Source organism: Mobula birostris, chromosome 6 (assembly GCF_030028105.1).
Source record: "Mobula birostris isolate sMobBir1 chromosome 6, sMobBir1.hap1, whole genome shotgun sequence".
In the NCBI taxonomy this organism is placed as follows: Eukaryota; Metazoa; Chordata; class Chondrichthyes; order Myliobatiformes; family Myliobatidae; genus Mobula; species Mobula birostris.
Genome location: NC_092375.1, coordinates 51654620 through 52808052, shown reverse-complemented (window position 1 = coordinate 52808052; position 1153433 = coordinate 51654620). Strand labels below are relative to the sequence as shown.

The window sequence follows — 1153433 nt, the reverse complement described above, 5'->3', positions numbered from 1 at the left end:
ATCTGTTAATTCCAGCTAATATCAAGTATGGCCTTTGATCCTGAGTACACTGCCACGATTGTTATCGTTGCATTCCAGCAGGTGACACAACACTGATGATAGATTTTTAGCATCTCTGTCTCTTTGTATCATTGCTCTGGGGAGAAGAATATCATCAACATTTAACACAATCATTTCCTTCTAATTGCTTATTTGACCATTCCAAAAAGGTAAAAAAGAGTCCATCAAGATCAGTAAAAACAAAAGCCAAGTTCATAATTTAGGTGTAAAATTTTGACCCAAAATATACTATGTTTTATTATATCAGTAACTTTATTCATTCATTATCATGTGCTGTGTCATATGACTTCAGCAATCCGCAGCAAATTTTTCTGCAGAAGTGGTTTGCCACTGCCTTCTTTTGGGCAGTGTCTTTACAAGAGGGGTGATGCTAGCAATCATCAATACTCCTCAGAGAGAGTCTGCCTGGCAACAGTGTTCGGATAACCAGGACTTGTAGTGTACACCAGCTACTCATACAACCATCCATCACCTGTTCCCATGGCTTCGTGTGACTATGATTGGGGGGCTAAGCAGGTGCTACACCTTGCCCAAGGGTGACCCGCAGGCTAGCAGAGGGAAGGAATGCCTTTCACCTCCTCTGGTAGAAACATATCTCCCCCCACCCCCCGCCACCCACTTACTCATTAAGTAGCTTAAATCAAGAGTGGACATCTCCCCTGCAGAATATCTCACTTGCTCCACACCTCCCTAAAACTTATCCTTCCATCCTACTAAGTTTATGCCCACTTCAATGAACAGTGGATGCCAGGTTTCTGAATGTGGATCTGTTGGTACACATGTCCACAGCTAAAGTCACAATTTCAGACTACACAACATCCTAGCCTTTGTGTGCGAAGTGCTCCCCTGAGCACCGAAAACCCCATCTATCTCCTAACGGTAAATTGCTATCGGACTTTCATCACTATAGCAGAAACTACAAACAGATTTATTCGTCTCAGCTCCATAAAACACTTGCTTCTATTTGAACTGCTGAATCTATGCAGCAACAGCCAACAGTTCATCAGTCTTTGTGGTCCATTGTGTTTTTCACTTTGATGCATTTTTCATCCATTTGTATGACTGCGTGCCAACACAGAATGTGAGGGGGTGGGGAGAGGTGAGAGAGAGAGAGAGAGAGGCAAAGAAATGACATTTTAGCATGCAAGTGGGAAGCTGAAAATGTGAAAAGATTACACTTATTGATCTGTGTCATGCAGTATCTATTTCGTGTCCTGTGTTGTGTTGTACCTGCTAGCTATTCTTACATGGATTTTATTATAAACAATTGTTTAACCTGAATAGCCTTATCTCTCTATAATATATGCATAATCTCCTTTTGCTCAGCAGAGCACTTTTTTTTGTTCTTTTTTTGCTCATGCACTAGGGCTTCTATTTTAAGTGAACAGATGAGAGATTTATTTATGCCTTAGTCACTTTGTCTCATAACAAAGTTTACAATAATTGATACATGCAATCTTTCATTGAATCTGGCACTAATACAATATGTTGACAATTTGTTAACAGACAAAATCAACAAGATATTTTTGAACAGCCTTTTGTCAATTAAGAATATCAGGTACAAGATTTACATTCAGTGGCCACTTTATTAGGTACCTCTGTACACCTGCTTATTGGTGCGAATATCTAATGAGCCAATCATGTGGCAGCAACTCAATATATAAAAGCATATAGACATGGTCAAGAGGTTCAGTTGTTGCTCAGAACAAACATCAGAATGGGGAAGATATGTGAACTAAGTGACTTTGACTGTGGAATAATTATTGGTGCCTGATGGGTGGTTTGAGTATCTCAGAAACTGCTGATCTCCTAGGATTTTCACCCACCACAACCTCTAGAGTTTACAGAGAATGGTGCGATAAAGCAAAACCACCCAGTGAGTGGCAGTTCTGTGAGCAAAAACACCTTGATAATGAGAGCGGTTAGAGGAAAATAGCCAGACTGATTCATGCTGACAAGAATATGACAGTAACTCAAATATCCACGTGTTGCAACAGCGATGTGAAGGAGAGCATCACTGAATGCACAACACATGAGACCTTGAAGTGGATTGGCTACAGCAGCAGAAAACCACAAGCATACACACAGTGGCCAATTTAATATGTACAGCAGGTACCTAATGAAATGATGCTGTGCGATTGGTGCTAGGGTAGGGAATGAGATTGGACTGGACAAGAGAAAGAGTCAAAGGAGATGCTGCTAATTGTTATATGGCTAAATAATTGTTATTGTTATGTTATTATATCTCAGAATCAGAAGTAGGTTTAATATTACTGGCATGCTGAGAGGGAGGAGACGATGACGGCGCGACGCAGCGTGCGCGGCCATTCCGAATGACATCGTATGTGTTAACTAGGGGGCTATGCACAATCCTGATTTGATGGAGACAGCTGTGAGAAGCACAGAGGAACACGTGGAGAAACTTCTGAAATGCCCGCTTTGCTGCCGCTGCTACTGTGCGATCGAGAATCTCCGGAGGGGAAGGCCCCAGATCCTCGGCTTTGCTTATTGCCTGTTGCCGGGGCCAGGGTCAAAGCACTCGGCAGAGATGGTGCTCGGTGTCGGAGAGCTGGTCGGAGACTCGGAGTTTTCGGACGGACTCGGAGTTGGACTGTGGTTGGATGCTTCCAGGATGCTGCATTGGCAAGTTTGTGGTGCTGGAGGTTCACCGGCTGTGTGAGATGATGGGATTTTCGAGAGACTTTGAGACTTTTTACTGTGCCCATGGTCTGTTCTTTATCAAATCACGGTATTGCTTTGCACTGTTGTAACTATTTGTTATAACTATGTGTTTTTTGTCAGTTTTTTAGTTGGTTTGTCATGTGTTCTGTGATATCATTCTGGAGAAACATTGTATCATTTCTTAATGCATGCATTACTAAATGACAATAAAAGAGGACTGCGTGTCCTCATAATCTGATCTAATCTAATCTGTAAATCATGAAATTCATTGTTTTGCAGCAGCAGTATAGTGCAATACATTATAATAAAAAAAGCTAAATTACAATAAGAAATACAGGTATATATACATAAATTAAATTAAATAAGTAGTGCAAAAAGAGAACAAAAGAAAATAGTGAGGTAGTGTACATGGGTTCATTGTCCATTCAGAAATCTGATGGTGGAGGGGAAGAAGCTTTTCGTAAAAAGTTGAGTGTGTCTTTAAGTTCCTTTACCTCCTCCTTGATGGTACTGTAACCCTCAGGTTCGACTGGCAGCGTTAGTCTAGGGAAGACATGTGAAATCTGGTTTGTGTAGATGCTGCGTGATGGGTTACCCTATTACAAATCATTACCACAAAATATCAGACAGAACACCATATGTGATTAAGTGACTGAGCTTTATAATTTTTAATTTGACTATATGCTTAGTAAAGGAAACAAAAAAGAAAAAGGGCCCATTTTAATGAAACAGTCTAATGTGCACGTCGGAGCTCACAGTTTTCCGCCCATTAGTCCTCCGTCGATTTCCTCTGAGTTTCATCAACTCCCGGACCCTCACTTCAAGTCCACTCCGTCCTGCGGTCTAGGAGCTTTCCTTTTTGAGGCATCGCCTTTTGAAGATATCCTCGCTACTGAGAAATCCAGTGCCCATGATGAAGCTGACTGAGTTTACAACTTTCTGTAGCTTTTTCAGATCCTTCCTCCATATTAGTCAGTGATGTATGTTCTACACCAGTGGTCCCCAACCTCCGGGCCGCGAACCGATACTGGGCCACGAAGCATGTTGGGGTGCAGTGGTAGCCAGGACGCACCCAGCACATCTTTAAGAAAAAAGCCAAAATAAACAAGCTAATTAATTAGGTGCCACCCGGCACGTAAATGTCGGCCCAGATCAGAGGCGACTGCCGATTGTGTAGAGCAGGTGTACCCCCTCATCTGCCTCTTCATGTTCTGACACTACTGGGGATACTTTTGGTCTACGTGGCAAGGCCTCCCCGGTCTATCACTCATGCCCACCTGCAACTCGGACCCCTCTGTCCCTTTTGCTATGCCCTGCTTCATCCCTTGCAGGGACCCGCTGAAACCCAGGGTGTCCACAAATAACCCCCGCTGCCATCTCACCTGATTCAGCATGAGAAGGGTTGGAAGTCTCTTCCTCAGTCAGTGGGGAGTTAGCAAAAGGCAACATATACCACAGCCCAATTTCCTCATCCTCCGAATCAGTATCCCACTCAGGGGCGGGGGCCAACCTAATCTCTCCTGCTGTTGGTCCTGCAGTCACTCCGCGTCACTGCAGAGTCCTCTTACTAGACGTAGGCTCCAGGTCGGGCTCTGGGTCCATCAGCACCTCTTGCCCCAGAGGCAGAAGGTGGTTCCGATGGAGAATCTTGACAAGCCCATTCCCATCCTCTGGTTTCACCTGGAAAACTGGTAGGTTTGACATCTGCCTCTCTGCCACATAGCGCGTAGCCGCCCAGCGGTCAGCCAACTTGTGCTTTCCAGCTGGCCCTAAATTCCTTATGAGGACTTGGTCTCCCAGCAGAAGTTAGGAGAACCTCACCTTTTTTCATACCTGTTCTTAGTTCCTTGATTCTGCTTGGCAGCAGTGACTCCAGCTAATTCATAAACCTTTTTCAGCTCCCTTCTCATGTCAGACACATACTTCAGATACGTCTCCGGTGGTAAATCACCCTCGTCAGTCCCAAAACAAAGGTCATTGGGCAACTTGGCATTGTGCCCAAACATCAGATAATATGATGAGTACCCGATAGCTCAATTTTGTGTACAGTGGTAGCAGTGGGCTAGATGTCCAATATGTTGACTCCACTTGCTCTTCTTGCCGATCTCCAAGGTCCCGGGCATGTCTAGCAAGGTCCGATTAAACCTCTCAGGCCGGGGATCACCCTGTGGATTATAGGGAGTCGTCCTCGACTTCTTGACTCCAGGCATGCTCAATAACTCATGGATGAGCCTACTCTTGAAATCCCATTCCTGATCACTATGTATGCTCCTGGGGAGGCTATAATAGAGCAAATACTTCTCCCAGAACACTTTGGCCACCATGGACGCCCTCTGGTCCTTGGTAGGAAAAGCTTGCGCATACCTGGTGTAGGGATCTGTGATGATTACGACATTCGCCATGTTTCTGGCATCTGGTTTTATTGACAGGAAATCCATACACACCAGGTCCAGGGGCACTGCAGTCTGCAAGTGGGACAAGGGAATTGCCCATGTAGGCAGTGTCTTCCTCCGTATGCATTGAGTGCACAACTTACAGCATTCCTCAACCTCCAGCTTCATTTGGGGCCAGTAGAACCGGTCTCTGATCAATCCATAGGTCTTTTCAACCCTAAAATGTCCAGAATCATCATGAAGTGACTTCAACACAATCCTCTGATGCTTCTCAGGCAGAATCAGCTGGAAATACCGAGGTCTGTCTGGAAGTGATGTGACCCGGTATAGGATCTGGTTCCGTAACTCTAACCTGGGTCATTCCCTCAGTAATGGAGGCATCGCCACGCGTTTCGTCTTCTCCCCTTAAGCTATGTCTCCCTTTTCGATCACTGACCAACTGGTACCGATGCCCGGGTCATATTACTGAGCAGCTGCCACTTCCACAGAACTCAATTCCGGCAACTGATTTGTCTTCAGAGCAGTCAGGTTACAGTAAACTTGTAGAATGACGTCATCAGAAGCTCCCAATTGATCTACTGCTCGATCCTGCCCCTGCTTTCTCTCTACCTTCACATGGCATTCACTCCCGGGGAGGAACGCTCTCCCACTCTTCGTCCACTGTCCAGTCCTTCAGGCGCACGTCAGGACAAAGCATCAGCATCAATGTTCCTGCTTCCTGATCAGTACTTCAGGCTGCATTCATAGGCAGACAATGCCGCCAACCTGGTACCGATGGCCTGTGGCATCCAATTTTGCTGAGTTCAGGAACTAAGTTAGGGGATTGTTGTCTGTCCTCACCTCAAACTTGGCATCATAGAGGTAGTCACTCAACTTATCCACCACAGTTCATTTCAACGCCAGAAACTCCAACTTGTGCAGGGGATAGTTTTACTCAGAGGAAGACAGACTCTGGCTGACAAATGCAGTGGTCTCAACCCGATGCCCTGATCCTGATACAGGACACCCCCTAAGCCCTCTCTGCTGGCATCCATGTGCAATACATATGGCAATCAAGGGTTCGCAAAAGCCAGCACTGGTGCCTAGGTCAGCAACTCCTTCAGTGACTGAAAGGCCTCCTCACATTTCGCCTCCCACTTCAGTCCAAAAGGCTCCAAAGGGCTAAGATGCTCTTTATCCTCCTCTCCTTTTGTCCCCCTCCCTTTCTTCCCCAAGGGAGGGTAACCACACAGAAGCTGATTCACAGGTGACTCACTTTCGTGTAGCCCTTCACAAACTTCTGATGATAATCACAGAACCTGAGGAACGAGCGCAAAGCGCTCACAGTCTGGGGCCTTGACCAGGTGGTCACCACCTGTATCTTAGACAGATCAGTAGCTACTCCATGCTGTGAGATTATGTGCCCAACATAGCTAACAGACGTCTTGTAGAACTGGCACTTGTCCAGGGAAAGTTTTAACCCTTCAGCTTTCAGGCGGCTCAGCACTTTCAGTAGCTTCGCGTCATGTTCTTCTAATGTGGACCCAAACACTATAAGGTCATCCAGATACACCAATACCTCAAGCAAGTTCATATCTCCCACTGCTTTTCCATGACCTGCTGGAAGGTTGCAGGGGCTCCCAATATGTCCTGGGCATCCTTTCGAACTGGAAGAATCCCAGTGGACGTATAAAGCCCGCGATCTGGAAATATCCACTCCTTAAGTCCAGCACACTGAACCACGTCACACCACTCAGACAGGTCAGCACGTCTTCGACTCTTTGGACCGTATGCTGCTCAGGGACGATGCGCTTGTCAGAGTCCTATAGTCCACACACATCCGTATCTTCCCATTCTTCTTCCTTGCCACTACTATTGGGGACGCATAGGGGCTTGGGGACTCGGTGATGATCCCAGCTTCCTTCAACGTACACAATGCTGCCGAATGGCTTCCACCTCTGCAGGGGCCAGTTGCTGCGACCTTTCTCTGAACGGGTTATCCTCAGTCACCCGGATAGTGTGACGAATGCTCTTGGAACAACCCACATCAAACTTGTCAGTGGAAAAGACACCTTCCAGCATCAACATCTTCTCTACCAACCTTCTCTTCCAACTCGCAGGTACCAGGGAATCTCCAAAGTTGAACGACTCAATGGTCAAATGTTCCCCTTTACAGAGGGTTTCTCCCTGGTTTGTCTCACAGGGACACTGGACATTATCGTCACCGGGAACAGATTTGCCAGGAGCATCTCCCGCTTGAAGGTGACAGCCTCTTTGCAGTGTTCCTGACAATTACTGCCATCCTGCTCGCCTGTACAACCGAGGGCTTCTGCAGCTCGGGCCTCAGCAGTACCCCAGCAGGAAATCCAGACTCCTTGAGGTCTTCCGGAGCGTCCACTAAGAGGGCCTCGCCCTCAGGCAATCTGAGAAATCTGGGGGTCTCATCACTCTGGCTACTTCTCTGGGCTGTAACACAATTGGCTTTGACTGGGTGAACCACACAGTCCCTTGTCTGAAATTGGTATCTGATCCAATGCAGCCACACACTTCCTCAAAAGCAGCTTGAAACACCGGGTGAACGGACAATGTTCCCAGAAAGCTCTGGCCAGCCTTTTCCTTGCAGGCCCCCACGAGTTTCCTCACAAGAGGGGTGTTGGTTCCCACCAGAATTGAAATGCCTCCCTTCTCAACGGGGCCTGGACAAACCGGCACCAATGTATCAAGGACCTCAGACACTCCCACATCAGCTGCCGTAAACTCCAGCTTCACTGACAAATAACCATCATATGGATATTCACCGGCGCTAAGCCCCCAGATCTCCAGTGCACCGAGTGGCATCAATGGTAAATGCTTCAGATACCGTTTGAAAAATGAACGGTACAGCAACATGACCTGCGACCCTGTGTCGAGTATGGCTTTAGCATAAATACCCTCAATCCATAGCGATACGCTGGAGCATAGCCCCACTAAGCCTTCAGGAATAGGGTCTTTGGCTTTCTAGGGTTCCTTGGTATATTTCTGGGAACGTGTTCCCCCCAAGACACCAGGCCGTTCCCTCACTGGATCTCCTCTAAGTTTCCCAATGTCTCTCTCCGCTTAGGTACCTGGGAGCTCACTCTCTGAGGGGCTTCCCATCTCTCACACTCCTGCCTGAAGTGCCCCTCTTCACCACAGTTATAATAGACAATACTGGCCGCCCCCCGCTTCTCGCGGAACCCCATCCACCGGCAGCCCTCCCCTCTGCATAGTCTGTCCCCTTCGGGGGTCTGCCTCTCTATCAGTCCCATCATACGGCGGGGCCACACCCACTGATAATAACAGGGACATCTCTATTCTCAACCCTGCCACAGTCTCCTTTACCACTCCCCGAATTGGGCTAGTCATGGTCACTTCACCACAAGGGCCCACTACCGAGGACCGTACCCTGCTGACGGAGGCCTCCCGCACCTCTGACGCCTTCTCCTCCTCCCGCACTTCTCTGATCAGCTCAACAAACGAGGGAGGGGGCCATGTCTTACGAGACAGTCGGAGACCCCAAGCGATCAGGTCCTGGGACTGGGCACCCCTGGCTATTTGGTCCATTCTTAACTGATCCACCTCAGCCGCCTGAATGACTGCTCCGTGCCGCAAGCAATTTATCTGCCTCACCAGCTGGAAGATGTAGGCAGAAAGCTTCGCCCTCTTCTCCTGACGCATGTTCTGAAACCCCATCATGAGCTCCATTGGGCATCCTGTCGTGTCAAATGCATTTTCCAGTGCTCCCATGGAATTGGCCTCATTTGCTAGGGGATACCGGGACTTCACGGCTCTCACAACTTCAGCAGCCCACCTCCTCAAACTCTCAACCAATCTCTGCCGCTTACGTCATCAGAGCACTGCCACTCATCTAACAACTGAGAGATTTTCTCCACCCAAGTCTCATACTCCTTTCCCCCCTCGGGGGTGGGCGTTATTCCAGACAACATTCTTAGCTTCTGGTGGGGAACTTCTGCCTGTGCACTGGGCCATTTATTCGCCAGAGAGGTAAGGGCTGATGCCAACTCAGAACTCTCACTCTTCACTGTGATCGAGGACTAATTAGGAATTCCAAATCGAACCACTCCTTCCCCTCGCTCCTCAGAATCGATAGAACCCTGTGTTAGAAGTCTCCGGCCCCAGCTACAGGAAACTTGACTTGTGATTAGGCCCGCTCCACTATACTCTCCTCCTCCCTGAAAGTATGGACAGCCCACGGCCCCCCATCACCTGTGACGCTGACAGCAGCAGGCAGTTCCACTGTCGTTACGCTAGCGCTCGTCTGCGGTAAAACGATGTCTGTGCCCATCATTTTCTCAAACCTCTTCCCCGTAATCGTAATTTTGCTGACAACTTTAACAGTACTTAACAGGCGCATTAACAATTCATCCGGAGTACGAATATCTATCCCACTCAACACGCACGCGTTAGTTACCGGTAACCCCGTGTATGCACACCCCCACTCCACCCTGGCAGCTTCCACACTAGCACAGACTTAGACACACAACCCACTGGTCAATGCTCAGGGCAATCACACAGCATCCAACTAAATCAATCCCAGAATGATACCCACACAATTGTAACCCTCAGGTTCGGCTGACAGCATTAGTCTAGGGAAGACAGTCTCTGGCCCCGCCAAACGTGCGAAATTTTGTTTGTGTGGAGGTCGCGTGATGCGTTACCCTGTTACAAATCATTACCACGACATATCAGACAGTACACCATATACAATTAAATGATTGAGCTTTATAATTCTTAATTTGACAATAGGGTTAGCAAAGAAAACCAAAAGAAAAAGGGCCCATTTCAATGAAAGAGTCTGATGTGCACATTGGAGCTCACGGTTTTTCATCCATTAGTCCTCCATCGATTTCCTCCGAGCGTCAATGACTCCCGGACCCTCATTTCAAGTCCACTTCTTCCTGCGGTCTATAAGCTCTCTCTTCCCGCATCTTTTCTCTTCCTCTCTCGCCGACAAAAGACTGCTAGTACCTCCTCTTAGGCACACAAGAAAGCAAAAAACTCTCCTCATTGGACGGTGCATACTCCAAAGCCCCCGTTATCTCTAGTCATAACCCAAACACTGTTGCTGCAGGAAAACCATTACATTAGCAGTGAAACCTTTCCCAGGGCATTACAGTAGCAATGAGAAGAGGTTGTGTACTGGGTGATGTGGGTCCTTCTTCCCTGGATGCCGCCCTTTTGAGGCAATGCCCTTTGAAGGTATCCTCGCTGTTGGGGAAGCCAGTGCCCATGATGAAGCTGGCTGGGTATACAACTTTCTGTAGCTTTTTCAGATCTTTCCTCCATATTAGACAGTATTATGCTCTACACAGTATACCTGTAGAAATTTCTGAGAGTCTTTGGTGACATACCGAGTCTCCGCAAACACATAATGATATATAAACACGGTCATGTCTTCTTTGTAATTGGATCAATATGTTTGACCCAGGATAGATCTTTGAGACACTGACACCCAGGAACTTGAAACTGCTCACAGTTTCCACTGCTGATTCCTCAATGAGGATTGGTGTGTTGTCCCTCAAATTCCCCTCCCTGAAGTCCACAATCAGTTCCTTGACCTCACTGAGACTGAGTGCAAGACGGGTGTTGCGATACCATTCACTTTTGTACGCCTTCCCATCATCATTTGAAATTCTGCCAACAATAGTTGTGTTATCAGCAGATTTATAGATGGTGCTTGACCTGTGCCTAGACACACAGTGATGAGTGTAGAGAGAGTAGATCTGTGGGCTAGGCATGCATCCCTGAGGTGAGCAGTGTTGATGGTCAGTGAGGAGATCCTATTTTCGATCTGCACTGACTGTAGTCTCCCAATGAGGAAATCCAAGGTCCAGTTGCAGAGGGAGGTACAGAGGCACAGGTTTTGGAATTTGTTGATTAAAACTAATGGTATGATAGTGTTGAACACCGAGTTACAATCAATAAGTAGCAGGCTGACATAGGTATCGTTGTTGTCCAGCTGATCTAAGATCAAGTGGACAGCCAGTTCAATTTCACCCATTGTAGACCTATTGTGGCAATAGGCAAATTGCAGCAGACCAGGTCTTTCCTTAAGTAGGAGTTGATTCTCGTCTTGACTAACCTCTAAAAGCACTTATCACAGTAGATGTGAGTACCACTGGGTGATAGTCATTGAGGCAGCTCATCCTGCTCTTCATGTGCTCTGGTATGATTGTCACCCTTTTAAAGCAGGTAGGAACTTCCAACTGCAGCAGTGAGATATTGAAGATGGCCTTGAACACACCCACCAGTTGCTTGGCACATGTTTCCAGTGCCCTAGGTACACCATCAGGACCTGACACCTTGCGAGGGTTCACATTTAGCACCTCTAGCAAAACGTGCACTTCCATGTCAAAGTTGTGGTATAAACAAATCTTTATTACATAAAACTAGCATTATATGAAAATAGTGGGTGTGCAGAGGGAACAGACAGAAGGTGCTTTGCAGCAAAGACTAACCTGAAATTACCTTCCTTTCCACTGAGATCCTGCAACAACATGATGATTTGGCAGGAGAGGAGGATGAATTTTTTTAATTGAAGGAATGAGAGGAAAACCATTGCCTGCAAGACTGGGGTGTGGAAAGTTATGGTTCTATAAATGACTATGGAAATAAACATTGATTTATCATTGCCAGCAGATGCTATTGTGTGAAATCTAGCCCAATATTGAACAGGCCAAAGAGGAAAAGGAACAAGTGAAAAGTTCTTACACAGGCTGGGAATGGCAATGCAGAACAATGACCTAGACCTCCTATTCCTACCACTTCCTCACTATAATGATCTCAACATCCATCCAATGATATATTTTCACAGAGCCCAATATCATGAAATATAATTTGAAACAACTCATTCTTCTTAAAGGGAAAGTGCAGGACGGCTGCAGCTGGTAATCAAAATTATTGAGGCGATGATTAGTATTTGTCAAGTAACTCAGGGCCCAGCATGCGTGAGAAATTTTCCAGTGGGGTACAATAGGCTTTGGTGGAGGAGGTGGAAAGAAAGAGAGATTCTCTAAATCTGGAACAAGCCAGGAACATCTCTAGACACAAAGAATGCATGAAAATAGGAGCAGGATCAGGTCACCTGGCCTCTCAAGCCTGCCCCACTCTTCGGTATGATCATGTTTGATACTCACTGGCTTCAATACATAATGAGAAGGAAAAGAGAGGATACAGTAATGGGGGTCAATGCTCAGCATCAAGATCCAAGGACCTCAGTGTCCTGTTGCAAATAATTAAATGGACATCTCACTGCCAAAGTTAATAAGTGAATTTTCAAATGCTATATCCCACCAGCTCCACTATTAGTTTAAGAATCATAGAGTCATAATGTAATACAGCATAGAAACAGGCCCTTCGGCCCATCAGGCAGGTCCCATTTGCCCATGTTTGGACAGTATCCCTCTAAACCTCTTCTGTCCATGTATTAATCCAAACATCTTTTAAATGTTGTATTGAAGACACACATTATCTCAGACACTGCTCAATGAACAAACACTTCCCCACTGCTCACCTGTCATCAATATTTATTAACCAGGACTTGTACCTAAAAGTCATATGCTTTGCACACCATCACATTGCTGGAGCAAGCTGAGACTAACGAGGAGGCAGGCATGGCTCCACTTTAACTCAAGGGAAGAAATGGTGATTACCATGACTAGAGAATCCCTTCAGAGCTTATGGCATCAGCAAGACTGGGTACTTAATGGATTCTCTAGTTATGGTAATCACCATCAGTGGGCCATAAAGTAAGATGACTGCCAGCTCAGTGGGCAGCTTGGTTGACAAGCAGCAGTAACAACTCAGAGAGCATGGCAATGAATGTATCACAAAAGCTGTCTCCTCAGTGTCACGTGTCCAGCAACAATAGATATGAAATTGAGTCAGGTTTTATAAACAAACAACGATATTTATTAACCTCTACTCAAAAACATAGAAAAGTAAACAAACTAGCTTAACCGGAAGTTAACCGTTATGCGGCTATATCGAACAAATAGTTGAACTTCGAAATAGGTCTTAAAGTAGTAAATTCGAACACAGTCTTAATGTGGTAAATTCAAAAGTCCAAGAGATTGTTACAGTCTTTAAGGAGAGACTTTACTGCAGCAACGATTCCTCCAAAGAAAATGACGAATTTATCGATCACAGTCGAGAGATGATTTGTTGAAACAATCACGAAGAAATAAAGGAACTGACCTTTTGGCTGGATGGTGGACTTGCAGGGGTTTAACTCAAATGTGCATGTCACAATTTCCCGGATGATTCCAATTCCAAACAGTCGATCACTACCAAAACACCGAATGTCGTTAACTTTACCCAATCCTTTGGGTTCCCATACATTGGTAAGGTCTTCACTCTCCAATACTAGACTGTAAAAGTAAAACAAATGTGCAACAAACAAAAACTGGAAACGATTGGCAAAACTGCTGGCAACAACGTGTTTGCACCTTAAAATAGAAAGTAAAAACTGCGTCACACTTTGGCGGGCTTCCTTAATTACCGTAGGGAACATGCTATCACGTGACGTAACATCACCTCACAGTCATGAGACAATTACATCATCCCATTGTCCCATGATCAAACTGTGGGCATGTAACATATGCAAGAGCCCAGTAATCAGTGACTAGACCTCATCAGCAGCTTTTTTTTCCCCCACAGCTCAGCAGACTGCTGGACAACAAAGACATCATTCATATGGACATGATGACCTGCCTTGACCTGGAAAATGGGGAAGTGGAGTGACTTCTAGTTGTGGAAGACCCTGAAGTCAACAGGAGATGTTCAGCATACAGTGAGAATGCAGCTCATGACTCCACACCCTGCAAATGCGGCAGATCTCATTCACCTGATGCTCTCCTTCTCCATCTTCCTGTAGTTTGTCCTGCTCCTCTTGCCCTTGCAGTAAATCTAAAAATGATGTGAACATAATTGTCTTTTTAAGTCCTCCACTTCTTTAAGAACTTCAAGTCTTTAAAGATGATGACATGTGACTAACAGCTCCCTGGGTGGCAACTTGTGTTGTAAATTCCAGAGGCACAGTACAAACCTTAAAATTCTCTTTGAGGTCCTCATGTTTCAAACGTATAAAACTGTACACATTGCAATAAACTTCAGTGCACTCTATTTTATATGGGCAATAAGGATCGTCAAGAATATCAATTATCTAAAGCAACAAAGTTATTGAGGATATTGAAACATTATTGCTTCGAAAGACAATAAAAAAGGCAGTCCATTCTGGTTACATTAGACAACTCAATACTTAAAGCAATCCATCACAACCTTTCCATCCAAATATGGAACAGGCAGAAGTCTGAAAAACATCATTAAAGTAGATAGAGTGAGCACAAAATTGCTTAGAATGTTGCTATACATCAAAACAAGAAGTCAATCCTGTTGGTAGGTAGTACCGTACAAAGCCAGATAATTTTGGCAAACTTATATATTGATGTCCCATTTAACAAATTAATTAAAAAAATTAGCTACAAAACCAATGCACCCCAGCACTGCCAGTAATTGTAAAGAATCTATAATCGGAGATCTGAAAAGATAATTACTCATTACATATTTTCTCTAAAAGAATCTGTCATGCGAATGAAAGTTCTGCACATTCCTGGATCTTGCGCCATGGAGTGGTTTGTGTTTGAATAAACAGCCTGAAACATCGTTTGTTTATTCCTTTCCACAGATGCTGCCTGACCTGTTGAGGTCCTCCACCACTGTGTATGTGTTACTATGGATTTCCAGCATCTGCAGAATCTCTTGTGTTTATGATGAAAGATAAGAAGTTTCGGACTGATGCCAGGTAGGGGGTAGACAGAATTATGAGAGGGCTAGACATCAAAGGCCTTAGCAGGGTCTGTTGGTCGGCTGTGGTGCCAGCCTGTGGGAGATTTGCACCTTGTTGCAGGGGATGGGAAGTGGAAATCAGGATATTGCTCTGATGACAGGAAGGTCAGAAGGTTGTAGGACTGGAGAAAGTGGGAAATCGGTGAATTAGGAGAAATAGAAAGTCGGAGTCAAGAATTCAGTGAGGCTGCAGTTTGGAGTGAATGATTAGTTAAAGCAATCTGGGAGTCAAGGAGTCAGAATAATTGATGTGAGGCATTTTCCAAGCAAATTTGATTGCATGCTACAATTTAATTGTCACTCACCTCTCTTCCACTAGCAGAGTTAAAATCAAGGGCAGAGGTCCCTGGGAATATTTCATTTGATCCATTATAAATAGATTTGATGAAAACACAAATGAGACTTGTAGTAGGGATTTTGCCAATGGCATTTACAAAGTTCCAGGTAGGATTTATTTCTGGTAATAAATATATAAATCTGACCATGAATTTAAACTAAACATACCACAAATACACTGAGTCATTAAAAAAAATGATTACTTGACTTTTACTGTTAGTTTTCCAGCACCAACAGACATATATACTACAATAACAATTAAAGATTGCTTTTAACAAATTAGATTAATAGTTGAGGGAAGGCAATTCTCAATGCCAAGCTTGAATCCAATGGTGTCACGTTCAATTAACTCCTTTGAAAATTAAGTGGAGAGGCATCTAATCGCAAAAGAAAGGGACGTTTATTAGAACTGATATAGGGATAGATATTTAAAGTTCCTTCAAAGTGCTGAGGCCTCGAATAATGGGTGGGATGTTAATATAAAAGGCTGATTGCATTTGTCTGAAAGTCATTTCTCAACAATCGGAGCAGAGGCATTAACACAATTATCTTAAAAATGTCAGCACCTTCATGAATATAGCAGAAAGAAGCATTTCAGAGCGAAGAGTTAGACTGATGGGATTGCAGGCCAATGATATGTGAATATAACTTAATGAGAATCTGTGACCAAAGGAGATCATGATTCATATGTTAAATAAAAATATCCACTGTAGTTACATTTGGATATTAGAATGAACATTTTCCTTGGAGTCTATATTTGTCCTTACTTGCTCTTAACTACTGTCCCCAGGACAATATAAAAAATATGAAAAAAAACTGCAGATGCGGGAAATCTGAAATAAAACTGTAGTGTTGGAATTAGTAAACTGATCAGACTGCAGCTGTAGAATGAGAAGGACACAGATAACCACTTAAATCTGAGATCTTTCATCAAAACCAAGCTGCTGAGTATTTCCAGCATTTTCTGTTTCTTTTTATTTTCTGACAATGTCTTCATTCACAGCTCATTTGAATAAACAGAAAGAATAGATAAGATGTCTTCCCAGAAGAAAGCTACATCTAAAAAAAAATCTTTCATCTATTCTTAAAATATTAACCCCTGGTTTGACTATAATGTCACTTATGCTGCAAGATGTCTTTATCCATGTACGACCTTAGATTGTTCTTGGAACTTAGTGTTGTAAAAATTTCTCATGTCTTTAACAAATGTCCACAGGAGAGTGAACTGAATAACAAAATAATAATGAAGATTAGAAGCACCATTGTCATATTATCATCTATAGCTTTATAAACTGAATTCTCTACAGCCTGATGAGATTATCCCTTTCAGCCTTGGATCTTTCTAAACTGGTGTCTGTTGCTTATATATATAGACCTATTTTCCATTCTAATGAGTTTCAACACTGTTGGTTGTCTGCAGTTACCTTTAACAGTAAGCAGGACTTCAGCAAGGCCTCACAATGATTCACAAAGAGGTAGTAAGGCTGCCTGTCTCAAGCAGCATAAGCCCTGTTCTAAATTGAATCATCCAATTACAAAGGAGATCTGATGGTAACAACCCAGACATGCACAGTGCAATCCAACAGGTTTTTGGTTTAGAGGTTCTCACATCACTGAGTAATGTGCAAATAAAGGTCACTCCAGGTTATGAATTTTTTTTTTATTAAGTGCAATCATAAACAATAGTCAGATCAGAAATGCTGATCAAGTCAACTGGCTCCCAAAGAGAACTCTAATAGGCCAATCTGATGGTTCACTGCTGCTCAGTACATAGAACAGGCACAAGGGTCGCTCGCCCCTGTGCCCCAGAAACACACCTGAGAAGTGCGGCAGAGGTATGTGCTATGCATGACCTGAACTGAAAGCATCATGTTGACTCATAACAGATCGTGTTTACGGTGGAACAGTTTAGTCAAGGATGGGGTGATCAGCACAGATGGACAAATTATACTTCCACACATATACCTTCACACACATTCATAAATCATAGGTGTTACCATATCAGAAGATTTGTCCTGTGACCAGCCCGTAAGTGCCATCACAAGGAAGGCATGACAGTATCTCTACTTTCTTAGAACTTTGTGCAGACTCGACATGCCATCTAAAACTTCGACAAGCTCCAAGAGATACACAGTGGAGAGTATCCTGACTGGTTACTTCACAGCCTGGCATGGAAACACCAATGCCCAAGAACAGAATGGCCTACAAAAAGTGGTGGATAGAGTCTGGTCGATCACAGGCAAAGCCTTTCCTATCTTTGAGCACATCTACATGGAGCGCTGCCGCTAGAAAGCAGTACCTGTCATCAAGGACTTCCACCATAAGGCGATTCTTCTCACTGCTGCCATGGGCAAGGTGCTACTGGAGACTTGGGTCCCACGCATCCAGGTTTAGGAACAGTTATTACCCTTCAACCATCAAGCTCCTGAACCTCTGTAACTAACCTCAACTCTGAACTGATTCTACAATCTATGCACTCACTTTCAAGGATGCCATAATTCATGTTCTTAATATTATTTATTTACTAATTTATTATGATTTTTATTATTATTAGACTTTTTTGCATTTGCACAGTTTGTTCTCTTGGGCATATTTGTTGTTTGTCAGCCTTTGTGTGGAATTTTGCATTGATTACATTGTATATTTTTGTTCTACTGTGAATACCTGCAAGAAAATGAACTTCATTGTGGTACATGATGACATATACATACTTTGATAATAAATTTACCTTGAAAATTGAACTTTGAACTTTGAACTAAGTCTGAAAATATGCCCATACATACAGAAAATTACCTGTTATGGTAATCTTATCTCCTTTGCACAGTACTGAGGGAAAACCAAATGGTTCTAGGGACACTGCTGAGATGGAGGCAATTGGTTCTGATTTACTCTCAAACTTTTTTAAAGATATAACAAGGGAAGATTGAATGTTGTTTTTCCCTTTTCTTCTGAAAGGTCTTTGTGGCATTGAAAAACCTCATTGTCATTGTAATGTATGGACCTATTTCTTTTAGAGCAATGCCCCCCCGCCTTAGCACTACATATTGATCTGTTGTCTACACATGTGCATTTTTCTTTCTCTCTCTCATTGCAATGTGCATACACCAGTTAAAGCCATCTCCTGCGAGCGTGCTTTTATTTAGTCGATATGTAGTTGTGCACAAACACAATAAATTGGTGGCAAGTATGAAACTGAATGTCAGAGAATATCACCAACTGCACCGTCAGTTACGGGACAAAACAGCGAGAGTTAAACAGCATGAAAAGGCCATCACAGACGCTAACAAAGGAATGCGTGAGTAACAGTGAAAGACGCGCTGAATTTAAAGTGAAAATAACGTGGTGATGGCTTCGGTCAGGAAAGCTGACAAATTTGATAGTGCTAATGAATGTTGGGAGTCATATATCAAAAGGGTTGACATTTATTGTAACACAAGCAATGTGGAGGAGCAAAAGAAAGCCCCTACACTTAGCTTAATGGGCCCAAGAATGTACAGTCTCTTATGCAACTTAGTAAACCCTGCAAAGCCAGCAAGCAAGACATTTGATGAAATTGTTATAATTTTACGAAATCACATGAACCCTAAACCACTAGCAATAGCTGAGAGATTTAGATTTTACGAAAGGAACCAGTCAAAAGGTGAAAGCATTTCTGAATACTTTAGGGATGGTCTTTCTGAAGCATTAATCAACAGGCATGCATTAAGTGGCATGCATAGTCAAAGCACTCAAAGAAGGCTACTATCCGAAAGAGACCTAACCTTAGAATGAGCATGGACCATTGCAATATTGTTAGAGACCACAGCAAAGGATACAGCAGAACTACAAAAAAGGTTAGAACGTGAAATACACAATATGTCCCTGAATGATGCAAAAAGCCAAAGATGTTATTGATGTGGCAAATCCTCCCGTGAAGCAAATGACCATGGGTTCAATGAAGACGTCTGCAGAAAGTGTCACAGACAAGATCACATAGAGAGAATGTGCAAGACAAACAAAAATAGCAACTGTAAAAAATATCAAACACAACGCTAAGCAAATGCATAAAGTTACCAAATAAAACAGAATCAAACAACATAGAGTCTGACAAAGCTGAACTGCCATGCATAAACTACATAGTATAACTGGATCACAACAGACGTGTCTGGTGTAAAGCTGAAAATGGAGCTGGATACAGGGTCAGCTTTGGCTATAATTCCCGAGGCTGGCTACAACAGACTGTTTTCTAAGATACCATAAGGAAAAGACCTCAGTGATGCTCAGTGAAAGGTGAAAAAGCATCTCCCAAAGGCAAACTGGAAGTAAATGTGATGTATGGAGCCCAAACACAGCAGTTAGAGCTTTACGTATTGAAAAGTGGAGGGCCAGCACTATTGGAACATAAATGGCTGAGAAAAATCAACTAGACTAGCACTCAATCAAAGTTCTCAGTGTGACATCAACAGGCAACAACAGCCCAAATGGCAGCACTAACCAGAGACTGGCACAGCTGCTTAATGCTAAGCAATGCTAATGGGAAGGTGCTTGAGAAAGGTACTGGTAAGCTCAAAGTCATGAAGGCCAGAATTGAATTGAATGAAGCAACAACACCAAGATACCGTGAAGTGCATCCAGTGCCTTACGCATTATGTCCTAAAGTGGATGCTGAACTTCAGAACTGGAGGCGTCTGGAATTTTCTCCATGATTGAGTGGAATTATTTGGCCACACTCATTGATCCGGTGATCAAGAAAGTAAAGGCCTGAGCAGTTTGCATATGTGGGCATTTCAAAGTGAGCATCAACCCAGTACTGTGTACAGTGCAGTATGCCCTGCCATGAATAGACAATATTTTTGCATCTTTGACAAGCAGGGAGAGGTTTTCAAAGATTGACTTGTCATAAGCCTATCTACAAATGAAGATTGATGAATCAAGCAAGAAGCTCCTCACAATCCACACTCACAAGGGTCTGTTCCTGTATAATTGTCTTGTCTTTGGCATTCCATCAGCTCCAGCAATTTGGCAAAGAACAGTGGACCAAGTGCTCCAAGGTATCCCAGGAACACAATGTTACCCTGATGACATCATTGTGACTGGCAAGAATGATGAAGAGCACCTCCAGATCCTTGGTAAAGTGCTCCTCAAGCTGAGTGAGCATGGTCTGCACACAAAGAGAGAGTAATGTGAGTTTTTCAAGAATGAAATCTCATATTGTGGACATGTGAAGATCATGGCTTACACAAGTCACAAGAGAAGACTGAAGCAGTGCTATAGGCACCTAAACTGGAAAATGTGTCATAACTCAGGTGATACTTGAGCCTTGTAAACTACTACCACCGGCTTCTCCCAAACATTGTTGCAGCGCTGCATTCATTGAACGCACTGTTGCAGACAGGAGCAAAGTGGGAATGGTCGGAAAGATTTGAAAAAGCATTCAAGGAAACAGAGTAATAACATCCAATGAACTGCTCACCTATTATGACCCGACCCTTCCCTGCCCATCGGACTGGGGTGCAATGCATCCCCTTATGGCATTGGAGACATTTTGTTACACAGTATGAAAGATAGATCTGAATGCTTGATTGTGTTTGCTTCATGATCACTGACAAGCACAGAACACAACTACTAGTATGGGGAATAATGAAGTTTCACCACTTCCTCTGCAGTCAAAATTTTATGCAAGTAACAGTTCACCAGCCCCTGGTGTTCATTTCCAACCCCAGGAAGGGAACTCCAGTGATGATAGCTACCTGATTACAATGTTGGGCTCTATTACTTGGAGCCCACTTTTATGACATAGAGTTCGAAGATACCAAACAACACTGCAATTCCGATGGCTTGTCACATCTTCCACTATTGGCAACTGAAGAAAAAAAGTCTTCATACTGTGACCCAACAGAAGTGTTCCACACCACATTGGTGGACCAGTTGCTGGTAACAAATTCCAAAGTACAAAAGGAAACAAGGAAGAACCTGACTGTCAAAAGTCTATGAAATCACAATGCAAGGATGGCTGGCTCAAGGTAACCCTTTGTTTCAGAGTTCTCAGTGAGATGAGACCAACTGCTGGTATGTCAAAAACACTGATCTGTGGATCTTTTTAAATTGCAACACCAGAGTGTTAGAAAATCTGCATGAAGGACACCTTGTACAGCAAAGGTGAAGAGTCTTGCCTGGAGCTATGCGTGGTGGCCAGGAGTAGATAAACAGGTTGAAAACTTGACTAAGATCTGTTTGGGATGCCAAAAAATTCAAAATACATCCCCACAGGAACCATTACACATATGGGAGTGGCTGTCTTCACCATGGCAAAGAGTACATATTGATTTTATAGGGCCACCCATGGACTCCATGTTTCTGAATGCTGTGGATGCTCATTCGAAGTAGCCAGAGTTTATACCAATGAAGTCAACCACGTCAGCAAAGACTGTCGCTATTCTGTGGACTATCTTCATTAGAAACGGCTTACCAGAACAAATTGTGAGTGACAATGGACCACAATACATGTCAGAAGAATTCCAACTGTTCATGAATAAAAATGGCATCAGACATTTCAAGTCAGCTCCTTACCATCCAGCAATGAATAGGTTAGCTGAAAGGTTTATCCAAACCTTCAAGAAGGCCACTGAAGTGATGGACAAGGAGGATATTTCTCGACAGACTGGTGGGGAACTTCCTTTTTGCATATCAGAAATTTGTTCATGCCATAGCAAATCAAATACTTGCAATGCTCTTCATGAACAGGAACCTAAGATCTCACATAGACCTCCTGAAACCAGATATATGGAGGGAAGTGTAGAATAACCAGTTCAGCCAGTTGCCAAGTGAAGCAGCAAGGAGCTTTGAGATTGGACAGGAAATCCTAGCACATGATTACCGAGAAGACACCTGGTAAGATAGCTACAAATACTGATGTAGCTGATGGACACAGTGGATGTTGGAGATCAGGCATGGAGACATCATGGACCAGATTCTGGATGCTCAACCAAAGAACACACCTGAGTCAACTATATCCAACAAAATGGACACATTACAGCCACCGGACTTACTTCTCAGTGATGATCATGTCACTGACAGCAACGTAACACCAGCAACTAAGAATGTTGGCTTTGACAAGACACCTGCCAAACCTGATGCCACTCTGCTGGTCAAGAGTCATTATCCTGAAAGAAACACAGCACCACTCGAAAGACTGAATCTTTAGAACTGTAATGTTTGTTATGGACTGTTATTGTGAAAGCATGTTTATTTGGAATATGGGTTTATGAAAGGGAAATTGAATGTTTCATACATATACAGTTTTATGTTGCATTAATCTAAAGGGGGGAGGAAGTGTAATGTACAGATCTATTTCTTTTAGAGCAATGACACCCCCCCACCACCACCACTACGTATTGATCTGTTGTCTGCGCATGCATTGTTGTCTATGCATGCGCAATTATCTTCCTCTCTGTCTCATTGCAATGTGAATACACCGGTTAAAGCCATCTCCTGCATACGTGCTTTTTTCATTAATACGGAGTTGTGAACACCAACACAATATTCATCAACACAGGCTTGGTGTATCTTGTTAATCTGCCAAATCACCAGCAGTTTATAACATCTCAGTTATCAAACCACTGCTTTGTAATGTTGGCGGCCTGCATTGGGACCCTTTGTGTGTTCAAGGCTGGTCGCTGCATTCTTTTCGCTGGTAATGACTATTAAAAACTGAAACTTAACATTTTGCCAATTTTTAATGTTGCTTCTCCCTTGTCTGATCAATTAATTATATCCATTTCAACGTCCATTGTGATGATTTTCAATTCCATAGATGTACTACCATCAAATGCATTTAGGGGGGCATGGTAATGATAAAGATACTTTAAGGAATTATACAGCGCAGCATTTGTATGGAATCACAAACACTGCTCTCCAGTCTAAAGATGACTGGTGTTCCTGTGAGGCTTGAATTGTATTCTCATTGCCTGATGATTAAAGGAAGCTAGTTCTGCTGCTCATAGGAGCAAATCATGTACACATACCAGTCTAAAAAAGTTCTACAAGCTCATTTGAATGTACAAGGTTCCTTAAATCAGACATTAATAACTTGAGGATGACCAGCAGCTAAAAAAACTGCAAGGAAGGAAAAGACAAAAGCTCGTGTGTGCATCTTTCTTTTTTATTTTACATGCTTCAGTTATTGTTATCGTTGGATGCATAACAGAATATTATTAATTGCACTATTTTGATGTAATTACATTAAACTACTGTCCCACATAATGAATAAGTAGCACTTCATGGCATAGACCGCATTTTATCAGCCAGGGCACTGCTCAAATTAAATTGCTTAGTCATTAACCAGGAAAAGGCATACAATTTAATACCTCTGTCTGTCGTCTGAAGGACAGAAGTTTCAAGGCACACAACTCTATTTCATCTGTTTGTTGGAAGCTCCATTCGCAAGCTCAGCATTTATTGTCCATCCCTAATTGCCCTTGAGAAGATAACAGTAACCTGCTTTGTTGAACTGCTGCAGGCTTAATGTTGAAGTTACTCCATAGAAGTGAACTGCCAAATTTAAATCAGCAAATTGGACCAAAGGTGATTCAATTTCAGTTTTGAAAGGAACTTAACATATACCAGTTAACTTTCTTCATCTAATTAGGGGAGCCAGTGAGTTTGGAAGTTTCTATCAAAGAAGACTTTGTGACTTGCACTGGTGCATCTTGTGCATGATATACCTTGCAGTTGTGTTGTCCTAGTGGAGGGTGAAATGAGTCTTTCACTGCAGTTTTGGCTAATGGCAATAGCAGATGTGATAATCCATCTTCTTCTGGGTTCTGCCTGCCTTGAGAATGGAAGCATTATCTGAGTCTCCTGCATCCACTGGCTGTTTAATATATATCTCACTATTCACTCCTGGTTGCGGGAGACTGCAGTGTATAGGTCTAATCCATTGATTAAAATTCCCAGCCTATAGTGTTAGTTTCTTTCGTGTTTTTTTCAAGAATTTTTTAACATGGAGAAGAATGAATTGACAGTGAGGGAGGGTGAAGGATGATAATCAGAAGGAGGCGATCTTGCCTGTACATGAAATTTAATTCAACATGCAGTCGTGTTAAAAAGACCCAGGACAGATTTCTTCTGATTACACGTCATGGTGTATGACTGCTGCGAGGTTTCTTCTACCACGAGGATTCTCCAATGTATCTGTAGGCCACTCTTCCCAATTTAAGTTCAATTGCCCAAATGTTCAGAGAGAATAATTTTGTACCATCTGGATCTAGTGCCCTATTCCATAATGGGTATTCCATCTACTTAGGTAAAAAGGTTTGGATGTAGTATTTTGGTGCAGCAATTTCATACAACTAGCATATCAACTATATCATATTGAGTCTGGAGTTACATATAGGACAAACCAAGTAAGAACAGTGGATGAGATTTTTTACAAAATATATTTTCTCAGTTACTACAATAAAATGAATGTGTTATTGCAGTTATTTAAAATTTTTGAAGTCCCAACAAGTATGATTGGATCTGATGATGTTACTCTGGATACTTTTCACATGGAGCACATTGGAGCCATGTAATCTTTAGTCTAATAATTTAACTAGCACATCACCATGCCCTTAAAAAAGTATTATCTCAGAATGTATTTTCTGATTGCCACACTACGTTTAACTTGCTTCTAAGGAGAACTCGCTGAAGAGACTGGGGAAGAGGAGGTTGGCTCACAAATAGAGAAAGCTTGTAGACAGTGCGAGAGGGAGAATAGGCAGGTGATAGAGAAGGGACACGCTCAGACTGAAGGTTTGAGATGTGTCTATTTTAACGCAAGGAGCGTTGTGAACAAAATGGATGAGTTTAGAGCATGGATCAGTACTTGGAGATATGATGTGGTGGCCATTACAGAGACTTGGATGGCTCAGGGACAGGAATGGTTACTTCAAGTGCCGGGTTTTAGATGTTTCAGAAAGGATAGGGAGGGAGGCAAAAGAGGTGGGGCCTGGTATTCCTCATCAAACAGTGTCACGGCTGCAGAAAAGGTAGCTGCCATGGAGGGATTGTCTACAGAGCCTCTGTGGGTGGAAGTTAGGAACAGGAAGGGGTCAATAACTTAACTGGGTTTTTTTATAGGCCGCCCAATAGTAATAGGGATATCGAGGAGCAGATAGGGAAACAGATCCTGGAAAGGTGTAATAATAACAGAGTTGTCATGATGGGAGTTTTTAATTTCCTAAATATCAATTGGCATCTCCCTAGAGCAAGGGGTTTAGATGGGGTAGGTTTTGTTAGGTGTGTTCGGGAAGGTTTCTTTACACAATATGTACGTTTGTAGATAAGCTACAAGAGGAGAGGCTGTACTTGATTTGGTGTTGGGAAATGAACCTGATCAGGTGTCAGATCTCTCAGTGGGAGAGCATTTTGGAGATAGTGATCATAATTCTATCTCCTTTACAACAGCATTGGAGAGAGGTAGGAACAGACAAGTTAAAAAAAGCATTTAATTGGAGTAAGGGGAATTATGAGGCTATCAGGCAGCAAATTGGAGGCTTAAATTGGAAACAGATGTTCTCAGGGAAAAGTATGGAAGAAGTGTGGCAAATATTCAGGGGATATTTGTGTGGAGTTCTGCATAGGTATGTTCCAATGAGACAGGGAAGTTATGGTAGGGTACAGGAACCGTGGTGTACAAAGGCTGTAATAAATCTAGTCAAGAAGAAAAAAAAAGCTTACAAAAGGTTCAGAGAGCTAAGTAACGTTAGAGATCTAGAAGATTATAAGGCTAATAGAAAGGAGCTTAAGAAGGAAATTAGGAGAGGCAGAAGGGTCCATGAGAAGGCCTTGACGGGCAGGATTAAGGAAAGCCCCAAGGCATTCTACAAGTATTTGAAGAGCAAGAGGATAAGATGTGAAAGAATAGAACCTATCAAGTGTGACAGTGGGAAAGTGTGTATGGAACTGGAGGAAATAGCAAAGGTACTTAATGAATACTTCAGTATTTGCTATGGAAAAGGATCTTGGTGATTGTAGTGATAACTTACAGCAGACTGAAAAGCTTGAGCATGTAGATATTAAGAAAGAGGATGTGCTGGAGCTTTTGGAAAGCATCAAGTTGGATAAGTCGCCGGGACCGGATGAGATGTACCCCAGGCTACTGCAGGAGGCGAGGGAGGAGATTGCTGAGTCTCTGGCATCATCAATGGTGACGGGAGAAGTTCCGGAGGATTGGAAGGTTGTGAATGTTGTTCCTTTATTCAAAAAAGGGAGAGAGATAGCCCAGGAAATTATAGACCAGTGAGTCTTACCTCAGTGGTTGGTAAGTTGATGGAGAAGATCCTGAGAGGCAGGATTTATAAACATTTGGAGAGGTATAATATGATTAGGAGTAGTCAGCATGGCTTTGTCAAGGGCAGGTCATGCCTTAAGAGCCTGATTGAAATTTTTGAGGATGTGACTAAACAAATCGATGAAGGAAGAGCAGTAGATGTAGTGTATATGGATTTCAGCAAGGCATTTGATAAGGTACCCCATGCAAGGCTTATTGAGAAAGTAAGGAGGCATGGGATCCAAGGGGATATTGCTTTGTGGATCCAAAACTGGCTTGTCCACAGAAGGCAAAGAGTGGTTGTAGATGGGTCATAATCTGCATGGAGGTCGGTGACCAGTGGTGTGCCTCAAGGATCTGTTCTGAACCCTTGCTCTTCATGATTTTTATAAATGACCTGGATGAGGAAGTGAAGGGATGGGTTAGTAAGCTTGCTGATGACACAAAGGTTGGAGGTGTTGTGGATAGTGTGGAGTGCTGTCAGAGGTTACAGCGAGACATTGATAGGATACAAACCTGGGCTGAGAAGTGGCAGATGGAGTCAGATAAGTGTGAAGTGGTTCATTTTGGTAGGTCAAATATGATGGCAGAATATAGTATTAATGGTAAGACTCTTGGCAGTGTGGAGGATAAGAGGGATCTTGGGGTCTGAGTCCATAGGACACTCAAAGCAGCTGCTCAAGTTGACTCTGTGGTTAAGAAGGCATACGGTGTATTGGCCTTCATCAATCGTGGAATTGAATTTAGGAGCCGAGAGGTAATGTTGCAGCTATATAGGACCCTGGTCAGACCCCACTTGGAGAACTGTGCTCAGTTCTGGTCGCCACACTACAAGAAGGATGTGGAAACCATAGAAAGGGTGCAGAGGAGATTTACAAAGATGTTGCCTGGATTGGGGAGCATGCCTTATGATAATAGGTTGAGTGAACTCAACCTTTTCTCCTTGGAGCAACAGATGATGAGAGGTGACCTGATAGAGCTCAATAAGATGATGAAAGGCATTGATCATGTGGATAGTCAGAGGCTTTTTCCAAAGGCTGAAATGGTTGCCACAAGAGGACACAGGTTTAAGGTGCTGGGGAGTAGATACAGAGGAGATGTCAGGGGTAAGTTTTTTACTCAGAGAGTGGTGAGTGCGTGGAATAGGCTGTCGTCAACAGTGGTGGAGGTGGATACGATAGGGTCTTTTAAGAGACTTTCAGATATATTCACGGAGCTTAGTAAAATAGAGGGCTATAGGTAAGCCTAGTAATTTCTAAGGTAAGGACATGTTCAGCACAACTTTGTGGGCCGAAGGGCCTGTATTGTGCTGTAGGTTTTCAATGTTTCTATGTTTCTATGAGAACCTGCACATTGTTCCTTTTATCCAGTTTTTAAAGCACCCGATCCCAACTTAAGACCCGTTGAGGCTTTCAGGACATTAAAAAGAAACGGAGTTTGACATTGAACTTCCATCAATATAAGAATGCCAGAAACACTCTGCAGGCCAGGGAGCATCATTCCACAGATGTCACGTCACCTATGTGTCAAGTGTTTGCAGCATTGTCTATTTTTATTTCAGATTTCCAGTGTCTGCAGGTCTTATTAAGGTTAACATATGAGGAACGTTTGTCTGCTCTTGGACTGTATTCCTTGGAGTTTAGAAGAATGAGGGGAGACCTCATAGAAACATTTCAAATGTTGAAAGGCATGGACAGAGTGGATGTGGCAAAGTTGTTTCCCATGATGGCAGAGTCTAGTACGAGAGGGAATGACTTAAGGATTGAAGGGTGCCCATTCAGAACAGAAATGTGAAGAAATTTTTTTAGTCAGAGGGTGGTGAATCCATGGAATTTGTTGCCACGGGCAGCAGTGGAGGCCAAGTCATTGGGTGTATTTAAGGCAGAGATTGATAGGTATCTGAGTAGCCAGGGCATCAAAGGTTATGGTGAGAAGGCGGGGGAGTGGGACTAAATGGGAGAATGGATCAGCTCATGATAAAATGGCAGAGCAGACTCGATGGGCTGAATGGCCGACTTCTGCTCCTTTGTCTTATGGTCTTATGGTCTTATTTTTATTTATCTTCTGAATGTTTTTAAACTGTTTGAAGATTTACAATAATGAATAACTGACATTCAGATTACATGGCAGAATTTCTCTTGTTACTTCAGGCAATGCATCATGTAAGTTTTAAACCTGCTGCTTAAAGAACCTGTTAACTGGAAATTTACACAGGAAGTTAATTTTAACATCATCTGAGTAATTTATCTTTCCCTGCATCACTAGAATTTCTATTCACATATAAGAAGCATTTTTAAAACATAACATTCTCATTCAGGCAGGGTCTTGACCTAAAACATCACTTACTGTCAGGCATACATGTGCAGATTCCTCCCAGTCTCTATCCAGCTAATAGGGGCCAACGTTCTAACTCATTACCTGCAGCCCATTTAAACCCATTTCTCATTCAAAGTCCTTGTTCACCCATCGAACCAGATACTCTTTGCCTTCAGTTATCTTGTTGCTTGATGTGTTAAGTTTCTGTTCTTTCTTGTCTTGTGGCCCCAATGGCTTATTATTAATGCAGTCTATTATTAAAGTTATTGTTCATCACTGAATCATCTCTGCTGCTTCGTTTTTGGGTCAAGCCTCGTCTACATTTCCTGACACTTACTCCTCTCCAAGGACGCTGCCTGTCCCAATAAGACAGTAATGCTGTCTTCCAGCATTTTGTTTTTTTGGTCTCGTATCCCCATTTTCTGCCCCCTTTTCCCTGCCAAAATTATTAAATACTACATTACCTGTAGGTGTTCATCTTAAGTTCTCAGGAATAAAGTCCTAACATATCAAACATTTTCCTATAACCAATGTCCTCATGCCCCAGAAATATCTTTGTAAATTTTCTGTTCACTCTTTCTATTTGTTTACATCATTCCTGTGGATAGGTGACCAAAACTGTACACAATACTCCAAATTAGGCATCACCAGTATCTTATACAATTTCAACATAACATCCCATCTCTTGTACTCAAAACATTGATTTATGAAGGTCAATGTGCCAAAAGCTTTCTTGATGACCATATGTACCTACGACATCACCTTCAAGGAATTATGGATCAGTATTCCCAGATGCCTCTGTTCTACCACACTCCTCAGTGCCTTATCACTCACAGTGTAAGACCTACACTGGTTGGTCCACCCAAATTGGAACACCTCACATTTGTCTGCATTAAATTCCATCTGACACTTTTCAGCCTATTTTTCTGGCTGGTCCAGATCTCGCTGAGCTTTGATAGTCTTCCTCACTATCTACTACATCCCAATTTTGGTGTCACCTGCAAATTTGCTGATGTGGTTTACCACATTATCATTCAGGTTGTTGATATAGATGACAAACAACAATAGACCCTGCACCGACTCAGTGCGACACACTATTAATCACAGGCCTCCAATCAGAAAGGCAATCATTTACAACCATTGTCTAGCTCTTTCCACAAAACCAATACTTAATTCAATTTACTAACTCATCTTGAATGCCAAGTGGCTGAACATTCTTAACCAACCTTCCATGTGGGAGCTTGTCAAATGCCCTGCTAAAGTCCATGCAGACAATATCCACTGCCTTGCCTTCATCAACTTCCTCAGAAACTTCCTTGAAAAACTCTGTAAGATTGATTAGACACAAATGACCATACACAAAGTCAAGTTGACTATCCCTAATCAGTCCCTGTCTATCCAAATACTTAAACAGTCAGACCCCGCTTAATGCTGATGATGGAGCTCTATGTAAAACAGCACTATGTGGGGTCATTATAACATTGCGTAAATGCACATGTGTGGCTGATGAAAAAGAATCAAACCTAAGATATATGATATGTTATTTCATGTACACACAATAATTTGTGGAGTAACTAACACACAAATAGGGCTAACCTGTACATCAGTGGATCAGTAACACATCGCAGCAGCAATGGAGGGAAGCGGGTGGTGGTTACATTTTAGAGGAGGAACTAGGCTGAGTCCTCCTCTAACTTTGGCTGCTTCTTCAAGTAGGCATCGAGATTAGATTGCCTTTTCTTAAGTTTCCTCTCATGAAGCATTTCTCAGTAGCAGGAAATCATGTCAAGAACACCTCTCTTTGCCATATTGCTTTGCTCCCTGTCAGGGTCATTATCGATGAAATGTTTCATGATTTGTGTGATTGTGGTGATGTTAATACTGAGGAATTTTGTGGTGAGGTTTCTTGTTGGTGTTTCCTCTTCTCCATCCATGTCTTCAGATTCACCCAGGATGTGTTGCCCTGCCAATTCTCAAGGTTCTTCATTATTAAGGCTCTCACCATGAGAATACAGTAACGCTTCAACATTGTCATCATTAACATCATCTAATCCTGCTTCATTAGCCAGTTCAATGATGCTTTGGGTGACTGGTTCTGCCTGAAATACTAGGATGTCATTCCATGCTTCTGGCCATAGCTTCTTCCACACTGTTTATGAAGCTTGAGGTTATTTAATCCCAGGCTGCTTTGATATTGTCTACAGCTTTCATGACGTTGCAGGTTTTCCAAAATTGCTTGATGGTTTGTTTGTCTTGACCTTTTGCTTCCTCTACAAGTTGCTTGAATGTATGACAAAGGTAGTGGACTTTAAGATTCGATATTACTCCTTGGTCCATTGGTTGGAGTAATGAAGTGGTGTTGGGTGGAAGGTAAACCAGTTCTACATGAATGCAGGTCCAAAGCATGTCAGGATTATCAGGGTGACCTGGGGCATTATCAAGTACCAACAATACTTTAGGTTCCAGGTCATGCTCCTCACAATACAGCTTCACTGCTGGACAAAAATGTGGGAAACAAACAATTTTGGAAAACATCGTCACCCAGGGTTTTTTGATTGATTTCCAAATCACTGGTAGACTTGACTTTGAAATGCCTTTCATTGCTCGTGGTGTTTCAGAATGATAAATAATCATAGGCTTTAATTGGTCCTTTGTAGCCTTGAACCTAGATGCATGTTTCTCTTCCTAGGAGATGAAAATTCTTTTCCAAAATAGGCCTGTTTCATCCACATTGAAGACAAGTTTGGGAAGATAATCGTCCTTCAGTGTTGCAAAAACATCCTGGGCTGCCTTGCTGCTGCTCTAGCCACTTCACCAGAGATGCTATAGAGGCTACTGTGCTGTTTAAATCTATCAAACCAACCTCCGCTGGCTGTGAATGTCACCAACATATCTTCTTCTTCTTCTTGAAAATGATTGACGATGCTTCTTGCCTTTTCCATTATTATCAACTGGCTGAGGGGCATGTTTCACTCTGTTTGGTCATTCCCCCATATATTTAGTCTATTTTCCATTGTTTCAAGAAAATGGCTCCTTGAACGAGTCACCTTCATTGATGAGAACTTTGAGGTCATTACTGGAAAAGCTTCTATCTTGTCTGTAATATTCATACTTGCTCTGATTGTCAAAGTAGCCAATTTCAAAGAGGAGCCAACATCTACCTGACGCTTCCAAATGCCATATCACTTGCAGTCTCACACCTATGCTAATGCTTTTCCTAGACATCTTAAATACGAGGGGTGATTGATAGGTTCGTGGCCTAAGGTAGAAGCAAATGAGTTATTAACTTCAAACTTTCTGCATTATCACTCAAAGGGTTGAACCTGCATGTGCACTTAACAAGAGCTGTATAACTCATCTACTTCTACTTTAGGCCATGAACTTATCCATCACCCATCTGCGGACACTTTCTGGAGGTCCAAGATCTGTATGCTAAGCAACAGCTGGATTAAGTGTGTAAATGTAGGAGGGTACTATGTTGAAAAATAAATGTGCTAGGTTTTCTAAAATTGACTCCTTCTACCTTAGGCCACGAACATATCAATCACCCCTTGTATACTACTCTCACTGGAAATCTCAGGATGTTTTCCAGACATTATGGCTGAAAAAAATGGCATAAATTGGCCAAAGAGCAAGAGCATTTACACATGCGGGGGAGGTAGAGCATGAACTAATATGTGATTGTCTGCGAGTGGCTCAGAGCGTCCTTGGTTGATTGAATGGCCGTTCTTGAGAAGTTTTATGTAATGGTTATAATGAATTTTTGTAATTTGTAAACATTTCCGTAAAGAATTGAATAACCATGTTGGAATGAATCAACGCTATGCAGGGTCTGAGTGTATATCTGGTCCCTTAGAATACCTTCCAATAACTTTCCCACTACTGATGTCAGGCTCACCCGCCTATAATTTCCTGGTTTATTCTTAGAGTCTTTCTTAAACAACTGAACAACATCAGCTATCTTTCAACCCTCCACATCCTTCTATCTTTCCACCTTACCCATGGTTAAGGCTGTTTTAAACATCTCTGCCAAGCCCCCTGCAATTTCTGTACTAACCTCCCAAGGGGTCCGAGGGAACATATTGTCAGGCCCTGAGCATTTATCCACTCTAATTTGCCTCAAGGTAGCAAAATTCTCCTACTCTGTAATCTTTTAAGGTCCATGACCTCACTGCTGCATTTCCTCTTATCTACAGAGTTTGTGTTTTTTCCCAAGAAAATAGATATGCAAAAAAAATCAATTTTAAATCTCCCCTGTCTCTTTCAGCTCTATTCATAGATTACCAACTTGATCTTCCAGAGGACCAATTTTGTCCCTTGCTATCTTTTTGCTCTTAATATATCTGTGGATCTCCTTCAACTTCTCAGAGCCATCTCATTTCTTCTTTTAGCCCTCCTGATTTCCTTTTTAAGTGTTCTGTTTTATTTCTTATACTCCTCAGGTACCTCATTTGTTCCTGTCCGCATATACCTCCTAAGAACCTCCTTCAATATCTCTCAAAAACTAAGATACCATAAACTTGTTAACCTTGCCTTTTATTCTGACAGGATCTCTATACTCTCAAAATTTCACTTTTGAAGTCTTCCACTTACTAAGTATACCTTTGCCAGAAAACAACCTATCCCAGTCCACACTTGCCATATCCTTTCTGATAACATCAAAATTGGCCTTTCTCCGATTTAGAATCTCAACCCAAGGACCAGAACTATCGTTTTCTATGAATATTTGGAAACTAATGGCATTATGATCACTAGATGCAGTGTTCCCCTATGCAAATTTCTGCCACCTGCCCTGTCTCATTCCCTAATAGGAGATCTAGTATCACACTCTCTTTATTTGTGACTTCTATGTACTGATTAAGGAAACTTCCCTGAACACAGTTGACAAAGTCTTTCCCATACAGCCCTTTTAAAGTATGGGAGTCCTAGTGAATATGTGGAAAGTTAAAATCACTTACTTTAACAACCTTATGTTTCTTGCAACAGTGTGCAATTTCTCTACAGATTTGTTCCTCTAAATCCCATTGACTGTTGAGTGGTCAATAATACAATCCCATTAATGTGCTCAAACCTTTATTATTCCTCAGTGCAGTTCCACCCACAAATAATCACTAAACGAACTCCAGTCTGTCCTGACTGAGCACTGCCATTACATCTTCCCTGGCTAATAATGCCACCCCTCCCCCTTTAATCTCTCCCATTCTATCACAGAACGCTGAAGCATTGAGCTGCCAGTCCTGTCCCTCCTGCAACCAAGTCTCGCTAATGGCTACAATGTCATAATTCCACCTGCTGTTCCATGCCCTAAGCGCAGCCAGCTTTCCCACAATACTCCTTGCATTGATACATACGCAACTCAGAAGATTAGTCCCACCACACTCGACCTTTTGATTCCTGGGTTTATATGAAGGATCTTGTTCCTATCCCCCTGCCCTGCAACTCTAACTTAAACCTCACTTGTGCAGCACAAGCAAACCTTCCCACTAGGACACTAGCCCTCCTTCAGTTCAGATGCAAACCGTCACTTCTATACTGATCAAAACTTCTCTGGAAGAGAGCCCAGTGATCCTAAAATCTGAAGCCCTTCCTCTTGCATCAACTCCTTAGCAACGTGTTAAACTGAATGATCTTCCCATTTCTGGGTTCACTAGCCCGTGGCATGGGTATCAATCCTGAAATCACAACCCTGGGGGTCCTGTCCTTTACTTGCAGGACATTGTTACCCATCCTACCCACGTCATTGGTGCCGATGTGGACCACAACCTCTGGCTGCTCACTCTCCCACTTAAGAATGCTGTGGACTTGATCCGAGATGTCCCTCACCCTGGCACCTGGAAGGCAAAAAAGTATCCAGGAACCTTGTTGCTGTCCACAAAATCTCCTTAGTAAATAACTAATCCTCTATCACTAGAGCTCGCCTCTTCTTCCCCCTTCCCTTCTGAGCCACAGAGCCAGACTCAGTGCCAGAGACCTGATCACTGTGGTTTCCTCTGCTAGGTCATTCCCCCCAGCACTATCCAAAGCAGTATCCCTTTTGTTGAGGGGAACAGCCACAAGGGTGCTCTACACTAGCTGCCCATCCCCTTTCTCCCTCCTGAAGGTCACCCAGTTACTTGTGTCCTGCACCTTGGGTGTAACTGTGACCCTGTATGTCCTGTCTATCAACTCCTCAGCCCCTGGAAAGTTTTGGAGCTCATCCATTTCCAGCTCCAACTCCTTAACACGGTCTGTTAGAAGTTGCAGCAGGAGGAACTTCTTGCAGGTTTAATCACCAGGGACACTGGAGGTCTAAGTGCTAAGTGCCTAATTATGTGCAATCCAGTGTCTCCTTGAGAAATGTGACACAAAAAATAATATCAACTGCCCCAGTTCGCTTCTTTTAAACTCTCCTACGCAATTCAGTATCTCCTCGGGACTGTAGTGCACAAAATGTCAAAACATCAGTTTATTTTCAGCACAATTCATCCAAAACCAGTCAAACCAGCACAAAAGATCAGAGAATGTTGAGCTTAAGTTGCAAAAAAGCAAAAAAAAACATTTCCACAATCTTTTGTGATCACTTAGCAAGTATTGTGCAAAACTCTATCTCTTCTCATCATTTGGCCACTCTCTGAAACTGCCAATGTGCCCACTGGCACTTTGACTAGGGCCAAAAATTTATGCAATGGTACATTTAATAAAAAGGTTTCAAGTATCAAAAAATATTATCTACAAGAAATAAATGATAACACTTCACCCTTTAAGTAGATGTAAGTAGATTTTCTTCAAATTACTTTCACTTTTTGACATAAAAATGTTTAACTTCTAAAAATGATTACTTTCTCTGATTAACTCAGTTTGAGTTTATTAAATTGCACCATCAGTCAATTAATGCAAATGAAAGAAAATGCCATCTAAAACTCTGCCCATTTATGTTGGTTCATGCATGATTTTACATTTGCAATTATTCAAAAAGGTTTGAGCATTATCTTGAATTTTGAATACAATTTGTGTCTGAATTGCTAATTATGTCCAAGGCAGCAACACCATCCCTAACATTCTTTCTTAGAGAATCATAGTACTGCTTCTGCAAATATAGCACAGCTGGTAGGTGCATAAAATCGCAGTCACAAAAGGAAATAAAGTAGCTTTGGAATATATTGTTTACTAAAGTTCAATTTCATAAGAAATTGACATAACACAAATGGCAGATTTAATTGGTATGTGGGCAACAAGAATATGGTACTCAAAATCCTTTATGGCTATGAGGTCAACAAGGCACATTAACATTTAGGGTAAAGATTATTTAAAAGGATAAATACAAGGGGAAAGTTCATCCTTGTCTGTCAAGTAAATCTAACATCAGCAGACATACAACATGGTCTTGCAAATATTGACCACTAGAAACAGAAGACAGATTTTCAATAGTGAGCAGTGCCACTGACTGACAGTCTCAGGAATATCAAGGATACTGGCTGTGTGGAATTTGCATGCTCTTTCTGTGACGGAATATTTGCCCCAGTTTTCACCTGCATCCTGAAGACATGTGGCTGAGTAGACTCATTGGCCTCTGTAAATTACACCAGTCTGTGGCTGAGTGGTTGAGTCTGGCTGGAATTTAATAGGATGTGGGGAGAATAAACAAATAGGATTAGTGTTAGATTGATAAAGTTAGTATTTCTGTGTTCTATGACTATGAAAATGAAAGGTTTTCCAAGAATCAAAAAAGATCTGTTATTAACCCTCAATCATTGTAAATCTTGTAATCAATATTAGGACCAAAGTTCACATCAACTGGTCAACAAGGTTATAGTGGACAATATATTTTGATTATTTTGTGCCATCTGTTGTAAGGACACCAGCAGCAAGTCCATGTCTAAAATGGCATCTAATGCTTGACAAGTTCTATTCTCATTCTATTCTTTTACTCTTCACTTGTTTTCAGAAGTTTGCTTACATCAGCAGAATGAATCTGTTTTTTTCAAAAAAGTTATTCATCAATAAGATGCTGATAGTGCTGGCAGGACACTTACCGTCATGCCTAATTGCCCTTGAGAAGGTAGCGGTGATGCATCTCCTTGAAATGCTGCAGTCGTCCACATGAGAGCGCTTCCACATTTGATACTGGAGAGTTCCAAGATTCAGTGCAATGATGGATTTCTCACATACTTGGAATGATGTGTGATTTGAAGGGAAACTTTCAAGTGGTGCTACCTGCTGTGCATGTCTTTCTTAGTTTAAGTGTTATAGGTTTGGATGGTGCTGAAACAGTAACAGAGGCAGAGTGCTGCAATTAATGTTACTGATTGTATACTTTACAGCCATGATGCATAGTAGATTAAAATATTCTTCGCAATAGGTCAGGTGCCAGAGGTTTGGAGGATAGCTAATGTTGTTTAAGAAAGGCTCTAATAATAAGTCAGGAATTGATAGGCTGTTGAACTTGACATCTGTAGTGGGTAAGTTATTCGAAGCTCTTCTAAAGAACCAGGTATATCAGTATTTGGATAGACAGAGACTGATTAGGGATAGTCAACATGGTAGGTTGTGTCTAACCAATCTTATAGAGATTTTTTGAGGATGTTAGCAGGAAAGTTGTTGAAAGCAAGGCAATGGATGCTGACAAGGACGTTTGACAAGGTCCCGCATTGGAAGTTGGTCAAAAAAGTTTTGTTGGCTGGCATTCAGGATGAGGTAGTAAATTGGCTTTGTGAAGAAGTGAAAGAATGGTAGTAGATGGTTTCCTCTCTGACTGGAGACCTGTGACTAGTGGTGGGTCACAGAGATCAGTACTCAGTCTGTTGTTGTTTATCACCTAAAACAGTTTGTGTGATAATGTAGTAAACTGGAACAGCAACTTTGCAGATGACGCCAAGATCATGGGTGTAGTGAACAGCAAGGAAGGGTATTAAATCTTGCAGCGGGATATGGACCAGCTGGAAAAATGGTCTGAAAAATGGCGTATGGAATTTAATGCAGGTGAGTGTGAGATGTTGCAATTTGGGAGGGCCAACCAGGGTAGGTCTTACACAGTGATAGTAGGGCACTGACGAGTGTTGTAGAACAAAGGGGTCTGGGAATACAGATCCAATATTCCTTTAAAGTGGCAGCACAGAGAGATAGGGTCGTAAAGAAAGCTTTCGGCATGTTAGCCTTCATAAAACAAAGCATTGAGTACAGGGGATGGGTTGTTACATTGCAGTTGTAGAAGACATTGGTAAGGCCTAGTTTGGAGTATTGTGTGCGGTTTTGGTCACCTACCCACAGGAAAGATGTAGGGTGCCCCGGTAACATAGTGGTTAGCACAACACTATTACGGCTCAGGGCGTCGGAGTTCAGGGTGCAGTTCTGGTGCTGTCTGTAAGGAGTTTCTGTATGTCGCACCTGTGAAATGTGTTGGTTTTCCCCAGATACTCTGATTTCCTCACACAGTCCAAAATCGCACTGTGTTGATTAATCAGTCATAGTAAATTGTTCAGTGAATAGGTTAAGGTTAATTGGGCTGTCGGGGGTTGCTGGGGAGGTGTGGCTCAATGAGCCGGAGGGGTCTATTCTATGCTGGATTGATAAGTAGATAAATTAAATTGAAAGCGCAGAGAAAATTTACAAGGATGTTCTGAGGATTTGAGGACCTGAGTTATCGGGAAAGGTTGAATAAATTCAGACTTTATTCCCTCGAGTGTTGGAGAACATGGAGAGGTTTGATACAACAGTATAAGGGGTATACATAGGACATAGGGCAAATGTGAGAGGGCTTTTTCCACTGCTGTTGGGTGAGACTAAAACTAGAGGTCATGGGTTTGAGTGATAGCTTGAAAGTTTAAGAAAAACATGAGGGGAAACTTCCTTCACTCAAAGGGTGGTGAGAGTATGAAATAAACTGCTGGCTTAAGAGTGGATGTGGGATTTATTTCAATTTTTAAGAGAAATTTGGATAGTACATGGATGGAAAGGCTTTAGAGGGCTATGGTCCAGGTGCAAGTTGATAGGATTAGGCAGATTAATAGTTCGATGGGGACCAGATAGGCTGAAGGGTCTGTCTCTGAGCTCTAGTGTTCTGTGATTCTATGACTGTAAGATGAAGTGAGTCAATGTTTAGTGCAATAGCTGGGTTCCAATCAGACCTGTTACTTTGCCTTGATTGATGTCGTGCTGCACTCATCCAAGCGCATAGTTAATAGCACATAGTTTATAGTCCTTTGAAAAGAGAAAAACTGCCAGGAATCTGAAATAAAAACAGAAAGTGCTGGAAACACCCAGAAGGTCAGGCCATCGCTATTGTGAGAGACATAGAGATAATGTTTTTGGATAACAACCTTCCCTGGGGCTAGGAGAAGTTAGAAATCAAACATGTTTTAAGCTGCAGAAAAGAGGAAATATCAGTGCTTGGCCCTAATGGGCTGCTATCTATGTAGATGATTTGATAAAGAGATATTAATGTTACATTTCCAAGTTTGCTGATGACCTGCAGGATCGTGGGCAATGAAGAGGTTGTGAACAGGCATTCAAGCATATGCTCTGAGTGAGAATATGGCAAATGAAAAATAATGTTATGTAACTTGGGTGCACAAAATAGAAGAGCAGGGTGATCTTTAATGGTGACATATTTGGCAAAGTTGATGTTCAACAATTTCTCATTGTCCTTCTACATAAGGAACCGAAAGTGTGCAGGTAGAGGGCAAGAAATATTTTGTCATCTCTTGTGAGAGGATTTGACATGAGGAATGAAAATATTTTCCTGCAACATGCAGGGGCTGGCTAAAATTATTCAAGAATATTGTGTAATTTTTTAAAAGTTTATTGCAGATTAATCTCAAAGTGTCAGCACTGAAGGGCCATTCAGCCCATTGAATCCATGCAGGCTCTCAGAACAATTCCATCAATCTCATTCCCCCACATTTAAGAAAGAAATTGATATTTGAGAGGAGAGGGCATTTTTGAATGCCCAGGATGTGGACAAGTTGAGTTCACCTCACAATGTAACATTGTTATTTGTTCTGGAGTTTGGTTTGCTACCTTATAAATTGTAGACCTTTTTCTATTTTGTTTTGAAATGAGGAAAAATTATTTTTCTGGAATACAGACAATCCCTGGGTTACTTAAATGTTCAATTCCCAGGAACTGTCCATAATTCGATTCCTAAGTCAGAAGTATCTATTTCTATAACTACCCATATCATATCACTATAATTCTACATGCACTTGCTATAATTCTTTTATTGCATTAAATAATGACACATAATTCATTTAATGGAATATACTGTATGCAGTCATTAATGAATAGGATAAAATGTTGAAAAATGTTTAAACATATGTGGGTGAATTTGTGTAAAGTTGGACTTACATGTCAGGTCATTTGTAACCTGGGGGGGGGGGGCTGTAATTAGAAATACCTACAGTAGGGAAATCAGTAACAATAGATCTGAACATTTTTTCCTTCTTTTTCTATCTTTCATGATAAGATTCTCAAATATCTGTAATTTTCAATTTACTTTTGGAAGCTATCATTGATATTTCTCTGGTAATTAACATATATCCCATAGGGAACAATTTGTTAGTGTATTGTAGATCTAAGTGGGAATTATTTCCCATTCTTAGTATGGAAATCTTAATATATCAGAGCATATTTTGCGATTTGCAGTATGTTTTGAAAAGTTTTCCACTCTTCATAAGTGGCAAATATACAGTTCTATACATTCCGAAAAGGAACTTCTTGTGGGGAGAATGCACAAATACGCTTTCAAATTTTTAAATTAGGGAATTGTTGGCTGTCTTTTTCAGTTCGAATAACAAGTTAATTTTCTCCTTTAGCAAATGCATTGGAAACCTCAAGAACTTTTATATTCAGCAGAGAGCCACAAATGACAAAGGATCCCAGCTTTATAGCTACCTACAGCTCAAATTATTTGCCACAATGAATTTTAATAACCACATTAGGTACTAATTCATGAATTTGATTTTGGAACTACTAGGTTTCCAGCAATAAAAAACACAATCAAAATTCAGCAGGGAAAAAGAGATAATTTACATAAAATGTAACATAATGTACATAAAATATGGATGATGTGTTTTACATTTGTTGAGCAGATCTTTCTTTGCCCATCGTCCTCAGACTACATTGTTCCTTTTTGTGTGGTGTAGGTTTTCATAAGTAAAATGGCAGAGGTGAATTTCGTTCAACAGAAACCGTAACGACTCACTTTACTGTCAACCAAACACAGAACAAAGCTCGGTAACAGCTTCACAACATTAAATCATCACGTCAGACCAGCCTCTTAAAGTGAACCCCAGCTCAATGTTGGTGGTTGTGAATTATGCCTATGTTTCCACCCCTTACATTACCCCACAGAATTCAACAAAATCGGCAGTGGGAGCCTGCCTGGAGCTCTGATAAGCTTCCTGGCTCAGGTTTTGTGTTCCAAGGGTGGAGGAACAGCAGGTGCCTCTGGCCTGTCCAGAGGTGTGTTGTCACACTCATGGTCACGTCGCAGTGCCAGGGGCATGTTAGCGTAACTCTTCAACTTTTGGTGGCCGGTTTAAGGCAATCTACCGAAAAATATTCAGGTCTACCCCTCCGATCTATGATAAAAGTCTTTTCTCTCTGTTCCAAAATGCAGAACGTGCTATCGTAAGGGGACCTAAGGGGATGTTGATGTGCATCATGGTGGACAAAAATGAACAAGGCAGAATGTAGGCCAACAGGAACCCAAGTGTTGTATGCCATGATGAGAAGTAGAATAGGCAAAGGAATTGAATTTACTGAGGAGGGTGGAATGCTGGTGAGTACCAGGAATAAAATCACCTGACACTTATAACAGCTGCCCATATACCAATTCAGCTGCAGACAAATACAGGTTCTCCTTTGGAACTATTCTGAGCCCCAGCAGGACCCATCGGAGATGATCATAGGTCAGGGAAGACCTCAGAGCAGCCTTTAAGAAGCAGGGAAACCACTTGCACAGGCCAACGGACTGTGGGTGATATGCTGTGATGTGACGTAGCCTAACACTGAAGTTCTGGACCATCACAACCCAGAGATCTGATTTGAATTGGGGACCGCGGTCAGAGGAAATATTAGACGAGGTGACAAACCGAGCAACCCAGGTGCTGATGAATGCCTAAGCCATGTCAACAGCCATTGCCGATGCTAGAGGGACGACCTCTGGCCACCTGGTGGTACAGTCCACCATGGTAAGGAGGTGCATGAAACTGCGGGAAGGGGAAGAGGAACAACTCGGTCCACAGTGACATGGTGGGATCTCAAAAAGTGCCAGTGGCACTTGAACATGATGGTTAATTTTTGCCCGCTGGCACTCAGCACAGACCGCACTCCAATCACGCATGTCCTTTCTAAGGCCACATCACACAAATTTTATTGCAACCTGACAGCCTTCCAATCCGGATGCAAGAAGCCTTGAATGGAGTTAAAAACAGTACGTCTCCAGTTTGAGAGCACGATGGGGCGAGAGTGACCAGTTGAGACATCACACAAGAGAGAAAACGCAGCTTCCCCGAACTTAATGTCCACCAACCACAGGCACATGACTGCTGTTCCATAAGCCTGGACCTCTGGGTCAGTAGCTTGATTGGCTGTCATACCGGTATAGTCAACCACTATGTGTATGGCCTCAACGGCTGGCAACGAGAGGCAATCAGCCACGGCATTATATTTCCCCTTGAAATGTTGCGCACTAGTTGTGAACTCGGATATGTAGGCCAAGAGGCACTACTGCCATACAGACCAAGGGTCTGATATTTTGGCCATCACATGCAAAGGGGTTTGTGGTCAATGAATGCTGTGAAATGGCAACTCTCTGGGGGAAAATGAAAATGGCAGACAGTCAGATAGAGACCGAGAAGCTCATGGTCAAATGTGCTGTATTTCCTTTCGAGGGAATGAAGCTGATGTCTGAGGAAGGTGAGCAGCTTCCGCACTCCTCTGGCTAACTGTTTGTGCACAGCACCCACAGCACAGTCTAAAGTGTCAGTAGTAATGGCTATAGGTCTGCCAGGGAGCTGGTGCACCAGTGGGGTGGCGTTGGAAAGAGCTCATTTATTGTCATCAAATTCTCTGATCATATTTGCTGACCAGTCAAACATGCGATTAGGGGCATTGCTTTTAAGGGCACTACACAAGGGGAGCATAAGCTCAGTGGAGATAGAAATTCACCAAACCTAAAAACTCTTGTCATTTTTCAATAGTGCGAGACGATGGGAAATCCATCATAGTGGTGACTTCTAATATGGAGGTGGGGTTTGCACCTTCTGTGGAGATGCAGTGTCTGAGAAAGTCAAAGGTTGACAACCCAAGCTGGCATTTAGCAAGATTAATAGTCAACCCATGTTGGCTTAAGAGCTCGAAAAGTATGCAGAGACATGATACACATTCAGATTTAGGTGCACTGGTGATAAGTATGTCATCCAGGTAAACAAAAAGAAACTCTAAGTCTTTTAATCCAGAATCCATCAGCCATTAGAAAGTCTGTTCCGCATCTTTCAGCCCACACTGCATGCGCAGAATCTCAGAAGTTAAATGGGGTTATCACAGTAATTTTGGGAATGTCCTCCAAGCACACAGGCACCTGATGGTAGCCCCTAACCAAGTCAGCCGGAGAAAAAATTGTTACTGGTTAAATGTGCTAAAATGTCTTGGATGTGTGGGACTGGGTAATGATTGGGACTGGTGACCTTGTTAAGACATGGGTAACTGCCACTTGGACGGTAAGCACCATTGTGCTTAACGACCATGTGGAAGTGTAAAGTCCAGGGACTATTCGACCTGCATGCAATGCCAAGTCTTTCCATGTTAGCAAACTCAGCCTTTGTGGTGCCAGCTTTTCTGGATCCAATCTACATGAGTGGGCATGGACCAGCAGGCCAGTTGGGGAAATGTGGTGCTCCAGTCCATGTTTTGTGGCTGTAGTGGAGAACGTGAGCTTGGTGATATTTGAAGATTCACCAAGCAGTCCAGTGAACTCACATGTGGCGGTGTATGCGCTTCACAGAGTCGTTGTGGGGAACTTACTGGATGAGCAAGGTAATGACCACGATCCGTGACATCTACAAGCCGACAGTATTTAACATCAATCAACAGTCCTTGGACACAACAGGAAATCTGCGCCGAGCAAAGTTCTAGCACGTTAGCCAGGACAAAGCCACATGTGTAATGTCGCCCACTGAAGCAGAGCGTCCTCTGTTATGTCCCATAAGTCTGGATCCAGCTGCTGTAGGTGGCCTCCAGTGAAGTTTTGTCACTCTTTGCCTTCTGATCAATAGGCGGTCAGCACTTCCTAGCATTCATACCAAAGTGAGATGTGGGAAGAGCACAGACCTGGCATTATCTGTTTCGGAGTGGCGGGCATGCATGTGTTGGAGACCCTGCTAACTGGGCTCATTGAGGCACGGAAAAAAGGAGGAGGTGTTATGCACCTCTACCTGGCTGAGTGTAGACTATAAGCCATTTTAGTAAGATCCCTATAGTCCTACACAGGTGACTTAGCAAGGGCTATGCATACTTGTTCAGGCATTTGCTACATAAAGAATTCTTTAAAAATAAAACAAGGATGATGATCTCTCAGGAGAGACAGCATGTAGTCCATTAGCTCTGAAGGCCTGGCATCCCCCAGGCCAGGCAAAGAGATGCATACAAGTCAACAAACCCATCTAGAACATCAGTAAAATACAATGCGGAAATCCAGACCTCTCCAGCCCACCAATATTATCTGTCGACTGGCCCCCAACTCTCACCAGGTGATTCCGTGGCTTTAAGGCCCAATCCTCCTCACCTGGAAGCCTGACTCCCGCAAAGTGAACCTGTTGTTTTGTGGCTCAGTCCTCGCATTTACAAGCACATACAGAATATTAGTAAAAGCACAAACAGACAAATATATATGAATATAGTCCAGCCCCTCAGTCCATTTGCAATCTTCCGTTGCCACAACTGCCCTACACCGCCCGTGGTAGAGCATAATGGCTCAGACGTCTCTCCCGGCGGTCGAAAAGCAAGCAACCCCACAGCTTGAGGCCTGAGTCCACTGAGTGCAGCTAGCCACAAAAGAGTTTGTCTTCTGTCGAGCGAAACCCTGGGAGGGCAGCTCTGACCCTGTTCTGGATGCCATGGCACATCGCCCCGGTGAAGCTCAGCTCCAGGTGGCTGCACACGGGCAACACCATGGCATCAGGCCTAGTCCTAAACTATGACTGAGGACTAGGCCCCTTCCATCCACCCCTGCTTGCATCCAATAAATCAGCAAATCGAACCTAAGGCATACCAGATTAACAATGTCCAAAGGTGTCTTGCGATCATAAGAAAAGTGACCATGATGACCGCTCGCTATTTGACTTCAGGCCTCCATTGACTCAAGCAGCAGCATATTGCACAGCTCCTTCATTATCTCCGGCAGCAAGCAACTCACTGACGGCGTGGTCCTGCAGTCCTTTGAGTTCTTAATGTAAAACAGGATCTTGCAATCATTAGACGTACCTTTAAGTAGAACGGTAGCACCTTTTGTTGACCCCGTAAAAGCCGCTGTGACCAGTTACACTGTCGTTTTGCTGGATTATCCCAGTGGTTGTGAATTATACATATGTTTCCACCCCTTACATTACTGGGGTATGGTCATGGACTATGAAGTCAACTCTCAACTAGTCACGGAAGTTCTGTGTGCTGCGGTGCAGGGCTTCTCTCGAAAGCCTTTGAGTGTCAGCCAGTATGTCCCTGTCTCCAGACCAACCAGCCAAACGAATGTCAAAAACATCAGTGAACCTTAGAGCATAAAAATAAAATTTAGAAATTAATTTTTGGATGATACAACATAGCATATACATTTAAAACAATTAAACATATTAAACTAATTACTTTAAATCAAATAAGTGTGTCTGCTACCTATTCTTCCAGCAGATATTTCTCTCTTTCACATCAATGGAACTGTTGCTTCTGCACCTAGTTTCACGTGGTACAGGCTAAGCAAGCAGATTTTCTACTGTGTTGACAGGGAAGTCTGTGGACATTTGTACAGTCCTTCAGGACTCTATGAGATGTCCACCAGCATAGCACGGCACAGCCAGGCAAAAGATACCAACACTGGTGTAAATCCACACCAGCTCAAGGCCTCACGACTCCCATAGGGAATCATGGCCAAATCCCAACAGAAGGGCAAGCAAAGAATGAAAAAAATTTCCCCCATATGTCCTTCGGCACCTGTATCTCAGTCATACCCAATAATATATAAATACTGGAGTCAACAGGACCAGTCTTATTGCAACATAAACAAACTATGGTTTGGTGCTTGTTGAGGATAGTATACCCTGCTCTAGTTCATTAGTTGTGTGCTGTAAACGTGAATAAAATACTATGACAGAATCACAATAGTTGTATCAGACTTTGGCTTTACTGATTATTGTGATTTTGCATAGTGCCTCAGTCACTGATTAATGATATGAAACATAATGTTGCATATGGGCAATACATAGCAGTGTTTAAGGAGCTCTTGAAACACAAAAGCTAGTTGTTTATTTAAAATGCAACACTGACGGATGGTGTCAACAAGTGCTCTTGAATATGATGGATATTGTTACCATGGCAACAGTCTGTTACCCGTGTAGCATTTAGGTACTTCAACACATCAATAGCCCTGCAGTTATTTATTAGTATGGATCACTGGCCGCAGCTAAACATCCCAGAGAAATTATTGCTGTGGGAATTTGTTCTGAGTTGTTGGCCAGCATTATTTCCATGTTTTATTATAACAATTGTTATAATTACAAGAATTGTGAAGTGAAATTACACTGGCAGCATACGTAAAAAGCAGTTTATATTCTGAGCCCTGAATTTAGGGTGGTTGATAAAGTCAGCAGTTTCATTGTGCACACTTCATCAGACTAAAGATTTTCACATGCATTTATTAAATGGCCATTAAACTTAAACCACTCTGTGACAATGGATTATCTGAGAAGGGAAGCAGACAGCCATTTGGGATTATAAACGAACTATGCCACACTAATGGAGAGATTAGTGCAAAGATCGAGGATGAGCTACAGGGATTAGTAGCGGATATTGTAATAATTACCAGATAGTTAAACTAAATGATCTGAAGTTTTGATGACATCTAATGATTGACATCCTGATGAGGGCTTGTTGTCTAGGCAGAAGCTTTGTCATAATCATACGCAAGCTTAACAGGACTTCACCCTCCACTTTTTGCCATAAATACTATCATGCTCAGTGAGTGCCAAGCTTAATCTAGTCGAATTTAACCAATGAAACTACAGCAGTTGTGAAAAGGAGGTCACAAAGAAATTTGGGTAGAAATTATTATAATAATTTAGGAATTGGGCAGATCGGGAAAGGAATGGCTTGAAGATCGGGAATATTAGACGCGTGCTGAGTAAGTAACAGTGGAATGGCTGAGCCATTCCATTTGCTTCTGAGCTGTAACCTCTATATACTTTGACTTATGCTTTACTTTTCTATTTTTGTGGCACATTTCCCGATTGCTGAATCGAAAGGTGACAACAGCTATGATTGAATAGCGGAACACACTTGCTGAGCCGATCAGCCCAATTCTGTTTTAATGGGCTTATGGTCAATAGGGTTGCAGTAAACTGTCTAATAGAGTAGAATATGGTCTAATACAATCAAGGATTCCTCTGGACTTAATCAATGTATGATTCAGAGATGCTTCAGTTAGCTATCCTATACAATTAATTGGAATAATTTCTGAGAATCGTTTTATAGAGGGCTAGTAATCAATAGGCACCATGAAAGTATAGTCCAGATATTTTATAAGTAGGTAATATCCCTTCAAACACTCAGACCGAGTTTTCGTGAGGATGTGGGAAGCTTTTGATGTAAAGGACTCATTTTAGATTATTTGGTAATGTTGGCTTATTTTTATATAAACAATAAAAGATCAATGGAATTTTACTGATGGATTGCAAAATCAATTCCTTATATCAATACCTTGCAGTGGAGCTAGGCTCAATTTTGAGATGTCTACACCTACATGCACCCTGTGCTTATAGATGCAAGCTAATGCAATTATGTTTATTTTACCCACTTATTGCTTGGTGCTTATACACTTTATTGGGTACTGCCTGTAGTAATAAAATGGCTACTGAGTGCATGTTTGTGGTCTCCTACTGCTACCGTGGCCCATCCAGTTCAAGATTTGATGTGCTGTGCATTCAGAGATGCTCTTCTGCACACCGCTGTTGTAACACATGATTGTTTGAGTTACTGTCACCTTCCTGTCAGCATGAACCGGTCTGGCTACTCTCCTCGGACCCCTTTCTGCCACTCACTGAATTTTTTTTTCTCTTGCACCATTCTTTGTAAACCCTAGAGACTGATGTGCATGAAAAACCCAGGAGATCAGCAGTTTCTGTGATACTCTAAACACTAACAATAATTCCTTGGTCAAAGTCACAGTGGATACCATTTCACTGGCTCTTCGTTCAATGCTGGAACAACTGGACAGCAAAGATGCATACATCAGGATGCCCCTTATCAGCTACAGCTTGGCATTCAATACTATCATCCCCTCAAAACTAATTAAAAAGCTTCAACATCTTGGCCCCAATACCTCCTTGTGCAATTATATCCTTGATTTCCTCATTTACAGACACCAGTCAGTTCAAATTGGCAACAACATCTCCTCCACAATAGACATCAGCACAGGTGCACTACAAAGCTGTGTGCTTAGAACCCTGCTATACTTACTTATAATTATGACTGTGACGCAAAGCACAAGCCCAATGTTTTACTTAAGTTTGCTGACGACACCACTGTCATTGGCTGAATTAAAGGCAGTTGCAAATCAGCATACAGGAGGGAGAGTGAAAATGTGGTTGACCAGTGCCACAATAACAACCTCTCACTCAATGTTAGCAAACCTAAAGGATCTGATTATTAATTTCGGGTTGAGGAAACGAGAGGTTAATGAGCCATTCCTCATTAGAGGATTAGAGTTGGAGAGGGTCAGCAACTTTAAATTCCTCGGTGTTATCATTTCAGAAGATCTGTCCTGGGCCCAGTACGCACTGTAAGTGCCAGCATGGGGAAAGCACAGCAGCAGTTCTATTTTCTTAAAAGTTTGAGAAGAAAACTTCTATAGATATGTGGTGGAGATAATATTGATTGGTTGCATCTCGGCCAGGAATGGAAACACCAATACCCTTGAACAGAAAAGCCCGAAAAAGTAGTGGATATGGCTCTGTCCATCCCAGGTAAAGCCCTCCCAACCACTAAGCCCATCCATACGAGGCTATATCACAGGAAAGTGTCATCCATCATCAAGGATTTCACCCCCCCCCCCCCCACCCTACCATCACTCAGGACATGCTCTTTTCCCATTGCTGTCATCAGGAAGAAGGTACGAGCATCAGCAGCCATTCCACCGGGTTCAGCAACAGTTAATACCCTTCAACCGTCAGGCTCTAGCACTAGAGGGAATAACTTCACTCACTCCCATCACTGATCAGTTCCTCAACCTATGGACTCACTTTATTTCAGGTTCTCAATATTTATTGTTTATTTATTTATTAATTTTCCCCATTATAGTTGCACAGTTTATTGCCTTTCACATTGGTTGTTTGTCTGTCCTGTTGAGTACGGTGTTTCATTGATTCTATTGTGTTTCTTGGATTTACAGTGTAGGCTCATGAGAAAAAGAATCTTAGGATTGTATATAGTGAATATATGTACTTTGATAATAAATATACTTCTGAACTTTTTTTAAGTCTCTTAGATCACAGTTTTCCCCAATCTGATGTTTGGTCTGAACAACAACTGAACCTCTTGACCATGTATGCATGATAATTAGATATTTGCATTAATGAGCAGGTCTACAGTTGTACCTACACTGAGTGTAAATGAGAATCAAATTTCCATTTTTGACTTGAAAGTTTTTAAATATTAAAACCTGGCTGTGCAGTCTCCATTGGTCAAGACCAAGAAACTTGCCCGTTTTGAATGAGCAATCATCATGAGCAAAATATAAATTTAGCTCAAGCTTAAGATGGATCAGGCTTCACACGGGAGCTTCTGGGTCAGCCATCTGTCTGTTCTCAATCAGGAGTTAAAATTTGTTCTCAAAAATTTTATAGATGTAACTTACTTCCCTAAAATTAATGTGGCTGAGTTATAACTACTATTTGAAATGAATGACTCCAGAATCTGTTTGCCTGAACTTTTGAAACACAAGTCTAGAAAGGTCAGGTGAAAGTGCATATTCACACATCTTTGCACCACAATGTACGTAATCATGCTTTCACCGGTTAAATCTAAAATTGCAGAAACTACTTAAAAGGCACTTCAGACAACAGTAATCATCCGTTTCAAGACATCCGCTCTCTGAGTGCTTGTTGATTGCAGGTTTATTATTGAAAAATGCATAATGAGGAAATACAGTGTGCTTGATTTTGGAATTATACTTGCTTGTTCATGTTCAGGTATAGCGTTATTTTCTAACAGGATACAGCATGTATTTATGTGCAGTGTAACTTCACTAACCTTGTTAAATGAGTCACAGTTTTTTTTAAAAAAATGTGTAAGTTAAAGCTACAAACAATATCAAACTGAGATGCTGAAAGCCCAGGATAATGAGGAGAGAGAGGACCAGATATCCTCCCCTCAGTCTTTTGGCTGAGCACGTGAAATGATGTCCTTGGAACAACTTGGCCTCCAGTGAGACTTGAACTCCATTTGGATTTGGCATTTCGTTCAAGCTGGGAGCAAGAGGTTAGACACTGCTTTCACAGTTTAAAGCTTCTTGCTCTCCAAAAATATTGGAAATCTAATCTAATGTCGGTTAACACTCAGTACACCTTTTCCTAACAGACCTCTGTATCAGGAAGCTGGAAAGGTAAAAACCTCTTTCCACGCGTAGGAATCCTGCTGCTCCTTTGAAGACCTTTGATCTGATGGTGCAGCTTCACATCACTTGTGGTTGTATTAGCGGCTGTGATCTGCTAGATAGATTTCCTTTAAAAAATCGTGTGTGAGTTCATACTGTGCCTCTTCTATGCTGCTCTGTGGGATTGAGAGTTCTCATGCCCATTTCTCCAGCTCAGGAAATGCGTGTAAATGAAGTGCTATGCTCCAGAAATTAGTGCATCTGGGACATTTGGCAGAATGAGATCAGTTCGGCTTACAGCCTTTGTCTCAGAACTAGTGGGGGAGAAAAATGATAAATATAAATCACAAGATCAGTTATCATTGAACTCAGATGGAAAGTCTTTGATGTTAAATATCAATTCTGTTTCTCTCTGTACAGGTGCTGTCCGTCCTGCTGAGGATTTCTGCTGCTTTCGGCTTCCTGCAGTATTTTGAGTGACTGCAGATGCCGGAATCTGCTGGAGGAACTCAACAGGTTGAGCAGCATCCATGAGGAGAAAGGGGCTGTTGACAATTCAATCAAAACCCTGTATCATGACTGAGAATGGAGAGCGAAGGTATAAAGTGGAGAGGGGAAATTGTCAGACAGAGTCCAGAAGTGATTGGTGGGCGGAAGGGGTGTGCCTGCTGAAGGATTTCCAGCAGATCAAGCCATGTGTGAGGGGAAGGTGAGGCGGGGTGGAGATGAGAGATATGATAGCTTGAGGCAGACAATTTAAAAGAATGAAGGTGGAGCCAGGAGCAGGAGGGTGAAGGCTGAGCTATCTGCTGGAGATGATAGGTGGGAACACGAAGACTAACAATGTACTAAGGCACCAGGGTTGCCAAAGGCTACAAGTGAACTTCAGGTACCCTGTGCAGATCTTGGATTCCTTCACCAGAAGTAGGTTGGAAAAGTAATCACGAAGAAATCTGCAGATGCTGGAATTTCAAACAACATACACAAAAACTGCTGGTGAACGCAGCAGGCCAGGCAGCATCTATAGGAAGAGGTACAGTCGACGTTTCGGGCCGAGACCCTTCGTCAGGACTAACTGAAAGAAGAGCTAGTAAGAGATTTGAAAGTGGGAGGGGGAGGGGGAGATCCAAAATGATAGGAGAAGATGGGATGGGGAGGATGGAGCCAAGAGCTAAACAGTTGATTGGAAAAGGGGATATAAGATCATGGGATGGGAGGCCCAGGGAGAAAGAAAGGGGGAGGGGAGAAGCCCAGAGGATGGGCAAGGGATATAGTGAGAGGGACAGAGGGAGAAAAAGGAGAGAGAGAGAGAGAGAGAAAAAAATTAATAATAAATAAATAAATAAATAAATAACAGATGGGGTATGAAGGGGAGGTGGGGCATTAACGGAAGTTAGAGAAGTCGGTGGAGGCTACCCTGACAGAATATAAGGTGTTGTTCCTCCAACCTGAGTGTGGCTTCATCTTGACAGTAGAGGAGGCCATGGATAGACATATCAGAATGGGAATGGGACGTGGAATTAAAATGTGTGGCCACTGGGAGATCCTGCTTTCTCTGGCAGACAGAGCATAGGTGTTCAGTGAAACGGTCTCCCACCCCGCGTCGGGTCTCACCAATATATAGAAGGCCGCATCGGGAGCATCAGACGCAGTACATCACCCCAGCCGACTCACAGGTTAAGTGTCGCCTCACCTGGAAGGACTGTCTGGGGCCTTGAATTGTGGTGAGGGAGGAAGTGTAAGGGCATGTGTAGCGCTTGTTCCGCTTACAAGGATAAGTGTCGGGAGGGAGATCGGTGGGAAGGGATGGGGGGGACGAATGGACAAGGGAATCACGTAGGGAGCAATCCCTGTGGAAAGCAGAGAAGCGGGGAAGGGAAAGATGTGCTTGGTGGTAGGATCCTGTTGGAGGTGGCGGAAGTTACGGAGAATTATATGTTGGAGGCTGGTGGGGTGGTAGGTGAGGACAAGGGGAACCCTATTCCTAGTGGGGTGGCAGGAGGATGGGGTGAGAGCAGATGTGTGTGAAATGGGAGAGATGCATTTGAGAGTAGAGTTGATGGTGGAGGAAGGGAAGCCCCCTTCTTTAAAAAAGGACAACATCTCCTTCGTCCTGGAATGAAAAGCCTCATCCTGAGAGCAGGTTCTGCGGAGACGGAGGAATTGCGAGAAGGGGATGGCATATTTGCAAGAGACAGAGTGGGAAGAGGAATAGTCCAGGTAGCTGTGAGAGTCAGTAGGCTTATAGTAGACATCAGTAGATAAGCTGTCTCCAGAGATAGAGACAGAAAGATCAAGAAAGGGGAGGGAGATGTCAGAGATGGACCAGGTAAACTTGAGGGCAGGGTGAAAGTTGGAGGCAAAGTTAATGAAGTCAACAAGCTCACCTTTAGTTTGGAGGAAGTGGGAGGAGCCAAGGGAAAATTATTAAGAGTAAGGCTTAATTCCACTAGACGGAGCAGAGTGGTGGTAGAGGGGAACTGGTTAGGTCTGGAATCCAAAAAGAAGTGGAGAGCTTTGAGACCTTCCTGGTGGGGAATAGAGGTATATAAGGACTGGACATCCATGGTGAAAATAAAGCAGTGGGGGCCAGGGAACTTAAAATCATTGAAAAAATTCAGAGCATGAGAAGTGTCACGAACATAGGTAGGAAGGGATTGAACAAGGGGGGATGAAACAGTGTCGAGGTATGCAGAAATGAGTTCGGTGAGGCAGGAGCAAGCTGAGACAATGAGTCTACCTGGACAGGCAGGTTTGTGGATCTTGGATAGGAGGTAGAAATGGGAAGTGCGGGGTGTGGGAACTATAAGGTTGGTAGCAGTGGATGGGAGATCCCCTGAGCTGATAAAGTTGGTGATGGTGTGGGAGACAATGGCCTGGTGCTCCTTAGTGGGGTCATGATCGAGGGGTAAATAAGAGGAGGTATCCTCGAGTTGTTGCTGTGGCTCGGCAAGGTAGAGGTCAGTACACCAGACTATAGCAGCACCCCCCCCCCCCCTATCGGCGGGTTTTATAGTAAGGTTAGGATTAGTGCGGAGGGAGTGGAGAGCAGAGCATTTGGAAGGAGTGAGGTTGGAATGGGAACAAGGTTTAGTGAAGTCGAGACTGTTGATGTCCCGTCGGCAGTTAGCAATAAAGAGATCCAGAGCAGGCAGAAGACAAGAGCGGGGTGTCCATGAAGAAGAGGAGGGTTGAAGATGGGAGAAGGGGTCATCGGTGGGGAAGGAAGAATCCTTGCCTACTTCTTCCTATAGATGCTGCCTGGCCTGCTGCGTTCACCAGCATTTTTTGTGCGTGTGGTTGGAAAAGTAGTCTTGGCTTCCAGCCTGACATGCAGCAATGGCACTGTTGTCCTAGAAGCACATCTCATCCAACTGTTAGAAACCCTGGTCTGATTAGTATGTGGTAGATTAAGATTACCAGAAGAATCCACATTCACTCAATAGCCACTTTATTAGGTGCCCCTGTACATCTACTCTTTAATGTAAGTATCTAATTAGCCAATCATATGACAGCAGCTCAATGCACAGAAGCATGCAGAAGTCAAGAGGATCAGTTGTTATTCAGACCAAACATCAGAATACAGAGGAAAGGTGACCTAAGTGACTTTGTCTGAGGAATGATTGTTGGTGCCAGACAGGACAGTTGTAGTATCTCACTAACTACTGATCTCCTGGGATTTTCTGCACAGCAGTCTCTAGAGTTTACAGAGAATTGTGCAAATAACAAAATACATCTAATAAGTGGCAGGTCTGTGGGAGAAAACGCTTTGTTAATGAGGGAGGTCAGAGGAGAATGGCAAGACCGGTTGAAGCTGACAGGAAAGCACAGTATCTCACATAACCACGCATTACAGTAGTAGTGTGCAGAAGAGTATCTCTGAATGACACATCAAACCTTGAAATGAATGGGCTACAAAAACAAAAAGCCACAAACATACATTTAGTGACTACTTTATTACGTACAGGAAGTACCTGATAAAGTGGCCACTGAGTATATGTAGTAATGAGTCACAGTACAAAAATGCTTGGAAACACATGGTGTAATGTAATTGCTTCAGGAGAATCACTATAAATCACAATAAATCACTATAAAACCAATGGCTATATCTTTTGCTGTAAAGGTCAAGACTATTATATTTCCTCCCTCAAGCGCCTAGGTATGTGTGCTTTATTTTAAGTTCTAAATAATTACAACTGGTTGAATGTTTCAGACATGCAAGTATGGATTCCTTGACAAAAAACAATACAGTATGTAGCACAATTTCTCGAGATTTAAGAGTCATTTAGTAGTCTAGTAGCAGGCACTGTAGTCGTATTTGTGGTCTCTGTGATTCTTGATTGATAACAATGGATTCTGTAAGAGAAGTAACTATTTCTTTTCATTCCTTAAAAGTTCTAAAACCTAAACAAGGCAAGAATAAGAAACAAACTTCAATTTCCTCCTGAAACTATAATTTGTGAATATTTTACATAATTGAAAAATAGAGAGAAATGTTTGCTTTCCATGTGATGATTGGATCAGAGAGTATAAATAATGAAGAAAGGCAAAAATCTTTTTTTTACTCAAAGCAAATCATTTCAATGATCATATAATGAATAAAATATTCTAAACCTAGGGTGATAATAAGCTATTGAAATTCTGGCACCAGACAGATGTAAAGTGAAACACCTATAAACTATGTCACTCTTGCCTGTCCTGCTAATACCAATAACTCTATTTCCAGATTGAGGATTCCTCTCATCTTTCCACTTCCAATGTCTCATCTAAAGGTCTACCATTGTTTTCACCTCTGCTGCAAAAAAGCCAACCTCCCGCTGTCCTGGTAGATATGTTGGAACCAATATAAACACTGAGTTGTGAAATCAATATTTTCGCTGTGGTCTGAAACAGCCACCCCAGGCAATGTCATTTCTAATGTGCTACAGTTCAGTTATTCAGGGAATAGGAAGCAGACATCCATGTAAAGCATCTATCAGCAATGAATACATCCACAGTGGATCATAGACCAGACAGTATTTCTGTAACTTACAAATATGACCAACATAGTATCTGGCAACAATCCAGAGGATCGATTTGGATGTATGGGCATTCCTAATTCTCACCCAAAGCAAATATTCAGAAGAAAAGGATAAAACAGGTGATGGTAGAGGGTGCATGGTGTAGCAACAAAGATTATGGGAGGGGCAGCTGTTAGCAGGAAGACTCCTGACGCTCCAAGCTCCAGATTCAAGTAGGTTTTGACTTTTCACTTCATTCACAAAGGTACCTAGATTTATGTATTCTGGCATTATTGTCACAGTCTGCCAGGCTAACCCAAATGGCCGAGAGAGTATTAAAAATGTTGGAACTCTTACTTCGTGTATGCCAAAGACCTAACACCTATTTCAGGTATAAAATCTACACATTGATATTTTGACTTTCATTAATATGGTGGCTGAATGCACTCCAGATGTGAAACCATGAGCACCCGAACCAACTGCCAAATGGGGTGGGGGGGAGGTGGTGACAGGAAGTTTAACGTCTACATAAAGTGTTCTAAAGGGCTTAATTTCTGTGCCACTATATTTTTCATTCTATGGCTCTTGAATAACACATTAAGGACCAACCAAATTAACAATTTAAATTAATGAGATAGAACCACATTAAATCTGCTAAAGAAGTCTCAGTTAATTAACTTACAGGCATCAATAACATTTAAATATGCATTGAAATAATTGTGAAGAATTCCAGAATTAGAACTTTGTCAATGGTGTAGCTAAATTTCATAGCAGATTAAAATTGTTCAGCATAAAATGTATAAAGTAGCCTGTCTGTAAAAATTTCAATTTCCATACACAATAGCTGGATTTATATGGAAAACAGAGAAATGCAGGAAATCCCTCAGGATGCCAGGGAGTATCTGTGGAACGGATGGAGGAATTAGGATTTCCATTTTGCTCATTTCTCACAAGAATTCCTTACTCTTGGTGCTTAACCATGCAGGTTATGGTATTTCAGGCATTGAGCCCCAAACTTCTAGGAGGGACATTGTTTCTACAGATTCCATATAATTGTTTTACTGAATAACTTATATTAATGCCTCCTGAAATCTCTATCGGAAGGGAAAAAGATCTTTCCTTTTCATCGTCTTTCAACTTCTCAAAATTTTTATACATCTCAAGGTATGAGTGATAGGAAATCTACAATTTTGGAAACATTATTAATAATTTGCACACTTTTTAAAATTTATTCATTTTTGGGGAAAGGACATTGATAGCAAGGCCAGAATTTATTACCCATCCTTGGGTTTGGTTGAGGTAAAGATGGTGAATCACTTCATTGAACAACCATCGCCCTTCTGGTGAAAGCACTCCAGCTGTGCCACAGGAAAGAGAATCCCAGTGTTCAGAGCTAGCAGCAATGAAGGATTCCTAAGCCAAGATGGCTTGTGACTTGGAGTGAAACATCAAATTGTAATGGATTAAAATCACCTTCCTTTTCAGTCCTGATGAAGGGGTCTCAACTCAAAGCAACTGTTTAGTCCCCTCCACAGATGCTGCCTGTCTTGCTGGGTTGCAAGTGCTACTCAGGATTTCTAGCATATGCAGCATCTCTTGTGTTTATGCTCATGGAAAGAAAAAGTATTTAAAAATGTAGGTCATATGTAGCATTAGCCAGGCACAGTGAACAATAAAATATATGGCATGAGGCAAGTTATGTAGAAAGCTATTTCTTGTAAAAATTGCTATTTTGAAGATAAGGATGATTTGTAATTGGAAAAGTGGTTTTTTACAGAAGATTTCAAATGACATAATATAAACTGCAAACACTCAAGGCAACTGGAGTCAGCATTAGTAGATTAAATTGATGATGTTCTTGTCTCGGTATGTAAGAGGATCCATGAGAGGTTGTCCACATCATGACCTGGTATTCATAAAAGAGCAAATAATAAACAAGAAAGGGAAGCTGCAGCAGCTCAGGAAAATAGAACATGTTGAAATTATTTGATCCAGATCCCAATTACACCAAATACTAGGAACCATATTCACTATTTTAATAAGTCTGAGTAAATAAAAGATGAGAGCAAACGTGAGACAAAGGGATTAGAAAATGATGTTTATCTATTTTTCAGTCATACATTTAAAATTAATGCTTGCCCATGTGATCAACTACACATCCAAGCTCAACAAGCGAACGTTTGCCTTGAATTCTGGATGAATGTATTGTTTATAATGTCCTGACAGACTCATAAGTTATAATGCTATTTTTTAATTTAGAGATAGAGCATGTAACAGGCCCTTCCAGCCCAACTAGCCCACACTAGCCATTGACACCCATGTGACCAACTAACCTATTAACCTGTACATCTTCGGAATGTGGGAGGAAACCAGAGCACCTGGAGGAAACCCAAGGAGTCATGGGGTGAAGGTATTACAATCTCCTTCCAGACAGTGGTAAAATTTTACCTAAGTCACAGGCACTGTAATAGCATTACACTAACCACTATGCCACCACATTGCTCATGTTTGGAAAAGTTAAGGCCTGAGTTGATACCAGTCATAAGAACAAATGTAATTCTAAATTTCTACAATAGATAGTCTACACAGTGCACTTTCCACGTAAAGGACAGTCAAGTTTTGTGCTTCATCAGATACCAATGAACATCTGCAGGATCTACTTAATTACAGTAATTTGCTAAGCCTTGTGAATTCAAAATTATGAATCCTATAAAGTAGTGGTTTTTGAAAGTATTTTTAAATGAAACATTTTATTATGCAATTATCAATTGATAGCAGTATTAAATGTTTCTTACACTATGAATCAAATATATAATGCTTTGCATCTCTGTAAAGGAAATTGTTCCTTCTGCTACAAACTTTGCTTTATATTAACCACTGAGAGAATGAAATCTTAAATGAGAGACCTGTAAAGTGATTATACCTTCCCACGGTGAACATTTTTGTCCATTCATTAAAGGTACAAGTCAATCCTATCTCAATGAATAATAGGCACATTCTAACTAGAATCTAAATTCTCATTTACAATTTGACCTTCTATAACTACAGGCCCTATATGTTGATTAAAATTATATAGTTTAGTACTATCTCAATAATCCAGCTAGCAATTTTAAACATCCAATTACCTAGATATCAATCGTAAGTAGATCAAGAACAGAAAATGCTATCTGAATTGAGAATCTTATTAAAATAAACCTAAGATTAAAAAAAATCCAAGTAGAAGATAAATCTCAAAATATATTATTAAGGGAAAAGGGGATTATGGAGGAGCAAGGCAGGCAGACAAGTGAATTCCATTGTTAGAAACAGAAAGATTTTTAGCAGAAAGCAATAGAAATGCCAGATAGACAAAGATTATGATGCATCAGCAATAATCAACTGTTACAGACACGTGGCAAGATAAAGCAGCTGCAGGTGCTTTGGTGGAGAAAATTAAGTACAAGGATAATGAGTGGGAAAGTAGAAAACACTGGTATGTTTGGCCTCCAGCTGCAATAAAGCTTCCCTGAGCTTTGGATTCTTTCTTCTCTGCTGCTGCAGTTCATATCATGCAAGTACAGAGAGTGGCTTGGATTTTGGTCTGTGGAAAAGTCATGACTGTGAATGAGGTTTCCAAAAGATGATCAAGATGGTACTGGTCAAGCAGGTACGGCAACTATAAGCAGATGAAGGTTCATTGCTGTGGCCAGAAGTGAGGCAGGAGGGGAGGGCTTCAAGCCAGGCTGAAACTCCGAGCGATGAGGCCTCTTCTACCCAGCATCTTGATAGCAAATACGAGGAATTCTGCAGAGGCTGGAAATTCAAGCAACACACATCAAAGTTGCTGGTGAACGCAGCAGGCCAGGCAGCATCTCTAGGAAGAGGTACAGTCGACGTTTCGGGCGGAGACCCTTTGTCAGGACTAACTGAAAGAAGAGCTAGTAAGAGATTTGAAAGTTGGAGGGGGAGGGGAGATCCAAAATGATAGGAGAAGACAGGAGGGAGAGGGATGGAGCCAAGAGCTGGACAGTTGATTGGCAAAAGGGATACGAGAGGATCATGGGACTGGAAGCCTAGGGAGAAAGAAAGGGGGAGGGGAGAAGCCCAGAGGATGGGCAAGGAGTATAGTGAGAGGGACAGAGGGAGAAAAAGGAGAGAGAGAAAAAGAATATATATACAAACCCTATTTCCAGAAAAGTCGGGATATTTTCCAAAATGCAATAAAAACAAAAATCTGTGATGTTAATTCACGTGGCCACATAACTTAATTTCACATCCCATTCCCATTCTGATATGTCTATCCACGGCCTCCTCTACTGTAAAGATGAAGCCACACTCAGGTTGGAGGAACAACACCTTATATTCCGTTTGGGTAGCCTCCAACCTGATGGCATGAACATTGACTTCTCTAACTTCCGCTAATGCCCCACCTCCCCCCTCGTACCCCATCCGTTATTTATATGCACACATTCTTTCTCTTACTCTCCTTTTTCTCCCTCTGTCCCTCTGACTATACTCCTTGCCTATCCTCTGGGTTCCCCCCCCTCCTTTTCCTTCTCCCTGGGCCTCCTGTCCTATGATCCTCTCATACCCCTTTTGCCAATCACCTGTCCAGCTCTTGGCTCCATCCCTCCGCCTCCTGTCTCCTCCTATCATTTTGGATCTCCCCCTCCCCCTCCCACTTTCAAATCTCTTACTAGCTCGTCTTTCAGTGAGTCCTGACGAAGGGTCTCGGCCCGAAAAGTCAACTGTACCTCTTCCTAGAGATGATGCCTGGCCTGTTGCGTTCACCAGCAACTTTGATTTTGTCGGCAAATGTGCAGTTGCTGGAGAACAAAACTGAGGACCTAGGGGAAAGATTACTGAATCGCAAGGAAATGAGGAATTGTTGCGTTCTATGTGTTATGTACCCCTAGGGGTCATATTTTTTCTGGATGTACCTTTAAAAAGAGAGAGAGAGGTGTACAACATAAACATCTTGTTATTAAGAGAGAGAGGCGAAGACTGCTTTGAGATGGTGTTATGGTTTCTCTGCAGCATGTTTACACTTTTGCAAGGACACTGCCAGCTTCCGTGTTCTGACAGAGAGAGAAGGGAGGAGCTACTTGATGGACAGCTGGTGTTCAGCATGGTGAGGTAAATAGAAGGTCAACTGATAGACTCAGGGACACATGGTTCTGGACACTGGATGAGCTTTGTTGTGCCCACAGAACGGTGGGTTTTGGAGGATCAATCAGGAGAATTGATCAGTGGCTCTCGCAGTGGGGAAAAGGTGTGACCAGTTGGGAGTTACTCGTGTGTCCAATCTTCATCTGGGTTGATTATTCCACCACAGAAGAATGGTCCCCTTTGTTGTGGTCACATTCTGTGACTTCTAAAGGGTTTTGCAGGACAATGGGAAGATCGACGGCATCAGTTCACCTGAAGAACTAAACACCTCCCTCTCTCGCCACCACTACTCAACTCAAAACCACAAACTGAACTGAACTTTAGCATCACCGTAAGACTGTATCTATTTACCCCTAGGCTTGAAGAAGCTTGGTTTCTATATTACCACGCTTATATACATATAGTATCTGCTAACCTGTTTAATTTATCTGATTTTATATTACTGTATTGCATAGTTAGTAATAAATAGTACTAGTGAATAGCAATACCAGACTCCAAAGTGTTTTCTATTTCTGCTAGTTCTTTAACCTGTCACAGGGTACGTGACATGTGTTTTACCGAGAAGTGGCTTATTCCGAGTATGCCAGTCATAGCAATCAAACCTCAATACACAGGATAGACCAAACTGCTGATTCAGAAAAGGCAAAAGGTGGGGGTGTGTGTTTCATGATAAACTCTCTGTGATGCTCCGTTGTGGCAATTTTGTCATAGTTATGTTCTCCTGACCTTGAGCGCCTAACAATTTAATACCAAGCATTCCATTTACCAAGAGAATTCTCCTCCGTGATCCTGACCACAGTTTACATACCACCAGTGGTCGATTGTAATCAAGCATTTGAGATACCACATGATGACATTACCAAACAAGAAACAAAGCTATTTCAATTAGACTGTTTGAAGAAATCCCTGCCCAATTACCATCAGCATATAACCTGTAGCACCAGAGGTCCCAATACGAGACCACTACTATACTAAGATAAGGAATGCCTACTATTCCATGGCCAGACCGCATTTTGGGAAATCTGATCACTTGGTTGTCCTTCTCCTACCTGAATATAGGCAGAGACTAAACAGCAAGGTTCTAAAGATTAGGACAACAGAGAGATGGTCACGTGAGGCAGAGGAGCATTTGCAGGATTGCTTTGAGTTGGTGGACTGGGCCATATTTAAGGACTCCTCTGGGAATCTGAATTAATACACCAGAGTTTCCATGGACTTCATAATCATAGATGAGTGTGTCCTCACAAAATCATTCAGAGTATTCCTCCAACCAGACACTTTGGATGAAACATGAGATCCGCAACCTGCTGAGGGCCAGATCGAAGGCATCCAAGTCTTGATGATCAAAAAAAATTATAATATGTTCAGGTATGATCTTCGGAAAGCCCTCTCATAGACAAAACTTGAATCAATGAAAGATGCTCGACTGCTGTGACAGAGCTTGAACGTTATCACCTCTGAAAAGTGAAATCAAGCAATAACAGGGCTTCACTTCCAGATGAAGTCAATACCTTCTATGCTCACTTTGACCGGCAAAAGATGGAAGAACCATCACATACTCCCATAGCCCCCAGAGACACTGTGATTTCAGTTTGAGGCTGATGTGAGAGCATCTTTCAGGAGAGTGAAGCCATGGTGAGTATCCAGCCTAGATGGGTACCTGGCCAAGTACTAAAGACCTGTGCTGATCAACTGGATGAGTGTTCACTGAGATCTTTAACCTCTCATTTCGGCAGTCAGAGGTATCCCTGTGCTTCAAGCAGACTTCAATTTTACCAGTGCCTGGCAAGAAAGCGGCAACCTGCTTCAATGATTGTCATCCATTAGCACTTGCATCCATAATGATGAAGTGCTTTGAGAGTTTAGTGGTGAAACATATCAATTCCTGTCTGAAAAGTGAGTTGGATCACCTGAAATTTGCCTACTGGCACAATAGGTCAACAGCAGATGCTATTTCATTGGTTTTCACTCAACCCTGTAACATCTGGACAGCAAAAATGCATACATAAGGATGTTCTTTATCAACTACAGCTCAGCATTCAATACTTTCATCCCTTCAGATCTAATCGATAAGCTTGAAGACTCTGGCCTCAATACCTTCTTGTGCAATTGGATCCCTGAGTTCCTCACTTGCACTCCCCAGTCAGTTTAGATTGGGAACAACATTTACTCCACAATCTCCATCAGCACAGCTGCAATGCCATATTTGCTGACACCAGTGTCGTTAGCCTAGTCAAAGGTGATGATGAATCAGCAAAAAGGAGGAAGATTGAAAATGTGCCACAACAACAACACTTTTCTCAGTGGCAGCAAGACCAAGGAGCTGATTATCGACTTCAGGAAGAGGAAACCAGAGGTCCATGAGCCAATCCTTATCGCATGATCCGAGGTGGAGAGGGTCAGCAACTCCTCATTCCAGAGGACCTGTCCAGCATTCAGCACACAAGTGAAATTACAGAGAAAGCAAGGCAGTGCCTCTGACACCTAGAACTTTGGCAAACCTCTACAGATGTGTGGTGGAGAGTATAGTGATTGGTTGCATCACAGCTTGGTATAGAAATACCTATAACCTTGAATGGAAAATGCTATGAAAAGTAGTGGATACAGCCTTGTCCATCATGGGTAAAGCCCTCCCTATTTTGAGCAACTTACAGAGGAAAGCAGCATCCATCATCAGGGACCCCCACCAGACAGGTTATGCTCCCTTCTTGCTGTTGCCATAGGAAGAAGGTACACGAGCCTTAGGGCTCATACCTCCAGGTTCAGGAACACTTATTACCCATCAATCATGAGGGTCTTGAAGCAGAGGGGATAACTTCACTCAACCGCACTTGCCCCACCACCGAACTGTTCCCACAACCTATGGATTCACTTTCAAGGACTCTTTATCTCATATTCTCAAAATTTATTATTCCAAACACTGGCACCTCCTGGACTACATCTTGGTGCGCCAAAAGGATGTGTCAGATCTTCTACACACCAGGGTCATTCCAAGTGTAGACTGTAATACGGATCACAGACTAGTCAGACTGGCTATCAAGCCAGCAATAAGACTCCAGGTGGATAAGCTCTTTGGCCTCCAAGATGTGTTCCAGATCAAGCTAAGGGAGATACTAGACTACAAAGGTACCCCAAGGGCAGACTCTGACACAGGAAAGAAATGAGAGCACCTGAAGGCTGCCAACCAAGATGTGGCTGTCGAGGTAGTCAGGAACTCCTCAAGAAGAAATGAGGACTGGATTGATGAAAATGACATTGACATCCAGAAGGAATACTACTCCATTCAAGTGGTGCTGTCTAGACCCGACGACCAAGCAGCTGCCTCCAAGACAAACTGAGACAGATGCAAAATGATTGGTGGACCACCCAGCAGAATGAACGCTGCACCATGCAGACAATGGCAACACTTGAGCCTTCTACGAATTGCTGCTGTTTGAAGTGCAGGTTCAAGCCGTTCTACACTCATCCAACGGCTCCAGCCTGCTGACAGACAAGGAAGCCATCATGAGGTGATGGACAGAGCACTAAGAAAGCCTTTTCGGGGATAAGTACAAGAAGCATCCATTGAAATGATCCCCCAGCATGAGGTCAGACTTAAGCTTGATGGCTCGTCAACTCTGGACAAGGTCAAAGTCGCAATTTCCAAACTGAAATGCCAGAAAGCCCCTAGCATTGATAGGATCCCAGTGGAAGTGTACAAGATGGGCAGCAACATTCTCCTGAGCAAACTCACAAACCCGTTCACACTCTGTTGGAAGGAAGGTTCAATCCCAAATGACCCATGCGAATCTGTAATCATCTCCGTGTAAGAGAAGATAGGGGAGGGATCGGATTGCTCAAACTATGAGGAGTTACCCTGCTGTCCACTACTGGGAAGATCCTCACCAGTATTCTCATGAACAGAACCATCCCTACCATTGCCAAAGGTAACCTTGTAGAGAGTCATTGTGGATTCGGAGTGAACAGAGGCACATCATAAATGGTACATGATCTTTGTCATACACCAGATACAGGAGAAGTGTCATGAACAGAACATGGGACTGTACATGGCATTCATTGCCCTGAACAAGGCCTTTGACACAGTCAGCTGCCAAGGTCTCTGGAAGATTCTGTTGAAGCTCTGCTGTCCCCCAAAATTCCACACCATCCTGCAGCAGCTCCACGAAGGCCAAAGCTATCAGTTTAAACACAATGGTGACCTGTCTGATGCAGTTCCCATCAGTACCGGCGTGAAACAAGGCTGTGTTTTGACATCAATGCTTTTTGCCATCTTTTTCAGCATGATGTTATGGGAAGCAAAAGAGACCACCCTTGGCAAAAGAGACTACATTTGCTTCCATACTGATGGAAATATCTTCAACCTCCACCATATACTCACCTGAACAAGAACCATGCAAGAGCCCATTCTCGAGATACTATATGTGGATGACTGTGGTCTTCTCAGGTAAATAGAGGATGCACTACTGGCTGCAGTCACTCAGTTCGCCAAGGCTGCAATCAGTCTGAAGAAAACAATGACCTTCCATCAGAAGCCCCCTCATGGCATTTACAACTCACCTCGGATCACCATTTATGACCACCCTCTCACCACGGTTAAGCAGTTCACCTACCTGGGCAGCATCATCTCCAACGATACTACGGTAGTAAGGGACTTTGACAATCAACTTACCAGAGCTAGCAGTACCTTCAGGTGCCTCCAGAAACGTGTGTGGATGAACCACCAGCAGTATCTCTCCACAAAAATCCAAGTGTACAGGACTGCTGTTGTCACAACACTGCTATATGGCTCCAAAGCCTGGGTCTTGTACCACAAGCAAATCCAGTTGCTCAAGCGCTTCCATCAGCGCTGCCTCTGCTCCATCATGGGTATCAGCTGACAGGATCGTGTCTCCAATGATGAAGTCCTGGAGAAGGCTCAACTTCCAAGCACTGAAGCCACTTTGCTGCTCAAGCAGCTCCACTGGCCAGGCCACATGTCTCACATGGTCAACTCCAGGTTACCTGAAGCAGTACTCTACAGAGAACTCTCTCAGGGCAAGAGAGATCATGGTGCCCACACAAGAGGTACAAAGACCAACATACGCAGCAGCTCTCTCAGACAAATATCGAGGTCAATGGGTGGCAGCAGCTGGGGAACACTGATCCACAGAGTAGCCAAGAAGTTTGATGTATCCAGAAGACAGACTGGTGAAAAGAAGAAGAGATGCAGGAAGGATCCAACTACCCAAGGACCCACATCCCAGCTGTTCCCATGTCCCTACTGCTCCAGAGTCTGCAGATCCAGAAATGGCATCAACAGTCACCAACGATCGTGGCATCGCTCCTAAGAACTCTTCTTCCCTCCTGATTTTCACAAGCAAAGAACCAGCTATATCATCATCACCTATTATTATTATTATTATTATTTATGTTCTTTCTTTCTGTATTTGCAGCTTGTTGTCTTCTGCATGGTGGCTGTCTGCCCTGTTGGGTGTGATGATTCTATTATGGTTACTGGATTTACTGACTGTGCCCATAAGAAAACGAACCTCATGTTTGCAGATTTACTTTGAACTTTGCACACTGGGCATCAGTGCTGCTCACAATAGGAAGCAGTGACAACAAACTCTTTCCTGAGTTCTTTGGAGGAAGAGGGTGGAGTGGGTGTAAAATAGATAATATCAGGCAAAAGGGTGTGGATAGATAATAGCCAGCAAAATTGTAGATTTTATTGCCTCACTTACAACAGGAGGTGAAATCCTCAGGCAGGAGTAAACAGAATTTCCTGACTACCTAAATGAAAAATTCTGAGAACCTGGTAATTTTTTAAAAATCCTTCCAGCAGGTGGATGCTTCAGCACTCGTTTCCTATCCTTTGCTGAGCTGAGGAAATAATGAAAGGCATCAATCATCAACCACATGGGCAGTGAATAGCCCATCAGGCCACTTCAGAGGAAAGAGTCGACTGTGGTGGTGTCACACGTGTTTATCAGAGGGAACAGCAATGTGACGGACGAGTTGCTGCATGGAAGGAGGTAATTTGACCTATCAAGTTCTATGTAAGTGCCATCCATTCAGCTGGTCCCACCTCCTACCTGCAGCTCATAGCCCTACAAATCCTTATCTCGTTCCATTTTAGACACCACTACTGAAGCTGCTTCACTGCTACTTCTGCCACTTCTGCCACTTCTGCCGATACATTCCACACTCTAGCTGCTCTTACCCCACTGACCCTACCTCCTCAAACCTTGATTTTATCCCATCTTCCCTTGTCCATCTATATCTGCGATACCTCACATACAGATGAAGACAGACATGAGAAGCAGAGGAACATCTGGAGAAATTTCTGAAATGCCTGGTGGTTTTGCTGCCGTTGTTACTGTGCGATCGAGAATCTCCGGAGGGAAGGCCCCAAAATCCCCGGCTTTGCCTGCTGCTGACGACCGAGGCTGAGGTCGAAGCATTCAGATAGAGATGGTCCTCGGTACTCGGTGTCGGAGAGCTGATCAGATCTTGAAGTTTTCGGACAACTCAGAGCCGGACTGTGGTCGGGCATGGCAGGGAGAGTTTTCTTCCTTCTCCCGTCTGAGTGAGATGTGGGACTTTCGAGAGACTTTGAACTTTTTTACTGTGCCATGGACTGTTCTTCATCAAGTTATGGTATTGTTGCACTGTTGTAACTATATGTTATAATTATGTGGTTTTGTTAGTTTTTTCGGTCTTGGTCTGTCCTGTGTTTCTGTGATATCACACTGGAGGGATATTGTATCATTTCTTAATGCATGCATTACTAAATGACAATGAAAGGGGACTGCGTGTCCTCATAATCTAACCTAATCTAATCTAATACCCTTCTCCAGTTTCACTACTTCCGACTCCCTGATCCTCAGTGCCCTGTCTTCCCTATGGATGTTCAGTTTTTATATGCCTCCACCCCTCATCAAGAAAGTCTTAAAGTGCTCTTGCTTCTTTCTGCAAGAAAGATCCAACCAGTCCCACACACCAATACTCTCAACTGCCTTGCTGGACTTGCTGAACATAGCAGTGGATCTGTCCTGGATCCAGCATGTAAGTTTCATCAAAAGTATGTCACTACACCACTTTATTTTCTTCGAGAAAGCAGCGTCCATCGTCAAAGACCCCCACCACACAGGCCATGGGCAGGTAGTACAGCAGCCTTATGTCTCACAGCACCAGGTTCAGGAACAGTTATTAACCAACAACCATTAGACTCCTGAACTGGCGTGGATTACTTCAATCATCACTGTTCTGAACTGATTCTAGAACCGACAGACTTGTTTTTCAACAACTCCCTACAACTCATGTTTCCAGTATTTTTTTTATTTTCACAGTTTGTCTTCTTTTGTCATTGGTGTTTGTCATTCTTTCTATGTTTATATATAAACAGTTTTTCATAAATCCTGTTATATTTCTTTTTTCCTTGTAAATGTCTGCAAGAAAATGAATCTCAATGTCAATATGTATTCTCGTAATAAATTTACTTAGAACTTTGAACTTTCTAACCATAAAATCTTCTACTTTGACTCCTCTCACTTCCGACAACTCAAATGTGTAGCCATGGATACCTACATAGGCCTCAGCTACAACTGTCTTTCTGAAGGCTGCATGGAAAAATCCTTGTTCCAACCCTTCTCTGGTACCACTCCTTAACTCATTCTCTGTTACATCAGTGAATGCATTGGTGCTACTTGTCATCTTTTATTCCTACTAAATTCCATTCTGCTCTCAAATAGACATGGACTATTTCTGATGCCTCTCTCCTCTTTCTATATCTCTGTCTTCTCCATCTCAGGAGAAAAACCTATCTACCAACATTTACTATAAATCAATTAACTGCCATAGCTTCCTAGACTACACTTCCTCTCACCCTGTCTCTTGCAGAAGTGCCATCCTTTTCTTCCAGTCTCTCCATTTCCCCTGCAGCTGCTCTCATGATGAGGCCTTCCACTTCAGAACTGAAATGCCTTCCCTTCTACCGTGGTTGATGGAGCTGTCTCTCACATTTCCCCTATTTCTAAACTTGAGTCCATTTCACTACAAAGAGAAAAGAGCAAAAGTAACCCTTTGTCATTACTATTCACCCTACAAGCCTTCACATCCAGGATATCATCCTTCATCATTTCTGCCAGCTGCAATGAGATCCCAGCACCAGCCGCATCTTCTCCTTCCCACCCCTTTCTGATTTCCGCAAGGACCACTTTCTCTGTGGTTCACTGGTCCACTCATCCGTCCAAACCATCCTTCCCTGACCCTTGTCACTTCCCTCTGCCCTCGCAATAGATGTAGTATGTTCTTACACCTCCTCTCTCTCTACTCTCGAGAGATCCAGGCAGCCTTTACAGGTGAGGCAAAGAGTACATGCACCTCCTCTAACCGTATCTAATGCAATCAGTAATCCTAATGTGGTTTTATCTTTAAATGACACCAAGCACAGGCAAGCCGACCTTGTTTTGCGAGTGTCCCAAGTTCCCACTTGCATGCCATTTTAACTCCCCTTTCCACTCCACCCTGGGCCTTCTGCTCAACACATTCCGCTGGGGTATGCAACCCAATGGTTCTTCTTATCGTGTCCACCAACTTTCTATACATGGTCCAGCCAGAACTGGACATATTTTTGTGCCTTGTTGTTGAATTCAGCAAGATCTGCAACAGTACAGGGTTCCTCTAGTGATGGGCATTGCAGGAGATGTTGCATAGTTTGTGGCTCAGTTCCACATTCACAAATTGTCCCGCTGGTTGTATATCCCCATTTGCTTCTTGACGCCTTTGAACGACCTACACCAGTCCTAAGTCTGTTAAGGCACTTCCAGGTTGCCCAGTTGCAATTAGCTCCAGGGGGAAGACTTTTATCCGGTGGAATTTCCATCGCTGGGGGTTGTTTGAGGCTGGCGAGCCGGTCTTTCCACAAGGCGATGCAGGCTTCAGATGGGGTTGATTGTAATGGAACAACACTGTTCATGATGCTTTTCCTTGACTTTAGGCGGCTGGGTGTAGGTGTATGACCATGTAGAAGGTGCCTCTCATCTGATGTTTGACGGAGTCACTCTTTCTTGCTGGCTACCATTCTTCTTATATCAGGGGGAGCGATACCCGCCTGGATATATAGGCTGTTGGTGTTGGTTGATTTTAAACAACCTGTGATAAGTCGGCAGCTTGCATTCAGAAAGGCATTCATCTTCCTAGCAGGAGTAGATCTTTCCCATGCAGGGCAGGCGTATTCAGCAGTGGAATAGCAAAGAGCAAGTGCACTGGTTTGCAATGTTTTCGAGCTTGTTCCCCATTTTGTGCTAGTGAGCTTATTCAGGATGTTGTTTCGTGCACTCACTTTTGCCTTTGTCTTATTGATGTGGTTCTTGAAAGTGAGGCATCTGTCAAGGGTGACTCCTAAGTAGATAGGGTGCTCACAATGCCTCAGTATTGCTCCACACCAAGTTACTTTAAGCTGTCGTTTGGCTTCACGGTTCCTGAGGTGGAATGCACAAACTTGCATCTTTGATAGGTTTGCACGGAGGTGGTTTTCTTCATAGTAGGATGTTAGTCACTCCAAAGCCTCAGAAAATGTTTTCTCCATAGTGTTAGAATCAGTGCTTTGGGCAGTGATGCATAAGTCATCAGCATATATAAAACGGCGTGTGACATCATCTATAGGTTGGTCATTCGTGTAGACATTGTACAGCAGTGGTGCGAGCACACTGCCCTGAGGAAGGCCATTCTTCTGAATGCGTCACCTGCTGCAACCTAGTTCCCACCTAGTTCAACATAGAACCGGCGATTTTGAAGCATGCTTTCTCGCAGCTCTGTTAAGTGAATATCTTTTGTCATCTCGAGGATCTTGCAGAGGAGACGTCTATGGTTCACTGTGTCGTAAGCTGCTGACAAGTCTACAAAAACAGCACCTGTTACCATCCCCAATGGTATGAACATTGAATATTTCACTTTGCCACCATCCATTTCCCACCCACAACCCACCTCTAGTCATCTCATTTGAGTCCCATTTCCTATGCTCCATCACCCATTTTCATTGCCCTCCCCCATCTGGTTTCATCTTATTCTCTCCCTTAATGGCTTCTATTATCAACGTCCTTACTTACCCATTTCCATTTCTGATAGCCTTTATGTTCCTACTTACTCTCCTCCTTGTTGTCTCCATCTTCTCCTCTCCTCTCCTCCCTCCACCTTTCTACTCCTGAAGCTTTTTTGACCGCTACATACCATCCATAGTCTCCCAATTCCACCCCTCTTTCCTCCCCCCCTCCCCACCATTCACTTGGCTCCAGCTGGGTCTATCAATCACCTACTGGCCACTGTTTCACCACTCCTCTCTTCCTCTTCCCTCTCTGCTCACAATCCTGGTACACAGTTTCGACCCAAAATGTTGACATTTCCTTTCACCCTTGACACTGCTTGACCCCTGAGTTCTTCTGTCAGATTGCCTACTACTCCACACCCTAACCAGCTCCTGGGTAAAAAGATTCTGCTTCATTTGACAACTGTCTTCATTCTGTATACTTTGATTCTTCATCATTTTGCCAAAAGAGGGATAATTTCGTTCTTTCATAATTTTAAATACATTTAAACACCTGTTCCAGTCATTTATGATCTCAGTAATTGTCAATGTAAGTTTGGGAGACTGAATGTCCCTGTTCTAGTCCAAATTTGTATGTCTATAAGTAACTCCAACTTCCCTGATCCTTGGAAGCACCAAACCAGACACACTAGCTCAGTTACAGGTGGACAACTGACTAGTTTAAACCAAATTTGGTACAGCTGGAAACTTTCCTTTCTTGGCCACTGGTGACCAGTTGGGTTTCCAACAAAAGTGGAACAGCTTCATTACCTGATTTACTGGATTATTGGTTAAATTAAAGTTAACTGTTGAAAGTGCCTTGGCAGTACTGGAAGTTATGTTCTTTGGACTCTTATTATAGGCAACCGAGTGAGTTCCACTTCAGTAAAATAACCCACTGGAAACAAGCCAGCAATCCACGTCAAGTCAAGTCAAGTCACTTTTTATTGTCATTTCGACCATAACTGCTGGTACAGTACACAGTAAAAATGAGACAACGTTTTCCAGGACCATGGTGCTACATGAAACAATACAAAAACTACACTGAACTACGTAAAACAACACACAAACTACACTAGACTACAGACCTACTCAGGACTACATAAAGTGCACAAAACAGTGCAGGCATTACAATAAATAATAAACAAGACAATATGCACAGTAGAAGGCAGTAGGTTGGTGTCAGTTCAGTCTCTGGGTATTGAGGAGTCCGATGGCTTGGAGGAAGAAACTGTTACATAGTCTGGTCGTGAGAGCCCGAATACTTCGGTGCCTTTTGTCAGATGGCAGGAGGGAGAAAAGTTTGTATGAGGGGTGCGTGGGGTCCTTCATAATGCTGTTTGCTTTACGAATGCAGCGTGTGGTGTAAATGTCTGTAATGGCGGGAAGAGAGACCCCAGTGATCTTCCCAGCTGACCTCACTATCCGCTGCAGGGTCTTGCGATCCAAGATGGTGCAATTTCCGAACCAGGCAGTGATGCAACTGCTCAGGATGCTCTTGATACAACCTCTGTAGAATGTGGTGAGGATGGGGGGTGGGAGATGGACTTTTCTCAGCCTTCACAGAAAGTAGAGACGCTGACCAGGTGAAACTCTCTGCCAGGCGAACACCAAGAAATTTGGTGCCCTTAACGATCCCTACGGAGGAGTCATTGATGTTCAGCAGAGAGTGGTCGCTCCGTGTCCTCCTGAAGTCAACAACCATCTCTTTTGTTTTATTCACACAGAGACAATCCCCAGGCAATATATGTATATATATATTCTTTTTCCCTCTCTCCTTTATCTCCCTCTGTCCCCCTCACTATACCCCTTGCCCATCCTCTAGGTTTCCCCCCTCCCCCTTTTTTTCTCCCTAGGCCTCCTGTCCCATGATCCTCTCGTATCCCTTTTGCCAATCAACTGTCCAGCTCTTGGCTCCATCCCTCCCCCTCCTGTCTTCTCCTATCATTTTGGATCTCCCCCTCCCCCTCCCACTTTCAAATCTCTTACTAGCTCTTCTTTCAGTTAGTCCTGACGAAGGGTCTCGGCCCGAAACGTCGACTGTACCACTTCCTAGAGATGCTGCCTGGCCTGCTGCGTTCACCAGCAATTTTTATGTGTGTTCCTCAAAATCTTTTCCTTCTGCTGGTATTTTGTAAAAAAAAACCACCAGAGGGCACCCTGATGGGAGCAAACATTATGTGATTTTCATAATTCCAAAATATATCATTCTGTAATGGGTTGAGTTATCCAAAAAAAACCCTATTGAATAAACTGCCATCCATTATGCTGCCTGGGCAATGGAATATTTAATTGGTAAAGAATGCGTGAATTTGAAGAATACAGTGGGGGATCCACTTCACCTGTCAGATCCAGTGTCAAATACATTGACTAATTCCACAATATACTTCATTGATTTCATACCGAAAATGCATATGCAAAACAAATCAAAATCATCAAAGGATTGTCAGTTCACGGAGTGTAGGAGGCATATTGAGTGGCATTTCTTTGTGTCAGCAGCAGTAAGTTTAGAATGTTGTTTGTACAGAGGCAAAGACAGCAAAAACAGATCTGTATAAACTGGCCTGATTACTATGTAAATATATGCAGACCCTAGTTCTAAAATATACCACAGAGGTGCTTATGTCTGTCAGTTATTGATCAGCAACTTCTTTTATGTCGTATTTCTGAGGCTTAAAATTTAAATTTTTTTCTGAAATAAATATGAGGGATGCATGGGAGCAGGACACTGCTTAGATATTGCTTAAACGTGTATGAAGAAAGAGCATTTTAAAAGATTATTGAGGGAAAGCCTACTGGGATTTTCATGGATTCACTTGTTTACTTTCATACCAGAGTAGAAGCCTCTTTTCAGAAGTATCCAAGCAAGGAAAATATTCCTTAACTCTAAGATCTTTGTTCAGACAAAGAAGGAAATGACAACTAGAATTCAAAATGTTTGAGCAGGATTCTTTCTTCCAAGGTAATCAATTAGGTTTCCTTCACTATCATACAAATGAAAGGTAATGATCAACAGTGCAGCAATCACAATTGACAATCTCACAAATCATGTCCAAAAAATCCAGCTTTACAATGGACTTACCCAGCAGCAACAAAAGGTGTAATCATTATACCACCACATTTTCTTCTACCAGCAATGACGAACAATAACTTGTAGCAACATCTCGGGAAAGTAAATTTGGCCTTACTGAATCCACCAAAAGAAAGAAATGCAGGCTAATGAGGAAGAAAGCATAAATGATTGGTAATTGGATCGAAGTACGAGAGAAAGAAGAACTAAGATAAGAAAGGGAAAGCTTAGTGGCCACATTGTTAGGTACACCTGCTCGTTAATCCAAATATCAAATCAGCCAATCATATGGCAGCAACTCAATGCATGAAAGCAAGCAGACATGATCAAGAGGTTCAGTTTGTCCCAACATACTTATTGAGATTCTCTTAGTGTTGTTTAGAGTAGGGAAGATGGGTTGTGCAGTTAGATTTTCATGGATACCTGAGCATGCTGGGGTGGAGGGAAATGAAATTATGGATGGCATTGCAAAGTCTTCCTTACAGAGCAGGCAAGTAGAAATTAGAGTTCCCCTAGGCAGAGCGGAATTGAGAAGTAGGATTAAAAAAGGTATAGAGAAGAAGTGGCAGGAGGATTGGAAAAATGAATTAAGGGGCAGGCATTATTTTTCTAGTCACCCTCTAGTTAAAAAGGTTTCAGACTGTTACCTTTTAAGTCGTAGAGATTTACAGGACTTAGGTTGGGGCATTGTGGGCTAAACTACTATTTAAAGATAATGGGAAAACATCCTACTGGATTATGTGACTGTGGTAGTCCAGAGACAGTCCGGCATGTTTTGCTGAGCTGTAATCTATACAAAATTGAAAGAAGCATGTTGTTCAAGAGACTATCTGGCTTAAATTTATTTTGGTTTTCTATTAAATCTCTGTTTGGCCATCAAGAGAATCAACATCTGATTGAAGAGTCCATTATTCAGTTTATAGGTGAGACTAGGTTGTATTTGATAATTTGAGTTCCTTGAAGTTCTATAATTAATTATACATCCTGCAGAGGGCTGTAATACGCCTAGATGCGTCTAAACAGCTGGAAATAGAAGAAGAAGAAGAGGTTCAGTTGTTGTTCAGAATGGAGAAGAAATGTGATCTAAGTAACTGACTGGGAAACTATTGCTGGTTTGAGTATCTCAGAATCTGTTGATCTCCTGGGATTTTCACGCACAGCTGTTTCTAAAGTTTATGGAGAATGGTGTGAAAAACACAAGAAAAACATCTAGTGAGTAACAGTTCAATGAGTGAAAATGCCTTGTTAATGAGAGAAGTCAGAGGAGAATGGCCAGACTGGTTTATGTTAAGAGGAAGGTGACAGTAACTTAAATAACAATGTGGTACAACAATGGTGTGCAGAAGAATATCTCTGAACACACAACACCGAACTTTGTAGTGGATAGACTATCGCACCACAAACATACACTTAGTGGCCACTTTATTAGGTGCAGGAGGTACCTAATTAAGTAGCCAGTAAGTGTATATGGGGTGTACCATGTTTTATGCAAAACATTTTGAAGTGCTTTATACTCAGTATTTAAGTTACAATAAAGAAATACCATCTAACTTGACAACGCTAATTGTATTTACTATTTTTTAACTAATTTGAGATTCTGTATTCAAAATATAGTGACCTTACCAAAGTTATTTATGTCAGTTGTTTTAATTTCATTTATATTCCACTTTTGAAAGTAATAAACCCAAATGCAGTTTATTGATTGTCTATGTTCAGGAAGGTGCTTCTGAACCTTACATACACTGTAATGAAATAGAGAGACAGTACTATGTGACATATGTGACCTTGATGACTGTTAGAAACTCGGGGAGAAATTGTGAAGACCAAGTTCTTCTCAAGCTGTTTTACGTTTGCCAGTGGTCCAAAGCAAATAGGCTATCAGGCATCATTTGGACAAATAATATCGTGGCTGTCAAATGGGCATCATAGCAACAAATTGGCCCACGCTAAGTTCTGGATCATTTCAGGGCCAAACTGACTGCTGGTTGGGCGAGGTAAAGCCAAAAGAATAAAGCCCACATCGGAATAAATTATATCACTGAAGTGTAATGAAAAGTGCCCGGCATCTTTTGTAAGGCAGCCTCCAGGACACCTAGTCTGCTCTGGATTCAGTCGGATAAAGCTTTGGACAGACATACCTGAACTAGACAACTGCTTGATGTGGGCAGTAGTTCCCAACTCCCAGCTGGAATTTTTCACAGTTTATTCCATGACCTCAACATTCCTTTGAGTTCTTGGGACTTATAGGCTTTGATAGATTGGTTACGAGTTTTTCAAATGATTCAGGTTTGACTGGCAACTCTGGATTTTGTGAGGAGGAGAATATAATTCAGTGGGAAATGAAAAGAAATATAAGAACTCATCCAGGTCTGAACAAAGCAAAAACAAAATATGAGACAGACTTCGATCATTGAGAATACAATGGTACTTTGCAGGAGCAAGCCCTTCAGTCAACAATGTCTGTGCCAACCGCACATCTGTTTGAACTGCATATCTGCCCGCACGTTGTCTATATCCCTCAATTCTCTGCCTGCTTGCGTGCCATCTAAATACCTTTTAAATATTGTATCTGCTTTTACCACCTCCCCTGGCAGTGAGGTCCTGGCATTTACCAATCGCTATATATAAAAAATGTGCCTTGCTACCAGTAAATTGGCAACAGCCAAACGTTGAGACAATGGGTTGTGTTAAATGGCTTGCATCAAGCCAGGCAACATGGCTAAGTCATTTGCACCATGGTGTAAATAACTTCGCCATTTAGCCTGGCATGTGCAAAGCAATTAACACAGCCAATTGTCTTAATGTTAGGCTGTTGCATATGCAATGTCTTAGTCTGTGGGCCAATTTAACTTCAATTTGCTGCTTGCAATTTACAATAAGAATCAAAGGCTAATTGCAAACTGCCTGAATGTATTTACATTTACAATAAGAACTGAAGCAGCTTCTTATTTGAATTAATATCTTCTATCTTCACATAATTCCAGAATCCTTCCTAACACAGGTCTGATGCTCCAGACAAGAAGATCCAAGTTTGACGAGCCTTTCCTTGCAGCTCATAATCTCAACCTAGGCAACATCATGGTGAACCTCTCCTGCACCCTCCCCAAAGTCTCCACATTTTTCCTGTAACGTAGTTACCAGAACTGCACACATTATATGTTTGAACATACAAGCAGAAGTAGTTAATGAATAATCCTTTTGTGTTTGGAAAAGGGAACTGAGTATTGGAGAGGTAAGGATTAGTAGTCTTTGGAAGCTCTTGTGTTTTTGTAGGACTGTTTTCAGAATAAGTGAAATACGCACTCCTGATTGGACCCCCAAAGTCATAAGGAAATTAATACTGAGATAAATTAACCAAATCCTTCAGTACCACCTCTCCAAAAAACACATCCCCAATATTGAACCTATTTTCCACAAATCCCCTCTAGTTCTTAAAAAGTTGCAGTAATTAGGCACTAATTTTGGTGGGAAACAAACTGGAAATATTGGGTATAACTTCTCCCTTTCCTTCCCAGTCCTGAAGAAGACTCTCAGCTCAAAATGTTCACTGTTTACTCTTTTCCATAGATGTTGCCAGGCCCGCTGCATTCCTCCAGCATCTTGCGTTTGCTGCTCTGGATTTCCAACATCTGCAGATTTTCTCATGTTTGTATAGCCTCTCGCTCTAGTTTGCATTGGACTTTAATGTATATTGCCAATTTTATTTGCAAGAGAAATACAAAGGCATACTGTTATGGAAGGAGCTGCTGCTTGGATTGCTAATTGCTCCAAATCTAAGCAAATCTGGTATGATTCAGAGGAAGATCTGGACTGTTATTCACACAGTGCCAGTACCACATGTAAATATAAATATTCCCAAGTTTTCAACACTACTTATCCTCATTAATCTTCCAATTCTGTCTTAACTGGATGCTCATCCACATCAGTTAATCAATATTAGGTATTAACTTCTTTTGATGTTATTCTGTTGCACACATATTGTTCTTCAGAGAGAAAAAGAAACATCTTATCTCCACTCTTGCTTAAGGCATGTTAATTTTGGAGAATTTATACATATGTCCTCTAGGTCTGAGATCAAGGTAAGCTGAATAACTTCCTTTCATCTACACTATCCATGTCTGTCAAAATGTTTAAAAACCTAGCATGTCCTACTTTCAATGTCATTTTCATCAGAGGGAATAAATTTAGTGTTTCAGTATTTTATGCAGAGAGTGCATAAGTGCAGGATTACACTAGTCCGCCCATCGAGTCTGCTCTCCCATTCATCATGGTTGATTTATTATCCCTCTGAGCCCCATTCTCCTGCCTTTTTCCGGTAACCTTTGCTGCCCTGACTAATTAAGAATCTATCATCCTCCACTTTAAATCCGCCCAATGACTTTCCCTCTACTTCCACCTGTGGCAATGAACTCCACATATTTACTACCCTCTGGCTAAAGAAATTCCTCTTCATCTCTGTTCTAAATGAACATACCATTACTCTAAGGATGTGCTTTAGCCATAAACTCCACCATTATAGGAAACAGCCACTCTACATTCACTCTATCTAGGCCCTTCAATGGTCAATAAGTTTCAATGAGGTCTCCACTCCTTACCCCCACCCCATTCTTTTAAACTCCAGTGAATTTAGGCCCAGAGGATTCAAACACTCCTCAAAAGTTAACCCTTTCATTCCTGGGATCATTCTCATGAATCTCCTCTAGACCCACTCCGATGCCAGCACATATTTTCTTAGATAAGATGCCCAAAACTGCTCTCAATACTCCAAGTGCAGTCTGATCAATGCCTGATAAAGCCTGAGTATTACCCATCCTTGCTTTTGTATTCAAGTCCTCTCGAAATGAATGCGAATATTACATTTCCCTTCCTTACTTCTGACTCAACCTGCAAGTTAATCTTTAGGAAATCCAACACGAAGACTCTTATATTCCCTTTTACTCTCTTTTTTGAATTTGGAAAATAGTGTACACCATTATTTCTCCTACCAAAGTGCATGATCATACACTTCCCTACACTCCCATCTTCCACTTCTTTGCTAATTCTCCCAATTTGACATAGTCAGGCTGCAGATTCCCTATTTCCTCAACCCTACCTGTCCCTCCACCTATCTTTGTATCATATACAACTTGACCATAAAGCAATCAAATCCATCATCCAAATCATTGACATATAACATAACAAGAAGCAGTCCCAACACCGACCCCTGTGAACATCACTAGTTACCAGCAGCCAATCAGAAAAAAACACCCTTTATTCCCTCCCTTTGCTGTGTGCCAATCAGTGAATCTTCTATTTGTCTTAGTATCTTTCCTTTTCAATGAGCTTTTATCTTGTTAAGCAGCCTCATGTGCAGTACCTTGTCAAAGGCCTTCTGAAAATCCAAGTAGACAACATCCACTGACTCTCTTTTGTCTATCCCATTTGTTATTTCCTCAAAGAATTCCAACAGATTTGTCAGCCAAGATCTCCCCTTATGGAAACCATGCTGACTTTGGTCTATTTTATCATGTGACTCCAAGACCCTGAAACCTCATTCTTAATAATGGTTTTGAACATGTTCCCAGCAACTCAGGTTGACTAGCCAATAAATTCCTTTCTTCTGCAACTCTCCTTTCTTAAATAGTGGAGTGAAATTTGTAATTTTCCATTCCTTCGGTTACATGCCAGAATCGAATGATCCTTGAAAGATCAATACTGATGCCTCCATAATCTCTTCAGCCACCTCTTTCAGAACCCTGGGGTGTACACCATCTGGTCCAGGTGACTTATCTACCTTCAGTTCCTTCAACTTCCCAAGCACCTTCTCCTTTGTAATAGCAACTACACTCACTTCTGTCCCCTGATAGTCCCGAACTTCTAGCATGCTACTAGTGTCTTCCACAGTGAAGACTGATGCAAAATACACAAAGTTCATCCTCCATTTCTTTGTTTCCCCCATTACTACCTGTTCACCATCATTTTTCAGTGGTCCGCTATCCACCCTCGGCTCTCTTTTATTCTTCATATATCTGTAAAAGAACACCTGGTACCCTTTTTATATTATTGTCTAGCTGGCCTTCATATTTCATCTTTTCTCTCTTTATAGCTTCTGTTAGTTTTTAAATGCTTCCCAATCCTCTAACTTCTCATGAATTTTTGCTTTATTTTATGCCCTCCCTTTTGCTTTTATGCTGTTTTTGAATTCACTTGCCAGCCTCAGTTGCCTCCCGTTAGAATACTGCTTCATCTTTGGATGTATCTTGGCTGCGTCTTCCAAATTGCTCCTGGGAAACCCAGCACTGCTGTTCTGCTGTAACCCCTGCTAGTGCCCCCTTCCAATCAACTTTGGCCAGCTCCTCTCTTTTTCCTCTGTAATTCCCTTTACTGTAATACTGATACATCTGACTTTATCTTCTCCCTTTCAATTGCAGAGTGAATTCTAGCAGATTGTAAGCGCTGTCTCCAAAAGGTTCCTTTACCTTAAGCTCCATAATCAAATCAGGTTCACTACACAGCACCCAATACAGAATTACCTTCTCCCTAGTGGATTCTATCACAAACTGCTCTAAAAAATCCATCTCATAGGTATTCTACAAATTCCCTCTCTTGGTATCCAGCACCAACTGGATTTTCTTAATCTACCTGCATATTGAAACACCCCATGACTATCATAATATTGCTTTTTTTAATATGCCTTTTCTATCTACCCTACATCCTGGCCACTGTTCAGATGCCTGTATATAATTCCCATCAGGGTCTTTTTTTATCTTTGCAATTATTACACTTCAGTAAACACTTCCTGAAAGGATGACAAAGGCACTTTCAATGACAACATTTGAAAGAGAATTGGATAAGTACATGTATTTCTTCAGGGTAACATAGAAAGCCCAGAAGAGTGGGATGAATTAGATAGCTCTTTCAAGCCCAGATGTTCACAAGATGGATAGAATATTTTTCCTCTTTGAGAACCTTATCTCCAGCTCATGAATTCCTGATTTTTTATATGTTGATCTATATTCATTTTCTGAAGTTCCCTCAGTTTCTGGTGCCCTTCTAAGATAGCTAACCTAAAAGTGTACCCAAAGTGGCACGTTTTCGTCTATTTATAAATTCCAATGTGAGAGCTTTAAAGAAAGAGCCAAAGGAGGAGTGAATTGAGATTGAGCAAACAGTGTTATTATTTCACCAACCCTTACCCATAAATCTGCTGGTAAAATTGAACACAGGGCTGACCAATGCAAACCTGTGCTGATCAACTGACTGGAGTGTTTACTGAGATCTTTAATCTCTCGCTTTGGCAGTCTGAAGTACCCACCTGCTTCAAGCAGGTTCAATTATACAGGTGCTTAAGAAGAATGTCATAACCTGCCAAATGACTATTGGCCAGTAGCACTTACATCACAGTGGTTAAGTGTTTTGAAACATTTCAACTCCTGCCTGAGAAGAGATTTGGATCCACTCCGATTTGCCTACTGGAGCAACAGGTCCACAGCAAATGTCATCTCACTGGCTCTTCACTCAACCCTGAACATCTGGACAGCGAATATGGATACATCAGGGTGCTCTTTATCAGCTACAGCTCAGCATTCAATACCATTAACCTCTCAAAGCTAATCAATAAGCTCCAAGGTCTTGGCTTCAATACCTCCTTGTGCAATTGGATCCCTAATTTCCGCACTTGTGGACCCCAGTCAATTCGTATTAGTAACAGCATCTCCTCCATGACTTCCATCAGCACAGGTGCACCACAAGGCTGTGTGCTTAGTCCCCCGTTCTACTCACTTTATACTCAAGAATGTGCGGCTATGCACAGCTCCAATGCTATAATCAGGTTTGCCGATGACACCACTGTTGTAGACAGTGATGATCAGCATCTAGGAGGGAGATTGAAAATCTAGCTGAATGGTACCATTATAATATCATCTTACTCAATGTCAACAAGGCCAAGAAGCTGATTATTAATTTCAGGAGAAGGAAACCAGAGGTCCATGAGCCAGTCCTCATCGGAGGATCGGAGGAGGAGAGGGTCAGCAACTTTAAATTCCGCAGTGTTATTATTTTAGAGAACCTGTCCTGGGCCTAGCACATAAGTGTAATTACAAAGAAAGCACGATAACGCCTCTACTTCCTTAGGAATTTGGGAAGATTTGTCATAACGTCTAAAACTTTGACAAACTTCTATAGATGTGTAGTGGAGAAGATCACAGCCTGGTATGGAAGCATCAACATCCTCGAACGGAAAATCCTGCAAAATGTAGTGGATATATCAGGAGTTTAATCCTCTCTATCATTGAGCATATGAACATGAATAGCTGTTGTCAGAAAGCCACATCCATCATCAGGGACCCCCCACTGCCCAGGACATGCTCTCTTCTCACTGCTGTCTTCAGGAAGTAGGTACTGGAGCCCAAGGACTCAGACCACCAGATTCAGGAACAGATATTACCCCTCAGCCACCTCAGGCTCTTGAATCAAAGGGGATAACTTCACTGAACTTCACTCATCCCATCACTAAACTGCTTCCACAACCAATGAGCTCACTTTCAAGGACTTCTTATCTCATGTTCTCAATATTTAATGCTTATTTAATTCATTTATTTTTGTATATGCACAGTTTGTTGTCTTTTGCACATTGGTTGAATACCTAAGTTGCTGCGGTCTTTCATTGATTCTATTATGGTTATAATTCTATTATAGATTTACTGAGTATGCCTGCAAGAAAATAAATCTCGGGGTTGTATATGGTGACATATATGTACTTTGATAATAAATATACTTTGAACTTTTGAACTTTGAACACAGAAGAGATCGAGGGGTGGTTTGTAGGGAATATGCACATTATTATTTATATAGTTGTCTGATCTCACCTGGACAGACAAAGTTATAGACGGGGTGCTTCACCTCTTTATCCTTCAATGGCCTGAAAATGAGTTCACAGGTTCATTTTGTAATAACAGCTGCACAAGTAGCTCTTCACACTGCTCCAGTTAAGAAAACATTCACTGAGAACCTTCTTTACTGCTATCTCTCTCCTTAAGATCAGTTAAATACATGTGCAACTCCATAAACTGTCTTCTAATTTATTACTAGAATAACCTTTATGCCAGCTTTCCATGACACTTGCCACATATTAAAACAGAAGTGGAAAATGCTGAAAATACTCAGCAGGTCAGGCCACATCTGTAGGAAGAGAAACAAAATCAATATTTCAGGTTGGAGTCCCTATGGTAGAACTGAAAAAGAAACAACAGAAGCTTGTTTTTTTTTGTTTTACTTTTTTTCTTCCTTCCTTTATTCACTCTCTCTAGGATTGGAGGACATGCCCAGGTTGAGCTCTTGGGCTTGTCCCCTGCCCTGCATTTTGCAAGTCCCACATTCTCACTTGCTAGCAGCTCGCACTTACTCATTCACCAGAAAATCTTGTTTATAGTTTCTCCCTGTGACCACCCTGTTTCTACTCAATCAGAGCCATCTCCTCCCCTCCACCACAGTACCCACCAGCACTTCTGCAGCTTCACAAACGTCTGTCTCCCTTTCAATTCAGATGAATGGTGTCTGACTTGAAACTGTGACTCCTTTTTCTCCCCTCAAAAGCTGCCTGACCTGCTGAATCTCTCCAACATATTCTGATTTTGCTTTAGATTTCTCACAATATGCAGTTTTTGATTTTCATATTTGGTGCATAGCGTTTTAACTATTAAGATAATAACAAGGATTTTCCTGTTCTCCATCAAAGGTACTATATTTACAGCCCTCTAAAAAGTGTAACATGTTTCCTTAGTGAGATCCATAAGAATTTTGTGGTGTACTTCAACTGCAAGTGCTTTTTGGACATGTCAGAGTAGTTCAGATTTCTAGAAACATCAAACTGAATGTTTTTACACCTATTCCATTGGCTCAGGTGCTGTAAAAATGTATCATGACACTAATAAACACCTGCCATGTAGACGTCCTTGTGTCCTTCCACTATCTGCCCCTTCCATCAACACTGTCAGTTCAGATGACTAAATATTTAACTCACAATTAATTACAGAACTTGCTCTGCAGCCCTCAATAATACATGTCACTATAAGCATGGCTATTGCAACTTATTATGTGTGAGGAGCTTTGAAGCATTTTGAGAGCAATTATAAAATGTTACGCAAATAGAACTCATTACCTGTTCACACCTTCAACCTGATTCCCACACTGGTTTAAATTCACTATAATACTCCTGTGGTAATTAAATTAATTCATAGTAAGAAAAATACAAGGTGAACTGATGGCTTCCTGCCAGATAAAAAACATATTAATACGGTACAGACAGAATTGAGTCAGCTATGAAAGCTAACTAGGTTTGTAGTTTGTCTAGTTAGCTGTGATGTTCTGGAAGGTGCTAAATGTAGTCACTAACAAATATAGAAACAGAGAATCGCTAGAGAGATAAAGGAGGCTAATCAGCCCACGGAGACTGGCTGCTCACTGTACTCCTATCAGTCGTATACCCCCTGCTCGTTCTCCAGAGCCTTGCAAATGATTCTCTCTTGAGTCCCTAACCAATTCTTCTTTGAAGACAATGGCGAATTTTGTTCTCACCATCTCTGCAGGGTACCGACATGCTGATTAGAATTGCCCTGAGTGAAAAAAAAGATGTTTACCTCCACTTGCTCCTTTTTTCCCAATATGTGTCTCTGGTAACTGAAGATTCTCTGAATGAGAATATTTATCTCAATTGAACCAGTCATAAGATCTCAAACACCCTCCAGAGATAACCTGGAGCCCATGTTGGCCAGCAGAAACACAATGGGCTGAATGGCCTCCTTCTAAGCTATACCAAATCTAAATAATAATTGCACCATAATTATGGAGTAAGAACCAGATAAGTGCTTTCGTATGGAACGAGCAGAAACCTCTCAAAGAAATCAATGCATCAAAGAAATCAAGACAAAGTGGTTAACTCCAATAATCTGGACCAGACGATATTTTATGCTTTGCAAAATTAATACCGCCAATGGGCCTTCCACATTATTGAGAAGAGCCATTACTAACATTTAGAGCTTTTATAACAAATGGATGAGCCACATTGGTCAGAATTGTCTGTTCAAATTCCAACTTTCGTTTTGGGTTAGAATGAAATTATGTAACCTGCTTCACTTAAATTTCTAAGAAGCCATTCCAAACATTCTCATTTGTCACTGAAACTTAAACCAAAGGAGGGTCAGGATGGCAAGGATTAGCAATTAGCTGCAGGAAAGGAACCAATGCCTGCTAAATAGACAAATGATGTTGGGTGGGTTACTGCTGACAAGGGACTCCAGAGACCAAACTGGTCTCTAATCTGCAGTAATAGTTTAGATTCAGAATCCCAATGCACTGTCAAATTTACAGATAGGGTTAAAATGGGAGAAGGAAGGAAATCAGACAGGATAATTGGAACAGAATTAAAGTCTGCAAACGGATTTGGATTTAATACATTGCAAATTGTCTTTTTAGTGCAGTTAAATGATATTATATGTAGATTAAAATAAAAATGGATGTGATAAGCATAAATGATTGTGTAGAACAATTAAAGTGAAGGCAAAAAGAAATCAGAGAGTGACAATTGATTTGGCACTCAGCAGCACATACTGTAAATAGAAAGCTGAGATATCAGATGAATTTAATACAGGTTAGTATGAAACCATTCAATTCCTTTGGTGAAAGGTAGCAGATTCTGCTTTGTTTAGCAAAAAATGTTTGAACCACTCAGGACTGTGTAAAGTGAGTGTAAGAAATTTATCATGAAAACATGCACCAAAATTAGCTACTTTTTCCAGTTTGCACCAGTGCTGCGCGTGCAGGGTCTCATTGTGCGCACCTCACCCAAAGGGTCTTGCAATAATCAGAATGATTTTCCCATCTGAATCAATAAAAGTGAGTAATTTCAGAAGTCCTCTGCAGGAGCTGAAACCATGCCACATTGACTGATGCCCTGATGGGGAGATGAGAACTGATTCCAACTACTGCAAGTTCACTGTACAGCTTAGGTAATACTGTACAGGAAGATGGAGCCACAGATAGGCAGCAGGCAGAATCACTATTCGAATCAGGTTTATTACCACTGACATATGTCACTAAATGTGTTGTTTTGCAGCAGCAATACAATACTATACATAAAATGTACCACAGTTTACAATAAATAAATATATATAAAAAATCTGGGATTACCTGGAAGGACAGAAGCAAGAGAGACTGCCAAAATCTGCAGAGGAACCGTGGCAAGTTTTCCAAGTTATTTGGAACAGCCAACCAGCCATTTTTCTTATAAAACTGCAAGAAAGAGAATTGATTCAGTTTTAAAGGCAAGAGGGAAGTTACAACAAATATTGATTTGATTTAGTTTTTTTTACTGTTTACTGCTCTTTATAGTAATTCTATTGATATTTAGAGACCTTTTCATCACTTTTGATAGCATCTTTGCTTTACGGAGTATTTTTACACGTGCATGACTTTTGCACAGTACTGTATCGACACATGTATATACATACATAACTGATGCATTACCTGATAGATGATGATGAACATCATCATACTCTGTTTCTCTATTTACAGCTACTTCCACTGAGGTAGCTACACAGCAGTATACTTTTGTAGCTGCTGGCCCCTCGTTATAGTCCCACACTCTGCAAAGAAAATAATGTAATAACGGAGCCTATCATTTCCAAGATGATGTTCTGAAATTTTCAGCTGGTTAAATTCACTATCATAAGATGTTTGTTCATTTATGATTAATATTCACAAATCCAGTTTTGAAGCAAAGGAATTCCTACAGCAGTGTGAAAACAATTCATTTCAACAAATGTCATTTCAGGGCAAATCTGTCTACAGAGACCAGTTTGGATTTAAGAGTGACTTAATTCGAAATTGCCAGATACAATTTCTGAACCAGGAAGTGATTATTTCTCAAAGTAAAAAGAACGTTTAATCAAATAACAATGTCCCCATTGAACTTTCAGGCAGTTACTACACAAAGAAACCCTCTTTGCTAAAGATAGGGCAAAGATAGAGCAAAAATTAGTGGGAAGTTAGAGGATTTGGAAGCTTTTAATAAGCAATGGAAGGCAACTAAAAAAATCATTAAGCAGGAAAAGATGGAATGTAAAAGTAACACTTCTCACGCTCTTAAACTTTTCGATGATTTTAAGTTCCCTGGCCCCCACCGCTTTATTTTCACCATGGATGTCCAGTCCTTATATACTTCCATCCCCCATCAGGAAGGTCTTAAAGCTCTACGCTTCTTTTTGGATTCCAGACCTAATCAGTTCCCCTCTACCACCACTCTGCTCCGTCTAGCGGAATTAGTCCTTACTCTTAATAATTTCTCCTTTGGCTCCTCCCACTTCCTCCAAACTAAAGGTATAGCTATGGGCACCCGTATGGGTCCTAGCTATGCCTGCCTTTTTGTTGGGTTTGTGGAACAATCTATGTTCCGTGCCTATTCTGGTATCTGTCCCCCACTTTTCCTTCGCTACATCGATGACTGCATTGGCGCTGCTTCCTGCACGCATGCAGAACTCGTTGACTTTATTAACTTTGCCTCCAACTTTCACCCTGCCCTCAAGTTTACCTGGTCCATTTCTGACACCTCCCTCCCCTTTCTAGATCTTTCTGTCTCTGTCTCTGGAGACGGCTTATCCACTGATGTCTACTATAAGCCTACTGACTCTCACAGCTATCTGGACTATTCCTCTTCTCACCCTGTCTCTTGCAAAAATGCCATCCCCTTCTCGCAATTCCTCCGTCTCCACCGCATCTGCTCTCAGGATGAGGCTTTTCATTCCAGGACGAGGGAGATGTCTTCCTTTTTTAAAGAAAGGGGCTTCCCTTCCTCCACTATCAACTCTGCTCTTAAACGCATCTCCCCCATTTCACGTACATCTGCTCTCACACCATCCTCTCGCCACCCCACTAGGAATAGGGTTCCCCTGGTCCTCACCTACCACCCCACCAGCCTCCGGGTCCAACATATTATTCTCTGTAACTTCCGCCACCTCCAACAGGATCCCACCACTAAGCACATCTTTCCCTCCCCCCCCCTCTGCATTCCGCAGGGATCGCTCCCTACACAACTCCCTTGTCCATTCGTCCACCCCATCCCTCTCCACTGATCTCCCTCCTGGCACTTATCCGTGTAAGCGGAACAAGTGCTACACATGCCCTTACACTTCTTCCCTTACCACCATTCAGGGCCCCAAACAGTCCTTCCAGGTGAGGCAACACTTCATCTGTGAGTCGACTGGGGTGACATACTGCGTCCGGTGATCCCGATGTGGCCTTTTATATATTGGCGAGACCCGACGCAGACTGGGAGACCGCTTTGCTGAACATCTACGCTCTGTCCGCCAGAGAAAGCAGGATCTCCCAGTGGCCAGACATTTTAATTCCACATCCCATTCCCATTCTGACATGTCCATCCACGGCCTCCTCTACTGTAAAGAAGAAGCCACACTCAGGTTGGAGGAACAACACCTTATATTCTGTCTGGGTAGCTTCCAACCTGATGGCATGAACATCGACTTCTCTAACTTCCGCTAAGGTCCCACCTCCCCCTCGTATCCCATCTGTTACTCATTTTTATGCACACATTCTTTCTCTCACTCTCCTTTTTCTCCCTCTGTCCCTCTGAATATACCTCTTGCCCATCCTCTGGGTCCCCCCCCCCCGTCTTTCTTCCCGGACCTCCTGTCCCATGATCCTCTCGTATCTCCTTTTGCCAATCACCTGTCCAGCTCTTGGCTCCATCCCTCCCCCTCCTGTCTTCTCCTATCATTTTGGATCTCCCCCTCCCCCTCCAACTTTCAAATCCCTTACTCACTCTTCCTTCAGTTAGTCCTGACGAAGGGTCTCGGCCTGAAACGTCGACTGCACCTCTTCCTAGAGATGCTGCCTGGCCTGCTGCGTTCACCAGCAACTTTGATGTGTGTTGCTTGAATTTCCAGCATCTGCAGAATTCCTGTTGTTTGAATGTAAAAGTAAGCTAGCTTATAATATTTAAAAGGATACTAAAGTTTCATCGGGTATATAAAGTGTTAAAGAGAGGCTACAGTGGATATCGGACCACAAGAAAATAATGCTGGAGAGGTAGTAATGGAGGACAATGAAATGGTGGATGTACTGAATAAGTATTTTGCATCAGTCTTCACTGTGGAAGACACTAGCAGTATACCAAAAGTTCAAGAGTGTCGAACAGGCAGAAGTGTGTGAAGTTGCCATTACTAGAGAAAGGTTTTTGGGAAACTGAAAGGTCTGAAGGTAGATAAGTCACCTGGACCAGATGGTGTCAACCCAGGGTTCTGAAAGAGATGGCTGAAGAGATTTGGAGGCATTAGTAATGATCCTTCAAGAATCTATTGATTCTAGCATGGTTCCGAAGGAATGGAAAATTGCAAATGTCACTCTGCCCTTCAAGAAGGAAGAGAGGTAGAAGAAAGGAAATTATAGGCCAGTTAGTCTGCCCTCAGAGAGTGGTAAGATGTTGGGGTCGATTTAAGGATGTAGTTTCAGGGTACTTGGAGGCACATGATAAAATAGGCCATAGTCAGCATGGTTTCCTCAAAGGGAGATCTTGCCCGACGAATCTGTTGGAATTCTTAGAAGAAATAACAAGCAGGATATACAGGGGGGAAATCGGTGGACGTTGTGTACTTGGATTTGCGGAAGGCTTTTGACAATGTGCCACACATGAGGCTGCTTAACAAGTTAATAGTCCATGGTATTACAGGACAGATACTAGCATGGATGGAACACTGGGAGATTGGCAGGAAGCAGAGTGGGAATAAAGGAAGCCTTTTCAGGTTGGCAGCCGGTTTCACAGAGGTCTGTGTTGGGACCACTTCTTTTTATGTTTTACTTCATTGACTTGGATAACGGTATTGATGGCCTTGTTGTAAAATTTGCAGACGATACGAAAATAGGTGAAGGGGCAGGTAGCTTTTGAGGAAGTAGAGAGGCTACAGAAGGATTTAGACAGATTAGTAGAATGGGCAAAGAAGTGGCAGATGGAATACAGTGATTGAAAAATATGGTCATGCACTTTGATAGAAGAAATAAAAGTATGGCCTAGTTTCTAAATGGAGAGATAATTCAACAATCTGAGGTGCAAAGGGACTTGGGAGTCCTTGTGCAGGTTAATTAATCTAAAGGTTAATTTGCAGGTTGAACCAGTGGTAAGGAAGGCATTCATTTCAAGAGGAATAGAATATAAAAGCAAGGATGTAATGTTGAGGCTTTGTAAAGCACTGGTGAGGCTTCACTTGGAGCATTGTGAGTAGTTTTGGGCCCCTAATATAAAAGATGTGCTGACATTGGAGAACACTCAAAGGAGGTTCACAAAAATAATTCTATAATTGAACAGTTTGTCATATAGAAACATAGAAACATAGAAAATAGGTGCAGGAGTAGGCCATTCAGCCCTTCGAGCCTGCACTGCCATTTATTATGATCATGGCTGATCATCCAACTCAGAACCCCGCCCCAGCCTTTCCTCCATACCCCCTGATCCCCGTAGCCACAAGGGCCATATCTAACTCCCTCTTAAATATAGCCAATGTACTGGTCTCAACTGCTTCCTGTGGCAGAGAATTCCACAGATTCACCACTCTCTGAGTGAAGAAGTTTTTCCTAATTTCAGTCCTAAAAGGCTTCCCCTTTATCCTCAAACTGTGACCCCTTGTTCTGGACTTCCCCAACATCGGGAACAATCTTCCTCCATCTAGCCTGTCCAATCTCTTTAGGATTTTATACGTTTCAATCAGATCCCCCCTCAATCTTCTAAATTCCAATGAGTACAAGCCTAGTTCATCCAGTCTTTCTTCATATGAAAGTCCTGCCATCCCAGGAATCAATCTGGTGAACCTTCTCTGTACTCCCTCTATGGCAAGGATGTCTTTCCTCAGATTAGGGGACCAAAACTGCACACAATACTCCAGGTGTGGTCTCACCAAGGCCTTGTACAACTGCAGTAGTACCTCCCTGCTCCTGTACTCAAATCCTCTCACTATAAATGCCAGCATACCATTCGCCTTTTTCACCGCCTGCTGTACCTGCATGCCCACTTTCAATGACTGGTGCATAATGACACCCAGGTCTTGATGCACCTCCTCTTTTCCTAATCGGCCACCATTCAGATAATAATCTGTTTTCCTATTTTTGCTACCAAAGTGGATAACTTCACATTTATCCACATTAAATTGCATCTGCCACAAATTTGCCCACTCACCCAACCTATCCAAGTCACTCTGCATCCTCTTACCATCCTCCTCACAGCTAACACTGCCACCCAGCTTCGTGTCATCTGCAAACTTGGAGATGCTGCATTTAATTCCCTCATCCAAGTCATTAATATATATTGTAAACAACTGGGGTCCCAGCACTGAGCCTTGCGGTACCCCACTAGTCACCGCCTGCCATTCTGAAAAGGTCCCGTTTATTCCCACTCTTTGCTTCCTGTCTGCTAACCAATTCTCCATCCACATCAATACCTTACCCCCAATACCATGTGCTTTAAGTTTACACACTAATCTCCTGTGTGGGACCTTGTCAAAAGCCTTTTGAAGATCCAAATATACCACATCCACTGGTTCTCCCCTATCCACTCTACTAGTTACATCCTCAAAAAATTCAATGAGATTCGTCAGACATGATTTTCCCTTCACAAATCCATGCTGACTTTGTCCGATGATTTCACCGCTTTCCAAATGTGCTGTTATCACATCTTTGATAACCGACTCTAGCAGTTTCCCCACCACCGACATTAGGCTAACCAGTCTATAGTTCCCTGGTTTCTCTCTCCCTTCTTTTTTAAAAAGTGGGGTTACATTAGCCACCCTCCAATCCTCAGGAACTAGTCCAGAATCTAACGAGTTTTGAAAAATTATCACTAATGCATCCACTATTTCTTGGGCTACTTCCTTAAGCACTCTAGGATGCAGACCATCTGGCCCTGGGGATTTATCTGCCTTCAATCCCTTCAATTTACCTAACACCACTTCCCTACTAACAAGTATTTCGCTCAGTTCCTCCATCTCACTGGACCCTCTGTCCCCTACTATTTCTGGAAGATTATTTATGTCCTCCTTAGTGAAGACAGAACCAAAGTAATTATGCAATTGGTCTGCCATGTCTTTGCTCCCCATAATCAATTCACCTGTTTCTGTCTGTAGGGGACCTACATTTGTCTTTACCAGTCTTTTCCTTTTTACATACCTATAAAAGCTTTTACAGTCAGTTTTTATGTTCCCTGCCAGTTTTCTCTCATAATCTTTTTTCCCCTTCCTAATTAAGCCCTTTGTCCTCCTCTGCTGAACTCTGAATTTCTCCCAGTCCTCAGGTGAGCCACTTTCTCTGGCTAATTTGCATGCTGCTTCTTTGGAATTGATACTATCCCTAATTTCTCTTGTCAGCCACGGGTGCACTACCTTCCTTGATTTATTCTTTTGCCAGAGAAGAGCATTTGATGGCTCTGGGCCTCTACTCAATGGAATTCAGAAGAATGAGGGGTGACCTCATTGAAACCTATGTAAATGTTGAAGTGCCTCAATAGAGTGGAGGTTCCCTATGGTGGGACAGCCTAGGACAAGAGGGCACAGCCTCAGGATAGAGGGGTGTCCATTCAAAACAGAGATGTAGAGAAATTTCTTTAGGCAGAGGGTGGTGAATTTGTGGAATTTGTTGCCATGTACAGCTATGGAAGCCAGGTCGTTGTGTGTATTTAAGGCAGAGATTGATAGGTTCTTGGTTGGACATGGCATCAAAGATTACGGGGAGAAGGTGGGAAATGGAGTTGAGGAGGAGAAAAAAAAGGACCAGCCATGATTGAATGGCGGAGCAGACTCGATGGGCTAAATGGCCTGATTCTTCTACTCCATCTTATGGTCTCTACACAAGGAAGTTTCCCAGGGAATACTCACCCAGAAAGTCATGAGGCATGGGATCCATGGAAACTTGGCAGCATGAGGCAGAAGGTGGTAGTAGATAGTGTGTATTAGGCCTGCAGGTTGGTGACCAGTGTTGTTCTGCCAAAACCTGTTCTGGAACACATGCTGTTTGTGATTTTTATAAATGACTGGGCTTGAAGAAGGAGAAGTGTGTGTTCGTAAGTCTGCAGATGACACAAAGGTTAGTGATATTCCAAATAACATAGAAAGTTGTTGTACATTACAATGGGACAGAAGGCCGAGCTAGGCTGAGAAATAGCAGACAGAGTTCAATCCAGTAAAATGTGAAGTGATAGATACACCTGAGAAAATTGAGATTCAAGACAGAACATCAAGTTAATAGCAGCAGTCTTGGCAGTATGGAGGAACAGAGGGATCTTAGAGTCCAAGTCCATAGATCCTTCAAATTTGCTGCGCAGATTGATAGGATGGTTAAGAAAGTACATAGTGTGTTGGCTTCATTAGTCTGGGAATTGAGTTCTATAAAACTCTGGTTAGGCCAGACTGACAGTATTGTGTTCAGTTCTTGTCAAAGGATGTGGAGGTTTCAGAGACCATGCAGTGAAGATTTACCAGGATGCTGCCTGGATTAACAAACTTGGCTTAAGGGGAAAAGCTGACTGAGTTAGGACTTCTCACTATGGAGCAAAGGAGGATGAGAGTTACAGTAACTTGACAGAGGTGTACAAGATGAAATGAGGTATAGAATTTGTAGAGAGCTAAAAGAGACTTTTTCCCAACATGGCAATGAACATCCTTTTAAGGTATGTGGAGGAATGTGGAGGATGTCAGCGATAGATTTTTTTTAACACAGAGAGTGGTAACTGCCTGGAATTCACCACAGAGGATAATAGTTAAGGCCAATACATTAGGAATAACTAAGAGATTCTTAGAGAGGTATATGGATGAATAAAAAATGGAGAGGTTAGCAGTTATGTAGGAGGGATGGGTTATATTGATCATAGAATAGGTTTAGAAAAGCTGGCACAATGTCTTGTACTGAAGTGTCCGTACTGTGATCTACAGTTCCACATTCTATGTTTAAAGGGAAATAAACTCTATTGCTCCAATCTGGCATTATTCAACACTGAACCCCCTATACTCACTTATACTCACAAATGCAAAATTATACCTGGGTTAATGATACAGGATCAGACCTAACATAGTTCACCTCCCGTCAGGGGCTAATGTTATGGACAGTGTGCTAGCCAAATTAAGGTTTCTTAGAAAATTGCACACACATATAAGTTAAAAGGTAAATTATTTTATAACCCGAGGTATCTTGGTATTCTCTCAAATATTAAATTAGTATATGGAAAAGTTAGTAATTAAAAATTAAAAATTAGTAATTGGAGGCCATAATATAAATAACATAAGATATGCTGATGACATCGTACTAATAGCTGACTCAGAAACAAAACTTCAAGAATTACTCACTATAGTGGCAGCAGAAAGTAATCGCAGAGGCCTCTCAATCAACACCAAGAAGACAGAAAGCATGGTCACCTCCAGAAGGACAAACATCCCACAATGTGTGATCAAGATCAGAAATACAAACATCAAACAAGTCAACAAATTCAAATATCTTGGCAGCCTAATAAGGTGTGACACGGATATCAAATACAGAATAGCAATGGCGAAAGAAGCTTTCCAAAAATTGAAGACCATATTAACAGACAGAAAGATGAGCACATACACTAAAAACAGAATACTGCAGTGTTACATTTATTCTATCCTGACTTATGGAAGTGAATGCTGGACCATTTCTCCAACAATGGAAAAGACACTAGGAGCAGCTGAATTATGGTTGTACAGGAGTATGTTAAAAATATCATGGACCACACACACATCAGATGAAGAAGTTCTCAGAAGAGCCCAAGCAGTTCGATCACTCATACCAACAATAAGAGAAAGACAACTCAGACTCCTAGGTCACATCATGCGGAAAGATGAACTAGAAAAATTCTTACTCTGTGGAAAGATTGTAAACCTAGAGGAAGACCTCGGCTTATGTACATCAAAAGCATAACCAGGTGGCTACACACCGAGGAAATGGAAGTCATCCATAAAACGAAGGATAGATCTATATGGAAAACCATGGTCACCAAAGACCGCATTGGATATGGTACCCAGACAGACAGACATATGGAAAAGAAGTTTCACTCCACCTCAAAGATTGATGTATAGAATGCAGAACTCCTCAGACTATATTCTCATTATGTACCCTGAGTTTGGCATATTCACAGGAATATAAATACTTCTTGAAACTTGTGCTATGCCTTTGACACTTTGATTTTTAAAACCGATAGTCCAGCAATAATTCTTTAATGTGATTTGGTGGGGTTAGAAAATCAAGTTCATGGCCCTGATAAAAGGTGACAGCAAGCATGGTCAAAATATGTGCATAATAAAGGCCTGCATTTTAAAGCTTTTTTTTGCTATTTAAGTCAGTAACAATTTATTTCTGGTTATTTTCTTCTTGAGTGAATTTGCACCAGTTGCAGAGTATATACTCTTCTTTTCCTTAATCTAATTTCCTGTTGCCTGTAACTGCAATAAATTTATTCACAATGAAATTTTCCATCAGTAAACAATATGCCCGACTCTAGCAGGTCCATATTAATACAGCTCAAGGCAATAGCTGCAATAGGAACTAGATGTTCTTATTTTTGCTCTTTATTTGAATGACGGAGGGACATTGATAATGGGCACCATGGCCGCATAGCAGTCAGTGTGAGTGTGATGCTACTACAGCTGGGTCTTCCTGGAGTTCAGAGTTCAATTCCGGCACCATCTGTAAGGAGTCTCTGTATGTCCTCCCTGTGGAATGTGTGTGTTTTTCCTGAGTGCTCCAGTTTCCTCCTACAGTCCAACGATGTACAGGGTAGATTAATTGGTCATTGTAAATCGTCCTGTCATTAGGTTAGGGTGAATCCGGTCTGTCAAGGGTTGCTGGGACGACATGAGCCAAAGGGCCAGAAGGACCTAATCCGCAACGCATTGTGAAATAAATAAATAAGTAAACAATCATTTAGAGGGTTTTATGTCACTTACGGAAATAAAGAACCAACATAATTATGGAGTTCCGGAGGTAGAGACTGTAAGTAGAGTCTATGTATCCAGTCAATTGTAAAAGGAGTACTGGAAGTTCCTGAGAATCTAATAGCTTGCAGCTGTTCCTATTTCTTATTTAAAACTCCCTAGCGTTTTTTTGAAAATCTCAACAATTCTTATATGTAGGGGAAGAAACAAATTTGTAAGTTGTTCTTCATTATGTTTGCATCATTTCCAAATGCTGGTAATGAAAAGCACGTTTGTAGGGTAATGTAATTGGTGGAAATGTACTGTACCTAATTCACAACCACTAACTCTGATTTGGGGTTTCACTTTAAGAGGCTGGTCTGATGTGAAGACGTAATCACGTGAAGGATTTTAAGGACGCTTTTATGTTCAGATATCGGAGTTCAATAAAATGTGTTATGGTTCTCCTTAAACGTAAAATGCCTGACTTCATATTATGAAAACCTACACTGGTGACCCCGATGCTCTAGGATGCCCCAGAGTTATTGAACATGTCGACCAGTGCAGTTACCTTGAAACAGCTGGAGTTTTGGGAACAAAATGCCTTTGTTTAGTTTGTACGAGCCAAGACCCAATTTGCGCTGAGAAATTTCCACCAACAACACCAAATATTTTTAAATGGTAGCCTTGCTCGGAAACTCCACAACCATGACGGTGGTGAGTCTACTAGAACACCTGTCTGAGTGTGATCAATACCAAACATTGAAGACTCACCTTTTACAGTCTTTTGGACTGTCAGAGCCTGAGCGTGCCAGACAGCTGCTCTCCTTTCCTAGCCTCGGTGATACTAGGTCATCGGAGCTAATTGACAACATGCTGTCTCTCCTGGGAAATCACCATCCTTGCTTTATTTTTAAAGAACTCTTCATGCAGTAAATGCGTGATCAAGTTCAGATAGCCCTCGCGAAAGTACACTTGAAGGACTATAGTGAGCTTGCTAAAATGGCTGATAGTCTACACTCTGCTAGGCAACAATGCGGAATTCCGCCTCCTTTCTCTACCTCAATAAGCCTGGTCAGTAAGGCCCCCAACACAAGGATGCCTGCAGCTGTGAAACTGATAAGGCTGGGCCTGTGTTTTTGCCACGCTTGCTTTGGTATGAACACAAGGAAGTGTCGACCGCCTTGCTTCAATGGTGCCAGCGCATCAGGACATCAGAGGTCTGTGAACACCATAGGTTCCAGATGCCAGGGTCATCTACTGTTCATTACCAACACCCTTTCAGGGAGACACTTCTTGTGTGACGCAGGAGCTCAACTGATAGGCTGCCAACATTGCCTATTCATGAGAAGGCAAACAGCAATGAAATCTCGCTGGAGACTGCCAAAGGCAGTAGGATCTAGATGTATAGGACATGACAGGTGATGCTCTTGCGCAGGTTTCCTGTGTGCCCAAGGACTGTTAGTCGATCTTTTGAACTGCCAGCTTGTGGATATCAAGGACTTGTGGTCATTACCCTGTTCCCCCAGTAAGTTCCCTACAACAATTCTGTCAAGCACATGCAGCATCGTGAATTTCCAAACCTCACCAAGCTTACATTCTCCGTGACAGTCACAAAACATGGAATCAAGCACCATATTTCTACAACTGGCCTGCCAGTTCATCCCAAAGATAGACTGGACCCAGAAAAGTTGGCAACTGCAAAGGCTGAGTTTGCCAACAAGGAAAGACTTGGCATTGCACACTGGTTGAATAGCCTCGGTCTTCACCCCTCCATATGGTCCCTATTTCCAACGATGGTTGCTGCCCATGTGGCACTACCAATGCCTTAATGAGGCCAACACCAGCGAGTGTTACCCAGTCCCACACATCCAGGACTTTTCGACACGTTCGGCCAAAAAGTTCATTTTTTCCAAAGTTGATCTTGTTAGGGTCTACCATCAGAGGCCTGAGTGCTCAGAGACATTCCCAAAACGGCTGTGTTAACCCCATTTGGCCTCTTTGAGTTTCTGTACATGTCATTTGGGCTGAAAATGCAGCACCAACTTTCCAATAGTTGATGGACTCTGTATTAAAAGAGTTAGATTGGATTACCTGGATGACATACTTGTCACCAGTACATCCAAATCCAAACACATATCTCATCTCTGCACACTTTCGAGTGCTTAGGCAAACATGGGTTGATTAGTAATCTTGCTAAGTGCTACCTTGGGTTGTCAACCATTGACATTCTTGGCCATTTCATCTCCGCAGAAGGTGCAAAACCCCTCCCATCACAAGTAGCCGCCATTATGAATTTCCATCGCTCCGCACTACTAAAAAACGACAGGAGTTTTTAGGCATTGTGAATTTCTAACACTACGTCATTTTGTGAGCTGCTGAATCTGTGCTTCTCCTGTTACTGACTTTAAAGTCAATACCCCTTATCATGTGCTTGACCGGTCAGCAACATAATCAGGCCATGTGATGACACCAAACAAGCTCTTTTCAATGTGATCCTACTGGCACACCAGCTCCCCAGCGTACCCATAGCCATTACTACTGACGCTTCAGACGATGTCGTGGGTGTCGTGCATGAACAGCTGGTCAGAGTGCATGGCAGCCACCTGCTGCCTTCAGCCGGAAGCTCCATCCACCTGAAAGGAAATACAGCACGTTTGACTGAGTTTCTCAGTCTCCATCTGGCCGTCTGCCATTTTACTTTTCTTTGAGAGGGTTACCACTTCACAGTGTTTGTTGACCACAAACCCCTTGTGCACACAATGGCCAAAATATTAGACCCTTGGTCTGCACAGCATCAATGCCAACTGGCCTACATATCAGAGCTCACTACTGATATACAACAAACAAAAGGGGAAAATAGTGCCGTGTCTGACTGCCTCTCATGGCCAGCCATTGAGGTCATCCACATAGTGGTTGACTATGCCGGCATGGCAGCTGACCAAGCTACAGACACAGTGGTCCAGGCTTACCATACAGTAATCATGGGCTTGCGGTTGGCTGACATTAAGTTCAAGAAAACTGGGGGTTCTCTCCTGTGCGATGTCTCAACCGGTTGCCCTTGCCTCATAGTGTCCGCAAATTGGAGGTGTACTGTTTTTAACTCCATCCATAGCTTCTTACATCCAGGCTAGAAGGCCTCACAGAAAATGGATACACTAAAGTATGTGCGGCACATCCTTAGTAAAGATATGCATGATCAGCCTGCAGTTTGTGTAAAGTGCCAGCAGGCAAAAATTAACCATCATGCCCAGGCACCATTGGCACCTTTTCAGGTCCCTGAGTGACAATTTAACCATATTAATGTTCCCCCCTCCCCTTGTTTCATGACCTCCTTACCACAGTGGATCGTACCACCAGGTGGCCAGAGGTTGTCCCTTTAGCTTCGATGATGGCCGCAGACGTGGCTCAGGCATTCATCAGCACCTGGGTTGCCCGGTTTATCACCCCATCTGATATTTCCTATCTGACCGTGGTCCCCAATTCATTTCAGACCACTAGGCTGCGATGGCCCAGAATCCCGGCATTAGGCTACATCGCACCACAGTGTATCACCTGCACTCTAATGGCCTGTGCGAATGGTTTCACCGCTCTTTAAAGGCTGCTCTGAGGGTTCCTCTGAAATATGAGTGTTGGGTATGAATGTCTCCTGTGGGTCCTGCTGGGGCTCAGGACAGCTCCAAAGGAGGACTTGCAGTTGTCCGTGGCTGAGTTGGTATACGGTCAGCCATTACAAGTGCCAGGTGATTTCACTCCTGATGCCATGATGCCAGGTTGGCCTCTCAACAGTACTCCACCCTCCTCAGTAAACCCAATTCCTTTCACCTATTTCTACCTTCCATCATCGTGTACAGCATGCTTGGGCTCCTGTTGACCTAGATACCGCCTCATTTGTTTCATCTGCCAGGATGCACACCAACATCCCCTTAGGGCCAACACACCTCTGGATGACCCAGAGGCAGCTATGTTTCCTCCACCCATGGAACATAGAACCCAACCCAGATGGCCCATCCAATCTCCAGGCAGGCTCACAAAACCGGTTTTAGTGAATTCTGGGGGTGAGGGGCCTGTGCAGGCTAACGTAATTGATGGAAATGTACCTAGTTCATAACCAATAATGATGAGTTGGGCTTTCACTTTATGAGACTGGTCTGACGTGATGATGTAATTATGTAAATGGCTTTTAACACACTTTTATGTTCAGGTTTTGGAGTTCAATAAATTGTGTTACGGTTTTCCTTGAATGTAAAATGCCTCACTTCATTTTATTTACGGAAACTTACACTTTAATTATTTAGGGCTTTGCAGTATTAGTTTCTGTTTTCTTGGAGAGTAAGACTAATTCATGAAGCATTAGGGCAAAATAAACCACCTAGTTTGTAAGAATTTGCTGAGAATATTTTCTATAAATTTTTATCAACTTTCTGATGTAGCCAAGTCATTTTGTCAACATCGCAATGAGAGATATCCTTCTGACACAAACTGACCAGATATCTGTCCTGAACTCAGGACAGATAAGAAAACATTGATTCTGCCTGAAGAATTAATAAATTCTCTCTGTCACAGCCTTTTCTATGATTAGTAAGATATCTTTAGAAGCCATCAGGAAAGCTCACGAATGCCTCTGCTTTCTGAGGAGGCTGAAGACGACTAGAGTATGCACATGTACAACCTTGTCATTCCACAGATGCACAGTAGAGAGCATCCAAACAAGCTGCATCACTGCATGGTACAGAAACCACACTACGGAGGATAGGAACACCCTACAACAGGTAATCAGAACTGCCCAATGCATCACCGGCAACAGCAAGGACATATCTACCAAAACGTGTTGGAACAGGGCCAGTAATGTTACGTACTTCCACCCACTAACCCAAACCACCACCACTACTTTATCATTTGCTGTTAGTCACATTATCTACAGTGCCTATAAAAGGTATTCACCCCCACTTGAGAGTTTTCATGTTTTATTGTTTTACAACATTGAATCACAATGGATTTAATTTGACTTTTTTGACGTTGAGCAACAGAAAAAGACTTTACCATCTAAAAGTAAAATCAGATCTCTACAAAGTGATCTAAATTAATTACAAGAATAAAACACAAAATAATTGATCGCATAAGTATTCACCCTCCTTTAAGATGACACATCAAATCATCACCGGTGCAGCCAGTTGGTTTTAGAAGTCACATAATCAGTTAAATGGAAATCTATTTTTGGAGACCTGTGTTCAGTCAAAGTGTTTCAACTGACAGGAGTGAAAATGTATCTGGAAGGTTTAATGGCTGGTGAGTCAGTATCCTGGCAAAAACTACACCATGAAGATAAAAATACACTCCAAGCAACTATGCAAAAGAAGTTATTGAAAAGCACAAGTCAGGGGATTGATACAAGAAAATTTCCAAGTCACTGAATATCCCTTGGAGTACAGTTAAGTCGATCTTCAAGAAATGGAAGGAATATGGCACAGCTGTAAATCTACCTAGAGCAGGCCGTCCTCAAAAACTCAGTGACTGTACAAGAAGGGGACTAGTGAGGGTGGTCACCAAGAAACCTATGACAACTCTGGAGGAGTTACAAGCTTCAGTGGCTGAGATGGGAGAGACTGCGCATACAACAACTGTAGCCCAGGTGCTTCACCAGTCGTAACATTATGGGAGAGTGGCAAAGAGAAAGCCACTGTTGAAAAAAGCTCACATGATATCTTGGCAAGAGTTTGCCAGAAGGCATGTGGGAGACTCTGAAATCAGCTGGAAGAAGGTTCTGTGGTCTGATGAAACCAAAATTGAGCTTTTTGGCCATTAAACTAAATGCTACGTTTAGTGTAAGCCAAACCTTGCACATCATCAAAAACATACTATCTTTACCGTCATGGTGGCAGCTGCATGGGAATGTTTCACTGCAGTAGGCCCTGGAAGGCTCGTGAAGGTAGAGGGTAAAATGAATGCAGCAAAATACAGGGAAACCCTGATGCAGTCTGCAAGAGAACTACGACTTAGGAGAAGATTTGTTTTCCAGCAAGACGACGACCCCAAGCATAAAGCCAAGGCTACACAGGAATGGCTTAAAGACAACAAAGTTAATGTCCTGGGGTGGCCAGGTCAGAGTCCAGACCTCAATCCATTTGAGAATTTGTGGCTGGATGTGAAAAGGGTTGTTCATTCACGATCCCCTTGCAGTCTGACAGAGCTTGAGCAGATTTGTAAAGAAGAATGGGGAAAAATGGCCATGCCCAGATGTGCAAAGCTGATACCTATCTACACAGACTCAAGGCTGTAATTGCTGTCAAAGGTGCATCTACTAAATACTGACTTGAAGAGGATGAATACTTCTGCAATCCATTATTTTGTGTTTTATATTTGTAATTAATTTAGTTCACTTTGTAAAGATCTGTTTTCACTTTGACTCAAGAGTCTTTTTCTATTGATCAGTCTTAAAGAAAGCCAAATTAAATCCATTTTGATTCAATGTTGTAAAACAATAAGACATGCAAACTTCCAAGGAGGGGAATACTTTTTATAAGAACTGTACGGACACTTCTGTGCCTTTGTCACTCTATGGACATACAATCCATCTATGTATACAAGCTGAATTATGTCATAGAGTCATAGAAGAGTACAGCACAGAAACAGGCCATTCTTCCCATCTAGTCCATGCTGAACCATTTGAACTGCCTACTCTCATCGACACGAACTGCGACCATAGCACTGCACACCACTACCATCCGTGTACCTGTCCTAACTTCTCTTAAATGTTGAAATCAAGCTTGCATGCACCACTTGTGCTACCAGCTTGTTCCACTTTCTCATGACCTTCTGAAAAAAGAAGTTTCCCATAATGTTCCTATTAAACTTTACACCTTTCACCCTTAACCATGACCTCTGGTTGTAGTCCCATCCAGCCTCAGTGGAAAAAGCCTGCTTGCATTTACCTTATCTATACCCCTCATAATTTTGTATACTTCTATCAAATCTCCTCTCAAACTTCTATGTTCCAAACAATAAAGTCCATTCTATTCAAGCTTTCTTTATTACCCAAGTCCTCCAGACCTGGCCACATCCTTGTACATTTTCTTAGTACTCTTTCAACCTTATTTCCATCTTTCCTATAGGTAGGTGACCAAAACTGCACACAATACTCCAAGTTAGTCTTCTCCAATGTCTTACACGGCTTCAGCATAACAATACCATCTTCTATACGCAATAATTTGATTTATCAAGGCCAATGTGCTAAAAGCATTCTTAATGACCCTATCTAACTGTGATGCCACTTTCAATAAATTATGGACTTGCATTCCCAGAACCACCTGTTCTCCTACACTACTCAGTGGCCTACCATTCACTGTGTAAGACCTATCGTTGTTGGTTCTAACAAAGTGCAACACCTCATACTTGTCTGCAATAGTTTCTATCTGCCATTTTTCAGACAAGTTTTTCAGCTGGTTCAGATCCCAGTGCAAGCCGTGATAGCCTTCCTCGCTGTCCACTACACCCCCAATCTCGGCGTCATCCGCAAATTTGTTGATCCAGTTAACTACATTATCATCTAGATCATTGATATAGATGACAAATAACAAAGGACACAGCACTAGTTACAGGCCTCCAGTCAGAGAAATTACCATCTACTACCACTTTCTAGCTTCTCCGGCAAAACCAATGTCTCATCCAATTTAATACCTCAACTTGAATGGTGAGTGATTGAGCCTTCTTGACCAACCTCCACTGCGGAACCTTGTCAAATGCCTTGCAAAACCCATGTAGAGATTATCCACTGCCTTGCCTCCATCACCTTTCTGGAAAAACTGTATAAGATTTGTTAGACATGACGTACTATGTACAAAGCCAAGCTGACTACAATGTCATAATTGCAGGTGTTGATCCAGGCCCTGAGCTCATCTGCCTTTTCTGCAATACTTCTTGCATTGAAATATACGCAGCTCAGAATATTCATCACACCATGCTCAATCTTTTGAATCCTGACTTTGTCTGAAGTTTTATTAACATCTGTCTCAACAAACTTTTCTGTCACTCTGGTTCCCACCCCACTGTACCTCTAGTTTATATTTATATTAAGGTGTTTTAAAATTTTTCTTATTGTGCCTTTTTTTGGCTGCATCAGAACCGGAGTAACAATAATTTTGTTCTCCTTTACACTTATACTGGAAATGATATTAAACAATCTTGAATGTTGAATCTGAATTCTTGAATTACTGTGCACAAATATATTTGTAACTGCTGCACAGTCGAGAATCTGCTAATGGCTATGACTCACACCAAAATATTGTTTGAAATTCACCACATCATCACAGCCTTCTTCATGATTTGAGAGACCAGACAACATATACAAGTAAAAGCTGGCTATGGGAGTTCAGTCACGTCCTCCTCTTTTACTTCAGTTTGACATTCTGTAGCATGGGTTACTGGTTAACAAAGAAAAACAGGATCTGTCTGGCTTCGCAACTTTTACCAGAGCAGACTCAATGGGCTGAATAGCCTAATTCTGCTCCAATGTCTGATGTTCTAATTACTGCCCAAAATACAGTGCAGAAGTTATGCATTATTGCTTATGGTACCCGTTTAATGAGAGTACGAGAGATTATCACCATTTTGTTCTGAGCAAATGAGCACAGATGCTGCAAAAGAAATTCAAAAAGGTTTTGCAACAGAACAGGTCAGGCAGCATCTAGAGGGAGAGAAAGAGTAAATGTTATAACCACTGAACTCTCATCAGAACTGAGGAAAGTAGTTAAAATTTTATTTCTAACTTTTTCTGGCCCGTTGAAGGATCATTAAAACATTATCTCAGACTTTATCTCCACAGATATTGCCTGACCAGTCAAGTATTACTAAAAACTTCTAGTCTTTTTCATTTATTGTGTGTTCTCTTTCTGTGTAAATTTCTACTTCTTACTTACCATGTTTTGCAAAACTATTTATGGATGGTATGCAAGATGATATCAGTACTTTGTGTGTGTTAATATGACTGACCGCATACAACCATGGAAAGGCAAGTTTTCAAGGGTAAAGGATTGTATTTATGTCAAGTAGAGGATTGGAAAAGGTAAGAGAGCCTCTGTATTTGTATACAGCATAAGAACAACTGTATTATAAGTGGTTTTCAGTTCACTCAAGATGTACAGCATTGACCAGAAAGATTAATTAATGTTTCCTGATGACATAGTGGCACCTTAGTGATTACTTTTTCATCAGATGCAAAGCCCTGTGAAGAGAAAGATTTGCCATTATGTGCTTATTACTCTAAGTCCTGTATCATTTGAAGTGAAACTATTACTAGACTTATTAATAAGTAACTTCCCCTTTAAGCGAGGCCTGTAAAGCTTTAAACTATAACTTACCTGTCCTCGTGTAAATATCTACTTGTAAATGTGACCAATAACACAAAATAATCTGCAGATGCTGGGGTCAAAGCAACACTCACAACACGCTGGAGGAACTCAGCAGGTTGGGCAGCATCCGTGGAAATGATCAGTCAACTTTTCGGGCCGGAACCCTTCGTCGGGACTGAAGAGGGAAGGGGCAGAGGCCCTACAAAGAAGGTGGGGGGAGGGTGGGAAGGAGAAGGCTGGTAGGTTCCAGGTGAAAAACCAGTAAGGGGAAAGATAAAGGGGTGGGGGAGGGGAAGCAGGGATGTGATAGGCAGAAAAGGTGAAGAAGGAATAGGGGAAAACACAATGGGTAGTAGAAGGAGGCAGAACCATGAGGGAGGTGATAGGCAGCTGGGGGAGGGGGCAGAGTGAAATAGGGATAGGGAAAGGGAGGGGGAAGGAATTACCTGAAGTTGGAGAATTCTATGTTCATACCAAGGGGCTGGAGACTACCTAGACGGTATATGAGGTATTGCTCCTCCATCCTGAGTTTAGCCTCATCATCGCAGTAGAGGAGGCCATGTACGGACATATCCGAATGGGAATGGGAAGCAGAGTTGAAGTGGGTGGCTACTGAGAGATCCTGTCTGTTGTGGTGGACGGAGCGGAGGTGCTCGACGAAGCGGTCCCCCAATCTGCATCGGGTTTCACCGATGTAGAGGGGGCCGCACCGTGAGCACTGGATGCAATAGATGACCCCAACAGACTCCCAAGTAAAGTGTTGCCTCATCTGGAAGGACTGTTTGGGGCCCTGAATGGTGGCAAGAGAGGAGGTGTAGGGACAGGTGTAGCACTTACGCTTACAGGGATAAGTGCCAGGTGGGAAATCCGTGGGGAGGGACGTGTGGATCAAGGAGTCGCGGAGGGACCTATCCCTGCGGAAAGTGGAGAGGGGTGGAGAGGGAAAGATGTGCTTAGTGGTGGGGTCCTGCTGAAGGTGGCGGAAGTTGCGGAGGATAATGTGTTGGATCCGGAGGCTGGTGGGGAGCTAGGTAAGGACAAGGGGAATTCTGTCCTTGTTGTGGTTGCGGGAGGATGGGGCGAGGGCCGAAGTGCGGGAAATGGAGGAGATGCAGGTGAAACCATTATGGATGATGGCAGAAGGGAAACCAAGATCCTTAAAGAAAGAGGACATTTGAGATGTCCTGGAACGGAAAGCCTCATCCTGGGAGCAGATGTGGCGGAGACAGAGGAACTGGGATTAGGGAATGGCATTTTTGCATGTGGCAGGGTGGGAAGAGGTAAAGTCAAGGTAGTTATGAGAGTCAGTGGGCTTGTAGAAGATGTCAGTGGACAGTCTGTCTCCAGAGATGGAGACCGAGACATCGAGAAAGGGGAGAGAAGTGTTCGAGATAGACCAAGTGAATTTGAGAGCTGGGTGGAAGTTTGAAGTAAAGTCGATGAAATTGACGAGCTCAGCATGGGTGCAGGAAGCAGCACCAATGTACCGAAGTCAATGTACCGAAGGAAAAGTTGGGGAGCAGTACCAGAATAGGTTTGGAGCACAGACTGTTCCACATAACCAACGAAGAGGTAGGCATAGCTGGGGCCCATGCGAGTTCCCATAGCTACACCCTTAGTCTGAAGAAAGTGGGAAGAGCCAAAAGAGAAGTTATTAAGTGTGACTACCAGTTCAGCCAACCGGAGGAGGGTAGTGTTGGTGGGGAACTGGTGAGGTCTATTGTCCAGAAAGTAGCGGAGGGCTTTGAGGCCTTCTTGATGGGGAATGGAGGTATATAAGAATTGGACATCCATAGTGAAAATGAAGCGGTTGGGACCAGGGAACTGAAAGTTATTGAAGAGGTGGAGGGCATGGGATGTATCCCGGATGTAGGTGGGGAGGGACTGAACTGTGGGTGACAAAATGGAGTCCAGGTAGGCAGATGCAAGTTCGGTGGGACAGGAGGAGGCAGAAACTATGGGTCTACTGGGACAGTCAGGATTATGGATCTTAGGGAGGAGGTAAAACCGAGCGGTATGGGGTGTGGGAATTATGAGTTTAGCGGCTGAGGATGGAAGGCCTCCGGAGATGATAAGGGCGGTGATGGTACAGGAGACAATGGTTTGATGTTTTCTGGTGGGGTTCTGTTCCAGGGTAAAGTAAGAGGAGGTGTCAGAGAGCTGCCGTTTGGCCTCAGAGGTAGAGGTCCGTCCGCCAGACTACTATGGCACCACCTTTGTCAGCGGGTTTGATGGTGAGGTTGGGATTAGTGTGGAGAGAGTGGGGGGCAGTGTGTTCAGAGGGAGTGAGGTTGGAACAGGAGAGAGGAGTGGTGAAGTTGAGACGGTTGATGTCTCGGCGACAGTTGGAGATGAAAAGATGAAGAGATCAAGTGCAGGTAGAAGGCCTGGGTGGGGTGTCCAGGAAGAGGAGGAGGAGGAGGGTTGAAGACAGGAGAAGAAAAATGTGACCAATAACAAGCAGGACATTTCATTTGGATGAATGAAAGGCAATGAACTGATAAATTAGAAAAAAAAAATAGAAGCTGATTTTTTTTTAACAAGTCAGACAAATGTATCTATTTCTAACGCATTTCAGCTTGTCGTAAAGATTCTGCATAAAATCCACCAGGTAATTGTGAACATTACGTTTTCTAGGGTCAACCTTGTTAGGGACATTAACACTGTAAGTAAATATTATTATTACATTTCAGAGTATAACAGTGATTTTACTAAAATATTAACCCAATAAATACTGAGTTGTGACAAAGGTGTTCAAAAAAAGGTCCATCTGTTTTTGAGCGGGTATCCTGGTGACAGTCATTAATAAGGGACACCATGGCTTTTCTCTGAATGCTCCAGCTTCCTCTCACACCAACATGTTTTTTTTTGTGTGATAGGTCATGTCTAACCAATCTTATAGAGTTTTTCAAGGAAGTTACCAGGAAAGTTGCTGAGGGCAAGGCAGTGGATGTTGCTTACATGGACTTTACCAAAGCCTTTCACAAGGTCCTGCATGGGACTTGGCCACAAAGGCTTAATCAGTTGGCATTCAAGATGAGGTGGTAAATTGGATTAGATCTTGGCTTCATGAAAGAAACCAGAGAGCATTAGTACAACATTGGCTCTCTGACCGGAAGCATGTGGCTAGTGGTGTGCTACAAGGATTGGTGTTGGGCCCGTTTTCATTTATCATCTACTCCATATCAATGATTTGGATGATAACGTGGTGAAATAGATCACTAAATTTGTGGATGACACCAAGACTGGGGATGTAGTAGATAGCGAAGAAGACAATCAAAGCTTGCAGCGATATCTGGACCAGCTGGAATAATGGGCTGAAAAATAGCAGAGGCAATTTAATGCAGACAAGTGTGCGGTGTCGGATTTTGGGAGGACAAACCAGCGCAGGACTTACACAGTGAGCAGTAGAGCACTGAGGAGTGCAGTAGAACAGAGGGATCTGGGAATACCAATCCTTAGATCCTTGAAAGTTGTGTCACAGGTAGATAGGATCGTAAAGAAAGCTTTTGGCACATCAGCCTTCTTAAATCAAAGCATTGAGTACACCTGTTGGGATGTTATGTTGAAGTTACAGATGATATTGCTGGGGCCTAATTTGGAGTATTGTGTGCAGTTTTGGTCACCTACCTAGAGGAAAGATTTCAATAAGATTGAAGGTGTGCAGAGAAAACTTACAAGAATGTTGCCAGAACTTGAGGAATGAATTATAGGAAAAGGTTAAATAGGCTGGGATTTTATTCCCTAGATCATAGGAGAAAGAGTAGAGATTTGATAAAAGTATAAAAAATTATGAGGGGTAGAGATAGGGTAACTGCAAGCAGGCTTTTTCCACTAAGATTGGATGAACTTATCAATAACCTGAGAGGGCACAGTTTTAAAGGGCTTGGAAGTAGGTACAGAGAAGATGACAGGGGTAAGTTTTTTACACAGAGAATGGCGAGTGCATGGAATGGGCTGCCGGTGACAGTGGTGGAGGCGGATACGATAGGATCTTTTAAGAGACTCCTGGAGAGGTACATGGAGCTTAGAAAAATAGAGGGGTATGAGTAATCCTAGGTAATTTCTAAGGTAAGGACATGTTCGGCACAGCATTGTGGGCTGAAGGGCCTGTATAGTGCTGTAGGTTTTCTATATTCTATGTTCTATGAACTAGAATTAGAGGTTATGGGTTAAGGGTGATGGGTGAAGGGTGAAATGTTTAAGGGGAACATGAGAGAGAACTTCTTCACTCTGAGGGTGGTGGATGGGAGGGATATGGAGGGCTATGATCTGAGTGCAGCTCAATGGCACTAGGAAGATTAATAGTTCAGCATGTACATGAGCCAAAAGGCCTATTTCTGTGCTGTGGTGTTCTATGACTCTATCCCAAAATATGAGTGGGTTGGAATTTGAATGGCCACTGAAGATTGCCCCTCATGTTGGTGGCTGGCAGAATCTGGGAAGAGGATGGGTTTCTGTGTTTATTGGTTGGTAGGGGGGGCATGGAGTTAATAGAAACAGATTACAAGGAAAATTAGCTGGCTGTATAGCCTTCTTCTCAAAAAATGGAAATATTATAACTGAGACATTCATGTGTCCTGTTCAAACTGTGGATTTCCAAAATGATCAGAACTATAGGCAATTATGAAAGAAATGCATACATTATTTATTGCCTGTGAACCTGTCATGGGCAAAGAACCAAATACAGATTTATCTTAGTTAAAGTATGATTTAATACGACGGCAAAAATAGGCTTAAGAATGGATTGATTGCATTTATGTAACATTAGGCAATAGGGTCAGTTGTTACACTCAGTAAAATTGAAGCTTACAGAAGGAACACTCAAACTTTTGCAAATGAATGAAGTCCAATATTAGAATGCACACACAACAACAGTTAAGAGAGAAGTGAGTATGAGAGAGATTTGCTTTTGTCAGCTTTAATTGATTTTAATGCTCTATAAATGTTTATATCCAGTTAACTGGCTAATTTCGATGCATATGATTTCAGGGTCTTTTAAATTTTGTACTAAATGTGTCTTTTAACTTTTCTATGAAGTGTAATTATCTCACATGATTTATATACCTTTTCCCCAAATCTTTTACCAAGTTCATTAAAAGTTATAGTTTTTATTTAAAAATGTTGATTTTGACTAATCCCATTGGTAAGGAATTTATTTCAAATTTAACATATTCATCAGGTATTTACTTATAATTAAGAAATAGAACTAGTCTCTTTAGAAGTTACATTTTGTGATGCTTATGGATCTTCAGATGTTTATTCAAAATTTGTTTCTTTGAGCATTCATAACCTTGTGTGCCTAGTTCCAGCTCAGTGATCAGCTCTGCCTCAGTAAATTATGCTAGATTTTTTGAAGTAACTGCCCTTTATAAACATGCTTTGTTCTAGTCGATTCTGATGAAGGAGTCTTCTATCTGAAACATTGCATCTGTTTTCTCTTCTCACAGATACAGTCAGTTCTGCTCAGAATTTCTAGCGTGTTTTGTTTTTTTTTAATTATTGTTATTTTATTATAATCTGTAACTTTGTTTCTGTGGAAAATATTTATGGCTATGAAACAAAGTAGGTGGACAAGGATGCCCAGAAGAACTGCAGCATACATACAAGAATGGAACTCCAAAGATCAATAAGCTGCCCCAGATACAACCTCTGGACAGGTGGCTGGTATCAGCAGCGCCTGCACAGAGCAGGGTCTCGTCTGTCTGTCCATGGAACTCCACAATGGCTTCATCTGACCTGGAGAAGATGGTGGTGTGGTGGATAGGGGGTGGGGGAGGGTTTGGGGAGGCTGAATGTTAGGAGGATTGGGAGATGCTTGAAATTCAAGATCAAGGAGCCATGAGTACAGGAGTGCTTGGGGAAGGTAGAGATCAGGAGGTTTGAGGGAGGAAGGAGTTTAGTTGGGCTTGGGAGGGGGGCAGTGGTTAGAGATTGGGAATAGCGGGAGTGAGTGGAGTTCAGAAAGGGGAAGTAGACATTGATTTGCAAGGGTAGGGGAGCTGGAGTTCCCATAAACCTTGACTCGCTTATTACTCAAGAGCACCTCTCTGAATACTGTATGTCCACTGCTGCTCCACATTGGACAGGAAGGCAACACTGCAGCACGATATAAACGTGTGCCAATTTTAGAAATGTAACATACTGTGGCACTCCGGAAGTGATGCCAACAGTTCGCCTCAGCATTCCGAGCATCCAACATGACTTATTGTTCTTGTTTTTTAAAATGCGTTCAAGGTGCATATGTTCAGTAGAATTATGGTGAGATGTTCAAGTTCATCTCTTGTTAATTTTTATCCTGGGTTATACATTTACTCAGATATGTGTTTGTGTGCCACCTTGAATGTAACTGAGGTGTGTAATAATCACCTCCTCCGTCTGTATGTGACTCAGTTAGTTCTCACCAAACCATTGCGCTCTGTCTGTTATTGTGCTTGTCACAATAAAAATGGCCATTGAGATAAACAAGTTTTTCTATCTATCATCATGGACCAAATGCTTGCTACAATATTTAAGACTCTACAAAAATGAATTCAACAAAAATGTCCATTTGAAAGTTACTTGTCTTAAATACTTCTCAAGCCATTAAATATTTGCATTGAAAAGAAATTATTTTTCCTCAGCTATTACATCAATAGAGTACAAATTATGACTATGGCTTTTAATTGAAAGTCTAAGTGTTTTTCATGCACACCAGAAATTCATTGCAATGAATATATACATAGGAACATTTGAGTAGTCTGACCTTCTGCAGCAAGAGCTACCACCCAACAAACTCCACTATTACCATGTCGCAGAGAAAAATCCATTACCACTACCCTTATCAGGATTTTCCTGTTAGAATTTGCATGTGTTTTCAAATGCTAAAGTAAATCTTTGGATAAAATCATACCAGATATATTTCTACTTTAACCAATACACAATATATTGTTCCATAGGTTGTTCCATATTTAGGTTACAGAATATGTTTATAGTATACTCAAAAAATGATTATAGTTCCAGCTCTGTTCATGTCCAGTGACATAATGGAAGGTTCTCTGGTCCGTTGATGATAATTACATCCTATTTGCATTAATCTTCTTCTGATCTTATTTCAAGTGTTGGCAATGATTAATTTTAATAAGCGATATATATTGTAGTCTTGATTAAATATACCGGTAGCATCTCTAGAATTCACAGGAGAGCAAGTTCATTAATGTAGCTAAGCTTAATTTGAAATATGCAGAATTTGTTGGTCGCTAGTATATAGTGCTAGGAATTAAGTGGTCTCATCTTCCGACCCGTGGATATTGTCACTAATATTGTTCCATTTTACCTTCAATGAAAAAGAGTTGCTGATTTATTTTGCACTTTCAAACTATCTATGGATAAAGTAATGTTGATATGGAAGGACATTTAGGAAATGGATTTCACCTTTAATGAAGGTGCAAAACAAGCAGTGGCACTTAGCCCACCAGTTATATACAGTACTTGGCCTTATTTTTCTACTGTTTTGCCACTCTCAGTTTTGTTTCATCCCATGCACAGACAGAATTACAATCCTTCAAGAGCCATATAAATAAAATTAAATTATTTACAATTCCATAATCCCTGTTACTAAATTTGCAACTGGTTTCACGTAAAATTCTAGAAAAATGCCCCTGGAACTTTACTCATAATACAGAAAGGCCCGAATCCCAGAGGAAGAGTATAATAAGCAAATGCTGATTTTCACCATACTTTAATTCCCGGGCAGAATGACAGTCAGGTAAATGTTAATTGCTACTATTGCTTTTTGAACAGTGTCTAAGGCAGATCAGTAACATCTGTTGGCTGATAAATGTCCCTCTATATGGCGCTATCCACAAACATGATGGGTAAAATGCAGATTGCTTTTCCCTCCAACTAAAACATTGTTTCCTTTGTTGCACTAGCAAGCTAGTAAACTTTGCCCTGACCAGCAGTAATATCAACACCATCCAATAATGAACTCGTCTGCATTGACAGGTTTTCCTTTTGAAATATTGTTTACCCATGCTGATGCTTTGCACTGGAAGCTTGCCTGAGAGAAGGGGATAAGAAACCATGTGTCAGCAGCTCACTTGGAAAATTCAACAAATGCAGGAACATAAAAATGAATGGATAGACAATTATTTTATGCTTAGGAAGAGGTACTAAAAGGGAACTGCGCAGGGCTCACTTCCAGGTCCACAGAAGGATGTTTTTCATATGAGCACAATATCTTAATGTAGAGCCTTTCAGCACATTTTCATGCAATGTCCAGTAAAGCAGCAGTTCTCAATCTGCTACAGCCTGATACATGGAAATAGTGATATTGCCACAGGAATAGGCATCATACTTCTCTAATGTACAATCCAACGTTGTGATGGAGATGTATAACCAGAAGCCATGATTAGTACAATTGGCCCTCGTCATCAAAAGGACTGCCCACATGCAAAGTAAGTAGATATATGACAGGCTGTGACTCATGGGTACTGCAGGGATCAGTGCTTAGGTCCCAGCTTTTGACAATATATATCAGTCATTTGGATGAAGGAACTAAATACCTTTTAATCATGCTCAGTACTGAGGGCAAGATATTTAATAGTTAATTTACTGGACTATTGTATGGAAGCCTGGACCACGATCCAGAATCAACCATTTAGATACCATCATAGCAGCAAGGAAAGTTAAATTCAGGTTATTAAATAAATTCTTTTTTTTAACAAAAAGAAGAAACATAATAGTGGTGAAAGAAATAGCAGACTGTGTTTTTGTTTTTATGATGTCCTTCAGGAATGGGCATCTGATTTGCCTTTCTGATCTGGCTCACAGATGAATCTGGACCCATCAATGAAGTTGAATGTTAACTTCCCACTGAAGTGGCTTAGAGAGGCAATTAGGGACAAGCAATCAATGATATTCATAGCAGGAAGCACTTATATCCCAACAAACAGCTCTGCATGATTTCATTTCTAGACTCTGAAGCCAAGTACCAGATTCTTCAAAGTGGTAACTACTTCCAATTAATATTTTGGCCTTGGCAGTTACAAAATGGGAAGAAATGGTTGGTAAAATATAATGGAGAATGTGGAGGATGCAGACACTGGGTGTGAACAAATGATAGAGTGCCAAGCAAAGCCCCATTTGGTAGCTGATGGTGCCTGAAGTGGGTGCAAGGAAAGCTCACTTATATTTCTAGAAGGCAGAAGTGCTGCATGCCAGATGGAAGAAAAATATAGGAGCTGGCAAACATAATCAGCATTGGCATGTGCTGCTTCCATGTTTCAGCTTGGTTGCAAGGATCCATACAGCAGATGGTGAAGATCCATAAATAGTCGTGTGCTTCAGTATTACTCTGCTAGCAATCTGGGTAGCTTACACTCAGTTCTCATCCCTATTATCAATGTCATCCTTCAAGTCAATGTAGTTTCCAAATGATTGTTTACCTCATCACAGAAAGCAAAAAGTGTGAATAAACAGATCCTTCTCATATTGGTAGCCTGTGACTAGCGGGACATACAGGGAACCCAGTAATCACAGCTTCACAACCTAAGAATGACCAGGGATGTGCCTTCACACAAGCCGACATGTAGGCACAACAGATAATTAGAAAGGTTAATGGTAGTTTGAATACAGGAGTAAGGAAGCCTTCTGGCAATTATATCGGGCATTGGTGAGGTTACCCCTGGACTACTGTGCACAGTTTTGGCGTCTTTATATAAGGATGTAATTGACATAGATGAGTTGCAGCAAGTGTTCACTAGATTGGTTTCTAGGATGGTAGGTTTTCAATATGCAGAAAGATTGAAAAAACTGGGACTGTATTCTTGAGACAAGATCTGCAGATTATTTGTCATTGCATACTTGAGGTTTTAGAAGAATGAGACATCTCATCAAAACTAACAAAATTCTGAACGGCCTTGACATGCTTCATACAGGAGTGATCTTTCTCCTGGCTGAGCAGTCTAGAACTGGGGGCATAGTTTCAGAATTACATTGGTAGAATGGGTGCTGTTTAGTTCTGAGACGAGGAGGAATTTCTTCGCTCAGCGTAGAGGGAACCTTTGGAATCTCTACACCAAAAGGCAGGAAAAGTTAATTAGTAGAGATTGGTAGATTCTGGAATCAAAGGCTATAGGGATAGTTCTGAAAGACAGCACTGAGGTTGATCAACCATGGTCTTAGAGAATGGCGGAACAGGTTTGAGGGGTTGGATGACCCGTTCTTGTTCCTATTTCTTCTGCGCTTATGAAAGTAAGAGTGCATACAAATCCAGGGTACTATTTGCACTTGGCTTCTGTTCAGTGTAAAGCAGGGAAAACTAGAAATTGAAAGTTTACCTCGGATAGCTAACAAAATGAGCAGTACTGTACTGGCAGTACTTTTTATGCTCAGTCTGACTTGCCTCCTGAGGTCAAAACAAATTTTACAAGGAAAATCGCTCCAACTTACATTAAGTCAGCATTTTGGATCACTCTAATATTGCTTGCAAAAGTCAGATAAAAGTCAGATAAAAATCAATACCTCCAACAACGAGGCTCACAGAATGGTGTTATCTAGATTCTTAGTGTAGTATCACACTATGGCCATTTCAAAGTGGTGTTTTCTATTGATTTGTTACAGATTCTGTCCAGTACTAGCCTTTCGCCTTCAGGATTGAACTTGGCAGCCAGCTTTCACATAGATTTCCTTTAGCAGAAGCAGCACACATCCAGCTGCTGTTTTTTTTTTTGCAATGAATGACTGGACGTTACAATGAACCAAGGTGCTTGGAGTTCTTCAAAGTGAGCCAGAGGCTTCTGGATATTCTGGTAAAAAGCAGTTTGTGTTCCTTGTGCAAAGGAGATATGAAGACCATTCAGGACTGTAACCAAGTGCTCCCAGTAGAAAATTGCTAGGGAGATCCCTCTAAGAACATGTGTGGTTAATCAATGCCTAAACATTATGGATGTCCGCAGGCTAAGTGCTGTGTCTGTGGGAGTTGAAAAACTAAATGTAGTCTCCCATCACTGAGTATGGAGTATTTGTGATTTCTCTATTTTCACAGCAAGAAGCAAAGTGGGATGTAGGAGGGATCAGCAGCAACAGCCTGGAATGATAATGAGATGAGAATGAATGTGACCCGGACCTTTAGAAGCAATGCAATCATGGCACAAATGTGGGGTTGTATTTCAGAACTAACATTTCTTGGGACTTTTAAATGGCATGGTCTTAGGAAAAAACAGGGTTAGAAATATCTGGCTATTCTGTGAGTAATTTAAAACTGATCTGTTCTCTATACTGTAATTGAGATTGCTCTACCGTTCAGTGTGATTTCAATTGGACAAATTGTGCCAGCAAAAGTACCTCACGGCCAATGTCAGGCATTACATGAAGGTGTCCAACACCCCCAGAAATGTGTGCAACATTTTTCAGCTCAATCTTCAGCCACAGTCCACCATTGTTTTGGACTTGTGAGGAAGAACTTCTGGAACCATAAATGATAAATCTGTGTCATTTCTGTGACTGCTCCAGATCACTGACACAAATGAGCTTAAACACTCTGAGGTTTCTGAACACATTAATATTGTTTTCACTGGAATATCTACAAACATTAATCTATCTTTGGAAATATTTGGGTTACTTTGGATTTCCAGAGCAAGTTGATTCAAGCCGTTTTATAAGGATTCATATGCATATTATCCAGTAGTTGAAAACATTACCTTTCTATCCCACATGTAAGTGACCGTTTGCCCCACCAGAAAACACAATATGGACAGTAACATATATGGGTTGAGAAATGCATTGGGAAACAAATCTTGAAAATCAGAAAAAGCCACCAAAAAAAGAAATATGAAATAAAAACAGAAAAGGCTGGAAACACTCAGTAGGTTAGGCAGCATCTGAGGAAAGAGAAAAGAATTTATTGATTTAGGTTGAGGACTTTTTGTAAATACTGGAGACCAAATCTTTTTGAATTGAGCAGGGTCATTAACAGAGACAGTAAGAGGCAAAAGAGACCGTTAAGATAATATCTAGCCAATCTATCAAGAGCTTAAGTTCACAAAACTTCAAGTATGAAGTATTGGATGAAATTCTCTGTAGGAATTATAAGTGATGGTAGGGCTCAGAAAGGGAGGTTTTAAGCAGCTGCCATTGAGCAAGTTTGGTCTATTGGCAGAATCTGCCTAATAGCAATTACATTTTCTGGAAAAAAATTAATTAAAAATGGCACTTTCAATTTATTTCTGCCCTGACATTTTGCAAGAGGAATTGTATTTAATCCTTGAGTATGCTTCCTGAAATTTAGTACAGATATTCTGAACATAACCCTGAAACAAAAGCTATTCAAACACGAAGAAATAAAGGTGTTATGAGCAAACAATACCTTTTGCTAAGCATGGATACGGCTTGTCTAATGCATTTGATGTTAAATGTAAATTTTATTGTAACCAGAAGAGGCAGAAGTAAAATATAAATAGGAAAAACACCTCACTTGAGAAACAAGGTTTATTGACCATGTTCCTTCCTCAGGTTCAGTTTACAATATACAATAATGATTTAATTTGGTAAAAATAATCTTTTAAAATGCATCCTAATTTTCAGAATTATTCGGTGAACATTTCAAAATACCCATTATTGTAAATAATATGAAAGTATGGAAATTTATGGCCGAAATGAGGACCATTCAGCCCAATATGTCCTAGACTGCCAAAAAAAAGTTCAGCGTAGGTCCATTTTACTTCCCAGCTCGTAGTCCATTTACATACCTTCAACTGTTCATCCTGTTACACTTTAAATAGCAAACTATCAATGTTAATGAGAAGTAGCAATTCCTCCTTTCTTCTGGCATGGGTCCGACCCAACAGTTCCTCCCAGTTTAAAAAGTATTACACAAGTGTCCTGAGAGCACAAGTGTCCTGTGGCATGGCCATGCTCATTTTTAGTGTGAATAGCAAGAAGGAATTGAAATAATGCACTATACCGAGTTTAGTTTTGAGCTGATTCTTTCTATAGCTGTTGTTACAATTCTATAAACATTTAATTCTTTCTATAGTTTATAATACAAGAGTCCACAGGGAGTGTTGTGTCAGATGCTGAATGTATCTTAGCTGACTTCAAATTTTCTGCACAAACCAGCTCCTTCAGGGATGATTACACTAAAAGGGGTGCCCTAGCAATAAAGCACCAATGGGAGCATGAGTAAAGAACTGGCAGAGGAGGAAAATCTATGGGAATTTCATGGAGGATTGGAGAAAAATATCGTGAGGGGGAATGCCAAGTCTACCAGGGGGCATCAGAGAACAGATTTCAGTAGGGTCAAAATGTGACATGTTTGTCTTTCCTCACTGAACTCGGCTAACTGTGGCAGCAGCACCAACCCTGTTAGAGCAGGACTAAGGCCGCATTGGTAGTGGTTTGCTAGATCAGACCAGTAACTAACTTCTGTGCATCGTCTCACTTCAGACTGGAGTTGCAGAAGTTTTGCTACCTCACAATTTGATGTTCATCACAATGTAAGGGAGGTTACTGAATCAGAAACACAAGGATGTCTGCAGATGCTGGAAATCCAAGCAACACACATGAAGTGCTGGAGGAACTCAGCAGGCAAGGCAGCATCAATGGAAAAAAGTGAACAGTTGATGTTTTGGGCCCAGCCCCTTCATCAGGACGGAAAAAAAAGATGAGAAGTCAGAGCAAGAAGGTGGGGGAGAGGCGAGGAAGAAGTTCAAGGTGGGAGGTAATAGGTGAAACTGGGAGACAGGGAAGGGTGAAGTAAAGTTAATTGGTGAAAGAGATAAAAGGCTGAAGAAGGGGGAATCTGATAGGAGAGGGTAGAAGATCATGGAAGAAAAGGAAGGTGGAGGAGTACCAGAGAGAGGTGATGAGCGGTTAAGAAGATAAAGTAAGAGGGAAGTGGGAATGGGGAATGGTGAAGGAGAGGGGTGTGTTCAGTAACCATAAGTTCGAGAAGTCAATATTCATGCTATCAGGTTGGAGGCTACCCAGGTGGAATATAAGGTGCTGTTCCTCCATCTTGAGTGGGTTCTCATCGTAGCAGTAGAGGAGGTTACTGAATGATTGTTTTAAATGGAGCTAATCATTTTTCATTCTTCTTTCCCAGAAATCAGCAACGAAGGGTACATATAAGGACTGGGGCTCTCAAAGATGCAGGCTGAGACTAACAATATACAGAGGGCATTGTGGACAGTACTTGTTAACTTTGCCGTCAACTTTCAACTTAAAGGAACTCCATACTTTAACCTCCAGTTAATCTGTGATCTTGGGCAGCACATCATGCAGGCCAATGTCTTCATGCTGCTGCAGGTGTCTGGGCCAGTTGGTAAAAGCAATGCTTAGGTTTATGACTCAGCGTGCAATATGTGCATATCACATTCCAATTTATTTCATAGCTCATACCACAGTAGGTAAAAGGAAATGAACATGAAAATAGGTTTTATGTCAGCATAGTTTTAATGGGCCAAGTGGCCACTCTGTGTATCATCAGGAAATATAAGAAACTCATCCTGCCTTCTGAGGGTATTTATCTGTCTTCATGCTCCTCCACAGCATTATCCATTATCCTAGTGGATGCTGGAGGAAGGATTCAGGGTTTTAGTGGAGCAGAAGCAGTTGATGATGAAGGATAATCAGGCAGTTCTGAGCATGATAGTCTGTTTGCGGATTGTACAATCTGACAGGCAACACAAGGTTTTGGCAAAGTGGATGGACAGGAGATCAGACGTACTTTCCCTAAGGGGTCAGTACTTGTGATCCACAAAGCCACTGTCACTCTCTGCCAGAGTGCATTTGTAATACTCAAAATCTATTGCAGGACAGGTTGCTAGACATCTGTGGCAACTGACAAGTCCCATTTGCACAAAGTAATCAACAGCTATGATGCCAACAAGCTGACAGCAGAGTAGGCTTCCATGATGGCACTCAGGCTATTTACTACTCATCTTGTATTGGAAACTGCACTGTTTGACATCAGCGGCACGAGGAAAATGTGTGAACTGAGTTGTCCACCACTTTCAGACTGAAAGGAAATTCAAGCATAAATCAAAGCAATTCTCCCTGAATCTTCATGAGCTTTCTCTGGCAGGCTAGCTAATCCACCAAGCATTCCTTTGTTCTCATCTGAGTTCTCAGGGGCCCTCTATTAGTGTAATGTCAATGCATCCTCTCCCTTCTGGGAATAGGCACACTTGCTCCTTGCGCTACCTTTTGCCACTTATGTCCAGTGACACATCGAGTTCAAGTGTTTTCTCTAAGTTGCAATCCAAGTTATACACATTTCTAGCATCTGAACTGATGGTTGTGAGTGTCAGATTGAGTGAGAGAATGCCTTCTGCTTCCTTGTTGTTCATCAGCTGAAGCCAAGCCAAGTGGAGAATTGTGCATCGTAGTCCCAGTGCACATTTTCCAATTATGCCACACAGAACACTGCTGGCAATGACTGAAACAATAGCAAAACGGGGATGAAAATTCCACAGAATTTACATAAAAATTACAGTCAATATAAAATTAAAAAGCTGCAAAGTATCTACTACTAAGATGAGTAATAATTTACTGTAGAACAATCCCTTGCATGTTTAGCATGGAGGTTTCAAGCATCTTCCAACAATTACGAAAAATATGAGCCAGCACCATTAATACAGTAATTGTTTTCAGCATGGACAGCATCCCCTAAAACTAAACCAACAACTTTCAGTACTTCAACTTATATCTTCCAGAAATGAACCACAGTAAGAGTGTATGATAATCACTTGTTTAACTATATAAGTATTGTTTGCTGAATTCAGGTAGCAGTCACGGAAATAATTAAATCTGCCCAGGGAGAGTTAAGAAGGCAGTCAATTTCCCAAAGCAGCATCAATTCAGAATTATTCTACCTTCTATCTTAAATCTTTGAACATCTAGTAAATCCTCTTAGTATATTGCTTGGCCAAACAAGCCAGTTCCCGCACTGCTTAAGTGGAAAAATAACCTTCCACTCAATCACATTCTTCATCACTTAACAGATCAGATGAAAAAAAAACTTGTCATATAATCAATTATAACTATATGAAATGTCCATCTACCAATTTGACCAATGACATCATGACATGGCATTGTAGAATTCAGATAAATAATAAAACTCGGCATCTCTAATTTTAAAAGTATACCTAAATAGAGTCCCTGGTGCGCATTGAGTGGATTATATAGGGTATGAAAATATTATAAGTAACTATGTATGGCTCTAACTACAGACACCTGAGATATTTCCCAGAATTACTGTAAGCAATACCCATATTGTAATTTATCTGATTACACAATGAATAATGATCAATATATCATGGAAAGCAATTGTGCATTTTGTTAAACCAGTAGTGAGGACAAGTTATTGCTGATCAGTTAACATGATCATTTATAGCATTATCAGATAAAGCCATTTTAATATATGTGGGGTCTGTCTGGAAAACTTATGTATTAAACACAATGAAGAAATTCAGCAAATGAAGAATAGAAAGGCAGGGAAAGGGTTATGGAGCCAGCAGAGTTAATTTTTGCAAAGAAATGCAATTGAAATGGTATTGTTACTCGAATGAATCTTTGTCGATGTGAACTTAACCTTAGCTGTCTTCAATTTTAATTCAGTTATCATTAAAATTTTACTGCAATGATTCATCGGCAGGCTCAGTCAAAATAAAATTTTATAAAGAAACTCCCAATTGATCGAGTAACAGACCCACTCCACAGAGGTCAAAGTCAGTTGATGAGGTTTCCTTGAAAGTATCCCCCAGGTGTCATTAGAGCAGTTGCCCAGATATTCAGGGTCTACAGTATTATAATTGTACTGTCATGATAGAAACTTCAAGAACATACCTAATTATCTCTTCAGTTGGAGCTGCTATATATGCCAACTGCTGGGAGTCTGCACACTGGGAGCAGGATTGCCTGCATTGTCAGTTTGCAGCATTCACTTCAAGTGTAATGAAAAAACTTAGAAGTGAAGAACTTAAAGTGAAGCTTCAGAACATTTGCCACATATAAAATTGATCTGAAAAGCAGCTTAGTTAATTGGCAGCACTTCCTGTTTCTGCCAGCAGCCTCTCAGTCAAGGACAATGCAGTGTTGCAGCTAATAGAGCTGCTTCCATACAATGAACTACAACTGGTTCAATCCCATCGTCAGGCCCTGTCTGTATGAAGTTGGCACATTCTCCCTGTGATTGTCGGTGGGTCCTCCAGGTGCTGTTTCCTCTCAAAAGTCAAAGACATGGAGGTTGGTACATTAATCAGTCACTGTAAATTGCCCCTGGTGTGTAATGCAGGTGTGTGGTAGGATCCAGCAGAAGTTAGAGAAGATGTGGATAATTTAAAACTGGCATGAACGTTGTGTAAATGGGTGGCTAATGGTCAGTGTAGATTTAATGGACTGTTTCCATGTTGGATGTCTCTTTGGCTCTATGACTATGGCCCTCCGTTCCAGAGAGCTGTGTGGCAGGCCTAGTAAGAAATGGAAATAAAAGTAACTAGCATTTATAGAACAGAGAACATAAAAAGGTGCAGTGCAAAAACAGGCTGTTTGGCTCTCAAAGTTGTGCAAAACCAATTAAATTATTCATCAAATGGCTAACTAGACTAATCTCTTCAACTTACACAATGTCCATATCCTTCTATTTTCCTCACTTTTATGTGCCTATCTAAATGTTTATTTAAAGTCTCTAATGCTTCTGCCTCTACCATCACCCAGGCAGTACATTCCTGTCTGCAAACAACTTCCACTCTGTGTAAAAAGCTTGCCCCTCACATCTCCTTTGAAATTACTCCCTCTCAACTGAAATGAACATTCTCTGGTATTATAAAAAGTTATTGTCCATCTACTCTATCTGTGCCTCTCAAAATCTTATAAACCTGGATTAGATCTCCCCTCAGCCTCCATCGCTCCAGAGAAAACAACCCAAGTTTAACCAACCTCTCATTATCGCACATGCCCTCGTATCAATGGAACATCCTGGTAAACTTCTTCTGTACCCTATCTAAAGCCTTGACATCCTTCCGATAATGGGGTGACCAGGAATGGATGCAATACTCCAGACGTGGCCTAACCAGAGTTTTATAAAGCTGCAGTGTAATTTCCTGACTTCTGAACTCAATGCCTTGACTAATGAAGGCAAGCATACCATATGCCTTTTTAACCACCCTAGCAACCTGAGTAGCCACTTACAGGGAGCAATGAACTAGGACACCAAGATCCCTCTGCTCATCAACATTGCTAAGGATCTTACCCTTAACAATGTACTGTCTACTTGCACTTGATCTATCAAGGTGCAACACTTCACACTTGGCCAGGTTAAACTCCATCTGTCATTTCTCAGCCCATGTCCCCAATTGATCTATATCCTGTTGTATTATTTTCCAGTTCCTCTGACACTCATTCATCTGTATTATGATCATATTCCTGACCTGACTATCATGTGGCAATGAAAGTAATCCAGAGATTACTATTTGGAGGTTCTGCTCTTCAGCCTCTTTCCTAACTCCCTAGATTCACTGTCCAGGACCTCTTCCCCCTTTCTATCATGTCATTAGTGTCAATGTGCACCACGACCTCTAGCTGCTCACCCCCTCCTTCAGAACATCCTGCAGCCTCTCTGAGACATCCTTGAACTGTGCACCTGGGTGGTAACACACCATTCTGGCATTTCTTTTGTGGCCACAGTATCTCCTGTCCATCTCCCTAACTAATAAGTCTCCTATCACTGTCCCTCTATCTGAATTTACCATTCCCTGCTGAAGTTCCACTATCTTGGCTGCTACTGCTGTGCCCTGATAGGTTGTTACCCTACCACCCCTCCCCCCACCACTAGCAGTATCCAAAGGGGTACACTTGTTGCTGAGGGGAAAGGCCACAGTGGAACCCTGCAATGACTGCTTACTTCCCTTACTTCTTCTGGTGGTCACCCGTATACTATCTGAAACCCACACTCTGAGTGTGACACCACAATAAAAGTCTCATCTATGAGGTTTTCAGCCTCCTGGATGGTCCTGAATCACATGTTGAGGTGCAAGATAGATACTTGGGTATCATTCAAAATAATTCCAAAATTTCAACACTACTTCTTTACCTGCAGGACAAATTAGCACAAACAAAAGAAGGAAAATCTCTAGGAATAAGATTCAAGTATTCATAGTTCTGATTCTATACAAAAGGATGACACTAAATTACAGCAACACACATCAAAGTTGCTGGTGAACACAGCAGGCCAGGCAGCATCTCTAGGAAGAGGTACAGTCGACGTTTCAGGCTGAGACCCTTCGTCAGGACTTGGCCTGAAACGTCGACTGTACCTCTTCCTAGAGATGCTGCCTGGCCTGTTGCATTCACCAGCAACTTTGATGTGTGTTGCTTGAATTTCCAGCATTTGCAGAATTCCTGTTGTAAATTATAGATTCAGAGAGCAGATCGATGCATTAGAGGCCCAAATAAAATCCTTCTCCTTTGATCCACAGCAGGACACCTGACAGCATCTTCAATTGTTTTCTTTCAACCATGGATGGACTGCCGGACAAGTAATCAGATCACACTGTGAGGAGGACCAGAGGCTACCTGGGAAATCAGTGACTGATTCGGCCAACAGTCTACCTCATTAACCAATAAGATTTAACGAATAAAAATGACACAAGAAGTTATGAACTGAACACAAATCAGAGTCAATTCAGAGGAGAAATAATAAAAGGGGAAGGAAAGTTGATTTAAGAAACCGAAAGGAATGAGTTTAATTTTTTCCCATTCTGCGTTGGATAGATTTACTAGAAATGTATGAATCTAAAGCAAGCCAGTTAAAACAGACTTCACTTGTTAAGTAGTAACCCGAACTTTTAATGGAAAACTTAATTCCTATTAATGTGTGTGTGGTTCGTCCATCGTCGTTGATGACGACCTCGACACCATTAGTCACTTTGAGACTGGATGCGATGTGTCCGAAGATGACTGGTCAGGCCAATTTGGGCACGGAATGTCCTGGCACATGTTGGGCAGACATGTGTAGGCACTGCAGTTGTTGTGCTGGTGGGTCTGGACTTGCGCAGCTCGCGCTTATGTTGTGCTTCAGCAATGTGCCTTGCTTTGTAAGCTTGACAGCCCTTGTGGATGAGGCCACGCCAGGTAGGGCGGTTTCGTGCCAGCATTTCCCAGGAGATCGTGTCTGTGTCGAATGACTTCAGGGAGACCTTTAATGTGTCTTTGTAATGTTTCTTCTGCCCTCCATGTGAGTGTCTTCCAGCAGAGAATTCCCCAGAAAGGAGCTGCTTTGGGATGCGCTCGTCCGGCAGGCGAATGACATGACCTGCCCACCGGATCTGTGCTCTCATCAGCAGTGTGTGGACTGATGGTAGACTTGCTCTACAGAGAACTTCAGTGTCTGGTACTTTATCTTGCCATCTGATGCCTAATATTCTGCGAAGACAGTCATGTGGAAATGGTTGAGCTATCTTGCATGCCTTCAATACACTGTCCATGTTTCACAGGCACACAGGAGGGTAGTGAGTACCACGGCTCTGCAGACCTTCAGATTTGTTGCTGGGCTGATTCTTCGACGTTCCCATACAGTGGAGTGCAGTCTATCGAAAGCAAAACTTGCCTTCGCTATTCTGCAGTTAACTTCTGTATCAATAGTCACTGCTCAGGAGAGGGTGTTGCCAAGGTAAGTAAACTGGTCCACTGCCTGTAGTTCCTGTCCTTTGACTGTGATTTTGGGTTCTGTGTACGGTGCATGAGGAGCAGGCTGGTGCATGACTTCGGTCTTTTTGATGTTGGTGGTGAGTCCAAAGTTGTCACAAGCTGTGGAGAATTTGTCCATATTGACTTGCATCTCTGGCTTCGAGCCAGCATACAGGGCGCAGTCATCGGCAAAGAGGAAGTCTCTCAGAACAGTCTCCTTCACTTTGGTAATAGCTTGAAGTCTCCTCAGGTTGAAGAGCTTCCCATCCACTCTGTACTTGAGGCTGATTCCAGCATCACTCTCCTGGAAGGCATCATTCAGCATGGCAGAAAACATCATGCTGAACAGTGTGGGTGTGAGCACACAGCCCTGTTTGACACCATTGGTGACTGGGAACGCCTCAGAGGATTCTCCGCTGTCCAGCATTCTGGCCATCATGCCATCATGGAACTGGCGAACCATCTGAATGAATTTGGTGGGGCAGCCGAACTTTGACATGATCCTCCACAGGCCAGTGTAGAAGGCTTTCGTGAGGTCAACAAAAGTTGTATAGAGTTCGCGATTCTGCTCCTGACACTTCTCCTGAAGTTAGCGTGCAGCAAAAATCATGTCAACACACCATCATCATCTATTAATGTACATTTAACATGAAAACAACAATGAAGCTAATGGCAATTAAGGCTAGAGAGTGCCAAATGACAATAAACACAGATTTCACTGCCTTGCTCCACCTCTGGGACAACTCACAAATCATGAACTGCATTTAACATTAAACTCTCTGTACTAATAAATTCATCTCTGTCAGCTGATCTAATCTATCTCCAAAATGGATCTCAGTGAATCCAAAGCAATAAAGTTTGGGAGCGGTGCACAATGTACTTACCTTACTAAATGGCGTATTTAGAGGCATCAACCAAGGATATATTTGTGGCTAGAGTTATGCAACAAACTATGGGCCTGCATCTCTCCCATAAACAATATCTTAATCTTTCTTAATATTATTATAATTAAACACATCAGCATGATATAACACATTGCACTGGCATTCAAGCTGCTGATGTGTACAGACACAGTTACCAGCTTAAAATGAACTAGTAATCTAATTATAAAATGTCATAGCAGACTTGAGACTAGAAATCAGCTGTAAAGAAGGCAGCATCTAATAACATCTTCCATTTTTCACCCAACATGCTGCAGTGTCAACAGAGAAACATCTACCTCAGGAGATTTAGGTAGTGAGTTTGAAGAGGGCACAGGCATCCAATGAATCACAGCATTAGAAAGAATAAGGAAGTGGTGGTGATACTGGAACAGCAGGAATCTGCTGACTGGAAGGCATTGATACAGGCCTCAAAGGACCAAATCAAATGCTTAAAAAAGACTTTGGCCTAGAAATTCTATCATGTAGCCTAATGATTTTTTTTTTCAGATTTAGCATAGAATTTTACCTAAAATCCAGTAAGATAAATGTAATCAAATACTGGTGTACTTTCAGATTTTTCTTCTTTACCCTGTGGGCCTTTGACATATGAACAAGCACCTTTGGGTGTGAGCAGTGGCATAAAGCAATGCACAGGTGTGTTTTGATGTCACCTGCATAAAGTTTTGCATACCAGTCACACAGATGGGAGTGGACTTTAATAGGAGCTCCATTTAGCAATGGTTAGTGAAGATTGACCTTACCCTGGTCCCTGTCTGAAGAGCCAGATGTTCCCATTATCTTCCATGTGGACTTGTAATGCATTTAATACTTCAATAATCTTTGAGTAATGATTGTAAATATATTGTTTGATAAAGCATGTTTTGTTTGTTCACATAATTCATTATGGGTTATAGGTATGAAGTATGTAAATGGCATGCATCATTACACCACTTCGTCAAATGTAAATGTCTCACTAAAAAAAGGAGAAAAAAATAAGTAGACAAGTATCCTGGCCATTGTGTTTTTATTTTGATTAGCTTCTGGAGTTACAAAAAATAATAGTGGTGACGAGGAAGTTTTAAAAGAAACCCAAGATGACTACCTACCTGTTGAAGCACAGCATATTTTTCTTCAGATAGGGAGAGGGACATTTGAGTTTTTTTTTAAAAAAGGCAGAAAATGCATGAAATTAACAAGCAATGAATATGGCCACAGGTTCATATGCAGTGAGTAGCAAGTGATAATAATAATTTTAAAAAAGCAGAAATGGTTCACTACATCAGAAAAGTAGAAGTGTTCGATTGCACAACAGCTAACTAGATGATGTATACCGAATGAATTGAGCAGTATTTTGAAACAAATGAAAGAGCCGGTCAAAAACAAGTGCCAAATTTGCTGAGTGCAATGGATGGAAAAGCACACAATTTGCTTAGAAATTTATCTGCTCCAACCAAACCAGCCAAAATGAGCTTTGCTGATATAATGAATATAATGCAGGAACTTTTAGAACCAAATCCATGATAGCAAAATGTTTTAGGTTTCATAGACAGAATCAAAAGGAAGGGGAATCCATTTCAGTTAACATGGCTAAATAGAAGAAATTGTCCGAGCATTGCCAGTTCAGTGATGGGTTTAATGAAGCACTGAGAGATCATTTAGTTTGTGGAATATTACAAGAGAACATTAAAAAATGACTCCAAACTGAAGCACAACTCACATTTAAAAGAGCAGTTGAAATCACGGTGTCAATGGAAACAGCAGCCAGATACGCAATTGAGCTGCAGTTAGGAATGAAAGTAAGCATGAACAAAATTGCAATGTCTAAACAGAAACCTGCCTAGCCAAATAAATTGTATTACTGTTGTGGCAGGGTCTCAGCAACCAATGCAGGTTTAAAGCTGAAGCTTGCAGAAAATACAACAAAGTAGGGCACATACAAAGAGCATATCTGGCAGAAAAAATAAGTGGATTGCAAAAGGAAGAGAAAAAGTTAAAACTTCAAGTTGTAGTTTCAAAAGGAACACTAATCTGCATGCTGTTGATGAAAATTCTGATAATAATGAGAGTGACAGAGAATGGAATAGCCTTGGATTTACGGTATAAAAACTAACAAGAGACAAACAATTCGGCTTACAGCAGAAGTGAATGGCAACATATTTAAAATGGAATTGGACTCTGGCTCAGCTGTTCCAGTCATTCCACAAAATTAGTTTGAACGTATTTTCAAAGATACTGAACTGAAGCCTGCAGATATCCAACTAAGAACTTATACTGGAGAAAAGATAACTTCTGTGGTAATGACATTCTTAACAACGATGTACGACAACCAACAAGCCTTAGTGGGCGTGTGTATGGTAAAAATAGGAGGGCCAACATTGTGGGTCCATAATTAGCTGAGACAATGACAACTTGACTGGAAATCCATCCATCATCTACATTCCAAATCCCCTGCAATAGAGTCAACTGAAAGCGTAGTAAGAAGGATACCGAGTGATACCGCAGCAGTGTTCAAGGATGGCATTGGAAAACTCAAACATATCAATGGTAAACTAGCATTAAATGAAAATACCACACCCAAGTTTTTTAAAGTCCATCTGGTTCCTTATACCATCCGCGATAAAATAGCTAGTGAATGGAGGCTGAACCAATACCAGTGGTTCCAGTAACCAAGAAGGATGGGTCTGTCAGGATCTGTGGCACCAATACAGAAATGGTCTCTGTTTCTTGGAGGATACAATTACAGGACTAAATTCAAGAGGACAACTAATTATGGAAATGCTGATGGATTGTCGTGTTTACCATTGGAAAAGGGAAAAAACTGAAAACTTTACAAAAGAGGACACTGCTATTTACATATTATGTTCTTCTTAATGCAAAATTGAATGTGTCCCAATTATGGCAGGTATAATCCAAAGGAAAACCCAAAAATGACCTCACATTGTCTCCTTTCTCAGGTATAGATGGCAACCCAAGACTACAGGAATGTAGAGCTGAAATTTCATTTCCCCCATTTTTAATAGTGTCGGGATGAACTTGCCCTTGACAGAGGTTGCTTTATGTGGGGTTTGAAATATTATGTACAATCCAAGCTGAGAGTTACATATCTAGGTGTGGTCAAAATGAAAGCATTGGCTCGAAGCTCTGTCTGGTGGACTGGGATAGATCAGCAGATCAAGCAGCTTGCGATGAACTGTTTGGGATGCTAACACATCCAGAAGGCGGCAAGGGCAGCACCTCTCCAACCCTGGAAATAGCTGACATTACATAGCAGAGGATGCATATGGATTTTGCTGGACCATTCATGGGCATAAATTTCTTGGTAGCTGTGGATACAGTAACAAAGTGGCCAGAAGTGTTCCCAATGGCTTCCACTACAACCTTGCATGCTGTTGATGTGCTGAGAAGGACTGGTATTCCAGAACACTTAGTCAGTGACAATGGACAACAATCTGTTGTGGAACAGTTTCAGTCATTCCTGAAAATGAATGGAATAAAACATATTGCATCTGCACTATACCACCTATCTACAAATGGCTTGATGGAAGGGTTTGTCCAGAGTCTAGAAGCTCACCAATTTTCTACTTGCAATTTGTAATGCAGCACACTCCACAACCAACAGCTCACCAGGTATGCTATTCCTGGGTAATCCCTTGCACTCACCCTTAGATCTCCTCAAACCCAAAATCAGAAGGAGTATGCAGTACAAACAGCTGAGACAAATTGGGGGTTTCTCAAACAAGGAGGTTCGATGTTTCACTCCTGGACCAACAGCTCCGGCAAGGAACTACAGAGATGATCAAAAGTAGGTACCTGGAAAGATTAAGGACAGAACTGAACCACTCTCCCAAACACTGGAGATTGTGTCTGATGTCATCTGAAGATGACACATCGATCAACTGAGGGGAGTAAAGTCAATTGTTAGATAAGAAAGGTGTCCAGACTATCTGAACCACTTCCTGCAGTACCAGAGTCAATTCCCACAACTACAGTGAAGGAAGCCACAGAACCTGAGATTGTTTTGTAGCCACAAGTCTCACCTGTCAAGCAGATGACCCCCCTCCCCCAGTTCCATTAGGAAAGATGTAATCCCACAAGAGTAAGAATCCTCCACAATGATTAAATCTTTCAGTCTGAATGGGACAATTTAAAATTTACCATGCTGTGGAAGACTATATAGTAGTGATTTATATATAAATATATATAAAATGACTAGAGAGCAACATGTTATATATTTGAGTTGAGACGCATTCTATATTGAATTGTATATACCTAAGCAAGGACGAGTGTAGTGTATTTAATATTTCTGTAAAATTTGAGTAATATTGTAAATATATTGTTGATTAAGCATTCTTTGTTTGTTTACAGAATTCATTATGGGTTATGTGTGGGAAGTACATGAAAAGTATACATCATTATGTCACATGCAACCACCTCACTAAACCAAAGGAGAAAAAAAAATCTAAGTAGACAAGTATCCTGGCTCCCATGTTTTTCTTTCGATTAGTTTCTAGAGTTACAAGGCATAATAGGCCATCTTTTAAATTATTTCGGTTATGATTGCTTCCATACTTTGAGGGTATATTTCCCAGATTACCACACCCATCCTAGCCCAAGACAAACATCGGTCTTCTCTCCCAGACACCCAAACTCTCCCAATTGATTTCCAGTGGCATCCACAGCTTGGATCAGCCACCATGCCCTGATTATATCTCTACTCTCCAACAATCTTCTTTAATCAACCTATGCCACAATGATCAAAAGGTTACTTTATTTTTTTTGAACTAAAGATCTGATGTTGATTTGGAGCCTGTTAAACAACGATATGAATACTGAAGTTAAAATACAGACTAGTCACGATTTCACTAGATCCTATAGAAAAGAACAAGGTCAAGGTTAAGCAAGGCATAAGGGTAGGAGGAGAAGGAAAGGACAAGGCTGATAGGAACAGATGAAAATGTCTAAAATGCTATTACAACATGAAGGGTGTGTACTGGTGGGTACTGGTTGCATCCACTTTCAAAATTCATTTCCCTTGATTTCAAGGACTAAAATTAAGGTGACATAGTCTCATTTCTCTTAATACTACAGTTATGAAGTTGTTCACAATTTTGCAGAATCTTTTCAAAATTAATTATTTAAATACTTTTAAACTGTTTAAAAACATCTCTGATTATCAGGGGCATTATATACAGTAAGCCATTGAGAATGAAGGGCAGTTTGGGGAGGACATGCAGATTTGTCACCCGAAACATTGATAGCATTTGCAGGTCACTAGACTTCACCCAATAGCTGTCTTAGCATGCCTTTGACGACCTCTGGACCCACAAAATATAGGTACAGCTTCAAGAATAGTGCACAAGGCCAATGCAAGCAACAGTCTGGATTGAACATAATTGGACTCATAACTATCTTGAAGAACATGTCAGTCTGAATAGTCTGCAATACATACTCAAATTTCAAATTTCAAAAACATTTATGCTTTCATCAAGGCATGTCAAGGGCATGATGGAATATTCTCCCCTTGTGTGGATGAGTGCAGCAGTAATAACACCAAGAATATCCTCTCAGTTGCCTGGATAAGTGCGCATCAATAACATTGAAACATTTAGCATCATTCAAAATAAAACAACCCACATAATTAACTCCCTTATCAGCCGCAGTGAACATTTACCCTATGCACCTAGGCACACTATGGCTGCAGCGTGAAGCAGTTGAGATCCAAGAGTCATGCAAATCAATCACATATGAGCCAAAAAAAAAATCTGCTGAAGGCAGCATCTTTGGGGGCAAAGGAATTGTCAATGTTTCGGGTCAAAACCCTGCAACATAAACCTGCATGATATATCTAATTTAGATGAAAACCAAGTAAACCAAAGTCAGCCCGTGTGCATACCTTTAGTTCTCACCTTCCAGCTGCGTTTTTTTGCCTAATATTTTCAGGCAAGTACTTCTCAAGTGCCTGCACCCAGTCTGGTAGAAGTTTGTACTCTTGCACATGATGAGGTTGCTCACGAGTGACTTTGCTAGCTCCTAGATAAATAAAAAGGATCACCTACAGAGTTAATTGCCTTGTGTTACAATGATAAACATGGCAAGCTTAAATAAACGCAATCATGAAGCTACACAGGAGGTTTAAAAGATTCAGCTTTCAGTCAAATTTTTTGATGCATTGATTATCTTCATACATTCTGTTGGCTTGTATTATATTGGTAATGGGACACATAAATATCAACAACTTTTAAATGTTTTGCTGACACAAGAATATTGGTATATTATGAATATAATAAAGGTTTTATTTTTTTTTAATGTCAAACAGGATCAGAACCTGTAAGCACTTCAGAATAAAATGATTGAGTGAGTAAAGATAAAAATATTTGCTCAAGAAACAATATCAAAGTACATCCCTCTGTAAGAATTATATCAATGTGAATTTAGATCACTAATCAGTGTTAAGATGATAGCAATTGATCAAGCCTGTTTCTGAAATACAGCAATATGAGCCCCGGGCTGTTAAACCATTAGCAACAAAATGAAAATTTAAATAGTACCCTATCATTGAGAAAAGTTTTGTTCACACATTTAAAGACTGCTTAGCTTTCTTATTTCCTTTTCCAAGCATAATAATAATAATGAATGCTCAGCAGGGAAACTCTCAATAAATCATTAAGATGCCAATGGAAAGAATATAGAAAAACAAATAAAAGTAAAATAAAGAGTAGGAAGAGAGATTAAAAGGTTATTAACAGCCATGATGGGGAACATCTCAAGGTTCATTCAAGTAAAATGTCCACTAGGGGAAGAAACCATTTTTTTCTGCATGCAATGAGACATACTGTTGTAGCCAAAAGTGTATCTAAAAATTACACAGAAAAATCTGAAAATACCAGAGCATCAGAAGGACTCCCACGTTAACGATGATTTACCACCTCACTCTATCTTAAGAAGATTCAAAAGGAAGTACGGTTAGCTAATACAGTTAGCACTAGTCACCTTTTGTAAACCTGCCTTAATTTTCATTCTCTTTACCGTTGAATAAAGAACTCTTATAAAAAAACTGTAATAAATATAGTTTGCTGCTGAAATTTTGTAAGCTAAATAAAATAAAATATATGGACAAGTTCTTTTTAACAAATTTAGAAATAACGAATTGCTTGCTTTCTCTTCAATAAGCTAGGACCAGCTATAAAATGCAACCACAGGTATAGTTACAGACAGATCTTCCAAGGGGATTCCTAACATTTCATTCAAAATTTATCCAACCATCTTTCCTGTTTGATTGTCTCAGCATAATCAAAATGATACCACCAAAATGTACAAATGGTGCTTTGTAATATAAATGATTGTAATGTAATGCCTTCATAAAATCACAAAGAGCATGTTAGACGTGATAACATGTCAGTTGTTCTTGCAATTATTATTTGGCATATTCTGTGTAATAATGATATAATAATCTAATTTATACTGAAGGAAATGTTGATACAACAACATAAATTTCACACCTTAAAATACCACTGAGGGGCATCATCAGACCTTTTTTCTGTCCCGTAATGACTCTATTCCATAAGTACATAGGAAAAAGTGAATGTGTGCTTCCGCCAATGACATTAGAACAGGGATTTAGAATAGCTTCTTAGGGTCAAAGATTAAGGATTGGTGATGATATTATGAATATACAGGGACATCTTATTTTTTTCATAATGCACTCAATATTCCTTTATCATTGACCCACTGAGATTTTTCCACTTCCTATTACAAAATTAATTGGCTGTACCAGGCTCATTAAGTCGTGAAGAAAATAGGCAAGAGCCCAAGTTAACAGTTCCATTTGTCACAATTAACTTACAAGAACTCAGAGTAGGAGAACACTGAAAAAAAAAACATAATTTTCTACCTTGAGTAAGAGTCTTTGGGATTCAATTCATGGTTGAAAAAATATATTGTGGAAGCAAGTGTTTCAATTTATCTAATCTCCATCTGGGAAATAAAGACATTCCATTTTATTTCATTTATTTACCACATGTACATCGAAACATACAGTGAAATGCGTCCTTTGCGCTTATAACCTACACACCCTAAGGATGTGCTAGGGGCAGCCTGCAAGTGTTGCCATCGTAGCATGCCCACCATGCTTACAGAACAACACAAGCAACAACAACAGAATAACTGGAACAAAACAACAACAGCAAAACCAGCCCTTTCCTTCCCTCCCACACACTCGCACACACAGTCCTCTAACCCCAGCACAGGCTGCCTCCTGGCCTCCAGTGGATTTGTAGACTCGCAGACAGGATGTTGGAATGAATAAACTGCTGCAAAATGAACTCAATGCTGAGGAAAGTGGCGTGCTACATTTTGTAAGGAAGGATAGATTGGACATCTCACAAAGAGGCCAAAGTTCTAAAATGGGTATGTGAACATGAAATCTTTGATTTGATGTGCATAGTTCATTAAATCTGACAGAGCAAATTGAGCCAGTGGTTGGAAAAACCAGCAGTACCCTGGACTTTACACAATCAGAGTAGAGCACCAAGAGAAAGGAAGTAATGACCTTTATTTATGAAACACTGTACACCCACAAATGTAATGTTGTACCCAGTTTTAGACAGCATGTACAGTACTTAAGAATTGTAAATGGGGAAGGTGGATACTGTTGCTATTGGTCAAGCATAAGGTGAAGAAAGTGACTGGCAAAAGAACTAATAGTGACATGAATTTAAAATGTTTTTATGTAAAGACTGGTTAAGAAATGGATTACACTGCTGATGTAGTAATAGGAGCAAACCCAATCTCATATTTAACAGGGAGCTGAATAGATATCTGAATGGAAGGAATTTTCAGGGCAGTGATATGCAAGTGGCTGGGTTGTTCTTTCACCCAGGCAGTTTGGACATGCTGGCCACATAGCTCTTTCCACACTCAAGTGATTTTGTGATTCAGTGATTACATGTAAAGACTCTTTTATATAAAAAAAGAACTTGTAATGGGCTGTGTTGTGCTGGATTACAAAGGCAGGACATTTACAAAGACGAGTGTGTAAAAAGGGACCAAAGGATCACTGGGGAGCTAAGTCACCCCAACCACAAATTGTTCCAGCTGCTACCATCTGGGAAACAGTACCGCAGCATAAAAGCCAAGACCAACAGGTTCCGGGACAGCTTCTTCCACCAGGCCATCAGACTGATTAATTCATGCTGATACAATTGTATATCTATGTTATATTGACTGTCCTGTTGTACATACTATTTATTATAAATTACTATAAATTCCACATTGCACATTTAGACAGAGACATAACGTAAAGATTTTTACACCTCATGTATATGAAGGATGTAAGTAATAGAGTCAATTCAATTCTCTTCAGTGCAGTCTGTGATGCTTGGAACTGGACTTCCCCACCATTGTCTCGGACTCATCATCCAAGAGCCAGATTTCCTGCTCAGGCACATTCCAGCCTATTAAACATGAAATAAGTTTATTTCATTACAATACTTATGTTTTATGTGCCTTAATAATTTTTAAATGATAATTTAATAAATAATAATCATTTATTTACCTCCATGATGAGTATTTAAGTAAATTATTACTAACAGCTACCCTGTATGAGAGAGTACCACTGGTGGGAATGGCCAGTTAATATTGCAGGAAATACAGTTTGCTTACTGTTTGTTTCTTCATGTACAGTAAATATGATGATGCAACATTACTAACAGTTATCTCATTTGGCCTAGTCAGTGTGGGCTTATATAACGGCGTAAGGACAACTTAAAGATTGTAAACATTGTATGTCCGGGGGCATTTGGGCATAAGGAATATCGAAGCAAATAGAAATAAAGCATTGCCTTCTGAAGGACAAGACACTGAGACAGAGGGATCATCTCTAAATCAGTAGGTTAGATATAGGTACAGTCTGACTGCAATTTCATTGAGCACTTGGAAAACACATGCAGAGCTAGCTTATGCAGCAAAATAAAATGGAAATAAATTTAATGCAGCTTGTGATATGTCCTTGTTCAATTACCCTTTGAATGGCATACCCCTCGTGTCCCCTGCACTCTCAGGTCATAATTTTCATGCTCTTGTTGCCTTAGCAGTTGCTACTAAACCTCCATATTATTCAGCTTTAACATTATCTTGTTGATGCCTTCAAATTATGCCATGCCTTTGTTTGTAAATGCTGTATTCTATTATCACTTACATTCAAGAAACTGAGAAAAATATTACTGTCTTGCTTTGAGATCTTATCGGACCATTTTTTGACACACAATAGATTTGGAGGGGTGGGGAAGAAGAGAATAATTTTTAATGTTGAATTTCTTAAATCATAGATCTTGAAATCCCTCAGTAATCTGTGACATACATGCAGTGACCATTTTATTAGGTACCTCTTCAACCTCATGAAGAGGCCACTGAGTGTTGGTTTGTGGTCTTCTGCCGCTGCAGCCCAACCAGTTCAAGGTTGGACATGTTATGCATTCAGAGATGCTCTTCTGCACACCTCTGTTGTAACATGTGGTTAATTGAGTTACTGTCAGCTTGAACCAGTTTGGCCATTCTCCTCTGACCTCTCTTATTAACAAGACATGTTTTCCCACAGAACTGCGGCTCACCTGATTTGCTTTTTGGCTTTTGCATCATTCTCTGTAAACGCTAGAGACTGTCGTGTGTAAAAATCCCAGGCAATCAGCAGTTTCTGAGATACTCAAACCAATAACCATTGCACATTTCTTCCCCATTCTGATGTCTGGTCTGAACAACAACTGAACCTCCTGACAATGTCTGCGTGCATTTATGCATTGACATGCTGCCACATGATTGGCTGATTAGATATTTGGATTAATGAGCAGGTGTACCTAATAAAGTGGCCACTGAGTGTAGAACAATACAGGCCCTTCATTCCATCATGTCTGCGTCAACCATGCTGCCAATCTAAACTAGTCTGTCTTTCTGGACACAGCCCATATTCCCTGCCTGTTCAGGTGTCTGTCAAAATGCCTCTTACCACTGTGGTCATATATATTTCCCATCTTTCCCCTGGCAGCTACTACTCCCTGTGTTTAAAAAAAAAACACTTGCCCTGCAAATCTCCTTCAAATTTACACTATCTCAATTTAAACCCATGTTCACTAATATTTGAAAGAATCTGGGCAAAAGATTCTGATTATCTACCTATCTATACCACTTATTATTCCATATGCTTTTATCAGATCAACCTCTCATCCTCCAGGGTTCCAAAGAAAACAATCGAAATTTGTCTAAACTCTCCTTGCAGTTAATGCGCTCCAAAAGCTTGGAGGAATTTATGAGCCAAGACATTCCATGCACAAGGCCATGCTGACTATCCTAATAAGTCATAAACATGAAAAATTCTGCAGATACTGGAAATCGAAAGCAGCACACACAAAATGCTGGGAGAATTCAGCAGGTCAGACAGCATCTATGGGAATGAATTGTCAGTTGACATTTTGGCCAAAGACTCAACTTCAAGATTGGTAAGAAAGGGTGAATACACCATTATAAAGAGGTGGGGAGAGGGGAAGGAGGAAGTTAGAAGGTGATAAATGAAGCCAAGTGGGTAGGAAAGGTAAAGGGGTAGAGAGGACGAAATGTGAGGAGAGTGGACCATAGAAGAAAGTGAAGGAAGAAGGAACCCGAAGGAGGTGATAAGCAAGTGAGAAGAGGTAAGGGGCCAGAGTGGGGAATAGAAGAAGAGGAGGAGAGTTTTTGTTTACCAGAAGGGGAGATCAATATTTATGCCATCAGGTTGGAGGCTACCCAGAAGGAATATAAGATGTTGCTCCACCACCCTGAAGGTGGTTTCATTTCCAAATGCAAGTAAATCTTGTCCCTAAGAATCTTCTTCAATGATTTCCCTATCACTGATGTAAGGCTCATTAATAAATCATATTTTGGTTATAGGATGAATACTGATTTAGAGGTGTTTAGTCATATTCCCATGGATGGGAGCTTCACACCATTGTCTCCAATTAAAGAAATGAATAATATCCAATGAACTCTGCTAAGGCCATGGCAATCTCCTCTCTTGCCTCCCTTAGTACCCTGGCGTAGCTCCCATCAAGCCTTAGCGACATATTCACCTTACTATTTTTAAAGACACCCAACATCTCCTCCCTCTTAGCATCAGCATGTGCCCTTCCCTAATCTCTCCATTGCCCATGTCATTTTCCTTATTAAAAATCGATACAAAGTAATCACGAAGAACTTCACCCACTTTCAAGCTCCTTGAATTGTATTCATCCAAGCTCCTTGCCAGTGAGACCTTTACAATGATTTGTTGATAGGAATCTTAATTTGCCACTACCAAGTTATCAAATATAAACTTAACAATTGCTTGAAATGAATTTGCCCTTTAACCAAAAGCACTCGCACGTATTCAGCCAGACAGCTGTGGGTATGATAGACTGCATTAAACTTTCCTTTACTGAATCTTCCTTTTGCATTCAACCCCTTTTATTAACTTATTCTTTTATCCTTTAGCATCCTCAAATATTCTCTCAAAACTCAGCATCTTTAAATATTCATTATTATATTCAAGCATGTTTAAAATTGTAGTCATGGGGTTTCTTACACACATGACTTTAATACATTTTGCTTCAATTCAACAAAAAAAAAATCCTTGCTCCATGATCTCACTTGCTAGCATTAATTTGTCAGCCACCAGTTAAATCGATAACAATGATACCAGACCCGTGGTGTTGGAATGTGAAATAAGTTGAAGGAAAGCCGACACTTAATAGATATGACATTTAATAAGTCTAATAAAGAATATCAAAAGAGCTTACAGAAAGCTCAGCTTTAGGCAAAACAACAGAATTTAGCTCAGAGAATGCTGTCGGAGTCAAACTATATCCGTCGCATGAAAAGAGAATTGGAAGAACTCTGAAAGCAGAGAAGAACAACCAATAGAGTCATTGATTTGACCAGCCCAAGAATGGGGTTTTTGGTCTCAAATGAAAATATCTCAAGCAGTGTGTTAACGGAAAAAAATCCATTACTTTGAAGTTGTTCAATACAGTAAGGGATGTCAGTAATTTCTTTTTTCATATAAAGTGTAATCAATATGTGAAATAACTTCCAGTTAGAATGATGGAGAAAATCATTTAAGAGACAATTAACTGCTACAATGTGGGGAATTGAGGATTTATCTGCTGAGATGAACTGTGATCAGCCCTATTACCTCATTATTTTTGCATTTGCACACAAGAACAAAGAGCACAATCTTTGTGTGGAATGGCAAGAATAATGTGTTAAAAGGAAATACTTTATCTATCTGGCTGTTATTTTGTGGACTTTATGAATCTTGTAATCTTTCTGTGAAATGCATGAACAATGCATTAATAAGCATTGGTTAAGCTTTCTGATTGTTAATTTCTAGAAGTCAATGATGTGTCATTTTTAATTAGTACCACTAGGAATGATTTCTCTGACACAAAAATGTACAATATGTTCTGTATTGATCTACAGCTTGTGTAACAATCAGACATCAAATTAGTTAATTCTGAACTTGCCTAATTGATCTATGAATATAGAAATGAGGTTCAACACTTCCTAATTAATGTATTTTTTCCTCAGACCTTTGAAAACTACAAGCGCTTGAGACTACTTTTGTGCTATGAAATAGCTATGTATTATTCAAATTTATTATTTTGGAAATCAAACATTCAAAGACAAGCAAACTGCATCACAAAGTCACATTTATAATATTTTGTTTGATGGAATGTGACCAAAAACACAATGAAATATGCTTCAATGTAAGTTGATACTTTAACATACCCATGTGTGGAAACACTCAAGTCCAACTGCTTAATCTAACCTGACAAAGACCAGGCAGTTATCAAATCTGCAATACCTACTGAGAATTCATCAAAGAATATTATCTGCAAAGCATTGCCTTCATTTTACTATATTGCGAAGACTTCTATCTTTGTTACCACATTTTGTTTGTGACCTTTCTAATATAAAGTAACAAATACTAAACTATTTACTCTCTCTGGGTGTTGTAATGGAATCAAAATGAACAAAGGGAGTTGTGTCTTAATGTACATCACGTTAACATACTTTACATACCCATCAGAACATTAAGGGTAAAGAATTACATCTTTAAAGGTACAAATGCACTTAAGTTAGCATGTAAGTTAAAAGAATATTGTTCCCTCCACAATCATAAAAAATATAGAGACAATAAAAGTGCAAACACGAGGAAGTCTGCAGATGCTGGAATTTCAAGCAACACACATCTTAGTTGCTGGTGAACGCAACAGGCCAGGCAGCATCGCTAGGAAAAGGTACAGTCGACGTTTCAGGCCGAGACCCTTCGTCAGGACTAACTGAAAGAACAGCTAGTAAGAGATTTGAAAGTGGGAAGGGGAGGGGGAGATCTGAAATGATAGGAGAAGACAGGTGGGGGAGGGATGGAGCCAAGAGCTGGACAGTGGATTGGCCCACCTCTCCCTCGTACCCCATCCATTATTTATTTACATACACACATTCTTTTTCTCTCTCTCCTTTTTCTCCCTCTGTCCCTCTCTCTATACCCCTTGCCCATCCTCTGGGCTTTCCCCCCCTCCCTTTTTCTTTCTCCCTAGGCCTCCTGTCCCATGATCCTCTCATATCCCTTTTGTCAATCAACTATCCAACTCTTGGCTCCATCCCTCCCCCTCCTGTCTTCTCCCTTAATTTGGCTCTCCCCCTCCTCCTCCCACTTTCAAATCTCTTACTAGCTCTTCTTTAAGTTAGTCCTGACGAAGGGTCTCGGCCCAAAATGTCGACTGTACCTAGAGATGCTGCCTGGCCTGCTGCATTCACCAGCAACTTTTATGTGTGTTGTGTGAGACAATAAAAGTGTTCTTTTTTTTTTGGCATGGAACTTCTTGAGAGATCACAGCATCAGTACATGGAAGAGTTGCTATTTCCTTCCACAACTGCTGGGAAGCTCAGCACTGCTGTGCTAGTGGTCTGAACATGAAACACTTGTACATCTTCACATCCATTCCAAATGTGCTGAAGTTCAAATGCCAACTTTCTGCAGTTCCCCAGCAATCAGACTGGGAAAATCTGCCTGACAATCAACACTGGGTAACGTTGGCCAAGGATTCAGTAATTCCAATCATTTCACAAACAAAAGAAAATCTTCAGATGCTGGAAATCAAAGTAATGCACTCAAAATGCTGGAGGAACTCAGAAGGCCAGGCAGCATCTGTGAAAAAGAGTAAACAGTCAACACTTTGGGCTGAGACACTTCATCAGGGCTGGAAAAAAAAGATGAGAAGTCAGATTGAGAAGGTGGGTTTTTCACTTAATGGATGGTTTTGAGAGAAAGGAGTTAATTTGTTTTTTCCACAAACAATGGCACCAATGAAAGTTGTAAGAGCAATATCAAAGAAGCTTAACCTCTGTAACAAGGGTAATCTTTGGAGCCTTAGAAATGCTCTGCAATTTATGGAAGATGACATATTAGCAAAATTAACTCCAATTTTATCCTGAATAATTGCTTAACATGGAAAAGCCTGTGGGCAAAGATTCTTCAAGGATGGCATTAGCTGACCGAGAAACCTAAAGGGACTTTCAGACTGACTGCCTTTGAAACTCTCCACTAACCATTTCAAGAGTCGATCAGCCCACAACTCACTGGTGAAATATTCTCACTTTCTTAACACCATTCTTTGACAGAACTATATGATACATTTTTCAAGCTACTACTTACCCTAAAATATTGCTAGTTCTATTTGCTTCCCCAGGGAAAACTCAAAACGGCATGTATGCTAAGCATTTCCCCATGGAGCAGGGGCGGGGGGAGGGACGGAGTGGTTCCAGAAAATAAAATTTTAAACAAACTGAAATCAAGTTGGTGATATCAAACTCACAGTCAAGGGTGGTGCTGTTGCAAAACATCAGCTGTCCATTTCCCTTCAATTATGCCATCTGACACATTGAGTTTCTTTACCTGTTCTTATCTTTCCCCTAATTCTGGCATCAGCAGCCTCTTGTGTCTCTCTGGCTTATGTTCTGTCAGATTAGATTTTATTTCAGGTGACATGATAAAGGACAGTCTGGTGAAACATCACATCAGACTATTTTACCCCATATCAAGTAGATGAGGGTAACTTATTTGTCACTTATTTGTACAGATCAAGACCAAATGTAGTCTTTCCTGTACCTCAATATTCTCAGGAAGTAGCCTGATTTAGTTCCTTAAAGAGCGGTTTGTGGGAATAAGCTTCCACTACCTATTAATTGCTCCCAATGGTGAGTGCCTCAAATAGCCTCTGTCAACCAAATCCAGCTCCGGACTTGCACCTGTGGCTTAGTTACTAAGCCCAGTGGAGCCATTTCTAGTGACAGGCCAAGAAGCAAAGGCAGGTTACTGGTGCCTTAAAACCAGACACTCCGAGCAGATGGGACTCATCAGCTGTAGTTGGGAGCTCATCCAGTATAACGAAAACTCAGATCTGAAGCCTCCGCTGGCTTGTGGAGCTGTTGTGTTGAACGTTGACCGGCAATCCCTACATTGCCAGTGGTGCAATGGTCTCAACTGCATGGAGAGGGAGAGCCTGCTACATGGAACCAGCTTGCTCTCCATGTCATACTGCCCTGGCTTGCATATTGGAGTGTGTATCAATAACGTAGACAACTAGGAAGCAACATCCATTGTTGACCCTGACTACTGGAGTGTTTCAGCCATGATATATAGTATATAAATGCTATTTACTATATATCATATACCGTTTGTAGTATATAGTATATAAATGCTATTTATATACATATACTATAAATATACTACATAACATTACAAACCATTCATTGTTTTTTAAAATAAGGAAAGTTTAGACAAACTTCCCTTGGATCTCTGTATATCTTTTCTTTCTCTCTTAATATCCCAAAATGAATAAAATCTCGATGTTATAGAAATCTATTCACTGCAGAGATTTTGAACAATTCATTTTACCCTGTCAATATACACATATCATATGCAACTGGCATTGATTAGTGTTAATTGACTGCTCTCTACTGATAACGATTTGGATAATGAACAGTTAAAGAACATGATAAAATATTAACAAATGACACTACATGTATAATTCTGAATTAATTTTATAGTGTGTCTAAACTACAACACAATGCTTGTATTGTTAATTCCAACAACCAATTGCAAGGTATACAGAACACTGCTCATATCAACAACAGACACTCACAGGAATTCACATAGCCTTGTTTTCTTCTTCAAACATGTGCAAAAGAGGTGGAGCAAGATGAGAAGGGAAAAGAATCCCATTTGGAAATGTCTCTAAAGGCACAGTTTTGAAATCCCTTGCCTCAGATAGAACTGAACCAGGTATCAAAATCAGAATCCGAATAAGGTTTAATATCACCAGCATATGTTGTGAAATTTGTTCTTTTTGGGAGCAGTACAGTGCAATACATAGTAAATGTAAAAATAAAACTATACACTATACATTACAATCAGAAATATATATTAAATTTATCAGCCTTCTTGAAACTTTGGTATTTTGGCTTAATATTTGAGTCACAAATAGTGAATAAATGACCTCAAAATGGTTATTTGCAGGAAAGTATTAGTCAAATCCTGAAAATTATTGTAGATTACCTGTTCAGACATTTTCCTAAAAAAGCCAATAATTTCCCTTAAATTTCATAAACTTTAGCTAGATAACAGACTTTTAATATAAGGTTTATCAATTCCCTCTGGTCCATATGAACAAAACCATTATTATTCCTCCAGGTGATATTTATATCTCTTTTTTTAAAAACTGCACTACATCATCAAGCTTGGTCTACCCTATGCAGGTGTTCTTAGTTAATGTGAACATTTTCATGATGTTTAGTCACTTTAAACTGAATTATAGCCTCCACTAGTTTTCCTGACAGGTGTTATGGTAACTGCTTTACACCTCCCTTATCACATCTTTCTTAAATGCAACTACAAGAACAAGCTAAAGGGAAAAAAATCGCAATTACTTCCTGTTATGTGCAAAGACATCGGCACTGATCCTCCATGTTCTTGGTTTTGTCACTTGTATTTCATGGGGTATTTTATACACCAAGCAGATCAAAACACATGGAAATCAACAACCACTTGCACAAACTGCAGCTGGATTTAAGAGTTAGTAAATGACCATTGATCATCAAGCTAGATTCTTATACAATGGTATGTTTGAAATGGAATAAAATGCCATGATGTAAGCTGTAGATTGACAGAGAATAAACTCGAACATCATAGAAATGGGATCTCTGCCCCCCCACCCCTTGGCCATGCCACAATGTCTATCTATTCTAATCCAATTTGCCTTCATCAATTTTACTTAGTTATTTTCTCAAAAACTCAATCAGATTTGTGAGACATAACCTCCTGTACAAAACCAATGTGGACTCCTTCTAACCAGTGCCTGCCTTTCCAAATGAACACAACTCTTGTCCCTCAGAATCTTCTCCAACTACTTCCCTGCCACTCATATAAAGCTCATCAGCTTGTCATTTTAGGTTCTTGCCCACTGCCCTTTTGGAGTAGGTGACAACATTAGCTATCCTTCACTTTTTAAGTAATTTATCTGGGGCTAACAGAGATGCAAAACCCTCTGTCAGAGCCTCACCAATTTCTGCCCTTGGTTCTCTTCGCATCCTCGGATAGATCTCATCAGCCCCCGAGGATTTATCCACCATAATGTTTGCGAATGTTTCTAACACTTCTGCGCTCCAGAATATCAGCCTAACCCCTCCCCCTTAATTCTTCAGCCTCTATATCCTTCTCCCCAGAGAATACCAATCAGAGCTGCTACGCAGGTTGACTCTGTGGTTAAGAAGGCATACGGTGCATTGGCCTTCATCAATCGTGGGATTGAGTTTAGGAGCCGAGAGGTAATGTTGCAGCTATATAGGACCCTGGTCAGACCCTACTTGGTGTACTGTGCTCAGTTCTGGTAGCCTCACTATAGGAAGGACGTGAAAATCATAGAAAGGGTGCAGAGGAGATTTACAAGGATGTTGCCTGGATTGGGGAGCATGCCTTATGAGAATAGGTTGAGTGAACTCGGCCTTTTCTCCTTGGAGCGACGGAGGATGAGAGGTGACTTGATAGAGGTGTACAAGATAATGAGAGGCATTGATCGTATGGATAGTCAGAAGCTTTTCCCCAGGGCTGAATTGACTAACACAAAAGGACATAGTTTTAAGGTGCTTGGAAGTAGGTACAGAGGAGGTGTCAGGCATAAGTTTGTTATGCAGAGAGTGGTGAGTGCGTGGAATGGGCTGCTGGCAGCGGTGGTGGAGGCGGAAACCGTAGGGTCTTTTAAAAAACTCCTAGATGGCTACATGGAGCTTAGAAAAATAGAGGGCTATGGGTAAAGCCTAGGTAGTTCTAAGGTAGGGACATGTTCGGCACAGCTTTGTGGGCTGAAGGGCCTGCATTGTGCTGTATGTTTTCTATGTTTCTAAGTATTAATTTAGTACCTCACTCCTAATCCCCTGGCTCCACACATAGATTATCACTCTGGATTCTGGAGGGAGTTACTCTTTCCTAAACTTCCTCCCTGCTTCTAATGCACTTTTAAAAGATTTTAGGATTCTTGTTAATCCTATTTGCTAGAGTCATTTCATGGCCCCTTTCAGCTCTTCTTACTATTTTTACTTCAGTTCTCTCTAACATCCCCATGTAAACATCAAAGGCCTCATTCAATATCAATTTCCTATACTTGGTATATGATTCCTTCTCTTCCTTGTTCAATATCCTTTGTTAACTGAAGTTCTCTAAATACAGTATCTCATCTTTGCTTTCACCCTTACAGGGACAGGCTATGTTTGATCTCTTACTATCTTGCATCCATTCATTGGATGTTGTTTTCACTTCTGGCAACTGCTCCCAATCATCTTCCACCCGGTTCTGTCTTACACTACTGAAATTTGCCTTCCTCTTACTTAGGGCCTGATCTTGAGCACCAACCGCATGTTTTTCCATGCCAACCTTAAAGTTTACCAGACTATGGCAACTGTTCCTGAAGGATTCCTGCACATACACTTCCACCCTCGTTCTGACAAATAAAATTTAGTTAGCTCCCTGCCCACTTCAAAAAAACCCTCCTATTTTATAAATTCCACCCATCAAAGCCTCTTGCACTAATATTGGAAAACTTAAAATTCCCTATTGCTACAAATTGTATTTGTTTTACGCCATTCTGCCATCTGTCAACATTTCTCTTCTTCCAATTCCCACAGACGATTGAAGCCCATAGTACAACCTCAAAGAAGCAATGCCCCTTTCATATTCCTGAATTCTATCCCTTTAACTTCACTGGCAATCTGCCTAAGTACTACCATAATGCTCTCTCTGAACAGCAGGCCAACAACCCCACACCCTACATGGTCACACCTGAAACTGCTATATCCAGAATACTGTGCTGCCAGCCCCAACCTTTTCTGAACCATGTGTCTGCAACAATATCATAATCATAGGTGCTGAAAATGTTTTCAGTTCATCATCTTACCTGTGAGGCTTCTAACATTAAATTAAATGTAATTAAGCTTAGCAGCCTTCTTGTGGTTCTTCTCCTGCCTCTGCCTACCCTTTCCATTTGTCCTGACTCTTCGACTTTCTGCATGTTAGTCTACATGCTTAACTGTCATTCTAGGTCGCACAATGCTGCCTCACTGGCTTAAACCCCCTCAAGTTGCACAAATAAACTTCCTTGCAAGGATAATGGTCTCCCCCAGTTCAGGTGCAACCCCTCCTTCTTGCCCAGATCATCTCTCCCCTGAGGAGATCCCAAAGATTCGAACATCTGATGCCTTCCCTCTGCACAAGCTCTTCGGCCACACTAATGGTATTGTATCTAGCTGCACAAGAGTTTAACATCTACTCAGCCACCCACTCCTTTGGTGACCTTCAGCTCGCAGGTTTGCAACAGCAAGAAACGTTCTCTTTGTGGAGGTTTTTCAATTTTTATCCTGCTGTTCTACATCCGGCCTTTCTCAGTGTGATGTGCAAAAGAGAGTAAGCCCCAAAGATTCACATGGCACAAATTGAGCATTGGTAGCTGAGAAGACACTTGGATCAGAAAAGCCTGGTTTTTGAGAAGCAAACATTTGAGCTATTCATTCAACAAGAATGCAAGGCTGGAATGCACAGCCAGCACTGTTTCTGTATGGCCCTATGTAATACCTAGTGTGTGCCATTTAAGAAATAGGAATTACTCTATAAGAATCTATAATTCCATGTTTAATTAAAGTAAGTTCAATTATTTCTCAACATAAGATCAATAATTATTATTATTTCAATGAAGAAATTGATTGTTAAAGACACTTCAGCCAACAAATTGTAGTGTATCCAAAAATAATTAGTGCAGTAACACTTAGCATGTAAAAGTACATATGACTGAGATTAGGTCTAAGGGGATGAAAGGGACCAGAAGGGCGATTGTGGTCTGAGCAAGGTCAGAAATCCAGTAAGTTCTGGGGTATGGGTGGTGATCACAAAAGGGAATCAACAAGCAAGTTAAAGGCTAGTTTGGGGGAGATCAAAGCCTTGGCCAATTTGAGAGGGATTATTACCTTAGCTTCTGACAATGAGAATAGTTGCTTGGGAGCCAAATAGCAAAGGTTTGTAGACACAAGAGACCAGGATGTTGGAATCTGCAGCAACAAACAATCTGCTGGAGGCATTCAGTGGGCTGAGTAGCATCTGTGGGAGGAAGGAAATTGTTGATGCTTTGGATTGAAACCCTGCAAAGGGAAATGACGCCGAATTGATGCCACTTTCCCTCCCACAGACACTTCTCGACCCACTGAGTTCTTTCAGCAGATTGTTTGTAGCTATCAAAGGAGTGTCAATGATATTACCATAGTAGAGTTATAATCCATTGTTGTACTGTGAAGGCTTAATGTAATGCAATTATCATCCAAGCTATCTTGCACTTCATGAAGAAATTGAAAGTGGATTGTGTCTGCAGAGATGCAAAATGCAGATGACAAAGGTAAGGCAGAACACGTACTCAACATGACTATAATCCAAATAACTACCTTCATGTGAAGTTTAATCAACATGTGAGTAGATTATAAATATACAAGCATCTGGTGTCTGTCACCTGGTGCTGTGGTTCTATCAATCCTATTTTCCATTGCACTGGGGGATGGTAAGGCCAAATGCAGCAGCAATGTGCAGCCAAATCAGTGTTAAATTTTCCTGCGGCAGAACACTGACCATTTAGTGAGTCTTTGCTGATGCTATTCAGCTTTTTCACCATCAGCTCTGTGGGGCTTGTTTCCTCAGGACCATTATGTTAGAAATCAGACAAGGATGAAGCAAGGTGTTTCAAGCTAAAATAATTTCTGCTGGTGACATTAATCCAATTATTTTTAATGCACGGATGACATTGATTTGTTAGCTGTCGTAGTGATGATGTTAATTCATTTAATATATAAGTGCTACATCTGTATTAATGAGGGATGGTGAAATGGGTACACAATGATTAAAATGTGTTCATAATTTGGCAAAGAATTGAAATACACAACTAGAGTAGCAAAGAGTGACATGAAATTAAATTATCAAGGAATATTAAAGAATACAATTTTACAGGCACATACATAACAAGAAAAATGAGGTTCACAGTGAAGTCACTTGATCACCTCATAGGTAATAAAAGTAAAATACCCCTATTTAAGAAAGTAGAGAAGCAGGTGTATAAATCTAGATAGAGAGTGTGAGAGTGAGAGTGAGAGGAGGAGTGAGAGTGAGTGAGAGAGAGAGAGAGAAAGAGAGAGAGCAAGAGAAAGAGAGAGAGAGAGAGAGAGAGAGAGAGAGAGAGAGAGAGAGAGAAGAAAATAGCATTGATTTGATTGATTAGGAGCAGGCAGCCTGTTGTAACAACACAGGAGAGCCAAATATTGAAACCTGTTTACCCAACAGCAGATATTTAATTTGCATGTGTTAATGATTTATGTTCCAAACTGGATCATAATATTGTTGAGGTATTTTGTATTTGAAGTTCATGTAAATATGGCTGTTTATTTGCATTAAGTACCAGTCCAAAGAAGGTCAGAAAGGCCATCATTTACTTACAGAGATCAATAAAAATGAGATGACAAGTTTTGTTTGCTTATTCTAAATTTTGTTTTATACCAACGACAAAACTAGTTCACAATTTTCAATAATAGCTAAGAATATCCAAGTGTATGAATTTAATAAAAGAAAAGTGTTTTTAATTTAATAGGAGAATATTTCACTATATCAGCTTCAAAGGTATATAAAAGTTTAGAAAAAATCTTTTAAAGTTTAGAACATGAAGGGCATAAAGTTTAAACATTAAAACTGCCCATTTTAACTTTATGTTAAAATGTTAGCACTGTTATTTAAAACCATGCAATTTCTCTTCTTCAATGATATCAGGTTAGTACAATGTAATAACTTATGTAAGTGATTTATTGCAAGATTAACTACAATTGATATTTCTAGTGGCAGCTCACAAATTTCAATGTAGATTTTACACAGCAACGTCATTTCAAAATAAGATATGAATGTAAAGGAACAAATGCAAATTATAAGTTTGAATCAAGAATAATGTTGAGAAAAAGCACACTCAATGATAAGTGTTTGCAATGATCAACAGGGCATAACTTTTGGTTAATCAAAGGCTGGGTAGATGAGATGCTGGAAAAAGAATATATCAGCGTTAGAGGTCGACTTCTTTTATCTGATGGTTAATTGAAATTAAAATACCAAATTGAACACCAAGGAGGTGCGGATAGTTAAACTACATTAAGAACTGCTAAACTGCATATTTCAAATTATTACATTGTGTACTCTGCCATTTTTGAATCCAGAAAGTCCATTTGAGAAACAACGGTAGTAAGAAGTTTTCTTTTGGAGGATAACAATCACAGCAAAGGCTGCTGACAGAATCTTATCAAAGGAAGAAATAGAGTCACACACATGTAAAATAAGAATAAATAACCTTCATTCAACACAGAAGTCCATATAATCCCGTGCCCTATTTAGACCTACCAGAGGACTAGAATATCCATTGGCGCAGGTGCTAATCAATGACTTCAATTACTTTGCTTACGGCTGTAACTATGACAGCAGCATTAGTTTGGTGGCTTTGGGGTATTCCAATCACAAGAGGTTGATTTCTCTGGCTTTCGACAAGGTACTCTATCCACCTGCATTTGAGAAGTGACAGATGCACTGTTTCGTAAGGCTGGCAGGCTCATCCATTTCCACAAAATCCAAAGAAAATGGTTGTGGAGACAGTAAACATAATCCAGTCAGAGCCTCTGGTGATCCCTTTAAATTGGTTTCCAGCATTGAATGTACCTTTGATAAAACCTCCCAAGAGACCGCAAACCATCGACTGCTGCTCTGATAGGTTGTAAAAGATCTATAGATTAGCTCCATCTCATGTTCCTCAAGCTTGTTGTGAAACCCGGTCCTCCTCAGGTGCAAATGTGGTTAGTGTTTCATACAGTAAATAAAAGGGAAAATAATCCAGTTACTTGAAAAATAAGTAATTTTTAACCTTGATTCAAAAACAAACAAGTGAATGTCACCAGCTAAGTAGAATATTTGCAAATTAATTTACATTAAACTTTCTTATTGCACATTAAGGAACTGACAATGGAAATGGCAGGCCCTGAAGTGAGATTGGTCAATTGGCATTCAGGATGGAAATAAAGTGTTTTGCTAATTCAGGAATTCAATACACAAAGACATTTAAGATGAAAATATTTTTAATTGAATATTCTTCCAAAGTTAGGCTCCATGGATATCAGTGTACCAATTAGGGCCAAAATATGTAGCTGTGGAAATAGAATTTAATGGCATGTAGGCTCTGCCTTCTGTGTGTGGCTCCTAAAACTCTGCTTCACTCCCCACTTATCCCAATAAATATCCAAGCCTGATTCTCTCTTATTTTCAGAAGCTGAAATTTTATTAAGGAGAATAATGGCGCAGCATGAAAGTATTGCACATTAAGTCCTATGCTGTAGAACTGCAAAAAGTCAGGGTTATAAACTACTTAGCAGTGAAGATTGAGACTATTTTATGATTGCCAGTACGTTGCCAGAAACCACAAGACTTTTCCCGAGTAAATCAATGCACTAATCTCTAATAAATTTGTAGATTACAACGAGACATTAGTAGGATACAGAACTGGCCAGAGAAATGCCAGATGAAGTTCAATCCAGATAAGTATGAAGTGATTCACTTTGGAAGATTGAATTTGAAGGCAGAATACAGAGTTAATAGCAGGATTTTTAGCAGTGTTGGGGAACAGAAGGAACTTAGGGTCGATGTCTGTGTATCCCTCAAAGTTTCCATGTAAATTGATGGTTATGTTAAGAATCCGTATGGTGTGCTAGCCTTCATTAATCGGGCAATTGAGAGCAGTGGGGTAATGTTGCAGTTCCATAAAATTCTTGTGAGACCATACTTGGTGTATTGTGCGCAGTTCTGGTCACCTCATTATAGGAAGGTTGTAGAAGCTTTAGAGGGGGTACAGAGGACATTTACCACGATGTTGCCTGGATTAGAGAGCAAGGTTTGTGAGGAAACCTTGAGTGAGCTAGGGCTTTTCTCTTTGGAGCAAAGAAGGATGAAAGATGACTTGATAGAGGCATGGATTGAGTCATTTATTGGATTTGTTTATTTGGTTTAATCTATTTACTAATTTATTTGGTTTTGCACAACATTGTGGGCCAAAAGACCAGTTCCTGTGATGTAGTGTTTTATGCTCTATGAGTGGACAGCCAGTGTCTTTTTCAGAATTCCCAGGGCAGAAATGGGTAGTATGAGACAGCATAATTTTTAAGATGATTGGGAGAAATATGGGGGGAATTTCAGAAGTAGGTTCTAACAAGGAAGTGGTGGATGCATAGAGCGCGCTACCATGAGTGGTGATAGAAGTAGATACATTAGGAACATTTAAGAAAATTTCAATAGGGGCATGGTTTAAGGAAAAATGGAGGGCTATATGGAAGGGATGCATTGATTGATCTTGGAGTACATTAAGAGGTTAGCATAACATTGTGGGCCAAATGGCCTATACAGTGTTGTACTGTTCTTTGTTCCAATTTTCATTTTGTAGAAACTGAAAGCCCTATAATTTGTAGTACTTCTGTCGAATGTGCAACATAAATGTTTGAATTCAGAAGTATTGCTAACAGCAAAATCTCAGGATCCCTTCACTTTTCAGATTATAGGACAAATATTAGGATCAGTTAGGATCCTAACTTGTGTTCATAAAGAGATTAATGTGATTTATTTTAATGTATTTATTTGGTTAAAAGAAGTGAATATCTGTGGTTAAAGCAAATTTTATTAGCCTTCAGATTACACCTGGAGTGTTTTGTGCAGTTTTGATTTTCCTCACAGAAGGAAGAAGATATTTGCCTTGGAAATAACGTAAATAGATTTCCTAGTCAGATTCTGAGAAACAGGAGAGATTGAGTTATGTGGACTTATACTCATTGGATTTCAAAGAATAATAAGCAATCATTTTAATACAAATTTTTGAGAGGTTATTACAAATTAGATGCAAAGAGGTTGTTTCCTCAGGCAAAACAGCCTAGGAAGATGAATAAACTGAGAAGGGGAGAAAGTCTTTCCTCTGAGGCTTATAAATGCTGAAATTCTTTAATTCTGAGGATTACAAATGCTTCATAGTTATGCATTTACAAATCTGAGATTGAAAGACAGTAAGGAAATCAATATGTGCGAAGACAGGGGAGGATCATCCACAATAATATTGAATGGAACATTAGATCCTCCGGCAAGTTGGCGCAAGACTAACAGCAACATCTTGCGGACAGCTTACAAAATGAGTGGATAGTCTTGTTTTTCTAAATATATTCCTTCTTCTTCAGAACTCCAATTGATTGCAGCCAGTAATTTCCCTTTTAGGAATGTACTTTTTGGGCCGACTGAATGATTTGGCACTTCTAAGTTCTCCTGGGGGATTCAGTGTGGACGAGATTCTCTGTCGATTCCTAATGGTGGAATACGAACCTGAGTTTGGCTCCATTACTCCATGCTGACTAAAGCGTCAAGCAACATTAAAATTATTGAAGACGAGAAAGGGAAACGAAAAGGCGCTCAGCATCATCTGCCTGTGCTTGACCAGTCTCTCTTGCCACTGTCAGTGGTTAGAAGGTGCCGGACTCTTGGGTCCCAAGCTGCTGGATCCAGGAGCGGCTGTTGCCTGAAACCATTGGGCTTCTGGATGGGCTCGCCTCAGCATTGAACACGCTCTGCTGTTTTGGATTTACTTCGGGGTCTCTGCAGCTCATGTTCCTTATGTTTTTTGTTCATTTCTTTTTACTATTTGTGTTACTTGGTTGGGGCAATTTAGTGCTCAACTGCCTCTGCAGCTGTGGGCTGCGGCCATCGGCACAGCGCTGAGGACTCACTTTGGGAGACACTGCAGTTAACGTTATTTGCTTATGTTTTAATGTTTGCTTGATTTGTCATTTTTGGTTTGATGGTCTTGTTGTGCTGGGTTTCCTTTGAATGGGTTTTATGGTGTTTCTTTGCTTTCTGGCTGCCTGCAAGAAGGTGAATCTCAAGGTTGTATACTGTATACATACTTTGATAATAAATGCACTTTGAACTTTGTGACCAAAGTTCTGCTTCACATTTGCTTCCTTATTTCCCATTCCAAGATGCAGTTCCAAGGAATGAATCAAGCCTCCTTCTTGAACTACACTATATCAAGCAGGGAGACAATTCTGAAATTGTTGTTGGGTGGAGTGCTCTTGAATATCTCATGAATCTCAATTCAGAATGGTGTGTGACTTGACAAGTGGGGGGATTCCATACATTCATATACCTTGTCCTTTGGAGTAATTGCAGGTTTGAGAGGTAGCACTGAAGATGACTAGACATATTTTATTTTATAGCTGGCATATATTGCAGCAATGGTAAGCCAGTGGGGAGGAAATGTTTGGGATGGAGATTTAAATTGCAATTAAGTAAACAGCTATGCTTTATATGTTGTTGTGCTTCTTGTATATTGGAGTTGAACTGATCCCATGTGCCGCACAGAGGCTACAGGGAGTCAGGAGGTGAGCCAAATGTAATACTACCATTTAAGGAAAGAGATAAAGCAAAAAAAAACTATCAACCAGTTTGCCTTTGGATATATGCTGCAATCCATTATGAAGGAGAAAATTCCAAGATATTTAGAAAATCATAAGACAATTTAGGTTTAATTAATGGTAAATCGTGTTTGACAAATATGCTTGAGTTATTTCAGGATATAATAAATATGGTGGATAAGAGTATGTTTAGATTTGCATAAGGTTACTTGAGAAATTAAGAGCTATGAGGTTGGAAGTAATATTCTGTCATGGATAGGGAATTAAGTGAACACAAAGGAAACCATCAGAATTGGTAATCAGCAACTAATGGGGTGGCAATAGCAAGAGTGCTGGGTCCACAAATAGTTGTAATCTATAGCATATTAATGACTTGGATAAAGGAACAAGTGCAGGATTGCTGATGAGATACAGGATGCAAGGATACGTGTGTGGATATGTGAAGTAAGTGGTTGAGAAATTGGCAAAAAGAATAATGTAGGAAATAAGAGTTTATTCACTCTAAAAAGAAGATTGAGAAAACAAGTTATTGTTTAAGCTGAGTAAGATTACAGTAGTACTTCCATACATGGTGACCTAATTGTTAAGGTAGGTGACACACAACATGTTGGTTTGCAGGTACGGAAGTAATTAGGAAGACTTATGAAAAGTTGATCTTAATTTCAGGGGGTATGGAGTATCAAGGAGATCTGACACAACTTTAAGTAGCACTCTTGGCAGCTGCACTGAAGTATCACATACAGCCTGTATTTCAGTATTTAAGAAAGAGTGTCGTTGCACAGTAGGGAGTGTCGAGAAGGTTCGCTAGTTTGATACTTGGGAAGAGAAGCATGATGTATGAGCAAAATATTGAATATGTGGGATCCATACGCATTGGAGTATAGAAGAATGTGAGGTAATTTCACTGAAACTAGAAGACCCTTTACCAGTTTTTCCATCATCAGTCCTTCAAGATCACTGGGTCTAAATTTTTGAATGCACTGCCTGGCAATTTGGTGGTATACTTCATCAATAGAACTACAGCTACTCAATGCTCACCACCACCTTCTTAAGTCAATCAGGATTTGAGCAATAAATACTGGCATTGGCAATGCTGACCAGATCCCAAAAGTGAATAGCTGAGGGTAGTTGGGCTCGAGAAGCCTCGGTAAAGACTGACCATCAACAAGCTGACCATTGTTCTCTGTGCCATATACAATATGTATGACATCTGCCAGTGAAAGCTTCAACCTTTAATTCCTACTCACTTCCATTTTAGAAGGACTCCTGAATGCAGATCTGCAGCAGTTCAGGAGTAAACACTACACCAGTTTTGTTTTGTATCCATGTTGTCAGGCAATTCTTGTCACAACGTTAAATTAACTGTTGATTTTACGATTGTGATGATCTCAAAAGGGGCAGGATGGATCATCCTTGGGAGATGATTGTGAATGCTTCCAGCCCCTTCAAAGCCCATTAGAATCCACATGATATAATAGCCCAAGATCAAACTTTAACGTATTATTGCTGCTGAATGAAATGCATTATTTCCTTTAGTCAATTTTGCAAGTGTGCAGTTGAAATGCATATCTACCATACATTTCCACAGGATTCAAAAAAGGACAATGACTAGTCTTTGTACAGCACCTCAAAATATCTCAGGGCTTTTTTCAGGGTTATTACAAAATGGAGTTTGACAAAGTGCTACATAAAGCTGAATTTAAGAGAGATGACAAAATATTAATCAAATGAATAAGGGTTCAGGACTATCTTGCAGCAGCAAGAAAAGCAGAGATAATGAGGGAGTGAATTTCAGAAATTTGATCACTTAATCACTGGTGAACATATATGGTTGTTTTCTGATCATTTATAAAAACCATGTCACATTAGTGTATTCTTTGCAGCTGTTTTCTTTACTGCAATGACATACGTTATAAGCATTAGTGCTTGGAGATACATTAACGTCCGGCTCTGTCATAACTGTTTTCAGTCCGGGCAATGACAGCTCAAAGAAAGCACCAACATGTTTCAAAGAATCTTAAGTTTTTTAATTAACTTTTGCTTAACAATGACCATATGGAATCACCACCTGACTACTTGCTTCCAAGTAAACTAAGTGATGTTGTACGGACAATGAGGGGGAAAAAGGAGAGCTCAGAGAACAACTAGAGGCACAGAAAACTATCACTTTTAGAAGGACAAAATTACTAAGCTATACCAACCCAATTTTCAGGCACTTTTATATCAACTTCTCATTGGCAGGGTTGCATCCATTTTATGATGCTAACTACAACTCCTCAAACACTTGAATAGACAACACAGGGGATACAGAGTTTTTATAACTTTTTGTGGACTGTAGAACTCGTCGAGATCATATCTTGCAGAACTTGATTATAAATAGAAAGTTTTGTTATTTGGTTCCAAATTGCCATTCCATTCCATTCAGAGAATTAATCAACACACATAAAAGTTGCTGGTGAACGCAGCAGGCCAGGCAGCATCTCTAGGAAGAGGTGCAGTCGACATTTCAGGCCGAGACCCTTCGTCAGGACTAACTGAAGGAAGAGTGAGTAAGGGATTTGAAAGTTGGAGGGGGAGGGGGAGATCCAAAATGATAGGAGAAGACAGGAGGGGGAGGGATAGAGCCAAGAGCTGGACAGGTGATAGGCAAAAGGGATACGAGAGGATCATGGGACAGGAGGTCCGGGAAGAAAGACAAGGAGCGGTGGGGGGGGGACCCAGAGGATGGGCAAGGGGTATATTCAGAGGGACAGATGGAGAAAAAGGAGAGTGAGAGAAAGAATGTGTGTATAAAAATAAGTAACAGATGGGGTACGAGGGGGAGGTGGGGCCTTAGCAGAAGTTAGAGAAGTCGATGTTCATGCCATCAGGTTGAAAGCTACCCAGATGGAATATAAGGTGTTGTTCCTCCAAACTGAGTGTGGCTTCATCTTTACAGTAGAGGAGGCTGTGGATAGACATGTCAGAATGGGAATGGGATGTGGAATTAAAATGTGTGGCCACTGGGAGATCCTGCTTTCTCTGGCGGACAGAGCATAGGTGTTCAGCAAAGCGGTCTCCCAGACTGCGTCGGGTCTCGCCAATATATAAAAGGCCACATCGGGAGCACCGGACGCAGTATATCACCTCAGCCGACTCACAGGTGAAGTGTTGCCTCACCTGGAAGGACTGTTTGGGGCCCTGAATGGTGGTAAGGGAGGAAGTGTAAGGGCATGTGTAGCACTTGTTCCGCTTACACGGATAAGTGCCAGGAGGGAGATCAGTGGGGAGGGATGGGGGGGACGAATGGACAAGGGAGTCGCGTAGGGAGCAATCCCTGCGGAAAGCAGAGAGTGGGGGGAGGGAAAGATGTGCTTAGTGGTGGGATCCCGTTGGCGGAAGTTACGGAGAGTAATATGTTGGACCCGGAGGCTGGTGGGGTGGTAGAGTTAATCAGCCTTGATTTTCTGATCCTCCAGTATTACAAACATTCTCATAAACAGGTGTGCCTCACAGAGGCCTTTGTAGGTCATTATAAACTTAACAAATAGATATAATGATGATGGCTAGAAATGAGGGATGGCAATAGATCATGGGATAGCAGTTTGGGAAAAGGGGTTATAAAGGGAGAGTATGAGGTAGGCAGGAGGGTATGCAGAAAGTGTAGGCCAAGAAGCCACGTCACTATATCAAGCCTTTTTATAACAGAGTCAAGGAATGACTATGGGTGATCTAATGGAGTGTTAATCCTAGGATTTCAGCACAAAAATCAATGACAAACTGCTTAGCTATTTACCAAGTAAGTTAATAATAGTTCACTGTTTCAGGTTAAGTGTAGTTTATGTTAAATAGGAGGTTGGGCAGTATAAGTTAAATCCTTTCGAAGCATTTCACATTTCAACCTTCTTCCTTTTTAACAGGCAAGATAGCTAATGAATTTATACAACCATCCAAATATTCTAAACAGGTGTCAATGTAGTGAGGTAACACAATTCTCCTGCAATTAGCAAGTAAGATAGGTGTAAAGGTTGCCTTTCTGCAGCCTGGAAGCAGAGACTCCACCGGGGGAAAAAAAATCAACATAGGCTCTTCCATTTCCAAATTTGCTTTCCCAGCTACTGGATCTGTTGCATAAATTATAGGACAACTGAAAATACTGGCACCTAATGGCACCAAGGAGTTTAAAGGTCTGAAGCCTCATATTTAAGTCAGTGTGTTTATTTCACATTCACTGTGCTACCTGCCCAACAGAAACCCATTCAGTATTAAAATTGAGCAATGCCCCACAATTACTTATTAACCTTCTATTTTCAGGTATAGCTCAATGAATCAGATTCTTGGCTGTTAATTATAAATTTAAGAAAATGACTCCATTGAAAATTGGTGAAAGGAACATTACCTATCAAATCATAGACTGTGGGAGCTCTTTTAATGTGGGCTTGAATCAAGGAGAAGACACATATATAATTATTCCCTTTGTGGGGTTTTTTGAGTTCAATAATGAAATCGCTGGAATGAGGCTTTAAGAGGCTGATAGAAAATTATACCTAAATTGTTTCCAATGCATAAAAGAAAGAGATTTAGATTGATTTAGACTTATCTCAACTGAAGAAACATCTCTTGAAATTACTGTAGATTTGCAATAAGCTTATGTGACAGATACATTTTGTCTCATAGAATTAATGCACAAGTAATCCCAGTTATAAATCACAATTATGCCATTCCGCTAGCCATACCAATAATATAATTCAAATTTTAAAAGATGCATTGAACTTTTTAAGCAGTAAACTTATCTGTATTTCCAGTTCCATAATCTGTCTCCTTAGGTTCAGCAAGGATTTCATCAAGTAGGCTAAATTTCAAACATTGAAATAATGCCCCTATTTAATCAATAGTAGCAGAAATTACTTCATTTTTTTCTTAATTAGATCATTGTTTGGTGCAATGTATTAGGGAAGAGCTTTAGCTAATCTTTTGAATTCTGCAGAAGCATGACAAAATGGCGATGATCCTTTGGTTGTGAAAGTCCCTAACTTTTCCAGCAAACTCCTGATGTGTATGGAAGTATCATAAGTTAAGCCTACAACTGGATGCTTTGAGCCTTGAATATCCTTTCTTGTGAGCTTCCTGCCAATTCTTGTTGTACTTATAGGTGCTATTCAGCTCCATCTGGACCACAGAGACACAGAATTGGATGGTTGAAATGGGAAATCAGAGACCCATGTGTGTTTGGTGGCTTGCAGGTACATAGAAAGCTGCTATTTGTTTTAGACGATTTATATGGAAACAACATAGTTTCCCCCAAGAAATGCATTTCCCAGGCAGGCAAATTAATCGGAAAAGAGGCTTGATTTGGGCGTTTCCATATGTAATGCATAAGTTAAAGAACCAAATAATAATTTTCATACCATTTTACTAAACCTGTTATTCTGGGTACACGGATGCTTCAGTGAGTGTTTGTTTAAGTAAAATAGAGACGGTAGATACTAATGAAGAACAAAAGCTGAACTTGGATTGTAGCTCTTTGTATTGTATTGAACTGCTGCTGCTAAGTTAACAAATTTCACATCACACGCCGGTGATAATAAACCTGATTCTGGTTCTTTATTCTTCTTTTCTTACTTGTTCTTCAAAGTCTTTGCTTGTAATACGAGGACTGGCTTCTGAATGCAGGATTGCTACTCCTCCTGTATCAACCTCTCTCTCCTCTTTGACGTTTTATCCTGTACAGGCAAGTATTGCATTGTTGAATTTGAAGTTCTAATGTGTACTGTAAATGTGTTAAAATAGTATCCATAGACATGAAGGCAGAGAAATGCTGAACATGAAATGAATTCTAAGGATCGATGACTGGGAAATTGTGTCCTTTATATTAACATCCATGACTGGTGGCTGAGGACTGGAGTAATGTTATATTCTAAAAAATATGAACCAGATTCCCACCACACTTCCTGCTGTCTTCTAAAGCAGCAGTGTTCAGAGATGACATATTTAATTCAGTTCAGTTGCTGATCACCTCTCCAATCACCAGCCCATTAACAATCCAATCATGTTGGCAATTGGTCAGTCAGGAAAATTAAACAAAATACAAATTGTAATGAGATCCTTACTTTAAATTTGGCAAGACTTCTAGATTTTTGGTTTTGTTAATTTGTTTCTAGACTCTAAAGTGCCATGTATTCCTTATCCCCTCTCCCAATGTCATCCCCCCCCCCCAAATAACCTATGTATCACCAGTCACAGAATGGTATAAAGCAAAACATCATTTTCATTTTATTGCTGGGGAACTGCAATGAGCCATGGTCTACCATAGTTGCAGCATGACAACCAAACAGAACATCTACAAATAAGTGCGATATGCATAAAGAAGAATCAAAGTAAAATTATATCCAGCTGAAAATACTTCACAAAAAATTCTGAGTTACCCGTTTCCTTGAGATGTTTTCATTCTGTACTGCTGGTAAGATCAATATGCGAGGCAAAAGAAAAGCTTATTTGTTCTTCCATTGTAGTATGAGTTAAGTCAGGGAGGCCTACCAATTGAATGTTAAACAGTGCTGGCACACTCTAGCAGTTCTAATTACAACTTTGTTTTGAGGAATAAGTTGTTGGAAAACACTCACAGTCTACAACATCCACTGTTGTTGGCAGAATCTCAGATGGTGACGAGGAACCATTCAGTAGTGAGTTAAATCAGATGGCTTAGCAGTGATGCAACAACAGCCTTTACTTATTAATTGTGGATTTCTGGAAGAATAAGTCAAGAGAACATGCACCAATCCTCATTGAGGATTCTATTGTGGACCAACGCATTGATGCCATCATGATGAAGGCAGACCATTGACTATACTTCATTGAGAGTTTGAGAAGATTTGGATCCTAGCATGAAGAGCATTTTGACTGGTTCCAGGTATGGCGGATGCAATGAACTGGATCAGAAGAAGCTGCAGATCTATGTAGACTCAGCTAGTTTCTCATGGGTGCAATCCTCTTTCCTCCCCCCACCCCCTGCCATCGAGGATATCTTTAAAAGGTGGTGCCTCAGGAAGGCATCAATTATTAAAGACCCTCACCATCAATGACATGCACTCTTCTCATTACTACCTCAGGGAAGAGGTACAGGAGCCTGAAGACTCAACATCCTAGAAACAGCTTCTTCCCCTCTCTCATCAGATTTCTAAATGGACCATGAAACAATGAGCACTACAATGCTATTTGTCTTTTGCACTTTTTTATGGTAACAAATAGAAATTTTTGTTAGCATTTTGCACTGTACTGCTGCTTTAAACAACAAACTTCATGACATGTGCCAGTGATAATAAATTTGCTTCTGATTCTGGAAATAATTGAAAACTTATTTTGCACGAATCTTAACCAATCCACAGAGGATTACAAAATAAAATTCACAGTGTAAATAAATAACAAAGTTTGAGAGAAGCAAAAAATCAGCAAAATCTTAAGCAATTATTGGACTGAGATGGGCAGACTGAGTTGCAAATACATGAGTCAGTGATGTGATATGTTGTTGCGGTATTTTCCCTGTGTCACAGTGATATGCCCTCCTTCTCCACTTTGTGCAGATATGGGCCAGAGGTGGGAAGAAAGCTTGAAGGATGTACATGATTTATTTTTCCTTCTGACCACCTGGCAATCCCTTTTTATGACTGAACCCTGAAAAGAGTGGATGTGAATAATGTGCTCTGCTCACTACTGCTGAATATGTGCAACTGGGTTGCCCAGAGAGAAATTGCTGAGTGGGTCTGCCAACCCTTCCAGTGAATCTGAAGTATTTTGCCGAGGCAGCATTAGTTATATATTTTTTTCAGTTTCTTGCTGCAGGTGGTGCTGGAGTTGGAACCACATAGGAGGCTAGCGATCACTACTGCCCAGTGGACCATATATTTTGTGCTCAGTCCGAGGAATAAATTTTCAAGTACCTTTTCCTCATTCAACCAAAAGACAGTACTTGTGCATTGTAGATGATGGTGAATTTCATTATCAATGTCTGCTTGACTGAACAGAAGCAGTATAACAGCTTATTCGAAAAGGATATTAAATTTTTCCAGTATGAAAATGCTACTCAGCATTGCTCTTGTTCATGAAGTTATGATATACATTCTTAATTTAAAATTATTTATTTATTGAGGAAGAACCCATGTGCTAAATTAGTTTGGCAAAACTTATTAAAACCAGGCCCACCCATTTTCTAAATTAGATTGGCCAAACATATTAAAACAGTTCCCAGCCAGTTACAAGGATCCGTGAATGTTATTGTGGTAACTTCTACTTTGAAAAAGGACCACTCGACAACTTCATGCCCAAAAGAAACAACTTTATCTGGGATGGCAAAATATTTACATACAGAGGCTTTCACTGAAATGTACTGCAAGGCAGGGAAGCTAAACACATGCACACTGGACAAGAAAACGGAAGTAAACCTCCCCCCCACCCCAAACCCCGGAACCAGCCTCACTTTATAAACAGCTTCCCCAAGCGGGAGTATTGCTATATCACCATTATCCTAATTAGTATTAACTTATTTTTATAATGCTCACATTACAACACTTCTCCCCCTTTAAATTCAAGCATTCCCCAAATGTGAAAGAACTGAGAAACAAAAACAGTGGTGTCATTAGCTTGCGTACCCCTGAAACTTATACTAGTGTCTCAGCAACAGTTTACCAATACAAAACACCTGAAAAACGTGGCAGATTCAACATTCAGGCTAACACAAAAAAAAGCTGCCCAGTCAAACATTCATTCTGTCAGGAGGTTTGCAAGTGCGCTGTGATCTGCGCACTACCCCCAGTGACCCAGCAGGCACCGCTGGTGAGGGTGTTTTGGGTGGAACGAGTGTTGGGGGCATGAGAGGGGTCTGTGTGTCTGTGGGAGAATGTCCATCCTCTTCAGTGGATCCTGACCCCTCTTCCAGTGTCTCTCTCTCTCTCTGGCAAAGTCACTGGTGGACATGCTACCACAGTAGTCTGTCTCACCATTGGAAACTCTATGGAACTGTCTGCCTCTGAGCCTGTATCATGACACAGGCACACATGGTCCTGATGTCTGCAGAAAACATGTCAGTCAGTTTAACAACATAGGACCACTCTGTTTAAGAATAATCCCAGGTAGGCATTGCTGATTGTTGTTACTGCTGAAGTTTCTCACATAGACATTGTCATCTAGTTTTAACTGTCTCTCTCGCGCACGTTGATCAAGTCCCTCCTTTTGATCCTCCTGCTTTCTCTCCACTTTTGCCTTCATGTCCGGGCACAGCAGCTCCAATCTTGACTTGGGCCTAAGTTCCATCAGCATCTCTGCTGGAGTGCGTGCAGTTGTAGTCTGTGGTATGGTATTTAAACAGGAAACGTGAAAGCCGAGCGCTAAGAAAGTCCTGTCATCCGCTTCAGGCCTTCCTTCACTGTCTGAGCAGCCCGCTCAGTCAAGCCATCCGAGGCTGGGTAGAAAGGGGCTGTCCGAATGTGATGAATGCCATTCTGCTGCATGAACTCACTGAACAGCTCACTGGTGAACGTCGGGCCATTATCAGTAACCAGAGTGTCAGGCAACCCGTGGACTGCAAACACTTGCCTGAGTTTGTCTATGGTTGAGGGGGCTGTGATTTTGCTCATGATATGAGCTTCGATGCACTTGGAGTGCGCATCCACTATTACAGGAAACATCTGCCCCATAAAGGGGCCAGCAGAGTCCAAATATAACCTAGACCAGGGGTGGTCTGGCCACTCACATGGGTGCAAAGGAGCTGGTGGTGGCATACTCTGATTAGTCTGACATTGCGTGCAAGATTTTACCTTGTTCTCCAGGCCCTGATCCATTCTTGGCCACCAGACATAGGATCTTGCAAGTCTTTTCATCCGAGACACCCCTGGATGAGTCTCATGAGTTTCCTGCACAAGCTGTGAACGGCCAGGGTTTCTCTCCTTCCACAACACTGGGCCAACCTTGTAAAAGAAAAATCTTGACTTGGGACAGGACTGGGTCCCTCTCTGTCCACTGCTTGATTTGGCTCATCTTTACAGGTGTCTCTGACAGCCTCTCCACTGAAAACACAGTCTCTGGAGGCACATATGTAGTAGCAGGTGTCTCAGGTAAAGGTAGTCGACTCAGCGCATTGGCGTTTGCATTATCCCTACCCGCTCTGTACACTATAGTGTACTGGTAGGCTGACAATGTGAGAGCCCAACGCTGTATCCTGGCTGAGGCTAGCAGAGGGATGCACCTCGTCTCACTGAACAGGCTCATCAGTGGTTTATGGTCCATATAAATTGTGATTGCACATCCATAGAGGCACTGATGAAAGCGTTTGACCACAAAAACAATGGCCAGACCTTCTTTGTCTAGCTGTGAATATCCCTTCTCAGCAGCCGTCAGGGTACGCAAAGCAAAACCAGTAGGCTTCTCTGAACGGTCCCCATTACATGTGAGAGAACTGCCCCGACTCCATAGGGCAAGGCATCGCATGCAAGGGTGATCTCCTTGTCTGGGTCACAGTGAACAAACAGCTTCGCCGAGTGGAGTTCTTTCACTTCCTTGAAAACTTTCTCCTGCTCTTCACCCAACTGTCACTTCATGTCACTGTGAAGCAGCTTATACAGTGGGGTCAAAACCTTTGAGTGGTCGGGAAGAAACTTGCCATTATAATTCACCTGAACCTGAATAATTCACCTGAGCATCACTGAACCTGAGTTCAGTGACACTCTTGGGGCTTGGGGCCTCTTTGATAGCTCTCACTTTGTCCTCCACTGGATAGAGCCCCTCAACTGTGATCTGGTCTCCCAGGTAGGTCACACTTGGTGCCAGGAACACATATTTGCTGTTTTCAATCGCAGCCCTGCGTCTGAGAGCCTCTTCAGTACCCGGTCTAAATTAGCCAGATGCTCCACCTCCGTGGCCCCCATGATCAAAATATCATAAAGGTACATTGCTACGTGCGGAATCCCCTGCAGCAAAGTGTCCATTGTCCTTTGGAAAATGGCGGGGCTGGACGCCACTCCAAACACCAAGTGATTGTATTTGAATAATCCCTTGTGCATATTAATTGTGACGTACTCCTTTGAATCCTCGGTGAGCAGCAGCTGTTGGTAGGCGTGGCTCATGTCCAGCTTTGTGAACAGCTTACCCCCTGACAGGGTCACAAACAGGTCATCCACCCGTAGCAACGGGTACTCCTCCAGCCTAGAGACCTGATTCACTGTAAGTTTATAATCCCCACATATCCTCACCATTTTGTCTGCCTTCAAAACTGGACAATGAGAGCCGCCCACCTTGAAAACTGGATGGGCTTAATGATGCCCAGCCTCTGTAAACGTTCCAGCTCCTCCTCGACTTTGCCTTTCATGGCATAGGGCACCGACCTGGGCTTAAAAAAACGTGGTGTAGCCTCAGGGTCAACATGGAATTTCTCTGTCACGCCCTTCAGTGTTCCTAGCTCGTCCCTGAAAACGTCACTGTACCACTGCAGAATGTCCTCCGCCGTGAGTGCATACTTAATTTCATGCCAGTTTAGCCGGATTTTGTGAAGCCAATTGCGGCCCAAAAGACTGGGCCCCCTGCCCTTAGCTATCACCAGCCTGGCTTCAGCCTTCTGGCCCCTGGCTGAAATGCCCACATATAACACCCCTAAATGAGGTATGGGCTGTCCCGTATAGGTCCTGAGTTTGAGCTTTGACGGTCTAATGGGAGGCAGGTTGGACCCCCATGTCCTCCTGTAGGTCTCCTCACTAATGACAGATGCAGTAGCCCCTGAATCAATTTCAAACTTAATGTCCTTTCCCCTGGCAGTGACTGTGGCATAATATGGTTCAGGTGGTCCCTCATCTGTCTCCACTACAAACATGTTGTAGGTACACGCTGCCTCTTCATCTGCATCTTCTAGATGGTGTGTGGCTGCTTGATCCTGTTGTGCTTTCCCCTGCCCAGGCTTAATCTTACCCTTTGAACTCCTGCACTTTTTAGCTAAGCATCCCTTTTTGCTCCAAGCATGGCGGACAGTGTCTTTGAATTTGCAATCATTTGCATAGTGCGTCTCTCCACACCGGAAACATTCCACCCGCTTTGCCTGTTTACCAGTCTCCCTCCTGACTTGTTGCACTGCCGCCGACTGCGACCCCCCCATGTCTTTTCTGGATATCCTTGACATTACTAGCAGCCATCTTCATGCCTTGGGAAATCTCTAGGGCTTTCTTGAAAGTCAACAGTGGGGCTTCCCCCAGCAGGCGGTGTTGTATGGCGTTATTATTAATGTCGCATACCAATCTATCACAGAGCATGTCATCCAACACCGCTCCAAAATCACAATGCTCCAACACCTGCCGAGGCTCAGCCATGAAATTTGTCACAGACTGACCTGGCTTCCTGAAACAGTTGTGAAACTTAAACCGCTGGACTATCACAGAAGGTTTGGGATTGTGGTGGTTCCCCACGAGCTTGACCAGTTCATCATATGGAATTTCCCCTGGTTTCCGCGGTGTGGCTAAGTTCCTTATCAGCTTGTAAGTCTTTGCCCCACACACACTCAGGAGAATAGAGCGCTTCTTAGCCTCCTCAGTAATTCCATTAGCACAGAAAAGGTGTCCCAACCTTTCCTCATACTCCGGCCAGTGCTCATTTCCCTCCAAAAATTCACTGATAGTCCCAAACATAGCTATCTGAACGCGAGGTTCCTCGTTCTCCACCCCCCCCCCCACAGCTCCTGTTCGGACACCGGCGCCCTTTGCCTCCCCTCCCCCCGCACAGCTCCTGTTCAGACACCGGCGCCCTTTGCCTCTCGTCCCTCGCACAGCTCCTGTTCAGACACCGGCGCCCTTTGCCTCTCGTCCCCTGCACAGCTCCTGTTCAGACACCGGTGCCCTTTGCCTCTCGTCCCTTTGGCACTGCTACTCTAACGTAGCCGCCTAACTCGTTAGCACACTGTAGCTTAGCTAAAGCTAACAACAAAAATGAAACGGGATAACACGTGCAAAAAACCAGTTCATCTCATCGCCAAAAATATGTGGCATCTTCTTCTTTGAAAAAGGACCACTCGACAACTTCATGCCCAAAGGAAACAACTTTAACTGCAATGGCAAAACTGATATCTACATACAGAGGCTTTCACTGACCCATACTGCATGACAGAGAAACTATACACATGCACACTGGACAAGAAAACGGAAGGGAAAGACCCCTCCCCCCCATTGCTATATCACCACTATCCTAATTAGTACATATTAACTTATTTTTATAATGCTCACATTACAACAGTTATATTGGTTAAAGCAGTTTTCTGTAGTACCAGCACTTTAATGCAAGACTATCTTTGCCCAGTGGTACTTGAACTAATTCAAAGGAAGGAAAACAACCTTTCACAATATGTTATCTCTTAAAGGTAATTAGTGAGCAAAAAGTTAATGATGGACTTCAATTCAACTTCAGGTAGATCTATAAACTAATTTGCTTGAACAATGGTGATAATCCAGAGACATGAATGCATGATACATAGAAATTAATTCAGAATATATCACAACAACAAAGGAACTTGCATTTCAATACTACAGAAGACATCAAAACAAATCTGAAAAAAAGCATTGATTTTAGTCATGCTGTCTGTGAAACTGTTAGATTGTGTAAATGCATAAACTCCATTGGTTCAGGGAAGGAAATCTGCTGTCCTTACCTAATCTGCCCTTCATGTTGACTATTAACTGCACCCTGTCACTAATTACCACCCAGTCCTGCCAAATTCTTGGAGTTTACTGGTTTTGAGGGAATGATGATTCAATGCTGAGCTGTAATCGATAAAAAGCATCATGATGTATGCATCTTTGCTGTCGAGATATTCCTGGGTTGAGTGAAGAGCCAATGAGATGGCATCTACCGAAGATCTACTGCTTTGGTAAGATAATTGGAGCAAGATCTAAGTTGCCACTCGGACAGGAACTGGTTCTTCAACACCAGCCTCTCAAAACATTCCATCTAAGTGCATCTGGGCTATAGTCATTTAGACAGGTTACTTAACCCTTCTTAGATTCTGGTACAATTGAAGCCTGCTTGAAGCAAGGGGGTAACACACACAACTGGGGTGAAATGTTGAAGATATCTGTGAATACACCAGCCAGTTGGTCGGGTCAGGTCTTCAGTATTTGGCCAGGTGCTCCGTCTGGACCAGATGCTTTTCTTGGATTCACTCTTTTGAAGGCAGCCCGCATGTCACCGTCAGATACTGAGACCAAAGGGACATCAGGAGACATGGAGATGTGCAATGGTTCCTCCCTGTTCTGGTGATCAAAGTGAGCATAGAAGGCATTGAGCTCAACTGGAAGTGATGCTCTCCTGTCCCCTATATCAAAAGATTTAACTTTGTAGGAGGTTACGGCATTCAAACCCTGCCACAGCTGTCAAGCTCCCCTCGTTGATTCTAGTCTTGTCCGGAATCACCACTTCACCTGAGAGGTGGATTTCCGGAGATCATAACTGCACCTCTTTTAGCATTCTTGATTTCCAGAATTGAATGCCTCGGATCTTGCTCTCTATAGATTCCGGATTTCATTGTTCATCCAGGGGTCTAACTGGGGAAAACCCTGAATGATTTCACAGGGACACACTCAGTCACAGCTGTTTAATAAAGTCTGTAATGACCCTGGTGTGGTCATTCAGGTCCTCAGATGAGTCCTTGAATACGGCCCACCCCACTAACTAAGGCAAGCCTGTAACTGTTCCTCTGCCTCCTGTGACCACATCTTTGTTGTCTTGATCTCTGGAGTCTTGCTCTTAGGCTCTATCTGTATGCAGGTAGTAGGAGTACAGCCAAATGATCCGACTTGCCAAAATGCAGTCTTGGTATCCCTTATCATAGTGTAGCAGTGGTCTACCAGACCACTGGTTGATTACACTTTATCACACTCGATCTTGACTTGCAGACTTGTTTCCCTACACCAGCCTTCTCCTCCCCTTCTCACTCCCAACCCCATCTGGTTGTTCCCCGGTCACACTGTCTGCTCTTTCATTAGATGTATCAACTGTGAGCAGGCAAATTGCCACGGTCCATTTACACCCACACTAAAATTTAATTGTCCCTTCAAGATACTCAAACTGGCATTGATATTGATCATAAGTATTCATTAAATCATTAAATGACTTTTTTTAGACATTAAAAAGGTCCTTAATGATTCATTTTGAATGATTGTAACCTGAACTCTGAATGCTTATACGTAAAGATAGAGGGGAGCGATTTCAGGCAGCATCTTCCTTTACTCTTCAGCAGTCCCTTGGGACTGAGAATAACCAGCTGTCAGCCTGGTCCTGTGCATTTTGCAGAGACTGATGAGGACAGGAAGATAGGAGTGCATAATAGAGTGAGTGGGCAGGAGGGGATATGCTTCTTCCGCCATTTACACTGCACCTTCAAGTACTTCTGATGAATGGAAGAGAGGTTTTCAGTACCATCCTGAATGCCCCTCCTTCATTCTGAGCAGCCAATCGTCGAGGGTTCTCTGAAATCAGAAAAAAAAATGCATCCTTTAAAAGAAGTTTTCAGAATATCTTTTCTTGTGACAGAGCTTTGAATAGAGTGCCCATCTCGGGAATTTTCTGTTGGGCACGTGGCTCATCCAACAGAGCTAATTGAATGTGATTAAAGAATTTTTTGGACAGGAAGAGGATGTTGATATTGGTTTATTTATCCTTCCTGTGGATTTGGAGAATTTGAGTCACAGTTGGAGACCTCTCTCCAGAGCCTTAAGGCTAAGGGTAATCCATGGATCAGAGAGGTTTGGGAGAATAGGGATTACTACTGCTCAGTAGGCCATGTTATTATCATGATTGAGCTCTTGTTCTTCAACCATCCTTTTACTGAAATGCCCAAAGCCTGTGCCAACATATCAGAATCAGATATATTCTTACTGACATATGATGTGTTTGCAGGAGCAGTTCAATGAAAAATCATAAACATCTATAAGTTACAAAAACAAATACATGGTAGGAAAAAAAAAGAATAGAGAGTCAGTGTGCGTGGGCCATTCAGAAATCTGTTGGTGGAAGGTAGGAAGTTGTCCCTAAATTATTGAGCATGGATCTTCCGGTACGTTCCTGCATCTCCTCCCTGATAACAGTAATGAGATGAGTACATTTTTCTACATGGTGAGGGTCCTTAATGATGAGTGACACCTTCTTGAAGAGGTCATCAAAGGTGGGGATGGTTGCGCCTCTGATAGAACTGCCTGAGTCTATAACCCTCTGCAGCCCCTTGTGATCCTATGCACTGGAGGCTCCATACCAGGCTATGACGTAATCATGAACACAAGAGATTCCACAGATGCTGGAAATACAGAGCAACACACATAAAATGCTGTCAGGCAGCATCTATAGAAATTAATAAACAGTCAACATTTTGGCCCGAGACCCTTTATCAGGACTGGAAAGGAAGGGGGAAGAAGCCAGAATAAGAAGGTGTGGGTGGGGGGGGGGGGAAGGAGTACAAGCTAGAAGGAGGTAGACAGATACATTATTGATCCCAAAGGAAATTACGGTGTCACCGAAGCATTACAAGTGATCAGATATAAATATTAGAAGTAGAAAGAATAAAAAATAAGTGACCTCAAACAGTCTATCAGGAAGGTTATCACTTCCCTGGCTGTAGGCTGACTCACTTTAGAGCCGAGGGTAAGAATGCCCTCCTATAGCTCTTTGGAGCAGCGCAGTTGTCTTAGTCTATTACTAAAAGTGCTCCTCCGTTCAGCCAAGGTGGCAAGCAGAGGGTGAGAAACATTCTCCAGAATTGCCAGGATTTTCCATAGGGTCCTTTGTTCCACCACAGCCTCCGGTGTGTCCAGTTTGACTCGTATAACAGAGCCACTCTTTCTCACCAGCTTACTGAGCCTGTTGGCATCAACTATGTTGACGCCATTGCCCCAGCATAGCACCACATAGAAGATTGTACTGGTGACAACAGACTGGTAGATCATGTGAAGGAGAGGCTTACATACCCCAAAGGACCTCAGTCTCCTCAAGAAATAGAGGTGACTCTGGCCTCTGGACTCCAGGTAGGTAAAGACAAGTGGGTGAGGAAGGAAGTATGAAGCAGGGAGGTGATGTGTGGAAGAGATAAAGGGCTGAAGAAGGAATCTGATAGGAGAGTTCCATGAGAGGAAGTGAAGGAGAAGGGGGGCTAGGGGGAGGTGTGATAGGTAGCTGAGGAGAAGATGAGAGATGAAGGAAAAACAAGAGAGAGCTAGATCCTCTAAGTTGCCAGTGTCCAGGAACTTGAACTGCTCATCCCATTCGTGGTTGACCCCTCAAGGAAGACTGGTATGTGTTCTCCTGATTTCACCTTCCTGAAGTCCACAACCAATTCCTTGGGCTTATTGACATTGAGTGCGAGGTTGCTGAGATTGAATCTGATCATAAGTTTCATCATTAACACCTGTCTTTGCTGAAAGGTGGCTCCTAACATATGAGAAATGGGGAAGGTCCATATTTTTCAGGATCTCACTGTGAAACTTTATTGTCAAAGAGAGAGCATTGTATAGCAGGGGTAGGTTGGTACGGGGCCTTTGTTTGGTGTATGTTGAATGTAAGGACTGCTCTCATGAATATAAATAGACAATAAGTTGGAGTTCAGCATGCAAGTACATGCAATATATGTATACTACTTACTACAAACCAACCACTGAGATTCAGGTGACCTTGGTCCTGGAGTGGAAACCACATAGGCTGACCAATATCTCAATCTTGTGTTAGTTCAGTCCAGCAAGAAGTTTGTTGGATGTGAAATGCATCATTACACAGAGAGATATTGAGAAAATTGTTGGGGTGATGAAGCTGTTTAATATGAGGTTCAGCCTATTGGGTATCTGTCACTTAGGAGTCTAACTTCCATGTCATCATATAGCAATTGTAAAATAGATTCAATCTCTCTGGTTAACCAGAAAAAAGAGTGCTCTGCAGTACTTCCTGACTGACAGAGTCAATGCCTTTACTGACATCAAAGAAAGGCATTTTGAACTGGTTGCAGGTATTCCTTGTCATTTTCTTTAGAACTGGTGCACAATAATGATCATGTTGATTGTGCATCTGAATGGCTGAAATCAGCACCACAATTTATGAAGCAGTTTTTCAGCTCCCGAGCAGAGCTATTGGTGATGATCCTCGTGTTGACTTTCCCTGTGGCAGATAGCAGGGGGTCCCTTCAATAGTATTGCTACCCCTTTGTAATAGATTATGGAGCCAGTGACATACAACTTTGGTGATCACCAGAAACAAGAAGCTTTATAAGTAACCAACAGTAACGTTAGATCAAAGCTAATGAAAAACATTAACCCCCATAAAATAAGAACATGGAAATAAAAGCAGGACAAGACAATTCAAATCCTTGTACCTGGCATTCAATAAAGTCACACTTGACTAACTCCTGCCTTATTCTACTAAATATTTAATTGTGTATTTTAAACGCAGAAATGCTAAATACCACTAAAGCAGAAATGAACATTCAATTTGATATATTGTGCTGGGCATAAATAGCATAATAATTACAAGAGCTTTGGAAAACGTGGTTCACTCTTTTGTTGTGTGCATCTATGCTCTGTGCTTCCCTTTTGAAAACCTATTTTATATGGCTTCCTTTTTGTTAGATCTTAATTTTCTTCTTTTGAAAATGACTTGACAGCGTAGATTATTGAAGATTTTTGCAAAAGTGACTATATTCTCAAACATAATATGTTTCTCTTACACTTGCAATAACAATGTGTTAACAATAAGTTTCTCTTGCAATAAGCAAGGATAACAAAGATTAGTTCTCAAGTTCCAGGGTGTCAAGATCTCTGAGGTTTTAACCAGGACCCAATCTATTGATGCAGTGGCTATATTTCATTAGGAGTTTGAAGAGACTTGGTTTGTCAACTTAAACACTCAAAAACTTCTATAGATGTACTGCAGAGAGCATTCTAATAGGCTGCATCACCCTCTGGTATGGTGGGGTGGCGGGGGGGGGGGGGGAGGAGGGAAGCGCTACTGCACAGGACCGTTAGAAGCTACAGAAAGTTGTAAAATTAGTCAGCTCCATCTTGGGTACTAGCCTCCGTGGTATCCAAGACATCTTCAAGGAGCGATGCCTCAGAAAAGCAACGTCCATTATTAAGGACCCCCATCACTCACAGTATGCCCTCTTTTCATTGTTACCATCAGGAAGGAGAACCAGAAGCCTAAAGGCACACATTCAGCGGCTCAGGAACAACTTCTTCCCCTCTGCCATATGATTCCTGAATGGACATTGAACCCATGAACACTCGCTCACTTCTTAAAAAACACATATTACTTCTGTTCTTGCACAATTTTTAATCTAATATATATATATATATATATATATATATATATATTTACTGTATTTCATTTACTTATTTTTTCTTTCTATATTTTTCATGTATTGCATTGTACTGCTACAGCTAAGTTAACAAATTTCACAATACATGCCAATGATAGCAAACTTGATTCTAATACAATTCACTATGAAACTGTAAGTGTCCTTAGTTCATGAAATGGCGCCAGTGAGCAGATGCACGGTCAATTGTATTCACACCCTCTTGGGACAAACCTGATTGGCTGTGAATTGAAAACCCAATACAAGTGTCCATAGAAAGCGGAGCAACACTCACAACACGCTGGAGGAACTCAGCAGGTCGGGCAGCATCAGTGGAAAAGATCGGTCGATGTTTCAGGCCGGAATCCTTTTATTTTGTGTCATAGAAAGCGGAACAAGCCCTAAACCAGTGAGCAATTTTGATCACATGCCAGGGTTTCTAATATGGGAACTCTAACCTCTAGCTGATCCCCCTGCTGAACCACACATGGCTACATATGTGTAAAGCATCAGGAAGGTAGCCTCAGTGCTATTATTAATACAATTCTACAATTACATGATATTCTCTAAAGTTCTTTCAAACTAGGCAAGCAACAAGAGGTGTAGAAGGATATTTTGCTGATTTCAAGGGTTCTGTGCATACCATGACTAGTTGTCCCTGCTACATATGTAACATGACTGAGGAAGTGAGCAGGTGATACCCATGAAATGGACAAAATCCTAGAAGCGAGGTTTGGAAATGTACTTTGATCAGAAGATATATCTGTTCTGGGTGCACATAACAATTACCTGTGAAACTCAGTGAGAAATAATAGGCAAGATACTGTATGTATCCTTCAGTAAGGGTACATTTATTGCCACTACGATGGCAACATTTGAGGATCACCTTCTGAGTGGCTGTGACTATAGCAACATATGTTGATATGTTTTGTTCCTTCCTGAAGATAATATGAATACCTGCCTGTTTGCGGACAATTGAGTGATTTATTTTGTGGCAATAATTTCAGATCCTTGCTGCTTCAGTTTAAACATTGATTTTTATCTTGTCTTGCAACGGGGGAGAGGAACATATCCTTAAATCATTGTTCTCCAAAACAGTTTAAGTCAATGGACCTGCATATATATGGTAGTTCTGTAATGTTAAAACCATGCATAGTCCTCCAAACATCGGCAAATTTAAATTCTTATACATGTCCCAGGGGCCATCTACTATCTGTTCCACTGTTCTCTGAATATGCATCTGATTGCATCTAATATCAATTGATGCAGAGCTAATAAGCTTAATTTCTTAAAACTAATTGCTTTGCATCCTTTAGTCAAATATTAAAAAAGAATTGTTTAGCTGATTGTTTTAGCTATTGAAAATAACACTTAATTCTAATTAGGTGCAAGAGGTTAATATGTTTTTAATTGCTTCTGATCAATATTAAGTTTAAACTAAAGGTTGATAGACTCTGTTTTCTAGAGGTATGAACTGGTCACTCATTAGGGCTCCCTGTGCTTGGAGTAGGTTCCAAGGCAAATATATACCTGTGAAGCACAGTGGTAACTGGGCTCAAAAGCCATTAATTCAAATTAGCAGAAGAATGCATGGATCCTGCACTCTGTGACTTTCTGAAAAAAAATGCTGAAGTGATGATTGCAGAAGAAACAACATTTGAGATTTATCCAGCATGAAAACAACCAGTAACCAGCAACATGTATGTACTTAGCTTCACAACTGTAGACTTTGACATTGTGTAAATCCGTGGACAACAATGTAGACGACAGTTTTACACTTCTCTCTCTTTTATTCTCATTGCCATCTCTGGAAATAAAAAATGGGTAAGATCGAATACAGGCTGTTAATTTGCTTTCATCAGTTATACACTACTCCGCTGAGTGAGGTTTACAGTTCTCACCAGCAAATGCTTCCTGAGCTAAGGAGTGAAAACCAATTCAGCAATCATAAACAACAGGAACTCTGCAGATGCTGGAAATTCAAGCAACACACATCAAAGTTGCTGGTGAACGCAGCAGGCCAGGCAGCATCTGTAGGAAGAGGTGCAGTCGACGTTTCAGGCCGAGACCCTTCATCAGGACTAACTGAAGGAAGAGTGAGTAAGGGATTTGAAAGTTGGAGGGGGAGGGGGAGATCCAAAATGATAGGAGAAGACAGGAGGGGGAGGGATGGAGCCAAGAGCTGGACAGGCGATAGGCAAAAAGGGATACGAGAGGATCATGGGACAGGAGGTCCGGGAAGAAAGACAAGGAGGGGTGGGGGGGGGACCCAGAGGATGGGCAAGAGGTATATTCAGAGGGACAGAGAGAGAAAAAGGAGAGTGAGAGAAAGAATGTGTGTATAAAAATAAATAACGGATGGGGTACGAGGGGGAGGTGGGGCCTTAGCAGAAGTTCGAGAAGTCGATGTTCATGCCATCAGGTTGGAGGCTACCCAGACGGAATATAAGGTGTCGTTCCTCCAACCTGAGTGTGGCTTCATCTTTACAGTAGAGGAGGCCGTGGACAGACATGTCAGAATGGGAATGGGATGTGGAATTAAAATGTGTGGCCACTGGGAGATCCTGCTTTCTCTGGCGGACAGAGCGTAGATGTTCAGCAAAGCAGTCTCCCAGTCTGCGTTGGGTCTCACCAATATATAAAAGGCCACATTGGGAGCACCGGACGCAGTATATCACCGCAGTCGACTCACAGGTGAAGTGTTGCCTCACCTGGAAGGACTGTTTGGGGCCCTGAATGGTGGTAAGGGAGGAAGTGTAAGGGCATGTGTAGCACTTGTTCCGCTTACATGGATAAGTGCCAGGAGGGAGGTCAGTGGGGAGGGATGGGGGGGACGAATGGACAAGGGAGTTGCGTAGGGAGCGATCCCTGCGGAATGCAGGGGGGGGGAGGGAAAGGTGTGCTTAGTGGTGGGATCCCGTTGGAGGTGGCGGAAGTTACAGAGAATAATATGTTGGACCCGGAGGCTGGTGGGGTGGTAGGTGAGGACCAGGGGAACCCTATTCCTAGTGGGGTGGCGGGAGGATGGAGTGAGCAATCATAAGCTGGATAGTCCTGGATACACCATTTTTCATCATACCTAAGCCATTCCCAGAATATAGATTTTGCTTGGTCAAAATTAATAGATTTACTAGCTTGATACAATGTTCTTTTGGTAGCTGTAAAGTAATTTTATAACTAACTGTTTATTAGTTTCCTTTAAGTAAAAGGTGTGCATATACTGTATAACATACTGCACACCTATGAATGGGTAATAAGACTGTATCACCATGAAGGAGATCAAGTTACATTGTAGGCAATTTTGGTAAACCATGTATATATGTTGTAACTCGGTTACCTGTCTGGACACACACCTCTGCTGACTGCCCCTGTGGCTCCTCTGACTGCCCCTGTGGCTCCTCCCACAGAGTCCTGTATAAAGGTGTTCGCCTTGCCCCTCCCCCTCAGTCCGGGGGCAGACACTCACTGTGGAGGTCGTATTGTACAGCGAATAAAAGACTTTCAGTATTTTACCAAACCTCAGTCTTTTGGAGTAATTGAAGGTGCTTCAGCAATAACACCAAAACAGCTGGAATTTAATAACCCCTGTGTCTCATCACTAACTTGATCAGGTACCAGTACAGTGAATAAGTTTCATCTGAAAGTGTTACTCAAATACAAATCTTCTTACAGAAGTAATTGGAAAAAAGGAACAAGAATAATGATTTCAGTGAAAATGTTTAAAGTATGATTTAAAAATATGGCGAGCTTATAATATAATCCTTGTGCCGGAGTCTAAGTAATATTAATGCAATAGGAAAAGAAAGTTTAAGCTGAAAATTAAAGTAAGTGTGTAGTCCAAAGCTGTGGGAGGAAGATTCCTGGAACAGAGATGATATTTTTGATGACCTCCCTTTCAAAACAATTATTAGATTTAGGAAAGTATGGCCTTTAGGGAAACAGACCAGTCTTGGATCGGCAAGAGAAGACCAATATTCAATTTTCAGACCAAACACATTTTACTGAGCGCACAAGATGCATCAATGGCTATGCCCATCATTCCATTCTTTCTCATGATAGAGAGATTATGACAGATGCTGATGTACTTCCAACAGACCAGTGTAGATATATTGACACCAGGCCAGGAAACAACATTGTGAATCCAAAGATAATTTCTGGTCATTCCAGCATAGCTGTATTGAAGGTAGTTTTTAATCATTCCTGCATTGAAAGATACTTGCTATAAACTGTAATACATTTCATTGTCAGTAATATGGTCTCAAATCATTCTACAGTGTAAAATCTTGCTGAGAGCAAAATGTACACTGTGGCCCTTTGACATAGATACTAAAGAGGGATTACTTCAGTTTGATGGTGCATTCTCACAAAATTGCTGGCTTCAATGCACATGTAGCAGTTTATAAATTTTGTATTAGGATAGTTAGTTCAAATGGCAGCTGCTTATTTTGTCGACCAATTGTTCACATTCAATTCAGTGCTATGGTACATTGGCTTTTTTGCTCTAGTATGTCCATTGGGAGTAACATTTGTTTTATGCCTGAAGGACAGCTGTAATTATTTTTCCTGATTCAAAAAGAGTGATACATATGAGTGTTTCCGATCATGATGACTGGAATTTATTCATGTAGCCGTGTGATATAGTGATCATAGGAGCCATTTTTTTCTTTGCCAATCTGACACAAGTGTGTTTGTTTTATCAATGCACCAAATGTTTGCTTGAAAATATTTTAAATTATAAACATGAGAAAGTCTGCAGATGCTGGAAAGCTAAAGCAACACACACAAAATTCTGGAGGAACTCAGTAGGTCAGGTAGTATCTATGGAAATGAATAGATGGTAGACATTTCAGGTAAACATCCTCCAGTGTTTTTTACACTACTGCTATGGTTGCTTCTGATCAGAAAGTTACAGTATATGAAAACTGGACTTACTTTATGAATACATTGTCATTGCTTTAGTACAATCTTGAATTATATTGCAATTTTACATCCTATACTAATTAAATGTCATGGGATTTCTCACTTCCAGATTTGTGATGGTGTACTGCAGAAGAAAGATATTTTACAGAACTTTCTATAAAAGATTTAAGCCTTCAATAGGTAGATCAAGCTCAGCAATGCCAACAACGCTTGCTGCAAATGTTTTCAATAAAATATTCAGTGGTTGAATTTCAAAAGTATTTTAACTTCTTTAAGAAATGCAATCACATGGCAAAAACACATAGCTTAGTAAGTGCAGGATTAAGTGATATTTGGTACTAAAGTGCAGAAGAGGTTAACACTGTAGCCTGAAATGTAAGAAAAACAACAATAAACGGTCAACATGAATTTAGTCATCCATTCAATGAAACATCACAGTCAAATATTCATCATTGTTATTTGTCTGTTCCCCTTTTTCAATTTGAGAATCTTAATATTATTTATTACCAGTAGTCACTAATCCTCTGTCAGCTTCTCCAAGTGAAGCTACAGTATGGTTACACAGGCTAATAAAATGAAGGACCTGAAGATTAAATGTAATCATTACAATTGTCTACACAGGATTTATTTTAGTCATTGTCAAGTCAGAATCAGAATCAAATATATTATTTCTGACTTATAGGTCTGGAAATGTGTTGCTTTTTAGGCAGTTGTATAGTAGGAAGACATAAACATTACTATAAATTACTAAGTAAGTAGTGCAACAAAAATGAAATAACCAAATAGAATTCAAAACACCTATGTCAGGATGCTGTTCATTGATTATAGCTCAGCATTTAATACCATCAGTCCCACAATCCTGATTGGTAAGTTACAGAACCTGGGCCTCTGTACCTCCCTCTGCAATTGGATCCTCAACTTCCTAAATGGAAAACCACAATCTGTGTGGTTTGGTGATAACATTTCCTCCTCGCTGATGATCAACACTGCTGCACCTCAGCGGTGTGTGCTTAGCCCACTGCTCTGCTCTCTCTATACTCATCACTGAGTGGCTAGGCATAGCTCAAATACCATCTATGAGTTTGCTGATGATACAACCATTGTTGGTAGAATCTCAGATGGAGACAAGAGGACGCACAGGAGTGAGATATGCCAACTAGTGGAGTGGTGTCACAGCAACAACCTGGCACTCAACATCAGTAAGACGAAAGAGCTGATTGTGGACTTCAGGAAGGGTAAGACAAAGGAACACATACCAATCCTCATAGGGGGATCAGAAATACAGTGAGTGAGCAGTTTCAAGTTCCTGGGTGTCAAGATCTCTGAGGACCTAACCTGGTCCCAACATACCTATGTAGTTATAAAGAAGGCAAGACAGCGGCTATACTTTATTAGGAATTTGAAGAGATCTTGTATGTCAACAAATATACTCAAAAACTTCTATAGATATACTGTGTAGAGCATTCTGACAGGCTGCATCACTGTCTGGTATGGGGTGGGGGCTACTGCACAGGACCGAAAGAAGCTGCAGAGGGTTTTAAATCTAGTCAGCTCCATCTTGGGTACAAGTCTACAAAGTACCCAGGACATCTTCAAGCAGTGGTGTCTCAGAAAGCCAGCGTCCATTATTAAGAACCTTCAGCACCCAGGGCATGTCCTTTTCTCACTGTTACCATCACGTAGGAGGTACAGAAGCCTGAAGGCACACACTCAGTGATTTAGGAACAGCTTCTTCCCCTCTTCAGTATTTTACCTCAGTGAGTGGAGTCAAAAGCTTTGCGAAAATCGATGTAAGTAAGCACGGCTAGTAGTTGTTCTTCTTGACTTCCTTGATGATTCTATGGAGAGCAAGTATTTGCATTACTGTTGTGCACTTGATTTCATTCACCAAGGTAAAACGCTGAAGATCCTGAAAGCTTACGGAGTGCCAGACTGTCTACTGAGAGCAATAGAGTCCAGCTATACCAAAACCATGGCGAAAGTTGTATCACCAGATGTTGAAACAGCAGTGTTCGAGCTCCTAGCTGGTGTGCTGCAAGGAGACACTCTGGCACCCTACATCTGTATAATCGTCCTTGATTGTGCTCTGCATCAAGCTACCAAAGATCATGACATGCTTGGTTTTACCATAAAACCAGGGTGAACCAAAAGGATCAAACCAGTTACGCTCACAGATCTCGATTTTGCAGATGACGTAGTCCTGCTCTCTGACCAGATGGAGGAAGCACAGCAGCTACTGACAAAAGTGGAAACGGAGTGCATTAAAGTTGGACTTCATCTAAACACTAAAAAAGACAGAGTACATGGCATTTAACTGCGACGAAGGTACTCTCAAGACCGTAAAGAATGATACTATTAAGAAAGTCTTTGACTACAAGTACCTCGGGTCAAGAATGATGAGTTCGGTGAAGGACATAAAGATACGGAAGGCACTGGCGTGGATGGCAATGAACGACATGAAGGAAATCTGGAAGTCTAACCTGACCAGAGGGCTTAAAAAGAGGATCTTCATAGCAGTCATAAAGTCCATTCTCACATACGGATGCGAGAGGTGTGGACATTCACCAAGACTATGTGAAAGTCTCTAGATGGTTGCTATACACGAATGCTTTGGATGGCTCTTGATGTGAGTTGGCAACAGCACAAGACGAATGTTGAGCTCTATAACCACCTACCGATGCTCACCACTAAAATCAAGGTGAAAAGACTGCAACTAGCGGGGCACTGTTTACGCCACCCCGAGCTACCTGCCAGCCTAGTCATCATATGGGACCCCAAGCACGGGAGGATGAACCCTGGGTGCCCTCCCAAGACTATGGTCAACACGCTCCTAGAAGGCAGCGGCACAGCTAATGTAGATGAACTGAACACACTGGTGAGGGAGAGGGAGAAGTGGAGAGTCCATCATCGTGCCCGACACCGGCCCCCTAGGTCTGAGTCGACGTAGTAGTAGTTCTTCCCCTCTGCCATCTGATTTCTAAATGGACTTTGAACCCTTTAACGCTACCTCATATTTTTAATATATATTATTTCTGTTTTTTTCACGATTTATTTATTGCATTGAACTGTTGCTGCTAAGTTACCAAATTTCACGACACATGCCAGTGATAATAAACCTGATTCTGATGTGGGGAAAAAACAGTTCCTAAGTTGTTAAGTGTGGATCTTCAGTCTGCTGTACATGCTCCTCAATGGCAGTCACATGAACAGAGGAGACATAGAGGACACATGCTCATTGCAGAACCTGTGTGAGTTCTGTTTTATAGTTTCAGCTACCTCGCTTGGTAAATTTTACCAATATATACTTGTGCACAGATCTTGTTTAGGGGCTAAGTGTCATTGACAGAACTAAATGAAAATTATGATATTCAACAGCGCTGCTTCATAATGTACGTTTCTAAATTAAGATAGAACCACTTCATAAAAGATTTATCTAATAAATGTTTTGAATGTTAATTTCTGTAAAAGCTATCTTTGCAAAATCTTCCCAACGCTTAATGGCGAAAAACTCCAACAGCCATCACAGAATTTCACCAACATTATATTTCATAATAGTCCCTCACGACTGGAAGTTACCATCAGCCCTGGATATTGATCTAATTGTTTCCTACTGATCCCTATGATTGAAAGTGTGTGGAGTGCCTCAAGCAGGGTTTCAGCTGAACCAACACCAGGTTAACTACACTCATTAGACTTACATCAGACATACAGCCACTGGGGGAAGAGGAGCTAATAGAACATTGCCAATGATATTCCATAAAAAGTGCAAGACTGCTGAACTGAAATCTGAATTTCTATTAAATGGAACTAACATGGAGTCTATAGAATTATTCTACACAGAACCAGACTCGTTAATCCAGGATGACCATGCTGACAATTGTACTTATCTCTACTAGTCCCATTTACCCACATGCAATCCCTGCGGCTTCTGTGCCGACTTTTACACCAACAACTAATTAGTAATCAGTATTTGGTTCTTGGCTTCCTTGAATCCAGAATTTACACTGGGGTAGTAAAGAGAAAATAGAATGCAGAATAAAGTGCTGCAGTTACAGCAAAAATGCAACACAGGTAGACAAATAGAGTGTAAGGGCAATGGTGAGGTCGATTGGGAGATCAAGAGTTCATCGTTTAGCTTATGACAGCTTCATTCAAGAGCCTGATAACAGTGGAATAGAAGCTGTCTTTGAGTCTGGTGGTCCATGCTGTCAAAGTTTTGAAATGTGAGGGGTCCTTGATTACATTGGCTGCTTTCCTGAGGCAATGGGAATGTAGATAGCGTCAATTGAAGGAAGGCTGCTTTGAGTGATGGACGGGTCTAAGTTAACAATTGTCTGCAATTACTTGCAGCCTTGGGAGGAGCAGTTGCCCTACCAAGCTCTGATGCACACATATAGATTGATCCATCTGTAATAAGTGGCAGAGGGCCATCAGGGACATGCCAATTTTCCTTAGCGTTCTGCGGAATTAGAGGTGTGCTTTCTTAGCTGGATTAGGTCAAATTGTTGATGATATTTACACCAAGGAATGTCCTTGGCACTTGGTGCTCAGCGGCTGCCCTCCAGTGTTCACTCGGTGCTGCCCTCCAGTGTTCGCTCAGTGGAAGAACAGCTGGATCGAGACAACTTCCATAGTTCTACAGTCATGCCACTCAACAACTTAGGAAATATTATATTTTTTCTTTGTGTCTGTATGTTTTTCTGAAAATGTAGCCATGTGTGCCAAATTTGCTATTCATGCTAAGTGCTATGTGGAATGTTTTGCACCTTGGCCTGGGAGGAATGCTGTTTCCTTTGGCTATATTCATGTATGGTTGAATGATAATTAAACATGAACTTGAAACTCTCAATCTGCTCCACCTCAGCACCAATGATAAAGTCGGGAGAATGTACTCCACCCACACCCTCCTGAAACACAACAGAATCAAAGATCACACCCAGCAAGATGGACAAACAACTAATATGCAAATAACAGACTGTGTAAATATAAAATAAAACAAAATAATAAATAAGCAATAAGTATTGTGAACATGAGATGAAGAGTCCTTGAAAGTGAGTCCATAGGTTGTGGAACAGTTCAGTGATGGGGGAGAGGGAAGTAGAGTGAAGTTATCCTCTCTAGTTCAAGAGCCTGATATTTGAGTGGTAATAACTGTTTCTGAACCTGGTGGTGTGGGTCCTGAGGCTCCTGTACCTTCTTCCTGATGGCAGCAGCAAGAAAAAGAGCATGGCTTGGATGGTGAACCTCCTTTATGATGGATGCTGTTTTCCTGAAACAGTGCTCCTTGTAGATGTGCTCAATGGTGGGGTAAGGTCTACCCGTGATGGACTGGGCCATATCTATTAATTTTGTAGGATTTTTGGCATTCATGGGCATTGGTGTTTCCGTACCAGGCGGTGATGCAGTCAGTCAATATACTCTCCACCACACATCAGTAGAAGTTTGTCAAAGTTTCAGATAACATATCGAATCTTCAGAAACTTCTAAGAAAGTAGGGGCACTGCCATACTTTATTCACAATGGTACTTACTTGCTGGACGCTGGACAGACCCTGTGAAATGATAACAGGAAAGGAATTTAAAGCTGCTGACCATCTCCACCTCTGATTCTCCCAATGAGGACTGGCTAAGGTCTTCTGATTTCCTCCTCCTGTAGTCAATAATCAGCTCCTTGGTCTTGCTAACATTGAGTTAGAGGTCATTGTTGTGGCAGCACTCAGCTAGATTTTTAATTTCGTTCCTGTATGTTGATACGACACCACCTTGGATTCGGCCAATGATAGCGGTGTCATCAGCAAACTTAAATATGGCATTGAAGCTGTGCTTAGCTTCACAGTCATAAGCATCAAGCGAGCAGAGCAGGGGGCTCAGCACACAGACTTGTGCTGCATCTGTGCTAATGGAGATTGTGGAGGAGATTTTGTTGCAATCCGAGCTAACGGGTCTGCAAGTGAGGAAATCCAGGATCCAATTGCACTAGGAGGCATTGAGGCCTTGAGGCTTATTGATTAGTTTTTAGAGGATGAAAGTATTGAATGCTGGGCTGTAGTCAATAAAGAGCATCCTAGTGTGTGCAGCTTTGCTGTCCAGATGTTCCAAAACTGAGTGAAGAGACAATGAAATGGCATCTGCTTGGAGTGGATCCAAGTCCTTTTGAGGCAGGCGTTGAAACGTTTCATCACCAACCTCTCAAAGCACATCATCACAGTGGATGTAAGTGCTACTGGAAGACAGTCATTGAGGCAGGTTTCTATGTTCTTCATAGGTATCTGTGTAATTGAACCCTGCCTGAAACAGGTTGGCACCACAGACTACTGAAGTAAGGGGTTATAGATTTTGAACAAGACCTCAGGGCTGTGGATAGTGCAGTATAATGCAAGCTCCACATCTGCCTGGAGTGGAAATGTAGACTACTGTTAAGATAGCCAAAGTGACTTCCTGCACTAGGCTGTATCATATTTGATTCATAAAATCTCTCCAGGATAAAATTTGCTCTTTTTAAAGTGTGGAATTATTTTCATCAACTCTGCTTGAATCTGTGATTCATACGTGCAATTTTGAATCTCAAGTCTACATTTCAAAGTTATTATTTCAGTTAAAGATATTCTGAGCTTTAAAATTTGTATTTCAGAGTCCAAAGATGAGTTAAAATACCACAAAAAAAACCTGTGGTTCACCAGGAACTTCAAAATCCCTCTGTTCTTTGACATGTATGTGGCTTTAAATTGTGCTGATTATACACTTCATAAAGACAAAATGAAGAGAATAAATCATATGCAGACACTCCTTATTATATTGCACTTTCAGTTTCAATATAGATTATGGCATGGAGTAGTAATAGAATATTAGACCAAGAACATAATGTATTATTAATTCCAGAGATGATAACACATCAGTTATAAAAACAGAGTAGTTGACAGCATTTGGTTTAGTGTATGACATACAAATCATGCTGTTTAGTGAAAAGAACAAAAGAATTTTCTTAAGGCTTGAAATTAAAAGCCATTAAAAACAGTAATTGTCAAATATGCCAGCATCCAAATTTTCTATGCTGTGATAATTATTCTTAAATTGAGTGCATTTAAAGATACGAAGCCCAATGTATTTTTAGTCTATTAAACTTCAGTTTAATAAATTGACAATAGAATATTACAGTTGTGCAATTAAAATGAAAACTTCTGCAAAAGTAATACTATCCATGAAGGAGTTTAGATCATCAATGCTTAATGCTTAATACTTTCCTCTCTACAATTGCGACCTAACTTGCAGAGTATATCTAATGTTTTCAGTTGATATTTGCTTAGCACTTCTTAGCCACCAAAATGAATTTAATGCTTTCTTCTGACTTCACTGTATTAAATGACACTTAAAAATAGAAAGACAGCAAAATAAAAGTTGGTCAGTTCAGTATTCATACATATGTTACTGCCGTTGTGATAGATACAGATAGTTCTAGATAATACAAGTTTGAAATTTTTGATGAATGCAGCCCATTGCAGAAGTATTGCATTAATTCTTAAAACGGGAGGAAAATAATGGATTTGCATTTATGGTTGTTACAGCTTTGAACTGAAGTAACTTCTTAGCAACACCATTATTGCTGTTAAGTTCACAATCAGATTCATTAACCATACAGCACAATACCACAAATGAAAATAAATGTCAGGATTCTGTAAAGTACAAAGAGCTGAAATAGCTCTGTCTGATTCTACACACAAATTTTATAACAATGGAAACAAGAAGATTTGAAAAATGGCAGACGCAACTTCAGTAAGGTCCCATCTTAATATGTAAAAGAAATAACCCTTGTCTCATCCATCTTTATGGTGACAAAAACTAAATGGTGACCACAAGCATTCCTACTGGAGTGTGATTGTGAAGAGTATTAACATGGCAACATCACCAGGATCATGGAAATATGGAATAAGAGAAAGCAATATAATTTATAAGCATTCAGGTGTCATCTCCACTAAAATAGTATGTTCATATGGTATTAAATTTCCTGAGGACAAATATACCAATAATTAACCATTTTGAACACATTCCTGAACTAAAAGCAAAACCCTATTGAAATTTCAAACAAATAAAGTAAAATTCTTAGTAATATTTTTACCATTACTTTTATTCCAGAATATCTAACATGTCAAGGTAAAAATGAGTCTGGGCCACTTTCTACACCCACTTAGGATAGTACATGCATACTATGCAATTAGATAAAGAAATTCAGGAGAAATTGGTGCTAGTAAGTCATTTACTTTCCTTTGATGATATATTGGTACTGTGTAGATTTCTACAAGCACTTACTTTCATAAAGAAGATCCATTAAGTGACCAGTAATTTTGCTCGATCTGATTCCACTGGAATAAAATGTAAATTGTAGCGTGTTGATAGGGACTACATGAGTATTATGAACAAACTCTGTATCCAAATGTCTCAATAACAGCGGGTAGGGGACATGTAAAATAATATGCATAATGAAATAAACAGAGAGAAAAAATAAACTCATTCAAATGTGTTATACTAGGAAAGACAAATAACTTCCCTCTTTCCGAAGTCATAAGGTAGAAATTGGTCTTCTGTACATACTTTATTTGGTGCAGGAAACTAATGGAAAACAGCAACAATTTCACAAGGCTATGGCTAGGGTTCCATCCCAATTGCACCAGGCTACTTTCTAGGTATCTGTTTGCTTGCATTGTTGAAGGTATGCCGATAAGTAGCTAAAACCATCAGAATGGATGGAGGCACACTTGCAGAGAGCACTGATCTCTCCTTATAAAGTAGGCTATTTACATGCCACGGTTTGCACATCCACGAAAAGTATCCACAGCTCTAGCTGCTCTTGGAAAATATCATCCATGGAAATGGATTACCAACTTCCACTTACCCCCTCTGTACAAAGTATCGTTACCTTTCAATCATATCTCACAATACCTACACTAGCTCTGTGCTGCTAGGCAGTGCCGTTTGCTAAGCCTAATTTGTCAGCACATGTGAAAGAATAGCTCAGTCCTAGGCTTCAATTGTTTTAGAATTCTGACCTCATAACATTTTCATCATAAAGACAACTTACTTCCATCGTAAAAATTCATATGGACCAACAATTTGCCCAGCACTTGTCAGCTTCAGCTGTATCATTGCTGAGGTTTGCCTGTTCCAATACTTTCTGGATTATGTTGCTATTGTCTACCCCAACTAATGCAAAAGATGGCAGAAATTCCTATCAGTTGATGCACATCAGAATGTGTTATGAAAATATTATCTACTGAAACCTCGTGGAAGGAATATACATGGCTCAAACTCAGAATTTACACCTGAATTAATTGCAAGTTACTATTATAAAGCATAAGAGAATGATATTACTTGAGCATTATTCAAAGGAACACAGGTGAAATAGATAAAATTAGAAAACCACTATGTGCACCCAGTCCATGGACAATATGTGAATGTGAAATACAGAAAGCAAGTTTCACAAATTCTTCTGTGAAAGATGTGCACTCTATAAAGAGCCACAAAATTAACAACCTAAAAATTGAAATTGTATGATTTAATATCGCCATCCATGTTATTTTCCTGAGTTAGAGCTGGATTTGTGCCACCTGTATTTCTTATCCTCATTAATTGTGCTGTATTGCTAAGCTTCAACTTTGTTCTGTAAATGCTCCTTTGGATTTGTGCATTTGTTGGTTAGGTGCTCGATCTAAGTTGCATTGAATTGGTTGAGGGAATGTTACATGTTGTTAATGTTTTAGCACAGTATTATCTGCCTTGGCTACTAAGGGTGATCTCCTTAGCTTGGTTCTTTTCTTTGATAAAAACAGGGATACACATATTAAATACTCATATGTGTGGCATCACATATGTCAAAGCCAGGGAATTATTTATGGAAAGAAAGAAGCATGCATCAACAGAAAGCAAAAGGTTGCAACTGAGGGAGATAAAACTGGGCCCATGAAGTTTCACTTAATGGACAGTTTTTTAAAGCTGAGTGAATACTGTAGGATCACGGGAGAAGCACGGTTGTGACATATAACTCTGTAGTTTTAATTGCATTGCTTCTCTTGGTGTGGAGATGTATGTTTTTCCAGCACTAATTCATCGACACATTTTCGTTAGCACCGACATAATTGTCAATTTTCTTTGAACTTCGAACTTTGATTATTCTAGCAAGTGTGCCAACTGTCTTCTGCAGTCCCAAGGTTACATTGGTGAACAAAAATTTTTCAAGCATCAGTTCAAAATTGCATGCTCTGCTTTTGAGCTGACTCAGTTTGTTTATTCTTTTGATGTCTGTTTTTCTCCCCCCAGTTTTCAACCAGAATTTCAGGGTTCCCATTTCAGTCATCACAGGCCTCTTGGACTTGGCACACAGGAGTGGATGACCCCCTCTACTGCATAGACAACCTTGAGTTTAAAGTTACAGTCCAATGCACATGTAAAATGCAATAATGCTAATAGTAATCTGCCTTTGTGGCACAATGAAAACTGGCTCATTTCTGCAATATACAGAGCTACTGATGTATATCCCACAGATTGCTAATGGTAAATAAAGGCATTTTAAAAAACAAAACACTGTAAAAGGTTGAAAGTGGCTTCAGTTATCAAATTATCATTTACTAAAATAACTGTAATGGGCTCATAAGCAGCCAGAAAAGAAAAGGAGGATGCTTTAGTCACACAAAGAAGGCACAGGAGGAATGTAAAATGATGCATTTACGTATTAGCATAAAATTAGGCATGATTATTTTGATGGCCAAAACCTTTCTTCTGCTTCATCAATGGCTTAGACTTCATGCCTTATAATAACAATTGTAAAGCAGGGACAGTGTAATATGCAAAGATTATCCAGTCACCAGCTGCTTTAGAATAATTAATGGAAAAGATGTCTTCTCAGTCTTTGCTTAGTAAGATTAAATTATTCCCACAGTGTGCATTCATTCCCTCTGGAACTATATGGGATAATTAAAAGAAATCATAAAACCTCTGAGATATAAAGCTGCCCATTGAGTGCATACCCAACAATTTAAGAAAACACAATGCAGTGTTAGTCAGCACAGGGTCAAAATTCCAATGGGTATAAATAACGCACAGGGAAACCCACAAATATTCATGAAAATGAACAGAGAAAAATTGGTAGGGATTGACAAGCAAGCATCCTCATTAAGGATGCATCAGAAGCCTTGTTCCATTTGTCTACCGGAAGGCAAAGAGACAATCCTTCATCGAGGTAATAGCCAGGTCATAGGCACAGCTGAAGTGAAGAATTCCAGCTTCAGCACGTTCACCAATTCTGCAAATTAAAATTTTATTGATCCCCTCTAGCTCTTGAAAATCAAGAATCATTTGATTCTTTAATACAAAGTTCTGGCTATATATTATTTTCATGTCCAGTATTCAGCATAATTTGGGACTTCAAATGGGAAATAAGGTATACTTGCATGCATGTATCAAGTGCCATAGGTCAGTGTTGTTATTCTTGTCCCGTGTGAACATAAGAGTCATTGCAGTAACCCATACAGCATAACTCAGGAAAATATTTCTGTTGCCTTTGAGTCTAGAGAAGAACCTAGCACTATACCAGACTGCCAGCTGTTTAACTAAGAAATTCAACTTATTTTGATTATGGAAAATAAATACTAAGCATAAGAATTGATCCTTAAGCATATTTAAGACAAAATGTTTTAACTGAAAATGAAAGAATATTAATTCTACATTAATGAACACAAAGAGAATTATTGGAAAAAAAAATAATAACTTATGTATTCCAACCAAAGATTATGGATTAGGTTTTACATGGTTGAAGTTTAGAAGAGAAAAATAGGAAAAAATAGAACTTGCCTTGACACATGAAATGAAGTGTTTCCCACAATGTGGATTTGCTTTTTCTCTAAGCTCATCAGGCACACCACAACCAGCAAAATTCTTGGACTGGAATTTTGTTGGTGGCTCAGATGGAAATTGAAATAAACCTCTGACATCGATGCAAGGAAATCCAGAGCTTAATGATAGATTTGGAAGATTGAATCTACCAGTTCAGTCCACTGCAAACTTCAAATTAAGTCTAATAATAGGGCCTGATCTTTCAGCAATAATGAGCATTATGCTAGGTCCAGGATGCAGACCCCCACTGATTTCAATGGGATTGTAACTGCAGGCAGGGGTGGGTCAAATGTATTGATTCTGCCCAAGAGACAGGGCTAGCAATGATTTGGACCAATCTGGGATCAGTAGCACTTGAAGAATTAGATGCTAACCATAAAATTGTATTTCCCTTTTCCATCAAAGTTTTGATGTCCATCTCATCCACCATAACATAACATTAGAAGATTTTTAATTGCAGCAGTAGTAGAAAACTGGCGGCAATTGATTGTCTATCTTCCATGCACTCTGTTCATTTTCTGTCACTGCCAAAACACAAAAACTTACTCCAGACTGTCCTTTGGAACAAACACATCTGTTAGTTTGTGTAGCAGATGCACTATCTCAGAATCTTGAGTCCTGTGACCTCTTTTCCTTGTTAACTTTTTAAATATATACTTTTAGGTATTTATCTCCTTAGCAGCCCTTTCAAATTCTTAATGGAAGCTTCATCTTAGTTTTACATACTTTTCCAAAATTAAAGGGAATACTTATTACACATCTCTGGTATTCCCTCAGATGGGTCCTTTCACTCTAAGTTGTTTCATCCCTTCTAAGACAACATTTTCCATTTTATTATGCTCATAGCATCTCTTGCCATTTCACTCATATTTTTGTCATTTCCTATTTTTACTTCCATGAAAATAAGTCTCTTCCTAATTAAGATTTGGAGTAAGTTCAGGATAATACATTTAGCAACTGTATAGGAAGCATACATGTTCCTTTACTAATTATTTTCTATCAAAAGCAATGTATATTGCAACTGCTTTTAAAAAGTTCTGTAATCTATGCAATACTCATTTTGTTTCCAGTGTGGTAAAAGGCCTAAATGGTCTCCTGGAGTAACCTATATGTTGTCCAATGTCAGCATTTTAAAATATATTTGGCCTTCACGTTTTAAAAAGTCACTGATTAAATGATTTCTTTTCAATTTCCTATTTAATCGTTTGAAGTTGTTCCCAAGTCTTAAAAGCAGACCTTATTTTCAAAGAAATGATTGGTAAAGCATCTTTGGACAAGCAGTTCAAAATGGTAATGATATCTTAAATAACATAGAGAAAAGTCATTCCCTAATGACTACGTAAAAGACCACTCCAAAATGCAAAATTTCAAACAATCATGCAGAATAATACATCTTCTTGCCATAAATCACATTTAAGTGTTTTAACCACTGTTGACAATGGAAGTTGCCAGGGACAGCAACAGAAACAGAAGATATGTCAGATGTACTCATTGGCATTTGAAGTCTTGGACTTCATTTATGAAATCCTTGTATCGAGGAGTCATACAGATTCCTGATTATTTTAAAATGTGTAGCCAACTCCAAAGTCTATTTTCCAGTGTATATAAAAAGAAAAACAAAAACCAAAAAGCATTTCTAACTTGCTACTTTTGCCATGATATTCACATGGACAGATTTAAAAAAAGCACATTGGTAATCACAGTGTAAAATGAATCACATTTTCAATAACTAATAACTGAATATGAACACAGAAAACTTTCAGTGCAGTAACGTGGTATATAATTTTATTTGGAAGTTATAATACAAATGCTGTATACTTAAATCTAACCTTCCCCTTTTCACTGTCTAAAGAAGATTGGAGATCTGAAATGAAAATGGGTATCAAGTGTTAAAGAATGGCCCATTTAAAACTAAAAAACACCTCACTCCTTGTCCCATAATAATTATTTAATGTGGTCTCATTAGCAAAATTAGTAATCAACCATCATACCTTTGTAACTCCTACTTCATCTATTTAAAAATAGAAAGACTCAAATACAAAAAAATCAAAAATACTGCTATTGCCAGAAATCAGTAAAACAAAAGTTAAGTACTGTGAATACTCAATGTCCATAAAGATGACTGATCAGTTAATATTACGGGCATTCCAGCAATATTTTTTATTGATTTGTAGATTCTCCTTTATTATAGCAAACCAAATGAAAGTGTGCTAGTTCAAAGCAAATAACATGGAACAAAATTCCTAAAAGTCCATGAACCAGAGTACACACTGACTCAATTTTATGAACAAACATATACAACACAAGTACTTGATTGACATTTAAGAAATGATGACAAAATGAAACAATAGTTGAAAAGAAATAAATCAATGTAGCCAAACCAGAATAAATAAGATCTCAATTTGATTTTTTGTTGGTAAAAGAAAATGATGCTGAGTGATGACATGACTAATTGGATAGCAGCATCGAAAGCAACATAAGTGCCTTCCTTTAAACCTGGCCAAGAAATGGTTCAAAGTGTAAAGTCTGCAAGAAAGCAAATGAAAGTGTGATGGAAGCGTTAAAAAACAGGATGCTTGATTACTTTGCAAATCAAGTGAAATAAAAGTAGTAATGCATCATCAGAAAGGCATGAATGTGTGAACTTTGAGTGGCTTTACAGCTATTCTGGAATGCAAATTGATGTGCATAACATAATAATTCATTGCATTTTCATTTTATATTTCATGGTATTAAATTATCAAACAAGTGTTTGGAATTTTCATCAGTGAATATTAAATACATTATTTACATTACGGAACACAGATTGATTAATTAAATAGTGAAGGAGGAAATGCCTAGAAATGGGCATCAAAATCTAGAATAACACATACAAAATGTTAGACAAACTCAGCAGGTCAGGCAGCATCTATGGAAATGAATAGACAGTCAACATTTTGGGCCGGGACCCTCCATCAGGACTCGAAAGAAAAGGGGAAGAAGCCAGAATAAGAAGATGGGGGTAGGGAAAGGAGTACAAGCTTGAAGGAAACTCATGAAGCCAGTGTTCAAAGTCTAGAACTAGATTGTCTAAGACTGTTTTCCAGCTGCGAATTGCACAGAAATACATTGACCCTCCTTAGAAATCACTTCCTTGTGAAACAGTACCGACTAGGAAACTGCTTTGGGCATTTCCATACATTTTTATGTTTATCTGCAGTAATGATAATACATCAGCGGATGAATCTCTGGTCTAGTTACGTTGCTGCCACTGTGTTACTGGTGAGCAACTCATCATGGCATACATTCTGAAGGTGAAAGCGTATATTGCATATTTCTCATCTGGAGATTTTCAAACCTGAAGGACACAGCTAGAAGCACCTCCTACCTGGTTCCTTCTGTGGTGGCCCATGCAGATCTCCTGGTCTTCTTGATGTCCAGGATATCCTCCTACTACAGATCTCACACGTTAGGTCCTTGATGCCTGCTCTTCTCTCTCTCTCTCTCTTATGCAACTCCTTTCCCTCCTTCATGGCAGTCACAATACACCTTCAGGAATTTGCACCCTTCTCAGAGAAGTGAGTTGCAAATTGGTAAAAGCTGTAATCAGCTGAGCATGGTCCTGTCAGAAGCTATTCAAGTCTCCGTTTAGCACATCTTTTATGGTTGTGAACTCTCTTAACACAATTACAAACTTTTTTTTAGCCTATTTCACTGTTAGGGTGACCAGTTAGACATTAGTACAAAGCAAAGCCCTGGTATAGCACACTAGAAACAGGGGGAAGGTATCAGGCTCCTCAAGTCTATCCTACCATTCAATGTGATCATGACTGATCTTTGCTGCCCACAACTCCTCTTTCATTCCAGTCTCCATAATTCCACAACTATCTATATTCTACAAATAACCATATTCTTTCAATTATCTGTCCATCTGCAGCTTACCTATATCTAATAATATGACCTCCACTACAATACATGGCACAGAATTCCAGAAAATAATGACTGCCCTCTGAGAAATGAGCTCAATGTTAAATTCTTGTTTTGTATCCATTTCCCCTTGTTTTTGACTCTCCCATTAGTGACAGTATCTCAATATCCATGTTGTCAAGCCCCTGAGGCACAGCTGTTTTAAATGTACACAATATATGTAAAGCATTTCATGCATCAAAGATTGTTGCAAGCAATGTAAACAAATAATTTTGCACCAATTCCAATTACAGAAGCTGTTGTTTACTTGAGGCAACAAATTATACAAATCAATGCAAACTGCTATTCATCAATTTTGAATTTGAAACACGCCATCAAAGTTTCATTTTTATTCATAAAGTGATCCACAGTTAATTTGAATGTAATTTAAATTTGAAGCTGATTGGATCAGGTTCACCATAGCAGTTGTGTAAATATTCAGAGTATCTTCCATTTTGAAGTTGAAGTCTTCACCACCAAACACAGCACTCAAGTGCCAAGTTCAAAAGAGAAAATGCTGAAGATAGCAAGTCTCAGAAAGTATTTGCAGAAGGAGGAAGAATTCATGTATCAGGTCAATAATCTTTCATTCAGAACTTGAAGATTGAGAAAACGGAGTTGGAAAGGGGTGGGGGTGAGGGGGTATCAAGGAGAGGTCTGAAATAGAGTAATGACCAACATGATAAAGGTGACATAACTGTGCTGACGCTATCAGATATTGTGAAGAATTTGTGTTAATCATAGCTGATCTTTAGGAGCGCAGAGGGAGAGGAAAAAAACAAGAAATGTTAGAAGTACAAATTTTTGAACACAATAGTTGCTAAAAACCTGAAATAAAAGATATGCTGGAAATACTCACCCAATCAGGCATCTGTGGCAAGAGGGAAACCAAGCTGATTGGGCTGTGTTAAATGCCAATAATTTATTGCTCTTAGATTGCTTTCCAGTAAATGGCACTTTTAAGCAGTCACGAGAAATGTTGAAGGATTCATTAGGCATTCATACATGAAATTTGCAGAATATAATTTTGGGTTAAGTGTCCAGATAAAAGCATGATTAACCAATGATTAAATCTGGCAAAGTGATTTAGTATATTGGTAAATTGCAAGGCTGCATCATATTGATATTGGATCTGTTCTCCCACTCAATTAGTTCCAGTTCTGGACATATAATTCAGTTTGCATCTAGCAAAAACAAGTAAGAGAGAGTGGCTTTATTTGGCAACAATTTCTGGACTGCAATGTCACTGAGTGCATTTATTGGCTGATCAAAGCAGCAGTTGGGGACTGGTGCGTGTGAAGGTAAAACCAAAACAATTGCATCAATAAAAAATCCCTCAGGCCAGTTTTACTTTTTAGCAGACATATATGAGCTGCTCAGAATGGTGACCGAAACTCTTCCATCAATATTCCCTCTGTCTTCCACGTCTTTCTCCTACGTACATACACCTTCTATGCTTGCTTTGACTGTCAAAGCATGAAAGAACCTTCATAAACACTGATGACCCTGTGATTTCATTTTCTGAGGCCAATGTGCAAGCAGCCTTCAGGAGGGTAAACCCACAGAAAGCATCTGGCCCACACAGGGTAACTGTCCAAGTACTAAAGACCTGTGCTGATCAACTGGTCAAAGTGTTCACTGACATTTTTAGCCTCTCACTTCAGGAGTCTGAGGTACCCATGTGCTTCAAGCAGGCTTCAGTTATATCAGTGCCTAAGAAGAACATAATAACTTGCTTCTATGATCATCATCCAGTAGCACCTACAGCCATTGTGATGAAGTGCTTTGAGAGGTTGGTGACAAAACAACTCCTGCTTCAGAAACAACTTGGATCTGCTCCAGTTTACTTTCTGACACACCAGGTCCACAACGGATGCTATTTCTTTGGCTCCTCACGTCAACCTTGGACAGCAAAGATACAAACGTCAGATTGCTCTTCAATGCCCACAGCTCAGCATTCACGACAATCATCCCCCTCAAAACTAATCAATAAATTTCAAGACCTTGGCCTCAATACCTCCTTCTGCAATTGGATTTCCTCACTTGCTCCCAGTCGGTACAGATTGGCAACAACATTTCCTGCACAATTCCCATCAGCACAGGCGCACCACAAGGTTGTGTGCTCAGACGCCTGCTCTACTCGCTTTATACTTACAACTGTGAGGCTAGGCACATCTCCAATACAAATATTTAAGTTTGCAGACAACATCACTGCCATTGGCTGACCCAAAGGAGGTGACAAATCAGCATACAGGAGGGAGATTGAAAATCTGGCTGAGTGGTGCCATAACAACAACCTCTCAGTTAATGCTAGCAAGACCAAGGACCTGATTATTGACTTCAGTAAGAGAAAACAGAAGATCCACGAGCCAGTCCTTAGCGGGGTTTCAGATGTGGGGATGTCAGCAACATCAAATTATTCGGTGTTATCATTTCAGAGGATCCAGCACATAAACGCCATGAAGAAGAAATAACAGCAGCACCTCTACTTCCTTAGAAGTTTGTAAAGATATGACTCAACATCAAAAACTTTAACAAATTTCCGTGTCATACGTCTAAACTTGCATACACGTATGCTGAAGAGTATATTGACTGGTTGCATATTTCAATAGTTCCATTTAATATCAGAGAATGTATACAATATACAACCTGAAATTTCTGTTCTTTACAGACATCCATGAAGTCAGAAGAGTGCCCCAATAAATGAGGGACAGTAAAAACATTAGAATCCCAAAGCCTCCTCACTCCACCGCCCCTCCAGCACAAGCAGCAGTGAAGCAACAACCCTGCTACTCCCCCACTTATTTCAGCGAAAAAAAAGCATGAGAACCCTCTACTCCTCAAGCAAGAAATAGCAAAGCCCCCCCCAGAAAAAACCATCATCTGCAATACAACAATGGCTAATCATCCACCTGACAATTCAACTTATCACAGCCTCTTCTGTCCCTGCTAAAGGGTCAGAGAGGTGTCACTCTTTCACTGCAACAAAAACAAACAGCTCGCTGATTTACAGTGAGCTGCGTCACTTTTTCCCCAGTTCTCTGACTCGAAAATCAGTAACAAACTCTCCCCCACAAATGTGAGAGAAAGAGAGAGAGGAGAGAGACGAGAGAGACAAGAGAGACAAGAGAGATGAAAAGGGAAGAGAGAAAAGAGAAGAGAGAGAATAAAAGAGAGAGAAGAGAAGACAGAGGAGAGAAGAGAGAGGAGAGAAGAGAGAAGGGAGAAGAGAGAGAAGAGAGAGAATTCAAAGTACAGAGGCCCCGACAGTTGATCCGCTGTTCCAGATGTTCCGTTTTCACCTGCGACGCGTCCTTCGGCGAGACCAGCATGGAATCGGCTCATCCCCAGGGTTGTAAAGCTTCAGAACCCCAAAGGCGCGCTCATCTTCCAGGCCATGTTCTTGGGATATCAAAAAACGGCTGGTCAGTGAGGCCCAGGAGTGCATCCCATCACCACAAAGAATCGGAGTTTGAGTGTAGCTCTAGGTCAGGGTATTCAACAGAACCTCAGCCTCCATGAAAAGGAATAAGAGAGACATTAAAGGTAGAAATTAAGTTGTTTCCACAGATGAGCTCGAAGAAGTCGTTGTTGAGTGCCATCATAGATCCGCCCACTGCACCATGGCCTGGTATGTAAACAGCAAAGCCTTTGAACGGAGGATCCTACAAAAAGTAGTGAATATGGCCCAGTCCATCATGGGTAAAGCCTTCCCCACCACAGAGCAAATCTGCACCGAGCGCTGTCGCAGGAAAGCAGAATCCATCATCAAGAACCCCCACCATCCAGGCCATGCTCTCTCCTCACTACTACCATCAGGAAGAAGGTACAGGAGCCTTAGGACTCACACCACCAGGTTAAGGACCAGTTATTACCCCTTAACCATCAGGCTTTTGAACCAGATTTCATAACTTCACTCACCCCCATCACAGAGATGTTCCCTCAACTTATGGACTCGCTTTCAAGGATTTGTTAGTGCTATTCATTGCTTATTTATTTTTATAATTATTTATTCTTTTGTATTTGCACATTTTCTTAAATTTACTGTGTATGCCCACAAGAAAATGAATCTCAGGGTTTTATAAGGTGACATCTATATACTTCAATAATAAATTTACTCTGAACTTTTTAAAAGAGTACCCTTTCATTTTGAATTGCAGTGTTTTAGAAAGTCCTGGTAAATATGAATGGCTTGATAAAGAATAGTCCATTATCTTAAGCAACATATACAAAATACTGGAGAAACTCAGCAGATGAGGCAGCATCTAAGTAAATGAATAGATAGTTGATGTTTCAGGCCAAGATCTATCTTCAGGACTGAGAAGGAAGGGGAAAGATGCCAGAATAACAAGGCTGGAGAAGACGGAATATGATAGGACACGAGAGTGGATCATAGGAGAAAGGGAAGGAGGTGGGGCCCGGGAAGAAGAAATAGATAGGTGTGGAGAGGAAAAAGGTCAGAGAGAGGAATAGAGGAAGTGGTGGGGGGGTTGAATTTGTTCACTGAAAGGAGAAATTGATATTCATGCCATCAGGTAGGTGGCTTCCCAGTTGGAATATAAGGTGTTGCTCCTCCATCTAAGAGTGGCCTCATCTTGGCACAAGAAAAGGCCATGAGGCGACATGCCGGAACAGGAATGGGAATCAGAATTAACACAATAGTGCTTTATCTTTTTCAAACAATGGATTCAATGGACCTGAATACTGATCAAAGAAGATAATATGAAAACTGATTCTGCTGGATTTACTATGCGCACAAGCAGCTTCATATAAAACAGCAGGTGTCTTGATATCTTCTGTTTCTGGCTAGTATACTGCATGATATCTGATCATTTACATTTAAGAAAAGCTTTACTGGCCAAAAGACCCTGGAGAGAGTCATTTAGAAAGATTGGTTCCAGCAAGCTCCCTACCAACTAGGTACCAACAACGTTGCATAATGAAATTCTTAAAATGTCTTAAGTAAATATTAAACACAAGAGATTCTGCAGATTCTGGAAACTTAGAGCAACACACACAAAATGCTGAAGGAGCTCAGCAGGCCAGGCAGCATCTATGGAAAAAGAGTGTAGTCGATATTTTGGGCCAAGACCCTTCCCAAAAGGCAGAAGGGTCTCAGCCTGAAACATCGACTGCGGAAGGGTCTTGGCCCTAAACATCGACTGTACCCTTTTCCAGAGATGCTCCCTGGCCTGCTGAGTTCCTCCAGCATTTTGTGTGTGTTGCTTGGATTTCCAGTATCTGCAGATTTTCTCTTCTTTGCTGGAGGAACTCAGCAGGTTAGGCAGCATTTATGAGAATTAACAAAGAATCAAAATTTTGGGCTGAGACCCTTCATCAAGATTAGAAAGGAAGGGTAAGGCACCAGAATAAAAGGTGGGGAATGGGAAGGAGGACAAGTGAGGGAAAAAAGAGTGAACCATGGGAGAAAGGGAAAAAAGGGAAGGAGGAGGTGCATCCAGGACGGGATAATAGGCAGATGAAGAGGCCAGAGTGGGGAGGAGAAGAGGAGGGAAGGACGAGGGGAAAAGAAAAAAAATGGAAAAAAAATTACCAGAAAGAGAAATCAATATTCATACCATTAGGTTGGAAGCCACCTATATGTCCTAGGATACACATTATATCGAAAGGATGGACAGGAAGGCAGAGGGGGTGGCATTGCTCTTTTGGTAAAAACATGAAATCAAATCAATAGAAAGAGGTGACCTATGGTTGGAAGGTGTTGCATTATTGTGAATCATTGTGGAGCTAAGGAACTGCAAGGTAAAAAAATGACCCTGATGGGAGTTATATACAGACTCTCAAACAGTAGTAAGGATGTGGTCTACAAGTTACAACAGGAGGTAGAAAATACATGCAAAAGGGCCCTGTTACAATAGTCATGAGGGCTTTCAATATGCAGGTTAAATAGGTAAAATCAGGCTGACGCTGGATTCCAAGAGGGAGAATTTCTAGAATGCATATGAGATGGCTTTTTAGAGCAGCTTGTGTTTCAACCCACTAGGGGATCAGCTATTCTGGATTAAGTGGTGTGCAATTAACCAGAATTGAATAGAGAGCTTAAGGTAAAAGAACTCTTAGGGCAAGTGATCATTATATGACTGAATTCACCCTGAATTTTGAGGGGAAACTAAAGTCAGATGTATCAGTATAACAGTAGAGTAAAGGGAATTACAGACAGAGAAGAGTTGGCCGGAATTGTTTGGAAAAGAACACTGGCAGGGATGACGGCAGAGCAGCAATGGCTGGAATTTCTGGAAGCAATTCAGAAGGAATAGGATAAATCCTTCCCAAAGAGGAAGAAGTATTCTAAAGGCAAGATGACATAACAAGAGAAGTCAAAGCCAACATAAAAGCCAAAGAGAGGGCATATAATAGATCAAAAATTAGTGGGAAGTCAGAGGTTTGGGAAGCTTTGAAATACCACAGAAGGAAACTAAAAAAGTCATTAAGAAGGTAAAGATGGAATACAAAAGTAAGCTAGACAATAATATTAAAGAGGATACCAAAAGTTTCTTCAGATACATAAATTGCAAAAGAGAGGGGAGTGTTGACATTGGACTGCTGGAAAACAATGCTGGAGAGGTAGTGATGGGGAAAAAGGAAATGGTGGATGAACTGAATAAGTATATTGCACTAGTCTTCACTGTGGAAGACACTGGCATTGTGGTGAAAATTCCAGGTGTCGGGGTCATGAAATGTATAAAGTTACCATTAATAGGGAGAAGGTTCTTGGGAAACTGAAAGGGCTGAAGTTACAGTGTTGCAAGAAAGTTTGTGAATCCTGTAGAATTGTCTTTATTTATGCATAAATATGACCCAAAATGTGATCAGATCTTCATCCAAGTCCTAAAACTAGGTGAAGAGAACATTATACTTGTTAATTTATTTATTGTGAAAAATGATCTAATACTACATATATTTGTTAGAAAAAGCATGTGAACTTCTGGGGTAATGCCTTCTATGAAAGCTATTTGGAGTCAGCTGTTCCAATCAATGAGAGGAGATTGGAGATGTGGGTTATAGAGGTGCCCAGCCCTATAAGAAAGACACACAAAGTCATGTCACTGACAGACCTGGCTCCTCCCAAGAAAGATCGTTTATGTGCACCATGCCTTGATCAAAACAATTTTTGGAGGACCTTAGAAGAATTGTAGAGATGCATGAAGCTGGAAAAGGCTACATAAGCATTTCTAAAGACCTGGGTGTTCATCAGTCCACAGTAAGAGAAAGTGTCTACAAATGTTGGAAAGTCAGTACTGTTGCTACTCTCTCTTGGAGTGGGCATCCTGCAAAGATCTCGCCAAGAGCACCAGGTGCAATGCTGAAGGAGGTGAAAAAGAACTCAAGGATAACAGCAAAAGACCTGCAGCAACATCTAAAACTTGCTAAAGTCTCTGTGCATTTGTCCACTATAATAACACACTAAACAAGAATGGTATTTGTGGAAGGACACCACAGAGAAAACCACTACTCCCCCCAAAAAAATTGCTGCACATCTCAAGTTTGCAAAAGTTTGGATGCTCTACAATGCTTCTAGGATAATGTTCTGTGGACAGATCAGAAATGCACCTTGCTCTATTTGCAGAGAAAAAGGGCACTGCACACCAACACTAAAACCACATCCCAACTGTAAAGCATGGTGAAAGGAACATTATGATTTGGGGCTGCTATGCCTCCTCAGAGCCTGTACAGCTTGCAATCATCAAGGGAACAATGAATTCAAAATTGTATCAAGACATTTTACAGGAGAATGTCAGGGTAGCAGTCCATCACCTGAAGCTTAATAGAAGTTGGATAATGCAACAAGACAATAATCCAAAAGTCAAGAGTAAACAAACAACAGAATGGTTTAAAAAGAAGAAAATTTGTGTTTTGGAATGGCCAAGTCTAAGTCCTGAACTTAATCCTATAGAAATTTTGCGGAAGGGCCTAAAGCAAGCAGCTCATGCAAGGAACCCCACCAACATCCCCGAGTTGAAGCAGTTTTGTAAGGAGGAATGGCCTAAATTTCCTCCAAGCCGATGTGCAGGACTGATCAACAGTTAGCGAAAATGTTTGGTTGAAGTTATTGCTGTACAAGGGGGGGTCACACAAGTTACTGAAAGCAAAGGTTCACATACTTTTTCCAACAAGTACATGTTATATTCGATCATTTTTCTCAATAAATAAAAGAAGAAGTATATTTGATTGCAAAGATCTGTCACATTTTAGGTCATATTTATGCAGAAATAGAGAAAATTCTACAGGATTCATAAACTTTCTAGCACCACTGTAGATAAGTCACCTGGACCAGATGGTGTACACCCCAGGGTTCTGAAAGAGGTGGTTGAAGAGATTGTGGGGGTATTAGTAATGATCATTCAAGAATAATTCAATTCTGAAATGGTTCCGGAAGACTGGAAATTTGCAAATGTCACTCCACTCTTCAAGAAGGGAGAGAGGCAGAAGAAAGGAAATTATAGGCCAGTTAGTCTGACCTCAGTGGTTAGGAAGATGTTGCAGTCGATTGATAAGGATGTGGTTTCAGGATACTTGGAGGCACATGATAAAATTGAATTGAATTGACTTTATATCTTACATCTCATATACACGAGGAGTAAAAATTTTTATATTACATCTGGGCTGTCGTCAGCTTTGTTTCCTCAAGGGAAAAATTTGCCTGGCAGATCTGTTGGAATTCTTTGAATAAATAACAAGCAGGATAGACAAAGGAGAATACGTTGATGTTGTGTACTTGGATTTTCAGAAGGCCTTTGACAGGGTGCCACAGATGGGGCGGCGTAACAAGCTACGAGTCCATGGTTTTACAGGGAAGATTCTAGTCGGAATAAAGCAGTGGCGATTGGCAGGAGGCAAAGAGTGGAAATAAAGGGAGTCCTTCCTGATTAGTTACCAGTGACTAGTGGTGTTTCACAGGGGTCTGTGTTGGGACCGATTCTTTTTAAGCTATATGTTAATGATTTGGACAATGGAATTTATGGCTTTTTTGCAAAGTTTGCAGATGATACAAAGATAGGTGGGGGGCAGGTGGTTTTAAAGAAATAGAGAAGCTACAGAAGAACTTAAACAGATGAAAATGGGCAAAAAAATGACAGATAGAATGCAGTGTCAAGAAGTATATGTTCATGCACTTTGGTAGAACAAGGGTTGACTATTTTCTAAATGAACAGAAGATACAAAATTTGAGGTGAAAAGGGACCTGGGAGTGCTTGTGCAGGATTCCCTAAAGGTGAATTTGCAGGTTGAGTCTGGTGCGAAGGGCAAGTGCATACTAGCATTCATTTTGAGAGGACTCGACTATATAAAAGCAAGGATATAATGTTGAAACTTTATAAAGCACTGTTGAAGGCTCATTGGGGAGTATTGTGAGCAGTTTGGGGCCCCTTGTCTTAGAAAGGATGTGCTGAAATTGGAGAGGTTCACAAAAATGATTCCAGGATTGAATGGCTTGTCATATTAGATTAGATTAGATTATGAGGACATGCAGTCCTCTTTTATTGTCATTTAGTAATGCATGCATTAAGAAATGATACAATGTTCTTCCAGAATGATATCACAGAAACAAGTGACAAACCAAGACTGAAAAACTGACAAAAACCACATAATTATAACATATAGTTACAACAGTGCAAAGCAATACCGTAATTTGATAAGAACAGATCATGGGAATGGTAAAGTCTCAAAGTCTCTCGAAAGTCACATCATCTCATGCAGACGGTAAACCTCCAGCACCACAGACTTGCCGATGCAGCATCCCGGAAGCATCCGACCACAGTCTGACTCCAAGTCGGTCCTAAAACTCCAAGCCTCTGACCCCCTCTCCGACACTGAGCACCGAGCACCATCTCTGCCGAGCGCTTCGACCCCAGCCCCAGCAACAGGCAATAGGCAAGGCCAAGGATTTGGGGCCTTCCCCTCCGGAGATTCTGAAACGCACAGTAGCAGCGGCAGCGAAGCAGGCATTTTAGAAGTTTCTCCAGATGTTCCTCCATGCTCCTTCATGTCTGTCTCCATCAAATCAGGATTGTGCACGGCATCCTACTTCACAGATACAATATCATTCGGAACGACCGCGCGCACTGCATTGTGCCACCATCTTCTCCCTCCTTCTATGAAGAGCATTTGATGGCTCTGGGCCTGTATTCACTGGAATTTAGAAGAATCGGGGGGGCGGAATCTCATCAAAATGTATCAAATGTCAAAAGGCTGAGATAGAGTGGATGTGGACAGGATGTTTCCTATGGTGGCAGAGTCAAAGTGTAGAGGACCCAGCCTCAGAATAGAGGAGGATCCTTTTAGAACAGACTGGGGAGGTATTTCTGTAGCCAGAGTGTGATGAGTCTGTGAAATTCATTGCCACAGGCAGCTGTGGAGGCCAAGACTTTACGTGTTGATAGGTTCTTGTTTAGTCAGGCCATGAAGGGATACAAGGAAAAGGCAGGAGATTGGGTCTGAGAGGAAAGATGGATTAGCTGTGATGAAATGGTGGTGCAGACTCGATGGGCCAAATGGCCTAATTCTGCTCCTATATCTTATGGTCTTATCGAATATGAAGTGTTACTCTTCCACCTTAAGAGTGGTTTATTGTGGCAGAAGAGGTGTGACATGCCGGACAGGAATGGGGATAACAATTATAATGATTGTTGGTCTCTAGAAAATTATGCTTTGGGCAGATGGAGCAGATGTGCTTGATAAAGCAGTCCCTCAATTTAAATCAGGACTCAGCAAAGCAGAGGAGGCTGTATCGGGAACACCGGGGCAAGAGCAGGCAGAGACAATGGGCCTACCTGGACAGTCAGGAATGCAAATATTATATACCTTCTTTAAAATAATGAAATAAAATGAAAATGTCACATCCAAATCAGGACATACCAAGGTCATATCCAAAAAGTCACATCCAACCCAATCAGCGCAGAACCTTGCAGATAGGCAACCTCCATACACAAGGAATTTTGTTTTCAGCCACTCATGTTGCTGCCTGTAATACTTGCAAAATTCTAGGCTGAACATATTCTGCCTTTTGTCTTGCATTTCCCTATATATGGGATATTTTCTGCCATCCAACATGTCTAGCCTGACTTTGCATAGCATTGTAGCGGTGCATGTTCATCTTCATTTCAAATTTGTTCATCCATGAGCAAGTTCCTCAGTAACTACCTGCATTTCCATTAAGGAGATAATAGAGCAAATGCTGGAAATCTAAAATGGAAGTGGAAAATACTGGAAATGCTCAGCCAGTCAGGCAGCATCTGTAGAAAGAGGAGAGTTAATGACCAGAAACAACAGCTGAAGAAGGGTCTCGGCCCGAAACGTCGACTGTACCTCTTCCTGGAGACGCTGCTTGGCCTGCTGCGTTCACCAGCAACTTTGATGTGTGTTGCTTGAATTTCCAGCATCTGCAGATTTCCTTGTGAAACATCAGCTCTTTCTCTGTTCATTGATGCTTTCTGACCTGATGACTGCTTCCAGCATTATCTCTTTTTTTATGCTTCATTTCTAATTTCAAGATTCAAAGTACATTTATTATCAAAGAATGTATAAATTATACAACTTTGAGATTTGTCTGCTTCTTTGCAGCAAAGCGAGAAACCCAAAAGAAGCCTATTAAAAAACTAAAGAAACTCCCAATGTGCAGAGAAAGAGAAAAAAAAACTAAATCATGCGATCAATAGAAGCAAGCAACAACAACAGTATTCCAAACCAAACTGAGTCCTTACATCCAAATCTCCAGAGCAGCCAGAGTAGGCATAAAGCCTCGGTCTCAGTTCATCATATTAACACAACAAATCCCAGTGGATCGTGCCTCATGTTAGACCCCGGCCCCACCACAGCAAAACACTCCAGGCCTAGGCCACACCAGCCAGCCCAAAGCCATTCTTAACCTCTCCAAATTGGCTTGGCACTTACACCAATCCAACGTCATGATGCATTCTCTTGGCTCTTATTTGGGGGTTTGATGGAAAGGCACAATTCTCTCTCCTTGGGCAACTGTGATACAATCATGTCTATTCTTCTGTTCTGGTTTATCTGCTACAGCCAGTTCATTACGAAATGTGAACACTTTCCTCCATTGTCTTCACTTTTCAGGTGATCCGCCTGGCAATTCAGCCTGGCTATCTTTACTTTTTCCATGCGTACTAGCTCTATTGATTCACACGGTTCACTACTTGTCAGCACATGTCCAAGTGCTGTTTCAGTTGGGAAGGATGATGCCCAAAGTTCCATATTCACATTTAGGCACAGAATCTATATTTCATAGTTCAAGCCAGTGTTTCAAACACTGTGCTTCTGCCTTTCCTCACCTTCACACTGAAGTACTGGAGAAAACCCAGCAATTTAAACTAAATAAAATAAAAAAATAAACAGCATTTTCTTTATGTGCTTAGTTGGCATTCTGGCAAGTTCTAAAATAACAGTATAAAAACAAGTCAGAGATCTGTTGGTCACATGCTTCAACTCTTAAAGATACCTACCAATATTATATGTTCACAGTATAGGCCACATACAGGAAATCCTTAACTCTCACATTTTTAAACTTCTGCGTTGTTATAAAGTTTCATTTGAAACCACCAGTAGTTGCCCTGGTGAGACTGTTGTGTAGCTATAGCATAACAAATGAACTACTGCAAGCAGCATCCAACTTTATTCAACATCAACTGCCACCCACTCCCAGAATCTTTGCAGCCCCTGACATGGCCCCTATAACAGAGTGCATCTCAGGTGGCATCTTCATTACAGCTGATCCATGTGAAAGTTTCAGACAATGGCAATTTAAGTTTTGCGTAATAATTAGCTCATTATTTTGTATTTCAATGTTTTATATCGTGTCTGATATCACTTTCCAATTACATCAAAGAAACAAAAAAAACTTCAATAGTGCGTAAGCCCACCCAACGTTTCACCAACTCCATCTATAAGGTTGGGTTATTCCCCAGTCTTCTTTTGTCACCTCATCATATTTTACTTCATCCTATTTATAATGTTTTTTTAAAAAAATGCAGTTGATATTTTCCATTCCAAGGAGGTTGTTAGATATTTCAAATGCTTACGGGGGTTTTCTCAGCAGATCATGTCTAATTCACTGATCTCAAAAACAATATCAGTTGTTGTCCTGAAGGTGGTGAGTAAGGATGCTATTTTTAAGGCTCCATCATCCTCAACAGCATGCTTGGGTTGCTCTCTCATTACAGAACTGCAGATCAAGAAAAAGAGATTGAGAAGAAATCAGCATGAAGAATATTGTTCAAAGTGTTCTTGCGGACAACAGACACTGAGCCATCAATTCACCTTTGGATACTTCTGTAGTGGGAGACTGTCAATGAAATGACTTTCAGATGAACTATCAGACTCAGGTTCAGTCTGCCTTGATAACACTATTTTTACTTAGGGAGTTACTCTCAATGTTGAGGAGTTTATCTCACTATTTCACAAATACAGATATCCTGGTTAAAATCACTTGCATTTCAGAGTTTGCTATACTGCAGCTGACAATCATATTTCCTATATTTTCCATTGACTCAACCTGCAAATTAACCTTTAGGAAAACCTGCAGGAAGACTCCCAAGTCTCTTTATACCTCGGATTTTTGAATTTTCACTCCATTTAGAAAACCGTATCTGTTTTTATTCCTTCTATCAAAGTGCATGACCATACATTTCCCGACACTGTATTCCATTTGCCACTTCGTTGTCCATTCTCCTAATCTGTCTAAGTCCTGCTGCAGACTCCCTGCTTCCTCAGCACTACTTGCCCCTCTATCTATTTATGTATCGTCCGCCAGCTTGGTCACAAAGCTATCAATTCTGTCATCCAAACAATTGACATACAAAGTAAAAAGAAGCAGTCCCAACACTGACCACTGTGGAACACCATTAGTCACCAGCAGCCAATCAGAAAAGGCTTCCCACTCTTTGCCTGCTGCAATCTGTCAATGCTTTATCCATGCTCGTATGTTTTCTGTAATACCATGAGATCTTAACTCATTAGGCAGCCTCATGTACGGCATTTTCTGAAAATCCAAGTACACAACATCCATTGATTCTCCCTTGTCTATCCTGCTTGTAATTTCCTCAAAGAATTCTAATTGATTTGTCAGACTAGATTTTCCCTTAAGGAAACCATGTTGACTTTGGCCTATTTTATCATGAGCCTCCAAGTACCCCAAAATCACATCTTTAACAATCTACTGCAACAACTTCCCAAGCACGGAGGTCAGGACAACTATCTTATAAAGTCCTTTCTTCTGCCTCCCTCTCGTCTTGAAGAGTTGAGTGGCATTTGTAATTTTCAAGTGTGCTGGAACCATGCCAGGATCCATTGATTCTTGAGAGGTCATTACTAGTGCCTCCACAATTTTGTCAGCTACCCCTTTAGAACCATGGGCCTCCCAAGTACTTTCTCCTTAGTAATAGCAACTGTACTCACTTCTACCCACTGACACTTTCAGACTTCCAGCTGGTGTCTTCTGCAGTGATGCAAAATACTTATTCAGTTCATCCGCAATTTATATGTCTTCCATTACAAACTCTTTAGTTTCATTTTCCAGTGCTCCAATATCTACTCTTACCTCTCTTTTATTCCTTAAATGGTATATCTGAAAATAAACTTTTACTATCCTCTTTGATATCGCTGGCTAGAATTCTACTTCTTTTTTGGGATGTATTTATCCTGCGCCTTCCAAATTCCTCCAAGAAACTCCAGCCATTACTGCTACATCTTCTGATCCTATGTCAATTCTCTAAGGATTTGATTTCTTTTTTTTTTAACCAACAGCCACTCCATCCTCTCTGTCTACCTGCCTGTCCCTGTCCTGTGTATCCTTGGATGTTAAGCTCCCATTCTTTTAACCACAACTCAGTGATGCCCACAAAGCCATACCTGCCAATCAAATATAGCACCTTCAGAAGTAGAATTCTAGCCAGCGATATCAAAGAGGATTTTGTTCCATTTTACACTGCAGCTCATCCCACTGAATTCAGTTTTTCCCTATCACCTCACTACACATGCCTCTTTTTGTAAACCAACTACCCCATCCTCAGCGCTGTCACTCAGTTTCCTATTCCCCTGCCAAATTAGATTAAACCCTCCCCAACAGCTTTAAGATCATAAAATATAGGAGCAGAAGTAGGCCATTCTGCTCCACCATTCAATCATGGGCTGATCCAATTCTTCCAGTCATCCCCACTCCCCTGCTTTCACCCCATACCCCTTGATGCCCTAGCTAATCAAGGTCCTATCTATCACTGCCTTAAATATACCCAATGACTTGGCCTCTACAGTCACTCGTGGCAACACATTCCACAGATTTAACACCTTCTGACTAAAGTAACTTCTCTGCATCTCAGTTCTAAAAGGATGTCCTTCAATCCTGAAGTTATGCCCTCTTATCCTAGAATCCCCTACCATGAGAAATAACTTTGCCATATCTAATCTGTTCAGACCTTTTAACATTCGGAAGTTTCTATGAGATCCCCCCTCATTCTCCTGAACTCCAGAGAATACAGCCCAAGAACTGCCAGACATTCCTCATACAGTAACCCTTTCATTCCTGGAATCATTCTCGTGAATCTTCTCTGAACCATCTCCGATGTCAGTATTGGTCCCATTCGGGTTAAGGTGTAACCCATCCCTTTTGTACAGGTGATGCCCTACCCAGAAGAGATCCCAATGATCCAGAAATCTGAAACCTTGCCCCCTGCACCAGTTTCTCAGCCATGCATTCACCAACCAAACCATCCTATTCTTACCTTCACTGACGCATGGCACAGACAGCAATGCAGAGACTACTGCCCTAGAGATCCTGTTTTTCAGCTATCTAGCTAGCTCCCTAAATTCTCTCATCAGGACTTTTCCTACCGATGTCATTGGTACCAATATGTACGAACACATCTGGCTGCCCACCATCCTCTTTTAGAATGTCATAGACACAACTCAACATGTCCCTGATCCTGACATCTCGGAAGCTACATACCATCCAGATGTCTCCATCACATCCACAGAATCTTGTGTCTACACCTCTAACTATGAAATCCTCTATCACGAATGCAGTCCTCCTCTTGCCCTTGCTGAGGTCTCTCTTGGAGTACTGTGAGCAGTTCTGGGCCCCTTATTTAAAAAAAAAGCATGTGCTGACATTGGAGAGGGTTATGAGGAGGTTCACGAGAAGGATTCCGGGAATGGAAAGCTTTTCATATGAGGAGCGATTGATGTCTCTGGGCCGTTAATTTAGAAGAATGGGGTGGGGGGGGAGCTCATTGCAACTTATCAAATGTTGTAAGGGCTAGATAGAGTGGATGTGGAGAGGATATTTCCAAAGGTGGGGGAGTCTAGGACTAGAGGAAACAGCCTCAGAATAGAGGGATGTCCATTTAGAATAGAGATGAGGAATTTCTTTAGCTAAAGGGGGTGAATCTATGAAATTCGTTGCCACAGGCAGCTGTGGAAGTCAGATAATTGGTGTACTTAAGGCGGGGGTTGATAGGTTCTTGATTAGTTAGGGTGTGAAAGGTTAGGGGTGGAAGGTAGGAGAATGGGGTTGAGTGGGAAATGGATCAGCCAAGATGAAATGGCATGGCAAAGCAGACTCGATAGGCCAAATGGCCCAATTCTGCTCCTACATCTTATGGTCTTGTATTATAACAGTGTACATCTTTTCAAGAAGATCTTTGATTAAACATACAGAATTTAGGAATGTCTAGAAATATTAATCCAAATCTTTCTTTTTACACTTCAAATTCCTCTACAATTATCTGATTAGGCCAACAAATGGCATTTTGGGCTGAGACTCTTTATCAGGACTCCTGATAATTCTTATAAAAGACTTGGTCTGAAACATCAGCCGTGTATTTCCCTCCATGGATGCTGCCTGACCCGCTGAGTTCCTTCAGGATTGCGTATATTGTTCAAAACTTCCAGCAGCTGCAGAATCTCTTACAAGTCATCACGCATTTTCAGACTAACCTTGAGAATGAACAGTAAGATGATGTTTTTGATTATGCTTATTTTCATACTGAGACTACAGATTCACACCTCCAAGGCTACGGTCAACTTCCCTCTACTAACTATCTGTGCACATACCTTCCCAGTTCTCAGACATCCTCATATTCTGTGAATCACTTCATGCTATTGGTTGATGTACATTACTGAACCGAGAAATTGTTCTACATTGGGCTTTTTGTTATCTAACAGTATTCTAGGTCACCCAAATGCTGCTTGTGGAAGATATAGATCTAACAAGATGTCCAGCTGCAAAGCTTAAAGGCAGTGCCATTACATTGTCCTGCATGACATCTGCTGTATCCGACATTATCTCATTCAACCATAGACTTTTCCAGTTACAGGGGATAATTCCCTCAATGGCTGTACATTACAACGAGGGGTTGAGACGGGGGGGTACTTTGAAGAAGTCAGACAACCTTAAGCAGGCTTGGAACAGTGTCTGCAATTCTCTTTTATGTTTTGGGCCAGGTACTTCTAGAAAAGTCCCTGTAGGGCCGAGAGTACAGTACGCTCTCTGGGATATTTGTACATAGGAAGAGCAGACATACTACCAATTCCCATCAGCAGAAAAGGTAGATGAAGTTTTCTCTGCTAGAATATAGAATTTGGTTGCTCTCTCTACTGCAGTTGTGAGCAGCAAATAATAAAATGCAGCAAAAATCGAACAGCATCAACCTGGAAAGTCCAGGGACGAGGATGCCAAGAGTGACAGTGGCCTGAATTCCACAGGCAAGACTGTCAAAGTACTCCTGTGAGATGAATTCATGTCACAGGATGGCATGGATTCCAGTGAGGTCAAAAACTGCTTGAGTGGTCGCTGCTTAAACCACAGATTCATAAAGCCTAGTTAATAGCTGAGTAAGAAATGACTGTTTTAGACAGATAAAGATATCGGTCTCACTGCAAACAAATTTTGATTATTTCACTGCCGTTGCCATTACTTGGGAGAGTTTTACAAGAAGAAGTAAATGTTAGGGAGGAGGAAAATCCCACTAAAATATGGGACTTTCCAAAACTTTCTGTTAACTTGCTTTCCCCTTGGCTAAATTGATTTTCAGCAGCACGATGCTGTTTTGTTTCAAGCTGTGTTCAAAATTTCTAGCTCTACTTGCAACCAATCCTCCAGTTAGACAATGAAGCTCTGTGCAGGAGTGAGAAAACAAGGCAATATTATAGTGATCGTGCCAGTGCAACTGGAAATTCAGAGACTTCTAACTGACCTTCTCTTCAGTATTCTGCTGCTCACCATCATCATCATCTACCATTCACGTCAGAGCTGCAAGGTCCTTGGCCAAATTAACGTTTTGGACAAAATTAGAAAATGAAGCAGCAGAACAAATGTAATTTTTAAATACAGGGGTATGGAGTTTCCACAGAGGCACAATTGGAAAAAAAATATGCTGGATGTTACCAGTTTCAGTCAAGGTGGTTTTGCACTGGTGGTCACACAAATTCAATAGAATGAACACAAAATGCAAAACCTCCATGAATTCAGCACTTACGCTGCATAATCAATTGTAATTGATTTGACACTAATATAGGGCATTCGCCAGTATCACACAGATGAATGCAATTGCCAAGAAATGAGCCATTCTTCAACTGCCTGAGATAATACCTTTGGCCTTACTTTTTAATTGCCTTCAATTGACTGCCTTGGTCTGCCCTTGCACATAAGATCGGTGACTAGCAGTCAATTGAAGCCACACGTGTGTACTCCTCTGCTGCAACTGACTGAATTGAGTTTAATTTAAATTGAATGTAAAGTAATTTAAAGCAATTGTAGCAGCAGGAGGAGAAAGAGACCTGGTTCAAGCTTTGATTCACTGCTAGTCATTGAAGGTACAGGTGATTAACGTTGGCTTCACATGACTACAAATGCCTGCACAGCAAGGCAAGTACAGCCATGTGGTACACCTCATTCATAAGGAAGACATCACCAGTAATGTTATTGTCAGAGAAGGTCATTCAGCATTAAATGTGCTGAGGCTGAAGTCTATATGAAGAGAATTTCAAGGTAATTTTCTCTTGTATCATCTTCCTACATAATCACATAGATCTTCCGCTCACTGAGTTCAGCACTCATCGGCTGCATTACAGTTCTATTTCTGTGATAATACTAATCCTTACCATTGCATTATAACTGTTTCCTCTTTTCAAATAATAACTCCAACATCTACCCCACTTCAGACTATTTTCTTAAAACCCCTACCTTCATCACCTTTAAATTCAATTGTCTAATCTTTCTTGGTTAAACACTTCTTCTTCACCCACTTTATATATTAGCATATTCCAAACCTCTGTCTATAACTCACTTTGCATTAAGTAACTCTTATCCAGTATTTAGTTTTTGCTGCACTGTGATGATTCCAACTTCATTGCAGCCTCAAACTCAAATTCACTTACAAACTAAATCCTTGGCTTTCTTTACTGATACAAAATCCTCCAGACTTACAAGGTATGTTGCAAACTATCTTTTCCTTTGTGTCCTTTGCTCATTCTCCATTTCCTAAGCACAGCACTGCTGCTTTGGAGTCTTTTTTTACTGCTTGATATGGCCCATGCCTCTCCTTAATTCTAAGGCTTTTGTTTTAAGTCAAAGTTCATCGCTCAAATATTCATTTTTACATAAAAATGCAATGGACTTTTGCCAGAAAGTCAGAATGCCAGAATCAGGGCCATTCATTTCAGGATTTCACACATGAATACTGAAATCCTGAATATGCTGGTGTTTCCTCTGCTGTGGTATATACTTGGAGAACCTGTTAGTTAGACCTAGAAAAAGACCAACAAATCCATTCTTTTGAATGAAGAGGAATAACTCTGAAGGACATAAGTATCAGATAAATCACATATCCTTAAAATATTTACTTCAATGTCTTTAATTAGAACATAGAACAATACAGCAGAAGAATAGCCTCTTTAGCCCACAATATTGTGCTGAACCAATTACTAATCAGATGGACAACTAATTTATTTTGCCTACACAATGTCTATATCTTTGCATTTTCCACACATTCATGTGCCTATCTAAACATCTCTTTAAAGAACCTTATGTTTCTCCCTTTACCACTACCCCAGGCAGTGCATTCCAGGCATCCATCATTCACCGTGTTTATATTAAAAAAAAACAAACTTGCCCTCTCACATCTCCCTTGAAATTACCCCCTCTTACCTCAATCCATTCCCTCAGGTATTAGATATTTTAATCCTTGGAGAAAAGTATTGTATGTCTATTCTATCTATGCCTCCCAATCTTATAAACATCCCCTGATGAGATCAGATCTCCCCTGAGCCCCAGCTGTTCCAGAGAAAACAACTAAAGTTTATACAACCTCTTGTTATAGCACATGTACCCTAATACAAGCAACATTCTTGTTGACCTAGTCTGCACCCTCTGCAAAGTTTTGACATCCATCCATTAGGACAACCAGGACTGCATGCGATTCCCAGATGCAGCCTAACTAGAATTTTATAAAGCTGCAACAGAACTTCCTGACTTTTGAACTAAATGCCTTGATTAATAAAGGCAGGCATGCCATATGCCTTCTTAACCATTTTTTGACTTGTGTAACCACTTACAGGGAGCAATGAACTAGGACCCCAAGATTCCTCTGCTCATCAACACTTAAGGATTTTGCCCTTAGTGTACATTTTCTTTACATTTGGCCTACCAAGGTGCCATACGTCACAGTAGGCTGGGTTAAATGTCATCTGCCATTCCTCTGCTCATCTCTGCAACTGATCACTTCCTTAACTGCTCACCCACTGAGAAGTCTGTCATCTGGCCAAGCTCATTATCCAACACCAGGTCCTGAAGAGCTCCTCCTCTTTTTGGACCGTCTACATATTGATTTAAGTAACCCTCCTGTTGTGTCTAACAAACTCAGCCCATCTAAATCTCTTGTGCTCAGTTGTATATTAGGGAAGTTGAAGCCCCCCCCCCCATGACAACAATCATTTTGTTTTTGCACCTTTCCTTAGTCTGCCTACATATCTGTTCCTCAATGCACAGTGACTGTTATGGAGTCTGTAAAACAATCCCATTAAAGTGATTGCACCCTTCCTATTTTTTTCCGTTTCACCCATACAGACTCAGTAGACAAACCCTCCATTATGTCCCCTCTGACTGCAGCTGTGATATTGTCTCTGATTAGTCATGCAACTTCCCTATTCAAACTTGTATCGTATATGCACCATTATTTGTTAATTTATTTGAGGTAATATTACTTTGTGTTACGTGTGTGAGTTATATGTAGTGTGTTCTGCACCTTAGTCTGGTGGAACATTGATATGTTTCTGATATACATGTGTACAGGTGAATGGCAATAAACTGACCTTGAACACTGACTACTCCACTTCCCGACTTGGTTCCCATACACCTGCCAAACGAGTTTAAGTCCTCCCAAATAGCACTAGAAACCATCCTGGCCAGGATATTGGTTCCCCTCCAGTTCAGCTGCAACCCATCCTTCTTGCACAGGTCATCTCTGCCCCAGAAAATATTCCAATGCTCCAAGAAACTGAAACCCTGCCCCATGTACCAGTTCCTCAGCCACTCATTCATCTGTACTATCACTGGTAGTAATCCAGCGATTACTCCCTTGGAGGTCCTGTTCTTCAGCCAATTTCCTAAATCCCACTACTCTCCCTGAAAGATCTCTTCCTCCTTTCTACCTAGTCATTGTTGCCAATGGCACCATGACCTCTGGCTGTTCAGCCTCCCCCTTGAGAATATTCTGTAGTCACTTTGATACATCCTTGTCTCAAGCACCTGGGAGGCAACTTACCATCGTGGCTTCTCTTTCATGGCCACAGAATTTCCTGTCTGTCCCCCCAGTTATCAAGCCTCCTATCACTATTGTTCTGCCTGACTAATCTGCCACTAGTCTAGCTGCTGCTGCTGTGCCCTGATGGGTCTTCCCCCCTCCCCTCCCCTCCCCTCCCAACAATATCCAAACTAGCTGAGGGGAATGGCTATGGGGTGGGGGTGGACCCTGCACTGACTGCTTGCTCCCCTTTCTTCCGCAGGTGGTCACCCATGTACGATACGAAGCCTGCATTCTGGGTGTGACCAACTCAATAAAAGTTTCATCAATGAGATTTTCAGTCTCTTGGCTGGTCCTGAGTACGGTCAGCTCCAGTTTTTTTTTGACCTTGTCATTCAGGAACTGATGTTGGATGCATTCAGGAACTGATGTTGGATGCACTTCCTGCAGATGCAATCATCAGGGATACTGTTAGGTACCTGAATTCCCACATCTCACAGGAGGAGCATTCCACCAACTTAACCACCATTCTCTCTACCCTTGTTATACTTCTGTCTCCAAATACTTAATTTTAAGTTATACAATCAATTAAATACTTCCAAAAAAGAATCAGCACCTCAGCCTGTGCCTGTTTTTGCCAAAGCCTGTTGAGCCAAAGTCTGACCACTCTAACGCTGGCCCACTCACACAATGGCTGCTCAACTTACACCTTGTTTCTTTTTATTGGCTCAAATAATACTCACTCCTGTCAAGACACATTTTTTTCCAAATGGCTCCTACTTTTCTAAGATGTTGCTCTCTCACTCACTCCTTCAAATTATAACTCACTCCCAACAAGACTCATTCTTTTCAAATAGCACCTGCCTTGCAACAATGTTGCTCTCACTAGCTCCTTCCTTAAAGTTGTTTAAAAATGCAAATTTGTCTTTGCTATGTTTTTTAAATAATCTTTTCTAAAACCTAAAATCCTTTAATTCTCTCATTGATTGCTTGTTGCTTTTGAATATTTCTGACATTTACAGTTGGACAAGCCTATGGAGGTTGTTCAGCTGCTGTCCACACCTTTCTTTCTTGTTTTTCTTGGGCTAAGTTTATTCTGGCTTGCCTACTGAAGGCTGTGTGGCCACCAAAGGCTAAAAAATTTTGGACTGAGATAACATCAGGAGCTTCTCAATTTAAGTGGGTCCAGTAAAGATGAAATCAGTAATTGCCTTGGGTCACAAGTGAGTACAGTCAGCCAGTTCTTGCTATTTATTTTTGTATTCTACTGTCTTCACAACATTTGTATAATGTGGACAACTTCTTACTGGGTTAAAATAGTTTCATTATTTTCAACTATTTCTTTGGGTTCAGAAAATGTTTAGGTCTTATGATAACCTTTGTTCATAGCAATAATATGTAATACAGTTTTACTCACAAAATAAAATCTGAAGGAGAATTTCAATTAGCAACTGATTACCACAATTTAATATTGGTAACCATTTGAGACATCTATTGGAATGCCTAGCCCTCATGACTGGGTAGGATGTATCCCCACACAATTGTACAAACTGACAGCTAACAGCTCAAAAATAGGATCATAATTTCATGAGGAATAGTTCAATTCACCACGATGCACACAGACTCAAAGCCAAGCTTCAGAGCATGCAGCAGCACTACAATAGCTAAATCCCTTCAGTTATTCTAATCTTCTAATTCCAGATGAAACAACTGAATCTCCCTTACCAGGCTTCTTACCAAAATAGATTTTTCTATTTATATTCATTGGCAATGCAGCAAAAGGAGTAAAAACATTTGATAAATGACTCAAAATGTAATGTTGTAGAATAGTGCATATTGGGTTAAACGTCTAGATAAATGTATAAAATTCTCCATTGTCATACTTCATCCATGTCAACCATCACTATGCTAATCCCATCTAACATTCTCTGGCCTGTAGCCTACTATGCCATGGTGATTCAACTACTTGCCCAGAAGTTTCTTAAATATTGTGAGAATCCCTGCCTCCATTACTTTCTCAGTCAGTGAGTTCTGCACCACCCTTGGGGTGAAAAAAAAATCTCAGACCCACTCTGAGCCTATTACTTTAAACCTATGACCTCTGCTGTGGGTTAAAGTTTCTTACTATCTACCCTATCAATGCCTTTTATAATTTTGCATAGCTCTATCAGATTTTGCCTCTGCTCCATAAAAAACAAACCTACCTTATCCTGTCTCTCTTTATACCCCATCTATTCCAATAAAAAGACTCAAGTTATATATAAAAATTTTGCCAGTAACATTTCATCTAAACTCTGAGCAATGTTTTGATAAAAACTCTGGTTTTATCCATTGGCATCTGATGATAAAAGGTTACATGATTGTAATATAATTAGGTGATAAAGTATTATGGAAATGAAGATATCAAAAATGTTAAAATGCAGACTGAACGCAAGACAACAATAGTGATTTCATAGGAATCTAGCACAGCTGGGCAATAAGTAGAGATTAGTCAATAAAACTGCACAACTCTGGTGCGCTGGCTGAAAATGATTGTACAAAATGACTGGTGCAAAAATGCAGGGAGAATCATTGTAAATGGAACAGGGGAATGCAAAGAACGTTTGGGAAAAACAGGAACCCTAAATCCTCAAAGAACACAGAAAATGAAGTAAAAAAAGAGACTGATTTGGGAAAAAATAGAAATTCTCTGCTTGACGTAGACAACACGACTGTGGTCCTGAATGAGTACCATCTTCATAAAATGGAATGGAGTGAATATCACAGTAGAGTATGCACTCTTGGTCAAGATTTGAAAAGACAGGAGGTGTTCACTAAGTTGGTTATTCAAAGTTAACAGATTGTTTGCTCCAAACGGGACACAAAAAGTAGAAGAAGAAAAAAAACATACAATCTGACCACCAGTTTTAAATCCTCACTGAGCTTGGGAGTAGTGGCAGAGATCTGGAGAGCTACACAAGTTACATTCTTATTCACAAAGGGATATGATCAGCCTGCCAAATGAAGCTCAGTCAATCTAAACTCAATGTTGGGCAAACCCCTGGAGGCCAATGGCAATCATAACATGACAAATGTGAATTAGCATTAGAGGAGGCTGGTCCATGGAGTGTGGCAATACAAACATGGATTGACAAAGGGAATCTGACAAAGTACTACATCCAGACACATTCATAAAACAGAACCACGTGGGTAACATGGGTCCACATTTGACAATAGTAATAACAGAATATAATGCTGCAAACAAGAGAAAATCTGCAGATGCTGGAAATCAGAGCAACACACACAAAATGCTGGAGGAAGTCGGCAGATCAGGCAACATCTATGGAAAAAAGTACTCTTGATGTTTTGGGCTGAAACCTTTCGCCAGTCCTGCTGAAGAGTTTTGCCCCAAAACGTCACTGTACAGCACTTCTTTCTCCATAGATGCTGCTTGGCCTGCTGAATTCCTCCAGCATCTTGAGAATGTTATACTGCATGGCAATGAGTAAGGATTGACATCACCTGGATATCTATTATGACCAGAAAATATCTGGATTGGAGTTAGGAGTAATATTTTACAATACAAAATATGAGAAGTTCATCCTTCAAGGTCTCTTAATCAGATTGATGGGTCAAAGAGCCTCTTTCAGTATCATCAGATTTGATTTCCAATGCATCTTGACCAAACTATACTAAAACGTAACTCGGTGCATTTTTATCTGTAGTACATGTACTTTCTGAATACGCACAATTAATCATTATATTTTCATACACTGTGTAATGCTGTTATTTCAATATGACTAATCTCTTCATTCACTGGTTGTGGCAAAAAAAATCAAAAATTGTTCTGACTGTACAATGTATTTAGATGTCTGGCGTCACATACAGCTTCTTTCCATTCCTTGAACGGAGAACAGTAGGAAACTACAGTGAATAAATAGATAACTTGCACTTCCACATATCATTAATAGTTAGCCAACTCAGTGAATAAAAAAAACTTACATTTTTATACTAATTTTCATGATCCAAGATCATTGAAAAACACTTCACCTGGACTTCAGTTGGAGAACAGGATTATACCAACTAAATGGCATAAATAGTGCAATCGGATAAACTATAAGGTGATGCATATCTTGTGATGCTTCTGGAGATAAAGGTTGCTCAAAACACAAGGGAAATGCCATTGTTTCTTCTTAACTAATTCTATGAGATCTTTTATTCCATCCAATAGCTTCCTATTAATACTGTAGCCCAAATACAGCAGTTTGAGCATGGCAACACACATCTGTTACTTATTTTTATACACACATTCTTTCTCTCACTCTCCTTTTTCTCCCTCTGTCCCTCTGAATATACCCCTTGCCCATCCTCTGGGTTCCCCCCCACCCCCCGTCTTTCTTCCCGGACCTCCTGTCCCATGATCCTCTCGTATCCCTTCTGCCAATCACCTGTCCAGCTCTTGCCTCCATCCCTCCCCCTCCTATCTTCTCCTATCATTTTGGATCTCCCCCTCCCCCTCCAACTTTCAAATCTCTTACTCACTCTTCCTTCAGTTAGTCCTGACAAAGGGTCTTGGCCTGAAACGTCGACTGCACCTCTTCCTAGAGATGCTGCCTGGCCTGCTGCGTTCACCAGCAACTTTGATGTGTGTTGCTTGAATTTCCAGCATCTGCAGAATTCCTGTTGTTTGAGTTTGAGCACGGCAGTGTTCCATCTGTTCTACATGAGACTAAATCCAGATTAGATACTGTAGTTTCTGAAGAGGGCTTTAATCAAGAGGCAAGAATGCTTCCAATGAGACAATAAGCACTAAGTGCATGTCAGTTTCTGGATAGCTACCTTAGGTAGCTGGAATCAGATATCTGCATTTACATTCCTCATGTATATGCGTCTCCTTTAAAATATTACAGAAGAATAACAAACCTGCAGTTACACAGCATAGCTCTGAGACTGGCATAACCTAATGTTGTAACGTTACGCACTGAATCAACACAAGGGCATTTTGTCCAAGTATATTCCTTCCAGAACCCAGTGATACTCTCCTCACTTCTACCTTCAGCTGAGTAACCAGAGAGAAGGGGCAATTTTCACTATGAGCCGGAGCACCCACACGTCCAATATTAGGCAAACACGGTGAATATACTGAGTGCAAATGCACCACACAGAGTCTGTAAGCTATGGTTCAAATATAATTTTGTATGTAAATTTAATTCAGCATTGTGCTTGTGTACCAAAGTAATTAATGCAAGAAATTTCAATCAAGTTCCTCTGAAGAATATAGTAGGTATCAGGTACAGGAAATAACCACAGCTGACAATCAGGAAGTTCATGTTAACTGAACTCCTTAAAAAATATTACAGCAAAGAAATCCACTTAACATTGCCTTTTGAGGAATCCAACCAGATGTTCAAGGAGCCCAGCTTTCTCTTGCTTAAACGTATTTTCCATTGAACAAAGAAATTAATTGATTTTCACAGGCAAGTATAATATCTGAAGCTATCATGATGCAATTAGTGTATGCACTGCAAAGGAAGAATAGGGTTGTTGTTTAGTTAGACGGTAAAAGCAGTTCTTACCTAAACAGCTACTGTGCATATCCATGAACTGGAATTTATTTCCAAGGCCTGATTGAAGAGGCCTGTATACATCTGCGTATAGTGGCCTACGTTATTGATTTCCTGACCCTGAATGGCTCTTTTCATCTATCAGTCTGCCCAAAATATTACAGTTCCCATGTGTTCTCACAAATGTAAAAGAAATTAAAATAATATTATATAAATGTATGCACAAAAGAATTTAAAATCAACCTGGAAGGCTGTTTCAGTTTCATGTGGTCAATAAAGCTTAAGTTTAAGTAGTCTCCTTGATATGATTTAATTGATTTCTGAGAGTTTCAACTGCTGCTTGGTTTGTGGAATAGCTTCATAACATGAATGAATAGTACTAGGATAACAATAAAAACAACAGGAATTCTGCAGATGCTGGAAATTCAAGCAATACACATCAAAGTTGCTGGTGAACGCAGCAGGCCAGGCAGCATCTCTAGGAAGAGGTGCGGTCGACGTTTCAGGCCGAGACCCTTCGTCAGGACTAAGAGACAGGGTGAGAAGAGGTCTCTTGCAAAAACGCCATCCCCTTCTCGCAATTCCTCCGTCTCCGCCGCATCTGCTCTCAGGATGAGGCTTTTCATTTTAGGACGAGGGATGTCTTCATTTTTAAAAGAAAGGGGCTTCCCTTCCTCCACTATCAACTCTGCTCTTAAACGCATCTCCCCCATTTCACGGACATCTGCTCTCATTCCATCCTCCCGCCACCCCACTAGGAATAGGATTCCCCTGGTCCTCACCTACCACCCCACCAGCCTCCGGGTCCAACATATTATTCTCCGTAACTTCCGCCACCTCCAACGGGATCCCACCACTAAGCACATCTTTCCCTCCCCCCTCTCCCTGCATTCTGCAGGGATCGCTCCCTACACAACTCCCTTGTCCATTCATCCCCCCCCATCCCTCCCCACTGATCTCCCTCCTGGCACTTATCCGTGTAAGCGGAACAAGTGCTACACATGCCCTTACACTTCCTCCCTTACCACTATTCAGGGCCCCAAACAGTCCTTCCAGGTGAGGCAACACTTCACCTGTGAGTCGACTGCGGTGATATACTGCGTCCGGTGCTCCCGATGTGGCCTTTTATATATTGGCGAGACCCGACGCAGACTGGGAGATCGCTTTGCTGAACATCTACGCTCTGTCCGCCAGAGAAAGCAGGATCTCCCAGTGGCCACACATTTTAATTCCACATCCCATTCCCATCCTGACATGTCTATCCATGGCCTCCCCTACTGTAAAGATGAAGCCACACTCAGGTTGGAGGAACAACACCTTATATTCCGTCTGGGTAGCCTCCAACCTGATGGCATGAACATCGACTTCTCTAACTTCCGCTAGGCCCCACCTTCCCCCTCGTACCCCTTCTGTTACTTATTTTTATGCACACATTCTTTCTCTTACTCTCCTTTTTCTCCCTCTGTCCCTCTGAATATACCTCTTGCCCATCCTCTGGGTCCCCCCCCCCCTTGTCTTTCTTCCTGGACCTCCTGTCCCATGATCCTCTTGTATCCCCTTTTGCCAATCACCTGTCCAGCTCTTGGCTCCATCCCTCCCCCTCCTGTCTTCTCCTATCATTTTGGATCTCCCCCTCCCCCTCCAACTTTCAAATCCCTTACTCACTCTTCCTTCAGTTAGTCCTGACGAAGGGTCTCAGCCTGAAATGTCGACTGCACCTCTTCCTAGAGATGCTGCCTGGCCTGCTGCGTTCACCAGCAACTTTGATGTGTGTTGCTAGGATAACAATAAGCTTGTTTACCGGTGTGTTGAGTCTAAATCTATATCTGTTCTACAGGAATTCATTATATTACACAGCTGATTTTAGATGTATTAGCCAAATAAAAGCATATCCGCACTTCTAAAACTTTTAATTGCAAATATATAGTAAAATATTTTGATTACTCACAATAAGGAATAAAGATTATTTACATTGGGCATCAGAATGGCACCATCTCATTTCAAGCATTATTATCCTAAATTCTAAACTGAATGCAACATATGAGATCCAAGGAAAGGTACCAAAACCCAATTCCAAAAGCACATAGCAACAAAATCGTGATAAAGTGTTATATTCTAATAAAGATATTATACATCTTGCAGTTAAGGGTTACCTTTCAATAGCACTGTTATTTTATCAGAACTATTTATAAGACCAATGTCTATTGACAGATTTGTTCAATGACACATAGCATACTTAAAAATTCAATTGTTTACTTCTAATAGCAGTGTGACCCTTCTTTAAACAAACAGGTTATCCTCTAATTATGGAGAACAGAAGAAATACACTAATATTGTCAGAGGCAGTTTCTAAAGTTGAAAAAACTACGATGGCTAACCAGAAATAAAACAAGTGATAAAATTAGGAGGAGAATAATGGCCAGAAGTACAACTATGATGAGGTCAGTGAACTTGACTTCCCGATGGATTATTTCCTTGCAGCAAGCAGCCAATATGAAGGCAGCTCATTTGGCACAGTGAAGGCCCAAGTCACTCAGATTTAGACATTAATGTAGCTGTAGAGAGCAGTTTTGGCAGACAAACTGTACCAGTAAAACAAACCTCACTGACCACATAAGGTTACCGCTGAGTTGATGAAGTAAACTACTACCAAAATTTCCTGAAATGTTCTTCATCTTCTTCTTAAGCCCATCACCCCTAATGGAGCATAGGCCACCGGCAGCAGCTCACCAAAGTCCTTTATCCTGGGCCAGTGTTTCAAGTAGCCCCAGTTTTCGCCCATCTTCAAAAATCCTTTCTCTCCCAGGGACAAGGTATTAGGAGCTTCTGTTGGCATTTCTGTAGCTCTAGGGTTTCACAGAATGGGTTTGCTAGACCCCTGCCCAACCTCCTCTTTTTGCAGCTGGGCTTGGGACCATCCACGGCAGAGTTCCCTGAAATTTTAGATGGAGGAATTTATTAACCTAGGTACATACTTTTATGAAAATCACTAAAGCAAGTAATGGGGAGGCAAACAATATCTTGTTCTATATTAGGCACTAAAGATGTTGACAGATTAGCTTTATTGGAAAGAAAGATGAGCATTATTTGTCAATTGAAACATCAAAACATACAGTGAAATGGCCCATTTGCCTAAACCACAGTTCAATGGCATGTTGGGGGACGCCCACAACTGGTGCCATGCTTTAGTTGCTAAGATAGCAGCATGCCCTGAACTCACTAACCCAACCAACTTTGGATTATGGAAGGAAACTGACGCTGTCACAGGGAGACTGTACAAACTCAGAAGAGAAAAGGAGTGCAGTTGTGATAGGATATTCCATAGTTAGATGAGCAGACAGGAGGTTTTGTTGACATGAATGAGACACCTGGTTGACACATTGCCTCTCAGGTACCAGAGTCAGGGATGTCTCGGACTGGGTCCATAGCATTCGAAAGGGGAGAGTGAGCAGTTGAAAGTTGTGTTACGTACTAGTACATACTACTAATGGCTTACCAGACCTGGAATATCTCTCAGTTAAGTGCCATCCATTTTACCTACCACGGAAGATTTCTGTGATAATTTTGGTAGTGGTATACATTCCATCTCAGGCCAATATTAATCAGGCTTTAGACGATCTGAGCAATGGGATCAACATGCACGAAACAACACACCCTAATAGCTTCACCATTGTTTTGGGGGATTTTAACTAGGCCAGTCTGGAAAAAAAAATCACTAAGCAGTTACCATCAACAAATCACTTGCAATATCAGAGGAAACAACACATTGGACCATTGTTACACATCCATCAAGAATGCCTACCCCCGTGCTGTTCCACACCCTCACTTCAGGAATTCTGATCACCTGGCTGTACTTCTACTCCCTGAGTATAGGCAGAGACTGAAGACTGCAGCACCGTAGTGAGGACCAAGAAGGTATGGACAAGGGACACACAGGAGCACCTACAGGACTGCTTTGAATCGGTGGACTGGACTGTATTCAGGGATTCATCTTTGAATCTGGATGAGTATGCTGCAGTTGTTACCGACTTCATTAAAACCTGTGTGGATGAGTGTGTGCCTACAAAGATTTGCTGTACATTCCCAAACTAAAAGCCATGGATGAATCAGGAGGTACATCGTCTGTTGAAGGCTAAATCTGTGGCATTCAAGGCTGGCATCCCAGGGCTGTACCAGAAAACCAGGTATGATTTGATGAAGAGACAATTTCAAATGAGGTTGGAGGTGACATCGGATGTATGACAACTTTGGCAGGGTTTGCAAGACAATACTTCCAACAAAGCGACACCCAATAGTCTGAATGGCAGCAATGCTTCACTACTAGATGAACTCAAAGTATAAAGTATACCCGCTTTGAAAGAGAGAATATAACTACATCTGCGAAGATTCCTTCTGCACCCAGTGATTTCTGTCTCGAAGGCCGATGTTAGATTGTCTTTAAAGAAGATGAGGCCCCGATGGGTACCTGGTAAGCCACTGAAAATTTGTGCTAACCAACTGGCAGGATTATTCAAGGACATTTTCAACCTTTCACTGCTATGGGCGGAAGTTCCTACTTGCTTTAAAGAGGCAACAACTATACCACTGCCCAAGAAGAATAATGTGGGCTGCCTTACTAACTATTGCAGAGTAGCAATCACATCTACAGTGATGAAATGCTTTGAGAGGTTGATCATGACTAGACTGAACTCCTACCTCAGCAAGAACCTGCGTCTATTGCAATTTGCCTATGCCACAAGAGGTCAACGGCAGACACAATCTGGATGGTTCTTCACACGGCCTTCGATCACCTGGACAATACAAACACCTATGTCAGAATGATGTTCATCTATTATAGCTCAGCATTTAACACCATCATTCCCACAATCCTGATTGAGAAGTTACAGAAACTGGGCCTCTGTACCTCCCTCTGCAATTGGATGTTCATCTTCCAAACCGGAAGACCACAATCTGTGCGGATTGGTGATAACATCTCCTCCTCACTCCGGATCAATACTGGTGTACCTCAGGGGTGTATGCTTAGCCCACTGCTCTACTCTCTCTATACCCATCACTGTGTGACTAGTGATAGCTCAAATACTATCTATAAATTTGCTGATGCTACAACCATTGTTGGTAGAATTTCAGATGGAGACAAGAGAGCGTACAGGAGTGAGATATGCCAACTAATTGAGTGGTGTTGCAGCAACAATCTTGAACTCAAGGCCAGTAAGACAAAAGAGCTAATTGTGGACTTCAGGGAGGGTAAAATGAGGGAACACATGCCAATCCTCATTGAGGGATCAGAAGTGGAAAGAGTGAGCAGTTTCAAGTTTCTGGGTGTCAAGATCTCTGAGGAACTAACCTGGTCCCAACAATTCAATGCAGTTATAAAGAAGGCAAGACAGTGACTATACTTCATTAGGAGTTTGAAGAGATTTGGTATGTCAACAAAAACACACAAAACCTTTTGTAGATGTACTGTGGGGAGCATTCTGACAGGCTGCATCACTGTCTGGTATGGGGGGTGGGGGCTACTGCACAGGACCAAAAGAAGCTGCGGAGGGTCATAAATTTAGTCGGCTTTACCTTGGGTACTAACCTAGAAAGTACAAGTAAATCTTCAAGGTGCGGTGTCTCAGAAAGGCAGCATCCAGTATTAAGGACCTCCAGCACCCACAGCATGCCCTTTTCTCACTGTTACCATCAGGTATGAGGTACAGAAGCCTGAAGGCACACACTCAGTGATTCAGGAATGGCTTCTTCCCCTCTGCTATCCGATTCCTAAATGGACATTGAACCCGTGAACATTAGCTCACTTTTTTTATATATATTATTTCTGTTTTAGCATGATTTTTTGATCTTTCAACATACGTATACTGTAAATTTATTTATTATTATTATATTTCCTCTTCTATATTATGTATTGCATTGAACTGCTGCTGCCAAGTTAACGAATTTCATGACATATGTCAGTGATAATAAATCTGATTCTGATTCCAGTACCAACAACAGCGGTAGGAAAATGGAGGAGGGCCTGAAGAGAGAATATAGGAAGTTTGGTAGAAAGCTGTAATCTCTGGTTTGCTTCCTTTGCCATGTGCCAGTGAGGGCAAGAATAGGATGATTTGGCAGATGAATGCTTGACTGAGGAACTGGTGCAGGGGGCAGGGTTTCATATTTCTGGATAATTGGGATCTCTTCTGGGGAAGATATGACCTTTACAAAATGAATGGGTTACACCTGAACCTGAGGGACCAATATCTTTCTAAGCAGGTTTGCTAAAGCCGTTGGGGAGGATTTGAACTAATTTGGCAAGGGGAAGGAACCAAAGTGGAGGGCTGAGGATGAGGCAGTTGGTAAACAACTAAATGCAGTGTGTAGTGAGACTGTGAGGAAGGACAGGCAGATGATAGGGCTAAAATCGAAAACGGTGATGAATCCAGGTATTACATTTGAATGCATGCAGTATAAGGAAAAAGGTAGATGATCTTGAAGTGCACTTAGAAATTGGTAGGTATGACATCGTAGACATCTCTGGGTCACAGCTGAAAGAAGATCATAGTTGGGAGCTTAACATCCAAGGTTACACATTGTGTCAAAAGGATAGTAGGTAGGCAGAGGGGCTGGAGCAATTCTTGAAATCAAATCCTTAGAAAGAGGCGACACAAGATCAGAAGATGTAGAATCCTTGTGAGTACAGTTAAGAAAACGCATAGGTAAAAAGATCCAGATGGAAGTTATATACAAGCCTCGAAACAGTAGCCAGTATGTCGAGTACAAATTACAACGGGAGAGAGAAATAGGATGTAAAACAAAAGGCAATGTTATAGTCATTGGGAATTTCAATATGTAGGTAGATTAGGAAAATCATGTGGGTGCTGGATCCCAAGAGAAGGAATTTGTAGAATGCCTACAAGATGGCTTTTTAGATCAGCCTGTGGTTGAGCCCACTAGGGGAAAGAGGGAAAAACTAAGTTAGATATATCAGTATTGCATTCAGCTATATCAGTACTGCAGTCGAGTAAAGTGAATTATAGAGGTGTAAGAGAGGAACTGGCCAAAGTTGATTGGAAATGGATACTAGCAGGGATAATGGCAGAACAGCAACAGCTGAAGTATCTGGGAGCAATTCAGAAGGCAAATCTTATATACATCCCAAAGATTAAATAGTATTCTAAGGGAAGGATGAGGCAACTGTGGCTGACAAGAAAAGTTAAAGACAGCATTAAACTAAAAGAAGGTGCATATAAAATAGCAAAAATTAGAGGGTACTTAGAGGGTTGGAAAACTTTTAAAAATCAACATAAGGCAACTAAAAAAGCCGTAAGGAGAGAAAAGATTAAATATGACGGTAAGCTAGACAAAAATATAAAAGAAGATACCATTTTTTCTAGATACAAAAAAGTAAAAGAGAAGTGAGAGTGGACATCAGACCATGGGAAAATGATGCTGGAGAGTTAGTAAGGGAGGACAAAGAAACAGTGGACAAACATGTGTTTTGTGGTCAGTTTTCACCGTGGACAACACTAGCAGTATGTCAGAAATTCAAGAGTGTCAGGGGAAGAAGTGAATGAGGTTTCTATTACTAAAAAGGTACTTGGGAAGGAAAAGGAAATTTAGCTACTACCCCATCTGCCTTCACATTCAACGCAGCATCTTCCAAAGGGATCTTATCTCTGAACAGATCTTTACCTCCACACCCCACCCCCAGCTTTCTGCAGGGATTGCTCCCTCCGTGATTCCCTTGTCTTTTCATTTTGTCCCTCCCAGCAATTATCTCTGCAAACAGCCTAAATGCTACACCTGCCCATGCAGATCTTCCCTCACCTCTATTCAGAGCCCCAGGCAGTCCTTTCAGGTGAGGCAGCAGTTTACCTGTGAATCTGCTGGGATCATCTACTATGTCTGGTGCTCCTGATGCAGCCTCCTCTACATTGGCGGGACCTATCATAAATTGGGGGGGGGTGGGGGGCGGTGTTTAGTTGAGCACCTACACACCATGTGCCACAAGTGAGACTTACCAGTGCCCAAACATTTAAATTCCCATTCCAATTCCAGTTCTGACATGTTGCTCCATTGCCTCCTCTTGTACCAAGATGAGGCCACCCTCAGGGTAGAGGAGCCACACCTTATATTCCGTCTGGGTAGCCTCCAACCTGATGGCATGAATATCAATTTCTCCTTTGGTAAATAATCCCCCCTCCCCAACTCTATTCCCCTCTCTGACTTTTTACCTCTTCTCACCTACCTATTACTTCCCCCAGGTCATCTCCTTCCCTTTCTTGATATTGTCTACTCTCCTCTATCAGATTTCTTCTTCTCCAGCCTTTGACATTTCCCACCCAACTGGCTACACCTATCACCTTCCAGCCAGCCTCCTTCCTCTCTCCCTACCTTTATATTTTGCCGTCTTCCACCTTCATTCTCAATCCTGAAGAACAATCTTGGCCCAAAACATCGACTATCTGTTCATTTCCATAGATTCTGCCTGACCTGCTGAGTTCCTCCAACGTTTTGTGTGTGTTTGGTTTGAAAGGTCTGAAGGTAGATAAGTCACCTGGATCAGATGGACTATACCCAGTTATTCTGAAAGAGGTGGCTGAATAGATTGTGGAGGCATTAGCAATGATCTTTCTGGTATGGTTCCAGAGGTCTGGAAAATTGCAATTGTCACTCCACTCTTTAAGAAGGGTGGGAGATAGAAGAAAGGAAATAACAGGCCAGTTATACTGAGAAGTTGGGAAGATGTTGGAATCCATTATTAAAGCTGAAACTCCAGGACACTTAGAGGCAAATGATAAAATAGGCCAAAGCCAACATCGTTTCCTAAAAGGGAAATATTGCTTGACAAATCTGTTGGAATTCTTTGAGGAAATAACAAGCAGGATAGAGAAAGAAGAGTCAATGGATGTTGTTTACTTGGATTTGCTGAAGGCCTTTGACAAAGTGCTGCACAGGAGGCTGCTTAATAAGAGCACATTATATTACAGGAAAGATACTAGCATGGATAGAAGATTGGCTGACTGGCAGGAGGCAAAGCAAGGAAATAAAGGGGCTTTTCTAGTTGGCTGCTGGTGACTAGTGGTGATCTGCACCAGTCAGTGTTGGGGCTGTTTCTTTTCACGTTATATGTAAACACTTTTGATGATGGAATTGATGGCTTTGTGGCCAGTTTTGCAGGCAATATAAATATAGGTGGAGGGGCATGTATTGTTGAGGAATCAGGGAGTCTCAAAATCAGAATTAGTTTTAATATCAAGAACATATAGTAAGTCTTGAAATATGTTGTTCTGTGGCAGCAGTACATTGCAATACATAATATAAGAAATATATAAAAATTATGTAAGTAGTACAAAAAAAAACAAAAACAGTGAGATAATGTTTCATAAGTTCATCGTCCATTCGGAAACCTAATGGTGGAGGAGAAGTAGTTCAAAGTTCAAAAGTAAATTTATTCTCAAAGTACATATACTGTATGTCAACATATACAACTATGAGATGCATTTTGTTGCAGGCATACACAGAAAATCCAAGAGACATAATAGAATAAATGAAAGACCATACCCAATGGGACAGACACCCAGGGTGCAAAAGACAACAAACTGTGCAAAGAAAAAGAAATTATCATAATAAATTAATAAGCAATAGATATCAGGGACATGAGACGAAGAGTCCTTGAAAGTGAGTCCAAAGGTGGTGGAAACAGTTCAGTGATTGGACAAGTGAAGTTGTAATATCTCCACTGGTACAAGAGCGCAATAGTTGAGGGAGAATAACTGTTCATGAATGTGGTGGTGTGGTCCTGAGGCTCCTGTACCTTTTTCCTGATGGCAACAGTGAGGTGAGTGCATGGCCAAGGTGCTGGGGTTCCTTGATGATGGACACTGCTTTCCCGTGATAGTGCTTCATCTGTATGTGCTCAATGCTGGGCAGAACTTACCTGTTATGAACTGGGCTGTATCCAATACTTTCTGTAGGATTTTCCTGTTGAAGGGCATTGATATTTCCACGTCAGGCGTGATGCAACCAGTCAATATACTCTTCACCACACATCTACAGAAGTTTAGGTATTGTGCAGAATCTTTGCAAACTTTTAAGAAGTTTCAAAGCGCTGCTGTGCTTTCTTTGTAAAGGCACTTACTGGACGTGCTGGGCCCAGGACAGCTCCTCTGAAATGATAGCACCAAGGAATTTAAAGTTGCGGACCCTCTTCCACCTCTGAACCCCCGATGAGGACTGGCTCATGGACCCCTTGTTTCCTCCTCCAGAAGTCAATTATCAGCTCCTTGGTCTCGCTGACAGTGATTAAGAGGTTGCTGTTGTGGCACCACTCAACCAGATTTTCAATCTCCCTCCTACATGCTGAATCATCACCATGTTTGATTCTGCCAGTGACAGTGGTGTCATCAGCAAACTTAAATATGGAATTGGAGCTGTGCTTAGCCTCACTGTCATAATTATAAAGTGAGTACTTACGGGGGCAGAAGTGAGTGCCACTGCTATGACTAGAGAGGAGGAGATTGGGGAGCTGAAAGGTCTGTATGTAGGTAAGTCAACTCAACCAGATGGCCTACACCTCAGGGTTCTGAAAGAGGTGCTGAAGTGATTATGGAGGCATTGGTAATGATCTTTCAAGAATTATTAGTTTCTTGCTTGGTTCCAGAGGACTGGAAAATTGAAAATGGCTCTTCACTCTTCAAGAAGGGAGAGAGGCAAAAGGAAAGGTACTCATAGGCTAGTGGTTGGGAAGGTGGTGAAATCAATTGTTAAGGATATGGTTTTGGGATATCTGGAGACAAATGATAAAACAGGCCAAACTGAGCATGGTTTCCTTAAGGGAAAATCTAGGCTGGCTTTCTGTTGGAATTTTTTGAGGAAATAACAAGCAGGATCGACAAACGAGTCAGTGGATGTTATGTACTTGGATTTTCAAAAGGCCTTTGACAATGTGCCTTACATGAGGCTGCTTAGCAAAATAAGAGCCAATGGTATTACAGGAAAGATACTAGCATGGGATAGAGCATTGGCTGATTGACAGGAGGCAAAGTGTGGGATTAAAGGGAGATTAGCTGCTGGTGACTAGTGGCATTCCACAGAGAATGATGGAGACTGCTCTTTTAATGTTGTATGTCAATGATTTGGATGATGGAATTGATGGTTTTGTGGCCAAGTTTGCAGATGATATGAAGATAGATGGAGGAACAGATAGTGTTGAGGAAGCAGAGAGGCTGCAAAAGGACTTAGATTAGGAGAATGGGCAAAGAAATGGCAGATGGAATACAGTGTCAGGATGTGTATCGTCATGCACTTTGGTAGAAGGAATAAAACAAAGACTATTTTCTCAACGTGGAGAAAATTCAAATATCTGAGGTGCAAAGGGACTAGGGAGTTCTCATGCAGGATTTCCTAAAGGTTAACTTGCAGGCTGAGTCAGTGGTGAGGAAGGCAAATGGAATTTTGAGAGGACTAGAAAATAAAAACATGGATGTAATGCTGAAGTTTTAAAGGGCACTGGTGAGGCCTCACTTGGAGCATTGTGAACAGTTTTCGGCACCTTATCCAAGAAAGGATGTGCTGGCATTGGAGAGGGTTCAAAGGAGGTTCACAAAAATGATTCTTGGATTGTAAGGCTTATCATACGAAGAACTTTTGATGGCTCTGGGACTGTATTCACTGGAATTTAGAAAAATGAGGAGGGGCATCTCATTGAAATGTATCGAATGTTGAAAGGCCGAGATAGAGTGGATGTGGAGAGGATGTTTCCTATAGTGGGTGAGTCTAGGACCAGAAGACATAGCCTCAGATTAGAGGAATGTCCTTTTAGAAAGATGAGGAGGTATTTCTTTAGCCAGAGCATGGTGAATCTGTGGAATTCTTTGCCACAGATGGCTGTGGAGTTCAGGTCATTGAGTGTAGTTTGAGGAAGGTTGATAGATTCTTGATAAGTCAGGGCATGAAAGGTTACTGGGAGAAGGCAGGAGAATGGAATTGAGAGGGAAGTGGATAACCATGATAAAATGGAAGAGCAGACTCGATGGGCCAAATGGCCTAATTCTGCTCCCATGTCTTATTGCTTTATGGAGTAGAGCAGGAGGCTAAACACACACCCTTTGCGGTGCACTTGTGCTTATGGAGGTTGTGGAGGAGATGTTGTTGCCAATCCGAACAGAGTGGAGTCTGCAAGTAAGGAAATTGAGGATCTAATTGCACAAGAGTGTATAGAGACCAAAGTCTTGAAACTTATTTATGAGTTTGTGAAAGGGTGATGATTTTGAATACCAAACTGTAGTTGATAAAGTGTATCCCAATATATGTATGCATCTTTGCTATCCCCGTATTCCAGGACTGTCTCCTATAACTTTGAGTATGTCTTTAGGTTTTCTCTACCAGGTAATTTTATATAATATCTATTTTGTATTGTAATTTATAGTTTTTATATAATGCAATGTACTGCTGCTACAAAATAATAAATTTCATGAAATATGTCAGTGATAATAAACCCGATACTGATATGTCCTTGAATGCTTCAGCTAACTGACCAACACCTCAAAAGAATCTAACCCAAAAGTCCAAATTCCTAAACCAATGGTCCATTATATTGAATCAAAGGCTGCACCATTATTGCAAGTATTCTTCCAGATATGTTCTTGAGATGGCTGCAGGTATCGATTTCATTCTTCGGCAAATATGCACTTCCACACTAATTTACGATAAATAATTGGATGCTTGAGTATCAAAATTAAGCAGACTGAAAAATCCGAGGCTCAGACTCCAACCCTAACATTATGGGTACACCCTTCTTTACAGCTCTAAACCTATGCTGCATTAACAGTCAAACCTTTTATGAAAAGTTGTGAAAGTCATCATTGGCAAGATGGTTTGGATTAAGAACAGTGCAGCCAGTGTTAATAATGTAGCATTTGAACAATTAAATATAAATACTGTACATAAGAAGTGAAACAAAAATGGCATTATTAAAGATAAGTGTAATTTTTAAACAAAAATAAAACACTAGAAACACAAAGCAGGCCATATAGCACACACTAAATGCTGAAGGATCTCAGCAGGTCAGGCAGCACCTATGGAAAAAGAGTGCAGTCAACATTTCAGGCCATGCAGCATTGCTTAAGTTCTGAATTGACCTTCATGTTAATGTCCTTGTTTGGGCTGAAACTGACATTTCAGGTTAATATCCTTGTTCAGAGCTAGGAAGGATCGTTGATCAGAAACATCAACATGGTTTCCCTTTGCACAGATGCTGCCTGACATGCTGTTTCCCGCATTTTCTGTTTTTATTTCAGATTTCCAACATGTGCAGTTAAGTTTTCATTATTTGTTGTTTGCATTATTTTTTTTCAGTTATGCTTCTGAAGACACACACCATTCAGATCAGTTCTTGTTTAAGAGCAAATCACATCTTACAATGAGAATTGACAGTGGTGTGAAGCTGCTGGCTTTGTTGCAAATGGAGTTCCACACTGGTGTCACGACTGAGGCACACACTGAAGTAGCATGTCAGCAGCTAAAAGCTGACAGAGTTCCTTGTTAGTTTAAGTATATGCTATCATCTTGGGAGTTGTTTGAACAGTCTTTAGAGACTGTTAGGTCTCCTAATGTCGGCTATATCCCCTTAGGGAGACACAAATGCAGCAAGGTAATTCAATGTACACTTAGTTATGCTGTGAATGTGCAATGTTTATTGAAGTTTATTACCAAAATCTCCAATTTAGGATGCCAGTGGAGGAGTTGCTGTTTGGGATTTGTAATATTGGTAGGTGCACTATCAATGATGGGAAAATATCAGCTCAGCTTAACTTAATTGCATATGGGCCAATTTCCCAAGCAGAGTTTCCTCCAGAATAATTATGATCCACATAGTTTAATTATCACTGTGTGGTTTTCACAAAAGTTCATTGCTAATGCTAATGGATGGAATTTCTCGATATCCCTCGTTTTCAGAGCAGTACACCAGATGCAACAAGTGATATTGCTTCTGGTGAAGTCCTCTACATTTTCAATTCTGAGCAACGATCTGATTAACAGAGCATGGAATCCTTGCAAGCGTGGGTAACAGCATCCCTGGATAATACTAGCTCTGCTGCAGGCTTTCTTGTGCATTAAGATAGAAAGCTTCTTTATCTGGCAGCTGGCAAAGTATCCCCCCAATACATTTCCAGGAATGACCATTCCCTAACGATGTGCAAGATCCAATGAATTTTTGCAGATGTAATGTTACATTTTCAACTCTATGACAGCAGAATTCCATGCTTCAGTACTACACAACCAGAATGTACTGACTTCATCAGAGACTCAGAAATTATGTAATGCACGATAATTGGTCCCATGACAATGTTTTGGATTTGTTCAGCAACAAGGATTCTGATTGCAGAGCACATGTGTAAAACAGGTGCAGAGAGACCTCTGAGCTTTGAACCAGAACATCATGACTTAAAGCAAGATTACTATATTTGTAAGCATTGCACGTTGATTGCCATTTCTCATTTGATTGACTGAAGTTTGTTCCTTACCAAGGTGTTACTTTTCCCCCCACCTAGTTCTTAATATCATGCATTTCTACACACTTTTGGTTCACATCCGCACCAGCAATACTCTTGGTCAGTCAAATACACCATCTTTCTGTTAATGATGAAAGAACTCAAGATGATGCAGCATTACTCTAAGGTGGTAGGATTCCCGAATGTGCTGGCATTTATAACTGCACGTATAGCAGCATCCAGCGGTCTTACAAAGTTACAGAGCTATACAATCCATTAGCACTGCTTGCCTATGTCAACCAAATTGCCTACTGCCTGTGTTTGGTCTATGTCTCCCTAAAATGCCTCTCCATCTCACCATCCAAACATTTTAATATATTTTGGATCTGCTGGTCTAGAAGGAACCTAATCAATTAAGATTGAAACCATTCAATTACTGGAATAACAAGGGAGATAAGTAGTATCCATAATATTTTAACCTTTTGACAATGCACACTGTCAACATGAATGAACAATCATAACACAAATGAACCAGATGATCTGAGAGTCCTCCAGTGTCCTTCATCTAATTTGCATTACCTTCTGATATCTGTATATATACTGTACATCTTCCCTTTTGTAGTAAGTCTTGAAAATTAGCTGGACAATGTATCATGTACAATTTCACCATTTATTGTGAATTGCAGCTTTAATGACAGTAAAAGAAGTTTGTAACCCAGTAAAAAAGAACAAACTCAGAAGTGCACATTAGAAAGGTGAAAGAACATTGCTTACTTGCAGCATACGGGCCGTAGCTCTGAAAGGTAACATCCACATCTCTTTTTAGCCATGCTTAGTTGTTGGCTTTCTCTTGCAGATTACAGGGATATGTAGAAACAGGTCATTATTCACCTTGAGTGGTCAGGCTTCAGCGAGAACAGGCGGAGGTTCTAAGTAAGTTTCTAATTTTTCTTTGCCCATGAGTACATAGCTAGTGTGGTGAGAATGGGTCTATGGTTAGTGGTATGTCCTTTGTGTGAGATGTGGGAACTCTGGGAGATCTCCAGCTTGTGCAATTCATGTGGATAACTACATCCACATGAATTGCACAAGCTGCAGCTCCTCAGAGACAATGTGAGGGAACTGGAGCTGCAGCACATACAGAAAACGAGGAAGTAGCCACCCCCAAGTTGCAGGAGGAAGGTACCTGGGTGACTGTCAGGAAGGTGAAAGAGAATAGGCAGGCATTACCCATTAGCCATTTCTCTCAATATTAAGTATACTGCCTTGGATACTGTTGGGGGAGAATGACCTATGAATGAGACTGAGGCACTGAGGCTCAGAAGGGAAGGAGTACAGTAATGATATGGGATTCCACAGTTAGGAAAGCCACAGAATCTCCTGTCTGATGTGAAAGAAACACCCAGATGGTAAGTCGCCTTCCAGGTGCCAGGGTCACAGTTGTCTCACATCAGGTCCACAGCATTCTAAAGTGGGAGGGTGAGCAGCCAGAAGACATGGTACATATTGGTACCATGACATAGGAAAAGGGAGGAGCTCCTGAAGAGAGAATATAGGGAGTTAAAGAAAAGCTGAAAAGCAGGATCTCCGGTGTCGTAATCTCTGCTTTGCTGTCTGTGTCACATGTCGTTGAGGGTAAGAATAGGTTTATTTGACAGATGACTGTGTGGCTGAGGATCTGGTGCAGGGGACAGGCTTTCATATTTCTGCATCATTGGGATCTTTTTCGGGGAAGGTACGACCTGTACATAAAGGACAGGTTACACCCGAACCCAAGGGAGACAAATAACCTTGCAAGCAGGTTTTCTAGAGCTGTTGGGGAGGATTCAAAATAATTTGGTGGGGGATGAGAACCAGAGTGATAGGGCTGAAGATGGGGCCGTTGGTACACAAGTAGATGCAGTGTCTATTGAGACTGTGAGAAAGAACAGGCAGATGATAGGGCAAAATTGCAGTTAATGGGATGAGTTGCAGTGTGACATGGAACAAAATCGAAGAGGGAGATGAATACAGGACTGAAGGTGTTATACAGAATAGGTAGATGATCTTGTAGCACATTTAGTGAATGGCAGGTATGATGTTATGGGCATCACCAAGTCATGACTGAAAGAAGATCATTGCTAGAAGCTCAACATCCAAGGATATGAATTGTACTGAAAGGACAGGTAGGTAGGCAAAGGAACTGGGATAGCTCTTTTGGCAAAAAATGAAATCAAATCCTTAGAAACAGGTGATAAAAGAATTGGAAGATCCTTGTGGGTAGTGTTGAAAAACTGCAAGGTTAAAAAGCCCCTGATGGGAAGCCACTTAACAGTAGCCAGCATGTGGGCTATAATTTACAGTGGGAGGTAGAAAAAGCATGTGAACAGGGTAATGTTACCATAGTCATGTGGATTTCAATAGGCAGGTAGGTTGGGAAAATAGGGCTTTTGCTGGATCCCAACAGAGAGAATTTGTAGAATGCTTACGAGATGCCTTTTTAGAGCAGCTTGTGATGGGCCCACTAGGGGAAAGGCAATTCTGGATCAGGTCTTGTGTAATGAACCAGATTTGATTAGAGAGCTTAAGGTAAAGGAATCCTTATGAGACAGTGATCATAATATGATAGAATTCACCTTGCAGTTTGAGAGTGAGAAGCCAAAATCATATGTACCAGTACTACAGTGGAGTAAAGGGAATTACAGAGGCATGAGAGAGGAGATGGCCAAAGTTTATTGGAAGAGGATACTAGCAGGGATGATGGCAGAACAGCAATGGCTGGAGTTTCTGAAAGCAATTCAGATGGCGCAGGATAGAAACATCACTAAGATGAAGTAGTGTTCGAAAGGGAGGATGAGGCTAACAAGAGAAGTCACAGGCAGCATAAAAGCAAAAGAAAGGGCATATAATATAGCAAAAATTAATGGTAAATTGGAGGATTGGGAAGCTTTTAAAAACCAACAGAAGGCAATTGAAAAGTCATAAGGAGAGAACAGATGAAATATGAAGTTAAGCTGGCAAATAATATCAGAGACAATACTTCATAGATATAAAGCTAGGTGAGGATATTGGATCACTGGAAAATAACGCAGTAAAGATAGTAATGGGGGACAAAAAAAAAGCAGACAAACTTAATAAATAGTTTGCATCAGTCATCACCATGGAAGACATTGGTAGTATGCCAGAAAATGAAGAGTGTCAGTGGGGCAGAAGTGAGCGTGGTTGTTACTATTAAGGATAAAGTGATTTGGAAGCTGAAAGCTCTGAAGATGGATAGGCCTCCTGGACCAGACAGACCACAACCCAGGGTCCTTAAAATGGTAGCTGAATAAATTGTGGAGGCATTAGTAATGATCTTTCAAGAATCACTACATTTTGGAATGGTTCCAGACGACTGGAAAATTGCAAATGTCACTGCGCTCTTTAAGAAAAGAGGGAGGCAGAAGAAAATAAATTATATGCCAGTTTTCTTGAAATCAGTGGTTGGAAAAATGTTGGTGTCCGTTATGAAGGATGAGGCTTCAGGGTTTCTGGAGGCACATGATAAAACAGGCCAAAGTCAGCATGGTCTCCTTAAGGGAAAACCTTGCCTGACAAATCTGTTGGAATTCTTTGAGAAAATAACAAGCAAGATAGACAAAGGAGAGTCAGTGGGCAGTGCTTACTTGGATTTTCAGAAGGCTTTTGACAAGGTGCCACAAATGAGACTGCTTAACAAGACATGGTGGTTTATGAGAAAGATACTAGCTTGTATAGAAGATTAGCTGACTAGCTGGAGGCTAATGGTAGGAATAAAGGGGGCTTTTATGGTTGGCTGCCTGTGACTAGTGGTGTTCTACAGGGATTGGTGTTGGGTCCACTTGTTTTTACATAAAATGTCAATAACTTGGATGACAGAATTGATGGCTTGTTGGTCAAGTTTGTTGACAATATCAATGTAACGCTCAGCTATATCGGCTTGTATTTATCTAGGGGAAACCCCATCCACTGCCCAACCGTGTCTCCCGGTTGCGTCTGTTGCTGTGCAATGCCAACTGGTTCGACCTCAAACATCAAACATCAGACCGCACACAGTGTACACTTTACAGATTACATTTTATAAATCTTACTGGAACTATGAGATTAATAGAGATACAACATAAAAGAAAAAGGCACAAGATTTATCAAAGTTCAATTTCTTCGTGCACACCGTTGGAGCTCAAATACCCGGGGTCTTCTCTCTTCACCCTGCGATCCACTCCAACCCCCTCGACTCGCAGCTCGGGACCACCCTAGGTGATAGACCAGAGAGCTTCCAGCACGTCCGTCTTACTCCCGGACTCTCCTCCCAAAAGCCCGCCAAAAACACCGTTTCCCAGCCACCTGAGACAGAATATCACCCCAAAAAGAATAACATGGACACCCATTGGTTCATTCGTTCTCTTATCAATAATATAACCCAAAGAAGCCGCTAGCGAGAGAACTTTCTCAGCATTTAACAAAGAAGGCATTTTGATTAACATACGCAGTAACATAAAAGAGGAAACCCCTTACATCAATATAGGTGGAGGGGCAGGTATTGTTGAGAAAGCAGGGAGCCTGCAGATGGACTTAGACCAATTAGGAGAATGGGCAAAGAACTGACAGAAGGAATATAGTGTAGGGAAGTGTATGATCACGCACTTTGGGAGAAGGAATAAAGTCATAGACTATTTTCTCAATGGAGAGAAAAACCAGAGTTGCAAAGGGACTTGGGAGTCCTCATGCAGGACTACCTAAATGTTAACTTGTAGGGTGAGTCTTGGGTGAGGAAGGCAAATGCAATGTTGGCATTGATTTTGAGAACTAGATTACAAAACCAAGAATGTAATGTTGAGTCTTAATAAGGCATTGATTATTACAAAGTATTGTGAGCAGTTTTGAGCCCCCTATCTAAGAAAGGATGTGCTTGCATTAGGGTCCAGAGGAGGTTCACGAGAATGATTCAGGAAATGAATGGTTTAACGTATGAAGAGTGTTTGAAAGCTCTGGACCTGGTAGTCACTGGAGTTTAGAACAATGCCGGGGGGGGGGGGGAGGAGGGGAGGAATACACTGAAACTTAGCAAATTTTGAATGGCAAAATAGAGTGGATGTGGAGAGGATGTTTCCAAGAGTGAAGAAGACTGCTACCAGATAGACACCCACTTAGAATAGAGGGGAGAAGGAATTTCTTTATTCAGTGGGTATTGAATCTGTGGAATTCATTGCCACAGGCGGCTGTGGAGACCAGGTCATTGGGTATATTTAAAGTATAGGTTGAGAGGTTCTTGATTAGTAGGGTGTCAAGGGTTACAGGGAGAAGGCAGGAGAATGAGTTTGAGAGAGATAATAAATGAACTATGATAGAAGGGTGCAGCAGACTTGATAGACTGAATGGTCTAATTCTGTTCCTATATCTGTTGGTCTTAGGAATGTGAAATCATTTAGGTGCTACCAAGCCAAATCCCCCAGCATCTATAAAATAATCCTTGTGCAGTTAACCCCAAAGTTTTCTGCAGCAGCACATTAAATACTGGTTCTCAAATGCGTCCTCAAAATGGTCTAGCAGGGAACTTCAGAAATGACACCTGCTCCATGGATACTCCACGGGTTCCAATGTTCACTCATCTACCAATCAGCATAATTGTTCTCATTCTACTTTTCAGGCATTATGTTCTGAAAAAGCTCATACAGTTGACTGAAGAACTCCTGCAGGAGAGCATGTGCAGTTTTGGACTCAACTGCTGTTTGATACAAGCCTACCAGTCCCACAGCAGCCTCAGCCCCAGACCTCTGACTTCCTGTTCTGTACTACACTCCCTCTGGATGTCAATCACTGCCTCTATCTGTATTTGGTGCACTGTATGTTTCTCAGCAGTTTCAGCTATTTGACCCCCCATTTCAAATGCATCTGCTTTGATCTGATAGGGGCTTAGCTGGGTTCAAGCTCAGCTGAACTCCTGTCCAGATGAGTAGATGAGTTAGTAAAAGGTAGGGGCATGAAATTGGATAATGAAATTTGGCACAGTGATGATGATGGGTCATTAATCTGTATTAAGGAAATTGATGGTTATAAGGAACTGGTACAGAAAAGGCCACAGGCTGCCCATGAGGCCTGAGGCTGTCAACCATAATCATATTAAATTATACAGCAGGTTTGAGGGGTTGAGTAGTCTATTTCTGCTTCAATTATTCATTGCATTTCAACTTCAATGCATTTAATTTAATCTGTGCAACCAGCTAAGAGTTGCCAAGGTGCCCATTTGTTGCTTGCATCAGCTCAGGCCCAATATCGTAAGTAACACACAATGCCAGGCTACATTACTTGAAGCTCTTCTGCACTCTTTAAAAGGAGTTGCATTAGGCTTTGTACAGGTGCTGAGGTTATTAACTGATATTCAGAGGTACAAATCAACCATAGCTGATTGTGAGAGAGCAGAGGTGCCAAGATTTCTGATGCTGTACTTTTGCTCTTCACTGAAGAAATGGGTCCTCAGAATGTCTGGTACCTTTTCCTGACATGTACAAACAAACCGGTTGCAAGAAATAATGCATTGAGGTCATAAATCTGAAATGATGCAGAAACAAACAGGAGCAGGAGGAGGTATTTAGCACTTTGAGCCTGCTCCACTAATACGATCATGAATGATTCTCAGTCATAGAATCTTACTGTGCAGGTACTTTGTTGCTCCAACATATCTGCATATAAACTACCCATCTACACTTATTTTCTCCAATTGGAATGCAGATAAGATGCCAATGTCATTTCTGCACGTGCATTAATACACTTTGTGTACACAATAGAATTCTAAGCTGCATCTTTCTTGCAGAGAATGGAGCACAGCCTTTAAACAAGCAAGATGTATTTTGTGCAGACGTGTAATCCTGGTGAAAGCAGCACATCTGCCTCTTATGAAAAGACCAGTATGGTGGCTGCCAGCATGGCTGAAGCCAAAGACACAAGTATGGTCTATCCTAATCCTCCTCCTCCTGTCCCACTTGTTCCCTCTTCCTAAGTCTTCTGACTGAGAAGGTTCCAAAAATGAGTATGCACTTCTTAAGCCATCTTTTTCTCCTCTTACCCTCTTATATAAAAGGCAGCAGAGAGAGAGCAAGGAGGCAGAAAAGATGGAGCTAGAGATTTGATCCTATTCCACACGGGTTCATAATATAGAGAATAGTTCATAGGTGATAGTAGGAACATTCAAATAGTCCCGATGAAGGGGCTCACCCCAAAACATCAACTGTTTATTTCCCTCCACAGATGCTGCCTTACCTGCTGATTTCCCCTGGCATTTTGTGTGTGTTTCTCACGATTTACAGCATCTGCAAAATCTCTTGCTGCATGTGTGAGGTTTGCATGTAGTGAGGGATCAGGCACAAGTGTTCTGGTGAGAGAGTGAGATGGAAGGATAGTCCATAACAGCCAGTGGAAATTGGATCTCTAGCAGCATTGTGGCAGCAATCATATTGGAAAACATCACAGTTTATACAACAGTTCAAATGTCACCCTTCCAATCCATGGGTGCTGTCACTTAAAGTCATGTAATTTTCGCTTCCACAGCTCTACAAATCACTGTTTATCATTACTTTCAAATTCAGTTGAACCACCAGCAGCTTTGCATTTACAGTACCTGCATGTAGACTACAATGGCGCTGTCTCTAACGAAGAACTTGAATGCACTGAGCTACTTCAGACTACCAACCAAGGCCACTGACAGCCTTTCCATAGAATCCTTCCACCAGCCATACTATAGACATTGAGGAATAATCCAGTGGGTACATTCAGATAGGCCCAGGCTAATGGGAGAGGGACCAAGATACCAAGGAAAGCACAAGAACAATTTTGTTAGTTTTGCCTGCACTTTGGCATAACTTCATTTACAAGTTTAAACAGGGTCCTTTTTTTTTTGTTGTTGACTTTGTTATTCTGTACTGTTCAAAAAAAACTGGAGATGAAACGGGGAGTTGGGATTAAGATCACTGGTACGCCTCATTAACTGTTGACAAGGTGCTCCGCCAGACCCAGGCTGCTTATGTTACAGAATTCTTTTCCCAAAAGCTGAGAATTCCCCTGGGCTCAACAGTCCATCCTCTAGAGATGAAAAAGAAGTGGCAGCAAGATTTCAGCTGCATTGATCTTTTGGAATCCTTTAGTTCCTAAATCCGTGTACATGTGTCGCAAAGAAGCAAAATGTAATTTCTGTGTTCAAAAAAAAAAGCAAGGAGTCCACTGCAGTCTCAGATGTTCACAATCCATATCAACGATTAGATCAGGAGATCACAAGTGATACATTCAACTTAATAGAGGATCCAAAGCTGGGTGGGAATAGAAACAGTCAATACACAGAATGGTTGCAAAGGGACAGGGAGCAGTTAAGTAGTTGGATACAATGGATGAGAATGCAGCAAGTAACAAAATTATTTTCCTTGGTAGAAATTGCAAGATTAATAAGTACCAGTATTCAGGAAGTTTATGTCCCTTCTACAGATCTCACCAATTTAAAATCAAAGGAAGCAACTATTGTTTATAAAGGACTTTATAAAGGAGTTAGAATGAGGACACTACTACTGCAGAGTTTTGCTGAGATCAGATTTGAAGTACTGTTTATATTTATAGAGTGCTTACCCAATGGTGGTCATCTATGTCCAGAGAAGATGCAATGAATATTCATTTGTTTGATTCCTTGGATTAGAGGACTACAAAACAAAGTAGTCAATCTATATTCCCTGGTTTTCAAAAAGTGAGAGGCAATTTCATTGAAATACATAATTTTATTACAGGGCTTGAAAGAATAAATATTTCTTCTGTTTGTGGCGAGCAGTACACGAAAGTACCAGGATGAGGAGTCAAGCAATTAAGACCAATGTCTTCCCTCAGGGTTGCAAATCTTTACATTTCTCTGCTCACCAAGCTGTGGAGATTGAATTAATGAGTATATTTAAGAAATTGATCTTTGAAAAGAAATGGAATGAAAGGTTATGGACATAGGCTAGGAAAATGGAATTGACTTCTGCAAGTTCCAAGAACTTTAAGGCAGAACAGGTTCTCCTTATGCTGTCATTCCAATCTAAGGAGACCCCTAGTCAAAGAGCAAGAGAATACATGCTAATATTGTATATACAACCCACAGCTCTGCACACACCAGCATATTTAATAGGTGCAGAGCTGCCATGGGCCAGATGCAGTTTATTACTGAACAAACAAGAGAAATCTGTAAGTTTCACTCTTTTGGGCGAAGCCAAAATATCAAGTTCTCAACCAATAATGTTCCAAGCTGACTATGCTGCAAGCAATTTGGGTTTATTTCTGGTAGACTTGCTTCGTCCTTTGAAGAATTGAAAGTGTCCTTTTAATACCAAAAAGCAATATGAAAGTCCCTCCAATAAACAGGCTACAGTTCTTCTAATATGGTTGAAAATTTAAGGAAGCATGCGTCAAACAGACGAGAAAACTCAGTGGTGCAAGTTAAAGAAACAGTTGAAATGAAATTTTATAAAGTTTGAATAACAGATAATACCAGTACTTTACAGGTTGCATTCTAATACAGTAGGTAATGTAGTCCAAGTAGGTAATCCGTTCACACTACAACTCCTCCTGGTTTAAGTGTGTCTATTAGTCTTTTTCTCACTTGTCAATCTTCTCAATCCACAGCATTTTTTCTTCAACTGCTAAACTATCTGCTCATCATCTTAGCAAGTTATTACAGTTACGAAGCTTTGCAGAAACCTGAAATGTAATGAGATTCCTAAAATGGTTCTTTATTTTTTAATTTCTGAAATCCATGGATTCTAAAGGATTTAAATGAGCATATCAGCAATTGATTCCTGCATCTTTGGAAAATTGCTATAAGCAAATCTTACTCATATCTGTTGCTGAAGGTCATTGCAAAATTGTATGTAGCAGACTACATGTGGTCTTAACAAAGCCATGATGACAGAAGACAAACCCAAACCAAGGAACAGTTCAATATGATCTAATTACATACATGGAAGGCTGAAATTTCCACAAAATAGACGGAAAAATGAAGGCCATGGAGATGGCCATATTCCAAGACATATCTGCACTCACTATAGTTTCCTCTTCTAGCTTCGGTCCACTAGATGGCACAACCATCTCCTTGTATTATACAGTGTAACTGGTTTTAAGGTAGATCCTGTTAGTAGCTCCCAAGGTGGTGGATATGATTCTATGAGCATTTAGTGCACAGTCAACAATCCCTACAGTTCTCTGTCATCAGTACCTATGGATCAAAAAATATTACTGATGCAGCTCATCTTGTAAAGTGCATTTTTGGCAGTATTGTTTAATTATCTTCAAATAATATTGAAGTTATTTAGAAGAGACAGGTGGAAAGAAATGCTGATAGAAGTAAAAGTGCAAAAAAAGTCTAATTAGTCGCACTAACAAGAAAAACAATATAAAATGCTCTATCTTCCATTGAGCGTTGGAATGCAGACCTCATATCTGGTGGTAATTATCACTAATTCAAATGCCTGTTCCTTACATTGCTTATTGCAATGTCGTTTAATATATAAACTATTAACCATCTATGGCTGCTTGGTATTTGTACTTAGTAATATTGATAATGGGCACTATTGTTGGGCTTGCAATCTGAATATTCATCTTTCATAGTATATGAGTATATGCTCACCTTAGTTTACATTATTAGCAAAATGGTATGGTATTAATTCAGGGATAAACTGTCATTATTTTTAGATTATATGAACTACATTTATCTGCTAAAATTAATCATGATGTATCAACAAGCCATAATATCAGAATAACAGAAGTAATATGGATTGAGAGGGGAACAGACAATGTGAACAGTTCAATCTACACGAATGTGCACTTAAGGAGAACAAAGTTAAGCAAGCTCATCCAATAACGGCCAGTGTAGTCTATCTTGTCATAGCAAAGGACAGGGAGATGGAGAAGAGGTCAGTGTTGAAATTTTATTTCCTTGGTTGATTTATTCTCAATAAAGTTAATAGAACTGAATTTTGGAAGGGCATGTGCAGACAGTTGGTACTATAATACTGTTTCAGCCAAGCAACCAGACAAATCACCAAAACCAGCAAATATAATAAAGAGTAATCAGCACAGTATTCAGGAGAAGTTTAGTTTTCCTCAAATTCAATGAAGTTGTTCATGCAATAGGAAAAATAAAAAGAGTTGATAAAGGTAATGAAGCATATCAACTCCAGCCTGAGAAGTGACTTGGATACACCCAATGGAGCAATAGGTCCACAGCAGATACCATTTCATTGGCTCTTCACTCCACTCTGGAACATCTAGATAGAAAAGATACATACATATGGATGCTCTTTATCGACTACAGCTCAGCATTCATTACCATCATCCCCTCAAAATTAATTAATAAGCTCCAAGACCTTGGCCTCCTTGTGCAATTGGATCCTCAATTTCCTCACTAGCAGACTGGAGTCAGTTCCGATTGACAACATCTCCATCAGCACAGGTGCACCATAAGGTTGTGTGCTTAGTCCCCTGCTCTACTCACTTTATACTTATGATGGTGTAGCTAAGCGCAGATCCAATGTCATACTCAAGTTTGCTGACGACATCACTGTTGTTGGCTGAATCAAAGGTGGGGATATATGAGGGAGATTGAAATTCTGGCTGAGTGGTGCCATAACAACAACCTCTCTCTCAATGTCAGCAAGACCAAGAAGATAATTATAGATTTCGGGAGAGGAAACCAGAGGTCCATGAGCCAGTCCTAATCAGAGGGGGAAAGGGTCAGCAACTTCCTTGGTGTTATTATTTTGGAGGACCTGCCCTGGGCCCAGCATGTAATTGCAATTATGCAGAAAGCACAACAGTGCCTCTGTTTCCTTTGGAGTTTGTGAAGGTTCAGCAAGACAGCTAGCACTTTGACAAACTTCTATAGATGTTTAGTGGAGAGTATATTGACTGGCTGTATCACTGCCTGCTATGGAAACACCAATGCCCTTGAATGGAAAATCCTACAAAAAGTGGTGGATCTGGTCCAGTCCATCACATGTAAATCCCTCTCCACAACTGAGCACATCTACAGAAAATGCTGTTGCAGGAAAGCAGCATCTGTTATCAGGGAGCCCCGCCATGCAGGACACACGCTCTTCTCAGTGCTGCCAGCAGGAAGGTGGGACAGGAGCCTCAGAACTCACACCGCCACGTTCAGAAACATTTATTACCTCTCAACCATCAGGCTCTTGAAGCAAAAGAGATATCTTCACTCAACTTCACTTGCCCCATCATTGAAATGTTCCCATAACCTGCTGATTCACTTTCAAGGATTCTTTATCTCATGTTCTCAATAATTATTCCTTATTTATTACATTTATATCTCTTTTTTTGTACTTGCACAGTTCATTAACGTTTGCACACCAGTTGAATGCCCAAGTTGGTGCAATGTTTCAGTGATTCTGTTATGGTTATTATTCTGTTATGTATTTATTGAGTATGCCCACAAGAAAATAAATCTCAGGGTTGTATATAGTGACATATATGTACTTTGATAATAAATTTATTTTGGACTTTAACATAGCAACTGTAATATCTGGATTTCCAAGAAGATTTTGTAAAGGCACTGCTAGTGGACAATTGACTAAGAACAAAATATACTGATCAGCATGGTAGCATAGGAGCTTCATCATGCTTTACAGTCCCAACGGTAGGGGTTCAGTTCTCGCTGTTGTCTCTGTCACTGACATAGTTTGTCTTTTGCGTGACTATGTTTGCTTGCTCTGCTGAATGTGCTGTGTAAGATTCACACCTTGGCCCTGGACAAACTCTGTTTCACTCAGCTGTATTCATGTATGGTTAAATGATAATTAAACTTGATCTTGAAGGAGTTTGCACATTCTCCTCGTGACTACGAGGATTCTCCTATTTTATCTCACATTCCAAAACCCTAAGGGTTAGTAACTTGTTGGCATTCTATGTTGACACCAGAAACACGATGACACTTGCAGGTTGGCCCAAGAACACCCTTGGAATGTGTTGGTCATTGATGCAAACAACACATTTCACTGAATATTTCAAATTACTTGTGACAAATAAAGCTGATCTTTAGTAGTGGGATAGCCAAGAAGCAGCCCTGTATAATAAAATGTCAAAAATAGTATGCTTGAATTTTAGATTCAGAGTGAGGGGGAGGAGAATGGCTCCAAGACAATATTTTAAACTTAAATAGGGGGAATAATAAAGGCATAAAAATACTTGCTAAAATGAACTATCAAATTAGGGGTCAGTCAGACATATACAGTGGCAGATACTGAAGGAAATCTTAGAACTCAGGGGATAGATAGAAACCAACATTGAAAAAATCCAGGAGCAGGGCCACCATCCTTGGTGAACTAAAAGAGGCAAATATATTACCAAGCCCAGTAAAAAATAGACAATAGACAATAGTTGCAGGAGTAGGCCATTCAGCCCTTCGAGCCAGCACCACCATTCACTGTGATCATGGCTGATCATCCACAATCCTTTTCCTGCCTTCTCCCCATATCCCTTCACGGCGCTATCTTTAAGAGCTCTACCTAACTCTTTCTTGAAAGAATCCAGAGAATTGGCCTCCACTGCCTTCTGAGGCAGAGCATTCCACAGAACCACAACCCTCTGTGTGAAAAAGTTTTTCCTCAACTCCGTTCTAAATTGTCTACCCTTTATTCTTAAACTGTGGCCTCTGGTTCTGGACTCCCCCAACATCGGGAACATGTTTCCTGCCTCTAGCGTGTCCAACCCCTTAATAATCTTATATGTTTCAATCAGATCCCCTCTTATCCTTCTAAATTCCAGTGTATACAACCCCAGTCGCTCCAATCTTTCAACATATGACAGTCCTGCCACCCCGGGAATTAACCTCGTGAACCTACGCTGCACTCCCTCAATAGCTAGAATGTCCTTCCTCAAATTTGGAGACCAAAACTATACACAATATTCCAGGTGTGGTCTCACCAGGGCCCTGTACAACTGCAGAAGGACCTCTTTGCTCCTATACTCAATTCCGCTTGTAATGAAGGCCAGCATGCCATTAGCTTTCTTCACTGCCTGCTGTACCTGCATGCTTACTTTCAGTGACTGATGAACAAGGACACCTAGATCTCATTGTACTTCCCCTTTTCCTAACTTAACACCATTCAGATAGTAATCTGCCTTCCTGTTCTTGCCACCAAAGTGGATAACCTCACATTTATCCACATTAAACTGCATCTGCCCACTCACCCAACCTGTCCAAGTCACCCTGCATTCTCATAACATCTTCCTCACATTTCACACTGCCACCCAGCTTTATGTCATCTGCAAATTTGCTAATGTTACTTTTAATCCCTTCAGCTGAATCATTAATGTATATTATAAATAGCTGCGGTCCCAGCACCGAGCCTTGCAGTACCCCACTAGTTACTGCCTGCCATTCTGAAAAAGACCCATTAATCCCGGCTCTTTGTTTCCTGTCTGCCAACCAATTTTCTATCCATGTCAGAAAATAGGAGATGAGTTACACAGCTCTCGTTACATGCACATGCAGTTCAACTCTTTGAGTGATTATGCAGGAAGTTTGAAGTTAATAACATCTCCTTCTACCTTAGGCCACAAACTTATCAATTACCCCTGCTGTGAACACTTTCTGGAGCTCCAAGATACGTATGCTTCACGCCCGCTGGACTAAGTGTGTAAATGTATGAGGAGACTATGTTGAAAAATAAATGTGCTAGGCTTTCTAAAATGGACTGCTTCTACCTTAGGCCACGAACTTATCAACCACCCCTTGATTGTTTAGTCCATATTCTGCCAGCCTTTCTTATCTATGTATCTACCCTTATGTCTTTTAATTGTTGTATTTGTACCAGTCTCTGTCACTCTCTGTAAATCAGAAATCGGAAAGGCAGGAGAAATTTTGGAATATTAGTCACCGGGGAAGAGGCCTGAGCAAATTGTTGGAACTGCATGCTGGAAGGTCTCTGATCCTGATGGACCTCATCCTAGCGTCTTAAAAGGAAGAGTTGGTGAAAAAGTGGATTCATTAAATTCAGTTTGCCATGCAAGCTTTCATTACATTGCAAAAGAACAAACACAATATTGTAAATGATATAGAGAAAAGAAGACAGAAAACAATAAAACTACAGACCATGTAGCATACCTTTCATCAGAGGGAAAATATTGCAAACTATTACTAATGACTTTATAGCAAAAAACTTAGAAAAAATTAAGGCCATCAGACAATGTTGGCATAACTTTGAGAATAAAAAAAAACACATTTGACCAAGTTCTTTCAAGTAACAGTTATATTTGTTAAGGTACTGCTGCAGAAAATAAATCTCAAGATATAAAAGGCAGCATGTTAGTGTGGATTGAAGAATGGCTGGCCTACAGGAAACAGACAGGAGGCATAAATGGGTCTTTTTTGATTGGTGAGATGTACAAACAGTGTGCAGAGATGATTATTGGGGTCTCAACTGGTTACAATTCATATAAATGACTCAGATATATGGTAAATAAGTTTGCTGAAGGCACAAAGGTAGTAAGGAAAGCAAGTTGTGAAATTATAAGGTGGTCAGAAAGGAATACGGATAGGTTAAGTGAGTGGGCAAGGATCTGCGAATGGCATATAATTTGGAAAAAAGAGAAACTGTCCATTTTGACAGAAAAATAGAGTGAAAAGTGCATTATCCAAATGGTTAGATATTGCAGAGTCCTCGTGTATAGAGGGAGCGAGCTATCTTAGTACATGTTTTGTAGAAGATTGATATGAAGATACATTAAGCAATTAGCAAAGTTAACAGAAAGTCACATTACACATATCTGGTGAGACCATATTTGAAATGCTATGTTCAATAATGATCCTCTAATTTAAGGAAAGATGTTAATATCTTGCAGAGGCTTAAAAAACTAACTCCCAAAATGGATCAGTTATCTTATGAGGAAAAAGTTGTATCTACTAACAGGGATAATAATTGTTTCTGTTGCAGGAGAATTTGGGATCATCATCTAAAAAATAAATGAACACTCAGGACAAAGGTGATTTATTTTTTTCTCATTGGGTTGTGAGCTTTTGGTAGTATTTTCCTCATAGGGCAGTTGAAGTAGAATCATTAAATATGTTTAGGTAGAAATGTTTCGAGATATGTGAGGAGGGAATGGGCAGGGAATGCTGGGGATGAGAATGTCAAGTTTTTGAGGGGACTATTGTTCCATTATTGTATCCTATGTAAGACCAAAGATACATTGTGTGGTGACCAGCAATACGGCACAAAGGTTTTTCATATACAATCTACGAAGGGTGGATAGAATCTATTTGAATCTAGGAGAGAACTGGTTAGAGGTGGGAATTGGAATGCAACAATGAGAGTATAATTATTAGGGATGGGAATAGTGGCAATAAAGTCTTATAGTCTTAAGGCTTTAGTGCCTGATTAATACTTAATAGTCCCCTCGGTAAGCATGGGCACTTTGGCCAAAAAGACATCAGCAACCATGTTACAGCAAAACAATCATCCCCAAATTTTCTTGTATTTCCTTTCCCAACACTCTCACCCATATTTTGTCTTTTCTGGCATTGGGAAGATCTCAGAGGAAAACAAAGTAATTCTACAGAAAACTCTGTGGGGAAGTAAAGCCTTTGCTATTAAAACCTTAGAGATAAAGCCTATTCTCTAATAAAGATTAAAATTTATTAGTCACAAAAGGAACAAGTTTATTAATGAATCAATTCCCAGTAAGTTCAGCATTTTAGAAGTGAATTTAGGTTTCACGATTTATGAGGACACTGGTTCACAAAATCAATGATAGATTTAGCATTATAACAGTGTTACACCTCAATGCATACCCTCAATATAATCTTAGATCTCTGTGATGAGCACTATTGATTGGAAGAAACACGGAAAATAAGATGATTCATACATAGTTATTTAAAGCCTAATTACTCATAATGTTGTGGGTTAAAAATTAGATAAAATACAAGGTTCATTCACAGTCAAAATAATTTTAAAATTGTTTCTCCCCCTCCCCCAACAGAAAGAACAAACATTTTTAATGTTTAGAATATTCATTTGAAATTTTTTTTTCCCTTTCTCCCCAACAGGAATATACTTTTCTTAAAAAAATTGGATGCTAGATTATTTAGAAACCAAGCAAAAAAAAAACTCCCAGAAAGTGAACTGAAAAAAATTCAAATACACTTCACAATGAATTGTTTTATTTAAATAGGTTAATACATCCTGTCAAATAATGGACAGATTTATTTCATAATATTTTGATTACTAATGTCACTCACTACAACTTATACCAGTATGAGCTGTCTGTCCAAAACATATTGCACATTGATTCCTTACTGTAACATTGAACTTTCATTTAGATTGCACCCTGTATGTTCAAATCTACCTCAAAGAAACAGAAACATCAATAAAAAGAAATTACTGTGCTGAAGAAAGAGATGATATGGGGAGAAAATAAAAGCAATAACATTAATGGTAACAAAAAAAATTGCATACAAATTACAACCAGTAATACAATCCATGAGTAGAGATGACATCGTAAAAATGAAACTGAACTTGTTGCCAATTTAACATCTGGATGCATTGGTAGAACTATTGTATATAATTTCATTTTTATTAAATATAAGCATGCCCGTGGTTATCCTATAATGGTGGCATTTGCTAAGAAATAGGAGCAATGCCATGCTGATATGACCCCATAATTATCGGGAAGTTCTGAATTCCTACACAAGGGCAGAAGTTATGAACTTGCAGACTGAGCCCACTGCAAATTTCCCGGAGGCGCTCCCCGTAGAGTCCAGCAGTGGTGCAGAAATCTGTACAGCAATCTCTTCATTCAATCTGTCAGGTTAGGAACATTGAGCAATGGAGAGGAATGGCTGTGAGCAACAATGCAAGTATCATCTAATTCACATTTTGTTTAATCGAGTTTGCTTTTATGATTTTTTTCCTTCAAAGAAAAGTTTGGCTGCACTGAAGTGATTTTCTTTTTCAACTCTATAGTAAATAGATTTTATGATTTAGTTTTAAATTGCTTTTAAATGTCTGTTGGTAAGACCCGAGGGCTTCTCGATACACCGGCTACACTGGACTGCTGATTCAGAGAAGGTAAAAGGTGCGGGTGTCCGTGACTCATGGTAAACTCTTTGTGTTGCTCTGACACAGTGGTCTTGTCGCATTTGTTACCCCAACCTGAAACATCTACTGACTAAATGCCAATCATTCCACTTAGCAAGAGAGTTCACCTCCGAGATCCAGACCACAGTTTATATATGGCCAACGACCAATGCTAAGCAGGCACTGAAGGTATTGAGTGCTGCAATCAGCAAACAAGGAACAGTCTATCCGGAAATCTTTCCAATCATTGTCAGGGAATTCAATCAGAATTGTTTGAAGAAATCTCTGCCTAATTATCATCAACACATCACCTGTTGCACCAGGGCTCCCAACATCATAAGACAAAGGAGCAGAATTAGGCTATTTGGCCCATCGAGTCTGCTCCGCCATTCCATAGAACCACAGAACACTACAGCACAGAAAACAAGCAATTCGGCCCTTCTAGTCTGTGCCGAAACTTTATTCCGCTCGTCCCATTGACCTGCATCCAGTCCATAACCCTCCAGACCTCTCCCATCCATGTACCTATCCAATTTATTCTTAAAACTTAAGAGTGAGCCCGCATTTACCACGTCAGATGGCAGCTCATTCCACACTCCCACTACTCTCTGGGTGAAGTTCCCCCTAATGTTCCATCTTTCACCCTAAAGCCATGTCCTCTCATATTTATCTCTCCTAATCTAAGTGGAAAGAGCCTATTCACACTTACTCTATCTATACCCCTTATAATTTTGTAAACTTCTATCAAATCTCCCCTCATTCTTCTATGCTCCAAGGAATAAAGTCCTAACCTGTTCAATCTTTCCCTGTAACTCAACTCCTGAAGACCCGGCAACATCCTAGTAAATCTTTTCTGCACTCTTTCATTCTTACTGATATCCTTCCTATAGCTAGGTGACCAGAACTGTACACAATACTCCAAATTTGGCCTCACCAATGTCTTATACAACTTCCCCATAACATCCCAACTCCTATACTCAATACTTTGATTAAATGAATGCCAGGATGCCAAAAGCCTTCTTTATAACCCTGTCTACCTGTGACGCCACTTTCAGGGAATTATGTATCTGAACTCCCAGATCTCTTTGTTCCTCCGCACTCCTCAGTGCCCTACCATTTACTGTGTATGTCCTGCCTTGATTTGTCCTTCCAAAATGCAACACCTCACACTTGTCTGCATTAAATTCCATCTGCCATTTTCTGGCCCATTTTTCCAGTTGGTCCAGACCCCTCTGCAAGCTTCGAAAGGTCAACCCTTGACCATTGTCACACTACGATTAGGAATGTCAACCGTTCCATGCTTAGACCATATTTGGGAAATCTGATTACTTGACAAACCTCCTCCTATCTGCATACAGGCAAGAGTCTAAAGAGCAAGGCGACAGAGATGAGGATAACAAAGAGGTGGTCACGGGAGGCAGAGAAGCAGCTATCGGATTGCTTTGAGTCAGTGGACTGGACCGTATTCGAGGATTCAGAGAATACACTACAGTTTCACAAACGTTATAAAAACAGTTGTTGATGGGCGTGTCCCCACAAAATCATTCAGTCTTCCTCAACCATGAACCATGATCTCCGGAAAATGCTGAGGGCCAGATCAGCGGCAATGTTAAATTAAATACAAGAACTCTAGGTACAATCTCAAGAAAGTCATCACACTTGCAAAGTGGCAATTCCAAACTTGATTCAATGAAGAATGCCCGACAGCTGTGGTAGAGCTTGAATGCTATCACATCCTACAAAGTGAACCCAAGTGACATAGGTGACAACAAGACTTTGGTCTCAGATGTACTCAATGCTGTTTAAGAGTGTGAAGCCATGGAAAGCATCTAGCCCAGAAAGGATACCTGACCTGTACTGCTCTATCGGTGGATATCAGGAGAGTGTTCACTGATATGCTTAACCTCTCACTTTGGCAGTCTGAGGTACCCAACTTCTTCAAGCAGGCTTCAATTATACAAGTACCTCAGAAAGGCCTTAAAGCTTTCTACCTCTTTTTTGACAACAGACCCGACCAGTTCCCCTTCACCTCACCATCCTCCATCCAGCAGAACTGGTCCTCACCCTCAGTAATTTCTCCTTTGGCTCCTCCCACTTTTTCCAGGCTCGCGGGGTAGCCATGGGCACCCATATGGGCTCCAGCTATGCCTACCTTTTCATTAGCTATGTAGAAAAGGGCATGTTCCAAACTTTCCACTCTAATGCTTCCCAACCCTTCCTCTGCTACATTGGCACTAGCACTGACACTATTTTGTGCACCCATGCTCAGCTTGTCAATTTCATCAACTTTGCCTCCAACTTCCACTCTGCCCTTAAATTCAGTTGGCCCATTTCTCAGTCCAGAGGATTCAAAGTGGTATACTTCCCCATCACCTCCATTTAGGGTGCCAAACAATGCTTCCAGGAGAGGCAACAATATACCTCTGAATCCTCTGGAGTCCCCTATTGTGTCTGGTGCAACCGATGTGGGCTCCTCTGCATTGGTGAGACCCATTTTAAATTGGGAGATCGCTTTGTCGAGCACCTCAGCTCCATCTTCCAAAGCAGCATTTCCCGGTGAGGAAATATTTTAATTACGATTGCCCTTCCTCTTCTGACATGTCAGTCCACGGCCTCCTCCCATGTCATGATGAGCCTGCCTCAGGATGGAGCAGCCACACCTTATATTCCAGTACAAAAATGTTTTCCTTCCACCGCCCCTTTTCATCTGTTCCTCACTCTGGCCTCTTACCTCTTTTCACCTGCCTATTACCTCCCTCTAGTGCCTACTCTATGTCTTTCATAATCTTATAAACCTCTATCAAATTTCCCCTTATCCTCCACCTCTAGAGAGAACACAACCCAATTTTTTCCAACCTCTCCTGATGGCACATGCCTTATAATCAAAGCTGCAACCTGATAAACCTCTTTTGTTCCCTCTCCAGAGCCTTGACACGCAACCCTGACAATTCTTCATACAAGGTCGAAATAGAGTTTTATCAAACTGCAACATATCTTCCCAACTCTATAACTCATTTCTTCAGCTGATGAAGGCAATCATGTTATATGCTGTCTTTACCACCCTATCGACCTATGTGGCCAATTTTAGGGATCTATGGCCTTGGACCCCAAACTTTCTCTGCACATTAGCAATGTACTGTCCCTTCTTCTTTCAGCTCACAAAATGGAGCATTTCACATCTGACCGGCTAAATTCCATCTACCACTTATCCCCATATCTGCAACTAATCTATATCCTTCTGTTTCCTTTACTGATCTTCCATCCACAACACCACCAATTCCCATATCATCTGTAAACTTATTAAAGTGCATGCATTATAAAGAGCAGACATCCCAGGATGTACCCCTATAGAATCCAGCCACAACAAGTCTCATTGACCACAACCCTCTGTCCTCCATGGACAAGCCAATTTTGAATCCAAGTGGCCATCACACTATGGATCCCATGCATCTTAATTTTCTCAATGAGCCTCCTGTGAGGGACCTTGTAAGTTACTTATAAAAATCCAATGAATTTATTGTAAGAGCTTTCCACTATCTGCAGTCAGACTACTCACAGTAGGAACACGGTAATATTTTTTGGATGCCAATAATTTCAGCTACAGGAATTTCACTCAGTAACATCTAGAGTCAAGTATCTTTATCAATGTTTTTTCCTCCATCACAAGGTCAGAGCTGACAATTTTTGTAAATGGTTGTGAGATTTTCAGTTTCATTTAGAATCCCTGAGGCCTTAGAAACAATCCATGTCTACACGTAGCAGGGATGAGGCAACAATCAGACTTGGACTATTGAAGCAAATCTTTAGGACTACGGTTAAAGAGTGGTCAGGACTACTATCTGGACAGTTCTATAGTGAGATGACTTGGTACACTAAAAGGCATCTTTTATGATATAACAACTCTATAGTAATTATGCCATATGCACTAGATAATGTTAATCTCCAAGAGAAGTGTAGCCCAATCACTTAACTTTAACAACCATGTCATCACAATTGTCAGACACCCAACCCTAGCCCCCTTGTTAAACATAGAATATTACAGCATAGTACAGGTCCTTCAGCCCACAATGTTGCACCACCCTTTTTACCTGGTCTATGATCAATCTAACCCTTCCCCCTACATAGCCCTCAATTTTTCTACCTCCTGTGTGTCTATCTAAGAGTTCCTTAAATGCTCCTAATGTATCTGAGTTTATCATTACTCAGGGCAGGGTGCGCCATGCACCCACCACTCTGTATAAAGAACTTGTCTTTGACATCCACCCCCTACACTTTGCTCCAATCACATTAAAATTATGCCTCCTCAAATGAGCCTGGGAAAATGTCTCTGACTCAATCGATAACTCTTATCATCTTGTACACCTCTATGAAATCACCTTTCATCTTCCTTCACTGCAAAGAAAAAAGCCCTAACTCAATCAACCTATTCTCTTAAGACACGCTCTCTAATCCAGGCAGCATCATGATAAATCTCCTGAGTAAGGTAACTGGGTCAACTGCATAAACACTAGCACCACAAAAGGAGATACACGAGAGAATATACATGGTAGAAATTTGAAGCAACACACCAAAATGCTCCAGGAATTCAGCAGGTCAGGCAGAATTTATGAAGTGAAATGAACAGTTAATGTTTTGGGCCAAGACTGTTTGTCAGGGCTGGAAAGAAAGAGGTAGAAGCAAGAGAAGGTTTGTCATTGGATTTCCAGCAGTGAGTGACTCACTGCCTGAAACCCCAAAGATCCTTCCACCATATATAATGCACACATTCAGAATGTGATGAAATAATTCCTACTTGCCTGAGAGGTGCTATCCAGATAACTCCCATGAAGCTTAATCACAACCAGGCCTAAGCAGCCTACGTACATGTGGCACCTCATCTACCATCCCAAACATCCATTTCCATTTGATCACAAGTCCCAAGGGCAGAGTTCAGCCATTCAGCCACTGAGTCTGTTCTGTCATTCAATCATGGTTGATTTATTTTGCCCCTCAACCCCATTCTCCTGTTTCTTCACACCCTTACCGATCAAGAATCTATCAATCTCCGCTTTAAATGTCTCAATGACATAGCGTCCACAGCAGTCTGTTGCAATTAATTCCAAAGATTCACCACCTTGTGGCTAAGGAAACTCTGGCTAAGGCTCTGTTCTGTTGTATTCTGAGGCTGTGTCCTCCGGTCTTGGACTCTTCTACTATTAGAAACATCCTCCCTACATTCACTTGTCTAGGCTTTCAATATTTGGTAGGTTTCAATGAGGTTCCCCCTTCATTCTTCTGTAGGCCCAGTGCCATCAAATGCTCCTCATATGTTAACCCTTTCATTCCTGGAATCATTCTTGTAAACCTCCTGCGGACCCTCTCCAATCCCAACACATCTTTTCTTAGATAAAGAGTCCAAAAGCCTCACATGCTCCAAATGTGGTCTGACCATTGCTTTATAAAGCCTCAGCATTACATCCTTGCTTTTATATTCTAGTCCTCTTGAAACAAATGCATTTGCTCTCCTTACAATGAATCAATCTACGTGTTAACCATTGGCTCTTATCTGAATTGGCAGCCTCATGTGCAGCACCTTGTCAAAGTCCTTTTGAAAATCCAAGTAAACAATGTTCACTGACTCTCCTTTGTCTATCCTACCTGTTATTTCCCCAAAGAATTCCAACAGCTTTGTCAGGCAAAATTTCCCCTTCAAGAAACCATGCTGACTTTAGCCTATTTTATCATGTGCCTCCAAGTACCCCAAAACCTCATCCTTAATAATCTTGTCATCCAATGAAGTCAGGCTAACTGACATATAATTTCCTGTATTTTGTCTCCCTCCCGTTCTAAAGAGTGGAGTAACATTTGTGAATTTCCAGTCCACCAGGTCCATTCCAGAATCCAGTGATTCTTGAAAGATCACAACTAATGGCTCCACAATCTCTTCAGCTACCTCTTTAAGAATCCTGGGGCATAGTCCACCTGGTCCAGTTGACTTTGCAGCTTCCCAAGTACCCAAGGATATCCTCAGACACTGGGATACAAAATAAACAACACTAAAGCATGTTGGGGTTGGAGTGTGCAAGTAACATGCATGTAAGCACCGTTACTTAACTACATAAGAGTAGCTTCAAAGGCACCCTTGGAGCTCAATAGCATCCTGGAAAAAATGGGCTATTAACCTTGGTACCCAGTTCCTCCGCCACTTTTACACCCAAACACACAATCCCTCTCACTAGGAGGTCTACAATAACAGGTGGTTGTGAATGACACTACTTGAACATTCTCCTCTACCATCCAAAAGAAAGCACATCACCACTGCCACATCATCAGTGTGTTTATATTCTTGCTCTCTCCCTGACAGCACTTGTGGAGTATCTTCACCAGAAACTCCTATATTTAAGGAAGCTCAATTGGACCTTCGAGAGTAATTATGCATGAGCTTTCAAAATTGTTTTGCCAGCAACACCTATGTTAATAACTAAATAAAATTATTGTAATGACTTATCAACAGAGACCCTCTGGTCACTTTGCACTTCAACTGTAATCACCTTTTTGCCATATAGGCTTTTTGATTCTAACCTTTTCTTAAAGTTGGATGTAAATCACATAGCATGTAGTTCAATGATGTGACTTATATCCAATTCTTCTCTGGCTCATTGTCCATGAATTTTCATTTGAGGGATGCATGTAAGTGTTACTGCATTCTGAAATAAAATGAATTATAAATCTGGTTTTTTCTGAGATTCACATGTACACATTTCCATGAGGATTGCCTGATACCAGTTGCTGCACCCTATTGCCCCAATTAAGATCCACGACTTTTGAGTGCACTGGCAAACAAGTTGCATTCATTAAGACTGTCAATCAATATCTATTTTTCTGCATGCTTCATTTACTCAATGAATAAATTTACTTGCAATCACTGGAGAAATCTGAATAAAATGTAACCAGTTTAGCGCTTCAATGTGAAGAGTATAATATGAAACAATATCTTTACTAAGAGGTAATATATAATTTCTTTAGGATGTCCTTTTACAACACTATGAGGAGAATAATTCTATTACACTGAAACTCCAATAAATTCTATCTGATTATTCAGAAATTCAAGACATTCAGTATCTGGTAAAGCAGGCTCTGAGTCCCCTCCTCTCTCTAATACACTGGGTTCCAATTTCTCAAAATCATTTTAAACTCACCTGGCTCCATTCCTCCTGCTCTGTTCAAAGTTACTTGTTTAAATGGAAAGTTTATTATACCACTATTATACTACATCAAAAAAGTAAATTCGATCTATTAGTTAGGAATAATATCAAAAATCTGGGTAATCTGTCAATCTAGCACCAAATTTCCAAGCATGCTGAATTAAGAAATATATTATATTGATAACAAGATGCCTACAAAGCTAATTACATTGGAACAATTCTAAAAGTTTTACAAAGATTGTGCCAAGATCGTTGAATTTTGGATGAGTGGAAAGACTGGCTCAGGTCAGCTTTTTTTTTGTAACACCCGAGACAGGAAATATCAGAACCAGATTTTAATATCACTGGCATATGTCATAAAATATTAAATAGTTATTAATTAGAGTTGAATAAAATTATGAAACAAATAGACAATGAACAGAATAGGTCCATTCCCCTTGGCACAGAAATCAAAAAGGAGACCAGGCTAAACTATAGATAGATGAGAGAGGGAAAAAAATGTTTTTGACTAAAAGAGCAGCAAGTGTCAGGAACTCTGCTTGTAAAGGCAGTGGAGATGATAAAACTCATCACATTTAAAAGGTACCTGGGTGAGCATAATCAGCAAAGCTATGGACCAAGTGCTGAAGCGTGCAAGCAGCCTAAATAACTCGTTCTGTTTGTTCACTCTGGCTACAATAGGTCCAATGAACACAAGGGATTAGGAGTCAACCATTCAGTTCCTAGTGCCAGTTCAACATTTAGTAAGATCTTCTATCTCTGTATCACATTCCTGTACTAATTTCATATTCCTTGATTATCTATTAATTAAACACTATTAATCTCTGCCTTCAACATACTTGGTAACTGAGCCTTCTAATGCCTTTTGCTTTCTCTACCCTCCAGATGAATCTCGATCATGAATGACTGAGGCTCTTACTTAGAGATGAATCAATGGTTCCGGACACATCAAGCAGAGGAAGCACTCTTCTAAACTCAAGAGGGCATCAGCTCAGACTTCTTAATCTCTCCTTACATGGCCAAGTTGCCAACCCAAGAATCGATTTTGTGAACCTCCGTTTCACTTCTGTCACAAACAAATTCGTCTAATGACAGGGAGACTGGCCATGTACATAATATTCCAGATGCAATCTCACTGGGACTCCATACATCTGAAGGAAAACATCTGTCTCTTATGACAAGGGGTTTTCATTTTAAAGGGCTAACATGCCATTTTCCTTTAGAGTGGCTTGCTGTACTTGTGTTAAATTACAGTAGCATTTATACAAAAATGCCCAGGTTCCTACATCATTTAAAGAAATACTCTACTTTGCAATCTTTTCTACCAAAAGAACAACATATTATTTCCATTTAATATTCCATGCCCTTGCCCATTTTCCTCTTCTGTCAATATTTCCCAGAAGACTTTTTGCTTTGCACTGGTCCATCACCAAATAAGCAAACTTGAATAAATTATACTTGACTCCTTCATCCAGTCACTGATTGAGATTGTGAAGAGTGGGAAGCCAGCATTGGTCCCCGCAGCACCCAGGAATAATTTATTACTACTCTATTTCTGTTCTTTTATTTACAATTTACCCTCAGTATTATCCTCAGCATATTACCTTCAGGACCACACTCTCCAGAGTTGTTCAATATTCTCTCATGGAACACCTTTCCAAAGGCTTTCTGGAAGTCTAAATACAACAAAATAACTAGCTTCTTATCTATTCTGCAAGTTACCACCCTGAGAATAAATGCTGACATTTTTCAAACATTATTTGTTTTTCATGAATCTATACTGTCAATTCCTGAATAAAATTTTCCAGCATTTTTCCTACTTTAGTTTTCAGGCTAAATGGAGATGGAATAATAATGATAAACTTATTTTTGCTATAAATAGTAAGAATCTTTTTTAAGTTCAAATAACAAGCTAAAGGACCAGATTTACAGTACAAAGAGAATACTGTAGTTAAATATCAAAATAGTCACTAATAAGAATGTAATTTCTCTTATTTTACTTGTTAATAACAAATGGTTCTTGAGTCTGAATGATACCAAATAGATTTTAGTCATGATAACAGTTACCATTTTGTATGATAGATTTTGAAAGGGTGGAAAATGCAATCACTTGGTTCTAGATACTTTGAGAAACTACATTTGCTATTATTCACATAGCCTATTATATCTTGGGAACCATTCAACTGAATTACTATTATGGAACTTCCTGACAAACATCCATTTTACTACCTTGTACCACTACCACTAAGCATCGGTGACTGACATAAGCTCATTTAGGCAGTAAGTGAGCTTTTGCCATTCATGAATTAAGGGAGGGGTAATACAATTACATGGCAATTATAATGAAATGATTTCTTTTGTAACGTTTGGCAAGCTCAGCAGACTGGTAACAATTAGTTGATTTTAGTGGGTAGTACCAGAGGAGAGATTTGACTCATTGCTATGCTAATAGTAGTGAAGCAGGCTTCAGAATTTAGATGATGTGATATAAGACAGGTGTCAGGAGGAATACAGTTCAGCTTAATGAGTTCTTAAGGATAGAATCACATTCTCTCCACATTCATACCTGTAATAAAAAGAAAGAAAAAAAGGACAGAAGAAAATACTTGAGTTTCCAAACACAAGTGAAGTCCATTTGGTAGCTCTTCATTGAAAACAATTACACCTTTTGTCACTATTGCAGTTTCTCATAACTGTTGACTTGTGGGATGATTGACATCTCTTGCACAGACACCTGAATGAAATAACCCATGACATTTACTTATCTTTCACTGTCCTGGTTATGATTTCTCCCCCATGAGATATCAAAGGTTAAGTTTATAATAACGATGCAAACTTGAACTTCCACTGGCAGCCTGGTACAGAAACTTCAGTTCCTGGCAAAGGCAAAAAGTCTTAAGGACTTAGGAACATCAAAAACAAGGCAACCATTAAATTTCTCAAAATTTCCAAGTCAAACTCCAGTCTATCCAGCTTGACATCTTGTTTTTTTGATTGATAGCTACATTGTTCTGCAAAACATTTGAGTTGCATCATCAGCTATGTGAGTTGCAATTGTAAACAATATCAAAGTGACTCCAAAAAAGTATTACCACACTAATATTGATCCAATGAAAACACCCTCAGATATTCTACTTATTATCCTAGCTGCCCAGCATACTGGTAATGTCCTGCAGACAGCATCCAAAACAGCCTAACTCACACTCTTTTTACTGAAAACAACAAACTCCAATTTTCATATCCTTAACAGATGAAAAATTGTAAAGTCCAAGTTAAAGAAATTAGCTGTTGCTAAAACCTTGATGCAAGTTGTGTTAATGAGATTTAAGGAAGAAAGGGGAAGAGGGAGGGGAGGGAGAGACCTTGACATCATACAGTAGAAGGCGAAGAACAAATTACAAACAGAAAGTGAACAACAAGCGACTTGGGTGAGATGTAAGGAGGTCAGGGGAAATTGGAACTCTGACAAATGTTTGAGAGATAAGATGGAGATTAAAAAAAATCCAGATATTTAAACACAGAGATGAGAACTTGACATCCAACTTGTTGAGTGACTATTCAGAGATGACAAAGAAAATGAAGTTTGTACTGAAGATATGTAATAAGTCCATAGATCTTACTAACTTTTCCCTACAAAATGGTAACGAGTCATGGCAGCACAAAGAAAACATCATCGCATTGAAAAGTGGAAGAGAGGCAAAGTTAAATATCACAAAGATACCAATCCACAACAGTGATAAACATCAATCCAAACTACCATAACAATCTCTTAAGTTGTTATATACCACTGACAAACGTAATCTATTTCACAGGCAAATTATATTGAACTAAACACACTACGTATGATATAGACAATGAAGTTTGTAACAAAGTTTTTCACATTTGAAAATTAGAAATAATATAACTTCCCAGTATATTTTGTTCAAATAAGTAGATTTTCTTTACTGAGGAAGTTTGTGATCAACACTCTTACACAAAAATGTCTTAAATCTAAAAGTCAGAAAACACTGAAAGAACTTATTACTTTAGGTCAATGACCTGTCACCAGATATTCTTCAGCTTCTGTCTGCTTTGTGGTTTCTCAAATCTCAATGAAATCATAAAAAGAAAAATATTTTTAAGAATTTTGATTCACTGGCAACTATTTTCTCACTGTTTTCCTTCAAATTAATTAATTATGATTAGATTAATAATTTCTTTCTCATTTACAAATGTAAGTGACTGATAGTCATTATTATCCTTCCTTGTTAAAAATACAATTTCATGCATTAAGTCACCAATTCCTCCTTGTTAAAAATATGACTTCATCAACTTATTCAATGCATTGTTGATAATTCCTCCACCTAATGAGTTTATACTTAATTTTATGTCTGATTGCTTGGTTTTGAATTTTACAATCTGTATCCCTACATTGACACAATCTGTTGCACCCCATTACAAGTTAGAATCTCATCCTCAATATCCTATAGAGATAAAGCTACTCTCAATACCACCAATAAAATGTTAGTACTTTCCAAAATTCATTATTGTCTTTAATCAATATTGGTCCATATTCCTCATATAGTTAATGAATTCTGCCGAAAGTTAAGAAAGAGATGGAAACGAGGAATCTGAAAACGTCCTTCAGAATTTCCAGTAATTGTTTCCAAGTGGGAGTTCATCACGAATTCGCCCAATTAACAACAACTAGCAACAATTCACCTTACGTACGGCAATCAAACAATCAATAACGATGAAATGGGCGTGGTTTTTGGGAGGTTCTTGTAACCCGCACACTTACCTATACAGTAATACCTCATCATCGGCTTTGATTATCCAATATCACAATATTGACGACGCTGCGATTGTGATATTAACTATTGAGATAGCTTTTTCTGTTTAGTATTTTTAATTCCAATTTTATTAATGATTTAGTGTTGATGTCTATAACGTTTCTAAAAAATCTGATGTTTCTAAGCGTAATATATTTAATACAGGGAATGCTATAACTTGTTAAATGATCTAGCAAAATTGTTTTTTTTATCTTAAGCATTATTAACATGCCATAAATAGAGAGCGTGTCCGCTCTCCAATAGGGGCGTACGTCGTCACATAAAACTGTTAAAGAAATAAAAGTGGAACATGAACTTTGACGATTGGGTGAACGTGACAATGAAGTAAACAAATATTTTATGATGCGTGTAACAACAGGGCTGAGAAATGCAGTGTTTAAAAAGGCAGACAGCCTTATATCTGAACGTGCCGTCGACCAAACGTTAAAATCAGTTAAAACAATTTATTTAGGTTCTCTCAGAATTCGTTCTGGCAATTTCTTCAACAAATGTCTACCTTGCCTGTTTAAAAACTCTCACAATCCGTTCACCTACTTACATGATACCGTGTTAACTGCTCTTAAGGAGGTGAAATGTTTGCCGATCGTAAATGAAAGACTGCGCGATATAATCATGAGAGTACTGTCCCCTAACGGCAGCTGCCTTCAGAGTTTTTCACGGGCTCGCGCTTCCTTGGGCTTTTTACATGCCAGCAGAGTACCAGCGTCTCTACACATAAAGTATAAATCATACACTGGTTTATTCGCAAGATAAAGAGGCAAAGGAGAGTACAGTTAACGATAAATAGACGCATCCTTAAAACAATTACATCAACTACGAACTGGAGGTATCATATACATCCACATCATGTTAAATCAAAGATCAAAAGGAATGATTAGCAAGAGCGTCATGGCTGATAGGTCAAGTGACTGAGTTGTTCTCTAGGACACTCATTGTAATTTCCACGGATCCTAGACAGAAAGTATTGCAGTCAAATCATTTAGTGTATTTACAACCGAAAATATAGATTTACAATACTTAAAGTTATGAATTACAAATACGCAGAATTAATTTCGTCTATTAATAGAATAGGTGTGTGATCTTGTGTTACACCTCTGAAGCATTTTAAGATGTACATACATTTTCATGGCTTGTTCCACCTGCATGTGACGATAGTAATACTCCATCATTGTTTAACGTAATTTACATATTAAGAAATATGGTTGTAATTTTCATCTTAGTGTGCATGGCTCCTAGTTAAGGAAAGCCTTGAATTTAAATATCTTTACCGTCTCACCTTATACAATCTCTGCGATCTTCGGCCCTTGGCTCAAATATCCCCAATGTAAATTATTCTATAATTGGAGGCACGACTTCTCTGACGAAGGTTTGGAGACGCTTTTTTAATGTTCTTTTTCTATGGATGCTGCTCGACGTGCGAGTTTTTCCAGCATTTTCTGCCTTTTTTCTCTGCTTCCCCCGCATTTAAGAAACATCCGAAGACTTGGCAAGCTGTGATGTCCAAGCCTTTGGCTTCCCACCCAATTGCTCACTGTGTCACTTGGGACCGCAGAAGGCGTTGGGACATAATGAATATTGTTGCAATGTAGAATATTATTGACTGCTATTTGTCAGATATTCAGAACATAGTTAATCTAATGAAATTGAAAGAGATAAAGTGAGCAAAACGATTATTAATTGTGCTATGACACCACGCAATACAGATCATATGGTGTAATTTCAAGCAAGGGTGAATGAAGAAGCTTATCATGAAAGGGTTTCCCTTCTCTTTCCATTTATTGTAAACTACACAATTGCACACAAATGAAATTTAGTTGATGAAATGGCATGCTTGAACAATGAGAATGAAGCTAGTTTAAGAATGGTGTTTGATATACTAGTCACCTTAATCCAATTTGTAATTATTCTATCCTTTATAAATTGCCACAGGCCTAGAAGATGGTTATTATTTACCAATCAGAACCAAAATTGTGAACCCCGACTGCAAAATTCCCTTTGCGATTAATTTCAATTTGAATATTCCCTTTCCTCTACCCGGCATTATTTAGTTAGACAATTGGTAGTAATTTTTTTCTGGGGCCGGGGGAGCTGCCTGCGGTATTTTGTGCGAGATTGCACTTTCCTGTGCAACTGAACACCCAAAGAGCCGCTCGGATTACCTCAGACCTGTGAAATAGTTTCTCCGCCCTACTTGGGTTTCCCAGTACGTTTGACCAATTGCGTGGACAAAGTCATCCGTGGTTACTGATTTAAAGCTGCCCGAGAGCCCTGCCAAAATACTCTCACTCGACCTTGTAAGAGTTGGGAACAAGCTGTATGTTTTGTTATTTAAGACCGGGAAGTGGCGTTGAGTGTAGCTGTTGTTGACACCCTCCAGTGCTCAACGTCAGCTTACTTGACCTGCCGGTGGCTCAGAGGCGCCCGTCCAGCTTTCCCGCGCATCTGCTTGGACACGCATTCGCCAGGGGCGTTTTATAAAGGCGCATCTCTGACTATCCTCCAAGGGGCAAGAATGCCAGCACCCGTCTTTCTGGTTTCTATCGCAATGCTGTATTAAAAAATAGCAAGTTTTATCCAGTGTGAGCGGACTGGGCGAGCAAGCTGCCGAAAGTTGGCAATTTGTGGTGCGTTCGCATTTACTAGAAACAATCCCCGCCAAAGCCGGCTTCTTGTACCCTCCTTTGTCTGATTATTTTAAATATAATACTTTTCAAACCGGCGAGAGATAATTGGCGTTCGTACTTATATTATGCAGCTACAAGCCGTCACTATAGAGGGAGGAGAATAATTAGTCCTGAGATTCACGAGGCCAGGCGGGGGTCTCTCCCACTCCCCCTTCCCAACGAATGGGGATTTTCGTGACCACTGTTGAAAGGAAGGGGGGTCTGACTGTGAAGTGACTGACTACCTGTCCGTCAGCCTAGAGACCAGAGGGATGCTGCTGTGTGCTTGATGACTGCAATTCCCAGACGATGGCTCCCTCAGTTTGGACGTGAGCGGACGACCGGAGGAGGGCAGCCGCACTAACTCGCTTCTCCGGCTATTCCGCTCCTATTATTTTATTATTTTTTTTTCAAATTTTTGACAGTCGGAGGGCCTACCTGGTGCCTTCCTGTCTCAGCCAGAGTGAGTTGAGCCGCTTCTCTTGGAGCCGGGACTGAGAAGGGTGTGTTTGAAGGATGATTTTGAGCGTGGGCTTCAGCGTCTTCCTGCTTCTCTCTCATCGGGTCCTCGGCACCGAGAGTCACATTCCCACCGAAGGTAAGAGAGCGCGCCCCGGGGAAAGTGACAGCCACTCAACACCACCTTTAACTTTGGCAACCCCGCCAGTAGCCGCTTCGGCCCGGGGAGTGCCACTCTTGTTGCTGTCATCTGAAGTGGGCACAGAATTTAATGTTTACAAAATGGCAATGACAGCGGCGTTTAAAAATAAAATGCTTTTTTATTTTCCCCGATATCTCAGTAACCTAGCGCAGGAATGGAACCCGCGATGTTGTATCTGAAATAACACCTTCCATAAGTTGGAGCTAAACTGATGCAAAATGGTAATGAGTTACACTCGGGTTTAATAATGTTTGTGGAAAATCGTGGGCGCTTAGCTTATAACCATGAAAATCGCTATGGTCAAATATATTTGTGTTTTAAACGGTTGGTTGCTGGGGCCAGGTGTTGTATTAAATATTGCAAAATTCATTTTGTAGCTATTTCCTTTAAAATTAACATATTGATGTGTTGTTATTCCAGTTTATTTTACAAAACATTCTATAATGTACAACATTGTCCTAGTTTATCATATTGCATTGTTCGTGGATCATATAACGTTGAAAGGGAAGCAGCTTTCCTTTTAAATATCTTTTCTAAACGGTTTTAAACTATTCTGGAATAATTTCACTTCCACTGCAATAACTTGCCAGTTTGAGGGGAGATAATGAAATAGAAGATAAGAGTAACAGCAAATTTGAACTACAGTTACCGGCCTTGGTTCCAAAGGCCCAGCCGAAGTACAAGTACTTTCCGATTCAGTCTTTATCTGATTGAGCCATGATCCCTTTCCCGTAAATATTTAGAGACCAAGATCGACATCCATTGAGATTTTCAGGAGAGATAACCGACGGCGGTATCAAGCAGCTTTTCGTATAAGCCATACTGGGAACATGTCATACCTGTACTAAGGACAATCGGGCTCTTTTTAAAGTTTATTATTTGGAAAGGACCGCTGCAAGGTTAAAACAGTGACTGCAGCTGCTTTCGGGAAATAGGTGTACGTCATCATTCGGGAGCTTTCTGCTGGGACAATTGTAATAAAGTTGAGATTGGACTCTGCTAAAATTATCCATAATGTTGATGTCTAATGGGACAGTATGTGAACTAGAAGCAAGGTTTGCGACATGTTTATATGCAGTGTTGCAGAGATACGTTTGCAAAGAGGATAACTATTCTTCTTTTCATTTATGAGATAAGCCAATGCATTATTTAATGTCATTAGTGTGCTGCAACATATCAATGTCCTAAAGAAGATTGGGATTTTATGACTGCTTTAATATTTGAATCAAAGGATGTACCCAAGGTGCATAGAGCAATGCAACCGAAGGAAACATAATGCTAACTGCGCAAACTATCTGGAGTTTTTAAGTATTCTGGTGGTGGTAGTTGCTTTCTGTTTCATCATTTGTTCACATGTTCAATGTGTAAATCTTTGCTAAATTTATAATTGAGTTATTTAACTCTGCCCATTAAATGTCTTTGGGTATCATTTTCCTTAACAGTTAAAATGAGTATATTTTGAACTATAGTGTCAATTTATAGGGTTGTCAAAATCCTTTAAATTAAAAAATGTTGCTATTGCAATTTTAGTGGTCTGCTGATTTTGTTTTGGAAATTAATCCTTGGAACTAAAACTTCAGTCTGTTTGATTAAACATTTGCAACCATTTTTAATGCTTCATCCTGGGAGGCTTCAGTCTCTCTTCCACCCATCAGAAATATTTATCAAGAGCGCTGTGTACGCAGGGCCCTAAGCATTGTCAATAATTCCTCCCATCCATCCAACAATCTCTTTGACCCCCTATCATCAGGCAGGAGGTACCGCAGCATTAGGATAAGGACTATTAGAATGAAAACAAGCTTCTTCCCCCAGGCCGTAAAATTACTGAACCCCCGGCCACCACCCAGGTATCATGCATGATGTGCCACTAGCATTATACTGCTTACTTTTTAACTTGTGACATAACTGTGCCTTATTATTGGTTAATTTACTTGTAATATTCATATGTTGTGCACCTCGGTCCGGAGGAACATTGTTTCCTTTGGCGGTATACACATGTAGGGTTGAATGATAGTGAATTGAACTTGAACTTGGGAACATTTTGAATTTGTTTTCTCTTTCAACAAAAAGTTAACTTTATAGAGTCAACAAAGGTTCAGGAGGTGTAAAATATGTTTTAACCTAAACTTTCTGTATTCAGACCCTAATGTAAAATAAGTGATTTTATGGTTTAAAGCAAACATTTTATTATTGCATGGATCATCATTTGATTGCAATAAAACAGTACATCCTAAAGATTGGACAAGTTTGATGTATATAATAATCGTAATAGGATGAGAAGATATTGCTTGTTGAGCTTGTGGTAAAAGCATTGTTCATTTTTCATAAGTTGCTTTAACAGTTCTATTACACAATCCCAGGATTTACACAGGAATAGTATAACATTAAGTCAACAAATTCATAAGAATAAAATGCATAATTATAACCAAATTATATGTAGTATTTGTGGACTTAATTTACATATTTTTGTTTATTATATCCTATTACAGTTCTCTGTTAAAATAATGGTGAGGCTGGCAGTGCTTGCAGTTTCATATATGAAGGTGGCAAAATAACTTCACATGGGGCACTCGCATGATTAAATTAAAAAGCCGGAGCTACTCTATTCTGTTAAATATTGCGATATCGACTTGCAAACTATCGCATATTAAAATAGTGCATAGTTGCCATATTTGTGTTCTAAGGTGGAAAAAACAGTTGGTTCACAGCGTGCCCATTTCAATCCAGTTACCAAGCCCAGTTAATTTACAGTCCTCCAAGAGGACCACAATCTTGTCATGGTTTGGAAGCTTGAGTGCCTCAATGACCTGGAGCACTCCATATGCTGGTAGGAGTCAGGGCCTTGTACTTTGGCTTTTGGTAGGGTCACCCATACCAAATAGGTCAAAGAATAGAGGCCAGACTAAGTTGTCCACTGGTCTTGCAACTTTGGGGGTTCAGCTCAAGGCTTAACAACCCTGACTAGTCAAACAAAACTGTTACGGAAACAGAAAGAAGAGGAAAAAAAAATCCTTCATTTCTGCCCTAAACGCCAGTGGTGTAATGGGCAGAGTGTAAGTATTAATTTTCAGTGCTAATTAACAAATAAAATAGTGGTGGCTTGTCTTTCATGATTTGAATTGTTGGAGGTAGCCTTTTCCTCAATGAAAATATTCTTTCTCTGAATCTGATTTAGCAATAATTTCATGCACTTCTGTTTACATTTCATTTCCAAACCTTGATGTTAATTTCTTAGTCCTTTATTGGATAAGGAAATCTATAGTTAGTTTTTCGATTCTGTCAGGCTCCAAAAGCCCCTTTTTTTTTGCCCTGGCAGTGCTGTTGCTAGCTCATATTTTCAGCAACATGCAATACAAACACTGTATAGTTTCTATGCAAGGTCGCGTATTAAATAGCCAGCCGCAACAAATAGTGGCTCAAGCTGTTAGAAATAAAATTAGTACATTTTCACATGCGGATACAGAATATATAGAGTAATTGATATACTGCAGTCTTAAGGAACACTTCCGTACTTTATTCACAAGTCTTAGAGAAGATGCAGTTTTCATATGGGGTATTCTGCAAACTGGCTTATTCTTATGAATCACTTTGAATATGGTCTGTGTTTAATATTTGTGATTAGTTGACTGGCTTAGAATAATGGCACAATGTCAGTTACCTCTTAGAGACTGGGGGAATATCTTAATCAGTTAAAAGTTTAACAAAGTCAAGCTTGGAATTAGAATAGATTCAAATTGGTCACTGAAATATGACATCCAATATTCTCCCACCGTATCTGAAAGAAAAATCACCATTCGGCTTTGCTGACTTAATTTTTGAAAGGGCTATTTTATAAAGGCAACTTTACTTGGGATAGAAGTAAAAACTTATTATATACAAAAATCCACTGATTATGGTAGTTTTACATGTGGGATTATAGAAGCTGGAAAAATTATTCTAAGGATTTATTTTGGTTGATTTAAGGGTGATAACTTTAATAAATTGTGTGGGTATGAGTACAATGTAAATTTAGAATGCCAATGAAAATTCCCAAGCAAAATGCCCATAGCAGAGGAGATTCATCCAGATAAGTAAAGATGATTTTCCTAAATGTTTTTTATTGTCTCTGCTGCAGCGATCAGTTTTCATTGGGTTTTCAATTAGGGCTCAAATGTCTATAACTTGCAGGGAATTTGTATAGTTTTAAAACTTTGAACCTATTAAATTGCTTCACCTAGTGTTTTTAATAATGTAGAAAGAATTAATTCAGTTCCTTGGAACAAAAGTTTTCAAAGCATTTTACATGAAAATTTGTTGATTTTGTTGAGTGTATTTGATTAAGGAAAACAGTTTATGTTCACTTATCAGCTTTTGTGCTCGGTAAAATTGGTATCTAAATTTAATCCTAGTTGAAGTAGAAGAGTCAAGTTCATCTTTGAATATTTGTTTGCTTTTTGTGCAGTATGTGCATGGAAGTAATCTATTTACTGAATTCAAAGAAAATCCTTGTGTAGCCATTGAACTTTACAATATCCTTTTTAATGCCTGTAAACTACTTTTTTTTGTGTGTTCTGTTTGGCTTTTTGCTTACAGTTGTGTTGTCAATGCTTCTAAGCCAGGCAGCACCGGGAGCCAGGTATGAGTCCTTTTAATTATTGTTCGATCCTCTGCTGTGCAATTCTGAAAATTCGTAGAGACTTCATACTGTCCAGCAGAAGGGAGCTTATTTGCTCTGCATCATGAAGCCTGTTACCCAAAATACTTGCAATTGCAATGTCCGATTACTATATTTTAACTTCATGGTTCTGTAACAGAATGCATTATTAAATGCCTGTATTCTTCTACTTGTTTCCCTCATGCAATTTTGAAAGTGGAAATTGTAGCTAATTAGCTTATGGTAGGCTCCCTATCAGGAGTTTCCCAGCCTTTTCTATGCCGTGGACTAATACTATTAAGCAAGGCGTCTGTGGACTCCAGGTTGGGAACCCCTCACCTAGTTCATCTTTGAGCCAAGTCACTTGTGAGAAATGAGCTAAAGTGGGAAAGGTGTATAGATAAATGCGTTTGTTAGCATTGGATTTAAAGCATAAACAAATATCTACACTATGCAATTCTCTCTGCTTTGGATTTGTCTGGTCAGCAACTGTCAGCAGGCTGGACGGAGAGCGAGGTGTCTCCCAGTGGAGGTTGGTTGTAGGGGATTTGCAGCCTGTTCCCTAGTTAGAGCCTTCAGCAATTTGGGCATCGAGGGAGAGAGGAAGAGGAGAGCCATCCGCAGTACCACCGATGTGGCAGAGAGGGCCTCAAGATGGCTGTGGTTAAAAAGAGGGGAGACATGGAGTCATAAGTAGCTAGCCATCTGGACACAAGCTGGGGTCTGATCAGCCCTGGCTGGGTCACCTGGAGGAGGGTGTATGATGTTGAAAGACCTGAAACACCCGATGATTCCAGGAACATCACTGAAGATGTGTCCAGAAGCATCAATAGATGTCTGTACACAGTCAAATGTACTTTATTTAATATTTAGCCGTAAACAGGTGTAACAGTTCAAAATGGCACATTCTTTAAATTCATCGATGAATGATTCAACTCTTATGATGCAAATTGTTAAGTATTTATTTTATTTAATTAAAATGTGAAAGCAAATGGCGTAGCTGGTAGTTAAAAAGCAGGACATACCAAACAAAATGGAAAATGGTAGAACTACTAAGTACATTAGGCAGCATCTGTTCAGAGAACATTTAAGTCAATACTTCATATTGACTTTCTACAACTTGCAATGTTGATTGAATTTATTTCTCTACTTTTGTTTCTGATATTGGTGATTATATAGGTCAACGTTGGCCATCTTGAACTCTATCAGTGCAGAAATGATAGTGAAAGGGTTAACGTTGACGTGACAGTACTGCAGAACTCAACATTATAGCACACACTGAAGTGATAAGTGTGTTCACACTGAGCACATTGTTTATTATAGGTTGTACCCTACAAAGTAATAATGTGACAAAGATCTGTGTGCATTTCAGATTTATATTCAGTATCATTTCATAATGTATTTTAGAGACATTTTATTTTCTAGTTTAAAATGGACTAAGCTACTATTGGAAAATTAAACACTAAAATGTAAGGGCAGTAGAAAGGTTCATAAAGGTATTTCATTTTCAGTTGTATTGGTGCAGGATTGCCTCAAATACAGATTTGTTTGGTTAGATATGTACAGGAACACTACAGCAGGCAGACTTTTGGAGATGATGATATGGAATAAATTGAACAGAAACTTTCATTTTAAAGAAAACACAGCCAATATGGATTTATTAGACATGTTATGTCTGACAAATTTAGCAAGTGTTTAGTTGGAGGAAAAGCAGTGGGTGTTTAGTAGATGGATTTTCAAATGTTTGAAGTGGAGCATTAGAGGCACTCAGGATGAAAGTAGTTATAAAAGGAAATGCAGCGGCAAGGAAATGAAGTTGAGTGGTAAGAGCTGATAAATGTAATTCTGGCTATGTATCTATACATTATATAGAATCATTCAATGTTGGATTTCTGTATTCTCAGGTACAAAGTGGTGTGCAAAAGTCCAATCCCAAAATTTGTTCAGAATAGTTCATGTAAAATGACTTAAGGACAAAGTTAACTTAATTATCTTTCAAATACACAGTGTAGTCACAAGAAAAAAAAATGTATCCTATGTTGTAAAATTCTTTTAAAGATGTGCTATAAGGTCTCTTGCTCTATGGGTGAAATCTTACCCATTTGTGTTAATCATTCTTTATCATCTCAAACGTTCAGAACCCTCAGTTGAAATCGAGACTGCTGGCACTTTGAAAACATTCAAAAGTCAGGATGAAGCAAAAGTAAAGTAATGTTAAAGTGAATAAAATCTTTCATCATTGTTATCATCTCAGTGAAACTTCTACTGTGCATCTTCTATAATATCTTTACATAAAGTTCAAAGTAAATTTATTATCAAAGTACACATATGCCATCCTTTACTACCCTGAGATTTATTTCCTTGTGGGCATACTCAATAAATCCATGATAAAATGATTGCCATAACAGGATCAAAGGAAGACTGCACCAACATGGGTGTTCAATCAGTTTGAAAAGAGCAACAAACTTTGCAAATACAAAAAGAAATAAATAGTAAAAAAACAAATGAGCAATAAATATTGAGAACGTGAAATGAAAAGTCCTTGAAAGTGAGTCGATAGGTTGTGGGGCAAGTGAAGTTGGGTGAAATTATCTCCTTTGGTTCAAGAGCCTGATGTTTAGAGGTAATAATAATTCCTCAACCTGGTGGTGGTGAGTTCTGAGCCTCCTGTACCTTCATCCTGATACCAGCAACGAGAAGAGAGCTTGTCTAGGGTGGAAGGGGGTCCCTGATGATAGATGCTGCTTTTCTGTGACAGTGTTTTGTGCAGATGTGCGCAATGGTTTGCTATCAATCCAAACTAATTATCATATTCAATTCACTGAAATAAATCAATATATTTTTTCAAGATCTTTGATTACTTTAATTTACTGCTCTATAATGTTCATTATAATGTTCATAGTTTAAAATCCAAGTTTATTACATAATGAAGCTAGGGTATCAAAGGGTATGGGGAGAAGGCAGGGGAGTGGGGATGACTGGAAAAATTGGATCAGATGATTAAATGGCAGAGCAGACTCGATGGGCTGAATGGCCTGCTTCTGCTCCAATGTCTTATGGTCTAATTTAAACCAGATTTCAACTATTTTCTTTGAGAAAATTTAGAATAGAAATGGGTTAGTATGACATCTATTCAACATGTTTGTGTTTAACATTCTAGCATTTGATAGTAAGTGGAGAAATTGCTTCCGTTGGAAAGAGACACTATAATTCACAATATGAGGAAAGAATTTACTGTGCATTACCTGTGAATTCTGGAAGCAGAATAACTTTCGTAAGTAGGTGGGTATATAATTAAATTAGAATCTTGTGCTAGCTCCATGCCCCAGCTTTGAAATTGTATCTCTGCAAATTGGGTTTTTTTCTTGTATATATAATTATCTTTTGAATGTTCCAATAGAAACTACTGCCATCAAATTTCAAATGTAACATTTCATGCAATGATAATTGAATGATGAGATTTTCCCTTTTTTCTCCTCTAATTCTTCCACCAGTTAACATAAATTAGAAATTTCTTACCATTTAACTTGCCTGAAGAAACAGTTTCCCCTATTTGCTCTCTTAAAAACCTCAGTTTTGAGGACTCAAGTAGATTTCTATTTGGCCTTAACCATTCCTCCATCCCAAGTGGAAAAATAAAATTCTACTTTATTAGCCTCCAAAACCAATCCAGTTACTCAACCTAAGTATCATCTCAGTAATATACTCATATCCTTTCTAAATCCTTCCCAGGAGTGTTATGTTTAGAATTGTACAGAATAACTTAAGGTATGTAATGTTTAGAATGCTGCTTTTGCTTTTGTATTCAATATCTTATTTCTTATTAAAGCCAGGTAACTCTCAATTTCTTAACCAGGTGTATTGCCACTTCCAGAGTATTGTGAATGTTCACCCCCTGGTGGTTCTATTCTTGCACTTCCTTCAAAACAGTCCCTTGTACAGAACTATCATGTTTTTTTTAAATCATGTAAGGGTATCTTCTGCAAAACTTTGGAAATCAGCTGTATTATTATTTATCTTTGAAATCTGATTAGAAATAACAAAATGAATGATATAAAAGTTTGCAAAAGTTATTTTTTTCTCTCTAAAAATGAAATCCTAAGAAAGTTCCTGAAAAATCTCTATTACAGAAAGCAGTTGACAGTGTTAACATTAGGTCACTAGATATGGCATCCTGTAATCAAAGATATTTTTGGATTATTAGAAATGCTTAAAAGGAGGTAAACATTGCATGGATCTCAGGGCCAGAATTCTTTGTTTACTGAAATTAAACTGGTATCATGATTTTGGATGTTCATTATAATCCCCTCCTAGTATTCTGTTCCATTGTCCTTAAGTCTTTAGGAGGGGAAGCCAACGGATGACTTGTACTGTAGTGACCTTTTATTTCTAATGATTAAAAATAAATTTCAGTTACACAAAGGTTGTTCCACTTGACCTTTCAAAGATATTTTAGTCACAAAATCGAGTAGCCATTAGCAAGTAATTGGAAAATGTGTTCATCTTGTTGCATGGCTCAGTGTGGAGTGACTGCTTTCACTGTAAAAGCTTCAAATTAAAGCGACCATGGTTCCAACTTTATGTAAAAGAAATCATTTACAGGTTAAAGTCATAACTGACAATTGCAATCAGTGCCCTTGAGATAGTACGGCGAGCTGCTGGTTAGAAAGCTGCAGTGGTTTTGATGGAGTTGCTTAGTCAGTTCTAGGATTTGGATCAAACCATAGTGAAAGACTGGTGATTTGATAGAGTTCCCATGCACTAACAGCATGGGAATTGATCCTCCTTGGTATTAATGTTACCATGCTTGATGGGTATTTTGGGGATGGCCTACATTACTAATGAAGTACCTCTGTGGATAGGAGTGGATGTTCACCATGGTAGATAGCATACTAATTCAGTTTTGCTCAAGGTGGTACCAAACCTCCTGAGTTGCTGGAGCTGTACTCACATAAATGATGGAAAAGCCCTGGGGAGATGAATAATGATATCCAGCTTCTAGCCTGTTTTTGTGGCCATAGTCATTATTTGTCCAATCCAGTTTTACCTCAAAAGTGATCAGAATTGCTAATGTGCAGTGGGATTATTATTGCCAAAATAGAGTCTGGAAGCCCAAAAAAACTTGTACTTCACAAATACTACAGCACAAACCCAACGTGAAGATTGCAAGAAATCATACAGTTAATGATCTCCATTTGTCTGTGCAGGGTTATCTTTATATAATGGTTCAAAGTCAACAGATGTTGAAATATAAAGTAGTATTCCTTTTTCCCTATGTAAACACTAATACTGTCTGAGACTCTAGTCAGTTAGTATGCAGATCATCCACAACAAAATCTAATCTTTCCACTTATTTAATTGTTTAACTAACTTAGATGTACACCACATGCTTATCCCAATATAAAGATTAAAGGTTGACAATACATTTCAAATTCACTATTTTTAATTATTTATTTTCATTTTAACTTTGCAAGATTACTGTGGCATTATTATTTTAACACACGAAAAATACTCTATTTAACTTTTCATTATGTGATCTATAGAATCTATTTAGGGAAGCATTGCTGCTTGCACTTGACCTTTTCAGTACATGCCAGAATTGCTGAAAGCAATCCTATTGATGAGGCTAGTCCTATCTACGGGGTTTATACATGGCTCAGAGGTGACTGGAGTAGTGTATCTTCAAATGAGCACCGTAACTGGCTTTTCCCCTGGCCCTTCAATTTGTGTAATGTTTTACAATGCAGAATGCTAGTTATTTAAATTGATCATAGTACTAAAGGACATCTGGTTCATCTTGAACACCAAGTCCAAGAGATTATCAATTTTACCAATGGAATACAAAGGTACAGAAATAAACAGAACTAATGCAAAATAGATAAATTAGACTGTTTTTGAATAAAGAATCAAACAGGAAAATAGTTTAAAGATGAGAGTGTATTTCTTAAAAATTAAATATAGGGCAATTTCAAATATTCCCTTTCCAGAGCACAGTAGTAGAGACTTGTGGTAGAACTATAAATCACATCATTAATAGAAACCACAAGACATAAAACATGAAACCTAAATGGCTGTAAAGAGATGCACTTGCATTTGTGGCATAAATCCAATAATTTCTGACACTTACGAGAGTTAACTGCTTTTGCATTTGTAAGGCAGAGTAGAAGAACAAAACTTACAACGGCTATTTCTAACTATTCATACCTCTTGGCACATCTCTTGCCACAGTTTTATTTTATTACATATTAATTATGATTAACGCTGAGAACCCACTGTTATCTTCCCTGCATCAGCTCAGCCAGTGGTGCATTTTTCATGATTTTGAAAATCAAATTGTTAGCAGTTTTTAGCCCCACAGAATTAACAAAAGAAACTTAAATGGAGGATCTGGTCTTGTACTGTATCAAGTTGCTAGAGTAAAGGTGCTGGTTTCCAATTCATGCAGCTAACCTTAAATTTGAAATGCAAGACACAAAAGAAATTGACTGATAAGAAGCAAAATGGGGTCATTGGATTTTGCATTAAAGTCTCTTGAATTGAGTTTCAGTCCATATGTAATGAATATTTATACACGTTCAACAGCACAAATGCTGGAAGTTGCCATCAAATGGTATACGATTTGCTTAGAAAATACTATATATGTTTAAATATTCTAGTGCAAATAATATGTATTTAATTTTATCCCACTGGAGGAGAAACCTGTTGTTTGCCATGCAGACGGCAGTGTTGTTCATGATAAACTTAGCAGCTGAAAAATCATCAATTATTATTTTCAGTGTAAAATGAACTTTTTCTCCTGGGACTTGAACAGACCCTTGTCATTGTTGTAACCTCCTTGAAGATCAGTGGTTTCAAGGGAATAAACACTGGGGCATTTGGTTTGCTAAAATCCTATTGTAGGTTGAAACCATGTTACTTATTCCCAACCCCTTTTACAAAAAGTTACGAGAGGCAGCATTAGGAGCACAGTAGGGTTTTTAGATTATTAGATGAAAGATGTAAAGCTCGACCTTGATGGATCTCCATTTCACTTCACTGAACACTTATATTCAGGCATTTTCTGCAATTTTTGCTGAATGGATAAACTTGTAATGAAACTCCCGGGGCCATACAACCAATATTTGTATCTCAACCAATGGAATATATGGATTGAGGATTAAAAGGATGCAATGATGGAAATCAGTGGAATTTTAAATCAAACTGGGTATATAGAGTGTATAGTGAGGGGGAAAAAAAATCAGAATTTTGAAAATGAATCTTACTGTGCCTCCGTCTGAGTTCTTTTCATTTTCAAAACAAATTGGAATTTGAATATCTTAAGACTAAAAATTGACACTTTAATTTACATGCAAGAAGTAGATGTGCTTTAACATGGAGCCTGTCACACCCCTTGTATGGTGTCCCAAAGTTCTTCACAACCTCTGTAGTACTTTACAAATACAGTTGCCACTGTAATGTGTGAAATGATCTGTTAGGTTTTTGAGAAGCAGTGTGATAATGGCCATGTGATCTGTTTCATTAATGTTGATTGAAAGATGAATTTTGGCTCCCTCACCTTGGACAACTTCCCTGCTCCTCATCAAAATGTTTTCCTGAGATCTCAAATGGGGTCTTCAATTAGCCTAAACATTTGTGTTCATGTCTGTAGAGAGATATTTGAAATCCCAGCCTTCTGACTTGGATGGGATTGACCACTTTAATCACAGCTGACAGGACTGGTGAAAACTACCAGTGCATTTTGTGACCAGAAACATTAAATAGCTTTGCATCTGCAGGAGTACTTGGGTTAATCCTATTTGATGTGGTTAAGCACCGTCTTCAGAAACTAAGCTTGCGTAGAATCAATTTCACTAGCCATTATTGTTAGATTGTGGATAGTTTTGTTTAGTGGACCGAGGGAGTGGATGGAAGCTGATGAAACTTGTTCATGATCATTTAGTGTGAGTGAGAAATCCTGGCAGGCAACTGAACACAGCCTCTGATTGGGATTGAATTCTCCTTTGATTGGGACTGGATTCACCTTTGAGGCACAGAATTAGAGCTGTGATGCAGCAATTAAATTGATTCAGATCAAATAAGGGAACAAATTCATTACTTTTTTTATATAATATAACTTAAATTACTCCAGTAGTTACAAAATGCTTTGGACATCATCCTAAGAGAGACATGTAATGCTCTAAATTAAGTAAAAACCTTGTGCTGGACATGGGATTATTTGTTTTGGTTATTTATACATCGGATACAAGCACTTACGTTGATGCCCACATCCATTACCTGACCCTGATTGCTCACAGAATGGTGGCAAGGCATTACCTAAACTGCTATAATCTGGCTGTATTTCATAGTGAGGTAGAGTGCTTCAGATTTTATGGGATAAGGGAGAAGATGTACTTCTAAATCAAGATGGTGTATGACTTTGAGGCACTTCTGCTGGTTGTAGTCTACAAATACAGCAGATACTTTCAAAAAAAGTCATGGTAAGTTCCTCGTGCAGAGATGATTTCCTAGTGGCTATATGAGCTGCAAACCAATCATTCTGTTTTGTCTGTGTAATATTAAAGTTGCTAGTTGAAACATAATCTTTAATATTGAAAATGCATGAGCCAGTTTGGATAAAGCAAGCTCTCAGGAATTCCAATTGCCAAATAATAAGCTTTTTTGCAAAGTTAACTTGGATAAATATCACACGGACAACTATCCTGAAGAATGTCCACTCATGCAGCAGAATGGGCAATATTTCACCTTGCTCCTGATATGCCGTGTGGAGAGGGGAATTGCTTAGCCGTCATGGATCAAGTCATTTGCTGCAGAATACCAGACTCAATTAACTTTCTAGCAAAATGAGCTCTCGGAGGTTGATGCTAGGGGATTTAGTGACAATACTTTTCAACACAATTGTGTGGGGAATGGACGTGATAAATGGTGATTGCTGTATGGTACTTCTTGTGAAGGAAAGAATGCTTGATATTTATCACCAATTTGTGAATGTTTATCAGGTGTTACTGGAAATGTGCATAGTTTGTTTTATTATCAGAGGCTTTACAAATAGAACAGAATATTCCATTCATAGAAAGAGAAAAAACCTCATCCCTCTCCATGTGGAGATAAGATCATTGCTGCGGCAGCAGCAGGGTTGGCCTTGGGAAGCCAGGGTGTGAAGTGCTTAATCATTGGATACTTTGTTGTGAATCAGAAGTTGGATAGTGGCCAGAGTAAGTACAAGTGTCATATTTCCTTCCTTAAAGAACATTAGTTTCCAAATATGATTTTCAACAATTCATTAGTTTCATTGTTGCCATTAGTAAACTTGCTTTATATTCCAGTTTTACATTAAATTTTGCAGCTGTTGCACTGCAAATTGAAACTCTTGTTTCCAGATCATTAGACCAAGTCCCTGGTTTACGAGTTCACTAATGTAACCGTTAAATCCCACTTCTTGCAAGTGACAAAGCATCAGTAATAACATTCGGTCATCTTTAAGGTCAGCTCAGCAATATATTTTGTGATCTTATTCTTGCTTGATCATCATGAAATCATATCAACAAAATACTACATAAAAGTTGTGATTTTTGTTTTGTATAATAAAATTGCTTAATAAGTTTGTGATAGATGAAATCAGTGCTATTATAATGAAAAAATGTTTATAATCTGATAAATTCCATTTAGTGTCATTGTTTGAGACCTAATTCACAATACATGAGAGTTTAAATATAAATGAACTGAAAGGATGTTTGGTGAATTGATTCCTACATAGAGGACATAGGTGATTTATTGTTAATAAAACTAGGAAAATGTATTTTTAATACTATGATCTGTCATTGGTCTAAGTTTGCTGGACATGGGTTTGTCTAAAGTTGTATTACATCAAAAACTAATCTTTCTAGGAAATTCAGTGGCTAAGGAACCAGTTAAGTTTTTGTTCAATGAAAACCAACAACATATGAATTCTAAAATGCCTGGGTACTTGTATAGATATATATTATAGATTGTTGGTAAAGTATTGTAGAGAGCAGAGTTTCTGTAATGACCATCACTGCACATAAGATTAAGCTATTTGTCCACTGCCTGTGAGAAATATGGTTAGCTAATTTGTCACCTGATCCAGTTATGCTGATAAATCCAACAGGAGCATACCGATAATATACTTTCTGGAGTTTATTTGTCACTGACAATAATGGATTCTTTGAGACCTTAATAAAAAATTTCACAGGCACTGAAATCCACAAACAGCATTCATTGTAAAGGAAGTACATACAGTCTGGAAGGTTTAGTCCCTTTGAGATGGTCTCTATTGTCATTTTCCTGACTTGCCTTGAATGCTCTTTTGTCTTTATTTTGGTTTGGTCTGTTGAAAATCTACCATACTGTTGGACCTTACAGAGAGAGGGGGTACTTATTCAGGTGATCCTCCAATTTCCTACATCAACAAATTGGGTGAGTTGGTAACATAATGTACAATATTGCACCTGAGGAAAATCAGTGTTGTAATTAAAAAAGGAATGAGTAGTTTCTCAGCCTCCACTTTTTTAAAAAAAAATTTAGTTAATTGTTGACAGATTTTGACATTTTTCTTTTGATTTGACATGATGCACAATGTTTTGTAGATCAGCGATAAAAATTCTACTTCAATATATTTCAAATTTAGGAAATGAGACAGTAAAATGTGAAAGTAGGTGTGTGCTGAATACTTTTTCAAGGTACTGTAAATTAGATTAGATTAGATTCAACTTTATTGTCATTGTGCCGAGTACAGATACAAAGCCAATGAAATGCATTTAGCATGAAATGCAAAGAATAGTGTTATTTACAAAATAACTGCGAATAAAAAAAGTGCTACAGCACACAAATATATAAGTACTGAGACAGTACAATATGGGTGCAATACTGCTTAGGGCTGTGATGAAAGGTTCAGCAGTGTCACAGCCTCAGGGAAGAAGCTCTTCCTGTGCCTGCTGGTGCGGGAGCGGAGGCTCCTGTAGCGCCTACCGGATGGGGGGAGAGTAAAAAGTCCATGGTTAGGGTGAGATGCATCCCTGATAATGCTTTTCGCCCTGCCCAGGCAGCGTTTATGGTAGATGTTCTCAATGGTGGGCAATTGGGTGCCGATAATCGGCTGGGCAGTTTTCACCACACGCTGGAGTGCTTTGCAGTCTGATACGGGACAATTGCCATACCACACCGAGATAAAGTTGGTGAGTATGCTCTCAACAGTACAGTGGTAAAAGTCCGTCAGTCTCCTGGGACAGAAGTGAGCTTTCTTCATACTCCACAGGAAACAAAGGCACTGTTGCGCCTTTTTGAGCAGGATGGAGGAGTTCAGGGACCAGGTGAGATCCTCGGAAATGTGGACACCAAGGAATTTGAACATTGATACACACTCCACTACAGTTCCGTTGATGTAGGTGGGGACATGAGTGTGACTCCTGGCGTGCCTGAAGTCCACAATGATCTCCTTGGTCTTCTGGATGTTAAGGGCCAGATTGTTGTTGGCACACCATGCAGCCAGGTGCTGGACCTCATCCCTGTAGGTTGTCTCATCATTCCCTCTGATCAGACCAACCACCCTAGTGTCGTCTGCGAATTTGATTATGGAATTAGAACCATGTATAGGAACACAGTCATAGGTGAAAAGGTAGTACAGAAGAGGGCTCAGCACACAGCCTTGAGGCACGCCGGTTTTCAGGGTGAGAGTGGAGGAGGAGAGGTTGTGTAACTTAACTGATTGGGGTCTGTTAGTCAGAAAGTCCAAGGTTCAATTGCAGAGGGATACGCTGATACCAAGCTGGTGACGTTTGGTGATCAGCTTGGAGGGGATCACAGTATTAAATGCTGAACTGAAGTCAATGAACAGCATTCTGATGTAAGAGTTGGGGCTGTCCAGGTGGGTCAGGGCAGAGTGAAGTGCCATGGAGATGGCATCCTCTGTTGACCTGTTGGTGTGATAGGCAAATTGATGGGGGTCCAAGATAGAAGGCAGGCAGGATTTCAGATGTGATAGAACCAGTCTCTCAAAGCACTTTGCAATGATGGGGGTGGGTGCTACTGTACAGAAGTCATTCAGGCCCGTGGCAGTGGAATGCTTCGGCACTGGCACGATGGTAGCGATCTTGAAGCTTTGTGGGGACAACTGCCTGGGCCAGGGACAGATTATAAATGTCCATGAAGACCCTGGCCAACTGCCCTGCACAGACTCTGAGCACATGGCCAGGTATTCCATCCAGACCAGCTGCCTTCCGTACATTCACCCTGCTCAGGGTGGCGCAAACATCGGAGGTGGAAAGTGAGAGAGGCAGTTCACCAGGTGGGAGATCCGCTTTGAGGTTAGCCTCCCTGTTCCCTAGGTCAAAGCGAGTATAGAAGTAATTGAGCTCATCAGGGAGGGAAGCAGAGCTGGAAGGGGGCACAGTACTAGGTGGTTTGAAGTCTGTAATAACCTGTATGCCATGCCACATGCGCCGGGGGTCCGAGGAGTTGAAATGCTCCGAGATTCTCTGTTTGTATATGTGTTTAGTCTGAGAGATTCCCCTCCTCAGGTTGGCCCTGGTTGAGCTGTAAGCCTCCCGGTCTCCAGACCTGAAGGCTGAATCTCTGGCTTTGAGCAGGAGGTGAACTTCTCTGTTGACTTCATTAACTTTGCCTCCAACTTTCACCCTGCCCTCAAGTTTACCTGGTCCATTTCCGACACCTCCCTCCCCTTTCTAGATCTTTCTGTTTCTATCCCCGGAGACAGCTTATCTACTGATGTCTACTATAAGCCTACTGACTCTCACAGCTACCTGGACTATTCCTCTTCTCACCCTGTCTCTTGCAAAAATGCCATCCTCTTCTCGCAATTCCTCCGTCTCTGCCGCATCTGCTCTCAGGATGAGGCTTTTCATTTCAGGATGAGGGAGGTGTCCTTTTTTTTTAAAGAAAGGGACTCCCCTTCCTCCACCATCAACCCTGCTCTCAAATGCATCTCCCCCATTTCACACACATCTGCTCTCACTCCATCCTCCCGCCACCCCACCAGCCTCCGGGTCCAACAAATTATTCTCCGTAACTTCCGCCGCCTACAAAGGGATCCCACCACTAAGCATATCTTTCCCTCCCCCCCCCCCCACCGCTTTCCGCAGGGATCGCTCCCTACGCGACTCCTTTGTCCATTTGTCCCTTCCATCCCTCCCCACGGATCTCCCTCCTGGCACTTTTCCTTGTAAGCGGAACAAGTGCTACACATGCCCTTACACTTCCTCCCTTACCACCATTCAGGGCCCCAGACAGTCCTTCCAGGTGAGGCGACACTTCACCTGTGAGTTGACTGGGGTGATATACTGTGTCTGGTGCTCCTGATATGGCCTTCTGTATATTGGCGAGACCCGATGCAGACTGGGAGATCGTTTTGCTGAACACCTGTGCTCTGTCCCCCAGAGAAAGCAGGATCTCCCAGTGGCCACACATTTTAATTCCACATCCCATTCCCATTCTGATATGTCTATCCACGACCTCTACTGTAAAGATGAAGCCACACTCAGGTTGGAGGAACACCTTATATTCCGTCTGGGTAGCCTCCAACCTGATGGCGTGAACATTGACTTTTCTAACTTCCGCTAATGCCCCACCTCCCCCTCGTACCCCATCCGTTATTTATTTTTATACAACATTCTTTCTCTCACTCTCCTTTTTCTCCCTCTGTCCCTCTGACTATACCCCTTGCCCATCCTCTGGGTTTTTCCCCCCCTTCCCCTTTTCCTTCTCCCTGGGCCTCCTGCCCCATGGTCCCCTCACATCCCTTTTGCCAATCAACTGTCCAGCTCTTGGCTCCATCCCTCCCCCTCCTGTCTTCTCCTGCTGCGTTCACCAGCAACATTGTGTGCTGTTCTCTGTTCATCCATGGTTTTTGCTTGGGGAAAACTTTGTTTTTGTGATGTCACTCTATCTACGCACTTGTTGATGTACTCAAGGACAGAGTTGGTATATAAATCAATGTTAATCTGAGAGTCTGTGGTGGCATGGGCAGCAAACACGCTCCAGTCTGTGTGCTGGAATTGATGCTGAAGAGCAGAGTCAGCACCCTCCAGCCAGATCCCAATAGTCTTCATTGTGGGTTTCACACCTTCAATGACCGGGCTATACTTGGGAAGCAGAAACAATGAAAGATGGTCAGACTGTCCCAGGTGGGGGAGGGTAGTGGCTTTGTAAGCGTCAGCCACATTTGTGTAGACATGATCTAAGGTTTTATTACCCCTGGTGGTGCATAATACATTTTGGTAGAAGAACAGAATGGGGAATGCCACGGATAAATATAGTTTCTGGCTGTTGAGTGAACAATATTGTTGCTTTTTGGGAAATTAATGCCTTTTCTAACAGCTAAACCTGATATAATCAATCAGTACTATCAAGGTGATTGAAGCCTCTCAGGAGGAGGGCAGGGCATTTGAAACACTGTCAGGATGGCAGTGAAGGATCTTGATGAAGGGGAAACCCTTCAGTGGGGTTCTCTTTATCATGGAAGTCCTGACTGAGTGGTAAAGAGTATATCTTGCCTCCTGGATTCCCAGGTAACAGGCACTTTGTTGCTTTCAAGTACACAGTTGGATGGCAGAAGATACTACAGGACTTGCAGAAGAAGGGGAGTGAGGTTCTTTTCTCACTGCTGAAGTTATAACCACACTTCACCCTCTTGTAAAAGGAGGAGGATGTGGTAATGGTGCACACATTCAACTTGCATGTGCCCTTTACATTGGGAGAGTAAGAGGCTGTGGAAATATCAAGGTTCTGTTTACAATCTGGGCCACAGAGCACCAGGTGAAAGTTAAGCTAAGAGTGGATGCTAATGGAGCCATCATTCACCCTCTGTGTTTGCTGTGGAAGGGTACTATGGGCACATGGTATATACAACAAATCTGGACATGTGACAGCCCAGAGTAGTGCAGTCATCTGCAAGAATTGAATGGAGGAAGGACTGCAGAGGAAGAGAAAGTTGCAATCAGTGCAGAGAGGCAGACCATCTCTACAAATCTTGCCCAAAATGTGCCTATAATCTATGCTCAGGCAATGAGAGGGGAAACTGACTCCAATACCTTTTAGGGGAATGCTGATATATCCCTTACTAGTACAGAAGCTCCAGAATAGACTGAGACCAGAACTGAGCAGAGGACATTCACCTTGAGCTTCTAAACCCTAGTTTCCAGTCGGAAACTAGACAACAAACTTCTGATGGAAACAGTTAAAGATGCAAAACCCTTAGCACCTTCAGAACCCCTCAGGCAGAGCATAGTCCAGTGCACTTGGACCAGAACAGGCAGCTCAGTACGACCCTGAATTGACTTACTATTTTTGTCGAAGACAATCATGGTCAGATCCACCTATATCACTCGGTGTTCTTCTCTGATAACTCTCTCCTTTGAGCCATTTGTCACCAGCAGGAAGACCAGAAAGCAGACACAGGGACAGGGAACTTGAATGTTAAGCTGCTGACCCCACAGAGCATCAAGGAACTAAAGAAGAATTGCACAGGTTGGAGAACTGTAAAGTCTCCCTTTGACTCTTGGATTCACTGGTGGGAAGCAATCAACGAGAACATGAAGGAGTTCTTCATTCACGAAGCTATTCTGAAAGCAAGACAAAGTTCAAAAGTAATTATGCCAACTTTAGTCAAACTTGCAGCAGCTTCTGCAGTTCAGGGGACTGATGTCAAAGAGGAATTCAGATGAAAAATTGGCAAGCTGTGCTCTTTACCTTGGAATCCTCCAAGATCATCTTCTGATTCATAGTTCACTTTGTGGAGCAGGATGAGACGTGGTCATTTTTCTTCTTTTAAAAAGTTCACACTGCAAGTTCTGTTATCCACAGCCTTAAAGTGGAGGATGGCCAAGTAATGTCTTCACCGACAAACATATGGAGGATCTGCAGAACCTATACTGGTCTGTATGACAACTCCACAGACAGCACATACAACCTGTGTTCTATCACAGAGGCGCTTATCGATATCAAGGAGGAAAGTGTGAACCAACCTCTGAACCTGGGGAGCTATCTAACAGAAATAAAACTCCCAGAAGCAAGTTTGCCAGTTGAGTTGCACTCAGCTTGGTGGGATTTGATGGGCCCAAACCCGCTGGAAGTGTACAACACTGCGCTTCTGTCTGGCATTCAGTTTGTAGACTGATCTGCATCTGTGGCCATACTCCATGAAGGACATCATTACTTCCATCAGCGAGGAGAGGAGTAGAAGGTCACCAAGAATTGGAGTCCCACCTCACTATGTGTGGACTAAGATCCTGTCCAAGGCCATTGCCACAGATCAAGTTTGCTTTGGGATTGATGAGACACCCAGATCAATCCTGTGCTGAACCTGGCAGGAAAATCTCTAGCCTTGTGGTACTTGGGGATACCATCGCCTTAAGAGGACAGAAGTGTGGATGCCTGCCTGATCACCTTAGAACAAGAGTAGGCCTTCAGTATGATATCACACATGTACATTCCATGATGGATGTGCTCTCCAAAATGGGAATTTTGGAGGGAATTAGAAATAAGGTCCATCTGCTGTACACAGACATCCTTTGTGTGGACCAAATCAGTGGATGGGAGACCAACAGCTTCCCCATCAAATCTGGAGTCAGGCAGAGTTGCCCACTCTCCCCTATCTTATGTGTGTTGTATAGAACCACTTGCTGAATCCATTAGGAAGCACAAGAACATGAGAGGGGTGACATTGCCAGGCAGTGGAGGCATGCAAGTTAAACCTCCCTGTATGTGGGCAATGTTGCCTTATTCTGCTTGGATCTACAGTCAGTTTGTAGATTGATCAGCATCTGTGACCAGTTTGTTCTGGACGGGACCCAAATCAATCTCTCAAAGAATCAGGCCACGCTCTTTGGTAACTTGCACAACCAATCCGATGACCTGAAGGTGCTAAGTATCTGGTTTACAGGGTCTGAGCTGTTTAACAAGAGCTAGCTGGTGCATATTGAGAATATAAACCAAAAATAGTTTGTAAATAGCTGGGAAGAATTTGGTTATCAAGTGTAATTTATGCTCTCAGGCCTCTGTGCTTGGTGCAGGTGTAGCTTGTTCCTTGAACCTCTGCCTTGGACATTGTCTAGTTTACCTGGGGGTCCACAATGGAGTAAGTCTGTCAAGTCATGTTGCACAAGTCACTACAGAATGGGGGCAAAAGCATAACTAATGTTTCATCTCAGCCTGGTGACTGCCTTTGTGTCTGTGGTGTGTGGACCAAAAGCACATGAGCATTGAGTGTCACCATGTGCTAAGGTTCTCTTGGTGTTGTGGAAGAAAGGTCTTGTGCAGTATCCCAGTCAGTTGGATGCATCCACAGGATCTGTCCTTTGCAGGAGAGTTTTCCCAAGTAAATACCTTTGCCCACAAGTTCATCAGGTGGTGGTCTGTTGAATGTACTACAGACACTGCAGGATAGGGACACTATGGACTCAGGGTTTATTCCTGAGCAAAGGTCCAAGTCATTGGCCAGAATGCCTCATCACCAGATCTGACCAAGCAGTACCAAGATCTTCCCAAGCATACACCCTCCCCTACCCCGCCCATGCACACTGTTCTCAAGATGGCTGAAGTGAGGAAGAGATGGTCACCTACTTCTTTGAACTCTGCAATTGCTAAGAGAGTGCAGTGAAGCATCGTGTCCAGCAGCTGTGTATCAAAGGACTCTGCTCTACAGACTATTCCCTGCAACATACATCAGGGCAGATATCAAGTGCAGAGAAGGGATGAAGGGGCCAGTGGAATAAGCATAAATAAATTGATGGGAGAGGGAGGCAAGAGGGGATTGCTTAACAAAGTTAAAGGAAATTGATATTGATGCCATTAGGTTGGGAACTACCAGAATGGAATATGATATGCTGTTCCTCTAATCCACATCTTGTCCCGGCAGTAGAGGAGGCCGTGGAAAGACGTGCCATTGTGGGAATGGGAAGTGGAATTAAAATGGTTGGCCACCAGGTGATCCAGACTGTTATGGCAGAGGGAGTAAAGGTGCTCAGCAGAGCGACCCCCCCCCCCTCCCCCCCCCCGGGTGTGGGATCTAACTGTGACACTCAGTTCAGCTAGCGGCTTAATCTAGGGGAAGACAGCCCTTGGCCCAGCCAAACTTAAGAAATCTTGTTTGGGTGGATGCTGAGCCATGTGTCTCCTGTTACAACTCAGTACCACGAAATAACAAAAAGTGATTAAATGATTAGACCATATATTTTGGGTATATACCTCAAGAATGGTTGAAAAGAGATAAATATTTAATGAATGTACTGCTGGCGGCTGGTAAAAAGACACTTACCAGGAAATGGTTATCACAGGAGAGCCTAACTTTAAATGTAGGGATGGAAATTACAATGGACATTTACAAAATGGAGAAGATAATGACATCTGTTAATCATAAGTTGGAACAATTTTATTCATACTGAAAAAAATGGTTTTAGCTACATAACACCTCATAGGCCTGATTGTATTCTCACAATCAATGAATATGTTGTTTTAAAAAAAGATCACTCCCTACTCTGTACATAGTTTTGTTCTTTCCCTTGTTCTCTCTTTCCTCTGCTTTCTATAAGCGTATACCTCTGATAAATATTATGTAGAGATTTGTGACAAATATATGATATGTACAGTATCTGAAATACATCTTATGGAAATGTTTGTTTGATGAAATTCAATAAAAAATAAATTACAAAATAAAAGGGGTCCATTCTCATGAGACAGTCTAATGCGCAATGTTGGAGCTCACAGTTCCATTCATTTGTTTCCCTGATGACTTCCTCCGAGCGTAGCCGACCCTCGGACCCTCACTCCTCCTGCACTCCATCTGGCGGTCTACCTACTCTCTTCATTCATGTTTACTTTCCTCCTCTCTCCCTGGCAAAAGACCGTGAAATCCCTGCTCCCAGTCCCACGAGAAATAACCACATCCCGCTCATTGGCTAGTATACATTCCAAAGCCCCCGTTATCTCTTGTCATAACCCAAACATTGCTGCTACAGAGAAACCATTACCTTAGCAGTGAAACATTACAGAGAGGCCATTACATTAGCAGTGAAACCTTACAGTGCGTTACATAACCAATGCAGAGGAGTTTGTAACTGATGCAATAAATGATAGCACATGTGAAGTGCTGCTTCCTCAGATGCAATAATTGCTAGTTGCAATAACTGTTAGCACATGGGATGTGCTTCTTCACCTGGATGGACTGCTTGGGGCCTTGAATTGTGAGGGAGGAGGTGTAGGGGCAGGAGTAGCATTTAGCAATAGTTCCTGTAGGTGATCGGTAGAGAGATATGAGTGGACACGGGAGTTGTGGAGAGAACAGTTCCTGCAGAAATAAGAGAGAGGAGGGGAGGATGCCCCTGTTGGTTGTATCTCATTGGGGATGATGGAAATTGGAGAGAATGATCTGTTGAATGTAAAGCCTCATGGGGTGGTAAGTGAGGACAAGGGGAACCCTATCTTGTTTATGACAGCTGGAATGAAATGGGGTGAGAGAGGAGATGCAGGTAAGGGCTGCATTGTTAGCAGTGGAACCCCATTCTCTGAAAAAAGAGTGGACCTCCCCTCTGTCATCGAATGAAAAGTTACGTCAAGTGCCCCTTGCACATATTTGACGATAAAGATTAGTGAATTTAATATACAGCTAAACTACTAATGTTCATTACAGCAATGGGCAATGCTGATAGGATTCAGAGTACAGACTCAAGAAGAAAATGAGAAGACCAAGACCCCAGGGTTAGGTCCGAGTCACCCTACATCAAAAATCTTGGGATTTTCTCCATAATACCATTATTAGAGTTATGTCACAAGATCCTGAGTTCCCTAAGATTTTTGAAAAATGCTGTTTAGACATTTGCAATGGAAGCTGTCCAAGTTAAATAGTTGCTGTATAATTGTGATCTCTTGTTGAAATTAATGATGTTTATAGCCAATCAAGGTCACTTCCTTGATAAAACCAAAAGGGAGCTGCAAGGCAGTTTAAGTAGCCTTCTGTCACCCAAGTTCTCTGCCAATATAAAGAAACAATCCAAGATTTATCATGTCTTGAGTTCCTTTAGGCAAATGGGCTTTTCAAATGTATTATCCATGAAAATATATTAAGTGCAGCTGGCAATGGCTCCTAAATCAGACCTAGATTTGAGCCTTAAATCTCTTGATTAATGTATGACAAATAAGTAAGAATTATTCATTAAAGGGCATTGAACAAATCTTTCCTTATCTCAATACTTCTGCATTAGTGAATTGATTTCTGCCAATAAATTATTCACATGTGAAGTTTTATGATGTGAAAGGAACTCTCCTTTTATATTGCATCTAATAACAATAACACAATGCATTATCTTACAGTAAGGTAATACAATGCAACACATTAGCTAGGTAACATGGATGAAGAACAAGACTGATACATCAACTCAACTAAAATGATAGCTGTATTTTCATGATAAAATGCATATTATTTACAGCCTTGAATTATTCTAAGGTGTATGTTGGTAGAAGTACAGGAAACGCAGCAAGTAATGTACAAGAATTGGGATTCTATTTAAACTAATGTAGCAAGTTATTGATGGAGGATAAAATCAACATTGTTACAGGAATCACCCCTTATAATAATGATCAGGAAGGTACAGAGAGAATCTGTAATTACCGATTACCTTTATTGTCTCAATGGAAGAACACAGGAACTTACACAACCAAGTACCTGTGTGCACACCTTCTAAGTTTTCCCTGATCTTCTATGAACAGTCAAGGAATAGAAAATATAATACCAGTTTAAAAGGAGTTTCTGCTGCTGGCCAAGCATTCCTTGTAGTCCCATTTTGAATCTCCACATATCCATGGGGCACCTCACATCCGCGATATTTGATCCCCTACAGAGTTACCACTGCCAGCACACTTAAAATGTCTGCTTTTACTTTCATTCCTTACCAATTCAGATATCACATTCTGATATCATCGGTTATAGGTCATGTACCTGACCTTTGAAACCTTTTTATTGGCTCTGCTCCAGGCCAGCAAGTGACAATTGTTAATTTATGGCTCTTTGTTCTCAAGCAGATAACTTCTTATTTGGAAATGATCTTTAGTTCAGCAAAATACCTGAGGCATCATTCTATCAACTTTGAACACCAATCAAGCCAAGCGATTTCAACTCACAAAATGTCTTTTTCTAAAATGGCAGCCTCCATCTCTCTTTCGTGGCAAGAACAAAGGTAGTTGGTCTGTCTGTGTCCACTGTCCTTGATTCATTGGAATTCTCTGATTTGTAGACTGTAGTTCTTTCTGGCCAATAGCTTCCCCCCACCCCCGATCCAAAAGATATTTTTCTTAGGATAACTGTCCTGCTCTATTCTATCGACTACTTGTTGATCTGCCATGAACCCCCAGCAGGTGTGTTACATTTGCATTATACAAAGATAAAGGTGCCACTTACTTACTGAATTCATACACTGTGTATACAGATAATCATTTCTATTATAAAAGCATCATCCTCTTCCTTTTGCACAAATTCACTGTTCCACCTCCTAGGGTGATACACATGGAACAATACCAGTGTCAGCGTATGTAGAATTGATACCACAGCATATAATACTATTCTCACGCATGGATGTATTTGAACATTTGATCCCCAATTCCAAAACGTATCCCAAGAGTCTGAGTCATGCAATGTGTTATTTGCTTTATCAGCATATCTGAATAATTTTTGTATATTTAGTCCATTGATGGATTTCTTCTTTGCCTCCTCCACAACTCGTGTCCGGTCTGCATTCAAATAAGGAATTGGCAGCAACTCAGTAACAACATAGTCCTACAAGTATCCTAATCATCACTTTCTCCTGGACTTAATTCTATGGGACTGAATTTTGAGTCAAAGTAGTTTTTATTCTGTTGCCTCGTCTTTTGTAATTGGTAGGCTGCCATAAAATTCGCCGCTTTCACTATCTCTACCTATAATTGTAAATGAGGAATTCTGCAGATTCTGGAAATTCAAGCAACACACATCAAAGTTGCTGGTGAACGCAGCAGGCCAGGCAGCATCTCTAGGAAGAGGTACAGTCGACGTTTCAGGCTGAGACCCTTTGTCAGGATATAATTCAATCCACTTTTCTGACACAATCTCATCTAATTCGGGTTCTCTCAAGTCTAATCCCAACAACTCCTCCAACTCTCTCATGTCTCTTCTGGTCATGTTTATCAGAGGTGTAACCCATTGATTATGTCACTCTTTTCCTCAGTATCATCAATACACAAGGCAAAACTATCTACCCTGTCGTTCCATGTTGTTGCACTATTTTGGCCATCTTTTTTTTAAATGTTCGGTTCGTCCTTTTCACAATTCCACTGGATTATTTTCTATAGCGTATATGAAATCTTTGCTTGATCCCTAAAAGCACCAAGATATCTTGTGTTATCTGGACAGTAAAATGTGTGCCTTGATCTGATTCTATACTATGAGTTAATCCCCAGTGAGTGAAGACCCTTTCCAATAAGATTTTTGCAGTGGCTTAGCCATGTTTGCCTTAATCGGAAAAGCTTCCATTCACTTGAAGCATCTACTACAACAAAATACTTTACCCTGCTGGTGTGGAAGGCAAACGTCCAATGTAATATGTCCAAATTAGTCCAAGGCCCTTCCACTGGTCTGGAATATCAGAGGTCTTCTTTCTTTACATTTCTATCAGGATTGTATTGTGTACAAATCAAGCAATTCTTAATATAGTGCTCCATGTTGTGCTTAATCCTAAACCACCAACACCTCCTTTATCTTTTCCATGGTGCTGTTCGCTCCCTGGTGTCCCCATAGATCATGGTACAAGTGGATCATTTGATTTCTTCCTCCCTCTGGGACAATAAGCTTCCCTTCATACAGGGCTACTCCATCCTTAACATATACACCCTAGTGCTCTTTGTACATTTCAGACTCTGCTCCTTTTATTAATTTTTTATAATTCCATTTCTTTATTCTGCTCCTTAATTAAATCCATAGCCTTAACCTGTTGCTCCTTTTGCCTTCCTATCTCCCTGATCTGCAGCTGCCATTCCTACCCATTTAAAGCACCTTGCTTCACTAACTCATCAGCCTTTTATCCCCCTCAGGGGATCATTTAGACTGGGGTTTCACCTTATAACTCCATATACTTTCCCTTTTGCTTCTTCAGGTATATACTCCAACAGAGTTGTAGATGGGAGGGGCTTTCTGTCAGCTGAAACAAACCCTTGTACTTCCCAAAGAGGCAAATGTTCTGTAAGCCTATTGCAAGTGTACATACAATAATGTATGACTGTAATTTATTTATTTTTTTTCTGTGTATTATGTATTGCATTGAGCTGCTGCTGCTAAGTGAACAACTTTCACAACCTATGCTGGTGATAATAACCCTGATTCTGATCTGGGTAGGACACATTCTTGGTGGCTAATCACATACCATGGCTGCCATTTTTGCTACCTGTGCACTCATGGTGTTGGATAACTTTAAAGCTATACTTTACCTTTCCTGGCCATCTTCATCTTCTACATATATACTGCTTTCAGTTCTCCTCTCACCCATCTGTACTGATAAGGAACCACTACAAACATTTAAAATAGATTTTTTTCCTTTGTGTTTTCCCTTTGTTTGTGTCTTTGTTCTCTGGTATTTCTTTCTAATCTCCTTCCACCTCACCCCTTATTATTTTGATACAAGAGGTCCCTTTGCATCATTTGCTATCATATGCTGAGGCCCATGAGATTCTCCATTACAATGAAGATTGTTGTAGATTATTGTAGATCTGCAAGGAAAGTAGACTCTATGATGTCCTTTACAGCTACATCTCAACCTTGCGGTGCTAAGGCTGACTGACCAAGATATTTTAATCTGAACATCCAGTAGTAGCTACTGATAAATGCTGAAATGTTGTTTGGATCAGTCCAATGTTTAAATTGAACTTCCATTTGCACTTTGCACAACTAAACACTGGTGACTTCGAAACTATTTGTCCAAGGGATCTCAAACTCAAAATCAATATGTCAAAAGTCCTGAGCAATGTCTTTTATATTCTGTAAAAGGAATCAATTTTATCAGTAAAGGCAACTTTTAGGATTGCCCCCCAAAGTTCCAATCTTCCAAAAATGTTAAATTCAAATTCAAAATGTAACTGTCCACCAAGGCACAATTTCTCTGAGTGCCCATTTCCATCAGAAAGTCTGTTAAATTCTGCTCTGAGCCTTGTGGCCTATCAGGCCAGTGCTTATGCCGGTTTCTGTGGTGTGAAGTGACTGAGAGTACAAGACTCCCCCCCCGGATAGGTGGCCAGTCTATCGCGAGGTCAACCCCCAGCATTTGCCGGCACCCATTTTCAGCTGAGTGGACTAGAGCAGTGTGTGGTTAGGTGCCTTGCTCAAAGACACAACACGCTGCCTTGGCCAAGACTCAAACCCACGACCTTCAGATCGTGAACCCAATGCCCTAACGACTTGGCCACGTGCCACACTCATATCAGGAGTAGAGATGCACAAATTTCATTCCCAACCCGGATTACACCTGGGCAATATGGCATCTAAGTTTCTCTAAATTCAAATCTGTATAAAACACAAGCAAAACTAAAGAAACACAAACCAAAAACATAGAGAGGACAAATAAAAATCCATGCTTGCACTATATTTCCTTTAGAAATTTCTCCAAGTAGCTGCAGAACTTCAAATAAAAGCTAATTAACTCCATGAAACTTGCACACATTTTTCAATGAACCAAGGAAGAGTGAAAAATTGGTGGTTGGGGGCCTCCCCAACGCAATAACATGGTTTATGCAACCTCTTAAAGGCCCTCTCTCCTACCCCTCTCCATGTATTTTCTTGGAGGAAAGACACTTTAGCTGCCTCTGGAGTATTTCTAAAGTTAAAATCTAGCACATACACTTCCTTCTCTCGTGCTCTAATCATTTTCCTCAGTATGTGTCGGGTCACTGAGATAAGCAGTTCAACATTTTTTTTTAGATTTGTTGGTGCTATGAGACCTTAATGTTCAAAACCTGCATGTTATATCCAACCAAAGAACAGCTCACAAATAACCTCTTCTTTGGAAATTATCCCCAGACCAGCAGATTATCTGAGGCATCATTATGTCGACTTTAAATCACTGATAAAGCCAAGCCAAGTAACTCACAAAATAAAGAACACAGTCTCTTCATAAAATGGCAGCCACCACTCCTCCGTCATGGCAAGAACAAAGAAAGTTGGTCTATCTGCTTCCACTGTCCTTGATTCATTCAAATTCATTGACTTGTAGACTGTAGTTCTTTCTGGCCAACAGCATGGATGATAATTTATAGAGAAAAGATTACATCTCTGACAATGCACTACTAGGGAGATGGTTGTAATACTGCATTGATTGCCAGCATTCTCATTAGCAGGGCTAATTGCTGCAGTGTATTCTATGTACTGTAAATTGCATTTTGCAGTCACAGCACACCTGTGTAAAGGGGTGCTCTGAGTTCACTGTCTTTCGAGTGGACACGTGCTCCCAAACAGATCTACATCCAGTTGTGCTCCATGATCATAGTGGGATCTGATAGGTTGAAGTCTGTAGTTCTTTGAGCAGCTGTTGCTGTAGCCTCCCAGCTGCAGGAACATAGGCTTGATTGTGACCTCCTATGCTGTTGGGAGATTGCTTGTTTTCCCTTTGCCAGTGCATTTCCCCATGCATTACAAAGACCCACTGGTTGGTTACTTGACTGTAAATTATCTTTCAGTGTGGGTAACTGCCAAAAGTATGATAGAAATGGGAGTTTGTGGACAGAAAGAAAATAAGTTGCAGGCCACAGGAAAAATGAGGACAGGAGGAAATGGACTGATGGGATTTCTCTGCTGTTACAGGCCGAATGGCTTCCCTATATGTCATAATAAATAGGAAAAGATTGTCTGTATAAATAAGCTTTCACATGCTAGCTCTGCTGACTGTGCTCCCTGGGGTTGGGCCTAGAAAAGAATTTGATTAATGAATGGGAAATCTACTGGAATATAAGAAATATTAATGAAAAGATATTGAACAAATCTTCTTCCTATTCTTCAATTTTCAATGTTAGAGAATTGAACTGGGGATTTATTATTCATGAGGTTTTAAGATGTGAAAGTATGTGATTGTCTTCCATTAGCTAGTCCAAAATACAATAAGTTAGCTATATTCAATATCTGTCTCTTATCTTCTAAATTCAGGGTAAGAAAAAAGCTGGGTGTAACCTACAACCCCCTCTCCCCATTATCCTGCACTTACCCAAGTGAAGTCTGGAAGTTAAATTTGCAGATCATGTTCATTCTAAGTTTCAAGGCTGTGCGTAGCCCCAATTCTCCTGGAACTCCTAGAATGTTACTGAGCATGGTGGGGCATGACGGAGCAACCATCATCATCCAAAAAACGGAATACAAAAACCACACCCCTCAGGGTCAATTTGTTAAATAAAGAAACCTAATATCACACTGTGGCGACCCACTTTCTGGCACCCACGACCCGGCTCACAACAGCGCGCGCAGGCAGAGAGCTGGCCCCAAAAAGGGCGCCAGGCCATCGTCACCAGCAGGGGGGAAATCCCGCGCGTGGAAAGGGTCTGGGAATATGCATTCCCCACAGCAATCCTGCCCCAGGGAGGGCGGGAACGGGAAGGCTTTAAAGGAAGCCGCGAAGTTTGAATAAATCTCTTTATCGCAACCCCAACTCACCGACTCCGTGTAGTTACTCTAGTGCTGCGTGTAGCACACCACTACATTTGGTGACCCCGACGGCCCAAGCGATATTTGGGCCAGAGATGACCGACGCTGCATCTGTTCACGCAGTTTTGTTACAACTGCCAGGTTTTTGGCTGTTGAGACCCCGTCTGTGGTTGGAACAGGCAGAAGCACAGTTCCACATTCGGCAGATAACCTTGGAGTCCACTCGTTACTACTACGTGCTGAGCTCCCTCGACCAAGAGACTGCTGCACAAGTTGAGGAGTTTATACAGTTGCCCCCAGAGAACGGCAAATACACAGCATTCAAAGCCCTGCTCATAAAGACTTTTGGACTCTCACGGTGTGAACGAGCACGCCGCTTAATGCACCTGGGATGGTTTGGGAGACAGGCCGCCGTCAGCATTAATGAACGAAATGCTGGCCCTGGCTGAAGGACACAAACCCTGCCTCATGTTTGAGCAGGCGTTCCTAGAGCAACTGCACGAGGACATATGCCTGCTGCTGGCCGACACAGATTTCAGCAACCCCCGGGGGGTGGCGGCCCAAGCAGATGTGTTGTGGACTGCCAAGAAGGAGAGAGGGACATCCATCGCACAGATCACCAAGCCGCATACCCAATGACAGACCAGACCAGGCCCGGCAGCAGAGCCCAACGAACAATGGTGCTTCTACCACCAGCAGTGGGGCACAGAGGCCCGTTGCTGTAGACCGCCCTGCAAATTCCCGGGAAACGCCAAGGCCCAGCCGCCGCTGATGGCTACGGCAGCTGGCCATCAGGACAGCCTCCTGTATGTCTGGGACAAGCAGTCGGGACGCCGATTTTTGGTCGACACCGGAGCGGAGATCAGTGTTTTACCTCCAACAAGTTACGACACCCGCAACAGAGAACCGGGACCCACCCTGAGGGCCGCAAATGGCAGCACAATACGAACCTACGGCACCCGCACGGTGCGGCTACAGTTCAGCTCCAGCCAGTTCACGTGGGACTTCACACTGGCCGCTGCGGCCCAACCACTCCTGGGGGCAGATTTTCTGCAAGCCAACAGCCTGCTGGTCGACCTGCAAGGGAAGCGATTAGTCCACGCCAAGACTTTTCAAACGTTCTCCCTGGGTGAAGCACAGTTGCCAGCCCCACACCTGGACTCCATCACGCTGTCCGACGATGAATTCACCAGGGTCTTGGCGGATTTCCCATCAGTACTGACACCGCAGTTCACGGCAGCCATGTCCAGACCCGGAGTACAGTACCACATCCCGACCCAGGGACCACTCCTCCACGCCTGTGCTCGAAGGCTTCCCCCGGACAAGCTCCGACTGGCGAAGGAGGGGTTCAAGAAGATGGAGGAATTGGGGATCATACGACGGTCTGACAGCCCATGGGCATCCCCCCTGCACATGGTGCCCAAGGCAACGGGGGGGGCTGGAGACCATGCGGTGACAACCACAGGCTGAACGAGGCTACAACGCCAGACCGCTACCCTGTGCCGCACATTCAAGACTTCGCAGCAAACCTACACGGCGCAAGGATCTTTTCCAAGGTAGACCTCGTCCGGGGATACCATCAAATCCCGGTACGTCCGGACGACATCCCCAAAACAGCACTTATCACTCCGTTCAGACTTTTGAATTCCTCCGAATGCCGTTTGGTCTAAAGAATGCCGCACAGACTTTCCAGCGGCTAATGGACGCGGTGGGACGCGACCTGGACTTTGCATTCATCTACTTGGACGATATTCTCATAGCCAGCAGTAGTTGGCAGGAGCATCTGTCCCACCTCCGCCAGCTCTACTCCCGCCTGAGCGAATTCGGTGTTACAATCAACCCGCCAAATGCCAGTTCGGACTTGATACCATCGACTTCCTGGGCCACAGGATTACTAAAGGCGGGGCAACCCCGCTGCCCGCCAAGGTAGACGCGGTCCGCAACTTCCCCCGACCCAACACAATCAAAGGCCTGCAGGAGTTCGTGGTTATGGTGAATTTTTACCACCGTTTCCTCCCTTCAGCAGCCTGAACCATGCTAATGTTGGGTAAGGGCAAGGACATTACCTGGGATGAAGAGGCCGCAACCGCTTTTGTTAAAGCCAAAGAAGCCTTGGCAAATGCCGCGATGCTAGTGCACCCCAGAACAGACGTTCCTACTGCCCTCACGATGGACGCATCCAACACAGCAGTCGGTGGAGTGCTGGAACAACTCATCGAGGGTCGCTGGCGACCCCTGGCGTTCTTCAGCAAACACCTATGACCACCCGAACTCAAATACAGTGCTTTCGACCGGGAGCTATTGGCACTATACCTGACAATCCGACATTTCAGGTACTTCTTAGAAGGTAGGCCCTTCACCGCGTTCACAGACCACAAACCGCTTACCTTTGCGTTCATGAAGGTGTCCGACCCGTGGTCGTCCCGCCAGCAGCGACATCTGTCTTACATCTCCGAGTACACGACGGACATCCGGCATGTCTCAGGAAAGGACAACGTCGTGGCGGACGCACTATCTAGACCTACCATACAGGCCCTGTCCCAGGGGGTGGACTATGCAGCGCTGGCAGAGGCACAGCAGGCAGACGCTGAGATCCCCACTTACAGGACTGCAGTCTCCGGTTTGCAGCTCCAAGACCTCCCCGTAGGCCCAGGTGAGAGGACCCTACTATGTGACGTAGCTACCAGCCAACCCCGCCCTGTCGTCCCAGCAGCCTGGCGCCGGCGGGTTTTCGAATCCATTCACAACTTAGCGCACTCCTCCATCAGGACAACCGTCCGGCTGGTCTCCAACAGATTCGTGTGGCATGGGCTGCGTAAACAGGTCAGTGAATGGGCCAAAACGTGCACACAGTGCCAAACGGCCAAGGTGCAGCGGCACACCAAGGCTCCGCCGCAGCAGTTCGAACCCACCCGCCGGAGGTTCGACCACATTCATGTGGATATCGTGGGGTCCCTGCCAGTGTCACGAGGAGCACGGTACCTCCTAACTATCGTAGATCAGTTCACCAGATGGCCAGAGGCAGTCCCATTCAGCGACACCACCTCCGAATCCTGCGCCCGAGCACTGATCGCAACCTGGGTAGCCCGCTTCGGGGTACCGGCCCACATTACCTCCAACAGGGGCACCCAGTTCACCTCCAGCCTGTGGTCGGCTATGGCCAGCCTTTTAGGATCGCAGCTAAACCACACAACTGCCTACCACCCACAGTCGAACGGACTAGTGGAGCACTTCCACCGTCACCTGAAGTCGGCTCTCATGGCCCGCCTGAAAGGGCCTAACTGGGTGGACGAGCTTCCCTGGGTCCTGCTCGAAATCCGCACGGCACCCGAAGAGGATCTGCACACCTCGTCGGCTGGGTTGGTGTATGGCACACTCCTGATAGTCCCAGGGGAGTTCATACCAGCCCCAAGGGGGCAAGAGGAAGAACCCACAGCAGTCCTGGACAGACTACGGGAGAGGCTCGGAAACCTGGCCCCCATCCCCACTTCACAGCACGGACAGAGCCCGACCTGCGTACCCAAAGACCTGCAGAACTGTAAGTTTCTCTTTGTACGACGGGGCGGACACCGGGCACCGCTACAGCGGCCCTACGAGGGGCCGTTTAAGGTGATCAGGAACAATGGGTCCACGTTCGTGCTGGACATTGGGGGGAGAGAGGAGGTTTTCACGGTGGACCGACTCAAACCGGCCCATGTGGACTTGGCGCAGCCGGTCCAGTCTCAGGCACCGCGGCGCAGGGACAGACCTCCCAAACAGAGGACCATCCAGACTGTGAACATTGGGGGAGGTATCGCCGGTTCTGGGGGGGGGGTTATGTGGCGACCCACTTTCTGGCACCCACGAACCGGCTCACAACAGCGCGCGCAGGCAGAGGGCCGGCCCCAGAAAGGGCGCCAGGCCATCTTCACCAGCAGGGGGAAAATCCCACGCGTGGAACGGGTCTGGGAATATGCATTCCCCACAGCAGTCCCACCCCAGGAAGGGCGGGAACGGGAAGGCTTTAAAGCAGGCCGCGAAGTTTGAATAAATCTCTTTATCGCAACCCCAACTCACCGACTCCGTGTGATTATTCTAGCGCTGTGTGTAGTGCACCGCTACAATACAAACACTGTTTAAGGTAGTGCTTTTAAATGTATAGTAAGAATGCATTTGGCACTAAATTTTAAGTAAATAGCTTGGTACTTGTTCCGGAGACTCAAGACTGCCGATGCTAGAATCAGAAGCAACACAAAGCATTGGAGGAACTCAGCAGGTCAGGCATCATCTGTGGAGGTACCTGGGCAGTTAATGTTTCAGGTAGAGTCCCTTCATCTGGACTCCTATAAAATGTATCACCCCAAAATGCCAACCGTCTATTTCCCTTCATGGATGCTGCCTGACCAGCTGAATTCCTCTAGTACTTTGTTGATACTTGTTCTGCTGTCTCACTTACTTCGTACTATAATCTGTACAAAGCATTGAATCATTTACTAAAACCATGATGTAAGAATAAATAAATACACAAGTTACTGAGTCACATTTCAGAAAATCCTAACTGAATGGATGGAAAAAAAAGTAAAACTTAGACATTCTTCTGTCACTCAGAGGTATGGATTTAGTTGATGTGAAATCTTGCCTGAGTGTCTGAATGGCAGACAATACCATTCACTATACTCAAAATATATTCTCCACAAAACAAAGCCATAAGGAGATAACTGAATGAGCAAGTGGGAATGAACAGTGTAGTAGCCATGTTAAGTCATTGCCTGAATTGTGGAGAGGGCATGCAAAGCATGCACAAGACCAGTTTATAGAAATATGGAGCCAAGACCATGCATCATTGTACATGAGATAGTCACTGACTGAGGACATACACAGGACAGGAAATGCAGCACCAGAGGATGTGAGTGTAACCTCTACAGCAATAGAAACAACTAGGACAGCATCTGTAAAACAGTAAAATCAATTCTTTACAGTTAAGAATGACTACAGTCAAGACGGCAAGATGACAGATATAATAGTTATATGCCTAAACAATATTTGGAACAGAAATTTCTGCAACAAGAACAATATATCACCCAAGTCAAACTGATGTTAATAGAATCCAAACAGCTGCAGGGATGTGGACTACAAATTACAACAGGAAATAGAAAAGGTTTGTCAGAAGGGCAGTGTTATGATAATTGTGGGGGATTTTAACATGCCAGTGGTATGGGAAAATCAGGTCGGCACAGGATCTCAAGAGAGAGAATTTGTAGAATGTCTGCAAGATGGCTTTTTAGAACAGCTTGTTGTTGAGCCCACTAGGGGATCGGCTGTACTGGATTGGGTATTGTGTAATGAACTGGAGGTGATTAGAGAGATTGAAGTGAAGGAACCCTTAGGAGGCAGTGATCATAACATGATTGAGTTCACTGTGAGAGAAGCCGAAATCCGATGTGTCGGTATTTCAGTGGAGTAAAGGAAATTATAGTGGCATGAGAGAGGAGCTGGCCAAAGTTGACTGGAAAGGGACACTGGCAGGAAGGACAGCAGAGCAGCAGTGGCTGGAGTTTATGCGAGGAGTGAGGAAGGTGCAAGACAGGTATATTCCAAAAAAGAAGAAATTTTTGAATGGAAAAAGGATGCAACCATGGCTGACAAGAGAAGTCAAAGCCAAAGTTAAAGCAAAGGAGAGGGCATACAAGGAAGCAAAAATTAGTGGGAAGACAGAGGATTGGGAGGTTTATAAAAGCTTACAAAAGGAGACTAAGAAGGTCATTAAGAGTGAAAAGATTAACTATGAAAAGAAGCTAGCAAATAATATCAGAGGATATTAAAAGCTTTTTCAAGTATATAAAGAGTAAAAGACAGGTGAAAGTAGATATAGGACCGATAGAAAATGATGCTGGAGAAATTGTAATGGGAGATAAGGAGATGGCGGAGGAACTGAACGAGTATTTTGCATCAGTCTTCACTGAGGAAGACATCAGCAGCATACCGGACACTGCAGGGTGGCAGGGAAGAGAAGTGTGCACAGTAACAATTACAACAGAGAAAGTACTCAGGAAGCTGAATAGTCTAAAGGTACATAAATCTCCCGGACCAGATGGAATGCATCCTCGTGTTCTGAAGGAAGTAGCTGTGGAGATTGTGGAGGCATTAGGGATGATCTTTCAAAAGTTGATAGATTCTGGCATGGTTCTGGAGGAATGGAAGATGCAAATGTTACTCCGCTATTTAAGAAGGGGGCAAAGAAGCAAAAAGGAAATTATAAACCTGTTAGCTTGACATCGGTGGTTGGGAAGATGTTGGAGTCGATTGTTAAGGATGAGGTTATGGAGTACCTGGAGGCATATGACAAGATAGGCAGAACTCAGCATGGTTTCCTTCAAGAAAAATCCTGCCTGACAAACCTGTTGCAATTTTTTGAGGAAATTACAAGTAGGCTAGACAAGGGAGATGCAGTGAATGTTGTATATTTGGATTTTCAGAAGGTCTTTGACAAGGTGCCACACATGAGGCTGCTTAACAAGATAAGAGCCCATGGAATTACGGGAAAGTTACGTACGTGGATAGAGCGTTGGCTGATTGGCAGGAAACAGTGGGAATAAAGGGATCCTATTCTGGTTGGCTGCCAGTTACCAGTGGTGTTCCACAGGGGTCCGTGTTGGGGCCGTTTCTTTTTACGTTGTACGTCAACGATTTGGATTACGGAATAGATGGCTTTGTGGCTAAGTTTGCTGACGATACGAAGATAGGTGGAGGGGCTGGTAGTGCTGAGGAAACGGAGAGTCTGCAGAGAGACTTGGTTAGATTGGAAGAATGGGCAAAGAAGTGGCAAATGAAATACAATGTTGGAAGGTGCATGGTTATGCACTTTGGCAGAAGAAATAAGCGGGCAGACTATTATTTAAATCGGGAGAGAATTCAAAGTTCTGAGATGCAACGGGACTTGGGAGTCCTCGTGCAGGATACCGTTAAGGTTAACCTTCAGGTTGAGTCGGTGGGGAAGAATGCGAATGCAATGTTAGCTTTCATTTCTAGAGGAATAGAGTATAGGGGCAGGGATATGATGTTGACGCTCTATAAGGCGCTGGTAAGACCTCACTTGGAGTACTGTGGGCAGTTTTGGTCTCCTTATTTAAGAAAGGATGTGCTGACGTTGGAGAGGGTACAGAGAAGATTCACTAGAATGATTCCGGGAATGAGAGGGTTAACATATGAGGAACGTTTGTCCACTCTTGGACTGTATTCCTTTGAGTTTAGAAGAATGAGGGGGCACCTCATAGAAACATTTCAAATGTTGAAAGGCATGGACAGAGTGGATGTGGCAAAGTTGTTTCCCATGATGGGGGAGTCTAGTACGAGAGGGCATGACTTAAGGATTGAAGGGTACCCATTCAGAACAGAGATGCGAAGAAATTATTTTAGCCAGAGGGTGATGAATCTCTGGAATTTGTTGCCACGGGCGGCAGTGGAAGCCAAATCATTGGGTGTATTTAAGGCAGAGATCGATAGGTATGTTAGTAGCCAGGGCATCAAAGGTTATGGTGAGAAGGCAGGGGAGTGGGACTAAATGGGAGAATGGATCAGCTCATGATAAAATGGCGGAGCAGACTCAACGGGCGGAATGGCCAACTTCTGCTCCTTTGTCTTATAGTCTAATAAATAGAGAATGGTACTGTTCATTGTTGGCAGACAACTAGTATTTCCTCAGTCACTAGTGCACCACATTTTTAATAAAGTGAATATATTGTATCATTTGCGAAGCACATGATATGAGTTTGGAAGAATGAATAAGTTTTTATAATCATGGTCTGCAAATCTAATTAACAAACTATGATCTTGAAAGCAAGCAAAGTATAATAGAAACATCTGTCCTTTCTTCATTGCACCTATAAAATCCCTACTGAGATACAAGGCTTATAGATCCTGATCTAGGATCCATAAGGAGTAGTATTTACCCTGCTAAGCTCTGTCAGTAACTCCCTCTAAAGTACCCGTTCTGTACCTTTGCACTGTCTTTAGTAGCAGCTTATTCACCTTTACCTTGATTTCTAGAACTAACATTACTGCAACTCTTTCTGTGTCTTGTGCTGCATTTCTGGTAGCAGAAGACATTTTGGTGCCATCCAAAGGACCAGTGTGAATGGCTTTTGGAATACCTTCTTTCCAAAACATCTTCATGAACCTCCTTTGAATCCTCTCCAATGCCAGCACATCCTCTCTTAGATAAGGGGCCTAAAAACTGGTCAGAATACTCCAAGTGAGGCTTTGCCAATGCCTTGTAAGGCCTCAGTATTACATCTTTGGTTTTTATATTCTAGTCCTCTTGAAATGAATGCTAACATTGCATTTACCTTCTTCACCACCGACTCATTCTGTAAGGTAACTTTTAGGGAATCCTGCATGAGGACTCCCAAGTCCCACTGCACCCCAGATTTTTGAATCTTCTCCCCATTTAGAACATTGTCTATGCTTTTATTTCTTCTACCAAAATGCATGACCATACATTTCTTGACACTGTATACCATCTGCCACTTCTTTGGCCAATCTCCTACTCTGTTTGAGTCCTTCTGCAGCCTCCCTGCTTCCTTAACACTACCTGCCCCTCCAACTATCATCATTTCATCTGCAACCTTAGCCACAAAGACACCAATTCTATCATCCTAATCACTGAAATACAATGTAAAAGAAGTGGTCCTAAAGAGCACCACTCATCACTGGCATTCTATCAGTAAAGGCTACATTTATTCGCACTCTTTGCCTCCTGCCAGCCAGCCAATGCTCTATCCATACTAGTGTCTTTCCTGTAATATCATGGGCTCTTATCTTGCTAAGTCTCATGTGAGCACTCTGTCAAAGGCCTTTTGAAAATCCAAGTACAAAATATCTACCGATTCTCCTTTGTCTGTCCTGCTTGTCATGCCCTCAAAGAATTCCAATAGATTTGTCAGGCAAGAGTTACCTTTAAAAACCATGCTGACTTTGGCCCATTTTATCAGGTACGTCCAAGGATCCTGAAACCACATCCTTAACAAGCGAATCCAACTTCTTCCCAACCACTGAGGTAAGGGTAACTGGCCCATAATTTCTTTATTCTTCCTCTCTCCCTTCTTGAAGAGTGGAGTGACATTTTAATTTTTCACTCCTCTGGACCCATGCCAGAATCCAGTGATCCTTGAAAGATCAAAACTGAAGCCTCTACAATTCCTTCACCGACCTCTTTCAGAACCCTGGGGTGCAGTCCATCTGATCCAGGTAACTTATCTAGCTCAGACCTTTCAGCTTCCTTCTTTCTAGTTTTAGCAGTGACTTCTGCCTCAGCCTCCTCAAATTTCCGGTGTACTGCAAGTGTCTTCCACAGTGAGGACAGATGCAAAATGCTTATTCAGTTTATCTCCCATTTCCTTGTTCCTCCATAACTACCTCTGCAGCATAATTTTTCTGCAGTCCAGGATCTACTCTCAACTCTCTTTTACTCTTTATATATCTTAAAAAAATACTTCTGGTATCCTCTTTGATATCCCAGTTGTTTACAATATATATTAATGACTTGGATGAGGGAATTAAATGCAGCATCTCTAAGTTTGCGGATGACACGAAGCTGGGTGGCAGTGTTAGCTGTGAGGAGGATGCTAAGAGGATGCAGAGTGACTTGGATAGGTTGGGTGAGTGGGCAAATTCATGGCAGATGCAATTTAATGTGGATAAATGTGAAGTTATCCACTTTGGTAGCAAAAATAGAAAAACAGATTATTATCTGAATGGTGGCCGATTAGGAAAAGGGGAGATGCAACGAGACCTGGGTGTCATTATACACCAGTCATTGAAAGTGGGCATGCAGGTACAGCAGGCGGTGAAAAAGGCGAATGGTATGCTGGCATTTATAGCGAGAGGATTCGAGTACAGGAGCAGGGAGGTACTACTGCAGTTGTACAAGGCCTTGGTGAGACCACACCTGGAGTATTGTGTGCAGTTTTGGTCCCCTAATCTGAGGAAAGACATCCTTGCCATAGAGGGAGTACAAAGAAGGTTCACCAGATTGATTCCTGGGATGGCAGGACTTTCATATGAAGAAAGACTGGATGAACTGGGCTTGTACTCGTTGGAATTTAGAAGATTGAGGAGGGATCTGATTGAAACGTATAAAATTCTAAAGGGATTGGACAGGCTAGATGCAGGAAGATTGTTCCCGATGTTGGGGAAGTCCAGAACAAGGGGTCACAGTTTGAGGATAAAGGAGAAGCCTTTTAGGACCGAGATTAGGAAAAACTTCTTCACTCAGAGTGGTGAATCTGTGGAATTCTCTGCCACAGGAAGCAGTTGAGGCCAGTACATTGGCTATATTTAAGAGGGAGTTAGATATGGCCCTTGTGGCTACGGGGATCAGGGGGTATGGAGGGAAGGCTGGGGCGGGGTTCTGAGTTGGATGATCAGCCATGATCATAATGAATGGCGGTGCAGGCTCGAAGGGCCGAATGACCTACTCCTGCACCTATTTTCTATGTTTCTATGTTTCTATATCATTGGCTAGCTTACCTTCACATTTCATCCTTTCACTCCTTATGGCATTTTTAGTTCTGTCCTACTGATTTTTAATATAGCTTCCCAGTCCTCTAACTTCCCACTAATTAAGATTTCCCTTTTGCTTTTCTGTTGGCTTTGACTTCCCTTGTTGGACATGGTGGAGTCACCCGACCTTCGTCTTTGGGATGTTAAATATCCTGCACCCTCCAAATTGCTCCCAGAAACTCTAGCCATTGCTGTTCTGCTGCCATCCCTACTGTTGCTCCTTCAGGCAACTTCGGCCAGCTCCTCTCTCATGCCTCTGTATTTTTTCCCCTTTAGTCCACTGTAATACTGGTACATATGACCTTAGCTTCTCCATCTTAAATTGCAGGGTGAATTTTAACACTTTATGATTACTGCCTCAAAAGGCTCCTTTACCTTAAGCTCCCTAATCAAATCTTTCCCATCACATAACACCCATTTCACAATACCTGATCACCAAGTGTGCTCAACCACAAATTGCTCTAAAAAGCTAACACATAGCTTTTCTACAAATTTTCTGTCTTGGGATCTAAAGTCAGCACCAACCTGAATTTCCCACTCTACCTGCATATTGAAATCCCCCATAACATTGCCCTTTTGGCATGCATTTTCTGTGCCCTATTGTTATTTGTAGCCCACAGCCTGGCTACTGTTTGGAGGCCTGTATATATCTCCCATCAGGGTCTTTTTAACCTTGCAGTTTCTTGACTCTACCCACAACAATTCTACATCTCCAATCCAATGTCACTTCCCTCTAAGGCTTTGATATAATTTTTTACCAACAGAGCTACACCACCCCTCTGCCTACCTGCCTGTCCATTTGATATAATGTGTTCCTTAGGCATTAAGCTTCCCCTCTGCCATCCAATTCCTAAATGAACATTGAACCCTTGGACACCACCTCACTTTTATTAATATACAGTATTTCTGGTTTTTGCACATTTTTAAAAAATCTATTCAATACACATACACAGTAATTGATTTATTTATTATTTTTTCTCTTCTATATTTATGTATTGCATTGAACTGCTGCTGCTAAATTAACAAATTTCACATCACATGCCGGTGATAATAAACCTGATTCTGGTTTTGATTGCAGGCAACAGATGAGTTGATAGCAGAATTGAACATGGGCCTTTGTCCCATATATGGAACATGGGTTGAGACATAAAAGATGTTCTTAGATGGGATATGAACATACATTGAATGGAGGGATATGGACAATGTGCAGACAGAGGAGATCAAAGGGCATGAGCTTAATTACTTTCGTAAAACATTGTGAGCCTGTGGGCCTGTTTCTGTGCTGTACTGCTCTATGATCTAAAAAAATATTGTTACAAGTAATTGAGTCACAGACAGATGAAATGTTGGTGAGTCTATTCAGGCCATGATCTACTGTTGAGTGTACAAGGGCATGGTAAAGTCCTTGAAGGGATCTTGCAGTCTAACATCAGAACGTGTCAGGAGAATTTTGGTAAAACGGTTTAATGCCAGGAACCTAAAGGATGGCAGAGCATGTGGGCATGCCTACAGAATGGAGATGGCACCTCAGAATGCGGCCAGTTTCTCTAGAGCTTACGTAAGTAAGAAGATGGGGGCAGGTATTGCAGAACAGCCATGACGAGCGTAAATCCTCAAACGTGTCCTCAAACATGATAATTTACACAACACTGCAAATCCTTAAAAGAGAGTAAAGAGTGTTAGATATAGTAGTCTGCTCACGATACAGAAGAAGGAAGGCAATGCCACAGAATGGACCTGCTGGGGTACCAAACATAAGGCAGAGTCTGAGACAATCGTAAGAAGATTGATTTTGTGCTGTGTGCGAGATGTGGGTATTCTGAGAAACCTCCAGTGTCCCGGATAAACACATCTGCACCAGGTGCACTGAGCTACAACTCCTGAGAGAACGTATTAAGGAAATGGAGCTGCAGCTCGATGACCTTTGGCTCATATGGGAGAATGAGGAGGTTTATGGAAAGGAGCTATGGGGGGCAGTCACCCTTAGGTTGTAGGAGACATTTAACTGTTAGGACTGTCAGGAGAAGGAAGGAAAGTACACAGCCAGTGCAGAGTTATCCTGTGGCCATTACGCTCAATATTAAGTATACCACTTTAGATACTGTTGAGGGGAGACGATCTACTAGAGGGGAACCACAGTGAATGGGTCTCTGGCACAGAGTCTGGTGCTGTGGCTCAGAAGAGCAGAGGATTGAAATTCCGTAGTCAAAGGAACAGAGACGAGATTCTGTGGGCACAATAGAGACCCCTGGCTGGTATGTTGCTTCCCAGGTGTCAGGGTAAGGGATGTCTTGGATTTGGTCCATGTCATTCTCAAGGGGAGAACCAAAATTAGAGCCAATGACATAGATAGATGTGAGGAGATCCTGAAGAGAGATTTAAGGGAGCTAGGTAGAAAGCTGAAAAATAGAACTTCCAGGGTAGTAATCACTGGATCACTGCCTATGCCCTGCACCAGTGTGGGTAAGAACAGAATGATTTGGCAGGTGAATGTATGGCTGAGGAATTGTTGCAGAGGCAGGGGTTCAGATTTCTGGATTATTGGGATCTTTGATGGGGAAGGTACAATCTGTACAAACGGGTTACATCTGAACCTGAGGGGGTCCAATATCCTTGCAGGCAGGTTTGCTAAAATTGTTTGGAAGGGTTTAAACTAATTTGACGGGGATGGGAACCAGCGTGCTAGTGCTGAAGATTAAATAGTGGTTTACAATCAAAGGCAATGTGTAGTGAGTGTCCTAGCAAAGAGAGGCTGCTGTCAATAGGATGAGTTGCAATGTAAAAGGCAGACATAATCGAAAGGGGTGACAAATGCAGCATTAAAGGTGTTATATTTGAATGCATGCAGTTTATGGAATAAGGTAGAATGACTTGTAACACAGTTACATTTTGGCATGTATGATGTTGTAGGCATCACTGAATCATGGCTGAAAGAAGATTATAGCTGGGAGCTTAACATCCAAGGATACACAGTGTATCAAAAGGACAGGCAGGAAGGCAGAGGTGGTGGCATGGCTCTGTTGGTTTAAAAAAAAAGAATTCAAATCATTAGAAAGAGGTGGCATAGGATAAGAGGGTGTTGAATCATTGTGGTTAGAGCTAAGGAACTGCAACGGTAAAAAGACTATGATGGGAGTTATATACAGACCCCCAAACAGGTCTACAAACTACAATAGGAGTTAGAGAAAGCATGCCCAAAATGCAATGTTATAATAGTCATGGGTGATTTCAATATGCAAGTAGATTTGGAAAATTAGGTTGGGACTAGATCCCAAGATAGGGAATTTCTAGAAAGCCCATGAAATGGCTTTTTAGAGCACTTTGTGGTTGAGCCCATGAAGGGGCTAGCATTTCTGGTTTGGGAATTGTCCAATGAACTGGAATTGATTAGAGAGCTTAAGATAAAAGAACCCTGTGGGAAAAGTGATCATAATATGATCGAATTCACCCTGAAATTTGAGAAGGAGAAGCGACATATGTGGATTGAGCGTTGGCTGATTGGCACGAAACAGAGAGTGGGAATAAAGGTATCCCATTCTGGTTGGCTGCCAGTTACCAGTGGTTTTCCACAGGGGTCTGTGTTGGGGCTACTTTTTATGTTGTACATCAACGATTTTGATTATGGAATAGATGGCTTTGTGGCTAAGTTTGCTGATGATATGAAGATAGGTGGAGGGGCCGGTAGTGCTGAGGAAACAGGGTCTGCAGAGAGACTTGGATAGATTGGGAGAATTGGCAAAGAAGTGGCAAATGAAATACAATGTTGGAAAGTGTATGGTTATGCACTTTGGTAGAAGAAATAAGCGGGCAGACTATTATTTAAATAGGGAGAGAATTCAAAGTTCTGAGATGCAACAGGACTTGGGAATCCTTGTGCAGGATACCCTTAAAATTAACCTCCAGGTTGAGTTGGTGGTGAAGAAGGCGCATGCAATGTTGGCATTCATTTCTAGAGGAATAAGAGTATAGGAGCAGGGATGTGATGTTGAAGCTCTATAAGGCACTGGTAAGACCTCACGGAGTACTGTGTGCTGTTTTGGGCTCCTTATTTAAGAAAGGATGTGCTGACGTTGGAGAGGGTTCAGAGAAGATTCACTAGAATGATTCCGGGAATGAGAGGGTTAACATATAAGGAACGTTTGACCACCCTTGGACTGTACACCTTGGAGTTTAGAAGAATGAGGGGGGACTTCATGGAAACATTTCAAATGTTGAAAAGCATGGACGGAGTGGATGTGGCAAAGTTGTTTCCCATGGTGGGGGAGTCTAGTACGAAAGGGCATGACTTAGGGATTGAAGGGCGCCCATTCAGAGCAGAGATACGAAGAAATTTTTTTAGGCAGAGAGTGGTGAATCTATGGAATTTGTTGCCACGGGCGGCAGTGGAGGTCAAGTCATTGGGTGTATTTCAGGCAGAGATTGATAGGTATCTGAGTATCCAGGGCATCAAAGGTTATGGTGAGAAGGCGGGGGAGTGGGACTAAATGGGAGAATGGATCAGCTCATGATAAAATGGCAGAGCAGACTCAATGGGCTGAATGGCCGACTTCTGCTCCTTTGTCTTATGGTCTAAAGTCAGATGTATTGGAGTAAAGGGGGTTATAGAGGCACGAGAGAGGAGTTGGCCAGAATTTTGGAAAAGAACACTGGCAGGGATGACGGCAGAGCAGCAACGGATGGAATTTCTGGAAGCAGTTTGGAAGGTATAGGATATACGTATACATCCCTAAAAGCAAGATGTATTCTAAACAACACACTCGTATTCTAAAGGCAGGATGATAACTATAGCTAACAAGGAGAGTCAAAGCCAACATAAAAACCAAAGAGAGAGAATATAATAGTGCAAAAATTAGTGGGAACTTAGAACATTGGGAAGCTTTTAAAAAGCAACAGAATGCAACAAAAAATCATTAAGAAGGATATGGTGGAATACAAAAGTAAGATAGCCAATAATTTTAAAAAGAATACTAAATGTTTCTTCAGATACACAAAGTGTAAAAGAGAGGCAAGAGTGGATATCAGACCACTGGAAGATGTTGTTGGACAAGTAGTAATAGGGGACAAGGAAATGGCAGATGAACTGAATAAGTATTTTGCCTCAGTCTTCACTGTGAAAGATACAAGCAGTATGCTGGAAGTTGGGGATCATCAGGGGTCAGAAGTGTGTGAAACTGCCATTACGAGAGAGAAGCTGGAAGATCTGAAGGTAGATCAGTCACCTGGACAAGATGGTATACACCCTAGGGACCAAAAGAGGTGGCTGAAGAGATTCTGGAGGCATTAGTAATGATCTGTCAAGAATTGATTGCTAAGGATGTGGTTTTAGAGTCCTTGGAGGCACGTGATAAAATAGGCCATGGTCAGTATAGTTTCCTCAAGGGAAAATCTTGCCTGACAAATTCTGTTGGAATTGTTTGAAGAAATAACAAGCAAGATAGACATAGGAGAATTGGTGGATGCTGTGTACTGTACTTGGATTTTCAGAAAACCTTTAACAAGATGCCATACATAAGGCTTCTTAATAAATTAGGAGTGAATGCTGTTGCAGGGAAGATACTAGTGTGGGTGAAACAGTGGCTGATTTGAAGGAGGCAAAGAGTGGGAATAAAAGGAACTTTTTGTGGTTGGCTGCTGGTGACTAGTGGTGTTCCACAGGGGTTTGTGTTGGGACCACTTCTTTTTGCGCTATATGTCAATGATTTGGATGATGGAATTGATGGCTTTGTTGCAAAGTTTGTGGACAATACAAAGATCGGCAGAGAGGCAGGTAGTTTTGAGGAAGTAGAGTGACTAAAGAAGAATGTAAACAGATTACAAAAATGGACAGATTAGGAGAATGGGCTAAGATCAGCCCATTAGGAGAATAGCTTGTTATAAGAAGAGTGTTTGATGGCGCTGGGTCTGTACTCACTGGAATTTAGAAGAATGAGAAGGAAACCTATCAAATATTGAAACACAGCGATATAGTGGATGTAGAGAGGATGATTTCTATAGCAGGGGAGTCTAGTACCAGAGAGCACAACCTCAGAATAGAGGGATGTCCATTTAGAATGGAGATGAGGAGGAATTTCTTCAGCCTGATGGTAGTGAATCTCTGCATTTCATTGCCACAGATGGCTGTGGAGGCCAAGTCGTTGAGTCTATTTAAAGGGAGGTTGATAGATTTTTGATAAGTCAGGGTGTGAAAGGTTACAGGGAGAATAGAGGAGAATGGGCTTGAGAGAGAAATGGATCAGCTCATGGTCAAAAGGTGGAGCAGACTGAATGGGCTAAATAGCTTCGTTCTGCTCCAATATCTTATGGTGGTAGGAGGTCAAAGAGATTGTGGGACAGATGGGGGGGGGGTTCCGTAACAAAGCTGAGGGCTCTGCGAATGCAGTGGTTCTGTTGTTTATCTTTGATGGGGTGGGGTGGGGTGGATAGAGAGACCCTGATGCTCACAATCTATTGCAGGGTATTGCAGTCTGATGTCGTTCAGTTCCCATAGCAGACATTGATGCAGCTGGTCCGGATACTCTCAATGGTGCTCCAGTAGAATCGGGTGTGGAATCTCACTCACCTCCATCTCCTCAGGAAGTGAAGGTGCTGCTGTGCTTTCTTGACTAAGAGAGTGGTGTTGAGGGTCCAGGTGAGATCATATGTGATATACAGTCCAAGAAACTTAGTATTCCTGATCTCCTTGGAGGAGCCGTTCACATGCAGTAAAGAGTGGTCAGCCTGCACACACACTCATCTCTTCAGTCTTGTACATGTTCAGATTCAAGTTGTATTTGCACCACTCCACAAGCCACTCTATCTCCCCTCTGATTTGAATCCTATCACCTCCTAAACGTAATTCCTGAAAGTACCATTTGCATTTGCATGGCACATCTGTGCATATATCCGCACAAGATGGCAAACCGGGAAAGAGCCCTGGCAATTAGACTAGATACGTGCAAAAGATTTTGAAGTTGGAACAATACCAGTATATAAAGGTTTAAACTATGAGGGCTGACTGCATAAACTTGTCTAGTGCTCCCTAGAGTGCAGTAGATCTGTGGTGATTTCATTCAAGACAAAATAAAAATTATTCAATACAGTAGGTACTGAAGAACTATTTCATCTGGCAGAGATCTTTGGAACTGCAGACAAAAGACTATCCTCCAATTTTCTTCCAAGAGTCATATACCCACATTCAACTATATGAATGTGAGAACTTGGTCATTTAGAAGTGAAAACTGTAAGCACAAAGCATAGTGGAAATTCAGATTTCTCTCACTCCCCAAAAGGCTGTGTAGGTGTTAGATCAATTGAATTTTTTTGCACTAAGGTTAATAGGGACATTAAAAGATCTAAAGCAACAATGGATTACTACAAATAAGTCATAGTACTTTGAAATTTAGAATGTAAATGTGTTGAAGCAATGGGATGGTGCTAACTTTGAGAAATAAACTTCTTGAGAAATATTTCAGTACAGTTACTTTTCCAGTAGTGAACCTTTTAGTTTTGGATATGAAGATTTAAAAGCAAATTTATATGCAGCTAATTTACTGTATGTGCTGATAGCTATGTAGAAGCAACACCCCAATAGTTTCCCTAAAATAAAACTGAGAAATTATGGCCATTGTTTTTTGAGTTCTCAACAAATTTTGCTCAATCTTTTTTATGCTACAATTCTTATCAGATATGAAAACTTGGAAATAGTCCAGACCTTTGATCTAGCCATCATCGAATTATTGATTTTAAATTTAAAATATTCACTCATTAAATCGAACTTTGATTATTGAAACAAAACAAATTCAGTAGGTGCTTTCTGAGAATTAGTCTGATGCAATATTTCTGGTACACAGTTTTGTGAAGATTGTGTTTAATTTGTAACTAGACATATCACTGCTTCAGGATTTTTATCAGTGTTCTCACTGTGCTGGTTTAGATTTACTTGAGATTCAGTAGTGAAAAGGCAGAAGGATGACTAAAGATAATAAAGATAACTAAACTTTGTGCCTTTCTGCCAGAGTTTTGGAGACTTGACTGAGTCATGAGCATTGAAGAAATTGAGCAAATTTTTTTCTCAGTATTCAGTGCAAAGTGAGGTAAAATTTAGTGAAAATGGCATGACAGATTACTTGGCGTAATGGTAAAAAGAACAATTTAGGTTGCTAGACAGATTGTGTCTGCGAAAGCGGAACATAAGCTTTGCTCTTTGGCGAGCAACATGCAACATTGCATTATTCTGTTCCATACTTGCACCTGCTCTTGATCAATTGCCAGTGAACAGACTCTCATAAGGATAATCGGGAGTCATAGAGTCAAGCTGAATGGAAACAGTATTTAGCCCAAATGTACATCCTGCTCACAGACAAAGGGAGCGAGAAGTTAAAGTGTATCCATGAACGGGAGAAACAGTAGGGTTAATAAGGTCATCTTTGAAAGACAAATCATATGGATTGATTCATAGAGGGATATTGAAAAGACAGCTGTAATTCCAAACTTGCACCAAATATGGACAAGACAACTTGAAAACTCCAGGGGCTGTGTTGTGTTTTTTTGTGTGAGATGTGGGAATTCTAGGAGACCTCTAGCCTCTCAGATAACCACATATGCACGCGATGCACTGACTGCAGCTCCTCAGAGAACATGTTAAGGAACTGGAGCTACAGCTCGATGACCTTCAGCTCATATGGGAAACTGAGGAGATGATAGTTAGGAGCTACAGGAAGGTTGTCACCCCTAAGTTGCAGGAGCAGGTACAGGATGACTGTCAGGAGAGGGAAAGGACATGGGCAGCCAGTGTAGAGTACCCCTGTGGCCGTTCCCCTCATAATAAGTAGACACAGGAATGTTTGGACCGATGGAGGCACCCAGATGGTATGTTGCCTCCCAGATTCCGGGGTCAGGGACATTTTGGATCAGCTCCACAGCATTCTAAAGGGGAAGGGTGAGCAGCCAGAAGCCTTGGTATGTATTGGCAACAGCAACATAGGTAGGAAAAGGGAGGAGATCCTGAACAGAGAATTTAGGGAGTGAGGTAGAATGATGAATAGCAGGCTCTCCCGAGTAGTAATCTCTGGATTGCTGCCTGTGTCACATGCCAGTGAGGGTAAAAATAGAATGATTTGGCAGATGAATGTGTGGCTGACGTACTGGTGCAGGAGACTGGGTTTCTGATTTCTGGCTCATTTCTGGAGAAGATATGACCTGTACTAAAGAGATGGGTTACATCTGAACCTGCAGGGAACAAATATCCTTGTGGATAGGTTCACGAGAACTTTTGGGGAGACTTTAAATTAATTTGGCAGGAGATTGTGGAACTGAGTGATAGGGCTAAGGTTGGGGCAGTTGGTATACATACAGAAGCAGTGTGTAATGTGACTGTCAAGAAGAACAGGCAGATGATGGAGCAAAATTGCAGGCAGTAGAGTGAGTGTCAAATACAGGACTGAAGCTGTTGTTATATTTGAATGCATACAGTGTATAAAATAAGGTCAATAATCCTTTAGCACAGTTAGAAATTGGCAAGAATGACATTGTGCCCATCTCTGAGTTGTGGCTGAAAGGAGATTATAGTTGGGAGCTTAACATCCAAGGATACATGTTGTATCAAAAGGGCAGGCATGTAGGCAGGGTGGGTGGCGTGGCTTTGTAGATAAAAAATGAAATCAAATCCTTAGGAGGAGGTGACATAGGATCGGAAGATGTAGAATCATTGTGGGTAGATTTACGGAACTGCAAGGGTTAAAAGACCCTGATGGGAAATATATACAGGCCTCCGAACAGTAGCCAGGATGTGGGCTACAGGTTACAACAAGGGATAGAAAATGCATGTCAAAAGGGCAAACTTACGATTGTCATGGGGGATTTAAATACGTAGGTAGACTGGGAAAATCTGCTTGGTGCTGATTTTGGATGTCAAGAGAGAGGATTTGTAGAATGCCTACAAGATGGCTTTTTAGAGCAGGTTGTGTTTGAGACCACTAGGGGATCAGGTAATCGGTATTAGGTGTTGTGTAATGAACCAGATTTGATTAGGGGGTTTAAGGTAAATAAACACTTAGGAGTAATGATGATAATATGATAGAATTCACCATTCAATTTGAGAGGGAGAATCTAAAAGCAGGTGTATCAATATTGAGGTGGAGGCATGAGAGAGTAGTTGGCCAATGTTGATGGGAAGAGGACACTAGCAGGGATGGTGGCAGTGCAGCAATAGCTAGAGTAATTGGAACTATTCAGAAGCCACAGGATAAATATATTCCAAAGAAGAATAAAGGCAGGACGGCACAACCATGGCTGTCAAGGGAAGTCAAAGCTAACATAAAATCAAAAAGGGAGAGCATATAATAGAGCAAACATTAGTGGGAAATTAGAGGATTGGGAAGCTTTTAAAAACCAACAGAAGGCAAATAAAAGAGCCATAAAGAGTGAAAAGATTAAACATGAATGTAAGCTAGCCGATAATATCAAAGAAGATTAACAAGAGTTTTTTTCAGATATATGAAGAAAAAAAATGAGAGGCAAGAGTAGGTATTGGACCACGGGAAAATAATGCTGGAGAGATAGCAATGGTGGGTGGGGGGGGGGTGGAGAAATGGCTGACAATAAGTATTTTGCATCAGTCTTCACTGTGGAAGACACTAGCAGTATGCTGGCAGTTGGAGCATATCGGGGGGCAGAAATGAGTGTAGTTGTTATTTCTAGGGAGAAGGTGCTTGGGAAACTGAAAGGTCTGAATGTAGATAAGTCACCCGGACCAAATGAACTGCACTCGATGGTTCTGACAAAGGTGGTTGAAAAGGGTGTGGAGGCATTAGTGATGATCCTTCAAGAATCATTAGATTCTGGCATGATTCCAGAAGACTGGGAAATTGCTAATGTCACTCTACTATTCAAGACAGGAGGGAGGCAGAAGGAAGGAAATTAGAAACCAGATAGCCCAAATTCGGTGCCTGGGAAGATGTTGGAATCAATTGTTAAGGGTATGTTTGGGGTACTTGCAGGTGCATGATAAAATGGGCCAAAGTCACCATGATTTCCTTAAGGAAAAATTTTGCCTGACACATCTGTGGAAATTCTTTGAGAAAATAACAAGCAGGATAGATAAAGGAGAATTGATGGATGCTGTGTACTTGGATTTTCAAAAGGCCTTTGACAAGGTGCCACATATGAGACTGCTTAGCAAGATAAGGGCCCATGGTATTTCAGGAAAGACACTAGTGTGGATGGAGCATTGACTGATTGCCAAGGGGCAAAGAGTGGCAATAAAGGGAGCTTTTTCTGATTGGCTGCTGGTGAATAGTCGTGTTCCACAGGGGTTGGTGTTGAGATTGCTTCTTTTTACATTGTATATCAATGATGTAGATGACAGAATTGTTGGCTTTGTGGGCAAGTTTGTGGATGATATGAAGGTAGGTGGTGGGGCAGGTGATGTTGAGAAGGCAGGGAGGCTGCAGAAGGACTTAAACAGGTTAGGAGAATGGACAAAGAAATGGAAGGTGGAATGCAGTATAGGAGAAAATCTGCAGATGCTAGAAATCTGAGCAACACACACACCACGCTGGAGGAACTCAGCAGGCCAGGTGGTATCTATGGAAAAAAAGTACAGTTGGTGTTTCGGGCAGAATAGAATGCAGTGTTGGAAAGTGTATGCATATGCTTTTTGATAGAAGGAATAAAAGCAGATACTATTTTCTAAACGGGGGAAAATTTAAAAATCCAAGGTGTAAAGGGACCTCATGAAGGACTCCCTAAAAGTTCATTTGCAGATTGAGTCAGTGGTGAGGAAGGCAAATGCGATGTTAGCATTCATTTCAAGAGGACTAATATATAAAAACAAGGATATAATGCTGAGGCTTTATAAGACACTGGTGAGGCCTTACTTGGACTATTGTGAGCAGTTTTGGGTCCCTGATCTGAGAAAGATTGTGCTGACATTGAAGAGGATTCAATGGAGGTTCATGAAAATGATTCCGGGAATGAAAGGGTTATTATATGAGAAGCGTTTGATGGCCTTTGGGCCTGTACTCACCGGAATTTAAAAGAGTGACAAGGGGAGGGATCTCATTGAAACCTTTTGAATGTTGAAAGGCCTAGATAGAGTGGGTGTGGAAAGGATGCTTCCTATAGTGAGGGAGTCTAGGACTAGAGGGCCAACCACAGAATAGAGAAAGATGAGGAGGAATTTCTCTAGCTGGAGGGTGAGAGTCTATGGAACTCATTGGCACAGGCATTGTGGAGGCCAGGTCATCGAGTGTATTTAAAGTTTCTTCAAACTATAAGATAAAAGAGATGTAAAATAACTAGAGAACATACATAAAATAAATCATGAATGACACTGGAATATAACATTAAATGTATAAATGACTAAACAGGACAGGTTACCTCCTCTTCTGAAACAAGAATGTGGAAGTCAGATATTTTTAAATAAAAGAATTAAAATTCACCTTCCATTACATGTTGTAAGTCTGATGTTGTTGTTTATGCCCATAATCCGCTTCTGAAAATCAATTCCATTGCTGAAATTAGAATCAAATTTTGGAAGCTATATCTGGGTACTACCATGTGGGATATTTAATACGCGCAACCAAGGATGAATTTCTATCTCAATGCTTCTGCATGAGGGCGAACAAAACCCGAGATCATCAATATGAGATAGTCCTCAAGAAATCTAGCAGCGGATTCAAAATAAATTCTAAGTGTTAAGAATATAGAACATAACCCAGGGAGAGATTTTAAGCCAAATTTCTTGGTAAGTCTCTCTTTTGTATATTGTATTGCATTGTATTAAAATGATGATGCATTTGTGAGGGAAGTGGGGAGTTGAGGGCTCTTCTAATGGAGTTAGATGAAGAACCTCAGGTGGTACTCAGGAATGACCGAGTGCAGTTCTTTATCTGTTGCACATTTTAGGCCAGACAGAATTGTGGTGCAGAACAGCTTGAGATAACAGAATGCAGAGCAATCTCAAGCAAATGAATAGCTGATGCCATTTTCTTTGTGAGTGTTGATGACGTAGCTGTGGCTATTAATAGGAGTAATTGTCAGATTGTCTCAAGTATTGAATTGAGACCTGATGCTTGCAAACTTTCAGACAGGGCAACACTCAAAACACGCTGATGGAACTCAGCAGGCCAGGCAGCATCAGTGGAAAAGATTGGTCGACGTTTCGGGCTGGAACCTGTTGCTTTGACCCCAGCATCTGCAGATTATTTTGTCTTTCAGACAGGGCTTTGGTGGAGCCTTCCTACAATTAATCTTTCATGTATTTTGGAAATCGTACACTCTACCCAGTGCAAAATGACCCATATTCGATAGGTAAGTAATTGTTATAAATTCCATTGTGGAAGGTAATGTTTCAGAAAGCTACTGCAAAATTGAAAACATGCCTCTCCTCAAGCTTTCTCCTCTTATCCAGCTGTCTCCTTGTTCAAAATCAACTCTACTGGCTCAAAATTCTCTCCAGCACCTTTGCTTGACATGAGCTGTTGGGTCCAAGACAAAGCCAAATGTTATTGAATGCCAACACGAGAAAATCTGCAGATGCTGGAGATTCAGGCAACACACACAAAATGCTGGTGGAACGCAGCAGAACAGGCAGGATCTATAGGAAGATGAACACCTACGCTCTGTCCGCCAGAGAAAGCAGGATCTCCCAGTAGCCACACATTTTAATTCCACATCCCATTCCCATTCTGATATGTCAATCCATGGCCTCCTCTACTGTCGAGATGAAGCCACTCTCAGGCTGGAGGAACAATACCTTATATTCTGTCTGGGTAGCCTCCAACCTGATGGCATGAACATTGATATCTCTAACTTCTGCTAATGCCCCTCCTCCCCTTCATACCCCATCCTTTATTTATTTATTCATTCATTCATATTCTCTCTATCTCCCTCCCTCTCCCTCTCCCTCTCCCTCTCCCTCTCCCTCTCCCTCTCCCTCTCCCCCTCCCTCTCCCCCTCCCTCTCCCCCTCCCTCTCCCCCTCCCTCTCCCCCTCCCTCTCCCCCTCCCTCTCCCCCTCCCCCTCCCCCTCCCCCTCCCCCTCCCCCTCCCCCAATAACTCCTTGCCTGTTCTCCATCTTCCTCTGGTGTTCCCCTCCCCTTTTCTTTCTTCCAACTACCATGATACTCCCCCTTCTCCAGCCTTGTATCCCTTTTGCCAATCAACTTTCCAGCTCTTGGCTTCATCCCTCTCCTATCATTTTGGGTCTCCCCCTCCCCCTCCCACTTTCAAATCTCTTACTATCTCTTTTTTTCTGTTAGTCCTGACGAAGGGTCTCGACTCGAGATGTCGACTGTACTTCTTCCTACAGATGCTGCCTGGCCTGCTGTGTTCCACCAGCATTTTGTGTGTGCTGCTTGTTATTGAATGCCAGCCCAGTGGTAGATGCATCATATGTTGACACCCAAAGATTGCAATTTGCATTCTCTGTGGCAATGATTCCAGTTAAACAACAATCTAGAAAATGAATCATTCATAAACACTCCTGCACTGATGAGTGGGGCTTGTTAACATCCTGTTCCATTAGCCTGCATTTTGATGAAACCTGAATTAATATCGCTACCAATAAGTTTCACTGCACAATTTTAATGCCCTGCAGTGAATTGGCTTTGGAAATAATGATTATAATTTTTCAATTTAAATCTCCAGATCTTGATTTTTTTAAAACCAATTTCTAGCTTTTACTTCCAATTTCTGATTGCAATTGTAGCAGCCTTCACCTTCTCTTGATTCACTTAAGTGGCTTGTGGAATTATTTTAGTTAATATGAATTCTCTTATAGGGGTCTGCTGAATCCATCTCATACAGGCATGTAATTTTCTTGTTTTATGAACATAATTGCTAGGTGTTAGCTTTTTAAAATGCTGTCCCATTTTTATTCTGCAGTTTTACAGAAATCTGATCTTAGTATGAATTCTATCTCAATTAAAGCAATATTTCTCCGATATGATCACTTAACTGATACAATCGTTCTGCATACGTTACATTGCTAAGCAGCAGCGCAAAGACAAAAAAACATACAGAAAATTATTAAACCATTTGTCCAAACAAGTTTATCTACCCAAACTGCTCTGTTTAAGGATGCTTATATTTGTACACCAAGTTGATTCTGTGATTTCCTTTACATCACCCCATCTCTATTTTAATTTACCTTTAATTATTTAAATACTTACAAATAAGACTTAAGGGGCTGTCATTAATTTTGTCTCTTGTTTAGTTTAATTTGTATTTGGCCTGTTGTTTTCAACATGCATGTACTAATACAATTGCATGCAGGATTTCCTTGGTGGGAGTTTTGAAAGTTTTTACATCAAAGACTCAGAAGATTCTAGAATTCAAAGTGCATTTGTTATCAAAGTAAATATACAGTATACAGCCCTGAGATTCATCTTCCACAGGCAGCCACGAAACAAAGAAACACCATGGAACAACAATTTCAACGCTCCACTCTCAAGCTTGCCAACTTTCCCAGAGACAGCAAATGCACCAGACTGCCCAGTCAGCCCAAAACACACCATCAAAATGTAAACTATAGGCTCCCTTTGCACACAGTTCAGTGGAAGAAGCACAGCATGTTTAAAAGGAGTAGTTGTTTAGTGAACTGTCTGTTGGATGTCACTGTTGGTCATTGCCACCATCACCTAGATCCACTGACGTGCAAAAGCTTTGGTATAGATGTTCTACTCGCTGTCCAATTCATTTGGGAGAAGGATGTAAGCTGGAATCCCATGCCTACTGGGTGGAAGGGCCATAAGGTGATGTGGAAAGGATGCCTTCTCTTAGGGCAGTGGTTCCCAAACTGTTTTGGATTACTGTTGCCTTGGCTCCCAGACCACATCCTCAGCAACTCCACCTCTCCTTTCCGGCCATTACATAAAAACTATGAAGAATTTTGATTTACAATGCACAGTAATAGAAAGTAGGATCTGCAAATTCAAAGCAGTGAGAAATAATTGCAAAAATTATTGAAATCTAGTTAGTTACGAATAAAATGATGTCTTTAATTACAGTAAAAACAATTTTCAGCAAAGATCTTTGAGTATACGTTAGTCTAATTATTCACTATTTCATTGCTTTTCACCTTTCAATGGGATGGATGGGCTTGGTGCAGTGATATCAGCTCAACATCAAGTTTATTGTTATTTAACTATATACATGTGTGTAATGTATATAACCATATAATGCATATAGAAACAAGATGTTTCTTTGAACCAGGGTGTAAAGCATACTACACATAGCACATGATAACTTATGGAGGTAAGGATAAAATCTACAGATGAATCACTCATAAATAACAAACTAAAGTAAATTAATATTAAATATTGTAAGATACGAAACAGATTTACCAGTGGGACTTCGAATATGATGTGGTAGGGAGTTCAGAAGCCTAATGGCTTGAGGGAAGAATCTTCCAATTCTGACTGTTCTTGTTTTTAGAAAGTCATAGAGGATGCTGGATAGACGAGTGGGATCCTTATTAATATCAAAGTCCCTCCATACAATACACTCCTGATAAATGTCCCTGACGGATGGCAGGAAGACACTATGATCCTCTCAGCTGTTCTCATGGTCCATTGTAGGGATTTCTGGTCCGATGCTCAGCTGCTCCCATATCAGATGGAGATGCAAATTCTCAGGACACTCTCCATGGTGCTGCTGTAAAATGCAGTTAAGATGGAGGAGGGGGAGCCATTGCTTTCCTCCATCTTCTTAGGAAGTGGAGGCACAGCTGTGCCTTCCTGTTCAGGGAGGTGATATCAAGGGACTGGGCGAGGTCATCCGTGATGTGAACTCTCAGGAATTTGGTGCACTTAACTCTCTCTACGGAGGAGCCATGTGTTCATAGAGGAGGATGGATCATCTGCACCTTCCTGAAGTCCATGCTGATTTCCTTTATCTTCTCCGTGTTCAGGCTTAGGTTGTTACTCTTACATGAATCCACCAGCTGCTCTACATCCTCTGTATACTCCATCTCATCATCACTCTTGATAAGATCAATCACTGTTGTGTCATCTACAAACTTGATGACACGGTTTGAGCTGGATCCTGCGATACAGTCAGGCCTCAGCAATGTGAACAGCAGCAGGATGAACACACAGCCCTGGGGGGGTGCCAGTGCTTAGTTTAATGGGGCAAGAGATGTTGCTGCCCACAAAAACTGACTGTGGCCTTACTACTAAAAAGTCCAGTATCCAATGCAGAGGGAGGTGTTGAGACCCAGCAAGGACAATTTCTCCACCATTTTCTGGGCTAGGATTGTGTTGAACGCTGAACTGAAGTGTGTAAACAACAGTCTGGCATATGAGACCCGATTTTCCAGCTGGGACAGGACAGAGTGGAGGGCAGAGGCTATTGCATTGTCAGTGGATCAATTTAAGCGATTAACGAATTGGAAAGGGTCCAATGTAGTTGGGAGAAAGGCTTTAATGCACTCCATGACCAGTCGCTCAAAGCATTTCATAATGGTTGGTGTTAATGCATGAGACGATAGTCACTTAGACAGATTACTGTCGCCTTCTTTGATGATGGTTGACGGTTGCCGCCTTGAAAACCAAGGGGACAATGAATTGTTCCAGAGAGATGTTGAATATATCTGTCAGCTGGGCTGCACAGTCCCTCAGAACCCAACCTGGTCTATTATCAGGCCTTTGCGTGGGTTAATTCTGGCCAACGTCTTCCTCACCTCAGCTTCAGCCAGGTGGAGTGTCTGCTCCCCTGGGTGGAAGGGTGCCACCTTTGCCAGTACTTAGTTCTGTGCATCACACTGGGCTTAGAAGACATTCAGCCTGTTAGGGAATGAAGCATCCTGGTCAATGATGTACAGGGTAGACTTGTAGTCTGTAATCCTCTGAGTTCCCTGCCATAATCGCCTCATGTCTGTGCTATTACAGAAGCGGCTGTAAATTCTCTGAGAATGCTCCCATTTTGCTGTCCTGATGGAATGGGAAGGCACAGTTCTTGCTCCCCTTTGAGCTGTTGCATCCTCTGATCTAAAGGCCTCATCACGATCACTCAGCCTGGCACAGAACTCTGCAGTAAGCCATGGCTTCTGATTTGCCCTCACCTGGATGTGTTTCGTGATGCTAACATCTTCAGTACACTTCTTTACGTAGATGGTCACAGAATCCACTTATTCCTCAATGTTAACATGGTTGCCATAGGTAACAGCCTCCAGTTCGTATTATCAAAGCAGTCCTGCAGTGCAGAGGTTGCACCCTCAGGTTTTCCCACCTTTAGAACTGGTTTGACCCATTTGATCACTGGTTTGTATGCTGGAATTAACATTACAGATAAACGATCTGAGACTCCAAAGTGGGGTCAAGGAACTGCTTTATAGGCATCTGGTATGTAAACCAGGTCGAGTGTGTCTTCGCCTCTGGTAGCTAAATCAACATGCTGGTGGAATTTAGGCCGGTCTGTCTTTAGGTTTACATGGTTAAAATTGCCTGTGGTAATGAAGAGACCGTTGGGGTGATTGGTCTGAAAGTCACTGATGGCACTGTAGAGCTCACACAGTGCCTTGCTGGCATTAGTGGGGGGGGGGGGATATATACATCTAACAACACAATTAGAGTGAACTCCGTCATTATATAAAATGGTCTGTACTTCATAAAAATGAACTCAATCATTGGAGAACAGTGGTGCTTATTTTTGTAAATACAGATACTGCCACATCGGGTCTTGCCTAGAATGACTTTTTGAATCTTGGCTTCAGGTCAAAGTTATTTTGTAGCAAGATCAGTTCTTGCTCTAGCCTTCCTGTAAATTCCCCGTTGCAAGTGTTCAAGAATGAATTTATTCCCCAATCTGGAAATTGGATCGAGAAAAGATCCTGAAATCTCTCTGACATATCTTTATGCAGCTCATCCATGTGGGCACAGTATACTTAGAGATCATCATCTGGTATTTTGTCTTTCTCTTCCAACTCAGGGAGGAAATTGGAGAAGGTCACGACAGCCAATATTGCACTTAAATAGGGTTAACTTGGACAGAAATATAGAAGTGATTGATTTGACTATGATAAAATTCATTTCATTTCCTTGCAATTGAAAATTGATTTAATTAAACTTTGCAAATAATTCTGACAAATAAGCAAAGTCATGCCTAATGTTTTCGAGTTCATTTCTGAATAAAGCATTCATCTTCAAAGAATTTTATCAGAGTTTTAAAAAGTGTAATAAAGTTTCTCGGGCACTTTTCTTTTGAGAGCCATCTGACATCTGTGTGCAACAGCAAGCAATCAAACTGTTCATCATTCTCAATACAAAGCTCTCAAAATAATCAAGAATTGAGAGCATAGGATTTGATTTTACTTACTGCTGTGATAACAGCATTTAATGATGTGTGCAGCTGATCACTTAGGTTTTTTTTGCAGCAAGATGTTGTCTGTGAATTACACAGTGAACGGTAAATATGTTAGGTACAGCTTTTTTTAAAGAAAGTTATGTAAGTTATATCCCCCCCGGCTACTGGCGGCATCCTGTCATTGATGGTGCCCCATCTGTTGCATAAGCAAGAATGTTGATGAGCGGAATGTCCTTCTCTTTGAAAAATTGCTCAACCACCTGAAATATTAACTCTCCCTTCATATGTCTCCTAGCCCCCTTGCAAATAACAACCATGCTTTGATCTTTTTATGACGTGAACATAACCAAGAGGCAAAGATTTATTGCCTGGCAAGGTTGACTTACCCAATTGCAGAGCTAATTTTCTAGCCCTAAGTATGTTGCGCAATGTGTCTTCCACATTCTCAGACTTTTTATCTGTTTGATTTTGAGTAGAATTGTTGCTGAGCAGAATCGCTTTAATTATTTGGTCTGATGATTTATGCAAAACTGTACTCAGAACGTCCCTTACTGCTGGCAGAATCAGTTTTTCTCCAGTTGCATGGGGCTTTCCAGATTTAGCAATGAGCAATACAATGTTAGTAGGGTTTTTTTTTTACATTTTGTTTCTTCTTATTATTATTGGTATACTGTTTAGCTTGGTTAATCAGTTATTTGATAGTTTAAATCTTATTGTATATATTGATATGTTGGTTTGACTATTATGTATTTTGTTTGTTGATTTTCAATAATAATTAATAAAAAGATTTAAAATGAGCAATACAATGTTGTACGAAGCACAGAAACCATTACTGTTTTGTTGTGATGTTCTGGCAGACGTGTTTTGAAGTATTTTCCATTTCTGAAAGTTTTCATGAAGTGACTGAAATAAGCCAAGTTCTTATCCAGGCAGCAATCTCAAGCGCGGCAATCAATAAAGGGGAAAGTCATAATAGCTCAGGCAAAACCTGACTCTAACTGAAGGTACAGTACATAAAATAGGGCAGTGATATCTCAGTTGGTCCGTGGGCTAGAGAAATGCAGTTAAGACCAATCAAAAGGACAGATTCTGAACTTTACCCCATTGAATGCCATACCCTAATTCACAGGAAACACGTTACTTTGGGATTAGAGTATGGGAATCATATTAGCTAGCTCTGTACTACAGTAATGAATGGCAATAATGTGCAAGCTTGACCCTGAAATAACACAAATTCTTTATTCCAGATTTCTCATGCTATGGCAAATATAAAAATATCACATTGCTTTCAACAACTATAACACGCTTTGAGCAAAGTCTAAGAGAATGGTGGGTTAGCAAGTGATAACGTGATTACATGATCATTGTAATCAATTTTCTGAGACGCTGAAGATCAAATACTTTTAATAAGTAATTAATTTCTTAAATTAAGCCAGTAATCCCTCAGCTGCCCCCTTACTAATGAATGCCATCCCCATTGCCCCCTTTATCTTTATCCCTCCCGTAGAAAGTCCCTCCACTCCCAGTGGCATGATATTGCCCACTTTTGGAACCACTGTCCTAGAGCATAGAAAATAGAACATCGGAAGTAAAGCACAGGAACAGGAGGTTTAGCTCACAATGTTATGCCGAACTAATTGAACTAGTAATTAAATACCTAACTGAATTAATCCTTTCTGCCTACGCAATGAACATACTTTATACTCTATACTTTATACTTTATTGTCGCCAAACAATTGTTACTAGAACGTACAATCATCACAGCGATATTTGATTCTGCGCTTCCCGCTCCCTGGAGTACAAATCAATAGTAAATATTAAAAATTTAAATTATAAATCATAAATAGAAAATAGAAAATGGAAAGTAAGGTAGTGCAAAACAAAAATCCCTCCATTCTCTATCTAAGAGCTTCTTAAATGACTCTATTGTATCTGCCACCACTACCGCCCCAGGCATCCACCACTCTCTATGTAAAAAAAGAGGAACTTGCTCTGTGCATCTCTTTTGAACTTACTCCTTCTCACCTTAAATGCATGCACTGTCTTATTAAAATACTTCAACCCTGGGGGAAAAAATATCCAGGCTGCTCACTCTATGTATGCCTCTTATACCCTTATAAACTTCTATCAGGTCACCTTTCACCTTCTATGTATGCGCATGCGCCGGTCGTGCATGCAGGCGGTTACAGTTGCTCGGAATTTCTTACTTTTAAACTTTTTAACTTAGTTATTTGCTGTATTTTTTTCTCTCACGGTAACACGTTGAAGCTGCACCCTCTCTAACATGCTGGTGGAGAGAGTTTTATTTGTTTTTTAACCAATTTCCCCCGGGATCAATGAAGAATGACTATGACTGTTCCAAAGAAAAACAATTCAAGTTCGTCCAACCTTTCACTCTGGCACAATCCCTTTTATCCAGGCAGCATCACCTCCGAAACCCCCGCATTCTTCCAATAATGGGGTGACCAGAAATGAATGCAATCATCCAGATGTGGTTGAACTAGATCTTAATAAAGCTGCTAGATTGCTTCCTGACTTGAACTCAAGGACTCTAATAATAAATGCAAGCATCCCAGATGCCTTCTTAACCACCCAACTAACCTGTTCAACCACTTACAGGGAGCTATGGACTTTGACCGCAAGATCTCTTTGTACATCAACACTATCAAGCACTCTGCCATTAACTTTGTACCGTTCCTTTTGATTTCCCAAAGTGCAACACCTCACACTTGGCCAGAATAAACTCCATCTACCATTTTTTTCATCCACATCTGCAGATGATCTTTATCTCACTCTATTCTTTGTCAACCTTCTCCACTATAGACAGAACACAGCCATTCATGAACCTCCAATCAGAATAAGACCACTCCCCTCCACTACTACTTTCTATGGACAAGCCAATTCTATGTCTAATCAACCAAGTCACACATCTGGATGAAACTACTATGAGCAACTTTGTCAAACACTTCAATAAAATCCATGTAGGCAACAAGTCAACCATCATTGATCACCTTTGCTACCTCTTCAAAACTCTCTTTCAAGTTAGTAAGAAAATACATGCCCTTTAGAAAGCCATAGTGATTGTCCCTAATTAGGCTGTATTATTCCAAATATTCATAAATCCTCATCCGAAGGATCCTCTCCAGTTACCTCCTTACCACTGATGTAAGGCTCACCAATCTACATTTGCTAAGATGATTCTCATTTCTATTCTTCAATAACTGATTGATTTGTGGGAGAGTTTCTGTTGAAATTTGAAAATTAGAGGCCACCCACTTAGGACAAACTTGAGGTAGAGTTTTGTTTTCATTTGAGGGCCAAATATTTTTGGAACTATGTTTCTCAGGACAGTGAAGGGAGAGTCTTTGAATATTTTTAAGGCAAAGGCAGATAGACTCTTAAAAGTAAGGTCATCCTGAGTATTTGGGAATACAAAGTTACTGATCATGTTATGATGCTACTAACTGACGGAGCAGTCACATGGACCAATAGTAGGCTGCTATTTGTATGTGACGATATTGTTTTTTAGAGTTAGAGATATGTCATGTCAGGAGATTGCTCCACACCTGGTAATTATAGAGTCGCTGCCTGCAGCAGTAATTTGATTGGAGTGGCCAGATGTCAAGGATGAGAATGCTGGTTAAAAACAAGCCATTTCTGTTGTAGCTCTACTTTGAGATAATCCCTCAACCTACATCAGGATCTGTGTCAGATTAGCTCACTAGCACTGGTGAGATATCTAAAGTCTTGTTATCAAGTTCCCTGCTGAAGTAGACCATTAGAATGCTGCTGACAGTCCAGGGCCAAAGTCAAAGCCTTTGTGATGCACAATACGCTTGAGTTTGGAACTATGCTGGAAGGGACTCTATAGTGGAAAATGCTCTCTGCAGGTACAGCAACTAATCATTAAGTATCACAATGCCTGGCTCATTTCTAACTGCCTACTGCACTCCACACCCAAATTCTCCCTTCTGCAAGCCACCATTTCACCACCTTGTGGCTGAATGGACATGCAAGAAACTATAGAATCCGGAATCTGGAGCAAAAAAGAAACACTGGAGGAACACAGCAAGTTAGGCAAAACCTATAGAAGGAAATAGACAATCAATATTTTAGGTTGACACCTACTCTTCATTTTACTTGCTTTATGAGCCTGGATGTCACTGCTGTGCTTGCACGAATGGATGATGCCAGGTTCTCTGAGAGGCATTTTGTGCATAACCACTTACTCTCAGGCATTTAGCCTGGCAAAAGAACAATTGAAAATAGCTGGTGATTCCCTTTACGTAACTTATACAACAAAGTGTTCTTGAGTCCAATAGCATTTTATTTGTTTGTACATGCGTAAGGAAATCTTCAGAGGAATAAAAATAATGAAGCAAGCAATGACATTGTGCTAGCCTACTTTTTCTTGCACACTATCAGCAATTTCCTTTTCAATTTGAAATGGATTTGTGTATAAATTTCATTAAAGCAAAAATTGCAGCTATGCAGTTGTTGTAGCGTGGATGAAATCACTGGAGAGACAGAGTCACTGGTAAATACAAAGCAGCTTCTTTATTCGACACAATGAGGTACAGCAGGCATCTTAACGGATGGAGACACTTTCCGTAGAAAGGTCTGCTAGTCCAATGTGGGCTCGATATTTATATGCTAATCACAAAAGCAATCGCTACTTAAAAAGTTATAGACAATGCTTCCTATTGAAACTACATACAAAATATCACACCACCCTTTCCTTCCGACGCCAACATGTCTGGGTTAGTATTCACAGCCTTTAGGAATGTAAGTTAAGTCTACGATACATTTATTTGGCATTTCCTGTGCTAACATAGAAGACAATTAATATTTGTAATGTATAGATAATGCTGTCTTTGAAACTACAGCATCAGGTCAAACTACGGCGCCAGAAGCATCTGGTATTCACACCTTTTTAAGAAGCACATTGTCGTGGACTTGACTCAATCCATAGTATTTTGTCAAATAGAAGTCTGGTGGCCAAAGTCATTTAAGTGTAAACAAATCATTACCCAAAAAATTCAGTCTAACAGTTCCTCCTCTTGGCCCTCCTGGACAAAATTAAATTTGTATCAGGAAAGGCCAACCTAGGAGGATCTGCTCAAATAGGGTAGCAAAAATGCCCTGTCTTGAAATTCCCCCCCCAATTTTATGTACCTCTATCTATCCTAACATTGCCTAATCGCTACCTACCAAATGTTAAGCAGAGAGGCTGTTCCAAGTCTTTAGGAATGCAGCTCTTTTCATGTGCCTGCAGGCTGACTGCATCTTAATCACATTCCTTTGTCTTCAGCCCTTTATCCTCTGGTCACCGAAACTCCCCTTCCAGGAGCATCCACAGGCTCTCTCATCGATGTACAGGAAGGGGTTGGGGTGGCCTCTATGTAAATGTCTGCAAGGACCTCTCCCCGGTGGCACCCCCTTCCGAACTGTCTGGTCGATCACTGGCCCAACTGCTGAATAAGGCCCAGCTCCTCAGGCTCAGGATGACTGCTTTCAGATGCCGTGTGCAGTCTGATATGACATCGAAGTGGTGGAACTTGCCGTCTCTGCTTTAACTCAAAAATCCCGCCCTGTCTATTTCCCAATAAATTTCTATAGTATGCTATAAATTAATCATCTACCTTCAGCAACCAGCATTCTTTACAAAGTACCATCATCATCACACTTTAGCAGGCTATTCATGGTTTTCTAACATGTTCTCAGTGTCTTCTGCCACGCTCCCGGTGTTTTCTGCCCTTGCATTTTCTCCGGATATGTTTTCATCAGCTGTGGCCAGGTCTGGCATGGCTGGCTAGTGTTCCTCTCTTAGGTTATCTGTAATTACATGGTTACTGGGTACACTTGGTCCCCCGCTCTGTCTGTGGGAGCAACAAGAGGGTGAGTTGTATGCTTTAACCTGAGTCCAGTGTTTCCACTGGCTGCCTCGCCGAGTCTGTACACACACACACGTATCTTTCGTTAAGAGTACCGTCTGTGGTCCTGTCCACCTGGGGGCAAACCCCAGCCTTTCTGGCAGCACCCTCACCATAACTTGGTCGCCGGGCTGTGGAACAACTATCCCCTTTCCCTTTGGCTCTCTCTGATCAGCGATTCGCTGCTGTTGTTTCGCTGGGTCCTTTAATACTTTAAGTTAGTTACAAAGGTCTTTCACATTTTGGGTCATTCTATCCCTGTAAGCCCCAGGCTCCCCGCAACCCGTAATTACCCCATAAGGGAGTCGCGTTGCTCGCCCCATCAATAATTCGTAGAGGCTGAGACCCAATGTGCAGTTCGGGGTTTGACGCAATCTCATCAAGATTCCTGGTAATACACCAACCCATGTCTTTCCTGTCTCAGCTATAGCTTTGGCTAACACATTCTTGATTGTTCGGTTCATCCTTTCTACCATCCCTGAACTCTGGGGGTGGTAGGGTACGTGGAACTGTTGTCGAATCCCTAGCAGTCGGTACATTTCCTTCATCACTTTCCCTGTGAAATGTGCTCCCTGATCTGAATCCACCTGAACTGGGGTTCCCCACCTTGGGAAGATTTCCTGAACTAGGATCCATGCAGCGGTGCGGGTGGTGCAGTCCCTTGTCGGGAAAGCCTCTACCTGCCGAGTGAAGTGATCCATAGTTATTAGACAGTAGCTTTTCCCCACTGCTTTTTGGTAGGGGCCCTGTGAAGTCTATCTGGATGTTTTCCCAGGGCCCCCTCGGCCGAGGCTGATTTGCCAGCTGTAGCTTTCTGCCCTTACCAGGGTTATGCTGGGCACAAATGATACAACGGTGGCAGAATTTCTCAACATCCCTGCCCATCCCTGGCCACCACCAGTCCTGCTGGAGGGTTGTGATCATGCTCTGCCTTCCCTGATGCATCGCACCATGATATAACTTTAGTAGTGTCTGTCTAATACCAGGTGCGGCCACCGCGATTCTTTCCTCCCCGTGTGTCCAGCACCCACCTGGTCCCTCCTTTGCTCCTTTTCTCCTCCATTTTTCCTTCTCTTCTGTCTCTACCTCTTCATATAATTTTACTGAGCTGGCATCTGTCGTTTCCTCCTGCACGTTTGCAATTTCAGTTGCCTCTTGTTCCTCTGCTGCCCTTTTCACAGTAATTTCTGCCCTCGGAGGAACTGGGAAAACTTTATGTTCTGGAGTGGCCGCAGTCTCTCTGAGTATCCCCTGGTGTTTTTGTTCCTTCGCTGTACCCTGAACAGCGGTCAGTGTGTCAGTTTGTATAGGGTCCTGCTTAGGGGGTTTATACAGACCCTGCTCTATTTTAACTGGGTCTATCTTTACTCGACCACAACCTTGCTTGTGTATTCTGTTGGTTGTATGCGTTCGCTGCCTCTGACTCGTCCATATTATTTCTCCCTTTCCAGAATCTATAACAGCTCCTGCTTCCCTTAGGATGTCTATTCAAGGATTGTGCCCTCATTATTTGGACATACCCAGAAATACACTGGAAGCTGCACTCCCCCGATTTCTAGTATTTGCTTCTCGCTTCTTTCTGCTTTTACTGTTCTTCCTCCTACACCCCTGATATAACTGGCCCGTCCGGTTGTTGGTAAGGGTAAGTCTGTTATCGATACCGATGCCCCTGTGTCCACTAACATATTGCATTGCCGTCCCCCTAACAATGCCGTTGTGTACATCCGTGAGTCGCCAGCGCTGGCAGTGGAGCCCGCTACCACATCTTTTTCTGTCCTAAGAGGCACTGTTACTAACTCTTTGATCTGATCGAGAGTCAGACTGGTTGCTGATGGGGTGAGTGACTGGGTGTCTGCCGTGACCTTCGCCTGGGATTTCCCCCTCCCTTTCGGACACCGTCTCCAGCCATGTCCCGATAGGCCACAGCTATAGCATATGAACTCCATCACTGCCTTATACCTGGTCCGACAGTACTTTGCTAAGTGCCCCAGCTGCTGGCAAGCAAAACAAACTCTCCGGGACATCACAGCAGCTGCATCCACTACACACACTTTACGATTTTTCTTGCCTTTTCTTTGGTCTATCTCACTGGCCTGTGAAACTACCTCAGAATAGTTGGACCTTACCATTATGCCTAAATCTAAAACTTCTTGGTGGGCTGAGCTCAGGCCTTTCTTCAGCATTTTTAGGAAGACTGGGTCGTCCCTCCCTGGATTATCCAACCCTGAATACTCCTCATACACTCAATATTTACGTTTTGCATAATCCATGGCTGTCTCATCAGCTTTTTGAATAACTGCCATTATCATTCCCCAGCTACTCTCGCCTCCCCCCAACCGCTGCAATATCTTTCTTCATTGCTGGCGCTCCTGGTAGTTGCCCATGTACCATCCCGCACTCCCTGGGCCATACTGTCCCACGTATTCCTCAGGCACTTGGCTCTTACTAACAGATGTATATCTTTAGGGTGCATCTGGTGAATTTCAACCACTTCCTCAAGCTTACGCCAGAATTCTGAATTCCCACAGGTGACTTTAGGTGAGGGCAACTCGGACAAAATGCTCTGTTTCTCCCTAGGGGTGAAGAGTTTATGAATAGTCGTAATCAAGGTAAAGGGCTGGCTCGGATCATCAGGGTTCTTAACCTGACGTTGCCTGACCTCAATAGGTGCCATTCTGGTAGATCTATCTGGGTAAAACCTCTCCCTGACATATCTCCATACTAATTCTCACACTATGCAAAATATCATAGACGGGTAGCAGTTAAAACCACAGAGTATGTATTCCACAATTTGCCACTTTTGAGTCCCTGAACTCATGATGCCCACTGTATTCCCTTGCATCACACTTGCAAACACATGCACTAAAATGCAGCTTCCTGAACGAGTATACACGCTCCTACCCTGGCGTCTCAACCCGTACTGTTGGTTACCACCTTTCGCAACTGGTGGTCCAAGTCTCACCAAGTTAACATGCAAAGATTCCTCACATACATAAACACCCATGCACACGCATACACTACTTTTGTATCTACCAGCTCATCTGTCCATGTTCGTGTACCTCGTGGCCCATTCACCGCCGACCGAACAGATCCAAGTGTGAGTGTATTTTAGAAAAATACTCACCAACTTAGACTGCTAGGAAAGGTGGCCACATGACAGGTCGTGAAGTATCCCACTTCTGACACCAAATGTTGTAGCGTGGTTGAAATCACCGGAGAGACAGTGTCACTGGTAGATACAAAGCAGCTTCTTTATTCGACACAACGAGGTACAGCAGGCATCTTAATGGATGGAGACGCTTTCAGTAGAAAGGTCTGCTAGTCCAATGTGGGCTTGATATTTATATGCTAAACACAAAGGCAATCACTACTTAAAAAGTTATAGACAATGCATAGGCAGTGCTTCCTATTGAAGCTACATACAAAATATCACACCATCCTTTCCTTCCGACGCCAACATGTCTGGGTTAGTATTCACAGCCTTTAGGAATGTAAGATAAATCTACGATACATTTATTTGGCATTTCCTATGCTAACATAGAAGACAATTAATATTTATAATGTATAGATAATACTGCCTTTGAAACTACAGCATCAGGTCAAACTACGGCGCCAGAAGCATCTGGTATTCACACCTTTTTAGGAAGCGCATTGTTGTGGACTCTACTCAATCCACAGTACTTTGTCAAATAGAAGTCTGGTGACCAAAGTCACTTAAGCGTAAACAAATTATCTGCCCCAAAAAATTCATTCTTTCAATATACGAGAAAATTCAAATTTTAGTCAACTGGAATATACTGGCTCATGGGGAGAATCACTGCAGCCAAACCTCTCTGAGTGTGAAAGTCATAAATTATGGCCCCTCCCATTGCATGTGCTATTTTTAATTATTCCTGGGTTTCTTCCACAGGGAAAACAAAGCTTAAACAGGAATTTGGGATTAGTGCCATCCAATTGACCAGACCAACACCTATTTGACTTGGCAGTGTTTGATTTTTTTTATTGCTTGCATATTAACAGGTCATAGGACAAATAGATTGCCTTATTGCAATACACAGTGGCCTGGGAAGCAATAAGTGTATATGTTGATTAGAAAAATTTCTATACACACCACCTAGGAGCAGCATGCTTCTACTTTATTGTCTGGAAGTTCCAAGTATGTGGTGAATAGAGCAGAACAGGAGTAAAAGCAACTTGAGATGGATTTTTATCTGTAAAATGAAATGCAACTTGGACCAACTCCAATTTATTATCTTTTCGCACTCAACTTGGATTGCTCACAGACGATTTGACAAATTGAACTTCCTTCTGCAAAGCTTCTAGCAGATTAGGAAGTTCAATGTTCCTGTAACAATTTTTCTGTGCAGGCAATTGTTTCATTGTACTTCTTGACACTGAGGAATCTGTTTTCAATAAACAAGCATTTGATTGAATTCTACTTTTTAATAGGGGACTGAGAATGTCTTTGCCATCAGGATATTGCTGTCTCATCTGTGCTTAGATAATCCACTGACGTCTGCAGTGAAGAAAGATCCACAGAAAAAACTGTAGTTAGAACTAAAAAGTACGGTGAATTAACTACTTAGGATAATCAACCACTCTTTCCATTTGATATTGTCAGCATTTACTTCCCTTGGATAAGGGTTATCTCTTGTTTATGAAAATCTGCATTTGAGACTAATCTCTTAAAATGAATCTAAAAATAATTAGGTAGATAGATACTTTATTGATCCCAAAGGAAATTAGTGTTGCAGTAGCATTACAAGTGCACAGATGTAAATATTAGAAGAGAAACAGAAAGAATAAAAAATAAGTTACTACTAAAAGTCTAACAGGAGGGGGTCATTACTTCCTCGGCTATAGGTTGACTCATTATAGAGCCTAATGGCCAAGGGTAAGAATGACCTCATATAGCGCAGTTGTCTTAATCTTTTACTAAAAGTGCTCCTCTGTTCAGCCAAGGTGGCATGCAGAGTGTGAGAAACATTCTCCAGAATTGCCAGGATTTTCCGCAGGGTCCTATGTTGCACCACAGCCTCTAGTGTGTCCAGTTTGACTCTTATAACAGAGCAAGCCTTTCTAGTCAGTTTATTGAACCTGTTGGCATCACCCCTGTTGATGCCATTGTCCCAGCATACCACCGCATTGAAATTGTACTGGCGGTGACAGACTGGTAGAATATGTAAAGGAGAGTTCTGCATACTCCAAAGGACTTCATTCTCCTCAGGAAGTAGAGGTGGCTCTGGCCCTTCTTGTACATAGCCTCTGTTTTGGTGCTACACTCAAGTCTGTCATTCAAGTACACCCCCAGGTACTTGTAGGTCCTCACCACATCCAGGTTCTCACCATCAATAGTAACAAGGAGCAATGTATGCTTAGTCTTCCTAAAGTCTATCACCATCTCCTTTGTCATACTAATGTTGAGCTGCAGATGATTCAGTTTGCAGCTTTTGATGACAAAATCCTCAACCAGCGCCATGTATTTATCCTCCTGTCTTCCAGTCATACACCCAATTATTGCTGAGTCATCAGAGAATTTCTGCAGATGACATAACTCAAACTGTTGTATCTAAAGTCCAAGTTATAAAGGGTAAACAGGACGGGAGCCAATACAGTCCCCAGTAGGGCCACAGTGCCGCTTATAACCACGTCTGACACGCAACTCTGCTGCCCTACATACTGTAGTCTGCCAGTCAGGTAGTCCATTATCCAGGATACATTGGAAAGGCCAACCTGATTTTCCCTCAGCAATGAGGGCTGTATGGCCCTCTGCATTTGAAACTAATCTCTAAAAATGAATCTAAAAATCATTATTGATTACAGTATTTTTGTCAAGGATAATAGTAATCCTGTGTATTTTTAACAGAAAATTGCAATACTAAATGATAGAACTGATGAATAAATTATAAAGCGTCAACATGAAACCCAAATATCCCTATCAGCTGAAGCAGTGATTCACTGGTGCTTCTTCCACTCCAGTCCATTGCATTTAGTGGTCAGAATGTGATCTTCAGAAAATACAGGTTGCCTACTCAGTGTCCAGCATACCTGTTCAATCCACAAGGGTAACTTGCAGTTTCTAGTCTCCATCCTGCTTCCACTCAAACCTTTTTGTCTACAGTCTTCTATGTTATTCCAAACATGCATCAGGATGAGCGAGAAGAACTGTACCTTGTATTCTAATCAGGCATATGACAGTTTTAAGAACTTAATATTGAGTTTATCCATATCAAGAAAGCCTTATTATTCTATCCAGAGGTGTGGCTGCACCAACCTATTTAAACTTTAGAATTGTTTTTGCAGTATTTTGCTCTCACTTCTATTTTTTATTTAAAGTAATTGTTACTCTGACAACTTTGGTATACATTATTTCACAGAAATTCCCTCTGCTCTTTCCATCTTTCTCTTTCTGCAACTTAAAGTGCATTTGCCTTACTTTTCCAATTCTGCTGAAGGGTCCTTGACCCAAAACATGAACTTTCTTCCCTTGGATGTAACTTGACTATTAATCTCTTTTAGCACTGTTTTGGATTTCCAGTATCTCCAGTTCTTTGCACCAAGTAAATTTTAACATGTCTTTTTTGTTCCTAGTTGAATATTTTGCTTTAATTTCATTAGTTTAATTTAATTTTATTAAATCAAAAAAGCTGAAGATGACCCAGATAAACATACATCTGATATTACGTAATGTATTGATTTAATGCTGTCCATTCTCAGTGAACTTAGGCATCTATTTGTTAAATTCTAATTGGTCAGAATGTTATTATTGAAATGGCAAAAACTCCTTATTGATATTTTCAGTGAGGGCATTGCAAAGCTATCTTACAATAGTTATCTTTTGTGTGATAAATTTCCAGCATTTGAAATGGTCAAACGACATTGCCAAGTTTAAATAATATTTCTTAAGATTCTAATACTGATTGACTGTAACAATAATAAATATCTTTAATATCTTTTAAATGATTTTCAGATCAAATTTATTTGTTTTTGCTTAACTTGATAATGTTTCTGCTCTGTCTGATCCAGAGATGTCCAGAGAAAAAAGTATTCTCTATTAAAATTGGAAGAATTTTATTATATTCAAAATTTGTCATATATACCTGTCAGATTATTGCTGCACATACTATAAAAGTTGTTGCTATATTTTATTTAGAGATACAACACAGTAACAAGCCTACTAACCTATAGGTCTTTGGGATAGGGGAGGAAACCAGAACACCTAGAGGAAACCCATGTTCAAAAATTCAAAGTTCAAAGTTGATTAATTATCAATATACATATTTGTCACCATATACTACCCTGAGATTCATTTTCCTGTGGGCATACTCAATAAATCCAAAATAGAATAATGACCATAATAGAATCAATGAAAGATTGAACTAACTTGGGCCTTCAATCAGTGTGCAAAAGACAACAAAACTATGCAAATACAATGTTATAATATGAGCATAATTAAAAGTAAGTTAATACTAATTAGGATATCATGGGGGGGGGGGGTCTACTTCCATTTGTTGTTCTTCCGGTGGCCCTCGTGTACATAGTGTTCCCGCCACGCCGTACGGTTTGTGAAACCCTCTGTATATACGTAACGTTTTGAAGCTCGAGATAAAGTTGTTTCTTTGGCATGAAGTTGTCGACTGTGCCTTTTTCAAAGTAGAAGTTACCACATACAAAAAGAAAGAAATAATTATAATAATAAAATTGCATTTATGTGCTGGGCCCAGGACAGGTCCTCCAAAATAATAATATTGAGGAATTTAAAGTTGTTGACCCCCTTCATCTCCGATCGTCTGATGAGGACTGGCTCGTGGACATTTGGTTTCTTCCTCCTGAAGTCAATAATTGACTCCTTGGTCTTGCTGACATTGAGTAAGAGGTTGCTGTTAAGGCACCACTCAGGCAGATATTCAACCACGTGGTCACAGGAAAACTGTACGAACTCTACAGACGGCAACAGGAATTCAACCCAGGTTGCTCGTACTGTAATAGCGTTATGCTAATCACTACGTAGCTATGGAGCAGACTTGATGGGCCAAATGGACTAATTCTGCTCTTATATCTTATGGTCTTTTGGTTGTCTTGAGAGACAAACATCTTTTTAAAAAGTTAAGCAGTGTCTTTATTATAAAATCTAGTAGGATGCCTCATATTACATATTGGAAAGGACGTATCTTGCATCAAACTAATAAGAAACTGCATCAGAAATTAAAACCTGTGCAGACATTGCAGAATCTAGCTTTCCAACTGCAGTGACTGGTGAAGGTCTCCTTATGTCTATGCCTGGTCTAGGCCAGAGGCAGAAGGCCAGTCTCTGTGTCCTTTGCACTGAGGCAACATGAGTCAGACAGTGAGAAGGCTCCAGACAATGTGGTGCAGAGGTTCTATTCCAAGAATACACTATACTACATAAACCAAGGACACACCTCATATTTTGTCAAAATTACTGAGTAATAACAGTTTTTAAGGAAGTGATATAATTTAAGGTAATTTGTTAAATGAGTTACATTGAAATACTTGAAGTTAATTAAAGCAGAAAAATATTTTGTTTTAATCGGATATATAAAGGAAATCCCTTTGTTTTGTAATTTGCAGGATTATAATCCACAATGAAGTCATTGAAATTTCAGAGCCAGTGCCAGATCTGACTGGTGTAATACTGGGGAATCCCAATGAGACCAGGCTCCATGTAGAATCCAGTGGCAGATGCTGTTGCATCTGCCACTCAGTACATATCACATTCTAAGCATGTTACATAAATCCCACACTTACGTTCAGATGGCTGCATTTGAAGTTAGCTGCTGGCCACAGACAACAACTTGACCTTTTGTTTATTATTATTTAGAGACACTGTGTTCATTTAAAATGCATTGGGAGTTTGAGTTCTATAGTAATTTTAACCTCCTTCCTTTTGACTAATTGAAGGCATATAGATCTGCCGATCAGCATCTGGCCTCCCTCAGCACCTCCGGCACTCATTCCATGAAATAGCTACTCTGCCTGAAAGATTTACCCCTCAGATCTCCTTCAAGCTTCTGTTCTCTCACTTTAACCTATGCCTTCAAGTTCTAGACAATGGCTGCTTATCTGCCTTATCTGTGTCACTCATAATTTTATAGACCTCTATCATTTAAATTCACTTCTCATTCTCCTACACTCCAGGGAAATCAGTTCCAGCCTATTCAATCTCCACTGATTACTCAACCTCCAATCCAGGAGGTATCCTTGAAAATCTTTTCTGCACTTAATCACATACTTCCTGTAGTATGGTGACAAGAACCATACATAATACTCCAAGTGTGGCCTAACCAACATTTTGGACAATTGTAACATAACAACGCAATTCTTATACTCACTACCTTGGCTGATGAAAGCAAGCATACTGTACATCTTCCTCAGTACATTATTTTCAGTAAACTATTTATCTGTACCCCAGTGTCTCTATTCAATAACATTCCCCAAGGTCCTACCATCTACTGTGTATGTCTTGCCCTGGTTTAACTTTCCAAAATGCGTCATGCTGTACTTTCCTACTTTCCTGATCAATCCTCTTGGTCATTATCATCATCATCATCATTATGGGCCATGTCATGTGATGTGGGTGTTCATGACCTATGACCATGATTGTTCTTGGCAAATTCTACAGAAGTGGCTTGCCATTTCTTCCTTCTCGACAGTGTCCTTACCTGAGAGGCGACTCCAGCCAGTATCTATACTCTTTAGAGATTGTCTGCCTAGTGTCAGTGGTCGCATAACCAGGATTTGTGATATGCACTGGCTGCTCATACGGCCATCCGCCACTTGCTCTCATGGCTTCGTATGATCCTGATTGTGGGCTAAGCAGGTGCTAGACCCTGCCCAAGGGTGACCTGCAAGCTCGCAGAAGGAAGGAGCAGCTTACACCTTCTTTGGAAGAGACGTATCTCCACCCCGCCACCCTCAGTCAAATTCATGATATGTGATATCCCAGGCACAAAGCGATGCTGACTATTGGTAGTCAGTCCTTGCCTTTCCAAATACAAATAAATCCTGTCCCTCAGAATCCCTTCCAATAAGTTTGCCACTGCCCTGTAGTTTCCTTTTTTTCCCTGCTGCCTTTCCTAAAAGAAAAGTACATTAGTTATCTTCCAGTCTACCCATATCTTGCCTGTGGCTCTGCCAAGGCCCAAGCAATCTCCTTGTTGCTTCCCATAACATCTAGGGACACACTCAGTCAGGCCCAGGGGAATTTATCTATTTTATGCATTTGAAGACTTCCAACACCTCCTGCTTTGTAATATTGAAATCCTCCAGGATATCACTGTTCCCTCGCCTGAACTCACAAGATACTGTGTCCTTCTCCCATGTCCTTAGTCCCTACCATATTCTTTATTTGATCTCTGCAATACATCCGGGAAGGATTGATGCTAACTCAATAAAATAAAAGTGATAAATGGTCCTTTGCTGTGCATTGATGCATTCAACCTTGATGAGCAAAAATATTCACACTGGGAGGAAATGCTTTTTTTTCCCTTGCAGTTTCACTATAGTTCAGAACAAAACTCAGTCACATAAATAATGATATCGAGTTTTCTTTTTTTTTCACGTGTGCCTTGGGTCTCATTACACGAACAGGGAAAATGTTCTGTTTAAATTCAATTCTGCTGAGATCCTTACAGCAGGTATCTGCAAGGTAGGATAAAAATAGAGCCATTTTGTCCACATAGCGTTTTATATCATTGATGCATTCCATCAGAAGAGCAACTTGGCATTAACCTAATAAGCTGCCAAGAAACATATTAAGCCACATTTGTAAATAACTGAGATGAATATTGTGATAACTACATTCAAGGAATCAAATATACAGCTGGAATGTTTCAAGATTAGTATTTTCTTTTTGCAGTACTTTTGATTATGTACTGTAGCGGTGGAGATGACATTCGAGAGTTTATATTTTCACCAGCTGTATTTACCCTATGGTTAGAATTTTGTGCAGCATTTTAAATAAATGAGGATATATGTTGTTAAATTAGACATTGGGGAATTCAATAAAAATGTGGTACGCTATCACGTATCTCGGCAAGTTTATTGGAAATCTGGATAAACGAATGGGTATTACAATTAGCTCCCAGTAATTCACTTGTGTGAGCTTCATTTGGGGAAAATTGCAGTTTGTTTTACAATACATTTTGGTTGCACACCTGCTGTTTGGTGCCTTGCCCAGGAGTGTTTCAATAAATAATGAGTTGCTGCCTGCATGCACGCATTGCAGCTAAGTTCAAGAATCTGATTTTACAGCACAAAAAGGTGACCCATTTGGTTGTTGTGCTATTTAGCAAGTGTGCTGCTGTTCAACAAAAAGGTGACGATCGTGCATAAAACTGTCATGTTTAATTTATGAAGGTCATAATTTTTTTTCAATGGATAAATTATTAAATACTGTGTCACACTGTGCACACAGCAACTCTTTAATAGATACAAAGCACTGAGAAGGAACAGTGTGCTTCCATAAGCATTTGAACTACTGAAGACACCTACGTGTATGCTAGGCATCCAACTATAGAAATATAGTAATATGTGCATTTTTGAATCAAAGATCTGAGCTTTAAGTCCAAAAGGATAAGTGGGTCTCCAAGCATCTATTAACAATGTGCTGTGTCAGTTCCTCAGTAACCATTCTCATTCATAATAGAGAGAGACTTGGCCAGATTTATTCATTGTGCAAACAACAGGAATTCTGCAGGTGCTGGAAATTCAAGCAACACACATCAAAGTTGCTGGTGAACGCAGCAGGCCAGGCAGCATCTGTAGGAAGAGGTGCAGTCGACGTTTCAGGCCGAGACCCTTCGTCAGGACTAACTGAAGGAAGAGTGAGTAAGGGATTTGAAAGTTGGAGGGGGAGGGGGAGATCCAAAATGATAGGAGAAGACAGGAGGGGGAGGGATGGAGCCAAGAGCTGGACAGGTGATCGGCAAAAGGGGATACGAGAGGATCATGGGACAGGAGGTCCGGGAAGAAAGACAAGGGGGGGGGGGGGGACCCAGAGGATGGGCAAGAGGTATATTCAGAGGGACAGAGGGAGAAAAAGGAGAGTGAGAGAAAGAATGTGTGCATAAAAATAAGTAACAGATGGGGTATGAGGGGGAGGTGGGGCCTAGCGGAAGTTAGAGAAGTCGATGTTCATGCCATCAGGTTGGAGGCTACCCAGACGGAATATAAGGTGTTGTTCCTCCAACCTGAGTGTGGCTTCATCTTTACAGTAGAGGAGGCCGTGGATAGACATGTCAGAATGGACATGGGATGTGGAATTAAAATGTGTGGCCACTGGGAGATCCTGCTTTCTCTGGCGGACAGAGCGTAGATGTTCAGCAAAGCGGTCTCCCAGTCTGCGTCGGGTCTCGCCAATATATAAAAGGCCACATCGGGAGCACCGGACGCAGTATATCACCCCAGTTGACTCACAGGTGAAGTGTTGCCTCACCTGGGAGGACTGTTTGGGGCCCTGAATGGTGGTAAGGGAGGAAGTGTAAGGGCATGTGTAGCACTTGTTCCGCTTACACAGATAAGTGCCAGGAGGGAGATCAGTGGGGAGGGATGGTGGGGACGAATGGACAAGGGTGTTGTGTAGGGAGCGATCCCTGCGGAATGCAGAGAGAGGAGGGGAGGGAAAGATGTGCTTAGTGATGGGATCCCGTTGGAGGTGGCAGAAGTTACGGAGAATAATATGTTGGACCCGGAGGCTGGTGGGGTGGTAGGTGAGGACCAGGGGAACCCTATTCCTAGTGGGGTGGCGGGAGGATGGAGTGAGAGCAGATGTCCGTGAAATGGGGGAGATGCGTTTAAGAGCAGAGTTGATAGTGGAGGAAGGGAAGCCCCTTTCTTTAAAAAATGAAGACATCTCCCTCGTTCTAGAATGAAAAGCCTCATCCTGAGAGCAGATGCGGCGGAGACGGAGGAATTGCGAGAAGGGGATGGCGTTTTTGCAAGAGACAGGGTGAGAAGAGGAATAGTCCAGATAGCTGTGAGAGTCAGTAGGCTTATAGTAGACATCAGTGGATAAGCTGTCTCCAGAGACAGAGACAGAACGATCTAGAAAGGGGAGGGAAGTGTTGGAAATGGACCAGGTAAATTTGAGGGCAGGGTGAAAGTTGGAGGCAAAGTTAATAAAGTCAACGAGTTCTGCATGCGTGCAGGAAGCAGCGCCAATGCAGTCGTCGATGTAGCGAAGGAAAAGTGGGGGACAGATACCAGAATAGGCACAGAACATAGATTGTTCCACAAATCCAACAAAAAGGCAGGCATAGCTAGGACCCATACGGGTGCCCATAGCTGCACCTTTAGTTTGAAGGAAGTGGGAGGAGCCAAAGGAGAAACTATTAAGAGTAAGGACTAATTCCGCTTGACGGAGCAGAGTGGTGGTAGAGGGGAACTGATTAGGTCTGGAATCCAAAAAGAAGCGTAGAGCTTTGAGACCTTCCTGATGGGGGATGGAAGTATATAAGGACTGGACATCCATGGTGAAAATAAAGCGGTGAGGGCCAGGGAACTTAAAATCATTGAAAAGTTTAAGAGCGTGAGAAGTGTCACGAACATAGGTCGGAAGGGATTGAACAAGGGTTGAACACATGCCCTTACACTTCCTCCCTTACCACCATTCAGGGCCCCAAACAGTCCTTCCAGGTGAGTCAACACTTCACCTGTGAGTCGACTGGGGTGATATACTGCGTCCGGTGCTCCCGATGTGGCCTTTTATATATTGGCGAGACCCGACGCAGACTGGGAGACCGCTTTGCTGAACATCTACGCTCTGTCCGCCAGAGAAAGCAGGATCTCCCAGTGGCCACACATTTTAATTCCACATCCCATGCCCATTCTGACATGTCTATCCACGGCCTCCTCTACTGTAAAGATGAAGCCACACTCAGGTTGGAGGAACAACACCTTATATTCCGTCTGGGTAGCCTCCAACCTGATGGCATGAACATCGACTTCTCTAACTTCCGCTTGGCCCCAACTCCCCCTCGTACCCCATCTGTTACTTATTTTTATGCACACATTCTTTCTCTCACTCTCCTTTTTCTCCCTCTGTCCCTCTGAATATACCTCTTGCCCATCCTCTGGGTCCCTCCCCCCCCTTGTCTTTCTTCCCGGACCTCCTGTCCCATGATCCTCTCGTATCCCCTTTTGCCAATCACCTGTCTAGCTCTTGGCTCCATCCCTCCCCCTCCTGTCTTCTCCTATCATTTTGGATCTCCCCCTCCCCCTCCAACTTTCAAATCCCTTACTTACTCTTCCTTCAGTTAGTCCTGACGAAGGGTCTCGGCCTGAAACGTCGACTGCACCTCTTCCTACAGATGCTGCCTGGCCTGCTGCGTTCACCAGCCACTTTGATGTGTGTTGCTTTATTCAGTGTGCATCATTTTTGATCATTCCTGACTGATGTTTTTGCAGAGGGATTGTGTACAGATTAAATGCTGCATTGTTTATTGTACAATATTAATGTTTCAAAAGTAGTTCATTGGCACTTAGGTGCTTTGGGATATTCTGAGCATTCTAAAGGTCCAAATCTTAATTTTAGGATCTGTAGGTTGGGGAGAGCATGTGGATAGGATGGATGACTGACCTACACGTTTTCCCCATACTTGCTCAGCCAGCTTCACCTGTGAGTGTACCCCATGATGATCTTTGGCAGGGAAGGCTCATACCAACTTTTCAGTTGGAAAGTAATGTAGTATTAGGCATTCAATGAAGTGACAATAAATGAGCAAATCATGCTAATTCTGTTATTTTACTTGTTTCCAGTTGTGCTGCTGGATACAACAGCTGCACTCGGAGAACCTGGATGGAAGGCCTACCCAGTAAATGGGGTGAGTTGCAAATGTTATTCATTTACTTTGTGCTTAGAACTGGTGGGTCATAAATGGCAGCTTAACTAACAAAGAAATCAGACCTTCACATTTGTAACTCTGGTCATTGTCATGGCTTGTTTTGCTTTTACAGAGTTTTTATTATGTATGGAATAAACCTATAACATAATTGCTCAAGAGTGAGTATGGTGAATATTCTAAAGTCATTAATGATAGAACCTTGGATTAAACCACATTAAGATGTCACAGTGGAAAAGATGATATCAATGTGATCTTTTTAAACTGATTATTTATCCTTTTGCTAATTAAATTATTGGAGTGCTAAGAAGTGTATGGCTGATGCCGTTGTTACCATCACATTTACCTACTTCATTGCTACTGTGGTTGATGTTACGTGAAGTGCCAATGAAGCCACAAATTCCACTATGTTGCATTTCTGATATATTCTCACTGAGATCACTCCAGAAAATGGTCTGATGCAGTATTGTCACATAATGGTCTGACAAATCCACGTAGAGCTCTGTTCTAAGCGCAGATTTTATTTTCCTCCTGGAAGCTTCAGTACGACAGCATGTGTATACAGTTTTTAACAGCAATAAATTTGTGAAAAAATGCAGTAAGCACTGTGTAAAAGATTAAACATATTGCAGCCAGGTCTGTACATTGTATAATACCTGACACTTCTTGCCCACTCACAATCTATCTGTTCCCCTCGGCAGACTCTGTGTCTTCCTCCTCCACTCAGCTCTGTGATATCGGTAAATTTCTATACATTATGCACTGCCCTTTTATTTAAGCCATTAAGTCATTTCAACCAGGTGGTGCCTCTGCCTAGATTTGATGCTGAGCTTGGATGCTGTAAGTGTGGAGTTTGTGCAATGTTCCTGTGACTGTGTGTGTTTCTCCTGGATATTCCATTTCGCTCCTATATTCCAAACATGTATAGATGGTAGGCTAATTCGCCACTGTAAAGGGTCCATGAAGAATCAGAGAGGAGTTGATAGGCATGAAAGGGAAAATAGATTATTGAGAAATAAGTGAACAGGATTAAGTTGATCGCCCTGAGAACTGGCAGGGACTCAATGGCTGAATAGTCTGCCTTGTCATAAGAAAATATTAAAGTATTAAGATAAATCGTACATAGGTGAAGGCCCAGCACTAATCACTTTGCCCTTAACTGGTTATAGACACATTTAACCTTTTTTAATTTTTTAATCAATCTTATCTCCATGCTAATTTATTGTCATCAATCCCACAAACATCTACTTTACATGACAAACATGTCTGAAGCTTGACCAAAATGCCTTATAATCATCCAGATATATGACATCCACTGGGAGCTATCATCTCCTTAGCTATTTTCATTTTCATAAAAAACTTAATTTTTTTTAAACACGATTTAAATTTATTGAAACTATTTTGAATATACACTCCTCCCCAAGTTTAGGATTCCTGGGTAGAAGACCTGAGCTCTGCTGTTTCCTCTTCCTTGGGGTTTTGCCGCCCGCACTTCAATGAGGGTTTTTTAAAGTCTCTTAAAACAGGGATCTGCCAATTGAATCTGTACAGAGTTCAGCTGACTTTTGAAGCCGAACACCATTCAGTTCGATGCTAATGAAATGTATTAGAGACAGAAGTACGTATTATTAGGCAGAGATAGTTTTTATTTCTGAAATAATTTAGTGAACTCAGTTGTAAGTTAAAATAGTAAATTGATATTATCTTTAGAATTGGCAAAACCACTTAAAAAAAAGATTCTGAACATCAAGACAGTCCCAAACCAGTGGCTTGACAGCCAGGTAAATCTGTGGATCTGATATAGTTGGCTGAAAGTGTTTCTCAGCTGTTAGGTGGACAAGTTTGTAGTCACCAACTTGTGTTGATATTGTCTTGCCACCAAGCAGGGTTTTGCCGTTCATGGGCAGCAAGATGAGCGTTCGGAGGGTGCAAAGGAGGGTGCTTGACCACAAGTACCAGTTCCTTATGATGTCCAAGTGCCCATTAGCATTAACTTAATAATGGATTTAGGCAATGTCCTGGCAACTAGCATTAAACTAACCCTATTTTTTGAAAGCAGTATTGCACATGATAACTTCAAATCTATTGTGAGCAATCCAGATACTAAGGAATTTTGGAAGATCATTCATGCATTTATTTCCTCTATAGGCAGCTTTTTCACAGTCTTGTAATGTAGGTCATCTGATCCAAGAGACTTCATCATTTTAATTTCTCCAGGGCATTCACTTTATTAATTCTGATTACTCTAAATTCCTCAGTCTCATCACATTATTTCCCCAACATTTCGGGTAAGTTCATTAGTTCCTATTGTAACAGCAACTGAAAAATATTAGTTTAATATCTGAGCTTTCCTTATTCGACATTATAATTTCTCCTTCCTCTGCCTCAAAGATCATATTTACTTTTTCTTTTCATTTACATATTTATGAAAGCTCAAAGTATTTTATATCTCTTGCTAATTGATTTATTTTTATTATCATATTTATCTATTGTTGGCCACCTTTTGCAGCCTTCTAAAACTACTAGTACTCTCAGCAACAGTGTAAACCATTATAATCAAATCTTACCCCTAATCTCTTTAATTAGTCACAGATGGGTTTCTCTTCCAATAGAGATTTTATTTTTCAACAGATTCTTTACCTGCTCAGAGAAAAGAAATTAGAGATGGGCAATAACTGAGGTGGTTATACCTCAGAAAAGAAAATGATGAAATATTTTAAATAGTTGTCAGATTGTTTCCACTGTAAAATATTTTAATTCAATGTCCTGATCGATTATAATAAATTCTTTCCTCATAACTATATAATACTATTTGATATCCTAGTGTATATATCCTAGTCCTGACGAAGGGTCCCAGCCCGAAACGTCGACTGTACCTCTTCCTATAGATGCTGCCTGGCCTGCTGCGCTCACTAGCAATTTTTATGTGTGTTGCTTAATACTATTTGAATTAAGTTTGTCACTCATAAAGTCTGTAAAATTATATCATTTTGCCGTCACACTTCCCTAAATTATTGCTTATCAAGATTAACCATAACATTTACCTTATTAAAATGGCATAACATTAAAAAGCCTGTTTTCTAGTTGTTAAATGACCTTTGATCCTGAGGCATATTTGAACATTTTGTATGTACTCACTCCCCAGGCTACTTTTGTTAGTTGATTTGTCAAGTCTATATACTTGACTTTTATTTGGTGTTCCACTTATTTTTTAATTATCAGTGCCCTCTCCAAGAGTGTGGTTATTAATATCATACCTCTAATAGCATTATTGCCTATGTTACCCTTTATAGCATTTGCTTACTGATTGTATTTCCTATTCGGAGCCAAGATTATTGCTTGCTGTTGCGGCCATGTAATATAGATTGGAGAGTTGACTGCCAGTGGGATCGATGTCTCTTGAAAAGTTCAGATTCTAGTCATCTTGCAGCAGGCAGCACAGTTCTGCTTTATTGCCGAGTGTCACTGCTGCTGTGCAAGCATTTACTGACGAGTGTTCTTGACTCTCTGAATGCAATTGATAACAAACGCAAATATTAATGTCCAGAATACTGCACTGATGTACTGTATTTGACTATATTCATTCAATAGCATGAAATCCTGATATGTAGAACCTTAAATCATGTTCCTTGTACTTTGAAATGGCAAACACATTTGGGAACATGTGCAGAAGTTAGGGGAAAGAACAGAACTGTTCTTCATACCTTTGTCCCACAAGTTAGCAAGTTCCATGCTGCATGACTTTATGACTCTAAGTTCTTCCAATGTTGTGTGCAAGAGTACGGATGGCAAACGATACTTTCACCAACATGAGTATAGGCACTGTGTTTTTCTGTAGTGTGTAAATTTATAAGTACCCGGCAGTTCAATGTCTGACGAGCTGACCAAACAGTTACCTCTCTCTCCTAAACTGGGCAGCAGCACTAGTTTATAAGCAGGAAATAAATTTCTTTACAGCAATGTTTTCTCCCAACATTGAATAGGAAGCTCTTGTTTTAAAGTACAGCTAATTGAAATTAATATTAAATTTGCACCTGGAGCCCTATTGAAAACATTTGAAGTGCCGCTCCGCTATTACAGCAGCAATGTAACAATTGCAACTCAAAGATTGCTGTGTTAGTTAAAGCATATATTGCTGTGATATGTAATTCTGCTCAAAGAAACTAAATACACAGATCTGATTAGAAACTAAAATTAAAGATAAAGTGTCGTATTAAATAAGTATCTGTACAGCTGTATATATCTGTACATGATTGTTTGTTTAGTACATTTGAGGAATGGAGAGATTTAAATCTAAAGGTAAGTGAATTGTTTAACTCATACAATTAAAGACAAATCAGTAATGACAATGCAAATTAAATCTTTTGTTCTACAGAGACCCTCAGTGAAACCTCTCAAGACTGCTAAATGCAACATCTGTGTTTTCATAAGAGATTTTGTGCATAAACATTCAGCACATCACTGATATTACTTCTAAATCCCATCAGAACATATGTATCAGACTGTAGTGTGCTAGTAGTGGAGCGAGTGACAATCTTCACTGCAACATCAGGCTTTCTTGATTTGCTGAAGCAAACTATAAAGAAATTTATAATGAAGCTGAATCATTGCTCGAAGATTCTTCTTGATGACTGTTGAAAATAATGTCTGAAAATTGGCAACCCTTTTGTGCTTTCTTTTAGTCACTCGTGCAAAGATTGTTATTTCATAAATATGTTGTCAGAAAATTGATCTTTGTTACAGGTTTCCTTATTGTCATATCTCATCAGGTTGTTAATTCACTGCCAACATAAACCATGTGACATTTAGTTAAGTGCTGTCAGCCTGCACTTGCTCAAATACACTTTATGCAAGACTATTATAGTCAACAGGGAAAGGATACAGTATTTCATCTTATTACCTTGGACTAAATTTAATCCTTGGTTCCAGCTAATTTCAGCTAGGATGTCACAGAAGTGCCACAGTTAGTGCAGCTGTCTTGCAATTACAGGAACCCAGTTTCAATCCTGACCTCAGGCACTGTCAGTGGGAAATTTGCGTGTTTCTCCAGGATAATGTGGAATTCCTCTGGGACTTGAATTTCCTTCCACATCCCAAAAAAATGTTGGTTGGCCATTGAACTACTATAACTTGCCCTTTGGTGTTAGTCCTTGGCAAAAAGAACCTAAGGGGAATTGGTGGGCGTGTGTGAGAGAAAATACATCAATCAGGATTACAGGGAAATAAGAAGAGAGGCAATGGGACTGATGGAATTGCTCTTTCGGGAGCCAGTGTGCACATGATTGGGCAAATGGCATCCTGTTTTGTTAGGAGTATAAACATAATTTATCACGTTACTTGTTAAGGAGACAATGATATATCGAAGAGGTAACCCAGTATTTATTAAGTTTAATACACCTTCATGTGAATGATGGTCTTTAAATTTGGGAACTATGTCCAAGGTCTTGAATGGATAGAGAAATCTATTTAATTTTAAAGCATATCTCTTTATATTCGTCAGTCTAGTTGGGATTTGCCTAGTTAATCTAAATTTATGACCATGAGCTCTGTATTGAATTGTTAACTGCATGCTTCTAGTGATGTACGTAATATCTGATGTGCAAAATGTCACTTAAAAAAAAACAACTTGAAAGATAGCGGGGATAGAATTACTTAATAATGGGCGGAAAAAGTAATTTTTGTACCACAGTGAATATCATAATTTGATTTGTTTTTCAACCTTTCCTTTTAGTATGCATAAAACTTAGGACAAAGAACAGCACGGCACAGTACAGGTCCTTCACCTCATGATGTATGCTAACCTTTTAACGGACTCCAAAATCAACTTAACTGTTTCTTCCATATAGCCTTCCTTTTTTTTTCCATCCACCTGCCTATCTAAGAGTCTCTTAAATATCCCTAATATATTTGCTTCTACCACTATTCCTGGTAGTGCATTCCATGCACCTACAGCTCTGAGTGAAAAAACTATCTCTGGCATTCCACCCCCCCCCCCCCCCCCCCCCCGGATACTGTCCTCCAGACATATTATAGTTATACACCCTCATAATAGTAATTTCTGCTCTGGGAAAAGGGTGCTGGCTGTCTGTTACCCTCTCATCATCTTAGCCCCCTAACTATGCCTCTTATCATCTTGTACACCACTATCAAGTCACCTCACATCCTCCTACTCTCCAAAGACCAAAGTCCTAACCAAGTCAACCTATCTTCATAGGATATGCAATGTACGAGATTTTCTAGTCAGTGGTGAGTCACCCAGACTTACTGATGATCTACTTACTAAGAATGCAGTTCTCTAAGTTGCAGCGCAGACATGCTGGATAGTCTCCCAGATCTTTAATGGTCAAGTATTAAACTTCACAATATAAATGAAACATCACAGCATTGCCTTGGACGAGGTCTCAAATGTGAACCAGATGTTTTGTGGGGGAAACAAAAATTGATAGCAGGCTAAGAAATATCCTGGGGATTCACAGCAGAATCCCAAATTTGATACTTTAGCATGTCAAATTTGTTATTTTAACTTTACCCTTTCCAATATCCAGGTAAAACAACAATTCATTTGCAATACTTCCAATTTTCTATATTGTTCACCATGCAATTCATCTAACTTCAACAAAACAAAGTCAGTTTGTATGATTGTTTTGCAGAATTTATCAGTTCTGTCTGCAAGAGCAACCTTGAGCTACCAGAAATAAGTTGCTTAGTTTCTGTAACCTATTCTCTTCCATCGCTATCTATAAGGAGTTTGTATGTTCTCCCCATGACCGTGTGAATTTCCTCTGGGTGATAGTTTTCTCCCATATTCCAAAGATGTACTAGCTATGGTTAGTGAGCTGAATGCAGTGTATAGGCATCGGAAGAGTGATACTTGGGGTCTGCTCCCAGCGTAATCCCTGGACTGTGTTGGTCGTTGTGCAAAATGACACATTTCACTGTATGTTTCAATGCATATGTGACAAATATTCTGTTCAAAAATGTTTCTTCTTCAATCTCAGCTTGCTGCAGCCCTTGGAACACTTTTTTTTCTTCTCACAGATGTTACTGGATATTTCAGTTTGAATTTGTTCCTTTTTTATTCATTCTTCTGATTGTCAGCCTTTATTTAAATGCTGCTTTGTTGACAACAGTTGGCAGCTTATCACAGGTAATTCATCTTTTTTTGTCTCGGCCATTCCTTAAAACATAGGAGAAGAATTAAGCCATTTGAACCATTCAATAATGGCTGCTTTATTTTCCCTCTCAACTGCATTCTCTTGCTTTCTCTCCATAACATTTGATGGCTTTAGTAACTAAGAACCTATCAAACCCCACTTTAAATATTTGCAATGACTTGACTTCCACTGCCAAATATGACAATGAATTCCACAGATTCACCACCCTTTGGCTAAAATTCCTCCACACAGTGGGGAGGGTTGAATGGACAAGTGAGTCTCTGAGAGCAGGTGGAAAGCAGAGAGTGGGGAGTAGGTAAAGATGTCTTTTATGGTAGGATCCCGTTGAAGATGACGGGAGTTGCGGAGAATGATGTGCTTGACTCAGAGGCTCGTGGGGCAACAAGTAAAGACGAGGAAATCTATTCCTGATAAGCTAATGCGAAGATGGGGTGAGGGCAGCTATCTGGGAAATGGAGGAGATATGGGTGAGGGAATCATCAGTGGTGGAGGAACATCAGTGTATGTTTTACTCAGATTTCTAGCATTTGCTGAATGTCTTGTGTTACTGTATTTGATCTGCCACTTCTTTGCTGATTCTCCTAATCTGTCCAAGTCCTTCTGCAGACTCCCTACTTCCTCAGCACTACTTCCCCATCCACTCTTGTTTACCAGCCTCATGTGAGGCACTTTGCCAAGGTACTTCTGAGAATTCAAGTAAACATCCATTGACCCTCCTTTGTCTATCTTGCCTGTTATTTGCTCAATGAATTCTAACAGATTTTTTAGGCAAGATTTCCCTTTAAAAAAAAGTGTTGACCTAATTTTCCCAATCTACCTGCATATTGAAATCCCTCATGATCATCGCAAATTATCCTTTTTACAGGCCTTTTCTATATTGTGCTGTAATTTGTACCCTGCATCCTGGCTACTGTTCAGAGACCTGAATATAATTCCCATCAGGGTCTTAGTACCCTTGCAGTTTCTTAACTCCCTCCACAAGGATTCCATCAAATGATCCTATGTCACTTCTTTGAAAGGTTTCAATTTAATTTTTTTAACCAGCAAAGCCTCAGTTCAATGTGTAGCCTTGGATGTTAAGCTCCCTCCTGTGATCTTCTATCGTCCACATCTTAATGGATGCCCAAAGTGTCATACCTGCCAATTTCTAACTGCGTGACAAGATCATTTACCTAATTTCATATACAGCATGCATATAACATCTTCAGTCCTGTTTTCACTATCCATATATTTATTTTTGCCTCCATGTTGCCTGAAGTTAAATTTTTTCTGAACTTTTGTCATATTGTTTGTTCTGGAGACTTCAGTAAACTTTCCTGCACTCTGTCAAACCTCCACCCACCACGCTATTTAGTTTAAAACCCTATCTACCCTGTTACGTGGTACTCACCTCTACCTCCTTGCTGAAGCCTCAGTCTTCAGTCTCCAGTCTCCTACACTGGCCCACTCACGCAATGGCCAATCTAAAATGGGGTCTAGGTCAATGGCTTTTCTGTACATCAAATTAACACTCTTGTTCTCACTTTTCCGATCTCTGACCTGAATCATTGGACTGCTCTGTGCGTGCAACATTTTCAATTTGTTTTGGACTCCAGCATCTGAAGTTTTTGGCTCCAATTACACCATCAGATGTGCGCGTGTGATCCCAGCACCCATGAAGAATGACAGAGAAGTCTGCCTGGAGTCCAAGCTAACATCTGATTGTCAAACAAGTAAACAATCAATAATTATAAACAAAGTAGGAAAAAGTCATAAAACTTTTAGCTGCCTTTTTGCGAAAATGCTTTATCAAAAGACTCCACTTAAAGTGGATGTATTTGCAGTAAATGCATTAGCTTGAAAATGGTAAAAATTCCACATACATTTGCTAACTTTTATCTATTTATACAGTTTAGCAGAGAGTAGAGGTGGAGGGTTAGTTAAAATATTCAATAGTACATTTTATGAAAAACAATGGTGTAGGATGATAAATGTAGTTTTAATTAAAAGTAACATGTTTAAGAAATATTACGGGCCAATTCTTTGAAGTGCTAAATTTCTCTGAAGGTGGCTTTAATAGCTGAGATAGGTACGGTAGCTGGGATCAGGAAAGGAGGGGGTGCTTTACAAATAGACATTTCAACAAGATGCCTCAGAAAGTTGGTGTCCATTATTAAGGACCCCATCACCCTGGACATGCCCTCTTCTTATTGTTACCATCAGGATCTCTCACAGGATGTTAGGGATAAATTTGTATCTCTTGCAGGATGCTAGGGATGTTAGGGATAAATTTGTCCCAGTGAGGAAGATAAAGAATGGTAGGGTGAAGGAACCAAGGGTGACAAGTGAGGTGGAAAATCTAGTCAGGTGGAAGAAGGCAGCATTCATGAGGTTTAGGAAGCAAGGATCAGATGGGTCTATTGAGGAATATAGGGTAGCAAGAAAGCAGCTTAAGAAGGGGCTGAGGAGAGCAAGAAGGAGGCATGAGTAGGGTAAAGGAAAACCCCAAGGCATTCTTCCATTATGTGAAGAACAAAAGGATGACAGGTGTGAATGTAAGACCGATTAGAGATAAAGGTGGGAAGATGTGCCTGGAGGCTGTGGAAGTGAGTGAGGTCCTCAATGAATACTTCTCTTCGGTATTCACCAATGAGAGGGAACGATGATAGTGAGGACAATATGAGTAAGGTTGATGTTCTGGAGTATGTTGATATTAAGGGAGAGGAGGCGTTGGAGTTGTTAAAATACATAAAGATGGATAAATCCCCAGGGCCTGATGGAATATTCCCCAGGCTGCTCCACGAGGCGAGGGAAGAGATTGCTGAGCCTCTGGCTAGGATCTTTATGTCCTCATTGTCCACGGGAATGATACTGGAGGATTGGAGGGAGGTGAATGTTGTCCCCTTGTTCAAAAAAGGTAGTAGGGATAATCCAGGTAATTAGAGACCTGTGAGCCTTACACCTGTGGTGGGAAAGCTGTTGGAAAGGATTCTTAGAGATAGGATCTATGGGCATTTAGAGAATCATGGTCTGATCAGGGACAGTCAGCATGGCTTTGTGAAGGGCAGATCGTGTCTAACAAGCCTGATAGAGTTCTTTGAGGAGGTGACTAGGCATATAGATGAGGGTAGTGCAGTGGATGTGACCTACATGGATTTTATTAAGGCATTTGACAAGGTTCCACACGGTAGGCTTATTCAGAAAGTTAGAAGGCATGGGATCCAGGGAAGTTTGGCCAGGTGGATTCAGAATTGGCTTGCTTGCAGAACGCAGAGGGCCGTGGTGGAGGGAGTACATTCGGATTGGAGGGTTGTGACTAGTGGTGTCCCACAAGGATCGGTTCTGGGACCTCTACTTTGTGATTTTTATTAACAATCTGGATGTGGGGGTAGAAGGGTGGGTTGGCAAGTTTACAGACGACATAAAGGTTGGTGGTGTTGTAGATAGTGTAGAGGACTGTCGAAGATTGCAGAGAGACATTGATAGGATGCAGAAGTGGGCTGAGAGGTGGCAGATGGAGTTCAACCTGGAGAAGTGTGAGGTGGTACACTTTGGAAGGACAAACTCCAAGGCAGAGTACAAAGTAAATGGCAGGATAATTGGTAGTCTGGAGGAGCAGAGGGATCTGGGGGTACATGTCCACAGATCCCTGAAAGTTGCCTCACAGGTAGATAGAGTAGTTAAGAAAGCTTATGGGGTGTTAGCTTTCATAAATCGAGGGACAGAGTTTAAGAGTTGCGAGGTAATGATGCAGCTCTATAAAACCCTGGTTAGGCCACACTTGGAGTACTGTGTCCAATTCTGGTCGCCTCACTATAGGAAGGATGTGGAAGCATTGGAAAGGGTACAGAGGAGATTTACCAGGATGCTGCCTGGTTTAGAGAGTATGGATTATGATCAGAGATTAAGGGAGCTAGGGCTTTACTCTGTGGAGAGAAGGAGGATGAGAGGAGACATGATAGAGGTGTACAAGATAATAAGAGGAATAGATAGAGTGGATAGCCAGCACCTCTTCCCCAGGGCACCACTGCTCAATACAAGAGGACATGGCTTTCAGGTAAGGGGTGGGAAGTTCAAGGGGGATATTAGAGGAAGGTTTTTTACTCAGAGTGTGGTTGGTGTGTGGAATGCACTGCCTGAGTCAGTGGTGGGGGCAGATACACTAGTGAAATTTAAGAGACTACTAGACAGGTATATGGAGGAATTTAAGGTGAGGAGGGGTTATATGGGAGGCAGGGTTTGAGGGTCAGCACAACATTGTGGGCCGAAGGGCCTGTACTGTGCTGTATTATTCTATGAAGGAGGTACAGAAGCCTGAAGGCACACACTCAGCGATTCAGGAACAGCTTCTTCCCCTCTGCCATCCGATTTCTAAATGGACATTGATCCCATGAACACTACCTCACTTTATTTTATTATTTGTTTTACACTATTTTGAATTAACTATTTAATATACCTATGTTTACTTACTGTAATTGATTTTCTTATTTTATATATTATCATATATTGCATTGTACTACTGCTAAATTAACAAATTTCACGAAATATGCTGGTGATTTTAAACCTGATTCTTAAAAAGATTGAAGGGAAAGGTTATATTTTAATAACAAAGGTTTTCTCCAGACATAACTGAATAATCACAATATATTTCTACCTATCCCCACATTCCAGCTCCTGCCTTTAATTTCAATTGTTCCTTTCAATGACTTAATCCCAATATTATCTGCACAGTAACGTAGCGGTTAGCTTTACAGTAACAGAGATCTGCGTTCAATTCCCACCGCTGCCCTTAAGGAGTTTACATGTTCTCCCTATGAACCCATGGGTTTCCTCTGGGTGCTCCGATTTCCTCCCACAGTTCAAATGTGTACCGGTTGGTACGTTAATTGGTCATTGTAAGTTGTACTATGATGAGGCAAGGGTTAAATTAGGGCAAAGCTGGGCCTATTCCACGCTATATCTCAATAAATAAATGAATAAATAACTAAATAGATAAAAGGGCGGACTCAGTTCCATATTCCAGACTTAGTTGCATATTCCAGACTCCCAATACTTCGGACCTGGGGCTCAATGAGATAGAGAATTAGGTATATCAATTGAAACTTCACAAAGCTAAGAGTTCAAAAAAATCTTTCTAACCGGAAAGAAAAGTTTACTCTTCTCCAAAAATTTACAACATAAGCAAAATGGATCAGTTAGCAGGAAGACCTCTAGCAAATAAATCTACAGAGGTTTCAATTTCTTTACTAGTGTGAGGAGATAGAAGGCAGGCAGCAGGCTTTGCAGGCTTTGGCATGTAGGAGAGAGTAGACCTGTTAGATTACTTCACGATCCAGTTACTGGCCTTGAGCACATTTTTTGTGACAGAAGTTAGTCCTTGGGAATGTGATTCTATATTTGCCTACCCATCTCTGGTAACTTAACATCAACAAGGTTTGATATCATGACAGTAATCTGATGGAGTCATGGAGTAACACAGCATGGAAACAAGCACTTCAGACTAATTTGTCCAGGACAATTAAGATGCCTATCTGAGACCCATTAGCTCATATCCCTCTCAACTTTTCCTGTCCAAATGTTTTTAAAATGTTGTTATTATACTCCCTCAGGCAGCTTGTTCTATGTTTTCATGACCACCTGTGTGAAGTTAATGGCTCGGGTCCCTTTTAAAACTTTCCCCTCTCACCTTCAACTTGTGCTTTCTAGGTTGTGATTCCTTTTTCCTGGGAAAACATTGTGTGTTCAACCTATTTATGCCCTTCACCATTTCATATGGTCATGGAATAGTTTCAGCCACAAAACTGAAAAGTTTTATTTTTTGAAGCAAACATTGGTTTCACATTTCTAATTTATGAAATACATATAGATATCTATATGTATTATATTAGTTTCAATATAATTATGGAGGATAGGACTGGACCCAGGGTTGAGATTTTTGATTGGAGAAAGGCCAACTTTGAGGAGATGTGAAAGGATTTAGAAGGAGTGGATTGGGACAATTTGTTTTATGGGAAGGATGTAAGAAAGAAATGGAGGTCATTTAAAGGTGAAATTTTGAGGGTACAGGATCTTTATGTTCCTGTTAGGTTGAAAGGAGAGGTTAAATGTTTGAGAGAGCCATGGTTTTCAATGGATATTGGAAACTTGGTTCGGAAAAAAGAGAGATATCTACAATAAATATAGGCAGCTTGGAGTAAATGAGGTGCTCGAGGAATATAAAGAATGTAAAAAAAATCTTAAGAAAGAAATTAGAAAAACTAAAAGAAGATACGAGGCTGCTTTGGCAAGTAAGCTGAAAATAAATCCAAAGGGTTTCTACAGTTATATTAATAGCAAAAGGATAGTGAGGGATAAAATTGGTCCCTTAGAGAATCAGAGTGGACAGCTATGTGCGGAGCCAGAAGAGATGGGGGAGATTTTGAACAATTTCTTTTCTTCGGTATTCACTAAGGAGAAGGATACTGAATTATGTAAGGTAAGGGAAACAAGTAGGGTAGCTATGGAAACTATGATGATTAAAGAAGAGGAAGTACTGGCACTTTTAAGGAATATAAAAGTGGATAAGTCTCTGGGTCCTGACAGGATATTCCCTAGGACCTTGAGGGAAGTTAGTGTAGAAATAGCAGGGGTCTGACAGAAATATTTCAAATGTCATTAGAAACAGGGATGGTGCCGGACAATTGGCATACTGCTCATGTAGTTTCATTGTTTGAAAAGGGTTCTAAGAGTAAACCTAGCAATTATCAGCCTGTAAGTTTGATGTCAGTGGTGGGTAAATTGATGGAAAGTATTCTTAGAGATGGTATATATAATTATCTGGATAGACAGGGTCTGATTAGGATCAGTCAACACGGATTTGTGCGTGGAAGGTCATGTTTGACAAATCTTATTGAACTTTTTGAAGAGGTTACTTGGAAAATTGATGAGGGTAAATTGATGGATGTTGTCTATGTGGACTTCAGTAAGGCCTTTGACAAGATTCCACACGGAAGGTTGGTTAGGAAGGTTCAATCATTAGGTATTAATATTGAAGTAGTAAAATGGATTCAACTGTGGCTGGATGGGAGATGCCAGAGAGTAGTGGTGGATAACTGGTTGTCAGGTTGGAGGCCGGTGATTAGTGGTGTGCCTCAGGGATCTGGACTGGGTCCAATGTTGTTTATCATATACACTAATGATCTGGATGATGGGGTGGTAAATTGGATTAGTAAGTATGCAGATGATACCAAGATAGGTACCGTTGTGGATAATGAGGTGGGTTTTCAAAGCTTGCAGAGAGATTTAGGGCAGTTAGAAGAGTGGGCTGAAAGATGGCAGATGGAGTTTAATGCTGATAAGTGTGAGGTGCTACATTTTGGTAGGACTAATCAAAATAGGACATACATGGTAAATGGTAGGGCATTGAGGAAAGCAGTACAACAGAGGGATCCAGGAATAATGGTGCACAGTTCCCTGAAGATGGAATCTCATTTGGATAGGGTGGTGAAGAAAGCTTTTGGTATGCTGGCCTTTATAAATCAGAACATTGAGTATAGGAGTTGGGTTGTAATGTTAAAATTGTACAAAGCATTGGTGAGGCCAAATTTAGAGTATTGTGTACAGTTCTGGTCATCGAATTATAGGAAAGATGTCAACAAAATAGAGAGAGTACAGAGAAGATTTACTAGAATGCTGCCTGGGTTTCATCTCCTAAGTTACAGAGAAAGGTTGAACAAGTTAGGTCTTTATTCTTTGGAGCGTAGAAGGTTGAGGGGGGACTTGATAGAAGTTTTTAAAATTATGAGGGGGATAGATAAAGTTGATGTGGATTGGCTTTTTCCATTGAGAGTGGGGGAGATTCAAACAAGAGGACATGAGCTGAGAGTTAAGGGGCAAAAGTTTAGGGGTAACACGAGGGGGAACTTCTTTACTCAAAGAGTCGTAGCTGTGTGGAACGATCTTCCAGTAGAAGTGGTAGAGGCAGGTTCAATTATGTCATTTAAAAAAAAATTGGATAGGTATATGGACAGGAAAGGAATGGAGGGTTATGGGCTGAGTGCAGGTAGATGGGACTAGGTGAGAGTAAGCGTTCGGCACAGACTAGAACGGCCAAGATAGCCTGTTTCCATGCTGTAATTGTTATATGGTTATATCTAATCTCTGAGGTTGTCTATGGTTAGTATGTGTGTTGAGTGTGATTAGAGTGTGTAATTAGTTAATACAAGCTTCGAGATCATCACACTTTCTGGTACTTCTGGTACCTTCTTCCTGCTTAACTGTACTGAAATGTGATGATGGCAGGTGATTTCTAAGAACTTTTATTTTTGTGAAATGTCTAATATGAAGAATGAAACACCAAAGTGATTTTGTGATGAGACTGGCTTTTCTTATAGAGGTACAATTTCCTGCTTGTGAGCCCTGCTTTACTTGTCAAGATTGAAATGGGAGACACTTGATATTTGATTCAGAGGGCTGTGCATTCAAGGCCTGCTGTGGGACTTGAGTACTTAATCTAGGCTGACACTTTGACAAGACAGAACTCCTTTGGAGACATTAAACTGAAGCTGTCTGCTGTAAATCAGCAAAAATAATTCTGTTGTATTTTTCCCAAAATTTGTATCTCCCATCAATCTCAGAAAATAATCATTCTTCAACATCACTAAAATGTATTAATAGCATAATTAAAAATAAAGAAAACAAAAACTACTTGAAATATTCAGTAGTGCTTGCATGAAAAGGATAGTTGTTAATGTTCAGGAGAAAAGACAAGCCAGATAATTCAGTAATATTGTGCGGTCTTCTATGCAAAAAAAAACTATCTTCGCCTACAAAGCAATTAATGCTTCAATTTCTCAGCAGAGCCTCTATTTATTTCCTCCCTTGCTTTTCTCAATAGCATGAGATGTATTTTATCTGATCTGATCTTCTTTCAAAGATACCAATTCCCTTAAATTTCCCCTCAGTAATTTATCATTCCTGTAATGTCACAGTCTTGCTGCTTAACCACACAATTTAGAGCATCCCTTTCTTCTACGAAGATAACCATTCAGCATTCATTTACACCAGCCCATATCACTTACCGCATGTTAACTTTTTAATCTCCAGTAGACACATTCATTTACCTTTCTGCCCTTTTAAAATATTTTGGCTGTCCTTGATTTTCTTTTTGATATTATTCCTTGGATTATCTTTACCACCTGAATTCCATCCCGGCACTTTCTATACTCCTTTCAGCATTCTGTAGTATTGAGCTGTTGTTATCTTACATAAGCTCCATAAGCTCCTTTTTATGCCTTATCCCTAGCTTATATGCTGCTTGACATTGCTGCATTTGGTAGTCCAGTGTCTTATCTTGGTAGTAACACATTTGCTCTGAAAACTTGTCATTTCTGTAGTTGCCTCCAACTGTTCTAAATCATCTTCAGATACTTTCAGTCCACTCTTGTTGTATCTCATCCTAGTAAACTTGGCCTTGCCTGTAATGTGCCAAGACCAGAGTGGCATTTTGTACTTATAGTTTACTCCAATTATAGGCACCACTCAAAGATTAATGCTTAATTCAGGATGAGGGTGCCTTTGTGGTTAAATAATAAATCTCAATGAGTCAGACTAGTCGACAGTATACCAAAATCACATCAACTGATGGAGCTCACCCACACCATCACTTGGCAGAGGGTTCTGTGGTCACTAAGGACTTCGGATTCTTTTGTGGTTATGGTTCAATGATGGTTCCATGTGTACCTGTCTATTTATGTATTATGTTTTGAAAATTGTTCAATTCTCATGTTAGTTATTTCCACTAATTCTTCCAGTTGCACAATTGTATGAGGATATTCATACAAATCATGATCTTTTAAATTCATGCTCCAGGCTTGAAGTTTCTATGAACAAAATTTCACTAACTCTTTCTAGACAATTAGTCTAGAATGAAGCCTTCATGAATCCTTTGATGCCCTGACCAATCAGGAACATATCAACCTTGTTTTAAGTACGCTCAATGACTTGGCCTCCATAGCTGTCCATCGTAAACAATTCCACAGATTCAATGCCCTCTGGCTAAAGAAATTCTTCATCTCTGTTCTAAGTGAATGTTCCTTGATTCTGAAGCTGTGTCCTCTGGTCCTGGAATCCCCCACCATAGGAAACATTATCTCCACATCCACTCTATCTAGGCCTTTCATTATATGATGTTTCAATGAGATCCCCCCCTCCCCAACTCATTCTTCTATATTTCCAGGAGTACAGGCCTAGAATCATCACATTAACCCTTTCATTCCCAGAATCATTCTCGTGAATCTCCTCTGGATCTTCTTTTAGATAAGGGCCCAAACCTGCTCACAATGGTCCAGATGAGGTTGTGATTATGATACATGGGAGGGGCTCTTAAACTGCAAAAGTATTATAATCTCCACTTTGCTTTGTATGCCAATGAGCTAAACTGTTCTTGTTCTGTGTTTAATAAATCCAACATAGTTTGAGGAAACGTGATCAAATCAGAGGAATTAAAGGGCTCATAATAAACTTAGCTATTTCTTGCACTATACTGCTGTACTTTTCTTGGTATGGTATACATGGAATGACAAGATGAGAGCGGCTGAGTGGAAAACAGGGTGTAATCATAGTTAGTTCTTATGCATCTAATATGACGTGCAGTGATGAAATCAAAGACAGCTTCTATGCCAACCTTGGTCAAATCGTGAAAGCATGTGATGATCTCACCTGATGGGTGAATTCAATGCCAGGGAGGGCAATGCCCTCAATAAATGGAAAGGGTTACATCACTATGTTTGAAAACTCAACACCAATGGCTTCCTACCAGTTTCTGCCTGGAAACCAACTTGATAATCACCAGCACCCCATTTAGACAGGCAGACAAATACAGAGCAACATGGATGCAGACCAGTTTCAAGCAATGGCACTTAATTGACCACGTCATTGGTCACAGATGAGACACTCATGATTTCAAGATCACTAGAGCCATGTATAAAACGAAGTGCTGGACTGATCATCACCCGATTAGATCAATCCTCTCACTGCACATTGTCCAACTGCACCAAAAGAAACCAAAAGTATTCTGACAACGTCTTGATAGAGACAAGTTGCAGCACCCTAAACATCAGGGGCGATGGGCAGACAGTCTCGATGCACCGGCGTCCCATAGGCTCCTGAATGGGTGTAGCACAGAAGTAGGATGAACGCAGGACACCAGTGATGAAGTCTGCAAAGTCAGCCCTCGAACCAATAAAGAACTCATCGGGATTGGTTTGAAGAAAATGAAAATATCAGCAGGATACTGGAAGAGAAGGCGACATTTCTTGCTTGGCAGAATGATCTTTCTTCTATCTCAAAAAGCAAACATTTCAAACATCTTCAGAGGCAAGCACAGACTGCACTGTGCAGACTGAGAACTGAATGGTGGGAGAGAAAGGCAGAGAAAATCTACACTGACACCAAAAAACTTTAAGATGCTCTTCAATACCATCAAAGCAATCTATGGACCACACAAGCTACACACCACACCCCTTCTGTCAGCAGTAGGCACAGTGCTGCTCAGAGGTAAAGAGCATTAACAACAGATGGAGAGAGCACTTCAGCAACTTGTTCAACAGGCCCTCTACCACGGACCAGGCTGCAAGTAACCAGATCTTCCAGAAACCATTGCCGACAGCCTTAATCTCCTGCCTACAATTGTTGAGGTTAATCAACCATTGCTTACTTAAAATCTGGAAAAGCCTCTGGGAAGGGCAGAATACTTGCCAACGTCTTCACATCAGTGGGTTCAGTTGCACTAAGAGACTTCCATGACATTCTGATGAGCATCTGGGAAGATGAGGACATGCCCAATGAATTCGATCGTACCTCTTCTCAAGAACGGAGGCAGCAAAACTGTCTGCGGTAACTACCGCAGCATCTCCTTGCTGTCAATTGCCAGGAAGATCATGGCCCAATACATTCTCAACCACCCGATTACCACAATTTCAGAGAAGAACCTGCCTGAGACACTGTGCGATTTCTGCCCTGGAAGAAACACCATTGATTTGCTGTCCCTCAGGTTCAAGAAAAATGTATTGAACAGAACCTGGATCTGTACATTGTCTTTAAAGGTTTAACCAAAGCCTTTGACACGGTTAAGAGAGAAGAGCTCTGGACAAGCTTGTCAGAGTTGTGATGCCCACGCAAGTTCATCAGTTTTACTCACCTTTTCCACGATATGACTGGCATTATCCTCTCAACTCAGGAAGCCTCAGAGCCATTCAATATTCCAAATGGTGTAAAGCATGGTGAAATATATGCAGCCCAGAACATTTGCTCTACCATGCTCAAACAATTGATTCCTGAATTCATCTGAGGTCTTAACAACATTCATCTCCACAATCTCTCCACCGTCTGTTCTGGCACTCTGGTCCCCATCCCCCTGCAACTCTATTTTAAGCCATTCTGTGCAGTATGAGTAAACATTCCTGCTCAGGTAATAATCCCCTTTCAATTTAGGTGCAAACTGCCTCTTCTGTACAGGTCCCATCTTCCCTAGAAGAGAGCCCAATGATTCTAAGTTCTGAAGCCCTCCCTCCTGTAGCAACTCCTTAGCTACATATTAGGTTCTATGAACTTCCTATTTCTAGCCTCACGAGCATGTGGCAAGGGTAGCCTGAGATCACAACCCTGGAGGTCCTGTCCTTTAAATTTAGCACCTAACTCCCTGAACCCACTTTGTAGAGCCTCATCCCTCTTCCTACCTCTGTCATTGGTAACTACATGGACCACACCCTCTGGCTGCTCACCCTCCCACTTAAGAATGCTAAGGACTTGATTGAAGATGTCCCAGGCCTCGTCAACCGAGAGGAATTTTTGTTCTCAGCCACAGAAACTCCATTCTGTTCCCCTAACTAACAAATCTCCTGTTGCCACAGCTCAACTCTTCTCCCCACTTCCCTTCTGGGCCACAGAGCCAGAGTCATTGCCAGACACATGACCTCTGTGATTTTCCTCTTCTAGGTCACCCCCACCCCAATAGTAACCAAAGTATATCTGCTGTTGAGGGGGAATGGCCACAGGGGTAGTCTGCACTAAATGTTTAACCCCTTTCACTCTCTTGACTGTTACCCAGTTTCCTGTCTCCTGCACCTTGTGTGTAACTACCTCTCTATCTGTCCTGTCTATCACTCCCTCATCCTCCCAAATGATCTGGAGCTCATCCAGTTCCAGATCCAGCTCCTTAATGTGGAGTGTTAGAAGCTACAGCTGGTTGCACTTCTTGGAGGTGAACTCATCAGGGACACTGGAGGTCTTGCTGACTTCCCACATCCTGCAAGAGGGGCATTCAGCTATCCTGCCTGGCATCGCTACTGCTCTAACTATGCAATTAAAAGAAAGAAACAATAAATAAACTGGAAAAAAATCCACCTGCAGCTTTTCCCCTTCTCCCACTCAAGCCTTTCTTCACTAAAGCCTCAAATCTAAATCAAAACAAAGGCTTCTCTGCTGTCTGTCTGTATCTTGTTTTACGGCGGTTGGCATCCAGCTAAATGGTGCATTACCGCCACCCTCTGCTCCAGAATGTGCACTAGACATACATTCTAAATCCCTTCACCCAATCTCTCTCACACACACACACACACACACACACACACACACACACACAAACCTACACTTCACCCTCCCATCTTTGACCATCCTAGTATCCTATTCCTGTTTATTCGTCATATTCTATAAAAAACCCCTGCACCCCTTAAGAATGCTAAAAATACCCGGACTTGTGCTCTCTCACCCATGCCCAGCAACCCTTTTAATGTGAATTCCTGCATCCCCAACTCCCTTAATTTATTTCTCATCATCTCTCTCTGTATCCCATACTTCCTGCAACTCAGAACTACATGTTCTACTGACTCCTCTTCCTGACATTCCTCACACAATCCTGTCTGGTGTTTCCCTATCATTTTCAATGTTTTGTTTAATGCACAATGCCCCAGCCTTAACCTAGTCCACACAATTTCCTCTCTTCTGTTTCCATTACCTACCCTAGTAACTGCAACACTCTTTTGTATTTGATATAAATGCCTCCCTTTCCCCTCCCTGTCCCATCTTTCTTGCCACATTCAGTTGACTTTTTCCCAGATTACACACTTAACCTCTGCTTTACTGATACTAATGTGCATTTCCACATTTATTTTCTTTAACGCCCTCTTTGCCAACTCATCCACCCTCTCATTCCCCTTCACCCCTACATGTGCTGGAACCCATAGAAATTTTACCTGACCTCCCTGATTTGCAATTCTTGTAACTAACTGAAGGACTTCATAAAGTACATGGCATCTCTGCTTGCCCCCTGCCTTATTTTTATTTGCCCTGGCTAATGAATCCAGATTTCTAATTGGCCGGTATTCAAATGCTAGAACTCCCATGAAGTGCTGCTTTTTAATGCACACTTACTGACCTATGGCACATCTTGGTCTCTGATTGGCCACTGTTCAAATGGCTATTGAAGCCTTGATCCTGAACCCACAACAATGTTAGACTGAACATGTTATACGCATGGAGGATTGTAGGCTCCCTAAGCAGTTGCTCTCTGGCCAATTGTCACGGGGAAGCAGAAACCGTGGTAGACCTCAAAAGAGGTAAAAAGACTGTGTGAAAACCAGCATTGCTTCTAACTTGCGCTAATGCCCTCCCTCCCCCTCGTACCCCATCTGTTACTTATTTTTATACACACGTTCTTTCTCTCACTCTCCTTTTTCTCCCTCTGTCCCTCTGAATATACCCCTTGCCCATCCACTGGGTTCCCCCCCCCCCTTGTCTTTCTTCCCGGACCTCCTGTCCCATGATCCTCTCGTATCCCTTTTGCCAATCACCTGTCCAGCTCTTGGCTCCATCCTTCCCCCTCCTGTCTTCTCCTATCATTTTGGATCCCTCCCTTCCCCCTCCAACTTTCAAATCTCTTACTCACTCTTCCTTCAGTTAGTCCTGACGAAGGGTCTCGGCCTGAAACGTCGACTGCACCTCTTCCTAGAGATGCTGCCTGGCCTGCTGCGTTCACCAGCAACTTTGATGTGTGTTGCTTATAATGGGCTTTACTCCCTGGCTTCTGGAACAAAGGACATGAGACAGAACTAGTTGTCGTGCCTTGACTAAACTTGTTCACTGCAACTGAGAAGATAAGCATCATGCACACCTGGACATTGCTTGACAGAAAAGGAAAATAGCAGCAACAGCCTTGCCTAGGGAATTAGGAGAACTCCCTTGTCCCCCTGTGAACGTCTATGCCGTTGAGGAAATTAGTTCCACAGTCACCTGCAAACACTCATCAGATGAGCTGCACAAACACAATCATGAAATCAATGGATAGCCAACGTGCATAGAGTAGCACTAGTATGTCCTGCAACTGGGTATGCTATGTGTAGGAAGGCACCAGTGCATTCTACAGCATCACAGGCAAAATGCCAGAAGCAACATCCATGGAAGGGAATAAACAGTTAACATTTCAGGCCAAGACTCTTCATCAGAACTGGAAAGGAAGGAGACAGATGACAGAATAAGAAGGTGGGGCCAGGGGAAGGCGTACAAGTTAGCAGGTGATGGGGGAGACCAGGTGAGGGGGGAAGGTGGATGCGTGAGTATTTCCCCTGGGTGTAGCTTGCAAAAACCGCTCTGGGGAAATTTTGTGGCTATGTTATGTTGGGATATAGTAGGCGTGAACTGGTGCTGGTGCTCTCTGGATTAGTTTCTCATTAAGAGAATTTGTTCATGAACCCCGAATAATTAGACACAGCTGACAACTTTCTTTGTGACTTCTGCAGGTCCCACACGTTCACTCTAGAATTCAGTCTTTACTACAAATAAACTCTTCTCAGACTTCCAGCTCGGTTCAGGTATCGACTTTAACCAACATTTCAATGATAAACTCTGCCATCTTTATCAGGGATGATGCTTGGGCATGTCTAGTCTAGTGGTATTTATAGCCCGTTTTCTGTCCCTCCTGATCGGTTGATCTTCATCCAATCTGGTTTCCACTGAACCGCCTTATTTACAATAAAATTCCAGTTCTTAATTAGAGTGAGACCTTTGTCTTTGTTTTATTTCAATGGCTTTCTTCATCAGGTAGTCTCAAAAGCTATCGGCACAGCACAGTAGTTTGATGGCTTCAAAGTTCTATGGCCATTGCAAATGCAATGGTCTGCAAATTTGATTGTCCTTCAAAATAGGCTGCCAAAGAATTTTTTATTGAGACCTAGTATGGACCTGCAGAAATGACTTGTACTGATGGTCTGACTGATGCAAGCACATACATTTAGAGAGTGTGTTTAGAGATGGGAAAAGGAAGAACCTTGCTGTTACTTGCTTCAGCTGCACCCACTGTGGAGATCACAAGTGACTTTTAACACAAGCTACTCTTTCTCAGTAACACATGCTGGAATAGGGTTAGTTTGAAGATATGGTTATGAGATCGGAAAGAGGTAGAATGAGCAGAAATGATATTCAATTTATGGTGCCTACTTTTTTTTCTGCATAAACACTTCAAATGTACTTTAAAGCACAACTTCAGTTTGGAATGATTTGTAAAGAGCTTCAGCTAAGCAAAGCCAAAATACATTACTGTCAAATAATAATTAAAGATGTTTCTGTACCACTTACTAATCACTGACACAATGAAAGTTCTGGCAAATTTCAGTTAATTCTGCAAGTATTTTAGTAATTGGTCTGTCATAATTGCATCTTATTGTCTTTTTAAGCTGAAGGCAGCTAAAAACTCTTATTTCACGGCCTAGTTTTTAATGGTAAAAATATGAAAGGCAGCAGATGCACTGAGAACTATTCAAGTAGCTGATCTCCTTGCCTATTCTTGGTATCAGTTACAATTTTTTTTTGTTAGTGTGTGTCCACAGGTAATAGGCTGTGTTGATCAGACCCAGACAATCCAAGTGTCCAGGAGATGTACGAATAAGTGTTCAAGCACAACAAAGTAACTTAAGCCTAATTTATTGTCATGAAGTAGAGAGCACAAATAAACCACACAAAATACTACATGGCAAGACACAATTACTTTCACAAAGGTTTCAGGGCTCACACTTCTTAGTCACACTTGATTGTTGCTGTTCTCAGGGGAGGTCTGAACTCTGAATTCCAACTCTCACATGTTTTGTAGCCTGGGGAAAAGTACACACTCAGGACAACAAACACTTTTTCGGGTTTTAATTCCTTTATCTGTTTTAGATGCTTTAGTGCCGGAAGAGGGTCTCAAAACAAAACAAACGAATTTACAACCAGTTCCTGCCATTACAATCTCAGTTTAACTTTCGATCCACACTGTTGTGTAGTATTGACGAATTAAAAATACATAAAGCAAACCGCACAAAACTAATATGGTAGTGGCAATTCTGAAGGAACACAATACAAACAACATTAGAATCCCACCAACCCTGTACTTTATACATAGCAATGAAAATGTAAGCGAATACATCTCACCTAAGATGTCTACTCCCTTTTAGTACACACGTGCTAAGCTTCCAAACAGAGATTAAACATTCACGTTACGCTGTTACATTCACTATCAGTCATGATACAATAAAGTTAGACGAAAGGTACTACACTTCAGCACAACCTTCACAAGATATCGCCTGGTAGTTTAATTACAGGAAGACTGACCTACTTGGCCAGTAAGGAACTTTGCACAAGCCACGCTATCCAGCGCCGATGCCTTCACTCGTGAAAATCTAAAGCATCCACATGGAAAACATGTCAAATTACCGATGTTCTCGATTCACCAACAAGCATAAATGAATTCACATGGATATCATCAGTTAATACTCACCTTTCCTCACCATGCCCAGTATCTCTGGGAGGAACTTAATCCCAAAGCCCCACCAGCTTCTTCTGCAGAAAACAAAAATGGTCTCCCCACTATCCCACGCGTGAGTAATGACATCACCATCTCCACTTAAAGGCACAGATGACTACTCTAGCATTACCCGGATGGATGCCTACATACACTTTTAACGATAATGAATAAGATTCGACGGTCACCCGGTTACATTCTCCCCTGCATTCAAGTAATCGTCCTCGATTACTCGCTCACTACAAGGGTACTTTTAACCTCCTTAACTGCTTCTCTAAAGAGAACTGAACTAATACTAGCCAGTGTATCAGACATTGCTGCCGGACTTACGGAAGCCTCATCAATTACTGACCTTGGTTCGCGATGTGGGTTGGGGTGCTGTCCAGCATTTACTTGTTTACTCCTGCAGGGTGCTGCTACAAGAAGGCTACCGACATTAGCCGTCGTCGGCTCCCCCGTATCAGTTCCAGAAGGTGTCATATTTTCGGAAGATATGCTGTCTAGGCTAGGGTCAAGACTCTGTACCCCCTGTTCTGACACATCTTCTACCACTATCACACCATTCCCTGAATCCTCAGAATCTGATTCATGCCCCAGGGGTGAGCTGGCCTGAGTTACTGGAGTTTGCAGTCTCCTTTGGGTGGCTGGAGTAGGATGGTTCTCGCAGGGCCTGATGTCTACCCTGTTCACCCTCTTGCTAGGCCCACCCTCCCATGGTTCGACCGTGCAGGTGTTGCCCAGTACCTGTACTACCCCGTAGACAGTTGAGTTCCAAGCATCCTGGATCTTATTGCGGCCTAATGGTCTGTTCCTCAGGTAAATCAGCACATCCACATCAACTTTGGGACAGTAAACTTTGTCCTCCTGCCAGGCAATGCGTTCTGCCGCCTTCTGTTCAGAGTATTCTTTTGCTCTGGCATGCCCATCCCTCAGTCAGCTCTGGTGTACAGCTAGCCAGTCATGTTTCTGGTCCACCGTCTGTTCTTGCCCCAGCGGAGCATCCACGGGCAAGTGGGGATCCACCTAAACAACAGACAGTATGGTGAATACCCGGTGGTTGCGTGAGGTGTCGCATTATATGCATCCACCAATTCGGGAAGATGTTCTGGCCAACTGCGCTTCTTTTCTGGAGGCAACGTACGCAACAATCATGCATCGTCCTGTTGAAACACTCGCACTGTGCGTTGCCAGTAGGATGATGAGGTGTAGTACGGCTCTTCTTTACCCCGTATAGTTTGCAAAGCTCAGCTATGACCTCACTTTCGAAGTTACGGCCCTGGTGAGAATGCAATCGCTCAGGGAGACCATACTTCATGAACCATTCCCTCAAGAGCACCTTTGCTGTGGTATCCGCCTTTTGATCCCGAGTCGGAAATGCTTGGGTGAATTTAGTGAAAATGTCCGTGACCACTAAGACATTCACACGCCTGTCAGTTGCCGGCTCCAACACAGTGAAATCTACAGCTACAACTTCAAGCGGCCTAGAAGCCAGAAATGACTTCAGGGGGGAACGGATCCTAGGTTGCAGCAAATTAGTTAGCACACAACGTGGACAATTTTTGATCCACCGTGCCACATCCTCGTGTATGCCCACCCAAAAACATCAGCTTCTCAACAACTGCACAGTACATTCTATGCCTTGATGGCCCATAGAGTCATGTACATCCTTTAACACTTTGCTCCTCAAGCTGTTAACTATCAGAACCTGGTAACACTCCCCAAGCTTCTCATCCTTAACTAGCCTCTACAGTAACCCTTTACGCTCCCTGATACTCTCCCAGTGCTTTAACAGAGACAAAACAGGTTTAGGCAGAGTTTTACGCTCCTGGCCACTCAGCATTCTTTTCTGATCCCATGAGTCTCTTAGGACACTTAACACAGGGTCCTGCTGCTGAAAAGTACGCAAGTCCCTATTAGAATAATCTGGGATGGTTGGAGTGTTCCCTTGCATCGGACCACTTACATCAGTAGTACCAGCTTCCCAGGCTTGAATTTACTTAACCCTATAGTTGTTAAGACCAGTGGTAACCAGTGCCAGGTCAAGAGCAGTGCCACGATTGATCAAACTACAGATCGCCACAGACACATCAAACTCCGCATGCTCTGAGACAGGCTCAGACTCCCCTGCAAATGTGCATCAGCCATGGCATTGACTGCAGAAAATGACACTTCTCCAATTTTACCTTCAGACCAGTCTCCTGGAGGTGCTTAAGCACAGTGTCGAGCCCCTCCAAGTGTTCCTGGAAAGTCTGTGAATACACCACAATATCATCCAAGTACACAAGCATGATTTGGAGGGCTAAGTCGTTCATGGTTGCCTGCATGAGCCTTTGAAAAGTCGTTGGTCCATTGCAGACCCCAAACAGCATGCGAAGATATTCATACTGACCAAACGGGGTTGAAAAAGCAGTCTTATGCCTATCACGCTCCTCTACCGCCACTTGGTGGTAACCACTCGCGAGGTCTATTGTTGAGAAAAATTGCGCTCCCCGCAGGGCATCAAAACTCTCATTCATCAATACGCGGGAGCAGGAACGCATCCTTTCTGGTCTTAAGATTCAGTCTCCGATAATCTACACACAGTCTTATGCTACTATCAGCCTTCCAGAACAACACCACAGGTGAGGTAACGCACTATTGCTCTCCTGAATCATACCCTTCTTCAACAACTTTGAGATGTGCTCTTTCACTTGATTGTACTGATTCGGCTGAACGTGACGGTATGGCTGTGAAACATCAATTAACTGAATTTCATGCTTGACCTTGTTAGTGTACCCAAGGTCTTCCTCTTCAACTGCAAAGATATCCAGGTACTTAACCAGTAAAGCTCTTAGCTGAGCTTGTTGTCCTTCACTACCCCCAATGCTGAGCTTGTATAGAATTGACTTCAACTTGTGATTACTACACTCCTCCTTTAAACCCACTGTCACGTGATCAATGCCAGCTGAGATCCGCTGAAATCTTACTGCCTATTGTTAATCACTATCCACACACTCCACCTTTGTCAGGATACCCAGCTGGGTCCTAGGTGCGAGCCATACATCCTCTCTCAAGAGAGGTTTAAAATCTGTACTGGCACTATACGATTACCAGAGACAGTGAGCGTGGGAATGACTATGATACCTCCTGGTAAAGGGGTGTTAAGTGGCTCAAGTAACATTTTATGGTCACTACCAGCATCGCCAGTGGCCTTGCTAGCCACAATGGTGCCTACAGATCCAGCAGGAATGTGCTCAGTGTCTTTTCCCAAAACTCGGACTACTGCTTTCTTTTCAGTAGTGTGCATCTGCACTTTCTGGAAAACATCTCTCCAATCAGAATCCAACTTCCCCTCTAGGGTTGTGTCAAACTCTGCGTAGACAAGTTGCCTACACTGGCTGATAATGTTCATGCCTACAATACATGGTGGTTCAGTGCTAACAGGATCCCTAACTACTAGAAAGCCACAATTTCATATTTTCATGTCCATTGCTTGAACCTCTACCTCTACATACCCAAAGTAAGGAATAACAAAACCATTTGCAGCTGTTAGCCTAAGCCAGCCAGCAGTGGACAACATATCCTTGTCCTCTCCATTCAAGTGTTCTCGAACAAACTGCTTGGTCAGGGTGCTTACCTGACTACCTGTGTCCAACAGACAACGGACAGTGACACCTGATATTTCAAGCTCCACAACTGGACATGTCCCTATGGCGCGTTGCAGCAACTGGTCACGGGATAGCTGTACATTATCTGTATCTATGAGGTTCCACCGAATTGCCCGACTCCCAACCTCTTGAGGGCAGGAGGATGCAGGCTCCACTTCCCTTGCACCCCGCTTCCGTGGGCAATTCCTGGCCAAATGCCCTCCCACCTGACACTTGAAACATATTGGTTGCCCATCTTCTGTGAACCTAGGCTGTAACTTACGTCTACTGCTAGTAGCACGTGTAAAATCCCTCTGTACAGTGAGATCTTTCACTGCTTGAGTCAATTCACAAAGGGCTTTGCCCTGCTCTGTGACTACTTTAAGGACGTCATCTAATGTGACAGATTCAGATTCCTGAGCTTTAAGAATCGAGCACTGTGCCTGGCTACTGCTACACTTTGACTTTCCAGACTTTGTATTTCCCAGGGGCTCTTCTACGAGCCACAGACAAGCCTCCTCTCTCACTTCTATCATTGAGTTCTCAGGGTGGTCCCGCACGAACCCCTCTATAAATTGATCTCTTAGCACCACCTTCTCATTGGTCATGGCATTAGGGGAGTGCTTCAGTATCAAGTTAAGAGCTTGGGCTAGGGCATGTGAAATTTCTCTTACGTCTTCACCCTCATGCTGTTTGCAACTGTAGAAGCTATGCAACAGCTGGGGTGCACTACGCTTGTCTCTAAAAGCTTCCCTGAGATAGGTGAACAAGTCATCAGCCCGGTCTTCCCCAGCATCACTGCGTATACATGCTTTCTCTAAGGCTGCACCCCTGAGCAGGGACATAACAAAGTCATACTGATCCTGGTCAGACTGATTTCTAGTATGAAGTGCACATTTTATTTCTTCAATAAAGTCATCAACAGACCTCCCATCTTTCTCAACATCCCCTGTAAATGGAACAATGTGTCTTTCCCTTGGGACATATACATTGGACTTTTTGCATAATTTATCTGTGGTTGCCATGGCTTCATCATATCTACTTTGCAATTCCCTAATTTGTTCATTCAAATCAAGTTCAAATGCTGTGTCCTCTGAGTGTAACATAGTAAAAGCTCAAGTCTTTAAAGTTTTCACAACAAGCCTGCAAAAGGATTTGCTGCCATCCTTTGCTGCAAACGTGATGGCTTCATGGCCCGCAGTTCCCTGGCTCCGTGTCTCCGTTCTGTGTCCTGATGTCAATCGCTGACATCCCGGCCCATTCCCAAGGCTCTACTGTGCTCTCCACGCGGCAACAGGCGCTCTCTTCTTCTGCCCGACGGGAACAGTGGTCCTGGTTTTCACCAGTACCGTATAAGGTATATTATACTGCATACAACAATCAGAGACCCTCTAAACTGGCTTGGAATTAACCCCACTTCTGGTACCAAATTTTGTAGCCTGGGAAAAGTACACACTCAGGACAACAAATACTTTTTCGGGTTTTAATTCCTTTATCTGTTTTAGATGTTTTGGTGCCGGAAGAGGGTCTCAAAACAAAACGAATGAATTTACAACCAGTTCCTGCCATTACAATCTCAGTTTAACTTTCGATCCACACCCTTGTGTATCGACAAATTGCTTATGCAGTATAAAAATACATAAAGCAAACTGCACAAAACTGATACAAAACTAATATGGTAGTGGAAATTCTGAAGGAACACAATACAAACAACATTAGAATCCCACCAACCCTGTACCTTATACATAGCAACGAAAATGTAAGCGAATACATCTCACCTAAGACATCTACTCCCTTTTAGTACACACGTGCTAAGCTTCCAAACAGAGACTAAACATTCACGTTACGCTGTTACATTCACTATCAGTCCTGATACAATAAAGTTAGACAAAAGGTACACTTTGGCACAACTTTTACAAGATATCACCTGGTAGTTTAATTACAGGAAGACTGACCTACTTGGCCAGTAAGGAACTTTGTACAAGCCACACTATCCAGCACTGATGCCTTCACTCGTGAAAATCTAAAGCATCCACATGGAAAACATGTCAAATTACCGATGTTCTCGATTTGCCAACAAGCATAAATGAATTCACATGGATATCATCAATTAACACTCATCTTTCCTCACCATGCCCAGTATCTCTGGGAGGAACTTAATCCCAAAACCCCACCAGCTTCTTCTGCAGAAAACAAAAATGGTCTCCCCACTATCCTGCGCATGCATAATGACATCACCGTCTCCACTTAAAGGCACAGACAACTATTCCAGCATTACCCGGATGGATGCCTACGTACACTTTTAACGATAATGAATAAGATTCGACAGTCACCCGGTTACACATGAAACCACCTCTGAGTCCTAGTCACTGATCACGTTCTTGGTTGAAGTCCAACAAAACTGGGAAAGGCACCCCAATAAGTACGAGTTTCACAAGTGCAGAGCAACCATGAGACAGACAAACACCTTGACCTTACATTAACTCAGCCTGGTTTCCATTCAAACAACAGATGTTTTCATTAATACAGTGTTCAGCATATCTTCATCAATCAATGAGACATTTTAGTAGTCACTCCGCCGTAGCTTGTAGCACATAATATTCCTTTGGACTTACAAAAGGGCATTAAGATTTACATGCATGAACAATTAGCTTGAATGTAGACATTAAGAAAGAGTCCGTCAGCCTAGCTGTCAAAGTGGCCAACTGCCATTAACAGACCTACAGTGTCCACTCACTAACAAACATACAGACCCCACGTGCTAAGAGTTCAGAAAGAGTTAAAATATCATTTCACCCTCTTGACATTCATCCAGTATTTTACAAAATTATTATGACATGTACCTGCCCTTGAATGTCTGGTAGGTTAAAGACACATGGAACTTTTCCTTCTGCTTAAATTAAATAAACCTTTAGATGATTAAAACTGATATTATCATGATTATTAAAATTTGAAAAATTGTACAGATCCAATGATAAATCTCAATATTTACATAAATATATATAAGTTAAAAGCTTATGTCAAAAAGTTAAAGAAGAATGGTTAAACCAGAAATGTGAGAAAATAGAAAAAATCCCTATTACTGATCCAAAAAGATTACATCAACAAATCAAGAATATCACTGGTAAATAGCTCCTGTGTTCTTCAGGTGGATGTTTGAAAGCAAAGGACGGTACCATTGTCATGGAAAAAGGTGAGATTATGAACAGATGGACTGAGTATATTCAGGAAATTGTTTGAAGACAATTGAAGCGAAAAACCAGAAATTACGAAAAACATTGAAGGTCCAAGTATTTTAAAATCTGAAGTTCGTAATGCAATAAATAAGATGAAGAAAGGAAAGACAGCAGGTCCTGATGAATTAGTAATAGAACAAATTATTGCCCTTGAAGATTGTGGAATTGAAAAACTTACTGATTTAATCAATGACATTTATGAGACTGGAATAATACCAGAGGAGTTGAAAAAATCAGTATTTATCACTCTTCCTAAGAAACCTGGAGCAATAGAATGTGGATTACATAGGAGCATAAGTTTAATGAGTCATATCACCAAGATACTTCTGAGAATTTTGATGACAAGAGCTAAAAGTAAGATACAAGCTGAAATAGGTAAAGAATAATGTGGTTTTGTGAAAGGCAAAGGTACAAGAAACGCAATATTGCTGTTAAGGATACTATCAGAACGAGCTATTCAAGTGCAAAAAGATTTATTTATTTGTTTTATCGACTACACAAAAGCATTTGATAAAGTGAAGCACAGTAAGTTATTTGAAATATTACAGTAAACTCTAGATCTAGATTCGAAAGACCTCCGCCTAATCAGAAATCTGTACTGGGAACAAACTGCCGCTGTAAGACTAGATGGAGAAGTGAGTCAGTTTACGAAAATCAAGAGATGTGTAAGACAAGGGTGTGTTTTCTCCCCTAATTTATTTAATGTGTACAGTGAAACAATATTTCAAAAAAAAGAAACATTTTAGGAATCAAAGTTGGCAGTGAAAACATCAATAATTTCAGATATGCAGATGACACTGTTAATTGCAAGTACGGAGGAAGAACTACAAAACTTAATGGATATAATTGTTGAAGAAAGTGCAAAAATGGGACTATCTATCAATTGCAAAAAGACGGAATGTATGGTGATATCCAAAAAGAAGGAGAATCCTATCTGCAGGCTGAGAATAAATGGGGAAGACATAAAACAAGTACAGAACTTTTGCTACTTAGGAAGCTGGGTGACATCAGATGGCGGGTGCAACATGGACATCAAAAGAAGAATAGGGATGGCAAAACACACCTTTATGAGAATGAAGAGTGTACTGACCAATACCAAACTAGGCATGACAACCCGCCTCTGAGTACTGAAATGTTACATTTATCCAGTTATGTTATATGGCTCAGAATATTGGCCAATATCTAGTAACATGAGGAAATGAATTGTAGCAGCAGAGAAGTAGATTTTGAGGAGGATGCAATGAATATCATGGATGAAACGAATATCTAACGAGGATGTCATGAACAGAGCAAACACAAGAAGAGTAATTACGAGATCATGAAAAGGCAACGTAACTTCATTGCACATGTGATTAGGAAAGAGGAGTTAGAATGCACTGTAATTATGGGAAAGATTGAAGGGAAGAAAGCAAGAGGAAGACAAAGACAAACGATGATGGAGACAGCAGCCAGAGAACTGGAAATGAATACCAATGAATTGATCCATTGGTAACAACACCTTGTTGACAATTTGAACAGAATGAGTAAGATGTATAAACACTATGTTGTGATCAAGGATGTAAGAGTGAAATTACAATCACTTGTGCACTGGTTTCACAGAAAAAAGTCATATGCGGTCAGTTACGCTAGGTTTATAACATTCCCTCACACTTATGGGCCCCCACTTACCACATATCACATATTGTACCTATTTTCCCAAAACAATGTTTTCACAAATCACAAGGTTATCAGTGGCTTGTCGGGTCTCAATAGAAATCCAGAATCCAACAAAACACAAGACAAGCATTAAAACAGAACAAAGCAACACTCAGGCAGGAATCTTTAAAAACACAAGTGGAGAGATCATAGAAATGTTTCATTCTCTCTTAGTCAGTTTACTCCTATCCAAACATACAGGATGGGTCTGTCCTCATACCATCACCCAGTATGTATTTCCTTGTCCGTCAGCTATAATCTCACCCTCCACTGGAGAGGAAGACGGGTCTGTCACAAACACTTTACCCCCCCCCTTGCAGAACTGAATTGGCTCTTTATCAGCACAAACAGTTGTGTCATCAAGAACAAAAAGGAATAGATTGTCCTGTTATTAATAAAAAGGGAGTATCTCCTTTTAAAGGGCGGTTGTTTGAATTATACAAAGCACTGTGAAGAACAGGTTACCTTATAGATAAGGTGTGGGCTGGAGTAAGTCAATTAATTTGATGCTTTAATGGCCATTCACTTGTTCAATCAGCAACTGGCCTGAGGATAATATGAGACATGGAAGACCCATTAGAGACAGCCCACTCTTATACCCTGGACCCCAAAAAGTGCAAATTATTATTGGATTGAATTTTAAGAGGATCACCATATTCAGAAGCAAGATGGTACTCTTCAGATTTTAGAACATCTTGATTAGGTTTAACAATAGAAATTGCCTCAAAACACCAGATTAAGTGTCCCCCATAGTGAAGAGACACTGAAATCACTTCTGTAAAGGAAGGGATCCAGCATAATCTATTTGCCAAATCTGAGCTGGGGCATGCCCATGGTGAATGGCAGTTAAGGGTCGTTTTTAAAGCTATCAATCCTTAATTTCTAAATGTAGCCCACAATTCCCTACTGCTATGAGCTAGATGGGTGTGAGGGAATAATCCCTGATGCTTCTTCCAGTCCATGGTACCCTGTATCCCCAAATAACAGAAGCCTCACGGGCCCAACAGTAAGAGACAATAACACTATTTGAGGCTGGGAACTAGATGTCACTGTGTCAACAGAAGCAAGTTAGTTCGCAATGTTGCTAAATCTTGTCATTGGTGAATCATCTTTCAAATGGGTGTCAACTTGGGAACTATAATGATAACATGTGATGATTGGTTTTAAACGTCTTTCAATAGCTCAACTCCCCATAAGGGACACCCTATAATAGTATAAGTCTGGTGGTTTCACCGAGGCAACCAGAGAGCAAGTCTATTAGCAACAGACCAAGAATTGGTATAAATATGGCTTCTTAGATTTCATGCATAATAACTGTGTGTACTGCCACAAGCTCTATATATTGAGATGCTCTGTATCAGAGCCTTGCTTCTTCAGAACTTGTTTGGTGAGAGTATTAATAAGGCAGCAGCTTCCAACAACGATGACTATTCTTCCATATCGCAGAACCATCGGTGAACCAGATGTGCTGCTGCTGAGCAGGAGGAAGAAGATCAAAGGGAATGCCCCACACAACAGGCAAGACTTCAGGCATGGATGACAAAGCCTGTCGGGATTCAGCAACCAGTTCATGTATTTTATTGCATAGGGTCGCTTTGATGCTCATTTAGAAAGATACCACTTCCATTTGACAATGGAATTCTGTTGTGCACACCCTACCGTATGGGTGAGAGTGTCAGAGAGTACCCATCCCATATTGGGAAGGACAGGCCTGAGAGAGACACGAGAATCTCCCATCTGTATTTCAGTCTCTATCAAAACCCAGTAGCAGGAAAGAAGTTGTTTCTCAAACACAATGTGTCTGGTGGCAACATCAGGAAGCCTTTGGGACCAGAAACCCAGAGGCATATTCTTTCCACCATACTTCTGTCAGAGACTCTGGACAGCCACGTCATCTTTAACAGAAACCTACAGCTCAAAGGGGTGGCGTTCTCAACAACAAGAAGAGGGCAAGGCCACAGCAATGGCCTCCTTTGCAGCCTCAAAAGCTTGATTTTGTATGGAGCCCCATACAAAACTAAATTTCTATCTGGTCACAGTGTACAAGGGTCGAAGGAGTATAGTCAAATGGGGTACAGAGCGTTTCCATTTTTGTTGCAGGGGATGCTACATCTAGGATCTTATTTCTGACCTTATCGGGAGTTATCCTGAAACCCTTCATCCACTGTATTCCTAGAGAATGAACAGTCATAGCTGGGCCCTGTACCTTTTCAGGGTTAATTTCCCATCCCCTCAATCGCATGTGATCGATCAAAGCTTCAGAGACCTCCTCTTCAGAGGATCCCCACAATAGCATCATCAGCTGTATAGTGAGCTACTTTAATGTTGGGGGATAGGACACGTTTGTACAAATCCTGTGCCACCACACTATGGCAAATAGCAGGACTATGGACGTATCCCTGTGGAAGCCTGTAAAGGTGTACTGAAGGCCATTCCATGTGAAAACAAACTGATCTGGGGACTGCTCAGCAACACGGATAGAGAAGAAAATATTAGCCAAATCAATAAAAGCATAATAACTGTCAGTCCCTCTAGAAAGGTCCTCAATCAGGGTCACAACGTCTGGAACAGTTGTGACCAGCGCGAGGGGCAGACCAATTTAACCAATGATCATCAGTGGTCGTAAGCCATGAACCATCAGGTTTCCAAACTGACCACACAAGACTATTGTAAGGGGATGAGACAGGACAGAGAACCACCAGGTTTAAAGGGGACTCGACTGTCTCATTGATTTCCTTATGCCCTCCTGGATCCAATGTTGGTTGATAACTACTATTTGTGATGGCAAGGATATAAAGACAGGTTCCCATTTTGCCTTTCCAACCAGAATAGACCCCTTCCTAATACGAAAAGCAAATAAGCCAAAGGGTGTTGTGAAGGAATTTCCTGTTAACAAATCAATTCCCAAAATTTTTCAGGTATCTGGGAGATGAGCACAGGGACAGACTGAGAAGATCTCTTGCCAATAGCGAGACAGACATTTTTTAGAACGGCATCCATAACTAATCCCCTATATCCCTGAATACACACTTGCTCCTTTGTATATTGATCCAGATTCCCATGTTATAGGTAACCTCAGCTTCCGTGTCCACCAGTGCCGCTTATTGCGTGTGACCACCAAAGGTAATAGATACGTATGGCCTCTGGTCTCCCTCTGGGATGCTGGAAATATAAGTTGCCATAGCAACAGTGGCAGTCCTGGAGCCGTAGCCATATCCCTAGGTGATGGGTCAAGAAACCAGCTATCCAGGGTACAATTCATCGAAATCTGGTTCTATCAGGGGAACATCCTGCTTTTTTGGATTAATGTTACGTTCTGGTGTAAAGGCCCAGTCCCTTTGTCTGGGCTATTGAATACAACCCACCTGGGTCACAATGCTCAGAGTATAACGCATAAAGAACAGCAGAAGTTACACCATCATTTTCTTCCTTATCCAGCCCTGCCTTCAGCAGGAACAGAAACATTTCACTTCTGCTAAGAGGTGCTCTTTGTGGCTGACTGCTAAGGCACGCTTGTTGGCTGCTTTGGGGCATTCCTAGTTCTATTCATCATGCACTCAGATTGCCCCTGCTGCAGCCTTCACCTGCACTCCTCCCCAATTTACATCTGACCTTTCAAGTTGGCCCCATGAACCGCTAGACTCTGCAACAGTCCAACCCTCAGCTGGCCCTAACCGAGCCAGCAAGGCACCTCTGCACCTCGAGGGTCCCCATTCCATCATTCGGGTGCTTACACCAAAGGAAAAGAGGACAGCCTCAGGGCCATTAAAAACATTATTACTATAAATGGAAAATTGTGTGGCCATGTCACAGGCGTGTGAAATAGCCTCCAAGTGTGATTTCTAGGGACAAGGAGATGCATCCCAATTCAAAGGGGCATGGAATGAGCATGAACACCTTGTATAACCACTGCCTGCAGGAGCATTCAGTTCTGTCAGACTGACCAGCCCACAATTCAATGAACAATAGACAATAGGTGCAGGAATAGGCCATTCAGCCCTTTGAGCCAGCACCACCATTCACTGTGATCATGGCTGATCATCCACAGTACCCTTTTCCTGCCTTCTCCCCATATCCCTTCACTCCACTATCTTTAAGAGCTCTATCTAACTCTTTTTTGAAAGAATCCAGAGAAGTGGCCTCCACTGCCTCCTGAGGCAGAGCACTCCACAGAACCACAAACATCTGTGTGAAAAAGTTTTTCCTCAATTCCGTTCTAAATTGTCTACCCCTTATTCTTAAACTGTGGCCTCTGGTTCTGGACTCCCCTAACATCGGGAACATGTTTCCTGCCTCCAGCGTGTCCAATCCCTTAATAATCTTATATGTTTCAATCAGATCTCCTCTTATCCTTCTAAATTCCAGTGTACACAACCCCAGTCACTCCAATCTTTCAACATATGACAGTCCCACCATCCCGGGAACTAACCTCGTGAACCTACGCTGCACTCCCTCAATAGCTAGAATGTCCTTCCTCAAATTTGGAGACCAAAACTCTACACAATATTCCAGGTGTGGTCTCACCAGGGCCCTGTACAACTGTAGAAGGACCTCTTTGCTCCTATACTCAATTCCCCTTGTTATGAAGGCCAGCATGCCATTAGCTTTCTTCACTGCCTGCTGTACCTGCATGCTTACTTTCAGTGACTGATGAACAAGGACACCTAGATCTCATTGTACCTCCCCTTTTCCTAACTTGACACAATTCAGATAGTAATCTGCCTTCCTGTTCTTGCCACCAAAGTGGATAACCTCACATTTATCCACATTAAACTGTACCTGCCATGCATCTGCCCACTCACCCAACCTGTCCAAGTCACCCTGCATTCTCATAACATCCTCCTCACCTTTCACACTGCCACCCAGCTTTGTGTCATCTCCAAATTTGCTAATGTTACCTTTAATCCCTTCATCTAAATCATTAATGTATATTGTAAATAGTTGTGGTCCCAGCACCGAGCCTTGTGGTACCCCACTAGTCATTGCCTGCCATTCTGAAAAGGACCCATTAATCCCTACTCTTTGTTTCCAATTTAGCCAAGACCAATCGGTCCATCGTTAATGACCCTAAGTGAATCAATTCATGCAAGTTACAAATAAGTTGAGAGGTTCCTAAATCCTCTAGGTGGGTGAGCCACCTGGGCAAGGATTCCCCAGCCGCCAATGCAGCCTTTGGGCTAAGTTCTGTAACTTGGTGTTAGTGTAGTCATGAATGGTGATCTCAGGAGAGGTTGGGACAGCTGCTGCAGCTTGATTTTGTTCATCAGCCTTCTGGCATTCCTTTGTAACTTTTCCATGTCTGAGGATTGCTTCTCGATTATATTGTTCTCATCCCCATCGGAATCAACATTATTCCACATATCCCCATCAGCCATGGTAGTCTATTAAGACTCGGAGCGTTTGGAATGTTACTGCCCTGCCTGTGGCATGTCACATAAAACAGTTTTCTGAGAACTCAAAGAGGCCAACTTGCACTGCATTCACTTGATTTCCTCAGAGAGTTCAACTGTTTCGATACTCAAATGCCACAATACGGTCATAAGAATCCACCTTACCTGTGGCAGAGAATCCCTCAGAGAGGGAAAAGCAATATGCTCGAGGCATTGTAATACTACACGTGGAAACATAACATCAGACAATTCAGCAAATTTCATCTTCCAACATCTGAGAGGACCCCATTTACTCAGAATATTAGCCAGCAATCCAAAACCCTCAGAGTTATCCATCCATCCAGGAACCTGAGAAATCTTGGATATGGTATCTCTCAACTTGCTTGTCTACCTCCACATTTTCTGGATCCCATTTGCAGTGCCAAAGTGTAATGGGCTGGGTTGATCAGACCTAAACTATTTTAGTGTTTAGAAAATGTGGTAATAGGTGTACAAGCACAAAAGTAACTCAAGCCTAATTTATTATCATAAAATTGATAGCACAAATAAACCACACAAAATACTACATAGCAAGTCACAAATATTTCAGGGCTCATGATTTTTAGTCACCACTTGATTGTTGCTGTTGTTGAATTCTGACTCTCTCTTGAAACCACCCCAGATCCAAGGCACTGATTGTCATTTCTAGTTGTTGGTTGAAGTCAAACAAAACGGGGAAAGGCACCCCAATAAATACAAGTTTCACAAATGCAGAGCAACCATGAGACAGGCAAGCACCTTGATCTTATATTAACTCAGCCTGATTTCTTTCAATTAAAAAGTACATATTCATAAACACAGTGTTCAGTATAATCCTCATAAATTAATTAGACACTTTAATGGTCACTCCCTATTATCTTGTAGCACGCTAAATTCCTTTGCACTTATGAAAGGGCATTAAAGTATACACACATAAACAATAAGCTTGATTGCAGACATTGAGAAAGAATCCATCAACCCAGCTCTCAGTGACCAATTGTCATTAACAGTCCTACAGTGTTCACTCACTAACAAACATACAGACCCCATATGCTAAGAGTTCAGAAAGAGTTAAGTTGTCATTTCACCCTCCAGGCGTTCAGTCAATGTTTTAAAAAAATTAATATGACACACCACACATTAGATGTTTCAATGTCCAAAAATAATATTGCTTTTGAAACAGACAAAGCCTCCACACAGCAATTAGGGAGGTAAGTGGAATGTTGGCCTTTATTGAAAATGTTGCTCCTCTACTCTATCAAAAGTCACTATAGATATAGAGCAACTCTTTTCTTGTCTTAAAAAAAGGATCTTTTGTTATGGAAGCAATGCAACAGAATTTCACAAGATTAATTCTGAGGATGATGAGAGATTAAGTAGGGCCCAACTCAAGAGTTTGGAAGAATAAAAGATGCTCACATTGAAATGTACAAAGATGTTTTGGGTCGCCTGTCCTTGTCCATCTTCGGTCACCCACAAAACACACACACTCACACTCACATACTCTTTTCTAGATAGCATGATTCTGAAGCCTGCACAAGATCAAGGATCACAGCCCAGTATATCATAAGCTTTGAGCCTGGCTTGATATGGCTAAACACAATTTCCTCAGCTTGTCAAAGACTGGACTGATGTATTGAAGGTGATGATAAAACTCACCCTCTATTATCCTTTTTTTTGAAGGATATCACTTGACAATGAATGATCAAAAGAAATTGCATCCTTTTCTCTTTATTGCTTTATTGCTGCTTACCAGTGCCTATTGAATCACTCCACACACCCACCACATATGGATGAGTCAGTTGATCAATGCAAATTGCTGCACCAATGCAAAAGTGACCCGGACACTACTGGATAACAACTCAACATGTGTATATAAGAGATCTGGAGCACATATTTGGATCCAGATTTTGTATTTATATAGGGGAAGAAACTGTACTAGAGGGGCAAGACATACATAAATCAACGTGATTGAGGGGTATCCTGTTCTATTTGCATATAGAATAAGAGTTACCTTAAATATAGAAGACTCAAATGTCACACTTGTTATTTCTGAGCAGGTTTAGCCTTAGTGCTCTCCAGAGTAACTGTTGTCAAGCCTGGAAGAAACTTGACATCGTAAAGATAGATATGTAATGTTTCAGGTCTATGACCCTTCATCAGAACAAATGAAGGGTCTTCAACCTGAAATTGTAACTCTTGATTCTTATTCCATAGACGCTATCTCGTCTGCTGAATGTTTCCAGCACTCTCTGTATTTCCGACACAAGCCGTTGCAAGATTTGTCTTTCTCTTAACCATGGAAAGGCCACAGCTTTTATTTACTATTATGAAATGAAACTTTTTAGTCGCATTAGTATTTCTAGTTCATTAATTTATCAATCTGTAGATTTGCATATTTGGCCCACCATAAACTTGCAGAACCTTTCGGTGAAAAATAAAGATGCTGGAAATACTTAGCAGATGAAAAAGCACCTGTGGAAAGACAAGGAGAATTAACATTTCATCAGAACCATTATTATGCCCCTTTATACATTCTTGGTTTTAAACACTTTTATTAAGATGAATGTTAAAAAAAACTAACATTGCTTTGGTATTCGGCCTTTCGTCTACAATGTGGCATTCTTGAGATCTTTCAAGTGTCACAGCTGTTATTTTAAGTGCATGTGTACTTCTGGTACATTTATCAGAACTATTTATAAAGTGAATTTAATCTAAAAGTAAATAGAGTTGTCTTAAGCCTTTACTTTTAATGGTCAGATTATAAATCAATCCCTGTATTTCTTGTTGATCTATTCAATTATATATACACTTAGTGGCCACTTAATTGGCTACCTCTTGTACTTAATTAAGTGACAACTGAATGTATGCTTGTGGTCTTCTGCTGCTGTAGCCAATCTACTTTAAGGTTGATGTGATGTGCATTCAGAGATGCTCTTCTGCACATCATTGTTGTAACACATGGTTATTCGAGTTACTGTCACCTTCCTGTCAGCTTCAACCAGTCCGGCTATTTTCTGCTGACCTCCCTCATTAACAATTCATTCTTCGTCCACATAACTGCTGCTCACTGGACATTTTTTTTTGCTTTCCACTCCATTCTCTGTAAATTCTAGAAACTATTGTATATGAAAGTCCTGGGAGATCAGCCATTTTGTTCAAACCTCACTGTCTAGCATCAATAATCATTCCACAGTCAAAGTCATTTAGATCACATTTCTTCCCCATTCTGATGTTTGCTCTGAACAACGACTGAGCTTTTTGACCATGCTTCCATGCTTTTATGCATTGAGTTGCTACCACATGCTTGGGTGATTAAATATTTGCATTAACAAGCAGGTGTACCTAATAAAGTGGTCACTGACATTATACGTTGAATCACTATCCAATGGACTATTGGATATTCTGTGGCAAATGAGTAACGTTTTTTTTTTATTACTGTCATGTGTGTTGAGGTACAGTGGCAAAATATTCCTCTGCATAATGTTTATACAGATCAATTCATTATGGCAGTGCATTGAGGTACTACAAGGTAAAACAAACACAGAGGGTAGAATAAAATGTTGCAGCTACAGAGAAAGTGCAGTGCAGAGAGACAATAAGGCGCAAGGCCATAACAAGCTAGACTGTGAGGCAAGAGCCAATCTCATCATACTAGGTAATCAATTGATAGTCTTATCATTGTGGGATAGAAGCTGTCCTCAAGCCTGTTTGTACATGCTTTTTAGCTTTGATATTATCTACCTGATGGGAGGGGGAAGAGCAGAGAGTGCCTGGGGTGAGGGTGGCGCTTGATTATGCTTGCCATTTTACGGAGACAGGGAGAAGCACAGAATCCATAAAGGACAGGCTGTTTTTTGTGATGTGCTGAGTCCACAACTCTTTGTAGTTACTTGCAGTCATGGGAAGAGTAGTTCTATATGAAGTTCCATATCAGGATAGAATGCTTTCTGTGGTGCATCAATAAAATGGGTAAGGGTCAAAATGGACATTTCAAATTTCTTTAGCCTCCTGAGAAATTAGAGATGCTATTCAGTTTTCTTGGCCAAGGCATCAATATGGTTGGACTAAGTCAGGCTAAGAACTTGAAGCTCTCAGCTCTCTTAACCTTGTTGATGTGAACAGAAGTAGATGCAGCATTACCCCACCCAATGACCAACACTTTTAAACACAAAATAATCTGCAGATGCTGGGGTCAAAGCAACGCTCACAACACGCTGGAGGAACTCAGCAGGTCGGGCAGCACCCGTGGAAAAGATCGTTCGACATTTCAGGCCAGAACCCTTCGTCAGGACTGTAGAGGGAAGGGGCAGAGGCCCTATAAAGAAGGCGGGGGGAGGGTGGGAAGGAGAAGGCTGGTAGGTTCCAGGTGAAAAACCAGTAAGGGGAAAGATAAAGGGGTGGGGGAGGGGAGGCAGGGAGGTGATAGGCAGGATTGGTGAAGAAAGGATAGGGGAAAACACAATAGGTAGTAGAAGGAGGCAGAACCATGAGGGAGGTGGTAGGCAGCTGGGGGAGGGGGCAGAGTGACATAGGGATAGGGGAAGGGAGGGGAAGGGAATTACTGGAAGTTGGAGAATTTTATGTTCATATCAAGGGGCTGGAGACTACCTAGACAGTATATGAGGTTTTGCTCCTCCAACCTGAGTTTAGCCTCATCATGGCAGTGGAGGAGGCCATGTATGGACATATCTGAATGGGAATGGGAAGCAGAGTTGAAGTGGATGGCTACTGGGAGATCCTGTCTGTTTTGGCAGACAGAATGGAGGTGCTCGACGAAGCAGTCCCCCAGTCTGCATCGGGTTTCACCGATGTAGAGGAGGCCGCACCGGGAGCACCGGATGCAATAGATGACCCCAACAGACTCACAAGTGAAGTGTTGCCTCACTTGGAAAGACTGTTTGGGGCCCTGAATGGTGGCAAGAGAGGAGGTGTAGGGACAGGTGTAGCACTTGCGCTTACAGGGATAAGTGCCAGGTGGGAGATCCGTGGGGAGGGACATGTGGACCAGGGAGTCGCAGAGGGACCGATTTCTGCGGAAGGCGGAGAGGGGTGGAGACGGAAAGATGTGCTTAGTGATGGGGTCCTGTTGAAGGTGGCGGAAATTGCAGAGGATAATGTGCTGGATCCGGAGGCTGATGGGGTGGTAGCTGAAGACAAGGGGAGCTCTATTCCTGTTGTGGTGGCGGGAGGATGGGGTGAGAGCCGAAGTGTGGGAAATGGAGGAGATGCGGGTGAGGGCATCATTGATGACAGCAGAAGGGAAACCATGATCCTTAAAGAACGAGGACATTTGAGTTGTCCTAGAACAGAAAACCTCATCCTCGGAGCAGATGCAGTGGAGACGGAGGAACTGGGAATAGGGAATGGCATTTTTGCATGTGGCGGGGTGGGAAGAGGTATAGTTGAGGTAGTTATGAGAGTCAGTGAGCTTGTAGAAGATGTCAGTGGACAGTCTGTCTCCAGAGATGGAGACTGAGAGATCGAGGAAGGGGAGAGAAGTGTCCGAGATAGACCAAGTGAATTTGAGAGCTGGGTGGAAGTTAGAAGTAAAGTCAATGAAATTGACGAGCTCAGCATGGGTGCAGGAGGCAGCACCAATGTAGTCATCAATGCACCGAAGGAAAAGTTGGGGAGCAATACCAGACTAGGTTTGGAGCACAGACTGTTCCACATAACCAACGAAGAGGCAGGCGTAGCTAGGGCCCATGCGAGTGCCCATAGCTACATCCTTAGTCTGAAGAAAGTGGGAAGAGCCAAAAGAGAAGTTATTGAGTGTGAGAACCAGTTCTGCCAACCGGGGGAGGGTAGTGGTGGTGGGGAACTGGTGAGGTCTATTATCCAGAAAGTAGCAGAGGGCTTTCCCTGGTCCACATGTCCCTCCCCATGGATCTCCCACCTGGCACTTATCCCTGTAAGCGCAAGTGCTACACCTGTCCCTACACCTCTCTTGCCACCATTCAGGGCCCCAAACAGTCCTTCCAAGTGAGGCAACACTTCACTTGTGAGTCTGTTGGGGTCATCTATTGCGTCTGGTACTCCCGGTGCAGCCTCCTCTACATCGGTGAAACCCGACGCAGATTGGGGGACCGCTTCGTCGAGCACCTCCACTCCGTCCGCCACAATAGACATGATCTCCCGGTAGCCACCCACTTCAACTCTGCTTCCCACTCCCATTCAGATATGTCCATATATGGCCTCCTCTACTGCCATGATGAGGCTAAACTCAGGTTGGAGGAGCAACACCTTATATACTGTCTAGGTAGTCTCCAGCCCCTTGGTATGAACATAAAATTCTCCAACTTCCAGTAATTCCCTCCCCCTCCCTTCCCCTATCCCTATGTCACTCTGCCCCCTCCCCCAGCTGCCTATCACCTCCCTCATGTTTCTGCCTCCTTCTACTACCCATTGTGTTTTCCCCTATTCCTTCTTCACCTTTTCTGCCTATTATCTCCCTGCTTCCCCTCCCCCACCCCTTTATCTTTCCCCTTACTGGTTTTTCACCTGGAACCTACCAGCCTCCCCCCACCTTCTTTATAGGGCCTCTGCCCCTTCCCTCTACAGTCCTGACGAAGGGTTCCGGCCCGAAACGTCAACTGATCTTTTCCATGGATGCTGCCTGACCTGCTGAGTTCCTCCAGCGTGTTGTGAGACCAACACTTTTGTTTTGCTGACATTAAGGAAGAATTGTTGTCACCTTACCATGTCTCTATCTCCTTCCTATACTCTGATTCATCATTATTTGATGTATAGCCCACTACAGTATCAACTGCGATGGAGCTGGAGCAGAATCTTGCCGTGCAGTTGTGGTGAGCGTATAGGGAGTAGAGTAGGGGACTGTGGATGCAGCCTTGCAAGCCACTAGTGTTAAGGAAAATTGCGGTGGAGACAGTGCTGCCTGTCTTTACAGATTGCAGTCTGTTACTAAGGAGGTATTCCCAAAAAGATCACCTCACAATTTAAGTCCGGGCAATCACAGGAATAGAAACTATTGGAAGTTCAGGACTCCTAGCAGGGAGAGCCCAAACCTCTGTGTAGTTATTGGCTGCTATAATGTACTGTTGGGAGTGCAGTGATGAAATGCAAACATCCAAAACTGTTCATTAGGGAGGTTGGGAGTCCTGTCTGCTGATCTCTGTCCAATGGGACATTGGGATTAATGAAGAAGATTGGCTGGAGAGATATGGGTGAGAAAAGAATAATTTGAATCTTCTACAGACCAGAAAAATATCAAAGTTCAGTTGTCATCTGGCCTCAATATATCCGTTGCAGAGGCTAAATTTTCTCTTTGATTTGATTTGCTTGATTTAAATGGTGCTTTCTGGTGATTTGAATATTTATTACTTTTATAAATATTAAAACTTTAAATTTTCATAGTGTTTTTGGAGGTAAGCGGATGTTAGAGTAATGAATTTTTGATCAATTTATCAGCCTATAAACCTGAAGACAGGATATATTTTGGCCTCAAAGCAATTCAGGGGAGGGGCTTCCCTGTATTGATCACAATGGGCCTTGACAATTAGCTTGGAGCTGGCTTCCTGGAGGAAGATTTTCTTGGGGTTCTGCAACGGATATATTGAGGCCAGATGACAACTGAACTTTGATATTTTTCTGGTCTGTAGAAGATTCAAATTATTCTTTTCTCACTAACCAGAGCTCCCAAGTCATCCAACACCTATGCTGAGTACAGGAAATAATTGATTATTATGTTTACCTGTGCCAATGTAAAAATGAGTAAAATGGGTTAAACTGAACATTTCCAGTTGTGAAATACAGAAGCACAGAGATGACAAATCCACAACTGATGTGGAAACAGAAACTCTGAATGGGTAAACATATGGACTACAGTCCTTTTACAAATTCACTATCATATCTTTTCAGTTGCATGGCTTTCCATTATAAATTATATTTTAGTTTTATTTATATCTCACTTTCATCCAGACAGTTTCAAAACTTTGTTAAAATTCTAATTATGTATAGGTCACTCCTGTATTATGGCCTTTGAGGTAAAAGAAATTCAATCTGGTGGAATTAACAAATCACTGTCCAAAAAAAATTAGGTTAGAGAGTAAAATTCATTCGTGTGGAATCTTGTGGGTAAAAAGTAAATACTTTTTTCCCCCCAGTTCTCATTTCTTGATCCATGCGTAGATGACTCCGCTCCACCTTTTCCCATAATACCTGGGTTGCCATCATTTGCTTTCCCTCACCTCCCACTCTCACTCTCTTTGTGATGCCCCAGAAGGCTGCATTATAGGTGAGATCCAAACAACTGACACTGATCGAACCGCATCTCTGCTGGCAATTTTCAGCAGCTCAGGCAGGAACCGCGGAGAGACAGATAGCTAATGTTTTAGAAGATTGATTTTCTTTTCATAATTGCCTTTTAAATACTTTGAGCAACAAGTTGTGGCCATCAAAACGCCTGAGACGGTAGAGTCATCTGTAGGATTTGGGCCCTGTAAAAGTAGGAAATGTAATGCCATAATTTTCAACCAATAAAACTCAATAAAAGGTTGAACCAATAAAAAGTGCACTGGATTCAAATTCAAAATCAGAATGAATGAAAAGTAAACATCTTAATTGCGTGATAAGGCTTAATTATACCTGGATGCTGAAAAATGAAGCTCATTTAAATGGACAAATGCTTTTAAAAGGACTCTCTGTAAAGGATGGCTATGATAAATTCTCACCTATTTCTATAGTCCTTATATAAACAAGTTACTAACGAAGCACTATTTGTGAAAAAATAGGATAAATTGGAAGGCAACACACAAAATGCTGGAGGAACTCAGCAGGTCAGGCAGCATTAATGGAAAGGAATAAACAGTTGCTGTTTTGGGCTGAGACACTTTAGGACTAAAATTAGAAAGCACTGTTGGATTTCTTTGCTTTATTGTGGATTTTTTAAAGCACCACTTCAGCCCCAGCTGGATTGGAGAATTCTGTGCAATTTTGGTCATAGCTGATTAGGATGGCTTTTGGAAGATGACAAAGGTGTTTCCTTGGAATTGTTCTGTTGCTTAGGGAATTAGTTTTACATGGATAGGCTGAGAAAACTGGGAGTGTTCTTGTATTGGAGAAGATGAAAAGGGAATACTGACGGGTCAATTAAAAATTCAGATATTGTAAAAGAGGCCAAGAGCCCAATAACATACTGAGATAAGATGAATGACAAAGGAACTAGAGATGCTGTGATGACCTTTTTTTATATAGTGCAGCATTTGGAAAGCATCGCATAAGAATCATTATATCAATTCAGTAGTAGCAGGAGTCCGTGGTAGCTAGCAAAATGGAATTGAGTGTATAAGAACAAAAAAATAAATACTGCTAAGCTTTTAGTGGAAAACCAAAAAATCAACTTCATAAATTTAGTTCAGAGAACTTCTAGCAAGAACCATGTTTTTCTGAAAGGGTTTTGCATTTGGTTCTTCATGTAAAAGAGATTTTCTTTGAGAAAAACAGAGAATATTTTTATCACCAATATCTCCAAAATCCTGTTAATTGTGTGCTCGCACGTGTGCTTTGTAAAGCATATAATTTGATCAAAATTGTATCATCAGAATAATATTGTGCAGTAGAAGATTAATTAATTTATTGAAATATGAAGGAAATGTTTCACAAATCCCCATTTAGTTTAGAGGCTTTAGCTGTGGCTCTTAAATGTTCTTCAAGAGAAACGCTAAATTTACACAATGGTGTTGTTTTTGGTAAACATTTTTATTTGATCAGTGTTTAAATGGACCGTGTGAGGCATCCAAGAAGTCTTGTGAGGAGCTGTGGGGAAAAATTAGCATGATTTTTTTTTCAGAACATACCAGCTATCAAGCAAAGAAACAACATTTAAAGACTTTCAAGAGACTCATGTGGATCTAAGTGAAATAATCACCAGCGCCTTAAATTCCAACAATCTATGAAGGTTCTTTCCATGCCCTGCAGAGGTGTTGTCTTACTGTTACAGACAGATACAGTAACTGGAAGGTGGTGAATTGATCTGGATTAATTTAGATGACGGTTATTCGAATTTGTATGAAACCAAGTATGCAGTGTATTGCTGAACCCTGCACACACATCTGATACTGGAACAGATATGGCCATGTGCAATGCAGAAAAATGCAGGGGTATAAATAATCCTATGATAGCAAAGATTTTGAAATGGTTCAGTTTAGATGGTGAGGCAGTCCTTTTGATTCAATAATTTAGACGTCAGACTGGATATCTGCTGAGAGGTTGAGAGAGATGCTTCTCGATTTCGTACATTTTAATTTACTGTTTCCTTTACTGAAGAGCCGTTTGTAGGAATTCAAACAAAAATTCTTTTGTGCCCTGGTGGGTCATGTTAAAAGTTTAGTTTTGCCCACAGCTGAGTGGCATTTGCACATTCTTGTCAAAGTAAATGTGTTGCCCGGGTCAGAGCTGGCTGAGAATGCGGGCATTTCTGAGCTCAGTCAAGGCCTGTAGTCAGGTTCAGATAAGGTGTCAAATGGGGGGAAATGGACTAAGTACTGTGAACAGGTCTGCCGCTAGTGAGCAGAGAGTGGTGATCAATAGTGTGGTAAATAGCTGCTGAGAGAGGTAGAGAAATTAATGAATGAAGGGTGTTTTGTTTGACCAGGGATTGTGTGGTGAGAAGTGGACACAGTGTTTTGGATTAGGGCCTTTCGTGAGCAGATTTGAGGGCAGTGTGTGATAAGTAGCATTGAATATGACCTGCATAGTAGAAAGTGAGTATAGATATGCAAGCTGGATTGCAGTGCATTGTGTTCTATAAAGACATCTTTGGTTTAGGGGTGCCCATTAATAGTTGGACTAAGGAGAACATAACGTTTCTTCTGCTTTCCTAGGAAGTGCTGGGTTATATTTCAGGGTTGATGCAAAAAGGCCCAGGGAAATGATCATTATTGCATGTTTCTCTGAGGTAAACAAGTTTTCAATCCATACCTCCAAATTAAACAGCTTTACACAATCTGATTTCTAGACAAAGTTGTTTATTGACTAGTTAATGCTTTGAGACTCAGAATGCCTTGAGGATTCATGAACTTTATAGTTGTAGTAATACGCAGGAGGCTAACAAAGTCATTATAGCTTCTATATAAACTCAGCAGTGAATTACTGTAAAATTATTCCTTGAGTTTGTAGAGACTTGTGGCAGGTTCATCTTATAGCTGTGCCACTAGAAGCAGCCAATATTAGGAGGAGGAAAACTAAACCAGAAATTCAGTGTTTACAGAAAGAGAAAACATTTATTTTTCAGGACAATAACCTTTCAGTGGCACTAGGAAAGGTTATTGTCCTGAAAAATAAATGGAAAAGCTAGAGAAAATAAATTTTAAATTGCAGAGAAAAGGACTCCTGTTTAAGGCGCGAGAAGGACAAAGAGGAGGGGATAGGGTGAAGGTAAGAAAAGAGTCTGATGGTTTGCAGTCTGAAAAAGGATCATTAAGGCAAATAAGTGAAAAAAAAGTATTGCATTCATGAATAAAATTATGAACTAGGGGAAAGAGAATTGAAGACTAGAAATGGAGTCAACTTGAAATGATGACCCTAACTTTCCAGTTGCCTGTCACTGAGCACGCCACACTGATCACTGTCCTTTGCCACAGAGGCACAATGACATTTTTTTTGGATTAAATAAATAATTTGGATTTAATGTTTGCAGATAATCATCCAGTTTGACCTTCTGTCTGGAATTTCCAGCTTTGTCTTTCTTCTTCTCTCCTCTTTAGGTGCTTTTGTATTTAATATGATTTCTCCTGCTGACACTGCCTGCAGACATCTCTTCTATTATCCTCTTTCAGCCAGCACCACCAGCCCCTGTGTCATGATATCTCTCCGCATCTCCAGCCTATAACTATCTTTTCATTTTGTATTCTCTGCCACTTCTCAATTTTCACTGCATCTTGAAGTTTATTTTACCTCTAACTGTTCCCAGTTATGATAAAAAAAATTGAGTCTGCTTATTTTTCCAAAGATGCTGCCTGTACATTAGCACAATTGTTATCTCTTTTCGATTTTTTAATTCATTTTAACACATTTTCCAAGAATTAAGGAAATATTGCTCATAAGTTATGTTGCTGGATAATTGAAGTGGTCAATATATATGTAAGGAACTTATCATGGAAAATCTAAAGCTGAGAATACAATTTTACCTTCTGAAAATATCTTTAATGGATCTGGGATAACGTAATATAGTAGGAAAAATCTTCTCACTAATATAAATGTTGTGTTCTAATAAAAATAAATATTCCTGAAAACAGATCAAAAATATTAATTGCAGCTAATTTTAAAATGCCTTCTAGTGAGATGTGACTACCAGGCTTATCAACGAAACGTCAAAGAAGGAGGGTGCCCACTTGATGACCCCGATGACGTACCTACCCTCCCTCCTTGTCATCACTCCAAGCCCACTGCCAACATCGAGAGTGCCACCTTACCATAGCGATTGAAACATCAAGTCCTAGTAGCTCTACTACTATATAGAAAATGAATTATCTGGAATCTAATTGTTATGCAATTATCTTTACATGCAATTTTATAGAAAAAAACACAATAGGTTTTTACAGGAAAATTTAAAAGTTTAACCTAACAACAATTATGCTGTGCCCGCCAATAATTCTGTTAGTTGTATGTAGTATAAGTTATGTTAATTGATTAAGTATTCAAAGTCAAAGCTTATTTACCTCAATATCAATGTTCTTGGGTATAAAGGAATTGAGCAGATAATAGTTTGTCGAAAACTGCTACAAAAATATTCCTGTCATTTATGTGCTTAACAATTGCTTAATATCAAATTTAATGTGAAATATGATAAACTGATACCGTAAAACCTTACTCAAGCATTTAGCTTTAGAAGGGCTAATTTGCAGGCAATTTCAAATGTTTAGAATCAATTAAGATGTGGATTAAATACGGGGAGAGTTCATTTCAGACTAAAAGAAATATCTTAGGGCAAATATTCAGCATGTAGAAAAGTAAAAAACAAGCAGGAAAACAAAGTCTGTCCCAAGTGGAATTGGGTAGAGTGAAGAGTGAAACAAAGGAATTGCCACTCTCATATCAACCACATCTCATCAAAAGTTGTCAAAGAGTACCAAAGGAACTTGAAATAAGAATAGATGCAGCAAGTAATTTTTTTTTGTTTGCAGAGGTGTAACTGAGTTATGAAAGTGTTAAGCAGCATTATTAAAGGCTCTTAGGTGTGCATATTATACTAAGTGCAAGTAAACAAAATATTAAATTATTACTTCCAGGAAGCATTTAGGAGAACCAAACTACCAATATATACTCGTCATATGAGTTTGTACTGCAGGAAGAGGAGTCCTTCAGACCCAAATGCATTACAACTGTTGGACATCTTAGATGTTGGATTATGCTATGCATTATGGGTGGTTGGTCGCCATCTCCTTTGCAGATAAATTCCAAATGTAAAGTAAATTTGAAACTGTTTTCCTTCTCAGTTTAAGAAACATTAGCAAGTCAAATAATCAAGCTGAATACCAAACCGAAAGATAAACTTAAGTAGAGGAGGCCACAGGCTTTGTGCTGGGTGGTCGTGAGGGCTGCAGTCTTTGTTCTACATTTCTCTCATTGTATCAGGGCAGGTAAGACAATGAGGGAAGTATAGCTTACTCTGGCAGAAAGATAACATCTTATCTGTTGGAATTTTAAAGAAATGTTCAAAAAACTTAGATTGTAGCTTTTTTTTAGGTAACAGTACATCCAGGAGTCTTATTAAAGTACTCAAAGAAGATCCACAAACATATCAATAAAGTATTCAGAGTGCTGGAAACTCTAAATAGAGAATGGGAGAAAATAGTTGAGGCAATAATGTTATTGATCTGAGGGCTGAGGTCCTGGCAATTTCAGATGGATGCTACTTTGTTCACTTTGTGGTTCCAGAGCACCATATTTGGCTTGGTCTTGGATGCAGAATGAAAAATAGCTACTGCACTGCAAGCATAATTCATAAGTTTCATATTTACAAAAACATGTCTTTGTAACTGATTTTATAATCTAAACTCTGTATAACTAATGCTGCTACCTCACTACTCTGTCTTCCTTTTGGGATGCGATTCTCTCTGTGTTTGCATGGGTTTCCCTCCAGTGCTCCAACTACCCCGCACATCATGAAGCCATCTACCTAGATAGGTTAAAAGTTCAAAGTACATTTATTATCAAAGTATGTATATTACTTTGTTAATAAACATACAACCTTAGTCTCCTTACAGCAGCCACAAAACAAAAAGAACTTGTTAAAGAAGAAGACTGTCAAACACGCAATGTGCAGAGGAAAACTTAGAGCAAACAATAAAAGTAAGCAAATACATTCAGAACAAAAGTTCACAAAAGTGAGTTCACAGCCACAAAACTCATCACAGCTGATCCAGGAGCCCGTTAGTTGCAAGCCACACCCTCAGTTCAGTGCAGAGACGTGGAGCAGCGAGCTCAAATCTGGCCCGTTCCTCACCTCCGACCCCAGCATGCTGACTATTTCAATCTAGTCTGCTGCTTAAATTGGCCAACCACCACTTTCAGACCTGAGCCTTGCTGCTTTGATACCTCTCAGTTCCGGGTTGGTGCTTAAATCAGTCAAGCATTGGCTTGTTCCTCACTCTCAGGCCTGGGTCCCACCTCGGCTCCGTCACTTCGAATCGCCTCTGAGTAGGCTTCAACAGTCAACATTAACTCGTTCCTCACTCTCGGACCCGGGCCCCATTGCCTCCATTCACCCATACACACCACATTGCAACCATCCTGCACCTTCGAGACTTCAGTTCACAAGGCAAAAATGTCAGGTCATACAGGTGGTTCAAAAGCTCGTCTTCGAAAGGGAAGTTACAGGCTATTGATTGCAGTGGTTTACCAGAAAAAGTGTGAGTAATAGACAATAGACAGTAGGTGCAGGAGTAGGCCATTCGGCCCTTCAAGCCAGCACTGCCATTCACTCTGATCATGGCTGATCATCCACCATCAGTATCCAGTTCCTGCCTTATCCCCATAACCTTTGATTCCACTATCTTTAAGAGCTCTATCCATTTCTTTTTTGAAAGCATCCAGAGACTTGGCCTCCACAGCCTTCTGGGGCAGAGCATTCCATATATCCACCACCCTCTGGGTGAAAAAGTTTTTCCTCAACTCGGTTCTAAATGGCCTACCCCTAATTCTTAAACTGTGGCCTCTGGTTCTGGGCTCACCCATCAGCAGGAACATGCTTCCTGCCTGCAGAGTGTCCAATCCCTTAATAATCTTATATGTTTCAATAAGATCCCTTCTCAGCCTTCTAAATTCCAGAGTATACAAGCCCAGTCACTCCAATCTTTCGACATATGACAATGAAGTAGATAATAGTTGTGTTTGCTGTCAGCAAGTCATCACTATGCTTCACCAGCACCATCTTAAACTGAATTAAAAGGCTGCTATATATTATTTCTTGTATTATAGATAATGAAAGAATCAAAAGCATGACGATAGGCATGTAGATTGCAGGAAAATAAAAGATGGAATGGGACTGATAGGATGTCTTTGCTGAGAGCTAGCGCAGATACAATGGGCTGAATGGCCTTCTTCTGTATCATAAGTATTCTGGATGTAACTCATTGAAGAAATTTAACACCTAAAGAAAGACGGAGGAAGTCTCTGTGACTTACTAAATGTAGTTTGCAGTAATATCTCTAATTCTGTGCATGCTTTAATTTGCAATTTGTATTTATAGAAATCAATAAAAGTAATGGGTTACTGTATCATTTTATCATAATATATCAATTTACAAATATCAAATAAGTTTACACTGCACATAAGATTGAATTGAAGTTTCTACATAATTGTCAATCAGATTAGCTTTTGATTAGAAGAACACAATCAATTTGAACAGAAAGTGGAATTTGAGCTATTAAGTTGCGTCTAAAATTATTTCACAATCGAGTAACAGCACTGTTTTACTTTGGTTAAATAAGCTTTGCATTCAAAGCAGTCCCTACCTACGAAATGGTCCAGGAGTGTCTGCTTTCTGCTTATACATTTATTCAAGGGAATTCATCATCACAATGAGCCCAGATCCTCAGGCACACACACACTTGTGATGACATGAATTCAACATTAATTACCTGACCAGTCAGTTGAAGCCACCAACCAGATTTGCCCTATTCCTGCAGTAATTAGTTAAAAAGCAAGTCTCGAGGGCACTAAATCAGCCAACTATTCAAGCGATTCACATTGAATTACAGGATAAAAATTTTAATTTTAATCCTCACCAAGATAAGTTTGTTTCTTTCCTTGTGGTTTCCAGCCTTGCTCAAGCAGATTTTGTTTCTCTTGCCTTCAACGCTCTCTGAGGCCTGTACCTTAAAATCCCTTTGGCTTTATTCCAAACAGGATTCAGTTACATCAGATTGTACGAGCTTCTTTGCAGACCAGCCAATTTGGTCTCGTTTTCCGAAAGTGTGGTAGGTCAAACGTGTTTGGAAAATTCAGTTGTCACCAGTTAATTATCTCAAAATGTCAAGCCATTTTGACATATTGATTTTTTAGAATTGAAATAGTGTATCTAGGTAATTGACTGAAAGTGCTGCACTGAGGGAGGTAACTATGGCCATCTGAAATGTCCAAGCATTTCAAATCCGATTTCTGACAACCCAGGAATGATAATACATAACTGAAGGAAGGAATAAAAAGGAACGTTATTTCAGTAAGATTTCTTCTTGCTTGAAGCTGCCAGTCCCATTAAACCCAGCCAAATAAAACCAAACCAAGTAATTATTTCATTTATTCATGTAAGCTATCAAACATGATGTGTGACATTTGCACATTCTCCATGCAATGACTGTGTAGCTTTCCCCTGGTGCTCTGGTTACCTCCTCCATGCCCGCCATGTGCTAGTAATTTAATTGGTCACTGTGAGTTGCTCCTCGTGTAGGTAAGTGGCAAAAGAATGAAAGATGAGTGTATGTGCATGTATGTTACAGGAAATAGGGCAGTGCATGCTCTTTGGGCCGGAAGGGACTTTTGTTGCATTATATCTGTAACTAAATAAAACATAGGAGGGAGGGGGAATTGGAGTGATAGGATTGCAATTCTGGAAGCCGGCATTGGTCTCAGTATTCAGTGTTTCACTGAGTCTGAAATCTTAAAATGTTAAGCCAGAAAAACTTTATGCTTTATACAACACAATAATCAAAATATCAAGAGTATGTTTTTAAATGTACACAAAACTAATCCAAATTCTCTTCAAGTTCAAGTTTAATTGTCAATACCCATGAATACAGCCAGACAAAACAGTGTTACTCTGGGGCCAAGGTACGAAACACGGTAGCAACAGTCACAAACAGCACATTTATATTATAGCAAGCACGTGTAAGATGTCAGTAAAAAAGTGGTCCAAGATCCTGAGTCCATGAATGCTGCAGCGGCCTGCTGTCGAACAGAATACAGCTTGTCTTCTGCCAAGCGAACATTGAGGCACAGCACCAACTGCAGCTTGGATGCCACACCACTCCAACTTTGACACCTCTCTTCTGGGCAGCAGTCAACAGGCAACACCGCGGCTTGAGGCCTAGTCCTCATTTTAACTGAGGCCACACAGCTCCCCCACCCCCGTCTGCCAATAAATCAGTGAATCAGACTTGCAGCATTCCACATTATCAATGCCCCACAGAGTCTAGCAATCACAAGAAAAGCAACTGAAAAACGATCAAGTTTTCTTTGAAAATAATTATAAATGAATAACTTTTTATTGTCAAGGAACCACTTGCATTCACCTGAGATGTATCGCATCTTCAAAATGTCCTAAAATGTTTCACAAATAACAAATGGTCTAGAGCTTCTTGGGGAAATCATGAGCAGCTCTGCAAAACTTCAGCCTTACTATGCATAATTGGCACCAAGTTCAGAATTCCCACAGCACTGTGCATGTCCCAAGCTTGCTGGTTGCTCTTGGACGGCCTCTGGCTGTACTCCAATGTTAGATTGCAGGAGAGAAGGAACTTTCGGCAGTGATCTGAAAAGAATTAGGCACTTACTTGTTTACTTCTGTTTTCTGGTAGTTTCAAGTATTTTTTGTTTGAATTTAAAACCTGCTTTCGTCCCCCATTGCCAATCTTATTCAGGACATGGATGGGAACTGCAGATCAATGTTCGATCTGATCCGGTACTATTTGAGCAAAGCTCATTCTAACTTGTTATGGGATCAGCAGATAGATTTCCCTTCATAATTTCCCTTCATAATTCCTTTCATAATGAGGAAATTATAAGGTGTTTGTGCTCAGTTTACAAATTGTATTGGAGCGCCAAATATGTGACACTTATACAGGAATTCTGAACTGACAGTGATATGAGAAATGCTGACAAATGCACACAATTACTGGCATTTCTCAGAAACAACATTCCATAAACAACAGCTATGTTAACCGCTAGGCCCCACCTCCCCCTCGTACCCCATCTGTTACTTATTTTTATGTACACATTCTTTCTCTCACTCTCCTTTTTCTCCCTCTGTCCCTCTGAATATACCTCTTGCCCATCCTCTGGGTCCCCCCCCCACCTTGTCTTTCTTCCCAGACCTCCTGTCCCATGATCCTCTCATATCCCCTTTTGCCTATCACCTGTCCAGCTCTTGGCTCTATCCCTCCCCCTCCTGTCTTCTCCTATCATTTTGGATCTCCCCCTCCCCTTCCAACTTTCAAATCCCTTACTCACTCTTCCTTCAGTTAGTCCTGACGAAGGGTCTCAGCCTGAAACGTCGACTGCACCTCTTCCTAGAGATGCTGCCTGGCCTGCTGCGTTCACCAGCAACTTTGATGTGTGTTGGATGTTAACTTGCTATGTGTTTTTTTTTATTATGGTGATTTGGGGGAAATATTTGCCAGAATGATGGGAGAAAGTATTAATTTTCTGCAAATAATGTAATTCTTACTGAAACTGTCCCACCTGAATGTATCAGCAAAACGGAAGGTTTTGAAGGTTCTGAAACAGGATAGCTGGTATGAAATATGAGCCCCTATTTGCCTTTAAGTGTTATTTAATCAGGACATTCAAAAACACAAAACAAACCCCAAGACTACTACCAGATGTATTGGTTGTGACTTTGATAGCCAACAGGGTGCTTCACTAAAGTGTGACTACCGACTGCTGCTAGAACCTTGCCATTTCGGAATTAGGCTTTGGCAAGTTTGCATTGCTGAAGTTGTGTATTCTGCTGTTGGCAAATACTGTTTTAAAAGTTTTGCTTCCAATGTGGCTTTCAGGGTTGAATGTGACTCATGAGGCCAATGTGGGAACAGCAGACTCCTATGCGGATGGGCAGAAGTGGCTTATAGAGTGGGTAGTTTGTAAAGTTGTCCACTCCTGCTGCCTGTACAGGGCTTCTGTATGCTCCTGATGTATGGCTTCGCAATTTGTTCATTCTGAATGTTCCTTCCCTCCTCTGAGTAGTTATATCCCAGCATTTCCCAAGAGTCAGCAGGAATGGTGAACCTCTTCAAGGATGCTTCAATCATATACTTCCTGAAAATGTCCTCCCAAAAAAGAGCTCAGAAAAGACTTTCTGTTTCAGGGTTCTGGGGTTTGGTGGGTGAACAATATGATCCGTACAGTGTAAATTAATGTATGGCCTCAGTTTTGCAGACATTGGCCTGGGAGAGAATGCTCACGTTGGTTCATTTGTCCTTCCAGTAAATTTAGAGAATTTTGAAGAGAGAGCATCAGAGATATTTTTTTCAGTGTTCTGAGGTGCCTATTGTTGATTGACCAGGCATTATGAAAACCTCTGCAGGGCTGAAACATAGAAACTAAACCAGTGTAAAGAACGTCTCTTATAGCTAGTATTACAGAATATAACACATCAAATAATGGTTTTACAATAAAAACACTGAATTAACAATTAATGTAAATAATAAAACTGAATAACCTCTAATTATACCTCTCAGTTGTTTTAAGAGGCCAAAGGAAAATTCAATCTATTCAAAGTCGGTATATTCTGCCTGTCCTATTACTAAATTTGCAACAGGATAACAAGAAACATTTTTTCTGATCCACTTTTTTATTTTATGTCTCCTGATTAATTATTCATAGCAGTGAACAAGACTTGCCTGTAAATTACTTGGGAAGTCTACTGGGTACTTAAATCTTTATTCAGGCATCTCCTCTCCTTTAGACGAATATGTTAAAATTATTTTAATTTGAGAAAGCTCAACCTGATTAAAAATATTACCCTGGAAAAGAAAACATTTTGACACATTCTGGAGCAAGGGATGTGGGATCATGGGATCAATATTTTGGAAGGAGAAAAGAATAAGCATCTTCTTCAACTTGAAGTGCCCTGCAGCCTTTGGAAAACAAGTTTTATTACTTGTATTTCTGCTGAAACAACAGTAAACTAAATATCAAAAGCTTAAAGCTCACGGTTCTAAATGCTGAAACCTCAGCTTTATTTCTTTGCTGTTATTCCAACCAATGAGTGAACGCTTAATCTCTCAACTTGCAATGGCAGGGAGAGGTGAAGTGGTCCTATGTCACAGTGGTCTGAAAGGAGCTTTGTACAGTATCTAATATTTTTGATCAAGGTCACTTGTTAAAAGAACCCAGAAACGATGGGGAAAAGGGAACAAGGACCAAGCACTTTGAGCAGGTTAGCAGCACTAGAGGTGAGTGTGATTGAGAGGTACTGGCCAGCAAAAAAAACAGAGACAAATTAGAGTTAAACTGAAGATGTGCATATTGCATTAGATACAAACAGGTTTTGTTTTTCCACAATAAAATATCAACAGTAAGGTAGAGAACTTCATCAGATAATGCTTTTAATTACAGTGGATTCCAGTTAGTTAGGACACATTGGGACCCAATTATGTGGCAGCACTATTAGCTAAAGTTTCATGGAAATTGTTAAAATGTTATAAAAAAAGACAAGCTACCATTTACTTATTAACAAATTATGCACTTAAATTAATACAGAACAAACTAGAACACTATCAATATGACTACAGTATTATAAAACTTGTGTATTAGTTTCTAATATTCATCAATAGAGGAACTCATCCAGTGTACGGTGCCCTGTTCTTTTGATTGACTGTAAATAAACAAAATCAGCACAGGTACCTAATGGACTGCCTTGATGATTGCATCCTCCAAATCTTCATTTACATTGTAACATTTAAGATGATTGTCAATATCTTCAAATTCTTCATAATTCCAAACTTGTTGAAGAAGTGAAATAATTTCATTGTTACTAAGTGTTGTATTTCCAAGCCGGACTGGTTGAAACCACAGTGAGTGAGCAAAGAAGTTCCGAATTGTCTTAATGCTTATTTCTTGCCAACTACCAGTGAGAAAAATCACTGCTCTTTGAACACAAACACACAGCAAACGACAATATTTAAAAACTGTTAACTCTTAGCAAGGTGTAGTGTCTAACAAAACAGAAAATCACAGAACTGACGCTATTTAGCAACTGTTCGGCAACAGTCTCCGGTCCCAAATAAATAAAAGGAATAGTGTCCCAAGTAAATAAAAGGAATAGTTTCTTGATCAGTTTTTGTTCTTTAAGAGACGTCCCAAATAAGAAGCGGCTTGCTCGGTTACTGATATCCCATTTAACTGGAATCCACTGTGCTTTATCACAAAGAAGCATCTCTGGTATATTACTTCTATGCATGATATTTACCATTTCTATTTAATGCCTTGAAAATATGTTTGTTATGATATAATCTATGTTTGAAATGTTTTTGAATAAGTGCACTAACACATTGACAGCTTTGCCAAGGTATTAAGGCTACAAAACAAACTTGTGTTCGTTTGAGAATAAAAGACTTGAATTTGTACAGGGACGTACTTTCATATCCAAAGTGTTTAATTATTTTTGATGTTTAGTCAAAGTTATAACATGGGAAATACAACAACCAATTGTGCACTGCAAGATCACACAAATGAATCAGAAAGGCCATCAGATAATGAGAAACTTCAGTAAGGCCTTTGACAAGGTCTCGCATGGGAGGTTAGTTAGGAAAATTCAGTCACTAGGTATACATGGAGAGGTGGTAAATTGGATCAGACATTGGCTCAATGGAAGAAGCCAAAGAGTGGTAGCAGAGAATTGCTTCTCCAAGTGGAGGCCTGTGACCAGTGGTGTGCCACAAGGATCAGTGCTGGGTCCATTGTTATTTGTCATCTATATCAATGATCTGGATGATAATGTGGTAAATTGGATCAGCAAATTTGCTGATAATACAAAGATTGGAGGTGTAGTAGACAGCGAAGAAGGTTTTCAGAGCCTGCAGAGGGACTTGGACCAGCTGGAAAAATGGGCTGAAAAATGGCAGATGGAGTTTAATGCAGACAAGTGTGAGGTATTGCACGTTGGAAGGACAACCCAAGGTAGAACGTACAGGGTTAATGGTAAGGCACTGAGGAGTGCAGTGGAACAGAGGGATCTGGGAATACAGATACAAAATTCCCTAAAAGTGGCGTCACAGGTAGATAGGGTCATAAAGAGAGCTTTTGGTACATTGGCCTTTATTAATCGAAGTATTGAGTATAAGAACTGGAATGTTATGATGAGGTTGTATAAGGCATTGGTGAGGCCAAATCTGGAGTATTGTGTTCAGTTTTGGTCACCAAATTACAGGAAGGATATAAATAAGGTTGAAAGAGTGCAGAGAAGGTTTACAAGGTTGTTGCCGGGACTTGAGAAACTCAGTTACAGAGAAAGGTTGGATAGATTAGGACTTTATTCCCTGGAGCATAGAAGAATGAGGGGAGATTTGATAGAGGTATATAAAATTTTGATGGGTATAGATAGAGTGAATGCAAGCAGGCTTTTTCCACTGAGGCAAGGGGAGAAAAAAACCAGAGGACATGGGTTAAGGGTGAAGGGGGAAAAGTTTAAAGGGAACATTGGGGGGGGGGGCTTCTTCACACAGAGAGTAGTGGGAGTATGGAATGAGCTGCCAGACGAGGTGGTAAATGCGGGTTCTTTTTTAATATTTAAGAATAAATTGGACAGATACATGGATGGGAGGTGTATGGAGGGATATGGTCCGTGTGCAGGTCAGTGGGACTAGACAGAAAATGGTTCGGCACAGCCAAGAAGGGCCAAAAGGCCTGTTTCTGTGCTGTAGTTTCTATGGTTCTATGGTTCTAATTAGGATCAGGTTTGTTATTTCTGCCTCATATGATTGAAATGTGTTGCTTCACAGCAGCAGTATGTTATAGAGACATAAAATTACTATAAATTACAAAAAAATACAGACCAACAGAGGAATAACAAGGTAGTGCTCGTAGGTCATGGACCATTCAGAAATCAGATAGCAGAGAGGAAATTTTACGTTTTGTAACTCCAAAAATTAATTGAAAGGAAATCACAGGGAGACTGGAAGAACATGTACACTTTGTTTTTACTTTCAATGAGGTGCACACTTGTGGTGTGGTTGTGTAGTGACATATGCCATTCACGCACTTTATCATATAACCCATAATAAATTATATAAACAACAAAGAATGCTTAATTGAACAATATATTTACAATATTGCTCAAATATTACTGAAATATTAAATACTTAACGCTCCTCTCTGCTTAGCTACAAACTCCAACTCAATATAGAATGCATCTTCACTATGTACACGGGATACTATTCAATACAACTATTATGCATACATATCCACAGCATAATAAATTTTAAATTGTCCCATTTTGGCCTAAAGATTTAATCGCTGTGGAGGATTTCTTACTCTTGTGGGATAATGTCTTTTCTGACAAGGGGGATCACTCTGTTTGGCATGTGAGACTTGGGGCTGTGAAACAATCTCAGGTTTGGGCCCTACTTCGTGGTGGTTGTAGGAGTTAACTCTAGGACTGCAGGATGTGCTTCTGACAGTTCTGGACACATTTCTTCCGGATGTGTTGGAATTTTGAAGAGTGCATGGCAAGCTGCTCGACCTGCTGATCTGTCCCATCATGTAGCTCCTCCAAAACATTAGCTCACAGCTTGAATGGAACAACTCTCAATCCTCACAAAAGACAGCCTCCGACAAAGACATGTTCATCCCAGCACTAGTAAAAGTGGAGGAACTGGAGTTTTGCTGCATCTTCCAACCATTTTGGGTTGCCACATAGACCTGAGGCAGTGGTTTCTGGCCTTTTCTGGTTTTGCTTTAGATCATCTCTGCCATAATAGGGAATCTTTCAATTTGCATTTTGGAGAATATGTAGAGAGGAGCGTACTCTTTCATAAATTTTTCAGGCACTTCCTTTTCCATGGGTATATGAGACAATCTTAAGATCTCAAGATGTGAGTCTGTGAGCTTAATATTGGATGCGGCCTTTTTGAGTTATCGCTTTTATAAGGTGCCCTCAACACTGGGGAGTCTAGTGCCCATGATGGAACTGGCTGATCTTACAACTCTTTGCAGCTTTTCCGATCCTCTGCAGTGACCCCTCCATACTAGTTCATGATGCAACTAACTCGAGTGCTTTCCACTGCACATCTGTAGAAATTTGCAAGTGTCTTCGGTGACATACCAAGTCTACTCAAACTCTTAATGAGTTTGTAATCACGTCAATACGTTGGGCCCAGGATAGATCTTCATTGATGTTGACACCCAGGAACTTGAAATTGCTCACCCTTTCTGCCTCTGATCCCTCGATGAGGACTGGTGTGTTCCCTCGGCTTCCACTTCCCAAAGTCCACAATCAATTCCTTGGTCTTACTGACATTGGTTACAAGGTTGTTGTTGCAACACCACTCTACCAGCTGATTTATCTCACCCCTGTGCACCTCTTCATCACCATCTGACACTCTGCCGATAATAGTTGCGTTGCTGGCAAATTCATAGACGGCATTTGAGATGTGCCTAGCTACACAGTCATTGCTTTAGTCAGAGTAGAACAGTTGGTTAAGCACGCATCTGTGAGGCGCATCAGTGCTGATTGTCAGCAAGGAAAAGATGTTATTTCTGATCTGCACAGACTGTGGTCCCGTGATGAGGAAATTAAAATAGAATGGAAAATAAAAGGGTTGATTGTTGACATCAGGAAGGGGAAGGAGGACTAACATGGGCCAGTCTACACTGGGGCACATCAGTGATGAAGAGAGTTCACAGCTTTAACATATTGGATAACATGCCCAGCTGATAGATCCAATCACAAGGGACACACAGCAACTTTGCGCAGAGGCTATGGTTATTCAGCTTGTTACTGAATTCTCTGACAAATCTACACAGATGCACCATTGATAGCATCCTAACTGGTTGCATCATGGTCTGGTATGGCAATTTGAATGTGCAGAACATAAGAAGCTGCAGAGTAGTGAACTCTGCCTAAAACATTATGAGCACATTCCTCCCCACCATCAGTAGTACCTATAGGAGGTGATGCCTCAAGAAGGCAACATCTGTGATCAAAAGATTCTCACAATCCGGGCTGTGCTACATTCTCACAGGTACCTTCAGATAGGGGACACAGAAGCCTAACTCCCATACCAAGATCCCATTTCTCATACCAAGGTTCAAGAACAATGCTGACTTCTCCTGCTGACCTTCTCACTGATGAAATGTTGTATATACTCGAGTCTTAACAAGCATTTAAAGAAATGTCCAGTGGATCTTGGGAATTTGCAACAAATTCGACCATTAAGTAACAACCTACTGTAAATTCTAATTCCCTTTCCAGTGACTTTGTAAAAGTAACTGCTTCTCACAGGCAAGGAATGGACAAATCTATAGAGCCAGTTTTAGATCTCAGAATAACTGATAATTTCTAAGCAGTTCATGCTAAAGCAAATGTCAATACATGTACATGGCATGCAGTTTAAATACATAGGATTTATAGATATAAACGTCATGCTGTGTGTTGAATGCAAATGATTCTAACTTAATTTGTTATTCAAATGTAATTACTTTTGTAATCTTTTTAAACTACAAGGTGATTTTTTAATTGATGTGTAATGCAAGGCATTCTTATTTAGTGTATAACAAAAATATTGTATGTGTTGTAAAGGATCATTACACTAATATAAAAATTCTACCTTTAGTATTAGAGAGCTGTATTAAATTTTGCTGAACAAAAAATTTATAGCTTCACTATTTATAGCTTTTAATTTGTTATATGTCCACTGAAAGTAGATTATAAAATTAACAATTTCAGTTGTCTGAAATACAATCAAACTATTTTTTTCAATTAAAAACAACTATGGAAAAGTCTGAACCATAATTTTTCAGCCAAATATACCACTACTACAGAGCAAAATAATAGCTTGTTTTATTACAGCAAACATGGCATTTTATTAACTCTTGCTTTATACGAGGGGTGATCGATAAGTTCATGGCCTGGGGTGGAAAGAGTCAATTTTAGAAAACCTAGCACATTTATTTTTCAACATAGTTCCTCCTACATTTACACACTTAGTTCAGCGGTCGTGGAGCATACGGATCTTGGACCTCCAGAAAGTGCCCATAGCAAAGGTGATTGATAAATTTGTGGCCTAAGGTAGAAGGAGGTGAGTTATACAGCTCTCGTTACATGCACATGCAGTTCAACTCTTTGAGTGATTATGCAGAAGGTTTGAAGTTAATAATTCATCAGGGGTGACTGATAAGTTTGTGGCCTAAGGTAGAAGGAGATGAGTTATTAACATCAAACTTTCTGCATAATCACTCAAAGAGTTGAACTGCATGTGCATGAAACGAGAACTGTATAACTCATCTCCTACCTTAGGCCATGAGCTTATTAATCACCCCTGCTGTGAACCGCTTCTAGAGGTCCAAGAAGCCGACTTCTACAAAGAAGGGATCCGTATGCTCCATGACCGCTGGACTAAGTGTGTACATGTAGGAGGGGAAATGTTGAAAAGTAAATGTGCTAGGTTTTCTAAAATTGACTCCTTCTACCTTAGGCCATGAACTTATCAATCACCCCTTGTATATTATTTAAAGAGTCATGGAGAAACTTAGTCTTTATAAAATACAAAACAATTCCCAAGGCCATTTCATTTGTTTGGGTGAGTTTTAGTTGAAATTATCTTTGTAGGATTGTTTGGTGTTTAGTTCATTTCATGTCGACAATGGGGAAAAATAAGATTTCTGATCAATTTGGGCCCATGGGATTGGTTTAGCGGTTGATCTGTATGGGCTAAAATAACTGTCCAGGTGCCTGCTCCTGCCACATAGCTCAATTATCTTGGGATGCAGATGTTACTGGTACCAATGCATACATTCATACATCTCCACATGAAGAGACAATATTGTTTTGTGATATAATCTGCTCAGGAGTATGTCAATGCCAAGGTTAGGTTTTTGTTCCCTTTCTCCATAGAGATTGATCTGTCCTCCACTTATGCTGCTTTGATGTTACTTTTCAGATTAGCTAGTCACTTTTACTATGTGGAATAACTGGTATTCAAGTTGATTTTGACATTATATTGAAATATTGTACTGGGTCTCTACATTATCTCTTGAAAGCATTAGCTTAGACTCTCCATGATGTATTTCATTGATTGGACCTTCACCTTTCCACTTCCCTACTATTTCATTGATTGATAGTTCCATCTTTGCAGCCTATATAGAAATGCAGACATCACACCGCTGACTGTACATGTATATTAATTTGAAATAATGAATTTAGTGCCCTTTAAGTTAAAATATTACAGTAATGAAAGATGTTATTCTGACTTTCATCTTGACTCCATCATCATCTGTTTGGTTAGGTCGGTTACTGAAATGGAGGCCATTGTTAATTGTACCTCAAAAAACCCCGATAAACTTTAAAATATGCACAAGTGAACCAATAAAACAAATTCTCTTTAGTGAGAATAGATTCTCGCTAATTTTCATCAGTGAGAACTTTTTTAATAATCAGTACCATTTCTCATTACACAAACCACACCCTAAAGTTACTAAATTGACTCAAGTAAGCCAGGGCAGATTGGTAATGTGAAAGAACTACATGCAGTCAAGTGTGCGTGAGAACCATGTTGTACCCATATTGTAGCTATGCATGAATGCATTTTCCACACTTGCCTCTTAAAAGCTAGGAACATTCTATGCAGTCCAGCAATAGTAAAGTTCAAAATATATTTTATTATCAACGTACATATTTGTCCCATATACAACCCTGAGATTGTGGGCATACTCAATAAATCTATAAAATAATAACTATAGCAGAATCAATGAAAGATTGCCCAAGTAGGGCATTCAGCCATTGTGTAGAAGACACAAAAAGAAGAAATCATTAATAATAAATAAATAAGTGATAAATATTGAGAACGTGAGATAAAGAGTCCTTAAAACTATGTCCATTGGTTGTGGGAACATTTCAAAGATAGGGCAAGTGAAGCTATCCCCTTTGTTTCAAGAGCCTAATGGTTGAGGTTAGTAACTGTTCATGAATCTGCTGGTGTGAGTCCTGAGGCTATTGTACCTTCTTCCTGATGGCAGCAGCATGAAGAGAGCATGACTTGGATGGTTGGGGTTCCTGATGATTGGTTCCTGCAACATACATTTCATATAGATGTGCTCAATAGTTGGGAAAGCTTTACTTGTACTGGACTGGGCCATATCCACTACTTTTTGTAGGATTTTCCATTCAAGGGGATTGGTGTTTGCCTACCAGGCTGTGATACAGTCAGTCAATATACTCTCCACTACACATCTATAGAAGTTCGTCATAGTTTTAGATATCATGCCAAATCTCCACAAACCCCGAAGAAAGTAGAGGCATTGTTGTGCTTTCTTTGTAATTGCACTTACGTGCTGGGCTCAGGACAGGTCCTCTGAAATAATAACACCTAGGAATTTAAAGTTGCTAACTCTCTCCACCTCTTATTCTCTCATGAGGACTGGCTCATGGACCTCTGGTTTCCTTCTCCTGAAATCTATAATCAACTCCTTGGTCTTGCTGACATTGAGTATGGGTTGTTGTTATGACACAGATTTTCAATCTCTCTCCTATATTCTGATTCATCACTCCCTTTGATATAGCCAACAACAGTGGTGTCATCAGCAAACTTGAACATGGTATTGGTGCTGTGCTTAGCCACACAGAATATGTGCAAATGAATATGAGCAGGGGACTCTCATAGCCTTGTAATGTACCTGTGCTGATGGAGATTGTGGAGGAGATGTTGGTCCAATCCAGACTGACCGGGGTCTGTAAGTAAAGAAATCCACGATCCAATTGCACAAGCAGGTATTGAAGCCAAGGTCTAAGAGCTTATTGATTAATTTTGAGGGGACGATGGTATTGAATGCTGAGCTGTAGTTGATAAAGAGCATCCTGATGTATGCATTTTTGCTGTCCAGATGTTCCAGGGTTGAGTGGAGAACCAATGAGAGGGCATCTGCTCTGGATCTGTTGCTCCAGTAGGAGTTGATATGTTTTGTCAGTAAACTCTCAAAACACTTCATCACTGTGGATGTAGCTGCATCCATTTGGACAGAAAAAGCTAAAATAATCCATTTATCTTTTGCTAGTACAACATCAGAACTATCTAGTTTTGTTTGTAATTGAAAGAGGAGTGTGTATGTCTAAATCAGTTATTTCACCCAAATATCTACTCACTTTGTTGAAAGCCTGCTTTAATAGTAGTGCTGTGTGTGTATGTGCTATTTAGTGCTATGGTACAAAGGTTTGTTGATCGATAATTAGGAATCCAGTTGGATGTTTGCCATGGTGTGGCAGCTACCTTTATGGAAAATCAATTACAGGCTGGAGCCTGATCATTGCTAACACATTTTATAATTATAGCTGGAGCTTCTATAGAGCAAATGTAAGTAGGAGTATACCATTAGGTTAATGTAACAATATTAGCATAGTTGTGGCTTCATTGCCATTGTGTATTAGCTGAAATGTGAAACCATAAATCCATTATAATGCACATATTGTTTTTATTTCCATATTATTTTAATGATCTGGTTAGATTGTTACCCTGAGTTACTTTCTTTCCTATTTTCCAGATACTTAATTACCATAAGACCATAAGATCATGAGACATAGGAGAAGAATTAGGCCTTGAGCCCATTGAGTCTGATCTGCCATTCCGTCATGGCTGATTTAATATCCCTCTCAACCCCATTTTCCTGCCTTTTCCCCATAACCTTTGATGCCCTTACTAATCAAGAACCTATCAACCTTCACTATAAATATACCCATTGGCTTGGCCTCCACAGCCATATGTGGCAACAAATTCCACAGATTCACCACTCTCTGGCCTAAGAAATTCCTCCTCATCTCTGTTCGAAAGGGCCATTATTCTTTTCTGAGGCTATGCCCCCTGATTCTAGACTCTTCCACTAAAGAATAGATCGTCTCCATGTCCACTCTATCTAGGCCTTTCAATATTCAATAGGTTTCAATAACATCCCCTCTCATTCTTCTACACTGCTGCAAGCGTAGGACTATATCCAATAAATGCAGCACATATGTTAACACTTTCATTCCCAGGATCATTCACATGTACCTCCTCTGAACCCTCTCCAATGCTAGCACATTCTTTTTCAGATAAGCAGCACAAAATTGGTCAGAATATCCAAGTCTGGTCCTACCAATGCCTTATAAAGCCTCTGCACTTTGGTTAAAGTACCCCGTAAATTTACCAATTTACTCTTTTCCATAGATGCTGCCTGGCCTGCTAAGTCCCTCCAGCATTTTTTGTATGTTGTGTAAATTTACCAGCTGTTTTCTTTCTACTCTCCACCTGCAGAAAATAAACTGCCTTAAACTTGCCCAACGCAAAACACTATGTGGAAACAACACAAACACGAGGAAATCTGCAGATGCTGGAAATTCAAGCAAGACACATCAAAATTGCTGGTGAATGCAGCAGGCCAGGCAGCATCTCTAGGAAGAGGTGCAGTTGACATTTTGGGCTGAAACAATAAGCTCTTCTAAAAGACATTTAACACATGAAAGATATTTGTGATCATAACTCTTAATCATTTGAAGAAGTGTCAATAATTCCATTAGTTTCAAGATAAACATGGAGAAGGATAGGTCTAGTCTTTGGGTTGAGATTCTGAATTGGAGAAAGGTCGATTTTGATGATATCAGAAAGGATCTGGCAAGTGTGGATTGTGACAGGTGATTTTCTGGCAAAGGAGTGCTTGCTAAGTGAGAAGCCTTCTGAAGTGAAATTTTGAGAGTTTGTATGTTCCTGTCAGAATGAAAGGCAAGACTGACAGGTTCAGGGAACCTTGACTTTCGAGAGATAGTGAGACCCTGGTTAAAAAGCACAAAAGTGCATAGAAGGCATAAATGGAAGGAACAAATGAGGTATTTGATATTCACCACTATCCTAAGCAAATGATGTACTTGAGGAAAATAAGCAACAGAACACTTAGAGGAAAGAATTACAGGATGTGTATTGTCTACATTTCTCTGTCATTAGATGTACCTATTGAAACCTATTGAAATTAGGAGAGCTAAAAGAAGGCATGAGGTTGCTCTAGTAGACAAGTTGAAGGAGAATTCGAAGGGCTTCTATTGACATATTAAGAACAAAACAATGGCAAGGGACAAAATTTGGTTTAAAGATTAGAGTGGTCATCTTGGCATGGAACCGAAAAAGATGGGAGAGATCAAATAGATATTTGGCATCTGTCTTTACTAGGGAGATGGACACCGAGTTTATAGAAATGAGGCAAAACAGTAAGAGAAGTCACGGATTGTATATGGATTACAGAGGAGGAGGTGCCTGCTGTCTTGAGGCAAATCAGAGTGGATAAATCCCAGGGTCTGACGAGGTGTTCCCTCAGACCTTGTGGGAGGCAAATGTAGAGGTCCTAGCAGAGGTTCTTAAAATGTTCTTCACCACAGGTGAACTGCCAGTGCACTGCTAATGCAGTTCAGTTGTTTAAGAAAAGTTCTAAGAATAACTGGGACTTCAGTAGTGGGTTGTTATTAGAAGATTGTTATTAAAGAATTAGATATGTATTTAGATAGATAGGAACTGATTAGGGATAGTTAACATGACTTTGTGCATGGTAAGTTGTGTCTAACCATTCTTAAGAGTTTTTCAAGGAGGTTACCAGGAAAAATTCTGATGGAAAGGCAGTTGATGTTATCTACATGGAGTTCAGGAAGGTTTTTGACAACATCCTATATGGGAGGTTGGTTTGGAAGGTTCAGTTGGTGGCATTGATAATACTGTAAATTGGATTCAATATTTGCTTTGTGGGAGAAGCCAGAGAGTGGTAGTAGATGGTTGCCTCTGTGACTGGAGACCTGTGACTAGTGGTGTGCCACAGGGATCCTTGCTGTGTCTATTGTTGATTGGCATCTATATCAATGATCTGGGTGATAATATGGTAAACTGTATCAGCAAATTTGCGGATGTCACCAAGACTGGGGGCAGAGTGGACAGAGAGGAAGGGATCAATGCTTGCAGCTGGATCTAGACCAGCTGCAAAAATGGGCTGAAAATTAGCCAAAGGAATTTAATGTAGACAAGTATGAGATATTGTACTTTGCGAGGTAAAATCACAGTAGAACTTGTACAGTGAGCAGTAGGGCACTGAGGAGTGCTGTTAAGCAGAGGAATCAGGGAATTCAGATCCATAATTTCTTGAAAGTCACATCACAGGTAAATAGGGCCATAAAGAGAGCTTTCTGGCACATTGGCCTTGATAAATTAAAGTATTGAGCACAGGAGTTGGGATGTTATGTTGAAGTTAAATAAAACATCGGTAAGGTCTAATTCAGACTGTTATATGCTATTCTGGTCATGTACCTGCAGGAAAGATATCAATAAGATTGAAAAACTGCAGAGAAAGTCTACAAGGATTTTGCCAGGATTTGAGGACTCGAGTTGTAGGGAAAGGTTGAATAGGTGAGGACTTTATTCCCGGGAGTGTAGGAGAATGAGGGGAAATTTGATGGAGGTATGTAAAATCATGAGAAGTATAGATAGGCTAAACGCAAGCAGGCTTTTCCCACTGAGGAGGGGTGAAGCTACAACTAGAGATCATGGGTTAATGGTGAAAGGAGGAATGTTTAAGGGGGACATGAAGGGGAACAACTTCTCTCAGAGAGTGGTGCGTGTGTGGAATGAACTGCCAGAAGAAGTGGTGGATGCGAGTTTGATTTCAGCACTTAAGAGAAGTTTGGATAAGTACATGTATGGGAGGGTTATGGTGAGTTAAGGTCCAGGTGTGGGTTGATTGGACAAAGCAGAGTAACAGTTTCACATGGACTAGATATACCAAAGAGCCTGTTTCAATGACTCTTTGACACTGTGATTATATTGAATCCACTGTCCACAAAGTTCTAAATTGAAATAGAGACCTTAAGTTCTTCCCAATATAAATATCCATGACTACTGTCACCTATCACTATAGGAATATTATACTGTAACCACCCAATCGTTAAAATCTAGTTTACTTCGCTGTTTGTTTTCCATAGTGTGTTTAGCTACTAATACCCACTGTTCAAGTGGAGGGTCCCCTCTCCCTACCAAGGAGTGTCGTGGTTTCACAACTGACAAGGAAGTGCCGAAGATTCTTCAAGAAATGTTTAAACTTTAATTTGCAAAGTAAAGCTGAGACAGACAGTGGACCAGGCTGTGTAAGTCTGTCACTGACTGCCCATTTGTCGTTTTCACACAGCATTCTTTATAGCCCTTCTGGGTTAGCAAACCTCTGTAAGTTTTTTACTCTAACTAATAAATCAATTACTCTTATCTCTCTTACTTGGCTACATTTGTTTTTCTCGAGGGGTTAAAAGTACACAGGTTTTATTCAATGGTTACATCCCAAATAGCATAGTAATCCCACGGACTCAGTAACAGACACTTAATGCATAGTAAAGCAATGGTCAACATCTGAATAAACACCTAATACGCAATAAAAGCACACTTAAAATAAGCACTTAGAAAACAGAGTTAAAATGTTTTCCAATAGGAGAAGATACTTCCAGCTAACAACGTAGTTTTAAACGTAGTTCATTTATTTATAGTGATAAACATTTAAATCCAAACAACACTCTTAAAACACATTTAAAACTCACAGAGGATTTCTATCATAAATATTTCAAAATTACAAACCATTTCTAAAACACAAATCATTTCTTTAAACATAAGGCATTTCTCAAACACAAAAGATAAAAGCACAAAGTATAACGCATTTCTTAAACCTAAAAGACAAATAATTTCCAAAATACAGGTAGAATTCCTATAACCAGAAAAAAATATACCAAGAAGTTGCTGACAAACAAGAAACTGAAGCTGGAGGAATGGATTCTCATTGTTTCTTTCACGTTCCTTGATGTTCCTTAGCCCATTCCTAATAAGTCTGACATGCTCCCTACATTTATACCTCTTTTCTCCACTTGGATGATCTCACACGCATATGAAATTTCCTCAGATATTCTTTCAAGTCTAAAAGCATCTTTTGGAGACATGGACCTCAGCTTAAAGTTCACACTTTACAATTAATGCTGTAAAGCTATCTTCTTTGAGTACATAACACCTTTCAACTACATGCATGTCAGTTATTGATACACTAAATGATATTATCCATCTGTTCTGCAAGCTTCTTTAAATAAGCAACTTGAGCGTCAGCTTGTCTGTTTGAAACAACCCAAATTAAACAACTCATTTTCTTAAATGATACCTTGAGCAATAATAAAGCAGGTGTAGTGAGCTAGCATTTGTTTTCACAGAACGATCACCTTCAAAGCTATTCCACAGGGAGTATTATTTTTAACTTCAAGCTGATTACTGCTTTCCATTTACATTTTTTTAATGGTCTGACTCCCATTTATGACCAGAAGCTAAACAAATTTAGTTACAAATTTACTTGCAACTGTTTGTGATCTTTCAAATGTAGCTTGCATCATTTAGAGAGCAACTTAGAAAGTGCAAGAAAGAAAAAACTATCCAAAATATCCATCAGAGACACCAGGTGCTGATCCTGTGGACTATCCTGACATACGGCCTTCCCTAAAAAAAAACTGGTCTCTCTCTCACTTCAACATTCACTTCTGACATAGCTTTACTTAAATGCAGCAGATTGATACCTTCCTGAGCAGTTCTTTCTATTGATGGTACAAGTTCAGTATTTCTAATAGAAAATTTTTCACATCATTGCAATTTGCGAGAGTTTGTGTTTTCTTCATAGAAAGGTAAGGATGGTTATGACATATTATTGCAATGTGATTTACAATATAGACCCAGAAATTGTCAGTGTTAAGCTGCCCTCGTTTAAGATTGACTTACATAGAAGGATCTTATCCTGTGGATATTTTCCAAAGCTAGCATGCTGACTTGAGGACCGTTTAGACTTCAGTGTTAAAGCCAGGCATTGTACTGTCACTGTGTGTGTGTGTGTGTGTGTGTGGTGATCGGGGGTTTGGATTATGGTATAGACAAAAGGTGTCCGTCAGAATACTGAACAATCACCCTAACTTAGTGGGCTGTGCAAACAGTCAAAATACCACGAGCATTTTTCATACTTCGAAGCTATTTTTTTAAAAATCATTCTTATGAAAGCTATAAAATTTGTAAAAACTTCAACAATTATATAAAAAGAAACAACAAGCACATTTAAATCCCAAATGCATTTAAATAAATTAATGTAATTTGAAAATAAATTGTAATTAAGCCAAAACTTAGTTCCTCAAATGATTGGTGACATATTTCCTGGACCAGCACAAATGTGCCATAAGTTTTTTGAATGATTAACTCTCTTCCAGTGAGCTCTTTGTGGAGCTCCTTAGGAAGTCCAGCATTGGACTGGCGCTGGGAAACTATTTGTAAACAGCTCCAAGAAAATTGTGTTTGCATATATACTTATGGGAACTGCAAATTTGTTGAAGCTTACATAACAGCTCCATTTAGAACTAACAATAATTCCCCACAAAATAGAAGCCATGTAATATTGTGCTATATGACATCTGCCCTTTCAATCCTTGGAATTATTTGACACATCGCAGTATTATTTAGGTACAGATGGTTTGTGAAATAAAGATTTTGAGTATTGAATATGTGAAGTCATCGAAAACCTTGGGTGAATGTAAGGTCTTGCATGTATAATTTATAGTTATTATAAAAATGTGGCACCAAGGTTAGCTGATAACAGAATCAGAATCCGTTTTATTATCACTGCCATATGTCATGAAATTTGTTGTTTTTTTGGCAACAGTACAGTGCAATGCATAAAAATTTGCTATAAGTTACAATAAGAAATAGATTTTAAAATCTTAGCTCTCAATAGTTTGTTTGCTGTAGTGGCTCTTTATGCCTCTTTTGTAGCATAAGTGATCACTGCACAGTAATAGGTCAATGGAAGTTTAGACACGTGTAGACATGCAGGAGACATATTAAGTCTAAATGAAATAGAGGAAAAATATGGAGAATGGGAACAGAAATTTGTGAGAGAGTTCACAGAGAAAAGATATAAATAGGGATATTCCATGTTCACTCCAGGCTACTCAAATATTTAACATAGTTCTTATATTAAATTAATAAATAGAATTGTAAAATCAAAGAGTGTAAGTTCTTAATAAGACTAATCTGGCAGGAATGCCTCTCCACCTTTAAGTTCTGATTTTCTCTGGCAGTCACTGTAAGACAATCGACATGCTTATGGCTATCATTGATAGCTGAACTATACTTACTGCTTAAGTGCCATGGAGTTCTGATGCAAATGGAAAAGACTTGAACTTGTTGACAGGTGTTTACTAGGATTTTGTAGATGATGTTTTCTTCCCAACCATTCATGAGTGGGAGAGCATGAATATTCTACAAGAATATTCCCATTCTGTTCAATGCCTGCTCCTTCTCTAAATGACCTGCCAGCAGATTTGTAACTGAAAAATCTGGATAAATTTAGTGGAATGAAAGCCTTAAGTTTGGTGCAAGTAATAACACTGACTAATCTGAGAAGGCAAGTATCTTAGAAATGGCTTAGAGGATTCTAATTCTGATTAATCTAATTCTGATTGTGATGGAGAGCCACTACAAACAAAACTGAGAGGAGAGCTAACTGATTAGTTGAGTATAATGCCACACCACTGGTTACCAGATCAAGTGAGTTTAGTGAGTGGAATGGCTATTCTGAATCTAAATTATGATTAGATAACCTGCAATCTTTTTTAAATTAATTGAGTTTCCATGCTTTTTTAATGTTTAAATATTTTAATTCAATATTTTGATTATTTTACCAATTGTTTTTATTTTTTTGCATTTCCTGTATGGCAGAGACTTTCAGAAGCATTCAGTAATTTTGACAGCTTTTGCAAATATACTGGGCAAGAATCTGTTTTCCAGTTCTTCTGCATTTGCTTCTTCTATTCCCACTCTATAATTAGATTCATATCTAGAATAACCCACCTCGCAGACTTGTTACTGAGAATTGGGATAAATCTACTCGAGATAACTGAAGGTATAGGGCAGGTGAATGAAAAGTTGAGGCAAGTTCAGATGATCTGCCATGGTCAAGAAATTCTGGTCAAACTATGGCCTTTTGGTAGTTAATCATGCCTGGATATGAATAATCTCATAACCATCAATTACATGTAGTGAGTATGCAAGTGGGATTTCTGAAGTTAGTTTACACTGAGTGGTTTACTAAATTATTTGCAACTTTGTTATTTTCAAGCCAAAGAATGTTGGCATTGTTTCAAACATCATTGCACTGATCAAACCCAAATCAAAATAATCCACACCCAGCTGCTTAGTAGTAATACTTATCTGTGCAGTAATTGTGCGTCTTACCCAAAGCTTTTTTTATATACCTCCCTGTTCATAGTCCTGACTAAGCACTGCAAGTGTGGTCATGTGTTCTGGGCTGTTGATCCAAAGAAGTCTTCAAACTGAACCATGGCAGCTGAAAAATGGAAGTGTAAGAATTTTAATGAGGAGTTAATCGTAATAACGTCCTCATGAAGCTACCTCATCACTGAAATGATCTCCTGCATAGAATGGTTGCACCAGAGAAGGAGGGTATTTGGGTCTCTGTAACCACTCTAGATATCCAGAAGAACAGCTCTATGGTTCCACACTCTGGCTCTTGCAATTTATTTCTTCATATATTTATCCATTTCCCTCTTGAAGGACACAGTGAAACCTACATTCATCAAATTCACAGGCAGTGCTTTCAAGATTCCAGCTACATGCTGTGAAAAAAAATATTTCTTTCTGCCAATCTAAATTATTGTTATTTATTTTATAATTGTGACCTCTTATCTTTTTTCCCTTCACCAAAAGGAACAATCTCCTACTATCAAGTGGCCAGACCTTCATTTTCTAAAATAAAGCAAACAGACCCAGCACCTCTAACTATTCTTGTAACTAGTTCTGCTGATCATAGGAACTGCCTGGAAAATCTATTCTGAACCCTCTCTAAATCCTTCACATTCCTATAATTGGCAACCAGGATTCAACACAATACTTCTGAAGCCCGAATTGCATTTTACAAAGGTTCAGTGCAATTTCCTCACTTTATATTCTGTGCCACTTTTGACAGATCTCAGAATTATGTGTGCCTTATAAACTGCCTTCTCCACTTACCATACTGTGTTTGATGACTTGAACATCCAAATCCCAGGTCCTTCAGTTCATACTCCATTTTTAGGACCTTTATTCTGTATTGCCACTCCGCATTCTCACAACCTCACATGCATTTCTCAAAATGCTTCATCTCACAGTTCATCTGCTGTGTGCCCACCCATTCTGCCAACTGCTTATATCCTGCTGTAATCTGTCACTTCCCTCTTTGCAATCATGATACTGATTTCATCAGCAAACTTAGAAACTGTGGCTTCCACCCTCAAACCTAGTTCATTCATATACTGTAGATTGAAACAATCAACTGCCCTGAAATCAGTCTTTGGGAAATGACATCATTCACCTTCCATCAATCCAAAAAAAAAAAACAATCACCATGCTGTCTGCTTGGTTACGAACATTTCATGTCCCATGCTTCAACTTTGCTGATAAGCCCCATCACAAAAAGTTACTGGAATTCATATACATCATAACAATTTCAATGGCCTCATCAATTCTGTCTGTTACCTCATCAAAAACCTCTAAGTTGGCTAAAGATAGTTTGCTCTTAATAAATCCACACTGCCTGTCTTAAATAATCTATTTTTCTCCAGGTGATTACTAATCCTGCCCCAGATCAATTCTAAAAGCTTTCCTATTACCAAAGGTATAATATTGGCTTCATGATGCTAGTTTTATTCTTATTCCCTTTTTTTGTAACACAAACAAGGGAAAGTTTGCAGATGCTGGAAATCCAAGCAACACACACAAAATGCTGAAGAAACTCAGGAAGCCAGGCAGCATCTGTGGAAAAGAGTAAATACTTGACATTTTGGGCTGAGACCCTTCATCAGGACTGAAAAAAAAGATGAGATGTCAGAGTATAAATGTGAGGAGAGGGGGGATCTCATCTCTGAGAGGATTCTGGGAGACAGAGGCAGTGTGTACGAATCTCGTGGTAAAAAGACTGCAGGACGGGGCATGAGCCAATGTTCAATTCCATTGTGCTGACTAAAGCTTCCATTGTTCACTGATTGAAGCAATGAGTGAGATTGAAACATTGAGGTGAATGCAGAAGGTGAGCAATGACTGCCTGCCTTTTGATCGCTGGTGGGAAAGATGTGCTTGGTGGTGGGGTCCCATTGGAGGTGGTAGAAGTTGTGGAGAATTATTTGCTGGACACGGAGGCTGGTGGGCTGGTAGGTGAGGACATGAGGAACCCAGTCCCTGGTGGGGTGGCAGGAGGATGGGGTGAGGACAGATGTGTGCAAAATGGAAGAAATGAGGGTGAAGGCTGCATTGATGGTGGAGGAAGGAAAGCCCCTTTCATTGAAGAAGGATGGCATCTCATTAGTTCCTGAATGAAAATCCATATCCGGAGAGCAGACTTGGTGGAGACGGAGGAACTGAGAGAAGGGGGTGGCATTTTTACAAGTGGCAGGGTGGGAAGAGTTATAGACCAGGTAGCTGTGAGAATTAGTGGGTTTATAAAAGATATCAGTAGATAAGCTGTCTCCAGAGATAGACACAGAGAGATCGAGAAAGGGGAGGGAAGTGTTGGAAATGGACCAGGTAAATTTGAAGGCAGGATGAAGTTGGAGGCAAAGTTGATGAAGTCGATGAGCTCAGCATGGGTGCAGGAAGCAACCCCAATACAGTCTTCAATGTAACTTCGGAAGAGTAGGGGAGTGATACGGGTGTAGTCTTGAAACATAGACTGTTCCATGTAGCTGACAAAAGGGCAGGAATGTGAATGCCCACGGCTACACCTTTTGTTTGAAGGAAGTCGGAAGAGCCAATGGAGATGTTTTTGAGAATGAGGACTAGACCCACCAGACTGAGGAAAATGGCGGTGGAGGGGGTCTGATTGGGTCTGGTGTTCAGAAAGAAGCTGAGAGCTTTGAGGCTTTCCTGATGGGGGATGGAGGTATATAGGGACTGGACATGCATAGTGAAAATGAGACAATTGGGGCCAGGGAACTTGAGATCGTTGAAAGATCATGTGAAGTGTCACGAATAGGTAGGAAGGGACTGAATGGGAGGGATGAAACAGTCAAGGTATGAAAACAGGGGAGATTGCTAATCTCCCATCTTCCGATGCCATCCCTAAATACAAAGACCATTAAGGTCAGTTGCCCACAATTACATTTCATAATTCTCTCATAATCCAAGGATGAATCCCATCCTATCTAGGCAACTTTTCCAGTACTTATGTGCTATCATTTTTTTAACACATCTGGCATCTTAATTATTTCCTCCTTCAATATTGCTTCATCAGAATTGCAAGCACTACCAGAAAAAAACACGTAATCAAGAAAATTTATGGACTGCCAATTGAGAAGGGATTTAAGACCAACAAAACTTATTTTGCATAAATGAGATACTTCTCAGAAAATCTAAGATGTTTTTGTTTCCCTAGTCTGCAATACCCTGCTGCACCTAAAAATAAATGTGCTTCACTGTTCTATGTCAAAGGCCATTGTCACACAGCTTGTTAAGTAAAGGTGCAATATTGAAAACGTATCCACTTGTATAATGGGCAACTCCAAATACAATATCCTGGATAGAAGTATTTAATGGCCCAGATCTGTTACCTAAAAGATAGTAGTTCTGGTTGGACATGCCAGTTGTTACCCCTGTAGGTGTGCAGAAGTTTGGGGCTTACAGGTGAAGGAAGCTGCTAATCCTCACTTTGTGGATTATTGTGTCCTTCCATTGGAGCTCCACCACTGAGTATCATCTCTTGTAAATTTCCCAGCGCTTAGAATGCAAAATCTGCCTGCCGGACCCACGCCGAGTAAACTTGGTACAGGTTCACTGAACCTACTCTTTTGAACAGAATGAAAAGGTTGTGGAGAAAAGAGCAAATAGAAATTATCTTTTTTTTCATTTAATGGTAATGATTTAAATGTCTTAAGTGTCAATTGTTTTCTTCTGTTTTAATTATGTGCTGGTTTAATAGCATCACTAATAATTTCCTAATGATAATGAATATTAAAAAACTCTCACAGGAACCTGGAAATAGAGTTTAACCCACTGCCAAAGTGAATCTAGTGATAGGAGTTGCCACATATATATTCAGAGAGGGGCCCCAGAAGACTGTGGCCCCGAGGACCTACTCCAGCTAAGAGCAGATTTTGAGGGCAAGTGAACAATGGGGCTCACTGGTCAGTAGAAGAGCTGGGTTATTGATATTCTAGCATATTGCTATCTTTTGTGTTCCCTGGGAGTTATCATCAATAGTTCAAAAGTTCCATTTAATATCAGAGAAATGTGTGCAATATACATCCTGAAATTCTTGTTCTTCGCAGACTTCCACGAAAACGCAAGAGTTCCGCAAAGAATGTGACAGTAAAAATGTTAGAACTCCAAAGCTCCCCTACTCCCCCCCCATGTACAAGCAGCTGCAAAGCAATGGCCCTCTCATATCCACCCACTTCTGCAAAAAAGCATCAGCACCCTCCACCCAGAAAGCAAGCAGTAGCAAAGCCCGCAAGAAAGACCATGATCTGCAATACAACAAAAATTAATCATTCACCCAACAATTCAACGTACCAAAGGCTGGCTGGCTGTCTATCTGTCTCTCATAAAGGGAAAAAGAGGTGTCCCCTTTCACAGTGAGAGGGGAGAGATAATGGTGTTATGGTGATTCACAGTGTTAAAAGTCTTTCAGGTTGCTTTATTTCCCACTTTCTCCGACCGGAGAATCAGCAACAAACTCTCCTCTACCAATGAGAGGGAGCAAGTACAGAGTCTCTGACGGCTGATCTGCTGTACCCAATATTCCATTTTCTCCTGCGATGCTTCAGTCAGTAGCACCAGCTTAGAATCAGCTCGTCCACAGGGCCACGAAACCTCAGAAGGCGCGTTTGTCTTCTAGGCCACATTTGAGGATTTCAAAAAGTGGCCGGTCGTGAACCCCTGGATTCATATTTCTGCGTTCCCTGTGTATTCTTGTGTCTATCTAAAAGCCTCTTAAAACACCCCTAATATGTCGGCTTCCACCACTGCCCCAGCAGCCTGATCCAGGCACCTACCACCCTGTGTGAAAAGCAAAATAGCTCACACAGATCCTTTAGACTATGTTCATCTCGCCATATTTTCATGTCCTCTTGTATTTGACATTTCTAACCTGGGAAAGAAATTTTGATGTGTCTACCCTATCTATGCGGCTCATAATTTTATAATGTTATTAATACCATCGTTGTCATTGTAGAGGACATACAATCACCAGCTTGGTTTGCAATTGAATGATATACCCTCTATTTGTGCGGAAAAATAATGAAGATAATAAGTCTTGTGGATTAAAGTGATTTTGCCCTCTGTATAATATTATAATAATTAAAATATTTTTTCCTGGTTTCATGTCATGTTGCCATAGTCACAGCTTATTGATGTCACTATTGTTTGTCATTATGGATGCCCTACAGAAAGCACTAACTTGCAGACAGGGTCAAAAGCAAATCGACACAAAGGATCCACTGAATCCCTCTGTGTCAGTTTCATCAAGGTCTCTGGTGAATGTCACTCTTTTCCCATCGAAAATAAACTCTGAGCCTATACGTTAATGTTCCTTGGGCTGCCTAATTGAAGCTTCTAATTGTCTGTGATTGATGTATTGTTAGTATTAAATATGTTACTGAACTGTAAAATATTTTTGCTGTGGGAAGATTTTCGCAAATTGATCTATTATAAATGATATTTAATATTACAAAATAAATGTTATTTTTTTCAAGAACCACTAGCTCTACAATATTAGCAGCTGGAAGGTGTCATAGCCCACCTCATATCTTGGCCAAGCTGCCTCAGCCATCAATTCCGATGCACCCAAAACTTTCCTACTTATATAGAAGTGCAGATTGATGTAAAGCTCCAGACATAATCAGCAAGATCTTCTTTCCTTAGTCATTCTGGGAGGTTGACTAATATTGGCCTTTGCTGGGCACAATATAAGTTTCTCCAACTAAATGTTAGTTGCCAACAACATGTTTGTTAATGTGTTTATAATTACCTTTATCTATGATAGGCATATTTTTCAAGACTTCATCGATGACCTGTACTAGAAGGACAAAAGTAGGAAAGTTTGCTGATGATTGCATGAAGTCGAATTTCATTAGCAGCACCTCCACAGATGAAGCAAAATCTAGGCAACAATCAGCCATGGGCTGGCGTTAATCATGAGAACTGCTAGACAACATCCATCTCCAATAAAAGAGCTTCTAACCAACTCTGCTTGACTTTCAGTATTATTACCTCATCAATAAGACCCCAGTCATAAACATTCTTGGGGATCTCTATTGCCCAGAAATTCAACTGGATCAGCCACACAACACCATGACTACCAGAACAGATTAGGATTTGAGTATTCTGCAGTGAGTCACACGGGCGTGATTTGCCACTCGTCAGGTCATGCCTGACTGCTCTCCAGGTTTTGCCTTATCTGCAGAGGTACTGCTAATGCAGTTGAACTTTATGCAATCATCAGCAAACTTCCCCACTTAAGATCTCCTAATGCATGGAAGGCCATTGTTAAGGTCTTAAAATATATGCTTATAATAAACAAAGATAATGACAAACACATAACCAATCAGGTGTTGACACCTGACACCTCATCCTTTCCATTATCCACGTGGTATTTTGGTTTGTGCGCCATAATTCTCTCCACTACCCTGGATGAGTCCAGTTCCAGCAACCCTTAGTAATTTGGACACCATCCAGAACAAAGCAGCATCTTTGACTGGCACCCTGATTCATCATGCTCTGTGTCCACTCCCTCTATACATTGGCTGCAGTGTGAACCACATATAAAATGCACAGCAGTTATTCACTAAGACTATACTACAATTGCCTTCCAACCCCATGACCAAGAGGAGGAGAGCAGTAAGTGCAAAGGGAGCATCATTACCTTAAAACTTTGCTGTACGCCACCTCCCCACTCCCCACCACCACCACCACCACTACCATCCACCATCAATGATTAAATATACTATACCTTAGGTTTCAACCTTTTCATATTTTTAATATTCCTAGCATTCAGGCAACTAAAAATTACAATGATGACAATTTCAAATAAAATAATGTTTCAAGTCATTAAATTGATATTAATTTTAAAATCTGCACAACTTGTCAGCTTTCTGCAAGTAACAAGGGCTTGAAATTTATCTTTGCAACTAAAACCTTGAATAAAGCTAAGAACTGGAAATTTCAACTTTTGTCCATATTGTGTGTATAATATCTCTCATGAGCAAAAATGTAAGCAGGAATAAGATGGGCTGAAAGGTCAATTTTTGTACCGTATAGTTCTATGACTCTCTAAGTGTGAATCCAATAGGGCACCACATATTGTAGCATACAATGAAGATTTGAAGAAGTTCCCTGGCAAACATAACATACCCAAAATTCATGATTATCCAATCATAGATTTGGGTAGCACAAAACCCAGTATAAGGGTTGGGTACTTCAGCAAGTTCATGTTGCCGCAGCAGGCACAAACAGTGGAACACTACTATAAAATTGTCAGCAAAGGTGGGCTACCAAGTTTGGAACTAATGCATTCGCACCAGATGCCAGAATGGGCTGGCAGTTCTTAGGGTAATTGCTGAAAATTTTGTTGCAAATTTGAATGTATACCATCGGATATTTCACTTGTATTCATATTATTTTGTTATTGTGTATTTTCAAGATAGATGCTTATTTGCTTCAAACATTAAAGTAGAGCTTAAAAAGAAATTCTCTGAAATAGTTAAGGTGCTATTGATCACATTTGAAAGTTTCAGTGTTTGGCTAATAGTTAGAAATAGGTTACTAAGAAATGTCAGGTTTATTTCTTATTTTCACCCTTCTATTTAAAGTTTAAAATTCATCATTTCCTTCTTAAACTCTTGGAGAGAGATTTTTTTAAAGTGTAATTTCGGACTAACTAGTTTTAGCAAATAGTAATGGTTTATTATTTTGGTAGATTATTTCAGAAGAAATCTCCTTCCTGTAAGGTAACTTGTGGTTGAGGCTTCGGGAAATAATTTATATGGGTGTATGATATTGATTTATTTTTGCAATTTAGGTAGTGGGTAATAGACACAAAATGTGGGAGGAACTGAGCAGGTCAGGCAACATTTCTGGAGGATAATTGACAGTCGACGTTTTGGGCCGATATCCATCATCAGGACTGGAAAGGAAGGGTGAAGAAGTCAGAATAAGGTGGTGTGTGGGAGAAGTAGTACAACCTGGCAGGTGACACATGAAGCTGGAAGGTAGGTGGTTGGGGGAGGGAAGGATGAAGTGAAAAACTGGAAGGTGATAGGTGAAAAAGGTAAAGGGATGAAGAAGAAGAAATCTGATAAGAGAGGATGGTGGACCATGGGAGAAAGGGAAGGAAGAGGGGTACCAGAGAGAGGTGATGTGCAGGTGCAGAGAAGAGATTAGGTAAGAGGAGAGTCAGGATAGGGAATGGAAAAAGAAAGAGATGGGTGAGCAATTACCGGAAGTCAGAGAAATTGATGTTTATTATGCCAGGTTGGAGGCTACCCAGATGGAATATTAGGTATTGCTCCTCCAAGCTGACAGTGGCTTAATCGCAGCAGTAGAGGAAGCCATGGACCAATGTGTTAGAATGGGAATGGGAAGTAGAATAAAAATTGGTGGCTACTAGGAAATCCTGCCTGTTGTTGTGGACGGAACGAAGGTGGAGGGTGTCTTAGTGTCGGGTGGCAGAGTCAGGTGGGTGGAACTATTGTTCTCTTGGCATTTGAGAATAATAGTGCATGCAGTATGTGATTGTGCATTATTTATAAGAATTGCCATTGCAATGAGCATATGGAAATAATTTTCTAATGAGATGAACAGGATAAACTTAATGAGGAAGAGCTGAAATAAATTATAAAGCAGAAACAAGTCCTTCAGCCCACCAAATCTGAACCAGTCACAAAGCACTCACCCACAACAATACCATCTTAATCCAGTTTTATTCTTCCCACATTGCCATCAACTCTTCTCAGATTCTACCACACATCTACAGTCCAGGCAGGTGCAGGTTAATGGGACCAATCAACCTACCAGCCCACACATTTTTGAGATGTGCGAAGTAACTGGAGTACCAGGATGAAATCCACATAATTACAGGGAGAATGTGCAAACTCCACATAAACAGCACTGGATGACAGATATCAAACCCTGATCACTGGAGCAGTGAGACACTAACTCTGCCAGTTGCACCACGATGCTAAGCAACATCTTATGTATAGTTTGAAGAAGTTTGTTACAGGTTAAGTACCCCTTTTCTGAAATGCTTGGGGCCGGAAGTGTTTTGAATTTTGGAATATATAATGACATAGCTTGGGATCTCCATCATGTCAGATGGAATTTATGTGCTACCAGTGAGCAGTTTTTGTCCTGCATTTGTTCATCATTGTGGACTTCAGGAAGGTGCAGATAAACCACCCCCCTCTGCGAATACATGGCTCCTCCCTAGAGAGAGTTAAGTGCACCAAGTTCCTGGGAATTCACATCACAGATTACCTCACCTGGTCCCTTGATATCACCTCCCTGAACAAGAAGACACAGTAGCATATCCATTTCCTGAAGGGATTGAGGAAAACAAGGCTCCCCTCCCCCATCTTAACTGTATTTTACAGCAGTACCTTTGAGAGTGTCCTGACAAGTTGCATCTCCATCTGGTATGGGAACAGCTGAGCACCGGACAGAAATCCCCACAATGGACCATGAGAACAGCTGAGAGGTTCGTAGTATCTCCCTACCATCCATCAGGGATATTTATCAAGAGCTCATCATATGAAGGGACCTTAGTATTATTAAGGATCCCATCCATCCATCCATCATCCTCTGACTTTCTACCATCAGGCAGGAGACTCCACTGCAGAAAGTTTGAAGTTAATAACTCATCAATTAATAGCGCATCAGGGGTGATTGATAAGTTTGTGGCCTAAGGTAGAAGGAGAAGAGTTGTTAACTTCAAACTTTCTGCATAATCACTCAAAGAGTTGACCTGCATGTGCATGTAACAAGAGCTGTATAACTCATCTCCTTCTACGTTAGGCCACGAACCTATCAATCACCCCTCATATTTGCATGTTACTCTCTTTTAGGTTTTATGTAAGATATGAAAAAAACAATCAGCATTGTAGACTTGCTCTGGTGTTAGATGTTCATGATCAGCTGACACTTCAAAAATTTAATTCAATGCCTTTTCTTAAATTTCTGCAGCCAGCCTGCTGAATATTCACAATTACCGTCAATTTTCAGTTCATCGTGACAGATCGTTGCTTGCTTCATGATCAGCATACTGTTAAGCAGCATATGTTCACTTCGACACTGTCGAATCATGATCAGGATTTACATTTTTCACTTTATGCAGTGTTTTTCTATTTTTCGTTAACTTCTGTTCATTACACATGTGAAGTCACTTCTCAGAACTCGCTGTGGTCTGCAGAGAACTGCGCATCACCTGGGATCCTTTCCAGCATCCCGTGGAATTTTCCATTTGTGATGTCATATTGGCACTAAAAAAACAATATTTCGGAGGATTTCAGATTTTGGAAGTTCGGATAAGGGGTACTCAACCTATACTGTTTTTGAATGGAATTTTTTTGCCCAAGATCAGAAACGAGTAATATACAGTGCCAATAAAAAGTATTCACCCCCCCCAGAAGTTTTCATGTTTTATTGTTTTACAATATTGAATCTCAATGGATTTAATTTGTTTATTTTTGACACTGATCAACAGAAAAAGGACTCTTTCATGTAAAAGTGAAAGCAAATCTCTACAAAGTGATCTAAATTATTAAACAAACATAAAACACAAAATAATTGATTGCATAAGTATTCTCCCCCTTTAATATGACACACCAAATCATCACAGGTGCAGCCAATTGGTTTCAGAGGTCACATAATTGGTTAAATGGAGATCACTGTGTAGTCAACGTATTTCGACTGTATCTGGAAGGTCCAATGACTGGTGAGTCAGTGTCCTAGCAAAAACTACACCATGAAAACAAAAGAACACTCCAAGCAACTCTGCAGAAAGATTACTGAAAAGCACAAGTCAGGAGATGGATGCAAGAAAATTCTGAAGTCACCGAATATCCGTTGGAGTGAAGTTTGGTAAAGGAAAGGGTATAACACAGCCGAAAGTTTGCCTAGAGCAGGCGGTCCTCAAAAACTGAGTGACCATGCAAGAAGGGGACTAGTGAGGGATGCCACCAAGAGACCTATGACAACTCTGGAGAAATCACAAGCTTCAGTGGCTGAGATGGGAGAGACTGCGCATACAACAACTGTAGCCCGGGTGCTTCACCAGTCGCAGCTTTATGGGAGAGTGATAAAGAGAAAGCCACTGTTCAAAAAAAAACTCAATGAAATCTTGGCGAGAGTTTGCCAGAAGGCATGGAGGAATCTCCGAAGTCAGCTGGAAGAAGGTTCTACAGTCTGATGAAGCCAAAATTGAGATTTTTGGCCATCAGGCTAAACGCTATGTTTGGCATAAGCCAAACACAGCACATCATCAAAATTGTTCCATCCCTACCGTGAAGCATGGTGGTGGTTGCATCATATTGTGGGGATGCTTCACTAAAACACGCCCTGAAAGGCTTGTGAAGGTAGAGGGTAGAATAAACTGCAGCAAAATACAGGGAAATCCTGGAGGAAAACCTGATGTAGTCTGCAAGCGATCTACGACTTGGGAGAAGATTTGTTTTCCAACAAGACTATAACCCCAAGCATCAAACCAAAGTTACACAAGAATCGCTTAAAAGTTAATGTCTTGGAGTGGCCAAGTCAGAGTTCAACTCTCAATCCAATTGAGAATTTCTGACTAGACTTGAAAAAGGCTGTTCACTCACAATCCCTATGAACTCTAACAGAGCTTTGTAAAGAAGAATGGGGAAAAACTTCAATGTCCAAATGTGCAAAGCTGTTAGAGACCTAGCCACACAGAGTCAAGGCTGTAGTTGCTACCAAAGGTGTGTCTACTAAATACTGGCTGGAGGGGGGTGAGTAATTATGCAATCAATTACACAAAAGAGTCTTTTCTGTTGATCAGTGTCAAAAAAGCCAAATTACTTCCATTGTGATTTAATGTCGTAAAACAATAAAACATGAAAACTTCTAACGAGGATGAATACTTTTTATAGGCTCTGTAAATGTGTATTTGTATGTTTACTCCATTAATGCATATGTTTCCGTTAGATGAATGAAAGAACAACTAAGGCAAATGTAGCATTAATGGGCATAAGCCAAACAGGGCATAAACATATTCTGTTTTCAGCTATTTTATAATAGTCTAACTTGAATTTTCATTGTGACTTAAAATGTTAGGAATTCTATTCAGGAAAAAATGTAAGGTTTTATAATTGAGAACTGACTATGAATTAGAACAGGCTTTTAACCTCAATTTTCGAAGTGATAATTATTTAACGTTGATAGGTATTGGTCTTAAAACTTTGACCCCCATAAATTTGAACCACAGTAAAAATATCTTAAAAAGTATATCCATATTGAACCCAATGTAAGTTATAAATGAGAACAAATAAAGCATTTGTGATTTTGTTCTGAACTTGTAACGTATTGCAAATTTGATTTAAGTTAAGCAATTTAGTAAAACAATGACCTCAAAGCAGCAGTAGATGATTGTGTTAGTAGAAATATAAAAAGATTTTAAGAACAAGATGTGAAAAATATTTAAATCTTAAAATACATACAGTTATATGCCGAAGTCAATATGCAGTCAATTTCAATTATATTAGTCTATATATTAAAGTACAGCAAGCAATCATATGTGGTTGGTATTTCTAAATCACCTTTTTCCTTTTGTAATGAGAGCCTTTGAAATCACATCAATCTTTTAACTGCTTGATTTGCTTTTAAAATACTGATATTTCTCCTTGTTGCTATATTGACTTCAGGCAATGCCTGTCTTTCACAGAGTGTGGACGGGCATGAAATGACAATAGCAATACCTATTTTTAAATAAATGAAAGAATTATAGGACGGAGGTATGAAAGTAAACACCACATGGATCACATTTTGTCTATTTTCATCTCATAAGTTATTCTGAACAGAACTGTACTTCAAAAGTATCAAATCTACTGTATGTCAGTGTATCTCACTTTTGAATGGAGTCTATAAGTGATGATGAGGGTAGAAAATTTTCCATTTAGTGTCACTAGTCTATGAAAGTGATGATAACTTTGATATTTGTGCACATGTGTAAGTCAATGCAGAAGTCCTGAAGTTTATCTCAGCGATCCATTGCTATTAGTAGCTTTTTCCCGGGCTTTCAAAACTGCGAAATATCCTGAAAATCCTGCTTTCTTTGCATGATTAGGTTTTACTGACATACTAAGCCACAGGCAGTCAATGCTTGAAAAGTTGTCTTTCCAAAAGAAATAGTTATTTGCAGGTGCATTTTATCTCGATGTGAATGATCTAAATTTGTAGTGTAGTGCAATAGGCAAATTCATTAGCTGTTGCATGACCCATCAATGATCCTCAGGTTTTGGACCTCTCGCTTCAAATTTCAGGTCAAAAGCTGGTCATCTGCAGCTAGTATAATATTATTTTCTCAATTTAGCAGTGAGGCTTTGTCACTCATTTATTTTTAAGAAATCACCAGAGAACTAGAGAAAGATTGGCAATCAAGACTTAAATGAGCTGAAATTTGTATTAACTGAGAATAGAAATCTATGTTAAAAAAGATTTACAATACCGTCCTTAAAGTAGAGTGCGAACTAATTTCAGCAAAAATAGTTATAACTATGCAAACACGAGGAAATCTGCAGATGCTGGAATTTCAAGCAACACATATAAAAGTTGCCGGTGAACGCAGCAGGACAGGCAGCATCTCTAGGAAGAGGTACAGTCAACGTTTCGGGCCAAGACCCTTCGTCAGGACTAACTGAAAGAAGAGCTAGTAAGAGATTTGAAAGTGGGAGGGGAAGGGGGAGATCCAAAATGATAGGAGAAGACAGGAGGGGGAGGGATGGAGCCAAAAGCTGGACAGGTGATTGGCAAAAGGGACATGAGAGGATCATGGGACAGGAGGCCTAGGGAGAAAGTAAAGGGGGAAGCCCAGAGGATGGGCAAGGGGTATAGTGAGAGGGACAGAGGGAGAAAAAGGAGAGAAAAAGAATGTGTGTATATAAATAAATAACCGATGGGGTACGAGGGGGAGGTGGGGCATTAGCGGAAGTTTGAGAAGTCAATGTTCATGCCATCAGGTTGGAGGCTACCCAGACGGAATATAAGGTGTTGTTCCTCCAACCTGAGTGTGGCTTCATCTTTACAGTAGAGGAGGCCGTGGATAGACATATAAGAATGGGAATGGGACGTGGAATTAAAATGTGTGGCCACTGGGAGATCCTGCTTTCTCTGGCGGACAGAGCGTAGGTGTTCAGCGAAACGATTGCCCAGTCTGCGTCGGGTCTTGCCAATATATAGAAGGCTGCATTGGGAGCATCGGACGCAGTATATCACCCCGGCCGACTCACAGGTGAAGTGTCGCCTCACCTGGAAGGACTGTCTAGGGCCCTGAATGGTAGTGAGGGAGGAAGTGTAAGGGCATGTGTAGCACTTGTTCCGCTTTCTGAGAACAGATGTGGCAGAGACGGAGGAATTGCGAGAAGGGGATGGCATTTTTGCAAGAGACAGGGTGAGAAGAGGAATAGTCCAGATAGCTGTGAGAGCTCGGCACAGCTTATCTACTGTTGTCTACCAGAAGCCTACTGACTCTCACAGCTATCTGGACTATTCCTCTTCTCACCCTGTCTCTGCCTCCCCCATTTCACACACATCTGTTCTCACTCCATCCTCCTGCCACCCAACTAAGAATAGGGTTCCCCTTGTCCTCACCTACCACTCCACCAGCCTCCAGGTCCAACATTTAATTCTCCGTAACTTCCACCACCTCCAGTGAGATCCCACCACTAAGCACATCTTTCCCTCCCCTCTTCTCTGCTTTCCGCAGAGATCGCTCCCTACGCGACTCCCTTGTCCATTCTTCCCCCCGATCCCTCTCCACCAATCTCCCTCCTGGCACTTATCCTTGTAAGTGGAACAAGTGCTACACGTGCCCTTATACTTCCTCCCTCACTACCATTCAGGGCCTCAGACAGTCCTTACAGGTGAGGCGACACTTCACCTGTGAGTTGGCTGGGGTGACATACTGCGTCTGGTGCTCCCGATGTGGCCTTCTATATATTGGCGAGACTCGACGCAGACTGGGAGATTGTTTCGCTGAACACCTACACTCTGTCCACCAGAGAAAGCAGGGTCCACACATGGCCACACATTTTAATTCCACGCCCCATTCTCATTCTGATATGTCTATCCACGGCCTTCTCTACTGTAAAGATGAAGCCACACTCAGGTTGGAGGAACAACACCTTATGTTCCGTCTGGGTAGCCTCTAACCTGATGGCATGAACATGGACTTCTCTAACTTCTGCTAATGCCCCACCTCCCCCTTGTACCCCATCTGTTAATTATTTATTTATATGCACACATTCTTTTCCTCTCTTTCCTTCTTCTCCCTCTGTCCCTCTCACTATACCCCTTGCCCATCCTCTGGGTTTTCCCCCCTTCCCCTTTTCTTTCTCCCTAGGCCTCCTGTCCCATGATCCTCTCATATCCCTTTGCCAATCACCTGTCCAGCTCTTGGCTCCATCCCTCCCCCTCCTGTCTTCTCCTATCATTTTGGATCTCCCCCTCCCCCTCCCACTTTCAAATCTCTCACTAGCTCTTCCTTCAGTTAGTCTTGAGGAAGGGTCTCGGCCCGAAACGTCGATTGTACCTCTTCTTAGAGATGCTGCCTGGCCTGCTGCGTTCACCAGCAACTTTTATGTGTGTTGCTAGTTATAACTATGCTTTTTTTGGCAATGATAATTTGTTGATGTCAATCTTACATAGCCTTGAAATATTGACATTTACTAAAAAGTGTATTTGTTTTATTGTATATTCATTAATGCAGATTTTGTTTTATAACTGGCCTTATTGCTTGCTCTACCATTAAATGTATTGGCACATCATTCAGTGCACAAGAAACATAAGCAGTTTGCAACTTTCGGATACATTTAATAAATAGTTGAAATGTTACCCACATTTCCTCTCCAGGGTTTCAGATTTGTAATGAAGGTTTGGTTATCTTGGAGTGAGATGAGCAGTAATATCTTTAGTTAGGGGGTTGTGCTGAATTCAATGCAAAGTCTGTAGATCTTTGGATACTAATGAAGCTATAGATGGATTGGGCAATAATGACATGGTTTTTCTGAATGGTCTAACATCAAGATGGTACACTTTTGCTTTTCTTTGTGTTCTTGCTCCATGAAATTGTTAATTCTAAAAATAATGGAAATAACAGAGCAGTAGCAAGCAAAATAATGGGAGAATGGATCAGCTCTTGATAAAATGGCGGAGCAGACTCGATGGGCCGAATGGCCAACTTCTGCTCCTTTATCTTATGGTCTTACGGTCTAAAATACATTTCTGATATCTGTCCCTTTATAACTTTGCCAAAATTAAATTTGGCTAACATCTGTCTTTTATGTCAATATGTGGAAATAGTTTTTCTGCAATTTGTTGAAGTTGTTACCTGAAACTAAGAGCTCCAACTTCTATTGCAATTGGTTTACAAATACCCCTTACACAATGGTTGACATTGTTAAATATGAGTCTGACATGAGGAAAAGGTCGGATTTGAGGTTTTAAATGCTAAGTTTATCTCCACAACTGACACAGTTTTAACCAGAACTGATTGCCTTTGGATTGGGTTGCTCTGGAAAAATTGCATAACATTATCCAAGTTATAGGCATAAATGTCCTGCACACATCAAAATATTAAGTAACCATATAACATATAACAATTACAGCACGGAAACAGGCCATCTCGGCCCTTCTAGTCCGTGCTGAACTCTTACTCTCACCTAGTCCCACCGACCTGCACTCAGCCCATAACCCTCCATTCCTTTCCTGTCCATATATCTATCCATTTTAACATTAAATGACAACATTGAACCCGCATCAACCAATTCTGCTGGAAGCTCGTTCCACACAGCTACCACTCTCTGAGTAAAGAAGTTCCCCCTCATGTTACCCCTAAACTTTTGCCCTTTAACTCTCAACTCATGTCCTCTTGTTTGAATCTCCCCCACACTCAATGGAAAAAGCCTATCCATGTCAACTCTATCTATCCCCCTCATAATTTTAAATACCTCTATCAAGTCCCCCCTCAACCTTCTATGCTCCAAAGAATAAAGACCCAACTTGTTCAACCTTTCTCTGTAACTTAGGAGATGAAACCCAGGCAACATTCTCGTAAATCTCCTCTGTACTCTCTCAATTTTATTGACATCTTTCCTATAATTTGGTGACCAGACCTGTACACAATACTCCAAATTTGGCCTTATCAATGCCTTATACAATTTCAACATTACATCCCAACTCCTATACTCAATGCTCTGATTAATAAAGGCCAGCATACCAAAAGTTTTCTTCACCACCCTATCCACATGTGATTCCACCTTCAGGGAACTATGCACCATTATTCCTAGATCCCTCTGTTCTACTGCATTCTTCAATGCCCTACCACTTACCATGTATATCCTATTTTGATTAGTCCTACCAAAATGTAGCACCTCACATTTATCAGCATTAAACTCCATCTGCCATCTTTCAGTCCACTCTTCTAACTGGCCTAAATCTCTCTGCAAGCTCTGAAAACCTACTTCATTATCCACAACTCCACCTACCTTAGTATCATCTGCATACTTACTAATCCAATTTACCACCCCATTCAGATAATTAATATATATGACAAATGACATTGGACCCAGTACAGATCCCTGAGGCACACCACTAGACACCGTCCTCCAATCTGACACAAAGTTATCCACCATTACTCTCTGCTCTCTCCCATCCAGCCACTGCTAAATCCATTTCACTACTTCGATATTAATACCTAACGATTGAACCTTCCTAACTAACCTTCCGTGTGGAACCTTGTCAAAGGCTTTACTGAAGTCCATATAGACAATATCCACCGCTTTACCCTCATCAACTTTCCTAGTAACCTCATCAAAAAATTCAATAAGATTTGTCAAACATGACCTTCCACGCACAAATCCATGTTGACTGTCTAATCAGACCTTGTCTATCCAGATAATTATACATACCATCTCTAAGAATACTTTCCATCAATTTACCCACCACTGATGTCAAACTCACAGGCCGATAATTGCTAGGTTTACTCTTAGAACCCTTTTTAAACAATGGAACAACATGAGCAATATGCCAATCCTCCGGCACCATACCCGTTTCTAATGACATTTGAAATATTTCTGTCAGAGCCCCTGTTATTTCCACACTAACTTCCGTCTCTGGACCCGGAGACTTATCCACTTTTATATTCCTTAAAAGCGTCAGTAATTCCTCTTCTTTAATCATCAAACTTTCCATAACTACACTTCTTGTTTCCCTTACCTTACACAATTCAATGTCCTTCTCTCTAGTGAATACCGAAGAAAAGAAATTGTTCAAAATCTCCCCCATCTCTTTTGGCTCCGCACATAGCCGTCCACTCTGATTCTCTAAGGGACCAATTTTATCCCTCACTGTCCTATTGCTATTAATATAACTGTAGAAACCCTTTGGATTCATTTTCACCTTACTTGCCAAAGCAGCCTCATAGCTTCTTTTAGCTTTTCTAATTTCTTTCTTAAGATTCTTTTTACATTCTTTATATCCCTCGAGCACCTCATTTACTCCAGGCTGCCTGTATTTATTGTAGATCCCTCTCTTTTTCCGAACCAAGTTTCCAATATCCCTTGAAAACCATGGCTCTCTCAAACTTTTAACCTCTCCTTTCAACCTAACAGGAACATAAAGATCCTGTACCCTCAAAATTTCACCTTTAAATGACCTCTATTTCTTTCTTACATCCTTCCCATAAAAACAAATTGTCCCAATCCACTCCTTCTAAATCCTTCTAATTAAACCAGTTCTTTTACACTGTACTACATTTTAATTTATTTGCTATTTTTGAGTGCATTGTTACACTATTTGTCAACAAGTGTAATCCAGATTATGCACCAAGTGAACCTGGTAGTAGAAGTAGTTTTGGAATTTGTTGGTATTTCATAAATGAGAATTAACTGCAAATGTATCTGATATGGACAGAATACAGTTCTAAATTTGCTTCCAATAAAATGTGCCTGATGAAATGGTAGGGTTTTCTATTATGCAAATACTGACATTTCCATGCACCTACCACTCTCTGTGTATAAAAAAGATATACCTTTAATATCCCTCCCCCCCCCACATTTTCTTCCCAACACCTTAAAGTTATGCCCCTTTGTATTTGTCATTTCCACTCTGTTAAAAAGTCTTTGGCTATCCGCTCAACCTATGCTTCTTATCATCTTGTACTCCTCTATCAAGTCACCTTTCATCTTCCTTCTCTCCAAAGAGAAAAGCCCTAGCTTTCTAATCCAGACATAATCCTGGTAAATCTCCTCTGCACCCTCTCTAAAGCTTCCACATCCATTTTTATAATGAGGCAGCCAAAACTGAACATTGATTGCTATTTTTTTTAGAAAAATGGGTCTAGAAAAATTTTCATTACTGAGTGAGTTTCAAAGTGAAACCCAATCTATTTCCCCTCCTTCCCCCCAGGATATCTCTCAGTCTTGAGGCCTCACAATCCACACTCACTCAAGATGCCAGCCTTGGTGCTTTGATTTCACCATCCCAGTAATGATGTCAATAAGTAAATAGGATCCAATCCAGTGTTCTTAGTGACAAGTTTTCTTTACCTTGCTTTGATATACTTGCTTGAAGTATTAAATTATATCACTGGGATAAAAAAAAAGACTGGACACCAAATTATATATCTGGAAATTTCTGTCTGCCTGCTTACAACTGCAATACGTGACTACAAATTACTTGGTTTCTTTTCCAGGAATAACAGGAACTTCTGGGAGAGAAAAGGAAATTTCAAAGGAGAGTAGTCTGAAAGTATATAGAATGTGGGTTTTTAGAACTTTTTGCAAAAGAACAGAAATACAGCAGATGGCAATTGGTTTCCTGTACAGCTTTCCAGAGAGAAGTATGGTGCTAAATGCTTTTGGAAGAAAACAAAATGAAGACAAGACAATAGAATTAATAAAGTGATTGGAATGTGTGAAATTAACATGCGGCAGAATAAATTATTCAAAACTGTGTTTAATGAGGACGTGGATAGATTGAAAGAGGAACATAAAGATATTTTTGAAATAAATGAGCTAATGTTCCAGGAGTCAGTGAAGGATGGTTTCAGTGTATGAGAGTGAGGAAGCATTTAGACTGCAAAGTTCTAGAGCAAGTGACATGCATGAGTAATTCAGAAGGGAAAGCAACCAAGGTCAAAGTATGCAAAATCAATTGACAGCGGTTACAAGATTTGGTTCAAGATTCTGATGGCTGAGGAGTAAAGAGAAAAATCTGAAAGATTCAGGTATTAGATGAAGATGGAGAAAACATAGTTGCTGTGGCAAGCTAGATGTCGAGTCTCCTCAATAGCAGCTTCAATCTGAGCACACCAGTTAATAGAATGAAATGTCAGAGGCTGAAATGGATAGCTGTAGTTTCATTGAAATTCTTAAGCTAGAGTGTAAAATGTCAGATAATTATTCTTATAATATATCTTCCAAGTCTAGCATACGGATCATGTAAAATTTTATGCTCTTCCACCTTGACCTCACTGACACATTACTAAATTGCATTGTTAAAATTAAGGAGAAATTTCTCCTTCGAAGATCACTTTTCTTCCAGTGGCATGGAAATCAAAATATCTATAAAATCTGAAGCAAAAATTAGTTTCATATTTCCACTATCTACAGAAATAGAAAATCCCAGAAATGTTCATTGGTTCAGGCAAGAACTGTGGAGATAAAGACTAAGTCACCCCTTTGAAAAATTGAAAAAATTATCTTCCCGCAGATGTGGGCGAACTTGATTGTTTCCAGGATGTTCTAATTTTTCAAAATACATGATATACTGTTAACAGTTTCCAATATAGGTGAACAGATTGCACTGCTCCAAGATAAATATCTGTGGCTCATTAAGTGTGCTGTCAGAATTCTGAAACATTGGATTGCAATGAATATTAGAAAATCATTTGCCATTTTGGTCAAATAATCTGCTGTGAATGTGTGGTATTGATAGGGGTAGAATCTATGCCAAATGTAGCCTCAGATTTTCCTGTGGAGCCTGCAGATTCACTCCTTATGTCACTGATACCTACCATGTATTTGCCCAGACTTTGAGTGAATGTCCTTTGTTTCATTTTCAGTTCAGAAAATTAAAGTCAATTGGGTTGTTTTAGTGCAGGTAAAGTAACCTTGCTAATTAAGTGTGTAGCAGAGTATGTTAAAATCAGACTATAGTTTTAATTAGGTCTGTCAAAAAATCCTTGGGAATCTGTAAAAAAGCCTCTTTTGCTGCCGCACCTGTGGTCTGCTTTATTTGCCTGTGGCTCTAGCAGATATGAGTGTCCAGTGTACCAAGGATTTAATTACCAGAAAGGTACTTAGTAGTATTGGCATATAAGGACTGGTTTGGCACCAGTATCTGTTCCAGTATTTAGGGGCTTCAGGTTACACTGTATAATCTCCAGGCAAGCAAAGAAAAATATTGCAAAAATGTGAAAGTAAATTCAATTAAAATATTAACAATTTGTTCTCTGGTAACACAAAATATATGTTGAAAATGTTATTGTTGAGAGTAATACTGCATCATCTTTGTTGTTGAAATTAAAGTGGACTGTGTGATAACACAAACTGTGTAGCAAAACTGCTCAGTTAAGAACAGCCAATGTGACTGAAAGTACGCACAAGATAACTATTTTTAATCTGCTCAACTTCATTTCCTGCTGTATATCTCAAAATTTCCCCAAATTTTAAATGCAAAATCGAACCTTGCTAAAGAAGCTCAAATAATTGACTAACCACACGCAAGAGGGCTGTATTGTCCCAATAGTTACTGTATATATCTATGTAAACTCATACTCTCCTGCCAACCTATTCAAATAACTTATTATTCCCCGTAATGTTTTCCACGTCACAAAATAACTGCTTGGCCATATTTCCCATCCTCTTTACCCCTTCTCACCATCCCATATTCTCTCCCTTCCCCTTCTCTCTGCCTCTCCTCTGCTCCCAAACTGCAGTTTGACAAGGCTTATCACATGGATCTGTTTGCCAGGCATGACTTTCTCTGGTTCATTTAATGTGAATGATGTGCACATATTACAGTATTCAACATAAGAAAGGTATTTATCATTAGGTAGTTAGCAGTGACTTTGCATTTACTTTGGTGTCCAAGTTGTGATTCATAAAGGTCGATTATGCAGGATCATTGTTTTCAAATCAAGGTCAAATACATTCCACTTAGTGGTATTACTTTGGTCCAGGATTGGGATTTGTTAGTTGTCCACTCTTATGGAGTTATTAGTTCCTTTCCATCAAAGCAGTTAAGAGACTGTAGTTCTATGTTATTATAGTTTAGGGAATCAGTATTAAATATTTATTCTCCTGTTACGAAGTTAGTAAGTGTATTTTTCTCTACTTTTTGAATAATATCACGTATTTTGTAGACATAGCTGAAAAGTAGAGCTGATCATTTTCTACATATGTTTCTCCTTTCTGTGTTACAGTGGGATGCTATCCCAGAAATGGACGAACACAACAGACCCATCCACACGTACCAGGTCTGCAATGTAATGGAACCAAATCAAAATAACTGGCTGCGAACGAACTGGATATCTCGTGAGGCAGCACAGAAAGTCTATGTGGAATTGAAATTCACCCTGAGGGACTGTAACAGCATTCCCTGGGTTCTCGGAACCTGCAAGGAAACATTCAACTTGCATTACATGGAGTCAAATGAATCTCATGGAATTAAATTCAGACAAAGCCAATATACTAAAATTGATACAATTGCAGCTGATGAGAGCTTTACACAGATGGATCTGGGAGATCGTATACTTAAACTAAACACTGAGATCCGTGAGGTTGGACCAATAACCAAAAAGGGATTTTACTTGGCCTTCCAAGATATTGGAGCTTGTATTGCTCTCGTTTCTGTGCGGGTGTACTATAAAAAATGCCCATTTACATTTCGCAACTTGGCAATGTTTCCTGATACAATCCCCAGAGTTGATTCTTCATCCCTTGTGGAAGTTCGAGGTTCCTGTGTGAAGAATGCAGAGGAGAAAGATACACCAAAACTCTATTGTGGTGCCGATGGAGACTGGTTGGTTCCTTTGGGAAGGTGTGTCTGCAGTGTTGGCTATGAGGAAGTTGATGAAGCTTGCCATGGTAAGTGAATGAAATGAGTACTTAAGTATTTGAGACGTTCAGCAAATGTTTCTTGAGAGAATTTTTTATATAGACAATGGGGAAAATAGAGAAAATAAAAAATAGGCATCCCATCATGTGAAGCCTCAAAAACACAGCGTCAAGTTGGGTCAATTGGTCTGACATTGATTTTATAGAAATAAAACAGTACCAGTCAGTTTCTGTACTGTTGTGTTATTCAAAACTAAACTTTCATGGGACAGTTCTGGAGGGAAAACATAGCAGAGCTGAAGAACAGACAATGGCTTGTAATTTGCAAAAAAAAAAGAAAAGCTATTGTAAGTTTTGATATAAGTTGTTTCAAAAGCTACAGTCAAATTTCCAGTCTGAACGATTACAAAATGAATGTTTTGTTTGAGATGAGTATGAATAAACTGTCTAACTATTTAGCTATGGAATATCACACAATGTCATAGTCCTTATCTGTTCTCTGTCTGCCAGAGAAAGCAGGATCTCCCACTGGCCACACATTTTAACTTCACATCCCATTCCCATTCTGACATGTCTATCCACGGCCTCCTCTACTGTGAAGATGAAGCCACACTCAGGTTGGAGGAACAATACCTTATATTCCATCTGGGTAGCCTCCAACCTGATGGCATGAACATTGTCTTCTCAAACCTCCACTAATGCCCCACCTCCCCCTCGTACCCCATCCATTATTTATATACACAAATTCTTTTTCTCTCTCTCCTTTTTCTCCCTCTGTCCCTCTGACTATACCCCTTGCCCATCCTCTGGGTTTTTTGCCCCTCTCCCCCTTTTCCTTCTCCCTGGGCCTCCTGTCCTATGATCCTCTCATATCCCTTTTGCCAATCAACTGTCCAGCTCTTGGCTCCATCCCTCCCCCTCCTGTCTTCTCCTATCATTTTGGATCTCCCCCTCCCCCTCCCCCTCCTACTTTCAAATCTCTTACTAACTCTTCTTTCAGTTAGTCCTGACAAAGGGTCTCGGCCCGAAACATCGACTGTACCTCTTCCTGGAGATGCTGCCTGGCCTGCTGCGTTCACCAGCAACTTTGATGTGTGTTGATTTTATCCATTAGTTTCTGTTTCTTTAACTTAGAAATGAAGTGATTATGACTACATTATAGAAGACAAAGATAAATGTTTTGTCATATTTATTTGCTTATTAAGCAATATCCTGTTTAGTTTTGGATTCTTGGCTTGTTAATCAAGACTGGCTGGAACCAAATTTTCAACAAAAATCCCTGCCACAGTGTGATCCATGAAATTCAAGATTGGGATGTACAATCACACGTGAGCCCCCTTTCTGATCCAGTGGGAACTAACACAGGGATGTAATAATTTGTTGTATTTATTAGACGGACCAGTTTTCAAAGGGGCTCTGTTAAAGATCTGGGAACAGTCCACTTGTATAGCCCGAGGCAATCAGAAAGGTTGAAGGAAAAATTCTAACGATGAAAAAGAAAGCATTGTACAAACAATTGGAGTTGGAAAATAAAGCACCCACACACCCTGCATTTTGATATTTCCAACTTGATACCACTGAATATTTTAAAAGACTTCAGCACTGCTCATCAACATCCCATGAAGAACTTGATTCCAATGGGTATAGATGGAAGTTTAAGGAGAAGCTGTATCAGAGAAACATTGATTTTTGATCTTGTTTTTTTTAATTTTAATACAAATTCAATTCAAAACTGCTGTTCCCATTGACAGCCAAATTTATCCAGAGATTTCAAGGTACTTAAAAAACAGTAAATATTCAACTGAGAGAGAAAAATATGTGCACTATATCTGCAGTAAGGCCAACAATATTCATTTACATTTTTCCCAGAACCAATATAAAAATTAATTGCTTCACCACCACTAAGGAGTTCTTTTAGATTCTTTGTGGAATGGTCCTCTCATGTACTTCCGCACCCCAGCATTTCTAAGCAGCAGCATAATCTTTGGCTTGTAGTCAACAGAACGCAAACTCTGCTGAAGTTGGGAAAGGCTGAAGCCAAATTTTGTAAGTTAGCATTTGTGCTGCTGCATCCATATTTTAAACTCTGCATAGTTAAATATGCTCAAGTGGGCCAGGAGGAGAGACAGCATTTTAATGTCAGCTAGAGTGATCACCTAATGGCTGTATGCTCCACAGGGTCCCACTTTGATGTTTGCTTGTTTACCTTTGTGTCATGAAATTCTTGCTGAAATTCCCATCTGATTGGAATCAAGCAGTTATAAACAAGCGTTGTCCTTTCTAAATGTAAATCATTTGAGCAATCTAATGATTTTAATGGTTGCAAAAAAATTGCCAAGTGAATTATTTTGATAATAAAATGTAAAATCATACAATTTTAATTAATGATGGTCATCACTTGGCACAAGACAGAGGACAATGCATATACAGTACATCCTTGCATATATTATCACTGTGTTTTTCTGTTGAGTCAGCCTAATTAATTAGCTCTCAGATGGAAAATATGCATACCCTTAAGGTTGTTGTCCTGATCGTGACATGCTTGAATTTTTAGCAAACTGCTTTTTGTGATTTAATTTTTTTTTCAGTTCTGTAAGAACCAATTGCAGCTTATTCTGTAAACAATGTCTACACCTGAACTGTAAGACATAAATAAGAATCAGACTAGCTAAATATTTGAGCATACAAGATAATTTAGAAATAAATCGGAGACACGAGATTCTACAGATGACGGAAATCTTGACCAACACACTCACAAAATGCTGGAGAAACTCAGCAGGCCAGGCAGCATCTATGGAGGGAAATTACCAGTCAAGGTTTCAGGCTGAGACCCTTCATCAGGACTCAGGAAATAAATCACTTTGTCAAGAACTCTTCAATTTATTTTTATAAAAGTTTAAAGCACTGATTTGGACTTGATATTGCCGCAATTCTTCTTGAATCCAGCTGTTTCTCAGCTAATGTTTCTAAACCCAGTGCAACATTTCTCAGCCGCTGAAAAGCACCATAGGTGCATTGCAGTCAAGCTATCACTCTCAGTCTACAGTTTGGCTCCCAGCAGGCAGGATGCTATTTACATTGCTCTGCTTCTGCTTTGCCGTAGCAGTAACTGTGCTCTTTTGGAGAGCCAAACATTCATCTATCTTGGAAGAAAACCTGAGCAAAGCATGTCCTTTCGTACACTCAGAGCAATTGGATTATAATTCAATAAACTGCAAACAATTGATAAATCAGAATTGACACTGTACTGGACCTGCAGCAACACACTACGCAATGTTAAACCAAAGTGATGAGAGGTTATTACCTCTGGGTGAATGACTCCTTTCACCCAGAGTCAGACCACAGCATGGTGAATTTTATGTTGGAGCTATAGCTGCTGCAAGTGTTCTGTGTATTTTTCTTTAATGCACACCAAAAGAAAAGCAAACCTTAGTTTGTGAATAAAATGCTGTGTTTTAGAACAGATAAAGGTGAAGTTAGTGCTGATAAATGCAGGGAAAAAGCGAAGATATTTCAATAATGTTATCAAATGTCAATAGATTTCTGCCATAATCTAATTAAAAGACAGGAATGGAAATGTTTCAGGGAAGAAACTTGAAGTATTGGGAGTGCTCCTGCAGTAACAAAGGAAAGACAGGAATTTTGAAAATACCATTTTGAGAGAATTTGGTGAAAAATTATTTCTGTCAATGAGGGATGAAGGATTTGGTGACAGTATTAAAATAGAACATTTGATTCCTCAGCAGCATAAAGACATTGATAGGAGGATATTTCAAATGGAACAGTTGGAGCATATTTAGGAAGAATTGGATAAATATCTGAAAGAAGAAGGTACAATATTATGACTATGATACTAAAATTATTTATGCTGACATTTTGTTTGCTCAAGACTAATATTATCATAATGTAATGCTTGTGTCCAAGTATATAAAGTAATGCATATTTCCTAATGATCTCCTCTTAATAGGTCAACACTGAAATTTATTTAAAACTATCTTCATTCTGGTGCTGTGGCACTGCTTATTTTCACTCTACAACATCTCACTGAGTTCACCATACTCTTCTGACAGACAGATCTAAAAATACCTTCACAGTTATTCATCCAGCATCTCCCACTCAGTGTATTCATTTGTGATTGCCTTATTGATGACCAAATACAGACTGCAGTACATAACAACAAGCTCTGGCACTCTTGCCTCAGCTGCAGAGTCCATGATTGTAGTATTTGGAAATTTTTTAAGACTTGCTACATCTTCTACTCTTCTCGAATCTGTAGCTTATTGTTTTCCTTGGTGATAGAGAATATGGTTTAGATAAGTATAGCTAGGCATCTGAAAATATAAATGTAGAACTTGTATTATGAATATATTCAATGTAAAACAAATTAGATGTCATGCAATAGGGAATACCATGTCAACTTTTGTGCTAGATCTAGGCCAAATATTTTCAAACATGTATTTAAAATTTTTTTGTAATTTAGAAGAAAACATTGTGTCAGCATTAGTTCAGTTTGACTTAGATTAATTCTGTTTGACTTGTAGTGTGTAAAGGACATTGAAATGATTCAAGAACATGTAAAGCATTGGGTTTTTAATCTTCATTTACACAAACCATTCTTCAGGCTCTCAATATCTTTTAGTGATGGAATTTTGTGGAAGTCATTTTAAAAATGATGTGGATCAAAAAGAACACGAGAACGTCGTATAAAAGAATAGTTTTGATCACTTAGGGAAAAGTGATTTGCTCAGCAATTCAAGATTCATGATATTTCACAACTTCACAATTTTTAAAATTGTTTCCTGTTAACATTAGAGGTTATTGAGTGTGAAAATCCCAGGAGATCAGCAGTTTCTGATATACTCAGACCATCCCATACGGCACCAAAAATCATCCCATGGCCAAAGTAACTCATATATTTCCTCCCCATTCTGATGTTTGGTCTGAACAACAACTGTTCAGCTGCCGATTGGTGGGTGGGCGATCTGTTAACTTTTTGTGTTTGGTGCAGGGGTGGGGTGGGTTGGGGGTTTTTGTTGCTGTTGTTGCTGTTGACTTCTGTGAGTGAGGGGGTCAGGAATTGCTATCGTCACTGTTTATTCTGTTGGAAGAGGGTGGGGATTTTTCCACAGAGAAGGGGTTGGGGATTTGTTACTATTGTTGCTGTTCTTTTCTGTGGGAAGGGCTGGGGGATTTTGGAGTTTGTGAGTTTTGTTTCATTTTTTTCATGCCAGGGGAGGAGGGTGGGAGTTGATGTATTTTCTTTCAACAGCTCCCATGATCTTTCTGTATTTCATGGCTATCCAGAGAAGACAAATATCAGAGTTGTATTATACATTCATACTTAGACAATAAGATGAATCTTTTGAACCTTTGAACTGAACCTTTTGACCATGTCTGTATGCTTTTATGCAATGAGTTGCTCCCACATCATAGGCTGATTAGATAATTGGATTAATGAGCAGGTGTACAGGTGTGCCTAATAAAGTGGCCACTGAGTGTATATTTAAATGTATAAAATGTCCTTTCTTGAGGCAGACCTCTCTAGCATTGTTTCATTATTATTTATTAAATCCTTATTAAATAATAGATTAAACAAAAAAATGAGGTTGTTCTGCAAACCACCAAGGCTATGCTATTTTTGCCTTAACCTAGAAACTGTGTTTTCCTTTTAATTTTGAAAGTAAGCCAATTGTGATCATTGTACTAAGGAGGCATGATCATAAACCCTAGGTTGATTTGGTTTTGAAGAATTTGAATCAATTGAACTGGAAAGAAACATGTTGAAAGCATATGCATTTGGGAGGATGTTTAAATAAACTGGTTTCAAATAGATTTAAATCTTTTCCTGCTGTATTTGTCACTACTGCAGGTCTATTTAGCCAGCAAGTGATGTTAGTGTGCTTTGTGTAAAGTTATACGTAGTAATACACTCCAGCTATATTATTCTTCTGTGCTACATAAATGTGAAAACCCAGAAATGATGCTTTGATATAAATAAGGTTCTAGCTTTTATGTAATATGACTTTATCCATGTGGCTTTGACCTCTACAGTGTAGTTTTATGCAAGATTGATAGATGCCATGATAAATACCAGGATTGCGCCTTGAGACAAATTTGCTCCTTTGTGTAATACCATCTGTGAATACTAAACACAATTTGAATGGTAATTGCTTGCACTATTTTTAGTTTTAAATTTATTTTTTGTGTAGGCACTAAGCGCCCAGTGTTTGCTATTTTCCTTGCATTTTGGAGCTCCCCGGCCGAGTCTTAACAAACATATATAAATTGTCCGTGTTGTCAGGGAGTGTACTCTGCGCGTTTGACATCTGAATCTAAGTAGTTGAACTGGGACAAATTTGATCTTTGTTTCCATTCTACCAAAAGTACTTTGCAGAATTCTAGGCAGACTGCAACCTCAACAGATTGAAATGAACACAGCGTTCACATACCTCGAGTTCAGGTAGAGGTCAGCCATGATCAAATAGAATGACAGAAAAGGCTCAAGGGACTGCAAGGCCTACTGCCAATCTAAAGTTCAAAGTAAATTTATTATCAAAGTACATATATGTCACCATATACAACCCTGAGATTCATTTTCTTGCAGGCATGCACAGTAAGTACAAGAAACACAATAGAATCAAACAAAGACTGCATCCAACAGGATGGAGAAAAAAAAACAATGTACAAAGGACAACAAACAGTGCAAATGTGAAAGAGGAAAATAATAAATAAATAAATAAATAATAAAGATCAAGAACATGAGATGAAGAGTCCTTGAAAGTGAGTCCATAGGTTATGGGATCAGTTCAGTGATGGGGCAAATGAAACTGAGTGACGTTTTCCCCTCTGGTTCCAGAGCCTGATGTTTTAAGGGTCATAACTGTTCCTTAATACTGATGTTGTGGCTCCTGAGGCTCCTGTACCTTCTTCCTGATGGTGGCAGTGGGGCAAGAGCATGGCCTAGGTGGAGGGCATCTGTGATGATTGATGCTGCCTTCCTGCAACAGTGCTCCATGTAGATGTACTCAGTGGTGGGGAGGGTTTTACCTGTGTTGGACTGGGCTGTATCCACCACATTTTGTAGGATTTTTGGTTCAAGGACATTGGTGTTTCCATACCAGACCATGATGCAACCAGTCGATAAACTCTCCACTACACATTTATAAAAGTTGGTCAAAGTTGTAGATGTCATACCTAACCTTCAGCAACTCCTAAAGAAGTAGAGGCACTGCCATGCTTTCTTTGTAATTGTACTTATCCCAGTGACAGAAGATGTCATGCATAGTAATAACATGCCATTATGGTCTCTGAAACTGTGGGAATTTATCTCAACAAATAAAGCACATTACAGTGTGTAGTGGATCATATGAGAATTATTGGTCCACAGGTACCTCAAGAATTGCAAATTTACTTACAAAATGGTTTGGAGAAAATGACATTGGCAAAAATGAATTGTTTACACTTTAACTTCCTCCACACTGATTTTAAAAATGTTTGAAAACCAGTAAGGAAGGGTACACTCAGTGGCCACTTTATTAGATACCTCCTGTACCTTACAAAGTGGCCACTGTAGTCTTCTGCTGCAGTAGCCCTTCCACTTCAAGGTTTGACATGTTGTCCTGCACACTACTGTTGTAATGCCTAGTTATTTGACATACTGTTGCCTTCCTGTCAGCTTTTACCAGTTTGGCCATTATCTTCTGACTATTCATTTGTTCGTTAATTCATCCATTGTGCAATGATGAGAGCCACTCTCGTCATCCATGATTTGTAGGGGCTGAACTGATCTGTGGGTATGCAGATGGCTGGAGAGGCCAAACCACACTTGAAAGGTTCTTTGGCCATGTGGGCAAGAGATGGCTGCCCACATGGCCAAAGAATGGGCAAAAGATGGGTTGGGGGTTGCTGGCTCGATCTTTCCCGGCCAGCTTACATCTCTCTGCTGCAGTTGTGCATTTTCTCTCACTGCTTCCTCATGGAGGGTAAGTGCCAATCAACCTGATGGTGGGCTGATGCCAAAGGCTGTTAGTGAAGGTTTCAAGCTGTCTTTTCGGTGGCTGCCATAGGAATACTTTATTTTCTGTAGTTCACTGTAGAGCAGTCTCTTAGGAGGCTGATGGTCTGGCATATGAGCTATGTGGCCTGCCCAGTGTAACTGGGACTGCATCAGGATGGTGCAGATACTGGGCAGGTTCGACTTGGTAATTACCTCAGTGTCAGGAATTCTCTCCTGTTACTTAATGTTGAGGAGCTTTCAGCGGCAGACTGTGCGGAAATGGTTCAGTTTCTTGGCATGCCGTTGATACACTGTCCACGTTCCGCATGCATAAAGCAGAAGGGGAAGTAGTATGACTCTTTCTACCATTCACTCTATCTGCAGACTTGTGCATCTTCTATTCCATGCATTACTATAAAGTCTGCCGAAGGCTACATTTGCTTTGGCGATCTCAGTGACGATATTCTGGGACAAGGTGTTGCCAAAATGTGAGAAACTGTTCACTGGGTTGAGTCTTTGACTGTAAATTGTGACGTATGATTTTCCTAGATCTGGGTGATACATTTCTTCAGTCTTGATGTTGATGTAAAGTCCAAAGTTGGCACACACACCAGAAAACTTGTCAACACAGCACTGCTTATCATCTTTTGAACCAGTATTGAGGGCACAGTCATCAGCAAAATGGAAGTCTCTGATGATGCCTGTCATAACCATAATTTCTGCTTGGAGCCTCCTGAACCATTGGACCATTTCCCATCAGTAGGAATCTGATGCCATCTTTGAAGGCGTCAATCAATTCTGACCTTCCACGTTAACAAAGCATTTTTGCCCACAGAACTACCACTCACTAGATGTTTTTTTATTTGTTTTTTTTTTATCATTCTCTGTAAACTCCAGTGGGTGTTGTGTATGAAAATCCCAGGAGGTCAGCAGTTTCTGCAATACTCAAACCACTCCAGCTGGCATTAACAATTGTTCCATGTTCAAAGACACTTTTCTTTCTCATCCTGTTGTTTGGTCTGAACAACAACAGTTTTGACCAGTCTGAAATTTTGTGCACTGGGTTGATATCACATAATTGAATGATTAGATATTTGCATTAAGGAGCAAATGTACAGGTATACATAATAAAGCTGTCACTGAGAATACATTAATCAGATTGACAAAATCAGTTACCAGTCCTCTGAAACTAACAAACCCCCAACTTGTGTACAGCAGATGAGCATTTGGGAGACCAACAGAATTCATTTGCCTCAAACCAAGATTCCCCATAGCAAGGCTGCAGGTATCTTCTGCTCTGTGGGAACATGGTTTGAGATCCCATTTCGCACTTGCAAACTTTTTGCATTATAAATAGTTTACACGAGTGGAACCCTGTTGTAACCTAGGGAAGACCTGTACAGAACTCTTTGAGGAATCAAAATGACCTTAATGTGCTAATATTTTAATCATCTCATTGTTAGCACTGGTGTGTTTTATAGGATACTGCCTGCTTCGGGACATTACGTTTCCTACAATTAGCATTGGACTCTTATTTACCTAGTTAAGATTTCTTGCTCCTATTTTTAATGTGTGGAGTGATCAAGCATTTAGAGAGATAAATGAAAACTACATTGGGTTTGCTTTTGCAATCAAGGGAAGATGGTGTATTTGATAGCCTATGGCACTGTCCTCCCTCCCACCCTGCTCTTCCCTCTCCTCTCTTCTCCTGTCGAGCCCCACCCTTTGCAGGTGCTAATATCTCTTCAGTCAAAAGGAAAGAATGGCTAACTACTGAGTATTTCAGGTGAGCTTTCTCATGGTATCTATGCTTGCTCTAATCCCAGATGTTCAACAATGAAGTGTTTTAGACCAGGGATTTAAAAAAACAAAGTATTTATTCTTGTTAATTGAAGAGGTATGTAAAAAAAGTATGAAAGACAAAGAAAATCTTTTTAAGACAATCTAAGGCCAAGAGATCTCTTTCTGCCATTTCATTTTGTGAAATGGCCATGGCATTTGTATCTACTACCGTTATAGTGGTTTCAGAAATTGCCCTGTTTGCAGTTCTTTTTGAATAGACCCACACTGCATCATATAAAGGACATAGCTAAGAACAAAGAGGCTTTTCCTCTCCTGGGACTAAGGATGAGCTTTGTGACAGATGCAAAGCAATGGCAAAAAAAAAATGAGGTAAATGACACTGTGTAAAGGAGGGGAAAAAAAACCAAAAAGGATCTTAAAAGAAATATGATGATAAAATAAATTTTATTAGACTATGTGCAGTATGCAAGTGGGTATTATCATTACATTTATTGAAAGGTATAACATTATGAGGAAATATTGCACCTTCATGGGAATACTGATTATTGAAGGAGGGTTTATGTAGTTTGAGGCTAGGAAATTCTAATCAAACACTCCTTGCTGGTTTCGTATTTTCTGCCCTTAAAAAAAATTTATAACTGGTTTTGCTCCACTCTGTAAAGTTTTACTGAAAAATATCATTGATATTTTGAATGTTATAGTGTATTTATTAATACTATAAAATATTTGATTAAATCTGGCTATTATTGGAGCTACTGAAATGTGATCTGGATTTTCCCCTGGATTAATGACAGTCCCACTGACAAGTGGATTGAAAGTGTATTCAGAAAACATTGCCTCAATAAAAAAAATCTGAACATCCAATGAACCAAACAGTATCTATTCAGGCATATGATTTACTTCATATTAAAAGGATATCAAAACTCTACCCAACTATCAGCAGATAAATAACTCTGTATTTGGCTCCCATTCTATTAAGGGTCAGTCACCATGTTAGGACAGGTACTTTATTATGCATGTCAAAGCAATATTATATGCACAATATCTACAGTCAACTGCTCCATATTCAAGATCCATGACAAAGCAGATTGATTATTAACAGGTTGTTCTCTCTATTAATAATTACTGAACCGACATTGTAGGATATTTGCAATGAAAGGAGATCAGCAGGTGTTTAAAGGCCTATGGAATTGTGGGGAGTTGCATAATGCATTCTCAACTTGTAATTCTGCTGCCCACATAAATAAGGTGGAGCTTTATTATAGAGCTGACTTGGAATTCTGCATCACTTCTTCCCAATTAACTCTGCATACTATTATGAGAGGAAGAGCTGTTTTTTAGAGCATGCTTGATGAGGAGGGACTGAAAAGTTCTCCCTTGCCAAAGGTAAGACCATAAGTGATGGGACCATTCAGCCCATCGAGTCTGCTCTATCATTTCATCATGGCCGATCTATTTTGCCTCTCAACCACATTCTCCTACTTTCTCCCTGTAACCTTTCACACCCTGACTAATCAAGAACCTATCAACCTCTGCCTTAAAGACACCCAATAAACTGGCCTCCACAGCCACATGTGGGAATGAATTTTGCAGATTCAGAACCCTCTGGCTAAAGAAGTTCCCCGTCATGTTCGTTCTAAATGGGTGTAGGTCTATTCTGTGCCCTCTGGTCCTAGAGTTCCCCCCCCCCCCCATAGGAAACATCCTCTCCACATTCACCTTCTCTAGGCCTTTGTACATTAAATAAGTTTTAATGAGATTTCCAACCCCCACCATTCTTCTAAATTCCAATGAGTACAGGCCCAACACAATCAAATGTTTCTCATATGATAACCCTTTCATTACCAGAATCATTCTCATGAACCTCTTCTGAACTTCCTCGAATGTCAGCATATCCTTTCTTTGATAAGGGAGCCAAAACTGCACACAATTGTAATGAACCCTTCGGTCCTGTGTGGGGACCAGAGAGTGTTGGGCTGCTAGGCTTTTAGAGCACTTGAATTGGTTAATTGTTGTTTAATGACTGTCATTAATTATTTAGATTTCCTTATTAAGTTTATTTTGATAGGCTTGGGGATCTTTGTGTAACTTGTATTATTTAAGTGGACACTCGATTAGCGCTATCACAGGTCCTAGTTTTGGGAAATTTTTATCTCGTGATACCCCTTGGCTGAGCCTCTGATGTTCTGTTGGAATTCTTATTTATTAACAATGATCACTGTCTCTACATTGGAATCTGTCTTTCCTCCGAACTTGGGTTCCATCATTTTCCATCTACATTGTGCCAGAAGGACCCCGCGATCTAATGAACCTAGCAGCATTTTGGCATTTGTCGGTGTGAGTTGAGGATGCCATCAATTCTCAAGTCTTCGTTCTGAGCTTCTTTAGTCTACATTCTAGGCTGCTTCCAAGGTTTATTCTATGTTCCTGAGGTTTACTCTGTCTCGAGTCCCTCAGGCCTGTCTCTCCCTCCCCAGGGCTGTCTCAAGTCATACCTAGATCTCGAGTTCTGCAGGTCTGCCTGGGCCAGATGGTGCCAGACATGTGGGCTGGGAGGATATTGTAACAAGCTCTTCAGTCCTGTGCAGGGAGTCAGAATGTCGGATTCCTAGTTTTTTAGAGCACCTGAAATGGTTAATTGTTGTTTAATGACAGTTGCTAATCATTTAGACCTTCTTACTAAGTTTATTTTGATAGGCTCGGGGGATTTGGATCTCTGTGTTACTTGCATTATTTGAGTGGATGCTTGATTAGCACTTATTGGGAGTCCTTGTTTTGAGATTGGTTCATCTCGCAATGTCGCTCGGCTGAGCCACTGATGTTCTCTTGGGATTCTTATTTATTATCTTTGGTTGCCGTCTCTGCATTGGGAGTCTATCTTTCCTTTGCATTTGGGTCCCATCATTCTCCGTGCACATCGTGACAACAATGCTCCAAGTGAGACCTCACCAGTGTCTTATAAAGCCTTAGTATTACATCCTTGCTTATATATTCCAGCCCACTTAAGATGAATCCTTACATTGCGTTTACATTCCTCACCACTGACTCAGCCTGCAAGTTAACCTGTACAAGGATTCCCAAGTCACTTTGCACCTCAGAATTCTGAATTTTCTGCCTTTTTAGAAAATATTCTGTGCTTTTGTCCCTGCTACCATACACTTCACAACAATGTATTCCATCTGCCACTTCTTTACCCCTTCTCCTTATTTAAGTCCTGCTGCAGCCTCCCTGTTTCTTCAGCACTACCTGTCCCTCCACTTATCTTCATATTGTCCACAAAATTCACCACAAAGCCATCAAATCAGTCATCCAAATCACTGAAATATAACATGAAAAGAAGCAGTCCTAATACCAGCCCCTGTGGAACACCACCAGTCACCAGGAGCTAACCAAAAAAGTCTTCCTTATTCCCACACTTTGTGTCCTGTCAATCAGCCAATCCTCTATCCATGCTAGTATCTTTCCTGTAATACCATGGGTCTTATCTTGTTAAGCCACCTCATGTGTGACACCTTGTCAAATGCTTTCTGAAAATCCAAATACACCACATCTACTGATTCTCCTTTGTCTATTCTGCCTGTTATTTCCTCAAGGAATTCCAAAAGATTTGTCAGGCATGATTTTCCCAGAAGGAAATCTTGCTGATTTTAGCCTATTTATCATGTGCCTTCAAGATCTCGTCCATAACAATCGACTCCAACCACTAAATGCTCTATAATTTCCTTTCTTCTGCCTCCCTCCCTTCTCGAAAAGTGAAATGATATTTTCAATTTTCCATTCCTTCAGAACCAAACCAGAATCTAGTGATTCTTGTAAGATCATTACTAATACCTCCAGAACCTCTCAGCTACCTTTTTCAGAACCCTAGGGTGTAGTCCATCTGGTCCAGGTCACTTATCTACCTTCAGACCTTTCAGCTTCCCAAGCATCCTCTCCCTAGTAACAGCAATTACACTCACTTCTGACTCCTGACAGTCTGAAAATTCCAGCATACTGCTAATATCTTCCCCAATGAAGTTGGATGCAAAACATTTATTTAGTTTAGCAGCCATTTCCTTGTCCCCAATTACTACCTCTCCAGTGATAATTTCCCAGAAGTCAGATATCTACTGTCAACTTTCTTTTACTTTTTATGTATCTGAATAAACTTTTCCTATTATTGGCTAGCTTGTTTTTCATCTTTTCCCTCCTTATGGCTTTTTAATTGCCTTCTGTTGTCTTTTAAAAGCTTCCCAATCCTCTAACTTCCCACTATTTTTGCTCTCATTTGCATTTATGACCAGTTTCTTTTAACTGATATGATGTCTGATAGATGCAGATTTAAGTTAGTATGGTATCTGAATGCTACTGGGGTCACAGAAGCTCAACATTGCCATGTGAAATCCAAAGCAGTTTTCCTGCTTTTCCCTGAAGCTGGTCCTACAGAGCACCGTGTTTCCCTGGTGAACCGGGAAATGAATACATAACTATGTTTATATAGTCCTGATGAATAGTCTCGGCCTGAGACATCTGCGTATTCATTTCCACAGATGCTGCCAGACCCACTGAGTTCCTCCAGTATTTTGCATGTGTTGCTTTGGATTTCCAGCATCTGCAGAATTTCTTATGTTTATGTTTCTATAGTATGTTAGAAAAGGTTCACTGAGGTCATTAGATCTTGACTTCTGCATTTCATTAAGGGCCCTATAAATATGTTATTAGAGAATACATGTAAAACATGCATGCCACAAAGGTGAATATACAGTAGGTCTAATTAGATGGGAAATTGCTCCTGCTTAACCCTTGGTTGTCTGATGCAAAAGGAGGTTCAATTCAAATCTTTACTGTAGTTATATTTTGTATGTGTTAAAATAAACGTTATTTTGCCTCACTGCAAAATGCCATAATTTATTGAAAGTAAATTTCAAATGATACAAGCAGGATTCTTAAAATTATTAAAGTTAATGCCAGACAACTAATTAAAATATTAATATTGGCGATCATCAAGAAACAATAGAGGAGTGATTAGATTTAATGCTAAGCTCAGCAGCAGAAGTTTTGTCTGTCTGATAAAATGAAGTACTGTGCCGTTATTGCATGAATCATGCTTCATTTTACTGAAGCAAGATAAGTCACCTGGTTGAGTGGTGCGGCACAAACAACCTCTTGCTCAATGTCAGCAAAACTAATAAGCTGACTGTTGACTTCAGTCAGGGGAAAGAGGGCAAACGTGCACCGGTCTCCACTGGCAGATTGGCAGCAGCTTTAAATTCCTGGCCATGAACATATTGGATGAAATGTTGTGAGCCCAGCAATAGATGCAAATATAAGGAAAACAAGCCAGCATCTTTACTTTCTTAGGAGCTTGAGAGGGTTGGCTTCTCCTCCAACCACTCTAACAAACTTCTAGAGATATACTGTTGAAAGTATTGTGACTGAATACATCATGGTTTGCTACAGCAATTCAAATGCAGAGGGGAGGAGAAGATGGCAGCCGCTCTGAAATGATATCGTATTTGTGAAGTAGGATGCTGTGCACTATCCTGATTTGATGGAGACAGCTGTGAGAAACACAGAGGAACATCTGGAGAAACTTCTGAAATGCCTGCTTCGCTGCTGCTGCTACTGTGCGATCAAGAATCTCTGGAGGGGAAGGCCCCAAGTCCTCGGCTTTGCCTGTTGCCGGGGCCGAGGTCGAAGCGCTCGGCAGAGATGGTGCTCGGTGCTCGGTGTCGGAGGGCTGTTCGGAGGCTCGAAGTTTTCGGACGGACTCAAGGGTTGGCTGTGGTCGGGTGCTTCCAGGATGCGGCACTGGCACGTTTGCGGCGCTGGAAGCTCATGGCAGGGAGAGGTTTCTTTTTCTTCCTTCTACCGTCTGCGTGAGATGATGGAACTTTCGAGAGACTTTGAGACTTTTTTTTACCGTGTCCCTGGTCTGTTCTTTATCAAATTACGGTATTGCTTTGCACTGTTGTAACTATAAGTTATAATTATGTGGTTTTTGTCAGTTTTTTTAGTCTTGGTTTGTCTTGTGTTTCTGTGATATCATACTGGAGAAACATTGTATCATTTCTTAATGCATGCATTACTAAATGACAATAAAAGAGGACTGTGTGTCCTCATAATCTAATCTAATGTAAGAAGTTGCAGGTGGTATTAGAGTCTGCCTGATTCAGCAGGATTTCCTCAAGAAGGTAACATCTATCATCAAAGATTCCCACTATCCAGGCCATCCATCTTTTCACAACCATCATTTGCGGAAGGTGCAGAAGGTACAAAAGCTTGAAGTCCCACGCTAACAGTTTCCATCGCCCATTCAGTTCTTGAAGCAACCAGCAAAACCCTAATTACTAAATTTGGCAACATTACAATGACTTTGGCCTCCTTACACTAAAATTGGCTTTGCTTTTTTTTTGTTCTAAATATGTTTCTTGTAAAAACTCTCTATAATTTATGAATATTTAAAATTTTTCTTGTGAATGCTGCTTATTTGATGCTATGTTGTGACGCTACTGCATTAGAGTTTCATTGCACTTGTGCATATGACAATCAGTTCAAGTTCAATTATCATTCAACCATTCACATAAATACATCCAAACAAAACAATGTTCCTCCAGGGCCAAGATGCAAAGCACATTACCAACAGCACACAGCACATATGGTTACAATTTCAGAAAATCAGTTTAGAGAAAAGAAGTATATAGTCCAAGTCCCTGAATGCATGATCGCAGAATGATGCTAAGTTGTCCTGGTCCAGCAAACACCAAAGGGCAGCTCCAAACGGCAGTGGAGTCAGCTCCAGAATGGATTCTACATGTTTACAGGGGCTTCTGCTCTTTCCCACACACCCTCCGCTGTCTCCTCCCCTGCAAGACTGCAGCAGGTGATCTTGCAGTGAGGGCCTAGTCCTGGCCATAAACGAGGCTACACAGCTCCCCTGCCATCAGTCTCGCCAATGAAACAGTGAACTGGACTTGTAGTATTCTACATTACCAATGTACAACAGGGTCTTTCTATCACAATAAAAATTTCCAAGGTAATCACTCCCACCACACACCATCTGAACACAACAATGGTGCGCAACAAGTCAAGGCAACAATACAACAACAGTATGCAATAACTTCAGTTCCATTGCTATTAAGCAACTCTGATGGGATGGTCCTGCAGTACTTGATGTACTTAGTAACCATCAGTGACTTGTGATCATAAAAAAGAAGTTCAAGACGAACAAATACACCTTTGCTTGGACTGTTGAGTCTGAATGTGTCGCCTTCTTTCCAGACTTTAACCTTGTCAACTTTGTAAGTTTGCCTTTATTGCAAGGGGTACGGAGCAAGAAAATTAGTAAGCATTGATGCAGTTTTATAGACACGATTATTGTATTTAAGTAATGATAGACTTGCGTGGGAGGAAGTGCAGTGAAAGTTCACAGAGCTGATTCCTAGAATGAAAAGATAGATATATGAAGAAAGGTTTGACAGGTTAGGCCTATATGCACTGGAGTTTTGAAGAAAATGAGGAGATTTTATTGAAATTTGTACCAAAAGGAAGTTGAGCACAATGGGTTATCTAGAACTATGTGGCATAGTTTCAGTTGCCCAATTCGAACAGAGATACAGAGGAATTCCTTTTCTGAAGGTGCTGAGTTTTTGGAATTCTCCACCCCAGGGAGCTGTGGAGGCTTAGTCATTGAATGTGAAATTGGCAGACATTTGAACCAAGCGAGCTGAGGTGTCAGGGGGAGAGAATGCAGAAAGTGATGTAATGCTAATGTCAGATCAGCCCAATCTGGTTGAATGGTAGAGTAGGCTTGAGATACCTATTCCTGCTCCTGTTTCTTAAGCAGGTGTTTTTTTTTATATTTCAAAATATACTTTATTCAAAAATAAAATTATATACAATAAACCATTCAATAACTTTCCACCCTTTACATACGTTTCCATCATAGTCTGTACATATCGATACGTATGGCCACCCACGTGGCACTCCAGTTGTTCACCTTACCACATCATTGTTGAGGGGTATACTTCCCGCCACCCGACCCCTCCCACTCCCGCGAGTGAAGAAACCGATACCATGGTCCTTCCCCACCGGGCCCTTGCGGTGGCTGCACCGAGTTTCAGTGTGTCCCTCAGCACGTACTCCTGCAGCCAAGAATGTGCCAGTCGGCAGCATTCTCCCACGGACATCTCCATGTGCTGGTAGATCATCAAGTTTCGGGCCGACCAAAGAGCGTCTTTAAAGGTAATTGGCATAATGTCTGCTTCTCTGATTTGAAAAAAATTCACCTGTTATCATGTTTGCACTTTTACAAATACAAAATTGGGACACTTTTTCGATGGCTGTATTAGAAATCCCAGTAAACACCTTGATAAATAGTAAAACAGCACTCTAAGAAACAGAACTCCCTTTATGCCTTCAATGGAGAAATGGGTTCTCTGATAGAAATAGACAATTTTGAAAAGAGACCGTCTATCCAGGACTTGGGAAAGTTACAGATAAATTGATACTATTGTAGTTTGTTATTCATTCACCTAGATACTTCTTAAATATAATGAGAATTCCTGCCTCCACCACCTTATCAAAAACCCTCTGGATAAACAAAAGAATCCTTAGATATATTCTAGGTCTCTAATTCATTATTTAAACCTCCGCCCTGATGATTCTGCAAATTAGGAAATGCAGAAAAGCTGAGTGCCAGATGATTTTAACAGGTGCAGCATTGTTGCTAGTGAAATTCTTGCCTCTTAAAGAGATGGAGAGCCTTGCTACATTGTGTAATTTAGCAGTGACTCTGTAGCATGGGCTACATTATTCAAGAATGCCAACACACAAGAAGGCTTAATCTACATTAAAGGTATTGGCTCTTATAACACTTGATTTAGTGTTTTGTTTTGCTGCTCCCGTAATAAAAATAAAATAGTTTTCAGAATGGGCTGCAGCAGATTATTCTAAGTAATGTGCCTTAATCAAATCAAGCATTGCACAAATTCTACTTTTCCCTTTCTGTGCTTCTGGCACTTAAGTAAGGTTAGTCAAAGAAAAGCTGAGCTTTCTATTTGAAGTTACCACCAAAGATAACTGTTTAAAATGTTGATTATGGCTAACCACTGGAAATTAAAAAGAAAATAGTTATAGGGTGAACGATTCTCCATCTTTCTATAACCATTAATCACAGTAAAGATGAATGTTCAAACTTAAGTTCCTTTCCATAGCTTGAGGTGGAAATTTGCAGTAGTCCAGGCAGTGTGAAGAAGTAAACTGCAGAAGTAAATTATATCAGGCAAATGAACCAGATTTTGTTGGCCAGGTCCCAACTCTCAAAGTCAGCTCCACGGCAGTATGTACATTATCTGGAGGTGGATGGCCAAGCTTTACCCTCCATTTCCCTATTGTCCAGCTGTGTACTTCAATGACTAGTCTAGAACTGGTGCAGTAAGGAAGCCCCATCAAGAGTGCAAGGGAGTAATCGAGTTATACGTAATGAAAACAGGCTATTCAGCTCAACCAAGGACCATGACTGGACTTGTTCCATTTGCCTGGATTTGGATTTATCCCTCTAAACCTTTCCCATCAATTAACCTGTACATCTGTCTTTTGTGTTATAATTGTACCACTGTGCCTGGTAGCTTGGTCCATATGAACAGCACCCTCTGTAAACTTCCCTCTCAAGTCCCCCTTAAATCTTTCCCCTTCACTTTAAATTATGCCCTCTGATGTTGGACTCCCCTATCCTGGAACCATGCACCTTATCTCTGCCCCTCATGATTTCATAAACCTCGAAAACATCGCACCTCAGCCTTCTTCATTCCAGGGAAAATGTACCAGACAATCCAGTCTCTCCTCATAACTCAAGCCTTCCATTCCTGACAAGATTCATATGAATCTTTTCTGGACCCTGTCTGACTTACTCACATGGAGGCTACCCAGACAGAATATAAGGTGTTGTTCCTCCTCTGGGTAACACTCAGGTTGGAGGAACAACACCTTATATTCCATCTGGGTAACACTCAGGTTGTAGGAACAACACCTTATATTCCGCCTGGGTAGCCTCCAACCTGATGGCATGAACATTGACTTCTCTAACTTCCGCTAATACCCCACCTCCCCCTCGTACTCCATCCGTTATTTATTTATATACACACATTCTTTCTCTCTCTCTCCTTTTTCTCCCTCTGTCCCTCTGACTATACCCCTTGCCCATCCTCTGGGTTTTTCCCCCTCACCCCCTTTTCCTTCTCCCTGGGCCTCCTGTCCCATGATCCTCTCATATCCCTTTTGTCAATCACCTGTCCAGCTCTTGGCTCCATCTCTCCCCTCCTGTCTTCTATCACTTTGGATCTCCCCCTCCACCTCCCACTTTCAGATCTCTTACTAGCTCTTCCTTCAGTTAGTCCTGACGAAGGGTCTCGGCCCGAAACCTTGACTGTACCTCTTCCTAGAGACGATGTCTGGCCTGCTGCGTTCACCAGCAACTTTGATGTGTGTTGCTTGAATTTCCAGCGTCTGTAGGATTCCTCGTGCGTAGGACCCAACAATTACTGAGTACCAGACCACAAACTGCAGACTCGCCATTGATGGGACTCTGAACGGTTGACCTTGAATTCCGGTTGCAGTGACTTGTGAACCCAAAGGGTCCTCGGACCACGTTCCTCCTGCCCACATGAAGCTCCAATTTCCGAACCCACCGACAACACGATCCCAGGTGAGCCAACAGCCTTCAGCCGTGCTGGTCTGACAACCGGACATCTTTTAATACAGTCTTTTTAATGGAAAAAGGAGGACTTGGTAGGTCAGTGGAGAAGTCAAAAGAGCAACCATTGATTGGCAGAGGAGAATCAATCCATTTGCTAACTATATGAGAAATTGGTGTTATCCTCAAAGAAGGAAGCATTAGACTGACTTCCATTTCTGCCCACTGGATAAAATGTATACAAACATAATATTCCTACCTCTAAGCCCTCTGTCACCTGAAGAATATTTTCTGTGTTTGACACTCTCAGATCTCCTGGTCATATAATATTGAAAGAAAAATGATTACCACACCTCTAAATCAGCTAAGTTTAGCCATATATTTAAGATGACATGAAAATTGTAAGTCTTTCTAAGTGCATGGTGCTTCTTATCACTGTGCTATTGCATGACGGATGGACCCTGAATTTTAATTTAGCCCTGTTCCGAGGTGCAGCCTGAGCTGCATGAGTTATCAAGCTGTTGTGTGTCAAAGCGAGTCTTCCAGGGTTGAGGTGGATCAGCTCACACCCTGGTATGCACCCTGGGAGACATGACCCTGCCTCATTTCAGACAGAATGGGCAGGACTCATGCTGGCTTTCAAGAAACAGCATTATCATTTGGGCTCCAGCCTGCCAGGGCACAGCAAAGGGCACAGGCTCTGTGTGGTCACTAAACCACAGCGAATGATTGGAGTTAGATAAGAAATCAGCATTCATTCTCATTCAGATGCAGGTCTGCTGCATCTCATTGTGCAAGTCAACATTCTAGGCAATCAGTCAGAGAAAGTTCAAGTACTACTTATAGCTGTTGGGCAGAAACTTAAAATGAGTTCCACCAGATAAATCAGTGGCACTTGCAAGCAGTGGTGAAAGCGATTAACACTGAATAGTGATAGATGCTTGTTAAGTCAATATATACATTAAATATTTTTTTAATGTTTATTAGACATTTTTTATATGAGGCTATTGTAAGTAGCTAGTGATTTCCTTTGGACAGAGAGACAGTACACTTTCAGCAGGAATTATGATTCGACAGAAAATCAGTGTAATATTACCCTCCTTGTCAGAGCTGTATTTGGAAAATGAGAAATTAAAGAATGAAGATGTTTTGAAGTGATATATCCAAAAGTTAACCACATGGAATTTAAATGACAAAATTAGACCACTGAACCTACTTTATGAGAGATAATGTGGTTGATTAGAGTAAAAGTCCGGCTGACAAAGACACAACAAATGCCTTTGCTGCATCATTAACGTTATCCATGGAACATGCCAGTAAGCAAAGCAGAAGAAAAGCTGAAGCAAGTATTAGCCTGTTGCTCAGTACACAAACAATTTACTTAATGAGCAAAATAATGAGACAGTAAATAAATATTATAATCAAATAATAAAACTTGAGTGTCAAAAGGATATTCTAAGCTGCTTATGCTGTTTACTTATTGTGATAGCTCAACTCATTTCAAAGTCTTGACCTATTCAGGACCAGACATCTGTCAATCTCCTAATAACTTTATTTCATTCTTTTGACCCTAAATATCAGAAATGACATTTTTCATTGCCCAGAAAGAATATAGACCATTGCCAAGAGTATCAACCATATCTGAATTTCCATTACCAGTGAACAAAAATCAACATCTTTTACAGGCAACAGACATTTTGAGAATCAGAAACAGGTTTAATATCACTGGCATACATCACAAAATTTATTTTGTGGCAACAGCACATTGCAATGCATATTAATAAAAAACTATAAATTACCTTTAGAAGCATATATTGAAAAATAAATTGAGTAAGTAGTGCAAAAAGAGAGGAAAGCAAAATAAGTGAAGTAGTTTTCATGGGTTCATTGTCCATTCAGAAATCAGATGGTGGAGGGGAAGAAGCTGTTCCTGAAACAGTGTGTGTGTTTTCCGGCTCCTGTACCTCCTCCTTTATGGTAGCAATGAGAAGAGGGCAGGTTCTGGGTGATGGGGGTCTTCAATGATGGATGTCACCTTTTGGGGGCATCACCTTTTGCTGGTGTCCTGGATGCTGGGGAGGCTAGTGCCTATGCAGGAGCTGGCTGAGTGCACATCTTCCTGCAGCATTTTCCCGATCCTGTGCATTGGATAATTCACACTAGATGGTGATGCACTGATGCCTCTTTGACGCAGGCCGCAGCATGATCTGAATCAAGTCCAGCTCTTTCAGTTTTCCACCAACAAACGGCTTGCTGACAGGGTGGGCCTGCTGTGGCTTAAGTTGTTGATATCCAGCAGGTTCTTGTGATCATAACAAATACACTTAAAAAAGACAATAACACCTTTGGTTACATTGCGATTGAATGCACCACCATCTTACCTAAAGCAGTCCCGTAAGCATGCTTCCCTTGACTATACCTTGGGCCTCACCACTGATGCTACAGTCTTTAATATCTGCCTATATGTTGGGGGTAGAAGTACAGACAAGTGGTCAGACGTTCCAAAGTGTGGGCATGGGATGGCACAGGAAGATTTCTTAATGGTGGTATAGCAGTGGTCGAGTGTTTTGGTTCCTCTGGTTCCACAGTGATATGTTGGCGGTCGTTGTTCAGAGTCCTCTTCTAGCTGGTCCGGTTGAAATCCCTTGCAGTAATAGGGAATGCATCAGGGTCCGCTGTTCTATGCCTGCTGATTATGGTGCTCAGTTCCTTCAATGCCTGACAGACTTTGGCCTAAGGTGAAATGTACACCGCGACCAGGATAATGATGGAAAATTCTGTCGACAGATAAAATGGATGACATTTGACCATTAGGTGTTCCATTTCGGGTGAGCAGGACTGAGACAGAAGCACCATGTCTATATACCATGATGAGTTAATCATAAAGCATACTCCACCTCCTCTACTTTTAAAAGACTAAGCTGTCCTCTCTTTGTGGAGAATGGGGAAGCCATCTGGCCATATCACTGTGTCCAAAATGGTAGGGGATAGCCATTTTTCTATGAAGCAAAGGATACAGCAGTCCCTGATGTTCCTTTAGTACTGCAATCTTGCTCTGTGGTCTTCAATTTTATTTTCCAGAGACTGAATATTTGTCAGCAGCAGAGTCAGGAGTGGGAGTGTAAGGCATTTCAATCCTACCTGTAGACCAGCATGCCTTCCCCCTTCCACATTTTCTAAAAGGGGAACTGCACCCACGACCCAAGTCTGCAGTCTGGGATCCATCGATTTTATTTTGAGTATCAGTTGAATTTTTAAATGTCTTAAAACTTACCGAAGTACCAATGGCTGTGACTGTGGATTTCAGTTGTAGTAATCCTAAAAGAGAATATTTGATTATTCCTCTTGGAGCTGAACACCAAGAGTCCCTACATATCTGTGCTAAATTCTCATTCTTTTGGCCTGTTCCACCAGTAGACAGCATGTGAAATAACATTTTTAAAAATGTCAGTAATACTCACCAACGCAGACAGCAACTGTGATTAAAGAAACAGAGTTAATCTTTCAGGTCCATAACCTTTCATCAGAAGTGATAAATTCCAAGGAGCTGCTGTCTCAGCCTCTGGCCTACTGTTGTGAGAGTAGCATTCATGTGGCTAGTACTGTTGTGCTTCCGGTCCCTAGGTGGGGAGTTAGCAAAGGCAATACCATTGAGAATCGGCATTAGGTGGTTGAATAGTCTTTTGTTGGTCACTGGCAAGCACTTTTGTGGTGCTAATGTTACCTTTCAGCCCATGTCTAAAGACTGCCAAATCATTGCATGCATCTCTGGACTGCTTCACCCGCTGAGGAGTTGTCATTGGAGCATCCCCACTTTGACCTTTGACAGTAGGAAGAGTTATAGATGAAGCGTTTGAAGATGTTTGGGCCAAGAGCACAGTGTTGTGGAAACCTTTCAATGGACTCCTATACCTAAGATGACAGACCTCCAACAACCATCTCCCTTTGTGTGGGGAATACGCCAACTATTGGAGTATTTTTGCATTGATGCACGTAGATTTCAGATTTAGCAGGGTTCCTTGTAGTCAAGGACAGTCCCTCACATCTCATGCATAGAATATGAATCCTTGCTCGGTTTGATAACATGGTTAATGACAACTCCCATTATTTTTCAGATGACCAGCAGTAATGGTAGAGTCAGTCAGTCTGGTAGAGTAATCCACCAGACTGGATTTGCTCTGCTTTTTGTGAACAAGATATTACTAGGCTATTTTCCACATTGTTCAGTGGTGCAACTGAGATGGAACAGCCTGTTAGTTCTACTGCACTAATCTTCAATACTACAACTGGGATATTGTCCTGCACTTTTTGCTGTATCCAGTGTTACATAGAAACACTGCAGCACAATACAGGCCCTTCGGCCCACAAAGCTGTGCCGAACATGTCCTTACCTTAGAAATTACCTAGGCTTACTCATAGCCCTCTATTTTTTTGAGCTCCATGTACCTGTCCAGGAGTTTCCTAAGAGACCGTATTGTATCTGCCTCCACCACCTTCACTGGCAGCCCATTCCACACACTCACCACTCTCTGCATAAAAAACTTAACCCTGACATCTCCACTGTACCTACTTCCAAGCACCTTAAAACTGTGCCCTCTCATGCTAGCTATTTCAGCCCTGTGAAAAAGCCTCTGGCTATCCACATGATCAATGTCTCTCATCATCTTGTACACCTCTATCCGGTCACCTCTCATCCTCCAACAAGAAAAGGCCAAGTTCAATCAACCTATTCTCATAAGGCATTCTCGCCTGTTCTCTGCTATTCCAAGTCAAGGTTATTGTCATAAGCACAAGCACAGTGAGGTAAGGTAAAATGAAAAACTTGTTTGTAGCAGCATCACCGGCACATCGGTTCAGACCGCACATAGAACATAAACATACTGTCTATATAAACTATACATAATATATGCCAGACAGTGAAGAAAAGACAGTGCAGAACAAGACATCAATGGAAAATGAAAGAGACAAGCCCACAGTAATGCAAGAGCTGGCACTGGTGTTCCATTGCTAGGGTGGGATTAGGTTCACATTATTCTTGATATTACTTGAGTGGATTGAAATGACTGGAGGCTAACTTCTATGAGGGAGGGTACCTCAGGAGGAAGCCAAGCTGAATAATTTACTCCGCACTTTTCTGGCTGAACATATTGTTATTGCTTCTTATTTTATTTTACCATTTGCATGCAGAGTCTCACCTTTGGTGTGGATGGAGCCTCTTCTTCCCATTAGCTGTTTAATTGTCCATTGTCAATCATCAGTAGATGAGAGAAGGGTTTTAACCTTTGTTTTTGTAAGATCACTTGTGTTACTTTGTGTTATTTAGCTTGCAGTTAGAATGTGACAGGACCTCAAAGTTTTAGGAAGTTTTGGTGCTGTCTCAGCATACCATTCTGTACTGCTCCTTGATGTAAGGTTATTCCCCAGTTTGAAAATCACGGTAGGTATTCCCCAGTATCCCCCTTCCTCACGTAGAGTGAGGGGATATGCTATGCCATAAAGTTATAGCTTTTTATGACCTACATTGCTGCTGGCCCTCAGCACCTCTTTGGTGTGAAATTCTGAGCCGACACTTCTGCCAAGCTCACTATCCCTTTTAGTACCATTGTAGTGTGCCACAGAACATAATGAGTGCTGTCCTCCAATGGAAAGTCTCCATAAGGACATTTAAGTGGTCATTCCTTCCAGTGCTCACATGGGCAGGGGTTTCTGCCACAGGCAGAGCTGTGTGGACAAGGTCAGGCCAGCTTACCCCTCATGGTGGTCAGTCACTAACCCCTTCCATCCCAATCTTAGTTCAGTCTGTGGTAGTACAATCAAATGACTAGCAATGATGGACAAACGTTCTGTGCTTCTTTCAAGTACTGTTCAACATGAAGAATGAAGAAGAATGGTGAGTGGTAATGAAATGTACATTTCTGTGTCCATAGTTGAACAAATGCCACAAAACATCATAGCAACAAGTATATTATACTCCAAGTATCAATAAAAGCACCCTGACATGGTTCCTAAGTATGTGTTTCTGGAAATGAGGGTGACCTTGATGTTGAGAGTGGTGCTGGTACTTGTAGGAGTTTGAACTTGAAGATATCTGAAGTTGCAAGAATGAGTGTGATCTTAAGCAACACACACAAAATGCTGGAGGAACTCAACAGGTCACGCAACATCTATGGAAATGAATAAACAGTCAATGTTTTGGGCCAAGACCCTTCTACAGGATGGAAAAAAAGGGAGAAGATGCCAGAATAAAAAGGTGGGAGAAGGGAAGGAGGATAGCTAGAAGGTGATAGTGAAGCCAGGTGGGTTGGAAAGGTAAAGGGCTGAAGAGGAAGGAATCAGATAGGAGAGGAGAATGGAGTAAGGAAAAGAGGAGGGGACCCCAGGGAGGTGATAGGCAGGTGAAAAGAGTTAAGAGGCCAGAGTGGGGAATAGAAGAAGAGAGAAGAGAGAGGGAAAATTTTTACCGGAAGGAGAAATCAATATTCATGCCATCAGGTTGGAGGCTAGCTAATCAGAATATAAGGTGTTGCTCCTACACCCTGAGGGTGGCCTCATCATGGCACAAGAAAAGGCCATGGACCAGCTTGCCTGAATAGGAATTAAAATGTTTGGCTACCGGGAAGTTCCTCTTTTGGCGAATGAAGCAGAGATGATCAAAAAAGCAGTTCTTAAGTTTACGACGGGTCTCACCAATGTAGAGGAGGCCACATTGAGATCACTGGACAGAATAGACTATCCCAGCAAATTTGCAGGTGAAGTGCTGCCTCGCCTGCAATGATTGTTTAGGGCCCTGAATGGAGGTGAGGGAGGAGGTGAATGGGCAGGTGTACACCATAGCCACTTGCAGAGATGGGTGTCATGAGGGAGAACAAGGGAATCATGGAGGGAGCGATCCGTACAGAAAGCAGAATGAGCGGAGAAATAAAGATATGTTTGCTGGTTGGGTCCCTTTGCAGATGGCAGAAGTTGCGGAGATTGATGTGTTGGTCGTGGACAGTCATAAGGTGGAAGTTAAGGATAAGAGGAGCCCAATCACTGTTAAAGCAGCAGGAAGATGAGGTGAGCATGGATGTTTGGAAACTGAAGGAGATGTGGATGAGGGCAGCAATAACGGTGTGGACTATCTTATGGAAGTGTAGCCTACTTAGACATTACTTCTGCAGGAAAATTACGAAAGAGGGTGGAGAAAGTGTCCCTTAGTCCTCTGTTAAATTTGGAATTTCTATTCAATTTGCAAGTCTTTATCAGGAATTTCTGGTTGCTGAATTTTAAACATACTGAAACTATCTGGTGTGACCATTGGGTCCCTGCATGGGTCCACTTGTGTTATGCTTGTTTTACAGACTGTTGTCCAATACTCTGCCTTTGAATAAGCCACGTAGTCATCTACTGTGTGAAAAAAAATCAGTTGTTACTTTCACCGATGTAGTTGGATGTCTCACTAACAATTCATTTTCGGCATATCATGTTATTTGGATAAGGTCTTCATACCAAGCACCAGGTTACATCAACATCTTGCACCAAGTAGAACACGGGATGTTAATAACTGGCAGTGAGTCTCTGAGAAATGTATAGAATTGTTCAAAGCCACAATAACAGAACTTTTACCCATGCATTTTTTTTGTTTTTTCAGTGTCAGGCAGGTGAATTTCCAGCTATATTATGTTATTATTACAGAGATTGACTGTTTCGTAAATGATTTTATTTCACTTATTCTTTTTATTTTCAAGTGTTGTTGTGGGAAGAATTTCTCCTGGAGGAATTATCTGAACTGTATCCTTTACTAGCTGTAACCTATAGATCCTAGCTGTCTATTGCATCTTATCTCAGAGCAGTGCTTCAGATTTGCCTTTGTTGCTGGAACTTTGAGTATATACTATAATGAACTGACCCATTAACCAACTCTATTGAAGTCTAAAGGGTTCACTTTTTATAGTCACTTCATATTTCAGTGTTTGACACTTAGGAAGTTGCTTGCATCTTTCCACTGCCCTTTAATTTCTGGTCGAAATTAATCTAGTGCTACAAGATCGTGAGATCTTGCTCCCATTCTCCTGGCAATACGTGATTCACTTTCATACTCCTGTCTTCACATGTATCATATGTGGCAGTGTGCGTTAATCTAGAAATGAACTTCTCCCCCGTCGGTGATTCTGCAACCTTTGACAGTCAGGCAGCATCTTGTTAGGATATTTCATCGTTCTGGGCTTGATTGTTTCCATCAAAATTCAAGATTTATTTATTATCAGAAAATGTATAATTTATACAATCTTGAGCTTTGCTTGCTTACAAAGCAAGAAACCTGAAAGAACCCGATTAAAGAAAAAAGGAATGAAAATAAAAGTAAAAGATCAACCCTCGATGTGCAAGACATAGAGAAAAATAAAAATCATGCTAACAATTGAAACGAGTAATAGCATTCTGAACCAAAATTGAGTCCTCAGATCCAAATCCTGGAACAGCCCGGAGTAGGCCTCAATCCTCACTTATCAGTTCATCGCATTAGTGGGCTGCTAACGAGTCATAAGTAATGTGTTATGAGTGTGTTTCTAATGCAAACCAACCACTAAAGGTCGGGCCCGTTCAGTAAAGAATCCAATAGATGTTCATTGCCAATATAATTCTACTTTGAGTGAATTAGATAAATTACTCGAACTGATTTTAATTTTTTTTACAAAACCATGAATAATCACTGCTGCTTTGTGTGGAACTATAATAAAGATGGTACGTTAATATAAAATGCATCTATTTTTATGAAATGCAGTATCAGTAATCACATTGCTCTCTCACATTATATACTTACATAACAGACAATAGCTTATCCTGAATACCTGTGGTGATATTGCAGGTTTCCAGTGACAGCAATGTAATGTGCAATGTTCCCCAAATTTCATAATTTTGTCTTCTTGAAATATATTGTTAGAAAGTGATGATAACAATGGATTAATGTGTCAGATGTAGGCGACACTTAAGTAAATCCATAATTTGCACATCAGTGCATAACGCTTCAAATAAGAGATATATAACATTTACTATTTTAATATATTTATCTGTATGTCTTCCATATTAAGTATTAAGTGATTTTTAAAAATAAAATTATTATATTGCGTGACTTTTTAAATGAGTTTCAGGGTGTTATTTTATCAGGTCACTGCTTAATTTACCGATTTTAATCAGATCCTATCTCCCATACCAGATTTTGTAATTATTACATTGGGATGTTCATTGTTCAGCAATATATATTTGACAGCTTTCCCAGTTACTGTAATGGATTATGATAAGTTGAATGAAAATTGTAATAAGTGGCAATGCATCTAAGACAGTTGCAGACTGCTCTGGAAGTGTGTATTCTTTGAGGAATTCTTACTTCAAAGACGTGTCGATCAAAGCTGAATGAAATTCCCATATGATACAGTGAAAGAGCTGTTTCAAAAAAAAACCTCTTGAAGATAATAATGTTAAGTGCTCAGCATTTTGGAAACAGTTTAAAATAGCATAGAAAAAATGTATGATGGCAAAAGTTTGTAATCAAATTCAGTCTATTGTAAATAATTATTTATTATGCACATTTAAGATTCTAGACTAGCATTTCAAAAGGTATGTTCCTCTTGAATTTAACTATTTGTCCAAAATAAGTGCACACAAAGAGAACCCAGAATATAGGATTTTCAAATTAGCTTCTTACCATAGTTGTGCTTTATATTTTGCTGTGGCCCACAATAGTCTATTTTAGCTAAACATTTACTTTTTAGTAGTGTAAGAAATGGTGAAGGGACTTCCTCAATGGATTACTTTTTTTTAGACCAAGCTCCCATGTGAAAATATCTGATCATATCAGAATCCTCAGTAATTCTTATTATAACTTTTTAGAACATAGAACATAGAACGGTACCGACCCTCAAACCCTGCCTCCCATATAAGCCCCCACCTTAGATTCCTCCATATACCTGTCTAGTAGTCTCTTAAACTTCACTAGTGTATCCGCCTCCACCACTGGCTCAGGCAGTGCATTCCATGCATCAACCACTCTCTGAGTAAAAAACCTTCCTCTAATATGCCCCTTGAACTTCCCACCCCTTACCTTAAAGCCATGTCCTCTTGTATTGAGCAGTGGTGCCCTGGGGAAGAGGCGCTGGCTATCCACTCTATCTATTCCTCTTATTATCTTGTACACCTCTATCATGTCTCCTCTCACCCTCCTCCTCTCCAAAGAGTAAAGCCCTAGCTTCCTTAATCTCTGATCATAATTTCTAAACCAGGCAGCACCCTGGTAAATCTCCTCTGTACCCTTTCCAATGCTTCCATATCCTTCCTATAGTGAGGTGACCAGAACCGGACACAGTACTCCAAGTGTGGCCTAACCAGAGTTTTATAGAGCTGCATCATTACATCGCGACTCTTAAACTCTATCCCTCGACTTATGAAAGCTAACACCCCATAAACTTTCTTAACTACCCTATCCACCTGTATGGCAACTTTCAGGGATCTGTGGACATGTACCCTGAGATCCCTCTGCTCCTCCAGACTACCAAGTATCCTGCCATTTACTTTGTACTCTGCCTTGGAGTTTGTCCTTCCAAAGTGTACCACCTCACACTTCTCAGGGTTGAACTCCATCTGCCACTTCTCAGTCCACTCCTGCATCCTATCAATGTCTCTCTGCAATCTTTGACAATCCTCTACACTATCTACAACACCACCAACCTTTGTGTCATCTGTAAACTTGCCAACCCACTCTTCTACCCCCACATCCAGGTCGTTAATAGAAATCACGAAAAGTAGAGGTCCCAGAACAGATCCTTGTGGGACACCACTAGTCACAATCCTCCAATCTGAATGTACTCCCTCCACCACCACCCTCTGCCTTCTGCAGGCAAGCCAATTCTGAATCCACCTGGCCAAACTTCCCTGGATCCCATGCCTTCTAACTTTCTGAATAAGCTTACCGTGTGGAACCTTGTCAATTGCCTTACTAAAATCCATGTAGATCACATCCACTGCACTACCCTCATCTGGTCACCTCCTCAAAGAACGCTATCAGGCTTGTTAGACATGATCTGCCCTTCACAAAGCCATGCTGACTGTCCCTGATCAGACCATGATTCTCTAAATGCCTATAGATCCTATCACTAAGAATCTTTTCCAACAGCTTTCTCGCCAGAGACGTAAGGCTCACGGGTCTGTAATTACCCGGACTATCTCCACTACCTTTTTTGAACAAGGGGACAACATTTACCTCCCTCCAATCCTCCGGTACCATTCCCGTGGACAATGAGGACATAAAGATCCTAGCCAGAGACTCAGCAATCTCTTCCCTCGCCTCGTGGAGCAGCCTGGGGAATATTCCATCAGGCCCCGGGGACTTATCTGTCCTAATGTATTTTAACAACTCCAACTCCTCCTCTCCCTTAATATCAACATGCTCCAGAACATCAACCTCACTCATATTGTCCTCACCATCAACAAGTTCCCTCTCATTGGTGAATACCGAAGAGAAGTATTCATTGAGGACCTCACTCACTTCCACAGCCTCCAGGCACATCTTCCCACCTTTATCTCTAATTGGTCCTACCTTCACTCCTGTCATCCTTTCACATAATTGAAGAATACCTTGGGGTTTTCCTTTACCCTACTCACCAAGGCCTTCTCATGCCCCCTTCTTGCTCTTCTCAGCCCCTTCTTAAGCTCCTTTCTTGCTTCCCTATATTCCTCAATAGACCCATCTGATCCTTGCTTCCTAAACCTCATGTATGCTGGCTTCTTCCACCTGACTAGATTTTCCACCTCACTTGTCACCCATGGTTCCTTCACCCTACCATTCTTTATCTTCCTCACCGGGACAAATTTATCCCTAACATCCTGCAAGAGAAACCTAAACATCGACCACATGTCCATAGTATATTTCCCTGCAAAAACATCATCCCAATTCACACCCACAAGTTCTAGCCTTATAGCCTCATAATTTGCCTTTCCCCAATTAAAAATTTTCCTGCCCTCTCTGATCCTATCCTTTTCCATGATAATGTCAAAGGCCAGGGAGCGGTGGTCACTGTCCCCCAGATGCTCACCCACTGAGAGATCTGTAACCTGACCCGGTTCATTATCTAGTACTAGATCTAGTATGGCATTCCCCCTGGTCAGCCTGTCCACATACTGTGACAGGAATCTGTCCTGAACACACTTAACAATCTCTGCCCCATCTAAACCCTTGGAACTAATCAGGTGCTAATCAATATTAGGGAAGTTAAAGTCACCCATGATAACAACCCTGTTATTTTTTGTCCTTTCCAAAACCTGCCTCCCAATCTGCTCCTCTGTATCTCTGCTGCTACCAGGGGGCCTATAGAATACCCCCAATAGAGTAACTGCTCCCTTCCTGTTCCTGACTTCCACCCATATTGACTCAAAAGAGGATCCTGCTACATTACCCACCCTTTCTGTAGCTGTAATAGTATCCCTGACCAGTAATGCCACCCTTCCTCCCCTTTTTCTGCCCTCTCTATCCCTTTTAAAGCACTGAAATCCAGGAATATTGAGAATCCATTCCTGCCCTGGTGCCAGCCAATTCTCTGTAATGACCACTACATCATAATTCCATGTATGTATCCAAGCTCTCAGTTCATCACCTGTGACCCTGATGCTTCTTGCATTGAAGTACACACATTTCAGCCCTTCTACCTTACTGTCTTTACACCATTTATTCTGCTTCTCTTTCCTCAAGGCCTCTCTGTATGTTAGATCTGGCTTTACTCCACGCACTTCTTTCACTGCTCTATCGCTCTGGGTCCCATCCCCCTCGCAAATTAGTTTAAACCCTCCCAAACCATGCTAGCAAACCTACCTGCAAGGATATTGCTCCCCCTTGAGTTCAGGTGCAACCCATCCAATCTGTACAGGTCCCACCTTCCCCAGAAGAGATCCCAATGATCTAAAAATCTAAAACCCTGCTCCCTGCACCAACTCCTCAGCCACGCATTCAACTGCCATCTCCTCCAATTCTTACCATCACTGTCACATAGCACTGGCAGCAATCCTGAGAACGCCACCCTTGAGGCCCTGTTCTTCAGTCTTCTGCCTAGTTCCCGAAACTCACACTTCAGGACCTCATCCCTCTTCCTGCCTATGTCGTTGGTCCCAACATGTATCACGACTTCTGGTTGCTTTCCCTCTCGTACCAGGATGTCGTGCACCCGGTCAGAGACATCCCGGACCCTGGCACCCGGGAGGCAACAAACCATGCGGGTGTCCTTCTCACGTCCACAAAATCTCCTGTCTGCTCCCCTGACTATAGAGTCTCCAATGACGACAGCTCTCCTCTTCTCTGTCCCACCCTTCTGCATCACAGGGTCAGACTCAGTGCCGGAGGCCCTGCCACCGTGGCTCACACCTGGTCGGGCATCCCTGCCAACAGTATCCAGGACGGTAAACTTATTATTCAGGGGAATGGCTACGGGGTGCTCTGCACCACCTGTCTGCTCACCTTCGCTTTCCCCCCTCTGACTGTCACCCAATGACCTGCTTCTGACAGCCTAGGCATGACTACCTCCCTGTAGCTCTCATCTATGACTGCCTCATTCTCTCTTATGAGTCGAAGGTCATCCAGCTGCTGCTCCAGATTCCTTACACAGTCTTCCAGATCGCCCAGCCATATGCACTTCTGGCAGATGTGACTCTGCGGGAGAGGCGAGTTCCCCCAAGACTGCCACATCTCACATGAGAGGCACATCACCATCTCAGGAGACATTGTAAAAACTAACTGCGAGCTAGCTTGTCCTCCGCCTCTTCTCGTCGAAGCCTCTCGAGTCAAAGCCTCAAAACTCCACCCCTTCACTGGCCCACTCACTCACTGGCCCCCACTCACTGACTTTTATTAAAACTCTTGCTCAATAGAAAATATATTATTTGTCATTTATTATGAAATAAAAGCCTAAGAAAATAAAATTATTGCTTAAATTTTTACTTTATTATGGAGAAATATGCATTTTTGTCTAATTTATTGATCTTTACCGTAAATTAAGAAAATTAAGAGTAAAATAATTTTCTATTCGACGTTCCTAAGTAACTTACTTTCAGAATACCAGTTCCCTTACAGATAAAATTTTGACTATGGGCTCACCTTGGGTGAATTAGTTAATATACTACACCAAACCAACTTGGCTTGAGGATGCCTAGATGTTGACTCCTTACTGAAATAACTTTTATTCTAATAATATAGAGAGGGAAATTGAACTGTGTGCTGTTCATCTGGTTGCAGCTATCTTTTGAACTTACCCTGACTCATTCTGCTGATAAGCCACACCAATGCAACACAATGTAGAACTGAAGCCTTCCATTGGTCGGTGTCTACCATGGATATTGCACCCTAGCTGTCAAATGCAAGCCAGAGCAGTACGATGTGGAGAACAAGCTTTTGCTCACATAGCAAGCTATGCAGCTGATGAATCCAAAGGAATGGCAGAGACGATACAGTTTGGCACCAGCAGTGTCGCAGGAACTCAACATGGGACTTTCTTAGGGACTCCAGCTCCACATTTTTCCTTGGGGTTTACTTCTGAAGCCTTCCCCATGAGTGGGTAGAGCCACAAGGCAGTGGAGGTTTGAGGTCAGAATTTTCCATCTCCTAGGTAAGCTGCCAACCATGGCTGATGAGCCCCATCTGACCGAAGTGAATGGTTTTAAGGCATCAGTAACCCACCTTTGCCCCTTCTTCTGTCAGTAGGAATGGTTCTGCCATGTTTAGTAGCTAACACGTGATGGCTAGAAGTTGGACTTCGTTGTCAGAGGCTATTTGAGATGCACACCATTGAAAGTATTTATTAGTGTTATATAAAGTATGTGGGTTGTAACCAAAGGAAAAATGGCTGGAGTTGCTTAGCACTTTAGTGCACTTTAACACCTCAGCGTTTATTAGGTACGTCAAAAATCAAACTTACAAAAATTAGTGAAAATAGCAAAAATAAAAATGTCAATATTTACAAAAAGATATCCACCAGAAAACTCAATAATAGCTCAATACTACTTTTGTCCACTGTGAACCCTTGGCAGCCCTGATCCTTCTCTCTTACTGAGAATGACGAGCCCAGGACATACCATCTTTAATTACCCACAACCTTAACTTAAGATTACAGATAAATTAGAATATGATGCACCCCACAATATGGTTATTATCATATTACAAAATACACAGAACTATAGAATATACAAACAACAATACACATTGACACATCTGCATTAGTAATGAAATGGAATATTCTACCATGTAGGGTGGGAAAGGCACCATAAAACCAACCTCAGTGCAGCAGCTTGGTTTAGGACCCATTATGAGAATACACCAGGGGAAGATACTGAAGTGCGTATGCTTAGAGCAATGACAGCAGAATGACATGGCGATGTTTGTGTGTGTGTGTGTGTGTGTGTGTGTGTGTGTAAAAGAGTGCATTTACTGAGTGGTCTCCATCACAATAGGGAGTGGAAGTTTATCACTATTACCTCCCCTGGCTATGGGAGCCTTAAGGAACAATGTAGACAAATACAATCAATTGCTGAACTCAGTATGCTACATTTCCAGATCATTTTCATTGCAATTGCACTAGCTGCCAGACCAGCAGCAGGAACTTTAATCCTCGGGGTCTACCTTCCCTGTCATCAGCATCCCATATCCTTCTTCATCTGTGACATTTAAATTCATTTGTCATCAACTTTATTCCCTTTGTGTCTGCCTTATCACTGTTCCCTCCTTGACTTCACCCATTTCCCCGTACACTGAGTAGCAATAAATTGTTTTAAACATGACCGAAGTTCATTGTCCAATTTAGTAAAAAATTGTTAAATAGTGCCTAATGGTGGAAGCAAACATTGCACAGTAAATAATATGGTGTGAATTTTGATTCTGTTTTCAGCAATGAACAGTTTTCAAAAAGGCATGTTTTACCATTTTACCTTACAGATTTGTAGATGAAAATGACTGGTGTCTGGTTCGATTTTAAAGTTTGCAGCAAACTAAATGTAAAGCTATTTTGAAATCGCTTCAAAGTTCATGAACTGTTTTCCTTTCTTTCTCTTGAGGGTGAGATGTCAGCAAGTAGTGGTCACTTTATTTATAAACTGCCTGCAATGCAGATTTGCATATCAAAGGTTTGAAATGATGAAGTAAACCTTCCTGGTTCCATCTGTTTTGCCTCTCATGAGGCCAGGAAAAGGAAATGAAACAGAGTTCTGGAGATTGCCACAAAGCTACAGTACACTTAACTCCTACCCACTGCATCAAAGAAATTTAAAATTTCAATTTTGATGTAACACTCAATGTGCACATACAAATTGAAATGCAACTTGGACCTGAGTACTTCAGAAGCAGCTTCTTCCCCTCTGCTGTCAGCTTTCTGAGTGGACAATGAATCCATGTACACTACCTCACTATTTTTTGCTCTTTTTGCACTATTTAATTTGATTTTTTATATCTCTTATTGAAATTTATAGTTTTGTACTGCTGCCACAAAATGACAAATTTCCTATTAAATGCCAGTGATATGTCCTGATTCTGATTCTGATTCTGAATAGGATAGATAGCAGCACTGGAGAAATAAAACCACCATTTGCCAGCTGTTAAGGAAAAAATACATGAAAATTCTGTAAGGAAAAACATATTTTGTTTCAGCCAAATAATTGGATCAGCTTGTTTAATATATCTGCAGTGGTCTGTGTAGAAATAATGGACCAAAACTTGCAGTTACCAATATTCAGCACTGACCAATATGGTAAGTGCAAACTTGCCTTGCTTATGTCAGTGTTGCCTAAAGTCATCCTGTGTCAACATTGGCAGTCCCTGCTTGGTGGCAGAACATTGTGGGACATAATGGTGTCAAATAGGCAGATATAAAAAAGTTAAACCATAAAAAAGCAAAAAAAAAAAGCTTGTCAAGCCATGCTTATGATTATCCAGAACTTTGGATGTTTTCCAATGTTCAAGAAAATTTGGAATGTCCATAGTCAATGAAACAGGTAAAATATGTTGAATGATTTTGCATTTCTAAAACACATCTAAACAATTGAATCAATTACAAAAACAAAATTAATTAGAATACTCTATGTTATTGTATAATTATTTTTGTTCCTGGCAATAGTTTTATCTTTAATTGTTTTGTTTTATGTATCATTGGCAAGACCAGTGTTTATTGCCCGGTTCTAACTGGACTGGTCCGGATGCTGAGTCCTTCAGGTGAGGACAATATCTCAAGGCATTTGTTAAGGAAGTCCAGGATTTAGAAACAGCCAAGACAAAGGAATGGAAATGTATTTCCATGTCAGGAGTGTGCATGACTTGTACGGAATCCTGTTGTGTTGTGTTTCATATCATGTTTTCTTCTCTGTCTTCCTTGATGGTGGAGGTAGCAGGTTTGGGAGGTGTTTTGGTGAAGCAGCCTGAGTGAATAATTGCAGTGCATCTTAGACGTGACACACTGCAAGCAATGTGCAACAAGGGAGGTAATGAATGTTTAGGGTGCTGGATAATATATCAATCAAGTGAGTCATTTTATTTCCCACTGAGGCAGATCCCTGACCATTAAAATGAATGGACTCTCAGTTTCTGTGTGGTCTTAGTGGACTCCCCTGAGTAGCTGCTGTCGAACTGCAACAAATTCGTGTTCCATCATTGGAAACCATGAGGAGTTCAGTGTTAAAGTTCAGGACATCCACACTTCGAAACTTAATGGGAGAATTGCCAACAATTTCAGTGCAATCTATTTCACAGCAAGTAAATCCAAGTCCTGATAACACAAAGGTATCATTAACTAATGCTTTATAAAAATATGCTTGATGCTAAATTTTAATGTTGGTGTCAGCTTGGTAGTTTCCCCTCAACCAACAACGTTTATTCATATGGAGACACAAGAGACTACAGATGTTGAATTCTGGAGCAACAAACAATCTGCTGGAGCATCTCAGTGAGTTGAGCAGTTTCTATGGTGGGAAAGGAATTGATGATTCAGCTCATATCTCTGCATCAGGACAGCTACCAGAATCAAGTTTTTGACCCAAAACTTCAATATTGCCTGACCTATTGAATTCCTCCATCAAAATTTATTTTGGACCTTTATTCACCTTTAGCCCCTTTTCTGTCAGCAGTTCGTTCACCATTATTTTGTTTGAAAGGTTCAATTCCTGGGAAATCATTGTAAACCGAAAATAAAATTTGAAAGACAAAATGATAATTGATTAAGAATACCAACTGCAAAATAAAAAGATGGGGTAACTCACAACCACTGTATGTGATCAGTCCTATTCTTACTAGCACCTCTCAGATTTAGCTTTTAGTAATTTTCATTTCTCTTTTCAATATATTTTGCTTGGTATGTGGTAAAGTTCAGCCAAAATGCTAAAGAGTTGTATGAAAAAGTAAACTAGGATTTCTGCTGCTTGGAGTTGCCAACCAAACAGTATGTATGAAAGGTAGCATAAGTTGAAAGTCAAAAAAATATAAGTAAGAATAAGCTGTAGAACAGGCAAAATAAAAGTGAAAACAGGCAGATTAGTCAGCATGTGGGGAAAACACAAACATTAATGGCTCAGATTTGATGCTGCTATAGCAAAAACAACATCCTTTGCTATGGTTACAGTTGGTGTCAGTTCCACGGTCTGCATGTGTGTGGACAGGCACACAGATATACAAATGGAGCTCGTGATTCTCTGCTCCTCCACAGTGTGTGCGCTGTCATAGACCTTGCAGATGAAATCAGCTCAAAATAATGAAGTGACAACGCCTTCAACAATTGACAACTTTTTGAGCTATTTACAGCTGGTTGATCAGCTACAACTGAGTTTCAATGGAATACTAGGGCATAATTGTTTCTCAAAGTCATCTTTTGCACTGGAAAACATTTTACTTGTGAATTATAATTTGTTCAATATTTCAAAATTGCCTTTAAAATATTTTTTTTATTATTTCAGCCACTAATCTCTGCATAAGTTCTATTATTTTTATTTTGCTCTCTGTAAAATCAAGTTAAGTACAAAAACTATTTACATCCAGATATGTTGTGCGGTGAGATTTCTTTAAAGTAATTCCTTAGCATCTTCCTTAATGAGTTCAATATCGCTGGACATTGAAGATTCATGACAACTGATTTGGTGATAAACGTTGACAGTGAAAATCTAAGTCATATCTTTAGATATGGGCTCTTGCACCTGCTCACTTGAGGTCTTAAGTAATCTATCTTGTCCGTAGATGCAGGTAGACAGTAAGGTCAAAGATGTTTTTTTTTGCTCATTGATTGCTGGTGTTTTTCTTCAAATCACCATTCTGTTGTTATCCAATGATTTGTGCTGACATTTAGCTCCAAAAATATCAGAATATGCTGGTGACTCACTGATGTGGGAATCCCATGCCTACAAGTGCAGGCAGTGGTATGGCCAGCCTGTATAAGTCCATAATATATAGGAACAGAATTGGGTCATTTGGCCCATTGAGTCTGCTCCACCATTCCATCGTGATTGATTTGTTCACCCTCTCGATCCCATTCTCCTGCCTTCTCCCCATAACCATTGATGCCCTTACTAATCAGGAACCTATCAACCTCCGCTTTAAATATACCCAACGACTTGTCTTCCACAGCCATCTGTGGAAAAGAATTCCACAGATTCACCACTCTCTGGCTAAAGAGAGAAAAAGAGAATGGAAAGAGAGAAAGTTGAGAGAGAAAGGATGAGGTGGGGGAGAGAGGTAGAGAGAAAGAGAGACAGAGAAAAAGATAGAGAGAAAGAGGGGAACAGAGAAAGAAACTGTGAGTCCAAACCAGTGGTTCCACAGAACCTTAGCGTTCCATGAGAGATTGTGACTTAAAAAAACATTGTTTTTTGAACTTCATGTGATGCACGATAATAGGGCTCGCAATGATGGGCAGAGGCCAAGCAGACCCATGAGCAATCTCATTAGAGGTCTCTCAACCAATTATGGCAGCGCGCAGTCAGACCATGTTGAGTCCATCCTCAGATTTTGATGCGAGATGAGGAGGCCGTTGATAGTGAGCACTGTATTACATGGAGGGGAGGATGGTAGGCTGATGAGAGACGTGTTTTCCAAGCATTAAATAGACTCGCCCATTTTTATGTTTTATTATCCCTTCGTTTTACAGACACGTCTGATGGTCCAATGTGATAATTTTTAAATTAAAATCTTCTGAGTCATTTCACTGCACTCATGCAACAATGGACACAAAAAGGTCCATCTTAACAATGAAAGCTACTTAACAATTTTTTTTACATGGACTGGTGATCCAATGTCCTATTCCATTGTGCCTAGTCTGTGGCAAACAACTTACAAATGCAGCAATGGGCCTGCAAAATTGAAAAGACATTTAACTACATATCAAAGCCATATGGCACATGAAAGTGCTGATTATTTTAAACAGCTATTGGAATCTCAAAACAAACAGTAAAGCTTTTAGTGACAAAGACAGTCAGTAGAATGACCCAGGAAGCAAGTTATTTAGTAGCAGAACTTATTACCCAGGAAAAAAAGTCACACAGTTGGTGACAACCTAACAATGGCAGCATGTAAAATTATAGTGGGTAAAATGCTAGGACAAGACGCAGAAAAGAAATTGAAAAGGTTTCACACTCGATGATGATGGCTGGTTCTTTTCTTGCAAAGATCAGGAGGGAAGAAGAGTCCTGAGGAGCGACGGTACAATCATTGCCAACTGTAAAGGCCAATTCTAGATCTGTAGACTCTGGAGCAGTAGGGACAGGGGGACAGCTGGGATATGGGTGCCTGGGTGGTTGGATCCTTCCTGCATCTCCTCTTCACTTCAACAGCCTCTCTTCTGGATTCCTCAAAATTCATGATTGTGCCATAGATCAGCGTTCTCCAGCTACTGCTACTCTTTGACCTCAATATTTGCCTGAGACAGCTGCTGCTTAAGTTGGTCTTTGCATCTCTTGTGTAGGGCACCACAATCTCTCTTGCCCTGAGAGAATTCTTCATAGAGTAGTACTTTCGGTAACCTGGAGTTGTCCACGTGAAACACATTGTCTGGCCAGTGCAGCTGTCTGAACAGCAAAGTGGCTTCAACGCTTGGAAGTTGAGCCTTCTCCAGGACCTCGTTGTCGGAGGCACGCTGATAGAAGCAATCGAGCAACCATATTTGCTTGTGGTAGAAGACCCAGGCTTCGGAGCCATATAGCAATGTTGTGACAATTGTAGACCTGTACACCTGGATTTTTGTGAACAGATGCAGCTGGTGGTTCTTCCACACACATTTCTGGAGGTGCCCGAAGGCACTGCTAGCTCTAGAAAGTCGATTGTCAACATCCCTAACAACTGTAGTGTTGTTGGAGATGATGCTGCCCAGGTAGGTGAACTGTTCAACCGTGGTGAGAGGATGGTCATCAATGGTGATCCGAGGTGACTTGTAAACGCCATGAGGGAGCTTCTGAAGGAGGATCATTGTTTTTTTCATACTGACCTTTAACCCGAAAGCCCTTTCAGCCTTGGTGAACTGAGTGATTGCAGCCTGTAGCACGATCTCTGTTTGCATGACAAGAGCACAGTCATCCACATATAGCACTCCAAGAATGGGATCTTAAATGAGTTTTTGTTCAGGCGAGAAAGTGGCCACTCTCAAATAGTACGATAAGATGATGTATTGATTACATGTCAGATAATGCTGAAGAGGTTTTGTGTGATAAACTGAAAAACAACAGCTTCTCTATCCAGGTTGATGAGTCAACAGATTTCACCAATAAGTGTCATGTTGTAGCATTTGTAAGATTTGTAAAGTATGGTGAAATTCAGGAAAATGTTTTCTGTTGCAAAGAGCTGTCCAAAAAGAGCGAAGGCCAAGATTTATTTAATGTTTTGTCTTCATATGTTGGAGAAAAGATATGTCTTGGAGGAACTCTGTTGGCATCTGTACTGATGGTGTCCCATCAATGGTTAGCTCTATTAGAGGTTTTGTATCTCTTGCTAAAAAAGAAAATCCCGACGTCACAACACATTGCTTTCTTCACAGAGAAATGCTGTTGTCAAAGACTCTTAGAGATAAAATGAAAAAAGTTCCGGATGATGCTACAAAAATGGTTAACTTTATTAAATAAAGGCTAGTTCACTCAAAAATGTTTGAAAAACTGTGTGAAAACCTACACAAAGAGCACACCAATATCCTTTCACGTACAGAATTCCGGTAGCTTAGCAAAGGAAGATTTCTCAACAGGGCCTTCAAGCTGAAAGGTGAATTCCAGGAGTGCTTTCAAGAAAATAGTCAGCCAGATTTTGCTGAGTGCTTTAAAGATGAAGAATGACTGCAGAAACTAGCCTACTTAGCAGACATTTTTCATCATATAAACCAGTTGAACAAGTCTCTGCAAGGCCCTGGACAAAATGTTCTGGCCGTAACAAAATTCTTGGATTTCAAAAGAAACTGAATCTTTGGAAAAATCTGTTGCAAAAGGAAATCTTGAAATGTTTCCACTGCTGCTTGGGCTTAAGAGAGAGGAAGGATCAGACAGTCTTGGGTCTTATTGAAAACCACCTGAAGATCTGCAGAACAAAATTGAACATGCTTCTCCCTTTCAACACAAGTTTATGGCTCGTTGAGGGACCCTTTCTCCTGCTCAGCTTGAGGACATGACTTTGAGAGAAGAGGAAGAACTTTGTGAGATGTGGTCTGATTCTGCACTCAAGATGAGATTTACTGACTGGCCCCTGGACAAGATCTGAGTTTCTGAGGAAGAAGAGTATCCTGCCTTTCATAGGAAAGCAAAGAGCATGTTGCTACAATTTTCAACTTCCTGCATGTGTGAGCAAACTTTTTCTTGTTTAACAGACATAAAGAGCAAGGATAGAAATCACCTTATATCAGTTGAAGGTGAAATCTGTGTGCTTATCTCTCTTTCGACCTGGGATTGAGTATTTGTGCAAAAAATAAGCACAGGTTTTACATGCTAGGCTTATATTTGAGTTTGATCATGTCACTTAGTAAGAAAGTGTTTTTTCAATGTCTTGTATAAAATTGTGTCAGACTATATTTTCATTCAGCTTGTTTTGGCTTATGGTTTTTAGTAACTTTACTATTTAACGTTGTTAATAAATTTCTATGTTTTAAATAGCACTAATTAAAATCAATTTACAACCTTTATTTAAAATTAAATCCACCAAGCCTACCTTTAGAAAAATTAAATCCCATTTTAGTTTAAGCCAGTTATTTAACAGAAATTTATTGTATGCCCTATGAGTATATTCTAAACTTACGAAAGGGAAAGAAAGAGATTAATTTCAAGAAAAGTAAGCTAAGCTTAACTACCTGTTTTTTTTAAGAACGGTTGGCTAAAGATTTATTCTCTGCTCAAAAGAGTATTGACAATTATTTTTGGATTATTATATCTACAACATACTGATCACACTAATATACCGTGAACTCTAGATATAATTATTTTTATGCAGGGATTTGCTGAGACCTGAAAATTAGTTTAAGGGTGTCTCCAGGGCAAAGAGTTCGAGAAAGGCTGGTCTAGACACCAGAATAGTTAATTATTGTTTGAGAGGCTGGACACTGATATGGCTCTGCTGCATCGGTAAGTGTAGATATTAGCAACACTGTCCTGTGTCTGTGGGCTAGATACAGGTGTGGCTGTCCTATGTCTGCAAGTCTAGACAGCGATGTAGCGAGAGTCAGAATGCCAATGTAACTGTGGTATGTCTGCAAGGCTAGATGCCAGCGTGGCTATTCTGTTACTGAGGGTCTAGACTTCAGGATGGCCATCCTGCATTTGACAATCCTGTGCCTGCAAGTCTAGGTAATGCATTTGAGCAAGTTCAGATGGATATTGGATGCAGCTATTTCAGACTGCTCTACTACACATTTTTAAGTCAATGATATACTTAGATTTGATTAGATTATGAGGACACGCAGTCCTCTTTTATTGTCATTTAATAATGCATGCATTAAGAAATGATACCATGTTTCTCCAGAATGATATCACGAAAACACATGACAAATCGACTGAAAAACTGACAAAAACCACATAATTATAACTTATAGTTACAACAGTGCAAAGCAATACCGTAATTTGATAAAGAACAGACCATGGGCACAGTAAAAAGATTCAAAGTCTCTCGAAAGTCCCATCATCTCACGCAGACGGTGAACCTCCAGCGCCGCAAACTTGCCGATGCAGCACCCTGGAAGCATCTGACCACAGTCCGACTCCGAGTCCGTCCGTAAACTCCAAGCCTCCGACCAGCTCTCCAACACCGAGCACCATCTCTGCCGAGCGCTTCGACCCCGACCCCAGCAACAGACAATAGGCAAAGCCGAGGATTTGGGGCCTTCCCCTCTGGAGATTCTCGATTGCACAGTAGCAGCGGCAGCGAAGCGGGCATTTCAGAAGTTTCTCCAGGTGTTCCTCCATGCTTCTCATGGCTGTCTCCATCAACCAGGATTGTGCACGGCCCCTAGTTAACACATATGATATCATTTGGAACGGCTGCGCGCACTGTCGCGCCGCCATCTTCTCCTCCCTTAAAGATTTTATATATTAGCATAACTTTTATGAATATATAAAATAAAAGCAAATATTTCTCTGTGCTTCTGTAGTCATTGTTCATAGGAGCTAAACCATGTAGCCAGAAAAGTTTGTGAATTGAAAACTTGCTTTGATACTAAATCACCTAATCTCTATCAGGGTGCTGGTGATGACAAAGTAATTACTTTAATGCTTCTGCATCGGTGAGGAAGACTAACAGCCGGAGTATCATTTGGGATCATTATCCAGCCATCCCCGTTGGCAGTATGCATGTGTAAACATTAGATCAGGGCAGAATCAAGCTAAGTTAATTTGTCATAACATTCCCTCCCCAAACAGTTGAAATGCCTGTAGCATCACACTGTGAATGGCTAGTAGGAAACAAAGGAAGGGAAAAAGGGTGACAAGAAAAATGAGCTGTTCCCAACTTTGAAGTACTGGATCTGTAACAGACCGAGAGGTTTCAATGTCTAGATGGTTAATTGAAATCTTTAGACATAAGAATTGTCATCAAACAAATAGAATAGCGTGTACTTGCTGGTCCATGAAGATTGAATGCACTGACTCCTTGGACTGCAACGTGTCCAGTGTGTATATAAAAGCCTCAACAGTGATTAGGCTTTAGGCAAAAATTTGAACATCATCAAATTCTCCTTGAAAAGCACAATTGGCTCCTCACATCTTGAAAATGTTTCCAGTTCCACCAACCCCTTTGGTTTCTAAAGACCAGAACAGGTTGGAACCTCCAAAATCCCTGCCATTTTACCCAAAATCATAGGTTTAAATAGATATGTGCCCTATTGCTGGACCAAAGCATTTTGTAGCAATGTCAGTGGTGCATTCTATGTGACTGCAACAACTAAAATCCCTCCCTATCCAAATCAACATGTCCAGGATCTGGATACGTTTGTACAGACTGTTATCTTTTAATGCCCCCTCACTGTTGTCCATCTGGCTCTGACAAATCATGGCCACAATATCTCACCATCCTCTATGGCCAGTGAATCTCCTATAACAGCTTCCATGCCCACAGCATTGCCAAAGAGTTTCCCCTGACGTCTGGTTCCAAGATATATTGTTACATTCCACTGTATGTTGACAACACCAACCACTCCTGGAAGGAAGAAGACAAAGAAAAGTCAAAGAAATACGAAGAAAAAAGTGGTCATCTTTTACTAGTTATCAGTAGACAGATAAGGAAATTTCATTGATAAAACAGCCAGTGAGGTAGTTTGATTTATGGCTGCAAAGAAAAATGCTACAAAAATACAGAACCATCTACAAATACTACAAATTACTAAGAATCCACTGAACATTTATAGACAATAGGTTATTATACAAACATATAAGCAGCCATAAAGAAAGTTGAACTACAAGAAAATGACTAATACAACAATACTTTTTGACTTGGTCAAACAATCATCTGCATCGCATCCTATTTCTCAAAGCATTTTGAATAAGGAATGAAAATGTTTGTGGTGGGATTGGACTCCACTTGTTAAGTTTCCAGCAACTGAAAGTGTAGCCAATGAGGGAGAAGTGATTAAGTATGGAGATCGATAACAAGCCATTTGGACGCGAGCCGATGTACTGAATGGTTTTTATCTTGAAGTGAGTTCCATTTATAGGGAGGGCAATGCCACAGAGGGATTTACTGATAAGAGTGAACATTTCACAATGTGGATGTTGCTTTATCCTGTAAATCAGTAGTAGAGAGTAATAAATGAGCAGTATTTGGTGCAGTTGGCACATGGGCAGTTGAGTTTCAGAGCAAAGGAGACTAGGAGTAGTTGAGTACATAGTTCAAAAGAATTTAAAATACAAATAAATAAATTTATTATCGAAGTATGTATGTGTTGCCACATAATACCTTCAGATTCATTTTCTTACAGTCATTCACAGTGGAACAAAAAACTAAAATAGAATCAGTGAAAAACTACACACAAAGACCGATAAACAACCAATGTGCAAAAGGAAACAAATGGTGGAAATAAAAATAGTTGATAAATAATACTGAAAGCATGAGTTTTAGAGTCCTTGAATATTAGTCCATAGGTTGTGGAATCCGTTTGAAATTCAGGTGATTCAAGTTATCCACGCTGGCTCAAGAACCTGTTGGTGGGAGGGTAATAACAGTTTCTGAACCTTGTGATATGTGACCAAGGGCACCTGTACCTCCTTCCAAACGGCAGCAGCGAGAAGAGAGCATGGCCTGGACGGTAAGGGTTCTTGCTGATGGATACTGCTTTCCTGTGACAGCACTCCTTGTAGGTGTACTTAATGGTGGGGACCACATTGCCTGTGATGGACTGGGCTGTAACCACCACCTTTTGCAGGTTTTTCCATTCCTGGTGTTTCCATAGCAAGCTGCGATGCAACCAGTCAGGACACTCTCTACAGTTATCTATGGATGGGAACAGAGTTTTAACTGAAATAGATAGGAATTGAGCTTGCCATGCATGGTTTTACTAGTAATGCGGATATATATTCATACAATCTAATATGATATCAATGACAGGAATGATAGGAGATAGAGGAATGAAATGCAGATCCTGTTTTTGATAGATGGCGCAGCAAACTGAATAGAATTCTGGAGACTTGTGATATAGCTGAGGACAAACTTAAGACTTCAGCTTCGTACGTGATCATTAAAAAGAGGTTGAAATCTGTAAATCAATACTGTTGGGAGCACAATGTGACTCCACATTACACATTGATGTTGGAAAATACTGCGTCACTGAATCTAGTTTCCCAAGTGTATTAAGTTTCTACTCTATGCATACAGAAACCAGTATTTAGGTCAGGTTCCAAATAAAGATCCTTGTAACTTGGAATACGCTATCATCCGTGGAAGATTTTTATTTTCGCTGAAAGTAATTTAATGAAGTTAGTTCATTAGCTGAAGACAAAGGATTCAGAGGTGAATGGGGATTGCATTAACCTATTGTACCTCTCATGTACACATTGCCTTGTTTCTTCAACCTCATACCCTCTAAAATGCCATTGCATTTCATATTATCACATTCAAAGATTCAAAGTTCAAAGTACATTTATTATCAAAGTATGTATGCAGTATACAATCCTGAGATTCACCCCACAGACAGCCATGAAACAAATAAAACCTTGGAGCCTGTTGAAAGAATAAATATCAACACTGCCTCTGCCCCCCAACCCCAACCGTGCACAAAAAAGATAAATTGTGCTAATGGCAACAGAAAAAGATCAAGAAACACAAAATGTAAAGTGTCCAGCCATATTCTGTTCAGTCCAGTGTTCATTATCTGCAGGCCACCCTGATTCAAAATCTCCCAAAATAGCAACAAAAGAAAGGAGCAACCTGAAATATGAAACACATCATAACGTGAACTACAGAGTCCAATCCACAAATCGTGTCAATTAAACCTTGCCCAAGACCCAGGACTCCGGCACCATCTTCTGACAGCATCAAGGGAGAGAGAAAGATCATTCAAATGTAGGGACCTTCCTTTGGAAGCAGCGAACGAGAGGCGAGGGAGAGAGAGAGAGACCATCACATGCAGACGCCTTCCTCCAGTATCAGCGAGTGAGACACAGGTAGATGCCGCTGAACACCTGCTCACGTTCTGCATTCATTCTGATGATCTCAATCTTCTTCAGCGTTCGTAATCAGCGAGGTTGGCAAGAAATGGAGTTGATAATGGGCTCACACGAGGAATTCTGCAGATGCTGGAAATTCAAGCAACACACATCAAAGTTGCTGGTGAATGCAGCAGGCTAGGCAGCATCTCTAGGAAGAGGTTCAGTCGATGTTTCGGGCCGAGACCCTTCCTCAGGACTAACTGAAAGAAGAGCTAGTAAGAGATTTGAAAGTGGGAGGGGGAGGAAGAGATCCAAAATGATAGGAGAAGACAGGAGGGGGAGGGATGGAGCCAAGAGCTGGACAGTTGATTGGCAAAAGGGATATGAGAGGATCATGGGACAGGAGGTCCAGGGAGAAAGAAAAGGGGGAGGGGGGAAACCTAGAGGATGGGCAAGGGGTATAGTGAGAGGGACAGTATATATCCACGGCCTCCTCTACTGTAAAGATGAAGCCACACTCAGGTTGGAGGAACAACATCTTATATTCCGTCTGGGTAGCCTCCAACCTGGCGGCATGAACATTGACTTCTCAAACTTCCGCTAATGCCCCACCTTCCCCTCGTACCCCATCCGTTATTTATTTACACACACACATTCTTTTTCTCCCTCTCCTTTTTCTCCCTCTGTCCCTCTCACTATACCCCTTGCCCATCCTCTGGGCTTCCCCCCTCCCCTTTTCTTTCTCCCTGGGCCTCCTGCCCCATGATCCTCTCATATCCCTTTTGCCAATCAACTGTCCAGCTCTTGGCTCCATCCCTCCCCTTCCTGTCTTCTCCTATCATTTTGGATCTCCCCCTCCCCCTCCCACTTTCAAATCTCTTACTAGCTCTTCTTTCAGTCAGTCCTGACGAAGGGTCTCGGCCCGAAACGTTGACTGTACCTCTTCCTAGAGATGCTGTCTGGCCTGCTGCGTTCACCAGCAACTTTGATGTGTGTTGCTTGATAATGGGCTCACTCCCTTTCTCCAGGATTCCTGGCCTTGAGGCCACACACTTTGCTGGAAACACCCTGTGCACCCTAGTAAAAAAAAATCTGTACCTTGCAAAATGTTATAATTTTCCTATATTACAACTCAGATAATAAAAAGTTGAAGCTCCTCCAGCATAAAATGCCTAAAGTAAAGAAAGCTAAAATTCCACATCACTTGACCTTGGGAATCAGCCTCACCATATTCAGTGCTTGCTGGCTGCTACTTGTTTGGTACTTAGAAATAGATTCTATTTTCAGGGCTGGTCTACATAAACACCCATATTTAATCATTTTACCATCTAACTGACATTCCAGTACTGTTATTTACGTTGCAAACATCTTAGACATCTTGTGGATTGCATTTGATGGTATGCTTGATGCAAGTTTACCAAAGCTCTCGTGGCTTCTTCCTCACGTCTTATAATATTTTGACAGAAAACCTGTATTAATTTTTTCTCTTCCCACATATGCCTACATGTGGCGCGTGGCCAAATGGTTAGGGCATTGGGTTCACGATCTGAAGGTAGTGGGTTCGAGTCTTGGCCAAGGCAGCGTGTTGTGCCTTTGAGCAAGGCACTTAACCATACACTGCTCCAGTCCACCCAGCCGAAAATGGGTACCAGCAAATTCTGGGGGTGAACCTCACAATAGACTGGCGTCATATCCGGGGGGGTGGGTCTCATACTCTCAGTCGCTCCACGCCACAGAAACCGGCATAAGCACCGGCCTGATGGGCCACAAGGCTTGGGACAGACTTTTAAAAAAATGTACCTACAGTATATTTACTCTGCCATTGTTCTGTTGAATTATTAATCTTCCAATAATAATTATTATAATTAGTTATTGTCTTTAGATTGATCAATTTCTGAATCCAGGTTTATGTTAATTAGAAAGAAAGGAATTCTCAGCCTCAGCCCTGAGGTGTCAAGTGAATGAGCTGTCATTGACTTGGATTTCCCTCTCAGATGTTCCCTCTGCTACCATAACTTTCTGGGGAATGCTGTGAAAACATTTAACATCTGAAAATTCTCCTTCTCCTCTCACACATCTGGTGAAGTGATATCTGAGTATTTGAAAAACTCTACACATCTGCACCGACCAGCTCCTAAACATTCCCACAATGAGTAATCACAACAATTAGTTAAGTATCAGCTTTACCTGTGGTACTTAATTTTTTCTTTGAAATTCATTATGCTCCATGTGGTAGAATTTATGACAGCTCACATGGACTGTTATTTCTTCAAAGGTGTCTTTCAGCAGACAAAAAAATTCTCTTTCATTGAATCTTATGAATTTATAGCACAGGAGAGGGCCTTTTCTGATAACGATACCTGCTACTAATTACATTATCACATACAGAAGACACATTTACTCTCAGTAATTACATCATTAATTTACTTATAAATGTGAGTAAGTCTTGTGACTATTTCATTAACTGTCAGATTTGCAACCTTTTCAAAAGTGTGTCCCTGTTTTATACCTGCTTCATGATAATATGCAAGCTGTGCTCTCAACCAGTGAGAGTATAACAGACCCAATCTCAATGCAAGTCTCGGTCAGCATTCTTCTCAGTTTGTTCACCTCTGCGTGTTTAAATGGAGCTAATCTGCAGGAGCAGAGAGCAAAAGGTGCTCAGCCTATGTCACCTCCACTGCAGGACCAAGATCACCTGAGCTTCAGTCATTGTTCTTTCCTCTGCATACGTTCAGAGGCCATACGGGGGGCTTCAAGTCCATTTGCTTGGACCATACAGAAGCCCAACATAAATAGCAGGCAGAGAACTCCCAAACTACCCACCTACCAGTGCCATGAAGCACCTCTTGCTCCCACCAGAGGCAGGGTCTACGAGTCCTAGACTGAACTCATTAATAACCTTGTAACCTACAGAACTGGAGAGGATGTAAGCTATTCACGATCCCAAGGCTCTTCCCTAGATAGGTAGAGATAGAGAGAGAGAGAGAGAGAGAGAGTACATCACATCGGGGACACAAGACACAAGAAACTGCAGACGCTAGATTCTAGAGCAGAATAACAAATTGCTGAAGGAACTCAGCGGGTTTGGCAGCACCAGTGGAGTCAAAGGAATGGCTTATGTTTCGGAAGAAGACCCTGCATCAGGATTCAATGTGTGAAAGAAAAATAGACAGTATAAGGAGGTGAGAGGGAGGACAAAGACACAGGCAGGTAGGTGATAGGTAGAATCTGGTGAGGTGGGGATGATGGGCAAATGGAACTAGATGGGGATGGGGAGAGGGAGGGAAAGGCAGTAGACAGAGAGAAGCTAGTGGGTGGTGGGTGGTGAGTGGTAAGTGAAGCCAGATAAAGGATCAATGGTCAGCAGATGGTGCCAAGCAGGGAAGAGAATATATGAGCATGTTATTGATTAGTCCAAGTAATTAATAGCTTTACAAGGGGAAGGAAAGCAAATGTTGAGGTTGCCAATATTACAGGATTATACCGGGAGAATTACTATTCATATATGGATGGCCCTACTATACTTTTATCATGGGTAAATACTGAAAAGCATATGCTGTCAGACCATTGAATTCACAGTAAAACCATCAAGGAAATCAAAAGTGAGAAATAAATGTACAAAAGAATATTAATACTCAGCCAAAACAGAAAACAGTGACAAACTTTAAACTGCCACTGCATCCAGAACTTGAGTCCTTTAAGTGGAGACTTAATGATTCAGTGCAGACTGTCTGTATCCATAGTATCACCTCTTGCTGCCTTGATGTGGAAGATGAAAGGTTAAAATAAGTGAACTGGACATCATGGATTACTATCCATATACACCCATCACATCTTTGAAGTGCCAAAGCAGTTTCTTTGAAGAGGCCTCTGCTTATTTTTCAATAGACTAGTATTTATATGAATTATTTTTGACACTTTAAGAGATTGAGATGTGGACAACCAGTCCATTGCTGACTAGAAAAAAAACCCTTTGATTTTTTTTTTCAGTATATGCCTTTAATAATTGTGAGTATTGACTCGGGTAAACTTGCCTGTGGTGTCACTTAATAGATGTACTAAGCCACTTTGACTTCAGAAAGTTTTGTTTAAACCCGGTTACTTAATCAAAGATGCTCCCAAACCTGGCCTAGGCGCTATTCTCTAGGCAATGCTATATACTACTTTGCCATCAAAGTGCAACTCTAAAAGATTATTTAAAAAATATCGCTTAGCTAACATTCCACTGAAATTATACAGAAGTGGAATATTTTGGGGTATGAACCAACAAATTAGGCTCCATTGGAATTTCGTTGCACCTCTTGTGTAATTATCAGATATTTTGAAATGATTGAAGATTGATTTTAAAAAAACTATTGCAAAGTCCTCTTGTTCCTCTTAGCCCCCATTATAAAGCGAATTAACATTGCATTGTTTTGATTATATTTAGGGTTAGCTACTCCAAATGCTTTTTATCAGATGTTCGTTCAGGCTGATCATATTATCTAACCATTTTGCCAAGAATTTAGTGTACAACCTTAGTAATTTTGATCCAATGGCAATAGTCTCCAATTATCAATATTTTTTATTTAAATTTAATTGGATCATTAACATTGAAGTGTGGACCATATGGACGTTGTTAATATTAGATGCAGTTCTATTGCATTTAACCCTAGATAAATACATTTTTACTAAAACATTGACATCCATTTTAACAACCTCACATGCAAATACACTAACTAAATTGTCAGCAGGCTTATTTTCTTTAAACTTCCAAAGGTATTAAAATCTCAGTTGATTAAACCTTTTAAAAGGATTTCATTGTTAGTCCAGGCTAGGCTTGGGCTAAACTTAATAATATCAGACTTATTATTAAAAATCATAAAATACCATTTAAAATGAGTTTCTAAAACATCCTGCCTGCATTCTACGACCCAACGTTTGGAGAAAACAAAGGTGATTCATGTCAAGATTGGCTGTTTCATTCTGTAAGCTAACTTGTTATATCAGGATCAGAATCAGGTTTATTATCACCGGCATGTGTCATGGAATTTGTTAACTAAGCAGCAGTGGTTCAATGTAATAGATAATATGGAAGAAAAAACAAAATAAAATAATAAATAAATAAATAAATAAGTCAATTGCAGTATACGTATATTGAATAGTTTAAAAATTGTGCAAAAATCAGAAATACTGTATATTAAAAAAAGTGAGGTAGTGTCCAAGAGTTCAATGTTAATTTAGGAATCAGATGGCAGAGGGGAAGAAGCTGTTCCTGAATCGCTGAGTGTGTGCCGTCAGGCTTCTGTACCTCCTACCTGATGGTAACAGTGAGAAAAGGGCATGCCCTGGGTGCTGGAGGTCCTTAATAATGGATGCTGCCTTGCTGAGACATCGCTCCCTGAAGATGTCCTGGGTACTTTGTAGGCTAGTACCCAAGATGGAAACAACTAAACTTACAACCCCTTTGCAGCTTCTTTCGGTCCTGTGCAGTAGCACCACCCCCATACCAGACAGTGATTTAGCCTATCAAAATACTCTCCACGATACATCTGAAGAAGTTTTTGAGTGTATTTGTTGACATACCAAATCTCTTCAAACTCCTAATAGTCATAGTCATAGTCATACTTTATTGATCCCGGGGGGAAATTGGTTTTCGTTACAGTTGCACCATAAATAATTAAATAGTAATAAAACCATAAATAGTTAAATAGTAATATGTAAATTATGCCAGGAAATAAGTCCAGGACCAGCCTATTGGCTCAGGGTGTCTGACCCTCCAAGGGAGGAGTTGTAAAATTTGATGGCCACAGGCAGGAATGACTTCCTATAACGCTCTGTGCTGCATCTCGGTGGAATGAGCCTCTGGCTGAATGTACTCCTGTGCCCAACCAGTACATTATGTAGTGGATGGGAAACATTGTCCAAGATGGCATGCAACTTGGACAGCATCCTCTTTTCAGACACCACCGTGAGAGAGTCCAGTTCCATCCCCACAACATCACTGGCCTTACGAATGAGTTTGTTGATTCTGTTGGTGTCTGCTACCCTCAGCCTGCTGCCCCAGTACACAACAGCAAACATGATAGCACTGGTCACCACAGACTCGTAGAACAACCTCAGCATCATCCGACAGATGTTAAAGGAAGATGTTAATGAAGTACAGTCACTGTCTTGCCTTCTTTATAACTACATCGATACGTTGGGACCAGGTTAGATCCTCAGAGATCTTGACACCCAGGAACTTGAAACTGTTCACTCTCTCCACTCTGTGAGGATTGGTATGTGTTCCTTAGTCTTATCCTTCCTGAAGTCCACAATCAGCTCTTTTGTCTTACTAATGCTGAGTGCCAGGTTGTTGCTGCAACACCTGTCCATTAGTTGGAATATCTCGCTCCTGTACGCCCTCTCGTCTCCATCTGAGATTCTACCAACAATAGTTGTATCATCAGTGAATTTATAGATCGTATTTGAGCTATGCCTAACCACATAGTCGTGGGTATATAGAGAGTAGAACAGTGGGCTAAGCACACACCCCTGAGGTGCACCAGTGTTAATCGTCAGTGAGGAGGAGATGTTATCACCAATCCACACAGAGTGTGGTCTTCTGGTTGGGAAGTCGAGGATCCAATTGCAGAGGGAGCTACAGAGCCTAGGTTCTGCAACTTCTCAATCCGGATTGTGGGAATGATGGTATTAAATGCTGAGCTATAGTCTTCATTGACAGCATCCTGATATTGGTGTTTGTGTTGTCCAGATGGTCCAAAGCAGTGCGGGGAGCCATTGAGATTGCATCTGCCATTGACCTATTGTGGTGATAGGCAAATTGCAATGGGTCCAGGTCCTTGCTGAGGCAGGAGTTCAGTCTAGTCATGACCAACCTCTCAAAGCATTTCATCACTGTAGATGTGAGTGCTACTGGACAATAGTCATTAAGGCAGCTCACGTTATTCTTCTTAGGCACTGGTATAATTGTTACCTTTTGAAGCAAGTGGAAACTTCCACCAGTAGCAGTGAGAGGTTGAAAATATCCTTGAGTACTTCTGCCAGTTGGTTGGCACAGTTTTTCAGAGCCTTACCATGTACTCCATCAGGACACCTGGAGTACTCCATTTGAAACTCTCTAAAGGTTGAGGACTCCCTCAAAGTCACATAATTAAAAAAAAAACTACAGGCACTGAAAATCTGAAAACAAACCTCAGCAAGTATACAGCACCTGGAGGTGTGGGAAGAAATGGAGTTGACACTTCAAAGATGACGTTGCATCAAAACAAGGAAACGCTGGAAAGAAAGCATGTTTTAAGTTGCACAAGAAGTGAGAGATGGCTAAAAAAGGGAATGTCAGTAATAGAGTGGAGGCCAAGAGAGACTCAGTGACACAAGGAATGCTGGAGCCAGGTGAGAGAGAGGAAAGGTTTATTAATCGCAGCTGATCTGCCCAGACAAGATGTAAATAGGAGGAAATGAATGGGAACAGAAGAAGAAATGGAACAATTGCCAGAACTGTGAAATACAAAGCTCAGTAGTTGCTGGAAACCTGAGATGAAAGTATGTTGATAAGATTCTATAGGTCAAGCAGTATTTACGGAGGGAAAGATTTTTTTGTTTGAGATTGTTGGTGGGGAGTGGGGGGATATGGGAAACTGAAATAGAAGAGGAGTTGAGGCCTGGGGCAGATCAACTATGACCATATTAAAGGCAAATCAGGCCTGAATTTCAGTTGCTGGGCTTCTATTTTATTGTATTCCTTCTTCAGAACTGTATCTGAAACACCGGGAATGACTATATCAGAATTAGCTCACAGTTGTAGTGTTGCTTCTAAGAATCCCAACCCCTCATTCTCATTCTTCTCCTTCTGTTTCCATTTCCTCCCTCCATTGCAGTCCCTCTACTACCATCACCTGTAGTTTTAGACACACACACACACACACACACACACATATACATATACAGTATGTGTGTGTGTGTGTATATATGATTATAAGGACACGCAATCCCCTTTTATTGTCATTTAGTAATGCTTGCATTAAGAAATGATAAAAATGTTTTTCCAGAATGATATTACGAAAGCACATGATAAACCAACTTAAAAACTAACAAAAACCACATAATTATAACATATAGTTACAACAGTGCAAAGCAATACCGTAATTTGATAAGAACAGACCATGGCACAGTAAAAATCTCAGAGTCTCTCAAAAGTCCCATCATCTCACGCAAACGGTAAACCTCCAGTGCCGCCAACTTGCCGATGCAGCATCCCGGAAGCATCCGACCACAGTCCGACTCTTGAGTCCGTCCGAAAAACTCCGAGCCTCCGACCACCTATTCAGCACCGAGCACCATCTCTGCCAAGCGTTTCGACCCCGGCCCCGGCAACAGGCTATATGCAAAGCCAAGGATTTGGGGCCTTTATCTCCGGAGATTCTCAATCACACAGTAGCAGCAGCAGTGAAGCAGGCATTTCAGAAGTTTCTCCAGATGTTCCTCTGCGCTTCATGGCTGTCCCCATCAAATCCGGATTGTGCACGGCACCCCTAGTTACACATATCGTTATTCATTCGGAACGGCCGCGAGCGCTGCGTCGCGCCGCCATCTTCTCTTCCCTCTTTTCATATATATATGTATCCAGGGTGCATAGGACTTTTGCACAGTTCTGTACTTGTCAATGTGGAGCAGAGAGCGAGTTTGTAAATTTGGCAGGAGCAAAGAATGTTCGGAATAGTGAGGTTGGAGTGACACGGGAGGGGTGTGGGATAGGTGGTCAAGAAAGAGTGCCAGGGGAGCAGGGGATGGTGTGACTGCAAATACATACCCAGCTCTGAGCCATTAGACGAGGTCATTTGATTCCAAATCATTGGTTTATTGATCATTACAGAAAGTCTCTCACGTGTTTTCCGCTCCCTTCCCTCCCTCTTCTCCAAACCATGACTCCTCTCTCTTTGCCCCCACCCCACTCTCAGACCACAATAGAGACCCATATTAGAACTGCATTTATCATCATTCATATATGTCCTGAATTTCTTCAGAGTGCAATGCATAAAATTATCACTGTACTGTGCAAAAGTCTTAGGCACGCTAGCTATATAGATATATATATATATATATGTCTCAGACTTCTGCACAGTATGGTGTGTCATGCACTCTTGGTCTCCCACCTTTTGCTTTTCTCCACCCCTTCTTGACATCTTAAGAGATGCTTGATGTCGTCCTTTGCCTTGCTATGATGTAAGGTCACAAACCTGAAACAAGAAGTGTCTATGTCTCCTTGGTTTCTAACTGATTTGTTGATTATTTCCTGCATATTCTGTTCTTAGGCCTAAAGTTACACCAGCTTTCCACACCAACTCTGTTATTAATTGCATCAATGACTTTTTTCCAGATAAAGCAAATCTCATGCAACTAATTTACCCATTAAGATCTGGGACTTTATTTTTCTAACAAATATGAATTTTATTCTTATATTTTCACATTTGCTATTTCTTCAAAACTAATTTACTTGGGTCATTTTCAATTGTGGAGATGTTTGCCTATATTGTTAAGTCTGGATTGGTAGTTTTTTACTCTAACCTGCATGACCAAGTCCCCGAGGAAAATCCTGTGCAGCATTATCTGACTGAGCAGAATATCCTTAGAAATGTATCATTCCTATAAAATATGATTTTAAAAAATATTTGTGCAATAAAAATATGGAAATATATTTCTAAAGACCATAAAAGTTTTTATAAATAGAATATACAATTCAGATGCATCAAATGGAGCAGAACAATAAAAAATGGAATCAATATCAAGGGGAATATTCATAGAAACCCAGACTAAACTAAATTACCTTATGAATAACTGCATATCTTTCAGATTGACCTGATGGAAATAAGGTCAGTCTTCCATGAATTCAAGTTTCAAATAACAAGCCAGTATAGATAAATGAAAGTGTGTGATTATGATCAGAATGATTTTGGATCCTTAGAAATCTGTTAGCTAGACTTTGAAGCATTTTCATTTTTCTCTCCCTTTTTCTTTAAAGCCATTTACACTTTGCTGAGATACCGGTCCCTAGGGGCTGAACTATCCTTTCTCCCCTTTCATCACACCTAAGTGTGCTCTTCACTGAGAACCATTAGTGAGGCAGCAGGCTCTCCTCGCCTTCATTTACCACTCAATAGCTAAACGCACTGGACTATGGAGCAAGTCATTTTTGTCTGTTTCTAAATCACTCTTTGAAGTGCTTAATAATACAAACCAAGATAAATATAAAGAAAATTGATACTAACATCTTGAAAGCTCAGTTGTGAGTTCTTATGAAAATATGTAAACTTGATGTTCAATAAAATGTCGACTTCAGCAGCACCTTATATTACAAGGGCAATGTGATATATATTTTCATTTCTTGTGCACTATCCACAAATGCTGAGTCAAATATGTTTTTGCATTCTCATAAATCTAAGTTTAATACGAAGGAGTATATGGAATATGCATCCATCTGCCTAGCTCCTGTTTCTATCAATGAACAAAAGAATTAATCCCTAAAGTAAACTTGCACACAGATTTACTTAAATCAGTAGAGTCTGTTCCTTTCATTTAAGGCATTACCTATTTAACTTCGGAAGCCACAATGGTACATTCACACAAGACTTACTCCACCCATGGCACTGACTTCCAGCCTAAGATTCACGGTGCTGATCATTCACAGCAACCTCCTCAGAACCCTGAAAGTCTCACCCTATATTTCCTTCTGCTGCTTCTTTCATCTTCAGTTTCTCTGGTTAGCAGTTGCATTTCCCTGTCTGTTCTTCCTGGCACCTGTCAATAGCTGTGCATAGTCTTTTTTTGGCTTAAGCCGTGGCTGCCTACATCCCACTTAGCACTTAAAGATGCCAATTAACTCTTACAATACTTAAGAATATTCTAATTTTGTAGCCTGGAAAATGGCTTTAATATTTTCAAATTACTGCACATTCCATTTTTACCATAACTATATAGTTAGAGTAAGTTTATAACCAGTTCCCAGTCACAATGGTCAAACAATAATAGTCTTTCTCAGTTTAAGGAAGCATGGGTGAGTAGCAGGTAAGAACTAAGTTTGTTTTTAGTAACAGTCAACTAAAAAAGACACCAAATTAAAACTAATTAAATAAAATAGGGATGTAGGATCTGGTGAAATTTAGCTGCACAATGTGGGAGCTGGTGTGCCTCATTGTCGTTCTTGATGACCACATCTGCAGAAAATATTGGTTGCTCGAGGAAATCAGGCTCAAAGTACATAACTGGAATCTGAGCTTCAGACACTGTTGTCAGGAAATGTAGAGGGGGCTTGACCCAAAGGCAGAGCAGCTGAGACAATTTAGCAGCGAACGATTACTTTAAAAATAAATTGCAATATAACAAGCCACACAGGGCCACAAAACAAGAGAAAATGGATGCTTAACACAGCAAGGTAACTGCAGGCTAGGAGCAACTGGTTGAGGCTGGCTGTACAAGGATTGTGCATGAGAGCTGGGTTTAAATGGGCTGCTGGTGATGAGTTAGAAGTGAGTGGCAGATGACTCCTCCAAGCTGGATGGAGACTGTGAAGATCCTACATGTGCAAGCCAGAAATGTGATGCATCAGGGAGGGAGAGAGTTATCTGAGCTCTGTGTTTCAGGAGGCACTCAACCCATTAGATTAACTACTTCAAATGTGGTCTGTGCCCAAGGAGAAGAGGGTGTGACTGTGAGTGAGACAGGTAGGGTATCCAAGAGGTAGTGCTGGAGGAGCCTCAGCCTCTAAGCTCGCCCAGCAAGTCTGAGATTATTGCTCTCTGCGAGGATGAGATTGAGGGCTGTAGGAAGGATGAGCAACCAAACCATGGCACTGTGGTTCAGGGAGCCTTTCAAGAGGGGGAGAGAAGAGAAGTGTAGTCGTAATTGTGGATGGTATAATCAGGTGAATGGACACCATTTTATGTCGCAAGGATCAAGATTCCCAAAGGCTGTGTTGCCTGTCTAGTGCCTAGGTTTGGGACATCTCTTCTGATCTGCAGAGGAATTTGAAGTGGGAGGGGGAAGATCCAATTTTCATGGTCCATGTTGGTACTAACAACATAGGGCCAACAAGGAAGATGTTCTGTTGAGGGAATTTAGTAGCTATGGATGAAATTAAAGCACAGAACCAAAAATGTACTTACTAATCTCTCGATTGTTACCTTATTAAATTGTACATGTTTAACAACATAGGAAATTTAATGTGTGGCCTAAAGATTGATATGGGAGAACTATAGGCACCAGTATTAGGGAGGGAGAGCTGTTCCAGTGGGACAGGTTCCATCTGCGCCATGTAAAGGGCAATGTTATGGAGGAAGTCCGTATGCATGTAAATTGGGAAAATTAAGTTAGTGTTTGATCTCAAGAGAATGAACTTGTAAAATGCCAACAAGATGGGTTTTTAGAACAGCTTGTGGTTGAGCCCATGAGGTAAAAGTTAAATCTGGATTTGGTCTTGTCAAATGAACAAGATTAGATTAGGGAGTTTAAAATAAAGGAACCCTCAGGAGACAGGGATCATAATAGAATAGAATACATTCTGCAGTTTGAGAGGGGGTAAGTTAAAATCAGATGGATCGGTATTACATTTGTGTAGAGGTAACTACAGAGGTATGAGAGGGGAACTGGCCAAGGTTGGTTGGAAAGGAACACTAGCAGGTATGATCTCAAAGCAGCAATGGCCTGGAGTTTCTGTGAATAATTCAAAAGATAATGCAGGATTGGTTTATCCCAAAGAGGAAGCATTCTAAAGGGAGGGCGAAGCAACAGTGTCTGAGAAGAGAAGTCAAAGACAGCATAAAAGCAAAAGCGAGAGTATACAATACAGCAAAAATTATTGGGAAGCTAGTGGATCAGGAGGCTTTTAAAAACCAACAGAAGGCAACTAAAGCAGCAATGAGGAAAGAAAAGATGAAATATAAAGGTAAGCCTGCCAATAACGTAAAAGAGGATACCAGAAATTTTTTTTCAGATATAAAAAGGGTAAAATAGAGGCAAGATTAATCATTAGACCACAGAAAAATGACACTGCACATATATGGGGGCAAAGGAGTGACGGTCGAACTGAATAAGTACAGTTTGTAAATTGTGTCAGTCTTCACTGTGGAAGAAACCAGAACATGCTAAAAATTTGAGAGTCAGGGGGCAGATGTGAGTGTACTAGCTAAGGATAAGGTGCTTGGGAAGCTGAAAGATTTGAAAGCAGATAGGTCAATTGGACCAGAATCTACACATCAGTGTTCTGCTGGAAGTAACTGAAAAGATTGTGGAAGCATTAATAATGATCAAGAATCGGTAAATTCTGGAAGTGTTCTGGAGGACTGGAAAATCGCAAGTATCACTCAACAATTTAAGGACGGAAGGAGGCAAAAGACTGGAATTTATGGGCCTATTAGCCTGAATTTAGTGGTGGGAAGATGTTGGAGTAAATTATTCAGCATAAGATTTGGGGGTACTTGGAGACACACAATAAAATAGAATTAAGTTATCACTTTTTCTTTTATGGGAAATATTGCCTGACAAATCTTTTGGAACGCTTTAAGGAAATAAAAGGCAGCAGAGACAAAGGAGAGTCAATGGATATTGTTTACTTGGATTTTCAGAAGACTGTTGACAATATGCCATACATGAGGCTACTAAACAAGATGAGAGCCCATCATATTACAGGAAATACATTAGCATAGACAGGTGATTGGCTGACTGGAAGAAGGTAAAGAGTGGGAATAAAAAGGACCTTCTCTAATTGGCTGCTGGTGACTAGTGGTGTTCTGCAGGAAATGGGTCCACTACATTTCATATTATATGTTAATGATTTGAATGATAGAATTGATGGCTTTGTGGCTTAGTTTGTGAATGTTAGAAAGACAGATCAAGGGGCAAGTAGTGTTGAGGAAACAGGGAATTTGCAGAAGGACTCAGATAGATGAGAAACTTAGGCAAAGCAGATGAATACAGTAATAAAGGTGTATGGTCATGGACTTCGCTAGAAAGAATAAAGGCATATTTTTAAAATGGGGTGATAATTCAGAAATTGGTGGTGCAAAAGGACGTGAGAATTTGAGTGCAGGATAACTTGTAGGTTGAGTCGGTGGTAAGGAGGGAAAATGGAATGTTAGCATTCATTTTGAGAGGATAGAGCATAAACACAATGATATAATGCTGAGGCTTTACAAAGCATTGGTTAGATGTCCTCAGTAGTATTGTGAGCAGTTTTGGGCCCCATATCTAAGAAACGATGTGCTGGCATTGGAGAGGGTCCAGAGGAGGTTTATGAGAATGTCCTCGGATATGAAAGAGTTAGATTATGAGGAGCATTTGATGGCTCTGGACTGTACTCACTGGAGTTCAGAAGAATGAGGAGGAATTCCATTGAAGCCTACTGAACATTGAGAGATCTAGATAGAGTGAATATGGAGAGGATGTTTCTAATAATGAGAGAGTCTAGGAACACAGTGCATTGTCTCTGAATAGGACATCCCTTTAGAACAGAACTGAGGACGAATTTCTCTAGCCAGAGGGTGGTGAGTCTGTGAAATTCATTGGCATAAAGGATTGGGATACCAAGTTGTAGGATGTACTTAAAGTAAAAGTTGATAGGTTCTTGATTAGTAAGGGTGTCAAAGGTTATGGAAAGAAGGTAGGAGAATGGGGTTGAGGTGCTTTCAGTCAAGAGTCGCAATGTTCTATCTTCTATCATCTGCTACTACAATGCCATGAAATAAGTTTATTTTTAATAAAACTGCTGTTCAACAATTCTGCCTCCAAATCTTGCTGCACCATTTTTAAACGGAGGCAACTAGACTCGTGCTTTAGATCTTTCAATTCTTACCTCAGTAAGGTAAATATATATACAAAGGTATATTAAGGAGCTCACTTTCCATGGATATCAAGATTTGTTTGTTACTTCGCTAAATTGGTTCTCTGTGACTTTCCTTTGAATGAATATTTGCTGAAGTTATCATCAGATAACGAAGTAATGGGAATTCCTTGCACAGTGATGAATTGTGAAGAGAGGATGGTAGCTGAAATTGTAGAATTTAGGTGAGGAGTCCATTGTTTTCTACGTGCTTATATCCACTTACTAGAGTTTAGAGGTGGTCTTAACTTGACCTTGATGTAATGAAGAGTTGCACCAGCTGAAGAAAGAAAAATCCCCTGCCCATTTGGTTTTGATCTACACTCAGTGGCCACTTCATTACGTACACCTATACCCCTGCGTGCTTATGCAAATATCTAATCAGCTAATCATGTGACAGTAACTCCTAACATAAAAGGTTCTGTTGTTGTTCAGTTCAAGCATTAGAATGGGGAAGAAATGTAATCTCAGTGACCTTAACTGCGGACGGATTGTTGGTGGCAGACGGGGTGGTTTGAGTATCTCAGCAACGGCTTTCACACCCAACAGTCTCTAGAGCTTACAGAGAATGGTGTGAAAAACAAAAAAAAAGAGATCCTGTGAGTGGCAGTTCTGTAGGTGAAAGTGCCTTGTTAATGAGAGAGATCAGAGGAGAATGGCCAAACTAGTTCAAGTCAAGTCAAGTCAAGTCAATTTTTATTGTCATTTCGACCATAACTGCTCGTACAGTACACAGCAAAAACGAGACAATGTTTTTCAGGACCATAGTACTACATGAAGCAATACAAAAACTACACTGAACTACGTAAAACAACACAAAAACTACACTTAGACTACAGACCTATCCAGGACTGCATAAGGTGCACAACACAGTGTAGGCATTACCATAAATAATAAACAAGACAATAGGCACAGTAGAGGGCAGTAGGTTGGTGTCAGTGTAGGCTCTGGGTATTGAGGAGTCTGATGGCTTGGGGGAAGAAACTGTTACATAGTCTGGTCGTGAGAGCCCGAATACTTCGGTGCCTTTTGCCAGATGGCAGGAGGGAGAAGAGTTTGTATGAGGGGTGCGTGGGGTCCTTCACAATGCTGTTTGCTTTGTGGATACAGCGTGTAGTGTAAATGTCTGTAATGACGGGAAGAGGGACTCCGATGATCTTCTCAGCTGACCTCACTATCCGCTGCAGGGTCTTGCAATCCAAGATGGTGCAATTTCTGAACCAGGCAGTGATGCAGCTGCTCAGGATGCTCTCAACACATCCTCTGTAGAATGTGGTAAGGATGGGGGGTAGGAGATGGACTTTCCTCAGCCTTCGCAGAAAGTAGAGTTGCTGCTGGGCTTTCTTTGCTATGGAGCTGGTGTTGAGGACCAGGTGAGATTCTCTGCCAGGTGAACACCAAGAAATTTGATGCTAACAATCTCTACGGAGGAGTCGTCGATGTTCAGCGGAGAGTGGTTGCTCTGTGTCCTCCTGAAGTCAACAACCATCTCTTTTGTTTTGTTCACATTCAGAGACAGGTTGTTGGTTCTGCACCAGTCCGTTAGCTGCAGCACCTCTCTCTGTATGCTGACTCATCGTTCTTGCTGATGAGACCCACCACGGTCGTGTCATTGGCCTAACTTGATGATGTGGTTCGAGCTGTGTGTTGCAGCACAGTCGTGGGTCAGCAGAGTGAACAGCAGTGGACTGAGCACACAGCCCTGGGGGGCTCCCGTGCTCAGTGTGATGGTGTTGGAGATGCTGCTTCCAATCCGGACTGACTGAGATCTCCCAGTCAGGAAGACAAGCTGACAGGAAGGTGACAGTGACTCAAATAAACACACATTATAGCAGTGGTGTGCAGAAGAGCATCTCTGAACACACAACATATCAATCTTGAAGTGAATGGACTAGAGCAGCAGAAGACCATAAGAAAATACTCAGTGGTCACTTTATTAGATACCAGGGGGTACCAACTGAAGTGGCCGCTGAGTGTTTATTGTCAATTTTACTTCCTGAAATAAAATGCATCAATAGTTGTAAAAAGTTTAAGTGACTGTTATCTTGAGCACTTTTTATTCTTTGGGTTTTATTTTCCAGGCTACATTGAGAAATGATATCACATCTGCTTGACAGCAGTTCGCAATAAACGATCAGCTTTGGTTTGAAGGCAGCACTTTTGTGTCTGAGTCAGGAGATCATGGATGGAGGTAAAATGCAGTTTGAGCAGAAAATGAAGCTAGTAAATCTGTGCAGTGCTGAAAGCAGGCAACATTAGTAATTGTGCCCTTTTACAGCGAGGTCTTAAACAAAGGTCGAAGCTTTCTTTTTAGAAAAGCACTGGTGGGACAGCTCGTTCCTCTTTGCAAATCCAGGATCAATTTCATTCACCATATACATTTACATATATTTGGAATTTGCTGTGGTGTGTTGGCCAAAGTACAGTATCCAACAAAAGATAACATTCAACAATTATAAAGTGTAATGAAATATAAAGACAATTAAGTTAGAAGTTAATGTATGGATATGAAATAAAATATACTTACAATGTAAGCAACTTTTTAAAAAAAGTGGTTTAAGATGTTTACAGTAAAGTGCACTGAAGGGGGTAATACAGTGGTCCCCAACCTCTGTGCCGCGGACTGATACAGGGCCGCGAAGAATGCAACGGTAGCTGGAACGCACCCAGCACGTCTTTAAGAAAAAAGCCGAAATAAACAAACTAATTAATTAGGTGCCGCCCGGCACATAAATGTCGGCCCAGATCAGGGGCGACACGCCGGGCGGCACCTAATTAATTAGCTTGTTTATTTTGGCTGCTTTCTTAAGGATGTGCTGGGTGTGTTCCGGCTACTGCTGCATCGCTGCATTCTTCGCTGCAACATATCGGTCCGCGGCCTGGAGGTTGGGAATCACTGGGGTAATAGAGGAGGTCTAGGGGAATTAAGAGGAACGGTTGACCAGATTACCTGCCGCACTTTCAAGATAGCGTGAAATTTATGTTTTAATAGCCCTGTAGCACTTTCCTGAGGGAGCTTTTAGAAAAGGCAGTTTGCAGGATGGAAAGTGATCACAATGATTTTTTTTTTTTGCCCACTTCTTTGTCCTAGACAAATTCAAGTCTTGCAGTAATGATATAGACTGCAGCTAATGGCCTTTCTGCAGGCGTGACAGTTCACAAAGTTTTCATATAATTTGAGAGGATTCTGCACCAAACCAGACAGTAATGGGTGATATGAGGATGCTTGCTCCCTGTGATGGCAGTCTCAAATTACACCAATATATTCTGGGAAAGATGGAATTTTACCAAGTGCCACAAGGAGTACATCCTCTGCTGAGTCGTTTTGTTAATGAAGGACATACGGTTCTCTCACATGAGGTCCTGCAAGATAATTGTGCCCAGGAACAGGAATGTTAAAATATTGCCAACTGTAGAGTTGTTGATATTGAGTGGATGCAGAGCAGATGCATTTTTTTCCTGAAGTCAACATGATCTCCATGGTTTTGTGGGCAGTGTGTTCAGATGTGCAGGGATCCACCAGTTTTAAACTTAGAGACCCTGGTAGGTTAATGGGCTTAGGGCAGGAGGTGTACCTGCCCCCGGCAAGCTCCATGTATTGTAAATGGCAATATTTAAAGACCAGCTGTGGCATTAGTCTACATTTCAGCTAATATACTTCAATTAATCAGTCTACGTAATTAAAAGCTCATGTGTATTGACAGTATGCAAACAGTCATGCTCTTTAACACACAATGACGGCTGATGCCAGAAATTCAAGGATGTCAGGGGGCAGAAGTCAATGTAGTTCCTATTACTAAGGAGAAGCTGCTTGGGAAGCTGAAAGGTCTGAAGGTGAATAAGTCACCTGGACCAGATGGACCAAGCCTCGGGTACTTAAGGAGGTAGCTGAAGAGACTGTGAAGGCATTAGTAGTGATCTTTCAAGAATCACGAGATTCTGGAGTGCTTTCCATAGGACTGAAAAGTTGCAAATGTCTTTCCACTCTTTAAGAAGGGAGGGAGGCAAAAACAGGAAATTGTAGACCAGTTCACTTGATTCCAGTGGTTGAGAAGATGTTGGAATCCATTATTGAGGAGGAGGTTTTGGGTTATTTGGAGGTACACAATAAAATAGACTGAAGTTAGCACATTTTCTTTCAGGGGAAATCTTGCCAGACAAATCTGTCGGAATTCTTTGAGGAAATAACAGGCAGGATAGACAAAGGAGAATCAGTGGATGTTGTCTACTTGGATTTTTAGAAGGCCATTGACAAGATACTGCACATGAGGCTGCTTAACAAGATAAGAGCTCATGGTATTACAGGAAAGATGCTAGCATGGATAGAAGATTGGCTGACTGGCAGGAAGCAAGAAGTGGGAATGAAAGGGGTCTTGTATAATTGTCTGCTGGTAACTAGTGATGTTCCACTGGGGTCGATGTTGGGACTGCTTCTTTTCACATTATATGCCAATGATTCAGATAACAGATTTGATAACTTTGTGGATGGTACAAAGATAGGTGGAGGTGCAGGTAGCGTTGAGGAAGTAGGAAGTCTGCAGAAGGAATTAGATAGATTAGGAGAATGAGTAATGAAGTGGCAGATGAAACACAGTGTTGGGGAGTGAATGGTCATACACTTTGGTAGAAAGAATAAAGGTGTAGACTGTTTTCTAAATGGGTAGCAAATTCGAAAATCAGAGTTGCAAAGGGACTTGGAAGACATTGTGCAGAATTCCCTAAATGTTAACTTGTAGGCTGAGGCAGTGGTAAGGAATTCAAATGCAATGTTAGTATTCACTTCAAGAGGACTGGAATATAAAATCAAGGATGTAATGTTGAGACTTTAAAGGCAATGGCCACACCACATTTGGAGTTTTGTGAACAGTTTTGGGCACCTTATCTAAGAAAGGATGTGTGGGCCTTGTTGGGGGGGGGGGGTCCAGAGGAAGTTCATGCGAATGATCCTGGGAGTGAAAGAATTAACATATATGGGGTGTTTGCTTGTCCTGGGCCTGTATTCACTGGAGTTTAGAAGTATGAGGAAAACTCTTACTGAAACCTATCAAATTTTGAAAATCCGAGGTGGGCCAAGTGGCCTAATTCTGCTCCTCTGTCTGATTGTCTTCACAGCAAGTGCATGTCCACCAGTTCAGTCCTTCAGTCTAAACCATGATGTGATTGAATTGGAGATTAGGGATCCCCCTTGTATCCACAGTTCCTGATATCAGTAGGGCAGAGACCGATGGAATAAGTTTAATGAGGTCTCATAGGACTACTGGAAGTGTGAAAGAGCAAACGATAGTCTTCTCAGATTTGATTCAACTGACTAAGTAAATCTTGTGGATTCTTGTAGTAAAAAACAGTAATTTCGGTACAGCCAATTCTTTCACAACAAAGTTCTGCAGAAATGGATGAAATTCTCCAAATCTGCACAACAAAGCTGAAGATGGAGAAGATCATATTAGAGGAACCTAGACAAGTAGAGGAGAAGATTAAACAGAGAAGTGAGACACATCCGGGTGCCTTCAGTAAATCACAGCATGCCACCTTTCTCCTCTCACCTAGAAAGCACATATCTCAGATATTCCTGTACTTTGTTTCCAGAATACAATTCTTCAGATTAGATATTAAATTCAGCCCCTGAAGTGAATGTAAAATAGGCCACCACCCCACTGAAAGAAGAGCAGGGTGTATCTGTCAGTGTCCTGGTCAATTATCTTTTCTTCAGCTTCAGCATAAACAAAGCTTCTGGACAGTTATAATATTTATAAGACATTGCTTTGTGAAATCATTCACATCACAAACTCATCAACTTGCAAAAATAGGCAAACCAATGATGATCTGTGATTTTTATTAGTCTTTTATTAAAAGTCAATAATAGACCCTAATAATTCCTTAAATTCTAAGTGCAAAAATTCCAAATCTTTCCCCCCTTTGAACCATATTGATTCAGCTGCCCATCATAGATCTCTTCCAACTTTGCTGACTTCAGTGGAAATGAAAATCAGCAGACATGCAGCTGGATCAATAGTGTCTGTTTCACACTATCATTCAAAGTCAAAATTATCTCCGTTGTGTCACCTGGAAACTTCTGGATCAAAGTCAACATTTCACATTTGGCTCGAGATCCTGTCTTCAGTCTGTGAAGTTTTCGCCTGTTGACTAACTACACAGAGCTTATTAATGGTGATAGTTGTTCATATATAGTTAAAATCACATTCTTTCTTGGTCATTGAATGTGTTATCACTTTTATGCAACTAATTCATGGCAAAGGTTGCTTTGAGTAATTTCATTCAGGATCGTTTATGAACTCGATGCTCACATTTTATTAAGTCACTTCACACAGGGTTTCCCCTTCCCTCTTGCCATATTTAGTAAAGATATCTGCTAGCCATTAATCCAGAGGTAACACTGATATCCACTATGTAGAGGAAAGAACTGTGCTCCCTTGAGTTTCATTGTTCCATATGAATTTTCTTACATGCTACAGGAGTATCAGACAAAAAATAAAGTGATTGTGCAGTTCCCCTGGAGCAGTGGTTCCCAAACTTGTTTGGGTTACTGCTCCCTTGGCTCCAAGAACGCGTCCCAGTGCCCTCCTCTCCCTTTCTGGTTTTTATGTAGAAGCTATAAGGAATTCTGATTTACAATGAATTTTGATTTACAATGCACAGTGAAAGAAAATAGGAACTGTAAATTCAAAGCAGTGACAAATAGCTGCAAAAAATATTCAGATTTTTCAAAAATTCAAATAAAGCTAAATCAACTATTCACTACTTTAACAACAGGAATTCTGCAGATGCTGGAAATTCAAGCAACACACATCAAAGTTGCTGGTGAACGCAGCAGGCCAGGCAGCATCTCTAGGAAGAGGTGCAGTCGACGTTTCAGGCCGAGACCCTTTGTCAGGACTAACTGAAGGAAGAGTGAGTAAGGGATTTGAAAGTTGGAGGGGGAGGGGGAGATCCAAAATGATAGGAGAAGACAGGAGGGGGAGGGATAGAGCCAAGAGCTGGACAGGTGATAGGCAAAAGGGGATACGAGAGGATCATGGGACAGGAGGTCCGGGAAGAAAGACAGCGGAGGGGGGGGGGGGGGGGGACCCAGAGGATGGGCAAGAGGTATATTCAGAGGGACAGAGGGAGAAAAAGGAGAGTGAGAGAAAGAATGTGTGCATAAAAATGAGTAACAGATGGGTTACGAGGGGGAGGTGGGGCCTTAGCGGAAGTTAGAGAAGTCGATGTTCATGCCATCAGGTTGGAGGCTACCCAGACGGAATATAAGGTGTTGTTCCTCCAACCTGAGTGTGGCTTCATCTTTACAGTAGAGGAGGCCGTGGATGGACATGTCAGAATGGGAATGGGATGTGGAATTAAAATGTGTGGCCACTGGGAGATCCTGCTTTCTCTGGCGGACAGAGCGTAGATGTTCAGCAAAGCGGTCTCCCAGTCTGCGTCGGGTCTCGCCAATATATAAAACATCTGAACATCTACGCTCTGTCCGCCAGAGAAAGCAGGATCTCCCAGTGGCCACACATTTTAATTCCACATCCCATTCCCATTCTGACATGTCCATCCACGGCCTCCTCTACTGTAAAGATGAAGCCACACTCAGGTTGGAGGAACAACACCTTATATTCCGTCTGGGTAGCCTCCAACCTGATGGCATGAACATCGACTTCTCTAACTTCCGCTAAGGCCCCACCTCCCCCTCATACCCCATCTGTTACTCATTTTTATGCACACATTCTTTCTCTCACTCTCCTTTTTCTCCCTCTGTCCCTCTGAATATACCTCTTGCCCATCCTCTGGGTTCCCCCCCCCCACTTGTCTTTCTTCCTGGACCTCCTGTCCCATGATCCTCTCGTATCCCCTTTTGCCTATCACCTGTCCAGCTCTTGGCTCTATCCCTCCCCCTCCTGTCTTCTCCTATCATTTTGGATCTCCCCCTCCCCCTCCAACTTTCAAATCCCTTACTCACTCTTCCTTCAGTTAGTCCTGACGAAGGGTCTCGGCCTGAAACGTCGACTGCACCTCTTCCTACAGATGCTGCCTGGCCTGCTGCGTTCACCAGCAACTTTGATGTGTGTTGCTATTCACTACTTTGTTGTTTTTTCACCATTCAGTGGGCTTGGTGCACAGATTTTCTCAGCATCAAGCTGAATGTCACTCAGACAGAGTCTCACATCCCCACGTTCACTAAACTGCAGTCTGTTTCATTTCTTTCAAAGAGGCTGGGCAACTGCGCTCCACTAAATATAATATTGGAAAGGCAATAAGCCATACCTTCAATAGTGGAGAATAGTTTTCAGAGATTTCTTTCTTCAACCACAAGTCTTGATATGACTTTTTAAACCTTGGCTTCAGCTCAAGAGTTATTGTGTAGCAAGATCAGTTCTCCCTCCATCCTTCCTGTTAATTTCTCATTACAAGTGTTCAGGAATGGATTTATTACGCAATTTGGAATTTGGATCGAGAGAAGATCCTGACATTTCTGGCATGTCTTTATGCGGCTCACCCACATGGGCACAGTATACTTGAAGATCATCATTTGGTATTCTCAGCAACACACACAAAATGCTGGAGCAACTCAGCAGGTCAGGCAGTATCTATTGAATTGTATAAACAGTTGAGGGTTTGGGCCGAGACCTTTCTTCAGGACCATTACTTTCTTTCTTTTCAGAATGGCAGGCAGTGACTAGTGGGGTACCGCAAGGCTCAGTGCTGGGACCCCAGTTGTTTACAATATATATTAATGACTTGGATGAGGGAATTAAATGCAGCATCTCCAAGTTTGCGGATGACACGAAGCTGGGCGGCAGTGTTAGCTGTGAGGAGGATGCTAAGAGGATGCAGGGTGACTTGGATAGGTTGGGTGAGTGGGCAAATTCATGGCAGATGCAATTTAATGTGGATAAATGTGAAGTTATCCACTTTGGTGGCAAAACTGGAAAACAGATTATTATCTGAATGGTGGCCGATTAGGAAAAGGGGAGGTGCAACGAGACCTGGGTGTCATTATACACCAGTCATTGAAAGTGGGCATGCAGGTACAGCAGGCTGTGAAAAAGGCGAATGGTATGCTGGCATTTAAAGCGAGAGGATTCGAGTACAGGAGCAGGGAGGTACTACTGCAGTTGTACAAGGCCTTGGTGAGACCACACCTGGAGTATTGTGTGCAGTTTTGGTCCCCTAATCTGAGGAAAGACATTCTTGCCATAGAGGGAGTACAAAGAAGGTTCACCAGATTGATTCCTGGGATGGCAGGACTTTCATATGAAGAAAGACTGGATGAACTGGGCTTGTACTCGTTGGAATTTAGAAGATTGAGGGGGGATCTGATTGAAACGTATAAAATCCTAAAGGGATTGGACAGGCTAGATGCAGGAAGATTGTTCCTGATGTTGGGGAAGTCCAGAACGAGGGGTCACAGTTTGAGGATAAAGGGGAAGCCTTTTAGGACCGAGATTAGGAAAAACTTCTTCACACAGAGAAGTTTTTCACACAGAGAGAGTGGTGAATCTGTGGAATTCTCTGCCACAGGAAACAGTTGACGCCAATTCATTGGCTATATTTAAGAGGGAGTTAGATATGGCCCTTGTGGCTACGGGGATCAGGGGGTATGGAGGGAAGGCTGGTGCAGGGTTCTGAGTTGGATGATCAGCCATGATCATAATAAATGGCAGTGCAGGCTCGAAGGGCCGAATGGCCTACTCCTGCACCTATTTTCTATGTTTCTATGTTTCTTTCCCAAATCAGAGAGGCTCGGAAAATGGAAAAGATTGAAATGGCCAATGTTGCACTTAAATAGGGTTAACTTAGACAGAAATGTAAAGATGACTGGTTTGACTTTGATAAGATTCACATCATTCCCTTGCAATTGAAGATTGATTTCATTAAACTTTGTGAATAATTCTGTCAAATAAGCAATGACATGCCTAATATTCCTGAGCTGATTACCAAATAAAGCATTTGAGTTTACAAAAAATTTTATCACTGTTTCAAAAAGCACATAAAAGCATCCCAGGCATTTTCATTTTGAGAGCTATCTGACTTCTGTGTGCAACAGCAAGTGTTCAAACTGTTCGTCATTCTCAATGCAAGCTCTCAAAATCATCGAAAATTGAGAGCATGGGACTTGATCTTATTTATCGCTGTGATAACAGTATTTAGTGTAGCCCATCACTTAGGTTTTTTGCAACAAGGTTGTTGTCTGTGAATTACACAGTGAGTAGTAAGTATGTCAGGTACAGTTATTTTCAAGAAAGTAATAGCCTGACAGTGGTTATTACAGAGGCTGCATCACTGTCTGGTATGGAGGGGCTATTGTACAGGACCGAAAGTAGCTGCAGAAGGTTGTAAATCTAGTCAGCTCCATCTTGGGTACTAGCCTACAAAATACCCAGGACATCTTTAGGGAGCAGTGTCTCAAAAAGGCAGCGTCCATTATTAAAGGCCCCCAGCACCCAGGGCATGCCCTTTTCTCACTGTTACCATCAGGTAGGAGATACAGAAGCCTGAAGGCACACACTCGGTGATTCAGGAACAGCTTCTTCTCCTCTGCCATGTTAGCAAACATGTTTTCAAGTGCTTTTTGTTTCTGAAAGCTTTCACAAAGTGACTGGAAATAAGCTAAGTTCTTGCTTGCTTTATTAGAGTGTATTCTCTTCAAATGTTCAAGGAACCTGGGCCGTTTCAATGCTGCAGTAAAAAAAACTTTTTCATATGATAGACACATTGGCCGCTGCTGGTTACTTGGTACTGGTATAAATTCATATTTCAGATACTCCAAACTTTACTGTATACTATCTGCACTTCTTTTTCATTTGGTTTGCCTGTGCAATTTTCGTTATGGATCAATGACCACAGTTATCACCTTTTACCCAACCTCAAGCCTGTGAATAATAAAGGGGAATGTTATGACATCATCACAGCTCAGGCAAAACCTGACTCTGACTGAGGATACATAAAGCAGGACAGTGATACCTCAGTTGGGCTGTAGGCTAGAGAAGTACACTCAAGACCTTTCAAAAGTGCAGATTCTGAACTTTACACCATTGAACACTATACCCTAATTCACAGGAATTGCATCATTAGAGTATGGGAATCATACTAGCTAACACTATACTACAGTAGTGAATGGCAATAATGTGTGGACCGGGTCCGGAACTAACACAATTTGTCAGTCTAGATTTCTCATGATATTGCAAATATAGAAGTTTCATGTTGTTTTTGAACAACTATAATGCATTTCGAGCAAAGTCTGAGGAGATGGTGGGTTAACAAGAGATGAGGTGATTACTGGATCATTGTATGCAGTTTTATGCAATTTTATGTGGCACTGAGGATCAAATGTATATATTAAGCAATTAACTTAAATTAAGCCTGTAACCCCTCAGCTGTCCCCCTTGCTACTGAGTGCCACCCCACCACCTCCTTTATCTTTATCATCCCCTTAGAAACTCCCACCACCCCCAGGGGATTGCTATCACCCACTTTGAGAAACATTGCCCTAGAGGAACGAGCTCCTGTTGGTTAAATGTTTATTGGCTAAATATTTGATTGCATGGCACCTATTTCGCGTGTATTACTTGATTCAATTTCACTGAAAAATTAAATAGAATAGAAAATTGGGGACTCACTGCAATTTAACTTTTGGGTCCTCCGTACATCTTTTGTTCTTACGCATGACAAAGATTGAAGGAGTCGAGTAACATTCATTAGCAAGACAACATTTGTCTTCCTACCTCAGCATATAATTAAGGAGGACTTGTATCAGCAGATCCAGTCCAGTCCTGGGAATGCACTTTCGATATATTTCTTTTAAGAAATCCACCTATTTAGCTATCTCTCTTATTTGCTCTCTTCATCCTCCAGTCATATTCTTTCTTCTGTTCTCCTTCCCACATAGAAGCCACCTACCAACTTCATCCAGTCTTTTTCCCCCAACCAATCAGATGACCCTACATACACTGAGATTGCCCATCCTTCCCCTGCCCCCCACCAATTCCCCAACCTCATTCCCCCCATCCCTCTCTGAAACCATTTCTGACCACTAAAGGGCTTCGGCCCAATACAACCACTCATACGCCTACCCACCCAGTTTTTTTACTGATGCCATCATCGTCCCCACCCATGTGGCCCTTAACATAACAAGTTTCCTACGAGTGCAAAGCAAACGGCTTTGATTTTAGATGGCCTATTCAATAGCGCGTGATGTATTGGGTTTGTGTTCTATTAATTTTCTCAGCTGCAGGCTGTCAGTGAAATCATTTGGTGGCCTGCTGCCTTTCAATTTTTAGGCATGTGTGGTTTCTGTTCGAAAGCCCCAGATGACTTTCCAGGGTTATATCTTTTGCCTCTAATCCCTCGTTTTCATAGTTATGCAATTTACATTTCTGGAGCTTGATTCCATGTGTGAGTTTGTCACAATTTACAAAAATCAACACAGTTTATAAAAGACATTTAGTATTGTACTTAAATAATTGATAAATCCATGAGCTGGTAATGGTTTTTTATTGTCCATTGTTTGTATTTTGGTCTCTGAGTCTCTGAATGCATCACATTCTGTAAACATACAACCAACCTGCTCTCTAATATACATTTAGGTTTTAAATCTAGGTCATCAAACTCGTCCTTGTGCTGTGCAATAAATATTTGTATGTGATTACACAAAGACAGCAGAATGTGGTGTAAATCATTCATTGGATCAGTTAGATCTTTAATTGCTAAATTGGATTTACAACTGAGACAACTCTGCTTTTATGATTTCTAGATATTTAAAGAGATAAAGGTTGGCTTTACTTGTCACGTGTATGTCATAAGTCAAAACATACAGTGAAATGCACCATTTACGTCAGCGACCAGCATTGTCAGAGAAGGTGCTGGAGGTGGCCACAGGTGTCACCATGTTTCTGGTGCCAACATAGCATGCCCACAATTTATTAACCCAAACTCTAACTATACGATTTTGGAATGTCAGAGAAAACCTATGCTGTCACAGGAGATCATGCTAACTTCTTATAGACAGAGGCAGGAACTGAACTCTGATTTGACACAGTATAGCATTGCATTATCAGCTACGCTACTGTAGCACTCTGAGATACTGAAAACTTCTGCTTTTTGATCTGATGGTATCCTAATTCCAAAACATTAACTTCATTTCTTTCTCTGTGACCTGCCGCACACTTCCAACATTTTACCACACGCACATTTCCTGACATATGCAACTATTACTCAAATACGTGACTATATTACTATGATTGTTGAGACGTGCATTGAGTGCTCTGTGATTATTTATGTATCAGTTTAGGGATTTCTGATAGATCAGAGTATACTTAATGAGGGTTATTTGCTGTATCAGTATGACAGGTCAAATATGACTCTACTGGAGGCTGCTGATTGATCAATTTTAATCTGTACACTGGAGATGGAAGTTTACAACTCTTCCATGAACCCCCTACCATAATTCAAGGGAGATAGTGATGGGAAGGCTGCAAATTAAGATGAAGCCTGTTTTTTAAAAAAAAAATATTTTTATTTTGCTCAGCATAACAAAGCTTTAAATTTACAGATGCAATTACATTTACATTTCTTCCCCTCACAGATATCAGCTATCATAACACTTCCATCAAAATATAGACATCACCACAACATCCTATACAAAAGCCCTTATTAGTATAGCAGACAGGTTTACATCTACATACTACAGAAAAGGTTGCCATGTTTTATGAAAACTATTTGTTTTTGAGTGTTACCATACATGTCAAAAAGTCCAAAGGAATGTATTCCATGATTAATTTACACCAACCAAAAAGTCCAGGGGCCTTATCGGATATCCAACAAAGTGAAATGTTCTTCCTCGCACAAAAAGTCAGGATGTTAAAAAGTTTTTCTCTGATGTACATTTATAATATCAGGAGGAGGAGAAAATGGCGGTGCGACGGCAGTGCACGCGGCCTCCCCGGTGAATGATATCTGTAATCTGTCAAGTAGGGGACCGTGCACAATTCTGATTTGATGGAGGGGACGTGAGAGTGTGGAGGAACATCTGGAGAAACTTCTGAAATGCCCGCTTCACTGCCGCTGCTACTGTGTGGTAACCGGAATCTCCGGAGCAGAAGGCCCGAATCCTCGGCTTTGCTTGTTTCAGCGGCCGGGGCGAGGTCGAAAGCGCTCAGCAGAGGATGCCGCTGGGGGGGGGGGGGGGGGGGGGCTGGTCGGAGGCTCGAAGTTTTCGGATGGACGGACTCAGTGTCGGCTGTGGTCAGCTGCTTCCAAGGCATTGGCAAGTTGATGGTGCCTGGAGGTTTATGGCAGGGAGTTTAGTTTCTCTCTTTTGCCACCTGCTATCAGAGTCTCGGGAGTCAATCGACTCGGGAACTTAGAGACTTTTTTTACCGTGCCCATGGTTTGTCCTTCATCAAATTATGGTATTGCTTTGCACTGCTGTAACTATATGTTATAATTATGTGGTTCTGTCAGTGTTAGTCTTTGGTTTGTCCTGTTTTCTGTGATATCACTCTGGAGAAACATTGTATCATTTCTTAATGTATGTATGTATTTCTAAATGACAATAAAAGAGGACTGAGTGTTCTCATAATCTAAAAAAAATCTAATACGACTGCTGGGTAAACCTAAGAGAAAAGACATTGGGTCCAGTTCAAGCTCCATCTTCAGAATCTTTTCCATTTCACCCAAAGTATCACTCCAGTTTGCCTGAAGCTTGGGACAAGACCAAAGACAGTGGGTGAAAGTTCCAGTCTTTACTTTACATTTAGAACACATTGGAGAAACCCCCATTTTAAACTTTGAGAGACGATCTGGAGTCAGATGGGCTCTATGCAGAATTTTGTGTTGCAGTGCTTTAGTTCTATTACAAACTGGAATTTTCTTTGCATTATCACAGGTTCTTCCCATATTTCAGCTGTAATTTCTACTCCTAGCTCTTCCTCCCAGACCCTTCCCAGCTGCTCAGCCTCTCCACAAGAACATTCCCTCAGGATGCTGTAAAAAGTACTGATGGAGACTTCACCCTTAGAACAAAACATCCTCTTTTCTATGTCAGAATTATAGAAATCAGTTAACAGTGATGTTTTTTTTCTGTATATAATCTCTTATCTGAAAGAAACGAGAAAGATCCTTGTTAGGTATGTTAAATTTCTGTACTATTTGACTAAAAGACATCATCACTCTTTCATCAAACAAATCTCCTAGATGGAAAATACCCTTAGAAATCCAAAGTTTAAATCGAGAATCCATTATGCCAAGTTGAAAATCTAGACTGCCGGTTATTGGAGTGAAAGGTTATATTTTTGCTGCGTTGCCCTCAACTTGTCGCACCGCCCTCCAAGCCCTCACTGTATTAATTGTTATTGGATGCGACAATGTTCCTTAACTAGTTTCATCTTATTGAGGAAAAGCAAATTAATAAGAGGGCATTTTGCTAGTGAAACTTCAATGTCTAGCCAAATTGAGGAGGGGTCCCTGCAAACCCAGTCAACCACATAAGATAAAAAGGAACTTAATTGATATTTTTTGATGTCTGGAAAATCCAGACCTCCTAGACTACTGGGAAGCTGTAAATTAGACATTTAATGCCTTGTAAATCTTTGTAGGAGATTACAGCACTTCATAAATCAATAACAGAGGGAGTAGCGGGCTATGGGAAAGAATTCCTCATTGCTGAAGGTCAAGTATATTTATTTTTCTTTATTGAGAGATACAGCACGGTAATGGGCATGTCCGACCCATCAAGCCCATGCCCAGTTAAACCCATATGAACAATTCACCTATTAACCCAAAAATCTTTGGCATGTGGGAGGAAACTGGAGTGGCCAGAGGAAACCCACATGTTCCTCAGAGACAGCAGCGAAATGGAGTCTGGACTACTGTCACTGTAATAGTGTCACACTAACCGCTGTGCCATATGTTCTAACCATAGACACTTGGTTTCCCCCTGCATCCATTACATCCAATGAATGCTAGCATCATTGAATGAAAACAGGTTCATTTTTTTTTTAAATGTCCGTACACCCTGTAATGCTGCCACTGCTCCACCTAACACCACAAGTTTGGGATTACAGAAGAGAGCCCTAAATTTGCTGACTGCACCTCATCAGCTAAATATCAACAATGAACTCTTCTTATAATATTTGAATTAAATGTCTGTAAGTATTTTAGGAGATTTAATTTTCTTATGTTTGACTTATTATTGTTTGATCTTAAAAAGTGTGTAAATGTTTTTGATTATTTCTGATTTATCAGATTTGACAGGAAGTTAAGCAGCTAACCTGATGGTGCTGGGTACTGGGGGTGGTGGGTAAAGTGTGTTTCAGGTATCCTGGGCAGTGGGACGGTGGGTATTCTTGTTCTGGGCACTGGGAACTGTGGCAGCTGGATAGTGGGTACAGTGTGCCTCAAGTACTGTGCACGACGGGTACTGTGGAGCAGTGGGAACTGAAGGTGGTGGAAACTGTGGATGGCGGTATAGTAGGTAGTGGGTACTGCGGACAATGGGTATCGTGGACTGTCACCCACCCAGTCAGTTTTTTCAATTGTGCCACCTGCAGGGCTATTTCTGCCACCACAAGAGGGCAGAGCAGAATAGCCCTGTAGATGGTGCCATTGAATAAAGGGCATTATGTGTGCAGCAAATTCTAAATCTAGAGCAGCTTCACTTACTAAAAGGACCCAGGACAGTGCAGCAGTGCTATTATATGCAACATTACAAGTGCTTCCCTGAATGCACTTGCAGTTGTATAGCTTCCCACTGTTTAGTTATCATATGAGCACCTCTCCTCCCAATCCTATCAGTAACTGTGGGAAAGGTTCGGGCGGGTGCTTAACGGCACATGTCACATCCATCCAGCCAGAGAAACTTGATGCCCCTTTTATCTATTCTACTTTGACTTGTCTGGAGATTGATTGTGTATCACTCTATTGTGTGGTAATGGCACCAATAACAGAAATGTTAGTGTATTCCAAATACTCTATCATTATTCTTACAGCTAAACTGCTCTTTATGGCCTATAGGCAAAGTCTTTCTGCTGAATTCTAACAGTTCATTGCCAGTATTTCACTCCTGTCACAAATCTATCAGAATTGATGGCTGCTAGGCAGCCTGACAGAGAATTTGCTCCTTCTGGAGGCAGTGAGGAGGCCCCGCCAAGAGAGGTGAGGTGGAGTGGGATTTGAGCAACAAGTAGATTAATAGTGTTATTTCTTGAGACTCTGCCTTACTAGTTCTGAGGGGTTGTTATTGAGAGGCCCTTTAAAACTATTCAAATCATGTAATTTTAAAAAAGGGAACATTTGAGATTATCTATAACTAATTAAAAAGTCCTGTAATAAATTAAAATAACTTAAGCATTTGCCATTTTCCTAGAACCATGAATCTCTTTCAAGTGAATGGGATCTTTGTCCACATGTAAGAGCCCTTCCTTTGGCTTCAATAGTGTGTCCAGTGGTAACAAATATACTCAGATGTGCTGGTGCCTGACCCACAGAATCCTCTCTTTCACCTCACATATTAACATAAGAACATAAGAAATAGGAGCAGGAGTAGGCCATCTGGCCCATCGAGCCTGCACCACCATTCAATAAGATCATGGTGGATCTGGCCATCTCCACCTACCTGCCTAACTTTTAATTTCCCTACTATGCAGAAGTCTGAGATAGCTGGTGGTTTCCCTTATGCCAACAGACAGACACAGAATGAAGGAAGTAGTTGGTAGGGTTGTTACCACACTGACATTGTACTGCAAGTTACAACATAAATGAGAGAACTGGAAAAGCATTTGAAAGAGCAATTCCGATAATGTTTGTGGAAAGTGCAGAGAATGGACTTCAAACAGATGGTTAAAGTAGTAACGGCATTGAGGATACAATTGGCAAGTCATCTCCATTGGACGGTACTTTGACTAGGGCACTGTAGAGTGCATTTTGTGTTTTTCTTACAGCTGATTTTCAAGCATTGGAATCTCACTTCACTTTTCATCCAATGGCATTATTAAGAGCCCTATTTTCATTTCCACTTGTATGTCTGAGATGAAACTAAATTTGTAGCTTTTGTTTCTGTCACCTTAGCAGCTCAGTTTGATAAGTGTGTATGTGCAATCCAGGCGTGCCATGCTGCCAGTCAGTCACAGTCATGGGGAGCATGGTTAAGGCGAGTTAGGGACATTGAACAGACAACAGCTGCCCTCTTTAAATTTAAATATGATAAAATTGGATTGATTTGCACAATTAAGGAGTCTAATGAAGCTAAAAATGGGACACAAGAGAATTAACTAGACCAATAGTGCTGACTCTATTTTAAATGGGCAAAGCATTAATAGGACAATGATCCTTTTCATTTCAGGTTATTGTTCCACCAGTGATCAACATTTCCTTCTTGGCACTAAGAAGCTCAAATTCACTGTGGCCACCATCCACTTTTTAAATAATTTTCAAAAAAAATCTTCATTGATATTAAGCACATTGCATTAGTGAATTAGATTAGATCACCTTGCTGAATTCAACCCTGTTCTGGGAATTTGCAAGACGAAGTATTCCAGCACTGGGGATCAGTTGCATTGCCAAGCGTAACCTGAATACAGATTGTGGAAAAGCGTATTGAGCAATCTGAAACAAAATTGAAAATGAGATATCAGTAAGTCACATTGAAATGGTCCCACAACAAACAGATCAAATCATATACACAAGAGACACTGCAGATGCTGGAAATCCAGAGCAACATGCACAAAAATGCTGGAGGATCTCAGCAGGTCAGGCAGCATCTATGGAAATGAATAAACAGCTGAGGTTTCAGGCTGAGACCTTTCTTCAGGACTGGAAGGGAAGTGAGAAAATGCCAGAATAAAAAGTTGGGGGAGGAGAGGGAGACAAGCTAGAGGCGATAGATGAAGCCAGGTGGGTGGGAAAGGTTGGAGTAGAAGGAATCTGATAGGTTAGGAGAGTGGATCAGGGGAGAAAGGGAAGAAGGAGGAGCACCTGGGGAGGTGAGAGACAGATAAGGAGAACAGGTAAGAGGTCAGTGTGGGGAATAGAAGTAGAGGAAAATGGGAGGGAAAAATACTGGAAGGAGAAATCAATGTTCATGCCATCATAAATTCTGAGGAAAAAAGGTTCAAAGCCTTCTGCATTTGGTACTAATCCTTAAGTTCTGCTCACAATGCTAATCATATTTTCCTATTTGGACAGAGACCATTTGAAATATTCCTTTGGTTTACTCTTTGAGTGCAAGATATTACAGATCTCATTCTCTTTCTTGGCATCATTGCCATCGTAGGCACAGGTGGCCCAGGCGGTCTGTTCCTACGCTGTACAGTGAGCAGTCTGCCCCTCACTTATACCCAGTATTTTACTGGATACATTGTCATACTTTTTATGCAGTATTCTGGGAAGCAATCCAACAATGATTTAAACAAATTGTGTTTTAATGAATAAAAGTTACTCAATTTTCTTCTGGAACAAATCTGTTCAATACAATTTTTTTGTGGGTACTCATGTTTATATTTTATAACAATATAGACTGAAGCAACTCTAACCTCAAACAATAAGGATTTTTTTAAACCTAGCAAAATATTGAAAGGTGTGTTTTTCTTATATGTAAGGAAATCAAAATGTTATTAATTTTTTGTTTATTGAGATACAGCTCAGAATAGGCCCTTCCTGCCCTTCGAGCTATATCACTTGCCTATTTAACCCTAGCCTATTCCCAGGACAGTTTACATTGACCAATTAACCTACCAACTGGTAAATCTTTGGACTATTGGAGCAAACCAGAGCACCTGGAGGAAACCATGCAGACATGGGGGAGAACAAACAAACTCCTTAAAGACAATGAAGGGATTTGAACCCCGGTCATTAGCACTGTAAAGCGTTGTGCTAACCATTATACTACCGTGGATGAAATTCACCTTCTACCAGTTCATACATTATGTCTTTCCCTTCAATCTAAGAATAATCCTGTCAAAGCTTTTCAGGCAGGATTTCCACCAAATGCCATTGTATTTATTGTTGGGGATAGCAAATTGCTTTGTTAGCTTTTTATTGATTTGCACTTTACTAAAAATGATTGTAATTTTGTAGAGTTAGAAGCTGTAGCCACACGGGCATGAAACTTACCAAATATAAATCTGAGATGTTTTATCTGTATAGAAGGAATTTACCCCAGGGTTAAGTCAGGGAAAATTACAGAATGGATCCAGTATGTGAGGTTACAAAAGGCCAACAACATTATGAAACTGAACATAATGAAGAGAGAGGACTAGATTGAGTCAGATTTGTTTGCCTGATTATGGTATCCAAGGTAGGCATTGAAGGGAGGCTGCATCTATTACGGTATTGATTTCGTCAGGGACCGAAGGAAAGGGGATCAAGAATTTCTCATTTAGCAGAGTGGTTTGTTTGGCCACAGAAGACAGATAATGCAATCCGATCCTCAGTAGTGCAGACTTAGTTTATAGCATAGTCAAACTTTCATCAGAGCGCAGGCGAATAAGATTAAAACTTTGTTTTAGCTGTTTAAAAATACACAATACATGTGGCAAAATAAAGTGCCACGAGCACTACTAGATTACCTGTCAAGCATAGAGAAAATCTTTATCTCCTGTTCTGCTCATTAACGAACCTTTGAAATTGATTTACAATGAACAAAATTTGTATCAAGAAAAGGCATTCTTAAAATATGTGAGAGCCAATTTGCGTCTGTGCCAAGGGAACACTTATCTCCTTGGCACAAAGCAAATGAAAAATAGACAAGGTTGAGATGTGTGCCTTCATGCAGTTTATGTTGCTTAGATACTGCTAACAAATGTTGAAATGAGCAAATGCTGGGAGAGTGATACAGCAAAAAGGCAAAGGGTGCAGAACCACCATGCCCTGTCTCATTGACTTGAACTTTTGTTGAAAGTTATGCAGGGAGCATAGTGATGATTGTGCTTTCTATGCAGCTGACAGAGTTTACCAATGTTTGTCCCTTTACAAAGTATGTTTCTTCCTATTTCCTATACAAGTGGAAAGGTCAGAAGATCCTAAAGCTAACAACTATTTCCATTTCTGGAAGTAAACTTCTTCACCTGCCAGTTCATGCTCCTGCAACTGTGGTAAATCAGGTTTATGGTAATACTGACCTAGGTAAATAGATGAGTGCAAATGAAAGAAAGTGTACTTTGGAAATACACTGGCTGACAACAATCCAAATGCAACTATTGACCGGAAAGTGAACTGAAGTAGGCCATGTACACGATGTGGCTTCAAGAACAGGTCAGAGGTTACAAATCCTGTGGTGAGTAACTCACTGATTGAAGGCATCACTTGTTTGGCTGCCAGTGAAAAGATCTCTCCCAGTCCCTTTCATAAAATTTCCTAGATGCTCAGAATATCACTCCCACTGTGTGCTATCCCCAAGAGTACCGTAGTGAGGACGAGATGATCACACACCTCTTTGCAGTTTGTTGTTTTGTAAAGAGAGGGTGGCGAAAGATGCAAGGGCTGGTGTCATGGCTCATCCCGAGCATCTGCGTGGCAGAGGACTCTCTGATCTGCGGGCTCTTTCCCAAGACACACAGAGAGTCAAACGTTGCTGAAGGATCGTCAACCCGGTGAAAGGCGGACGCCCTTTGATCTGCCCAAAATTTGCTGGCCTGCCAGCACATCGTGGTGCCTAAAGATGAATGCTGTCGACAGACACATTCCAGGCGGCAGGAGTACATGCTGAAGGATGCACTGAAGCTTGGTGCTGCCACTGCAAGAACTGGGTGAGAGAGGAGCACAGTGTAGCGTTTTCCACTACTGGACAGCGAGGAGCTCGGTTGGGTGAGAAGGCGCCTCAGTTTTTGTAGCACTCCGAGGTGTCACCTGAGTGACAATGGTGCCATTGTTCATAAAATGTAATTTGACTGTACTCTATGCGTTGTCTATAAATGTAGGAATGAAAAGGTATTACAGGGTTTATCCTTGTAAAATTTTAAAATTATGAATAAACTTTATCTTGAATGAAAAATACTCCCTATCTACCATCTACCTAACTCAAATCAGGAGTGCAGTTGAAAACTTTTCCCTTGCCTGAATGTGCACCACTTCAACAACGCACAGGAAGCTCAACACCACACAGGACGTAGTAGTGTCCAATGACTGTGGATTCAGTGCAAGGCAATCCATAACCATTCCCTCCACCATTGGAACACGGCAGCAGCAGCTCGTACAGTCTATGAAATGCACTGCAGCAACTGACCAGCTACTTAGACAGCAACTTCCATACCGATGACCACCACCGGCAAGAAAGACAGGGGCAGTAGAAGCATCGGATCTTCACCATTGGAGGATGCCCTCCAAGCCACACACCATCTTGACTTGGAAATACTTTGCCACTTCCTCACCACACTGGCTCTGCCTCTCTAATAGCTTGTACGCTGCTTTATGGGCTGCAACGGCTCACCAAGGCAGGTAGGGATGGGGAATTAAATGCTGGCTCAGCCTGCAAAGCCCACATCTCTGGAATGAATAAATAATGAAAGTAGGCTTCATGATCTTGTTACCATTGACCTAACAGCAAAAACATAAGTACCTTGAAATCCACCCTCCATCAGTTGAGTCAAGCAAATAGGCATACATTGTATTCTGCTTCTGAAATTCAATTCCTGTAAGACTTCACTGCTAATCAGTTGCAGTAAAATAATGCTATTGATTGAATGAAAAATAAATGAAAATCATCATGGTTTTAGTAGTTTTCTTTCATTATTTATGTGAACTGGAGCAGCAGTCTTTGATTACCTGACATGTAGAAAGTGACTTTTTTGAGAATAAATATATTTTTTTTCAATTTTGAGTAAATAGTTGGATAGATCTGTTTTCAGTGGCATCCTGATTATTTATTTTTATTCATTTTTTTTTTCAAATTTATAGATATGGCCCGGAATAGGCCCTTACAGACCTTTGACCGTGCTACCCAGAAACCACCAATTTAACCCTAGCGTAATCATGGCACAATCTATAATGACCAACTAACCTACTAAAACGTGTATCTTTGGATTGTGCAAAGAAGCCAGAGCACCTGGAGAAAACACACACATCCCACAGACTCCTTACAGAGGATACTGCAATTGAACTCTGACTCCATGAGCTGTAATAGCATCACGCTAATCACTACGTTACCGTGACGATTTTTGCTGCTGTTCTAAGTTTTCTCTATTTCACAAAACTGCCTTGCTTCAAACTGCCATTTTGCAACCAAAGTAGTCAGGAGTTGTATCATAGCGTCTGAACTTAAAGACATTGCAGCAGTTCTTGTGGACATTGAAAAGATGCACATGACTCAGTCTTTCAATGCGCATGATGCCATTTTTAGTTTGTGACTTACATCTTTTGAGTCAGACTTTCAGACTGTGTGTTTGCACAATTATTTGGAGTTAATTTATAAACAACTTGTACCATTTGAACTTTTTGCCATTCAGACTGCTACCGGTGACATATTTTGACTCTTTGCAAATTCATCAAGATAGCAAGGACCTAGTTTGCAAGGGGCTTAATGAATAAGGATTATTCATCCCGAGTAGATGTAAGGACAAATATGATTCTCCTTTTCATGCAGGTCCCAGATCCAATGTACAGGGTACCAAGCAGTGTCACAAACTCCATAAATTTGAAATCCCAAGGAAATGTTTACAAGATGTTAAAGGACAGCACTATATAAAATAAATACCATCCACCATACCATCACCTCGGCACAAACTCCAACCCAGATACTATCAAAAGTTCATTCAAAGAATCTTATCTTTATCATATCTCTTATCCAAAACAGGTGATCTTTGCATTTTCCATTAAGTGTGGTGAAAATATAATGGCTGAGAGAACTAACTGACAATCTTTTAGTTTTTTTAAGTAGCTGTTAAGGGTTGTGTAGAAATCAATAAGATTAATTCAAATTGAAACAATTGTAACTTGATGCTTACCAATTTGATACTAACGTTTCAACAATAAAGTCAGACCTAATATTCTTGATCTTGAAAACTATTCATTTCTCTCCCTAAATTTCACCCCACATCAATGAAATATATGACCACCGATCAATTCTATTTGATTTTACCAGTCTGTGGCATTCAGTCATAGCATTTTCTCTTTGCAGCTGACATCTGGTTTATAATGATTCAATTCTAGCAGGGAACAGGAAATCTAGTAGTGACATTAATGTGGAGACAGACAACAGTTCTAAATTTAGATGTATATTTGCTGCAGACTATAGAAAAGTGATTGGAATTTGTCACTAGCAAAGAAAGTAAAACAGAATTGATTTGATATTTCTCCTGTAGCTGGATCTAGAGCTCATCTTTGCTTTTAAAACATTAACTCAATATATAAAAAGTTAGATTGATTTCTTGTGTCAAAATTCTTCAGTGCTATTTGATGTCCAAATATCCTTCTCACTTTCCCAGACAGAATAAATGATTTACAGAAACAGGAACAGAATGCATTAAACAGGCATTGTCTTAGAATAGAGAGTTAGATAAATGTATTCCATTTAATACACAGAAATAGAGTGACTTTTTTTCCAAGTACTAGAGTACAAGAGTGCAATTTACAAAGATCAAGGACAGACATATAACCCTCGAGTGTCCAGATGCAAAGGCCTGGCAAAGTAATAGATTTGTTTAACCAGCAGTGTGCATGTTTCTATTGTTCCATAATGTGAACCTTCAATGTTCAGATAGCTTAAGAAGCAACCAACGAATTCTACACCGGAAAACAGAAAATATAAAAATTGTTTAAATATATAATCCTGGAAATTAAATTTTATAATATGTTTTAATTCCATGTGTTCACAAAACCAATTATGATTTGCGACCAGTAGTTTAAACCCTGCATCACACTATTTTAAAGATTCCATTATTCAGTCCAGCACACAGATAGTGACATCAATCACTGAACTACAGAAATGTTGCACCTTCCTGCCAAATTGGTTCATGCACACGCAATTACCAAACAATGTGGTCCATGAACAGGATATCTCATCTGAATTACCAAAAGCAGGACCATTCCAGTGCTACTCAAAGGCATCTTTGTCTACCTTGATAACTAGTTGGGGATTGATTTATTTAAAGGAGATCTCATTGGTACAGATGAGCCACATTTTAAGAGCTCTATCAGTTGAGGGGATGAATTGAAGCCTTTTACTAGATGTTCGACTGGAACTCCGATATGGGCAAAAAAAAGAAGGGACAAAAGACAAAGCTTGTAAGGAGAAAGGGCAGGAGGAGGGGGGAAGGTGGCCTTTGTTCAGGAGGGCAGACTGCCTCAGAAGTCTCCCGAGAGCCACACTGACACCACCTGTTCATGGGCCAAAGTGCTTGAATTCATCACCCCTAGTGAACGGAGTTCCATTAACTCACTTCTGCATGGAAGTCAAGATCACAGTTACCATGAATTTCATGGTATCCAATTGTTTGCAGTCAATATTAGCCAGGTGACCCTGTTTGCAGTTATTTGCTGCATTCATAATGTCTCCAGACCAAGAGCAGGAAATTATACCTTTCTCTATCAAGCAATGCAGTGGCATGAGTGTGCCCATATCATGGATTTCCTGTTGATTGGCTGCACACCAATAATGCAAGAAATTATATTTAAACTTGGAGCTATCATTCCAGCCATGTAAGTAGTGCCTGTGACCACTGTCAAAATATTAATGAAAGCCCTGTGCAAAAGAGTCTGGAGAATAAAACTACAACAAAAGGGCATGATGTGAAGACTGCATCATACTTTACAAAGTGAAAGTCAATTGATTGGACAGTTGAGCAGGTAGCCCCAGAGGATTCTACAGTAGCAATCTGCTTCTTCATTCTCCCCTATAGCAATGACACAGGTCTTGCTACAGGGGAAGTGTAGTGGCACAGAGGAGGAGTAGGAAGAACAACACAGCAACCAGTGATAGAAAGAAGTTCCCCTTTGGACTTGCAATTGAGCTATATCTAATTTCAATAAATTTCAGATGATAATCCACTCTAAATTATCTATAAAATTGTAGAAATAGAAAACACAGTCCTCCAGGTTCGGGGGTTCAGCTCAGGGCTAACATTGTGGCATAACAGGCAAAAGAGAGAAAGCACAGAAACAGGCCCTTTTGGCACACCTTGCACATGATCAATGTAATACCTTTTTATGATCATCCCATTTGCCTACATCATCTCTTAAATCTTTTTTTATCTGTACAAATGACTGTTAAACATTGTAATAGTATTGCTATATTGTATGCCTTATGTTTTCCTTTTATGTAGTCCTTGACTTACCTTGTCAGTCACGATTGCTTAATCCTTCATTTAGAGTTCTCCTTTCTGGGATGTATCTATCCTGCGTCTTCCAAATTGCTCTCAGAAATTTCAGCCACTGCCACTCTGTTCTCATTCCTGATTGTGTCCCCTTCCAATCAACTTTAGCCAGTTACTCTCACATGCCTTTGCAGTTCCCTTTACTCCATTGTAATAATGACACGTCTGATTTTAGCTTCTCCTCCTCAAACTGCAGGGCAAATCCTATCATATTATAATCAGTCTCCTAAGGGTTCCTTTACTTTAAGGTCCATAATCAAATCTGGTTCATTACTCAACACCCAATCAAGAATTGCCTTTTCTCTAGTGGGCTCAGCCACAAGCTGCTCTAGAAAACGACCTTGTAGGCATTCTACAAATTCCTACTCTTGGGATTCAGCAACAAATTCTTTTTTCAATCTACCTGCAAGTTGAAACTCCCAATGACTATTGTAACATCACGCATTTTACAAGCCTTTTCTATGTCCTGTTCCAATTCATGACCCACGTCCTGATTACTGTTGAGAGGCCTGTACATAACTCCCCCAGGATAACTTCACCCTTATGGTTCCTTAACTCCAATCACAAGGATTCTACGTCTTTCAATGCTCTGTCACCTCTTTCTAAGGATTTATTTTTTTTTTACAGTGTGACTCCAACCCCTCCAGCTACCTGCCTGTCCTTTTGATACAACGTGTATCCTTGGATGCTAAGCTTCCAACTATGATCTTCTTTCGGCCATGACTCAGTCAAGCCCACGACATTGTACCTGACAATCTCTAATTGCACTACAAGATCATCTACTTATTCCATATACTGCATGCATTCAAATATAACACCTTCGGTGCTGTATTCATCACCCTTTTCAATTTTGCACCAATTGATCAGTACATTAATTTTTATCCCTTTCTAAACTACACACTGCATCTATTTGTATATCAACTGCCCCCTCCTCTGCTTTATCACTCTGTTTCCCATCCCTCTGCCAAATTAGTTTAGCCCTCCCCCCAACAGCTCTAGCAAACCTGCCAGCAAGGATATTGATCACCCTCAAGTTCAAGTCACAGAAGAGATCACAGTGATCTAGAAATCTGAAATCTGAAATCCTCTTCTCTCTCAGCCACAGAATCAGACTCAGTGCCAGAGACCCAGTTATTGCAGCTTTCCCCAGTTGGTCATCCCCTTCCCCCAACATATGCAACGCGGTATACATATATTGAGGGGGACAGACAGCCACAGGGGTAATCTGCACTGTCCACCTATTCCCTTGCACTCTCCTGACAGTCACCTAGCTACCTGCCTCCTGCAACTCAGAGATGAATACCTCCCAATAGCTCTTATCTGTCACCCCCTCATTCTCCTGTATGAGCCAAAGATCATCAGATACAGCCTCCATTCCCTAACACTGTTGGTAAGGAGCTCCAGCTGAATGCACCTTGTGCAGATGTAGTTATCAGGGAGACTGGAGATTTCCCAGAGTCCCCATACCTCACACAAAGACCATATTGGACCCTGACGCTGGGCCCATTCTCACTGCACTAACTATGTACTAATAGTAGACAAAGAAAGATTAAAAACTTACTAGAAATTTACCTAGAGCACTTGCCTCTTCTCGTGTAAGCCTCTTGAGCTAAAGCCTGACCATTCCAACACTGTCCACTCCAACAATGACCACTCCGCTTAAATCTAACTCTTTTTTTATTTGCCTTTGCCAAGTGCCTAATGGATCACATGATTGAAGCCCGGTGAAAAGTCCCAAAAGGCTCCGAGCTCTATTTAAATTTCACGTGACTGCTCATGATGGTTAAGCCTGCTGAGTAGGAAGAGGAATAATGAAGTTCATGAAGCCTTCATAAACCTGGTGTCAGAGAGGACAAAGCTGTTCCTACAACACTGAGTGTGTGTCTTGCGTCTCCTCACTGATGGTAGTATTGTAAATAGGGCATGTCGTGGATTGGGAGGATCCTCAATAATGGATGCTGCCTTCTTGAGTCACTGCCTTTTGAAGATGTCCTTGATGGAAAGGAGGTTTGTGCCTGTGATAGCTATGTCTTCAATTTTCTGCAGCCTTTTTTAAGGCAGCATGATCACATAGTAGTCAGCACAATTGCCAAACAGCACCATTGCTCACTGATCAGGGTTCAATTCCCACTGTTGTCTGTAGGGAGTTAGTACATTCTCCCCATGAATGCATGGGTTTCCTACAGATGCTCTGATTTCCTCCCACATTCCAGAGACATGTGCTTAAGTTTAGTAACTTCTGGGCATGCTCTGTTGGCACCAGAATCGTGGCAACACTTGCGGGCTTCCCCCAGCACAATCCTCACTGAGCTCATTTGACGCAAACAACGCATAAGCTATAAGTTAAGGATTAACTATAATTAAGCATTAAGGACCTCCATCACACACATCGTGCCTTCTTCTCATTGCTACCATTGAGGAGGCACTGGAGCCTGGAGACACAAAATCAACGTTTCCGGAACAGCTTGTTCCGTTCCACCATCAGATTTCTGAATGGACATTGAACCCATAAACACCAGTGATATTTAACCTGATTTGGATCCTGATTCATTTCACTGTATGTTTTGATGTACATGTGTAAGGGGTTTCTTTTTTTTATGTCACTGCGTAGTTTGGCTTCTTTGTTATGTTAACTGCTGAGAAAGTCCTTCCTGCTAGCAGTTGTTTGAATCACGTTACTGATAAGATGTTATGAACCAATTGCGATAGTTGTTATGTTTTTGATGTATCTGTAAGATATTGTATATGCGGGGTTTTGGGAGAGAAGGCGGGAGAGAGAGAGACAGAGGATGGACCAGGTGCAGTGAGTCTGCTAACAGGGTCGGACCCCAAGCGGGGCGTTCGGCGAGGAGAGGAGACAGAGACGGATTCGTGTGGAGAGTCTGGTCGACCACCGTTGATGGTCCCAGGCGGCCGGTCGAGGTGGTCCGAGGGGTCGCAGGGTGAAGAAGAAGGGTCCTGAGCTGCAACTGTTTGTGCACGAAGAGAATGAACTTTGATAAGTGTGGCGCCTTTTATTTTCCTTTTATATTTTATTCTCTATTAATTATATAGTTCCAGTAATATCTATAAAACTGTAAATCATTTAATCGTATCTGGTGTATTGTCTGTTATTTGGGCGGGGTGGGGTACATCACACAGCATCCATACAAACTAATTACCCAGTTTGGCGGGGCCGAGGGCTGTTTCCTTAGACGACAGCAAGCCGAGCGACCCTGAGTCTGGCCAGGGGGGGCTACATTGTGGGGGCTCATCCAGGATTGGATCTACTGGTATGCTGTGTGGTGGCCCTGTTTAAATCAGTAATGTGTGTCTCTGTGGGTTATTTGCTGGTTATTGCTGCATGCGTGGTGAGTGAGGTCTTTGTTCGAGTTCAGACTAGCATTGACAAGTTGGAGGTGGAACTCGGGCTGTCCATGCTGTTGGGAGAGAGAGGAAAGAGTGGTCTGATTTGGAGGTAGGGTCTGCGAATAAATGTTCTAGCTCTGGCAGGCTCCGCCTGGCGTTTGGGATAGTGTCCACCCCAAGAGGGGCGGAGGTGTGTGAGACGTGGGCGGAGCGGATCTCTCAGTTGTTAGATGAGTGGCAGTGCTCGGTTGAGGGAGAGCGAAAGGGATTGGTTGAAAGTTTGAGTAGGCGGGCTGGTGACGGTGTTAGAGCTGTCAGGTTCACTTACACCGTAGTAACAGCTGTCAGTTATTTAAAAGAGGGGGGAAAGTTTTCAGTGTGTCTTCTCTGGCTAGGAGGGCGGCTAAATTGCTTGCAGTGCCAGGGGGGATCATTTCAGGGGATCAGCCCATCCTTCAGTTGTTCAGCTGATTAGAGAGGTGTCGGGAAACTTAGTGGAGGCCCAGTGGGGGAACGGCTTGGGGTCTCTGGGGAAGCATGTTCCCAGCAATGTACCAATGAACTTCCGAAAGGAAAACACCCTATTCCTGAAGGTTTAGAGGGGCCACGCCCCAGGGTGTCGCTATGGATAGAGGGAAGCGATGCTAAAGCTATCCTCGACCCCGGGGCGCAGGTCAAGTTGTTGTACAGTTCGTTTTACAACCGGTGTCTGAAGCATTTACCCTTGACAACCGCAAAGGCACTGGAGATTTTGGGTACCAGTGCCAGTAGTTATCCAGAAGACGATGATTGTTTAATGACCCTGGCATTCATGGGGGCATTGTCTGGGCACCCAGCGTGTCGAGTTGCTTCTGAGGACGTGTGTAGCAGCCTTGAGGCGGTACCGAATTTAAGCGAGACCCAGCGGTGGTACGGCCTGGGGAAAGTAGCTGAGGGTGAGACCCTCTTAGTAGACGCTCCGAACTACCACAAGAGAGGGGAGTTGACCGCTGAAGACACCTCAGTGAGAGAGAGGTCACGGCAACTGGACCCTGGTGGCGTGGAAGATGGAGGCAGCGTGTGTGTGGATTTTGCGATGTGGTTTAATGTGCTGGATCTGAGGAGTGGATGTTGCCAGATCCCGAGGAGTGCGGCTGTTGAGCCGAAGATGGCCGTTATTAGTTCCCTAGGATTATTCCGATCTGAAAAGATGCCCAAGGGCATATCTGGAGCCCCTGCATTCTTCCCGCGGGGCATGAGGAAGACAAACATGCGACAAACAAAGCTAATCCTAATTTTATTTTATCTTATAAATCTTTCAATCCTGTGCATTGGGGCCTCCAGACAAGATGGTGATGCAACCAGTTAGGATGCTTTCCATGATAACGTGAGTCGAAATTTGCTCGTATTTGGTGACAGCAAATCTCAATATCTTAATGAAGTACAGCCACTGGTGTACCTTCTTTATGACTGCATCAATATGTTGGCTCCAAGGTGGATATTTTGAGATGTTGATGCCCAGGGAACTGAAGCTGCTCACCCTTTCCACTGCCATGCTCAATGAGGACTAGTGTTTGTTAGTCCGACTTCTTCCTGAATTCCACAATCAATTCCTTGGTCTTGATAAAGTTAATGCAAATTTGTTTTTGTGACTCCACTCAATCAGCCAATCTGTCCAACTCCCGTACACCGCTTGTTGTAATCAAGTGAAAGGATAGCCGGACTGGAGCTCACAAAGTCACAGGCAACTCAGCCACCAGGGGCATCAAAATGTCCGGTTCTAGAATATTTACTTCTGAGTATATGCTTGGGATTAAATAATAACACACAATTTCAACACTGCTTGAAATGGTTGACCAGGATTTACCTGTAGTTTTGCACAATGTTGTGACGTATTGCATCACTGTGACAAATTATCTTGCTAGGACAGCAGGCAGCTTGATCTCGGTTATACTGTGGACAACATGGGACTCCACATTCAAGCAAGATATAGAATATTTAAAGAAAACACAATTCATTTATTTGGATGCTCTCTGATCAATGTAAAAGAAGCTGCTTGAAGAACAACCAGGCTTTACGACCCAATTCACAGCTGAAACTGTGCTGTTTAAGGAGCTAACATTCAGTCTGCAATCCTTGATTTCACTAAGGTCGGTGACCTCTCATGATTGCTAATTCAATACCACATAAGTTTCTGCTACGTTTCCACTGAAGGTTAGTCCCAGCTTACTGAACTTGGCTCTAAGCTGCTGCTGCTGCTGATTTCTGTCTCATTCTGTCTATCCACTATTACTGTAGGGCTTTCACTAAAAATCCATGGTCCAGGAGCAAAGGCTTCATCTATTTTTCCTGCAGGTCACAGGAGCAGGTAAAGTGTCTTGTTTGCAGACTTCCCCAAAAAGTCGCCATTGATTCACTGCATTCATATCCTCATGGTCCTCTGATGCCTCCCTGGTAACTTCCTACAAGCAGTGTTGGACTATAAGCCTGGAGGAACTCCGTGGCCCCTTTCCTCAAAGAACATCTGTTTTTGAGGTGCATTTTTTCAGAAGACTCTAGAAATTTTTCCAGTCCACTCAGAACATTCTCCCAATCCTTTGGTGGCAACATTCTCCTGTAAGTACTTGTGATATACCTGCACAGGGGTTGCAAAGACGGCAACTGTTGCACCAAGTGGTGATATTGTCAGTTTTGATGCCAGCATTACCCAGGAAAAGCCCATATTATGAAACTGCTTTGTGTATCTCCAAGCTGTGTACAGAAAGCTGTCTTTGGAAATGATCCTGCTTTGTACAGAGAAAGTGCAACAGAAGATCAGAAACACTAGGAGTACCTCCACTGCACAATTACAACAACTCAGGGCGGTAAATCATTCCTAGTGTCTCCATGATAATTTGAAATGGACATTGAGCACCGATCTTTCCAGCAATGTCTACATTCCAAAACAAATAAATTAAAAAGAAATATGTTATCTAAACATAGTTAAAACTGATGAATGATTAGTACAAGACTCTCAAGCAAATTCACATAAGGTATTGAGAACGCTTCTGTGCTTTTATTAACGGTAAAGTTACTTCAGTAATACTTCCACTTTGTTTCAGTATTTCTACTGACATACTCGTGATAACATTTCAGCATGTTAGTAGTAGGATTTTAGGATTATTTCCCTATGGTTAGTTTTATTTCTTCAGGAAAGCTGTATTTTATCTTAACATACCTGGCTCTGCAGTAAACACCTCTCCAGCATTATTTTCTTTTGCAACTAGAGTACTGTACATCATTATGAATGGCGATATCATTTTAGTAATTTGAACCATGTATCTTGAAAATTTGAGTTCCATTTGAAGTATCATAATTATTTACTAACTAAACTGAATTCCTAATGTTATCCATTATAATTGAGGTAAATGAACGGCTCAATTTTTCCACCTGATTATTTAACATTTTTCTTATTTATTAAGTTACTATTTTTATATTGCTGATGTTTGTGCTTTAATTAGGCATCAACTTCAAAGGAAATAGTATACGAAGTAATTATATTGGAGCATTTATCAAAAGTTTCTTTGCTCCACTATGAATTTTGCATAACTGATATATTGAAGTCTACCTTACCATTGTAAAACATTGAATATCAGGAAGTTTCTGTACACAGAAAATACTGTGTATGCTGGAAATTGAAAATCAAATAAAAATATTCAATAGGTCATGCAACATCTGTGAAGAAAGAAATAGAGTCAGTAATTATTAGTATAAAATATTTAGTGTCCATTCATATAATGTGTATATTCTATTTAAAATGATAGAAGATGCCAAAACATCCAGTTTGCCCCTAACTAACATCTGACATGCATGGTGTTCAGTGAAGTCATGACAAAAATCAGAAGGCATTTGCAAGATGCCTCATAAAACACTTCTGCATATGAGTGTATTGTATTGGGGAAGTATATTGAAGATTGGTTATTACAGTCAGAAAGGAAGAATGAAGCACCATGAAACAAAGTGGGAGGGCACGTTGGCTTGAGGTTATGTGGACTCTACCATAGGATATGGATGGGTTGGGTGACAGAGTAAGTACTTGGCAGATGGAGCTCAATGTGGAAACTGAATCTATGAACTTCAGTAAGAGGAATCTAAGGGCAGACAGTTATCTAAATGGAGAAATATTGCAGATGATTGAAGTACAAAGGAACCTAAGTGTTGTAGGAAAAGCTAGCAAGCAGGCACAACAAGTGGGTGCAAATGCAGGAGCCATATTAGCATTATTGTAAAGGGGCTGCAGTTCAAAAAAAAAGGAACCTTTGTTATAATTGTACAGGGGAAACTGGGAGGTCACACCTGAAGTACTGGATACTGTTTTAGTTCTTCCTTTAGAAAGGGTATACCAGCATCGGAGAGAGTCTGAAAACAATTCACTCCGCTAATTTTTAGGATGAAAAGGTTTTTTCATTACAAGAAGCCACTGAAATTAGAATTATATTATTTGGAGTTTAGAAGAGTTCAAGGTGATTTTATTAAAAATATATTATCTGATGGGGCCTCAACAAGTTACGTTTTGAGATGCTTCAGCTAAAAGATAACAACCTTTTTTATGCCATGGAACCTTACCATTAACCAAGGGGTCCATGGACCCAGATTGGGAACCCGTGTGCTAGAGGGAGAATCTCAAGTGAAAAGATGTGGTTACAGAATTAGGGGTAGTCATTTAAAACTAAGTTGTTCTTCGCAAAGAGGGTGGAAAATCCCTGGAATTTTCTATATTAGAGGGTTGCAAAGCCTAGATCAATGGTGATATCTAAAGAGAAAAAAGTTAGATTTTTTGCAAGATTATGGAACTTAAGCTATAGGGACCTGGCGCTGAAGAGGAGATGAGGCCTGGAGCAGATGATCCACAATCATATTGAATGGTAGCAAACCCTGGGCTCTGCTGGTCCGACCATCATGCTTTTAATATAATTTTTATTAAGTTTTCAAAGTGAATACATGGAAAGATAATATCTACCCTCCCCCCTCCCCTTAACCCTCCCCCCCCATAAATACTCCTACCTAAAAAAGAAAAGAAAGAAAGAAAAAAAAGAAGAACCGCCTGGATATTGGAAGGTTTCCACATGCTCCATGGAATTCAAAATAAATTTAGTATATTTATTCGTTACTTTCGCCAAGGGATCAAGATCTTTATCATCGGAGCAACTAAATATGCCATCCTATCTTTTGTAAATAAGGGCGCCAAATATTCAAAAAATGTATTATATTTATCTCTTAAATTATAAGTAATTTTTTCGAGTGGAATAGAACTAGCCATTTCATTGTTCCAACGATTCATACTTAAATACGAATCAGATTTCCAAGTAACTGCTATAGTCTTCTTAGCTACTGCCAATGCAATTTTTATAAACTCTTTCTGATATTTATTCAATTTAAGTTTCGGCTTTATCCCTTCAATATCACCTAATAGAAATAATACAGGGTTATGTGGAAGTTGAGTTCCAGTAATTTGTTCCAATAAGACTCTTAAATTTATCCAAAACAGTTGAATTTTAAAACAAGACCAAGTAGAATGTAAGAAAGTACCAATTTCCTGATTATACCGAAAGCATTTATCAGGTAGATTTGAATTTAATCTATTTATTTTTTGTGGTGTAATATATAATTGGTGTAAAAAATTATATTGTACTAATCTAAGTCGAACATTTATTGTATTTGTCATACTGTCAAGGCGCAGTCTTGACCAATTTGTTTCATCAATATTAATATTCAGATCCGTTTCCCATTTTTGTTTTGACTTATGGATTCCTTGTTTAATTGTCTGTTTTTGAATCAAATTATACATACAAGAAATAATTTTTTTAATTTTCCCTTTTTGAATTAAAATTTCAATTTCATTAGGTTTTGGCAAAAACATTGTTTGATCCAGCTTGCCTTTTAAGTAAGCCCTTAATTGAAGGTAACAAAAGAAAGTGTTATTTGATATTTTATATTTATCCTTTAGTTGTTCAAATGACATCAATATACCTCATTCATAACAGTCTCCTATAAATCTAATCCCTTTTTGGTACCAATTATATAAAAGTTGATTGTCCATTGACCATCACGCTTTTGAAGCAATGCTAATATCAACACTGCTTCAAAAAAAAACACCTGCTCTTTCAATTTCATTGTAAACTTCTGACACCTCAAATCAAGCTTTTCTTTAAACATATGGGAAACAGAGAACAGAAAGAAGCATCTTATTTGCCGCACATTAGGAGGTTGCTGCCACTTGAGAAATAATCCACCACCTGGTGACTGGCATACAGGAGGAAGTAAAATTGAAAAAAAAGAATAACATCTATAGGATTTTTATCTTAGACTACACATAACTGCATAACCAGATCTGACTGAAGCAGTGAACAGTGCAAGCCTAGTACTTAACTGTATGATGTACCTTAACAAACATGAAGTTGCTTTTTTACTTCAGTTATAATTCAGCTGAGTAAGTTTATTGAAACACATGAAAACAACAAATAATAAACCGCCAATTTGCACATAAACATCATGAAACAATACAAAGATTTTAGTCCAAATTTCAACCTTAAATGGTTTTATTGTATCTGCCCATTGTGACAATTCTAATGACTATTGAAATGTAAGCTTCCGTGCCTGTACAAAATTCTGTCAAATGTAATAATCCTTTTCAAGATCAAATTCTACAAGAATATGGGAAATTAAATATTTACTCTGACTGTGCATGCATGGATACATATTTTTTAAAATTCTCAGAAGTCATAGACAGCATGGCAAAGATGATTAAGGTTTGGCAAGGCTGTGGGGAAGGATTCTTAGTGAACTGGGAATTCAGTGGAGTACACTTAAGTGGAGTCCAGTTAATTGAGACACATCAGGATATATAATTAGACCCAATGAAGTGGCTGTCCCAATTAGTCGAAGTTTTGTGGAAATAGTGAAAAAGATAAATCACTGCTTAGCTGAGTAACAATTTATGTATTTAAGTGAAATACAGAACAAATCAGAATACTACCAATGCTAGTACAGTACTATGAAAATGTGTATTAGTTCTTTTGATTGACTGTAGATGAACAAAATCAGCACAGACAACTGGTGCAGATAATGGACTGCCTTCATTGCCTTCCTGCATGAAGTAGTGTATCCTGTGTAGTCACAAACTCAAGTTCAGATGTGTCATCTTCATCACTTTCCTCATCTTCATATTTCCTATCTTGGAGTTTTGATACAGTGCTTTCAATGACTGCATCCTCCAAATCTTCATTGTAATATTCAAGATGATCGTCAGTACCTTCAAGTTTGTCATAGTGCCTAACTTGATGAAGTAGTGTAATCTTTTCATTTTCATTCCCAGTCATTTCTGGCATCTCCAATCCTGAATGTTTGAAACCACAGTGAGTTGAACAGTTCTGAATTGTCTGTTTATTTCTTGCCAACTATCAGTGATAAACTGTACTGCCTGTAAAAGGTTAACCATTGCACTCACTTCCTTGGCTGATGAAAAAAATGTTAGTATATTTTCTACAATTGCTTCGAGAATGTGGTTTGCCAACTTCCTGTGGTACAACGTCCCTAAATTTTTTATGATTTCCATATCCATTGGCTGCACAAGGATGTTATACTGACTAGCAGAAACTCCTGCTGGATGTTTCTCAAATATTCTAAATAAGCATGTACTACACAACTATCGACAAACTTCTGCGTTTCTTGATTTCCACTGTGGCTCCATATCCTAACACATCAGCCATTTCTTACAAGATTGGAAATCATCCATGTACTCGATTGGTAAACTATCCATGCTTAGCCTCTTAAAGCATCGAGGCTTAACGCTTTTCCCAAACACCACTAATTTCTTTTTATCAGTTCCTGACATATTTAAACAACACAACACTGTTATGCAATCCATTGTTTTCTTTGAACCTGATAGTGCTCCAGGTTTGTAGCAAAGTGTAGTCCAGTGTGGCATGATATAAACAAGGCCTGTTTCATGAGTATTTATCATCTGCAAAAGATTCTTGAATCAAGTCAGGGAGCTTTGTAGATTTCGATGTTTCTGCACTTACCATATCAACGCTATTTTTCTGGCCATGTGCTTTCTTGAATTTAATGTGGGTCCTACATTTCCATTGAGACAACCAACTATCCGTTGTTTTAAAATCTTCATGATCCAGCTCCTCAGCTAGCTCTTCTGACTTGTTTTTTAACATTGGTCGACTGACATGTACACCTCGTCCAGTTACAATGGAAAGCTATTAATTGAGGACCGCTTCAACAGCTGGATCCTTACCTTCATGCTTTCGTTTTTGGGATGTTCCTAGTTGACCCTCACATAATGCCCATCCTTCTCACAGCTTATCTTGCTGATGTATCAATCCACAGTTGAATGCTTCCAGCACTCCAGTTATCTGACAGCTGAAGATGAGTGGTGTTTGGTGGATGGTTTTAATTTGGTCCAGTAGGGTAATTTTTTCAGCCAATGTCAACTCTTTCGTGGCATCTTGGCAAAAGTCTTTTAAAGTCAAAATAAAAGAACATAATTATCAAAAATCACTGCTTTTTGAATCGGCCTCCATTAGCCCAAATAGTTAACATATATACACACACACACACACACACACACACGTCACTATTTAAAAACTATTCAGTCTAACGTGGTGTGGTGTCAATAGTCACAAGTGCACGTGACTGACACTGGTTAGAAACTGTTTGGCAACAATCTCCCGTCCCAATTAAGCAGTATAATCTCTCAATTAAATGAGGGGGATCCTGGCTATTTTCTCACTTAGTTTTTGTTCTTTCAGTGTTGTCCCAAATAAGCAGCTGCCCTGATTAACTGATGGTCCCATTAACTGGAATCTATTTCAATAGGCCTCTGCAACTCCAATAGTAGTTAATATGTCCCTGATAATGCAGCATCATCATATTAGAGGCTGGTCACACTGGTACAAAAGCAGGCTAGTTTATTGAAGGGTAATGATTTAGCCACTGAGTGCCAGCTCTACTAAATAAAATATAACATTTCTGTGACAAAATAAAAGCAGAAGATGCCGACGGCATCCATAAATACAGAACTGAACACATTGATGTCATCAAACTGAACAACTTAACTACGGAATCCAAACACCCATTTGGATAGGTCCCACACAGCAAACACTGGTGCAATGCTGGCAGTGATATTTTAGAAGTGATTTATTATTTTCACACAAAGGGAATTAAAGAAAAACAAGAAATAACAGGTCCCATTTTCTATTGGAGAATCCTTTACACCAGTGACTGAATGCTACTATGCAACTGTGAATGTTCAGTGTCTCCTCTTGTACACAGATTCACGAAGTGCCTCCAGTTAACCTGCACAATTTTAAAAACATTATCTCTAAAATAAGTTATGAATGTGTCAGTATTGATAAACTTGGTAATTTAGTTTTGTCACTTGAATTCAAATCCCAATTACTCTTGTTGATACTCTTAGGACAAATAGGCATATAAAATTATAATCAATGCTATACATTTTGGATAACCTCTTATTTCCTCCTTGGATTATACCTGAGTGGTTGATTTCCAAATAGAGTAAATCACCTTTTTCTCTGAGGGCATATGAATTGCAAAATTAATACAGCTTCAATCTGTACACATGGATTCAGACAAGTTTGAAGTATAGAATGCAAGTGTAAAATAGCATAGCAATGAGTTGAATAGCAGTGATTTTTTGCTTTTTGAATGCCATTCAGAGAAAATGTGGATTTTGTCGTTGGTGTAATAAAAACAGAAAATGCTGGGAGTACTGTTGGTCATGTAGTGTTGCGGGGACAGAAACAGAGAGTGGCCAACCTGAAATGTTAAATGTTTGTCCCACCACAGAAGCATTCTCTGTTTGGTTTTAGAATGCTGGCATCACCAGCATCTTTTTTTTTACACTTAAGCTATATCTGTTCATCTTTAGTCATATGTACGCCTGATTCATGAAAGTCAGTGGTTATTTAAATTGCTGAAGAGGAATACCAAAATTAACTTCATTCAAGTAGTTCTTCTGGCTATTTGTATCAAATACAAATAAACTATAAATAAATGGCTCATCTTGCAAAAGATAACTCAGCACCAAAACAATTACATTTTAGAAATGTTGCACACTCGTGGAAAGACCAAGTCAAGCCATGTAGTCTCAGAGGTGCACTCTAATGCTGTGAGATCATGTTTTTAGGTACTGCTTGCATTTATGGTGTAGTCATCTGGCTCAAAAGTCACCTGATTCCATTGTTACTTGCTTTTGCATATCACTTTCAACTGTGTATTTTTATATGGAATTTATTGTACTAAAAGCTTGTTGGTCGAGTTCAGAGATAGACTTGGTTGGGATGCCCTGCTAGCATATATGCTTGGCAAGTCCTCTGTAGAAATATTCTTTCTGGAGCATAAATATGTTGCATATGAAGAAGAATAATAAATAGCCTGGATGGATTTAGCGGTGGGGGTGTGGGGTGGGGAATGATATTACACCGGGAAGGAGCAGAAAAGACATTTGTCACTTTTCAAAAGATTACTAAAGGAAATATGCTCACACTTCAGGTTGTAATGTTGTTAAACAACACCTCTAACACTGGGCAGTAAGCCAAGTGGGAAGTGAGAGTGGAGGTTTACTCTTGGGGAAGTAAAATGTGGTTTCACATTAGTGGGAATGTATGTTTTCTGGTGCTGGACAAGTGGTTGGGGGAGGGTAGATGTACCAAAGGTAGAAGTGAAGAATGGAAGAACAAATTGAAAGTTAGAGGAACATAGGAGCTAGTGAAATGCATTTGGGAGTTTGTATGTATAGTTGTAACTAAATTAAAGGAGTTTTATCAGATTTTGTTCCTTTATTTTATAGCTCCTTTTCTATTCCCTGCTATCTTTATATTTTTAAAAATCTTAAGGTTAATGAATACAAACCAATCGATCTAAAAGATACAAAAAAAAAGCAGTATTAACTTACAAGTTCTTTTGGTGCCTGCTTCAAGGTAATGAGAATTCCCTGCTGCAGAAGATCATAGTGCACTAATTAGGTTCTTCTGTTCGCAGCTGGGCAAATAAAATGGTAGCTAATCATCAAGTTCTTTAATGAGATTTATAAAGTACTAATATCTAGTTTCAAAATTAATGAAAATCAGGAAAATGTGACCATCACATTTGTCATGCTCCTCCTTTCTCTTTCTTGAACAGCAAAATATTATTATTAACACAAAATGTGGTCGTCCATCGTCAACGTCGATGAGGACCTCAACACCATTATGATGGTGTTGAGACTAGCGTGTGATTTGGATTTAAGTGAGGGAGAGGTGCGCAGCGTCAGCCTCACTCTCTCTTCCCAATTCCCATCTGGATCCAGTGGCAAGACAAGAGTCGAGACAGCTGGAGATGGGACTAGGCGCAATGGATGCCCAGGAAATCTTCTGTGTCTTGTCGTGCTCTACGCGTTCCATGACGCTTGCAGAGACCGCCTTCTTGACCGTTGGACCTTCCATTGGCCTCGTCTGCTCAATTCACCAGAGTCTGTCTTCACATGCTGGGATAGACAACTCCCTATTTCACCCAGGGTTTGAGACCCGTCAGCCACCCTCACCTGGTTTAGCCAGCTTGTCGAAGCTGTTGCCCGGGGTGTGGCCGCTGTCACATGCAAACAGCTACGGGGAGCCACATGTGAGAGTTGAGTGCTAGATGGGGACCGAAGGTGGACTAACTGCCTTGAAAAGGACGCGACGTTCCCCCACCAGAGGTGCTACCCCTCCCTGACAACCCATACACAAAAACCATGATGGGAAGCAGCAGGTGGACAGGAGATAAATGATGTGAATAAAATTCACAATGATTGTGAATAACATTCAAAACAATAGATCCATTCCACTCTATGGAAAGATAAAATTAACCATCTTCAACTGCCCCAAATTAGGTATGAAGAGAGCAATAGTCCTTGGAAATGCAAAGTGGGTAACAGGAGACATCTGGAGAAAATGCCTACCCCAGAAGTGTGTACATGAAACTCAATGAAAAGTACGAACAGTTGAAAAAGTGATGATTCCTAAAAGGGGCCTTTCATGGTAATATGCGAACCACCATTTTGTTTTTGCTGCTTTACTCTGACTTTGATCATAGCTACAACTTGGAGGCACACCTGCCTGTATGAAAACTTGATGTAAATGCACATATCCCAAAGGTAATTAAAAATCTATTTTGAGGAGAGTTGCTGTAAGTTATCAGACATTGGTTTGTTTTGGAAACAGGCCAGATTATCAAGTCAGGAATAATCAGAAGCAAATGACTGCATTTTTAACATACGTTTGTTATAATGTGATCTTGAAGTGGCATATGTACTAGATGAAGGACTTGAATTGAATGCTTTCCTGAATAATACAAGTTATTTTGAAATGATTAGTGGGATACATGACAAAATATATGCCACAACTTCTCATCAAAGAGATTTGCAAGGCACTTACTATGGTTACATATACTAAAAAAAATTAATTAGTTACCTTAAACAACAAGTTATCCAGAGATAAATGAATACTTAAGGACCCAGTAATCATATAGTTGGATATGATAATCTTGATCTTAGCAATAACATAAGAAGGGAAAAATAAATAACAAATTAACTTCAACACATTTAACTGGAAATTTAAGTTTAAAATGTTAATAATAACTGCAGTATAAACACATAAACATTAATTTCATTTTTAATGAAGGTGGGTGATCTCATTCAAGTGACTGTGTATGATATGTTAACTAAAGCTGAGATGATACCAGTGTCAGACATGCAGATGACTGCAGGGGCATATCTACAGAAAATAGTGCCTATGGCAAGCACTGAAATTGCACCCCTGTCCAAACATCTGACACCCATCTTTTAGATAACTTTACCATAATATCAGCCCAAAAATACATGTCAAGCTCGTTAATATTTTAATTAACAAATTATGGCACTACATGAAAATTATAACTGCACCTTTCTTGCTTTCACTGATGCAAATTGGTCTGTGATGTAATCAAAGTCAGTTTTTTCAGTTTCTTCTCTTTCTACACTCAGCAGAGCAAGATCACAGGGTCTGCCTTGACCCATGGAGGCTCTCAAATATGGAAGTATTAGTTTTAACTTGCTGAATGATCTCTCACAGCTGGCGATGGAAACTGCGATGGTTAGCATTATCTGAATAGCAATGTGAAAATTGGGGAAGACGCTCTCATCTCCATACTGAACAATAAATTCAAAGAGCTCTTCAGGTCTTGATATTTTCATGTTGACCTGCCTTGATAGCAACATTCTGCAATCCAAAGTTTCTTTATATAGCTGCTGTCCATCAACATCAGAGCTGTACAATTCACCCAAATTTTCACACTTCTTTAGGTCGTTACTGTCAGCGCCGTAACACAGTTCCTCGACATCAAGAAGGAACCCAAACTTAGCGTCAGTGTCATGCTAACGGGCGAACCTTTCATCCATGTCTCTGTGAAGACTGTCGAGTGTTCCCTTCATGACTCTTTCCATTTCCTCCTTAGCTGTTAACCCAGCGTCTCTCGAGTTCTCATCAGCCATTCGTTTCTTTCGTCTCTGACGTCTTTCAACTTCAATATTCCATTCTTGACAGAGACCAACTCATTCTTCGAGTGACTCACTGACCAACACTTCTCTTTCATCATTAAAATGATCTCGGAGGGCTTTCATATCCAGGGCAGCATCGTGGAAGTTCATGCTAGGATCCTGCAGCCTCTTTTGAATATGGCCAATGCGAATGAGTACTTTGTTCCAAAATCCTAGCAAAATCAGAAAATCGTAACTCGACATGCTGATGTACAGCTGCCTTTCATCACTTCTTGTTTCACTGGTCTCGTTTTCATTGTTTTTCATGTCCTGAAGAACTTGAAGTATCTCCTCAAGGTACTTGTTGACGGGCTTCACTGCTTGCACTCCACCTGGTTTTGGACTCCGACTTAACAACCACAGGCACGACATTTTTGAGTTTTTCCCAGCGCTGTGTTGAACAAGAGAAAAACACGTAGAGAGCTTCGATGGTTCCAAAAAATGTGACCGTCATTGTATCCTGCTTGGCTGCACGTACACCCACCAAGTTGCGTGAGTGATTGTTGCAATTCACAAACTCTGCCAGGTTGTTTTTCTCACTTATTCTTTGATGAACACCACTTCTGTGTCCAGCCATCACAGCCGCATTGTCATAGCTCTCTGACCGACAATCTTGTAGCTCCATTTCATCCTTCTCTAGCTGTTTCAAGATGTTTTCAACCAAGCTCTCAGCATCCTTCTGGCTTATCTGGATGAAACCAAGGAAGGACTCTCTAACATGGACCGTTTTCCTCTCAAAATCAACTTCCGCATACCTCACTACTTCTGACGTCTGCTCATGGTGTGCCTGATCAGGAGTCGAGTTGAACATGAGACCATAGTACTTGGCTTTACAAATGCTTCTTAGTAAACTCTGGTGAACAGTGGATGCCACCATGTGAATGAATTCGCTCTGGACACCCAGTGAAAGATAAGACGTGGATCCAGGATGACTTTCCAAATGAGTGAGGTGTTCTTTTATGACAGAGTCAGAGATGGCCAGTAGTTTCAGTAAGCCAAGGAAATTTCCCACATTGGAATCATTGTCTAGCTGAAGTGACTCCCTGTGTCCTCGCAAAGCCAGGTTCTGAGTCGCAAGGAATTTTATGCAGTGAATGATTCTTGTCAAGATATCACGCCACTTCTGCTTTTCCTTCTCAATCTGTGACCGAAATACCGCGTCAATAACTCCTCTGTTTCCAGCTAAATTTCTTTCCATTTCTTTGCACTGTGTGAAGCATTCCCGATGATCCTTGGCATTTTCATGAACACTAATCCTTTCAGGTGCTTTCCACTGGTTGAATCCACTTTCCTGCTCCAATGAGGATTGATGGTCTGACCGGGAATAGAGAAGACAACAGATACAAAATGCAGACATTTTAGAAGGGGAATAGACCAGCCATGAGTGAGTCACTTCTTCACCACAACCATTTCCCAATTTTTCCTCTTGAACCAAGTTTTGTTCATTGAGCGGTTATTTGTTGGTAGGAAAGGCCCCTCACTGTTCGGGAAATACTTCAAACCCAGCTGTATTATTTCTGTTCTCAACGCACAAGGCAGAATTGCTTTTCCAGTATCCTTGTTGAACTTCAGAAGTCCAATGTCATGTTCAATCACTTCTGATATGACAGTTCGAGGCTCTTTGACACCATCCAGTTCACTAGGTTCAGTGTCGTCAGGTAAAATCTCGTCAATAAACTCAACATCACCACCACCACCACCATCATCTTCCCCTCCTGTCTTGTCCACATTCTGTGTGGCAGCCTCACTCTTAATCTCGTCATACTCGGATTTATCCGACTTGACTTCTTCCTCGGCTTGTGACGTATTTGTACTTGATCCACCTTCGGATTCTAACAAACCTGTAGCAGGTGCAGGCGACTCCATGGAACGTGTTGAACTACTTGTTCCGGGCTTTTCAAAGAAGAACATGAAGAACTTGCTCGACTTCTTGGCTTCCTCCGCCTCCAACTTTCGTCTCTTCCATCCTTCAGCACCACTTTCCTTCTTCGTGAAGATACGTTTCATGGTCTTCCTACACAATGCTCTGAAATAAGGCCATCCTAGTGCTTCTCACCTATGATAATCAAAGACAGATCACACATCTGAAGAAAGTTCTTTTTTCACTATCTGAGGATGGCTTGTCTGACTTTAATAGAAACTGCTCAGTGGCACCCCCCCACCACCCCACTTTCAAGTGGTGCCCAAGGCACGTACCATACCTGCCATACCTTAGATACACCACTGGATGACAGGCCCTGCCCAACGCTAGCCTTTATGCTGGGGATGTTGGCCTAGAAAAGGATACTATCATTGGTCTGCTTATCCTTCTAATAGATTTTGAAAAGCCCTTTTGCACACTATGTCACAGATAGCAATTACCAGATGGACAAAGGAATAAATTTCAAGGATGCTCTCAAAATCACTCATTCATCAGTCATGATCACCCAAAATGGAGAAGGAACATGGTGCTGAGAAACTCAAGACCATGTGGAAATAGTTTCTGATGGTACTAAGTCATCCTTCATGTAAAAGCCCTGAGGTTCAGTAAGTTGCAGAATCTCTTTAGTGATATGTCTAGAGATGCTTCATCAGGTCTGATATGTCTGCATCTACATTTCCACACTGCAGGGCACTAGCACCAAAGCCCAGAACATGAAAATAAGTGTACTGTTGGAGCCAGCAGTTAGCTATCAGTAGGATATGTCCCAACAAATAAATCACAATGGCTCAGTAAAGATGTGAAGAATAAAGTTAGCCAAAATAAATTATTTAAATGAATGTTGTACAAAAGCAGCTTTATAAATGTGTGAAGCACAAGCAAAGCAATGAAAAATGATGATTGATGGCTGCATCACACACACAATGCTGGATTTCCAGCAGCTGTAGATTTTATCTTGTTTTTTATTGATGGCTGCAAAATTAATTGCCAGCGGACGTGGTAGATGGAGGCTCAATTGCAACATTTAAATGAAACTTGAATAAGTACATGGACAGGAAGGGTGTGGATAGCTATGGGCAAGATGCAGGCCAATGTTTTAGGCAGAGTAACAGTTCAGCACAGTCTAGATGTGCTAAAAGGCCACTTTCTGTTCTACAGTGCTTTATGACTTAATGACTATAATATCTTTCATTATATTAAAAGCAGACAGAACATTAAATAGCAGCTATATTCTTGTATGGCATACACTGGATGGAAAGATTGTGGAGGATAAGCAAATGGATGATGCCCTCAGATAAGCCAGTGAAACTGATGGTGGAATCTGTAATAAGGTAAAGGGAAATCCCACCTGCACCTGGTGAAATACACCAGAGTAATTCTCAGTACAATGCAGAGGAAATACAAGTATAATTTTCAACAGTGTCATGGAACAAGTTTTGTCCCGTACACTGGAGAAACACCCACACAGGGTTGCTATAAAGCAAATTCCACTGAAAGATTTGAAATTCCTTGGTTAACATCTTACACCACTAGGACATAGAACACCAAGGTTATTTAATAGGTCATTTTCAAAGTAAATTTATTATCAAAGTGCATACATGTCCCTATATACTACCCACAGGGGATTTTCTTGTAGGCATTCACAATAAATACAAAAATAAATCAACGAGAAACCATACACAACATAAACAGACAAACAACCAATGAGCAAAAGACAACAAAGTGTGCAGATCAAGTCAAGTTTATTTTCATTTAACTACATACATGTATACTGCAAACAAGACAATATTTCTGCAGACAAGGCTGTAAAGCACAGAAGTTTAGTACACATAACACACAATAACTTAGGAAAGTAAGAATAAAATCTATAGATGAATTTTGCATAAATAAATGAAGTGCATAAATTAATTATAGGGTACAGAACAAATTAACCAATAAAATTTAAAATGCAATGCATAAGGGAGTTCAGAAAACTTATGGCCTGAGGGGAAAAAATTGTTTCCCATCCTGACCTTGTTGCAAGGACGTGGCTGGGGATGAACCCAAGTGCAGGACACAGGTGCTGAGGCAGAGTCATTAGGCATTAGCACCACCACCACCACCATGAACGGGGAACCAGTATCCAGGAGAGTCTTTACACAGGGACAAGGTTCACTGTAGAGTATCCAGGAAATGATGCAGAACTTAGAACTGATAGTTCACAGGAATCAGGAAACAAGGTTTACTCACACTAAAGCCAACCAACAAACTGGTAGCTCCTTGTTGTGATTTCAGGGTTTTTATCCTGCATTTACTGATGGAAGGCAGGTGTGTGTAATTAGCAGAACTGGGAATGATTGGAAATTAGATGAGGGGAATGAGGCCCAATTACTGAGGTAAGAGCAAGGTGGGGAATTGCCAGATGGGACTTTAGAAAGGGAAGGAATTCTATGGACTCAGTGATTATGTTAGAGACTGAAATAAGGAAGGCCCAGGCAAATAGAGAGTCAGTAGTGGCAGTGTTCTTTGACATTGAAAAAGCCTATGATATGATGTGGAAGGAAAGATTATTAATTAAACTGCACAAGATGGGGGTTGGTGGGAGAGTTTTTAATTGGATTAAAGATTTTTTGTTTGGTAGAAAAATTCAAGTTCAGATTGGATCAGAATTATCAAAACAGTACATAGTGGAAAATGGCACACCTCAAGGTAGTGTGATTAGCCCGTTACTTTTCATCATTATGATCAATGATGTCTTCACAAAGGTACCAGTGGATATAGGTAGGTCACTGTTTGCGGATGATGGGGCCTTGTGGAAAAGAGGCAGGAACATGGACCATATAATCAGGAAACTACAAGAAGCAATTGATGAAGTGGTGGAGTGGGGTTATGATTGGGGATGTAGATTTTCAGTAGACAAAACTCAAACTGTATTTTTTACCAGGAAAAGGGTTGAGGTAGGGAAGAAGTTAAGGATGTATGGGGTTGAAAGGGTTGCATCATTTAAATTTCTGGGAGTTATATTTGATTCACGATTAACATGGGCAGACCATATCAGGAAAGTTGAGGAGAAATGTAAAAAAGTAATAAATGTGATGAGATGTTTGACTGGTAGGGAATGGGGAGCAAGTTGTTCAGCTTTGAAGAGAATGTATGTGGCTTTAGTAAGATCTGTATTGGATTATGGAAATATAGTATATGGATCAGCAGCTAGGTCTCTTATAAAGAAACTGGATGTGATTCAGGCTCAGGCCTTGAGAGTGTGCAGTGGGGCTTTTAAAACGTCACCAGTGTCAGCCCTACAGGTAGAAATGGGAATAATGCCTTTGGAACTAAGAAGGATGCAACTGATGGCAAACTACTGGGCTAACTTGCAGGGGCACAATGATTCTCACCCTACTAAGGGAGTGTTGCAGGAGTGCTGGGAAAATGGGAGGTTTCAGAGGGATACCTTTAGTCAGGTAGGGAATGATATCGCGAAAGAATGTGGAGTATTTGATCTGAGGATAAGTCCTTCAGTAGTTTATCCAGTTGTAGCTCCATGGAAGCTTGTATGGCCTGACATAGACTGGCATTTGTTAGAGGTAAAAAGGAAAGAAAGATATAAAACAGATTTGGTAAATGCATTTAACTGTCATGTGATGGAAAAGTATAGTGATTATACTCACATTTATACGGATGGTGCGAAGGAACCTGAAACAGGAGTGACAGGTTTTGGGGTGGTAATACCAGCAAAAGAAATTGGAATCAGCAGAAGAGCATCTAATAAATTAGGGGTGTTTACAGTGGAGATGCTGGCTGTGTTGGTTGCGTTGCAATGGGTGCAGAAAGCCAGACAAGCCAAAGCATTGATATGTTCAGATTCATCCTCAGTTCTAGCAAGTTTAAGGTCTTTTCACACAAACAGTCGGCAAGATGTACTTTATGAAGTCCTTCAGTTAGTTACAAGAATTGCAAATCAGGGAGGTCAGGTAAAATTTCTATGGGTTCCAGCACATGTAGGAGTGAAGGGGAATGAGAGGGTGGATGAGTTGGCAAAGAGGGCGTTAAAGAAAGAAAATGTGGAAGTGCACATTAGTATCAGTAAAGCAGAGGTTAAGTGTGTAATCTGGGAAAAAGTCAACCGAATGTGGCAAGAAAGATGGGACAGGGAGGGGAAAGGGAGGCATTTATATCAAATACAAAAGAGTGTTGCAGTTACTAGGGTAGGTAATGGAAACAGAAGAGAGGAAATTGTGTGGACTAGGTTAAGGCTGAGGCATTGTGCATTAAACAAAACATTGAAAATAATAGGGAAACACCAGACAGGATTGTGTGAGGAATGTCAGGAAGAGGAGTCAGTAGAACATGTAGTTTTGTGTTGCAGGAAGTATGGGATACAGAGAGAGATGATGAGAAATAGATTAAGGGAGTTGGGGATGCAGGAATTCACATTAAAAGGGTTGCTGGGCATGGGTGAGAGAGCACAAGTCCGGGTATTTTTAGCATTTTTAAGGGGTACAGGGTTTTTTTTATAGAATATGACGAATAAACAGGAATAGGATACTAGGATGGTCAAAGATGGGAGGGTGAAGTGTATGTTTGTGTGTGTATATATATATATATATATATGTCTGTGTGTGTGAGTGTGCGATTGGGTGAAGGGATTTAGAATGTATGTCTAGTGCACATTCTGGAGCAGAGGGTGGCGGTAATGCACCATTAAGCTGGATGCCAACCGCCGTAAAACAAGATACAGACAGACAGACTGGCCAGATGGGACCATGACAGACCCATCTTGTTTTTATGCATCAGAGTCTCCTACCTGATCATAGAAAGTCAAAGAGGATGTTAGATAGATGGGTGGGATCCTTGATAATACTAAAGGCCCTGCATATGCAGAGTTTTTGATAAATGTCCCCAATGGATGGTAGGGAGACTATGATGATCCTCTCAGCCAATTTCACAATCCTTTGTAGAGACTTCCAGTCTGATGCTCAGCTTTTCCCATACCAAATGGAGATGACGCTTGACAGGATGTTATCAATGGTGCTCCTATAAAATTCAGTTAAAATGTGGGAAGTAGAGGTGCTTCTTATTCAGGGAGGTGATATTGAGGAAACACAAAAAGAGAAAAAAAGAACAAGACCACAAGATATAGATAGAGGAGCAGAATTAGGCCATTTGGCCCATCAAGTCTGCTCCAAATAATAATATAAATAATAATAAATAAATAAGCAATAAACATCAAGAACATAGGTTATAGTGTTCCTTGAAAGTGAGCCCATCAGTTATGGAATCAGTTTGGTGCAGGGGTGGGAGAAGTTTTCCCCTCTGGTTCAAAAGCCTGATGGCTGAAGGGAAATAACTGTTCCTGAACCTGGTGGTGTGGATCCTGAGGCTCTTGTACCTCCTTCCAGATGGCAGCAGCGAGAAGAGAGCATGACCTGGGTAGCAAGGGTCCTTGATGATGGATGCTGCTTTCCTGTGACAGTGCTCTTTGTAGATGTGCTCAGTGGTGGTGATGGCTTTACCCATAATAGACTGAGCTAGATCCTTGACTTTTTGTAGGCTTTTCCATTCAAGGGCATTGGTGTTTCCATATATTGTCAGAATACTCTCCACCAAAATCTATAGAAGTTTGTCAAAGTTTTTAATGACCTCCTGAATCTTCATAAACTTCTATGAAAATGGAGGCACTGCTGTGCCTTCTTTGTAATGGCAATTACAGCATGTGCTAGACCCAGGACAGATCCTTTGAAATGATAATGCTGAGGAATTTAAGATTGCTGACCCTTGCTGAAAGAGGGAGGAGAAGATGGCGGCGCAACGCAGTGCGCGCAGCCATTCCGAATGATATCATATCTGTGAAGTAGGATGCCGTGCACAATCCTGATTTGATGGAGACAGACGCGAAGAAGCACGGAGGAACATCTGGAGAAACTTCTGAAATGCGTGCTTTGCTGCCGCTGCTACTGTGCGATCGAGAATCTCTGGAGGGAAGGCCCCAAATCCTCGGCCTTGCCTATTGCCTGTTGCCAGGGCCGGGGTCAAAGCGCTCAGCAGAGATGGCACTCGGTGCATCGGTGTCGGAGAGCTGGTCGGAGGCTCGGAGTTTTCGGACGGACTCGGAGTCGGACTGTGGTCAGATGCTTGCAGGATGCTGCATCGGCAAGTTTGCGGCACTGGAGGTTTACCGTCTGCGTGAGATGATGGGACTTTCAAGAGGCTTTGAGACTTTACCATTCCCATCATCTGTTCTTATCAAATTACGGTATTGCTTTGCACTGTTGTAACTATATGTTGTAATTATGTGGTTTTTGTCAGTTTTTCAGTCTTGGTTTGTCATGTGTTTCTGTGATATCATTCTGGAAAAACATTGTATCATTTCTTAATGCATGCATTACTAAATGACAATAAAAGGGGACTGCGTGTCCTCATAATCTAATCTAATCTCCACCTCTGATTCCCTGATGAGGACTGGCTCATGTAGTCAGTAATCATCTCCCTGTTTTGCTGATATTAAGTGACAGGTTGTTATTGTGGCACTATTTATTGAGAGCTTCAATCTCCCTCCTATATGCTGACTAGTCATCACCTTTGATTCAGCCAAAAATATTGGTGGTGTCAGCAAACTTAAATAAGGCATTGGAGCTCTGCTTAGCCTCACAGTCATAAGTATAAACTGAGTAGAGCAGGGCTCTAATCATGTTAAATGTGTAAGAGACATTAATCTCAATAGACTTTCACAAATACCATTTCATGATTTAAACATCTTCAGTTCTGAATGGTACAGAATCAGTGGTCTTCACAAGAAAGTATATTTGATTGATTTTTTTTCAAATAGTATTTAAATAAAAATAGTTTCAAAGTTTTAAAAATAACTAGCTCAGCTGAAAATCGTTCAAACAATAAAAAAATACCCAAAGAAGGTGATAAGTGGGGAGGGAGAACAGGGAAGGGGTTTCCACAAAGGTTTATTGTGAATAAAAAGCAAGTTACATTTCAAGAATATTAAGTATCAAAAGGCTGATGGCTAATGTGCTATATAGCCACTGCATAATGGATTGAAAGAGTCCAGACAAACTGAGCTGATAAGTTGAATAACATTGCTCCTTTTAATAACATATCCTAAATTTGGAATTAGAGGCAATGGAAGCAATGCCCAGACTACCTTTAGCGTCATGGAAGGGAACATTTTGACTGTCATTAAAATCAATGACAACTCTGAAGAAGGCAAAGTTTTGTCTCCTTTCAAGGGCATTTCAGGGCCAGGCTTCCCCGCTGGCTAACTAAGGACCATCTGGGCCTTTGCATCCAGATCTGGTAAATACATGTATGTAGTTAACTCGAGAGGCATATCATATCAGTGAGCCCAGTCCAGCACAATCTCGTCCGTAGACAAAAACATTCCAAAATGTTCAAATAACTCAAAACAATTCTTAAGATTTATAAAAATTGCAACTCTTTAAAGCTGTTCTCATGCACTTAAATTAGTAAAGGAAATCTCAGATCCATGCTCTGTATAACTAAGAGTGGGCTTAGGTGGCTTCCCTACTGCCAATCCTCAGCCTGCTCTTTTACTCTGATATCTGAGTGCTAGATTACAATTTTGAGTTGACAGCCTCCAACGTTTGCGACTTAAGCATTTATGGAAATCCCTAATTTACTGCTTTTTTCCTTGACTAAATCAACCCTCATTAACACTGCAAAATAAATCATGGGTCCAGCTGTTTTTTGTAGGTTTTTTATTGAAACCGATTCCATTACCTTTTCAGGTTGCATGTTCAAAAGCTCAAATGTATAAACACATTTCACCTTATCTCCCCTTTGGTTGTTTTGCAAATTGTTTTACTTCTCCGAACATCAATGCATTGCCAGTAAAACTAGATTCTTTCTATCAAAAGATCAGATAATTCTGAAGATCATTATATACATCCCTTCACCTTTATCTTGCTAAGAAGGTCAATCTCAGTTTCCAAATTTCTCACAGTAAGTCCTGGGAGTTATTTTACTCTGAGGAAAACAACTGCAACACTATGCTTGGTGCAACGTTACTTCTAGGACAATTGTGCAACTGCTACTCCTAAATGCAGCACATTAGCTAGATTAATTGCTGCAAAATGCTCTCTGATGTCCTGAGGTCATGAAAGTTCCCATATTAGCACCAATTGTGTCAGAATCGTTGTTGTTTGAGTCGGATAGTAAATGTACACTGTCTGCATGTTATTCTGGTTCTTGTAAATATTAAAGATCCTACAGCAATGTTTGAAGAAGAGCTGAAAGTTCACCCTGAGCAACTGATGAATGATTCACCAAAAGAGAATTAACTGGCCATTAATCTTTTTGCTGACTGTGTGTGCAGAATGGCTTTCATGCCTGTTTTTATTGTAGGGAAGAGGCTACACAACATCCATGCTAGGACCACCAGACTCAAAAACAATTACTTCTCCCCAAGCCATCAGACACAAACAAGAGAAAATCTCCAGATGCTGGAAATCCAACCAACACACACAAAATGCTGGAGGAGCTCATCAGGTCAGGCAGCATCTATGAGAAAGAGTAAACAGTTGACGTTTTAGGCTGAGACCCTTCATCACTCTGGAGCTCATTCTTCTAAACCCCAAGCAAGTACAGGCCCAGAACCATCAAATGTTCCTCATAGATGCTGCCTAACCTGCTGAGTTCCTCCAGTATTTTGTTTGTGAGGCTGATCAACATCTCCATCCATTAACCCATCCCACCACACTCCCTACAACCACTTCTTGATCATTTCCTATCAGAGTCACCCTTCATTACAAATACTTCTGCACCTGGTGGCTTTTTACATACATACAATCAGTCTATGTACATAAGCTAATCTGAAGTTTTTTTTTAAAAATTGTGCTCTTTCTGCTTATTGTGTTTTTTTTTATGTTGCATCATATCCAGAGTAGCAATGACCTTTTTCTCCTTCACACATATGTACTGATAAATGACACCAAACAGTCATGAATCTTGAATATGGATACTGTACTTCAATTCTTCCTGTGTTGTGAGTGACTGGGGTCCTGATAGTGGCTCAGCAAGAGCCATTATGATTTGATAGTCACAGCATGTTTAGGCTGATAGTTGTTTAACCCCAAAAAATCTTCATTTTTGATGTGATTTAATTGATGTATTTAAATGAAGCAGGGATTTGAAGTATTTGGACAGGCTACTTGTGTTGGATAGTTTTGGAAAAATGAGATCCATTGCTTGTTCGATGTCAAGAGCACTTTTCAGTCGGCGGGTTTTTGTTTAGAACAAGTTTCTCAGGCCATGTGCAAAGTTCGACAGGCAGGAAATGACTCCCAAATATATAAACCATGAGATTATAGCTGCTGCACACTTGCATAATCCCCATGTTTAGATAACAGGTGCCTGGCCCCATAGAAATGGGCAAATTGAAATTCCTGCACACACCCCTGAATCTGGTTTCGTGTACAGTACTTCCAAGCTTGCTACAGTATTGCAGCATTATTGTGTAAAGGAATAAATGAATTCTTTTTCACTGTGATTTCCCGAACTTGCCCCAAGTACTTTAAGGGATTAGTAAGGACTTTACAAGTCTACTTTTCTTTGAGTTGGACCACAGAATTAAAAAAAAATATGATCAGTTTCTGTTCTGTCCCTGGAGATTATATGGCGCTGCTCAGAGGAAACGCCGATGGTCTTGATGGTAGGTTGTGTTGTAACTGTTTGATCAGGCTCAAAGGCACAATCAGCCTTTTCCTGTCCATCAAATCTTCCATTCATAAGCTCAAAATAATTAATGGAAACATTGCTGAGAAATGCAGTTCCTTATTATTTATGACTAACAGAGTTGACAATTATTCATGGCTAATAGAGTTGACAATAATTTATCAGTTTGAGTGTCATTCCACAGCCATGCCTAATTTCTCAAAAGACCGATTTAAGCAAATGACTTTTTCCTTGAGAATAGGCATCTGGAAGTTGAATGACAATGAAGTTAGCATTTATCCTGCAAGATATGCTGTACCTTTAAGGATGCTTTTTCTACATGATGACTTTACTTCAGCTCTTTACCAGAGTTTTATATGATAATTCAACCTTTACAGTCCTTCAGCCATGCTCAGAAAAATGAAGGATGACCATATTGGACAGGATGAAGTTTTCTGTTCTGCTCCAAGTAATGAGTATTGGTTGATAAGATGTAGCACTAGTTTTATGCAAAGAACAGCTCCACTTAAATTACCTCAACAATGCAGCTCAACCTAATCGTAGATGAGTTCCTCCACAACACCAGTCTGACATTTCCATTTCACGAGGTCTGTCTTTGCAGCTTCTCCAGAGAAGATTGCTCAATTAGTGCCATATTTGAAGCAGTTTGGAGTTGTAGATTTATTGCTTGCCTCCTGGGAATGATGAGATTGACACTGCCAGCGCTTAACGCATTTTCAGAGGAGGAAGCATTTTTTTGTAGTTGGCAGACTTGATTTGAACTCCATTTTACAGCAGTTGAGTAAGTTTCCACTTACCCACTATCTAAATATAGTGGTACAAAAAGCTATAATGCCCGTGTCAGACAAATCATTTTTTAGTGGAAGGGTTTTTGATATAAGCTATGTAGTATATTAAGTGATTATTGCGGTAAGATAGCTCCTGGAATAGCAGCTCCTTAGTGATCTCCCCTACATAAATCTATCCATTATCCTCCTTCCCAATCTCCTTTCTATCTAACCATAACACAAAGAAGCAGGCCATTTGGCCCATCACATCTGCTCCACTATACAATCATGGTCAATTTATTTTCCCTTTCAACCCCATTGTCCCTTTGATGCCCTTAATATCAACTTCCATTTTAAAAATCACTTAGACTTCACATCTGTCTGTGGCAATGACTTTCAAAGATTCACCACCATCTGGCTAAAGAAATTCCTCCTCCTCCCTATCCTAGAGGGGCAGTATTTTATTCTGAGGCTGTTCACTCTGGTCCTAAGCCTTTCCACTGTTGGAGACATCCTGTCCACGTCCACTCTATCTAGGTATTTCAATATTCAGTAGGCTTGAATGAGTTCCCCCCCTCATTCTTCTAAACCCTAAGTAAGTACAGGCCCAGAAGTATCAAATGTTCCTCATACATTAACCCTTTATTCCCAGGATCAATCTCATAAACTTACTCTGGACCTTCTTCAATGCCAGCTATTTCTCAAGACCCTATTCTGCTATTTACCCCATATTTGAAATTCAAGGAGCAATTTACACTATCAGTGCATAGTACATTATCTTTTCCTGAAATATCCTTGTTTAGTGTAATTTTCCCCTTTCATTCTGGATTCCATTTGTTATCAGGACTGGATCACACTATGGGTCTAGTCTAAGATCTGACAGTCATGCCTTTGCTCTGATCCTTAAAATTTGAAATTTTACAGTAATTGTTTACCTACTGACCCTTAGGACCCTATTAGACACAGGACAGAAATCCATGTTCAATGAGTCACAGAGAGATTTAGCACAAAAAACAGGCCCTTCAGCCCACTGAGTCTATGTTGACAATTAACCACTCATTTATAATGATCCTGTTTTTCATTATTACCCCTCCCCCATTTTATACTACTCACATTCATACTAGAGACAATTTACAGAGAGTCATTAACCCAGCAAAATACCATGTGATTTTCTATTCTTTGAACTCTTCTCATCCTCACAACTATTTTCCAAACTGGGATATGGATTCACCATATCTTCTACAGAGCACATAACACAGACTTTAATTCTGCAATCTCGTCTTCCTTAGTGTCATCCAGGAGCTGATCATTTGTTCTGATCTTAAAACAAGAGTGAAGTCATTGAGTAACAAGATTAAGAAGCAATTTGAAACAAGGTTGACTAGAACTTTGAACCATTTCCCATTACCCCAAAAAAGAGTAGATGTGAAGATAGTTGTTGTTTTCATGAATAATGGAGAGGTTATTGGTTAAAAGAATTAATTGAAACATTTGGAATCCAGGAAAATCTTGCTGAGGTGCAGATCAACCATGATTTAATTAAATAGTACAATAGTCCTAAGTGCCTGTTTTGATTTTTGCAGCTGGGCCAAGGTGTTTGAAAGGCCTATTTTCACCTGGTTGCTTGACCCCATCATCATCATTTGCATCTTCTATCATACATGACTTCCTTCTGGTTCTTTCAATGTGCATCTCCATTGAAATTCCTTGAGCTTTCTTCTTTTTCACATTTGCAGTGCTTGTCTCTATATAATTTATGAAAGTATTGCTTTCCTCATTGCTTTTGCTTCATAATATTCCTTTTCTCCACCATGTACATTCAGCTATCTCAGTTCAAAGGCTCCACAATTGCCTCCCTTCTTCTCATCAAAACTCATTGACCAGGCATTTACCACCTTTCCAAATCTCACCTTTTACCTTGAATTCAGTTTTTATCTGACTTTGTAACATTTCAAGTCAATGACCATTCATTGAAACATCAGTCCTGGTTCTGAACTGCTATTTCAACCACTACCAGATGCTTGCTAAGAGTTGAGCATTTTCAGTATTTCCTACTTTATTTCAGATTTTCAGGATGCACGGAATTTGGGAATGCTATTTGATGACTTGTAAATCCCCTGTCAGTTCTGTATTCAATAAAAGCCTTTTAATATATTGCCTACTCAATGCAATCATCCACTCTGTTCCAAGTATATTGTTTCACTGTAGATGGAGAACTTGGAGGTGAAGCAAAGAACCACACAATACAAATGAATTTACTAATCTCCTAAATCAGACAGAATGAGAGATTGAGAAACTGTCTGAGAAAGCAAAATTCTGAGCATTAAACCAGTGGGCAGCTTCTATTCTGCTTGAATTTTAATTAAAAGGTTAATTACTTCTTAACCAATAGATCTGCAATTAAGATAATTTATTGCAGTTGACATATTATCTCTGATATCAATTATTACGTGAAGTTTGTTGTAACCCTGGCTATAATTAATCCTAAAAGTGATTTATTTTAGGATTATTTTGATCACTAATCAATTAAGCATTAATAATTCTGATTATTTAAAAGTCTAACTTGTTTTAACATACCGTTGTTTCCCAGTTGAACTTTTTAATAGTGACATGCTGCATGAAACTGAAATGAGATAGGAGGTTTAATATGGTATGGTGGAAATCTACCATTTGCATTCCAAACAGGAAGAGTTGGCCAGTATAGCTTCTCTTTTGTTTCAGTTGAGCAATGCAGAAAGTAATCCCTGGACACCCATCCTGCTTAGTTGCTTGTAACAGGCTAATCTGACAGTGATGTACTGTAAAATTAGGGTTCTGATTGGTTACATGCATATAAATGTGCCAGCAGGTTTCACAAAAAAGTAAACCCTGTCAATTTATGCTTTTCTCTTTACAGTGTTGGATTCTAACTGAAATCAAAGCAGATTCCTACAGAAAGCTATTAAACTGTCTGAATACTCTCTGTATTAGATTTTAGGGCATTGCTGTACTTCTAGATTATCTGCTCTTACAGTTCAAAGACTTATGCCCTTAATAAATTTGATTTCAATGTGTCAGGGGAGAATCTTTTTCCCTATATATCCTCCCCACTCCTGCCCCACTTTTCTCACTGATGTCCAGAGGAGTTTGTGGTGAAGTGAGTACAGCAGTACTTCATTGCCTAATAAAGAAACTAGGGACATCTTGAGGTTAATGAAAGGCAAGAAATATATGCATTTTTCCTATATTTACTGCACAATGACAGTGCAATAGAATATTCCCTGCCAACACAACCTCCAGTAAGTTCCTTTTGCGATAATGGATTATGCAGATATTTTTAATTTTTTTTATTTTGCAATTCATAAATTATACAAGCAATGTGAAGAGAAAAAATCCAGTGTTCAGTGAACTTGAACTGCTGATATTATATATGATCATTTTGCTGTAAAGTTCTCAGAAATAACATGATTGCTGTTGTAAGATTACTGGAGTATAGAGCCTGACATTTTTGTATTGCATCTTCAGCACTGTTGACATCTTTATACAGAGGTGCCTTCTCTAATCTACAAAATGTTTGGTGCGCAGGGACTGGGGAATAGCAATGAAATGGATCTGTATCCATTCATTTAATGATGGAGCAGTTGTAACACAGAGAAGAATTCTGAGCAACAAAGAGTAGGTCTTATAACAGAACAGATTTTTGTTTAATTTGAAGTTGTAGGGAGTTGGTAATGACATGTTATTATCATAATTCTTTAGAGCAATGTTATTGACTTGTAAACGTTTGAACCTCATATAGTATTTACATAAAGGTCAGATCCTGAAATTTCCTTAAGTAGTGTTTGGGAATCCAATTCAACATAACGCATAGAGAGGAAAGCTGGACTGCATCCAATGTAACTTCCTCAAATGAAGTGCTAGCTTCCCCTGAAGGACTGAAGTGCGAAAGCTTGGAACTTCAGGATTCTTTAACCTCAGTCCTTCCTGATGGAGTGTGCATTATTGTGTGAAATTCTGGTGATCCCGTTTCAGGAAGCATGTGGAGCCTTTGGAAAGGGTGTGGAAGAGGTTTATAGCCGAGGGAATAAGAGTGTATGAGCTGGAAGAACAGATTGGACGAACTTCGATGTTTGCTCTGGAGCATCAAAGATTGATGTTTATAAGTTTATGAGAAGTATTGATAGGGTAGAAATGCAGAGTCTTTTTCCCAGGATAGGAATGTCAGCTACTAGAAGGTGAGAGGTGGAAAGTTTAAAGGAGATATGTAGGGCGATTTTTTTTTACTCAGAGTGGTGGGTGCCTGGGACAAGCTGCCTGGTATAGAGGTGGAACAAATACAATAATGGTGTGATAAGATTGTTAAATAGACACATTTATATAGGAAATGGAGAGATGTGAATTAAGTACAGGCAAAAGACAAATAATGTTCGGTGCACACATCATAGGCCAAGGGACCTTTTCCTGTGTCGTACAACTGTTGTACGACATGTTCTATGACAGCTGTCTATATGGAAATAAATGGCAGTTTTATTCCAATGCTGTCATTCTTTAAAATTTGCTGCAAAGCATACTGGACCTTCAATTAATTCCAAGCAAGTTTTTAATCAAAATTATTTGAGTATTCAATGTCTTATATCAGCACAGTCCAGTTAATTGGTTTAATTAATTACAGGCTTGTTTGTCCCATTAGAAATAATATTGTACTCCGTTTAGACATACACAATGTCTTTATGTTTGACTTAGACTTGGAGCATTTGTTTCTAAACAGGATAACCTCACATCAAAATAGAACACAGATTCTGTGGGAAATCCAAACTAAAACCAGGAAATGCTGGAAATAGTCAGCAGTTCAGGCGTTAACATGTGGAAAGAGAAACTCAATTAATATCTTGCGTTTCAGATGATCTCACAAGTATTGATGTTGGAGCATTAGCAATGTAAAGTTTGAAGTCTGAAGTGGGAATTAATTTGATAAATAGCATGAGGGAAAAATACTGCATAGTTCAGATATTTGTGCAAAACTTTGCAAAAGCACAGAACAGACTAGATTCAAAACCTATTCTCAGGGGCAATTAGCCTATTATTAACCTCCCATTTTATTCTCTAATAATAATTACTTTTAATGATTATCGATTACTCTGCTTTATATTTCTAATTATGTTTGCATATAGCTATTAGTTGCATCTCTAAATCTCTAATCCACACAGTAATCTCTGCCATTTAGCAGAGGATTCAGTGGAATAGCAGAAGCCTATTATAAAACCCTGGGACAAAATGCTGTTGGCAGAACTATTGATTGCTGTGATGCACAATAAGAAAATGGTTTATTTTCATTGGGAACAGATGGTTTCAATGAAAACAGAACAGACCTTTGAAAAAGAAGGCAATTTAAATAAAATAAATCTGATACAATTAAATTCTGTGGATGTTTGCCGCATTTTGAATGTTGACAAAAAGATTACAAAATATCAGTAGTGCCTGAATATAGTTTGCAATATTCTCCATGTTGTAGACTCATACATAAGAAGAGGTCATTCTATCAAATGTCTCTTTGAAAGAGAACATCAAACATAGGAGCAGAATTAGGCCATTCAGACTATCAAGATTGATCCACCATTCCATCATGGCTGATTTATTATCCCTCTCAACCCCATTCTCCTGTCTTCTCCCTGTAACCTTTAACACCCTTACTGATCAGGAACCTATCAACCTCCACTTTAAGTATACCTAATGACTTGGTAATGAATTCCACAGATTCATCACCCTCTGGCTGAAGAAATTCCTCCTCATCTCTGTTTGAAAGGAATGTCATTGTATTCTGAGGCTGTGCCCTCTGACCCTAGACTCCACTTCAATAGGAAACATCTTCACTGTGCCCACTCAATTTAGGTGTTTCAATATTCAATACATTTCACTGAGAAGCCCCTCCATCCTTCTAAACTCCAGTGAATACAGGCCCAGATCCATCAAAACACTCCTGGTACATTAACCCTTTCCTTCCCAGGATCATTCTCATGAACTTCCTCTGGACCCTGTCCATTCTTAAATAAGTGGTCCAAAACTGCTCACAATACTCTGAATGCAGTCTGACCAATGCCTTATAAAGATTCAGTATTATATCCTTGCTTTTATATTCTAGTCCTTTTGAAGTAAATGATGCTAACATTGCACTTACTTTCCTTACCACCAACTCAACCTGCATGTTAACCTTTAGGGAACCCTGCATGAGGACTCTCAAATCCCCGTGCACCTCTGATTTCTGAATTAAGCTTCTGCTGTCCTGTAGAATATACTTTTCAACTATTAAATCAATTGCCAAATGAGCATTAAAGTTGAATCTGTTCACATTATTATTTCTTGGAATGTATCTAGATAATCTGACTGCACAATTTAATATAGGTTGATCATCGAGTTTCCAGCACCCTCGATTCTTCTGCCTTGCTAGATTAAAATTTTTGCAGGAGTGAAAAAGGTCACACAATATTAATGGCAAAAATGGACCGTTGAAGCCTAAAAAGGATTAATAATTAAATAAAAATTAAATGTAATTTTATTAATTACCGTTCTTACAAAGAACGTTGCTTCTCAGTTATATTTTTAAACACTTCATCCAGCCAAATTTGTTTCGTGTGTTTTGATCCTTCCCTGTGTAATTTTTCTTGCATGAAATAAAAATTCATTAGCTCTTGTTCAGTCACGAAGGTACGTTTCTCTAACCAACCCTTTGATTAAATCACCCAACAACTCAATTAACTCATTAATAGTAAATCTTCAGTTTCATCCATTTTGTCATCATCGCTGCCATCTTCATCACTTGCAGTGTTTTTATCAGCATTCGGAACACAGTCTATCATTTCTGAGGCCATAAGGTGATGCACAACAGACGTTGACAATCATTCACTCATGTAGATTTTCATCATTAAGGTTACTTGCTGTATCTTTGAAAGAAAGTTCTGTAACACACAAGCAAATCATGAACAACTACTTTGTCTTTTGGTACGCAAAATCCTGTAAAATCATCATCAAGCTTTTCTTCAGGCAAATTATCAGACATCAAGGCAGGCCACGACTTATGCCAGCCATTCTTTAGTGGTGAAAGTTCCACCTTCTCCCACCTTCGAGCAATGAACCAAGGACGTCATTCATGTTAAATTCGTTAATGAATGGCTGTACAGAATTGCCAGCATTTACCTCATCTAACAGACTTTTCATGAAAAGTGAGCGATGTTTGGCCTCGTAATTTCATCCAAATTAAAATAGGTGCCAAACCATTGGTTTCTGGAAAATCGGTGGTCAACCTGTAAAGCAATTTTTGTTTAGGTCATGTGAAATCTCTACTCTGAGCGATCAAAACCTTTTCAAATTTTGATCATCTCTACCAAAACTTTCCTTAATATTCACCAGTGTAAATGAAAACAATTTCCATTTTGGTCATCTTTCCCTGTATTTAAAATCCCAGACATCTAATACCTTTACAGTAAATTTTCTGGGTCTTCTTATGAGACCAGTGTGCGCTTGTAGCCGAATACTCAGCTTGGATTGTTATTCTCAAAGGTCACAGTAAATAGTCTTTATGCTGACACTGTTTCTGCGCTTCCTATAAAAATTTACCATTCCGTTTACCATGCCTCTATGTACAAATATATCACTTCATACTTATAACAGATTTCAAGTGGGCATCTACTGGATTACATGTTATTTAATAATAAAAATGATCTTACATCCAGTGTAATCTGTTGATCTTGATTTATTTGTCTATTTATTTCCCATATCTATTGCTTCAGATTTGATTTGTGATCTCTGCTTGATCAGTCTTGACAGGTAAAGTGGAATTTGATCAACACAAAGAGGAACAATTTAACCTCCTTTTAAAGTCATATGTTTTGACCTTGAGTAATTCTTATGTGTGATTTGTTTACAATGTCAAAACAATGGTATGTAGAAAAAGAGGAGAGTAGAATTGACTGAAGGAGACATTCAATCATTTTTAAGACATAGGAGTAATATTAGGCCATTTAGCCTATTGAGCTTGCTCAGATTGTGGCTGATTTATTTTTCTCTCAACCCCATTCATGTGCCTTCTCACCATCACCTTTGATGGTCTTACGAATCTACAATCTATCAACCTCCACTTTCAATATACCCGTTGGCTTGGCCTCTACAGCAATCTGTGGCAATAAATTCACAGATTCACCAAACTCTAGCTGAAGGAATTCCTCCTCATCTCTGTTCTAAAGGAACTTCTCTCTATTCTGAAGACATGCCCTCAGGTACTAGACTCTCTGACTATTGGAAACATCCTCTCTGCATCCACTCTATTTAGGCCTTCCAATATTCAGTAGGTTTTAATGAGATCCCCCGATTCTTCTAAACTCTAGCCAGTAGAGGCCCAGGGCCAGGAAACACTCCTTATAGGTTAACCTTCATATTTTATCTTTTCACTCTTCATTGTATTTTTAGTGACCTTTTTTTTAAAGCTCCCCAATCCATTAGCTTTCTGCTCATTTGTGCTATACTTTCTTTTGTTTTTATGCTATCTTTGACTACCCTTGTCAATAACGGTTGCTTCATCCTCTCTTTAGAATAATTCTTCTTTGAGATGAACCAATCTTCTGAGTTATTCCTAAAGACTCCAGCCATTGCTGCTCAGGTGTCATCCCCGCTGGTGTCTCCGTCCAATCAACTTCGGCTAGCTCCTCCCTCGTGCCACTGTAATTATCTTTACACATCTGTAAAATATATTAAAGATCAATGTTTTTATCACGTCTATTGATACTTCAAAATATGCAGTGAAATGCGTCATTTGTGTCAACGACCAATACAATTCAAGGTTGTTCTGGGGCAGCCCGCAACTGTTGCCATGCTTTCGCGCCAACATAGTATGCCCATAATTTACTAGCCTATATGTCTTTTGGAATGTGAAAGGAAACCAGAGCACCTGGAGGAAACCCACACCATCACTGGGTGAATGTATGAATCTCTTAGACAGTTGAGGTAAATGAACCCAGTTCACTGGCACCATGAAGTGTCTTGCTAACTGCTATGATACTGTACCAATACATCAGATTTTAGCTTTTCCCTCTCAAGTTGGAGGCTGAATTCCATCATATTATGATCACTACCTCCTGAGGGTTCCTTTGCTTTAACCTCCGTAATCAAACCTGGTTCATTGCATAACACCCAATCCAGAATTGCCTTTTCCCTAGTGGTCTTGACCACAAACTGCTTTGAACATCCCTCTCATACGCATTCTACCAATTCCTTCCCTTGGGATCCAGCACCAACCCAAACTCACCAATCTACTTGCATATTGAAATCCCCCATGACTATTGTTACATTGCCCATTTTACATACCTTTTCTGTCTCCCATTGTAATTTACACCCCACAACCTGGCTAATGTAGAGGCCTGTATATGACTCTCATTAGGACCTTTATACCCAAGCAGTTTCTTAACTCTACACACGAGGTTTCTACATCTGATCCTATGTCACTTCTTTCTAAGGATTTGATTTCATTTTTTTTTACCATCAAAGCCACCCCAGCCCTCTGCTCACTTGCCTGTCCTTTCAATACCATGCCTATCCTTGGATGTTAAACTCCCAGTTCTGATCCTCTTTCAACATGATTCTTTGATGCTCACAATGCCATTCCTGCCAGTTTCTAACTGTGCTGCCAGATCATCTACCTTATTCTGTAATGTGCAAGCATTCAAATCTGACATCTTCAACCCTGAATTCACCATTCTTGTTTTCAATTTTCTCACAATGTTGTCTGAAGTTAAAACCTTATTCCCTTCCAAACTTCATGTCTTGTTCTTTATTCTGGAGACTTCAGTAACTTCTCCTGCACTCCCCTTCCTTTTCACTTTATCCATACTTTTCCATGCTGTAGAACACCTTCTCTATTTAGTTAAGTGTCCTATCTATAGCTCAGTTATGTGATTCCCCAGGAGCATGGTCACAGCACGGTTCAGTCAGAGCATGTCCCACCAGAACATCTCTCTCCTTTGCCAATAGTCATTCCAATGTCCCACTTCTCCCACACCAATCATTCAGCTATGATCTTATTCACCAGTGCCAATTTACACATGGCTCAGGTAACAATCAGAAGATTATTACCTTTTTGGTTCTCCATTTTGAATATAGTCTCTAATTGCTCAAATTCCCTCAGTAGAAACTATTTCCTTGTTCTTCCTTCATCATCAGTATCTTTGTGCAGTGAGAGGGCTGATCGAGCCTGTAGTCTCTTAACACTGCTGACAAATCCAACTGACCTCAGCGATATTTATATGCTAGACCTGTTCAATGAGCTATGCTCTTTATGAGCAAGTTGTTTATTCTGAATACACTTCAAAAATAGCTCATTGGCTGTAAAGAATGTTTAAATGTTCCAAACTTGTCAAAATTGCAACACAAATAAAACTTTCTCACGTCGTTTCCAATCCCTGAATGCCTATCTCTAGAACTGCCTAAAATCAGTATGTGGAGATCTTTAGTATGAATATAATAGTTTTATACTCTCTAATGTTGCCTATCTTGAACAATTTGTTGATGATTATAACGAGACTAATAAGATGATTATCTACTTGGGGAAGTACACAAGATCATAGCGAGCAGGTTACCTGGCCCTCAGAAATGCCCTACTATTCACAATGATTGCGTCTGCTCTACTCCAGGTTTCATCTCTGTTTCCCATAGAGTTCAATTATTGGCTTTTTTTCGAAAATGACTTTTTTTTCCTCTTCTACTACCACTCAGGATCCAGCCTCCTCAAACCTCTGGTGTGAAATATTGCTTTGGTGCAAGCTGCCAAGGTAGAACTGAGAAACAACATCATCAGTGGTTGGCAGCAACAATACTAAAGCTGTGGATTTCAAATATGGATGTGGTTGCTTTGCATTTATCTAATTCGCACTTCCTCATTCCGCTTCCCAATAAATCGACAAATTGCTTTACTCAGTGGTAGGGAGCTGCAGTACAGAAACCGACTCCTTGGAACATCTAGTACATTCTGAACTGTTATTTTGCCAAGTCCCATTGATCTGCACCCAAACCATATCCCTCCCATCCATGTATTTATCCAAACTTCTTGCAAATGAGGAGGAGAAGATGGCGGTGCGACACAGCGCGTGCGGTCACTCCGAAATGATATTGTATTTGTAAGTAGGATGCCGTGTACAATCCAGATTTGATGGAGACAGATGTGAGAAGCACGGAGGAACATCTGGAGAAAATTCTGAAATGCCTGCTTTGCTGCTGTTGCTACAGTGCGATCGAGAATCTCCGGAGGGGAAGGCCCCAAATCCTCGGCTTTGCCTACTGCCTGTTGCGGGGGCCAGGGTCGAAGTGCTCGGCAGAGATGGTGCTCGGTGCTCGGTGTCGGAGGGCTGGTCGGAGGCTTGAAGTTTTCGGACGGACTCAAGTCGGCTGTGGTCGGGTGCTTCCAGGGTGCTGCATCGGCAAGTTTGCGGCGCTAAAAGATCATGGCAGGGAGAGTTTTCCTTCCTTCTACCGTCTGCGTGAGATGATGGGGCTTTCGAGAGACTTTGAGACTTTTTATTTTACCGTGCTCATGGTCTGTTCTTTATCAAATTACAGTATTGCTTTGCACTGTTGTAACTATATGTTATAATTATGTGGTTTTTGTCAGTTTTTTTAGTCTTGGTTTGTCTTGTGTTTCTGTGATATCATTCTGGAGGAACATTGTATCATTTCTTAATGCATGCATTACTAAATGACAATAAAAGAGGACTGAGTGTCCTCATAATCTAAATGTTATAATCAAACCCACATCTACCACATCTGCTGGCAGCTCATTTTACACTCCACCCTCATATTACTCCTAAGTCTTGTTTTATACATTCTTTAGTTCAAATTTATCAATCTTAAGTATGATCTTTACAAGATAAGATTCAATCCATCTATTTGAGTTCATTTTATTTTTTCCTAGTTGTTGAAAGTGAACTGTACTCACTCAAGTTCCTTATCAAAAGGAAGAAATTTACTCCAACATAGGGCTTACATCTATTATTTTCCTTTACATCTGAAATTAGGGACATGTACTGTAAATGAGTTTAAATTTTTTGGCCTTTCAAATACGAGTGGTGCTTCCATTCAGTCGTAAGGCAAATGTTCATGTATCTGCTTTAGCTACAGGTTAATGCATCATTTTAGATAAATGTTCATAAGGAAGAGGCCATAGCCTCTCCTCATCAGTCTCTGCCATCCTCCACCCACTCCAACTAAAAATACCTGGAACTTGTGTGTGCTTCCCTAATACTTGGTGCAGCTATAAATCCATTGTTATCCTTGGGTCTACTGTCTTTGCTCACTTTTAAGAAACTCTCTGCTGTCCTCTTTTATAGAAATAGCTTTCATTTCCCTGACTTTGTTTGCTCCTCGTTCAGTCCAGCATTCTCATGGGCACTTGTATAATCTCTAAGAAGTTTTGTTGTATGAAACATGCCCTTTAATCTTGCAAGACAATGTTAAAGTAATATACATCTAAAGCTTTGATCATACTGTCAATATTCTATAAATATGAAAGCTAAAGGGTTGTAAGAGGAGCCATAGCTGATCGAAGAGGAAATTTAGTCAGGAAGGAAATACATGGCTACAAAACAAAATGGGTACTTTATATCAATCTTTACCAAGGGAAAAATGCTGATGGAATCTCAAAAAAAAGATACATTTCTGATTCCAGATGGACTAAGAATTGCTAAAGAGGAGGTGCTAGAAAGGCTGGCCACACAAATAGAATAAATAATTGGTGTGGATGAATTGATCATAGGATGCTGAGTAAAGTAAAGGAGGAAGTAACAGGGGCCTGCCATAATGTTTCAGACATAGGTTCAGGTGTGGTACCTGAGGACTGGGAAATTCCAACTGTTACTTCATTATTTCAGGAATAGATCCAGTAAATGCGGGCCAATCAATCTAATCCAAATGATGGAGAAGATTTGATAAACAATGGCCAGGAATAGAATTAGCTTGGAAAAATGTGGATTGATTTGAAAAAGTTAATATGGCAAAGTAAATTAATGTTGTAAAGGATTACATTTTGGTTTGAAGAATGAAAAGATATAAACTAGAAGACAGTATTCTAGTCGGGTATAAAATCACAGTGATTACCCACCTTTTTAATGTGATGGACCCATACTGTGCCAGCTGGTGGCATTATGGCATCAGTGCTGGACTTTGGGGCCAGAGGTCCCAGGTTCGAATCTGGCCGGCTCCCTTTTACGCTCTCCATCCGTGCCTGGGTTGAGTGTCAAGCTAACAACTCGACCATGTAAAAGAAAAAAACCTGGAGAGGGATGGGCTCCGCCAGGTTTCAGATGCCCAAGACACCCATACGATGAGCATACCAAAAAAAGCTTGTCATGACGGCACCTTGACAACTCCACCATTAGAAACTAATTCACACACCAGTCCCATTGAGGGGTCAACGGTGGAAAGGGTGAGCAGCTTTACTTCCTGGATATCAACATCTTTGAGGATGTACCCTGGGCCCAACATATCAATGCAATCATGAATAGCATAAGCCAAAAGCTCAACTTCATTAGGAGTTTGAAGAGATTTGTTATTACACGAACAACTTGCAAAATTCTACAGATACTCTGTAGAGCATATTCTGACTAGTTGCAGCACAGCCTGGTATGGAGTCTCCGATGGGATCTTGGTTTGGGATCACAGAGTTGTAGGCTCTGCATCATGGACAGAACACTCCCCACCATCAAGGATGTTTTCAAGAAGCAGTGCCTCAAGAAGGCAGATGCCTAATTAGAGACCCTCACCATCCAGGACATACAGTACACTTTTCACACTATTACCATTGGCGAAGGGGTACCGACACTTGAAAACCAACACTCAACAATTTAAAAACAACTATCAGATTCTTGATTCCCAGTATCAGATTTTTTGAAGTCAACAGGTGAATGCCATCTCTGTATTCCTTTATTTTGCAGTATTTACAGTATTCATTTTGAAATGTATGCCTTTGCACTGTATTGCTGCCTCAAAACAAACAAATTTCCTGTCATACAAGACAGTGACAATGAACCTAATTCGGATATGTGAAACATGAACCCTTTTGCAGGATTACGTTCCTGGTATTTAAATTGACAAAATAAATGATTAGGTAGGGCCAGTCAGACACCTGAGTCATTTTTTTTGCATACGATGTTTCAAAGTTTAAAGTAAATTTATTATCAAAGTACATATACAGTATGTCACCCTGAGATTTGTTTTCTTGCAGGCATTCACTATAAACCGAGTAACTGTAATAGAGTGAACGAAAAACCACACTCAAAAGGGCAGAATACCAGTGTACGAAGAAAAACAAACTCTGCAAATACAAAATATTTTTTAAAATAATGAATAAATACACATTAAATATGGAAAACATGAGATGAAGAGTCCTTAAAAGTGAGCCTCTAGGTTGCAGAAACTGTTTAGCACTGGAGTAAGTGAAGCTGAGTGAAATTATCCCCTCTGGTTCAAGAGCCTCAAGGCTGAGGGGTAATAACTGTTCCTGAACCTGGTGGTGTGGAACCTGAGGTTCCTGTAACTTCGTGGTGAGATGCGAGCATGACCCTGGGTGGTGGAGGTCCCTGATGATGAATGCTGCTTTCCTGTGACAACGCTTCATGTAGATGTGCTGCAAGTACATTCCTGCATTTTGACTTTTCAACAACCGAGAAATTTCCTGTGGCATCTTTTGTTTGAGTTGCTTCTAATGGAAATACAACAATAGATCAGTGAAACTGCGAAAGCCATATGCCTTCGACCAGGCATTCCAAACCTTGGTTATGTGAAAGACCCCGACCATTAACCGAGTGGTCCATAGACTACAGGTTGAGCCCCCTGCCTTGGACAGAACCATATCGTCATCCTACAATCAGATCAGATCAAAGCTTTAAATTTCTGCCAAATCCAATTGTGAATAGTGCCCAGTGTCCTACCATAAGGTTCCATTTCTCAATTTACCTTCATAGTGTGCAAACTCCAGTATCATAGATGATGAGTGTGAGTCAGAATGTACCATGCCTTCTTTCATCTCTTGGTGCTCACCCTCGATCTGGTCAGCTGGGTGTGCTTGGAGATCTTTAAGAAGAAAGATAAAGGTAATGTTATGGTAAAGGTTTGGGTGTCAAATACGAAGTGCATGAAACTTCAGAAGAAAAAGCCCTGGATGAAGACACTGGGGTGTGAGGAGGAGGATGAAAGATGAAATGGATATGCAAATATATTGCATGTAGCAACAGACGAGGTTTGTAGTTCAGTTTATTGGGAGATAGGCTTTGATATTTAGACTAACTTTAACCTCATGGATGAGATTAAATCTCATAATGCTGGAGATTAACTCTGTACAATAACGTTGTTTGCTATCCCCTCCCACAATTTACTGCCAACAAAGGGGACTTCTGGACCCTCTTTAGGAAGAGTAGCTCTCTTTTACTTACTGCCTCCAGATCCATATGCTGATACCCAGCTACCCACTCTAACGTGTGATAAGCCATGTTTTCATCATGGTTCAGAAAAGAGTAAAATGTACTCTCTAACCAGAGGCAGCCGCAAAACTCCTGCGCTTAAAGTAGTACAGGCATGGGTTTAACATCTGCCGGCTAGTGTAAGCAGTCATTAGCCACTCACATAATTAGTCCATCATGTGTTTGCAAAGGCAACCAAAAATATCATTGGTGATGGCTGGGCACCGGGATGATATAAAGAAGGCCACAGTCAAACTTTGTGTCTGGGCTACATGGGTTTGAACTGGAATAAACAAATCACCCATTTTGATCACTGCACACTTTTATTTTCTGACAGTCTCAAAAGCTTGGCATATATTTTTAATTCTAACTTTATATTTAATGATTAATTTATCATGGTCCAATCTTAGGATTGGTATCTATAACTATTACAGGATTTACCCATTGGGAAGGCGCTGGTATTTCTGGGTGATATAATATACTTATTCTGCAAATCCACTCCTCTAATCACATGAGCTAACAGTTCAGCAATATAAGCTATGTTTGTTTATCCTGAAGGACAATGCAGGTAGAATATACATTGCTGAGCCTTAGTTCGGCTTTGCTGGTTTGTCCGTGAATTTATCACTCTGAAGTTCTTTTTTAATGTTTAATTGCATGTGCTATCATGAAACCGTAAATGACTCTTTATTGGATGCACACATATTGCCTATTAATTAAACATAGCGCTATAAATGAAACAACTCTTACCTACTGATTATGGCATCTTCTTTATAAACAATTTCCAGAGTTAAAATTTTCCCCAAGTCTGTAATTCTAAAGTTACCACATACAAGTGTTAATTCTGTATTCCTGGAATATTTATTGTACACAAGCACGGACAAACTATATGTCATATGGAAGGAAAATGGACACAATTTATGGTCCAATTATATTTGTGCTGGCCTAGTGCCAGCTCCATTTGTGTAGCCATTGAAATGGAAACTGCTGAGATATTCTACCCACACTCATTGTTATGGTTGCTGTGGCCAAGCACTGCATGTGTGCACTAAATTGCATTCACAGAGTTTGCTTTTTCAGCATTGTGGATCGCAATTGTACTTATTAAAGGTATCTTGTAGGCTAGTTATTGCTCTTCATTCAGAACAAAATCAAATCACAAGATAAGGACCAATTTTTTTTTCAAATCAAATAAATGTAACGGAACTGTAGTAGTTACATTTGGTGCAAAGAGGTGTTTAGAATGAAGGTCTGACCAGTATCGTCTGACCATCAGATTGTGAAGTGGTCATGGCACACTTTTAGATAGTGTAAGAGAAATAATAGTATGGGATTACTATTCAGTCAGCTAAATATTGACTTTTTGATGTATAACACACAATATGCCAACCGCAAAGCATCTGTGATGGTTTTCCCTGCAAGGTAATGTTGTTCATGTCAAGGGGCTAAACTGATTAATATGATATTTGAAACAGCTCAGAACAACCAAACTCTGACACAGATGCTAAACACTAAGTTAATGTTATCAAGGCCTCTGGGAGGCAAAACAAACCAGATCTCATTGGGTTCTACTCAAATTGTAATGGTGGTTAGTAGTTATCAACTCACTACCATTGAAAAAAATTATAGCAGGTATTGCCCCAAAAGGAGCTTAAGTGATTTAATACATCTCAGTCAGCTCACTACCTTAACTGTTCAGTGAATGACATTCTGCAACTATTACCTGGTCCAGCAGCACATGCAAGGTTTTATTGCAGTGCAGTCCTAACGTGGAGAAGAACCATCAAGAGAACATCATATTTGCAAATATGTCCAAAAAATGCAGATGGCATTGAATCTTAATCAAATTATTCACCAATATTTGCAACCTTTAACGTACAAGTAATATGAGGAAAAGAATCGCATTTTATTATTCGAAACACTAATGTCCTCGAAAAGAAAATTCTACAAAAAAGTAGTGGATATAACCTAGGCCATCACAGATAAAGCCCTCCCCACATCTACACAGAGCACAGGAAGGCAGCATTCATCATCAAGGACCCCCACTACACAGGCTACTCTCTCCTCTCAATGCTGACATCAGGAAGAAGGTACAGGGGCCTCACACCACCTGGTTCAGGAACAGGCTGTCAAACCAGAGGAGATAACTTCACTCAACTTCACTTGCTCTAACACTGAAATGTTCCCACAACCTATGGACTCACTTTCAAGGACTCTTCATCTCATGTTCTCAATATTTATTGTTTATTTATTATTATTATTATTTGTATTTAATATTTGCATATTTTGTTGTCCTTTGCACATTGGTTGCTTGTCCGCCCTGTTGGGTGTGGTCATCCATTGATTCTTCTGTGTTTCTTGTTTTACTGTGTATGCCTGCAAGAAAAGAGGCCTCAGGGTTGCATATAGTGACATTTTTGTACTTTGATAATAAATTAACTTTGGAACTTTGAAATTGCACCATGCAACTATGGCAGACAAGGGAAGTCAAAGACAGCATAAAAGCAAAAAGAGGGTATACAATATAGCAAAAATTAGTGGGAAGTTAGAGGATTGAGAAGCTTTTAAAAATCAATAGGCCCAAAAAAAAGCCATAAGGAGACAAAGATGAAATATGGAGGTAAGCTAGTCAATAATATAAAAGAGAATTCCAAAAGTTTTCTCAGATAGATAAAGATTAAAAGAGAGCCGAGAGTGGATAACAGACTACTTACTGGAAAATGACTCTGGAGAAGTAATAATGTGGGACAAAGAAAGGATGCACAAATGTATTAAGTATTTTGCTTCACTATGGAAGGCTCTAGCAGTATGCCAGAAATTCAAGAGTGTTGGAGGTAGATGTGAGTGTCACTGCTATTACTAAGGAGAAGGTGCTTGGGAAGCAGAAAGGTCTGAAATTAGATAAGTCACCTGGACCAGATGGACTATACACCAGAGTTCTGAATGAGGTACTGTAACTGAAGAGATTGTAGAGATTATTATCATGACCTTTCTATAATCACTAGATTCTGGAATAGTTCTGACGGACTGGAAAATTGTAAATTCCACTTCACTCTTTTAGAAGGAAGGCAGGCAGAAAAAAGGAAATTTTAGGCTAGTTAGCCTGACTTCAGTGATTGGAAAAATGTTGGAGTCCATTATTAAGTATGAAGTTTCAGGGTACTTGGAGGCACATGATAAAATAGGCCAAAGTCAGCATGATTCTCTTAAGAGGAAATGTTGCCTGACAAATCCTGTTGGAATTCTTTGAGGAAATAACAAGCAGGATGGATAAAGGAGAGAAGGTGGAATTTGTATACTTGGATTTTCAGAAGGACTTTGACAAGGAGCTGCACATGAGGCTGCTTAACAAGATAGGAGACCATGGTATCACAGTAAAAATACTAGCATGGGTAGAGGATTAGTTGACTAGAGGGAGGCAAAGAGTTAGAATAAATCAGGATTTTTCTGGTTGGTTGCTGGTGACTAACAGTGTTCCACAGGTGTTGGTATGGGAACCACTTCTTCTCACATTATCTGATTTGAATGATGGAATTGATAACATTATGGCCAACTTTTGAAGGCAACACAAAGGTAGCTAGAGGGGCAGGTGGTATTGAGCAAGTAGGGAGTCTGCAGAAGGACTTAGACTGAGAGAGTTGGCAAATAAGTGGCGTATAGAATATAGTGTAAGGAAGTGTATGGTCATACACTTTGATAGAAGGAATAAAGTTGTAGATTATTTTCTAAATGGAGAGAAAATTCAAAATTCAGAGGTGCAAAGGGACTTGGGAGTCCTCGTACCAGATTCCCTAAAGGTTAACTTGCAGGTCATGTCAGTGGTGAGGAGGGCAAATGCAATGTTACCATTTATTTCGGAATATAAAAGCAAGGATGTAATGCTGAGGTTTTATAAGGCATTGGTCAAACTGTACTTGGAGAATTATGAGTACTTTTGGGTTCTTTATCTAAGTAAAGATGTGCTGACATTGCAGAGTGTCCAGACAAGGTTCATGAGAATGATTTTGGGAATAAAAGATTTAATGTTAAGTATGAGGAGCATCTGATGGCACTGAGCCTGTACTCATTGGAGCTTAGATGAGTTGGGGGGTGGGGTGAAATCTCATTGAAATGCCTAGATAGAGTGGATGTGTAGAGGATGTTTCCTATAGTGAGGCAGTCTAGAACCAGAGGGCACAGCCTCAGAATAGAGGGATGTCCATTTAGAACAGGAATGAGGAGGAATTTCTTTAGCCAGAGAGTGGTCAATCTATGGAATTCACTGCCCCAGATAGCATGGAGGCCAATAGGTTCAATAGGTTTATGATTAGTCAGGGCATCAACGAATTATGGAGAGGAGGCAGAAGATTGGGATTAAGGGGGATAGTAAATAAGGCATGATAGAATGGTGGCGGAAATTCCGTTGGTGGAATAGCCGAATTCTGCTCGTCAGTTTTATGGCCTAAAAAATTCAGAATTCTAATACTGTATAAAAGAAAATCAACTTTATAGTACTAAATTTTAAAACTCTTTGCATCTGGAGTATTTGAATATTTTGCAACCACCTGAGTGGAAATCATCTTTAAAAGCAGCGCACCAAGAAACACTGTCTGATTCAGATTTTTTAAATATATATGCATGATTAGTTTTATGAAGATGCTTTCTTGCATTTTGTATTTTTAGATGGACTTTCAATTATATTTCACTGCATTTTTACATGAAGTTCAGCCCTTTATAAAAGATAATAGCTGGGTGATTCATTCCAGGTTTTGCTTTACCATTTGTTTTGGGAAGTAAATTGAAATGTTACAGGTGTGACTTAGGTAGTTTCTTTTTCCTTCATTGCATCATGTTATCTAGTAACAGTTGTCTTATATACCACCAGTAAACTTTTGATAGAGAACTTGTGAATTCATACCTTATTCGGCGCATGATCATAAAACACTTCAGCACAGTACAGGCCCTTTGGCCCACAATATTTTGCCTACCTTTTAACCTACACTAATCCTTCCCTCCAAAACAGCCCTCTGTTTTTCTTTCATCCATGTGCCTGTCTAAGAGTTTTTTTAAATGCCCCTAATTTAGCTGCCTCTACCACCACCCTAGGGTATTCAAAGCACTCACCATTCTTTGCATAAAAAAATTAGCTCTGACGTGCCCCCTATAATTTCCTCCAATAATCTTAAAATTATGCCCTCTGATATTAACCATTTCTGTCCTGGGAAAAAGTCTCTGGCTATCTACTCGATCTATGCTTCTATCATCTTGTACACCTCTATCAAGTCACTTCTCACCCCTTTTTTGCTCCAAGAAGAGAAACCCTAGCTCACTTAACCTTTTTTCATAAGGCAGGCTCTTTATTCCAGGTAGCATCCTGGTAAGTCTCTCTACACCTCTCTACAGATTCTACAACCCTCCTATAATTAGGCAACCAGAACTGAGCACAGTACTCCAAGCAATGCTCTCAACATGCTGGAGGAACTCAGCAGGTCAGGCAGCATCCATTGGCAAAGTCCAAACAGTTGACCTTTCCGGCCAAGACCCTTCATCAGGACTGAAGGGTGTTGGCCCAAAACATCAACTGTTTACCCTTTTGACCTCCCAATGTGAATCACTTAACAATTTTCTGAGTTAACTAGATCTGCCACTTCTTAGCACAGCTCCGCATCCCATAAATGTCCCATTATAACCTACTACACTATCCACAGTTCCACCAACCTTTGAGTCATCTGCAAACTTACTAACCCACCCTACTACTTCCCCATCCAGGTCATTTATGAAAATCATAAAGAGCAGGGGTCCCCAAACAGATCCCTACAGAGCCCCACTGGTTACCCACCTCCATCTACTACCATTCCGTGCCTTCAATGGATAAGCTGACTCTGAATCTGCATAGCTAAATTTCCCTGGACCCATTCCTCCTGACTTTATGAATGAGCCTACCACCAGGAACCTTATCAAATGCCTTACTAAAATACACATACACTCAGTGGCCACATTACTAGATACACCTGTACACCCGCTCTTTGCCAATACCTAATCAGCCAATCGTGTGGCAACAACTCAATGCATAAAAGCATGCAGACATAGTCAAGAGGTTTAATTATTGCTTAGACCAAACGTCAGAATGGGGCAGAAATGTGATCTAAGTGACTTTGAACATGGAATGACTGGTGGTGCCAGACTGGGTAGTTTGAGTAACTCAGAAACTGCTGATCTCCTGGGATTTTCACTTAACAGTCTCTAGACTTTAAGGAGAAGAGTGCAAAAAAAACAGAAAACACCAAGTGAGCTGCAGTTCTATGGGCCTTCTTGATGAGAGAGGTCAGAGGAGAATGGCCAGACTGGTTCAAGCTGACAGGAAGGCCACAATAACTCAAATAATCAAAGAAGCTTTAAGCAGAGCAGTGTGTGCTGCCTCAACGACTATCATCCAGTACGGGGATGAAATGCTTTGATGCTTTGAGAGGTTGGTCGTGGCTAGAATCAACAGCTGACTCAGCACCTGGGCTCCAGCAGCAGAAGACCACGAACTTGCACTCACTGGCAGCTTTATTAGATACAGGAATTGCCTCATAAAGTGGCCACTGAGTGTAAAGCACATCCAGCCTTCTCCCTGGATGAGTGGTATTGCAATTATCATCAGTAAGATTAAGGAATTGATTGTGGACTTCAGGAAAGGGGAAGTGGAGGGAGCAAGCACCAGTCCTCATCGAGGGCTGAGCAATTTCAAGTTCTTGGGGGTCAACATCTCTGAATATCTATCCTGGGCACAACATATTGATGCAATTACAAAGAAGGCATGACAGCAGTGATATTTCATCAGGAATTTGAGGAGATTTGGTATGACACCAAAGTTTCTAGCGAATTTCCACAGGTGTACTGTCAAGAGCATTCTAACTAGTTACATCACTGTCTGGTATGGAGGGGCAACTGCACAGGATTGGAAAAAGCCGCAGAAAGTTATGAACTCAGCCAGCTCCATCGCGCACACTAGGCTCCCCTGCACTGAGGACATCTTTAAAAGGCAGGAGGAGAAGATGGCAGCGTGATGCAGCTTTCAGCGGCCACTCCGGTGGTGATGTCTGTTATCTGTCAAGTAGGGTGCCGTGCACAATCCTGATTTGACGGAAACAGACGTGAGAGCAGGGAGGAACATCTGTGAAACTTCTGAAATGCCTGTTTCACTGCCACTGCTACTGTGTGATCCAGAATCTCCGGCGGGGAAGGCCCCGAGTCTTCGACTTTGTGTTGCTTGGCGGCCGGGGTGGGGTCGAAGCGCTCGGCAGAGCTGGTGCTCGGTGCTCGGTGTCAGAGGGCTGGTCGGAGGCTCGAAGTTTTTGGATGGACTCAGAGTTGGCTGCGGTCGGGTGCTTCCAATGTATTGGCAAGTTTGCAGTACTTGGAGTTCATGGCAGGGAGAGTTTCTCCCTTCTACCGTCTGCGTGAGATGATGGGGCTATCGGGACATGAGACTTTTTTTTTTACCATGCCCATGGTCTGCCCTTTATCAAATTACGGTATTGCTTTGCACTGTTGTAACTATATGTTATAATTATGTGATTTGGTCAGTTTTAGTCTTGGTTTGTCCTGTGTTTCTGTGATACCATTTTGGAGGAATATTGTATCACTTTTTAATGCATGCATTTCTAAATGACAATAAATGAGGACTGAGTGTCCTCATAATCTAATAATCTAATCCAAAAGGCGATGCCTCAAAAAGGTGGCATCTATTATTAATGAGACCCTTCACATTAATGCCTTCTTCTCATTAATACCATCCAGGAGGAGGTATAGGAGCCTGAAGACACACACTCAACACATTAGGACAGCTTTCACAGCACCCCCCCCCCCCCCCGACACCACCATCAGATTTCTGAATGGACAATGAACCCATGTGCACTACCTCAATTCTCTTTTTGCACTATTTAATTTAAATTTTAAAATTAAATATATTTCTTATTGTAATGTATAGCTTATTTCATTACGATATATTGCATTGTACTGCTGATGCAAAACAACAAATTTCACGGCATATACCTGTGATATCAACCCTGATTCTGATACCTTCAGAAATAAGCTTTGTCAATCCCTCAAAGAATTCAGTCAGGCCTCTCTAAAAGCTATGCCAAGTATCAGTAATCAGAATATGCTGCTCGAGATAGTCATAAATCCTGTCTCAAATAATCTTCTCCAATAATTTGCCCACCACTGAAGTAAGACATACTGGTCTGTAATTCCCAGGGGTATTCCTAATCCCTTTCTATAACAAAGGAATACTGTTTTCCACCCTCCAATCCACTGGTACTGCTCCAGTGTCCAGAGAGAATGCAAACATCATCACCAAAAGGGCAGCAATCTCTTCTCTCACTTCCCATCATAACCTAGTCTATATTCTGTCTGACCCTGGTGACTTATCTATCTTAATGTTTTTTTAAAATATAGTTTATTGTTTACTTCTATTAAGGTATTTTTAAACAAGTATTTTCTTTGCTCCCTGTTCGCAAGTGCCTGGCAGGACAATAATAGAGGAGCCATTTAAAATGGCCATTTACAGGCTGTCTGTCAAATGCTCTGTTCAATTTATGTGACCTCAATTCGTGCATGCAGCACTATCAAGTTCAGAAAACTCAGTGTGAGATGAATTGCGAAACAACTGACCACTCCGAAGAAGTGTTAGTTTTAAAGTGCTATTTTACCAGCTGTGATCCAACAGTCTAGTTAATAATTAATATTTAAATCAGCAAATTATAATAAATATTTATGAAACTGACAATCTCAATTAAGGTACTTATTTGTTTTCACAGTGCTATTCATTATTAATTAGTTTTGAAGAAGAACGCAATGTTTTAATTTCTATATTTAAACATGTTAATCTGAAGACAAGGCTCTGCTCCATTTTCCTGTTGCTTAATTTTATCCACATTTTACTTTACACCCTCTACCTTCCTTTTGGACATTTGTTAATCATTATTCAGGCATTTTATCATTCCAATTGAATGCTGTACTAGTTTGGGATTGTCTACTTCTCTGTGGACTAACATCAGTCAAGTGTGGCTTGTGAAAACACGTTACTTTCCACTATATATGCCTCCATATTAGGTACAATAGAAACTTGGCCCACTAAACAATGATTAAATATGTTTGGTTAATATTATAGATGTAATAAACTTAAGAATTTTCAAATGAAATTTTTTGTATTTTCCAGTACCTATTGTCTTCTTAACTCACAGTTCTGTTTCACTTTTCCCAATTATAAGATCACAGTTACAAATGAAAATGCAAAGGTAAACTCCCCCACCGAATAAATAACCTAATTTGCCCACACTAAGTGATGTCTTTTGGGGATCAAGCAATTCTTTTGCCACATCATGCACCCTTTTACCTTCACTGCTATCCCTGGAACAGCTGTGTATCATCCTATTGACCTGCCTGCAGAATCGGTTTTATATCCCATGCTGAGATTCATTTTATTTAATTTACACTGAATCTAAAATGTGTGAAATTGATTTTGAAGTCTGATAAAACTAAAAAATATCTTCATCCCTCCATCTATACGCTTACCTTTTAAGCACACACATCCCTTTAATCTGGATTTGATAGCTGGGATCTTGTACTAGCTGCTCACACAAGGGAAAAGCTAGCAGCTATGCATAATTATTCATAGAGCTGGAACACAAGTTTTGGAGCAGGCAATGTGCATATACATAAGGGAAAAGAGTAAAGGAAATTATTGCAGTAGTCCAGGTGACAAACTGCATCTTGGGAAATTGGTTCACTGCACATGCTCAGAATGTACAGCCCGCAGCTAACACAGTGAATAAACCAGAGATTTTTGGAGAGACTAACAAATGAGACATTAACAGGGAATACAATAAAATATCATTTTAATTGCCTTACCTTGAAATGTGTGGTTAGTTGATTGCTTTTAAGTTCAATTTTGGGCTGTAGCAATTGTTCAATAATATAGAGATTAATAAATATTCCAGTTTTAGTAATAAGAAGAAAATGATAATTGTATTACCTAATGATGTGAAAGGTATGGCTGCAGGTCTGCATTATTTTCCCTTTAGAATTCTTGTTAGTGTGTCAGAGATACGGGTTCAAGGTAAATCATAACATTGCAACATTAGGATCCCCAAGGGAATTTTGGAAGGGTTGTAGTAGGCTGCATGCCCTAGAGGAGACTTCCATCAAGACATTGATTAAAAACAATTATTAATTCCTGAAATATTTTTGTAATGTATTTAGTTTGAGTAGTTTAGATTAATGAAAGGAATGCAGAAAAAAAACACAACAACAAGTTCTTTTTATTCTTATGTTTGTACCATGATATCAAAAAATTGACTAAAACTTTATTTTCTTTAAAATAGAAATACTAGGATGTGGCAACTTTCCAATGTAAAAAAAAGACACTCTGGCAATCCTTCTTACCTGACAAGAGAAAAGAGCAAGTTAGTGGTCGTTGTCTCTCAGCCGCTTGAGTGCTGTGCAACTGCATGATGATGTATGAATGTCAGAACAATTTATCAGCAAAGTAGCTTTCGAACGAAATACAGACGGGATCAGTTCCGATGACTGCATATATGCTGCCAACTTAAGCTATTTAGCTTGGCCTTCAGCTGATAGAAAACATCAAAATTCTTTTACAAAATTGGTTGTGTATCATTCTGTTCAATTGCCACCAACAATGTGGTAATAAGAGGCCGCTCAAATGCCAGAAACCACAATTACTTTTCAAGTGAGTCGAAGCACTTGTGAAACCATTTCCTTGTGCTATAAAATAGAGTTGCCTTGCAATAGAAACACACCTGAAAATCAGTTGAGTACCTCTTATTAAACAAAATAGAGAAAGCAGAAGGTATTTGTTGGTGAAAAATGAACAGAAGGATTATATTCAGAAAATGCAATGCTTTATCTCGAGAACCACATCTTGGCCATTGATCATTTTATAAAAAAGCAATTGTCTTCTGCAGGTATTTATTTTTGAATCAAAATGAGCAAACACATGATTTAAGATATTCTTAGATATTGAAGAGGGTGGATGATGATAATGCAATTCATGCTCAGACCCTAAACGTTGGGATCACAAACTCCTTTAAACTTCTCTCCTTCTGCACCCCTCTTTCTGACACACTCTCTCAAATCCACCATTTTGCCCAGTATCCGCCCCCCTCCCCTGACTGGTTTCATCTACCGTGTCTAGTTTGTATTCTTCCGCTCCACCCAGCTTCTTATTCTGGCTTCTGTCCCCTTCCTTTCCAATGCTGATGAAGGATCTTGGACCAAAACATCAACTGTTTATTCATTTCCATAGATGCTGCCTGACTTGCTGAGTTCCTCCAGCATTCTGTGTGTGTTGATCTTTGACCAGGATTTGGCTTAGTATCAAATCTTCTTTAATAATGGCTCCATTGGGGATACATGAAATGTTCACTGTTGTAAATACTGGCCATCATTTTAAATACAAATGTTGTCTTCATTCCTTCAGCTTTATTAGCATTGGCTCAGAAAAATAACGAGTTGCAACTTAGTGTAGAAAGACAAATTGATACTCTCACTCTCATGGATAAACTAGGCATATTAGAGTAGTAATCCAAGATGTAAGCATTTATCTGAAATATTCTTTCTCTACTTCTAGTTCCTGGGTGTACCAAGTCCATTTCAGCAGGACAGTACTGAATTAGGAAATTATTCAAACTTCAGTAAAGAAGTAGTTAGTCACAGGGATCTGACTGTTTGATGTCCTCATGCCTGAAGTAATGGGAAAATAGATTAGATTAACTTTCTTCAAGGGTATAATGAGAATAAATTAAGTTCTATTTTACATTGATTATATTTTGGTGGACTGTTAAACATTGGGATGTAAACATGAAGTTTACATAGGTGTTCATTGCTTATTTCCCCTTAAGGAGATGAAGGGTATGTTTTTTCTGGAATTGAAAATGGTTTATTATTGTCACATATACAGAGATTGTCTTCTATACTGTTCAAACAGATGGAATCAATACACAGTGTATTGTGGTAGTACAAGGTAAACCAATAACAGAATGTAGAATAAAGTGGAACAAAAAGGATCTAGTGCTTTCTCAGCATATACAGTACCTATGAAAGTAATAACCACTGCCCCCCCCCCCCACCGTGGAGTTTTTGTGTTATATTGTTTGACAACATTGAATCACAGTGAATTTAATTTGGCTTTTTTTTGATGCTGATCAACAGAAAAAGACTCTTTCACGTCAAAGTGAAAAGAGATCACTACAAAGCCATCTAAATTAATTACATATATAACAGGCAAAATAATTGTATACAGTAAGTATTCACACCCTTTAATATAACACACCAAATCATCACTGTTGCAGCGAATTAGTTTTTGAAGTCACATAATTAGTTAAATGGAGATCACCTGTGTGCAATCAAGGTGTTTCAATTGATTGTCATAAAAATGCACCTGTAGCTGGAAGGTCCAACTGCTGGTGAGTCAGTATCCAAGCAAAAACTACACCATGAAGACAAAAAAACACTCTAAGCAACTTTGCAAAAAGTTATTGAAAAATGCAAGTCAGGAAATCGATAGAAGAAAATTTCCAAGTCACTGAATATCCCTTGGAGTACTGTTAAGTCAATCATCAAGAAATGGAAAGTATACGGTGCAGCTGTAAATCTGGCTGGAGCAGGTTGTCTTCAAAAACTGAGCGACCATACAAGAGGGAGACTAGTGAGGGAGGCCACTGAGAGACCCATGACAACTCTGGAGGAGTTACAAGCTTCAGAGGCTGAGATGGGAGAGACTGCGCATACAACAACTGTTACCTGGGTGCTTTATCAGTCGCAACTTTATGGGAGAGTGGCAAAGAGAAACCAACTTTTGGGAATAAAGAATCTCATGAAATCTTGGCTAGAGTTTGCCAGAAGGTATGTGGGAGAATGTGAAGTGAGATGGAAGAAGATTCTATGGTTTGATGAAACCAAATTTGAGCTTTTTGGCCATCAGACTAAATGTTGTGTTTGCTGTAAGCCAGACACTGCACATCATCAAAAACACACCATCACAAGCGCAACACAAGCAAAGTGGTGGCTGCATCATGCTCTGGGAATGTTTCACTGCAGCAGGTCCTGGAAGGCTTGTGAAGGTAGGGGATAAAATGAATGCAGCAAAATACAGGGAAATCTTGGAGGAAGACCTGATGCAGTCTGCAAGAGAACTACAACTTAGGAGAAAATCAGCAAAAAGCCAAATCTACACAATAATGGCTTAAAAACAACAAAGTTAATGTCTTGGAGTGGTCCAATCAGATTCCAGCCCTCAATCCAATTAAGAATTTGTAAAGGGCTGTTCACTTATGATCCCCATGCAAACTGACAGAGCTTGAGCAGTTTTGTGAAGAAGAATGAGGAAAAATTGCAGTAGCTAAATGTGCAAAGCTATAGAGACCTATCCACCCACTCCAGGCTGTAATTGCTGCCAAAGGTGCATCTGCTAAATACTGACTTGAAGGGGGTGAATAATTATACAATCAATTATTTTGTGTTTTATATTTGTAATTAATTTAGACCAATTTGTAGAAATTTGTTTTCATTTTGACATGAAAAAGGCTTTTCTGTTGATCGATGTCAAATATGCCAAATTAAATCCACAGTGATTCAATGTTGTAAAACAAAAAAACATGAACACTTCCAAAGCAGAGGGGTATGAAATTAATACTTCTTATGGGCACTGTATGCTCTTCTCTGTCTTCCAGCTGGGTACAGGTTTCGATTACATCCAATGCTTCAAGGACAAACTCTGCCATCTTCATCAGGGATGATGCATAGGCGTGTCTAGTCTGGTGGTATTTATACCCTTGTAGTCCAACCCTTCTGATTGGTTAGTGCTCATCCAGTCATTCCTACAGAAAGACTACAAGGTGTCAATTAGGCCCTTAAAGAGGCCGACAGAAAAACCAGGAAACCTAACTATGAGGATGAACCGGTTGCTACCGCCATTCTTCCCTATAGTTCCACGGTTTCTGGAAGGATCGTCAGGATCCTGAAGAAATACCAGATTAATACCATGCACAAACCCATAAGGAAACTCAAATCACCGCTTATGCAGGTCAAAGGTAACCTGGGACTCAGGTCGGCTGGCACTTACAGGATTCCCTGTGAATGCGGTGTAGTGTATATTGGCCAGACGGGGCACACAGTGGAAACCTGCATCAAGGAGCATGGGGGGCGGGGGGGTCCTTTTGGGTTACTCAGAGAAATCAGTAAAAACAAGACACTGACACCAGCAGATTCGCAGGTGAAGTATTGCCTCATCTGGAAGGACTGTTTGGGGCCCTGAATGGAAGTGAGGGAGGAGGTGAATGGGAAGGTAGAGCGCTTTAGGAGATTAGTGGGGAGGGGTGAATAGACAAGGGAATCACGGAGGGAGTGATTCCTGCGGAAAGTGGAGGGGGGAGGTAAAGATATGTTTGATGGTGTGATCTGTTTGGAGATGGCGGAAGTCGTGGAGAATGACATGTTGGATGTGGAGGCTCATGGGGTGGTAGGTAAGGACAAGAGGAACTTTATCACTGTTAAGGAGGTGGGTAGATACGGTGAGTGCGGATGTTTGGAAAATGGAGGAAACGCAGGTGAGGGCAGGATCAATGATAGAGGAAGGGAAACCCCGTTCTTTGAAGAAGGAAGGCATCTCTGATGTACCTTCTGTCTGATGAGAGAAGAGGGAATATCTAGGGTGAGAAGAGTCTTTGATTATGCTGGCTGTTTTACTGAGAGGTAGTGAGAAGTATAGGCATAGTGCCTGGAGAGGAGGCTGGTTTGCTTGATGTACTGAGCTTTGTCCACAAATCTCTGCAGTTGGACATAGGCAGAACAGTTGACATATTGATGCAGCTGGACAAGATGGCTTCTTTGACGCAATGATAAAAATCGGTAAGGGTCGATAGGGAAATGCCAAATTTCTTTAGTCTCTTGAGGAAGGAGAAGCATTGGTGATCTTTTGTTTGAGGTTATATTGGGTAAACAGACTCAGGAGCCTTCCCTGTGCAGCTCCAGAATATTTATTATTTTAAAGGAACCAACTGATTTGCATGCATTCCATCCATGCTGAGTTGAGCGTCAAGCTAGCAACTCAGCCTTGTGTTTTTTTGAAAAAATGTCAGAATGCTAAGGAAACAACAACAAATGCTGCCCGATTTGTCTCAAGGCGTGAAAGGGAACAACAACAACAAGTGATTTTAAAGGAACAGATTATGTGTTTCCAAATCAAAATGGTCTCTGACTCGTATGAGGAAGTTAGAACATTTGGATTTATCCTGCATTGTGTGGACAGTGTATACACCAGCAACTGGGATGATGTTAATGTTACAGCCACACTGGAACAGGAATGTGAGTTGGCTTCTGGATCACTTGGTTCCTAGGCTCAATGGTGATGATGAAGTGCCAGGCCATGAAGTAAATTGTGATGGATTACAATTTTCCTACTTGATGACCCGGCATATCTTGTGAATTCCACTTCAGAGCTATTGGATCAGTTGAAAATCTGTCCATTGTCATGGCAGTGGTATTACACCACTCTCTACAAAAGGAGCATGGTTTGCTGCCAGACCTCCATTTGATAAATCCTTTCGTTACTTTTTATACTCCTGAGATTGAATGAGTTAAAAATTTGTGTGAAGGATCCTTCTTCCAGAGATCAGTGTCTCCATCACCAACACTCCTATCGAAACTCATCTATGAGGCATTATAATAATAGTAGAATCTGTTAACTTCCTGGTTTATGTTCTGCCCTGCCACTCTCGGGGAGACAGATGGTGTATGACAGATCATAACACTTCCACAGTAAATTAAAGAGTGAATGAAGAATGCATTAAAGTGATTTGAAAAAAAATAGAAGAAGTGGTACACACAACTTGCTGGAGGAGCCCAGCAGGTCAGGTAGCATCTGTGGATGGGAATAAACAGGCAACGTTTTGGGCCAAGAACTTTCATCAAAATCCTGATGAATGGTCTCAGCTTGAAATATCAGCTGTTTATTCCCATCATAGATGCTACTTGATCTGCTGAACTCCCCCTCACATAGTGTGTATTGCTGTAGATTTCCAGCATCTGCCATACCTCTTGTGTCTAGAATAAGTGGTTCTGTAATTTATTACATAAATAAGTGGTAATGTAACTGATTCATGAATCCTGATGAAAGCTCACAGCCTGAAACATTGACTGTTTATTTTCCTCCATGGGTACTGCTTGACATGCTGAGTTTCTCCAGCATTTTGTGTGTATTACTCAAGCAACATCTGCAGAATCTGTTGGGTCTTTTATATCTGAATTTGCCAATACTTCATCAAAACTATAAGCTATGAAATAAGTTAATTATTCACGTGTTACTGCATTGATATACATGTGAGAAAATCTCACATCATAATCTAATATCATATCAATGATTAATTTATTAATTGCTTTGATGTTTGAAAAATATGCCATTAATGATGTATAAGTGAAATTGTAGTTTTGTAGCTGAATACAAGTTTCTAATATCCATATTGACAAAACACCAGAAATGCTTTCAACAAGATATTCAAAGTAACAATAGATGCCTCAGACTTCCCTTAAAATTTTAGCCTGAATTGTTCCAGTTCTGCACCCCAAGGAAAAAGAAACACATCCTGTGTTCTACTGTGGTTGACGAAAGTTTCATGTTATTTGAATGATATCTGCACCTGTTCAGATTTCCTTTAGACTTAACACTTGTGGATGATAGCTGTGAACAAGCAATTATTCAGTAGTTTCTTCAGCTGAAAGTTATAGATGAGTGATCGACAGATTTTAATCATGCTTCTTCAGCATTTTAGCATATAACAGTGGTCATAGATCTGTTAATTCTCTGATAACATTAATTTCACTTGCCACCTTTGCTCACAAAGTCACAGTCTAATTAATATACTGCATTGTCTGCAGCATTTCATCACTTTCCCAGGTCATATGAATCTTTTCAAGTCTCGAATATTCTTTATCATTAGTAAACTGCATGCGACCCTTAATTAGATTTTCTTTTTACTCGGAACAAATATACCTGGTTCTGCTTCATTGAGAATCTAACCAATTCAAGTTCTATTGGTGCTTCTAAGAACATGAGTGTATTTATTCTAATGAGAACCATATCCATTACTTCTACACACAGTTTGTTCCACACTGTCACCAGCTTCTGTGAAGAAGCTCCTCCCATTACACATTTCATCCTTAACTCATGACCTTTAACCCTTAACCCTTAGTCTAATCCAACCTCAGTGAGGGGGAAAAAAACCTGCTTGCATTTACCCTATCTATGCCTCTCATTACGTGTTCCTAAGTGTTTTCTTATCTGTGAAATACTTGTACTAGAAATTTATGACTATTTTAAATACAAACATAATTTATATAAAGGGAGGATGTTACCATTAGCAGATGGTTCAAGGGTCAAGGGCAAAGGTTTAAAATTTGGGGTGCAGGTTACAATAGCAGTGCAAGATAAAGCATTTTTTACACAGAGTAGTTATGCTATGGAACATGTTATCTCTAAGGATGGTATAAGTGGAAATATAAATACAACTTTATTTATCCCAAAGGAAATTATTGTTGCAAGGTTGTTCAGTCAGAAATATATACTTTAAAATAAAAATGTAAACGTTGAGGTACAAAAAAAATACAAAATGTGCAGTGAAAGTAATAGTGCAAAATACAGGTATACAATGAAACCATATACTTGCTTACTTAAGGAGGAGGAGCTGTAGAGCCTTATAGCCACAGGGAGAAAGGATCTCCTGTGACATTCAATGGTACACCTTGGTGGAATCAGTATTTTACTAAAAGTGTTCCTCTGTTTGTCCAGTATGTCATGGAGGGGGTGCGAGGGATTGTCCATAATGCTCCGTCGCTTCTGCAGCATCCTCCTCTCAGACACAACCACCAGCGTCTCCAGTTCCACCCCCAGAACAGAACCAGCCTCTTTGACTTTGGCTAGATACAAAAGGAAAATCAATGCAGAGCATGGGGTGAGACTGGCCAGTTTGCTGCACCAAGAGCGGTGTACTTTAGAAGGGCCAAATAGACTAATATCACTTCGTTCAAATACCACACAATAGTCATTACTTCAGAAGCTAACTGCTAATGGCTCAGACTTTGCAGTCAGCAGCACATTGAAAGATGTGCTGCTAAATGCGGCTCAAAGAAAGATGACCATCTAGGGATCTCAGTGTATCAGTGCAAGTCAATGTCAGTAACCATTCATGGTGATTCCTGGTGTACAGCAATTTTGATGCCATTAAGCCTGTTGAGTTATCAGCATCTTGAATAGTTGTCAGATAACAAATCAGAAACAGAAGTTCACAACTTGAGAAAAAAAAAGTATTTTAAACATTTTCCAAAAGAAATTAGAGCGCATACACATTAATGTAGAATGAGAAATTGAATACACTTTAAAATAATAAAGAAGCATTTTAGATTGCAATCTATACTTATTGTAGGGCAAAGATAAGGCATGTGTTAGTTGTGGCTTTGGATCTTGTTAAAAACTTCCTAATCCCTCTTGTAACAAGTTGTAATATTGTTGAGGCACTGTGTGGTGGAACAGCTCCTCAAAACCTGAAGTTCACATCATTGCACTAAATTCTCAAGATGCTAGCAAAGATTGTAAAACAGCACCTCCTGTGGAAGAGCAGGGAATCATTAAAAACAATGATGAGAAAAATATCGGGCAATTTATGCATGTAATTCAGAAGTTGCTTTGTTTTCAGGATGGTGACTGCTGACAGTCTTGCCATCATTATAATTGCAAAATCTGGAACATCATATAGCACGATGCATTTTAATCGGTATGATCTAATTTTCCAGCCCAACATAATGTAGAACATTTATTATAATCCCAGTGGAACAATGGTTTGAAGTCATGATGTCAGGAGTGCAAAAAATCCATTAAAATGGAAGTGAAAAATAGGACCACAATGATTAGCAGCAGCAGTACCATATTGGGAGTGTGAATGTTTAAATGCATACATCAAAAGTCTAGCATTAAATTGCTGTAATATTTTATACTGCCTATATATACCTTGTCTTTTAAAAAAAGTATGTGGCCCTTACTTTGTGTTTCTTCTGATGAAGCAAAGGCTATAATATGAATAGCGATGGGAGTATTAAAAGAAAGCTATACTCTCTTGGTCGCTGATTAAGAATATACCTGACATTGTGGCTCCTTGGGGGCTTCTTTCACCCAGAGCTGTTCCTTTAGACTTTGCGTAGACCAACAATTTTCATGTCCATAATGTTATGTTCATTTCAGTTCTGTTTATCTGATGGTGAAACCTTTTACCATGATCCAAATACTTTGAGACTCCACTCCTTCACTCTGCCCCTGGAAAGTATCTACTCACCCCTCAGTAACCTTTATCCAATCATATACCAGGTATCGCTGACCTTTTCCTTTGACTCATTTTTCTTCCAAAGCCTCCAGATTAGTATACTTACTCCTCATATTTCATCCCCTTATGTCTCATCTTTTCCTAATACTGCTGCCTTCAGGATTGTAACTCCACCAATCTCTTTGCGTGTTTGCCACTAGATGTTGGTTTAAGACCCCAGTCCTTTGCCTTGTCTCACTCCTAATGGTGGAAACGTAGACCTCAGTGCACCAGTGGAGGATTATTTCATGGAGTCACACAGTACAGAAACAGGCCCCTTGGTCCACTATGTTCACAGAGATTTCCAGAGAAGCTACATTAAGAGAAAGCTACTTTTCCTAAGAGGGACGTGCAGATGTTGCCGATCACCAGACTGCAGTAATAGAAAAGCAAAAGTCCTTCTGATGCTGGAACACTTAAATAAAAGCAGAAAAGCTGGAGAGACTCAGTAGATCAGGCTGCATCTAAGGGCAGAGAGAGAGAAAGAGAAAGTTAATGGTTCAACTTGATAACATTTTATCGTATCCAGATGAAAGACCATAGACCTCAAGTATTAATTTTGTAGTTACTTAAGTAGCCAGACCTCCTGAGTTGTCCTATCAATATGTTTTACTTGAGATATCAGTAGTTTCTGTGTTTCTGCCATTGATACAGAACCAATATACAGTACATAGGTTCTTTTGCATTGCGATTCAAGGTGTTAACTTTTGTAACATAATAGGTGCAACTTTAAGGTAACTACAACCTTAAGGGAAATATAAGGCAACCATTGGTCTGCTATAAATCTTAGTGACATGGAAAAATTAACTACCCACTGAAAACCGATATGTACAAACACTTTTACTCAATTTAGAGCATTGGCAGGAGGCAAAGAATGGGAACGAAAGGGTTTTTTTTCTGATAGGCTGCTGGGACTAGTGGTGTTCTACAGGGCACCACTACAGTTGGCATTGGGACTGCTTTTTTTTTACTTTGTATGTTAATGATTTGCATGACAAAATTGATGGTTTTGTAGGCACGTTTCCCTATGATGTGAAGATGGGTGGATGGGCAGGTTGTGTTGAGGCAACTGAATGGCTGCAGAAGTACTTGGAGAATGGGCAATGAAGTGGCAAATTGAATACAGTGTCTGGAAGTGTATGGTTGTGCACTTTGATAGAAGGAAAAAAGCACAGAATATTTTATAAACGAGGAGAAAATTCAAAAATCAGAGGTGCAAAACGACTTGGGAGACCTTGTGCAAGATTCCTTAAAGGTTAATTTGTGGATTGAGTCGATGGTGAGGAAGGTAAGTGTAATGTTAGCATTCATTTTGAGACACTAAAATATAAAATCAAGGATGTAATGCTGAGGCTTTATAAGGCACTGGTGAGGCCTCACTTGGAGTATTGTGAGCAGTTTTGGGCCCCTTATTTAAGAAAGGATGTGCTGACATTGGAGAGGGTTCAAAGGAGGTTCACGAGAATGATTCTGGAAATGAAAGACATATTGTATAAGGAGCAATTAATGGCTCTGGGCCCTTATTCAATGGATCTTGGAAGAATGAAAGGTGATTTCATTGAAACCTATCGAATGTTGAAAGGCCAGATAGAGTGTATGTGGAGAGGATGTTTCCTATGGTGGGGAGTCAAGGACCACAACCTCAGTATAGAGGGACATCTATTTAGAACAAAGATGAGGAGGATTTTTTTTAGCCAGAGGGTGGTGAATCTGTGGAATTCATTGCTATAGACAGCTGTGGAGGATAGGTCATTGCGTGTATTTAAACTGAGTTTGGTAAGTTCCTGATTAGTCAGGGTGTCTAATGTTAAAGGGAGAAAGCAAGAGAATGGGGTTGAGAGGGAAATGGATGAGCCATGATGAAATGGTAGAGCACACTCAATGGGCTGAACTAATTCTGATCCTGTGTCTAAAAAAAAAATTGGCATGTCTTGAGTTATGTTTAAGTTTAAAATAATCTGGTGTTCGAGTCAGGTGTTTGCCAAATCGGGTACCGGCTTAATAATTCTTTCATTTTGTACTTTAGTAAATTTTCCCTGTATAGACTGGGTAATGTACTAGCTCTGTAACTACTGCACAAAATTACACATTTCAGTGTGGATCCTTACTGGTATGTTGGAAAATGGTCCATTAATATGAATAGTGTTAAAACCTCACTGGTAGCCTGCATGGTAAGGCTTGAAATTTATCTTGGGGTATAATTTAATGTTTAGGAAAAAATATTTTTTTCTCTAACAAATGAGTTATGTTCCCACAAAGTAAGAGCCTTTTTATTTAAAGTGCACTTTAATTGAATATTCTAAGGATTTTACTGTAATTTCTGCACCATTTGAATTTAATGAATTTCTGATAGGTAAAGCAGGATTATTGTGGGTGAGAAAGGTGCTTATTCTGAAAACTGGAAGGTAATTTCAGTGCATGAGCACAATGAGAAATCAAGTAGGTCTGTGAAAGGTATGCAGCACAGATAAAATCTTCCCTTTCTCTGAAGGTGTACATAGAATATCTTGTGTGACATTCTTCTCTGTTCAGCAAATCAGATAATGTCTTCTTTAGCTCTTGTATCTCAAGAGTGCTTGAAGTATGTTTTTACTCTGAATAAACTATGTACAAAATAGGCTAGTGTACCGTAATAAACAACAAGGTTAGTGCTAAGGCCTGAGTAATATGTCCCCTGCTACTGTTTTGCTGTTACCTCACATTCTGCCTGTATCTCTTTATAATTAGCAGTTATTTATCTGGGGATTTACGATGAGCACACTTTGCCCCTGAATCAGCACTTATTGTTAAAAAGAAACAGATGTAATGTACCAGATTTAATTTAATATCAACTATTAAAGCCCTTGAGTTTGTAAACCAGCTTCATGGAATATTGCACAGAAATCTGCTTTCTGCAGCTACTGAGGTGTCAGATTTCCCTGTTCAGAACAGCCTGTGCCTGTGCCTTCATACATATCCCACCTTCAAATTCGTAAAATGAGTTTCTAAATTTATTGCATTTTGTGTCAGCCCACCTGGCATCTCTAGTATATTTTTGCATTAATAAAGTTTATGTCACTCTTAAAAGTGCACATATTCTGTTGAATATATTAAAGAACACAAAAATTTTTTTACGGGAGTACAATGATACAGAGATTGGGGGTCAGAATGTTCACTGATGATCACACAATATTCCGCACGATTTGTGACTCTTCTAATAATGAAGTAGGTCTCATCCAAATGCAGCTAGATCTAGGCTTATAAGTGGCAAGTAATCTCTTACCCCCTGACACTCAATGACATTACATCACTAAGTCCCCCAGTATCAATATCCTGGGGGTTATGTTTAGCCAGAAATTAAACAGGAGCAATATACGCAAGGTGGTTACAAGAGTACATCAGAGGCTGGAATTCTGGGGTGAGTAACTCCTAAAAGCGTGACCATCATCTGCGAGGTTCAAGTCGAGAGTGTGACGAAGCTCTCTCCACAAGTGCAGCTTCAGCAACACTCGGGAAGCTTGACACCATACAAAACGTAGCAACCCACCTGATAGGCACCCTCTCCACAACCATTCACTCACTTCACAACCGACGCACAACTTGTACTATCTACAGGACGCACGGCAGAGACACACCAAACCTCTACCCGCAAGAAGGTCAAGAGCAGTAAAAACATGGGAACACCATCCACCTGGAAGTTGCCATCTAAGTCACGCATCGTCCTGACTATTTCCCTGCTGCTTCACGATCACCGCGTCAAAATCTATGAGTTCTCTTCCTAAAAGCATTATGGGTATACCTTAGTGATGGTAATGCCATTGAATGTTGGGGGTAATAGCTGGATTTTCTCTTGTTGGATTTTCAAGGACTGCTGTGGTTCAAGAGGCAGCTCACCATCACCTTCTTGAGGGATGGACAATTAAATGCTGGCTCTGCCTGCAATGCAAACATCCCCTATGTGTATTTTTTTAAAAAATGTTTCCATCTCATCCTAAACTTACTCACAAATTTTTGTTTTCCTGCTTCAAATACCCATATCATTCATCTGAACAACACTTCCAAATTAGTATGGCATATTTTTAACATTCTCTCTCGAACCCAGGACCAAATTTATTAGTGATGGCTTTCAGCCCCTAGTTTTGGCAACAGCTCTAATCCCATTGTCACTATAGTATAATCACCTATTCTAAATTTACCTTATCAGATTATGCAAACAATTATCAATTTATCTTTCACTCTTCTCTTTTCCAGAGACAGAAAAAAAATGTATAGAATTTCCTGCTGGTTTTATCCTTTCAGTTTAATTAGTGCTGGGACCCCAGTTGTTTACAATATATATTAATGACTTAGATGAGGGAATTAAATGCAGCATTTCCAAGTTTGCAGATGACACGAAGCTGGGCGGCAGTATTAGCTGTGAGGAGGATGCTAAGAGGATGCAGGGTGACTTGGATAGGTTAGGTGAGTGGGCAAATTCATGGCCAATGCAATTTAACATGGATAAATGTGAGGTTACCCACTTTGGTGGCAAAACAGGAAAACAGATTATTATCTGAATGGTGGCCGATTAGGAAAAGGGGAGGTGCAACGAGACCTGGGTGTCATTATACACCAGTCATTGAAAGTGGGCATGCAGGTACAGCAGGCGGTGAAAAAGGCGAATGGTATGCTGGCATTCATAGCAAGAGGATTCGAGTACAGGAGCAGGGAGGTACTAATGCAGTTGTACAAGGCCTTGGTGAGACCACACCTGGAGTATTGTGTGCAGTTTTGGTCCCCTAATCTGAGGAAAGACATTCTTGCCATAGAGGGAGTACAAAGAAGGTTCACCAGATTGATTCCTGGGATGGCAGGACTTTCATATGATGAAAGACTGGATCGACTAGGCTTATACTCTCTGGAATTTAGAAGATTGATGGGTGGATCTTATTGAAACGTATAAAATCCTAAAGAGATTGGACAGGCTAGATGCAGGAAGATTGTTCCCGATGTTGGGGAAGTCCAGGACGAGGGGTCACAGTTTGAGGATAAAGGGGAAGCCTTTTAGAACCGAGATTAGGAAGAACTTCTTCACACAGAGAGTGGTGAATCTGTGGAATTCTCTGCCACAGGAAACAGCTGAGGCCAATTCATTGGCTATATTTAAGAGGGAGTTAGATATGGCCCTTGTGGCTAAAGGGATCGGGGGTATGGAGGGAAGGCTGGTACAGGGTTCTGAGTTGGATGTTCAGCCATGATCATACTGAATGGCGGTGCAGGCTCAAAGGGCCGAATGGCCTACTTCTGCAACTATTTTCTATTTTTCTATGTTTCAATATTATCATACTTGCATAAGAACATAAGAATAAGAAGCAGGAGTAGGCCATCTGGCCGGTTGAGTCTGCTCCGCCATTCAATAAGATCATGGCTGATCTGGCCATGGACTTATCTCCACCTACCTGCCTTTTCCCCATAAACATTACTTCCCCTTATAATATTTTATGTACTTTTTACAATACTGCAGAGACTAAACTGAGCTTCGTGTGGCCCAAGAGTCTCTCTGGGCAGGAGAGGGGGTGAGGAGAAGGAATGAGAGGGGAATCAGGATGAAGAAAGGAAAAAGGGGCAAATGGAAGAAATTACCCCTGATCCCTCTCCTCCTTCCCATTTTTCCATGGTCCACTATCCACTTCTATTAAATTGTTTCTTCAGCCTTTTCCTCTTCCACCTATCACCACCAAGCTTCTTATTTCATCTTCCCTCCGCCACACCTGGTCTCAACTACCACCTGCCTACTTGTACTCCTCTCCTTCCCTCCCCACACCTTGTTAATCTGGCTTCTGCCCCCTTATTTTCCAGTTCATGAGATGAAGTGTCTCAGCCTGAAACCTGGACTGCTTATTCCCTTCCATCGATGCTGCCTGGCTTTCTGAGTTCCTCCAACCCTTTTTTGTTTGAGTGTTGCTCAATATTTCCAGCATCTGCAGAATCTCTTGTCTTCATTCATTTCCCCCACCTGTCAAATTCACACTCGCCCATGGTACTTGTGCAGCAACTGTGATCACAAAGCAACTGCAAACAAGTTGACAAGATTGTACACAATATAGGGGCCACCACTGGGATTGCCATCACATTGACTTATTTTAGTTGGATTATCCACATCTCAAGCACTAACAACCTGTTATAAAACTTTGAAGGTTAACATTTACAAAGTTTCAATAACATATAAAAATATGATAGCATTAAACAAATATCTTTAAAATGAAAATTCTTTAAAATTAAGCCATTTAAAAATACAAGCAAACATTTTCAAACAATTAAATAAATTCAAGCAAAAATTGTGAATTATCTGGTTTGAACCTAATTCTCACTGCCATTCTGGTCCATTTGACATGATTGCAGTCTTTGATCTTACCCGTGATTGAGCAAGCAGAATTGCCCATGCAACTGCTGAGAAACTGCAGGAAACTGGTGCTCTGTCAGTGGACTCTGCCAGGAATCCACTGTTGGACCATAGTCAGGAATTGTCAGTGAGGAGCTTCAGGATTTCTGCATTCACTCACACTTGGATATGAATGTGAAGCATCTTGAAGGTTATCGTGTTAACCTCAGGTCAAATTGTCAGCAATTTTCCATCTCTGAAATTAAAGGTCAGTCAGTCAAGGAACTTCGAGTGCAACTTAAGACCACATGTCTAATTTTTGAGACTTATTCTGCTTAATTATGTTTCTTTTGAATTGATAGAAGTTGTAATATATTTTCCAATATAAAGTTGTTGTTAGGAAGTACGCAGAATCTTGAAATTATTTTTCTTCTGTCAGTCTACAATATCGGCTCATGTAGGCATAAAGATTTTACAAGTAAATCTTTACACTATTCAAAGTAAGTTTTACAATGAAGTATAAGACAGAAATATAATTCTCTTTAAGGGTTAAACTTCCACTTTATTGCCTTTGTTTTAGGTATCTGCCCTTTTAAGGATGTAAGATACAAATAATAAATAAGCTGAGTTAATCCAAAGACTCTGTATTTCAGTTGGATACCAGTTCAATAGTTTGTTTACAGTTAATAGCAAAGCTCAAGACTATTATTGCTTCTCCCATTTTGTTATTTCTTAGTGTTTACTTTCCAAACATCAAAGCTGTTCATTTATATTCCTTTTGAAGTATAACTAAAATTAGTAACTATTAATTTGACAATTCATGATATAATGGAAACTGCTCATTAAAGTTAAAGCATGTAACTATTAAAAAAATCATGAACTGTAGATAGATTACTTTAGAAAGGACCATTCTCATACTAGAGAATTTTTTATGAAAGTTACAGGAGTCAAAAGTTGTTTTTGTGTGATTGCAAAAAAAAAATGTAACTTGGATTCTGGGTAACAATTGAAAATATCAGAACAATTTAAAATAAATTACAGATCAGAGAATCCAAGCAATATGTTGTATAAACGGGTGCATATGTAATAGTTAACTTTGCAGTAGAATCTGAGTATTCTCCAGAGCACACAGGAATTTTATGAAGATAATCAAATATGTATGACTTGGCAATATTGTTTGTTGGCATGTTCACGTCAGAGTGATGTTTCCAGTCAATTGAGGGTGCAAGTCAACATGCAGATCCATTAATATTCAAACAGAATCTGCAGATTGTTTTCACTGTAGGGATTTTTGTCTATTTATAGAAAGCTCTGTACTCCTTTTTCATATTTTAGTCTAGTCACATATTTTGAGAAATTTTGCAAAAGGAATCTTTGTTTCATATATGAGTCCCAAAGAAAATGCATCAAGTATTTTTAAATGCTAATCCATGTTTTGATGAAACCTGCTGTTTAAGAGGCCTTGAAACTTTTATTCTCCGAGAGCAGACCAATTCTGACAAATGCTGGTTCAAATTAGAATTTTTTTATATGATGGGTACGAATGAAGGTTCTGAAAGATGAAGGTGATATTTCCAGAGCATTGAACAGTAATGCATAACACAATATTTTGGAACTGAGCATTGCAGAAACAACTATTAATTACATTTCATTATTTTTCCAAATGACCTAATAAATTATTATATTATTATAAGGAAATACTGTTCACTGCAAAATGTTATTCTTTAACGACACCATCAGTCCTCCTCTTGATGTCTCCCAGAACGTGTGAGATCTCTGTGATTGTATTGTGTTTTGAGTGATGATGTCATTACTTTGCCATTCAAGGAATACACTTGAGATTCTGTCTTGGATTTGAACTATGAGGACATAATAAAAGGAATAATAACATAAATACTGGATGCTGTTTGTTGGGCTCAGTGTTATTTTAGAATTCTGATGTTTAAGCAGAAACCAAGAGCTTACATTTTATCATGTTTTAACATCATTTAGCTTTTCTCATCACTTCCTATCAATGTGTTGATAGTTGCCTTTGTGAAAGGAAATCAAGAAGCCAGTTCATGCAGTCACTTTCACAAACTGCAAGTGAACATTTAATCTGCTGTGGCAGACTGGGTTGAGAAGTAAGTGCCAGAAAGGCACTGGGAAAACTATTTGTTTTCACATTGTAATACACACAAAATGCTGGACAAAATCAGCAGGTCAAGTAGTATCTATGGAGAAAAATAAACAGTCGACATTGTGAGCAGAGACCTTCACCAGCTCTAGAAAGATCTCAGCCCAAATTAGCTGCTTTCAAATCCTGATGAACATCATGGCCTGAAAAGGCAACTGTTTAGTTTCCCTACATAAATGCTGAGTTATTTCACCATTTTTTGCATGTAACTCAAGTTTTTTGGCATGTGTGGAATCTCTTGTGTCTCTTTTTCACATTGTACCCTTGGAGACCTTCCATCTGAACAGGCATTGGGACCTAACGGATTGAAATTTCAGCTGAAGGACCGAAAGTGACGAGTCTCAGGAATTCTCTACCCTAAAGAGAAACTTGTGAAGTTTAGGGCACTGGCATATTTAAAGACAAGGTAGATAAGTTTTAAAAGGTCAAGAAATTGTGTGTAATGGAGAACTGGCACAGAAGAAGAGTTGAAATTTGGGAAAAGATCATTTATAATCAAACAGAATGGCAGAGCAGGCCTGAGGGATCAGGTTGCGGATTTACTTCTATTTTCTCATATTCTTGATGAAAAAGTTCACTGAAGTGTCAATACGTCAACTTGTGCCAGTGCAGCCTTTAGACTTCGCTGAGCATATGCACATGCACAAAAAGGGAAGTTCTGTAATCAAGTTAAAGTTCAGTTTATTGTCATTCAACCATTCACATGTATACCCCAAATGAAACAATGCTCCTTCAGAGCAAGGTGCTCAACACAGTACATATAACTCACACACATAACATATAAAGTAACATTATCACAAACTAACTATCAAATAATAAGGTGCATATATGATACAAGTTTAAAAGTAAGCAGTATAATGTTACCTGCACTTCATAGTAGTAATGAGGTTGGGGATGGCATTAAACAGGAAATTAGTAATGTGTGCAATAAAGGAACAGCAGTTATAATGGGTGACTTCAATCTACATATAGATTGGGTGAACCAAATTGGTAAGGGTGCTGAGGAAGAGGATTTCTTCGAATGTATGCGGGATGGTTTTTTGAACCAACATGTCGAGGAACCAACTAGAGAGCAGGTTATTCTAGACTGGGTATTGAGCAATGAGGAAGGGTTAATTAGCAATCTTGTCGTGAGAGGCCCCTTGGGTAAAAGTGACCATAATATGGTGGAATTCTTCATTAAGATGGAGAGTGACATAGTTAATTCAGAAACAAAGGTTCGGAACTTAAAGAGGGGTAACTTTGAAGGTATGAGACGTGAATTAGCTAAGATAGACTGGCAAATGATACTTAAAGGGTTGACGGTGGATATGCAATGGCAAGCACTTAAAGATCGCATGGATGAACTACAACAATTGTTCATCCCAGTTTGGCAAAAGAATAAATCAGGGAAGGTAGCGCACCCGTGGCTGACAAGGGAAATTAGGGATAGTATCAATTCCAAAGAAGAAGCATACAAATTAGCCAGAAAAAACGGCTCACCTGAGGACTGGGAGAAATTCAGAGTCCAGCAGAGGAGGACAAAGGGCTTAATTAGGAAAGGGAAAAAAAGATTATGAGAGAAAACTGACAGGGAACATAAAAACTGACTGTAAAAGCTTTTATAGATATGTGAAAAGAAAAAGATTGGTTAAGACAAATGTAGGTCCCCTACAGACAGAAACAGATGAATTGATTATGGGGAACAAGGACATGGCAGACCAATTGAATAACTACTTTGGTTCTGTCTTCACTAAGGAGGACATAAATAATCTTCCGGAAATAGTAGGGGACAGAGGGTCTAGTGAGATGGAGGAAATGAGGGAAATACTTGTTAGTAGGGAAGTGGTGTTAGGTAAATTGAAGGGATTAAAGGCAGATAAATCCCCAGGGCCAGATGGTTTGCATCCCAGAGTGCTTAAGGAAGTAGCCCATAGTGATAATTTTTCGAAACTCTTTAGATTCTGGACTAGTTCCTGAGGATTGGAGGGTGGCTAATGTAACCCCGCTTTTTAAAAAAGGAGGGAGAGAGAAACCGGGGATTTATAGACCGGTTAGCCTAACATCAGTGGTGGGGAAAATGCTAGAGTCAGTTATCAAAGATGTGATAACAGCACATTTGGAAAGCGGTGAAATCATCGGACAAAGTCAGCATGGATTTGTGAAAGGAAAATCATGTCTGACGAATCTCACAGAATTTTTTTGAGGATGTAACTAGTAGAGTGGATAGGGGAGAACCAGTGGGTGTGGTATATTTGGATTTTCAAAAGGCTTTTGACAAGGTCCCGCACAGGAGATTAGTGTGCAAACTTAAAGCACACAGTATTGGGGGTAAGGAATTGATGTGGATAGAGAATTGGTTGGCAGACAGGAAGCAAAGAGTGGGAATAAACGGGACCTTTTCAGAATGGTAGGCAGTGATTAGTGGGGTACCGCAAGGCTCAGTGCTGGGACCCCAGTTGTTTACAATAGATATTAATGACTTCGATGAGGGAATTAAATGCAGCATCTCCAAGTTTGCAGATGACATGAAGCTGGACGGCATTGTTAGCTGTGAGGAGGATGCTAAGAGGATGCTGGGTGACTTGGATAGGTTAGGTGAGTGGGCAAATTCAAGGCAGATGCAATTTAATGTGGATAAATGTGAGGTTATCCACTTTGGTGGCAAAACAGGAAAACAGATTATTATCTGAATGGTGGCCGATTAGGAAAAGGGGAGGTGCAACGAGACCTGGGTGTCATTATACACCAGGCATTGAAAGTGGGCATGCAGGTACAGCAGGCTGTGAAAAAGGTGAATGGTATGCTGGCATTCATAGCAAGAGGATTCGAGTACTGGAGCAGGGAGGTACTACTGCAGTTGTACAAGGCCTTGGTGAGACCACACCTGGAGTATTGTGTGCAGTTTTGGTTCCCTAATCTGAGGAAAGACATTCTTGCCATAGAGGGAGTACAAAGAAGGTTCACCAGATTGATTCCTGGGATGGCAGGACTTTCATATGATGAAAGACTGGATCGACTAGGCTTATACTCTCTGGAATTTAAAAGATTGAGGGGGGATCTTATTGAAACATATAAAATCCTAAAGGGATTGGACAGGCTAGATGCAGGAAGATTGTTCCCGATGTTGGGGAAGTCCAGAACAAGGGGTCACAGTTTGAGGATAAAGGGGAAGCCTTTTAAGGACCGACATTAGGAAAACCTTGTTCACACAGAGAGTGGTGAATCTGTGGAATTCTCTGCCACAGGAAACAGCTGAGGTCAGTTCATTGACTATATTTAAGAGGGAGTTAGATATGGTCCTTGTGGCTAAAGGGATCGGGGGTATGGAGGGAAGGCTGGTACAGGGTCCTGAGTTGGATGATCAGCCATGATCATACTGAATGGCAGTGCAGGCTCGAGGGGCCGAATGGCCTACTCCTGCACCTATTTTCTATGTTTCTATATGTGTTGAAAGGTAGGTCGTGGTGGGGAGTTCACCCAGGTCCTGGGAAGAAAGCTGATTCTTGTGCTAATGCTGTACAACCTCCTACTTTATGGTAGGCAGAGATTGTTGAAAGGATGGGAGGGGTCATGCATCAGTAAATGATTTCACTTAATCAGTAAAATAAAAGTTAATGACTTTACAATATTTCCATTGTTCACTTCATCTACCTTGATCTTGAAAGCACCAATTGCTTGTTGGGCATAAATTAGTTATTTAGTTGTAAAAACTTTTGAAAATGTAACACACTGTCAAACTCAAGCGAGGCAGTTTGATGCCATTATTTGATGATAATGGCAAACTGAAACAAATTACAAAATTGAAAAAGAAATATTTTCTTTATTCATGGTTCTGTTATTTTAAAACTTCCTTCTTGCTAATTCTTCCTCTACTTGCTTTAAGAGTGCATTTATTCAATCATATTTAGACTTCCCTTACAATTCTCTTGCTACTAATTCACTGCAATAGCAACTTGCATTTAAAAGTCATCTGATTTTTTTATTGGAAAACTATCAGATGTAGTGTAACTGCGAAAACTTGGTGAAGGAGGTAGATATCAAGGACATCTTGCAAAATGAAGTGTCATCGGGGAGAGAATTTCTGAGGCTAGGTCTTGTGTGTTTAACATTGCAGTAATATTTGAGTAATCTTGGTAAACATATTGTTTGATTAAGCATTCTTTGTTTTTTATATAATTCATTACAGGTTATAGGTATAAATATGTGAATTACATACGTCATGACATTACCACATGATAAATGGTGCACTTCACTTAAAGAACAAAGTTAGACACACATTTCGGGCTCCCATGTCTTCCTTTTAATTTAATGTTTTGAGGTTACAAAGCATAACACTGGACACTTGGAAATTCAAAATATGGTGGAAAAAATAATCTGGAGATGGACAAAGGCCTAGTTTGGAGGAGCCTCTTCAACACAGTTGATTAAAGAGATGCCCATTTTCTTGTTATGCTTTGCCGTGACATTTTCAATTTGCAATAGATCCTTTAAAAAAACTTAGTCATACCTGAACAATGCCAACCAAAGTCTAATGTTGTTAGAAACCGTGGCCCAGCAAGTTTCCTCACATTATTTGTTTCGTTACAGCCAGTTTCAATTCAAATATGGGCGAAAACAAGGTGTGGAAAATCAAATAATAATAGCTGAACCTGAGCCAAAACCAGAAGAAATCAAGATAACATTTGCATTATAACTAAGTCAATCAAGGTATTTTTTTAATGGCCAGTTTCTCCACAACACAATGGCATTTTCACAGCAGTTCAATATTTATTTTTGGCTCATACATTTATGTTGTGAGATGACTGCACAGAACTCAATGAGTGTCTGATTAGAACCCCAAATGGTGCTCTATGATGTAAAATTAATTGCTTCAGTCCCTGCTGAAGCAGATTCCACAGTTCATTTTAAATCTGTTCTGCTGCCACCTGCTCCCTGCTGTTCCATCAAGCACCCGCTGCACACCCTGGGAATGCTGATGAAGGCAAAGGTCAGCCAGTCCACATCGATTTACACAGCCCTTAAATACTTCAGACAGACTGTAACTGGAATCCTTTTACTTGTTAATGTGTGGCACTGGCAAGGATAGGAATTAAAAATTGAAATTCAGACAAACATATATGAGAGAAAGCATTAACAAAGAGAACATGTAGCCAGGAAACTCTACCAGCTTGCATTCCATCACCTTTGAGTGAATTAACACATGGGTTTCTTATTATTTTCTTCAGCCTTCAGCAGAATAAGTAATTGTATTTGATGTTGGCCTTCACAGATAGACATTTGGGAGGCAATCTACATTTGGGAGGGAAGAACAAGAATTCCATGTGTTAATTCACTCAAAGGTAATTAAAGGCAAGTTGGTAGAGTTTCTTGGCTATGTGTCCTCTGCATTAATGTTCTCTCTCACGTATTTGAGTCTGAATTTCAATTTTTAATTCCTATCCTTTCCTATCCTTCTACTTAGAGAAAGAAGTAGGACCGACAATGGCTCCTGAGCAAAAAGCTATGATGGAAAATTACCTGCTTAACTGGAGGAGAAGATATATAATTGCATTTTCTGTTTGGTTTAGTATTTTCTTCCCCCAATGGGAACCCTAAAGCACCTATTCTACAATCTAAACACACTGTTCAGTCATCCAGAGAAAACCTCATGGTTCAGACTGCTAAAATATACAGGTGTGTAGCAGTGCCAGTAATGAAGGTAGCAAAATATAGTCATTATAGAACATTTCTCCCTGTAAACATTATTTTTATAAATATATAAAAGTAAGCTGTAAAAAATTTTGTTTTAGCTTGCAGGCAATTAGAGTTCTCCATCAATCAAAACATGTTTCCTCTTCAACTGCGGTAATTCCACATCTATGGTCTTTATGTTACATAAAAGACCACATTAAGAATACAAAAATGAACAAATTAATAAAAATCAGCAATAAAGTAAGAGCACACAGTGGCCACTTTATTAGGTACACCTGATACCTGCTTGTTAATGAAATATCTAATCAGCCAATCGCGATGGCAGCAACTCAGTGCATAAAAATATGCAGACATGGTCAAGAGGTTCAATTGTTGTTCAGAGCAAACTTAAGAATGGGAAGAAATATGATCTAAGTGACTTTAACTGTAGACTGATCGTTGGTGCCAGATGAAGTGGTTTGAGTATCTCAGAAAGTGTCTAGAGTTAACAGAGAACAGTACAAATAAAGTAACAAAGAAAAAACATCCAGTGAGTGACAGTTTTATGTTGTAACCACATGCTACAACAGTAGTGTACAGAAGAGCATCTCTGAATGTGCAACACGTTGAACCTTAAAGAGGATGGTCTACAGCAGCAAAAAACCATGAACATACACTCATTAGGTACCTAATTTATTGGCCACTAAGGGTATATTTTCAAGTGTGAAACAAACACACAAACACACACACACTTCTCTTTTCCGAATGCAGGTATTCAACTATTTTGATTGACTATGGTCTTATGATAACAAAGTAAGTACCTCGCCATAAACGGTATTATGATAGGCTGGGGATTAATTTCTCGAAATTACTTTCAACTAAATTCTGAAGAATTAATTTCTACCTAACAAGGAGTGATGTGCTGATTAAAAGAGTAACAACCATTTCCTAATTCAGGCTTTAAAAATGATTAATATTTAATCAGTTCACTACCTTTGGCATTTTTCTAGTGCTCATTAAAGGTGCTTTTACCTTTGATTAATGTTTAATCTGTACAATATTCAGATATACTTGTTTTGTGTACCAGAAAATTATTTCCATTTCAATTATTTTTAGTGCAAAGAAGTGTGGCAGTAGAAATATTCATGGCATGAAACCCAAATAATGCTCTTCATGTAAATTATGGAATAAATGATTGGTAGATTACATGGTTAATTTTTGTAGTTGAATTGATGGATAGACGTTGAAAAGAGAAATATTTGGAAACATGGCTGTGTGATTTGGTGGAATGGATGGATCATGATATACAACAATCAGACAATAAAACAAAATCACGGCTATTACTCTTACTCACAGAATGTAATTTCATTGTTCCCGTGAAAATGGTTTTCTTGGACCTCTTCATTCTTTTTTTTATTAGTAAAACAACATGACTTCTAGGAATGAAAATATTCAAATAATATAAGCAGAGTATGATTTATTATAACCCAATGCTGCATTTGGTTCCTGTGGCGAGCAGTTTTAGTTTTCTAGAGCAGAGAGGCTTGAAGAATCCTCAGCATAGTCATCATCATCTGACTCTTGTCTATCAATCCAGAGACACACAGTTAAGTATGGGAATAGGAGGTCTATTAGAATGAGCTGCAGTGCCCAGTTTTATTTTGATCATCAAAAAATAAGATCATTAGGTATTGGAGCAGAATTAGGCCATTTAGCCATCGAGGCTGCTTCACCATTTCATTATGGCTAATCCAATTTTCCTCTTGGCCCCAATCTCCTGCCTTCTCACTGTATCCCTTCATACCCTGACCAATCAAGAGTCTATAAAACTCTGCCTTAAATATATATTGAGACTTGGCCTCCACAGCTGTCTGTGGCAAGAAAAAAAATCCCCAGGAGCTTTTACTTTTGAAAAATGTTTAATCTGTACAATATTCAGATATACTTGTTTCGTGTACCAGAAAATTATTTCCATTTCAATTATTTTTAATGCAAAGAAATGTGGCTGTAGAAATATTCATAGTATAAAATCCATTTAATGCTCCATGTAAATTATGGAATAAATGATTGGTAGATTACATGATTAATTTTTTGAATAACACTTGTGCCCCACACACAAAAAAAAATCTTAAGGCTTCATGCTTTCCTCTGCTCAATAAATGCAGTGAAAGACAGTGGAGTTACTTTAATTGGGCTTGCATTGAATTAGACAACAATGGCTAATTTATTTAGTTCAAGGAAGCTTGCAGACCAGACGGATACTATCACTTAGCACATCAAATAGCTGATCTATCTGTAGTTGGGAGATTTGCATACTCAGACTCAGCCCTCACAGCATTAATTTTGGGTGTCTCTAGAAGCTTTTGGACCACCTGTGCAAAGTCAGCAATTAGTTAAAAAAAACTGTATAAATGTTAAAGAGGCTTGTTAGGAATGGTCAAGTAATGAAAGAAGAATGACAGAAAGATTGGATGACTAGAATCCATTCCTCGGCCTTCGGTTTATGCAATGGATGATCCATTCATCTCAACTTGTTGGTACGTCTTTTTAGCTCATGGAAATTGTAGCTGTGTTTTGGAAATCCTTTGTATTTTAGAAGTGGTTTGTAATTTTGAGATCTTTTGTAAGATAGAAACTCTCCGTGAGTTTTAAATGTGTTTTAAGAACTTACCTGATTTTAAACGTGTATTGCTTGAAATAAATTGAGTGTTTGTTACTTGAAGGTATCTCTTCCTTGATAGGGAGAGGGGATACAATGCTCAAATAGTGGATATTGGCAGCTAAACTTGCCACAGAAGATAAACAGGAAAGTGATCTAGCCTTTGAAGAGTAGGTAACTACAGTATAACCTCCCTTTAGTGAGGATGCTGTCAGCTTAATATATTGGATAGGGCTTAAGATCTTTGAGTTCAGTACTTCACGGACAGCAAACCCAATACCATCACGTTGTCACACAGTTTTTATATCCATAAAATAAGCACAATAAAGTTATGCACAAGTGTTTCCTCATTGGTTGGTGAAGAAATAGTCTTGCCCCCTTCATTTCTAGTCTTGATGAAGGGAATTGCATAGAGTAAAATTCTCCTACCAACCAGACATGTCACAGCTAATATGTTCTAATTGATTATCATCTGTACTATGCAAAAGGATACCTAATTCTGGAAGTCAAATAAGAGAGCCTTGTGTTTAGATTGCAGCAACAAAATCAGCAAGAAGCACTTGAATTTATAGACCACTATTAACATGATAAAATGTTCTGAAGTGCTTTACAAGAACATCATCAAACAACTTGACAGTGAACCACTGCGGGAGATATTAGGGCAAGTGATTCAAAGCTCAATCAATGTGGTAAATTTCAAGAAGTGTCTTAAAAGAAGAAAGAGATCTGAGAGATTAAGAGAATTAGGAAGAGGGACTTCACTGCATAGGAACTCTGTGGATAAAGCTAAGGCTACTGAGGCATTGTGATTAAAACCTACCATTTGCAGGTGACAGTAATGTGGGGAGAACAGTTATGTCAGGAGGAAATAGTACTGAGGCATTTGACAGAAACAAAGGAAATTTTAAGAAGAATAAAAATAAGGCACTCTCAAGTAGTGGCTATTGTAATGTGGTAGGAAGGAGATAGTTGAGAGATTCTGTTCCAAAGGACTTGGTATACAGTTCATGAAATTTAGAAAGCAAAAATACAATTGTGGGAAGCAATTGTAAATGGCAGGTTTGCTGTACAGAACCAGTGAGGGACGGAGGGAAAGTTCATTAAGTTATGAAGTTACACTGCAGTGAACAACCTGAATGTGTAAAATAACCCAATGGCATTAGAAAACTGCTTCAAATGTTGAAATCTAAATGAATTTGACTGCAGCAGGGAAGAATATGAGGTGAATAATGCTTTTGAAGCTTAGACGATGCCACAGGGAATGTTAAGAGCATTGTGGTATTAGTAAAATAAAGAAGTCTACAGCAGAGAAAGTGACCTCAGAACGCTGAGGACCTAGTTCTAGTAGTTCACCCGAGCATGAGGATCTTATGATTCTAATTTGCTGGCTCAGCACTGAATTGATGATCCTGAGGTAAATTTGGATCAAGACACACAGAAAGCTTTCCATTCACTTTCCTAAACTGGGAGAAACTTTAGGAACAAGTTCATGGACAAAATTTCCATCTACCTTTTATATCATCCCTAAGCTCCTGGGAACATGTATCTTCCAAAACCAGCCGTAAGCTCTATTAATTTCAGAGCTCTATATTTCACCAGCTAATGTGAATCAATGACAGTGCTGATATTCGAGAAAATGTTAAAAATTCCTATCTCCAACTCTTAAAAGCCCAAGGCGTCCGAATTTAAAACAGTGATTTTACCCCCTGATTAATGCAGGATAACTCCTCCGTTGGTTCTCCAGATTGTTAAAATGACAATGATCACAGGATCTGAAATGTGATCAGTATTCTTTCTTGAAATAACACTGACAGGATTAAAGCAGAGTTTTGAGCAAACTTTTCTTTTCCCCCAACAAACAAGGTACTTAATAGAACTGTGGTTTGATCTTTGAAGAAATGTTAAAAATCCTTGCCACTCTGTGTAATGACTTCCTGAAAGCCTAAGCAAAAGCAAGTGGGTAAGATTCCAAATATTATGTCTGTACATGCTCCTGACACTTCTGGACATAGGAAGCAAACAATGTTTCTGTCATCCAAATAGTATCTCCCCAAGATCAAGTTCTCTGGTAAGGTGCTAAATCTGAATCCTGCACCAAAATACTGACATTGAGTTACCACAATTGCCAGAAGTTGCGCAAAACTTGCTTCAAACTTCCCAACAAGTAGCAATGGCCCTTGTGGAGGGAACTCCCCTTCTGATAGTCAAATATCTGACAAACATAAGTATTAAAGAAAATTAAAGATTAAAATAATGCTTGACTTGAAAAAGGCAAAGTTCCAAAAATCTTTATATTTGACAAAAAAAGAACAAGTTTCTTCTTGAAATCATAGTACAACTAAGAACATAAGCAATAGAAACCACATGGGACCACATTGTACCTTGATGCTGCTCTGTCAATCAGTAGCTGATCAACATTCACTTGCCTGGCAGATCCCGTGATTTTTTTATTCCCATTACACCCTAAAGACCAATAATAATCTCAGCCATGAACTTATGCAGTGACTAGGATCTATATACAGTATATGGCCTTCATAATAATCAGAATCAGGTTTATTATCACCAGCATGTGTCGTGAAATTTGTTAACTTAGCAGCAGCAGTTCAAGGAAATACATAATATAGAAGAAAAGGTAAAAATAAGTAAGTAAATCAATTACAGTATATGTATATTGAATAGATTAAAAATCATGTAAAAACAGAAATCATATATATTATACTTTATTGTTGCCAAACAATTGGTACTAGAATGTACAATCATCACAGCGATATTTGATTCTGTGCTTCACACTCCCTGGATTACAAATATTAAATATTAAAGATATTGAAAATAATTACAATTAGTAAATATTAAAAATTTAAATTATAACATAAATAGAAAATAAAAAAATGGGAAGTAAGGTAGTGCATAAAAACCGAGAGGCAGGTCGGGATATTTGGAGGGTACGGCCCAGATCTGGGTCAGGATCCGTTCAGCAGTCTTATCACAGTTGGAAAGAAACTGTTCCCAAATCTGGCCGTATGAGTCTCCAAGCTCCTGAACCTTCCCCCGGAGGGAAGAGGGATAAAAAGTCTGTTGGCTGGTTGGGTCGTGTCCTTGATTATCCTGGCAGCACTGCTCCCACAGCGTGCTGTGTAAAGTGAGTCCACAGACAGAAGATTGGTTTGTGTGATGTGCTGCGCCGTGTTCACGATCTTCTGCAGCTTCTTTCGGTCTTGGACAGGACAACTTCCAGACCAGGTTGTGATGCACCCTAGAAGAATGCTTTCTACGGTGCATCTATAAAAATTAGTGAGGGTTTTAGGGGATAGGCCAAATTTCTTTAGTTTTCTCAGGAAGTAAAGACACTGGTGGGCCTTCTTGGCAGTGAACTCTGCTTGGTTGGACCAAGTCAGGTCATTTGTGATATTGACCCCGAGGAACTTAAAGCTTTTGACCTGTTCCACTTGCACACCATGATGTAAATTGGGTCGTGCAGTCCGCTACTCCTTCTGAAGTCAACAAGCAGTTCCTTCTTCTTGCTGACATTGAGGGATAGGTTATTGTCTTCACACCATGCCACCAGGTTCTTAATTTCCTCTCTGTACTCAAACTCATCATTACCCGAGATACGGCCTACAATTGTTGTGTCACCAGCAAACTTATATACTGAGTTTGATGGAAACTTGGCTACACAATCATGGGTGTACAGTGAGTACAGCAGGGGGCTGAGTACACAGCCTTGTGGGGCACCGGTGCTCAGGGTGTTTGTAGAGGAGAGCTTGTCTCCTATTTTTACAGCTTGGGTCCTGTCTGTGAGGAAGTTGAACATCCAGCTGCAGATCTGAGTGCTAAGGCCCAGGTTCCGGAGCTTAGAAATCAGTTTATTTGGAATGATGGTATTAAAGGCAGAGCTGTAGTCAATGAAAAGTAGCCTTACGTATGTGTCTTTATTCTCCAGGTGTTCTAAGGAGGAATGTAGGGCCAGCGAGATGGCATCTGCCATTGACCTGTTGCTCCAGTAGGTGAATTGCAAAGCGTCGAGGTTGACCGGTAGGCTGTGGTTGATATGTGCCATAACCAATCTCTCGAAGCACTTCATAGCAATTGATGTCAGAGCCACAAGTCGATAGTCATTCAGGCATGCCACCTTGCTCTTCTTCGGCACTGGGATTATCGTTGCCTTCTTAAAACACCAGGGGATCTTAGACTGAAGCAAGGAGCAGTTGAAGATGTCAACAAACACTCCAGCTAGCTCGCTTACACAGGCCCGGAGAACCCGTCCTGGGATGCCACCTGAGCCCGTCGCCTTCCTTGGATTTATCTTCAGGAAGGCCCTTCAGCCGGAGGGAGCGGGACACTCCTCTTCTGTTTGAATCTTGAGTAGAATACGTTAAGTTCATCAGGAAGAGAAGCGCCACAGTTATTGATATTCCTAGCCTTTTCTTTGCGCCCAGTGATCTCATTTAGACCCTGCCATAGTCTACTGGCATCCCTTTGGTTAGCCTGGGCTTCCAACTTGGCTCGATATTGCCCCTTGGCGCCCTTAATGGCTTTCCGGAGTTCACACCTGGATTCCGAGTAACAACTGGTATCCCCGGACCTAAAAAGCTGCAGCTCTAGCCTTTAAAAGGGACTTGACTTCATAATTCATCCAAGGTTTCTGGTTAGGGAATACCCGGATCGTCTTGTGAGACACACAGTCCTCCGTGCATTTCCAGATAAAGTCCGTGACAGCTGAGGCATACTCATCAAGGTTAGCTGCCGAGTCCTTGAACACTAACTAGTCCACTGATTCAAAGCAATCATGGAGGACCTCATCCATTTCCTCCGTCCAACGTGACACTACTTTTGACACCGTGACCTCCCGCTTCAGTTTCTGTTTGTAAGCCGGGAGGAGGAGTACGGCCTGATGGTCCGATTTTCCAAAGTGAGGTCGTGGGATGGAATGGTAGGCATCCCTGACTGCTGTGTAGCAGTGGTCAAGTGTATTCGGGCCTCTAGTGGGGCAGGAGACATGATGGTATAACTTTGGCAGCGCCTTTCTGAGGTTGGCCTGGTTAAAGTCCCCGGCTGTAATGAGCAAAGCCTCCGGATACCTGGTCTCAAGTTCACTGATGTTGGCATACGGTATGTTTAGAGCACACTCCACGTCCGCCTGGGGGGGAATGTAGACCGCTGTCATTATGACCGAGGTGAATTCCCATGGCAGATAGTAGGGACGACACTTCACCGACAGGTGTTCCAGTTCCAGGCTTCCAGGGCTTGTCAGTGCCACTGTATCCGAGCACCACCCAGTGTTGATCAGTAGGCAGACACCACCTCCCCTCGTCTTGCTCGAAGATGCCGTGTGGTCCATCCGATGGATCGAAAATCTCTCCGGTCGGATGGCACAGTCGGGGGTGGCAGGGGAGAGCCAGGTCTCGGTGAAACAGAATACACAGCAGTTCTGCATCTCCCTGCAGTAGGTGAGTCTCCCTTTAAGATCATCCACCTTGTTCTCTATGGCTTGCACATTAGCTAGTAGGATGGTGGGCATAGGGACCCTGAAGACCTTCAGCTTCAATCTGAACAGCAGCCCAGCTCTTTTCCCACGCTTCCTCGGTAAGTAGTGCATCTTTCCAGGTTTCCATCGATGCAGTGTGTTGTTGTCAGCTCTATGATATTGGCGGGTCGCGTCGTCGTGCACCCTGGGTCGGGCCGAGTAACAGGGGAGACCACTTCCAGCTGCCGGGAGCAGTGGAAAAAAGTGAGGTAGTGTTCATGGGTTCATTGTCCATTTAGGAATCGGATGGCAGAGGGGAAGAAGCTGTTCCTGAATCACTGAGTGTGTGCCTTCAGGCTTCTGTATCTCCTACCTGATGGTAACAGTGAGAAAAGGGCATGCCCTGGGTGCTGGAGGTCCTTAATAATGGACACTGCCTTTCTGAGACACCGCTCCTTGAAGACGTCTTGGGTACTTTGTAGGCTAGTACCCAAGACGGAGCCAACTAAATTTACGACTCTCTGCAGCTTCTTTTGGTTCTGTGCATTATTCCCCCCCCCACTTCCCGTACCAGACCGTGATGCAGCCTGTCAGAATGCTCTCCACAGTACATCTATAAAAATATTTGAGTGTTTTTGTTGACATGCCAAATGTCTTCAAACTCCTAATGAAGTTCATGCACTGTCTTGCCTCCTTTATAGCTGCATCGACATGTTAGGACCAGGTTAGGTCCTCAGAGATCTTGACACCCAGGAACTTGAAACTGCTCACTCTCTCCACTTCTGATCCCTCTGTGAGGATTGGTATGTGTTCCTTTGTCTTACCTTTCCTGAAGCCCACAATCAGCTCTTTCGTCTTACTGACATTGAGTGCCAGGTTGTTGCTGCGACACCACTCCACTAGTTGGTATATCTCGCTCCGGAACACCCTCTCATCTCTCTTTGAGATTCTAGCAACAATGGTTGTATCATCAGCAAATTCATAGATGGTACTTGCCTAGCCACACAGTCATGTGTATATAGAGAGTAGAGCAGTGGGCTAAGCACACACCGCTAAGATGCACCAGTGTTGATCGTCAGCAAGGAGCAGATGTTATCACCAATCCACACAGATTGTGGTCTTCCAGTTAGGAAGTCGACGATCCCAATTGCTGAGGGAGATACAGAGGCCCAGCCCCTGTAACTTATCCATTAGGATTGTGGGAATGATGGTGTTTAATGCTGAGTTATAGTCGATGAACAGCATCCTGACATTGGTGTTTGTATTGTCCGGGTAGTCTAAGGCTGTGTGAAGAGCCATTGAGATTGCGTCTACTGTTGACCTATTGTGGCATAGTCAAACTGCAGTGGGTCCAGGTCCTTGCCAAGACAGGAGGACAGGAACTAAAGCCTCTCAGTAGAGAATTCCAAAGACTGTTAATTCTAAAGAATTATCTCCTCATCTGAGTACAAGAGAAAAGATATCTTACTGTAATTATATTTAGTACCTTAGTGAGACAGCACATAGAGAATTGTTTAAGGTTTGGTTTCCTTACTTAGAAACCGATATAGCTGCCAAAGGAGGAGTACAACAAAGATACAGTATTCTTTGATAAGGATACATGGAGTCTACAAAGAATGTATTGTGAATTGGTTATCAGTCAGTGGCAGAGTGAGAATAAATGGGTCTTTGCATTTTAGCAGGTTGTGATTAGTGAAAGTAATTGGATCTCAGGTATTCACAATTTATATCCGAGAGGAGCAAGTGTCAAATTTACAAGCCAACTGATAATTTAAAAGCTGGGACACCAAGTATCCTGCACAAAGCCTAATCTTTTCATGCAGCTACTTATGTGACTCATTTCATGAAGACTAGAATATAAAAGCAAAGATGTAAGGCATTTTATCAGACTGCATTTGGAGTACTGTGAGATGTTTTGAGTCCCAAATCTAAGAATGGATGAACTGGCATTGGAGAAAGTCCAGTGTAGTTTCATGATCATGATACTGGGAATGAAAGTGTTCACATATGAGCAGTGCTTGCTGGCTCTTGACCTGTACTCACTGGAATTTAGAAGAATGAGTGGGGCATCTCACTGATACCAAACAAATATTAAAATGGCCTAGGTAGAGTGAACAAGCAGAGGATGTTGCCAATAGAGGGGTACTCTAGGACCAGAGGGTACAACCTCAGAACAGAAGACTGTCCCTTTAGAACCAAGATGAGGAGGAACTTACTTAGCCAGAGGGTGGCGAATCTGCGAAGTTCATTACCACAGAAAGCTGTGGAGCCAATTCATTGGGTATATTTAAAGCAGAGGTTGATAGGTTCTTGATTCGTAAGGTTATGTGAAGAAGGCAGGAGAATGGGATTGAAAGGGATAATAAGTCACTCATGATGGAATGGTGGAGGAGACTCAATGAGCTAAATTACCCAATTTTCCTCCTAGGTCTTATAGCCTAATTGCTTTCTGGCCTTGCTTATTAGATTTGATGATGTACAAGAGTGCCTAACAGCCTTTGAACATCAACGCTTCCCAAACTACCAGTATTTAAGCAAAGTACTCAATGTTCCTGTTTTGCGTACTGAGGTCAAATAGCTTATGTTTCTCGACATACATGTTTTCACTCACTCACATCATGTGTATACAAATCTACTTACATCCTTCTCTCCACTCACAATGGTCAGCAAACTTGGAAATATGGTATTTTATTCCTTTAGTCAAATGGTTCATGTAGATTGTGAATACCTGGAATCCAAGCCACGATCCGTGTGGTATCCCACTCATCACAGCCTGCTTAACTGCAAATACCTGTTCAAATCCAACGCTGTTTCTAGCTTTTAACCATTCCTCAAGCTATTCTTTATAGAATCCATACTTCCTTATTAAGCCTTCTTCCCAGCTCACTTTCCTGCCTTACTTTATGTGATTAGCAGTCTTGGAAATTTTATGTCCTGGCTATTCATCTGTCATGAACTTGTGAATGGGTGAAAGTCCAGTATTAACATCACTGCAGTGTCCTTTAGGAACAGCACGCCAAGCTGAAAAAGAGCAATTTATTCTTTGTCTTCTGTTCTTTAAATATTCCTCCAGCCATATAGGCATGTTACTTCAATCTCATGAACTTTTAGTTTACTTTTTATGTCATACCTTATTAAATGCCTTCTAAAAATCCATGTCCACAGCTTCCAGCTCCTACCCTGCTAAGTATTTCCCAAAAGAATCATACTAGATTTCTTAAAAAAGATTTTCCTTTCATAAAACAAAATGAGCTCTTCCTGCTTTTCTGAATACTCTGTAACAAAATCCTCAATAATGGATTCCTGCATTTTCCTGACAACTGAAAATGGTTTTAAGGCTGTCTTGGGTGTTTTAAATAAATATGAGAAGCACCATAGCACATCTGAAGGCATTGAACTTTCCTCCATCATGTAATCTAACCTTCAGAGAGTTGATTTAAATCAAGATTTATAGAGAATGAATTTCACTTACACATCTGCTAATTATGCACCCTGCTTGATTTTAGTTAAATTTTGTAAACAACAAAAGGTGCTTGATCATATTCACCACTGATTTTTGTTTTTCTTGTGTGCAATGATTTTCACTCTCACTTTGCGAGGGAACTCTATTGTGTTTCCTGTGTATGTGTGATTTAACGGATGATACTATATCATGGTTCAGGTTACTGAGTAATGGACGCAGTTGTAATGGAAAGAGAGGAAGATCACAATGAACAAGCAGATCATACAGAAGGTGAGTTGTTAAGAAGGTACAATAAATATACAAAGAATGGATTGAGAATTGGTTATTGATCAGTGGTAGAAATGGGTCTTTGCATTTTAGCAGGTTGTGGATGGTTGAGCTCATCAGATCACAACTATTCACAAGTTATATCTAAGAGGTCAAATTTATCAAGTTTACCGTTGATTCAAAACTTGGTGTGATTGTGAGTAGGGAGAAAGGTGCAATGAGACTTCTGAGGAATAGAGAAAATCTGAGTGAATGGGTGAGAGCATGCTTGATGGAATGTAATGTGGGAAAATATGATGTATTTAACTTCAGTACACAAATGGAATGGCAGCATTAGTACAGAGAGAAGTTTAATGAGAATCTAAATAGTATTCAATATAGGCGTTACAACCTCTTTAGAAAAACTGGACGCCATATATTTTCAAATTCAAGATATTTATAAATGACTCAGTAAATTACTCAAAACTTTTCAAAACAGTTTTTGTAGCACCCACTGGAGGATCAGGCACAACCGGCTTCAGACTACATCTTATGGGCTACAACAGAACTTTGGTGGCACCGGATAATTTCTGGGTTTCAATCAACTCTAGAAGGGTCAGATGATACTCACAGTCAGTCATAATCTTCCCTCTAATGTGAAATAAATTAAAAAGCCCCCAAAGTTGACATTTGGGTAATTGGAAAAATTAATGCTACTATATTCATTTATATTGGTCCAGATAGTTTTCCCTCAAAATATACCAAATGCTCCTTTCATTTTCAGTATAATTAATGGATGTTCATTCTGAAGAGATCAGTCTGAAAGCAAAGCTGAGGTCAAGGACTGATTAGAAATTTGAATGCAGGGCATGTCATCTTTGAAGAGCAAGGTTAATTTGTTCCCAGGATAGGATTGTTACAACCAGATGCTTAGATTAATGATGTTTTAATTTCTGTACTATGATTGATGTATGGTGTCCTGAAGCTGCGAGTGCACCATGGAAAATATATTTCTGTAAAAACAGGTAACATATCAGTTAGCATAACGCTATTACAGTTCGGGGGCACCAGAGTTTTGAGTTCAATTCCAACGTTCTCTGTATGTCCTCCCTGTGGAATGCACGGCGCTCCCCTGGCTCCTCCTGTTTCCTCCCACAGTTCAAAGCCATACCGGATAGGTTAATTGGTCATTGGAAATTGTCCCGTGATCCCATTAGGGTTAAATCGGGATTGTAAGGCTCCTTGCGGTGGCTTGGCTGAAACGGCTGGAAGGGTCACACTGTATCTCTAAATAAAAATAAAATTGTTAAAGCGTTAGACCCATGGCGCTTCTCTTAGAACACATAACAGAAAAGGCTTGGGTATTTATAGTGTGTTAGGTTACTTTGTAATGCTGAGTAAATTTTTATCACGAAAAGTTTTGAAAGACTTAAAGTCCTAAAACTATAATTTACTGCTATCAAAGCAACTATGTCTCAAATCAAAATAAAGGAATGCTGGTGATAGTAGTTTACATAACTTTTCAAATAAAGTGGACTTGATAAGTGTCCTAATCTGAGTCATGAATCATGAAGCTCTTTATTGTGAGCTGAACATGCACTGGCACAGTGGCAGGTCAGCCTGAGAACAGAATTTTGCAGCCAATTCAATTTTCATTGCATTTTGATTCAGTGTTTTCACAACTGATTATGCATTTTAAAGGTGTTTAGTTGGGAGATAGAAAGAACATTTAATTCACGTCAAGTGCGGTTCACAGTGAGATGCAGCTGATTGTCATTTTCACCCACAAACGAGATTTTACCCATAGTCTTACTGCCAAATGATCTTAACAATTTATCATATTTATAATATAACCACATATTTTACACAAATATATTTGGAAACTCTTAAATATATAGTTTCTAAAGTATTATAAATTATTATTCTGAAATTCTGAATTATTATCGAATATTGGAATTTGTTTATTAATAGTGAATCTTATTCAATATATACAGAAATGTGTGTAAGTTATCGTACATGTAATTTCCTCAAAGTCATTCCCATCAAATCTATCAGGATTTATCTATCAGTATTGCAGAACACTGAAGCATATATTAATTAATAAATACTATGCACAAGTCAAGTTATACTATTGTAGTGCCTGTATTGTTGCAAAATATCCAAAGCTATATATCACCTATTATCAAATAAATTTGATTGCAGATCCAGAGGTGAGGTGAGACAAAGGTGGAACTGAGAAAGAGTATGTATCAGCAGTGGATGATGCACCTTTTTCAGAAAAGTTGGACTTCAAAGGTTGAATACCTTTCACCTTTGAACAGAGTCTAAGGCCAGCCTTTTTATTTATTTCAAAGTTCAAAGGAAATTTTATTATCAAAGTACATATATGTCACCATATACAACCCTGAGGTTCATTTTCTTGCAGGCATACTCAATAAATCCATAATAGAATAACACCCATAACAGAATCAATGAAAGACTGCCCAACTTGGGCATTCAACCTGAGTGCAGAAGGCAACAAATTGTGCAAATACCAAAGATGCAACAATAATAATAAATAAATAAGCAATAAAAATCGAGAACATAAGATGAAAAGTCCTTGGAAGTGAGTCCATGGGCTGAGGGAACATTTCAATGATGAGGCAAGTGCAGTTGAATGAAGTTATCTTGTTTGGCTCAAAAGCCTGATGTTTGAGGGGTGGTACCCTTTCCTATCCTAGTGGTGCGAGTCCTGAAGTTCTAGTATCTTCTTTCTGATGGCAGCAGCAAGAAGAAAGCATGTCCTTCGGTGGGTGGAGTATGGTGGTGGTCCCTAACCATGGATGCTGCTTTCCAGTGACAGTGTTTCATGTGGACATAATGGTCGAGAAGGCTTTATCCATGATGGACTAGGCCATATCCACTACCCTTTGTAATATTTTCCCTTCAAGGGCATTGGTGGTTCCATACCAGGCTGTGATGCAGCCAGTCAATTATAGGCATCTGTTAGTCTCGTGAGACCATGGATCTGTGCCTTGGAAGGTTTCCAGGGTGCAGGCCTGGGCAAGGTTGTATGGAAGACCAGCAGTTGCCCATGCTGCAAGTCTCCCTTCTCCACGCCACCGATGTTGTCCAAGGGAAGGGCACTAGGACCCATACAGCTTGGCACCGGTGTCATCGCAGAGCAATGTGTGGTTAAGTGCCTTGCTCAAGGGTACACACACTGCCTCAGCCAAGGCTCGAACTAGCGACCTTCAAGTCACTAGACGAACACCTTAACCACTTGGCCACGCGCCATGCAGCCAGTTAATATACTCTCCACTACTCATCTATTGAAGCTTGACTATGTTTTATATGCCATGCAATATCTCCGCAACTTCTAAGGAAGTAGAGGCGCTGCTGAGCTTTCTTCATAATTGCACTTATGTACTGGATCCAGGACAGGTTCTCCAAAATAATAACACCTAGAAATTTAAAGTTACCAATCCTCTCCACCTCTAATCTGCCAATGAGACCTCTGGACCTCTGGTTTCCTTCTCCTGAAGTCCATAATCAACTCCTTGGTCTTGCTGAATTTGAGTGAGTGGTTTTTGTTATGACACAGCCGTAGGGTTTTTGGCATTGAGTCTGCCTCTGTGACTCAGCGGGAAGAGGGGAGAAGAGGCACACTGTAATGATAAGGGATTTGTTAGTTGGTGGAACAGGAAGGAGTTTCTGTGGGTGAGAACAAGATTCTCGGATGGTATGTTGTCTCTGAATGCCAGGCTCTAGGACTTCTCGGATCAAGTCCTCAACATCCTTAAGTGGGAGGGTGAGCTACCAGAGGTTGTGGTCCATGTGGGTACCAATGGCATAGGTAGGACAAGTGACAAGGTTTAGTAAAGTGGGTTCAGGGAGTTAGGAGCTAAGTTAAAGGAAAGGACCTCCAGTGTTGTGATCCAAGGATTTATATTCATGCCACATTTTAATAAAGCCAGAGCTAGAAATATTATACAGTTTAGCATGTGGCTAAGGAATTGGTGTAGGAGGGAGGGCATAAGATTTTTGGATCTTTGGGCTCTCCTGCAGGGAAGGTGGGACCTGTACAGGAGAGGCAGTTTGAAACTCAACTGGAAGTGAATTAGTATCCTTCTGGGAAGGTTTTGTTAATGCTGCATGGTGGAGTTTAAACTAGAGTTGCAGGGGGATGGGAACCAGTGTTCCAGAACAGATAGTGGAGAAGTTGTGAAGGCAGTTTGTAAGGCCTCACAGAAAGCCAGGAATCAAAAGCTTGAACAAGGTGCAACTAGTGTCCTTGAGCATTGTAGGAAAGCTGGATGAGCTGGGTGCATGGATCAACACCTGGAATTATGACAGAAATAAGAAAGGTATGACCATGTTATGACGGGATATAGTTTGTCAAATGTGCTGAGGAAAGTTTCCTTCATCAGTATGTAGATATCCCAATGACAGAGAGTGCCATTTTGGATCTGCTATTAAAGAATGAGACCATAAGACCATAAGATGTTGGAGCAGAATAAGGCCGTTGGCCCATCAAGTCTCCTCCGCTATTTCATCATAGCTGATCCCATTTTTTTCTCAACCCCAGTCTTCCCTTCTCCCTTCATGCCCTGGCCAATCAAGAACCTATCAATCTCTGCCTTAAATATACATAAAGAATTGGCTTTCACAGCTGCCTGTGGCAAAGAATTCCATAGATTCACCGCTCTCTGGCTAAAGAAATTCTTCCTCATCCCCGTTCTAAAAGGACGCCCCTCTATTCTGAGACTGTGTCCTCTGATCTTAGACTCTCTTACCATAGGAAACATCCTCTCCACATCCACTCTATCAAGGCCTTTCACCATTTGATAGATTTCAATGAGGTTACTCCTCATTCTTCCGGATTCCAGTGAATACAGGCCTAGAGTTATCGGACACTCTTTGTATGACAAGTTGTTCAAACCAGAAATCATTTTTGTGAACCTCCTTTGAACTCTCTCCAGTTTCAGCATATCCTTTCTTAGATGAAGGGCCCAAGCCTGCTCACAATATTCCAAGTGAGGCCTCACCAGTGTTTTTCAAAGTTTCAACATTACATCCTTGCTTTTATATTTTAGTCCTCTTAAAATGAATGCTAACATGGTATTTGCCTTCCTCACCACAGATGCAGCCCACAAGTTAACCTTTAGGGAGTCATGCACAAGGACTCCCAAGTCCCTTTGCACCTCAGTTTTTATATTTTCTCTCCATTTAGAAAATGGTCAACCCTTTCATTTCTTCTACCAAAGTGCATGACCATACACTTCCGGATTTGTATTCCATCTGCTTTCTTTGCTCATTCTCCGAATCTGTCTAAGTCCTTGTGTAGCCTCTCTACTTCCTCAAAATTATCTGCCCCTCCACATCTTCATATTGTCTGCAAACTTTTCAACAAAGCCATGAATTCCATAATCCAAACCATTGACACATAACGTAAAAAGAATCAGTCACTGGCAGCCAGCCAGAAAAGGCTCCTTTTGTTCCCATTCTTTGCCTCCTGCCAATTAGCCACTGCTTTATCTATGCCAGAATCTTTCCTGTGATACCATTGACCTGTGGCTTGTTAAGCAACCTCATGCATGGCACCTTGTGAAAGGCCTTCTCCAAATCTAAGTACACAACATCAACCAATTCTCCCTTGTCTCTCCTGTTTGTTTTTTTAAAATTCCAACTGATTCATCAGGCAAGATCTTTCCTTGAGGAAATGATGCTGACTATGGCCTATTTTATCATCTGCCTCCAACTACCCTGACATCTCATCCTTAATAATCAACTCGAACATCTTCCCAACCACTGAAATCAGACTAATTGGCCTATAGTTTCCTTTCTTCTGCCTCTCTCTCGTCTTGTGACATTTGCAATTCTGTAGTCTTCCAGGACCATTCCAGAATCTAGTGATTCTTGAAAGATCATCAATATTGCCTCTGTAAGCTCTTTAGTCACCTCTTTAAGAACTCTGCTTACACTATCTGGTCCAGTAGACTTACCTACCTTCATTCCTAAGAACCTTCTGTCTAGTTACTTCATATACCTCTTGCCCCCTGACACCTGGAACTTTCACCATTCTGCTAGTGTCTTCCACAGTGAAGACTGATGCAAAATACTTCTTCAGTTTGCCCACCATTTCATTATCCTGTTTGACTACTTCTCCAGCATCATCTTACAGCAGTCCAATATCCACTTTCGCACCTCTTTTACAATTGATGTATCTGAAGAAACTTTGGTATCCTCTTTAATGTTCTTTACTTTCATATTCCATCTCTTCCTTCTTAATGGCTTTTTAGTTGCCTTCTGTTGCTATTTGAAAGCTTCCCAATCCTCTAACTTCCCACTAATCTTTGCTCTGTTATATGCCCTCTCTTTTGCTTTTATGTTGGCTTTGACTTCTCTTGTTAGCCATGGTTGTGTCATCTTTCCTTTAGAATACTTCTTCCTTCTTGGGATTTACAAGTATATATCCTGTGCCTTCTGAATTGCTTCCAGAAATTCCAACCATTTCTGCTCTGCTGTCATCTCTGCCAGTGTTTTTTTTTCCATTCAATTCTGGCCAACTCCTCTCTCGTGCCTCTGTAATTCCATTTTCTCCACTGTACATCTGATACATCAGACAGGGCAAGTGACAGAAGTTTGTGTAGAGGAACACTTTGCATCCAGTGAAAACAAAGCCATTGGCAAAAGTACTATATAAAAAGGTTAGTCTGATCCGTGGGTTGAGATTCTAAATAGGAAAAAGGCCATTTTTGATTATATCAGAAATGATTTATGAAGAGTGGATTGGGAAAGGCTGTTTTCTGGCAAAGGTATACTTGGTAAGTGGGAGGCTTCAAAAGCAAAATTTTGAGAGTACAAAGCTTGTATGTGCCTGTCAAAATAAAAGGTGAAGATGGCAAGTGTAGGGAACCTTTGTTTTCAAGAGATATTGAGAAAAAGGTTAAGAAAAAGAAGTAGGTGCATAGCAGGTATAGGCAGGTAGGAACAAATGAGAGACTTATGGAGTATCAGTGATGCGAGAGAACACTTAAAAAAAACAGGAGGGCTAAAAGATGTCATGAGGTTGCTCTAGCATACAAGATGAAGGAGAATCCTCAGGGATTCTACAGATACCTGTACTTAAGATATGCAAAAGGATTGCAAGGGACAAAATTGGTCCTCTGGAAGATCAGGATGGTGATCAATGACTGGAGCCAAAACAGATGGGGGAGATCTTAAATAAATTTCTTGCATTTGTATTTACTCAGGAGAGGGACAGAGTCCATAGAATTGAGATAATGTGGCATCAACTTCATGGACCTTGTACAGATTACAGAGGAGGAGGTGTTTGCTATCCTGATGCAAATCAGGGTGGATGAATCCTCAGGCCATGACAAGGTTTCCCCTTGAACCTTACAGGAGGCCAGTGCAGAACTTTCTAGGGCCCCAGCAGAGATGTTAAATCAATCAGCAACAGGAGAGGTACCCAGGGATTAGCGGATAGTCAATGTTGTTCCACTTTTAAAAAAAACTCTAAAGATAAACCAGGAAATTATCGGCCAGTGATTCAGACATCAGTTATGGGAAAGTTTTTGGAAGTTATTCTAAAGAACCATATATGTACTTGGATAGACATGGAATGAATAAGATTAGTCAGCATTGCTTTGTGCATAGTAGGTCATGTCTAACCAATCTTTTAGAGTTTTTTGAGAAAGTTACCAGGAAAGTGGATGAATGCAAGGTAATGGTCTACATGGACTTTAGCAAGGCATTTGACAAGGTCTGCATTGGAGGTCGATCAAGAAGGTTCAGTCGCTCGACGTTCAAGTTGAGGTAGTAAATTGGATTAGATATTAGCTTTGTGGGAGAAACCAGAGAGTGGTATTAGAGTGGTGTGCCACAGGTATCAGTGCTGGGTCCTTCGTTGTTTGTCATCTTTATCAATGATCTGGATGATACTGTGATTAACTGGATCAGTAAATTTGCATTAGATTGAGGGTGTAGTGGACAGTAAGGAAGGCTATCATGCCTTGCAGAGGGATCTGCAGCAGCTGGAAAAATAGGCTGAAAAATGGCAGATGGAATTTAATGCAGACAAGTGTGCAGTTTTGCACTTTGGTAGGATCAACCAGGGTGTCTTGCACAGTGTATAGTAGAGCACTGAAGAGTGTGGTCGGAAAAGGGGATCCGGGAATACCGGTCCATAATTTGTTGAAAGTGGCGCTACGGGTAGATAGGGTCGTAAAGAAAGTTTTCGGTTCATTGGCCTTCATAAGTCAATGTGTTGAGTACAAGAGATGGAATGTAATGTTGAAGTTGTATAAGACGTTGCTGAAGTCTAATTTGGAGTATTGTGTGCAGTTTTGGTCACCTACCTACAGGAAAGATGTAAACAAGCTTGAAAGAGTACATTCAAAATTTACAAGGATGTTGTCGAGTCTGGAGAACCTGAGTTATAAGGAAAGATTGAATAGGTTAGAACTGTATTCCTTAGAATATAAAAGATTGAGAGGAGATTTGATAGAGATATACAAAATTATAAAGGGTATAGATAGGGGAAATGTAAGCACTTTTCCACTGAGGTTGGGTGAGACTACAACCAGAGGATAAAAGGTGAATAGTTTAAGGGGAACATGAAGAGAAACTTTTTTTCACTCAGAGGGTCATGAGTGTGTGGTATCAGCTACATTTAAGGGAAGTTTGAATAAGTACATGGAGGGTGGAGGTATGGAGGGCTATGGTCCTAGAGTAGGTTGATGAGAGAAGGCAGTTTAAATTGTTTTATCATGGGCTAGATGGGCTGAAGGGCCTGATTATGTCCTGAAATTTTCTATGATTCTGTGACGCCACTCAGCCAGATTTTCAATCTCCCCCCTATATGCTGATCATTATCACCTTTGATTTGGACTACAGTAATGGTAAATATGGTGTTGGTGCTGTGCTTAGCCACACAGTCATAAGTGTAAAGCAAACAGAGCAGGTTACTAAGCACACAGCCTTGCAGTGCACCTGTGCTGATGGTGATCATGGAGGAGATGTTGTTAATCCGAATGGACTGGGGTCTGCAAGTGAGGAAATCGAAGATCCAATTACACAAGGAGGTACTGAGGCTGAGGTCTTGGACTTTATTGATTAGCTTTGAGGGTATTAAATGCTGAGCTGTAATTGATACAGTGCATCCTCATGGATACACCTTTCCTGTCCAGATGTTCCAGAGCCGAGTGAAGAGCCAATCAGATGGCATCTGCTGTGGACCTGTTACTCTGGTAGGTAAACTGAAGTGGATCGAAGTCACTTCTCAGGCAGGAGTTGATATGTTTCATAACAACCACCATACCCATTGTTTCTTAGTGTGGCAGGGGTCTGTTAAGTATTTGGTTCTAGACCTGCAAAGTTGAATAGGATTAAAGCAATGGATGGGAATCTGACCCTTACCATTTTCCACCAAGCTCATCCCAGTGGAAAACTCAGATCAGAGTATTTTTAATAGTTGAATCCAGTTAAATAAATAACTTTATGTACTACTGTACAATGGTTATATTCATGTTGAATAAAATTTTGGAATTGTTTCTTTGCTCCTTCCTAACAGAAAAAAGATTGTTGTTGCCATTTTGTTTTATATTAATTTTTATTTAAGTAAAACCTTTAATAGCCTTCTTTGGTTCATTAAATTATAGAAAGAATAATTTGTTGTTTTGCCTATTGTCTGTGAATAGGGAAAATAATTAGTCAATTATTTTAATTAGTTTCATTTCTTTTAATTGTCATTTGTTCAATTTATGCTGCAAAGAAAAAAAGGTCCTCTCATATTTTTTTGTAGTTTCCTGTTAACATTTTTATTGACCTCCTGACATTAATTGTTTTGATCTTCAAAAACAGTGCTTTTGACATGTTCTTCACAAGTAATGGTTCAATATGATTGCTATTTTCATTTTACCTATTTCTAGACCAAGTTGTATGTTACAATTTTCCTACATTTTTTTCTGTGATATTAAATGACTGGTTACTTATTTCCAAGATACATCAATTTATTTTTTCAAGACAGCTGACCAAACGCAGGCCTTGAAAATTTGTATTGCTCAATGCAATATTATGCAGATAAAAAATTGAGTTTTTTGTATAACTGTTAGACTTCCAAAATCCTTTTGTTTGTCTAATTTCTCCATATCCTCACCAAATGTAACCTGCTCCCATGTCAATCTTCTCAGCATCACAAATTTAATTGGTATTTTATTGGCCACTGTGCCTTTAGCTGTTGGAGCCCTGAGCTCTGAAATTTCTTTCCTTAATCACATTGCTTTTTACTGCTTTTAAATTGTTATCTAAAGTGCACGTTTTGACTAAACTTTAGGTCATCTCCATTTTATCTCCTGCTGTAGTTTTCCTTTGTTTGATAATTCTCTGCTAAGGAACTCTAGGGGCATTTTTCATGTTAAAAGCAAAACCTAACCCTTGCTACCCACTCCAAAATCCGACAGATTAACATTTGTTCCATCTTGTTGGTAGAACACACTGCACATTGCTCTTTTCCCACAGGTCCCAGAAACCCTGCAGAGGGCACTGCAGGCAAATCGCTTTCTAATGACAGCCAATTGCAGGGCAATTTCCCACAGAAAGATAACGAGTAAGTGTAGTAAATGTCTATGGCTTCTCCTTCATTGTTAATCACTTTATAGAGGTCAAGTCATAGTATTTAATGTAGATTTAAAAGCTTAAACCATGGTGTGGATGATTTGTACTTGCCCTGATGTGGGAAATATAAAATAATTAAGATGTTTCTATTCGGTTTCATTCTAGTAATGTGAAAAAGATAAAATTTTAAACTAAAGACACGATGAAGACTGCAAGTAAAGGTTTTTAACTATTAGGTTATATTTTGTCTTAAATATTCTTTACATGTGGATGCCAGTGGCAATATTAGCACTTGTCAATCACAGGTTCCCCTTGGAAAAATGGTGGTGGACCGACTATACAAGAAATCTCCAAATGGAAATGCTCCATAACATAGAACATAGAACATAGAAGAGCACAGCACATTACAGGCCCTTCGGCCCACATTGTTGTGCCGACCCTCAAACCCTGCCCCCCATATACCCCCCCCCACCTTAAATTCTTCCATATACCTTTTTAGTAGTCTCACTAGTCTTCTAGTAGTCTTCACTAGTGTATCTGCCTCCACCACTGACTCAGGCAGTGCATTCCACGCACCAACCACTGTCTGAGTAAAAAAACCTTCCTCTAATATCCCCTTGAACTTCCCACCCCTTACCTTAAAGCTATGTCCTCTTGTATTGAGCAGTGTTTAGAAGTAACCGAGAAGTAACTGGAGAAATTATTAGTAAACAACAATTTAACATTACAAACAAGAGAAAATTTGCAGATGCTGGATATCTGAGCAACGCAACACAAAATGCAGGAGGAACTCAGCAGGCCAGGCAGCATCTATGGAAAAGAGTACAGGCGATGTTTTGGGCCGAAATGTTGACTGTACTCTTTTCCATAGATGCTGCCTATCCTGCTGAGTTCCTCCTGCATTTTGTGTGTGTTGCAACAACTTAATATTATGTCTGCAAGGTTAAGGGAGGTATTTATTTCAACTTTGTCAGTGCTTCCAACAGAAGAGAATTAAATGATATGCCTTTGGGAAGGCCCTATAGCTTGATCTTAAGTTATTGCTTCTAGGCTAAAAGTTATTTCCCTCTGAACCGGCAGTTTTAAATTTCTTAGTTTGTTACTTTGCTCAATGGAAATGGCATCACATCAAGAGAAAGAACAAGTATGTTTATTATACTCAATCTTAGCAGGGGGTATAGTTTTATTCCGCTTGTGTTCACAACATATATTTGAACACTTTTAATTCTTGCTGAGAGTGATAATAGAGTGAGGACCTCTGATATTCTCTGGAAAGTGTGCAATTGAATGATCATGGGACATATTTTCATAATCATATTTTGAAATGATAATAGGCACTCAGAGGAGGGTATTCTCATGGAACGTTGATAGGCTGAATGCTCCAATGAGTAGTGCTTGCATTTTACTTCAATGTAATAACTTCAAAATAGCCACTGCCAAGCATGAGTGAAGACTGTTCTGGGTCTGCCCAACAAGTTAAAGAGGAACAAGCAAGGAAAACTGTAAATTTCAACATGTGATTTTAAAAATTTAGAAGTGACATTTAAAAAAAACAGCAGCTAATATTATGAATTTCCAATGAGCTTCAGTAGTTAACTATGGTGAAAGGATTGTCCACATCTTAAATCAAGCCACTTCCTTTAAATTTTGCCATCTAACAGAAAGAAGTAAGGATTCATTATCTAGTCATGTTTCTGGACTGATCCATGCATGAACAACATCCCAAGGAGATAGGTGTTTTAATGTTATTATGTGTTATAAAATATAAAAATAGATTCAAGGCTTCTGGCAAAAAATAAAAAAATAATTAATTGGTTATCAGTTATTCTAAAAATATTAATTCTTGATTATTATAAATGGTAAAGATAAAATTACATTTACTTAGAGTCTTATCCTTCCAAATACCACTTTATCCTTCTGAAAAGTGAGATTTACCCCTTCTGGTAAAGTGTTCTGCAGAACATGTGATTTTATGTTAAAGGAAATGTATTCTCATTGTTTGAAACATATTTTACATAAAAGCTATTTTCTTAATGTTAGAACAAAATGGTTCTTTAGGTTTTCCTTGACCAGCCAAATTCAGGTTTCCTGAAATTAATGTCATCAATCACAAATTCCTGACCTTATATATAACATCTACCTCTACTTCCAGCTCTCCCCCCCCCCAGCCCCTCCATGCACCTATGATGCAATAGGACTAAATTTGTTCCTTCACTGTATGCACTATCTATGCAGTTCAGTGGAGTCCATATTTGAGTAGCAGAGTTCAGTGCAACAGGTTACAATATTACACATTTACCACACATAACAACAAATGGACTTTTGCTGTATGGTCTCAGCTGATTATCAATTGCTGTGAAACTTACCCCTGGCCAGTAAAGCAAATTGATGGCTGCACCAGTGCATTACATTCCATCTTCATTACAGCGGATTGAACACTGCTGAGAGGATAATGCATTTACACTACAACCAGGATTAATTTCTTGGCAAAAAGATAGGGCAGGGATTGGCACCATCATTTTTCACCCTCTGATGTGCAAACATATCTCCTGTACCTAATAAAGTAGCCACTGACTGTTTGTTCATGGTCTTCTGCTGCTGTAGCCCATCCTCTTCAAGGTTTGTTAATTTGATTCTAACATCACCTAATACTTAAACAGATGCAAGTCCAACAAGACTTCTGGATGTTAACCTGGTCTAATAATACTGAGGGGGTTCCCTTTGTTAACCTAATGTCGCTGAATGGTTGTATTTGATTTTGGGGATCCACTATCTTTAGTCCAAGGAATGATCATCCTTCATCTCTGTGATTTATTTGTTGTGAGTTTCTTCATTGAAACGCTGGACGATTGCTGTGTGGTATGTTAATTGTCTTCACAAAAGCTTTTCTCTTCAGCATTTATGAGGAAAGATGAAATTTATGGTAAAAATGGATTTTAAATGGAATATCTTCTAGAGAGGATATGTGCTTTGAGAATGCTGTTTTAAAATTGACAGCTTGCATGGACTTCAATTCATTGCACTTTTATCCCAAGTGAGACTGTAGATGGATTCCATATAGATGTATTTATAATAAAGCAATCTGAGGAAACCTTTCTTCCAGGATTTTTCACAGCTAAACAGGTAGTATGGGTACTCAAGGAAGTCTTCATTTGAGCCTACCAAAAGAGAATTTTTTTAAGATAGACTTCATTTTTTTAAATTTCAGAGTTATTTCCTTAAGTAATATGTGAATAGGATTTGTTTGTTCTGTTATCTCAGCAACTAAGTGTGTAAAGATCCAATTTGCAAATTCAGAAAATGAACCTACATTATTAGCAAATTAACAAAGAAAGAGAGATTATGAGTACTGTATTCACAAGCCTCTGGAATATGACTACTTTGGTGTAAAATTGTTCAAGGTCAACCTTGATTGTGAAAAGGTTTTTTTCAAATTCTGTTGAGAGTCATATTTATGTGGAAAATAACTTGCATTGTATAAAATTAGTTTGATTGGATCATGCATGAATTTAAGCATTATCAAGTTTGTGCAATTTTAGAATCTATTAATGCTGGTTAAACTAATCACATATTATTCATTAAACTATGTAAATTACAGAGCCTAATTTCGCACAAAAAGATGTTGTCCTGAGTTAGTGGTTTTATTTGATCAATATAATGAATGATATCCTTAGTCAAGCTTAAAATATGTCTCTGGTATATTTATGGTTGTTTGGATTGGATTCAAAGGGGCAACTTACTAGGAAAATAAAGGCAAGTAATTTCCTTTAAAATTCTAATTGTCTAAGCATTCTTTCACATCCAACCAAATGACAAGCTATCATGTGGTCTCCTTCAATCTTCAAAATAAAACAGTTATCTGAATCTCTGTTAAAATAAAAATTCTCACACATTCAATTCAGGAAGTTATAAAGGAAAGAGCAATGTAATGGAAAAGTCAGTGGCACTTATCACCTGAACCGTTATAGCAAGAAGAAAAGCTTCGAATCTTGGACTAAAAATTTGTTTCAACTGTAGGTCATAGTTTCTCATTACTTGGAGTACTTTGTAATGAGGCTCTGAATAAATTCAACAAAACCATAAATAGATAAAAATAAACACCAGGAAGAAAATCAAGTAATTTTACACTCTCATCCATCCAAACTACATGTTCTTAGGAGAATAGAGTTCCTATAAATGTGATGGTCCCTGATTTGTTATAATTCTGGTGTCACCAATTACCTGGCCAAATGGCCGCAAGGTTAATTCTGTAAATTTTACTGAGAATGATACGATGCAATTGATAACTGCTAGTTCAAAGGTTTATATTAAGCCTTGAGTACATTTCTTGTCCTCTGTAACTGGCTTTTAATAAGTATCTAGGGAAAAACCTGAGAGCTTTGCCAAATGACAACTTCCTTTTCCTCCTCTGTCCCATTGAGAACAGGACATCTGCTGCCACCTTTCATCCCCAGCACCGATCGGATAGGATTGAGAAGCCACAAAAAGGCTATGGGTGTTAATCAGTGTGCTTCCTAACACAGATTTCATTAAGCTGCACTGCTGTTCCCAAAGTGTTAAGATATAAAATTAATTTTAAATTTGTTGCTAAGTAGATCATACCCGCCAATAATAACTGATTGACCAAGATGTCTACATAGTTGACATTAATGAGCATTTGTCAGATTGTCTTTGAGAACAAGCCATTTTATTTAGGTCAGTAGTTATTGCAACTCACTTTGGATTAAGTTGATGGATGACTTTTTCCCCTTGCTCTCCAATCATCTTTACAATCTTACAAAATGCAGTAACTTTTATGTTCTCCAACAGAAGTTAAAGAAATTTGAAAGGTACAAAAAATTGGTAATGTATTGGTTTAGACAGGTTGTTACATTACACATAGCCCTCCTTATAACAGGAATATTATGTATGACCTACAAAACTGGTGAGGAGATTGAAAGATGGAGGAATCCAAAGAGATTTTGTTTTTATTCATTATTCTTACTGAAGTACAGCGTAGGATAGGCTCTTACTGCCCTTCAAGTTGCACCTCCCAGCAACCCCCTATTTCACCCTAGCCTAATCACGGGACAAGTTACATAGACCTACTAACCAGTATGTCTGGATTGTGAGGGAAACTAGAACACCCAGAAAAAAAAATAAGTTCTGTGGGGAGGACGTACAGACTCCTTACAGATGACCTCAGAATTGTACTCTGAACTTAGATGCCCTGAGGTGTGATAGTGTTGTGCTAACCACTACCCTGTTTCACGTGGCAAGTAAAGTTAATTTTGTAAAATCAAATGGAATTGTTCCTTCATTTTTTTGAGTATTCAAGCCACTTATGCTTCTACAATGGTTATGTTTTCTATTCTGTAGCATAAATATAGGCAGTTAACTATGTGCATTTTCTAGAAAACAATGGAAAGTGATGTTGAGGTAAGTATACTGAATGGCAGATGCATTAGGAGATGGGCTTGCTTAGAAAGTAAAGCAAGAAAGTACAGTAGAATAATGGAACATTATTACCATGTGTGACATTTCACCATGTTTATGCAGAAAGACCATGTAAAACATAATTTATTATAATGGGGGCAATTTTCTTATATTGTTTGTCCCACTATTATTGGCAAATTGAGTAGCTAACCGTTGCATTTTTATTCATTTAATGTTGAAAAGGACATTTTGGTTACCCTACGTTTAGCCAATGGGATTTTCAATCAAGCCTGAAACAGCCAGCTTGCTTTTCTCCCAAAACAGATTTGAGGCCACTTATTAGTGCCAATCAGAGTTCCACATGTGTATTTTCCAATGCTAATTAGCACACCATGTGCCATTCATTGGTGAAATGGAGTAATGTGGCATTGCAAAAGGGATTTTTGTATAAAATGGCTCTCAGTATATTCTACATATTAGTGTAGATACTGCAAGTAGAAGTTTGAGCATAATTATTAGCTTTAAAAGAGGCTGGTGTTACACTTTCAATCAAAACGTGTTAGAATAAGTTGCCAAATTTAAGACACAGTTGAATTGAAATTAAAGGAATGTTTGAGTAGATCAAGAGATGGGTGTGTATGCATGAAATAGAAATGTTCTGCCGGAAGGAGAAAAGAATTGATGTTTCGGGGTGACTCCTTTTATCAGAGCTTAACTTTTATTCATGACGTGTTCAAGAGAGAAGTGATATAAAAAGGCAGATTATATTAAAAGTGCAGTGAGATTTTGAAGAGATTGAGAGTAGAGGGAAATGTACTTCTGAAATTAATGACTAATGATATGCTCTAGAAATCTGAGCAGGGACCTTTTGACTTGTCAATCTATATAAATGTTTTGTAAGTAGAATCAGGAAAACTTTTGAAATCTGAGATAGCAGTAAACAGGCATGGCAAATAGTGAGGATGAATGAAGACAGAATCAGGAAGGCACACTGGGTGATAGATATATTTCAATCCAAAAGATTTTTGAGTTGCTTTTGCAAAAGCTGTGAAAGAATTTAAAGCCTAAATGCCGTGGAGGCATGAAGCTCCACAACAGAAAGCTGCAGGTCTACATGTGCAGATCTGTGAAAGTGGGGCAAAAATGCAATTTAAAAAGAAGCAGTTATGAATCTCTTTTTTCTACCTCAGGACATGGCATTTGAACCAGATATTATTTGTATGATAATTAGAAACTAAAATGAAAGTCTGAGCAAGCCACTGTCAGAGGAACATGATGAAATAAAGTACAAAAAAAGGTTCTCTGAATAATGCAAGGAATGAAGGATACAAAGCAGAAGGTTAGAGATATGTTGCACTGGAGAGTTATTTTCAAGTTGGAGCATATACTGCTGCAGCAAAGTTGTTGGCTGCACTTCTCACATTGCTGCAAGAAGACTACTGAACCTGATCAGAAATGTCAGATGCCTTACAATGCCACTCAATATTACTTACGTGTGAGCACTGTAAATGCACTGAAGTCTGGGTTGGGGTCTTCCTTGCTGTTAGTTGGAGGAGTCAATCCCACCCAGACTCCTTCTGGAGACTCTGTCTTCTCAGGAAGGTGTCACCTTCAACTTTCCACTATTGTTGATTGCTGTCATCAGCTGCAAAAGCCCTTCTAACGTACAAGAGGACTAATAAAACAAAAAAAAGTTGAATAAATCAAGAAGGTCCAGGGTCCGAGGTAAACAAGCACATATTCAACAGGAACTTTTTTCTAAAGGCCTGCCCTGCTGGTCATGTTAATCTCAATGATAGGGTATCAAATGAATGCTCTTGCCACCCCGTTGCCAGCACTACTAATGTTCTGGTGTCCCAAGTACTTTTCCTCAAGTGTGAAAGGTTAGGAGGCAAACTAATTGACATTAGCTGTGTAGGTGAAAATTGTAGATGCTGGTATTCTACAGTTGAAAACAGAAATTGCTGGAAAAGACCTAGGTACCTTGTTGTACAGTTTTAGAAGCTAGAAGGTAAAACCTTACAGCACAGTACAAGCCCTTCAGATCACCATGTTGCGTTGACCTTTTAAGCTAACCTAAGATCATCTTACATTTTTCCGCCAACATAGCTCTCAATTTTTCTATCATTATGTGTCTATCTAAGTATTTCTTAAATGTTCATAATGTATATGCTTCTACCTCCACCAAAGGCAGGGTGTTCCATGCACACAACACTCTCCGTGTAAAAAATAATTACTTCTGATATCCCCGCTATACTTCCCTTCAATCATCTTGAAATTATATGCCATTTCTGCTCTGGAAGAAGGTCTCTGACCATCCACACAATCTATACCTCTTATCGTCTTGTATACCTCTATCAAGACACTTCTCATCCTCCTTCACTCCAAACTGAAAAGCTGTAACTCACTTCAATGGTTTTGGGAGGATTAGCAATGAAAGAATGTTTTCTGTGTTTAGGAAACTGGTAACAATTTTACTGTGCTGATAAAAGTTCTGTTTTTATCCTCCTCTTTTATTCAAAAGAACTTTTACTCCAGATAGCACTTGAAACAGAAGCTATAACCTTCCAGAAGCACTAGATAAGCATTTTCAGAACCTAAACATGACAGTGGCCGAGTGTTGATAAAAAAAGAAAAAGGCAAAAGATCACAGTCTAACACCAAGTGTATTATGCTTTGAATGCAGATGAAAGCCTTATTCTTGGCTAGTAATGTGCAATATCTCCCCTGCTCTGAAGGAACCTGCCTGTTGAATTAATATAAGAATAAATTGATTTTCTCTCTATTTCTGTGTTTGAGCTGTGGGTGAAAGTACACCAGTTTTGATGTCAAATTATTTTGTGATATAGACTTGTACACAGCAGGAGCTGAGTGAAGACTAACCAAATTGATTTTATTCAGCATGTTTCAAAGGTTTAGGGAAAGGAGACTTTCAAGCCATTAGAAAAGATTCACTCAAACTTCTCAAGCCTTTCACCTTTGGTTCAATACTCTTTTGTGTTTTTTTAATGCCTTCTTTCTCATTTCTAAAAATATTAAAAATCAACTCTGTTGGAACTTCTGCTTGTCAAGAGTTTGTACTGGGACATCATAAGCATGGTCAATGTGATTTAGTATCAGTTCGTCTTAAAACTGATGGGAAGGAAGTAATGGAGACATTATGTATGAACTGTTGAAGCAAGTTCCCAGAGGGTGAAACCCTCATGGTGGATACAAATTCCTACATTCAGCCCTTACAAGTCAATCTTGTTCCATTTAGTCAAACAACTCATCCTGATGTTTCGTTGAATTTTCTAGTTCTGTTCAAAGACAACTCCTGGGACTGAAGCAATTTCACACAATGTCCCAGTTATCCTCATTGGGGATTTCTTTAATATTTTTCATATGAAATTGTTTAATAATCTGGGTAAAATATAAATAAAATAATTAACCATGGCAATGGTGTTGCATATTGAGATAACTGTATTATTGTATCACTTATATGCAAGTATTATCGGGAAATTAAAGTCTTCAGTACATTTGGGATCATCTTATTTCAACTGCATTTGTGAGTTTTTGCTTTCAAACTGTTCTTCACGCATATAAACAGAATGACACTGGTGTGTGTAGGCATCAAGCACACTTGTTACTTTACTAATCAATGGACTATTCACTTGGAAAATGAGAAATCATTTAAAGTAGCATGTTTTGACAATGTGCTGATAGAAATTTCGGCATTTCCACGTTCAATTAACCTTTCATTCTGAAATCAGTAGGTGCTTATAGGCATGACTGTGGAAATATTATTACACATAACAAGTAATATTTCTCTGAATGCGATGTTTTACACTGTTATAGTATGATAATAAGTTGAAGAATATGGCCATTCCTTTCCTGTTTCTCACTGTCTCTTTGCCTTTGCTTTATCTCTTTCTTCACCTTCACCTTTGATTCTGCTATATTCGGAATCTGTTTATTATTTAACTGTCTTCCTTCTTTACTTTCTCACTGTGAATGTGAAGTAATGGATGGAAAACCTGCTAAGACCAGAAAAGAAATCAATAATACCAATTATAGTCAAGCAACGAAGTTTCAATTTTGAAGAAATAGGGGAAAAATGTTTCCAGAGCATTATCTCAAAAGACTTCTATCAGTAAGGGGGTATTGTTACAGTTACTACTCATAATCAAAATAATGGGATTTAAACAAAGAGAATAGCAGAGAATACTTGTTGCCCATTGAATCCTCCTCCAGAAATGGTCAGCCAACTGGAAAAGTCGAGAAACAGAGTTAATATTTCAGGTTGATGATAAATGGAAAGTCATTGATCTGAAACATTAATGGCTTCTTTAACTGGCGGCAAACAAAACAAAGAATATAACTAAATACTTTATTAGTAACACATTTTCTTGTAAAATTCATGGTAAACAATCATGGTAAGCCAAAGTGAGGCTGAGTCGAGGGTCAAAGTGTGCAGGTGCGAGGAGAGAGCGAGGCATGTTTAACCAAAGGTCAGAGTGAGGTCAAGACATATTTGAGGTGAAATCAGAGCGAGCAGAAGAGAGGCAGATTTGAGGACCATCCACCTAAAGCGACAGCAAGGCTTGATGAATCTCAGTGCCAGAAAGGTTTGAAAAGGTCAGGTGCATGCTGAAACGTGGCAGTGGGATCCAGGCCCGGAGCATATCGAAGCAACAGGGCTCAGGTCCTAGTGTGAGGAATGACCCAATGTTTAGACGACTTTAATGCCTGGACAGACGGTTTGAAAAGACAATGTGTCGGATCAAGAGGGTCGGGGTGGTTCTGCTGACTGCTCTGCCATGTTAACTCGGCTCTGTGCTGAACTGAGGCTGAGGCTGCGGCTGCTCTGTGCTTCATGTCGATGGACTCAGTTTGTTCTGAATGCTACTTGCTTACTTTTATTGTCGGCATAATTTGTTTTTTTTCTCTCTCTGCACATCGGGTGTTTGGTCTTTATTTTAAATGGGTTCTTTTGGGTTTCTTTGTTTTGTGGCTGCTTGTAAGAAGACAAATCTGAAGGTTATGTAATTTGTACATACTTTGATAATAAATATACGTTAAACTTTGAACTTCGTTTTCCACCAATATGCCCGATCTATTGAGTATTTCCTGTGTTCTCTATTTTATTTCTGATTTCCAGCATCTGCAGCTATTTGCTTTTCAATAAAAATGAATGCATACTTTCACTTTCAAAGTCAAGCTACCTTTTAGAATTAAGCATTTTTAATTGACAGCTTGATTCCAGTGAAGTTGCTTCATTAAAACATATGGTTACCTGAAAGTTAATGACTAAAGAAATTATACTTATATGTTTATGTATTGGACATACTAGGTTATATACTTTCTTCTTCAAAGTTAATATGCATGATATGAGCATTTATAAGGCGTGCACTAGTCAAGAACTGATGCAGCATATAATATTTGAATGCAGTTCCTATGAGGTGCTAATCGCTAAATTAAAATCTTTGAAACAGATGCAGTTTAACATGGAAAGTTTGTTAGGAAATCAGTGCAATTATATTGTATATAAGTGCGTATTTAACTTTCTGAAAAAAATTCGTCTTTTGATAGTATTTGATTTAGTGGGGATACTTCCTGTTTCTTTGCTCCACACTCCAACTCAGTAGGTGGCAGTAATACACCCTAAGTTGGTCCGCCAACCATCATTAAACTTTACAAGAAGAAGAAGTAGTAAATGACTCAAGCATCTTTAGCATCATATATTGACATTTAGATATCAGTAAGTTGTTGTAAATACATCACTCCTTTCACTATAATACAGGGTTTGACACCACAATTTAGGCAACACTAGGACGGCAGTATAAGAGTTAATTGAATCAGAATCAGGTTTAATATCACCAGTATGTGCAAAAATATGTTGCTTTTGTAGTAGCAGCTCATTGCAATACATAATAAAAACTGCAAATTACATTAAATATATATTATAGTTAAATTAAGTAAGTAGTGCAAAAAAGAAGTGATGTGGTGTTCATGGGTTCATTGTCCATTCAGAAATCTGATGGCAGAGGGGAAGAGGCAGTTCCTGAACCATTGAGTGTGTGCCTTCAGGCTCCTGTACCTCCTTCATGATGATAGCAATGAGAAGAGGGCACATCCTGGGTGATGGGGGTCCTTAATGGCAGATATCACCTTTTTGAGGTACTGCTCCTTGAAAATTAGCTGGATGCTAAGGAAGCTAGTCTCCATAATGGAGCTGACTGAGTTCACAACTTTCTGCAGTTTCTTTCAATTCTGTGCGGTAGCCACCCCATACCAGATAGTGATCCAGACCACCAGAGGAACTGTCAAAGCCTATGGAATTGGTTTGGTAGGTAGCTCAAAGAATTGATTAAGGAAGTTGTCCAATGGAGGGTAGATTTCCCATAATGGTACCAGAGATGATTGGATATCACTCACGTAAAGGGACTGGAGAAGCTATGTTTTTTTTCTAAGAGGAGTTGAAGTTATGAAGAGATTTAATAGAAGTTCAGATTTTTCTAAGGTTTGAATTTGACTTGGAGAAACCATGGCAGGAGGGTTGGAATCCAAAGGATGCAGCAAAACAGCTAGAAGTAAAATGTGGAAGCTTCTTTCACTGCAGCAATTGTTAAAGGTAAACTTCCTCCTCTCACCACTGATGAGGTCCGAAAGAGGAATTCAATGTCAATTTTCAAAATTAAATTAATTTTAAGAGCTTTTTTGCAAAACTTGAGGGCATGATCAAATCTTTTTATGCAAATATAGATGTGATGGATACAAGGTCTGATGCTATAGTTTGTCATTGTACAGCACAGAACTCGTAGGGAAATGCCAGAAATTCAAAATGAAGAAGCTGGCATGTCCCCTTAAATGCTAGAAATTTCTGGACTTCTGCAAAAAAGTTGAAGTTACTGGCAGCAATTTTCTGGCTGTATTTCTAAGTGATTTTTTAAATGTTTAATTGTTTCATTATTTATGTTGGCATTCCTGAATATTTCTGAATGTCAGGGACATTCAAAAATTTAGCACCTTTGACAGGAGGCAGAGCTGTGCACATGGTTTACACATTCTCATCACTCTGAGTATTGAGACTTGTTTTAAATTTCCCATTCAACATCTTAGTGACTATCTTAAGATGAAGTCCTTTTGTTTTGGATTTCCACAAAGGAATGTTTAAATAATTAAACCATTCATGCTTTCACAGACATTTCAGTTCACTCATCAGCTTTCCTTTGCCAAGATAAAAAAGACTCATTCTTTTTTAATGGGTATAACTTCCCACTTCCGCTGCCCTTGTCAGTACCTTTATTACCTTATTATAATATACTGACCAGAACTGCACACTGAAGTTCAATCGCACTTGAAAATTCAATAAGAGTTCAGTACAACTTCTCTATTTTTCAGTTTTATTCCTTTGGAAATAATCCAGAAACTCGTTCTTTTGTGCCAAGGCCTCATTGACCTGTGTCTCACCTTGTCCATTTGTACTCCCAAATCCATTTTGTCTCCATCCTGTTTAGACTCGTATTTTTAAAGTAATGTATGACCTCATTTTCTTCTTGCCAAAGTGTAATAGATTACATGTAACAATTTGAAATTAATTTGGCAGCAATGTTGGGTTCTGGCGAATTTATTGCTATCTTCTTCAAGTTTCTTGCAGACCAGTACATTGTTAACTATACCTACAAATTTGCAGGTATAAGTAAAAGTTAAATATTCCGCTTCTACTTGCTTGGACTGCTTCCTGTGGTAGTGGTAGCAATTTACACATTCCAGGGTTTTGATTCCACTGTTCGAATTGTTAATTAAGGTTATAAACGTCAGTGGTTCCAGCACATTTATTTGTAACCCACTTCCCTCCTCTTGTCACTCTGAAATGGTATCCTTTCCCCCCATGTTGCTTTTTTCTAGAAGGCAGTGGCCATTCATTCTGCTACCTGTCCTGACTACATTAATCTACTGGTGCTTCAGTCAAGTCAGAAGAGGCAGCTAAACATTGTTACCTTCCCCACACTCTCCGCCTTCTGCATGGATTGCTCCCTTCGTGATTCCCTTCACCATCTGTCCCTCGCTACTAATCTCCCTCATGGCACTCATCCCTGGAGGTGGCAGAAGTGCTACACCTGCCCATTCACCTCCTTCCCTCACCTCTATTCAGAGCCCCAAACAATTCCTCCAGGTGAGGCAACACTTCTGCTGCAAATCTGTTGGGGTCGCTTACTGTACTCAGTGCTGTCGGTTTGGTCCCCTCTATATTAGTGAGACCTGATGCGGATTGTGGGACTGCTATGTCGAGCACCTCAGCTCCATCCACAAAAAGTGGAATATCCTGGTTGCAAACCATTTCAGTTCCTATCCCCATTCCCATTCGGACATGTCAGTCCATGGTCTCCTCTTTGCCCATGATGAGGCCACTCTTAGGTTGGAGGAGCAACACCTCATATTCTGTCTAGATAGACTCCAACCTGATGGCATGGACATCAACGTCTTCAACTTCCAGTATGTTTCCCCTCCCTGTTCCCTCTTCTTCATTTCCCCACTCTGGCCTCTTATCCTTTTTCTTCAACTGCCTGTCACCTCCACCTAGTGCCCCTCCTCCTTTCCTTTCTCCCAATATCTACGCTCCTCTCCTGTCAGTTTCCTGCTTCTTCTGCCCAGCACCTCCTTCAGGTGCTCCTCTCCCTTTTCTTTCTTCCATTGCCCTCTGTCCTCTCCTATGAGATTCCCCCTTCTCCAGCCCTGTATCTCTTTCACCAATCAACTTCCCAACTCTTTACTTCACCCATCCCCTCCTCCAGGTTTCACCTATCACCTTGTGTTTCTTCTTCCCCTTTCCCCCCTTCTTACTCTGACTCCTCATCTTTATTTTTCTCCAATCCTGATGAAGGGTGTCGGCCCGAAACATCGACTATACTCCTTTCCTTCGATACTGGCTAGCCTTCTGAATTCCTCCAGCATTTTGTGCATGATGCCTTTTCTCTGCCTCACTACTTGCTCCAGCTGCCTGATAATCTTTTTGTGATTCATGCACTTAGATCCCAATGTACTATACTCATTTATAATTGCCCTGTATTTGGGTGATAGCCTACATTTTGATTCCTCCTACTGAAGTGCATAGCCCCAAATTTTCCCACACTAAACTCCATTGGTAAGTTTTCACCATTCATTCATACTACCTAGACCCTGCTGCAAAGAACAAATATCCTCATCACAACATGCACTCCAAACTATTTTCATAGAAGTAGCAAACTTGTATACTTTACATTTGGTTTCCTCACCCAGATCATTAATCTAAATGGAAAATCTCTGACCTCCTTGTTTCCCTTTCACATTGAAACAGTCTTTTTAATTGGGATAAATTACTGCTGAGCATTATGAAATATCTGTTTAATTATCTGTTCCTACTCATCTTCTGACCTTTTCTTTAGCCTATTTTCTGAGATAATTTCAGCAGCTTTCCTTCATACTTCTCTAATTGACCTTATTTAATTGTGGACATCTTCTTTTGACAGCAGGTTGCGGTCACTACTCTTTAGGGTATCCTAAATTACAGGATCTCTTTTTAATCTTCCCTATTTATAATGACAAACTCTAAAATCACCTGTTCTTAGGATATAATATATTGCGCTAAGATGAAATTCCTGATGAAGTCTACAAATTCCACAATACTCGTCAGATTGATTAATCCAATCAATATGCAGATTAAAATCACCCATAATTGCGGTTCCCTTTGTGAGTACCTTTGATATTGTGTTATGGCTATTTTCTAACTAATAAAAAGGAGTGAACTAAATAATGAAACAAATATAAAAAAAATGGTAAAAATTTCAGTCTTGTAAAGAGAATAACGAAAATTATAGACCAAGATAATGACTGAAATGATGTGCCAAAACTGGAAAGGTCATAACAAGAAAGAATTTAAAAAGACAAGAAATGAAGTCAATAAGAAATTGGAAGGTTAAAGAAGAAATTTAAATTCAATTTTCAAATAGCATGAAACGATATCTTGAAACATATTGAGGGATACCCAAGATAAAGTCACAGGAAGCAATATCCAAATGGTAAAACCTAAACAATTTTATTGCTACAATATTTCCCAGGAAGATGGATCAACTGGATTTGATGAAACTACAATGATAATAAACAGAAGACAACATTAGATAATTTAATCACTACGTATAAAGTCAGTTGAATTCGTGCATGTTAAATTTTAAAAAGTGAAACTGGGGCGACAATATATTTGCAAAGGATCAGATTTAGAGAGCATGAGTTAGTGAGATATGCCTGGAGAAATAAAATGATTATGAATTAAATATCGCAGTGTATGACAAATACAGAAAATGTAGAATTGCAAAACAGAGAGTTAGAGCAACATGAATTTATTAAATGACAAATTGTTTTAGCAGAGAAAGGTAAAGGAGCCATCATTAAGAAGAAACTAAACTTATAAGCTAGGGGAAATATATATCCTCAATTGTAACACAGAATGGATATGGAGGAAGAGACACGTAAGCAAATTAGGAAAGTTACCATCATGTATAATTTCAATATTCTGTCCTTAATTTAAATTGTTTACTAGCCACTTTCAGTGGCTGGTTAAGAGTTAGCCATGCTGCTGCCAATTGAATCTCAGGGTGGTTCAGTCAGTATATTAGCTTGTTCCACCCCCTGAGCAATTGAATTTCCACAGGTCATGCCAATTAAATTATTACTATTTTTATATTGTTTAATCATTAATATTGTGATGAACAAAAGTCAGTTCAGCATGTGTCATGCCACTACCTGTGGTAAAATTACCTAATTGCTTCAAGCAGTACTTTCTGTAATGACAGAAGAGAAGATTTTAAACCAATCAATGCCTCTGGAAGAGCTGATTTTATTTTGTTAGATACCTGAATGTAAGAGCTCCCTAATTACACTAAGAAAGAAAAAGCAGCACAACATCATGCCCTTATTTTACTGGTTCAATCTAAATTTACATAGCTGCAACTCATTGGTGGTACTGTCAGATTTACTAGCAGGTGCATATCTGCATCTATTTAGGTTTGCTCCTATTTATGCTGGGAATTTTATGTTATAGACCATCGGTTATAGAAATGCTCATAGATCAGTGTACAGATAGCAAATACCTCTTGTTGTCAGTGTTTTTATAGAATTGTTAAATATTTTTAAAATGCCCTGTATTCTGTGCACTACAAGTTAAGGTTCACGTTTTATTTCTGTTACTAATGCCATTCATTATAAGGGGCAGCAGGGTAGCATAGTGGTTAGCACAAAGCTTTACAGTACAGACAACCTGGGTTCAATTTCTGCGGCTGCCTGGAAGGAGATTGTCTGGTCTCCCTGTGAGCAAGTGGGTTTCCCCTGGGTGCTCCTGTTTTCTCTCACCCTCCAAAAACGTACTTGTTGGTAGGTTAGTTGCTCATTGTAAATTGTCCCATGGTTAGGCTGGCATTAAATTGGGGGAATGCTGGGCAGTGTGAGTGGAAGGAATGAAGGGGCCTATTCCACCCTGTATGTCAATAAATAAATAAATATTAGAACAGTGACAATGCTATTGACAAATTCTAGTTTAACTACCCACTTAATCCCTTATTTGTGCTAATTTACAACATGTTACTGACCTTTTATTTAAGAAAACATTAACAGATAAGAAGCACTGGGTCTAGATTTGTCAAAGGAATGCTTACAGTTCTGACTCATTCACATAATATATCGAATAGTCTTGACAGAATCTTGGTAGTTTTTGTATATGTGTTTTTTTATGTTTCCAAATGTCAGATATTCAGAAAAGTCGAAGGTATTGACAGTTTTAGCAATCAGCTAGGTTAAGAGAAGGCCTGACCTCATACAATCCCCCAGATCTTCCTGATACAATGTGCTATTCAGGACCTTATTGGCAAGAATTAGGATGGCTTCTCCAAAGAGGGCCTCACCAAGAGAAGCACACAATCTAAAGCTAGACCTAGTGGGTAGGCTTGCAGCATGCAATCATGACTTGCTACTACCAGGAAATTCTGGATCATGAAGATGCAAACAACAAAGAAATGTTTCCAATCCACTTAGACTTACCCATACAACCTCAGCCCCTCAATGCCATGTCACCTGTTGGGAAAGATGATGAATAGATGCATTGGCTGATCTAGAGGGGAAATAATCGGATAAGTTACAGAGAACTTGCTCTTACAGTATACATTGATAAATACACAATGTGTAGAAGCTGTTCAAATCCAACTACAGTTCTAAAAGTTAGGATGAAGTTCATAATACAAACCATTGTAGGAGGTGTCCTGACTGATATCAACATCTGGTAACACTTCTGTTCAGTTGACAGTCAATGAAATATGTGCATTTCTAATTGAGCCTAATGTTGCAGATCACAAAGTGAATTATTTATTATTCCATCAATTTAGAAATTTTACACTGAAAACATACCTTGAAGGAAAATGCCATGCTTGGAGAAACAACAGATTAATGCTAGTATCTGAAATTGCTGTCAAAGCAATTACTGACAGTAATAAATAATTTAGTAGGAAAATCTCTGCTTTGTGTTGGCCATAATCAGTTTATCTTTCTAGAACAATGTAATCTCTTCATGTAGCCTCTACAATTCCATTAAATTCATAGCACTAAACAAATCTTTACCTCCCTCCCCCCCTTTGCACAGGGATCACTTCCTCTGTGATTCCCTTGTCCATTCTTCCCTCCCCACCAATCTCCCTCAAGGCACTTAACCCTTCAAGTGGCCTACTTGCTATACCTGCCCAGTCACCTCCTGCCTTATCTCCATTCGGGTGCCCTAACAGTTCTTCCAGGTGAGGCAAACCAGCGAATCTGCTGGAGTCATATATTGTGTCTGGTGTTCCCAGTGAGGCCCCCTCTACATTGCTGAGACCTGTTGTAAATTGGGAGACCACTTCATAGAACACCTCCGTTTCATCCAGCAAAATCAGAAATTCCCAGTGGCAGAACATTTTAATTCTGACTTCCATTCCCATTCCTACATGACAGTCCATGGCCTCCTCTTGTGCCATGATGGGGCAACCCTCTTGATGGAAGTGCAACACTTTGTATTCTGTCTGGGTAACCTCCAACCTAATAGCATGAATAATTGATTTCTCCTTACAGTAAAAAAAAACACTCTTTTACCTTTTACCTCCTCACATGCCTATTCCTTCCTCCTGGGCCCCCCTCCTTCCCCTTCTCTATGGTCCACTCTCTTCTCCTATCAGATTCATTCTTCTCCAGCCCTTGACCATTCCCACACACCTAGCTTCACGTATCACCTTCCAGCCAGCCTCCTTCCCCTCTCCCAACCTTTTTATTCAGGCATCTTCCCCTTTCCTTCTCAGTCCTGAAGAAGGGTCTCGGCCCAAAACATCGACTGGTTATTCATCTCCATAGATGCTGCCGGACCTGCTGAGTTCCTCCAGCATGTTGTATGTGTTGCTTGAATTTCCACCATCTGCAGGCTTTATTGACCAGGACATGATAACAAATTGTAATCTCCCCTGGAGATATCCATTTTGGTTGTTGGGGAGTTTCCACAGATATTCTGAGTTCAAGGAGATTTAACAAGCAAAAGTGCTGGCAGTCTCCCAAGTGACTTCCCTTTGATAATCTGATTATTATTTGGCATTTATGCTAACAAGTTTCTATCCACAGCCAATGGATGTCAAATCCACTGTATCCACTCGAAACAGCATTGCAGCAGAGTGGTTAGCACAATGCTTTACAATGCTGACAACCGGTGTTCAGGGTTCAACTCCCATCACTGTCTGTAAGGCCGTTGTATCTTCTCCCCATGACTGCATGGGTTTCCTCTGAGTGTTCCAGTTTCCCCTCGCATTCCAAAAGTGTACAGGTTAGGGTTAGATTTAGTAAGTTGTGGGTGTACTTTTTGGCACCAGAAGCACAGTGTCACTTGCAGCCTGCATCCAGCGCACCCTCAGATTGTGTTGGTCAGTAATAAACTTCTTTATCTTTACAATCTTTGGTTCTGGTGGAAACCTGCTTCCTTTCAGACCTGCATCATGTCTTGTCCTCATCTTGGTTTGTATACATTTTTGAAAAAACACGGCTACAGAATCCCAAACCACAGTATGTGCACATACGTTCTCCATGGATTTTGTTTTCAGAATTGGATCTTCCAATTAATTTAAAATCATCCTCTTCAGCTGAAAGGCTTGTGCTTAGATGAATTGATTAGGATATCCTCACTGATACTGACAATATTTTGAGCAAATATTATTCCAGTTAACCTGCTGTAACAGCACAGGATAGGAAAAATTTCAACCTTACAAAGCGTAAAAAATGTGCAGTAAAGGGTTATAATCTGAAGATATATTTTGAGGTGAATTCCAAAGCTGTCTGAAGGAGATTTGCATTGCATTTAGGCTGTCATACTTAATAGCGCTGAATGCTGTCACTGAGTGCAAAGTGGAAAATAGTCCACTCTGAAGCCCTGTTATTACTCCTTGACAGGTACTCATAGAGAAAAATAATTTCATTGTCATGCAGAAAATTACTTTAAACATAATAAATATGTTCTAAAAATACTGTTGAAGTAAATTAGAGCTGAAACAATTCTAATCAAAAGTAAAAACAGAGAAGCTTCAGCTTTGTTGCAATTAATTGCTCCACCAGGAGACAGGAAAGATTGCTGACATTAATTGTGGTAAAACAATTATGTATAAAATATGATCCCATTTTGTACTCATTCCATTTTTCTCTAAAACATTGCCACAGATAACAATTTTACCTTCCTTCCCCCATCTCCACCCCAGGGAGACATTTAATTCCAGATACAACGTTTGAATAATTTTGGCAATGAAAATATTGGGTAAAGTGATTCCAAGAATATTTGATTAAATCTCAGTTATGCAATCTATGAATACTTTTGAGTAAGTTTGATGTTAATTCCGTAATATAGAAGTATTTGATCATAATATGTTTAGTCAAATTTCTCAAAAAATATTCATATTAACTATTAATTTTTCCACCTTTGGTTTTAAATCAAACATTACCCAGCATTCAGATCCACCCATAGCATTGTGTGACGTATTTTCTGCCTTAGCTGAAGCTGTAGGTGAACAATTCCGGACAGCGAAATCAACCAAGCTTGCCATCTTGCCTTTTAAAAATCTTTTCTGTGATTGGCTAAGTGATTTCACTACAGAATACAAAAGAAATGCTTGGGCAATATCTACCTTGTGGTGTAAAGATCTGAAGTATTATGATGGTAAAACATCGGATATTTTAAAGTACTTTAAATAATATGTGAAATAAAAACGGTGATATTTGTTATTTGGAATGTGTTTTATTCATTTGCAGAAATAAAGGGCAGCACTAGCAATGTCAGCAGTTATTGCCTACCTCGTGCTTTCCTACTTTCACAGCGCTGTGTGCTTGGGAATTCCAAGATTTAGATCCAGTCTTGATTAAGGAATAGGAATTTACCTCCAAGTCAGGATGGTGTGTGACTTAGAGTGCTAAATGCAGATGGTGGTGTTGTCATTGTGCTTGGTGCTCTGATAGAGGTTGTGGGTTTACAAGTACCTAGACGAGTAAGTGTTCAGTACTTGGTAAATGATGCCCAATGTAACCATCATGTGCTAGCGGTGGAGGGAATGAGGGCTTAGCCTGGTGGATAGGATGCCTTCCTTGTGACTTAAAGCTCAAGCAGGACCTTATTCACTTCCAGAGTTGTATCGACATTGTAGTGCTTGCGGTAGATCCTGCTCCCACTCCTACGCCTTGGAACTGAGCCCTATACAAATGGAAACAAGGAAAATCCTGCCAAACGTATGAAAGGTGCAAGAGAATTTTATTGAGAACACTTAAAAGCAGGAACTGGATGATGATGGAGAATGGGTATAACAGGACTGCCTGGTAGTTCAAAGGGGGCAGGTGTGGTTGTGATGTCATTTTCCTTGGTTTTGTTCTTTAGAACTCAAGGAAAATGGTTGACCAACTGATAGTGCTATTCCTGAAGAACACATTCAAGGCTACAAGCAATGCGCCAAAGTAATAGTTCAGACCATCATGTCTATGTTCCCCTTTACAGCCTCCTAAGACCTAGTGCCCCTATAGCAGCATTCCCTCATCCTAGACTTCCCAAGAGGAAGTCAGATCGTTAGTTGAATTTAACATGAAGATAGATATACATTTAAAAGATTGAGGAGAATTATGAGGAACTGGCACAGAAGAGGAGAGAAAACTAGCATAGATCTGCAATGATCATATTAAATGGAGCAGCACAGGTGGCCTTCTACTTCCCCTGTTTTCTTGGTTTCAGTGTTCCAGATTCGAGATCCTTCTCCTTTCCCAACTATCTGACTCGGGAGTCTGCTTAGTATTCCCACCTCAAAGTCCTGAAATTCAATCCCAGAATGTCCAGATGTTAGGCTTTATTCCAGGCTCTAGATCCAAAATACTACTGTGGCTCGAGGAAGTGTTAAACCTACTGAGAATAAATTACACAGACTGCAAAGTCAGTGTCTTAAAGCCAGAGAGAGTATGTGCCATTATCTCTAAAATATGCATTAACTGAATGGTAATTATTAATCTTCTATCTACATTCATGTAATTGTAATTCTTTTCAGCTTGCGGACATGGATTCTACAAAGCCTTTGCTGGAAACATCAAGTGCTCTAAATGTCCTCCACATAGCTCCTCCCATGAAGAGGCATCAGAAGTATGTGTATGTGACAAAAATTACTTCAGGGCTGAAAAAGACCCACCCACCATGGCTTGTACAAGTAAGTAAATGCATCATCTGTTTCAGGTTTGAGTTTTTTAAATGGCTAAAGAATGAATTTTGCTGCAGCCACATAGCATGCAATATCCTGATCACCACATTACGGGCAGAGTTTTAGTAAACAGAATAGGAGTGTTGAAAAAAGTCTTTGTCTCATATGACACAGAAACAAACTCTTTGGCGTAACCTTCAAATTCCTGTCTATCCTGGTCCGAATTAGCAATGCCTTAGTCTTCTACTGTATCTGTTAATGATTCAAGTGTACATATACTGTAGATATTTCTAAAGTGTTGTGAGAGCATCTACCTCCATCACCATCTTGTGCAGTACATTTCAGATTCCATTCACCTCCTGGTAAAGAAGTTCACTTTCAGATCCCCTCTAAATCTTATTCCTCGCTTTCAGTCTTTGCCCTCTTGTTTTAGTTACCTCTGTTATGGTGAAAGATTTCCTCCTATACATCCCATCTAGGCCTCTCATAATTTTGTATACCTCTATCAGTTGCTCTTCAGCCACATGCAGTCCAAAGAAAACAAACTGACCCTATCCACTTTCTCCTCATGAGTGAAACACTCCATCTCATGAAACATCCTGGTGAATCTCTTCTGCACTATCTTCAGTGCAACCATGTGTGTTGTCCAGAACTGTGTCAGCAGGACAATGGAAATTTGGATTTCACTGCCTGAAAGGGAGGCAGTAAGCCTTCTCACACTTGTTTTGAACCAGCAGCTGAGATCCTGGATTAGGTTGAAATGCACCAGAAAATGCAGGTACAGCAGGCAGTGAAGAAAGCTAATGGCATGTTGGCCTTCATAACAAGAGGAGTTGAGTATAGGAGCAAAGAGGTCCTTCTGCAGTTGTACAAGGCCCTGGTGAGACCGCACCTGGAGTATTATGTGCAGTTTTGGTCTCCAAATTTGAGAAAGGACATTCTTCCTATTGAGGGAGTGCAGCGTAGGTTCACGAGGTTAATTCTCAGGATGGTGGGACTGTCATATGTTGAAAGATTGGAGTGACTGGGCTTGTATACACTGGAATTTAAAAGAATGAGAGGGGATCTGATTGAAACATGTAAGATTATTAAGGATTGGACATGCTAGAGGCAGGAAACATGTTCCTGATGTTGGGGGAATCCAGAACCAAAGGCCACAGTTTAAGAATAAGGGGTAGGACATTTAGAACGGAGTTGAGGAAAAACTTTTTCACCCAGAGAGTTGTGGTTCTGTCGAATGCTCTGCCTCAGAAGGCAGTGGAGGCCAATTCTCTGGATGCTTTCAAGAAAGAGTTAGATAGAGCTCTTAAAGATAGTGGAGTCAAGGGATATGGGGAGAAGGCAGGAATGGGGTACTGATTGTGGATGATCAGCCATGATCACAGTGAATGGCAGTGCTGACTCGAGGGGCTGAATGGCCTACTCCTGCACCTATTGTCTATTGTCTAAAAGGTACAGAGCCAATATATTAAGATATTTAATGGCAGAATTATGCTCAATCAAAACCATGTTTCAGTTTACAGTCATAGAATCATTGAACACCAGAGCAACAAAACAGACCCTTCAGCCCATCTAGTCCCTTCGACTTTCATCCAGACCATAGCTCTCATTACCACTCTTATTCCATCCAAATTTCTCTCAAATGTTGAACTCAACCCCTCGTCCAACACTTGCACTGCTAGTTTGTTCCACACTAACACCACCTTCTGAATGAAGAAGTTCCCCTTCATGCACCCCTTAAACATTTCACCTTTCACCCTTAACCCATGACCTCTAGTTGTAGTCTCACCAAACCTCAGTGGAAAAAGCCTGCTTGCATTTATCCTATCTATACCCCTCATAATTTTGTATACTATCAAATCTTCCCTCAATCTTCTATGTCCTAGGGAATAAAATTCTAACCTGTTTAACCTTTCCCTATAACTCAGGTGTTAAGTCCCAGCAATGACCCTATAAATTTTCACTGCCTCTTTCAAGTTTATTTACATCTTTCCTGCAGGTAGGTGGCCAAAATTGCACACAAGACTCCAAATTAGGCCTCACCAATGTCTTATATAATTTCAACATAACATCCCAATTCCTGTATTCAATGCATTTGTTTATGAAAGCCAAAAGTTTTCCTTATGACCTTATCTACCTGTGATGCCACTTTTGAGGAATTAGTTATTTCCAAATCCCTCTGTTCTACCACACTCCTCGGTGCCACACCGCTCACCGTGTAGGACCTACCCTGATTGGTACCCCCTTCCACCCCCAAAGTGCTACACCTCACACTTGTCTTCATGAAATTCCATCTGCTATTTTTCAACCCATTTTTCCAGCTGGTCCAGATCCTGCTGCAAGCTTTGATGGTCTTCCACTATACCCCAATCTTGGTAATATTGCAAATTTGCTGATCCAGTTTACTACAGATCATTGATATAGATGACAAACAGCAATGGACCCAGACTCAATCCCTGTGGCACACCACTAGCCACAGCCCTCCAGTCAGAGAGGCAACCATCTACTACCACTCTATGGCTTCTTCCATGAAACCAATGCCTAATCCAATCTAACACAACGCACACAAAATGGTGGAGGAACTGAGCAGGTCAGCCAGCGTCTATGGACAGGAATAAACAGTCGACGTTTCAGTCCGAGACCCTTCGTTTTTAATGCCAACCGAATGAACTGTCCTGACTAACCTCCCATGCAGGACCTTGTCAAAGGCCTTGCTAAAGTCCATGTAGATACCCCGCTGCCTTGCCTTCATCAACTTTCCTGGTAACTTCCTTGAAAAGCTCTATAAGATTGTTTAGACATGACTTGGCATACACAAAGCCATGTTGACTATACCAGTCTCTGTCTCTCCAAATACTTATATATCCAGTTCCTTCGAATACCTTCCAATAATTTCCCCACTACTGATGTCAGGCTCACTGGCCTGTAATTTCATGGCTTACTCTGAGAGTCTTTCTTAAACAACAGAACAACATTAGCTATCAACCAATCCTGCACCTCACCCATAGCTAAGAATATTTTAAATATCTCTGCTAGGGCCCCTGCAATTTCTGCACTGGCTTCCCACAGAGTCCAAGGGAGCACCTTGTCAGGGTCTGGGGATTTATCCACCCTAATTTGCCTCAAATGGCAAACACCTCCTCCATGATAGTGCCACTGCATTTTGTCACATCTATAGACTCTGTGTCTGTGTTCCTGAATAAATTCAGATGTAAACAATCCATTTAAGATCTCCCCCATCTCTGTAGGCTCCTGGCATTGATGCCCACTCTGATCGTCCAGAGGACCAATTTTGTCCCTTACTAATTTGCTCTTAATATATCTGTAGAAGTCCTGAGGATTCTCCTGTATCTTATCTGATAGAGCAATCTCATGTCTTCTTTTAGCTTTGCTGACTTCCTTCTTCAGTGCTTGCTTGATTTTCCTATATTCCTCAAGTACCTCATTTGTTCCTGCCTGCCTATATCTGTTATGCACCTCCTCTTTTTCTTAAGCAGAGTCTCAATATCTCTCAAAAACCAACATTCCATAAGCCTGTTATCCTTGCCTTTTATTCTGACAGGAACATACAAGCTTTGTACTGTCAAAATTTTACTTCTGAAGCCCTCCCACTTACCAAGTACACCTTTACCAGAAAACAACATGTCCCAATGCACACTTGCCAGTTCCTTTCTGATACCATCGAAATTAGTCTTCCTTCAATTTAGAATCTCAACCTGAGGACCAGACTTAATCTTTTCCATAATTACCTTGAAACTAGTGGCATTATCACGAGATGCAAAGTGTCCCCCGACACAAACTTCTGTCACCTGTCTTATCTCATTTCCTAATAGGAGATCTAGTATCACGCTCTCTCTAGTTGGGAGTTCTATGTACTAGTTAAGAAAACTTTCCTGAACACATCTGATAACTGCTTTCTCATCCAGCACTTTTACATTATGGGAGACCCAGTCAATATGTGGAAAGTTAAAACCACTTGTTATCACAACCTTCTGTTTCTCGTGACAGTCTGCACTCTCTATAAATTTGCTCCCCTAAATCCCATGGACTATTGGGTGGTTTATAATAGAATCCCATTCATATGATCATATCTTTCTTGTTCCTCTGTCCTACCCATAAAATCTCATTAGACGAGCTCTTGGTCTGTCCTGACTGAGCACTACTGTGACATTTTCCTTAATTAGGAATCCCTCCCATTTTATCACTTCTAAAACAATGGAACCATGGAACATTGAGCTGCCAGTCCTGCCTCTCCTGCAACCAAATCTCACTAATGGCTGAAATGTCATAATTCCAGGTTCTGATCCATGCCCTAAGCTCATCCACCTTTCCTATAACACAATAGTCCTTGCATTGAAATATATGCAGCTCAGAATGTTAGTCCCAACATGCTTAACCTTTTGATTCTTGACCTTGTATGTAGGCTTAACAACATCTTTCTCCTCAACCACTCCACTACCTGTTCTGGCACTCTGATTTCCAGCCTCCTGCAACTCCAGTTTAACACCGCCCCACCCCGCTCCTGTGCAGCACTAGCAAGCCTGCCTGCTAGGATAGTAAGCCCCTTCCAGCTCCAATTCAGGTAAAACCACCACTTCTGTAGATGTCCAAACTTCCCTTGAAGGGATCCCAATGATGCAAAAATCTGAAGCCCTTCCTTCTGCACCAACTCTATGGGCATGTATTAAACTGTATAATCTTCCTGTTTCTTGCCTCACAAGCACATGGCACAGGTCGCAATCCTGAGATCACAACCGTAGAGGTCCTTTTCTCTAACTTAGCACCTAACTCCCTCAATTCATTTTGCAGGACATTGTCACTTATCCTACCCATGTCATTGGTACCAACGTGGATCATGACCTCTGGCTGCTCACCCTCCCATTTAACAATGCTGTGGACTCATTCCAAGATGTCCCTGATCCTGGCAGCTGGGAGGCATCAAACCATCTGAGTATCTTGTTCTTGTCCACGGAACCTCCTTTCTATTATCCTAATCAATGAATCTCCCACTTGCCTCTACTGCCCACATTCCTGGAGACCTGCTCGCTATGGCTTCTCTCAATTAGGTTGTTCCTAAACAACAGTATCCAAAGCTGTATACTTATTACTGAAGGGAATGGTCACATAGGTACTCTGCACTGGCTGTTCTATTCCCTTTCCCTCTCCTAACAGTCACCCAAGTACCTGTTTCCTGCAGCCTAGGAGTGACTACCTCCCTGCAGCTCCGATCTATCACATCCTCATTCTCCCTATGAGCTGAAAATCATTGAGCTGCAGCTCCAGTTCCTTAAGAAGGTCTCTGAGGAGCTGCAGCTTGGTGCACTTCATGCAGATGTGGTTATCAGGAAGAATAGAGGTCTCCCAAAGTTTCCACATCTCATACAAGGAACTTATCACTAGTTTTTTGTTTTGTTTTGTAAATCTAAAACATAAAAATAAATCAAAATGAAAACAAGGAAGCCCAGAATAATGTATCTCGCTTTGTGCTTACTTTAATTGAAGTGTGCACGTATCACGTGGTGGCATTATGATGTATGCAATTCAATTATTTTTACATATAACTCATAATGAATTATTTAAATGAACAAGAATGCTTAATCAAACAATATATTTATAATATTACTTAAATGCTATAGAAATATTAAATACACAACATTCCTCCCTGCTTAGCTATAAACTCCAACTCAATATAGAATGCATCTCTCTGGATCTTCTTCAATCCCTGCTTCTCTCATGATCCCTTTCACGGTCTCGTTCACGGTCCCAATCCTGCTCTTTTTCTTTCTCACCTTCCTTTTCTCTTTCACGCCTTTCTATTTCTTTTCCTTTTCATTCTTTCTAGGATGTGCAACTAGAACTTGGGAAGGTGCATTTCATTCACTGCAGTATTAATTTATTAATCCTTCCATTGCTCCCTTTACAATCCGATCTGTCCTCTTGCTTTCCTCATCCGCCACATCAGCTGTCAAATCCTCTGGTTTTGTATCTCTATCGACTCCTTTCTTTTTGGCCTTCCATTCATCCAGCTAGGCTTTCATCCTTGAATCTACTTTTACAAGCACCTTTTTGTCTCCCACTTGAAGTTCATGTAATAACCTTAATGCACACAGAGTAGATTCTGGTTCTTTATACTCACAAATGTGGAATGCTATTTGCTTTCCTGAAGCACCTTGAACTCTCTTCAGCTTCAAACCAAGCCACATTTCACAAATAACTGGCTGATTAACATATCAGAAGCTTTCTCAGATATGCTGCTTATGAAAACTTTTGTAGTCGGACCACTGCTCTCGACACTTTCTCGATCCCTCTGAGCTGCATGATCTTCCTTGGTCCAATATTCTTTCCAACCAGAGGCAGCAACACCTGTTTACCCTCTGTTGGGTAATGATTCATGGTATATAGCATGGATACAGTTATGTCATCCAGTACCTTTCTTAATTCACATTCAGTTGACTCTATTACAATGGATGTGGCACACAAATCATGGATGGATCTCCAGTCAAGCTGTAGCTGTCTCGGCCACTCACAACCCAACCATACTGGCCCTCCTTTATTTACCTCTTACAAGCCCAGTGTGGCTTGTTGGTTGTTCTATTTCACTGCTCCCAGTATAAGTTCTTAGTTGGATATCTGCGGCTTCAGTTTGATATGTTTGAAATGCCATTTAAACTCATTTTGTGGAATATTTGAAACAGCCAAACCAGTGTCCAAATACTTTTTATTAATTTGCCGTTCACTTCTGGGGTAACCATATTGCTTGTCTCTTGTTAGTTTTCACATTGTAAATTGTAAGGTGAGGCAGTCCTGTGTCACTCTCATCATTCTCAGATTTTTCATCAGTAGCATGCAGATTGGTGCTCTTTTTGAAACAGCAACTACACTTTTTATTTTTTTCTTTTCTCTGTGCAATCTATTTATTCTTGTCTGCCCAACATGCTTTTTGTATATGACCTGCTTTGTTGCATTTTCTGCAAGTTTCTCCTTTAAATCTGCATTGGTTGCTGAATGTGAGCCCCTGCCACAATGGTAACACTATTTGTTCAACTGGGCCAGTTTCTGTTTAGGTGCTGCAATTTTGTTCACACTCACTTTCATTCCTGACAACAACTCAATTTCATCTCTGCTGTTTCTATTGATACAGCTATTTTAACTGCTCTTGTAAATGTAAGTTGTGTTTAAATTAGAATCCATTTATGAATGTTTTCTTATATGATTCCACAAACTATATGATTTCTCACTGCACCATTAAGCCCATTACCAAACTAACAATGCTCAGACAATCTCTTCAATTCAGCCACATATGCTGAAATGGACTCCCCTTCCTTTTGATTTTGCTTATGAGACTTAAATGCACTCAACAATGGGTTCAGTTCTAAATGTTTCTGCATTACTTTTACGATATCAGCAAAGCACATTGTTTCCACTGAGGTTGGGTGGGACTACAACCAAAGTTTATGAGTTAAGGGTAAAAAGTGAAAAGTTTAAGGAGAACATGAGGGGAAACTTCATCACTCAGAGGGTCATGAGAGTGTGGAATTAGCAGCCAGCACAAGTGGTGCATGTAAGCTCAATTTCAACATTTAAGAGGAGTTTGGATAGGTACGTGGGTGGTAGAGATATGGAGGGCTATCGTCCCAGTGCACGTCAGTGAAAGTATGCAGTTCAAATGGTTTCAGCATGGGCTAAATGGACTGAAGGACATGTTTCCGTGCTGAACTTCTCTATCGCTCAATGATTTATTTTGGCTGGTTTAGCTGGAGCAGTCAAACTCCCAAGTAATACTGCTGAAATATTAAATTCACAACACTATGGATCTATTTTCTGTGCACTAGCTATATACCAATAGAGAAAACAAAATGTTCTGGAAACTTACTCAGAACCTCTGTCAGTGCTTACCCAAGCCTGTGGAGTCAAAGCCAGACCACGCTAATACTGGCCCATTCACACAATATCTGATCCACTTACAACTTCTTTCCCTTTGTTGGCTCAAATACAACTCACTCCCAACAAGACTTGCGGTTTTCAATTGGCTCCCACCCTGCAAGATATCGCTCTCTCACTCACTACTTCAAAACAATGACTCACACCCAGGAGATTTGCAATTTTCAAATGGCTCCTGCCCTGCAAGATCTCGCTCTCTCACTTGTTTCATAGCCTTCAATATCCTCAAAGTCTGGTAGCCACAGCTGTTATGCAAAGCACAGAGGACCTGCAGCAGAGACCACAGGCAGTTCCATTCAAGGCCCCTTCCCGAACTGCCCTGATAGACTGGCTGCTGACAGCTATGTTCAGAAACATTAAAATATATTTAAGGATGCTTGAAAATTTACAAAACGGTCACAAATTCTCATGACAAATATTACATTTATTTAAAACCACAAGCAGCTTAATTTATATTACTATTTTAATTGTTAGGTAAAATAAAGTAAAAATAACAAACAATTTATTTTCTGAGTGACAGGTGGCAGCCCTATTCATGGCAATGCAACCAAGTTCGATGCAAATTGGAAGGCCAAGTATACAGTATACCTGACTTCTTAGGGTTTAATACCATAGCTGACCTCAGTACATTTTGTACCTTCATGTGGCAGCGCATAGTTATGGAAGCGGATCACATTGGCACATGCATTGGAATTGACTGGAATTCCTATACACAATTGTACCAGCCATTGGTGCAATAGAGTCATATTATTCACATTTCAGGATGAGTGCACTGCTGACAAGGGAGCTTTAACTACCTATTCCTAATGCCCCTGGTAAACTGGTGAAGAGCTACTGCTGCAGTCCTTTTGGTGAGAGTATACATACCATACTATTGGGTGGAGAGCTGCAGGATTTGGACCTGGTCATGATGAATGATTGGTGATACGTTTCTACCCAGCAGAATGGGATGTAACATGAGGAATCTGCACTCGGTAATGTTAAAACTGAACTCATGCAGGCTAGTGGAGAATATTCCATCATGCCCTTGCCTTGTGCGAGAAATGAGGTATGTCACTTGTCATTGTATACCCAGTATTATCCCTGTATAACTGTTTTGCCAATTGGAGAGGAGTAGGAAGATAAATATCTTGAGTTCTCATAGTGTAGTGGTTGTAGAAGTGGTCATCACACTTAAGTCAGCCAAATGAGCACTTGATTTGCTGTACCTTGCAGGACCACAGGCCAACTGCTGAGATTTAGCATTGGTTTGAAAGTAATTTTTGCCATCTATAGACTACGTAAACAAAAGTATTTTTCTTTCATCCATGTCTGCCTATCTAAGGGTCTCTTAAATATCCATTATGTAAACTCCTCCACCATCAGCCCTGGTAGTGTAGTACAAGCAATTGCCTCTCTGTGTAAAAATAAAAACTTACCTCTGTGACAATACCACTATATTTTCCTCTAATTACATTGAAATTATTCCTTTCATGTTAGCCATTTCCAACTTGAGAAAAAGATGCTGGCTATCTATTCTGTCTATGCCTCTTATTATCTTATATACGTCTCCTCTCATCCTCCTTCACTCCAAGAGAAAAGTCCAAGCTTGCTCAACCTCTCCTCATTATACATGCTCTCTAATTCAGGCAGCACCCTGAATAATATGTTTATCGTCCTGGATACTGTTGGCGGGGACGACCGACCAGGTGTGAGCCACGGTGGCAGGGCCTCCAGCACTGAGTCTGACCCTGTGGTGCAGAAGGGTGGGACGGAGAAGAGGAGAGCTGTCGTCATTGGAGACTCTATAGTCAGGGGAGCAGAGAGGAGATTTTGTGGACGTGAGAAGGACACCCACATGATTTGTTGCCTCCCGGGTGCCAGGGTCCGGGATGTCTCTGACCGGGTGCACGACATCCTGGTACGAGAGGGAAAGCAACCAGAAGTCGTGATACATGTTGGGACCAACGACATAGGCAGGAAGAGGGATGAGATCCTGAAGTGTGAGTTTTGGGAATTAGGCAGAAGGCTGAAGAACAGGACCTCAAGGGTGACATTCTCAGGATTGCTGCCAGTGCTACATGACAGTGATGGTAAGAATTGGAGGAGATGGCAGTTGAATGCGTGGCTGAGGAGTTGGTGCAGGGAGCAGGGTTTTAGATTTCTAGATCATTGGGATCTCTTCTGGGGAAGGTGGGACCTGTACAGATTGGATGGGTTGCACCTGAACTCGAGGGGGAGCAATAGCCTTGCAGGTAGGTTTGCTAGTATGGTTCGGGAGGGCTTAAACTAATTTGCGAGGGGCATGGGACCCAGAGCGATAGAGCAGTGAAAGAAGTGCATGGAGTAAAGCCAGATCTAAAATACAGAGAGGCTTTGAGGAAAGAGAAGCAGAATAAATGGTGTAAAGACAGTAAGGTAGAAGGGCTCAAATGTGTGTACCTCAATGCAAGAAGCATCAGGAACAAAGGTGATGAACTGAGAGCTTGGATACATACATGGAATTATGATGTAGTGGCCATTACAGAGACTTGGCTGGCACCAGAGCAGGAATGGATTCTCAATATTCCTGGATTTCAGTGCTTTAAAAGGGATAGAGAGGGCAAAAAAAGGGGAGGAGGGGTGGCATTACTGGTCAGGGATACTATTACAGCTACAGAAAGGGTGGGTAATGTAGCAGGATCCTATTTTGAGTCAATATGGGTGGAAGTCAGGAACAGGAAGGGAGCAGTTACTCTACTGGGGTATTCTATAGGCCCGCTGGTAGCAGCAGAGATACAGAGGAGCAGATTGGGAGGCAGATTTTGGAAAGGTGCAAAAATAACAGGGTTGTTATCGTGGGTGACTTTAACTTCCCGAATATTGATTGGCACCTGATTAGTTCCAAGGGTTTAGATGGGGCAGAGTTTGTTAACTGTGTCCAGGATGGATTCCTGTCACAGTATGTGGACAGGCCAACCAGGGGGAATGCCATACTAGATCTAGTACTAGGTAATGAACCGGGTCAGGTCACAGTGGGTGAGCATCTGGGGGACAATGACCACCGCTCCCTGGCCTTTATAATTATCATGGAAAAGGATAGAATCAAAGAGGACAGGAAAATTTTTAATTGGGGAAAGGCAAATTATGAGGCTATAAGGCTAGAACTTGCGGGTGTGAATTGGGATGATGTTTTTGCAGGGAAATGTATTATGGACATGTGATCGATGTTTAGAGATCTCTTGCGGGATGTAAGGGATAAATTTGTCCCAGTGAGGAAGATAAAGAATGGTAGGGTGCAGGAACCATGGGTGACAAGTGAGGTGGAAAATCTAGTCAGGTGGAAGAAGGCAGAATACATGAGGTTTAGGAAGCAAGGATCAGATGGGTCTATTGAGGAATATAGGGAAGCAAGAAAGGAGCTTAAGAAGGGGCTGAGAAGAGCAAGAAGGGGGCATGAGAAGGCCTTGGCGAGTAGGGTAAAGGAAAACCCCAAGGCATTCTTCAATTATGTGAAGAAAAAAAGGATGATAGGAGTGAAGGTAGGACCGATTAGAGATAAAGGTGGGAAGATGTGCTTGGAGGCTGTGGAAGTGAGTGAGATCCTTAATGAATACTTCTCTTTGGTATTCACCAATGAGAGGGAACTTGATGATGGTGAGGACAATATGAGTGAGGTTGATGTTCTGGAGCATGTTGATGTTAAGGGAGAGGAGGTGTTGGAGTTGTTAAAATACATTAGGACAGATAAATCCCCGGGGCCTGACGGAATATTCCCCAGGCTGCTCCACGAGGCGAGAGAAGAGATTGCTGAGCCTCTGGCTAGGATATTTAAGTCCTCATTGTCCACAGGAATGGTACCGGAGGATTGGAGGGAGGTGAATGTTGTTCCCTTGTTCAAAAAATGTAGTAGGGATAGTCCAGGTAATTATAGACCAGTGAGCCTTACGTCTGTGGTGGGAAAGCTGTTGGAAAAGATTCTTAGAGATAGGATCTATAGGCATTTAGAGAATCATGGTCTGATCAGGGACAGTCAGCATGGCTTTGTGGAGGGTGGATCGTGTCTAACAAGCCTGATAGAGTTCTTTGAGGAGGTGACCAGGCACATAGATGAGGGTAGTGCAGTGGATGTGATCTATATGGATTTTAGTAAGGCATTTGACAAGGTTCCACACGGTAGGCTTATTCAGAAAGTTAGAAGGCATGGGATCCAGGGAAGTTTGGCCAGGTGGATTCAGAATTGGTTTGCCTGCAGAAGGCAGAGGGTGGTGGTGGAGGGAGTACATTCAGATTGGAGGATTGTGACTAGTGGTGTCCCACAAGGATCTGTTCTGGAATCTCTACTTTTCGTGATTTTTATTAACGACCTGGTTGTGTGGGTGGAGGGGTGGGTTGGCAAGTTTGCAGATGACACAAAGGTTGATGGTATTGTAGATAGTGTAGAGGATTGTCAAAGATTGCAGAGAGACATTGATAGGCTGCAGAAGTGGGCTGAGAAGTGGCAGATGGAGTTCAACCCGGAGAAGTGTGAGGTGGTACACTTCGGAAGGACAAACTCCAAGGCAGAGTACAAAGTAAATGGCAGGATACTTGGTAGTGTGGAGGAGCAGAGGGATCTCGGGGTACATGTCCACAGATCCCTGAAAGTTGCCTCACAGGTGGAAAGGGTAGTTAAGAAAGCTTATGGAGTGTTAGCTTTCATAAGTCGAGGGATAGAGTTTAATAGTCACAATGTAATGATGCAGCTCTATAAAACTCTGGTTAGGCCATACCTGGAGTACTGTGTCCAGTTCTGGTCACCTCACTATAGGAAGGATGTGGAAGCATTGGAAAGGGTACAGAGGAGATTTACCAGGATGCTGCCTGGTTTAGAAAGTATGCATTATGATCAGAGATTAAGGGAGCTAGGGCTTTACTGTTTGGAGAGAAGGAGGATGAGAGGAGACATGATAGAGGTGTACAAGATAATAAGAGGAATAGATAGAGTGGATAGCCAGCGCCTCTTCCCCTGGGCACCACTGTTCAATACAAGAGGACATGGCTTTAAGGTAAGGGGTGGGAAGTTCAAGGGGGATACTAGAGGAAGGTTTTTTACTCAGAGAGTGGTTGGTGCCTGGAATGCACTGCCTGAGTCAGTGGTGGAGACAGATACACTAGTGAAGTTTAAGAGACTACTAGACAGTTATATGGAGGAATCTAAGGTGGGGGCTTATATGGGAGGCAGGGTTTGAGGATCGGCACAACATTGTGGGCCGAAGGGCCTGTACTGTGCTGTACTATTCTATGAAAAGCTCCTCTGCACCCTCTCTAAAACTTCCGGATCCTTATATTGAGGTAACCAGCACTGAACACAATAGTGCAACTGCAGTCTAACGTACTGCACTTGACTAGATGTTTTACTTCCTTTATTAACCATGGCTACTTCACTTTATCATCCTTTCCCTGCCTCAGTCGGTCAAGCCTAAACAACTTTCACATTTCTGTTGTACATTTCCCTAAATCTGTTCCCAGTTTATACATGAAAGCTCCTGCCTAATAGCATCACTATTCACCCTCATGTCATCTGCTCCTATCCCCATCCAAGGCTGTGAACGTCAGCAAGTTGTGATTACTCTCTTGGAAATGTTCACCCTTCAAGAGATATGACACTTGACTATCTTCATTGCCCAGTACTATATCTAATATGGCCTTTCCTTTAGTCACCTTGACCACATATTATGTTAAGAATCCTTCCTGGGCACACCTATCAAACTGTGCCCATCTGCACCTATTTGCACTAAGGAGGTGCCAATCAATATTAGGGAAATTGAAATTGAAGATACCTCTGACAACAGCCATATTAATTTTGCACATTTCCATAATCTGCTTCCCAATCTGCTTCTCAGTGTCTCTTTTGCTATTGGGGTGTTTATAGAGTGATTGTTCCCTTCCTGTTTCAGACTTCCACTCACACTGCCTCAGTGTGATGATATCTCCATAATGTCCTCCCTTTCTGCAACTGTGGTACTATTTCTGATCTGCATTGCCATTCCCCACCTCTTTTACCTCTACCTTTCCCTTTTGAAATATCTAAACCCCAGAACATCCTGCAGCCATTTCTGCTCTTGTGACAGCTAAGTCTCTGTAATGACCCCAACATTGTAGTTCCATGTACTGATCCACTCTAAGCTCATCAGCCTTGTTCCTGATGCTTCTTGCATTAAAGCAGGCACATTTCAACCCATCCAACTGACTGCCTTTATGTCCTATCCACTGCCGTCCTTCCTCACAGCCCCTCTACACATTGTATCCTCCCTTACACCAACTTCGCCATCCTCTGACCTGTGATTCTGCCTCCCATACCCCTGCCAATTTAATTTAATCCCTCCCCAACAGCTCTAGAAAACCTGTCTGCAGGGTTTTATATTCATGACTTGAACAGCCCCTGTCAGAGTGCAACCCCCAAGAACAGTGTATACCTGAATCTGAGATAGGGGTGGGAGTCAGCAGTGTGGGGGAGTGTGGTTGTAGGAGATTTATTGCTGGACATTTAAAATCATGTTATCCTGCAAATTAGCAGGGAGGAGGTAAAAGAAAACTACAATTTGGCCTTTAATTCCCAGTGTCTAATCTTCATCTCGTCTGTGCTTTGTAAATAGAACACAGCACTGGTTGCAATCATTTTAAATGAGGAATTAATTATAACAGGTAGCAAAGCTAAAGTAATTCTTGCTATGTTTCCCATTGTAGGAGCACATTTGAATTTCAATAATCCATTGAAAATCAGTCAACCAACAGGCACATCAGGTGCACCTCCTTTGTTTCAGAGAACACTCAAGTAGTCTAATAAATGAATGTTAAGTATGTTTTAAGGATTGAAGAATGAAAGAAATGCCATGTGTAGTTAATGCAATAGCACTTTCAGGATCATGTTTGACCTGATCCACTCCTTGCAGTTTTCCCTGCTCTGGCCTCAGAGCTGCTATAACCTCTTGTGGCCAAACGATTCCTCAGGTGCTACCTACATCACTGCCTCAGTTGACGTGAGAGCAGTGACTGAGGCACAGGCAATGGAAAACAAAGCCCTTTCCTCAGACCCACGCACCCCCCTTTAGTAATCCTGCACAGTTTGAGCTATCTGAATGCCTCTTCACTATATCCAGATGCCTTTCATAAACAGAAATATGAAAATTTAAATAATTCTGTCATGACGTGTGAGAGGGAAGCAGCACAGGAACAGTCTTACCACTTACCAATGCTATGCTGACCATCTAACATCCATTTACAGTACTTGTTTTCTCCCAACAATTTTTATCAGCTCCCCCTCCCCCAATCCTATCACTTACACATTGACAGCAAATGTCCAATTGGCCTAACAACCTACAGATGTTTGGGAGGTGGATGGAAAATGGAGCACCTGGAGGACACACAGTAGTCAGGTAGAGAATGTGTAAACTCCACACAGTAAGTACTGGAGTCAGAATTGAACCCAGGTTACAGGAATTGTGAGACAGTAGCTCCACTAGCTGGATCACAGTGCTGCCATAACTTACAATATTTTTAAAAATTTAAATTTAAACGGCTGGTTGTTAATTTAACACATGGGTATCACGAATCAGCAAAAAATAAACCAAAAACACTTAAAATTACCTTTAAGTTGAAAATTAACAAAGTCATTCAAATGACTGTAATTTCACTGATCCACCAGCGATTTTTGGATATGGAGCTAGGAATTGGCCAGTATTTCCAGCTCCTAATAGTTGCCGGACTCGAAAGAGAATCAGGTATGAACTGAAGATCCAGCCGCATGCACCGTTCACTTACTCTGCATTCCCAACGCGTGCACTTTAACGCAGGATCCCAGAAACCAAAATCTGCAATTAATGAGCAGCTCTCTGGAGACCTTCCAACCTGCTGTCATCGAATCTCAGTCCAATGATTGAAGCAGTCTGTCTACACACTTACATGGGATTAGCAGTTGTGGGGGATGAGTGTGTTAGAACCTTCCTGAGTAATACTTGGTTCTACCTCTCCTACTTGTATGCAAATATTTGTTTCAATGACCAGGACCCAACATGGGTCACAGCAACATCAACTACCACTCAGTTCCTGATCATTTCTATCTCTATTTTCACATTCTCTGATAGAAACTGAAGACCATAAAATATGGTCCTATGGTGAAATAGAGAATAATGAGTGCATGCTTCAATAAATAGAAACAAGATCAAACAAACACTTCGACCTTAAGGAGACATGTGCTTCATGTGCTCCCATCATATAAAATGATTTAAACTCTACTCTCCAGCTTCAGTATTTCCACGCGAGTATTCCAAAAAAGCAGCAACTTGAAAATAGTTCCACTTTCCTAACAATCTGTAAGGAAGTCATCAACTTTATATCTGTAATTCCTAGGATGCTAATGATTGAATATTTACAATATTTGAACAATCTATAGTGTATCATCAGAATTCTCTCAGGTTACAACTGAAATTTGCATCCTTTTCAAAACAAGCTGGGAGTATATTTATGCAAAGCTCCAGTTAAGTGCCATATTTAAATTATTAGTAAATAATTTTTTTTGTTAAGTACAGTATTTATTGATTGCACATTAATAACTTGGTCAAATAATGTTTCTTTCATTATTCTGACAAACAATGAAATTGAATTATCTGCTGATACAGGAAGTAATAATATTAGATTGAAATAAGTCAATATGTTAAAATGTCATTCTTGTTTAGGAAATTTTCAGATGACCACTCGCTCTGAGAATGTGGCCACAGCATAAATGCACACAGAATCTGCTTCAGCATAATGTATAAGTATGGGAAAAAACTGAAGTTTTTAGAACTGTTCTGAAATTGTGAACACATCATTGGGTAGAATATAAAAGATATTGTGCATTGCCTAATTATTTCAAACTTATTTAGATGTTTTGAATGCAGAGTATGTTCAAATGTTGGTAATGTTGATTCTTTAACAACAAAATACACTGCCTTAATCAATATCTCTGCCCACCTATTAACTCTACAAGTATTAATACAGAGCCAAGGAGAAGCTATTGAATTTAGCATCAACTCTTTAGCTTGTCCCAACAGTCACGTGGGATCAAGCCAGAAGACATTGTGTAAACACCTGCTGTAAGATCCTCAGAGTTGCACTTGCTTTTTGTAACTGGAGAATTCCAATATCCTCAGGATCCCGTTGACATGAAGTGGGATAGCTTCCGAACAACAACCATTCTGCAGCTGGTGCTGTCCATCAGCCCGAGCTGTCAAATGCCTTTCAATGGTCAATGGACATTTGGAAGTAAAAAAAAACAAACTGATATAGTATTTATTAATTAAAATTCCTTTAATAAGTAAATTAATCAAAGACCTGAATATTAATAAAGAATAAACTGTGTGAAAAATAAGCACTCTACCTAGCTAATCTTTTCCACGCATGTCAGTGACCCCATTCAAATAACAGGACAGTGCTAGATTGGCTGACACAGAGTGAAAGAGCCAAATACAAAGTGTATTCGGTCGGTTCAGTTTAGCACCTGATGGCTAACTGCTCCGAGCCTAGTTATGCTGGCTAGTTACCGTACTGTGGGCAGTTGTAGGAAACACATATTCACAGAGCTAGCGGGTACTTCTGTACAGAACTGTTAGCCTGCCATCACTGTTTTCCTAACCATCCTCTTCTTACTGACTGGAATTTTGTTGCTTTAACAGGCATCAAAACTTAATGAATTAAGATTTAATTAAGATATAGAATAGAATTTTTGAATTTTCTATAATTTCCATAAGGTCAAGGAACTGCTGCTTATTTAACTTCAATAGTCGTGTCATAGTTGTCCTGTTGTCCTCTATTAATATTGACTGTAACTGATAAGGTTCGTTCTATGATCTTAAATCTATTTGTAATTTCATGCTTAGATCCCTATTTGTTAATGGTACCTTACAATTACCTGCATATCACCTTCTTTTCCTGTGTCAAGCAATCCAATTCCACTGTGACTACGTCCACACTAGACTGGATAATTTTGAAAACGTCAGTTTCACGTAAAAACGATAGGCGTCCACACCAAGCATTTTTGAAAATACCTCCGTCCACATTAAAACAGGTATTTGGGCGAATCTCCTCCTACTGCACATGCGCAGGACACATCTACAGGAAACAAGCGACATGTTTGGTGTTGAATCTCGCAGTTAAAGTGCACATTTGTGCAGTTATGGACTAGAAAAACTTAAAAGGAAATTGCCAACTGATGGACAGCTGTTGGCTCTCGTGCAGGAGGACTTAAAACTAAAAAAGAACAGATACTGGAGCGTATGGAGGCAACTGACAGGGAGATCACGGACAGTGTGACCTGGCTGATGACGAACATTGAAAAACTGACTAACCCTGTTGCATTAATAAAGCACCTTGTTAAATGTGTAAAACATGTCTGCATCAGTGTTATCTTGTATTTCCATGAAACGTTACATTAGGCTGTTACACATCTATTGTCAGAGAAGTACTTGCATAAATAGGTAAACCATCTTCATTCATGACATTCATAGCAAGAGGATTCAAGTACAGGAGCAGGGAGGTTTTACTGCAGTTGTACAAGGCCTTGGTGAGACCACACCTGGAGTATTGTGTGCAGCTTTGGTCCCCTATTCTGAGGAAATACATTCTTGCCATAGAGGGAGTACAAAGAAGGTTCACCAGATTGATTCCTGGGATGGCAGGACTTTCATATGATGAAAGACTGGATCGACTAGGCTTATACTCACTGGAATTTAGAAGATTGAGGGGAGATCTTATTGAAACGTATAAAATTCTAAAGGGATTGGACAGGCTAGATGCAGGAAGATTGTTTCCGATGTTGGGGAAGTCCAGAAGGAGGGGTCACAGTTTGAAGATAAAGGGGAATCCTTTTAGGACTGAGATGAGGAAAAACTTCTTCACACAGAGAATGGTGAATCTGTGGAATTCTCTGCCACAGGAAACAGTTGAGGCCAGTTCATTGGCTATATTTAAGAGGGAGTTAGATATGGCCCTTGTGGCTAAAGGGATCGGGGGTATGGAGGGAAGGCAGGTACAGGGTTCTGAGTTGGATGATCAGCCATGATCATACTGAATGGCAGTACAGGCTCGAAGGGCCAAATGGCCTACTCCTGCACCTATTTTCTATGTTTCTATGTTCCATACGAGCAAGGACAGAAAACGGCAAAGTGAGTATACTTATTTATTCAGTAAGTTATGGGTCAAAGTATTTGGTGAGTATATTTCTAACTCTTCTGGCTTCAGTCTCATTGCCGTTTGTTCTCAAATTGTTAGGTTGTGTGGGGGGTTCCATTCAAGAAAACTATGAAATGCCGCGCTGCCGCCACTATCTGTTCCAGCATGTCATGACAGCATTTTTAGAAATCTCTGGTTACCCCGTCCACACTACTCTGCCCAATCAGCATTTTCAAATTTACACACTCAGGAGGGTGTTTTAGAAAAGCTCCGTTTTCGGGGGACGAAAACACCGTTTCAGTGTGGACAGAGGGTCAAAACAAAGAGAAAAATCTTCAGTTACAGATTTATCCAGTCTAGTGTGGACGTAGCCTGCATAAGCTAGAACAATGCAATCAGGATATATTCATAAATGGCCACTAGTTCGCATAATTCTTGACTCTTACACAATTAGAATTAATCGGCTCACATTGTCCCAAATTCTAAATCTTGGTAAATGATTCACTGCATGCCATTACAGCTTAAAATTTGCATGAAATCACAGTTTAGCTGGAATAATTTAACAGCAATTAAAAAGCTATTTAATCATTCATCATGCAAGTCAGCATGAGGTACCCCCAGAGTGAAATATGCATGAAGTTTAGCAACGTGAAGATATGGAAAAAAGGATGCAGTGAGACCCTTGTCCAGAATTCCCCACCCTCACTCATTGTTCTGAATAACAAAAGGAAAGAATCATGTAGCATGATACAAACACAGAAAATAGAGAAGGAAATTTTTCAACCAATATTCCATCTCTTAAAAAACATATTGGAACCCGCAAATAAATCAAACAATACTCTCAAGATGTCGGTTTGGTCATTCAATTTTAATACATACGAAAATACCTCATCAGTTTAAATTTTTAACTAATCTAATTTAAAGTAGGTTTGTTATTTTCAAGGTACAGACAGAAATAATGTTTTATTTATTTCTTTTGGTTTATAATTGATTTCACTACACAGTAATTACATTCAATGTACTTTAGATGTCAGGTACTGCTATCCGTTAACTGTGTCACATGTGTCAATTAACACTTCGGATTTCCCCAAGTGTAGTATAACCTGCAAGCAGTAAAACTGGCGGCCTCTTCCATAGAGAAAATTAAATTATTAGATTTCCTGTAACCACACGAAAAAAATGCTTTACTTATTATTCAGCCATGTGTTGCAACGAATTATATAAATGTGGTTGGGTATTCCTTCTCACATACACCCAAGCATACTAACGAGGATGCAGTGCACTGTGAGATCAATTACCATTGCTAATTTTTCCCCTTTAAAACAATTAATTTACTGTATATATGTAACTTGTTTCCCTGAAATTAGTTTATTTAAAAGGAAGGTGGCCCGTTCTCACCAGTTAATATCCATGGTTCTGAGTGGAACTGCTGGCTTTTAGTCATTTAAATATTAGTAACTCTAGGACTTCCGAGCATGGACCATAGAATGGGCAATTTTGAACTTACTCCCAGATTCGGAACTGTGAGTTTGCCTTATTGGTGAACTTCCCATGGATTGCAGATCCAGAGCCCAGTCCCTCATAGATTCCTCAACGATACTGACAAATCACTCCTAGGCACACATGCCCTCTCTAGAGTTGATGAAGGGCAAGAGACCCCATTGGTTTCAATGGGGATTGTAAAGCAGTGGAACAGGAAGCCAAAGGGAATATAAGTCTCCTTTTTTTTATTTCTTTTAATTGTTACGATTTATTTATATGTATGTATGTATGTGTGTTCTTATCTGTTTTCTTGTATGTTTACTTTAATTTCAAAAGTTTTAAATTATCAGAATATTTGAAATCTAAAATATACTGAATTGCCCCAACAATAGGCAACACAGGGGATAGTGGTTTACTCATGGTCAACACTTGTAGAAAGTATATTGGAGTTGGAAAATTCCTCGCTATAGTACCAAAGAACTTCTATCACTCAGGCTTTGCTGCTGGAGTCTGGAACAATGCCACATACAACAGATATGTTAGAAAACTAATTGAGTTTTTTTCTTAAGCATTATGGTTAACTTCAGTTTCAGTTCCAGTCAGTATATCTACATATTCAAATTCAAAATCAAAAATTATATATATACAGCTTACTTCCTTTCATGACAATTCTCCAACATCACAGCTTTTAAACAAAGTAAATCCCATTCAGTAACTTAACAAATTCTTCACAAAAATAATCAGTTCCAGAAAATCAAATTCAGATCCTTTTGAATAAAAATAAACTTATACATCCAACCATATAAAAATCCTTTATGTTTTGAAACATTTCATTCCCGCACTGGTTCTTTGATCTTGGGTGGCTCGCCATCTTGTTTCTTGGTTCGTTGGGCAAAATAGTTAATCATCCACAGAAAGCCAATTCACAAACTTATAGAGAAAAAAATCCTAACTAAATCCCTTGGTATGATTTAACACAACTAATTCCGGGTTACACGGTGGAGATTTTGGACACTTGTCTCTGTCGATATTGATAGCTGCTGCTTGTTATAGCCATAGCTGCAATAGATGAATTAATGCTTCGTCCCTCCCCCACAGGTTTCACCCTGAGGTTTTCAAGTAAGTAGAGTAGAGGTACTCACTACTAATTCCACTTTTAACAGTTCATATCTTTGGTTTCCAATAGTTTGCTATGTTCCTCTCACTTGCTGTGCCTGCGTCAGCCCCACCTCGTTGTCACTTAGCTTTTTATCCCCTCACCAAGTTCTCTTTCTTTATAAAATTTGGTAAACCTTGTGAAAATCCCTCCACAGGTGGAGCCCTCTAACATTGCATCTTTGGCTTTAATTAACCTGGGTTACAAACACTTGCAGCAAGGAGATCTTTGTGTAAGTTTTGTGCTCATTTGGACAAGAAAGTGATAAACTTCCACATCCCCTAATGGATCTGCAGTGTTCCTTCTAAAGAAACTGATAACCTTACCAATTTTCCCTTGCCAGTCTGCATATTGCTGAAGGAAGATCCCTGAAGTTTGTATTTTTTTGGAAAAATAAACTGATAGATGAGAGCTTTCTACTGAACAGAAATTATGCAGATTTGCTGTGAATCAGAGAAACATAGAAAACCTACAGCACAATACAGGCCCTTCGGCCCACAAAGCTGTGCAGAACATGTCCTTACCTTAGAAATTACCTAGGATTACCCATAGCCATAGTTCCCTCTGAGCTGTGCACGTGTACGCATGCGCACGTTTTTCAACCAGTGCACAAAGGAAATTAATATGCACACAAAAGTTTAGTTACCTAAAATAATGTAGTAATTAATAATTATACTTTTTGAAAATTGTCTTTTAGCTAACTCTTTCTGTTAACTAGTTAGTCGGTTTTTCAAATACCACAATGCACGTCACTAATTTACATCACCTCACCTTTCCTGTTCCAGTTTGTACAGCTGCATCACGGTGGCAGCCATCTTTGATGGACAGTGTTCATATCGTAAAGTTTACAAAGATCTGTTTCAAATCCTATAGATAGCTTACTAAGTTTTTATTGGAAAAAATATTGATTCACTATGTTGAATTCAAAAGAAGCGAAGGGTGTGTGAAGTGCAAAAGAACTGCAAATTTGTTTAAAATTGAATGGCTTAACAAAATAGTAGAAACTTACACAGAAAGCTCATGAGGCCATGAACGTTCAGCTACGAGAAATATTTATGTATGATTTGGAAACTGGAGTTATCTGTTTGTATTGTCGTGATGCAAAAGTTGCTGGAGAACTTGCTAGTGGAAAGAAGTGGGATGATATTTAGAAACTTGACTTTTTGAAGCGTCATTTGGCAAGTAAATCGCATTTGGACGGTGTACAAAAGCTCAGGCAACAGAACCCATCATTACCCGTTACAGGAGTGCTACGCATGTTACGGTTGAGTGCAGATGAGTGAGAGCGAAAACTATCAAACCCAGAGGAGATCAAAGTTGAGATACAAGAATTGCTTTTGATTTCTCCGCAACTGCAAATTATGACTTCACATTTGGCGATGAACAAGTTAATGCCTAATGTCCGAATCATCGTGATTTTCTAACTGAAGATATTGTAATAGTTAGACAGTTTAATGATTTCAAATTTCCGTGCAAGAAAAAATTAAATCCAAACCGATTTCAAACTTTGCTCAAATGGTGGCATTTGTTCTTCAAAATGAACAGTTTTGCGACCTTGCACAGTTGATGGATATTGGGGGAACCTTTCTTGCGTCTAGTGTGGACTGTGTGCGAGGTTTTAGCCTAATGAATCAACTCAAATACAAGCTGAGAAACCGTTGAGGTCAATGGTCCCCAACCTCTGGGCCACGGACTAATACATTGCCGCGAAGAATGCAGTGGTGCAATGGTGGTCAGAACACACCCAGCATATCTTTAAGAAAAAAAACAAAATAAACAAGCTAATTAATTAGATGCCGCCTGACATGTAAATGTCAGGTTCTTCATGGCAATGTATCGGTCCGTGGCCTGGAGGTTGAGGACCACTGTTTTAGATGAATGTCATTTCGATATGTTAATGAGAATCAAAAGCTATCAATTGGATGGAAGTTCTATTATTTTAGATAGAGTTTACAAAGAATGGGTAAATGCCAAAGACAGGAGAGAGAAAAAATAACTGAGTGACTTAAATATGTATGTTATTTTGTTGTTATTCTGTGCAGTTTTATGTCAAATATTTTGTAAATCTACATCAACTGTGCCATGTGTGCACTCAGAGTGCACATACTTTTGTCACAGGAAAAATATTTGCACAACATAATATTTTTGCGCTCACTGACTACTAAAACTTAGAGGGAACATTGCCCATAGCTCTCTGTTTTTCTGAGCTCCATGTACTTGTCCAGGAGTCCCTTAAAAGACCCTGTCATATCCGCCTCCACCACTGTCGCCGGTAGCCCATTCCACGCACTCACCACTCTCTGTGTAAAAAACTTACCCCGACATCTCCTCTGTACCTACTTCCAAGCACCTTAAAACTGTGCCCTCTCATACTAGCAATTCTAGCCCTGGGGAAAAGCCTCTGACTATCCACACGATCAATGCTTCTCATTATCGTGTACACCTCTTTCAGGTCACTTCTCACCCTCCGTCGCTCCAAGGAAAAAAGGCCAAGTTCACTCAACCTATTCTCATAAGGCATGCTCCCCAATCAAGGCAACATCCTTGTAAATCTCCTCTGCACCCTTTCTGTAGTTTCTACATCCTTCCAATAGTGAGGTGACCAGAACTGAGCACAGTACTCCAAGTGGGGTCTGACCAGGGCCCCATATAGCTGCAACATTACCTCTAGGCTCCTAAGCGCAATCCCACGATTGATGAAGGCCAATGCACTGTATGCCTTCTTAACCACAGAGTCACCCTGGGCAGCAGCTTTGAGTGTCTTATGGACTCAGACCCCAAGATCCCGCTGATCCGCGACACTTCCAAGAGTCTTACCATTAATACTATATTCTGTGATCATATTTGACCTACCAAAATTAACCACCTCACACTTATCTAGGTTGAACTCCTTTTGCCACTTTTCAGCCCAGTTTTGCAACCTATCAATGTCCCGCTTAAACCTCTGACAGCCCTCCACACTATCCACAACACCCCCAACCTTTGTGTCATCAGCAAGTTTACTAACCCATCCCTCCACTTCTTCATCCAAGTCATTTGTAAGAATCACGAAGAGTAGGGGTCCCAGAACAGATCCCTGAGGCACACCACTGGTGACCAACCTCCATGCAGAATATGAGCCATCTACAACCAGTCTTTGCCTTCTGTGGGCAAGGCAGTTATGGATCCACAAAGCAATGTCCCCTTGGATCCCATCCCTCCTTACTTTCTCAATAAGCCTTGCATGGGGTACTTTGTCATATGCCTTGCTGAAATCCGTATACACTACATCCACTGCTCTACCTTCATCAATGTGTTTAGTCACATCCTCAAAAAATTCACTCAGGCTCATAAGGCATGACCTGCCTTTGACAAAGCCATGCTGACTATTCCTAATCATATTATACCTCTCCAAATGTTCATAAATCCTGCCTCTCAGGGTCTTCTCCACCAACTCACCAACAACTGAAGTAAGACTCAATTGTCTATAATTTCCTGGGCTATCTCTACTCCGTTTCTTGAATAATGGAACAACATCTGCAACACTCCAATCCTCCAGAACCTCTCCCATCCCCATTGATGATGCAAAGATCATTGCCAGAGGCTCAGCAATCTCCTCCCTCACCTCCCACAGTAGCCTGGGATACATCTTGTCTGGTCACGGTGACTTATCCAACTTGATGTTTTCCATAAGTTCCAGCACATTCTCTTCCTTAATATCTACATGCTCAAGGTTTTCAGTCCACTGCAAGTCATGCCGACAATTACCAAGATCCTTTTCTGTAGTGGATACTGAAGCAAAGTACTCATTAAGTACCTCTGCTGTCTCCTCCAGTTCCATACACACTTCTCCACTGTCACACTTGGTTGGTCCTATTCTCTCACGTCTTATCCTCTTGCTCTTCACAAACTTGTAGGATGCCTTGGGGTTTTCCTTAATCCTGTCCGTCAAGGCCTTCTCATGACCCCTTCTGGCTCTCCTAATTTCTTTCTTAAGCTCCTTCCTGCTAGCCTTATTATCTTCTAGACCTCTATCATTACCTAGTTTTTTGAACCTTTCATAAGCTTTTCTTTTCTTCTCGACTAGGTTTACAACAGCCTTTGTACACCACGTTTCCTGTACCCTACCATCCTTTCCCTGTCTCATTGGAACGTACCTATACAGAACTCCACGCAAATATCCCCTGAACATTTGCCACATTTTCTCTGTACATTTCCCTGAGAACATCTGTTTCCAATTTATGCTTCCAAGTTCTTGCCTGATAGCCTCATATTTCATATTTCCCTTTACTCCAATTAAATGCTTTCCTAACTTGTCTGTTCCTATTCCTCTGCAACGATCTGGTAAAGGAGATAGAATTATGATCACTATCTCCAAAATGCTCTCCCACTGAGAGATCTAACACCTGACCAGGTTCATTTCCCAATAGTAGATCAAGAACAGCCTCTCCTCTTCTCAGCTTATCTACATATTGTGTCAAGGAACCTTCTTGAACACACCTAACAAACTCCACCCCATCTAAACCCCTTGCTCTAAAGACATGCCAATCAATATTTGGGAAATTAATCTCAAACCACAACAACCCTGTTATTATTACTCCTTTCCAGAATCTATCTCCCTATCTGCTCCTTGATATCCCTGTTACAATTGGGTGGTCTATAAAAAACTTCCACCCACAGAGATTCTTTGACAAAATTCAGTCCACATGATTTTAAAAAAATTAAGATTGACACAAGTATGTGGTTATGGTCTGTACTATGAGTACCTCATGAGGGGGAGACACTGGAGCAGATGAACAGTTCACTCACTTTTAATAAGAACTGTGCTGGGAAAAAGGGAAAAAAAACAATAAATGCGAGGCCTACAGGCCCATTAACTAAAACTCTCAAACTGAAAGCTAACGCCAACACTGTGTCCAGGAAGCAGTGCTTACGACTAAATGAATACCACTCCGTAACAGTGTCAATTGCAACAGTCTTCTTTCCCGGAACAGGACGAAGGTAAGCAGGAAGCATAGACATTGCTATGGTTTTGACTAAGTCCCAACAAATCTGGAATAAGAGGAAGCAGGTTAAATACCACCACATTGAAACACTAATTGGCTGGAATATACACACTCATGAGCAGATTACCAAATCCATTTCACAGCCCGCCTGCGGGGATATGAAGACCCCATGGCAGAGTCTGTGGTTGTGATAGGCTGTGTCTCCCACAAGGGAACAGAAGGCCTTCCAAAAAAGGGACGAGAACTGTGGTCCTCACTCAGACATTCTGCCTTGAGGGAAGCCATACAGCCTGAACACGTGCTGAACTATGATGGAGGCAGTCCCACAAGCCAACACGAGCTTAGGGAGAACAATGAAGTGGGCAGCCTTGGAAAGTTGGTCCACAACTACCAGAATGGTAGTGTTTCCCTCAGGTAGAGGCAGACCAGTGATGACATCCATCGAGTGGTGGGATCAGGGGCAGTGAGGCACAGGCATAGCAGACCTATAGGACACCGGCATGATGTCTTGTTCTGGGCACAAGTGGGACAGGCACTGACAATGTCGTGGATGCCTTGGGACATAGGTGGCCACCAAAATTGTCTTTTGATAAATTCCAGGGTCCGTTGAATTCCTAGATGGGCAACCAGATGGGAAGAGTGAACCCATTCAAAACTGGGGTACACCGTAGCAGGAGCAAACAGCTGATTGGGAGGTCTCTCAGCTGGACCTGGATCTAACTGTTGGGAGGCTGTCAGCTCCACCTCTGTCCCCCGAGTTACCAGAGTAGCAATGCATGAGCGATGAATGAAGGGCTCTGCATTGGCATCATCCTCGGAAGAAGTATCGGCCTTTGTATACTTACTGCCGGGATGGTAGGTGAAGATTAAATTAAGCCAGGTGAAGCAGAGAGCACAACGGGCTAGGCAGCAATTGAGTCTCTTAACGTCCGAAATGTAGGAGATGTTCTTGTGATCTGTCCATACCAAAAATGGATACTTTTCCCCCTCCAGCTAGTGGTCGGTTACCAGTATCATAGTTACACCTGCCCAGAGTCAAGTGACAGGGAAGAAAGGCACGGGGCTGCAGCCAGGTATCCACAGAGGAGCACTGGGCAAGTGCAGCTCCAATGCCAACATCTGATGCATCCACCTTGATGATGAATGGCCGGAATAGGTCCCGGTGTTGCAGTACTGGGGCAGTGGTAAAGCCTCACTTCATTTCCGAGAATGCTCGGTCTGCTTCACTTGTCTATTGGAATCCTGCAAAGCCCATGGGGCCATGATGGAACTGAACTTTCTAATGAAGTGGCGATAAAAGTTTATAAACCCCATGAAGCACCACACTTGTTTGACCCAAGATAGTCTGGGCCATTCTGTGACTGTCTGAGTTTTACATGGGTGCATTTGAACTCTGGAACGGGTGAGTATATAGCCTAAAAATGACACTCGCTCTTTATAGAATTCACACTTCTCTAGCTTGGCGTATAAGTTATTCTTGAGGAGCCGCAGGAGAACCCTCCAGACATGCTGGCCGTGTTCCTGGTGAGAGCGGGAATTGATCGGAGCGTTATCCAAAAACACAAAAGCAAACTGTTTCAATGTGTCCCAGAGCACATCGTTGATCAGGGCCTGAAAACCAGCAGTGGTGTTGACCACACCAAGTATCAGCACGAGGTGCTCATAGTGGCCAGTGGAGGCGTTGAATGCTGACTTCCTCTCGTCTCCTTCTCGGATATGAACCGGTGGTAGGCACTATGCAGATCTATCCTGGAGAATGTGGTTACTGCTTGTAGATGTTCAAACAAAAAGGCAAGCAGGGGAAGAGGGTCATGGTTCTTAACTATGATGTTGTTGAGGGGCTGATAATCAATGCAGGGAGAGAGCTTACCATTTTTCTTGCTCACAAAAAAAGAACCCCGCCCCTGCTGGCGAGGTTGTTAGAAATGATAAATCCTTCTTGATGTATTCTTCCATAGCCAGCATTTCTGAACAGGAGAGGGAAAAGAGGACTAGTACTGGGTAGGAGGTCAATGATGCATTCATGTGGCTGGTGAGAAGGCAGGGAGGTGGCTTTCTTCTTACTGAAGACCACAAGAAAGTCAGCATACACCAAACAGGTCTACTTTAGCTGTTGGCAAAGGAGTGGTTACACTGACAATGGTTTGAGCTGGACCCTGATAGGTCGACAAAACAAGTAAAGAAAGAGAGCTGTTCCTTACGATTGCCTTTTGTAACAACTTGGAGTTCTTTGGAAAGGTGAATCCTGCCAGTGCCCAGAGACCAACCATCTGGAGGATTGATATCGATATCGCCCCTCAATTGCTGAGTCAGAACTCACCATCTCTGAGCCAAAGAGATATCCATGAGGTTCCCGGCTGCCACGGAGTCAAAAAATGCCTGAAGCTAATGGGTCTGGGGCCCTTACAACAAGGAAGCTGGGAGCATTACGCAATTAGAGGATAATGCTTGCAGGGAGAATCGGCCTGTCAGAATTCCACCTCCTGCTGACAGGTACCCTCTTTTACTGGGCACTTGGGACATGATGTCTGGAAGTGTCCTGGATCACCACAGTAAAAGCAGGAGCCTTCTGGGATCGGCACTGTTGTAATGTGAGCATTATTAAAAGTAAGTTAATACTAATTAGGATAATGGGGGTTTTTTTACTTCCATTCTTTTTACTTCCAGTGCTTTGTATATAGTGTTCCTACCATGCCGTACGGGTTGTAAAAGCCTTTGTTTATACATATTGGTTTTGACATTCGAGATAAAGTTGTTTCTTTGGGCATAAGGTTGTTGAGTGTGCCTTTTCCAAAGTAGAAGTTACAACAGGCACATGAGCTCTAACTGCATAGGCTTCTCCTTTGACTGGGTACTGAGTGATGAGGAATGGGTGAAAACAGACAGTGATCCAAAGAGTAGCAAGCTTTGGGCACTCTTTCTCTGCTCCACTCAGTTGCTGGATTGTCAGTTTGAACGTCTGGATTTACCATGTCATCCAGACTGTCCAACCCATTGTAATCTCGTGCCAGCTCCATGCATGAAAACACTGATGAGGGATCCCTTGGTACAAGCTATCTCAATTGCAAGTGTGTGGAACTTTATTCGAGCAGTCCCTCACTGTCCTCGTCGCTTGGCATAGGTTCAGGAGTTGGTGTGCTTTCTCCTGATCCCTTAATGGAAGATCAAACACTCTCTTGAACTCAACCATGAACTGTTGGAAGGACTGGGCTGTTGGGGAGGGGATCTAGTTCTCATAAGACGATGAACAGGCTGAGTTGGGGTCCATCTAAGAGATTCACCATGTAAGCCAATTTACGCGCATCACCACCGAACCAAACTGGCGAGGCTTAGAAGGTCAGCTCATCTTGGGTAATAAAGTTCCTGCAGGCGTCAGGGTCACCAGAGTATCTGCCTGGTGAAGGAATACTCACTTCTGATCTGGAAACTGCGAAGGGAATCACGGCATTCGTGGCTGAGATTGTAACAGGAGAAGATGTAGGAGATCCTGGGAGTGGGACTGCCCTGGCTGAAGCTGTTGCTGCTGAACCACGGTTGTGAGAACAGTAGTGGCTGCCACCTGATTCTGTCTGTCAGTAGTGAGTCGCTGAACCGCAGTAGTGAGAGCAGTAATGGCTGCCACCTGATTCTGTCTGTCAGTAGTGAGTTGCTGAACCGTGGTTGAAAGAACAGTAATGGCTACCACATGATTCTGTCTGTCAGTAGTGAGTTGCTGAGCCATCACTGTGAGTGCTGTGAGGGCTGGCTGCACAGCATTAGCCATTACAGCCAACCCAAACTCCACTGACGTTAACTTCTTCTCCGCCTGACCAACGAGCTTTGGTTTGGACAGGGTTTGCCATTCTATGTGTAGCTGTTGTACTGTACGAGCCACATCAGCCAAACCAGGCTCTTCTGACATCAGACCCTCTCCTTTTGCCCAACGAAATTCAGGGCTGAGCTCAACTGTTCTCTCTCCATTAGGTCCATTTTAGTTGGTCAAGACTTGCTAACAAAAGTGTGCTGTTGTATCTCAATTGCAGAGGAAGAGACACTGAAGCGGATGAACTGTTCACAGACTTTTAATAAGATCTGTGCAGGAAAAAGGAAGAACAGTTAACACTAGCCCAACAGGGCCATTCACTAAAACTCTCAAGCTGAAAGCTAACACCAACTCTGTAGCTGGGAAGCAGTAATTCATCACAGCATCAGTCAAAACAATAGTCTTCTTTCCTAGATCAAGAACGAAGGTAAGAAGGGAGTGTAAATGTTGCTGTGCTTCTGGTCAAGTCTGGACAAGACTGGAACGAGAGGAAGGGAGTAGAAAACTACCACAATGAAACACTAATCAGCTGGAAAGTGCAAACTCTCAAAGTGTGATTTCCAACCCTGTTCCACAACCCTCCTGCGAGGGCACGCAGACCCCATGACAGAATCCGTGGTTGTGACAAAGATGTCCAGAGTTGACAGCAATTCATCTATTTTGATTAATAACTCTTCTGCTAACAAATGCAAATGCTTACACCTTGCTCTGGTGAGGTAATGATTCATTCAAGTTTACAAGGATTTAGGTTGTTAACTTTTTACATAACTTGTAGAATATGATGGAGGCTTTTTACTGAATACATGATGATAGTTATGAAAGAAAGATGAATAATTTTCTGGTTATTGTAAGGGAAACTTATCAAAGCAATCGGCACTACAGAGGTGAATAGCAGTTAATTATAATTGGGGTAAATATAAATGAATATACATCATTGAATAAAAACATACTCACATTTTAGTGATGCCTATAATTAATAATCACTAAGATTTTGCATAGGAATTTTAATTAAAAACTGTAGCCAGTAAAATTGAGCAAATTGTAGCTAAATTATTTGATTGTAAGAGTTCTATTTCATCCCAATATAACACTGTTAGTAACTTCGTGAATGCTTTGGGCTTTTATTTTACAAAAATATATTTTGCTATGGTTCCTCATAAAATCTGAGATAGAAATTAAGGTTTGGGATTTACTGAAATTACTTTTACTACAGAAAGAATGATTGACAAGAAGCAAGGTCAATGTCTTTGCAGAAGTATGGAATTGAAGGTTTAAAGTAAACAGTTTAAGTTAATTCAATGGGAGGTAAGATTACAAAACAGAAAATGTTAAATTTATATCTATTTGACAAAATAACTCAATGAATATTTGTATCAGTTTTGATATATCAATTCTACAAAATTCAGTGAATGTGTTGGTTTCTCACTAAGTACCTGTCCAAAAACAAAAATTAATAAAAGCACCCTTGCTACGTCTAGCTACCTGATCTTAAAATGAATGTAGAGTCAAAATAAATGCAAATATAATAATTTAGAGCTATTCGTGAATAGAGTGTAGGTGAAATAAAGACTTTTATAGTGCAATCTTTGTTTCTTGAAGGAAAGTTGTGAGAATTGAGGAGACTGTGAAGGATAAAAGGTTACACAAGTTAAATGTGGATACACCCTCACAAATAGACACAGAACTCGCAACCTATGATTAATCTATGCCCACTGGCTGCAAGGCCACAGGATAACAGATTTATGCTGCCTGCTCATCTCAGAGATTGTTGTATGTAGCCAGGTAGCCCCACACAATTCAATGGCTTCACACATTGCCGGGGTCAAATATCATACAGTAACATAACGGTATTACAGTGCCAGCTATCTCTGATCAGGATTCAATTGCTGCTGATGTCTGTAAGGAGTTTGCATGCTCTTTCTGTGACTGCAGGGTACCCCAGGTGCTCCTGTTTCTTCCTACATTCCAAAGACATAGGTGTATAGTTAGGTTTGGGTTAGTGAGATGAGGGCATACTATTTTGGTGTTGGAAGTGTGGCAACACTTGCATACAGCCCTTAGTTCAATCCTCGGACTGTGTTGGTCATTGACACAAAATGCCGTGTTTCACTGTAGCTTACAGTGTTTTGAAGTACATGTGACAAACAAAGCTGATTTTTTAAACTTTATATCCAAGCTCTACTTAGGACCTTAAAGGGGAACGGATCTAGGGTGGCTGCCAATGCCAAGGCTCTCTGAACATAGTGCAGTGGATGACTCTCAAAAGCTGACCAAGAAAGATAGATCCATGAGCCTGCATGGTGGAAGAATGGGAAGAAGGATAAATATACTGAATATTCAGGAGATGTTCCAGAATTGTGCTGATAAGGTGGAGGGAAAAGGGGTCATTGCAAGGACAGTAACACTGAGCAGTTGAAAGCAGAACAAGAAGATGTGAAATAATCACACCATAATTGTCAAGATTAGAAATGTGCACATCAAAGTTGGTTGAGCATGTGAAAGTCTCAGTGCTGGGACTTTGGTTTGCCAGAGGACTCTAACAGTGGTCCTGCCAATGGATTTAGAGGACTTTGCAGATTTTGAGTTAGTGGGTCTTCCAGGTCTTAAGACTCCAGTTTCCAGACTGGAAATGCTCAATAAATCAAGATGCATCTGTGAGAAGAGAAACAAAGTTAATGTGTCAGGCTGAAGTCAGAACTGGGAAGGAAAGAAAAGAAACTTGTTAAACTTCAGGATGGGTGGGGGAGGTGGTACAGGTGTGAAAGGGTGACCATGGAGATAAATTGTAAGTTCATCTGCTCAGTCAGCGAAGGGAAGCAGCTGTAAGGTGAAGATATAGACCTAGGATTGGATGTATTGCTGGATACGTGTATATGAATGAATGACAATAAACTTGAACTTGGAGGCTGAAACATGTGCGGGTGGAAGGTGAGGTGCTGGATAGTGAAAGGGAAGAGATGAAAGGGCAAGTGTTGACCAACCTGTAAAAGGTAAAGTAACATAAAGATTCTGGTAATTGGTGGGAACAGAAGTATGGACAGGGTGCCTTGAGGGGAACAGTCCTTGCAAAATACTAAAAGGAGAGGAGAGAAGAAGATGTGTCTGGTCTAGAACTTCTTTGAAGGTGGCAAAAATTGTGAAGAATGATCTGTTGACTGCAGAGCCTGGTGGGATGGATAGTGAGGACCAGGGGAACTATATCCTTGTTTGGTTGTAGAGGAAATAGGGTGACAGCAGAGGCAAGGAAAATCAATGAGATCTGGTCAAGTGCTTCATTAACAATGGCAGTGGGGAAGAATGAGGTCATTTCAAGCCTGCTTTTCCATTCAATAAGGTCATGGCTGATCTGACCATGGACTCCTCTCCACCTACCTGCTCTTTCCCCTACTATGCAAAAATCTATCTAACTTTGTCTTAAATAGGTTTACTGAGATAGCCTCCACTGCTTCATTGAGCAGAGAATTCCACAGATTCACCAGTCTCTGAGAAAAGTAGTTCCTCCTCATCTCCATCCTAAATCTACTCCCCTGAATCTTGAGGCTATGTTCCCTAGATCTAGTCTCATCTACCAGTGGAAACAACTTTCCTGCCTCTATCCATTTCATAATTTAATATATGTTTCTATATGATAAGGACCTTACTTGAGATAAGGTACAGCATGGTAGCATAATGGTTAGTGTAACACTTTAGAGCACCAGCCAACTGGAAAATTGAGGTTCTATTCCCACCAGTACCTGTAAGGACTTCGTACATTCTCCCATTGATGGTGCAGATTTCCTCCAGGTGATCTGGTTTCCTCCCATATTCCAAAGGATGTACGGGTTAGGGTTAGTAAGTTGTGGGCATGCTATATTGGCACCGTAAGCATAGCGACATTTGTGGACTGGTCCCAGCACATCTTGGGGCTGTGTTGATCGTTGATGCAATTTGATGCATTTCACTGTACGTTTCAGTGTTTTAATGCACATGTGACAAATAAAGCTAATCTTTTAAAGTGGGATTAAGAGTGGTGAAGCCAGCTGTGGGAGTCAGTCTACTTGTAATGGATGTTAGTTTTTATCTGAGATTTCAGCTGTACAGTTGCTTTCATCATCCTCCTGCTTTTGACTCCCATTTAAACTAGAATGATGGCGGTAGGCCCTGGTCAATAGAGTGGCTGAGGACAAATCAGCAGATAATACTGCAGCCAATGAGGGCAAATTAAATCAGCAGGCTAGACAGGTCTAGAATAAAAGGAGAGGAAAGACTAATGGTTTAATCTCTATTTATCAATTCAATTACTTGATAGGTCAAATGGATGAACTCAGAGCATGGATTAACTCTGGAGACTGGGATATCATGGCCATAGTAGAAACGTAGCTGAGGAAGGACAGAGTTGACTGCTGAATATTCCTGGATACTGATGCTAAAGGCATGACAGACGTGCAGGAAGAGTTGCCTACTTGATGAAAGAAGATGTAACAATGGTCCTCAGAGAGAATATTCTTGAGCAATCATCCAGTGACGACACATGGGTGGAACTTAGAAAAGGGTATAGTCACTCTGAATGAATTTTATTATAGGCCCCCTAATAGTCCTTGGGAATTGGAGAGGCAAATATATAGAGAGAATACAACTAGTTATAAACATAATATGATAGTGTTAGTGGGAGATTTTAAGTTTCCTAATAACAACTGGGTGAACCATAGTGTGAAAGCCTTGGATGGAGTGGAATATGTGAAATATATCCAAGAAAGTTTCCTCTATTAATAAATAGAAGAATCTATCAGAAAGGATACAACACCTGACCTCCTACCTGTAAATGGCACAGGGCAAGTGGCAGAAGTGTCTGCTGGCGAGCACTTTGGGTTCAGTGATCATGACTCTATTAGTTTTAAAACAGTTATGGAGAAGAATACAGCCAGTTCACAGGTTAAGTTCCTGAACTGGGGCAGAGCAAATTTTGGAGCCATTAGACAGAATCAGGATCACAATCAGAATCAGTGTGTGATACGTACCAGAATTGATTGTGATTTGGTGCCAAGCATAAAACACAGGACACTACCATAACAGATGACACAATATTAGCCAACAGTTTAGAAGACAATAGTGCAAACAGCCATGGGCAATTAGCAGAACATTCACATGCATAAACATCAATAATCAAATTTAAATAAATGTGAACATATGAACAGACTCAATAATTACCAACTGAAGAAGGGGAACAGGAAAGAAAGCCTCCCTTGCAAATTAATGATCAGACTGTGTCTGTGGCTGAGTCACACAAATTCTATTTAATGTATGTTGTGCAGGGACAGTGAGGGTATTACACCCGAGTGAGTTTTGTTGAGAAGCTGCATAACAACAGGAAAGAACCTCAGAGATGACATGTAGTCCAGGTGGTGATGGACTTGTAGCATCTCCTTGTTGGCAATTTGGTGAATAGGTGACTGCTGGGGTGGGTGGAATCAGTTGTAATTTTTTCAGCTCTTTTCTTCATTCTAGTGATGAACAGGCCTGTTAACAACAGTAGCTCACAGTCAGTGATCTTCTCCCCTGACTGGACCACTCACTACAACCTGGACTTGGAGAAGGAGGAGATGGTGAGAAACTAAATAGTGAGAGAGGTCGTCATAACACTCTCAATGATGGCTGACTAAAAATTCATCAGGATATGCTCTGAGATGTTAAGTTTCCTAAGATGGAGTAGGAAGAACAATCTCTGCTGGGTTTTCCTAGCGAAAAGCATAATGTGTTTGTCTCACTTCAATGGTAGTCCCCAGAAATTTGAGTGACACGGCCACAGACACAGCCTGAGCATTAATTTCCAAGGGGGGCAAGTGGGGATTGTCGGCAGAAGTCAATCGTCATTTCCACTGTCTTGATGGCATTAAGCTCGGGGACTGATACAGGGCTGTGGGGAAAGCATGGGGCAATGTTTGGGGATAATTTGAAAGTATTAAGTTGATTCGAGCACACCACACTGCGAGACGACCTATCTCTTTGATAGCAGGTCATATCATTATTAGAGATGAGACCAACTGCAGTCATGTCCTCTGCTAACTTAGGAACTTAATGGATTTCACTGCTGAGGTACAGTCATTTGTATAAAGGGAGAATAGGAAGGGTAAAAGATCACAACTCTGGGGAAAGCTTGTGCTTATAGACACTGGATTGGACAAGTAGGAACCCAGCCTTGTATACTGCTTCCTTCCTGTTAGGAAGTTTGTAATCCACTGACAGATACTGTAGGGTACATCTAACTGGGTTAACATGCTATGGAGCAAATCCAGAACAATGGTGTTGAAAGCAGACCGAAAATCCTTAAACAAGGTCCTCTCATGGGTGTTGGGGGAGTCGAAATGTTGAAGAATGTAATGAAGGTACAAGTAAACAGCATCCTCAACTGAGTGATTTGCTCCATTAGCAAACTGTAGTAGGTCAAGAAGAGGATCAGTAGGCCAACGTCAGAAGTTCAAAGGTTTTCATAATCACTGAAGTCAGAGCAACTGACGTATAGTCCTTAAGTCCAGTGATCTTGTCTTTCTTGGGAACTGGAACAATTGTAGCAACTTTAAAGCAGTTTGGAGGACTGCAGGAAGGTGTTAAATATCTCAGTGAAGACATGTGCCCCACACAGTGAAGCAGATCCGCACAGTACCTTAGAGTTCCAGGTGAGAAACCATTAGGGACTGCAGCTTTCCTAATGTTCTGCTTTCTAAAGAGTTTGAGAATGTCTTCTTGCTTTACAGAAGGTGTTGGGTGGGATAGAGGGAGGAGGAAAGAGGGGGAGGAGACTGAAGAAGGTGAATGGAGCTGGGATGAAGGGGAAATGGGTGACATAGGAGTGGTTGTGAAAGGGAGGGGCAGGGGCTCAGCATATCAGGATCAACGCAAGTGAAAACAGATAAATGTTGATTGTCCTTATCAAACTGGCAATAAGGCTTATTTAGCTGATTGGCCAAGGTGGGGGAGGGGAGGGGGAGGCTTGGGAACTCTTCTGTTTAAAGTTCTAGTACTTTGCAGGGAGCTCCAGGTGGCCCAGATATTGTTGTTGAAGGATCTTGCTGAGGTTGACGTGGTTGATTGGGTGAGATTGTTTGCAGGGAAAGGAGTGTCTTCCATGTGGGAGGCCTTCCAAGTATGATGTCCAGAGTACAGGGTCTGCATATTCTTGTTAGGGTGAAAGGCGAGGCTGGCAGGTTTAGGAATCCTTGGTTGACAAAAGATATTGAGAGTTTGGTTAATCAAAATAAAGATGTATATACTGTGCATGAACAATTGAGAACTAATGAATTTCTTGATGAGAAGTGTCGGAGTGCGCTTGAGAGAGGTTAGGAGGGCAAACAGATGACATGAGAAGGACTGGCAAATCCCAAGATTCTACAGGAGTAGGGAAAGAATTGGTACCCTTAAAGTTCAGCGTGGTTGTCTGCATATAGAACTAAAGGAAATACTGTCATGCAATTTTTAAGAAATGTTTCTCATCATTTTTGTTACTGTGGAGAATATAGTGGATGTCAAGGAAAGGGAAGGGGGGAAATGAGTGGTGTTGTATTCAACAACAATCAGATTAGCAGGGAGAAGGTTTTGGAGGATTTAAGGTGCATTAAGATGGATTAAGCTTGCTTATGGGAAGCTAGAGAAGAGATCGTGAAGGCTCTGAGAGAGATTTTTGCTTCATCATTTCTCTCAGGTGAGATTGTAATGGACTGGAGAGTGGCTAATGTGGTACCACTGTTTAGAAAGGGCTGCAAATGCAAGCCAAGAAACTCCAGACCAATGAGGCTGACACTGTGCTGGGTAAATTGCTGGGAGAGATTCTGAGGGATAGGATCTAGCAACATTTGGAGACACAGGATTTGATTTGGGACAGTTAACATGGTTTGTGCATGGGATGTTCTGTTTGACAAACTTCCTGTAGTTCTGTAAGGAGGTAACCAAGAGGGTAGATGGAGGGGAGGGCAGTTTATGTTCTCAATATTAACATCAAAAAGACCTTTGACGTGTTCCCTCATGGCAGACTAGTCTAAAAGATTAATTCACATGGGATCTAGGGGGAAAGAACAAATTGGATTCAAAATTTGCTCAGTAGAAGAAGAGGGTAATAATTGAGGGTTGTTTCTCAGACTAGAGGCCTATGTTTCATGGCTCGGCAGCTGGTGCTAGGATTTTTGTTGTTTGTTATTTTGGTTGTGAATGTACAAGGTATGCATAGTAAATTTGTGAATGATACTAAAATGGGTGTTGATGTGGGTTATGAAAACTTACAGGAGGATCTTGATCACCTGGGTATGTGGGCTGAGGACTGGTAAATGTCTGCCTTTTCTGGAAGTGACTCCATGGATACAGAATGTGACCCATGTTTTCCTGTACTTTGTCCTGGATCCCAATTTTCAGAGATATACGTTGTGTGGTGACAGCAGCTTAGTAGAGGATATTTGTCTTTTGAATGTTTAGCGTAAAGCCCATTCCTTTGCATGCTTCACTGAAGGCATCAATGATAACATGGAAATCAAAACAAAACCACTGGAAACCTGAATTGAATACAGAAAAAGCTGGTAACATTTAGCAGGTTAGGCCACAGCAATAGAAAATGAATCTGTGGAAGCTTCCAGTGAAGAGTCTTTGATTCCCTTAACAATCTCTTGGAGTGTAGCTACCAAGTGGTTTCTATGTGTGCAGATCAGTGGGACTAGGCAGAAAATGGTTCGGCACAGCCAAGAAGGGCCAAAAGGCCTGTTTCTGTGTTGTAGTTTTTCTATGGTTTTTCTATGTGTACCATCCTTTTAGGTCAGGCAGGAGGTCCAGGAGCCTGAAGTCCCGCAAGAGCAACTAATTCCCTTAAACCACTCATTTCTTCTTGAACCAACTGGCAAAACTCTAATCACTATAGCCATTTTGACCACCTTGCTCTAAAATGGACTTTGTTTTTATTTCTTTTAATTGTAAAAATTATGTATGATAAATGATTAATTTATGATTTCTTTCCTGTGGAAGCTGTTTATACAATGTTATGTACCTGTGATGCTGCTGCAAGTAAGTTTTTCCTCATAGCTGTGCACACATGTACTTGCGCATACGACAATGAACTCGGCTTTGACTTTGACACACACAGCGCGACAAAATCATGACAGATGGCAACATTGATTGCACAACACTTTCTTTTACAGGTGTGGAAGGTGCACATTAGGAGGCAATGGGTTGTATTAACAGATAGAAAGGTTTATCTGCATGTTTAACTCCCATGGAGACGGTAGTGCTGGGCACTGGGAGAAGAGACAAGACTGATAATCCTTTCTCCAGCTGCCTCTCCTTCTTCCTCTTTCATATTTAACACCAAGAAGAAGCTCTACAAGCCCGCTTTTGTCTTGAGGCAATACGTTTGTGTACAAATCTTTACCAGACTAATCCACTATATGCCAGACAACAGTCTTTACGATTGGAACTCTAACCAAGTACAAATAAATGTCAACACTTATGAGGAATAATCCAGCAGCTAACTGCATTTACTTAAATGATGCTTTTGTGGAGTTCTTTTTTCCCATTTAATATAATGCTTAATTGTCAAGGCTGCAGTTAGGAAGCTGGAAGTGACATTGTTGGAGTCAAATAAGTGTTGAACCCTTCTAGAATTATGATATGCCTGCTCACTGGTGTAAGGTGTGGGCTACGTTAATCACTTTATAGAGATTATGTCTAATCCATCTCTCATTGGGAGCGTGAAATTACATTATAGAAGCCATTTTTGTAGCGTAACAGGCCACATTCTGCACAAACAATGACAGCCAAGTTAATACACAGCAAGACCATGCTTTCAGCAACGAAATGGTTTTTTGCCAGTGAGTCCATTTTTGCTAATGTTGAAGAATGTGAATTTGCATTGAATTGAATATTTATAAGTGCTAGGTTAGACACATTGGATTTAGGAAGCTGTAATACATTTGGGGATTTTGGAAAGGAAAGAAATGTGAAAGACAAATTGATTCTATACAAAAATGGAAAGGATATTTTGTGGCCGAATACGTGTTTCAATTGAATCATTATAGAGCCTAATGCTGTCCTTTCTATTCAAATAGACGTAATCTGTTAAATGCAATAGGATTGCTTTATCTTATTGGATATATATTTATGCAGCCAACATGAAGGTCTTCACAAAACTTTCACTTTCCAATCAACTGGCATATTTCAGGGCCGTTTTTTCAGGATTTTAATTCATCTCTGTGGCTGCTAACATAATATGTAGGATAGAAAATAAGTTCAAAGTAAATTTATTATCAAAGTACACATATATCACAATATACACACCTGAGATTCATTATCTTGCAGGCATTCACACTAAATACAAAAAAAAACACATGCAAAATAATAATAATAAATAAATAAGCAATAAATATCAAGAACATGAGATGAAGAGTCATTGAAAGTGAGTCCATTCCTAATGTAAATAGTCAGTGTCAAAACTGAGATAGCTACATTGACACATATGTTTTGGTCGTGTTCTGTATTGAAACAATTTTGGAAATCTGTTTTTTCTACAATTTCCAAAGCTTTAAAAATCAATTTGCAACCTAATAAATTGACAGTTTTGTTTGGTATAATTTCTCAATATATTCATGGTATTTCTATATCAGACCAATACGTAATTGCATTTGTCACATTATTGGCTAGAAGGGCTATTTTATTAAAATGGAAAGATGCCTCTGCTCCCACTTTGATACAGTGATTCTCTCAGGTGATGTTATGTCTTAGTTTGGAAAAAATTAGAAGTCGATCTTTTGATCCTAGATTTGACTTCGAGAAAAGGTGGGGTTCTTTTGCCCGGTATTATCATTTGATTTGAGTTAATAAAGATGGTCCTTTTCTGATGCTGGGATATATGGATTTGGTTGGCGGATTGATGTCTTTTTTTTATGGAAGCTTGTATGGCATATAGCTTCGGTTTTGTGCTCCAAATGGGTTTTTTCCCCGTTTTTTTTGTTATTAGGGTTTTTTTTGTTTTAGTTAGTAGGGGTTCTTTTTCCTTTCTTTCTTTTTTCCATAAAAAAAAGCTTTAACATTTTGTTTTTTTTATTATTATTGATATACTGTTCAGTTTGGTTGATAGTTTAACTCTTATTCTACATATGGATATGTTGTCTTGATTATTTTGAGGTATTTTTCTCTGTTGTTGATTTTCAATAATAATTAATAAAAAAGATTTAAAAATGAAAAAAAAAATTAGAAAGAAAGTGAGTCCATAGGTTGTGAGAACAGTTCATTGTTGGGGTGAGTGAAGTTGAGTGGTTATCCCTCTGGTTGAGGGATTCCAATTGTTTTTGAGTCGGGTCATGTGGGTTCTGGGGCTCCTGTACCTCCTTCCTGATGGCAGCAGTGAGAAGACAGCATGGCTTGAATGCTGGGAGGTCCTTGATGGTGGATGCTGCTTTCTTCCAACAGCTCTCCTTGCGGAAGTGTGCAACGGTGGAGAGGGCTTTACCCGTGATGGGCTGGGTTGTATTCACTACATTTTGTAGGTTTTTCCATTCAAGGGCATTGGTGTTTCCATACTAGCTGTGATGCAACCAGTTAATATATTCGCCACTGCACATCTGTAGAAGTATTTAAGAGTTTTGGAAGACATGCCGAATCTTCGCAAACTTCTAAGAAAGTAGAGGTGCCTGCCATGCTTTCTTTGTAATGGCATTTACTTGCTGGACCCAGGAAAGGTCCTCTGAAATGATAACACTAAGAAAATTGAAGTTGCTGTCCTCTCTACCTCTAATTCCCTAAGGAAAACTGCCTCAAGGAGCTCTGATTTCCTCCGCACAAGTTCCAGCTGTTCGGTTTAGACTTACTTATAGAGCATACCTTGATACTAATAACCAAAACAAACTTGATCAGTAACATTTAAAAATAAGTGCAACATTGATACCTTTTTAGTTATAAATGTATTCTTCAGATTTTCAATACAACCATGACCATAAATCTAAAAATCAAAAAAAATTCAGCTGCTTAAAGTCTATAGAAAAAGCAAAAAAAGTTGGAAACACTCAACAAGTCAGACAGCATCAGATCAATGCAAATGGCAGCCTTCACATTTACTGTATGTTCATATTCTCCATTGTTTCTTCAGGACCTGTTCTCATAACATTATGAGATCTATGCTTTATGCTCTGCCAATGACCGCTCTCCACAAAATTATTACGAATCTGTCTAATTATAGTGTCATCTGATAGGTAATATTTTAATAAGTCAATTTAAGGTAAAAGTTATTGGATTGACAGAAATCCTAATGGGAGTTCTTTGTGTTATTTTAGTTTTTGATATTAAAGATTGCTATCTCAGTCTAAGTATTAAGTTATGGCTTTTAATAATCTCTTATGATGTTTTATCACAGTAGCTAATTTGACACTATTACATATTAAAGCATTGAATGATGACAACCAGATCCAGATTGTAATTCTCTAACAAGGCAAAACAACGCACTGCTTATTTATTAAACCCAGACATCATAGGTTAAGGCTGAAAGGTGTAATATTTAACGGGAACCTGAGAGAAGGCTTCTTCGCTCAGAGGATATGCGAGTGTGGAACGAACTGCTTGTGGAAGTAGTGGGTGTGGTTTGATTTCAATATTTAGGAGAAATTTGGGAGGAGTAAGGAGGGCTATGGTCCAGATGCGGGTTGATGGGACGAGGCAAAGTAACAGTTTGGCATGGACTAGAAAGGCTGAAGGGCCAGTTTCTGTACTGTTGTGCTCTATGACTCAATGCTTACATCCATGGATGATGTCAACCTTGGCACCCTTGTATTCATGAATAGCGGCACTTCAGTGCAACTTTGAAGCTGTATTGCCAGTCATTTGGACAGTAAGCTCTGGCTGTGCTCATTTTATTCCTTGGTTATTGAGTAGTAATGATGCAAGGCCTCTTAAAATAATTTGTTCCCATATAGACACTGGTCTTCTGGGGTGTTAGACAGAGAAATCTTCTGCATTTTCCTCCATGAATGAGTGTCAGCACTTTCAAGATTCTCACAGTCAGACTCACAAACATAGAAGAGTCACTTTTTACCGTTGTTTTTTTGACCCCACTCTGGCTAGGAAAGTTGTGGTAATTCTTCAACACTAATGCCGGGCAGTCACTCAAAACATGCTAGGAGAAGCTTATCAGGAGAGAGTAATGGAAAAAGCATGACAGAAGAAAAATCGAAAAGGGAGGTGAATGTAGGTTAGTGCCAGTGGAGCATATCGTAAAGAAATGCTCTCAATAGCAATGTACTCAATCAGCAATGTTAACAATATCACAATACTAGTAAGACATTTAAGTTCCTTTCACCTGAAGGAAGATAGGGTAATTCATGAAAAAGCAGTACAACTGCAATAAGCAATCTATTTTGTATAATAGAGCTTTAAATACACAAAGTGTGTGTGGTGGCCATATACATTGCGCTCCATATTTTACACAGGTCATTAGGATCTGTAATGTTCATTGAGTACAACAGCACAGTGGTCAAGTTATTGGTCTGGTGTTCTGAGCCCTGAATTACTGATCTTGAGCCATGAATTTGAATCCTATAATAACATCTGAAGAATTACGTTCAAGGAGTGAGTATTCCTGGATTAGAAAGCTAACATCAGTAACAATGACCTTTCTCATATGTCTACATTGAGAACAAGCAGCTTGCCGCAGGCTGCAAGATCCAGGCTGCTATCTCATTACAATGTTGTATGGATGAAGGCTCAAAGTAATCTTTGCTGTTGATATTGATTTATTATTGTCACATGTACCAAGATACAGTGAAAAGCTTGTCTTACGTACTATTCATACAGATTGAATCATTACACAGTGCATTGAAGCAGAACAAGATAAAGCAATAACAATACAGGAAAAAGTGTAACAGCTACAGAGAAAGTGTAGTGCAGGTAAACAATAAAGTGTAGGGTCATAACGAGGTAGATTGTGAAGGTAACAGTCCATTTTATCATACAAAAAGTCCATTCAAGTGTCTGATAACAGCAGGTAGAAGCATTATTGAGCCTGATGGTATGTACTTTCAGGCTTTTTATCTTCGGCCTGATGGAAAAGGGGAGAAGAAAGATTGCCCCAGGTGGGTGGGGTCTGTATTGATGCTGGCTGCTTTATTGAGGTGGTGAGAAATAGAGACAGAATAGGGAAGACTGTCATGTCCTGAACTGTGTCAACAACTCTGCAGTTTTTTCTCGTCAGATGTTGAGCTATTATGCATTCAGATTTAATGCTTCCTATGGTGAAATTTCTTTGGGTGAAATGGGTTTATTTATTTATTGAGATACAACATGGAATAGGCCCTTCCTACCCTTTGAGCCATGTCACCCAGCAAGCCCCAATTAATCCTAATCTAATCATGAATGTGAGCCTAATCATCAATTTACAATAAGTAATTAATCTACTAACCGGTAGGTCTTTGGACTGTGAGAGGAAAACAGAGCAATTGGAGAAACTCACATGTTCCATGCGGAGGACGTACAGACTCCTTACAGATGACGTCAGAACTGAACTCAGAATCCTGACACCCTGAGATGTGTTAGCATTGCTCTACCTGCCATGCTACCTCGGCACCCAAGAAGCATTAGGAAGTGGCAGTAATTGGTTAAGTTTACATCACTGCCCCAGTTTAAAACTCACTTTCCTTGTTATTACATTGTACTTTGATGATGTGATTTCATTTATTTTTAGATAAAATTAATTGCAATTTAGAAGTAGTGTTCAGTCTGATAAAACATCAAGGGTTTCCTACAATGTAGCTGAGAGCTGCAAAACTGGGAACAATATTATGCTGTCACTGGTGCGAGAGTGTGACAAATTTACACAGACAATTTCCATTATAAATTAATGATGTGGAAGATTGACAACAGGAAGAAAGATTTTATTGACAGGAAATCCTCACACATGTGATTATTAGTATGTTATGAGCTGATATCATTGGAGTCAGAGATGAAAATGAGTTTGGCAGATGAAATGCTGTTAAAGTGTAGGGATATATGGATTCATTTACAAATATTGTTCATATTTCAATTCCTACATTTTGTGCAGTTTGAGCAGATGCTTCAGAAGATAAGATGGTGGTCTATGGGACAAAACAGTGCCACGCACTTTGTAGTGGGAGACCCTGAGAGGAATACTGTAAAGGAATAATCTTAGGACAAGGCCAAGTACTCACTTGGGAATTGCTGGCTAAGGCTAAGTAGTTCAAATGGTTGCTAATTTACCCAGCAGGTCAGGCTGTGTCTGTGGGAGGAGAAACAGATCTTATGTTTCAGGTATGAGAAAGGGTCTTCGATCTGAAATGTTAGCTCTGGTTCTCTTCCCACAGATGTGGTCTGGCCTGCTGAGCATTTTTTATTTTTACTAACGGACCTTAAACATCTGCTGCTTTTTCTTTCTTTAAATTTCACTTACAAGTAGTTGATTTGTTGAATTCTGCATCATTATAAATGCTGAAAGAGAAAGCCAGATGGATGGGGGATTTGATCAACAAGGGTCAGACACTAATCCATCAAGTAATTGCCCAGCTGGAGTAAAATGACGAACCAATGGGGGTAGAGACTGGGCCAAATCTAATTAGTCTAGACAGAATATTAATCAATATGGACGTGCCCATTCTAATACATCTCGCTAAGCCATCAATAGTTTGGGAATCTATTGCTAGAGTTCACATTATAAAATTATTTGGAATTAGAATTATTTTCCTCCGTATTTTCTTCTTAAAGTTTAATAAATAATAAATAATAACTAAAAATATCAAATGAGCATAGATTAAGGAGTCAAAAATTCTGAATTCTGAAAACTTTTGCATTAATAAAGCAAAGTATGAAAATTTTGAGCAATATAAATATCTAAATTTAAATGAAATATACAAAGAAACAGAAAAGGAGGAATTCGGTTTGTGATCTGAATGGAGGCAAGTTGGCAGAATAAATGTTGTAGATGTTGATCTAGCCAATCTGAGATTCACCTCAAATCAAGCTTTGGATCTCATCAGAACTGAAAGCAGTAAGTGGCAGGCACAAATCTGCTATTTTGATGCATCTCGCTGTTGGGGTTTGAGTAGTTACAAAATGATAACTGTGAATTTAATTTCTCCCCTATGGTGTTAATTTTTTTACTGAGCATATTGATCTGTACCTATGGAAATTAACTTGAAGCAGGCCACAGTTGTCCAGACAGTGTCTGGGCAGGCAAAGATGGTGCAGAAAGGCACAGCAAAACCACTTCTGATTGTACAATCAGCAGGGAACATCTGCTCAGGTGCTTGTCGTTAGAAAAGTGGAAATAGGACTCCACGGTCCTAGAAACTGGATTTGTCACTCTTCTGGTGAGATGAACAAGCACTGTATACAAGGTTAATGCCCACTCCTACTCCTTAGGAAATTTTGCAAAATTAGTTAAAACTATTTGAAAACTGCTGCTAGCTGGCACTTAAGTGCACAGCCCGATTTTCTGTCCTGTCAGTGGCACTAAGCCCTAGCGAGTTGTGGGCTGATCGACCTTGGTCACAACATGCAGGAAACAAATGATAGTTTAAAAAATCAGACAGTGATCAGTGAAGGGAGCTCAAGTGGAGTCATGTTACCCACTGATAAGTGAGGCTGGGCAGTGCAGCGGACAGTAGATAAATCGGAGAGTATATACCCATTTATTGCCATCTCATTCTCAAACCTTATGCAAAGTGTTCAATATTTGTGTGAATCATTAATGAAGGACATAGGATTCCTTCCTATGATTTCAATTTCTGCCATCACTGGAGGAATTGTGGCTGCATGACCTATGATGCAATTTGCTCTATGTATTAAGTTGGGCAGATCTCTGCTGTGGCAAGATAAGTGGTGCCCTGAAGTGACCAAGGCAATATTCTGTTGGTTATAACATAATCTGAATATGATTTCTAAAGAAATCTGCACATGGTGAAACCTTCTGCTAAAATATCTTTATGTATCAAAGTCATTCTGTGCTTCAGCTACCCTCTCATGAATGCAATAGTTTTTTAATAAGTTGAAATGAGATACAGCATGAGATACTGGGTGGAAATGGCTAATCAGGGCGGAACTGGCTGATACAAGGTGCATAATATTAAGATGGTGTTAAGGAAAGTACAGGGGGGATGTCAGAGATGTTTTTTTTAACACTGAGCATGGTGGGTGTGTGGAGCGTCCTGTCAGGGGTGGTGGTAGACTAAGGGCATGTGGATGATAGCAAGATGGAGGATTATGTAGGAGGGTTAGATTTTTCTTGAAGTAGATTAAAACGTCGGGACAACATGGTGGGCTGATGCACCTATACTGTGCTGTAACGGTCTATGTTCTATATATACCTAATGTGCAAATATTGACATATGCACAAAAATCCTGTTTTATGTTAATATTTCAGAAAATGTTGAAACAACAAATGTATTACAGCAGGAAAGAAGTGTGCACAGATTAAGTATTTCTATCACCAATTACTGATGTGTATGTTGTACACACCAAGTTTTGTTAATTTATTAGAAGAAAAATTAATGATTTTTAATAAATCTATACTATTTTCAATCTAATATTCTCTGTTCTACTTTCACGGTTAATTTAGTGGAAAATAAAACAAGTGGTCCTAATATTCATGCTCTTTGTAGAATAATGACCAACAAAAAATTAATATTTATATCTATAAACATGAACATAATTTCATTTCACTGAGCATAGTATGTTTCAACTTTGTTACTTAAAGCCTTCATAAGAGGAACACTAAAGGACTGTATGATAAGCATTAAATTACTGTACAGAGTATTTTAGCAAAAGCTTTCATAATTTTTCAGATTACTGGTTTATAAATAATTGTATAATTATAAATATTATTAATCAAATAATGATACGATAATACACTATACTCTCCTTAATTGAACTGGGAGTGAACGAACAGCAGCTATACTTGTAACAGGTGGTATGTTCTAAAAAGCCTGCTTTAGGTGAAAGCAATGATATGGTTAGTTCTACTTCAGATTCTCCTTCTCCCTCAACCTGAACGGAAGAATTTGACACTGATACCAAAGTCCCAGGAAAGCATCTATTAAAGCAGTTTGCTACAATGTGTTTATGTGAGCATGAGTAAATGCACTAAAAGTTAATTAATGTGTTTATAAATTCATCCATAAATTATTAAAGCATTTCAGGAATGACAAAATAATCTCAGTTAATTAATACATTTAGAAATTCATCCATAAATTAAGTGCTTAATTTGTTTATTAATTAATACATGTTTACATAAATTTTAAAAGCTTTCCTTAATTTTGAGGTATAATTATGAATTTGTAAATCAAATCAAAAATGAATTATAATACATTTCCAATGTTAAATTAAAATATATTCATGAATAACATTAAAGTGACAAGCTCCAGAGGGAGGTAATGTGGTGCAATAGTAATTTACCTGCAGTGTGCGCACTGCCATTATTTATCACTGGCAGTTTTCTCAACCAGATTTTGAAAGGTTCATTTATAGGTATGGTTCATTCTGTGCTAGTCCAGTAACTCATCTAAATGGCATTTGTTTCAGTTTGTATGTTGTAAGACTAATGAGTGTCCGTCTGGATAGCCTCTGGTCTGATGGCATGAATATCAATTTCTCTAACTTCTGGTAATTTCCCACTCACCCTTCCCCAAACTGGCCCCTGACTAAACGGCTCATTACCTCACCTGCCTATCACCTCCCCCTTCCTTTTCCCCCACGGTCTATTCTCCTCTCCTACCAAATTCATTTTTCTCTGGCCCTTTGCCTTTTCTACCTCTTACCTCCAGCTTCTTACTTCATCATCCCTCCCCTACCCACCTGGCTTCAAATGTAACTTTTAACCTGTACTCCCTCCCCTCCCTCAACTTCTTATTCTGGCTTCTTTCCCTTCCTTTCCAGTGCTGATGAAAGGTCCTGACCTGAAACTTCGATTACTAATTTATTTTCATAGATGCTGCCCGATTCTGCAGAATCTCTTGTGTTTATAAATGTAAAATAATCTGTCCTGCATAAGTATGACTGACCTGTATATTCAGGTCCTTCGTGTTTAGCAGGATTTTGGTTTTGCCCAAACCTATTTCCAGCATACAGCTCCCACAAATGATGTCAACCCAAGTACAAAATTTAATGGCTGTTGTATTTTCAACCTCTAAGTTCGGGAAAAACAGCCATGCATTTTATTCACATAACAATCAGATTTTACTGACAATATTTTCCTGAAGTCTTCTTATTTAAAGGACCAACACTCAATCTTTATGGTCCCTACCCACAAAGAGCAAGCCACCAGAGGGATTGTTCTTCACAAACATGCCAAGATCTCTTTGACTTCTTGAAAGCACTATCCCAGACCCTGCCATCATTAGAGCACCCATTTATTCAGGAGAGACTCTTCCTCAAACTAGAAAATTATACTTTGAATATGTCAGTTGAAGTGCTGCTTTTAAATTTCACACAGTCTGGGTCGCCCAACCATGCTCACCCCATCTTCCAACCATCCATGCTTACCACATTTTTCCTCTGGCATAACAGGGATAGAGTTCCTCTTGTTCTCACAAACCATCCCATGAGCCTCCACATTCAACACGTCATTCTCAATAATTTCCACCATCTTCAAAGGGATCCTACACCAAACACATATTTACATTTCATCTTCTCTCTATTTTCCGCTTTCCCCATAGGTCGCTCCCTCCATAATCCCTTTGTCCATTTATCCCTCCCCACAAATCTTCCTCCTGATACATATCCTTGCAAATGACAGAAATACTACACCTGCCCATTCACTTTCTCCCTTACTTCCATTCAGGGCCCCAAATAGTCCTTCCAGGTGAGCCAACACCTCACCTGTGAATCTGTTGGGGTTGACTATATATGTGGTGCTCCCAATGCGGCCTCATCTACATTGGTGAGACCCAATGTAAAGCGGAAAACCACTGTTAGCACCTCCACTCCATCCATCAAAAGCTGAATTTCCCAGTGGCCAACCATTTTAATTCTAATCCCTATTCCCATTCCAACATGTTAGTCCATAGTCTCCTCTACTGCCACGACGAGGTCGCTCTTAAGATGGAAGAGCAGCACCTTATATTCAATCTAGGTAGTCTCCAACCTAATGGCACGAACATCAATTTCTCCTTTTGGTAATTTTCTTTCCTTTTTTACTTTTTCCATCTCCATTCCTCCTTCTTTTATTTCTCACTCTGTCCTTTTACTTCTCCTCATCTGCCATCACCTCTTCCTGGGTCCCCTCCTACTTCCCTTTCTCCCAAGATCCACTGTCCTTTCCTATCAGATTCCTTCTTCTCCAGCTCTTTACCTTTCCCACCCACCTGCCTTCACCTATCACCTTCTAGCTTGTCTTACTTTCCCTCCCCACACTTCCTTCTTCTGCCTGACCTGTTGAGTTCATCCAGCATTTTATGTGTGTTGCTGTGGATTTTCAGCATCTGTAAAGAGAATCTCTTATGTTTATAGGTTAAAGTGCACCAGGAATGGTTCACATTGCTCCTCTTGGCATAGTATATCCAAGAAGCACAATTTGTTTTATAATCCATTTATTTTCAATTACCATTGCAATTATTATCAGACTAAAACTGATCTCCTGTGCCTTTGCTCATTATCAAGTTATGTACACAATTTTGGATTACAATTTTGCAACTTATCCACAGTCACGTCTTCACATGCATCAGCATGTAAAATCTAATGTATCAGCCAACAATGGAAAATGAACTATTCATTTTCTTCTCAAAGTTCTCCTTTCACTGTTCATAATAATTAAAATAAGACCTACTTCTTTTGTCCTGAGTTTGGAAGCAGCTGTGGGTGTCCACTCTGAATCCATTCATAGCAGTCTATTAATTTTCTACTCGAATAAACAGATGGTGGCTTCCTGCAGAATCATAACACTTCGTGTTGGATGGAAAAGTACCCCAGTTTGAAGTGCACCATGTAGAGATGATAGAAGAACACAACAGCTTTGCAGGTTATTTTTGTAGTCCTCCAACTGAATGCTCACCTTTCAATATCTGAAAACCTAGGAGGTTTCTCAGGTGGCCGAGTGGTGTTTCTTGTAATATATGAATTCAGTATTAATTAGGTATTCAAGCTACTTTGCACAATCAGTTTTAAAACAAGTACATTGGAGAGGACTAGCTGCTCAATCAAGCCCCTGTTTCCATTCTCTCAAACATGAGGAACCCCATCCTTCGTACCCCATCCGTTACTTATTTATTTATTTCTCACCCTCTCCCCTTTTTCTCCCTCTGTCCCTCTCACTATACTCCTTGCCCATCCTCTGGGCTTCCCCCCTTCCTCCTTTCTTTCTCCCTAGGCCTCCAGTCCCACGATCCTCTCATATCCTTTCTGCCAATCACCTTTCCAGCTCTTGGCTCCATCCCTCCCCCTCCTGTCTTCTCCTATCATTTTGGATCTCCCCCTCCCCCTCCCCCTCCCACTTTCAAATCTCGTACTATCTCTTCTTTCAGTTAGTCCTGACGAAGGGTCTTGGCCCGAAACGTCGACTGTACCTCTTCCTAGAGATGCTGCCTGGCCTGCTGTGTTCACCAGCAACTTTTATGTGTGTTGCTTCCATTCTCGCACTGATTTGTAATGCCACCCTCCCACACTGGTCCCCAGACTCCAGGCCTACCCCAACTACAGGTGGTCATGAAATTGACTGGTCAATGCAAAGGAAGTATTTCAGATACATTAGAAAAAAATGTATCTTGCCTTTTGACTTTGTTTGGCTATCAAATGAATGTCCAGGAGCCTTCAGTTTGAAAATCAAAAGTGTTGCTGAGACTGAAAATCTAAAAGAAGAACAGAAAATGCCCAAAACGTTCAGCAGACCAGGCAGCATCTGTCGAACGAGAAACACTGTTAATATGTCAGGCCTGAGGTTCTTTGGGCAGAACCAGGAGGTCTCCAGGTCACAGCAGTCAGCATGTAATCTTAGCCTAAACCAGGAGCTCATCTGGCTTATTTTTGAAGGGATGCAATCCATTAGCACTCTCTGCACGATCTACCAACTTATTCCCCGGACTTATTATCATCTGGGAAAAAGACATACCTTCTGCCCTTGTGAAATTCATATACTGTATATAAGTTCTGATCCTTCATGTGTGAATGGTTGTTCAATTTACATATTGCATTTTGCTGATTCTGATGGATGAAAGCCTCAGAGATATATAACATTGCAGTGCTATTTATCCATCCTCTCCTAAAACTTGCTAAAGATAAACTTGCTTTCACTTTTAAAGCAAACAACGGGAATTCTGCAGATGCTGGAAATTCAAGCAACACACATCAAAGTTGCTGGTGAACGCGGCAGGCCAGGCAGCATCTGTAGGAAGAGGTGCAGTCAACGTACGAAGGGTCTCGGCCTGAAACGTCGACTGCACCTCTTCCTACAGATGCTGCCTGACCTGCTGTGTTCACCAGCAACTTTGATGTGTGTTGCTTTACTTTTAAAGGTTTTGTTCTGCTCACTTTTTCAATGACACTTTGAAATGAACTTGCAGCCAGCTTCAGTGAATGGTTGCAGTCTTCTTCTCAGGATAGAGGAGTCTAAAACTAAAGGCTGTTGGCTTCAGGTGAGAAGGGAAAGACTTAAAGGGAACCAGAGAGGCAAGTTTTTCACACAGAGGGTCCTGGGGCTATGAATCAAGCAGCCAGGAGATGCAGCAGAGGATGTTAAAATTGCTATGTTTAAATGACATTTAGTCAGGTACACGAATATGAAGTGCTTGGCGGGATATAGGAGAAATACAGGCTAAAGGGAGTAGCTATGGTTGGAATGGGTGAGATGGGCCCAAAGGCCTGTTTCTGTGGGACCTAACTATACGACTCAGTCTTGTTATTTAACCTGGCTTCTAATACTTTCAGGAAAGTAAAGTTGTCTGTCTTGTTTGCTAATTGTTTGGCTGCAGGAGTTCTATCCTGGCTGTGAAAACATTTGTCTCAGTAATGTTTGAAATCTAACCCTCGATATTTTAGATCCCTTGTAGAACTGCAGGATATGTGTAATTTTGTATTTATTCATTAGGTGCTTCAAAAGTGATATTTATAATGCAAATCAAAGTGTTAGAAAATCCAAAAACCCACGCGTGAGAGCAGTAGCTATTGAAGCAAGCTGTTGAGCAAGAGAAATAACAGTCCCACTAGATATTCACCTACAAGATGGACACTTGTCAGGGTGTGATTAGCAGATTAATTCATGCAGTATTTAGTGTAAGCTTTTGCTTCATAAAAGTTTGCTTTCATTGTAGCTCCTTAACTGAGTGCTAGCTGGAATAAAATCAACTGCAGCAGCTTGCTTCAATGTATTATCTTCTTACAGATTGAGACCACTCAACCAGGCAGTCCTGGGCCAGCTAAGGGAATATCCCATTCCATTCCACTTTCCCAGTTTTTCCTTCAAAACCTTTCATTAATAGATTTTGCCATCTATTTTGACATATTGCTGCAGGATTTGGGATTAGGCAAAGGCGAAGTCATCCCCTTAAACATTCACAGACTGGAATTGAGAGCCAGGTGGGAAGGTCAGAGAATGGTCAAGGTGGATTGACACCAGGGTGATCAGGATAGTGGGAAGTAATGGGGGAGATCAACTGTCGGTACCTATCCTTTCAGGTGATGGCATCCAGAGGTCATGGTCAAGTTCAGTGGGCTGGGATTGTTGCCGTGTTGTGAGAATGGAGTACAAAAGAACTGAAGTAAGACACTGATTTCAGAAGGTCCCAATCTGACGCTGCACAATGATGGCATAATTGTCTCAGCAGTACCTGTCATTTGTCACTCCCAGGCTAACCTGATCTAATTTCCTCAAAGCACTCCAAATGGAGACACCCAGGGAAATGGCATTATTCCACGAGGAACTGACATAGAAATCACATCAAGCATGCAAACTGCCTGGTTAAATATGCAGAATAATGTAAAACCAGCTATCAGTGGTCATCTCACTCTGGCTGAAGTAAATTTTCAATCACAAAAAAAACTTACTAAGGAGGTGTAATGTAATTACATTTCTAACCTAATAATTTTAATTCTGTTGGAAGCCCAAGTTTACTTTGGAACCTTGAATTCTCTCAGTATGTTGTTTTCTTGACTGCTGGAGAAAACAGCTGCTTACAGCAGGCAACATTTGCCATCTTTATTGAACAACCTATAATGGTCTTAGTGTTCATAACGATTAAAGACAGGCAAGCATGAAGAGAACATTGAAAAATTAGAAGAAAGTAATTTCAAAAACCAGGAGGGAGGAGGGAAGAAAATCAATAAAAATTTCTGAACGAGGAACATACGGGGCAAATAAAAGGCTTTGGAGAAGGACATCAGATGCAGGAATGTCATGGTAAGGATGTAACCGGTAGAAGATAAAGATGTTAAAATACCCGCTCACTTCCAAACAGATTATGGAAACATAGATTTTATCAAAAACCTGTGTTTTATTTATAAAGGTAAACATTAGAGATTAAATTCATTCCCAGAGTGGAGGCTGTTAAAGTTTTGAAGGTACAGACAATTGCATAAGGAGGGGTGATCTCTATTAATCAATGAGGCACCAATGGGAATTCTCAGTTTTAATAGACACATAGAAAACTAATCTTTGTATTTTTAATTCAAGTTCCATCTACAGACTGATAAATCAAAGTAGGAAACAACTCAAGTACATTAGAAATTAAATAATCGTATACACTTAATGATACATCTTTCTCAGAATTTCAAATTTTTTTAATAAATGAGAAGCAAAAATGACAAGACTACATCCACAGATGCATTTATTCTTTCTATGTAGTATTTGTCTAGCTGCTTTGAAGAGGGAAATGCTAGTGTGTTTTCACAAATGCTAATCATTATTTTCCATTTTACAGGTACAGAGGTGTTTACTTTCTAATACACTTTGAACAAACGCGAAGGAGATGAGATGGCATAATATATACAAACACCAAAAATCGGGACTAGTTAGCTTAACTAAAAACACAAAGCACTGGAAATACCCATCCAGTCAGACAGCCTGTATGTACAGAGGGAGATAATTATATTTGAGTTTGATGGCCTTTCATCAGAACTGCAGGATTGTCAATGTGTGGAAGTAACTAATGAGAGGTCATTAACTTGAAACATTAACCCTTTTTCACTTTACATATATGCTACCATACCTGTTGGGTACTTTCAGCATTTTCTGTTACAATTCCAGATTTCCAACATCTGCAGTTCATTTGCTTTATTTTGTATTTGCATTCTTATTCACTGCCTCTTCTCTACAAGTTATGTCCACTCTGAAGAGGCATTTCCAGTATTTTCTGCTTTAATTTTCATATAATTTAAAACAATGCATTATAGAATGTACCTCCTAGTAACATTTAAGAAAAGATACCTATGACTCCTGACCATGTTTTGCATCCCTAGATTATCCATCGAAATATACTACAAATCTACAGTATACTTACAATGTATCCAAATCCACAATGATATCCTTACAAGTGACTTCCACAGCTGTCATTTGTAAGCATATTATCCCTTTGTCTCAGTTTCTCTATCTCTGCTGCATCTGTTCTTTAGAAGAGACCATCCAAGATGTCCTCTCTTTTAAGAAAACAGTGTTCCCCACCCTCCACTGTTACTGAAGAAGCCCTCACCTGCAACCCCTTTGTTTCCCACATTTCCCCTGCCGCGCAGAACTGGATTAGAGCTCTCCTAGTCCTCGCCTATCACTCTATTAGCCTATGCATCCAGCATATCCATTCTTTACAATTTCAATCAGCTACAACGGGATTCCACCACCAACGACATTTTTAGTTCCCCTCCACTTTCCACAGAGAGAGTCTCCTTGTGACTCTCTGGTCTGTGTATCAATCCTTTCCCATCCCTTTCCTTCCCCAGCCACTCCCCTGTGTAATGATAAGGGAGAGATTATAGTAACTGACCCTAAACCTCCTCCTCTCAATATCATCCAGGGCCCTACAGTCCTTCCATCTGAGACAAACTTTCACATAGAAATCCCTAGCATTGCTCAGTATCTCCAGTGCTCCTCTGCATCGGTGAGACTGAAATCAAATTGAGCAACTGCTTTGTTGACCTTCTAGACTTGGGCAGAGCAATAATGTGGAGGTGGACATGGATCATCTTGGGCTCAAATGTGTCACCAAGTTTGCAACCAATCTGAATGTAAAAAAGTGCTGCATGGATACCCAAATAATGCATTCTGAAGGACAAAGTTGCTGATATTTTTCTACCCTGAGTGAAAGGATTATTTTTTCACGCGTGTTATTTCAAGCAAAGTCAAGCATGAATTTACTTCTTCTTTTGAACTGCATTCTTGTCTTGTCATTTTGTAGTCGGTGGGATTTGTGATCCTGTTATTGAATGGATATTTTGTCATATCTTCATGTGATGTTCTACGTTCTACAGCATAGTTTGCATACAGAGATCATAGGCTTACACTGCATATTAAACGATTCGATCAAAGTAAATAGCAACAGAACAGCATGACATTGAATTGGTACCAAGAAGCAGTGTTCCTGAACTTTGACAATTATATCAAGGTAGCTAAGAATAAAGTTATTTTTAGCCTCAATTAGTCCTAATTGAAGGAATGTTGTGGTCCCTTGATAAATATCCACAAGGAATTGAACTCCCACAACTCAAGCTCCTTCCATTTTAGGTTCATTAGCATAACAAGGAAAAACTCTTCATTCTTGTCTGGATTTGAATGATCTCCATAGTATAAAAGAAGACAAATGCTTTTGTTAAAAGTTCTGTCTGCCTCATTTAAATTTCTCTAAAGGCAGTAGCTTAATATATTCTGTTTATCTTTTGCTCGTTCTTACTTCACCTTGACAGTTATGTATTCCCGTCATATTTCTACCTAACTTCTATCACCTTGCCCTCTATAACCTTTCAGAGGTTTATTTTGCAGGCATGGAAGAAAATAATATATTAAAATTGCTTCAATATTAGTGGGTTATTTTATCCAAAAATATAGGAATGGTTGTCTAGCAAAACAATCAATGAAATAACATAGAGCCAAAGGTCTTGACTTTTCAATATAATATTTTGAGTTAATTACAGGTTTATGATGACAAGGTGCTCCACAGCTTTTATTGGCTATTATTATACAATTGGAGTTCTATACTATCCTGACCCCATGGACCTCTTGGGTTTTGATTTAAGTTTTATGAAGATGTCCTGAAACTGAAGGGGTGAAGTAGCTTTAATATTCTGCTTTACTTTTTGTCAGGACCTCCTTCTACCCCTCGTAACGTCATTTTCAACATTAATGACTCATCACTGATCCTGGAGTGGAGTCCACCAGTCGACACAGGGGGACGAAAGGACCTCACCTACAACGTCATCTGTAAGATGTGTGGCTTAGGCCCTAAGAAATGCTCACTCTGTGGAGGAGGGATGCGTTTCCTGCCTCGAAACACCGGTCTAACAAATACATCTGTGACCGTCGTTGACTTTCTTGCCCACATGAACTACACATTTGAGATCGAGTCAGTGAATGGTGTCTCCAGTGAGAGTATGGTTCCCAGGCAATTTGCTATTCTCACCATCGTCACTAATCAGGCAGGTAAGTGCTCTCCTGTTATCCCTTCATAGATTTGGTTCCAGTGCTGGTGAGTTTATATTGCTATTGCTGCAGAATTTTATCTCAGAGAAAACACTAACTAACTAAACTTTCATTAGAACTTGAATGCTTCTCACATCCAATCATCTATTCCTTAAGGAAGGAAATTGAGACCATATGCCAACCCCTGAGTTGTTTTCCAGCTGCATAGCCCATGAATAATTGAGTTGCAAATTAAGATTGAAATTGGTTATCGAGACGTATCCACCTCACATGTTTGACATGGTGAAGCTTTAATCCATTGAAAGCAGGGCAGCCAGATCTAATTTTAAATTCTAAATATTTGGACTCGTCTGTTTACATCATTAAGGGTAGTTAAAATTCAAAACTTAGATTATTTCTAGGCAGTGAATCCTGACTTCTATTTCCAGAAGCAATTAGATTGTAAATAAAGGAAGAGACCTTTGCAAATAGTTAACTCACCCTTTTATTCATCATGCTAGTCGATTTCTCCATGATGTCAAATTCCATATTATTTTCCCATGGTGATTTCATTTGTTTTCATCATTTTCTCACTTTCAGCTTCACTTGGTAAGTAGCCTGCTCTCGTCTGAGTTTGTAAGTTGTGGGTTCATACCTCACGGCAGTCATCAATGCACTTGTGTTTTGGTGTAGACTTGGGAAAGACAGCATATAGTGGGTTATTTCATTCAGATCATACATTAAGCTATAGCTGACTGCAGTATTTGATTGCAGCAACATCCAGATTTCTGCACATGCACAGAGGATTCAGAACCATAGAAACATAGAAAATAGGTGCAGGAGTAGGCCATTCGGCCCTTCGAGCCTGCACTGCCATTCAGTATGATCATAGCTGATCATCCAACTCAGAACCCTGTACCAGCCTTCCCTCCATACCCCCTGATCCCTTTAACCACAAGGGCCATATCTAACTCCCTCTTAAATATAGCCAATGAACTGGCCTCAACTGTTTCCTGTGGCATCCTAGAAACTTCTATCAGCAGTTCATCATTGAGCAGCAAAATGCACTTGTCTTCCAACTGGGAACGGGAAATTACAGAGATTTCCCTGCTGCTTACTGTGGAGAATCTCCACAATATGAGTTGAAGAATTTAGGCTCAAGTTGGGTGCTGTATAAATGCAGGTCTGTGCTTCTTTTTGACAGCCTCTTCTTTCCAGGATAATGAAAATTTAGAATCTCAAGTATAAGTAGAAAAATTAGATCATTGGAAGTGAGTAACAAATTTATATGATAAATGAAGTACCCTCGTCTTATAATAAATCAGAATAATGAACTCAACAATTTCTATCGACAATACAGTACTTTTGTCCAAACCCTGCTATCTCTTTTCTTTTTCTATTATTTTTTCTGAGATCTTCCTGTTTTGATTTTAGCGCTCTGAACAATCATGTGCATAAAGTTCAGTAGTTAACATTGCAATATGATCTAATATTCATGACTATCTACCTGTATTATTACTCCTGGAATTGTCAGATTTAACATTTTGAGAAATTGGCCTACATGAAGTTTATTTTATCACATATGTGCTAAATTCAGGTTGAACCCTGACTTGGAACTTACCTTACAAGTTGTTGACATGATCAAAGCTAGCACCAATTAAGATACGCCAGATTTTTATGCGAATATTGAATGTGCATTTTGCTGGCAAGGCCAACATTTAAGGGTCGTCTTCAATCACCCTTGAGGTGATAGTGGTGAGCTCTTCCCTTGAACCTTGCACCATCATACACTAAGTACTCCACAGTGCTATTAAGTAGTGAGTTCAGTGTTTGACTGGATAACTGTGAAGGAATAACGCTGTAATTGGAAATCAGGATGTTTTGTGATCTTGAGGAGAACTTATGTACTAGCTATCCTTATCCTTCTGGATGGTAGAGGCTGTAGCTCTGGCCTATGTTACAGAAGAAACAAGGTGACATTGCAGTTTGCTCTGCTGCCGTAGTTCCAGCAGCCTGGGTTTGATCCTGAACTCCAGTGCTGTTGATGAATTTGATCATATGGGTTTACTGTCACTTCCCTAAGATGTTCTGGTTGGCAGTCCTAGTTCTCGCTAGGATAGGAGAGTAGTAGGTGACCCAGAGGCAGTTGAAGACCATGGAAAATAAGTGGGGGGATAAAAGACTGATGAGATTACTCCTTGAGCCACATAGACTCAATGGGCTGAATGGTGTCATTCTGTGTCTTCAAACTGAAACAAGCCAAGCAGCATTGCTACAGTGCTGCTCTGTTATTTCCTTCAGGCAAAGTGCAGCACTGGAAGAAGAAACAAATGTTTAAGAATCAGAATCAGGTTTAATATCACTGGCATATATTGTGAAATTTGTTGTCTTTGCAGCAGCAGTATGATGCAATGCACGATAATAGAAAAAATGTGAATTACAGCTAGTGCCCATGATGGAGCCGACTAAGTTTAGAACTCTCTGTAGCTTATTTCAATTTTGTGCAGTAGCCCCCCCCCCCCATACCGAACAGTGATGCAGACAGAAGGCTCTCCATGATACATCTGTAGGAATTTGTGAATGTTTTTGGCGATATACCAAATCTCCTCTAACTCCTAGTGAAATACAACCGCTGCCATGCCTTCTTTGTAGTTGCAATAATATTTTGGATCCAGGACAGATCTTCAGAGATATTGACACCCTGGAACTGGAACTGTTCCTGCGAGGCTATTGGATGAAATCTGAGCAGGTAGTTATAGTGGCTCAAATGATGTTAAACATCTTAAGAACTGAGAAGGAAACAAGCTGGAAAGCCAGGATGGCAAATTTCTACAAAGTTGTGACATTGGTCACTTAGCACAGATTGCCCAGCATTTGATCATTTCTTTTAAGCAATGTATTATGTGCCTGTTCTGTTAAATTTCTGGTTACTGGTGATCCCTGGGATGTGTTTCTTGGGGATTCTGAAATGGTAATTCTATTAAATGTCAGGAGGAGTTGGTTAGACTCTTGTCTTGTAGAAATAATTTTAGGGCTGTGGAAAATGAGCAAGGTAATGGAATTTTTGGATTTGTTCTACCAGGAGCTGGCATGGACTAGAAGGGCTGTAAGGCATGCTTCTGTGCCATAACATTTCTACGACTCCAAGCTGTACTGAGCAATTTATCTCAATTACCTAAGGTAATCAGGCAAAAATGTCCATGATTTTAACCTAGCAGTGAAATTTATATTATTTATCCTTGATCAGTATTATACAGATGACATTTCCATGGTCCCTGTAGCATATTATGTTTCTGGAGTATTTAATCATGTTCACCTCCACAAGTGTCCTTTTTACTATTAGACCTGATTTTCAACCATTTCCTTAATATTAGCTCAGTAACCTTATCCTGTGTCTGCCATAGAACAGAACAGGAAATCTATCAGCAACTAAAGTGGATTGTTTCATGTGCTATCAGTCTCTTTTTGTACTGTGATAGTAGTAACACTAATTTGTGTATTTCTAAACTAATACAAACTAATCTGAACTATTGTGTATTGAATAAATAACGTTTTTACAAAAGAAAATTGGGTCCACGGTAGGTGATTTCTCTAAGTTGCTCCAAACACTAAAAGGCGCATACGAAGCTTCTTTCAATTCACGTTGATATTGAGATTACATATGAACATTGAACAATCTTTCCTTGAATATTTACATATATCTCCACTAAAAGTTTTAATATTTTTGTGCACTGTGGCCAATTGCTATGTATCCAAATGTTGATTTTTACAATAGGAATTGGTAGAACCTCCATAGAATAACTGTCTTTAGTAATGTTTAAAAATGTCCTTTTTTCCCTTAATCAAAACAGAATTCCAGATTGTGACTCAGATACGAGGGGTGATTGATAAGTTTGTGGCCTAAGGTAGAAAGAGTCAATTTTAGAAAACCTAGCACATTTATTTTTCAACTTAGGCCCCTCCTCTATGTACACACTTAGTCCAGCAGTCGTGGAGCATACAGATCCCTTCTTTGTAGAAGTGGTCCGCAGCAGGGGTGATTGATAAGTTCGTGGCCTAAGGTAGAAGGAGATGAGTTGTACAGATCTTGTTACATGCACGTGCAGTTCAACTCTTTGAGTGAAAATGCAGAAAGTTTGAAGTTTCTCCTCATCTCCTTCTACCTTAGGCCACAAACTTATCAATCATCCCTGCTGTGGACCACTTTCTGGAGGTCGAAGACGCCGACTTCTACAAAGAAGGTATCTGTATCCTCCACAACCGCTGGACTAAGTATGTACTGTAAATGTAGGAAAAATAAACGTGCTAGGTTTTCTGAAATTGACTCCTACCTTAGGCCACGAACTTATCAATCACCCCTCGTACATCACGTTTTTATATATTTCCCAACTTACTTATTCAATGAATGAAAATAACTCTTGCTGAAATTGTGATGGGTATTGCTAAGACTACAAATGGTAAGTTGTGGCTAAAGAAGGATATGCCTACTTTGGAATGCAGTGCATATTCATCAGTTTGATTCCTGAGATGAAGGACGGTATACAATGTGATAATCTTGTATTCAATGGAGTTACTGGAGAATGGGAAATGATTTCACTGATACCATGTTAGTCGTTTTCAGAAATGTGTGTAAAGGCTGGGAGGCTGTTCCCTCTGCTGTGAGAGTGTAGAACATCATAGTCAAAGGACAAAATCTAATCTACTTGGAACGGAAATGAAAGACCATTTCTTTAGTTAGAAGTTTGTGTATCTTTGGAGTTCTCCACAGTGATATGTGGATGCTCAGTTATTGTGTGTACTTAACAGTGAAATTATTAAATTGAGAGAATGGGTGATTTGGGAAATGTGGAGAAAAATGAATGATATGTTGTATCACTGTGTTGTTATGAATGGAAAAGTAGTCTCAGTGGGATTTGGAGTGGTGCTTTAAGCATTCAATGAGGTATTTTCTTTTGAAGAAAAGCCAGAGCTTTGAATGCTAAACTAGTCTGGAAGGCAAGGAAAGCAGGCCCAAATAAAAACAGTTTTGGGACAAATGTTAAATTTGAAATATAATAGAAAATCAAACAAAAAACAGATTTAGGAAAGAGTTAGGGAGAAGTTAAGAAAACATATAGGAAAATCTAAGGGGGATTAAAAGAAAAGGTTAAACTGTATAATAGTTTAAAAAAAAAGGGATCACAATGGGCTGTATTTTGGACTCAAGACACTTTTTTGTTGTCATGCATCTGAAAATTGATTTCTTTTTCTAGAGACAAATTTGACCTGGACCACTACTCTGCTGAATTGCATCTGTACAGGCAATTCCAGTGGAGATTTTTGCCCTTCTGTGACCACCAGGATTTTTGCCCTTCTGTGACCACCAGGTTTTAATGACAACCATTTTAAAGGTCCATTGCTTACTTGCTCATCTCTCTGTGACCCAGTCCAAGCCTCAACCCAATGGGATTTGGAGCAGAAAGGAAATGAGAAGAAATCCTATCTGATTTCCTAAAACATTTTCTCCAAGTACTAAAGCAGCAGAAAAGTTCATTGGGTTGTTAGACAGGAGAAAAAATAGTCAGAAAGAAAGCTTGACATCATAGAAAAATGGCACGCTACCTGATTCTCATAGAATTCTTCCTATCCAGACAAAGAGATCAAGACTGGACACTATACCAGCTGTGCATTTTCTCAGTCTTTCTTGCAGATAAATGTGATCTGGAGGATTGCACATCATGCTCTAAGTGAGAAGTTTGTCAAGGACAGTTTTAATTCTCATTTGGAGAAGCATGGGCTGGACAATATTTGTAGTAGCGAAGTGACTCCCAAAACAATTTGTGGCTCACCAACCTAGTTGAGATCTTTGATGTAACAAAGAGAGTAGGGCTATAGATCTTGTCAAAGTGGATAAAGAAGAAAGTGAGGGTGGTAGTTTTTATCTTTACAACAGAGAAAGCTGAAAGATAATTTGATAAGGGTGTTTAAAAGTAAATAAAGGAAATTTGTTTTCAAAGGTTGAAATGTTGGTTCAAGAGGGCCCATGTTTAAGTCAACATGGAAGAGTGGGGGTGAATGGGACTATTTGGATTGTCCAGAAGAGTCACTACAGATTCAACCCCATTAAAAAATCAATATATGTTGTTTTCCAGACATTTGAAAATACTTTCTTCTAGTATATTCATTAACCTTCCATTAATAAGTCCCTTTAATAATAGTTTCTACATATTAAATAGGCATCCATTGATAATTTTCTTTACTCTCCAGAGAGCCAATTGAATTGAGAATGATTAAAGTTCTCCAGGTTTAACGTTTCTGTGTTTAGTCTGTGACTCAAGTAGTAATTCACCACAATGAACAATTTGTTGGGTTATTAAGTTTGGAAACTGAAAATAAAAGGCTATTAAGAAATTAATTTTAATTTACACAAATACCATTTGAAAGGGAATGATAAGAATTTTCAAGGATTCAGATCAATGAAGGAGAAGGAACACTCCTAAGTTGCTGCAGGGTATTTTTATTAGAGTATAATAAGTGACAAGGTAAAAGAAACAAAAATATATAAAACACTATGACTAAAACACTATGACTAAAACAACATGTAAAATAATTGATAAAGAACATGACCTATGTGTTTCTATTAAGTGACGCAAAGGATTAACAAAACAATCTAAAACAGAACGAAATACTTAATACAGTACAACTTTCATGCCCTTCTGCTCATCTGCTTTTTATACAAGCATATTTTTATGTCAGTCCAATTTACGACGACTGACTTGGAGACGGTTACTGTAGATGTCCTTGGCATTAATCGGAATCCAAGGACAAGAAGTATGATGAGCTTGCTCACTGTTCACACTTATATTATCAAGAAAACCTGCACTTCTTTTCTAATCTATGCATAACAGTCAGTTACAATTCTAAAATTAATTATTTCTTAATGATAGATGTATAAGGAGGATTCTACGTACCCACTGAACTCGTCTTGCTTGTTTCCAAAAGTCTTATTAGTCAAGACTTTACATTGCCAACTGAAATGATCATCTTTGAAAAAGAAATCAAATTATCACATATCTGTAATGGCTTACATCTTTTCTACAAGGTCTCATGGAGCTGATGAATCAAGAGCTAATGCTGTACTTATCTATCTAACTATCATGCTTGTTCATTATGAATACTGTGAACAGACAACTCCACTCCAAGTAAGGAGATCTGTTCTTAACCTTCTCCTTACGTGCCAACTCTTTTGTTGTCACTTCACTGGATTTGCAGAAAAATATGAAATTGAGTAATATGGTAGCAGGATTTCAAAGGGGAGGAGATTGTTCTGGAGTTCTAATTTACACATTTAGCCAGAAGGATAGCATGTAGTTATACCATTAAAGATGTTCAATTAAACCCCCCATTACAGTTTCCATTCGCCCCAAAAAAGTATGTCCAAGTCCATTCTCTGGGCTGCATGTCCTTTCTGCATTGATCTCTTTTTCGCATATATGATAAAACCTCTTGTTTCAACAAGCTTGTAAAAATGGAACTGTTAAGAATATGCCGATTAGCCATGTCAACAAATACGCTCAAAAACTTCTGTAGTTGTACCGTGGAGAGCATTCTGACAGGCTGCATCACTGTCTGGTATGGGGAGGGGTGCTACTGCACCGGACCAAAAGAAGCTGCAGAAGGTTGTAAATCTAGTCAGCTCCATCTTGGGCACTAGCCTACAAATTACCCAGGACATCTTTAGGAAGCAGTATCTCAGAAAGGTAGCGCCCATTATTAAAGACCTCCAGCACCCAGGGCATGTCCTTTTCTCACTGTTACCATCAAGTAGGAGATACAGAAGCCTGAAGGCACACACTGAGCGATTCAGGAACAGCTTCTTCCCCTCTGCCTTCTGATTCCTAGATGGACTTTGAAGCTTTGGACACTACCTCACTTTTTTTAATATACAGAATTTCTGTTTTTGCACATTTTTTAAATAATCTATTCAATATTCATAATTAATTTACTTGTCTATTTATTATGTTTTATTTTATTTATTATTATATTTTTCCTTCTCTCTGCTGGATTATGTATTGCATTGAACTGCTGCTGCTAAGTTAACAAATTTCACGTCACATGCCAGTGTTAATAAACTTGATTCTGATTCTGATTACAAACATGTCACAGTTTGAGACCTATGGTTTATCTATACAACAAATAACATCTGCTCTTATTTTCAGCAAGATATCTTATTAATGCCGTGTACATTTTCCTGAATATAGTCAAATTGGCACTGACTGTTCGTGTAACAAACCCAGAATGTGTTACTCTGCCAAGCAGCATGAATTTCAGCCACTTGCAGAAGGTTGCTCAAAAACTCAGATCACTGGACAAACTAAGTACTAAATTCAAAGATTACACAATCCAAAAGGAGGATTAATAACATCTGTTGTAATGTGAACAAAGTCACCAGAGAGACACAGCTGGTAGGTATGAAGTTGTCTTTTATTCAACAAAAGGAAATTTAGTAGGCATCATATTAGATTAGATTAGATTATGAGAACAGTCAGTCCTCTTTTATTGTCATTTAGAAATGCATACATGCATTAAGAAATGATACAATGTTTCTCCAGAGTGATATCACAGAAAACAAGACAGACCAAAGACTAACACTGACAGAACCACATAATTATAACATATAGTTACAGCAGTGCAAAGCAATACCATAATTTGATAAAGAACAGACCGTAGGCACAGTAAAAAAAAGTCTCAAAGTCCCGAGTCGATCGACTCCTGAGTCCCCGATAGCAGGCGGCAAAAGGGAGAAACTCCCTGCCATAAACCTCCAGGCACCGTCAACTTGCCGATACCTTGGAAGCAGCTGACCACAGCCAACCCCGAGTCCATCCGTCCGAAAACTCTGAGCTTCTGAGCAGCCTCTCCGATACAGCCTCCCGAGCGCCATCCTCTGCCGAGTGCCTTCGACCTCTCCCCGGCCGCTGAAACACACAAAGCCGAGGATTTCGGGGCATTCAGCTCCAGAGATTCCGGTTACCACACAGTAACAGCGGCAGCAAAGCAGTCTCATATTGAGACACTTTCAGAAGAAACAGCCTGTTTGACCCAATATTAAATGACATTTTATATGCTAAAAATCAAAAGACTGTTCTATATTTACAATGTATCTACAGTGCTTCCTTTAAATTATATATGGCTTTCACATCTCCTTCTTCACACCATATGCCCAACACCCAAAATGAATGTTAATTACCACTGATGAAGGGTCTCAGCCTGAAACATCGAGAGTTTACTCTTTTCCATAGATGCTGCTTGGCCTGCTGTATTCCTCCAGCATTTTGTGTCTGTTGCTTGCATTTCCAGCAACTGTAGATGTTCTCTTGTTTGATAATCACCATTGTCCATATTTATAATTAACTGTTGTTCACAGCTCAAGGAACCTATTGTCCAGAGCTGCACTTTAACTTTAATCTACAGTCCACGTTCAGGTCCAAAGACTGGTTATTGAAGTTAATGCAAAATTTAGTACTTTGCTATACACTCTAAGTCCAGAATATGCTCTAACACCAAGATTAGGTGAAACTATATTCTTCTGAAAATGTAAATTTATTTACATTTGGACATGTTTACAATTGGATACACATACTTTTTAAATAAGGGTAAGTGAAACAATATTATGGCAAAGTAGATGGCAATCAATTGAAAAGACCATAAGACCATAAGGTATAGGAGTAGAATTAGGCCATTTGGCCTAACAAGTCTGCTCCGTCATTGCATCATGGCTGATCCAATTTTCCTCTCAGCCCCAATCTCCTACCTTCTATCTTCATGCCCTGATCAATCAAGAATCTATTAACTTCTGACTTAATTATGCATAAAGGCTTAGTCTCTACAGCTGCCTGTGGCAAAGAATTCCACAGATTCACCACTCTCTGGCTAAGGAAATTCCTCCTCATCTCCAGTCTAAAAGAATGCTGCTCTGTTCTGAGGCTGTGTCCTCTGGTCTTAGACTCTCCCATCATAAGAAACATCATCTCCATATCCACTCTATCAAGTCGTTTTATGATTCAATAAGGTCATCCCTCATTCATCTGAGTTCTAGTGAATACGGGCCCAGAGCCACCAAACTCTCTTCATGACACCACTCAATACAAGAATCATTTTCGTGAACCTCCTTTGAACCCTCTCCAATTTCAGCACATCCTTTCTATGATAAGGGGCCCAACACTGCTCACAATACTCCAAGTGAGGCCTCACCAATGCTTTATAAAGTCTTAATGTTATACTTTTGCTATTATATTCAAGTCCTCTTAAAATGAATGCTATCATGGCATTTACCTTCCTCACCACACACTCAACCTGCAAGTTCACCTTTAGGGAGTCCTGTACAAGGACACCCAAGTCTCTTTGAACCTCAGTTTTTTTTGTATTTTCTCTCCATTTAGAAAATAGTATATGCTTTTATTTCTTCAACCAAAGTGCATGACCATACACTTCCTGACCAAAAAACACTCCATTTATTTCCGCTCTTTGTCTCACTACTTCCTTAAAACCACCTGCCCCTCCAACTATCTTCATATCATCTGTAAACTTTGCAAAATCATTTCCATCATCCAAATCATTGACATATAACATAAAAAGCATCAGTCCCAACACAGACTGCTGTAGAATACCATTAGTCTCCAGCAGCCAACCAGAAAAGGCTCCCTTTATTCCCACTCTTTGCCTCCTATTAATCAGCCACTGCATTGTCCATGCTAGAATCTGAAATACCATGGGTTCTTAGTTTGTTAAGCAGCCTCATGTGTAGCACCTTGCCTTCTGAAAATTCAAGTTCACAACATCAACTGATTCTCCTTTGTCTAGCCTGCTTGTCATTTCTTCAAATAGTTCCACAGATTTGTCAGGCAAGATTTTCCCTTGAGGAAACCCTGCTGACTATGGTCTATTTTATCATGACCCTCCAAGTTTCCTGAGACCTCATCCTTAAAAATCGACTCCAACATCTTTTCAACCACTGAGGTCAGGCTAACTAGCCTGTAGTTTCCTTTCTTCTGCCTCTTTCCCCTTTTTGAAGAGTGGAGTGTCATTTGCAATTTTCCACTTTTCTGGAACCATTCCAGAATCTGGTGATTCTTGAAAGAACTTTACTAATGCAATCTCTTCAATCATCTCTATCAGAACCCTGAGATGTACACCATCTGGTCCAGGTGACTTATCTACCTTCAAACCTTTCAGTTTCCCAAGAATCTTCCCTCTAGTAATGGTAACTTCACACACTTCATGGCCCCTGACACCTAAAGCTTCCACCATAGTGCCACTGTCTTCCATAGTGAAGACTGATGCAAAATACTTGCTCAGTTCTACCACCATTTCCTTGCCCCGCTCCAACTACTCCAGCATCATTTTCCAATGGTGCAATATCCACTCTCGCTTCTCTTTTACATTATGTACCTGAAGCAATGTTTGGAATCTTTTTTAATATTACTGGCTAGCTTACTGTTGTATTCCATCTTTAACTTATTAATGACTTCTGTTGGTTTTTGAAAGCTTCCCTCTACTTTAACTTCCCACTAATTTTTGCTGTATTATATACTGTCTTTTTGGTTTTTCTGTTGGCTTTGACTTGTCTTGTTAGGCACGGTTGTGTCACCTTGCCTTAAGGATACTTCTTTCTATTTAGGATGTATATATCTTGTGTCTTACAAATTGCTTCCAGAATTTCCAGCCATTGCTGCTCTGCCATCATCCCTATCAGTGTCCTTGTGTTCTTTTCCAATCTTCTCTTATGCCTCTGTAATTCCTTTTACTCCACTGTAATACTGGTACATCTGACTTTAACTTCTTCTCAAACTTCAGGGTAAATTTGATCATATGATGACCACTTGCCCCATAGGGTTCTTCTACCTTGAGCTCTGTAATCAATTCTAGTTCATTGCACAACACCCAATCCAGAATAGCTTATCTCCTAGTGGACCCAACCATGAGCTGCTCTAAAAAGCCATCTCGAAGGTACTCTAGAAATCCCCCACCCCCCCCTGCAATCCATCACCAACCTGATTTTCCCAATATACCTCCATATTGAAATCCCCCATGACTGTTGTAACATTGCCCTTTTGGCATGCATTTTCAATCTCCCATTGTAATTTGTAGACCACAACATTACTACTGTTTGGGGGTCTGTATACAACTCCCATCAGGGTCTTTTTGACTTTACAGTTCCTTAGCTCTATCCACAAAGATTCAACACCTTCCAACCTTGTGTCACCTCTTTCTAATGATTCAATTTCATTTTTTACCAACAAAACAACGCCGTCCTCTGCCTTCCTGCCTGTCCTTTCGATGCAATGTGCATCCTTGCGCATTAAGCTCCCAGCTATATCCGTCTATCAGCCATGATTCAGTGATGCCTTCGACATCCTACCTGCCAATCTGCAACTGTGCTACAAGTTCATCTACCTTATTCTGTATACTGCATGCATTCAAATATTGCACCTTCAGTCCTGTATTCACCCTTTCCAATTTTGTCCGCTTTTTACATTGCAACTGATCCTATTTTGGCTGCAATTTTTCCATGTCAACAGCCTCTCCTTACCTACACATTGCCTCTGTTTATAAACCAGCTACCTCATCTTCGGCACTATCATCCACCTTTTCTGCGATACACCTTGCTTTGAAATATACACAGCTCAGGACACTAGTCGCACCATGTTCAACCTTTTGATTCCTTTCTGAGGTCTTACCAACATCTGTCTCCATAACCTCTCCACTAACTGTTCTGACACTCTGGTTCCCATTCCCCTGCAACTCTAATATAAACCCCGCCGTGCAGCATTAACAAACCTTCTTCTAGGATATTAGTTGCCCTCCAGTTCAGGTGCAAACCGTCCCGTCAGTACAGAACCCACCTTCCCTGGAGCCCAATGATCCAAAAATATTATGCCCTCCCTTCTACTTGTCCATGTAATAGACTGTATATTCTTCCTAGTTTGGCTTCACGAGCATGTGGCATGGGTAGCAATCCCGAGACCATAATCCTAGGGATTCTACCCTTGAAATTAAGCACCTAAATCCATGAACACCATATGCAGGACCTTGTCACTCGTCCTACCCATATGTACTTACGTGGACAACGACTTCTGGCTGTTCACCCTCCCACGTAAGAATGCCGAAGACTTGCTCCGAGATATCCTGGACCCTGCCACTTGGGAGGCATCTGGGAATCTTATTCTCGCCCACAGAAAAGAATGAGTTCCTTTGATTGAATAGATGGAAGTGATGAATTACTTGGTTTAAATTTATTAATTTTGCTAATGATCATTTTGAATGACATCCTAAAGCTGTGTATCCATTTTCTATGGTTATCATCATTATCATTAGCATATATGTCTTTGTGCCTTTTAATGCTCTGACTGTCTCCACCACAAAATCCTGATTGATCCTTCAGTTTCTTTGCAGCATCAGATTTGTTAATTAACAGAAGTTCTGAACCAATCTCTGATGTTAATCTACCCCAATTCAAATCATTTTGGGTTAAAGTAAATGTACATTTGATCTGATTCAATGGACTTGAGCCCTTGGGTTGAAAGTTCCAGAATTACTCTCCATAGTTGGAACTAGGAGTGGTACAGTAGCTATTAAAATGCCTGCAACCTAAGTTCAATTCCCACTGCAGTCTGTAAGGAGTTTGTACGCTCTTCACACAATTGCCTGTGCTCTGGTTTCATCCCACGTTCCAAAGACAAGTAGGTTGATTGGACGCATGGGTGTATTGGGCAGGGCAGGGCAGTTTCATTGGGTGGGAGGGCCTGTTACCTTGCTGTATCTCTAAATAAAAAAACTGATATGCAAATTTGGCTGGCCCGAGAGACGTGTTTTATTTTTTATTCTGAAATTTATCTGATATCCTGCATGTCTGTTTCTGTCACTTAAGTAGGTTTTAAAACAATAGTTAAGAGGCACATTGAGTTATAAATTTCACCAAAGCACATTGATCATACTTTTAGTGAAATTCTGTGATCTACTGAATGACTACTGATGAGGGGTTTTATGAACAATTTATCCAGCTACACTCTGTTTGCTATCTATAAGACAAATGCAGCTGGCACGTACACAGTAACAGATGCTTACTTACTTCAGTATCTATAACACTTTGATGTCTGCTATCCAATAAAACAGAATTATGTCTGTCGATAGCAATGGAGATTAGAATGTCCATGTTACAATTATCCAATGCTATGCATCCATTCCTCCTCAGGTATCACAATGGACTGTGTGTTTATGATTCTATTGTCTAGTTTGGAAAGGAAAGCTATTTTGGACATGGTGGAAATGGCCAAAATACACTAAACTGGATTTCAGATGTTAATCATGACAATGTTTATGGAAACAAGGAAAGGTTGTTACTCGGAAATTCTGAAACGTAAAACGTACAGCACAAGAACAGACTCACCATATCGGCACTCACCGTGATGTCAATCTAACTAATCCCAGCTGCTTCCACATGGTCAGTATTCCTTTCTTTCCTGCCTTTCATGTGTCTATTTCGATAAAGGCATCTGAAGGATTCCCTTCTCGCTGTCAGGCGGAAAGCCACACTGGTGGTCGCTAAATTCTGTCTGACAACAGCTGTAAAAGTACTCCTGATCTCCGCAGGCCTTTCAGTTCTAGGATATCATATCACTCTATCTTCTTCTCACTCTCTCATACGCTGTCACTCTTTAAAAGAATTAGAAAAGCAGGGATTTCTGAAAGACCCCACCACCAGTTGCCCCGGGAGATATAGTCCCCATGTCTGCTTTGGCTATTTAACATCTCCCTCCTTTGGAATGGAGTTTGGATAACCTCTCTTATGCAGCAATTCTTGCACTTTATGCATTATCCATGAACAATATTGGAATTACCAAAAAATGAATTTTAACATAAAAAAAACATCGAGCAATTTGCTTATTTTCACATTAGTATTTTTGGAATACAGGTGTCCCCCGCTTTTCGAACGTTCACTTTACGAAACCTCACTGTTACGAAAGACCTACATTAATTCCCTGTTTTCACTAACAAAAGGTGTTTTCACTGTTACGAAAAAAATCAACACACGATAAAAAATCAGCACGCGCCCCGAGCAGCTGCTCTCTCCCGGATTCGGAACTGCATTCTTGCCGGCATTGCTTAAACACATGCCTGTGAGCAGTCGTTTGCAAGATGAGTTCTAAGGTGTCGGAAAAGCCTGAAAGAGCTCGTAAGGGTGTTACACCTAGCGTAAACCTAGACATACTTAAGCAGTTCGATTGTGGTGAACGAAGTAAGGAGAGCGTGAGTTTGGCTTGTGGAAGCTGAAGAAGATGATGTTGAAGAGGTTTTGGCTTCTCTTGACCAAGAACTGATAGATGAAGAGCTGATGCAATTGGAAGAGGAAAGGATAACAATTGAAAACGAATGCAGTAGCGAATTGAAAGTGAAGCAACTGTGTGAGATTTTCGCTGCAATGATAAAGTACGACTTTAATTTTGAAAGGGTACGTAGGTTTAGGGGATATTTGCAGGATGGTTTGAGTGCTTACAAAGAAGTGTATGATAGAAAAATACGCGAGGCTCAGCAGTCAAGCAAGCCTTCCACATCAGCCACAGGAGACGACGAACCTCAACCTTCGACATCGAGGCGGGCAGTCATAGAAGAAGATGAGCTGCCTGCCCTAATGGAAACAGACGACGATAAGATGACACCCCAGTATCCCACCACCCCAACCCCCAGGCCGCGGACAGATACTGATTCGCGGAGAACGCAGCGGTAGCCGGGAGGCTCCCAGCACATCTTTAAGAAAAAAGCCAAAATACACATGCTAATTAATTAGGTGCCGCCCGATATGCAATTGTTGGCCCAGATCGATGCAATTGGCAATCGCCTCTGATCTGGGCCGACATTTACGTGTCGGGCAGCACCTAGTTAATAAGCTTGTTTATGTCACAATGGTGGGGCATTGGGAGCAAGGGTGGACCCAAATGCAAGACACATCTTGTGAGGTTAATTAAATTGAGTTTATCGTTTGATACCAGGAGAGCAAAGCAGAAGTAGGAATAGCGAACTGGACAAGGACTCAGGACTACGACTAGGCTGGGACTAGGGGTCTGGGCTAGGACTTGGAATTGGATCCCAGAACTAGTGGCGACATGAAGAGTCTACGGTATGGACTTCGAGCCAGAGACTGGGCAAGGACCCAGTACCTGGGTCGTGCCCTGGGCTCGGACACCAGAACCAGGCATGGACATGACATGGGCTAGGGAGAGGAGGAACATGGCAAAACAGAGCCTCGGTCTCGGGAGAGCAGGTACATGGAACCATGGAAACATACACAGAACACAGAGTCGGTTCGCCTCCTTGGGTACAGGAAATAGGGCCGGGACTCATGACCCACTGCGGGGCAACGGCAAGACGGCCTGACTTACCCCGCGGAGGCGAGGACAAGACAAGATCAACACGAAAGAACACCAGACAGTACCTATCTAGCTCCAGTGATAGAACTAGACCGAGGTGCAGGCGAGGGCTACAGACGAGGGCCAGAGGCGAGAGGGGCAGAGAAGGGATTCAGACAGTGGGGTAGGACAGGAAACACAGACCGCCAGGGCCAGGACTTGACTCGAAACTTGGATGCCGCCAGGGCCAGGACTTGACTCGGTACTTGGATGCTGCCAGGAACAGGACTTGACTCGGTACTTGGATGCCCCCTGAGCCAGGACTTGATTTGGAGCCTCTGGGTAGTGGCGAGCTCTCGACTCAGCCCAGGAACAGTGGACAGCGGTTCTTGATTCCATCCGGCAGGTTAACTGACGGACCCACCTCAATGAGGAAACTTTGCAGGCTCGCTTAGGCGAGGTAACTTGACAGGGTTGCTCCGTTGAGGAAAGACAAATTACTGACACTCGCTTTGGGCCGAGACTAGGCTTGCTCCGGCCAGATGACATTGGCACACGGTACCTTGGTGACTTTGCAAACGCTTTTGCGCCAAACGGCTGAAAGCCGGAGACTATAAACTACCGGTTCAGCCGGGGGTAAATTGCCTTCAATCACCAAGGCTGAGGGACACGGGAAAACAGGGAGCCAAAGGGAAACAGGGAGTCAACGGTCCGGATCATAACATAAACAAAGTAAATTTAAAGGGACCCCGATCCGGACCATGACAGTTTATTTCGGCTTTTTCCTTAAAGAAGTGCTGTGTGCCTCCCGGCTACCACTGTACCCCTGCATGCTTCACGGATTGGTATCGGGTCGCTGCCCGGAGGGTGGGGGCCACTGCACCACCCAAACTCCGACGACTCACTCTTAACACACCATCATCAGTGTGCTCAGCAAGCTGTCTTCCTGATTCCCGTAAGTGATACTACACTGTACATACATTATTTCTACTTTATATAGGTTGTATATTTTTATGTGTTACTTGGTATGATTTGGCAGCTTTATAACTTAAAAGTTACTGGAGAGAGTGTTTTTGCCAACAGCGCTTGTGTGAGATTTTCAGCGCGTGCGCTGCGTTTTTGCTGACGGCGCTTCCATGAGATTTTCGCTACGGACAACAGTGCAGGCAATGATTATGGAAAAGTATTTCTACTTTATATAGACTGTGTATTTATCATATCATTCCTGCTTTTATTATATGTTACTATTATTTTAGGTTTTATGTGTTATTTGGCATGATTTGATAGGTTATTTTTGGGTCTGCGAACGCCCACAAAATTTTCCCATATAAATAAATGGTAATTGCTTCTTCGCTTTACGACATTCCAGCTTACGAACCGTTTCATAGGAACGCTGTACCTTCAGATGGCGGGGGAAACCTCTATTGTTTTTCCTAAGTTGCCTGCAGTTTCTCTCTTATGGTAATGAATGTGCCTTAAAAGTTTCATTCACCCCCTTTAATATGTGGAGCCAGTTGGAGCCAGTTGGCTTTAGAAGTCACATAATTAGTTAAACGGAGATCTGATTTTGGTGACCTGTATGCAGTCAAGGTGTTTCAATTGATTGTAGTAAAAATACACCTGTATCTGGAAGATCCAACTGCTGGCGACTCAGTATCCTGGCAAAGACTACATGAAGATAAGAGAACACTCCAGGCAACTCTGTGAAAAGGTTATTGTAAAGCACAAGTCAGGAGATGGATACAAGAAAATTTCCAAGTCACTCAATGTCCCTTGGAGTACTGTTAAGTCAATCATCAAGTAATGGAAAGAATATGGCACAGCTGTAAATCTGCCTAGAGCAGGTTGTCCTCAAAAACTGAGTGATTGTGCAAGAAGGGGACTAGTGAGGGAGGCCACCAAGAGACCTTCGACATCTCTGAAGCAGTTACAAGCTTCAGTGGCTGAGATGGGAGAGACTGTACATACAACAACTGTTGCCTGGGTGCTTCACCAGTCACAGCTTTATGGGAGAGTGGCAAAGAGAAAGCCACTGTTGAAAAAAACACACATGATATCTCAGCTAGAGTTTGCCAGAAGGCATGTGGGGACTCTGAAGTCACCTGGGAGAAGGTTCTGTCGTCTGATGAAACTGAAAGTGAGCTTTCTGGTGATCAGACCAAACACTATGTATTTCATAAGCCAAACACTGCACATCATCAAAAGCGCACCATCCCTACCGTGAAGCATGGCGATGGCTGCATCATGCTGTGGGAATGCTTCACTGCAGCAGGTCCTAGAAGGCTTGTTAAGGTAGAGGGCAAAATAAATTGCAACAAAATACAGGGAAATCCTGGAAGAAAACCTGATGCAGTCTGCCAGAGAAATGCGACTTGGGAGAAGATTTGTTTTCCAGCAAGATAATGACACCAGGCATAAAGCCAAATCTACACAGGGATAGCTTAATAACAACAAAGTTAATATCTTGGAGTGGCCAAGTCAGAGTCCAGACCTCAATCCAACTGAGAAATTACGGCTGAACTTGAAAATAGCTGTTCTCTCACAATCCCCATGCCATCTGACGGAGCTTGAGCAGTTTTGTAAAGAAGAATGGGGAAAAATTTCAGTGTCCAAATGTACAAAACTGATAGGTACCTATCCACACAGACTCAAGGCTGTAATTCTGCCAAAGGTGCAACTACTAGATACTGACTTGAAGGGGCTGAAAACTTATGCAATCAATTATATTGTGTTTTATATCTGTAATTAATTTAGATCACTTTGTAGAGATCTGTTTTCACTTTGACTTGAAAGAGTCTTTTTCTTTTGAGTGTGTCAAAAACAAAGCCAAATTAAATCAATTGTGATTCAGTGTTGAAAATAATTAAACATGAAAACTTCCGGGGTGGGGGGGGGTGGTTTGAATACTTTCTACAGGCACTGTATATACACTTAATGTAATTGATTTACTCTTTTTTTCTTTCTATATTATCATGTATTGCATTGTACTGCTGATGCTAAGCTAATAAATTTCATGACATATGAGTGATAATAAACCTGATTCTGATTCTCATCTTGTTAAATCATTATCATAAACTATTATCTAGGGAGAAGTGTTGCGACTAGTTATAGTTATATAATTATGACTGTGTGGTAATGTGCTGCTGATGTCTGTTTGTTTGAAGCAGCTTGTCTGCCTTCCACAACAGCTTGGTAGAAGAATGCAGGGGATCTCATTGAAACCTACTGAATGTTGAAAGGACTAGATAGGGTAGACGTGGAGAGGGTACTTCCTATGGTGGGGGTATCCAGAACCAGAGGGCAGCCTCAAAACTGAGGGGCAACCTTTTAGAATAGAGGTAAGGAGGAATGTTTTTAGCTGTAGAGTAGTGAATCTGTGGAATGCTCTGCCACACACTGCAGTGGAGGCCAAGTCTGTGGGTATATTTAAGGCGGAAATTAATCGTTTCCTGATTGGTCAGGGAATCAAAAGATATAGCGAGAGGCAGGTTTATGGGGTTGAGTGGGATCCAGGATCAGTATGTTGGAATGGTGGAGCAGTATCGATGTGCTGAATGGCCTAATTCTGCTCCTATGTTTTATGCTCTTTTGGTCTTATGGTAGTTAGTTATTTTGGTAGCCACACCCACAAGTATTATTCTGAAATTGAGACAAAAACAACCGATTAGCATTACTTTTGTTTATGTGTGAAAGCACATTTTGAATTAATCTGAATCCTCACCTCATTGCTGCAGATCACTTTGGCTCTTGGATCCAATTTGTGCAGGTTATTCATTTTTTGAAATTTTTAAAGCCAAAAAGACATGTTGATACTGCCTAGTTGAAACTGGTAGCTAAATAAATAAAGCATTCTGGAAAATGACGATGAAAGTGACCGCAATACTGACACCTGTTCTTTTTATATGACGATTTTTTTAACTTCTGTTTCAGATTACACCTAAATCCAACATCTCATTGGTAATGTAGTTCTTCACTGTAATTGTCTCTACCAACTGGTGTGATTTATTTTTTCTTCTTTGCTGATGACATCTGAATTGCTAATCAGCAAATTTCATGACATACTGTATGTCAGTGTTAATAAACCTGATTCTGATTGTTTGAGGAAAATATTGTGCATATGGCCTTCATTTCTCTCAGTGCTGCATGAATCTATCAGCCCTTCTTCATTGTAATTTTTATTTACAATCGATATGAGATGAGCAGTCATAATAAATAAAATTAAGAAAAGATATCCCATCCTTGAGAATCAGGAAACCTGTCAGCTATGTTAGACTGCAGGCTTTGTTTCTGAATTCCTTACTTGGTCACCTGGCTTAGTAGTATTGATGGAAGAATGAAGAATGCTCTAAGCCATGAAATTGTGGTACATACAGTGCCTATAAAAAGTATTCACCCCCCTGGAAGTTTTCATGTTTTATTGTTTCATAACATTAAATCACAATGGATTTAATTTTGCTTTTTTTGACACTGATCAACAGAGAAAGACAGCCATATCAAAATGAAAACAGATCTCTACAGAGTGATCTAAATTAGTTACAAATATAAAACACAAAACAATTGATTGTATAAGTATTCACCCCCCTTTAAAATGACAAACCAAATCATCACTGGTGCAGCCAATTAGTTTTAGAAGTCACATAATTAGTTAAATGGAGATCACCTGTGTGCAGTCAAGGTGTTTCAATTGATAGTAGTAAAAATACACCTGTATCTGGAAGGTCTGACTGCTGGTGAGTCAGTATCTGGGCAAAAACTACACCATAAAGACAAAAGAACACTCCAAGCAACTCTGTGAAAAGGTTATTGAAAAGCACAAGACAGGAGAAGGATACAAGAAAATTTCCAAGTCACTGAATATCCCTTACAGTACAGTTCAGTCAATCATCAAGAAATAGAAAGAATATGGCACAGCTGTAAATCTGCCTAGAGCTAGCTGTCCTCAAAAACTGAGTGACTGTGCAAGAAGGGGACTAGTGAGGGAGGCCACCAAGAGACCTTCGACAACTCTGAAGCAGTTACAAGCTTCAGTGGCTGAGATGGGAAAGACTGTGCATACAGCAACTGTAGCCCAGGTGCTTCACCAGTCACAGCTTTATGGGAGAGTGGCAAAGAGAAAGCCACTGTTGAAAAAAACACACATGAAACCTCAGCTAGAGTTTGCCAGAAGGCATGTGGGGGACTCTGAAGTCACCTGGAAGAAGGTTCTATGGCCTGATGAAACCAAAATTGAGCTTTTTGACCATTAGACCAAATGCTATGTTTAGCATAAGTCAAACACAGAACATTTTCAAAAACACACCATCCCTACCATGAAACATGGTGGTGGCTGCAACATGCTGTGAAGATGCATCACTGCAGCAGGCCCTGGAAGGCTTGTGAAGGTAGAGGGTAAATGAATGCAGCAAAATACAGGGAAATCCTGGAGGAAAACCTCATGCAGTCTGCAAGAGAACTGCGACTTATGAGAAGATTTGTTTCCCAGCAAGACAACGACCCCAAGCATAAAGGCAAAGCTATACAGGGATGGCTTAAAAACAACAAAGTTAATGCCCTGAAGTGGACAAGTCAGAGTTCAGACCTCAATCCAATTGAGAATTTGTGGCTGGACTTGAAAACAAATGTTTACTCATGATCTCCATGTAATCTGGCAGAGCTTAAGTAGTTTTGTAAAGAGGAATGGGGAAAATTGCAATGTCCGGATGTGCAAAGCTGATAAAGACATATCCACTCATACTCAAGGCTGTAATTGCTGTCAAAGGTGCATCTGCTATTTACTTAAAGGGGATGAATGCTTATGCAATCAATTATTTTGTGTTTTATATTTGTAATTAATTTAGATTCCTTTGTTTTCACTTTGGCACAAAATTGCCTTTTCTTGTTGATCAGTGTTAAAAAAGCCAAATTAAATCCACTGTGATTCAATGTTGTAAAATAATAAAACATGAAAACTTCCAAAGGGGGTGAATACTTTTTAATGGCACTGTACATAATCTTTTTTTTTTCTTTTTTGGAAGTTTATGAGCCTCAGTGATGATTTTACTTCCACTTAGATCTGAATTCTGAGGTGACTGATGAGGTTGGTTGGGAACCCTAGGCACATACATAGTCAGGGCAAGTGGGGGGCTAGTTTTTTGTGAGATGGTGCCACTTTTGAAGGAAGTCTGTGTGCCTGTGAGATCCCTAGTGCCTGGCCTTGAGTTTCTCAGTACCATTTCAAACACACTTTCTCCACTTTGGTCTAGGGACAGAGTGGGTGGGGATATTACATTTTTTCAAGCAGGTACTCAGCATATATCTGAATCTGATCCTCTGTCAACTGCAGTTCTCTTTTCAGGACAGTCATCAGAATGTATATTTTGGGAGTCTGGTATCAGGCACGTGGTTAGCGTGATGCACACTGTGTAGTTAATTGAGTCGTAGAGTTAGGCAGCACAGAAACAGAGAGTATTACTCAAGCCTCACAACTGGAAATGTTGACCTAGGAGAGGACACCAACGTTGATCCAAATATCCTTCCAATGAATTTGGCAATGTTAGTGGTACTTCTTCAGTGTCCTGAAATACACACTTTATATCATCCAAGTCTTGGAAGCTGATAAAAGTTTAGGATTACCCAGGTAGACCTTAAAATCTTGATACCTTCAAATAGCATTCTCCTCAATTAATCATAGGCTATGCTTATTAATAAAGTGAATTACATTACTGATAGCTGCTTTCACTGAGAGTAACTCTGAAGAAATGGGAAGTGGTCCATGTTTTCCAAGGTCTTGCCATGAATCTTTTTTCGTGGAACAATAGTGTGGTGCAGTGCAAGCAAGCTTTATGGATATTCATTATGAAACCAATTCTCTCATATGATTTGTTAAAGCATTGACATAGGCTTGGAGCTCAGCCGCCAGATATATGCAAATATATGTGCCAACTGCATACTACAGATTCTTTTCTGAGAACAAAGGTGGCCTTTGTTCTAGAGTACAGTTCCCTATTAGTTCAGAAGCTTAACTGCTGTCTGACAGGAATTTTGTAGGAATCAAGAAGCAACATTGTGGAAAAATAACAACTGATAAAAGTGTTGAAATTAAAGTTAATTTTCATCTCATGCTTCCTCCATGGCAGCTTGCAAGTTATGATATTAACCAAGGTGTGCACCCGCCCCCTATGACTACTTTTCTGATATTTTCTTTTTCCCCCACAAATGCTAAGATTTCTAACATGCTTACATTAGAAAAATTCAATATCTATCAAGTTCAAATTTTTAAAAAATATGAAACAAAGCATGCTCTGGTAAAGGTTGATGCCTACTCCTCACCTGTGCTAAATCAATTATTTATTCTTTTCCATGCTTTTTGTCATTAATATGGAGCTCTAGATAGGTTTGTCCCAAAGAGGCAAGGGAAGGATGGTAGGGTGAAGGAACCATGGTTGTGCAAGAGATGTGGACCGTATGGTCAAGAGGAAGAAAGAAGCATCCTTAAGGTTTGGGAAGCAAGGATCAAACACAGCCCGACAGAAGTACAAGGTAGCCAGGACGGAGCTTAAGTATGGACTTAGCAGAGGTAGAAGAGAACATGAGAAAGTCTTGGTGAGTAAGATTTAGAAAAGCCCGGAGGCATTCTACACATACATGAAGAACAGGAAGATGAATAGAGTGAGGGTAGCACCGATCAGGGATATAAGAGGAAACACGTGCCTGAAGCTGGAGGAGGTCCAAGACCTAAGCCTTATTACCTCCTTGTGCATAAGCTCCAAACTATGCTGTAATACCTCCTTGTGCAACTTGATCCTCAATTTCCTCACTTGCACACCCCAGTCAGTTTGGATTGGCAAGAACATCTCCACTATCATCATTTTTTAGTGCACCACTAGGCTGTGCACTTAGCCCCCTGCTCTACTTGCTTTACATTTATGACTGTGTAGCTAAGCACAGCTCCAATGCCATATTTCAGTGTGCAGATGACAGCACTGTCATTAGTCAAATCAAAGGTGGTGATGAAACAGCATACAGGAGAGAGATTGAAAATCTGGCTGAGTGGTGCAACAGTAACAACCATCTCACTCAATATCAGCAAAACCAAAGAGCTGATTATTGACTACAGGAAGAGGAAACTGGAGGTCCATGAACCAGTCCTCCTCAGGGGATCAGAGGTGGAGAGAGTCAGCAACTTTAAAGTCCTCAGTGTTATAATTTCAGAGGACCTGTCCTGGGTCCAGCACATAAGTGCCATAATAAAAAAAGCATGGCAGCACCTCCACTTTCTTAGAAGTTTGCAAAGATTCAGCATATCATCTAAAGCATTGACAAACTTCTATAGATGTGCAGTGGAGAGTACATTGACAATTTGAATGATTGCCTATGATGGAAACACCAATATTCTTAAAATGGAAAATCCTACAAAAAGTAGTGGATATGGCCCGGTCCATCACGGGTAAAGTCCTCCCCACCACCGAGCACATATAAAGGGGCAGTGTTGGAGGAAAGCAGTGTCCGTCAACAGGGACCCCCACTACCCTGGCCATGCTCTCTTCTCACTGCTGTCATCAGGAAAGGGGTACAGGAGGCTCAGGATTCACACCACCAGGTTCACGGATAGTTAATACCCTTCAACCATCAGTCTCCTAAACCAGAGGGGATAACTTCACTCAGCTTCGCTCACCCCATCACTGAACTGTTCCCATATCTTATGTTCTTAATATTTAATGCTTATTTATTTATTATTATTACTTAGTTTGTTTTTTTTAATTTCTTTGTATTTCCCACAATAAAATTAATCTCATGGTTGTATATGGTGACATTTATGTACTTGGGTAATAAATTGACCTTGACTTTGAGGTAAGGGAGATCAATCTGAATATTTTTTCTTCTGTATTCACCAGTGAGAGAGGCCTTGGCAAATGTGAAGACAGCATAGAAAAGATTAATACACTGAAACGCATTGACAATGCAAAAGGAGATCTGCTGGAACAGTTGAAAAAATTAGGGTAGATAAATCCCTGGAGCTAGACAGGACATACCCTAGGTTACTATGGATGTGAGGGAAGAGCTTGTTGCTCCTTTAACGATGATCCTTGTGTTCTCACTGGTCATTGGAGTAGGACTGGAAGATTGGAGGGTTGAAAATATTACTCCTTTGTTCAAGAACAATAATGGGGGTAATTCTGGGAGTGATAGACCAATGCATTTTACATCTGTGGTGGGTAAAATATTGGAGAGAATTCTTATAGAGAGCATTTGCAAGTGTAGCCCCCGCGCTCCCCCCAACCAGACTCGTATGCAAACTTGGCTCGTTAGCCAGCTCTTCTAACAGCCATGTGATCCAGCGGTGAGAAGGCCACCTTTCACAAATAATAAACATCGAAGGTCGATATGATTTGGGGTTCAACCAAACAGGAACACTGTGATGTTCCGATTAAACATCGATATGAGTGAATGCTGTGTAAATACTGCTCATGCACTATTATTGGTCGTCAAGAAATAACAGATCGTACACTGAATAGAACTATAAAGAAGTAGGAAAGAGAAAAGAAAAAATAGAAAGGCCCATTACAGTTAAACCAGCCCAATGTGCATATAAAGTTGGAGCTCATCCTGGAGTCGTCTTTACTCACGCACTGGACACAAGGTTTGCGAGAAAGCACACACCACATTCCGAACTTCACTCGAAATCCACCTCGAGCAAACAGGCTCTCTCTCAGGAATATTGCCGTTCCTCCTTGGAGCTATTGATCTGCACAAAGCACTTTGTGTAATGGGGTCTCTCCTTCCGGTGGCATTCTCAGGCATCTTCCCTCCTGTCCTTCTCCTCAGCTCCCACCAAAAAGACCCTGAACTACTGTCCAACATATATACTCTCTGCCCTGCTCTCTCTGGAAATTTCTCTCGATTCCACTATCCTGATCAGCTGACGCAACAATGCTAAGTTGAACAGCAAGGTTTCTTATCTCTAGCTGAAACCAGAACATTCTCCCAGCAGGTCACAGTGCTATTGCAGAAACTGCTAAAATGAAGTACCTACAGCATAGCAGTGGAAATCTTAACCAGGGCATTACACGGCCATTTGGAAAAGCCTAGTCTAATTAGGGATAGTCAACATGGTCTTGTGCTTCATAAGCCTGATTGAATTTTTGAGGAAGTGACAATCCAAATTGATGAAGGTAGAGCAGTGGATGTGGTGTATATGGAGTTTTGTAAGGCATTTGACAAGCTTTCCCAATGTACGCTCATTCTTAATGTCAGGAGGCATTGGATCCAGGGAAACTTGACTGCCTGGATTCAGAAATGGCTTGCCCACAGAAAACAAAGGTTGGTAGTAGATGAGTGTATTTGACTTGGAGGCTGGTGACCAGTTTCCGTTCTGGGGCCCCTTCTCTTTGTGATTTTTATAAATGACTTGGATGAGGAAGTGGAAGAGTGGGTTAGTAAGTTTGCAGATGACATGAAGTTTGGTGGTGTTGTTGATAATGTAGCCGGTTGTTGTAGGTACCAATAGGATATTGATCCAGAGCTGGGCTGACAAGTGGTAGATGGTGTTCAATCCAGAAAAGTGTGAAGTGATTCACTACAGAAGGTCAAACTTGAAAGCAGAATACAGGGTTATTGGCAGGATTCTTAGCAGTGTGGATGAAAACAAGAATGTTGTGGCTCGCGTCCATAGACAAGTTACCATGCAAGTTGATAGGGTTATTATGAAGTCATATGGTACATTGGTGTTCATTAGACAGGGGATTAAGTTCAAGTGCCGCGAGGTAATGTTTCGGCTCTATGCAGTTCTTGTTAGATCACACTTAGGGTATTCTATTCAGTTTTCATCACCTCATTATAGAAAAGATGTGCAAGCTTTAGTACAGACAGAATTTACCAGAATGCTGCCTGGATTAGAGAGTATGTCTTAGGAGGATAGGTTTAGTGAGCTAGGGCTTTTCTCTTTGGAGTGGAAGAAGATGAAAGGTGACTTGATAGAGATGTGCAAGATGATAAGAGTCACAGATGAAGTGGACAACCAGAGACTGTTTTCCAGGGCAAAAAGAATTGCTAATATGAAGAGGTATAATTTTCTGTTGATTGGAGGAAACCAGGGGGATGTCAGAGGTAATTTCTACACAGAGTGGTGGGGGCATAAACACACTGCCGGGGGTGCTGGTAGAGGCAGGTACATTTAGTACATCTAAAAGCTACTTAGATATGCACATTGGTGAAAGAAAAAATGGAGGGCTATGTGGGAGGGGAGTGTTAGATTGATTTAGAATAGGTTAAAAGCTTGGCACAAAATTGTGGGCTGAAGGACCTGTATTGTGCCATACTCTTCTGTGTTCTATGTGCTAATATGGTTCTCTGAGAATCTAGGATCTGCTTAGTTTCATAGAATGATTCCAATCCTAACTAGAACCCTGAACATTAAAGATGTAGTCCTGAGCAGAACACAATCAACTTCATTGTTTTTTTTTCTTTTACCTTTTATTATATTAATTTATTCATTTTATTTTTATTAACCTATATCTGTGCATTTATAAAGTTTCATTTTATACATTCCGATTTTCTCAAGAAAAGTTAATTAAAGTATTTTCAGGTATTCAGTAGATAAATCTAGAATACTGAAGATGTTGTGTCAATTGGCCTATCCATAAAATAGCATTGCATGACTTGTCAGTCACCAGTTAATTGTGATACTTAGTGCTGTTTGACATTCATTACAAACTAAGTACTATGTCAACTGACTTACTTACCTCATAATCAATTCATCAATAAATGTAAATAGAAGTATTTGCCCTAATTTAATCAGTGCAGTGGGAAAATAATTAAAGAGTTTCAAGTCTAAAAAGATTCCTAGCAACATAAGTGACACAGGAACACAAGATAAATACTGATTAAGACAAACACTTCCCCATCCTTGCAGAATGATACTGCATTAATATTCACAAATGGAACTATTTGGTTCCGGCTTTGAACTTGTCTCCCCACTCAGGCTCGGAATTTGTGTTTTAAAATAATATTCTGAATTTACCAGTCTTGGATCTATTCAGGGACAGGATCTTAAAGGCAATAACCCAGCATAATGCTGGAAAATTCTGATAGGTCTGAACCCAGCTGCTGGACCCCATGTGAAGTCCAACGATGGCACAGTGGCACATGATCTTGAAGGTGCACGTGCAGATGGGAGAGATTTACAGTCAGTTGAAATCACCAACAAAGCTCAGTGAGGTTTAGCGCACTGACATCAGCATTTAGGAAAGACCTTCTTGCCATAGAGGGAGTACAAAGAAGGTTCACCAGATTGATTCCTGGGATGGCAGGGCTTTCATATGATGAAAGACTGGATTGGCTGGGCTTATACTGTCTGGAATTTGGAAGATTGAGGGGGGATCTTATTGAAATGTATAAAATTCTAAAGGGATTGCACAGGCTAGATATAGGAAGATTGTTCCTGATGTTGGGGAAGTCCAGAAGGAGGGGTCACAGTTTGAGGATAAAGGGGAAGCCTTTTGGGACCAAGATGAGGAAAAACTTCTTCACACAGAGAGTGGTGAATCTGTGGAATTCTCTGCCACAGGAAACAGTTGAGGCCAGTTCATTGGCTATATTTAAGAGGGAGTTAGATATGGCCCTTGTGGCTAAAGGAATCAGGGGTATGGAGAGAAGGCAGGTACAGGGTTCTGAGTTGGATGATCAGCCATGATCGTACTGAATGGCGGTGCAGGTTCGAAGGGCCGAATGGCCTACTCCTGCACCTATTTTCTATGTTTCTATGTTTCTATTGGTACCTTTACCTGCAGGTACTGTGGTAATTTGCTCAAATTCAATCTCTAAAACTTCTACCTTCTTTAGCAAGCTCCTTAATCCTTCCAGCCAGTGTTAAGTCTCTTGCAGCTGATGCCAGACATTTAGACTGAGCAAAGAAAATGAGTGAATTAACAATAGCATTTCCTGACCTCACAAGGCTTAAATGACCTCAACAGAGAGAAATTCTCCTGCTCTCACACTTGCTGCTGTTAGGCACTGGGTTAAGGGATGACATTCAGTCATGGATAATCCCTTCTGGAGGATAACTGGTGAGTTTTGGCCATTTAGGCCTTTCTCACCTAGCTGGTGATCTTACATTATTAGTCGATGTCCCCCTCAGTAAGGGTTCTAATGTATAAACTGTAGAGCATAGAGTCTTGTGTTGTCAAGTTGTTGGGGATGAACTACGACAGATATCCCTTGCACTTTTCTCCAGCAGGAAGTGTATAATTGTCCCTGCCCTGCTGCAGCCTTGAAGGTAGCACATGGTGTTGCTGAACTTCCGAAAGAGGGACGAGCCTCACATCTTCATTATAGAATAGCTGTTCTTGGCCTATCATACTCCACTTTCATATTTTACACAGAACTTCTGTGATACTTTTAGTCAAGTTTTTACATGCAGTTTTAAACAAATGTTTGCCAGGAACTTTTGAAGAAATTAATTTCAGTTGGGCATATGCAGTGGTGAGTACAACAATCTAAGAAAGACAAGACCATAAGATACAGGAGCAGAGTTAGGCCATATGGCCCACCAAGTCCGCTCTGCCATTGCATCATAGCTGATTTATTATCCCTCTCAGCCCCATTCTCTCTCTTTCTCCCTGTAACATTTGACATAGTGACTAATCATGAACCTATCAACATCCACTTTAAATTTACACAGTGACTTAGTTTTCACACCCATCTGTGGCAAAGAATTCCACAGATTGATTACTATCTGGCTAAAAACAAAATCCTCTTCATCTCCATTCTAAAAGAGTCATTATATTCTGAAGTGTGCCCTCTGGTCCTCAACTTACTTACTCTAGGAAACAACCTTCCCTCATCCATTCTATCTAAGCCTTTCAATATTTGATAGGTTTTAGTGAAAGCCCCCTCATTCTATTAAATTACAGCAACTACAGGCCCAGAGCTCCTGATACATTAACCCTTTCATTCCCAGAATAATTCTCGTGAACAACTTCTGGACCATCTCCAATGCCAGCCCATTTTTTCCGAGATAAAGGCTCAGAACTGCTCACAATACTCCAAGTGTGGTCTGACCGATGCCTTGTAGAGTGTCAGCATTACATCAAATGGCTGCCTTTGCTCCTACTCTTTCCCTCCTGCCTGTCAGCCAATCTTCTATCCATGCTAGTATCTTTCTTGTAACACCATGGGCACTTACCTTGTTCAGCAGCCGCATGTGCAGCACCTTGTTAAAGGCCTGCTAAAAATCCAAGTAAACAATATCCATTGACTCTCCTTTGTCTATCTTGTTTATTATTTCCTCAAAGAATTTCAATAGATTTGTCAGGCAAGATTTTCCCTCAAGGAAACCATGCTGATTTCACCCTAATTAATTGCATGCTTCCAAGTACCCCAAAACTTGTTTTTGATAACGGAAACAACATCGTCCCAAACACTGAAGTCAGGCCAAATAGCCTGTAATTTTCTTTCTTCTGCTACCCTTCCTTCTTAAAGAATGGAGTGACATCTGCAAACTTACAGTCCTCTGGAACCATTCTAGAATCTAGGGATTCTTGAAAGGTGATTACTAATGCATCCATAAGCTCTTCACCTACCTCTGTCAGAACACTGGGGTGTAGTCCATCTAGACCAGGTGGTTTATCTTTACTATATGATATGCCATTTCTATTTCTTTTATGCTGTCTTTGACTACCCTTGTCAGCCACATTTGTCTCATCCTCTCTTTAGACCCCAAATGGAGAACTGTGCTCAGTTCTGGTCCCCTCACTACAGGAAGGATGTGGAAACCATAGAAAGGGTGCGGAGGAGATTTACAAGGATGTTGCCTGGATTGGGGAGCATGCCTTATGAGAACAGGTTGAGTGAACTCGGCCTTTTCTCCTTGGAGCGACGGAGAATGAGAGATGACCTGATTGAGGTGTGCAAGATAATGAGAGGCATTGATCATGTGGATAGTCAGAGGCTTTTTCCCAGGGCTGAAATGGCTAGCACGAGGGGTCACAGTTTTAAGGTGCTTGGAAGTAGGTACAGAGGTGATGTCAGGGGTAAGTTTTTTACACAGTGAGCGGTGAGTGTGTGGAATGCACTGCCGGTCACAGTGATGGAGATGGATACAATAGGGTCTTTTAAGAGACTCCTGGATAGGTACATGGAGCTTAGGAAAATAGAGGGCTATGGGTAACCCTATAGCCAAAGGGCCAAAGTGCTTGTATTGTGCTGTAGGTTTTCTATGTTTCTATGTTTAAAACTTCCTCATCTTCAGGATTTATCCATCCTGCATCTTCCATTTGCCTCAGAAAGTCCAGCCATTGCTGTTCTTCTGTCATCCCTACTAGTGCCTTATCCCAATCAACTTTTAGGCAGCTCCTTTCATGCCTCTGTAATTCCCTTTACTCCACTGTAATACCGATAGCTTCTCCCTCTCAAACTGCAGAGTGAATTCTATCATATAAAGATTACTGACTCCTAAGGGTTCCTTCATCTTAACCTTGCTAATCAAATCGGCTTCATTTCACAACACCAACAGAGCCACCTCACACCTTCTGCCTACTTGCCTGTCCTTTCCATACAATATGTGCTCTTGGACGTTAAGCTCCTTCACATAATTTTCTTTCAGCCACAACTCAATGATGCCCATGTCATACCTGCCAATCTTTAAATGCATTACAAGGTCATCTAACTTATTCCATATACTGTACGTATTCACGTGTAACGTCTTCAGTCTATCACCATTTCAGTATTCATCATCCTTTTTTGATTTTGCCCCCCTGTTGCACTTCAACACATCAAATTACACTGACTGTAATTTTGCCCTATCATCTTCCTGTCTTTCCACACAATTTTATTACACACAGCAACTACTTGTATAACAACTGGCCCATCCTCAACCCTATCATTCCAATTCCCATCATCCTGCCAAATTAGTTTACTGTAAACCATACTCAAGAGCTCTAGCAAAGAATGTTTAGAAACAAATACCATATCCATTGTTTTAGTGCAATAAATTAGTCAGTACTTTTGTTTAATTTTCACTTGGCATAATCTTCATTACCCCAGCAGTCGTAAAAAGTATCTGGTCTTTGCCATAGACAGAAAACTTAAATAGTAGACTTTTACTGATATAATACATGGGAAAAAAAAGTTTTCAGTGAGGGAGAAGGAGAGAGGAAAAACATAAACAACAATTCTTCAGTGACTTAGTTCATAGAGATACTACAGGTTAAAGCAGCACCTTACATATTTAAGAATATCTTGGGTTTGATCAGACCGAGTTGAGTCCACTAACCATAACCAGGACAGATGATGTGAATGTCCTTGGCCTGTGGCCAAGGAAGTATCTTTCTGATATTGTCGACCTCATGGACCATATGTAGATTTTGACACACAGTGAGAACAAATGTAGATTTGACCTCAGTGAAACAACCTTTTAGTGTTTTATGTTCAGATTCACATCTGAAAGCACAGGGGCCATTTATACAATGTATTAAAGCAATAAGTGCCATGAAATTTGATAGTAAAGTTTAAAAGAATTGTGAGATTAATATTCACTTTTTATTTTAAATGTAAAAGAACTTTGCAAACAGAATTGACTGCAACCGGTGAAAATTTTGAGAAAAGTATGCTGTCTATATTAATTGATTAAATGAGAAAGTTTAATATTTTAAGACACGTACCTTAGGCATTTAATGACACAACCTCAGTAAGTTTGCTCTTTGAGTGCATTAAGTTTGATTTTGTCCAGATGATTACTTCCACTGACCTTCCAGAATTGCAATGACAGGGAATGATGTTTATAACTATTTTACCACCTGGGCTGTTAATATCACCTTCTCCTTCACCTTTCTGGTAACCAATCTCACTAAGTACTAAAGTAATTTTCAGAATTAATAAGCAAACAGTTGTAGCTGTGCTGTTTTAATTAGATAGCATCTATTCTGTAAATAAAATGAAAATTAGATGAAGCTCCCATCAGGAAGCTCTACTAAAATCAGTTTTACAGTTCTAAGTGCAATACATTTGTCAATAAACTGCCTTAATATTGAAGACCTGCTGCTGCTAACTTTCATAGTCCAGCAGTAGGGAATTGTTTTTAATCATAAATACCAGCAAATTATGAAAACCTCCTTTCAGTTCTCCTCAGGGTTTGCATTATCAGAATGCTACATGAAGAATACAAATCTCTCAGCTCTTACCTTGATGCCTGAAGCAATTGAAGGTTGTGTGCATTTTGAAGCAAGATTATGATAGGTCTTCTTTGGGGAGAAATGAACCTAAAAGTGATCACAAGTGGCTATGTGTGCTTTAGAGAAAATGATATGTAATGGTGTTATTCTGAGTATTAATTTACATTCATATTATGAAAGTTTTAATTGTTATAGTTATTAATTCTCTTTCATTGAGGATCTATAATGAATTAAATCAATAATTTAAAAGATAACAAAAATGTTCATATTTCAGTGCAATGGCAAATAAGGCAACAAAAGTCAGATATTTTATAGAATTACTTAAAAGTACTTCTAGAATACGAATATGGTGCTTTTGTGTTAATTTTGAATAACAATACGACAACTTGTAATCATGCTATTTGCAAACTACATATTTAAGTTACAATTTAAATTGGAGCTACAATGGCTTCCCTGCTAAGGCCACACTTATAATTACAGCTGGGTTTTGGAGCTGTCACATTAGGTGTCAATGTGCACATTAAATGACAGATCCTACTGGTTTCAAAAGGATGATCTTGCCATCACCTCAGGAGAGCAGACTAAAACTGAAAATGCAGTGATCCATGAAGATGTAACTGGTTAATTTACTTGTCCATTTATTTCAACTGAATTTAAGTTTCCATGTATTCAAGTTAGGCTTCAAATTACTTTATTTAATACTTGAAAATAACCTTTTTTTACATTTTCATACAATAATTTGAATTAGAACTAAAACACTGATTGTTTAAAATAAAGTAAAAGCAGAAAATCTAAAAATAATAGTACAGTATTAATCTGTACCCAAGAGAAGGGCAAAAACTTCACCAAACTAATTCAAAAGATACTGAGTGTTTTGAATTTGTCTCTAATTTGTTATTCTAATTTTACAATAATTGATAGAGGCTACATTTATTTCCTTGTCTCTGGTCTATCAGAGGAGATGTATCGTGTCTTCTCTTTGAACTGTTCTAGTTTTTGGGGAAGATCTTACTGTCATTGTAATAGTAATTAGGGAATTCTATACTGCTAATTCAACTCATTGTGACAGAGAATTTGGAAAGGCTCCTGTTCTTCTTACATCTATGCTTTTTTATCTTGATAATAGAGTTATAAGAAATAAAGTTGCCATTTTGAAGTAATTTAATTAGCATCATATGTATGGGTCTTATATAATGCAGCTAGGGTGAAGAGATGGTATAAAAACTATTGAACACAGTGGCTTGATTGTTAATCAGTCAATCTGCATCTTCCTATATGGTGTTCAGTTCAGATATTCTTACTTCTCCGTTATTTACATAAATAATGTGCATTCCATCACCATTTTAACTTGAGCTTTATCATGTTTTTAGAGGAGTGATGTGAAGATTGGGCACAGAGAAGCTGAGTTCTTCCTGGTCTTTGTAGTCACAGTGTTAGCGTCAATGGTCCAGTATTCTTTCTAGTCAATATTAACCATCAGTTAAAATTACTTACAAAAAATATACAATTTGCAAAAAGATTATATTTTTTTCAGTTTTATTTTGTAAATGACAGCTTCTGAAGTATACTTCTATGCAGCAAATTATTTGCCAATAGGGCATATTTCATAAGTAGATCAATATGTGCTTTGATAGGAAAAAAGAACAACTGCGTAAAATATTTTTGGAATGATACTTTTTCTCCAAAGCTTGTTTCATATTCAAAATTTTGGAATATTGGAGAGAGCTCCAGCATTCCTCCCCTTTTCAGTTTTCAGTTTCTGATTATGATCCCCCTGGTCAAAGTGAATTCAGGAAGACATTAATCATAAGTCAATCAGCAACAAATTAAGTTTGTGAAAAATCATAATTCTCCTGTAAGCCATTAATGACAATGTATGAGAAGAAGGATACAGTACACGTCCCAACTCTGCTGATTTTTTGCCACAGAATTTCTGTTATAATTATTCCTGCAAAATACATTGTGGCAGAATAAATGAGAAGGAACAATGTCTGGAAACTCTAGTACATCCATTGAAATAGCAGCATGGCACCAGCCTCATGGTAAAAAAAACTTCAATTACACACTTGGAACACCATTTGGAGAGTGGTTTCAGGACGCCCAGCAAGCCAAGTGGGCTTGTTCAGCAGCTAGGGCAAATTGTGGTACTATTAAGGATGTGTTTGACTGGAGGAGGTGGGAGGATTAATCTTGCTCTGGCACTAGGCAAAGAGAAGAAAATACAATATTAAAACATTAAAATAAGGCCAAGGAAGTGACTCCATTAGCAATATCTTTCTTTTCAGGAGCCAGTTGTGCAGTCTTACCTCGAGGAGTTTATGCTAGTATTGTAAAATTTTCTGGGCACGAGGAATACTAGCGTACTTGATCTTTGAATATTGTGGACAGATTCAGTAGGGCTGGGAGCACACTGTACCAACGTGTTGCTTTGATTACTCTTTAAAGGGATGTACTGGAGACATTGAGATACCTGCAGCTTCAGTGCCTATTGCAGGCTGTTCAGACTGCTCCCAACATTCACCGAGTCTGCTCCGTTTAATGGTGAACATTTTGTCCAGTGTTTATCTGCTGAGATACTCCTTCAGTGTGTGGCAGGTCCATAACTGGAGGCATCATTATGGACAAGGCTGACCACTCAGGGCAAATTGTAAACACCAGGGTGGGAAACAATGATACATCCACCAACACAGAGCTCACTCCCTCAGAGGCATCACATCCGATCCAGAGCTCATCAAGACTGCCATCATTGATAGGTGTGGTATTTACTGGGAGGACCTCTTGTGCCCAGACTGCGCTCTCTGTGATTCTTAGTTGCTTCCCAAAGGGTATGAAGGATAGGCTGAAGACCAAGGGGAGCAGGACATCAGGGAAAGCTCCTGGGGCAAGTCCCACTTGAGCATCAACAGCCTCATCTCCCAGAAGAGTGGAGGAAGGAAATATTACCTGCATGTAAAATAGGGGTCCCAGTCTCTCAGAGAGACTATTTTCAGCAGTGGCCTACTAAATCTTTAACTCCATGGTTACCATGATGGTTCAGTAGTTAAGTGATCAGAGCTGAACTAATGTTCCAAACACCTGAGTTTACGGAAGCAATGGTATTTAAATTCAGTTAATAACCCATAATTCAAGAAGTTTTTAATTAGTTTTAACAGTAATGATAACAAAACTATGAATCATCACAAGGACCTTGCTGATTTATGATGTCCTACAGGAATGAAGTCTGCCTTCCTTCTGACCAGATGAAAGTCTGAATCCAAAAGGTAAACTGTCCATTTCTTTCCAAAGCTGCTGCTTATCTCTTCCAGATTTAAGCACCTGCAATCTCTGGTGTCTCCAATCTGCCGCCGTTACTCAGCCTGGCTGCTCTGTGACTCCACACCAATAGAAATGTGTTGACTCTGCCTCCAACAAGCCTTTCTGTTCAGGCATCATGGGAGATGGACAATAACTTCTGACCTTGCCAGCAATGAAAAATAAGCACTTTTTTAACAAAATGAAAAGCTTATCACTCTCTTCACACAGATAATTAGCATGAACATAGCACATCAGTGCCCAGCCAGCTAAGTCTAGACAATGTACAAAGTGTCTCACAGCTCACTATGCATAAACAAAGGCATTGAATATAACAAGTCAATGAATGGGTCCCCGATCCTGTGGTCTGCGTAGCTTGCTACAGTAATTTCTGAGAGTTATTTTGAAAAATCTGACCTCTGCACAGAATATACTTCTCACATTAGCTGCATTCTACTTTGTTTGAAATATTGACCACATTTGGTGGCTGCTCAGTACTGGTGGCTTGCCTGCTGTCAGTAACACTTGTCATAAGCATATTCATCAGATCACCATCCTAATGGGGGGAAGATGCACCAAGGAGCTAACATTTCAAACCAATGAAGTCCACAATCAATCTGATCAGAATCAGGCTTATTTTTACTGATATATGTAGGTGAATTTGTTTTTATTTTTGGATTACCACTACAGTTCAAAAACATAAAAGTTACAACAAGTTATAAAAATGAATAAATAGTGCAAAAAGGGAATAATGAGATAATGTTCATGAGCTCAGATATCTGATGGCAGAGAGGAAGAAGATGTTCCTAAAACATTGAGTGCGGGTCTTCAAGATCCTCTCCCTCCTCCCTGATGGTAGTAATGTGAAGAGGGTATATCCTGGATGGTGAGGATCTTTAATAATGTATGCCACCTCCTTGAGGTGCCGCCTCTGGAAATCCTCGATAGTGGAGAAAGATGCTTCTGTGATGTAACTGGCTGATACTACAACCCTCTGCAGCTGCCTGCAATCCTGTGCATTAGAGCCTCTGTACCAGGCTGAATGCTCTCCACCATTTACCTGTAGAAATTTGTGAGAGCCTTTGATGACATATCAAATCTCCTCAAGCTCCTAATGAAATAGAGGTACGAGCATGCTTCCTTCATGAATGCATCAATGTGTTGGCCACTGCTTTGCTTACCCCACTGCACTGTTCTACTCTCTCCTCAATGACAGGTGCCTCATGAGATTTCATTTGAGGTTTGTTTTAAGCTATTGCACCAATTGACTATTTCAAAGTATGCAATGGTGACAACTGATGCACTGTCAGTGGTCTAAATAAGGCATTTCACTTAGCTCTCAATAACTGAATCAATTGCAATGCTTTCCTACACAAGCACTTTCACTAACACTCTAAAACCACAAAAAGCAATTCATTACATTTCTCTTTCTATAGCTGCATTTCGATCTGCTGAGTGTCTCCAGCTTAATCAGTTTTAGAAATAAATGCTTGCCAAGACTCTGCAAGAAGTTGTGAAATATCTTGATATTTTGGCGGTATGTTTTTCAGAACAAACATTGTTGCTCAGTAATTTGTTTTTTTTTCATTCCCAAGTTGCCTGCAAATGCATTATCTATAAAATACTGAATGATAAAACTCAGTTTCTTGTATTTAATTCATGGGAACAAGATTAGTAACTATCTTTAGAGATCTATGGCATTTTCACTTTCCAGGAGTCTCTAAACCATAGGGATCTAATGCCTCTCCTCATAACATAAAGAAGACCCTTAAACTGAATTTTCCTATGGCACTAAATGAGAACATGATATGGTTTTATGCCATATAAGCATTTTGTTGCATTCAAATATTTATAATTAATTTAGAGGTATCAGTATTCAGTCAAGATGAAAAAGTTCAAAGTAAATATATTATCAAAGTACATATATCTCACCATTTCTTGTACAACCCTGAGATTCATGTCAAAAGGCATGAAGAGATATAAAATAACATTTTATATTTATATTCCAGGAATCAATACACAGGGGTTTTCAGTAGCAATAAGGAAAGTTACACAATTAATTTTCATATTTCAGAGTAAGTCATTATCAAAATATGTCAACATATACAACTTTGAAACTCCACAGTAGGTACAAGAAACGCAGTACAATCAATGAAAGTCCACATACAACAGGGTGGACCACTGCAATTTTATTTTTTTCAATTAAGTAAAATAATGAAGTCTCAATTATATGAACATCTAAGTGTTTTCCAAAGAAGCACTTATAATATTTTATATTTAACTTAAAATCAATCAAGAGTTGCCTTTTTAATGACTTGTATTCCAATTTGGTAAGTCTTATTTTAATTTAGATTTTTTTCACTTTATATTTTTCAGTGAAGACTGTTAATCTTTGGGCTTATTTCCAAAAGTGCAAACCTAGTAATTTAGATGAAGTTTTAAATGATAACATCTTCTTCTGTGTTAGTTAGACTTACATAGGCAAACATTATCCAGCAAATCCTTTGAAGTTCATTCAGCCTGGTTTTAACTGGATTACAAGCAAAAGGAGGATTTCAAGCTCTCGTGAAATTGTCAGTAGTTGAAGTTCGTCAAAATAGTTTGCCAAAGTTTTTCTTAACAAACAAAATTAGAAAAATTCTTAAAGATCTATGCAAATTTCTACAAGCTTATTTCTACTAAAACAAGGCATGGCATAGCACAAACAGTTGCAATGTGTGCATATTTAATCATTTGCCATTTCCAATCCATAGTTTATGTCATAACTTAGAGTGAAATTCAGTTGTCATGGTATTTACTCCAGAAAATATTGAGTGTTCTCTAATGATTATATCTTAATAACATTGAAGTAACAAAATAGAGGAAACTTTTGTATTGTCGGTTCAAAAGGTTTACTTTAATTACTTAGTAATGACCTGAACTTCACAATAATTGGTTTAAGAAAATGGCGATCTTAGCTAACCTCAGAAAAGCAGGCCACAAAGCTTTTCAGTGGATTATAACATGCATGCTTCCTTTTTTTAGACATCATTTTGAATTTGCTTCCTTCCGTGTACCTGTAATACCCAGCAAAGAGCGAAGCTGAAACATGTCCCATTGCTCACAGCAAACCACTCAGGGAGTAAATCTATGGAATATAAATCTATTTAAATCATTTAATTGAAACGCAAGAGTCATGCAGGATTCTAGGAGAAGGTTAAATATAGAATGAAATGTACTTTATTAAAAATACACACTTTTAAAAGTCGCACAGAGAGACATTAACCCCGTCTCCATTCAATGCTATATGCTGCTGAATATGTCCACCATTTTATTCTTACATTTCTAATTTCCAGCATCTGCGTGATATTTTGCTTCTAGGAGAATGGGTTCTTGACATAGCAAACATCAGGTTCATGATTACTGATGAGTAATAATCCTAAATTAGTCAATGATCTGACAGTAATGAACATGGAGTTAGTGGGAATTATAGGATGATATCATTAAAATTGAGTTGGAGAGGGAGAATGGTGAGTCACAAATCAAGTTTTAACTTTGTGTAAGGCAAACTCTGAGGAATCAGGCAGTATTTGACCCAAAATATAGTGGGAAGAATAAATCCATTTATGAATCAGGTAATTAGTAAAAGAAATATTTTCCAGAATTCAAGATCTGCACATACACCTAAAGGGCAAGATTCATTTAATTGAATGAACTTGGTTGACAAACTGAATGAAAGATGGCATAGGGTGAAAGTTGTAGTTTGCGCAAGACTAAAGAGAAGTCTCACAGATTGAGAGATCTCAAGAAAGGCAAAGAGTTGTAATCAGGAAGTACATGACATGGATTGTAACAAACATCAAAGATGATAATTTTCTTAAGTATGTTAAGAGAAAGAGAGTGGACAAGTATAAAATGGGGCAGGTAGTGATAGTCATTAGAAATCAAGAAATGCAGAATTGTTAAAAATCCACAGTGGATGTAATTACTACCATATTAAAAGAAACCTTCCTACCCTTCTACTTCCAGATGAAGCAGTGACTTTTAATTTAGTATATATTATTCACATTCACAATGTGATTCTCTCAGCACTGGGAAAACAAAATGCATTGTAGAACACAGGTGTTTAATTAGCAAGTAAATGCAAGCAAGCATTATCTGGTCACCTGTCTCTTTAATACTTAATCCTACTTCCTCTCTGTCTTTGCCCACCAACGGTATTCCAAAGAAGCTCAGAGTTTGCTTGAGGAACAGCAACTCATCTCATTGTCTTCTTGAACACAGAATGATTTCAGATAATACACACCTCCAAAATTCTTCTGAAAATGAGTTTCCTTGAAGTTAAGGGAACATGATTTCAAACATCAAGTAGAACATGTATGCCTACCATACACTGTATTGAACAATACTACTCAACAGTGAATTTGTAGGCCATAGAAAAGGAGACAAGCTTGCAGCTTGGTTTGGGAACTGGATGGAACGTAGAGTCAGAGATCAGGGTAAAGGCAGCAACAAATCTGATAGGACTACACCAATGATGACTCTGTGGAAGATGTAGTTGTAACTGAAGATGTGAAAACACCCATTTTTAAGTTTTCTGATGTGATTACGTTTATAGATAAAATATCTGTTGTAAACGGGAATGGAACATTGAAAGAGTGGGAGTGGGCAAATCTGTGGCAGAATGATTTTAATGGAGGAAAAGATGATGTCCTCATTAAATCCAGGCAGTATACATTAATACATTTTCTGAACAGTGAACAGATAGAATATGCTAATGAGCAGAGAGGATATGCGTAGAGTGGTAGTGGAAAATTTTTAAAAGAGCAAATGGAATGCTGCCCTTTACCTTGTATGGACTGATGTACAAAGGGTTAACACAGTGAGACAGCTACCTGGAACAGCTGCCTCAAAGCTCCAACAAAATGGGCTCATTCTTGATCTCTGGTGCTGTCTGTGTAGAGTTTTTGCGCGTCATCCCTCAGGCCACATGGCTTTCCTCTGGATGCTCTAATTTTCTTCTATGTCCCAAAATCACACGGGTTTACAGAATAATTGGCCAGTGTAAGTTGTCCTTTGTGTGTAGGGAAGCAGTAGAGCCCAGGAGAAGCTGGTGGAAATAGGGTTAGTGTTAGTGTAAATAAGTACTTAATCATTGGCATCAAGTCAGTAGTCTGAAGGACCAAACAGTGATCTAACTCTCTATGAGCCTGTGATTCAAAATACTGGCTGCTTTATATAGAACTTTGATAAATTCCCATCTAAAGTACAATTCCATTCTGGATTCAACAGTTGAGAAACAATCTATTCATCTTTTAGAAGGTGCAAGTTCACTGACATGATACTGGAGTTTAAGGAGTTAAGCAATGAAATCAGATTGCATAGAGTCTCCAGGTAAACCCTTGAATATGGAAGATTAAAGGGTGGTCTGACTGAGTTGCTTAAAATAATTTAAAAAGTTACAGCAGTTAAGGGTAAATTATTATTTTCTGGAGATTGCCCAAAATAGTGTTAGTCCATGAGCCAGGACCCCAAATTTGGGCCACCTGTTCCATTGGGGAGAATAATACTTACAGTGATTTTTGACAAGTTATACACCCCAGTGCCAGAAAATATGTGATAGCATTGCAGCGGTGGTAGCTTTCTGTGTGTAATCACTCGATTTATAACCCCATGCAAAACACACTTTTCAAAACTATACATAGCACAGAATAAAGCATTCTACTTCAAACTGATGGTTCTCTCTTAATTGCATAATCTAAAGCTCGAGTCACATACTATCGGGGTGATAGAGAAAAACACACAACAAGCAAGTAGAAATCTGAAACGTGCTTCCTAAAATCCACATGTCCATTTGAAAACTTCAAAAACGAGACTACTGATTTGTTTTTGACAATGGTACTTAAAGTGTCATAGAGCTGCAAGCAAATGCATTTCAACCCGATGAATCATTGATCAGACCCAGGCCCTATCCTGTCCCCATGCATTTTGTGGAGCAAATGCTTGGTTCAAGAGAACAGTGAGAAAGATTTCATTTGGGCAATTGGGAAAATACTTTGATCAGTAACTGATAAGGATACTCTGCTGATGCTCTTCTTAAATCAGCTTCACTGACATCAACCACTTAGCCAATCTTCATCAGAAATGAACTAATGTGTCCTATTTTTTTTGAGTTTGTGGCCATTATGTTTAATCTGCTCAAAGTTTTATAACCTAATTTGGCTATTTAGTTTAACTCTGAAGAGAAAATAGCTGACGGTGGCAGATGGAGCTTCCCTGGTGAGGCATAATGGAATCAGGCCAACTGTTAATGAATTGAAGTCAAAGTCTTTCTAAGAGAAACAACGCATTAACAAAAGACAAGGAAAATTGGAAACATCCTGCTCATTTGTTCTGTTATATCTCACAACTCTGTGTGTACTGATATTATCACAGTCTACACAAGGATATACAGGTAGATCTCCATGGTGTTATAAGTTTGTAATTATGGATATTAAATAGAGATACACAGCCAAGCTTAGACTGGAGGTAAGCCACAATGACCATTTTCAAAGGAGGGTAAAGAGAGAGTTTATTTTATTTGGGGACTATTCTATTAGTAGAAATAAATGTGCAGACTATTTTCTAAATGGGAAGAAAATCCAAAAATCTGAGATGCAAAGGGACTTGGGAGTCCTTATGCAGAACACCCTAGATGTGACACTGAGGCTTTATAAGGCACTTGCGTGGCCTCCCCTTGAGTATTGTGAACAGTTTTGGGCTCCTTGTCTAAGAAAAAATGTACTGGCATTGGAGAGGGTCCAGTGGCGGTTCATAAGATGATTCCAAAAATGAAAGAGTTATCATTGGAGGAACATTTGATGGCCCTGGGTCTGTATTTGCTGGAATTTAGAAGGATGAGGGGGGATCTCTTTGAAACCTTTCGAACGTTGAAAGGCCTAGACAGAGTAGATGTGGAAAAGATGTTTCCCATGGTGGGGGAGTCTAGGGCAAGTAGGTACAGCCTCAGGATAGAGGGGTGTCCATTTAAAACAGAGATACAGAGAAAGCCAGGGGGTGGTGAACTTAAGGAATTCTTTACCACAGGCAGCTGTGGAGGCCAGCTCATTGGGTGTACTTAAGGCAGAGATTTTTGAATGGATACAGCATCAAGGGTTACAGGGAGAAGGCCATGGAATGGGGTTGAGGAGGGGAAGAAAGGATCAGCCATGATTGAATGGTGGAGCTAACTTGATGGGCTAAATGCCCTAATTCGGCTCCTATATCTTATAGTTGTGGTCTTAAACACTTTCACACCTTTTCAGGACACTTCCAAAGTGCTTTGCAGACACTCAGTCACTAACAGAGTGAGGTGGCCATTGTAATAGAGAGAAATGGTTGGCTAATACAACGAGGTCCCACAAAGAAGAAGACAGTGGTTCCAAGATAATCAGATGATTTTAATGATGTTGATTATAGGATGCACTGTATATTGCCCACTGATGAGAGTGAAAATGATGTAAGAAGCTGGGAGGTGATAAAGGGTGAAAGTCCTGTATCTACTGTATTCACTCATAAATGTTTGATTTTTATTTCTCAGTTAATATTATACATTGCCTCCCCCCCAAGGTAGGATACGGAAGTTACCAGGGAAACCTGAGCTGAATATATAATTCACTGATTTCAAGATAGTGGCAGGAAAGACAAAATTAAACAAAAAAACTTGTGTGTGCGTATAACATTATGTATATGGTAAAGCAGATAGCAAAAGAAACTTCAAAAGAAAATGTGCAGTTAAGAGCTTTGGAACACCAATTATATATGGTATTACTTTATGTATATAGTAAATCAGATAACAAAAGAACTTTCAAAAGTGAATCTAGTTTATTTACTGTTATGAGCTTTGGAACACTAAATATGATTTAATGTTTACTGGTGCCTCTTTTTTAAACTTAAGGCAGACGTGGCGCTTGTCACTGTCTCTCGTACTTACTGTTTCATATCCATAAATCTTCTGGGTCTACACATTGTTCCAAGGACAGAGTCAATTATGGAGCTGATTATGCTGATCCAAGCAAGCTCATTCTTAATGCTACTTTTACTTTCACATTTGTTGTCCAATCTAAAAATGCCAGTCGCATTATGAGGCCTCAATCTTTGACAAGGGAATTTTAATCAAAGATGACAAATTAGGACTGCCAGCGGCTACTACCTCTGTCCGCCACAGCTGCCAGCATTGCACACCTCACCATCAACACAGGTCTGTCCTGGTAGAATTTAAATTAAGTGTGACAAATTAAGCAGGAAGTTAATTACTAGCTCGGGAAAATTAAAATGACACTGATTGGAAAAGGCATTCAACAGCTAATTTCTTCTTTCAAAGGAGAAGTAGAAAGCCTCTGACATCATGTAAAAAGGACAGTGCCAGCGTAAACTGGGCAGCTGAAGTAGTGCCCCGACTGTGTGAAGGTGACTTTCCTCTGAGTTTATTTGCCGACTGAAAATGCCAAATTGGAATAAGCATTAGGGTACTTGTTACCAGACTGAGGGTTATTGCAGGTAATACGTATATCTCTGTGACACTAACTACATATTTAAGTCTTTGTCATTTTCTTTTTGAGCCATATCTCTTGGATGAACAATGGTATTTTAAGTGAATGTGACCTTAAATACCAAGAGAAGCCATAAATCACATGTTCGTCTAATAAGTTCCTCATTTCTTTCCTGTTGAGTCCATTATATATAAATGCACACATAGTTTTCATAAATTTATTGTCCAAGATATGATCCCCTTTTTGATCCCTCATTTACTGATTTAAAGTTTACCATAACATTTTCAGAAATACTTCAGACATAAGTTAGACCTTTTTGTTCAATTCAAGAAGAATTGTGCAGCATTCTTGCTGTGTTGATGTCCCCCAGTGATTACAGAGAGATAAATTATTTACCATTTTCACAGAGGGATTATGTACTTGAGTTTTAGGTTGTAGTAATACATCATTATTATGTACAGGAGTACACCATAGAGATAAACGGAGCACACATTGACTACAAGCTCTGCCCATAACAATACAACTGAGTACAGTGGATTCCTATTAATTGGACCATCAATAAATCAGGGCTGCCACTTATTTGGGACAACTTTTAAAGAATAAAAACTAATCAAGAAAGTAGCCAGGATTCCATTCATTTATTGAGGACACTTAATTGGGACAGGAGACTGATGCCTAACTTTCTAACTACCTTCAGTTATGTACTGTTAAATACTATACCATGCTTACATTAAACAATTTTTATATAGTGGCAGTTGCGCATGATTATGTTAAAAAAAAGACTTTTGTTACTCTTAGTTGACGAGAAATAAGCAGTAAGATAATTCAGAACTGTTTTGCACACTGCAGTTTCAAGCATTCAGTCTTGAATATGCCTGAAACAGCCAGGAGTGAAAATGAAGCAATTTCACTATTTCAAAAAGTTAGGAACTACAAAGAATTTGAAGGTACCCACAATCATCTTGAATGTTACAATGAAAATGAAGATTTGGAGGGTGCAATCATCAAGGCAGTCTATTATATGCACTAGGTGTCTGCGCTGATTTTGTTCATTTACAGTCGATCAAAAGAACACAGCAGTATACACCAGATGAATTCCTCCATCAATAACTATTAGGAACTGCAGTTTTATGTTACTGTAGTAGTATTGTTAGTGTTCTAATTTGTTATGTACATCATTTAAGTACATAATTCATTACTCAGTTAAACAGGAGTTTAATTTTTTTAATAAGTTTTTAACTATTTCCATGAACCTTTGGCTAATTTGGGCAGCCGCTTAATTGGGCCAAAATGTACTGTTCCTGATATGTCCCAATTAATTGAAATCCACTGTAATAATTTTAGTATTGCCATATATAATAGTGTTTTTAATAATTATTGGTGCCTTTCAAATTAGCCTTTGATTTATTTTATGTTTCTCAGGATTTTCTTCACGATTAGAACACCAGTGCATCGTGTACCTTTTGAAAAATATTTTTGTTATGACCTTTTTTGTGTTTCAATAAATATGATTGTTTTTGAAACTTTGTTAACTTTAGTGGAAGTTGGCTGTGACCAGTGGTTTTGAAGAGCTCTTGCATTTGTAACTCTCAACCCTTGAAGAGCCACTCCAGAGTCTATGTCATACTGATGGAGACCGCACTCTTGTCACTCTGTCATGTCACCGGGCTCCTATCCACTGAAGTCTAACTGCAGAGTCTGCTTTCCCAAGCTAAAGTGGCCACTGAGTGTACGTTGATGGACTTCTGCTGCTGTAGTCCATCCACTTCAAGGTTCAACCTGTCCTGCATTCAGAGATGCTCATCTCCACACGACTGTTGGAATGCATGGTTATTTGAGTTACTGTTGCCTTCATGTCAGTTTGAACCAGTCTGGCCATTCTCCTCTGACCTCTAACATTCACAAGGTATTTCCACCCACAGAACTAGATGCTTTTTTGTTTTTCACACTATTCTCTGTAAACTCTAGAGACTGTTGTGCATGAAAATCCCAGGAGATCAGCATTTCTTACATACTCAAACCACCCTGTCTGGTACCAACAATCATTCCACAGTCAAAATCACTTTGATCACATTTCATCCCCATCCTGATGTTTGGTGTGACCATGTTTGTATGGTTCTATGTATTGAGTTGCTGCCATATGATTTGCTGATTAAATATTTGCATTAGCGAGCAGGTGTACGTGTGTACTACAGCTCTGCCTTTAATACCATCATTCCAAATAAACTGATTCCTAAGCTCCGGAACCTGGGCCTTAGCACTCAGATCTGCAGCTGGATCTTCAACTTCCTCACAGACAGGACCCAGGCTATAAAAATAGGAGACAAGCTCTCCTCTACAGTCACTCTGAGCACCGGTGCCCCACAAGGTTGTGTACTCAGCCCCCTGCTGTACTCACTGTACACCCATGATTGTGTAGCCAAGTTTCTATCAAACTCAATATATAAGTTTGCTGATGACACAACAATTGTAGGCCATATCTCGGGTAATGATGAGTTTGAGTACAGAGAGGAAATTAAGAACCTGCTGGCATGGTGCGAAGACAATAACTTATCTCTCAACATCAGCAACACAAAGGAATTGGGTGTTGACTTCAGAAGGAGTAGCGGACCGCACGACCCCATTTACATCGGTGGTGAGCAAGTGGAGCAGGTCAAAAGCTTTAAGTTCCTCGGGGTCAATATCACAAATGACCTGACTTGGTCCAACCAAGCAAAGTTCACTGCCAAGAAGGCCCAACAGCGCCTTTACTTCCTGAGAGAACTAAAGAAGTTTGGCCTGTCCATTAAAACCCTCACTAATTTTTATAGATGCACCGTAGAAAGCATTCTTCTAGGGTGCATCACAACCTGGTATGGAAGTTGTCCTATCCAAGACTGAAAGAAGCTGCAGAAGATCGTGAACATGGCGAACACATCACACAAACCAATCTTCCGTCCGTGGACTCACTTTACACCGCACGCTGTCGGAGCAGTGCTGCCAGGATAATCAAGGACACGACCCACCCAGCCAACACACTTTTCGTCCCTCTTCCCTCCGGGAGAAGGCTCAGGAGCTTGAAGACTCGTACAGCCAGATTTGAGAACAGCTTCTTTCCAACTGTGATAAGACTGCTGAACAGATCCTGACCCGGATCTGGGCCGTACCCTCCAAATATCCAGACCTGCCTCTCGGTTTTTTTGAACTACCTTACTTTCCATTTTTTCTATTTTCTATTTATGATTTATAATTTAAAATTTTAATATTTACTAATTTTTACTATTTTTAATATTTTTAATATTTAGTATTTGTAATCCAGGGAGTAGGAAACGCAGAATCAAATATCGCTGTGATAATTGTACATTCCAGTATCAACTGTTTGGCGACAAAGTATAAAGTAAGTAAGTGATAAAGTGGCCACTGACTGTATAAACAAGTTCCAGGCTAATTAATGTTGGTCCATATACAGAATAGGTAATATCCAGGCATTGATACAGCAGAACAGTAGGTAGAAGGGCAGCATGGTTGAAGTTACCCATCCCTTTACCCAGACACTTTGCACACTTCCATCAGCGGTGGTCCCTTGGAATCAAAGGAGATTTCCATTCGACTAGGTGGATCTCAGGTAACTGAGGGTACCCTAAAGGCAGGTGCTCAGCAGAAGCTACTGAAGGATCCACCACTCACCACCCCTCCCCTCACCAAATCCTGAGCACAGGTACCCAGAATTTATCACACGTCAGCTGCTTGTATGCAGACCATCGGCCGGGGGGCCCTAGATATCATGGCCCCATGCCCAGTACCAAGCACCAATTCCTTGTTATCGCAGGGCTTCTGGATCTGATGTAAGCCCTCCCATGTCATGTTTAGTGTGGGAACTCCAGCAAGCATTCAGTTCCACACAATCTTGGCGGCTGGTGGAACTGAATGCATACCAGAGCCATTTCCTCTTTGCAGACTTCTTCCATCATGCAACCATTGATGCCCTAACCCTTCTCCAGCTGCCCCACTGTTTGGACTGTTCTCCATCAGGAATCTGTCCCTTCACCTTTCCTCCCTCTCCCAAGGGTGGCCCACCAGGAACATAAGCTCCTGAAGGAATCACTATTGGGGATATTAGAACATGGTAGCCTCTCAACCACATGAAAGCAACATTCTTCCACCAAGATAATTGTAGCCGCTTCCAAATATCTCTGTACCATGCATTTGAGTAGTGAGGCATCCTGCAAAAAGGTGCTGAATTTGGTATATATCACAGCTCAAGTGGAAGTGGGAACATATACTGCTTTATGAAAAGTACACCTAATCAGATCCTGACTACTTATCCTGTAGGTGTTTGCTCTGGTACTCCTGGGCAAGCTCAAACTAGGGGTGGCACAATAGTGTAGTGGCTAGAATAATGTTTTACAGTACCAGCAGCCCAGGTTCAAATCCTGACACTGTCTGCAAGGAGTTTGTACGTTCTCACCGTGAATGCGTGGGTTTCTTCTGGGGGCTTCGGTTTCCTCCCACAGTCCAAAGACGTACCGGTTGGCGGGTGAACTGGTTGTTGTAAATTGTCCTGTAATTAGTGTAGGATTAAATCAGTGGGTTGCTGTGTGGCATGGCTCAAAGGGCCAGAAGGGCCTACTCCACACAGTATACCTATCAATCAATCGATCAATGATTGCTGTGATTGGCAATTAGGATCAATATTACTTATTAATAGCACTTTCAGATAGCACAATTAGTGACTATTTTCACTCTATTAGCAAGAACTGCCCAATCCCCTGCTCCCCCCAACTTCCCATCCCATCAAGCTACCCACCCTCACCGCCAAGTTCCTCTGACGGTTACAGTTGCAGTTAGGCAATTGTGAATAGGATATACATGGTTTGGGTGAGCACCTTCCTGACACAATAACGTTTATTCTGCCAAGTCCGTCGAACAAAATGTCGGAGCACCACTACAATTTCCAGATGGACCTCAGAGGCAAAATAATGGGGTGAGAGTGTCCATTTTAAGAGGACATTAGAAGATTAAAAGGATGCAATGTATAAGTACAGTCTAAGTACTTATAAGTACTTACAGTATAAGTATGTAGCAATATACAAAAAGGGCATCTTACCATGTGAACATATGATCAATGGCTGTGTAATTAGATGGAAGTCTAAAATAAAAAAAAATACTGAAACTCTCAGCAGGTCAAGCTGTATGTGCGGAACGAGAAACAAAGTTAATGATTCAGGTCAAAAACCCTTCATTAGAACTGATTCAAGAAAGACCTGAGGTACTCAATTGGGAATTAATTTATTGCTTTTTGAAGCCACATAGGATGGAAACTGGATGAGCTGGTTCATCATGTACTTACATCTTAAATATCATTCTAAATATTTTTATACATAGTAGTACACATTGTCCCAGTTATGGTTAAGTTTTCATCACCAGTGTCTGCAATGTCTGGTGATCAGGGAGAATAATTTGTGATTGATGAAATAACTAAGTAAAAGTCAATTGAAGGACTGGGGGGCAAAGTAAATAGGAACCGTAATTTTGGGGTGAATCTTTAAGTTCTGGTGGAATGACATTGACCAGTATCTGATAATTGTCAGGGATTGTATGAAATTAGGCCAAGTAAATTAGTACAATAAAACTCCAATAATCTAGTGACATCGGGACCTTGGTTGTAGTGCAACTGATGTTTTGGCAATAAGATGTTGGAGCAGAATTAGGCCATTTGGCCCATCAAATCTTCTCTGCCATTTCATCATAGCTGATGTATTTTCCAGTCAACCCCATTCCCCTCCCTTTACCTCATAACCTTTCACACCCTGGTTAATCAAGAAATCTATCAACCTCTGCCTTAAATACACCAAGTGACCCTGCCTCCACAACCATCTTTGGCAACAAACTCCACAGATTCACCACCCTCTGACTAAAGAAATTCCTCTTCATCTCCGTTCTAAATGGACATCCCTCTATTCTGAGGCCATGCCCTCTGGTCCTGGACTCCCCCATCATAGGAAACATCTGTTCCACATTCAGTTTATCTAGGCCTTTCAATATTCAAGAAGTTTCAAAGAAATCACCCCATTCTGCTAAATGTCAGCCAGTAAAGGACCAGAGCCATCCATTGCTCTTCAGGCGATAAGCCTTTCATTCCCAGAATCATTCTTGTGAACCTTCTCTGAACTCTCTCCAATGTCAGCATATCCTTTCTTAAATAAGGGCCCGCAAACTGCTCATAATACTCCAAGTGTAGCCTCCCCCAGTGCCTGATTAAGCCTCACCAATACATCCTTGCTTTTATATTCTAATCCTTTCAAAATATATACTAACATTGCATTTGCCCACTACACCACCGACTCAATCTACAAATAAAATTTCAGGAAATCATGCACAAGGATTCCAAAGTCTCTCTCATTTCATATTTTTGAAGTTTCTCCCTGTTTAGAAAATAGTATACACTTTTATTCCTTCTACCTACCAAACAGCATTCCCATACACTTCCCAACACTGTATTCCATTTGCCACTTCTTTGTCCATTCTCCTTAATGAACTAAATCCTTCTGCAGTCGGTCTGCTTCCTCAACACATCCTGTCCCGCCAGCTATCTTCATATCATCTGCAAACATAGTCACAAAGCCATCAATTCTGTAATCCAAATCATTGACATGTAATGTAAAAGGAAATGGTGTCATCACTGACCCCTGTGGAACACCTCTAGCACTGGCAACCATTCAGAAAAGGCTCCTGTTATTCCCACTCTCTACCTCCTGCCAAGCAGCCAATGCTCTATCCATGCTAGTATCCTTCTTGTCATACCATGGGCTCTTAACTTGTCAAGCAGCTTCGTGTGCGGCACCTTGTCAAAGGCCTTCTGAAAATCCAAGTACACAGCTTGTTACTTCTTCAAAGAATTCCAACAGATCTGTCATGCAAGATTTTCCTTAAGGTAACCACGCTGACTATGGCCTATTTTATTGTCTGCCTCCAAGAATCCGAAAACCACATCCTTAACAATTGACTCCAACATCTTCCTGACCACTGAGATCAGGCTAACTGGCCTATAGTTTCCTTTCTTCTGCCCCTTTCCCTTCTTGAAGAGTGGAGTGACATTTGCAATTTTCCAATCCTTTGGAACCATTCCAGAATCTAGTGATTCGTGAAGGATCATCACTAATGCCTTCACAATCTCTTTAGCTACCCTAGGGTGTGGTTCATCTGGTCCAGGTGTCTTACCTGCCTTCAGACTTTTCAGTTTCCCAAATACCTTCTGCCTAGTAATAGCAACTGCCCTCACTTCTATCCCCTGACACTCACAAACTCTGACATACTGCTCTTGTCTTCCACAGTGAAGACTGATCCAAAATACTTCTTCATTTCATCCACTATTTCCTTGTCCCCCATTACTACCTCTCCAGCATATTTTCCAGTGGTCCAGTATCCATCACCTCTCATATATATATATGAAAAAATGTCTGATATCCTCTTTGCTATTGTTGGTTAACTTACCTTCATATCTCATCTTTTCTCTGTTTAGGCATTTTTAGTTGCCTTCTGTTGGTTTTTAAAGCTTCCCAATTCTCGAACTTCCCACTAATATTTCATATATTATTTGCCCTCTGTTTTGCTTTCATGTTGGCTTTGACTTCCCTTGTCAGCCACAGTTGTGTCATCCCACCTTTAGAATACTTCTTTTTTGGGATGTATCTCTCCTGTGCCTTCCGAACTGGTCTGCCATCATCACTGCTGGTATCCCCTTTCAATCAACTTTGGCCAGCACCTCTCTCATGTCATTATAATTCCCTTTACTCCACAGTAATACTGATACATCTGACTTTAGCTTCTCCTTCTCAAATTGCAGGATGAATTATGTCATTTTATGATCACTGACTCCTAAGGGTTCTTTTACCATAAGCTCCCCAATCAAATGTGGTTCATTACACAACACTTGATCCAGAATAGCTGATTCCCTAATGAGCTCCACCACAAGCTGTCTAAAATGTCATCTTGTAGGCATTTGACAAATTCTCTCTCTTGGGATTCTGCAGCAACCTGATTTTCCCAATCTATCTGCAAATCACCCATGACTATTGTAACATAACCCTTTTGGCATGCAATTTCTGTCTCCCATTGTAATTTGTAGCCTACATCCTGGCTACTGTTCGGAGGCCTGTATATAACTCACATCAGGGCCTTTTTTCCCTTGCAGTTTCTTAACTCTACCCACAAGGATTCTATATCTCAGATCATATGTCACCTCTTTCTAAGATTTGATTTCATTTTTTACCAACAGAGCCATGCCACCCCCGCTGTGTACCTGCCTGTCATTTCAATACAATGTGTATCGTTGGATATTAAGCTCTCCGCTATGATCTTCTTTCACCCACTACTCAGTGCTGCCCACAACATCATACCTGCCAGTCTCTAACTGCACGAAAAGATCAAATACCTTATAACATATACTAGGTGCATTCAGATATAACACCTTCAGTCCTGTATCTATCACCTTTTTCAAATTTGTCCCCCTTTTACACTGCAACACACCCATTGACAGCAATTTTTCCCTACCATCTGTCTGGTCTTCCTGACTGTCTCGCTACACACTGCCTCTGCTTGTAAACCAAAAGCTCTATCACTCTGTTTCCCAACTCCCTGACAAATTAATTTAAACTCTCCCTAACGGCTCTAGCAAACCTGCCTGCAAAGATATTAGACCCTTATGAGTTTAGATGTAATTTCTCCATAAGACCATAAAACATAGGAGCAGAATTAGGCCATTCAGCCCATCGAGTCTGCTCCGCCATTCCATCATAGTTGATCCCAGATCCCACTCAACCCATACACCTGCTTTCTCTTTGATACCCTGACCGATCAGGAAACAATCAACTTCCACCTTAAGTATACCTACGGACTTGGCCTCTACCACAGTCTGTGACAGAACATTCCACAGATTCACTACTCTATGGCTAAAAATATTCCTCCTTACCTCTGTTCTAAAGATTCGGCCCTCAATTTTGAGTCTGTGCCCTCTAGTTTTGGATACCCCCACCATAGGAAACAGCTGCTCTACATTCACCCTGTCTAGACCTTTCAACGTTCGGTAGGTTTCAATGAGATCCCCCCCGCATTCTTCTAAATTCCAGTAAGTACAGGCCCAAAGCTGCCAAACGCTGCTCATATGTTAACTCCTTCGTTCCCAGAATCTCCTCGTGAAACTCTTCTGTATTCTCTCCAATGACAACACATCCTTTCTGAGATATGGTGCCCAAAAATGTTGACAATACTCCAAGTCAGCCTGACTAGTATCTTATAAAGGCTCAGCATTATCTCCTTGTTTGTATATTCTACTCCCCTTGAAATAAATGCCAACATTGCATTTGACTTCTTTACCACAGTCCCAACCTGTAAATTAACCTTCTGAGAGTCTTGCACGAGGACTCCCAAGTCCATTTGCACCTCTGATATATGAACCTTCTCCCCATTTAGATATAGTCTGCACTACTGTTCCTTTTACCAAAATGCATTATCATACATTTCCCAACACTTTATTCCATCTGCCTCTTTTTTGCCCATTCTTCCAATTTGTCTAAGTCCTGCTGCAATTGCATTGCTTCCTCAGCACTACCTACCCCTCCACCTGTATTTGTATCATCTGCAAACTTTGCCATAAAGCCATCAATTCCATTATCCAAATCATTGACAAACAATGTGGAAGGTAGTGGTCCCAGTACTGACCCCTGAGGAACACCACTGGCCGCTGGCAGCCAACTCGAAAAGGCCTCGTTTATTCTCAGGATAGAGGGGTGCACTTTTAAAACAGAGATGCAGAGAAATTTCTTTAGCCAAAGGGTGATGAATTTGTGGAATTTGTTGCCACATGCACCTGTGGAGGCCAGGTCGCTGGGTGTATTTAAGGCAGAGATTGTTAGGTTCTTGATTGGACATGGCTTCAAAGGTTACGAGGAGAAAGCCAGGAACTGGGGTTAAGGAGGGGAAAAAAAGGATCAGCCATGATTGAATGGCGGAGCAGACTCAATGGGCCAGTTGGCCTAGTTCTGCTCCTATGCCTTATGGACTTATGTACTTTATTTCACTTTTTTTTAACATGATATATGTTTTGATATATACATGATATATACTTTATTTCACTTCTTTTTAACATGATATTTCACTTTTTTTTAACATAATATAATAAATTTACCAGTGAGATTGAAGGGAGAAGAAAACATCACTCCAGACCCCAGTTTCAGCCACAAACACTTCCGACCCTCATGCTGCACATCCAGGCCACACTCCAGACCCCTGGATCTGATTGCACTCGTACTGTGGGTCTACAGCTCACATTCTCAGCTAATGAGAGAGTCAGGTGCAAAACTAGCAGGATATCTGAACAATTGGGTGCCAGACCATCAGAGTTTTACTCTACGTGATGAACATTTGTCAATATTATTATATATTTAATAATATAGTACAGCTCCTTTGTTTACATGTGTAAAATTACATAGATGTAGCAATATAATAAAACTGAAAATTCACTGGTGCAGGATATATTTGTAATGATTTTTCTCAGAACAAAAACATTCAAAAACTTCTATGAATGTACCGTGGAGAGCATTCTGACAGGCTGCATCACTGTCTGGTATGGAGAGGCTACTGCACGGGATGGAAAGAAGCTGCAGAAGGTTGTAAATCTTGTTAGCTTCATCTTGGGTACTAGCCTGCAAAATACCCAGGCCATCTTCAGGGAGTGGTGTCTCAGAAAGGCAGCATCCTGGACATGCCCTTTTCTCACTGTTACCATCAGGTAGGAGATACAGAAGCCTGAAGTCACACACTCAGCGATTCAGGAACAGATTCTGTTTTTGGAGCATTTCTGTTTTTGCACATTTTTTAAAATCTATTCAATATATGTAATTGTTTTACTTGTTTATTTTTTTAATTTTTTTCCTCTCTGCCTGCTAGATTATGTATTGCATTGAACTGCTGCTTCTGAGTTAACAAATTTCACGTCACATGCCGGTGATATTAAACCTTATTCTGATTCTGGAAAGGCAAGGGGGTTCTGGAACAGAATTGTAGTAAAGAACCTATGATGAAATATTTGGCTTGTACTGTTTGTATTTGGGAGAATTTGTTGCTGACTTAAGATGCTAAGCCAGGAAAATTTATCATCAGTCATTGTAAGAATATTACTTGCCTAAGTAGCGCAAAAATCATCCAAAATAGCTGAATATAAGAGAGAAAAAGCTTTTTTTGATGGGAGTTTTGATGACTGTACAATAATATAGCATGGGTGGGGGGCGTTCTGCCATTCTCAGACTGAGTCAAGCTGATAATTATCATTGAAATATGAGACAATGAACAGATAGCATTTTCTTTGATGCCTGTATGTGAAATTGAGATCACTTCAATCTGATTCATATTTGTCAGGAGATACTAATTTAAGTTTAAGGCTTGGCAAAAGACAAGCACATAAAAAAGAATTGTATCTTTGTCTACTTTCCACTTTACAGACTTTTGATAGTATGAAATAATTCAGACTAGTGGCTTTATCCTTGAACATAACCTTAGAATAACACATTAGTTTTTTGAATATTGTAAATTAGAAAATCACGTTAGTGAAAATGTATTGTTAATAGAATAACTACACATTTGTGTGCCATGCTACAAATTTTCCTCTGCACTGAAGAAGCATTAAAACACTGAGTTAAGTCTTGTGTCAATAATATATTTGAAATCTTGATTCCTTTCTCTTGACAAATAATTACCCCACTTCTAGATTGTAGAAGTTTCTATTCACAGAGCAGCAGATAGCTACTCAGTGTACAGATTATTTATGTAGCTATATGTGATTTTTTATGCAGGATTTCTCTGTTTATTCCATCTGAACTACAAAAAAAGCATTGATTCTTTTCGGAACCATCAGCAGTCCTTTCACTAGCTGAATGAGTAAATCTTAAAATTGTTGATTGTTTTCTTACAAGGATTTTTACTTGGTGTGTAAATGGATCTTTGCTGTATTTATAGTCTTTTCAACTCCTTCCCAGCCTATTGTGTTATACTCTAATTGCTAATAAATGAATAATTAAGCACTTCAAGACAATAACAGTATTTTCTGCAGGGAATTATAAATGTTTTTAGATATACATCAGAGAAATTAGTAGACATTTTAAGAACCTTTTTTTGATGAAAGCAAGAACAATGTATGTGCAAATATTTTTTTCAGGTCAATCAATTATTTGATTTATACTGCAGACTTTTAATTGGTGTAGCTAATTCTCACAAATTGGCATCCTTTTCTCAACTGTCAATTTTATTTGCTAAGATTTTATTGTCAGCCACATAATTGTCTGCAAAGATCTAGAATCAACATGGTTTGGAGAAAATTGGTTGTTGTTAGACATCTGTTCAGTATAGGCTTCTTTGACCTCACTGCATCTTAGAGGATGGTGAACACCATCCTCTTAATCAGCTACCCAGATAAATTTATCCTCATCTTACACCTCTCCATGATAGTGTACAAGCCATGATATCAACCAGCAGGCCTAGAACAGAACCAATCTCAGTGAGGAATGTCATCAAACAAAGCTGCATCATTGTCCCAATACTCATCTCAATCATTTTCAACGCAACATTGCAGTTCGCCTCCTACAAACCTTCTGTGGGAACTCCTTCACAACTAAGAGGAAACTCTTGAGCTTACTGTGACAACAGTCCAGAACTATGGCAATCTGAATCTCAGTAGATGGTCTGCAGTGTGCTTGTGTTTTGGGCAGGTTTGGATACCCAGCTCCAAGATGTTACATTGCTTCACTAATGCTTATGAGAACTTAGACCCTACATTAGACCAAGACCCCCTTCCAAAATGTACTCACTCCACCATGCTCTCCTCTGACAATAAAAGTTTACAGTGCAACATGGAAAATGTGGAACACCTCCCCTATCTCAGGAGCCACTACCTTCAATGTGTCAGCTCAGCCTTTTGTTAGTTAAGAAAAAGGCTACTTGAAGGTCAAGTTATTAGACCAGGCATAAAACTCATGGCCACCTGGCAGCAATGATTTCTGTCCTCCTATATGCTACTGAGACTTGGAATCCTGCAGCAGACATTGCAAGGCACAGAAAAAATATCACCACAAAAACCTCCAAGTTCACTTGGAGGAAAAAGTTAAAAGGTCAAAGGAAATTGATTATTAAAGTACATATATCTCAACATATATAACACTGAATTACAGTACATGCAAGAAACAGTAGAATCAAAGACCACACTCAATGGGACAACCAATGTGCAAAAAAAAGTGCAAATACAAAGAGAAAGAGAAGAAAAAATATATATATAAATAAATAAGCAGTAAGTATTTGGAAGATGAGATGAAGAGTCCTGGAAAGTGAATCCATAGATTGTGGGAACATGGGGCAAGTGAAGTTGAGTGAAGTTATCCCTTTTGGTTCAAGAGCCTGATGATTGAGTAACTTTTCCTGAACCTGGTGGTGTGGGTCTTGAAGCTTTTGTACCTTCTTCTGCATAGCAGCAGTAAGAAGAGAGAATGGTCTGGATGGTGGAGGTGCTTGATGATAAATGCTGCTTTCCTGCAACAGCACTCCATGCCAATGTGCTCTATTCAAGGGCATTGGAGTTTCCATACCAGGTTGTGATGCAACCAGACATCTATAGAAAGTTTTGCAAAGTTTTAAATGACATGCTGAATTTTCCCAAACTTCTAAGAAAGTAGAGGTGCTGCTCTGCTTCTGTTGTAATAGCACTTACATGTTGGATCCAGGATAGATTCTCTGAAATGATAACACCAAGGAATTTAAAGTTGTTGATCCTCTCCACCTTTGATCCCCTGGTGAGAATTGGCTCATGGACCTCAATATCCTCCTCCTATAGTCAATAATCTCCTTAGTCTTTCTGACATTGAGTGAGATTTTGTTTTTTGTGGTATCACTCAGTAAGATTTTCAGTCTCCTTTCTATATGCTGATTCATCACCACCTTTGATTCAGTCAACAGCAGTGGTATCATCAGCAAATTTAAATATGACATTGGAGCTGTGCTTAGCTTCACAACCATAAGTATAAAGTGAGTAGGTCAGGGGACTAAGCACACAGCCTTTGCTGAGGGAGATCGTAGAGGAGATGCTGCTGCCAATCTGAACTGACTGGGGTATGCAAGTTAGGAAATTGGAGATCAAAAGTTGCACAAGGAGGTATTGATGTCTTGAATTGAACTTGAATCTTATTGATTATTTTTGAGGGGATGATTGTATTGAATGCTGAGCTATTTTCAATGGAGAGCATCCTGTTGTATACTCCTTCGCTGACCAAGTGTTATGGGATTGAGTGGAAAGCCAATGAAATGGCATCTGCTGTGGACCTGTTGTGGCAGTAGGCAAATTGGAGTGGATTGAAGTCACTCCTCGGGCGGGAAGTGATATGTTTCATCACCAACTTCTCAAAGCACTTCATCGCAATGGATGATAGTCATTGAGGCAGGCTATCATGTTCTTCTGAGCCACCAGTACGATTGATGCCTGCTTGAAGACGGTGGATAATTCAGACGATCAAAGCAAGAGGTTAAAGGTATCAGTGGACACTGCAGCCAGTTGATCAGCACAGTCCTTTAATACTTGGCCAGGTTCCCAGTCTGGGTCAAATTCTTTCCTTGGGTTCGTCTTCCTGAAGGCTGTTCTCATGTTTAAAAGTTCAAAGTCAATTTATTATCAAAGTGCATATACTTATCCGTTATTACGTACCCCGTAACTGGGTTGCCAAACCAGCAGAAATGGACCACTTAGTTGGAGTCTGGATTACTGGAACTAAGAAAGTTTTATTAAAGAAATAAGTAACACAGTACTCTAATCGTAAGGATATAAATGCAACAGGTTAGCAATGATAAAACACACATGTACCCAGAACTAGGATAATAGGAATCAATCAAGCTCTATCGCAGTCTAGGGGTAAAATGACCAGTCTCAAGTGACGCAGAGTTCAGTTCAGCTTAGTACAGTTCACAGTAATCGCTGTTGTGCCGTTGGAGAGAGAGAGAGAGAAAGATATGCAAATCTGATTCAGCAGACCTTGATGTTCTTCGCAGTTAGCTTTCGGGCGAACCCTTTTATGTCTTCCGTAGTTACCGACTGTGACCCCTCCGTTCCGGATATGATCGTTCTTCCGCGGTGAACCCGGCACCCAGGCAAGGGCGGACACACACACCAGGTTCCTGCCGATTGTACCTTTTCACCCTGTGCGTCTATGGTCGGTTCCCACGACCAGACCTCCAAACTTTCACCAACTTGTGGGGGCACACCACTTCTCCAGGGTCTCGTTATCTCATGATCTCGTGGTGTCGTGCCTCAGCGAACCTGTCCCTTTTATCCTCCTGCTGGGGTATCGCCTGTCCATCAAACTTGAAACAGTTCAGGTTCAAAGCAACCGGTCTGTCAATACTCGGAACTGTGTCTCTTTTCGTTAATCTCTCTCCTCTCTCTTTAACATTTTGAACGCTTCTCCATTGTCTCCCTTATCTCTCTCATCAGTATCAATCTTCTGATAACTTGGTTCGTCATCACACCGTATACAACTCTGAGATTCATTTTCTTCTGAGCATACTCAGTAAATTCTAAGTTGAATAATAAACATAATAGAACCGAGGATAGACCGCCCAGTTTGGGTGTTCAACCAGCGTGCAAAAAACAACAAACTGCAAATACAAAAAGAAAGAAATGATAATAATAATAAATAAGTAAGCAATAAATATTGAAAACATGAGATGAAGAGTTTGAAAGTGAGTCCATCGGTTCTGGGAGCATCTCAATGATGGAGCAAGTGAAGTTATTCCCTTTGGTTCAAGAACCTAATGGTTGAATGGTAGTAACCGTTCCTGAACCTGATGTTGTGAATCGTGAAGTGCCTGTACCTTTTCCCAATAGCAGTAGTGAGAAGAGAGATGGGGTTCCCTGATGATGGATGCTGCTTTTATTAAAAAAAATACAATATCAGCAATCTCTCTTAAGTCAACACCCCAGTGCTGAGGACGTTGTTAGAATTAGTTGTCTACACTGTGCAAACCACTTTGTTTGTATAACCATCATAAGGCTCCCTAAACAGGAGCACTATTTCAGGTGATGTTGTGACAGCTGGTTACCAAGCAGTGAAAAAGATGCAAGGATGTGCTCAAACGCTCTTTGAAGAATCGCAACATTCCAGCTAACTCCTGGGAACATTTGGCCCATGGCTATCCAAGCAGAGAGGGAGCATTTGGGATAGTGATGAAAACCTTGAAAGCTCACAGTGTAAAATGTGGTGGTAGTGCACTATCTCCCAAAGCATCCACTTCGTTATCCACATTAGTCCTGCCCCAAGTGTCAGCAATGCCTATACTGGCTGTATCAGTCACCTCAGAAACCACAAAACAAGACTGAAAGCAAATGAATGAAGAGAGTGCCTAAGAAGAAGACAGAGGTATAATGATGTTTCCTAAAACCCAGTTACTGTGCTGTCCTTGCCTGAAGTAGTTATCTGAGGAAATTCAAGCCATAACTAACAGTAGTTTAACAATTTGGTGTTTGGATCAGAGAATTTGATGGAAGGTAATAATGAAGCGATTCACTTTAAAAAGCACTCATACTTTATGCAAGAAGACTCAACATTATAAGAATATTTGTAAATACTTTAAATTCTTATCAATTCAACTGGTTTTCCTAGATTCCACTGGGGATCAGTATCTAAGGAGGGTGGATAACTGGCAACATTTAGGAGCCTTTGCATTAAATTGCACATGATTGTCCTGCCATTCTCACAACTGAAAACTGGAATCAATGAATACATATCATTTTAAATAAATAATGGAAAAATAGGCTGGCATTCCAGATCCCTGTGGACCAGATCATATGTTGATTTTTGAGCACTGAAGGGACCATGTCTGGTCATCTCCATCACACTGATCGTTGAATTCTGAGGTTAACAGATGTTGTATAGATTTGATCATTACCTCATTGCTCGTTGCACATAATGTTTTCCTTGTCTTTCAGTGAGCATTCAACAGAGATCGCAGGTTGCACCCAGAATATCCAGTTTGTATCAGTAATGGAGGAAGCATGCAATGTGAAATCACTAGATGCCTAAATGATGCCAGGAAATCATTAGCCAATTCTCAGCTGAATGATGTGCCGTTGTATCTGGACTAGGTTCCTGATGGGCATTCTTTCACCTGGAAATGATTGCCAGTGCAATCTGACCCAGATAAAGTTCTTTTAATGCACAGCTTGCATGTGAGAAATGTGTGCAGGTTATCGAAATTTGCGGATGTTTCCAAGGCTTTTCTCTTGGACTTGCATTACTGCTTTGTGACGGGTGATGCTTCTCACGTGACTTATGAAAGAACTTTGTGAGCAATTTTTTTTTTCATCTCAGCAATCCTTTTTAGTTAGTTAGATATACAGCACTGTAACAGGCCCCTTCAGCCCAATGAGTCAGCATCTCCCATTTAGACCCACCTGGCCGATTTACCTGTGAACCCGTATATCTTTGGAATGTGGCAGGGAAGTGGGGTACTCAGAGGAAATCCACGCGATCAAGGGAAGAACATGAAAACTCCTTACAAACAGGGGTGGGTCAGGAGGGATATCGCATCCAGGTTACTGGTGTTGTAATACGCTAATGGCTAAGTACCGTGCTGTGTTGTCTGTTTCTCCTGTCTGAATGAAATTGATTCTTCTTTGGAGCCCGTAGGTCCATAGAGGAACTGAGAGTAGTCAGAGGAGCACTGGGGCCAAAGCGGCTATCTGCTTGTTTGAATCAGGAAGTTTGGCTCAGATACTAAATGCAGACTTCGCATCAGTGTTTACTAAAAAATGAGAACTTTGCCAAATCAGCAGTAAACAAGTAGATTGTCAATTCAATTAATGAGAATAAGAATAGGTAGAGGTGAGGCAGAAAAGATGTTAGTGATTGGAGTAGGTAAATCAAAACCTGAAAGAAACTAGGCTGCTGAAAGAAATAACAACATGAACTGTAGAAGTGCTGGTAACTATTTATTATTCCTGTACTGGCAGCTCAATATTAGTAGTGGGGAAACTGTTAAAAACAGCAATTCACAAAAAAACCTTATAGACACTGGAACAGGCAAGCCAACATGAAATTATTAATGGAGAGTTATGAGGAGATATTGGTACATTATTATGGATGTCCTGCCCTGACTGTCATGGTGACTTTCTGCCACCTTGCATTGTCAATGACCTCTGTAACTCTCCAGATGTTTCCAATGATTTAGTACAATTGAAATATTCTTCACTGATTTAAAAAAATTAACAGTTATAGACAGTTGACTCAGCCTAATTAAGTCACATGGGGAACAGTACATTTTGGTCCAATTAAGCAGCTGCCCCTTAACTGAGTAATAAATTATGTATTTAATTGAAATACAGAACAAATTAGAACACTACCAATACCATTACAGTATAATAAAACTTTGAATTAGTTCCTAATAGTTATCAATGGAGGAATTCATCCAGTGGACGCTGCCATGTTCCCTTTGATTGATTGTGAATGAACATAGCCAGTGCAGACACCTAGTGCAGATAATGGACTGTCTTCAAACAATACTTTCAATGATTCCATCATCCAAATCTTCATTTTCATTGTAACATTCAAGATGATTGTCAATACCTTCAAATTCTTTGTAGGTCCTGACTTGCTGAAGTAGTGAAATTGTTTTATTTTCACTTCCAGCCATATCTGGCATCTCCAATTCTGAATGCCTGAAACCTCAGTGAGCAAAACAGTTCCAAATTGTCTTACTGATTATTTCTATTATCAGTGACAAGAATCACAACTTTTTTAACACAAGCATACACAACTGACACTATTTAAAGGTTGTGCTCTCTAAGCACAGTGTATTGTCTAACAGCCAGACAAGTCCATGCAATTGATGCTAGTTGGAAACTGTTTGGCAGCAGCCTCCTGTCCCAATTAAGCAGTATGTTGTCCCAAATAAACAAAGGGAGTCCTGGCTATTTTCTCAATTGATTTTTGTTCTTTTAGAGTTGTACCAAATAAGCTGCTGCCCAATTAACTAGAATCCACTATATTTAAATCAGCGAAATTAAATAAATTCTGTTTAAGATAAATTAAGCTGCTCTGAATTAGCTCAAAACATAACGTGTAATTAAGAAAAAGAAAGAAGAAAGTTCACTTTCGCTTAAGGCTTTGGTGAAGATTGGTGACCTCACCCTGAGGGATCAGATAAGATATCTATGCAGCCATTCAGTTCAGGTATATCTGGAATTGCCTCTGGATTCAAGGGGCCATTCTAGATTCTCTTCATTTCTGGAACCTCTGCCTTATGCCAACATTCTTCACCAAGAAAACTTACTTCTTTGTTTCTTTTTCTTCTTTTCACTGCATGTTCTTAGCTGTCCCACCACAAACAACACCTATGGTCTTATAACAGTGCAATAGAAGCTCTCCTGGAGCCTGGTGGTGCATGATCTCAGTCTTTTGTATCTTCCGGTTGATGAGGGGGGAGAGGAAAGAGAGAATATCCAGGGTGGAAGGGGTCTCTGATTATGTTGATTATTTTGCCAAAGCAGCAAGAAGTGTAGACAGAGTCCATGGAGGGAGCCTAGTTTGCATGATGTCCCGATGAAGGGTCTCGGCCTGAAATGTCATCTGTTTGTCTCGGCTTGGAGTGAGAGGTCAGATATATCCATTTGACCTCCAGTGTGGTTAATATTTATGCACTGTGTGCACAGATTCTTAAATGCTTTGACCCACAGGAAAGATGTTATGTAAATTGGTACATAGGTTTATTTTTGTAAAATATTCCAAAGTACAGTAGAAAAACTTGTCTTGCAAACTGTTCAACACAAGCACAAAATGCTGAAAGAACTCAGCAGGTCAGGCAGCCTCTGTGGAGAGGAATAAATAGTCGACATTTCAGACTGAGCAATAGTCAAGTGGAATAGGTTAGCATTTGGCTGATGCAGTCTAATTGGGTGGTGGACACATATCATTGAGAGCCTTCAGAAGGCTATTAAAAAAATGAAGAAAATAATCACAGCAAGATGGCCTCCTGTAGATGCTGCCTGACCTGCTGAGTTCCTCCAGCACTTTTTTGTGTGTTGCTCTGGATTTCCAGCATCTGCAGAATGGCTGGTGTATATGATTTGCATACTGTTCATACAGATCAATTCTTTACAAGTGTATTTAGGTAATACAAAGTAAAACAATAACAGAGCACAGAATAACGTATTACAATTGCCGACAACTTGCAAAGAACAGGTAGAAAATAAAGTGCAAGGTCACACCAAGGTAGATTGTGAAGAGTCTTTCTTTCTTTTTCAATCTTTTTATTAAGTTTCAAAATTAATAAACATAACAATAATAGTAATGATACAAAGAGATTGGGATTACATTAGTAACGGTTAACATGTACAAGCACAGATTCCAAGTAACAAACATAGTTTAGCTTTCCAATCTCATAGTAACTAACCATGAAAAAGATATTTTATAAAGAGAAAAAAAACACTGAACTAAAAAAACTAAACTAAAAAAAAACAAAGATTAGGCTGTCATATTACATCGGCTAAAATATTATTTGTCGTTAACTCTGCTCTATACATGAACAAAAAATTATTACAAAGGACATCATATGAAAATATTGAATAAATGGCCTCCAAGTCTCTTCAAATATAACCGAAAGATCCAAAGTACCGCTCCTAATTTTTTCCAAGTTTAGGCATGCTATCGTTTGGAAAAACCATTGAAATGTTGTAGGGGAATTGGAATCTTTCCATTTTATTAAAATGGATCTTCTGGTTATTAATATAACAAATGCAATTAGACGACAAGCTGACGAGGATAACTGACTAGAGTCTATCACTGGTAGTCCAAAAATTGCAGTAATAGGATGAGGTTGTAAATCAATACACAGAACTACTGAAATAGTATCAAAAATATCTTTCTAATATTTTTCTAGAAGAGGACAAGACCAGAACATATGTGTCAAGGAAGCTACCTGGGAATTACATCTATCTCAAACAGGATTTATATGGCAGTAAAAACAAGCTAACTTATCCTTGGACATATGAGCCCTATGAACCACCTTAAATTGTATCAAAGCATGTCTGACACACACTGAAGAAGTATTAACTAGTTGAAGAATTTACTCCCATTTGTGAAGAGTCTTATTGTGCTATGGGGATGTTCTATGGTCTTATAACAATGGAATAGAAACTCTCTTCGAGCCTGGTGGTGCATGATTTCAGGCTTTTGTATCTTCTGCCTGATGAGGGGGGAGAGGAAAGAGAGAATATCCAATGTGGAAGGGGTCTTTGATTATGTTGGTTATTTTACCAAGGCAGTAAGAAGTGTGGACAGTGTCCATGGAGGGGAAGCTAGTTTCTGTGATGTCCTGAACTGTGGCTCTCTGCAGTTTCTGGTGCGCCCAGACAAAGCAGTTTGAATACCAAACTGTGATATAGTAAACTGACTTTGAACTTGGATGTATTTGGATAGGATTGGGAATTATTGGCCATAATTCAGTACTATCCAGCCCAACAGAACAAAAAAATAACAATTAAATTTACATCAGTTGCATAAAAACACAATTGCCGTATGTTCTTGATTTTTCTTTAATTTGAATACCACTTAGCTTTTAGACTAGAGATCATTTACTTTATTTGCAAGTATAGAAAATAGGCAAAGGGCTAAAGGACAATAAATATAGGATTGACTTGAATGTATTTGTTTGGACTTCTTTGCAACTGGAGGGTCATATCTGGACTACTGCTGATTTAGGTTTGATTTCATGACTTCGGAATACCAAGCACAAATATGAGAAAAGTGATAAAGGACTTCAACAGCAATAAATAGATGGAATAGGTTAACATGTGGCCGATGCATTCAGATGTGGTGATGGAGACAGATCAATGACTGCCTTCAGAAGGCTATTAGAGATAATGAAGAGGAATATAATGATAGCAAGATGGTGAAAGGCTCAATACTGGGACTATCAGAATTATTCCTTGGATGAGTCAGTTTAGATTGGCAGAATATTGTACTTCTGAACAATGTAACTGCAGATTGGCAGGTGTGCTGATCAGTGGTTTGTAAAGCAAAGCACAGAGTTATATATGTACTCATAACCTACAAATTATTGTACATAACTTACCATGACAACCTTTTGCTTGACATGAAAAAGCTGATGAAATCTGAATCCAAGTTAAGTGTCTAAGAGTAAAATAGGACTAAGTTATCGTTGGACAGGGTAAAAGGAAGAAAGTTTATTCAGTATGTAGATGATAATTGAGATTTAAAAGGGTAAATAATTCTTCTCCTGTCATATTTGTTGTGAATAGATATCATTTAGGCTGAAGGACTGTCTGTTGTACTGCTAAGGAAGTCATCCACTGAGTGGTACAAATTAAATTAATGGACTTGGAGTGAAAAAAAATGATTATAATGTAATGAATTGCTAGGGCGAACACTCTGGCATAATCCCATAGGATTCATAAATAATGTAAAATGAACCATGTCATCAAATGTGCACAGTCAAATCTGTTATGTACAATATTTTGGTTGGAGGTTAAAACATCTTGTGTGACTAGGCCCCATGGTGACACAATGTCATTCCCTTGGGAGGAATATAAAGTTATATTGCAAAGTCATATCTTTTATAGTCAACAGCAGATTAGAATATAAATTAAAGCATACAGAGATTATGAAGTATGTTCACACCATGATAAAACCTGTCCTTGGAGGTTTCCATTGACAAGGCCATTTAAAATATTAATCTCATTTGTTAAGTCTCAGCTAAACCAATAGAATATGAGATTTAATTTCTTTCCTAAGCAAAATTCAATCTCTTGGAGGATTACATCAACATTATGATAAAATATGGAGAAATACGTAATAAATGTAAGCACTATTCTCATATTGATTATTGATTTGTATACAGTGCATTGCTAGAGTTTGATGCAAGGCTTTGATTCAATGTATCTTGTATATTTTGCCACAGGTTTTTAATACATCTTCTGCAGCCAGGCATTTGATTCCCCTGCACCAAAATATTGAGAAATCTTCATATACTCTTGACCTTTCTTCCACTTAAGGGTTGTTGCATTGGAAAGTGTTCATTTCCACTAAAATGAAGCATGACTTTGTGCCAAGCATAATTGGGAGCAGCATCCCCTTAGAGAACACTAAAACTATTTATTTTTCTAGATATTAAATAACCATTAAACAGAAATTATCTAGGTGACTTACATTCTAGACAGTTTAATAATGTGCTATGTTATAACTGGAAACACACAATAATCATTCACAAAGTCAACCAGCAATAATCACTTGCTGCTATCAAGCCAAGTGACAGAGCAACTTTCAACCTATTCATGAAGTTAATCTAGAAACAAGTCAAAACAATTCCTTTCATTAGTTTTCTTTTTATATTTTCGAGAAAAAATACACCACTGCCTCTCAAACAGGAAATTGCCACCTAATTCTTTGCATTATCTTACCTAGCAATGTGGTAAACCTGTGGAACCACACATTCCTCTGCCTTTGTTGCAACAAACTCAAACCGTACTTCATCAAAAGTTTTAAATCTGTTTTCCGAAAGAATTTTAGAAGTAAACTGATTTTGAGAAGCCTCCATGGAAGAGGGATACTTTGGACCATAAGACCATGAGATATAGGAGCAAAATTAGACCATTTGGCCCATCAAGTCTGCTCTGTCATTTCATCATGGCTGATCCAATTTTCCGTCTCAGCCTCAATCTTATGCCTTCTCCCCATATCCTTTCATGCCCTGACTAATCAAGAACCTATCAACCTCTGCCTTAAATATACCAAATCATTTGTCCTCCGCAGCTGCCAGTGACAACAAACTCCACAAATTCACCACTCGCTGGCTAAAGAGTTCCTCCTCATCTTCGTTCTAAAAGGGCACTCCTCAATTTTGAGGCTGTGCCATCTGGTCTTTGACTGTCCCACCATAGGAAACACCCCCTCTACATCCATTCTATCGAGGTCTTTCAACATTCAACAGCTTTCAATAAGATCACCCTTCATTCTTCCAAATTCCACTGAGTAGAGGCCCATAGCCATCAAACGCTCCTTATCTTACAAGCCTTTCAGTCCCTGAATAATATTTGTGAGCCTCCTTTGAATTCTCTCCAATGTTAGCACATCCTTTCTTAGATAAGGGGCCCAAAACTGCTCACAATACTCCAAGTGAGGCCTCATCAGTGCTTTATAAAGCCTCAACATTAAATCCTTGCTTTTATATTCTAATCCTCCTGAAATGAATGCTAACATTGCATTTCTCTTCCTCACCACCGACTCAACCCTCAATTTAACCTATAGAGAATCCTGCATGACAACCCCCAAGTCCCTCTGCACCTCAGATCTTTTTAACTTTCTTTCCATTTAGAAAATAATCTACCCCTTTTTTTCTACCAAAGTGCATGATCACACACTTCCCAACAGTGTATTCCATCTGCCTCTTCTTTGCCCATTCTCCTAATCTGTCCATGGCCTTCTGTATCCTCTCTCTGCTTTCTCAAAACTACCTGACCCCCCCCCCCCACCGATCTTCATATCACCTGCAAACTTGGCCACAAAGCTATCAATTCCATCGTCCAAGTCATTGTCTTAGAACATAAAAAGAAGTGGTCGCAATACATACCCTTGTGGAATACCACTAGTCACCGGCAGCCAACCAGAAAAGTTTCCCTTTATTCCTACTCTTTGCCTCCTGCCAATCAGCCAATGTTCCATCCATGCTAGTATCTTTTCTGTAATACCACGGGCTCTTAACTTGTTCAACAGCCTCATGCATGGCACCTTGTCAAAGGCCTTTAGAAACTGCCAGCACACAACATCCACTGATTCTCCTTTGTCTCTCCTGCTTTTTCAAAAAATTCCAACAAATTTATCAGGCAAGATTTTCCCTTGGGGTAACCATGCTGACTATAGCCTTCTTTATCATGTGCCTCCAAGTATCCCAAATTCATGTCCTCAAAATTCAACTTCAACATCTTCCCGACCACTGAAGTCAGACTAAGTGGCCTATAATTTCCACTCTCTTCCTTCTTAAAGAGTGGAGTGATATTTGCAGTTTTCCATTCCTCTGGAACAATATCAGAATCAATTGACTCTTATAAGATCATTGTTAATGCCTCCACAATCCCTTCAGCCACCTCTTTCAGAACCATGGGGTGTATACCATCTGGTCCGGGTATCTATCTTCAGACCTTTCAGTTTCTGAAGAACCGTCTACCCAGTAATGGCAATTTCACACAGTTCTGTCCCTGATGCACTCGAACTTCTGGCATACTGCTAGTGTCTTCCACAGTGAGGACTGATGCAAAATACTTATTCAGTTCATCTGCCAATTCCTTTCCCCGTTACTACCTCTCCAGCATCCTTTTCCAGCAGTCTGATATGTACTCTCACTTGCCTTTTACACTTTATGTATCTGAAGAAACTTTTGGTATCCTCTTTAATATTATTATTGGATAGCTTACCTTTGTATTCCATCTTTCCCTTTTTTCTGTTGCCTTCTGTTGGTCTTTGAAAGCTTCCCTATCCTCTAACTTCCCACTATTTTTTGTTCTATTATGTGCTGTCTCTTTGGCTTTTAAGTTGACTTTGACTTCTCTTGTCTGCCACGGTTATGTCATCCTGCCTTTCTCCTCTTTGGGATGTATATATCCTGCTCCAAATTGCTCCCAGAAATTCCAGCTATTGTTGCTCTGCCATCATCCGTGTTAGTGTCCTTTTCCAATCAATTTTGGCCAGCTCTGGTCTCATGCCTTTGTAATCCCCTTTACACCACTGTAATACTGATACATCTAACTTTAGCTTCTCCTTCTCAAATTTAAGGGTGAATGCTAACATATTATGATCACTAAGCCCTGAGGCTATCTTAAGCTTTCTAATCAATTCCGGTTCATTGCACAACACCCAATTCAGAATAGCTGATCCCCTAATGGGCTCAAACACAAACTGCTCCGGAAAAGCTATCTCACAGGCTTTCTAGAAATTTCCCCTCTTGGGATCCAGCACCAACCTAATTATCCCAATCTACTTGCCTATAGAAGTCCCCTATGACTATCCTAACATTGCCCTTTGGCATGCATTTTGTATCTTCAGTTGCAATTTGTGGACCACATTTTTACTACTGTTTGGGGATCTGTATGTATATAACACCCATCAGGGTCTTATTACCTTTGCAGTTCCTTATTTCTACCCACAACAATTCAACACCTTTTCCTCTTTCTAATGAATTGATTATATTTTTTACCAACAGAGTCACTCCATTCCTCTGCCTACCTGCCTGTCCTTTTGATACAACGAGTATCTTTGGATGTTAACCTCCCAGCTATAATCTTCTTTCAGCCACAATTCAGTGATGCCCACATCATACATGCTAATCTGTAACGGTGCTACACGTTCATCTACCTTATTACGTATACTGCATGCATTCAAATATAACACCTCCATTCCTGTATTCACCCTTTCACTTTTGTCCACCCTTTACATTGCAACTCATCCTGTAGACTGCAATTTTGCCTCATCTTGCTAGCAGTCTTACTGCACACTGCCTCTGTTTGCAAACCAACTACCTCATCCTCAGCACTATTGTTCTGGTTTTCATCCCCCTGCCAAGTTAGTTTGAACCCTCCTGAACAGCTCTGGCAAGCCTGCCCACAAGGACAACAACAGACAGCATGTTTTATGAATATCTTTGGGCAGTTGTGCAAAACTGATTACTTTCTCCATTGCATTAACCTGCTGGATTATTTTTAGATACCTATATTAGCTAGTAGTCAATTGTTTTTGTGAGTACTCACACGGGATGAAAGAACAGAAATCTCCCTTCTGAATATGTATATCTCAGGATGTCATTCTGAGGATACTATACTGTCTTTTGTAACTGCTAGTTTTTTGATACAAATTACGGTATGTGGAGGAAACCGAAAATACATCAGAATATCTGTCTCTTACTTTACTCTGAATCACAGCATAAAATGTAAGATTGCATGTGGAGTTTTGTGAGCAGTTTTCAGCCCCTTATTTAAGAAAAGACATGCTAACATTGCAGAGGATCCAGAGGAGGTTCACAAGAATTGGAAGGGTTAACATATGAGGAGCATTTGATGGCTCAGAGCCTGTGCTCATTAGAGTTTAGAAGAATGAAAATCTTTCACTTCATTGACACCTATTGAACTTTGAAGACCTGGATGTTTCCTGTCACGGACCAGAGGTCACAGCCTCAGAATAGAAGTACATCCCTTTAGAAAAGAGATGAGGAGGAATTTCTTTATCCAGACGATGGTGAATCTGTGGAATTCATTGCCACAGATGGCTGTCAGGGCCACGTCATCATGTATAGTTAAAGCAGAGGTTGATAGCTTCTTGATTGGTAATGCATCAAAGGTTATTTAGAGAGGGCAGGAGAAAAGGGTTCAGACATATAGTAAGTCAGCCATGATAGAATGGTGAAGCAGTCTCAATGGGCCAAATGGCCTTATTCTGCTCCTATGATTTATGGTCTCATTGCCTTCTGTATAAATGTCTTATTTTTTCCCCATTTTCTTACTGGGATAAAGGAAAAGTAAACCAAAAGTTTGGGGCCATGTAACCTATGCTGTATCCTTTGCTATATCTGAAATATGATGGGAGCTGTGTAGTTGAAGCATGGAATTTGGTTTTGTCCAATCATTACTCTTCATAATCCTTCACCTATTCATTCACAAGAGAACAACCCACAAGTTTTACCACATTGTGTCTGTGAAAAGTCCACAAAGGTTGAAGAAGAAAATAAGGCCGGGAAAGAAGGATTATAGTGCTAGGGAGCCAACATATTGAAGTCTGTTTCTGAGATTTTAACTGTATATATGCTTTGTCACATCTTTCTACATTTATCCACTGAGCAAGTTGTGAAGGTTCAGCATTTGTTTACTGAGTATGCCCACAAGAAAATGAACCTCGGGGTTGTATATGGCGACATATATGTACTTTGATATTAAATTTACTTTGAACTTGGAACTTTGTTACTCTTGCACCTTTGCATTCCTCCCCTAGAAGCAGTGTGAAACAGTGAAAGGCTTTGCAGACTAATTTGTGTTTGTTTACCTTTAATTAGAAGACAAATACAGCCTGCAAAGTGACTGTATTTGTGTTTTTATTGAAGTTAACATGCATTGGCTTCTATCTGATGGATGGGTTCTGTGATCTTACTCATCCATTGAAGTGGGAGGGCCCTTACACACTTGGTAAGAGTATCCCATTTGGTATCTACTCAGAGTTCAAATCTAGAGCTAAATTCTCCATCATCTGAAAGATAGAAGTAAGTATTTGCTATTCACTGAGTTTTTTTCAGTGTATTTGCAAAACAAATTAGTTCCTAGGTTTTTGATCCTGGTGTTTTTATTGTGGACCAAGGAAAATACCTCAACCTTGGCTGTCCTTCTACGCTTGTCATGTTAATGAAGCCACCTTCATTCAGTTCCAGTCTTGTTCATTCAAACTTAAAAAAATTCTCTCCAGCCACTGCTTGGTGTAGCAACTGCTCTGCCTTAGACCACAAGAATCTGCAGTGAGTTGTGGAAACAGCTAATCACATCAGCCTCCCCTCTATTGACTCTGTGTATTCTTCAGTAAAGTAGCCAGCATAATAATAGACCCCATCCTCCCCGGACATTTTCTCTTCAACACTGTCCCATCAAGCAGAAATTACAAAAGCCTAAATGCACGTACCACCAGGCTCAAGGACAACTTCCATCCCACTGTTATTAAACTATTGATTAGTTCCCTCTTAGATACTTAACTTTACAATTACCTCGTTATGACCTTGTGTCTAAATGTCTAGTTGCACAGCACTTTCTCTGTAACTGTAACACTCTATTCTGCACTCCGTTATTGCTTTAATTTGTATTTCCTAAATGCACTATTGTATTGATTTGATCCATTTGAACAGTATGCACGGCAATTTTTTCACTATACCTTCGTACATGTGGCAAGAATAAACCAATTTAACAATTTACCAATTCTCTTCCTGCAGTCTACTTTTACCTATGCAGTCAAATCACCTCTGGTGGTCTACAGAACCATAATTTTCCTCGTTCACAAAAATAGCATATTCATCCATCCGTGTGAATTTGATGACGTTCGTACCTACTACTCCATAAGCTCTACTCTGTCCTTAACCCTGTGCGAGCTATGTATATGTTGATTTCTAGTTGTGAACAAGCCATAATTATCTCTAAAGGAAAACTCTAACTGTAGCTTTCAGTTCCTTTAGTACCTTAACCACCAACTACATTCACAAACTGGCCACAGGCTTATCTATACTATCTTAGACTACCTAGACTATCATATCTTAGATAGGCTTACAAACTTATATTCTACTATGTGTCTATACCTCCTATATTATATCACATTCTCCATTCCGACACACCTTCCACTGAAACACTCATCAGTGCCGTATTTTAATGATCTCCCACCTGCCTTAAACACTTGCTAACTTCAACTTGAGAAGCTTATTCAGAACGTTGTTGGTCATGTTCTTTATCAGACAGCATTCCATTCATATTTTACTCTGATCTTCCTGAATTTTATTTGGTTCCCATTTTGCCCTACACTTCCAATACAAAATTCTTACCCAGAAACTTAAATTCCTTCATGAACTCATTGTTCCTAAGGTTTGTATATTTTAGTCTAATTATTCAGAAGAACAAACAATTTCTGGAATCCTCCCTTCATCTCTCCTCCCCTAACCGAGAACTGGATGATAATGCTTTTAGCCACTGAAAGAAATATATATCCCTCTATCTATCTATCTATCTCTCTCTACTCTCTCTCTATCTCTCATATTTCTCTCTCTCTCACTCTCACTCGCTCTCTCTCTCACTCACTCACTCACTCCCACTCACTCTCTCATCACTTTTAAAATCCACATCCCTGATCGGTTTTGGTTGCTCCTGCTAATACATTTTACTGTGCCTTGAAACACTTTTCTAAATATAACCACAATATAAATGCAAACAACAGGAATTCTGCAGATGCTGGAAATTCAAGCAACACACATAAAAGTTGCTGGTGAACGCAGCAGGCCAGGCAGCATCTCTAGGAAGAGGTGCAGTCGACGTTTCAGGCCGAGACCCTTCGTCCAAAGACAATATAAATGCAAATAGTTGTAACAAGATTATTTTGAGATACTTTAGGAAAAATTCAATTAATTACTTCAAAATTTGTGAACATTGTACATTCTGATGCCCCCTGCTAAACTCTGATATCCAAGAATAACTATTTAATAAAATTAAGATAATTCCACTATTGTGGTTCCACTCTGGTAGATTCAGACAAATGTTACATTGTTTTCCATTGCTAAATTTACTTAATTGCAAAGGATTAAAGTATCGATTTGGTACCTATCACATCTGTGACAGGCAGGAATCCATATTATTTTGTTACATTGTTTTACTTACTGGCATTTCACTTTATTTTCAAAGCATGGCTGTGTTTTTTTTAGTCAATTGGTAATTGAATTTCTTAGGCAGATTTTGCACTGATATTGATAAACCTGCCAGTTACTAGAAGCAGTAATACAATCAGGGCTCTCTTGATCTCAACAGAAAGAAAATTATGTGGTGCATAAGATTTTTATAGTATGTCTTAATGTTTATTCTGTGTAACCGTCAAATCAAAATTTATCAACTGAGTGGCATAGAAATAAAATATAACCTCAATGAAATTGTTTTTTTGATTCTGTGCGTTGCTAATATCACTGTTCAACATTTAATCAATGATACCTTAACTTTGTCTCCATAAAGGCATGTGGCCATGTGGGTCACTGCTGCAGAGAATCAGACAGTATGCTCATTAGAATTTTTTTTAAATATCAGTGTTACTGTATTAGTAATTTCATTTCAAAGACTATACATTTTAACTAAATACCAATATCTCATGACAACATGTCAATAAATTATGAATTAAATAGTTTGGCATATTTCAGTGACATTTATTATTAGCAGTGGAGGATAACATACATAATACCTCCCATGGTCAGAAACTCTTGTTTAAGGTTTTCGCTGATTTTGCTGGGATCCCAGATGTCAAAGACTGATCTGCAATGCCCTGCCTGCTCGCCATTATAATTGGACAGGAATACAATGCCATGAGCATGATGTGTGTTTGCAAGCTCAGAAAGCACATCATTCGAGCTGACCACCTGTCTTCTGGTAGCAGTAATGATCAGGATATAAGCCAGCAACTCACAATAAGGAAGGTCCCTTTCTATGTGACTCATGATTCCTTTCTGCACCCACCATAAATGTCATTGACTAGGTCAGACACCTGTCAAAATAACCCATTGTCTATCCAGGCCATTTTGGACAGCTCTGGAGTACACCACTGAATGAGTTTCCAGGTTTCTCACTGCATGCTGTACGCTATATTATTTTGAAGCTTTGAGGAATGAACCTGTACGACCAGCAACGGTGGAGGAGACCAAAAGCAGCACTAATTTCCACTGTGAGGTGCTGGATCTCCAGGAACACTTCACCTGAGCCAACCCCTCCAACAAATCCAGCATCCCACAGTTCGTAGTACCATCACCTTCAGTACCAACCTGAAATGGCCTTTCCTTGTTAATCTTAGCCTCACCTGAGTGTAAGTGTGAATGTCAGCAACAGATCCCAGAGGATTTGATGCCAAAAAATAGACAACACAGGTGTTTCAAAAGAAGTTCTGTTTAACAATAATAAATTTAATTATAAAGCCAATTTGTTTCAAAGTCAAAGCTCTGAACCAAAAAGCAATGGTAGAGAACATCTCAGTTTGAATGAATTAGGTTCTGATTATTTTAAGTAGTAGGTGTCTTGTAATTGTATCTTCATATGATTTTCTAAAAATAATTATGGAAGAATTTCCAGTAATGGTGATAGACTTCTTTCCTTTCTTCACACTGTGCCTCATCATACCACTTAAAAAAAAGTCTATCAAACTTAAGTATCCCCTTTGAATGGCTAACGTTACACAGATCAGTAGGATGGGCCTTCATTTGTTCAGTCTGGTGTAGTTCTATTAAAAAAGTGTGCAGTTACCAAAATGTTCCTGCAAACACTGGCCTCTGCTGCAAATTAAGACATTGATTTTAGATTTTGACATTTATAATGCCCCCATTGCTCAAATATCACACTTGTTTTTCAGTGACATTAAGTTAAAGGTGTCAGTGGATACTCCAGTTTTGATATTTGTCAGCCTCAGGTTCTGGCACTTTGTACTGGTACTGATTTCTGGCTGACCTAGTTAACGGGACGATCCTAAATCCTACCTGGCTAACAAAATAGCCTAATTTTGTGTATTTTCCTGAATTGAAGTCCCATTGTCATTCAGTAATAATAATAATAATTAGTTTCTTTTTGGGACATAGAAACACAAGTGCACTCCTTGAGGCTGATGCACTGTTCAGCACATCATGACTGATCTGTGTCTGTCCTCCATTTGTTACCTTTGCGCTGTAACTCTCCATGCCTAAAAAAAACTATAATTCTCCACATCGAAGTTTTCAACTTACCAACACTCATAGCCATTTGTTTCACATTTCTATTTGTATGGAAAAATATTTGCTGATATTGCTCATAAGTCATTATTCTGCAATTCTGCCTTGACAAAGAAAGCCCACCTGAACAAATGGTTTATCTGGCTGTACCCGGTTGAATCATCCTATAATTTTAAATACCTCATTCAAAATATCCATTTATTTCCTAAAATCTGAGAAACTTATTTCCTAAAATCCGAGAAATTGTTATATTGCAATTCCTTCTAAATTAACCCTTTGATTAATATTGGTGTTTTTGTGCCACACCATCTTCAAGGTTGACACATACTTCTTCAGATTTAGAGACAAACCTGAACACAGTTTTCCCGACTAACAGAGAAATCAAAACCAAATTTTGTATTCTAGCCTCACGGAATAAGAAAACAATGATTCATTTGATTTTGGATTATAATTATTTTATACCTGTGTACTTAATTTTAAAAAATCATGTAAATGAACATCCAAATCCTCTTGCTGTTTCAGAGTCTAGATTTTAACATTAGAGGAATTATGCTCTTAACCATTCTTGAATCAAACATGCATAATCTAACACTATTCCAAAATGAATAACTATTTTATCTACTTATCTAGTCTGCCCATATCTCTTTATAACTTTCTGTTCCCATCTGTGACCTCTAATTTAGATCCAGCTACCATACGCAGTTATACAATTTCCTGTGCATTTTCAGAATTAATTTATGGGAGTATTGCTGAAGGTTAAACAAAGAAATGTTGCAAAAATAAAATGAAAGCAGTTTTGTCCACATTTGACCAGGGATCTTGTTCAATATTGATGCAGGCTCAACATGGGTAAAAGCATTTATCTCTCAGATCACCCACTTTAATAAAAGTGATCATTTAAAAAAACTAAAATTCAATATAACAATATACCCCTGCTCAGTATCAAGGCCTACCAAAATTTTAATTAGATGCTTGATTTTTAGTAAAGTCAGCAGGTTATATTCCAAGCTATTTAAGGTTTGGTTGAGAGAGAGAGAGGTAAAGCTTTACCATCAAAGGGGAAGATCGCCATTTTAAAATGTATTCACCATTCTTTCTCAAGTCAAGTGAAGTTTATTGTCATTTAACCACATGCATGTAAATGACATATATAACAATATAACGGGAATTCTGCAGATGCTGGAAATTCAAGCAACACACATCAAAGTTGCTGGTGAACGCAGCAGGCCAGGCAGCATCTCTAGGAAGAGGTACAGTCGACGTTTCAGGCCGAGACCCTTCGTCAGGATTTGGCCTGAAACGTCGACTGTACCTCTTCCTAGAGATGCTGCCTGGCCTGCTGCGTTCACCAGCAACTTTGATGTGTGTTGCTTATATAACAATATAATGTGTATAGAAATAAAACGGCATTTTTTTTGAACCAGGGCGTAAGGCACATTAGTACACATAAAACACATATTACGCACATTAAATTATGAAGGTAAGTATAAAATCTACAGGTGGGTCACACAAAAATAACAAACTAAGGTGCATTAATATTAAATATTGTAAGATAAAGAAAAGATAAGACAGTGACACTTCGAATACGATGCGGCAGGGAGTTCAGAAGCCTTCGTCCTTGTTTAAAAAACAATGGAGCAAGCTCGCTGGCTCAACTCTTTTGAATTACTGCAATGTTGAAGAGTGATTTTAAGCTTTATTTTTGCTACAGTAAGCCAACCACTTTGGTTGCTCTACTATTTCCAAATAGTACAATAAATAAGATGATGTTTATGAAGCACTGGCTAACCTCATCTTCCATTAATCTTATTGTACGAGTTTGACTAAATTCAGCAATGTGAAAATTTAACCACCACAGAGCACGGGGTTTTTTTCCCTCTAGTCTCCTTGCCACTTTAGATACCATAATGAGGAAAATTATAGCTTATTATTTTACTTTATTTCTTCCTCTCCACATGCTTTTTGCTGTCTCCCAACAGAGTCAACCTAACTGGCAGTCAACTTGCTCCCGGATTGTTGCTGATTCTCATTTTTAATCAACTGCCAAGAGATTACGCTGGAGTTTCTGAATTTAATTTGTTATTTATTCTCGTAATTGTCATTTGGGAAGTGTCTCATCTCCAGTCTGTGTTTCTACTGATAGGACAATTCACTTCAAGAATTTACAATAGGCACGGGTTTCTGAACAGTTGTTGATCCATTTAAAAACAAATAGCTTAACAACTGTGTTAAAGTAGCACATAAATCAATTGTATTAAAACTATTTAATGAGGGATGAAAGCTAAGTATAGAGACTGCTATCATAACCTATCATGGAGTTGGGTTCTGTACTGCTTCACAGTCCCAAAACAATCCGGTGATTGGTTTTTAATCCACCAGAGTTTGGTGCTGCAATGCAAATAAAAGTGATTAACCCATGCATAATTGCTGTAGTTTATTATACCCCAGTAACTATCAAAGCAAATCATTGCTCAGCACATTAAAACATATAATTTAACAAAAGTATTATGGGACTCAAACTTGCTGCCGAACAGTTAGCGCAACTCCAGTTGTTGCCTCCTTTTCCATCTCCGCTCCCTCTGTTACAGAATCTCCAATAATCAATTGTTTGTTCCTAAGTACTCTGATTGCATTCAGCGCTAATTCTCCAACCATTCACTCCATTCCACAATAATTTCAACCATCAAACCAGCTATCCCTATATCAAACTGTTTGTCATTGTCATTGTCAAGTTTATTGTCATAGGCATACATACTCATTTTATGAATACCATGAAAATTAGCTTTTTTCAGCAGCACAGTACATTATATAAGCATGACAAACATAAGTTAACATAAACTTAAATTAACATATGTTATGCATAATTACATAACTAAATGAATGCGATGACATTAATGCAAATTGAGAGAGAGATAAAAAAGAAATCTAGTCTGGGATAGTGTTAAGACTATGCCAGTTGATTACAAGGAAGATCATTTTTAGGTCCCGCTGTAAACATTGCTCATTTTGGCTATGATATTGTTGCTTCCTGCTCATGCTGGCATAAAGTAAATCTGCTTGGATGCTCTTATACATGAGCCACCTGTCACTAAAGCAGCTGTCTTCAGATTCGTCTGGGGATCCAAGATGGAGCGGGTGATACGGACCATCATGCACAAGTCCCTGGACAACGGGGGGCAAGAACGTCCCCAATGTCGCCCTCACCCTGATGGCCAGCTTCGTATGTGGCCGCATAAGGTTGTGTGTAGAACCCAGGTATGTGGGCACCAAGTACCACTATGTGCCCAGGTTCTACCTGTCGCCCTGGCTACGAAGGATGGGCCTGGCCCCACTCCCGCGCAATGCCCCAGTGAGCTGGTCATTGCCGGCATACCTGTCCTACATAGAAAAGTTCTTCCAAGAGAACACCTTTGACCACAGGGCCATCAGGCAGTGGTCAGCACGTAATGTCCTGCAGGCACTGCAGGAGAAGGACGTGATGGACATAGTGGAATGGTTCCCTGAGCAGACCGTCCAGTTCATCTGGCAAAATGCCTCATCGCCAGATCTCACCAACAGGCACCAAGACCTCGCCCTGCTGGCGGTGAGAGGGACCCTCCCAGTCAGAGCCCTCTTGTACGCCCGGAACGTCGTCTCCGCACCCCACTGCCCACGGGAGGACTGCAATGAGGAACAGTCTGTGACCCACCTCTTTGCACACTGTCAGTTCGCAAAGAGGGTGTGGAGGAGGATGGACGGGCTAGTGTCACATTTCATCCCCAGCAGCTGCGTAACAGAGGACTCTCTGATCTACAGGCTGTTCCCGTGGACGCACACGGAGACCAACATCTGGTGCTGCTGACAGATCATCAACTCGGTGAAAGACGCTCTTTGGTTGGCCCGAAACTTGATGATCTACCAGCACATGGAGATGTCCGTGGGAGAATGCTGCCGACTGGCACATTCTTGGCTGCAGGAGTGCGTGCTGAAGGACGCACTGAAACTCGGTGCAGCCACCGCAAGGGCCCGGTGGGGAAGGACCACGGTATAGGTTTCTCCACCCGCGGGAGTGGGAGGGGTCGGTGGCGGGGAGTATGCCCCTCAACAAGGATGTGGTAAGGTGAACAACTGGAGTGCCATGTGGGTGGCCATAAGTACTGATATGTACAGACTATGATGGAAACGTATGTAAAGGATGGAAAGTTATTGAATGGTTTATTGTATATAATTTTATTTTTGAATAAAGTATATTTTGAAATAAAAAAAACTATTTCAGTTTCCACAACACCCAGACTGAGACTGAAGCCACTGACCATTCTTATAGTTCACTTGAAAATTTTCCCAATATCTCTTTGCAAGCCTTTCACTCCCCACCCTGCAGAATCTCCAGCCTGTCCAAATCAGTCCATGTCCTGCCTTTTACCAGAACATGTTGTTCATCCCTCCTATGTTTCAGAACCTATATCTGCTCTTTATTTCACAGAGCATTACATTTAAAATATTTATTATTGTACTCAAATACCCAGTTGACTTCATCCTTCATTAGCTTATGCACACCCATGTCATATTTAGTGTACCTTGCACGTTGAAGTATCAGCCAACTTCTCAAATCTCTGATCAGCAAAAATTACAGAAGTTATGATAATTGTTTTTGTTTGATGTGCACTGCTGTTTTTTCCTAAAAATGAAATATTGCAATGCTGGTCACAGGAGGAATGCCTTCAGAAAACCGCTGGAAGTGGATGCTGTGTCAGCTGAAAGAGAAGATACTAGAAACTGGAACACCAAAGTTGTTAAAATTAACAATGGAGCATATTGGATTATTGAATTAAAAAATAATAATATTTCTCTTAAATTTGACTCATGCAGCAAAATTAATGAATTATTTGACTAATTCTGGCAAACAATCACTATTAATTAATCCAAGTGGATCTTACATGAGGCAGGAAAGGCCAACAGTGATAGAAAAGCTGAGGAAGCAACTCCGGTTTCTCTTAAATCTGTAATCTTACCACTTCGTGACTTGAATCACTCATTCTGATTGCTTGTGAAATAAATTTATCTAATTTCCATTTGTATTGTATTTCCCCACCAGGAAGCCAGTGCTCCTGAATATATTCTACTCATAACTCTGAAATCTGTATTCGTAACACCAGTTCCAATATCTGGTCATAAAATGTTTTGGACTGTGCACTATACACTGTAGTTTAATCTCCTGTACCTACGTCTCTCTTTCAAACTTGGTCTCTTTCTCGTTCTTTTTATACTTTACATAAAATAGTGTTTGGAATATGATTGTTTAGCCCTAGGTGCCACCCAGTGGCAAGAATCAAAGCAGGGCTTGAAGCCCAAGTTCAAGTTTATTGTCATTCAACTATATACATGTATATCACCCAAACGAAACAACATTCCTCTAGACTAAGGTGCAAAGCACAGTACATATAACTCACACACATAACACAAAGTAATATTAACACTAGTAAATTAACAAATAATAAAATAGATTCACAACACAAGCTAAAAAGTAAGTATAATGTTATTTGCACTTCATGCGCGATGAGGCTGGGTTGTGGCAGGGAGTTCAGTAGTCTTACAGCCTGGGGGGAAGAAGCTGTTTCCATCCTAACAGTTCTTGCCCTAGTCTATGGTACCTCCTTCCTTGAAAGACTTGTTCCCCTTTGTATCAGTAAGAATCTCTTGACATTGGGTTGAGCCTGACTTCATTATTCGCTTGCACAGTGCACAGGCTATATGAGTCCTTGGGCTGTATGCTTCCTGGTATAACAGTCTGAATAGGAGGGCTTGTGCAATAACTTTGGGATGTACTGGTCACCTGAAAGCCACCCATATTATTTGTGTCTATTTCATAAAATGCCCAGTAAGACCAGTTAATCTTTGTCAATCGGCTTCTGGTACTAATTTCAAACCTCTTGAAAGCAGTTCTGGCAGGGCATAATGTCTCAGCCTAATATCATCAATTAGCTTCCAAGGAGGAGTCTTCCTTTACCCAGATTTTGTTTCTGCTATTATGGATAATCTATTTCCAAAATATTATTAGATAACAATGACTTGAATATCAAGAAAGTATGGCTCACCTCAAATAAAAGAAAGTTAGTTGTGTAATCAGATCGTTGACTGAAATCGTCTTTCATTAATACTACTTATCCAGTTTTCCTTTTAATCCTGCAACAATTCAAGTTCACAAAAATGTTTTCAGTTTATGATGGATTCTGAGGGATTTCCAACATAGACAAAATGGATAACCTGCATCTCCTGCTGTGCCATAAGTTACTAAGATCTCTTCCAATAATAATTTCTTATGTTGAGCCTACTGTTGCTGGGTACAAGATATTCCATCTTAACTGTTAATATCGCTTCGGTTGATTAAATATGAATGCAAATATGAAAGTAGCTCCTTGGAATCTTATGTTTTACTGGAAAATGTATTCAAAGGAGAAACAATTTTTCCAATAAGTCTGCCTTTCAGATATATAAAACAGGATATTTGGTGTCTAATTGACAAACAGGTGCATGCACAGTTAATCCTTTAGGCTAATAAGTAAAAAAAACAAACAATGCCAATGTTTAATACCAATGGCTATTTTGCATGAATAGAAACAATTGCAATGTTGCTTTCGAGGAAAATCAGCTTTTGGAAACTATGTTTGTGTTCCATACTGACCTTTGTTGAAATCACCATACTCTTACGACTGTCACTGTGAGTGGAAACAAATCAGTCAGGATAAAACTGAACCTGGTATAATCCCCTAATTCTAATTCCTTGAAATGAGATGATCTTAAGCAAGGGATATCATTTTTCTGCTGCTGATTGCCTTTACACAAAAATATAATAAAACACAATATTTTCCTATATATTTTACTGTATTTTGGAAGCGTATATCAAATTCCTGGCTTTTACCAAGTCAGCTTTTGGTTTCCAGTGTCACAGATTTAAAACATTATCCTTCATAGCCCCACCTTTTCCAATCCTGGAACACAACCCACAAACTGCAGTGTTTACCTTTTCTATTTTCAGCTTAGCATCTACCCAAGAAACCTGGATACAGAGCCTTGCCTTTGTTCCTATCAGTCATATACAAGAGGAGGAAAAATAACACTGGTATATTTCCTCAGCATCAAATATGTCCTGATGTTTGTCCAGCATATCGTCAGAATGACCAGGGGCTGAATGGAGTGAATTGTTAAACTTGGATCACACTGCATATGTACTAACATTAAAGAAATAAAATACCTCAGTTTGTTAAGATCTCATTGCAATGCAAAATGACCACTGTTTATAGAAAATTACTTATAGAAAAGTCATGCTTCTGTGCATGACATATGCTAGCATGAAGCATTTGCATGGTAGTGTTTCTGAATCAGCTGCTTCTATCTCAATCCATCCAACAACTGAGTAGCAGTATTCTTCATTGTATGCTAGTCCAGTTCTCCACTCTGTGTCAGCATTTTAGACTGATATTCAAGCTGATTTCATATAATAGTTGCTAATTAAAGGTTTAATTGTTTCTCAGTTCTATGAGTTCAGTAATCTTCCTTTAAAGGTAAAAGGCCACATATCTTAAGCAAATACATAGTCTTTGGATGTTCTTAGAATTGATTTTACCACCTTCCCTTGCCTGCTTTTGGTACACTCAACAGGAAGCTGGCACAGATTACACTAAGAATATAATTTATGGTTAATCAGTACAATTGACTCCATGATTATATTGTACACAATTCTTAAGAATGTTTATTTAATAAATTCCATGGCTTTATCCGCTTAACTTTGCAAAATGGCAGGTACCAGCTTTCAAGTAATTGGAAACCCTGCCCTCTTCCAAATTAGTGTAATTTTCATATTAAATTAGTCCAAATTAGCATAAACCATTAATATGTTATTCCTAAAGGAGTGCCAATTATTATGTTCTTTAAATTTCATAGAGAAATGTGAGCTGATAATGAACATATTTAATAGATTATGTCAATAATGACATGAAGATTATTCTTCTGTGAATTATCCCGTTAACTGTGGAACTCTGTGTGTTAATTTTATCATTAGCAAGTGTCAATTGAGTGCAAAACTCTCAAAAATAAGAAAAACACCTATTTGTAACACAAAAAGTTATAACAGCAACCACAAACCTATAGGCTGGAAACTGGAGTTGTTCTTGGCAGGTGGGTGCACAAAGTGGGGGCAAAAAGAGATGTGCCCCATCTCCAATAAAATGAAGTACTCAAGCTTAACTGCATCATCTCAGTTCCTAGATGCATGCACACATTCACTGAATATCTTTGAGGATATACAAAATTTTATAGTTATGATCCTAACCTCAACTCCACATTACTGCCTTCCCTTGGTGACCCTTCATTGTCTTGCTTATCAAGAATCCAGCTTCATCTCCCTTAAAGTACTCACAGGCTACTTCCACAGCACTTTGAGGAAGAGTTTAAAAGGCTGACCACACTCGGAAAAATAAAAACACCTCATCACTGTCTTAAATGTATGACCACTTTTAAAATAATGACCCCTATTTCTAAATCCTCTGATGATAAAACATCTTCTCCACTTTCAAGTTCCTTCACTTTCACTTTCAGTGCCCCTCAGGATATTTATTGTCTGTTTCAATCAAGTCCCCTCTCACTCTTCGGAATTCCAGTGGCTTCACGCCTCACCTGTCCAAACGTTCCTCACAAGACTACCTGCTCATTCATGTTCCTTAAAAGTAAGGTCAGCGTCCTCAATGCACAAACCTAAACTGTTCAGCTACACATGAAAGAAAGTCAACATTTTGGGCTGAGACCGAAGGGAATAAGTGTCAACTGTTTATTCCCTTACATAGATTGCTGCCTGACTTGCTGAATTCCTCCAGCATTTTGTGTGTGTTTCTCAATATTTCTAGTATCTGCAGAATCTCTTGTGCCTATAAATTGTTCAGTAGTGTTCATTCATCTTTTTAAATCAAAAGAGTTAAGTTCAGTGTGCAGGAACAGAATCTTGGCTGGCATTACATTGCTGGGCTGCAAGATGGCTGGATTTTCAGAGGTGCTAGATCAGTGGTTATATCTGAAGTGGAGGAGACAGTCATCTCATAGTCTGATCAACTTTCTCCCTTCAGCTATCTTTTCCAGCAATATCATCTACTCCGTCAGTGATTTGTGTTCATGGACAGTTTACTGGGAATAAATTGCCTATTATAGTTGCTCATTCAATGACACTGATTGCACTTTAAAAGTCATCCATTGATTGGGAAGCACTTTGCAGCAACTTTGTTATATTAATTAGATTTTTTTTACTGTGGTGAGAAACAGCTTGTTATTCAACCTCAACAGAGACTGATCCAAACCTGTCCTCATCTTATTTTCACATGCACTTATTTACTGTATGGTCAAATGATAACATTCATGAGCACAAATGTAGCTATTTTTAAAAATTAGACTTTCCAATATCAACCCATGTAAAGAAAGGGGCTTGAGTCTGGAACAGAATGATAATCAGATGAGTTATGTTCTGAGCCTTTTGTCCCAGGCTTAGACACTTGCCACAGAGCTGAAGGGAAATGGGCTCAAATGGAGCACTGGAGTAAACAATGTGGTGCCATGAAATTCATACAAAGCTCCAGCATCCACCAGTTTTCTTGAATCAACACACATAAAAGTTGCTGGTGAGCGCAGCCGGCCAGGCAGCATCTCTAGGAAGAGGTGCAGTTGACGTTTCAGGCCGAGACCCTTCGTCAGGAAGGTGCTTCCTAGAGATGCTGCCTGGCCTGCTGCGTTCACCAGCAACTTTTATGTGTGTTGCTTGAATTTCCAGCATCTGCAGAATTCCTGTTGTTTGAGTTTTCTTGAATCATCCTTTTCCAACTACCAGAGTTTAATAGCCAAGTAATTCAGCTTGAAATGAAGTACTTTTGAATGTCACATTCCGAAGAAAAGTGTTACAGAGAAGTTCAAGTTCACATTTACTGCCATTTCACCTGTATAGTCATAGTCATAGTCATACTTTATTGATCCCGGGGGAAATTGGTTTTCATTACAGTTGCACCATAAATAATAAATAGTAATAAAACCATAAATAATTAAATAGTAATATGTAAATTATGCCAGGAAATAAGTCCAGGACCAGTCTATTGGCTCAGGGTGTCTGACCCTCCAAGAGAAGAGTTGTAAAGTTTGATGGCCACAGGCAGGAATGACTTCCTATGACGCTCTGTGTTACATCTCAGTGGAATGAGTCTGGCTGAATATACTCCTGTGCCCACCCAGTACATTATGTAGTGGATGGGAGACATTGTCCAAGATGGCATGCAACTTAGACAGCATCCTCTTTTCAGACACCACAGTCAGAGAGTCCAGTTCCATCCCCACAATATCACTGGCCTTACGAATGAGTTTGTTGATTCTGTTGGTGTTCGCTACCCTCAGCCTGCTGCCACAGAACACAACAGCAAACATGATAGCACTGGCCACCACAGACTCGTAGAACATCCTCAGCATCGTCCGGCAGATGTTAAAGGACCTCAGTCTCCTCAGGAAATAGAGACGGCTCTGACCCTTCTTGTAGACAGCCTCAGTGTTCTTTGACCAGTCCAGTTTATTGTCAATTCGTATCCCCAGGTATTTGTACTCCTCCACCATGTCCACACTGACCCCCTGGATGGAAACAGGGGTCACCGGTGCCTTAGCTCTCTTCAGGTCTACCACCAGCTCCTTAGTCTTTTTCACATTAAGCTGCAGATAATTCTGCTCACACCATGTGACATGTATACCACCAAATGAAACTTCATTCCTGCAGATCAAGGTACACAGCACAGTACATATAACTCACATGTAGCACATTAAGTAATATTACCACAAATAAATTAAAAAACAATGATGTGCATTTACGACCGAAGTTAGAAAGTAAACAGTATAATGCTACTGGCTGTTCATATATGATGAGACCTGGGAGGTGGCTGGGAGCTCAGCAGTCTCACAGCCTAGAACCATAGAACCATAGAAACTACAGCACAGAAACAGGCCCCTTGACCCTTCTTGGCTGTGCCGAACCATTTTCTGCCTAGTCCCACTCACCTGCACACGGACCATATCCCTCCATACACCTCCCATCCATGTATCTGTCCAATTTATTCTTAAATGTTAAAAAAGAACCCGCATTTACCACCTCGTCTGGCAGCTCATTCCATACTCCCACCACTCTCTGTGTGAAGAAGCCCCCCCTAATGTTCCCTTTAAACTTTTCCCCCTTCACCCTTAACCCATGTCCTCTGTTTTTTTTCTCCCTTGCCTCAGTGGAAAAAGCCTGCTTGCATTCACTCTATCTATACCCATCATAATTTTATATACCTCTATCAAATCTCGCCTCATTCTTCTACGCTCCAGGGAATAAAGTCCTAACCTATTCAACCTTTCTCTGTAACTGAGTTTCTCAAGTCCCGGCAACATCCTTGTAAACCTTCTCTGCACTCTTTCAACCTTATTTATATCCTTCCTGTAATTTGGTGACCAAAACTGAACACAATACTCCAGATTCGGCCTCACCAATGCCTTATACAACCTCATCATAACATTCCAGCTCTTATACTCAATACTTCGATTAATAAAGGCCAATGTACCAAAAGCTCTCTTTATGACCCTATCTACTTGTGACGGCACTTTTAGGGAATTTTGTATCTGTATTCACAGATCCCTCTGTTCCACTGCACTCCTCAGTGCCTTACCATTAACCCTGTATGTTCTACGTTGGTTTGTCCTCCCAACGTGCAATACCTCACACTTGTCAGTATTAAACTCCATCTGCCATTTTTCAGCCCATTTTTCCAGCTGGTCCAAGTCCCTCTGCAGGCTCTGAAAACCTTCCTCACTGTCTACTACACCTCCAATCTTTGTATCATCAGCAAACTTGCTGATCCAATTTACCACATTATCATCCAGATCATTGATATAGATGACAAATAACAATTGACCCAGCACTGATCCCTGTGGCACACCACTAGTCACAGGCCTCCACTCAGAGAAACAATTCTCTACCAGCACTCTCTGGCTTCTTCCATCGAGCCAATGTCTAATCCAATTTACCACCTCTCCATGTATACCTAGTGACTGAATTTTCCTAACTAACCTCCCATGCGGTACCTTGTCAAAGGCCTTACTGAAGTCCATGTAGACAATATCCACTGCCTTCCCTTCATCCACTTTCCTGCTAACCTCCTCGAAAAACTCCAACAGATTGGTCAAACGTGACCTACCACGCACAAAGCCATGTTGACTCTCCCTAATAAGCCCCTGTCTATCCAAATGCTTGTAGATTCTGTCTCTTAGTACTCCCTCCAATAACTTACCTACTACTGACGTTAAACTCACCGGCCTATAATTTCCCGGATTACTTTTCAATCCTTTTTTAAACAACGGAACAACATGAGCCATTCTCCAATCCTCCGGCACTTCACCCGTAGACAGCGACATTTTAAATATTTCTGCCAGGGCCCCTGCAATTTCAACACTAGTTTCCTTCAAGGTCCGAGGGAACACCCTGTCAGGTCCTGGGGATTTATCCACTTTAATTTTCCTCAAGACAGCAAGCACCTCCTCCTTTTCAATCTGTACAGTTTCCATGATCTCACTACTTGATTCCCTCAATTCCATAGATTTCATGCCAGCTTCCTTAGTAAATACAGACGCAAAAAACCTATTTAAGATCTCCCCCATTTCCTTTGGTTCCGCACAAAGCCGACCAGTCTGATCTTCAAGAGGACCAATTTTATCCCTTACAATCCTTTTGCTCTTAATATACTTGTAAAAGCTCTTTGGATTATCCTTCACTTTGACTGCCAAGGCAACCTCATGTCTTCTTTTAGCCCTCCTGATTTCTTTCTTAAGTATTTTCTTGCACTTCTTATACTCCTCAAGCACCTGATTTACCCCCTGTTTCCTACACATTTCATACAACTCCCTCTTCTTCTTTATCAGAGTTGCAATATCCCTTGAGAACTAAGGTTCCTTATTCCTATTCAATTTGCCTTTAATCCTGACAGGAACATACAAACTCTGCACTCTCAAAATTTCTCCTTTGAAGGCTTCCCACCTACCAATCACATCTTTGCCAGAGAACAACCTGTCCCAATCCACGCTTTTTAGATCCTTTCTCATTTCTTCAAATTTGGCCTTCTTCCAGTTCAGAACCTCAACCCTAGGACCAGATCTATCCTTGTCCATGATCAAATTGAAACTAATGGTGTTATGATCACTGGAACCAAAGTGCTCCCCTACACAGACTTCTGTCACTTGCCCTAATTCGTTTCCTAACGGGAGATCCAATATTGCATCCCCTCCAGTTGGTCCCTCTATATATTGATTTAGAAAACTTTCCTGAACACATTTTACAAACTCTAAACCATCTAGACCCCTAACAGTATGGGAGTCCCAATCAATGTATGGAAAATTAAAATCCCCCACCACCACAACTTTTATGTTTCCTGCAGTTGCCTGCTATCTCTCTGCAGATTTTCTCTTCCAAGTCTCATTGACTATTGGGTGGTCTGTAATACAATCCCACTAATGTGGCCATACCTTTCCTGTTTCTCAGCTCCACCCATAAGGACTCAGTAGACAAGCCCTCTAATCTGTCTGGCCTGAGCACTGCCGTAATATTTTCCCTAACAAGCAATGCCACTCCCCCACCTTTCATTTCTCTGCCTTGATCACATCTGAAACATCGGAACCCTGGAATATTAAGCTGCCAGTCCTGCCCCTCCTGTAGCCAAGTTTCACTAATTGCTACAACATCATAATTCCCCGTGTCAATCCACGCCCTCAACTCATCCGCCTTCCCCGCAATACTCCTAGCATTGAAACATATACATCTCAGAAGATTTTTACCACCACTCACAACCTTTCTATCAGCGGATTTGCTTAAACTTTCAACATCATTTATTTTCACCCCAGCCACACGGTCAGCTCTGGCACTCTGGTTCCCATCCCCCTGCAGAGCTAGTTTAAAGCCTCCCCAATAGCACTAACAAACCTCCCTGAAAGGATATTGGTCCCCCTGTGGTTCAAGTGTAACCCGTCTCTTTTGTACAGGTCCCACCTGCCCCAGAAGAGGTCCCAATGATCCTGAAATCTGAAACCCTGCCCCCTACACCAGTTCCTCAGCCACTTGTTCATCCTCCAGATCATCCTATTCCTACCCTCACTGGCACCTAGCACAGGTAGCAATCCTGAGATTACCACCCTTGAGGTCCTGCTTTTCAACTTCCTACCAAGCTCTCTATACTCACTGTCCAGGACCTCTTCACTCTTCCTTGCTATGTCATTGGTACCGATGTGCACCACGACATCTGGCTGGTCACCCTCCCACTTCAGAATGTCATGCAATCGATCAGAGACATCCTTGACCCTGGCACCTGGGAGGCAACAAACCATCCTGGATTCTCTGTCATGACCACAGAACCTTCTATCTGTACCTCTAACAATCGAGTCCCCTATCACTACCGCTCTCCTCTTTTTCCCCCCTCCCTTCTGCACTGCAGAGCCAGACTCAGTGCCAGAGATCCGGCTACTGCAGCTAGTCCCAGGTAAGTCATCCCCCCCAACAGTATCCAATGCGGTATACTTGTTGTTGAGGGGAGTGGCCACAGGGGAACCCTGCTCTGCCTGCCCTTTCCTCTTCCCTCGCCTGACAGTGACCCAATTTCCTGTCCTCTGCTCCTTTGGCGTAACTACCTCCCTGTAGCTACGATCTATAATCTCCTCATTCTCCTTGGGGAAGAAACTGTTAAATTGTTGACCTAATATTGAGAGCCAGAAAATGATGATTTGGAAGCTTCAGTTCAAAATCCACCAAGACAGTTAGAGGATTTAAGTAATCTGGAATAAAGAGTTTATATCAGTAATAGTGTCAGTGAAGGCAATAGATCATTGTGAAAAAAAACTGTTGGAGGAATTCAGCTGGTCAGACAGCCCAAAGTAAATTACATCAGATTTGCTAATTTCCTTTAAAAGAAGAAATCTATTGTCCGTAACATTGGGCAGTATGCAGCTCTAGACCAGTAGTAAAATGATTGATTATAACTTATCCTCAAAATGGCTGAACAAAACATGAAGTTATCCCACAAGACTATATTATAAAACAAGACTATATATAAAACAAAATAAAACTAGATGACCTGACTGGCTTCAAACTAGGTGCCAGGTTTAGGTACAAAGATTTCATGAACATCTGGAGAAATTCCTCAAAAAGGAGAGATTGGTGAACAGTCTGATATTCAAGCTCACACCACCCTTCCAGCTTCCTTCCTTCCCCCACCATGATCACCAGTGTGGCCGTATAGTGGTGTATGAAATGGTCTTGGGGCTTCTCCCTCTGGGTTCCATGCATTAATATGGCATTAGATAAAGGCAGAAATGAAACCTGTGATCACCACAGCATCCCTCCTCAAAAATTGCAGAACCCAGTCCGTAAGCAAAGAAGTACCAAATGATGGCTATTTTAACTCATCCTGAGATCCCCACCCTTGTGGAACCTAGTCTTTGGCTAAACAGTTTATGTGACGACTGTGTGCTGTATCCTGGATACAGCAAATCAGCATCCCAGCTGTAGTGTTGAAAATTCACACTCTGGAATGAGCCCCTTTTCCTCACAAAGTCTAAAGGTAGCTCCTGAGCACCACCTTAAGGCAATTAGGATGATCATTACCTCTTGCCTTTGCCACCATTGCCATCATTCTCTCCGTGAGTTAAAAAGAAAAATCTGCAGTTTTATGAATAGCAATTTCCTTTTTTTATTGTTGTTGCAAAAGCAAAGAATCCAGTCTTTGCCATAGCGCGGAGGGAGACAAAAGTCAACAAAGAGAAGAAGGAGGGAGAATCAGAAGTGTTGATCGGCACAAGGTTATCCTTACAGATGTTGCTAAATGTGCAGAGTGCTACACTACATGCAAGGATAGCTGAAATTTCTTCAGCTAACAGTTCTGTGGGCTGGAGCAGAACTAGTACAAAGAGTAAAGTGAATTCATTATCAAAGTAAATCTATGTCACCATACACAACACTGAGATTGATTTTTTTGCAGGCATGCTCAGTAAAGCCAAGAGCCATAATAGAACCAATGTAAGACCACGCACAGCAGGACAATCAAGCAACCAACGTGCAAAAAGCAAACTATGCAAATACAAAAGAAAAAAATAATAAAAAATAAATAAGCAATAAATATCAAGAGTATGAGATGAAGTGTCCTTGAAAGTAAATCTGTAGGTGATGGGAACAGTTCAGTGAAGTTGAGTGAAGTTATCCCACTGGTTCAACAGCCTGATGGTTGAGGGGTAATTGTTCCTGAGCTGGTGGTGTGAGTCCTGAGGCTTACGTACCTTCTTCCTGATGGCGGCAGCAAGAATCAGAATCAGAATGAAAATCAGACTTAATACGACCAGTGTATGTTGTGAAATTTGTTAACTTAGCAGCTGCAGGGCAATGCAATTCCTGATAATATAGAAAAAATAAATAAGTAAATCAATTATGGTAAGTGTGTGTGTATATATATATATAAAATATGAATATTAAATAGATAAATTAAAAATAGTGCAAAAATAATTAAAATGTGAGGTAGTGTTCATGGGTTCAATGTCCATTTAGGAATTTAGGAATCGGATGGCAGAGGGGAAGAGGCTGTTCCTAAATCATTGAGTGTGTGCCTTCAGGCTTCTGTACCTCCTTCCTGATAGTAACAATGAGAAGAGGGCATGTCCTGGGTGCTGAGGGTCCTTTGTAACGGACGCCGCCTTTCTGAGACACTGCTCCTTGTAGATGTCCTGGATACTATAGAGGCTAGTAACCAAGATGGCGCTGACTAACTTTACAAGTTTCTGCAGCTCCTTTCGATGCTGTGCAGCAGCAACCCCCCCCCCGCCCCGATACCAGACAGTGATGCAGCCAGTCAGAATGCTGTCCATGGTACATCTGTAGAAGTTTTCAAGTGTTTTAGGTGACAAACCAAACCTCCTCAAACTCCGAATAAAATAGAGAGCATGACCTGGCTCGTGGGAATCCCTGATGATGGATGTTGCTTTCACGCAACAGCATTCAATGTTGGTGTGCTGAATGGTGGGAAGGGTTTTACCCATGACAGACTGGGCTGTATCCGCTATTATTGGTAGGATTTTCCATCCAAGAGCATTGGTGTTTCCATACCAGGCTGTGATGCAGCCAGTCAATATACTCTCCACCACACATCTATAGAAGTTTGTCAGAAAGAGTGGAGGGTCCAAGATGGGTGAAGGGATTTGTAGTGTGAAGCCTTCAGAAACAAAGAGAGATTTGAAAACATGGTTGAGAATTTCATTAACAATTTATTCCCTTAGCAATGCTGACTTATGGCAGTTTGTTTGATCTTGGCCTTATGTATTGTTTGTGTAGAATTTGGAATTTTTTCTTTGGACCTAGAGTGCTCCAGTGTTTTTCCATATCACTAACTGCTGTCCCTAGCTGACACACTGAAGTGGGAGAGGTGTAAAAAGAGACCAGCTGACAAAGAGGCAAACAGGGCAGTCATTTTCGTCAAGGAGAGGGCCACACCAGTTATATCAACGAGGCCTAAGTCCAATCTGCTGCTAACTACCAAATCATAGGAGATGAGGGTTGATGTGGGGAGGAAGCTGCAGTTCCCGGAGGGGGTGCAAACCACACTTTGACCAGATATCGCACTGTGGTCTACCCAAGACAAGAAAATCATCTTGGTGGAGTTCACAGTACCATGGGAAGAAGGATGTGAGGAGGCTCATGAGAGGAAGGCCCTGAAATACCAGTCCTTTGTCCTGGAGTGCAGGGTCAAAGGATGGCAGACGTGGCTATTCCCCATGCAGATTTACTGTAGAGGGTTCCCGCCAAGTGCAGCATGGAGGTTGTTGTCTCCTCCTGGCCTTGATGAAAAGAGTAAGAATGAAGCAGCTCACAGGATGGGGGAGGAAGCAGAAAGAGCCTCTTGCTGGGTACGGAGCAGGTGAGAGGAGCTGAGCTGGAAGTCAGGAGCAGATGGGCAGTGACCTGGCCACCACTGCTGACCGGCCAGCTGGAGAGTGTACTGGTTAAGGGTTGAAACACTCTCTGAAGGTTGGGCACCACCTGACGACACCTGCTCCTGGCCAAAGACTACGGTTATCTTATCAAGTAACTGAAGAGAGCTCCCGGGTGTATGATGCAAGTTTAGGTTAATTGGCTTCCAGAAATCTTTACTGGGGGTAAGTAAAAATAACAAAAGAAGGAAAATGCATATATAAGTGTTATAGGAACAGGGAAATAGAGAGAGAGAGGAAATAGGACAGATGGGGTTGCTTTCCTGGGATCCAACATTGACCCCAAAGGCCCAAATCGCCTTTTCTGTTGTAAATAAGGCTGCCAGTTTTTCCTGCATTTTTTTTAACTTTAAAATTCTTATCCTTGTTTTAAAGGCAGCACAGTGGTGATGGAAATGGTGTAACTGTCTCACAGTTCCACCAGCTCAGCCTCAATTCCATCTTCCACTGCTGTCTGTATGGCGTTTTCATGACCTCCCTGTTACCCTGGAAGGTCCAGATTCCTCCCACATCCCTGATTAATTAGCTATTATAAATTAACCCCTCGCATTGGCAGATGGTGTGAGGGTCAAGGGGTTATTGATTAACTCATGTGAGACAATGCAGTATATGACAGAGAAATAAGTGGAGGAATGGGATTGATGTAATTTTTCTGAAAGTTACCATTACTTGATGGGCTGAATAGCTCACTTCCATGTTATGATTTGAGGAATAAGTTTTTTGCTTGTTTTTATTTTAAACATGTTTGGCATTGCTCATGACCCCAGGGAATACTTAGAGATGTCGGATTTGTCCCCCTGGAAGAGATAAGTGTGGCCTAAATATGTCCAGTGCATCGCTATCAAGCGGGTTTTTAAATTCAACAGCTTTGTATATGTTCTCTTCAACAGAATTTGCCACTATTTTCTATGAATTTAAAATTCCTATCATTTAGACACATTGTTCAGGTAAAATCATCTATGTTTGGTTAGACTTCATTGTCATTTTACTTCAGGTAAATATTAATATTCAGCAGCAATTCCAGCAGATGTATATGCATATTTTTGGAGATATATAGATCATTGAATAAATACTTTGAAGTATGAATTTTTCTGATAAGCAAACTTTGATTGCCTTTAATGCCCTTTGCTAGTAGTATTCTTTTCCCTTTCTGGGCACTTTTTGCATGAGCTGTGTATTCTGATGATATCAGGGGAACTAATTTGGAAGAATTCCTGAGCTTGACAGTATGAGGAAGCTGGACCTGCCATCAGTAATAATTCATTAATTAGTCCAGGGTGCTTTTATCCTTCTTTTATCTGATCTTTTACCTGTTACGACTTACTGTTGGTTTCAGTAACACTTTTGATTGGTTTCTATTTATATCACTGTAATCACTATTGAACAATGATTTGTCTATCATTGTCAAGTTTGACAGCATATATTTCATCTCTAATGTGGGCAATGGCTCTCCATAGAACTGTAAAATATTATCTTTCCTAGGACCATTATTCCACACATGGGATATTTGAAGGCCAAGTGGCCTAGGGGCTAACCTTTGCTTCGAATATTTTTGGCCCCATTGGATACATCTTTCTATAACAGACCTGCCATTGAAAATCAGTTTTTGCCTCTTTGATGGTTGATTGGCACATTTGCAAATTGTGCTTTAGACTAACAATGGTGCAGTTTTCCTAAGTCTTGCCCAGATCCACAGCAAATAAACCCACAGCTGCCCTATTCCTGAACATGGCTCAATGCAATCTTCCACTCATCAGATGTCTGATCCAGGGACAGCTGTACACTGCCACTCTGGGGTTGCAAAATCTGCCTGCTGAGCCCATGTAGATTAAACCTGATACCTGTACAGGATGCCATTAAAATGAATGGAGACATCGGCTGCTGGGTGAAGGGTAGAAGAAGTGTTTTATTTAATTCTGTTATCATTTAAATGTAACTGTGTATCTGTTAGTCTTTCACTGATCTTTAAATTTATTTTTTTTACATTTTGAATGTTCGTGTATAGGTAACATGGCAGTGTAACAGCACATTGCTTTACAGTGCCAGCTTTCACCGTTTGCAGTTCAATTCCCGCCACTGGCTGTATGGAGTTTGTACATGCTCCCGATAATTGTGTGGGTTTCCTCCTGGTGCTCCGGTTTCCTTCCACATTCCAAAGATTTACAGTTATAATTAGTGAGTTGTAAACATGAGGTACTGATGCTGGAAGCATCGTGACCCTTGTGGGCTGCCCAGCACAATCCTCACTGATTTGATTTGACACATTTCACTCTATGTTTTGATGTCTGGGTGTACATGTGACAATAAAGTGAATTTTATCTTACTTTTGATGACAATGATCAGTTCACACCTAATGAGCCTGGGGGCAGGGCCCCACTGTCGGCCAACGCTATTGTGTTAGCACGGCCAGTGGCTACATAGGAAGAGATCCTCCACTTCATTGCATTGTGCTGAGCCATGCCACCTGGAAGGAACATTAGGTGCCAGGTGCAGGTGGCCCTTGAACATTGGGCAATGGAAGATCAGGCCCAGTGTTTGAATTGACCACCATGAGAGCACCAAGTCTTCCAAGAAAAGGCCCAAGCTAACTTTTACGTCTGCATTGCAGATGGACACCAGCAAGTAAGACTTCCAAATCTCTTCCTTTGGAGGATTATCTTTCAGACTCCAAATGACTAACGTTGTACCATTTGCCATAATAAAGAGATTAATAGTCTTAACAGTCAGGGGCAATGAGGATTGCTTAGCAAAACAGCAGCAGGAGCTAAATTTTGATTCGACGTTTCATTTCCACGCTAAACTGAGAAATCCTTAAAACATTGGCTTCACGGCTCCAGATTTCAGCCTTATGAGAAAATGCTACAGAGCCACTGAAGCTCACTTTGGCTGTGGTCCACTGGTGGTTCATCGTGCTATCATAGATCTCAGATCTCTCAATTTCCACAGCTTTTTCACCATCTCTTTCTCTATGTAGTTTGCAATATTGTGTCAAGCTTATTGCTATAAGCATCTGAATTTGATGTTAACTCCAAGTTGTTCACCTCTGCATGAAGATGGGTATTTTTCTAATGGGATGTTAGTGACCAGTCATCAACACTATATTGAGGGATTTCTTTAACCAAAGGGAGAAAATTGGGCACCAAGTTGAATCAGTGCTTGTTTTAAAAGTCTGAAATTAGCATGCAACTAAGCAGTGAGAGCTGGGTCAATTTATTTGTTCTCAGTGTTAGTCTCCTGCCATCTAGCAAAAGATTAGCAGCAAGAAAATTTCAAGGGGCATGATGGTCAGGGACTAAGGAACCTGACCATTGAAATATATCACATGCTGCCAAATATTTCTTGTCTCCTTGAAAATGGACTAAATATGCACTTTTACTAAAGACTTAAGCTCTAAGCCACGCAAGGACTCTGTTCTTGCCTTGTGAGACCAGCTGCTGTTAAAAATCTGGCTCAGTCATTTTCCTTTGCTGGCCTAAAGCGATTTCAGGCAGCTGGTGCTTGACTGTCACAGGACACCAAATTTAACTTATGTTACAGCAGGCATTAATTTGACAGTGAAAGGAAAATCTACTCAATGAATAACCCTTCCCCTTCTCAAAAGTCTTGGGTTTGAGGGCAGCCTGTGTCAATACATCACAGGATCTGTGCTGTAACTATACTAAGAACACCATCTTCAGTGATCAACATTATGATAGAACAGTCATTCATCAACATTTGGTGAATTATGCTTTTGACAATCATAAAAGTGATGAATGTGGTGGCTGTTGGTCACTTGAATAATTCATACTGAACAACTGATTGTAATTGTCCCATAAGCTCCCACTGTTCGGGAGCTTTTCTCCATTGCCATGTCTGCACTAAACTGACAGATTTTTGGTTGAAAAAAATTAGTTGTGCGAGCTTGTATACAAATCACTTATGCTGTTGCTTCTAGCAATATAAAATATTAATAAAATTTGAACAGATGCAGTGACAATTAGGTTGGAAGATATCCATAAAATATATATTAAATTGAAGTAATAATTACTTTTTTTTGAAGAGGAGTCTCCTCTTACTTATATTACTTATCTTTCATTTATATTATGAGGATGGACCACGTCACTACCCTGTATGTTTGATACACCAAAACCAAAATGCACCCCCTTGATAGTTTTGAAATGTTTCTTTGCAATTTTGGACTATAAATTGGACTTTTAATGTATCTTGACTATTTGATGAGATAATGTTTAATCTTAAAATCATCTGTTATTATTTTAACATTCTTTCCAATTGTTACCTGTATTACCTGTCATGTCTAATTTTGCTGAGAATGACATTGAGCAGTAAATTCACTGAACTGAACATTAGTTGGGTTCCTCCTCAATAACCTTTTAATTTAGTTCTTTAAAATGACCCTTGTTGATAGACAGAATGTACTTGAATGGAAATTGTCAAAAACCTGTACGTTGTCAGTTTATAACATGCTTGGACCATTTAAGGAGTTGTTAGAAGTTGAGTTCTCTGACTTTAAATAGTCATTTCCTTCATCCCTTTCCATGCTGGTGGAATTCAAGTGAACTGCTTCCATCGTGACATGACTTGATGTTTTTCATTGAGCTCAGGTAGAAACAAAAACTATAAAATATTTTTGACCTCCAATAGTACTGCCTGAGATTTCTTTGGGAGATCTCTAGTGGAGGAAATGCCATGTTTTGATAAAAGCAGCAGGCAATGTGGAACCCAGCATGGAAATTCAGCACACTCATTTATATCATACAGATGGTTGGCAATGAAATGTAGTGTGTGGGGTATGCTACCCTCTCAGAAGATCAATCTTTTGGATGAGTTGTTAAATCAAGGCCCAATTAGTCATAATTGGAACATAAACAATCTTGTGCAATACTTCAAAGGACCCCTAAGAGAGTTATAAATCAGGTAGCGGTTCATAGTCAGATAGTGGTTTGAAACTGAGTCAGATAGGCCAAGAGTGTCATTTTCTGGAACCTCTGCAGTCATCTTCACTGTAACTCAGCACAGTTTAGGGAGCCAATGTGCGAGTCTACTAGCAAAGACATGCAAGAGACAAACAATGCTATCAGTGAGAATAGATGGCTAATGCTTACAGACATAGAAAGCCGTAGAAGTTCCCAGAAACACTGGAATCAAGCTGAACTTGCACCTTGTGTGGCGAAAAGGAATTCTTCTACTAAACACCATTTCTGAAGAAGGTTTGCTCTCATGGGAGAACCCAGAACTTGCATACTTCAGTTCAGAAATGTAGTCTGCCCATTTAACATGAAGATGAGGAAGAACTTCTGCTGTCAGGTGGTCCCAGAGAACTATGGAAGCTATCAGGTGGACTTTGGACGACAGCAGATCAAGAGCTATGGGAGTTGATAAGAGGAGGTGAAAGTCAGATCAGCCATGATCTTATTGTCGAGTGGGAGATCACAAAGAGAGTTGGAGACAGTTCCTTGTGGAGTTTACGTGGCAGCTTTAAAAAGCAGGTAGAGGGTCTAAACTAATTTGGCCAGAGTGATGTGGCAGTTGGTATAAAAGTAGATGCCGTGTGTAGTGAGACTGGGAGGAATAACAAGCAGATGATAGGGCAAAATTGCAGAGAAGCATAGAAACATAGAAAACCCACAGCACAATACAGGCCCTTCGGCCCACAAGGCTGTGCCGAACATGTCCCTATTTTAGAACTACCTAGGCTTTACACATAGCCTTCTATTTTTCTAAGCTGCATGTAGCCATCTAGGAGTCTCTTAAAAGACCCTACCATTTCCGCCTCCACCACCGCCACCGGCAGCCCATTCCACGCACTCACCACTCTCTGCGTAAAAAAATTACCCCCGACATCTCCTCTGTACTTACTTCCAAGCACCTTAAAACGATGCCCTCTCGTGCTAGCCATTCCAGCCCTGAGGAAAAGTCTCTGACCATCCACATGATCAATGCCTCTCATTATCTTGTACATCTCTATCAGGTCACCTTTCATCCTCCGAAGCTCCAAGGAGAAAAGGCTGAGTTCACTCAACCTATTCTCATAAGGCATGCTCCCCAATCCAGGCAACATCCTTGTAAATCTCCTTTGCACCCTTTCTATGGTTTCCACGTCCTTCCTGTAGTGAGACGACCAGAAGTGAGCACAGTACTCCAAGTGGGGTCTGACCAGGGTCCTATATAGCTGCAATATTACTTCTCGGCTCTTAAACTCAATCCCATGACTGATGAAGGCCAATGCACCCTAAGTCTTCTTAACCACAGAGTCAACCTGCGTAGCAGCTTTAAGTGTCCTATGGACTCGGACCCCAAGATCCCTCTGATACTCCACACTGCCAAGAGTCTTACCATTAATACTATATTCTGCCATAATATTTGACCTACCAAAATGAACCACCTCACACTTATCTGGGTTGAACTCCATCTGCCACTTCTCAGCCCAGTTTTGTATCCTATCAATGTCCCGCTGTAACCTCTGACATCCCTCCACACTATCCACAACACCCCCAACCTTGGTGTCATCGGCAAAACTTACTAACCCGTCCCTCCACTTCCTCATCAAGGTCATTTATAAAAATCACAAAGAGTAGGGGTCCTTGAACAGAGCCCTGAGGCACACCACTGGTCACCAGCCTCCATGCAGAATATGACCCATCTACAACCACTCTTTGCCTTCTATGGGCAAGCCAGTTCTGGATCCACAAAGCAATGTCCCCTTGGATCCCATGCCTCCTTACTTTCTCAATAAGCCTTGCATGGGGTACCTTATCAAATGCCTTGCTAAAATCCATATACACTATATCTAAGGCTCTACCTTCATCAATGTGTTTAGTCACATCCTCAAAAAATTCAATCAGGCTTGTAAGGCACAACCTGCCTTTGTCAAAGCCATGCTGACTATTCTTAATTGTATTATGCCTCTCCAAATGTTCATAAATCCTGCCTCTTAGGATCTTCTCCATCAACTTACCAACCACTGAAGTAAGACTCACTGGCCTATAATTTCCTGGGCTATCCCTACTCCCTTTCTTGAATAAGGGAACAACATCTGCAAACCTACAATCCCCTAGAACCTCTCCCCTCCTCATTGATGATGCAAAGATCATTGCCAGAGGCTCAGCAATCTCTTCCCTCGCTTCCCACAGGAGCTTGGGGCACATCCTATCCTGTCCTGGTGACTTACCTAACTTGATACTTTCCAAAAGCTCCAGCACATCCTTTTCCTTAATATCCACATGCTGAAGCTTTTCAGTCCACTGCAAGTCATGCCTACAATCACCACGATCCTTTTCCATAGTGAATACTGAAGAAAAATATTCATTAAGTACCTCTGCTATTTCCTCCGGTTCTATACACACTTTTCCATTGTCACACTTGATTGGTCCTAGTCTCTCATATTTTATCCTCTTTCTCTTCACATACTTGTAAAATGCCTTGGAGTTTTCCTTAATCCTGTCCACCAAGGCCTTCTCATTGCCCCTTCTGGCTCTCCTAATTTCATTCTTAAGCTCCTTCCTGCTAGCTTTATAATCTTCTAGATTCCTATCATTACCTAGTTTTTTGAACATTTTGTAAGATCTTCTTTTCTTCTTGACTATATTTACAACAGCCTTTCTACACCATGGTTCCTGTACCCTACCATCCTTTCCATGTCTCATTGGAACGTACCTAGTCAAAACCCCATGCAAATATCCCCTGAACATTTGCCATATTTCTTCCGTACATTTCCCTGAGAACATCTGTTTCCAATTTATGCTTCCAAGTTCCTGCCTGATAGCCTCATATTTCCCCTTACTCCAACTAAATGTTTCCCTAACTTGTCTGTTCCTTTCCCTCTCCAATGCTATGGTAAAGAAGATGGAATTGTGATCACTATCTCCAAAATTCTCTCCCGCTGAGAGATCTGACACCTGATAAGGGTCACTTCCCAATACCAGATCAAGTACAGTCTCTCCTCTTGTAGGCTTATCTACATATTGTGTCAGGAAACCTTCCTGAACACACCTTATAGACTCTACCGCGTCTAAACCCCTCAGTCTAGGGAGATGCCAATCAATATTTGGGAAATTAAAAATCTCCCACCACAACCCTGTTATTATTACACCTTTTCAGAATCTGTCTCCCTATCTGCCCCTTGATGTCCCTATTACTATTGGGTGGTCTATAAAAAACACAGTAGAGTTACTGACCCCTTCCTATTCCTAACTTCCACCCACAGAGACTCCGTAGACAACCCTTCATGACTTCCTCCTTTTCTGCAGCCGTGACACTATCTCTGATCAACAGTGCCACGCCTCCACCTCTTTTGCCTCCCTCCCTGTCCTTTCTGAAACATCTAAAGCCTGGCACTTGAAGTAGCCATTCCTGCCCCTGCACCATCCAAGTCTCTGTAATGGCCACCACATCATAGCTCCAAGTGCTGATCCTCGTTCTAAACTCATCCGCTTTAATCATGATACTCGTCGCATTAAAATAGACACATCTCAAACCATCGGTCTGAGTGCGTCCCTTCTCTATCATCTGCCTGTCCTTCCTTTCACACTGTCTCCAAGCTTTCTCTATTTGTGAGCTAACCTCCCTTTCCTCCATCACTTCAGTTCAGTTCCCACCGCCCAACTATTCTAGTTTAAACTCTCCCCAGTAGCTTTAGCAAACCTCCCTGCCAGGATATTGGTCCCCCTGGGATTCAAGTGCAACCCATCATTTTTGTACAGGTCACACCTGCCCCAGAAGAGCTTCCAATGATCCAGAAATCCGAATCCCTGCATCCTGCTCCAATCCCTCAGCCACGCATTTATCCTCCACCTCATTCTATTCCTATACCCACTGTCACGTGTCACAGGCAGTAATTCTGAGATTACTAACTTTGAGGTCCTGCTTCTCAACTTCCTTCCTAACTCCCTGTAGTCTGTTTTCAGGACCTCCTCCCTTTTCTAACCTATGTCGTTGGTACCAATATGTACCACGGCCTCTGGCTGTTCTCCTTCCCACTTCAAGCTATTGTGGACACGATCAGAAACTTCCCGGACCCTGGCACTTGGGAGGCAAACTACCATCCGTGTTTCTTTCCTGCATCCTCAGAAGCGCGTATCTGACCCCCTAACTATAGAGTCCCCTGTCACTGCTGCCATCCTCTTCCTTTCCGTACCCTTCTGAGCCACAGGACCAGACTCTGTACTAGGGCTGACCACTATTGCTTCCCCCAGGTAGGCCGTCCCCCCCAACAGTACTCAAGCAGGAATACTTATAGTTAAAGGGGACAGCCACTAGGGTACTCTCTAGCACCTGCTTCTTGCCCTTCCCTCTCCTGACTGTTACCCACTTCTCTCACTCCTGTGTTCCTGGGGTGACTACCTGCCTATAGCTCCTCTCTATCACCTCCTCACTCTCCCTGACCAGATGAAAGTCATTGAGCTGCAGCTCCAGTTCCCTAACGCGGTCTCTAAGGAGCTGCAGCTCAACACATCTGGTGCAGATGTGGTCTTCCGGGAGGCCGGGAATCTCCAGGAACTCCCACATCTGACACCGAGCACAGAAAACCAGCCTCACACACGTACTTTCTGTCTTTATTTTAAACAGATAATCTACCTGGCCTCGACCCCTTATTGCCTAAGCCCTGTTAAGCCAAAGCCTTCCTACTCTGTCTCCCACTACTCTGTAGCCCACTCTGTAAATCTGTCTTCTTTTTAAACTCTTCCTGCTGTTCTCACTGGTCGACCTCCACGCGCTTGTGCAGTCATACCCTGTTCAAACTACTGAAGAAGTAACTGTCACCTTTTAAACTCCGCTCGCTTTTAAGCTCTTCCCGCTGTTCTCACTGGCCGACCTCCACGTGCTTGCGCAGTCATGCCCCGTTCAAGCTGCTGAAGAGAGAGATAAGATGAAGTTTAATATTGAGGCAGAATCAAAAATGTTAATGAAAACTGGACTGAAGGTGATATATTTGAATGCACACAGTGCACAGAACAGGATAGGTGAACGTGTAGTGCTGTTAGGTATTGGCAAGTATGTCATTGTGGCCATCACTGATCATGGCTAAAAGAAGGTTATAGTTGGGAGCTTAACATCCAAGGATATACATTGTATCAAAATGACAACCAGGCAAGCCAAGGAAGTGGGTAACACTTAGTAAAAAATGAAATCAATTCATAGAAAGTGATGACATAGGATTGGTAGATGTAGAATCCTTGTGGATAAAAAGACCTTGATAGGAATTATATACAAGCCTCCAATCAGGAGCAAAGATGTGGGGGTACAAATTACAATGTGAGTAGAAAAGGCATGTAAAAAAGGCAATGTTATAATAGTCTTGGGGGTTTTCAATATGCAGGTATATTGGAAAAATCAGATTGTTGCTGGATCCCAAGAAATCGACTTTGTAGAATGCCTATGAGATGGCTTTTTAGAGCAGTTTGTGGTTGAGCACACTAGGGAAAAGGCACTTCTAGATTGGGCATTCTGTAATGAACCAGATTTGATTAGGGAGCCTAAGGTAAAGGACTCCTTAGGAGGCAGTGATCATAATATGATCAAATTTACCCTGCAGTTTGAGAGAGAGAGAGGAGATAAAGTCAGATGTGTCAGTATTACAGTGAAGTAAAGGGAATTACAGAGGCGTGAGAGAGGAGCCGCGCAAAGTTGATTAGACAGGGACATTATCAGGGATAATGGCAAAACAAAAATGGCTGGAGTTTCTGGGGCAATTTGGAAGGCACGGGATAGATACATGCCAAAGAAGAAGTATTCTAAAGGAAGGATGAGGCAACCATGGCAGGCAAAGGAAGTCAAAGACAGCAGAAGAGTAAAAAAGAGGGCATATAATATAAGAAGTATTAGATATTTTCAACTACACTGTATAAGGTGTAAAAGAGAGTTGGGAGTGAACGTTGGACTGCTGGAAAATAACACAGGAGAGGTAGCAATGGGAGACAGAGAAGTGGTAGGCAAACTTAAATATTTTGTGGCAGTCTTCACTAGCAGTATGCCAGAAATTTGAGTGTCAGGAGGCAGAAGTGAGGGTAGCTACTTTACTAAGGAGTAGGTGCTTGGTATGCTGAAAGGTCTGAAGGTAGATTGCCTGGGCCAGATGGACAACAGCCAGGGTTCTGAAAGAGGTAGCTGAAGAGATTGTGAATACATTAGTAGCAATCTTTCAAGAATCAATAGATCCTGGAATGGCTCCAGAGGAATGAAAATTGCAAATGTTATTCCATTCTTTAAGAGGGAGGGAGGCAGAAGAAAGGAAATTATAGTATGAGATTAAGTATGAGATTTCAGGGTACTTGGAGTCACATGGTAAAATAGGCCAAAGTAAGGGAGAATCTTAGCTGACAAATCTGTTGGAATAATAGGCAGGATAGACAAATGAGAATCAGTAGATGATGTTTACTTGAATTTTCAGAAAGCCTTTGACAATATACCACACTTCTTAAAAAGATAAGAGATCATGGTGTTATAAAAAAAGGCACCAGCATAGACAGAAGATTGGCTAACTGGCAGGTGACAAAGAGAGGAAATAAAGGGAGCCTTTTCTGACTGGCTGCCAGAGACTAGTGATGTTCCACTAGAGTCGGTGTTGGGAACAGTTCTTTTCAGGTTTTACGTCAATCATTTGGATGATGGAATTGATGGCTTTGTGGTCAAGTTTGTGAGTGATAGGAAGATTGGTGGAGGGCAGGTAGTTTTGAGGTAGCAGGAATCTGCAAGTGAACTTAGACTGATTGGAAGAATAGGCAAAAAAGTGGCAAGTGTAATATAGCGTAGAGAACTGCATGGTCATGCAATTTGGTGGAAAGAATAAAGGCATAGATGATTTTCTAAATGGGAAGATAATTTTAAAAAATCAAAGGTGCAAAGGGACTTGGGAATACTTGTGCAGATTCCCTAAAGGTTAACATGCAGTCAGGGGTAAAGGTTTCCTAAAGGTTAACAGTCAGTGGTAGAGAAAGCAAATACAATGTTAGAATTCATTTCAAGAGGACTGGATTAGAAAAGCCAGGATGTAATGTTGAGGCTTTATAAGGCATTTGTCAGACCGTATGCAGAGTATTGTGAGTAGTTTTGGGTCCCTTATCTAAGAGAGGATGTGCTGGCATTGAAGAGGGTCTAGAGGAATTCATAAGAATAATTCTGGAAATAAAAGCTTAACAGGAGCTTTACTCACTGCAGTTTAGAAGAATGAGGGGGGATTACATTGAAAGTTATCAAATATTGAAAGGCCTAGATCAATGGTTCCCAAAGTTGTTCAATTACCACCCTCCCTGGGTCTCTGACCACATTCCAAGCATTCCACTCTCCCTTTCAGACTGATACATAAAAACTATAAAGGATTTTGATTTACAACGTACAGTGAAAGAAAATAGGATCTGCAGATTCAAAGCAGTGACAAATAATTGCAGAATTTATTCAAATCTATTTATAGCTATTTCTGTATTTAATTACAGTAAAAACAATTTTCATCAACAATTTTAAGGCATATATTAGTAGTCCAACTTCACTACTTCATTGCTTTTTCACCTATCAAGGAAACAGATGAACCTGACGCAATGTTATCAACTTTGCTGCATCAGACTGATTCTCACTGAGAAGGAGTCAGAGATCCCCGGTATTTTGCAGTCTGTTTCATTACTTTGAAAGAAGTTAGTTGACTGTACTGAAACTGTGCTCCGCTAACTGTGATGTCAGAAAGGCAACAAAGAACACCTTGATCCTTTTTCCACAGTGCAAGATAGCATTCAGAGATTTTTTTTCAGCAACCAAAAGTCTTTATATCTTGAACGTCATCTTCAGCTCAAAGTCATTTTATAACAGGATCAGTTCTTCCTGCATCCTTCTTGTTAATTCCCTTTTACGAATGATCAGAAATGGACTTATTACCCAATCTGGAACTTGGATCAAGAGAAGATCTGGAAGTCTGTCTGACATACCTTAGGCAGCTCACCCAGGGCACAATAAAATTGAAGATCTGATATTCATTCTTTCTCTTCCAACTCAGAGAAACTTGGAAACTGGCCAATGTTGCACTCACATAGAGTTAACTTGGATAAAAATCTGGAGACAACTGATAAGACTTTGATAAGATTCACATCATTTCCTTACAATTGAAGATTAATTTCATTAAACTTTGTGAATAATTCTGACAAATACACAGTGTCATATCTAATATTCTTGAGTTGATTATTCAATGAAGCATTCAAGTCTTCAAAGAATTTTAGCACAGTTTCAAAAAGCACATAAAAGCATCTCAAGACGTTTCCTTTTGAGAGCCATCTGACTTCTGTATGCAACAGCAAGTGTTCAAACTGTATCATTTTCAATGCAAAGCTTTTGAAATAGCTGAGAATTAAGAGCATGGGACTTGATTTTATTTACTGCTGTGATAACAATATTTAATGATGTGTACAGCTGATCACTTTGTTTTTTTGTGACAAGATGTTGTCTGTGAATTACACAGTGAATGGTAAATATGTTAGGCACAGATTTTTCATGAAAATAATAACCCCAAGCTGGCATCCTATTATTGATGGTGCCTGATCTGTTGCACAAACAAGAATATTGGTCAGCGGAATGTCTTTCTCTTTGAAAAATTGCTCAACAACCCGAAATATTGACTCCCCTTTCATATCTGTGTCTAGTCCCCTTGCAAGTAAGAAATCCTGAACCTTGCTTTCATCTTTTATAAAGTGAACAAAACCAAGAAGCAAAGATTCGTTGCCTGTATTTAATAATTTGTGCAGCCGATAACATATGTTTTTTTGTGACAAGATGTTGTTTGTGAATTACACAGTGAACGGTAAATATGTTAGGTATAGCTTTTTTCAAGAAAGTAATAACCACACAGTGATGTCTTGTCCCTTTTTCACACAACAGACATATTGGCTGCTGTTGGTTGATTTGTGCTGGTATAAATCTATAATTTCAGATACTCCACACTATACTGCCTACACTTCCTTTTTACTTGGTCCTCTTCTGCCACTTTTGTTACAGATTAACGGGCATTGTCAATTGCTTATTGTTTAAGTCCAACCTCAAATGCTGCTTTCAATAAAGGGGGAAGTTATGATATCATGATAGCTCTCCACCTAAAAGTACACAAAGTGGGGCAGTGATATGCTGGTTGGGATGTGAGCTAGAGAAATATAGTGGCATGCAAAAGTTTGGTCACCCGTGCTCAAAATTTCTGTTACTGTGAATAGCTAAGCAAGTAAAATATGACCTGATTTCCAAAAAGCATAAAGTTAAAGATGACATATTTCTTTAATATTTTAAACAAGATTACTTTTTTATTTCCACCTTTTACAGTTTCAAAATAACAAAAAAGGAAAAGGGCCCGAAGCAAAAGTTTGGGCACCCTGCATGGTCAGTACTTAGTAACACCCCCTTTGGCATGTATCACAGCTTGTAAACACTTTCTGTAGCCAGAAAAGAGTCTTTCAATTCTTGTTTGGGGGATTTTTGCCCATTCTTCCTTGCAAAAGGCTTCTAGTTCTATGAGATTCTCGGACCATCTTGCCTGCACTGCTCTTTTGAGGTCTATCCACAGATTTTCGATGATGTTTAGGTCAGGGGACGGTGAGGGCCATGGCAAAACCTTCAGCTTGCGCCTCTTGAGGTAGTCCATTGTGGATTTTGAGGTGTGTTTAGGATCATTATCCTGTTGTAGAAGCCATCCTCTTTTCACCTTCAGCTTTTTTACAGACAGTGTGATGTTTGCTTCCAGAATTTGCTGGTATTTAATTGAATACATTCTTCCCTCTACCAGTGAAATGTTCCCCGTGCTACTGGCTGCAACACAAGCCCAAAGCATGATCGATCCACCCCCACGCTTAACAGTTGGAGAGGTGTTCTTTTCATGAAATTCTGCACCCTTTTTTTTCAAAACATACCTTTGCTCATTGCAGCCAAAAAGTTCTATTTTAACTTCGTCAGTCCACAGGACTTGTTTCCAAAATGCATCGGGCTTGTTTAGATGTTCCTTTGCAAACTACTGACACTGAATTTTGGGGTGAGGATTCTTCTGATGACTCTTCCATGAAGGTCATATTTGTGCAGGTGTCGCTGCACAGTAGAACAGTGAACCACCACTCCAGAGTCTGCTAAATCTCCCTGAAGGTCTTTTGCAGTCAAACGGAGGTTTCAATTTGCCTTTCTAGCAATCCTATGAGCAGTTCTCTCAGAAAGTTTTCTTGGTCTTCCAGACCTCAACTTGACCTCCACTGTTCCTGTTAAATGCCATTTCTTAATTACATTACGAACTGAGGAAACGGCTACCTGAAAACACTTTGCTATCTTCTTATAGTCTTCTCCTGCTTTGTGGGCATCATTTATTTTAATTTTCAGAGTGCTAGGCAGCTGCTTAGAGGAGCCCATGGCTGCTGATTGTTGGGACAAGGTTTGAGGAGTCAGGGTATTTATAAAGCTTTGAAATTTGCATCACCTTGCCTTTCCTAACAATGACTATGAACAAGCCATAGCCCTAACAAGCTAATTAAGTTATCTGAGAGCTCAAATCTCTTGGGGTGCCCAAACTTTTGCATAGTGCTCTTTTCCTTTTTTTTCACTCAAAAATTGTACAAAACAAAAATAATACACTAATCTTGCTTAAAGTGTTGAAAAGAATGTTTCATTTTTAACTTTATGACTTTTGGAGATCAGTTCATCTTTTACTCACTTAACTATTCACGTGAACAGAAATTTTGACCAGGGGTGCCCAAACTTTTGCATGCCACTGTATGTGTCAAGACCACTTGAAAGGGCAAATTCTGAAATTTACCCATTGAATTCCATACACTAATTTACAGGAATTGCATTATGGCATAACTAGAGTATGGGAATCATACTAGCTAACTCTGTACTGCAATACAGAATGGCAAAAATGCGCGGGCCGGGCCCAGAAATAACACAATTTCATCAGTCCAGATTTCTCATGATATGTCAAGTACAGAAGTGTCACATTGCTTTTTAACAACTATAACACCCTTTGAGTGAAGTCTAATAGAATGGTGCGTTAGCAAGAGATGAGATGATTACATGATTGTTGTAATCAATTATGAAGCACTGAGTCTCAAATGCTTATAATAAGTAATTAATTTCTTAAATTAAACCTACAATCCCTCAGCTGTCTCCTTGCTATTGAGAAGCCCCCTCCCACCATCCCCTTGATCTTTATCGCCCCCTTAGAAATTCCCACCATCCTCAGAGGAGTGATATCGCCCACTTAGGGTACTATTGGCTTTAGTAGAGTGAATGTTTCCTATACTGGGGGAGTCTAAAACCAGAAGGAACAGTCTCAGAGTAGAGGAACATCCATTTAGAACCAAGATGAACAGCAACTTCTTTAGCCAGAGGTCTATGGAGGCCACGTCATCAGCAATATTTAAGATGGAGCTTGGTAGTTTCTTGATTAGTCAAGATGTCAAAAGCTACGGAGAGAAGACAGGAGAATGAGGATGAGAGGAATAATGAATCAACCATGATGGAATAGGGGCAGACTCAATGGGCTGAATGGCCTAATTTGCCCCTTAATGACTGGAACTGTACCTTTGAGGGGCTGTGTGCACATATTTATTATATTAAATCAACATATAAACAATCAACATGACAGAGAAGGATTTTTTGATTCCATTTATTAAAACAGAATTAATCTGATCATTTAAAAGATTGCACTGGAAATAATTAATACAGTGTATCTCACCAACCTCTCCCCCAATGTAATGGCAGTTCAGATAATGGAAATTTGCTCTCACAAAGTTCACAAGTCATTATCAAAACTTTGATTATACTGAATAACATTTTATCCTACAGAATTTATGTGTGAAAAAAATAGCAAATAAATACCAAATGCAAATAGAACAAGAGATTTTGTCAATTTTTAATAGTGCTTTGCATTATAAAAAAATGTAATATAGGTGGTTTTCTTAGGAACACAACCCCTTTGGAGGTGTACTTTATATGTGGTTTATTCCTAGTATATATTTATGTGGCTTGGAAAGCGTTAGAAGGTTTGCATGATGGTCAAGCATCATGTTCGATAATGACACTCATTCTTGTGCAGTTTATCTGTTACGGACCCGAAGGTAACTGTGGAGTTCAAGGCTTGAACAACAAGCATGTTCACAGTGAGTGCAGGGGAACTGTCCTGAGTCATCTGCAGTATTGGCTGCTGCATCTTTCTGTCGCTCTCAGGCAGCCAACAGGTCACACAACACCTCTCCTCAAAGTTGTCATGGTGATTCTTACCATGCCTGGTCTTGTGCGCACTGTTCCAGCTGCTTTGGAGTAATTCCAGCCTCTGCGATTTTAGATTTCACACAACCTTTGAACCTCTTGTGAGGCCTAGCTTGGTTTTTCTTACCCAGAGATAGCATGCCATACAATAGCTGTATGGGGATTCTGGAGTCATCCATGTGTATGACATGTCTTGTCCATCGAAGCTGAGATTTCACGATCATAGCCTCAGTGCTTGTGGTCTCCGCTCTGTTGAACACTTCCATGTTTGTAACTCGGTCCTGCCAGTGGATGCCTACAGTCGACCTCAAGCTGTGAATGTGGACATGCTCTAGCTGTTTAAGCTATCTTCTGTAAACAGTCCATATTTCACAGCCATAAAAGAGACTGCTCATGACGACAGCATTGTACGCCTTGAGCTTTGTGAGTGGTCGAATGTTGTGCTGGTTCAATATACGTGAATGCCGGCAGCTAAGGTTCTGTCTGGCTTTGCAAATATTAGTATTGATTTTCTTGTCCAGGGAGCCATCACTCCAGATGATGGTGCTGAGGTACCTGACCAGATTTACCATGTTCAATTTTGTTCCCTTGTTGGTGATGGAAGGAGGGCAATAGCAGATCCAGGAGCAGAATGAAATAGGACTTCCATCTTTACCTGGCTGATGGTGAGGCCAAAGAGACGAGAAGTTTCTGCAAAGCGGTTGACAATGAGTTGGAAATCGGACTCTGTGTGGGCCATCAGGGCACGGTCATCAGCATAGAGCACTTCAAGGACAAATTTCTCATCTTCGACTTGGCATTCAGATGATGCAGGCCAGGGAGTGATCCATCAAGCATGTATTTCAGATACACTCCATGTTCAAGGTCTCTGTTGGCATGGTTTAGCATGCATGTGAAGAATAGGTTAAAAAGCACATGAACCAACACGCACCCTCGTTTCACAACTTTAAAAATGCTGAATGGCTCTAAAACTTCTCTGTTTGACAGGACGAGATCAGTCAAATTGTCATGAAAGAGGCGAATGAGCTTGACGAATCTACAACAGCACCCCAGCTTCAACCATACCATCCACAGCGCTTCTCTGCTGACCACGATGAACACTTTGGTTAGACCTATGAAAATGGCACACAAGTTCAATTTTTGTTCTATGCACTTTTACTGAACCTGACAAACAGCTAAAGCCATGTCAGTGGTGCTGCGACCCAAGCAGAAATCACACTGTGGCTCAGAGAGATTCGCTTCTCACATGTTTGTTATTAGGTGGTTGAGAATTATATGGGCTAGAACCTTCTCAGCAAAGGACAAGAGGGAGATGCCTCGGTAGTTACCACAGTCAGCTTTGCTTCACTTGTTCTTGAAGAGCAGGATGATTTTGGCATCCTTGAAGTCTTTAGGCATGTCTTCTTCCCAGATGTTCATAAGATTGCAGTAGAAGGTTTTGATTACAAATGGATCTGCTCACTTGAAGATCTCAGTTGTTATTCTGTCCTTCCCAGGGGATTTTCCAGAGCTGGTTTGAGCAATGACTTTCTTGACCTCATCCAACATAGGAGGAAGTTTGAGAATGTCAACAAAAGTCTTCTACGGGATCTGGTCGACTGAAAGGGACCTGTTGAGCAGGTTGTTGAAGTATTCCTTCCACCTGGCATTGATGCTGTTCTTCTCCCTGAGCTATCTGACAGAAGTGGAAGGGTGTGCTTGGTGTATGCAGTCCACAGATTGCCTTACTAGCACTGAAGTACAAGTTGGGGTTTTTGGTGTCTTCTGCTTTCTTCTCCTACCACTAATCCTGCATTCTATGTCAGACAGCCTGTGCCCTGCTCTGGAGTATTTGAAGTGATCTGGTTTTAATTTGGAGCATTTGTCGTTCTGCCATGCTTCTCTGCCAGTATCTTGGCAACGTTCTAATTTTCATTGAACCAGCCTTGGTGAAGCCTCTTTTTCGATCCAAGAACGGATATTGCTGATTCCATCACCACAGTTTTAAATGAGTCTCATTTTAGGTTGTGCTTCCAGTGAGGGGCCCATGGGACAACAGCTTGTCATCAAGGTTGCCTTTGAATTGCTCACGATTTTCAAATTGCTTCAGCTTCCCAATGTTAAGAGACTGTCTGATGACTTTTTGGCTTCTTGTGAAACAATGAACAATATTTAGTGTGAAGATGGATCTGACCAGTCAATGATTGGTCCAGCACTGCGCACCGTGCATCATACATAGAAACATACATAGAAAATAGGTGCAGGAGTAGGCCATTCGGCCCTTCGAGCCTACACCGCCATTTATTATGATCATGGCTGATCATCCAACTCAGAACCCCGCCCCAGCCTTCCCTCCATACCCCCTGATCCCCGTAGCCACAAGGGCCATATCTAACTCCCTCTTAAATATAGCCAGTGAACTGGCCTCAACTGTTTCCTGTGGCAGAGAATTCCACAGATTCACCACTCTCTGTGTGAAGAAGTTTTTCCTAATCTCGGTCCTAAAAGGCTTCCTCTCTATCCTCAAACTATGGCCCCTCGTTCTGGACTTCCCCAACATCGGGAACAATCTTCCTGCATCTAGCCTGTCCAATCCCTTTAGGATCTTATACGTTTCAATCAGTTCTCCCCTCAATCTTCTAAATTCCAATGAGTACAAGCCCAGTTCATCCAGTCTTTCTTCATATGAAAGTCCTGCCATCCCAGGAATCAATCTGGTGAACCTTCTTTGTACTCCCTCTATGGCAAGGATGTCTTTCCTCAGATTAAGGGACCAAAACTGCACACAATACTCCAGGTGTGGTCTCACCAAGGCCTTGTACAACTGCAGTAGTACCTCCCTGCTCCTGTACTCGAATCCTCTCGCTATAAATGCCAGCATACCATTCGCCTTTTTCACCACCTGCTGTACCTGCATGCCCACTTTCAATGACTGGTGTATAATGACACCCAGGTCTCATTGCACCTCCCCTTTTCCTAATCGGCCACCATTCAGATAATAATCTGTTTTCCTATTTTTGCCACTAAAGTGGATAACTTCACATTTATCCACATTAAATTGTATCTGCCATGAATTTGCCCACTCACCCAACCTATCCAAGTCACCCTGCATCCTCTTAGCATCCTCCTCACAGCTAACACTGCCACCCAGCTTCGTGTCATCCGCAAACTTGGAGATGCTGCATTTAATTCCCTCATCCAAGTCATTAATATATATTGTAAACAACTGAGGTCCCAGCACTGAGCCTTGCGGTACCCCACTAGTCACCGCCTGCCATTCTGAAAAGGTCCCGTTTATTCCCACTCTTTGCTTCCTGTCTGCTAACCAACTCTCCACCCACACCAATACCTTACCCGCAATACCGTGTGCTTTAAGTTTGCACACTAATCTCCTGTGTGGGACCTTGTCAAAAGCCTTCTGAAAATCCAAATATACCACATCCACTGGTTCTCCCCTATCCACTCTACTAGTTACATCCTCAAAAAATTCTATGAGATTCGTCAGACATGATTTTCCTTTCACAAATCCATGCTGACTTTGTCCAATCATTTCACCGCTTTCCAAATGTGCTGTTATCACATCACCCTAGTGATCTTGAAATCACGAATGTCCTGCCTGCGACAGATGATAATGTGCCACTGTTTTGACCTGAGGTGCATCCTTGTTCTTTTGTATTTGTTGGCTTTCATGAGGAGTGTATTCGTGATGGACAGGCCATTGTCAGCACGAAAGTTTAGCAGTAGAAGTCCAATGCCATGATGTCTTAGTACCCTGTTCAAATCTCTGAATTAGTTTCCGACTGTGATGTTAAACTCACCCATCAGGAGAAGTTCGTCATCAGGAGGTATTGCTTTCACAATGGGGTAAAGATCGGTGCAGAAGTTTTCTTTGGGTTTGACTCTGCTGGGCATTGTAGGCACGTAAGCATTGATGACAATGACATGGTGAGGGGAAACTGAAACTTCATTAGTTTGTATAGTCTATGTGTAATTGTATTGGACATTCATTTTACTGACAGTTCCTATCCTACCCTTAGAATGAATATCTGCTCTGTTTTGTGTTATGGAAACAAAAGCCATAAAGGGCAGGGCAGTGGATTTGATTATTGATACAGGTAACAACAGAAGTTCTGAGTGAAAAGATTAGGGAGAAGTTTTAATTCTGTTCTCCAGGGATTTCTTGTCTGTAGCGTGGAAATACATTCAATTCAATTTGGGAGAGTTGTTCAGGGAGATAATGAGAACAGACTGCTTGGCTAATGACAGCTCGACACTGAATCAATTTGGGACTTTTTTCTGAGGTTTAGTGTGAACCAGGAGTGCACAGTACTGTCAACGAGGTGAGAATGAGCAAATGATTATTTCAAATGACATTGGTATCGTTATACTAAGTGCATGTCTTGAAAATAATCATTTTTGTTTCATTCTGCTCTCACAGACTGCGTTCTCTGGGTATACTAATGTATCTGTTATTCATCGAATTCCTTTATTTATATGCAAATTTAAAATCTCCTTCAGAAATATAATAATTTTTCTAAGAAATAGATATAGAAATGAGTTTTTTTTGAATTGTAAAATAGTATGCTGAGAAAGATTTTCATTAGTGAGATGAAGATATTTACTGCCAGGGAGTTAACATGATATGAAGCAACGTTAGACAATAAAACAACTGTAAATTGTATGAGTTCAACCTAGCTCTGGATTCCACTGTCAAGTGAGACTTAAAGCATGTCAGCATTCCAGCAATCCATCCTCCAGGAGATTGCTCAGCGAACGGATGCCCAGTCCTGAGGGAGCAGCAGTGGCAACTTGAAGTATAAATTGCTTGTCCTTGTCAGTTTGACAGGACTTGTGCTCCCACCACTGTAACTCCAACAGTGGCCCCATGGATGCCAACTTCAACTCGTGCTAACATTGCACAATCTGAAGTTGAGCCAGTTTGATTCAGGGTTGCTGCTGACTGCTTTTAGAACAATACAGTATAGTACTGGCCCTTTGGCCTATTATGTTGTGCCGTACTTTTTAAAGTAGGGATGAAGCAAGGAGCTAGGATATCTCTAAATATCTCTAAAATATATTTACCTCTAACACTATCCATGGCAGGATGTTCCATGCACCCAACACTCTGTGTAAAAAAAATTACCTCTTTCATCTCCCCTTAAACTTTCCTGCAATCACCTTGAAATCATGCCCCCTTGAACTAGCTATTGCCACCCTGGGAAAAAAGTATTGGTTGTCCACTCTATCTATGCCTATTATTATCTTATACAGCTCTATCAAGTCACCTCTCATTCTCCTTCACTCTAAAGAGAAAAGCTCTAGCTCATTCAACCTTTCTTCATAAGACATGCTCCCCAATCCAGGCAGCATCCTGGTATAGGTAAATCTCCTATGCGCTCTCTCTAAGGCTTCCTCATCCTTCCTATTATAAGGTGACTGGAACTGAACAAAATACTTCAAATGCGGTATAGCCCAAGTTTTATAGAGCTTCAACATTACCTTGTGGCTCCTCAACTCAATCCCTTGACAAATGAAGGCTGGCCCACAACATGCCTTCGTATCCATCCTATCAACTTGCTTCGTAGCTTTGTGGGGTCTATGGACTTGAACCTACACTGCAAAGAATCCTGACATTAACCCAGTATTAAGCCTTCAAGTTTGACTTTCCAAAGTGAATCACATCATACTTTTCCAGGTTGAACTCCATCTGCCACTTCATAGCCCAGATCTGCATGCTGTCAATGTTCTGTTGGAACCTGTGCCACCCTCCAATTTTCTGGTGCTACTCCGGTGGCCAATGAGGATGCAAAGGTCATTGCTAATTGTGCAGCAATCACTTCCCTTGCTTTGTTTAGTAACCTTGGATATAGCATATTTGGTCCTCGGGACTTAACTGTCCTAATGATTTTCAAGAGTTCCAGCACATCCTATTTCGGAGCATCGACACATTCCAGTATATTAGCCTGTTCTGCACTGATCTCATATTTGTCAGGGTACCTCTCACTGGTGAATACTGAAGTAGAGTCTTGATTAGAGACCCCCTCTACCTCCTCTGATACCAGGCATAAGTTTCCTCTTTTATCCCTGTCTAGTCCTACCCTCACTCTAACCATTCCTCTGTTCTTCACGTTCATGTAGAATGCCTTGGAGTTTTCCTTAATCTTACTCACCAAGGCCTTCTCATGTCCTGTTCAAGCTCTTCTATGTTTTTTCTTAAGCTTCTTCCTGGCTACCTTATAACATTATAGGGCCCTGTCTGTGTCTTGCTTCCTAAACCTCAAGTATGCATCTATCTTCTTAAAGCTCAAGTATGCTTCTATCCTAAACTTCAAGTATGTTTCTGTCTTTTTCTTGACTAGATATTCCACATCTCTTGTCAAGCACAGTTCCTTCACCTTTATAGGTGTATAAGATGATGAGGGACTTTGATCGTGTGGATAGCCAGAGGCTTTATCCCAGGGCTGAAAGAGCTAACAGACGGGGGCATAATTTTAAGGTGCTTGGAAATAGGTACTGAGAGGATGTCAGAGGTAAATTTTTCACACAGAATGGTGGGTGCGTGGAATGCACTGCTGGCAGTGGTGGTGGAAGTGAATACAGTAGGGTCTTTTAAGAGTCTCTTAGATAGGTACATTGGACATAAAAAAATAGAGGGCTATGTGCTAGGGAATTTCTAGGCAGTTTCTAGAGTAGGTTACATGGTCGGTACAACATTGTGGGATGAAGGGCCTGTAATGTGCTGTAAATTTCTATGTTTTTTGTTCTACCATCCTTATCTAGCCTCAGTGGAACAAATCTATCCAGAACCCCAAGCGTGATGCCTAAACAAGCACCAAATTTCCATTGTGCATTTCTCTGAATACAATGTTTCCCAATTTACACTCCCAAGTTCCTGCCTAATCACAATTTGCCCTCACCCCTCTAAATACTTCCTCATGCTGTCTGCTCCGGTCCCTGCCTAAGGTCAGTGAGTCTCCAAAATGCTCACCCACCAAGAGATCTGTCATCTAAACAGATTTATTGCCGAGTACTCAATCCATAATGACCTCTCCTCTCTTCAGTCTGTCCACGTATTGTGTTAGGAATCCTTCCTGGATACGCCTGACAAATTCTGCCCCATTTAAACTTCTTGCACTAAAGAGGTGCCAATCAATATTAGGGAATTGGAATTCACCCTTGGCAGCAACTCTATTATTTTTGCTCCTTTCCAAAATCTGCTTTCTCAGTTACTCTATTGCTATTGGGGATAGGGGACTATATAATACTCACAATAGAGTATTTTCAAGTTCCTGCTGAAGCCCCTGATAGGAAGATGGAAACATACCAAAAGGATGCACAAGGAGACATCAGAGACAGTAGATTCTGGAATCGGTAGCACCAAACTGCAGGGTATGTTGTTGACCCCATAGGTGCTGCTCAACTCACTAAATTTCTCCAACCATTGGGGCAAAAGAATAAACAAGGTTCTTTGGTCAAACATTTCATCTTTGGTGTGGACTGTTTAATGCATTAATTTGTTAGCTTCTGTCTTTCATGATTTGTGTAGAAGTTACCATGATGATCAGTAATATATGGATGACTCCATATAAACTGTCTCTCCATTGGGATTTGGGCCTGTTACTCATTGGTGGTAGTCATTTTTGGGAGACTGATGAGGAGGTCACTTACAAACCTGCAGCCATGCCGATGGTGAGGGAACTGCAGCCTTATTGTCATGAGGCAAGGAAGTAAGTAGTAAGGCACAACAAAAAGGAACATAAATTTTCAAACTGCAGCTTCTACCTCAAGGTTAACAAAAGTCCCAGCAGACAAACTTCAGCCTTGTTTCATGCAAAATTTCCATAACCCAACCCCACCCCCTCACCCCCAACAAAATGGCAAACTATTGACAATCCCTTCTTCTGTATCTATGTTCGTAGCGTAAGTAATGAGGACAGCGTTCTTAATATATTTTATTGGAGGTAAACAACACTCAGTGATCAACAGAGGCTGATGCATTGCATGTCAAAAATTAGATGACTTAGTACATATCATCCTGAAATATGTACTAATTTAATACATGTTATGTTGCATTCCTAAAAAAGTGAAAAAATCCATATTAGCAATAAAATATTAAGAACATAAGAAATAGGAGCAGGAGTCGGCCATCTGGCCCATCAAGCCTGCTCCGCCATTCAATAAGATCATGGCTGATCTGACCACAGACTCATCTCAACCTACCTGCCTTTTCCCCATGACCCTTAATTCCCCTACTATGCAAAAATTTATCCAAACTTGTCTTAAATGTATTTACTGAGATAGCCTCCTCTGCTTCATTGGGCAGAGAATTCCACAAATTCACCACTCATTGGGAAAAGCATTTCCTCCTCATCACCATCCTAAATTTACTCATGGAATCTTGAGGTTATGTCCCCTTGTTCTAGTCTCGCCTACCAGTGGAAACAACTTTCCTGACTCTATCTTATCTATCCCTTTCATAATTTTATATGTTTCTATCAGATCTCCTCTCATCCTTCTGAATTCCAGTGAGTACAGTCCCAGACGACTCAATCTTTCCTCGTAGTCTAACCTCCAAATCTCTGGAATCAACCTGGTGAACCTTCTTTGCACGGCCTCCAAAGCCAGTACATCCTTCCTCAAGTAAGGAGACCAGAACTGCACGCAGTACTCCAGACGTGGCCTCACCAGTACCCTGTACAGTTGCAGCATATATTACATCATATCATCAATATATTCTGATGAATAATGAAGTGCAGTGATATAACTAGTAGAGCTGCCGCCTCTAACTCCACCAAGCTGAGTCCACTGCTGACCTCTGCTAAAGTCAGTTTGAACTTTGCACATTCTCTGTGTAACACTGTGCCCCACTTTCCTCCAACATGGCAAAAAATGAAGTGCTGGTAGTTAATTGGCCACTATAAATTGAGTCTAGTGTAGGTGATAAAATCCAGGGGAGAATAAAACAAGTTAGGATAGGACAGGTGTAATACTAAGTGCTTGATGACTGGTGCAGACTCGGTGGGCTGAAGGCCCTGTGGCTCTGAGAACCCTAATCAGTAAGGCCCTGCTCAGTCTGTAGTTTCGCAGAAATTGTGGATTTTATGTTTGGCCAGCCATCAAGTACTCAGCTCACTCTCTCACACACTTCAGCACACCCGCCCCCAGCAAACCCACACTCCCATCTCTGTTTCTGTCATCCACACTAATTCTCTCTGTTCTGGATACCAGAGGCAGAAAGGCAGAGGTATAGAGAAACAGTGGAGAGGCACCAGTGCAGAGTCAGGAGAGAATTGCAAGAAGACTGAAGAAATTTGGTGTTTGTGGCCAAGGTCAGTGACTATCCCTGAGCTGGAGGAATGGAGAGTGAGACTGATTGACCAGAGAAGTTTCAAGGCGTCAGTCCCCATGTCGGCAACAAGACATTGCGACCAGCTCCCAGGACGAAATTCGGCCAATGTTGGAGCTACGCCTGTGGCAGCCCATGTGGGAGTGATTAAAGTGGATCCATGCTTTGATCTGTCTGTGTTGAATGGCTCCTGGCTCCCTCCCAGCTACGTGATGATCTCACATTGAACAACTGTTCATATGTGATGTGACCCAGCAGTGAGTACTCCCACGCTAAGCAAAGGACAAGCATTCATTACATCAGTGACCTCAACCTCCCATGCCACCAGCATATATCTACTAACATGTAGATAGCATGAATTCCTCTTACAGTCTTGACACCTCTGGTTGTTATGGTCCCTTCCATCTTTCGGGAGCTCATGATTCAAGGGTATTTCGTTGAGTGACCTGTACCCACGTGATCCATCACTATGGGCAATAAATGAGTCACTAGCTTCAGCACTCTCTTTTGCATGGAAAACACCTGTATTCACGGATCAGACCCTGCAGAATGTTGCCTCATAATTTTGAATGCCAATGTTGTGATGGAGGTCATTGTGTAAACCTCCTCGAATGATAAGCCCTCCATGTTGAACCATCCGTTCTTATGTTCTCATAATTCAAGCTACACACTAACGTCTCCCACAGAATTCAATCTTAAAATATTTTAAAGTTGCATCCCTTTAATAAAACCTTTAGGCTGATCAACAGACTCTGATGAAACAGTCAAATGTTCAGGTGAAATGTTACTTCAAGGTTTTTGCTGTCAGCTGCTCAGGCACCTTGTTGGTTATATTGCTCACAAATTTGCTGCCATGGTGCTTGCTACTTCTTGAAGCAGCAATATCTCAAACTCACCACTGATGTTACATATGTAATTATTTATTTATTGCTGTTCAAATAACAAGGAAAGAGATGCTAAAACATATTGTGACTGAAGGTGAATTATATCTAACAAACAACAAGTCATAAGCTTAAAGGCATATCCACATTCAATTTATACTAAACATTCGTATATTCCAATACTCTTGCTGTTCAGACATGCATTCCTATATATATTAATGGATTTGCATGAATAAATTTCACAAGGAGGGGTTGACTGTGCACTGACATTACCCTAGAAGATTTCTGTAATGAATAAAAAAGCTGAGCATTCAATTTCAAAGTATCAAACACCAGTGACTTTAGGAATTACTTTTGAATTGGAACAAAAAGATTTAATTTTTATAGATCCTATCTATTGTTATCATTAAATAATATAATGATAAATATGAATATTCTATAATTGTTTTACTAAAGTGCTCTCACTAAACTGTTTAGCATATCTGTTTCATTGTAAAGATAAAAGATTTAAGTACTGAGGTAGTTAAGCATTTCACATCCAGTGATGTAGCATTTCTATCAACTTCAAATAAAACTGCTGGTATTGCCGTCAATTTGGATTCCAAATATTTGGCATGAAGACATATTAATTAATAGTGTGTATTATTTGCAAGTGTCAAAATCACAATATGAACTAAAATCATATTCTCTTGTTGAATTTCTCGAACCATAAGTGTCAGGTGACACCGATGGTATAATATTATCCCTCGTGTTTGTTTGAAACTGGAATCTGCTCGAAGTGTAGGTGGGAAATTATGCAGCTCTCTGTGCTCTCTGTAAAACACTTTTGGCTTCAGATCAAAATGAAGTTATTCCAACTCACCTGCCAAACTGCCATCAGCCTGTTCATGCCAGGTGTGAAATCTCTCTTTTGGAGGAGCCACCTCCAGAAAAGCCTTGAACAATATCAGCTCTACACCACTAATGTAAGTGTGAAACAAAATTTAATAATTCTGCCTGCAATGTAAACTCATTAAATGTCAATTACTTTAACTAAAAAGGACTGATGAAAAATATTAGAACAGGCTTTGTTGTTAAAATTTAACAAGTCAAGTTCTGGGCATTGGTGTTTGTGTGTAGGATCAAACCTGATCCCTTGTCTTAACGCCAGCTTATTTTTATTTTACAGTCATTATCGAGATTGCCGTGTTGATTCTCCAATGACCCAAAAATGTGAAACAGAAGTTTTAAATACATTGTTTGCAACTTATTAAAATTTAGTTTAGCCTTGGGCCAAATGTGCTGCGCCCAGCACACAAGTTGCATTCAGCTCTCGTAGAATGGTTCCATTTATCTTCTGTGGTCACACAGCTCCCATTATTCCTCCAGCTCTGCTATGCTGGTCCATCCCCAAGCTGAATCCACCCACATGCTGCATCTTGGCATCGACAGAGGAAGTTAAGGTCTTGCTTACTGACCACCCTGACAGCGTCCCCACATCTTATATTGATAAAAGATTTTGACACTGTTTCTAAATGATCAGGAACAAGTCAGAACAGATTAAATCAAACCGTACAGCACAGGAATAGGCCCTTCTGCTCACGATATTGGGCGAATCCATCAAACCAGTAACTAAATGCCTAACTAATCCCTTCTGACACAATCTCCTTATCCCTCCATTCTCTGCATCATTATATGTCCACCTAATGAGCCTGTTAATGCTACTATTATAGTTGCCTCCACTACCACCCCTGGCAGTGTATTCCAAGCACTCATCTCTCTCTCTGTGTAAAGGAACTTGTCCCACATATCCCCTTCCCTTTACACCTCTCACCTCAAGTGCCCTCCCACTTAGAAATACATTAAGCTACTTTTTTCAGAATTAAGTATGAATGCATTGAAAATCACATTCACATCACACACATTGATTAAAACATTAACCAAAATGAGTTACCAAGCAAAAACTCTAGACTTCAGTCATCTCTGGTTTGTGCAGAGTATATCTGCCAGTCCCTCTCCCCAGTCAGCTTTGTAATGCAACAAGACGCAACAGGACTTAGTGCTATCTAGGAGCAGAGCAGGTCAAATGTGTTGGTATCTGACCTCCAGTGTGTTTCGTACATCTAGGCTGCAGTGCGGAAAGCACACGCACACCTGATAAGAGTTGGCTGTCTCTAGAGATGAATGTGCAATACTTGCCTCAGTGACTTGGTGACCATGCTGAAATTACACTGCACAGTTTAGAAAAATGTGAAGTTGAAGTCACTTTATATAAATGGAAACAATGTAGCACAGTAGTACTGTACAATTTATTTTATTCAATGACCTCCATCACTTCTATATTAAGGATCTATGGTAAAACTGCAGAATCCAACACACTGGGGACTTCGACAATACCAGACGAGCATATTTTCCAGACTATTGGCTACCTATTAATACCCCAACATACCTTAAATTCATGTTTTTTTAGACATTATTCAGTAGTATGGGACATTTTCCAGTGAACCAGGAGAATTTAAAAAGAGAACAGGAAATAGAACTTAGTTTAAAGGGAGTATGGGGACTGGAATGTGAGAAATGGGATTGTGGTGATTTTAAAGGGAAATGCAGCCCTGGTGATGAACAGCTGCAAGGGAGAAAAGCAAGTTTTAACTAATTTTTTAAATCAAATTAGTCAAGTCGAAGGCATTTAGATTTTTAAGAGATTTAACTATATTTTTACTATATTAATGCCTTCTCAAAAAAGTTATTCGTATATTTATTTTTTACAATGTTTTTGAATGCTAGAGATATTCATAAGGATTCAAACCCTTTTAAAGCAGGTTCAGCCTTGTGTTGTGGCTTAATTAGCTGGCAAAAGATTGTTGTAAGACATATTATCAGAAGACACTGCACTATCCAGAGCCTTGCAGTTTCAAGTTTGATTCCAGTTTCTTTGAGAAGGTTCTCATCAAGAAACTTTCTCAAGCTAAGATCATGTTGCTGTGTTTAGTGGATGCCAAGCATAGGTGGCAAGCTGCTCCAAGGAAATTCCATGGCTTCAACTTTACTGTCTATCAGTTCTGAATTCATGCTAACTGCATTGCAATGTCTAAGAAGTCAACTCATCCACACAATTCGGTATGGAAAGTTTAAGCTTGAAAGAATTATGTAATTGTTTGTAACCACTTTCAAACATTAAATAATGATATATTATGAAAACAACGAAGATAACACGAGTTAAAGAACAGAAAACATGAGAAATGCAGAGCAGCTCAGGTGACATCTATGAAGAACAAAATAAAGTTTATGTTTCATTTTGTTGAGCTTCCTGGCTTGGTTTTCTGATATTTGAAGTTTCCAAAAGTATTATATTTTTCATTAGCATGAAGAAATCTGTCTCCAAATATCTGCCAATACTGATTAATGCTTTCAAACTATGTACCATAGTATTTAAGTATATAAGTATATAGAGTACATTATGAAGTATATACTATACTAACAATTTTTCAACAAAGTGTTACTGAATGGCAAATTACTAGAATTTATTAATTTGCAAGTTTCATCAATCAATAACATACAATACTGGAACATTGTGCAAAGAGACTTATTTAGCAAGGAAGCACACTTACTTAATCTTTTACCCCTGGTCCATTAATAGGGACCTGCAAAGACTATTCTTTGCTTCATTCTACATTTTTGTATCTATGAGAGATTGCAATATGTGGTGGCAACATATTTTCGCACCTTAAACTTGTTAAAGGTACTGAGGATTCTGAGCACATTAAGTAATCCAGTAGGGCAGTGTGCAAATCTTAAAAAAAAAATCTCAAATAATTCATTTGGATTCAAACTACCAAGTTTATTAATTGTGTGTTTATTTGCCAAGCTGCTTTTTCTTTGCCCTTTTATAATTACACTGTCATGAAACTCCAAAGTTCTTTTCTGTAAACGTGAGCCAAATGCACCTTACTTATGCATTGTTCAAATTCCTATCATTCTAGAATGTTAATAACTCCCTAGAGGACTGCTTTCAGTACCCTTTGTCCTGATTTAATTTGCAACTAAAATCTAAATATGCTTCTGAAAGAGGATTGTGGAGGTTACATCGTGATATATATTAATGAGGAAAGTAGATCACAGAAGCGAAGTTGAGACCAACATAGATCAACTATTATCATAATAATGAGAAGACAGACTTGAGCAGCCAATTAGCCTACCTCTACTCCAATTGTCTTGTGCTCCATACAATTTATCCTAAATCATTTTCCAGCCAATGAAGTATGTGTTAAAATATAGTCACTGTGGAGCTCAGGGAATGCGGTGATCAATTTGCCCCATATAAAGCATTGTGACATTAACAAGACAATCTTACTGCCATTGACTGAAGGATAAATATTGGCCAGAATCCCAGGAATAATTCCCCGATTCCTCGTCAAGAAGGTACTAAGAGATCCTTCTCATCTAGTTAAAAGAGAAGTCAGGTTCAGTATAAAATCACCAACAATAGAAAATCTGCTGATACTGGAAACCCGAGCAGCACACACAAAATGCTGGAGGAACTTAGCAGGCCAGGCAGCATCTGATCATTTTTCTCCAGTCTTACTGAAGGGTCTCGGCCCGAAACATTGATTGTACTCTTTTCCATTGATGCTGCCTGGCCTGCTGAGTTTCTCCAGCATTTTGTGTGTGTTGCTTTAGTATAAAATCCTTGGCTAAGGATGGAATGGATCATCCCTTCATACTGCACCGGAATGTCACTTTAATTGTTGTTCCTGAGGTTGGGATTGAACCTGCAATCCTCTGATTCTGAGGTAAAAATTATTATATATTATGTACAGTTGATGCTGAATGGGCAAATAATCAACTAACAGCTAGTTTTACCACACACAGGAAGGTAACTTCCATTGAGGTCAGTTGAAAAGAAAATCAGTCTGACCTGTGCCATGTGTGATTCTCTATAGCTTCACACTTCTATGCAAATATTTTTGTCTTCAAACACATCACATTTTAGCTCATGATTCTTTCCTCAATCTTTGATTAGTTAGCAACTACAATGCAATAAAGAAAAGGAAAAAAATACTGATAGACAGTAGGTTTGGATAGAGTACAAACTGATGTGAGCAGCCTGCAAAGGAGACCTATTATTTTTTAAATGGTAATGGTGAAACCCACTATAACAAAAAGCTAGCAATTGACATCAATGCGGTCTGCAGATGCTATCATTAGTGCAATCACTAAAATTGAAAAGAAAAGTCATATGAATAAAATTATTGCACAACTTATGAAGATTATGGAGGTATCCTGAATTCTTTAGCATACAGGTTAACATGATGATATTTTGTATTTTATTTCTATTACAGCATTTGGAATGCTTACCAAAGTTGTTGATATTTTATCATAGAGAAATAGAAAGTAAGTAGACCCTTTGACCCTCCTTCTTCCTTCCCCATTAATTTTGATTGTGGTGAACCTTCCATCTCAATGCTGTATCTCACTCTCTTTTCAAAACTTCTTGCATCCAGAATTTTTTTTTCCTTCCATGGTAGTGAACTTCACAGGTTCACCGTTCTCTGAGGGAAGAAATTTCTCCTCAGCTCAGTCCTACAATCCTTTAGACACAACCCTCTTGTTTTAGATGTCCCCAGTAGTGAAACATCGTCCCCACATCTTGCCTTTCTCAATCTGTCAGAGTTTCAGTGAGACCCCTCATATTCTTCTAATTTAAAAAGAGAAAAGGGCTCTAAGTGTGCGCTTGTGCTTTGCCCCAATGCTGAAAAAGTTATGGGAAAAATATCACTGAATTGAGCCATCTTTGCACTGAGATATTGCTGTTATGATTTTCTCCCACTTAAATGCATAAGAAGCCTACATGAGCAACCACAAACAGCAGTCACTTCCCAACTTCACTCTTAAAGACTCTCTCCATGCCTCTCTCCAAAGGTTGTCATTCTGTTACTGGAAGTGGGTGGATGGAAAACCAAGAGGAAGGAGAAAAATCAAGAAGAGGAAGGATAAATGTCTGTGCATGAGAGTGCAAGTAACTGAGAAATTGAAAGGGTCTGGGGAAATTAATGTGAAAGAGCACTGAAATAGGATACTGAAACCTCCCACAGCAAGAAGGCTTAACTCTGTGATTTGGTCACACCAATTTGATCATTTGGGCGACTGATCATATCTAGTGCATAAACGTTGCTGACTTTGTTGGTGCTGCTTCATTGCTAAGGAGTTCCACTTGATATTAATGTTGAGGCATCAGTGAAAATAAACACTATATCACAGGAGAACCTTCAGTTTATGTATGCTTCTTGATTTATGCATGATGTAATCAACACTTTTACTTTAAGAAATGGAAATGATCGTTGGTGGCAAACGTTTATCTAGTTTCCATCAGTTAATCAAATGTGCACATCACACCTTGTGATTGTATCGTTGTGTATGCAGTACGTAACAAAGAAATTCCATCCATGTCAGGGTTAACTGTAACAGAAGTTCTTGGCTCTAACCGTCCAATAGGTGGGTTTTCCACTAAAAACAGTTTCAACCACTTCAAAGGATGAAGTTCTGATACACAACTAGCATATAAGAAATGCTACAATTACAGTCATTAGGCTGGAATTTAAAAAGGGAGGAATTTTTATGTGTCTCCATTGTACAGAACAAAATGTCAGCTCTCCCATCACCACCACGGTTAATATAATCTCTTTGGATGCACTTAAGGAGCACTTTCCTGACACCACTTTCCTCATTTTTTTATGAGAATGATACTGCAAATAGAGCCAATCGAACCAACATTACAGTGTCTGTTCTTTGAAAGTTCTATTCAAATAAACCCACTCTCAAGATCTTTCCCGATATCCCAGCACTTACTCTCTCCTTATTTTTGGCATGATTTTTCTGACTCCTCCATCACCCCCTGGGTCCCAGGATCATTACGGTTTTCACTCTGCACTTTATTTCTTCCCCTCCCCCATGCCATTTCTAGTTCTTTTGTCTGCTATCATGTATTTCTGCCCTCAGAACTAAGACTCTTGCCTATGGGAAACAATTCTTCAATGATTATTTTATAGAAAGCCATTCATGATCTTGACCATGTCAAAGTTCTCCTTAACCTTTACTGTTACAAGGGGAACGTTTCTAGCCTTTCCAATCCCCTGACATAACTAGGGTCCCCCCATTCTCAGTTCCATTCTTGTAAATCGCTTTGAAACATTGACTTTTTTTGTAGTGTGGTGCCAAGGTTAAAAACCATTTACTAGTTCATACATTCTTTTGTTTAATAAAGTTTAGCATAACTTCAATGGCAAAATGTCACAGGTGCTGAATTCTGAAAGATTTTGAAAATGCCTGAAGCACTCTATAGATCAGACAGCATCGACGGAAAGAGAAACAACTCGGATTTCAGATGGATGACCTTTCAGGAGAGTTCTCCCAATTACTATTCAATCTCTGCAGCTCAAAAGGTCACTGTTTTGTCAAAATCAATTAATAGCAGGGATTAGGTGGAGATTTGTTTTCCTCCATGGTCTAATATACTGTTAATGCTCATTGTCCAGGAATGGTAGACTATTTGACAAAACTGTTAACTGGGTGGCAGGGTGGAGATACGTCTCTACCAGAGGAGGTGAAAAGCACTCCTTCTCTCCGCTAGCCTGCAGGTCACCCTTGGGCAAGGTGTAGCACCTGCCCACCTTTCTGGTCAGGGTGACGTGAAGCCATGGAAACAAGCAGTCGATGCTCGTATGAGCAGCTGGTGCATATCACAAGCCCTGGTTATGCAACCACTGACGCAAGGCTCTGAAGAGTGTAGATAATGGCTGGGGTCATCCATCTTTTAAAGACACTGCCCAGAAGAAGGATATGGCAAACCACTTCTGTAGAAACATTTGCCAAGAACAATCATGGTCTTGGAAAGACAATGATCTCCCACATCATACAACATGGCACATAACAAACAAATGTTAATTGAAAAGTTAGGATTGCTTTTTGAAGCAGAGAAGATCAAAGGGTAGAGATTTTCAAAGTAATAGATTTTGATGGAGAAAAAAGAGAAACAAACTGGATGTTGAATGCACCACGTCAAAAGTGATGGAAGTTGGTCACATAAATATTTAAAAGGGATACGGGATATGGGTTTAGGCACAACTGCTCTTGCAAGATGCCTGTACAGGGATATCAGGCCAAGGCATGCATCATGCTGGAAAAACTCAGATCAGGCAGCATCTATGCAGAGGAATAAAGAGTCAACTTTTCAGACCGAGATCTTTCATCAGGACCCAAGTAGTTGTTTTCTATGCCGAATAGATAAATAATCCTAAAATCGTTTGACACTTTCAGGACAGAAGGAAGCAGGAGGAAATAAATTATGTGCAGAATATTATGGAGTATTCACTGTATAAAACTTAACACTAATCATTGTTCAGTTTGGGTGTTTGCCAGTACAGAACCAAAGTACGGAAAACCTGAAACAGGGATAAGTAGAAATGAAACTTTGGTACATTCACCGCCCACTTATCACGTCCTAGTCAATCTCTTGTCCTAGTCAGACAAGCACAGCAATAAGGACCTGTACAGTAATACCTCTCAGCAGTCACATAAACATGAACACAATAAGTATGATTCTTTATGTAGCCATAATTCCTGTTCCATTCAAGCACACCAATACATAAACAATAAATCATTTTGGATACCCAGAAATTTCAGCATGATTTTTAAAAATAATAGTACTTCAATTAGGTTAAGAGTAACAGTCGCAATACTCCAGATGTGTTAACTGTCTCTGTGCTTTGGGAATTCTGTTGCTGTTTCAAGAAAATTATTTTAATCATATGACAATTAACATTGTCTAAAATGTGGGTTAGAGTCTACCATTGAGCCTCCATGTCAATAAGGTATAAACTTCTGCAGAGTAGTTTTTATTTTTAATAGAACTATAAATTGTAAAATCTGGTTACCAGCTTTTATGTGCAATGATATTAGAAATGAATCATAGCATTAATGCTCATAGTGTGTTGAAGGTTAATGCACTTTCTTGAAACAATGCAAAACTACCCAATGTATTCTGACTGAATTTTTTTATGTAATGATTTCTGCATTTGTATTGAGTGTGTATTTTATACTATTCATTTTCAGCAAATAGTAAATTGTATTTGGACAGAAGATAATTTAAGAATAATGGAAGCATTTCAGTCCATTATATTGTGTTATCTGGGTATGTTGTTGTAAAATAGGAGACGGCTTACTTTTAAATGTATTATAACTCAACAAAATATCAATCATACAATTAATAGCAATACACAGTATTTTAAACAGTTGCTTCCTCAATTATTATATTAAAATACATCTCCTGTTCCAACATTTCCAATACTAGGTATCCATTGCATCTTTGTATTTTAACATGTAAATATGAATTTGTAATCTCCTTTCAGTTGTATGAAAATATATTCTCTTCACAAAGAAAACAAAATTGCCCTCACACTTAATTCTCACTGAACAGTTTAATGTTTCTCCTTCTCAACATTGTGAACACTAATGTTTTGTTCATCTAAATGTTTTTCTTTGCACTTCATCATTCAAAGTGCAGTATATAGTCCAGTCTACAGCAAATCTTTACATTGGCATGCTTCCCAATTCTGATTTTTGTTCTTTTGACTAGACAGGCATTTTTCATCTTCACCTTCATAATCCCTGGTCTTATTTCATTTTCATTTCTGGTTTCCTTCTTTTTGAATTGGCAGAACCATCACAAAAGTTGCAGTGGTACATGAGTTTCGGGAGAAGGTAGGTTATTATAGAAGGATGGTGTCACTGGAAGGGAGAGTCCTGGTAGAATTAAAGGCACTAGTGGAAGTAGAATGACAAATGGTATCTGAGGTACCAGTACAGTGATACAAGATAGTATAAGGTGCAAATGCTGGAAATTTGAAATAAAACCAGAAAGTGATGGAAGTACTCCACAAGTCAGACTGATAGTGTTTGTTTCCATCCTGTTCAGGGCCTTTCCAAAATTGTGATGATTATCTCCTGCTCTCCTGCACAACTTGAAAGTTTCATCACTATTCCTGCCAATTTCTCCTCAAGGGTCACTTTACCATGGTCAATTTCTGACTCTATCCTTCCCTTTTTGCCTTTTCTATCTCCAACTTAAGGAATACATCAGTGATCATGATCCATCACAGCCTCATGGACTCCCACAGCAATCTTCACTATACCAGCTCGCATCTTGCTTCCTGTGGAGGATGGCATTCCATTCCAGTACTTGTTCCTTTTCTTTTTCAATCTTTTTATTAATTTCAAAATATAGAAACAAAACATAGCAATAATACAAATAGTAGGAGATATATTGTTACACTTAAGAAAAGTAATTGTAAAATCAAATAGTGTAAATTAACAAAGCTCCCAATCATGTAGAACTAACAACGGATAATACAAAGCAAAAAAAACTGGGAAAAAAATCAAGAAAAAGAAAAAAAAAACAAAACAAAAAAAAAAAGCAAACCCCATCCCCAAAGAAAAACAAAATTAATCAACTAAGCTAAAAGACTTGGGCAAAACTAACAACTTAAACATGGAAAAGAAGAAAACCTTAGTGTCGACGACTCCATTCCCCTCCAACAACAGTACAGAGAGATAAAACAAGTTTGGGAATGATCAAATTACATCAAATGAAAATGCTGAATGAACGGCCTCCAAGTTTTTTCAAACTTAATGGAAGGGTCATAAACTGCACTTCTAATTTTCTCCAAATTCAAACACACCATAGTTTATGAAAACCAATGAAATCCAGTAGGAGGGTTAATCTCTTTCCAATTCAACAAAATGGACCTTCTAGCCATTAAAGTAAGAAATGCAATCATCCTTCATGATGAAGAGGTTAAATTATTTAAGTCTTGTACTTAAATTATTTAAGTACTTGTTCCAGCTTCTTCGGATCTGGTCCAATGGCACCATTTTCCACAACAATGATTCCCAATATGGTCCTCTTTCTAAACCATCCCAATTTAGTACAAGGCCTTCAACTGCCTTCTCCATTTCTGGCATTTCTGTATTCACCTCACTCTCTTCCAACCAGAAAAATGGTGATGTTCTCTTTCATCTCACCAGCCCTCCCATTCAATAGATTCCATCAATTACACCACTTTCAACTTGCTGTTTTTGCTGGATTTTTTCTCCCCTCCCCTCTCAGCTTTCTGAATGAACTGTTTCCTGCTTAACTCTCTGGACCAGTGGTGTTGTGGATAACAAAGAAGGTTGGCAAAAGCTAAAGAAGGATGTCAATCAGTTGGAAAGTTGAAAGGGTATTGGCAGATGGAATTTAATCCTGATAAATTTGAGGTGATTCATTTGGAAAGTTAGATAGGGGTAAATCTTGTACAGTAATGGCAGTGTATTAAGGAAAGTCAATGTACAGAAGGACGTTGGGTTTGAGCCCATAGTTCACTGAAAGAGTCAATACAGGTCAATAGAATGGTGAGCAAAGTATTAGGCAAGCTTGCTTCACAAGTCAGGGCATAGAATATAAAAGTTAAGAATTATGTTTCAATTTTAAAGGACACCGGTTTGGCTGGACTTTGAATATTGTGTGCAGTTTTGGTCATTATACTATAAGAAGGGTGTTGTGCTGGAGACAGTGCAGAGGAGATTCACCAAGGTGTTGACTGGATTAGAGGATTTTAGCTATGACAAGGGATTGGATAGGCTAAGAGGCTGAGGGATGACTTCAGAAAAGTATATAAAATCACACGAGGCAAAGACAGTGCTGTATTGTTCTGTGTTCTACATACTCTTCCACCTTCTTCAACACTCATTCTCCTTTACATTGTACCATTCTTTCCAACTACAGGAAACTTAATACAGTGGTGCTAGAACGTGTGTGAACCCTATAGAATTTTCTCTATTCCTGCATAATTATGACCTAAAATGTGATCAGATCTCCATGTAAGTCCTAAAAGGAGATAAACAGAACCCAATTAAATAAATAACACAAAAAACTTTATACTTGTTCATTTTGAGAAAAATGATCCAATATTACATGTATTTGCTGGGAAAAGTATGTGAACCCCTAGGGTAATGCCTTCTACAAAAGTTATTTGGAGTCAGGTGTTCCAAACAATGATATCAGATTGAATGTGTGTGATTTAGAGGTGCCCTGCCCTATAAAAAAGACACACAAAGTCAGGTTACTGCCAGAGCCTGCTCTTCTCCAAGAAAGATCTGTTGTTTATGTGCACCAGCCTTGATCAAAACAACTTTCAGAGATCCTTAGAAGAAGAATTGTAGAGATGCATGAAGTTGGAAAAGGCTACAAAGGCACTTCTAAAGACTTGAGAGTTCATCAGTCCACAGTAAGAGAAATGATCTACAAATAGAAGAAAATCAGTACTGTTGCTACTTTCCCTTGGAGTGGGCCTCCTGCAAAGATCACACCAAGAGCACAATGTGCAATGCTGAAGAGATGAAAAAGAACCCAACGATAACAGCAAAAGACTTGCAGAAATATCTAGGACTTGCTAAAGTCTCTGTTTACATGTCCACTATAAGAAAAACACTGAACAAGAATGGTGTTCAAGGAAGGACACAAAGGAGGAAACCACTGCTCTCCAGAAAAAAAAACATTGCTGCACATCTCACGTTTGCAAAAGACCATCTGGATGTCATACAATGCTTTTGGGACTATGTTCTGTGGACAGATAAGACAAACGTTGACCTTTTTGGCAGAAATGCACATTGCTTTGTTTGGAGGTAAAAGAACACTGCACACCAACACCAAAACCTCATCCCAACTGTGAAGCATGGTGGAAGGAACATCATGGTTTTAGGGCTGTTTTGCTGCCTCGGGGTCTGGGCAGCTTGCACCCGTCGAGGGAACAATGAATTCAAAATTGTATCAAGACATTTTACAGGGGAATATCAGGGTAACGGTCTGTCACCTGAAGCTTAATAGAAGTTGAGCAATGCAACAAGACAATGATCTGAAAGACAAGAGTAAATCAATAACAGAATAGTTTAAAAAGAAGAAAATTCGTGGTTTGAAATGGCCAAGTCAAAGTCCTGAACTTAACCCTATAGAAATATTGTGGAAGGACCTGAAGCAAGCAGTTCATGCAGGGAAGCCCACCAACATCCCAGAGTTGAAGCAGTTTTGTAAGGAATGATGGCCTAAAATTCCTCCAAGCTGATGTGCAGGACTGATCAACAGTTATCGGAAATGTTAGGTTGAAGTTATTGCTCTCAGTAATTGGATGTCACACCAGTTACTGAAAGCAAGGGTTCACATAACATTTCCAACAGATACATGTAATATTGGATAATTTTTCTCAATAAATAAATGAACAAGTATAATGTTTTTGTATTATTTATTTAATTGGGTTCTCTTTCTCTAGTTTTAGGATTTACGTGAAGATCTGATCGCATATTAGGTCACATTTATGAAGAAATAGAGAAAATTCTACAGGGTTTACAAACTTTCTAGCACCACTGTACACTTGTGGCCATTACTTCATGTGCTCAAAATGATGCCATGTAAGAAATCATCTGCTAATTTGTTGATTTTTGCTTCAGTCATGAGCATTTCCTGGGTTGTGTAGATGAATATCCTCAAAAAAGACAGCTTTAGTTTGGTAATGTGATGCATCAGTTTCCTGAGCTCCTGCAGATAAGGCAAGAGTGCAGCAAAGGACTGGGGGTGAAGTCATGTTAAGTTGACCTCACACGTGCTGGCTGATATCGGCAGTCAGTATGTGACAATCAAAGCCACTATAGATAAAGCAGGAGCATTCATTGACTATGATGTCATCCCCTCCATCGGCCTGCAGCCGCTCTTCTGCTGCTGGAAGGTACGCCAACACCTCTTGCAGGATTCTTGGACGGCTGCCATGATGCTTCCGTCTTTATCTCCAGTCCATCCTGCCTGATCCCCTCACATCTCCAGGCAGACACAACAGCTGGCCATTTGGAAACAATTATTAAAACAAGACAATTATAAAGCTCATGAGGAATTCAACAAATGAGTCCCAGGAGCTGTAACCAAAGCAATCTGATGTCTCAAAGTCTCACTCGTCTTGTCATAACCGTTTAAAGACGCACCTCAGGTTTCTCAATGGATCTGAAGTTGCGTTCACTGTGCTCCCCCTAAGTTTATGGCATGGTGTTGGTGTGTCATAAAGGATTTACTAGAAACACAAGCAAGAGAGGGTAGTGTCTTTCTTAACAAGGACTGGCAATTATGATAGTGATGCAAGTGCAAGAAAAGTGATTGTACTTTGCTGCCTCATTATTAGGAAGAACGTTTGGGCATTTCCTTCAGCTCCCAATTCAACCAATGCAAACCAGTCCTGCAAAGGTCATCAACACAAGGGATTCTGTAGATGCTGGAAATTCAGAGTAACACACACAAAATGCTGGAAAAACTCAGCAGGTCAGGCGGCACCTATGGAGCGGAATAAACAGTCAACATTTTGGGGCTGATGAAGGGTCTCAGCCCAAAACGTCAACTGTTTATTACTCTCCATAGATGTTGCCAGACCGACTAAATTCCTCCAACATCTTGTGTGTATTACTTTGCAAAGATCACGTGCTTGCCCTGCTAAACCCTAGATACTCAATACTAATTTATATCCCACTGCTTCATACACTGAAAGAGCACTAACTAAAAGTAATCAAGAATATTGTTTATGCAAGTGCAGATGATTTAAACAATGTTCTTAACTTTGTCTGGAGCACTGATGTGCATTCCCTGGTGAACGCTTCCTCTTCGTAGAAATCCTATGTGATGTGGCCACTGTGGTTTCAGCAGATGCAGAGGCAGATGGCTCAGATCCCTGCTGCTGTGGTTAACATGCTGTTTGCCAGTGCTCTCTGAGCTTTGATAGCTGTGAGAGTTCAGCAACATATTTTTCATCTGCAACGGTAAAGGCTCAGGGATCAGCTGCTGAGGGACAAGAGCAAATGGCAGGGACTGACTGAGATGGCTGTGGGGAGAGGTGAAGGGAAGAAGAGTCAGGGAATAGCTTGAATTAAAGATCCCACTTCCTTGTCCCCTTCCACCACCCAGACTCCCGGGGTCTTCCTGCACTTTGAAAAAGTTGCTCTGCACTTTGAAAAAGTTGCTCTGCACTTTATTGCAGACAGTGTATTGCTGATAGATTGTGTGGTAATGTGCATCCTTTTCAAAGCCCTTTGTAAGCTCTGACAAGCACTGATGTCATTATTATGTTTGACAATTCTCATGGCTGGCTACTCTTTCTATGGGAGCAGATATCAAGCAAGCGGTCACTGCATCATTCCACTTGTACTTGAAGTGACTGTCTTTCGTCTTTCTGCAACTACACACTATGGCTTTGGGATGTGAGCTAACTCATTGCACCATGAGTGCCCTTTTCATTGACAACCTACAAGACACAGACTGTGTGCTTAACCAAGCAAACCTTGGGAAGTAGAGTCATAGAACACTACAGCCCAGAAACAGGCCCTGTGGCCCATCTAGTCCATGCTGTACTCCTTACATCTCCCCTCATTCTCCTATGCTCCAGGGAATAAAGTCTTAACCTGTTCAGCCTTTCCCTAGAACTCAGGTCCTCAAGTCCTGGCAACATCCTTATAAATTTTCTCTGCACTCTTTCAATCTTATTGACATCTTTCCTATAGATAGATGACAAAACTGCATACAATACTCCAAATTAGGTCTCACCAATGTCTTACAAAACTCCCCAACTTCTGTTCTCATTACTTATATTTATGAAGGCCAAAAGCTTTCTTTATGATTCTACCTAACTGTGACTGTGAACTTTCAAGGAATTATGGGTCTGTATTCCCAGATCCCTCTTTCCTACTGCATTCTTCAGTGCCCTACTGCTCACCAGGTAATTCCTACCCTGGTTTGTCCTCCCAAAGTTCAACACCTCACACTTGTCTGCATTAAATTCCATCTGCCATTTTTAGCCCAACTTTCCAGCTGGTCCAGATCCCACTGCAAGCTTTAATAGCATTTCTTGCTATCCAGAATGACCCCAAACATCTGCAAATTTGCTGATCCAGTTTACTATATTATCATCCAGATCATTGATATAGATGACAAACGACAATAGACTGATCCCCGATTCCCATAGTATACCACTAGTTACAGGCCTCCAGTTAAAGTCATAACCATCTACTATCACTCTCCCGCAAAGCCAATGCCTAATCCAATTTGCTACCTCATTTTGAATGCCAAGCAACTGAAACTTCTTGCCCAACTTCCCATGTGGGACATTGTCAAAGGCCTTGATGGAGTCTGTATAGATAACATCTCCTGCCTTATCTTCGTCAATTTTCCTGGTAATTTCCGCAAAACACTCTATAAGATTGATTAGACACAGCCTACCACACACAAAGCTATGTTGACTATCCCCAATCAGTCCCCGTTTATCCAAATATTTAAATATCTGGTCCCTTAGAATACCTTCCAATAACTTTCCCACCACTATGCAGGCTCACTGGACTATAATTTCCTGGTATATTCTTAGAGCCTTTCTTAAACCATGGAACAACATTGACAATCATCCAGGGCCTCACCTGTGGGTAAGGCCATTTTAAATATCTCTGCTAGGCCCCTGCAATTTCTGCACTGGCCTCCCACAGGGTCTGAGGGAACACCTTGTCAGATCCTGGGGATTTGGGAAGTACTGAACCCTCCTCCAACATCTTCCACCACTGTACTTGACTTCTCAGATCACTCTTGCTCATCTGAGGTGAAACACTGACTTAAAAACCCCAACTATCTTTCCTGGCAGACCCAATAACGTCTGAGTAACTGAGCTGGCTAATGGGAGGCATAAGGCCGATGACACTAGACCTCAGAGTGTTCTATTGTCATCATTGTCATGAATGAGCTGGAGTTCTGTCACCGTGTATCTGTGAAACTCCTTGCCTGGAGGTCATGGATTCGATCATGCCCGTTACCTCAAGGGTTACCTGCTATGCAGATGTGAGGTGGCTGGGAGGTACCCTCCCTCATTCTGCATTCTCTTCCGCAAGAAGAGAGAGAATGTGAGAGAATAATGCTGAATGCTAGGGAGCATCCTTTGGCGCCTGCGAAAAGGGCGGACTTTGTAGAAGGAGGAGGCTGTGTGTCAGTGATGGTTGGACAGTGTATTGGTCCACAGACAAAAAAGCAAAAGTGATCTTAGGAACACTCACAATGCGCTGGAGGAACTCAGCAGGTCAGTCAGCATCAGTTGAAAAGATTAGTCAACGTTTCGGGCCGAAACCCTTCACCAGGTCTGAAGGAAGAACTTTGCGGAGGGTTTGAAGAATGCTGGTAGTTGAAAAAAACAGTAATTTGAACGACAAAGGGGTGGGGCGGGAAGCAGGGAGGTGATTGGCATGAGAACAATGCGCAGTAGTAGAAGGAGGCGGAGCTATGTGGGAGGTGATGTAAAATAGGGATAGAGGAAGCGAGAGGGAGGGAATTACCGGAACTTGGAGAATTCTATGTTCGTACCAAGAGGCCGGAGACTACCTAGACGATATGTGAGGTGTTGCTCCTCCACCCTGAGTTTAGCCTCAACATAGCAGTAGAGGAGGCCATGTATGGACATATCTGAATGGGAATGGGAAGCAGAGTTGAAGTGGGTGGCTACCGGGAGATCCTCTCTGTTGTGGCGGATGGAGTGCAGGTGCTCGACGAAGCAGTCCCCCAGTCTGCGTCGGGTTTCACCGATGTAGAGGAGGCCGCACTGGGAGCACCGGGTGCAATAGATGACCCCAACAGACTCACAAGTGAAGTGTTGCCTCACCTCGAAGGACTGTTTGGGGCTCTGAATGGTGGCAAGAGAGGAGGTGTAGGGACAGGTGTAGCACTTACGCTTACAGGGATAAGTGCCGGGTGGGAGATCCATGGGGATGGACGTGCGGATAAGTGAGTCGCGGAGGGATCGATCCCTGCGGAAAGCGGAGAGGGGTGGAGAGGGAAAGATGTGCTTAGTGGTGGGGTCCTGTTGAAGGTGGCAGAAGTTGCGGAGGATAGTGTGCTGGATCCAGAGGCTGGTGGGGTGATAGGTGAGGACAAGGGGAACTCTGTCCTTGTTGTGGTGGCGGAGAGATGGGGTGAGGGCCGAAGTGCGGGAAATAGAGGAGATGCGGGTGAGGGCATCATTGATCACCGCAGAAGGGAAACCACAATCCTTAAAGAAAGAGGACATTTGAGATGTCCTGGAAAGGAAAGCCTCATCTTGGGAGCAGATGCGGCGGAGACAGAGGGACTGGGAATAGGGAATGGCATTTTTGCATGTGGTAGGGTGGGAAGAGGTATAGTCGAGGTAGTTATGAGAGTCAGTGGGCTTGTAGAAGATGTCAGTGGACAGTCTGTCTCCAGAGATGGAGACCGAGACATCGAGAAAGGGGAGAGAAGTGTCAGAGATGGACCAAGTGAATTTGAGGTCTGAGTGGAAGTTTGAAGTAAAGTGGATGAAATTGACAAGCTCAGCATGGGTGCAGGAAGCAGCACCAATGTAGTCGTCAATGTATCGAAGCAAAAGTTGGGGAGCAGTACCAGAATAGGTTTGGAGCACAGACTGTTCGACATAACCAACAAAGAGGCAGGCGTAGCTGGGTCCCATGCGAGTTCCCATTGCTACACCCTTGGTCTGAAGAAAGTGGGAAGAGCCAAAAGAGAAGTTATTAAGTGTGAGAACCAATTCCGCCATCCGGAGGAGGATAGTGGTGATGGGGAACTGGTGAGGTCTATTACCCAGGAAGTACCGGAGGGCTTTGAGGCCTTCTTGATGGGGAATGGAGGTCGATAAGGATTGGACATCCATAGTGAAAATGAAGCCGTTGGGACCAGGGAACTGGAAGTTATTGAAGAAGTGGAGGGCATGGGATGTATCGCGAATGTAGGTGGGGAGGGACTGAACTATGGGTGACAAAATGGAGTCCAAGTAGGCAGATACAAGTTCGGTTGGACAGGAGCAGGCAGAAACTATGGATCTATCGGGACAGTCAGGCTTGTGTATCTTTGGGAGGAGGTAAAACCAAGCGGTACGGGGCGTGGGAATAATGAGTTTAGCGACTGAGGATGGAAGGTCTCCGGAGTTGATAAGGGCGGTGATTGTGCTGGAGACAATGGTTTGACGTTTTTTGGTGGGGTCCTGTTCCAGGGGTAAGTAAGAGGAAGTAATCTTGATATATGAAAGGAGACAAGAAGACAGATTAAGGGGATGAGAAGATGGATTCAGGGGGCTCGGTGTAATTTCTATCATAATATAAGAGAATCTGTTGCTGGGGCCGTGAAACTGTAGTGCTGAACCGAGGAACAGGAAGCCACATTGCTGGTTTCCATTTTGTGGTCATCTCCAGCTGTCCCTCTTTGAGAGTAGGCACAGGTCTCTTCTCCCATCAGATTATAAGGTATTCTGTATACCGCTACATTCCTAGCATAAGTTTACTAAGGAGTCACTGATCTTCAGGTTAGCACACCTGCAGACTTCTTTCTGACTGACATTTATGGTGCAGCTAATTTAATGTTTTGAATGTTCCTTTAAAAGCTGAAGCAAAGTTGAATTGTGAATGCAATCACCACTGTTCCTTCTAAATTGCACGGGTGCATGGCCACGCAGTAACTGAAATGCTCCCCCTCACATACCCTTTGCTGCCATTTTCAGAAATTTTCTTTTATATAATATATTAATATAATTTTGAAATTATGCTAATATAATTTTGAAATCTACATTAATATAATAGTGAAATACCCTCTGTTTAATGATGTGTTAATAAAATAATCCATAAATTTTCTAAATAATAATAGCACAACCTTTACTTTGAAATATTTTAGAGCTTCAACATATTTACATTGTCACTGTTCCAAGCCACAAAACTGTTACAAATTGTAACAATAAACGTGGAATGGAAGTTGGTAGTTCATTGTCAATAAAGCACCAGCTCACTGAACGCTGACACCATCAAGTCAAAACATTTTATTTTTGCCACTGTGCCTGCCAGTGGTTTTGACTGCCTGACCTTGGTTACTTGTGGCTTGTATTTGTTTGATGTGTATATTATATAAAAACTACTTAAAGTGCCATGCAGTTTTCAGATCATATAAAAATTTCCAGCTCAGAGCTATGGTTGGCCCATGCAGCTGTGTAAAAAAGAATTAGAGGGGACATTAGTCATCATCCTGATTACTCAGCTTACTTGGAAAGAAATATGTTAATATTGTGGCCCTACTAAATGTGCTTCACCATAAGTGTTGCACAAAATCATAACTATCCAGTGGTAACACCTTGACTACATTTTATTAGGAAGTTAATGTTTATATCGTCAAGTCAAGTTTATTGTCGTCTAACTACATACATGTATGTAATGTATATGATCATATAATCTATATAGAAATGTGACAACGGTTCTTCAAACCATGGTATAAAGCACAGTAGTACACATAACGCACAATAACTTATGAAGGTGAGGATAAAATCTACGGATGAATCACACATAAATAACAAGCTAAAATGCATCTATATTAAATATTGTAGGGTCCAGAACAGATTAACCAGTGACATTTCAAATACAATGCAGCAGGGAGTTCAGGACCCTCACGACCTTGGGGAAGAAACTGTTTCTCATCCTGACCATTCTTGTTTTTATGAATCGCAGTCTCCTCTCCGATGGTAGAAAGTGAAAGAGGATGCTGAATGGTTGGGTGGAATCCATAATAATACTCCTGATAAATGTCCCTGATGGATGCTCCTCTCAGCTGATCTCACAGTCCTTTGTGGTCTGTGTCCTTCCGGCCCAATGCTCAACTGCTCCCATACCAGATGGAGATGCAACTTGTCAGGACGCTCTCAATGGTGCTCCTGTAAAACACAAAGTTGGGGAGAGGTAGCTATGCTTACCTCAATCTTCTTAGTAAGTGGAGGCACTGCTGTGCCTTCTTAGTCAGAGAGGTGATATTAAAGGACCAGATGAGGTCATCCGTGATGTGAATTCCCAACACAGACTGACTGTGGCCTTACTGTTAAGAGGTCCAGTATCCAATTGCAGAGGGAGGTGTTGAGACCCAGGGAGGAGAGTTTCCCCACCAGTTTCTGAGGTATGATAATGTTGAACGCTGAACTGAAGTCCATAAAAAGCAGTCTGGCATAAGCAACCCCATTTTCCAGGTAGGACAGGACAGAGTGAAGGGCAGAGGCTATTGCATTGTCAGTGGATCGATTTATCCAGAAACTGCTCCAGAAATAGGGAAAGACAGAGGCCTTTGTATCTTCCAGCATTTGGATTGGCAGGTTCCATCGGATTAGAAAGTGTCATCCTGGCATTGTGTGTGGGATGTCATGTTTGAGAGATCTTTTAGAACTCTTTGAAGAGGTAACCAAAAGAGCTGATTAGGACAGGCAGTAGATGTTGTCTGTTTGAACTTTAGCAGGGTCATTGATAAGGTCCTGCATAGTAGCTTGTTCTGAGGGTTAGGTCACAGAGAATCATGGGAGAACTGGTTAAGTGGATTCAAAATTCGCCAGAGATAGGAAGCTGAGGGTGGTGGTTGAAGATTGTCTCTCAGAATGGAGACCAACGATTAGTGCTGTGCCACAGGTGTCCATTTTAGGACCCTTGTTATTCATTTTTTACATAAATGGTTTAGATGTGAATGCACAAGGTTTGATCAGCGAGTTTGCAGATGACACAAAATTAGAAAGTATTGTTGAAAGTGAAGAAGCTTATCGTAGATTAGAAGAGGATCTTGATCAGTTAAACCATCTTTGAAAGTCAAACCAGAGCAGGACTTATGCTATGATTGGTAGGGCACAAGGGTGTATAATGGAACACAGGGGCCTGAGAGTGTAAATACATAGTTCATTGAAAGCAGCACTGCAGGTAGACAGGGTTGTGAAAATGGTGTTTAGCACCCTGGCCTTCATTGGTCAGGGCACTGAGTATTGGAGCTGGGACATTATGTTGCAGTGGTCTAAATCATGTTTGGAGTACTGTGTACAGTACTGGTCACCCTCTTGTAGGAAAAATGTGGTTAAACTGGAAAGAGAGAAGAAAAGATTTACAAGGTCCTGAGTTACAGGGAGATGTTGGCCAGGCTAAGTCTTTACTCGTTGGAACATAAGGGAATGAAGAGCAACCTTATAGAAATGTCTAAAATTATGAGGCATATTTAGGATGGACAGTAACAGTCTTCTCCAGGGTAAGGGAAGCCAATTCTAGGGGGCATAGGGTGTGAGGGGAAAGATTTAACATAGACCTTAGAGACAACTTTATTATACAGAATATGGTGGATATTTGAAATGAGCTGCCAGAGGAAGTAATTGAGTCAGGTAGAGTAATATCATTTAACAACTTGAATATGTGGAGAAGAGGGGCCTGGAGGGATGGGCCGAACATCGGAAATTGGAACTAGCATGTGCTTGTTGGGCTGAAGGGCTTCTTTCCATGTTGCTCTATGACTGCAAGAGTAACAAAAGAAAGCAGGAGAGGAAAATACAGATAGAATAGATCACAAAGAAACAATTGGAGAGAAGCAGATGCAAGTCCAAATATACTATTGCAGTGAAACAGAAAAAGACACAATGTGTCAACCATTATAAATGTGAGTGTAATTGAGAGAGATGGAAAGTAACAGGTTAGGGTGCCAACAGATGTATTAACGGTGAATCTTTCAACTGATGCTTGCAGATGGATTTAAAAGAACTCAAGGCACTGTTTTAAGAAAAGCATTGTCTAAAATGTATCCCTTAAGCAACAAAACATAAAACAATTAACCAATCAACTCTTTCTCCACATTTCAGAGACATGCTGACCGCTATTAAACCCTGAAATAAAATTACTCATTGACACAACAACATTTGTACAAGAGAGTTGAAAGTATTCCGTGTTCTGTGTTTGCAGAGGTGATTCCCATCTTCATGTCTAAAGAATTTATTTCTAAATCTCCACCCAGTGGAGGCTATTTTTATCTAGCCCATCTGTTTCCTTAACAATCTGAAAAGAATCAAATCAACCCCCTTAAATTCCCAGAAATACAGTTCAAATTGCATAGCTGCTCTTAATAACCTTTGGACTTCAGATTTCACTCTGGTAAATTGGTAATGTCTAAAATCTAATATATGTTTCATAAAACAGGATGCTGGGATATGCTTTCAGTCTAACTGGAGCTCCACATAACTTTAAACTTTTATATTCATGCAGATTAAATGTAAGGCCAGCATTCCAATACACCATTCAGCATCCTTCACAAACTATGAACATGGACACCTATACTCTTTGGGCTTCTCTTGCTTCTAGTCTTTACTTCGTGATCATTTAGAAAGTATTGTTTGCAAGTCTATTTAATTCCAAAGCAGATTATGTCACATTTGAACAATTTGCAAGTGTTTGGCTTATTTCCATAATGTATTACTATCTATGTAAATTTAACACTGCTTATGGTGCCACATACATCTGCGATATCAATGCACTCAAGTACATGACTTTAAATCTTATCAGTTTAGTTTTTTTACAAGCATATTCCCTGACACACTTCCCTGTGAAAAGGATCAGAATGTGTGAGGTCACAAAGCCTGCAGTTTCCAACCTAGCTTAAATTGCATTACGAATCAGATAACTTGGGAGGAGGGCTGCATATCAACCACTTAGGGCTTCACCTTTTGGGGAATTACCCCAAATTCAAACCAATGACATATAAATTTTCACAATATTCTTAATCTGATTATTTTTGATGAATACAAATGGTTGAATTGGTCCATGGAATATTAATGGTAAAATCTTGATCATTGATTAAGGTTGAATTTTCAAGCTGATGAATAACTTAAGGCAGACGTTTGATTTTATTATCCCTGGCCAGGACTCATATTCTCTGATTTTTGAAATCTATGAGAATTCAACAATATATTGTTTTACCCAGACCAGAAATTCCCTTCCAATGAGTAAGTGGAATCCTGTTGTTAATTACAAATATTATTGTCTTACGTACTTACAAAGCAGCCTAATTTGCCAAATGCATTTTGAGAGCTAGCGTTCACCAGTCAAACATTGGTCAATGGATTTGGAAATTACCAAATGTGTTATTCACTGTGATTGATCATCAGTTTCTATTCTAATAACACATGGGAATTAGACTAAGTCTACGTCCACACTAGACCGGATAAATCCATAACCGAAGCTTTTTCTCTTCGTTTTGACCCTTCGTCCACACTGAAATGGTGTTTTCCTCGCCCGAAAACGGAGATTTTCTAAAACGCCCTCCAGAGTGTGTAAATTTGAAAACACCGATTATGCAGAGCAGTGTGGACGGGGTAAACGGATATTTTTTAAAAACGCTGTCATGACATGCCAGAACTGATGGCGGCAGCGCGACATTTCATTGTTTTCTTGAATGCAACCCCACACACAACCCAACAATTTCAGAACAGACTGCAACAAGACTGAAGCCAGAAGAGTTAGAAATGTACTCAGCAATTACTTTGACCCATAGCTTACTGAATAAATAAGTATACTCACTTTGCCTTGTTTTCTGTCCTTGCTTGAATGAAGGTGGTTTACCTATTTATGCAAGTACTTCTCTGACAACAGATGTGTAACAGCCTAATGTAACATTGTATGGAAATACAAAATAACACTGATGCAGACATGTTTTATACATTTAACAAGGTGCTTTATTAATGCAACAGAGTTAGTCAGTTTTTCAATGTTCATCGTCAGTCTGGTCATACTGTCCGTGAACTCCCTGTCGGTTGCCTCCACATACTCCAGTATTGTTTCTTTTTAGTTTTAAGTCCTCCTGCACGAGAGCCAACAGCAATTTCTTTTAAGTTTTTCTAGTCTGTAACTGGACAAACACACACCAAGTATACTGTTTCCTCTTCGCTTGTTTTCTGCGTGTCCTGCACATGCCCAGTAGGAGGAGATTCGCTCAAATATCTGGTTTAATGTGGACAGAGATATTTTCAAAAACACCTGGTGTGGACGCCTGTTGTTTTTACGCGAAACTGGCGTTTTCAGAATTATCCAGTCTAGTGTGGACGTAGCCTAAGTCTTTGTGTGCTTGCTTTCCAAAGGGAAAGTAAAGGATATTAGGGTCTCCTACTACACTCATACAGCTTCAGAAACATGTTTAGTGGCATCATTTTATCATATCCATCTGCAGGATGTGGGTTTTGCAGCAAAAACATGATTTATCATTTGTCCTTAACCATGCATGAACTGACTAGCTTAATAAGAAGCCATTTCAAAAGGCAGATAAAAGTTGACCATATTGCTTTAAGTCTGGAATGATTAATATTGGCCAAACTGAATAAGGGTGTCAGGTTTCTTCGTTTGAAGGACAATGGTGAACCAGATAGTTTTGAGTTAAAACCATGCAAATTCAGGCCCAACATTACTGGCTGAAGTAATTTTCCTAGATTCATTTTAACTGATTAGTTAAATTTAAATTCTCCAAGTGCCAAGGTACAATTTGAACGAAATCTTCTTCAGGCCTATGTGTCTTTCACCTAATACCTCACCTCAGATCATCCACACTCCCCCCTGCCCTCAAATCTTGCTTATCACCTGCCAGCTCATGCTCCTCCTCCCCCTCCCCCACCCTTTTATTCTGTTTTCTGCCCTCTTTCTTTCCAGACCTGATGGAGTTTCTCAACTCAAATCATCGACTGTTCATTTCCCTCCATAGAAGCTGCCTAACCTGCTGAATCCCTCCAGCATTTTGTGTGTACCAGACAACTGCTTATTGGTTAAGCTGCAGTTGAGATTGCCTGGCAACAGCCTACAGCAAGTATTAGAACTTCCATGAATAGACTACAGGTGTCCCCCGCTTTTCGAACATTCGCTTTACGAAACCTCACTGTTACGAAAGACCTACATTAGTATCCTGTTTTCGCTTTCAGAAGGTGTTTTCACTGTTACAAAAAAAAAGCAGCGCGTGATAAAAAATTCAGCACGCGAAAAAAATCAGCGCGCAATAAAAGGCAGCGTGTGCCCCGAGCAGCCGCTCTCCCCGGATTCGGAACTGCTTTGCTTTAACACGTGCCTGTGAGCAGGCGTTTGCAAGATGAGTTCTATGTTGTCGGAAAAGCCTAAAAGAGCTCGTAAGGGTGTTACACTTAGCGTAAAACTAGACATAATTAAGCGTTTCGATCGTGGTGAACGAAGTAAGGACAAAGTGAGTTTGGCTTGTGGAAGCTAACGAAGATGATGTTGAAGAGGTTTTGGCATCCCATGTCCAAGAACTGATAGACGAAGGGCTGATGCAATTGGAAGAGGAAAGGATAACAATCGAAACCGAATGCAGTAGTGAACGGACTGAAAGTGAAGTCATCCAGGAACTGAACATGAAGCAACTGTGTGAGATTTTCACTGCAATGATAAAGTACGACTTTAATTTTGAAAGGGTACGTAGGTTTAGGGAATATTTGCAAGACAGTTTGAGTCCTTACAAAGAACTGTATGACAGAAAAATGCGCGAGGCTCAGCAGTCAAGCAAGCCTTCCACATCAGCCACAGCAGATGATGAACCTCGACCTTCGACATCGAGGTGGGCAGTCGTAGGAGAAGATGAGCTGCCTGCTCTAATGGAAACAGATGACGAGATGACACCCCAGTGTCCCACCACCCCAACACCCAGGCCGCGGACAGATACTGTACCGATTCACAGAGAATGCAGCAGTAGCCAGGAGGCACACAGCACAGCTTTAAGAAAAAAGCCGAAATAACCATGCTAATTAATTAGGTGCCGCCTAGCACGTAATTGTCGGCCCAGATCAGAGGCGATACAATCGGCAATCGGCATTGATCTGGGCCAACAATTATGTGTCGGGCAGCACCTAATTAATTAGCATGTTTATTTCGGCTTTTTTCTTAAAGATGTGCTGTGTGCCTCCCGGCTACCGCTGGATCCCTGCATGCTTCGCGGCAATGTATTGCTCGGCGGCCTGGAGGGTGGGGGCCACTGCACCACCCCTGCCTGCGAGGACTCAGTCTAACACACCATCATCAGTGTGCTCGGCACTGTCCCGATTCCGGTAAGTGATCCTACACTGTACATACATTATTTCTACTTTATATAGGCTGTGTATTTTTACGTGTTATTTGGTATGATTTGGCAGCTTCATAGCTTAAAGGTTACTGGAGAGCGCTTGCGCTGTGTTTTTGCCGAGAGCGCTTGCGTGAGATTTTCTGCCGACGGCGCTTGCGTGAGATTTTCACTACGGAGAACAGTGCAGTAATGATTGTGGAAAAGTATTTCTACGTTATATAGTCTGTGTATTTATCATATCATTCCTGCTTTTACTATATGTTACAGTTACTTTAGGTTTTATGTGTTATTTGGCATGATTTGGTAGGTTATTTTTGGGTCTGCAAACGCTCACAAAATGTTCCTTTATAAATAAATGGTAATTGCTTCTTCGCTTTACGACATTTGGGCTTACGAACCGTTTCATAGGAACGCTGTACCTTCAGATGGCGGGGGAAACCTGTACTTCAAAACATTCAGAGCCCAGACTAGAAATTGTCCTCTTCCCAATTGTCCTGCTTCAGTGGGAATCAACTGACTTAGCTGACAAGGTCTAACGGGTCTGATGGAGGCTGTCATTATTAAGTAAATTATTTAATGAAGCTGCCTGATTGGTTTGCCATTGTCCTGGCACTGGCTTTGTGTAGGATGCATACAGCACTCTAGATCATACCCTAATTCACACAACAGCCGGTCTCTACGCATGTAAAAAAGAACAGATAAATTCATTTCTCTGTTATTTTCCACTGTTGTGGGGGACTGAATAAGGACAGATTTAAACAGTTTACATAATTCTATCTAGTTTATTGTGCCTCTTTCTAAAGAATTTCAGAAAATGTTATATTTTTTAAAGTAAGCTTCACAACTTGTGATTTTTGACAGTACTTGGATGGATGCTCCGAGAGGCCCTTTTTGGCATCCTTCTCTTCATTGGAACAGCAAGAAGGAAAGAAGTGAATTTGAATTTGAATACATTTTGTGGGCTTGTTTTGGCTATAGAACTGCTAAACAATTAAGTCTAGCAAAATTCCAAGGGCAGCCCCCTGATAAATCTTCTCTCAGGCCATGTTAATGTTAAATCTTGCAAACTCATTTAGCTATCATTAAAGCTTTCAAGTCCATTGGCTGGGACCCACAGATCAAGAATTTTTGCAGATATTCCTGAAAATTGTAAATCATTACTGTATTGTGGGACTACTCAGAATGGAAAAGAAACATTCAGGAAGTCAGTCAAAACCTTAAAAGTATGCAAAGGTCCAGCGAAAACAGTGTTAGGGCTGCATGATGCAAGATTCAAGATTCAAAGATTCAAAAAACTTTATTGTCATTCTAACCGTACATCAGCTCTGCAGGGCAGAATGAGACAGCGTTTCCCAGGAGCAGCGCAATCATAACATAACAAACGCAACACTAAATAATAAACATAACAATAAATAGTAAAACACAACAGCCACATGTCAGTTAAAATCAGTTATAAGTGTCCAGAGCAGAGTCAGGTAGAGCAACTATTTAGCAATCTGACTGCCTGTGGGAGGAAGCTGTTTAGTAACCTTGTGGTTTTAGTTTTGATGCTCCTGTAACATTTGCCTGATGGCAGAAGAACAAACAGTTCATGGAGAGGGTGTGAGGGGTCTTTATTGATGTACCTTGTCTTCTGGAGGCATCGACTCTGAAAGAGGTCTTGGACAGAAGGTAGGGAGACCCCAATAACCTTTTCTGCTCCCCTAACCACCCTCTGCAAGGCTTTTTTGTCAACAGCACTGCAGCTGGAGTACCAGGGTGATCTCCAGTAGAACCCATCGACTCACCCATCACCCTGGGTATGAATTGCCCAGTTATGTCAGTCAACAGATCCCACATTGGCCTCATTAGCCTCATAAGCCTCATAGAATCCAGAGAAATTGGACAGAAGCAAGTCATCTTTACGCTGTGAAATCAGCAAGATGAAGCAAATATTACACACACAAAAAATGCTGGTGAATGCAGCAGGCCAGGCAGCATCTATAGGAGGAGGTAAAGTCAATGTTTCGGGCCGAGACCCTTCATCAGGACTAACTGAAAGAAGAGATAGTAAGAGATTTGAAAGTGGGAGGGGGAGGGGGAGATCCAAAATGATAGGAGAAGACAGGAGGGGGAGGGATGGAGCTAAGAGCTGGAAAGTTGATTGGCAAGAGGGATACGAGGCTGGAGAAGGGAGAGGATCATGGCCTAGAGAGAAAGAAGGGGGGGGGACCCACAGGATGGGCAAGGAGTTATAGTGAGAGGGACAGAGGGAGAAAAAAGAGAGGAAAAAAGTGGGAAAGAAAAAAATAATAAATAAATAAATAAAGAGATGGGGTACGAAGGGGAGGTGTGGCATTAATGGAAGTTAGAGAAGTCAATGTTCATGCCATTAGGTTGGAGGCTACCCAGACGGAATATAAGGTGTTGTTCCTCCAACCTGAATGTGGCTTCATCTTGATAATAGAGGAGGCCGTGGATAGACATATCAGAATGGGAATGGGACATGGAATTAAAATGTGTGGCCACTGGGAGATCCTGCTTTCTCTGGCGGACAGGGCATAGGTCTTCAGCGAAACGGTCTCCCAGCCTGCATTGGGTCTCGCCAATATATAGAAGGCCACATCAGGTTGGAGGAACAACACTTTATATTCCGTCTGGTTAGCCTCCAACCTGACAGCATGAACGTTGACTTCTCTAACTTCCGTTAATGCCCCACCTCCCCTTCATACCCGATTCCTTATTTATTTATTTATTTATCTATCTATCTATCTATCTATCTTTCCCCTTTTTTTGCCTCTTTTTTCTCCCTCTGTCCCTCTCACTATAACTCCTTGCCCATCCTCTGGGTTCCCCCACCACCTTTCTTTCTGTCTAGGCCTCCTGTCCCATGATCCTCTCCCTTCTCCAGCCTCGTTTCCCTTTTGCCAATCAACTTTCCAGCTCTTAGTTCCATCCCATCCCTCCCCCTCCTGTCTTCTCCTACCATTTCGGATCTCCCCCTCTCCCCACTTTTAAATATCTTACTATCTCTTCTTTCAGTTAGTCCTGACGAAGGGTCTCAGCCCAAAACGTCAGCTGTACCTCTTCCTATAGATGCTGCCTGGCCTGCTGCGTTCACCAGCATATTTTGTGTGTGTTGCTTGAACTTCCAGAATCTGCAGTGTTTGCGCAAATATTACACAGTGCTCTTTGAAGGCTTCCAACGATGCCTAATTATAAACTCTAACTTTGCAAAGTTCAGAGTTTAGTAAATGTTATTAATTATTTGTTATTTTAGTGAGCTGACACCCTTCTGTCTTCTGTTAATCAAAAAATATCAATCTAGATAGGAGGTTGCAGTCTTTATTTCTCAAAGTTAATTAAAATATCAGTGCAAGAAAGGGACATAAAGGCACACACATTGAATTTTCAAGAGTGTCCACTGTAAACAGCATCATATCTGATCACAACATTTCTGAACAGATGAAGGCCAAAAATAAGTACTTTTCCAGAAAACACTCTGGAAATGATCCACACTAGAATGGTATAGGTTAATACTCACTCCCAGAGCCAGATGGCGAATATTACCCTTTAAGTATGTTGACTCTGTGCTATCATCCAAATCAAGATCAATTTACTTGGCAAATACCATGAAACCTGCCAATGACTTCATCAAAACTTCCAGAGGAACTCTATTTTCAAACTAAAATGCTAAAGTCTATGAAGAAATAATGTACAATAAATAGATTTCTGTATTTGGAACAATGCATGTGAACCAGGTGATTTTACACAAAATATTGTCATAAAATCAGTTTTTGAATCGTCTTGCAAGCTGAACTGTGAGTTTGAGAATTTCATTCTTTTCAATGATGTTTCAAAGTGCTTAATGTTAGAGATGCAAAAGTTAACAGTTTCAATTAAGTAACTAGCACATTGTAAATTAAGTCATTTGAGACCATCTGCACATTATTATCTTGAAAAATTATTCATTGATTTCCTTTAGCAAAATAACAAAAAGCTTTCTGCATGTAATAAGGTTTCACTTGCGTTCAATTAACAGTTAGCAGATGGTCTGCGCAGCAAATTACAATTTGAATTCAACACTGCATTTTTCACTCTACATTTTCAGTGCAGTATTAAAAAAACAGTGTTTCAGATTTTCTAAACTTAACATTTACGTTTAGTAACATCACTCAAAGGGTGGTGCGAGTATGGAATGAGCTACCAGCAGAAGTTCAATTCCAACATTGAAGAAAAATTTGGATAGGTACATAGGTAGGAGGGGTTTGGAGTGATATGCTCTGGGTGCAGGTAGATGGGACTAGGCAAAAGGTCTTGTCAGCATGAATTAATTGGGCTAAAGGACCTGCTTCTGTGCTGTAGTACTCTACAACTCAATGACTTTGACAAACTTATCAAAAGTTAAGGATCAGCACAGTGTAATAGATGGCTAAAGGACAGAATGTAGAGATTAAGTGAAAACAGAGTTCTTTGCTTGGCAACACTTTGCTTGCAGTCTTTCTGGATCTTGTTATGAGATCACCTTTGCGATATAAAGAGCAAAACTTAAGTTGTATTTTGTGGATGATACCAATAGCAACTGCAAAAACAGAACATAGAACTTTCTTTGGTGAACATTGATGGTTCAGAAGAGTTGGTGAAGATCTCCTGAATGGAAGCCTACGGAAAACAGTGAAGTGGAGCTTTTTAGGAAGAACAGTGAATAGAAAAATATGTAGAAAAATTTTTCATTGGAATGGAAAAATTGGGAAATCTTCCATCACAGTTGTACTGATCCTCAAAAACAAAACATTGGTTACACTCTAAATATAAAGAATATACTATATGTCACCCTTCATAATTATGTAAAATTTCCATAAACCTACTGGAAAACTTATTAATTTTCTCCATGTTATGGAGTCATAGAAAAGTACAGCACAGAAACAGGCCATTCAGTTCATCCAGTCTGTGTTGAGCCACTTAACCTGTCTACTCCCAACAACTTGCACCAGGACTATAGTCCTCCATAGCCGGACCATCCATGTATCTATCCAAATTTCTCTTAAACATTGAAATCGAGCTCACATGCTTCACTTGCACTGGAAGCTCATAAATACTCTCACAACACTCTGAATGAAAACCCCCCATGGTCCCCTTAGACTTTTCATCTTTCACCCTTAACCCATGACCTCTGGTTGTATTCCCACCCAACCTCAGTGGAAAAAGCCTGTTTGCATCTACCCTATCTATACCCCTCATAATTTTGTATACCACTATCAAATTTCCTCTCAATCTTCTAAATTCCAAGGAATAAATCCCTAACCTATTCAATCTTTCCTTTTAACTCGGGTCCTCCAGACCCAGCAACATCCTTGTAAATTTTGCCCGTACTCTTTCAACCTTGTTTACATCAGAGGTGACCTGAACAGCACACAATACTCCAAATTTGGCCTCACCAATGTCTTATACAACTTCAACATAACATCCCATCTCCTGTACTCAATACTTTGATTTATGAAGGCCAATTTGCCAAAAGCTTTCTTTATGACCTATCTACCTGTGACACCACTTCTAGTGAATTATGGACCTGTATTCCCAGATCACTTTGTTTTACCACACTCCTCAGTGCCCTCCTGTTCACCGTCCTTCATGGTCCACATCCTTCAATTCACTGCAAGTATTCTTTGTTGTAAAAATATTCCCCTTAGTAGCTTAGCTGACATTGACCCAAACTAAAATCTGGATGCGTGGTTGAAAGTACCTTTATAGATTATGAAGACATTACATGAAATTACAAATCCATGTTTTTAATAATGCACTATGTAGCTTGGTTTTTAATTATTCTGGTATCATTGTGCTCCTCCATATCTAAAATGGTTCAATAGAGTCAGCAGCAGGATAATATTTCCAAGTAAGATAAGCTCCGTCAATGGGAACACAGGGCTCTGGAGGAGTATTATCAGTGGTCGTCTGGGATAGAATCCCTGCCAGTGAGTCGTAAGGTTGTGAGTAAAACTCCCACAGTGGAAGCTTGAACAGAAAATCTATATTGACCCTCCACTGCAGAACTTAGGGAAGATGTTAATTTTGTAGATGAAACATCGAATAGCGCATTGTTTTATCAACTGAATTTTAAAGATCCCAGGGTAATTTTTGAACAGCATCATAATAGATTTGGGGATAGGGTGAGGTGTGTGACAGTGGGGATTATCTCTGGTGTCCTACGCATCAGGGTTAGGGTTACTTTCTATTACTGTTACTTTCCACTCAAGCAACAGAATTTGCCTTGAAATCAGATCATGTGTTTTTGCAATGTAATCTAATTTCAATGAACACTTAAGAACAATAATTGAAAATCAGGCATTACATGTGAGTCACACATGCAAATTGCTGGAGGAACTCAGCAGGCCAGGCAGCATCTATGGAAGTGAATGAACAGCCAATGTTTCAGGCCAAGACCCTTCTTCAGGATTGGAAAGGATGAGGGAAGAAACTAGAATAAGAAGTTGGGAGGAGAGGAGGGAGTACAACAGAGGTGATAGGTGAAACCAGGTGGGTGAGTGAGAAGGGGTTGTGAAGTAAGATGCTGGGAGATGATAGGTAAAAAACATAAAGGGCTGGAGAAGGGAGAATCTGATAGGAAACGAGAGTGGACCATGGGATAAAGAGGAGGAGGAGAGCACCAAGAGGAGGTGATAGCAGGTGAGGAGAAGAGAAATGTTAAGAGGGGAGCCAGGGTAGGGGATTGAAGAAGAGTTAAGGGGGAGGGGGAAATCGATGTTCATGCCATCAGATTGAAGGCTACCCAGAAGGAATCAGATGTACTCCTTTTTCAAATAAGGGGCTTTCCCTTCATCCACCTCACCCTGATCTCATTTCCTGGACATCTACCTTCACTCCATCCTCCCGCCAGCTTAAAAGGGATAGAGTTCCTTTCATCCTCACTTACCACCCATGAGCCTCCGAATTCAGCACATTATTCTCTGCAACTTGCACCATCAGTAATGGTACCCTACCACCAAAAACATCTTTACCTCTCCCTCCCCCACCTCTCTGCTTTCTGCCGGGATCACTCCTTCTGTGATCCCCTTGTTCATTTGTCCCTCCCCACTGGCTCCCCTCCTGGCAATTATCCCTGTAAGCGGAAGAAATGCTATTCACCTCCTCGCTCACCTCCATTCGGGACCACAAACAGTCCTTTCAAGTGAGGCAACACTTCACCTGTGAATTTGTTGGGGTCATCTACTATGTCCGGTGATTCAATGTGGCCTTTGGTGCATTGGTAAAACCCCACAACTGGGGGGCCGCTTCATCAAGCACCTTCACTCCGTACGCTAAGAACAAAATTTCTTGGTAGCCAACTGTTTTAATTCCAATTCCCATTCTGACATGTTGGTGCATAGCCTCCTCCACTGTCATGATGGGGCCACTCTCAGGTTGGAGGATCAAAATCCGTCTGGGTAGCTTCCTACCTGATGACATGTACATCAATTTTTCTGGCTTCTTTCCCCTCACTTTCTTCTCTCTTCTTTCATTCCCCACTCTGGCTCCCCTCTTATCTCTTCTCTTCTCCTCACCTGCCTATCACTTCCACTTTCTTATTCTGGCTTCTTCCCCTTTCCTTTCCAGTCCTGATGAAGGATCTTGGCCCAAGACGTCAACTTCGCTCCATTCCTCCCCCTCCTGTCTTCTCCTATCATTTCGGATCTCCCCCTCTCCCTCCCACTTTCAAATCTCTTACTATCTCTTCTTTCAGTTAGTCCTGACGAAGGGTCTCAGCCCAAAATGTCAACTGTACCTCTTCCTATACATGCTGCCTGGCCTGCTGCGTTCACCAGCATTTTTTGTGTGTGTTGACTGTTTATTTCGTCATTTTCATAGATCCTGCTGAGCTCATCCAGAATTTTTGTGTCCATTATTTTCTCTTTGGGGTCTTCTGAGCTCTGAAGTACAAATGAGCAGAAACCTGGGTGTACATGGTAATGCCAACAACTAGATATCACGTAGAATTTTCCTTTGCACATGCATGACTTGTGTTACTGCTGGACCGCATTGACTTTCAAGAGCCCATGAAGCCTTAGCAGTTTCCAGGCGAGCATGGAGAACTTCACTCAGGGGCTGTGGCTCCTCTTCCAGATAAATACCAACCAGACCTAAGTGTTTCAGTAAAATGCTTTGAGCTAATTGCAAGTCCACCCAATTCAAAATAAGTGATATTATATCCCACTTTCAAAGTGGCAAGTTCAATAGTAGTCAAATAAGCATAACAACTTCGAGTGACTTGCACTCTGATTTTTAGTTTCAATGGGTAAATTTAACATCAGAGGGATTTATACAATATACAACCTGAAATTCTTTTCATCGCAAACATCCACAAAAACAGAGATGTCCCCAGAAGAATAAATGACAGTTAAACATCAGAACCCCAAAGCCCCCCCCGTTTCCCCCTCCCACGCACAAGCAGCAGCAAGGCAATGACCCCCACCCCCTCCCCACCAGCAAAAAAGCATCTGCACCCTCCACCGAGCACTCAAGTGTGCAGCAAAGCGTCAATAAATACACAGACTTGCAGTACCCCAAAGACTACTCATTCACCCGGTAATTCGGTATACCACAGGCTTTCTCTCTCTCTCCCTCTCTCTCTCTTTAATAAGGGAAGAAGAGATTTCCCTGTTTCACAGTGAGAGGACAGACATAACAAACAACTCGCCGATTTATGATGTTAAAAGTCTGTCGCGTCGTTCTTTCCGAACCCTGCGCCCGGAGAATTGGCCCCGGAAAGACTCAGGTCTCTGGGCGCCCAGCCAGCAGCTAGCCCACTACTCCCGATGTTCCGTGTTCTCCTGCGACGCCTCAGTCAGGGCACTGGCCTTGAATCAGCCCATTCTCCAGTGCCACGAAAATCCAACACCCTGAAGACACACTAGTCTTTCAGGCCATGTTCTTGGCATATCAAAAAGCAGCCGGTCATGAGGCCCCGGGAGCGGATCCCTTTCCTGCAAAGAAGCAAAGTCAGAGTGTGACTCCAGGTCAGGGTCTTCAAAAGAACCTTGAAAAGAATAAAAAAGAGATATCAAAGATAGAAATGCAAGCAAAGGAGTCGCCGATTAGCACATTTTAACTTTGCTCTGCCCTCTTACATGTTGTTTTAAACGTCGTTCTATGTGCATCAGATTGTGAGGATGTGAAAAGTATCTTCAGCACACACACCATCATAGTATCAAATTTTTAGGCAGCTTCTAATGAAAATTGGAATCTGTCACATAGCTCTCTTAGTCCTTTACATCCAGACAAGCAAAGGTCTCTCGAATAAAGAGCTTGATGCACCTCAGTTTAGGCATTTTACACATTCAATGCCATTAACTAGAAGTAAACAATTGGCCAGAAGCTCTAATTTGGAATGATTGACTTCTTCCACTTATAATTATGTCTGATTTTCAATACTTTGTGTTAATGTTATCAGTAAGCAACAGAAGAAACACATATCTGGTCTGAGCCTTATCCAAATAAAGGCCTGGTGAAGTGCTGACTCTTCATCACACCTTCTTTTGAGGCCTTGTTTTGAAATAAATTACTTAAAAAATTTATAGCTTCCATTCAACCTCTAACAGGAATCTGCAGCTTTATTCTTCAGCACCAGATAAGTCCTGACTATGGTTGAATGTATTATTAATTATAGTTACTATATAGTATTAGAAAATAGTTCCACAAATAAAATATGTAACAGTTTCAGCCTCGAAAAAAACGGTTTGATAGGTCCTTAGAATGTGCTGCAACAGCTCCTTCTTGCAGATTGTGAAAATGATGTGCAATGCATTTGAAGGGAAAGTACCAATTACTAATTAGCATCATTCTTGCTGCATATTTAACTTTATCAACGCACTTAAAAGGATGGAGTGTCTCACATATTTTTATTGTACTTCAGTGAGCAACTTACAAATTTCAAACCAATGAGTTTATTTTGATGCAGTGAGTTTATATTTTCTACCTGTGCTGAACTATTGTGATAAACTTTTGTAGATGAAAACATAAAATTCTGGAAATACTCAGAAGGTCAGGCAGCAAGTGGAAAGAGAAACAGTTAATATTTCACACCGGAAATTTCATCGGAGCAGGATCAGTCCTCCAGATGATTCTTGGTGACAAAAGCTTTCAAATGAAGAATAGTCTTTACTTGTTTCGGAAGGCTAAAGGCTAATATCCAGCTAGTCAGCCACGGGAGACAGACAAGTGGGTCACAGTCAGGAGGGGGAAGGGGAAGAGTCAGGTACTAGAGAGTACCCCTGTGGCTGTACCCCTTGACTATAAGTACTCCTGTTTGAGTATTGTTGGGGGTGGGGGGACAGCCTACCTGGGGGAAGCGACAGTGGCCGTGCCTCTGGCACAGAGTCTGGCCCTGTGGCTCAGAAGGGTAGGGAAAGGAAGAGGAAGGCAGCAGTGATAGGGGACTCTATAGTTAGGGGGTCAGACAGGCGATTCTGTGGACACAGGAAAGAAACTTGGAAGGTAGTTTGCCTCCCAGGTGCCAGGGTCCGGGATGTTTCAGATCGCGTCCAAGATACCCTGCAGTGGGAGGGAGAACAGCCAGACGTCGTGGTACCTATTGGTACCAATGACATAGGTAGGAAAAGGGAAGAGGTCCTGAAAAAAGAATACAGGGAGTTGGGAAGGAAGTTGAGAAGCAGGACCACAAAGGTAGTAATCTCGGGATTACTGCCTGTGCCACGCGACAGTGAGAATAGGAATAGAGTGAGGTGGAGAATAAATGAGTGGCTGAGGGATTGGAGCAGGGAGCAGGAATTCAGATTTCTGGATCATTGGTACCTCTTTTGGGGCAGGTGGGACCTGTACAAAAATGACAGGTTGCACTTGAATCCCAGGGGGACCAATATCCTGGCGGGAAGGTTTGATAAAGCTACTGTAGAGAGTTTAAACGAGAATTGTTGGGGATGGGAACCGAACTGAAGAGACTGGGGAAGAGGAGGTTGGCTCACAAAGAGAGGAAGTTTGTAGACAGTGCGAGAGGGAGGATAGGCAGGTGATAGAGAAGGGACGTGCTCAGACTGAAGGTTTGAGATGTGTCTATTTTAACGCAAGGAGTGTTGTAAACAAAGTGGATAAGCTTAGAGCGTGGATCAGTACTTGGAGATATGATGTGGTGGCCATTACAGAGACTTGGATTGCTCAGGGACAGGAATGGTTACTTCAAGTGCCGGGTTTCAGATGTTTCAGAAAGGACAGGGAGGGAGGCAAAAGAGGTGGGGGCGTGGCACTGTTGATGAGAGATAGTGTCACAGCTGCAGAAAAGGTGGACGCCATGGACGGATTGTCTACGAAGTCTCTGTGGGTGAAGGTTAGGAACAGGAAGGGGTCAATAACTTTACTGGGTGTTTTTTTTATAGGCCGCCCAAGAGTAACAGGGATATCAAGGAGCAGATAGGGAAACAGAGCCTGGAAAGGTGTAATAATAACAGAGTTGTCGTGATGGGAGATTTTAATTTCGCAAATATCGAATGGCATTTCCCTAGAGCAAGGGGTTAAGATAGGGTGAAGTTTGTTAGGTGTGTTCAGGAAGGTTTCTTGACACAATATGTAGATAAGCCTACAAGAGAAGAGGCTGTACCTGATTTGGTATTGGGAAATGAAGCTGGTCAGGTGTCAGATCTCTCAGTGGGAGAGCATTTTGGAGATAGTGATCATAATTCTATTTCCTTTACAATAGCATTGGAGAGAGATAGGAACAGACAGGTTAGGGAAGCATTTAATTGGAGTAAGGGGAATTATGAGGCTGTCAGGCAGGAAATTGGAAGCTTAGATTGGAAACGTGTTCTCAGGGAAAAGTATGGAAGGAATGTGGGAAATATTCAGGGGATATTTTTGTGGAGTTCTGCATAGGTACGTTCCAATGAGACAGGGAAGTTGTGGCAGGGTACGGGAATCATAGTGTACAAAGGCTGTAATAAATCTAGTCAAGAAGAAAAGAAAAGCTTACAAAAGGTTCAGAGAGCTAGGTAGTGTTAGAGATAAGGCTAACAGGAAGGAGCTTAAGAAGGAAATTAGGAAAGCCAGAAGGGGCAATGAGAAGGCCTTGGCAGGCAGGATTGAGGAAAACCCCAAGGCATTCTACAAGTATGTGAAGAGCAAGAGGATAAGGCGTGAAAGAATAGAACCTATCAAGTGTGACACTGGGAAAGTGTGTATAGAACCGGAGGAAATAGCAGAGGAACTTAATGAATACTTTACTTCAGTATTCACTGTGGAAAAAGATCTTGGTGATTGTAGTGATGACTTGCAGCAGACTGAAAAGGTTGAGCTTGTAGATATTAAGAAAGCAGATGTGTTGGAGCTTTTGGAAAGCATCAAGTTGGATAAGTCACCAGGACTGGATGAGATGTACCACAGGCTACTGTGGGAGGCGAGGGAGGAGATTGCTGAGCCTCTGGCGATGATCTTTGCATCATCAATAGGGACGGGAGAGGTTCCAGAGGATTGGAGGGTTGCTGATGTTGTTCCTTTATTCAAGAAAGGGAGTAGAGATAGCCCAGGAAATTATAGACCAGTGAGTCTTACTTCAGTGGTCGGTAAGTTGATGGAGAGGATCCTGAGAGGTAGGATTTATGAACATTTGGAGAGATATAATATGATTAGGAGTAGTCAGCATGGCTTTGTCAAGTGCAGGTCGTGCCTTACAAGCCTGATTGAATTTTTTGAGGATGTGACTAAACACATGATGAAGGACGAGCAGTAGATGAAGTGTATATGGATTTCAGCAAGGCATTTGATAAGGTACCCCATGCAAGGCTTATTGAGAAAGTGAGGAGGCATGGGATCCAAGGGGACATTGCTTTGTGGATCCAGAACTGGCTTGCCCACAGAAGGCAAAGAATGTTTGTAGACGGGTCATATTTTGCATGGAGGTCGGTCACCAGTGGAGTGCCTCAGGGATCTGTTCTGGGACTCTTACTCTTCGTGATTTTTATAAATGATCTGGATGAGGAAGTGGAGGGATGTGTTAGTAAGTTTGCTGATGACACAAAGGTCCTAGGTGTTGTGGATAGTGTGGAGGGCTGTCAGAGGTTACAGCGGGACATTGATAGGACGTAAAACTGGGCTGAGAAGTGGCAGATGGAGTTCAACCCAGCTACGTGTGAGGTAGTTCATTTTGGTAGGTCAAATATGATGGCAGAATATAGTATTAATGGTAAGACTCTTGGCGGTGTGGAGGATCAGAAGGATCTTGGGGTCCGAGTCCATAAGAGCTGAGAGGTAATGTTGCAGCTATATGGGACCTTGGTCAGACCCCACTTGGAGTACTGTGCTCAGTTCTGGTCACCTCACTACAGGAAGGATGTGGAAGCCATAGAAAGGGTGCAGAGGAGACTTACAAGGATGTTGCCTGGATTGGGGAGCATGCCTTATGAGAATAGGTTGAGTGAACTCGGCCTTTTCTCCTTGGAGCGACGGAGGATGAGAGGTGACCTGATAGAGGTGTATAAGGTGAGGAGAGGCATTGATCGTGTGGATAGTCAGAAGCTTTTTCCCAGGGCTGAAATGGTTGCCACAAGAGGGCACAGGTTTAAGGTGCTGGGGGAGTAGGTACAGAGGAGATGTCAGGGGTAAGTTTTTCACTCAGAGAGTGGTGAGTGCATGGAATGGACTGCCGGCAATGGTGGTGGAGGCGGATATGAGAGGGTCTTTTAAAAGACTTTTGGATAGGTACATGGAGCTTAGAAAAATAGAGGGTTATAGGTAAACCTAGTAATTTCTAAGGTAGGGACGTGTTCAGCACAAATTTGTGGGCCGAAGGGCCTGTATTGTACTGTAGATTTTCTATATGGAATTTTGTATATTTTGAACTTGTTGTTTAGCACAACAGTTGTGCTTCTGATGAAGTATTTTTATCTTTACTCTAATTACCATCACTGGTAAAGTGTTATATTTTCCTGCAAGTGATTTACATGTTCTGATGTCATAGACAGAATATGGGAAGACAGGAAGGAAGGAGATGCGCTTTAAAAACCTGCTGCCCTGCATCCTCCTCTGATCTGCTCCCATTTTTAGGTGATAAATAAGTAGATTTTAAACGCCCTCAAATCTGCCAAAAAAAAATCTGAAACTTGAATCATCTTCCTCAGTTACAAAGATTTCCAAGAGACCTGCTTGTGCATTCCATCAGTTTCAACATAATGAATTTTAATGGCAGACGGCTGCAGACTGGTTCAGCAGGTTGAGCTGCCGTCCCAGAGCTCCAGTGACCTGAGGCCAAGTCAGATCTTTGGTGTACCTTCTCCCTGTGACTGTTGGGATTCCTCCAGTACTCTAGTTTCCTCACACGTCCCAAAGATGAGCTGGTCTATAGGTTAGATGATCACCATAAATTAGCACTGGTGTAGCTGGGCAGAAGAATCAGGATAGAGTTAATGGGCATGTGAAGTGAGTAGTTTGGAAGGAAATAAGTGGGGAAAGGGGATTACTCTGAGAGCTAGTAAGTTTGACAGGCTGAACAGCCTCCTCTATTACGGGAAAGAAGGAAAATATAATCAGTAATTGGTTTATTATCTTAGGTACAAGCCTCCTAGTATCCAAGACATCTTCAAAGGGCGGTGCAACATCCATTATTAAGGACCCCCATCACCCAGGACATGCCCTCTTCTCATCGTTACCGTTAGGTAGGAGGTACAGAAGCCTGAAGGCACATACTCAGTGATTCAGGAACAACTTCTTCCCCTCTGCCATACATTTCCTAAATGGGCATTGAACCCGTGAGCACTAGCTCACTTCTTAAAAATATATATTCCTTCTGTTGTTGCACATTTTAAAGATCTATTTAATATACATACAGTATATATATACTTACTTTGTCATAAACAAGAGAAAATCTGCAGATGCTGGAAATCTGAGCAATGTGCACATAATGCTGGAGGAACTCAGCAGGCCACGCAGCATCTCTGGAAAAAAAATACACTCAGCGTTTTGGACGGGAGGGTGAAGAGTCAGAGGTCATGGTCCATGTAGATACTAATGACATGGGTAGGACAATTGATGCGGTTCTACATAGAGAGTTCGGGGAGTTAGGTGCTAAGTTAAATGACAGAACCTCCAGAGTTGTGATCTCAGGATTGCTACCCATGCCACGTGCTAGTGAGACCAGAAATAGGAAGATTATGCAGTTCAATACATGGCTAAGGAGTTGGTGTAAGAGGGAGGGCATAAGATTTTGAATCATTTGGCTCTCTTCCTTGGAAGGTGGGACCAGTATAGAACGGAAGTTTTGCACCTGAACTGGAGGGGGACTGATATCTTAGCAGGAAGGTTTGTTAATGCTGTACGGTGGGGTTTAAACTACAGTTGTAGGGGGATGGGAACCAGAGTGCCAGAACAGTTAGTGGAGAGGTTGTGGAGACAGATGTTGGTAAGACCTCAGACAAAGTCAGGAATCAAAAGATTAAGCATGGTGTGACTTATACCTGAGCTGTGTATATTTCAATGCAAGAAATATCATAGGAAATGCAGATGAGCTCAGGGCATGGATCAACACCTGGAATTACAACCTTGTAGCCATTAGTGAGACTTGGTTGCAGGAGGGACAGGACTGGCAGCTTAATGTTCCAGGGCTCTTTTGTTTTAGATGTGACAGAGCGGAATGCATTGAAGGACATGGGTGGCATTACTAGTCATGGAAAATGTCATGGCAGTGTTCCATCAGGACAGACTGGAGAAACATTATGGGTGGAACTGAGAAATAAGAAAGGTATGACCATGTTAATGGGGCTATATTACAAACCACCCAACAGTCGTAGGGATTTAGAGAAACAAATTTGCAAAGAGATTGCAGACTGTTATAGTAGGTGATTTTAACTTTCCACATATTGACTGGGAATCCCATACTGTAAAAGGACTAGATGGGATAGAGTTTGTCATATGTGTTCAGGAAAGTTCCCTTTATCAGTATGTGGAAGTCCCAACAAGAGAGCATGCAATACAAGGTTTGCTATTAGGGAATGAGACAGGGCAGGTGACAAAGGTATGTGTAGGGGAACACTTTATATCCAGTGACCACAACGGCATTAGTTTCAAAGTAATTATGTAAAGCAATAGTTCTGATCCGTGGGTTGAGATTCTAAATTGGAGAAAGGCCAAGGTATCAGAAATTACCTGGCAAGTGTGGATTGGGACATGCTGTTTTCTGGCAAAGGTACACTTGGAAGTCGGACGCCTTCAAAAATGAAATTTTGGGAGAACAAATCTTGTATTTGCCTGTCAGAATAAAAGATTAAGATAACAAGTGTAGGGAACCCTGGGTGAAGACTTAGTTAAGAGAAAAACAGAGGTGCATAGCAGATACAGGCAGGCAGGAACAAATGAGGAGCTTATGGAGTACAAGAAATGCAAGAGGACACTTAAGAAAGAAATCAGTAAGGCTAAAAGAGGCATGATGTCGCTCTAACAGACAAGGTGAAGAAGAATGCTGAGGATTTCTACGGATATGTTAAGAGCAAAAGGATTGCAAGGGTTAAACTGGTCCCCTGGAAGGCCAGAATGGTAATCCATGTGTGGAGCCAAAACAGATCGGGGAGACCTTAAATGCATTCTTTGCATCTGTATTTACTCAGGAGATGCATACAGAGTCTATAGAAGTGAGGCAAAGCAGCATCAACTTCATGGACCCTGTACAGATTACAGAGGAGAATGTGTTTGCTACCTTGCAACAAATCAGGGTGGATAAATCCCCAGAGCCTGACGTGTTCCCTCAGACCCTATGGGAGGCAAGTGCAGAAATTGCCGGGACCCTAGCAGAGATATCTAACACATCCTTAGTGACAGGAGAGGTACCAGAGGACTGGAGGATGTTGTTCTGCTGTTTAAAAAAAGGCTCTAAACATAAATCAGGAAATTATAGGCCAGTAAGCCTGACATCAGTTGTTGCAAAGTTATTGGAAGGTATCCTAAGGGACTGGATATGTAAGTATTTGTAGAAACGTGGACAGATTAAGGATAGTCAGCATGGTTTCATGTGTGGGAGATTAATCTTGCAGAGTTTTTCGAGGAAATCACCAGGAAAGTGGATGAAGGCAAGGCAGTATTTGTTGTCTACATGGACTTTAGTAAGGCATGGGACTTTGGCTTTGTGGAAGAAGTCAGAGAGTGATAGTAGACGGTTGCTTCTTTGATTGGAGGCCTGTGACTAGTGCTGTGCCACAGGGATCAGAGCTGGGTCCTTTGTTGTTTAGTCATCTATATCAATAATCTGGATGATAATGTGGTTAACTGGATCAGCAAATTTGTGTATAACACCAAGACTGGGGGGTGTAGTGGACAGCGAGAAGTGCTATCATGGCTTGCAGAAGGATCTGCATAAGCTGAAAAAGCAGGCTGAAAAATGGCAGATGGAATTTAATGCAGACAACTGTAAGGTTTTGCACTTTGGTAGGACCAATACAGTATGTCTTACATGGTGAACAGCAGGGCACTGAGGAGTGTGGTAGAACAAAGGGATCTGGGAATACAGGTATATAATTTGTTGAAAGGGTAGTGGGCTGCTGGATGAAGTGGGCAAGGCAGGTATATTTGCAACATTTAAGAAGCATTTGACTTGGTACAGAGAGGGGAGGGGCTTGGGGGTGGAGTTATGGTCTGAATGCATGCAACTGCAAATAGCAGGGAGGGTGCTGTGCTTGGCTTTGTCCGGTTGGGTCGTAGGGCCTGTTGTTATGCTCTTTTCCTCGATGACTCCATGGCATCAAACTGATGACAAAAAATGAACTTTATTATGCATAATTATGTTCAATTATGAAAGCAAGGATGAACTTCCACCATCTCCTATTACTCATTGCACCAATTTCCATAAACCCCTCTGCATTAATTCCTTTACGTTACCCTTTTTGGCCCAACTCCTACCAATAAAAGCTTCACCATAAACCTGTGTCCATATTATTAATTCTGCAGTATTCAGGATACAAGTAGTTTGCAGCCTCCGGAATATTTAAAGTGCTGGCAGGTATTCAGCAAAGTAAAATAATTTAAGTTCACCAAAGTTTCTGTCATGACACTATCCTGAAGACATAGTTTCACAGCTCCGTCTAATTCAGCTGCTGGAGAGAATGAAAGACTACAAATGCCTGACACAGCCATGTGTGGCCTGAGGAGCTTAGCTGAGAGGTATTATTAGACTTGTCTCAGCACATTGCAGCAAGCTTAACTCCCATGCTGATGTTTGTCAGACACAGCTGACAGGGAGAGGTAAGCTCAAAACACTTCAAGTTCTGGATTAGTAAGTACAGAAATGTGCTGTCTAGGTAATGTCGTTGTTACCACCAGTTTTACAGCCATTATCTTCAATTGCTTTTTGCGACATTCAGACACATTCAATTTTACATGCTGTTGAACCTTTTTGCAAAAGTGGATTTTACTGGTAAATGCTGATGTACTCAATGCACCTTGGAAATTTTGATTGTTACATTTATGTCATTGCTTGCAATATTTGGATATTGTCTATGGTCAGGTAGATCTACGCTAAATCATGCCATGATTCTTTTCCTGATAATATAAAATTCTGATTGAAACCAAATGACCCATCGTGCTTATGCCAGTACTTTAACTAGCTAATTAATTCTAGCCTTTCACGCTTTTGACATAGCCCCACTTTTCCTTCCAAGAACTTATTTTATTTCCTTTTAAATTAGTATTGACTTGCTCTTAACGCCTATTCAAATTATAGCTTGTGCAGATCATGCCTCCTCTTATCACTTTTATTGCTTTAGCCAGTCAAGTTAGATCTGTTACTTCATAACACCCATCACCCCATTACCAGTTCTTCTGCCATTGGAAAGAGTTTCCAATGAGTTATGCTAATAGAACTATTCATGGTATTTAATATTGTGGAGAGCATTCGGTGCATAATGACAGGCAAGGATGCCCGTTGAACTCAACAACCATTTTATTGTGATAAACACAAAACAGACCGGGCACCATGACCCGGAGAGTGCACCCAACTAGTCTCACTCAGACAGGGGAGGTGACCATCACCCACCCTGGTTACAGTTAGGGTGACCCACAAATACATAAGCGAATAACTGCACAACCCAAGCTAAAATGTAACAACAAATGAACTGGAACTTCTCGCCATAACCCTGCAAAAGCATTTTAACACAAGAACAATAAACAGTCCTAGACATTAGAAATGCAGGGGCGTGCTGTCAACCCCTAGAGTGTCACAAGATCTTTGTAAACTCATCTCTAAATTATGTTCCAAGAAGAATAACTCCAACCTCTCTGATCTCTCCACATAACTAAAGACCATCTCTTTGATACTACCTGTCAAATCTCTTTGACAGATCTGTGCGATATTAAGGACCCAAAAGCCAGACATAGAAATCGATCTACAGTTAATTTTGTCTGGCATAGACACGATGGGCCAAATCACCTCCTGTGCTTTAAATTTCCGTTATTGAAAACTATTTTGATGTTCCAAAACAAAAAACTGTGGTCTAAGCCACATGCAACATAAATGCTGAGGCTAGCCGCTGTGATGTAGGAGACACATTGTTCAAATCTCTGTGCACCATTACCAATTCACCAAGTCTTAACGTCATGGACTATACCTAGTTTTGTCTAAGAGTGACTGAATTTTCCAATTCAAGAAAGCCTTCACTCGTGTTCTGAAATGATAAATTAAATTTCAAAGGCTTTTTACTTTTATTTGATATGTCAGTACATTTTCAAAAGTTGTTTTCAGCTCTTTTTGATGAAGAACATATTAAGTTAAAAACTGTTGTTAGTGCGTAGAGTGCAACAACTCTTAAAGTGAAGGTTTAAAGGTATGTTTAAGTGCTTGCTTTTTCTGTCTATAATAATCACAGATTATGCTGTTATCTATCATTCATAATGTGAATAGATCACCCCTAGAAGTGATGGAGTGGGAAACAAGTTGTTTTGATTAATCACTCGAATTTCTACTTTTGTGCAGAACGGCTTTAAGTATCTCTGTACCCTAGTGAGTAGAATCTTGCAATTAGTAAAACATATTAATCTTACCTGGTAACTAATACTGGAGCATCCGATTTCCAATCAGAAGCCTAGAATCTGATTTTTTTTTTAAAGACTGTCACTAGAATCTGATTTCCCTTGATGACTGAGTTTCTCTAGTTGGTATTTCAATCGCATGTGTACTTGCTGTCTGGTGGAGAAGGATGTTTAGAACATCTGTCAGAAACAATTGTATCACATCACCTTAGACCTGCTTATTGTGGCATGGGAATGGGCCATAAAATGCTGACCTTCCCAGCATCATACTCATCCTAAATATATACAGTGGATTCTGGTTAACTGGGGCATATTGGGACCAGTACATCTGCCCCAAGTAGCCTAAACCTAGGTTTCATTGAAATATTTGAAGAGGTATTAAAAAAAAAGATAAAATTCCATTTAACTGAGTAACAGATTATGTATGTAAATGAAATAAATTAGAACACTACCAAACTACTACAGTACTATAAAACTGTGCTTTTGTTCCTAATGGCTATTGACAGAAGAATTCACTCAGTGTATGCTGCTGTGTTCTTTCAATTGACTGTAAATGAACAAAATCATGCAGACACCTAATGTAGATAGTGGACTGCCTTCAAACAGTGCTTCCGAAGGTTGTATCATCCAAATCTTCATTTTAATTGCAACATTCAAGATGATTGTTGATACCTTCAAATTCTTCATCGTTCCGAACTTGCTAAAATAGTGAGATTCTCTCGTTTTCACTCCCAGGCATTTCTGGCATCTTCAAGCCCGAATACTTGAAACCACAGTGAGCAAAACAGTTCTGAGCTGTCTTACTGTTTATTACTCACTGATTATTAGTGACAAAAATCACTGCTTTTTGAACACAAACATGCAAATTACACGATTTAAAAACGGCTCGCTCTAAGCTCGGTGAAGTGTCTAGAGACCACACAACGTGCACACGACTCACGCTAGTTAGAAAATGTTCAGCAACAGTCTCCAGCCACAATTAAGCAGCATGGTGTCCCAAATAAACAAAAGGAATCCTGGCTATTTTTTTTGATGTATTTTGTTCTTTAAGAGCTGTCCCAAATAAGTGGCTGCCGCAATTAACCAGAAGCTACTGTATATAATATGTATGTATAACATATATAACTTCTAAAATATATATGTATAAGAGAATAGGTAGCATAAATGTTCACCAGGTTTTATTAGAGAGCTTTGTTGTATACTAGGATAATATATCTGTTAATATATTTCTGACTGCCGCAAATTAACAAAAAGAAGCAGTTTTTCCTATGCTTTCTATAAAGCACTAAAATATAAAATAGAGCAGCACTAGATTCTTGGTACTATTCGTGACCCACTTGTCAAATGGCCACTTAGATCCATCTATTAAGGAAGATGCAGTGTCAGGGTTATTGATAAAGCATAGTGGGTGATAGAGTTAACAACAGTGGTAACAAGACACTGAGGGCATCCACCTGTGAAATTGGAATAACCACAATAGCATGTTGCATTATAGCACAGTGAGGAGTGCTGCTCTACTGATCCAAAAGCCAGAGATTCACTTGAGTTGGTTTTCCCTATGAATATTTTTACAGAAACCTTTTGTCCTTCCAGCTCCCTCTCTGATTGGGTTTCTGAGGAAAGACTGGGCATCCCAGAACAGTATTGGTCTGTCATGGCAGGAACCTGAGCATCCAAATGGAATCATTCTGGACTACGAGATAAAGTACTATGAAAAAGTAAGGAAAAGTATTGGAAATATCACTGTAAAGAATTTTTTGCTCCTGAGATGTTTCACGGCTTAAGAGTGATATGTTCACATTGAAATTTATAACATTTGAAGAGCAGTGTAATAACTTCTGGCACTGTTTTTAAATGAATTAAAGTATTGCCTTCACAATTTACACTTTAAGTCTTGATTTCTATGAAACAGAAAAAATTGTTCTGTTGATAATCAGCTGATGTAAATTTCCAAACATTAATCATTATTATTAATAAACTCAGTATTAAATCACAGCTCAAATATGGACCAGGCTTAAATATCTGCACACTAGAGTGTGTCTGGAAATCTCAGCAACGCAGATGCACAATTGTAGGAATCTGATGATATGTAGAAATACTACAGCCCTAATCACACATTCAATATTTTACATTCCTCAATGAGCATTGAGATTACAGCACTGATATCCATTCCCTTGTAAATGGTATTTTTAACTTACAGTCAAATTTGATTTGAGTTGATGGCGGCTCATTTAGTGAGCTACATGTCACAGATGTATAAAGGCAATCCCCTTCACAATGTTAACAATTAAGGATGTCAATATACTTGCATAGAAAAGTTTGAGGTGTATCCAGCACACAGGATACAGGTTCATTTGTCATTCCTGGCAAGAACATAAAAAGCTACAAAAAATCTCTCAGTGTGAAAATAAAGCACCTTCTCATTGACTTAAGTATCATTTAAAAATCTTAAGAGCAAGGATATGGGAGTCGAGTGATCAGAGTCATGATTGGGAATGATCGGGGTGTCAAGCTGGAGATGATTGAGAATCAGGACTGGAGACGATCAGTGATAGTCTCGAGAAAGAGAGTTATCAAGGAGTGAAGCCTGGAATTGATTGAGGGACTGAAGCAGGGAGTAATCAGGGACATGACATTGTTTTGCTTGGTGGAGAGGTGGTTCCATAGCTTAAGGCCTGATTCATTGGGGAGACATGGTTGAGATTAATGGGTGGAGGAGGCCAGTATAAAGCAGGATGGGTAGGTAACTGGGCCCAGAGTAGTGTGATTAAACCTCACTGGTATAGGAGCAGTCAGTTCCCAACCCTCCCTTGACAACATGGCTTAAATCACCTGACAGAGCCCTAGAGGAAATATTCGAAGTTGACTGGTGTCACTTGATCTGTGTCAGGCTGAAAATGACAATTCATGCTGGGAAGTGTTCAGTCAAATTTCTGGAGAATGTGAAATAACATAGAAATAATGGCTATTCTATTTCATCCTGGGAAGAGTCCATTTTCAATCACTTAACACTGAAAGTGAGCAGCAACATCCAATGAGATTTCATCCTGCACCTTCTAACTTAGCACAAATAACACCACCAGTAATAAATTAACCAAACAGACAAAGAATGCCGCTTTTCACTGTTATATCACCCAATGTTTCAATAGAAACAGAATTCATTATCAGGTTTGTTGTTCTGGCTCACTCATATTGCTATTCACAGCTCTTTCATTCCGTGACGAATATCAACCCAGAAATGAAAATCTAATGATTCGAATCCAAGTTGTGCAGAATTAAAATGGGGATTGCTTCTCAAGATTAGATGTAAAACAAATGACATGTACATAGAGCAGTCTAGATCAGCAATTGCTGGCAGCTCAGAAATGTAGAACCCACAACGGCAGATCATATTATGACCCTTCCCTGTATGCTGTGGAAATAGCTGCATTAGTGATATAAGCATCAATCGCCACGGAAATAAAACAAGACCAGCATTAAAAGAAACTGAAAAAGTACCTGTCACACTGTGCAATTTGCTTATATCCAGCACCAAATGCAAAGAAGCGAAATGTGGCATCTGCACTTTATAGTAAGTATAGACAGATGAACACTGTCCAACAATCCCATTTTATAGATGTAATTTTCCATAAATCATCATTTCTGACAAGAAATTCTAACTCTAGCTGTAGCAGTCAGGCTACATTATCCCAAATGAATGAATGACAGTAGCTGCAGCAGAGTGAAGTCGATGTTGTAGTGTAGCCCTAGTTCTCAAATCATGTCTAAGAGATATAGTTGGCTCACTTGCTCTGTTATTTACCTCATAATGAAGAAGGAAAGGAGTTGTCAGAGAACAACTGAAAAGTAAAAACTTTCAACATTGCAAACTATTCTGATGTAAAAACAATTAAGCACTAATTTTCTAATGCACACTTTTTTCAACTTTCTTTAAATTAACAAACAAAATAATGTGTTCTTTTGGCAAGCACAATTTTAACACACGAGTATAGCTATTCATTTTCTAAGGATCAATAATACTTTCTTTTCTGAAACCATTAAAACAATGACATTGATTGATGTGGACAAGTGGATTATGGATTAGTTGTGATCAGGATTACTTCATTTCTGATTTAGAGGTGAATCTAGCACACATTGCTTTCTTCTTCCCCTGTTAGACATATGGGTTTAAATTATTAAAATCTCCCACAAAGTGAGCTCGAGGATGATGCTCATCTAAGGTACATTGGTAAAGTTTGTTTCAATAGATAAATACAGAAAAAGAAGAAAAGTTTCTTGTAATTTTGCCACACTTTGATACACACTTTTCCCTAAGTTCTTTACATCGACTCTGTGCGTGGAAGTGATGGTTGTCGAAAATGGAAAATAGTTCAGTTCTTCCCCTTATTAAACTTGGTGAACAAGAATTGCAACCAAATAGAAGTTACTCATGCAATGCAAAAATATTCATATTTATATTGGTTGGGTGGAGGAAGTGTCAAACTCTTGACCTTTATAATCAGCAGTAGGTGTTGTTTTGACCTTCTTGTAATTTATCCTTACTCTTATGCAGGAACATGAACAGCTCAGCTACTCCTCCACAAGGTCCAAATCTCCCAGTGTAGTCATTAATGGACTGAAGCAGGCTACGAAATATGTATTTCAGATCCGTGCCCGAACTGCAGCTGGATATGGCAGATACAGTCAGAAGTTTGAGTTTGAGACCGGAGACGAATGTAGGTTTATCTGTATTGTTGAACATAAATATTTAGTTTAATGTTTAATCACATTGTGAATTATTTGCTTTGATCTATTTAGCAGAGCAAATGCATTTTTTAAAATAATCTGCAATGGCGCATACCTAAAAACTAAGAATCTTTATTATTTCTTCTTCAGGCTATTAATTTTTATTGAGCACATTTTTCCCACGATATATAATGATATATAATGCCATTTGTTACCCATGTTAAGTACTGAATTTGAATACTATTTTCCTGATTGTTGTAATGTGAACAAAGTCACTGGACAGACAGTAGGCAGATATGAAGTAGTCTTTTATTCAAGACAAGGAGACACAGCAGGCATCATATTGAGACCCTTTTGGAGGAAGAGGTTTGCTAGCCCCAATATTACATAACATTTTATATGCTAAAGATCAAAAGATAGTTCTATATTTACTATGTACCTAGAGTGCTTCCTTTGAATTACATGTAACTTCCACTCCTCCTTCTTCACACCCTCGTTCCAGACAACCAAAATGAGCATGAATCCACATTGTCTGGTTTTTCAATTAACTGCTCTAGAAACCTATTGATACTCTAACAGCGATCATTTCAAAACCTATCATTTATCAGCAGATTATTGTCTTTAATTCTGTATCCAAATAAGAAGAAACAAGGTGTCATTTTTTTTATGCTCTGGTTTCTAGCTAATATTTCATGGCTAATTCAATTATTGGTACATAACTTCTAACTGAATTCAGATCAGTTGAAAATGATAAACCCACATATATCAGAATACAAGAATAACGTACTTCAGGTGACACAGATTGCATGAAGGAGCAATAAAATGGCTTACAATTGCTATATACCATAAGATCATTAATAATTTTATCAGTCCTTTTATTGATTGGTTGACAAGAACAAAGATACTGCAAACCTGAAATCTGAAATAAAATTAGAAAATGCTGGAATACTCAACTGTTCAAGCCATATTAGAACTAAATTTTGATGAAAGATCGTCAACGTGTGGGATTATTCCAACATTTTCTATTCATGTTTCTTATTCTGACTGGTTTTGCTTTTTTTTAAATTCGTTGCTTAGTACCTGAGAAGAGGCTTTCTTTATTTGCTTGTTGTACTCCCAAAATCATATTTTAGGAGAGATGTTAGCAATGGCACTTGGCCTTCAGAAAACTAAAGGGAGAGATTTTTACTGCTTATCCAGTTATCTACAATTACCACTCTAGAAGCTGAGCCAAAATGAAAAGAAAAAAAAACCCCTATGATTGCGGTTTCTGTTGTAGCTAAGTGCATCAAGATATGAAAGTTCAATAAAATGCAGAATATTTTATGTGCTACATGTTAGTGCTCTTAGGTTAGCTAAAAATTGTTTGCTAAAACAATTGATGACTCCATGTATGGGGTAGCATGCTCTGGGGAAATTGTAGTCCAGGAGCTATTGGGCGGGTCAAGCCAAGTGGGTGGGGGGAGGGATGATGAAGTAAGAAAATGGGAAGTGATAGGTGGAAAAGGCTAGAGAAGAGGGAATTCAATAGGAGAGGAGAGTGGACCATGTGTGAAAGAGGCAGGTGAGGAGAAGAGGTAAGAAGACAGAGTGAGGAATTGAAGAAGAGGGAAGGGGCAGAGGATAGAAAATTACTGGAAGTTGGAGAAATCGATGTTCATTCCATCAGGTTGGAAGCTACCTAGACAGAATTTACAGTATTGCCTCTCTAACCTGAGAGTGGGCTGTTAGTGGTAGAAGAGGAGGCCTTGGACCAACATGTCAGACTGAGAATGGAGATAGGAATTAAAATGGTTGGCTACTGGGAAATCCTGCCTTTAGCGGATGGAGCGAAGGCACTTGACAAAACGATCCCCCAATTGTTGGGTCATTCTAATGTAGAAGAGGCCACATTGGAATATGGTAGAAGACACTAACAGCTTCACAGGTGAAGAGTTGCCTATCCTGGAAGGACAGCTGAGGCCCTGAATGGAGGTGAGGGAGGAGTGAATGGGCAGGTGGAGCACTTCTGCCACTTGCAGGGATGATTGCTCGGAGGCAGATTCGTGGAGAGTGATGAAAGTACAAGGAAATCATGGAGAAGATAATTCCTGTGGAATGCAGGGAGTGCAGGGGAAATAAAGATATGTTTGGTGGTAGGATCCAGGTGAAGATGATGGAAATTGTGGAGAATGATTTGTTGGATGCAGAGGCTAATGTGTGGTTGGTGAGGACAAGAGGAACTTATTCTTGTTAAGACAGTGAAATGGAGGAGATGTGGGTGAGGGCAACATCAATAGTGGAGGAAGGGAAACCCTATTCTTTGAAGAAGGAGGACATGTCTGATATCTAGGAAAGGAAAGCATCCTGGGAACAGATGCAACAGAGATGAAGGAACTGAGAAAAGGGAACAATATTTTCACAGGAGACAGGGTGGGAAGAGCTATAGTCAAGATAGCTGTGGGATTCAATAGGTTTATAAAGGATATCAGTGGACAGTTGGTCTCCAGAGATGGAGGCAGAGAGATCGAGAAAGTGGAGAGAGGTATCAGAAATGGATCAAGTGACTTTAAGGGCAGAGTGGAAGTTGGAGGCAACTGAGAGAATTTTGAACATTTCATTGTTTGTATATTTTCAGTAATAAATATAAAAACTATTTAACATTTCAAAAGGGTTATCTTAATTAAAACAATAATATAATTTCTTTATGAACCATATTTTATGGAGAATTCTAAAGTATTTCTAAATTGTCTGTAAATATTATTGTTGACCAGCAGTATTGACCTTGGAGGTTGCCAAAGTGTTACTGCTTTTCAGGTAGGGTGTTAATAACAGACCAGACATCCAAAAGGAATTTTCACATAACCAAAATCCTATACATTCTGCTTACTGCATTACTTAAACAATTGAGCAGGAGATATACTTTATTTCATTTTTGCCTTAAAATATCCTTTCCTACATAATATGCTTTCTTGATTATTTATAAAACATACTCTGAAAGCACCCACTGTGACAGCTTATTATCGAAAAACTTGAAAATGCTGAAATGTGACTTGCATTGCTCTATATTCTCCACTACCTGTTACATGTGGATATAATTTTAAATCACTGCTGTAATGATATGTTGTGGAAAAGAAAGGAAGGAAATAAATGAAAGCAAAGCAGGAGGACAGTACACTGGCAATATCTTACAGCTGGCTGAGAGGAACTCAGCAGGTTGAGCAGCACGTGGGAGGAGAGAATTTGTCAATATTTCAGGCCAAAACCCTGCATCGGGACCAGGAGTGGAGAGGGAAGATGGCCAACTGGATTCAGATAAGTAAAGGTCGTGAGAATGAAAAGCACTAGAGGAGAGGAGAGGCATGAATGACAGTTGGGAGCAGATGGGTGTGGGATCGGATGGACGGCACCAGGAAGGGAAAAGGACAATGATGGACGAAGGGTGGTGGGGGTGCAAAGGGCGGTGCTGGGGAGACTGGGGTGGAACAAAAATGGGAAGACTGAAGGATCAGGGAAGGGGTGGAGGAAAAAGGAATGAAAATGGAAGAAGGGGTTATACTGGTAGTATTATTGTTTGTAGACATTTAGTAGCATAATTATTAGTATATAATATGGATCCAGCAATGTAACACTATGTATTTCTCGCATGTCTGCTCTCAGCCCTTCTTACATCACGGGAATAGGGTTCCCCTTTCCTCATTGCCCGCCCATGAGCTTCCATATCCAGCGCGTTATTCTCTGCAACTTTTGCCATCTCCAACAGAATCCTACCCCCAGGCATATCATTCCCTCCCCCAACCTTTGCTTGTCCCTTGTCCATTCGTCCCTCCCCACAGGTCTCCCTCCTGGCACTTATCCCTGTAACCGTGTTAGACCTACCCCTACACCTCCTCCCTCACCACCACTCAGGGCCCTAAACAGTACTTCCAGTTGAGGCAACACTTCACCTGTCGAGTTGCCCGGAGACATTTATTATATCCAGTGCACCCAGTGCGGCCTCCTCTAGATCGGAGAGACCCAATGCAGATTATGGAACCACTTTGTTGAACTCGTTTGTTCTGTCTGCTGCAACAGGCAGTGTCTCCCAGTGGCTACCCATCTCAATTTGACTTCCCATTCCCACACCCTTATGTCTTTCTGTGGCCTTAATGAGGCCAACCACAGGCTGGAAGAGTATCACATCATATTTCATCTTGGTAGTCTCCAACCTGATAGCATGAACACTGATGGCCATTTTGTACTCCTTCCCATCCCCTCAATTTCTTATTCTGACTTCTTCCTCCTTCCTTTCCAGTCCTGATAAAGGGTCTTGACCCAAAATGTCAACTGTTGATCCCTCTTCGTAGATGCAGCCTGACCAGCTGCATTTTATGTTTGTTGCTGTAGATTGAAGATCAATTTCCTTAACTTCCAGTAACCAATTCTTGATGTTTTCACCATCCCCACACCTTTTTTTGTTTTCTTCCATTCTAGTGGTTCTCTATCCTTTCTCTTCTCCTCCCAATGCTTGTGGCCTGTCCTTCACTTCCTTTGGTTTCCCCACTTCCTTCCTTTTATTCCAAGATCCTCTGTCCTTTCTTATCAGATTCCTTCTTCTTCAGCCCTTTATCTCTTCTACCCATCACCTCCCAGCTCACCTCATTCCCCCTCCCTCATCCATCTACCTCCCCCCTCCCCTGGTTTCACCTATGACCTGCCAGCTTTTACTTCCACTGCCTTCTTATTCTGGCTTCTGATCCCTTTCTTTCCAGTCTGGATGAAGGCTCATGTCCCAAAACATGGACTATCCATTCCCCTCCACAGATGATGCCTGACCTGTTATTTTGTCTGTGTGTGTTGTAGCGGAGTTTAATTGTCTAATAAGGAAATTTTGCTGATTGGAAATCATGTGTTTGTTTTTGGCTCCAGATAAATTCAAACATTCTTAGTATCTATAACAATAGATATTAACATCTGCTATAATGTTTTACTTCGTGATGTGTGCCATTCTGTGAATTAACACTGACTCTGGAATGAAAGAAATGTTGTAAGATATGAATTTTGCAAAAGATTAGAAATCAAGTGATCTTTGTAGAAGAACAAGCCAAGCGTGATGTGAATCTTTTCAGATACGAATTAACCAAATTAACACATTGATAAAAGGACAATTGATCTATTGAGCCTTTTTCCCATGCACCAAGAGAAGGTAGTCTGAATTGTCCATGTCTAATCTGTCCAGATAAAGTTCTTTACAAAGGAATTTACTAATTCCCAAGTGGCACCAGAGCTGTCCCTTCCAGATCACAACTTCCAGCTGCTTTGCTTGTTGCTTGGTCTATTGTTTGTTTTTATATTTGGCGAACACAAATAAAGCTCCAATGACCTGGTGTTCTCATTTTTCATAGTTTCCTGAATGTTGACCTGTATTATCACAGTAACAATATTATCAACTTGGCACCTATGGTAAGAACCATGCCAAGGAAAAATCAGAAATGCAAGTGTGGCACCAATAAGGTATATGTAAATTTTTTCAAAACTCTGGCTTAAACTTGCTACCTCAAATACTTTTTTTCAGTACATATTGTCAATAAATTCCAACCATCAGCCTGTGCACCATTTTCTGTTTGGCCGCCTATTTGCACTGTGGTTGGATTCCAGAACATGCACAGAGCATTAGATTGCACCCACATGGCCTAACCTGGACCCTTGTTCAAAGTGACCTACAGGAAAGGATCTACTATCTCACGGTGTTGCTTGTTTACATCCAGCAAGTAAAGTCTTACTTTCTGGGAGTCGTCACTTATAAATCAGGGCAACGCACTAGCTTTGACCTAGAAATACAAGTCTCTGGATGGTTTCTGAGAAAGTTAGACTATCCTCTACTGGTAACATAGATAACCAGCATCCAGTATAAGTTTCCCAGGGAACATGTTGACCTTAATAGAGAATAATAACTGTGAATGCCATTGGTATTCTGAATGTATACTTCAGGTCCCTTGATCAGTCTGAAAGCATTCTGTAATATAGTCTTTCTGGTATCTTGAGGACAGCATGCTGTACAACTTGACCTCACAAAGAAGATACCACACAGTGCAGCTTCTTCTAAAGTGCTCAAGGGAACAACAAAGCTCAATGAAAAAGACAAATTAAGTCAGGACATTCAAATGATTGAAAGACCTTCAAATTTCACCTGATTGACTTGGAAAAATCTTATTGAGATTGAATATTACAGCTGCTCCATCTGAAGCGAAATTCAATTCCGTCAGAGTCTCACTTCCCTTCTCTTAAGTGGTTTATTTAGAAATACGTATTGCTACTTTTACACAATTGGAAAGGAAAAATTTTAATAGTTTGAAGATGTATATTACTCTATTTTATTAATGATTAGAATCACTGTGGATCCTTTCATAATATTTCACTCCAGATGTTTTCTGCTTCATATTTATTTATTTAAATTTCTGATAACCCTCCTATCCATTATGTACAACTTGAGTCAACTGAATTGAGACTGTGAAAGTGAGAAGCACTGCAGCAAAACATGATTTCAAACTGCAACTGCAAAACCTCCCTCCTCACTACTGCATAAAAATGCAATGTCATAACAAAAAAATACAACAATTTCGGAAGGCTACTAGAATCTTAACAAGGATTGCTCAGCTCATCTACGAATCACTTGGTTAACTTTCCCAGGACAGCCCAACACACCTAATACATCAAGGCTGAATGCCTCCCACCTGGTGGTACACAACTTCAGTTTTGACCTCACAAGCATGGTTACACAAAAACCTCTTTGTAATTTTCCTTGCTAGATGTCTTTTGACACACTTGTAAGTAATGCCTACTCTGCTCAGAGATGATGTAAGAAGCTGCAGTTACTGGAATCTGGAGTAGCAGAAAGCACTGGAGAAATTCAGCAGGTTTGGCAGCATCTATGGAGGGCAATGGGCATCAAGGCCTTCATTAGTCCTGATGAAGGGTCTCAGCTAGACATGTTGACTGTCCATTTCCCTTGATAGATGTTGCCTGACTTACAGTGTTCCTCCAGCCCTTTTCATGTTGCTTAACTCTGTGCAGTCTGAAGATGCCCTATAATAATTTACTTTCTGGTCTTCTATATGAAGAACTGAGACCACGGATCTCACATGTTTTGATATAGGTCATGAATCAGTCTTGTTTTGGTATAGCTCTAAATACCGTAGTATCTATCTCCAACACCCAATTTCAGTCTCAGGCCAATGATCTCTTACTACTTGCCAATGTGCTATTTCAATTGAAATACACAGCTGTCCCAATTACCACACAGGCCCTTCTCCTCCCTTGTAGTCCCTACCACCCACTTCCAGAACTTACCAATCATCAACTCATAGAGAAGTACAACACAGAAACAGGCCCTTTGCCCCATCTAGTCCATCCAGAAAGCATTGGGACTGCCTACCCTGGTTGGTCCTACCAAAGTGCAAAACCTCACACTTGTCTGCATTAAATTCCATCTGCCACTTTTCAACCCATTTTTCCACCTGATGCAAATCCTTCTGCAAGCTATGATAGCCTTCCTCACTGTCCACTACACCCTCAGTCTTGATGTCATATACAACTTTGCTGATCCAGTTAACCATATTATCATTAAGAGCATTGATATAGATAACAAACAGCAAAGGGCCTAGCACTAATCCCTGCAGCACACCACTAGTCACGGGCCTCCAGTCAGAGAGGCAAACCTCTACTACCACTCTCTGGCTTCTCCCACAAAGCCAGTATCTAACCCAATCTACCTCATCCTGAATGCCGAGCAACTGAACGTTCTTGACCAGCCTCCCATGTGGGACTATGCCTAATGCTTTACTAAAGTCGATGTAAACAACATCCACTGCCTTGCCTTCATCAACTTTCTTGGTAACTTCCACGAAAAACACTGTAAGATTGGTTAGACATGACCTACTATGCACAAAGCTATGCTGACTATCTTTAATCAGTCCATGTCTATCCATATACTTATATATCTAATCCCTTAGAATACCTTCCAATAACCTTCCCATAACTGAAATCAGGCTTACTGGCCTATAATTTCCTGATTTATGTTTAGAGCCTTGTTTAAACAGTGGAACAATATTTGCTATCCTCCAATTCTCTGGTACCTCCCTTGTTGCTGAGGATGATTTAAATATATCTGCTAGAGCCCCAGCAATTTCTGCACTTGCCTCCCATAGGGTCCAAGGGAACACCTTGTCAGGCCCTGAGGATTTATCAACCCTGATTTTCCTCAGGGTAGCAAACACCTCCTCCTCTGTAATCTGTACAGTATCTATGAAGTTGATGCCACTTTGCCTCACTTCTATAAACTCTGTATAAATAGAGGTGCAAAGAATTCATTTAAAATCTCCCCCATCTGTTTTGGCTCTACATGTGGATTACCATTCTGGTCTTCCAGAGGACCAGTTTTGTCCCTTGCAATCCTTTTGCTCTTAACAGATCCATAGAATCCCTTAGGATTCTCCTTCATGCCTTCTTTCAGCATTAATGATTTCTTTCTTAAGTGTTCTCTTGCATTTCTTATATTCCATAAACACCTTGTTTTTCCAGCTAACCTCCTTTTCTCTCTTAACCAGAGCCTCGATATCTCTAGAAAACCAAGTTTCTCTACACTTATTATCCTTACCTTTTATTCTGACAGACACATCTAAGCTTGGTATTCTCAAAATATCTTTTTTGAAGGCCTCCACTTTCCAAGTGTACCTTTGCCAGAAAACAGCCTGTCCCAGTCCACACTTGCCAAATCATTTCTGGTACCATCAAAATGGGCCTTGCTACAATATAGAATCTCAACCCATGGACCAGACCTATCATTTTGCATACTTACTTTGAAACTAATGGTATTGTGGTCACTGGATGCAAAGTGTTCCCTGACACAAACCTCTGCTGCTTGCCCAGACTCATTCCCTAATAGCAGATCTAGTATCGCGTGCTCTCTCCTCAGAATTTCTATGACCTGATGAAGGAAACTTTCCTTAACATATATGACAAACTCTACCTCATCTAGTCCTTTTACAGTATTGGGGTCCCAGTCAATATGTGGAAAGGTAAAATCACCTGCCATAATAATCTTACATTTCTTGCAACAGTTTGCGACCTCTTTGCAGATTTGTTTCTCTAAATCCCTAGGAGTGTTGGGTGGTCTACAATATAGCCCCATTAACAAGGTCATACCTTTCTTATTTCTCAGTTCCACCCATATTGTTTCACTAGTTGAGTTCTCCAGTCAGTTCTGATGGAGCACTGCCATAACACCACCCCTCCTCCTTTAATCCCTCCCACTCTGTCATGTCTAAAACAACGGAACCCCAAGGTATTGAGCTGCCAGTCCTGCCCCTCCTGCAAACAAGTCTCACTAGTGGCTGCAACGTCATAATTCTCAGTGTTGACCCATGCCCTGAGCTCCTCCACCTTTCATACAATACTTCTTGCATTGAAATATATACAGCTCATAACACCAGTTGCACCATGCTTAACCTTTTGATTTCTGGCTTTACTTGCGGTCTCAGCATCACCCCCTAACTAACAAATCCCCTATCCCTTAACAAATCTTCTCACACTATTTTGATAGTTTTACATCCTGTTCTCTTCCTCAGCATCAGCAGTCCTACCTGTCCCAGGCTCTGCACCTTCTATTCCAAATGACCCTGCCATGATCTCAGCAACTAGCTTTCCTGTCTGCTTGATACTCTAACGTTCCTTGCAGCAATTAAGGAAGGGTACTACAGTAATAGCCTTCTTGTATGAGTCCCAGCACCCATTCTCTGTATGCTACTCCCACTCATCTGAAAGCTAACATTCTTCGATTACAAAAATCCTAGGCAAATAATGATGGAAGTTGATATGGCAGTGCTGTTGAGGCTGGTCATAATATGTATGCTCTAGACCAGGGGTGGCCAACCTTCTACATTCCATGCATCGATTTTTTCACGCACGAGCTTAGATGTGATTTTTTCATGCATGAGTTCTATATTAACATATTTTTACAAGAATTCTGGGGATACAAGAGTTGTATGGTGCATCTGAATTCGTGAGTGAAAAAATTGACGCATGGAATGTAAAAGGTTGGCCACCCCTGCTCTAGACTATAGTTTGAAGTGTTTCTGAAGGAAGTTGTAGTCTTATCCTGAACCATTAGCTTTCTTACTCATCCCAATTTTAGAAGTGGAGTGTAATGTTGAAGGAGGGAGTGATGATGTTCTTTGCTAAGGTCTATCAGAGACATCATTCAAAGGATTTTACAGAAAATTTGAGAAAATCCACATTTTCCAACTGAAATTAAAACTGTTCTTGTTCATTTCTAGTGTCTTCATACTTACCATACACTTTGCTGAGAATTGTGCAGAGTCATGGCACAGAACTGACCTTCAGCCCACCCTGTCTATGGTAATCATCAAGTACCTGCCTCCATAAATCTCACTGACCAAACTTGATTCATATCCATCTGTGCCTCAAAAAAGTGTTCATCTCGGTACAGTACTACTTAAATATTCTGAGAGTGTCTGCCTCCACCACCCTCTCTGAGAATGCTTTCCAAACTCCAATCACACTCCAGTTGAAAAAAATTCTTGCATCTCCTCTTAACTTAAACCTATGCCTTCTATCCATTGGCACTTTTGCAATGAAAGAGAAGTTTGCTACTATCTCCCATACCTACAGTAAGCCCCTTCATAGATTTTAACACCTCTGCCAGGTCAATGCCACAGCTTTCCTTCCCCTAAGGAAAGCAAACCCAGCCTATGTAGTCTCTACTCAATCAGGGAGGCTCTCCATCGCAGGCAACATCTGATGAATCTCCTCCTTTGGTATGTTTCGATTTGCCCCAAGAGGACAGTTGAGCTTCTGTATATCATTTTAAACAGGGCACACCCACATAGCTGACTGAATTAGTTTTATACTACTAAACACCAAGTGTCTGCATTTTTGTAGGGTTCACTGAATTTAATTTGATAATTACCTTCTCTAGTAGTTAGGGAAGGTAAGTGAAAGTTGTTGCTGATTTGTAGGGCAAACAGCATGTCTCAGCACTCTATAATAAACAAAGAGGCAGCTGGTCACCATGACCTCACAGTTGGTGCTGTAGCTGAATATACCATCCTTACACTATGGAGTAGGTGTTTGCTTTCCCCAAAGTGGCAAATATTTTTTTCCCCAAAACCAGAGGACCATCTTATTTACCTTACAGTCCATCTGCTAGAAAAGAACCAACATCAATTACAGCTTCTTGATATTAAAACTTGGTTTAAAGAATCTTAGACTAAGGTCAAGTTGTGAAGATAATTTGAGGTTCTATTTGAAAGTGAATTAACCTTGTAACTTATAGCACTAGGCCAGATCTTTGCCACACAGATTTCTCAATGTATGGAACTAGAACAAGATCCAACATTAATTTTTTCCTGGTGGAGTTAATTGAATACATATTGCTACAGTGCATTTGGGAGCATCACATTTTAATTATGGATGAACTGAAACAAAAAAGACAGTATTTGAATCCTCCGCTCTCGAGAGTTTTCTCATCATAATAACTGACTTCTGGTTTATCAGCCATTTTTCTACATTTAGATACTCTTCTTCATTCTACATTAGTACTCCCACTGCCTTGCTTTAGATTATTAAATTATGGTAAATCCGTTACTCAAGCTGCTCTCTGTGGGTTTCAAGGCAGAGCAAAAAGAGAGAATTTCTGCCCTCTGGTCATCAGGAGTTCCAAAGTGAGATGAATTCAATAGTTTCACTGACTTTGTTGGCTGCAAGCCCTCAGCATGAAGCTGAACATTAAAATTAAGAAGAAATTCTTACTGAGGGACCATAAGAAAAGTTGATATGGAAATCTCTGGTTACTGTGGCCAAGCTATTCTAAAGTTGCTCTATAGCCAAATTGCTACTGAGAGTTCCTTCACAGCAACAGAGGCAACAGGTTGTTATTGCCACATAGTTCCCCATACCCCGGAGACTTTGCTGCTGTTGCTTTCCCACAGTTCGAAAGAGACGATTCAGCCTCAGGTACACAGACTGAAGCCACATCCCATTAAAAATCTGACAGTCTTTGAAAGCCTATGCCGTAAGAAGGCTGTGTTCTTGTTTCTATTTCCCTTTGATGATCAAATACATTTAGATATAGCTGAAAACAATTTGAATAATTAGGAAGATGAGACCATGAGAAATGAGAGCCAGAGAAAACTACTTTGTTTGGTATGTTTGCTCTAACATTTAATGAACTGATCATTCACTTTAGTGATGTTTTCCTTGATTTCCCCCAGTAACCAAAAATCTATGCTTCCCTACCTTGAAAGATGCAGCACAATGAGATGCAGTAGTGTCTATAGGGTCAACCAAAGGTGCTATTGTCTTTTCTTAAACTTTATTTTCTATGGTTGCAAGACCCTACCAGACATTAAGAACAGGTCTACCCCATCAACCAGTTGTTCCTTGGCAGAGAAACTGAAGGAGCTGGACTTGGCGTGCAGTCTACCGCAAGTGATCGTGTTAATCACTTCTCTTGTAATCGCAGGATCCTTTTGGACAATGGTGGTGTGGACTGCTGCAAGTCCAGTTCATTGGTTTATTGGCAAATGGCGGGGCAGCTGTGTGGTCTTGGCTGTAGCAAGGACTCGGCCACAACCAATTTGTTGCCTGTCCGCCGCTGTTCGGGCGGTGCGTCAGTCGGTCGCTAGTTCTGATTGCTTGTATGCATTATGGTATGTTTTCCAATGATAAAAACATTCATGCTTAGGGGTTCCTTTGCTGTGTATGAAGTTCCTTAGCAACTTATTGTTGTTGTTAACTGTCATCAACCTGTCTGTTTTGTGGCAGGATTTGATAGTGGACAGCTGACCAACTGAAGTAGAGGAAACCACTGAGTGAGCTTATACATTGAATATTTAATAAATTCCTCAGCAATTTCATCATTTGGTGTTAAATTGTGACTAAAATACTATGTTTCTTAGTTTAGTTCATTTTTTGCCAGACCAAGCTGTCACTGTTATTTTAGATAACTACTTTGTCTGGCTCATCCTATATTGACGTATGTTATAGAGCTAGGACACAAAAGGTGGAAACGGTGGCTTGGTTGAGCATCTTTGTTCTGTCCGCCACAAAAGGCAGGAACACCCGGTGGCCACACATTTCATTTTGACCTCTCATTCCCATTCCAACATAAGACATAGCAGGATAATTAAGTCATTCAGCACATTGATTCTACTCCAGCTTGTCTGTCCGTGATCTCTTCTATGGTCATGAGGAGGGAACTCTCGGGTTAGAGGTGCAACACTTCATATTCCATCTGGGTAAACTCCAAGCTGATGGCTTGAATATCGATTTCTCTAATTTCTGGTCATTCCTCCCTCTTCCCCTTTCTCGCTTTTTCCATTCTCCATTTTGGCTGCCTTCTTACTACTTCTCTTCTCTACACCTGCCCGTCCATTCTCCATTTTGGCTGCCTTCTTACTACTTCTCTTCTCTACACCTGCCCGTCAACACCCTTTGGTGCCCCTCCTCATTCCACTTCTCCCATGGTCCAATTTCTTCTCCAATCAGATTCCTTGTTCTTCAGGTCCTTACCTTTTCAACCTATCACCTCCCAGGTCCTCACTTCATCCCCATACTCACGCATCTCCTTCCTGCTTACCTGGTTTTAGCTACCAACCTGCCAGCTTGTCCTTCCCCTCCCCCACCTTCTTATTCTAGGCTTCTTCCCTTTTCCTTTCCAATGACGATAAAGGGTCTCGGCCTGAAATTTTGACTGTTTATTTCTCTCCAAAGATGATACCTGCCCACTGAATTCCTCCACAATTTGGTGTGTGTTGTTAATAGAGATAGTTTCCTCCCATAAGCTAGGACTCATTATAGGACTGAGAACAATTGATGCTGCACATAATAGGAGATCACCTACATTGTTGCCTTGAGGGATGTTTTGTTGATTAATATGTATTCATGAGATCACGTGCTGTTAAGTATAACAGCTACATATTTAGATGTCTTTCAGTCACTAATTATTAGGTGACCTTAGCACTTGCTGAAATTCTAACACTATTGTTCTCCTCTGGGTTGCATTTGAGCTTAGCTAAAACTTCATATAGTATTCAGATCAACCAGGATTAGAGTACAGAGGTTACTTAAATTCAATCAAGAATAGGGAGAGGAGAGGAGGGAGATAAAGGGATAAAATTGGAGAGATGAGGATTTGGAGAAAGCATAATCGGCAGAGTAAATCATAGACACTAAAATTCTGCAGATGCTGGAAATCTAAAGAAACACAAAATGCTGGAGGAACTGAGCAGGTCAGGCAGCATCTATGGAAATGAATAGACAGTCGATATCCGGAAAGTCATCCCCTGGGCAAAGTGAAGATTCTGGACTAGACTGGAAACAATGAGGGATGCTCAACAGCTGTGGCAGGGTTTGAATGCCATCACCTCTTACAAAGGTAAATCTTGTGACATAGGGGACAGCAGAGCTTCACTTCCAGATGAGATCAATGCCTTCTATGCTCACTTTGACCACCAGAACAGGGAGGAACCCGTGCACCCCCATGTTTCCCGATGATCCTTTGGTCTTCGTATCCGAAGATGACATGTGGGCTGGCTGCCTTCAAAAGAGAGAATCCAAGGAAAGCATCCAGTCCGGTCAGAGTACCTGGCCAAGTACTGAAGACCTGGGCCGACCAGTTGGCTGATGTATTCACGGATATCTTCAACCTCTAGCTCCAGCAGTACCCACCTGCTTCAAGCAGGCTTCAATTGTACCAGTATCCAAGAACACTGTGGGAACTTGTCTCAATGATTATAGCCCAGCAGCACTTATGTAATGCCCTGGTTCACATCTTTACTGTTATGCTGTAGGTATTTCATTTAGCAGCTCTGTAAGAGCTGCTGTTCTGCTTCTAGCCTGTTTGAGTTATCGTCGAAGATAAGGGATGATGTGGAATGTGTGCCATCCAATTAGCAGGAGGTTTTCTTGGTGAGGGACAAAAGGCTGGGTTTGGTTTTTTTTTGTTTGAGAGGAGATGAAGAGGGAAGACACTGGGGAGAACCAGTCGTAGCACATGATCCGGTGGGAGACCTGTTTGTTCGAGGTGGATTGCGAGCAACATTCGGAAGGTGGTGTGATCTTTCACGTTGAACGAGGGCCCGGCACATGAGTGCCAGAGAAGTTCAAGATGGGCTCCAACTTGCGCACATTTGACTGTTTAATTAGAATGGGCCTTTTCTTTTTGTTATTCTTTACTGACCCTTCAGTTAAGATCCATAAACATAATTCCTTTAATCGTATGCAGTGTACTATCTGTTATTTTTTGGCAATAATTTGTAACAGAGTAGCAAATTACATAGCATCCACACAAACCAGGATTTGGGGTGGAATCAAGTGTGTCTCAATCTTACGAGTTTGTCAGGGCCGGAGGCTGTCTTTCCTGGACTTACGCAGCCAAGGAACTGATGTGTTTCACTTCTATCCACAGTGATAAAGTGTTTTGAGAGGCTAGTGTTGAAGCATATCAGCTCCTATCCGAATGGCGCCTTGGATCCTCTCCGATTTGCCTACAGAAGCAAAAGGTCTATAGCAGATGCTATCTTGTTGGCTCTTCATACACGATTCAAGATTCAAAGACTCAAGATTCAAAAAACTTTATTGTCATTCTAACCATACATCAGCTCTGCAGGGCAGAATGAGACAGCATTTCCCAGGAGCAGTGCAATCATAGCATAACAAACACAACACTAAATAATAAACATAACAATAAATAGTAAAACACAACAGCCACATGTCAGTTAAAATCAGTTATAAGTGTCCAGAGCAGAGTCAGGTAGAGCAACTATTTAACAATCTGACTGCCTGTGGGAGGAAGCTGTTTAGTAACCTTGTGGTTTTAGTTTTGATGCTCCTGTAACGTTTGCCTGATGGCAGAAGAACAAACAGTTCATGGAGAGGGTGTGAGGGGTCTTTAATGATGTACCGTGTCTTCTGGAGGCATCGACTCTGAAAGAGGTCTTGGACAGAAGGTAGGGAGACCCCAATAACCTTCTCTACTCCCCTAACCACCCTCTGCAAGGCTTTTTTGTCGACAGCACTGCAGCTGGAGTACCAGGTTGTGATGCAAAAGGTCAGCAACCCTGCATATAGCAGGATGCTCTTTATCAATTACAGCTCAGCATTTAACACCATCTTCCCCTCAAAACTAATCAGTAAACTCCAAGACCTGAGCCTCAAATCTACCTGGTGCAATTGGATCCTGGATCTCCTCCCTTGTAGACCCTAGTCAGTTCAGATTGGCAAAAACATCTACTCCACAATCTCATCAGCACACGAGCACCATGGGGATGTGTACTCAGCCCCCTGCTCTACTCACTTTACACCTGTGACTGTGGCTAAGTACAGCACCAACACCATATACAAGTTTGCTGATGACACCACTACTGTAGGCTCTGCCAAAGGGGGTGATGAATCAGCATACAGTAGGGAGATGGAAAACTTAGCTGAGTGGTGTAATAACAACAACAACCTCTCACTCAATGTCAATAAGACCAAGGAACTGGTAGTAGAATTCAGGAGAGGGAAACCAGAGGTCCATGAGCCAGTAATCATCAGAGGTGGAGAGGGTCAGTAACTTTAAATTCCTGGGTGTCACTATCTCAGGTGACCTGTCCTGGACCCAACATATAAATATTATTGTGAAGAAACTATGACAGCACCTCTATTTCTTCAAGAGTCTGTGGAGGTTCGGCATGTCATCGAAAACCTTGGCAAACTCTATAGATGTGTGGTGGAAAGTGTGCTGACTGGCTGCATTATGGGCTGGTATGGGAACACCAATGCCTTTGAGTGGAAAATCCTACAAAATGTAGTGGATTCAGCCCAGTACATCACGGGTAAAGCCCTCCCAACCGTTGAGCACATCTACATGAAACATTGCCATAGAAAAGCAGCAATCATCATAAAAAACCCTCACCACCCACGCTCTTTCTCGCTGCTGCAATCAGATAGAAGGTACAGGTGCCTCAGGACTTGCACCACCAGGTTCAAGAACAGTTACTACACTTCAACCATCAGGCTCCTGAACAAAAAGGGTATAGCTTCACTCTTTTAAGGACTCTGTTACTGATGCTCCTTCAATTACTCTGAAAGACTGGAAGTAGGGTAAGTACTGAAAGGCTTTTATTCGCAGTAAGACGTGACGTCCATGTTGAGTGTCTGCCCCTGGACTGAGGAGGAGGAGCAATAGCAAAATCGCCTTTATTCAGGGGTCTGTGGGAGGAGCCACAGGGGCAGTCAGCAGAGGGGCGTGTCCAGACAGGTAACCCAGTTACAACATATATATACGGTTTACCACAGTTATATTGTTATTTCATGCTCAGTATTTATTACTATTTATTTATATCTGCATGTGCACAGTTTGCTTACAGTTTACAGTTCCTGATGTTTGTAGTTTACACTTACTGTTCTATAGATTTGCTCAGTATTCCTGCAGAAAACTAATCTCAGGGTCATGTGGTGACATGTATGTACTCTGATAATAAATCTTACTTTGAACTTTGAACATTTTGGTCTGAGACCCTCTTTCAGAACTGGAAAGGAAGGGGGAAGATGCTTTGTCGCGCACCTCCATTCCATTCCCCAGAAGTGGAATTTTCCAGTGGCAAACCATTTTAATTCCTCTTCCTATTCTCATGTCGGTACATGGCCATCTCTTGTGCCATGATGAAGCTTCTCTCAGGGTAGAGGAACAACACCTTATATTCCATCTGGGTCGCCTCCAACCTGATGGCACAAACATCGATTTCTCCTTCCTGTAATTATTTTTCCCTCATCCTTTCCCTTTCCTCTACTCCCCACTCTGGCCTCTTACCTCTTCCCTACCTGCCTATCACCTCCCTCTGGTGCCCCTCCTCCTTCCTTTTCTCCTATGGTCCACTCTCCAGTCCTAACAACTTCCTTCTTCTCCAGCCGATTATCTTTCCCACCCACCCGGTTTCACTTAGCACCTTCTAGCTCTCATCCTTCCATCACCCTTGCTTTTTATTCTGATGTCTTCCCCCTTCCTTCTCAGTCCTGAAGAAGGGTCTCAGCCTGAAACGTTGACTGCTTCTTCATGTCCATGGATGCTGCCTGGCCTGCTGGTATGTTACAACATTTTGTGTCTGTTGATAAGCAGAGGAGGGTGTAGGGAGAAAGGGAGAGAGAAAAAAATGAGGAAGATGGAAGAAAGAACACAAAGTCAAAAAGATTTTTATATTTAGGAACATAACAAGTGTTATATCTTGTTCGTAAAGCTTAATTGCACTTTAAGATTCAAGTTTGTAGTTTATAATATGGTTATTTTCAGGCTAACAACATATGGGTTAAAAATTACAATATCTGTTTCCTGCACTTAACACCAATGGTATATAACACAATAATACAGATTGTAATTCATTCTTGAAACTGTAATGTTATATTGAACATACACTGTAAAATGTGGACACTCAAATACACTATAATTATATTCATTACATTGAAACTAAATTTGAAATTAAGAGAATGTCACGTGTACTGAGATGTTGTGGCTTCTGAGAGAGTAAGCATGTCAGGAAATGAGAATGGGAAAAAAGGTGAAATATGACCTCCAACCCAAGGTTGTTGCCAATTTTACCAAGGCAGATTGTGGCCATATAAGTGCCCATCTTAAAAAGGCGGGAAACCTTAAAACATCTAACTTATGTTCCAAGAGGCCACTTGATTCCAACTTAATGACTGGCAAGTCGGTTTTGCCATGCTCAGGAAACTCAGCAGTGAGATGGAAATAGTAGCAAGTGATTGCAGGAGCAATTCTTCCTACAATTATGTTCTCCCTTCCCTGTCTCTGCTCTTTTCAGATTCCCTGTCCCTGATTGACTCCCTCAATTACCTTCAAGCCCTAATTATGCCCAATTGCCATAGACCACTTGTAACAGCACACAGTCACAGACTTCAAAAGGTCTGGACACCATAAAATTGATGAAAAACTCATAATTTTGCCAGAACCATTATGTTCCTTCAAAACACAGCCACAATTATCCTTCCTCGGTCCCACGGAAAATTGGTACAATTATGATTAGTCACTCATGTGACCGAGTTCTTAGAATTTGCAACAGTCTTAAATATTAAGAAAATTGTTTTTAATCAGGAGTTTCCGGTAAGCTGGTGGCACATTCGAATGCAGCGGACTCTCAGAGGCCAACCAAAAGTGCATTTTTCAATTTTTTTTTACTATAGTAAGACTATACTGGACTCCAAGAACAACAGAGTCACCGGCTGGGGTATCAAAGGAGCCAACGCATGAGTCAGAGAAGGAGAAGCTGGCAGACAGGCCAGAGAAGGAGAAGGGGGTGGCGGGCCAGAGAAGGTTCGGAGGAGATAACCTGGGTGGAGACCATGCTGTTGCCACCTACTCAAAGGCATCAGAGTTGGTGCACAAAAGCAGCATGCAGTGTAACCACGAGTGACTGTCTTGGACATTTCTCTTGCAATTGCAGCACCCTCTTGGATATTGATGAGTTGTAGCAAGGACTATGCCTCAGGCGGGCTTGCCTGCTGCTGCAGTACAGGTGAGACAATGCCAGAGGTGCTATAGCATGGAGTCCCTGCTCAGTTGGGAGCAGGCCTCTCCTATCAGTGCTGCCCTTCAGTGTTTGACCAGTGGAATGGCAGGCTTGATCACTGGGAGCTGTGCAATCAATTTGCATGTTGCTCAGGGACTTGGACTTGGATTTGTTTTCTTGCCTAATGATGTGTGTGTGTGTATATTTTTCACTCTCTTGCTATTTTGAATATATATTATACACCTTGGCCCTGGAGGAATGTTGTCTCTTTTGACTGTATCCATGTATGGTCTGAATGTAATTAAATTTGATTAGATTTTATTTGAAGTAGTTGGGGAGTGGAGCCAATTTCCTTAAGGATGGTGGAGACAGAATCAGTGCCTTTGAAAGGAAATTGGACTGGAAATAATTTGCATGCTTTTGAGAAGGAGTTGGGGAATGAACTGGCAGGATTGCAGTGCAAGGAAACAGCACAGACTTGATGTGTTAAATGGCCTCTCTGCTGCAGTGATTCTAGGTCTGAGTTCTTTAATGAGGTTTGAAAAGTTACATTCTGCGATGGTTCAAATTCTTTATTCAGTAAGAGCTGAATGTGTCAAATTAGGTAAACCCCAGGATCTGCGATCAGACATTGGAGATTTACCCAATCTAAGCCTACCACAACTGGCCTCAGTGAGTCTTGATTATGGAAAGGAAAACTAATGAACATTCTCGGCTGACTGAGAGCGCTCTACAGTTAAATAGTCTGGTACCACTGCTGAAGCTCATTAAAGAAAATGACACTTTGTTGAGTTACTGAAAGGTGGCTGTGGAACTGAACCATGTTAAAGAGTCAAAGCGATCAAAAAAAAAGTGGAATACTGGAAAGTGAAAGAAGTCAAGTATTTGTTCCTTGATTTGTTCAAAGCATGCTGCAATATTGATTAACACCATGTATACCAGAACAACAAGTTGGTGTCAAATGTCAAATGATTTGTTTAACATTTTCTTATATATGATGCTGTACATTACCACCTGATTTGCTGAATTTCATCCCATGGATGAAAAAACGATGATGCCCTCACTACCACAACATGATTCTTCATAACTGAATTCATGTTTCAGAGAAATCAAATTACAACCTAATTGCTCACAGATTAGTGACTCACTGGCATTCTTGTTTAGATAGGATAGCGGTTGTATTTTGTTTTATCTCTGCACTAAGTTTGTTAAGCTTTCCCTAAAAGCATTGAAATTATTTCATTGTTTTCACCCTTACTGTGGCATTTGAAACAAACTACATCCTTTTTTTTTTACCCTAAACTATTATGTTAATCAAAACTAAAGCAATATTAATCATGCAGTTTGCGATGGAGAGAGACAATATATTGCAACATCTTTTTTGCAAAGCATCATTTATTTAAATGCAAAACATCTTGTCTGTTCTGCAGAGGTATGCAGTTACTCCAGTGAAGGAATCTCAGAAAAGCCTTTAGTAAGTTTTCTCATCCACGTCAGCTTTCAATTTCTACAGAATGACCTTCACTAGAGTGATTGCACATCATCCTAAGTGGTACTGTAACTCTTTCTGGAACATTCAGTGAGATGCAAAGTTCTTTGATCCTGGAGTCCTGGGGAAATTATATATTCATACTGAGAGTCGCACGTTATTAAGTATGGAAAGCACAATGATGTTTTTCATATAAATGTTACACCTTAACCTATTCAGTATGTATATCTCAATGAATCATTATAAATGACTACAAAGAACATTGTTGTACACATTGCGGTGTTTAACACAAGTTTACCAATTCAATAAGTGTGTGTGTGATGCTAACCCAGTAGTCTGTGAACTGATGTAACATGATAATGAAATTTATCAGACTAACTAGCATTAAAGCCTAATCAAATATGACTACAAAATTTTGGGAAGTCTGCAATTATAATTCAGGAATTGCTGATTAGATAAAATTAATTGAATTTATCCCCAAGTAATTGGTTTTGTTCCTGTTGTTTAAGTGCTGGCTTAAAATTTTAACAAACCTTTTACATCCATTTAGAAAACTGCAGACTGATGTTTTTAACTCCCCGCAGGTTATACTTTGACACCAAGTCAGCCATCATGTTATTTGACAAGCTTAAAAATAATCCCAATTCAATCATTTACACATTTTATGATTATCAAATGGAGGTCCGCGGCTATTTGGACTTTTTGTATGATTTATGGGATCTTGTTAAACCTCTGAAAACTGTCAAAATCTGTCATATGCATACGGAGTTTACAGTGGGGCTATGTATGTTGAAATTATAGTAGCCAAGCAACTGACCTCCGAGGAAATTTCTGGTCCATATTGGTTCTGAAAGGGCTGCAGAAGGAAGGGAAAAAGCTTGTACATCTTTTACAACATAAGAATTTCAAGCATTTGACCGGAATGCACTTTTGTAAAGCATGAAGTATAGCAGACAAAATGTATCCAGCACAGCGATTGTAGTGTAAGATTTGTTTTAGTTAAGCAATGACCAGTGCCAGCTGTTAGTTAAACTAGCCCCACCAATTTAAATTTGACAATAACATCTACGCAAAGTTGCTGGACATTGGGAAAGAAATGACATGTTTTCTTCTTCAGACTAAGTAACTATCTCCTTACACAAACAGGCTGATGGGTTGTAACTGTAATGCAAAGATTGAGAAGGAAGCATTAACTAGAATATTGAATTCAATACCAAACTAAACAAAGGAAGAGAAATAAATAAAGGAAAAGAAAGATTAGATGATGAGCAATGAAAAGACAAAGAAAAAATGTGAAGATTTTAAGTTGAAACCCTATTTTTAAAATCTCCAACAGCATTTAAAACCTGAATGAATGAGATTCCATGTTTGTAATAGTTAATTTTCAGAGCATTAAGATTAACGTGTAACAATTAACACTAATAATTTTGTTAAGTGTGTTTGGAAATAACTTGATTTAACTTTTGGTAGGAAATATATTTCGTGAATGAACAAAAAGGCACAGAGGTGTTTACACATCACCAATTGTAGAGCACCACCTAGCCTGGCAGCAAGTTTTAGACTTCATAGATCAATTCTAATCTGAATTTGATATTTCATTTACATCATTATTTTGACAATTGTTGGCTGTTGGTCAGGAGATCTGGGAATATACAGTATTTGTATTTTTTCTCTAGCAAATGTACTCGTGTTTCACTGAAGAATCCTGAGCAGATCTGCTCATTAGCCACACATTTACATTTGTAAAGGTGCTGACACCGGTGGTTAAAGACTGCCAGGAAAGCCTGGAAAATTATCATCATCAATCTGAAGGCAACAGTAACGCAGAAAGGACACATTCACCCCACAACTGCTCACTTATCTTCACATTTCCTGCTCTGAAAAAGGTCATTAAGTCTGCCATATTTCAACCCTTTCTTTTTAACAATTCTAATTTTCATTGTTTTTTTTTCCTTTTTTTATTTATAAAATTGAATCAGCAGCCCACTTTAATATATACAGAATTTCCTTGTCAGGGTCCAATTAAATGTGAACAGTTAAAGCCAATTTCAAGAGTTGCTGTCATTACAGACATTCTCACTGTGTTATCATTTGTATAAACCAGATTGTCTGCCACTGGATTCAATGTTCTGTGTTAACCTATGACTAATAAATGGGTTTTCAGAATCAAAGAAATATAAACTATGTAACATTATTGAATCTGGAACAAATTAGCAGTTCAAAATGCAGTTAATTAATACTATAATTTACAATTATAATTAATATACACTATTATTTCCTGACATGGTTCATCATTTGAACTAATTGTAATTACATCATAATTAGTATAGATAAATTCATGTAGCAGGTACCTTGAACATGGCTATAACCCCTGGCACCAAAAAAGGATTGTAGACATGAAAAACCATGTTTATTTGTATTACACACATATTAAAAACTCATCTGATGAAAAGACCACTGTGAGTACTAAAAATGTTTGCTCTCTCAATTTTTAAGTTCGCCACCTCCAACGGGATCCCACCACTAAGCACATCCTTCCCCCGCCCTTTGCTTTCTGCAGGGATCGCTCCCTACGTGACTCCCTTGTCCATTCGTCCCCCCATCCCTTCCCACCAATCTCCCTCTCGGCACTTATCCTTGTAAGCGGAACAAGTGCTACACATGCCCTTACACTTCCTCCCTCACTACCATTCAGGGCCCCAGACAGTCCTTCCAGGTGAGGCAACACTTCACCTGTGAGTCGGCTGGGGTGATATACTGCGTCTGGTGCTCCCGATGCGGCCTTCTATATATTGGCGAGACCCAACGCAGACTGGGAGATCGTTTCACTGAACACCTACGCTCTGTCCGCCAGAGAAAGCAGGATCTCCCAGTGGCCACACATTTTAATTCCATGTCCCATTCCCATTCTGATATGTCTATCCATGGCCTCCTCTACTGTCAAGATGAAGCCACACTCAGGTTGGAAGAACAACACCTTATATTCTGTCCAGGTAGCCTCCAACGTGATGGCATGAACATTGACTTCTCTAACTTCCGTTAATGGCCCACCTCCCCTTCATACCCCATCCATTATTTATTTATTTATTTATTTATTCTCTCTCACTCTCCTTTTTCTCCCTCTGTCCCTCTCACTATACTCCTTGCCCATCCTCCGTGCTTCCCCCTTCCCCCTTTCTTTCTCCCTAGGCCTCCCGTCCCTTGATCCTCTCATATCCCTTTTGCCAATCAACTTTCCAGCTCTTAGCTCCATCCCTCCCCCTCCTGTCTTCTCCTATCATTTCGGATCTTCCCCTCCCCCTCCCACTTTCAAATCTCTTACTATCTCTTCTTTCAGTTAGTCCTGACGAAGGGTCTTGGCCTGAAACGTCGACTGTACCTCTTCCTATAGATGCTGCCTGACCTGCTGCGTTCACCAGCAATTTTTATGCGTGTTGTTTTAAGATTAGTCATGTTTTTGTCCTTTGCATTCATGATCCTTTGCTCGTACAGTTTATCGACTCAGTACTTTATTTGCTTGTACTTTACAATGGTAATGATAGTGAAATTTCCAGTATTCTTTGTCATTGCTCCAAAATCCAGAGAAATTTTGTGAATTTCAAGCATGCATTGTACAGCATTACTGCTTTCAGTGATATGGCCCTCTGCTTAAAAACCTTGTGCTAAATTTTTTGAAGACAAAGTGAGTTTTCTATGGCTAATTAAACCACAGTTATTGCACACCGAACCATCTGGATGTAAAAAAACTAACTCCCTAGTTATTCCCTAGTACAGTAATTCCATGAGATAAATATTTCAAATTAATAGTTTTTTTTAAATAAATGTAAACTGGTGTTTATGTGGTTCTAGCTTTCATGTGTACTAAAACAAGTGAAAATGCTAATTTAGCATTTTGTATGATGTTAACATATTACTGAAGCTATGTATCCTGGTATGTATTTTGAGAGACTTTAATGTGACTGGCTGCCAGACAATTAATAACTTGCAGCCCTTTCTACATACTATATTTTTATTAGAGTGTGATGCTGCTGTTTTCAGTGCTGTATTTCTCCCATTTCTTTTCTAGCATCTGATATAGCCACAGAACAGGGGCAAGTTTTGGTCATAGCAACCGCTGCAGTTGGAGGATTCACTCTCCTCATTATCCTAACCCTCTTCTTCCTAATCACTGGCAGGTAATGCATATATTCTGCATCCTTCTTAATAAGGATGTGAGCCTTCTTTAATGTCATATCTAGCCAGTACAATCATACTTGGTAGATTTTTCTTTTGTGTGCTGGTGTAAAATACATTGGTAACCTTTTTTTAAATTTCTCAATATTGATTAGTTACTGATACCATTGGAAATTGAAAAGTGATATTAAACAATGACTCATGTCAATAATTCACACAACCACACAATCAAAATCTACTCCATTTTTAAGAAGTGCCTTGTCTATTTTGATATTACTTCTGATGTTTTTCATTTTTTATTAAGAATGTATATTCTTAAGAGGTGAAATATATAGTTGAGACTGTTGCTACTTTGATGATATTTTAAGAAATCATGAGTACTAATTTGCTGAGTTTATTTTGAAAATAAGAATTCATCAATAAGAACAAGGCTATGCTGTCCCAGTTTACACTCAGTGGCCATTTTATTACATAGAGAAGGTACCTAATAAAGTGGCCACTGAGTGTATAGCTGTCCTCTGCTGCCGTAGCCCATCCATCTCAGGGTTCAACGTGATGTGCATTCAGAGATACTCTTTTGCACCCCACTGTTGTAACACATGGTTGTTTGAGTTACTGTCACCTTCCTGACAGCTTAAACCAGTTTGGCCATTCTCATCTGACCTCTCTCATTAACAAGACATTTTCACTCACAGAACTGCCACTCACTGTTTTTTTTGTGTGTGTTTTGCACCATTCTCTGTAAACTTTACAGGCTGTTGTGAAAATCCTAGGAGATCAGCAGCTTCTGAAATAAACCACCTTTTCTGGCACCAATAAGCATTCCACAATCAATTTCTTCCCCATTCTGATGTTTGGTCTGAACAACAAGTGAACCTCTTGACTATGTGTGGATGCATTGAGCTGCTGCTGCTGGTTGGCTGATTACATGTTTGTATTAATGAGCAGATATACAGGTATACCTAAAAAAAGAGGCCACTGAGAATAGGTGCCCCAAGGTTATGTCCAACTTTCTATCCAATCCATATCCTGCTTTAGACAATCTTCCTCACCATCCACGTTGCCACCAATTATCATGCCATCTGCAAACTTACCAATCATTCCTAACATGCCGGAGGAACTCAGCAGGTCGGGCAGCATCTGTGGAAACGATCAGTCAACGTTTCGGGCCAGAACCTGACGAAGGGTTCCGGCCCGAAACATTGACTGATTGTTTCCACGGATGCTGCCCAACCTGCTGAGTTCCTCCAGCATGTTGTGAGTGTTGCTTTGACCCCAGCATCTGCAGAGTATTTTATGTTTACCAATCATTCCTCATGCTTTCACGTTCAAGTTGTTAACATATATCACAAATAACTGGAGTCGCAACACAGATCCCTGTACTATACCACTGGTCATAGCTTTTCAGTCAGGAAAACAACTCTCCACCATTCCCACCCTCTGTCTCCTATCCCCCAAGCCACTTTGGATACAACTTGGGATCTATTGTCCAACTTGGAATTATTTAGCTATTCCTGTCACTTATCAATTTGTATTCTATTTTAATATTAAAAAAACAATATTCCTTCGCCTTTATGATTATCTTGTATCTGACCAAGATATTTTCATAATCTTCACACTGATCTTCACCTCATATTTTTAATTTAAGAGCTTCTATTTTTCTAACCAGTTTTAGGACTATTGTGAATGACTTTGTGCTTGGCTAGGATTTTACTAATCTATTTAAAATGTATCTTATCTACTTGCTATGCTACCTGTTTTCGTGTCTTCTGTCAATTCGGACGGAGGGATCCTTGTCCCATTCATTTAAATACTGTGATTTTTGTGGGACACTGTAATTTGTACAATATGAGTAATAAAACTTCCTCAGAATCCCAGTTCTCCACCTCATTCTCTGTGACTTTCTAACTGTGTCAATAAATTGCCTTCAATGCCACCTGAGGCAAAATTCTTTTATGAAAGACTTCAACATATTCTCTGACCACTATATTAGACGTCTCTTCAAAAATTTCAGCCTATTTCATCAGACATAAAACCTCTTTATAAGTCCATGTTGGTTCTCTCTAAACTGTGTTTGTGACCATTTTCAAGATGTTCATTCACTGTACCCTAACTGCAGACTATGGTAATTTCCTAATAACAGACATAGGGCTCTCATCCTTTAGAAAACCTGGAGTGATGTGTACTTTTCCAAGTGAAAGAAACATTTCCCAAACTGAATGAATTTTGAAAGATTAATCATTTCTGAACTATGTTAATATTTAATGATCATAGATTGTATTTCTTATGGTTCATATTTTAATTTTACATTTGTGGGAATGAGATGCCAGCATGCTTGGAAAATATCCGCTTGAGTTGTGATATTTTTATATGAAAATAAACAGCCAATGTGTAATATTTATAACTGCATGATTGAATCTGTCACATGCATATGATTTAAAAGTACTCAAAGTGATTGTTTTCACCATTGACTAATAGGGCATAGGTTTGTAGTTATAATGCCCTATCCAGTCTATTTCTGATCTGAGTGATTACACAAGAGAAAGGTGACTAGTGAACATTCTACTTGGAGGTTAAAGATAAGAACGTTAATTTCCAAGAGTGGTCTGGTTGTTGATTAGGCTATTCTGATAGCACCTCTCGAACCCATGACCTTAACCGCCAAGACTTGCAAGGGAGGAGCAGAAAGAAGAGACACCAGTTCCTGCAGGTTCCATTCTAAGTTACATAGACCTTGGAGATATACTGTATCACCATTCCTTCATTGTGTAAATCCAGGAACTCCTTCCTAAACAACATTGTGGAAGCACCTTCACCAGAAGAACTGGAGTGGTCCAAAATGGTGCACTGTCACACTTTGTTTTACTGACCTGTCAGAAATGCTCTCATCCCATACAGTAAAAGAAAAGCTGCTTCAAAAGCACCTCTACAGGTATTTTTTATATGTTGTTTTTTAGGAAAAGTCAGGCAGATAGAAAAGTGAATTAAATGAGAAATCAAATGAGAAATAGCTCAATGGGAAACTGGATAGCCTGTGTTGTAGTGAACTTTGCAAATCTGAAAGATTCTGGCTGCATTCCATTGCCTGAACAGAGCAAGGCAATCTCATGTGGGACAGAGGCAGAGCTTTTATTCTTGGGCTCCGTTCCCCTTGCCTTTATGTAAGTATGATCCCATGGTCCCAGACTAATGGCTCCTCTGATAAATTCCAATACGTCTGGCTTGCCTGTGACCTCTACCTTCCAGGCTATTAGGCTCATGGAATGACCTTGTTGATCGGGCTTTGAGGTTTCTACATCCAAGCATAACTTCAAAAGAAATAGGACAAGAATTTCCAATAAGATGGAGGCATGCTCGATCACAGCGGCCTCTCTGGATCCAAACAAAGATGTAATTGTTGGTAATTGTTGACACTGCTGGACATTAAGAACATCAAGTACTGCAGGTTTATGCCATCAGCAAGTTGCTCAGTAGCAGTGGAGGTGGACTTGTAGTATACTGTATTGCTGCCTGCTGCAGCCACCCAGAGAGAAGGTATCAGAGGCGGTGCATGGAGGCAGTATACAGTCCAACAAATGGGGCAAATGATTGTCCTGGACATTTGTCCCGTGATCACAAGACCCTGCTGGACATTGATAATGGAGAATACTGCAAGTCCAGTTCACTAGTTCGCTGGTGAGACCAACGGCAAGGGAGCTGCATGGCCTCAGTTGCTGCATTGACCAGGCCCTCACACCGGGGGATCGCCTGCTGTGGCCACCCAGGAGAGTTAGATGCCGGAGGCGGTGTGGTGCAGTGGTCAGCCGTGCTGGGTTCAGGGCTGGCCCCCTCCTATCGGCGCTCACTCTGTGGAAGACAAGCTGGATTGCACTGGAGCATGATGGGGAATGGCTGCGTGCTAGTTCTTGGAGAAATGTGGTTCCAGGATAACATCCATGCTCCACCAATTCACAGGCCATGACGCTCAGGGACTTTGGTTATATTATTATTTTGTAATGGTACTTTTTCTGCTATTGTAATCATGTGTGGTTTATGTGCATTGTGGTGTGTGCTACTATTGGTACTGTGTTTTGCCCCTTGGCCCCAGAGGAATGCTGTTTTGTTTGATTGTATTCATGTGTATGGTCAAATGACAATTAAACTTGAATCTGAACTTGAATAAAACAGAAGTTTCCCTGATATAAAAACAAATTAACCAAGGTTGCCTCAATGAGAAACAAAATACCTGAGGAACATGTCTCATGATAGCAAGACTAGGTTAATGTTAAAAGCCCTATTTTTCAAAAAATTGTTTTCATTTAATTTGTTTTGTTCAGCTATCTCCTGACATGATATAATTTTAATTTTAATTGGCAAAAGTACAACCTTGCATTTCCTTCCTCTATCCTTTTCTCCTTTTCACGCTTCTGGAAAATGCACAATTTGTTTCCAGTCCCCTGCTGGTGCTCATTTGTAGTCAGGCAATAGATGGTGTGTTATAAAAGGAATTGAAGGAAGTTGTCTGTTTTTTTTTCCTTTCTGTGGGGAACTAACTAGCTGTCTTTGGCAGTCCCTGAAGATTCTGAAGTTCAACGTTAATGGCAAAAGTGTTAAAGAAATTCTTAGACTACCTTCTTCTGTTGCCTTTGACATTGGCATTTATAATCAATGTTATTCAAAGAGGAAAACTTGGGAATAACATTAGGAAAACATAACATGCTCCAAGTTCAGAAGGTGCCATGCTACTACTCTAGCCTACAAGTGGCCAGTTGCATGACAGTTTATTCACCAAAAAAACATGAACAAATTGGGCTCACTATGTTCTAAATTTGCGGTAGGTGGGGATTTCTGTGGCGGTATCCTCACTGTAGAGTGGATATCTTATACATTGTACCTTGCTTAGGATGAGGAAGATTTGCCTCCTGAACTCCCTGTGTAATTCTGATGTTCACTCTTCCCCTCTGATTCCACTATTTCAGCAGCCTGTCTTGCACAGTATGCCTTCTGTTTACACTATCAGGCTTGTACTCCAAGGAGAATGCTTCTTAGTATGTACCTGCCTTTGCATCAATGCAGAATCTTCAAAATCATCAGAAAGTCTGACACCTCATTGCCTGCAATTTAGGACCTAGAAAAACATGCCTAAATTTATCAACAACTAAAAGAAATTAACCCAACAGGTAATGAAACTATCCTTTAAACACATGGGTGGAAAATCCTTTCTGCTGCTAAATGAACATTCAACAACAGAGGGTTGAACAACTCCTAAATGAGTGCACTGATGCAAAATCAAGGATCCGTGTGGATTAGGATGAAGGTATGGTTGCACTGATTAGGAAGGACATTTGCTGTTTCTAATCTTACTAATGTCTTATTAACCTCAACCTCTGGTCCAGTGATTCACATATTCTACTCAATTTAGATATAATAGTTAATTTTGTTCAGAGAACCCATACATGAGCTGGTGTGGAAAATGGAAAATTACAGTTCTGATGCAACATGGGTTATCCTTTGTTTGGAGCCCTGTCTGAGCAGCGAGTTGGGGGGGGGGGCACTTTTCCTCCCCATCTAATTGTTTTTTATCTAACTGCAAATAATCTTGAAAGCCTAATGCTGACACTAAGTTCTTTAAAGATTACTTAGAGGTACCCAATTCCTTCTGTGTTCTGTGTGTGGGCGGGTGTGTGTGGGGGGGGGGGAGCGTGAGAGAGAGACACACACACACATGAGAGAGAGAGAGAGAAAAAGAGAGACACAAGAGACAGAGAAAGAGAGAATCTTTGTGATGCCTTGTACTGTGGACCTATGTAAGAATTTGTTATTTGGTTTTACAGTGAATTTTATTCAAAAGAAATGGGATCATTATAACTTGTGTCATGGTTGCAATTTACAAATAAATCACAATTCTAACAACACTGATATAAGTTTATTTACAAATGGACTCTTCACATTTCTATGTAGAATATGAATCTATATGAAGACATTCACATAATTAATTGTTTCTAACAGCTTAGAGAGTAATTTGTATTTTAAATATTAGCCCATGCCTGTTAATGTTAACGTACCACAGTAAGTATTTGATAGGAATTTTTCAAAATCTTAGCCAGTGGATTCCAATCTGTTATTTGGGAGATTATTGGCATCATACAAGAAACTGACAATGAGGCAAATTGTGACAGCACATAATAACATTTGGATTCAGGCTGACAATAAAACAAACATTTATGCTACATAGGTGCCAGGCACGAACCATCTCCAGCAAGAGAAAGGCTAACTACTTTGGCTTGATTCAGTGATATTGTAGAATCCCCACCTTCAACATTCTCTAGGTCATCCTTGGCCAGAAAACAATCTGTTCTGGTCACTAAATCTTATGGCTACTGGATCAAATATTCAGTAGCAACAGACTTGCTTTAACTACTCAAAGATCTGCTTGGTATGCCAAGAGTGTGAGTGAAAATTCTGCCCTTGCTCGGATGAACATGGCGATCGTCCATCGCGTCCAACGATGACAGGAAACATGAGTATGAGAATTTTTAAAGTGGAAAATCTGTTGCGATGGGGCAGTTCCACTCGCTCAACGTCAGAAGGGTCCAGTGGTACGAACAAATGTTACAAACTGCGGTCCTCCCTGGTTGCAGTGGATGACTGTGACTTCTTCTGTGCCTTGTCGTGCCCTTAGCTCTCCACAGAGCATTATGGTACTGCCCTCCTAGCCACTGGATCTCGTCTGTCTTGTCCACCGTAGCTGACTTTGCACACTAGGTCTAGTATGACACGATCTCACCAGGATATGGGCTGCCCTCGCCTAGTGTAGCCCGTTCATAGAAGCAGTGTACCAGAGTATGGCTACTGTCGCATGCAAGCAGCTACTTGGAGCCACATGTGAGAGCTGAGTGTCTGGTGGGGACCAGAGGTAGATGTACTGCCCCAGAATGGACTCGACAAGTCCCTTCACCAAAGGTGCTACCCGTCTCTAGATACTCCATGCACCCCTGGATGAATACAATCCCAAAAGTTCCCCAGAAGCTCAGATATCATCCAGAGGTTCACTCACTTTGTCTCCAGCACAGTGCGTACTCTCGTACGGTTTGCCACAGCTACTCACCAGCCCTTCTTTGTGAAGATCACTTGAACTTACAGCCTTAAGAATGGGTTACAGGCACCACCAGCTTCAAGCTCCTCTGTCACACCCAAGATGTTTGCAATGTCACTTTGAACCTCATCTTGGAACTCCCTACTCTACAAGAGCACCTCCTTTAAATGTAATGCAGAAGCTAAGACTGGGCTCACCACCTTCTCAGGGTAGTTAGGTGTTGGCAATAAATATGCCGTCAAAGCCCATAGCCCTTATCTGAATAAATAGAGAACGTGTCAGAAAGTAGAATGCTGTACATTGGTTTCAGTACAGCATTTGCAGAGATTTTGCATTGGTTTACTGGGCTCCAACTAAAGTCCTCCATGTCTATTCAGTTGGGGCATGTAAGGAACTTGTTTGATGCTTGCTACATTTCTGCAATACATAAATTATTATTGTGGAACATGTGTAATTATTGTGTGAAATGCATTGAGATATCTTTGACTCGCTAAGACACTAGACAACAAGTATTTTGACTTATAATTGCTCATTTTGATTACCTTCTCTCTCTTCTAAACAATAGCATTGCATTGGTTTCAGTTCTCTGTTTGTACTTAATAACCAACCACCAGAAACTTCAGTGAGCATAAATTTATTGTTTCTATTCTCCAATGATCCATTGGTTATACTTTACTTTTCTGTAGATCCCATAATAGAATATGGGAGAAACAGAAATAGCAGAATGCCTCTGGCTTGTAATGGACCCAAAAGTACAGAGAAAGATATTTTAAGCTATCCATAAAACCACATTACTCATTAATGTTTCGATGTCAAAGTACTGATTAATTGGTAATTACATTACCATTATCTAGAATGATGCTTCACAACTGGGTGATTGTAACTCACATGCACAATAAACAAAGGCCTGCTTGTCGAGATAATGTCCTCTGCTGAGAGTAATCTATATTGTGCATTAGTGCCTCTTGTGTAGCATGCTAGACATTATTAAACAACATCAGTCATTGTTGTTAGATTTTATATGCTTTGGAGCATTTCTATTGAACAAGTCTCTTGCAAAGAAAGCAATCCATCCCTTATTCTTCCCACAGATCTAACTGCAAGTCTGTTGTCCGACAGACACTTCTAACATGTTGCCTAATTTAATACCTGAGTTGCGTTGATAAATACATTGAGGTTGATATGTATTATTTGAAGTTCAAAGGCAGTTTGGTACATATTTCATTGTTTTCCTTCTCTTATGTTTGTTAAGGTGTCGCTGGTATATTAAGGCAAAAATGAAATCTGATGAAAAGAGGAGAACACATTTTCAAAATGGTCACAGTAAGTTGAATCTAGCTAAGCACTGGGACAAAATGAAATTGTGGTCTGAGTTTTGACACGTTTTCTGATTCATTTTAACATTCATAATCTCCAAATCTATTTAAAATCCCTATTTTCCATGTGATTACACAGGATGCAACACAAGACTGCCCAAACCTAACAGCTCACACCACGCTCCATTCAGTCCACTCCCCAACTATTCTCACCACAATTTACATACAAGAATGTATTGGTTCTATTGTCCAGGGCATCGCAGACCCATAGCTAACACACAAGGAATAGCAAGGCATCAACAACAACTAGGCCATGGTCCTGCCAGCACACCTCTGAAGACCTAACCCTCAGAGCCCCCAAATGGGATCTCAATTCCTGCCCACGTGAAGCTTTATAACAACATTTTTGAAAGTCAACAACACTTAAAGATGGTTATATAATTAAGAACATTTAAAAATTTAAACATAAGTAAACTATATTAGAAATATTGTAGAATATTAACACTACGTAGGATGTTAACAGAAACTGAATCTAATCTTTATTCTAATGTCCAGATTGAGAATTCAGCGCAGTGAAAACTCCAACCCATGGCAGGCTGGGGTGGGAGTCACAGCATATTCTGGGAATCACAGAGTTTAGCAACAGGCCTGGGTGGCAGATACACCAGTAAATATTACTCTGCCTGGCCTGTATTTATGGTGGGACCAGTAAACAGAAGACATGCTTGCGGTGACCAAGCAACTAACATTATTCTCAAAATAAATGATTGCAGATCTCCCAGTATCTCACATTATAATGTTGGTGAAGGTGGCCTTTGTTTAATATTTCCAGTGAAGCCATAAACATGTTCTCATAGAATCTGAAACAAAGCCATCAAATGCTAAATAAATGAAAGTGTCCCAGAGTTTATCATTCAGGGCCAGAGGAAGTATATTCTTCCTAAATTTGAAGTACTTACTTTCCTAATTTTGTATTTAGTTGCATTTTATAAAAGTGCTGAAGCTTCATTTAGATACAAAATGGTAAGTGACTAACATAGGATGATAGCTGGAGGACTTTTCTCCTATTTCTTGATATAAATGGGCTGTTTGTCCCATCAAGTCTATGTCAACTCTTAGACCATTCCCAATAATCCCATTCTCTCCAATAACCTGTCCTCACCCACATATCCATCAAGCCCTCCAGCTCTATTCTCATAGCAGCTATCTACACTCATGACAATTCACAGTAGCCAAATGGGATTTGGGAAGAAACCAGGGCACCCGGGAGAAACCTACTGGGTCACAAAGGGAACATGCAAACTCCTCTTCAATGCCACTATGCTGTATTACAGGTCCATGTGAAGCCATGTGTTTGTAATAGGGGAGGTATGGGTGACTATAGACGTATGTTTTCCAAAACCTTTTATGTCCGGGATTTTCATCATGTCATAGTCATAGTCATAGTCATAGTCATAGTCATACTTTATTGATCCCGGGGGAAATTGGTTTTCATTACAGTTGCACCATAAATAATAAGTAGTAATAGTAATATTACTATTAGTAAATAGTCATGGAAATAATAAATAGTAATAGAATAGTAATAGAAAAATAGTAATAAATAGTTAAATAGTAATATGTAAATTATGCCAGTAAATTATGAAATAAGTCCAGGACCAGCCTATCGGCTCAGGGTGTCTGACCCTCCAAGGGAAGAGTTGTAAAGTTTGATGGCCACAGGCAGGAATGACTTCCTATGGCGCTCTGTCATATTTAGGCCTGTATTTATTTATAGAAAATGATTGAATAATTAGTTACCATGATGATGATGACGATGATGACGACGATGATTTAGCATGGAATATTTTCCCATTCACTTTTAGATGTCTCCACTCATTCCCTGTGTCTGGCGTAGTCCCTGAGAAAAACTGATATTAAAATCAGGACCAGAAGTACATTAGGCATAATTGCACTTATTGAAATTAAATTTGAAATGTGGTGAATTGGTGGAAAATCAAATTTAGGGAAAAGTTATGTTGACACTCCATATTAATCAGTTAGTTTGGTGATGAAAAGACAAGTGGAGGATATGATAGTGAGTGTGTACATAGGGTTATTGTTTTTGCAGGAGCATTGACTACTAGGCTGATTGAATGGACTGACTGTTGGTGTACTGTACTTTCAGGCAACTTCTATGGATACCTGTTGACTCCCTATTAGTTTATCAGCAATTGCAGGAACAGCCTGATGACTGTTACATCAGTATAATGGCTTAAGAAAGTTCAGTTTCAATTGCTATTGATATGTTGTTCTTCACAAATAATTAACATGGAGCAATTGAAAATCCACTCTATGTAATCGAGGCTGTGCCTGGATTAATATGTCATCGAAACAAATCTTTGCACTGGGAACATAATTCCCTGAATTTACATGTTATGTTCACAGAATTTAGTGCTAATGATTCAGTTCTTCAAATTAATTTCCTGAGTGAATGAACTGGAAACAGAGAAAGTCAACTGTAATTAAAAGTATTTCAGCCTCTCAATGCTAGAGATTTCAAGAGGGTTCTGAATCAAATACGAATCTGATAGACATATCTCTGCCGCTTGTAATATATGTGTTTTATAGTTTTCAAAGAGGGTATTGCCAAATTCCAGCAAGATATAAATTCTCTCGGTATTGATTAAATACTGGTAATGGTCCAGTTCTGAAACAAATCACAAAATATGGTTTATTAAACTTAAAATTAAAATATTTTGTGCATAACAGAAGTTACCATTGATAGAAATAAAAACAGAGAGAAAGAATACCAATAATATATTAACAGGTTTATTTTTTATATATACAAAGGTATTTGTCTTTTGAAAAATCCATATTCATCCAAATGAATCCAGATTTATTCTTCAAAATTGGCAACAATTCCATATTTGAACAAATACCACTTTTGGCAGCAGCATTTTGGCAATTCTATTATTTTAGGTTGAAATCAGAAATTCCTGGAGATGTTCAGCAAGTTGGAGAGCACAGTGTAGGGAGTCATAAGCCTGACCATAAAAACACCCAACCTGCTTCTCTCTCCAACCTAAAGTTAACATAAAGTTTGCATCTTTCATTCTAGCTTTGCCTGCGTAAACATTGAGATGCACCATTGTCTCGGATCAGGTTTGGAAAATATTGAATTTTAATATTAAATAAAAGCCCTTTTTCATGCTTATGCAGATGACATGCAAAAAACCATTAGATCAAATAAAACAAACCTAAACCTTAGCATCCTCTTTTCTTTATCAGATCCAAGAAATTTTAACTCAATCTTAGACTGTTCTCTAAAAAAAATCAATGATCAAATCACTTTATTAATGTCATATAGAATAATGTTCTAAAGAATACCAGAACCTGCAAAAGTTTTGTGATATTAATGAATTATTTACTATTCTAAATTATACTTTCATAAATCCAGACTGTAATTACAGAGTAGGCTTGACAATTTTGTTTTCTGTTTCTTAGAAGTTTGACATATTGCAAGGTGATACAAAATGGATTATTATTCTTTATTATTACCAACAGACCTCATTATGTTCAGGCATTCAGTTGGCTAATTCTATAAACAGTTCAATGAGGTTCTTGCTGGTGACAATGGCAAACAGCAATTTTGCCACTTCTGCACTTAGAAAACACATTAATTGCCTATCTCTTACTGATATTATACAGAGTTCTCAGGATTTTGCCTTATTTTGAATAAGTTGAGTTATATTGAAAGAAGTTTTTTTTTATTTTGTCCAAATGAGAATATTTTTTTCAATCTAAAAGAATGCCACTAAATTTAGGTAAACATAATGTTCTCAACTACTCAATTTAAAATCCTGTGATGGAAGCTATCTGATCCTGTGCAGTTGATACTTTTTAAGTGCTGTTTTTTTCCCTACTAAAGTTAATTTTTTTTTGGTGAGTATTTGTCCCTAATTCAGTGGTACAGAACTTGCAGTCAGTGCTTCAAGAAAGATCAGAACTTAGTTTATGAATTCCATTGGTACAACCTTCAGAAGGAAGCTGGCACCAACAATTTCAGTGAGGGCACGGGGTAGTGAGGGAAGTAGCAGAACTAATGCCATCTACAAAGCAGCTGAGGAAACCTTGACACCTGGTAAGGCCCTGCATGGGAGGCTGGTCCAGAAAGTTCAGTCGCTTGGCATTTAGGATGAGATAGTAAACTGGATTCAACCTTGGCTTCACGGGAGAAGCCAGAGAGGGGTAGTAGATGGTTGCATCTCTGACCTGTGACTAGTGGTGTGCCTCAGGGATTGGTGCCAGATCCATTGTTGTTTGAAATCTACATTAATGACTTGGATGACAATGTGGTAAAATGGATCAGCAAATTTGCAGTGGACAGTGAGGAAGGCTATCTTCTTTACTCAGAGGTGGTGAGAGTGTGGGACGAGCTACCGGCAGAAGTAGTGGATGCAAGTTTGATTACAACATTTAAGAGAAGTTTGGATAAGTACATTGATGGTAGGAGCATGGAAAGCTATGGTCCAGGTATGGGTCGACGGGACGAGGCAGAATAACAGCTTAGTGTGGACTAGATGGGTCAAAGGCTTGTTTCAGTTCTGTAGTACTCTGTCTCATTTACTCTAAAAGCATGTAGCCTAAAGAAGGTCAAGTACAAGATTTGAACAAGATTATTTTTCAGTTACTACAAATAATTAGTACAGAGTTAATAAAATGTTATTGTTTATAACAGAAAGCTATGCTTCAGTGTTGACGACCTGCTCCTTATTGAAGGGGGATATCAATACTTTATAAACAGCTCAGAGATGTTTATCTGAAATAGTTGGGTTGTTTAATAATGAAAGATTGGAAAGGCTAGACTTGCATTCACAGGAGTGTAGAAGGGCAAAAAAGGAATTGATAGAAGCATAAGGTCCTGAGGAGCCCTGACAGGATGATACAGAGTCGATGATTCCTCTTGTGGACATCTAGATCTAAAGATCACCGTTTAAAAAATGGTCCCAATCCATAATGGATCAAACATTGATCCTCAACTGAGCTGACCCTTATATCTGTCAATTTTTTCAATCCCTAAAGATCCTGATCTTTAATCCTTGATAGTCTGAACCTTCTGATCCCCAGTGGTCTCAGATCTCTGTATGTCCTGATCCCACACGGTCCTAATCCTCCTGGCTTTAATTCTCCCTATTCTCTAATAAGTGATATACACAACCACAGGTTCCCAGATATTCCCCAGCATCCAATTCCCATTAGTCCCAATAATTCAATCATTAATGGTTCCCAATCCCTCTAACCCCTGACAGTTCCAATTCCCAATCATACCAATCTCCAAGTCGTCAATTGTCCTTGCTCAGTGATCCTTCAGTTATTGACATCCAAACCTTCTCCTCCCCCCAAGGACCTGATTTACATCTACTTATATTACCAATTCCCCCGAAGGCTGACACCCACCACTTCACTGTCTGTCCAACCTGATTCCTTGAACCCATTCTTATCATTTTGTTTCCTTTGTTCCCTGAGTCTCAGGCAATCCAAAACCTACAGCAGCAAGCAGGCCATGACTGAAATCTCACTAATGTACTCCACAGTGTAACATATTTTCAGTACATTACAATTTATGGACAACCTGCTATCAATATTTAGCAATGTTACCTTTGTTGTGTCTCCCACCACGTTTATCATGAGAGTCACCATTGACCAGAAACTCAGCTGGACCAGCCACACAAATACCTTAGATACAAGAGCAGGTCAAACACTGGGTATCCAACTATCCTAATTTCTGACAGCCTAAAGCCTTCTCATCATCACACTCAGGTTGCTAAATGTATCCCAACACTCAAACCTGTGATCTCAGCCAGCAAGGCAGGCAAAAGCAGCAGCATATATGAACACTCCACGCTACACATTTTCCTGCCTTTGAAATATATCATCAATGCTTCATAGGCACTGGCAGAATCCCAGAGCTCACTACCTGGGACACTGAGGGAGTACCCTTCACCAGAAGAACCACAGCATATCATGAAAGTGGCTTATCACCACCACGTAAGTACCTGTCAGTAACTTTGGGGCTTTTGCATTTTTGCAGAAATGCAGGTGTATGTTGTCCATTGTAGTAGGAATTATTAACCTTTCTCCAAAAATTCTGGGCCAGTGTTGTAATACTGATGAAAACTAATTACTAAACATGCAAGATGTTTCTGTGTATTTGCCCATAAGATCATCTTTACAAGGGTCCCATATTTCTTCTAATCATCCTCATTTTCCAAGCAAATGTCCAGAAATGCTTTTTGTCAATTTTGATTTTGCATGCAGGTTTTTGTACTCTTCTTCGGTCTCCTGCCATTTGTCACCTTTTGGCACCTTTCATTTACATCCAGTTACAGTTAGCTGTGCAGATTTGGTCTTCTTGTTTTCCCTTGTTTTCATGTCGTCAATTACCTCATCACCCATGGCTGCTCTCTTTGCTAACACAGATTCTTTATCCACTTATGGGTAAAATCCAGTTCTGAATGACACTAAATTACTCTTGAAACTTCTACCACTGATATTTTGTCATTTTATCATTAACACGCATGTTGAGTTCCTGCTCCATCAAAATCTTGAATTATTACAGTTGGCATTTCCTTTCAAATTCTGACAAACCCAGAACACACTCTTCGGAGAACTCTTTGGGAAATATTTGTTCCATACCAGCATTTATGCACCATCTGTGATAGGAAGTTTGGAATTCCTGCACGAATGAGGAAGACGCAAAGGTTACAGGCCAAGAGACCACCATGTCTTTTCTTCTCTGTTCCATTTGTGGGCTTCATCTAGAGACCAGGGTTTTTACTTACTACAGTCTTCAAGTGGCTGTGTTAGGAAGTCTGCCAACTGAACTTAAGCCATTTTAGAGCTAGTGCAGAAACAAGAAACAGATTCTATGAATGAGAGGAAAGTCTGCTAGAAAGAAAACCAAGTATAATGTAATATACATTTTTGAATAAACTGAGTTTTTTTTCTTTGTAATTAGTTTCTCAATAATTGAATAATAGATAGATTTATATTGTGAGCCTACTTTATGGAATTTCTACTATGTTATCTCAACTTCGTGAGGAACCAGAGTTGAAAGAGGTTTGATACCAAGCGCTAGCCGGAGCAGATTTCTCGTCCAGCATGTAAGCTGCATTATATTATTTTTTTGTGATAGAATTTAATGCAAAATAGGACATTTAGCATTTGTGACATTTTTAGTGCAACTTTGAAGAACAGAATTCTTGCTGTAAAATAATAGTTGTCTGCTTGAGTCTTTTTTAATAATATAAATCCCGACTAAGTGGAAGTTTCATTTATGGGTTTCTCCTCTTTTTGTGGGATTCAGCTGATATGCCCTCTGAACAAGATAAATAGTCATGTCTGTCTCTGCTATTACTCCAGACAATCGATTGATATTTCAATAAACAACCTAGAGAACTCCCATGGAAATTACAAAGGGATATAGATCACTCAATGTTCTGAAAACATATAAAGGTCTAACACTAAAGTGCTGTGGTTGTTATTTCATATTCTTGACATGAATATATTATTCTCCATCATAGTAGCCAGAATTATGAACACAATAGAAGAATAATGTAAAGAGAAGAAGCTGTCTTGTTCATTACTCCACTGTGCATCATTCATTGCCTGTGTATTTATATTCACCAAACAGCTGTTTCCATGATAATTCAGTTGCTGAGCCTTTCATCTCCACATGGAGAAGCAAGAAGCTTTTCACAAATTCTCATTATGTACATGATTTAACAGCATAAATTTCAAGTAACTTCCAAAATATTTGAATGTGCTGATAAAATATTTAGTGAAAAGCCGATACATTGTGACCAAAATCAACCAGTACATCAAAGGAGGATTTCTTTGTCATGCCGTGTTTATTTTATTCTCACCAATGTAAAATTGTGTTTTAATTCTTTACAGTCAGAGTCCCAGGGATAAGAACATACATTGATCCTGATACTTACGAAGACCCATCTCAAGCAGTGCATGAATTTGCAAAAGAAATTGACCCCTCCAGAATTCGCATAGAGAGAGTGATTGGAGCAGGTAAAAAATTAGAAAATTCATTTGAATCATTCCTCTTGCAGATAAAAGAATGTTTTGGTCTTGTGTATTCATTTAGCAGATTGAGCTGTCCAAGGAACTTGATCTGCAAGTCACTCCTATAGGCCATGTTCAGAAATATTAGCTTAATAAAACAGGGTCTGAATGAGCACTGGGAAATAAATTTAAACTATTAAAATGCTCATCAGAAATTACTACCTCTGCCGTACTGATGAATGTATTAGCGTACAGTATTTGCAATGTGGTTAGCATTTCTGTTAGTATAGGAGAGAATTTCAGAGAAGCACTTCAGCATATCTGACTATGATTTCACAGCATTTGATTGTCTAATTTTTGTTAATTGAGAAATTCTGATCAAGAGCCATCCCTAAACAGCCCTATTAATAAAATATACCAAGCAATGAGAACATAAAACTTTATGTACATAACAAAACTTCTCTTTTACTCTATCTGTTGTCCAATCCTGTCCTTCAATTTCTTCTCTGAATCTCAAGAAAACAATTCAATGGTCTTCTTAGCTAACTGATTTGCAGAATTCCTTGATGTTGGAATGAAAAGTCCACTCCTTTGCTTATAATTTACATATCTTTAATTTGGCATGTTAATTCTTGATTCTACGTTTCAACAATATAACTATTTTTTACTTCTCAATTTCCAGACACCGTCTTAAAGATCTTGGCTTCTCTATTTGGATTTGGATTGGACTTGGGTTTTGCTTTTTATTTAAAACTCAAGCTGCAATCTAATTGATCTACTTAAATGTACATAACACCATTACATGGACTAGATAGTTTACATGTTTTTTACCCATTGCTCTAAAAAGGCAAAATATGACAAAATCCTCAATTCTTGCAGCACATCAGGAGACATACAGTCCATCCTACTTGTGGCAACTCATTTGAAAAGCATTGAGCCTATACACCATCATCCCTCCCCTACAAGCCACAACAATGCTCTTCTATATTATTTCCCTTTAATATTCTTCCATCGCCTTGTGATAGTGGATCTGCTCCCACAAGATCTCAAAAATAAATTTCAAAAAGATCACTATGTGCTGTATATAAACAATTAAGTAAAATATTGAGTGACCTCCATGCTTCAAATCAATCAAAGCATTTTTCAGTTGTTTAGGAATTGCTTGAGGTTTGCTGATTGATTTACGACATTATTGGATTGTATCAAGTCACTTTAAGAATATTCTCCACAAGATATATCACCAGCAAATATATTGTGGATAGCAGGAGATTTTGCTATCTGTCAATGATAAATGAATGGATAATTTCAAGATTTTAGAAAACCGACGCTATTACTTCATTTTAATCCATTTATATTTCCCCAAACAGTTCAATAATTTTGTTCTCCAATTTAGTCACTTGCACTTCAACATTTTTTTGTCTTGCCAGTGTTTATCCACATATAATCTCTCCCAGCTACAATCCATGATCATATGGTACAAGAATCTTTTTTTTCTCAGAGCCATCCATGAATGGATACAATTTTAAGAAATAGTCTCCAAATTTGGCATTTTAATTCTTAATATTATTTTGTATGCATCTGTGGAAATATTCTTCAAGTCTAAAAGTATAAAACTTTCGCTGCTGATTTTCATAACTCTTTGCCATCTGTAAATGTGTTGAGAAATCCACTCCTTTTGCTGTGGAGATATATAAAAATTCTAAGAGGTTCTCACTCATGAATGGATATTACCTTTATTTTCTGAGTGATCAATTGGGATGTACTGCAATGATCAGTACAGAACATAATGCATTCTTCTGCAAATGATGCAAAAGTCTGAATGAAATATCTGTAACAGTGTGTTTCTGGAACTATTTTAATTATACAAAATCAGAATCAGATTTATTATCACTGCCATATAGTGAAATGACTTAATTTGTGGTAGCAATACAATGCAAAGACATAACATTACTATAAATTACAAAATAAATAAATAAATCAAAAATAAAGGAATACTGAGGTAGTGTTCATTAGCTCATAAACCATTCAGAAATCTGAAGGTGAAGGGGAAAAAGCTGTTTCTGAATCAATGAGTGTGGACCTTCAGGTTCCTGTGCCTCCTACCTGATGTAGGAGTGAGAAGAGGGCGTGGAAGGTGAAGGTCCATGCTGATGGATGCCACCTTCTTAATGCACTGCCTCTTAAAGATGTCCACTGTAATTGGGAATGTTGTGCCCAGAATTGATCTGGCGAAGTCTACAACCCTCTGCAGCCTTATACAAACTTGCAGTGCGCAAAGCACAAATTATACAAAATCTCGTCGAGACCAGAAAGCAATGAAACCAGAACCCCCGATATGTTTCACTGAAAAACAGGATTTCCAATAGTGGATATGAAAATGAACTGCGATCTTCATAACTTGTCAATAGTAATCATAGTTATTGCATTTTAATTAGTAGTATTTGAATTTGCTATATTAATGTCAATTACAAACATTTTTACAAAATCATTTAATATCTGGAATAATGCCAAATAACAATACAGTTAACCAGCCAAACAAATTCATGTTAGCTGTCATCTCCAACGTGTAGAATCACAAAGGATTTCTCTTGTAGCAAAATATCTAATCATTTATTCTGTGTAAAACCATTTAGGATTAATACTTTCAGTCTGATGCACTTTCCTTTAGATCTGCCTAAATAATGAATTGAAGCCTGACGACTTAGAGCCTTGAAAACTAGGAAAGGCATGTCCTGGAGTAGGACCCTGGCCAGTCTCACTGTCTGCCCCCACCCCCCCACAATTTGTCAGGCTATGGAAGACTGAAAGACTTGACCCAAAACCTCAGTAATAACCTGGTGAGATAGAGTGGGCTTAAAGGGAGAACAGGCACAGGCACAGGCATCATGTGCTGAGATCCTGCCTCCAGAATGCTTCTGCAGCTGCTTTTGATTAAAAGATTTTTTGACAATTTTTGAATGCTTCTAGTCGTGATTTTAATTATTGAAATATATTTAACTAATTCAAGGTTTTTTTTTAAAATTGATATTCAACCTTAAGCAAATAATGCAAAACATTCCAGGTAAGTAAAATGAAGTAAGTGAAGCACTTACTTTGTTTTATTATCAGGAAAAGCACTTACTTCACTTCCCTCTTTCTGCGGGTTCAGTGATGTCTGCCCTGACAAATACTGAGGCTGCATCAACATCTGAGCCCCTCACTGGTCCCAATCTAACTTAGGGTTAATGCTTTTGTCCACCACACCCACCACATCTACAAAATGGTGCCCGCTGATCAGAGACTCGCTGCTCATGCACTGGTCTCTGTAAGGGATCGACTAGTTAAATGCATCACCTCTAACATTCAGAACATTCCAGATTTCCGTAAGTGGCCATTTATGTACTGAAATCCATGATTTTATGAGACCCTAGCAATGAATTCATAATTTTTCCTGTAAGCTATTTTTGCAGAGAGCTCTGTGGCACCCTTATTTTCCAGTTTAGCTGCAGAAACTAGCGAGTGTGAGGTACTAGTGGTGATGGGGGTGGGGGGTGCGGCTGCTGCAGTCATTTCACAGGATTAGGCAGACTTCCACTCTTTTCACTCTCTTCTTACTTGTCCTGATGTTAATCTACTTTCTGAGATGAAGAGAAAGCAATGTGTAGGAAAGAAGCAAGGCCCTTTGTACCACAGTGTAATGGTGTTGGCAGGGATGCAGTAGAAAAGATACAACTGGAATGTGTAATATTTAATATCAAGTTCCCTTAAAAGTACCAAATATGCCATGCGGAGCTTTCCTTTTAAGCCTTGGGCCAACCTTGCTGTATTCTCTCTGAACACCCCCTACCAGTCTCCCTCTAATCAATGTTGAATCTTTTACCTTTCTTAACAACTGCCATAGACCATTCATTAACATTGATCCCAGCAAAGAACTATTCCTGCTAGACTGGCAATAGACTTGAGGAAAAAGGATCATTGAACCCAGGGAATTCCAGTAAAATGTCCTGTTGAAGTCCAGCCATTAAGGTTCACTGGTCATCTGACCCGCTCCCTGATCCCTACCTCATTTAAGGCTAATGCGAATCATGTCTGCAACCCCCACACCCACCATTCCATCAAAAACAATATAAATCAATCTGCTTATTCGAAAACTAGTTGAGATTGGTTTTGAAAATAGGCCAGACAGGTTAAGCTGCCTATACTTCAAAACAGTGATTACCCAAACTAAATCCAGAATGTAAACTCTTTAGTTATATTTGGGCTTAGTATTTAAAGCTGCTCCTCTGTGTAAAGATTTTTGTGTCTGTTTGTTGGCTGATTAACACTGTCAAGTCAGTGGAGTTGAGCTTGTTTCCCAACACATTGGGTTCAGTAATGGTGGATTCCTCAGGCAGATTAGCAATATGAAATGCCATTACTTCAAAAACAGTAGACATTTAGGAGGTTTGTCATAAATGCCATTAGAAGAAAGTTGAGATTTATCAATGTAACAACATTCGCATTTTAACTCTAATGGGAATTAAATTATGCATTAAGGTCAGAAGGAAACACTTAATGTATTTTTAAGGAGTGTGCGATGGGAAGAATTCATCTAGTTCATGTGTTGCAAATAAGCAGGAATGCAGAATGATAGGGTTCCTTTCTGGGAGCATACTAAGGAGGTAGGATGCTGCTTGCTAATTTGACAATATCACTGTGGCACCTGTTCTATCCTCATGAATGGACGTAATTTTGTGATCAACGTGTACTTACTAGAGGCTACTTGCTGATCAGTAAATGAAAACTCCATTGGAACACAAGCTGTTACTAAAGGCTGGAGGCAGTCAGCTAAATTTGACTTTTATCTTGCTGAGCAGTGACAGTGAATTGCCCAGCCACAAACTAAATGACTAAATGATAGAATTGCCACACAAGTGGGTGATAACCAGCAAAGGAGCAAGTCTCATTTCTTGTGGCAGTGAGTGTAGTTCAAGAGGTCTCCTTCATCATTATTGTCAGAGGGTGAATAGAAGAACAAAAGAAGATAAGAGCAGGAGGTAGACCACCAGGCTCCTTAAATCACCCCCCGCCACTCAAAGTAATCATGGCTAATATCTGGTGGCCTCAACCCTCCCCATAACAGTCAATTCTATCTTATAAATGTTCTTCTATTCCCATTTAAAATATATCTAAAACTAGCCTGCACTGCCTTCTGGGGGAGCGAATTCCAGAGATACACCACTCTCTGAGAAAAGAAATTTCTACACACCTAAATTTTAAATGATCAGCTTCTTATGTCCACTTCTAGGTAAAACAACAAAAATATGTACAGAATTCCAGGAATTGTCTCTCCAACACCCTGCATTACTGTGACAAACATTCCCTGTTGTTGAACTCTAACTCCCCTGCAATAAAGGTCAAAATGCTGATTGCTTTCTTAACCTCTTGTTGGTCCTGTCTGCTAACATTTTGTGATTCATGCACAGCCTCTAAGCTTCACTCATTTGCAGTCCCTGTCCAGTAAGATAATAATCCACCTTTTGATTCCTCTTACTGAAGAGCATGAGCTTACACTTCTCCATTTTAAGCTCCATTTGCAGGTTTTTCCTCAGTCACTGTATCTATCTGTATGTCATTGCAGAATCACAAATCCTCATTGCAACCTGCCCTCCTGATTTTGTTGCATCTGCACACTTGGAGACCTTATAGGTTGTTCCCTCCTCCAGATCATCAATATAAATGATAAGCAACTGTGGACCACGGAGTGACCCCAAAGCATTCTACTAATTACTGCACCCCTTCAGCTCGGAAAGAACCCATTTATTCCAACACTTTGTTTCCTGTGTGACAGCCAGCTTTCATAACTTACACCAATACTTCCTCAAATATGTTGTGCTCTTACTTTATACACCAGCCTCTTATGTGACAACTTGACAAATGGCTTTTAGAAATCTAAATAGACTGTCTATATGGCCCCCGATATCAACCCTCCCTCTACTGAGCAAATTTGTCAAGCATGACTTACCTTTCATAAAACCATGTTGATTTGGTCTACCTATATTCAGCTTTCCTACATGATTATTTATTTCCGCTGATTATCAACTCCAGAATCTTGTAACCTGTAGTTCCCCTCCTCTGTCTTCATCCCTTTATAATGAAGGGAGTCACTTTAGCTGTTTTCCGATCTTCTTCTAACTTTCTGGAAATTTGCAAGTTTTGAAAATGTTTAACCAATGGCCCACTTTCTTTGCAGCAACTACATTTTGAAACTTCAGGTGCAAACCATCAGCTCGCATCACCAAGCGGCAATTTGTCCTCTTTTAGACTCATGACTTTCTCTTATGCTTTATCCCATGTGCCTAGATTTTTACAAATTCCTCCATGTTATTTGTAATTAGCCCATCTGGTAGTTTAAGGATACTTGCACACACAAGAGCGGACATTCGAATAAAGACCACTTTGGCTCCATTTCTACCCTCTCTTTGTCTGACAATCTAATCATTGTTTCCCTTAGAACGCAATCCATTTGGGATCTCCAAATGATAGAAGTGCTGCTGGGAAGCATTTTGTCAGATATCAGACAGCACTTAACGCTGTATTATCACACCCTAACATATTAAATTATCATATCAGCGTTTATAAAACTCTCTAAAATGTTGATCTTTTTTTGAAATCATTGGCTGCAGTTTTCACCTTATCTCAATCCTAAGTGGCCTTTCCTTAACGCAACCAAGCAAAGCAGTAAAGAAAGGCGCCACTTTCATATTCATTTAAATCTACTTACAATGTTATCTGTTAAAGAAGCCAATTAGTGAAATCATAAACAATTATTTAAAGTAAAGGTTCCTGGCAACTGATGCCCAGTCAATACTGTTAAGCAATTTAGCTGGATCAGCATGTTCTACTCTGCTTTCTAAATGTGTTCTTTTGAAATCAGAGTACGCTGCTAACAAGTGATTATGAATCATGCCTAATGCTACAGTCTTGCTAGGGATTTCTAGGTGAGTTTTTTCCTCAACATTTTACATATATTGTAAGAAAGCAAATGACACATGTCAATTCCAAAATTATCAGCACCTCTTTTGCTAGTTCATTCATAACTAGTTATTCTTTTGTTAAAAGTTATGGATTTAAAAAAAAGTCTATTAAGACAATCAGTGGGGATTCCTTGTGCTACTACTAATAATTAGCCATGTAGAGTGATTGGTTTCAAGTATACAACATCCATTCCAACTCTGAAAACCTCTTCTGGAAAGAAAATCACTTGGGTAATAGTGTTAGCACTCAGATTACTTATCTGATCCCCAGAGCTTAATGTTCCTTAGTTCTAGGGTTTATTATGGTTTGCACACTATCATTTAAAAATAAAACCTGTGAATCTTGCAGAGTCTAAACAGCCACCGTGTCATTTATCCAGTTCTAGTGTTTGCTGATAGAATAACTTACTATTACTTACCCCTGACATCTCCTCTGTACCTGCTTCCAAGCACCTGAAAACTGTGCTCTCTCATGTTAGCCATTTCAGCCTTGGGAAAAAGCCTTTGACTATCCACACGATCAATGCCTCTCATCATCTTATACACCTCTAACAGGTCACCTCTCATCCTCCGTCGCTCCAAGGAGAAAAGGCCGAGTTCACTCAACCTATTCTCATAAGACATGCTCCCCAATCCAGGCAACAAACTTGTAAATCTCCTCTGCACCCTTTCTATGGTTTTCACATCCTTATTTTAAAGTATCCTTATTTTTAAAAATCACCTCCTGTCAGTGATGCTAAATGCAATGTACAATAGTGGCCATGAGTTCTGCTCTATTTCCAAAATGCCATTCCATTGAAGCCAATGAAAATAAATTTCAGAAAAAGAACAAAGTGCTATATTACATAGACATTTCATGATGAAGGATGGATTTCTGAGCAATATCTTTTTTGGATAATGAAACTAGTGGTAGTCAACTATTTATTTGCATTTGTCAAACTCTCACTTTTTATGAGCCGACTTCATTGTGTTTGTGAAGTTAACTTCGAAGTGTGAAGTAATATCAACTTTCATGTAAAATTCTAGGTGATCTTAAATGTTCTGTGGGGAAGCTACACCGTTTGCTTTCTGCAAGTTTAGTGCATTGGTTTTGATGTAAGCCTTATTTCAATCTCTAAAAGTTTAGATAACATTTCAACGTGAAAGTAACCATAATTGAACGTTGAATTCATTGCGCAAAATAATTTAATCTTTTCCATATATCCATCAAAAAATGCTTGATAATGTACAAAGATTTCCCACTGCCTAGAAAAAATAGAATATATAGAGCAGACATTGCAAGTCATTAACAATATTTCATGAGCAAAAAAATTAGCTGCAAATTACACACGCTACAAGTACACATGAGATTTAACATAGTTGGGCTCTCATAGCGAGATAATACATACATTGATTTATGGAGAAATGTAACCCTGAAGCAAACTGTGCTCAGGCCATCCTATTATGCACTTGAATCCTATCTATTTGCAGATTATAGCAAGAATATTACATCAATGTACTAAAGCTGTTAACTACTTTACACAGAGTATTTTAGACATGCTAATTAAAATGACCTTATTAACTCACATACACTTGATGATTTTGCAAATTTATTTACCAAGCGTCCTGAGTCACTTATCCTAATGATGTGCATTTTTAGGGGAGTTTGGAGAAGTCTGCAGTGGTCGACTAAAGACACCAGGGAAAAGGGAGATTCCCGTGGCTATTAAGACCTTAAAAGGAGGTTACATGGACAGACAGCGAAAGGATTTTCTCAGAGAAGCAAGCATCATGGGCCAGTTTGACCACCCAAACATCATTCGTTTGGAGGGAGTCGTTACAAAAAGTATTTCACTTTTCATACATTTATGAGCATTTCTCTGTACTTTAGCGGGTTGAGATGTGACAGTATTTACAATATGTATCCACAAAAGGTTATGAGGGCTGAGCAACTTATTCGGCCATCTTGAAAGGGTTGTTATGGTGTGTTGGCCTTCCTTAGTCAGGGGATTGAGTTCAAGAACTTAATGAACACAATATTCCAAGTGTGGGTCTAAGCAGGGTTCAACAGGCTGTGAGGTAATGAAGCATTATAACTGTCATTATAGGAAGGATGTAGAGGTTTCAGAGAAGGTGCAGAGGAGATTTACCAGGATGTTGGCTGGATTCGGAGGATAGTTTGAGTGGGTTAGGGGTTTTCTCTTTAGAATGAGGGAAAATGAGAAGCAACTGGATAGAGGTGTACATGATGATGAAATATAGCTCAGATACTTTTTCCCAGGGCAGAAATGTCTAAAATCAGGTGATATCATTTTAAAATGATTGGAGGAAAGTATGCCGGGGGGGGGGGGGGGCGGGGGTGAAGATGTCAGAGGTAAGTTTTTTACATAAAGAGTGCTGGCTGTCAGGGGTGTTGTAGAGGAAAACACATTAGGAACACTTAAGAGGCTCTTAGAAAGAGACATGGATGATAGAAAACTGGAGGGCTGTGTAAGAGGGAAGGGTTAGATTGATCTTAGAGTAGGTTACAAGGTGGGCACAGCATCGTGGGCCTTAGAGCCTCGACTGTGCATCATTTTAACCCAAATACTGGCAGTAGGAAAGAGCTTTGGAAATTGCTGTGTGGGGGAAGAAGGGTGATAAACTGGTAGTTAGCTACAGTAAGATGATTTTGGGAAGAGAGATTGTATGATCGGCTTGTTAGACCATTAATTTGGAATTGGGTAGGTGAGAAGCAAGTTTGACATTCTAATTCTTATTCAAACCAATGGAATGAGGTTAAAATAACTCTCAGATAAAAATGTTTTTCATGTTTGGAATAATGATCAGAAGTTGAGTTCTCAATATATCTGGTTTGAGATTATTCAGAAAATGGTAAATTTTAATTTGACTTAATGTGTATGTTATATCTTCATTAATCAGAAAATGTTTTCATAAGATGAATTATCTTCTATTGAAGAGTTTATAGCTAATCATTTACCCCTTTAAAGTGTCATATTTCATATGGTTTTCTTTGCATGTGTGTCTGCATTAGGAGCACAATAGCTTTCAACAATGTGAAACTGCTTTTTCATTCACATTGGAGTTGAATGAGTTGAATTTGTCCCATGAAAGCCCAGTGGAAATTGGTTTGCATTGTGCCATTTTTATTGTGTCAAACAGTGATGCCAATGACCAATTTATCTGTGATGCCGTCTCCACACCATCTGCCCAGATGTTCAAGTTCAAGTTTATTGCCATTGAACCATACACATATATATCGGCAAATGAGCAACGTTCCTCTGGACCAAGGTGCACAACACAGTGCATTATAACTCACATACAGCACAGTACATATAACTCACACACAACACGGTACATATAACTCACACTCAATGTATAAAGTAAATTACCACTAATAAATCAACAAATAATGATGTTCCAGAAGATTGACAATTAGCTTAAGGAGCATTTAAAATACAATACAGGTTAAAAAGTAAACAGCATACACTACTGGCACTTCATATGTGATGAGACCTGGGTGGTGGCAGGGAGTTCAATAGTCCCATGGCCCAGGGGAAGAAGCTGCTTCTCATCCTAACAGATCTTGTCCTAATGCTACGGTACCTTCTGTATAATGGTAGGTGGTCAAATAGATTATGGCATGGATGGGAGGGATCATTGAGAATGCTAAGGGCTCTGTGTAGGCGGCGCTCCTGATAAAAATCTCAGATGGGTGGAAGAGAGACCCCAATGATCCTCTCAGCAGTTCTTGCAATCCTTTGTAGGGTCTTGAGGTTAAACACCTTGCAATTCCTGTAGCATTTGGTGATGCACCTGGCCCAGATACTCCCCGTGGCCAGAATTGTTAGGGGGGGATGGGGAGGGGAGCTAAGGGAGAAGCCTTGTTCGCCTCAGTGTCTTCATGAAGTGGAGATGCCGCTGCGCATTCCTGACTAACGAGTTAGTGCTGAAGGACCAGGTGAGATCCTCCGTTATGTGCACTTACAGAGACTTGGTGCTCCTAAATCTCTCCATGGAGGATCTGCTTATGTGCAGCGAGGATTAGTCAGCCTGCACCTTCCTTCCAGCCTAGACAATCATTGCTTTGGTCTTGTCCATTTTGAAACTCGAGTTCTTGTGCTCGCACCATTCTACAAGCTGCTCTGCCTCCTCTCCGTATGCCATCTTGTCGTCTTTGTTGATGAGGCCATCAGTGAGCTTGATGATTGGGTTTGAGCTGAATTTAGCAGTCGAGTCATGCATCAGCAGGGCGAACAGCAGCAGGCTGAGTACACAGCCAGTGCTCAGCGTGGTGGAGATAGAGATGTTGTTGCCATCACGGACTGACCAGGGTCTTTCTGTCAAGAACTCCAAGATCCAGTTACAGAGAGATGTGTTGAGACCCAATGAGGACAGTTTACCCACCAGCTTCTGAGGGATGATTGTATTAAATGCCAAGCTGAAGTCAATAAACTGCATCCATTTTCCAGGTGGGTCAGGTTGGAGTGGAGGGCAGAGGATATGGCATCATCAGTGGACCGATTTGAGTGATAAGTGAACTGGAAAGGGTCTAATGTAGCAGGAAGATGGGATTTAATGCAATCCATAACTAGCTGCTTAAAGCATTTCATTATTGCTGAGGTCAGTGCCAATGGACAGTAGTCAGTAAGGTAGTCAATGGGCACTGCGATAATGGTGGCTGCCTTAAGGCCTACAGGGACAATGGACCATTCCACAGAGGTGCTAAAGATGGCTGTCAGAACCTTTCTTTACTGGGCTGCACAGTCCCTCAGCATCCGACCAGGTATGTTATCAGGCCCCACAGCTTTATGTGGGTTACATGGTTTTAAATTCAGTCTGTTCTGAAGTTAGCTCTCATTTTTGGATGTCTGTGTTGCTTGCAACTATCAATTAGGATTCTGACTGCTGCTGAAACAGCTCTTAAAGGAACTTGTTTCTACTGAAGAGGAAAGGCATCAGACCTGTTCGACTCTGGAATCAATGGTAGCCTATAACAAACATTTCTTTTCTCTCACTGTAAGTATCTTCCAATGGAGGAAGGTCACCAGGACCAACACTCTGATTTCATACTCTTCACAGTCATGAAATGCATTGACAACCGTGGGGCCTGTGGCCTATTGTCAGGCCAGCGTGGTGGAGCATGAAAACTGGTCCCTTAGGGCACTGAATCCATATATATGTCTGCTATATTTTCTTACATTACTTTTTACCTTTTATTCGCTGTTTTCAATTTGTCAACAATAAAGGGCCTAAAAGTTGTAATGGAAAGAAGACTTGCAGCAGAGCTGTGGAGGGAGCAAGGGTCCTAGATTTCAGTTTCACACTGTGTACAAGACTCTACGAGAGTGGTGTGCAGTAGAGTAAATGTTTAAGGTGCAGACATACACTGGCAACTCCAACTGTTGCAAAGATAGGAGAAAGACATTTGAAGTTTTGTTGGATATTCAAGTGGCCAGGCAAGATTATTGACCAGCAAGAACGAATTGTAGTGGGAAGAGAATCCAAGGGTGACGTGATTGAGCAGATAACCAAGAGAACAAGAAAAGATCAGTGGGACCGTGGAGTGATCACCAACCTGAAAACCTGAGAGGGTTGCCAATGGAGGAAGGTGAAGGGCTTCAGTTCACCACCAGTAGCCCATGAAAGGTCAAGCCCTTTAATGATGAAACAGGCCTCAGTCATTTCTTAAGGTCACCTTCATTCTTCAAGGTCTACACTGTTCCTGCACCTTGTATGTGTTGTAGTGAATCATCCAAGCATTTTATATTACTTGACTTTACCGAGTTTGCTCGGCAGTCTTTGTGTGCTTTTGCATCATCTTAAGAATCCTGACTGTGCACATCAGGCAATGGGGTTTTACTAACAATTTCAACACATCGCATATTAAGTACATTGTACTCCATGATTACATTTCAAGGCAAAAACTTCTTCTCCTGTAGTGCTGTTTCACCTCCACATTTCTCCTTTGTGCCTCCTCATTTTCTCACCTTAACTTTGGCCATTGCTTGCTCTTCCCTGACTCTTCTAATGAACTTCTGAGATGGTTTATGCCTTTCTCCACTACCCTTGTTAGACCACCTTCCCTGCTGTTTGACACAATACAATGGCTGTGCCCTGGAGACCTTGAACAACAGATATCATAATTCATTGACAAAATAGTGCCAGCATTTTGCCACTCAAATATTGAGCATATTTAAAGTAGTGAAACAGCCTTAAAGGTAGCTTAATATCCCAATGTTCTCATTAATTGAAAATATTACTTCAGCCTGGTTCTCTCAAGATTCACTAAACTAATTCCTGGGATAAGGTCCAATGAGAGCACAATAATTCAGTGCTTAGAAAAATGAGCAATGGTTTTGTTGAAGTGCACGATATTCTGCAAGGGATGTGTAAGGTTGATGCCAAGAGTCTAAATCCCGTGGTAGTAAAATCTCAAATTAGGGGCACAGTGTGGGGATGAGGGGTCAGACATTTAGCACTGAGCAGAGGAGGGTCTCTGCCCCAGAGGGTTGTGGATGCTCGGTTTTGGAGTGTGTTCCAAACTGAGATGAATAGATGTTAGAACTCCACTGATTAATGGATATGAGGATTGGCAAAAGTATATCTGGGGTTGAGGATCAGTCACAGCAATGAAGAATGGAGTAAGTTCGAGAGGCCTTAAGGCCAATTTCCTATTTCCCATGTTCTGGTCGATATATGTTTTTTGCTTTCTAATTTGTAGCAAGTTATTGCTGTTTTTAGAATACAATTAAGTGAAATTAAGATTGACTGGTATAGACTCTGGGTCTGAATTTGATCGTGCCAATGTACTAAAATTTGTGGTTCAAAAATTTGTTTCTTTTTATATTCAAATCATGAGCAAAACAAGGGAATAGCATGTTCTCTTGGATAATAAAGGATCTTTTAGGAATGTGCCAATCTGAACTGGAAGCCAGCATGAGCATTAAGATTTTCTAAGATTCATTGATATATTGGGTGCATCAGTCATACATATGCATTAATCTTTGTGTATCTTCCTTTATAATTCTGGCAGCAAATGAAGTGATTTCATCCAGAATTATGACAAACCAAACTATTAAACCAAACACCCCCTACTCATTAATTCATATCATAGTGGGGCTAATTAACACTACATGTCCTTTTGTTAAAAGAACAAAATAAACATATTAACAGATTATTGAAATGCTTTTCAAAATCATTAATCTAGGATTCAATGCCAATTGGGTGTTTGCCGGTGTTTTCACAGTTCTTTCATAGCTTGCTTTGTTGCTGCTGTGAAAAAATACTTTCATTTTATGATAACTCTGGGCAGATTGCCTCTACTATGTGCTTAGGTTTGGCTAGACACAAGGCAGAGAAAGGAAAAAACGATTTAGAGACCTCTCTATTGTTCAGGGACTTAGCTGTCATTGGGACCTGCACAGATGAGTTTTTGCCATATTGAAAGCACCCTAACAAATTTTCACCAATTTCCAATAGGTCAATTGATTGGTTGCTAACACTGGACACACGATTAGCTTCAATATATGGCCAGGCATCTTTCTGAACATACTTAAGAGCTGGCGTGAATTTAAAAATATCAACTTATATTTGTGTCTTTAAAAAAACATGAAAATAGAATTCAGTTGCAGCATTTTCACAGCTGTCTGTTCAGTATTACATATTTTTACATCCTTAGTTGTGGATTGAATATAAATTGCCAGAGGAGCATTTAGCATGAGTGCAGTCATGTTTTTCTCTATCACTCTCACCCTTCAGATTTTTGTAAATCACATTAAGTAAGGATAATTACATTTGTTGCATCCATTGAATGCAAATTACTTGCTGCATGCACTTTGTCTCATTATCCCTAAACCTTATGCATGCATGGTTGAAATGAGAACCAATTGTGCATTCATGTGAGATGAGACCAATGTTACGATATGGCCTATGAGTCCCACAAAGTCCATGAAAACGCAGTGTCGCAGTAAAAACATTGCTAAGTGAGAGTGATTCGTCGGCACCAGATTTTCCAGTATATTTTCCATGGGATAGAAACTTCCAGCTATGAGTTTTTCTCATGGTACTCGGTCAAGACAGAGTACACGTAGAGGTCAACACACTCTCTGGGTTGAACTTTAGCAGTCTTCAGAAAGACAGAGGAAGAATTCACAAAAGCAGTCTAAAGCAGACAAATTAATGTTTAAATGTTTGTTCAGAGATTACAGAGTGAATGGTAGTGCTTTTTAAGTTTGTGGAAGGTTTAGTTTGTGCCCGCAGTGGATTTAATATATTCTCCTGCTCTCATTACATCTGTTATTAATGCTCAAATGTATGACTGTTTATCACTTTCTAATCATCAAAATAGATAGCTGTGCAAGTAAATTTACAATTGCAATAAACTCTCAGTCCTGCACTGGAGCCAAGATGTATGCACTTTGTTTAATGTATTGATTGTTCCTTTTGCTTCACCCACAGGCCGGCCAGTAATGATAGTTGTTGAATATATGGAAAATGGATCCCTGGATTCATTTCTGAGGGTGAGGTAGCCAACAGATTAAAGTACAATATAATTTTAATGTATAAACTATTTCTGAATAAATCTGAAATTATTTGTTGCAAGCAGATTTTGATTTGGAATTATATGCGGTGTCAAGTGCAGAATATTTTGCATTCCCCAAGATATTCTTCCATCTATTTTTATTATTGATGTCATATCAAAAGCAGATCTGATTTTCAGATAAGGTAGTTGTGAGTCTTCATGGCTATTAATGTTAATGGACTACTGTATAGCGAAGTGGTATTTGAATTAACTTATTAATTTAATACATCCACATGCTTATGAGTGTATGGGCCCAACATAGTGATGCTGTTACAAAGAAGGCACAACAACAGCTATATTCCATTAGGAGTATGAGGAGAATTGTTATGTCACCAAAGATACTCACAAATTTCTACAGATGTGCCAGGGAGAGCATCCTAACAGGTTGCATCACCGTCTGGTTTGGAGGGGCCACTGCACAGGACTGGAAAAAGCTGCAGAGTGTTGAACACATCATAAGCACTATCCACCCTTCCATCCAGGACATCTTCACAAGGTGATGCTTCAGAAAGGTGGCATTCATCATTAAGGACCCCCTCATGCCCAGGGACGTGCCCTCTTCTCATTGCTATCATCAAGGAAGCAGTACAGGAGCCTGAAGACACACACTTAATATTTCAGGAACAGCTTCTTCCCCTCTGTCATCAGATTTCTGAATGGGCAATGAATCCATGAACATTTCCTCAGCAATTTTCCCTCACTTTTTGCACTACTTATTTACTTTTTTAATATATACTTTTTACTATAATTTATCATTTTCATTACTATGTATTGCAATGTACTGCTGCCTCAAAACAATAAATTTCATGACACTTGCTGGTGATATTAAATCTGATTCTGATTCTGAATACAGCCACAGGTGAAATGAAGGTCTGGTGCCTGCTGTGTTGTGAATGATACCACAAGTCTTTACTACCAGCTGGGAACCTAACTATTAATTCCCCTGTCTTGTGAGACTAGCCTACGTTCCTCACAAGGCAATTCATTTTCTTGGTGATCTGGGGAATGTTTCTGATTATGGTTGTTCTGATTCTACTTTCAGTAAAATGTAAGAACAAAATCACAAAAATTTCATCCAACCTGTTGCCCTGCTGCAGATTCATTGGTACTCAACAGCCCACTGAATGCCTCATTCAACAAGGCTCATCTCCTGGTGCACACTGCTCCCAATTTGCTGATCATTCATATCGTTGTCACAAATATTGAGCATGGCATGCCGGAGTTTTCTCTAGGTACTGCCAATGACAAGGCTCCCTCTTTGAACAGCAAAGTGAACACATTGTACAGTCTGACAGAGAGTGCACTGGCTGTGGCTTTGCAAGGATCTGAGCCCAGATGAGAACTCCCATCACAGTAATAATATGCCCTTGCAGCCTTCCAAACTGGGCAAAGTGAAAGGAGAAATTATACAAATCATGGGTAGAAAGGATCTGGAAAGTAGGTTTGGGAGGGGAGAAATATAAAGGAGGAAGAGAGTAAACATGAAGCAGAGGGTGGGCTGGAAATTATTTTAGCTAGATGAATTGTGAGGAAAAAAAATGCAATGGATTCAAAAACTACAAACCTCTGATTTGGGATCATTGACAGATATTAGATTTTACAAATCTGAACCCTGACACTAAAACTTTTAATTTTCATATTCTTTGTTTATTCATTTTTTTACTTAGAGATAGTGTGCAGAACAGACCCTTCCGGCCCTTTGAGCCGCGTCACCTAGCAACCCACCAATTTAACCCTCGCCTAATCATTGGACAATTTACAATGACCAATTAACCTACTAAACCATGCACACATGGGAAGGGACATACAGACTTGCTTGCAGAGGACACTGGAATTGAACTCTGAACTTTGATGCCCTGGGCTGTAATAGCATTGCGCTACCATGGTGCCCCAAGAACTTCTCTTAGGACATTAGAAAAGCCCATTTGGCTCATAGAGTTTCTGACAGCCCTAACCATTCTTATCATCCCCATTTTACCACTTGTTTCCATGAAGCCTCTCTCACATGCCCTTCAACTACCGCCTAACCCATCCCAGTTCTCCTACCACCTGTCCGCACTTGGGGCAATTTATATTTATCAAATTAACCTACCGGAGATACGTTGGTAAGCTTTCAGAATGTGTGGCCTATTTCATACTTTGATACAACTGTTGACTCCAAATTTATCTACATGGGCAGTTTACCCCAATGATGGAAAATGTGGCAGCTTGTGAGAGGCAAGAACAATTTAGGGGAGAAGTTCTACAACACTACTTCTGGACAAAGTGGACAATTGTACTTCTTCCAGACCTATCCCCACTTAACCTATGGCCCACCCAATCAGAAATCCTCACACATACCCCCTTTGACCACACATAAAAATATACCCAGTGTCTCATCCTTCTTTTCCAATTCAGCTTGCTGTGGAGCCACCTGGGAAACAAGCCTGTCAGCCAGACTGACTTCAACCTGGGAACCTGTCACTAACAAACGATGCTAGCAAAGGATACCTCACTTACACTGTGAAAAGCATTTGAGGGGACACTCCCACCACCACCACCACCCCTACAACGAAACTAGTCTGTGTTTATAAGGAATTGCAATTAGCTATATCTTTTCCATAGCTTGTTCCACCATTATATTAGATCTAGGCTAGTCTTCCCTCAGTACTTTTACTCAGCTTTATCTGACTAAAATATAACAGTTTTAAATAATTTGATATTTAGATATGTTTAATTGTATTGTTTCATAAAGATTTAAATAGTATTAAACATTTAGAATATTATGAAAGATTTTTGTCAATTCCAAATCTTTTAAACAACATTGATTTAAACAAACTAATTGAAGAGGAAGTTTATAAAATAGCTTAAAGATATTGTGAAAAATGTAACATTAAGATATAGATCAATAGGTATCAAGAAACTTTGGCAAATAAATGTAAAAATTCCATGGCACAGCATTTACAGGGTTAACAGCAAAAATTGGTTTAGGCTGATTTAATGGTGGAAACAAAATGCATTGAAGTTGTTATGAAACTTAAGCATTACATTGTTTATAGAACCATTATACTTTAAAAAATATATATTGTACAATATATGAAAAACTGGAGCAAAATTATTTCACATTCACTCATGGTGAGAGCTGTCATCTAGTAGCATAAATTTTTTCTGTATTTAATGCAGCTTTCTAAACTCTTGTACTCTTAGAAACATGATGGACATTTCACAGTCATCCAACTGGTGGGCATGCTTCGTGGAATAGCATCTGGCATGAAATACCTGTCTGACATGGGATATGTACACCGAGACTTGGCAGCTCGCAATATACTTGTCAATGGGAACCTTGTCTGCAAAGTGTCAGACTTTGGTCTTTCAAGAGTGCTGGAAGATGACCCTGAAGCTGCATACACAACAACTGTAAGTCAAACATCATCAGTAAGCAATGATAATCATTTCATTGGGGTTTGAATGAGAACCGTCTAAGTGCTTATTTATTATAATATGCATTCGACCAAGAGGCTTTATGGAATATGACTTAATGTCACTGAATTCTATACCCATACAGATGCTTTCATCTATCCTTGTGCTGATAGCTCATATTATTTTTCCTATATTAAGTAGAAATCTCCAGACAGATCTTTCAAATAAGATGTTACACATGTATTCATCAGCAGCAATCAGAAGTACATCAGTCTTCAACTCAGTTCATTTTTGGAGTACATCCAATTCAATAGATATGCCATCTACTCCGGATGCACATGGTTGTACTGTTGTGTGTGCGTGACGCAATATCTGTACATTTGCTTCATACTCTGCCATTCATAGTAATTGTGATGAATAGTGCTGCTCTGATATTTACTCATAGACTGGAACACCAGACAGAGACTGATCAGCAGCATCAGTGCACACTACAGGGCCATTTACAATTGCATCGGTGTGCCACGTTCTATCAGATAGTGTAACTGCAGGCACTTCTATCTTAGGACAAATGCTGGCATTTTACAGGATGAAAGTTCTAGTGACTGGAATCAAATACAGTTTAAGAGGTATACAAAATACTTGCTGAATATCCACATGAAGGATTGACTGCTGCAACTTATCCACATTTTGATGATGGGTATAATAACTCTGTGGGAGTAAATGTGCATGCCTTGTACAGGGATTTAGGATTTTCCAGGGAGGTCAGTAAAATGAGGTGGGGTTATGAACCTTTATATCTTCTGTGAAGGAAATAACTATTGGGATATGATACAACACAACTTGCAATCTTGTCCCCTTCTCAACTCCAATGTATATGATAGTAGTAGGTCAAGATGGCTATAGATAGTAGTGGATCAGTAGTGTTGTGTGTACAGAATCATTGCTTCAGTTTATTTTTTCTGATGTGCTCTGCATCCCCAAGCCTTCATAATTGACTAGAGAAACTGGACTATGTTATATCACCTGAAGAAGTAAAGTTTACATTTACACTTAACACTGGGCAATTGATTTCTTCTTAAGCGTGAAAACCAATTCACATGTGCAGGCATGTATGTGTAACTTTGTAATTATAACTTTTAAACGAAAATTATTCCTGGAATATGACATTGACAGCAAAGCCAGAACCTTTTGACATCCCTGCATACTGCAAAGTGCACGGCGAGCCAACTTCTTGAGATCTGGCAGCTCCTTTAGTTAGTCTCTGTAAAGGAAGTGTACTTGTTATACTTGATGGGACATAAGTAAAATAACCTCAGTTCAGGGGTAAGTGAAACATCTAGTGGCTGTGCTTATGATTTGACCAGCTCATTGCATCTATCATCTAGCATGAATCTTCCAATTTACTGTTCATGTCCACTGTAAAAGGTCAATTTTGATGTATACTGTGATACCATAATCTCTAAACACATATTGGATTCTAGGATTGTATCAGTTCAGGCAGTTACATCTTAAGCACAGTTAAACTCCTTTGAGAAATCTTAAAGGAGAAAATTCAGCTAAATCAAAGTGAGATTTGGCAGCCCCATGCTCTGATTTTTTTCCTGAACTTGTTTTTAATCTGGTGAATGAATTACTGCAGTGAAAAGAATTGGATGTTCTCGGAACTCAGACACAAAGAAGACATAAGATTTTTCTCTGGGACTTGATCATGCAAGGAAATATACACTTTTTTAGACTACTTTCCTCATGTAAGATGCTCAGCATATCTTTAATATTAATAAAAAACACAGGTAACACATTAGGACCTTTTATTACCCTTGGTGCATTGTCTTAAAATGCAGTAGACTACAGCTGTACATTCACACTCATGTGCTCCTCGTCAACATTTACTAAGTTAGAAATTCTACAGGGGCAAATGTAACGTGTTCAATAATATGACAGTCACTGTAGGTGAATCAGGAAGAACAGAAGGTCCATACACTTGAGTGACTTACTTCACCACAACATCTACACTCCATTTATCATAATCAAAAATAGTGAAAATTTTACTATACCAGGATTTTAATTTTGCTCAAGTGCTAATTAGGCAAAACGACATTAATTTTTAACTCCAATGGTCATCTGAGCAATAATGTTGCAATTTGAGAAGAAACATTCATAAATTCTACAGTGAGTGTGATGGTAAGGAAATCTCACTTCTTTCTACTCATAGAAGACATCGCAACAGAACTACTCTATTGCAACACTAAATTTTATGATAAATCAATTAAAATTACTTCATATTTATTAGGCCCTAGGTTAATAAATCTGAGTCAACAGCTATCATTTTTCTCAAAAATGTTTCTCAGATATTTATTTCTTTGAGAAACCCATCTCCTTGATAGGAGATTTACAAGGACATTGCCTGGATTGGAGAGCATACCTTATGAGAATAGGTTGAGTGAACTTGGCCTTTTCTCCTTGGAGCGACAGAGGATGAGAGGTGACCTGATAGGGAAGTACAAGATAATGAGAGGCATTGATCGTGTAGATAGCCAGAGGCTTTTTTCCCAGGGCTGAAATGGCTAACGCAACAGGGCATAGTTTTAAGGTGCTTGAAAGTAGGTACAAGGGGGATGTCAGAGGTGAGTTTTTCCACACAGAGAGTGGTGGGTGCATGGAACTCACTGCCAGTGATGGTGGTAGAGGTGGATACAATAGAGCCTTTAAAGAGACTCTTAGATAGGTACATGGAGCTTAGAAAAATAGAGGGTATGGGATAGGGAAATTCTACGCAGTTTCTAGAGTAGGTTACAAGGTCGGCACAACATTGTGGGCCGAAGGGCCTGTAACGTCCTGTAGATTTCTATGTTCTATGTTCCCAGAAATGGTTCTTAGCCTTTCTTTATAAGGGATATATGTCTAAAATAGTCTCTGAAAACATGCATTGGAGATGTGGTGTTGGAAGAATCCATGCCACAGCTGCAAGATGGCTGGCTGTTTAGTTAGTAGATTGCAGCATGCAGTGCCGGCAATGCTGTTGAGTGGCTCCGTGTCTCATCAAGAACCTTAGTTCTCTGAATAATAGACGCTGAGCCATGTAGACCCTGCTCATCTTGACATGTTATGTTGTGCTGCAGCAAGTAGCAGGTTTCAATGAGCATGGCCTTTCTTAAGCGTAAACATCTTTGTTCAGGGAGGAAAGTCTCACTTTCTGAGCATCCTTCATAGATATCTTCAAAGTTCAAAGTAAATTTACTCTCACATATACATTACCATGCCATTTCCTTGCGGGCATTTACAAGACCAAATAAATACAATAGAATTTATAAATAACTGCACATAAACAAAGGCTGACAAACAACTAATGTGCAAAAGAAGACAAACTGTGCAAATAGAAAAATACTGAGAACATGAGTTGTGAAGAGTTCTTGAACATCAGTCTATAGGTCGTAAAATCAGTTCAGAGTATTGGCCATTAAAGTTATCCATGTGGATTCAGAAGCCGGATGGTCGTAGGGTACTAACTCTTCCTGAACCTGGTGGTTTTGGATCTGAGGCTTCTATACCTATTGCATCATGGCAGTAGCAAGATGAGCACATGGCCTGGATGGTGGGGGCTAATATGATAGATGCTGCTTTCTTGTGGCAGTGCTTCATGTAAGTGTTCTCGATGTACTCATGTCCTGCTGTGAGACCTTCTTCCTCTCACTCCTTCTTTGTCCATCTTCCTTTTCCAGTAACTGGTCCTGCTCTCAATGCTGCCAGTACTACTGGCAAAGTTGACCTGTTAAAACTTAACTAGGAACCAAGCAATGGTAGCTTAGCAGGGATGGTGTGGTAGTGTGGTGGTTAGCACAATACGTTACAGTACCAGCGATCAGTGATCAGGGCTCAGTTCCCACCACTCTCTGTAAGAAGTTTGTATGTTCTCCCCATGACATATGTGTTTCTTCTGGGTGCTCCAATTTCCCCCCACTTTCCAAAGCTGTATGGGTTAGAGTTAGTAAGTTTTTGGTATACTATGTTGGCACCAGATGCGTGGTAAACTCGCGGACTGACCCAGTACATCTTAGTATGCTTCGATGTTTTGGTGTACATGTCCCAAATAAAGCTAATCTTTAATCTGGTATCATTTAAGGAATGTCAGTCAGCTAGGGTTGAGGAGATTTTCAGAGAAACAACAACCCTGCTGCTGGGAACTCCACTGGGATTCTCCGCACAGAATGCACTAATGGTGAATAGGTTATTTTTAAGCTACACTTTCCCCTTCATGCCTCTGTAAGGGAAATGCCCATGAACGTATCCATAAATGGAAGCAATTACCATGCAGAGAGGCTTGAACATCAGAACAATTAGTAATTGGCACATTACTCCCTCCAGAGATTAGTAACTTTAAAGAACTCTTAAAAAAATCAAACCCTTATTGAATTACAGCAGAGCCAGTATATATTAACCTGTGAACTTGCAGCTAGCAGTTGATGATCGATGATGGGATTTCCTTTCTCCTTCTGTGCCTTTGGTCAGCATTGATCAGACCACATTTGGAATATTGTGAGCAATTTTGAGCCCTTTATCTAAAGAAAGGAATGCCGGGCCTGGTGAGGGTCCAGAGGAGGTTCACACGAATGATTCCAGAAATGAAAGGTTTAACCTGTGGATGTCTCTGGGCCTGTACTCAATGGAATTCAGGAGGATGAAGGGACATCTCACAAAATCCTACCAACTACAGAGAGGCCCAGAAACAATGGACATAGAGAGAATGTTTAAATTAGCAGGAGAGTCTAGAATCCAAAGGCACAGCATCAGAATAAAGGAATGCCCCTTCAAAACTGAGATGAGGAGGAATTTCTTTAGCTAGGTGGCAGTGGATCTGTAAAATTTGTTGCTGTGGAGGCCAAGTCCCAAGGTGCATTTAAAGCAGAGATATAAGTTCTTAAATGGTAAGGGGATAAGGGTTGTGGGGAGAAGGCTGGAGAATATAGGGTTGAAACAAAAATCAGAAATGATTAAATGGCAGAGCAGACTTGATGGACCAAATAGCTTAATTCTGCTCCTATAGTTTGAGGTCTTAAAACCTTTGTTCAGCCATATACGTTGAAGGAAAGATATTAGTTGAAGCCAAACTGATTAATACTATAATCTGCCCGCTCTGCATTGTTCCACTATTGTCCTTGCCAGTTTAGTATATAGTGTGACTAACTGTCAGAGCTTTGCAGCTTGGATATTATTTTTGAACTTTTTAGTGCCCAAGGTAATGTCCAGTACAACCAAATTTTCCATCAGTAGTTTTTGTACTAGTAAATTGTAAATTAGAACAATTACAAGTTCTATGAAGAACTTTTTATGAAAAACTGGTGTAGAATTAAATATCAATGTATGTATAAAAACAAAATTGAATTCTTTCATTTCATTTCACATTTCCGTTTGCATGATTTTTGTTGTCTGTTTACTTCAGATTTTCTATAAAATTGTATTAAATGCATTATGAAAAACAAATCGCTAAATGCTGAAGTTATTTATAAGTGTTAGCCACTCATTGTTCCTTAGTCTGCACCAACTTTCTCCTATCTAGTGCTGAACATCTTGCTAGGCTTTGTAACAGATGGAAGAAGCTGCAAGTTTACCCTATAGAATACTAGAATATAAAAGTTCACAAGCTTGACAGATCTTAGTGACAGAACTGTCTGTTCTTTAGAAACTAAGGCAAAGACATGGACCTCATATTTGTCTGTTATTGGACAGGCCTCCTTCCCAGCAATGCTCATGGGATTGCAGATCTATTACTCGTGTCTTGCTGTGAAAATCATACATTCATATCTACCACTGGTTGAGTTCAAAGTTCTACATTTTGATGTGTGAACTCTAATAAGCCTTGTTGGAATCACAGCCAAAATTGAGAATGTTCTTGGGATTATTAGATTTTTGTTCATAGCCAGCTGGTATTGAATTTTGACTTATCACAATGAAGACCACGTGCTCGCCCACTGAGCCACCTGATTTCAGGCATTCGCTATTTGAAGGGGTAGATTAGTATATTCATTAAACAGCAGGAAATTGAATTTTTTCATAAATTTGTTTAACACCACATCGTTGAGGAAGTTATATCCAGGGGGTGAGAATGGTATGTTCTTAGCCTGAATGTAATAGGGGAAGACAAAAGAGCCTGCCTGATATGGATCTAGGATGAGTTGTGACCTCAAGTAATATTAAGTAAATAATTTTAAAACATTAAAATAATATAAGTGATTTTTAAAAATCCTCATTATCATTAGGCCAGGTCTGATAGTTGTAGGATGAGACTGGCCCCCAGTAAAAAAGGCTCTACTAGGAACAGAGCGGGGTTATAGAGAGTTGTTAGCTCATTGCATACCAGAATTGGGTCCTCGAACATCCTGGACTTACTTACTTGGGAGTGGATATAAATTCCAGACAGTGCAATTCATCCCAGTAATTTATTAATTTGGTGGTTATGAGCCTTCATAGTTAGTTAACTTACCCACTGCACTTACGGTGCAAAACCTATACAGGCCCATGACTGGCATAGATCTTACTTCCAAATACACCGGCTGTCCATCAGCACCAGTTCATGACAGCACCGTGACAACTGCAAACCGGGCTGGGAATTGCCTTCATAGTGATCATCCTCTTAATGAAGGCATTGCATTTCATTTATCTACAATCCACTTGATAGGTCCCAGGGATCAAAGCTAATATCAGATGTCTGGGTAGAAATGGTTGTATTTTTAAAACTACAACATCATGCTAATCAGAGGACAGATATTGGGTTTCTCTGCCCGAGCCAAGTTAGCATTCTCCTTACTGATGTGTAACTTCATTTCCACTTATTAACAATTGACTGTTAGGGGTCCAGTCAAAGATCGGATGGGGTTAACACAAAGCAACCAAGATCATTGTCCTGTGCTTTCGATTTCTGCTAGAGCTTACTTGTTCACTCTTTGAAATATGGGAAATAAGCAGTAAACATACACAAACTAAACACTATTTCAAGCATTTTCTCAAAATGCTTCTTGCATTACTGTTCCAAAATTTGGATGCTTGATCTATAAGTGAAGGAGTTCAGTATGTTGGCAATAGTCAAGTTGGTGGCTGTGGGTGAATGTTAGGTCAGCAAGTACTGAGACGAAGATCAGCGATCCCCATGGTTAATGAGTGAGGTCAGCAGAACTATGCATGAAGCCTAGTGTTTCCCACGCCCAGTCAGCGAGTTTCTCAGGTCAGTAAGACCTGAGGTCAGAAGACAATGCAGGTAGGAGGTGCAAGGGCTGGTGACTCCCAGGTTGGTGAGGTCTGGGTTTGGAGGTCCATGCAAGTCCAGAGTCCAAGGCCCAGATTTCAAAGTCCCATGACTGATGAATCCTAAGGTCAATACCAAAGGTAGAAGCCTGAACACTACAGCATAGAAACAGGCCCGTTGGCCCATCTAGTTCTTGCTGAACTGTTATTCTGCCTAGTCCCATCAACCTGCACCTGGACCATAGCCTTTCACATCCCTCCCATCCATGCACCTATCCAAATTCATCTCAAGTGTTGAAAGCAAACCCCCATCCACCACTTCTGCTAACAGCTCGTTCCAACTCTCACCACCCTCTAAGTGAAGAAATTCCTCCTCATGTTCCCCTTAAACATTTCACTTTTCACCCTTAAACCTTAACCCTCAAATCCTACTCTTGCTCAAACTCAGTGGAAAAAGCCTGCTTGCATTTACAAAAGCCTGTTTGCATTTCACTGCATATTTCAAGGTAAATGTGATAAATAAATGAATCTGAATCTGTATCATTTCAAAAATAATTATGTCTTGAGACATTAACCGAACTAGGCCACAGTATTGCTTCTGCCCCTAATTATACCAAAATATTATTTTGTACTCATGGTGGCAAAAGGGATTTCATTTCTGCCACTCTGTCGCTGTGTTCATTCAGATTGATGAATTGTTTTAATTAGTCCAGCCTGTCCCTGATTAGATCCCAAAAATCATTCCAGATGCAGATTGCAATATTTAGAATTTTGAAACAATATTGTTTCATTGCACAGCATGCAACTTTTATAGCATCCCTTAAACATATGAAAGAATAGCACTGCACTATTTATATTCATGTCATGGTTGTCCATGAATGAAACTTATGTAAATATAATAACTAAATAAACAAATCTATTTCTTTTATGTATAAAGTATAAATACCCTGAGGTATTCACAATAGTATTTTAGCTGCAGAATAACCCGGATATATATGCTTATGCAGCATGACCACATTTAAGCTCAAAATAATCCTTTTATTCAACCAAGCATCATTCGTCAGAGTAAGAGACTAGTTAGAGCTATAGCAATGAAAACCTGCATGAGAGAGCTCTGGTTCTGGTGTGATATTTATAACTCCTTTGGTATCACACTTCACTTTGCTTCGGGCCTGTTTTATGTAATGGATGACAAAATGCTATAATGAGCTGAGGGACTGTTTTGATATTTAAGAATGCTTTTTAGGTTTTGTTATATATAACCAAACCCAAGGGAAGTGACACAGCAAAGATTTTTTTTTATTTTTTTTATCTCTTCCCCCAGCATTAGAAGAAATACTCGTCATTATCTGATATGCTAAAAGCAATTTTGTCAAATCTCTGCTTAAATAAAGAATAGGATAGATATGCTCATTTAAAAAAAGCTGTTTGCCAGTTCAAATCCAATCACTGAGTAATTCTAAACAGAGACAGTTTTATTGAACTTATACAAAATAATCGATACCAACCGTAATTAACTCTGTGTACTATAGTATGTCAAAAATAGCCAGAAGCTTTAAGATGATGACAAAATAGTTCTGAGCCTACTTGCTTTGGATCTTGATTTTGAGAATTCATGCAGTGAAACTATCTGTCCTTTCACTTCGACAATTGGTTTCAAATCAGTCATGCAGAGAAGATAAAGATCGCCTCTCGCTCAAGAATGTTAAAGGTTAGGATTGAGTTGAGTTTAAGCACTCTCAATTCATCTTTTATTGGGCAGAAATCAACAGGACAAAGCTACTCTAAATTCAGCTCAATGAATGAAATTGTGTGGGTGTCAGACACAGGGATTTTTGAAGAACATTTGATAAAGCATAGCATAAGAGAGTTCTAACAAAGATTGTGACATGGAATTAGGAAAGATGTAGCCACATGGATGGAGAGATGATCAGTGGACAGACACAGCATATGCTTCTTACAATTGGAAATAGGTTATTTCATTGAATACATGCTGGGGGCACTAATATTAATACTGTTATTAATATTATCCCTAAATAAAACAGATTGAGAAACTTTATTATAGTGCATTGATTACATTAAATTTTGATCAGGAATATGAAGGATTATGTACAGGAAGAGGTGATCTGCCTTTTTTATTCTTTAATAGATTTTATTGTGAAGAAAGATGAGGGGATAATAAACAGAAGAAAACGTGAATTTAGAAATTCATTGCATTTTTTTTGCTGAATGTACGTGCTTATTTTGTAGTTGTGTGTATTAATGTATGTCTGAAATTCCATTGAATGCAACATTGGTTCCATCATGTTGCTGTGTTTTAGTGATGTGTTTTCAATTTTTTCTTTCTGTGCTACAAGTGATTGCATTTTAAAAGTGCTTCACAAGCTTTGAATTGCTGTCAGACATCCAAAGTTAATGAAAGGTGCATATAAATGCAAGTCTTGCTTTTACTTAGTCTTTAAAAATATATATATATGTTGAGAAACTTACATTTAGAAGCTGCTGTTTGCATGGCAAGATTAAATGTAAATTAGTGCAGGAAGCAATGAAATGCTGCATGATTGATGAGGATTGGGACTGGGAATCCATAAATAAGAAGCAGCCTGACAATGGAGAGCAAAGGATATACAGCTTTGATCTATGCTGAGGATTTCTAAAATATTGTATGTGTATTCCAGTCATTTGCAGGCAGAGGATTGATTCTTATGTTAGCATTGCTGATACAGTTGAAGGCTTTTCCAATCAGCATGCTCCTATTCTGTTCTTTACTCCCCCTTTCCCATCTCAATTTTCTTAATAAATAGACTAAATTGAGGTTCTTTCCTATTAGTGGGGCCAATGGCAAATAAGAATGCTTTTGGAAAAATTTGAATTTAAAGTCTGTATTGCCTTCAGCTTCTCATGAGGATGTTGCTATTGACCTTCTGAAAATCCAGTTTCATATAATATTATATCACAAAATAATTAGCCACATATAGTCATCCCTGGATAATTTTGATATTGGGAATATGGTGGTCATTGTTAACACATGTGCCTTCGGAACTGTTGCACTTTAAAAATATTTGGAAGCTACTGGTTAGGAGAAAAAATATACACTTAATGGCCACTTTTTTAGGTGCATCGGTACACCTGCTTGTTAATGCAGATTCATAATTAGCCAATTATGTGGCTAAAGCAAGTCAATGCATAAAACATGCAAATATGATCCTGAAGTCCACTAGTTGTTCAGGCAAAACATCAGAATGGGGAAAGAATGTGACCTAAGTGACTTTGACCATGGAATGATTGTTGGTGCCAGATGGGATGGTTTGAGATCTAAGAAACCATTGATCTCCTAGGATTTTGATACACAACAGTATCTAGAACTAACAGAGAATGGTGCTATAAGCAAAAAAAAAATCCAGTGAGTGCAAGTTTAGTGGGCAAAAAGACCATCTTGTTAATGAGAGAGGTCAGAGAAAAATGGCCAGACTGGTTCAATCTGACAGGAGGGCAACAGTAACTCAAATAACCACGCACTACAACAGTGGTGTGCAGAAGAGCATCTCTATATGCACAACACATTGAGGTTTGAAATGGATGAGCTACAGCAGCAGAAGACCACAGACACACTCTAAGTGGCCACTTTATTATGTACAAGAGGTACCAAATAAAGCGGCCACTGAGTGTAAATACCATCTGTTGTCAGGTGGAGTCCTGTTCAATTGTGCTGCAGTTAAATTTGTGAAAGTAGATTGGGAAAATAGATCAGAATGAATGAAAGAGAAGGAAAATAAACAATAAATGGGAATTGAAGCAGAAGGGAAATCAATGACAATGATGAGTAGGGATTAGGGTTTTATATCCATACCTTCTGTGAGCTAGAATTTCTTTGGGTAACAAATAACAAGGTGGTACATGAAGTCAGTGAATTTCTTTCTGGTTGTGAGCTTCCAATGATTCTGATACAAGAGTACCAAAACCTTCTGAACACCAGCACCTTACATTCTCTAACTGTTAATTCTCCTCTTCAATAAAATTTGGAGAACTTGTTTTCAGATCCCTCTCAGATATGTGCCAGAACACACACAAAATGCTGGAGGAACTCATCAGGCCAGGCAGCGTCTATAGAAAAAAGTACATTTGATGTTTCTGGCCGAAACCCTTTGGCTTGTTTTCTCTAGTTTGTGTTTACAGCATCTGCAGATTTTCTCTTGTTTGAGTGCTAGAAGGTTTCAGTCCAAAAAGTTGACTGTACTTTTTTCCATAGATGCTGTCTGGCTTGCTGAGTTCCTCAAGCATTATGTGTGTGTTGCTCGGATTTCCAGCATCTGCAAGATTTTCTCTGGTTTCATATATGCACCACATTTTTTTCAGTATTTGGCTTTTCTTAGCCTTTTGTCTGCTTGTGTTATTCCCTTGCTGCACAAATTGGATGGACGTTCACACAGCATTCTTTACAATGTTCACTCAAGGATTTAGGTGCTTAAAGCTATGTCTCCTTTTCTGAAACTATTGGTCAACCTTTGCTAGAACTCCAGGTGAATGCATTTGATTTTGATGCATCCAGTTATTGAAAGTGAAATGAGTAACTTAAGTATTATCAAGTCTTGGAAATATAGCTAGCATGTTCCAAAGCAGTTGTCAGGCTCCCACATTCACAAGTAGCAATGATGTAAAGGGCAATTAATCTGGGGATGGTTAAGAGTTGGATGTTTGCATGCTGAAAAACATAACTTGAGTAAGTGGTTGGGACCACACTTTAAAGGAACATATAAAATAAGGCACTTCTAACAGTTATTGTCCCTTGTTACACTGAAGTGTCACTTATTAGAATAGAACATGACACATAGTTATAACAAGAGCAGAGACAAAACTGTTACTGTTAAGTTCAATGTACAGTTTCATTCTGTGCACTTTTGTGGTGTCAGATCTTCCATCATTTCCAAACCCAAGAGAACATTATTATCTAGTCAGTGCCCTTAACCATTATATAGGGAAAGTCCTATTCATAGAAACATAGAAACATAGAAAACCTACAGCACAGTACAGGCCCTTCGACCCACAAGGCTGTGCCAAATCTGTACTTTCCTTAGAAATTACCCAGGGTTACCCATAGCCCTCTATTTTTCTGAGTCCGCCTCCACCACCATTACTGGCAGCCCATTCCACACACTCACCACTCTCTGTGTAAAAAAACTTACCCCTGACATCTCCTCTGTACCTACTTCCTAGCACCTTAAAACTGTGCTCTCTCGTGTTAGCCTTTTTAGCCCTGGGAAAAAGCCTCTGACTATCCACATGATCAATGCCTCTCATCATCTTATTTCACTCAACCTATACTCATAAGGCACGTTCCCCAATCCAGGCAATATCCTTGTAAATCTCCTCTGCACCCTTTCTATGCTTTCCACATCCTTCCTGTAGAGAGGTGACCAGAACTGAGCACTACTCCAAGTGGGGTCTGACCAGGGTCCTATATAGCTGCAACATTACCTCTCAGATCTTAAACCTAATCCCACGGTTGATGAAGGCCAATGCACCGAATGCCTTCTTAATCACAGAGTCAACCTGCACAGCAGCTTTGAGTGTCCTTATAGATTCAGACCCCAAGATCCCTCTGATCCTCCACACTGCCAAGAGCCTTACCATTAATACTATATTCTGCCATCGTATTTGGCCTACCAAAATGAACCACTTCACACTCATCAGGGTTGAACTCCATCTGCCACTTCTCAGCCCAGTTTTGCATCCTATCAATGTCCCGCTGTAACCTCTGACAGCCCTCCACATTATCCACAACACTCCCAACCTTTGTGTCATCAGCAAATTTGCTAACCCATCCCTCCACTTCCTTATCCAGGTCATTTATAAAAATCACGAAGAGAAGGGGTCTCAGAACAGATCCCTGAGGCACACCACTGGAGAATATGATCCATCTACAACCACTCTTTGCCTTCTATGAGCAAACCAATTCTGGATCCACAAAGCAAGGTCCCCTTGGATCCCATGCCTCCCTACTTTCTCAATAAGCCTTGCATGGGGTACCTTACCAAATGCCTTGTTGAGATCCATATACACTACATCTACTGCTCTACCTTCATCAATGTGTTTAGTCACATCCTCAAAAAATTCAACCAGGCTCGTAAGGCACGACCTGCCTTTGACAAAGCCATGCTGACTATTCCTAATCATATTATGCCTCTCTGAATGTTCATAAATCCTGCCTCTCAGGATCTTTTCCATCAACTTACCAACCATTGTAGTAAAACTCTCTGGTCTATAATTTCCTGGGCTATCTCTACTCCTTTTCTTGAATAAGGGAACAACATTTGCAACCCTCCAAATCTCTGAATCCTCTTCCGCCCCCATTGATGATGCAAAGATCATTGCAAGAGGCTCTGCAATCTCTTCCCTTGCCTCCCACAGTAGCCTGCAGTACATCTCGTCCAATTCCGGCGACTTATCCAACTTGATGCTTTCCAAAAGCTCCAGCATATTCTCTTTCTTAATGTCAAGTTTTTCAATCTGCTGTAAGTCATCCCTACAATCACCAAGATCCTTTTCCATAGTAAATACTGAAGCAAAGTATTCATTAAGTACCTCTGCTCTCTCCTCCGGTTCCATACACACTTTTCCACTGTCACACTTGATTGGTCCTATTCTCTCACATCTTATCCTCTTGATCTTCACATACTTGTAGAATGCCTTGGGGGTTTCCTTAATCCTGCTCGCCAAGGCCTTCTCATGGCCTCTTCTGCCTCACCTAATTTCATTCCTAAGCTCCTTCCTGCTAGCCTTATAATCGTCTAGGTCTCTATCATTACCTAATTTTTTGAAGCTTTTGTAAGCTTTTCTTCTTGACTAGATTTTCTACAGCATTTGTACACCACCGTTCCTGTACCCCACCATCCTTTCCCTCTCATCGAAAAGTACCTATGCAGAATGCCACGCAAATATCCCCTGAACGTTTGCCACATTTCTGCCATACATTTCCCTGAGAACATCTGTTCCCAATTTATGCTTCCAAGTTCCTACCTGATAGCTTCATATTTCCCCTTCCTCCAATTTAATGCTTTCCTAAATGGCCTGTTCCTATCCCTCTCCAATGCTCTGGTAAAAGAGTTAGAGCTGTGATCACCTAACCTTTTATTGAGGGAGGAAGCAAACTCACTTGCTTATGGACTAACTTTCTTTCTTGGACATCCGACTCAAACCTTCATTTTATGTTGATATGCTCATTCATTGCACCTTATACAAACTTTGGAAAGCTGAAAAGTAATATAGAACATTTCATTTTAAAAATGTTGTGCCTTTATAACCGTTTAATTTTCAACATCTATGCCTTTTCAATCTTTGCCAGTGACCTGCATGCACCTCACCATACCACCATCATCTGCCTTGCCAAGTACGTGCAGGAAATCGATTCTATAGATTTACATATCCTGGCAGTATTAGCTTAATTTCAAAATTTACATAGAGTTTATTGTTTTCCTGGAGCCTTAGTCCTACTAGCTGTGAGAAGACCTCAAGCCTGACTATCAGCCAGTTTCATTACCATCCCCAAGGTTGCCAGCAAACCATGGTCAGTCCTGTCTAAACTTTGCTAAGTATCAGACATTTACAAAACTTTAGATATTGCAAGACCAAGATTTCCCAGAAACTTAATAATTATAAAAGAAGAATGTGAATTTGTTAGATTAATATCAATGTAGACAAAATTATAAGCAGAATAAGAAAGTGTCGTATGTTTCCTGTTTGAAAATAAAGGAATGCCATCATGAAAGAGATGAGGCAAGACTTTTTCTCCCACAAAGTTACTTGGAACTCTTTACCACAAAGGGCAGTGGAAGTGAATAAATAAAGAAATAAATAGTTTTCAGGTTAATTTAGATATATAACTGATAATGAAAGGGTAGAAGATTGCATGGGATCAATAAGAATGCAGAATTTGGACACAATCATATTAAATAGTGGAGATGGCCGGATGGTTGGAGTAGGCTATTCCTTTCATAATTCATATGTTCATAAGATTATATGCTTGTATCTTACTGTACAGCTAACTCACATGTGGTTGTTTCTTGACACAGGGTGGAAAAATTCCTATTCGATGGACTGCTCCTGAAGCAATAGCCTATAGGAAGTTCTCTTCAGCAAGTGACGTATGGAGTTATGGGATTGTAATGTGGGAAGTCATGTCATATGGCGAAAGACCCTACTGGGAGATGTCCAACCAAGATGTATGTTATTTATATAGTTAATTTTGTTACAAATTGCTTTTAATTTTTAGATTTTAAACTGCATGATATCCATAAGTTGTTTTAAGGTAGAAAATTCTTCTGGACCCATACTTTCGCTATGAAACCTTTACAAAAGGGGTCAGGAACAGCAGGAGAGGTGCTTGATTAAATCAGGAGAGCATAGAGAGATATGGAATTAATGCAAGCAAGTGTGATTGCTATTGGCAGGCAAGATCCTAGGCATAGATAAACTGGAATAAAAACCCTGTTACTGCGTTGTATGACCCTATGACCCTCTGTAATTATGAAAATTAATTTAGGCAGAAACTTAAACTATAATATCACTTTGAAAACTTACTGTGTTAATTGCAGAAGTCTTCAGTAGCTTCAGTGAACATGAGAATTAGTCGTAATGTTGTTCATTCTGTGATGATCCACCCCAGTCATGTTATCAGTCAGGGAATATGAACTGTATAAAGAAGAGTGGTGAACTGTGTTGAGAATGGTAGTAGCGTCTGAGGATATAGATTGGGAGATGGAATGGGCAGGCTACTGGTGGACTGAATATAATGTAAAGTGATTAGTAGTGGGAAAGTAGAAAGGAGAAAATTAAAAGGAGATAGAAATAGAGGGATCTGAAGATATAGGTAAACAAATCAGTTGAAGTGACAGTGCAAGTGAAGAAATTGGCTAGAAATATGCGTACTTTATAAGTAAAGGAATACAGTACAAGAATACAAACACAAGGAAATCTGCAGATGCTGGAATTTCCAGCAACACACATAAAAATTGCTGGTGAATGCAGCAGGCCAGCAGCACCTATAGGAAGAGGTACAGTCGATGTTTCGGGCCGAGACCCTTTGTCAGGACTAAATGAAAGAAGAGATAGTAAGAGATTTGAAAGTGGGAGGAGGAGGGGGAGATCCGAAATGATAGGAGAAGACAGGAGGGGGAGGGATGGAGCTAAGAGCTGGACAGGTGATTGGCAAAAGGGATATGAGAGGCTCATGGGACAGGAGGCCTAAGGAGAAAGAAAAGGGGATGGGGTAAGCCCAGAGGATGGGCAAGGAGTATAGTGAGAGGGACAGAAGTAGAAATAAATGAATGAATGAATAAATAAACAAATAAATAAATAACGAGCGAACGAACGAAGGAACGTCTGGGGTACGATCCCTGGCCCCCACCGCTTTATTTTCACCATGGATGTCCAGTCCCTATATATTTCCATCCCCCACCAGGAAGGTCTCAAAGCTCTGTGCTTCTTTTTGGATTCCAGACCTAACCAGTTCCCCTCTACCACCTCTCTGCTCCGTCTAGCAGAATTAGTCCCTACTCTTAATAATTTCTCCTTTGGCTCCTCTCACTTCCTCCAAACTAAAGGTGTAGCCATGGGCACTCATATGGGTCCTAGCTATGCCTGCCTTTTTGTTGGCTTTGTGGAACAATCCATGTTCCAAGCCTATATTAGTATCTGTCCCCCACTTTTCCTTTGCTACATCGACAACTGCATTGGTGCTGCTTCCTGCACACATGCTGAGCTGGTTGACTTCATTAATTTTGCCTCCAACTTTCACCCTGCCCTCAAGTTTACCTGGTCCATTTCCGACACCTCCCTCCCCTTTCTTGATCTTTCTGTGTCTATCTCTGGAGACAGCTTATCTACTGATGCCTACTATAAGCCTACTGACTCTCACAGCTACCTGGACTATTCCTCTTCTCACCCTGTCTCTTGCAAAAATGCCATCCCCTTCTCGCAATTCCTCCGCCTCCGCCGCATCTGCTCTCAGGATGAGGCTTTTCATTCCAGGACGAAGGAGATGTCCTCCTTTTTTAAAGAAAGGGGCTTCCCTTCCTCCACCATCAACCCTGCTCTCAAACACATCTCTCCCATTTCACGCACATCTGCTCTCACCCCATCCTCCCGCCACCCCACTAGGAATAGGGTTTCCTTTGTCCTCACCTACCACCCCACCAGCCTCCGGGTTCAACATATAATTCCCCGTAACTTTCGCCACCTCCAACGGGATCCTACCACTAAGCACATTTTTCCCTCCCCCCATCTCTCTGCTTTCCACAGGGATCGTTCCCTACCTGACTCCCTTGTCCATTCGTACCCCCCCACCCCTTCCCACTGATATCCCTCCCGGCACTTATCCTTGTAAGCGGAACAAGTGCTACACATGCCCTTACACTTCCTCCCTCACCACCATTCAGGGCCCCAGACAGTCCTTCCAGGTGAGGCGCCACTTCACCTATGAATCAGCTGGGGTGATATACTGTGTCCCGTGCTCCCAATGTGGCCTTCTATGTATTGGCGAGACCCGACACAGGCTGGGAGACCATTTCGCTGAACACCTACGCTCTGTCTGCCAGAGAAAGCAGGATCTCCGTGGCCACATATTTTAATTCCACATCCCATTCCCATTCTGATATGTCTATCCACAGCCTCCTCTACTATAAAGATGAAGCCACACTCAGGTTGGAGGAATAACACCTTATATTCTGTCTGGGTAGACTCCAACCTGATAGCATAAACATTGACTTCTCTAACTTCTGTTAATGCTCCACCTCCCTTTCATACCCCATCCGTTATTTATTTATTATTATTTTTTTCTCTCTCTCTTTTTCTCCCTCTGTCCCTCTCACTATACCCCTTGCCCATCCTCTGGGCTTCCCCCCTCCCCCTTTTTTTCTCCCTAGGCCTCCCGTCCCATGATCCTCTCATATCCCTTTTGCCAATCAACTTTCCAGCTCTTAGCTTCATCCCTCCCCCTCCTGTCTTCTCCTATCGTTTTGGACCTCCCCCTCCTCCTCCCACTTTCAAATCTCTTACTAGTCAGTTAGTCCTGACGAAGGGTCTCAGCCCGAAACGTCGACTGTACCTATTCCTAGAGATGCTGCCTGGACTGCTGCGTTCACCAGCAACTTTTATGTGTGTTGCATGACATGAGGAATAACTTTTTTATGCCATCTGTGGTTATAATCTGGAACACACTGCAGGGAAGTAATGAAGGCAGGTTTATTTTCTATCTTCAAAGGAAACTAGGACAGATATTTGAATGGGAAAGCACATTGCAGAGATATGCAGTTCTGTGTTACTACGAAAATAATGTTTGTTGCTCTTACAGCTTGTTTTAAAACATGTAAATTAAATTGCATTTCTGAAGAAACAAAAATTTCCTTGTAGGTTATTTTATCGATAGAAGAAGGCTATCGTCTTCCTTCCCCTATGGGCTGCCCAGCTACCCTCCATCAGCTCATGCTTCATTGTTGGCAAAAGGAACGTAATCACAGGCCAAAGTTCACCGAAATCGTCAGCTTCTTAGACAAGGTGATTCGTAATCCCAGCAGCCTTCAGACCTTAGTGGAAGAAGTACATGGGTGGGTACACTGAAAAGTTTCAAGTATTTCTCAACAACTTTCAGTAACAGCAATGGTGTAAGTTTGGAATGGTGCAATGTTTCCAGGTCTCTGTATTTGTCACATCAGTTTGTAAATTTACTCCAAAATATTTGCAAATTTAGTACGCCAGAGTCAAGACTGGTTTGAAACTCTCCACATAAAATTGTTGCTCGATAACTTGAATTATTGATAGAATTAAACAGCGCAGAAACAGGCCCTTTGGCCCATCATGGCTATGATGGCTATCCATATTGATCCCATTTGCCTGAATTGGACCTGCATCCCTCTATGCCTTTCGTACCCAAGTACCTATCCAAATGCCTTTTAAGCAATGTAGTTTTATCTTCCTCCACCACCTCACCTGGCAGTTTGCTCCAGGTAGCCACATTCCTCTTTATATAAAACTTACCTTCAGATCACCTTTAAATTTCCCCCTTTCCCTCTAATTCTAGAATCCCTTGCCCTGTCTGGCTATGCTGTCTTTGCCCCTCATAACTTTGTAAACCTCTAGAAGGTCACTCCCTCAGACTCCAACTTCCCATGAGGATAAACTCAGCATAGCCATTCTCACCTGAAAACCAGAATCCACCATTCCAGGTAAGATCCTGATGAAATTCTTCTGCATTCTCTCTACTGTTACTGCTTTCTCTGTAGAGCAAACTGAACTGCACACTATACTCCAATTAATTGGCTGATAACAGAGCAAAACTCCCCTGTGCACCATTTATGCCAGACATGCTTTGAATGGACAGAAAATATTCCAAGAAAGAGATATCTATAATTTGCACTTTCAATTAAATTATTCAGTTTCACAGAATCTCTCCTTGCAGAAAGATCAATGTTTTTGCTTTTAATTGACAAACCACAAATTGTTTCCTTGCACCTGTGTTTACAAATTAATTCTGTGTGATAAATGAGAAAAATATTACCCCTTAGATTTTGTGTTGGTATAGTGGCGGGGATGCTGTATTTTATAACATGCCTTACTTCGGCTGTTAATTTACCTGTACCTACCCACAGCATTGAGTGAGGTGATTTGGACAAATAACCTCAGTCAATACAATACTCCACAGATTCTTCAGTGGCACAATTCCAAAATGACCTTGTTATTTTCCCTCTTCCTACAGATCCATTACTTAATCTGCTTCAAATGCTATTTTCACTTAAAGGATGTAATTTTTCTGCCTCAATTATTCCCTGTGGCAAAGCTTTCTGTGCGCTAACAACCCAGAGTCCAACTTTCCAAAATAATAATAATCCAGACTGTTGTCCGCATTTCATTCACCTTGGGAGATAAAAATAATTAATATTGATTATCAGACAGCTGAAAAAGGATTTGGTATTTCCACTGAAATAATTGCCTATGGTGAAAGCTCCATTTTTGAGGGGAGGTTAAACAGCTGCTTTACCCTGTTTTCTTCACCATGTGTTAACGTCACTGCTTTACTTTCACTGAAGTGAGGAGGAGGGGATGGGAGGGAGCTGATGGAGACAGAAAACATGTTTCGTGTAGAATCACTCAGTGTAGGGAATTGGTGCAGGTATGTATGAATTCCAATGAAGTAGTTACATTAGTTTAAAGAAAAAATGTTTAAAAGGTCACGCTGTGTTGTATGGCTTTTTCTTTGCTCCTTTAATAGGGGCACCATGGCAACAAAGATAATAAGAAAGAAATTTGTGCTTAGCAACAGGTACTAAAAGTGCAATGTAAAAATTATGCACCTTGTACTACACTTACAATCTCGACTTAATTTCTAACCAAACAACAGGAATTCTGCAGATGCTGGAAATTCAAGCAACACACATCAAAGTTGCTGGTGAACGCAGCAGGCCAGGCAGCATCTCTAGGAAGAGGTGCTGCCTGGCCTACTGCGTTCACCAGCAACTTTGATGTGTGTTGCTTAATTTCTAACCAAGTATTTTACACTAAGTTACCATAAGTCTTCTGCAGCCACATTCCTAACATTAATGAAATACATTGCAAGAATATTTTAGATAAAAATTAAAACATCCCGATTTAATCAAAGCACTGCATTTCCTTCAGTTCTTCTCTACAATATGCTCTTTTGCAAAAATCCTTTGAATGAATGGTTAAAGCATGAAATATTGGGACCATCATTCGTGCAAGTGCCTGGGTGCCCTGTTCATTTGGCCAGGGGTTCATACCTCCTGGAATTAACTGTGTTAAATCCTATCAGCTCACACTTTTGGCAGAAGCAACACACTCCATTTGCCAGAGATCTGAAATAAAACCAGAAAATGCTGAAAGTATTCAGCTGGTGAGTCAACATCTGTGGGCAAGTCATTGCTTAGAAAGATTCCTGTGAAGAGTTTGGGACCATAAAAGTAAATAATGCTTCTTCTCCCACAGATGCTACCAGAGTTTGTAAGTATTTCTAGCATGCTCTATTCTTATTTTGGCTCCTCTTCGGCAATCAAGTGGCACTTCTAGTGATTTGCAAGGCAAAATAATTACTATTGAAGGCTGAGGAAATAAGTGCAATGCCTGTCACATGTGATAAGATACAAAAACAGGCAACTGGAGGAACACAGTGGGTTATGCAGCATCTATGGATGGGTACGTGGCCAAGTGGTTAAGGCATTGGACTAGCTACCTGAAGGTCATGAGTTTGAGCCCCAGCCGAGGGAACGTGTTGTGTCCTTGAGCAAGGCACTTAATCAAACATTACTTTGCGACAACACTGGTGCCAAGCTGTATGGGTCCTAATGCCCTTCCCTTGGACAACATTGGTGTCGTGGAGAGGGGAGACTTGCAGCATGGGCAACTACTGGTCTTCCATACAACCTTGCCCAGGCCTGTGCCCTGGAGAGTGAAGACTTTCCAGGCGCAGATCCATGGTCTCGCAAGACTACCGGATGCCTTAATAATTGATGGAAATGGATGGTCATCAATTTGGGTCAAGATCCTTCATCGAAACAGGTTTATTCTTGTCACATGTACCAAGGTACAGTGAAAAACTTCATTTTGCATGTTATCCATATGGATCATTTCATTACAACAGTGCATTGAGTTAGTGCAAGGAAAAGCAATAATAGAACGCAGCATAAAGTGTTACAGTCATAGAAAAAGTACAATGCAGGCAGTCTATAGGCTGCATGGCCAAAGTGAGGTAGATTGTAAGGTCAAGAGTTCATTTTATCGTGACGGTATGATAGAAACTGTCCTTGAACCTGGTGGTGTGTGCTTTCAGGCATCTTTTTAAATTTCTGCCCAATAGGAGGGGCAAATCTGGAAGGCTTTTAAAGTTTAATAAGCTGAGAAGTTTCACACATAACATGCTGGAAGGACTCAGCAGGTCAGGCAGCATCTATGGAAATGAATAAACAGTTACCATTTTGGGCCAAGACCCCTCATCAGGACTGGAAAGGAAGAGGGAAGATGCCACAATAAGAAGGGAGGGGGAGGGGAAAGAGTAGAAGGCTGGGCTATCTATTTCCTTCCTGTACTCTGATAGGTGAAGCTAGGTGGGTGGGGGAGAGGGAATGAAGTAAGAAGTTGGGAGGTGCTAAGTGGAGAAAGTAGAGGGCCGGAGAAGAAGGCATCTGATAGGAAAGGAGAGTGCATCATAGGATAAAGGTCAGCAGGAGGGGCACCAATGCGAGGTGATAAGCAGGTGAGGAGAAAAGGTAAGAGAGGGGCCAGAGTGTGGAAATGAAGAAGGGCAAAGGAGGAGGTAGAAAAAAATACTGGAAGTTGGAGAAATTGATCTTCATGCCATCAGATTTGAGGCTACCTAGACGGAATATCAGCTGTTGCTCCTCCAACCTGAGAGTAGCCTCATCATGGCAGAAGAGAAGGCCATGGTCATGCCATCGGGTTGGAGGTTACCTATCCCCTCCCAGCTTCTTACTCATCCCCCCTCCCCACCCAACCTGAGAATAGACTCATCGTGGCAGAAGAGAAGGCCATGGTCATGCCATCAGGTTGAAGGCTACCCATCACCTCACAGCTTCTTACTCATCCCCCCTCCCCACCCATCTGGCTTCACCTATCTCCTTCGAGCTTGTAATCCTTATTCTTATTTTCTTCTTCTTCTTCTGGATTCTTTCTTAACTACCCTATCTACCTGTGAGGCAACTTTCAGGGATCTGTGGACATGTACCCCCAGATCCTTCTGCTCCTCCACACTTCCAAGTATCCTGCCATTTACTTTGTACTCTGCCTTGGAGTTTGTCCTTCCAAAGTGTACCACCTCACACTTCTCTGGGTTGAACTCCATCTGCCACTTCTCAGCCCACTTCTGCATCCTATCAATGTCTCTCTGCAATCTTCAACAATCCTCTACACTATCTACAACACCACCAACCTTTGTGTCGTCTGCAAACTTGTCAAACCACCCTTCTACCCCCACATCCAGGTCACTAATAAAAATCACGAAAAGTAGAGGTCCCAGAACCGATCCTTGTGGGACACCACTAGTCACAACCCTCCAATCCGAATGTACTCCTTCCACCACGACCCTCTGCCTTTTGCAGGCAAGCCAATTCTGAATCCACCTGGCCATACTTCCCTGGATCCCATGCCTTCTGACTTTCTGAATAAGCCTACCGTGTGGAACCTTGTCAAATGCCTTACTAAAATCCATATAGATCACATCCCCTGCACTACCCTCATCTATATGACTGCTCGCCTCCTCAAAGAGCTCTATCAGGCTTGTTAGACACGATCTGCCTTTCACAAAGCCATGCTGACTGTCCTTGATCAGACCATGATTCTCTAAATGCCCATAGATCCTACCTCTAAGGATCTTTTCCAACAGCTTTCCCACCACAGACATAAGGCTTACTGGTCTATAATTACCCGGACTATCTCTACTACCTTTTTTGAACAAGGGGACAACATTCGTTTCCCTCCAATCCTCCGGTACCGTTCCCATAGACAACGAGGACATAAAGATCCTAGCCAGAGGCTCAGCAACCTCTTCCCTCGCATCGTGGAGCAGCCGGGGGAATATTCCGTCAGGCCTCGGGGACTTATCTGTCCTAATGTATTTTAATAACTCCAACACCTCCTCTGCCTTAGTATTCTTACTTTCTTCTTCTTACTTTTCAATTTATGTTATTTTTTGTATTTTTTTTCTCACGGTAACATGTCGAAGCTGCACCCTCTCTAACATGCTGGTAGAGAGAGTTTTATTTGGGTTTTCTTTAGCGCTGGAAAGGGTTACATCCCGACACGCGGGACAGAATCAAGGTTGCATTGTATATTCCACGGACCAGCAAAGACCGGCCAGCTTAGCGAACAGAGCTGTGGACACCCCTGCTGAAATCCAGAGGAAAACACACAGAGGGGGATCACAAAGTCGAGGAAAGAGGACCGGGTCAAGACAACAGAGACTTTTGGAGAAGAGGAGTTCAGTGGGTAATACCGTTCCGGCTGACCGGAAGTGCATTGAGAGCGGTAAGCGTAAAGGAGTTGGGTGCTTACTGTTCTGGCTAACAACAGATGGTGCAATCCGGGGTATATTACAATCGAGGAATGTGTTTGCAGACTGGATATTGAACTTTTTACTGTTGGACTTCGGCCACATTCCACCGTGATACAATACTTGGCGGCACGGGAGGTTGTTCCTGCCTGTGGCCATCGAACGTGCAGCTCCTCCCATGGAGGGTCAGACACCCTGAGCCAATAGACTGGTCCTGGACTTATTTTCCATCTGGCATAGTTTGTATTTTGTTGTTTGATTGTTGGGGTTTTTTGTATTGCTATATTTACGCTCTATTCTTGGTTGGTGCGGCTGTAATGAAACCAAATTTCCCTCAGGATTAATAAAGTATATCTATCTATCTATCTATAAACATGCTCCAGAACATCAACCTCACTCATATTGTCCTCACCGTCATCAAGTTCCCTCTCATTGATGAATACCGAAGAGAAGTATTCGTTGAGGACCTCGCTCACTTCCACAGCCTCCAGGCACATCTTCCCACCTTTATCTCTAATCAGTCCTGCCTTCACTCCTGTCCTCCTTTTGTTCTTCACATAATTGAAGAATGCCTTGGGGTTTTCCTTTACCCTACTCGCCAAGGTCCTCTCATGCCCCCTTCCTGCTCCCCTCAGCCCCTTCTTAAGCTCCCTTCTTGCTACCCTATATTCCTCAATAGACCCATCTGATCCTTGCTTCCTAAACCTCATGTATGCTGCCTTCTCCACCTGACTAGATTTTCCACCTCACTTGTCACCCATGGTTCCTTCACCCTACCATTCTTTATCTTCCTTACCGGGACAAATTTATCCCTAACATCCTGCAAGAGAAACCTAAACATCGACCACATTTCCATAGTACACTTCCTTGCAAAAACATCATCCCAATTCACACCCGCAAGTTCTAGCCTTATAGCCTCATAATTTGCCTTTCCCCCATTAAAATTTTTCCTGTCCTCTCTGATTCTATCCTTTTCCATGATAATGCTGAAGGCCAGGGAGTGGTGGTCACTATCCCCCAGATGCTCACCCACTGAGAGATCTGTGACCTGAACTGGTTCGTTACCTAATACTAGATCTAGTATGGCATTCCCCCTAGTCGGCCTGTCAACATACTGTGACAGGAATCCGTCCTGGACACACTTAACAAACTCTGCCCTGTCCAAACCCTTGGAACTAATCAGGTGCCAATCAATATTACGGAAGTTAAAGTCACCCATGATACCAACCCTGTTATTTTTGCACCTTTCCAAAATCTGCCTCCCGATCTGCTCCTCGGTATCTCTGCTGCTACCAGGGGGCCTATAGAATACTCCCAATAGAGTAACTGCTCCCTTCCTGTTCCTGACTTCCACCCATACTGACTCAAAAGAGGATCCTGCTACATTACCCACCCTTTCTGTAGCTGTAATAGTATCCCTGACCAGTAATACCACCCCTCCTACCCTCCCCCCCACCATCCCAGTTTCAAGTTCCTAGATATCGAGATCTCTCAGGACCTAACCTGGTCCCAACATACTGATGCAGCTATGAAGAAGGCAGTACAATGACTGTACTTCATTAGGAGTTTGAAGAGGTTTGGTATGTCAACAAATACACTCAAAAACTTCTATAGATGTACCATGGAGAGCATTCTGACAGGCTGCGTCACTGTCTAGTGTGGGGGCGGGGCTACTGCACAGGACCAAAGGAAGCTGCAGTGGGTCATAAATTTAGTGGGCTCCATCTTAGGTACTAGTCTACGAAGTACCCAGAACATCTTTAAGTAGCAGTGACTCAGAAAGGCACCGTCCATTATTAAGGACCCCCAGCACCGAAGGCATGCCCTTTTCTCACTATATTCCTCTTCTATATTATGTATTGCATTGAACTGCTGCGGAAAAGTTAACAAATTTCACGACACCTGCCAGTGATAATAAACTTGATTCTGATTCTGATTCATCTACATCTGGATAAAATGCACATGATAAAAATTAGTGAGGGTCAAATGGGACATGCCAAATTTCTTTAGCATCCTGAGGAAGCAGAGGCTGGGAGGTGTTTCTTGGCTACACGATTGGACCAAGACAGACTGTTGGTGACATTCACTCTTCAGAACTTGAAGCTTTCAAACTTCAGACCCACTGATGCAAATAGGTGTGTGTACTGCACCCCTTTCCAATGTCAATGGCCAGCTCTTTTCTACTGATGACATTGAAGGGAATATTGTTGTCATGGCATGCCACTAGGTTATCTATCTCCTTCCTGTACTCTGATTCTTTGTTATTTGAGATACAGACTGCTACAGTGGAATTATCTGCAAACTTGTAGATGGAGTTAAAGCTGAATAGCGCCCTGCAGCTGTGAATATATAGTGAGTAGAGTAGGGGAGAGGCTGCAGTCTGGTGGGGCACCGGTGTTTAGAATAATTGAGGCTGAGGTTTTGGTGCCTGGCCCGACTGATTGTGGTCTGTTGGTCAGAATGTCAAGGATCCAATTGCAAAGGGAAATGTAGAGTCCCAGGTCTAGGAGTTTGGAGATGAGTTTGCTTGGAATTATGGTATTAAAGACAAGAGCTGTAGTCAACAAGCAATAACTTGGCGTGGAGGAGCCTAGTAGTTTGGAAAGGGTAGTTTGTAGCCTATGGCTGCAAAAGGGAGGGGGGTGGTGGTTGAGATTGAAGGAGGAGGGCGGGAGACTGTGGAATACTCCAGAAGTAAGGATAGCCAAAAAAGGGGTGCATCAAGTGAAAGACCTGAAGTAATGGGGGACAACAAATTGAGGAAAATAGGTGAATTGGAGGAATTTATAGTTCTGTATAAACTTAAAGGTCAGAAGGAAGGGGAAGGAAGATTTAGAGTCCTTGATCCTTTGAAAGTGGCAGCAGCATTAGAGAACCAAATAGGTAAAGGATTCCAGGCCAAGATTTTGTCTAATGGATTGCTGAAAATTTGTTGCAAAGACATTGACCAATATAACAGTGCTAAAATGGTGGGAAAATTGGTTGTGAAAGTGGAATGTATTACTCCGAAAGAAAGGAAGGGAGTTAAGGGGGTAGTGTATGGTATTTGGTCTGGCATGACTGAAAAGGAAATTTTGGACAATATTAAAGGTGGTCGAGTGATTGAAGCCAAACGATTATTATCAAGAGAAGGTGGTAATTGGGATTTTCCTGTTCTACTGGTTTTTGCAGGTGATATTCTTCCAACTAGAGTCTAGCTTGGGTGCATGTCTTATCAAGTTAGAGAATACATTAGGCTTCCCTTACACTGTTATAATTGCCAGAGATTTGGACATGTTGCTGGTTCATGTGGAGGTAAAAGAAGATGTATGAAATATGGAGAGGATCATGATATTAAAGCATGTAAGACAGCGGTGCCTAAACGCAGTAACTGTGGAGGGGACCATATAGTGGCATTCAGAGGATGTGAGTATTTTAGTAAGGCAAAGCAGATTCAGGACGTTAGTATCCAACAAAAAATATCATATGCTGAAGCAGTAAAGAAAGTTGATAGAGAGCAAAGGATAAGTAAAGAAAAGATTGGAATGATGGGGAGTCAGTTCATTCTGAGTTCTCCAACTCTGGTTCCTTCAGGCATGTTGTTGATGACTAAAGAGTGTTTTGTGGCGTTTGTTGTTGATGTACTGGTCGGGGCTAAAACTACAGCCAGGAGGTCAGATATGATAAAAGTAGCTGTTGGAGCTGCAGAGAGATTCTTTGATATAAAATAGATTTTGCCGTAAAAATTACACGAGTATATGACAGACAAACAATCACTGAATACTTCCCAGTTGTCGGGATCAGAGAGTACGGAGGAGCTTTATGTGGATGAAGAGGCCAATAATTAGTATTTGGATGTTTTTAATATTACAATGGAACACGAGAAGTTTATCTGCAAATGGTCAAGAATTAAAAAGATTTGTTGGAATTTTCAAAGACAAGCCTGATTTGATCTGTATACAGGAGACATGGTTAAAGCCTCATTTAGATTTTGTGATCCCTGGATATGATAGTTTGAGAGCTGACAGAACAGGTAAATCTGGTGGAGGGTGTGCAACTTTCATAAAAATGGGACTCCAGTTTAGAAGACTTGATTTTAAGTCTAACCTTGAATTTGTGGCTGTGGAGTTTTGGAGCTCTCGTGGTCAAATAACTGATAAACTTTTATAATCCAGGTAATATGATGTTACCAGATTTGGATGAAATTATGAATAAGGTAAAATCCCCAGTAATCTGGGTGGAGATTTCAAAGCCCATAATCCTATGTGGGGGAGTGAAAGTAAAGATAGTAATGGAGCGGTAGTAGAGGAGTTTCTAGCTAAATACAGCATGGTACTGCTAAATAACGGAAGGCCTACAAGATTTAATATTGTAAAGAATACTTGTACTCACTTAGACTTATCTATCACTTCCTCAAACTTAGCTAGGGTTGGGGAATGGGATGTTATGGACAGGTACACACGAGGAAGTGATCACTACCCTATATTATGTAGGGTATATTATGCAAATTTGGTAGAAATTTGATAGTAGAAGTTGAGGAGAGGTCTGCTAGGTATAATTTTTCTTTGGCCCATTGGGATGAGTACCAGGAGAAAGCTGATAATATAATAGAAGAGATTAATAGCGAGGGGTCCATAGACGATTGGAATGAATCCCTCTGTTCTATAATTCATGAAGTTGCTCAGTTGACTATTCTGCTACAGAATGTACTTAAGGTTCGAGCACTAGTTTCGTGGTGGAATAAAAATTGTGATATAGCAGTAAGAAACAGAACTAGAGCTTACAGGAAATTAAGAAAGTACCCAGTATTAGATAATGTTATGGAGTATAAAAAGGAAAGAGCAGTAGCAAAGAGAGTAATTAAAAATGCAAAGTGGGATAGTTGGAGAAGATTTTGTGGAACTCTGAGCCCTAAGACACCTATAAAGCAGCTATGGACGATCATTCACAGAATGTCAGGGATATATAGGAAACCATCTGTCCTAGCTTTGCTGGAAGGAGATATTGAAGCTGTAACCAATAAGGAAAAGGCTGATATGTTTGTAGAGGTGTTCCAAGCATTACACAATTCTGGAGAGTTAGGTGATTTGAGAAAGGAAATTATGTTAAAGGAAAGTTGGAAATTGGACAGGAGTTTGGATGATATAGCTTCATAAATTTGTTTTTCTCCCTTCAGGAATTGCAGGAAGCTGTCCAATCAGGTTCAAACACTTCTCCTGGTAGGGATGGACTGTGTTATGAATTGCTTAAGCATTTAGATGACTCTATATTAATAGAAATTCTAGCATTGTTTAATTCAGTGTGGAAAGAAGGAAAATTACCAGTAGAATGGAAGCATGCGGTGGTAGTTCCAGTTTTAAAGCCAGGTAAGGACGCGTCTAGTCCTGGTTCGTATCGGCCTATAGCTTTAACGTCAGTGCTTTGTAAAATTATGGAATGAATGGTCACCAACAGACTTGCTTATTTCTTGGAAAATAAGGGACATTTTGCTGCCTATCAAAATGGTTTTAGAACTGGAAGATTAACAATGGAATCTGTTGCCGTTTTAGATCATGATATTAAAAAAGCATTTCAAAATAGAGAAGTAATGGTACGTGTACTTCCAGATATTGAAAGAGCATATGACTCACTACGGAAGGATGGCTTATTAATTAAACTCTATGATGCGGGAATTAGAGGTAGAATGTTTAATTGGATCAAAGATTTCCTTAAGGAAAGGACAATTCAAGTAAGAATAGGCGGAACAAGCTCCAAGTTAGTTAAAACAGGTAATGGTACACCTCAAGGAAGTGTCATTAGTCCAGTTCTTTTTAATGTCATGATAAATGATATCTTTGATCAGGTAGGGACAGGATTTCGCAAATCATTGTTTGCAGACGATGGTGCAATCTGGAAAAGAGGAAGAAACACCAAGTATATATTAAGGCAGGTACAAAAGGCTTTAAGATCAGTTGAAAACTGGGCTAATAAATGGAGTTCCAGGATTTCTGCTTCTAAGTCCAAATATACGATTTTTGGCTTGAGAAGAAAGATTCCTGATTGTGAATTAAGTCTATATGATTGTCCAGTAGAAAAAATCAAGGTATTCAAGTTTTTAGGTGTCTGGTTTGATGAAAGACTTACTTGGAGGGTTCATATAGATAAAACAATTGGAAAGTGTGAGAAAGTTTTAAATGTTATGAGAAGTATTACTGGATGCGACTGGGGAGAAGGGCGGGAAACTATGTACTTAATATATCTAGCTATGATTAAATCAGTTATAGATTATGGTTGTATTGCTTATGGTTACTCTGCTACAGCAGTGCTTGGAAAACTAGACACTGTGCAGTCCAAAGCACTTAGACTCTGTTGTGGAGCTTTTAGAACAACATCAGTCCCGGCATTATGTGTGGAGATGGGAGAAGTGCCCCTACATTTAAGACGAATTCAGTTGGGCCTGCCGTATTGGGTAAACCTAAATGGATTCAATCACAGCTGTCCACAGTGTCTTTTGCAAGGGAAGTCGGAGCGCCAAAGTAAAATTAAAAGATACCCATTTTTAGATTTGGTTAATAACTGGGCTGTGAAATTGAAACTGACTGAGGAAGACATAGTTGACCAAATTTGCTTGCCACCCGTCCCTTTTTGACTGATGCAAAATACTCGTTCAGTTCCTCTGCCATCTCTTTATCTCCCATTAGAATTTCTCCAGCATCATTTTCTATCGGTCCTATATCTACTGTCACCTGTCTTTTACTCTTTATATACTTGAAAAAGCTTTTAGTATCCTCTTTGATATTATTTATTAGCTTCCTTTCATAGTTAATGTTTTCCCTCTTAATGACCTTCTTGGTTTCCTTTTGTAAGGTTTTAAAAACTTCCCAATCCTCTGTCTTCCCACTAATTTTTGCTTCCTAGTATGCCCTCTCCTTTGCTTTAACTTTGGCTTTGACTTCTCTTGTCAACCACGGTTGCATCCTTTTTCCACTCGAAAATTTCTTCTTTTTTGGAATATACCTGTCTTGCACCTTCCTCACTTCTCGCATAAACTCCAGCCACTGCTGCTCTGCTGTCATTCCCGTCAGTGTCCTTTTCCAGTCAACTTTGGCCAGTTCCTCTCTCATGCCACTGTAATTTCCTTTACTCCATCTTATTTGAAGATTTTTACTGATGGCTCAGTGGACCCAGAGAGCAGTAGGGCAGGATTTGGGATGTATGTGTCTCAACTTGGAGTTAAGATTGGTCACTGGGTTTCAGATGGTGTTTCTGTCTTTGCAACAGAATTCTTAGCAATTTTCTGGGCCTTATGGTGGATAGAAGACTCTTGACCACATAGGGTTATCATCTGTTCAGATTCTGCTGCTGCCTTCGAGTCAATAAAAGGGAATAAATCAAAAGCTCGTCCTGACGTAGTTACTGAGATCCTCTTGGTGCTGTTTAGAATAGGGAAGGTGGGTTGTGCAGTTAGATTTTCATGGATACCTGGGCATGCTGGGGTGGAGGGAAATGAAATTGTGGATGGCATTGCAAAGTCTTCCTTACAGAGCAGGCAAGTAGAAATTAGAGTTCCCCTAGGCAGAGCAGAATTGAGAAGTAGGATTAAGAAAGGTATAGAGAAGAAGTGGCAGGAGGATTGGAAAAATGAATTAAGGGGCAGGCATTATTTTTCTAGTCACCCACTGGTTAAAAAGGTCTCAGACTGTTACCTTTTAAGTCGTAGAGATATGGTGAAATTTACAAGACTTAGGTTGGGGCATTGTGAGTTAAACTATTATTTAAAGATAATAGGAAAACATCCTACTGGATTATGTGACTGTGGTAGTCCAGAGACAGTCCAGCGTGTTTTGCTGAGCTGTAATCGATACAAAATTGAAAGAAGCATGTAGTTCAAGAGGCTATCTGGCTTAAATTTATTTTGGTTTTCTATTAAATCTCTGTTTGGCCATCAAGAGAATCAACATCTGATTGAAGAGTCTATTATTCAGTTTATACGTGAGACTAGGTTGTATTTGAGAATTTGAGTTCCTTGAAGTTCTATAATTAATTATACATCCTGCGGAGGGCTGTAATATGCCTAGATGCGTCTAAACAGCCAGAAACAGAAGAAGAAGAAGAAGAAGAACAGTAACTTAGCATAGGTAACTCAATTATCTAGATTCTCCAGAGATGAATATAGATGGCATCAGCTGTTTTGGTGGCAGGCAAATTGCAGTGGATCAATTTTGTTAGGAAGGCTGGAGTTGGTGTATGCCATTCACCAGACTCTCAAAGCACTTCATGACTGTGAATGTCCAAGCTACCAGGCAGTAATCATTAAGGCACATTACCTTATTTGTAAGTACAAGGAAGTCTGTAGATGCTGGAAATCCAAAGCAACACACACAAAATACTGGAGGAACTAACTCTGCAGGTCAGGCAGCGTCTATGATAATGAATAAACAGTCGACGTTTTGAGCCAAGACATCTCTTCAGGACTGAAAAGGAAGGGGAAGATGCCAGAACAAAAAGTGGGGAGGGGAAGGAGGATAGCTAGAAGGTGATAAGTGAAGCCAGGAGGGTGGGAAAGGTAAAGGGCTGGAGAAGGAGGGATCTAATAGGAGAGAAGAATTGACTATAGAAGAAAGTGAAGGAGGAGGGAACCCAGGGAAGTGATGGGCAGGTAAGAAAAGGTAAAAGGCCAGAGTGGGGCAAGGAAGAAGGAGGGGAGCAGAATTTTTTTTTAACTGGAAGGAGAAATTGATATTCATGCCATCAAGTTGGAAGCTACCTAAATGGAATATAAACTGTTGCTCCACCACCCTGAGATGGCCTCATCTTGGTAAAAGAGACGGCAATGGACCAACATGTCAGAATGGGAATGGGAATGGGAATTAAAATGTTTGGACACCGGGAAGTTCCGCATTTGGCAGATGGAGTGGAGATGCTCGATGAAGCAGTACCCCAATTTATGACGAGTCTCACCAATGTAGAGGAGGCTGCATCAGGAGCACCAGACACAATAGATGACCCCAGCAGATTCACAGGTCAGGTGTTGTCTCACCTGGAAGGACTGTGTGGGGCCCTGAAGGGAGGTGAATGAGCAGTGTAGCATTTAGGGCACTTGCTGGGATAAGTGCCAGGAGGAAGATTAATGGGGAGGGACGATTGGTCAAAGGAATCACTGAGGGAGTCACTGAGCAGAGGGGAGGGGAAGTAAAGATATGTTTAGTGGTCGGATTCCTTTGGAGGTGGTGGAAGTTGCAAAGGATTTTTTTTGTCTTAGGTACAGGACAATAGTGGTCTTTTTAAAGCAAATGAGAACCTGAGATTGAAGTAGGAAGAGAACAAAAATGTATGCAAGTACCCTTGCCAGCTGATCTGTGGAGGACCTAAACTATCCATTTTCTCCCGCAGATGAAGGGTCACGACCTGAGATGACAGATGCTGCCTGATCTGCTGAGTTCTCTAGCAGCTCATTTTTTGCTCCAGATTTGAGTATCTGCAGTGTTTTTCATCTGCGTGCTATAAGAAGCCTCACCACAGTAAACGGCGGATCATTGTATAATTTCGTCTGAAATACTCAATTTATGAAAATGAAATTGTGCTGCCGAAATGGAAACAATGGATGGGAGTGATGTCTACAATTGCATCAGATATATCAAACTCTAGAGTTTTGTCTTCTCAGTTCTATTTTTGTCTAAAAATACCCCATTTTGTATTAATCATGCTAATCTTTAAAACCTGTCAAGCTGTTGTTTTGCCTAACCCCTGTCTCTTCCACTAGCCCTATATCCTCCCTGTCACCACTGGTCAGTCACTAGATTTTGGTATATTCATCTCTCCTCACCACAAATTAGTGAGAGAACTCGCAGCCTCTTGAATCCTATGGTCTAGAATCTTATTTATGTCAAATGGTATTTCGGTACTTTTTTTTGCTTTTAAGCTCAGTGGAAGTATCTTTACCAATGTATAATAAAACTTTGTGTAGTAAATAAATTTTAACGTGCAAGGCAACTTTTTACCACTGCTGGGGAAAAGTCTGCAAAAATACAATTTTTTTCAATTACTCTATTTTCTTGGGAGCCCTATGTGTTTATTAATTGTAATGAAATTATATTTTGGACCAACTGTTATTAATCACCTGCTAAATTTATATCAGTAATCTTATATAAAATAAAGCACGAAGTTGAATCATATCACAAATCTCATAAATTTAAAATACATAAACAAAATCAACAATGAGGCATTCATTGAAAATTACTTAGAAAGATATTGAGAATTTGCATAACTATTTGCTTTATTTGCACATCATTAGTGCTGCTAGATAAAGAAAGATTTGTTTCAGATATGTATTCCTTCCTAGGGTGAGAAGACTGGCATATGCAGCAGATTAGCAAGCATTCCATTTCCAAAATTCAGAATGTCTCACTGAATACCTTTTCTATTGCCAATTTTTGTTGTTTTATTCCTGGAAAGAATATTCATGTGAACCAAGGTCTTCAATTAGAAACAGCAGCAACTGCTCCTCACTGTCTGTCAATTTTACAGTGTAATTGTTAGATTGCGGACCACCTGACAGATTTTTATGCTTTGGATATTGCGCCTATCAACCACTCAAATGCTGTTAAAGCTGATTCCAAATGGACCTTGTTAAAGTGACCTCTCTCGTCTTCTTGAATGGTTTCCATTCTCACCTCCTTACTTATCTGAATCCAGCTCTGGTAGCACTTTGTGTTCCTGCTTATCTCCCTCCAGCAGCTGCCTCCCATCAGCAGACTCTCCTCTGACACTTCGTTCCATCTGTCATTTTTTTTCTTTTTTCTCTCTCTCTTTCTCTGCCTCTGTCTGTCATTCATCTGCCGCAGTCTTCCAACAACACCGCCATCCACCTCTCCTACCCGGCACAACCTGTCTGTCATCTTACACCCCTCCTCAGTCCATCACTCGCCTAGGAATCCTTTCTTGCCAGTCTCCTTCTCGCCTCTATTTTGGCCATTTCATCTTTCCTCTCTCAGACCTGATGCCAGGTTTTAACCCAAAACATTAAAAATTTCCTTCCTCCCATGGATGCTGCTCAACCCTCTGATTTCCTTCAGCCGACTGTTTGTTCCTAATCAGAGACGTTTTCTGTCCAGTTTTTGTATCCCAAACATTTCAGTGTGTTTATTCTTTTTGGGCAGAACATGTTCACATGGTTTGCATTGGAAGTCAGAAGGCTAAGAGCATTCTTCAAAGTTTTGTCTTGGAACCAAGCTCCATCGCCATTTATTAAGGAGTCAATTTAATTATTTTCTGGAAATTAAATGAAGAAAGAAAATATCAAAAACATAGAACAAGTAGAGTAAGCAGACGGTAATGCCTAAAATATGACAAGCATGGCAGTATTAAACTCCGATACTCTTGTTTCCTTCTTTATAGAGTCATAGAACACTACAGCACAGAAACAAGCCCTTTGACCCACCAAATCCATGCCAAACTATCAATCTGTCTAGTCCCATCAACCTGCACCTGGACCATAGCCCTCCATACCCCTCTTATACATGTACCTATCCAAATACCTCTTTAAGTGTTGAAATCAAACCCAAATCCACCACTTCCACTGGTAGCTCATTCCACATTCTTGCCACCCTCTTGGTGAAGAAGTTCTCCCTTATGTTACCCTTAAACAGTTCGCCTTTCACCCTTAACTCATGACCTCTAATTCCAGTCTCACCCAACCTCAGTGGAAAAAGCCTGTTTGCATTTACCCTACCTATACTCTTCATAATTTTGTATGCCTCTATCAAATCTCCCCTAATTCTCCGACACTCTAGAGAATAAAATGCTAACCTGTTTAACCTTTCCCTATAACACAGGCAACAATCTTGTAAATTTTCTCTGCACTCTTTAAGTGTTATTGATATTATTCCTGTAGGAGGTGACCAGAACTGCGCACAATCTCCAAATTCGGCTTCGCCAACACCTTATACAACTTCAACATAACATCCCAACTCCTGTACTCAATACTTTGATGAGTTTCCTAAAAGCTGTGTTTTAAGTGTACACTTAATTATAACTTTGATAGGAAAATAATTCTGTGAACCAGTGTCTTGGCCTGAAACTTCAACTGCTAGCTTGCCCTCCATAGATGCTAGCTGACTTACTGAGTTCGTCTAGCATTTTGTGTGCATTACTTTTAATAAACCAGTTCACTATTGGTTACAAGAACGTAGGAACTGTAGGCGAGCAGAGAAATTTAGATGTCCAAATGCTGAAAGCACTATGAAGTAGTGAGCTAGTTTTTAAAAAATTACAAAACACTGATTTACTTTTGGATTTTATATAATATCTTGAATATGAAGGGGCTAAGGTTTTCTGCACAGCTGTGTGCAAATACAGTTAAGTCTCATCTGGAGAAATACATTCATCTCTGGGCACTGTAGCCCAGAAAGAATACGTAAACCCTGTGGGAAGCTCAGGACAGATTTACCCAAGCTAAACTGTTTAAATATTGAAGAGCATTGCATAATTTGGGTTTATTCACAAATATTACTCGCTAAGCATTAACTAATGGCAGACCTAAGAAAATAAAATCCTTTTTTTGTTCAGGTGGTGAACTGAGGCAGTGAAACAAATGCATATTACAGATACTCAAATCTATTTTGTTGATGCTCCCCTGTGTTAGACTCAATTGAATTCTTGTCAAATGAAACAAAATGCAATATCTTTGGAGATGACAAAATAATACCAGTGCATTTGTTGGGAAAAAAAGAATAGAGATGAGGTCTTCTGTTTGCTTTCATGCAGGTTACCAGAATCACCGGGTGAACTCCCAGAATTCTCTTTCTTTGTCTCAGTGAATGATTGGCTGGACTCAATCAAGATGGATCAATACAAGAACAATTTTATGGCTGCAGGCATCACCACTTTGGATTCTGTCACAAGGATGAGTATTGAGTAAGTGAAATATTAAGCTATTCACTTTTATTGTGTGACAAATCTCAACCTAATAAGTACTAGCCATTACATCGTTAACCCCTCAGATGGTAGGTACAGATCTATAATCTTCCAATTCATTTTTGTCATTTGCCAGATATAACATCTGGGAGTCTGTTTTGAATTCATATTTATTAACATATCAATATTTGACATTGTGGAAACCTTAAAATGAATAACTAGAAATCAAAGATTCACCTGGGTTTCTTCTCCACTGTTCCCAAAAACTTAGGTAAAAAATCTTGGAGGAATACTTATGGAAATGAAGAATCATCAGTGAATCTGTTTTTTCTTAAAGTAGCTCATAAACTAATATGGGACATTATGTCTGAATTTTCCATGCTCCATACAGAAGAATGTACAATAATTCCCGTATTATTTACCGTTTCAACTTCACATCCATACTTTTCCCCTTCCACGAGTGCTTATAATTTTCATTTGTTCAAATGCCAAAACATCTTTAAATACTTGTACTTATTCTTAATAGAGGATTAGATTAAAATGCCAGGCAAATTTCACGACATGTGCTGGTGATAATAAACCTGATTCTGATTCTGAACTCTAAAGCAGACTTAAGTTTGGACAGATCAGAGCATTCTCAAAATGCAATTTTTTTCAATGTTCAGAGTAAACTTACTATCAAAGTACATATACAGTGCCTGTAAGTATTCACCCCCCCCCCCCCCGGAAGTTTTCATGTTTTATTGTTTTACAGCATTGAATCACAATGGATTTAATTTGGCTTTTTGACACTGATCAACAGGAAAGACTCTTTTGTGTCAAAGTGAAAACAGATCTGTACAAAGTGATCTAAGTGAATTACAAATATAAAACACAAGATAATTGATTGCATAATTATTCACACCCATTTAATAGGACACACCATATCATCACTGGAGCAGCAAATTGGTTTTAGAAGTCACATAATTAGTTAAATGGAGAACTGTTTTTGGATACCTGTGTGCAGTCAAGGTATTTTAACTGATTGTAGTGAAAATACACCTGTATTTGGAAGGTTCAACAGTTGGTGAGTCAGTACCCTGGCAAAAACTACATTATGAAGTCAAAGGAACACTCCAAGCAACTCTGTGAAAAGGTTATTGAAAAGCAAAAGTCAGGAGATGGATACAAGAAAATTTCCAAGTCACTGAATATCACAGAGCACAGTTAAGTCAATCATCAAGAAATGGAAAGAATATGGCACAGCTGTAAATCTACCTAGAGCAGGCCGTCCTCAAAAACTGAGTGACCGTACAAGAAGGGGACTAGTGTGGGAGGTCACCAAGAGACCTATGACAACTCTGGAGGAGTTACAAGCTTCAGTGACCGAGATGGGAGAGACTGCGCATACGACAATGGTTGATAAAAAACCACATGAATTCTCAGCTGAAGTTTTCCAGAAGGCATATGGGAGACTCTGAAGTCAGCTGGAAGAAGGTTCTATGGTCTGATGAAACCAAAATTGAGCTTTTAGGCCATCAGTCTAAACACTATGTTTGGCATAAGCCAAACACTGCACATAATCAAAATCCAATTGAGAATTTGTGGCTGGACTTGAAAAAGGCTATTCAGTCATGATCCCCATGCAATCTGGCAGAGCTTGAGCAGTTTTGTAAAGAAGAATAATGGGGAAAAGTTGCAGTGTCCAGATGTGCAAAGCTGATAGAGACCTATCCACGCAGACTCAAGGCTGTAATTGCTGTCAAAGGTGCACCTACTAAATACTGACTTGAAGGAAGTGAATACTTATGCAATCAATTATTTTGTGTTATATATTTGTAATTAATTTAGATCACTTTGTATAGATCTGTTTTCACCTACATGAGAAAGTCTTTTTCTGTTGATTAGTGCCAGAAGAGCCATATTAAATCCACTGTGATTCAATGTTGTAAAACAATAAAACATGAAAACTTCTGGGGAAGGGGGTGAATACTTTTTCTAGGCACTGTATGTCACCATTTAGAACCCTGAGATCTGTTTTCTTGTGGACATAGTAAATCCAAGAAACATAATAGAATCAATGAAAGACCACACCCAACAGGACAGACAAATAGCCAGTGTGCAAAAGACAGCAAACTGTGCAAATACAAAAGAAAATAATAACAATAATAATAAATGAACACTAATTATTGAGAACATTAGATGAAGAGTCCTTGAAAGTGAGTCCACAGGTTGTGGAAACAGCTCAGTGATGGGGTGAGTGAAGTTGAGTGAAGTTATCCCCTTTAGTTCAAGAGCCTGATGGTTGAGGACTAATTCCTGAACCTAGTCATGTGCGGCCTGATGCTCCTGTACCTTCTTCCTGATGGCAGCAGTGATAAGAGAGCTTGGCCTGGATGGTAGAGGTCCTTGATAATAGATGGTGCTTTCCTGCAACAGTGTTCCGTGTAGGTGTGCTTAATGGTGGGGAGGGCTTTACCCATGATAGACTGGACCGTATCTAATACTTATTGTGGATTTTTCATTCGAGGGCATTAGTGCTTCCATACCTAGCCATGATGCAACCAGTCAATATACCTTCTACCATGCATCTATAGAAGTTTGTCAAAGTTTTAGATGCCATGCCAAATCTCCACAAGATTCTAAGTAAAGGCTTTCTTTGTAATGGCATTAACATGTTGGACCCAGGACAGATCCTCTGAAATGATGAACCAATCATCAATTTTTAACATGGACGCAACTAAATGTTGACCTTGTGTGCTGTAACCTTTGTTGATAGTACATGCTGGATCAAAGAAAGGTAATAATTACAGTGTCACTCTTGTTTTTTTAATCTCTATTACATGCTGCCTTTATTCCAGGCTGTCGTGTATGAAAAACGTTTACGCTCATTTCCATTTTCCTCAGCTGTCAGTTGTTTCCTTCTCAGACCAGAAGGTTGAATTGTCTGCTTTCCTGGTCCTGGTTGGCAATAAGCTATTGTACTGTAAATTTCCAATCTCTAGCATATCGGCAGATCTCAGCAGCTTTACTCTGTTTTATTCCAGCGACGTGAGAAGAATTGGTGTCACATTAATAGGACATCAGAGGCGAATAGTGAGCAGTATACAGACTTTAAGACAGCACATGTTCCACATACAGGAGAAAGGATTTCATGTGTGAATGCTCTTTGAACACCATTGAGTAATGTCTCAGCAATTTCAGTGGGAGAACATTTTATAACTACAATGCCTAGCTTTGTCTATTTCAATATGTTGACAGTTAGCATATTCTTCATTTGGAGAAGTTTTCAATATGAATCTTAATCCTCTACAAGTTTCCATCCTTTAGCTAAAACTTTACAAACCAATTACCGATATAGCTTACAAATATTGCTAATAAAGTGGAGTCTGAGACACACTTATTGCCAGTTTTCTCATTGTTATTTAAAGAAGACTTCATGTGTAGATGAATATCCCCTAAAGTAATATTCTAATAGCCATGTGGCTGCAACAGTATTGATACATTTAGAATTATAGTTTGAGAAGCAATCAGTTTTCCATGTTTGTGACTGTTTAGCTGCTGCTATCAAATGTGCAAGCAAAAGTTTGACTTTAATATGTTGCTCTTTTTGTAATTTATCAGTACAGATTTTAAAGGTTTGTTTTATCTTTTTATTTTTGAAATTAACTCTTGGTATGCTAGTATATGGTCAAACTAGGGATCAACTAAACTTGAAGGTATCCAATTTAAAACTTGCTTGCACACTGAAAGGGTGAAATGGAATGGATGGTGAGGCTGCACATTCAATTCATTTTTTGTTGGTCTTCATTCTAAGCACCATTTTTATGTTGTGTGGTTGTATGTTTGTACTGAAAGCAATTAGCATATAATCACCTGTTTAACATTATCACCAATCTCTTGTCTTGCAATAAAAGTAAGGATTCATCAGTCCTTAATCCCTGATCATTTTGTTGATCAGCCTGTATGCCTTTGAGATGATATCTAGATATTCAACCATTCATCTTTCATTTTGTAACACCAGGTGAAAATTAGATTGGTAAAATTGTTTTTCATTGCAGGAATTCACTAAAAAAGTTCTAAGGTATGATTTTAAGACTTAACTTGCTGGCAGAAGGCTGCTAGTTACAATCAGATAAGTGGTTCACCCACCTGCTTTGCACGGTGTTGAAATTTAATTTGTTCTTTCAAGAAGGCAGGAAGGTTACGAGCTAATCAATTTTTAGTATACGTAGGTTGATCTAACAAGTGACTGAGCAAGGAAATCTGACCACTAGAGGCCCAAGCTGATAGGCTTTCCTTGACTGAGAAAGGTCCAGCTGAATTCTCCCCTCAAACCTAGTGGAGAGTTTTAGTCATCCTTATACTTTTATCAGGCTGTGGATTTTCTCAAAATCTACTCACCACTCCAATTTATTTGCCAATGAGCATTTCTGAAGTGCAGCTGTTGACCTCTTGCAGCCTGAACCTCTGCATCAGCAAAGAGACCATGCGGGAGTTGAAATGACACTCCCAAAATAGGGGAGGGGAGATATGGCTATCACTCTACCCACCTCTCCCCACCACAGCCACCGAAAATCCCACATAAATATCGGAGGGTACTGTCCCCCACAGAAATTGCAGTGGTTTTTGTGAGGCAACCTTGCTAGTCTAATCATTGGCTTCAACCAGTAGCAGAGGGCAGCTACATTCAAAGCAAATACCTCAAGCCTTGATTGTAACATCTCTTATCTTGATGTATTCAAAAACATCATGGAGGACCATTTCATATTACATGGACCTCCCAGGACTTCCACTGAATCCCTCAAGTGTTGTTACAAAAAGGCTCTAAAATTGATTTCAACTTTAGAGAAAATATGCAACTAATAGACATATAATATGGTAATTTGATAATTATGTATTCCAACTTTACGATGCCACATGCACAATTTAATCAAATACATCAATACTGACATGATTTAAATTACAAAACAAATTCCACCAATGAGGGTCTTCTGAGGGACTGAACAAAAGAATAGCTCAATGATAAATGACACTTATCATCTTAACTTCCCTGCATCTTGATGAATTCTGTCAACGTATAGTTATCCCATTGATGTAAAAGTAAGCAAAATCAATGTGAAAATAAATCCAATCTTCTAGAGAAACTTAGCATTTGACAGGAATGAAAGTTATCAGGTAAGGATAAATCTGAACACTTAAAGGCTACTGGTGAAGATTTTTCTGGACGAAAGAACATCCACCTTAAGAACTTCACCAGTAGACTAACAAAGAGTATAATTTCTGCTAACAAATCTATTAGTCAATAGTGATTAGTCTCATGGAGCTTTTGTAGAACTAATAGCTTAAGTGGAAAACGTAATATTTTGGTTTACTGGAAAGGAAAGGCTGAGCATACAGAAAAAAAAAGCAGAAAATGACAGAAATACACAGCACTTTAATCAACATTGATCGAGAAAAAATTTGGCCCTTCATCCGGGTGTCCTTGTTTGCAGGCCCACCTGTCGTTTCTTGTTAAAGATGCTCTGCAGTAACCAATGACAGATTTTGTTTTGAACATTAATAGATCCTAGTTAAACACAAACTAAATACAGTAACGGCAAAATAAAAAGGTTTGCACTGAAACAAAATTATAAAGTTGTGCTTGATAAGTTGATATGTGATTTTGACAACAGAGAAAGGAACTGTCCCTTGCTCCATGTAACTGTAACTTTGGAGCTAACACAGTGTAGAGCTTATTTTTATATGGTGAGTTATGACATTTTTCTATTTCAGACAGCTAGTACCATTATTTAATAGATTTTTGAACAGATGCTGTCCAAGGCATTCAACTTTTAACACCCAGTTCTCAGCTGGATATAAACCCACCCAAATTAAATGTAGCCATTGAACATTTGATATTTCCAGGAAGTGATATTAAATGCCGAGTGTAGATTTCCCATGTAACAAATGAAAGAGTTGGGAAATACCAGATTCCAGTTTGAGCACTAACAACTAATGTTGCTCCTGCTGCTGCCGCCCTTTGGAGAGCAATGGTATAACAAATATCAAAATTGATGCACGTGTAGATTTCTTCTAGAAAGTACGATCAGTGAACTTCTGACAGGAATTCTTCAGAATTATGTAAGTTGGAATATTGCAACCTTTGGAATCAGCAATCTTTTTGTTCAAACTTTCTCCCTGGCCTTATTGTTTCTTAGCCATTTTTTAATAATTCTAAATTATTAATTTGTTTTTTGAGTAATGCATTTACCTCATTTCTTTTTTAACTATTTCAGAGTTCAGCAATAAATATTAATATAAAAATATTATATTATTTAATTAATTTTGAAATCTAGTCACTAAATTCCTACTTTCTCATATTAATGCTGCCTGTGGACATTTAGGAGTTGAGAAGTTTTTAATGTAGTTTGCGAGGGCACAGTGGCCTCAGGGCTCTGACATCCAATGCTATCAATATTGAGCGTGAAGGTTCCCCCTGGGTCCATGTATCTTCTCCCCCCCCCCCACCCAAACAAGTACTTAAGTTTCTTCTTGCATCCCAGAAACTTGATAACAGTTTAACACTGCAAGTTTCCCTAGTGTGAGAGAAAAATTGATGGTGTGAGGGGGGCGTTATTGCAGGAGCGGGAGTAGAACAAGTAGAGGCTTTACAATGCCCTGTGCAAATACCAGAAAACTTTCCTGCTATGGTATTCCAATCCTTTACTATATAGAGAATGTACATTTGCCTTCTTAATTGTTTAGAGTTGCTGGATTCCAGCTTCCTGTGATGCTTGAAAACACCTAGATTATGATGATAAATATTAGTAGTTAATAACTTAAAAGACTTTACAAGATTTTCTGTTTTTCCTATTAACCAAAGAAACTCAATTGCCCCTATTATTCTCCACCCATGTCATCTGCCTATGTTCTTCTATATCTTTGCATAGTTTCCCACCCAGCTTTGCATGGTCACCAAGTTCTACTTTTTAAATGTCTTTACTTTAACCTATCTAAAATCCATCTTAATAAATCCCCATCCAATACAACAGCCTTCAACATAGAACATTAACTTTTGAGAATCTGAATATGTTGTTTGTGCTTTATCTTCCCTCTTAATATGTAAGCAATAATCTCCTGATAAATCTGCCAAGTAGAATCTTCATTTGATTCTTCTTTGTCAGGTAATATATTTCTAAGATAGCATTATCATTTCAATAATAATAAACTCCACTGATTTCTGATTACTGATGCCGGGTTTCTTTCTTTCTTTCTTTCTTTCTTTCTTTCTTTCTTTCTTTCTTTCTTTCTTTCTTTCTTTCTCTCTCTCTCTCTCTCTCTCTCCCCCTCCCTCCCTCTCTCTCTCCCCCTCCCTCCCTCTCTCTCTCCCCCTCCCCCTCTCTCTCTCTCCCCATCTCTCTCTCCCCTCCCCCTCCCTCTCTCTCTCCCCCCCTCTCCCCCTCCCTCTCCCTCTCTCCCCCTCCCTCTCCCTCTCCATCTCCCTCTCTCTCTCCCCCCCTCTCTCTCTCCCCCTCCCCTCCCTCGCTCTCTCCCCCTCTCTCTCTCCCCCTCCCTCTCCCTCTCTCCCCCTCCCTCTCCCTCTCTCCCCCTCCCTCTCTCTCTCTCCCCTCTCTCTCCCCCTCTCTCTCTCCCCCTCCCTCTCCCTCTCTCCCCTCCCTCTCCCTCTCTCCCCCTCCCTCTCCCTCTCCATCTCCCTCTCCCTCTCTCACTCTCGCTCTCTCCATATGAATGGCAATGTTACATTTGCTATTTTGTAACCCAGCAGGACATTCGTGGAGTGTTGGGAATTTGAAGAAATCACAATCAAAGTAGTCACCCTATTTCTGCAACCTCCATTTTTAGGATATAGGCCATGAAGCCCAGAGAACTGGTAGTTTTCAGACCCATTGATGGCTCCATTACCTCTTATTTACTAATTTACTTTACGTTATTCATGTTTATTTGTCTACTGTTCTCTACTGTGAAGACACAAAATACTTTTTTAATACCTCTTTTCATTTTTTCCCCCCACCACAGCTTTTCCTGACCCAGCCACTGGGAGAAATATTCTTATCATCATTCTTCTTCTATTTAATTTGCTTATTGAAGTTCTGTAATCCATTTATGTATGTCCTGCTGGTGCAGTTTCTCAAGAGATCATTGGCATGGAAACAGGCTTTTCAGCCCATCAAATCCAGGCCAACCATCAGATAATTATTTGTACTCTTTCTGCACCTGCCCCATCTTATTCTCCCTGTATACCCACTAATTCTTCTCCTGCCCCCAGATTCTACCACTTAGCAGCCAACCCACATAAAGCTGGGATTAGGAGGAGCACTTGGAGGACACAGTGAGAATGTGAACATTTCACACTGACAGAGCCAGAGATCAGCATCACACCCGAGTCATTGTGGACCTCTGGAACTGTGAGACTGCAGCTCTACAAGCTGCATGACTGCATCACTTCTTTTCCCCTTTTATTTAGGAGTTTGATCATCCTTTGCTGCTTGTTTCAGAAACCCTCAAAATGCTTAGACTTGCTGCTCTCCTTTGCGGTATTAGACAGGATCGTATTAAAGGCCATTGATTCCAACACCCATCACCCGTTCACTTCCACCCCCTCTCCCCTGGCCCTATCTTCAGTGGGGTAGATTTCACCACTGACTCTTTATAAAAACACTGGTTCTGTGTGAGCACAATCTGCCTATTATATCTGAGGTAAACCATATATATGTTGTAACTGGGTTAACTGTCAGTGCCTCGGGAAGGACCTCCTGCCAGCGGGAGACCGGCAGTCCCTTTGACCTGAGGGCTAAGAGTGTGGCTTTCCACACCGTGCCATTCTCCTTCTCCACCTGTCCATTCCCCCGGGGATTATAGCTCGTGGTCCTACTAGTTGCAATTCCCCTAGCCAGTAGATATTGGCGCAGCTCGTCACTCATAAACGAGGACCCTCTGTCACTGTGGATATAGCATGGGTATCCGAACAGAGTGAAGAACTTGCGCAGGGCTTTTATAATTGACGTGGTAGTGGTGTCGGGGCAGGGGATGGCGAAGGGGAACCGCGAGTACTCGTCGATAACGTTAAGAAAGTACACATTGCAGTCGATGGAGGGAAGGGGGCCCTTAAAGTCAACACTCAGTCACTCAAAGGGGCGGGTGGCCTTGATGAGTGGTGCCTTTTCAGGTCGGTAGAAGTGCGGTTTTCACTCTGCGCAGACTTGGCAGTGTCTGGTCATCGTCCTGAACTCCTCAAGGGAGTAAGGCAGGTTCCGGCCTTTCACGAAGTGGAAAAGCCAGGTGACTCCCAGGTGGCAAAGATCTACATGTAGGGCATATAGCCGGTCGATCTGCGCGTTGGCGCACGTTCCCCCGGATAGAGCGTTGGAGGGCTCGTTGAGCTTCCCAGGCCTGTACATGATGTCATAGTTGTAGATGGAGAGTTCGATTCTCCACCTCAGAATTTTATCATTTTTGATTTTGCCCCGCTGTTGGTTACTAAACATGAATGCGACTGAGTGCTGGTCAGTTAGCAGGGTGAACCTTTTGCTGGCGAGATAGTGCCTCCAGTGCCTAATAGCTTCCACTATGGCCTGGGCCTCTTTCTCCACTGCAGAGTGCCGAATTTCAGGGCCTTGAAGGGTACGGGAGAAGAACGCCACTGGTCTTCCTGCCTGGTTGAGGGTAGCAGCCAGCGCAAAGTCAGAGGCGTCACTCTCTACTTGGAAGGGAATGGCCTCATCCACCGCATGCATTGCTGCTTTGGCAATGTCCCCTTTTATGCGGCTGAAGGCCGCATGGGCCTTGGCTGAGAGGGGGCATGTGATGGAATTGACTGGGGGTGGGCCTTGTCTGCGTAGTTAGAGACCCATTGGGCGTAATATGAAAAGAAGCCCAGGCGCCTTTTGAGGGCTCTGAGGGTATTGGGAAGAGGGAGTTCCAACAGGGGGCGCATACGGTCAGGGTCAGGGCCAATGACTCCATTCTCCACGACACACACAAGGATAGCAAGTTGGGTGGTCCCGAATACACACTTGTCCTTGTTATAGGTGAGATTGAAAGCTTTGGCCGCTTGGAGAGATTTTCGGAGGTTGTTGTCGTGATCCTGCCAGTCGTGACCGCAGATGGTGATGTTATCCAGATATGGGAACGTGGCCTTCAGTTGGCACTGGTCCACCATCCGGTCCATTGCCCTCTGGAAGACAGATACACCATTCGTGACACCGAAGGGGATGCGCAGGAATTGATAAAGCCTGCTGTCCGCCTCGAAGGCAGTGTAAGGGCGGTCCTCCCAGCCGATGGGGAGCTGATGGTAAGCGGATTTTAGGTCTAACTTGTCGGGTCTCAGAGCATGCTCCATGCTTTAAAATTTACAGTGAATAAAATTGAAGCACCTTCAATAACTCCAAAAGACTGAAGTTGGGTAAAATACTGAAAGGCTTTTATTCGCTGTACAATACGACCTCCATGGTGAGTGTCTGCCCCCGGACTGAGGGGGAGGGGCAAGGCAGAATCACCTTTATTCAGGATTCCGTGGGAGGAGCCACAGGGGCAGTCAGCAGAGGGGCGTATTGTACAGCGAATAAAAGCCTTTCAGTATTTTACCCAACTTCAGTGTTTTGGAGTTATTGAAGGTGCTTCAATATGCCAATCTCTATTACTTTAAACTAATCATATCCACAGACTTACCTAGCCATTGGTGGGAGACATTTTCCACCAATGGAATCTTCTTTTTGTTAGATCCCATCAGACTGCAAAACTGAGTATGCCTCGCTCTTCTCTGAATAGCCTTTACATACTTTCCTGTTGCTTGACACTTTCTCTTTAATTAAGTGAATTAAAATAAAATGTAACCATAAAGCCACTGAAAGGAAACCGAAGGAAGTGTAGTTATTACATGAATTAGAAAGAGGAGGCGAAATACTTTTGATATGTAGGATCTGGTAGAAGTAAAGCAAATGATAAGAAGTTTCCAATCCCTTTTTTTTGTAATCCTAACAGTTTTTTTATAATCTTTTAATTCATTTTAGAAACTGGGTGCCAACTGCAAGGCAGCGTTTATTGCCTGGTCCTATTTGTCCTTGTGAAGTTAGTGTTGAACCAATTTCTTCATTCACCAAATTCTTTCTGACAAAGATCCTCCCACAATGCTGTTGGCTGTGGAGCTCCAGGATTTAAACTCAGTAACAATGAAGGATAGGACTTCTATATTACAATGTAATACTCTTTCTGACACACTTTAGTCCATAGTGATTGTCTGAGGTGATTCTTACTTTACTTCCTCCAAAGTAGTTGAGGAGCAATTCACCTTAATCCTGTCGACTGAGTTCCAGTTTAATTTGTGTGAGTAACTGGAGGTAATCCTTAGTGGGAGAAATGGGAGATCACATGCTGAATGAATACAGATAACATTTATGTGCCTGGAGCACTCACCTTCATAGTAGCTTGAAATGAACTGGCTGCCCATATCACAACAGTAAACAATTTGTGAATGTCAAAGGCCTGTATAGCAGCAAGGAAATAATTGTTCTTAATTATGTGCACATTTATGTATACTTTACATTACAATTAATTAATTAATTAAGAAAGCAATAGTAATTTGTCAATAATGTAAGGCAGCATGGTAGCATAGAGGTTATCAAAATGCTTTACAGCTCTAGCAATCAGAAGATGAGGGTTCAGTTCCCACTGCTGTCTTAAGGAGTTTGTACGGTACATTCTTCCATGGGATACGTGGGATTCTTCCAGGTACTCTGGATTCCTCCCACGTTCCAAAGACGTACAGGTTAGCGTTAGTAAGTTGTAGGCATGCTATGTTAGTGCCAGAAGCACGATAATACGTGTAGACTGCCCCAGCACAGTCGGTCTGTGTTGGTCATCGACTCAAATGTCTCATTTCACTGAATATTTTGATCTTTCAATGTACATGTGACAAATAAAGCTAATCTTAAATTTTTATGTGAAGTAAGACAGTATGCTCTAAGGACAACCATGCTCATCAAAAGGATTGATATTTCCCTTTTATTCTTCAAGTTAGCAATGTCCAGTGGCACAATAATCTTTGATTGATATTTTCAGGCTTTTCTGTGCTGGCTACAGAAGTGATCCCAAGTGTCCGATCTTATGACATTTTATTACCTTCTCAGTCACTTCTACAATTTTTAGAGCAGCAATTTACAGCTTCCCGTCAGTGGCAGCCAACCACTAATGTAAATGTTGCACAAATATTTGTCAGGCTTCTGTGATTTCTAAAATTGTAGCTTGATCTCTAGTCAACACAGAAATCTTTTCCAAATGTTAACCAAAACAATGCACTCTATGGACCATCTGCATTTATTCATTAAAAAATTATCAATTAATGTAAATTTTGCACAATGTACCAGCATGCCAAGAGTTAATAATAATTAGAGTTTCAGCTCTCTAAAGCTGGGAGTGGACAGATAGAATTGTGTTGTCTGGATCTAAATAATTTATTCACACAGAATATGCTGTATGGCAAATATCTGCTGAACAACGATGTAAAGAGATTTTGTACAAAGTACAAGTTACTTATTGCTGTATTTTATTTTTCTATTATTTCTTATTGAAGCATTGAAAGTGTTACAGATTAAAATAGCTCATTTATTAAACTATTTATTAGCAAATTTAAAAAACTGTCCTCTTGTCATTTGGATATCTTGTGTAATAATTATTGCTAATAAAAATGGTTTACCTATATCATCGGCTTTATTAGCAAAGAAAACTCTTTAATAATGTTTCTTGTACTTAAAAAATGATATCCATGGATATAGTTTATTGAAGTTTATATTCAATAAACATCAATCAATAATGTGACACCCTACTGCAAGCCTTGTGGAAATCTAAATAAATTCCATCGTTATCCCTCACTCTTTCCATGAGCTCTTCAAATAATTCAATCAGTTTGATCAAGCTAGATTTTTATTTTTGAAATCCATTCTGACAATCTATTGTCATGTTCTATGCTTTGCAGATGTATTTCATATTTTTCCTTTTGATAAAGTTACTGAAGCCTTTGTATTTATATTCTCCTAGATCAAACATACCTGTTGGAAAATCATTACTCTTTGAGCTAGAACACAGAACATAAAACAGTACAACACAGGAACATGCCCAATCTCAAACAAGAGAATCTGCAGATGTTGGAAATCCAAGCAACACACACAAAATGCTGGAGGAACTCAGCAGGCCAGGCAGCATCTATGGAAAAGAATGAACAGTCAATGTTTCAGGCCGAGACCCTTTATCAGGACTTCCTCGTCCTGGTGAAGGGTCTAGGCCTGAAATGTCGACTGCTTTCTATTTTCTGTAGGAACATGGTCTTCAGCCCACATCGTTGTGCTGAACCAATTAAATTAGTAATCAAATAGCCAACTAAACTAATCTCTTCTGCCTACACAATATCTATAGCCTCACATTCATCTGCCTATCCATACGTCTCTTTAAAATCCCTAATACATCTGCCTCTGCCTCTACCAGCACCACGGGCATGGCATTCCGGGCACCCACCACTCTCTGTGTAAAATACCTTCTCCTCACATCTCCCTTGAACACCCAACGCTCACAACACGCTTGAGGAACTCAGCAGATCGGGCAGCATCTGTGGAAATGATCAGTCAACGTTTCAGGCCGGAACCCTTTGTCAGGACCTGGTCCGAAACGTTGACTGATCATTTCCACGGATGCTGCCTGACCTGTTGACCTGTTGAGTTCCTCCAGCATGTCATGAATGTTGCTTTGACCCTAGCATCTGTAGAGTATTTTGTCCTTTGAACACCCCCTCTCACCTTAAATGCATGCCATTTAATATTAGCCATTTCAAACCTGGGGAAAAGATACTGTCTGTCTACTCTCTCAATGCCCTTCTAACTTCATAAATCTCTTTCAGATCCCCCGTCTTCCTCTGTCACTCCAGATAAAACAACCCAAGTTTTACTGCATTAGAAGGCACATGCCTGCCAAAGCCTCAACATCCTTCTTATAATGGGGTGACCACAACTGTATAAAGCAGAGAGCAGCTGGCAGCAGAGGGTTAGTTACGCTTTCAGATGGCCTCTTTCTCAGGATTTACACTAGATGGTGGGTTTAGGAAATAGGTCACGTCAAACACCTAGTCAAAGGAAAAATGTGGTGCAAAAAGTAGTACAAAGATAGTAAGAATGTTACATTTTTACTGAGGGCCAGAGCTCACTGGGACTGCATACGCACATTTGGCTCAGAAGCATTGAGTCATAGAGCAAACAGTAGGAATACAGGCCCTTCCTTTAGCCAAATGAGTTCACACCAAACATGTCCACTGAAATAGTCCCAATCACCTTTATTTGGCCCATAGCCCTCCACGTACTTGTCCAAGTGCCTCTTAAGTGATACAGTTGTACCTGCCTCAAACACTTCTTCTGGCAGCTCATTCCATATCTTCACCGCCCTCCACCTCTCAGCTGTTGCCCCCAGCTTTCTTTTAAATCTTTTCTCTCTTACTCTAAATCTACCCCCCTCCTAGTTTTGCACTCCTCTACCATGGACTGTTACCATCTACCTCTGGGTTTGCTGAATCTTATTGATGAGTGGTCTAATACTATATTTGGCTGCCTTAATGATTTTTTTTCAGAACTGAGTTGATCACACCAAGAGCCTCATCTGTTCCATATGACAGACAACAGAGATACCAAAAGGTGAATATTCAGAAAAGCTGTTGTCACACACAGACTTACTTGAAACATTGTCAACAATGGCTGTACCTTTTGACCATCCACTTCATCAATGTCTCTCATAACTTCAAACACTTCTATAAGGTTGCTCCTCATTCTCCTACAATCCAAGGAATAAAAACCTAGTCTGGCCATCCTCTTCCTACAACTGTAGATTTGGCAACATCACCTAAATTTTTTCTGCACGCTTTCTTGTTTCGGTTGGATGAAGAGAACCATGCTTCCATATTTCTTTGCAATGTAAAAGTCCATTCAGCACATTCAGAAAGAAAAAAAATTAAAAACACATAGACATAATTAAAAAGGCTAAGCTAAAACCTAGAAAGCAAACAAGCTTATCTTCTCTTTTGCCAATTAATCTATAGCACTAAAATCTCAATTGGGGTCTCAAATACTATGCTAGATCCAAATTTGTGTAGGCAGTTCTGTAGATAATTCTTGAGATTTTCCATTAACATTGGCCTTTTTCACTAGATTCCACTTGGAGTACAATGGTGAAGTGTAGAGATAGACACACTGCTATCTATCACTCAGTAAATGCAGATTCACAGTCTGGGTAAGTGCAAGACCTACTTCCTTTCGAATTGTTGAATACTCACAGTTTGGAAGGCAACAACCAGCAAGATTTGACCGAATAGTACCTTTCACAATGTCTGGATATGGTTTGTTACCAACTTTAGAATTTGTTCACTACTGTAATGCTGAAGAAACAGACAAACTGTGTGCAGAAATAATAATAAAAAGCCTGCTTCACTGATATATGAGGAACAAGCGTTAGTTAGGACACTAAAGAACACTACCTTTCATTTTCAAATATTGCACTTGGATTTTAAATGTTGACAAGACAGTGTCCAGATTTAACCATTCATCCAAAAGATGTATCATTCACTCAGTACTGATACCCCAGATGAGGTCATGCTTCAGGTCTTCAATATGGGTGTTGAATTCACAGCCATCTGACTGCAAGGTGAGAACCAATTGATAGTTTGTCATTGTAAACCAGCCATCTTATGACACTGTGAATAGTGGTTTCCTGAAAGTGAACAGGCTCCTGTCACATTTTGTTACGACTTATCAGATGTGGTAAGTGGAGTCTGGGAAAAGAACAGATTGACTGGCTGACCAAATCTGCTCCATGGCTCTATAATTACACTGTCAGACTAGCTGATGTTTGCCATTTTCCCATTTATCTTTTGAAAATATCTTGAAACATGAAGTTTTTGGGCAGTTGTCACTTTTACAACAAGTGCAGCAAATGTCATTGAAAATCTTGGAAGTTATTCAGACTGACTTTGATTTGCTAAAAACCTTCAATGGGAGAAATTGTATCAACAGCTCTTTAATTGCCAAGCTGATTTTATAACAGTTTTACTAGTTCATTTATTTTCTGCTTCTTAATGTTTACAAAATTCAAGTGGGCAAATCTGTCACAATTTTGAAACCTAGAGTTCCATCCCCAATCTGAGATTCTTTAGAGAAGTGAACTGTTCAAGGTTACACGTTATGCCTAAATATTCCAATTAAAAATTTGCATAATATTATTTGTTTTCTACCAACGTAGAAGTGAGAATAAAATTATTCTCTGCATTTTAATGCACAGTGCTTAATCTCTACATTAGAATGACAGAGAATAGAATTTAATATCAGAGACTTAAACATTTGTTTAAAAGTATTACAAGTAATTTTATACTCTTATGATCCGTTGCTGTTTATAGCACCATTGAATTTGTACATTGCACACAATCCTGTTCAAATCCCAAAGAAGGAATTAGGAAAATTATTTTTGTTATTTGCATTCCTAGTAAAATAAATTTTGATGCTACGACCCAGGCCCAACACTTTTATTTATGGTTGAGTAAGCATACTAAAATGATCCAAGCAAGCTGTATCTTATTAAAATACTATTTTGTGCCAGTGCATCAGTCTACCTCCAATGCAAACACAAATGTATTCACACACAAGTAAAGAGCTTAAAATGGCTTGGGTGATTTGGACTCTGGTGCAGCCATGCATCAAATTAATATTAAATTGACTGTAAGTGCAAGTGCATATGGTGCAAGCTAACACCATCTGTGTTACATTTGGTTCCACCAGGAAAGATCAAAATAGCACTCAGTGCTATTCTATGGGATGCCTTTTGTTCAGTCCATGACTCTACCACAGATTGATTGTGCATCTGGGTTCTTAAATGGTCAGTGTTATTTTTGCATAATTCACAACTGCAGGATTAGAGAAAAAAACTTCGGGTTTTTCTCAAATGGAAGGAAGGAGTTCAGAAAAGTAATATTGCATGTTCTATTGAGGTATTTCCATATTTTAACAGAGGGTAAAGCAGGCTTCCAAGTTATTTATCATTAGTATTTTATGTTTGCTCTTCCTGGCATGTAAAGTCTTAATGATGCATCTCAGCTGTGATTGTTTGGAGTGAATGGTAGATATGTGATTTTTCCCATCCCACACAAGAACAGAGTCAAAAAATATCTCCATCAGCTTCAGTTTGTATCAGCTGGGAGATGCATATCATCTGTTCACATACTGATGATTGATGAGTGGTGTGGAGTTCACCAGAGGCCCAGGTTACCCACCTCAGTCAAGGGTTCAACATGCCAGTTGGTAGTGAGCCTACATTGCATATGGTACTTCAGAACAGTCTATGGGTCACAATGGGTCAATCCAGTCCACATACACACTGAGGGCAAAAGAAGTTCAGCCCTCTCCTACAAAACAGTTGATGGTGAGCCAATTGTTGATTTTAAATCTGAGGCAGGTAGATCTCTAATAAACAACGTTAAGTAGTCAGGTAAATCCCATTTAATACAGGATCAAGCCATTGTTGTTCTCAGGTTTCCCCACTCCAGTCCATGTCAAATGTTCCTTATAACTTAGCCTTTTGCCTTCATGATCTCCTTTCACAGAGTAGATTAAATTATCCAGAATCCACTAATTTTTCTAATTTCTATTTACTAAATGTAAAACATTTCTCAGTGCCAAAATAGGGAATAAACTTCTCTTTATCCAGTCAAAAGGTCAAAAGGATAAACTTCTCTTTATCCAGTCAAAAGGTTCATGATCTCCTTTCACAGAGTGGATTAAGTTATCCAGAATCTACTAATTTTTCTAATTTCTATTTACTAAATGTAAAACATTTCTCAGTGCCAAAATAGGGAATAAACTTCTCTTTATCCAGTCAAAAGGTGATTGGACTTAAAAATTGGCTGTCAGGAAAAAAATGTACAAATGATTCAGCCACACATAGACAAAAGCCTCTGTCCAAGGATGCATTTGGGGGAGTGATTCTTAAGAATAGCTTGGTGTTTGGATGTCTGATTTTGAGTCTTCATAATTTAGTCAGTTGGAAAATTTTGTGTCACTTTGAATAATGATACAAAGTAAACCTTAATAACTCAAAAAATGCTAAAGCTATTAAGAGATGTTATCTTGCACCAGCGTCTTGTAAATGGTTGTTGTGTGCTAACATTCAGTATCATGTGATACTGAGGCTTGAGGCTTGCTAAGTGCTTAATACATGGAGTGCTTGATAAATCAGTCAACAAGCATCTGTAGCTCTGACAGCCTATGCACCTAGCTCACACCAGGCTCATTAGGGCACTATATTTTATTCAGATTAGAGAATTGCATCCATAATTCATGTGGTGCATTGGAGCAGCTGGCCAAACGCAGAGTGCCCTGAAGAAGAAAGCACGTTGAGGAAGCTTTGCTTAGAGTATCATGGCCTTTATGTTTCAAGGCAGTGGCTTGCTACTAAGAACTATTTGTTTTACTTGCAGCAGTTTCTGTGATTCTTTAGTGTTCTGTTGTCATGTGAATAGATTTATCTGTTTGCATGCTATATGACAATTCAGCTTACAGATAGCCTCAAGCTGGACTCCATCTGGCTCTGCACCTTTCCAAGTATTTCAGTATTTTCATGCTTTTCTCCTTTGTCATGAGCAATTGCTCTTTGCAACTCCACAACACTATGAGTTTAATTACCTTGCTAAAGCTGCACACAATATCCAGTGCGGTGCCACCTTGGTCACATTATTTCCCCACTTAATCTCATTCCAGGACCACAGGGAAGAACCTACACTCAGTGAGATCTGTCTTTTCATGAAAGATGTGTGAAAGAACCCAAAGGATTAGTGGGCACTTAAACATTCCAAAATGTTCCATTGTACACTTCCAAGAGGAAATGAAGATCCTTTTGGATAACTTTTCCTCCTTGCCTCAACCTTCCAATTGGATCTAAGACAGGAAATTTCCTTCTTTTCCTTACTTATTATAAAAAGGAACTGGGCAGACTCCCTACTGATGTCAAATATTTACTTCCCTCAGTCCGTGGACCTCACATTCTCATTTCCTTTCTCTTCTCCATCCATTTCATTTTAAGTTCATGTTTTAATTAGTTATCCTACTTACTTTCTCATTTACACTATATATCTCTTCCTTACTTTCTTCCTTCCATCCATGTATTAGTTTTAACTTTCAATTCATTCATTCTCATGATTACTTTCTCTGAGAATAATGAGGTAGCTTCCTATTTATCCACACAATGACTTAACCCTGTACCGAGTTGTCACAATATCCTTATTCTCGGAGGTTGTTCAGTTTATAACAGCTAATTAATCTCATGTTACTACTAATATTTTTGCTGCTTTCAGATTGAATTCATATCTTCCTCTGTAGAAAACAAAAGCGATGAGAATGTCTGTATACCTCAACTAAGAGACCAGTTCAATTACACCATAAAAGTTATTTACGGAAAAAGTACAATCACTGAACTATTTCATTTTAAATGGTATTCAGGTACTTGAAGGATATGGGCAATATAAATCTAAAGGTCTTAACTTTCTGAACCTTCTGATTAAATGTCTTTTTATAATCCCTAATCTGTGCGATCTTCTCAGTCGTACACCAAGCTCCATCATATATGTTGTTTCTTTACCTAGTGTGGTAACTAATGCAACATTCCAGGTACCGTATATATTTATAAAGCACCTGAGATGCTCCGAGTCTAACAGGCAGCACACTTATCACATTGCTTCAATTGTTAAGCTGCTGTATACCTTTCAGCCTGGTATACATTCAATCAACTGGCAGCAGTGAAAGCAAACAACCATTCATTATCTTTGATCTAGTTGTTGGGATTCTATCTGCACTTTTGTTCAATTTCAATCAACACGCAAGCTCTCGAAAAGCAATTTTTGAGATTCACATTAGAGCGTATTCAGGGATTACTGACAGAGCATCTCTGCAATCCTGTTACAGGGTAATGAATCAGAGAATCATTTTTATTTCAAAACTAGTCAGTGCCTTGCCTCATTCAGCTGGACAAAGGATTTCACTTTAATATAGCTGAATGTGGTTTGAAGCTCTAAAGTCACGAAAACAATTGTTCTTATTGAGATAGATTCAGGAGAGGTGGGGCCAGATTGCTGGGTGGGGTAGACAGTGTTCCATCAATATCTGAACTTGCCCAGTGCGTAATTATGCTTGCAGCAGCACCATGGGGATGCTTAATACTACGAGAGTCTTGTAATGATTCTGCCTGTAATGATGTTGCTCTATTGCATTGATATAAATAGATGAGAACATTACATCCTGGAGCCATTATAATTACCCTGAAGGCAAGGTTTAAATTAAGCTACACTGAACTATCCTAACCAATACTTTCTCTCACATCTTGATGACTGCCTTGCACACAGAAAGATGTGATATTTATTCTGCTTAATCATAAGGGCATCAATATATCCTTGCTAGATTTTTTAAGAATAAGCGTTCAAACCCTTGATCCTTATTGTGCCCCAATTTCCAAAGGGTTGGAGAGGTCAGGAATTCGGGTCATAGCACCTTGGAATTTTAACTCAAGAGCAAAAATGCTTTTGGTATTGATTGATTTGCTACCAGGGAGTCAGCCTAATCATTAGGTGAGCACAGTGTGAGGTGGGTAGCCTTCCCACTTTCTGCACTGGAATTCATGAAGTGATTGTGCACAGTGTGAATAGAAGGTTCCAATACTGAACATGAGATTGTGGTGAGCATAGGTGAGTTAGTGATTCCAAGAAGGTCAGTGATTACAAAGAAAATCAGAATAAAGGAGGAGTTCTGGCTGCAGACCAGCTTGAAATCTGACAGAAAATGATTCTTCTCATTGCCAACATGGTGTTAAGAAAGTACTAATAAACACAAGAGATTCTACCAATGTTGGAAATCAGGAGTAACACATAAAAAACACCGGAGGAATTCAGCCATGCAGGTATTGACTATGGATGAAGGGTCTCAGCCCGAAATCTTGTCTGTGTGTTCCTCTCCACTGATGCTTCCTGAACTGCTGAGTTCTTCCAGCATTTTGTGCGAGTGTTGTTGACAAAGCGTTTACTTCTCTCATGCAGCAGCTCTTGTTGATTTTCAGCTACTGTGGAAAATTGGGAGAGTGAGAGAGAATAGCTGGGGTCTGCAACCTCATTTGAATATTTAATTGAACAACCCATTTCTTGGAAATGAGTCTATGATCCCCACAAATTCCATTTCCATTTAAAATGAAAGTAGCAGTTTGAGGGAGTTAGGTTAGGTCTGGGACTGTTGAAATTTAACATTCCTTCCAACCTACAACTGCTAGATTTTCCCAGGACAAGTTTAGAATAATTGATAATCTAAAATTTCCATTGGGCCAAAACACTAAAGATTAAATTTCCAAAATGTTTTCTCAGCTGTAAAGTATGGCACTTTTCAAAAACTAGCATTTTTTACCTCACTAAATCTCTTGGACACACAATTTCAAAATTAGACCCATTGTGCCTGATATTTGTGATAAACTTCCATTGATCAAAGTCTCTGAAGGATAAAATCATTACTTCAGAAGAAATTAAAGCAACTAATTCATCCATAAAGCTAAAGCTGAACATGTTATGGAAACATTGCTAATTACAAACATTTAATCTAATCAATGCTCTGGCTATCCATAACGCAGATAATCTGTTATTTATCTAAATAATGTAATTCTAAATTAATTTTACCACTTTATATCAATTCAGTCACTGATCGCTGTTAATGTATCATTAGCAATCCAGTTAATGATAAATTACTATGATATTACTGAATCATGATAACCGCCATTACTTATTTTAGTCATGGAGTCAGAGCTATGCACAGAAGCACGATCTTTGGCCCCATCCTTGCCAATCAAGATGCCTTCCTGATCTGGTCCCATTTGCCTGCATTTGGCCCATATCCCTCTAAATCTTTCCTAGCTATGAATTTGTCCAAACATCTTTTAACTGTTAAGATTATACCCATCTCTCTCCTATTCTCTGCCCAATTACTCATTTGAACTTTATATGCTTATAGAATTTCTTCAAGTTCAAGTATGCATGCAGTCCGACTTGCCATTCCACCGATCAAACACTGGATGCAGCGCCAGTTGGAGGGTCAGTCCCAACCAGCATGGATGCTCTGCTACATCGATTCTGGCATCTCCTCTCCTAGGCTGCTGCAATGGGAAAGCCCACAGTCTGAGGCCTTGCTACAACAGCTCCCCACCATCTGTCTCATCAATAGACAAGGGAAACGAACTTGCAGCATTTTACATGACCAATCTTCATCAGGGTCTTGCAATCACAAAAGAAACGTCCAAGACAGCAGTCGCTTTTAGACTGCATACCACTCTCACGCACTGACCCTGAGGCCTCCCTGTGGCAGGCAGTAACATGGTCCACACCAAGTCAGTTCCTGCAGCTCCTCTGACAATGAGCAGCTCAACGAGGCAGTAGACCTGCAGTACTTGAGGTTTTTAATGTCCAGCGTTGTCTTCCAATCATAAAAAAAAACATTTAAAAAGGACAAAAACACATTCTGTTGGCCCCAAAGAGGTCACTGCATCCAAATGCGCTGCCATTTTACCAGAAATCTTAGGGTTCTCATTTACTTTATCTTCCAAGGATACTTTATGCCCCTTCTGGTCTTTCAGATTTTTTTAAAGTATACTTCTAGATCCCTTCTGTTATTCAAGGGAGTTGCTTGATGCCAGGTGCAGAATCATGCTTCTTTTGTTTCTAAACAGTGCCTCAATATCTCTCATCACACAAGGTTCCCTAATCCGGTCATTCTTACTCTTCACTCTAACAGGAACATGTTGACTCTAAACTGTCCCTCCTCACTTTTAAAAACTTCACACTTGCCAGACATCTATTAACAGCTTCTCCTAAACTAGGGGTCCCCAACCTTTTTTGCAACGCAAACCGGTTTATTATTGACAATATTCTTGCGGACCGGCCGACCCGGGGTGGGGGGGGGGGGGGCGGGGTGGGTAGGATTGCCAACAGACAAGAGCAGCAGCCAAATACATTGTGTTTACCCCGAGAAAGACTACAATGACCATGAAGCCTTGTGCGGGCACCAGTACGCATGCATGTACATGCCGATTTTTTTCTACAAATCGTTTTTGGCGATTCTGTTCGGGGAGAGGGGTGTTAATCACGACCGGAATATAGGTGATAAGTGGCTAATATAATCAATTTCATTTGTAAAAGGGTTTATCTAACGAATTTAATATTAAATACACAGCGCATATTTTCCTCGCATGAATACAATGATAAGTCAATTATCAGGGGAGGACAGGGGAGCTTGAAGTAAGTATTGGACGAACTTCTAGTAGAAGAGGTAGAGGCAGGTTCAATATTATCATTTAAAGTTAAATTGGATAGGTACATGGACAGGAAAGGAATGGAGGGTTATGGGCTGAGTGCAGGTCGGTAGGACAAGAGTAGCGTTCAGCACGGACTAGAGGGGCCAAGATGGCCTGTTTCCATGCTGTAATTGTTATATGGTTATATAAGTCACTTATAAGTCAATAGCATCATAACGTTTTAAATAACATTTGGATATTAAACACACAGCACATATTTTCCCCGTATGAACATATAAAATCATTGCAACACACCAATATCGCTGAATCAGTGGGAGCCCTGGGCTTGTTTCCCTGCAACAAGTCGGTGCCACTGAAGGGTGATGGGAGACAGTGATACTCGAAGGGGTTCCTTATGTCCAGTCTATTCCGCAATTTAGTTTTCGTTGCATTCATTGCAGAGATATGTTGGAAATGGAAGCAACATTTTCGGTGCTTTCGTGGCTACCTCAGGCTATTCAGCTTTGACTTTGATCCAGAATGCCAGCAGAGATGTTCTGTCAAACATACTTTTCAGCCCGCCGTCATTTGCAAGCTCGAGGAGCTGATCTCCTTCCCGCACTGACATGGATGACGCGCGGGTAATGACCTCACGTGCGTTCAAGCTCAACAGTGGGTGTGACAGGGAATGAGGAAAGGTGCAGCTGACTCATATCGCCAAATCATATCGTTTCCTCGTGGCCCGGTAGCACATGCTTTGCAGCCCAGTGCCAGTCCGCGGCCCGGTGGTTGGGGACCACTGTCCTAAACAACAGTTCCTGTCTAATGGCATCAAAATTAATTGAGAACCATCCTGCATTTTGCAATAGCTATTTTAAAATGCGATCATGATCATAGGTTCCAATATGCTTCTTCACTGACACTTCCATGCACAACATAATTTCCCAGGAAAAAATCAAATGCTACTGCTCTCTAGTAGAATCATTTAGATATTGCTTGGGGAAACTTTTTTGGACACATTTCACAAATTCTGCCCCATCTAATTCATTAGTACTATAACAGCCCTTGTCAATATCAGGAAATTCAAATCACCTTTTATTACAACCCTACTTACCCTCACATATTTGTTCTTATATTTCTATCTGACTATTGGGTGAGCAAAAGTACAAACCTATCAAAGTGGTTACTCTTACATTTGACCCACATTACTTCAGGAATATCCTCTCTAAATATTACCATGCTCTTCTCCTAATCAGAACCACAACTCACCTTCCCTCTTAGCTCCTCTATTATGACAGAGGCATATGCAATTCACAACATTCAGTTGCCAGTCTGGCCCATTCTTCAACCATATTTCTGTCATAACGTAGAAAGAAATTTGGCCTGTCCCCTAAAACTCTCACTAGTTTTTATAGATGCACCGTAGAAAGCATTTTTCTAGGGTGCATCACAACCTGGTATGGAAGTTGTCCTGTCCAAGACCGGAAGAAGGTGCAGAAGATCGTGAACACAGTCCAGCACATCACACAAACCAATCTTCTGTCCTTGGACTCACTTTATATCGCATGCTCTCGGAGCAGTGCTGCCAGGCATCAAGGACACGACCCATCCAGCCAACACACTTTTCGTCCCTATTCCCTCCGGGAGAAGGTTCAGGAGGTTGAAGACTCATATGGCCAGATTTGGGAACAGCTCCTTTCCAACTGTGATAAGACTGCTGAATGGATCCTGACCCGGATCTGGGCCGTACCCTCCAAATATCCGGACCTGCCTCTTGGTTTTTTTGCACTACCTTACTTTCCCTTTTCTATTTTCTATTTATGATTTATAATATAAATTTTTACTATTTACTATCGATTTGTACTCCAGGGAGTGCAAAGCGCAGAATCAGATATCACTGTGATGATTGTACTCTCTAGTATCAATTGTTTGGTGACAATAAAGTGAAGTAAAATAAATATCAAAATCCCATGTGCCTATCCATGCCCTGAGCTCACCTGCCTTATGTGTCAGGCTTATTGCATTAACATTAATACAATCACAAGGAAGGCATGCCAGCAGCTCTACTTCATTAAGAGTTTGAGGAGATTCAGTATGTCACCAGGCACTCTTACAAATGCCTATAGAGAACAATCTGACTAGTTGCATCACAGCCTACTACAGAGGTTCCATGCATAGGATTGCTAGAGGTTGCAGAAAGTTGTAGACTTATCCATCTCCATCCTCCTCGCCATTTAGGACATCTTCAGGAGACAGTGCCTCAGGAACATGGCACCACCATTAGGGACCCTCACCATCCAGAACATGTTCTCATCTCATCGCTACCATTGGGAAGGAGATACAGGAGCCTGAAGACCCACATTCAATGACTCAGAGACAGTTTCTTCCCTTCTGCCATCAGATTTCTGAATGGTCTCTCACTCCATGAACTTTATTTCATTTTTCTTTTACGTTATTTATTTATTTTGCAATTTAAAGTAATTTTATGTCTTGCACTACACTGCAGCCGGAAAACATCATAAATCACATAGATATATCTTAATTAATTAATCTATTTATTTATTTTTTTTTAGAGATACAGCACGAAATAGGCCCTCCTGGACCTTCAAGCCTCACCACCCAACAACCCCTGACAACCTCGATTTAATCTTAATGTAATCACGGGACAATTTACAATGACCAATTAACCTACGCAGTACGTCTCTGACTGTGGGAGAAAGCGGGATGACCTGGAGAAAACCCACCATTCCATGGAGAGGACGTACAGAGACTCTTTACAGAGGATGCCAATATTGAACTCTGAATTTCGACGCCCCGAGCTATAATAGTGTCATGCTACCACGCCACCTTGCCGTGGATAATGGAAGGTTGGAAGTATAAAAGTTAACATAAACTTACTAATACAAAGCAGATTGGGCGGATAAATTTAGACATTAACTAGGCATTTAAATATAAGGAGGATGACAAATTCCAATAATGTCTGATTGAACTATTAAAATATAGTTAAGATTTCATCTAAAGCCATAAAGGATCCTCTTCCCCAAGAGATCAAAAATTATATTCAATATTTCCTTTTAGTAAAACTAAGCATGTTTCAGTGCATATCTTCATTGAAGTTAAAGCTAAAGGATATCTTATGGACACATGTGGGGCTGAAATCTTTCAACAGTGAATTACCAAAAAGTGTTCTGTGTGCGTCAGTGTGTTCTTGACATCCATGGCTACCCATTGCAGTGCAAGCCAGTGAGGTGAGGGACAGGCACATATCACACCTCCCATTCTACTTCAGCACTGAACACAGGGACGGATCATACCAACTAGGGAGAGATAGCTGGCTATACTTTATGTCAAATCTTTCAGCGTAACATTAGGCTTTTGAATGGGGTTGTTAAACGAGCATGTAGAGATCGCCATTTTTGTAATTAATTTTAAAATTTTCAATTAACACAATGATAGGTGGATAACAGCAACCACTTTCTTCAATTAGTTACCCTTTTTGAAATATTTCTAATGACTCTGATCATGAAGGACTTACGCTTCCCAGTTTTTACACTGCAGTGTAAAGATGTGAAGGTCACAAATATACAACCCACATAGAGCTCTTCGGTGGATATCCTCTATCAAGTAATTGGCACAGATATGTTCGGCGCCACGTATCTATTGAAACTGCTTGCTCTTCACTTCAATCTAGTTATTTATTTAAATATGTTGTTTGAAGTACTTAGTTTATCCAAAAGGAAACATCTGGTATAAGAACATGATTTTGATGTCTTAGCGAAAAAAATATTTCTCAATGGCATCAGATAAATCCTTCACATTTATATTTTACCACATCAATCAGAAACCAATTGGAGTTTGGTACACACATCAAAGTTGCTGGTGAATGCAGCAGGCCAGGCAGCATCTCTAAGAAGAGGTACAGTCGACGTTTTGGGTCGAGACCCTTCGTCAGGACTAACTGAAGGAAGAGTTAGTAAGAGATTTGAAAGTGGGAGGGGGAGGGGGAGATCCAAAATGATAGGAGAAGACAGGAGGGGAAGGGATGGAGCCAAGAGCTGGACAGGTGATTGGCAAAAGGGATATGAGTGGATAATGGGATAGGAGGCCCAGGGAGAAAGAAAAGGGGGTGGGGCAACCCAGAGAATGGGCAAGGGGTATAGTGAGAGGGACAGAGGGAGAAAAAGAAGAGAGAGAAAAAGAATGTGTGGATATAAATAAATAACGGATGGGGTACCGGGGGAGGTGGGGCATTAGCGGAAGTTAGAGAAGTCAATGTTCATGCCATCAGGTTGGAGGCTACCCAGACGGAATATAAGGTGTTGTTCCTCCATCCTGAGTGTGGCTTCATCTTTACAGTAGAGGAGGCCATGGATAGACATATCAGAATGGGAATAGGACGTGGAATTAAAATGTGTGGCCACTGGGAGATCCTGCTTTCTCTGGCGGACAGAGCGTAGGTGTTCAGCGAAACAATCTCCCAGTCTGCATCGGGTCTCGCCAATATATAGAAGGCCACATTGGGAGCACCAGATGCAGTATATCACCCCAGCTGACTCACAGGTGAAGTGTCGCCTCACCTGGAAGGACTGTCTGGGGCCCTGAATGGTGGTAAGGGAGGAAGTGTAGGGGCATGTGTAGCACTTGTTCCGCTTACAAGGATAAATGCCAGGAGGGAGATCAATGGGGAGGGATGGGGGGGACAAATGGACAAGGGAGTCGCGTAGGGAGCGCAACTTGTTTATGTCTAAATGCTGTCTAATGAATAAATTTATCTCACCAATCAGATTTGTGTTAGGTGGCTTAGATTACATCAGATAATGGTACTCATTACTAATAACTACAAACCTACCCCCAATATGGATGGTTTCCTTTCATGTTCAAGTGCAAGCTTATTGTCACCTGACTGTACGTATCTGCAACCAAATGAAACAATGTTCTTCGGGACCACGGTGCACCCACAAATCATTAATCGCATACAACAAAAAAAAGCAAAATATTACCCTAAATAAATAAAATATAATTCAAAATGCATGTAGTGCGCAGAGCAAGTAAACAGTAAACAGACTGCTGTCCTAGTGATAAGACCTCAATGGTGGCAGGGTATTCATTAGTCTCACAGCCTGAAGGAAGAAGCTGTTACACATTCTGGCAGTCCTAGTCCTGATGCTCTGTACCTCATGTGATGTACTTTAATGTGCCCTGCAAAGGGTGTAAAATGCACTAAACAATCTCTTCAATACACAGGATTGTTTCACGAGAGATGCAGGTGTAAGGGGGTACTGATCTGTGTTACTAGACAGCTCCACTCACATATCTAGGGTAACTGATGTGCCCTCAAGCCAGTTTTTCCTTTATAACCTCTTGCTGCTGCTTATGGAAATTTCTCTGAACCTAAGCGAAAGAGACCAAAAAGGACACTCAATAATAAGCCACAGATAAGTAGACATAATGATTTAATTCTGACCTATAAAAGGTCAGAGGAAGAGTCATTTACCTAACTATTTTTCTCTCCATACATATCCCCTCACCTGCAGTGTGTTACCTGCATTGTATCCAGTGCAAGCCAATGTTTGCCTCTTCCATTGTCACCTTAGCACACACTTCTCCTAAGTGCTGTACTGACATGTTATGGTTGCCAAAACATATTTCTTATCCACCAGAAGACAGTATCTTAACTTTGTCAATCCTGGTCAAACTGTTCATTTCTTTTATGACATTGTTCAGTGGTGTGCGAAATGGAATTCCTGCTTAGACACTGGAAACAACTTGTGAAAAGATTTTTCACTAGGAAAACTTGTCTCACCAAAAGCTTACTCTGATAAAATGATGACATTTTTCCTTGGCTGTTAAAAGAATTTGAAAGGTTTGAATAAAAGGAATCAATGACATTACAATGACCACTTCTGTCATGAGTTTTTTGCAAAATAAATCTGTGATACCCAGGCTACAGGAGCTTTGTACACTCATGTGTCCTCCACAAAGTTCAAAGTTCAAAATAAATTTATCATCAAGATACGTATATGTCACCATAGACAACCCTGTGATTCTTTTTTTGCCGGCATACTCAATAAATCCATAATAGAATAATAATTATAACAGAATCAATGAAAGACCAATCAACCAGTGCATACTGGACCAGGGGCTGGGGTCGAAGCGCTCAGCAGAGATGGTGCTCGGTGCTCGGTGTTGGAGGGCTGGTCGGAGGCTCGAAGTTTTCAGACTGTGGTCGGGTGCTTCCAGGATGCTGCATCGGCAAGTTTGCGACGCTGGAAGCTCATGGCAGGGAGAGTTTCTCCCTTCAACCATCTGCATGAGATGATGGGACTTTCGAGAGACTGTTCATCACCAAATTACAGTATTGCTTTGCACTGTTGTAACTATATGTTATAATTATGTGGTTTTTGTCAGTTTTTTTTTTAGTCGTGGTTTGTCTTGTGTTTCTGTGATATCATTCTGGAGGTACAAATTGTATCATTTCTTAATGCATGCATTACTAAATGACAATAAAAGAGGACTGCGTGTCCTCATAATCTAAAAAAAATCTAATCTAAAAGACAACAAACAGTGCAAATACATAAAGAAAGAAATAATAATAGTAAATAGGGGAGGGGAACGTCGATTCAGACCATGAGAGGCCTGCGTCAGGCATTTTCATGCCTTACAAGGTGCGGATTGGAAGTCTGTGTGGGGCGCCACTCCTCACACAGACACTAGAGCAATGTGTGGTTAAGTGCCTTGCTCAATGACACAAACACGTTGCCACAGCTGAGGCTCAAACTAGCGACCTTTAGATCACTAGACGAACGCCTTATCCACTTGGCCACGTGCCCAACATGAATAGTAAATAAATAAGCAATAAATATTGAAAACATGAGATGAAGAGTCCTTGAAAGTGAGAGTATAGGTTATGGGAGCTTTTCAATGATGGGACAAGTGAAATTGGGTGAAGTTATCACCTTTGATTCAAGGGCCTGATGGTTGATGGGAAATAACTGTTCCTGAAATTGATGTTGTGAGTCCTGAGGCTTCTGTATTTTCTTCCTGATGGCAGCAGGGAGAAGAGAACATGACCTGGGTGGTGAGAATCTCTGATGGTGGATGCTCTTTTCCTGTGATAATGCTTCATGCTGATGTGCTCAATGGTGGAGAGGGCTTTACCCATGATGAACTGGGCTGTATTCATGACTTCTTGTAGGTTTTACAGTTCAAGGGCATCAGTGTTTCCATACCAGGCTGTGATGCAGCCAGTCAATATACTGTCCACCACACATCTATAGAGGTTTGTCAAAACTTTAGATGTCATGTTGAATCTTCGCAAACTCCTAAGAAAGTACGTGCTGCCGTGCTTTTTTCATAATTGCACATAGGTGCTGGGCCCAGGACAGGTCCTCTGAAATAATAATACCAAAGAATTCAAAGTTGCTGACCCTCTCCACCCTAATCCTCAGGCGAGGATGGCTCATGGACCTCTGGTTTCCTTCTGAAGTCATCGATAATCAGCTCTTTGGTCTTGCTGACATTTGAATGAATGAATGAATGAAATTTATTTTGGTCAGTACAAATATAACAGAAAGCATAATTTTCAACAATGATTTCACAGGACAAAATTACAACAAAAAACATAGATATTCTTTAAAACAGACCGAAAGGGTGTAGACTACAGTTTATTACGCCTACCGCTCTTACTTATACAACAACATATTTGGTGTCAATCATCACATCAAAACAAAAGCTTTCATAATCTTTTAACACAAAATCCAATTCCAAGTATCATTTACTTACATTACTCCCACTTATAGTAAATCATGAATTTTATATTTGCTCATAAATTATTTTTAAATAATTTTTTAAACTTGTTAAGTGTGGTGCACGTTTTTAAATTCTCACTAAAACTGTTCCATAGGTTCACTCCTCTGACTGAAATACAATCATTTTTTACATTTGTTCTTATCCTTTGTTTTTGAAATATACATGTTCCTCTCAAATCATGTTGACTTTATTTCATTTTAAACAACCTTTGGATACTTTGTGGTAGCTGTCCATTTTTTACTTTATACATAATTTGTATTATTTTAAAATCTACAAAATCTCTGAGTTTTAAAGTTGAGTGAGAGGTTGTTGTTATGGCACTCCTCAGCCAGATTTTCAATCTTCCTTCTATATGCTGATTCTGCACTACCTTTGTTTCAGTCTATGACAGTGGTATCGTCAGCAAACTTGAATTTGGCATTGGAGCTGTGCTTAGCCACACAGTTGTAAGTATAAAGTGAGAAGAGCAGGAGGCCAAGCCCATGGCCCTGTGATACACCTGTGCTGAGGGGATGTTGTTGCCAATCCAAACTGACTGGGATCTGTAAGTGAGGAAATTAAGGTTTCAATTGCACAGGAGGCATTGGGGCCAAGGCCTTGACCTTATTGATTAGTTTTGAGGGGATAATGGTACTGAATGCCGTGCTGTAGTTGATAAAGAATATCCAGATGTATGCACCTTTTATGTCCAGATGTTTCAGGGTTGAGTGAAGAGCCAGTGAGATGGCATTTGCTGTGGACCTGTTGCTCCAGTAGGCAAATCGGAGTGGATCCAAGTCACTTCTTGGGCACAATTTGATGTGTTTCATCACCAACCACTCAAAGCGTTTCATCACTCTAGATGTTAGTGCTACTGGTCACTGGGGCAGGTTACCACATTCTTCTGAGGCCCCAGTATAATTAAAGTCTGCTTGATTCCTTCAGGTTGTTATAGCCGGGAGTGGTAGTGGGGACAAGCTCCCACTACCTTTTAAATGCTTCCAATGGCAAGCAACTCAAATAGCCTCTGACAACCAAGTCTAGCTCCTGGCCTTCACATGTAGCTTAGCTACTAAGCCCAGCACAACCATTTCTACAGACAGGAGAAGGGGCAAAGGTAGGTTACTGGTGCCTTAAAACCAGTTACTTCAGGAAGCTGGGGCTCGTCAGCCATGGTTCGCTTCTCATCTAGGAGAAGGAAAATTCTAATCTCAAACCTCCGCTGCCTTGTGGCTATACCCACTCATGGGGAAGTAGTAAACCCTCAGGGAAAAATCCCGAGTTGGCATCCCTGAAGCAGTCCTACATTGAGTTCAACGCTGACTGGAAACTCCTATGACAATGCTGGTACCAAACTGTATCAATCTTTGCCATTTCTTTGGGTTCATCAGTTGCATGGCGAGGGGGAGATTGCCACATGGGCAACAGCTTGCTCTCCATATTATACTGCACTGGCTTGCACATCTAGACAGCTAGGACTCAACATCCACAGTCAACCCTGACTAACGGAGGCCTCAATGAAGCAGGAGAGTACCTCAGACTGCCAAAGTGAGAGGTTAAAGATCTCAGTGGACACTCCAGCCAGATGATCAGCACAGGTCTTTAGTCCTTGGCTAGGTACCCCATCTGGGCTGAAAGCTTTTCATGGGTTCACCCTCACGAAGGCTGCTCACATGTCGGTCTCAGAGACTGAAATCACAGGATCATCTGGGGTTGTGGGAGTTTGTGATAATTCCTCCATGTTTTGACAGTCTACGTGAGCATAGAAGGCATTGAGTTCATTTGGAAGTGAAGCCCTGTTGTCAACTATGTCGCTTGATTTAACTTTATAAGAGGTGATAGTACTCAAGCCTTGCCACCACTGTCAAGCATCTTTCGTTGATTCAAGAGTCTGGAATTGCCACTTCACCCATGAGATTGCTTTCCAGAGTTTGTTCCTGGACCACTTGTGACTTTCTGGATCATCAGACTTAATTGCCTTTGATCTGGCCCTCAGCAGATTGTGGATCTTATGGTTCATCCAGAGCTTGTCGTTGGGGAAGCTCTGAATGATTTTGTGAGGACACAACTATCTACAACTATTTTAATAAAGTCTATGATAGCCATGGTGTAGTCATTCAAATCCACAGATGAGTGCTTGAACACAGCCCAGTCCACTGACTCAAAGTAATCCTCTAGCCACTCCTCTGCCTCCCACGACCATCTCTTTATTATCCTAATCTTTGGAGCTTTGCTCTTTAGCCTCTGCCTGTATGCTGGTATAGTCAAATGATCAGAGTTACAAAATGTGGTTTGACCATAGAATGGTAGGCATTTCTTATCTTAGTATAACAGTGGTCTATTGTTTTGTGAACTCTGGTGCTACAGGTTATATGCTGGTGGTAATTAGACAGATTTTTCTTTCAAACAAATCTGGTTGAAGGCCCCAATTATGATTTGAAATGCCTTGGGATGGCCTGTTCCTTGTTTGGAGATGGCATCACACAGTATCTCGAGCGCTTGATTATAGTTGGCAGCTGGTGGTATGTAAGCTGTGGTCTGGATTATGGAGGAGCACTCCTAGGTAGATAGGACAGACTGCACGGTCGTGAGAACACAAGTTCAACCAAACCACCACATCGGAGCACCACAAAGAGTTTATCATGAAACATACACCTCCACCTTTTTCCTTCTCCAAATCAGCATTTGGTCCTTTCTGTGAATCAAAAAGCCTTCAGGTCTGATCACGGTATCTGGCATGCTGGGATCAAGCCATGTCTTCTTCAAACATAAAATACAACAATCCCTCATTTCCCCTTGATACAGCAATCTTGCCCTCTTCTCCTCAATTTTGTTCTCCAGCGACTGTACATTTCCTAACAAGATGGAGGGCAGAGGGTGCCTCATCCCAATGTGTTTCAGCCTGATTTGGAGTCTTGCCCCTTTAACCTCACTTCGAGTCATGGTAAAGAACCTTCATCTGCATAAGGCTGCTTGGTCTGGAAAATATTTCAGGTGATCGTGAAATCTGTAGATCATTAAGTTGACTTAAAAGTTCAGTACTTAAAGTGAAACTATTTAGAGTTATTGTACATAGCCCACAGAATGCCACTGAGGTTCACCAGTGTCATCTTGGTTTCAGTTGTAGGGTGCAGTTGTGAGTTGAAGAAAAGATTCCTAGCAACTTGCATCCCAATCAGAACCTGGAAAGAAGAGTATTCGGAGAAGAGAGCCAGAGGAGGAGGGGTGGTTGAACAGCAGGGCTCACTGAAGTTAGTGCCAGGAGATTTAGTGGAAGAAGCAGTGAGGGGAAGTACTTGCCTGGAGATCACATCTTGGTGGAGAGATTTAGAAAAGTGTCTTGGGGCCTGCTTATGGGGTATTGTCATACCAAAGCCTGGTGAATTTCAAAACAAGGAAATTTGCAGATGCTGGAAATCCAAGGCAACACACAAAAAGTGCTGGAGCAACTCAGCAGGTCAAGCAGTATCTACGGAAAGGAATAAACAGTCGATGTTTAGGCTGAGACCCTTCATCAGGACTGGAAAAAAAGGTGAGAGTCAAAGTAAGAAGGTGGGGTAGGGGAGAAAGAAGAACAAGTTGGTAAATGATAGATGAAACTGGAAGAGGGGGAGGGATGAAGTAAAGAGCTGGGAAGCTGATTGGTGAATGAGATTACAGGCTGGAGGAGGGGGAACCTGATAGGAGAGGGTAGAAGACCACAGAAGAAAGGGAAGAAAGAGGAGCACTGGTGGGGGGGGAGGGGATGATGTGCAGGTGGGGAAAAAAGTGAGAGGGAAACAGGAATGTGGAATGCTGAGGAGGGGGCAACTACCTGAAGTTCAAAAAAATCAATGTTCATGCTATCAGGTTGGAGGCTCCCTAGGTGAATATAAGGTGTTGCTCCTCCAACTTGAGTGGGCCTCATCGCAGCAGTAAAGAAGGCCATGGGCTGACAGAATGGGAATGGGAAGCAGAATTGAAATGGATGGCTGCCAGGAGATCCCACTTTTTCTGGCATAGGTTTTCAGTGAAGCAGTCTCCCAATCTAGGATCACCCAGAAATCCGGGCCTGGATTCAGAAAGTGGAACATTGATGGGAGAGATGTTCATTGAGGTAATGGCCATTTGAGTTCTGAGCAGGTTTCAAAATGTTATAAGAGAGGATAGGAAGTTGGCATAATTAAAGCCAAGGAAAATGAGTTATTTTTTTTATTAAGTGGTCAAAATTTATACAGTATTGGAATTCCAATGCTGGACTGACAATTGTTTCAGGAGACCTTCTTATGTAAACACGATTGTTCTGACAGATACCAAAAATGGTTGCGCCTTGTAACAATGTGAAATACTTTCTCAGACAGGGCTCTAAACGTTATGAAAGAAAAATGTGGTTGTATAGCCACCTCCAGATCCTCAATTAGAGTGGATGGCTTTCTTCTGAATCAATAAGTAATCTGCTGGAGGAAACCAGAAAATTGAGCAGCATCTGTGGAGGAAAGGAATTGTCGATGTTTGGAAAATCTGCAATGTAGGAAATGCAGCAGATCATTTGTGCACAAACAACAAAATTATAGAAAGCAAATAATCCCTCATTTAGCAATACACCAAGCAGCCAGTAGATTTAACTGACTGGTTTTATTTGCTTTGCTAATTGTACAAAGTTTGCAGGATTTTCTTTGCTTTTTATTCACATTCTGTTGATGTCTTCCCTGATTTGGATCTGGTTCAAATTTTACTTTTGCCTAATTATCTTATCCATCTAATTAAGCAGCTCTAATGGAAATTTATCTCCCCTTCTGATCATTAAATCTTAAAGAGGAGGGAAAGACCAAATGATTATTTTCCATTCAAGGTATTACACTTCTTAGGAAAGCTTTCTCTGAAATGTTTGAAAAACTGTAGATCTGGCAATACTACAGCTCAATAGGGAAGAATAGACTTTTTTTTCATTCTACAAGTATCAGTGGCATAGGATAGTTGATCAGAATATTATCATAATTATGAACAGCCACCCAGCTTGATGGAATTGATAGGTTTATTGAGATTTGCTTATCATTCTTCTTCCTGTGGGGAGAAAATTCAAATTTCAGCTATTGATTCTTTACTGAAAAATTGTTGAAAATCAAGCTGGATTTGTATAGTTAGGGGGCAGAAATGGGCTGGTAAATTGGCTTTTATTGGACTATAATAAACACACACTTCAAGTGTTTCATCTATTTCTACCAGGCATTGATTTTTAAAGGCAAGTCTTCACGTAAGGTTGAGAATTTCATCATTAAACTCCATGTAAAGACCAGCACATATAGTTGTAACTTGCAAATCTTCCTAATTTTCTCTGAACAAAAGCAATTATTTCACATCCAAATAGGTGAATCAGTTTAAAGCAACATATTACACACCTAACAGACAACTCATTTTTAGCTCCCTTCTCAGGATTTCATTCCTTGATTTTGGAGCTTCTCTTTCATGCATCACCAAACCTGTCATCTCTAGTTCATTTTGGAGCCTCATTGTTTGCTTTAGAAGTAACCATTTCATTTCTTGTACTTTATTTGTTTCTTGCCCAGCTCAATTTGAGGTTCATACCATGCATCACACCATCAGAGTACTTTGGTTTGTTGTTATAGCTTGGTGTTTACATCCCTCCGGCTATGCTATTTTCTTTCCTCATATTTTGATATCATTTTGACTGATGCTTTGTATTGTATTTCAGTAATAGTTCTGTAAAATGTACTCTAACTCTTTCCCTGAGGTATACATTGTGTATTGGTTTGATACTGGTTTCCATTTTCTCTTCACCTCCTCATGCTTTCTTGAGCTGCTGAAGGAGGAATCTGCAGGATTGCTCCTTTATACTTCAATACAATTTAGATAATTTGAGAGAATGTCCTCTCAGAGGATAACTGCAGGTTACCACATATACTTGGCCTTTACTGTACTATCCTCATCCAGGATTTAAATTATTTTCATTCTGTAATATTCCCAGGAAAGGCTATTATTGCAGGTAGCATGATAAAGCAGTGTCGTGTGAACAGTTTTAGCCTAAATATACTGTAGATGTGTCCACCTCAGAGTAAATTCAATACTTAATGTGGATGGTGGTATGTGTGACTAGGAGGAAAGGAGATCTAAAATAAAATTCAGTTGGCATTTTTGGAAGTATCTGATTCAGCTGCTGTTTATGATGTAACAATTCAAACCAAGGATGCAAGAGCAAGACACCCAAAAAAAAACATGCAATTGACATCTGATTGCACTACATTAATACATCAAGTTATAAAACAAATATTTCAGGCTATATTTTCCACTTTACATCACTTTGTCTTAAAGACACATGGAAAGATTGAGATGAGCAAGCCTAAGAGGGAAATATCAATAGGCAAGTTAAAACAGACTTCCATCGCATTCTCAGCCTGAAAACTGTACATAACAAATTTGTTGCATGAATGAATGAAGATCAAATGAACCTAAAGATGAAGGTAAGATAACATGTCAAAATTCAAGTGAATTTCTACTTCAGTCCCACAGCTACCACTTTATAATGTTCTAAATGTGTTGCAATCTCACAGCTGCCCAAATCTAATAAAATATATTTCAGATTTTTTTTCCACATATGTTGAGATTTGCCATGAAATAAGTTCTAAGAAAGTTCACATATTAACCTACAAATTATGCAATATTAATTTCATGTTATAATGATAATCTGTAGCAGTTTATTCAGTTTCAACAAAGATACATTTGACTAATTTTAGCATCCATCAATTTGCACTCATGGTTTAGGGACTGTGAGATAAAGCTAAGCAGGTTAATTTATTTCATAGTTAACTTATTGAAAGGTAGGATAATGGTTTGAAAGTAACAGTAGGTGAACCAACTACTTGGGTAGCAGAAGAACAAAATATTGTCTGTCATTCAACGATGAGAATAATAAAAGCCTCTAAATATTTATTGCATTATGCTCTAATCCAGTTCAGGAAATCTATGTCATGAGAACAAAGGTTTGAACTTTAACCTGGCTTCAGAGCTGGTGGTAGGGATGAAAATTGTTAGTAATGACAGTTCATCAAGATACTAGCTCCAGGTTACTGACTTTCTTATTTGGACTGCATGCAACTGATGGTCTCAGGACAGATGAGTTGCCACATAGATACTCTGACACTTTAATGATTTGGAACTTCTGTTTAAATTGGATCTATGGATTTCCAGACACCCATCTGTGAAAGCAAGGTCAGATCTTAACAAATTAAGGGAACTGAAGTCAATTGCAAATGGCATGTTCATAATCCTTCTGGTGACAAATTATACGCATAGTGAATTCAGAGGTGCAAACTACAGTCTCAAGCTCGAGAATGTCAAATAACCATGTGCACCACTTACCTTAAATTAGATGTCAGATGAAGGCAGTGACCTACAAGAGCAGCAGCTGTATTGGAGAGAAGAGAGTAGCAGAGGAGCACATGCGGCCATATTGTGGGTAGAATTAAGAAACTGAAAAGATAAAAAGACCTTGTTGGAGTTACATATAGGCCTACAAACAGAAGCCAGGATGTGAGCTGCAAATTACAATGGGAGATAGAAGAGACGTATAAAAAGGGCAATGCCACAATGGTCATGGGGTATTTCACTATGCAGGTAGATTGAGATATCTGGTTGGTGCTGGACCCCAAGAGAAGAAATTTGTAGAACGCCAATGTGATGACCTTTTAAAGCAGCTTGTGAAAAAAGCAATTCGGGATTGGGTGTTGTGTAATGAATCAAATATGATTTGGAGGCATTGATCATAATATGATAGAATTCACACTTGCATTTCAGAGGGAAAAGCTAAAATATTGTATCATATTTACAACAGAGTAAACATAACTACAGAGGCATGAGAGAGGAGCTGGCCAAAGACGATTGGAAGGAGACACCACCAGGAATGACAGTAGAGTAGCAATGACTGGAGTTTCTGGGAGTAATTTGGAAGATGCAGGATTGATTCATCCCAAGGAAGCTGAAACATTTTAAATTGTGGATGAAGTAACAATGACTGACAAGGGAGGTCAAAGACAGCATAAAAGCAAAACAAAAATTAGTGCAATGTTAGAGGATTGGGAAGGTTTTAAAAACCAACAGAAGGCAACTAAAAACTCAATAAGGAGAGGAAAGAGGAAATACGAAGGTAAGCTAGCTAATAATACAAGTGACTATGACAACATGTTTTTCATATATACAGTGGCATGCAAAGGTTTGGGCACCCCTGCTCAAAATTTCTGTTACTGTGAATAGCTAAGCGAGTAAAAGATGAACTGATTTCCAAAAGGCATAAAGTTAAAGATGAAAAAAAATTGCAGAATTCCTGTTGTTTGCGTTTAAATTCACTACTGCGAAGCCTCTTCCGGTGATTCCTACATCGAAGAAGTTTAGATCCTCCCTTCGACGGGAGTTCAGTGAAACCATCTCTCACTGCTCCCCATCTGTAATTTCCAGCTCTTGGCTCTATCCCTCCCCCTCCTGTCTTCTCCTATCATTTTGGATCTCCCCCTCCCCCTCCAACTTTCAAATCCCTTACTCACTCTTCCTTCAGTTAGTCCTGACGAAGGGTCTCGGCCTGAAACGTCGACTGCACCTCTTCCTACAGATGCTGCTTGGCCTGCTGCGTTCACCAGCAACTTTGATGTGTGTTGCTTAAGTTAAAGATGACACATTTTAATATTTTAAGCAAGAAGTTCCATTCAAAAGGTTCAAAGGAACATCTAAACAAGTCTCTTGCATTTTGGAAACGTGTCCTGTGGACTGATGAAGTTAAAATAGAACTTTTTGGCTGCAGTGAGCAAAGTTATGTTTGGAGAAAAAAGGGTGCAAAATTTCATAAAAAGAAGCCCTCTCGAACTGTTAAGCACGGGGGCGGATCGATCATGCTTTGGGCTTGTGTTGCAGCCAGTGGCACGGGGAACATTTACTGATAGAGGGAAGAATGAGTTCAATTAAATACCAGCAAATTCTGGAAACAAACAGCACACCGTCTGTAAAAAAAGCCGAAGATGAAAAGAGGATGGCTTCTACAGCAGGATAATGATTCTAAACACATCTCAAAATCCACAATAAACGACCTCAAGAGGCACAAGCTGAAGGTTTTGCCATGGCCCTCACAGTCCCCCGACCTAAATATCATTGAAAATCTGTGGATAGACCTCAAGAGAGCAGTGCATGCAAGACGGCCCAACAATCTCACAGCACTGGAAGCCTTTTGCAAGGAAGAATGGGTGAAGATCCCCCAAACAAGAATTGAAATACCCTCAGCTGGCTACAAAAAGCATTTACAAGCTGTGATACTTGCCAGAGGGGGTATTACTAAGTAAGGTTCGTCCATCGTCATCAATGAAGACCTCGACACCATTAGTACTTTTTACGAGGTCGAGTTCCTAGCTCGACACTCAACCAGGCACGGATGGAAAGCGTGCCTAGGAGCGGCTCAACTGGATTCGAACTCAGGCACCTTCGTTCCTGGAGTCTGACGCTGATGTCACTGCGCCACCAGCCAGCTTTATGATGGTGTCGAGACTAGCACTTGATTTGGATTTAAGTGAGGGAGAGTTGCGCAGCGTCAGCTTCACTCTCTCTTCCCAATTCCCATCTGGATCCAGTGGCAAGACAGAGTCTAGACGGCTGGAGATGGGACTAGGCGCAGTGGATGACCAGGACATCTTCTATGTCTTGTCCTGCTCTACGCATTCCACGATGCTTGCAGAGACCGCCTTCTTGACCGTTGGACCTACCATTGGTCTCGTCCGCTCAATCAGCCGGAATCTGTCTTCACATGCTGGGATAGACAACTGCCTATCTCACCGAGGGTTTGAGACCCATCGGCTACCCTCACCTGGTTTAGCCGGCTCGTGGAATCCGTTGCCCGGGGTGTGGCCGCTGTCACATGCCAACAGCTACAGGGAGCCACACGTGAGAGCTGAGTGCAAGGTGGGGACCAAAGGTCGATAAACCGCCTTGAAAAGGATGTGACATGTTCCCCCACCAGAGGTGCTATCTCTCCCTGATGCTCCATACACCCCATTACTAAGTACTGACCATGCAGGGTGACAAACCTTTGCTTCGGGCCCTTTTCCTTTTTTGTTATTTTGAAACTGTAAAAGATGGAAATAAAAATTGCTTAAATATTAAAAAAATGTGTCATCTTTAACTTTATGTCTTTTGAAAATCAGTTCATCTTTTACTCACTTAGCTATCCACAGTAACAGAACTTTTGACCAGGGGTGCCCAAACTTTTGCATGCCACTGTATAAAGAGTAAAAGAAAGGCAAGACCACTGGAAAATGATGCTGCACAAACTGAATAGGTAATCTGTGTCAGTCTTTTCTGTGGAAGACACCAACAGCATGCCAGAAATTCAAAAATATCAGGAAGCAGAAATATGTGTAGTCACTATCGCTGAGGAGAAGGTGCTTGGGAAGCTGAAGGACTGAAGTCAAGTTCACCAAAGGTCTGATGTCACCTGGACCAGATAGATTACACATGGGGGTTCTGAAAAAGGTAGCTGTGGAGATTGTGGAGGCATGAGTAGTAACCTTTCAAGAATCGCTAGTTTCTAGATTGGTTCCAGAGGACTGGAAAATAGCAGCTGTCACTTCACTTTTTTAAAAGGGGGAGAGGCAAAAGGCAGGAAATTATAGGCTAAGTAGCATGACTTTAGTGGTAGACAAGATATTAAGGATCCACTATTAAGGATGCAGTTTCAGGGTACTTGGAGGCACCCGATAAAATAGGCCAAACTCAGCATGGTTTCCTCAAGAAGAAATATTAGCATGGACAGAAGATTGGCTGACTGGCAGAACGCAAGGATTGGAAATAAAGGGGATCTTTTCAGGTTGGCTGCTGGTGACGAGTGGTGTCCTACAAAAGTCAGTGTCGGATCCACCATTTTACACATTATATCTTAATGATCTGGATTTGTGGGATATACAAGGAGGTGGAAGGACAGGTAGTGTTGAGGAGGCAGAGTGTCTGCAGAAGGATTGGACAGATTAGGAGAATAGGCAAAGAAGTTACAGATGGAATTCAGCAAAGGATAGTACATGGTCATCTCTAGTAGAAGGAATAAAGGTGTAAACTATTTTGTAAACAAGGTGAAAATTCAGAAATGAAAAGTGACTTGGCAATCCTAGTGCAAGATTCCCTAAAGGTTAACTTGAAGGTTGAGTCGATAGTAAGGTAGGTAAATGCAAAGTTAGCATTCATTTCAACAGCACTAGAATATAAAGGAAAGGATGTAATGCTGAGTTTTTATAAAGCATTAATTAGACCGCATGTGAAGTAATATGAGCAATTTTGTGTCCCATATCAAAGAAAGGATGTGTTGGTATTGGAAAGGGTCCAAAGGGAGTTGATGAGAATGATCCTGGAAATGACAAGGATAATATCTGAGGAACGTTTGTTGCCTCTGGGCCTATACTTGCTGGAGTTAGAAGAATGAGGGGCAATCTCATTGAAATCTGCCAAATATTGAAAGAGTGGACATGAAGAGGGTACCTGCAATAGTGGGAGAGTCTAGGACCAAAGGGTAGAGCTTCAGAAAAGGACGTCCATATAGAACAGAGATGAGGAGGAATTTCTTTAGCCAGAAAGTAATGAATCTGTGGAATCATTGCAACAGACAGCTGTAGAGGCCAAGTCATTGGGCATATTTAAATTGGTGGTTGATAGTGTTGTGTATTTAATACATTTTTTTAGATTTTAGATTATGAGAACACTCAGTCCTCTTTTATTGTCATTTAGAAATACATACATGCATTAAGAAATGATACAATGTTCCTCCAGAGTGATATCACAGAAAAACAGGACAAACCAAAGACTAACACTGACAGAACCACATAATTATAACATATAGTTACAGCAGTGCAAAGCAATACCATAATTTGATAAAGAACAAACCATGGCCGCGGTAAAAAAAAAGTTTTAAGTCCCGATCGTCTCCTGAGTCCCCGATAGCAGACAGCAAAAAGGGAGAAACTCCCTGCTATAAACCTCCAGGCACCGACAACTTGCCAATGCCTTGGAAGCAGCCGACCACGGCCGACACTGAGCCTGTCCATCCGAAAACTTCGAGCCTCTGGCCAGCCCCTCTGATACAGCCTCCCGAGCGCCATCCTCTGCTGAGCACCTTCGACCTCACCCCAGTTGCTGTAACAAGCAAAGCCGAGGATTCAGGGCCTTCTGCTCTGTAGATTGCTGTTACCACACAGTAGCAGCAGCAGCGAAGCGGGCATTTCAGAAGTTTCTCCAGATGTTCCTCCATATTCTCAAGTCTGTCTCCATTAAATCAGAATTGTGCACGGTACCCTACTTGACAGATTACAGATATCATTCACCGGAGAGGCCACGCACGCTGCACCGCGCCGCCATCTTCTCTTCCTCCTTCTATTACAGATATTTCAGTAATATCTGAGAAATATTGTAAATATATTGCTTGATTGAGCACTCTTTCATACTTACGTAATCTATTATGGGTTGTATGTATGAAGTACATGAATGTCATACATCTTTACACCACCACGCCATGTGTACATACTTTGCTAAAAAATAAAAACAAGGTTTATATCCATCTCTCAGCCTCCCTTATTTTTCCTTTGATAAGTTTTATGTTTTGGAGTTACAAAACATAACAGCAGCAACAAGTAAGTTTTAAAAGTCAAACCAGAGACGACCACTTACCTGTTGAAATGCAGCACGTTCTTTCTTCGCAAGAGGCAGAAAGAAATGTCCAAATAATAAAAAATGCAGGGAGACATTAGTGTCAAAAACACAGCATGTGGTTTCTTCAGAAAAGAAAAAAAGATCGAGTTTAATGGCAGGCAGAAAATGGATAAATTCACAGGTTCATAAAGAGTGAGAACCGGCTGATAATAATCATAAATAAAAAAAGTAAAAAATGGCTGGCTACATTGGAAAGATAGATGTATTCAATTACACAAGAGATAAATGGATATTGCATAGTGAACGAACTGAGCTATATTTTAAAGCAAATGAAATAGCCAATGAGAAGCGAATGCCAGTTTTGCTGAGTGCTACTGGTGTGAGAGCAAACAGTTTGCTTAGAAGTTAAACTGCTCCAACCAAACCAGTCGAAATGAGCTTTGCTGATCCCGTGAAAGTAATGAAGAAACATTTAGAACCCAAAGCATTGTTGATTTCATAAGCAGAATCAAAATGAAGGAGAATCCATTTCAGCATATGTGGATGAATTGAAGAGATTGTCAAGGCATTCTGTTATTAGCTTAATGATGCAGTGAGAGATTGTTTAGTTTGTGGAATCCTGCAAGAAAGCATCCAAAAAAGGCTCCTAACTGAAGCACAACTCACATTTAAAATAACAGTCAAAATCACTGTATCAATGGAAATAGCAGACAGGGACGCAATTGAGTTGCAGTCAGGAATAAAAGTGGGTATGAACAAAATTCTAACACCTAAACAGAAACCTGCCTGGCTGAACAGATTGTGTTACAGTTGGCATGCAGTTTAAAGGAGAAACTTGAAGAAAATACAACAAAGTAGGATACATGCAAAGAGAATTTCAGGCAGACAAAAGTAAATGGACTGCACAGGGAAGAGAAAGAGATTAAAATGTCAAGTTGCAGCTTTAAAGAGAACACTAATCTGCATGCTGTCAATGAAAAATCTGACAGTAATGAGAGTGACACAGGGTTGGTAGCCTTCAAGGACAAGCAATACGGCTTACACCAGAAGTGAATAGCAAATTAACTAAAACAGAATGGACTCTGGCTTGGCTGTTTCAGTCATTCTATAAAGTGTTTGAAGGGCATTTCAAAGATACTGAACTGAAGCCTGCAATATCCACTTAACAACTTATACTGGAAAAAAGATAGATAACTCCTGTGGGAATGATGTTGGTAACAGTGAAATACAACAAACAACAAGCCACATTGAACTTATATGTGGTAAAAACAGGAGGGCCAACATTGTGGTGACGTAATTGACTGAGACCACTACAATTTGATTGGAGATCCATCCACTATTTGCATGCCACATCCTCTGCAGTAAAGTCAACTCAAAATGAATTAAGAAAGGTACTGGATGATGCCAAAGTAGTATTCAAGGATGGCAAAATAGTGTTAAATGAAAATGTCATGTCAAAATTTTACAAAGCCCATATGGTTCCTTATACCATACATAATAAAGTAGCAAGTAAGCTAGATAGCATGGAGGCTAAATAAATTCTTTCCAAGGTTTAATGGAGTCCAAAGACAATGCCAGTTATCCCAGTAGCCAAGAAGAATGGGTTTGTCAGGATCTGTGGTGATTTTAAGGTCACCATCATCCCAGTACTGAAAGTAGGTCAATACCTTCTGCCCAGGATAGGGGATATCTTTGCAAACCTTTTTGGAGTGATACACTTCAGCAAAGTGGGCTTAGCTGAGGCCTACCTACAGATGGAGATGGAAGAAGAGTCCAAAGTGTTTCTCACCATAAGTACTCACAAAAGGCTTTATTGCTACAATTGGCTTATTTTTGGAGTAGCATCTACAGCTGCACTCTGGCAGAAAGTTATGGACCAAGTTCTGCAAGGTTATCCGGGCACTCAGTGTAACATGGATGACATAATTGTTACTGGTAAGGGTGACATCATTGTTACCAGTAAGGATGACAAAGAACATCTCCAAAATCTCAAGAAAGTGTGAAAAAGATAAGAAGGTTATGGGCTCAGAGCATTATGTAACAAGTGTGAATTCTATAAATCACTCAGCTCTTGCTGTGGTCACACACAAGGATTACACAAGTGTGCCGAGAAAATTCAAGCAGTGGTGAATGCCCCAAGACCAAAGTATGTGTCACAGTTGTGGTCCTTTTTAGGATGTGGCAATTACTATGGTAGATTCCTGCCAAACAGAGGTACTGTGCTTCAGCTGAAGAAATGGTAATGGACAAAGCAGTGTGAGGTGGCTTTCAAAAAGGTACAGGAAATTGTGACATCAGACTGTACTCACACATTATGACCCACATCATCCAGTGAAGTTTGCCTGTGATGCCCTGCCTTATTGTATAGGTGCAGTTATGTCACATATTATGAGTGATGGAAGTGAACACCCTTTAAACTTTGCATTACATTTCCTTACTGATGCAGAGGAAATTTATTTATTTATTTATGTAAATAAATAAATAAATAAATAAATGTGCAGAATGATAGATGTACAGTGTTCTCCCTAACGCAAATCAGAAGACTCCCTTTTACAGCAGATGATCCAAAGGGAAACCAGAAAAGACTCCACGCTATCTCAGGTCTACATTTTGTTTCTACTACCCAACATGGTTGCAGCAGAAATTCCAATTTCCTCATTTATACCAACTCAGGGATGAACATGCCCTTAACCGAGGTAGCCTCTTTTTGGGGATTGAGGGTTGTTGTGCCACCTAAGCTGGGAGCCAAATGGGCCACTCAATGGGCCAAAATGCTCCTATATCTTATGATCATATTCAGCACACAATAGTTAAAAGCTAAGTATAAATTTGCCCATGCATTTGTCCGTCAGGGGCTTGAGAGGCTCAAATTGTCACATCAGATGATGATAAGAACAATATTTTCTGCCTGATAGCTCCCACTTCCAGAGGCTGTCAAAGTACCTGCCATTCCAATTCCTGTGCTTGTTCATACTTCCAGGGCATTTTCAAGATAACACATTCAGAGAAAAGAATATAAGATGGATGACTGAAAACTTATGTCAACTGGCTTATGACATCAGTCATAATGAGCAGTGTAATGGTTTCAGTAAGTTTACCACAGATGTAAGAAAGGTTAATTGAACAAATAAAACTAAAACTGCTATGGTAAGGATAGCAAGTAGTGTGAAATGGGGACCCATATTCCATCGTCGATACTAGAATGCATGGAGTGTGAACAAATCAAACAAGTCATTGGCATACTAAACATCCATTTTTGTTGTCATGATATATGAGTAAATTCTTTTCAGTTCATGATAAACAGGGTCTTCAGAATGGCTGTGGGTGACATAGCTTGCACGTTATTTCAATAACACTAAGTTTTGACCCACAGGAAGAATGAGCTGGAGAGCATTGACGAACTTTGGTGAATTTTGAGGAAGATGGAAACAAAAAGGACAGAAGACGTTGCTTGCATTGCATATCACAGCTTATACTGCTCAGGCTGTCTCTGTTTTTTTGAGGTTCCATTATTTCACCCATTCAACAAGCATACAGGTGTCCCCTGCTTTTTGAACGTTCGCTTTAAGAAACCTCACTGTTACAAAAGACCTACATTAGATACCTGTTTTTGCTAACAGAAGGTGTTTTCACTGTTATGAAAAAAGGCAGCGTGTGAAAAAAGTGGCGTGCGCCCCGAGCAGCTGCTCTCCCTCGGATTCGGAACGGCATTCTAGCCAGCATTGTTTAAACATGTGCCTGTGAGCAGCCGTTAGCAAGATGAGTTCTAAGGTATCAGAAAAGCCTAAAAGAGCTTGTAAGGGTGTTACACTTAAGTATAAAACTGGACATAATTAAGCATTTTGATCGTAGTGAACGAAGCAAGGACAAAGTGAGTTTGGCTTGTGGAAGTTGACGAAGATGATGTTGAAGAGGTTTTGGCATCTCATGACCAAGAACTGATAGATGAAGAGCTGATGCAATTGGAAGAGGAAAGGATAACAATTGAAACCAAATGCGGTAGCGAACAGACCGAAAGTGAAGTCACCCAGGAACTGAACGTGAAGCAACTGCATGAGATTTTCACTGCAATGATAAAGTACGACTTTAATCTTGAAAAGGTACGTCGGTTTAGGGCATATTTGCAAGATGGTTTGAGTGCTTACAAAGAACTGTATCATCTAAAATTGCACGAGGCTAAGCAGTCAAGCAAATCTTCCACATCAGCCACAGCAGACAACGAACCTCGACCTTCGACATTGAGGCAGGCAGACATAGAAGAAGATGACCTGCCTGCCCTGATTGACAATGAGATGACAGATACCAATCCACGAAGAATGCAGTGGTGGCCGGAACACATCCAGCATATCTTTAAGAAAAAAGCCAAAATAAACAAGCTAATTAATCAGGTGCCACCTGGCACATAAATGTCGGCCCAGATCAGAGCCAATTGCTGATTGTGTCGCGTCTGATCTGGGCCGACATTTACGTGCCGGGCGGCACCTAACCAACCTCCGACGACTCAGCCTAGCACACCATCGTCAGTGTGCTTGATGCCTTCCCAATTCCAGTAAGTGATACTACACTGTACATATATTATTTCTACTTTATATCGGCAGTGTATTTTTACATGTTATTTGGTATGATTTCGCAGCTTCATAGCTTAAAGGTTACTGGAGAGCACTTGCACTGTGTTTTTGCTGACGGCACTTGCGCCTTCTCTCTGCCAAGAGCACTTGCATGAGATTTTCGCTACGGAGAACAGTGCGGTAATGATTGTGGAAAAGTATTTCTACTTTATATAGGCTGTGTATTCATCATATCATTCCTGCTTTCACTATATGTTACTGTTATTTTAGGTTTTATGTGTTATTTTTATATGATTTGGTAGGTTATTTTGGGGTCTGCGAATGCTCACAAATTTTTCCCATATAAATAAATGGTAATTGCTTCTTCACTTTACGACATTCCGGCTTATGAACCATTTCATAGGAACGCTCTACCTTTGGATGGCGGGGGAAACCTGTACTCAAAAGCTATTTTTGCATACTCAAATGCCAATTTCTCCCCACTTCCCACCAACACTTTCCCCCCTGTAACGCCTCTAACCAAGCCCCACTTTCACACCCAATTCAGTTCCTCCACCATCAAGGGCTTCTTCCCATCCACCAAACTAAGATGTATACGATAAGAAAGAAATACAGTAACTTACCCTGTTCAAAATAGATATCAAAAATTTAACATTTGTAAAACCACGTTCACAATCTTGTGCACTGACAAATGTTTACCTTTCTTTAAATGGTCCAACCTCTTTAGTTTCTATGGAGTTAGAAGAAGGCTACTCAGATACTGTTGGCTGTCATTCTTTGAGTTTTGTGCCCACAAAGCTGCTGCCAAAGACACATCTGAAGCAACAAAATTGTTTCTGACATATTAGAGAAATCTTTGCTGCAGATCAATGGAGCAATGAGAGGCCAAAGTACAGAATCTTTCATCCTATTTAACCTGGCATTCAGAGTTTGCAAGCTATTGTTCAAGACCAGCATCCACTATAACTGCTACACTTGATACACCTTGCAGATGGCAGCATTTTCCAAGCAAATGCTCCCAGCATTCTGCCACATGCTGGAGGTGGACTCCTCAAAAAATAAGTTTTTAAAACTTTATTTAGGAGGAAATGGAATATGGGAGAAGATCAAGGTAAAACTACTAGAATATTTCTGATTAATTGTGCCTCACACAGGAACTACTGGGGTAAATGGATTCCTTCTAAACATTTTATGTTTATGCATTTTTATGCTTCCAGAAACAGGAATGATGATTTGCTTTGATTATAATTAGAACCACATTTCACATCTGTAAATGTCTATTTAAAATGATAGACACAGCACTAAGAATTACCAAGATTTAACAAAAAATTTTATTACACGAATAAAATTCTATTTAATATAGTTTAGTATAGCAGTTGGAAATTGTGTTTTCTTATTGAAATGATGGCAAAGTTCATTAGCAAAATAACTGAATTTATTTATTTCAATTTCTCATATCTAAATGTATAATCAATATTCACAAGGAAAGAATAAATTGAGTCTGAATTAGGTTTCTGATTTTTTGATATCTGTACATGAACTGTTACAGAAACTAGACTTCTAACTTATCTCTATTTACTTACCTTCTGTCATTCTCCAAATTTATATGTCATAACTAAAGCCATCTGCCACTGCAATTCTAAAATTTCCTGTCATCTGGTAGCTGCCAATTGTAACACAAGCTTTGTATGTAAAAATGTTTGAGTACTGACAGCATCAATAAAATACACAAGGAATTGTAAGAGATAAAAAGTCAAATGTTTAATGTGAGGCTTATGTGCAAGGGTGTAACTTGAAAAGTATGACAGGACTATCGCCTTATGCATTTGTTCTGTGGTAAGTGTGCATGACTATTTATTATGAATTTGGTCAAGTAAACTCGAGTGTAGTTTGTCATTAATTCTTGTGAAATACTGAATTTAAAAAACAACTTTTGAACCATGTATCGATTTTTGCAGATGAAGATTGAGTATAGATGGTAAATTAATATGATTGAAATTCCTTCCTTATGGCACCACTTCTATGAAATGTAACACACTATTGATACAGAAAACTCTGGAAAAAACTTTAAATTTCATAATGCCATTTGCATAATGTGAGGAGGAAGTCAGGGACTGGCAAGGAATGAACTGATTGCACTTGGGCATAAATGGATGCAAAGTATGAAAGCAAGGAATTGGTGTTTATTATTTATAAAACACCAGTTAGGTGACAAATGGGGCATTGCTTGCACTTCATGTCATTTTTTTGAAAAGATGTAATGATCCTACAGAAAGCACATGAAAGATTTACTAGAATGGTTCTAGTGAAGACATATTTAAGGTATAAGGTTAGACTGTTGAAGCTGGAGTTGTTCTTACAACAAAATGGCAAGAGGAGATTTCTGTTCTCTGTTCAGAGATAATTTGATGGAGGTGAGGATAAGTGGGCAGGAGTTTGAACGCATTGCTTATAAGGATGGTGGAACAGTCATTCTGGATTTTCAAATTTAATGTGTATTTGAGAAAAAATAATTATTTACAGGACTGGAGGGGAAGCATTATGGGAATAGGACTGTTTGGATTGTTTTACAATCTTCTGATCTGGAATCAATGCACTAAGCAGCCTCCTTCTGTGCCTTTGACAATTAAGAGAGTTAAATAAAACAGTTAAGTAAATCAGAATGACAGATATTTTAGGAGACTTTAAAATGTGAATGAGGTTTTGGGAGGGTTTCAGATTGTAGGATATTAGTAAGCAATTGTTATGACAATGATAGACCAAGAATAAGGAAACAGTGAATGAAACTTGGGCTTTGAAGTTTGAGAAGTCACCTTTGTAGATAATTGGGCAGAATTAGAAGTTAATTTAGAAGTGATATGTATGGGGATTGTTGGTAAGAATAGGAGTACTATACTCGTAGAATAGGCTTTGAGGGAGATTTCTATACTGTATATGTTAGAAATGAAAAAACATAAAGAAACCACTGATATAGGCTGACAATTCATTCATATTTATATAACATTTGTGTAATTTCTTCATAAGACTATTTTACTCTGATAAAATGGGATACTGAGTAACATCAGAGTTTTTGGAAAGGAAGTCCTATAGAAGAGGAACATTTATTTATCAAGGCCAGGAGAGATTCTACTTAAATGTTTGGCTTTGAAGTGGAAACATGCATGAGTGAAAGGTGAAGATTTCAGCTTCCATTCCAGCAGACAATCAGGGCAGCTCTGAGAGAATTCTGCAAGGTCAATGTACCATTTTACAAATAACTTCCAACTCCACTACTAATAGATAGGTGCAATGTCCCCTCTAATTTTCTTTACAGCAGCGCAGAACAACCATTGATTTGAGCAGGAAATTTTTAGAGGCCTGAAAATTGTGCAGCACTTTAAATTTTTTTTTGTAATATGCATACATGAATGTTTATAATGAAATTTGAAAAATCACTTACTTCTGATTTTATTCATTAAGTGAAAGGTGTAAAGAAATATCGTACAAAAAAGAAAATCTTTCACATTTTGTAAACTTTTTCTTGTCTCTTTAATATAAATCCATTGTCCATAACACTGCTCAGTTTAATTTCACATCCAGATGGAAGATATATCTTAATCCTTATTAGATCATCCAGATGTTCCACTTCTAGTCTGTTTCTTCATTTACATTTGATTGAATTCGTAAGACTGAATCCATATTTACAGTCAGCACAAGAAGCTGGAAATGTTCCAATGATGTCAACAACAATTGACAATTCTTCAAATTCTTCGTTTCTAAGCACATAGTTCAACATATCAGGGAATGTCTTAATTAAATTAGTCTTAACTTTCCCAGAAACAACACGTTTGAAATCATAGTAATATTCAGATATTTTTGAGGCAACGCTTTCATTATATATGCAAGAAAATTCCAGCTGTGTGGTATGTTACGTAACCAGCAACAATGAATATCAATCGAGACAGGTTATATAAAAACAACTAAACATTTATTAAACACGGATAAACAATAAAAAACAAACAAAAACCTTAACCGGATGTTAACCGCTATGCGGCCGTTCAACAAATCATCACTCAGCACTGGTTTTTAAAGTATTAAATGCGAAAACAGTTCTTAAAGCAATAAAGTCAAATACGGTTCTTAAAATGGTAAATTCAAAAGTCCAACAGATTTATACATTCAATTGGGAGAGACTTCTCTGGAGAAGGATTTCTTCATAGACACGACTTTCCTGCTGGTTCTGTCCAAAGGATTCGCGATAAAGGAAATAAACGGCTTAAAACAACTGACCTTAGTTTCTAGAGAGCAAATCCCGCATGAACTTCCTTCCTCTTTTGGCAAGAGTTATCTTTAATGCAGGTCGCTACTTCTTCAACGAAGACTCAATAAGGTTGATCCTTTATTAAACTGTCGAACACTCCCAACTTACTTTAATCCTTCATATCTTGTACTTCGATGAAGTCTTCACTCTCCAATACTGCTGGAAAAAGGTACATCAACACATCTAGCAAAAATTGCCAGTCCAGCACTATTGTGTCTTGCAACAGAATGTAACACTCCGTTTTAAAAATGAAACTGAGTCATAAAATAAATACACAACAGAAATGGAGATACACTAACGTTTAGCTGGAAAACTAAAAACTAAAAACTAACTGCGTCATCTGAGGTCTTCCCTTATATACTTATGGTGAACATGTCCTCACATGACCTCACATCGGCGGGAAAACTACATCAGGTGACCTCCAAAAGACCATTACATCATTCTCACAAAAAAAAGTCACAGATCTCCTTGAGGTATGTAACAGGCAACAAAGGCTATGTGAGCAGTAGCATTTCAGTTACTGGACAGCTTAGAGGGAACAGTGCATAGGTGTAGAAGATCATCTAGGATTAACAATTTTAAAAAATGGGCTTATCTGGTGTTCTGACTAATGTCATCCTTCAATCCAGAATACCAAAATATATCAACCAGTCTTTTATTCTATTGCTTATTGTCAGATACTGCAATTAAAAATAACACATTATAAGTATCTTTTCAATTGCAAATCAATTGCTGATGATGTATGAAGTAGTAAATAAGTAAAAGTTCTTATTTTCTTCTCTTTTCTATTTTCACATAAAATGATAAAACATGGGAAATATTACATTTTATTTTATTAAACATCATCTATTCTATATTCATGTTTATTTGCATCTTCAGTGTGCAATTATGTTACTGATGTAGAACTAGATGGAACTTTTAAGATCGATAATTGCACTATATATAGTGGTAAACCAAATACAGAACTTCCCATTGAAAAAAAAGACAGAAATCTACAGATCACAAACAAGAGAAAATCTGCAGATGATGGAAATCCAAGCAACACAAACAAAATGCTGGAGGAGCTCAGCAAGCCATACAGCATCTATGGAAATGAGTGAACATCCAACTTTTTCAGCAAGTAGCTGAAGAAGTGAGCAGAAGAATTTCGGGTCGAAAAAGTCATTTTTTTTAAAGAACTGCTCGGGGAGAAGGGTCTGCACTGCGCAGTCGCGTGACGTAGCGCGCCAAGGTTTAAAAAGCAGACCACCATATACAGCGGCCATCGTCGGAGTGGACTGAGTCAGAGTGGGACGGCTTTGGCTCAAACAGGCTTCGGCGAGAACAGGCAGAGGCCAGGGTAGATTCCCGTAAGTTTTTTGTTCAGATTGTCTAGTGTAGAGAGAATCCCAGGCATGATGTTGGAATGCTCCTCTTGCAGGATGTGGGAAGTCAGGGAGCCCTCCGGTGTCCCCGACAATGACACCTGCAAGAGGTGCATCCAGTTGCCTCTCCTGACAAACAGCGTTAGGGAACTGGAGCAGGAGCTGGATGACCTGCGGATCATTCAGGAGAATGAGGAGATTATAGATCATAGCTACAGGGAGGTAGTTACGCCAAAGGAGCAGAGAACAGGAAATTGGGTCACTGTCAGGCGAGGGAAGAGGAAAGGGCAGGCAGAGCAGGGTTCCCCTGTGGCCATTCCCCTCAGCAACAAGTGTACCGCATTGGATACTGTTGGGGGGAATGACTTACCTGGGACTAGCTGCAGTAGCCGGATCTCTGGCACTGAGTCTGGCTCTGCAGTGCAGAAGGGAGGAGGGAAAAAGAGGAGAGCGGTAGTGATAGGGGACTCGATAGTTAGAGGTGCAGATAGGAGGTTCTGTGGTAGTGACAGAGAATCCAGGATGGTTTGTTGCCTCCCAGGTGCCAGGGTCAAGGACATCGCTGATCGATTGCATGACATTCTGAAGTGGGAGGGTGATCAGCCAGATGTCGTGGTGCACATAGGCACCAATGACATAGCAAGGAAGAGTGAAGAGGTCCTGGACAGTGAGTATAGAGAGCTTGGTAGGAAGTTGAAAAGCAGGACCTCAAGGGTGGTAATCTCAGGATTGCTACCTGTGCTAGGTGCCAGTGAGGGTAGGAACAGGATGCTCTGGAGGAGGAACAAGTGGCTGAGGAACTGGTGTAGGGGGCAGGGTTTCAGATTTCAGGATCATTGGGACCTCTTCTGGGGCAGGTGGGACCTGTACAAGAGAGATGGGTTACACTTGAACCACAGGGGGACCAATATCCTTTCAGGGAGGTTTGTTAGTGCTATTGGGGAGGCTTTAAACTAGATTTGCAGGGGGATGGGAACCAGAGTGCCAGAGCTGACAGTGTGGCTGGGGTGAAACTAAATGATATTGAAAGTTTAAGCAAATCTGCTGATAGAAAGGTTGTGAGTGGTGGTAAAAATCTTCTGAGGTGTATATATTTCAATGCTAGGAGCAATGCGGGGAAGGCGGATGAGTTGAGGGCGTGGATTGACAAGTGGAATTATGATGTTGTAGCAATTAGTGAAACTTGGCTACAGGAGGGGCAGGACTGACAGCTTAATATTCCAGGGTTCCGATGTTTCAGATGTGATCGAGGCAGAGAAATGAAAGGTGGGGGAGTGGCATTGCTTGTTAGGGAAAATATTACAGCAGTGCTCAGGCAGGACAGATTAGAGGGCTTGTCTACTGAGTCCTTATGGGTGGAGCTGAGAAACAGGAAAGGTATGGCCACATTAGTGGGATTGTATTACAGACCACCCAACAGTCAATGAGACTTGGAAGAGGAAATCTGCAGAGAGATAGCAGACAATTGCAGGAAACATAAAGTTGTGGTGGTAGGGGATTTTAATTTTCCATACATTGATTGGGACTCCCATACTGTTAGGGGTCTAGATGGTTTAGAGTTTGTAAAATGTGTTCAGGAAAGTTTTCTAAATCAGTACATAGAGGGACCAACTAGAGGGGATGCAATATTGGATCTCCTGTTAGGAAACGAATTAGGGCAAGTGACGGAAGTCTGTGTAGGGGAGCACTTTGGTTCCAGTGATCATAACGCCATTAGTTTCAATTTGATCATGGACAAGGATAGATCTGGTCCTAGGGTTGAGGTTCTGAACTGGAAGAAGGCCAAATTTGAAGAAATGAGAAAGGATCTAAAAAGCGTGGATTGGGACAGGTTGTTCTCTGGCAAAGATTGGTAGGTGGGAAGCCTTCAAAGAGGAAATTTTGAGAGTGCAGAGTTTGTATGTTCCTGTCAGGATTAAAGGCAAATTGAATAGGAATAAGGAACCTTGGTTCTCAAGGGATATTGCAACTCTGATAAAGAAGAAGAGGGAGTTGTATGAAATGTATAGGAAACAGGGGGTAAATCAGGTGCTTGAGGAGTATAAGAAGTGCAAGAAAATACTTAAGAAAGAAATCAGTTGGGCAAAAAGAAGACATGAGGTTGCCTTGGCAGTCAAAGTGAAGGATAATCCAAAGAGCTTTTACAAGTATATTAAGAGCAAAAGGATTGTAAGAGATAAAATTGGTCCTCTTGAAGATCAGAGTGGTCAGCTTTGTGCGGAACCAAAGGAAATGGGGGAGATCTTAAATAGGTTTTTTGCGTCTGTATTTACTAAGGAAGCTGGCATGAAATCTATGGAATTGAGGGAATCAAGTGACCATGGCAACTGTACAGATTGAAAAGGAGGAGGTGCTTGTTGTCTTGAGGAAAATTAAAGTGGATAAATCCCCAGGACCTGACAGGGTGTTCCCTCGGACCTTGAAGGAGACTAGTGTTGAAATTGCAGGGGCCCTGGCAGAAATACTTAAAATGTCGCTGTCTACGGTTGAAGTGCCGGAGGATTGGAGAGTGGCTCATGTTGTTCCGTTGTTTAAAAAAGGATCGAAAAGTAATCCGGGAAATTATAGGCCGGTGAGTTTAACGTCAGTAGTAGGTAAGTTATTGGAGGGAGTACTAAGAGACAGAATCTACAAGCATTTGGATAGACAGGGGCTTATTAGGGAGAGTCAACATGGCTTTGTGCGTGGTAGGTCATGTTTGACTAATCTGTTGGAGTTTTTCGAGGAGGTTACCAGGAAAGTGGATGAAGGGAAGGCAGTGGATATTGTCTACATGGACTTCAGTAAGGCCTTTGACAAGGTCCCGCATGGGAGGTTAGTTAGGAAAATTCAGTCGCTAGGTATACATGGAGGGGTGGTAAATTGGATTGGACATTGGCTCGATGGAAGAAGCCAGAGAGTGGTGGTAGAAAATTGCTTCTCTGAGTGGAGGCCTGTGACTAGTGGTGTGCCACAGGGATCAGTGCTGGGTCAATTGTTATTTGTCATCTATATCAATGATCTGGATGATAATGTGGTAAATTGGATCAGCAAGTTTGCTGATGATACAAAGATTGGAGGTGTAGTAGACAGTGAGGAAGGTTTTCGGAGCCTGCAAAGGGACTTGGACCAGCTGGAAAAATGGGCTGAAAAATGGCAGATGGAGTTTAATACTGACAAGTGTGAGTTATTGCATGTTGGAAGGACAAACCAACGTAGAACATACAGGGTTAATGGTAAGGCACTGAGGAGTGCAGTGGAACAGAGGGATCTGGGAATACAGATACAAAATTCCCTAAAAGTGTCGTCACAGGTAGATAGGGTCGTAAAGAGAGCTTTTGGTACATTGGCCTTTATTAATCGAAGTATTGAGTATAAGAGCTGGAATGTTATGATGAGGTTGTATAAGGCATTGGTGAGGCCGAATCTGGAGTATTGTGTTCAGTTTTGGTCACCAAATTACAGGAAGGATATAAATAAGGTTGAAAGAGTGCAGAGAAGGTTTACAAGGATGTTTCCGGGACTTGAGAAACTCAGTTACAGAGAAAGGTTGAATAGGTTAGGACTTTATTCCCTGGAGCGTAGAAGAATGAGGGGAGATTTGATAGAGGTATATAAAATTATGATGGGTATAGATAGAGTGAATGCAAGCAGGCTTTTTCCACTGAAGCAAGGGGAGAAAAAAACCAGAGGACATGGGTTAAGGGTGAAGGGGGAAAAGTTTAAAGGGAACATGAGGGGGGGCTTCTTCACACAGAGAGTGGTGGGAGTATGGAATGAGCTGCCAGACGAGGTGGTAAATGCGGGTTCTTTTTTAACATTTAAGAATAAATTGGACAGATACATGGATGGGAGGTGTATGGAGGGATATGGTCCGTGTGCAGGTCAGTGGGACTAGGCAGAAAATGGTTCGGCACAGCCAAGAAGGGCCAAAGGGCCTGTTTCTGTGCTGTAGTTTCTATGGTTCTATGGTTTTCGGACTGAGACCCTCTCAGCCCGAAACGTCAACTGTTTACTCATTTCCGTAGATGCTGCCCGGCCTGCTGGGTTCCTGCAGCATTTCGTGTGTGTTGCTCAGAAACCTGCTGATGGTCAAAATCTGACAGAAAAAAATTTAAATACTGGTATACTGTAAGTCAGCAGGTCACAATTCAAATTTCACATTGAAAACCTTTATCAAGACTGGGAAAGACAGATACAAGTTAATTTTAAGTTGCAAAAAAGTATAGAGGAATGGATAAAACAAATGGAAAATAACTAAAAGGGTTAGGCCAGAATTTTCTGGTGAATAGATTAATGAAAACAGCAAGAGAGAGTCAAGTATTCCAAATTAACCTATTTTGATATTCTTGGTTGATGGATGACGTTAGTCAGAAAATGATAGGAGCTCATTTCTGAAAAGTGTTACTCCTTTTGTTATTTCCTTTTCTGTGGATGACAGAGGGAAGAAGCTGTTCTTAAAAAGTTGAGTGTACTCCTTCAGGCTCCTGTACCTCTTCCTTGATGGTAGTAATGAGAAGACGGCATGTCCAGGATTTATAGATAGTATTTGAGCTATGCCAAGCCACACAGGTGTTGTGTTCTTTTTATTAATATGTACCGTGGGTTTCTAATAAAGAACCATATTCTGGAAGAATAGAACTTTTATTTAACAGCAACAACCACACGTCTTACAGCGCCATGCTTCTGGATCTTTCTATCATTTCTGCGCATGCTCAGAACTCTCTCCAATCACGTTCTTACATGTGATATCACCACAACAGGTACGAGTGGAGAAAGAGTGTAAGAGCAGTAAACTAAGCACGCATCCTTGAGGCGCACCCGTGGTGATTTGTCAGTGAGGAGGAAATGCTATTTCTGATTTGCATTGACTATGGTCTCCTAATGAGGTCAAAAATCCAGTTTCAGAAGGTGGTACAGAAGCCCAGATTTTGAGCTTTGCCAGCTATAACAAACCAATTTTGTAAAATACTATTAAAAATATGATATATTGTTCTGTAAGCATTAAAAAATCATGATTGCTTAAGGTGACATGAATTTACAGGTACAGTATACTTATACATATTCTATGCTGATGTAATAAACCAAATAATACCCAAATTTCAGAGAGTTTTATGGAGAGTTGAGGATGCAACAAACATCGGGTTCACATTTGAAATAACCCTCACAATCATCCTGCAACCATCCCATCCTTCTCCAGTCTCCATAACGTTCCTCTTAACCATTTAGTGTTTGCACATGTGTAGTATTATTCCTCATTTTTATCTCTGTTCTCAATTCCTCAGCTTGTCTCATGCATCAACTACTTGAATAGGGGAATTTGCAGCACGGAAAGTCAAGCTGTTAATAAAATTGTAACAGCTACTGAAGTTGACAAAAATGTCATTTTTTTTTCTTTATTTGTCAACTTCCAAATTCAGGTGAGGATTTTAAATTAACTTAGGACCTCTGTTTAAAATTACATGCAATGACTAATTTTGAAGTACAATTTAGTCAAGGTCTTGGCAGCAGGCCTTTTGCACACAAGATCCCAAAAACACCAAAGATGAAGGACAACCCCATGTCTTTCCATGATCATAACGGCCACACCACAGGGAAATATTCAAAAGGTCCTACAAGATTTTTACATCCGCTTGAACTATATGAACAGATTGGCTTCGCAGTCTCATAAGTAGGGGGCATCTTGGACATGACAGTATTCCTTCTACATTGCAGTGGAATGTTAGATGTCAATTATACATAATCATACTAAATCTAAAACAACATTTGTAATTTTTCTCTTGTCATTAATGATTTAATACTGTTTTGAAATTGATTGTTACATTTTTGCTTACTGAAATAGCTGTAGATGTGAATTATTACTTAATTAGGCATAAATCTGTGAAATGTAATGTTAACTTTTGGATATATTAAAATTTCAAAGTTCAAAGGCCTTGTATGGCTGAAGAAATCACAATATGGTTTATTAACTAGATAATTAACAAAGGGAAGGGAAGAAATATTATTACAGTTTGAGCCCCCTTATACGAAAAGCTTGGGGTTGGAATTGTTTCAGGTTTTGGATTTTTTTAGACTTTGGAATATTTGCATGCATACAGTGCCTATAAAATGTATTCTCTCCCCCCCCCCCACCCACCCCCTTGGATGTTTTCATGTTTATTGTTTTACAACATTGAATCACAATGAATTTAATTTGGCTTTTTTGACAATAATCAACAAAAAAGACTCTTTCGTGTCAAAGTGAAAGCAGATCTCTACAAAGTGATCTAAATTAATTACAAGTATAAACACAAAATAATTGATGCCATAAGTATTCACTCCTCCTTTAATATGACACACCATATCATCACTGGTGCAGCCATTTGATTTTAGAAGTCACATAATTAGTTAAATGAAGATCTATTTTTTGAGACTTTTGTGAAGTCAAGGTGTTTCAATTGATTGTAGTAAAAATACACCTGAATCTGGAAGGTTCAACTGCTGGTGAGTTTTTATCCTGGCAAATACTGCACCATGAAGACTAAAGAACACTCCAAGCAAATCCGTGAAAAGGTTACTGAAAAGCAAAAGTCAGGACATGGATACAAGAAAATTTCCAAGTCACTGAATATCCCTTGGAGTACAGTGAAGTCAATCATCAAGAAATGAAAAGAATATGGCACAGCTGTGAATCTGCCTAGAGCAAGCCATCCTCAAAAACTGAATGGCTGTAAAAGAAGGGGACTAGTGAGGGAGGCCACCAGGAGACATATGACAACTCTGGAGGAGTGGTTGAGATGGGAGAGACTGTGCATATGACCACTGTTGTGCAGGTGCTTCACCAGTGACAGCTTTATGGGAGAGTGGCAAAGAGAAAACCACTATTGGAAAAAAGACGTGAAATCTTGGCTAGAGTTTGCCAGAAGGCATGTGGGAGTCTCTGAAGTCAGCTGGAAGGTTCAATGGTCTGATGAATCCAAAATTGAGCTTTTTGGCCATCAGACTAAATGCTATGTTTAGTGTAAGCCAAACACCACACATCACGAAAAACACACGATCCCTACTGTGAAGCAAGGTGGTGGCTGCATCATGCTGTGGGATGCTTCACTGCAGTAGGCTCTGGAAGGCTTGTGAAGGTAGAAGGGAAAATGAATGCAGCAAGATACAGGGAAATCCTGGAGGAAAATCTGATGCAGTCTGCAAGAGAACTGCAACTTGGGAGATTTGTTCTTCAGCAAGACAATGACCCCAAGCACAAAGCCAAAGCTACACAAGAATGGCTTAATAACAAGAATGTTAATGTCCTGGAGTGGCCAAATCAGAGTCCAGACCTAAATCCAATTGAGAATTTGCGGCTGGACTTGAAAAGGGCTGTTCACTCATAATCCCTATGCAACCTAACAGAGCTTAAGCAGTTTTGTAAAGAAGAATGGGGAAAAATTACGGTGTCCAGATGTGCAAAGCTAATAGAGAGACCTACCCACACAGACTCAGGGCTGTAATTGTTGCCAGTGGTGCATCTACTAAATACTGACTTCAAAGGGGTTAATACCTATGCAATCAGTTATTTTGTGTTTTATATTTTATAATTTAGATCACTTTGTAGAGATATGTTTTCACTTTGACACTAAAGACTTTTTCTGTTGACCAGTGTCAAAAAAGCCAAATTAAATCTACTGTGATTTGATTTTGTAAAACAATAGAACATGAAAACTTCCAAGGAGGGGTGAATATATTTTATAGGCACTATATAATGAGATAGCTTGCAGATGGGACCCAAGTCCAAACACAAAATCCATTTAAATTACATATACAGCTTATACATATAGCCTGTAGGTAGCTTTATATAATACGTTTACACAATATCTGCACAGCACAGAGGAGGGAATAAGCACAAAGCACATGGTAATCACCGTGGGTAATGACCGAAGGTATGGCTATAATGACTGCTGTAGTGCACAGAGATCTATGCATCACCTGGGAACCCTCCCAATGCCTTGTGAAATTTTCCATTTGTGGTGTCATGTCAGCACTGCAAAATTTTCAAATTCTGGAGGTTTTCAGATTTGGGATTTTCCTATAAAGGGTGTTCAATCTGTAACAGATAGATATCTTGTGTGCCTTTAGTGAAATGGTATAAAACTGCCAAAGACAAACAAGATTTAATCAGGTATCACTTTCCTGTCAGCTTGAACTAGTCTGGCCAATCTCCTCTGACCTTGCTTATTAACAAGGTATTTTCGCCCACAAACAGTGGCTCATTGGATGTTTTTGGTTTTTCACACCTTTCTCTGAAACCCTAGAGACTGTTGTGTGTGAAAATCCCAGAACAGCAGTTACTGAGATACTCAAACCACACCATCTGGCACCAACAATTACTTCACAAGTGACTTAGATTATATTTATTCCCCATTCTGATGTTTAGTCTGAATAACAACTAAACCTCTTGACCATGTCTGCATGTTTTTATGCATTGAGGTGCTGCCACATGATTGGCTGATTAGATATTTGCATTAACGAGCAGGAGTTCAGGTGTACTTAATAACATAATCAATGAGTGTACATTCTTTGAATATACACTGTGCTGCTAAGTCTATTAAATCAGATGAGATGAGAATCTAATAATACTTCATCACAAGAAACATTTTTTTGTAATGTAGGTCCCATTGAAGCAGAATGTTTTTGAGTATGTAGTATTTTCCTCAAAACATTTGAAAATGTTAATCTAGAACCACTGTTATTGGAATAAAAAGCAAAATAAATTTGGAAGGTGTATCATTCAGCTGATATTCAGAGTTGCATGACTTGTTGCAAGTATTTTGTCAGTCAAGTATCCTAGGCTAAAGTATTTTGACATCTTCCATCAATGCTTGCTCTTAAATAGCTTTATAGAAAATCAGGTACAAGAGATAAACATGCCGCAAAATTCAGCTTCAATTCTTTGAGTAATCAAAATTCAGATCCATGTACTTTAGACAGTAACCCATTTGACAATTGATAGATCTATTTTAATTGATGTGAACAGGTCAGATGAGTTTTGATTTCAACTCATTAGCACTATCAGCTTAATAGTCACTTTTGTTTCAAACTAAAGAGATTCATCAAATAACATATAAAATCTGCCTGTTAATGTAACACCTGCTGTGTCATTTACCTTGTAAAATGAAATAAATCTAAAGTTCTTGATGTTTACTAACTGGAGTAGATACGGTGGCCTGCAAAAGTTTGGGCACCCCTGGTCAAAATTTCTGTTACTGTGAATAGTTAAGTGAGTAGAAGATGAACTGATCTCCAAAAGTCATAAAGTTAAAGATGAAACATTCTTTCCAACATTTTAAGCAAGATTAGTGTATTATTTTTGTTTTGTATAACTTTAGAGTGAAATCAAGGAAAGGAGTACCATGTAAAAGTTTGGGCACCTTGAGAGATTTGAGCTCTCAGATAACTTTTACCAAGATCTCACACCTTAATTAGCTTGTTAGGGCAATGGCTTGTTTACAGTCATCATTAGCAAAGGCCAGGTGATGCAAATTTCAAAACTTTATAAATACCCTGACTCCTCAAACATTGTCCCAACAATCACCAGCCATGGGCTCCTCTAAGCAGCTGCCTAGCACTATGAAAATTAAAATAAATGATGCCCACAAAGCAGGAGAAGGCTATAAGAAGATAGCAAAGCGTTTTCAGGTAGCCGTTTCCTTAGTTTGTAATGTAATTAAGAAATGGCAGTTAACAGGAATGGTGGAGGACAAGTTGAGGTCTGGAAAACCAAGAAAACTTTCCCAGAGAACTGCTCATAGGATTGCTAGAAAGGCAAATCAAAACCGCCGTTTGACTGCAAAAGACCTTCAGGAAGATTTAGTAGACTCTGGAGTGGTGGTACACTGTTCTACTGTGCAGCAATATCTGCACAAATATGACCTTCATGGAAGAGTCATCAGAAGAAAACCTTTCCTGCGTCCTCACCACAAAATTCAGCGTCAGAAGTTTGCAAAGGGACATCTAAAGCCTGAAGTATTTTGGAAACAAGTCCTGTGAACTGATGAAGTTAAAATAGAACATTCTGGCCGCAATGAGCAAAGGTATGTTTGGAGAAAAAAGGGTGCAGAATTTCATGAAAAGAACACCTCTCCAACTGGTAAGCACAGGGGTGGATCAATCGTGCTTTGGGCTTGTGCTGCAGCCAGTGGCACGGGGAACATTTCAGTGGTAGAGGGAAGAATGAATTCAATTAAATACCAGCAAATTCTGGAACCAAACATCATACCGCCTGTAAAAAAGCTGAAGATGGAAAGAAGATGGCTTCTACAACAGGATAATGATCCTAAACACTCCTCAAAATTCACAATGGACTACCTCAAGAGGTGCAAGCTGAAGGTTTTGCCATGGCCCTCACAGTCCTCCGACCTAAACATCATCAAAAATCTGTGGATAGACCTCAAAAGAGCAGTGCATACAAGATGACCCAAGAATCTCACAGAACTAGAAGCCTTTTACAAGGAAGAGTGGGCGAAAATCCCCCAAACAAGAATTGAAAGACTCTTAGCTGGCTACAGAAAGTGTTTCCAAGCTAAAGGGGCTGTTACTAAGTACTGACCATGCAGGGTGCTCAAACTTTTGCTTCGAGCCCTTTTCCTTTTTTGGTATTTTGAAACTGTAAAAGATGGAAATAAAAAAAGTAATCTTGCTTAAAATATTAAAGACATGTGTCATCTTTAACTTTATGCCTTTTGGAAATCAGTTCATCTTTTACTTGCTTAGCTATTCACAGTAACAGAAATTTTGACCACGGGTGCCCAAACTTTTGCATGCCACTGGTATTCCAAGTTTCCAAATTAGTCTACAGTAAGGAAATTTCAGAGCTCATTTTCAGTGCAGTTAACAATGTTCTTTCAGTGCCCACTTTTCAGTGACTGTTTTCTGTCACTATTTTATTTTATCAATATTTTCTTGAAGCCGCAATAGTGCTTGGATTGAGTGGTATGAACTTCAATCAGCCAGTTCCTTTTGTCCTTTACTATCAATGAAGTTTTAATTCATCTGACTATTTAGAAAGCAGGGAACAATGGAAAGTAAGGTCAGAGATGTGTACAGGTGACAGGAGAGGTCAAAGACCATAAAACTAGAAATAGGTTGGGAAAAATATTCTTGGCTTCAGAAAGATTGCTAAAGCACTTGTTAACCTCTTTCTGAATCTTTTAAAGTGCCATTCTACATTAAAGTTTAAATGCATTTCATTCTAAGCCTGTTCTCACTTTACCGAACAGAAATGCACAGCATTCTGGTTATTGCTCAAATTTTTTTCACATTAAACTAGCAATAATAACTTTTGTCAAATTGTCATAAAGCTTCCTGCAATAAAAAGTTAATTTCCTGTGGAATGCAACCTGTAAGAAAAATGTTTGGATCATTTTCTGATATTGGCTTGAATTTCTGATTAGCAGTAAAGTGACAATGTGTATCACTAACCTTGAAGAATGCAGCCTGAAAAGATTTAGTTGGTTTGATAATGTGAATGGCTCTCCCTTTGAACATGACTTGCAACATACTGCCATCTATAGGTGATCAGCACTATCCTGCAGCTTCACCTTCAAATAAACTGAGTAGGCAATGGACTTCAAGCAAGTTTGCAAAATATTTTTATGTTTATACATTTAACAGAAACTAATTAAGGTTGGAAAATATAGATAATATAGCAAAAGTGAAATATCAAACTGTAAAATATTACTTTTATTAATTTGAGTATGGTGTTTTCAATCAGAATCAGGATACCCTAACAGTCAGGAGATAGGTAGGTGGGTGACTGTCAGGAGAGAGAAGGGGAATAGACAGAATGAGCAGAGCACCCCTGTGGCCGTTCCCACCAATAATAAGTACATCGTTTTGGATACTGTTGATGGGGACGACCTACCAGGAACGAGTTGCAGTGGTTGCGTCTCTGGCACCGAGATGGGACCCTCAGCTCAGAAGGGAAGGAGGGAAAAGAGGAGAGCAGTAGTGATAGGGGATTCGATAGTAAGGGGGACAGATAAGAGGTTCTGTGGAAAAGATCGAGAATCCCGGATGGTATGTTGCCTCTCTGGTGCCAAGGTCCGCGATATCTCAGATCAGGTTCTCAGTATTCTCAAGAGGGAATGGTGAACAGCCGGATGTCGTGGTCCATGTAGGGACCAATGAGGTGGGTACAAAGAGTGAGGAGGTCCTGAAAGGTGAATTTAGGGAGTTATGCGCCAAGTTAAAGGACAGGACCTCCAGGATAGCAATCTCAGGATTTCTACCAGTGCCAAGTGCAGGCGAGTTTAGAAATAGTAAGATAGCGCATATCAATATGTGGCTGAAGACATGGTGCAGGAGGGAGGGTTTCAGATTTATAGATAACTGGGCAGTTTTCCAGGGAAGGTGGGACGGTTTACATCTGAACTGGAGAGGGACAAATATTCTTGCAGGTAGGTTTGCTATAGAGGCTCCAGTGGATTTAAACTAGATACAAAGGGGGAGGGGAGCCAAAGTGTAGGAACAGATGTAGGGGAGAAGGAAGAAAAAGAAAATAGTAAAGTTGTTTGCACCGTTAGTGATAAACAGAGAGTAAGAGGTGGAAAATTTCTTAAATGCATTTATTTTAATGCGAGGAGCATTATAAGAAAGGTGAATGAGCTTAAAGCATGGGTTGATACCTGGAAGTATGATGTTGTAGCTATCAGTGAAACATGGTTGCAGGAGGGGTGTGATTGGCAACTAAATATTCCTGGATTTTTTTGCTTCAGGTGTGATAGAATCAGAGGGACAAGAGGGGGAGGTGTTGCATTGCTTGTCAGAGAAAATATTACGGCAGTGCTCTGGCAGGATAGATTAGAGGGCTCGTCTAGGGAGGCTATTTGGGTGGAATTGAGAAATGGGAAAGGTGTAGTAACACTTATAGGGGTGTATTATAGACCACCTAATGGGGAGCAAAAAGTGGAGGAGCAAATTTGTAAGGAGATAGCAGATATTTGTAGTAAGCACAAGGTTGTGATTGTGGGAGATTTTAATTTTCCACACATAGACTGGGAAGCCCATACTATAGAAGGGCTGGATGGTTTGAGGTTTGTAAAATGTGTGCAGGATAGTTTTTGGCAGCAATACACAGAGGTACCAACTGGAGAAGGGGCACTGTTGGATCTCCTGTTAGGGAATGAGATAGGTCAGGTGACGGAGGTATGTGTTGGGGAGCACTTCGGGTCCAGTGATCACAATGCCATTAGTTTCAATACAATTATGGAGAAGGATAGGTCTGGACCCAGGTTTGAGATTTTTGATTGGAGAAAGGCTAACTTTGAGGAGATGCGAAAGGATTTAGAAGGAGTGGATTGGGACAAATTGTTTTATGGGAAGGATGTAATAGAGAAATGGAGGTCATTTAAAGGTGAAATTTTGAGGGTACAGAATATTTATGTTCCTGTTAGGTTGAAAGGAAAGGTTAAAAGTTTGAGACAGCCATGGTTTTCAAGGGATATTGGAAACTTGGTTCGGAAAAAGAGAGAGATCTACAATAAATATAGGCAGCATGGAGTAGATGAAGTGCTCGAGGAATATAAAGAATGTAAAAAGAATTTTAAGAAAGAAATTAGAAAAGCTAAAAGATACGAGGTTGCTTTGGCAAGTAAGGTGAAAATAAATCCAAAGGGTTTCTACAGTTATATTAATAGCAAAAGGATAGTGAGGGATAAAATTGGTCCCTTAGAGAATCAGAGTGGACAGCTATGTGTGGAACCAAAAGAGATGGGGGAGATTTTGAACGATTTTTTTTCTTCAGTATTCACAAAGGAGAAGGATATTGAATTGTGTAAGGTAAGGGAAACAGGTAGGGAAGTTATGGAAACTATGATGATTAAAGAAGAGGAAGTACTGGCACTTTTAAGGAATATAAAAGTGGATAAGTCTCCGGGTCCTGACAGGATATTCCCTAGGACCTTGAGGGAAATTAGTGTAGAAATAGCAGGGGCTCTGACAGAAATATTTCAAATGTCATTAGAAACGGGGATGGTGCCGGAGGATTGGCATATTGCTCATGTGGTTCCATTGTTTAAAAAGGGTTCTAAGAGTAAACCTAGCAACTATCGGCCTGTGAGTTTGACGTCAGTGGTGGGTAAATTGATGGAAAGTATTCTTAGAGATGGTATATATAATCATCTGGATAGACAGGGTCTGATTAGATTAGATTATGAGGACACTCAGTCCTCGTTTATTGTCATTTAGAAATGCATGCATTAAGAAATGATACAATGTTCCTACAGTATGATATCACAGAAACACAGGACAGACCAAGACTAAAACTAACAAAAAACAAATAATTATAACATATAGTTACAACAGTGCAAAGCAATACCATAATTTGATAAAGTGCAGACCATGGGCATGGTAAAAAAAAGTCTCAAAATCCCAACAGACCATCATCTCACGCAGACGGTAGAAGAGAGAAACTCTCCCTGCCATGAACCTCCAGCGCCGCAAACTTGCCAATACAGCACCCTGGAAGCACCCGACCACAGCCGACTGAGTCTGTCCGAAAACTTCGAGCCTCCAACCAGCCCTCCGAGCACTATCTCTGTCGAGAGTTTTGACCCCGCCCTAGCCGCCGAGCAACAAGCGAAGCCGAGGACTTGGGGCCTTCCCCTCTAGAGATTCTGGATCACACAGCAGCAGCGGCAGTGAAACAGGCATTTCAGAAGTTTCACCAGATGTTCCTCCGTGCTCTCACATCTGCCTCCATCAAATCAGGATTGTGCACGGCACCCTACTTGACAGATAACAGATATTCATCACCGCAGTGGCCACTGTGAGCTGCATTGCGCCGCTATCTTCTCCTCTCCTCTCCTGATTAGGAACACTGAACATGGATTTGTGCATGGAAGGTCATATTTGACAAATCTTATTGAATTTTTTGAAGAGGTTACTAGGAAAGTTGATGAGGGTAAAGTGGTGGATGTTGTCCATATGGACTTCAGTAAGGCCTTTGACAAGGTTCCACATGGGAGGTTAGTTAGGAAGGTTCAATCATTAGGTATTAATATTGAGGTAGTAAAATGGATTCAGCAGTGGCAGGATGGGAGACACCAGGCAGTGATGGTGGATAACTGTTTGTCAGATTGGAGGCCGATGACTAGTGGTTTGCCTCAGGGATCTGTGCTGGGTCCAATGTTGTTTGTCATATACATTAATGATCTGGATGATGGGGTGGTAAATCGGATTAGTAAGTATGCAGATAATACTAAGATAGGTGGCATTGTGGATAATGAAGTAGGTTTTCAAAGCTTGCAGAGAGATTTAGGCCAGTTAGAAGAGTGGGCTGAAAGATGACAGATGGAGTTTAAAGCTGATAAATGTGAGGTGCTACATTTTGGTAGGACTAATCAAAATAGGACATACATGGTAAACAGTAGGGCATTGAAGAATGCATCTTATCACATTACAAAATCACATAAGAGTCCATCTTATCACATTACAAAACTGTTCAATAGTCTCAGAACAGCAGGATAAATTTTTCCTTGAGCCTGGGGTACATGCTTTTATGATTTTGTATCTTTGATTATGCTGGCTCCCTTAATGAGGCAGTGAGAAGTGTAGAGAGAATCCATGAGTGGAGGCTAGCTTCCCTGATGTGCTGAGAGTGTCCACAACTCTCTGCAGTTATGGACAGAGCAGTTGTCATACCAAGCTGCGATGCATCTGGATAGGATGCTTTCTATGGAGCATCTATAAAAATTGGTGGTGGTCAAAGGGGACGTGCAAAATTTCTTTAGCCTCTTGAGGAAGTAGAGTCAGCCAACATGTCGAGAAACCAACTAGAGAGCAGGCCATTCTAGACTGGGTATTGAGCAATGAGGAAGGGTTAATTAGCAATCTTGTCATGAGAGGCCCCTTGGGTAAGAGTGACCACAATATGGTGGAATTCTTCATTAAGATGGAGAGTGACATAGTTAATTCAGAAACAAGGGTTCTGAACTTAAAGAAGGGAAACTTTGAAGGTATGAGACGTGAATTAGCTAAGATAGACTGGTAAATGATACTTAACGGGTTGACGGTGGATATGCAATGGCAAGCATTTAAAGATCGCATGGATGAACTACAACAATTGTTCATCCCAGTTTGGCAAAAGAATAAACCAGGGAAGGTAGTGTACCTGTGGCTGACAAGGGAAATTAGGGATAGTATCAATTCCAAAGAAGAAACATACAAATTAGCCAGAAAAAGCGGCTCACCTGAGGACTGGGAGAAATTCAGAGTCCAGCGGAGGAGGACAAAGGGCTTAATTAGGAAAGGGAAAAAAGATTATGAGAGAAAACTTGCAGGGAACATAAAAACTGACTGTAAAAGCTTTTATAGATGCGTGAAAAGAAAAAGATTGGTTAAGACAAATGTAGGTCTCTTACAGTCAGAAACAGGTGAATTGACCATGGGGAACAAGGACATGGCAGACCAACTGAAACTTCACTAAAGAGGACATAATTAATCTTCCGGAAATAGTAGGGGACCGAGGGTCTAGTGAGATGGAGGAACTGAGGGAAATACATGTTAGTAGGGAAGTGGTGTTAGGTAAATTGAAGGGATTAAAGGCAAATAAATCCCCAGGGCCAGATAGTCTGCATCCCAGAGTGCTTGAAGTAGCCCAAGAAATAGTGGATGCATTAGTGATAATTTTTCAAAATTCTTTAAATTCTGGACTGGTTCCTGAGGATTGGAGGGTGGCTAAAGTAACCCCGCTTTTTAAAAAAGGAGGGAGAGAGGAACCGGGGAATTATAGACCGGTTAGCCTAACATCGGTGGTGGGGAAAATGCTAGAGTCAGTTATCAAAGATGTGATAACAGCACATTTGGAAAGCGGTGAAATCATCGGACAAAGTCAGCATGGATTTGTGAAAGGAAAATCATGTCTGACGAATCTCATAGAATTTTTTGAGGATGTAACTAGTAGAGTGGATGGGGAGAACCAGTAGATGTGGTATATTTGGATTTTCAAAAGGCTTTTGACAAGGTCCCACACAGGAGATTAGTGTGCAAACTTAAAGCACATGGTATTGGGGGTATGGTATTGATGTGGATAGAGAATTGGTTGGCAGACAGGAAGCAAAGAGTGGGAATAAACGGGACCTTTTCAGAATGGCAGGCAGTGACTAGTGGGGTCAGTGCTGGGGCCCCAGTTGTTTACAATATATATTAATGACTTAGACGAGGGAATTAAATGCAGCATCTCCAAGTTTGCGGATGACATGAAGCTGGGCGGCAGTGTTAGCTGTGAGGAGGCTGCTAAGAGGATGCAGGGTGACTTGGATAGGTTAGGTGAGTGGGCAAATTCATGGCAGATGCAATTTAATGTGGATAAATGTGAGGTTATCCACTTTGATGGCAAAAACAGGAAAACAGATTATTATCTGAATGGTGGCCGATTAGGAAAAGGGGAGGTGCAATGATACCTGCGTGTCATTATACACCACTCATTGAAAGTGGGCATGCAGGTACAGCAGGCGGTGAAAAAGACGAATGGTATGCTGGCATTCATAGCAAGAGGATTCGAGTACAGGAGCAGGGAGGTACTACTGTAGTTGTACAAGGCCTTGGTGAGACCACACCTGGAGTATTGTGTGCAGTTTTGGTCCCCTAATCTGAGGAAAGACATTCTTGCCATAGAGGGAGTACAAAGAAGGTTCACCAGATTAATTCCTGGGATGGCAGGACTTTCATATGATGAAAGACTGAATCCACTAGGCTTATACTCGCTGGAATTTAGAAGATTGAGGGGGGATCTTATTGAAACGTATAAAACCCTAAAGGAATTGGACAGGCTAGATGCAGGAAGATCGTTCCCAATGTTGGGGAAGTCCAGAAAAGGGGTTACAGTTTAAGGATAAAGGGGAAGCCTTTTAGGACCGAGATGAGGAAAAACTTCTTCACAGAGAGAGTAGTGAATCTGTGGAATTCTCTGCCAGAGGAAACAAGTTGAGGCCAGTTCATTGGCTATATTTAAGAGGGAGTTCGATATGGCCCTTGTGGCTAAAGGGATCAGGGGGTATGGATAGAAGGCAGGTACAGGGTTCTGAGTTGGATGATCAGCCATGATCATAACGAATGGCGGTGCAGGCTCGAAGGGCTGAATGGCCTACTCCTGCACCTACTTCCTATGTTTCTATGTTTCCTCCTCCTGAAGTCATTAATCAGCTCCTGGATCTTGCTGACATTGAGTAAAAGGTTGCTGTTGTGGCACCATTCAGCCAGATTTCCAATCTCACTCCTAATTGCTGATTCGTCATCATCTTTGAATCAGCCTATGACATTGGTGTCGTCAGCAAACTTAAATATGACATTGGAGCTGTGCTTAAACTCAGAGTCATACATGTAAAGCGAGTAGAGCAGGAGGCTAAGCACACAGTCTTCTGGTGCACCTGTGTGATGGAGGTTGTGGAGGAGATATCGTTGCCAATCTGAACTGACTGGGATCCACAAGTGGGGAAATGGAGGATCTAATTGCACAAGGAGGCATTGAGGCCAAGGTTTTGAAGTTTATTGATTAGTTTTTAGGGGAGGATATAAATGTAATTCCAAGGAAAGCATGACAGCACCTCTACTTCCACAGGAGCCTATGGAGATTCGGCATGCCTTCCAAATCTTGACAAACTTCTATACAGTAGATGTATGCCGGGAAGTGTACTGACTGCACTATGGCCTGGTATGGGAACACCAATGCCTTTGAGCAGAAAATCCTACAAAAGGAAGTGGATTTGGCACAGTACATCATGGGTAAAATCCTCCCAATCATTGAGCATATCCACATGAAATGTTACTGTAGAAAAGCAGCAGCCATCCTTAAGGATCCTCAACAGCTAGGCCATGCTCTTTTTTTGCTGCTGCCATCAGGTAGAAGGTACAGGTTCCTCAGGACTCACACCACCAGGTTCAAGAACAGTTACTACCACTTAACCATCAGGCTGTTGAACAAAAGGGGATAACTACACACAACCTATTTCTGGTGTTCCCACAAACAATGGTCTCATGTTAAGGATTCTTTATCTTGTTATTTCATGCTCTTGTTATTTATTGCTATTTATTTATATTTGCATTTGCACAGTTTGCTGTTCATTGATCCCATTTGCAGTCACTGTTCTGCAGGTTTGCTAAGTATTTTAGATTAGATTAGATTAGATTCAACTTTGGACATACCAGTTAAACTTGAAGAAACTTGGAGGCCATTTATTCAATATCTTCATATGATGTAAGCTGACTCTTTCTGAATCCTTTGTAGTAGTATTTTATGCATGTATAGAGGAGCAGAGTTAACAACAAATAATAATTTTAGCCGACGCAATATGACAGCCCAATCTTTGTTTTTTCAGTTGTTTTTTTTTAGTTGAGTTTTTTTTTCTTTATAAAATATCTTTTTCATGGTTAGTTACTATGAGATTGGGAGGCTAAACTATATTTGTTACCTGGAATCTGTGCTTGTACATATTAACCGTTATTAATGTAATCCCCATCTCTTTGTATCATTACTATTATTATGTTTATTAATTTTGAAACTTAATAAAATGATTGAAAAAAAGATTAGATTCAACTTTATTGTCATTGTGCCAAGTAGATACAAAGCCAATGAAATGCAATTAGCATCTGACCAGAAGTGCAAAAGAATAGTACCTGTATTACTTACAAAATAACAGCGAATAAAAAGTAAGGGCTACAGCATACAAATATAAAAGGACTGAGACAGTCCAATATGGGTGCAATACTGCTTAGCGCTGTGATTTGAGGTTCAGCAGGGTCACAGTCTAGGGAAGAATCTCTTACTGAGCCTGCTGGTACGGGAGCAGAGGCTCCTGCAGTGCGTACCGGATGGGAGGAGAGTAAAAAGTCCATGGTTAGGGTGAGATGCATCCTTGATAATGTTTTTCGCCCTGCCCAGGCAGCGTTTATGGTAGATGTTCTCAATGGTGGGCAATTAGGTGCCGATAATCCACTGGTTAGTTTTCACCATCCACTGGAGTGCTTTGCGGTCCGATACGGGATAATTGCCATACCACACTGAGAAGTAGTTGGTGAGTACGCTCTCAATGGTACAGCGGTAAAAGTCTGTCAGTATCCTGTGACAGAGGTGAACTTTCTTGATGCTCCGCAGGAAATAAAGGCGCTGTTGCGTCTTTTTGATCAGGATGGAGGAGTTCAGGGACCAGGTGAGATCATTGGAAATGTGGACGCCAAGGAATCTGAAGCTTGATACACGCTCCATTACAGCTCAGTTGATGTACAAATGTAGATGGGGACACCAGTGGGGCTCCTAGCATGCCTGAAGTCCACAATAATCTCCTTGGTCTTCTGGGTGTTAAGGGCCAGGTTGTTATCAGCACACCACACAGCCAGGTGCTGGACCTCATCCCTGTAGGCTGTAGGAAAAAGAATCTCAGGGTTGTATGTGGTAATATGATAATGAATAAATTTTACTCTGATAATAAATTTTACTTTGAACTTTGATTGCCAAGCTGTAGCCGATAAAGAGCATCCTGATGTATGCTTCGTTACTGTCTAGATGTTCTAGGGTTGAGTGTAGAGTGGATGAAATTGCATCTGCTGTGGACTTGTTGCGCCACTCTCCTTGTTTAAAACTTGCCCCACACACTTTCATTGAACTTAGCCTTCTAATCTTAAATGCATGTGCTCTGGTGTTAGACATTTCAACCCTGGGTAAAAGATACTGGCTATATACTCTGTGCCTCTCATAATCTTACAAACTGCTATCTGATCTCCCCTCAGCCTCTGTCACTCCAGAGAAGATATCATAAGTTTGTGCAATGTCTACTTATAGCACATGCCCTCTAATCCAATCAGCATCCTAGTAAAACCCTATTCTGCACCCTTTCCAAAGACTCAACATCCTTCCTATAATGGAGCAACTAGAAATGATGCAATCCACATGCAGTCTATCTGGAGTTTTAAAAAGCTGAAACATAACTACCCACTCTTGAACTTTAATTCATTGACTAATAAAGACAAACACTCTATATCGCTTCTTTACCACTCTATCAACATGTGTAGACACTTTCAGGGAATTATAAAGTTTGACCCCAAGATCCTGCTGCTAATCAACACTGTTAGGGATTCTTGCCATTAACAATGCACTGTTCTTTTACATTTGATCTCCTAAACTGCAGCAGTTCTGGTCTCCATACTTGAGGAAGGATATTCTGGCTTTGGAGGCAGTGCAGAGGAGGTTCACCAGGTTGATTCCAGGGATGAAGGGGTTAACCTATGAGGAGAGATTGAGTCGCCTGGGACTATACTCTCTGGAGTTCAGAAGAATGAGAGGGGATCTTCTAGAAACATACAAAATTTTGAAAGGGATAGATTAGAAGTAGGAAAGTTGATTCCATTGGTAGGTGAGACTTGAACTATAGCTCATTGCCTCAAGATTCAGGGGAGAAGATTTAGGATGGAGATGAGGAGAAACTGTTTTTTCCAGAGAGTGGTGAATCTGTGAAATTCTCTGCCCAGGGAAGCAGTTGAGGCTTCTTCACTAAATATATTTAAGAAACAGTTCGATAGGTTTTTAGATAGTAAAGGAATTAAGGGTTATGGGGAAAAGGCAGGTAGATGGAGCTGAGTTTACAAACAGATCAGCCATGATCTTATTGAATGGCGGGGCAGGCTCAATGGGCTGGATGGCCTACTCCTGCTCCTATTTCTTATGTTCTTATTTGGCCATGCTAAAAGCCATCTGCCATTTCTCCACCCGTATCTATAACTGATCTGTATCCCACTATATCCTTTGCCAGTCTTCTACGCTATCCATAAAACAAGCAAGCTCAGTATCATCTGCAAACTCACTAACCCATCCATCTGTGTTTTCACACAGGTCACTTATATTAAACAGCAGAAATTCCATGGTGACATCCAGGAACTTAAAGCTGTTCACCCTTTCCACTGCTGATCCTTGGATAAGGACTGAGCTATTTTCTCCCAACTTCCTCTTTCTTGAGGTGAGCTTGAACTGATTGTCAGTAAGGAGATGTTATTATCAATCTGCATTGACTGTAGTCCCCCAATAAGGAAGCAAAGGATCCAGTTACAGAGGGAGACATGCAGGTCCGAGTTCTGAAACTTTTTGTTCAATACTGAGGGAATGATGGTGTTGAATGTCATCATTATTATTTTGCAGAATTTATGGCAGACATTATGACCAGTAATTGAGTAGGTCTGGACTGACTATTTATCTGTAATTGGTGCAATTAGAATATCAGTTACACTGCCGTTAACCTGGCTTAAACACTTACAATGTTTATATTTTGTGAGAATATTAGATGAAATACTGAAATTCACATCAAATCACTTATTATCTGTAAAACCAGCAACAGATACTGTACTGGGGAAAGTTATTTCTCACAGCTATCCTCTAGATTTTGCACTTCCCAACAATCTCTCTGCATTATTTTCTCACATTGATTACCTTTAGAATAAACCCATCAGGGTGATAATTCCTCCTCTATTCCTTGGCTCTAACCAAACATGTTCTTTGTTCACTCTGCACCATCCTTTCTCTCCTGCACTGTAACATTCCACTGAATCAAAACTCTCAAATGTTTCTTCTTCCCTATCCCTCCAAAACAATGTGTGTGTAGAAATGTTAATTATCAGTCCTGCCTCTGTTTGAGCCAAGTGTCTGTTATAATCATTACACCTAATTTGGACATGATTTATTAAGGCACCCTTATGCTTGTACCCCTTGCCTCAAGCCACTCGTTGTATTTTCCTTTCTGAATAACTCCTTCCTTCCCTTCAGTTCCCAGCTTAGATTTTCAGCCTACTGATTTTTTCCTCAGGCCCCCAACCTCCTACCAAACTAGCTTACCACCAAAATCCAACTTCAATCTCACCAAGACACCTTACTGACTGGCATCTACTCTACTGCTTTTGCACCCACGGATCAGGTGGGAAATCTACTGGCTAAAAATAGCAAAAGGCATCATGCAGTTAAACACTGCAAGATGAATGGAAAACCCATACTTTTGCAAATCTTCCTGCCCATCTCTTCTTGGTTCAAAAATATATGGGTCACTGTCCTTGAAGCAACACACACAAAATGCTGAGGAAGTCAGCAGGCTGGTCAGCACTGTCTTTGAAGCTCTTTTTTTAAACAATTCTGATTAAGCATAGATAATTTAAATACTTATCACGAAGGCTTAATATCATTGCTGGCTTTCTAATATATCCTCTGTGCCAGTTAAACCCAGTGAAAGCAGCAAAGAATAGGCAATTATTTCTGCAAATTGAAACTGGAATATTTTCTTGGCTCCAAACTGGAGTAAAGGTTTTACAGAATTACTTTGGTAAGCTGAAGCCTAAATGAAACCAGGCTGCAGCATCACCTGTTCAATGAGTTTTGTCTTCCATAAATTCTACCTGAAAATTCCAGTCATTTTTTTGTTATTGCCACTGAAGTAAAATAATAGTTTTAAAAAACAGCAGCACAGTAAATACAATGAGCAATGCAATCAGTGTTTTAATTTAGTGCATAGAGATTGAGACGGTGGGAATGACATAAATCTCACTGAGCTACCACTTCAGGAGCAGTTATAAGGCAATACAGTTATCATGGGATTTCCAGATTTATGATTATCTGTTGAGTGTTACCGTCATTTACTGTTTTATTACAGCGTTCTACCTTGTTTAGCTCTTGTCTCTGACTGTGACTCTGTGACTCTGAGCATCACTGACTGATGCAAGATCACTGATCTGAATGGTTTCCCTCTGCAGAGACTGTCTCAGCTGCACTTTTCAAGTAGCTTTTTTTTTATTTGTGTCCTTTTACCCAGAAAAATTTGTATTTGTTTCGTAATTTCTATGATGTGCTGGATTATCACCAAACCACACAGTAATACATCAGGGACTCTGATTTGTCTCTTAACCTTAAGATGTTTTAGAACAAGTCCTTATAAATAAAGGAAATGGTTTCTTGATTCACCAAAATGTGACCAAGACAATCCTCAAATATCCATTCCTGCAAGTGCATTTGGGAAGGGAATTAATACAAAAGAGAGCCTGATCTCAAAATTGACAGTACCTTAAATGGGGAAAACAGTATATATTGCACATGCATAAGTTGATTATGTCAGGGGTCCTACCAATGCTGTAGTACTTTAGCCAAGAACACCCCAGAAGGTGGTTTAATTGCAAAAGCTATTTGCAATCAAATGTTGCAGGTTGGCATATTCTAAGGAGCATTACATGCTAATGAATACACTGAAGCTTGGTAAAGCTATTATAAAAGTTATATAGGAAAAGGCTACAGCTTAGGGTCTCCTTCAATTAGACTTTGGATTATGTGTCAAAGCCCTCAAAACTTTGAAGGTGCGTTGGTGGAATATTGATGCCATGTTAACATAATTTAATTATCTCAATCAAAAATAATTAAGTGATTGGTGGTAACACCGCAATATGTAGGCAACACTTGAGTTTGTGCATACTCAGAACTATTGCTAATTCCTCACTGAAGAATGACAAGACAAAGGTCCCCTACCAACCTGCCCCACTATACAAAATTACCCTCCAACAATATAGGTTCACAGCGGGATACTGGGAAGCGATTTCTCATGTCCTGGGCTGCACTAGTCAATAAAAACAGAGATTATTGGGGAAACTGGGAAGCCTTCAATGCACAAGCATTGAGAAAATGGATATTTGATTATCAGTCTGTCAATTCAACAGAAAACTTATTGCATACCTGGCAGCAGTGATACTTGCTTTCCCATATACTTCTGAAACCTGGGCTACTTACAGATGGTACCTCAAGGCAGTGAAAGCTAATAAAGTCGTCACCACAAAATTCTTTCAACCGACTGGAAATAAGGGAGACAATAACCTTAGCACTGAGATCCTAATTACACTCAGAGGGAAGTGCTCCACCAGGTGGATCACTTCCAAGATATAACACGGTTAGATTACAAGGACAGAGAAAAATATTCAAGGATGTGTTCAAACCCTGTTTGAAAAGTTGCACCATCCTGGACTGACTCCTGGTTATTGCCACTCCATACCGCATAAAATGCAGAAAAAGCATTCAGATGGTATTGAGGTATTCAAGGCAGTGGTTCAAAAGCACATAGAAAGCTCGTGTAAATGGCAAGAGTATCTCCTCAGAACTATCTGGTCTCCCACCTCATCAGGCACACCCTGCCCCATTTGTGGAAGTGCCTTGATTGGGTTCATCAGAGGCCACAAAATAGGTGCAGAAGCAACTTAGGTTTACCTAAAAAGATGACAAATGGTGCAGAATATTACAGCAGATTAATATATTATATAATTGCAAATTTCATAAATAAAGTTCATTTCACATACATTCACCTTGAATAGAAGACCAAGAACTATTCCAAATCTCAAACATGCCCAGAAGTGCTAATGATCTTAAACATAAAGAATGCAAAAAGGATGTCTTTTCATTATTGATGCACCTTTCCTGTGGGGAGGGGCATGTTTTCTGAATTCCTCTAACTGTTCTATCATCATAAACTTATGCCCTCCCAGTAATGAGTCTAAAGCATTTTTTTTTTACAGAGTTAAATGTGTAATTTAATTGGCAGCATGGTTGTGCAGTGGTTAGCACAATGCCTTACAATACCTGTGTGTTTAATTCCCACTGTCTGTAAGGAGATTGAACGTTTTCCCCATGACTGTGTGGGTTTCCACCCTCTGTCCAAAGATGTATCAGTTTGTAGGTTAATTGGTCATTGTAAATTGTCCTGTGATTAAGCTAGGGGTAAATTGGGGTTTGGTGAGCAGTGGTGTTCAAAGGGCCGGAAGGGCCTATTCTGCACTGTATCTCAATAATTTAGCTCTCAGCTTCCTGTTCCTTCAAAACTTACCAAATCTATCCTCATAACTGAGCATCTCCCTCCATAACATCTTCAAACCTCAACTCACTCTCATGAAACTATATCATTTTATGCAGTGACTAGAATTATGCACACCACTCTATACCCTTGACCCAACTAATGTTTTGCATAATCCAAGCACAATAACCATATCTTTGTATTCTTTCCTCCAGTTTGCCATTATAAGTGGTACAATTGTGTTTGTCAGGAAAATTATTTCATTTACTATAGATAAGTGACAAAGAATTTTTGGACATTCTGTGTGCTTACAATTAGCAGGGATTCATAGTAGAAATATATCACTTCACTTTCAGAATTAAGGAACTAGTATATTTTCATCCCACATAGTTGTATTTTCCATCATTGCTGCTAAAAATCTGTAAGTTCTTAATTGATAGCTGTACTTAACAGAATTGTGAATAAATAGCTGCATTTAGAAATATTAAAAGTCAAGGAATTATGTTTATCTTTATAATGTATGTGTGTTTTAAGCAAGGATAGGCACAGATTATTTCAAGAGTAAATGAAAATCAAGGAAGTTATAGATGCTGAAAATCTGAAATAAAACAACCAGCAAGTCTCAGAGAATCAGTGGAAACAGAAACAGAGCTAACATTTTAAGTCGGAGTACCTTTATCTGATGGTTCCAATAACTGGTCTCCAACTATCTTTCTTTCTCCTGACCTGCTGAGTGTTACCAGCATTCCTTTATGTATTTATAGTTAGCACAGCTTTGTGCAGGGAAGATTCTGCCTTACAAACCTCAAAGAGGTTTTGAGGTGGTAACTAAGAAGATTAATGAAAGGAGAACAGTAGGTGCAGGTTATATGGATTTTAGTAAAGCATATGACAAGGTTCTGCATGATAGGATGTCCAGTATAAGTATCCAAGGTAAACTTCCTCATGGGATCCAAAATTGATCGTGCATTCAGATGCAGATGGTAGTGGTTGAAGGATGCTTTCTCATTGTAAGTCTGTGATTGGTGATGTATTACAGGGATCAGTGCTATGACCAGGATTGTTTCTGATATATATTAATGACTTGGTTGCATGATAGTAAATTTGCAGATGACACAAAAGTCAGTTTGTGGATAGCTATCAAGGTTGTCTAAGGCTTCAGTTGGGCAGAGTGATGGATTATGGAATCTAATTCTGACAAGTATATAGTGATGCATTTTGAAAAATTAAAGAGGTAAGACAATGGTAAGGCGCTCAAGAATTCTGATGAACAGTGGGACCTTAAAGGTCAGGAGTTCAATTCCACAGTTTCTCGAAAGTGGGGAACGGGACATTTAGTATGCTTGTTTTCATGAGTCAGAACACTTTAAAGTTACAAACACTGGTGAAACCACACATCAAGTATGTGCAGTTTTTGTCACTCACTATAGCGATTATGTGATTCCACTGGAGAGTTCTGAGGAGATTTACCAAGTTGCTCCCTGGATAGAAGTACTTTGGTTATAAGACCATAAGACAAAGGAGCAGAAGTTGGCCATTCGGCCCATCGAGTCTGCTCCGCCATTTTATCATGAGCTGATCCATTCTCCCATTTAGTCCCACTCCCCCGCCTTCTCACCATAACCTTTGATGCCCTGGCTACTCAGATACCTATCAACCTCTGCCTTAAATACACCCAATGACTTGGCTTCCACTGCTGCCCGTGGCAACAAATTCCATAGATTCACCACCTTCTGACTAAAAAAATTTCTTCGCATTTCTGTTCTGAATGGGTGCCCTTCAATCCTTAAGTCATGCCCTCTTGTACTAGACTCCCCCATCATGGGAAACAACTTTGCCACATCCACTCTGTCCATGCCTTTCAACATTCAAAATGTTTCTATGAGGTCTCCCCTCATTCTTCTAAACTCCAAGGAATACAGTCCAAGAGTGGACATACGTTCCTCATATGTTAACGCTCTCATTCCCGGAATCATTCTAGTGAATCTTCTCTGTACCCTCTCCAACGTCAGCACATCCTTTCTTAAATAAGAAGACCAAAACTGCCCACAGTGCTCCAAGTGAGGTCTCACCAGTGCCTTATAGAGCCTCAACATTACATCCCTGCTCCTATACTCTATTCCTCTAGAAATGAATGCCAACATTGCATTCGCCTTCTTCACTACTGACTCAACCTGGAAGTTAACCTTAAGGGTATCCTGTACGAGGACTCCCAAGTCCCGTTTGCATCTCAGATCTTTGAATTCTTTCCCCATTTAAATAACAGTCTGCCCATTTACTTCTTCTGCCAAAGTGCATAACCATACACTTTCCAACACTGTATTTTATTTGCCACTTCTTTGCCCATTCTTCCAATCTATCCAAGTCTCTCTGCAGACTCTCCGTTTCCTCAGCACTACTGGCCCCTCCACCTATCTCCGTATCGTCAGCAAACTTAGCCACAAAGCCATCTATTCCATAATCCAAATCGTTGATGTACAATGTAAAAAGAAGCGGCCCCAACACGGACCCCCGTGGAACACCACTAGTAACCGGCAGCCAACCAGAATAGGTTCCCTTTATTCCCACTCTCTGTTTCCTGCCAATCAGCCAACGCTCTATCCACGTATGTAACTTTCCCATAATTCCATGGGCTCTTATCTTGTTAAGTAGCCTCATGCGTGGCACCTTGTCAAAGGCCTTCTGAAAATCCAAATATACAACATCCACTGCATCTCCCTTGTCTAGCCCACTGGTAATTTCCTCAAAAAATTGTAATAGGTTTGTCAGGCAGGATTTTCCTTTAAGGAATCCATGCTGAGTTCTGCCTATCTTGTCATATGCCTCCAGGTAATCTGTAACCTCATCCTTGGCAATCGACTCCAACAACTTCCCAACCACCGATGTCAAGCTAACAGGTCTATAATTTACTTTTTGCTTCCTTGCCCCCTTCTTAAATAGCGGAGTGACATTTGCAACCTTCCAGCCCTCCGGAACCATGCTAGGATCTACCAACTTTTGAAAGATCATCGCTAATGCCTCCGCAATCTCCACAGCTACTTCCTTCAGAACACGAGGGTGCATTCCATCTGGTCCAGGAGATTTATCTACCTTTAGACTATTCAGCTTCCTGAGTACTTTCTCTGTCGTAATTGTGACTGTGCACACTTCTCTTCCCTGCCACCCTTGAGTGTCCGGTATACTGCTGATGTCTTCCTCAGTGAAGACTGATGCAAAATACTCATTCAGTTCCTCCACCATCTCCTTATCTCCCATTACATTTTCTCCAGCATCATTTTCTATCGGTCCTATATCTACTCTCACCTGTCTTTTACTCTTTACATACTTGAAAAAGCTTTTAGTATCCTCTGATATTATTTGCTAGCTTCCTTTCATAGTTAATCCTTTCCCCCTTAATGACCTTCTTAGTTTCCTTTTGCAAGGTTTTAAAAACTTCCCAATCCTCTGTCTTCCCACTAATTTTTGCTTTCTTGTATGCCCTCTCCTTTGCTTTAACTTTGGCCTTGACTTCTCTTGTCAACCGTGGATGCATCCTTTTTCCATTTGAAAATTTCTTCTTTTTTGGAATATACCTGTCTTGCACCTTCCTCACTTCTCGCATAAACTCCAGCCACTGCTGCTCTGCCGTCTTTCCCGCCAGTGTCCCCTTCCAGTCAACTTTGGCCAGTTCCTCTCTCATGCCACTGTAATTTCCTTTACTCTACCGAAATACCGACACATCAGATTTCGGATTCTCGTTTTCAAATTTCATAGTGAACTCAATCATGTTATGATCACTGCCTCCTAAGGGTTCCTTCACCTCAATCTCTCTAATCACCTCCGGTTTATTACACCAGGGGTCCCCAACCTTTTTTGCACTGTGGAACAGTTTAATATTGACAATATTCTTGCGGACCAGCCGACGGGGGGGGGGGGGTAGTAGGGTTGCCAACGGACAAGAGTAGCAGTCAAATTCATTGGGTTTACCCCGAGAAAGACTACAATGGCCATGAAGCCTTGCGCAGGCACCAGTGCGTGTGCGTGTACCTTCCGATTTTTCTCTACAAATCGTTTTTGGCGATTCTGTTCGGGGGGGGTTAATCACGACCGGAATATAGGTGATAAGTGGCTAATACACTCAATTTCATTTCTAGAAGGGTTTATCTAACGAATTTAATATTAAACACACTGCACATATTTTCCTCGATTGAATATAGTGATGTCAATTATCAGGGGAGGACAGGGGAGCTTGAAGTAAGTGTTGAACGAACTTCCAGCAGAAGTGGTAAAGGCAGGTTTGATATTAACATTTAAAGAAAAATTCGACAGGTATATGGACAGGAAAGGAATGGAGGGTTATGGGCTGAGTGCAGGTCAGTGGGACTAGGTGAGAGTAAGAGTTCGGCACGGACTAGAAGGGCAGAGATCGCCTGTTTCCGTGCTGTAATTGTTATATGGTTATATAAATAACTTATAAGCCAACAGCATCATAACATTTTAAATAACATTTGGATATTAAACACACAGCACATATTTTCCCCGTATGAACATATAAAATTATTGCAACACACCAATATCGCTGAGTCAGTGGGAGCCCTGGGCTTGTTTTCCTGCAACAAGACGGTCCTATCGAGGGGTGACGGGAGACAGTGATACTCCAAGGGGTTTCTTTATGTCCAGTCTATTCCGCAATTTAGTTTTCATTGCATTCATTGCAGAAAACTCTGCTTGACAGCGATATGATGTTGGAAATGGAAGCAACGTTTTCAGTGCTTTCCTGACTATCTCAGGATATTCAGCCTTGACTTTGATCCAGAATGCCGGCAGAGATGTTCTGTCAAACATACTTTTCTGCCCGCCGTCATTTGCAAGCTCGAGGAGTTGATCTCCTTCCCGCGCTGACATGGATGACACGCGGGTAATAACCTCACGTGCGTTCAAGCTCAACAGTGGGTGTGGCAGGGAACGAGGAAAGGTGCAGCTGACTCCTATCGCCAAATCATATCGTTTCCTCGCGACCCGGTAGCGCATGCTTTGCGGCCCGGTGGTTGGGGACCGCTGCATTACACAATACCCAATCCAGTACAGCCGATCCCCTAGTGGGCTCAACAACAAGCTGTTCTAAAAAGCCATCTCGCAGACATTCTACAAATTCTCCCTCTTGAGATCCAGTGCCGACCTGATTCTCCCAATCCACTCGCATGTTAAAATTCCCTACAATTATCATAACACTGCCCTTCTGACAAGCCTTTTCTATTTCCTGTTGTAATTTGTAGTCCACATCACTGCAGCTGTTTGGAGGCCTATAAATAACTACCATCAGGGTCCTTTTACCCCTGCGATTTCTTAGCTCAACCCATAAAGATTCTGCACCTTCCGATCCTATATCACTTCTTTCTAATGATTTAATATCATTTCTTACCAATAAAGCCACGCCTCCCCCTCTGCCTAACTTCCTATCCTTCCGATACACCGTGTATCCTTGGACGTTCAGCTCCCAGAGATATGCATCCTTTAGCCACGTCTCAGTGATGGCCACAATATCATACCTGCCAATCTGTAGCTGTACGACAAGATCATCCACCTTATTCCTTATGCTGCGTGCATTTAAGTATAACACCTTAAGACCAGTATTTGGTACTTTTCACTTTAATTTCACTGCAACTTTATTGCACTGCAACTCATCCCAATAGCTACAAATTTGCCCCATCACCTGCCCGTCTTTCCTGACATCTTTACTGCTCACTATCTTAGATTTATTTCTGCTTTCCCCTTCCTCCGTTCTGTCATTCCGGTTCCCATCCCCCTGCCAAATTAGCTTAAACCCTCCCTAACAGCTCTATTAAACTTTCCCGCCAGGATATTGGTCCCCTTCGGGTTCAAATGTAACCTGTCCTTTTTGAACAGGTCATACTTCCCCCAGAAGAGATCCCAATTATCCAAGAATCTGAAGCCCTGCCCCCTGCACCAGTCTCTCAGCCACGCATTCATCTGCCTGATCCTGCTATTCTTGCCCTCGCTAGCACTTGGCACAGGTAGCAATCCCGAGATTACCACCCCAGAGGTCCTGCTTCTCAGCTTCCTTCGTAACTCCTGGAAATCTCTCTACAGGACCTCCTCCTTTGTCCTATCTATGTCATTGGTACCAACATGTACCAAGACAACTGGCTGCTCACCCTCCCCCTTCAGAATATTCAGGACCCGATCCAAGACATCCCGTACCCTGGCACCTGGGAGGCAACACACCATGCTGGTATCTCTATCAGGCTCACAGAATCTCCTGTCCGTCCCCTGACTATGGAATCCCCTATGACTACTGTATTCCTCTTCTCCCTCCTTCTCTCCGGCACAACAGCGCCAGAGGCTCAGTCACCGTGGGCATTCCCTATCTGGTCATCCCCCTCAACAGCATCCAGAACAAGATATGTTATGGATGAAAGCTGAGCTTTGCTTTCTCCAGATTTTGATATACATTCCCATGGTAAGTATACCAAAATCAAGAGGACATAGATTTCAAATCAGAACGTTTGAGCGGTTTTTGTTTACAGTGATTGATAACTGGAACTTAATATCAGAGGAGATGGTGGAATCAGATACCATTATTATAGTTAAGAGACATTTAGAACGCTTGAGTATAGAATTATATGGCCTTAATTTAGGCAAATGGTGTGGTTATGGACTCGAATGGCCCCTTTTGGTGCTGCCAACTCTAAGACCCTATTGTTTTAACCCAGGCAGGAGTTTGGCGGTGGAAATTCTGGTTAAAAAACTGTACAGGATGCAGCTGAAACGACTGGCCGTGGACAGTGCTGCAGGCGCACACTGATGTAGCTGAGCTGAAACAAATTCCAACGGGTTGGGGACCGGAGGCCGTCCGAACAGATACCACAAAGGGACTCCGGTCTCGTCCTCTACAAAGCCACTTGCACGACCGCCTCCTTATTTATTTCTCTCAGACTCCCGACCTGTAACCTTAATGCATCTTCTCTTTCCACAAATGCTGCATAACGTACCAACCACTTTCTGTTTTTAACACACCTCACTTCGAATTACGGTGCCTGCAGAAAGAACGATAGCCCAGCCCGCCCCTCTGACGTCATGTTCACTTCCGACAACCACCGGAAGCTTGGCCTGGCTCTCCCTCAGGTGGTAAGAGGTTGCTCCCTAGCAACGCGATTTCGGGCTGTAAATAGACGTTGGGTAGAGGCGGCTTACGCTAAACTGACCGAGGATGTGCGTACTCGTAAACTGGATTCTTTGACTTGCATGCTACTGGTTGCTATTTTATTTTTCACGTCTTTGGAACACGCTACTACTTTCAGTAATGCCAGGATTCCAGCAGATTTAGTGCTCCGGTTCAGGGCGATCAGAGAGGTTGGGCGGTGAAGGGGACTGCAGTTGCTTTGAGGGGAGAGTTGAGCAGAAAAGGACCAGTTGCCTACAGACAATCCATTGAAAGAACAGATCTGGTAAGTATTTTATATGCGAATTTAATGATGGAAATGGACAGACCAGTGGAGCACCTTCAACCCTCTGGAGTGAACTATAAAGCAATAACATTAATTGAAATCATGGCTACCTATTTCATTATTAACAACCAGCTTTTACAACCGCTGTCATTGTTATTGAAATATCATTCACGTCATTGTTACAACTTGTTTTTATATAATTTTCATGAAGTAACATATCCCATGATAACAGAAATGTTTTTGAGAAAATGTTGGCAGCCCAAAGGACTGATAACCGGGATAGGTATGTTTAGGATGCATTTTAAAAGAGAAGCTTTGATCATGAATTCCATTTGTTAGATGGCTGAAGTCATTGGAGCTTGTGAGTCGATCAGAGAAAAACTGCAAATGGGTAAGAGGAGCACAGACATCCCAGGAAGGACTAAATGAGAAAGTGAGGCATAAATGAATTTGAAACCTTGGAGAGGATTTTTAAAACCAAAGTCTTCGTAAACTAAAACTGAAAGGTTGGAGATTCCTCACATTGGCACTGGAGTGGTCATCACAAAATTATGAATATGTATTTAAGTGATTCATTAGTAAATAAACTGGTGAAAGGATGGAATTGGTGAAGTTACAAAGGAGGATCATGTGACATTGGAAATGGAGGGAATATTGAGATCCTCAAAGAAGTTTTGATATAGAAACATAGAAAATAGGTGCAGGAGTAGGCTATTCGGCCCTTCGGCCCTTCGAGCCTGCACCGCCATTCAGTATGATCATGGCTGATCATCCAACTCAGAACCTTGTACCAGCCTTCCCTCCATACCCCCTGATCCCTTTAGCCACAAGGGCCTTTGTCAATATGTCATTGAATGATAGGCAAAATAGAGAGACAAAGGCAATGGTTTGGGAATAAGTTACTGGTACATTGCAGGAGCTAAAGATGATAACCTTAGTGTTCTCAATGTTTAATTAAAATAAATCATTTCTCATCCAGAGATGAATGTCAGATAAACATGGGAGAATGTTCAATTATAGAGTTGAATGTGACAAGTGTTGACATGGATCCTACCAAGTTGCACAATGGAGGTTTTGGGAGACTTGGTGTAAAGAAATGGCAGTTTATTTGGCTCTTTAAAAATGCCAGATGTAGTTTGTGTAGCATCCCATTCCATAGATGCATATACAGAAATCCAGGTTTGCACTCTAGTGTAGATACTCACTGTGCATCATTGATGGCCATTTGGCCAGAACTCTTGGAAATAAAAGCCTATTTGAAGGAAGACTAGAATTTTTCCAGTAAATACAGTGCCTGTCCCTACTGCTTGGAAAACACTTTTTTTTGTTAATAATGTCGTGTGAGAAATCTTACTTCTTTCCAAAACCAATCCTTCCAATTCATTTGTATATTGTACCAAGTTTTTAGGATCCTGTTTACTAATATCAAATTGTTAATGTGATTAAATTTTGTTTGGTAACAGAAATATTTAGATTAACTAAATTAAATATGCTAATTTTGGATTTGGCTGAGGAAAGTGCTCAAAATGGATGAAAGTGAGACATATTGGACGGGGGAAACAACATAAAATTAAACAGAAAAGATTAAAGCAGAAAGCGGGAGAATTGCAGATTGAAGCCAATACTGTGTCAATACTTAAAAACAACTAGGGCAAATAGTTAATGCAAAGAAAAATAACAGTAAGAACAGTGTGTAATCCCTATTTTTGACTCAGCTGGTTTTTGTAGATAGAGTGGTATAATGGGCTGTGCTGATCAAACCCATACAATTTGAGTGTCCAGGGATTGTGTACAAGCACAATAAAGTAACAAGCCTAATTTATTATCATAAAATAGAAAATAACAAATAAACCGCACAAAATACTATGTAGTAAGTCATAATTATTTCAGGGCTCATGATTCTTAGTCACCACTTGATTGTCGCTGTTGTTGAGGGAACTCACTAGTGAAATCACCCCAAGTTCTATGCAACGATTGTGATCTCCAGCCCAGGTGAACTCCAAAGAACCCAGGGAAAGGTACTCCAATAAGTACAAGTTCCACGAGCATAGAGAAACACACAGAGACCGACAAACCCTTTGATCTTTTTTTCTCATGTCATTAGCTCAGCTTGGTTTGTTTCATTCAAACAATACATGTGTTCATTAAGACCATGTTCAACGGTGTTCAGTGGTAGACAGTTCAATGGTCACTTCTTGTCCACCAATGTTTTGGACTTACAGAAGGGCATTAATTTTGCATATAAGCAATAAACCTGTGTCCATCAAGCCAATTTGACAGACGCTCAGGCTACGTCCACACTAGACCGGATAATTTTGAAAATGCCGGTCTCGAATAAAAACAACAGGTGTCCACACTAGGCTTTTTTCAAAATATCTCTGTCCACATTAAAACGGATATTTGGGCAAATTACTCCTACTGGGCATGCGCAGACACATCTACAGAAAACAAGTGAAGAGGAAACGGTATAATATTTACATTTCCACTGCGGCGTTGTGCTATTTCCATTGGTCAAAACTTAGAGTACCAACAGCAACAGCGAAAGAAAGCTTTCAACAATGTCTTCAAGGAATACAAAGAAAACCTCTGCTGGAAAAAGCAGACCAGACTTCTTCGTTGAGACAGACAATGAAGTCGAGCTGTTTTTGCGAGTTACAAACAAGTACGAAGTCAGCAAAGCAGTGGAGAACGTGGAGATGATTAACTCCAAACAAGCTATTAATGTAGACTATAAAGTAAACAACACATGCATGAAGCCATCCTCTACCCAACATCAGCAAGAGAGTGGAATCTTCTGCTGCCAGACCTGCGCAGTATTTCTGACATTAATATTTTTAAAGATAGACTCAATCAAATCAATTTAGGGGATCTGGTCAAAAAAGCTCACTTTACAATTTAACTCTCACACCGTTCACACCGACTGCGCGTTATAACAGCCGTCCGGAAGTGCTTGCACAGTACCGGGCAGAAGCAGAAAAAGCATTGTTGTTGTGGTGTTGTCATAATAGCGTTTTTAAGTATTTCGGTTTACCCCGTCCACACTACAATGCGCAACAATCGTTTTCAAATTTACACTCTCTGGAGAGTGTTTTAGAAAAGCTCCGTTTTCGGGAGATGAAAACGCCATTTCAATGTGGATGGAGGGTCAAAGCGAAGAGAAAAAGCTTCGTTTTCAAAATTATCCGGCGTAGTGTGGATGTAGCCTAAGAAAGAATCCATCAGCCTAGCTTTCAAAGTGACTAACAGGCATTTAGTCATTAACAGACATTCTCATGTTAATGGTGCCTAAGACTAAGAAATAATCCATCTGCTATCAACAAACATTAGAGATTAACAAATCTACAGTGTTTACCTTATATAGTGAGCTCACAAAGAGTTAAATTGTTGGAACTGTTCAGGCATTCATTCAATGGTTTACGAAATTTGACATAACACAATTGGTGATTTGTTCATTTTGCATGCTGGTTGAAAATTTCCACAGGAAAATCTGTATTTATTTGGTAGCCCAAGAATTTTGATCAAATTCTAATTCGAAACCAAAAAGGAAGAGATAAAGTTCAAAATAAGAAGTCACATAACTTGTAGTAGAAATTCATAATTATTGTTGTCCTCGAGGTGCTGTCAGTTATAGATCTTTTCAGCTGTTGTGCTTTCTGTTAAGTACCTCAAGAGTATCACTGGTAGGCATCTAGGTGAAGGCTCATCTCCTTCTAGCATATGTGGGAGGGAAGGGTTAGATCAATCTTAGAGTAGGTTAAAGGTCAGCACAACATTGTGGGTTGAAGGGCCTGTACTGTGCTGTACTGCTGTATGTTCTGTGTTATGTGCTGCAAGGACTATAATGTGGAGAATAAATCCAGCTTCAAATCTCATTTAAAAATAAAGTACTCCAATGGACTAAGGCTCAGGGCCATGATGAAAAGCATGTTATTATCCATCATATATGTGTGGCGCATGGCCAAGTGGTTAAGGTGTCAGTCCAGTGATCTGAAGGTCACTAGTTTGAGCCTCAGCTGAGGCAGCGTGTTGTGTCCTTGAGCAAGGCACTTAACCACACATTGCTCTGCGACGACACTGGTGCCAAGCTGTATAGGTCCTAATGCCCTTCCCTTGGACAACATCGGTGGCGTGGAGAGGGGAGACTTGCAGCATGGGTAACTGCCGGTCTTCCACACAACCTTGTCCAGGCCTGCGCCCTGGAGAGTGAAGACTTTCCAGGCGCAGATCCATGGTCTCGCAAGACTAACGATGTCTTTATACTACCTTGAGATTCATTTTCTTGCAGGCATTTACAGTAGAACAAAAATACAATAGAATTACTGAAAAATTACACACAAAGGCCAACAAGCAACTAATATACAAAAGAAGACAAACTGTGCAAATACAAAAAATAAATAATACTCAAAACATGAGTTGTAGAGACCTTGAAAGCAAGTCCATAGGTTTTGGAATCAGTTCAGAGTTGAGATTATTCATGTTGGTTCAGGAACCTGATGGCTGAAGGATAATAGCTGTTACTGAATCTGGTGGTATGGGACACAAGATCCCTGTACGTCATTCCTGATGGCAGCAGTGAGAAGAGAGCATGGCCTGGTGGTGGGTTTCCTTGCGGATGGATCTGCTTGGCAGCGTTCCTTGTAGATGGGCTCAGTGGTAGAGAGGGCTTTGCCTGTGATGGACTGGGCTGTATCCACCACTTTTTATAGGCTTTTCCATTCCTGAACATTAGTGCTTCTATACCAGGCCATTGTGCAAGAAGTCAGGATACTCTCCACTATCCATGTATAGAAGTTTGTCAAAGTTAGGTGACATGCTGATTCTGCACAAACTTGTAAGGTAGTAGAGGTGCTGTTGTGCCTTTTTTGTAATGGCACTTGTGTGCTGGTCCCAAGGCTGTTCATCTTGTATGATAACACTAGGAAATGTAAGATTATTGATCCTCTCCACCTCTGATTCTCCAGTGAGAACTCTGTCGTGGACCTCCGGTTTCCCCTTGTTGTAGTCAATAATCAGCGCTTTGGTTTTGCTGATGTTGAGTGAGAGGTTGTTATTGTGATATAATTCAACCAGATTATCATTCTCTCTCTTGTATGCCAGTTCACTTCCTTCAGTTAGTCCTGATGAAAGGGCTCGGCCTGAAACGTCGACTGTCCCTCTTCCTAGAGATGCTGCCTGGCCTGCTGCGATCACCGGCAACTTTGATGTGTATTGCTTGAATTTCCAACATCTGCAGAATTCCTCGTGTTTGCGTAGTTAAGAAAGCTTATGGGGTGTTAGCTTTCATAAGTCGAGGGATAGAGTGTAAGGGTCGCGATGTAATGATGCAGCTCTATAAAACTCTGGTTAGGCCACACTTGGAGTACTGTGTCCAGTTCTGGTCGCCTCACTATAGGAAGGATGTGGAAGCATTGGAAAGGGTACAGAGGAGATTTACCAGGATGCTGCCTGGTTTAGAGAGTATGCATTATGATCAGAGATTAAGGGAGCTAGGGCTTTACTCTTTGGAGAGAAGGAGGATGAGAGGAGACGTGATAGAGGTATACAAGATATTACGAGGAATAGATAGAGTGGATAGCCAGTGCCTCTTCCCCAGGGCACCACTGCTCAGTACAAGAGGACATGGCTTTAAGGTAAGGGGTGGGAAGTTCAAGGGGGATATTAGAGGAAGGTTTTTTACTCAGAGAGTGGTTGGTGCGTGGAATGCACTGCCTGAGTCAGTGGCGGAGGCAGATACACTAGTGAAACTTAAGAGACTACTAGACAGCTATATGGAGGAATTTAAGGTGGGGGGTTATATGGGAGGCAGGGTTTGAGGGTCGGCACATCATTGTGGGCCGAAGGGCCTGTAATGTGCTGTACTATTCTATGTTCTATGTTCTAATTCATCACCACCTTTGATTTGGCCAACAACAGTGGTGTCATCAACAAACTTAAATATGGCATTGAAACTGTATTAAGTCGTAGGTATAAAACAACAGAGCAAGGGGCTAGCACACAGCCTTGTGGTGCCCCTGTGCTGATGACGATTGTGGAAGAGATGTTGTTGCCAATCCATACTAACTGGGATCTGCAAATGAGAAAGTCAAGGGTCCGGTTGCACAAGGGGGTATTGAGGCCTAGGTCTTACAGCTTAGTGATTTGTTTTGAGGGAATTATACTGTTGAATGTTGATCTGTATTCAATGAGGAACATCCTGATGTATTCACCTTCACTGTCCAAATGTTTCTTCACATAATCTTGCTTGGTTTTGCTTTGTAGGTGGTGATAGTTTTCAAGCCCCACCACAACTGTCAAGCATCCTCCTGTGATTTGAATTTGGTTTGGAATTGCCAGTTCGCATGTGAGTTGGCTTTCCAGAGGTCATACCTGGACCTCTTATAGCTTCCTAAGTTGCCAGTCCTGAATGCCACTGATCTATCCCTCAGCAAATTGCGGATCCCTTTGTTCATTCAGTGCTTCTGATTGGAAATACGTTGAATAGATTTGAAGGGACACGTTCATCTGTGAATATCTTTATGAAGTCTGTGACAATGATGGCATATTCAAGATTGTTTAATGTCATTTCCAGTACAAAATTGTAAAGGATGAAATAATTATTACACCGGCTCTGATGCAGCACAAAAAAACACAATAAGATGAAGAACACAATAATAAAAAACACAAAAAATATAAATACATAAGATTTCTTATATGTGAAGATTGATTTTATGTCCATAAAGTGATGCTAGGCACAGCAATGTCTGTTCATAAGGTGACTGACAGGAAATGATAAAGTAGTGGTGGTTGGGGGTGTAGAGGGATGGATTAGTGGGTGGAGGTGTTGAGCAACCTTATTGCTTGGGGATAGTTACTTTTTAGTCTGGTGGTCCTTGTGTGGATGCAACATAGCCTCCTCCCTGAGCTGGGTGGATGGGATCCTCCATGATATTGCTGGCCGTTTTCCAGCAGCTTTCTGAATATGTGTCCTTGTTGGCAGGGAGGCTGGTGCTTGTGAAGCATTGGGCAGTTTTGACTACCCATTGTAGAACCTTCCTGTCCTCTGTAGTGCAGTTTTCATACCATGCAGTGATGCATCTTGTTAGGTTGCTCTCTACCACACATCTCTAGAATGATGTGAGTATAGATGTGCACAGATGAATATGTATTCATTCAGGTCCTCTAATGAGACCTTGAACATGGCCCAGTCCACCACTCGAAGCAATTCCATAGCCACTTCTCTGTCTCCCATGATCATCTCTTTGTTGTCCTTACCTCTGGTGCCTTGCTCTTTCCTCTCTGCCTGTATGCAGATAGGAGATTATCAGATTTCCAGAAATGCAGTCTATGAATGGAGCAGTAGGCATCCCTAATGGTAGTGTAGCAGTGGTCGAGGGTTTTATGCCTCCTGGTGCTGCAGGTGATATGCTGATGGTAATTGGGCAGAGATTTCTTCAAGCAAGCCTGATTGAAGTCCTCTGCAAGGATAAGAAAGGCATCAGACATTCTCAGCTAAAATAGTTATCACTGAAGTTACTGTCATTGCAAGTGGACACAGACAAACTTCCTGGATAGGTATGATTTTTAATGGTTTAAATATATTTTAAATCCAAAAAGCTGTAGACATTGGAAAGTTGAATTTGAAAATAATCTTATGGCAGGGAAGTTCAGCATCTATGGAAAGAAAAAGAGAGTTACAAAAATGAAAAGTTATGGGAGAAAAGCAGGAAAGTTGACTTGAAACAGCCATATTTCCATGATTGGTAGAACATGTTAAAAAGCTGCATGACGTACTGCTGTTTCTATTTATGATTTTCACATTTAGAGTCAAAAACACTTCATCAGATGTGGAGAAGTGAGGGAAATTAGATTTAAGTTGCTGAGAAGTTGGGGTGGAATGGTTGAGCAAAGGGAATACAATGGATTATGATTAATTGGGGCAGCTGTTTATTTGGGACTACTCTTCAAGAACAAAAACTAAATCAAGAAAATAGCTGGGATTTCCTTTGTTTATTTGGGAGACTATGCTGCTTAAGTGGGACAGGAGACTGTTTCTACCTTGCATCAGTCGTGTACAGTTGCATGGCTGTTGGACACTACTTCGTGCTGAAAGCAATCAGTTTTTAAATAGAGTCAGTTTGTGTTCAAAAGGCAATGATTTTTGTCAGAATAAGGAGCAAGACAATTCGGAACCATTTCGCTCACCACGGTTTCAGCATTACGGCTTTGAGATGCCTGAAATGGCCAGGATTGAAAGTGAAATGATTTCACTACTTCAACAAGTTAGGAACTACAAAGGTATCGACAATCATCTTGAACTTTACAGTGACAATGAAGGTTTGGAGGATGCAATCATCTAAAACGTTGTGTGAAGGCAGTTCATTATCTTGACTAGGTGCCTGCTCATTTTTTTCATTTACAGTCAATCTAAAGAACACGGCAGGTGAATACCTCTGTCAATATCTGTTAGGAACTAATACACAATTTTATAGTACAGTTAATGTATTGGTAGTGTTATAATTTGTTCTGTATTTCATTTAAATGCATAAATTGCTCCTCAGCTCCTCCTCAGCAGTAGCTTGTCTTTTTTTTTCTTTTAACTATTTCCATGAAACTTCGGTTAATTGGGGCAGCTGCTTAATTGGGCCAAAATGTACTGGTCCCAATGTGTCCCAATTAACTGGAATCCGCTGTATCTCAGATAATACTAAGCCAGAATTACCAAGGTTATTCTATTGTTTGTGGAGCTATCTGGTTGAGAAACTGAAGAGAAGTGGGAGAGAAAGCAAACGAAAGTAAGTATTAAAACCATGAAATGCAGGTCAGATCAGAGCTATTGTTCAAACCTAAGACCAAAAGGAGAATATGTAGCAGATTAGACAATGTCTCCGGAGAGAGAGGGGAGAAAATTAAGTTAATATCTATCAATATATCATTGTCTGACTCTCGCTGTTGTCAATGTCATTGCCCACCATATTCATATTTTCTTACAGCTTATCTTGTTACAAAAGTATAGTCATCCAGCAGGTTATGAACCTGTGGCAGATCACCTTACCTTGGGAAAATAATTGTCACCCATTCAATGAATGTGACCAATCCACTCTAAATGTTGTTAGTATATAACTGAATGAATCTTGATGGGCTTAACTCACTCCTGGACCTCTATATTGGTAACCTTCCACCACAAGAAGATATATAAGCTGTGCGTACGCAACAAATGGAAACTGTTATGCATTTTCATATACCTTGCATTTGTTGTCTGAGTCTTGCTGCTAAACTTGGTAGACTCTAATTTGGTATTCACTGTCAGAGTGCTCAACTTGGACATAGCACTTAGAATTTGCAATGTGCAATTTTGGTATCAAATGACCAATAGCTGGCACTTGATGAGCCCATGTATGTGAAGTTCTCAACAGCTTCCAGGGATGTATTTAAGTTCTTTAGCAACAAGCATTACAAAATCAGTTTCAAGAAAACTGAATGCAGAATTTATGTTTCTTAACCCAAGGTATTCTTCACTGGTTAATAAGTGTAAACCTCTAGAAAAGATATTAAACTGCCTACCAACTTTCGTTCTATATTCTTATCAATAATCACATTTGCCAACTCAGCTCCAGTGACCTGGGATCAATATTATATTGGGTGGCGTTTGGGTGTCCTCCTTTCTCCTAATTTTCTGGTTTCCTCCTACATTCCAAAATATGCTGGTAAGATAATTGACTACTTACTTTTTTTTATTTTAAATATGATTAAATCTTTTTTATTAATTATTATTGAAAATCAACAAAAAATACATTAAAGTAATCAAGTCAACATATCAATATGTACAATAAGCATTAAACTATCAAATAACTGATTAACCAAGCTAAACAGTATATCAATAATAATAAGAAAAAACAAAATGTTAAAACTATTCTTTTTGGAAAAGAAGAAGGAAAAAAGTACCCCTACTAACTAGACAAAAAAGCCCCTACTAACAAAAAAAACGGAAAAAAACCTGTTGGGAGCACAACCCTGGAGCTATAATGCCATATGAGCTTCCGACTACTTATCGTAAATTGTTCCTAGTGTAGGTCGGTGGCAGTAGAAATAGTTGGGGGGTGGGGGAAGGGTTGCTGTTGGATTTGTAAGTAATAAGTTGGAAGGAAATGTGAGGTAAGATAATGGGACTGGTGGTGAATACTTTTAGCGTGGGTTGAGGTGTTTGATGCGGTATTCGCATGCTTGGCAATTAGCTTGCAGACGTCGAAGTGACATTCGCAGTGCACAGTTGTCGGTGTTTCTCTCTGGGAGGGCTTGCATTTATATAGGCCCCTGTTTGCTTGCCTCAGTCCTGATTGGCTACCTGTTCAGACCTTTGAATTCTATTGGCTCAGGTTTCTTTGGCTCTTACCAGTTCGTAGATGTCATCTATTTCTATATGTTTGTTGATGAAGTTATCAGAAGAGAGCCATGCTTCTAAAAATTCTCATGCCTACTTCATGTTGGCCTGCGCCAGAACCTCTGAGGTATCCCAGTTAGTGGTGGTCTTCTCAGTCTTCATGTACCAAGATCAGTGACAGTGGATCATGTCTCCGTCCCATCAGTTTGTGTTCCTGTAAACAGGTTGAGAGTTTGCGTCCTGTCTGGTCAACATAGTTATTGTTGCAGTTTCCACAGGTGATCCTGTACACCGTATCGCTTTTGTCGATTGTCTTTACTGGTACCTTGCTTCTTGAGACAAGCTGCTTTAAAGTTGCCACTGGTTTGTGAGCAATTGTGATGCCGTGAGGTTTGAGCAGTCACGCTGTCATTTCTGATATATTCGTGAGCATCACCAAACTTCGGGACTGGGAAGGGAAGCACTTATTAAAAATACTCCAGAACAACAGAATTTCACCCTCGGAATTTCATCAGGAGATGCTTACTAAGGAGAGAAATTCAGACTTTACTCAAAGTGCATTGAAATGCACAACGTTGTCCTATATCAACAATATCTCAGAAACTGCAGGGTGAATTCTATCATATTGTGATTGCTGTCTCCTAATGGTTCCTTTACCTTAAGCTCCATAATCAAATCTGGTTCATTACACAACACCCATTCCAGAATAGCTGATCCCCTAGTAGGCTCAACCACAAGCTGATCTGTCAAGCCATATTGTAGGCATTCTACAAATTCCATCTCTTGTAATCCAGCACCAACCTGATTATCCCAATCTACCTGCGTATTGAAATCCTACATGATTATTATAACATTGTCCTTTTTACATGCCTTTTTTTAATCTCCCATTATAATTTGTACCCCAAATTTTAGCTACTGTTCAGAGGCCTATATATAACTGCCATCAGGGTCTTTTAAACCTTAAAATGTCTTAACTCTACCCTCAAGGATTACACATGTTCCAATTACATCTTCCAATCCTCTGTCACCTCTTTCTGAGAGAGGTGCTTTACTGTACCTCTGGGGTATTTAAATACTGTATTCAGCTTTTCCCATAATCTGGTGCTGAGTGTGTGACAAGTTTTCTGTTAAGTTCCTTGAAAGTACATATGTTTTATACAGAAATAACAAATTACAATTTGTTATATATTTATATATTTAAAATTGAAAATCACAAGATCTATCACAAACAAGAGAAAGTCTGCAGATACTGGAAATCAAAGTAATAGCCCTGATGAAGGATCTTGGCCTGAAACATTGACTGTTTACTCTTTTCCATAGATGCTCCGGGCCTGCAGAGTTCCTCTAGCATTTGTGTGTATCACAAGATATATACTGTATTTCATTAAAGTATATCTGATTCAATTAGAATTTATTAATGTTTAAAAAATGTCATCACAGGGCATTTGATGCATTTGAGCATTTTATCAGCGATGAAGTGTTTTGAGAGTTTAGTGACGAAACATATCAACTCCTGCCTGAGAAACAACTTGGATCTGCTCCAGTTTGCCTACTGACACAACAGATCCACAGCAGATGCCATTTAATTGACTCTTTACTCAACCGTGGAACATCTGGACAATGAAGATGCATACATCAGGATGCTCTACAAGAACTACAGGTCAGCATTCAGTACTATCATCCCCTTCAAACTAAACAAGACTTTGTCTTCTGTCGCCTTGTTCAATTGGATTCTCGATTTCCTCACTTGCAGACCCCAGTCAATTTGGATTGGCAACAACATCTCCTCCACGATCTTCAGCAGCTCTGCTGCATCACAAGGCTGTGTGCTTAGTCTCCTGCTCTATTTGCTTTACACTTATGACTGTGTAGCTAAGCAAAGCTTCAATGCCATATTTAAGTCCTGACGAAAGGTCTCAGCCTGAAACGTCGACTGTACCTCTTCCTAGAGATGCTGCCTGGCCTGCTGCGTTCGCCAGCAACTTTGATGTGTGATGCCATATTTAAGTTTGTTGATGACAGCACTCTCGTAGGCAGAGTCAAAGGCGGTTACGAAACAGCATATAGAAGGAAAATTAATTGAAAATGTGGCTGAGTGGTGCCATAACAAAAATCTCTTGCTCAATGTCAGCAAGACCTAGGAGCTGATAATTGATTTCAGGAGGAGGAAACTGGAGGTCCATGAGCCAGTCCTTATCAGAGGAAAGGGTGAGCAATTTTAAATTCCTTGGTGTTATTGTTTCAGAGAACCTGTCCTGAGCCCAGCTCATAAGTGCAATTATGAAGTAAGCCTCTACTTCGTTAGGAGTTTGCGAAGATTTGGCATGACATCCAAAACTTTGACAAACTTCTATAGATGTGTGGTGGAGAGTATATTGCCTGGCTGCATCACAGTTTGGTATGGAAACACCAATGCCCTTGAATGGAAAATCCTACAAAAAGTAGTGGATACGGCCCAGTCCATCACGGTTAAAGTCCATTAAGCACATCTACATGGAGTGTTGTCACAGGAAAGCTGCATCCATTATCTGCACTATGCTCACCTCTCACCGCTGCCATCAGGAAGAAGGTACATGAGCCTCAAGACTCGCACTACCAGGTTCAGGAACAGTTATTACCGCTCAACCGTCAGGTTTCTGAACCGGGGGGGATAATTTTATTGAATTTCACTTGCCCCATCACTGAACTGTTCCTACAACCTATGGGTTCACTTTCAAGGATTCTTCAACTCGTGTTCTCAATATTTATTGCTTATTTGTTATTAATTTTTCTTTTTGTGTTTACCTTGTTTGTTGTCTTTGCACACTGGTTGGCTGCCCTGTTGGTGCAGTCTTTAATTGCTTTTATCATGGTTATTGGATTTATTGACTAAGCCTGCAAGAAAATGAATCTCAGGGTTGTATATGGTGACATACATAATTTGGTAATTTACTTTGAACTTGAACTTTGAGCATTTCAAATGCAAAGACAAATCTCAAGGGTGGTATTATTTAAAGCACTTGCATGGTAATCCGTGATTGTAGTCTGCTCATACTATTTACCCAATTAAATCAGCTTCCATTGCAATGTCAGGTTATTCCTCAGTAATCCATTAAACCATTGTTATAGGACTACAAGCCTTCATGTGATTTTTATTTATTTGTGTTTATGACTAGGAGCTTATTAGTGAAGAGAGTTATTTTAAAAATATTATACACTTAAAGAAGTTGCTTAATTCTGAAATCTGTACATTACATTTTAAAATTTAACTCTTCATATTTTTAATTAGGTCATCTGGAGTCAAGATCATGGGTCTTTTTGACAAACTAGCTGGCTGGCTTGGTTTAAAGAAGAAGGAGGTTCATGTGTTGTGCCTAGGGCTGGATAATAGTGGAAAAACAACTATTATTAATTACTTGAAGCCTTCAAATGTAAGTTCTTCTGTGCTTTCTTGTATGGATTATACAATAAAATGAAACTAAGTTCACATAAATCTGTATGTAACTTTTCTCTCTAAATTATACACATTTTAACCACTTTCTCTTCTGTCTGACAAAGTCTTATTTCTTTACTTGCTTTTTCTGTACACATTATTCATCTAGATTTCTTATCAGTCTGTCAGTTTTTTGTTTCTTATTTGATTTTATGTTCCTATCTTACATTGATTTCTTTCATTCATTTATTTGAGTAATTTGTAGATCAGTAGTCACATTTCCATTCCACTTCTGAGACACAAGTTTGTGGATAAAAATCCCACTTAAAGGACAATTGCATTATCGAATTGTGGGTTAATGTGCTCTGGACATTTTGCTTAGAGCAGCGGTCCCCAACCACCGGGCCGCGAGGAAACGATATGAGTCAGTTGCACCTTTCCTCATTCCCTGTCAAGCACTGTTGAACTTGAACATAAAGTTGCCAACTGTCCCGTATTTGCCGGAACATCCTGTATATTAGGCTAAATTGGTTTGTCCCATATGGCAGCAGTCCCCAACCACTGGGCTGTGGACTGGTACCGGGCCGCAAGGCATGCGCTACCGGGCCACGAGGGAACGATATGATTTGGCGATAGGAGTCAGCTGCACCTTTCCTCATTCCCTGTCACGGCCACTGTTGAGCTTGAACGCACGCGAGGTCATTACCCGCGCGTCATCCATGTCAGCGCGGGAAGGAGATCAACTCCTCGAGCTTGCAAATGACGACGGGCTGAAAAGTATGTTTGACATAACATCTCTGCTGACATTCTGGATCAAAGTCAAGGCTAACTATCCTGAGATAGTCAGGAAAGCACTGAAAATGTTGCTTCCATTTCCAACATCATATCGCTGTCAAGCAGAGTTTTCTGCAATGAATGCAACGAAAACTAAATTGTGGAATAGACTGGACATAAGGAACCCCGTTCGAGTATCGCTGTATCCCATCACCCCTCAATAGGGCCGTCTTGTTGCAGGAAAACAAGCCCAGGGCTCCCACTGATTCAGCGATATTGATGCGTTGCAATGATTTTAAATATTCATACGAGGAAAATATGCGCTGTGTGTTTAATATCCAAACGCTACTTAAAATATTGTGATGCTATTATAAGTGACTTATATAACCATATAACAATTACAGCACGGAAACAGGCCATCTCTGCCCTTCTAGTCCGTGCCGAACGCTACTCTCACCTCGTCCCACCGACCTGCACTCAACCCATAACCCTCCATTCCTTTCCTGTCCATATACCTATCCACTTTAACTTTAAATGATAATATTGAACCTGCCTCTACCACCTCTACTGGAAGTTCGTTCAACACTTACTTCAAGCTCCCCTGTCCTCCCTGATAATTGTCTGATCGCTATATTCATGCGAGGAAAATATGCGCTGTGTGTTTAATATTAAATTCGTTAGATAAACCCTTTTAGAAATGAAATTGAGTGTATTAGCCACTTATCACTTATATTCCGGTCGTGATTAACACCCCCTCCCCCAACAGAATCAGCAAAAACGATTTTTAAAGAATTGGCACGTACACGCATGCGCAAGTTACGCATTTGCACTGGTGCCTGTGCAAGGCTTCATGGTCATTGTAGTCTTTCTCGGGGTAAACACAATGTATTTGACTGCTACTCTTGTACTTTGGCAACCCTACCCCCCAATCTGTGGAAAAAAATCGGCACGTACGCGCATGCGCACATCACGCATGCGCACAGAGGTGCCCGTGCAAGGCTTCATGGTCATGGTAGTTTACCATGTGGGACACATGGTAAACACAAGTGTCCCGGGATTTGACTGCTAATTTTGTCCCTTATTTGGGAGTTAGAAAGTTGGCAACCCTAACTGTAAAAGACATGTTGAGGTGAGTTTAACCCTATTTGAACACCCCCCCCCCCCCCAAGTCGGCCAGTCCACAAGAATATTGTCAATTTTAAACCGGTTTGCAGTGCAAAGAACGTTGGGGATCCCTGGCTTAGAAGATTAATATAAGTTAGAAAATGTTAACCATGATACTTTTAATATTATTTCTTCTTCATGTATGTTAAATTAATATACAAAGAGGGTGATGAATCTGAGACATTCATTAATTTTCCCAGATATAATTTAGTTTTTTTCAATTTCTGAAGTGCTGATTCTCATTTAATTGCCAGCAGCCATTTGGTATCAAAGTCTCTTTGCTGTGTCATCCAAGTGGCCAGCCTTTTGTTTGAGCCCAGACAGTAATTCCTTTGGGCAGTTCCTTTGTGTGTGCCATCATTGATTAAACTAAACGTGACATTACCTCCAAGGTGAAATATTCTCTCTTTGGCAGAGAAGTAGTCACTCTTTGACTAGGAGTTCTGGGGGCTTTTTCGCATTCTAGTTGTCAAGACCAGTAATTAAATGTAGAATATTTTATAATAAACCATGAAATTTAAACCTGAAGAATGGTCATTGATTTTAACCTTGGGGGAAAAAAATCATTTTCACATATTTAAAAAAAATTCAGCAAAGCACACACAATGGAATCAAGTGATTCTCTATTTAAGTATGTCAAATGAATGTAAAATCTTTTGTTTTTATTTCAATTTTAAATGTTATATTGTCAGAGAAACGGTGTTTTTACCATTTGGGTAGTGTCTTTCCAATTGATAGTGTGTGATAAATATTTCTTTACACTCACTAGAAAATTTCTTTTGATTTACTAATATGGAACATATTCTGTGGTATGGCAAATGTGTGAAGAGAAAGACATTGGATGTGGAAAGGATGTTTCCTGTGGTGGGAGAGTCTTAAGACCAGAGGACAATTAGAACATAGAAAACCTACAGCACAATACAGGTCCTTTGGCCCACAAAACTGTGCTGAACGTGGCCTTGCCTTCGAACTGCCTAGACTTACACATAGCCCTCTATTTGTCTAAGCTCCATGTACCTATCCAGGAGTCTCTTAAAAGACCCTATCGTTTCCGCCTCCACCACCGCTGCCTGCAGCCCATTCCACACACTCACCACTCTGCGTAAAAAAACAAACAAACAAACAAACACCTACCCCTGGCATCTCCTCTGTACCTACTTCCAAGCATCTAAAAACTATGCCCTCTTGTGCTAGCCATTTCAGCCCTGGGAAAAAGCCTCTGACTATCCACATGATTAATGCCTCTCATTATCTTGTACACCTCTTTCAGGTTACCTCTCACCCTCTGTTGCTCCAAGGAGAAAAGGCCGAGTTCACTCAACCTGTTCTCATAAGGCATGCTCCCCAATCCAGGCAAAATCCTTGTAAATCTGCTCCGCACCCTTTCTATGTTTTCCACATCCTTCCTGTAGTGAGGCGACCAGAATTGACCACAGTATTCCAAGTGGGGTCCGACCAGGGTCCTATAAAGCTGCACCATTACCTCTCGGCTCTTAAACTCAATATAATTCCTCAAACTACTGGGAGATGAGTAATTCCTTCAGCCAGAGTGTGGTAAATTTGTCAAATTCATTGCCACAGGTACCTGTGGAGGCTAAGTTATTGGGTATACTTAAGTTAGAAGTTGATAGATTCTTGATTTCTCAAGACATGGGGGTTACGGGAAGAAGGGAGGAGATTGGGGCTGAGAGGGAAAATGGATCAGCCATGATGAAATGGCAGAGCAGACTCAATCACCAAATGGCCTAATTTTGCTCTTGTATTTTCTGGTCTTGATCTTATAAGGTGACTGACTGTGTGTGCGTATTTAATCCTTGTTAAGGGATAGGCTAATGCTGGTGATGCATTGGGCAGTTTTGACTACCCTTTGTAGAGCCTTCATGTCTGCCTCAGTGCCATTTGTCAGGTGCTCTCTGTAGAAAGACATAGCTATGGATGTGCAAAGTCCAGCTCTCTTCAGCCTTCTCAGAAGGCAGAGGCATTGATAAGTTTTCTTGACTGTGTAGGATGAGTTCTAGTACCATGAGAGGTTGTGTGTGATGTGCACTCCCAGCGGTTTGAAACTGCTTGCAGTTTCCACTGCTGTGCCACCGATGTAAAGGGGTGTGTGAGGGTGAGAGTTCTTCTGAAGTCAGTGACCATCTCCTTTATCTTGTTGACATTAAGAAAGAGGTTTTTTACCTGGCACCAAGCCTTTAGCTTTTCCACCTCCTCCTTGTAAGCCGTTTCATCGTTGTTGGTGATGAACCCCACCACTGTCATGTCATTGGTGATCTTGACAATGTGATTACTCTGGTGCTTGACCATGCAGTCATGTCTGAGCAGAGTGTAGAGCAATGGGCTCAGCACCAGCTCTGGGGAGCACCCATGTTCAGGATGATGAGGAAGGAGGAGTGGTTGTACATCCTGATTATCTGAGGCCAGTTCATTAGGAAGTCCAACCCAGTTGCACAGTGGTGTATTTAGACCAAGGAGTAGGAGTTTGATCACCAAGGTCTTCCATTTCCTTATATTTCCTACATATTCACGTGCCTCTTTAAGAGCTTCTTGAACACCTCTATTGGGTTTGCTTCCACCATCAGCCTTCCACATACCCACCACTCTGTGTATATTTAAAAAAAATCTTACTCCACCCATCTCCCTCTCTCACCTTAAGTACAGGCCCTGTAATTTAAAAAAAAAAGATACTGGCTGTCCACTCCATCTATGTATACACTCTGTGTATATTAAAGAAAAATCTTGCCCCACATATTGCCCCCTCTTGCCTTAAATACAGCCCTTCTAGTGTTGGACATTTCAACCTTGGGGGTGACCATAAGACAAAGGAGCAGAAGTAGGCCATTCGGCCCATCGAGTCTGCTCCGCCATTTTATCATGAGCTGATCCATTTTATCCTATTTAGTCCCACTGCCCAGCCTTCTCACCATAACCTTTGATGCCCTGGCTACTCAGATACCTATCAATCTCTGCCTTAAATACACCCAATGACTTGGCCTCCACTGCTGCCCGTGGCAACAAATTCCATAGATTCACCACCCTCTGACTAAAAAAATTTCTTCACATTTCTGTTCTGAAAGGACGCCCTTCAATCCTGAAGTCATGCCCTCTCATACTAGACTCCCCCATCATGGGAAACAACTTTGCCACATCCACTCTCTCCATGCCTTTTAACATTCGAAATGTTTCTATGAGGTCTCCCCTCATTCTTTTAAACTCCAAGGAATACAGTCCAAGAGCGGACAAACGTTCCTCATATGTTAACCCTCTCATTCCCGGAATCATTCTAGTGAATCTTCTCTGTACCCTCTCCAATGTCAGCACATCCTTTCTTAAATAAGGAGACCAAAACTGCCCACAGTACTCCAAGTGAGGTCTCACCAGTGCCTTATAGAGCCTAAACATCACATCCCTGCTCCTATACTCTATTCCTCTATAAATGAATGCCAACATTGCATTCGCCTTCTTCACTACTGACTCAACCTGGAGGTTAACTTTAAGGGAATCCTGTACGAGGGCTCCCAAGTCCCGTTGCATCTCAGAACTTTGAATTCTTTCCCCATTTAAATAATAGTCTGCCCATTTATTTTTTCTGCCAAAGTGCATAACCATACACTTTCCAACATTGTACTTCATTTGCCACTTGTCTGCCCATTCTTCCAATCTATCCAAGTCTCTCTGCAGACTCTCCGTTTCCTCAGCACTACCGGCCCCTCCACCTATCTTCGTATCGTCAGCAAACTTAGCCACAAAGCCATCTATTCCATAATCCAAATCGTTGATGTACAATGTAAAAAGAAGCGGCCCCAACACTGATCCCTGTGGAACACCACTGGTAACCGGCAGCCAACCAGAATAGGATCCCTTTATTCCCACTCTCTGTTTCCTGCCAATCAGCCAACGCTCTATCCACGTATGTAACTTTCCTGTAATTCCATGGGCTCTTATGTTGTTAAGTAGCCTCATGTGTGGCACCTTGTCAAAGGGCTTCTGAAAATCCAAATATACAACATTCACTGCATCTCCCTTGTCTAGCCTACTGGTAATTTCCTCAAAAAATTGTAATAGGTTTGTCAGGCAGGATTTTCCTTTAAGGAATCCATGCTGAGTTCTGCCTATCTTGTCATATGCCTCCAGGTACTCTGTAACCTCATCCTTGACAATCGACTCCAACAACTTCCCAACCACCGACGTCAAGCTAACAGGTCTATAATTTCCTTTTTGCTTCCTTGCCCCCTTCTTAAATAGCGGAGTGACATTTGCAATCTTCCAGTCTTCCGGAACCATGCCAGAATCTATCAACTTTTGAAAGATCATCGCTAATGCCTCCGCAATCTCCACAGCTACTTCCTTCAGAACACGAGGGTGCATTCCATCTGGTCCAGGAGATTTATCAACCTTTAGCCTATTCAGCTTCTGAGTACTTTCTCTGTTGTAATTGTGACTGCGCACACTTCTCTTCCCTGTCACCCTTGAGTGTCCGGTATCCTGCTGTCTTCCTTAGTGAAGACTGATGCAAAATACTTGTTCAGTTCCTCTGCCATCTCCTCATCTCCCATTACAATTTCTCCAGTATCATTTTCTATCGGTCCTATATCTACTCTCACCTGTCTTTTACTCTTTATATACTTGAAAAAGCTTTTAGTATCCTCTTTGATATTATTTGCTAGTTTCCTTTCATAGTTAATCTTTTCTCTCTTAATGACCTTCTTGGTTTCCTTTTGTAAGGTTTTAAAAACTTCCCAATCCTCTGTCTTCCCACTAATTTTTGCTTCCTTGTATGCCCTCTCCTTTGCTTTAACTTTGGCTTTGACTTCTCTTGTCAACCACGGTTGCATCCTTTTTCCACTCGAAAATTTCTTCTTTTTTGGAATATACCTGTCTTGCACATTCCTCATTTCTCGCATAAGCTCCAGCCACTGCTGCTCTGCCGTCTTTCCCGCCAGTGTCCCTTTCCAGTCAACTTTGGCCAGTTCCTCTCTCATGCCACTGTAATTTCCTGTACTCCACTGAAACACCGACACATCAGATTTCGGCTTCTCTTTTTCTAATTTCACAGTGAACTCAATCATGTTATGATCACTGCCTCCTAAGGGTTCCTTCACCTCAATCTCTCCAATCACCTCCGGTTCATTACACAATACCCAATCCAGTACAGCCGATCCCCTAGTGGGCTCAACAACAAGCTGTTCTAAAAAGCCATCTCGCAGACATTCTACAAATTCTCTCTCTTGAAATCCAGTGCCGACCTGACTTTTCCAATCTACTCGCATGTTAAAATCCCCCACAATTATCATAACACTGCCCTTCTGACAAGCCTTTTCTATTTCCAGTTGTAATTTGTAGTCCACATCCCTGCAGCTGTTTGGAGGCCTATAAATAACTGCCATCAGGGTCCTTTTACCCCTGCTATTCCTTAGCTCAACCCATAAAGATTCTGCACCTTCCGATCCTATATCACCTCTTTCTAATGATTTAATATCGTTTCTTACCAATAAAGCCACGCCTCCCCCTCTGCCTACCTTTCTATCCGTCCGATACACCGTGTATCCTTGGACGTTCAGCTCCCAGAGACATGCATCCTTTAGCCAGGTCTCAATGATGGCCACAATATCATACCTGCCAATCTGTAGCTGTACAACAAGATCATCCACCTTATTTCTTATGCTGCGTGCATTTAAGTACAACACCTTAAGACCAGTATTTGATACTTGTTGCTTTGATTTCACTGCAATTTTATTGCACTGCAACTCATCCCAATGGCTACACATTTACCCCATCACCTGCCTGTCCTTCCTGACATCTTTACTGCTCACTATCTTAGATTTATTTCTGTTTTTCCCTTCCTCCGCTCTATCATTCCGGTTCCCATCCCCCTGCCAAATTAGTTTAAACCCTCCCTAACAGCTCTATTAAACTTTCCCGCCAGGATATTGGTCCCCTTCGGGTTCAGGTGTAACCTGTCCTTTTTGAACAGGTCATACTTCCCCCAGAAGAGATCCCAATTATCCAAGAATCTGAAGCCCTGCCCCCTACACCAGTCTCTCAGCCAGGCATTCATCTGCCTGATCCGACTACTCTTGCCCTCGCTAGCACTTGGCACAGGTAGCAATCCCGAGATTACTACCCTGGAGGTCCTGCTTCTCAGCTTCCTTCCTAACGCCTGGAAATCTCTCTTCAGGGCCTCCTCCTTTGTCCTATCTATGTCATTGGTACCAACATGTACCAAGACAACTGGCTGCTCACCCTCCCCCTTTAGAATATTCACGACCCGATCCGAGACATCCCGTACCCTGGCACCTGGGAGGCAACACACCATGCGGGTATCTCTGTCAGGCTCACAGGATCTCCTGTCTGTTCCCCTGACTATGGAATCCCGCACGACTACCGCATTTCTCTTCTCCCTCCTTCTCTCCTGCACAACAGCACCAGGCTCAGTGCCAGAGACCCGGTCACCGTGGGCGTCCCCTGTCAGGTCATCCCCCTCAACAGCATCCAGAACAAGATATTTGTTGCTGAGGGGGACAGCCACAGGGGTGCTCTCCACTATCCGGGCATTTCCCTTCCCTCTCTTGACAGTGACCTGGTGTTCTGACTCCTGTAGCCTAGGGATGACTACCTCCCTGTAGCTCCTGTCTATCACCTCTTCACTTTCCCTGATAAGCACTAGGTCATCAAGCTGCAGCTGCAGATCCCTAACACGGTCTCTGAGGAGCTGCAACTCGGTGCACCTGGCGCAGATGTGGCCATCAGGGAGGCTGGAAGTCTCCCAGGATTCCCACATCTGACACCCTGAACAGAGCACTAACCCTGCAGGCATGCTATCTAATTCTACATGAATGAAACAGGAAAAATAAGTCTACTCACCCACTTACCTCGCCAAACAGACAAACTTTTTAAACCGTTAGCTGTGAGAGCCCTGCTGTTCCTGTCTGTCCAGGCCGATTCGCGAAAGGGGTGGTGGGGGGAGAGAAAAAAGAGTTGGCGCTTTGCTGTCGCCTCTTCCTGTTTATCGCCGAAGCCCGTTGAAGCCAAAGCCCTACACTCTGCTACCGCTCACTCCACTGCCTGCTCCAACAGCTGCCTGCTGTATAGGGTGGTCGCCTTTTTAAACTCTCCGCACGGTCCTGCTGACGTCACGCGCCTGCGCAGTCTCGCCCTTCTTGCACTCGAAAAAGTTTTTTTAAAAAACTGCATTCCTTCACAATTCAGCTCCCACGACGCTCTGTAATCCCGATCCAAAGGAGAGGGGGAATTCTGGCTGTTCACTCCATCTATGTCTTTCATAATTTTATTAACTTCCCTCAGCCTCAGCTGCCCAGAGAAAACAGACCACATTTTTTCAACTTGTAGCATATACCCTCTAATTCAGCTAACATCTTAGTAAATCTCTTTTGCACCCTCTGTAAAGTCTCAGCATTCTTTTTGTATTATTAATTGACAAGATTCTGGTATTAAGTCCATTATTTTATTACCTTTCCCTGATTGCTCTTAATGTAAATTGTCTGCTAGGCCTTTGCAGAGGGCAGTTATGAGTCAATCAGGATAATACAGACATCCCACCTCTCCCGGAACTTCCGGGAGTCTCCCGCATATTAATAGCAGCTCCCTGACACCCGTAAATTATATACAATATCCCGGAAATGAGAGCGGGAGCGAGCATCCTGATTGGTCTCTCTTTCTGATAAGTAGACCTATCAGTTATCTCTGTGGGCGGGCTTTACAGTCAACCTCTGTCTCTCCATCAGTTCAGTTTAGTGTCCTGCACCGCCATGGCAGAGTGTTTCAAAAAAAAGAAAATATAAAATGCACTTCACCCCAGACTACACTGAAGTGTACCCCTGCCTAATAGGGGTCAGAAATAATGACAGTGTTGCTCACTGCACTGTTTGCAACAGTGACTTTTCTATTGCCCATGGTGGGTTAGGACTGTAAAAGACATGTTGAGGTGAGTTTAACACGTGTCATTTGTTCATTAGCATAGCTACTCTATTGATGTCCTACGCGATGAGGCCAAACTCCCTGTAAATGTGCTTACAGTTGTAATAGAATTAAAAACAACTCCATGATAATGTATAAGTACATATTTTAAAGTCACATTTTCTGTATATACCCAGTTTACAGATTACAGATTGGTTTACAGATTAGACAAAATCACTAAACAAAGTATTACATAAGACAATATAATAAGGATACACCTTATGCTTTTATTTCTTTTAGGGACCACAACATATTAGGGAGGCTAATTGCAGGGGAGGCTGCTCAAGTATTTCACAGTTCTTTTCAGCAGAACCACATCACAGTACGAGGAAAGTTTGCAAAAGAAATAGAAAAGCTATTTGCATTAGCATTGAGATTGCCAACAAAATACTCAACAAGGAATATATATATATATATATATATATATATATAAAATGTGTGTGTGTGTAAATAGTTTCAATATGTGTCAAATAAATTGTAGTGTTCTTTCATAATCAAATGTCCAATATACGTGCACCCTTAGAGGTCGACCGGGGGGGGGGGGGGCAGTATATGGGGTTGTGGGGGCGGGGGGGCAGGTGTGCTAACTCCCTGAAATGGTGGTGCTGTCTCCATGAAATGAGTTTTTGCAGGGTGGGATATCTGATAATATAAATGATCACTTAAACATTCAGTAAGTGCACCACGTTTCATTACCGAAAGGAGATTAGTGAAAATCTGTAGTTTACAACAATCTATTTATATTGATTTTAGTTAATTCACAAAAATGAATTTAAAATCCTGCAGATATCAGATGCTCATGGCCATGGATACAGTATTAGAAACATAGAAAACCTACAGCACAATACAGGCTCCTCGGCCCACAAAGTTGTGCCGAACATGTCCCTACCTTAGAAATTACGAGGCTTACCTATAGCCCTCTATTTTTCTAAGCTCCATGTACCTATCTAAAAGTTTCTATCGTATCCACCTCCACCACCGTTACCAGCAGCCCATTCCATGCACTCACCACTTTCTGAGTAAAAAACTTACCCCTGATGCCTCCTCTGTACCTATTCCCCAGCACCTTAAACCTGTGTCCTCTTGTGCAACCATTTCAGCCTTTGGAAAAAGCCTCTGACTATCCACACGATCAATGCCTCTCATCATCTTATACACCTCTATCAGGTCACCTCTCATCCTCCATCGCTCCAAGAAGGAAAGGTCGAGTTCACTCAACCTATTCTCATAAGGCATGCTCCCCAATCTAGGCAACATCCTTGTAAATCTCCTCTGCACCCTTTCTATGGCTTCCATATCCTTCCTGTAGTGAAGTGTCAAGAATTGAGCACAGTACTCCAAGTGGGGTCTGACCAGGGTCCTATATAGCTACAACATTACCTCTTGGCTCCTAAATTCAATTCCACGATTGATGAAGGTCAATACACCATATGCCTTCTTAACCATAGAGTCAACTGGACTCGGACCCCAAAATCCCTCTGATCCTTCACACTGCCAAGAGTCTTACCATTAATACTATATTCTGCCATCATATTTGACCTACCAAAATGAACCACTTCACAATTATCTGGGTTGAACTCCATCTGCCACTTCTCAGCCCAGTTTTGCATCCTATCAGTGTCCCACTATAACCTCTGACAGCCCTCCACACTATCCACAACACCTCCAGCCTTTGTATCATCAGCAAACTTACCAACCCGTTCCTCCACTTCCTCATCCAGGTCATTTATAAAAATCACGAAGAGTAAGGGTCCCAGAATAAATCCCTGAGGCACTCCACTGATGACCGACCTCCATGCAGAATTTGACCCGTCTACAACTGCTCTTTGCCTTCTGTGGGCAAGCCAGTTCTGGATCCACAAATAATGCCCCCTTGGATCCCATGCCATCTTACTTTCTCAATAAGCCTTGCATGGGGTACCTTATCAAATGCCTTGCTGAAATCCATATACACAACATCTACTGCTCTTCCTTCATCAATGTGTTTTGTCATATCCTCAAAAAATTCAATCAGGCTCGTAAGGTACGACCTGCCCTTGACAAAGACAAGCTGACTATTCTTAATCATATTATACCTCTCCAAATTTTCATAAATCCTGCCTCTCAGGATCTTTTCCATCAACTTACCAACCACTAAAGTAAGACTCACTGGTCTATAATTTCCTGGGCTATCTCTACTCCCTTTCTTGAATAAAGGAACAACATCTGCAACCCTCCAATCCTCCAGAACCTCTCCCATCCCCATTGATGATGCAAAGATCATTGCCAGAGGCTCAGCAATCTCCTCCCTCGCCTCCCACAGTAACCTGGGGTACATCTCATCCAGTCCCGGCAACTTATCCAACTTGATGCTTTCCAAAAGCTCCAGCACATCCTCTTTCTTAATATCTACATGCTCAAGCTTTTCAGTCTGCTGCAAGCCATCACTACAATCACCAAGCAACAGGAATTCTGCAGATGCTGGAAATTCAAGCAACACACATCAAAGTTGCTGGTGAACGCAGCAGGCCAGGCAGCATCTGTAGGAAGAGGTGCAGTCGACGTTTCAGTCCTGACGAAGGGTCTCGGCCTGAAACGTCAACTGCACCTCTTCCTACAGATGCTGCCTGGCCTGCTGCGTTCACCAGCAACTTTGATGTGTGTTACTACAATCAGCAAGATCCTTTTCCATAGTGAATACTGAAGTAAAGTATTCATTGAGTACCTCTGCTATTTCCTCCGGTTCCATACATAACTTTCCCACTGTCACACTTGATAGGTCCTATTCTTTTATGTTTTATCCTCTTGCTCTTCACATACTTGTAGAATGCCTTGGGGTTTTCCTTAATCCTGCCCACCAAGGCCTTCTCATGGCCCCATCTGGCTCTCCTAATTTTCTTCTTAAGTTCCTTCCTATTTGCCTTATAATCTTTTAGATCTCTAACATTGCCTAGCTCTCTGAACCTTTTGTAAGCTTTTCTTTTCTTCTTGACTTGATTTATTACAGCCTTTGTACACCACGGTTCCTGTACCCTACCGTAACTTCCCTGTCTCATTGGAACATACCTATGCAGAACTCCACACAAATATCCCCTGAACATTTCCCACATTTCTTCTGTACTTTTCCCTGAGAACATCCGTTTCCAATTTAAGCTTCCAATTTCCTTCCTGATAGCTTCATAAATCCCCTTACTCTAATTAAACGCTTTTCTAACTTGTCTGTTCCTATCTCTCTCCAATGCTATTGTAAAGGAAATAGAATTATGATCGGTATCTCCAAAATGCTCTCCCACTGAGAGATCTGACACCTGACCAGGTTCATTTCCCAATACCAAATCAAGTACAGTCTCTCCTCTTGTAGGCTTATTTACATATTGTATCAAGAAACCTTCCTGAACACACCTAACAAACTCCACCCCTTCTAAACCCCTTGCTCTAGGGAGATGCCAATCAATATTTGGGAAATTAAATTCTCCCATCATGACAACTCTGTTATTATTACACCTTTCCAGGATCTGTTTCCCTATTTGCTCTTCAATATCCCTGTTACTATTGGGCGGCCTATAAAAAACACCCAGTAAAGCTATTGACCTCCACCTACAGAGACTCCGTAGGCAATCCCTCCATGGTGTCCATCTTTTCTGCAGCTGTTACACTATCTCTGATCAACAGTGCCACGCCCCCACCTCTTGTTGCCTCCCTCCCTTTCCTTTCTAAAACATCTAATACCTGGCAACTGAAGTAACCATTCCTGTCCCTGAGCCACCCAAGTCTCTGTAATGGCCACCGCATCATATCTCCAAGTACTGATCCACACTCAAAGCTCATCCGCTTTGTTCACAACACTCCTTGCGTTAAAATAGATGCATCTCAAACCTTCGGTCTGAATGCATCCCTTCTCTATCAACTGCCTATCCTCCCTCTTGCACTGCCTACAAGCTTTCTCTATTTGTGAGCCAACCTCCTCTTCCCCAGTCTCCTCAGTCCGGTTCCCACCCCCCAACAATTCTAGTTTAAACTCTTCCCAGTAGCCTTAGCAAACCTCCCCGCCAGGATATTGGCCCCCCTGGGATTCAAGTGCAACCCGTCCTTTTTGTACAGGTCACACCTGCCCCAAAAGGGGTCCAATAATGCAGAAATCTGAATCCCTGCCCCCTGCTCCAATCCCTCAGCCACTCATTTATCCTCCACCTCACTCTATTCCTATTCTCACTGTCGCGTGGCACAGGCAGTAATCCTGAGATCACTACCTTTGCGGTCCTGTTTCTCAGCTTCCTTCCCAACTCCCTGTAGTCTTTTTTTCAGGACCTCTTCCCTTTTCCTACCTATGTCATTGGTACCAATATGTACCACAACCTCTGGCTGTTCTCCCTCCCACTGCAGGATATCGTGGACGCGATCTGAAACATCCTGGACCCTGGCACCTGGGAGACAAACTACCTTCCGAGTTTCTTTCCTGTGTCCACAGAATCGCCTGTCTGACCCCCTAACTATAGAGTCCCCTATCACTACTGCCTTCCTCTTCCTTTCCCTACCCTTCTGAGCCACAGGGCCAGGCTCTGTGCCAGAGGCACAGCCACTGTCACTTCCCCCAGGTAGGCTGTTTCTTCCCCCCGCCCCCCACAACAGTACTCAAACAGGAGTACTTATTGTCAAGGGGTATAGCCACAGGGATACTCTCTAGTACCTGACTCTTCCCCTTCCCCCTCCTGACTGTGACCCACATGTCTGTCTCCCGTGGCCCCGGTGTGACCACCTGCCTATTACTCCTTTCTGTCACCTCCTCGCTCTCCCTGACCAGGCGAAGGTCGTCAAGCTGCATCTGCAGTTCCCTAACTCGGTCCCTTAGGAGCTGCAGCTCAATACACCTGGTGCAGGTGTGGCTGTCCGGGAGGCTGGGAGACTCCAGGACCTCCCACATCTGACACCGAGCACAAAAAATTGGCCTCACACACATACTGCCTCCTTTCTGCAAATAACACCGGTAAACCTACCTCACCTTGTTCCGTTACCACCTAAGCCCATTGAACCAAAGCCCTATCACTCTGCTACCCTCTCACTCTGCTGCCCACTCTGAACGCTGCCCGCTGGATATGGCGGTATTTTTAAACCTTTCACGCTCTACTGGCTGACGTCACGCGCCTGCGCAGTCTTGCCTCTTTTTTTACCCAGAGTGGTAACAACTGCCTGGGCTCCAAAAATCAGCCGTTCACTCGCAGCCTTCTTGCTTTTTGTTCACATTCACCTTGAAGAGTGAGCAGAAATTATGTAGATTAGGACAAGTTGTTGGAGAAGATGAAAATCCACCTAAAATACTAAAAAGTTTGCATTCCTTTCTGAATATCAGTAAGGAATTATACGTGAGGTATGAACAGTTAAATACTAGCACACCCTCAAAACTGATCAATAAACTTCAAGACATGGGCCCTGATATCTTCTTGTGCAACTGGATCCTCAATTTCCTCACTTGCAGAGTCCCTTCAGTACAGATTGGCAACATCATCTCCTGCACAATCACAATGAGTGCAGGTGCTTAGCCCCCTGCTGTACTCACTTTGAGTACTGTGAGGCTAAGCACAGCTCCAATGCCATATTTAAGTTTGCTGACGTCACCACTGTTGTTGGCCAAATCAAAGATGGTGATGAATCGGTATATAGGAGGGAGATTGACAATTTGGTTGAGTGGTGACACAACAACTTCTCAATCAATGTCAGCAAAACCAAAAGAGTTGATTTTTGATTCAAGGATGAAGAAACTGGGGATGTGTGAGCCAGCCCTCATTAGGGGATCAAAGGCGAAAAGGATTCGTAACTTTAAATTTCTTGGAGTTATCGTATCAGAGGATCTTTCCTGGGACCCGCGCATAAATGCCATTACAAAAAATGCACAGTAGCACCTCTACCTTCTTAGAAGTTTGCGTAGATTCAGCATGCCATCGAAATCTCTAGATGCGCGGTGGAGGGTATCCTGACTGGTTGCATGAAGGCCTGGTATGGAAACACCAATGCCCAAGAGTAGAAATGCTCACGAAAGATTTTGGATAGAGCCCAGGCCATCACAGGAAAAGCCCTTCCCACCACTGAGCACATCTACAAGGAGCGTTGCTACAAGAATGCAACATCCATCATCAAGGAACTTCCCCCGCACCACCTCCCTGCTATCCAGACCATGCTCTCTTCTCACTGCTGCCATTGAGAAGAAGGTACAGAAGCCTTGGGTCCCACACCACCAGGTTCAGGAACAGATACTCCTGAACTTGGTGGCGCAACCAGTTCGAGCATTCTAACTGGATGCATCACTGTCTGGTATGGAAAAGCCACTGGACAGGATTGTAAAAAGTTGCAGAAAGTAGTAAACTCAGTGCGCTCCATCATTGGCACTATCCTCCCCAGCATCCAGGGCACCTTCAAAAGGCGATGCCTCAGAAAGGTGGCAGACCCCCATTACAGACCCCTATGCCCAGGGCATGTCTCCTTCTCTTCACTACCATCAAGGAAGAGGTACAGGAGTCTGAAGGCACATACTCAGTGTTTCGGGATCAACTTCTTCCCCCTTGCTATCAGATTTCTGAATGGACTATGAACCAATGAACACTACCTTTCTATTGGGTTTTTTTGGCTCTCTTTTTGCACTACTTTTTATACATGTGTCAGTAAGCATGCCTAACAAGGGTACCAGTTGGATAAAAAACCAGATGGTAAGCCACAACAGCACACCAGTGAGAAGGGGTTTTATTTAGTGCCAGGTGGGGGGGAAGAAGCTGCCCAAAAATTGTGAAGAAAATAGGTGTTTACAAATGGACAAATGAAAACAAATATATATAAAAAATTTACAAATATACAGAGGCTTTCTGCACTTTGTTGTTTACTTTCCAATATAATTATTCATCCATCGTCAAATCCTCCCTCCACACCCCTCAGCAAAGCTAAACTGAGGGTTTTAACTCTGTCTGCGTAAGATGTAGTGCGCTTGCTCCCAGTAACCCAGGCATTATTTTAGGATGCCCCAAACTGTCCCTCGGGTCCTTTGAGGCTATTCTGCTGCCTACAAACCTATATAACAGTGTGAATGAAAATAAATGAAACTGTTTTGAATGCCTGTGTCTAGAATCCTTATTTTTATGAGTTATAAATCAGTAGAGTATGTTAACTGAAGGGATTGCTTTGGATAGCCAAGTTAGTGATTGTTTTACTGTTGGAGTATGTAAGTAGTGAACTCCCAAGATCTGCAGAGTGGGAGGGCAAATTTTGTGAACTACTGAGGAAGCTAGACCAGGGACAGAACAAGGAGGAATGATTAACTGAGCAAAGGGGCAAGGTTGGCGGGAGAATTTGCATTGCCAACCTAGTCTGTCACAACATACTTACTGTGGTTATAGTATTTTATATTATTATTATGTATTGCAATATGCCGACACTGTGAAACAACAAATTTCACAGCATATGCCAATGGTATTAAATCTGATTCTAATTGTTACCGTTCAACCATCAGTATGGATAACTTCACTCACTTCAAGACTGAACTGATTCCACATCCTATGGACTCAGTTTCAAGGACTCTACCACTCATGTTCTCAGTATTAAGTATTTATTCATTTATTATTTGTACAATTTGTCGTCTTTTGCATATTGGTTGTTTGTCAGTCTTTATTTGTATGTAGTTTTTCATTGATTCTATTGTATGTATTTGTTCTACTGTGAATGCCTGCAAGAAAATGAATCTCAGGTGACATGTATATACTTTGATAATAAATTTACTTTGAATAAGAATCTCCAATGTGGAATCAGTCTACTGTAGTGAAAATAACTGGCAGAGCAAGAACTCTGTTGCCAGTGATTATCAAGGGGACCCTGACAATGATTTTTTTTTTGATTCTGGTTCCTTCCAGTTGGTCAATCAAGTAGACTTGATTGGTATCACATTCACCACTTTAAATATTCACTCCCTGCTCACTAGACTACTGTGACAGTGGTATGGGCCACCTTGCCAAGGTGTATTCTACTCTAACTCCTGAATGCCTCGATCTGCACCAAAATGGAAAAAAGGTAACAACTGCTTTGGAATACCTGTAATTGTAGCTTTTTTAATGCTATTCTGACTTGAAAATTAATTACTATTACTTCTTCATTGCTGGACCAATATCTTGGAATTCCATATGTAGAAAATGTTAACCTAAATTAAATGCCTTTAAATGCAGATCTAATGTACTGTCACCAGTGATTGCCATTTTACCTTTTCTCTGCCACTGACCACCATCTTGGCCGCAATGCAAAATTAAAAGCCACCATAAACTAACTTTATTAACTGGAGCATGCTGAATTACATACTGCAATCAAGTTATGGTCTTTATTCATTGCCTTGTGGTTCCCCTCAATATTCCTTTGCCACTCTTCTTGCTCCTACCTAGGAAGATTGAGTGATGGCAGATAGCTGGGAAGTTGCAATTGGGAGAGTTTAAGCAAAACTGGGATGACACCAGCACTAACATTGCTTGAAAAGAAGAATTTGGTCTTTAGCAGGAGTATTGGATAGTATGAAAGAAGAAAACAATGCAGAATTATGTCAGAGAAAACAAAGAGACTGCAAGGATGGGTTTAGAATGCATGAATGCATCTGAGGGAAATGTGGTGAATATAGTGAATTACAGGAGTAAAAAACTTAAGTGAAGAGTGGGTTGAAAAACAGATTAGCACTGAATATTTCCCATTTATAAGATGTTTGGAAAAGAGAGAAGGAAGAAAGGTGATAGATTCTCAATGCTGATTGAGAAAGAAATTGCTATGCTGGAGAGAGGGTATGTCCTTGAGATGATAGATACAAGTATACATTTGATTTTGAGGAGCAAGAGAGAATTTTTGTGCTACTTTGAGTATTTTGCAGGCCATCAGATTGGGAGAAATTACAAATGTGCAGGATATATAGAGGTGTGATTTTGGGAGCTTTCATTTATCCCAAATTGATTGGAATAATAAGGGCAAAAGAGGTAGAATTACTGAAATGTTTTCAAAATTTGCTTAATCGATATATTGTTGGCCCAATAAGGAGTGGGGAAGGCCTTGTTAGGTCCACTTGCAGGGAATGAGGTGGACAAAGTTAAGCAGAAAAGTTTAATTGTTAGCTATTCACAATTCACTAAAGCCTTAATTCTATAGTAGGGAAATTAATGGATAAAATTCCAAAGGACTGAATTTGTGTTCACTTAGATAGGCAGGGATTGATTAGGGATCTCTTTGTATGGAGGGAGAGGAGCACAGCCTGATTGCCCACACTTTGGCAAATCAGATATAGAAGGGCTGGGATAAGGGTTGCTCAGTAGGCATCTTTGATGGTTGTGTCACAATGGTCAAGGGTATTTGGGCAGCTGGTGTGATAGGAAACATGCTGGTAATATTTTGGTAACGTACTCTTGAAGACCGTCTGTTTGAAGTCATTGACAATGATGAAGAGGGCATCGGAGTATCCCATTTCATAGCTGTTCTCCATGGAATATAGTTTATTGAATGTTGGTTTCATGTCTGCCTGAGGTGGGATGTAACCTGCCATCAGGATAGCTGAAGTGATCTCCTGTGGCACACAGTATGAGTAACTCTTTACTATATTAGAAAAATTCCAATTTGAGTGAGCAACTTGCTAGGACTGTAACGTCTGAGCACCATGAGATATTCATTAAGAAGTATATCCTTAACTTTGCCCAAAGATGCTGAATAGTCCAACTAGTGAATTGAAAATTCTTCAGGTTGTATGGAGCAGTCAGGTGAAGCAAGTGTAAGCCACATTTCAGTGAGATATAGCACACAGAGGTCTTTCCGTTCTCCTTGGTTGCCCAGCCTTGCTCTTAGTTCGTCAACATTGTTCTTAATAACCACGGTGTTAGCTAGTAGTATACTTGGGAGGGGGGGGGGGGGTTGAACTTGACCCCACACTGTTTCAGCCTCACCTGCAGTCCAGCCCTCTTACCACGCTTCTGGGGTAATAGACTTCATCTGATCTTTGTTAATAAACAGTTAAAAGTAAATTTATTATAAGACCATAAGATATAGGAGCAGAATTAGGCCATTTAGCCCATCAAGTCTGCTCCGCCATTTCATCATGACTGATCCAGTAGATTCATCACTCTCTGGCTAAAAAAATCCCTTCTTGCCTCCATTCTAAAAGGATGCCCCTCTATTCTGAGGCTGTGTCCTCTGCTCTTAGACTCTCCCACCATAGGAAATATCCTCTCTACATCCACTCTATCAAGGCTTTTCACAATTCAGTAAGTTTCAATGAGGTCACGCTCATTCTTCTGAATTCCAATGAATACAGGGAAGCGAATTCCTCCCCCCCCCCCCCATTCCACCAATTCTAACCAATTCATACAGGAAGACCATAGAGAGTGTCCTGGCCAGCTGTATCACTTTTTGGTACAGGAATTGCAAGACATCTGACTGAAAGTCCCTACAAAGTATTGTGAGAACTGTTGAAAGGATCATCAGGGTCTCTGCTTCACCTATCAGAGATGTCTGCCAAGTACGGAGGGCCCTTAGTATCATCAATGATCCCTCCCATTCGTCCAAGAACAATCACTTTTACCCCCTACTATCAGGCAGGCATAGCATTAAGCTATGAACTATTGGGATAGGAAACAACTTCTTACAGGTCGTATGACTACTGAATGACTGCCACCACCCAGTTCTCATCACATATGAAGCGCCAGTAGTGTTATACTGTTTACTTTATAACTTGTGACATCAATGCGCTTTATTATTTGCTAATTTATTTGTGGTAATATTACTTTGTGTTGTGTAGTGTGAATCACATGTACTGTGTTGTGCACCTTGGTCTGGAGGAGCATTGTTTCATTTGGAGGTATACAGGTATACAATTGAATGACAATAACTTGAACTTGAAGTATAAAGTGAGTAGAGTATCTGAGTAGAGTATCTGAGTAGAATTTGCTATCTGTGGAGCCCTGAGTGCACCTGTGCTGTTGGTGAGTGTGGAAGAGCTGTTGCTGCCAATCCATACTAACTGGAGCCTGCCAGTGAGGAAATCGAGGGTCCATTTGCACAGGAAAGTACCAAGGCCCATGTCTTGAAGCTTATTGATGCATTTCGAGGGAATGTTACTATTGAATGCTGATGTATGCATCTTCATTGTCCAGGTGTTCCAGGGATTGGGGGTCCAAGTCTATAGTTCCTTGGAAGTGTGAACATGAGTCAATAGGGTGGTGAAAAAGGCATGGCATAATTGTTGTCAGTGTTCTTATTTTCTTTTGAGGTGAGTTTGAGCATATCTTTGTACCTTTTCTGTCCACCTGGTAATCTTTTCCCATTACAATATAAGAAAGGGGATCTGCGGCCTGAGTCTGATGTTGGGTTTGCAAGTGATCAAACTAGAAGAAATATATTTCAAACTAGAAGAAATTACAGAAATATACTGTAACCAGACTTAATTTTGGGGGTGTTTGCCCGGGAGAAAAACTCGTGTTAGATAGCTTACCTTTCCATTGGTTTTGTAGGAGCAGCTTTCTGGGTTTTTTTCCCAGTGCCATGAAGTGCCAACTGTAGATGATCAAAGTCTTCTTGAAGGATGGTGATTATGCTTGCACAGTAGACCATGAGCTTTATATCATGTTTGAGGTCTTAATATTCAAGCAATCTTTTCCTCAGCTAATGAAAAGTTGTGCCAGTGTGTTGAAGATGAAGATCAATTTGATCATTGTCTGCTGATATTTGAGAAGTGGTCCACGTACTTCAGGGTCTTCTCCTGATGCCTCAGACAACAATATTTTGCTGTGAGGTCAGGTTTAAAGAGGGTCTTGATCTTGCATATTTTAAGATGGATCCATTTTTTCATTTGTTTAAGACCATAAGATATAGGGGCAGGAGTAGGCCATTCGGCCCACGGGGTCTGCTCTGCAATTCACTCATGGGCTGATCCAGTTCTTCTAGTCATCATCACTCCCCTGCTTTCACCCCATACTTTTTGATGCCCTGGCTAATCAAGAACCTATCTATCTCTGCCTTAAATACACCCAGTGACTTGGCCTCCACAGCCACTCGTGCCAAAAAATTCCACAGATTTACCACCCTCTGACTAAAGTAATTTCTCCATATCTCAGTTCTAAAAGGACGTCCTTCAATCTTGAAGTCGTGCCCTCTTGTCCTAGAATACCCTACCATGGGAAATGACTTTGCCATATCTAATCCGTTCAGGCCTTTTAACATTCAAAATGTTTCTATGAGATTCCCCCCTCATTCTCCTGAACTCCAAGGAACACAGCCCAAGAGCTGCCAGACATTCCTCATAGGATAACCCTTTTATTCCTGGAATCATTCTCGTGAATTTTCTCTGAACCCTCTCCAATGTCATTATATCCTTTCTAAAATAAGAAGCCCAAAACTGCACACAATACTCCACGTGTGGTCTCACAAGTGCCTTATGGAGCCTCAACTTCACATCCCTGCTCTTATATTCTATACCTCTAGAAATGAATGCCAACGTTGCATTTGCCTTCTTCACAACCGACTCAACCTGGAGGTTAACCTTTAGGGTATCTTGCACAAGGACTCCCAAGTCCCTTTGCATCTCTGTATTTTGAATTCTCTCCCCATCCAAATAATATTCTGCCCATTTATTTCTTCCACCAAGTGCATGACCATACATTTTCCCACATTGTATTTCATTTGCCACTTCTTTGCCCATTCCCTAAACTATCTAAGTCTCTCTGTGGCCTCTGTTTCCTCAACACTAATTCTCCTTCACCTATCTTTGTATCATCAGCAAATTTTGCCACAAATCCATTAATAACATAGTCCAAATCATTGACATACATAGTAAAAAGCAGTGGTCCCAACACCGACCCCTGTGGAACTCCACTGGTAACCGGCAGCCAGCCAGAATAGGATCCTTTTATTCCCACTCTCTGCTTTCTGCCAACCAGCTAATGCTGTACCCACGCTAGTAACCTTCCTGTAATTCCATGGGCTGTTATCTTGCTAAGCAGCCTCATGTGTGGCACCTTGTCAAAGGCCTTCTGAAAATCCTAATATACAACATCCACTGCATCTCCCTTGTCTAGACTACTGGTAATTTCCTCAAAGAATTGCAGTAGATTTGTCAGGCAGGATTTTCCTTTCAGGAAACCATGCTGGCTTTGGCCTATCTTGTCACGTACCTCCAGGTACGCCGTAATCTCATCCCTAACAATCAATTCCAACAACTTCCCAACCAAACAAATGAGACAACAATGGTTCAGCTTTCAAATGTGCTTAAATGCTGATATTGTCTACCTACTGCTATTCAACTACAGTGAGTTAGGTGATCTTACTTCTGGGGTACAGTTGCTGTAGATTCATCAATCTCCCATTAGTTCTGAAGATTAAGTTTATTCAAGGCAAGAAAGATTGAAAATGGACAGAGGCAATGTCACAGATTGGCTTGATATAGATCTTCATGTTATAACAGCGCTGTTATAGAGTAGTTGATTCAGAATGTGTCTTGCATTCCATTATGAAGCAAAGCATAAGATTAAGCTGAATTTCCCTGGAAAGAGAAATTGCAGGATTATGCTCAGACCCCAAAGGTTTCAAAAGGCCATTTATCATAACCGATACTGCTCCTACGCTTTTCTTGGAGTTCTGCACAATAAAGATCAGATCACCTGTGCCTCTAGGTAGAAATTATCTACACTACAATTTGAGGAGCAAAAATTAAATGATTAGGTGATTGGATACTATGCTCTGTACCATGGATTTTGCTGTTTCTCTCTCTTTCCTCCTTTTCTCCCTCTTGATGCACTCACCCAGCCCCTAGCTTTGCCGCATGTCTGGTCTCATTCTGAGGCCCGGTTGTACATCTGCTCCAGGTTTCCAACCTGGGGTGGCAGTGATCTTCATATTGTAATCATGATATATTCTGAGGAGAAAAAATGAAGGTTGAGGGGTAGTAACTGTTCCTGAACCAGGTGATGTGAGTCTTGAGGCTCTTGTACCTTCTTCCTGATGGCAGTAGTCCTGGGTGGTGGGTGTCCCTGATATGATGGATGCTGCTTTCCCACAATAACTCACCATGTTTATGTGCTCAATGATTGGGAGGACTTTACCCATGATGGACTATGCTGTACCCATTACTTTTTGTAGGATTTTCTATTCAGGAGCATTGGTGTTTCCTTACCAGCCTATGATGCAGACAATATACTCTCCACTACACATCTATAGAAGTTTGTCAAAGTTTTAGATGTCATACTGAATCTCTGCAAACTCCTAAGGAAGTAGAGACACTGCCATGGTTTCTTTGTAATTGCACTTGCGTGCTAGGCCCAGGACAGGTCCTTTGAAATAAGCAACACACATCAAAGTTGCTGGTGAACGCAGCAGGCCAAGCAGCATCTGTAGGAAGAGGTGCAGTCGACGTTTCAGGCCGAGACCCTTCGTCAAGACGTCGACTGCACCTCTTCCTACAGATGCTGCTTGGCCTGCTGCGTTCACCAGCAACTTTGATGTGTGTTGCTTGAATTTCCAGCATCTGCAGAATTCCTGTTGTTTTCCTTTGAAATAATACCACCGAGGAGTTTAATGTTGCTGGCCCTCTCTACCTCTGCTGCTACGATGAGGACTGGCTCATAGAGCTCTGGTTTTCTTCTCCTGAAGTCAATAATCAGCTCCTTGGTCTTGCTGACATTGAGTGAGTAAGAGGTTGTTGTTATGGTACCACTCAGCCACATTTTCAATCTCCCTCCTGTTGGCAGCAAACTTAAATATGGCATTGGAGCTTTGCTTAGCCACACAGTCATAAGTGTAAAGCAAGTAGCGCAGGGAACTAAGCACACAGCCCTGTATAAATTGATGCAAGGTTCATCACTTTACAGTTCCTTTCAAATGCATTCAACTGTCAGGAGTTAGGAAACCCTTAATCGTGGCCCAGGTTTGGAAAGAGTGAATCTGCACCTAACTTCTCATTATAAGCATATTATAGATCAGCATACTTTTCATAGGTTTGAATCAATGTCAGGCATTGACTATTTTCTGTATTCCTCACAGCTAACGAGTGTGGAGTATATATGTGTCTACTAATCAGTACCTATTACATTGAAATACATACAATCTCATTAGTAATATCTGCAGCCTAGGATGCCAAATAATGTTATATTGTTTTCACATTTAAATAGAACGTAGAAGAATGCTATTCATCCCATCAGGTTCAACAATCATCAATCCAATTGCCCCTCACATTTCACTACAACCTATTCTCTGTCTCGTACATCCATACTACCTCTCTCCTCGATTTTCTTACTAATCACTTACACTATTCCAGTCAAGGTGGGGCCGAGCTGCAATGTCCATCAAGGTCATTGCTCAGACTTAGTAGTTTTTTAGGTTTGTGGGGAATGGTTTAGGGGACGGCATGGGGTGTTTAGGAGGTCATGTTAAGGTTCAGGGTCAAGGATGAAGGAGAATGAAGAGTTGAGGGTAGGAGCCAGTGTTAAGTCGATGTTGGAGTGATCCTGGGGGTTGGGTCAGTAGACTCTGAAAACAGCAATCCCCAGGTTGAAGGGCCATACAGGTGGGAATCATTTGAACCAGTGACTCATAGAAACATAGAAAACCTACAGCACAATACAGGCCCTTCGGCTCACAATGCTGTGCCAAACATGTACTTGCTTAGTAATTACCTAATGTTACCCATAGTCGCCGATTTTTCTAAGCTCCATGTACCTATCCAGGAGCCTCTTAAAAGACCCTATCATATCCGCCTCCCCCACCGTCACCGGCAGCCCATTCCATGCACTCACTACTCTCTGCATAAAAAAAAACAACTTACCCCTGACATCACCTCTGTACCTACTTCCAAGCACCTTAAAACTGTGCCCCCTCGTGTTAGACTCAACCCAGATTACCAAGGTTAAGGGTCCATGTAAATCAGGGCCTAAAGTGCTCTGCGGTCAAAGGTCAGTGATCATTGAAGTCAAGTCGGCAGGTGCCACGGAGACGAAATGATCCCCAGATTGTCAAGTCCAGGGATGGAGGTACTTATGGGCAGGAATCATAAGAACCAGTGATACCGCTCCAGATTACTGAGGTCGAAGGTCCATGCTGGTCGAGAAGTTGAGGCCCGAAGGTCCAACCCATAATTGGTGAAACCTGTGGTCATGGGTCTGACGGTAAAACCCATGATCAATGAGTCCTGGAGTTAGTACCAAGTTGGCAAAGTCCAGAGGGCAAAGCTGAAGGTTCGAAGGTCGAAGACCGAAGTCACCAAGCCAGGTGGTAGATGCCCAAAGGTTGAGTTTGTAAATTTGAGCCTGGGACTGAAGGGTACAGTTGAAATTTGCCAGAATGATTCCAGAGATATATTTTAGGCTTGTGGTTATTCTGGAGATGCTGTTTAGAATCATGGCATTGTAGACAATGTAAGAGAGAAACTGTTTCCATTGTAGAAAAGTGAAAAGTTATCTGGTAGAATAAATGGTTTGTATTGCAAATAATGGGAGAAGCTCTGTTTATCATTGCACATTCCATTATTCCACTTATAATATGACATCTACTTTTGTTTTATCAAGGACTGAAGTTAGAAGTGAAGTAGAATGACATTTCAAAATTGTCAGGTGCTTCAAGAATAAAAGAGTGCTTTTCTTTGAAGAATGCAGTATCATTACAGTGTCTACCATAATTTGGTTAGAACTGTCTATCTCTTTATCTGGTTAGTTTTTAGTTAAGGGACAACAGTAATATAGAAACTACTGCTATTCAATTGAAGAAAACAGAGGAGGGATTGGGTGTTAAATAAATATGTTTTAAGAAAGTCCAGAAATATGCCTAATCGGTTAATCAATTAATTTTAGTGGCCTTGGTGCCACTATTGCTAAGAATGCTTTTATGGCAAGATATAACCTTGTACTTTGCAGAGGCGTGGTGGCACATTAATTTTTTTTTAAATTTCCAACTCTAAAGGATGAGTTGCTAGTTAAGTCACTGAGATAAAACCTAGGCCCTAAATTGTTCTGACACAACTGTTATTTTAGCATTGATATTAAACTATTTTTTTTAAACCAGTTAATGTCTCCGCAACATTCATCCACAAATATCCCCATATAATATTGAGCCTGATGATGATTAAATCCATTTAGTTTTTTGAACTGTACATGTTTCTGGCAGATTCATCATCTATCTCAATTTTTTTCTTTCAGAAATGCTGATGGGCTTTTTCATAAGGATTTCCAGACTTTAGACCCATAACAATGAAGGAATAGTTGTATATTTCTAAATCAGGAAATTGTGTGATGTGAAAGAGAACAAATGTTGCCTGCCCTTTACCCTTGGCGGTGGAAGTGGCAGGATTGGAAGGTGCTGTTTTATTTACTAGCTTATTGCTCCAAATTTATTTTCTTTTGGAGGCATGCAATGTTCGAGACTGAAGTGGAAATGTTAGAAGCCAAATTTGCAACTAGCTTCAGTTATATGCTAAATATTGGTTTGAAGTAATTATTTTTTGAAACCACATTCTATCTTGCCAGCAGTCAGTTATGCAGAATCTCTGCCATACTGAGAAAGACAGTTGAATAACACTTTTCACATGCTTCAGTTGTTCCGGGGTGCTTTACAGCAAATGAGTATTTTTGAAGTATGTTCACTTGCATTGAAGGGAATCTATTGGTGTGAATGGATTGTAATAAATGTGGCTGGAGAAATGACATTAAAGAAGTATTGTAATATTACCCTTTCATGAGGTTCTTTTTTCTAGACTGACGTACTTAAGTTACTTGAAGTATAGTAGACAAAATATTGCAAAATGATGTGGAATTTTAATCTAACCTGTAACAATTCAGGTTGAATATTATTTTCCATTGATCGTGTCTTTATTTTACAGGCTCAAGTACAAGACATTGTTCCAACCATTGGATTCAGCATAGAGAATTTCAAGACCTCAGGGTACTTTCTGTTGCATGCTTCACTGTTTGGTTTGGTCAGGTATATGGGGAGCAATTAGAACTATATTTTTATTAGACAAATCATGTCAAAACCTACATTTGGAATTCTTTCTTTCTTAAGATTTCAATCATATTCTGGACAATAGGTCCTGTACCATACCTCTCCAGAATAGTTTTGATACGATTGTTCCATATTAGTTCTTTCTTGCAAACAACTTTGTTTGAATGCATATGATGATTAAGATAGGACTCAGCACATCAATATTGCAGGTGGGATTGTCTAATGCCGATTATCTGTGCTTATTCATGAACCCATTTTGATGTAAGGTTACTGAAACTTTCATCCCAACCCAATGGAAGTTTTTTTCCTCCAATTTTAAAGTTTTCTTTATCCAGCTTTGAATGCCATAATCTGCTGCTGCCAGCATTCTGGGAATAAACCTATTGCCATTGGCTTTTAGGGACCCTCTCCCAGTCAATAGCCCAACACAGAGGTTTGGCATGTGATTTCCCTCATCAGAGCTTTTCACAATATAGTGTTGGTGGTGTGTTATTCCATTGAGTGGAAATTAATTCTGAATAACCATATTTGGTTGGATTAGAAAGTTTTAGCACTACTTTTGGGGTTCATTGAGTACATTTATGGACATGATTTCACCATAAATATCAGGGGTATTAGCTAAAGTGCAAAAAATCTATGTTTATCTGTATGTTTAAGCATTATTTCTGCAAATCCCTGAATACAATGGATATATTTTAAATAAATTCTTTTTCAGTCAATGTTGATATTCTTAGTAAATGAACACAGTCAATTCAGTGTAGTTTGGAAGTTAAATTCATGAGGATTAATTATGCTTTTAGAGCTTAATATGGCACATGGCTAAAGTTTTAAAGTTCCTATATTTATGCTTTAATGTTACTGGTGGTCAAGAGGAAAGAACAGCAAATCTTAAAATGCATTTCAAACTCAGCTGGAAGTTTGTAATATTATTCATGCTATCAGGTTGGAATCTACCATTTGGGTGGCCTCCAACCTGATGGCACAAAGATCGACTTCACTAACTTCTGGTAATTTATTCCCTGTCTCTCACCCCCTCTCCCTTACTCTTCTTCCATTCCCCACACTGGCACCCCTTTTACCTCTTCTCCTTACCAGCCTATCAGCTCTCCCTGGTAACCCTCCTCCTTCCCATTCTCCCATGGTCCACTCTGCTCCCCTGTCAGATTCCTCCTTCTCCAGACCTTTACCTTTTCTACCTATCATCACTTAACTTACTTCATCCCCTCTCCCCCACTGTACTCCTTCTCCTCCCCCTCACCACCACCTTTTTATTCTGGCTTCTTCCCCCTTCCTTTCCAGTTCTAATGAAGGGCCTCAGTTCAAAATATTAACTGTTTATTCTTTTCCATTGATGCTGCCTGACTTGCTGAGTTCCTCCAGCATTTTGTGTGTGCTCTGGATTTCCAGCATCTGTAGGACCTCTAGTGTTTAAAATGCTATACTCAGGATACTTGTATGTCTGAAATTATGTAAATTGGAAGTGCATTTGTTGAGTTGTGTGAAATGATTAGCTAGCTTACAGCTTTAAAATAATGTATAGCTTCATAGTAGTTCAGGTTTATTGTCATCTGACTATGCCCGTAAAAAGTATTCACCCCCTTGGAAGTTTTTTTCATGTTTTATTGTTTTACAACTTTGAATCACAGTGGATTTAATTTGGCATATGTTGACACTGATCAACAGAAAATGACTTTTTCATGTCAAAGTGAAAACAGATCTCTACAAGGTCATGTAAATTAGTTAAAAAAATAAATCACAGAATAATTGGTTGCCTAAGTATTCACCCCCTTTAGTATGAAACACCAAGTCATCACTGGCACAGCCAATTGGTTTTAGAAGTCACATAATTAATTAAATGGAGATCTCCTGTGTGCTGTCACGGTGTTTCAATTGATTGTAGTAATTGATTCCTTTATCTGGAGGGCCCAACTGCTGGTGAATTGGTATCCTGGCAAAAACTGCACCATGAAGACAAAAGAACACTCGAAGCAACTCTGCGAAAAGGTTATTGAAAAGCACAAGTCAGGAAATAGATACAAGAAAATTTCCAAGTCACTTAATATCCCTTGGAGTACAGTTAAGTCAGTTATCAAGTAATGGAAAGAGTATGGCACAATTATAAACCTGCCTAGAACAAGCCATCCTCAAAAACTGAGTGACCATACAAGAAAGGGACTAGTGAGGGAGGCCACCAGGAGACCTATGATAACTCTGGATGAGTTACAAGCTTCAGTGACTGAGATGGGAAGTATTGTGTGCATACAACAACTGTTGCCTGGGTGTTTTGCCACTCGCAGCTTTATGGGAGAGTGGCAAAGAGAAAGTCTCTATTGAAAAAAAACCTCACCTGAAATCCCATCTAGAGTTTGCCAGAATGCATGTGAGAGACTCTGAAGTCACCTGGAAGAAGGTTCTATGGTCTGATGAAGCCAAAATTGATCTTTGGTTAAGATAAGCCAAACACGGTTAATTATCAAAAACATACCGTCCCTACTGTGAAGCATGGTGGTGGCTGCATCATGCTGTGGGGATGCTTCACTGCAGTCGGCCCTGGAAGGCTTGTGAAGTTAGAGGGTAAGATAAATGCAGCAAAATACGAGGAAATCCAGGAGGTAAACCTGATGCAGTCTGCAAGAGAACTGCAACTTAGGAGAAGATTTGTTTTCCAGCAAGACAATGACCTCTAGCAGAAAGCCAGAGCTACACAGGAATGGCTTAATAACAACAAAGTTAATGTCCTGGAGTGGCCAAAGTCAGTGTCCAGACCACAATTCAAGTGAGAATTTGTGGCTGGACTTGAAAGGGGCTGTTCGCTTACGCTCCCCAAGCAATCTGACAGAGCTTGAGCAGTTTTGTAAAGAAGAATGGGGAAAAATTGTAGTGTCCAAATGTGCAAAGCTGATAGTGACCTATCCACACAGACTCAAGGCTATAATTGCTGCCAAAGTTGCATCCACTAAATACTGACTTGACGGGGGTGAATAATCATGCAGTTAATTATTTTGTGTTTACTAATTGTAATAAATTTAGATCAATTTGAAAAAAAGTATTTTCATTGTGGCAGGAAAGAGTCTTTTCTGTAGATCAGTGTTAAAAAAGCCAAATTAAATCCACTGTGATTCAATGTGGTAAAATGATAAAACATGAAAACTTCCAAGGGAAGTGAATACTCTTTATAGGCACTGTATATACAAGCAAACCAAGCAATGTTCCTCTGGACCACAGTGCACTCACAAAACGTATATCACACACAGCACATAAAGCAGAATATTACCACAAATAAGTTAATAAAATAGAATTCAAAATGCATGTTGTGCACAGAACATATAAACAGTAAACAACTCGCTGTCTTGTTGACGAGAACTCAGTGATGGCAGGGTATTTGTCAGTCTCATAGCCTGAGGGAAGAGGCTGTACCCAGTCTAGCAGACCTAGTCCTGATGCTCTTGTGCTTGCTTCCTGACAGTAGTGGATCATAGAAATTGTGGAATGAGTGGTAGAGATCCTCAACAATACTTTGGGCCCTTTGTATGCAATGCTCCCAGTAAGTGTCACAAATTGGTGGAAGGGAAACCCCAGTGATCCTCTCGGCAATTTTTACTATCTTCTCTAGCGTCTTGCAGTCCAACACTTTGCTACTTCTTCTGTACCAGCCAGATAGGACACTCTCAAAGGTTGTTAGAATGGAGGCAGGTAGCCTAGCATGCCTCAATTTCCTTAGAAAGTGTAGACATTTTTGTGCCTTCTTAACTAATGAGGAAGTTTTGATGGTTCAGACTAGATCTATTTTAATCTAGCAATTCAGGTGAAGATATCCTAGCTCTTAAGCAAAGTAATAATTGAGTTAAAATCGGCCTCTGAAGCACTTATCCATTAATTTTGTCAATATTGATATCTAGATTTTATATTAGAAAAACAAACTGTCCATTTGTGGAATTTCTGGGTGAATCCGTTTTTGAGATTGTTCCATGATGTTGAGTTTGCAGGTATTGTAGCCATGTCTTGATACTTTTGTCTTTTATTTTCCCCGTCCCTAGCCTATCTTTTACAGTGTTTGATATGTCTGGCCAGGGAAGATACCGGAACTTATGGGAACACTATTATAAGTAAGTGCTGCATACAATAAATCACAATAATATTTGCAAAATTCCTAACAAGCGTTTGAAGCCATTGACCTAACATATCCTTCTGTAATAAATCCACTGTCTTAGAGTCTCAATTAATTTAATTTTTGTTGGGAACAAACATACAGTCTAAAACAGAACGATCCATTTTAAACCTGGTATAAATAGTTTTCCTGTCTAAACTGTGATTCATTTTATTCAATTTTGAACTGTTAACTACTCTTTTACACAGAACTTAAGGAAATATAGTTCAGTGCTCTTAAAAAGAAACATAATGCAAGAAGTTAGTTTATTAATCACATTTATTGGGAAAAAGATAATACTTTGTAATATCTTCAAGCACATGCAGTGTTAGGAAGAGACAATTGATTTTGCAGGAATTGCTAACAGTTCAGTCACTAAGTCAATAATGGATCCCGTACAACACGAAGCTACTAAAAAAGTTGATCTGTTTCAGTTGATATTGGTATCAATCCACCACTGAGTGCAAGGAAATAGTTTCTATTTATCAAAGGGGCTCTATGATTTTCGCAATTTTTTCAGAAGACCAATGGTGTTGTTGCATACATTGTATGTATGATTACACAGCATTGTTTTCATGGTATTATTTGATTTGGTCTATTGCAATATTGTTGACATTGAGTAAATTAAATAAAACATAAAAATTAATTAAAATTGTGGCTGCACTGTGGTTCAACAGAACTGGAAAAAAGTTGGCAAGAGAACTAATTTTAGTGTTGATATAAATATTACTGGCTATTATATAATGTGTTTGTTGAGGCATTAGATTGGGCTTGTATACCACGGTCCAGTTTTTTTTTAAATTCCCTCCCCTACCCTCTTTTATTCCCAATTCTGGGCTCTTGCCTCTTCTCACCTGTCTATCACCTACCCCAGGTACCCTCCTTCTTCCCTTTCTCCCATGATCCACTCTCTTCTATCAGATTCCTTCTTCCCCCAGTCCGTTACCTTTCCCACCCACCTGGCTTCACCTATCACCTACTCAGCTTACCAAATATTAAAGACCTTTTTAAATCTGCCCAAACAAACTGAAAACCTTTTCGCTTCAAAAGTAAAAATATCATTAAGTCAAATCTAGAATTTAAGCTAGGGGAAAAACAGTTCTTCTTTAAATTTAACTTGGACAAAAATTGATCTTGATTATTTTGAATATCATGACTCTTAAAATGTGTTTAAAGAAGTTAAATAAACTTTGATTTAAAATTCTGTAATGGTGAAGCATACAATGCATTGACTAATGCACACAAAGCATTTATGTGGCATGATTAAAGTGAAACGGTATAATCGCTCTTTGTTGTCGCTTCAGGGAAGGCCAGGCCATCATTTTTGTTATTGATAGCAGTGACAAGTTAAGGATGGTGGTTGCGAAAGAAGAACTTGACACACTTCTAAATCATCCAGGTAAGATCATTTGACTTTACTTCCATTTTCAACTTAATTCTAAGAAATATTAATCCCTTTTTTCCTGACAGTTGTAAAAAAAAGACAAAACTAAATCTGCTGAACGACTAATGATATTGTGCTTTTCAATCATAGTAGCCAATATTATTTAAGGAAGAGTATAAATTTAATATTGTTGATCATTTCAATGGTAGAGCACTGAAGCTTCCCAAATATATCCATGGGTTAAAGATCATCCTGACAACTATTAATGATTGCTACTTTAACAATTATCTTTATTAGCCTTAATAATTTTACTTTTACTATAATTATTAGATTTAGCATTAATTAGATTTCGTGGTAAAGATTGTAGATGCATTTGAATACGACTGATAGAACAAAAGGCCATGGATTTAATTTTGATGTAAAAAGGATTTCAAAGAGACTTGTTAATCTGATCAAAATTCATATGTTTGATTTCTCATTCCTGTTGTTTCTATTTCATATTAAAATATTCCTTAGTAAGAATTATGTTTATTCAAATACTTCAGAAAGGTTTCCTAAAGAAGACTTTTAGAAGAAGCATTAACATGCAAAATAAAATTTTGTTTTGTATGAAAATGTGGTAAAGGAACTTGAATTTATATTATTGACAGGACATTACTGTAAATCTCCAGTAATTTTACTGATGGACCATATTTAAGTTTTTTTTATTTTTTTACTAGAGGCTAATAGTCTCCTGCAGTAAATTTGGGAGTACAACAATTCATAAGCTACTTGTCTTATTTTTGATCTGTAGCCTTACTAACTCAGCCAAAGTCTCCATTCTAATGTAAAACATACCAGAACATTTATTATAAAAATGTTAATCTTTAGGAATAGAAACATTTGGGACACAACATTATGTTTAGACTTGAAACATTGTACATTAAAATTTAAATTCATACAGTGATATCGAAATTCAAGAGCAAGCACTGATAATCACACGTGACAAACCATATATTATTATCCTGTCCTTGAGCATAATTCTGTTATGATTTTTCATTACTTAGTATACTGACTTGTATATTGGATAGTTTTTGATTGCTTAGAATGTAATTGTTGAAAATAGATGCTGTGTTGGGTAATAAAATAATGACTCTTGCCTTCTGATTTTACATGGTTATGATTACCTGTTCATACATTTGTAGCCAGCATGAAATATTTGCATTCCAATTGTAAAAGTATTCTTTTCATATATACTTGTACCCTAAATCACCTCACATATTGTCTGATAATCAGCCGAGTCAGTCCACATATTCATTGTATGTGCTGGAACAAAATAAATTGTAACTTTACTCATTTTTAATATGCTGTTTTTCCCTTCTTTCAGACATTAAACACAGACGAATACCAATTTTGTTTTTTGCAAATAAGATGGACCTCAGAGATGCTTTGTCATCTGTTAAGGTTTCTCAGATGTTGCGTTTAGAAAATATCAAAGATAAGGCATGGCATATTTGGTAAGTAGAATTACAGTGTGTATGTTTATTATGTTTGATTCTCAATAGAGTGCTACTTCAAACATTCTGTGAATAATAATTTTTAAAGAATTGTATTTCAATTGCATACCCTCCAGTCTATAATTTAAAAAGGCACTTGGTGTTAGATCAAATCATTTGCTCAAGTGCCCCTAAGGATATTTGACATTTAAAGTAAATACCACAATTAAGGGTCAGACATATTTTTTAAATTGAATCTGTCAGTGCAACACAGAATCAATGCTTCGCCACCAGATGTCAGTACAGGATGTAAATCCTGTGCCTCTTAAAATGTATAATAAAATTTCCAGGGCTAGAACATGAATTACTTCACCCATTTGCTCGTATAGATTCCTGTAAATTACACATGAAAGTTCAAATGGGCTATAGTTTGTTCTGACAGCCATATAATAGTGAATGAATAGTATTTTTGAAAAAACTGTAGATTCTGTTTTGTTCTAAAAATATGAATGAAAATATAATAACCTTTACAGTATTGTTTTAAAAATCTTTTATCCATTGCTAATTTTTTTAAAGGAAGTTTCCAAATCAAACAATTTTTATATACGTGCTGTTTGAAAGCCAAATTTCAAATAAATTGTGTTCTATTAGAGATTGATCTTTTGTCCCATATTCTCAAATGTACTTTTCATATGAAATTTAGATAGTTCTAAGGGAAAAACTCACTGCAAAGAAATTGCTATCTCAGTAGATATTGTCTTTTTCGCTTGCATCTTTATACCAGGGACTAGATCTTAAGATGCTCATTCTTTATTATATCAGCCAAGAAGAGCTCCTCAATACTAATATAGCCAATCTGTTTCAGTGCAGTTTACTAATCTAGTATAATGACAAATTACACACAAACTAAAAACACAGCTCACTTTATTAGACTTGAGGCAGATTGGCTGGTAAAGTAACTTTCTCCTCCCAGTTTGACAAAGGTGCCGAACCTTGAAAATTTCCCACACTTTCTCAGATCATTAAACGAATTATGAGGGCTCCTCTTGCTATGTCACGATGGTTATACTCATTAAAGCCCAAGTGTTATTATATCTATTAAATGAGCTTTGAGCTACAACTGCAAATTCAGACACCTTATGCTCTTTGTTCCCAAAACTGCATTGTCACTGTTATTTCCAGCACCTTTAAAAAGCAATGATGCACAGAGGGGTTACATTATGTTGCACTGAACTTAGAATGTTGAATGTTGCCACCTCCTGATGATTTGTGCCCATCATTTGAAAAAAATCCAGCACACTCGGACCTCTTAGAGGTGGAGTGCTATGTAAATCAGCACTATGCGGGGTCATTATAACCTTGCGTAAATGGACATGTGTGCCTGATTTTTAAAAAATCAAACCTGAAATAGATCGTATTTTATGTGCACACAGTAATTCGTGAAGTAACAAACACATAAATAGGGATAATCTGTACATCGCAGCAGCAATGGAGGGAAGCGGGTGGTGGTTACATTTTAGAGGAGGAACTAGGCTGAGCCCTCCTCTAACTTTGGCTGGTTCTTCAAGTAGGCCTCGAGATTTGACTGCCTTTTCTTAAGTTTCTTCTCATGAAGTATTTCTTGGTAGCAGGAAATCATGTCAAGAACACCTCTATCAATTGCTTTGCTTCTACTCAGGGTCATTATCGATGAACTGTTTCATGATTTGTGTGATTGTGGTGATGTTAATACTGAGGAATTTTGTGGTGAGGTTTCTTGTTGGTGTTTCCTCTTCTCCATCCGTGTCTTCAGATTCACCCAGGATGTGTTGTCCTGCCAATTCTCAAGGTTCTTCATTATTAAGGCTCTTGCCATGAGAATACAGTAATGCTTCAACATTGCCATCATTAACCTCCTCTAATCCCACTTCATTGGCGAATTCAATGATATTTTGGGTGACTGGTTTTGCCTGAAATACTAGGATGTCATTCCATGCTTCTGGCCATAGCTTCTTCCACACTGTTCATGGAGTTTGAGGTTACTTAATCCCAGACTGCTCTGATATTGTCTGCAGCTTTCATGACATTTTAGGTTTTCCAAAATTGCTTGAGGGTTTGTTTGTCTTGACCTTTTGTTTCCTTTACAAATTGCTTGAATGTGTAACAAAGGTAGTAGACTTTAAAATTCGATATTACTCCTTGGTCCATTGGTTGGAGTAATGAAGTGGTGTTGGGTGGAAGGTAAACCAGTTCTACAGGAATGCAGGTCCAAAGCGTGTCAGGATTATCAGGGTGACCTGGGGCATTATCAAGTACCAACAATACTTTAGGTTCAAGGTCATGCTCCTCACAATACCACTTCACTGTCAAGTTTGGAAATTTCTGATTTGATTTCCAAATCACTGGTAGATTTGACTTTAAAATACCTTTCATTGCTTGTGGTGTTTCAGAGTGATACACAATCATAGACTTTAACTTAAGGTCACCTTTAGCATTGCCTCCTAGCAAGAGAGATCTGGGTTCTTTACAGCCTTGAACCCAGATGCATGTTTCTCTTCTCGAGAGATGAAAGTACTAGAAGGCATTCTTTTTCAAAATGGACCCATTTCATCCACATTGAAGACAAGCTTGGGCAAATAATTGTCCTTCAGTGTTGCAGGAGAATCCTGGACTGCCTTGCTGCCTGCATTAGCTGTTTCACCAGAGATATGTATGCTATGGAGGTTACTGCGCTGTTTAAATCTATCAAACCAATCTCTACTGGTTGTGAATGTTACCGATGCATCTTCTTGAATATGTTTGAAGATGCTTCTTGCCTTTTCCATTATTACCAGCTGGCTTAGGGGCATGTTTCGTTATGTGTGGTCATTCACTCATATATTTAGTCTATCTTCCATTTTTTTCAAGCAAGTGGCTCCTTGAACAAGTCACCTTCATTGATGATAACTTTGAGGTTATCATTACAGAAGCTTTTATCTTGTCTGTATTTTTTATAATTCCTCTGATCGTCGATGTCACCAAGTTCAAAGAGGCACCAACGTCAGCCTGATGCTCACCAGCTTCCAATGCCCTATCACTTGCAGTTTCACATCCATGCCAATCCTTTTCCTAGATATCTTAGATATACTACCCTCATTGGAAGTTGCAGGCTGTTTTCCAGACACTGAGTGAAAAAAAATGGAATTAATTGACAAGGGAGTCAGATCGTTTACACATGTGGGGGAGGCAGAGCATGAACTAATACGTGATTGGCTGTGAGTGGCTCACAGTATAGTGCTCTCATTGGCTGAATGAATGTGTACTGTAATGGTGGCCGCTCTTGAGAAGTTTTATGTGTTGGTTAGAATGAAATTTTACCATTTTTAAAGGTTTCAATAAAGAATTGAATAACTGCTTGGTAACATGTGAGCACTACGCGAGGACTAAGTGTAACTGAACAAAGCAAAATCAAAGAAAAACATGAATTTCCTTCATAGGTTTCATCAGTAAAGAAGTAAAATTATGATTTGAGATCTATTTATTCTTTATGTACTTCATTTGCCACAAAATCTGTATTGATAAAAGATAGTATCTTTGTTTTATGAGGCATATATCTGCTCTTCTGAAAGAAGGATTAGTAAGTATGCACGTCAGGAAACTGCAGTTGTGTTCTTGATTATTTTCTGACTAATTCAATGTTTTCATGATGCTTGCTGTAGCAATCCAATGAAAAGCTTCCTGGAATACTTTCATAATGCATATGCTGAAACTTGCCTTGAACAACTGTACGTTAGGTGATGTCAGTACTAAATATTGTGTAGTTTGTTTGACTAGCCATGTTGGCATACAGCTAATATACTTCTCATCTGATGGTAGTTTTCATTCCTTTTCAGTGCTAGTGATGCGTTAAAAGGAGAAGGACTACAGGAAGGCGTTGATTGGCTCCAAGGTATAAGTTGTAGCTTTACAAGTTTGCTTTTTAACTTTTTTCATGTAAAAGCATTATTAAATATCTTGTATTGTAAAAATTCATATATTTACTTCTGTATCTTCCTTTTGGTTTTGGTGGTGTTTTTTTGTGTTCTTTGTTTTCTTCATCAGATCAGTTCACGCAGTAAGTAACGTATTAAGATTTTGGCTGTCCATATAGCTCTTGTCAATAATTCTGTTATGGAGGTTCCTGACAGTATGCACACCAACAATAGAAGCCAAAAGAAACATTAATTTAAACCAAAACAACCAAAGTTATGTTACAGTTAAAAAATAAGTATTGATCTTCAGGGGCAGTTATTTTTAACATCTTTTACAGGATGTGAGTAAACCAGGTGGTTCCAATGGGGCTTCCTATACATTGGTGAGACGCATCGTTAATGGGGAGACTGCTTCGTTGAGTACTTTCACACCATCCATGACAAGCTGGACTTCCTGGTGGCCAAACATTTTAATTCCAATTCCCATTCCCGTTCCAACATGTTGAAGATGAGACCGCCCTCTGGGTGGAGGAGCAACGCCTTGTATCCCATCTGGGACCCTCCAACCTGATGACATGAATATTAATTTCTCCTTATGGTGAACATTATTTCCCCTCCCCGTCCCATTCCCCACTCTGACCTTTCACTTCCTGCCTGCTTATTACTTCCTCTGGGTCCCCTCTTCCTTCCCTTTCTCCTATCATGCACTCTCCAACCAACTTCCTTCTTCTCCAGCCGTTGACCTTTTCCATCCACTTGGCTTCACATATCTCCTTTCAGCTAACCTCTTTCCCCTCCCCCTCACATTTTTATTCAAGCATCTTTCCCCCTTCCTCCTCAGTCCTGAGGAAGAATTTCAGCCTGAAACATCAAATGTTTACTTTTTTCCATTGATGCTGCCTGATCTTGAGTTCCTCCAGCATTTTGTGTCTGTTGTTCTGGGTTTCTAGCACCTTCAGACTTTCTCATGTTTGTGAGTTATTGGCCATGTTTTATTTTCCTCAAGAAGGAGGTTATTCTTGGCAACCTTGAATGTTTTAAATGAAAATGGTTCCACAATATTATTAAGTGAGTTTTTACAGGATTTTGACAAGTGATAATATGCAGTATTTATAGGTCAAGAAGTTGAGTGACTTGTAGAACAACCTGCAAGTGAAGATATTCCCAAGTGCCTCTATTATAGTTCCTGGTAATACACATTTGTGAGTTTAAGAAGTGAGTTGTAGCAACCTCCTGGCAGATGGTTTCCCACCAAGGCTATTATGTAATAGTGGTGGAAGGAGCGAATGCTTAGTGTGGTGTATGAGCTGCAAATCAAGATGCTGGATGATATTAAGTTTCTTTAATGTTCTGAGTGTTCTATCACATTCCTAACTTACTTTGTAAATTATGGAAAGTCTTTGAAAGCATTTACTGCAGAAAAACTGATCTAATATTGTAGTCCACAGTGTGGCAGTAATATGTGGCTAGTCATTGGTAGTCTCCTGCAAATTGTGAATGCCTTTGAATGTCAAGAGTAGGGGGCTGAAGATGTTTGATATAGCCTTGAGGTCATTAATATTACATGAATATTACTTGTCACTTGTCAGCATGTGTCAGAATACTACTTAAGCCATCCATGCAGGCATGGACTGCATCATTTCCCAAAGAATTGCAAATGCAATGATCACCAAACATCTCAACTTTCAACCTTCCAATACAAGGAAGATCACTGATGAATCAGTTGAAAATAACTGGGCTCTGCACATTGGCCTAGAGATCTGCAGAAACACCTGGAGCTGGGATGATTGACTTCTACCATCACAGCCTCTATCTTTTGTGTGAGGTATGACTCCAGCCATTGGAGTGCTTTCCCCCTTGATGCATTGGCTTCATATTTATCAGAGCTGTTTAATACGACAAAACAGAAAATACTTGTTGTTTTCACTTTTGCTAATCTAGTGAAGGGCCCTTGATATGAAACATTGACTGTTTCTCTCCATAGAGATTTTTTTTGTTGTTTTGGATTTCTGTCATGTGCAGTTTTCTTCTTGCACTAATGTTACATGATGTTTGATGCTACCCTGATATCATGGAAAGCACTCCTCACCTCTAGAATTCAGCTCTAGTCTATAGATGCACCAAAGTTTGATGAGCTTGGGAGCCAAGTGCTGATGGATGAAGCCCAAAGTGCTAATCATGAGCAGGTTATTAGGAAACAAAGTCTATTGAGAGCATAGATGTCCATGCCCTCAATCTGTTTACCTGAATTTGTCCTGCTCTTGTGGACATGGCTAATATCAGATATTTTCCACATAACTGGGTGAATGCCAAGCTATGAATATACTAGTTTAGTTTGGTTAGAGATCTTATTAGTTCTGAAATGCATCTATTTCAATCTATGGTGATGAGAAAATCTACAGATGCTGGAAACCCAAGCAACACACACAAAATGCTGGAGGAACTCAGCAGGCCAGGCAGCATCTATGGAAAAGAGCAAATAGTTGATGTTTCAGGCTGAGACCTTTCATCAGGACTAGGGGAAAAAAGATGAGAAGTTAGAGCAGAAGATGGGGGGAGGAGAAGAAGAAGTACAAGGAGGTAGGTGATAGGTGAAACTCAGAGAGGGGAGGGGTGAAGTAAAGAACTGTGAAGTTGACAGGTGAAAAAATAAAGGGCTGGAGAAAGGAGAATCTGATAGAACACTACAGAAGAAAAGGGAAGGAGAGGAGTACCAGAAGAAAGTGATAGGCAGCACTCACAACACGCTGGAGGAACTCAGCAGGTCGGGCAGCATCAGTGGAAAAGATCGGTCGACGTTTCGGGCCGGAACACTTCATCAGGACTGTAGGGGGAAGGGGCAGAGGCCCTATAAAGAAGGTGGGGGGAGAGTGGGAAGGAGAAGGCTGGTAGGTTCCAGGTGAAAAACCAGTAAGGGAAAGATAAAGGGGTGGGGGAGGGGAGGCAGGGTGGTGATAGGCAGGAAAGGTGAAGAAGGAATACGGGAAAACACAATGGGTAGTAGAAAGAGGCAGAACCAAGAGGGAGGAGGTAGGCAACTGGAGGAGGGGGCAGAGTGACATAGGGATAGGGATAGGGGAAGGGAGGGGGAGGGACTTACCGGAAGTTGGAGAATTCTATGTTCATACCAAGGGGCTGGAAACTACCTAGACGGTATATGAGGTGTTGCTCCTCCAACCTGAGTTTAGCCTCATCATGGCAGTAGAGGAGGCCATGTATGGACATATCTGAATGGGAGTGGGAAGCAGAGTTGAAGTGAATGGCTACTGGGAGATCCTGTCTGTTTTGGCGGACGGAGCGGAGGTGCTCGACGAAGCGGTCCCCCAATCTGCATCGGGTTTCACCGATGTAGAGGAGGCCGCACCGGGAGCACCTGATGCAATAGATGACCCCAACAGACTCACAAGTGAAGTGTTGCCTCACTTGGAAGTACTGTTTGGGGCCCTGAATGGTGGCAAGAGAGGAGGTGTAGGGACAGGTGTAGCACTTGCGCTTACAGGGATAAGTGCCAGGTGGGAGATCCGTGAGGAGGGACGTGTGGACCAGGGAGTTGCGGAGGGACTGATCCCTGTGGAAGGCGGAGAGGGGTGGAGAGGGAAAGATATGCTTAGTGGTGGGGCCCTGTTGAAGATGGCGGAAGTTGCAGAAGGTAATGTGTTGGATCTGGAGGCTAGTGGGGTGGTAGGTGAGGACAAGGAACTCTGTCCCTGTTGTGGTGGTGGGAGGATGGGGTGAAAGCCGAAGTGCGGGAAATGGAGGAGATGCGGGTGAGGGTATCATTAATGACAGCAGAAGGGAAGCCACGATCCTTAAAGAAAGAGGACATTTGAGATGTCCTGGAATGGAAAGCCTCATCCTCGGAGCAGATGCAGCGGAGGTGGAGGAACTGGGAATAGGGAATGGCATTTTTGCATGTGGCGGGGTGGGAATAGGTATAGTTGAGGTAGTTATGAGAGTCAGTGGACTTGTAGAAGATGTCAGTGGACAGTCTGTCTCCAGAGATGGAGACCGAGAGATCGAGAAAGGGGAGAGAAGTGTGCAAGATAGACCAAGTGAATTTGAGGGCTGGGTGGAAGTTAGAAGTAAAGTTGATGAAATTGACGAGCTCAGCATGGATGCAGGAAGCAGCACCAATGTAGTCGTCAATGTACTGAAGGAAAAATTGGGGAGCAGTACCAGAATAGGTTTGGAGCACAGAGTGTTCCACATAACCAACGAAGAGGCAGGCATAGCTAGGGCCCATGTGAGTTCCCATAGCTGCACCCTTGGTCTGAAGAAAGTGGGAAGAGCCAAAAGAGAAGTTATTGAGTGTGAGAACCAGTTCCGCCAACCAGAGGAGGGTAGTGGCGGTGGGAAACTGATGAGGTCTATTATCCAGAAAGTAGCAGAGGGCTTTGAGGCCTTCTTCATGGGGAATGGAGGTGTATAGGGATTGGACATTCAATAGGTGATAGGCAGGTAAGGAGATTAGGAGAGAGAGGGGAATGGGAAGGATGAAGGTGGGAGGAGGCAGTTACTGGAAGTTTGAGAAATTAATGATAATGCCATCAGGTTGGAGGCTACCCAGACAGAATATAAGGTGTTGCTCCTCCAACCTGAGTGTCTCCTCATTATGGCAGTAGAGGAGACCATGGTTTGACATGTCGGAATGGGAATGGGAAGTAGAATTGAAATGGGTGGCCAAAGGGAGATCCCGCATTTTCAGGTGGAGCGGTCTTCCAATCTACATTGGGTCTCACCGATATACAGGAAGCCCCACTGGGAACACCGGATACAATAGATGACTCCAACAGACTCACAGGTGAAGTGTCATCTCAACTGGAAGGACTGTATGGGAGTGAGGGAGGAGCTTAAGGGCAGGCATGATACTTGTTCTGCTTGCAAGGATAAGTACTGGGGGGCTGAATGGTCAAGGGAAATGCATTGGGAGTGATACCTGCAGAAAGTGGAGGGAGGGAATGATGTGTTTGGTGGTGGGATCCTATTGGAGATTTTCCAAAACGAATCATAGATGTCAGCCTAAAACATTGTAATTAACTTTCTAGTTATTAATACCTAACATTTTCAACATTACAGTATTCCTTCACTACTATAGTCAGATGTCTATATGATTTATACAGTGTCGTGGGTAATTTTAACATGAATTTTAAAAACTCAAAATAGAATGAAAAGCAATTCCAGTAAATTGCCGCAACTGATTTTTTTTAATGTACACGAATTCTGAACTTCATGATGATAATAATTTCAGCTACAAGTTTAGAATGGAGGTACTAGGGTTGTTTTCCTTAAATATAAGAAGAATGAAGGTAGAATTGCAAAAGAAATACTGTAAAAGATTATATGGGTTTTCATTTGGTAGATCAGGAGAAACTGTTACATTGTATTCAAGGGCCATGAGACAAATCCAAAAGAATGGACCAACAGGACATAAAATAAAACTATTTTTATGTGGAGATGATGTGATCTGAGACCCATTGCCTGTGTCAGTGATAGAAACAGCCAATTAGGGCTTTCAAGAGAGAAATGGTTAGACACTTATTGAAAGATACTGGAAGACTGTGCATAAAAATGGATATGACACAGATTGTATTATTCTCTGGAAAATTAGCATGATTCAATAGGCAAAATGTTCCTTTTCTATGGTAAGTAATTCTGTAACTTAGTAATATATTTAAATCTTACTTTTGGAAATTTGGATATTAGTATTCAGATTTTTTTTTCATAGGGTAAGCAACGAGTGCAGTTTATCTGAAAGATAACGTAACAGGGAGATTAATGTTCATGTGATATTTTTTGTTTCAGTGTAATGTATTGTTTATACCATTATGTTATTTTTTAAGTAGCAGTAAGAATAATCAAGAATACATTTATATTTGTATATCGTGTGAGATAAACCATTGTGTTCAGTGAAATGCACCTATTGTATAAGCTACAGCGGATTTGAAAACATCCTTGGAACATAGTGCCTTTACAGAATCCGGCTTCTAAATCAAATGACCTTTCTAAGATAGAAAAGCAGTGAGAGAAATACCTGAAATCAGTTTTTAAGGCGTAATAAAAATGTTTTAAACAAAAAGTACAGAATTTTTCCTGCATCTTTTAAGAAACAAGGGGAAGTATTTTTGCATATCTATAGCTCACACAAATTGCTTTTCACTGAAAGATATTCCTGCATTATTCAACAGTAAAATCAGAGTACTGAATTTTAGAAACCATACTTGGGTTAACTGAAAACATGCATGAAAATTCTTTCCATATATTACTTGAGAATACTGATATTAAACCTCATTATCTTCATCATGTGCTGAAATGCCACATACCGCGAATAGTATCAAGGCATAGCAACCTTACTTTAAAACTAGGATTTGGGCATATTTTAATACAGGTACTATAGTTTCATATGGTTAAACCAAACTTTTCCTGATTTTGTTCTGCTGGATATTCATTTCATGTTTAGTTTCTTTTCTCTCACCCCCAAATGTCTGTTGCAATAGAATCAGAAGTGATTTTATTGCTTTTAAACAATGCCTTAAGTTATTTGTTTTGACTTTTTCAAGGGGTAGTGGAATTGGATAAAAAAAACATTTTTAGAAGGATAAATACATTGACAAATTTGGAGGATGTGTAAAGATGGGAGAGTGGAATAGATTGGAAGTGGCACTAATGATAGATCGGTAAACTGCCTAATAAATAGAATTGTTCTTTACATTAAGGCAAATAATAAAACAAATTATTGTATTTGGCATATCAGTTGTTAATTTTCCTCACTTTTGTTTTAGATATAGTTCTGCACACATCATTCATTTAGAGCCATATGAATAGCATTTTAAACAAAAAAAAGTGTTATTTGACTCCTGCCAAGAGAGATGTAATGGATAAAAATTGTGTGTGGCAATTTTTACAGTTGAACCCCTTTTCAAGCAATCAAGACAATCTTAGAGAAAAGAAAGTTAAATTTGCCAAGTTTATCAGCAATTGGAAATCAAGTGGAGCTAAATAAAACCTAAGATGTCAGCAGTCGCAAATTCAGACAACTGATGCTGGCTGAGTTACTGAAGGGCAAATATACAAATATGATTTATTATCGGGGGGGGTCAGCATGTTGGAAAGGGAGAGGAAAGCAAATGGAAAGACAAAGGTATAATAATATCGGATTTAATGAACAGACTGAGAACCTAATTTTAAAACTGTACTTCCCTCTACCATCATTCCTTCAACTCCTCACCCCAATTCATCTTTGCAAAGATGTACCTTTGTAGATCTTATCTGTGCATAAAAACATAGAAACATAGAAAACTTACAGCATAATACAGGCCTTTCGGCCCACAAAGCTGTGCCAAACATATCCTTGCCTTAGAAATTGCCCAGGATTACCCATAGCCCTCTATTTTTCTAAGCTCCATGTACCTATCCAGGAGTCTCTTAAAAGACCTAATCATTTTTAATAAGCTTAAATGATTCAAATTTAATTTTCTCTAGATGTGTTTAGGTGTTGAAAATTGAACCATAGTTCTAACAATGTTCTGATCAGATGTGCTCCAAATTACATTCAGTGATATTTTTCCCCCTTTTAGCTTCTGTTTAAGAAAACAGAATCATTGTGAATTGACACCAAAATGTTTTGTCCATTAATTCTTAACAGTTGTGTCCCATGCTCTTGCCTTATTCATTTTCTTCTTAAGTATGCCTGGCATCCAGTCCCTTCTAGATATTCTCTCCTAAAGAATTGTTCTAGTTTCAATATTTGTTTTCTGTGTGTGTTTTGGTTACTCTGATAATGCAAGATGATTATTTCCATAATTATATGCCGATAGGTTGATCCAGAATTTCTACAATAATTGATGTGTAAAGATGCGGTTGGCATAGTGGCACAGCTGGAAGAGCAGCTAGAGAACTGGGCTCAGTCCTGACCTCAGGCACTGTTTCTGAGGAGTTTCCACTTTCTCCCTGTGATACAGTGGGTTTCCTATGGATGCACTGATTTTTTTGATTTTTTTCCTGCGTCCGAAAGAATTTCAGGCTGGGAGGTTAATTTATATAAAAAAGAAGAAAAGATGCCACAGTAGCGTGGTGGAAAACACAAATTATTACACCTCAGGGCATCAGGGTTAAATTCTGGCACCCTCTGTAAGGAGTCTCTATGTCCTCCCCATGGAATGTGTGGTTTTCTTTGGGCACTCCGGTTTCCTTCCACAGTCCAAAGATGTATCGGTTAGGTTAACAGGTCGTTGTAAATTGTCCTGTGATTATGTTGGGGTTTATTGAGGTTGTTGGAGGTTGAGTCGCTGCTAGTTAGCCCGACTCAAGGGGCCAGAACAGAAGGGCCTCCTCCATGCTGTATTGTTAAAACTAATAAATTAGGTAAAGATAGGACCCATTCTTAGATACTACACTATTGGTCATAATGGATGATTGCTAATTATAACTGAGAAATAAAGCACTGCTGTCCAGTTTGCATCAAGATTGTTGACTTTTTGTTATTAATTTGCCAGATCAAATCAAAGCAATGAAGACGTAAAAAATCAATCTTACACAAAGGCTTCTGGTACGACATGAAGCAGAATGTGACTCGACATAACTCAAGAATTGAATTTGTCCCGGATGCATCTTAGCATGTTGTGGATTAAACTTTACTCTGTCTTTAAAATGTATTCTTAAGAGAGAAAGAATAATGTACATAGTCAAAGTAATAATGTGTACTATTTTTACATATTGTAGATTTTGCTAAGGACTATACTAAGAAATTAAACAATAGGTCTGAAAAGAGTACTTTTTGCTCAAGCACTAACAAATGAAAACCCTCTGAGAAATTTACTTTTAATATTTCTGGATTAATCAGAAGTGCCATGTATAAAGTGTATTTATTAGCTTGCTCTAACCCAGTCACTAAGATGGAGTAGCCTCATGCAATCACAAGCTGCTTTCTGCCAAACAATAAGGATCATATCATCAGACCTGTCTGTGTTTTGCCTGCATCCTTGGCAACCACTTTACAGCCCACTCTCAGGTTAGTCTGGAACTTGTTTACCAGTGAGCTAATGAGCTTTGAAAAGGCTGAACAAAAAGCGTGATTAATCTAGGACTGGTGTGACTGAGTGGTCGATGGTCAGCATAGACTTGGTGAGCATGTGGGGCCTGGTGTTTGTTACTTTCTTGTCCCTTTGAGAAGGGAATCAATTTAAAGCTCTTTATGCAGTTAATTTATCCAAAACATCAAAATACTAGAATAAAAATTCTATTGGATTTGCCATGACCTTTGACTAGAAATGTTCTGTAAAATATTTATACTCCACGCCTGATCTTTTCTCTGAATGTATAGTTCCATAGAGGATGGTGGAGACAATAGGAATATTGCAGATCTCTTGAGTCTATTTTTTTAGGTCACTCAAACTAAACGCACTTTTGTGATTCACATTGCAACTCCACGAATCTTTAAAGAGTTTATTAAATATATTTAGGGAAATAGGAAATCAGACCTAGTGAAGAGCTATGCTTCTAGTTGACCTGAGCCAATCTTGCAAACAAAAAATAAACTAAAGCAAGTTGCATGGTGGTAATTAAACTTTGTTTTAATCATCAGATGTGACTTTTGAAAGAGTGAAGTGTATGGCACTGTATATGGCCCATTTATAAATGGGAGCGGCTAAGAAAGCTGTTTTGATCATTGATTCAATAGTTAGAGGTGCAAGCAAGGGATTTTGCAGCCATGGATGTGTTTCCAGGATTGTTTGTTACTTTATTAGTACCAGATTTTAGATATCAGGCGTACTGTAGAATATACTGAACAGGAAAGATAAAATGACGGAAATGCAACTGGTTACATGAGCTGAAACAGAGGTGAAGTCCTGCAGGCAGATTATCAGGAGCCAGCAAAAAACCAAAATCCTCAAGTGCATGTGTGTGTGTTTCTATGATTGGAACAGGCTACATCATAACTAGTGCCAGTATAGGGAAGTTTGTGTGTGTCATTGGGCAAGATTTTAGCTGCTTTATTTTGTAGCTGTAAATAAAGCATAACTGTAAAGCCCTCTTGGCAGTTTCACAATTCTGGTTAGGGTTTTTCAAATGGATAGCGTGGTTAATGAAACACTAAGCTGTGAAGACTGGAAAAAGCTCATCTAACAAACAGGACTCATTGTACTGGGTGTGAACTGTAGATATCCAAACAGTTAAAATAAAGTTAATTCCTGATTCAACCTTGATTATTTGCCAGTTTGCAGCTTAAACAGTGGAGTTTTTAAAGGTTTCTGGTGTCCACTGAAAAAGCTTGTAGGTTCGTCCACCGTTCCATTGATGAAGACCTCAACACTGTTTATGGTGTCAAGACTAGCGTTTGATTTGGATTTAAGTGAGAGAGAGTTGCGCAGCGTCAGCCTCACTCTCTCTTCCCAGTTCCCATCTGGATCCAGTGGCAAGACAAGAGTCGGGACAGCTGGAGATGAGACTAGGCGCAGTGGATGACCAGGATGTCTTCTGTGTTTTGTCATGCTCTACACGTTCCACGACGCTTGCAGAGACTGTCTTCTTGATCGTTGGACCTTCCATTGGGCTTGTCCGCTCAATCCGCCGGAGCCTATCTTTGCATGCAGGATAAACATCTCCCGATCTCAACGAGGGTTTGAGACCCGTCGGCTACCCTCATCTGGTTAAGCCGGCTTGTCGAAGCCGTTGCCCGGGGTGTGGCCGCTGTCACATGCAAACATCTACGAGGAGCCACAGGTGAGAGCTGAGTGCCAGGAGGGGACCAAAAGTGGACTAACCGCCTTGAAAAGGATGCGACGTGTTCCCCTACCAAAGGTGCTACCCCTCCCTGACTCCCCATACACCCCAAAAGAAGCTTGTATTAACTGCTTAAAGATCCATGATTTCAGATTTGTAAAGCCGGTGCTTCCAGGGAGCCTCCATGTTTAGTACGTTACATATGTTAGAGTACAGTAAAGCCAATAAATCTTTGACACTTACAGTATTTACACAGTAGGACTACATCCTAGAGGTAATCTATAATGCAGATTATTAATATTTGACTAGTAGAAAGGAACTTGCAATGCTAGAAAAGGGGTAGAAGTATGGAAATGACTCAAAGAATATGGAATACACCACCGTGTGCTGATCATTAAATTCATTAGTGAAGGTGATGGGTTCCTTTGACATTAAAGCTAGTTAGAATTAGTGTGCAATCAGCTGTGTGTTTTTTTCCAACAGTTAGGTATGGTGCAATAGAGATTATGTGCACATCATTCACAAAGTGCCTTCATATCAGCCATGAGTATTCATTAATCAAATTATTTCACTCCCTTTATGTTAGCTTCACTGTACCCAACTTTAATGCGGGCATGTGCAGGGTTCCAGGAATAAAGCACAATTCATTCATTCTTTATCAGTCTACCCATGATCAACTCTCACCTCCAAGCTAATAGACTCTTCCTTAAACAGAGAGTACCTAATTAAAACAGTCAGTTCTATTGAGGAAACAAACTAATGAGGCTCAGGAGAAGTTTAACCAAAAACACCCATCCAATGGTAAGGTACTGGCATCTAGAAGATATGCATTGACCAATATGGTAGTAGCAAGGCAGAAATTACATCAGATAAATAGTCCAGAGCAGCAGCCCACATTCATGCACGAGATGCCCTAATTGCTGTGAAGCTATCTGAAAACGTTTTGGCCATATAACAAGAAAGTAACTCTTCTTTCCTTGACAGTTTCATGAATAACCCTATGTGCCTTATTATCCTCCATTGTCCACCGTTAATCTATTACCTCATCATTCCCAAGCAAACTAAATGACTAATTGCCACCCAAAAAACACATGTTTTGGACCATGCCAACAAATAATTCTTGTGAGTACACGTTGAATATTTTGAGCTGTAATATACCAATGAGCATAGCTTTGTGCAACTTTAGAAATCTTTCTAGAAAGCTGATATGGTGTCCTACCCATTACGAGGGGTGATTGATAAGTTCGTGGCCCAAGGTAGAAGGAGTCCATTTTAGAAAACCTAGCACATTTATTTTTCAACATAGTCTCCTCCTACATGTACACACTTAGTCCCCCGGTTGTGGAGCATATGCATCCCTTCTTTGTAGAAGTGGTTCACAGCAGGGGTAATTGATAAGTTCATGGCCCAAGGTAGAAGGAGATCAGTTATTAACTTAAAACTTTCTGCATTATCACTGAAAGAGTTGAACTGCTCGTGCAGGTAAGGAGAGCATTTTGGACCTCCAGGTGGTCCACAGCAGGGGTGATTGATAAGTTTGTGGCCTAAGGTAGAAGGAGATGAGTTATACAGCTCTCGTTACATGCACGTGCAGATCAACTCCGAGTGAAAATGCAGGAAGTTTGAAGTTTCTCCTCATTATCGTCTACCTTAGGCCACGAACTTATCAATCACCCCATGCTGTGGACCACTTCTGGAGGTCCAAGATGCTAACTTCTGCAAAGAAGGGATCCGTGTGCTCCACAACTGCTGGACTAAGTGTGTAAATGTAGGAAAAATAAATGTGCTAGGTTTTCTAAAATTGACTTCTTCTACCTTAGGCCACGAACTTATCAATCACCGCTCGTATATCTATTGACCATCTGATGTAGATAGCAGACAAGTGCCTAGCTAGAAAGCACCCTATTGATCAATATCACTATTAACAAAGAATGCAGATAGGAATACTAAAACATGAAGAGCCTTTGCGAGATGAGAAATAACCTAGACTGAAGATGTATCAATTTAAATGCTAAGTATGTAAGTAAAGAATAATATATACTTATTGTCATAAAAAATGTAACCATGTCTTTCTAAGCTGCCTCAGAAGATCAAAAAGAATAAGATGCAAGGGCAAAGTTCCAGATTCAGAAATGCTCTGACACAGATCGATTCAACATGCTATGACAAAACAAGAATCATTGGAACACTTTGTCTTAATGTGAAGTGATCACCTTCCAAGCTGCCAACAAGTATAAGTTTTATACTTATCACAAAAATTTTTTTTTCAAACTTTCCATGTATTACATAAGAACATAAGAAATAGGAGCAGGAGTAGGGCAACTGGCCTGCTGAACCTGTTTCTTAAGATCATTCCTTAAGATTATGGCTGAATTGGCCGTGGACTTGTCCACTCACCTGCCATTTTCCCATAATCTTTAATTCCCCTACGATGCAAAAATCTATGTGTCTTAAATATATTTAACAAGGTAACTTCTATTGCTTCCCTGCAGAGAATTCCACAGATTCACCAATATCTGGGAAAAGCAGATCCTCCTCAGAGAATCATGGAGCACTACAGCGTAGAATTAGGCCGTTTGGTCTATGTATTTCATGCCGGTCTGATCTTCTGCTTAGTCACATCTACCTACAGCCAGACCATAGCCCTCCAAACCCATCTTATCTATGTACCTATCCAAATCTCTCTTAAATGTTACATCTGAACCCACACCTACCACTACTGCTAGCAACGCATTTCAAATTCGCACCACCACTTAAGTAAAGAAGTTCCCCTTAAATAATTTACCTTTCATCCTAAACCTAGAGTCTCTATTTCTATTCTTACCCAACCTGAGGGGAAAATACATTCACCCTGCATATACCCTGCATAATTTTGAATACCTCTATAAATCTTGTCTCATTCTCCTGTGCTCCAGGAAATAAAGTTCTATGATACTGATGAGGCCAAATAGGTTAGGACTCCTAACCTACTCAATTTTTCCCTATAGCTCAGGTCCCAGCAGCATTTTTGTATTTTTTATGCACTCCTTCAAGCTTGTTGATAAATCTGTCTATCATGACCAGAACTGCACATAATATTCCAAATTTGGCCTCATCAATATCATACACAATTTCAACATAATATTCTAACTCCTGCACTCAGTGCCCTGTTATGAAGGTCAATGTGCCAAAAACTCTCTTTATGATCTTATCTACCTGTGATGCTACTTTCAAGGAATTATAGGTCTACATTCCTGGGTCCCTTTTGTTCTACTGCATATCTCAGAGCCCTACCATTCACTTGTGTTTATTCTCCCTGCTTGGTTGTCCCAAAGTGCACCACCTCACACTTAGCAGCATTAATTTCCACCTGCCATTGTTACCTGGCTGATTCACAGTATTGGATTTACATAACATTTACCACTTTAAAAAGTCTTTGCCCATAAAGACTTTACAAAGCCTCACTTAGAAGATACTATAAAGATCTGGAAGAGGGTCTTGTGGTTGTATGAGACTTAAGTGGAACTTTTTGACCTAATTCTTAGTGGTACATGTGGCATAAATCTATTACTGTACATCAGCCAGGTGATACCACCACTACAGTAACGTATGGTGTAGGTAGCATCATGCTATGGGGATGCTTTTCAGTAGGAGAGACTGGTCATCTAGTCAGGATTGATGGGAAGATGAACACTGCTAAATACAGAGAGATTGTGGGTAAAAACCTGCCAGCCTCTGCCAGAAAGTTTAAACTGGGGAGGAAGTTCATCTTTCAGCAGGACAGTGACCCCAAGCACATTGCCAGAGCAACCATGGAGTAGCTTCAAATGAAGACATTTGATGTCCTTGAGTGGCCCAGTCAGAGTTCTGACCGTAACCTGATCGAACATCTCTGGGAAGACCTCAAGATTGTTGTCCACCTCTGCTCCCCAACAACACAGGTTGAGCAATTTTGCAAGGAGTAATGGCCAGATCTTGATCAATCTCATTGAGCAAAGCTAATAGAGACTTATCCAAAAAGACTACTGGCTGTCAACACACACAAAATGCTGAAGAAACTCAGCAGGCTGGGCAGCATCTATGAAAAAGAGTACAGTCAACGTTTCCAGCAAAAACCCTTCATCAGGGCAGGAGAAAAAAAGATGAGAACTACTACTACTGGCTGTAATAGCTGTGAGAGGTGAGTCAGGTAATTGCTGAACAAAGGGAGATGAGTACTTTTGAACTGCTGACATAACAGTTTTTGAATTTTTAGATTTTCATCCTCTACAATTTGCCCTGTTTTTTGGGGGGGGGGGCTCTACTGTGAAAAAAGGAGCATGTGATTCACAAATAAAAATTCTCAATTAAAGTTATCAAAATCCCTGCTTGGTATACCCATTTATGTGAACAAAGGGATTGGGGCTGAATACTTTTTCAAGGCACTATATCTCACCATATACAACTCTGAGATTCATTTTCTTGCGGGCATACTCAGTAAATCCAATAAATATTGAGAACATGAGATGAAAAGTCCCTGAAAGTAAGTCCATAGTTTGTGGGAACAGTTCATTGATGGAAAACTGACAAACTTCTATACATGCACAGTAGGCAGTATTTTAACATGTTGCATCACGTCTTGGTGTGAAAACACTAATGTTCTTGAATGAGAAAGACCACAAAGTATAGTGGATACATCCCAGTCCATCATAGGTAAAGCCATCCCCACCACTGAGCACATCTACAAGGAGTGCTGTCACAGGAAAGTAGTATCTATCATCAAAGCTATTCTCTCATCTTGCTGTTGCCATGAGGAAAGAGCTACCGGAGCCTCAGGTTCCACATCGCCAGGTTCGGGAACAGAGTTTTTCCCCTCAACCATCAGGCTCCTAGATCAGAGGGGATAACTTCACTCAACTTCACATCTCAGCAATGAACTGCTTCTAAAACTATGGACTCACTTTCAAGGACTCTACAATACATGTTCTCTATATTTACTGTTCATTTTTTTCTCTCTTTGTATTTGCAGTTTGTTGTCTTTTGCACGTTGGTTGTTTGTCCATCTTTGTAGTTTTTCATTGATTATATTGTGTTTCTTCATGTTTATTATAAATGCAGACAAAAAAATGAATTTCAGGATAGTATATGGTGACATATATGCATTTTGATAATAAATTTACTTTGAACTTTGACAGTGCAAATAAAGAGACATTAAGGTAAAAATGGTTAATTTCATTGTAATTTGGCACTCATTAGTGAGCTTTGTATTGTTATTAGATGTGATGCTAGTTAAGCTCTTCCCCAACCCCACCCCCTCCAGTGGCCTCCACTTTGATCCTGCCTGTCTTTTCAATTTCTCCTCCCCACAGAATCAGTTAGTGAAATCTCCTTTTGCTCTCTTCTTCCCCCTAGTGTTTAAAACTTGCACAGATAGTATGTAGCATTGTATATTATGACTTTGCCTTAAAAATACTCAGTCTGGATTCACTGCCCTATGTGCCCTTCTGAAAAGATTTCTCCCCACATCCTAAAAGGGAGACTCCTTTTTAAATAGTGACAGATTCAGTGCTTCCATTCATCGTAAAGTAATGCTACCAGGAAGATGGATAATCTATTAAATTAAGTTAAATGAATTTCAATGTTTTAGTGTCTTCTAACATTTTAAAATACTTAGTATGTTTCTATTTTTTTAAATAATCTTTATCAGCTTTGTCATCTGGGAAAATGGCCTAGCTACCTTGACAAAGCATTTCCGTGGGTAGTGGCTTGACATTAAATCAGCTTTGTGGATTAACTACTGCTGGAAGATCTCCATGTAAGAGTGGACTTAGCAGGTAGGGCAGATTCCAGGTTATCATGACTACTTTATAGTAATAATACAGTAACTTGCAATCTTCTCATACATCCACAACTCCCAACCCCACCACTCATTTTCTCACCCTACACAAGTCCAAAGTTAAAGCTGAAGTCCTTATTTTCCACAAGCTCTGCTGAAACCTATACATTCTTCCTGTGATGCCTCTTTTGAGTTTAATTCATCCAATTGATCAACTTTGTTTTATATTATATATTAAGAACAAAAGAAGTAGTAACAGGATAAGAGCATGTGGCTTCTCATACCTGTTCCAATATTAAATAAGGTTACAACTAATCCTGACTTGGCCTGTTCTCTGTTTCTCTGCCTTTTCCCAATATCTCTCAACTCCCTTGTACATCAAAAGTCCGTTGCCTCAGATATTGATATGTTTAATGATTGAGCTTCCTCTTTCAAGTAAAGAAAACCAAAGATGCAGAGCCTTCAGAGAAGAAACTTTCATCAGCATCTTGATTGAGGCAGCCCTTTCTCCAAGTGTATCCATTCAGTTCTAGATACTGTGAAGAATAAAATCCTTTCAGCATCAAATTGCCAAGTCTTGTACTTCAATAACATCACACTTCATTCTTCTAAACTAAAATCAATGTAATCCCAATCTGCTCAACTTTCTTCATAAAGTCAACACCATTATTCCAGAAATCATTTACCAATTTTTCTGAGCTTCCTCCAACCTAAGCATATTCCTCCTTAAATAAGGAGACCAAAAATTCTAGAGGTGTGAGCTCAGCAATGCCCTGAACAGATCTGAAGAGGCTTCCAAATGTTTGTACTTTATCCCTTTTACTATTAAGGGCAACATTTACCCCCCCCCCCCCCCCACACACACACACACACACTTTTATTTTCTGTACTGTATCAAATCTTATAAAAAGCATTACATAAAAACATACTGTTTAAAGAATTAAAACTTAATGAACACAAGAGATTCTGCAGATGCTGGAAATTTTGAGGAACACTCACAAAGTGCTGAAGGAATTAAGTAAGTCAGGCGGCATCTAAGGAGGGGAATCTATGTATGTTCAGGCAGAGACCCTTCAGCATGCAGATGAAAATGCTGTTTTCAGCAGGTGTTAGATGATTTTGTTTTACATGGAGCACGTATTCTGGAAAGGTTGGTCTTCAGCATTTTATGAGTCAAAACACATAATACAAATCAGAAGGCAATCAGAGAGGAAAAATCTGTCCAGTAGATAATCCAAGTGAGACAGCAAAAGCAGAGACAGAGAGAAAAGACTTTTTTGATCTTTCCCTCAACAATTTCTTCAATTAATGCCTTGTAGAGATGAAACTACAGTTTTTCCACTATGTGTGGTACTGGATTATGGTCATTGTACATTTAATTTTGCCTGATGAGCTGTCACTATTCTCAGGTGTTAACTTGCCGACAACCTCACTGAATCAGGTGTATGGTTCAAGTCTCGGTTTAGTACCTGGAACGTCCTGAAGAAATGCTGTTAATGCTGATCTCTCAGAAGGGATTCCTAACTTCAGTCCCAACTGCCTCCTTCAGGTAACTAATTCTTCAGATTCTATATTTATTCTTTGACCAAAAATCGGTCATCGGGCTAGTAACGTCATTTTTCTTCCTCCTCCGTTCAAAATTGGTTACTGTGATTCACGTT

At 40.6% G+C, this 1153433-nt stretch overlaps 2 protein-coding genes across 6 annotated transcripts; both read left to right on the top strand.

The window, feature by feature from the left end:
- Positions 1-269509: 269509 nt before the first annotated feature.
- On the top strand, positions 269510-998831 carry epha6 (eph receptor A6). The gene is made up of 18 exons (XM_072260500.1): positions 269510-270293; positions 352195-352259; positions 451359-452022; positions 664464-664619; positions 722342-722677; positions 894534-894658; positions 897493-897655; positions 922762-922870; positions 931196-931266; positions 937188-937286; positions 939195-939320; positions 947949-948134; positions 954749-954810; positions 958059-958268; positions 973577-973726; positions 976914-977107; positions 995299-995448; positions 998475-998831. Exons 1-18 carry the CDS (start codon positions 270212-270214, stop codon positions 998587-998589), a joined length of 3063 nt encoding a protein of 1020 aa, XP_072116601.1. The 5' UTR covers positions 269510-270211; the 3' UTR covers positions 998590-998831.
- Positions 998832-1082339: 83508 nt separating this feature from the next.
- On the top strand, positions 1082340-1145461 carry arl6 (ARF like GTPase 6). Of its 5 annotated transcripts, XM_072260495.1 has the most exons (9): positions 1082340-1082688; positions 1094486-1094705; positions 1096314-1096455; positions 1124203-1124264; positions 1128362-1128430; positions 1129776-1129870; positions 1131222-1131351; positions 1135182-1135237; positions 1143752-1145461. In XM_072260495.1, the coding sequence occupies exons 2-9, from the start codon at positions 1094686-1094688 to the stop codon at positions 1143775-1143777; spliced, it is 600 nt and encodes a 199-aa protein (XP_072116596.1). In that variant the 5' UTR covers positions 1082340-1082688; positions 1094486-1094685; the 3' UTR covers positions 1143778-1145461. The 5 variants fall into 5 exon arrangements, with proteins under 5 accessions (XP_072116596.1, XP_072116599.1, XP_072116597.1 ...); XM_072260498.1 differs by lacking the exon at positions 1094486-1094705 and having other exon boundaries at positions 1082340-1082368; XM_072260496.1 differs by lacking the exon at positions 1094486-1094705 and having other exon boundaries at positions 1082340-1082452.
- Positions 1145462-1153433: the final 7972 nt, after the last annotated feature.

Bases quoted from the DNA above. Each gene is read 5' to 3' on its own strand.
- arl6 (XM_072260495.1), top strand. From the start codon at position 1,094,686: ATGCTCTACAAGAACTACAG. The intron at 1,096,456-1,124,202 runs GTAAGTTCTTCT...TTTATTTTACAG, and splicing joins ATTACTTGAAGCCTTCAAAT to GCTCAAGTACAAGACATTGT. The intron at 1,128,431-1,129,775 runs GTAAGTGCTGCA...TTGTCGCTTCAG, and splicing joins TTATGGGAACACTATTATAA to GGAAGGCCAGGCCATCATTT.
- epha6 (XM_072260500.1), top strand. From the start codon at position 270,212: ATGATTTTGAGCGTGGGCTTCAGCGTCTTCCTGCTTCTCTCTCATCGG. The intron at 352,260-451,358 runs GTGAGTTGCAAA...TCTGTGTTACAG, and splicing joins AGGCCTACCCAGTAAATGGG to TGGGATGCTATCCCAGAAAT. The intron at 948,135-954,748 runs GTATTTCACTTT...CTTCACCCACAG, and splicing joins GGAGGGAGTCGTTACAAAAA to GCCGGCCAGTAATGATAGTT.